Consider the following 1,153,433-nt stretch of genomic DNA (forward strand, 5'->3'; position numbering starts at 1 on the left):
CATGTCCTTAAACTCTGCGCGTCCAGAGGGACAAAACAAAAACGTAATATCACAGGCTACTGAAGAAAAAAATGGAAGACATACGGCAAAAAGACTCGAAAGAGACGAAGCTACAACGAACTCGAGCCATCTCGTTGAGATACAAGGCCAAAGTTCAAACGAAAATGAAACTCTGCCACCTGGAGCAAATGCAACGGGACAGGCGGAGGTCATAAACTTGCCATCCACCGACTCAATCGTAGCCGAGGCTGTTCTGCATCCAAGTCAACCAAAAAATGCGAAAACCGGCGAAGAAAACGGTGAAAAAACATTGCAAAAACCCCATTGCTCGATTGATAAATTAACCTACAGTATTTTTGGAGGCGCTGCAAAAAACATCGTAAGTGATGCCAAAACCAGTCAACTAATGACAGACAAAAAGTGCCCGGCAACAAAAAAAACTGAGAAAAAGAAATATTTGGTGGACGCAAAAAAACAATCAAGTGGTTCGTGAAAGTTCATACGAAACTTGCCAACCCCAGTAAAACAAAGTCTCTTTGTAAGAGACAAAAAAGATCAACAAAAAGGCTTGGAAAAAGAAAAAGCCCTCATAAAAATCACTGGAGTAACAGTAAAACCAGACACAAAAAATCCTAAAAAAGAATGAAATTAGACTCCGACAACGCCTCCATCCAACAGTAATATCTTCGGCGGATCTTTGTGATCTGTCAACATACTCTGATGACTTTGGAGAAGAAAAGTTGCCAGAATTCCAAGAGATGGATGAAACAAGTCTGTCAAACATGACGGAATCATACGAAAGAGTCCCGAAACTATCTTCAATACAACCTATGGCTAAAATCGCTAAAATAAATGATTCGCAGAAACCGCAGGAAACCACAGGAAAGCAGCATCGCGAAATTGAAAATAAAGATAGAATCAAGCGGGAAACAGCGAAGAAACATCATGAGACATTAAATCCTAAACTCACTCGAGCACAATCCCAGAATAAATTACTAGATGTGGAAAAGAACAAATTGACTGAAACAAAAACTCAGCAAGGAAAAATACAGATTGAAAATATATTCCACGATGAAAATGACTTAAATTTAAACATAGGCAATGTAATTTTCTTACTACATTCAGTGCCTATACTAAGAACTCTGACGGCACAAGACATTGGAATAGTGAAATATGTCTCAGAAGAACGCGCAGATCAAGTACTACTGCATATAAACTTAAAAGCAGTACAAAAAACCATCATGGGTTTTGAAATTTCAGAAGAAGAACAACTGATCACAAAGAGTCCTAGAGGCCGCAACAAGACCTCAAATGCAAAAGAATCTCTTGAACAGTGTTGAGACACTTTAAGGAATCAGCTAAAAGCAGGTCGATCCGCTCCAGTGGAAACAAGCAACACGGATTCAAGAAAGAGAAAACATTAGCTAGACAACCAGAACCACGAAAGCCTTGTCACACTAATATCATGGAATACGAGAGGGTCCAGCACCTATTTGATGACTTCCCTGTATTTTATTGTTTGTATTGTTTATTTATTTATAGAGCGTCTGTAGACCTGACTGAAAACATCCTAATTTGCTTACAAGAGACATGGCTCCGGATTCCACCTGTAAAAGATGGGTACCTGACATTGCTCAATCCAGCGAAGAAAAATGCCCAGGGTCGCCCCTATTCAGGTCTATTCGTACAGGCAACCCTAATTCGAAAATCAAATGGTAAATTGATGAAAATTCAGTACCTGTTAGTAATTAACTTGTACTGGAATCCTGCGAAGATAACAACTGAGAAATTCATTCAATCCATTACAAAAATAATTGATAAAAACCAAAAGAAACACCAAGGATTATCGATTATCATATGCGGTGACATGAACCTAACATGGTTCAATGACGAGATGAAGCTCATATCATCAACAGCAAAGGAAACACAGATTACGACTGCAAGAAGAGTTTGATGGGCCAACAAAATGGATGCTAGGGACTGCGTTATGGTCAACGGACAAGTAACTGGGGATACTCAACCAAAGGTTACCTGGTGAAATTTCGGCCATCAAAAGATCCTCGACTACATCTGGACATTAAATAACTTATGGGAAAAGATCCAGAAGTTCCGAATTGTTCAAACAGAATGAAATGATCACGATGTCCTGGAAATGTCATGGCCGTTAAGCCAGAAACCGATGACAGCGACCTGTAAACAAGCTGTGGAAGTAAATCAAGGGTGAAATAGGCTACGCCTAAAAGAGAAACAAATAACCGGTCTAACAGTGGAGTATCAATATCTATCCAATAAAACAACGAATCTGATAAACTATGTTGCTCTATTGCCCTATCAAACAATGAGCGTGCTAAGGAACGCAAACAACAGGAAAACACACAGACACGAATGGAGCCGTCTCCTAAAATATTAGAAGAAACTGCTTAACAAAGACATAAGAGAGATAAAACGAAATCGAGGAGAAAAAGCTGCAGCATATATCAAACAACGGCGACAAAAATACCGAAATTGGCATAAAACATTTTGCTGCATGTGAGATCAAGAACGCAGAGAGTTGATGCTAGCCTTAATTAAATCCAATAACTCGAGAGAGATCTGGTGCATTTTAAACAATGATAATGCCAAGCAAACAGAGATTCTAGCAAACTGAGTCTCTGAAGGAGCCTGGCAAAACCATTTTGAAGGTGTTTTCGAGCAAGCTCACTCCGGGCAAACAAAAGAATGGAACACAGAGATAAAGCGATGGGACGTAGCGGAAACCGTTGACGACATACAAAAAGCAATCTCGAAGTCAAAAAACTCTAGGGCCGCAGGGCCTGATGGCATTACTCATGTGATGTTAAAAGCACATAAAAATGAATGGTCAATCTTCATAGCCTTGTTGTTCGACAAAATTTCCAAACATAAATCATTACCAGAATCCTGGACTGAGGCGATTGTTGTGCCAGTCTACAAGAAGGGTGATCGGGCCGATCCTGCCAACTAGAGGCCAATCGCCCTTCTCGATACAATCGGAAAGATTATGGCGACCTTCCTCCAACAAAAAGTAACAAAGTGGGCAAATAACAAAGGAATTTCCGAGTGTTGGCAGACAGGTTTCACGAGGGGCATAGGAACGGAAATCAACTTGACAATAATGAATTTGTTGAAATTGGATGCTTTAATGAACCGCTCAAATTTATTCCTCGCCTTTGTGGACATGCAACAGGCCTTCGATACAGTAAATCAAGAACTTCTATGGAGGAAACTTTGAAACTGGGGCTGCCCAGTAAACATTTTACAGCCAATAATGTCCTTCCATTTCAAAACATCAATTTGTGTACAGATAAATGGAAATGGAGACCTAACTAACGCGATTGTCACAAGCAAAGGGGTAAAACAAGGTTGTCCCTTAGCTGCAGTCTTGTTTAAGCTATTCATCGCTGACATCCCAGACAACTTAACTAACATAAAACGCTTCTCTCCAAAAATAAATGGCCATTAAATCTGGTGTGTAACATATGCCGACAATCTGGTTCTGATCGATAAAACTTAAATAGGGCTAAAGCGTCTTTTATCAGGATTACAAAAATATATGGCGAAAAATGATCTGAAAATCAATGTAAAAAAAAATGAAGTTTGGCCCAGCAAAAGGAAAACTAAATCAAAACTTCAAATGGAAGATCAACAACGAGGAAATTGAAGCAGTGGCTGAAATACGCTATTTGGGAATCCCGATAAACAGGTCCATTCGAGAAAGAAACTGGGTATTCCATCTGTTCCAACAAATGAAAACTTTCTCTCTACAAGGCGCGCAAATTCACTGACTGTATGGAAAGTTCAGCCTAATTCCAGTCTGGCAGTTTTACGTGCAAAAAGTAGTTCCAGGAATCATATTTGGTGCAGAAACTAGCTGGAACTTAGATCACAAAAACTGGCCTCAACTGAAGGGAATTTTCTGGCGCTGAGTATTAAGATTACCCAAATATATATCAATCATAATAATTAGGCATGAACTTGCACTTGAAGAATTATATGGCTCTGTCATCTGGAAATCCCTTGTGATCCTACGAAAAATGTCAGTTGCTAATCCAGAGCCTGCATATAAGATATTAGCGCCAAGCGACAATCACGGATACACTGGACTAATAATGATCTGGACGCAAAAGTTGGTAGCAGTTCTGAATGCGAGCGACATTGCGATGGCAACGCTGTTAGATCAGCCTCAAATTGTAAAGAAGAAATTAAAACAATGGTTCTGGATTCAAAACTTGACCAAATATAAAAATCTCTCAACAGCACTGGACTTTGGACCTGTAATGAACCAGCTAGATAAATTGCCACAATATTTGCAGAAATTTCCGTCTAGGCACCATGGCAACAGATTCCTAAGATTGCGCTTAAATGCCGTAAAAACAAAACAGATGTTAGTGGCACGACACATAGCAACATCAGATGACAATAGTTGCAGATTCTGTACTGCTGACACAGAATCACTCAAACACTTAATTACAGAATGCACAGAGCTAAGGAACCAAAGGTCACTCCACCTAAAACAGTTTGAGCCAGTTGGCGGAAACATGGACGAATGGTGGCTTAGGATTCTAGGCGGAAGCTCAGTATATTTAACATGCTCTGTAATAAATTTCCAGGATAACATTTTGGAACATCATTCAAATGAATAGTAATAAGAACCAAATACATGGAGACTCCCACTAGAGTACTGAGTAGAACCAAGGCAACCCCCATTTTAACTTGGGTTGTGCATTGAAGTGGAAGATGTTTGTTTGCTTGTTTTTTTAAAGATTTTGACCCACTTTGCTCTGCTATTCGGCATCACTGTGTTATGATGGTGCCAGAAACATCAAAATGACTGCAAAACCCTTGTGCGCGCCAAAACCCAGGAAAATCGTGCTTTGCAACACACAAAAAGATGGCTGCCCAATCTACCATGCATGTTGTCAGTGGTGGAACAGAGATCTCACTCCTGGAATATGTCACTGGGCTCCACAAGAATTGAAAGTGGAGTACAGCAGGAAAAAGCAGTGTTTTGCTAAATGAAACCCCAAAATCTTGCTTTAAATCCCCTTTTCTTTATTGCTGAAATGGCAGAATGACGGTACAGAACACCCTCAAACATCCAAAATTCTTGCTGGGTGCTACAATTCACTTAGTTTAAGAAATCATTGTGAACTTGCAAGGTCCTGAAAAGCTGAAAGCATAAAGGGATTTCCACAGCAAAAGTGGCCTGTCTGTGGATGTAAAAAATCTCTGTGCAGCAGAAGACTGCTGGGATGACAGCTGTCAGGAGCCTGCCTGATTAAACTTTAACATGTATGAATTGAAATCAAATGTTTGCAATCTAAGAGGCCTGCTACTGATAGTAACCCATCTTGTAATTGTTTTGATTCCATGGTTTAAAATCTTGAATGAGAATTCTAGCTGCTATTTGAAACCAAAAGTTTGTTTTATGCAAACGGAAAATTCAACAGAAGTAACAATTAAAATAAGCTTGGCTGAAGCTACCAAACTGGAATAACAGGTTACCTCACAGAGGTAAGGCGTTTCCCCCAGCAGGAAATCACACCAAAGTGATAATTATAGGGTTTGGAAAGAACCTGGCCTACAGAGGCAAAAGGGAACAATGAACAGCTGCTGCTAAGGAAATGTGAGGTGTGAGGACAGTCATAAATGGCCTCTGCAAGGAGCAAACATGGGTGATGGCTCCTGGGCTTCGAGGGAGAGACCAAGGGGTGGAGCTAAAACAACCATTTGTTGCTTAACAAGGACAAAGAACACATTTTATAAAGACCGGTAACTTACTGTTTAAAATTGTGAAAAATATGAAAATAACAGATTTGTGAATCTAAACTTTGGCTTTACGTTTCAAGAGGCGGCAAAATCGTGTGACATGTTCTGGAAAGAAATGGCAGGAAATGTGATTTTACACAAAATGCATTTCCGCTAGAAGCAGGAAACTTTATACACTTATGCCCATGTTAAATGCCCACACTTGTAGAAATTTGTTTAAGAATTGGACATTGTGTTCCTGATGAAAAGGGCAGAAATCTGTGAAAAACTGAGACAAGATCCCACAGCTAAGGGGTTTTGAGGAATATCTGCCATGGAAAATATGTAATCTGTATATGTGATTGTTATAGAGGTTGCACATGTTGAAATATGTATGGTGCCAAAAGTAGATTTTGTGTTCAGGGTATAGGGGTGGATCTTCAGCCTCATAAAATCATCACACCATAAAGGCGACACTCTGTTTCTATCCTCCTATCAAGGCACAGAGTAGACTCTGACCCAATCACCTGTCAAAGGGGCGAGCTTAGGCTAAACCAGCCCACACACCCCCTCTATCATAGCATAAATAGAGACAGCTCACCACTCAAAAGGAAAGAGAGATTCACTCACTATACTGATACTGGCGGAGCACCCTGCTGCTGCACTCTACATCTTCCTTGATCCAGACTCCAGAAACTTGGCAAAGCAGAAACCCATTGCAAAGCTGAACCATTTTCAGCTAGGCCTCAAATTCCAGAACCCCACAAATGAAAGGGGAAGAATCTAAATAGAGCCAGGCTGTGCTGTACTGCTTGCCTGCTGAAACAATTATCACCAGAACCAAGAAGGGCAGATCCAATCTAGTCCTGTGCCATGCTGTGACCAGAGTGCTTTGCAGATCCCGTCCAGTCCTGTGCCGTGCTGTGACCAGAGCACCTTGCTGATCGCTGCCCAATCCGATGTGCCCAGCCGTCTTTCCTAAAACCAGATCCAATTCCATGAACAGAATCTTGACAGACCAGAATCCTGACGGTTGCGTTTAAAAACATATCTAGTGAGTATCTATAGAAAGAACTATGTCACTAGCATATGTATCTTGTTTAGTTAAGCTCTATCTTAAACCAATCCTATTTTGTATTCAGAACCTGTGTTGTTAGGAGTATTTTGAATTGTCTGAACTCTCTATCCAAACCACCCTATCTTCCTCCTATAGTAGTATGTTAAAACTATCTCTGCGCTGATCGTTTCTCATCTGAAGAAGGCGAGTTTCCTCCGCAGGCAGTCATTCTGATCAAGTCGCTGTGTTCCTGTGGGGCATATGTTTTGTTCATAGTCATCCTCTAGTGTAAGAAACACGTTTGTCATTTTAAAAGTGCACTCCTGTTTTCCATTCTTGCGCCGATCTCGAAAAAATGACCTCTACTAAAATTTACATAACTCCCTCCGTTTTTGTGCTTGAAACGAAATTTCAACTTCTGCTTGTAGCTAACATTCATAGCTATAAATCACATTTCAAATCAATATGGATCTCCCGTGATCGTGATTATCGTGCAGTGAAAAGGTTGCCGCAAATTATCATATAGGGAAATTCTTACACGTGTAAAACAGGTTCCGACTTGAGTTTTAAGATTTCAAATTGTTCCTTGGTAGGAAATCATTGCTTGTGTTTGTGTGCAACTATCCAAAGTGGCTCCCATAAGAATGTATAGCAAGTTCAGCAATTTTGACCATATCTGGTGTTTTTGCCCAGTCCATTCTGAGATAACTTTAAAAGCCATTCTGACAGCTTGACAGTCAATTCCGTTTTTCTCTTGTGTTTGCTGGGGGAAAGTGGGATTGATATTCTGTTTGAATTCTGCCATTCCTGATTAACTGCTCTCTCCTCCTATCTCTTTACATTGCCTATTGGGGATTGAGGAATGTGCAGGGGGAACCTCTAACCACAGTGCTATCTGATCTGAACACACACTAAAAGGTATTATTTCTGTGCCAAATTGTTTTGATCACTATTACTCCTTGTTATTCAGTGTTACATCACCCTATTGGTGATTATTATGTAAAAGCAAGAGGAAATATCAAGGCTGAGTACCCCAAAAAGAAATACTCCAAACACGGGCTTATAAAGATTCACAGATCTTTATTCTAAGACTGTACAGTTTACAAAGAAACAAAGTATCAGATAGCTATCTGGCCCACAGTACATCACAGCGAATACCAGCCCTTTTGGTGTGAGAAGTGAGTGGTACTAGACGTCTAAACAGTTGTGCATTTTATACATTTCCAATCATACTGTCAGCCCCTCTACAGGTTAATGATTCTCGTTCTAGGGTTCGTGCCGAGTTCACATCTATATGCATGTGGATAACATTCAGTTTGCATGTCAACAAGTCACAATGGCAACAGTGTATTCTTGGATTTAACAATAAGCCTTAACATATGTCCTATACAATGTAGTTCAGCTAGTGACCACGTTCAGTATTGATACAACATTGTGGTTGATGTATGTCCGCGGACAGACTTGTTGGCGCAGGTAATCCTCTGTCTACAAGTCAGGCATGGGACAAGGTCTCTTTACTCAACCCAAACATTCGGCCAACAGACAGCTTAGGCATTAATTCACGTACAATGTTCAGGATGGCTCAGTTACAAGCGAGAAACACTGTCCACCATTTTAGAACACAGAACTACTTTAGAATAGAAATCAAAATGGCAGATGGACCTAAAATGGCAGCTAAGTCAATCTAAGATCGGAACTTTGAAACGCGGTTTTCTTTGCAGAGCGACTGGGCTTAGGCCAATATATACAATAAAGGAGGCACAATATGATATCCCGTTTAACAAACCCTCCTTTTGGCCTAAGCCAAGCGCTAAACTACTTCTAGTCACTTTACGAGTAACTTCATGTCTCAATGTCCATACATCCTGAATCACTATCAGAGATATCAATTGCAATGAGGTCGGATACTGAGATTTCCTTCAGCACGAATTCATTAGATATTTTCTTTGGGGTTTATACCTAATGTACCTATCGCTTCTGCACAACATCCTCCTAACATCGAACACATACCAGGAAGACATTGTATATAACAACAAAGAAAATACAGAATACCTAAAATAATCACTAAGACCGAAAGTAGCTTCCATCCGCAAGATCGCAAGAAGTCCCAGATTCAAGCGCTAAGATCGCAGTTTCCCTAGGGAACATGCACTTCTGAACTAAGGACGTGCAGATTTTGTATTGCTCTGAAAATCGTTGGGGAGGAATACATACCCCACCACGCTCAGCCAGGATAACATCTAATGCCATCCGGATCTGAAGTTCCACTAACCTTATTGCTTTTTGTTCTAAAGTCATGTTAGAGAGTATGTCAGTGGTCCAGTTGAGGGTCCTATCCAGTACCCTAGCTAGTCTTCTGATATCTTCAGAGTTCAGTATTTGCTCTCAAAATGGCACAATGGATTTAGCTACATCGCCCAGAATTTGCGCTGAAGTATCGCCATTCTCGTCCCGCCATGGACAAGCCTTTAAAATTTCTACAGTACTAGCAATGAATACCCCGGGTAACAGAATCCCTAAATAACAGGTTCCCTGCCAATCCCTGGGCAACCATGGAAATGCTACAGTAATGCAAACAAAGTAGACAGGTTCGCCTACATACAACCCTTGAAATCACCCATTGACTGAATACCATTCCTCTGTATGCAGAAAGAAACTGAATCAGGGCTTTGGTTAACAGTGAAAGAAGGTGGCGTGGCATCCCTCTTGCCTATAGGAGCCATCTTGAAAGAGATCAAAGATTGAAAAGGACGAGACAGTCTATCAGAAGGCTTAATAGAATCAACATTAAGCTTACTCCTATTCGCGAAGAGTGAGCATCCCAAGGGCGTTAGAACTCGTTTCTCAAAATCATTCAAGTTAGTTCCATCAAAGTTCCCCGAGATGCTATTGTACCATCGGCCAAAGAATAGTGTCCTTGGAGAGGCATAGCATGCAGTTGTCAAAGGTAAAGGATGACTATACCAACCTAGCCCCTTATCCCTGTGTTGCGGTAAATGCGAACAGACCCAACAATTGGACTTATTGAAAATGGCATGTGTAGCATTCATAATGAGCAATAGAGAGCCTTTCCGGGCTGAGAGTCTCTAGGAGATAGAGTGTGCAGATGCACAAAAGGCATAGAAACAGTGGGTACGTTTTCAGTAGGTAATTAATTTTCAAGCGGATGTACTTCTTCCAGATACCAGAAACCTAAGGCAATGACTATTGTAAAACCAGTTAAAATCATTGTAAAGACTGGAGGGGGTGGCTGTACTTCTGCTCTCTATATGGTAGAGGAGAGGCACAGAGGACCTCAGCCAAGATTCTCTATTATTGGTAACGTAGTTGAGCAATCAACGCCTAGCTTCTCAGGAGGTGATGCAGGCTGGTTATTAAGTACAGTGTAGTCCCAAAACCCCCACTAAGGAATGTCCACACACTGTATTACTGAAAACACAGTCTTTATATAATTAATATTCAGGTTCTGTACACTATCACAATAACTCACTTTGTGCTCAGAAAATCAACAATGGTAAATATATACAATCCTAAAGTGGTACCACCAATATTATCAAATCTCATTAAAGTGCATCAGCTATACCGTCAAAATGTCACACAGATCAATAACAAGGAAACCAGCAGTAGAAAGGGGAAGGAAAGCAAGGTAGTTGAACAAGTGGCAGAATACTGAGTTAGCTACCTAAACACAGTTCTGTATGGAGATCCCCCCACCTGGGCAACCTGTAAAATAAAGATATAGCACAAGCCCAGTCTATATATTGATCAACAGTCTTACTCTCTCCTATAATGTTTTTACCCCCCCAATGTACCTGGTGGAGCAGAGTTCTTGGAAGAAGCGTCGATGGATCCTTCTTGAGTGACTCCCTTTAAAGCAGGAGTCACAGATCGTCGAGAGACGTCGAAGAAGGTGAACTTGGCGTCGACAACGTTGATGACAAGTTCGAGGGTGCCGAGAACACAGCGTCGATCCAGGCGGTGCTCGTCGGTGACGTCCCTAGAGGATGAGGTGTGCGGGGCACCTCAGCGTTTGACAGTTCTGGACCGCAAAGAGTTTCAGAAGAACTGTGGCCCAACAAGGGTGTTGAGTCGTCGAAGTCTTTGTGACCTTCAGGTGGTGGGAAACACACCAGAGGATTCTCCTCAGCGCGTCGGCGTCCTCGACTTTCTCCGGCGGGAAAAAGCGGTCAACGGTGCGGAAAAGGGAGTCCTTCGATTCAATACTTAGGCAAAGGAGCAGGCGGCTCTGGTCGTCGGCGGCACAGCATCAAGTGGTCCCCTCTTCTGGGGAAACACAGCTTCGACGGGCCTCCAGCGGTTACGGTGATACTCCGAACCCTGGACGACGGCAATCGACTTTGATGGCGGTGATGTCCGGGTGCTTCACTTCGCTCTCCTTGGCGGTCCCCGTCTCCGGTCGGCAGCCTTTCGAGGGTCTGACTTCCAGGGAGCTTCGGCGAAGGTTAGCGGTGCTCGATGGCCCCTCGGAGCACGGAAGAGGGCGCCTAGCCAGGACCTCTCTCGGATCAGTCTTCAACAAATTTGGCAGCTTTCAGCTCGGGTCGAAGCAAATGCAACAGCAAGTCTTCTTCTTCCAGCTGGACAACAAGGATCAGCAGTTCCAGTTACTCTTCAAGTGTAGACACCGCTTCTGAACAATTTCCAGTGGTGAGAGGTCCCCAGATATACTATTCTGTCTCTCATCCACACTGCTGGGTCACATTCAGCAGCCAATCATACAGAAGGCCATTCATGCAGTCAGTCAGCCAATCAGGCACACAGTGCATTCAGGGCATACTCCTCCCTTTCAGACACTCACAACAAGGAATGTGGATTGGGATAAGTACCCAGCCATTCAACACTACACAGTGCATTCATGTCAGTTTCAGACAGGGCTGTCTCCGTCTTTGTCTCTCATGCCAGAAACCAGACAACCACAACAAGAAGTGTATATTGGTCACACACTCCATTCACCCACGTCCCACCCACAGGGGGTACCCACAACATACAGTCACTGGGAAGGCTCCAGCCAGTCTGGCCTGGCCTTCACAACAACACCATATATGGAACTTCCACCCAACAGCCAGTCAGGGGGAAGGGACAGAGTCAGGGCTTCCCAGGACTTTGGGAAAACAAGGTAACAGGCAATAGAAAGCAAGAGGCCACAGGGGCCATCTTGTTTCCTATCAGGAATCAACTGATTCCAATGGCAGGGCCTGGGTATCCCGAAATGGTGGATACTCAGAGCACCTGTCAAATTCAGCATGGAGCTGCCAGCAGCCTATACCCTGCTCTGTGAGCCACCCACAGGTGCCCAAAAACATACACTAGGGGCACAGGGTTTCACCCCCACCCATGGGTGCCATAAGGGTATCCCATGGGTCTGTGCACCAACCCAAAAACAGGAAGAGCTGCACTGCCAGGAGTCCCACATGGACTCCTGGGCAGAAAACAATACAGCACAAGAATGAAAAAGGACTACAGGACAAGGACAGGGAGGCCCTGACTCTCCAATACATTTCCAGCATCAAAGTCGCCCCCCCCCCAGACACAGGTCAGGGTGCCTGATCTCCCACGAGATAGACACCCTCATCCAGACGGTCAACATACCTTCTGGAAAGGCCATCTGCATTATCGTGACTCTTCCCTCTATGCTCTATGGTGAAGTCTAGCCCTTGCAGGCTAATGGAGCACCTGAGCTATTTTGGGTTCTCACCCTTCATCTGCATAAGCCACTTCAGGGGCTTATGATCTGTTTGGACCTTGAAGGTAGACCCCGTAAGGTAGGGCCTAAAATACCTAAGGCTCCAAACTATACTGAAACATTCCTTTTCAACAGTAGCCCACCTAAGTTCTCTACCCTTGAGTTGTCTACTGATAAAGATGATTGGATGTTCCCTCCCTTTGTCATCTAAATGGGAAAAGACAGCTCCAATTCTGGTATCGCAGGCATCCGTCTGGACGATAAAGGGTCGGTTGTAGTCAGGCACACACAACACAGGTGCCCTACACAGACTTTCTTTCAAGCCATCAAAGGCCCTCTGACAGTCTTCAGTCCAATTAACCTTCCTCAGTTGTTTGGGTGAAGTCAGAGCTGTCAGTGGTGCAGCTATGGTTCCATAGTCCACCATGAAATTGCGATAATACCCAGTGAGGCCCAAAAAGGCTCTCACCTGGGTTTGAGTATTGGGAGTCTCCCAGTCCTGTACATCCTGTACTTTACTGGGGAGAAGTTGGATTTGCCCCCCTCCTATCCCATGACCAAGATATGTGGCTTTCCCCTGAGCTATCTGGCACTTGGTGGCCTTGATAGTGAGGTTAGCCCTTTTCAAGGCCTGCAACACCTTATCCAGATGTGCCAAATGCTCTTCCCAGGTGGAACTTTAGACAGCAATGTCGTCTAAGTAGGCCACACAAAAGGCCTCCAGCCCACTGAGTGCATGATTGACCAATCTCTGGAAGTGACAGGGACCTTTTTCAACCCAAAAGGCGTGACCTTAAACTGGTAGAGTCCCTCCGGTGTTGAGAACACCGTCTTTTCCTTGGCATGGTCCATCAGAGCTATTTGCCAACAGCCTGAGGTAAGGTCAAAGGTGCTTACAAACTTGGCAGCACCTATGGTGTCCACGAGCTCATCAGGCCTGGGCAATGGGTGCGCGTCAGTTTTGGTGACGGAATTGACTCCTCGGTAGTCCACACAGAACCTCCAATACTTGGTTCGGCCTGGGAACTCGCCTTGGGGACAAGGACCAAGGCACTGGACCAGGGACTGGTTGAGGGTTCAATAACAGCCAGATCCAACATCTTGGCGATCTCAGCCTGGATGTAGTTCTTAACAGTATCTGACATACGGTAGCTCCTGCTTTTTACAGGCACACTGTCACCAGTGTCAATCTCATGCTTACACCACGGTGTAAGGCCTGGTGTCAGTGAAAACAGAGAGGCATACTGCCGGAGAAAAGCCCTGCAGGCCCTCTGCTGCTCTGTTGTCAAATCTGGAGATAGATGTACTCCCTCCACTGAGCCATCCTGAGGGTTGCTATGCAGCAAATCAGGACGGGGCTCACTCTCATCCTCTTCTTGCTCTGAAGCTAGCAAGAGACATGAGACTTCTGCTCGCCTGTGGAAAGGCTTGAGCCTGTTAACATGGAATACCTGAGGGGCTACCCCTGGGATTCCCATGTCAACCTGATAATTAACTTCGCCCATCTTGGATATGATCCTGAAGGGTCCAGTCCACTTGTCTGCCAACGGTATATGCTTGGTAGGCTCCATCACAAGGATTTCCTGTCCCGGAGACCTATCCACTTGTGAGGCTTTAAGGTCATGCCAATACTTATTCAATTCCTGCCTGGCCTTGAGATTTGCTGTTGCCTGACCCATCATCTGTGTCATCCTCTCTCTGAGGCCTAACACATAGTCCCCCACCTGCTTGGCGGGATCTGGAGGGGTGGCTTCCAAACCTTCTCTGATCAAGGCAAGGGGCACCCTCACGGGATGTCCAAAGAGTAACTCAAAGGGGCTGAATCCAACATCCTCTTGAGGTACCTCCCTGCAGGCAAACAGCAGGCATGGCAGGAGGAGATCCCATTTCCTCCTTAGGGGCTCTTCCAAAGCACCTATCATGCCCTTGAGAGTTTTATTAAATCTCTCAACCAGACCATTGGTCTGGGGATGGTAAGAGGTGGAGAACTTGTAGGTTACTCCGCACTCCACACTCTTTCCACATGGCTTCCATGTAACTAGACATGAAGTTGGATCCTCTGTCAGAGACAACCTCCTTAGGGAATCCAACATGGGAGAAAATGCCCATGAGAGCCCTGGCAACCACCTTGGCAGTTACAGTCCGAAGGGCAATAGCCTCAGGGTACCTGGTGGCATGATCAACCAGGACAAGGATGAACCGATGTCCACCTGAAGTGGGAGGGTCATGGGGACCGACAATGTCGATGCCCACCCTCTCAAATGGTGTGCCAACCACTGGCAATGGCTGCAGTGGGGCAATGACACTGCCTCCAGTCTTGCCAGACAACTGACAAGTTGGGCAGGTCCTGCAGTGGGACTCCACTTCTACTCCCATCCAAGGCCAGTAGACATGGGCAGAGAGCCTCTTCTTAGTCTTCTTTGTACCATGATGACCAGCTAAGGGCACCTCATGCGCCAACTGCAGTAGAAAGGGCCGGTAAACCTGGGGTACCACCAACCTCTTGAGGGCACCAGGTTCAGGCTTAGTGGGCTCACTAACAAGAAGCTCACCCTCCCAATATATCCGGAAGGTCCTAAGCACTTCTCCTTGTGCCTAGGACAGGGCCTGTTTCCTCAGACCCTCGAGAGTGTGGCACTCTCTCTGCCCCTTACAGAAATCTACCCGGGAGAGACCCCCTTCAGCTAACAAGCATTGAAAGTCGGGATGATCCTCCGGGTTGAGAACCTCTCCCACAGGAGTGTCTTCTGGCTCGTCTCCCACAGGAGTTGAGACAGGGTTTAGCACTGGATCCAGCCCGTCCAGAGCATGGATCCCAAAGGGTGCTGTAGGAACAGCAGGAAGAGAAGGGACCCCCGGCACAGAGGTTGCCTTCTTGCTCTTCCTTCATCTTGCCTTGGGCCTCGCCTTTGGCTAGGGTACCTGACTCACAGCCAGACCCTGGGTCACCTGTGACCTAGTGACTGCAGCAGCAGTCACGGGAAGACCATACGAGATCAACCCCAACTCTACTAGATAATTACCTAACAGAATGTTAGCAGGGACATTGTCCTGAACCAGGACATGAAGCTTTACTGTCTTGACTCCAATTACGAGTGTGACTAAGGCTACAGGGGATAATTTGGGAGGCCCATCAGCTAACCTGGTGGTTCTCAGAGGAGCACCTATATAGTCCTCTGTCTTGAGCAGGGTCCTGTACACCACTGTCATGCTTGCCCCAGTGTCTCTCAAGCCAGTAGAAGGCGGGCCGTTCAAGAGGACACTTCTCAAAAACCTACCGGTGTTCTGTGGGATAGTCGCCAGTACTTCTGTGTACTGGTCCCAAGCCCACAGGGAAACTAAGGAAATCTCTACAGGAGCACCAAATGTTATCCCTGTAGAGGAGGGGAGGACAGTGGCCTCCACCTCACACATGGGGTAAGGGTAGGTCAGGCTGAAAGCCTGTACTCTAAGTGCCTTACCTTTAGACTTGGAGTCACCCCTCTTGTGATCCAGAGCCCCACAATCCCAACAAGTGCCAGGAGTGCGGGGTACGGTACTGGAACCACTGGGAGCCTGCTTTACAGCAGGTGGACCACTACTCTTATTCCCACCCACAGATGACTTATCCCCAATAGATTTTTGGGTTTTAGGAGAGGAAGGTTTAGGTTTACCCGACTGTGACTGCTTTTGGGACTTCTCAGCTTTCTGAGATGCCCCCTTTTCTTTGTCCTTGTCCTTCCCACTGGAGTCCTTAGGGGACACCCGGTGGGAGACCCACATGTCAGCCAATCTAGCCAGCTTAAAGAGATCCAAAATGTTCGGGTCAGCAAACATACTGATACAGCTCTGGTGAACAGGCTTCAGAAAAATGCTCAAAAACAACAGGTGGGACAATTCAACAAAAGTTTTCACCTTGTAACCATCAATCCACCCCATTATGTTCATGTGCGCAGCACTAAACCTGTCTACCCAAGACACATTCTCTCTTTTCTTAAATTCCCTGAACCTTTTAAGGTATGGGGTAGGTGTCTTGCCAAACTTGGCAATCAAAGCAGACTTCATGCAATCATACTGACCCCTTTCTTCCACACTCAGTTTCAGAATACAGTCATACCCAGTATGAGGCACTCTGCTTAACAAACACTTAGCCCAATCTATTTTGTCAACATCATGAATTGCACAAGTAATTTCAAACGCTTCAATCCTTTGGAGGATATCTGAACCCTCCTCAAACACACCAACCAAATCTTTCATAAACTTGGTGGCGGGGGACCTGACACTCTCACTGGGTTTAGCTGCAGTTTCCACTCTAGCTTGCTTTCTCTAGCTGGATTCTCTGACATTCAGTGTCCTTGTTCTTGGAGTTCAAGGTCCTTATTTTTGAGTTCATCATCCTTATTCTTGAGCTCTACTTGTTGAGCCAACTCCTCCTTCTTAAGCTCAGCATCTATTTCCAAATTGCGATATTCAAAGGCCAATTTCATCCTTAATAACTCAAGCTCCAAGGAATTGCTGGGGGTCAGATCAGAGGCACCAGGAATGGTGGCATTCCCAGAAACAGATACAGCAGAAACCCCAAGGGCAGAGTCCTCATTGGTTGCATTCCCCCCCTCCCTCATCAAGAGTTTCACCATCAGTCTGGTAGTCCACCAGGGCAGCTATCAGCTCAGCCCTAGACTTATCCAAAAAGTCTAACTCCCTGGCTTCACAAACACTCTGGAGAGCGTCTAAGCTCATCCTAGTCAATTTACAATTTGCAATAGACTCCATTGCGTGTAATGCAGTTATTTTGTACACAACTAAATCTAAATTTAATAAAGTGCAGATATTTTGTAAGTGGCACGGTTAAACACTGATTCTTAAAACCATAAGCATCCCACCACTGCCACCAGTGTAAAGACTGGAGGGGGGTGTCTGTACTTCTGCTCTCTATATGGTAGAGGAGAGGCACAGAGGACCCCAGCCAAGATTCTCTATTATTGGTAACGTAGTTGAGCAATCAAGGCTAGCTTCTCAGGAGGTGATGCAGGCTGGTTCTTAAGTATAGTGTCAGTCCCCAAGCCCCCACAAAGGAATGTCCACGGACTGTATTACTGAAAACACAGTCTTTATATAATTAATATTCAGGTTATGTACACAATAACTCAGTTTGTGCTCAGAAAATCAACAATGGTAAATATATTCAATCCTAAAGTAGTACCACCAATATTATCAGATCTCATTAAAGTGCATCAGCTATGCCGTCAAAATGTCACACAGATCAATAACAAGGAAACCAGCAGTAAAAACGGGAATGAAAGCAAGGTAGTTGAACAAGTGGCAGAATACTGAGTTAGCTACCTAAACACAGTTCTGTGTGGAGATCCCCCCACCTGGGCAACCTGTAAAATAAAGATATGGCACAAGCCCAGTCCATATATTGATCAATAGTCTTATTCTCTCCTATAATGTTTCTACCCCCCCAATGTACCTGGTGGAGCAGTGTTCTTCAAAGAAGCGTTGATGGATCCTTCTTGAGCGACTCCTTTTAAAGCAGGAGTCATGGATCGTCGAGCGGCGTCAAAGAAGGTGAACTTGGCATTGACGGCATCAATGAGAAGTTCGAGGGTGACGAGACCACAGCGTTGATCCAGGCGGTGCTCGTTGGCGATGTCCTGCGAGGATGAGTTGTGCGGGGCACCTCGGCGTTTGATAGTTCTGGAACGCAAAGAGTTTCAGAAGAACTGTGGCCCAACAAGGGTGTCAAGTCGTCAAAGTCTTTGTGGCTTTCAGGTGGCAGGAAACCCACCAGCGGATTCTCCGCGGTGCGTCGGCGTCCCTGACTTTCTCCGGCGGGAAAAAGCGGTCGACGGTGCGGACAAGGGAGTCCTTCGATTCAATACTTAGGTAAAGGAGTGGGCGGCTCCGGTCGTCGGCGGCACGGCGTCAAGCGGTCACCTCTTCTGGGGCAACACGGATTCGACGGGCCTCCAGTGGTTACGGTGATACTCCGAACCCTGGACGATGGCAATGGACTACGACGGCAGCGATGTCCGGGTGCTTCACTTCGTTCTCCTCAGTGGTCCCCGTCTCCGTTTGGCAGCCTTTCAAGGGTCTGACTTCCAGGGAGCTTCGGCGAAGGTTAGCGGTGCTCGATGGTCCCTCGGAGCATGGGAAGAGGGTGCCTAGCCAGGTCCTCTCTCGGATTAGTCTTTGACGAATTCGGCAGCTTTCAGATTGGGTCGAAGCAAATGCAACAGCAAGTCTTCTTCTTCCAGCTGGGCGTCGAGGATCAGCAGTTCCAGTCACTCTCCAAGTGTAGACACAGCTTCTGAACAATTTCCAGTGGTGAGAGGTCCCCAGATATACTATTCCGTCTCTCATCCACACTGCTGGGTCACACTCAGCAGCCAACCATACAGACGGCCATTCATGCAGTCAGTCAGCCAATCAGGCACACAGTGCATTCAGGGCATACTCCTCCCTTTCAGACATTCACAACAAGGAATGTGGATTTGGACAAGTACCCAGCCATTCAACACTACACGCTGCATTCATGTCAGTTTCGGGCAAGGCTGCCTCCGTCTTTGTCTCTCATGCCAGAAACCAGACAACCACAACAAGAAGTGTATATTGGTCACACACTCCATTCACCCAGGTCCCACCCACCGGGGGTACCCACAACATACAGTCACTGGGAAGGCTCTAGATAGTCTGGCCTGGCCTTTACAACAACACCATATATGAAACTTCCACCCAACAACCAGTCAGGACGAAGGGACAGAGTCAGGGCTCCCCAGGACTTTTGGAAAACAAGGTAACATGCAATAGAAAGCAAGAGACCACAGGGGCCATCTTGTTTCCTATCAGGAATCAACTGATTCCATTGGCAGGTCCTGGGTATCCCAAAATGGTGGATACTCAGAGCACCTGTCAAATTCGGCATGGAGCTGCTGCCAGCCTATACCCTGCTCTGTGGGCCACCCACAGGTGTCAAAAACATACACTAGGGGCACAGGGTTGCACCCCCACCCATGGGTGCCGTAAGGGTATCCCATGGGTCTGTACACCAAACCATAAACAGGAAGAGCTGCACTGCCAGGAGTCCCACATGGACTCGTGGGCAGAAAACAATACATAACACAAATGAAAAAGGACTACAGGACGAGGACAGGGAGGCCCTGTCCCTCCAATGCATTTCCCGCATCAGAATCATCACAAGACAACAATACGTTTTCAGGGCCCACACATTCGATTGTTCATTTTCACGGCCGGTCACACAGTCTCTCATCTGTTCCGTACGAGTGGGAGCATTTGAAAAGTTAATTTGCTGGCGATCTCCGGATCGAGCGTCTTCTTAGTCCTTTCACAAACCCTAGCAACAGAATCCCCTTATGTAGAAAAGATCGAGCCAAAGGGACAAGCCCTTCGATGATTTTCCTTGATGGCACAGCCGAACCGTGCAGTAAGTCTACTTCCTCGGACGCAGATCGTACCTTGTGATCCCTGGCACTGAATGATCTGTGAACGTGTCGTTACTTCCTGATGGAAGCGGTGAGCTCAAAGCAGGATCTGACACAAAATTCGAAACAACTTTTGAAAATGAAACTGTTGATGAGTGTGGAGATGAAGTGGCTGTTTCCCCAGTCCCCACGGGCTCAGGGAAAGTCTCTGACGCACTCTCGATGCTGTTTGATGACAAAAGTTCATTGGTTACGGTATTGGTGAGGGGTTCTGTGTCTTCTGTAGCGTGTGGCAAAGGGAAAGGATTCCTCTTGATGTGAGACGCGTGGATCCAATGCTTCCTGCCCACCACTCACACTGCTGTCTGTGTGACCAGAAGAACTTGGTGGGAGACCCGCCAACGGGGTGCGAGGCAAGAAGATTGTTCAAACGACTTGGTCAGGACCCAGTCTCCTGGCCGTATGCTGTGGCCCGGGCCTTCGTATTTAACAGGTAAAGCCTCTCACACCTGGTGATAAATCAAATACAGATTTTTAGTTAACTGTCCACAGTAGTCAGAAAAAAGTATATTTTTGACTTTGCGTAGAGAACAGGGCTTCAGTAAATTCCAAATGTTAGCTGGCCTACCCATGACCACCTCCAATGGAGAGAGCCCAGTCTTAGTTTGAGGGGTCGTTCTCATAGATAATAATACGATTGGTCAGGCGTCTGGCCATTTTAGTTTGGTGCCGGCACACGTCTTGGCGAGCTTGTTCTTGATGATGCCGTTGTGTCTTTCTACTAAACCAGCGCTCTCAGCGTGCCTAGCCAAATGGAACCATTTATCAATCTGTAATCCCGTGCATATCTGCAGAATTACATCAGCGATAAAATGTGGACCATTGTCCGATCAGATGACTCTTGGCAAACCAAACCTAGGAAAATATTCCTTCAGCATGGTCTTCGCCGTTGTCATAGCTGTGGCATCTTTGACAGGAAAGGCTTCAACCCGTTTACTAAAAGCACAGATAACCACTAGTATGTATTTGTAGTTATTACAACGCTCCATTTCAATGAAATCGAAGTGGATTACCTCGAAGGGGACAAAAGGTGGACCAAAACTACCCCTAGGAGTCGATGTGCCCTTCCCCACATTATGCTGCAGACAAATCATACACCCTTGGACAAAGCGCTCGGCTACTTTAGAGATCTTATCTTTAGAGATCTTATCATTTACCCACACACTTTACAACATTTTGGTGACCTTTCGTGCACAAATATGGGTGAGACCATGAGCCATAACAACCATCATCGTAACGTATGCATCAGGCAGTAACCATTTCCCTTCTACTTTCTCCACCCAACACCCATCATCATCCAATTTTGCCAAACCCTCATCCCATTTCTTAGATTCCTCTAATGTGGCATCAGCTTGAATATTTATCACAGTTTCAATACCCTCATTCAAAGTACAGGCATTTGTGGCTTCCCTTGAAGTTTACATTCCTAAAGAGAGATCAGTGGCAGTCTGTTTGGCTATCTGGTCAGCAAAATCGTTCCCTTTACCTACATTATCTATGATTTTCTGATGTGCTGCGCATTTCATAATTGCTAGCTGAGTAGGGAGTGCAAGCGCTGAGAGTAACCATACTATCAAGGAGCCATGCTGGATTTTAGTGCCATGTGAGGTCAAGAAACCTTGTTCTGCCCTAAGTCTGCCGAAGATGTGAACCACCCCAAAGGCATACTGACTGTCAGTATATATATTTACGGTAAGCCCTTCGGAAAGTTTGCAAGCTCGGGTCAATGCTATAATCTCTGCGGCCTGTGCGGAGTTATGCGTAATTCTTTTGGTCTCCACGACCATGCTCAGTGTGGTAATTGCATAAGCAGCTGCGGGTGTACCATCCGGGGGTTTGAAACAGGAGCCATCGCAAAACAGCTCCCCTTGTGGATTGTTCAAAGGAGTATCTCTCAGATCAGTCTGCCTTTTGTCTCTTGGTCTGTAGTGTAAAGGCAGTCATGTGACTCTTCGTCACTGCAAGCAGTACCTTGCGGAACAGGTAAAAGTTCAGCCGGATTCAATACACAACACCTCTTTATTTGAATATGCGGTGCAAACAAGATCAATTCATATCTTGTTAATCGTGCGGAAGTGAGGTGTTGCGTTTGTGTTCTGTTTAATAGAACGTCTACAGAGTGAGGTACCATCAGGGTTAAAGCATGGCCTAGGACCATTCCCTCGCTCTGTTTTACAGACGCAGCAGCAGCAGCGACAGCTCTCAAACATCTTGGCAAAGCGCATGCAACAGGATGAAGGGCGGAAGAAAAGTAGCCGCACGGCCTATTCTTCCCTCCATGTTCCTGCGTTAATACAGCCAAAACACATCCATCACTTTCATGCACATACAACACGAAGGCCTTTTCATAGTTTGGTGTGCCCAAAACTAGTGCCGAGCACAACGCAGTCTTGAGCAAATCAAATGCTTGCTGGTGTTCCAAGTTCCACAGCAATGGCGAAGAAATGCCCTTCTTCGTCAAAGCCAACATTGGTTTAATCACTAAGGAGAAGTTTGGGATCCACTGCCTACAGTACGAAGCCATTCCTATCAAGGCTCTGACTTCCTTCTGTGTATTTGGGACAGACATGCTAGAAATAATTTTTATCTGTTCAGGCGTCAACCTTCTTCCCTCCTTTGACCTCCTGTCGACAATATTGAAACTTTTTAAGTGAAGCTTTGTGTCCATGTCGTGCTAAGTGGATAAGCAACAAAATGGTGCCCTCCTTACAGGCGCTCTCTGAGTCAGCAGCTAAGAGTAGATCATCGACATACTGAAGCAGTGTACAAGTGGTGGGCAACTCGAGTGTGTCGAGCTGCTCTTTCAAAGCCCTACTGTAAATGCTAGGACTCTCCATGTAACCTTGCAGTGCATGGGTAAAGGTAAACGAGTGTCCCCCTAAGGTGAACGCGAACAAGTATCTACTGTTTTATAGTGTATAGGAATACTAAAGAAGGCGTTCTTTAGATCCACAACACTAAAGTGAGTAGCTGAAGCTGGAATCATAGTTAGTATTGTCGTCACGTCGGGCACAATGGGAAATTGTGGAGCAACAATCTTATTGATGGCACGCAAATCAATAATGAAACGGAAAGGAATTGCATTATCACCTTTTTAGTACACTGGCAAAATCGGGCTATTGCACAAACTACCTGCAATTTCCTCAATCACCCCTTTATGCACAAAATCAGAGACTACGCATTTCAAAGCTTGCTCACCATCGACCGAGATCTTATACTGGGGAACACGTGGCAACTTTACTCCATGTTTCAAAATAATCTTAACGGTCTCAATTTGCAAAACACCGACATCATTATCATCAATTGCCCACAAACACTCCGGAACATCACTGAATTCCGGCGGCAAAGGTCTGGTTAAGAATTGAGAGACATAACGTTGCTGTGGTGAAATCGTCAAACGCACTGCATCAGAAGAACAATGAATTACCGCATTTAATTCCTTCAACAGATTCAACCCCAACAAATTCTCTCGCCAATTCATAGTCAAAAGGAAAGGACAGTGGTCCATAAATGGACCCAAAGTAATCAGTACCGGCGAAGAAACCGGACAGACTACTGGCGTACCAGAAAACCCTACAGAAACATTGGTTTGCTCTGACAGAGGAATGTTTGGAACCAGTGAACACTTCTGTGCCAGTGTATCTATCAAGAATAGATGTTTCCTATTTCCCACTATCATCTCAATGTAGGAACCTTTCTGATTAACGGGAATGGGCATTGGTTCCAAACCCTGCTTCTGGCAATCCTAGTGAAACAGAATGTCAACTAAAAGAAGTTCTTCAGAGAGGTAAGCAGCAGAAGGATGATCCAAAGATTTTCTATTATCCACACTTGGTGCCTGATTATCCTGTGAAAAAGGTTGCTGTGAATCCTGCGAAAACTGACTTCTACATGGACCCCTTACCCCAGGGCGGCCTCTGGATCGTCTATCCATATTACCAAATGTGTTATTCGACCTCTCCTGGAGGATCGGGCATTGTGCACGCCAATGACCCTCTTGTCTACACTGGTTTATGTTTACAGGACCCAATGGCGCATTTCCCTGTGGAACATACTGACCCCTACATTGCAGATTCCCCCCTCTAGGGCCTCTAACAATTTGCTGCAATAGAATTTTTGGTTTTAAGTCTCCTTTTCTCTTTTCAACTCTTTCTTTTTCGTTATTAACACGATTCTCGTAGTATTGAACCATATGCAATACTTCTGATTGAGACTTCGCTTCCCAAGCGCTCTCGGAGGACATAATTTGCGACTGGATGTCAGGCAGAAATCCACGCACAAATTTGTCCATGAATAGTCGTTTCCCAGACTCTGTGCTCAAAGCTTGTCCAATGAAATCTGAAAATACTTGTTTGAACCGATTTAAGAACTCGGTAGCACCCTCAGACTTTCCTTGGACACAGGCAATAAGCTTGTCCCAAATAATCCTTCTTTCTGGAATTATAGCTTTCAATTTCGTAACTATTCTATCAGGCAAAGTTAGTATTACCTGTGGTGGTCTCTCGCCATCTGGCCTTTCTGTGTCTAGCCTACCATGTTATCCCATTTATCTCCTAACCTTGCTACATCATCTACAGTCCTAATCTGCTTCCACAAGTCAATAGGCAGGAGTATGGGAAATAACAAGTCACTATCGCTTAGGTAAATACTGATGATTGCAAAACAGACTCTATTTCTTTGTAGAACCCTGTTGGATTCTTCCTAATATCAGGAATAGATTGTTTTGTGGTGTTCACTTCCTGTCTCGATAACGGGACGTGAATGAACTGCAACACATAATGTGTTGGGATGTCTTGAGCAACTGCACCCGTTGCAACATTAGCAGGAATCTCAACTTTTGGGACAAATGTCGCAGGAACCTCTCTCATAGGCAACTGAGAAGTAGGCAATTCCGAACGCTTACTAATCAACAGAGCTAGATTGAGCGCTAAAGCAGCTGAAGAAGTGTCAAACCTCTTAGTGTCAAACTAAAAAGCCCTCTTATAAATATTCAATAATTCATGCTGCAGGTACTCTACGATTACCTGTATCACTTTCCTCTGAATTTCTGGCGTATACTGACTATATGTGTCATATACTTCAACAGGAGTTATCGACGTGTCTGAAAACCACCTAATCGCATCTTTCGGACAAATTTGTGTTTCTTCATTTATCGATTTACGACAAGGAAAGCACCGTTTCTATATTAGCATAGCGTCCAAACTATCACCATCTACATCTTCATTCGTAACTTTTCCAACTCCCTTCTATACTCAAAAACCCTCTCGACGTGCTTGTGTACTTTCTCCGCAGTATCTCTACAAAATGCTAAAGTATTCAGATGCCTTAACCCTTGTGGGAGATCTATATCATTTAGCATGTTCCACATTATACATCAATGAATTCCCAATCCTTCAATAAAAACGTTTTTCTCAGGGAAATTGTCTAAGTTATAGAGTGTGGCAAAAACATCAGCTGTTCACGCATCTCCATGCAATGTCTGGCCCATGCAGTCAATTCAGGCTTTCTCTCTGAAGACACAGTATTACGGGTTACAATTCTTGATCCCGCTCCCTGATCAACTACAAGCGGTGCAGAACCACTTGGAAGAGGGAGAGTAGACAAACCTTGTACATTCAGAAATAGAGGTGCTATCACTGGTGCAGCAGGAAAACCCACCTTACCTCTAACAGCATGCAAAGGTAGAGGAGCAGGCGGGGGAGCAACAACAAGAGGAGGAACAACAGCCAGAGGAAGAGGAACATCAAGAGGAGCAATAGGAGGAGCAGGAGGAGCTACAGGAGGAGGAATAACAGCAGGAAGAGGAACATACAGAGGTGGCGCAGTGGCACCAGGCCTGCGCTCATTTAAACATTTGTCAGCTCATCAGATACATGAAAGTCTTTAGAAGGATACATTTTCTGGATACCAAGTGAAAAAGCCCTTTCCATATTTCTAACTGACTCAGACTGTTTATTTTGATCATATAACAACGCTTTTTTGGCGTTCGTCATATGACAGCGCGCATGTATTTCCCTACTCTTAAGTTGCTGCATAGCTTCTTTCTTCCAATTCTGTAAAATATCAAATGCTGCAGGTCTAGCCTTTTTCTTTAATAATATGGATTCTAAGTATTCAATACGAGGAATTTCAAAACTACCATTGATTGGCCACTGAAATTCGGAAGCATGTCTAGTTTGTCTGTGCCAAATATCATTAAACACTGTGCTACCAATGCCGTGCTTACAGTACATAGTACATGCCGGCAACCACTTCATTGGCGCCGGTCGGCCAAATTCCAAAGATTGTCTGTCACTGCTGAATAACGCCTTGAAGCAGGCAGACAATTTCCCAGGCATATCAGAATGCTGGTGTTACCTGGTCAATAATTGTACTCCCGAGTGCAATGCGCCAAAACTAATTATCAGGATACTTAAGAATCGGGTCACGACTCACCTGATCAACTCCTAAGGAGGTCCGCTAAGATTTCAAATTGCTAACAAAGGTCCCACGTGGTTGGTGATTTCGGCAAATCTGCCCGCCTCGATATATGGACCCTCGTCAAGATGCCATCTCGGACCGCGGGCTCACCATCCAGGGATCAGGTCGTGCAGAGCTGCTGAGGTGTCACGTCGCATCCAAGAAAGGGGCCCTCTTTTTCACCATCTGATCCTGGTCCGATAGCCGCATCAACCTTCAACGAGATGGCATCAATCTTGAGGGTCCCTATTCGGGCGCCATCTGTAAAAGCAAGAGGAAATATCGAGGCTGAGTACCCCAAAAGGAAATACACCAAACACAGGCTTATAAAGATTCACAGATCTTTATTCTAAGACTGTACAGTTTACAAAGAAACAAAGTATCAGATAGATATCTGGCCCTCAGTACATCACAGCGAATACCAGCCCTTTCGGTGTGAGAAGTGAGTGGTACTGGACATCTAAACAGTTGTGCATTTTACACATTTCCAATCATACTGTCCAGCCCCTCTACAGGTTAATGATACTCGGTCTAGGGTTCGTGCCGAGTTCACATCTGGTTTGTCCAACTATATGCATGTGGATCATCTTCAGTTTGCATGTCAACAAGTCACAATGGCAACAGTGTATTCTCGGATTTAACAATAAGCCTTAACACATGTCCTATACAATGAAGTTCAGCTAGTGTCCACGTTCAGTATTGATACAACATTGTGGTTGATGTATGTCTGCGGATCGGACTTCTTGGCGCAGGTAATCCTCTGTCTACAAGTCAGGCATGGGACAAGGTCTCTTTACTTAACCCAAACATTAGGCCAACAGACAGCTTAGACATTAACTCACGTACAATGTTCAGGATGGAGCAGTTACAAGCGAGAAACACTTTCCACCATTTTAGAACACAGAACTACTTTAGAATAGAAATCAAAATGGTGGACGGACCTAAAATGGCGGCTAAATAGATCTAAGATCAGAACTTTGCAACGCGGTTTTCTTCGCAGAGTGACTGGGCTTAGGCCGATATATACAAAAAAGGAGGCACAATATGATATCCCGTTTAACAATTGTGTACCCATTAAAACATAGTGTCATTAAATTGTAAATAAATGACCGGGGGGGGGGTTCCAGGAGAAGGGCGTGATATGAGTGGTACATCGTTCAGAATAAATAACTTTTAGACAAAAATAAATAAGGATTTCAGTTGTGCACTACAAGATAGGCGTTAACTTCGGTGTGTGCCAGATTGAAATCATTTACAGGGAAAATGTGTTTCAGTAGCGTAAGGTGGAAATGACAGGATTTGGATACCTTGTTTATGTGATGAGACATAGTTAGGTCCAAGTACATGGTGCAGGCAAGGTTTTTGGTGGTGGTCGGAGGTAGAGGGGTGGGCTGAGTGAAGGTGGCTAGGGAGTCGTTTGGGGGAATAGAGCAATTTTGCTGAATACCATGATCTCCGTTTTCTCTGGGTTCAGAAGATGATGGTTAGTCATCATACAGCGGTCAATGTCAGTGAGACATGCTACTAGGTCAGGGAGAAGGCCAGAGATCGAGTTAGGAATTCTGAAGATGATTTTTCTGTCATCCGCATAGTTATAGCAGGTGAGGTTTTGTGAGTGGATACTCCTGGGCAGAGGAGTCATGTAAAGGTTGAAGAGAAGTGGTGAGAGGCAGGCGCCTTGGGGTAATCCAGTGTTCATTCCGCATGTGGTGGAGTGGAAATGGGGGAGAAGAGTGATTTGCTGTCTATTAGTGAGGAACGAGCCGATCTAGTTGAGCGCTGAATCTGGAAGTGCAGTCTGTCAAGTAGGACCATGGGTAATGGTGTCATCCCAGATAGAGATCAGTGTAGTTTCTTTTCTGTGACTCGGACAGAAACCTGGTTGCACGGGGTCTAGGAGGTTGTTTGATTCCACAAAACCATTTTGCTGTGAGTACGCATTGCGGTCGATGAGATTTGTCAAGAATCGGGTGTTGGAAATTGGCCTGTAGTTGATTGGTAGGAGAGGGTTGAGGGATGCTTTTTTGAGAAGAGGTGTTACATGCATGGTTTTGAAGGGTTCTGGGAAGATGCCGGAGGTGAGGGAGTCATTAAGAATGGACCTTGCCAGTTCTCCTGCACAAGTGGAGGTGAAGATTTCTTTGAGGAGAGAGGTCGGGCTAGGGTCAAGTGGGGAGCCGCAGGGTCGACTGTCGGATAGTGGTTTGACAAACTCCTGTTTGAAATAGGGTTGAAAGAGCAGAACAAAGGGATCTCGCGGGGAGAAGCACTGATTCTTGTAGAGCGGGTGTTGGGCAGGCAGGCAGGTTGGAGAGTTTGGCATTGAGGGTCGCCGTCCTGCCTAGGGCTGTTTTGTGGAAATGTTCAGAGAGGCAGTCATAAATGGGGTGCAGGAAGTGTTCAGGAATGCTGTGATGATCCTAAGGAGCTCTTTTCTGTCGCTATAGCAGTTCAGGAACCTTTTATCATGATAGGCTTTCTTGGCCTTTCGGCCTTTCAGATCTATGATTTGTAGTTTTGGTGGTGGTGGACGAATACTGATTTGCTTTGTGGGGTTCTGGAAGCATGTCAGTTGCGCTCAAGGGAATGGTTTTCAGTTTTTAGAGTATTCAGGTGGGGATGAACCATTTGGGGGAAGGTACTTTGCAGGAGGGAGCGGACTTGGAAGGAGTAAGGGTAACGAGTGAGTCATTTAGCCAGAAGTCGATGTGCTCTATTGGTAAGGGTCTATCTGTGATCAGGAGTGGGGATAGGGTGCATAGCAGTGCCTCAGCCACAAAGTGAAATAAAAGAATACAAACCATATACTGCTGGTGCTGCAGCACTGCAATGGTGAGAAGCAAATATTTAATCCAATGAATATTTGTTTAAACCTGGTTTATGAAAAATGTACTTCCACATTGTGGTCAGGAGCGATGGTGGGTGCACCTTCCAGTGCTAGAAGGACAAATCACACCCCATTCAAAACGACTCCAGGTCAGCGTTTGCATAGTGTTTTTTCAGTGGTGGTGAAATAATATGTCCTCCAAATTAGCATGCAAGACCAAACATAGCGAGAGAGCAGGAAGCATAATAGGAGGGTTAAAATTAGCTATCTTCAACAATGTTCTTTCTTTTTAATAATGAAATAATATTGTTCAACTGACTGTACAAGTTTTCAAAAATGTTTGGTTAAAAAGCCATGCAAGTTATGATTGGTTCTGTAGGATAACACAAAACAATCAGATGCCAGATCCCCAGCAGCATACTTAAGTATTTTACATCACAATTTCATTTTGTTTGTGCCTACAATAAAAGCCAGCATTGTTAAAGTGACACATTTTCAATATCCTGCGCCCAGAATATAATGCAATATTGCCAATTTGAGAACACATGTTCATGCTGGCTAGTCCCAATACTTGTCAGTATTGTCACTATAGAAACATACTTTCATTGTTCTTTGCGCAATGCATTTCAGTATTGACACATGTGGGGTGCATTCAAAGGCCCCAAAGTGAAGGTCCCTTTCACATGGAAAGCAGGATATTTCAACACTAACACGCAAACAGCATTGCATGTGTGGCTGCAAGTGAAAACTGAAGGGCTATGTGGAAAAAAAGGCCTATTTGTCAAAGCCAAAGGAAAAGCAGAATTTTAATCCACAAAGGAAGAATGAATTCAAAAGTCCCTTTCACATGGAAAACAGGATTTTTAAACATTGACACAAAAACGGCTTAGCATGGATATTTGCAGTTTAAATGTAAAAAATGTACCCCAGTCAACATTAAAATGTCAGTGTGAAAAAAAGACATGATGCGTGTTGACAAAAAGTAGTATATATTATGTTTTGCATACAAAATACCAGCAGACATTTGAAAAGAAAACCCCCACTTTGTTTCCATGAAAATGTTTCTGTAGGCCGGAGACAAACCCTTTTGCTGGCTGTGGGGCACATGTCACAAAGAACTCCCCCACTGGAATGTTGGTTTTTACTTCCCCCCCAGTGGTTTACAACTGTAATACAGTGTGGCCTCTGAAAGGTGTGGAAACCAAGTGTCCTTTAGACTTGCTGTCCCTACAGGACAATTTCCTTTGGCTGGAGCATGACCAGCATGTAGAGTACAACAAGACAATACAATTAAAAGAGGCTGAAACTCCAACTTCAAAGAGCAAGCTTCCAACACAAAGAGACTAACAAACAGAAAACACTGCTCACAGGCTGGCTCAGTGAGAACAAATGTCCTGGAGGCTGGGGAATTGCCATTGTCCAACATGAAGATTTACTATTAATTATAAAGGACTATTATCATTTAAGCCTTTTTCCCAGCAACCATAAGTCAGATTGCCTTTATGTATGTGTCAATTTGTAGGTATTTTCCAGGCAAAATTCATTCACCTACGACTCAGCAAACTGTAATGGACATCTAAAATGGGTTTCTAGCTAATCTGAAAATGTTCCAAATGTGAGAGTTGGTGAACGGTTGGAGGATGGAATTAGGAACATGGTGAATGAACTGCATTTTTCTAACAATTATGCTTTCTGTGAAAATGGCAGAAAATTGCCGCATGGCCATGCAAAATGGTGTGGAACAGGCTGTCATCTTATTTAATTCCCCATTATAATCTGAATCTGAATATATATATATATATATTATGGCTGTTGCAAATAAACTTATGAAGTTTTGCCACACAATTAGATTTGTGACAAAATTTGACATGAGAACAAATGGAGCTTGTAAATGGTAATTGCCATATTTCTGTTCCAGACTTCTAATCCAATCCGTAGGGCGGGCTGAAGTAGGGAGGAGAGAGAAGGGTAACTGTCCAATCCTAGTAGCGAGAACTGTTGCAGGGTACTCCCACAAGATTATAAACTTGATGGTGTCCTCGCTGCTATATAAGGGGTAATGCACTATGAGCAAGAGACAGAGCTGTTGAAAATTACCATTGAAGAGAGCTGATGAAACCTACCATCTGACAGCTGCAAGAAAACACCAGAGGAGATTGATGAGAGTGCATCTGGGTGGAGCTGTCTATTTCTATGAAGGCCTAAAAAAGCTGACTGGATCCTTTGGTGATATGATATGATATGATATGATATGGCATTTATAACGTGCCTATACACAGGTGTTTCAAAGCGTGATGAGGGAAGGGAGGGGAAACAGAGGGAAGACAAACAACGATCCTACTAGGACAGGTGACATTGAGATTGTGCAAGTTCAGGGGAGGGGAGAAGGGGAAATGGGAGGGGGCAGTGCAGTACATAGGATAACAGTGAAATAAATAAGACAATAAATAAAAGGGCGGTCTGCTGATGGCAAAGGTAAGTGCAGACAACAGGGGTCAAGTGCTAGTCAGGGCTGCAGGGATACAGAAACAGTCCTTGAGTGCAAGGGTTTCCAGTAGGTCAGTTCAGGGTGTGCAACTGGCGGGGAGGGGACCTGGGCCCGAGATCAGAGGGTAGCCAGGTAACCAGTGCAGTTTCAGATTCAGCCAGCAGATCAGCAGGGGAGCGGAAGAGAGAAAGCAGAAGCAAAGAGGAAGGTTTTGAGGTGCTTCGGAACTGGAGATGCTTCTCCTCAAGTTTCAGAGAGGCAGGAAGGCTGTTCCAGAGGGAGGCCCCAGCAGAAGAAAGAGATCTACCACCAACTCACTGCTTGGAGAAGCGACTAACCCTGAGGGAGTTGGAAGCGGATGAGGGAAGAGCTTGCAAAGGAAGATATTTAGGAAGAGAGAATTGAAGTTATTGAGGTCCCAGCCCTCAGAAGGCCTTCTGGACAATTCAGAGGGTTTTGAAATTAATCCTCACCGTCACCGGGAGCCAGTGCAGAGATTTCAGTCCTGGGGATATATGATCCCTGGGAGTAAGGCCAAAGACAAATTTCGCAGTCCTGCTCTGGATGAGTTGCAGGGGGCGGAGAGTAGAGGCAGCCAAATTTAGAAAGAGGATGTTGCAGTAGTCCAGCCTAAAGAGAACCAGAGCTCTGGGGACAGTGAGCTTCTGGGCGAAGGAGAGGAAAGGAAGAACACTGCTAAGGAGGTGCAGCTGGTAGTGTGACTTTTTAGAGACGTCAGAGATGTGAGGAGAGAAGGAAAGTGTGAAGGTGACCCTGAGGTTTTTAGCCTCACAGGTGGGAGCAGGAAGAGTGCCAAGAGAGGCCGGCCAGAGAGCGACAGGAAAGGAGGCAGCTGGTGTGCCGATGAAGACAATCTTGGTCGTACTGGCATTAAGGCAGAGATCATTGGCAGCACACCACAGGTGGATGGCAGACATACAATCAGTGATGAGAGAGGGAGAAGATGTGGCAGAGGGGAGCCTGAAAATGAGTTGAGAATCATCTGCAGAGCACCAAAGGTTGGGGCAGAGAGCGGCAATGCAGTGAGCAAGAAGTGCCAGGTATTGGTTGAACAGCCAGGGAGAGACGTTAGACCCCTAGGGACCACCACAGGTAGAAATAGAGATATAGGAGAGGAAGGACCCAAGTTGGACCTGGGAAGGTCGATCGGAGAGGACAGAGGACAGCCAAGCCAGGGCCTGACCGGTGATGCCCAGGTTATCATGGAGACGGGTGAGCAGAATGGCATGGGTGACCATCTCAAAGGCGGAAGAGAGATCAAGTAAGAAGAGGACACAGGGGGTATTAGAATTGAGGTTGGGGAGCAGGTCTTCATGGATGGTCAGGAGAGCGGTTTCCATGCTTCTGGCCACTCTGAAGCCAAACTGAAGGTCACGTAAACAACCAACAGATTCAGTGTGAAGATTAAGCTGGGAGATGGCCAGCTTTTTCAGGAGTTTTCAAAGGAAAGGAGTGTTGGAGATTGGACAATAGTTAGCAGGGCAGCAGAATGTTTTTTAAGGAGGCTGGAGAGCGGGAGGCCATCCTTGAGAGTAACAAGACCTCTGCTCTTTCTTTCTAGAATGTCCTGACATGCAGACGGATTTTCTGACCTTTAAGCAAAGGCTATCTATGTAAGTAGAAATGAGCCCTAGGAAACCAAACAGTGGAGGGTCTGCTTGCCTTAAATCTTTTCCCTTTATAATGGGAGGGGGACAAAACGGTGTAGATACTTAGCCTACTTAACAAAATTATTAATTTAATTAAGTCCCCATTTGGTGGACCACTACAGGGTGATTTTTGTTAAAATTCAAAATTAACAAAGCTCACTTACCAGTGTACGCTGAAAAACTATAGCATGTCATTGAATTGGGTAATCCTTTCTGTCCTGTTGACCCCAACTTCTTTAAGGAAGAGGGTGTCTTTGTTCTTAAATCAGTCCAATCTTTTTGTCGAACTTTCCCTTAACACAGTCCTTTGAGTTTACCATCCAACATCCCCAACACAGGCCTTTGAGTGGAGGGGGTCTAAAATCCAAAATTCCCAAATCATTCACATTTTCATGTCAGACTTCCCCAACCCAGACCATAGTGGGGGACACAGATCTGAAAAACAAACCACTAAATCACCATGTGTTTATTTTAAAGCGAAAGTGTGGGTGAAATAATAATTGCCATACGCATTTGAACAACTTTGTCAAAAAAAAAACTGCTAGCCTTTTAAGCGTGCAGGAAAATTTAAATTGGACAGCACTACCTCTATAAATGTGTTCACTGACCAGCGCTAATTATTTCTTGAAGTGAAATTTGTAGAAAGTAAAGAATTGTGATTTGTGTTCTTTTCAACTCACTTTTGTGATGTATTTATGTTGAGAGAAGTTTACTGATTAAAGGTTGGTCCTCAGGATACTTCAAACTTTCCCCTAATGTTCTTCCTTATTAAAATACACCTTCTGAAGTTATTCATAGCCTAGATTACACCTCCCGTAGACCGTAATTACAGTCCGATTAGCTATGGCCCTTCCACTGGTTATTATTTAAAAGCTGATGAGTGCTTTGCAGGCCCAGGTCTTAAGGAGCTCTGGCATCTTTTCCTACTTTGCAGTAATTTCTGATCTACTTCCCTTACTCTGATCTTCTTATCCATCTGCCAGCTGTTTTTCACATTCCTCCTCCTGGTCGCCTAATGCCACCACTATGATGAATTGAGGGAACTTGTCACTTCTCCCCAAGTGGGAGCCCCTTTCTGTGAGGTTAGGGAAGTGAGCTGCTCTGCAATACCCTCCATTAGGGTACAGGCAAGTGGACCTCACCGGGAGAGACTCCCACTTTGGGGACAAGGACTCCCATTACTGTGAGGAACTCCCTCCTACAGTACACACTAGGGCCTACACGGGATGCTTGGAAACACCAGATTCCATCAAGTACCAACACTGGGATGAGAAAGCAATAATACCAAGAACTGTGAATTATCCATACTCGGAAGAGGAACCATGATACCCAAGACTATGATTTATCCCTAATGGGACGAGGAGAATCCTAAAGGGCATTTTGAACCAAGAGAAGTAGAACATATCACTGAAAAACCCCTGTTCCAATCCCTGAAGAGGTGGATAAACAGGAATCCTTTGGGGAATGAAGAAGAACGGTACAGAGCGAGAGAAACACCCTCACGTCAGCTGAGAAAGGTCACAGGCTATGTGACACAAACCTGAGAGAGAGTAAGAGATGTGCACCATCAGGGGATTTCCCCAAGCCACGTACACCAAACCAGCGAGAGAGACTCCAGAGACCGCCAGTTTTAAACTCGCATAAGCATATCAGGCGATACGCCGAAGCCGTGGCCAGCAAATAGCCAGAGAAACCAAAAGTCAGAGTCCATCCACAGGTGGTGGTGAGACCAGGGATCAGAATCATTGGTGGACCAGGTGTTCAGGTACATCACTGATACCACTGACGACTTAAAGCACCAGTCATTATGGTCGAGCACGGGACAACCGCAGCAATGTACAGAAACAGGAAACTACGAGAAATGAGTAGCCAAAGCAGGCAAGATGCCAGCTGTCTGGGCAACAAAGAAGGAACTACAATGACAAATGCTCCCACAGAGGTTTACCCATCATCAGGAAGATGATGGCGAGAATGAGAGCACTAGGGAGAAAAAGAGTTGAGTTGGAGAAAAAGGGAAGCCAAGAACAATAAGTGTATGAAATGAACTGTTGAATGGTTAAATACTGAAGGAGAATTAGAAAAGATGAAGCTATCCTGGATAAGAGGAAAGTTAACTTGAAATCCTGAACACAGTCAAAATAAGTTGAAAGAGGAAACATGGAACACCTTAGTCCGAGTTCTTCTTCTGGTTCACCATATATTGTGTCAGAAGTAGGATGTCAGCCAGCTGATTTAGGCTGGGGACCCCTGCTACTCGCAAAGTTTACAGAGAAGGCCAAGTCTTCGTGTAGAGAATATTTCCATCTGCCAAATGAAAGGCGTTTAGTACCAATAGGTCTAAGTCTTTCCCCTCCACTGGGAATCTACATCAGACTAACGCCTAACTGGTTTTGCCTGAAGATATGCATTAGAGGTTGCGACAGACATGGCACATCCCGAATATAGTGGGAAGGTGAAGGTGATCCTCCATAAACACTAGACTACCACATATCTGGTTAAAGAGGGGTAAGCCGTAGCACAATGGATCCTTGAAAAAGCCCTCATCCCAGTACCCAAGAGGTAAACACATTAACCAAAACATAAAGAGGGTCACTGGGATTTAGAGGAGCTGGCCTCGTTAGAGAGGAAACCAGTCTAAGGGCGGCAGAGGACATCACCCCATTACCCAATCCTGCTTTTGCCCAAAGGAATTATCTAGCCCTAATAGAGGCCTTTGGGAGGATAACCTCGGAGGAACAAGGGTGTAATCAAGCTGATCCCTTCTTATTTACCAGAAATGGGCTACTATATTAAGGGGATGTTAGGAAAGATGGTAGTCACCGAACATAATTAGTAATTCTCTGCAGTCTTCAGAGGATCATGTTGTAGCTGGCCCATTCTAATCTCAAGGCTGCCCATCAGGGATAGGGAAGGCCCAAAGCCAGGAAATACCCAATTTACACTGGTCTGGAGTGTTCGCAGCTGTGAAGAACTATGTCTCTATCTGCAAGATTTGTCAAAAGACTGCAGCCGCTCCTTTTCCCCAGGCCCCGTTACAGCCCCCTTACCATCATTGAAGTGCTGAATAGCAATGAACATAATGGGCCTGCTAGAAATACCTAAGGTAGGAAATAAATTCATACTCGTGATTTATTGACTATGCTACTCGGTATACCAAAGTATTTCCTCTTAGAAAGAATACAAGTCAACAGATCCTGAAGAATCTACTTTCCTTTCTGTCACGGGTCAGATTCCCAAAGGAAATCTTCATGGATCAAGGTACCACATTTATGTCAAAAATATGCAAGATGTAAAAGAAATACTACACATTAAAACTCTACGTACCACCACGTATCACCCACAGATGGATGTCATTGTGGAAAGATTTAACCAGACCTTAAAAAGAATACTCCTCAAGCTGGTAGAGGCCAATGGTAGAATTTGGGAAGTCATGATTCCCTGTGCCGTCTTTGCAATTAGGAAAACATATCAGGCATCTCTAGGTTATTCCCCTTTTCAGTTTTTTCACAGTAGAGAACTCCAGATGTACTGGATATGTTAAAAGAGACCTGTGGAGAAAGAGGAAAGGCCATCAAACCCATTTCATAGACATACCAGAAGCTAAAATCCCATATAAGTGCTGTTAGGGAAATTGTAAGACATCAGTTAGGTAGGGCAAAAGAACATGAAAAGGCCCTATATGATAGATAAGGGGTAGCCCAATGTTTCTCCATTGGGGGATCTGTCTTAGTTCTCCTTCCTACCTGAGCAAACAAAATGATCTCAAAATACTACATGCCTATAAAATCCTTGACAGAAAACATCCCTTGAATTGTGTAGTGGCCCAACCAGATAAATGCCAGAAGACCCAAATATGCCATGTGAACTTGTTAAAAGAATGGAAAATCGAGCCGGTAGAGGAGGCTAATGTAGCCATGGTCACCCTAAATACCTACCAAGGCCTAGAACACCAGTTGGTCACCAACCATCAACCACTATCACAACCAGAAGGCCTTCATGATTTATTAAACACATTTCCAGAGGTCTTCCCTGAAGAACCAGGTACAGTGCAGAATGTCTTCCATTACATAGGAACACCAGCCGGGCAAAGATCCTGGAGGCAAGGGGGAATATTATCAAGACAGAGCCCAACAAAATGCTCAAGGCCAACATAATTGAGCCCTCACTCAGAGAATCTGTGGTCTTCCTCCATCGTCTTTGTGGCAAAACCAGACAAGATTTGGAGGCTTTGTATAGATTTCAGCAAACTGAATTTCTTCATTTGACAATTTCCCTATGCCACAAATCAATAAGATCATCGATAAGTTGGGGTCATCTAAATATATATCCACTCTGGATTTAACCAAATGATACTCCAGGGAACACTAAATCCCACCGATAGGGAAATGACCACCTTTTCCACCCCGCAGTGGGTCTTTCAATTGAAAGTACTCCGATTATGTTTGCACGGTGCTCCTGCTACATTCCAGAGGTTAATAGATAAGATTTTAAGACCATACCCTAGCTTTTCTGGAGCCTACTTGAATGACATTATCATGCACAGAAAGACCTGGCCCGAACACATGCACCACCTCTATGTGATTGCACAAGCCCTCAGAAGAGCAGTTTTAACAGCAAACCCAAAAAATGACATCTAGCCCAGGCAGCTTTAAAATATCTGGTCTACTTCATGGGAAATGGACTGATTAAACCTTGAGCTGAAAAAGTCAAAGCGGTACATCAAGCACTGATACCTAAAACCAAGGGCAACCTTCAAGCTTTTATAAGATTGACAGTCTATTACCCACATTTTATTCCCAATTATTCCACCTTGGCCGCCAATCTTACAAACAAGTTAAAGAACTCTCACTCACAAAAAATGGTCTTGGTAAAAGAAGATCAATGAAACTTTGGCGGCATAAAGTGAATACTAAGCTAAGAACTTGTCTTGAAGGAGTCTGGCTTCAATCAGTTCATCGTTCAGACTGATGCCTCAAAGGTTGGGTTGGTATCTGTGTTGTCACAAGAGCATGACTGCATGGAATACTCCGTCTTGTATTCAAGTCGTAATGTGAAAACAAAATCAAAATGTCAAGGCTGAGTACCCCAAAAGGAAATACACCAAACACAGTTTACAAAGGAACATACAAAGTACTTTATTTTATACTGAACAGTTTTCCAAGAAAAAAAACAGATACCTATCGGCCCTCAGTACAACACAACGAACTCCAGCGTGGTTCAGTGTGTTCAATGAGAGACGCTGTACATTAGAATTCATTGCTCTTTTACACCATTTGCGAACACGATGTCCAACCCTACTTCGGGATAATATTCTTCTAATACATTACTGATCTAGGGTTCATGCCGAGTTCACATATCCACATGTAACTAGTTTGCCTTTAATACATAGTTCAACAAGCCTCCTCGGCAACTGTGTGTTTTGGGATTTCCCATGCAGTTCTTCTCAAACATTAATACAATGTAGTTAAACAAGTGTTATTAGTTCAGTATTTGAATACATTGTTCTTAACATATGCTCGCGGATTAGTTTCATTGCACGAGTAATCCTTTACACACAGGTCAATGAAGGACAAGGTCTCAGTTCACGACCTCAACAAGTTGCCTGCAGGCAAGTTATATATTAATTACACACAGAGGTCAAGACAGCCATGTTATATTTCAGAATGACATCGTCCACCATTTTAACTCACAGGGTGACTTTACAAAGCAAACCTAAAATGGCGGATTGACCTAAAATGGCGGCTTACATTGATTTTAAGGTCAGGACCTTGCAAAACGTATTTCTTCCGCAAGCGGCTTACAAGCAGCTTGGCGTAGGCCAATATACATATATTCGCTGCAATAGTGCAATAGGAGGTACGATATAATATTCCGTTTGACAAACCCTCATTTTGGCCTATGCCAAGTGCTAAACTACTTCGTATCTCCTTTCAAATAACTCCATGCATCGTCGTCCATGCACCCGGAATCACTGTCAGAAATATCTATTGCCATTTGGTCATTCGCTAAAATTTCTTTTAACACATACTCTTTGGATGTTTTATCTGAGGCATACACTTTATGTCCTATTGTGAAAACAAAATCAAAATATCGAGGCTGAGTACCCCAAAAGGAAATACACCGAACACGGGTTACAAAGGAACATACAAAGTACTTTTATTTTATACTGAATCCAGTTACGTAGAACAGAGCAAAATCAGATAGCTATCAGCCCTCAGTGCAACACAATGAACTCCAGCGTGGTTCAGTGTGTTCAGTGAGAGACGCTGTACATTAGAATGCGTTGGTCTTTTATACTCTTCGTGAGCACGATGTGCAGCCCTACTTTGAGTTAATATTCAGCTAATACATCACCGAACTAGGGTTCATGCCGAGTTTCGCACATCCACATGTAACTGGTTTGCTTTTAATACATATATCAACAAGCCTATACGGCAACTGTGTATCCTGGGATTTTCCATGAAGGTCTTCTCAAACATTAATACAATGTAGTTTAAACAAGTGTTCTACGTTCAGTACTTGGATACATTGTTCTTAACATATGCTCGTGGATTAGTTTCATTGCACGAGTAATCCTTTATACACAGGTCAACGAAGGACAAAGTCTCAGTTTACGACCTCAACAAGTGGCCTGTAGGCAAGTTACATATTAGCTACATACAGGGGTCAAGACAGCCATGTTGTATTTCAGAATGACATTGTCCACCATTTTAACTCACAGGGTGAATTTACGAAGCAAACCCAAAATGGCGGATTGACCTAAAATGGCGGCTTACATTGATTTTTAAGGTCAGGACCTTGCAAAACGGATTTCTTCGCAAGCGACTTATAAGCAGCTTGGTGTAGGACAATAAACATATATTTATTGCGATAGGAGGCACAATATAATTTCTCATTTGACAAACCCTCCTTTTCGCCCATGCCAAGTGCTAAAACTACTTTGGATCTCCTTGCAACTAACTCCATGCATCATCGTCCATGCACCCTGAATCACTGCCGGAAATACCTATTGCCATTAGGTCATTCGCTAAAATTTCTTTCAACACATAGGGCCTCATTACACGGATGGCGGTAAGGGTTTACCGGTACCGGTATTTTACCGGTAAATCCTTACCGCCTTACTACGAGGTCCCCTTTGCGGGTTGGGGAATTTAACGCCTGCTTTTTGCAGGCGTTAAAAACCAACCCGCAAAGGGACCCAGGGAGCTAATTGCCCCTATGGGGCATAAATGGGAATGGGGAAGGGCAATGGTGGAAGGGGGAATTACCGTCCCGCCAACCTTGGAATGGGGTGGTATTTCCCCTTTCCGCCAAGGCGGTGCCGGTATTTTACAGGCATGAACCATGGCACTAATAGCACCATGGTTCTCCGCCATCCGTGTAATGAGGCCCATATTCTTTGGAAGTTTTATCTGGGGCATACACTTTATGTCCTATCGTACCTATTGCTTGTGCGCAACATCCCCCTAGCATCGAACATATATTAGGTAGACATTGAATACAGCAACAAAGAAACAACAGGATTCCCAAAATAATCAGCACGACCGAAAGTACCTTCCAACCCCAAGATCGCAAGAAGTCCCAGAACCAAGCGCTAAGATCCCAATTTCCCTCGGGAACATGCACTTATGAACTAAGGACGTGCAGATTCTGTATTGCCTTGAAGATGGTTGGGGAGGAATCTGGCACGAAAGCACAGCCAGCGGACCCCACTAATTTACACACTCCACCACGTTCAGCCAGAATGACATCTAATGCCATCCGGTTTTGAAGTGCTACTAGTCTTATCGCCTTCTGTTCTAATGTGATATTATAGAGTGTGTCCGTGGTCCGGTTGATGGTTCTCTCGAGTACTCTCGCTAGTCTTCTGATATCTTCGGAATTCGCTATCTGCCCCCAAAATGGCACAACTGATTTAGCTATATCTCCCAAGATTTGTGCTGTAGTGTCACCATTCTCGTCCCGCCATGGACGAGCCTTTGAAACTTCTTTTGTACTAGCTATAAACACCCCAGGTAACAGGATCCCTAAATAACAGGTTCCCTGCCAATCCCTGGGCAACCATGGGAATGCTACATTACCGCAGACAAAGTAGACAGGTTCGCCTACATACAAAGGTCTGTTTTCCCCAGTCAAATTTGCAACGTTGCCACAACCTAGAAAATCTCCCATTGACCGATTTCCATTCCTCTGTATGCAAAAAGAAACTGAATCGGGGCTATGGTTAACAGTGTAAGAAGGAGGCATGGCATCCTTATTGCCTATCAGAGCCATCTTGAAGGAAATCAAAGATTGAAAAGGACAAGACAGTCTATCAGAAGGCCTAATAGAAGCAACGTTAGGTTTACTCCTATTTGCGAAAAGCGAGCATCCCAGGGGAGTCAAAACACGTTTCTCAAAACTATTCAAATTAGTGCCCTCAAAGTTCCCTGAGATGCTGTCATTTCAACGGCCAAAGAACAGTGCTCTAAGAGAAGCATAACAAGCAGTTGTCAAAGGTAAAGAATGAATATACCAACCTAGCACCTTATCCCCGTGTTGCTGTAATTGTGAGCAGACCCAACAGTTAGACTTATTAACAATGGCATGCGTAGCATTCATGATAAGTAGCAGAGTATTATTGTGGTACCTTTGTCTATGCTGAGAATCCCTAGGGGGCAGAGTATGCAAATGTACAAAGGGAGTAGGAACAGCAGGTACATTTTCAGTGGGCAACAAGGATTCTAATGGATGCATTTCCTCAAGGTACCACAATCCTAAGACAGCGACTATTAAAAACCCAAATATCATTATAAAAACACAGCAATACGTTTTCGGGGCCCAGGCATATTGTCCATTGTCCCAGTTGGTCACCCCCTCATTTACAAGTCCCATACTAGCGGTAGCGGTGGCAGGCATTGTAGTCTTCAAATGAAAACCCCAATGTTAGTTGCTGGCGACCTCCCGGTCGCGCGACTTTTAAGTCCTTCCACAACCCTAGCCAACAGAATCCCCTTTTTCAAATTTGGGCAAAAACAAGTCCTCGATGATCCTTTCCTTCTTCGAATGCTCAGCCGAACCGTGCCATAAGTCTATCACAGTGGCGTAACACAAAATGTGGGGGCCCCCCTGCAAGCCATGCTGAGGGGGCCCCCCCAACCTAGCAACAAATCACTGGTGCGCCACACTCTGGGCCGCCATAGAACATCACGCTTGCGCAATACCCACAAATGTGCTGCTGAAGGTATATGCCACACACTGCACTAGTAGAACGATGTAAATATGTGTTTTAACGCACACACCCTCGCTTCAGCCTTGGCCGATTTCTGTAATCACACTTTCACCACTGGCACGTTGCCCTCTCACCTTAAGCACTCCCTGATGCATCCACTCCTCAAGAAGCTGTCTGCCGATCCTGCCTCCCCGGCAAACTATTGCCCAATCTCCATCACTCTTTTCCTGGGCAAACTGTTGTAAAAGCTGTCCATCTCCCAGCTAACTCTCCACATGGAATCTGTTGGTTGTGCTCCATGACCTTCAGTATGGATTCAGAGCTACCAGAGTCACGGAAACTGCTCTCCTGAACACCTGTGAAGATCTGCTCTCTAACCTTGATTCCAGCATTCCTTCTGTCCTCAATCTCCTTGGTCTTTCCTCTGCTTTCAACACGGTCAACCACGCCATCCTGATCAATCCTGATCAATCGACTCCATGAGAACATGGGCATCACGGATCAGGCCCTTGAGTGGCTGACCTCCTTCCTCTTGGACAGCCCCTCCCAGGTCCAACTTGGTCCCTTTCTCTCTGCTCCATCCTCTCACCCTGGTTTTTCAACCTCTACTTGGCCCCTTTGGCCCATCTGATCTCTACCTTCACCTCTAACTTTCAGTGTTATGCAGATGACACGCCGCTTTCCTTCAGGCTCCCCTCAGACTCCTCTCTCGCTCATTCCTGACTGTCTATCTGCGATTCAGGATTGGTGTGCCTCCACTGATCTCTGCCTTAATGTCAGTAAATCAGAGATCCTTCTGATTGGGACCCCAGCCCCTGCTTTCCGTCTCTCACTCTGGCCGCCCGCCTTGGGCCCTCTTCCTTTGACATTCTGTGAGGCAAACAACCTGGTGTCATCTTTGACTCCACTCTCTCGTTCTCTCCTCACATCTCGGACGTCGCCAGGAAGTCTCACTACCAGCTGCTGCTCTTCAAAAGTACTCTTCCCTTTCTCACTTTCCCCCAGAAGCTTACTGTCTCCAGAGCCTTGGTTCTCTCTAGGCTGGACTACTGCAACAGCCTCTTTCTCAATCTGCCTTCCTCTACTCTCCACCCTCTGCAACTAATCCAGAACAGGGCTGCGAGACGTATCCTTGGCCTCAACCCCAGGGATTGTATCTCTCCAGCCCTGAAATCTCTCCACTGGCTCCCAGTTGCTGAAAGGATCAAGATCATTACCCTTTGCATTGTCCACAAGGCTTTCTGGGCCTGGGGCCCACAGTACATCCAACGCTCTCTTCCAAAATATCTTCCTTCTCAAGCCCTTTCCTCTGTTACCTACACCTCTCTGAGGGTTAAACACTTTTTCAGGCAGAGAGTGGGTGGTAGATCTCTCCCCTCTGCAGGCACCTCCCTCTGGAATAGCCTCCCTGCCCCTCTCAAACTTGAGCTGGACCACCTGAAGTTCCGGAAGCAGCTCAAACCTTTCCTCTCTCTCCCTCCCCTGCTGGCCTACCTGACCTACCTGTCTGCTGTACCGCCTGGTTGTTTGGCTACCCTCAGAGTCTCACTGAGTCCAGACTCTTTCTTGATCAGTCACCCTTGCACTGCCTCTGGGCCTACCACGCACTTAGGGGCTGTAACTGTAACCCTACAGTCCCTTGTTGTCCTTGCCTTGCACTACCCAGAGCCGTGCTGCACTTACTCAGAGCATTGCTGCCCTTTTTTTCCCTCTCCTCTCCCTTGCACTTCCCCCCTCGCTTTCCCCTTGCACTTCTCGTTCTTACACTTTCACGATCTGAATGACACAAGGCCTAGTAAGATTGTTTGTCTTGTCCTCCCTCTATTTCCCACCCTTGTCTTGTTGCGCCTAGAACCACTTGTGTACAGGCACGTTATAAATGACTTATATCATATAAATTGATCACAGATGCCCAGAAAAATATACAAAGCCACAGTGAGAAGCGGCTAGACTGGCAGCACCCAAATGGCAGTCTAGCCAGGTAATTCATGCCAGGTAATTCACTTAGCAGGACTGCTTTATCAGAAATGCCCAGTTAAAAAAATGTCATACCAAACTGAGGAATAACTAGACTGGCTACACCAAAATGCCTCTCTAGCCACTAATACCACATGTCGTGCCTGCTTAGCTGGACATGGACAACCATTATGATTTGTTGCACAATCCTGCACCCCCCCAAACTCCCACACACATCCCCTCTCCCTCCCAACCCTACCCAACCTCCAAACTCAGCTCCTGGTCCCAGAATTACCTCCCCGTCCCTCTTCCTTGTCCCAGAGCTTACGCATGAGCCTCTTTGCCTCAAAGGTAAGTACTGGGATGAGGAAAAGTGGGACTAGGAGTAATGATGATTACAGGTAGCTAAGTCAGGCATTACCTCCATGTACCTCTACCTCATCCCAGTACTTGTGTATAAGGCACTCTGCCTCATACACAAGTAGTGTCTCATAAACACTGGGACGAGGAAGAATAGGGCGAGGAATAATGAGTAATCAAGGCATTAAACGCAAGTATTGGTGCAACACCATTGAGTTGACTGGGATTCAGCACTCCCTCCCCCATCCCCCTGAAATTGTGGGCTATGATGACTCAAACTGGTCGACCTTCACAGCAGTTGCCAGACAGAACAGGACACAGATGTGGGTTTTGCTGTTAACAAGAGCCCAGCAATTACTAACAAAGCATTTCACTGTTAGTACCTGCATTCAAATGCCACATTTTTTAGGCAATTGAAATCGTAATGTGGGTTTAATACTTGCATGCCAGCTGAGTGATTGAAAGGGTAGGGAGGCAGCAGGAGACCGCTCATTCTCACAGCAGTCCATAAGTGGGTGCTTTCAAACTTGAAGGAGAGAGTTAACTGCTTGTAACATTGAAGATGCACTAGAATAGTCTCATTAAAATGCGTAAAGAAATGAGATGCTCCAAACAAATAAGTTTGCCCCTCCCTCACCGCCCATGAAGTTAGCGCCTCTCCCAACATTTGAAGGGTTAGCCCCCGAAATGTAGATTTGTTGCGCCCCTGAAAGCAAGCACACACACCATTCACCATATACACACACGCGCATCCAGCCATCCATATATTTAAGTGTGCATTCTTTCACCATACAGCAACACCCAAGCCGCTATCCATACATTTAAGTGTGCACCCTTTAACCATACAGGCTCACCCACACAGCCACCCATACATTTAAGTGTGCACCCTTTCACCATAGAGGCACACTCTACCAGGCACCCACCCATACATTTAAGTGCACACCCTTTCACCATACAGGCACACCCACGCAGCCACCCGTACATTAACGTGTGCACCCTTTCACTATACACTCACACAGGCAGCCCCCTATACATTTAATTGTGCAGCCTTTCACCATACACTCACACACACACACACACACGTCATGGGGTTGAGGGGAGCCCTAATACTTCCCAAAAAATAGGGCCTCATTACAACTATGCCCGTCTGGAAACAGTTTACCGGCACCGTTTTTTCCAGATAGGCATATTACAGCTCTGCGTGCGGTTGCTATCCCACCCGGCAGGTTAGACCAGACCTGCCAGGCGGAACGACACCCACCCGCAGAATTTTCATGGAAGCACCGGCACCATTATTAACGGTGCCGGTGCTTCCGTGGACCCCATTCCCATAGAGTCCAATGGAAATGGGGACTTACCATTTTCCGGCACCTGACTTCCCGTACCGTGGGCTTGTAAAATGCCTGTGTTCCCGGGAAGTTGGGCACCGGTAAATCATTACGGGTCTGGCGACAACCTGCCGGTAGCACCGGCACGGTTACCGCCAAACCCGTAATGAGGCCCATTGTTTCTTTTTGAAGTCACTCTGACTTCATAAAGAAATTATTTTCGTTAAGGACCGAACCATAACGGCAATAATTTCTTTGGGAAGGCAGAGTGACTTCAAAAATAAACTATTTCTTTTTTAAGACATAGGGCTCTCCCCACCCCATGACATGGAGGCCTCCAGCCTAGGGTCAGCCATGCCATGGGGGGGCAGCGCCCTCAGACTTCAAAAACAACATTTCATTTTGTAGTAACTGCCTTCATAAAGAAATGATTTCTATTACAGAAATAATTTCTTTATAAATGCAGAGTAAATTGAAAAAGAAAAAGAAAAAAAAAATTGAAAATTAATTTTTTTCTTTTTTTTCTCCAGGGGGGGGCCCCCACACAACATGTGCTGGCGGGGCCCCCTGCACCGCGGGGGGCCCTGTTACACCAGTGGTCTATCAGATGCACAGCAAACCGTGCCGTAAGTCTATTTTTTTGGACACAGATTGTACCTTGCTTTTCCTGGTACTGATTGATCCGGAAACAATGTGTCATCACTTCCCATTGGAAGCAACGTATCAGAGACAAGTGAAGATGCTGAATTTGGAACAGCAGATTCCGGATGCAAACCTTTTGGACAGTGTGGAGACAAAATGGCGGCTTCCCCTAGCCTCACGGGCTCAGAAAGATTCTCCAACACACTATAGGTGCTATTTACTGCTTTGGGATCGTTGGTTGCAGCGTTAGCGAGGGGTTCTGTTTCTTCTGTAACATGTGGCACTGGGTGAGGAAGTTTCTTAACATGGGACGCGTGGATCCAGTTCTTTCTTCCAGAGACCAGCACCGCTGTTTGGGTGAACAACAGGACCTGGAACGGCCCACGCCAGCGAGGTGTAAGGCAGGAAGAGCGCTCAAATGCCTTGATGAGCACCCAACTTCCAGGCCGTATACTGTGGCCCGGGCCCTCGCATCGCACAGGTAAAGGCTCTCGTACCTGTTGATAAATCAAATACAGGTTTTTAGTCAATTGGATACAATAATCTGAAAGTAATACATTTTCAACGTTTCTCAATGAATTTCATTTAGGAAGGTTCCAAATATTGGCAGGTCTCCCCATTACCACCTCAAATGGAGAGAGCCCAGTCTTAGTTTGAGGGGTTGTACGCATGGATAATAACACGATCGATAAGGCATTTTAATTTAGTGCCGGCACACGTCTTAGCGAGCTTGTTCTTGATGATACCGTTGTGTCTTTCTACTAGTCCGGTGCTCTCAGCATGTCTGGCTGAATGGCACCGTTTGTCGATCTGTAATGCCACACATATCTGCAGAATTTACAGCAGCGTCAAAATGTGGACCATTGTCCGACCAGATGACTCTTGGTAGCCCGAACCATGGAAAATATTCCCTTAACATGGTTTTCGCGCCACAGATGTCCACCAGCACATATTTTTTATTGTCACATCATTCCATTTCAATAAAGTCAAAGTGGATAACTTCAAAGGGGAAAGAGGGTGGCCCAAAACGGCCCCTTGGAGTTGCTGTCCCCTTTCCCACATTGTGTTGGAGGCAAATCATGCAATCCTGGACGTAGCGCTGGGCAATTTTAGAAATGTTGTCATTTGCCCAAACTTTTTCTAACATCTTTGTCATTTTCTGGGCACATACATGCGTAGGACCATGGGCCATGATGACCATCATCATGATATACGCATCAGGGAGGAGCCATTTCCCTTCAACTATGTCCACCCAACAACCGTCATCATCAAGTTTCCCCAAGCCTTCAGCCCACATCTTGGATTCTTTTAATGTGGTATCAACTTGGATATTCCATACAGACACAACACCCTCATCTATTGCATAAGCATTTACAGTCTCCCTTGAAACATACATCTCCATAAGGGGATCGGTAGCAGTTTGTCTAGCTATCTGATCAGCAAAAGCATTCCCTTTCCCTATGTCATCTGTAATCTTTCGATGTGCTGCACATTTCAAAACAGCTAACTGAGTAAGCAGTGCAAGCGCTGAGAGTAGTTGTACTATTAGGGAGCGATGTTGGATTTTAGTGCCATGTGAAGTTAGGAACCCTCTCTCTGATGAAAGTCTCCCAAAGTTGTGAACCACCCCAAAGGCATATTGACTAGTCAATGCTATCATCTCTGCGGCCTGCGCAGAGTTATGCGTGATTCTCTTGGTTTCCACGACCGTGCTTAATGTGGTGATTGCATAAGCAGTTGTGGAAGTACCATCCGGAAGTTTGAAGCAGGAGCCATCACAGAACAGCTCTCCTTGCGGATTATCCAAAGGAGTGTCTTTCAAATCAAGTCTACCCTTTGTTTCTTGTTCGGTAGTATACAAACAATCATGTGTCTCTTCATCGTCGCAAGTAGTATCTTGCGGGAAAGGTAGGCGTTCAGCCGGATTAAGAACACAACACTTCTTAATTTGAATGAATGTGAGGAGAAAACAAGATCAATTCATATTTCATCAACCGTGCAGAAGTGAGGTGTTGCGTTTGGGTTCGGTTCAGTAGAACATCTACAGAGGGAGGCACCATCAGGGTTAGATCATGGCTTAGGACCATTCCCTCACTCTGTTTTACAGATGCAGCAGCAGCAGCGACAGCTCGCACACATCTTGGCAAAGTGCATGCTACAGGATCAAGGGCGGAAGAAAAGTAACCGCACGGCCTATTCTTCCCTCCATGTTCCTGCATTAATACAGCCAAAGCACATCCATCAAATTCATGCACAAACAACACAAAGGCCTTTTCATAGTTTGGTGTGCCCAAAACTGGTGCAGAGCATAATGCAGTCTTAAGCAAGTCAAACGATTGCTGGTGTTTCGCGTTCCACGCCAATGGCGAAGAAATGCCCTTCTTTGTCAAAGCCAACATCGGTTTGATCACTAGTGAAAACTTTGGGATACACAACCTACAGTAAGAAGCCATACCTATCAAGGCTCTAACTTCCTTCTGTGTATTTGGGATAGACATGCCAGAAATGTGTTTTATTCTTTCAGGTGTCAATCTTCTTCCCTCCTTTGACATGAGATAGCCTAAATAGGCAACCTCCTGGCAACAATATTGAAACTTTTTAAGTGAAGCTTTGTGACCATGCATAGCTAGATGGATAAGCAATAACACAGAGCCCTCCATAAGAGCGCTCTCAGAGTCAGCAGCTAAAAGGAAGTCATCAACGTACTGAAGCAATGTACAAGTAGAGGGCAATTCAAGGGTGTCAAGTTGTTCTTTCAAAGTCCTACTATAGATGCTAGGACTCTCTGTGTACCCTTGAGGTGCACAAGTAAGAGGGTAATTCATAGAAATTCGCAGAAAAGTGTCGCAAGCGGCTGGCGCAGAGTGTCCGCGTGCGTCTGCGCCAGGCACGTGCGCTAAAACCGATTTCTGTGCACAGCGTATTCATGGATTTCAGGCTCCCAAACCAGCTGTGGCGCAGAGAATCGCAGCGACCCTGCAGCAGCGCCAGTAACGCCCCCAAGAACGCCCTCGCGCAAGGAAAAGCCATCAAAATCGCTAAATCATCGCAAAGGGCTGCGCGAACCCTGGACCAGTTCACCGGGCTGCCAAACAGCAAACGCCATGCGGGGAACGTGTATTTCAGGGGTGCGCGGGAAGTTGCATACGCGATTGCAGCAGGGTACGTGTATTTCAGGGGTGCGCGGCAAGTTCCACACGCGATAGTCCCAGTGCGAGCAGGGTATGTGTATTTCTGGGTTGTGCGGGAAGTTGCACATGCGATTGTCCCACTGCGAGCAGGGTACGTGTATTTCAGGGGTGCGCGGGAAGTTGCATACGCGATTTCAGCAGGGTACGTTAATTTCAGGGGTGCGCGGCAAGTTCCACACGCGATTTCAGCAAGGTATGTGTATTTCAGGGGTGCGCGGGAAGTTGCACACGCGATTGTCCCAGTGCGAGCAGGGTACGTGTATTTCAGGGGTGCGCGGGAAGTTCCACACGCGATAGTCCCAGTGCGAGCAGGGTACGTGTATTTCAGGGGTGCGCGGGAAGTTGCACACGCGATTGTCCCAGTGCGAGCAGGGTACGTGTATTTCAGGGGTGCGTGGGAAGTTCCACACGCGATTGGCCCAGTGCGAGCAGGGTACGTGTATTTCAGGGGTGCGCGGGAAGTTACACACGCGATTGGCCCAGTGCGAGCAGGGTACGTGTATTTCAGGGGTGCGCGGCAAGTTCCACACGCGATAGTCCCAGTGCGAGAAGGGTACGTGTATTTCAGGGGTGCGCGGGAAGTTGCACACGCGATTGTCCTAGTGCGAGCAGGGTACGTGTATTTCAGGGGTGCGCGGGAAGTTGCACACGCGATTGTCCCAGTGCGAGCAGGGTACATGTATTTCAGGGGTGCGCGGGAAGTTACACACGCGATTGGCCCAGTGCGAGCAGGGTACATGTATTTCAGGGGTGCGCGGGAAGTTGCACACGCGATACCAGCAGGGAATGTGTATTTCAGGGGTTCTGGGGAGTACTACACGTGAATTGGCCGTGTGGGTCCTCCCAGGTGTACGCTCCACAACCTCCACGGCCCCTGCAGGCAGCCCACACCACGGGGGACTACCCTGCACCCCTGCCCATGTCCCGCAGGCAGCCCATTCACCATGGGCATGCCCCCCAGCCAACCCACATGTCACCTTGCACTACTGATCAACAATGCATGTCTCCCACCACCCCCACCCCCCAGCAGTGCAGGGGCAGCCTCCACCAGGCCGCCACTCATGTCCCCCTGCACCCCCACCCCCCAGCAGTGCAGGGGCAGCCTCCACCATGCCCCCACTCATGTCTCCCACCACCCCCACCCCCCTGCTACCATGGGCAGCCTCCACCAGGCCCCCACTCATGTCCCCCTGCACCCCCGCATCCCAGCATCCAGGGTCACCCTCCACCAGGCCCCCACTCATGTCTCCCACGACCCCCACCCCCCTGCCACCATGGGCAGCCTCTACCAGGCCCCCACTCATGTCCCCCTGCAACCCCCACCCCCCCAGCAGTGCAGGGGCAGCCTCCACCAGGCCCCCACTCATGTCTCCCACCACCCCCACCCCCCTGCCACCATGGGCAGCCTCCACCAGGCCCCCACTCATGTCCCCCTGCACCCCCACCCCCCAGCATCCAGGGGCACCCTCCACCAGGCCCCCACTCATGTCTCCCACCACCCCCACCGCCCTGCCACCATGGGCACCCTCCACCAGGCCCCCACTCATGTCCCCCTGAACCCCACCCCCCAGCATCCAGGGTCACCCTCCACCAGGCCCCCACTCACGTCTCCCACCACCCCCACCCCCTGCCACCATGGGCAGCCTCCACCAGGCCCCCACTCATGTCCCCCTGCACCCCCACCCCCCAGCAGTGCAGGGGCAGCCTCCACCAGGCCCCCACTCATGTCTCCCACCACCCCCACCCCCCTGCCACCATGGGCAGCCTCCACCAGGCACCCACTCATGTCCCCCTGCACCCCCACCCCCCAGCATCCAGGGGCACCCTCCACCAGGCACCCACTCATGTCTCCCACCACCCCCACCCCCCTGCCACCATGGGCAGCCCCCACCAGGTCCTCACAATCCCCAATCATGTGCTTAATGGTCAGCCTCCACAGCCAAAAAGCCCTACCAAATAACCCATTCACCCACATGGAAATGGAAATCACATGTTACACCCCCAATGTTCATGAAGCTAATGAACCCATGTCCATCACACACAATTGTTGCAATTGAATGGGAAAACACACAACATGACATGCATGAAACCAATGAGATGATACCACACAGTGAAGTATGCAAACAAAATTGTATTGAAAAAAATAAAGAATGCTAAAGAAAGAAAACAAACTACAATGTGAATGAGAAAAAATAAGCTGCATGTCCGTATAAAAACACAAAGCTGGAAATCCAAATCGAAAAAAATGTTGTCCAAAGTCAAATGTAAAAAAATCTCCATGCAATAAAGAACTATGTACAAAAATAACAAGGGTCCATGAGCCCAACTGAACAAAGGAAACCTACTAAAAAACCTACCTAAAAATCAACTATATACAAAAAGTGGAGCAGTGTCCGTCGACTCCAAATCATAATACGAAAGAAAGGAAACCTAAAACTAAAGAACTATATACAAGGCGGCGGGCAAGTCCAGCGGCTCACTCCGTGGTGTCCCGGGCCAGGGCATCATCGAACTCCTGTTCGATGTCCCGGAGGCGGTCCAGTTCCATGGCCCCGAGGGTCCGCAGGGACGACGCTGTGTCCTCCTCCAACCCCCTGCGGATTGCCTCGAGGCACTCGGCCCGCCTCAGGGCCCTCCGCATGGAGTTCTCTGCCCTGACCATTGTGAGCCGCGCCTCTTCTGCCCGCCGCCGCTCCGCACCTATGGCGTGGCCCAACCGCTGCCACACGGAAGACACTCTCTGTCCTGGGTCCCCCTGCCCTCCGGCCGATGCCTGCCCTTCCGATGTCGAAAGCCCCGAGCCTTCATGTCTCCCACCATGTTGCTGCTGCTGCTGCTCTGCCTCTGCCCGTGCACTGCCTCCTGCTGCCTGCACATCCTCCGCCGGCTGGGGTGCACTTGTTGATGTGGCCACCCCTGCTGGACCTCCGACTCCCGACTGTGGCAGGGATGCCTCCTCCACCAGCCTGGCCGCACCGTCAGAGGCAGCTCCACAGGGCACCCAGGTGACTGATGGGTGGGAAGATGGCACAGAGGACGACTGGTGCGTAGGGGGTCCAGTTGAGGAGGGGGTCGGAGCAAGTCCCATCAGACAGCGGAATCCGGCCTGGGTGACCTGTCCCAGCAGGCTGACGTGGTCAACGAGCCATTCGAGATGACGTGCAGTCTCTCCATGAAAAGACTGCAGGTCACCTCGCATGGCCCTTTGACGCAACGCCACACCAGCCAGGACAGGCTCAACCCGGACCTGGATGGCCACGTCCGCAGGCAGAGGAAGGCCAGTTGACGTCAGCTCATCCCCTGCCTGAAAACGGGTCTGGACGTAGGCATCCCTGCTGGTGCAAGATGATGCAGGGACAGGATCGGGGACAGGATTGCACACAGGCACCTCCGCGGCCGCCTGTGCTGCCTCCTGTCCCTGGTCCTGCACTGCACCACTAGCACCAGTGGGATCCCCACCTCCAGACCCCGTCTCTGGTGCTTGCGCGGCCCCCTCCTCCACCAAACCCCCCACCAACCTGGATGACTCCGTGCCATCTTCCCCTGTTGGGCCCTGTGGGGTCCCAGCTGCCCCTTCTGCTGCCGAGGAGTCCAACTGCAACCTCCGCCTCTTGGACCTCCCCCCGGCAGTTGCGGCCTGGGACGCGGCACCGATCTCCTCACTCCCCGACGAGATGACAACACGGGAGGGGAGCCGGGCCTTGCGTCTCCGGCTGGCGGTCGGATCCCCGCCGCTGTGCTCCACAGCACCTTCTCCGCCCTCTTCATCAGTTGACGCTGCAGACAGGGAGAAACAAAACACAGGCATCAGGGCACTCTACAATGGACACATACACGCATGACAGTTGCACATGAGTGGCATTGGCAAACCTCAGACATGTCATCACAATCCCCAACACAAATGTCATTGCAACTGGCACACATGAGCCATACCACAGCCATATCGCAACTGCCACCACCATCCCTACACATACAACAGCATCAGCAGCCAAAGGGGAGCCAGACATCACATGCAACACAGGAAGTGCACCACACATGTACACACACCACCACACTTGCATGCATGTCTACACCTCTGCCAAGTGTCGCACTGTTCAGACGGGCATCCATGTCACATCTGCCAATCAGGCTTCCACATACCGCTGTCACATGCATCCATGTTGCATCACTGTTGCACCCTTGTCAAATACACACACATGCACATGTACACAGTGCTCATACATGCAGCCGAAAACAACATACATGCCTGACATCACGGACATGTCTACTTACATACACATTCATCCAAACATGTGTGGACGCACAACTGCATTTGCCATGCAAGCCCACACACACAAGCACCATCCATGTCTCACACATTACAGCCCTCGCATGTGTCAGCCCCACCGCCCTGTACACCCCCACCCATACTCGACCCCATACAAAAAGATGTGCAACCGGCACAATGGCGAATGATCACCACACGCACTGCTCACAATCAGGATGCATGTACACTCACCGCTCGACTCCAGACGGGTCTGCTTCTCTAGGACCTGGACGTGGAGCGCTGGGGATATGCGTTCCAGGACCCCCATCTGTTCTCTTCAAGAGGCTCCGGGCCTTGTTCAGGGTCCTGGACCTGAAGTCCTCCCAGCGCTTCCTGACATGTTGTAAGTCCCGGACTGCCACCCCCTCCGCGTTGATGGCAGTCACGATGTCAGTCCATATCCGAGTCCGTCCTTCCTTGTCGGCGCGGGAACTTCCGAAGAGGGCATCATACTGCCCCAGGACTTGCTCCACCAGGACACCAACTTCGGTGGCACTGAAGCTGGTGCCCCTCTGCCTCTCTGGCCGGGGGTTGTCAGTGGTCACAGATGGTGTTTGCCCCGACATGACAACCCCAGAGGCAGGAGTGGGTGGGCAACTGGGTCCTGGGGCTGGGCTGTGGAGCGATGGAATTCCAGTCGGGAGTCTTCGGTTCCAACAGGGGTGGTCACAGCAACAGCACCCCTGGCTGATGTGCAGGCAGCACATGGCAGTGCACGTGGGCAGCAGGCAGTCAGGCAGCAGCAGATGGCAGGTGGGAGCGTGCTCGGGGCTCTGGGGGGCAGTAGTTCAGCCTTCTGGGCAGGAGCGTGGTCTTCCGTGTGCTTACGCGTGGCCAGCTTGGTACGGAGTGATTTGGCACGTGAAAATCCTGCACGTCAGCGTGAAAACCGAGGAAAGGCCCTCAGCGCGTAAGCGCGTCTGTGACGTGAGCCGCACGGGTGTTTCCCACACAGCACGTGATGACAGAGCACACGTGGAAAGACTGCACGTCAGAGTGTCATCGCGTGTGATTGGTGTAAATGTCCGTACACGCAGAAGTGACAAAGCGTGTAATTGGTGGAAATGTCCGTACACGGAGAAGTGACAAAGCGTGTAATTGGTGGAAATGGCCGTACACGCATAAGTCACAAAGCGTGTAATTGGTGGAAATGACCCTAGCGCGTAGACGCCGCGTAAGTGACGGTGGACGTGTGGGCCTGTATAAAAGGTACGCGTAGAACACCATTTCCTTGTACGTGCTTTTCGTGGAGAGCGAGTGGGTGAATTCTGTACTTCTTGTCGGTTCACACGCGATTTACTTCACAGCGTTTCAAGTTCGTATTCCCTGTTACCTCTGACAGATTTTTCTCCTTTTTCTCTTTTACTGGTTTACCTGGGCCTGTTCCCTCAAACAGTGTTCCCTTCTACTGTTGTCCTGTCTCCTCAGACAGCGTACATATCTTCTTTTGGCGGGGGTGTTTCCAACCAAACGCGCTCCTTTTTCATGCTCTTTTACCTGGCAGACGGTGAGTCACGCACGTATCTAACAGCTGTGCTTGCCCCATGTGTAGCCTACCCCTTCAGAGGTCATTCTAGGCTGCGTGTGACACGCATACGTTCATTCTTGTGTTACTGGGTGCCACAGCGTAGTGCAGGTTTTTCTTTCTGCACACGTGGTCTAGGAGGGGTTGCGTGCACGTCATCTCCCTTTTTTGTGGCTCCTGTGCGTAGCGTGACCCGTCATATTTCCCCAGGGGTTACAATCAGCCTTGCAAGAGCACTAAGGTACAATTACCATCTGGTACCCAACCCCTTTGACCCACAATTGCCCAGGACAATATTTTACTGCCACTCCCATACGCACATTAACATCAGTGCCATGGCTGGGAGGCGAGGATTCCGTAAGGGTGGCAAAGGTGGAAGAGCCACAAGTGGTGGCCGTGGTGGATCCGGTAGGGGACGTAGTCGTTACTTGCAGGGTGAGCCTGTCCCCCCATGTGTGGAGGACCAGTCAAGGGCACCCATAATCCGCCCCCCCCTCCCGTTGAGGCTGATGTGGCTGACACCATCCATGCTCAGCCCTTGTTGGACAAGGCCATTGTGGCACCAGACCTGGCTGACTCCATGGCTGACTTCCAGGTCAGCAGGCCTATGACACGTGCGCTGGTGCACGTTGATGTCACCATGCCACGTGCATCTGGGGCAGCAAGGTCATCTGCTGCAGGGGCAGCTGCGGCTCCATCCACCCCAGCCCTCACACACCCAGCCCGGACAGTGTCGGTCCTAGTCCATGCTGCTGATATACCCCCTGACACCATCACACTAGAGCCAATGCCTGCACCGACTCCCATGCTGAGTGTGCAATCCCACACTCCTGATACAGAGTCCACCAGGGCTCCTGCCCCTAGTGTCCAGAGCGGCGCAGGACACTCAGGATCACCACCACCTTCTAAGCGGAAGAGGAAGAGTGCTCGTCCGGCACAGGCTGATGCCCCAGACACGGCTACACAGTCCGGCCCGTCCAGGAAGCCCAGCTTCACGGATGACGAACTGAATGCACTTGTCGAGTATGTGTCCGCACATGACAACGAGATGGTCATTGTTGCAGGATCCAAGACCACACCTGCACAACGCCAGGCATACTGGCAGACCGGTGCGGACATCGTAAGTGCCCTTGGAATCGTGAGGCGCACAGCCAATGATTGCTATAAGCGCAGGAATGACCTAAAGCGCAGGGCAAAGAGTAAGCTGGCCTCAAGTCATGCCGCAACTCTAGTGACTGGAGGTGGGTCTCCAGTAGTAGACATGGAACTCACTCCACATGAGTCAGTCGCTGGGACCTACGTCACGGAGGAACAGATCCAAGGCGTGGGAGATTTGGCTGATTATGAGGCATTGTCCGGTGAGTGCACATGCATGTGTGTGTCATCCATGTGCATGGTGTGTGTGAGGGCTTCTGTTTGTGTGCCAGGTGAGAGTGTGTGTGCCTGAGTCGTATGGGTCAGCCATGTGCTTCATGCAATACATCCTGCACAGCTGCATTTGGCCATAGCTGTATCCCTTCTGCCAACAGTGGACATCTAGCCCAACTGCACGCCAGTTGCCCTTGAAGTGTCACCTTGCCACAACATTGTTGCAAAATTTTCCACTGTTCATTTAGTCAGATTTTTTACATTCCACCACTTTTACTAGGCATGTCGCAGTCCTCTAGTCACATGTCTGACATGGCTATGGTAAAGTGGAGTGACTTTGTTACCTGGATATCATTTGTTCAAACATGTCCCTGTGCAATTGCACCATTTCGGACTGGCAGCTCCAGGTGAAGAATCTGACCTGTTTGAATTAGAAAAGCTATTACATGCGGGAACTGGACAGAATGAATAGGTGCTGCCCTCCTCTCCATTTTCACTCACTAGCAATGGTATATGCCATCTGTGTGATGGCATGTGTGTTTCACCTGCCAATCACAGGCCAATGTGTGATGCCACTGCCAGGCATCATGCAGAAAATGTGTTCATCTTCAATCTTGGTGTCATCAGTGTGTGCCATTTGCCTGCCCTTCATACGCAGTGAGGGTGCATGCATGGGAGGGTTTTAGTCATGTGGGACATGTGTCAAACAAGTACTGGTTCTCTTGCTTCTCAGCCCTCATTGTGTGCCATGGTTCTTATGCCTGTTTCCATTTCTTTGTTTTTATGTCTTTGCAGGGGAAGACGCACCTGATACTGCTGGGGCTGTGGAGATGGTGCAGACCCAGGAGGGGTCCGAGGGCTGACCAACCACCAGTGAGGGACGTGGTGTGGTGGTGGGTGAGAACCCACAAGTGCTGCAGGTCGTGCTCTCAAGGGGTGTCTCTGGCTGCACCTCCCCCGAGCTGTACTCAGGTGTTGATTCGGATGAGACCTACGTGCCGTCGCAGGTGAGTGTTCCAGGGAGGGATTCTGTTCTGTCTCACCCACCTGCACCAGGGTCAGAACCCTCAATGGGGATGTCAGTGTTGGCAGCTACGCCTTTGGTGGTTACGGATGCAGGGTCACACTCCGTGACATCTGATCCTGTTCCTGGGCCAGCAGATCAGAGGGGGAATGCAGTCCTGCAGCCTCAGGCAGTGCCGGCACAGCAAGGCGCAGTTCGCCTTGCCCCAGACAGGTGTGGTGCCCGCCGACGTGGTGGCCGTACGCCACCTGGCAATCCTGCATGGGAGCAATCCATTTACGGTATGGCAACCCAACAGGCAGCATCATCCGAGATGATGGCTCAGGCCATGGATAGGGTGGCCACTTCCATTGTCCCCCCTGAAAGGCTGATGGAGCGACTAGAGCAGGCAACCGACTCCATCTGCCAGTCACACAGGGAGGACATGTTGGGGTCCAACAGGGACAGGCGGGCGGCACTGGCGACTCTGCAGGAGGCCATCTCCATTGAGTCCCAGGGCCACAGGGAAGCCCTGAGGCAGGAGCTCCTTCACCTCAGGACGACTCTTGTTGAGCTTGAGGCTTCTACACACCAAAGGACAGAACAGCAGCTGGAGCGTCTCACCCGTACGCTCTCAGCTGAGATGAAGGCAACGAGGGCGGAGGTCCGGGCATCCCGTGAGTTGTTGCATGGGGACCTCCGCACACTCATCCTCCAGAACCAGACTACCAGACCCGCATGCTTGCAGCCATGGAGGAGCAGACTAGGGCCTTGCGTGGGCTGCCTCCCATAGTGCAACCACCTCCCGATGCAGCTGCACAGGGTGATAATAGCGACAGCAGTGATACTCCCACAATAGGGTAGCCGTGTGGGCCATGAGCCCATGGAGGTGTTTTTTTTTCCCAGGATCCACGCAGGTGGGTTCTGGTGTGCATCCTGTCCTCGGACCTCCTGGGTGGCCTCCCCAACCCCCCCGGGCCCTTCAATGGCCATTTTTATTTTTTTTTTATTTTTATTTTTATTTTTATTTTTATTTCTTTTATTCCCAATTTTTTTGGGACAATTTGTTGGCTTCCGTGGTTCCTGTGGGCATACGCTGCATTGTGGCTGGGCACATGCAGGCTTGTAATGTATTTGGTTCAGATGCTTGGGTTTGAGTCACACACACCCCTCCTGCTTCCCGTTTCCATGGGCTTGCAAAGGGTGTGCCCAAGTGACAGTGAATTACACAGTGACGTTGGACTCCCATGAGCTGTGTGGGCAGTCTGTAGTCAATACTGTGTATACATTCCTAGTGCATATTGCTGTTGTGTTGTACACTGCATGTTGCATTGATGTGTAACTCATCTTCTGTGTCTACCTCCCAATTTGCAGGTCCCTTCCTCATGTCTACACAAGGACCTCTAGTCTGGAGATGTGGTCCATGTTGGCAGCAGTGCACCTACAACTCTACAGGCGCCAACACTGCACAGTTGGTAGTGGTGGGAGTGCAGGCATTTCCAGGTGGTGAGACTACTAATATTAAACATTAGTGATGTCAAGTTAATGGTAGTACGTGCTCAAGCTTGTTGTTGGTCCGCCATTACTGTGAGCATTTCAGGTGTTGCAAGTTTCTAATAGGGACACTGTACATTGTAACACTAGTGTCATGTTGTGGGGATTACTTTGTTTACCTGCAAATAGCATGACATGGCACGGTGTGTCGTGTGGCGGTGCTGGGGTTCTGTTGGCTGACATGGCACTGTCCTCTTGTTGCATTTTGCAAGTGGGTATTAATTTTAGCAGCTTGAATGTGTAACTTCACAAAACTGCATTGGTGGTGTCAGTGTGGGTAGGGGTGCACACATTGTGACACTTCCAGGTGAACAATCTCAGGCTGATATGGTTTTCACGGTTCTTTCTCCAGACATTCAGGATCAGTGTCAGGTTGAGTCATCATTGATTGTCAGATGGAATGTGCCAGGGCAGTGTGCACTCCACAGGGGTGTGATTTCTATGTGAAGTAATTAGCCACTAGCTGTGTACGGGCTGCCTCCCCCCGTGCCCTTTCACCTCCCATGCGCAGCGGCTGTGCATGTAGTTGGGGATGGGGGGGCACCACCATGTCCACGGCCAGGCCCCGGCGTGTTGCAACGTTGTGCAGGACACATGCTGCCACTATGATCCTGCACACTACTGGGGGAGCGTACAACAGCTGCCCGCCAGAACGGTCAAGGGAGCGAAAGCGTGACTTCAGCACTCCGAATGTGCGCTCCACTATGCCCCGGGTAGTAATGTGGGCAGCGTTATATCTTACCTGGGGTGGCGTGGTGGGGTTCCGAATTGGCGTCATCATGTGGGGGCTGAGAGGGTAGGCACTGTCCCCTGTGGAGGTGGTGATTGGTATCATTGGTGGGGTTGTGACCTTTCTCAGTATCTGACATGCATGCATGTGCAGTGGCATTCATACTCACCAAGCAGCCATGTATCGCCATGCCGGCCAGCTTCTAGGTCCCGGCTTAGGGTGGACATTCGGTAAATGAAGCTGTCGTGGGTTGACCCGGGATAGTTGGCATATACTGAGGTGATGATTCCCTTGGCATTACATACTACCTGCACGTTGATGGAATGCCAGTGCTTGCGGTTCCTATAGATGTGCTCAGATGCCCTGGGGGGACGTAGAGCCACATGGGTGCAGTCGATGGCACCTAGCACTTTGGGGAATCGTGCCACAGCGTAAAAATCCAGAGCGGCAGCATGCCTTTCTGCAGGGGTTCTGGGCCGGTATATGTGCCTGCGGACTGATGGGCGTGCAGTGATGATGTTCAAGACCTGGTGTAGGCAGCGTGACTGGGTGGCCTGTGATACACCACCCACAATGGCACTTGTCCGCTGAAATGATCCAGTGGCTAAGAAGTGCAGTACATTGAGGACCTTCTCCAGGGGGCTGAGTGCTTTGGAGCACAGGGTGGGTGATGTGAGGTCGTCCTCCCACTCACTCACCAGGTCCAGTATGATGTGTGGTGGAAACCTGTACCTCCCATGCACCTGGTCATCAGGCATCCCGAAAAGGCTGGTTCTGGGTGTGAATATTCTGGCCCTGACTATCCTCCTCCTCCTCCTTTGGTAGGCCACGGCCACTGCTGCTAGGAACGGTATGTTCATCCTGGGTCTGAGCTAGTTATTTTGTTAGCGCAAAAATTAATGCGTTGCGCGTGTTGTAGGCGAGCGTGTGACCCGCGCACCCCTGAAATCCAGTGCACAGTCCAATAGCGTGTGGAAATTGCCGCGCACACCGGGATACAGGTGCGCTGACGTACTTGCGTGTGTAAGTGTCCACGCACACCTGATATACACGTACATAGGCCAATCGCGTGTACGTGCACTTTTGTCCAATTACACGCGATGAGACTCTGACGTGCTGTCCAATTACACGCAATGAGACTCTGACGTGAAGTCTTTCCACGTGTGCTCTCATCACGTGCTGTGTGGGAAACACCCGTGCGGGTCACGTCACAGACGCGCTTACGCGCTGAGGGCCTTTGGTCCAATAGATTCGCGTATGCGTGCTGACGCGCTTACGCGCTAAGGGCCTTTCCTCGGTTTTCACGCTGACGTGCAGGATTTTCACGTGCCAAATCACTCCGTACCAAGCTGGCCACGCGTAAGCACACGGAAGACCACGCTCCTGCCCAGAAGGCCGTACTACTGCCCCCCAGAGCCCCGAGCACGCTCCCACCTGCCATCTGCTGCTGCCTGACTGCCTGCTGCCCACGTGCACTGCCATTTGCTGCCTGCACATCAGCCAGGGGTGCTGTTGCTGTGACCACCCCTGCTAGAACCGAAGACTCCCGACTGGAATTCCATCGCTCAACAGCCCAGCCCCAGGACCCAGTTGCCCACCCACTCCTGCCTCTGGGGTTGTCATGTCGGGGCATACACCATCTGTGACCACTGACAACCCCCGGCCAGAGAGGCAGAGGGGCACCAGCTTCAGTGCCACCGAAGTTGGTGTCCTGGTGGAGCAAGTCCTGGGGCAGTATGATGCCCTCTTCGGAAGTTCCCGCGCCGACAAGGAAGGACGGACTCGGATCTGGACTGACATCGTGACTGCCATCAATGCGGAGGGGGTGGCAGTCCGGGACTTACAACATGTCAGGAAGCGCTGGGAGGACTTCAGGTCCAGGACCCTGAACAAGGGCCGGCGCCTCTTGAAGGTAGCGGATGCCAAGGGGCGCCGGGGCCACTTGTCAGAAGAACAGATGGGGGTCCTGGAACGCATATCCCCAGCGCTCCACGTCCAGGTCCTAGAGAAGCAGACCCGTCTGGAGTCGAGCGGTGAGTGTACATGCATCCTGATTGTGAGCAGTGCGTGTGGTGATCATTCGCCATTGTGCCGGTTGCACATCTGTTTGTATGGGGTCGAGTATGGGTGGGGGTGTACAGGGCCGTGGGGCTAACACATGCGAGGGCTGTAATGTGTGAGACATGGATGGTGCTTGTGTGTGTGGGCTTGCATGGCAAATGCAGTTGTGCGTGCACACATGTTTGGATGAATGTGTATGTAAGTAGACATGTCCGTGATGTCAGGCATGTATGTTGTTTTCGGCTGCATGTATGAGCACTGTGTACATGTGCATGTGTGTGTATTTGTCAAGGGTGCAACAGTGATGCAACATGGATGCATGTGACAGCGGTATGTGGAAGCCTGATTGGCAGATGTGACATGGATGCCCGTCTGAACAGTGCGAAACTTGGCAGAGGTGTAGACATGCATGCAAGTGTGGTGGTGTGTGTACATGTGTGGTGCACTTCCTGTGTTGCATGTGATGTCTGGCTCCCCTTTGGCTACTTATGCTGTTGTATGTGTAGGGATGGTGGTGGCAGTTGCGATATGGCTGTGGTATGGCTCATGTGTGCCAGTTGCAATGACATGTGTGTTGGGGATTGTGATGACATGTCTGAGGTTTGCCAATGCCACTCATGTGCAACTGTCATGCGTGTATGTGTCCATTGTACAGTGCCCTGATGCCTGTGTTTTGATTCTCCCTGTCTGCAGCGTCAACTGATGAAGAGGGCGGAGAAGGTGCTGTGGAGCACAGCGGCGGGGATCCGACCGCCAGCCGGAGACGCAAGGCCCGGCTCCCCTCCCGTGTTGTCATCTCGTCGGGGAGTGAGGAGATCGGTGCCGCGTCCCAGGCCGCAGCTGCCGGGGGGAGGTCCAAGAGGCGGAGGTTGCAGTTGGACTCCTCGGCAGCAGAAGGGGCAGCTGGGACCCCACAGGGCCCAACAGGGGAAGATGGCACGGAGTCATCCAGGTTGGTGGTGGGTTTGGTGGAGGAGGGGGCCGCGCAAGCACCAGAGACGGGGTCTGGAGGTGGGGATCCCACTGGTGCTAGTGGTGCAGTGCAGGACCAGGGACAGGAGGCAGCACAGGCGGCCGCGGAGGTGCCTGTGTGCAATCCTGTCCCCGATCCTGTCCCTGCATCATCTTGCATCAGCAGGGATGCCTACGTCCAGACCCGTTTTCAGGCAGGGGATGAGCTGACGTCAACTGGCCTTCCTCTGCCTGCGGACGTGGCCATCCAGGTCCGGGTTGAGCCTGTCCTGGCTGGTGTTGCGTTGCGTCAACGGGCCATGCGAGGTGACCTGCAGTCTTTTCATGGAGAGACTGCATGTTATCTCGAATGGCTCGTTGACCACGTCAGCCTGCTGGGACAGGTCACCCAGGCCGGATTCCTCCGTCTGATGGGGCTTGCTCCGACCCCCTCCTCAACTGGACCCCCTACGCGCCAGTCGTCCTCTGTGCCATCTTCCCACCCATCAGTCACCTGGGTGCCCTGTGGAGCTGCCTCTGACGGTGCGGCCAGGCTGGTAGAGGAGGCATCCCTGCCACAGTCGGGAGTCGGAGGTCCAGCAGGGGTGGCCACATCAACAAGTGCACCCCAGCCGGCGGAGGATGTGCAGGCAGCAGGAGGCAGTGCACGGGCAGAGGCAGAGCAGCAGCAGCACCAACATGGTGGGAGACATGAAGGCTCGGGGCTTTCGACATCGGAGGGGCAGGCATCGGCCGGAGAGCAGGGGGACCCAGGACAGAGAGTGTCTTCCGTGTGGCAGCGGTTGGGCCACGCCATAGGGGCGGAGCGGCGGCGGGCGGAAGAGGCGCGGCTCACAATGGTCAGGGCGGAGAACTCCATGCGGAGGGCCCTGAGGCGGGCTGAGTGCCTCGAGGCAATCCGCAGGGGGTTGGAGGAGGATACAGCGTCGTCCCTGCGGACCCTCGGGGCCATGGAACTGGACCGCCTCCGGGACATCGAACAGGAGTTCGATGATGCCCTGGCCCGGGACACCACGGAGTGAGCCGCTGGACTAGCCCGCCGCCTTTGTATATAGTTCTTTAGTTTTAGGTTTCCTTTCTTTCTTATTATGATTTGGAGTCGACGGACACTGCTCCACTTTTTGTATATAGTTGATTTTTAGGTAGGTTTTTTTAATAGGTTTCCTTTGTTCAGTTGGGCTCATGGACCCTTGGTAGTTTTTTATACGGACATGCATGTTTTTTTTTCTCATTCACATTGTAGTTTGTTTTATTTCTTTAGCATTCTTTAATTTTTTTCAATACAATTTTGTTTGCATACTTCACTGTGTGGTATCATCTCATTGGTTTCATGCATGTCATGTTGTGTGTTTTCCCATTCAATTGCAACCATAGCTTCATGAACATTGGGGGTGTAACATGTGATTTCCATTTCCATGTGGGTGAATGGGTTACTTGGTAGGGCTTTTTGGCTGTGGAGGCTGTCCATTACGCACATGATTGGGGATTGTGAGCACCTGGTAGAGGCTGCCCCTGCACTGCTGGGGGGTCGGGGTGCAGGGGGACATGAGTGGGGGCCTGGTGGAGGCTGCCCATGGTGGCAGGGGGGTGGGGGTGGTGGGAGACATGAGTGGGGGCCTGGTGGAGGATGCCCCTGCACTGCTGGGGGGTGGGGGTGCAGGGGGACATGAGTGGGGGCCTGGTGGAGGCTGCCCCTGCACTGCTGGGGGGTGGGGGTGCAGGGGGACATGAGTGGTGGCCTGGTGGAGGATGCCCCTGCACTGCTGGGGGGTGGGGGTGCAGGGGGACATGAGTGGGGGCCTGGTGGAGGGTGACCCTGGATGCTGGGGGGTGGGGGTGCAGGTGGACATGAGTGGGGGCCTGGTGGAGGCTGCCCCTGGTGGCTGGGGGGTGTGGGTGCAGGGGGACATGAGTGGGGGCCTGGTGGAGGGTGACCCTGGATGCTGGGGGTGGGGGTGCAGGGGGACATGAGTGGGGGCCTGGTGGAGGCTGCCCCTGCACTGCTGGGGGGTGGGGGTGCAGGGGGACATGAGTGGGGGCCTGGTGGAGGATGCCCCTGCACTGCTGGGGGGTGGTGGTGGTGGTAGACATGAGTGGGGGCCTGGTGGAGGCTGCCCCTGCACTGCTGGGGGTGGGGGTGCAGGGGGACATGAGTGGGGGCCTGGTGGAGGGTGCCCCTGGATGCTGGGGGGTGGGGGTGCAGGGGGACATGAGTGGGGGCCTGGTGGAGGGTGACCCTGGATGCTGGGGGGTGGGGGTGCAGGGGGACATGAGTGGGGGCCTGGTGGAGGCTGCCCATGGTGGCAGGGGGGTGGGGGTGGTGGGAGACATGAGTGGGAGCCTGGTGTAGGGTGACCCTGGATGCTGGGGGGTGGGGGTGCAGGGGGACATGAGTGGGGGCCTGGTGGAGGCTGCCCCTGCACTGCTGGGGGGTGGGGGTGGTGGTAGACATGCATTGTTGATCAGTAGTGCAAGGTGACATGTGGGTTGGCTGGGGGGCATGCCCATGGTGAATGGGCTGCCTGCGGGACATGGGCAGGGGTGCAGGGTAGTCCCCCGTGGTGTGGGCTGGCTGCAGGGTCCGTGGAGGTTGTGGAGCGTACACCTGGGAGGGCCCACACGGCAAATTCACGTGTGGTACTCCCCAGAACCCCTGAAATACACATACCCTGCTGAAATTGCGTGTGGAACTTCCTGCGCACCCCTGAAATACACATACCTTGCTGAAATCGCGTGTGTAACTTCCCGTGCACCCCTGAAATACACGTACCCTGCTCGCACTGGGCCAATCGTGTGTGGAACTTCCCGCGCACCCCTGAAATACACGTACCCTGCTGAAATCGCGTGTGGAACTTCCCGCGCACCCCTGAAATACACATACCTTGCTGAAATCCTTTGTGTAACTTCCCGCGCACCCCTGAAATACAGGTACCCTGCTCGCACTGGGCCAATCGTGTGTGGAACTTCCCGCGCACCCCTGAAATACACGTACCCTGCTGAAATCACGTGTGGAACTTCCCGCGCACCCCTGAAATACACATACCTTGCTGAAATCGCGTGTGTAACTTCCCGCGCACCCCTGAAATACACGTACCCTGCTCGCACTGGGCCAATCGTGTGTGGAACTTCCCGCGCACCCCTGAAATACACGTACCCTGCTGAAATCGCGCGTGGAACTTCCCGCGCACCCCTGAAATACACATACCTTGCTGAAATCGCGTGTGTAACTTCCCGCGTACCCCTGAAATACACGTACCCTGCTCGCACTGGGCCAATCGTGTGTGGAACTTCCCGCGCACCCCTTAAATACACGTACCCTGCTGAAATCGCGTGTGGAACTTCCCGCGCACCCCTGAAATACACATACCTTGCTGAAATCTCGTGTGTAACTTCCCGCGCACCCCTGAAATACACGTACCCTGCTCGCACTGGGCCAATCGTGTGTGGAACTTCCCGCGCACCCCTGAAATACACGTACCCTGCTGAAATCGCGTGTGGAACATCCCGCGCACCCCTGAAATACACATACCTTGCTGAAATCGCGTGTGTAACTTCCCGCGCACCCCTGAAATACACGTACCCTGCTCGCACTGGGCCAATCGCGTGTGGAACTTCCCGCGCACCCCTGAAATACACATACCTTGCTGAAATCACGTCTGGAACTTCCCGCGCACCCCTGAAATACACGTACCCTGCTGAAATCCCATGTGGAATTTCCCGCGCACCCCTGAAATACACATACCTTGCTGAAATCGCGTGTGTAACTTCCCGCGCACCCCTGAAATACACATACCTTGCTAAAATCGCGTGTGTAACTTCCCGCGCACCCCTGAAATCCACATACCCGGCCAAATCGCGTGTGAGACTTCCCGTGCACCCCGGTATACACGCACACATATATTTTTTCAGCGGGTGTCCGTGTTTGTGGGTACCCCTTTGCATGTCATTTGTCCTGGAGGGCCACAGTATAGGACATTCATCATGGCAGTATATAGGTGCTATTTGTTGGCGCACCTTTTGGCGCACATTTCTTACAGCCGCAGAGACGCTACCGCCTGCTTTCTTGTGGCGGTCGTGTTTGTGCCTGTGCGCTGGTTTGAGCGGGCGCTTTTTTGCCCTATTCTATTCCATGAATACGTGTTGTAGGCGAGCGTGTGGGCGTTCCGCGCACTTGTGCCCTGTACTTCCCCCATGACGCTCACGTTTTGGCAAATTGTTCCCCATTCCGAGTGTTACGCCCGTGTTCCGCCTACTTTTGTTGCGTGCGCCGCGCTATGTGCGAATTTCGCTGTGGCCTGTGCGATTTTCGCTGTGACCTAGTGCACGCTGTTAGATGGCCTGTGCGCCAACGTGCGCCGCGCACTTTTTTATCGCACATTCGCTGGTTTTCTCGTGCACGGCCTTCCATGAATCAATGTGCGCTGCTTTTGGTGCGATTTTCGCACTTGCACTGCGATTTTCGCTATTCCACTGCGATTCGCACGTTTTTGCCCACTTGCGCCGCGCTAATTATTCCATGAATCGGCCTGCATATGTGAACGAGCGTCCCCCTAAGGTGAATGCGAACAAATATCTACTATCCTTGTGTATAGGAATACTAAAGAAAGCATTCTTTAGATCCACAACACTAAAGTAAGTAGCTGTAGCTGGAATCATGGTTAAGATTGTTGTCACATCAGACACCATTGGAAATTGTGGAGTGACGACTTTATTAATGGCACATGAATCAATTATGAAACGGAATGGAATTGCATTATCGCCTTTTTTGTACACGGTCAAAATCGGACTATTGCACAAACTTCCTGAAATGTCTTCAATCACCCCACGATGCACAAAATCGGAAACAATGCATTTCAAAGCTCGCTCGCCCTCAACTGAAATCTTATACTGGGGAATGCGTGGCAGCTCAATTCCATGTTTCAAAACTATCTTAACAGGTTCAATCTGTAAAACACCGACATCATTGCCGTCAACAGCCCATAAGCTCTCTGGTACATTAATGAATTCTGGCGGCCAAGATCTAGTCAAGAATTGCGAGACAGAAAATTGCTGTGGTGAAATCGTCAAGCGCACTCCATCAGAAGAACAATAAATCACTGCATTTAATTCTTTTAACAGATTCAACCCCAGCAGTTTTCCCCACAATTCGAAGTCAACAGAAATGGACACTGGTCCGTAAAGGGACCCAAAGAAATGGGTACCGGCAAAGAAACCGGACAAACCACTGGTGTGCCAGAAAACCCTACAGAAACATTGGTTTGCCCTGACAGTGGAATGTTTGGAACCCGTGAATGATCAATGGAACCCTTCTGTGCTCCAGTATCTATCAAAAACTGATGTTTCCTATTTCCCACCACCATTTCAATGTAGGGTCCTTTTCTGATTGACGGGAATAGGCGTAGGTTCCAAACCCTGCTTCGTGCAATCCTAACGAAATAGAATGTCATCAAAAGGAAGCTCTTCAGATAAATATGCAGCAGAAGGATGATCAAATATGTTCCTCGTATCCACACTCGGAGTCTGTTTATCCTGTGAAAAAGGTTGCTGAGGATCCTGTGTAAACTGACCTATACCAGGGCCCCCTACACCCGGGCGACCTCTGGATCGCCTACCCATATTGCCAAATGTGTTATTCGACCTTTGTCGAAGGACGGGGCATTGTGCACACCAATGACCCTCTTGACAACAATAGGCGAACTGGTTAATGTTCACAGGATCCAAGGGCACATTCCCTTGCGGGACATACTGACCTCTAATCTGAGAACCACCCCCTCTGCGGCCTCTAACAATTTGCTGTAATAGCACTTTAGTCTTCAAATCACCTTTTCGTTTTTCAACTCTATCTTTTTCATTATTGACACGGTTCTCGTACTACTGAGCCATGTGTTTACTTCTGATTGGGACTTCGCCTGCCAAGCGCTCTCAGAAGTCATCATTTGTGACTGGATGTCAGGCAGCAATCCACACACAAATTTGTCCACAAATAACAGTTTCCCAGACTCTGTGCCTAGGTCTTGTCCGCTGAAATCCAAGAATACCTGTTCGAACCGATTAAAGAACTCGGTAGCACCCTCAGACTTCCCTTGGACACAGGGCGTAAGTTTGTCCCAAATAATTATTTTCTCTGGAATTATAGTTTTCAATTTTGCAATGATTCTATCAGGCAAAGTTAGTATCACCTGAGGCGGTCTTTCATCAGCTGGCCTTTCTCCATCGAGTCTAGTTATATTCACCCATGTATCTCCCAACCCTGGCACGTTGTCTATAGTTCTAACTTGTTTCCACAAATATACGGCCAGGAGTACAGTAAATAACAGATCAATATCTCCTAAGGTGAACACTGAGGACTGCAAGACAGACTCTATTTCTTTATAGAATCCTGTCAGATTTTTCCTAATATCAGGAATAGATTGCCTAATAGTATTCACTTCCTGTCTTGAGAACGGGACATGAACGAACTGTGATACATAATGTGCAGGAATGTCCACAGCGACTATACCCTGTGCAGCATCGGCCGCAATCTCAACCTTTGGGACAAATGTCAGAGGAACCTCTCTCATAGGCAACTGAGAAGTAGGTGTCTCCGAACGCTTACTAAGCAACCAAGTTGAGCGCTAAAGCAGTCAAAGAGGTGTCAAGTGAAAATGTTCTCTAATAAATACTCAATAACTCTGTGGGACAACTAATCTTTATTTTTACACAATCATCCTGTAGGTACTCTATCATTACCTGTATCACTTTCCTCTGCATTTCTGGTGTGTACTGACTATATGTGTCATATACTTCAACTGGAGTTATCGACATATCTGAAATCCATCTAAGCGCGTCCTTCGTACAAATTCGTGCTTCCTCAGATATCGGTTTACGACAAGGAAGGAACCGTTTCTGTACATACATATTTTCCCCTCGTCATCCTCATTCTGTAACCTTTCCAACTCCTTTCTATACTCAAATAACCTCTCGACATGCTCATTTACTTTCTCCACAGTGTCTCTAGAAAACGCTAAAGTATTTAGATCCCTTAACCCTTGCTGGAGATCTGTATTATTTAATTTTCCCCACATTACATATAAATGAATCCCTAAACCTTCAATAAAAACATTTTTCTCAGGAAAATTATCCATATTACAAAGTGTGGCAAAAACATTAGCTTGATCATCCCGCTCCATACAATGCATAGCCCATGCAATCAAATCAAGTTTCTTCTCTGGTGGTACAGTATTGCGAGTGACAACCTTCGACCCCGCACCTCGATCGACTACAAGCGGCTCAGGACCACTTGGAAGAGAGGGAGCAGGCAAATTCAATGGAGGTACTGTTACAGGTGCGATAAGAAGTGGTGGAGGAGCTGGAGGAAGAGTAACATTAGGAGGAGCAGGAACAATGGGAACAACAGCAGGTAGAGCAGGAAGAGCAGGAGGAAGAGGCAAAGCAGCAGGAAGAGGAACATACAGAGGTGGCGCAGAGGCACCAGGCCTTCGTTCATTTAACAATTTGTCTATGAATTTGTCAGAAACATGAAGGTCTTTAGAAGGATACATTTTCTGTATTCCAAGTGAGAAAGTCCTCTCCATATTCCTAGTCGATTCAGAATGTTTATCTTGGTCATACAATAATGCTTTTTCGGTGTTCGTCTTATGACGGCGCGCATGTTTTTCTCTACTTTTAAGTTGCTGCAACGCTTCTTTTTTCCAATTCTGCAAAACATCAAATATTGCAGGTCTAGCCTTTTCCTTTAATAGAATTGACTCTAAATACTCAATATGAGGGATTATCAAAATTACCATTGATTGGCCACTGAAGTTCGGAGGCATGTCTTGTTTGTCTGTGCCAAATATCATTAAATACTATACTTCCAATGCCATGCTTACAGTACATAGTACACGCCGGCGACCCCTCCTGTGGTGCGGGACGGCTAAATTCCAAAGATTGTCTGTCGCTGCGGAATAACGCCCTGAAGCAGGTAGACAATTTCCCAGGCATATCAAATTGTTGGTGTTACCTGGTCAATAATTGTGTCTGCAGATACAATACGCCAAAATCAAATTATCAGGATTATATTAAGAGTCGGGTCACGACTCACCTAATCAAGCCTAAGGAGGTCGGATCAGATTTCAAAGAATCTTACCTAACTAATCTTACCTCGTGTGTGGTGATTTCAGCAAATCTGCCTGCCTTGATAAGTGGACCCTCGTCAAGATGCCGTTCTCGGACCACAAGCTAATCGTCCAGGGATCGGGTCGTGCAGCGCTGCTGAGGTGTCACGTCTCGTTCAGTGGTGCCCCTTTATGTCACACCGTCCGATCCCGGTCCGATAGCGAGGGTCAACCTTCGATAATCCGGCATCAATCTTGAGGGTCCCTATTCGGGCGCCAACAGTGAAAACAAAATCAAAATATCGAGGTTGAGTACCCCAAAAGGAAATACACCGAACACGGGTTACAAAGGAACATACAAAGTACTTTATTTTATACTGAACAGTTTTCCAAGAAAAGAAACAGATAGCTATCGGCGCTCAGTACAACACAACTAACTCCAGCGTGGTTCAGTGTGTTCAGTGAGAGACGCTGTACATTAGAATTCATTGCTCTTTTATACCATTTGCGAACACGATGTCCAACCCTACTTTGGGTTAATATTCCTCTAATACATTACTGATCTAGGGTTCATGCCGAGTTCGCATATCCACATGTAACTAGTTTGCCTTTAATACATACGTCAACAAGCCTCCTCGGCAACTGTGTATTTTGGGATTTCCCATGCAGGTCTTCTCAAACATTAATACAATGTAGTTAAACAAGTGTTCTTAGTTCAGTATTTGAATACATTGTTCTTAACATATGCTCGCGGATTAGTTTCATTGCAGGAGTAATCCTTTACACACAGGTCAACGAAGGACAAGGTCTCAGTTCACGACCTCAACAAGTGGCCTGCAGGCAAGTTATATAATAATTACACACAGAGGTCAAGACGGCCATGTTGTATTTCGGAATGACATTGTCCACCAGTTTAACTCACAGGGTGACTTTACAAAGCGAACCTAAAATGGCAGATTGACCTAAAATGGCGGCTTACATTGATTTTAAGGTCAGGACCTGGGAACACAGATTTCTTCCGCAAGCGGCTTACAAGCAGCTTGGCGTAGGTCAATATACATATATTCGCTGCAATAGGAGGTACAATATAATTTTCCGTTTGACAGTAAGTTGTTCCCTAGAGAGCAATCATATTCCACGTTTGAGATTGAAGCCCCAGCCATCAAATTAGCAGTCTTGAACCTGCATTATTACCTAACAGGAAGAAGATTCCGGTTCGTGACAGACCATAATGCCCGAGACATTAGATGATTTTTAGTCCGTAATTTGTTTTGTTTCTCGGTGGAACATTGAAAAGGGAAAGAACGAGATAATGTGTACTTTATTTTTGCCTCTTCATTTTCAGAATCCTTCATTTTTCCAGGGAAAATGTTACTGTGTACTTCATTTGCATTCACTGCAACATGGACCCCACCCCATTATTCCTGAACTCACGATATGACATGCAGTACCACTTTTTCCTCATAAAATATGCAAACATAGAAATATGAATGTGCTACGTGTCGTCCATTTCCAATTATTTTAGGCTTTGTGTATGAATATTGAGTATTAGTTTTATTAAGATGCCATAATGCATTCATGAGTGTATTAACAGTTTAGTAGTTACTAATTTAGCATAAGGGCCTTGGTGGATGGAAACAACAGGGATTAATTGCTCATAACCCAGGTTAATGGACCAGAGCAAAGTGAATTATAATAACATGGGAAAATGGCAATTAACCCACGGTAGTTTCATCCACCTGAGGGATTTAGTACTATGACAATATATAGAGATATCACATTTTGAAAAAAAAGAAATACCCGTTTTCAAATGGTGAACAAAAAAGAAGGAAAAAAGCGGCCTTTCCAATGTAACATTGCCACCATTAGTACAGTGGGGCTGGGTACAGGAGTTCCCTTTCGAAGGTTCAATAAATTACAAAAGGGGGGAAAACAGAGCAACTTAGCGATGCAGTGTCTGCTGTACAGAGACAAAAATGAGGAGTTGGACAAGCAGGCGGGTGAAGGGCCTTAGTTAGAAAGTCTGTCTCTGTCAACAAGAGCCACTAAATGGCCGCCATCCACTAGGACTTAGTGCCCACAATTCGATGAGCCAGAAGAGCATTTCACATGAGACATTGATTAGTAATTACTTAGCATTAATGTTAGGGTGACCAGGCGTGCCGGTTTTGCCTGGACTGTCTGGGCATTTGCACCTCCATCGCCGGGCCCCGATACTTTTTTAAGTTTAAAAACCCATCTAGGGATTTGGACTTCGGGTGGCTACCATCCTGTTTTTTGGACCGATATCATGATTTTGGCAAAAACCGAGATGGTAGCCACCCGAACCCCAAATCCCGGATGTTAAAATAGCCTTGAGACCCCTGCGCTGCAACATGACACAGGACCGGCCACCCACATAGAAGTAGGACTACAGTTTCACTGCTGAAGCTGTAGTCCTACTTCTATGTCAGTGGCATGTCCGTTTTTTTATTTTCAGAATCTGTTCTCCCTAGTTAACGTGTTGTTACATATTAATTTAATAATACTATAATTAAAGCATTGTTGTTGTTCTTTACATTAAATTGATTAAAAAAAAATAACTGTTTCCATCTGTATTCTGTTGCTCTACGCTGATGAAATATGGGACTCCCTCCATTGACAGGAATACCCCCTATACGTGAAAGTTATCTCGGTAAATGTGTGCCTGGCTGATGGAAGACCTTTTGCATTAACCACATTACGACAGTCTCCCTGCAACAGAATCTCAGTCGTAAGTCCCAAAGAATCAGCGAAGTCTCAAAGAAAAAGAGACGTGACACAGCAGCCAACACCTGCTGGCACTCTCAGCAAATGTGACAGGCCCACAGGCAAGTCTTGGCCGGCTAACACAGTGCTGTGTGTGATCTGCCAGCAAGCCATCTGTTGTTAATTCGGAGCAGAAGAAAAAACATTTCTGCAGCTGTCTGCTGTATGTCTATTGTTTGTAATCCAGTGAAGAGGGGGTGGCAACGAGGACGTCTGTAAAACCGCGGGAGATTCTTAAAACGCACTTTAAGAAAGCTTTCCTAGAAAGGGATTTCAGCGCAGGCTAACAAACCCGGCCCAATTCAGGTTTATTTCAGCGAAAAGTCATAAAACACTTGCATAGTCACAAAACGAAAGCTAGTGCACAATAAAAGCAACAACGAAACAAAAGAATAGGGAAGAGCAGTGAGTATATAGAACCGTCCTATGACGAAAACATAAGCGCCGTCCAGTAGGCACCGCCTTTCCCACCCTCTTGGACCAAAAAAGGTCTTCCCCAATCTAGAGAATCCTTGTAGCAACCTGAATAAATGTATATATTGGCAAGACAATATAGTCAGTTAAAAAGGCAGAACACCGCTCAACCAGCTCCTGCCTCACACGTGTACATGGTGTGCAGTTCCTTCTTGCTGGCTTATACCAGGAGGAGAGTTCCTGACCTGCCTTCCTTTAATATTTAAAGCAGCCGACGTATCCTGTACTGTTACTTTAGCACTACAGATTATGACATCAAGGGCAATGCTAACCCTATAAGGCAACAACGAGCAACACACCAATCTCCTAGGTCTGAATCCTTATTATGATTCATGCAGGAGTTTTCCGGGTTTGCACGTGATCTACTAGTTTAGTCTAGGTGAATATTTATAACGTTCCAGAGGACCATAGGCAAAAAGGTGCACAGGTAAGACAACCATATACACCGTAAACAAGTGGAGCAAGGCAGAGAAAGTCCATCTATCTCTGGATAGGGCTGTCCATCTACCTCTGCATAGGGTCGTGTCATTTTTGCATATTCAAGATTGCCGAAAAGCAAGGATTTAAGTGAAGAAGAAAGTCTTAAATGCCTTCTTGAAAATTAGCAAAGAGCGTGTTTCTAGAAGATTAGATCGAAGGCTGTTCCAGAGGCAAAATGCTATGGAATCAAATGCTAAATTCCCGGCACTAACTGGTTTCACACGTGGTTTAACCAAAAGGTTAGAGTTGTTGGATCGCAACACATGAGGACTGGTTCTCGGAAAATGTTACTTGTTGATGATTCTGTTGTATACTTATGAAAAATGATAAATAAAGTTTTCAAAAAAAGGTGAGTCTGTTTTGTAAGTGAACAGGAGCATTCCTGTACAAACTTTTGTGGGTGATGGAAATAACCTGGAAAGCGATACGCTCCCTTACAGGAAGAAAGTACAGAACGGGCCTTGCTCATAGGGTCCCTGTTCCTAAATTGGTTAATAATCCACACCGAGCCAAATAGAAGGCTGGCGCAATAGTCTATGTTAGCCCCGATGATGGCACGTCCCAGATGGGTACAATTCCCTTTGGATAAGAAGGGGCGAATGCGACGGTGAACCTTCAAATAGTAGGAACTTGTTGAGACAATAGTTGCTGAATGTGAACTGTGCGTTGCCGATAGAGCAGTAGCTCACAGGGTCATCAATATTTGTTAGGCGATCCTCGGCACATCAGGCCTCCCCACATCGGAACACTGCTCACATTCCCCCAACTTCTCCACCCCAGCTTCGAGGCTCAAGGGATTCGGTGAACCCACAGAACCGAAAACACCGTACCTCCTTTGGTGTACGGGCTCGATTACAACCTTTCCTGCATTGGCAACTGCCTTGGAGAATATATCGCAGAAGGGGCGGCGTTACGTCATCACGTCGGTCATGTGATACAGTGTGGCGTTCCTCACGTGATCTTGGTGGACGTCACATGACCCAGAGACGTCACATGACCCAGGGACACACAGTATAAAGAACTGAGAGGCAGGACGATCATTGCTTCTCAGCTGGCTTCGGACCCTGTTTGGCGTTACTACTTGCTCCTTGCTACCTCGACCACGGAACTCAATCTTGGACTCTCTTGGACACCCCTTTGTACCTCTGCTTGGAACTGTTTACTTGTTGCCGGATTTTTGGACTTCACATCGACTTGTCTTTGGATCATCCCTGAGTATCTTGCTGTACTCCTACGCCCAAGCCAAGCCCTATCTTACAGGTGGCCTACCCGTATCCACGCTTACCTGCGGTTCTACCACTCCGGGGACCGCTGTATCTTGTTGAGCCTCGAACCTCCCTACTAGGTTTCCTGGGTCTCCCTTACACCAGATAGGTAAGACACTTTAGATTCTTTTGTTTACCTGCTGTATTGTGATTGCCTGGTGCTTAACCTCCTTCCTTCTTGACAGCAGCATCGGTGTTCCAGAGGCTCCGTGGATCTGGGAAGACATCTCTCACCTGTGGCCTCAAGGGTCGCACAGCGGGTTTCTATTTGTTCCCCTGTGCGTCACTTGGGGACGGAGGTCTCATCGGTCTACACGACACTCAAGTCAGAACAATATTATCTATGAGTAAAGGCTTAATACAAGTGAGTTTGATGGATCACTGGGTGACAAAGTTTTGTATTGATCAATTGAGGAGTGATTGAATACGGGGCAAGTATCATGCCTGCAAGGGGCCCGAGCCTCCTCAATACCACAGCCCAGAAGGTTAGCAAGGCGTTCCTACCAAAAAAACCTGCAAGTGGAGAACAAAAACAAAGGTTTGGGGGTTAGAGCAGAAAGATGGGAGGTTTACCTAGAGGTTTTCTCCCTAGCTGCAATTAAATTGAAACATGTTGGTAAAAACCTCATTAATGGATTTATACCCACCATACATCACAATTACTTGTGAATTGCCTTTGAGAACATCGGTATCCATGTAAAAAACCTAGTCGGTTTTGAGTCCAAGGTTCATAAATGAAGTGACCCTCCCAACAAAGGCATTGCCTACAAACAAATCTGTTGCAGAATTTGAATGGATCTAACTTGGGAGCATGATGACGCAGCTCGGTGGTCAGAACCAAAGAAGCACCCAGTATTCCAAGGGGTACAGATAAATACCAGAAGATGTGCCAAACTGGAAGAGAGTCCATCTAAAACTCTGGAAAAAGGTCGGGGGGCATTGAGGTGTGGTAGCAATATGTGTGCAACAAATACAATTCTCCAATCACAAGTGATGGGATAAAGAAACTGCAGGAAAGTTAGTCACTGGATAATGCAACGGCCCAGAAGCTCTTCCAAGGACAGTAAAGTTCATGGTCAAAACATGACAAAGGTTGTTTTCCATTGTTGATGATGCTTGTTTCACATCGATGAGGATACCTACATTTAAGGTTTGTCCTCAGGATTTGCAAACATTGGGGATCTATATCTGTTTTTAATGCACTGAATGTACTCCATCACACAAACGTAGGGTCGGATTGCGGTGTGGTACATTAGTAGGATTTTGAACATTTCACATTGCACTTTATGATATTGTATATGTATTACTATTGTGATGTATTTTTTTTGACTGGCAAAATTGTTGGTATTGGTTATTTTGTAATATGTATGTCCAGTAAATGAATTTGCCAGCTATGGTGGCTTTTAAGATACAACGACTCAAGTGAATAACGAACTGTTGTGTGAACATAATACATCCTCATTTAATCTTTTCAGTGCAGTACAAAACATGACTATAAGTCACCACAGCAGGGCAGGGTCTCCACAATGCAGAGTAGAAGGAAGGTTGTGGTCACATCAGCTAAGGCAAAGATCAATATTATCAAAGCAGAGGAGAAAATCCTAAACCAAGTGAGAGTTCAGCCAAGGTCATAACATGTCAATCCAGAGCAGCTAAATCATCTGAGCTGACATGGTCAATCCAGAAAGAAAAGCAAGGAACCACAAAAAGGTCAGAAAACAGAAAGACAAAGAATCCAAAATCAGGCACACTTCACATCCCTCAGGTGGCACACCATTGGTTGATAAGCACTGCAGGGGACAACGCTGCGATTTGTACTGGAGAGTCATCCTCATCCATGCTCTGATTAGCTCGGTGCACATCACTGGAATGGCATCATCATGCTGGACGTGGGCACAAGGATCAAGCGCGGCCCTCTGTTTAAGGTTGCCTTGGTCCTCCACAGCCGTCATCACCAGCGATTGGATGTGTGGTGGCTGCGCTGGGAAACCCTGAAAACAAGTCTGGGCTGTTGGGCTATGGACTTGCAGATTTTGGGGGCTGAGGGTCTCGTAGAAATGTTACTGATTTGCTTGCATTGACTGTGGTCACAAATTCCTTCTTCGAGAAAGGGCAGAAAGCTCCCAGTGCCGTACTGAGGTTTTTCTCAGTGCTACTTTCGTCACTTGATTTATTCCTGTACTTGGGCCTCACGTGTAGGCGGTCTTGGACATGAATGTTTCTGTCATTGAAGTCTGCTGAGATGCAGTTCCACAGGTATTGTGATGTGGTTCGTTAGGTATTGTAGGCTGAAAGAAGTTTGAATTCTTTAATAACTTCAAACATTTCCTTCTAGAGATGTTGCCCAGGCATTTTTGAGCAATCTGTTTTTTTTATTATAAATGGTTGATGCTGGACCCCTGAGTGATTTGCTTCTTTTGGGGTATTTAAAGGGCTTCTTTGAGGCCAATATGTCCAGTGTTTGCAATATCAATGCATGGAAATTGTAGCATTTGTCATTTAGCTTCCCTGTTAGGTTTGTAGGGCATTAGTGAGGTTTGGAAGTGTAAAGTGTTTGGAAATGTGTATCCAATGTTATGTCCTTCCAGGGTCAGATTGTAGTGGAGAAGCCTTTACACATTTTGGTAGTGGTGCATCAGGGGTAACAACAGTGAACAGGGTGGTAAGGTACGTGCAGGTGGGGTGGAATCATGGCAATTACTTTCTAACAGAAATTCCCATCAAGGGTGCATCCAGCTGCATGTGTGGGTCCTGTTACTAAATACTTGAGGTTCAGGGTGCCCAGTTTTGCTGAAAGCAGTCAGCTGCTGGTGGCCTCATGCGAAGTGAGGAACCACATTTGCCAGGTTATCTCTGAATAAAAGGTTGTAGGAAGGGGACAGCTAAATAGGAAAGAAGTCTGGTCTGGATGTTCAATGAGGCACATAAAAGGAGGAGTGATTTGTGATATGTTATGGGATTTGGGCAGGATATTTGAATGTCGAAAGATTCATTCTCTCTTATACATCTTGTTGGCAAATGTCATCTTGTAGTTCAAGGGGGTGGCCTCATGAATAATCACTGGACAGCCATCTGCAATCCAGGTTTCTGTGATGAAGAGCAGATCTGCCTCGCTATCTTGTTCCCGTTGACCAGGTCTGTGCTGTGTTTGGCTCTGGACTATGAAGCCGGCATTGATCATGAGCCATCTCATGCCTTGTCTTTAGTTACAAGATTTGTATGTGCTAAACGCCATGATCCCGGCGAGTCAGAGAGCCCTTCAACGAGACTCTTGTTGTCCCTAGAAAAGGACCTTTGCTCTGCCCATCCTCAAGCTCTGGCTCTGGAAAAGAGGATATGGGTCTATGGTCCCCCAGAGAATAATCTGCCAGCACTACCGGCCAATGTCCTCAACTCCATGTTGCCTTCCTCTCCAGCTGATGTGCCCAAGTGTGTGTGAGGAAAGACAAAGGAAGAGTCCCGCTCAAACAATACAAATGGTGCACACTTTAGTAGAGGAAGAGAGCCCGCGACTGCACTACATACTTTAATCCTATCACAAATGTACTGACTCACATGTAACCTAAAAAACAAATATACCAACACACAGGGACGTCATTTCACCAAAATGCCAGGGGTAGTGGACGTGACATCACACGACCCTTGACCCCCTGATGACATCACAGGAAGTGATGGTAATTGACCCAACCCCGAAGTTATATCGCGGGAAGCGATGGAACATGACCTTTCACCCGTTGACAAAACAGGAAGTGCCATCACATAGCATTGTACACTAGGAAATACGGTTACGATATCACTATAATGTGATGTACATTTCATACAAGAATGGATCGCTTAATGTATCGTTAAGATCAGTGTGTATAGGCCCATATTACCAAATTACTGTGAATGCAAGTAGACATCCATGACCAAATGATAATGGTATATTATTATATAGCACTTATGCTTAAGTGCTTCATATAGAAAACATATACACCCAATATCACCCAACCTGTGTTGGTACTCATTTATTGACCTTAGAAGGATGAAAGGCTGAGTTGAGGCATTTAAGAACAGACTGAATCAGTGAATCACCCCCTGAAGTGTGCCTGAAATAAATCCTTAAAGAGTCTAGCAATTATTGTATAGAATTCCAGAAGGACACATTATTTGGTATTCCGGTTCTTTCTTATTTAAGGTCAGTGCTGAAAGTGTGACTTGTGGCACTCCTGTTCTTATTTTTCTTCTTTTTTTTAAGGGGCCCGAATAAGAAAGCCAGCCACTGCAGAAGTAAAGAGCCACATGGTGCTGGCAACAGCCAAAGAGCTTGCATTACAACAACAAAAAAAAGTTTTTTTTTAAAGTTTTATTTTTTAGAGGTCGCAAGGGAGACCACAGTGGTCGCAAGGGAGACCTCAGAGGTTGCAGTTGTGACCTCTGGCGACCCCTAAATGACGTCCCTGCCAACACACAATGAATCTATAAACAATGTACAACATATGCTTCTACACAGTTTTTTTATACAGTACTTTAAAGCAAAAAGAAAAATAAACTTGTGTTTTCTCATCAGGTGCATCATTTAAAAAAAGGAATTCCTTGGGCTTTTTCAAGGTCTTCAGTCAGTTTGAGTAAAGCTTACAAAAGCAGAATTAGTGAACTAGGTTAATGTCCCAAACCTTTTCACACTCCACATGAATAAAGAGATGACAGCTAGTTTGGCTGTGTACAGAAAGTAGCTATTCGACTGCCTACTTTCTGAAACATCTTCTGTGATTGGTTGATATGCATGCAATATTAATGACCGTAATGGCAATATGCAGGTTTTTTCTTTTCTATGAAAAATATCGAAAATTATGATTTTACTCCTGAACAAGATAGGGCTGGGTGTTGGCGGTCTAACTTCCATTATGTTGAATCGTATGCTTGATATTTCCCTACGACCCACCCCACTCTGGCATGGTGGAACAATACAACTAGATGGGGAAAGGCATCACATGGCTTTGGAGGAGAAGACTTATTGACACACCAATAGTAAATGAAAAATACCAATCTTTATTTTGGAATCGTGGGGAAATATGCTAAATACGAAAATGTGAGCAACATAAAATGATGCTAGTGTGAATGTATTTTGCTGGTCAGGTAGGACTAATAGTGGTTATACTTAGACAATTAATAGATTTGTTATCATATCTATAAAACAAGCTGATTAAATATTTTCAGGAGTTTTTTTTTCTCCCAAAAGATATGCTGTTTTTAAACCGGCGCAATGCCACGCACACATAGCAATTTCATAAAGGGCTATTCACTTTCAGTTTATTGGGCGACCTTTTCACTTGCCCTATGAATAGACAAGCAAACAATGCACCCGATTCATGGAATTATTTGCGGGTAAAGTAGGGTATTTGTGCACGCAAATGCACGCAAATCCACCTTTGTCGATTCATGGAATCGAATGAGCAGTACTTTTCCTGGACTTTCGTGGAGTTCGTGTTGGCTCGGCACATCTGTGCGAGCCATCGAGGGCCTTGCTGGAGACTCCATGCAGAGCATGGGCGTGGCTTGCGCTGAGGGCAGGGAAGGGGGCAGAACACCAAAAATGGGGAAGAACATGCAAAAAAAGTGGGTGTTCCAAGGGACAGTCCCTCGCATGCCCACAATTCCACAGCACGAGACGTATTAATGGATTTGTTCGCGCAACCTCTTGGCTGGGAAATGGCCACGCAAGTCCTTCATACGATCTGCAGAGGATTTGCAGCGCGGAGGTGGGCTTGCATGTCAAATTTCGGGGTGTGTGTACTCAACCGGGGTTCAGAGGTAACTTAGGTGTGCTGCACAGGATGCCCGAGATGCAGTTCTGCTTGTGGGAGACCCCATGTACTGTTCGAAGGGTGCATGCAAAGGTAGCTGATTTAGCTGTTTATGCTTTGCATGTGGGCTTGTCAGCAGCGTTCCGGCCGCGACTTGTGAATACGGTTACTTTGCACAAACAATTCCATGAATTCGCTGGGCACACATTTTTTATTCTTCACGCAATGTCCTTCTCTGTGCGCAGCCTTTGCAGTATTTCTGCACACATTTCCATGAATCAGGCAAAAAATGTGTAGTTAAGTTTTCAAATTTGACCAACTTGTGTTGTTATGGTCTGCAGAATGTACACCCTGCAGAAGTAGTGTTCTTTTAGTGGCACGTGTAGTTATAGTTTTGATCCAATTATGAATTTGAGGTGGCCCTAGCATCATTTTTATGATTTCTGGGAGACTTGATAGCAAAAACACAAATGATGCCCCGTAATTTGCATATGCAATGGCATCAACAAAGGAAAATCACAGAAAATTACATTACAGTCGATGATAATTGAGGGTGTCTTGGCACATGACTTTGCAAAATGTTAACCAAGAGACAAAAGCTGTGATGTGCATTATGGGAATGTTGACGATTAATAATATATGGAGCAACACTACAGCCTACTAAATCATGAGTGCGTTTTTTCAATTGCATATGTCAAGCCAATAACTTTTACAGACACGTTTGCTGATGAAACAAATTGAAATTCAAATATTAGCTTGGGATCAAAGTCAGAATTTGAACGAGGTGTGAAATGTCGGCATTTGACAACATATCTTCTTAGCTCTAGTTGGTGCTAACATGTGTGAATGCTTGGAGTTCAATAATCACAATTATTTATGTAGATGACTTGAAAAGTGCATATATCCCAGAATAAATCAATGATAGAAATATGTACATCGTCACAGAACCATGTTAAACACAAAGAAAATGATTTAAGATTGTTGTTCACCTATTCAGTCACAGACAACAAATTTCACAATACAAAGTAACATGACCCTGTTTTGCAAATCTAGATTTAAAGGCATGCAATAAAATGCATTGGTCGTTGCAGTCTCCTGCTTGTAGTCATTATTTGATTTCCACATACAGCTTTTGCATAAATCTAATTTGTTCAAGTAGTTCAAGCCGGAATCTTGCAAATACATTGTTCTGGTGATTCTGCAGTTGCAGTTGAAAGCACGCCCTGGATAGAGTGAGTGATCTTAAGTGCGCCTTCAGTGGGCTGCTGTTCATAGAGCAAAGAGAGGGTTTCTCTTTCCTGAACTGGGAATGTCTCACGGTTAAAATAAAGAGTGTGTACAAGTTTGAGTGAAAACATGTGTATCCAATGCAGCCAGCTCTAATTTGTCACACACATAGAGGTCGATTAGGTTCATGTGTTACGGGTTACATGTAACATGGCCTTTTAGAACAAGTGGCTACATAATTTTATGCCACCTGGCCTGGTATTAAATATTTTTCCTCCGCTCTCTCTGCTGCTCGACTTTCCTCATGGTTTTCTTTGTTATTTAACACTGTTATTTGAGTGGGGGATGGGGTGTCATAACTTTTGAAATATAACTGAAATATAATCTAACTTTACCCCATAACCCTGTCCTGTTCACAAGCAGGATCTCACAGTGAGGCTTTGTAGAGAGTGAACTGTATGTGAATGTGGGATAGCACAGGGGCAACGCGCTGGTCTTGGAAGCAGAACCGACCACACACAGCAACAGAGGTTCGATTTCTGGATCGGTGCTTATGCGCGTAATAAAAAAAAAAATACAAAAAATACATAAAAATGTTACACAGCTGTGCTACAGCTCAGGGGTAACACACTTGAAGCATGGGTTTGATACTCTTTACCACGGTTAAAGGCTGCACTCCGTGTACATTTTACATGCTTAGGGTAAGAGGTAACAGGGAAAGGATAGAGGGGCCAAGGAGGTTCATCGTTACTTGAAACCCCAGGGTTTGACGACTCTCTCTTGGCCAAAATACCACTTGTTATTAGCCAGTGAAAGTGTGTGTGATGTTCTGTATTAAAACATTTCAACTAAAAAGAGGGTATGAAAGAAAATATGCTTGGACAGAAGATTCTGTTTTCTTGGTAATGTTATCTCTGCAGAAATATCATTCCAAGGGAAGGTTGGAGGTTCGTTTTTTTCTTTTTAATTTTCATGTAAAATGTGCGATTTTTATAGCCTCTCTTCCAACACCGGCTGTTGAAAACCAAGGCAGAAAATGACAGCAATCCTCAAAGGGCTTGCATTGTTTTTAAAAGCACTGCACGATGCCCTAACAAAACTCTAATGTGCCTTTGAAATTACCTCATCTTTTATTTAGAGGTCATTTTGCCCTTCATTTTATTTATCTCTTTATACAGCTCAAGTGGGGAGGCTGGACTGAGCAAGACAATTTATCCCACTGAATAGTGTTGGGTTTTATAGGCACAAAATGAGCTACCGCAGGCTGAATATTTTGTTTATGGTTTTCTTGTATGTTAGGTGTAGTTACTAAAAGAAGCACTGTAACAGGGACATCTAAATGCTGATCAACGCGGTTTGCCATTACACACCGGGGAATGAATGTTTTTTTTTGGAAATGAAACCATGCTTTACTGAGTGGCTATGAAAGCACATGTATGAAACGTACGCCAAAGAAGAAAGACGGTGCTCACACGTACTTAATGGGATGACGTGAAGGACTTCTTTTGACTTCTTCAGAAATGAAAACGTTCTGCACACCTACAACAAAGTATGTCCTGTATAAGAACCTTTAATAGAGTTACATGTTTTAAAGTGACTACTGTTGGGTTCTGCACCTCGCAGCTCTACAGAAGTGCTGCACTACGTCTCCCGTGGCTGGCTTGAGCCAGTGCACGATATACCCAAAATATATGGAGAGCCACAAGTTTATTAGACATATTTATAGGTCAAATAGTTAAGATACAACCTATTTGCATTGACTTTTCCCAAAATGCAATTGATAGTAATTTTGACTTGCTGGAGGTTTTCTTGAACACCTGTAGAATGAAGAAACAAGTTGGACATGAAGCATCACAGATATTATGTTGATTTGGCAGAAATCTGTCCAGTAGTTTTAACGGAATCTGTGTGATCACTGCGCCGCCCGTAACTGCGCCGATGAAAATGTCAACGCCAATTACAGCGCGGCGCAGTGATCAGATAGATCAGTGTGCCTGCATGTCCATTTCCCTTCCCGACGCCCCACCCCACTTACCTTTACGGCGTCACACACAGAAGTGCTATCCCTGTGGGGTCAGTCGCTCCCACTAACGTAAGTTAGAGCTGACGCCGGAGGGTGCTTTTCTTTTTTTTGTTCTTGTCCACTGCTTATCTCAGCCAATTTAGAATGCACAACATTTCAACTCACCCACCCAACCTGAGAGAATATATTTCAGATTTATTGAACAGGTATAAATACACCACTCCTTGTATTTCATAGATTAGGTCCCACCGGTACGGATTCTTTTTTCTTACCAAGTATTCAGAGTGACGGGGTTGCATGGGATGTACATTTCCATCATTTTTGTGGGAGTATGAATGACACAATTAAACACTCTCCTTTGCCATTCTTTATTAAATAGGTATGGCCTTCACAGAACACACATTTCCACGAGAGGTTTCCATTGGGTCCAAGTTAACAAGCTTATGATTTTTAAAGAAATGTATTTTAAGTTGGATTAAATTGACATCTGACTAAATTGTACATGCACTGAGATTGCATTTTTTGTTTCCCACTGAAATCAATGTATTTGATAACATATTTCCAAAACTATAACTTTCTGGGAATTATGTGGAAAATAGTTGTAGAGGGCATATTTCATTTCATTTCAATTTGGGGAAATCTGATACTCACTTTTGAGAAGAAGATTTCAGTCTTAGGAGCAGCTTAGACCCCATAAATTGAAAATCTCCCAGTTAAAGGGTTCTCTCCAGATCTTCTTCCCAGTCGATCCCTATATGGGGCACCTTTACATATTGCATTCGGGTAGCTCGCACCCTCTCATGCTTTTGTTTCGGGTCGCTCGCACACTCTCTTGCTTTTGGGTCGCTTGTACCCTTTCCTTGCTTTTGGGTCACTTGCACCCTTTCCTTCTGCTTCTATTCTTTAAAGTTCACTTTCCTCTTATCTCTCTTTTCTTCTGCGCTGCTAGAGCATCTTTATTTATGCTTTCCACTCGCTTTACTTTCTCTCTTGCTTTCCGCTTTGTTTACCTTTATGCCCCTTTTAAATCTTGTCTGTTTCCACTCCCGCTCCAGCCACCCGCACGCTCCTGAGTTTCTCTCTTCACTTTCAAGAAACTCACCGGGTAGCGCTGCTCTGGCGAGCGGTCTCCTCAGGATACATTGGGTCGAGGTCAGGGTCTCACCACCTGCCCCTCATATACCCTTGGTCCCAGCACATGTCCCAAGGAAATGACCATCTTCCTGGACTCAGCCAGCAGGTCACAGTCTGCCTCACTTTGGTTATCTGGAGACACGGCTCACTAGCCACGCTGCAGCCCCTCAAAAATACCAGGCCAGCGTCTCAGCATGCCACTCCCCTCTGGACTCTCCAGGCTTCTCCTACTGCAGCTCCCTGCTCTGTGGCTCTCCTGGTCCTGTCAGCAATTCCATCTCGCTCAATACCTCTGGCAAAAACTGGCCTGGGACTGTGAAGGGATCCCCTGCTGAACTCAGGCACACAGCCTCCCTTCTGCTCTCCCAACTTCTGCTGTCTGCACTGCTCCATGCCCCACCTTTTATACACCTGGGGCCTAATAAGGGGCTTCTGGTGTGAGTCCTTGGTCTCTCTTGCCTGACCTTCATTTGGCAAATCAATAGGACTTGCATTACCCTTAGGACACCTTTTTTCCTGGCGAATATGAATACAGTATAGCTGTGTAGGATTGCCATCAAGAACCTGACATCATCTGCCTCTATTAATGGGGCAGCCTAATGGTGGAGTGTAGTAGGCCTCTCTCTCCACATTGTTGTTCCTAGAGGCAATCCTCATTGCTCCCAATCTTCTTCGTCCCAGTACTTATTGGAAATGTGGAGGGGGAGATGGGGTGAGATTGAAAATCCACCCTGAAGGTTGAAGGGGAGTGTTATGATGTATAACTGGGAAGGGGGGGGGGCATTGTGTCTCTGTACCAGTAGATGTTACCTGGAAAAATGAGTGAAGATATTTTACCGCAAACTAAAGAGGTTGTGGGAGGGGTAAGGGTAGATTGGCCATCAGTAGGAAAAGGGGGATACTGTGTGGTCGCCCATGGATACCTCACTCCCAGCCCCCAAGGTCCCCATGTAATACTCCCTCGCTTGCCCACCCCATGTTCTGGATCCAACAGCGGAGGCTGCCCCCTGGCCACCGGAGAAGATTTTCCAGGGGGGATAGGAGTTAGAATAACCTCAGGTATTTCACAGCTTACTCGGTTATAAAAAAGAATAATCTCTAGTCCTGCTGAGCTAGCTCAAAATGTCGCCTTATTCTTGCTTCATTCAGGTTATTGAGAGGGATTTGGACAGGGTCCTGCGGAACGTTATGGATGGAGGGAAGCATTTGCTACTCAGACCAGTTTGCACGTTCTTCCCATCCATTGCAGGATTTACAGAAGGTACAGTGGTGGCCCGCTACTAATGAGCATTCCATAATTTCTTGGCATGTGAAATGGTTATGAAGAGGAGCTGTTACATGCCCGACCTCCTATGTGTTGGAAGTCTGAGATCATACCATGTTTGACACCAGCAGTTGTGCCAATACCGCAGCGTATATTTGAAAGAAGATACCCATTGAGACAACCCTGTCTAATGTATCCCCAAAGAGACCACAATCTGAGGGAGGAACTCCCTGAAGAAATATGAAAAAGAGCAAAAAGAGAAGATAGTGACATCACACGAGACATGTGCGACGTCCCAGGATAATGGCTGAAGAGGATGCACAGATCTCACAAAAACTAATGACGAAGTAAAGAGTCAAGTGAACTTTTAAATATGAAAAAGAACATTACATTTGCATAACGTGCAGCAGAGAATTAACCGTTCCATAAGTGTACAGATGCTGAAATTCAAGGTAGATTAAGTCATCAAAGAACCTGGCTATACTTAGTGAATGGAATGCAGGCGGAGCTGCCATTTTACAGGAGATGAACATTGGTGTCATGAATTTAGTTAGCCAGGACCCATGAGGAGAAACGTTGAGAATTGTGTTACAGCAAGAATAAGCTGAAATCGTGGAGCTGCATGGTGAGGCTGTCTGGCTTGGTATCAAAACTGAAACAGCCACGGTCGGTTTATCTATTCTTGAAAAAAGTGAACATATGAAGGATGAATCATCTCTTGTTAAGGTGCAAAGAAAGAACACCAAGGGTGCCAAGTTGTATTAATTTAAGACATTTAAAAACCTGCACAATGGACCAAATCATTGTGTCCTGTCACGTGAGCCAAGGATGAAAATAGAGTCGAACTTGGAGTCCTAAAATAACGATAGTGAGTGCCTGCACTCCCATGTATGCCCAGAGACAAGGATACTTTGCAAGGCCAAGTTCAAAGACAAACTTCATGGCAGAAGGCTTGGATGATGCGAGATGTTGGGCTAATTGGGTGGGGAGACAGAGTCAGGCCCACCTCCTTGCACCTGGGTCTGGGCTTACATGCTGTGTACTGAGTGTTCCAGACATGGCACAATCACGCAAACCAATTGTAGAGGTCAGTATAATGAAGGATTTTACAGTTTGAAGACCAATTGTAAACTGTATACTTGATGGTTTTAAAGATTACATGTTTTAGAGGTAGGCATGTATTGTCCACCTGACACTGGACAGCCAATTACAATCCTAGGTCCTATGTAATGTATACATAGATGTTCCCCTTAAGCCTATCACAATCCCTAGTAGGTTTTCTATTATTTGCCATGTAGTATGACATTACCTCTGACGTATTTTTAGTATGAAGTCTATGTTTTGTGAAAAGATTGCTGAGAGAAAAATTAGCAAACGTCAGTTGATGTTCATTGTAACTCCCTGTTTTAGATAATTGCTAATAAAACAGTATCTTTGCCATCTTCCTGAGTTGGTTCAGTTATTTGGACTCAGGGTTATTCTGTGAACCCATCCATTGCATGCACATTCCTAAAGGGCCATAAACTTAGTTAAATTCTCCAGTCAAACCCAAAAAGTTACTGACGCATACATTGAGGAAGGGGAAAACATTTTTACACTTCCCTCAAATAGGGAATATATTATAAAGAGAAAATAGAATTTAAAAATCAAAATCTCTCGAGCTTCTACTGCACTAAAAGCAGGGCTACTGTATTTATTCCCCAAAATGACCATCACAAAATTAGGTCACACCCTCGTGGATGCAGAAGCGAGCTTTGTATTGGATGAGGTGGCATTAATATCCAACAAAGCAGGCTGTGTGTTTCTATTATTTTCTTCTTGTTGATGTTCTGAGATAGAATGGGCAAAGGATTATACTTGGAGGTGATTTCACCATGGTTCAGGATGTCAGATTAGACAGATCCCCTAATGACAGGACCTCTGATTGCAGTGCAAAGGTTGTTCTAGATCTGAGACAGGCCCTGGAGGATCCACCAGTTGGCAGATTATTTCACCTTCTTTTCCATGCCAATCTCTCTTATTAGAGTATGTATTTATTCATTTTGTTTGCATCTAGGGAAGTCCTCGACTGTGCGGCAGGCGCCTCTTTTGGCAAGATATCTATCTAAGAGCATGCAACGATTCAAGTGTCTTTCTGGACCTGGAGCTGATTCCTTGTACAGTAGCAAAGGTGGCCTCGAAACGGAATTCCAACGGGCTCTGGAATGCCCAAAAATCTAGTGTGAGCGGCAGCATCCGTAGATATTTGTTAAAAATGAGCAAAGACAAGAGGGCCCCTTTTGAAAAAGAATATCATTTAAAGTTTAGAAAATACAATTATGAGGTTTTGTTCATAACCCATCTTAAACCTCTTCAGTTGTAAGAGATTACATTCATTCCATGATTCAGGAAGTCCTTATTACTGATAATGTTGGGCTCTTGGTCCTATTTCCTTTGTATACAATTTTTCATGATCTCTTCTTCATATTTTGTTCATTATTTAAAATGATGTCAAATATTTCTCTACATCATTAGTACTCCCAGACTGCCTTTTTGCACATAGATCCCCTTGCAGTTCAAATTACAAATATTGCTTCCTGTATATTGCATGCTTCTCGTTTAGCATCTGTATCCCTCTTGATTTTAGATGAGGTCCTTTTCATGTTCTATTCTTCTTTGTAAAGAATATTTAACTTATTAAGAATGTAGATTCTTGCACATGAACCTTAATTAAATAATATGTGTTCTCCAACGGTGACCTTTGTTAAGGTGGCCCCAGTCCCTGATAATTGATAATAGGTGATCAATAACAAAATGAATTGAGTAACAAGTGCAAGAGAATACCCAGCCTTATTGGTATATAAATGCCCGGGAGTGCATGAAACACAGCATTCTCTCAACAGTATAATACAGAATACAAGCTTTTAAATGGAATAAACGTCACAAATGATGTCATGGTTAGTGATAAGAAAACACGTTTGTTCACTTGTCCTATTGGTTAGTAAGATATACCACCTATACATTCTAAAAGCAAAGGCTACTACTATGGGGTATTCTTCAACTGATGGCTCCTCCTACGTTATTCATACTAAATATGTTACACTTCATTCTAATATATCATTGGTTGGCACTATAGTACATTAGCCAACATGTTGGACAGAATCCTAATTGGTTAATAGATTGCTCATCTGACCTTGGGCATTTTAATGTGATGCCAGGGTACGTGGTGAGGAAGGAGAGACGAACGGACCAGTATGATCCAGTTTAATGAAGTTACATGCTTCTTATTCCAAGGCATGAAACCTTATGTGCCAATGTGCTTGTGGCCTTGGCATGTCATAGGGGTATGGATGTGCTAAGGGAGTAGCAGGTGCACCATCTATTTAGGCCTGGAATAAATGATCACTGTTCCGATCACGTTGTAGGGGAACCACTGTTCAGAGCTCATTTTCGTCTATTTATTGAGTTGTCCTGCTATCCTAACCTGTGTATGCTGCACTGTGAGTTTATTCATTAGGAGGCCACTTGGCATGGTAACTATTTTCACCTGGAGATCAAGGGTATCTGTACTTTCTCACTGATACTACAGAAACTAATAAATGTTATAGTTGCATGCTGTGTGCTTCAGGAGATGTTATCTAGAGTGGTTTTGATTCCCTGTCAGGGCCCCTTCTTTACTGACCTTGATGCATGATTCTCCGTCTGAACAATGCGGGGTTTGGGATTGTGTGCCAAGCAGTTCTGATATCTGGATACAGTCTTTCAGAATGAAGCCCTTTCAAAGTTCTGTCTGCAAAATGGCGGTACTCTAGTTCATGCTCCGCCATGTTCATGTTTTTCATGTCCCATGCGTTGCATGTCACCCAACACTATTCCCTGCCCATATATTCTGCAACCTATCCCTACCTACACCAATATCTATGCTACTTGTGTAACCCTATCTGTGTCTTCTGCAACCTTTCCCTAAACTTGCACTCTACTTCTCACCCGGTATGGGACGAATTGACCGAATTTAAAAGTCTGACCTCACCAAAATACCTAGAATACACACCACGAAAAGTTTGGACTACCAAAAGTCTGAACTTTTCGTGGTGTGAGTTTAGGTGTTTCGGTGGGGTCGGACTTGGGGCTGGGGGATTGTCCCCCGCAATCCACGCTCACTGTAGCCCATTCTTAATGACTCCCTCGCCTCCAGCAACTTCCCAGATTTCTTCAAAACTGCATGTCAAACCTCTGCTTAAAAATGCATCCTTAGACCCTCTACTACCAATCAGGTACAGGCCAATCTCCAACACCAGATTCCTGGCAACACTCATCGACTGCACTGCTCACAGCTCAATGGTTTAGTGGAATCTCACAATCTCCTAGAACCTGTGCGGTCAGGTTTCTGTCCATGCCATGGAACAAAAACCAAGCAGATCTCTATCTGGGATGACTTCAAAGTGACAGTAGACTCCGAAGGATGCACAGCTCTTATTCTTCTTGACATCTTGGTAGTGTTTGACACCATCAACCACATGATCCTCCTTGACAAACTGCACTCCTTAGGAATACGTGATTCAGCTCTCTCCTGGATCACCTCATTTGTCTCTAAAAGACAGAAAATCACCCATTTCCCCCTTTTTCTCTCGGCTGCAAGCTCAGTAATCTCTGGAGTATCACAGGACGCCTGCCTCTCGCCCCTTGTCTTCTACCTTTACTTAACCCCCCCTGCCCAGGATCATCCACTCGCACAACCTCACTCGCTATAACTATTTGGATGACACGCAAATCATCCTGAGAATTCCTAAATCGATCACCTACCTAGCTCTGACCTAGCACCATGTCTCTCAGACATTGGGCCTCATTACGACTTTGGAGGCAGCCATGGTGCTACGACATTACGACATTACGACATTAGCACCATGGCTGCCTCCAAAATCGTGTCCGGGTTCCCTGAATGGGGAAATACCAGGCCATTCTGACATCGGAGGGCCCGGTATTTCCTCCTTCAGGGAACCTGGCCCGGTCCTTCCCCATTCCCATTCAAGGCCCTATAGGGCTCAATGGGAATGGTGAGGGAGCTAACAACAGGCCTGTTAATTACGGGCCCGTTGTTAGCTCCCTGGTCCCCTCGCAGGACCCGCTATGGACATCTGGAAAAACCAGACGTCCAGAGCAGGTCCCGCGAGGGGACCTCATAATAGTGCGTAGTGGGTTTAAGGGCGCCGGCACCATTACCGATGCCGTTAAACCCATTCCGCACTGCAATAGTCGTAATGAGGCCCATTGACCACTGAATGATGACTGCCCATCTCCTTCTGAACCCAAGTAAAACAGTAATCATGGTATGCAGACAATCTGCTCTATTCCCCCAAAAGACCCCCTGGCCATCCTCACTCGGCCCACCCCCTGCGACCACCACCAATGTCAAATCAAAGCAGCACCCATGTACATTACAAAATGTATTCATCACCTCATCCACAGGAATTCTCTATGCTCTGAGGCCTAGAGTTATCTATTGCTTTTAATCAGTGGCCACTGTGAGAGACTCGTAACCCAAGCACCAATAGCACTCATGAGTTTGATCAATGCTATGCAACTATGAACTACACAATCAGTCCAAGAAGGCACTTGCCTGCTAATTCTACGCACCTGGAAATCCAAGAGCAGAACTAGATACCTGGGGGGCATCTAGCATCTATTTTGATAATCACATCTCTCAGTAAATGTATTTAGTTGAACTACAAACCGGTAAACTATCTAGCACAACTAGAAACCCAAGCATTAATAGTACTTATGAACTTGATCATTGCCCTGCAAATATGCACCACCCTATCAATCCAGGAAATGCCCTTGCTTGCTAATCCTACACTTCTGGAGACCACTGTGGAGAACGATATAGAAAGCAACATTCTAGCACTTATTGCTTGCTAATCCCAACTATTCTGGGAATGTTCTATTCAAACTGTCTATCAGGGATTCTATTTAGCAGAACTCTGGACCAAGGACGTTGCTAGCACCTACACAGTAACAACATGAGTTTTGGGACAGATCTGCCTGTCACCACCCATCATTCTTCGACAAAACAATCGGACCCATCTGGAAACCACACCCTCAACAGGCACTGGAAGCTTAACCGGAACAAGGTCCCCCTGGAAAACACACAGACACTCAAACACACTACTATGCTAACTCTTGCCTCTGCACCAACTACCACTAGAATACAGCTCCATCCCTCGATTAATTTGGCTCATCTGCACACATAATTACACACCTCCACGTTCACCTGAACATTCTTTAGAATACAGCTATACCCCTTGAAATCGGCCTAGCTGCACACGTCATTCTCAAGCCCCAGCACTGCCAGAATACAGATACCATAGTCCATTGATCTTGCTGGACACATTCTACTGATCCTATACAACCACTGCATCACACCTAGCACTAGTATGCAGCTACACACAACCTATGGCACACTGACTGCACACATACTGAGTGCACCCAAGCGTGTTTTACTACACTACTCGCTCTACTGACCTCGACTGCAGTCCCCGAGGGCATTCAGCCCAAGACACTTTGGATTCATAACAATGGTAAAAGGCGCTATACAAATGCCAAATAACATAACATAACTGAACTCAGCAAACCTTTAACACAAGCATGCCATGCAGAATTAAATTGAGTCATCTCCATGGGGCATACTCAAATCATTACCATGACTAATACAAAAGAAATCGTTAGGATAGATCTCAGATGGGTGTGATGAACACAGGATGGGAGATCCCTGATAAATATTAACTATGATGCAATTAAAATCTCATCAAAGGAAAATGAAAAGTGGGTGGTGTCCTGATCATGGCTCGGTTCACTTATATCCCTCGGAATCTATTCTTCATAGTGTCATGTATTGAAATATATTTATGGTATGGCATGTACTGTGTTCATTGGTTCCTTGTGATGGCGAAATCTCTATAACTTAATACCCCACCACCACAGCAGTTCCACTACACAATCTTGGGCAAGAAACAGGCTGTTTCAATCTAACATGTTGTTTTATTTAAAATAATAAATCAAGGAATGAAAGGCAAACCTCCACCTTAAAATGCTTGGGGATGTCACGCTCAAAATTACAAAATAATGTAGGCAGTTTGTTTACAGAAAGCACAACACAACTTGCCTGTTGTTCTCTTGCTAACATTCTCATTCAAAATACAATTTCCAATATATTTGGAATAGTCACACAAACATATAAAATATTATTCTAGAAATTCTAGGAAATGTTCCAGACCTTCCATTCTTCATTACAATCCTCACTTTTAACCAAATTTACTTCCAAACTTGAACAATGTAGGTTTAAACCTACATGGAAAAAACAAGAATAAGCATGACAGTTCTCCCTTTACTTACATGTTGAATATCAATCGACAGAACCCCTATCTCAATGGCATTTTCTTATATCTGTGGACAGTCAGAAATCCATACTTCATTCTCTGTATTAAATAATACATAACTAGAAGAAACAGTCCAGTGATAAGAGAAAAGTAAATATAGTGTGCACTTATCCAACGGTACCAGTAACCCCACTAATGACTTAGAGATACGTTTCTGATAGCACACACAATTATTTCGAAATAAGTTCTTCTAGTAGTGGCAAGTTGTGTTAGAAATGTATTGGAATCGGGGTAAATGGTTTTTGGATCAGCACCATGGACAAGGCTTCAGGGAATGATTCAGCTTTTCTGTTGAAATATGTGGAAATCACAACTAGATAGAAGCATTTATTTTGGAGAGCAAAACACATATATATTTTAAAAAGTCATGCAAGCAGGTGATTATAATTATGAAATGGAAGAGGATTTAGCAAATAGATTTTAGTTGGCACTAGGAGACCACTTAGTGTTGAATTCTTCTATTTCTGCAGTAGGTTAATTGGAAAAATGTACATTGTAATTCAAATTGACATTATTGTTTTCAAATGAAGGGGAGAAACCATCCCCTTTTCTACTCCCCTTTAAGAAATATCACAAATCTGCCCATGGCGTTTTTATGTAAACTGTTGTTTTCACAGGCCAGGTCATTTTGTCAATCCCTGTAAATCCGCAAGGTACATTGCACACTGTCCTCAAAAACCAATACAATATAATATATAAACCAACATATAATTTGCTGCAATTAAAAAGTAGGACCTTATTGACAAATATATCCTGCAGAATTGTACATTATAAGGCAATATACTTTTTAATTTACTTCACATTTATGAGTCCATTCCCTTTTTCAGTGGAATTACTCCCAAAACCAGTGGGTCTTCGTCACATTTTTGGTTTGCTGAATTAAATCTCATGGACACGATCAGCCTCTTGATTGTCTCAGTAACTCTCTCTGGTTATGGCATCGCCCACTGGTTGCCATTGTGAAGGCGCTAAGGGCCTGATTCACAGAAGCATTTTATAATGACGCAATCCCATTGGAAAACGCTATGGGAGTCAGGCCCTAAGTCTGGTTTTCCAATGATTATCCACGGCCTGATAGGAAATGTTTAAAAGCTGTCCCCTGTACTGGTCCCTTTCTGGCTCAGCTAAGGTAACTTTTTGGACTAAGTCCTCCCTCCCTTCTGAAAATGTAGGTATCTGGCAATTAGATGTAGGTGTATGTCACAGGCAGTAAAACATGCAGTCATCCCACATTTTGGTAGAGATGGAGCATTTATAAGCTAGAGTTCCCACTACCCATATCATAATTTAACAATACAGTTTGGATTGAAAGATTTCTATGACTGCTTCCCTTCTCTTTCTCACACCCGGTAAAAGACAGCCCCTTTACATTTATAGATTAATAGAATTTGATGTGTCAAAAAGAGATGCCTTAGCTGTGGTCTAATCGCTTGCCTAGGAGTGAGAAACCAATATTGAATTTGAATAGTCATTTTTTAGATAATGATCTATGTTGATATGTGATGTTTAGTGAAAATAACATATTCAGATTTGTGCGAATATTGTGAATCAATATATGTTACGTTTCTGCCACTTCATACATGATGGAGTTATTAAAAAATGCAAAGCATGCATAGACCATGCATTTTAATATATCATTTCTGCTGAATCGAGATCTGTATTTGATTTTCTAAAAAGATAAATGGGTCCGAAATAATACATAATACGGGAATTCCCATTTTCATTTTGAATGCACAATTTAGAGTTGGCTTTGTGTTGAGAAAGACATTTTGATGAACAAAGGATCATTTAAATAGGCAGCTTAATGGTATGGATGCACACTGTTAGAAGAGTGTAATGCTTTCCAAGATCAGAGGTTAGGAGCCTTTGTAGACATCTGCTATTTGAAGTTGCACTCAGTGGTCGACCAGGTATCCATCATTCAAATACCAGAATAGTTTTATAGATAAGCTAAAACATATATATATATATATGAACAAGCACCCAGTTGGTGTGCAGAACTTGTCTACGATTTTGCTTTACACCCTCGTGGTGGCTGGAAATGCTGTGAATAAACTTAATATGGACTTTTAAAGCCTTGGAGTCCTGTGTTTATTGATATCCTCAGCGATGTCATGTATGATGTAATTAGTTATGTCACCTGTGATGTCATTGTGGTCATATGATGCACAAGAGGGAGCACAATGTTGAGGAGGACTTGCTCGAAATGTGATTTGCGTTTTGTTGCATTAAATCTGATCACCTTAACTCTCTCTTAACAAAGATTTTTCTCACTGAATTTCAAAGGTTTTGTTGCTCTGTTTATTTCACGTTAAATCTGATTACCTTAACTCTCTCCTAACTAAACATATTTCACTGAATTTCAAGGGTTTTGTTATGCTATAGTTTCTTTGGGGCCCACTAGCCATGGCCTTCATCAATTGCCACTGTGAATTGTACACCAATACCTTTCTTTGGGGCCCACTAGCCACTTTACATGTTACACCAATAGTTTTCCTCTGAGCCCACTAGCCATGGCCTTTGGCTATGGACACTGTGCATGTTTTACCAATAGGTTTCTTCGCGGTCCACAAGCCATGGCCTTTGGCCATGTCCACTGTACATGTTGCACCAATAGATTTCATTGGGGCCCACTAGTCATGGCCCTTGGCTGTGCCCACTGTACATGTTGCATCAATAGTTTTCTTTCTGGCCCACCAGCCATGGTATTCAGCACAGAGACCCATTATGCCCTGCATAGGAAATGTGATCACTGCAGGTGTAAAATTGCTTTTTTTCACCCTCTCCCAATTCCCACAGGATTGCCCCAATATTCCCCCGATAATGGCCACAACCTACACACACAGTGGCATTGACCTACCCATGGCCCCAGGATTTCCCCTATACTCATCTGATAACATTAGAAAATCCCAAACTCATCCCTGTCCTCACATGTACTTGCCAAGTGTCCCCCTCCTCTTTCCATGGACCCACTACTCCTCTCAATTCCCTTTTTCCTCCTTGGATCTTGTCTGGCCATTACCCCATATCACTGTTTGGTTTGTGTGACACATTTTCTTCTCTGAGGTGGACTTTATTGAAATGCGACTGCTGAATTTCAGGGGTTTGTTGCATTAAATCTGATTACCCTAACTCTCTCTTAACAAATGGTTTTTCCCTGAATTTCAATGGTTTTGCTGTACCTTAGTTTCCTTAGGGCCCACTAACCATGCATTCTGCCGTGGCCGAAATAGTTTTCTTTTGGGCCCCTAGCCATTGCCTTCAGCCATGCCAAGTGGCCAAGACCGAATGTGTTGAATAGTTACTTGAGGTATCACTAGCTATGACCTTTGGCCATGGTCTCTTTACGTGTTCCACCAATATCTTTATTTTGGGCCCACGTGCCATGGCCACCTGCCATGTCACATGTTACAATGAAGGTTCTGCAGGTCTATTTATTATGTTGCATGCTTGCAGGTTACAGAAAGGATGTCAGGTATCAGAGATAGGAGGCAGGATCTTAAGTATCTCCTGGAGAGCCCACTGGCTCCCACCACCCAGGAGACATGTCTCAGCAACTGTCCTGGGTTGAACCCAATCAAAGCATAACATTCTTGGCTCCTGCATCGGCACCTGCAAGAAATTCCATGATGTCACAGCTCCACTCACATATACAGACTAAGCGAAAGGCAGCAGGATACAACACACCTTTTTCCCTTGGACCAACAACACATCAGATGCCACCTACACAGGGAAGGCAGGTAGGAACACATAAAGAAACACAATACAACACACCTTCTTTCTTTAGACCAAACAACAAAGGCACACAAGGAGGTCAGGGAGGAACACGAAGAAGGTACCAAGACAAGAACAGTCATAAGGAGAACAGGCATAGCCTTCCGTTCCCTCCTGGGAATCATGAGAAAGCAGAATGTGTCTTGCGTGCTGGTCCCCGAAGATTTGTCATGCAGGTGGCCAGGACACGGCCCTCGCTGTTGGATCCAGTTCCTGGAGGTGGACCTGTGTAGGAGGATCATCTGGGTGAGGGATCCTCGGGGAGTAGGATAGGGGGACCTGATGGCGAGACGTGGTATCCCCTTTCCTTTATCATCTCTTAGCCAGCCTACTATACAGAATTTACTGACTACCCAAACCCCCCTGCCCACTTTTTCCCACAAACACTGAGACGAGGGGGAGACGGATTGGGAGGATAAAGATTACTGATGAAAAACATGCTCAGAGACAGAAGAAATACTCTTTCCTATTGACAGCAGTCTGTCCCAATAATTAGGCCAGGCAAATTCAGACCTCCCTTTGCAACTATGCACACCTGAACTTAATTGCCTCTCCCAGGAAATATAAAAGGTGGAAACCTAAGGCCCTTTCGAGCAAGTTAAGGATGCTGGAAGGTGCCGAGAAGCAGGAGAAAGACTTAGCGAGCTGCAGAAACACTGGGAGATCTGGAGGAGGAGAAAACCACCCAAACACTTGTCCTGTTATTTGAGAGGAGACTGCAGTGTGGAGAGGGAACTGTACCTCCAGCAGGTAAGACCTGGGGCAGCTGGGGTTTCCTGGCGGTACCCACAGCAGAACTCCTCCCCTGGGCCAGGCAGGTGAACCCATGTCTCTTAGGGACAGGAGGTGAGACCCTGACTTCATCTGGAAATCCCCCTTTTGGCTTCTACAGCTCCCAAAATCATGGAATGCCGTTTTGGGGAGCTGTGAAGTGGAAGCAACATTATCACAGTGCATTCTGGGACTTGAAGTCCAAAACATATTTTCAGATCTGTGAGTTTTGAGAGGAGGCTCGAGCCCGGAGGAATGAAATCTTCTATGTGAACTTTAAATCTTGAGGAGAGGGGTCCAACCCCGACAAAGGGAGACACTAAAGTGAGGAAAAGCACACAAGGAAGCAGCAGTTCCAAGATGGCAATTTAACACAAGGGAAAAAGTGGGAAGACCAGAGAGGGTTGCAAGGAGGGAAGTGCCCTTGACCTCTAGCAACTGCTACTTTCATGTTCCTTGGAAAGTGAGAAGCTTAAGGACGGGAACTGACGCTGAACTATCCGTCACTGTGCATCAAAGGTATCCAGGTCACTCTTGTGCTGAAAACCCAGGCCGGGAGTAGAGGGATTGCTGCCGTGGTGCTGTCCTTGGCTCCTGAAAGAAAGCTGCAATGGTAAAAGCAGCAAACCAGTGAGTCAGAGAAACCGATACAAAATCAGCTTGTGTTTGAACCAAGGTTGCAAGCGGCTCACTTTACCCCAAATGCTAGGTGAACAGCGCTTACTAGGACAATTTAGGCTTTCATCATTTAGTTTGCCCCACATGACAGGTAACCTACAGTACACAAAGTGAGGGAATAGCAATCTTCCTTTCCTCACAACTCCAGTGAGGAATCCTCCATCTCCTGATTGCTTCACAGATCTTCCAGTAAGACATGCTTAAACTCCATCACTCTCTCTCCTTTCCCCAGCAGCTTTTCCCAGCTTTTCCCGTTTCATAATCTCTTTCCCCATGTAGTTTCTCCTTTGCCTGGGATTTCCTGGTGCTGGGACTATCTCCTTGGGGGGCAGTGGGTCTCCCTCTCGTCTGTTACATAATCCTGCATTCTTCACCCCCCACAGCAGTCACCTCACACCTCTCCATGTCCCTTCATTTCTCTTTACAGGTACTTGATCTCCTCTTGGGCTCGCTTGAAGACCAACTCATCGCCAGTGTTACAATGAAGGTTCTGGAGGCAGCACGGTAAGTGCGCAGATCTCTTTATTACATTGCACACTCAGAGGTTACAGAAAGGATTTCAGGTATCAGAGATAGGAGGCAGGATCTTAAGTATCTCCTGGAGATCCTATTGGCTCCCACCATCCAGGATACACGTCTCACCAACTGTCCTGGGTGGAACCCAATCAAAGCATAACATTCGTGGCTCCTGCTTCAGCACCTGCTGATCATTCCATGATGTCACAGCTCCACTCCCACATACAGACCAAGGGGAAGGGAGCTGGATACAACATCAAACCATTAGTGTGTTACCAAACACCCCTTCCCCCTGCCCGGTAGATGTAGGAACGGCAGATATTAAACCTTTTCTTCCTAACTCCTTCCCGCAATTTCATAGTAATCACTTCCAACAACAGAAATTCCTGCGGGAGAGTGGCGGGTCGCTGATGCCCACGATAAAGGGAAGAATTGCTCAGAATGAAAAGTCTGCCACATCCTCAACAGGCCTTCAATATGTGGCCTCCTCCTTTTTTCCAGGTTCTCTCCCTCCACTCAATTGCTTTCCCCTCCCCAACCCTCTCCCATTACCCCTATCACTCATCACTTTGTGTGACACAAATTTTGTTTCTTAGCATGTTGTGTGGTGTTGATGCTATAATCTCGTAAGATTCATGTGGTCTTCCCCTGATAAACGGAAACATTTGTACCCATAACTGGCTCCCCAACCCACCACCAAAATTGCCAACTTCACATTGTGTCTTTTTTCACACTCCAAACCTCTAGCCTGAATGGAAGTAGGCTGAAAACATTGTATTTTTACTTTATTAACAACCTTTTCATGTTTTAACAGCTCATTCCTAATGTTTCCAGTCTGGATTGGCCCATGACAATTTTTCCGTATGGAAAATATCAGCTATATCCATCCTTTATTAGTAAAAGACATGTTGGATTTCATTTTACTCAAGGCTTCCTATTACTCAACAATAGGGCGGCTATTACCACCCTATGAGATATACATATGTATACTTGTGTTTAATGTTGCTTTTGAAGTTTGAAAACAAGGCCCATTGTCTTCGGTAATCACAAATGGGCCATTAATCATTTATGAAATAAGCAAAGTGAGGGGTAATGGGGTTTGGACATTCTTGCTTTGCAAAAAACAACTAATTTTTGTTTCTTTCAACATGTACATTTTTGGGTCAAATATGTTCAATGGTACATGTAGAAGGAAAGTATTCTATTTAAGCTATTTTTACTTGTAATAGTAATCTAATAATGTGTTGGTCTGACCATAGATAGAATTATGTTGTCATTTATAAAAGATATTGTAACTTTGCAAATGACTTCACATTTTAGCATTTTCCTCTACTTATAGAACACTACTTTTGGATGCCAGGTACTGCACATTTTCTGTGGTCCCCATTATCAAATTTTATGAGGGGAAAATAGTCAGCAGGATTGTACATGAGATAGAGATGCAAGCATTGTCTACTTTGGAATATTTGCAATACCTACAAGCACTGATCTGGAGGAGTGCTCTATGGATTCCAAGAATAGTTCCATTGTTTGTGATCAGGTACAAGCTTGGTATCAGCTCAATGTTGTCTAGAGCACAATGGAAACTCCTATTACTCTATAAGAAGATTATGTGTGCAGTGTAAAGCTCCCTATTTGACGATTTGAAGGTGATTGTAGAAGAGATATCTAATGGGTTACTTATTGAGTATTTTGAGTCCTGTTCTGACCTCAATTATGCAGTTATCTCTTCAACTTCAGACCTTTTGGAGAATACAGGGAGAGTCAACCAGTTGTTGCATGTGTGTGATTGGATAGCCACCATAGAAAGACTGCATAATTATGAGTCATTGAATCATCTGCACGATGAGAATAAGCAGTTGGGAGTAGTAGCCCCATGTGTCACAATGTATCTTGATAGGAAGATTAGGCATCTCTTTCTAAGGTTCAGATGGAACCTAGTTTTAACTAAGGACATTTTGGTAAGATATGGTGTGTTGCAATTTGAATCAGTGAGTTGCAGATTCTGTAACATTAGAGGACAAACTGAAACTTTGAAACACTTATTGGTTTCCTGCATGGCAGTACAAGGTAAAATATGGATGTTGTTGAAAGAATATGAGGAATTGGCTACACTGGGGATGGTGAAAGTGCTTGGACTTGTTGCCTTGCGGGACGTATGACCTCAATCGCACTGGCAGTAGCCACTTTCCTGAAATGTTATCAGTTGGAACCCCTGAATTAGATTATTTGTGTTCAGAGTCCCTTCTTTTTCCTTGCAAGTTGATCGTTTTATCTTTTGTACTGATGTTGCTAGGAAATAAGCAGTACTTGGGGCAATGCCTTATGGTAAGGATATGTTGTTGTTCTTGGAGGAACCCGAATTGCATTCTGTTGTTGTCTGTGTGTTGTAAGTGATGTGTGATAAACTTGGAATTCATTGTTTTTTAGAGATATATTGATGAATTCAATTTATAAAATGTGATTTTAGGCATATTTATAAGTATTGTGTTCTCTTAGAATTGCTATAAGATAACAATGTTTTTGTCTTTGTTTAATTGTATTGAAGAATTTTAAAGGTTACATTTCATATTTTCTTAACCATGTTACATTAAATAATAAAAACAAACACTACTTTTACCAAAACACACATTTGATTGACTATACTAATGATAAGTCATTTACTTGAACTTACTTTAACTTTCAGCATAAAACATAGTTTGTTGTTCTTACACAAGAGAGACAAGTGGATTTTGTTTTCACATGGCTTTTTCTGTTTTGCATCAGGTACTTATTATGTCAGTGCAATGTGTCCATTTGAACTCATATAACTTGATAGAGAGCATCATATTCAATCAAATAATGTGATACACATAGAAAAATTGGAAATTCTCTAAGATACATAAGGCCATCCCAAATTGTGGCTATTGGACGGCATTTCTGGAGTTCGGATTGGGTTTATCAGATCTAAACATCTGACGTGGTTCCTGATTACATGTGCCAGGAATGTCTACATATTCTGTCATGTGCGCTAACTCTGGAAAATGTTAAACCTATCTTGGGAAGCAGTGAAATCCGAGTGGATGATGATGATTAGAACAAGCTGTGTCAAAAGTAATCTATGTAATTGAAAAGAGGCCATGGTGCTTTTATATGTAACACAATCTGTAAATCACTGGTTAAATAGACTGAGGAATGTGTTATAAAAGTTGATAACCTACACTAAATAACCTGGAAATAACAGGAAATTGTTAAATGTAGATCTAAACTGTGCTATGAATAATGGACCTGTTAGCCTGGGTGCAGGAATGTCAGGATATTTTAACAACTGCTGAAGTTTCACTGGACATCTGTTTGACTAATCCTGAAGCCACAAAAAAAAGGTTTTGGCAAGCTGATTTGGTGTCCACTAGAAATTTGATTCCAAAGTTTAGATTATTCTAACAATATTGAATATTGAAGAAAAATGTGTAGGTATAATATTAGGGTATTTGTCCAATTTTCCAAATGTTGTTTGGATAAGACATGTCAAGAAGATGTGTGTCAATTTATTGCAAACATTTGAAGGATTGAGGATGAGAAAGAAAATTCCTAGGTCTGAAGAGGGTGCAGATTGGGTAATTGGAATTTATAGGAATCTTTGCAGCACCTGTTTTTCAATGTCTGTGTTTGGTGCTCCAAAGAAAGAATTATTATAGTCCTTTTGTTCAAGATTTTGTTGGTGTTTTGAATAACACATTTTGGACATACATTTTATCAAGCTCTTTGACATTGTGGACAATGGAAGCTATTCATTTTGCATTTTTTTTATTTCCAGAATATGAACTGAGCAATGTCTGACAGGAAATTTCAAATGTTTATATTGAATTTTAAGAACATACTGGGGGTCATTACGACCCAGGCAGTAATTACGCCAACTTTACCACCATGGTGTAAACTATGTTTACACCATGGTGGATGGCGGATTTACCACCCCATTCCAAGGTGAGTGGGGCGGTAAATCCCCTTTTCCCATTTTCCCTTCCCCATTCCCATTTTTGCCCCATAGGGCATAATGGGAGTGGGGAAGGCGCTAATTACGCCACCGTAAATTACGGTGGCGTAATTAGCATCATGGCGAGTTAGCACCATGGATTTTAACGGCTGCTAAAAGCAGCCGTTAAAATTGGAATCAGGCGTTAAGGGTTAACGACGGCGTTAACCCTTAACGCCTAGGTCGTAATGAGGCCCACTGTGTATGGTTAAAAAATGATAAATTAATTCACAAATACAAATTAAAAAAGAAAACAATAGGACTAGTTAAAGATAAATGATAACAGTGGTATTTTTTTCTTACTGTCATTTAATGATATTGGCTTTCTTTGATTGCTTAAATGAATAGTATTTTCAATTGTATTGTTAATGTGTTCATGAACAGGCATTCTTTGGGTTTGTTTTTGTGTTACACTGCAAACCTGTTAGTAAATTGGACGGAGATGGGGTCATCAGAGAGAATGGCCAGACATGAGTGGTATAGGCTTTGGTGTAGGCTTTGGCAGGAGTGGGGACAACCCACTCATGGGTACTTTAAAGCAAGCCAAGGCAAACATCCAAACCTCAACTAGGAAAAAGGCCTTAGAGTCTGATGCAGTAAAAACCAAATCTATACACTTTTTGGCAATATACACAGACCTGAAGATTTTTAAGTTGAGGCTGGCCCTATTGTCAATTTAAATCCACAAGCAGGTAGGAGGTTGTTAAGGCAGGCCCATCCAAATTTACTACCACTACTTATGAGGACGAGCTGGCCAAAAGTGTCACATAAATGCCAGTGCCACATGGGAGCCAATTAGAACCTGGCCCCCTTTCTTCTGATCTGTTGGCAAAAATCATAAGTAGAGGAAGGAATGACTAAAACCATCCTTCCAAGGTCTTCACATTAGTTCTGTCAAGGAAGCCTTGTTGGATAAACTGAACTCTGAGGATACTCAATTTCTATACCACCTAGCAGAGTTCATATTTGCCGCAAAATTGAGAGAGACTGCATATCATGCACAGCATAGGACAAGAGAGGTATTGAGTATTTAATGGACGTTTGAGTTGAGCTAAAGTGTCTGTATTAATGCCATTTATGATGGGCGGAGGGTGATGATTTTAATTGGGTGGTATTGTTTATTTATGTTTGCTATTGTCTATCTATATCTGATTATATTGTTAATGGAGAAATATAAAATACAATTCTTTGACACTTTGACATTTGACTCTCTTGGTAAATTAATTGGCTTTTTTACCAATTATTTCAGAAAAGATGATGTGCTGTAACATGCATTACTTCAGCCTGTTAGCTTAAACATGGTGACAGGGAGCAGTCCCTCTCTCTTGAACCCACCTTGATTGGTTCCTGCTCACTCACTATCCTTGGTCACTCACACGCAGATCTGGGGACAATATGAACTCTCTTGCAGTGAAAGATTTGACCAGCCACCATTGACTGTATTTCAGCTCTATTTGATGAAGCTGAAGGGTTTTTCTGAGTACAAATTGCACACTGGATTAAAAAACTATCAAATGTGAGGGGAATACTGTCTAGCTGTCACACATTAAACATTGAGCCAGTTGTGTCTTTATGTGTTGCATTCTGGGACTTGCAGTTTATGTTGTCTTGCTGTAAGAGTGGGCTTGCAAGTTTTAGCCTGACAAGTGAAATTCCAAGACTAGCTCAAATGTAATGCATACCTTGAAGCTTCTCAGTAATTATGAGCATATTGTGAGTAATGAAAACTCAATGAAAGTCAACTCTGGTCTATGTAAAAGGCATTGCTCTTTAATTCTCTTGTAAAGTGGTATTTAAAAGGTGTCTTTAAATCCTGACTCGTTCTGGTCTATGTCACAGGCCCAGTAGGCTTCAAAACTAAAGTTGATCTTATTTACATAACAAGGACCATTTATTGTGAATATATGTAAGCATTAATGACCACAGCTACAATCAATAATGCCTCATGCACACGTAAGTCTAACTTAATGGCCCTTGAAGAACATATGATAAAGAAATATGAGGGAGCAGAAGAGGCCTTATTGCCAAGCAGCTGTTGGCCATAAGGCTTTTAGCAAGGTTTGTAGGCCGGATGCTAGGACAAGCCATAGTTTTCTCCAAAAAGGGAAGCATTGGGAGATGGGGAAATTCTTAACCTAAAGAGAAAGAGAACAGCTGTTTTATGCTGCTGTGTTTTAGGGGAAAATGTAAAATCATAGGGAACAGGAAAATGTACATTTTGAAAGCTGAATGTGTGAATGGGACCACATTAAAGTAAGCCAGAACTGAACCCTTTACATTTGTATTCTGCCCATGCCACCTCCCCCAAAATTAGATGTGAAAACAGATATCAAGCTTTCTCACAGATATGAACTGGTGGATCATAGGGCCATAAAGATAGCAACTGGGCATGACTGGAAATGCTGGACTTGCATTTATAGTTTGCATCTATGTTTGATGGGTTTAAGATAATGAACTAATGGGGATTCAGTGTGACCAGCCGATATGTTTTGCCTTATCTGATCTCCCGGGCTCTCATGAAGGCAGAAAAGAAAATATCTGGAAAAACAAAGGTTAATTTGAAGAATCTACTGGCCGAGGGGAGCAGCAACAAAAGTCATAAAGCCTTGAAGAACCAAATTTCAAAGACCAGATCACTGCGAGGCCTCTGTGTCATAAAGATTAGCCCTGAACTAACAGCTAAAGAACTCATTGTTAGTCCCTGCTCTCCTAGGCACTGAGCTGGGGTTCACTTCGAAGATTAAAAACCTGGGCTGCATCTGGCAGGGCAATCTTGGTAGCAAGTATCAGGTAGGAGCCAAGGTACATGTGATTTTTAATTTGCTGTGATTGTTACGGCAGGTTCTGCCATTTATCCCAGATGAAGATCATGCAACAGTGGTGGGGGCCTTAGCAAATGCCCATCTGGACTACTGCAATAGTCTGTTGATGGGCATCCTGGCTAAACAACTGTACAGGCGCCAGAAAAATCACAATGCGGCCATTAGACTGGTCTGCCATCCAGGCAAATTGGCCCATGTATCCCCTTCTCGTCGAGCATTGCATTGGTTGGCAGTAGTGGACTGTATCAAATTTAAGGTGGCATGGCATATTTTTAAATGCCTAAATGGATTGGCACCTGCCTATCTAAGAGACAAGATTTGTCGCTACCAACCTTTGAGAGGCTTACTGTCAAGAGATCTGCTACTCTTGATGACTGTCCCCCCATCAGTATGTGTGTCAAGGGCAGACAGATGATTTGCGGTCTATGGGCCAAAGTTGTGGGACAGCATCCCCAGAGAGATCAGGGTTCTTGAGACCCTCCACAAATTATACAGAGCACTCAAGACGTTCCTATTCAAGTAAAGGGGAAATGGGATGGCTGTGGGCAGCCCCATTGATTATGAAAATTGCTTTTGGAGCATACACTGCTTTGTTGAGTCTATTGCCTTTAGTATCAGCTGTGCCGCTATGCAGTTAAGTCTGTCATGGGGAGTTACAAATAACCAAAATCAAATCAAAATCAAAGTGAGGCCTAGCAGAAGGTTAAGCCCAAGGCCTTCTTCAGTGGAAGATACAGCAGACAGGCTGTGGAGGAAAGTTGATCCAATTTTTCTGACTGATGCTGACCTGTTCCTGGAGGGGGAGAATTGAACCAGTCCTTAAGAGGGTTCCCACCTTTCTTTGATAAAGGCAAAAGAAATTCATAAATTCATATACAAGTACGATCTGAAGCTGAAACCATCCTGGGGATTGTGATAATGTAAAGGGAATTAGAGTAAATCATGGACCTGCTATTTGTAATAACTGAGGGGCAAGGGTGTAGTAATAGACTGTATATCCTGGGAAAGAAGCAAATATGTCATAAGCATAGGTGCTTCCGGAATTATAAATCAATTAAATAGTTCCTATGGTCTGTATATAGTGAGATCCCCTGGCTCCTTCTCTATGCATTGTGCAAGCAGAGAAGAGCAAAGGACATCTCACGGTGTGCATACCTCGAAAAATAAAGTCAAGTCACTTCCTGGATATGCCATTGAGAAGGAAATACTGTTGTTAAAGCTAAGTGTTCGAGACCAAAGCGAGAGAGTGATTATTTGCTACCCATTCTCTAGCTGTTTAAAGATTCCCATTGAAATTGGTAAAGGTACACTTTTACACATTAATTAAATAGAAACAGCACAGAAGGGATCGAGCCTCCATATAAGTTGAACATACATTTTCTTTTTTACAAGCCATTTATATACCTGAAGGTCCAGTAGTTTGTTGCAATTGAGTTGGGAACTACCCAGTAGCTTCACAATAGAATTACATAGGATACATTATATATACCCATATATACAAGTTTATATACAAGTTAATAAAGTGTATTAAATACCATTCTCAACAGATTTCTCCACGGCGGTCTGAAGAAATGAACAACAGAGCTGCACCGGAATCTGTGAGCTTGCCACCATTACAATTGTTTCCAAATGACCAAGTATAATTGCTCAATTTTGTTCGTAGGAGGAGTGAACGTCTGTACAATGGTCCTTACACTGTGATGTATGCTACTCCCCTTGCTGCTAAAGTGAAAGAACTGTGATATTGGGTAGGCCATATAAAGAGGGTTGGAAATGTAGTACCTCAAAGGGGTTACATATCTTCAGGTTTTTGACCATTTTCCGAAGCCACAACGCCAAGTGAAGAATACCTAACCACTGTGGTTAATTTTAAGTGAATGAAAATACAGGATACTTTGATATGGGATTTAAAAGTGCGAGTGAGAAGGGGTTTGGACCAGGAAAATGAGTATGATCAATACAAAGGTGTAGTGTTTGATGCAATGTCTAATGTGCACCACCCAGAATTTAATAACACGTGGTATAGTTATATGAACTCAGTAGAAAAACAGAGGTATACCAGGAGTTGTTATGTCTGCTCCCTCAACCCCTACTTGTCAAGAGCACCCAAAATGTTAGTACCCCAGGAAATAGTGCCCTTATAGGGCCAGTGTTTGGTGCACTTAGTACTGTGTCTGTCTATAGTCTATTCCATGGGCACAGAGTACAAAGTTGTACTACTGGAGGAAGATGAAAGAAGTGTGCAAAGGATGACAGTGCCACCCAATGCAAGCCACGACCCAGGTTAAAATTGGATGGAGTATTGTTTGTTACAAACAGATGGCAGAAGGTGATGATGGCTTTGAACTATATGGACTGCATATATAACTAAACTAACTTGGATTGAAGCATGTGAGACTCGAGTAATAGTGCAACCAGGGGCGAGTACCAGTTTTGTTTCCGAGGGTACTGATCTGTTCCAGTAGGCACTAATACTAAGTACAACAAGACAATCTTTTTTCCAGACCTCCCAAAAGGAACAGTGGCACTAATGTACAAGTACAGGGCATGTGGCCAACAAGCATAGTTGCACTTTCCGCCCTCTTGGCGAGGCATGTGCGCACTAATGACCTTCCACTCAACTATCCTGGTGGTTCCAGAAGTACACTTGACAATAGCATCTAAACATGAGGTGTTGCCATCTATTTCATCTCCTATACAACCCCCTCAAATGACGAAGAAGAAGAAGCGGTCAGTGAAGGAGAGAAGGAAGAGATTGAATTAAGATAAATACCGACTGTACACTAAAATGGAAGTATCCTTCACATCCCTTTTAACCCCAAAATTCCAGTCTGCTGAAAATGCCAAGTGTCTGCATGGGAGGTGATCCAGTTGGCGAACGATACAGAACAAGGTCTCAATGCAATCAAAAGTGAACTGAGGGCGATTCGATTGATGACACTTCAAAATAGGTATGTGCTGGATCTCTTGACAGCGTGTGCAAGAATGGGTTGTCATGTTGCACATCCATACCCCCAAATGATACGGAGAATGGATTGGTGAAACACATTATATGGGCTTATATGGGGCTTGCATAAGCTGATGATTGGCATGGTAAAAAAAGCAGGTGTGCAGGCCGAGGATTGGTTCCATTTGTTGTTCTCATTGGCGTCATCCTGTCTTGGGCAATGGTGAAGATACTGGTTCCCAACATGGTGTTCCTGTTGGTGTTGTTTTGCACATGACAGATGATGCTTCAATGGAGTGCCAAGACCATTCCGAACAGCACAAAGATGATGGTTACTATTGGGGCAGGGATGGATCTCCCAAGCACAAAAGATGGGCAGGATTAGACTGATGATTCAAATAAGCCACGTATGGTCAGAATTAAATGACCTTCTCAACCCCCAGGGACATTAACATCACTCCCACCAGATCCTGAAAACTACACTGAGCACTGGGTAGATTTAGCGGATGACTGGGACTGTATATAGCTCACGTGCACCCTGCAGAAATGTGCATGAGATGAGGGTAGTTTGCACCATGTGTGTAAATCATGTGTTCCTAAGGATAAACCGGATAGGCAGAGAGAAAGGGAGAAGTTAATTAATGAAAGATTAACTAAAGGTGGCAATGTTGGGATGCATTTTCAGATAGTCACCCCTCCAAGCCGATTTAGATTGCAAAAAATATATTGAAATATGGAGAATGGGTACAGAACGGTGTACGGGGGGTGTGGGAGTTCTGTGGATGTGAATAATTGGTGGGAGTGCGAAATCACATAGGGGGAATTTACCAGTAGCTTTGCAATCAAATTACATAGGATACATTATATATATTACACGGCCACAGTAGTGGCCGTGTAGTTATGGTTAAGTTGCTAATCCCATAGCAAGAGCACTTTTTGGGCGGCTTATAACTTCGCTCTCCCTGGACGAATCCTCCCCAAACTTTGCAAAAAAAGTATATGGCCCACTCTGAATTTTTTGAAAAGTTTGGCGAGGTTTGGTCCAGGGGGGGCAAAGTTATAGGGGGGTCCCAAAATTTCTTTTTTTCCCATAGACTGAATGGGGAAAAAACTTTGCTCACGCCTACAGCCCAAACCGCTGGACGGATTTTCACCAAATTTGCAGCAGGAGCAGCGGCTTGGTCCCGAAAGCGTGCTTTTGTAAATTTGGTGAAAATCTGTCCAGTAGTTTTTTATAAAATGACCAAAAAGTAGGTCACAAAAAATTTGTGATATCTATGTCCGGTCTGCGGCCACACTTCCCTGTTCGGTCCGCGGACAGTGTCCTGATTGGCTAATCGGCTTGCGTCATGTCCGCGGACATGCAACGTGTTCGCTGATTGGATGGTGAGGAGCGTGAAGTGCATCAGATTTTTAGAAATCCCGCCATCTTGGATTCGCGGACAGCGGTCGATGTCCGCACACATCGCAGTAAAAACTTATGAAAAAACACAGCATTCCACTTGTCAAACTTATCAAATAATCTCTGGGGAGGTGAGGGGTGATGAGGATGGGATTGGATATGGCTGCAAGAAGCAAAAAAAATGGGGGGTTTTTGCCCCAAAAGTCTGCGAACAGTCCCTATGTTCGCGAACAGTCCTGTGAAAGTTCGCAAACACCTTAGCATTATAGGGTTGGTGAAATGCAGTTCTTGGATGGCTTATAACTTTGGTGCCACTTAATGGAACTGCATGAAATTTTGCATGCATATTCATTGGCTGATTCTGAGTGAGTATGCAAGGATTGGTGGTATTCTGTAATGAGGGGGTAAAATTAAAGGGGTTCTCAAAATAATGCAAAGGCTTATAAATGAGGTTCCATATGAGGAATCCTCACTTAATTTAGGAAACTGATTATACATTTAGATATGAATGTTTTTACGAAGTTTGGTAGGATTTTGTGAACAGGGGGCAAAATTAGAGGGGGGCAAAATAATGTAAAGGCTTATAAATGAGGTACCATTTGACGAATCTACACTTCATTTGGCAAACTGATAATAGATCAAGATATACATGTTTTTGCGAAGTTTGGTGGGATTCTGTCGAGAGGGAGCAAAATTAGAGTGGGGGTCCCAAAATATTGTAAAGGCTTATAAATGTGGTGCCATTTGACAAATTTACACAAAGGTTTGCAAAAAGATTATAAATCTAGATTTAGATGTTTTCGTAAAGTCTGAATGGATTTTGTCAGGTGGGGGCTAGGTTATATGATGATTGTATGTGCATACATTTGACACTTTTGAAAAAATAAAACATGGGTGGATTTCCAGGAAACTTGCATAAGGAGCATTGGCAAGGACCTACAAGCATGGGTTTGCAAATGTGCCAGTGTTTTATTGTTTGACAAGTGTCATAATGTAGCTACAAAAAATAGCGGTATACCTTTCGTGACTTAGGGGTAGCCTGTGGCCATGGGCAGTGGCCAGATTGTCCGGGTCATGAAGTAAGGTCATGATCCGGACAATCTGGCTACTAGCCATGACCACAAGGGACAAAACATAGGATTAAAGTGGCCATGTCCACCTGGGACTGGCTTTGTGGTAAAGTTATTCGAAATTAGGATAGATTTGAAAGGGAAGAAAAATGTGCTTGTGGTAATATGGTCATAGAGTTCTCTTTTTGCCTTCTGCAGGCTGCCATGGAAAGCGAAGAGGGGCCCTGTATGGATCCCTCACCTTCCCTTTCCATGGTGGCCATCCTGGAAAAGGATTTTTTTCCTTCCAACACAGCAACGCCGCAGGCAGGCGTCCCGATGTTGGAAGAATAATCCTATTTTTTAGCACCCCGGGTTCCCGCTTTGGGAACCTAGGGTGCTAATGGCCTTCATCCCCCATTTCACGGGCTGGAATGGGGAGATAATGGTCCAGGGACCTCGTTATCCACCCTCACTTCGCTTGGGCTGATAACTTGGGCTGCTGGGCCGGTATCCACTGTTCCAGTCCCTGGAACAGAGGATGAACGCCACAATATTCCCTTTAGCATAACACAAAATGCTAATGGAAATGTTGGAAAATCTTATTTAGTCTTTGTACTTTACTGTGAAATATAAAGTAGATGGAGTCTATACATTTTTTTGTAGTTCTATTTTTTAACTGTGAAAGGTGGTTCCTAAAGGAATATGTCTTTTGTTGTTTTTGGATGTATTTTTTTTGGCAGGAGAGCTGAGAACGAAAGGTGGGGAGGGAAATGAGGGAAGAGCAACCAAACACTAATATGGAGGGGTAGGTGGACAAGGGAAAATGTTGCGCGTGTGTTATTTCTAAGTTAGGGGGCACTGTTTCTCATGCTCCTTGATTACAGCAGTGGTGGTGGCTCTTGGGGTGGAGGGATGGCATTAGCTGATGTAATTTTAAGATAAATAGCAGTTTGCTAAAAGTATGTACTGTGTACTAGATTGTTAATGGATAATGAGTAGGAATAGGTGTTGGAGCTGTGCAAGGGAAATTTTGAAGTTGGAAGTTCCTAGATCAGTAGAAAATGCAGTTTCAAACTGTCCACCAAGCAGAGACCTTTTCATGAAGTGCGGACGGGTTCTCAGACACGTCCATCATACAGCGCATCAGCGTATGGTCATGTGGCACCATCCGTAAGGTCCGTTATGAAGTCAGATGTTCGTAGACGTCTATGGATGGAAAACTAGTTGAAATAGTTGCAAGAAGTGTATAGAAGTGTTAAAAATTATTCAAGTTGGTGGGAAATGGCAGAGTTTTAAGGTGAAATTTTGGAATTTGGATGCAAATATTGCTGTATTGGGTAAGTATGATATTAGTAAGTTGTAGGAAAATAGCATGCACTAGTAAAAACCCATGAAATTCACTGAACAAAGTTTATTAAAGGGACGTTAGGGTTAAGTTGGACTCATAAAAACCTATGAAATTCATTGAAAAAACGTTGTTACGGGGACGTTATGATTAAGTTGCACTAATAAAAACCTATGAAATTCATTGAAAAAACTTTGTTACGGGGACGTTATGATTAAGTTGCACTAATAAAAACCTATGAAATTCAATGAAAAAACTCTGTTAAAAGGACGTTATGGTTAAAGTGCACTGGGTGTTAGTCTAAGCAGTGCCTGGTGGTGGCGCGAGTTATGGTTGCTTAGCTTACCATTAATGGCAAATTTCTGGGGTTTTTCAGTTTTACTTGGAAACATAACGTCCATTTAAGAAAGTTTTTTCTTTGAATTTCAGAGGTTTTTATTAGTCCAACTTGACCATAAAGTCCCTTTTCACAAAATGTTTTCAGTGAATATTGATATACATAATAGTTACAACATTAAATAGTTCTGCATTTAAGAGTAACCCTGAATCCTCGCAGCTGAATAGGCGAAGGGCTATGGCCCAGTACCAAGGTCATATTCCTGGAAGCTGAGGCAGAAGTCTTGGCATGCCAAAACATGAACCAATATTTAAGGCCCTAGCGCCCCCCTGAATGATGGTCATTCTGTTTGAACTACAAGATGTGCAGGGAAATGGGTCCTAAATCCTTTGCAAACTGATTGATTATTGGGACACTATGTTTAGTCTTGGGGAGAAGAACTGATAAAGGGGAAAGTGGAGAACAACGTTATCTATGATTTATGCCAGGGAGAGCTAACAGTGATGCTGATACCGTGGGGAGTGCATGATGGCGGCGCGACTTGTCTGGGATGAGAAAAGGGGTGCTTTCTTTTCAAGGACCAGGTTGACCTCGAAGTTGCCGGCTGAGTTCATGTTGATAACTAGGTGCACATCACGTGGTTAGGATCAAAGGTAGGGTGATACCAGTTGAGTTAAACCAATTGCTTTGCAGTATCCCAAGATGGACGAGGAAGTTACCCACATGTGGTGAAGATGGGAGATAAAACAGCAGAACCAATTGGAGAATGGGCTATACATAATAATTTGTATGTATTTATGTCAGCCAATGAGGGTGGGGGTGAACACCGTATATCGTGTGCATCATGAATGACGATTTTTGTGTGAATAACCCAAATCATGTATGAAAGGCATGTGAGAGCTCCATGGCAGTGGATTCATAATACCCTGACACTTTTCCTTTTTGCACACAAGATAAAGCTCATGTCTTTCTCGAACAAAGGGTGCACCTAGCCTTTTTCCTGAGTGAGTTGTATTTTCTTGGTCTGATCGCTGGGGAATTGCCCAGATTTTTTTGAATAAAGGATAAGTAACAAGAATTGGATAGGCAGGTATATTTTATACTAATTGGTTGAGAGATTCCTCCTGCACTCCCTGGCAGTCAATCCAGGGTGCCTGCTTCTTATGGGTGAATTAAGTGGATAGATACCTATGGTGAAGTGTGTGCTATTAAAGTCTCTATTTCTATAACTGTAGAATTGAAAACGGAGGTGACTAGTGTATTGATTGTAAGCAGTCATGGGTGTATAAATTGTTAATCTGTAAATTGATTCAATTATTTCTATGGTGTTAATAGATACAACTTCTGTGCAACCATGTGTGCTTCTTGTTCGGAAAGGGGAGGCAACCTGTAAGGAATCAATTTATTACGAGTATGGCGGTAGCAATGGAGCTATTAGGTCCATGGCTGCCGCCAAACTGGGCTCCTTTACCGGGTTCCCAGAATGGGGAATTACCGGGCCATTCAGAGTTCAGAGGGCCCGGTAATTCCTCCCTCTGGGAAACCGGGCCCGGACCTTCGCCATTCCCATCTGAGCCCCAATAGGGCTCAATGGGAATGGGAGAGGGAGCTAACAACGGGCCGATTACGACTGGCCCGTTGTTAGCTCCCTCTTCCCCTCGCGGGACCCGGTAATGACGCCTGTTTTTTTCACGTAATTTCACAGAATGGGTTTAACGGGTCCACCTCCATTAGCGGAGCCCGTTAACCCGTTCCGCGAGGCTCGTAATGAGGCCCAATATCATTAAATTGGGGGTCCCAGATTCATAAAAAAAGGACTTGATTAAATAAAGGAATATTGGGTGTGCCTGGTTTGGGGTGGGTGGAAAGCTCCCCTGAATTAGATGTTGCCCGATTAAAACATCCTACAGCCGGTATGGTCAGAGAACACCCTCCGTGGCACGTCAATCTCAGGGCAACAAGATCCATGCCCACACCAGCGTATATTGCACAGAAGGCTTGGGTCCTGATTGCTCTCAGGATTCCAACGCTCAACACTGGTGCAAATAATTAGTTTACGTTATAACCAATCTGGCATATTCTTAGGATGCTTGGAATCCTTATATTTATAGTGAGAAGAACACAATAGAAATCAAAGACATGAAAAGTGAGCTTGGTCAAGTGCACACCCTATGTATGGAACAGCTCCGGGTCACTAAACTAAGGAATTCTGCAAAGGCTGTATCATTTTTATCATGAAAAGACACTGGTGAAAGTGGGTGGGAGCGGTGCTCCTCCACTTTTTTTTTAATTAAGTTTTACTGTTCCTATACTTTTTTCAACAATACATGACACTTTTCGCCCTGAGTGTATTTGTATATAATTTGCAGCAGACACTGCAAATCCTCAGTGATGTCAACAGTTTTTTTCTGGGGGTTGTACAAACGGAGTAGCAACACTGCCTGGACATGTCTTTTTTTGTTTCATTAAGCAACACTGTCCAAAATCGGGTAACAATTAAGAAATCTGCGTGCCCAGCCAAAAACATACATCGAAATGTGACACTTGTTTTGTCGGTTTTTTTTCCAAGTTGGGTGTAATTTCAGAAGGATTTCAGTCTGTCAACAATGAAGCAGGGTAGGTACTCTGCCACACTGAACCTGTGATCAAGCTTGAGCTGTTCACCTGAAGCTCTGCCTTGGAAGAATTATTTTTGGAAGATCATGGCAGGAAATGTGACTTTTTTTAACTAAAAATAAGCGTGTGTTTTGGTTTGGCTCTCTACAGACGATACTGAGTAGTTCCATTCTTTTTTATTCGTATTTATTTATTTACTTTAATACACTCGCAGCCTTGCGGCTTTGCATATACAACACAAAATGAATACATACATACATAGTATAAGGTTCAATAGTCCACATAAACCAATTACTCAATTTTCTATAAGGGAGCCAGGATACACATCAATTTCCAATCTGAACATCGTGACTAGCATTTTGTGGACTCATACAATCTCACCAGACAACCTCCTTGCCATCAGTTGAAACATTTAAAATATCAAGGGACTTCCAATAAAATCATTACATGTATACACTTTCAGATAGAACGTTTAAAATATCTATGCATTTGACCATAAAAAATATAAAATTGGTATCATCACCCTTCATAAAATTGCACCATATCAAGGACACATCATTAACATAATAAGAGTTATGTTATTGTTATTGTTTATTGTGTCATTAAGGAAACATTAAATGACATTAGGTCATGTGTGTTTATTTGTAATTGCGAACATTTTGAGTGCTGTGCATGGCTGTTGCGATTAGCTTTCAATTAGTCCTGTTTATGTGGTGTCCAGGACCCTGGAGGGAGGTGTGTGTGTGTGTGGTTTGTAGTGAACGTGGCTGTGGTGTGTGGTGAGTTAGATCACTGTGTGTGTGTGGTTTGCAGTGAACTCGGTTGTGGTGTGTTTGATCACTAGTTAAGGCACAATTAGTCCTGTGAGTTTTGCAACGAACGTGGCTGCAGTGAGTTTGATCACTAATTTAGGACAATAGTGTTGTGAGGTTCACAGGTTGTGGTGAGTTTGATCACTAGCTGGGTGACAATTAGTGTTGAGGTTTGTGTTCTGCATTGCTGGGGTCAGCGGGTGCATTGTAGGACCAGTGGGATACAGGGGTGTTTTTGCCAGCCTGTGTGTGTTGCCAGTGTTTATGTTGGGGTCAGTAATGTGCGTTAGGCTGTGAGGTTTACAGCGAACGCGGCTGTGGTGAATACGTGGCTGTGGTGTGTCGTCAGTTTGATCAGAGTTTTGGCTGAGTTACCAGAGTGTTTCTGCCAGCCTGTGTGTGTTGCCAGCGTTTGTGTTGGTGTCAGTAATGCGCATTAGGCTGTGAGGCTTACAGCGAAGGTGGCTTTGTTGAATACGTGGCTGTAGCGTGTGGCGAGTTTGATCAGCGTTTTGGCTGTTCTGCAAAGTGTTGAATTCAGCGAGTTTGATGTGCTGTTGGGTTATTCGAGGTGCGGATACCAGTTACTTCCTTCAAAAGAGTGTAAGGATAGTAGTAGCGACCGGCGTTGTGTGTGGGTGTGCTAGGCGTGTTGTGTGTGTGTGTGTGTGTGTGTGTGTGTGTCTTTGTTACGAATATGCCAGGAAGTGTTGTGATTTGGTGCGTTTTGGGTGGTTCTTGGTCGATGTGTGTATTGAGGTTGGCCGATGGGTAGATAGTGCTGTGTGTATGCTCGTGGTGAGCGGGTTAGTGCTTAGGCATGGCAGGCCTGAGGCCCTGAGGGGTAGTCCAGGGTGGAAGGTGCTGGGTGCACTCTGGTGCACTGGCTGGTTAGTTAAGGGTTGCTCAGTAAGGGCTGTGGAATGCTTGGGTGTGGTAGGCCTGGGATTTTGGGGGGAAGCTCAAGACAGGTGGCTGTGCGTTTTTTTGTTTTTGTTTTCATAGGTTGCTCGTCCGTCCAGCGTTGATAGGTGGGAGTTTGGTGTGCCCTTTTTCCATGTCAGTGGGTTTCCTCCCAATTGGTGTGTACAAGGGGCGTGGGGTTACTGGTGTGGCATGTTGATTTTGTGGAGTTCCTGGCAGTTTTTCATATGGTCCGTGGTTGGTTTGGTGAAGGATGCATTTGTACTTTGGTTTTATCCACGTAGTTGGCCACTTAGTGGTAAAGGTTGGAGTGTTTGTCCTGTGCGCTCAGAAATGCAGCTTTGCGGTTCATCGCTTCATTTTAGTGTTGTGTTTAATGTGTTATGGAGGGGGAAGTGTTATAGTGGCACGTGTGTGCGTTCGGGTTTGGTGAGGTCATAGTGGCCTAGGTGGAACGTGGCTTGTTGGGGTGCGTGAATGACGGTTGGGAGTTGGAGTTGAGAGGCTGCCTTAAGGGGTGTGGGGAAACAGGTGTCCGATGTCTTTGCTTGTTCTTCCGTGACTTACCTGTCCTACCGTCTGTGAACCTGCACGAGTACCGAACCAATGGACAATAAAGCATTTGTGTTATGGCTTACCTTAGGGAGCGAAGTTTCTTCTTTACAACAGATTTCAAGAAGCTTGCCCTAATGGTGGTTAGACTATTACGATCTACTAAAACATAAGGGTGCGTTTTACTTTGGTTTTCTAAATATACTGAGCATGTCCATTTTTTTTTTAAAGGCTGGATTATTTTACAGTCATTGGTACAAGTGTACTGAAAAAAAGTAGTGGAACTGTGGTCTTGGCAGCGGAGAGGGTAGGCGGAAGGATAGTGCAACATGTGACAAGGTACTGCAGCCGGTGCTTAAGTGACTAGTAACTAAGGCTCCTATTACAACTTTGCACGCGCTCAGGGGCATGAATGAACAATAAAAAGTAGAGGAATGGTAACCAGAAAATAATAAAAGTAGGGGAACGCCGCTCCAGGACGTGCCCGCACACTTCCATCACTGTTTACACTTCAAAAATAGACGCTGACCTGCCGTAGGAGAAGAGCAGATCGTCTGTCAGACCAAGGACGTTCTCTCCAGAAAATGTCCAGTTGATCTATGGGCGGCCAGTAGAGGGAGCCGGGGATCCGTGGAAGCTGCATCATAGCGCGCGAAAACTAGCTGGCGTGTCCGGGGCGGGGCAGCCTAGGGCTGCGAGGCGTGGGAACCGCAGCCCATGAAAGCAAAAGGAGCCACACACACACGAAAGGGAAAACCCGTGCAGCCGGTTCCGGGAGCGTGGGGGAGAGGCCGCTGTACAGACCTGAGCGGCGCATATGCTGCTGGCTGCGCTGCAAGCCTTCCCATTGCCCTAAACACCAACGGTGGGAGAGTTAGGCCCACGTTTCGGCGCGTGCAGGGTTTTATCCCAAAATGCTTCGGTGACTGGAAGCAAAAAGGTGCGAAATGACACCTGCTTTCCATAACACTTTGAACTGATTAGTCCATGCCAGGGTAGTACCCTTTCCACAGTCCCTGCCCGCTGGGGTCAAGTTATTTGGGGGAATGTGCTTACTTCATGTAAACTACAAGTCCCAAGATGCATTTTTAAACGCAAGGTCTGGATTGGAAAGTGGTGGTGGCGGGTCACCCGGTGATAAACCGGGTACATGTTCCACCATTTGTTGTACTTGCACGTATTTGCACATTCGTGCAGTAGCCACTAGAAATGCATTTCAGACCTCACTTACCTATGCGGTAAAAGCATAGCTCTACATTCTGGATCAGGTTGCATTGTGCATAGTAACGCCATGGAGTGGGGTGCTAGCCCCCAATGGCAACCTTGGCATGCTAGACACACACCACGAGCAGGCCCTCCGAGGGAAGCACGGCGAGGGACCGGAATAAATGCCATGTCCCTTCCTGTGCCGTGCACCCAGGTGTGCATCCTGGGACTTGCAGACTTGACTAACTTCAGCTGTGCTCGCGCACAGGGGAGCAGTGGTGTGGACAACTGAAGGCCAGGACCTGAAACGTCGAGACGTGGGATCACTTAGCTAGTCCCTGCCACCCGAAATCTATGTAGTTACCCCCACTTTTAGGAGTTGCTGGAATGGACCCATTTCCTCCCTGAATATGTGGACTCTTTTTAAAGTTGCAAAGCAGCTTGCTCTGAATTAGTGCATTCATTTTCCTGCAGTGTTTTTTTTATTATGATTTTATTAGCGCGGTACAATCATTAGCTCTTTTTTTAAATGCAGTAAAGCTGCCCCCAAAGCGTGTTATTTTCTCTCTCTCGTGTATTCTTCCGCGTATTTTTGCTAGTCAGTGCTCACGATTTTTATCAATGATTTTTTTTTTTTGGTCCTCGTTACGCCCAGATCCGTCTGTAAGCTACTTCCCTGCTCCGCGTCAGGGCGGGGCTGGGGCGGCAGCCTCCCCGCAGCGGCTACTGCTGGAGGCAAATCCGGCCTCTGAAATCGCTGGGGGGGGGGGGGGCTAGGCTATACTGAACGCAGCCGTTTTCAGGGGGGAGGGAAGGGGATGAACTCTCAAGTTTGCATTTTCTTCAAAAGGGAGGAGGTATGCGGGAGTTCGCACATCTCACAGCATCAGATGGAGAACAAGCTCCCAGGAGGGGCAATCGAGGCGATGACCATTACTGTCCCACTCGCTGAGCCCTCACAACTCAAGCAGGGGACAAGGGGGCGGGGCATGAAAGCATGAACACGCATGGGACAGTCTGACCGTTCCATTGTTAGGCACGCTGGGGGAGGGGTGTAGGCGCTCGGGCTCATAGTGCCCAGGGCAGCGTGTCTTTGGCAGTCCGACGTTATAAAAGAGGGACTTCGGCGTCTCGTGTGCTGTTTGTGCGTGCACGCGTATAAAGTAGCCTGCTGGCCTGGGGAGAATAAAGTGAGGTGCCCAGGATCACAGTCAAGTGGGCAAGCCGGGATCCGCGGTTGACCATGCACTTCTCCATCGCGTAGAAGCGTGGGACTTGTTTCAGAATGAGGCCCAAGGCAGGAGAGTTAAGTCAAGTTTTGAAAAAAGAGCCAATTAACCGGTCCACACCCCCTTCTCGCAGGCCCTGCGCGAGCCGGCCCACACATGATTTCGCGTACCTTGCACGAGGCGGGGGTCGGCTGCCTTTGGGGATTAACCTAAGCATGTGCATGGACGCACAGGAGGAGAGGTGCACGGCTATGTCTGCTGCTCATTAAGGTGTTCACCCCGGCTTGGCAGATAACGGGGGTCTATTGGGGGCAGCGGGATAATGTGCACCGCCCCTTGCAGACAGCTCAGGGGTGAGTCAGCGAGTGGGGTGGAAATGCAGCCGAGAGTGAGTGCCTGCACTGGTTGCGTGCAACCCCGGACACACTTTGCTGTCACTGGTGCTGACTGCCTTTACTAGGAGCACCTGTGAACCTAAAGAACCTGCGATGACAGGTGCGAGGCGCAGTGCCCATGGATTGCGAGCCGTAACTGGCCGCCGCCAAAGAGACAGCCCAGAGTCGAGAGACTGTTGCTGGCTGCATCCGCGAGATGGCGGCTCACTCTTGCCGGGCGCCATCAGTCCTCTACAGCCTCTCCTTTCAACAGGACTGGCTGCCGTCCGTGTGCATCTCTGCTTCCACCTGTGCTGCAGGCAGTGGGACATACGTGTTCGCATGCAGTCTCCCAGCCCCTCCCTCCCTCCCTTCCTTCAGACAGCTGCTGCTCGTCTCTAAGATGTGTGTCCAGGTGACACACGGGCTCTTCTACCCCTGGGCGGCGTTACGTGTTTATTATAGGGCTGTCTTGTGTGTACTCGCGTGAGATGGTTGGGAGGGTGTGCTCGAGATCTCGAAAAGCCGGGCATGGAGGCCTCTGTCCGTCACGGAGACGGACGGATGTCTCCCAGAGGTAGTGCAAGCTTAATCTAGAGCAATGATTTGCTCCGCATCTTACCTGTATTGGCACAGGGTACGATATTTTGCGGTGGGGGAATAGAGTGTTCATTTAGACAGCTTGCTTCAACTTTGGGACACGTTTACTAAACTGTCTGCTTTCCCCCATGAGATGGCCCAGTGGTGGTGCATGCTTGCTCTAGGTTAAGGAGTACTGGACTGAGATGGCCCAGTGGTGGTGCATGCTTGCTCTAGGTTAAGGAGTACTGGACTGAGATGGCCCAGTGGTGGTGCATGCTTGCTCTAGGTTAAGGAGTACTGGACTGAGATGGCCCAGTGGTGGTGCATGCTTGCTCTAGGTTAAGGAGTACTGGACTGAGATGGCCCAGTGGTGGTGCATGCTTGCTCTAGGTTAAGGAGTACCGGACTGAGATGGCCCAGTGGTGGTGCATGCTTGCTCTAGATTAAGGACTGCTTTCCCCTGTGAGATGCCCCAGTGGTGGTGCATGCTTGCTTTAGGTTAAGGAGTACTGGACTGCTTCCCCCGTGAGATGCCCCAGTGGTGGTGCATGCTTGCTTTAGGTTAAGGATTACCAGACTGCTCTGTCCCATGAGATTCCCCAGTGGTGGTGCATGCTTGCTCTAGATTAAGGACTGCTTTCCCCCGTGAGATGCCCCAGTGGTGGTGCATGCTTGCTTTAGGTTAAGGAGTATTGGACTGCTTCCCCCGTGAGATGCCCCAGTGGTGGTGCATGCTTGCTTTAGGTTAAGGATTACCAGACTGCTCTGTCCCGTGAGATGCCACAGTGGTGGTGCATGCTTGCTCTAGATTAAGGACTGCTTTCCCCCTGTGATGGTGCATGCTTGCTTTAGGTTAAGGATTACCAGACTGCTCTGCCCCATGAGATGCCCCAGTGGTGGTGCATGCTTGCTCTAGGTTAAGGAGTATCAGACTGCTTTCCCCCCTGAGATGCCCCAGTGGTGGTGCATGCTTGCTCTAGGTTAAGGAGTACTGGGCTGCTTCCCCCGTGAGATGGCCCAGTGGTGGTGCATGCTTGCTCTAGGTTAAGGAGTACTGGGCTGCTTCCCCCGTGAGATGCCACAGTGGTGGTGCATGCTTGCTCTAGGTTAAGGAGTACCGGACTGAGATGGCCCAGTGGTGGTGCATGCTTGCTCTAGGTTAAGGAGTACCGGACTGAGATGGCCCAGTGGTGGTGCATGCTTGCTCTAGATTAACGACTGCTTTCCCCCTGTGATGGTGCATGCTTGCTTTAGGTTAAGGATTACCAGACTACTCTGCCCCGTGAGATGCCCCAGTGGTGGTGCATGCTTGCTCTAGATTAGGGACTGCTTTCCCCCGTGAGATGCCACAGTGGTGGTGCATGCTTGCTTTAGGTTAAGGATTACCAGACTGCTCTGTCCCGTGAGATGCCCCAGTGGTGGTGCATGCTTGCTCTAGATTAAGGGGTACAGGACTGCACTGGCCCAGTGGTGGTGCAGGCTTACTCTAGGTTAAGGGGTATCGGACTGCTCTGCCCCGTGAGATGCCCCAGTGGTGGTGCATGCTTGCTCTAAATTAAGGAGTACCGGACTGCTTCCTCCGTGAGATGCCCCAGTGGTGGTGCATGCTTGCTCTAGGTTAAGGAGTACCGGACTGCTTTCCCCCTGAGATGCCCCAGTGGTGGTGCATGCTTGCTCTAGGTTAAGGCCTGCTTTCTACCTGTGAGATGCCCCAGTGGTGATGCATGCTTGCTCTAGGTTAAGGAGTACCGGACTGCTTCCCCCGTGAGATGCCCCAGTGGTGGTGCATGCTTACTCTAGGTTAAGGGGTATCGGACTGCTGCCCCTGTGAGATGCCCCAGTGGTGGTGCATGCTTGCTCTAGGTTGAGTACCGGACTGCTGCCCCTGTGAGATGCACCAGTGGTGGTGCATGCTTGCTCTAAGTTAAGGAGTACCGGACTGCTTCCCCCGTGAGATGCCCCAGTGGTGGTGCATGCTTGCTCTAGGTTAAGGAGTACCAGACTGCTGCCCCCGTGAGATGCCCCAGTGGTGGTGCATGCTTGCTCTAAGTTAAGGAGTACCGGACTGCTTCCCCCGTGAGATGCCCCAGTGGTGGTGCATGCTTGCTCTAGGTTAAGGAGTACCGGACTGCTGCCCCTGTGAGATGCCCCAGTGGTGGTGCATGCTTGCTCTAAGTTAAGGAGTACCGGACTGCTTCCCCCGTGAGATGCCCCAGTGGTGGTGCATGCTTCCTCTAGGTTAAGGAGTACCGGACTGCTGCCTCTGTGAGATGCCCCAGTGCTGGTGCATGCTTGCTCTAGGTTAAGGAGTACCAGACTGCTTTCCCCCCTGAGAAGCCCCAGTGGTGGTGCATGCTTGCTCTAGGTTAAGGAGTACCAGACTGCTTCCCCCGTGAGATGCCCCAGTGGTGGTGCATGCTTGCTCTAGGTTAAGGCCTGCTTTCTACCTGTGAGATGCCCCAGTGGTGGTGCATGCTTACTCTAGGTTAAGGGGTATTGGACTGCTGCCCCTGTGAGATGCCCCAGTGGTGGTGCATGCTTGCTCTAGGTTAAGGAGTATCAGACTGCTTCCCCCCTGAGATGCCCCAGTGGTGGTGCATGCTTGCTCTTGGTTAAGGTGTATCGGACTGCTTTCTCCTGCGAGATTCCCAAGTGGTGGTGCATGCTTGCTCTAGGTTAAGGAGTACCAGACTGCTTCCCCCCTGAGATGCCCCAGTGGTGGTGCATGCTTGCTCTTGGTTAAGGTGTATCGGACTGCTTTCTCCTGCGAGATGCCCCAGTGGTGGCGCATGCTTGCTCAAGTTAAGAACTGACTTCTCCTGGGTTGTCTTTGACACTGCTTGCTTTTCCCCGGATATTAGTTTATCACACTACTACTACTTGCTTATTCCCCTGCCTGTTTGCTTTTCAGAGAGGGTTGTTGTACTACTTCCTTTCCCCATAGGTAAGTGTATTGCTTACACCTCCACCTCCTCCTCCTCCTCCTCCTCCTCAGATGTCTGTAGCACTGGGTGCTTTTCCCGGAAGTGAGCGTATTAAGCTGCTTGCTTTCTCCATGGGGATGTCTATTGCATAGCTCGCTTTCCACAGAGATGCAATTATGACACTGTTTCCATTCTCTGTGGGGATGCCTATTACACAGATTGGTTTCCACGGAGATGCAATTATTATGCTACTTCCATTCTCTGTGGTGATGCCTGTTACACAGCTTGCATGCCACAGAGATGTAATTACGCTGCATCCATTCTCTATGGGGATGCTTATTGCACAGCTTGATTTCCACAGAGATGCAATTATTACATGGCTTGCATTCTCCGTGGAGATGCTTATTGCACAGCTTGCTTTCCAGAGTTGAGATTACTGTACTTCTTCCATTTTCTCTGGTGGTGCTCATTACACAGCTTGCGTTCCACGGAGATGCCAGTATTACACTGCTTCTATTCTCCGGGGGAGGCTTATTAAAGTTTGCTTTCCTTTCACAAAGGTGCGATTGTTGCACTGCTTCCGTTCCTATGGGTAACCTTTTTACACAGCTTGGTTTGCCCAGATGTGCGATTGTTGCACTGCCATCCTCTAAGTGGGATACATGCTTACTCCATGCGTAGGCTCTGAAATACTTGCGTCTGAGCGCGATATAAATAAAATATTATATCATTACACAGCTAGCTTTCCTCAGAGGGTGGACTGTTGCACAGCTTCCTTTCGCATGTGGATAAGAACAGCCCGCCCGCCCCCTTAGGAAGTGGCTTTATTGCATGTATAATACATGCACTGCTTGTTATCACCGCACGAGATCGAGTTTATTACACGGCTCCCTTGTCCCCTCCAGAGGTTGTGTGTTGGTCTTCACTGGTTGCCTCTTGTGTGCAGATGTTGCCTGTCTAGCGCGTTCTCCTCTGTGAGGCGCGGCATAGCGCTTCACTTGAGTGCCGCGGCGCTTTCTCCTGGAGCCGCAGTCCTCCTGGAGGAGTCTTTAGAGTTGCCTGCATTGTGCAGCTCTCCCAGGCGCGAAAGCGCCCCCCGCCGCCGCTCTCACCGTGTTTCCCTTTTTTTGTGCAGGTGCAAGTGGTTCTGTAGTTTAATGCAAGCTAATAGTGCTGTACATGACGATACTGCGGGATGTTTACAGCTGTAGGGAATGGCTAGAGCGGCAGCCCGCGGCTTGTTCTCAGGCCGGTACTGCTGAGGGTGCTATGGGGCTAAGAGGAGCCCGGGTCCGCGGTTAGTTGTGTTCAGTCTTGTGCTGATCCGTGGTACCCGTGCTGAGAGGCAAGGGCTGCAGCAGAGCCCAGCTCCGCTTGAGGGAACGGTGCGGTACATCTGGAAGAGGAGTTGCGGGCGGGCCGGTGCTGGGAGGGCAGGGCTGCGCTGGATCTCGGGCCAGTGGTTACCTCTGCACACCTGTACTGACCTGAGGGAGGGAGGGGTGGTGGGTGTCCCACCGGAGCTATGACAGCAGCAGAGCCCAGATGCGCTTGTGCGAGCGGTGCGGTACTCCTGGGAGAAGTTGCCGGCCGGTGCTGCGAGGGCACGGCTGCACTGGATCTCAGGCCAGTGGTTACCTCTGCACACCTGTACTGACCTGAAGGAGGGCGGGGTGGTGGGTGTCCCACCGGGGCTATGACAGCAGCAGAGCCCAGATGCGCTTGTGCGAGCGGTGCGGTACTACTGGGAGAAGTTGCCGGCCGGTGCTGCGAGGGCAAGGCTGCACTGGATCTCAGGCTAGTGGTTACCTCTGCACACCTGTACTGACCTGAGGGAGGGAGGGGTGTCCCACTCCCACCTGGGCTAGGACAGCAGCAGAGCCCAGCTCCGCGTGTGCGAGTGGTGCGGCACTACTGTGAGAATTTGCGGGCAGGCCGGTGCTGCGAGAGGGGTTGCGGGCGAGCGGGCCGGGGCGGCGGAGGGTGCTTTAGGGGACACGGCTGCAGTGCATCGCGGGTCTGCTTGCGTGGAGAGAGGAGGGGGGTCAGTGGTTACTTCTCTTCGGGCCGGGAGGGAGCGGGGCCGGGTGCGCGTGGTCTCCCCGCACCGGTGCTCGGGCTGCAGTGTGTGGCAAGTGTTTCTTCAGCAGCACAGCGCGGCTCCTCCTGCGCTCTCGATGTTTCACTCTGTTTACTTCCGAGTAGCGCGCTCCGCCCGAGTCATCAATGAGTTAACGCTTTTACTACAGCCCCCACCCCGAGCAGGAGCAAGGCCGCTGGCGGGGGTCGGCCCTGCCTGTGTGTGTGTGGCTAGCTCTACCCCTCTTCCGATGCTGCCAGTAGGAGGGCCGCGGGGCGGGCCCGAGCTCCCTCGGCCCTGCCCTCCCCCAGCCTGGGTCCGCCTGCAAGCTTTGGCGGGAAAGTGTGTAGGAGGTTCCGGCTGAGGCTATAAATCTGAGTGCAGCCAGCCCCCTGCAGACGTTGTGTCTGCAGCCGGCGGAGGAGCGCTGCTCAGTGCCTGGACCCGCGCTCGCCTCTGGACTGCTCACCCGCACCGCAGCTCTGCCATCCGGCCGGCCGGCGCCCCCGCCCCTTTGGATTCTGGGATTCATTGAATTTGGTTGTGTGCTCTTCGTTCCTGGGAAGCATCCAGCTTCGGGGGCCTGTGCCTCCCAACGTTGCAGCTGCACAGGGATTGACGGTACGCGTGCCTTCTTCACATCTGATGTTTCCACACACAGAGAGAGGGGGGGGCAGGCGATGCCGCCCAACAGCTGGCTCTTGTGTCCGCGGGAATCTGCCAGGAGGCATAGCCCGGCGTATAGGGTGCCTCTTTGGGAGATTGTGCTAGACCGTGCCAGCCTTTGTTTCTGCTTTCGTCTGGGAGAAGTGCCAGGCAAAGCCATCCTTCTCTTTTCTCTGTCGCCTGTGTCCCTGGAGCTGTTGCCGGCAGTGCCACCCTGCCTTTTACTTGGCTGGAGAAGTGGTGGGCGGAGTGCCACCCTGCTTTGTGCCAGGGTAATCTATCCTAGAAGAGGTGGTGGGCAGTGCCACTATGCTTTTCACTTGCCTGGAGAAGTGGTGGGCAGTGCCATCCTGCTTTGTGCCAGGGTAATATATCCTAGTAGAGGTGGTGGGCAGTTCCACCCTACTCTTTACCTGGCAAGTATATTCTTGAGTAGGTGGTGGGCCATGCCACCCTGCTTTACACCTGGCTGGTATATTCTCGGAAAGTTGTTAGTCCCACGCTGTACCCGGCTATGTCAAAGGGGAGCAATGACGTGCTGTTGAGTGTTAATTTTTTAATTATTTTTTATTAAGAGCATGTCATAGGCGATGCAACTGCTTTGTGTATCACGTGTGCAAAGTGTGTTTTCCTTGTGTAAAGTCATATTTGCCGGCTCTTGCTCTCGGCCGCACATTATGGTGCAGTGTATATCTGCGGTGGCGAGGGGGCGGGTGGTGAGGGCGGTTGCTGGAGGTGCCCACCCTGGAGTACTCTGCACCCATTCGGAATGGCCTGCCTTTTTTCTCCGTGCAAAGTCCCCTTTCTCGCCTTTAAGTCCCCGCTGCGTTCATTGCCTGCAGTTGTCGTTGTGTAACCAGACCGGCATTTCACGCAGCTGACAACCCCACCCCTTTCCCCCCTCCGGTTCCCCCCTGGCTGCCGCTGTCAGACGCTCGCCCAGCCTCTCGCCGCCGCTGCTGCTGCAGAGTTCCTGGAAGTACTGGGCGGATCGCGGCTTCTCCCCCCAGAGGCTGGCTCTGTGCCTGTTGGTGTGAAGGGCTTGTGAGGGCGCAAGCAGCAGCGCAATCAAACGCCCACACGGGCCGTCGTGCAGAGGGCGTGCGTTTGTGGTAGCCTCACAACGAATGCAGAGCGGCACTGCATTTTCTGTTATCTGTGGCTAGTGTGAGTGCCATTGTGAATGTGAGTGGTGTTCTTGCTACTGGTGTCATGCGATTGCAGACCTGCACATGTCAATCGCCTTTAGGCGCTTTTTTACTAAAATGGGCGGTTCCGTCGTTTCATTTTAATATTGCAGCACTGGTTTCTGGCTGTATTCTACTTTTTGCACATTCGAGAAGTTTCCTTCGATGTGGTGCTGGTCGGTGCGTGTACCCTTCTCCCCTTGCGCCTCGTGGAGGGAGTGGAGAGCTGACAAGGCGCTAGGGCCGCGGGGTGGCTGCAGCGCTCTGCTATATTCTGGCGTAACTTAGACCACCCCTCAACCCCCACCTCCTCGGTTCTTGCTGTCAAAATCGGGGCAGCTGCAAGGGTCTGCTCGAGCATTTGCTGAGATTGTCACCAAACACCGCAGCTGTTTCCCTCGATCATGTGGTGTGTTACGAATTTTGGCGTGGGGAGTAAAACGGCGAGCCCCTGTCGCAGTGTGGAACAGGGGGCAGCGTGGCTTCGGGGTCTAATGGTGACGAGTGCCTTTTGGGCGCTGAAGAACCGAGTCGTGGCGCTGACATCCGCGGCGGTGTCTAGTGGTCTTTCAAGGTGGGGGGCAATGATAGGGGTAGGTGCGCCGCCGGAGTATATGGCATGGTTGGCTGTGGAGGCTTCCGGAATGGACCCATCCCTGGGCTTCCTCTGCAGCAGTCCGTGCTCTGGGTGTCCTTATTTAAAGCCCGCGAGTACCGCCGCATTGCTCTGTATTTTAAAGCTGCTCTGCCACTTCCCCGCCCGCCCCGAGAACGCTCCACTCTCTCTTCCTCCTCCCTCCTATAAGGCTGGGCGTGCATTAACCTTCTGCGTGCCGCTGCTGTCTGCGTGGCTGCGTCATGGGCCGCTGGAGAGTAAGCCCGGTGACTGGGATCACCTGTGCATAACGCCACGGCGCTTCTTTATAATGTTGTTTTAGACTGCACGCTATGGTGCAGCAGATACGTGCGGTTTATTGCTAGTGGTTATTTGATAGTTTGTTTCAGGTGAGGGAGGCGACGTCTAGACGCCTGCGTACTGGGGGGGTGGGGGGGGCTTAGGTTTGTGCACAGTCTTTTCTATTTGGGTCCTTCTCGGTGGTGGGTGATGAGTGACTTATTTTCTCACTGTCATTTATCATAGATGTCTTTCTTAGACTTGCCCATGTTGCTTTCTTTGTAAACCATTCAAAAGGTTGTATTATAAATAGGTGTATGAGCCATTTTAAATGATCTGTTTTGGGATATTGCGCTTTTGTGGGTTTGCAAATTACCTGCACTTATTCCAGCGGATATGGGCTGGCTGTGATCCCAATTGCGCTGACATTGTGTACTGACCAGATTGTATGTTTCTATCCCATAGGCTCTACCTCCACCATGTCGCAGAACGCCAGTGTCCCAAGCCGGGCTTATGACTACGACTACGATACAGTGCAGCCCTACTTCTTCTATGCGGATGACGAGGAGGCGCAGCTCTATGGGGCGCACCCACAGGGCCTCCAGAGTCAGCTGCAGCCACCAGCACCATCTGAAGACATCTGGAAGAAGTTTGAGCTGCTGCCAACGCCACCCCTCTCTCCAAGTCGTCGCTCCAGTCTGACTGGCAGCCTCTTGCCCTCGACGGCTGACCAGCTTGAAATGGTCACAGAGTTTCTGGGTGGTGATATGATCAGCCAAAGCTTTATCTGTGAGCTGGATGACGAGGCCTTCTTCAAGTCCATCATTCGCCAGGACTGCATGTGGAGCGGTTTCTCGGCTGCTGCCAAGCTGGAGAAGGTGGTGTCTGAGAAGTTGGCCAACTACCAGGCTGCCCGCAAGGAGCAGAGTGCAGCTAGTGTGGCTTGTGTGCCTCCACCTGTGGTCGTTCCTTATCTGCCTGACCTTGGGCCCACCTGCATAGACCCCTCTATGGTCTTCCCGTACCCGCTCACCGAGTGTCTGACAAAGGCCAATCCGCCCAGCCCGGCCGTTGAGTTGCCGAGCTGCATGGACACCCCTCCGGCCACCAGCAGCAGCAGCAGTGACTCGGGTGAGTTTTCCTTCCAGTGAATTAAACGCCTATCACCCAATCTGTAAATTCTTGAAGACAGCGACAGGCAGATGGTTTGTTTGTGGATGATCTGTTGGAGCTCAGTGGGAGGAAGTTCAGTTGCTGGGAGGGTAATCCGAGGATGCCACGTCCCAAATGAGGTCGAGTAAGGGCTGTCCCGGTCTCTCTCTGAACTGGTTACTGGCCTCACACCGTAGTTGTGTCCCCTAGCTTGACCTCCAAACCATATTGTTCCCACAAATGAAAGGATTAAACCCAGTCTCTTGTATACTAACACACACGACCTTTCCACCAACACTTGTAACAGCTGACCAAGGCATTACAGATGTTCTCACTGCCCATTGCCACAAATATAGCCCCCGCCCTCTGTATGTTTAAGGTATTCACTGCCCTATTTCTGGCACTAAATAGCTTTTACACTTCTGTGTTTCTAATTGGGAAGCATTAGTCTAGATGTGATTTGCCAATTCTTTTCTCCAGTAAAACATTGTACAGCAATGACCGGCCCCTACATTTAATATCCGATATCCTGTTCATAACCACCACCACCACACCACCACCAACCTAAGCACGAAGCTATCGTTTCACAGCATCTTCCATTATTCCAACGTCTCATCTTTTGGAGCATTTCTTCGCTCCATCTCTCCGCCTTCCTCCTTTGGCCGAGTCGCAACTTCCTGCCCATCCCCATTCCCTGTGGGCAGGGCCTTGATCAGCCTCCTCTTTTTAGCTTGAAGTTGTTTGTAGTGAATTGGCATGGGATGACCATTCGCGTAACCTGCGCTGTTGAGCACAAGTTTCGCCTTCTGATTTGTCAGACTAAGCCCCGGCCAACAAGGGTTGAGTTGTGAAGAGGTTGCACACCCCCTAGTCTTCCAGAGGCTGGCTACCGGAACAGTGGTGGGCACTTGATGCCATGGGAAAGTTCAGCCACTTTAGTTCCTTTCAGCAAGAGTTATGAGTACTTGGCGCCTTGTCTTGTGGGAAGCTGCTGTGAACTTGATCGTGACATTCGCTAAACTTAATGACCGTTAAGGAATGTCTGAACACTAGCCTGGCCTTTGGACCACAATGGAAGGTTTTATTGTATAGTCTTGTGATTTAGGCACGTCGTTTGAATATGCTTAATCGCAGTGATGGTGGCCATTGTCATAAGCACCACTGTGCGTTTCGGTGCATCTTAATGCTATATAATAACGCACCAGAATTTGGTTAATTATATAAAGCATGGTCATCATATATTACACAAATGTTTGTGCTATTCGTTTTCTGAAGTTAGTAGTAGTTCGCCTATGTTGATTATTTTTTGTTTCTTTCATCAGAGGAAGACCCAGATGACGATGACGACGATGAAGAGGACGAAGAAGAAATTGATGTTGTCACAATAGAAAAGAGGCAACCGTCTGCGAAGAAGCAGGAATCCCGCAAGCACCGCCAGCTGGTCCTCAAGCGGTGCCATGTCTCCATCCACCAGCACAATTACGCCGCACCTCATGGGCCGATACACCAGCACGACTATGCCGCCTCTCCCTCCACACGGACATCTTCCACCAAAACAGACTATTCCACTGCCAAGCGGCTCAAGACTGACCACAGTGGCCGAGTTCTCAAGCCCATCACCAACAACCGCAAGTGTGCGAGTCCTAGGACGTCCGACTCGGAGGAGAACGACAAGCGACGGACACACAATGTTCTAGAGCGCCAGCGACGGAACGAGCTCAAACTGAGCTTCTTTGCATTGCGGGACCAAATCCCTGAAGTTGCGGACAATGAGAAGGCCCCAAAAGTTGTGATTTTGAAAAAGGCCACAGAGTACACTTTGGCCATTCAGGCAGACGAACAGAGACTCCTTGCAGAGAAAGAGCAGTTGCGGCGGAAGGGGGAACAGCTGAAACAGAAGCTCGAACAGCTCAGGAACTCTTCTTCTCTGTAGGTGGCACTTCACCAGTTGGACACACACGAATTTAGGTTGCCCCTTGGCAGGAGCTTGCTTGTAGTGTATCATTACAGGCTTGTCTTGAAAAAGGGATCCGCTCTAGAGAGGGGCGTGCTTGTAGTGCATCATTACAGGCTTGTCATCGGCGGATTATGGTGAGCTGTACACTCTAGATTTGGTGAACTGCACGCTTAACAGCAGTTTTTTAAAAACCACACAACCTCGGCAGGATCGGACCAGATTTTGCCAACACCTCAAAACTGCCTCATGATTAGTATTTCGGACTTGGTAGATGGCCGGGAGGACTTTATGCTTGGGGAATACATTTGCTATTATTTTTCTTTGTTTTACAGATATATTTGTATTTAAGACTTTATTTTTCATAATTAGCAGATGCCCAGGGTGTGAAAGTTAATGGCTATGAATATAAATATTATATATATATATATATATATATATATATATACACACACACACACAACCTATTGCTGACCTATGTATAATATCTTTAATAAAATCTTTATAGAAAAAATATGTATTAATATTCACCTATTTGTGGCAAAATTGGCAAGCTTCAAGTTCTGGCTCGTGGTTCTGGGCCCAACCAGATTGGTGGCTATTTGCTATCAAAATACATTTCTGTTATCAAAGTTCTATTTGGTTATGTTCTGTATTTTAGATCTTACTATCATGTCACAGGCCAAGTTGTTGTTGAATACATTTCTGACCACAATGTACATGTTTTGCTAAATTGTGCAGTTCCTTCAAAAAATGCTGCACATGAACACCCCCTTAGTCGACTGTTGGACCCAGATGAGGTGGTAGACTTGACTGGTCACCCGCCTTTCAAAGGGACAGGGATGCTTTTCATTACTTCGTGTTGAGCAAGCACAGAACATTGGGCATGTTAACATACAATGGTTGTCCTCAAATGACAAAAACCTTCGTTATGAATTTGGAAAGGTCTGAAGAATAAAAAACAAGTAAACGCCCAAAGAGTTTTTTTCTTTAAAAATATATGAAAAAAACGGGTACGTATATGTGTGTGTGTGTTGGGTGGGTGTGCGCACTTCTGAAAACAGTGTCCAGTTGTTTGGTTCAAATGAATGTTTTTGGTGATTTTGTTGCAAGGGATCTTTTTCTATCTCCTCCAGCTGCGCCAGAGGAGCATGTGATGTGGCTGCATTACCTTTTAGTGAAAACACATTTTTTAATGCAAAATAGGCACAACAATGAAACCCGCAATAGCTTATGTAAAGCCACTGATTTGGTGGCGTCAGACCGTGCTGATTTTGTCATGTGCCTATAGACTCTACCTTTTAGCTAGTTTTGAAATAGGCCCAATCCCTGTGCATAGGGTTTTCCCTCCTCTATAGGCATTCGCCATAGCCCAGGAGAAAAGGTGGGCTGCTAATCTGTGCAATCTTGGTGTTACCTCTTGTGTTCGTAGGTCTATGCACTTCTCCTCCCATAACACCAACTACTTAACCCACCAATGACGAGCATCTTTGTAGAAAGGAGCTTGGAGACCATGCACCAGTTTACCATAGTGTGTACCGGTATTCAAAAGCTTCCATGGAGACAGCAGCTACAATGCATCCGTGTAGCTGTCTTCTGGCCAGACAAGGGATTGGTGAAAGCTCCAGGTGGATGCGCGAACCATGCCACCGCGCACCCACCTGGAGCTTTCACCAATCCCTTAGCTGGCCAGAAGCCAGCTACACGGATGCATTGCAGCTGCTACTGTCTGCATGGAAGCCTTTAATCAGTATATTCTTGTATAGTGATGGTTGAAATACCCTGCATGATATTCACGATTCCGCCTTTTATGGCTCAGCCTACAGGAAGTAACAATTGTGACCAATGAACAAGCCAGGTGAAGTGCTCCAACAAGAGGAACCAAAGGATTGATGGTGTGTATAGAAAGTTGCACGAGCTATGGGCGTAAATTTTGTGTGGGGGGACGTGGGTGATTCCCGCAGCCGCGGACCCCACATTTGTGGCACACCATTCTGTCCCACTGATTTGATGGTGGGGCCCTTTAATTTAGATGTCAAGACCCCATCTCCAACATTTTCACCAAAGTTTCCCCACTGGCACAAGCCAGCATAAAAAAATTGAGGCAGTGGCTTCTGGTTGCGCAGCTTGGCCCACGCTGGAGCCTTATGCTGTGCCATGGGGTGCAACTGCACAGGGAATACGTGGTGGAACAGGTCAGCTTTTTTATAGATCAGTCAATGTTGAGCTGTCCTCTGCTACTACCCATCGGTGACTACTCCATGCAATCAGCCAACTGCTGGACCCCATAATGGTGGTTTTCAACGGCTAGACGATGAGCATGCCATGCTGGAAGAAAGGGGCACGTTTTAGACGAATAATAGCCAGTGTCCACAGCTGCAGTGAGCAAGGTGGTCCTGTCTGGAAGAGTCACCCCCCCTGCAGATCCACTGGCCACCGACCAGCTTATGCTTCTATCCAGACACGAGCGCCTTACTCTGTGCATGCATAGCTACACATGCATCTTTCTGTGTCCCCCCCCCACACTTGTTCACTCACCCGGGTGGCCTTGGGCTGGTTGCGTTACTACCTGTTAAGAAAATGTATAATGGCACTTAACATAAGGAAGTGGTAATTGACCTCCCCTGAGCCAGCCAGGGGGTGTTCAAGTACTGTTATGTAATGTCGTTCAGAGCAACAGCTGACGTTGCCATTACTCCTAATGCAGGCCCATGTTGATATTAGTGTCAGTGAAACTTCAATTGAAACATACCTAATTTTAAAGACAGCCGTTTTATTTAAATTCTGCACAAAAAACACGCATTTCATTTTTGAACACCGTTTCTTCGTTCACTTTAGTTCATATTAAACCACTGCTTTTGCTTCGCAACTCCTCTGAAACCTATATTGCTCTTACCACTACATACGGATTAACCCCATAGCCCATCTATATGTGATAATGTGCCGGTTTGTGGCAAAGCGTATGTTCCTGATACAATTCTCCACATTTTGCACCTTCCCCTTATAGGACCATTTGGACTTTACTGGCTACATGCCATCGGGACACCCCACCCCTTTCCCCGGACTTCAGCAAAAGTCCAGATTTGTTTTGGGGTTTGTGGCTTGTTTCACACTGTCTGACCAACCTGCACCAAATGGTGCTGTTACCTCTACCTATGAGGGAATAATAGCCCTGGCAACGCAGGGTGTATTAGCCAATCCTTACTATAAATCAAATGTCCCAGAGAATTAACATAACGCCAATGTTCATCAGAAATAAGTCCATTGTAGGCCCTGCTTGGTCTGACATCGGTGGAGGTGCTCCTGGGTCCCGTGCTGTCCCTGCAATAATATCTTCCTTCTATAAGGGGGGCGTCCCAGGATTTCCACCTTTCCTTGGGTGTCACGAATTCTGAACAACAGCCCTGCCTGAACTACCAGTTTGTTGATGCACCTGGAATGAACTGCAGCCAAGGGCTGGCTCCAATCACACACAAGGGATTAAACTATAGAAGAGGAAAAACAAAACTTTCAATGTAAGTGTTCACGCAGCTAGAAATGGCCATTTGGTTTAACTCATTTACAGAACTCTCAGTAGCCTATTTCCATAGGCATCAGGGCACCCAGCCCGCTTTTTCCCTTGGGATTCTGGGTTGCGTAGTCCTACATTTAAAATGGAATAGACAAAAATACAAGTCTCAACACCCCATAGTGGGCAGCTTCACGTGCATGCTACTGGGAAACATGAGAGCTTTGCATTTAGGATGCTTGTTCGTTGCAGGTGTTCAGAGTACTGGGGATGTACACGAAGGTGTTCTGCTGGATGGACAGGCCAGGCCGAAAGAGCATTACTAGGTGAAAAGCCAGCCTTCCAAAAGGTACTGATGTGATAGATAATTTATAATGTGCTTAATACCCAGAGGTTTCGAAGCACGGACCCGGGGATCGAACCTGTGTCGCTCCGTGTTGCCTTGTTTCCAAGGCGAACACGTCACCCCTGAGCTATCCTCCCAAGACAATTGTTACAGCTGATAGGCGGCAGCTCCAGAGTAAAGGGTCGATGAGGCCACGGGTACAGGCTAATGCATGTTCTGCGCTGCCCTGCAGAGTTGTGAGGTGCGGGAAGGGCAGGGTGAAATATAAAATAAGGAGCACATATTGTAGGGAACCCCAGGATGAGCCTCTGAGCAGCAGAGTAGGCAAAAAGCAGCCTGTTAAGGCCTCTGATGTTCAGTGCATTTCTGGAGTGGGACCTTCCCTCTGGAGACTGGTTCTGCATTCGATTTGCGATCAAATACACACGCGATGGTGGCCTGCGGTCGTCCTCTGCCACGTGATTTTCCCAAGGGACTTGGGCGCCATTTGCTAAAATGGTCACCACGTTTGAGAGCGCATGAAGATTAGGCTGCTATAGCCTCTCTATTGGAGCCGTAAATCCGCAGGTACAATCATTTAGAAGGTAAACACTAGAGATGCTGGCTGTCACTGTCAACATGTGCTCTAAACATTTTAGCTCAGCCTGCAGATAAAGAAAGGGGTTCTCCCCCCCACCGCACCTTCCCCGGGAGTGCCTCTGTCATTCTTCTAGGGATGCCTTAAATTGGGTAATGACACCCATTGTTCCAGTGAGTAGAAGCATTATATAAAGTGTGATCTATAAACTGGCCATTAGGTGGTACTGTTCATATGTACCAGGTAGTCATACACAAAAACCTTTGAGTGGTCAAGTATGTGCGTGCTCAAGTGGGGGAGGGGGCGGCCACTCAGACTGACCTATCTTTAAGGAACGAATTAATACTTGAATGGTATGAGTGTACCTAGCTCTTATTTTGTATAAGCCTCTCTATAGACTTTCCTCACTAGGATAGCTTCTCTTCCCAAACCCACTCCTCTGCATAGTCTTTTGTAATGGTGACATTTTGTATAAGCCTCTCTATAGACTTTCCTCACTAGGATAGCTTCTCTTCCCAAACCCACTTCTCTGCATAGTCTTTTGTAATGGTGACATTTTGTATAAGCCTCTCTATAGACTTTCCTCACTAGGATAGCTTCTCTTCCCAAACCCACTCCTCTGCATAGTCTTTTGTAATGGTGACATTTTGTATAAGCGTCTCTATAGACTTTCCTCACTAGGATAGCTTCTCTTCCCAAACCCACTCCTCTGCATAGTCTTTTGTAATGGTGACATTTTGTATAAGCGTCTCTATAGACTTTCCTCACTAGGATAGCTTCTCTTCCCAAACCCACTCCTCTGCATAGTCTTTTGTAATGGTGACATTTTGTATAAGCGTCTCTATAGACTTTCCTCACTAGGATAGCTTCTCTTCCCAAACCCACTCCTCTGCATAGTCTTTTGTAATGGTGACATTTTGTATAAGCCTCTCTATAGACTTTCCTCACTAGGATAGCTTCTCTTCCCAAACCCACTCCTCTGCATAGTCTTTTGTAATGGTGACATTTTGTATAAGCCTCACTAGGATAGCCTCTTATAGACGTTCCTCACTAGGATAGCCTCTCTTCCCAAACCCACTCCTCTGCATAGTCTTTTGCGATGGTGAAATTCGCACTGGAGCAAGTCGGAAAGGTGCTTGGAAGTTGTTCCGCGTTTGGCTTTGTGAATTATACCCTAATCTCAAAGCCTAAAACTGAAGAAACTTGGCAGATGTCCTGGATCAAATCTTTGAGAAACGCAGATGTGCACGAAAATCTCAAAATCCTCCAAGCATCAACTGATTTAAGGTGGTATGTGCAATCATTTGTGACCCAGGCCCGCTAGTCTTGCCATTGTAGGGGAGGTGATCTAGCCAGTCTACAGATAAACCGGAAGAGGAGCACTGTTCTTTTATACGCTGCATGCATGCTCCCACTGAGTCTGCCTTAGCCTAAAACTACTGCCGCGCGGCCCCACCTTCATTGCCAAGGCTTTTGGAGTTGGTGTCAACTAACTTGTGACCTGGGGGTGTGAGGAGGGAATGCCTTTTTATTTGCAGGATGGGTGCCCTAGGAACATTTTTGTCCTTTTTTTGGGATGACCCTTTTGAGATGATCAGACATGCACAGATTCCTTTTGATCACGTAACTTTAGCAAGGCTTTCCAGTAGAGGCATTAAAGGTGTTTGGTGGGGCTGCTGGAATTTGTAACTGGCATGAACATTATTTGTCGGTAGTATTGGCAGTGTGAGATATATTTATGGGATCACTTGTAATGTGGGGAGTACTCCCCCCCCCCCCAAATCAACCGCGCCATACAGAGACCTTGATATTCTGTCTATGTCTCATCTAAAACCAGTGAATCCCTCCCCCTTGAGAAATAAGCCAAGAACCAGGCCGATGTACAGAAAGAATAAATATTTATTAAATAATAGGTTCAATTAATATTTACACACAGGCCACTTTCTCTGTGGTACAAAGCAAAGCTTCAACACAAAGGGCCTAATTACGAGTTTGGAGGTAGCCATGCCCTTAGTAAGGGCATAGCTACCCCCAAACCTGGGTCCGGGTTCCCTGAATGGGGAAATACCGGGCCATTCCGACCTTGGAGGGCCCAGTATTTCCCCATTCAGGGAACCCGGACCCGGTCCATCCCATTCCCATTTGAGCCCCCATAGGGCTCAATGGGAATGGGGAGCATACTAACAACGGGGCCGTTAATGACGGACCCGTTGTTAGCATGCTGGGCCGCTCGCGGGACCCGCTTAGGATGTCTGGTAAAACCAGGCGCTCTGAGCGGGTCCTGAGAGCGGATCTCGTAATGGGGCAGTAAGTGGTTAACGGCTCCGGCACCTTTACTGGCGCGGTTAACCCCTTACCGCTCTCCTTGTAATGAGGCCCAAAGACTCTCTTGGAATCAACATTAAGACAAAAAAATCTGAAATTAAACCCCATGTGTGTTTTCACTTTTTGTTTGCATGGAAATTGAACATAGGTTAAATAAACAGTTTACACCTTCTATCACAAACAACTCCCTTCATGCCAAAATTAGCCAGTACTTTGGAACATTACAAAATCATGAGCATTGCCATTACTTGATAAGGTTTAGATTTAAATCAACTGCAACATTTTTCAATTTTCAAAAGCAATTTCGCACATGCAGCACTTTGTATATTTAATTTCCATGTGTACATGAAAATAATAGCAGTTTGAAAGCACAACAGACTTTTGAAAATACATTTTTTCATCAGTTTATCATCCCCAGACGAATGGCTTAATTGTGAGGTTTAACAGAACTGTCAAAAGCATGCTTGGAGCTCTTGAAGAGCCCCATTGGAGCAAGTGGGATCTTCTTCTACCATGCATACTCTTTGCCTACAGAGAGGTCCCTCAACAAGTTTAGTTTAGTGTATTATTTGTATCACACACCTAACCCTGGAGTAACTGGGCACTGGAACTTGTGAACAGAGTTACAGGCATACATATGATTACATCAGACAAACGTGCTAATCGACCGATGGTTAGAGGTAGGTAGATTCGCATTTAAACACATCTAAGAGCATAGTGAAGTCGCCAGTGGATACAGTTGATACAACAGTGCAATATGGACAGTGGTACATACAGTGAAAAACAGATGAGGTGAGCAGGGGTGTATAAGTTTAACCAGAAAACGGCCGGCAGCCCTTAAATGTTTCTTATCAACGAGTCAGTTCTTTACTTTGGCTCTAAAGGACCAGAAAGAGGGTTATATTCTGATGGTGAGAAAGACGGAGTTCCAGCATTTGGTGTCAAGCACTGGGAAGCTAGGTCCGCCAGCTGTTTTTAGTTTGTACCTTGGGATAGTTAGGCAATGCGTGTACAAGGCTCTAGTAGGGCTGGTTGGTTGGTGTTTGGAGAATTTGTCCGACAGGTATCTGGGGGCAGAGTTTGACAAGCATTTATGAGTAATGACTAAGGGGCGAGTGAGATTCTGTCACACACAGGGAGCAGGTGGGCATCCTGTCTGAAGCTGGAGATATGGTTGGACCTAGGGATGTTTAACTCTGATTTCAAGGTGCTATTTTCTAAGACCTGTAGTCTGTTCAGGTTCCGTTTGGAAGAGCCTAGCTAAAGGGTGTTGCAATAATCAATCTTTGATAGTACTAAGGCCCTAGCTAGCATAATGCAGCTGTTAGGTGACAGGTATGATTTATAGGCATTGACCAGCTTATTGGTATAGGTAGCTGTTGAGGCAGTTGCACTCACTTGTTTCTTGAGTGAAGGGGTGGAGATAGACTCCCAAAGTTTTGATTTCCTTAGCAACATTGATGGAATTCCCATCAATGTCGAAGGATGTGTATCGAGGGTCAAGTTTATTTTGATATGCTTGTGCACTGACAATCGGAAGCTCTGTTTTCTCATCGTTGATATAAAGGCTGTGGGCTGGCATCCAAACCTGGATTTCCAAGTATATTGTGTTGATCAGTTTGGTATCCCCTTCATAACTCCCAGTCAGCGTAATGAGAACCCTGGTGTCATCTGCGTAGTTCGTTTATGTGACACCTATGTTATCAAGACAATCAAAGAGCAGCTTTGTGAAGATGTAATAAAGCGTTGGAGGGACGCACGAGCCTTGCAGCACACAACAGTAGATGGGCACTGGGTCAGTTGAGGCTGAAGGAGCGAAGACCCTGGTGGTTCAATTAGAGAGAAATGATTGGATCCAGTTGGAGGCGTTACTGGAGAAGGCAGTGGCTGTGGTAAAGTGATCTGTGAGTATCCGATTGACAAGATCAAATGCTGCTGAGAGGTCTAACAGCAGAAGAATGGCCAAATTGCCATTATTCTTGGCATCATTCAGTTGGAGTTTTAGGTCCAAGAGGGTTGTTTCTGTGCCATGTCTCGACCTAAAGCCAGATTGTCGGAGACCAAGTAAATTATAATCCTCCAAATGTTTTTGGATTTCGAGATAGGCCACTCTGTCCAGTATTTTTTAAAAGGAATGGGACAGTAGTGATAGGCTTATAATTGGTCTGCATATTGGGGTCTATGTTTTTAAATCTTAGCAGAGGCACAGCCCAGGCCTCCTTGAGGTTGTTAGGGACTAAGCTGGTCTTGGACAAGGAGTTGATCCGAGTAGCAATGATGCTTTCCTTAATGATTGGGGCAGAACAGATATCTCCTTAGCACCTTGATGGTTTTAAGCCTCCGATAATATTTTCCACTTCTTTCGGTGAGACTGGAGAGAAGGAGAAAGGTGGACAAAAGGGGGCATGCTGGTCCGGTGAGAGGTTAGTAATGGATCTAATGGCAAGGCTATTCTTTTTGGACTCTATTTTAATTTGGAGCGATGTGATTTTGTCGGCTAGCGCTTTCTGTATTTTGGCACACCAATCTGCATCCCTCATGCATTCTTCTGTGGGTGGAGCTGGAGACTCAAACTCCATTAGGATGCTGAAGAGCTCCCTGTTCCCAGATTTAGCATTTAGGATTCTATTATTGTAGGTCTATTTTTTGGTGTTGATGATGGCAGATTTATAGGTGGCAGTGGCAGAGGCGAACAGTGCCTTGTTTGGGATGGTAGGCGATTTTCTCCATGTAGTTTCAGCCACTCTTTTGGCATTCCGGAGGGTTTTTAGTTCAGTTGTAAACCATTTATTGAGGTGGGCTGTCGGATTGGCTTTTTTTAGTTTGATAGGGGCAATGCTGTTTATGGCTGAACCTAATGTGTCATTGTAAAGGGTGACTAGTTTATTTGAATCTAGGTCTTATTTAGAAGGGTCCAGGATACCGTGGATCGGGGGCTGTAGGTTTTGGAGCATTATGTTCTGGTTGTTTTGGGATAGAATTTGAGGGGCGATAGTGGGGCTACAATTGTGGCATGCTTTCTCCTGAATGTCAAAGGAGATGTAATGATAGTTGGACCATGCAGTAGGTTAAATCTGGCGGATAGTGGTTGAGCAGTTGAGATCTGACAACCAATCCAACGTTAGTCCCTTGTTATGCGTAGGCCCTGTTATACAGTGATTAAAACCTAGCTGGGAAATAGAATTTTCCAGTGACGTAGCATTAGTGTTGTTAGGGTCATGGAGTCCCAAATTAAAATCTCTGAGCAGGATGATTTGAGAGCCTGGTTTACTATTGTTCGTAGGTAGGTCAGTAATATCTTCCTCAAAGGAAGAAATGGAACCTGGGGGTCAGTAAATAAGATACAAAAGGATCGTTTGGATGGCTGAGAGGGGAAGTTTAGCTGACAGGAGTTCCGCTCAAAGGAAGCCGACATGGGCAGTGGCTGTGAGACCCAGGTGGGTTTTAGCTATGAATGCTACTCCACCTCCTTTGCTGGAATCTCCGTCTGACCTGATGATGGTATAGCCCTCAGGGATGGCTAGAGAAAGGCTGGGACTGCTGCCTGTTGTAACCATGTTTCGGTGATGGCAAGAAAGTCTAGGCAGATAATTGAGACTGGCAACGTCGAGTGCATGGGCAACCAAGGACTGTGCATTGATGAGTGCTCCTTTGATGGTGTGATGTGGTGGTTGAAGATTCACCGTGAGTTGGATAGTAGTTAGCCATGGGCTGGATATTTCATTAGTCTTTATGGTCGCTGTCGGGGATGTGGTAGGCAAAGTGGTAATAGATTTAGTTGAGGGAGGCCATGCAGAGGACCTTGTGAAGGTCATGTGTTTTGGGAAGCATAAACCTAGTCTCAGGTTTCTGGAACTCATGGGACAAGGAATCGAAGGTATGGGTGGTGAGGCAAAAAGTTGGATCCATTCCACAGGGCTGAGAGGGTTATTAGGGGTAACTGTATTGTAGTTGCCAAATGTGGTGTGTGGGATATTTCAACCCATACCAATGCACTCTATTACACGCTTTTGCCAATGAGGAAAGAAAACTGCCAAAAATAGATGCACTAACCCCTGTGTGTGCCAAATCTGCAAACTGTGCATGGTTCATGAACCACAAAAGAGCTGCATACCCTGCCACACACAGGCAAAGTTGATGTCAAAGCAAGAACTTCCTGCAAGAGAATGCCAGTGGGTGTTGTTACCTGTCACATGAATCAAGGCCTCAGAAGTGGGCCAAAATCCAAAAAATGCCCTTAAATACAGCTTCCTAATCAATGGCAACCTTCAAAGTGCTGTTTTGGCACTAAATTCAGTCATTTTCCCAATCGATTATTGAAAGGAAAAGTGGGATGTAATCATAGATTCTCTAGGTAGTCAGAGGAATCCAGGTCTCACTGACAGCTGCATAAGAAAATTAGCTGTCAAACCCAGTTTAAAAGTGTTTCTTTTTCCTGAAGAGATTGCAAAATGCACCTATTTAAATAATGTTTGTGAACGGCTTAATTCTTTTAAATGTCAAAATCCTTTACAAGCCATGCTTATTATTATATATGCCAAAGAAAAGACTCTATTGTGAATTTTAAAAGCAACCCAGTATTGGAGTTAAGTAACTGCTTAATTCTGATTGGGCAGTGACCAACCTGGGAAAGTTTGACATCTCAGTTTGACATTCCTTTGCTACAGGAAGGCTAATGGCTGCTTAATGGTTTCTGCATATTGAGAACAAGGAGCACAATGAGACTTCATTAGACATTCGTCTTGTGGCTGAGCCAAGAACAAAGGGCAGGCTCTGCTGGGGAGGAACAAGATGCTTCCCTCTACACCCCACCTTGATCAAAGGGATCTGACAGCTGCTGTTTGTTGAAAAGAGAGAAAAAAAACTCTGAACTTCTTGGTATTTAAATCTGTATTTGTGGTTAAGTTTGAAACTCTTTAACTGTGCAACCTAAAGAAGGATAAGTTTGAAAATAAGTACATGTTAACCTAATTTTAGGCTTTTACTTTGAAGACATTGATGAAACATGTATCACTTAAGGAACCAAAGTTATGAAAAAACACTCATTGTAGCAGAACTATTAATGTAGCAAGCTTAGGATTGTATGTACATGATCCACTGATAAGCGCCCAGAGATGTAACGAATTATAAATTATTGATCCAAACTGTTATGATTAAAATTGATGAAATCCCATAGAATGAGAAAGACCGCTCTCACAGAGATGGAAATTGGACATCAGGATAAACCATAAAAAATGTAATGCATGTGTCTGATTTTAGTAGAGGGCATAATTGTAAGAATGTGTATTTATGGGAAAGCTAAATTGTGGTCAAAATCAATGTGGGAGTTTCTAAATTCCATCATAAAGATGACAGCTCTGTTCTGACTGCCAACCAAAACAAGGCAAGTGCCTGTGGCCACTCACAGCCATGGGGGTGTGTTTTTGAAATTCTGCCCACACCATAAACTTGGTGATGTTATTTGGTAGTATAAATATAGGAACTACACAACACATTGGACACACTGCTTCCAGAACACATGCAGATTTCCACGCAGCACCTTATTCCAGAACTCTTCATCTTGCAGCTGACTCCAGATTTATTTGCAGAATCCAGACTTTAGCATTGCTAAACTCTTTCTAGCTAGACCCAATTTCAGACATCACAAACTTGAAGGGATTTATACTGATCCAGTTTGGCTTGCTACCATAAGGGCTTGCCTGCTGAAAGTCGCATACTGCTATCTACCGTGTCCAGTGACCAGAAGGGCCCATCCAAAATCCAGTCTGAGGTGCAGTCCAAAATTGACCAGAACCGCACCGCTGATCCAATCCCTCAAGAAGTGCCCTGCTGCCAGTAGACCTGACCCGATCCGATGACCAGAACTTTGACGATCCAATTTTAATTACAAAGGACTATAAGTATTAATAGGAAGAACAGTGACCTCTAGTATATTTGCATGTCTTATCCCAATCTCAAACCATCCGATATTTACTTTCAGGACCCTAGAATTGTCAAAACCATTTTTGTGCTGATTTTTCTCATTTGTTTTACAAAACCATAAATCATTAGTGATTTTGAGTAACTAAAGTAGATCCCAGAAAGGAATTGAGTACCCACCACTTGAAGGATTACGCTGGCCAGGTAACTGTGAAGATTCCCGGGTGGCATCCTCTTTTCCATAGTCATTAATATAGTGTAATGAAACCAATGTGTCATTTTAAAATCGAATAGCTGTTTTCATTTTCGCATCTATTTTGCAGAAAAACCTCTCACTAAAACCTCTATAACTTTTTCGATTTTAAAGATAGAAACAATATTTCAACTCTTACTGATACATGAGACCCTTAGCTATACCTACAACCATCGTGTATTTGACCTGTTTTTCTCAAATATCGCATAGTGAAATTTTGCCGCGAATTTGCAGTTTTCCAACGTTTACACGTTTCTTTTTTCCATCCAAAGTGTTCTTCAAATCCCATACTGATCTAAAGTATATACTGTTGATTATCTTGTAGCTCATGTGTGTTAGGACCTGTTTAGTGCTGCTTTCCTCAGAATTCCTCTCCAATTAAGCTATTTCGCAACGTTTTGAGCTATTTTACAAAGCCATTTTTCACCTATCATTTTCAAAGTGTCTATTTCCAAAAACGTTTTTTCTCTTATTTGGGGAGGGAAGATTGCAACTCTAGACATTGGGCCTCATTACGAGTCTGGCGGAAACCTGCCGGTTTTCCCAGCTCGGTTACCACCAGACTCGTCTTACCATTCCGCCTTCGTGATTCCCGGAATTACCGGGGCGTTACGACCCCGGTGTCCCGGGAATTCCAGAAGTGGAATTTGGTAAATCCCCATTCCCATTGAGTCCTGTAGGACTCAATGGGGAAGTGGAAACACCAGCACCATCTCGTGATGGTGCTGGTGTTTCCACGTCCGCCTGCAGGCAGGCTGTGTTAAACCCAGGTCAGACATGGCGGTAACTCCACCTCCCGTCTGGTCTGGAAATAACAGTGGTGGCGGGTTTACCGCCACTGTTATTTCCGGACTGCCCGACCCGTAATGAGGCCCATTGTCTTTCATATCTGAATACCTGCTGATTACTTACATCTGTGTAGGATTGCTCAGTTGTACCTTAAAAAACTTTGCAGGGGGAAATATTAAATTAACGCTATCTGCTCACATCCCAAAACTGTTCTTTTCCCTGTGTTTTACCTTCTGCATTAGTATAAGTGAATTCAATTTCTTTTACTCATTTTCTGAATTGTATTGTCACTGTTAGGTGATTGCTGTCCTAAATATATATGTACTGGCCATGTAGTTATGGTTAAGTTGCTGTTTCCATAGGAAGAGCACTTTTTGGGCGGCTTATAACTCCGCTCCCCCTGGACGAATCCTCACCAAACTTTGCAAAATATGGGCCACTCTGAATTCTTTTCTAAAGTTTGGTGAGAATACGTCCAGGGGCAGTGGAGTTATAGGGGGTCCCATAGACCGAATGGGGGGAAACTTTGCGCACAGCTACAGGTGAAACCGCTGGATGGATTTTGACGAAATCTGCGGCAGGTACAGGGGCTTGGTCCAGAAAGCGTACTTTTGTAAATGTTGTCACCATATGTGCAGCACGTTTATTTATAATTATGAAAAAGTAGGTCTGAAATAATTAGTGATATCTATGTTCGCTCCGCGGTCACACTTCCCTGTTCAGTCGACGAACAAAAAACCGATTGGCTAAGGGGCTGCCGTCAAGACCGCGTACACGCAACGTCTCTGTCCATTGGCTGCTGGGAGTCGTGTTCTGCGTTAGTTGGTTTGGATGTGCCCGACATCTTGGATCCGTGCAAAGCGCAGCAACAACCAGCGTACACATGCTTTTTTCATTAACCTATTTTACTGTGTCACAGAGCATTGGGAAAGGTTCAGACAGTAAGAAATGGGTGATCTATGCATTTGTTCTTCGGCCATCATGATGTAATTTCTATGGCAAAAACAAAGAGGTGATGGCTGGAAGGTTTAGACTGAATCTTAACCACTGACATTGCTCAGGGCAACCCTCCAGACCATCATTCTTCGCCTGCCAAGCCATTACAGAAGGGGAAAGACCATATGCAAATCAGGCTTGGCCCCACCCCAAAAGGGGCAGTCCAGCCCGAACTGCTAGGTCGCATCCCTTTTGCATGACACCACAAGCATCCCGAAACATGTTTTGCCCTTGTTGGGGCTCATCAGTGAGGAGTAGCTTGGGTCTCTAGGCCCAGCAGGCACAGGACCCACGTTTAAGGCATACCCGTCCCGCTCAGGGTGACAAAGCAAAAACAAAGAGGTGATGGCTAGAAGGTTTAGACTGAATCTTAACCACTGGCATTGCTCGGGGCAACCCTCCAGACCATCATTCTTCGCCTGCCAAGCGATTACAGAAGGGGAAAGACCATATGCAAATCAGGTTTGGCCCCACCCCAAAAGGGGCAGTCCAGCCCGAACTGCTAGGTCACATCCCTTTTGCATGAGACCACAAGCATCCCCAAACATGTTTCACCCTTGTTGGGGCTCATCAGTGAGGAGTAGCTTGGGTCTCTAGGTCCAGCAGGCATGGGACCCACGTCTGGGCATACCCGTCCCACTTGGGGTGACAAAGCAAAATCAAAGAGGTGATGGCTGGAAGGTTTAGACTGAATCTTAACCACTGGCATTCCTCGGAGGAACCCTCCAGACCATCATTCTTCGCCTGCCAAGCAATTACAGAAGGGGAAAGACCATATGCAAATCAGGTTTGGCCCCACCCCAAAAGGGGCAGTCCAGCCCGAACTGCTAGGTCACATCCCTTTTGCATGAGACCACAAGCATCCCCAAACATGTTTCACCCTTGTTCGGGCTCATCAGTGAGGAGTAGCTTGGGTCTTTAGGCCCAGCAGGCAGGGGACCCACGTCTGGGCATACCCGTCCCACTCGGGGTGACAAAGCAAAAACAAAGAGCTGATGGCTGGAAGGTTTAGACTGAATCTTACCCACTGGCATTGCTCGGGGCAACCCTCCAGACCATCATTCTTCGCCTGCCAAGCCATTACAGAAGGGGAAAGACCATATGCAAATCAGGCTTGGCCCCACCCCAAAAGGGGCAGTCCAGCCCGAACTGCTAGGTCACATCCCTTTTGCACGAGACCACAAGCATCCCCAAACATGTTTCGCCCTTGTTGGGGCTCATCAGTGAGGAGTAGCTTGGGTCTCTAGGTCCAGCAGGCATGGGACCCACGTCTGGGCATAACCGTCCCACTTGGGGTGACAAAGCAAAAACAAAGTGGTGATGGCTGGAAGGTTTAGACTGAATCTTAACCACTGGCATTGCTCGGGGCAACCCTCCAGACCATCATTCTTCGCCTGCCAAGCGATTACAGAAGGGGAAAGACCATATGCAAATCAGGTTTGGCTCCACCCCAAAAGGGGCAGTCCAGCACAAACTGCTAGGTCACATCCCTTTTGCATGAGACTACAAGCATCCCCAAACATGTTTCACCCTTGTTGGGGCTCATCAGTGAGGAGTAGTTTGGGTCTTTAGGCCCAGCAGGCAGGGGACCCACGTCTGGGCACACCCGTCCCACGCGGGGTGACAAAGCAAAAACAAAGAGCTGATGGCTGGAAGGTTTAGACTGAATCTTAACCACTGGCACTGCTCGGGGCAACCCTCCAGACCATCATTCTTCGCCTGCCAAGCCATTAGAGAAGGGGAAAGACCATATGCAAATCAGGTTTGGCCCCACCCCAAAAGGGGCAGTCCAGCCCGAACTGCTAGGTCACATCCCTTTTGCATGAGACCACAAGCATCCCCAAACATGTTTCACCCTAGTTGGGGGTCATCAGTGAGGAGTAGTTTGGGTCTCTAGGCCCAGCAGGCATGGGACCCACGTCTGGGCATACCCATCCCACTAGGGGTGACAAAGCAAAAACAAAGAGGTGATGGCTGGAAGGTTTAGACTGAATATTAACTACTGGCATTGCTCGGGGTAACCCTCCAGACCATCGTTATTTGCCTGCCAAGCCATTACAGAAATGGAAAGACCATATGCAAATCAGGTTTGGCCCCACCCCAAAAGGGGCAGTCCAGCCCAAACTGCTAGGTCACATCCCTTTTGCACAAGACGACAAGCATCCACAAACATGTGTCGCCCTTGTTGGGGCTCATCAGTGAGGAGTAGCTTGGGTCTCTAGGCCCAGCAGGCACGGGACCCACATCTAGGCATACCCATCCCACTTGGGGTGACAAAGCAAAAACAAAGAGGTGATGGCTGGAAGGTTTAGACTGAATCTTAATCACTGGCATTGCTCGGGGCAACCCTCCAGACCATCATTCTTCGCCTGCCAAGTCATTACAGAAAGGGAAAGACCATATGCAAATCAGGCTTGGCCCCACCCCAAAAGGGGCAGTCCCGCCTGAACTGCTAGGTCACATCGCTTTTGCACGAGACCACAAGCATCCCAAAACATGTTTCGCCCTTGTTGGGGCTCATCAGTGAGGAGTAGCTTGGGTCTCTAGGCTAAGCAGGCACGGGATCCACGTCTGGGCATACCCGTCCCACTCGGGGTGACAAAGCAAAAACAAAGAGGTGATGGCTGGAAGGTTTAGACTGAATCTTAACCACTGGCATTGCTCGGGGCAATCCTCCAGACCATCATTCTTCGCCTGCCAAGCCATTACAGAAGGGGAAAGACCATATGCAAATCAGGCTTGGCCCTACCCCAAAAGGGGCAGTCCAGCCCGAACTGCTAGGTCACATCCCCTTTGCAAGAGACCACAAGCATCCCCAAACATGTTTCATCATTGTTGGGGCTTATCAGTGAGGAGCAGCTTGCGTCTCTAGGCCCAGCTGGCACGGGACCCACGTCTGGGCATACCCGTCCCACTTGGGGTGACAAAGCAAAAACAAAGAGGTGATGGCCTGAAGGTTTAGACTGAATCTTAACCACTGGCATTGCTCAGGGCAACCTTCCAGATCATCATTCTTCACCTGCCAAGCCATTGCAGAAGGGGAAAGATCATATGCAAATCAGGCTTGGCCCCACCCCAAAAGGGGCAGACCAGCCCAAACTGCTAGGTGACATCCCTTTTGAACGAGACCACAAGCATCACCAAACATGTTTCGCCCTTGTTGGGGCTCATCAGTGAGGAGTAGCTTGGGTCTCTAGGCCCAGCAGGCACGGGACTCACGTCTGGGCATAACCGTCCCACTAGCGGTGACAAAGCAAAAACTAAGAGGTGATCGCTGGAAGGTTTAGACTGAATCTTAACCACTGGCATTGCTCGGGGCAACACTCCAGACCATAATTCTTCGCCTGCCAAGTCATTACAGAAGGGGAAAGACCATATGCAAATCAGGCTTGTCCCCACCCCAAAAGGGGCAGTCCCGCCCGAACTGCTAGGTCACATCGCTTTTGCACGAGACCACAAGCATCCCCAAACATGTTTCGCCCTTGTTGGGGCTCATCAGTGAGGAGTAGCTTGGGTATCTAGGCTAAGCAGGCACGGGACCCACCTCTGGGCATACCCGTCCCCCTCGGGGTGACAAAGCAAAAACAAAGAGGTGATGGCTGGAAGGTTTAGACTGAATATTAACCACTGGCATTGCTCGGGGCAATCCTCCAGACCATCATTCTTCGCCTGCCAAGCCATTACAGAAGGGGAAAGACCATATGCAAATCAGGCTTGGCCCTACCCCAAAAGGGGCAGTCCAGCCCGAACTGCTAGGTCACATCCCCTTTGCACGAGAACACAAGCATCCCCAAACATGTTTCATCTGTGTTGGGGCTTATCAGTGAGGAGCTGCTTGGGTCTCTAGGCCCAGCTGGCACGGGACCCACGTCTGGGCATACCCGTCCCACTTGGGGTGACAAAGCAAAAACAAAGAGGTGATGGCTGGAAGGTTTAGACTGAATCTTAACCACTGGCATTGCTCAGGGCAACCCTCCAGACCATCATTCATCACCTGCCAAGCCATTACAGAAGGGGAAAGACCATATGCAAATCAGGCTTGACCCCACCCCAAAAGGGGCAGTCCAGCCCAAACTGCTAGGTCACATCCCTTTTGAACGAGACCACAAGCATCACCAAACATGTTTCGCCCTTGTTGGGGCTCATTAGTGAGCAGTAGCTTGGGTCTCTAGGCTAAGCAGGCACGGGACCCACGTCTGGGCACACCCGTCCCACTCAGGGTGATAAAGCAAAAACAAAGAGGTGATGGCTGGAAGGTTTAGACTGAATCTTAACCACTGGCATTGCTTGGGGCAACCCTCCAGACCATCATTCATCGCCTGCCAAGCCATTACAGAAGGGGAAAGATCATATGCAAATCAGGCTTGGCCCTACCCCAAAAAGGGGCAGTCCAGCCCGAACTGCTAGGTCACATCCCCTTTGCACGAGAACACAAGCATCCCAAACATGTTTCGCCTTTGTTGGGGCTCATCAGTGAGGAGTAGCTTGGGTCTCTAGGCTAAGCAGGCACGGGACCCACGTCTGGGCATACCCGTCCCACTCGGGGTGACAAAGCAAAAACAAAGAGGTGATGGCTGGAAGGTTTAGACTGAATCTTAACCACTGGCATTGCTCGGGGCAATCCTCCAGACCATCATTCTTCGCCTGCCAAGCCATTACAGAAGGGGAAAGACCATATGCAAATCAGGCTTGGCCCTACCCCAAAAGGGGCAGTCCAGCCCGAACTGCTAGGTCACATCCCCTTTGCACGAGAACACAAGCATCCCCAAACATGTTTCATCCGTGTTGGGGCTTATCAGTGAGGAGCAGCTTGGGTCTCTAGGCCCAGCTGGCACGGGACCCACGTCTGGGCATACCCGTCCCACTTGGGGTGACAAAGCAAAAACAAAGAGGTGATGGCTGGAAGGTTTAGACTGAATTTTAACCACTGGCATTGCTCAGGGCAACCCTCCAGACCATCATTCTTCACCTGCCAAGCCATTACAGAAGGGGAAAGACCATATGCAAATCAGGCTGGACCCCACCCCAAAAGGGGCAGTCCAGCCCAAACTGATGCGACACATCCCTTTTGAACGAGACCACAAGCATCACCAAACATGTTTCGCCCTTGTTGGGGCTCATTAGTGAGGAGTAGCTTGGGTCTCTAGGCTAAGCAGGCACGGGACCCACGTCTGGGCATATCCGTCCCACTCGGGGTGACAAAGCAAAAACAAAGAGGTGATGGCTGGAAGGTTTAGACTGAATCTTAACCACTGGCATTGCTTGGGGCAACCCTCCAGACCATCATTCATCGCCTGCCAAGCCATTACAGAAGGGGAAAGATCATATGCAAATCAGGCTTGGCCCTACCCCAAAAGGGGCAGTCCAGCCCGAACTGCTAGGTCACATCCCATTTGCACGAGAACACAAGCATCCCCAAACATGTTTCATCCTTGTTGAGGCTTATCAGTGAGGAGCAGATTGGGTCTCTAGGCCCAGCTGGCACGGGACCCACGTCTGGGCATACCCGTCCCACTTGGGGTGACAAAGCAAAAACAAAGAGGTGATGGCTGGAAGGTTTAGACTGAATCTTAACCACTGGCATTGCTCAGGGCAACCCTCCAGACCATCATTCTTCACCTACCAAGCCATTACAGAAGGGGAAAGACCATATGCAAATCAGGCTTGACCCCACCACAAAAGGGCCAGTCCCGCCCAAACTGCTAGGTCACATCCCTTTTGAACGAGACCACAAGCATCACCAAACTTGTTTCGCCCTTGTTGGGGCTCATCAGTGAGGAATAGCTTGGGTCTCTAGGCCCAGCAGGCACGGGACCCACGTCTGGGCATACCCGTCCCACTTGCGGTGACAAAGCAAAAACTAAGAGGTGATCGCTGGAAGGTTTAGACTGAATCCTAACCACTGGCATTGCTTGGGGCAACCCTCCAGACCAACATTCTTCGCCTGCCAAGCCATTACAGAAGGGGAAAGACCATATGCAAATCAGGCATGGCCCCACCCCAAAAGGGGCAGTCCAGCCCAAACCGCTAGGTCACATCCCTTTTGCACGAGTCCCCTTGTTGGGGCTCATCAGTTAGGAGTAGCTTGGGTCTCTAGGCCCAGCAGGCACAGGACCCACGTCTGGGCATAACCGTCCCACTCGGGGTGACAAAGCAAAAACAAAGAGGTGATGGCTGTAAGGTTTAGACTGACTCTTAACCACTGGCATTGCTTGGGGCAACCCTCCAGACCATCATTCTTCGCCTGCCAAGCCATTACAGAAGGGGAAAGACCATATGCAAATCAGGCTTGGCCCCACCCCAAAAGGGGCAGTCCAGCCCGAACTGCTAGGTCACATCCCTTTTGCACGAGACCACAAGCATCCCCAAACATGTTTCACCCTTGTTGGGGCTCATCAGTGATGAGTAGCTTGGGTCTCTAGGCCCAGCAGGCACGAGACCCACGTCTGGGCATACCCGTCCCACTCGGGGTGACAAAGCAAAAACAAAGAGGTGCTGACTGGAAGGTTTAGACTGAATCTTAACCACTGGCATTGCTCGGGGCAACCCTCCAGACCATCATACTTCGCCTGCCAAGCCATTACAGAAGGGGAAAGACCATATGCAAATCAGGCTTGGCCCCACCTCAAAAGGGCAGTCCAGCCCAAACTGCTAGGTCACATCCCTTTTTCACGAGACCACAAGCATCCCCAAACATGTTTTGCCCTTGTTGGGGCACATCAGTTAGGAGTAGCTTGGGTCTCTAGGCCCAGCTGGCATGGGACCCACTTCTGGGCATACCCATCCCACTCGGGGTGACAAAGCAAAAACAAAGAGGTGATGGCTGGAAGGTTTAGACTGAATCTTAACCACTGGCATTGCTCAGGGCAACCCTCCAGACCATCATTCTTCACCTGCCAAGCCATTACAGAAGGGGAAAGACCATATGCAAATCAGGCTTGACCCCACCCCAAAAGGGGCAGTCCAGCCCAAACTGCTAGGTCACATCCCTTTTGAACGAGACCACAAGCATCACCAAACATGTTTCGCCCTTGTTGGGGCTCATTAGTGATGAGTAGCTTGGGTCTCTAGGCCCAGCAGGCACGAGACCCACGTCTGGGCATACCCGTCCCACTCGGGGTGACAAAGCAAAAACAAAGAGGTGCTGACTGGAAGGTTTAGACTGAATCTTAACCACTGGCATTGCTCGGGGCAACCCTCCAGACCATCATACTTCGCCTGCCAAGCCATTACAGAAGGGGAAAGACCATATGCAAATCAGGCTTGGCCCCACCTCAAAAGGGCAGTCCAGCCCAAACTGCTAGGTCACATCCCTTTTTCACGAGACCACAAGCATCCCCAAACATGTTTTGCCCTTGTTGGGGCACATCAGTTAGGAGTAGCTTGGGTCTCTAGGCCCAGCTGGCATGGGACCCACTTCTGGGCATACCCATCCCACTCGGGGTGACAAAGCAAAACAAAGAGGTGATGGCTGGAAGGTTTAGACTGAATCTTAACCACTGGCATTGCTCAGGGCAACCCTCCAGACCATCATTCTTCACCTGCCAAGCCATTACAGAAGGGGAAAGACCATATGCAAATCAGGCTTGACCCCACCCCAAAAGGGGCAGTCCAGCCCAAACTGCTAGGTCACATCCCTTTTGAACGAGACCACAAGCATCACCAAACATGTTTCGCCCTTGTTGGGGCTCATTAGTGAGGAGTAGCTTGGGTCTCTAGGCTAAGCAGGCACGGGACCCACGTCTGGGCATACCCGTCCCACTCGGGGTGACAAAGCAAAAACAAAGAGGTGATGGCTGGAAGGTTTAGACTGAATCCTAACCACTGGCATTGCTTGGGGCAACCCTCCAGACCATCATTCATCGCCTGCCAAGCCATTACAGAAGGGGAAAGATCATATGCAAATCAGGCTTGGCCCTACCCCAAAAGGGGCAGTCCAGCCAGAACTGCTAAGTCACATCCCCTTTGCACGAGAACACAAGCATCCCCAAACATGTTTCATCCTTGTTGGGGCTTATCAGTGAGGAGCAGATTGGGTCTCTAGGCCCAGCTGGCACGGGACCCACGTCTGGGCATACCCGTCCCACTTGGGGTGACAAAGCAAAAACAAAGAGGTGATGGCTGGAAGGTTTAGACTGAATCTTAACCACTGGCATTGCTCAGGGCAACCCTCCAGACCATCATTCTTCACCTACCAAGCCATTACAGAAGGGGAAAGACCATATGCAAATCAGGCTTGACCCCACCCCAAAAGGGGCAGTCCCGCCCAAACTGCTAGGTCACATCCCTTTTGAACGAGACCACAAGCATCACCAAACTTGTTTCGCCCTTGTTGGGGCTCATCAGTGAGGAGTAGCTTGGATCTCTAGGCCCAGCAGGCACGGGACCCACGTCTGGGCATACCCGTCCCACTTGCGGTGACAAAGCAAAAACTAAGAGGTGATCGCTGGAAGGTTTAGACTGAATCCTAACCACTGGCATTGCTTGGGGCAACCCTCCAGACCAACATTCTTCGCCTGCCAAGCCATTACAGAAGGGGAAAGACCATATGCAAATCAGGCATGGCCCCACCCCAAAAGGGGCAGTCCAGCCCAAACCGCTAGGTCACATCCCTTTTGCACGAGTCCCCTTGTTGGGGCTCATCAGTTAGAAGTAGCTTGGGTCTCTAGGCCCAGCAGGCACGGGACCCACGTCTGGGCATACCCGTCCCACTCGGGGTGACAAAGCAAACACAAAGAGGTGATGGCTGGAAGGTTTAGACTGACTCTTAACCACTGGCATTCCTTGGGGAAACCCTCCAGACCATCATTCTTCGCCTGCCAAGCCATTACAGAAGGGGAAAGACCATATGCAAATCAGGCTTGGCCCCACCCCAAAAGGGGCAGTCCAGCCCGAACTGCTAGGTCACATCCCTTTTGCACGAGACCACAAGCATCCCCAAACATGTTTCACCCTTGTTGGGGCTCATCAGTTAGGAGTAGCTTCGGTCTCTAGGCCCAGCTGGCATGGGACCCACTTCTGGGCATACCCATCCCACTCGGGGTGACAAAGCAAAACAAAGAGGTGATGGCTGGAAGGTTTAGACTGAATCTTAACCACTGGCATTGCTCGGGGCAACCCTCCAGACCATCATTCTTCACCTGCCAAGCCATTACAGAAGGGGAAAGACCATATGCAAATCAGGCTTGGCCCCACCCCAAAAGGGGCAGTCCAGCCCGAACTGCTAGGTCACATCCCTTTTGCACGAGACCACAAGCATCCCCAAACATGTTTCACCCTTGTTGGGGCTCATCAGTGAGGAGTAGCTTGGGTCTCTAGGCCCAGCAGGCATGGGACCCACGTCTGGGCATACCCGTCCCACTCGGGGTGACAAAGCAAAAACAAAGAGGTGATGGCTGGAAGGTTTAGACTGAATCTTAACCACTGGCATTGCTTGGGGCAACCCTCCAGACCATCATTCATCACCTGCCAAGCCATTACAGAAGGGGAAAGACCATATGCAAATCAGGCTTGGCAACAACCCAGAAAGGGCAGTCCAGCCCGAACTGCTAGGTCACATCCCTTCTGCACAAGACCACAAGCATCCCCAAACACGTTTCGCCCTTGTTGGGGCTCATCAGTGAGGAGTAGCTTGGGTCTCTAGGCCCAGCAGGCACAGGGCCCACGTCTGGGCATACCCGTCCCACTCGGGGTGACAAAGCAAAAACAAAGAGGTGATGGCTGGAAGGTTTAGACTGAATCTTAACCACTGGCATTGCTCGGGGCAACCCTCCAGACCATCATTCATCGCCTGCAAGCCATTACAGAAGGGGAAAGACCATATGCAAATCAGGCATGGCCCCACCCCAAAAAGGGCAGTCCAGCCCGAACTGCTAGGTCACATCCCTTTTGCACGAGACCACAAGCATCCCCAAACATGTTTCGCCCTTGTTGGGGCTCATCAGTGCGGAGTAGCTTGGGTCTCTAGGCCCAGCAGGCACAGGACCCACGTCTGGGCATACCCGTCCCACTCGGGGTGACAAAGCAAAAACAAAGAGGTGATGGCTGGAAGGTTTAGACTGAATCTTAACCACTGGCATTGCTCGGGGCAACCCTCCAGACCATCATTCTTCGCCTGCAAAGCCATTACAGAAGGGGAAAGACCATATGCAAATCAGGCTTGGCCCCACCGCAAAAGGGGCAGTCCAGCCCGAACTGCTAGGTCACATCCCTTTTGCACAAGACCACAAGCATTACAGAAGGGGAAAGACCATATGCAAATCAGGCTTGGCCCCACCCCAAAAGGGGCAGTCCAGCCCAAACTGCTAGGTCACATCCCTTTTTCAAGAGACCACAAGCATCCCCAAACATGTTTTGCCCTTGTTGGGGCTCATCAGTTAGGAGTAGCTTGGGTCTCTAGGCCCAGCAGGCACGGGACCCACGTCTGGGCATACCCATCCCACTCGGGGTGACAACGCAAAAACAAAGAGGTGATGGCTGGAGGGTTTAGACTGAATCTTAACCACTGGCATTGCTCGGGGCACCCCTCCAGACCATCATTCTTCGCCTGCTAAGCCATTACAGAAGGGGAAGACCATATGCAAATCAGGCTTGGCCCCACCCCAAAAGCGGCAGTCCAGCCCGAACTGCTAGGTCACATCCCTTTTGCACGAGACCACAAGCATCCCCAAACATGTTTCTCCCTTGTTGGGGCTCATCAGTGAGGAGCAGCTTGGGTCTCTAGGCCCAGCAGGCATGTCCATGTAGTGGGTAGGAAATTTGTAACACTTCAATCCATGTAGCGGACAGGAACATTTTTAACTCGTGAAAGCACCTGGGTATAGGCAGGCAATATTGAAATTGACAACATGCCGTGAGCGTATTATTTCTCCCAATGGCTATTTTTTTATTCATTAGCACGCCGCCATGGGTGGCACATGCTACTGTGGTAGTGGCCACTGGCTACAGTGTTAACATATGGGTAAATAATGCACTTGTTCTGGGGGTCGGTCGTCATGATGTTATGTGTATGGACATCTTGTACGCACAGTACTCTTATACCTACTTAATGACGTATGTTCCATGGTCTCCTTGTACGAACAGAAAAGGAGGGATCCAATAAGGGCAGTATTTGAGCCTGTGCACTGCATGGGGGAATTGTTACATTTGTAAGGGCATGTGTGCTGTTAGGGAACATTGAAATTGCCTACATGCTGAGAATAAATTACTGTTTCCAATGGCTATTATTATATTCATTAATACGGTCCCATGGTTGGCACATGCTACGGTGGTTGTGGCCAGGGCCTAGAGTCTTGGATGCATGGCCGTCGGACAAAGGCCGAAGGCCTTACTTCCAAGACTCTAGGCCCTTGTCACAACCACCGCTGCATGTTGCACCCATGCATACACCCCTTGTGTTGCATTTTCATTGGGAAGTTGTGAGGAGTGCGTGTAGTGTTGGGTGCAAAAACAAAGAGGTAGTTGCTGGGAGATAATGCACTCTTCGGTGCAGGGCTGAAGGCCTTGCACCCAATAATACACTTATTTCTACTTTATGACTTATGTTCTGTGGCCTCCTTGTATGCACAGAAAATGAGGGGTCCAATAAGGCCAGTATTTTAGCCCGTGCAGTGCAGGGTGGAGTTGTTAGATTTGTAAGGGAAATGTACATTACTGTTTCCAATGGCTATTATTTTATTCATTAGTATGCTCCCATGGTTGGCACATGCTACGGTGGTTGTGGCCAGGGCCTAGAGTCTTGGATGCATGGCCATCGGCCATTTTTCCATCCTGTTGGGTAGTTAGATACCTGTGGGCGTATTCTAACTGTTTGTAGTCTTTCACATACTTTGTTGACAATTTTGAAGTACACCTTATTACGTAGATTTTGGCTTCAAGAACATTAAATACGCATTTGTTAGGTTAGCTGGCAACCTCTGCTTTAGAGTAATGGTGCTATCATTACATTCAAACCATCCAGAACTCTTTTTAATGTATGCAGTGTAGTGAACTGCATTGATTGTAACTCCTGCATGGTAGATTATTCCTACTGTTGTAAAGGTATTCTTTCCAAGTTACTCTTGACCGTGTGTAAATCCAGTTAGTTTGCAGTTGTTTTTGGTGCCATCTGCATTATAACGTAGAAGCATAACTATTATGTAGGCACTATGTGATTGTATCAGTAAGGCAGAGCGATTGTCTGAATTGCAAATACTACATAATCTGCCATGGTGTGCATTTTGTACAAGTTGATGAAATGGAATGCTCTCACAATTTGGTATGGTAATATACAATAATCGCTCATTTGGAATTTCTTCCTGTTCCACTTTGTTACAGAGAGTGCATGTATGTTTCCACATGTACGAAATTTGGAAGATTTCATTTACAGGTATGCTTTTGTTTTCCAATACTAATAGTATGTACATTAGAAATTCTTGCGGATCTTCTAGTGAGTTCCTAGTGAATCTCACTATTTCAGCACAGTCGTCCAATTGTTGCCTTACTCCATAAACACTGTATGTGTTGTCTGGATTGCTTGTTGCGTTTCTATGCAGCACTAACATTTGCAAACACAATTGGTCTGTGCTGTGCAGGTAAATATTGTTAACAATTGGTGGCAATTAAAATAGAATATTCATTGCTACATTTGCATAATAACTTACCCCACTTTCATTTGTATATTTGAATTGGCCAGCAAGTTGTGTATCTGAGTGCGTTTTTCGTTTTTTCTGTTGCTTCACTGCCGATGTGCCTGGTTTACATTCCCTAATAGGTTCTTCTATGTTTGCGGCAATTTATGAAACTTTAGCTTCTTTTTTTTTTTGCGGAATTTCCTGTTGCATTTTGTTGCATTTCTGTTTCATTTACTTTTCTTTTATCATGTTTCACTTTATCTGGAACAGGGTATTGTTTCAGATGAGGGGTGTACGGTGAACGCAATCTATTGTATTCTAGAATGCAAGGAATATCAGCTTTGACTTTACTTGAATCAAAGTTTAATAGCATTAGACCATCAAGTGTACGTAAGCGTGATAATGCTACATAGCTCATGCCTTCCTTAAACACTGTCTTTCCTATATCTATCTTGCTTTCTCTAGGGTAAGACCTTGGGATTTATGAATGGTAACTGCATATGCAAGAGTTAGAGAAAATTGCTCTCTACGTACATATGTCTTTGAAGAGAAGGTATCGAGCCCTTGAGCGCCCTATCCTTTTTACTTCTGAAACTTTATCAAAGCGAATATTGACAAACTGAATGCCGCTATCACGTGGGTATGATTGAAAGCCAACAACTGTGCCCAGTGCTGCATTAACTAGCCCTTGCTCTACGTCAAGGTTACATTTCAGCATTGCTCTACAATTTAATGATAATTTCAATACTTTTTCCAACCCCGCTGTGTTTGAGATTGAATTTTCTAAATTATTTAGTCTTCTTGTGGCTTGCTCACACATGGGTACTGTCAAACCATGTACGTGTAGTGTGTCTGTGGCACTAATTTCTATTATTGGTTGCATTTTTTTCTTTAACATTGTTTCGTTGAATTTGAAACAGCTTGCAAGAGTTGGCATTAAGGCCATACAAAATGACATTTTTGTGTGCTATTTGTTCCATAACATCAGTTGCACATGCATTATCGCCATAAAGTGCATGTATATTCCGCTTTTTCAATACAGCTTGTGCTTCTTGCAATAATACACCAACTTTAATACTTTTCAAAATGTTGGCATAAGTGAGATCTTCAGATTGCCGCATGTTCTCAGTTAATTCTCTGTATTGGAAATGTTGCCAAAGGTTAACATTCCTTATGCTACCAACAGTTTTCCTGCAGAGTTTTTGGGCTAAGGTTTTAAAAATTGCTTCACCTTTTACTGGTGTCCGAAAACGATAATGTGTTTCCCTGCAAAGAGTTCTTCGTTATTACTTTTAAGTACTTCTTGCAATCTGAGATGAATCAAAGCCAACATTAGATTGTAGACCATGCTCACTTCATCTATTGCTAGCATTCACATTTGTTTCAATACTCTATGTAATTCCATTGCAGCTTCTGCAGAAAGTTTGTAGTAGTCTAATTTATTTTGATGCTCTACTGGAAGCAGTAGTAATCGGTGTAAAGTCACACCACCTATGTTGTAGACAGCTAAACCTGTGGGGGCTGTTACAACAGCTGACAATTTGTTGTTTGTCAATTTTTGAAGGAACATGCTGATAATTTTGATTAAGAATGTTTTCCCTGATCCAGCTTCACCACTGACGTACAGCAGTATAAGTTTGTAATTTTGGCAGGTACATTCTTTATTTTTGTGTTGTGCGCCATGCACAATTTGTTTTGTTACCTCTTCAAAAATGGTGCGCTGATAGTTGTTAAGTTTTCCTTGTTGTACAGTTAAGTCCTCTGTATCTTCTTGATACTGATACATGGTGTTTTCTACTTCTGCAATATCAACCTCAGCCTCATTTGCTATTAGTGGTTGTCCTAATGGTTCTTGACTTCCTGTTACAGAAGGTTGGGCCTGAATTTCTTCTTCCTGTTGCTGTTCATTGTGTAACATTGTTTTGTACTGTATAAAGTTACCATCGGTGATAGTGCTTTCATTTGCTTTGAAAGCATCTTCATTGCACTCATAATTATCTAGTATGTCTTCCTCTTTTCTCCATGGTTTGAAAAGTTGTAACAGAGACATGTAATATAGTTCTTTCTGTTGAGGAGTTTTTAATGACAATTTCACATGATTAATTAAGCTTTCTTTGTTTCACTAAGCTCCCTTCACAATTGGTCACTCTATATCAATGTTTTCTTTCATCAGAGTTTACATTATTTTTGTGTGCAAAGTTTTGAGCTATGTGGTATACACACATGCTTTCCAGAGTGGTACTCCTGTTCGGATAGTATGAGTCCAGTAAATTGTTTTTTAGAATGTCTTGGCTGTTGGGATCATTTCTGGCAATTGTTTCTATGTCCTAATATGATTTTAGCACTCTTTTTCTAGATTTTGCAGGACCAAGACTGAGCCATACTGTGTTGTTTGATTTTCCATACAAAGCAGTGCCGGTTAAATGATCTGCTACTTCATAAGCCCCACATTCTATATGAGAGAGCATGTTTATGCCTAGGCTGTACAATTTCTGTGATAATGTTTTCTCTGATGTTAGGTCATCCCAGAGGTCTCAAAGCTCTATTTTTTCTGCTTTTGTTAAGTAGGCTGTAACATATCGTGTAACAACAGTTGAATTGTCTGCAATGTACTGCACATCAATGTTTGCACTTGTTAATAGGGCAATGATTTGTAATCATTGATATATTTTAATTCTTCCCTTCTTTTCATGTAATACATGTTTTTAGGTGATTTACCTTTAACACTATGTGGAACTAAAGACATGAAGTTGTTTACTTCACCTGTTTCTGTAACTGGTCTAGGGAAACCAAAGCAGCATTTGGTGTAGTATTTATCTTTGTTTTTGTATTTACGGCAACAATGTTTGCCACATTTGTGTCTTTGAAATTGTAAAAGCTGCCATGCTGTGTGTCTGTTGTGAAGGGATTTCACATGTGACATATATTTGGATAAACTGCAAAACAGTGCTATCACTGTCGTGCCCAAATTCCGGAGCACCTTTGATCCATAACAGCATGTGAATATGTGGTGCTCCTCTCGCTTGATATTCTTTTCTCCAAAAGAAGTGTTGCACTTCTCCAAGGGGAGGAACAGTTTTATTGCAAATAAAGTGTAGCATTGCAATGAAATGATGATGGAAATATCTTGAGACATTAACTGGATCTAGAGAGCAAAGTTCTCCAGGTGTTAATATATCTATGTTGTTTTTGTTGCTGTTTGCTATGCGTAGGAACTCATGCAAATCTTCCCATGCATATTCTGCACAACTTAGTGTAAGAAACCAAGTTGCTGGGCCAAGGTTTCTGATCATGCAACACACATCTCTGTGCCGTCTGAACCAGTATTCCTTTGTACCATGCATGTTTGCAAACAAATTTGTTTTATACTTGACTGTAAAACCTCATCTTTTTCTTGTACCTTTTGTATTAACTGCGTAGCTGACATATTTTGAAAGTGCGTTCCAGATTTAAGAATGTGTGCAACTCCATAACATAGTGTTGCTCATTCACTTTCATAGAGTAGGTGGAATATTTATTCCACATTTTGCCTAAATCTGGGATCTTGCGAATACATTCGTAATGAGCGGTATTCTGATGCCCCAATCTGAGTGGGTCTATCATCATATCTCCCACCTTTGCCAGTTGGAAGTAGCAGTGGAAAAGCATGTGCTTCTATACTTTTTTCCCAAATACTCATTGGTGACCCTTTGGTTTGTCGCATTTGGTAAGTTTCTAGTGCATCATCTATGCTTTCATTGGAATGCAATGGATGAATTGTGTAATGGTCCCAAAGAGTGGATACTGTAGCTCGATCTAAACGTTCGAATTGCCCAGTTTCTGATGGCTCTTGAATTATTTCAGTTGTTTGCCTTAAGCCTTCATCATTATTTATTTCCGTGTAGTACTCATTGGTATCTTTTAGATGTTGCAATGCTTGTGGTACTTTGTGTAAGTCTACTAATTGTTGCCAAATTGTTTCATCCTTTGTTGGTGCTCCATTTACCAAGACTATTAAAGAATGGTCTATTGAATGTTCCACTCCTAGAATGTGCACATTTTCCGTTAGATCTAACGGCATGTAAACTACTTTGCCACAAATTCCTTTCACCAATTCGGAGAAAGGTAAATTTGGTGTTTTTGGATGAAGGCGTATAATTGCTTGAAATGGGTGAACTGTTTGAATTATTATGCTCTCATACAAATTTAGCTGCTGCAGGATTTTTGGTAATGGAGACAATTCCTAATTATTTGTAATTGCACATTAAGGAGCGTGGTTGTTGTCTAATTTTGCAGTACAGTAACTGCAGCATATTAGGCGCTCAGTTATTTCATATTTGCTTTCAGCTAAAGATACAAAGCTAATTCAAACCATTCAGAGTCTTCATTGTTTTCTATTTTGTATGCTATGTCCACATTTTTTGTGTTCCTTTTGTAAAACCTTCTGCAGCAACATACACACACATGGTTTGGTACTTCAGACGATGACCTTTTACATTTTAGTATTTATTTTCTATATGTGTGTAATAGAAGGTTGCTTTGTGCAGAATTGTTGCTACTATGCTCTGAAACTGTTGCTTTTTCTACGTCGCTTTCACTTCCAAAATACTTTTTCAGAATACTGTGCATTTCTTCTTGTAAGCATTTGGGTGTACCATGAAGAAGAGTGGTATTTAAATTACCTAATTCTGAAGCTGGTTGTTTAGCTCAGTATATTTTTTACACTAAATGTCTTACTTTGGAATGATGTACTGCTATTCTTTTGATATGGAAGGTACTTTTGCAAATAGGGCCAGAAATGCAGGCTAATGAACGTCCTTTTAGTCCTGTGACTTTCCGCACTACACAAATATCCATATTTTGCAGCACTTTCATTTTACTTTTCTCTTTACCTTTTACATATTGATTGAGGAACTGACGTAAAGATTTGAAAGCTTTGTTTGGAATGGCACACATTGATGTGCACGGCCATTTGTATACTGGACGGTGTGGTTCTGCTGAATCAAGAGGTAATTCTGAGTTTCAGAAGACAGTTTTGCAAGCAGTGTTTCTTGTTCCATGATGGTAGTATTGATTTTCTCATACCCTTGTCCACTGCTATGGATGGCAATTGTGTTTGTTTGATTTTGTTTGTATGCTTCTTCATTAAAGTATGGCTCTGTGCTTGTTGTGTGACTCCGTTCACCACCAAAAACATGCACACAATTATTTTTGTTCACATTCTGTTTATTGCTGAATTTCATTTGTAGTTTTGTACTTAGTTTTGTTAATGCATTATCCTTATCAACACTAATATGAACAAGTTCCTTTGGAGAAGGATGGCACTGTCCACGAGTGCTTGTAGAATTAACTTTCTATGGTACGTTTTAAGGGACGAGGATGATTTTGGTCCTCTTCTTAGTAGAGTCTGAAGTGCTCTGTGACAAAACATTTTTGCTAACATACTTTTTTACTATGGGTTATTCTTACACTATCAGGATTATTAGGAACATTGTTAGCTGTACTGGCAGCTGTTTTTTTTACAACATGTCTGTGTTTTGTGACACTTTTTGATGGAGGAGATACAGTTTGGTAGTTGAGACTTCTTTTATTATGTTACCCAAATGCATTAAGTTTTTTGTACCAAGATTCTCCACTAACTCTACAACAGTTGGATGCTTACATTGGGCACCTTTATTTTTATTTGCTCTAATTCTGCGTTCCTTTCTATGGAGCTGCTTTTTGGTAGGCATTCTTTGGTGTCTGTTGAGAACAAAAAGTATACTTTGGTCTGTTGGCCTGTTCTCCAATGTATGTGTGCTGTGTGCATGTGTGCATAAGTGTGATGGTGAAGAACTTTGGCATGGTGTGTCATTGCACAGTGACCTCTAACTATTATTTGGTAAGGCTACTTTACTGTTTGTATACTAGTACAATGTGCTTTAGATGAGAGTACAACGTGCCCTACTTGTGACGAGAACCATTATTAATAACCGAAATGCCAAAAACTTGCTACCACAACTTACTTTCACAATCAAACCTTCTAAGGTTTCACTATGTTCTTTAAGTACCAAACACACAGGGATTTGTCAGCCATTCCACCTGTTATTCTATGTTCAATAAATGGATATTTGTAGGTAGAATGGTTTACAAATGAATGCTTGCTTTGGTGCCCAAAATAAACAAATAACCCACGCAGCATCTTTAAGGAGTAGTTACAATATGAAGGTTGTACTGTACTTACTTTTTTGTACAGTATGACCAGGTTTCTTCGGATATGTTGTCTGCAGTGTAGATGCTGGCGACTCTCAGGGCAGTAGTCTTCACTGTGAATTAAAAAAAACAATATCACTTTGTGTGTTTGCAACTGTCATGATACTGCAGACTTTACTTGTATTTCTTTCAACAGTGGATTAAACTTTCATATTTCAACCCAGTCAACGTGCACATTTCACTTCTCTCTATGCAATCTTTCCATAGTACTTTCAATATTGTACTTGAAAGTCTTTCAAAATAACTATATTTCTTAAGGGTTTGGAAATGCCTTGTTCTTTACAAAATGTAGTATGCATAGGAGAGAGGTTTGTAAGCAATAGGGCAAAGTACTAGATAGGCAATGATTTTGTACATGTTAATGAAAAGCATGATGTCCAAAAATTGGGAGACCCTCTGAAGGATATGTAAGCACCACAATCGGGAGCGATTACTATTCTCATACGATCACATTGCAAGACGCATTACTGTAGGCAGTACAGGGTACAACATTTTCACATACAAAATTGAGGTCTGCCCTAAATTCTACTTCTGAACTCACAAGCTTTTGGCGGGTGTTACCCGCCTTGTAAAGGGCAGACTCACCCGCAAAGCCTCCAGCACGGCCATTCTATCCAATGGACGTCTCACCCGCCAAAAACAAAATCAGCTGATTTCACCCGCCTTTAAGACAAAAATGGTTGAGAACTATGCCTAAATAGGCATGCTTGCAACATATGTACAGGTTATGCAGACGACAGTAAGTGGTTGTGTGATTCATTAATGACAAATTGGCATGTTGCACTTTAAAAGGGGGAGCGTTGTTATGTGTTCCCTATGGAAATGTACCACTATTATTTTGTCTATTTTACATCATAAGGGTTCCACATGAACTCTGATTAAAATGTACATACCTGTACTCTATACTGATGTATGTGCATATGCATGGAGCTGTACGTAGAAATTTGCAATCCTTGCTTGTGAAGTAGGTGCTTTGCAATGGTATGCGATTTTCATTAGGAATCATCAACAGTAATTTTGAAGTGCGCAATGTTGATGATGGAGTTAAAATTAGCGACGTTCTATGTGATTGGTGGATGATTGTGCGCCCACTTAGTTGTGTCCAATGAGGGACTTGCTTTGGTACCGCTGTAGAAAGGGTGGAAGGACTGGGTAAGAGTTACGTGCCGCATGTAGGCACCGCTTGTCCGCTGGTAGGGCGTGTCACATATGGGTTTCTACAGCAAATCCTGCATGGCAAGACGACTGTAGGCATCAGCCAATCAGATGTTCACATTAGTCTTTTGTGTCGAAAGACGGTGCACACACTGAAAATGGCAGAGGAGCAGGGTTTTGCTGCTTGGAGACATTTTTGTGCAAGGCTTACAACACTATGCCGAGAGTAGGCATGTGGCACACCATTTCGATGTGTGAGGAGTGGAGGTGGTGTGGAGCGCTGACACTGATGCCAATTCTGCAGCAATTCTGCAAGTTTCCAGAAACATGCGTCGAATGACCACTCCTCATGTGGTAATTTTGCACTACAGTGCTTGCCACTTGGGATACCTGACTTCACATACTTTGTTGGCACATTTGGCACACTTGGTTGAAGCACTCATGACCATCTTCCCAACATCACAATCTATTTTTTCTGCTTTACTCGCGAGAGTGCAATGGAACAATACTTCTGTTTTCTGTCCAGATCAAAGGATCGGCAGGTGCATCATCAATCGCGGCATGCGTGTATTCATGCTACGAGTTGGTTTGTTTTTTTTGTAGCCACAATAACATTGCTCCAAGCAATGCACATTACTTTGAAGGAGATGGTGTTGCGCTATCCTCTTTGGGAAATGCGATGTTTTTCTGGAACCTAAGGCTTGCTTTAGAGAAGGTTCTGTATGTTTGCACGAGTAAAGCAAGGACAAAAAATACAAAAAAATACATAAAATACCACATGTCTGTACGATATCTGGCCAAAAAAAAAAAAAAAAGAAAACAGCTCTTTTCAGAGCCTACCTTAAAGGGGAAAAAGGGGATTAGTACTGTCATGTACCGTTGTCACGCTCTGATCCTGTACATGTCCGCGAACATGGCGGTAGTTAGCAGCCAGCACATATCACCACTAGGGATTGAAGGGTGGAGCCGCATGTAAATGAGAATGAGTGGAGCTAGGGATTGGTCCATAAAGTTCAGTAGGTGTGTTCTGATCAACGTACTTTAGTAAGACTGTCTTCTCCCTCACAGGACACCACACAGCCATAGCTTTCCATGCTCAAAAACAGATTACCTGGATTGTGGGAGCCTCATGGATACATTGGTTGAAGGTGCATGCAGAAAGCTGCAGTTTATCTACAAATCTCAGATTTCCACATGCAGAAGTGCCCTGGCATGGCGTGCGTGACATGAGATGGGTGGACTTGGTACCTCTTTGTGTTACTTTACAGACAGAGCGTCCTCCAGATATACTCATCATTCATTGTGGAGGAAACAGTTTAGGCCATGTATCTGGCATTTCTTTTCAATTTGCCATGAAGGAAGGACTCGCGATGCTTATGGACATGTTTCCAAATTGTCAAATACTTTTTCCCGAATTGCCCAAAGACAAAAATGGTTGCGTTCTTCAGCATTTGGTCCACAAATGGAGAAAGCGAGAAGCAATGTGAATAAGGCTGTGTGTGCCTTTTTAAGAGATGTTGGCATGTCCTCTTTCCACAATGAAAACATTTTGTTTTGTAGCACTTTCATTTTCTGCAGAGATGGAGTCCACCTCAGATAAGCTGGTAATCAGATGTTTCTTCACAATTTACAAAATGTAATGGGCCCTCTTTTGCAATCACACTAACCTATCTGACAATCAGTTTTCCCCAATCCACTGTTTTTCACCCACACAACACACCACCAAAAGGCTCTTTTCAGAGCCGCCACTTACTCCCAACGTACACTTTACTGCGTTTGCACTGCTTGCACCCTCCCTTTTTCCCCTCTACGACTGTCCACGAAATTATGCTGAACTCCACAGGGGTCTGTGGCTTTCACGTCATAGTTCTATTGTTACACTGAGAAAGGCGGCTCTGAAAAGAGCCTTTTCTGTCAATTTTGTTGTTTTTACGTTCATTAATTAACAGCACTCGACACACTAGGAGAAGAGGCGAAAGGAGGGTAAGGAAGGGACAGCAGCCACAGGGATAAGAAAGGGCAACTCAACAGACAAATATTACGGGTGATCTTTATTTAGGTAAGGAGCAAATCTTCTGGTGCTCAGTGACTGCAGCCTCAAAAGCACTTCAAAAACTCTCCCCCCTGCAGAGTACTGCATCACAATATGTGCACACTACTGTCACCTTTGAAAGGTAAGGGTCCACAGCATAGCTAATGGCTTGTGAAGCAGCTGGAGGGAGGCACACCCCCACAGGAGTGTCTCTTGTGGTGGGAGGAGCAGATTCCGAGGATGCTGTGGAGGAACTCAATCGACTACGCTCTTCACATGGCACCACCTTGCGAATGTAAGCTGTGTGGAACGAAATGAGGTGTTGCTTCATGGTTGTCGTACCAAAACTGTACAATCCAAATCTCCCATGACTGAACACCACATCGCACTGGTTACACTTCACCAGATTCGCACGTGCTTTTGGTACGTTCCCATAAACAGAAAACAACCGCCACACCCACGACTCCCGCCGAGTTCTCCTAGTGCGGAGTTCCTCCACTTCATTCTCTTCCTCCTCTTCTTCCTCAATCTCTACATCTTCACCCATATACCTCTGTGCAGGCCCTTGGTGAGGTGGTGATGGTGGCGGGTTTGGGGATGGTGCAGAGGCTAATAACCCAACAGCAGCCATGGAAGCCATACCAATTAGTTTCCTTTTCATCACTACAGCAGTAAAGGCAACACACCTCTATCTACTAGAGCTACTATAGCTAGAAGGACGATGAAGATGCGCTCAGGGGTCGGGCCTTTTGAAGGGGTGCAGGGGTGTGTCTCGCACCCGTCTTCATCCCTACAAAGCGGTACACACATTTTACACAGCAACTCATGTGGTGGTCTATTGTTTGGGATGTGGAAATTACATTTTTACACTCCTCAATAGTTTGGCATGTGTCTACAAGTTCATTTTTAGTGCTGCGGGAGCACACAAACTGCAGAAACTAGTCCCCACATGCAGCGTAGGTGCGGTCACAAGATGACGTCCTCAACACATCCGCCCCCTTAATGAAAGGTCCCTGAATAGCAAATGCAAAGATGCAAACATGCGCATGCGCACAGGTGTCCTAAGGACAGTGTTTGGGTTCTCAAACTACTTCAAAGTGCGACACAAGTGAGACGGACAGTTGGCAACTGGCGCCATGTTGCTAATCCTTTCACTTGTACTGTGCATGTGCACGCATGCAATGTTCACTGCATGGACAGTTCCAGTGTCCTTAGAACAACTCCATTTTGTTTGCCTACAAACTTGCCGGCCACCGTGCCTGTTCTACGGACAGCACCATTTTGACTGCACCCAATATGGACCGCTATACTGTCCTTTCAACACTCCCTTTTTTACTTATTTACACCCATTCCGGACATTGTGTGTGTTCTATGACCATGTATTATCTAATTTCCAAGCGGTACGCCAAAGTAGTATGTCCTTTGGACACCCCTTTCTGTTTATGTACGCACATTTTGAAATGATGGTGCAGTCACACATCACATCCATCTTACTTTCCATTCGATAGCACCCACATTCCATTACTTGCGGATAGGTCGAACAGGCATGCTGTCTGCAAACATTTGATGTCTTTTTAAAAAAAAAAAATTACACCCAAACTCTTTGTCTACAACTACTGTACAAAACCATTTACTACACACATACACACACATCAATCTAAAGAAACAGCGAGGGAAGCGGACACTGAAACAAATATGGGGAATTTGGATTTAAAACAGGCTGGTTGTGAGGGGAAGATTTGTGAGGGGAAGAAGGGATGGATACTTCGTAGAAATGTCTATTTTCCTCTTGCAGGTTTGGAGATGGGTCACTAGGGAATGAAGAAGTAGGGCAGGTGCAGGTGGGGAAATGGTACCAAACTTTTCCTCTCACAACGTCCTCTACAAACTCCCATAAACTTTGAAAATTGTCATTCAAATTGTCCACTTTCTGCTCTATCCTTTTTATAATGTCTTCTTCTATCTCGCTTGTTGCCCTTTCTTCTTTTTTTCCCTGGTCTGTTGAAAAAAAAAAACACCACAAGTTAAATGCCTATAAAATACTGGTCACTATTCTCCATATGAACACCAGTGTGTGCCATTTTTGTCGCTGTCTTCAGACATTTCCCTGTATGGGAAATCCTCCCCCTGCCACTCCAAAGTACTAGCCATTTCGGAGTCAAAACAACAGAAAGAAATAATTATTTCTGCACCACATACCAAAAAAAACACACTCACAAAAAGAAATGGCCTGCACTCACTCTTTTGATGTAATCTCCCTTCATCCTACTGCGTCCGTCCACTGTCGTTTCAGGCTGCCGAGTTTTTGTGAAGTGCTTACGCTGGAGGCATATTTTCTTTTTGGAGTTTGGGGACTGAGTGATTTGATACTTACAATGTGAGCTTGAGTTTGGGGTTCTGGAAAGCCAGCAAGGTCTCTGGACAGTTAGGCCAAGGGATACGGTCGCTCTGAATGTCTGGGCCAAGGGATATGGTCACTGGGCCAGCTGGAATAAGGGATCTGTTCACTGGGCTCTCCTGGATGGGGTGCTGGACAGTAGGGCAAGGTCTGGTCACTGTGGACAGCTGGATGGGATGCTGGACAGCTAGGCAAGGGATCTGGACACTGGGCTCTCTTGAATGCGATTAGCTGCCTCCCCTCCTTTCTCCCTGTATTCTTGTGTGTGCCTGGATCTGGATGGATGGATGTATCCCTGCTTTCCTGGATCTTGAAGTCCCTTGTGCTTCCCTGTCTCCCCCTTATATAGCCAAAATGACATAATTGAATTTTACAAACTGGGGGAAGTACTCTGGAATTACACCTATCCTAGGGTAGGTCAGCCTACCAGTGCTTTCTCCTCCCCCTGGGCCGATTGGTTCAGGGGAAATGACATCATGTGTGTTTGCATTTCTGACCTTTCTTTGTCTCTAAAAGCTACTTTTTACCAAAAATTAGTTATTGATCAAAACATCAAATGTATACTAGCCACCACCATAAGAAGTAGATATGCAGATTCACCAGGTCACAGGGATTTGGAAAATCTGAACGCTGACTCTGTGCAAGTTCGCATCACCCTTTGGCACATTTTTGCCATTTTTATAAAATGCATAATAATTAAAATATTATCAATGGCTACACATATTCCCAATAACATTTCTTACTTAGTGTAAGATTTGGGCCATTTATAATTCACCCCAAAATGTGCCTTTCTTGGCCATTTCATTTCACAACGTGCTAGAAACATGCACTTGGTCTCTTTATATTTGTCTAAAAATCTCTTGAAAAACTGTCATAATATAAACATACTACTTATTTAGGGTGCTGGGAAAAATGTCTTAAAATCCAAATGTTCTTTAATGTCAATGGGTTAGATTTGTCACATGTGTGGGCGGTGCTCTAGCCCTCACAGAAAACTGTCTCTGCCAGGCTCAGCTTGCAACAAAGGACTTTTTTGATGATGAAGTTTTGACTGTTCCCCCTTTAGAGTGGATGCTGGAAGAGATCGCACCTCTCGATCATGCACCACCCCTACTAGCTTCCTTTGTTAATTATTGAGGGGCTGCCAGCTAGACTAACGGGGCTGTGAATCCTCAAACGTTTGGTACTTTCATTTGTCCTTGTGGGCCGGTTAACTTCTGGATGCAACTTTTCACACTGTTGGAGGCAGGGCTGGCCCTTGAATCCTGTGCCTGGGCCAAAAAAAAAAAAAACTATTTTACTGGTTTCTGAGTCCTTTCCAAATACCAACTATTGTGGGGACAATTATAATGTACATTGTATGGCCAAACCCCCACTCACATATACAATAATATTTCTCTGCGATCAACAGCTGTCATTTGACATTTTACTTTGAAATTCCATTTTCTTTTCTTATTTTAAAGAAAAGATTCACACATGTGTAGGCTTTTCCTTTCAAATTGCAAATGCGGTTCTGCAGCTCACGGGATTATGTTTCAATTGATCTTTGGTAGGGCTTTGCATACATTGGGGATTCATAGACACAGAGGGATACTGCAAAGAATTCCTTTGATATTGACATGGGAAAAGAGAGAGAGCAACACTATTTCTTTCCTTTGCTGTAATTTGAGTGTGATGGTTCATTTCAAAAGGAAACAAAAGCCGTGTTTGCAGGAAAATCAGAATTATTTGCCCTTGAAGTACTCTATCAGTAAAACAATGCCGTTCTTGAGATGTGTTGCCTTACTTCTTGGCAATCAGATGAAATACACACGCAGGACTGTGTTTCATGGAGCGCACACTTTGTGGTGTTTCAAATGAAAGAGTCTCGGGAGGATAGCTCAGGGTCATCATGCTCACCTTGGAAGCAAGACGACATTGAGCAACACAGGTTTGATCCACGGGTCCGCGCTTAGAAACCTCAGGGTATTAAGCTTGTTATAAATAACCTATCATATCATATCAAGAAAGAACAAATTGCAATGCCGTCTAATGCAGGTCATTTTCTCACGATTCAAATAAAATAAAGCAAATGCAAAGCCATTCGTTGGGTGGCAGTGTTTAAAGCTCGCCACATATGTGCCAAGTAGACCAAAGAACAGCCGTCATTGTGGCATTGGTTAAATGTGGTCTTTGGTTGTAGGGGTGTTCTGCTTCGGGCCTTAAATGTACCCCACACACTGGGGGTAGTGTGCCTACTAAAAGTAGGAGCTATAGGATGTCAGTCAAAGTAAGGTCCCACATCAAGTCTGGGGTCAACAAGATGTTGGATCTAGTTGTGATTGAACCCTCTAGCAGTCCATGGTCCAGTCCTGTGGTTCTGGTGGCAAAGGCAGGTACATCTAAGCAGGTTCCTTGTGGATTACAGGGCTCTGAATGCTGTCACTAAGACAAACGTTCAGCCCTACGAAGAGCAGATGAATTGTAGACAAGCTGGCTGCTTCCAAGTATCTGAGCACTTTTGATCTCACTGCAGGGTATTGGCACATTTCCCTGTCAGAAGATGCCTAGGAGAAGACTGAATTCTCAACCCCAGAAGGGTATTACCGTTCAGGGCAATGCCATTTACATTAAAGAATGCACCTGCCACTTTCCAAAGGTTGGTCAACCATGTTCTGAATGGGTTGAATGAATTCTGCATTTCATATCTGGATGATGTAGCAGTCTTCAGCCCCACTTGAGAGGAACATGTGAAACACCCAGGGGATAGTGTTGCAGGCTCTTCGAAAAGGCCCACCTGACCATAAAGGCCAGTAAGTGTTAAATTGATCAGGGCCCAGTGGACAACCTTGGGTATGAGGTTTGTGGAGGTAGAATTCAGCCTCTTCTCAGCTGGTTACACACAGTACAAGACTGGTCTAGTCCCACAACACAAACCCAAGCGTGAGCTTTCCTGGGCCTCAGTGGTTATTACAGGAACCTCATGGCAGACTGTGGCAACATAGAAACCACCAGACTGCCCTCACTACTCCAAAGAAAACCAAGAAGGTCTGTTGGTCTGAAGAGTGTGACAAGGCCTTTCAAGGCTTAAAGGACTCCTTGGGCTATGCCCCTGACTATCATAAATCTTTATTGTGCAGACGGATGCCTCTGACACTGGGATAGGTGTAGGTCTATCACAGCTAGATGAGAAAGGCAGGGAACACCCTGTTGGATTAATCAGTCACCAGTTTGAGTACAGAGAGCACAGGTGGTCAACTGTGGAATAATATTTTTTCAATCCTGTGGGCCCTTAGGAAGCTGAGGCCCTACTTCTATGAGACCCACTACACTGTTCAGACTGACCATAAGCCCTTAAAGTGGCTGACAAACGTGAAGGGTGAGAATGCAAATTTGCTCAGGTGGTCCATTAGCTTCCAGGGCTCTGACTTCACTATTAAGCATCGGCCAGGTGTCCAACATCACAATGCTGATGGGTTGTCCAGAATGTTTAACCAACCTGAACATGAGACTCATCTAGGGGTGGGCTTAGTTCCCCCTGCCCTCAGTCTGGGAGGTGCAAGTGTTAAGGAACATTTCTCTAAGGGAACTTTCCCTCTATATATGTGGACCGCCCAAAAATGTTGCTTTTGTTTCAGCATCCTGACCTGACTTTTGGCAGTGGAGCACAGCGCTCAGCTGTGCTCTCCTGATCTTTCGCTCATTGTTACATGGAAATTGACATATCCTTAAGTCTTTCAGTACTGAGAAACGTTGCTTCTCTTAGCCTTATGACTTTGTTGCCACTTTTGGTAACATTTTATTGTTGCGCAAAGTACCTTACAGTAGTGCGCAATGGAGTCCTTGTGTTTAAGGGCCAAATACATCCACTAAGGAATTATTGGTGACTGGACAATGAGCCTAGAAGTGGACTGGTGGCAATGCATTTTAGTAACCTTTTACTGAGCCGTACCACCTTTACCGCGTGTGGCTCAAGACTGTGGCTAGTGTCCGTCAAGGCCATGCCACAAGGTCTTTTGTCTACTCCTTTGAGCATTTTGTCTCTTGGCCTTCCTCCTGGTCTTCATGACCCAGGAATTCCTTATTTGGGCATGCAGTTGCCTGTGAAAGCTGCTCCTTTTGCGGGCCACTGCAGGCCACATGTCTGGGTACCCAGGAAGTAGGTTGGGACTGTCTGGTCCAAATCAACAGTACTAGGTATGTCTGGTGTGTACAAGGGCATGAGAGCTGCAGTGGTCCCCGATTGGACCACTGCTGGCATTCATGCGTGGGGAAGATCTTCTCATTGGTTGGCCGGTTGCGAGCACTCGCCAGACTTGTGGATGCTAGCATGAGTCGATGCAGACCCACAGATCAGCAACAGGTCCAAATCGACCTGTAGACAGACCTAAGTATCCAGAAGAGCTGAGCAGATCCAATAACTATCCGGAACCACACAGAAGAAGGTTGGCACACTAAACCCATTGTTGTCCAGGTAGAGCCCTACTTTGCACTCAAACTCAGAGGACCTGTGAAGGTTCTTTGAACCTTTGGAGTGTTGCGAGTGATCACTTTCAATGCCTACTGGTTGCCCTGCAAAATAGCTTGTTTGGAAGTTTTCCTGGGCCATACAGTGGACTGCCAACTCGAACCCTGGCACCCATGCAAGAGCATTGTCACATCGAGCTTTGACTCAAATCCTTGCGGAATTCTAGCTTCACTGAAAAGCACCTTTTTTGCCAAATTTCATCATCCCAGCTGAGAGAGAGAAGTTTGCGTCAGACCGTGAGACTTGGGTGCCCCTACGTCATTGTGCGATAGTGACAGTCACTGAAGGTGGTTTTCCCGCAGTCCTTCTTGTGCTCTGAGACCAGATGCATCAGTGTTTTATTTGTTCTTCAACCGAGACGAGAGATACAGTTCCTGTTGCAAAATGGACCTACATCTGCACCCACAGTGCCTTTGCACTTTGGCGCCAAATCAATGGGGGGAAATTGAACCTCTAACAACCCCCTTGAGATCTGCCAAATTTGGACCAAAACCAAGCGAAGGGCGGTGAGTACTGAAACCACTTACCAGTGACCCCTTATTCATCCATTGTATTTAAGCACGGAGGATCCCTTGTGGTCCTCTCATTGGCATGGGTAGCCTCTGCTTCCTAAAGTCCTCTGAAAGTTGAGAATATCTTTGTTCATCACAGCAGATCCTCCCCTGACTCTTGGAACCTGTTTTCATCCTTCAGGATCCTGTACCTAACTTTACCAGCTCCTTAGAAAAGTACTTTTGTGTCTTTACACACGGCCAAGAACTTTTACGGGATAATCGAACATTGCTCACAAGGCACCTTTCATCATAGGTTTGGACGTATAAAGTTAGGGCCTCTAATATCTGAAGATTGTCCAATGGGAGGGGAATAAAGCAATGTTGTGCTGTAGAGTTGCTGGGATATGAACAAAGCAGGGCAGCCAAAGTGAATGACATTTGTAAGGCAATTTGGGGAAAATATGTACATGCATTGACATGGTTACATAAAAGACATCAACCAGTTGACATAAAGAGATTTACACGTTTTCCTATATTGTTCAGGTCGAGTGGGTCGATCCATCTGGGGACTTACATAGGCTTTGCCAAGGTGATGAAGAGTGCGGATCTGATACAGGGCACTACAGCTATAATGGATGTGTGGTGGGCCTGTGGATTGAAAGCCCATGCCCAGCTTTTGCCTGATTGGAGTGGGCTCTGTGCAATCAGCACTCTGGACAGCCCTGCCCTGGTAATGATTGGAAACAGCACTGCCGTGGAACTTGTGCTCTAGGAAAAAAATGGCACAGCAAAGTCAGAAGCAAAAATCACTGAGGAGAAATAAACAGGATAATAATTATTGGTCAGGAAAGAGTGCTGAAAATCTGGCCGCTATCCCTGATGAACTTTGTTTTTTCTCCACGGCTGCAACAGTCTTCACGTCCCTGTTGCTTCCAATAGTGCAGGCTGCAGCTAACACAAAGTGGCTCAACTCACGCGCTATGAGCTTCTGCATCTGACCATTTCAACAGCAAAATGCCTACATGCAATAAAGGAAGAGATGAGGGTACTATGTTTGATGGCCCTCCTGAACCGTTACGTCTGTGACCTTTTAAATGCTATTGAAAGTGGAGTTTGTGCGAAGTTCGAGAGCAGCTGTTGCACCGTAAGACCCAATTGAGAGTTCTTGGATGGAACATTGAAAGCAGCTATAAGGGAAATGCAGGCACTCCATGAAAAAAATGGCAGGTGAAGCTAATGAAGTGCAGTCAAGTAACTGGCTGGATAGCATCTTTACATGGGCGCCCACCTGACTTTCTGGAGTATTTCGAGTGGCTGCCCCATATTGGTCCTCATTCTTGTCACTTTGTGCACATGCAAACATCTTTTGAGACGTTATGCTAACAAATGTAAAGGAAAATGCATGTTGCCCCTGAGCATTCATAAGGATAATAAGAAAGAAAAGGATACTAATGAACTAATTGGGGAAAATGCAGAGGACGATATTGATGCGTGGGTCAGAACACTGCCTGAGGATTAAGAAAACTAAGAGCAATTTTGGATCTCATGTCTTAAGGATGGAAAGGGGTGTATATGGGTGGGGGACTCGGATGGTTTGGAGGAAGCAGGGGTGACATGACGAGATTAGAAAACATATGGATTCACACAAATAAAGTATAAGAAAGGGAACAAGGGTGGGAAAAAGTGTTAGTTATTGATAGATCAGTAAAAGGGGCGAATAATGTGCTAAATATGGTGGAAGTTCAGTGAAGTAAAGCTTACACGCTGTGGGAGAAGCGCTCTGAACCTGGAGGGGGTTTCCTTGATAGTCACACTGTAATTTGAACTAAGCTGTAGAATGCCCTAAATAAAAGTGTCTCACATTTAAAGAAACATAGATAATAAAGATGGGTCACAGGTAAGTATAATAAGGTTTAGCATTAGGCTGAGGCACAGTAAACAGGCCTCAAAGCATGCTTTTTACAGAAATGTGTGCTTGTTTCATGTCATTTGCTTCGAAACCGCAGGGGCTGGTAGCAAATTGCAAATCTCAGGATCGCACGGTAGGAAGAAAACAACGTTTGTTACTTTCTAGGTCATAAACTAGAGCTCACGGTCCCACTGGAAGGCAAGGAATGCAAAATCATTTTATAATTCAGCATATTTAATTTACAAAGCCCTATCTACTGGCAGTTTCAGAAAGCCCATGGCAGTTTCAAATTGCCCCTGAATACATTTTGCCTGGAAAGAAGGCCAAAGAGTTCTTACTGTGCTACATTTACACAGTAACTTGTTCTTGGTTCAAGGCTCTGACAGTGGCATGGTAGGAGGCATTCTCATGAGAACGAAGATTAGACGACCGGGACAGATAAATAAAGTTCTGCTGGTCATCTCAATGTTTCAATGAATTGGCACTATGATGTGGGAATTGGGGGTTGGATTGTGACATCACAAAGGAAAACCAGGGGTGGTGTGTTAAGGTCTGTGGGACCCATTTATAGAAAGCAATGTGTCCCCTTATGTAGGGGTTTGATATGCAATCACCAATCAGCTACTTGTGGGAAGACCTTTTTATGTTGTGAAGTGACTGATGTTAATTAGTTTAGATGATTACAAAAGCTTTTGATTTAGGGGTGTTTCTTTGACAGTGCTTTTTCATGCAGTTCTGTCCACGTTCTGTTTGAATATTGCTGTCCCAGCTACATCTGGGGCCCTGAATAAACTGTGAAACTTCTTGCCTGTCGTACACTCCTTTTTGACTACTTTTGTAAGTTTGTACTTGTGAGTACTGAGTTGACTCCCTGAACACAATGTTTGGGGTTCTCTGCCCCAAGTTCAAGGCAACACAGTTTAAAAGAAAAGAGTCTCGAGGCTTTGTTTAAGACAATACTTATTGCTCCTCGAGTCCAAGGGTTCCCTTCCCCAAGACTTTAAATTAGCCACTTGTACTTCTTCCAGTCTTTTCAAGAGGTTTAACACAACTTGAGGTCAATCTGACCCTCCTTTGGGATTGCATCATCAGTTCACTTGCAGTGCTTCTCCTTGGTTTATTTCACAATGGTTCTTATGATTCAGTGTTCACCGATCTAGGGGCAGTTGTCAGACCACACAGTCCACCCACCACAGGTTACTCAACCAGGATCTGTATGCTCTTCAGCTCACACAGGTTCTTTTATGCTGGTTCCTGTGTACAGAGTCACATTTCCTTAGTTACTCGTTGTGGGCCTCTGCTTTCTGTGCAAGCGTTACACTCCTCTGGCTTCTCCTGGTCAGCCTCTTGGCTGTGCCATAACATGTCACACACGTCTTGCCAGTCTTTGTCCTTGCTGCACTGCAGCTATTCAAAAAGCTCACTTTGTGGCGGTCTTATTTGTTTATTTATTTATTTGTTTATTTGTAGTTTTTAGAAAGCGCTAATCACCCACAGGCCTCAAAACGCACAAAACACAAGACAGGCATACCATATTGCAGAGAAAGGAGAAAGCTGAAGACACTAGTTGAATCTGAATGGATCTGTGCAGATCTGTGACAGAGGCACTCTAGTATGGGTCAAGATTGAACAAGTGAGTTTTGAGACTTTTCTTGAACTCATGGATGGAGTTGGACCGCCTAAATGCACACAGGAGTTTATTCCACTGTGATGAGGACTGAGCGTCAAATGTGGAGCTGCCAAAAGTTTTAATATTATACCTGGGTTGAAGAAGTTTAAGGAGGTCATAACAGTGCAGACGGCGACCAGGTGGAAGGATGGAGAGGCGACTGTTCAAGTATTGTGGGGCTTCACCATGACAGCATTAGTAAGTCAAGTAGAGTAATTTCTGTGTGACACATTGTTTAATGGGAAGCCAGTGACGACTTCATCTTGCATTTGTGACTTGATTCCTGCGGGTGAGACCATGGAGAGCTCTGACTACCCCGTTTTGAGCTACTTGCAGCACCTGAAGATTCGCCTTTGATGTCCCTACCAGCAAACTGTTGCAGTAATCGAGCTGGGAGTTAATCGAGGCTGTAGCTATAAGAGATCTATTTTTTAGAGAAATAAATGAGTGAATGTGCTTCAATAATTTGGTCACATTCCCACAGGCAGCCCAAACTGAGGCAACATGGGGTTTCATGGGCAACTCTGCGTCCAGCACCACACCTAATGTCTTGACCTTTTTTGACAGTTTGATTAGATTTCCTGCTATGAGAAAACTGTTATAGTCTGGGTACATGGTTTTGAGTCTTTGCCCTGAACCGTTAGGCCCTTTTAAATGAGGATGCACGTCATTACATGGATGGGGATGCAGAATAACTCTTACACCAATAACGAGATCGACTCAGGAAGTTGGCAAATGTAATCTGTTTTAATCTCAATTATCTAAAACAGGAAGTACAACAGACATCAACAGATGTCTCACAGCATAATCCCAATGCACCACATTAAGAATAACACTTTTATAGTAACAATTTACATACATGATGTCATACTGGTGGCAAACTAAGAACACTTATTTAGGATTGTAATAGGTCTACAGGGAACTCGAAGTATACTGTCTGTAGGGGATTAGATTGTGATTGGATTTCTATAGTCAGGTGGACAATTTATGCCCACCCCTTGTGCAAGTCATCCTCAAGATTTGTTAGATATACGACATACCATTAGCTCTCAAACTATAGGGCTCTTCAATACACAGCCCTCTATAATTAGTTGGCACACTTGTACCCTTCTGGAACAATTAATTCACTAGCAGCATGTAAGCTGGTACCCCAGGTGTTTGATCTTGCCTCCCACCCAATAAACCCAGCATCCATCATTACTCATGCCATCTGCCATTCAAATTGTCTTTGAACTTGGCCTTGAAAGGTATCACTACTCCTGAGAGTGGAAGTGAATGCAAGCCTGTTCGTATCTTCAAGTTTCGGTGCTGCTTGCCCATGTTCTGTTTTCATCTACCTCATGTGACAGGAGACCGTGTTTGAGCTTCTTTCTTCATCTTTAAAGATATTAAATGAATGAAACCTGGCACTCATAGTGTTTCCGTCAAACCCTAACAGGGGCTCACCTTGCTTCTCATGTTCTTTGTATCTCCTTGAATAGATAACCAGTTCTCAGCTGCTCGAACCCTTGACTCTGGACCAGACAGCCTTCTCAATCCTTCCTCGATTCAGCTGTTTTTTCTCTGCTGCGCCATAGTTTCAGAACTTCTCTTTCACGGGTCCTGGCTTACTAAAGTTGCAACATCGAAAGTCCAGATTATATATATGTATATATTCATTGGTGGCACCGCCTGCACTCTATTCACTGCATATAGCCAGCCTTCGTGATTACATAGTCTACTTAGGTTGCAGCATCTGTACAGTTATAAAGGGACATATATTTTCTTCAGTGTTCTTCACACGTGCAATATTCATTTTGCACATGAAAGGTTACCGCATTCCTTATTTTGTCATCAGATTCCATAAGGTCTATGCATTCTCTTCTCTAATCATCCTTCTCAGTGCGTCACTCTCATCTCTAGTGATGTCACCAGCCTCTTTTGTTCACTACTTCACACTTCATCAGGGATTTCTGTCAGGAGACTGTCATCTCTCCGTGGGCACATCTTATAGGGCTTTCTCAATGGATACCTTGTTTCGAAGATCTTTCGTGGTATAGGTATCATTATCAGAATTGTGCATGTCACAATTTCGGGCTTCCAACATATAGGCAGAATTGGAGCGGGACTTCTGTTAGAGGCATTTGGCTCCTCTTCTACAATCCAGATGTGAGGATCAGGAGTTCCGTTTTTTGGGATTGAGATTGTTCCTCTCCCACTTTCTAAGGCATGCTTTCATACTTGCACTCTTTTACAGATGTTGCTTTCATATGGGCACTTTCACTTTGACTGTCTTCTGCTACTTGCTTTTCCTATAAAGTGTTCCTTTTTTCTGTATTCAATAAGCTTAATTGAAAGGGTTCATTGAGTTTGCCATTCAGCAAATATTTAATTTGCTGAATTTCAAGTTTCCACACAGTTTGGTATTTAATATGCATTTGATATGTTGAATTTCAAGTTTCCCTTTTGTTCGGTATTCAATTTTGTTCGGTATTCAATTGAATGCATTCAATGTAGTCAATTTCCAGTTTCTATTCAGTTTGTTATTAAATATGCATTCACAGCCTGCTAGGAACACCCTTGCTGTCGAGTAGCTTGCTCTGACACTCACTGGTTCCTAGCGTTGTTCCTCTGTGGCTCCTGCTGCTTTCCTTCTGCCTCGTAGGTACCGTGCTATCTCATGCGAGCCCTGCTCGCATAACCGGCTCTCTTGCATCCACCGGTATCCTCGCTGAATTTGTACGGACGTGGACGGCGTCCTTGTTTATCCTGCTCACTCACAGCTTCTACTGATAATTCTTTGCCACGGAGGCTCACAAAAATGTAACAGCCCAACAGCCTGACTCACCTTGGGCTGTAGAGGTTCTCCGGGCTGCTGGTCGGCATCCTGGCTCCTCCACCAGTCCCACCACTGCTGCCTGCTTGAGACATGGGTCCCCTTTGGTCTCTTCCCCACAGGCCTCCCTCATGCTCCGTGTGCTGTTCTCTGGCCATCTCTTCATACACCTGCAACCACTTAACATGGTGCAGGTGTAGATCCTCAATTGGGTTTGCCTGACTATGTTTAAGGGGACATGCCTGATCTCACCATACTCTGCAGGCATCTTCTTCATCCCAATACCAGAGTGGTAAAATGAACGTTTAGTGTTCATTGCTGTCAGTCTCCTCTTCCTCATCCCAGTACTTTCAGAGATTAAAGGTGGGGACTTCAGTGGAGCTGTTTTGCCCATAAAGCTGGTCATCAATATGCAAAGGGGGATACCATGTCTCCCCTCTGGGTACCCCACTCCCAATCCCCAATGACCCTCAACCCAGGTGATCCTTCCTCGCTCCTGCACCCCAGGGTCAGGATCCAAAAGTGATGACCTTTCCCAGGCCACCTGAGAAGAGGATACAAGGGGAGTTGTAGTGAGCATACCCTCAGGTTTCTCACAGTTTATATATTGGGCTGCTCATTTTAGTGATAATGTCTTGATTTTACATTGTAAACTAAAGGTATTCTGATGATGAAATGGAAACAAATGGTATTTAATATTGAAATGTGAATTGTAAATTGTTTTGTATGTGTATATCTTGTGTAAGGATGCCTTATGCAACCAAATCACAATAATAATAAATATATATATATATATATATATATATATGTGTATTGATTAGTATCTATGGAATATTCTTGATCTAATCCCCCCAACCACGACAATACCACTGCAACACAGGCTGTTTTGAATTGGTTGTACTGAAATTAATAAATTAGGAAAGTACAGGAAGCTACAGGGCTTGGGAGATAGCTCAGGGGCAATATGTTTGTCTTGCCATCAAGACAGCACTGTGCGACACACGCTCAAATACTGGTCCCACGATTACAGACTAGTCTACGGTATTAAGCATGTCATAAAAGATTAATTACATTAAATTACAGGTGGGCCTCTAATTTCCAATGCTGGGACAGTCACCCACAGTATTAAACATGAATACAGGCAGCTTGTCTACAAAAACTAAACAGAACCTACCTGCTATTATACACTAAAGATTTTTTTCACAGTAATTATACATTTAAAAGCACGCAGGGAAGTTTCATTAGACAATCAGGTCACTGGAAGAGCAGGCAAGAATACACGTCCTATGCCTGCTATTGCCAGCCACGAGGCCCTTGCCCGGGTGGTGTCAATTAAAAAAATAAATAAATAATGTGTGGAGGCAACATGGAGCCTCTACCTGTTGACTCCCCACACCCCTAAAACAATCCCTAGCATCAGAGAACAATAAAGGCTTAGCATAGGAATGATTCATCTCTACAATGTTGGGCACTGTTAGTTTCTAGCTAGGGTGTAGATACAAGAATATTTGGGAGGGTTGACTTGGTTAAACTTATTCCAAAGGCTTGGTTTCAGGATGAAAGCTTTTATTTTGGAGAGCAATTTATCATGATATATAAAAGGGTAACACAATCTTGGGATTATAACATTGAAACCAAACCGAAATCGACAACGTAATTTTAATTGGCACAAGGAAACCAATTAGGGCAAAAGCCTTCTATTTCTAAGCAATGTTATTTGGAAAAAAGTAGGTTGGTGATTTAAGTAGCCATTCATTTGTTTGGAATAAATGAGAGAAACTAGGCCCCTTCCCATTCCCCTATGAGGAGTAGTAAACTATGGTCTTCAAAGGTTAAGATTTGTATCAATACCTAAAGATCTGTGATGCACAGTTTACACTGTACTCACAAACCTAGGTATAATTTGCTCCTGTGAACACTCAGGGAATTAATGAATAATTGGTTACTGTCACAGACTAATTTGACCTGCACAAGCTGGATTATAGAAGACTGTATTTGAAAAGAATACTCCCACAAAGTTTAATTTACAGGCCCAGGCTTGTAAACAGGACTCCCTAAAATACTTTCAATTGCTATCTGGAATTTAATTAATTCTTTGGACGTTTATCAATGTCCTCTCTGCTTATTGTGCTCACTCTTGTTTGGGTTTCAAAGTCCCATGAAAGATAGGGGCATCAACAGCTCAAGACATACACCATATAAGATATTACCTTCAGTCTGTCCCCATAATTCCAAATCTCTCGTGTACAAGCTGGTTCTGTCTTGGGAAAGGCTTCTACATACATACCCAGGGAAGTGCAATTAGCCAATCAGATGGCTCCAACAGCGGGTCAGAATATACATTCTCTGCTTGTTGTTCCAGCCACCCGAGGCCCTTCCCAGGTGGTGCCATCTTTATTTTTTCTGAAAGTGAGGAGGCCACAGGGAGCCTGTCCCTGTTGCCTCCTCACCCCCACAACAAACCCAACCCCCAACCACTCAATCCCTCCACACATACCTGCTAGACCAGAGCTTTATGCTCCAGTCCCTGCACTCCTCCCACAACTGGCCAGCATAGAAATGGAAAAGGGACTCAGTCCCTTTTCCCTATGCTGGCGGACATCTTTTTCTTTTTTCTCAGGAGATTGGCGTTGCTTGCACAGCCAATTTCCTGAGGGAAGAAAACAAACATTTGCACCCTGAATAAACCATAGAATGCAAATGGCTTTCACCCCTCTGTGGGGCGCAGACATGGCCTCAATAGCCCCCAGCCCTCACCAAGACCCTTGCTTCGCTTAGCACTACCTAGGCTCTGGTGTGGGGCCATTAAAGACCATGTCTGTCTCCCACAGCGAGGGTGAAAGCCATATTCAGCTCCCTCTGAAAAAGGCCTTTGTTAAGGAAAATCTCTATCGGCTTCTTCCAGTTGGAGTTTCAAATCAATATTCTACACTCTGGCAGACTGTTTTCCGTTGCTGCTTTCCCCAAAATGTCCCTGTTCCTATGTGTTTAACTTTAAACACCCTAGAAAATGCCACTCATGCAGCATCCTTTGATGCAGCAGTTTTGGATTGCGTGACATCTATAATAGGGTTCTTTAACATATTCACACCCATCAGTATTGTCCTTTTTGTTTAGAATGGCCCAATCTATTTTGCCATGTCATAAGGGAATGTATTTATCTGCGAGTCATGTATGGACCATTAATAAGATGTACATATTTAAAACCACAAGGCAATTCTGAATTCAGAAAGTTACTTCATGTTTCTGTAGCTGCAGGAAAAACATCAACATGCATTAACAATTCATGCATTTTAATATATATTTCTTACATTGATGTAATTGGGGCCACTCTGCTTAATTCAAATATATTTTCCATCTTCAAGTTTAAAAAGGGTTACAAATGTATAGCTGATAATATATTTCATTATTTGTCTCTTTAACTGCATTTCTTTGTTGCACATTTTACAGTACAATTCATCTTCAAGTGGGTGTTTTACTAAGGGCCTAGTATTAACAAAGACATCCTCTTTTTTTTCAAAACAGAAGACCCTTTTAATAGGTGCCTTAGCAGACAATTAACAATTTTACAAGAGTCGTTCTTGCTCTGCCAGGTCAAGTATGTAGATTTCTGTTCCTCTGGAGTTGCCATTCCTGGCTCTCCAAACCTCTGAACTTGCTGACCTTGTTCTCCTTTTAAAAATATAAGTGCAGTAAATTGAGCTGAATCTGATATGTAGCTCACATTTAGTTCTATTATTTTGTTTATTCAGTACTCTCTTTTAATGACTTAGTCAATAATTGATAATGGGCCTATTTTACAGAAAGTTGACACTTCCATTTCTGATTTCAAGACAGGTCGTCGAATGTAACCAAATTCAAACAACGTTGACAATTTCGTGGTTGCATGTAAAAAGGGAAAATAAATGCCTTTTGTGTAATTTCTACTGGTTATGAAAATGTAATAATGCGTGGGACAATCAACATATTTAACTCACTCGATGAGATGATTTGTCATACACATTCTGTCTATCATTTCCTAGCAAAATACTAAAATATAATTAGTTTAAAACTGCATGTTTTCATGCAACATGAATGCATAGGTACAGAAACTCTTTTACATTCGCTCATTTTGTTTTGAAATTAAGCAATTTGTAATGTTATATTTGGCATTACATTACATATTATTTAAATAAAAATCACCCAAATGAGCATTGTTAATGACAAGTGTTACATTTAGCCAAATCGTTTATTCATAAGAAAACGATTTAATGTCTTGTGAGGATGACTGCAAGCCCCCCCCACAATCTAAAGAAAAAAGGTACATTCAGCCTTGTGAGTTATGAGGCACAATCCTCTTTTATCAACTTGTTCCATTTTTGTTTTCCCCATTCACTGCCACACGGCCCAGTGTGTCGCTGCCTCCACTGCCAAACGCCACTCCCTCCTTGCTCCCCCCGTGGTTCATGATGGCAACCACAACGCACTGACATGTGTCATGATCCACTCTTCCCAAACATCTTGCGCCATTTAGGCTGGTGCAGGCTCTTTGTGCACCAGCCTATGACTTGACACCCTCACCCATCAGCTGTCACACCTGCACTATGAGTAGTCTCACATGCATTAACGTATTCCCATTTTTAAGCCCAGTTAATTGCGGTGCAGCTAAACCGATCTCTGCTTTGCCAGCTCCTTTGCCAACTGCCATTCTTGCCTCGCTCCCTCTGCGACACATGATTGCAACCACGCCCGCCCCTTCATGGGCCACGCTCCACTCTCCCCGCACATCTTGCACCGTTCAGGATGGCGCAAGCTCTCTGCATCCTGGCCTACGATGTGGCACCATCGCCCATCCGAAAGGACACCTGCCCTATTCTTACTCTAAAATCCACAACCACTACTTGCATTCTCCCCTTTGTTCACACCCACTCATACATATTCCCCCCACAAACACATGCATTTATAACAGTCTGAGCACACACCACTCCTCTTTCCCTTCATACGTAAACACACGCACACACACACCCAGCAAGTCTGAGCACAGACCACTCCTTCTTCCCTTGACACCACACTCTGCTCACTAGCTCCAACACCCAATTGCAGCCAACCTTTCTTCGTTCCACACCTGCCCATTTTGCAGCTTCACATAACACCACAGATCTTCAGGAACCACCATCTTCTCTGTATACCTCGACATCACCTTCCTCACTGGGCTAGCCAATAGAATCCTGACCGCACTTCCTGGCATAGAACTCTTCTCTGCAACTGCATTGAACTTGTCAAAAATATAAATTCTCCCTGCCACTACTCCTTCATCATATGGTTCACACAGGTTCTGACCTTCCAAGGAGGAAACAATTTAGCATTGGCCTGCACCCTCTCATCAATTCAAATGGTGCCACTTTAGGTACCATATGTGGAACCAGCCTATACTGATTGACTCTGGACAGCACCCCTTTGAGACATTCTCCCCCCCAAAACTCATCACCATCCTAATCACTTCCACCAGGGTCTTGTTGAACCACTCTACACATTCATTACATTGCACATGGTATAATGAAGTGACAGCATGTCAAACACCTAAATTCTCTAATAAATGTCTCCATTTCCCTAGAGACAAATTGTGGCCCATTGTCTGTTATAATATCCCTCAGTACACCCGCTCTGCAAAAAAACATCTCCAACCACCTTCCCATCCTCGTTGCCAGTACTCTGAGGGTGACGGTTCCCTGTCCACTTTGAAGAAAAAGGACACCCTCAGCCCGCATGGTGAGTTATGAGGCACAGTGTCTTTTTTATTAACTTGCTCCCTTTTTATAAGCCTGGTTCACTGGCATGCAACCATGTGCTTTTCTGCCTTTTCAGCTTCTTCACCAACTGCCACTCCTGCTTTGCTCCCTCCATGGGCTCATGACTGCACCCATCCTGCATCATGATGAGCAACATTACACCCTTCCAAACATCTCACGCCATTCGAGGTGGTGCTAGTTCCCTGTGTCCTAGCCTACGATGCAGCACCCTCACCATTTCACAATCACACCTGCACTATTCGTATTCTCACACCCACACAACCAGCACTCACATTCTCCCCTTTGTTCATGCGCACTCACACATATCCCCCACACACACCAAGAACAGTGTGAGCACACAACAATCCTCCTTGCCATCACAGATCCACACAAACACACACATACACACATATACACACACAGCAAGTCCAAGCTCACGCAATAATGTTTATTAGACTACAAAAAGTAAAACCTTTAAAATAATGCATTTTTATTTAATTGTTTGTGTTTTAGGAGCATGAAACACGTGAGATGAATCTGATGATGTCATCATTTTTTTCCCAGGATTAGCCTCTCCTCATGTGACCAGACGACAGCAGCCTCTACCTGATCCATGACCCTAGGGTGGCTATTTGAGGGGAAGTTGACATCATCGGACGAGACATGGTATTCCCCCTTTCCTTTATAGGGATGTTCCCTCCATTCCTCATGCCTTAATGGCATAATGTGGTAAACCCTTTCTACAGACCACGAGACCAACCAATGACATTTTTCAATACTCAATGAATGAGGTACCAAGAATTGCCTGAACCGGATAGACCCCAGCCGGCGCATTTAACAGGGATCTCCAAACAGCCCTTTAAGATGAGTAGCAGCACCCTCGAGATAGATGGGGATGCAGATTCGTACTCTTGCATCAAATAACTATGACAACTCGATAGTTTGGGAAACGGAGTCTGTTTAATGACAAGTACAAAAAACAGGGAGTACAATGAACATCAGTAACCGCTCGATCTTCCTTCTCGCTTCAACTCCACTTAATTTCAGAAAAAACACAGTATTTATATCAAAAACTCATCATCGCTGTCACGCAATCTTAAAAACCTAACATGCAACGTGATTGGCTATAGGAAGGTAACTTTAACATAGGTACTATAACTGTATGTGGTAACGGGGAGAGGGGTATGGATAATCAATGTCAGGTGGGACAACTAAGCCCTTTGTAGCGGAGGTCCCAAGTACAGCCTGCACTCCAACCGTCCATTTTGAAGTACCAGGAACGTTCATGCCGAAGTATGTGACGTACGAGGAGCAAATAAACCAGCAGATAGCCACAGTGGGGCTCTATCTGGTACCAATTAGAAGAACCACACCCATTGAGGTACTTACACCTAAGAAAACCTGGACAGTAAGGTATCCATTGAGAAAACCAAATCAACAAATGAAACGTAATGAAGATCGTCTGCGTACAGTCCCTGAAGAAACCAAAAACGTCCTAATGGAAGATGAATGGTGATGTCACACAAACCCAGACTGATTCACATATAGAAGAGATGACGACCTGCGAATGACGAAAAGAGACGAAACGCCATGGATAAGGGGCATCGAGAACCTAAAGTGAAAGGACGATGTCAAATGTAAGAAGCTTATACCATGAGCACAGCGAAGATATTCAGTTAGTTTACGCATGTACATATGCTTGGATCCGCAACAAAGCTAAGAAAATCGTGAGGCTTGCTATACTTAGTAGTAAGATAGATTGCGGCAAGCACCACCTATACCTATCTACCTCAAAATAAGCATGTTATATAAGTATACTTCCACTATGCACAAGGCAGAATAAACCAAAGGTTACTGGAGGCTGCATGAGGAGAGTTCATATTTAACAAATCAAAAATAAAAGGCAGAAGCGAAACTCAGCAGAGACAAATTGTGGCAAAAAGCCAAGGTTGTATCAGTTGAAATAGACTTACAGTAGCTACAATTAAGGAAGCAAATAACAGAATATCCTGCTCAGAAAGGTTCAGATAAGAAGCAGTAGGCAGGTAGTGGGTAAAACAAAAATCAAATACACAAATTACATGAAGAATGAGGTGATTTCACAGTGTCTGAATCACCTGACCAACCGAGCAAGGAGAAGGGGGACTTTCGCACCTACACATGGCAGTGGGCCATGCAAATATATCAGAACTTTTTCCAGACAGAGATGCAGCCTCAAGGCCAACCACAATGAAATAATTGACACATGACCACTGAAGTGCTGATTGATTGTAGCAATAATTGGAGGAAGGTCGGGGGAACTGACAAGCACCCTGCTCCTGGCTGACCATTCTGCATGCTGCTAGGCTAAGTGGAAAAGTATGAGTGGGGTTGGTGCCAACCCAATCATAGTGGACCAAGTAATCTAGGGTCTTATAGTTAGTAGAACCAATGGGACGTCGTACTTTTAGTGACGTCTACAGTAGCCATTTTTAAGGTAGGGCTTAGATGCCCCACCTGACAATGTTTACCCAATCCCCTCACTCCGTTACCATATACAGTTATAGTACCTATATTAAAGTTACCTTCCTAAAACCAATAGAATTGCATGCAACATTTTAAGCATTATACGTCAGTGATGACAAGCTTTTAGTATAAATGATGTGTTTTTTATGAAGTTCGTTGGGGTTGTGAAGCGAGAAGGAAGATCATGCAACTGCTGATATTCATGAAACTCCCAATTTTTTGTACTTGTCATTTAAAGGACTTCCTTTGCCAAACTATTCAGTTGTCATTATTGATTTGATGCTAAAGTGCAAATCTGCATCCCCATCCATCTCACAGGTGCTGCTATTCCATCTTAAAGTGCCATTGGGCACCCCCCAGCTTTATGGGCCAGTTGGGGTCCTGATGCACACTTGGTAGAAGAGACAGGATGGTTTATCGATTATCGATTAGACAAGACACTCATTGACCGTCGACATAAAGTAACTCTAGGTCCTCAGCAATATCACGAGTCGTTTGCCATCCGGCTAAGTATACCGCGAAGCTCCCCGTAGACAGTGGCTAGAATAAATAAAAAACCTGCAGGTCAAGGTCTGAAGGGACCTGTGTTTTCCCCCACAAACCGCCTTCCCACTTCTACGAGCAGCTGATCGGGTAAACAGCAGGGGAGGCAGTGACGAAGGCGCTGATCCCGAGCATCCAGAGAGGCAATATGCGAACGGTGAGTGAAAAAGACTGAATGTTTTGGCAAAAAGTGCATGCCTTAGAACAAGTAGGGAAGGTAACAGAGGGAGGCGGGAAATAAAAATACATTTAGAAGTAGAGTAGAATGCATATATATGTAAGGGGAAGAAAATAGAGATACCAGGGGGATACCTGAGAAGAGAGAGATACCAGGGGGATACCTGAGAAGAGAGAGATACCAGGGGGATACCTGAGAAGAGAGAGATACAAAGGGGACACCTGAGAAGAGAGAGATATTGGGGGGTACACCCAAGAAGAGACAATAAGCCCAAATTCCTATGCTTAATATAGCAGTTAGAAGAAGCCTGCATCCAATGTCCTAAATAAAAACGGAATAAATAGGAAACCAAAGCGGTTAAAGACGCTTTTCTCGAAAGGGATGGGCTTAAACCCCATGTCAGGGTAAAATTGAGGGGCAGAGGTTTTTGTATCCGGCTGATGTTTGTCTAGTCTGTCAATGTCTGTCTTATGTGTTGTTTGTTGTGACGTCATAAAATGAAATTCTTCCTTTGAGAAATTAGCATAAAAATTACGCAATTGTTTAGCTGAGACAGTTTAGAATACGAATTGATGGTTTTTGTTAAAAAAGGAAAGTATAATTTTTTGAGGAAGAAACGGGATTGGAGCTTGCGACGACTGGTGCTCGCTCATATTGTTGAAGTTGTTTAAATAAATGGTTAGGCATAACAAGTGTTATAAAAAGAGAAGGTGAACAGATTTAAGCATGGAAGACATGACATCATTGATACACTTGTGCAAGAAGTTGCCAAAACACGGACCTAAACTGAAAAAGTACAGTGCAGACTGGGTTAAAGGAACCCCAAACAAAATGTTTATGCCATGGCCCCAGGGTGGATTGCTGTCTAAAACGGTCCTGCAGCATATGACGATATATTTGCACGCCACATACACTGGCAAAAAGTTAGAGAATGCCTAGCTAGTTTAGAGCTTTGGAAGATGTATCAAGAGGATAAGGAAGAGGAGCCGCCGTTAGATTGGATACTTAACGTATGCACAGAGGGGGGTGAGACGCCTTCTGCGCCACCCGCCCATCTGAAACAAAAAGTGAAGCCAGTAAAGATGAAGGATTGTACCCGCTAAGGGAACTCAAAGCAGCCACTGGGTAAAGCAACCCGTCATACGAGTCACCTACGCAAAGTAGTGATGAAAATCCAGACAGAGATAGAGATATCACCTCCAAGGTCCTGCGAGACAAGGAGAGACATGAGAATGAGAGAAAAGACCAGGCACATGCAAGTACGCCTCTTGATACAGAGAGAGCGGGCAAAAGATGGAAAGGAAATGAGGATTGAACTGTTGAGATAGCATTCACACAGAACAAATGGATGGGAGGTCAGATTTTATTGAAACTCGATGGTAAAGGTATTGAGGATGCCAAACAAAAAGGGAAGCTATACGATTTACAGAGAAAGGAGAACGAAAAGGAAAAAGGATTGAGAGACGAAAGGATCAGGAAAAAAGAGACAAGAGCAGTTATATCGTGAAAAGCAAGAAAGACAACGCAAACATAAGCAGAAAGCAGCTAATGATCAGAACAGGCAGGAGCAGCGGATAATAGAAGAAGAAGAGCAAAAGATATGGGAGAAAAGAATAAATAGATGAAGGGATGAGGAAATACAAAGGGCAAATGAAGGAAGAAATGCAAAGAAACAGGAAGAAGATAGGGTCAGTCCGGAAGCGAGAAAGCGCAGAGAATTTGATGATGACGTAGAACACAAGCGAAGAAAGAGAGCATGCGATCTTGAATATCTGGAAAGAGAAGTTAAAAAACCTGATACAGTAGTAGACTGGGAAGACATCGCAGAATTATTTCCTGAGTACGATCTAGTACCAGGCACGTCTAGGGCAAATATTGAGGATGACTTCAATACCCGAAGCATCAGAGATACGATCGATAGAATATATGAGGAAATGTGGCTACAACAGGTAGCCCAATGGAGAGGGAAGGACGAGCGTCTGGAAAGCACTCAGTTGTATGACATTGAAGACACCTCCCGAAGTAGCAGAAATAGGGAACTGTCCCTAGACAGGTTGTCAATCAATAGCGACAAGGAGGAGGAGAGAAGTTGCATGAGTTGGACACAGACGGTATCAGACGCCGAAAGAGAGAAACAAGAAGAAAAGGAGGAAGAGACAAGACACGAAAAACACTTCTCCGGTGGAGAAGCTGCATAAAAAATAAGGTGTCTACAGCCCCAATGGTTAATCCTTTTGTAATGATGAACCACGGAGAGAACGACCTTAGATGGGCCGTGCTTCTACATGTGGTTCCATCTCTAGATGGCGAATCTGTAATTAAAAGACTGCAAACAAAAGAACCATGGCTACTTTTTTTATTTAACACAACAGTGACAGGGCTAAATGAGGCAATCGACTGGAATAATGCAGGATGAAATCCTAGTGATATTTTTTCATCATGGCATTGAATGGTAAAGAGTATAACACAGTCTTTGGAAAAACCGCCTGTTGTGCGAACAATACGGGCGCCCAATTGTTTACTCACTTGGATGCAGCTGCTGGCTAAAACTGGAGACTTCAGAATACACGTGCCGGGTTGGGATATAGCTAGTCAGCATGAGACACGGATTTCATGAGGGACGGAGTGGTCTGAGTTTAGTGATTTCACATAGTAAATGCTGGTAATTAGGTACAGCTGCGTAGTACGAGCCACAGCTATAAATGCAGTGGAGACGTTATGCCGGATGATCAGGTGACCAGGAACGTGATTCGGGTCGACAGGAGCCACACGTTATTCCAGACCCTTTTGAGTAAGTGGGAAGTTCTTTTCCGAGTCCTGTGTTGATTTGCTCGGCCCGCAGTGTTAAACCTCTCGTGCTCCTAGTGGCGTTCCCCTCCGTTCCATTTTGTCCGCCCATTGGACACGAGAGTTGTAACTTTACAGTGTCTCCAAATGGAGCTGTTTTAATATCTGGCTCTTGTACATAGGTTTGCGAGTATGACGCCAGTGCCTACGGCAACCCATTTCAGCAGGACACGCACAGTGCACGAACGCCAAGAGACTGCACTACTACACCAGAAAAGAGTGTCTCATTGGGACCGAGTGCAGGACGTGTGCTGCCTAAGAAAGGTTAAGTTATGCGCCGTTATCGACACTGACAGTCGAGTGACCGCTACCATGTGATTGTAATTTACCAGTTTAGATATCATGATTGTGCTAGTGTTTAGCCCATATAGTAAAGACTTTTGGTAACATAGAGCGATAATAACTGCAAGTTTTATAGCTTTGTTTTAGTTTGCAGCTTTTTGAAAGTAGATGAGTATGGGTTGTAGTTGTAGTTGTCACACATTTTGTAAGAGGCATTTAGTTGTAAGGTTATTCAGTAGTGATGCATCCCATGGCATTCTAATATGCAGTAATAATTTTTTATGCCAGTTAACTAGTTGAGCTCAAGAGGGGACCTTTCTGTGTTGTTTTGGAATGTGACTCGATAGGTGCGATTGCCATCAATCGGTGTGTTTGTGTTTTCAGATCTTTTTTTGTCTACAGTGAAGACAAGTCTACCCATCCGTTTAAAAGCATTAATTATGAATGCCAATACGGTAAGCTTTTAGTAGGATATTTTTTGCTCCTGCTGTAATTTGGCCTTTTTGATAAAGTGAACAGCTTAATTGATGGCTGTTCCTCTATGTTGTTCCCCCTTAGGGTATGTGAAGTACACCAAGAAGAACCAAGAATATTTAGAAGGTGTTAAAAGTGTCAGGACCTGTGTGTCATGGTACAAACTCCCAAACCTCTGGAGCTTTTGGGCCTACCCCAGTCACTGGCACCCTTAGGGGCTTATCACGCCACAAAAGTGTGTCCTAAGATTTCCTTGACTCAGTCCTGGTGCCGTTGGTGCCAGGCTCTTAACATGTGCTAATTGCATCGGACTACATTCACAGCCTAATCGGGCTGAGCCTGTCTGTATACCCTGGGTGTGGCTGAGGGACTACTTTATCTAAGATTGCAGGGTGTGGCTGAGGGACTATTGTACCTGGAACTACTTACAAGGCTATTTAAGCCACACCCTACAGGCAGAACACGCTTCGCGTTATTCTGCACTGCTGCAGCGTAACGCTCACCGTGTCTGCTCAGTACTCGAACGTCTACAGCCACGCCCGTCCAGAGATCCCGATCCAGCGGCACCTGAGAGAAAGAAAAGAAGAGAACAGGAGTTAGTACAGCAACAATGGCCTTACCTACAGTATTCCATCCAATCGGCTGCGCCTTCAGCTGCTCTCCGGCCTGCCGCACCTGCAGAGAAGAAGGTATCTGCACAGACACCCAATACTCACCCGGGGTCTGCATTCTTCAGGAATTTCGTTGAAGCAGCTCTTCCCATCGCTGTCCTGGAGCCGCGCCGCGCCTGCAGGAAAGGAAAGGAAACAGCAGGTTAGTGGCGCACGGAAAAGAAACCGCTGTACAGACATTCAGCGCCACTCAGCCGCGTAAATACTCACCTCCAGGAAATCTGCTCAGCATTTTAGGAAGAGTCTAATCTTCATCCGAAAACCACTCAAGACTGCACCTGAAAGAAAAGAGAAACACAGGTTAAAACTTGGGCAATAAGGACATTAAGCACCTGTACCAAGCATCCATTGGCATAGAGACTTGCCTGCTTAATCCAGCTATTCAAAAACTCTGCAACAACCCCGCAGGGTCAGTGAAGTAACTTGGTCCTGGGAAAGACTGTGCATACTGCGCCCCTGCTAGAGATTGCAGGACGGAGAGCCTACCAATAAGAACTCCAAGGTGAGACAGAAGAGGAGAAGGGGCATCAGAAGGTTAAAGGAGGTGGAAACAATCCGCACCACTCAGTTAGCTAATATCTTGTTTTGACATTGCAGGCAAACGCCTCTTGGGGTGATATCGAGGGAGAAGACGCGGGCAGGCATCATCGCTCAAGCTGTGCAACGCCAGTGCAGACATCATTCGTGCGGCTACGCCCCCGTGGAGACCAGGTGAGCGTGACACTGTGTTGTTTTGATAAATTTCTTGTTTTTGCCCCTGAAAAATTTCTTATACATTTTTTACTGCTGACAAAGAAAGAAACATGTCGGGTGTTCCAATGTGTTGTATAGTAGCCAACATTTATCAATGAGTTATTAAGTTGATAAGAATCACATGTCAGTACACATGATTATTCATCTATTAAGGGTATAGGGTGTTGTAAGAGAGTATCCTACAAGATAGGGACTGTCTTTTGTACTAGATAGAAGTGTTTATCACCATACAGGGTCTTATATATAGCTGAGGCAACCAGTATTAGAGTATAACAGGTTGCGGTTTAGTTTTTTACATTTGTATTTTAGAAGGTAGAGTCTAGGTTTATAGATTCAATTGCACTTTAAAATCTAAAAAATAGAAAAATAAATTAATTGTTTGGTTTTAATAGATAAGTGCTGATGCACTTAGTTTTAAGATTGTATGAATATGTTCATGAATTGATGATTTAATAAAGTATTATAATTGTATGTAATATCTAATGGGATAAGCGTTTGTAATGCCAAGATCGTTTGAAGTGTGGTGTGTTTCATCCCAAAGGGATAACAACATGGAGGCCATGAGATTCTCTAGTTTTGAATCTGTCGCAAGCCTAGCTATGGGGATGAATCTTGGGGCCATATACATTTTCCCCAGAGTCTTTCTTGTGTCATTTAAAGGGATAAGGTGGTCAGATTCTAGTGGATCTGCACCTAGGGCATCAGAGTCAGCCACAAAGTTGGACTGACATGAAGAAGTATTTTACGGTCAGAGGGTGGTGTCTCCACCACCCTATGTGAGCCGACTAAGGACATTGCCAGGTAGGCAGCGATGCAGAAATATTACTCCTGCAATAGACAGAAAAATGATGAGAGAAGAGAGGGAGTGCTATGCGTTACATTTTCTGTTGCTCGAGAAAGGAGGAACGAGACCACAGTATATTCCATGGCCATGCATGGATCGGGAAAACCTGAAAAATAAGCTTCCAATGTTGATATTGGGAGCCGGAAAGTGGATACATGAGCTAGAAAAAATGAAGGGAGGGAACACGTTAGCCAAAGGGGACATCAAAGGTCTTCTAATCACCCTACTTGATGATAAAGCTGACGATGTGTGGATGCGTGAAGATTACCCTGGCGTGACTACAGTTAATAGAGTGCACAACGGAGTGGCATTCAACAACTGCAGAGCCACGGTATGGAAAGCATTATGATTGCTATATCCGGATACTTATGACATGGGAGCTATAATGACGCGTAAAATGAAAGAGTCTGAAGATCCTTTGCTTTACATTCAGAATTTCCAAGACGCATGGGTGCTCGAGGCTCGTCAATCTTGAGGGAAATCCATACCCGTGTTTTACCATATATTATGCCAAGGGTATCAGATTAGATACAGAAACAGCTCAGGAAATTGGTGGAAATCGAGGCCAAACCGTGGTCTGAAATTCAGTTCACCATAGCACACTATTGCAGACTGCTGCAAGAAAAGAATCTCAAACAAGAGGCTGCACGAAAAGCCAAAGAGGCAAAATTAGTGCAGAAAAAATTGTCAAAATATGCCATTGAAGTGGTAATGATCACTAACACAGACGGGTCGAATGCACAACAGGTCAATAATCCACAGCAGGGTAATCAGGGCAATAATGGGTTTTACCCCAGAGGGAGAGGATTTAGAGGAAGAGGATGGCAGAGTAATCAGGGAGGTTTTCAAAACATTCAGGGAGGATTTCAAAACATGCAAAATGACAATCAAGATATATCGAACAGGGAATTAATCAGACAACTGCCAATATGTTGGACGTGTGGCATGACAGGGCATCTAGCACGCAAATGCAGAAGCCAAGGCATGGTGGAAAATGACCAAGGAACAAGAGCAGGTATGGTGAATCCACCTGTGGCTGTCATGACCACTGTGAAGGGGCACAAGTTGTGCCACAACCAGGCTCCCACCAGAACCCTGAGGGCCTTAAAACCACGGCAAAAGGGCTCCTGGAGCCAGTCCTGGCTTCTTTGGCACCACGCTCATAAGTAGGAAGGAAGGGCTGTTCAAACTAGGTCCCATTTATGTACATGGGCATGTAAATCGAACATGGAAGCACCCACACAGTCTAGCTCTAAGAAACAAGCCATGTGGTCTAGTGTTTTGGGTGTGGCAGGCCTGGAACTACTTTCCCTGGTACTACTTTACCTGGGCTTTATAAACCACACCCTGACTGCAGAACACACTTTGGCCCTCATTGCAAGTCAGGCGTTAAGGGTTTAACGGCGCCGTCGGCGCCGTTAACCCTTAACGCCTGATTCACACTTTAACGCCTGCTTTTTGCAGGCGTTAAAGTCCAAGCCGCTAAGTGACTTTGGTGCTAATTACGGCACCGTAATTTACGGTGCCGTAATTAGCACCTTCCCCATCCCCATTATGCCCTATGGGGCAAAAATGGGAATGGGGAAGGGCAAATGGTGAATGGGGAATTACCGCCCCACTCACCTTGGAATGGGGTGGTAATTCCGCCATCCACCATGGCGGAATCCGGCATGGACCCATGGTCCACCGCCTGAGTTGTAATGAGGGCCTTTGTGTTATTCTGCAACCAGCAGCGTGACGCTCACGATGTCCAGCTCCTGGTCTTCATCATCTTCCTGTAATCCTGCAAGAACAAGAACAAGATTATTCTGTTTTACCTGAGAAAACACCATCCAGCACTCAGCATCTCAACTGGCCTGCAATCTGTGGAAACTGAGAGAAGAAGAAACATCACTCACCTGTGAGTACTAGCTTAAGGACTTCCGGCGAACCGCTACCACAGCTGCTGTTCGAACATTGCGACCTGCAATAACGAGAAAGGGAAAAACAATATTAGAACGCACGCTTCCAAAACATTGAAGTCCATCAGTCTTACCTGAATTCCATCGTACGACACCACCCTTCCATCCAGAGCACCACAGCAACATCTGCAAAGGAAAAGAGACATATTCAGGTTTGCTTTCATAATTGTTTTTACCAACAATCTGAGGACCTGGCAAACCGTTTGTCAGATAGAGGCTACCCCAAAAAACTAATTTCAAACTCTAAAAAAAGGGCAAGATTTACAGATAGAGACACTTTGTTATCCAAAAACACCACTCGGGAACATCCTGATTCAGACAAAATGACCTGTGTGATTACACATGGCCCCCATACTTTTCAGATTAAGAAATTAATTCACAAATACTGGCCCATTGTAAGACTGAGTTTGCCGGATTCTGCAATGCCACGCTTTGCTTTTAAAAGAGCAAAAAACATATGTGACACTCTGGTACATTCTAAATTCAAAAAACCAGCCCCAAGAACAGAACATTGGGACCTCAGGACGATTGTTGGACACTTTCCCTGTGGCTCGTGCTCAGTGTGCCAATTCACTTGCAAAATAAAAAATGTCAACATTGGAACTAAGACTTGGCACTTGAACTCTATGACAAATTGCAAAACAAAACAAGCAGTTTATTGCATCGAAAGCCCATGTGGCCTGAGGTATGTAGGCCAGACAAGTAGATCAGTGAATACCAGAATTTCTGAGCACCGATCCCATATCAGATGCAAAAACACATCAGCACCCCTTGTGAACCATTTTCTAGAAAAACACCACACCCCCAATGACATTAAGTGGTGGATCCTAGATGTAGTCAAGGAATCTGCCAATATATCGCGCAGTCTCCAGCTAAAAGAAGCAAGATGGATCCACAGACTTTCTAGTCATGAGCATGGGTTAAATGAAGAATATGTACCATTAATTTGAAACTTAAGAGCCTGTAAAACACAAGCTATTAAACGTTCCTGGACAGATGGATTCATTCAATGGCCTTTATGTACTTATTGATTTGGTCCTACCAATCAAACCTTTGACACCGAACACAGTATTTAGTGCCCCAGTTTCTATCGGATAAGAGTATGAAAAACACATTGAAAGATGCATATCACCTGACCAATTTGTGCTTGCAAGCAAGGGTCAACACACCTTCACTCATAAAATGAATATTGAATGGCCTGGGAAACTGGTCAGTAAAATACGAGTATACCGGCTGAGCAGCAATTACCACATTACCACTGGTATTCTAACAACTGTTACTGAAGAATGTGGGCGTCGTTAATAATCTAATTATCACCTCGGGACATACACATATGTGGGTTGTTGTCAGATGTACTATATGTAATTTGGGCTAACTCACTCGTTTCAATTTGAAAATCTGCTCGTAACTTGCCAGCACATAACACCTCTATAACACTAGCAAGCGTATGCTGGTAAAAGAGTCTGTGACTGAGGGACACCCCCCCCACAAGCACCAATGAACAGACACTATCAGCGCACCAATCATATTGCACGTTCACTGCACTAACCAGGAAGTGCAACCCTGGCTCTGTCGCATCCAATCAAGCACTCGCTCAGCAAGCCACACCCACAGAAGCAACAGCGGTGCTCTCGCTCCATAGCCATGACTCAGCGCCGCGGCAGCTGAGAAATCCTCTGCAGCACTCATCCGCGGTCTTAACAAAGGCGCTTTTGCTACAACGAGGCATCTCAGGAACCCTCAGAAGGTATGAAGGTAGTTGTAGGATTAGCCCCCATCGTCACTCTAATACTGACATACACTCATACTAAGCCTTTTACAAAGTGATGTCAATAACACGCAAAACTTACCGACCCTGTTTCTCTTTCCTTTTCCTTTTTGGGTTACTCTAGTCTGTGTACCACAATAAGCACGGCTGAACTCTATGCCTTACATGTATGAACAACACCCCAAGATCCAGAGAAAGATTTACCTTAATACAACTTTATTTACAAGAGGTATGTGACAACCATTTCATTTACCTCCCCCAGTTAAAAATAATTTATACGTGAGCCTCTGCAGAGATAGACATATGGGTTTTCTTGTCTCTCTTTTTCTCTATCCTGTCCCAGTAATTGAACAAAGGACAGCGGGAGGCTGCACCCTGGGGTCCTCGTGTTCCACGCTGCATCCTTCTTGTCTGTGGAAGACCATAACCCTAGCCTAAGAGGGTTTTTTGACTCAGTCCACACCCAGAATCAGGGTAAGGACATTGCCCCCACTAGGTCTAAGTAAATCCTATTTTTAGATTAAGACAAATGCCACACAAACTGAAAACATTCCTTAAGCAAAACCCCTTTTGTGATATTTTCTTTTGTCTGCCTTCATACAGGGATAGGTTTGGCTCCCCATCTCTTTGTGTTCCCACCCTGAGGAAGGCTTCAGAAAAATGTATATGCCCAGCAGGGGGCAGATCCGAAACATGATGTTTTAACTTCATCTTTGATAGGAAAACCACATTTTGGAATTTGCTTTGAAGTCCAATTCCAAACTAACTTTGAAAATATAACCGCCGAGCCACTAACACATTTGTGCTCATGTCAGGAGTTTTCCTTCCATTCCAACACCCACACGTCGGCAGACCTGCATTTATTAATTGAGCGGCACTTGCCTATTGAACTTTGGGCCGCCCCAATCTGCGGCACTTGCACATTTGGACTTTGGGCCGCCACAGTTTCCCTCCAGTTGAGTGGATTTGTTTTTATTCGTCTATATATGTGCTTTTGTATTATTTATATTTACTGGTTTATTTACTGTATACATTTACTTACTTGCAGAAATTCGAATCAAATGTTTCTCTATTAATTCCTTTCTTTGTTTCTGTAGTTTTACAACTTTTTGACTATTTCAGATTGCATATTCACATTTATATATATATGTTTGCAAAATAATTTATTTTTTGTTAACACAAGGAATGTTTTCAGAGTAAAAATATTGTGGCAAAGAATAACTGTGATATCCGTGCCATAGGATACACAACAATATTAAATTGGCTGAATCTATTTTCAATAATATTTTCTTACTTCAGCATAGTGGGTACCTTTGGTTTAACAATAGATATATCCCTTAAAAGTCCCAATCCACTTTATGCTTTAAGGGACGACCCCGATTCTATTTTCTGTATGAGTCGCTTTCATAATTAAACAACAGCAAAGCGCTGTACTTACCTAAACGGATTCCAGGGGCCTGTTTTTCATTGCGCTCTCATCCACTCGCAGCACCACAGCAGCCTGTGAGGAGAAGAAGAAGAAAACACAGGTTAGCTTTAAAAGAAAATAAAGGCGCTGCGCTTCGCGCTTTCTCTTACCTAGAAACGTGCCTCTCCATCCAGCAAACCAGCATCAAGACCTTCGCACCTGAAAAGAAGGAGATAAAGACATTAACGAATTCCCACCATAAACAGAACAAAGACTTACAATTAACAAACCTACTTGCCTACCAGCAGATTCGGGGTCAAAGCAGGCCTGGGCCCAAGGAAGGCGTACTGCACCAGTGAAGCAACTCAGGCAGCTAGCCAACAAACATCAAGCGCCCCTGCACAAGAAACGCAGGACGGATAGCTCACCCTACAAATAACTAAGGTGAGAAAAGAACCCAGTTGGAAGGGAATCGGTCATAGGGAGGTGGGAGATTCACCCATTAAAGACAGTTATCACAAATCCTCCCTTCTGTAATTGCAGATTCAATATTCAGCACTGGGCACCTACGTATCCAGGATTCCAGATCGCAGAGCCTTCCAGAGCCCCCCGGGTGAGCGTAACAGTGTCTTTACAGCAGGGAGGATATGGAGTTGCACAAAATCACATGGTGCAATAGCAAACGCCAGGAGTGCAGCAAAGTTTGCAACCTCAGAACTTGATGAGTTTTCACAAGGACAGTCTCAACAGTCGCCGATGCGACTCGGGAATAAGAGCTAACACTGGTGATGGGGGAAGTCCATTCACACAAAATGGGACAAAGTTGTATATGGACTAGGATAGCTCAATGGGAAACCTGATGTGTTCTATCCTATCAGTGACACCAGACCCTCACCAGGAACCAAGGGTGGATGTCGTTATAGGGGATACCACTGTACCTCTGTCACATTCTAGACAAACCCCAGTAAATATCTTGGGACGAGACCTAATGACAAAGTTAAACATGACAATCTCATTCACACAGAAAGGCATAATATGTTGAACTCCAGGAATGCACTATTTGTAAGTATGCAAGATGATCAGAGCATACGTGGGACACACAGCTATGAGAGCTATCCCATTAGAGCCAGAAATATTTGCGTATGGAGTACGCGTATTCATGGTGAGGCTACCAGGCCTCGCAGACAAAACTATGACGACCCCAGATGAATTTTTATTTTTTCCAAGAATACCTATGCACGAGGAGAAGGGAAAAGTATTTCCCTTGACGATACACACAGCTATAGTGTGAGGGAAAATGGCTTTGATTGATGGTTGCGATGATGCAGGCTGACAATGGTGCACAGTAATCGCCATTGAAGAAGGGTGCAGATTGACTGATGTCACTGATGATGATCTGTTTGATGAGCAAGCAGATGGAAACGAAACAACAGTTCCGATAAATCTCGCTTTTTGGGTGAGAATGATCAAGAGAGAAGTGACCCAGATAATGATGTTGGTACAGACTCGTCCAGAGTATTTTGAGGAAGACATGGTCCAGGTGCCTGTCTCAGTATGGCCCACAGGCCCCTATGACATAGGCTTGTTGAAAGGAGTCAGAGAAGTAAGGATTAAGTTGAAGCCAGGAGCAATTTTACCCAAAGTACGACAGTATCCTATGTCTCGGGAAGCAGATGAAGGAATTTTCAAGACAATTTCAGCTACGATGGCACATAGCATCTTGGCAACGTCAGAGTCATCATGCAATATCACAGTTTACCCTTTGAAATAATCAAAGGGTGGGTCTTGGCATTTAATCCTGGATTTAAGGCCAATAAATGATATAGTTGAGGCTGAGTTCCCTTTAGTCCCTAACCCGGACACAATCTTATGCAACATACCTGTTGAGGCAAAGTATTTCACGGTGATTGACTTGAAAAATTGATTTTTCTCAATCCCATTGCAACCAGACTAACAGGATTTGACGACAGGAGGAGAAGAAACTCTGGAAGCGGCAAGGGTGTTCTTTAAACCCCTCCGAAAGCTTGTGGTGACAAGACAGCACTGGTAAACCAGTAATGCATATAGCCTTGTTAAAATTAGCATTGTAACAGTTGCACTATCCAGCACACATGACAAAAGAGAATCTTGCGGCAACGCTCGCTGAAGACTGGTTCATACCGAATTTAGCAGAGCACGTTGCATTTTTTATGGTGAACTGTATATTCTGCCAGCAGTTCACGGCTGGGCACACACTAAAAGTAATTAGAGGAGTCATCGCAAGGTCCAATGGACCTTTTCAGCACTTGCATGTCGATTACATCGATATGATTCAAGTATGTAACAGGTACAGGTAACTAATTGTTGTGGCGTGTCCATTCTCTAGATGGATAGAAGCAGGTCCATGTGCACACCCAGACTCTACCTGTGCAGCCACATTTTTGGTGAGAGAGGTATTTCCCAGGTGGGGAGTATCTGAGGTCATGAGGTCAGATAATGGTCCGTACTTTGTTAATGCAGTATTTGAATAGATCAGCTTGTTGCTCGGTATAAAGCACAAGTTCTCATTGGTGTATCACCCACAAGGTAATGGTAAATGTGAGAAGCTCAACGGGTTGTTAAACGAAAGGATAGACAAGTTGAAGCTTACTCTAAGAAAGGGGTGGTTGCACTGCCTCCTTTGGCACTGTATGCAATCGGAAACCAGCCTGGTTCTGACCATCATCTTACGCCACACAAAATAGCAACAGGAAGTAGAATGCGCACTCCTCTGACACCCGAGGCAGAGCTAGATGTGATGCCCAGGCAACAGGAGAAATCTTAGGGTCTGAAATGCAAAATGACTTGAATTGCATGACATCTTGTCATACTGTAATTTCAGGCCAGCTGCAGTGACGACGAAAAGGGTGTGGGGGACACAGAACACAGAAGGAGATACTACTGCAAACACAGTTCAGAGTTTATGTGTACCATCAATCTTCCCTGGAGGCACCGTCCTGGTGAAGAATCATACGAGAAAGAAGTGGGACGAGCCAAGATTTAACGGTCCCTTTACAGTGGAAGATGTCACTCCCTCTGCAGTCAAGCTACAAGGAACAAGAGCTTGGATCTCTCTGGGCGACATCAAGCCATACATCGGAGAAGGCCCCCTGCCGGCACCCCAATGCGTAGAGACTACAGACGACGAGGAAGAACCACAGCACATGCAGACGAGATCCATGGCGAGGAAGAAGGACGCATGAACAGCAAAGAACAAGAAAACTTTTGTGCAAGGTTGTGGCTCAATTTTGGACATTTCCTCTGAGCAAAAAAGAGGATAAGGACATAAAAACGGTCACTCTGTGCATCCAAGTTGCAGGGTGAAGAAGAAAACTGCACAACATAATTTGTTGACTTTGAACTTTGGACTGAGGCACACTGAAGCCTTAATAAGAAAGAATATGCCAAACGTTGATCGGGACACACTAATTGGAAGAAAATACAGTATCCAGACTCATTCCACACAGAAGTATTGTTCGGACTCACTTATGGTGTCCCACAGTAGCGACATCACCAAAGACGTCCTGAGTTATTTTGACCTAGTCTTAAGGTCATACCCGTCATTGGTAGGGAGGCTCACCAGCATCACTGAGTTTCTTCAAGATCCTAAAAACGAGAAGATAATAAGGAGGCTGCTCATTATGATTGCTGAGCAGTTCCTCCTGCTTCCAGAGTACAGCGAGGAAAAAACAAATGTCCCAAGCAGAGGAAGAAGCGAATAGGCTTATCAACGTACTGTTCTTTCGCTTAATTGAAGACTGTCAAGATCTTGTCGAGAGAACCACAGACATTTTGACATTTCTTCAAGATTCAGCAAACACAGAACATTTAAGTATAATCCTGAATGGAATTATCATCCAAGTTGCTCTCCACGCACATCGAAATTGCAGAAACTGCTCACAGTGAGTGAAAGCCGAACTTTAGCAAAGACTGGACAAATGTCCCTGTCACCAGAAGATAGTAGATTGGCGAGCAATGTCTTTTTTCGCCTTATGAAGGGTTTTCCAGAATTTGTGGGGAGACTGTGAAAACATAAAAATAATATGAGGCCGGATAGCCCAAAAGAAACACACCAACACAGGTTACAAAGAACATACAATTGCTTTATTTAAAAGCTACAACAGTCAATTGACAAACGGATAGGTATTCGGCTCTCAGAGTAACGTAACGAACTTCAACGAAGGTTCGATGCATTAGTAAGAGAGACCGTACATTGGAATACTTGGGTCTTTTATATGATTTGTCCAGCCCTTGGCCACCCCCTCGCGGGTTAACCATTCTAGGGATCGGGCCTAAGGGTTCCTAGCCAGGTCAATCCTATAATTTATGCATTGTGATTAGTTTCGCTGATATAGTTGTACATTAACACATAGGTCAGCAATAGGACAAGGTCTCAGTTTGCGACCCCGACAAGTGGCCTGCAGGCATATTAATTATTTGTGTGTGCGGAGGTCACAACGGCCAGAATCTTACTCAGAATGTCATTCGGCCTCCATTTTGATGTTCAGGGTGACTTCCACATTACAAGAGAACCTAAAATGGCGGCTTAATCCAAGATGGCAACTTACATTACTTTCTCTAAGGTCAAGACCTTGCCTCGGAGTTTATTCGCATATTATGTTTTAGACAACTTGGCGTAGGCCAATACACATACAATTGCTGCGATAGGAGGTATAATATTGTTTCAATTCTGACAGACCCTCCTTTTGGCCTATGCTAAGTGCTAATATCATTTCTAATACTTTTGCAAATAACTCCATGCATAATCGTCCAGACATCCTGAATCATTATCTGTAATGTCTATAGCCATTAGGTCGTTCATCAGAACCTCTTGTAGCACAAACTCTTTAGATGCTGTATCTGGTGCGTACATTCTGTGCCCTACTGTGCTCACTGCTTGAGCACAACATCCCTCTAGCATTACACATATACTAGGTAGACATTGAAAACAGCAACAAAGGAATAGCAGGATCCCCAAAATAACCACAATGACAGAAAGCACCTTCCAACCCCAAGATCGTAGAGAATCTCAGAACCAGGTGCTAATATTCCAATCTCCCACAGGAACATAGGATGTTCAAGTTCTGTATTGCTTTGAAAATTGTCGGCGAGGAATCTGGTACGAAAACACAACAAGCGGACCCCACTAATTTGCATACTCCACCACGTTCTCCCAAAATGACATCTAATGCCATCCGATTTTGGAGTGCTACCAATCTTATTGCCTTTTGTTCTAATGTCATATTGTAGAGTATATCCGTGGTCCGGTTGATTGTTCTCTCCAGTACTCTTGCTAGTCCCCTAATGTTTTCAGAGTTTGCTATCTGTCCCCAAAAGGGCACAACTGATTTTGCTATATTTACCAATACTTGCCCAGGGGTATCTCCGTTCTCGTCCCGCCGTGGGCGAGCCTTAGAAACTTCCAATGTACTAGCTACAAATACCCCAGGTAACAGGATTCCTAAATAACAGGTTCCCTGCCAATCCTTGGGCAACCAGGGAAATGCTGAACTACCACAAACGAAATAAACAGGCCCCCCTACATACAGAGGCCTGTTCTCTCCAGTCGAATTTACAATGTTTATACAACCTTCAAAATCTCCCATTGGCTGAGTGCCATTTCTTTGTACACAAAAGGGGACTGAATCAGGGCTATGATTAATAGAGTAGGAAGGAGGCACGGCGTCCATATTGCCTATCGGAGCCATTTTAAAGGAAATTAGAGTTTGAAAGGGAAAAGATAGTTTATCAGACGGCCTAATAGAAGCAACATTAGGTTTACTTCTATTTGCAAAAAGCGAGCATCCCAGGGGAGTCAATTCACATTTCTCGAAATCACTTAAATTAGTTCCATCAAAGTTCCCTGAGATGCTATCATTCCAACTTCCAAAGAATAGTGCTCTAGGAGAGGCATAGCAAGCAGTCGTTAAAGGTAAAGGGTGAATATATCATCCTAGCCCCTTGTTCCCAGGTTGCGGTAAATGAGTGCAAATCCAACAATTACTCTTATTAAAAATGGCATGTGTTGCATTCATTACTATCATTACAGTGTTATTATGATACTTTCGTCTATGCTGGGAGTCTCTAGGTGACAGAGTGTGAAGGTGTACAGAGCGAGTCAAAGCAGTAGGTACAATCTCAATTGGCAGTAGGGGTTTTAGAGGGTAAATTTCTTCGAAGTACCAAAGTCCCACAGCAGCAATTACACAAATTCCAATTATTATTAACACAACACAGCAATACGTTTTCGGGGCCCAGGCACATTGTTCGTTGTCCGAGTTGGTCACCTCCTTATTTACAAGTCCAGTGCGGGGAGCAGCGTTGTAGGTGGCAGGCATTGCAGTTTCTCAATCGACGACCCCAATGTTCGTTGCTGGCGACACTATGGTCGCCCGACTTCTTAGTCCTTCCCAACCCTACCCAGTAGAATCCCTTTTTTTCCCTTTTGTTCGAGAGGAACTTTATTTTACAAGAGAAAACTTTTAATCACTTCTTCTTTCCAAATGCACGGAAAGACCCGTGCCGTAGTTCTATTTTCTTCGTCGAAGGTCGTACCTGGTGGTACCCAAAACTGTTTGATCCGGAAACAAGGCATCGTCACTTCCTGAGGGAAGCGACGTATCGGAGGCGACGGAAGTCGCAGAACTTGAAACAGTGTTTTCCGGAAGTGACTTTTCCAAAGAGTGCGGAGACGAAATGGACTGTTCCCCAAGCTCCACGGGCTCAGAGGAATTCTCTGATGCACTCACAGCGATGTTTGCTATTCCAGGATCAGAGATTGTAGCATCAGCGAGGGGTTCTGCTTCTTCTGTAACGTGTGGCGTCGGGTGAGGAAGTTTCTTGACATGCGTCGCGTGGATCCAGTGTTTTTTTCCAGCCTCCCGCACTGCTGTCCGAGTGACCAACAGCACCTGATGATAAATGAAATACAGGTTTTTAGTCAACTGGTTGCAGTAGTCTACAAGCAATACATTTTCCACCTACCTCAGGGCTTTAGGCTTCGGAAGACCCCAAATGTTAGCAGGTCTCCCCATCACTACCTCAAATGGAGAAAGCCCGGTCTTAGTTTGAGGTGTGGTACGCATGGCTAATAATACAATAGGTAAGGCATCTGGCCATTTCAATTTGATGTCGGCACATGTTTTTGCAAGCTTATTCTTTAAGATACCGTTATGTCTCTCTACCAACCCAGCACTTTGAGGATGTCTAGCTGAGTGAAATCGTGTTTCAATATGCACAGTGTAACGCTGTGCATATCTGCAAAATTACTGCTGCAACAAAATGGGGACCATTGTCCGACCAAATTACCCTTGGAAGCCCAAATCGTGGAAATAATTCTTTTACCATAGTCTTTGCAGTGGTCATGGCAGTAGCTTCTTTAACGGGGAAAGCCTCGACCCATTTACTAAAAGCACAAATTATCACAAGAACATTTTTTAGATTGTTACACCGTTCCATCTCAATAAAATCAAAGTGGATGACCTCGAAGGGAACAGAAGGGGGCCCAAAGCTACCCCTTGGAGTTACTGCCCCCTTCCCCACAGTGTGCTGTAAGCAAATCATACAATTCTGAACATGACGCTGTGCAGTCTTCAAAATTTTATCATTCACCCAGACTTGTTCTAGCATCTTCGTGAACTGTTGAGCACACACATGCGTAGGACCGTGTGCCATCGTAACCATTGCCAGCACATATGAATCAGGGAGCAACCATTTTCCTTCAGATGTATCCACCCAACACCCATCATCATCCAGTTTCCCCATTCCTTCGGCCCACCTTTTAGACTCTTCTAATGTGGCATCAGTTTGGATATCTCGCACAGACCCAATACCCTCATCCATTACATAGGCATCTTTTGTTTCCCTTAGAGCATACATGTCTGCTCTAAGGTCTGTAGCCGTTTGCCTGGCTATCTGGTCAGCAAAAGCGTTCCCTTTTCTCACATCATCTATGACCTTACGATGTGCTGCACATTTCATGATCGCTAACTGCCTAGGGAGTGAAAGTGCCGAGAGCAATTGCACTATCAGGGGACCATGCTGGATCTTGGTCCCATGTGAGGTTAGGAACCCTCTTTCTGACCAGAGCCTCCCAAAGTTGTGAGCCACCCCAAAGGCGTACTGGCTATCAGTATATACGTTTACTATACTCCCTTCGGAGAGTTCACAAGCTCGGGTCAATACTATAATCTCTGCGGCCTGCGCAGAGTTATGCGGAATTCTCTTAGTTTCAACAACTGTACTCAACTTAGTAACTGCGTAAGCAGCTGTAGATGTACCACCTGGAAGTTTGAAGCAGGAGCCATCACAAAACAGCTCCCCTTCTGCATTGCCCAAAGGAGTATCTATAAGATCTATCCTGCCCTTTGTTTCCTGTTCAGTGGTATACAGGCAGTCATGTAATTCTTCGTCACCGCAAGCAGTATTTTGCGGGAAAGGTAGAAGTTCAGCTGGATTAAGAACACAACACCTCTTAATTTGAATGTGAGGGGCAAACAGAATTAATTCATACCTTGTTAGACGTGCAGAGGTGAGGTGTTGCGTTTGGGTTTTATTCAATAGGATATCTACAGAGTGAGGTACCATCAAAATTAAATCATGGCCTAGGACCATTCCCTCACTCTGTTTTACAGATGCGGCAGCAGCAGCGACAGCTCGCAAACATCTTGGCAATGCGCATGCGACAGGACCAAGGGCGGAGGAGTAGTAGCCGCAATGCCTATTCTTCCCTCCGTGTTCCTGTGCTAACACAGCCAAAGCACATCCATCACATTCATGCACAAACAACACAAAGGCCTTGTCATAATTTGGAGTACCCAGAACCGGTGCAGAGCATAATGCGGTTTTGAGAAGCTCAAATGATCGTTGATGTTCCGATTTCCATGGCAGTGGCAGAGAAATGCCCTTCTTCGTCAAAGCCAACGTCGGTTTTATCACTAGTGAAAAGTTCGGGATCCACGACCTACAGTAAGAAGCCATACCTATTAAGGCTCTGACTTCCTTCTGTGTATTTGGAACAGACATGCCAGAAATGTGTTTTATTCTTTCAGGTGTCAATCTTCTCCCCTCCTTTGATGTGCGACCTCCTGACAACAATATTGAAATTTTTTGAGCGAAGCTTTATGACCATTTTTAGCTAGATGAACAAGCAACAGTACAGTGCCTTCCTTACAAGCACTTTCAGAATCTGCAGCCAAAAGCAAATCATCGACATACTGAAGCAGTGTACAAGTAGGTGGCAATTCAAGGGTGTCGAGCTGCTCTTTCAAAGCTCTACTATAAATGCTTAGACTTTCAGTATACCCTTGAGGTGCCCGAGTAAATGTAAATGAGCGTCCTCCCAAGGTGAACGCGAACAAATATCTACTCTCCTTGTGTATAGGAATGCTAAAGAAAGCATTTTTTAAATCCACAACACTAAAGTACGTAGCCGTAGCAGGGATCATTGTTAGTATCGTTGTTACATCAGGCACAATTGGAAATTGTGGGGTGACGACTTTGTTAATAGCACGAAGATCAATTGTGAACTGATATGGAATTGCATTGTCACCTTTCGTGTATACAGGCAAAATCGGGCTGTTACATAAACTACCTGCGATCTCCTCAATCACCCCTCGATGCACAAAATCCGAGACAATGCACTTCAAAGCACGCTCGCCCTCCACTGATATTTTATACTGCGGAATGCGTGGTAGTTTAACTCCATGCTTCAAAACTATTCTAACGGGCTCAATCTCTAGTACCCCGACATCATTGTCGTCATCTGCCCATAAACATTCCGGAACAACGCTAAACTCAAGAGGCAATGGTCGAATCAGAAACTGAGAATTGGGAAGTTGCTGTGGTGAAACCGTCATTCGTACTCCAGCAGAGGAACAATGAATTACTGCATTCAATTTCTTCAACAGATTTAACCCCAGCAAATTTTCTCCACAGTTCGAAGTCAGAAGGAAGGGACAATGGTCCGTAAAGGGACCCAGAGAAACAGACACCGGTGAAGAAACCGGACAAACAATTGGTATACCAGAAAACCCACAGAAACATTTGTTGGCCCTGACAGTGGAATATTTGGAACCCGGGAATGATCAATGGAGCACTTCTGTGCTCCAGTGTCTATCAAAAACTGGTGTTTCCTATTCCCCACTAACAATTCAACGTAGGGACCTTTCTGATTAACGGGAATAGGTGAAGGTTCCAAACCCTGCTTCGGGCAGTCCTAACGAAATAAAATGTCATCGGAAGGAAGATCTTCAGAAAGGTAGGCAGCAGAAGGGTGATCAAATATGTTTCTTGCGTCCACACTCGAAGTCTGATTTTCCCGTGAAAAAGGTTGCTGAGGATCTTGTGAAAACTGACCTCTATCAGGGCCCCCTGCTCCAGGGCGACTTCTAGGTCTTCTACCCATACTCCCAAACGCATTGTTTGACCTTTGCCGAAGGACGGGGGACTGTGCTCGCCAATGACCTTCCTGGCGGCAATAGGCACATTGATTAATATTCACAGAACCCAAAGGAGTGTTTCCTTTTGGGACATACTGACCTCTGGTCTGCATCGTACCTCATCTGGGGTTTCTAACAATTTGTTGTAACAATACTTTAGTCTTCAGATCTCCTTTCCTCTTCTCTATTTTCTCCTTTTCATTATTAACACGGTTCTCATAATACTGAGCCATGTGCAGAACTTCAGATTGAGATTTCGCCTGCCAAGCGCTCCCAGAGGACATAATCTGTGACTGGATGTCGGGCAACAATCCACATACACATTTGTCCACAAACAACCTTTTCCCAGACTTTGTGCCCAAGTCCTGTCCACTGAAGTCAGAGAATACCTGTTCGAATCTATTAAAGAATTTGGTGGCGCCTTCAGTTTTTCCTTGAACACAGGCCGTAAGCTTGTCCCGAATAATTCTTTTCTCTGGAATTATAGTTTTTAATTTTGCAACAATTCTATCAGGCAAAGTAAGTATTACCTGAGGTGGTTTCTCACCAGCTGGTCTTTCCCCATCAAACCTAGTCATGTTAGCCCACGTATCTCCCAACCCTGGCACATCGTCTATTGTCCGAACCTGCTTCCATAAATCTACGGGTAGGAGTACAGGGAATAGCAAGTCACTATCACTTAAGGTGAACACAGAGGACTGCAAAACGGACTCTATCTCTTTGTAAACCCCTGTCGGGTTTTTCCTGATATCGGGAATTGATTGTCTTATAGTGTTCACTTCCTGTCGTGAAAACGGGACATGAACAAATTGCGATACATAATGCGCAGGGATATCCACAGCGGGTGCACCAGTCCCAGCGTTAGCGGAATCTAAACCTTTGGGACAAATGTCGGAGGAACCTCTCTCATAGGCAACTGAGATATAGGTAACTCCGACCGCTTACTAAGCAACAGAGCCAGGTCGAGCGCTAAGGCAGTCGAAGAAGTATTGGGCGAAAAAGCCCTTTTACAGATTCCCAATAACTCTATGGGACAACTAACCTTCCTCACACATTCTTCCTGCAGGTACTGTACCATTACCTAAATCACCTTCCTTTGCATTTCTACTGTATACTGACTATACGTGTCATATACTTCATCTGGCGGTGTCGATGAATCCGAGATCCATCGAATCGCATCTTTGGTACAAATTCGTACTTCCTTAGCTGCCGATCTACGACACGGAAGGAACCGTTTCTGCACATACATACTGTCGTCTTCATCATCCTCATCTCGTGATTTTTCAAAGGCCATCCTATACTCAAACAATCTTTCAACATGACCATGTACTTCCTTCTCTGTGTCCCTCGAAAATGCTAAAGCATTTAGATCCCTCACCCCTTGTGGGAAATCCGAATTTTGTAATCTACCCCACATCACACATAAATGAGTCCCCAAACCTTCGATAAAAACAATTTTTTCAGGAAAACTATTCAAATTCGATAATGTGGAAAAAACATTAACTTGATCACCTTCCTCCATACAGTGCTTAGCCCATGCAAACAATTCCCGTTTCTTGTCTGCAGAAACAGTATTACGAGTGACAATCTTTGACCCCGCACCCTGATCAACTTTAGTCAATACAGAACCACTCGGGAGCGGAGGTGCAGGCAAATTCAATAAGGGTGCAACTATTGGCGCGGGAGGAAGGGGTGGTGCGATAGGTGGAGGAACAACTACCAGAGGAATAGGAACAATAGGTTGTACAGGGGGAACAGGAATAACAGCAGGAATGGGCAGAGCACCCGGGAGAGGATCATACAGAGGTGGCGCAGAGGCACCAGGTCTGCGTTCATTTAACAATTTTTCAATAAATTCTTCAGAAGCATGGAAATCTTTAGAGGGATACATTTTATGGATTCCGAGTGAAAAAGCCCTATCCATATTTTTAACTGACTCTGAATGTGTTTCCTTATCATATAACCACGCCTTTTCGGCATTTGTTTTATGACAGCGTGCATGTTTATCCCTACTTTTAAGCAATGCTTCTTTTTTCCAATTCTGCAAAACATCAAAGGCTGCAGGTCTGGCCTTCTTTTTTAGCAAGACCGATTCTAGGTATTCAATACGGGGGATCTCAAAACTACCATTGATTGGCCACTGAAATTCGGAGGCATGTCTGGTTTGTCTGTGCCAAATATCATTAAATACTATACTTCCAATGCCATACTTACAGTACATAGTACATGCTGGCGACCCCTCCTGTGGTGCCGGGCGGCTAAATTCCAAAGATTGTCGATCGCTGCGGAACAGAGCCCTAAAGGAGCTAGACAATTTCCCAGGCATTTTACAAAAAATTGGTGTTACCTGGTCAATAATTGTGTCTGCAGATACAATACGCCAAATTCAAATTGTCAGGGTTAAATTAAGAGCCGGGTCATGACTGCACCTGACCAAACCTAAGGAGGACCGTACGGTTTACCAAAGAACTTACATAATGAATTTTACCTTGTGTTTGGTGGTTTCGACAAATCTTCCCGCCTCAAAAAAGGACCCTCGTCAAGATGCCGTGTCAGACCACACGACTATCGTCCAAGGATCGGATCGTGTAGCGCTGCCGAGGTATTGCGTCTCGTTTGGTCGGGCCCGCAGTTTCAACCCGTCCGATCCCGGTTCGATAGTCTGCGTCAATCCTTCAATGATCCGGCATCAATCTTGAGGGTCCCCATTCGGGCGCCAACTGTGAAAACATAAAAATAATATGAGGCCGGGAAGCCCAAAAGAAACACACCAACACAGGTTACAAAGAACATACAAGTGCTTTATTTAAAAGCTACAACAGTTACCAAAGTCAATTGACAAACGGATAGCTATTCGGCTCTCAGAGCAACGTAACAAACTTCAACGAAGGTTCGATGCATTAGTAAGAGAGACCGCACATTGGAATACTTGGGTCTTTTATATGATTTGTCCAGCCCTTGGCCAACCCCCTCCCGGGTTAACCATTCTAGGGATCGGGCCTAAGGGTTCCTAGCCAGGTCAATCCTATAATTTATGCATTTTGATTAGTTTCGCTGATATAGTTGTACATTTACACATAGGTCAGCAATAGGACAAGGTCTCAGTTTGCGACCCCGACAAGTGGCCTGCAGGCATATTAATTATTTGTGTGTGCGGAGGTCACAACGGCCAGAATCTTACTCAGAATGTCATTTGGCCTTCATTTTGATGTTCCGGGTGACTTCCACATTACAAGAGAACCTAAAATGGTGGCTTAATCCAAGATGGCAACTTACATTACTTTCTCCAAGGTCAAGACCTTGCCGCGGAGTTTATTCGCATATGATGTTTTAGACAACTTGGCGTAGGCCAATACACATACAATCGCTGCGATAGGAGGCATAATATTGTTTCAATTCCGACAAGACCTGCCGATGTTGATGTCCTCACATTCATCACAGACCCAGCAAACTCTACACAGATGGGCATGCTCTTGCATGGTATTGTGATGCAGGTCGAACTTTCTAACCATCAACAGAACTATAACCATAACTCGCACCATCTGTGTGCATTGCTAAGGCTAACACCCAGGACATCAAAGATGACATCCCAAATAACATTGATGACATTACGGATGACATCACATGTGAAAATAATATTCCTAAAAAGTCCCTACCTACAAGGGGTTCTTTCTACTATGTTGTTAGGAAGATGTGAGGGTTGATTGTGTAATGTTACACATGTAATAACTAGCTCACAAATCTAGACTTAATACACACTTGTGCTACAACAAACAATACATATGACGACCCAACGCATAAAAATGAGCGGCACTTACAGGGAAACTGAAGTAAGTTAGAATGAACTAGTAGCATCCGACAGTTTTTCTTCCTGAATACAAATTAATTGTGTGTTTGAGGCCTACTATTGCCCCATGCATGTGCATCATGAGCTGACACCAGACCCTAAGGAAAGTACTTTAAAAACACACGACAAGGGTATCATTTTGCTATTCAGCACCTTTTCAATGTTCATATTGTGCTGGTCAGTGATTAAAACCACCTAGGCTACATTTTTCAATGCACCAAAATAAGTGAGGCTAACATGTGATGTCATCAGTGATATCATAAATGTTATTTGTGATGTCATCTTTGATGTCCTGGGTGTTAGTCTTAGCAATGCACGTAGATGGTGCAAGTTGTGGTTGCTTAGCTTACTATAAAGGGGGAATGTGCAGTGGTGTTTGGTTGCACTTTGAAGTGTAACATTCCTTTAGTGAAATCTTTTTACTGAATGTTCATATATATGTATGGCAGGAAAGGGAAAGAAAGGGGCTAAACAAGTGATGTTGTCATTGATGGGAACATTGACATGTGAGATGACATCTTTCATGGTCTGGGTGTCAGTGTTAGCAGTGCACAGGGCTGGTGGCAGGGTTGGGTGCTTAGTTGACCATAACTGTCGAATTTCAGGGGGTTTTCTGTTTTAATTTGAAGCATAAAGGGGAGGTGGAAAGTTTTTTTTTTAGTGAAGTGTACAGGTTTTTGTTAGGGCAACTTATATATATATATATATGTATATGTATATTTTGGCGCTTGCCGCAATCTATTTGCTACTAAGCATAAGCAAGCTTAACAATTTCTTTGCATCTTGCAGTTTCTTGCATCTGTACATGTTTAAACTAACTGAATATCTTCATTGTGCATATGGGATAGGTATCTGTATCTTGACATGAACTGCTTCACCTTAGGCTCAAGATGTCACTTATCCATGGTATTTCATCACTTAGTCAGTATACTTAGATCATGATATCTTCTATATGTGCGTCAGTCCAATTTCTTATGATGTCACCATTCGTCTTCCTTAATTATCTTCTTGACTTCTTCGGGTATTCCATTCTGACAACCGTCATTTTGTCTTGCCTGTAGATATCATTTTCTCAATGGGTACCTTACTGTCCATGTTTTCTTAGGTGTCAGTACTTCAATAGGTGTGTTTATTTATTCACCAATTATGGGTCATCCAGGATAATACCCAAAGCACTCCACAGTGACTGCATTAATAGGCTGATTAAGGACTCAACTTGGTGAAAGCCCATCCCAAATCTCCTGGCTTAAACCGCATCGGTATGATCTGGTTCAAACTCAAGGGGTAACTGAAACATGTTCTAAAGCCTATAAATAAGGCAAAATTGGTTCAAGCCAATGACACCTGACATTTGTCTGCAGACTATACATGCGTCAGGAACATCTTCTTCATTGTGGTACTTTATATTCCAAATATTACTGTATCAGCAAATGTACAGCACTGAAGATACAATAAATCAGTCATTCTTTTTATATGGAGCATTTTAAGTGGGGGGCCGGGCACACAGGTGGCCAACGACATAAAAGCAGGTCTTCCGTCCATTCTGATGTTCTGAATATAACCCAAAGAACCTGTATACTCTAAATAGACCTGATGTAGATGTTATGGCCATTTCTTACTTAACAATAATGCAGTTACAACTAAATCACTTATTCACAAAAACGCTAATCCTTTGAGTATTATCAGCTGTGTCAATGTCATTACCTTCTCTGGATACAGTACATTGGGCCTCATTACAAGTTTGCCGGTTTGGTAACAACGGTGCCGGTAAGCTACCGACACTGTTGTTACCGGACCAGCAAACTATGAGGTGCAGTTCCACCCACCAGGTCAGATGGCAACGGCACCCACTTGCAGACCTTGATGGATCTGTCCTCCCCATTCCCATTGAGTCCTAAGGGACTCAAAGGGACTGTGGAGTACTATTTTCCGGCACCCGGCAATGCGCAATTACCGGGGACACCGGGGCTGTAATGCCCTGGTAAGTCCCCTTGCCGGGCACCGAAAATAATGACTCCAGTGGCAGCTGTGCTGGTATTTACAGGCACGGCTACCGCCGGACTCATAATGAGGCCCATTGTCCTCTGTTGTTCGTCACATTTGATCAGTGCACACTATTTCTGTGCTTTGCTTTCCTTTCAGCACACCTTTTAACTAACCATAGAGTACCTGAAATAAACATTGTCCCCATTGTTTTGCATCACTCCAGATACAGCACCTTCAATTCCCACAATCCTCTCTTTACTCCCCCTTTACCATCCTGCAACATCACATTCAGCATCTGGTACCCACTTTCACCACTCTTTATGACCTCAGATAAACTGGATGAAAGTACACAACAGTGCACTGTACCTCAGACTCTCCTAGGTAGTCATATAACGCACCATGCTCCAGAGTTTGCTCTCCATCTTAATTCTGCAACTCTGCACACTTGCATTCCCTGGGAATCCTCAGGGAGTCAATACGAAATATAAGGTAGAGTGAGACACTGAACAGCACTGAGAAACATTGTACAGAAAAATACACTAACTTGTGCAACCATCAGCATCCATCATTTTCAGCGTTGCTTTGGTCATCCAACATAAATGGGCGTTCAATGTCCCCCTGTACCTGAGCCTTCATGCCATCAATACCTTCAAAGTCTCATTTAAGTGTGGAGTCTGAGACCTCCTTCTCCGATTGCACCACTGACCAGCCCCTCAAGTGAGAATGTGTTTCTGTAAAAAGAAATGACAAGCATCTTAGGTTTCCCAATGAAGTGCGGGAAATGGAGAGGGGGAGATTGAGGGGAATGGAGACAGAGAAGGAGGGAGATATAGAAAGAGAGAGAACGAGAAAGGGAACGAGAGAGGGGGAGAAAGAGAGAGAGTTAGAGTGAAAAAGAGTGAGAGCTATACTGCACAGTACATCCCCACACAGTAAACCTCAACCATAGCGAATTCTATGATGAGAGCGTTGTTCTTGCGGGGGCCATCTTGGGCAGTCACTCACACTCTGATGTCTGTGGTCCTCGAGTATTATGAGTGTTGCTTCTGTAGAGACTGACATTGTTCATCTTGAGTGAAAGCTTTGGAAGGAGTGAGGTTACAGCCATGGTGAGCAAGCTAATGCAGCAGTCAAGACAAGCACACATGGGCCATTTACATGCTAATTGGTAGACACAGATGGGCATTGATGAAGCAAAGCATTGAAAGAAGTAACACGACTCTGCCCAGAGTCTACTGAAAGTCATCATTTGTGTTTAGACTGTACAGTAGGATCCAGTTTATATGGGCTCAAGTCCTACCAATAATCTATGTCTACTCGAATGAGATGCTTAAAGGTCAGGTTGGTGTCTAACAAAGATAAAGTGCAAGTGTTTCCAGTATGGTTTTTCCTCATTACAGAACTCAGTTTCAGTATCATTCGTTGGGCGGAAGGATTGCAGTAGTTTATAAATGTGTGATATTGGGCAAACGGTAATCATTGTGAGCTCTTGTATTCTGCATGAATGCATTAGTTGCCATATTAAAGATATTAGTTATTATAACATACATATTAACCTGCTTTATCTTTTCTTTAAATTGATGAGATTTCAATCAGTTCCCTGCGCTCTCCTCAGCAGGCCCCTATTTCAGCATTATTTGTAAAATTAACCCCTTTGATGTAGGCCCAACAAATACTGATCAATGCCCAAATGATGGCATTTTACTGATGTCACATTAGCAACAATACATTGGGGAAAATAATTTCTGCCTTCACCAGCGGTATGTACTTTCGTCAGCAGCCTGGAGAGTTGTGCCTGGCCTCGTATCACAAAGCAACGCAGTTCTCCCGCTGTCCCGAGTATTGGACACGGCTCACACTTTGCTAGGCAAAAGCACTTGTAATGTTCACATCTCACATGTATGAGTCACCTCTTTCATGAGGCACTCACTGAATTGATTGGCGAGCAGCATACTTGAACCCCTGCTCCCAAATCCATTGCAGGAAGCGGCCCTCTTTGGGTGCTGCTTGACTGTTTTTTGGTGTGATAAGGTGTTGTCAACACTTGGAATGCTTTATCGCCTTTCTAGGTACCTTCCTCTAATCAATCTGATCATTCTGCATGTTGGCAGGCATATTCTTCCTCTCGAGCCTCTTCAGTGCTGTGTTGCCATGCCGCCTGAAGTTTGATCAGTGCTGGTGTTTCATCGGTTGGGATAGCCATATCTGACTGGAAGAGCTGCCGCTTACGGTATTTGCAGAGTGTATTGATACAGCGCTGTGTACCAGTTAATGCCTTGATCAAGGGTCCTGAATTGAGTGTGGCCGGGAGCTTTTTTGTAATTAGTGCAAAGGCTATTGACTGCTGTTTGAAGCCTAGCTACTTCTTCCTGTGGTTAGACAGCTTATTTTTTTCCCCCGCGTTTCTTCCTTTTACTTCTTTTATTTTGTGACTCCTAGGGTATATGTGAATCCATTGAGGGCACTTGTGACTATACTTTGCCCACTACTCTCATAAAATGTTGATAACTAGACAGAGCAGTGTTAGTATGCCCTACAAGAATCACATTTCTGAAGTGGAGGCTGCCAGCGCTCGTAGGAAAAGATGCTTCCCGATTCCTGTTCATGCAGGGGCGGATTGCTCGGGTGGAAACTTCAGGACTGGGGCAGAAGATAAGTTTATATTCAATTATTTTTTATTTAAATATGTATATGGATGTGTGTATGCTTGTGTTATGAGTGAGTGCATGGTGATGGGTGCTAGTGTGAATGATAGAGTGATTGCTGCGTGAATGTGTGTGTGGGTGTGTGTGTGTGTGTGTGTGTGTGTGTGTTGTTTTTTGTCCGTTCAGCTAATTTTAGTAAGGGGGGGCGGTGGGGAGGGTTCTATAACAAAGGCATTTTAAAAATGCCTTTGCTGCACAATCCCTCTACCCACCTACCAAAATCAGCTCTCCTTCTGAGGCGCTGTGGAGCCCAGGAGACAGGGATTGTATTCTTTACTGTACTGGACATCTGTCATAGATATCCAGTCAAAAATACCATGCTTTCCCCTGGGCCCCCCCAGTGCCTTGCATACATACATAATCATGTTCATTGTGTTAGGCACTGTGGGGCCCAGGGGAGAGGGGTGGTATCTTTTTACTGGACATCGATAATAGATGTCCAGTGAAAACTATCATGCCTGCCCCCTGGGACCTAAGCACCAATTGCAATCTGTTTGGTTTTTTACCCATTTTTTTTTTAAAGTATGCTCTAAAATGCTACTTTTTAGCCCATTCTTTTTTTTTTATTCCCGGTGGGATAACCCCCTGAGCCCCACTTCATTGTTTCGGGCTCTCTCCCTATGCTTGGTCGCTATGGCATATCTGGGGGAAATATTTATGCCCCTCTGCTTACAAAAATTCACCAGCCTCCACTGGCCATGGTACTGTGCTGGGAGCAGGGTGGGGGAGCCCAGGGGCTGCGGTGGGAGCAGAATCACAGGAGCCATGGAATAGTGGTGGGAGCAGGGTCTGGAAAGCCCAGGGTCTGTGGTGGGGTGGGGAGAGCCCGGGGACTGGGTCGGAGTGGGATGAAGGAGCCCAGAGACTGTGATGGGAGCAGGTGGGGGAACCCATGAACTATACTGGGAGTAGGGTCTAGTGACGGTGTGCAATAGTTCATAGCCATTTGGACTTACTGCGTTTTTGGGGGCGCCCGGCCTGCCAACATTTGGCGTGGGGGTGGGGGGGAGACCAGGCCAAAACGGTTTGAAGACCACTGCCTTAAGGTCTTGTGGAGGACAAAGATTGATTGATGGAACACTCAAGCTCAAATGGATGGCATAATTATCGGATGTGGTTGCATCAATCTTCCCAGTTTTTGGCTAATTGCCATCTTTTTATTAACACGCCTTCTGAACTGAAACTGAGTGTAGCTCAGGGATGGGTTTTTACGTTTGTTTATGTTTCTTTTCTTTTTTATAATGTCTTATTTGTGTTTGTATTGACTTGTCTTTTGTATGAGTCCTATGGGCGTGCTGCACTGTATAATAAATAAATAATAATAATAATAATAATAATAATAATAATAATAATGAGGCATCTGTTCGTCTAAGCCACTCCCACACGCTTGCTGAACATGGATGCCTACATCACACTCTCTTCCTACTTGCACCACCCCTTTCGAAAGCCCATGAAGGCACGGGCACCATTCAATGGCCAGAACCAACCCGGTGATCACATGAGGAACAGCGTTGTGAAAAGTTGTGTACGGCCAGCGTCGCTGATAGATTGAGGTCAAAGCATTGCCCGAAAGAGGCACCTGATACAGCTTTTTCAGCAATAAAAACAGTGAGATTTTAAGAAGTCAGCACAATAACACCAAATATATGTAGACCCTATAAAATACACTATGTGAGCATGAATGCATGCAACTGTGTCTTTTTTTTTTAGAGTTCACAAATTAAAGGTTTGTGTTTCCATTATTTCCATTTTTTTAAAGAAGGGTTAACCATCACTAAACCCCAATACCTTAATTTGACCTTTCTTGTACAAACACTTAATGAAATGCTGCATTGGAACACAATGATGACCTCTTATAATTGCCTTGCACCGAATTTCCAGAGCAAAAGGATTTCTTAGAAAACAAACAAATGTGACCCATCCCAGGCCCAGCAGAGAAAGGCTTATCTGATGTCATCCTTAAGTGGATCAGATACAGGTTTGGACAGGAGACCACATTTTGGTGGTTTAGACCATTCACTGGGCAGTGAAACCACATGATGTTCCCCCGTCCAATGGGAATAGGACAAGGGTGTGTTTTAGTGCTTCTTTTGTTCTCCCTTTTTATTATAGTTTGGCACATGATGTAAGATCTCTGGCTGCTGATGACTCCAAAATATGAATAATACACATGGCATTTTCTTACTTGCCGTCTATCGTCTCCTCACTTCGAAGACCCAAGTGGGCCTCCAAAAACAGCTCAACACAGAGTCCTGTACCAAAAAGGTGTTCACTAGAAATCGTCCTGAAATAAAGGCCACTGTGTGCAGTAATAGAAGGAAACTTTAATTAAATGTAGGTATTGGGGAAGGCCTGAATGAAACTATGGACCATCAGTACTATTTGGGTTTCCAGATTAACCGAGAGGTTTCATGGATGCCCGGATTACTGAGGAGTGAGTTTGCCTTGAGCAAGGCTGTCGTTCCCCAGCTTTCTAGAACCTTTGTGGGATGAGCAATGGAGCCCACCCTGGAGGTCCAACATGCACAATCGGACACAGCTGACATGTATTTATGGGGCTGAGCTTTGGGGCCATGTTGAGCTAGACCACCATATAAAAATAGATAATTCCTTTTTTTTTTTTTTAAAGGGTGGCGTGGCCAAAGTAATACCACAAAGAGATGTGTGCGCAACAGGCTAATTGGGGTATCCACTTCGAAACCGGATTTAAGTTGATCCGCTATGGGTATAGCCTTTAGAGAACAGAGAAGCTGCAGCAATACGAAAGGTCCCTCAGGCATAGTCTGTGTGCTTGCAGGGTTTTGGGGTGAAACGAATGTGAAACATAATTTGAGAGATTCACCTTTGACCCTTTTTACCTCTTTGACCCCTTTTACCCCTTCAGGATAATCTTTGCGAGCTTGGATCCCTAACCGAAGCAGCTGTCAAGTAACATGTTCCTACTGGGCCCATCATCATAGGATGTCTATGTTTGGTAGTGGGTCCACTTTAACCAATGACATAGCCATCACGAAGACCTGGTGTTGGGAACCGGAAATAAGCAACATGGAATTATTATAGTAGACTACACTTTCAAAACCCTGCGACTTCACTTATCGTATCTTTGGGCACAAGTTACTATCAGAAATGGCCCATTTTCCACAGAGAGGAAAGGTGGAGTTGGCACACGTTTTTAACTCTACTATCCTCTCCATGCACACTTTAGAAGCGGTTGGCAGAGGCCTCTACTTTTCGAGTTTGGGGTTAATCTTTATTTATTTATTTATTTGTTTTACATTTGTATAGCGCACAAACAGCCCTCGGGCATCGTGGTGCTGTTACTTGAAGGGAGCTTAGTTACTGGGAAGGTACAAGTGGGTTATGCATTTACAAGTTTTACATTAATATATTAGAGCTGAAGTAACAAGTACATTTGCGGGTTAACAGGCGATGAGGTAAGCAGTCGCATAATGGGACTGTCGTGTTGATCTTTATGAAAGCAATCTGCCTGTGCAAAAGTACCGTCCAGGAAAGTACACGTTTTGCAGTAGCAACATATCTTGCAACAATACAGAGAATAAGATCCAGGTATTTGGGGCTTGGACACAAATGTGTGCAAATATTTCTCTGCTCCAATTGCATATGAGTGAGACTGTTGCGATTGATTATCACTGGGTCTGTTCTACGTGTTGACACTTTGTAATACCTTTTTGGAATGTATTTTATCATGATGTGTTTACATGTACTTTGGTTTCCTGGGGGAAAGGTTTGTAATCCTTTTCATTATTTATATCCATGTTCCCTTATTTCGTCGCATTAAGAAAGGGGTAACCCACCGAAAAACCTATAATCTTAATAATACCACTTTTATACAAACATGTCAAGAAACTTGACGTGCTTGTGCAAACACATCAGTTGCTCTACACAATTGTCTTCCTCCTTATTTCCAGTCCAACATTGTTTCGTAGCAAACAAACACAAGTGCTCCGGCCCCACCGGATAAAGCTCCTCTGAGGCGTCCTTAACTGGAACTGAAACATGTTCGCTAAAACGTGTAAACAACCGGGACCTTGAGAAATTATACAGACAGATTACTCATTTACAAAGGGCGCTTCTGTCACAACGAACGTTGCATGGACACAAATATGATTACACTGACATTGTAGCAAGGACCATTAACCTCCACTGAGCTGCATTGGAGCTTAGAGAGCACAAGGACACGTCCTCACAAACAGTGCCTGGGTCCAGTGGCAGAATCAGCCACTTTGACCTTTGCCAAGAGGCTTGGCTTCTTTCACAAAGTAAACGACATGAAAAGAGGACGGGAATTTCGTTCTCATGTGTGGTTTACACGCCAGGCGAGAAGGGTCCCAATCCCAGTCAGTGCAGTTTCAAAGCTCAGGCTGATTGCCATGATTATGCAAGGCCACAGGCAGCGTCCTTGACTGAGCTGCCCGTGGTCTTTTAATTATCTGCAATTGTCCCTTTCTTTTATCACCAGCAGGCCCTGTATTTCTCAGTGATGGGCTCATTACCTCAGCAAGAAGGTGTTCACTCAAAATAAAGCTCCCCTTTTAAAGGTTTGCCCTGATGTCTGACATTGTATTGTATTGCATTTAGTTATTTATATAGCGCTCTTTCCCCATTTGTATGGCCTCAATGTGTTTGCAAAATGGGTTGTTTTAAATTAATAGGCAAATGCTCCTTACACCTTGTACGACATCCTGAGGGAAGTTTGTGAGAAGAGTAAACGTGATCTAAGTAGTGCTCTAAAAAAAGAGATTTTTTACAGGCTTGTAATATTTTGCATTGTGGGTCTTCTAGTTTTCCATTCAAGATGTGGAATATGTAGCAATAACAATATTATTTTGCCTTAAGAATTGACATATTGTAATATTGCTATATGAGATATGTGTATTTTTTTTAAAGTAAACTATTCGAGCCCTGCAGTTTCTCATGGCAACGTGTGAGAAGGTCATGCATTCATGTTTTTCCCCCTTTGGATTCTGGGGCCTGTAGTTTTATCTTTCTCATTTGCAATTTAGGAGAAGGCAAAGTCCCAGAATTCCACGGAAAATCAAGACTGGATGGCACTCTCATGCACAGCCATGTCAAAATTGAGAGCTTTGCTCCAGAAGACATTATTGGAGGCCTTTAAATCCAAACTTGAAATATTTGTGCCACATGGAGCTTGGCAGGCATGCGTTCAAGTGGTTAAACTGTGCATGGATTAAAACCAGCTTCACTATTTAAACAAAGTGTGTGATTCTGAGCAAATCATTTGATCTTTCTAGCATAGAAGACTCAGCTGAGTATGGCCAACATTAATTTCTTCCCCTATTTCTGCCAGTCACAAAAGTTGCATGGGTGATCTAGAGTACTGCCCGACAAGAGAATGAGTGAGCCTCTTGGCTATGCCCAGTTATGCTATGTTATTGAGTCTTGATTAGCACACAGTCTGTAATTTTCACTTTTTCTTGGAGTTTCAGGATCTGCAAGAGGTGGCATAAGGGGGTGTAGTGAAACGTATGAGCAGTGCAAAGTTGCTTTGTTGCAGGGTGCTTCGTCTGAAAAGAGGGCTTTCTGTGGTATGTAAGATTGATCTATTCTGTGAGTTGTCTGGAGCAGTGGTTAATGTGCACGCCACGCTAGCAATATAAATTGTTTGCATGCTTGTGGCATTTGTCGGAGTGGTGTGTAAGGAGTGTTGAGAGTTTTTGTGGTTTGTATGTGGTGAATTAGTGTGCTATTTTTGAAAATTTAAAGCAGACATCCATCTTCAGGTCATGTTCGTTCCTTAAACTGTGCTGTTTCGGTGGGTATTAATGTGCAGAGATGCGCTGTTGGTTATGATGGGATGTAGAATGATTTTCTGGTGGTTATTTCCCAACAATCTACTTAATGGAACTGGAGACAACCTTTTGCCTTTTGGAAATACAGTTGGTCATTTATTTGGTTATATAAATGCAAACAAGTGACTGATAGAACAGGAAAATAAATTACCAACTGTATGGTGGCAGAGCTTAAAGGCTTGGATCTTGACCTGAACAATCTGGTTGGACATGGATGTGATGGGCCAAGCAATAAAAGTGGTCAATTTCACGGGGCTCAAACGGAAATTAAACAGCGCTATCCAATGGCCACCTGGGTCATCTGTGCAGCTCGTTATCTGAGTCTAATCATTAGCAAACTTAATATGTGTTATTACCTGGCTAGACTGACCTACATTCAATGTAGGCTAGTAGAGCCAGGTACTAACACGTATCATGTTTGTTTAAACCTTGATGCACAGTTACTGTTACAGTTACTGTGCACCAAGGGTTAAGCAGACATGATAAGTGTTATTACTTGGCTAGACTGTTCTACATTGAATGTAGGTCAGTCTAGCCAAGTAATAACATTTTATTGTGTTTGCGTTTGCCTTGATGGCAAGCAATGAATGCCATGTCACATTAAGAAAGTATATGCAGACTGGAACTACTAGGGTCAGACTCCATATACTTAATGTTGCATGGCATTTTCTACTTGATATCAAGGGAAAAGCAAACATGATAAGTGCTATTACGTGACTAACTTGGCCTATGGTGTCCGTGTGCATTTACTTTCTTACTGTGCATGGCATGTTTTTCTTTTTACTTGAAATCAAGAGTAACAAAAGCATGGTACATGTTATTACATGGCTAGATTAGTTAAAATTGGTGGCTACAGTATAGCCATATATTTTGTGTATGTCATGGCATTTTTGCACTTTAAATCAATGGTAAAAACAAACATAAGTGTGATTACTTGGTACACTGAACTACCTTGGGTTAGCCAGTCTGGACATGCTTTGTTTCTGTGGCATGGCATGTTTTCTTGGCTGGGAGTCCTTATATGGTAATTCTGCCATACAGTAGTGTAACGTGCAAGGCCATGTATAGGCACAGCTAGCATGAAATGCTTTTTTAGACTGGCATATGTTGCGAGCAAAGGCATGATGAAAATGCATTGAAAGAATCTTATCACCCTACCCTCTGCGGTGGATACGACATATCTAAACATTATCTTCTGATGTAGATTTGTTTGGAGTTATCCTCTGGGTCCAGGGTAGAGGTTGGGTAGGAATAACATATTAGACAAAGAGGAGTCTTCTGCAGTCTTGTTGGCACCAGATGGTTCAGCCTTCAAATCTTTTAGGAATATTTGTGTTTATTTGTATTTGTATTTATTGAAGAGAATGTTGAGCGGTTTCATCAGACACAGTGAGTGTACCCCTTTTTAGGCTGCCTTACACTAAGTGATGGTGCTAAGTGAGCTGGTGAGTGAGGAGGATGATACCTGTAGGGATCTGGGAATTGACTGATAACTTCTTGTATGCGCATTTCGTTAGGTGATTATATTGGTTGCAATTACTTCCATGTATCTGCATTGGAGTGGCACGACACATGTTTCGATCTCACGATCCTTTTGTTAAAAGATGGAGACTAACGGCTATCAGTGCTTTAACTGATGCTAATGTATCCTTAGATACTTTATTATCAAATCCCATCAAAGCAAAGACATTATTTTTCCAATTAGACTGGATTCAGACCAGAGACAAATGCATGAAATACCACGACTTTTGTAATTTGCCATTTGCCCATAAGAAATATAGTCAACCTGAAAAATATTTGGAATGTTCTCCGTCTGCCGAACACAGAGCTGATTTTATGCGATTACGCTTTAATCTGTGGCCTACCAAGCAAATTATGGCATTGTCCTCTCCAACTTGCCGTTTTTTGCAAAACTAGTGATGAAATAGAAACTTTGAAACACCTGCTAACAAAATGTTTCAGAAAATGGATAGTCTACGCATACAGTTTCTTGGTAAACCATTATTCATGTTTGGAGAACTGTCGACTGACGACATGTGGGAAATGATGTTCTCAGGCCTGTTGGTATCTGTTCGAATTGGAACTGTTAGCTTTTTGAGAGCTCTACAATTGGAGGAGCCATGTGTGAATTTGAACACTGAGGTCATCTCTGAATGTTGAATTATGAACTGTTAGAAATGAGTGTTAATATTTTACTGCAAATGGGTTCTACTAATCAGATTTTATGATGCTGTCATTTTTCTACTAATCAGATTTTATGATGCTGTCATTTTTCTGTTTTTTGGGGGTTTTCATTAGATGTTGATTTTTGAACCTTTGTTTTTTTCATTTTCTTTTTTTGCCTCTGTTTCTTAAATATGATCATGTTTTTATTTTTTAATTATTATCTGAGTTAAGACCATTTGTGCTTTTAAATACGTTGTTATGAGAATTTTATTAATTCTGTGTGTTCTTTTTTGTTTTGATATGTGATAAATGAAATGGTAAAAGTTGATTTATTCAGCTAAAAACAATAAAAAAAAGGCTAAGGGGAGAACTGATGCTACACTGGACAGAAGCTGCCCTTTGAGCATAGTCTTAATTGCCTGTATAGTGAGTATGTTTTCAATCGCAGGGTTTAGGGAGTTCCAGTGGTAGGTAGCAAGGAGTTTGAGGGAGAGGAATCTGAAGGCAGAACAAGGGAGACAGGAAATGCAGACTGAGCAGGGCTCGAGATCTGTAGCTGTGAGATGGGTAGTAAAAGGGGAAGATAGATAGCTATATCGGAGTTATGTTCTGATCAGGAAAGACATCCTCTCCACACTGTCCACATACTTGACTTTATCCCCCTCTTCATTGGGCAAATCGGGTCTCAACTTCTTGCTCCAACTCATTTCACTATCATCATCATCTCTTGGTTCTCTGGAACCCTGAACCTCTTCTTCCAAAACCTTGAATTCCTGTTGGAAAACTCCCCCTTCCAAGGCCCTAGCCATAGTTATGAGGGTGCTCAAACTCCCCAACTAGACCAATGGCCATTGCCTTCTGCCTGACTCTCCAACCACTCTTTGGCCACCCTCCACACTTAGTCCATTCACGCGCATGGCAACTCTCTGGACTTAATATTCCATTCCTCCTTCCTCCTATCTTTAGCCCCTCTTTCTCTCGGATTCAGATGGTCTTATCTCTACTATAGTACTCGTATCACTAGCCCACTCCTCAACCTGAGGTTTCCGTGTTGAAATCTGACGGTTCATCTGATGAAGTTTCCACAGGCTTCTCTCTCCCCGCACTAGATGTTTTCTTCTTTACCGTCTTGCCCTTCTGTTTGAATCGAAAAGGACGGGGTCCTCCGGAGGCCACTTTGCCAATAAGGCGATCTGCCCGGCAGCGAGTCCCCGGGGAGCCCACCTCAAGCCAGGAAAAACCTTTTGGCAGAAAAACCCCAGGTAGTTCAGTAAAGTTGGCAGGTTGAAGAAGAGTAGGTCTTTGTAGTATATAGTAATCCTTCTTGTCCCACGACTTCCTTGAGATGACTACAGTAACCAGAAGGCACTTGGTCTTTACCAAGCATGGGCGGAGGAATCCAAAAGAGGCACCCGCGTTAACTTCTTAAGTGGGTAAGCGTGAGGAGGGACCGTGAGCAGTGCGGTAGATTCGGGAGTGAAGAAAAGCCCTCAGCGACTGAACCTACGAGGACAATAGGCAGCGCTAGAACTTGTATGTTTGAAACCGCATGCAGCGTGGTAGCTCAGGGAGAGCGTAAGCAAACGAAACACACTGCGACCCTACACACGAGTGAGGAGAACACAAGGAATAAAGCAGCCGCAAGTAGCACGGTGGTAGTAAACAGGTATAGGGCAAGGAAAAGGGGAAAAGCATAAGTGGGAGGCAACAATGTGGAAAAACTCGAGACAGGAGCGCTGTCTCAGAACAAGAGTTTTGAATGCAATATAGTTGCAATGCACCGATGCTCTCACCCGGCCGGCAATTATAGTCTATTTCTTCCGGGAAACGACTAGTGTGTTGCATCTGGTTTTGACTGAGCAGAAAGATTGAATGAACCTTAGTCTCTTTTCCATTTCTTCCATCTGTCCCACAATCTTCATGGGCGTTTCATGATACCTTCGATCCTTCTCCTCAGATCACACAGTCCCCGCCTTCAATCATCAAACATAAGTACCAGCCTGAATTGCTACTAAATTACCTTGACCAGGTGAGGTCACCACTCCAGGATTTTTCTCCCCAGCCTTACTGTGTAGCAGCTCCACGGCAGATAACCAAGAGACACTCCGCACTTACCCTGGACTCACAGTGCTGCTCCCTGATAAGAACAGGAACATTTTCCACCGCAGGCCACCGTTACCCAGGCACAACAGACCATTGCAGCTGAAAGAGGTGGGGCTTAGCTGCTGCCTTATTGTGTATTGTGAACCAACATACAGAAGGAATGTACCCACCGGGAATAAATGGCAATGTGTTATTTCATATAATTCTTCCTACCTGAGCTGGGTCGTAACCTCACCTCTCACAATAGTGCCAAGACAGCTTCATGAAATAATACATTTACTCCAACTATGCCAATAAATGCAGAAACGGTCTAATATCATCAGAGACTTATATATAATGTTTTTATTTCATCATAATTTAATAAATGAAAATGAAAAGCCATGTAGGTAAAAAATAAGTTTAAAAAAACATACACAATAAAAATATAAATCAAAGAAATATTGTGTACATCACAGAACAACGAAAAAGGAAAACAAATTCATTGCCTAGAGAAGTTATATGCTCTAACAGGATATACATACTGAAAACGCATCTCAAATTAATAACTTCAAATGTGAAGAGCAAAAACCATCCTGCTGACCTAAAAATGTTGATAGAAAATACAGATAACTAATGCAAGTCTGGGAGTGTCCAGGGATAGAGTATCTGTAAGGGACCTAGTCTGAATGTAGTCTATGGCAGGGTGCTATAAGAATTAAAGAGGAAAAGCAGACAATCAATATCATTTGACTTATCAAAGGTCTTCATACACAGCTGCGTCCCAAAGCCAGCTATACAGAACTCCCACATACTTATCATGGCAGAATTGCCTAGGATGGGCACCACCCACAAGTTCCGGCAATCTGTGTGAATCTTTGCCTTCGTCAGGACCAAAGAAGATGGATGGCCCGAGGCCGAAGCTGAAGAGGGCGGGGGTCAGAAATGGGAGGTCAAAGACCAAATCCTGCTGCACCCAAGTCAGAACCACATGGATGGAGTCTTGTAATCAAGGACAAAGGTGCAATTCATCGCAGTCCATTTGAAAGAGACCATCAATTCATCAAAATGGATAGGGTCACCTGTATAGTCAGAGATGAAGCTGTCAATAACGGCTTACAGGCACTGGTCCACAAAGAAGTAGGACCGCCCATATGCTGGCGAGAAGTACGCTAAAGATGTATTGTGACCTTTGTAACACCTCCCGGGCAGGGAAGACAGGGTAAGATTAGACCAGGGAAGAGGAGCAATGGGAAAAGGAGAGAGAGGATAAAGCTAGTGACAAGAAACAGGAAGGTGTGGGTTAATCAGGTGAGGTCATAAGAGGCAGATCAAGAGACCAGTAGGAGGAAGGATGGTGGACAGGAGTTTGGATGCGATTTTCAGGAAAGGTGAGGCATTGGTTGGTGAGAGAAAGTGCTACTGTGTCGTGAGTGTGCATGGAAGGTGAGTGAGAGTGTTAGTGAAAGAGTAGAGGGTGAGCAGAGGGTGACTGAGAGAGTGAAAGGAAGGGACTGAGTAGAAAGTGTGCTAGGGTGAAGTGTAACTATTTTTGCTCCTGATGAACGGATTGAAATTCTTGAAATGCATCAGGCTCTTTTTAATACAAGTGTATTTGTTGTAACTAATTCTGTCACAATCTTTGAAGAAATGTGTACAGTAGATCGTTTCTACTGAATTAAGTGTTGAACGATTCTTCTACAGAGATTTTGTTGAGCATATGAGAATAATTTGAATATAACTCTATAACACAGCAAATGTTCTTCCTTCAATTTGTGGTTGTCAGGTCTGGTGTTGGGTGTCTCATTTCTGTTTGGCAAGGACATTCCAAGTCCATCCCCTGGCTGTTATTGATTCCACTCTCCTGCCCCCGGTCCTTGTTTTTCCCAGTTGCTCCCATGTGCTCTGTCAGAGTTGGACTGCAGTGGGAAAGTGTGAACACTGTCCAGAAAATGTACTCAGAGATATTTTCTGGTGAAGGACAGGACCATTAATAACAGGCATGGCACATGACGAGGGTCTCAGAGTCCCCCCCCTGAAAGTGTCATGACCCTGCCACTCAGAATTGTTGTGAGGGGGCGTGGGTGATCCATATCTCAGTGATTCCTACAATAGAGCTGGGGCAGTAGGCGTTGATGTAGTCAGCGAGGAAAGAAGTTTTATTACACGGTGTTTAGGCCTGCAATAGCCCATCAGTGAGATTAGTGAAGGGTGTCAGGGCAGGATGGGGGGATCCTAGTGTGAGACCAGGCAGGTATATAGGTTTAGGGCAGGTGACTTGGGCAGAGAGGGTGCTTGGAAGAGGTTAGAAGCCAAGGAAAGGTGTGGCGGTGATGGGCAACATGAGAGGAACATGCATGGGAGAGCGTGGAATGCCAATGTGTGGAGAAAGTGGTCAGCTGAAGAGTGGTATGTGGAGGTGCATTGTGTAGCCTTCTTTGTGGGTACCATATGGAGTGGGACAACGGGGTACAGCAAGGGATTATGAGGAGCCAACTATAAAAAAATAATAATCGGAAAACAAGCCAGTTGTGACTAACTATACAGTGAATCCAGTATGCTTCCAAAATTAAATGTCAGGCCAATAGTGATTGAAAATAAAGTGGGTGAGGCAAGTAGCAATCAGATTAAGCCTGTAGTGCCCAATTATATAGTAATTAGGGGTAGTAGTGGCCACACGTAAATAGAGTAAATAAAGCCCGTCAGTACAGTGGATCAGATACAGAAAACACATGATCACATGTATGTATTGATGGAGGTTTAGACAGTGCCACAAGTCTTTCCATTCATTCACCTCTATGTTCTTTTGCACAGAACATGTAAGGAAACGATTGGTGGAAATGGGAGGAAGGTAAAGTAAGGAGCGAGGTAAGGCACTGGCATCAGAGTGAGAAAGGTTATGCACTGTCACTGCCAACGGCTCAACAGACAGAGAAAACCACAGCCAAATTCATTATTGAGGCAATATGCCCCGAGGTGGCAGACCCACTCTATAGGTAACGGCCCACGTAGGAAACTACGCGGGTGCTAAGAGATAAAGTGCGAGGGGGAGCGGTGAAACAAAGGTGTTGCCGGCTGCCCAGGCAGCTAGGAACGGCGGGCTTGTACCCTAGAGTATAGCCCACGTTCTGAGCCTCCTGATGTGCTGGAAACCCCCTGCAGGCTGCTAATGTTCATTACTCTTTTTATATTACCAAAACAAACCAGGCAATCCCAGGGTATCGGGTTAAGGTAATCACACATAGTCGCCTGGCTCTCATTTGGACCTCACTCTCAGTTACTCTCATGTTCAGCGATGTAACTTGGCCTACGCTGTGTCTTGCATGTTCCTGGCTGAAGTTGCCATGGTCCCACTTAGGTCCACGTGAACTCTCTTATCATGTACCCCCACTTAGTGCCCTGAGCAGAGCTCGGGCATCAGGAACATGTGCAGATGGGAAGATGATCAGCGTGTCCCTCCTGGTGACAGTACTCCACCTCTCTTTCGGCATCCAGGATCTTTTGTTATTATTTCAGGATTCTCTATTGCTGTAGAATCTATTTTACGGCTAGGGTCTGGAATCTAAAACATGCTCCCCTTCCTCTCCTGCTCCCACATCTCTCCCTTTTCTCCCAATGCTTTCCTCCTTCTTGTGTTCCTCTCTTCCCCCTCTCCCCTGTTCTCTTCCTTTCACCCGCTTCACTCTCTCTCTCTTCTACTCTTTCTCTTCCCCCTCTCCTGCCCTTCGTCTCTTCCTGTCATCAGTTTATCTCCTCTCCACTCTCTCTGTCTCACCCATTCACCCCCTCACCTATGCTCCCTTTCTTCTTCCTCTCTGACAAAGGACAACATTTCAGCACACAAGTTAAGTGGCAACAGGTGTTAAAGTCAGATGTATTTGTCGCATTTCTAGGAAACACATTGGACATAGTAACCCCGTTCCACAAAGGTAGCTCCCCAGACCAAGATTTAATACACACGTATAGGTTTTTCTTCTTGCAAGGTAACTACTAAATGAATTCAGGGATCTTACACTTGAAATCCCATTCGAACACGATTCTCAAACTATTTAGTCCATGAAGATACTGCTACCTTAAGGGCCTCCTGTCTCCCTTGTACTTTCGATGTAACCTAGCCACATGACATTCTCTCAATCCCCCTGTGTCTCTGATGTCTGCTCCAGCAGATGGCATGATTCGTACAGGAAACATCTGCCCACTTGCACACCGCTTTATTATGTGCTATGTCTTTCTCATGCTTTTAGAAGCAGATCTTCAGCTTGGCTGCCTGCTACTTTCGGATCATGCAGGCTAAAGTGTTTTACTGCCTATGTGTGCCAACCAATCAAAGAGATAAGCTGTTGTGCCACTTATGGCATTGCATTCTAACACGGGTACCAGTGTTCGCTCTAGTACCAGTCATGGCATTTCACATTGCTGTGGATGATAAGGCACGAGCATTGCATTCCTGGCAATTTCCTGGTGGAATTTTGATTCTAAAAGTCAGTCAAACTTTAATGGTTTTGGCAGGTATTAGGATTTTGTTTATGGCTTTAGGGATAGTTAGTTCACCGTGTTGAAGATGTCTCTTGGTGAAATAATCTTTGTTCGGATTAGCAAAGTAGGCCCTCTTCTGCAGTATATGATTTTGTGAATTTTGTAAATTGTTTTCTCAGAGTCAAGCTTTGATCATAAGCGCTGTCTTTCTGCACTGAGGATTACCCGTTCTGCGTGGGCCACATCCACATTATACCGATTGCCAGTAATCATGTTTTAGTTTTTCACTCTTCTCTGATTCAAGGGTGCCAGAATGTCAAGTGTTATGGTGATCTTGGTCTGTAGTCATTCCTGGATGTCTATGTTAGTTGACATACTTTGGTCTACTGAGACATAGGTGCTATGAAAAAGGTTTGTGTTCAGATTCTTGGGTTGCACTATTGCCACAAATTGCTGTTAATAACTTTTGGAGGAGAGGTGTCTCTAAGCCCTGGAAGTTTAAGTTTGATTAGTACCGGTAGTTCCCTACCCGGCCGGGAATCTCTCCGTTGGGATTCCACGGCCTTTGTCCCCGGCGCGGGCGGGGCAGCCCCTCAGCCAATGAGGAGGCTCGAAGCGGGGCCATCCCCGCTCCGAGCCTCCCTGCGGCTGAGAGGCTGCCTTTGCCCCCCACCGGGGACTCGATTAAGTCTTTTTTAAAACAAAACAAATTCACTTGCCTCCCCACCCTCCCACCCGCCCCCCCAACTTACCTTCTTGATCCTGCGTCCCCAGCAGGGGACGAGGGAAGCCTCCAGCCGTGTGGAGACTCGGAGCGGGGCCATCCCCGCTCTGCGCCTCCACACGGCTGGGGGCTTCCCTTGTCCCCTGCTGGGGACGCAGGTACTTTTGTTTTTTTTCTTTTTTCCCCGTCCCAATCCCGCACTTGTGTTCCAAGCGCGTCCGCTCCCGATGGCCACCATGGAAAGGGAAAACGGACTCCGTTGAAACGCTGCAGCGTTTCGGGACAGAAAAAAATAGCTTTTATTACTCTGGTCATGCAAATTTTGCGGGCCGGGATACTAATAGCAATAGAACCTGAGCGGCGGGGCGTTACCGACTCTGCTAATGCACCGGGGCCTTCGGTAAGGCCCTCGCTTCGCTCGGGTCCTTGCCTATGGACCCTGGGGCATTACCAGAGTCGGTAATGTCCCCGCCGCTCGGGTTCTATTGCTTAATCAAAGAATGTTCAGATCACACTTGCGGCATGTTTTAGATGGAGGACCTTGGGATGTCATTAGTAATCCCAGATAAATATATACTCGGACACTAACCAAATTGGCTGTTTTGATCACATTGAACATTCCCGATCATCTTTTGGGAGTCGAGCAAAGAAGTTCAGGTAAAGATGGGATAAAGAGGACTGGTACAAAGATTTTTAAACATGTTTTAATTGATACTATGGTTTCCAAAAAATACTTTTTGCATACAAATACACAACAGAATTATGGATACAATAGATATAATACAGAATCATACAATTAAAACCATTCAATTAAAATAATAAATGTCCATGTCATACACAACTTATTTAAACCATTAATATTTCAGTGTTTTACAATACCCTTGCACAATGTTACAATAACATTATTGTTTGTACCTGGCCCCGAACATCAAAAGTAGACTGAGTAAGGACTCTAGAGGACAAGCCAAAAATGAAGGAACAAAATTCATCACCACTTAGACAGTGGGGAGAGGACACAAAACCTTGATAGCCCCTTAAATATACATTCTCTAACGAGGGGCACTGCGTTAGAAGGTGCCTTATTGCCTGTAATACAGCACTACATAAGCTATATACACTATCCCCAACTGGGTATTTTCATCCTGGCACCTATTACCTCCATGACAGGCAAAAGATGAAGTCGAGGTTTCTGGCCAAAGTATTTCAGCCTTTTATCATTGTAAGTAACTAGGTAGTCAAAGGGGGGCATTTGTGGTAATGTTTCTCCACATACATTTGCATGGAGGCTTTACCCTCCAAATACTCCATGTCTTAATTTGTGCATGGAAATCTATACACTCACCTGGTGGAGCCTGAAGCTAATGTAGTTTGGCCCACAGCAGTGAACTAACATCTGTGCCAAGTACACAGTGCTGCCGAGTGGGCATTTAGACATTTTGGGTGAGCCTTGCCCACTCAGGCCCTACCCTGTCTACGCCTCTGCCCGCTCCACAGAGTTTGTCCTCGATTGGCTAGGAGTTTAAAGAGGAGCAAACTCTGTCTCACCTTAATGGACTTGACAAACGAGACCAGGCCCAATTCCATCCGTATAGCTTCCATCGGCACCAATTGCGGCAGACCTAATGTACCCTTCCGCAGCTTTCACTGCAGGGTTTTTAACCATTACAGCTCTCTATCAGTATGGACTTCGAGACTACATAATATACTGGGAACAATAGTTAGAGTGTACACTTGGCATAGGCCGTCTACTGAGTGACCACCACAACAAGCAATAAGATACAAATGAAAAAGAAAAGGAATCTAATTTGCAGTACTAAAGAACAAACTAAACAACACCTGATCAAAACATTGATAACTAGATGTCAACAGTTTATGAACAGTGATGAATCACAATTCTGACAAAGGAAAGGCAGTCAATGATAACCTGCAAACTAACATCATACCTTATGTGTACATCCACTCATATACCATAGAGACACCTTAGACACTCCTCAACCAAACACAAGTACACACTCAGACAATTGACATTATTGTGCAACAGCTAAACTCTAACGTGTAAACATGTGCAATGAGAAGTGCAGTTCTTGATCCCAAATCAGCATTGGCAGGCTGTGTTAAATGTCAGCCCTGGGCCCGGGTTTCCCATAAGGTGCCCTATTATGCAACCAGCCAAATGTACAACTATTTCCGTGGCTATGGCTAAGTCTATTTAATAAATGTTCAATACATAAATGTTATTAGAACTGCCAACTCGGGTTTCGGCTGAGAGGTTGATTGTGAACCATCGACCCAGCCTTCTTCAGGGCGAAGCACATCCAACAACTACATGTCGTAACATGGCCTAAAATAAATGAAACACACAATGAGTACCCATACTCGGCTCTATCATGGGGTATGGTGTCTTTGTCATGTCCATCCAATATAGCGCTGAACTTCATTAGGATTCTCTTCCAGTGTATGGTAAGAGTATCATTGACATCCAAAACTGGGACCACTGTAAGGACAGGCATGGTCAGACTCAAGTGCCCATCCCGTGTCAAAACAAAAAACACATCTATTGGGAACAGTAGACTGGGGTCTCTGCTCGTCATGCTGTCAGCATGGCACAGAAGGCCCATTTGTTAATTGGTAGTCAAAGGCGGGCGTCAAGATTATTATTCACTCACCTCTTGATGAGGTGTTGAGGACCACTGCTTAGCGATGGAAGGCGAAAGGGTGCCTTCACACGTACGCCTCCATCATTGAGTGTTTGAACTACACATGGGTCTGGTTTCAGAGATATCCATATGAAAGGGTCATGCTAAACCAAGTACAAAGGATTAGAAACCTCCAAAGTTAAAGTCAAACAGCAAAGCCGCCCTATTAGTCTGTATGGCTATTTCTCCATATGGTTGTAACTGCGTCCCTCTGAGGGAAAGTACGTAAGCAGTTACCTGTGACAGTCAATGTGTTGGTATACATCATATCTCTATATATTGCTACATTTTTACATTTTAACATTTTAAATTCTTAATTTTTGCATTTCTAAGATAAAGGCACACACATATCACCTTACATCTGACACTCACCGCTGCCATTATTTGGTGACCACGCTGTCACAGTACCTCCATCGTGTCCATGGTTATCTGCAGTGTTGGTCGGGTCAGCCTAATTCAGATATAGACAGTGGGGATCCGGGATTCTGATGGAAAACATATGAACAGGCAGAGATATCCTGGATTAGTATTGCGCGTTCTCTCCTCTGGTTGTATACACATGCTAATCTGCTGGTGTGCACAAGTGTATCTGTGCCTCACGGGGGATAGACTTAAATGTCCTTATATGCAACATTCTGTATGCGAAAATATCGATAAGCCTCACGAGTTGTGAGTACAATTATTTTACTTCTAATGCTTACCGGTATCCTTTCAATGCTGAATTGCCAGTTCTCTTGGTGTGCTACGGCGTCCAAACCTGAACTCCAAGTGCTGTCTTATGTTATTTACTGGGGTTACCAGGGAAACCGTCACATGGGCAGACCTGCTGGCGGGTCCCTACACTCTATGCCTATCTTGTCTTGCCCGGAGATGCCATGTTGGCATGTTTTATACTGAATTACTTGTGCACCCGTATGGCCAAAGCCTGCTGTGGGTGTGTAGATTTAGGGGAAGATGCAGATGCATAAAATTACCTATGGGGTTCTGTTGTTTGATTGAGCATGTGTTCAGTTACAAAGGTGCACGGGGCAGTGGCTTTTGGCCTGTATTCAAGATGTGTGGCATGAAGGCATAACCGATATGTTCAACTGGATGATGTGAGAAACATGAAGGTGTCTCACCTACTAGTCTCCGGGGATCGTTCATCCAGGTGGCCAGGACACAGCCCTCAATATTGGATCAAGTTCATGGGGATGGACCAGTGCGGGAGGATTACCTGGATGGGGGGTCTTCGGGAGTGGAAGTGAGACACTGAAGGTCGAGACGCGGTATCCCATTCCTTATGACACCTTTTCCCCATCCTGCCCAGTAGGATACTTAGAAACTCTACCCCTCCCCCCTTTTCCAACACAAACACTTTCTCACAGCGTGAACGTCAACAGACTAATACCCGAGCCATTTACCTGACATGTCCCAACACAAGGGTCAAGCAGAGTCAGGCAATTACTGGCAACTATGCACACCTGAATCCCCTTTCCCTTCCCCATAGGGATAAAAGGCAGAGCACAGGAGCACACTCTGAGCAAGGCCGTACGCACAAGGAAGAAGCCATTCCAGGATGGCAGTTCAAATGGAGGAGAAAGGTGGCGAGACCTGAAAGGAGGTCAAGGAGGGAGTAGCCCTTGCCCTTTTCAACCCAGACCCGCAAAGCCTCTGATGAAAGAAACATAAGACCGGGAATCGCAGCTGGCAAATGGTGTGATGGATGCCATCGTAACATGGCAACCTCCCGCACTGATACCCAGGGCGAGGAGACATGGTTGCCATTGTGGTACTGTCCTTGACTCCAGTGGCAAAGGAACCATCAACAAGTTCAGCACGGCCGGTGAGTCAGAAGAACCTGATAGTCGACCGCACTGTGTTAGACTCAAGGTTGCAGTGGCAACATTAAGAAGATAAATATGAAGATCAGCCACCAGGGGGTGCACAGATGAAGACCTCCTTCATGTGAGCTTCTCGCCCAATGGTCTCAATAGTGGCTGGAGCCCCCACTCAGAGACCCCCCACAATGGAATGAACCATAATCAGAGGCTGAAGAATGGCCCCCGGCACACTGAGCGAAGGAGCGTAGAGAATCGATCAAGGGAACACCTGACTGCTGCGTCAAGCTGAGACGGCCCCGGAGGCCGAAATCGAAAGTGAACCCGGCCCGTGTACGGCGTGTGCTGCAGTAGAGAATCCCTGCAGTCTGGGGCAGGCGAACCGTGAATACATATGAGACGGTCCCCAAACCGTCCGAATTGCAGTGGACCTCCTTTGCGTGACTTACAGCCCGAGTCGAATGCCTTGAGTGGCCCTGGGTCATGCGCCACGCAGATGCCCAAGAGGTGAGGCCCCAGAGGAGGTAGGCACATTGACGTCACCCCAGCTGAAGAACTACGGTCAGCCGCCCTGCCCTTGTGCACCCGTCGCTGGTGTACACAGGGGTAGGCTTTTGACTTCCCCCCGTTGTCTCTCATTGTGCCATGATCCAGGGGGCGGCGAACCGCCACAGACACTGTGGGCCCCCTCACCTCACGCATATGAGACAGGAGCCGCAGACTCATTCCATCCTGCATGCGGCTCCGGCTCCATTACAGAAGGCACCAGAGCCTGCCCTCATCACGACCAAGGGGGTGAGAGCAGCCTGCAGCCAAAGGCATTGATAACAGTCATCCCCCACTCCCGATGGCGCACCCAGGAGACATCAGGATACCTGCCTGAACCACACACCTACAAACAGACCAGCGCGTAGTATCATTTGCAGAGAAGGTACAGGTTGGTCAGCATTGATGGATCAAACAAAGCCAACAAATTACCATTCTATGCATCTTTGGGGAACACACAGTGCGTAGGTTCTGCTCACGTGGACATCTAACGCATCCCATTGGCATTAAAGGACCCCAGTTGCCACTTCATAAGGAAGCAGCAGAGGCATATAATGATGGCACATTGTTATAGCCCGGAAAGCTGATTGCTTCCCTCATGACTCACAACTATTAAGAACAGAAAGCGCACCACAATCTGCCACCTGGCACACCATATAAGTGGACAACTGCAGCAATGCCTGCACAGAACGTGGGGGCCCGGGTACAGTTCCATACAGAACTTCACCCAGGATGACTGAGAAGAGGCCGTCGGGGTTCTGCTAGGCTGTCTGGTTTCCCAGCCACAAAACGGCCTGTTAAAAGCACACAATTATTGTTATTAATGAAAGTGGCACAGGCCCGGAAGCAGTCAAAAGGCGACACCTAACTCCATCTGGCCATGGCCGAAGAGGACTACCGTATGACCCCAATATCACCAAAGGAGGCCAGTAAGTCCCGAGTCAGTAACCTCTGAGACAGGTCTTCCTTAATAAACAAAAGTATTGGCTGATCCCTCTCAAATGACTGAGTTTCTCTCTGGGTGCCTTGCACTGTTTGCGGCCTGGGCAGACAGCGATCCCAGAGGAACAAAGGGTTGGGCCCCCAGTTAGTGGGGCTTGTGCCCTCCTTCTAGAACTTATGGTCTAAGTTCACCTGAACCTGGCCCGGACAAGCTTGAGGAGGCATGAACAGATTGTGAGATCCATGTCTTAGCACCTGTATACACAGCAAGGGCCCTGTGAAGACTCAAGGCTTGCCAATCGGAACAGACTCTTGCCGTAACTCTGACAGGGAGGTGCTAGTTGAACTCCTAGCCGGCTCAGCGAACTTGGTCGGAGTGGATGAAGGACTGATCTTCCACTTAAGCCGAAACCCTCACCAGGTCCAAGCTGCTGCGGTTCTGACAGTGATGAAGTTGAGTTGTTAATACTCAAGGCACACAACTACGCACCTATGGATGCGAACCCGCCACACCATGATACTGCTTGACTCTCTCCCATAGAACACAAATCCCCCTCATCAGAAAGCAGTCCAGGTCAACGCTGAAAACCCGGCACACTTGATCCTGCGAGGGGTGGGCCCCCATAGTTGTTTGGGGCATGTGCCGTCCTCCAGTGAGTGAAATGTCACAAATACGCAGGGACAAAGTTCCACCCGAAGACAAGGAGGGAAAGCTCAGCCCCTAGCAACACATCAGTGACCACAAATCCCCACGGATTTCACGGAGTTCATGGACATAAGACAGAAACTGGCCTGGCACCATATAAATAATCTCCATCCCGCTCAGCACTGGATACCTTCCAAAAATCAGTCATGGTGACATCAGAGGTGGAGTCGGCAGCCACCAAGGGAGATCTCACAGTTCTGCTGGACGAAATCAAGAACATGGGGTCCAACATCAGAGGAAAGATTGATAGAAGCACTCAACGGATGGATAAGATGGAGGAGAGACTCAAAGGAGTCCAGAATAACCAAACCTCGTTGAACACTTTAGAGACGCAAATGGACCACAGTATTGCCCAAATAGAACAACGAGAAGAAGAATTCCGGCTTAAAATGGATGATTTGGAGAACCGTGAGAGGCGGAACAATGAAAGCTTTTTTGGCATCCCGGAAAAAGAGGGGGAGTCTGAATGGGACTTGAAAAAGACACTCCACGACATAATGAAGTTCTTATTTGAGGATGATGTCATTGACGAGCCAAAGAGAGAAAGGATACACACAGCGGGAGGGACAGCAGGCGGACCGAGATCTGTCCTAGTCTGTTTCCATAATTATCAAAACAAGGCCAGAATTCTGGAGAAGGCTAAACACAGACGCCCCGTCGTACTCGAAGCAGCGAGAGTGACGATCTTTCAAGATTTGTCCTCCCTGACCCTTTCCTTGAGGCATATGTGCATCCCCCTCATTAAATGTTTGAAAGAACATGAAGTTCGTTATAGATGGGGCTACCCATTCTCCCTCACATTCTAGCTGGATGGCAAAAAAGAGAGGCTGGGTCCAAAAAAGACATTAAAAACTGCATGGCCGACTTACTAGACAAAAGTGAGGAGGGGCGAGACCAAGAAGAGATGAGAGACAGTGGCGCATCCAAGGCCCAAGAAGGAAGCGTATACCTGGTTCTAGGAAATATTGAAGAGGGAATGCCTCCCCGGATGCAGAAGACAGAGAATTTTGGACAATACAACACATTTCCTTGAAGCTACGCGTTACTCCCTCAGGAGGTGAGTTTGAACGCACATTATCACATAAGCACTGGGGGAGAGAGTTGGCAGACTGAACCTACCATATGAATCCTTCATAACCTCCTGGAACATGATGGTCCAGGGGTCATCCGAGCCTTGGCCTCATGAGCAGGTGACTGAACATACCCCGGTCTCTAGGGGAACCCTGGTTTCGGGGTCATTGGTTGTGGTGGCCTCATCTGCCTAGAAGTCCTCAGGCTCTGTCACATGTACAATTATGGGAGTTTTGACATCACTGGCCCTGGAGACGTGTGGACCGACGAGGATAAGGAACATGAGAAATCTTGGTTCGATTTTGAAGTTATTGTTTTGGTTCAGGTTGGTGAAGGGTGGAATGGAGGAGGCTCAATGTTATTTTGGTTGTTTCATATGCAGGACCGTGAGGTAACGGACTCCACTGGTGGTCCAGACTTGACTCAGTGAATCCAACTGGGTCAGATTAGACGCCGTCAGATGGAGGGTGTTGGGGGAAGGGGTGGGTGTGGGGAAGAGGGTTTGGGGAGAAGGGTGGGAACGAGCTACGAATCCGTGACAGTGTGGGTGTCCCATTACGCGTCTGGTTGCCGACCCCCACCGAGGGGTCACTTAATGTACAAAAAAACACATGGTGGTTGAATTAGACTTGCAGAAGAGGGGTCTCCTCAGGTCGGGGGCTCTAAACATTAAGGGTCTGAACTCACCGACCAAAAGGTCTCTGGTGTGCAGGGAGTTCCGTAGAGCCGGACTCGATGTGCTGTTCTTACAGGAAACTAATATGCACGTGGGGAGGAACGGTGGATATTGAATTCGAGAGTGGGAACTGAATACTGGGGCGTTGGCCCCTTGAGGAAGGTGGAAGTTGGGATACTCATCAGAAAGGGATTAGAATTTGTGATCACCAAGATATGGGCTGATGTGGAAGGAAGAGCGCTACTGGTAGTAGGCACCGCGCAAAAGGTAACCATCACGTTTGCAACGGTGTACTCCCCCAACTTGGGACAGTCCCGATTCCTCACAAGAAGACTTCCCAAAATTAAGATGGAAGCAATGGGGCATGTAATCCTTGGAGGGGACTTCAACCTATGGGCAGATCCTAGACTGCACAAGAGGGCGGGCAACCCCAGTACACAGGACCCAGTCGAAGGTGGTTGGGTGGGGGTTATGGACATGATGGACCTTTACAAGTTGCGAGATGCATGGCAGGGATTTCACCCAGAGGAGGCAGGGTACACCTCCTACTCTGCCCCACATGGCACTTTCACTAGGATTGATTACATATATCTTTCTGAGGAACTAAGGGAGGCAGTGAAGGGATCAGAGATAGTTCCGGTCACGTGGCCATGACATGGTCACGGTAGACTTGAACTAGGATAGCCTACCTCGCAAGGGAGGAAGATGAAGGTGTAATGAATCCCTCTGGAAGGACCCGGTCTTTATGACGGAGATGGAGGATGAGATCAGGAAAATATTTTAAAAACAAACAACATGGGAGAGGTCTCAAAGACGATCGTGTGGGAGGCGGGGAAAGCAATGTGACAGGGAATCCTGATTAGAGAGGGGGCCAACAAAAAGAGGGGAAGGGCCCTGATTGAAGGCAAACTGAGGAAAGAGATAGCCCAACTAGATGAGGAGGCAAGCAGGGCCAGAGACGGTAGGAAAGACAAGGTCCTGGAGGCAAAACTGAAGAGGGATGGGCTCCGACACTTGGAAGAAGGGCAGGTAGTTCATAAACTGCAACTTTTCAAGCAGAAGTTTTACGAAAAAGGAGATAAGGCAGAAGTGTTGTTGGCCACCAGACTACGGGTCAACAGGCTTAGAGGAGGGTTGTGACAATAGAGGAGGGTGGTAGTCTTCAGATGGCAGAGGAGGGAACTATTCCAGAAGCTTTTGCAACTTTTTACGAGGCCCTTTATAAATCTGAGGCGGGCCCTAGACGATTGGGAATAGTTACCTAGCAATGGTTGAGATGCCGAAGCTCACACATGATGAAACCCTCAATCTAGATGCCCCCATAACTGCCGAGGAAATTAAGGGGGCAGTGAAGAGGCTCTCGCTAGGGAAAGCCCCGGGGGAAGATGGATATACTGCTGGCTTGTAAGTCCTTCCTCTCCTCACTCCTCCCCTTCATGGTGGATCTTTTTTGCTAAATCCTCGATACTGGTACAGCCCCCACTCCTTCGTTCGGGCGCTCATGATGGTGATTCCCAAAGAAGGCCGAGATACCGAACAGTGCGGATCGTATCGCCCCATATCCTTGTTAAACATAGATGCTAAGATCTATACCAGGGTCCTCGCTGCGAGGTTGGAAACGCTCATGCCCCACCTAATACATGCCAAAAAGGTTCGATTCATACCGGGGAGACAGGGAGCAGATACCATGCGAAAGACCTTACACCTGATTCACAAATCACGGAAAATGACTAACGATCCTGCCCTCCTCTTGGTTGATGCAGAAAAGGCCTTTGATAGGGTCGGGTGGGCCTTTCTGATGGCAGTCTTGAGTAACGTGGGAATTGGTCCTAAATTTAGGAAATGGATACAGGCTGTCTACACATCCCCCAAAGCCTCAGTGTTTGTAAACGGGGAATATTCTTGCTGGTTTGGCATGGGCAGGGGTACACGACAGGGGTGTTCCCTCTCTACGATGTTGTTTGCCCTCTCCTTGGAGGCCCTAGCCCAGAGACTGAGAGGGGACCTTATATGCAGAAGACTTACTCCTACACATTCAGAATATCCCGTTGTCCATACCCAGAGTGGTACACTTGATCGAAGAATATGGTGAGCTCTCCAGTTTTAAAATAAATAGAGCCAAGTCCATTCTATTCCCCCTGCATGAACTCGCACAGGACGCCGCCGAAAGGTTCTCCCCGCTGGGTCTTACGATCGGGAGAGGCACTCTGAAATATCTAGGAATAAACATTACGAGAGACTTAAATATGTCATATGAAGCCAATTCCCCCTCCCCTCCTTTCGAGAGTCCACGCCGACCTAGCAAAGTGGGAGAAACTCACGAGATCCTGGCTAGGGAGACTCAATGCAGTGAAGATGGTATGTTTGCCTAGATTCCTCTATCCCTTTCAGATAATCCCAATCCGAATGCCGAGACCTTTCCTTGAGGAGGTTGAAAGGGCAATTTTACAGTTCTTGTGGCAGGGGAAGAGGGCCAATTTAGCCTATGGGGCCTTGAGGCTACTTAAAGATATGGGTGGGATGAGCCTTCTAGACCTTAGGAAGTATTATGAAGCGGCCCAGTTAAGAATTCTGATCCCTCACCCAAGGGACAAAAAGAACCCCAATGGATCGAATTAGACAACTACTACCGAGCCCCAGCTACCGTTGCCAAATGGCTATGGATCCCAAGGAATAAATTACTAGGGAGATTAAGAGACCACCCGATACTGGGGACCATATGCGACATGTGGAGGGAGGGGATTTGCATGCGCGTGATCACTTCGTGGCTGTCCCCTCTGAGTCACATCTGGGCTCCCAGGATTAGAGAAGACATCCCTAATCTTGAAAGATTTCAGACCTGGTACACCGCTGGGTTGAAGAGGGTGGGGCAATTCTGGAGGGATGGGACTTGTGTGATAATTTCAGAATTGGAGGAGGCACTGGGGTTGGGCCCCCTCCCGGTCTTTCCCTTCCAGCAACTCCAGGGTATTTTCATGAGGAACAAATGGAGGGAGGACATACAGAGGGACCTTACTCCATTGAAAAAAAACTGTTAAATACCAGAACTGAAACTAAAGGCCTTATCTCTGCCATGTATAGAGAATTAATTGATGCTGGGAAGGGATCAACTTCACATCTGAAGGGTGGTATCCAGCCAAAGCATTGTATGCCAAAGCATCGAATGCCATACCATCTAAAAAAAGCATCGGAAAAAAAAGCATCTAATGCATTTTTTTAAGCGTTTATTTTAATTGGATTGTTTTATTTTAAGTTAAAAAAGGGGGGGCTAAGGAGGATAGGGGGAACCCCCCATAAAAAAAGTTAAAAAATGCATTAGATGCTTTTTTTCCCGACACCTTTTTTTTAAGATGGTAAGGCATTCGATGCTTTGGAATTCGATGCAATGACTATAAATCCTGAAGGGTAGATGGGAGGGAGACTTTGGGGATGAAATTGACCCTGACATGTGGGGGGAAAATGTGTAAAGCCGCCTCTCAGGTCTCAATAGCCAGCAAGTATAAGCTTCACACCATTAAACTGTTACATAGTTGGCAGTATGATCCATACAGATTGTCGCAGATGTTCCAGTCAACGAGCCCGCTGTGCTGGCGTGAATGTGGGGAGAGTGCTAATTAATGGCACATGTGGTGGGGATGTCCCAGTATCATAATCTTCTGGGATGAGGTTGTAGGGTGGATCAGAGACCTTGACGGGATCCAACGGGCTGTTGACCCCCTCCTAATACTGTTTGGGTTTGAAAAGTGCGAGCATGAATGCAAGAGGATCAAGGGTCTGGCTGCCCCACTGTTGTTGGCTGCATGGGCTGCCCTAGTAATGAGGTGGAAAGCAAATCGGGTACCGGGGAAAAATGAATGGGTAAACGTGGCCACCAATATTTGTGTAATGGAGAGAATCACTGCAGGCCTTCATGGGAAATCCATGCAATACAAACTCATATGGGGAGACTTTGTGAATAGATACATGCCTGAGACCTGATAACTTGTACGTTATGGGAAACTATGATCCGGCCATGCCTAACTATTGAAAATAGGAAAGTTGTCTCTCCGGAGGAGACCAATGCGAATGGTTATTTAGACCTCAATGAGGCGACCATACTCACTGTTGACTGATAAATGAGACCACCACACATAAATCACGATTAAGAGTACTGTGCATAACTTTCAGAAGCTAGAGGAAACACTGTTCCAGAGAGGGGTGAGGGGGTAGGGAGGGGAGAAATGATGTTCCGAACTTGGTAATCAGGGGTAGTTGAGGGGAGGGTCACAATTGGATGTTATTGATTGTAATATGTTCCTAAAAATGTGCCTGCATTTTTCACAAAATGTTTTGAAAACTTTAATAAAAACACATTTTTCATAAAACGAAAATAAATAGATGAAAAGGTATTTTGTGAACAATCTTGGTACCCGAAATAGAGTGGTCCGGCACCACATGGGCGCTCAGTCGAAGGTCTCTGACTGTGAACACTTCTTTCTTTTCTTGTGAACATTATCCCACACTCTTTTGTAGCATAGCGGTAAGGCTTGGCAATAGTTTATTATAGCAATTTGTACGAAAACTAAAGTACAAACCTGTAGATTCTGTTCAAACCCAGAAACAGTGGAAACTCTAAGACATTTACTCATGACCTGCCCCAGAACTGCGTTTCTGCGGGAAGCCTACTTGCTCCCATTGTTCTACGACGTATCACTACGAGAGGAAAACACATGGTGGTGCCGTCTGATTGCAGGAGACAGAACTAGGTGGTCGATAGCGACTGTAAAGATTCTAGAAGCGGCTCTGACTTTAAACCAGAATCCACAATCCATTCAAGCGTGATTCAATGAACATCGTTCTCTGATCCTTTGTTTTTGGTCAAGTGTTAGTTTTCTGGTTACTTACGCTTCTTTTTCTCTATATCATCTTTTAAAATTGCTGATTCTTTTCTACTTATATCCAATGTGTTTTTCTTACTGTTTATTAACGTCTTGTAAAAATCAAATGTTTTTGATTATACGCAAGTAAATAAAAAAAATTAAAAAAAAGTAGTTTATTTTTTAGTATAGGCCCTTTGTATTTGCTAGACACCACTAGGACTGTATTATTATTATTATTTGATGGTCGTAGCTTTTTCCCATCTTAGATTTAGGTTTTGATAATGCGTTTATATCACCCATTTTACAGTTAAATAAACACCCTAGAACTGTGATCACTTCAGTCTGTCTTACTTTGACGCCATGCCTTCCTTGCAATGATCTCCGCAAATGGGTATTGTGTTTTCATATTATGAAGTGTAGTGTCCAGAGCCATTTGTTGGATGCTGTCTAAATTTGTTTACTGCGGACGTGCATTGAATACCTGTTCTACACTTCCCTGTGGCGCCAAATTGGAATGGTATCCATCAACGAACATCAGGATGCAAAACCAGCTATTTGGCTGGTACCTGCTGGATTTGTGTAAATTAAGTCACGCAAAGTAATGCAACAATGTAATCTGTGCTACTAATGTATTTCCAGGAGTGCCCATATGTTGGTAAGTGAACCTAATGCGCTCTTAGTACATGCTGCGGCCAACACATCCATTTGTGGTGAACTAAACTACTATAAAAATCGTCTGAAATATATAATTCATTTATTCCCCTAAATGATCTGTGTTGGAGAAGTGTGGTGTTGGAATCCAAAGTTTGTAAAGAGACCGGTGGCTCCAAGTCCCTGTTGTTGTACTTGCATCCTTCAGGGCAAAGCCAGGGCGGACTGCTGGAGAAAAAAGCATACATGGGGGTACGGATTAGTCATGTCCGGACAAAAAAGGTGTGGGACTAAATGCCAATGTGGATACCAATTGTAGAATGCATAAGCAGGCTTTCCATTATGCTTCATAGCAATGAAGCCAAATTTAGTTCTTTGTTGAGTCCAATATCGAAAGTACGCAATCTATTAATCCAAATTTGCTCCAGCGTGAATAAGCGAGCAGCGACTGAGAAATTGAATCTGTTTGGTTTTACATAATCCACAATAAACCAGGTAAAATTATCAACTCCATTTGTTGGAAGAGTTGGACGAACGCAGCGTACAGTGTGCCGTTGTGGATCCAACTTCTGTGTTCATTAATTCCCATAGAGGCTTTTTGGGTGGCGCTTTGAAACACAATTCTGCTGTATGAAGCGCCTTAGAAATGCTCAATAAAATAAATGTAAAAAAATAAATTCCTATGTATAGAAGTTTACATTTGCACTTTATCGCGTAGATGACATTTGATGTGTTGCAATTTGTGAAATGCTTTATTTGTCACTTGATGTCACCATGCAGAATTCCAATGTTTTAGAAGTCAGGGGGCAGGCGTTATAATGGGCAGATGAGTGGTGGCCCCTCAGTGGTTCTCTTTGTGGCTGCCATATGGATTCAAACGTATTTTGAGTCACATTTTCAGGGTCAATATTCAATCTGGAGTGACCAGCCTGTCCCTAAGGTTTTTTAGTTTCCTCAACACAAATTAATGTGGTTCACTGGTGCACCCTGTGGCCTCAACTATTCTCGAGTGTTTTTTGACTATTTTTTTAATTCTGTTTGTGTGGATGCCAACAGTTGTTAGATAGACGATCGAATCTTGATTTTCTTTTTTGATTTTTGGGGATAGCAGTATCTCCCCGTTAATAAACCTGGCTCGCTTCGCTGCATGTCTGATAGTTTTCTGCACATAGCCTCTGTCCATGAGCCTGTCAAATAGATTTCTAGCCTGAAACTCAAAGTCGTCCTGAAACATGCAGAATATGAGAGCAGTGTGTTTCGGTCTATGCTTTTCCGATACAGGTCTGTATATAATCGACAATTAGAATGGGTTGTCATAATGTCTAAAAATGGGATAGACTGCCTGTCAAATTGGCATGTATATGTCAAATTCATATCACATTAGGTTCAATCACACCACAAAATCTTTGAGAGATTCCTCCGTTTCTGTCCATATAAAGAATATATTGTCTATGTAGCATACCAAGGTGGTAATTTCGGCCATGTAGGGATTGATCTGATACATATTTCTCTCCTGAAGATACATGAATGACCCAGGCTTGCAATTCCTTCAAAAGCAGCGTACAGAATAACATACCCGGGAAATAAAGCATGACTAAAAGCCTATAATTCGCCGGATATCCCACAAGCACCCATTTTATAGGCTGGGAAAAGGAGCAATTATTTACCATGATGAGGGGATCACTTGCCCCTGAGGATTATTTGGGAACAATGCCCATAGAATTCTAGACCAAAGATCTGGGTCACCCAATATCACCATGTTAGAAAGGCCATCAGGGCCAGGGGCTCTCAACGGCTTAAGAAACCTAATTGCATATCTAATCTCCTCCCGACTCCTCTTCCATTGCAACACACAGATGTTCAATGAAGCAGATCATGGGATGATAGGGAAGACTGTTACACGTCCATGCAATTCACCAATGTATTGCTCCCAATCTCATAGATTCAATTTATGTCTAGGGCAATTTAAAGTCTGGACGATATTCACCAATGACCAAAACTGTTTACTGACCTTTGACCTATGCAAATTAAATATAATCTGCCATCTAACCGTGTTAGTTGAATGCTTATATTAGTTCGTCCAGTTCTTCTGTCTAGTACGGAGGCTCATGTACAAAGCCAATTCATGATCAGTCTTGTCCACAGATGGCTGTTTTGTTCAGATTGAGCTTTACCGATCTTCTTTCGGGAGTCGAGCAAAGAAGATCAGGCAATTTCTTATTAAAATTGGATAAACAGTACGTGTACAATTCAAATTCATGATCAGACTGATAGGCAGATGGAGGAGGTTGCTAAAACAATTGCTGGAATGGTAGATCATTAATATTGTCTGTAGGCAAGGGGGAGAGAGGGCATTTAATTTGGATTTGGTTGACGCAGAGTTAGAAAACTAACATAGGTTGGAATTGAGGTTGAAAATTAAAACAACATGGATTAAACGGTAAATTAAAAACATGAAATGTTTCAGTTCAAGAAGAGATGACAACTTGAAACAGGATTTGCCATGCCAGTTATGATGAATTGCCATCTATCTAGCAAAGGTGTGAAAGCCCTGACTGTTTTGATTTTTATTCAATAGTATAATGAAGCAGGTAATTCCATCTCTGAAAGGGAAATCTGCTTATCTGATTCCCCTGTCCCGGTTCCTAAGAAAGTATCTGATGACTTCAGGATCTGCGTTGATATGCGCAGGTCCAATGAAGCAATCATGGGAGAGAGACATCAAGCCCCAAGACTCGTGGACATGATTTATCTGTTGAATGGAGCACAGATATTCTCCAAGCTAGACCTTAACCAGGGATACCACCAGTTACAGCTGAGTGAGGAGTCCAGATATATAACAACCTTCATCACACACTTAGCTAGATAGAAGCGACTGAGCTTTGGGGTTTCCTTGGCCACTGACAATTTTAGGCAGAAATTTACAAAGTCATCAAACACATCCCCAACTGCCTGAACTTTTGTATTGTATTGTATGTTTATATAGCGCTCTTTCCCCACTTCTGTGGCCTCAATGTGCTTTTTCCTTGGTTGAACGCCCTTGGTGACCGTAGGCAATGTGGTTGTAAGGTTATAGGCGGTTTAGTTTAGGAGATGCGTGTGTGCATGTTGCCGTTCTAGGACTTGGGTGGCTGGCAAGGTACGACTAAGCAGGCCAAAGAGAGGTCAGACAAATGGGTGGGTGCTGGTGAGGTTTAGAGATAGCTTGCTATTGTTGAGAGAGTCTATGAGGCCAGCTATGCCAAGTTCCTTTCGGGTGGTGGTCGCTGTATGCTAGTGGCAGAGGTGTTGAGGTATGTCTGGTGTTTCAGTCTGGACTATAGTGATGATATACTAGTATTCGGGAAGGATCAGGACTAGCCCGATAACACCTTGGCCCTGTAGGCAGCCAATCCCATACTAAACAAGGAAGTGTGAATTTTGCAAAGGAATCCTACAATTCTCCAGACACATATTTTCTGCACAAGGAATAATGCTAGACCCAGAAAAGGTGGCTGCACTCACCAATGCTGAGCCGCCCACCAATGTATCCGATTTATGCTGGTTCTTGGCACTTGCTAGTTATTGTACTAGATATATACAAAACTTTGCATCCATGAGTGAGCTCCTCTGCATGCTCACCAAGAAACAGGTGCCCTTCACGTGGTCTGACACATGTCAGGCAGCATTTGTAACCATCCAGCTGTGCATCTTGTCTGCAGACAGCATAGCTTGCTTTAACACAGCATGGTAGACGAAGCTCACAGTCAACACCAGTCCTATGGGATTGGGGGGCCATCCTGGCTCAAGTGGACACAGGGTCACCAGAAAGAAGGCACATTGTATCATACGCCAATTGTAGCCTCTCCCAGACGGAAGAGGCTTATTCACAGGCCGAAAAAGAAGGATTGGCTGTAGTGTGGGCTTGTGAACATTTTCATTTATTCTTATATGGGAAACTATTTACCGTTGTAACTGACCATCAAGCTCTTTTGTTTATCTTTGGAAACCCACAGGCCAATATGCCTCCTTGAATTGCCATATGGGTTCTCTCACTACAGGACTCTTAATTTCGCATTTTGCACAGGCCCGGCAAGGAGGAGAACCCAGCAGTTGTTCTATCCCATTACCCAGTTACTTCAGTGGAAACAGGATCCACCACTGTGGACCAATAAATTCACTATGTTGTCCTAGAAGCCACCCCAAAAGGGGTTGATGTTACTTAAATCGCTCAGGAAATGAGAATGACCTGGCTGTCCAGATCATCCTATGACGCCTGCGCTGAGGTAAATGGAAGCAAGCCAAGCAACTGAGGGAAGGTACCGTTCTGTAGGTGCAATGAGACTTTGAGGGTTTACTCCTAGTAAGAGAGGAACAAACATGAGTCGAAGAAGGCTTACTCCTGAAAGGAGCCAAGATAGTGATTCCACAAAATCTGAGGAGGAAGATGCTAGAACTAGAGCATGACGACACAGGGGCATTGTATCAACAAAGAGGCTCCTGAGCCCGAAGATTTGGTTTCCCCACCTGGATGGCCAAGTTGAAGCTTTGCTCAAAGATTGCCCCACTTGCACCATCTTGAATCCACACCCCAGACCTGAATCTCTGCAAATGATGGAGATTCCGGAGCATGCATGGGACGTAGTAGCCATTGACTTCTTTGGGCACATTGCAGGAGGTGAACACATGGACGAGTACTCCTGCTATCCAGACATACAGATGGTGTCTTCCACAGCAGCCTATCACACCATTCCCACTATGGACAGGATGTACCCGGCATACGGGGTACCACGTGAAGTGAAATCTGATAATGGTCCCCCATTTACGGGACATGATTTCAGACCTTTTGCCGAATATATGGGTTTCAGACAGAGAAGGTTTACCCCTCTATGGCACAAGCCAACAGGACAGTAGAACTCTTCATGAGCAACATTAAAAGAACAGTCTTGATTGCCCATTTAACTAGAGAACCAGTGGAAAAGGTACTTTACCAACTCTTGAGGGATTACAGGAATACCCCAGAGAGCACCGCTGCGAAGACTCCATCGGAAATCATGTTTTGCCGAAATGTCCAAACTCGTCTACCACACATCACACTGCCTGTGGAAAGATACCCTGAAGAGCAGGTGGTAAAAGAGCGAGATGCATCTGCAAAAGCAGGCACGAAGAACCATACAAACATCAGGTGGAGAGCAAAGGCAGTGGACCTCCAGGAAGTTAATACTGTAGTAGTGAGACAACCTCGTGCTCACAAACATACCACAGCATTCAGCAGTACCCAGCTGACTATCACCAGAGTCGAAGGAGCACTGATAACGGCGGGGATGGATGGTGGCAAGTAACCAGGAATTCACTGCACTTCCGGAGAGACACTGGAGGTAGAATTGCAAAGAGAGGTCACATAGGTAGTGGAAGCAGAAGACCCCTATGAAGGTGGTTATGGGTGGAACCCTCCTGTATATTCCAGCCCAGATAGGGTCTCAGTGGACCTCACCAGAGGGCTTCCAGCGAGGCAGAAACAAACCAAAGAGACTGATTGAAGAAATGGAGTCAAATTAACTTTATGTTTAACAAGGGGGGAGGTCGTAGTGTCTGCATAATCACGTGAGTGATCATCTGAGGTGGGAGTGCACCGGAGGCATGGGGAGCAAGGTACATGGAAGGGGACGGGTTTGTGTTTTGTTATTTTCATGCTTTGTAGAGGAGGAGCCAAGCACCCCCACTCCACCGGCCCCGCCTACATTACCTGAAACATATGAACCAAAATATGTCACGTATAATGAACAGGTAAACCAGCAAAGAGAAGAGCGAGGGCTCTGTGCAGTACCTATAAGAATACCTGTACCTAAGAGAATATGGGAAGTAAAGCACCCATTGAGGAAACCATACCTACATCCAAGACAATATGATGGCCATTTGAACGAGATTCCTGATGAAGCAAAGAAACTGAATGACAAGGATGAATGGTGACCTCATACAAAGTTGAATCAACACCAGATAGAAAGATAATCAGACCACAGAGGCAGATGATTTACAAGGAAGAAAGAAGTACCAAGGATAAGTAACTTCTTGGGATCAACATAAAGAAACGTATGCTACAACCATGATGAAGATAATTAATTAGTTTAAACGTGTACAGATGCAATGAAACGCAAGCAGCAAAACAATCAGGAAGCTAGCCAAATGCTTTTAAATAGTTAGACCGCGGCAAGCTCCAATATATACATTTATACCTCATAGATACATATGCATTAAATAAAGAATGAATGTTTCCACTATGTATAAAGCAGTCCTGAACAACGAGGAAGGCCTCAATCAGTGGGCCTCATTAATGAAGGGTGCCGGTACGGGACCGGCACCCTTCATTACGGGTGCGCCTATTACGAGGTTCCTTTTGCGGGACCCGGAACAGACGTCTGGTAAAACCAGACATCCTTTCCAGGTCCTGCGAGGGGAAGAGGGAACCAATAACGGGCCATTAGTAATGTGCCCATTATTACCTCCGTCCCCATTGAGCCCTATGGCGGCTCAAATGGGAATGGGGAATGGTTCCATCAAGGAGGAATTACCGGGTCCTCCAATGTTGGAATGACCCAGTAATTCCCCATTGAAGGAACCCGGTATTGGAGCCCGGTATGCAGGCAGCCATGGCGCTAATAGCACCATGGCTACTTCCATACTCGTAATGAGGCCCAGTGTTGCAATTACAAAAGCAATTGAATTAAACAGAATATATTTCAGCTAAGGAGTTCACTGAGCCAAGAAAGCCATGGTCTTATCAGAACTGGAATTGGCTGACATTGGATACAATTAAACGTGAAAGAACAGAAACTCCTTTTCAAGAAGGTCAAGCAGAGCAAAAGACGTCAGAGGACTATTGAAGAATAAAATCAAATACACGAAAAATTTGTGGTGTCCAGTCACGTGATGGAAGAAAGCTGGACGGATGAGAAGATCACACCTACGCACGGAAGCCAGATAGTACCCATACTCCTTAAAAAGTCCCAGAGAACAGTACAGACTCAAGGTCAACTCCAAAGTATTAATTGACACTGGACCACTGAGGTGATGATGGATTATATTTTTAATTGGTGGGAAGCTGGTATCAAGACAAGCTCACCCACACCTGGTTGTTCGGTCTGCGTGCTGCCAACGTAGGTGGAAAGTTACTGACAGGGGTTAGAAGCCAACCAATTGTAGGGCACCATGTAGTTGGGGGTCCTATAGTTTGTGTAGCCAATGGGACATCGTACATTTAGTGACGTTCATAGTGACCATTTTGAAGGGAGGGCTTAGTTGCCCCACCTGATGTTAAATATGCAATTATTTCTCTCCGTTACTCCATACAGATACAAAACCAATACTTAGTTATTCACTTAGAACCAATCCTGCTTCCCGATAAGTTTCTGTAGTTTGCCTCGTAGGATGACGTTGGTAATGACACAGGTCAACACATCAGCAATGACCAATTATGGGTTTAAGAACCCATCTTTTTTATGAAATGATTGGGAGTTAGAGTGTCGAGCGATTGCTGATGTTCGTTGTACTCCCTGTTTTAAATACTTGCATTAAAACAGACAAACTTTTGCCAAGCTATTTGTGTCGTCTGAATTATTGATGTTTGATTAAAATCTACATCCCCATCTATCTCTGGGGTATTGCTACTCATCTTAAAGGGCTGGAAGCCTCCAGTTCACCTTGTAAACCGAAGAATAAAGATCTGTTTCAGTTGGCCTGGTCTCCGCACCATAATTTACTACATGGCGCCGTGAGGGAAAGCTGAAGCCCGAGGTTGTGGTTGCCAGGATATGATAACGCTACAGGGGCATGTTGCTCTAGGTGTACTAACATTTTGTCACAGATAAAACAAAATAGCAGGTACAAAGATGTGGGGTGAGAAAGAATAAGGTTTGCGAAGACAAGTTCATAGAATTGTTTGGTAGCAGTTGATTTAGAGGCTGCAAAATACTTTTTTAATAACCAATGTTTTGGAGCCTGTTAGCAGGACCTACCTATCTGACTTCTAGTACATGTCCCATGGCAAATCCAGGTGCGGGCAATTTCCAATTTCCATGTGCCATGTGGAACAACCCTATGAATCGTTGAGGAGACAAAGTAAGATCACTGGCATGGTGGCACAAAGACAGAGATATTAGCCAAATGCCACCATGCCACTGAAGCCTATATACTCCACATGGGTCAAAAAACCTATGGTCATGTGTAAACCCTTCAAAGACTCTCATTTCATGAGGCCCAAATTTTGGATCAGTGCAAATCTCTTAAGATATTTCTATCTAAATAGTTATATTTATGAGAGAAGCAGATGTAAAATTGTTGCCTCCTTGACCCTTCCCTCTCGTATTAAGACCCTTTTCGTGGCTCACTTCACTGTGTAGTGTTTACATATTTCAACAGACCCTTACAAACATGTATTCACCATATATGTAGCCTATCATATGCCCCTGTATGGCAACCTCATGGTCTTCGGGTAACTTTACTGCCCACCATAATGTCACCCTTAGTGCTATCTAGGAATGGAAGTGCTTGCCTTGGTATGATATCCTCACGCTTGATCTACATTCCACCTCAATCTTCCTTTCGATGGAGTGCTGTTCCGCGTACCCCTCTAACTTCAATAATGTATTGCTCTTGGATTCTTCAGTCTCATTGTCCTGGTAGCCCACCTTCCCACAAACCCCTGGCTCATCCTTGTTTGCTTTATCTCTTCTTCTTTCAGCGCGGTCACCATTACTGCCCGTAACCTCCCATATTCTTTTCAATAAAACTAAACTCTGCGATGGTGGGACGGACCAAGCGATAGAGTATGACTGGCTGTCCGTCACTGTCCAAGGGGAAGGGTGTACATGTGGAATGGGTGCTCTCACATCTCCTCTGCCTTTGTGGTGCTTGTATCCTTCCCTGCTAGGGTCTTGCATGCTGCTGTAGGATGAATAGTAGTAGGTTGTGGATCCCATAATCGACGTCTGCTTGTGGCTGCGATGTGTGTTTGGGGAAGGTGTGGGCCTTATATACTCCTGAGTGGATCTGTTGCTCCTGTGGCTTGATTTCCTTCACCTCTATGGTAACTGCACTGCGTTTTTGGCTGAATTACCACCGATTTGTGGCGGTAATTCTGCTGATTTTCCACTTACAATACAGCAGAAATATAACATTTTGATTCTGGCAGTAATTCCGCCGACGGAATTAGCCTCGGCGGTCGGCGCTAATTCCACCCGTTCTCGGAGGAATTACCAATTATAGCAATTCCGCTGGTGGAATTAGGGCCAATTTTCTAGGAGGCATAATTCGACATAGTGGTAAAAGTGGTGGTAACTGATTTAGGGGGTCATTACGAGTATGGCGGTAAGGAGTTAACAGCACTGGTAAGGATGCCAGTGCCATTAACCCCTTACCGCTGCATTCCGAAGTTCCTTAGCGGGTCCCCGCTAAGGCCGGCTGGTAAAACCAGCCGTCCTTAGCGGGAGCCACTAAGGGACCAGGGAGCTAATAACGGGTCCGTAATTAACAGGCCGGTTATTAGCTCCCTCCCCATTCCCATTGAGCCCTATGGGGGCTTGATTAGGAATGGGGATGGGTTTTTTGAATGGGGACTTACCGGGTCCTCCAAGGTTGGAATGACCCGTTAAGTCCCCATTCAGAGTACCCGAACCCGGACACGACTTTGGAGGTAGCCATGGTGCTAATAGCACCATGGCTACCTCCAAACTCGTAAAGACCCCCTTAACGCCATTTTTACCACTTACCGCCATACTAGTAATGAGCCCCATATATGTTTGTGTTTGGTACAGAATGGGCAGGTTAAACATATGGGCAGCCCTCTGATTGTGGAGTGTAAAAACTAACAGCAGGTTTTTTGAAAGAAGGTGGATAGATTCTAAGGATCTGATCACTAGTTGGTCAGTATTCTGGCTGGTATGCTGCTCAACTTTATTAGCGTTACAGCTCACCCATATGGCGGTATTATTTCGCCGGATCACGGGTTGGGTGCTAACTGTTAGTCCACATTCACTGTTGGGTCAATTGGACCCAATGGAGAATTTTCAGCACAATTATTGTGCGGTAATACCGCCGGCTGTAATTACGATGAAAAGGGGCTTTTTTCTGGCATGTTTACGTTAACATGCCAGACTCAAGATTTGGCGGACGCTTAAAAGAGGCAGTAACACTGTTACCGCCGCATTTAAGGGCTACCGCTCGAATCGTGATCATTCCCTACATCTGTTAAATACATGATCATCATCACGTTGTAGAATCACTTTAAGTGACGTTGGGCCTGATTTACACAAACGTTTTCAATGGGACTTTCCCATGTTAAAACATTTTTGTAAATTAGACCCTTTGTATTCAGTCTTGTTTACCCCTGTCTGGGGCTCTTTTGATGCAATCTTATTGATATGCTTTGGAGTCAGTGAACCTGGGGACAGGCAAATGCTTATGAAAGTCAATTACAGTATGAATTCAGATCTTCCCCTACGTCATTACTCGTGTTTCACTGTGTCAAGCGGTGTTTGCAGCATAACCACTCCTCTGAGTTTTAACAAGTGAACTCTTCTCTGTCTTTGGAAAGTATTGACTTGAAGCCTGTGTGGTGCATGTCATGTGACAGGGTCTCTCGCAGGCCAGTCTGTGCCAAAGGGCTCAGACCAGCTATTGTACATTGGCTGCTGGAGTCTGTGCCAAAGGGCTCAGACCAGCTATTGTACATTGGCTGCTGGGGTTGCAGCCGGAGTTGGCACGGCCGTGATTTCCATCCTCTGAAAGTGCCCTGCATCTGCAGCTCTCCGTGCACAGAAGAGGCTGCCTTTCAGAAGGGGGAGTGCACAGGCTGGGGAGGTACAGCTCTTCTCCTCCGTCCTGACCAGCACAGTGCCGCAGCCGGAGAGGGGTGTGTGCTACAGTCTCTGCGTGTGCGCGCGCGTGTGTGTGTGTGTGTGCCCGCGGTGATGTCACAGCTCTGTGCTCGGAGCTTTCCACCGAGGCGAGCGCGTGCTCCGAGCACATGGAACCTGACAGCGAAGCTCAGTGCGGAATGGGGGGTAGGGGGATTCTCGTCTTGCGAATTGGGATTCTTTGTGAACTTGGACTCGATTCTACGCGTTTGCAAAGACCGGAGGGGACCTGCGAACTGGGTGAGTCGGGATCTGCAGGGTTTCTGGCCGCTGCCCTCGAGGGCTTGCATCTGACTGTCGAAGAGCTGTCTGTATTTTCTCCATTTCCCTGCCGTCATTAAAGACGCGCTCCGCTGTCATCGAATACAGATAATGCACGTGTTGTGCGAGTGGACGTGGGTGCAAGCTGGTTCGTATCTACCTGGGCTGCTGCTTTGAATCACGTTCGGAAACCATAGCTCATCATGTCTTGGCCATGTGTGTATTTGCCATTTTCTTGTGCTTACTGCTTCTTCCGATGGCCCAGTGTACATTTGTATTGTTTTTTTTATTTTTTTTAATTTTTTAAATATTCCTCCTGCGTTTCTATGCACTGTGGTCGAAATGCAAAGCCTTCCTAATTCCTGTATATTGATGCAGGACGTACTTCATTAGAACATGACGTGTGTCTCATCTATGATATATATATATATATATATATATATATATATATATATATATATATATATATATATATATATATATATATATATATATATATATATATATATATATTGTTAGCGGATATATAGATTGCCAAAACAGGCACTAATGTTAGGAAAAGGCAGGAAGTAAATACAGCATTTGTTAACGTGGTTTGCGGGGTTTGAGTTTGTAAACACCGACTGTTGCATCTCTCGTAGGGCACGGGGTGTTTGGGCCGGGCTTATAGGCCCGAGAACCGCGTGAAAGGGGGATACGCGCCCTTAATTTTAATCAGATGGATTTATGAACTACTGAGAGTGATGGCGGCGGCGCACGTCCCCTTTTTATAGTGTCTGCTGGAAACTTGGTGGTTCTGTGGTGAATGCGACGTTTGCCGTGTTTGCAGATTCGTGCTCTAGTCGCCTTATTGGCTTATTTACGTGCATGTGAAATGTCAAGACGCAACAAGAGGGTGTGTAACAATTCTTGTATATATTTAGGTGGTTGCATATTCACAGGCACGTGTCTTCCGGTGCTAATTGGCACGAGAAGGGGCTATTGGCCACGGGCCTTCAACCACCCTTGTCTCCCCCAGTGCTGTCTGTATTTTTTGTATTCCTAGATTGGCTTTATTTTTATTTTTTCATAACGCTTACAACTGATATTGCAAAGACAATTAATTATTATAAGGCAAAGGAGACATTGCGGATCTTACTGCTGAAACGTTGCACAGGCGCAAAGTGCGAATATCTCAACAACAACAATTGCCCGAGTGCAAAAAAATATATTTCTATGCATTTTTGAACCAGGGCAAAATAGGGCAATATAATTGCCATCATGGGAAAATTCATTGAAATACATTTTTTTTCAAAGAATTTTTTTTGTACTAGAACAATGTTTGCCTTAGTGCTCCTTGCTCTTGAGACGATGGAGACTTTCCGTAATGTTGCTCTTATTTTTAATTTCTTTATCGCTTGAAAACATAATACCCACCATACACAGTTCTTGATCCCAAATAGCTTTGTTTAAAGGTTAAAACATGGTGCTTCTTGGCTCTCATCCTAGCAAAGTGAATGTACTTTTCTGTTCTCATCATACACAGATCTCTAAGCACAATCACCAGTGTGCAACCTAAGATTGATTTATTTTTCAAAGATATTTTCATTCGTTCAAATTGGAGGAGATACAAGGAGACACGTTTGTCCCCCATCCCCCCCCCCCCCCCGCAGTAGTAGTTGGCTCTGTTCACCCATCTTTGCCGGTCTTATGTCCTTATTAACCCAGAAACCCCCCGCCCCCCTTTAGTATTCTGCTGTCCTGTCAAATCTGGCTGGGTGATAACAATTGCACATTAAAGCTTATTGCACACACAACTTTTCATGATGCCTCAAATTGTTTTTGTTAGAGGTTCGTTGGTTTCGAAACACCTCCGTTTCTCTTTCCAACTATTCAGGCTCTGTGTTTCTTCCACACGAATCTAGCAACAGTAAGTACGAACCTGTAAGGGCCCCGGTTAAACTACATTGAGGGAAAATGGGTCTTTTATCTTGTGGCAGCCAAAATGGCTGCCAAACCTCAGGGATAGACAGTCGAAGATCATACGAGTCTGACGTACTTTCGATTGGTCAACCGTTGCAGGTTAATTCACCTGCAAGGTCTACAAGTACAAGCCACCTGCAGGGACAGGTGAAGGGGGTTCAATGAACCACATGTGCCGCAGGGAACTGGGCATAAGTACGGTTTGCTTCAGAGATACTGTTTAATATTTGTGTTATCCCTCATATTTCTTTAAATTTTAATTTCGAGTTAATGAGAAAATGGAATGGCTTTGCATGTTAAAACTATTTGAACATGCAAACTACACTGTTCTACCAACTCCCACATTTTCCTCCCATCACTTTTCATATCTTCTGTGGCACTTTTAATATCTTTTTCTGTTTGAATCTTGCATTGCTTGATGGGACATAGCACACATGGGACTATTAATTAAATGTGCATTATTTTTGGCAGTACGTTGAAAACCTTTGATGAGAGGATGTTAGGTCATGAGAGGAAGTTAGTTCAAGAATCACAGCTAAATTCATCTTTCTTTGACAAATGACCATGTTCACTTTTTCAGCTGGAAAGGGTGCTCACATCGATAGCCTTACATACTGTGCACACAGTCCAGTCAGCCATTTTGTCATAGCCTTGAGCTGCCAGTGCTACTGTCTTAATACTTCACCGCAGCTCCTTAATTAATATTTTGTAGATTTTTTTCCCCAAATCAATGTCAGTGAATGCAAAAACCTATGTGCAACTACAGTGCCGCAGATTGAACCTCGAGTATGATATGTTAACACTGGCTGTACTCTAGGGCAGATAAATAGGCACTGACTTAGGGATGTCATTTAGGGGTTGCCAGGAGTCGCAATTGCGACCCCTGAGATCTCCCTTCCTAACCTTTTGGTCTCCCTTGCTACCAATAAAAAAAAATAAAGTGTATGTATGTGTGTATATATATATATATATATAATGTCAAAATGAAACTTTTCGAAGGAAAGGCAACCAGTGGAATGCACTCCAGAGAGCAGCTGCAACAGGAGAAAAATATCCTTGTGGCGATTAAGTGGAAAAAACACCTCAATATTTCCTGGCAGCACGTTTTCTTTATTAATATAAATGCATCAGGAAAAGGAACCAAAAAAAGAACGACGCGTTTTGCGGTATGCAAACCGCTTGATCACGTAGGTTTACAAACAACACAGATGATGGACTGCAATTTAACCCTTGAAAACTCTCTGATTACGCATGGAGAGTGTCTACCTGCTAGAAGCCACTTGTTTAGCATGTTTTGTCAGGCAGCCATCTTGGAATAATTAGGTGGTATACATTTCTCATAGGAAAATACAGACAACTTCCTCTAACATACAAGACATGGATGACAGTACTTCAATGTTTTTAAATGAATTCACAATTTCAAAATCCATGCCGAAAGGGCAATAATATGCCGCTTAGAATAAAACAACTGCATAAGAAAAAATACCATTTGTTTCTCAAATTCCGTCTTTTTGTGTGTCCATTATACATTAACATTGCATGAAAAGAGAAAATAATGAAATACTGCTCCTGGCTGCCTAGCGAAAATCGAAAGTGGTGGTAGCCTTTGCAGAGTGCAGATCGGCTATGATGCCTTTGACCTGCTCAAGCATGGATGTGCTTCGCTACATGTATAATACCTAATTGTTAAATGCTGTGATTGTATATATCATACAGCAAGCTAGGGTAATGCTTAAACGGTATGCATGTAGGTAGTAATACCTATTTGTAGGGGCTTGTGCAAATATGCAAAAAGTAAAAATTTAGATATATGTGCAAATAGCATTTTAGCAGCAAAAATATGTATTTACATAGCAGCAGTAAAATAAAGTGCATAGTGCTCTCCGTCCATGCATGTACCTCTCCTATGAATATAGGGCTCTGTAGTCAGTTGTTTAGTATATGGATTATAGTATCCTAATTTTATAAAATAAAGAATATCTTTATTAATTTATATTTCTCACAGAGTCTGAGGTACATGCATGGGCTGCTGATTTTTTTAAAACTAGAGCGGAAAAAATGTCCTTTTATAAAGTGCAAAGTGCATACAAATATTGCTTAATTATAAAGTGCTAAGTGCATAAAATATCCAAATTCATAAAATGCCCTATAAATCATATTAATAAGAAGTTAGCCCATGTACATGCATTCTTGTGTTTAAAAGAAGGAAGGTATTAGAATTGCAGTATAAAAACCCTAGGTATTCAGTCCATATAGAATTGTCACAGATTTAACACAATAAAGCAGGTCAAATCCAGTCCACAAATCTTGTAAGAGCTACTTAAAATAAGTACCAAAACCTATACAGCTACAAGTTAAAAACAATGATTTAAAAACACACTAAAATTGTGAGAACAAAACTCCAGACCAATATATATATATATATGTATAATAACACCTATATCGTCAAAAATTTACGGAGTGTGAAAGTTATTAATATGTGAGCGTCAGAGACACATTGTGCATTTCATTGCTCAAGGCATGGCACGTGCTGTATACGTAACCTTGTCTGTACTTAGAAAGAAAAAAGTAAGCATATAATACATATGAGACCTGGTCAGAGCAAACCTAAGACAATATCTACAAAAACCTTATGTGCCCAGGAAGGTATATAGTTCCTCATCGAGGTTGTGACCCCTGGGCTTTTTTGTCTCTAGGTCTAAAATACATCTGGTTTCCAATTGTCGTAGTGTTAATTCACGATTGCCTCCTCTGAGTGGTTTGGTGATTATATGTATACCAAAGAAGGTAAAACCCTCTAATTTGCCTCCATGTTGATTCTTAAAATGAAGGGCCATAGGGTAAGTCGGGTCAGCATTCTTGATTGCCCTAATGTGCTGTAGCACCCTTAATTTTAGTTTTCCTTTGGTGCTAGCGACATACCACTTGTTGCATGGGCAGTTTAACACATATACCACATATTCAGTTTCACAAGTAATTCTAGACACAATCTTAATGTTCTCTCCTAAAATGGGATGTAAATAACAATTGATGTTAACAGCATATGTACATGCTTTACATTTAGAGCATTTTTGGAAGCCCGGTCTTTTGATGTTCATCCAACTGGCTCCTGATTGGTCAACTAGAGGACTCATGAAGCTGGGTACAAGGGTATCTTTAAATGAAGACGATCTACGGAATGTGATATTGGCTTTCGGTGCCAGTAACTCGCCAAGATGTTCGTCTAGTTTTAAAACATGCCAATGTTTCTGTATTACTTGGTGAATATTTTGGGCACCATTGCCAAAAGTCAGAATCAGACGTGTGTCTGCATTATCCGTGATCTTCGTTTGGACAACACTGGAAACCAATAGTAGGGAACGAACCATGTCCCTAGCTTTTAAAAATGCTCTTTCCAGTACTTTGATTGGATAGCCTCGATTTTTGAACCTCTGAGCCATCAAGGCACATTCGCTATGAAAGGTATTAATATTAGAACAGTTTCTACGTATGCGTATACATTCCCCATACGGAATACTCCATTTTAAAGCTGTGGGATGGCTGCTCTTTGCATGCAATGGAATCTTTGAGCTGGTTGGCTTTCTATATAAGCTACTAATGAGTTCGCCATTGGCCACTGAAACTGCGATATCCAAGAACACAATGTCCGTCTTGCTGTGAATTGTAGGTTGAGCTTGTTAGTATTCAATACCCTTACAAAGTCTAGCCATTCCTGATCACTGCCATCCCAGATCACAAACAGATCATCAATGTAACATAGCCACAGTACTATTTTATCTGTGTGTTTGATGTTACTCGGATGCCAGACAACAAACTTCTCCCACCAGCCCATTGTCAAATTCGCATACGAGGGAGCAAACATGGTGCCCATGGCAGTGCCTTGAAGCTTGATAAAGAACTCCTTATCAAACAGAAAACAATTGTTGGTTAAGCAGAATTTAATCATCTCTATTATCATGAGGCCATGTTGCATGTAGTTCATGGATCTGGTATGCAAACAATACTCGCATGCTTTGAGACCACCAGAGTGTTGCATTGATGTGTAGAGAGAGACCACATCTAGTGTTGTCAGCAACTAAGATGTTTCCCATGGGATACCTTCTATTCTATTCAGAAAATCTTTCATATCCCTTAAATAAGAGGGCAGAGTAGTAACAAAAGTAATCAATGTTTCATCCACAAACCGGAAAAGAGTTTCCAACTACATTGAGGGAAAATGGGTCTTTTATCTTGTGGCAGCCAAAATGGCTGCCAAACCTCATCGATAGACAGTCGAAGATCATACGAGTCTGACGTACTTTCGATTGGTCAACCGTTGCAGGTTAATTAACCTGCAAGGTCTACAAGTACAAGCCACCTGCAGGGACAGGTGAAGGGGATTCAATGAACCTCATGTGCCGCAGGGAACTGGGCATAAGTATGGTTTGCTTCAGAGATACTGTTTAATATTTGTGTTATCGCTCATATTTCTTTAAATTTTAATTTCGAGTTAATGAGAAAATGGAATGGCTTTGCATGTTAAAACTATTTGAACATGCAAACTACACTGGTCTACCAACTCCCAAATTTTCCTCCCATCACTTTTCATATCTTCTGTGGCACTTTTAATATCTTTTTCTGTTGGAATCTTGCAATGCTTGACGGGACATAGCACACGTGGGACTATTAATTAAATGTGCATTATTTTTGGCAGTACGTTGAAAACCTTTGATGAGAGGATGTTAGGTCATGAGAGGAAGTTAGTTCAAGAATCGCAGCTAAATTCATCTTTCTTTGACAAATGACCATGTTCACTTTTTCAGCTGGAATGCTTCAAAGGGTGCTCACATCGATAGCCTTACATACTATGCACACAGTCCAGTCAGCCATTTTGTCATAGCCTTGAGCTGCCAGTGCTACTGTGTTAATACTTCACCGCAGCTCCTTAATTAATATTTTGTAGATTTTTTTTCCCCAAATCAATGTCAGTGAATGCAAAAACCTATGTGCAACTACAGTGCCGCAGATTGAACCTCGAGTATGATATGTTAACACTGGCTGTACTCTAGGGCAGATAAATAGGCACTGACTTAGGGATGTCATTTAGGGGTTGCCAGGAGTCGCAATTGCGACCCCTGAGATCTCCCTTCCTAACCCTTTGGTCTCCCTTGCTACCAATAAAAAATAAAAATAAAATATATATATATATATATATATATATATATATATATATATATATATTTTAATGCAATGTCCTGGGCTGTAGCCTGCGCCATGTGGCTCTTTCCTTCTGGAGTGGCTGGCTTTCTTGTTCAGTCCTTTTCAGCAGTGACCCTACATAAGAAAACATAGAAATACCAAATAATTTGTCTTTCTGGAATGATATACAATAATTGCTAGACTCATTAAAGGTTTATTTCAATTGCTAGGCTCATTAAAGGTTTATTTTAGGCACACTTCAGGGGGTGGGTCACTGATTTAGTATGTTCTTAAACACCTCAACTCAGCCTTTCATCCTTCTGAGGTCGATAAATGAGCACCAACACAGGTTGAGTGATATTGTATGTATGTTTGTTCTATATAAAGCGCTTAAGCGTCAGTGCTATATAATAACACATCATTATCATTTGGCCATGGACTTCTGCTTACATTCACAGTAATTTGGTAATATAGGCCTTTACACACTCATCTTAACCATACATATAGCGATCCATTCTTGTATGAAACATATATCACATTATAGTGATATTGTAACCATATTTTTGATAGTCTACTTAGGATCAATGCTTTATCAGGCCACCTTCTGTTTTGTCAAGGGGTGAAAGGTCATGTTCCATCGTATCCCGTGATATCACTTTGGGGTGGGGTCAAATTATATCACTTCCTATGATGTGATCAAAGTTCAAGGGTAGTGTGATGTCACTTCCGCTACCCCTGGCATTTTGGTGAAATGAAGTCCCTGCACTGACTGTAACTGAATGGCAGCAAAGTGTCTCCTTGACGCTTAAGGTAATTGGACCTCTTTCATAATATAGGATATGGCATTTATAACGTGCCTATACACAAGTGTTTCAAGGCGCGATGAGGCAAGGGAAAGGGAATAGAGGGGCGACCGAGATAACAATCTTACTAGGCCAAGTGACATTGAGATCGCACAAGTGCAGGGGAGAGGGGAGGGGAAAAGTGCCAGGGGAAAGGGAAGGGGCAGTGCTGTACATGGGATCAAAACAATGACAAGAAGTGCGGCCAACAGGTGTAAGGGTAAGTGCAGATAGCGGGTGTCCAATAAGTGCAGTTAGGGGGACTGTAGGGTTATAGATACAGACCCAAGTGCATGGGTTACCAGAAGGCAGTGTGGGTGTGCAACTGGGCGGGCAGGGACCTGGGCAAGAGAACTGGGAAGCTCCCCTCGCAGTCGAAACTCAGCAGAGGAGCCATCGGCTCAGTGGTAAGGCCGGCAGCCCCCTTCACAGTGCCCATTTTGTACTGGGGAATTTTCTATTCCTAAATAAAAGCGCCCCCCCCCCCCCCCGATTTTCCCCCCCAAGCCCTCTTGAGGGCTGATTTGCTCCCTTGATGAGGAAGTGTTTCTTGACCATGATTCTCAGGCAGCTTTGCCCGGGTTTAGGCAAAGGGCACCTCCATCACCTGTTTGCCATCAGTGCCCCTGCCTAGCCCCTATCTGCGGTAGGAAACAACGCCCTTTACACATTAGCACTTTTGTGAATGTGCATCTGCACCAGACTGTATTTTGAATCTCGCTACTGCTTTGTGTCACTGCCCTGAACCTTTTGACACAGGGATAGTACTGCAGGCCTGTATCTCAAACTTAGCTACTACTTTGTGCCCTTAGCCTGAATCTTTTCCCACAGGGATAGTACCATAGGCCTGTATCTTCAATATAGCTGTATTTTGAATGTAGCTACTGATTTGTGCTGCTACACTTCATCTTTTTCCCACAGGGATGGTGCCCTAGGCCTGTAACTTGAATTTAGCTACTGCTTTGTGCCACAACCCTGCATCTATTCCCACAGAAATAGTACTGTAGGCTTGTATTTTGAATGAAGCTACTGTTTTGTGCCGCTACCCTGCATCTTTCCCACAGGGATAGTACTGTAGGCCTGTATCTTGAATTTAGCTGTGTTTTGTGGCTTAACACTGCATCTTTTCCAACAGGGATAGTACCGTAGGCCTGTATTTCGAATTTAGCTGCTGTTTTGTGGTGCTACCCTGCATCCTTTCCCACAGGGATAGTACCGTAGGCCTGTACCTTGAATGTAGCTGTATTTTGAACACAGCTAATGTTTTGTGCCACTACCCTGCATCTTTTCCCACAGGGATAGTACCGTAGGCCTGTATCTTGAATGTAGCTGTATTTTGAATCTCGCTACTGTTTTGTGCCACTACTATGCATCTTTTCCCACAGGGATAGTACCGTAGGCCTGTATCTTGAATGTAGCTGTATTTTGAACCCAGCTAATGTTTTGTGCCACTACCCTGCATCTTTTCCCACAGGGATAGTACCGTAGGCCTGTATCTTGAATGTAGCTGTATTTTGAATCTCGCTACTGTTTTGTGCCACTACTATGCATCTTTTCCCACAGGGATAGTACCATAGGCCTGTATTTTGAATTTAGCTACACTTTTGTCATTGTGAGTAGCTTACATGTTATGGCAGAGGTGTTGTGCAATAGTGTTTCTGTTATATGCGAGTGCAGGGTGTGTGGAATGAGCCTGTGCTTTCTACTAAGATACAAAGGTGCGTGTGAAGGGAGAAATGGGTCCGCTGTACAGCAACAATGTCTACATACAAGGGGAGTTATGGGAAGGAGGCTGTGGGAGTAGGGCAAGGGGGGAGATTAGGCTGAGAGGAAAATGGATAAAATAAACAGGGGCGGATGGGATATGGAAAGATGAGGGTTGGGGTCAGGAAGTATAAATAAACAGTATGGGAGGAAAGAAGACAAGTAAATAATTCAATATAGTGTTCGGGACTAAATACAAAAAGAGGGCGGGAATAAAGGAAAATGGATGCGCTGGGCAGATGGGTCAATTTACCATGATGCGGGACACAGGGGAGAACACAGTCTCCTTACTTGGCAAGAAGCAGCAACAAAAACCTGTGGCCACGGTAACTCAAAGAAATCAACTGCTGGATAACTGCTAACCACCTCCTTCTCAACCCCGGAAAATCTGAAGTCCTGATCTGCGGGAAAACTGCCTTCTTCCCCCCCAACCCACTCTGTAGCCGCCCTCCCACCCCCTCTACCTCAAACACAGTAAAGAACTTGAAAATGCACCATGGACACAGATCTGACACTGTCACATCACATTAACCCAGTGTCAAAATCCTGTCATCTACACCTACGCATCTTCCGACACATCTTCCCCAGTCTGACCTTACTAAATGGTCACAGCACTCACAGACATTTTCCTCTGCTGTCTAGACTATGCAAACACCCTATACCTGGGCGCCCCTGCATCTCAATTTAGTAAACTGCAACGGGTCCAAAACACTGCTGCAAGGCTCCTTCTTGCCCTCGACCCCCGAGAGCACACCACTCTTGCCCTCCATCAGCAACCTTCATTGGCTGCAGATCAGGTGTTGGTCCACCATCAAGACTATGTGGATTACCCACCGTGCTCTGCACAACACTAGTCCAGAATATATATAACACTAGCCCTCCTCCCCCACAGGCCCAACAGAAACCTGAGATCAGGCCAGCTCTCCTCCTTGTGATCCCATTCACCAAATTTACCAGAATAAGGGAATCCTCCTTCTCTGTCCTAGCATCCACGATATGGAACTCTAGCCTTTTTAAAATCCACCGCATTGAGATCCACCTCCCCTTCCAGAAGGCATTCAAGACCTGGCTCCTCCCTTCTGCATCTTGACAGACCTAGTCAGCCTCATGGGTGAACTATCTTCGCCAGACAGGCAAGTGGGAGTTTCAATGAATCCTGTGAGGAGACAACATAACAGTATGAAGTACTGAGCATGCACAGAAAGGATTCCAGTTGATCCGCATGATATGTGCGTTTCTATCATCGCAACTAGACTCCCGAGTATGTACAGCAATCCATCTCAATGGAAGATAGCCACGCCCCTCCTGGGGCATTGCCACTCACTAACATACATCTGCAATAATCCACTATTCGTACTCCCATCGCACATCACCTCTGCCACTAAAATGCAGCTAATGTGGTGAATCAGTAATGAATCGCTCAGAAAACCTGGCCTGGAACCCTTCTCATGTGGCCAGCGAAAGGCAGACTCTTTCTGATCCCGACCCTGGCAATGGTGTTCTGCGGGAGGATCATATGAGGGGGGAAGCAGGTCAGTAAAAATGGGAAACCCCCTTGTTCAACTTTCCCTGAAATCCCAACCTCCTGATGGCTTATTTTAAAACCAAAAGACTGTAACTTTAAGCGTTTGAGTTTGGGGAATACGCAATAATCCAATGAGGCAATATTATTAAGAACTAAATGATTTAACCATTGCACGAGCCAAGAGAGACTTGAAGCACAGCAATTCAAACCTAACAGATATTGCCAAAGGCAAAGGGGGGGGGGGGTTAATGAAAGGTCCATAAATTGTGAAACTTGTTGCCCATACTTTGTAAAGAATTTAGCAAAAGCTGGTATGAACCCACATTGCCAAAGCCAAGTGAGGAGCAGGAAAGGATCCGACCCTTGCCAGTATTTGGTTACTTGTGCAGTGGGGAAACAAAAGAGTGGCAATAAGGCTGCCCTTCTCGAAAAGGTTATTCAGAAGGATAGGAGCATTATTTGCGGAGACATATTAAAAAGCACCAATGTGAATCTTGTTTTCCCTGAAGAGTTAAGTTTAAAGCTGCAAAATGTTGCATATTGTGCAGCTGTTGTGAACTTCTTGTCAGTTGATCTTAACCACAAAAGCACTGTGAAGCACGGTTTGGGCAGGGACGTATGCCCGGATGGAAAACCTTTGGAGTAGTATACCAGGCATGGGACTAAACCAGGTGTGAATTGATGTAGTAGGCCTGTCATGGAAGTAAAACCCGTAGAAGTTGACAAAGTGCTATAAAGTGATCTTGATAAAGACATTTTATGTTGCTTGTGGTGCTGATAAAAGAACTGTCTAACGCTGCTGTAAGGTAGTTATATTTCTTTGAACTGTTCAGTTATGGCAAATCATCCTGGCCATGACAATTATTGTTGATATGGACGAACTGAGAAAAGGTTCTTTATTTGAAGAGGATACAATTCAAGGAATTGAAAGAAACATCTATTTTCTTTGTTGAATCAATGAGTATTGGAAACTTTCTGTTGGCAAGTTGAAGTTGCAAAGAACTGTGTTGGAACTTAGTTGCACGTTAGGATTTCCTCATTTCTTTTTGGAACTCTGGAGACAATCCTGATAAAATTTGGGGAAGGGGAATTCACCCAGGCTATAAGGAGAGACTGTTGTTGCATTATGTATTACAAACTCAATTGTTATACTAATTGTGATGCCTTTGAACTGCTATGCATTACCTCATTTAATAATTGTATGCTTTAGTGTGAGAGACAGATATCTTTTGTTAGATTGTTTCCTTTCATTTATTTTAGGGAAGGAAACCCTCGTCAGGTTAGGGATAGTGAGGGGTTTATCCAAGCTTCTAATTGATCAAAATGGCATTTGTTGAAAATCCTTCACAAAGTTGTCCACCTCACATTTCCGACCCCTCGCACTAAATCCCACAAACAAAATCCAGTCTATCTGGGCACATAGTCTGTCTGCTTGACTTGCATACTCTCCAGATAGTCCATCACAGCATCCATCCACTAGCCAGGTCTCCATGGGTCGCTAGCAGGGAATTAGCCGCCCCTACCTACCTTTGTACTGGCTAAAATTCATGCACGCTTTCTAAAGTACCCTTCTCAATTTTCATACCTCAGACTTTGCTCCTCCAAGGGTGTTCACTCTCAGGGCTTTGAGGCCATACCAATGGCACTAGACGCTATTCAAATGCCATATAATATAACACAGCATCCACACACTGGAAACTGTAAATCCCTGCCTGTCTATGAGAGAGCAAACACTGATCTGCTTGCCGTGTGCCCACTAATCACTCATAACTCCATTTTTTACTTTCAGGATCCAAACGGCCAAGTGGAAAAGGCTGGCTATAGCAAGACCAAGAATATAGCAGAACATTAGACCAAGATCAATTAACCTTGTCCCATATAACGCATTGAATCTGGATCCTTTGGAACTATTCAGGGTAAAAAGGTGTGCAGTGTGCCTGGCCCACCGGCCATATGACAGGATCAAACACAACATCTGCCAATATTTTTGTAATCGCAAATACAAATGCCAATGCTCGGGAGGTCTCTCTTTTAGAGTTTTGTCACCAAATGACATTGACGGGCTACAGAATCATCTCGAGTTTAGACGATATCTGAAGACTTTGTTATTCACAAGATGAATACACACGTAAACTGCAAGGGCAGCTCGACCTGTCGTCAGAGCACCTTGATGCCTCTTTGAGGCAATTTGTCACGCTTTATAAAAATCTCTTCCTACCTACCTGCCATTTGTGAAGGAGCATGCTTACTGTAGGATCATGCATTAAAACTACCATCACTTTCCTTCACTGGATATGGAGCTTCCTGATTCTTTTTGGAACTCTGAATGGATTTCCAGCAGGCTGAATATTTTTGATGCATTCAAGAGGGATTTTCCTATTGTATTTTCATTTCTCTTATATGTGGAAGACCCACCCATTCGATGGCATATTCATTCTGCCCAAAAGAACACCTCTGGGCCTTGTTGATTGAGTTTATCTTTCTCAGTGAGACAAGATGTATATCCTGTTGCACAGGGGCGTTCCTATAGAGGCTTCTAGCCCCCCCCCCACTCCACTGTCTGCATGTGGTACATTATCCTTGTATGAAACTTGTCTGCCCCAATGGTCTCACCTCAAGATGCCAAAAGAGGAGAAATATGTGAAGAAAGGTACATTGCCAGTTTTTAAGTCCAACCCCAAAAAGAAAGAATACAATCTAGGGTCACACCTTCCCTGCTGGTGCAAGATTACATTTCTCTAACAGATCCAGAATAGGTGCATTTTGAAAATGTACATACTCTCTTGCCCTGGTGTAGTTTTAGAACTGCTATTCAAAAAATTGCTTCCAAGTGGGAGAAAGGCCAATCCCCAAACCTGTTACCGGAAGGTCTGGCATGAATCATTATAGGATTGCAGGGACAATTTGGGGGAATAGTTTTATTTTTTATTTATTTTTTAAAGCACAGACCTTGCTCGAGAGCAGCGGAGTGCTTTACAGAGTGTGGGTAGCCAGCATTTGGACTGGCATCTTTTAACGGTAACACAGAATTCACTAGCTGTCTGAAGAATTTTGGTCCCTGTAGGCACTATTTTATGTCTTACGTTTGATCAAATATATTAAGTGTGCTCTAAACTGTACAAACCCCTTAACCAATCAATCAATCAATTAATCAATCAATATAAGCTTCATTTTGACATACGTCATTAAAGCAAGGCACACAGCAATACAGTAAAAGCAATAACAGCGGCAGATACAATAGAAAAATACAATACAATGTACAAATAATGTACCAACCACTCTAAGATTAGCACCATATGCCTTACAGCAGCTTAAAGCGGTTTATTTTTAAATGTAGAATGTTACAATATATAAACATTCATAAAATCTTGGAATCTGCAAGAATTAAATGGTAACAGCAGTAGCCCATTTAGCTCTTCACATTCATGCTCTGTTAATGTAATTGGCCACGACTGAGCAAATCATAATATACACAATTGATCTACACAGGTTTAAGGCATCGCTAACACAGGTAACACCAATACATCCCAGTAACCCTTTACCCGTTGGCTAGAAGAAGGCCCACAAAGATACAGTGGTACAGGGTAGTCATGTGATTTAGTGCCCCCACCCTTTGCTCTATACTGGGAAAACCATAAGAAAAATTGAAACACGCATTAGTCAACATAAAAGCTGCATCCGGAACAAAGTAATGGAACTCCAGTGGTTGAACACTTTATAACAAATCAACACGGATGTAAAAACATAAAATGGACAGTACTATGCAAATTTGCTAGAAGCAAAGACAGCAATGCAGGCAAAGATAGACTTTCTAACCAAATGTGACCAAATAGGGGTGAATGAAAACATTGAATGGCACAAGATATGAAGATGAATAAGAGGTTGTTAAAGTATTCCCAGTAGGAAAAGTAGCATTGCGTAATTATTGAAAATATTCAGAAACTGTATGTATTAATATGATACAAAGGGCCATTTCAAGTGAAGCAGAAAACAGGATTAGGCTGACTGATTAGAAACAGGATATTTTTGGGTAAAGAGTGTACAACCCAAGTCGGGTGCAGGCGAATGTTTACGAATCCTCAAGAGGGTGAATGTATTGTAAGCCTCCCAACAGCATAGTGCTGTAGAAACCTGATGAACGTACATGTTTGTTGGTTACACCACCACATATCACTGAAATGACTGTAAACCCTTGAAGAAGTTTCATAGATATATAATCTAATGTGAAGGAACAAAACATGTTGGGTACATGAAGCAGCGCCAGATCCCTTTGAGATCTAACACTTAATTGCTATATTTGAACATTTAGAGTGAGGATGTTTACTATTTGAGGTTTACATTAGCATAGGAATACTTTATCAATGCATTTGGCTCTTTATGGTCTTAGCTACCGCTTGTTTTTTAATGGTTGTATGTGTATGTCATTTGTGTTGATGTTTTTATAATATGTACGTCATATTACTTTCAGTAGGAATTTGATGGTGATTCATGTATCTATAACCTATGTATGAATAAACATAGAGGAGATTCACTTCAGCTAGAAGCTTTCGTTTTCATTTCGCTTGCACTAGCAGTCCAGGAAGGTTTGCTGTGTCTATAGATTATTATTACCAAGCATGCTTTCCTGCTGCTTTATCAAATATCCTCGAGACTCCCACTGTATGGTTTACCTCTTCATTGTCTACCTGACACAATTTATCAGCTCTTAACATTGGCGTCTACAGTACCGCTATGCCACAGACACTCAGTTACACTTCAAACTACAGTGGAGTTATGGTGAACGTAAAAACATTGCAGACTGCATCCTCCAATCCAGAGGTTGATGATTCTAGCTAATGATCTTTTGCATGAATGATTACAAGGCCATGGTCTTGCTTATGGATTGGGACCCCTTAGGATACTTATTGCCTCCCACACTGTGTTCACTTGCAGTCCCTAAATTCCACGTTTCCAGCCAGTGCAGGGCGGCAGGCAGACTAAATGGTTTGGGTGCCTCTTCCACATTTTGGGAGCCAACATAAACACTAAGCTAAGTCTCCAATAGTAGCGTCCAAACATGCCAAATCTTTGGGAGACAACCAAACAGGATTGTGTTATGCTGCCTTAATGATCTGTTCTGCTCTCGGCATCCCTGGTGCTGGCTGATAATTTCATGCAGTTTGTCCTAGCACACTGACCTCTTGCAAGCGTATATAGTTTCATCTATTATTTGCCTTATTTTTTACAGCTTACGTTTCAAAACTGATTCAGTTTCTTTAGTGGGTCACTTAGTTATGCGAATGTGGGAGTGTCTCTCTACTTGTGTACTGGGCTTCTGAAGCAAAACCTAATTCTTCTGTACATTTTGGGATTGCACTTCCTTGTACTACACTTTCACTGATAGTTTATTAGAAGGAGGGATGCACTCTCAAACTATGGATACACCGAAAAATATCAAACTCATAATTAATTTCAAAATATGCTGTAAGCAACTTAAGCTGTGCCAAATTCCAGTTTTTCAAAGTCCTGCGGGTATCCATTTTGTAATATGTGTATGTGTTTGTTTCAGTCAATGCCCTGATGGCAATAATAAAACACCAGCCTCCTCCAGCGTGCTCGAGGGAGCTTGTGTTTGTTTACTGTTGCTAGAGCAGTGACCTCTTATCACACACACTGTGGTGTTATAACTTTCATAAGACTGGCATGTTACAAGCCAGTCTTATGAAAGTTGTCATACCACCAGCAAACTTGCCCTGTTTAGCTGAATGGAAGTAGAAATTCAGTTATATAGGGCATGGTTGGACAAGGAAGATTAGCATCAGAGAGAAATTAGATTGCTGTACCTTTTTCCTGTTGTAAGGTGCTCCCTCTGTCTACACAGACCCGGACCCCTTCCCTTCTCAATAGAATCAAACTGTCTTTTGGTAAACAGCACCCTGATGTAAGGCTACTCTTTATGTGAATTGATGTGCCCCTTGATTCCCAAGCAGCATCCTGTAGCGTGGCTGCCTCTCTGGGGAGGGTGTTATCTGCCCTCACAAATGAACATATAGAGGCAACCAGCATGGCTATGGTCTTGCTGGCAGCAGCAAGGGCAACCTTGCTAGAGGAATACGCATTACCCTTCCACAGCTAAACTGGGCCCACATGGCTGCCACATGTTTGAAATCAATTTTATATGGCATTGATAACTAATAGAGATGCCAGCTACCATACCTCAAACTTGGGTACAGCTTATTTTTACAGCCTAGCGTGCCACCACAATAGCATTATCATAGTTATGTATTTTCTGGAACACAGGTGCATATCTTAGAGACAGTCCCTATGCTGCAAGTACCTGGCTGTCCCTGCAGCTGTTAAGAGGACACCCGTGACCCTTGAACCTGCTCTTTGCCACTGGAGAGCAAGCACTGCAGATCAGGGTTCTGGTTCAAAAGGGCTTGTGTGTACACTATGGTTTTGGCATGGAGCTGAGATGGAATTACCTGCATCATTTTATTAATTAACAAAAATTACGAAAGCTCGGACTTCTACACCCTTTCCAGATGGCAATTCCTCATGTGTTGACCGCATGCTTCTGTAGGAAATTAAAAGGACTTCAAATAAAAATAACACTCTGTAATTGAGAAGAACACATTGGCATGCCATTGGGCTGTTGAAAAGTTTTAAACTGTTTTAATGGATCTTTGAAACCAAGGATGTTGATGAGTATAAAGGCAAACCGACAGTTTGGTGTCTAGGATGCAGTGTCTTGATATTATCAACAAATTCATTTCAGAAAAGAAGACCACATTTGCAGATCATTTCTCTAGGCATTGAAGATAGAGCGTTAATGGAGTGGTGTCAGCAAATGTATGTCAAACATGATGCTACTGTTAGCAAAGAGGATTGGATTAAAGAGTTTATGGGATGCAATTTCACATGCTTATGTAATTCCGACTGGCCACGCAGGAGACAGGATTATTGCTGGCCTTTTAGAGAACTACCAGAAATAGTGTGGCAAATATGAAGATCAGCAACTGTGAAGGAGTTACCCCCCCTTGTCCCACTTTCACATTGATAAACATAATGCCTAGATCTTGAGAACAAGATGTGCGAAAAGGTTGAATACCAGTCTAAGAAATGTGGTGAGCCAAGAACAGATGGGCTTCACTCAAGCACAGCATGGGCATGGCAACTCAGGAAGCCTCACAAGTGCAGCAAATCATGCTGGGAAGTGGCACCAGTAAGCCATTGCCCTCAACATTGATGCAGAGAAGGAACTTGGCAATGACCACTACCACTACCTAGGTGCTGTATTAAGGTGAATCGATTTGAGGCCCAGAATTCAATGCAAGGTAGGCAATGTGCAAAATAATGACAGCACAGAATTCTGTGAATGGCTCATTACTCAAGGCTTCCACGTAGGTAGTGGCAGGAAGCTGGTATGCCCACTATCCCCATTGCAAGTTGACATTCTAATTGAGTCACTGCCAGTGCTTCAGATTGGATTTTGGACTGAGAGTATTTTAATGCCAGTTTTTAGAATTGGAGAGTAAATCCAATTTCAAGAGAGTAACAATTTGAGTTTCTGCATTCGCAAGAGAGTAAAATGTGTCTGACAACTATCCAATTTATGCGCAAACTTAAAACTTTGTTAAAAAACATTAGTCACAAAACAGCTGTATTTTCACTGTGGTTCTAAATGTTGTATTGTACCTGTGGAAAACATTTTCCCCACACAAGAACCTCATAGATGCATACTACCCAGCTTCATCTTCATGACACTTGGACACACACTCTGTTATGAGCTACTACATATGCTAGCTAGTTAAATTGGGTTATTCATAAATCAAGCCCCTCGCTCTACCAGCATCACTTCTCTGCCTGTCGGACCTACTGTTGCAGCCTGGCACTACCTGCTTGACAGCCACTCCATGTTTCTGCTCCATGTCTCCGTCCCCTTGCTACTCTATTTCACCTGTCTCTCTGCCTCCCACCCTTAAGTGTTGCGATGCCACATTGCCTCTCCCATCTCTGCATTCTTTTGTTGCTGTTTACCTTCAATATCACGCTGTATCGGTTGTTATAACTCCTCTTCTTTTCTGAAGTCATTACTGATGTATCCGTTTTTTCATTTTCTCGGTTGTGGTTGCTACTCCTTTCGATTTTGTCTTGTACTGTCTCTTATGTTATTGGCCTGCTTTTCTCAAGTCTTGCTCTTCTATTTCCATCTCTCCCCACCTACTGTTCATCTGTGTTTCATTTTGCTGCCCCTAAATGTCTCTTTTGCTCTGCTTCAATTCTCACTCCTATTGTGTGTTTGTCCTATTATTAACTGTTTCCCTTCCCATCTTCATTGTTGCCCTATTATGTGGCTCATTGCTCTCTCTTCCTCTTGCCCAAATTCCTGTTTTGGATTGTTTAGTATGTTCTCTGTCCCTTGGAGCCCCCGCCCCCCTGCACACCTTTCTTCTCCTGTATTGCTTAGGTTCAGAGTTGCTCTTCCTCTCCTGTTTTTCTGTTTGTCTTTTAACATAGCACTAATACATATCCAAAAAGCTGAACATGCCTTTTCTATTTAAAAATGTATTGTAGCTTTACCATTGGGTGCTCCTTTTAGATGCGTGAAAACCTTTTTTTGGCCATTAGGCTGGGAATTATAGAGTTAGAGGTTTATTTGACCAGATGCAGCACTTGCTTGAATGCAAATGCTTTACCAACACTGTATACCATTACAAGTACACAAGCCCATATGAGCTGTGTGTTCTGAGCCATTGCCTGTATAGCGGACCAAATGCAATGTTTGTTCTGAGCCATTACAAGTATTGTGGTCTTTATGGGATATGCATGTTCTACTTCAGAGCCATTACAGGTATACAAGCCCCAATGAGGTGTGTGTTCTGAGCCATTACAAGCATAGCTGCCCTGAAGAGTTGTGTTCTGAGCATTCACAGGTATTGCAGGCCTGATGATTTGTGTGTGTTGAGCCATTACATGTATAGCAGCCCTGAAGAGCGGTGTGTTCTGAGCCATCACAGGTATAGCAGCCCTGATGGGGTGGATGTTCAGAGCCATTACAAGTAGAGCATCCCGGAGGAAATGTGTGTGTGTTCTGAATCACAGAACCATTCGTATTCCTTTTGATAAGTTAAAGGTTAAGACAACTGTTAAAATGTAATGTTGCCTGCCTCTTAAATGCATACCTCTGATGCAGACTCATCAACTCACCCATTAACAGGATTTTAACTAACGGGTTACACAATAATCTCTGCAGCAGGATTATTGACCCACTGAGCTGCCTTTCCCAACAGGCTTTTGACATTGAAAGTCACATAGGGTTAGGGCACTGGCAGTTCCATGTGAGGCTTGCCTGACATAAATGGCTTGTCAAAAGCTCTAAGCCTTTTTGGACTATCCTACGTTAGTCAGGAGATTCATAATGAGGCTTTGAAATGTCCGTTGGTTTTTTTATTTGTAATGCGCACCAGACCCGTAGGTAAAAGGGAACAGCAATAAGAAGGTGCAAAGCTTACAAGGTTACAGATAGTACCACATTCTGACACAATATACATTATATTTCCAGTAAAAAGGAAAGTTGCAACATGTTTCAAGTAGATAAGACAATAGAATAGTGTCCCACAAAATAGCAGCAAATGTACAGGTTCAAGCCAAATTAGGTTCTTTGGTTCACTAGCCTATGAAGGGAGGCTATGGGAGCCCTTGGCTGCATACTACAGTGAAGGTTAGTAGTCAGTTGATTGAAGCCACATGATGTAATTCTTTCTGAGCTGTGTATAGGGTTGGTCTGCTCTAAGCTTGTGGGGTAGAGAGTTCCACATTTTGGCCGCCTTTACTAGATAGCTGTTACCGCCAATTTTGGAGAGTCTAAATCTGGGTACCAGAAGGCAGTTGGTATTGTTAAGTCTTGTCGGAGGTTCTTCTAGTTAGTCTGTCTATTAGGTAACTAGGAACTGCATTATTTAGTCCTTTATGGGTGAGGGAATCCATTTTTAACAGTATTTTGTTATGGGTCAGCAGCCAGTTATGCTGACGTCTGATAGATGAAATGTGTACTCTTTTATTTAGGCCTAATACAGCTCTTAAGGCATTATTTTGAAGGATTTGTAGTCTTTGGATAATGGCTTTGTTAGCACCCCTGTAGAGAGCATTGCAATAGTCTAACCTGGAGAGTATTAGTGCTCTCTCCAGGATCATGCAACTGTCGTTGGAAAGGAATGGCTTACCAGCTCTGATAAACTTACAAGTATTAGCAGTGGAAGAGGCCAAGGATTTCACTTGTTTGTCAAAGGACATCCTTGAGTCAAGGTAGAAACCAAGGGTTTTTACCTCTTTTGTGACTCTGATGGTGTTGTCATCGATGATGAATGAAGAATATTCTTGGCCTAGTTTATTGATATTAGTATGAGTCACCAAGATTATCAATTCGGTCTTATCATCATTCAGGCATAGGCCGTGGGTAGCCATCCATGCCTGGATGATGATAGACCCTATTCACCAGTGCCAGATCCGCACTGTGATCCCCTGAAAGAGGGAGGAGAATCTGTGTATCATCTGCATAGTTGGTGTAGGTGATACCCAGAAGGTCCAGATCGTCGAATAATGGTTTGGTGAATATATTGTAGAGGGTAGGGGAGACACAAGACCCCTGTGGTACACCACATTGGATGGGAGACGGGTCTGCTGCTGCCGATTGGGAGAACACTCTCATTATCCTCTCACTCAAGAAGGATTCTATCCATCGGATAGCCTCGGTAGAGAAGTAAGCTGCTGAGTCCAGATGTCTGCAAAGGACCTTGTTATCCACCAGGTCGAATGCAGCCGAGAGATCAAGTAATAGGAGGAGAGCTGTCTTCCCTTTATCTTTCAGCTCATCCGCCTGTGTTTTTAGGTCAATCAAGGCAGTTTCTGTCCCATGTAGTGGACGAAAGCCAGACTGTCTGGATCCCAGGAGGTTGTGCAGATCAAGGCATTTTTGGATCTGGATGTATGCCACTTTGTCAAGTATTTTGCGTAGAAAAGGTACTGTTGTAATAGGGTGGTAGTTGGTAGGAATAAGTAGATCTAACGTTTGCTTTTTCAAAAGTGGGAGTACCCAGGATTGTTTTAAATTTGTCTTTTTATAAGTTGATTTTATTTTGCAAGGTAGTTATTGCGTTGGCTAGTGCGTGTTGGATATCCGAACACCAGGTCTTATTTTTAATGCAAATGTCTGGTGTGGGTGTCGGGGACCCCAATTCTTTTAGAATCGTAAACAATTCCTTCATGCTTGAATTGGATTTAGCAATGCGTTCATTGTAAGAATTCTTTTTTGCCATACATGGTTTTTTTTTGTATTGCATTACGATAGTAGTTACTTTGCCTTTATTTTCATTGGAGGGAGAAAGTCTCCAGGCAGTTTCACATTTCCTTTTCAGGTTACATAGGTCTTTTAGTTGTGGGGTGAACCACTTGTTTAGGTGGGCTTTAGGTTTGCTAGCTCTCAGTTTGAGCGGGGCAATTTTGTCCAAAGTGGAGAGCATGATTTTATTGTATTCATGGACCATAGTACTAGGGTCCAAATTATCAGGCAGTGAATTAAGAGTCAGGAGAATAGCAGGGATCACTTTGTCTGATGTTATATTCTTTTTATTTCTGGTTAGGCAGGGTCACGCCAATTGCGGGGCCATCGAGGGAGGTTTATTGGTAGATAGAGTGAAGGACACAAGTGTGTGGTCCGTCCACAATTGTGGGGTGATAGTGGTGATGGCAACTGTACAATTGTGATCAGCTACCCAGTCAAGCATTCTGCCTTTGCTATGGGTGGGTTTATTGACTTTCTGTGAAAATCCTAGATCTGGCAAGGTATTGGCTATCTCAGCGGCATGGTTATCGGCTAGATCATTAAAGCCCATGTTAAAGTCACCTATTAGTAGTAGCTGAGTGGTTGGTTTCAGGTTATTAGCTAGTAGGCTATTTATATCTTCTTCGAAAGATCCAAGGGGGCCAGGTGGTCTGTAAAGTAGATGGATCGTCAATGACTGGGAGTTCATTAGGGGTAGTTTTGCGTTAAGGATTTCACAAGAAGGCAGAGTTTGAGGAGGGGCTAGTCTTAGTGATATGCTCGCTTTGGAGATAATAGCAATTCCTCCACCTCGGGTTCCGTCTCTATCTTGCCTGGATATTGTGTATCCATCTGGGATGGCTAGCATAAGTGAGGCCCTGCAGCATTATGTACCCAGGATTCCGTTATGGCGAGGAAATCAAAGTTTCCCTCTAATATTAGGTTGGCAATGTCCGTGGCATGGGCAACGAGAGATCTCACGTTTAGAAGTGCGCCTTTAAGGGAGTATGCTTCTATTTTGGCTGTCGTTTGGCGAGGCTTTGATGTGTTTGAGGCAATTGGACTAGTATTATAGGTTATGGTCTGGCTGGCAATAGTGTCGGGAGTTGCTGAAGGTGAAGGCTGGTTGATGTTGTTATTTTAATTATTGATAAGGCAATTTGTTTTCTTGTTAATCAGTGGTAGTAATCTTGTGAGTGGTTCATATAATTTAGCAAGTCTTGCCCAGAGTCTGAGGTTTCTGTCATTGAAGGTGCGGGGGAGGGTAGCATAGGCTTCTAGAACTATGTCGCAGGGATATTTAGTAGGGAGAGACCTGTGGCTGTTAGCTACTGCATTTGTCAGATTGGATGGTAATGGTTCCCCCTTAGGTGAAGCTAATCTGTTGCAAAGTTCTGCAGTGCTGGTAGCGAGGAGAGTTGAGACCTTCATTATACAGTATACTATGCTTTGGAATAGCATGTTTGGAAGGATGTTAATGCCTCTGTGAGTATTAAGTAGGGTCTAGGCACGCATCTTATTCAAGGTCATGTTTGGCGTGTAGGTTGGACAAAGTCAGAAAGGACCCTGACGGTGATTATCTATAGTCTATAGATAGTGTGCAGGGGCCCATGGAGGCCGGATAGCTTCGTGGAGACGCAGTAAGCTAATACATGTAAATTACAGGCATATACTCATGGGAATAACTTTAATTCAGTCCGGGCATTAGAACACATGCACATGTTAATGTCAATCAATTGCTTGCATCTTGTCATTACATTTGCGCATGTTGTGCAATACGTACGCAGTTAGAGCGCTGTGAGAGGCATATAGAGATGAATGTTGGCTGAAGCATGCTATAGTGAAAGACTAGGCGGTATAAAATGATCCCAAGGTAGGTAAGAGCAGTGCATAACACATATGAGTTTGAGGGTGGGTAGGTGTTCCTGGTCAGAAAGGCATGGGCCAATGGGAATGAAGGTTCTAGTCGTAGATTGAGTACAAGGCACTGACACCGGCGCTAAGGGCAGTGTGCAAACTTTTGGTGCAGGGTAAGCATAGTTGATGGACACGGGGAGGTGGACACCAGTAGTTCTAGAGCATAAAATGCAGGCTCGTGATTAGGGATTTAGTTAATGTACCTTATATAGAATAGTGGGATGGATGCTTAGGAGGGTGCGCCGAGCAGGCACACATTTACCACGAGTAACGTGAACACAATGTCGGTACGTGGGACACAAGGTCCATTCAAAATGAAGATCAGGTCAATTAGAGCATAGATTTGTGAAATTAGAATCAGTTCAACCATACATAGATTACATTACATACAGTGTGGAGATACTCTCGTTAAAGGGCGTCGAGTGCAAAGGTCGTAACGGGATAGTACGCAAAGCACGCAATAGAAGGAGGTACAGTAAGCACAGATAGGTTGGAAGCAGTAAGGTACAAACACATTGGATCAATCGGAGCATAAATTACAGGTGTTCTACTGGTACACTATTAAGAGGGCACTGTGTGCAATAGTGTGATAGGATGCAGATATGCAATCTGGGATCTGAGTGTTCAGCGGGCTGTTCAGGAAACTGGTAAAGGCAGTTAGCAGCGGGTGTGTCGATTAGGCGGATCAAGCTGTTTCGGTTCGCACAAATAGCATAAGGGCCAGTTAAGGCATTTAGCAGTGTAAGTCGAGGCCCATGTAAGATTTAACTGTTTAGCTGTCTGACGCTGGTACTTACGGCCTGATGTATGTAGCGGTCAGGAATATCAGCAAGCTTCAAAGTCCATCGGCATTACGTTAGCCGACATAGGTGAGCGCATGATGCGCAGCACAGCAGATAAGCGTGATATGAGAGACCATGGATAAGGTTTTGCGCAGGGGTACTGGCGCAAGGCGTTAATGGCTAGTGACAGGCTCAGGACAGGTATTGAGCCTTCAAGGTTGTGCCTTGGAGGGCAGGCCGGCTTCTCGCCTGCCGTAGAATGGGAGCAATGTAAATGGGATGGCTCCAGCCAATCCTAGCCATCCTTGTAGAGGCTGTGTGGCAACACAGATGCAGATGGCTTGCTAGTTCAAAGCAGTCATCTTGGAGCACCAAACCTTGTGGTTTAGTAAATGCGAGTGCAACAAATTAAGAGGCAAAAGCAATTACATCAAGCTCAGATGCTCATGGTATCAGTATTGTAGATGCAGCGAAATTGCAGTGATAAATAAAAATCGTATCTGGATATTTTCGGGCGTTCGTATATTTGGCTAGTTTCCTCTGCATAAAGCCCAGGGGCTTACCGTGGGGGTAGGGCCCATCCAGGGATAGGACACTGCTCCTGCAGTGTAGCCCCTGCTCCTTTCTATGCTGGTAGCTGCAGCTGACTGAAACAGGCTCGGGACAGGTATTGAGCCTTCGAGTTTGTGCCGTGGAGGGCGGGCCGGCTTCTCGCCTGCCGGCGAATGGGAGCAATGCAAATGGGATGGCTTCAGCCAATCCTAGCCAGCCTTGTAGAGGCTGTGTGGCAACACAGATGGCTTGCTAGTGCAAAGCGGCCATATTGGAGCACCAAATCTTGTGGTTTAGTAAATGCGAGTGTAACAAATTAAGAGGCAAAAGTAATTTCATCAAGCTCAGATGTTCGTGATATCAGGATTGTAGATGCAGAAAAATTGCAGGGATAAATAAAAATCGAATCTGGATATTTTCGGGCATTCGTATATTTGGCTAGTTTCCTCTGCATAAAGACCAGGGGCTTACCGTGGTGGTGGGGCCCATCCAGGCATAGGACACTGCTCCTGCAGTGGAGCTCCTGCTCCTTTTGATGCTGGTAGCTGCTATGTGCTAGATTTTTAGCAGTGGGACTCAGTAATCGGCCATGAGAGAAGTAGATGTTTTGAAAAGCACAAGACAGAGTAGAAGGGATTGAAATATACAACAGCAATGCCATCTTCACACACTGTCGGAGGTGGTGGGGGCTCACACACTGTTCTTGCTCAGTACTTTAGATCACTGCAGAAAATGCCAACATGTTTGTGCTTTCTTAACAGCAGCTCTGTTAAGAAATTCAAGTATTGTCCAAAACATAGCAGTCCTGCTAAGAAATGTGGGCATGATGAAATCAGCCCTGCTGTGAATTTTTGGCATTGTGCCATGACATGCATAAAGCAGCTCTGTTGATGAATTAGGCTACTTTTCCTGAATATATAGCAGTCCTGTTGAGATGTGCCGGTACAATCTGTGCCACTGAAAATATATACAGCACTGCTTCTACCTGTATCCAATATGCCTGCTTGTGGTGGGTGGTCAGAAAGGTAGTTAAAGTTCAGACCACATGCCTTGTTATTTGTTGCTCTCTAAAAAACAAGGGCCTCATTACAAGTCTGTTTGTAACCGTGACGGAAATTCCGGCAGTTTACCGCCGGACTCGTGTTACCATTCCGCCTCCGTGATTGCCGGAATCACCGGGGCATTACAACCCCGGTGACCCGGTAATTCCAGAGGTGGAAATCGGTAAATCCCCATTCTCATAGGACTCCATGGGAATGGGGACCATGGAAACACTGGTTCCATCTATGACGGAGCCAGTGTTTCCATGTCCACCTGCAGGTGGGTGGTGTTAAACCCACCAGGTTAGACCTGGCGGGAGTGACACTTCCCGCCTGCAGGACTATTAATCAGCTGATCCGGAAAGAACAGTGGTGGCGGATTTACCACCACCGTTCTTTCCAGACCGGCAGGGACGTAATGGGGCCCTATGTCTAGTGCTTTTTCATGCATGCGAACACATGCAATCTTCGGTCTAAAAAATAACACATCTTCATATAGAACACCAAAAGGTTTTCCTTCTCACAAAAGCCAAACAACTGCTTGCTGGGTGGCTCTCCTAAAAACTTCAAAAGATGAAGAACCCCAAGCCATTGAATGTAATTGTTGTGTTTCTGTTGTGAAAACAAATAAAAGTATGAAAAGCTCATGCTGTTGGAAGTGTGCTGCCTCTATTAAAGTGGATTACGACTGAGGAAAATAAAGCGGAAATCCATCCCCTGTTTAAGACAATTTTCATTTTACACATTACTTCCTGTGTCCTAAAGCAAAGTGAAAAGCATGTTGTGAGAAACCAGAGGGTGTATCACCCGCTAGTCCCCGGGTATCTCTCTCACTCAGGTGGCCAGGGCATGGCCATCGCCTTTGGATCAAGACCTCGGGGTGGACCAGTGCGGGAGGATCCACTGTGTGAGGGGTCTTCAGGGAGTTGGTATCAGACTGCCGATGGTGAGACGCTGTATTCCTCCCCTATTTTGTTTATGCAACCTATCTTTTGTTTTAGGATCCTCCAAGATCCACCCCCCCCTTTTTACACAAACACTGGGCCAAGGAAGAGTGTGACTGAGAGTAACAGCATTAACTTTCACACATCATACTGGCCATGTCCCGCTAATCAGGTCAGGCAAAGTCAGGCACTTTATTCTAAGTGCATACACCTGATTCCAATTAGCTCTCCTCACACAAATAGAGGCAGAACCCCAAGACACAATCTGAGCAAGGCAGAACACGAGAACAAGCAGGGCTTCCGGGACTAAGGCAAACCTTTTGGAGCAGAGCGACAGACCAAGGGGTGAGAGCAGCGGGTCAGGATACCTTACTGCAGGTCATCACCTCCGACAGGCCACGAGAGACATGTGGAGAAGGCCAGATCCTGCAAGTGAAAACTGCCTTGTGTTTCAAGGATGCCAGCGACCCTCCCGGGTGAACGGCAGAATTGGGGAGGTGAGGGCAATCCTGTGGTATTAACCTTCACTCGTGAATTGGAAATCATAAAGCAAAGAAGAAACACACACAGCCGGTGAGTTGGCAAGCAACCTGAAACGTGTGTGTTAAAGTTTGAAAAAGCAACATTTTATTTCAACTGAAGCCTGAACGCATGTGAATGAGACCCAAGGAAAGGCAGACCTGTGAATGAACTTTGAAGTAAAAGGCAGCTGCGTGTTCAGTAATACTAAGTAACAGAGTTCTCTGGTGAAAGGAAGTAGCCCACTCAAAAAATCTCTGTGAAAGGTCAATTGTTTGAAGTGAGAAAGCGAATATACAGCACAAGTGATATGGAAAAGTTTAACTCCTAGAAAGGGGAAAGTAAAAGTTGAACTATACATTTTGAGTCTAAGTGGACCTGCAGTGGTCTGGAAAGTAAGCCACGCACATTCGAAAGCCTACGACATCTGAAAGAGGTCCGAGCCTGACAGAGGAAGAACCGAAGTGAAGTAAGCTTGGGGAAGGGAGCCCCCCTTTGCAAGTTTGTGTTGAACTTTATCGTGAGAGGTCTGAGCCGAGCAAAGGGGGACCCACAAGAACTGTGTGGTGAAAGGTCTGAGCCCGACAGGGGGGACCTACAAGAACTGTGTGGTGAAAGATCTGAGCCCGACAGAGGGAGACCTTTGTGAAATTTTGGTTGAAACATTATTTTTGAAAGTCGAGAAAAAAGACTTAAACATGGAAGGCCATACAGGCATCAATCCACTTTCCAGAACTGTTTTTGTGTGTTGGAAGCTGAGCCAGAGTGTATCATCCTGCCTACAGGGACAGACCTACTCTGCGAGGTGTAACGTGGGGAGGAGAGCTGTTTCAATCATATTTATTCATTTGAACACTGATCTTTCCTTTTGCATACATTTCTCCTTTTTACACCTTTTGTTCAAGAGATAGGGCAGGCATTAGGTTTTGCTAGCATAGGCCAATTCTATTTGACAGACTCCACTATGACTGCATTATTTATTATTTGATGGTCGAGAAGACTCCCATCTTAGTTCTAGGGCAGACTAGGAGTTTCTCCAACCCTAACCATTTCAATAAAGGTTTTAAAAATTGTACTCATTGTGTCAGTGTCATACTTGTGATACCATGCCTCCCCTAAAATGTTTATGATTCAAGATACTTTAATAAACTTGTAACCTACAACATGCAGGCAGTTTAACAAAGGGAACAAACCACAAATTCCCATTTTCATTACTAAGAAAGTATTATCTTGATAGTCATTAACAGAGGAGAGTGCTAAAACAAATTAAACAGACCATGGCTCATCCCAGTTGCTTCTTTCAAGGAATTGTGTGGATTGCTAAAGTGAAGAGTGGATATGCAAGCTGCTGCTTGCCAGGCTGTCACCAGTGAGCTCCATGATTTATGGGGATGATTCAATAAATAGCCTATGTAAGGGGTATGCAAGGAGGAATTCAAAGGACCGTTTTGACAAGATTTCTGAGCATAAAAAGGCATCATAAGCACCTTATTGGAGGGCTGGTCACTGCCATTCGTGATGATGTCCCATTCGGGGTATAGTGGCTATGTGAAGCAAATCTGTGAACACAAGGCATTCTTCTTTGCCGACTGTAATGATTAGCAAGGTGTTGTCACTTCTCCCCACGGGGGAGTCATTGTCCGTGAGGTTAGGGAGGTGTGCCCGCTACTCAGTAGGCCCTGTAGGGGTGGCTTAATGCAGGAGGTGCTCATGGGTAGGGACTCCACCTCTGTGGACAAGAACGATCACCTAGGGTTCAGCCCATTGAACAATACCACTCCCCAACATTCATTAGCCACCCTCTCCATTCAGAGCCATTTAAATGATAGTAAACCCATGTATGTTTGAAACACATGTAATATAGCTAAAGCAGAAAGTACTAGGAGGAAGAAGCACAGCAGACATGAATATCACTGACTGTGCTATTACTGGTACGAGGTAGCCCTCAGGAGGAATGAAGATCCGGTTGTCACCATAAGCAAAGGACTTTGACAATCTGCCAGGACGGGACTGACAACATTGTATAAGAAGAGATGATGGACTAAGAACCCCATCATGCCCAGCCAGGAGAGGCAACAGGCATGGAAACCAGTGGGAGTTTCAAATGGGGTCAGCAGACTGGAGTCTCACAAGAACGTAGGACGCTGGCGAATCGCTGAAGGAATTCTCTGGGGGTCCAGCTGGAGCAGACCCGAATGCGAAGCAGGAGAGAAGAGACGAGCAGCACAGCAGAGCGCCTAGCCACTGTGGTGCAGTTGAAGCCAGAGAGAGGAGCAGGAAGAATCAGAGAAACAAACCCCAGTCCCAGGAATTCCCAGTGGCATACTGAAGTCCCACAGACGGTAACGGGAGGTACGAGAGACCAGAGGAGACACTGGATGGAAAAGAGATGGGTCGGGACCCAAACAATTGTGCAACTAGCATCCAAGGACAGCTTTCTTCCTACAGTGGCAATAATAAGCCCACTGACACCAGAGACTGGTCGGAGATCCTAACCATTGCAAACCAAGCATCTGAGGAGTGTTTCCTCATCAAAGTGGGAACAATAACACCACTGACCATCCAGGGAAGGGTCAGCGACACTAACCATTGCAAACCAAGGATCTGAGGAGAGCTTCCTCATTTCAGTGGCAACAACAAGCCCACTGACTACTAGAGAAGGGTAGGAGACCCTAACAATTACGAACTGAGCATCTGAGGAGAACTTCCTGGTCATTTGGCAGCAATATGCCCACTTACCACCAGAGAAGGGTCTGGGACCCCAGCAAAAGGAAACTGAACAATCAAGGAGACATCCTTGTTACAGTGGCAATAACCCACTAACCAACAGAGAAGTGTTTGAGACCCCAACATAATTGAACTGGGCATCTGAGGAGAACTTCCTTGCCGGAGTGGCCACGATAAGCCCATTGAACACCAACAAAGGATTTGGGACTTTGCTAACACCAATACTAAGTGTCAAAGTGTACAGAAAACTGAAGGTCACGAGAAAGAGCTTTTTAAACACCAGGAAAATAGTAGTAATTCTCCTGGAGAAGAGGCTAAATCCATTGAGCATACTCTGGAGACACCAGGGCGAGGGATACATTGCCCCTTGTGAACTGTGCAGTCCAATATCAGGAGAAGGGAGTCATTCTCCTGGTCCAGAACTGGGAGTTGTGCTAAAGATGCCAGGAGAAGGGAGTCATTCTCCCTGGCTTTGTTGTAAACAGTATGGACCAGAGGTATTCAAACTGTGTAGCACCCTCCCCTCTAACTCCCGGGGGAACAATAAAAAACAAAAAATGCAAATATATATAAAAAAAAATGTTAAAGGGAGGGAGGAAAAAAGCAGGCAGGCGGAACATGGGCAGGTGCGGCTTGTCCATAATGGGGAAGGAGGTGTCGACCCAGTGGCCCCCTCACCCATTTTGGAGCAGCCGAGGAGCCAGCCCAGTGAAACACTTTGCGCTTTCTCAGCTGCATTTTCCAGCTGAGGGAGTGCTGCTGGACCGGCTCAACTGTCAAAGGGAAACACTATTTCCCTTTCACTATTTCCCTTATGTGCAAGGAGGAGCTCCTGCGCCTCCTTGCACATACAGACAGAGCAGGCTGGAGCTGGGCCTTTCAGCACCCCCACTCAGGCACCTGCATTCAGAAAACAGGAAGGCTTGCTTCCCGATTCCTGTTCATGATGCAGGTGCTGGAGTGCTCGGGAGATAACTTCAAGATCGTGGTAGAAGGTTTGTTTATGTTCATTTATTTTGTATTTATTTTTGTGTTATGATTGAGCGTATGATGATGGGTGCTCGTCTGAAGGATCGAGTCCTTGTGAACCCTTGAATGTATGCGTGTGTGTGTTGGTACGTGGAGCTGAATTTGGCGAGTGGGGGGTAGGTTGTACAACAAAGGCATCTTAAAAATTCCTCTGTTGCACAATCTCCCTACCTACCTACAAAAATCACCTCTCCTTTTTGAGGTGCTGTGGAGCCCACGAGACAAGGATGGCATTGATTTGCTGGACATTTACCATAGATGTCTAGTAAAAAATACCATGCCTGCCCTCTGGGCCCAAAGTGCATTGCATGTACACATACTCACAATGAGTGTGTGGGTGTGTTAGGTGCTGTGAGGGCCTGGGTACAAGGATCATTTTACTGGACATCTATCATAAATGTCCTGTAAAAAATACCATGCCTGTGCCCTGGGCCCCTCAGGGCCAATTGCAAATTGTTTGGCTTTTTACCAAATGTTTTTAAAGCATGCTCTAAAATACAACATGTTAACCCATTCTTTTAAAGAATATTCCCAGGGGGAGAACCCTCCCAGAACCACTCTGGATTGGCTCTGGCGCACTTGCTACATTCGGTTGCTATGGCTAATCTTGGATAAATATTTATGCCCTCCGACTTAAAAAAATCACCAGCCGCCACTGGCTCTGGGACTATGCTCTGACTGGTGTGGGACGAGCCCCGGGAATGTGGTGGGAGCAGGATGGGTGGGGCTATGGTATAGTGGTGGGAGCAGGATGGGGAGAGCCCAGGGACATTAGTGGGCACAGGGTGGGGAGGGCCCAGGGCCTGTAGTGGTGTGGGGTGAGCCTAGGGACTGGGCTAGGAGTGGGATGACAAAAGCTAATTTTGATCCGAAAAGAGTGGTTGCTTGATGAGTTTTGCAGTACGTGATCGGGTGAAAGTGAAAATGGCTAGTCGTTTTCAGAAGGGACAAAGTTATTCTCAGACTGTGGGAGTTGATAAACATGATCGAACATCAATGGCAAGTGAGATGGACAGGATTTAAGATCACAATAGTTTAGGATTGTCATTAGTTCTAGAAAAGTGGGATGGGAGGAAGTGGGGGAGCCCAGGTACTTTACTGGGAGTAGGCTCTGGAGCCGGGTGATAGTTCATAGCCATTTGGATTTACAGTCTATTTGGCATTTTTGGGGGGGCCTGCCTGCCCACATTTTGCTTGGTGGGGGGGCAGGTCAAAAATGTTTGAAGACCACTGCTATAGACCAATACCAGGAGAACCTGCAAGCCAGGGGAAGGGACGCTATCCGAGTATCTGGAGAAGGAACTTTCTGTTGGATTATTCTTTAGTTGTAGTGTAAGGGATAGAAGTAAGTTGTGACACAGGACAGTGGAGTTTGATTTTGACGGACAATCTGACCAATCCTTTAGTATTTGATTTGAGGCCGGGACGCCCCTCTTAGAAGATAGGGAAAGTGAGGACCTTTTTTCTGCACAAATAAAAGTTTATAACAACCACCATTTCACCTTTGTGTCAGCTCCCTTCTTGACACCCTTACAAGACACATACTATTATTTGTAACAAACCCAAAGAGATTGTTCATGGTTATTTTGAGGATCATAGAAATCTTTGACATTGTGATCACCAGAAATTGCAAAGATGGGTTGGCCCAAAATATTGACACCCTCATTCTTTCTAAAGTAAATGTAATTAAAATGTTCGTCCCCAGTAATCCTGTGCATTCTGAACAAAATGTCTTAACTCACCTCTCGGTTTTAGTCAAAAACTGTGAGGGACAGGCAAACCACATATATTTATGAAAAACTCTATGCCCCTGTGCAAAAGGTAGCAGATATTAGGCAATATGAGGCTCAATTTGTATTACTGTTTCTAGGTAGTTTTATAGGACATTGAGCCCAATAGAAAACACCTGTGTGTAGAGATGGAAGAGCCATTAGTGCCGGGCAGCCCTGCTAGGACCTATGTATTGTGAAGAGCCAGGAATGAGACACAGGCACAAGGGATTCATGGTGGTTGTCATAGACCTTTATTGAAATGATAAAGGGGTTGGAAAATGCCTCACTGTTCCTACCTCTACCAAAAACTGAGGGTCTGTCAAGTGTCAAGATGTCCAAAGCAAAGGTGCACAATGTTCAAGTTCAACAAAAGGCATATGTCCAACAAAAGGTTTCCAATGATCAACGTTTAAAGTTTCAAAGGGGATGGCTCCCTTCTGCAGGAGTTTACTTCATCAAAACAAAAAGTTCAAACAAATACATTCTTTATAACTCAAGAGGATAACGCCCGCCTCTTGTGTTGCAACTCACTGCAGGATAAATGACTCCCTTGCCCAGGATTCCACATTCAATACAATTCAGTTCCTAAGGGTATGAGTCTTCCTTATGCTTCTCCTTCCAAGATAACACAACTCGGGTGTGAGTCTCAGACTTGCAAAGCAGCTGGTATACTCCCCTGCCAGGTTCTCTTACACAATTCTTTATGGGTGTGAATCCCAGGTCCGCTCTTCACCTGGTATATTCTCCTTCCAGGATTTTATAACACATTCAGCACAAGGGGGCATGGGTCTTGCGCCCAGTACTGAGACAATGGGCCTCATTACACGGTAGGCGGTAACCATGGCGCTATTAGCGCCATGGTTGCCGCCGGTATTTTACCATGTCCGCCTTGGTGGATGGCGGAATTACCGCCCTACTCCAAGGTGAGCGGGGGCGGTAATTCCCCATTCACCAAGGCACTTCCCCATTCCCATTTTTGCCCCCATAGGGCTCATTGGGAATGGGGAAGGCGCTAATTACAGTACCGCAAATTGCGGTACCGTAATTAGCAGCAAGGTCCCTTTGCGGGCCCGTTCCTTAACGGCTGGTAAAACCAGCCGTTAAGGTCGGGTCCCGCAAAGGGACCTCGTAGTAAGGCGGTAAGGGTTTACCGGTACCGGTGCCCTTACCGGTACCGGTAAACCCTTACTGCCTACCGTGTAATGAGGCCCAATGAAGTTGACCCTCATTCCCCCCACACTTGGTAACCGATTCACAGTATCCAGTGTTTATAACGAATAGAGAAAATAACACCAAACCTTTTAAACAACACCTAAATAACAAAAAAAAACATTGAATTTTAAAGTAAAAGTATGTATGGGGTGGGTTAAGGGATTCAATGGGGTGGGTAGTAGGGGAAGGGTAAAAAGGCAGTATAAACAGTGGGCTTGGGAAGCTATTTAGGTGTCGTTTTTAAAGTATGTTGTTATTTCGGGTGCCGTTGTAAAGACATGGAACTCCAATTCACTCTTTCAGGGTCTCTTTGCCTCATCATTGGCATCCCCTTCTCCCCTCTGGGCTCACAGACATCTTCTGCATTCTCTCAAGCTACTCTCATTATATCAAGCCACTCGCATTCATTTGGGTACTCTCCTCGCTGTCTGCTGCTCTAGAGTGGCTTTCCCCAGTCAGCCACATGGAGCATTCTCGCTCCTTGAATTGGATCAAAGCCAGTCCCGAATTCCAGTTCCTGCCACAACTTCCTTCTTCAGGCATTTCTCCGGTTAACCGGCCCTGTTGTATCATGCAGCCAGTACGCAGTTCGCCTCTTCACTTCTTCTGCTGGCAGCTCTCTGCAGCTACAGCTCCCGTTTCCGTCTGCCCGACTGACGTGTTAGTACTGGGGTCGGCTCCCTCTCTCGCCGCCTCCACTCGTCTGCCTTTGGGGTTCACCTTCAAGTTAGGACAGTCTGCTCTGCACTGAATGCTGTGTCTCCCGCCAGCTTTTAAGCTGACGTTTGGAAAAGGTAGGTCTCAATCCCCGTTGGGGATAGTGTAACTCCCACCGAGGCCTCTCTTGCCAAGCCTTCCTCGCTCGAGCCTGCTTCACTTCCACTTCTCTCTTTGTCTTCTAATTTGGTTCATTTAAATGTCCTGGAACTGGCTGTTCTTTTCCAACCACTAGAGCACAGCATTGACTTTGCAGCTCCCGTAATCTTCATCACTCAAGCCCTCTTCCTTGTCTCAGTGTTTTCATTCAGCCAAAATGTAGCAGGGTTCTTACTCGTCTCACCCTTTTCCCTGCCTATGACAAAGAGGGGTTAGAGTTATCATGGGTCTAACTTAAGTTGATTATCAGCACCATAATAAACAATAGATGGGAAAGAATGACTATAACCGTTGTATACATGTTTTTCCACTATGATGTTCTAGAGTAACCTTACAATATGCCAAGGAGGCTTATGGAATTACGGAGGGGTAGTCAGGGTCGAAGGGAAAAAGGGGCTACCATGTTTCACATGATGTCTTGCCATCTCCCTGAGGGTCATCTCACCCCTTGTAGTCCTCCCTCAAATAGCCACCCCTGGGTCAGGATCAGGTAGCGGCTGCCGTCCCCTGTCCACATGGGGAGAGGCTAGCCCCGGGAGAGGAGTGAGGGCATCATCAGATGCATCACAGTATGTATTCAAAACCTAGTAAGAATGCAGGAGGATTTGACTGAAACAGTCAGGTTGTCCCAGGCGAAGAACAATTACTGACTTTGAAGTGAAGGCTGTGCCATGCCCTATGAAGAATGGATGAGAATGGGCATTGCCTTGGGGCTCCAAGTAATGACCAAACAGAGAATGGTCCTTTTTGTGGATATAATGGAACACTTCAGGCTCTCAAAACTAGAAGTCTGCCGTTACCTTAGACCAATGAGAGAGTCCGACATTGAGGAGGGATCAGGCAGTCAAATTTGCTTCTGAAAGTAACATAATCTGTCCTTTATGGAAATAGGGATACAGAATGAACCACATAAGCATGGTCCAACAGCAACCAGACATTAACCATTTTGACAACAGCCTGATGCACAAGAGGTTCTAACATAACACAGGAAAAATGAAACAGGTGTTGGCTGATCCCCTCCACCCCCTTTGCCCCCAAGGGCACGTCACCACATGTAATTATGGCTAATGCAGACAAAAACAATTCCTACCATTTCCATGGGATTCCTGGGAAGGTTTGAAGATGTGAAGCTTCTCTGACACTGATATATGTTAGAAGTGGGGGTTATTAAAGCAGCAAAACACATATTTGTTCATAGAATTCAGTACTATCACAGATTTGTGGTGCAACATTTTTCTAAGGTACAGCATAATCTACAGAAGAGATTTAAAATAAAAATCTGTTGATTTTCCTCAGCCACGTATGTATGTGTGAATGCATGGCGCAAACCTAGGTTGGAAGCAACAGAGCACTGTACATAGGCCGCACAGCCATTGGATTTCAGGCAGGGTGTAGGGGTAGAGGTGTTGTTAGAAGGTTTGACAAGGGGCGGGAGGAACATCTGGGTGCGATATATAGGGTTGAGTGGTCTAGAATTGACTGGTTCGATCTCAAATTTACAAGATGTTCTTTATAGGATCGTCAGGTTGTTTTTTAAGTGTATTTAACATCGATTGTTGGGGGCGGTGTAATGGCTAAAATAAATGTCAAAACAGCCTTCTCTGCAAAGGTCGACCATGCATGCAAAGAGCAAAAGAGATCTGTTTGATAGAATCTGGGGAAAATCCTAGAATTGTATGACTGCGCAACATAACCTGTACAGAAGTAGGTAGATTCAGCTTGAGCATCCCAATTGGGTGATGGTGGCATGCTAGCAGGTCTATTTTACATGCTGTCATGTTACAAGACCTATGATGAACTCATTGTTCGATGGCTCTGTTTAACTTTCATGTGCAAGTAGCTGATCTTGGGGCGGATTGGAGCTACCTTTATATTGAAATCCATCAGTGTAAAGTGGATAGTGCTAGCATATGAGTAGTGATCCCAGCCTGGTGGCTACAAATCCATCAGTCGGAAGCATTTATAGTTCAGGGCTCCTACCACAGTGACTCTCTTAATTCTCTACCTTCAATCACAGCAGTGTGAGAACCCTTTGTACCTTTATAGTAGAGGAGTGCTTCTATATCACTGAGTTGGGACGCTGGTTTGATAGTGAATTATGACCTCTACCTGTTGGGGTCGTATTGTTAGATTGTATGTGAAGTAAAAAAGGGTGGTCATGATTATTTTGGCAATAATTACATTGTAAGTGGCTTGACACTTATTGCCTTAGTCTACACAGCCTTAATTTCTATTGCACGCTATGTTGATTATGACTCTATATATAGATGTGAAGGTTCTTTAAAAAGTCACTTCTTTATGAAGAGTGTGTTCCATTGAGAGGCTTACCTAAGAAATAATGTGACCAATGCTTTGCTATTTTCAGGCAAGACTATAAATCATTACACAGCATTACTTACTTACACACACACACGCACACACACACACTCTCGCGCTCTCTCTCTTGCTCTCTCGCTCTCTCTCTCTCTCGCACTCCCTCACTCTCTCTCTCGTGCTGTCTCACTCCCTGACAAAGAGGTGTCATGATGTTTATTAGAAACTTCGATTCAAGTGCAAAAGGAAAAGAAAACCCTATTTCACCTTGGCTCTAAGAGGGGATTCCCTGCCGTATCTGAACATAGCTAGTTTCAGAGTGTGCAAATCAGATGCCCAATGTCAGAATACTAACTCTGTCCCTCACATTTAAGTTTAAACTAAAATGAAACATCGCTGTTTCCAGCCCGAAAAGAGTTGTGCCTTTCCCCTGGACAAAAGACAGATCAGGAATCGTCAGACCTTAAAGAATTGGGAATTTCTCCCTTCCCCGGCCATGTTCAGGCTTCTCGTAAAGTTCAACAACTGTTGGGGGAAATTCCGTCCTCTTGCTGGTCCTTCTTGGGCTTCTTTTCTGTGCATGGGTCCCTGACCCTAATTGGCAAATCTGGTTTCTTATCACCAGGCACAGTTGCAAAAACAAAAGGAGTTTGGATGTGTTTCCAAACTGGAGTGGTTCGTTTACCCTTGTTGGCAGACCAAGTACTGTTATGAAGAACGTAATACACTTCCAAGGGTGCGGTTTACTTGCCTGCCAAGTACTGTATGTACTGACTAGCAAGTTAACAGTTCACTTAGGCCAGGCGGATAGCTCAGGGGCAACACATTTGTCTTGTAAGCAAGAAAAAGCATAGCAACACAGGTTCGGATCCCGGGCTCACACTTAGAAACTGGTCCCCGGTGTTAAGCGCATTATAAAGGAACAAATATAATTATAATGATATGGGTGCGGGTCCCAGACTCTCACTTCTGACTTTTTAGTTTCCCACTTGGTAGGCTCTGTTCACTCTCCTGCCAAGCCTTGGCATAGAAAATCAACTGTTTCTTCCACGGTTTCAGAGTCCCAGATCCTCAGCTCGTGCCAATACCTCCATGGGCCTCCAGCACCTCTCCGGCCACCTGCATACCTTACTGTGCGGTCTGCATGGGTGTCCAGGGAAGCTGGGCTCAGTCAAAAGGGCCCCAGTGGCGTTCTTGAGCCTCTCTCACTTTGCGGGAGCTCTGCAGACTTTCTGGCATTCCCGGTATCTTCCATGCGCACTCTTCATGTCTCAGGGATGCCCAGAGTTTCAGCCTGCCTTCTGGCTGTATGGTCTTCACGTCCTGGACCGGCCTCAGACTCTCTACCTCCATTCTCAGCATCCCGGTCAGCTCCCTACCTCACTCCTGGTCCATACTTGCTCTCCCAGTTCCTCCACGGAGGGCTTGACACTTCGTCAAGTCCCTTATATCTTTTCACATTGCTTGTTCTAATCGGCTGTTGAAACCTGCAAAGTGGTTCTGGTAAGTATTCTGTACTGCTCCAGGCGTCATCATCATCCCAGTACTGAGAGAGGAATGATGTTGTAACTCACTAGAGATCTTCCTCGTCTCAGTACTTACTTTTGTTGGACTACATAAATACATGGTATACGTAGGTAGGGGTGGAGAGCAACGAGGTGAAGGAGAGGTGGAGTTGCTGTAGGGATGGGGTCTAGGCTCAGGTGAATGGTAGGGATACCGTGTTCTCCCAATATGGTCATCACTGGTCCCAAAGGGGGTTTCCCATTCCATGAGATCCACCCGCTGAGTACCACCCCCTGGGGGGAGTATCAGGTAGCAGCCTCACCTCCCTGGCCTCATGGGAAGGGGTTTTCCCTACAGAAGTGGCGAAGGCATCCTGGGATTCATCACAACACACACACACACTGATATGTCACCTAGAGGCCAATGGAGCAGTTTAGATTGTGCACAATCTGATGAAACTGGTACAAATGGAAATCAGACGGGCATGGATTCTGTATATACATTGGTAGCCAGGGTTGCTGTTTTGATATTTTCACCTCAGTTTGACCGGGTTAATCCTTTTTCAATTGTTGCCGGGGAGAAAGGCACTTAGGGTGTGTCTCACTTAGTTGGGAAGGGCACAAGAAGTAAAGCATGATGATGTAGATCTATGCAGAAGGGAGGAAGAAAACCAGAACCACACAAAATTAAATTTTGATCCGAGAAGAGTGGTTGCTTGATGGGTTTTGCAGTACATGATCGGGTGAAAGTGAAAATGGCTAGTCATTTCCAGAAGGGACAAAGTCATTCTCATAGCCTGGGGGAGTTGATAAACATGATAGAACATCAATGGCAAGTGAGATGGGCAGGATTTAAGATCATAAAGTTTAGGATTGTCATTAGTTCTAAAAAAGTGGACTCCATTATTGTTATTGTTAGTACAGTTTTTCTGAAGTGCTACCAACTTCATCAAAACCATTCAACTGAGGCAGTACAAGTCTCTACTCTTAGTATAAGGCTCTACCACCTGGGTACATGGTAGCGTAGACAGAGCAGCCAGGCTTATCCTTAGAGGGAGAGAGGGCTGTAGAAAAGGTACAAATTAAATTGTAATACAAATGGTCCAAAGAAACAGTGTAACACTTTGTATGTAAAAATAAATGATTTATTTAAATACAGGTAGGCCCAGATCAATCTATGGATAAATAAGTACTATCACACATTATATGTTCTCACAATTATAGAAACACAACACTATAATTGAAGGTACACAGACCAAAGTATAAACCTTATTTGGAATACCTAACAATAGGTCTAGGGAAGTCAAAACCTTTTCAAACACATTCTTGGGGAGTAAAAACCAAGGGTTACTTTCACAATTATTTAGTAATGCAAGGGCAGTAGACCCTACCAGTTGTACAGTGACTCTCGGTACAAATCACATAATCAGTCAACTGGACATTACACTTTTTGTGAACAGTGGAACACTTATTCCAGGTACAGTAAATTCCTATAACTACGTTTGTGATAACACACGGTTATACTAGGTGAGTAAAACCTAAGGATGTAATAATCAATGACATGCGCTTTTGAGATCAGTGAAACACAGATTAAGATTAGCAGTAACTCTGGTAATTTATTTTTGGATGGCACACAGCTAACTCAAGGTAAGTAAAACCCATATACGTTTTATATCTCACAAGGAGTCCAGGTTAGATCTTTCCCAACCATACAAGTGATTGATGTAGGACATATGAGGGACAGTTAGAACCACAAACTCTGGGTTAGATAGCACAGGAAAAGTAAATGTAATGTTACACTTTACTGAATGACTGAAAGTCATTCTAGGTAGGCAACAACCTAATACAGACTTATACTGAACAGGCTAAAGTCAAGTCAGGGGAAGCAAGACCCATTTGGGGGACACTCATAAACTTATCCTAACAGGACTAATCCGGTGATACCAACAGTTGGAGGACACTCATACAATTACCCTGCAGGAATAATCTGGTGAAACCAACACATTACTTTTGGGAAGAGGCACAACCTAAGGACAGGAGAGTAATATACCTTCACATCTACTTTCTATTAGAATGGCAAAACAGTTTCTAAGGAAAGAAAGATGTTAGCCATGCTTTTAAGAATGGTGCATCAAACCTCCAAGGTAAGTAAGAACATTTGTAACTGCTCACTCTTAGAGTTACGTTTACCAACCAACTCTTTACAAGTAAGTCACTTTTAAACACTTATTTTCTTTTCTAGGCAAAAGGCCAATTCCCTTAAAAGTATTTCCCTTATTCTTGGAGCATGAGTGCCTCAGTGGCAGAAGTGGTGTCAATAGGATCTAGTGACCAACAAACAGCGTCAGGATAGGTTCTTAAGTAGCAAACGTCAGAGTTCCTTAGGAAGACTGGGCAAACAGGTGAGTACTTTACTTTTGAGTTAGAAGAGGGTCCAGGGGCTTCACAGAAGACCCCCTAGCAGGATTCTAGCAGTGGGACTGGGTGCACTGGACGAGAGGCCTCCGCATCACAGAAAACACCCCACAGCTACAGGGAAATCCTAAGAGTACCTCAGCATTGAAGAAGATTTTGCAGCAGGAGGACTTCAGCGTCTGCAGCCAAATACCCGGTCAGTGAAAACAAGACCTCAGACAGAACTTTGCAGCAGGGATCAATGAAGAAGGTTCTTGGCAAGGTTTTCCTCATGGCTGCATGCGGTTCTGCGGCACCTTTTCAAGCAGCACAGAAGAAGACAGAAAATCACGGTTGAATACTCGTCATTACAAGGTTCCAGCACTCTGTTGAGGGGACTTTTCAGACTCTCTTTGTGTCTCTGGAGATCCACCAAGGTGTCCACAAGGTTTCAGCGTGATTCGGATTCAGAAGACCATGCACCGCACAGTGGCTTGAGGTCTCAGGGTATTGGGGTATTGCAGCAACGCAAGGTTGCAGCAATGCGTGGGATTGCTCAAAATACAGGTTTTCTTGAGTCTAGTGGGTATCACCAGGCTCTGGGTCAGGGTCGTCATTTTCAGAGTCTCTAGATTGATTGGAAGGAAGAGCTACAGCAGGCTCTGGTTACACAGCAGGCTCTCTGGTTGCTGGAAATAGCTTTTGCCGTTTTTCCTTCATCATCCTCTTTGGTTTCAGTACAAGTGGTCGATTTCTCTTCAGCTTCCAGGTTTGTAGTATTTAATAGGAACTACAGCACAACCTCTGCATTCTCTCCCCGCCTTTTACAAGAAGGGGCGGTCCGGTTGTCCAATCAGGACAGCTAGCCCCCCACTAGGATTTTTCCCCATTCAGGCAAGGAGGAAGACAAAGGGCTTTGGAGTTTTGGACTCCTCCTTCGCTTCCTCCCCTCACAGATAGACTGGAGCCTGGGCGGGGAGTCCAGGGGACTGCCGCAGAAGATAAAAATCACACAAAGGAATTTCCCACCCTGGATGTCGAGGGAAGGAACAAGAAAGGACAAGACATACTAAAATGGTGAAAAAAGTATACAGGGCCATTTTGGTAAAAGGAGCACACTTAGGTGCCTGTACTGCAGCTGTGAACCCAGCCCCGGTAAAGGTGCACCAAATGAATACAAGGTATCACTGCCACCAGCCATTGAAGGTAAGCGTGTCCCTGTAACAGAATTGTTACAGTTTTAGTGTGAAAGAGGATACATTGTATCTCCCCAGCACTCCACATAAGGTGGGGTGTGCTGGTTTCACAAAATAAATTGTAAAAGGTATCCAAAGATCCTTTCTGCCCTTGAGAACTGTAGTTCTCTCATGATTAGCAAAAGAAAGTTAAAAGGGGAGCCCCTAGGATGACAACCCAGCAACAACAGGCACTTATTGCCAATAAGTTGTTAAAGAGTATAACTTTAAAAAGACACTATGGAGAGTCAAAAAAATGAGACCCATAAAAAGAGTAAGAGATTCTGCGAGTGTGGAAAAAGGGTTCCAACTCACAGAGGAATCAAGGAAAAATATCCCACTAGTGAAGCAGAAAGTTCTGCGGTTGACCCAGTTCAGGAAGATTTACTAGTTCTGTGAAAATCTTACCTAACAGTTATCTTTATTTGTTTTATTATCTTCATCTTGTATTTTATCTGCCTGTTTGTCGAACGATAAAGAAGGAACACGGCTGAGCCGCTGAATTTATGGGGAGGCCTGAGCCAGGGCCGAACCAGAAGGCCTGGCTTGGCTCTATGGGCCAAACACAAGCTGAGACAGGAAAATGGGCATGTAAAACAAAGGATGAAATATTTTGCAAATCATTCACATATTGTAGCAAGCTAGTGATGGGAAAATGTGTGGTGAAAGCAGAATCTGGTTTCAAATCTCGGATTCACTACTTAGCCAAAGTTGAGCAACTCAGTTAAATTCACTGTGTGTTCTGGCAAAATTGATAGTCCCTAGAAGTGATTCTGTTAGCAGTTTATTTTTTTATAAAAAAATAAGACTCACTTATGCTTTGAGTCTATAGCTTTGCTCCAACCTTCTGCAATAGTGACCATTCTTTTATTAGCCACTAAAAAGTTTGCTTCTTGCCTTTCTTGTGGCACCTTCTTGTGCGTCTCTTAATCATTCGCATGGCCTGGCAATTGGAGGGATGAAGGGGGAATTGAAGCAGAGAGAGAATCCCGGAAGTGGATGCAAGGCCCCACTGGTCTTTTTATGGTGGTGGCGGGGAGAAATGGGGTGAAGCGGAATGCCAGTGTTGGTGACCTGATGAACGTTTGAGGTGGCAGTTGCATGGGAATGGGAATCTGCAGCACCGTTGTTTTTGGATGTCAGTTCAAAGAGGGGGTTGGGGCTGAGGGAATGAAACAGGGATCTGGTGTGGGGAGCCAGCATTGGTTGCATGGAGGGCAATTGCCCACGGGGCTGGTTGTCTGTGAACAGCATTTACCTACAAGTTGATACATTTTCTGATGTCGCCACCAGTCGGAGTCTGCTCACTGCTCCTATCTACTTCTCCACACCATGCACGCCTATGAAACCAGGAAGTGACTCCATGCCCTCTTCTAGCCAATCAATGCACTGTTGAGGGGATGGGACAGGAAGTCATTCATCTGCCCTATTCATCATTAGGAAAGTGCAGATTATTTTTAAAACTCTCCCTGTATGGTGGCCAGCAAATCCTTTTCTGGGCAGGTGGGGTCCAAGGCGGGGTCCCTGCTTTGGTTAGGTACTGGCTGAAAATGAGGGTCCGGCTAGAGCCCCGGTTTTAACCCAGGCCATCCAAAGCCTCCCCAGGGTCACCCAGCTATAGTCACCAGTAACTAAGATGATGCCTTCCCTAGTGTATAATGTTTGGATGCCATCCAAAACAGTGAAAGAAGAATTCCAGAACTGGCCGTGTGTTCTGAAGATTTAGTACATTATTTAATAAGGTGCCTTGACACTGAGATACCAAAGTAAAGGTGTATCAGGAGTTAGTCAGTGGACGTAACCATCCAGGATTTCAATGCCTTCTTTTAAGGATACGTCATCATCCAATTTGTGATATGTGAAGTTTGCTGGAAAGGATTTCAAAGATTTCTGACTTGGACTGAGAGGTATGTTCCCCTGTTCCATCTGAGGCAGACTTTGGGTGGAACAAGTCATCTTTTGTTTGTTGATCTCAGGGATTTCTTTGATGTTTTCACTTAACTAAGTTAAGACCTTTGCCGTGATAAGCTCAGTGGATGCTAAGTAAGCCTCTTAATGTAGTTCTCCCTGTAATGAAAAGCCAGTGAAGAATGTAGCGTATTACACTTCATGTAGCGTGCTGGGAATTGTCTTCACATCAAAGTCAGAGCACGTATTTGACATATGGCAGATATGGACAAAAAATCTGGGACAAGTGGCGATGTGCTGTAGGAGAGATACAGATGCCAGGAGTGGTCCTATGGACACAATAATAGGACCTCATCCAGTAAGGTGTGTAGCCTTATGTGGCACAATGTGTGTAGGCACACTCTAAAGGAACTGGACTATGAAAGGGATCATATGGGCCTCATCACGACTTTGGCGGTAGGGCCGGCGCAATTAGCGCGGGGGCTATTAACGCGACCGCCATAGACCCCGGCACTAATAGCCGCGGATCACGAGTTCGGCGGACATGGAAGTCCCCATTCCCCATTGAGCCCATTCGGGAATGCCCCATTCCCCATTTGGCTCAATGGGGAAATTTCGCGCTCATACCGCCGACGGATTTCCCGCCGGCGATATGAGCGCGAATTTTCGGTGGATTTCACACCAGCTCAGAGCTGGGTTGAAATCCGCCAAAGCCCTGATTCGGCGGACCCTTAAATCCGGAAGTAATAGCGCTACCGCCGGATTTAAGGGTTACCGCCGAAGTATAGTATTGGTATGTGTGATACGGATTACATGGTCTAACATAAAGTTATCCGTGCAAGTATTATTAGGTACCTGGGCCCTGTAGATGCAGGACTCTACCTAGAGAGCTATGAATTAATATTCAGTGGCCTTGGGTCTGTTCTTTACGATATAGTAATTGTAGCAGACTTTATTTGTTAATTCGACCAATTGCGGTTATTGAGTACTGAGCACTGTTGAGTATTTTGCATAGTTTTTATTGTTCCAGTCTGGATTTTTGAAATGGTGTTAAATCCACTTTTTCAGTTGTTTATATGTATGTGCCTGACAGGTGAATCGTATTTGTTTGCATGATCCCTTGAATTCACGTTTTAGTTTGGGCTATTAGGTGGCACATGCATCACCTATAAGATAAATCTATTGAATTAGTGCACAGATATGGAAACATTGCATATAAGGAGGGACACAAAGCTTGTAGGTGTTGTTTGGTTATATGCCCACTGTGGCGGGTCAGAAGATGGACACAGACTCTGATCTGCCGTGTCAGTATTGGTTTATTAAATGAAACATGTAAAACACCTTTACTTCTACTAAGGGTGTTCCCTACCTAACTAAAATAAGTAAGGTGCCCTTCAGTCATCCGTGAAAGTCCAAATCAAGATCAGTCCACTGTCCAAAACTCCCCTACTCTGACACTACCACTATTAGAACAACATAAAGCACAGGAGAATAACTCCCTTCTGCTAGTTCTTCACCATGTACAGTTCAGGACTGAATCTTTAAGTAGTTCTTGGTAACTATTCTTATCAAGTCCCACAGTTCTGATATTGAATCTTTACAGGTTTCAAATATCCTTTCTCTTTGCCTACTCCTTCTCTACTTCTTGTATTCTTCTTGTCTTCACCCTTGGCTCTTTATTCTTTTTTCTTCATTCAGACTTTAAGGTTTATTTGTATTCAGTGTCCAAACATTTCTTGACTTGGATAAATAAGAATGTTCCAGGACTGATTCTCACTCTATTTATCCTTGAAACTCTGTCTTCATTGGGACGTGTATGAGCGTTCGAGTAATTGTTCTTATACTCTTCACGTATTTGTGACACTTTCTTTTGACTGGGGAGAGTACAAATGTTCCATTAATGATCTCTTCACACGACTCACTCTTGACTGGGACGAGTATGAAGTTTCCAATTATTATCTTTGGTCCCACTCCCGGATCTTCCGCTTTCTCCGCTACCTTCATCGATAACGTCACCGGGTGGTACAACAGTGTAGGACCCTCTTGGTCACTTGTGAGGTTGGCTCTTCGGTTTCTCTGTAGTTTCGCATACAAGCTTCTTCCTTCAGTTCACTCTGCTCTTTCTCAGTGAAAGTGGTGTCAGCATAGTTTATGGATCGACTGGTCCACCAATGGTTGTTTTGGTCATGCCACCACTTATTCCTCATTCAAGGTAGGGACGCCTTGCGTACTCAGTACACCGCTCCTCTTCTCCTCTTGGACTCCAGGCGCCCATGGCAGTCCCTGGGCTTTCAATCCGCAACGGATGCTGCACGTCCAATCTTCCTTCTGTGTATCATTGCAAGCCAGTTTGATACTGGCGGGAGATCTCTCTCTCTCTCTAGGTCTAAGCCTCCGCCTCCTTATTATTACGCTGCCATGGGACTTCCCTATCAGAGTGTTGAAGTCCCTCCTTTCTGTTTGATTTGTGATTGTTATTCTTCCACTGGTGTTCTTCGACTCAGTATGGCTCAATTTTTACAGTATTTGGATGACAATAACAAATTCTGATTTTCCCCATAAGAGTGTGAGTTCTTGTACCCAAGGGGGAAGTATCTCCCTGTGAGGTCATACTTGCCTCTAGCCCTAGGGAGGGTATTGCATACCTCCCTAGCATCACAGGGAAAGGATCCCCCGGTGAGAAGTGACAGAATTCCATGATTTGTCACACCACTCATTGACTGTTCATGGCTATGCTAATCCCTGTGGACACCAGCACCCAGTTCCTGTCCTTCCCTGCCTCATGGGAACTAGTTGAGCTCTCTTTAATCAAGCTGTATCATCAATCTTTTCACTTGCAGTACCTGCCAGTGTTATTTCAATGCAGCCTTCTGAGAGTTAATCATTTCATTGGAGCTGTAAACTCTCTACTGGTGTAATAAAAATGTCCTGCCTTCAGCCCTCAATTTATAAGCACTATGCGTGTCCGTCACTGAAGTCCTGTACAAAAACAAGCATCAGCCATAGGCACAGTTTTGGCTTGTGTATTAGGCATTTGCAGGAATTTTTGTTTTGTGGAATAAAATCTACTACAATTTACTACTGTTGCAGGAAACTTGGTTATGCAGCTCCCTGGTGCTAGAAGGTTTTATGATATTGCTGAATCCTGCACTGAAATGAAGTAGGGGTAGGCCACCCTCAGGTTTACTAATAGCATCAAAATCTGTGTTGAGTTGGGATTGAACTAAAATTGCAAATCCAAATCCATATATCCAAATTGCAAAATTGCAGTGGGATCCCATCAAATTTCCGGGCCAGAAGCAGCTCGATTATGTATTTGTTTCAGGAAATATTGTCCAGTCTTTTACTAACTTGCAGGTGATACCGTCTCCACAAAGTGATCATGTTATTCTTAAGTTAACATGGCTTATGCAAATCGCTGGTAAATCAAAGATTTATGATTCCAAAATTGAAGTCTGTCAATGAAGAAATAGGCTTGCAGTATAGACCCTATTGAGGTGATAGGTTTACAGATCAATACAAGTATTTTATTGAGGAAGGTATCGACGGTGTCTGTGTGAAAAAAACGGACTATGTGCCTCTCTGTTGCAGTTTTGTGGAAAGTAATCAGAATCGTGGGAAACCAAAGTATAAATACATACATGTATATGATACAGAAGTTGTATTAAAAAAACAGAGTAATAAGGGCAGATATTAGAAGGCTGAAACTTTCTACACAGAAAGGAGTATCTTATCAAATCAAGAATCAGGAAAAGACAATATACGAATTTGCTCCTACAAGACAGTGTTGAAACAGCAGGATGCAGTGAAAAGATGCTTTTAGCAGGAGCTAAAAGATGGATAGGGAAGAATTGGCGGCTTCTGAGAAATGAGGGCTCCCCTCAAATGGCCCAACAAATAAATGCAGTTTGAGGCGTGGTGGGTTGATCACTTTGAAGGATTGTTTGGCAATCTTGGCAGTAAAGAGCCAGACAACTTGGTGGGAGTGGATGTTTCAAAGTGGTAACTCATTTATGAGAAAGAGATGATTATAGCTTTGATCAAACATGCTAGTAATTCGAGAGCCCCAGGCTCAGATGGTTTGATGAATGTGATGTTAAAGCAATATCCAGAGTAATGGGCAGCATTTTTGGAAGTATTGTTTGATCAAATATCAAGGGCTAGTCTAGTGCCGGTGTCTTGGAAATCTGCTGTGATAGTGCCCATTCTTATAAAGAGAGGTTGATGCCAAAAAACTATCATCCTATAGCCCTTTTAGCCATTCCAGGCAATATATTTGCCATCTTGGTCTTGGATCATCTGAAGGCATCGTTTGTAGAGGCCAACTGAGTAGATATACATCAAGCTGGTTTTGTAAGAAGTGTGGGAAGCCATTTCAATGGTTTTATTATGAATGTGTTAAAGAGTCAAGCTTGAAATACTAAATCAACTGTCTTTTGGGCTTTTATCAATTTTGCGCAAGCATTTGATAATGTGGAGTGCTCACTTCTATGGACTAAAATGACTAATTGGGGTTGCCCTAGGGATTTGTTGCATATGATTAGAGCATTGTATTCTTCAACTTCCCTAAAAGTAATATTGAATCAAAGGGGTCAACTCTCCAGAAATATTAAAACATCTAGAGGTAAAAAACAAGGTTGCCCACTAGTGCCGGTTCTTTTAATCTGTCCATTTCAGACTTGGGAGAGTGGCTGAATGAGGCTAGGTTCCCCCCCAGAATGAGGTACTTACCGGTAAGTTGGATGGTGTACGTCGATGATCTGGTCCTTTTGAACCAGACATCGATCGTGTTGCAGCGTCAACTAGATAGGCTGCAAAATGATCTTATGTGCAAACTAATGCCTTGAAATTGATCGCGTATACATCTAATATCTTGGTGATACAATATAGTTCTAGAAGAATGTTTAATTTTAGTTAGGGTACAGATGGTGATCTCCTAAAAAGGGTGGCTGCCTTTTCTTACCTGGGTGGATGTATCAATTCTAGTAGTGTGGAGGCCCCGCACGTTGTTCATTTAAAAATAAAGGTAAAGACCTTGGCAGCCCAAGGGGTGCTATTAATGAGACACAACTGCAAATTCACACTTATACCAATAGTGCAATATTACAGATTGAAAGTGGTCGCAATTGTAACGTACGGGGCGGGATACTTCTTGAATGTGCCAACTAAAATGTGGGCAGTATTGGAGGGGATGATTTGGAAGAGGATATTATAGGCACCTAATGGTGTGCCAATACAGCTAATTAGATTTGAGTTAGGTGTTCTTTTCCTTGAGTTCAATAGTAAGTTTAAAAATAAGTCTCTTCAGGACATTTAGGATGGAAGACGCCCCCTCAATGTTTCGAATATTGCATGGAGCAATGATGAATTATAGTGACAGAATGATGGTAAAGTGGACATCTGGTTGTTTGGAAATGTAAACGGCTCTAGGAGCTTCTGTAGAATCGCTGATTGCAAATCCAGATGTTATCAAAAAGAAATTGTGGACAAATTATTGGATTCAGACCTGTGAAGAATCTAGAAAATAGAATTGTTTTAATCTCGAAGTTCCGTCTTTAAATACTCTGAATTCTTATTTAACTAAAGTTCCCTAATACACATTTTAGGAATAGTTTCTTAGGTTGTGTTTTAACCTCTACCTAACTTGCGTAATACCTGGGGGCAACCAGACGTGGTCTCCCTGCTCACTGTGCTGAGAGAGGCACAGTTTCACCTCACTGATGAGGCCCAACAAGGCTGAAACACGTGTATGGGGTTGCTGTCGGTACTCTTGTTCAGAGAGGAATTGCCATAGCATTTCGATGCTGGACTGCCCATGTGGGCGGTACAAAGACTGATATGCAAATGGATATTTCCCATGTGTGAAAGGTACAGTGAGCAAAAAGCGTGTGCTGCAAACTCTCACCTCAGAACAGGTCATCATGCCATGTTCTCTCTGGAGAGGAGCGCCTGCTACCTTTTGTGAAATATGTGTAAGGAACTTGGGGTTGGTCACCCTGAGTTACCCGGGGGCAACCAGACGTGGATTCCCTGCTCAGTGTGCTCAGAGGGGCACAGCTTCACCTCACTGATGAGGCCCAACAAGGCTGAAACACGTGTATGGGGTTGCTGTTGGTACTCTTGTTCAGAGAGGAATTGCCATAGAATTTCGGTGCTGGACATGTTGGCGGGACAAAGACTGATATGGAAATGGAAATTTCCCATCTGTGAAAGGTACAGTGAGCAAAAAGCGTGTGCTGCAAACTCTCACCTCAGAACAGGTCATCATGCCATGTTCTCTCTGGAGAGGAGAGCCTGCTACCTTTTGTGAAATAACTTGCGTAATTGGCACAAAAGATAATATGCAGATTTTGTAACAATGGTGGCAGAAGGACACTCTAAATCCTATCTTTTTATTTTGTTCAGGTCTAACTGGGTTGAGAAAAATGTATTTTTAGCGTGTGTGGCGATTACTGCGGATGATTGGTGGAAAAGGGTTTGTGCCGGGTCAGATACCTCATTGACTACTGCTGCTGTTAGTTTCTTAAAGAGAATATTTGAAACAGTGAAGAACTAATATGAAATGTGACTTTCCGAGGGTTTTCTTTTTCAGTGTTGGTAATGTGTGTATCCTTTTTTTTAAAAAAAAAAAAACATGCATGAATTTTAATACCTTAATAGCAGATGAATTTAAATGAATTTTTAGAAGCATTGTGGGTTGATGTATTGTTTTGTAATATATGTTAACTAAGGATAATGCAAAAGGTTTGAAATAAAATTAACACAATAAAAAATGTAAAAATACATGCACTGCTATTAGATGCCCAGGCTTTGCACCATTTGCACCTGCTACCATCAACGACCAGTTAAAACCACTACGGCAGTGCTTGGCAAGCGCCTTTCCCACAGAAGCGCTTTCTGTTCCCATTGCCAATGCTTGTTTTGTATTTGATATTGAAAAAAAAATATTTTCTACAAAATGGCCCAGTAACATTTTCCATTCATTGTTATAACGATTGCTTCTTATTGAAAAAAACATAAAATGTACAATTGATCTATGGACATATTCTAAAACTCCAATGATTTAAAAATAGCAAATGATAATAATCCCTTTTGTGTCTACCCGTATTTATATAAGGACCATTCTAGTGCTCTGCCTTTCTTACGTAGCTTTTAGGTCAGAGCTGTCATCTTAGGAACACTGAATGGAGCAACACATTTTATTATGGATGTGGCAGTTATTGCTGTTGTAGCCCCTCCCCACCTTCCCTTTTGTTTCAACCTTTTTATCCTGGTGGCCTTGGTGATGGTGTAATTGAAATGGCAGCTAACCTCCATGTTGCTGTTAAGTCATTTGGACCAGCATCATTTAGAAATCCCATCAGAGGAGGCATGTGTAGTGCAAATGTATAATAACCCCATTTTGTTGAACGTCCTTTACCTAGCACACCCCTTTATAAGGCATGCTGCTCCGAAACGTCTGCAGCTTGGTATGTTCTGCAGCTAAGGAGGTTTAGCAAGAGGTTCTTGGGTTTTTGAGGCCTGTCTTAAAGTTTTTGTCAAAGTCCTGTCGATAGTTATTCACTGCATATTGTCATTTGTTTGGCTCAGTGCTATAGGATGTCACATCCTTTTCGGAATAATGGTATTTCGCCCTTCCGTAAAGTATGTTACGAGCCATACTTCTTCATAACCTCTATTTTAGAGGGTAGGTCTGATTTAATGTTTATAGTATATTCGATAACGCCTCTATTTAAAGGAATGTCTTACCTTCGTAGGTTGGCTGGTGTTTGGGTTGATCCTTTACAGCTTTTGAGCCATGTTTTACCCAGATGATTAATGGGGTAGACGCGATTCAGTTAATTATTACTATCATGATGTTAGCTTGTCCGATCCACTATGATATTAGTTGGCTGGTTCCAGAATCCCAGGTTCAGAATTAGCAGGCACCTGCAGCCAGCCTAAGCCTGCTCAGTTAGTTTGTTGGACACTTCCAGCTGGGATTATGTCTGTTGCCTTGCAGGGTTATACATCATGTGTAATTTCCGGTGGCCATTGGTTGGAACGCCGCCTGTTGCACTCGTATGTGTGCTATTATTTCTATCCCAGTATTCCAGTGCCTGGGTTTGTATGGCAGACTAGCCCCCGCCCACGCTCTTTCAGATGACTCCCTGCAGGTGTGAGTACTGTCCCTTCTCTAGAAACAGTTTACCAATTTGTATAATTTTGTTAATTGGGTGCAGCCTCTCTCTGTTCTTTGAACTGTTGACACTTTAAGCAACGGCATTTCTTTATGCACCAGGTGAAGACTGACGGAACTTATTTCTTGACTCACCTCCATGGTTAGAGTTAATTGACTTTGCTGTAAATTTTGTTTGTGTCACAAACCTGGTTATCTGACCCAAGCATCCTGCTTCCTGGGTTTCAGCTGTTGTGCCAGGAGTTCATACTCCCTCATGAGCCGCCTCATAATACCACCAAAAAATACCACCTCAAGATCCCACTTGGCGCTAGGCCTCTTAGGATCTAGCGTTTTGTGCACTGGCAAAAAAGAGGATATGGTTGTGTTTAGGCCTATGAGCAGCACTCGGGAGGATAGCTCAGGGGCAACGTGCTCACCTAGGAAGAAATAAAACACAGAGCACCACAGGTTCGTTCCCCGGGTCTGTGCTTAGAAACCTCTGAGAATTAAGCGTGTTATAAATAACCAATCATATCACTCACTAAGTCTCAGTGACCTTTTTCGTTCATTCGATGAAGATTCACCTCTCCCAGACATCTTGTCTTTTTCCAGAGGCATTTTAATGTGAAGCCCACTACATTTGTCTCAGGAGGATAGCTCAACGGCAACGTGCTTGCCTTGGAAGCAAGATGACACGGAGCAACATGGGTTCGATCCCCCGGTCCGCGCTTAGAAACCTCTGGGTATTAAGCGCGTTATAAATAACCTATCATATCATATCATCTCTCCATTGCAGTCTCCTTGCCCCCTCCCTACTGGTGATGTGGCTCCCTCCCAATGCCCACACGCTTCTCACATGTACCTGAATGCCTTCACAACGTCCTCGGGTGGCACACACCATCCCGGAGGAAGGTTATTCCCTATTTCTCTTGTCCTCTCGTTATATAAGCCACCACATGTCTGAAGATAGCGCTGTCTCAACACACCATGTGCAGCTCTGTGAATTGGGATTTTCATCTAAGACATTAGATATTAGTTATTTTTCAGGTCTTTACCTAGTCACATTCCCATGTTCTATCTCCATTTATCCAATCGACAACCTTACCATAGTCCTTATAAAAATAAAAATGTACATTACAAAAATGAGTTAAAAGATATTTATAATTTCATCGAATTCATTAGTAGATAATTCATCCCTCCACTTAATCCCACACCTACCAAAAAAATCCAGCTAGGTCAGTACGAATCATGTAGCAACATCATCCCGTTTCATTATTCTCCATGCAAATATAGTTCTAGCAGTTTGGTGGCAATCACACCCCACATTATAATTGCTGCCTTACACACTTAACTTGAGTCCCTCTCCAGCAAAATGCCCATCATTCTATCCTTGCATCTGTTTGCAGTAATACCATGCAACTTTCCTAACCGTGTTCTCTATCTCCTTCGTATCACTAGTGATCCTATGTCTGCCACCATAATTTAGCCATTCATTGACCCTCGGGAGGATAGCTCAGCGGCAACATGCTCGCCTTGGAAGCAAGACGGCACGGAGCAACATGGATTCGATCCCCGGGTCCGTGTTAAGAAACCTCTGGCTATTAAGCGTGTTGTAAATACCCTATCATATCAAATCATATGTCTCCTCAGTAGCCCAACATCCAACCCTACCCTTTTCAGATCTGATGGGGAGCCAGGAGACCAGGCACATAGCAGTGGAGCACTGTATGTAACTCAATAATGGGGACCGACTATATGAAGACGCACTTTATAAATAACTAATTATGTGTGTTTTTTCTGAAGTCCTGTTCAAAACAAGCATTGGTAAAACCAACAGGTTTGGCCTGTGTATAAGTATTAGGCATTTGCCTGGCACTGCTATTAAACACACAGGTATTTGCACCATTTTGCACCTTCTGCCATCAATGGGCAGTTAACATTACGGCAGTGCCTGGCAAGTGCCTTTCCCATGCCTACACAAAAGCGTAAAGTGTTGCCATTGCCAATTCTTGTTTAGTTCGTTTTGCATTCTGCATGCACTTTTTCAAGGACTTGGCCTTGTTCCTCCGGTTTTGGCTTGTCCTCTTTGTTTTGTCCAACTAAAGCTGGTACTGTTAGTTGGGTAACTTACATTAAGGATTAGTTTTCCTCGAGGACAGTGGTGCAACTATGTTAGTGTTTCCTGAGTTATTGATTAACAGCTCATCCAACATGCTCCCTACCTCTGCCCCTGTTGGCAAAGACCACTGGAGCACAATGCAGGAATTGCAGGCGATGTGTGTGACCTTTATTTGTCAGGGACCTAAAGGAGAACAAGAGCAACTGGACTGGCTGCGAGCGGTTTTATATAAGCTAGTCCACCGGCAGGGTCCAGAGAGAATGGTTGCTTGACAACTGGCTTCATGTCTCTAGTTGATAAGTTTCAATGCCAATACCGATGTCCTGACCTAGTTGGGGCCCAACTCTGTGGGTTAGTTTGGTGAACCGCTGAGACTCCATCATGAGTAGTGTTTGTGATTGTTATTGGGTGAACAAGGACATCTACTGACCTCGGTCGGTCGATCATCTCTATACTCAATCAATGTAAACATAGTATGGACTTCTGCCTTTGGGTGGAATCCCTCGACAAATTTATAATACAGGTATCCCCTATAAGAACTGCCACGCAGTGTGAAACTGACGTTATAATTCCATATACAAGCCCATATCGTGGATATAGTCTGTCAGACTGACTTGGCAGTAGCGACCAATGCTATAAGGATTGGTTGTGAAATTAGGGAACTTCAGACATCTTTTACTTCCTCAGTTGTTGATGCTGTATCTGTGCCGACAATATTACATTCTTCACAGGCTGCCATATCCTTGTCTAGAAAAATGCTGGACACTGCGAAGGTTTCTACTTACATACCTGCGGCTTCCTCTTTGGGGAAGGATGTCCGCATCGGGAGGTTTAGCATGGCCAAGATTAATTACTCTAATTTAAGAGGATTTATCATCGACCATAGAAACTTTATTTTAAATTATGTGAAACGAGAGAGTCTATAAGAAATAAGGTCTTGTGCTGGCTGCACACAAGAGTGGGACCAGGGTGCATTAGAAAGCAAGACCATAGATTCATGCAAAGAACTCAAATTAGGGGCTGGCACATAGGGAATAACACTGATTTTATCACTGTAGGTATTCGTCAGACTAATCTCCCTTTGTTTTTGTGCCTTTGCCAGTCCCAGAAGAATTTTGCATCAGTCTCGAATTGAATGAAAATGAGAATTGTCTTAGATGACTTGTATTCGTTCTTCTGATGGACTTATTGTTTTAGGGATTCTTTGGGTGTTTTTTTAATTTGTATTTGTTGTGTTATTCTTTTTGAATTTTTGTTTGAGCTCAAAGGCATATGGGTGTGTGGCACACTACAAATAATAAACTCAACTATCCTGGGAAAGGAGGAATGTGGATTGATTGACGAACACATCAGTATGCTTTCACTTGTAATTCATGATTGGTATAAGTGGGATGTCTTGACCCACTTTTGCTCTGCCATGCAGCATCCCTGTGTTCTGAGGGTGCCAGAAATATTAAAATGGCCGCAAAACCCTTGTGCGCACTAAAACCTATGGAAATCACGCTTTGCAACATGAAAAGAGGGCTGCCAAATCTATAATGCATGTTGTCAGTGGTGGAACAGAGATCTCACTCCTGAAACATGTCACTGGGCTTCACAACAAGTAAAAAGGGAGCACAGAGGGAAAAACAGTGCTTTGCTGAAAGAAATCCAAAATCTTGCTTTTAAATCCTTTTTCTTGGTTGCTGAAACTGCAGAATGCCGGTATAAAACACCCTCAAACAGCCAATATTCTTGCTGGGTGTTAAAATTCATTTAGTTCAAAAAATCATTGGGAACTTGCAATGTCCTGAAAAGCTGAATTTGTCATAAAAACATCCACAGCAAAAGTTGCCTGCCTGTGAAATCTGTCAAAATCTGGGTGCCTCGGCCTCCTGAATGACAGCTGTCAGAAGCCTGCATGAGAAATTGTAAACTTGTCCAAACTGAAATCAAATGGTTGAAAACTAAGTTACCTGTTATTGAGAGTAACCTAGGTTGTAACTGTTTAATCCCATGGTTTAGAATCTGGAATAAGTGTTCTAGCTGCAAGTTTGAAATCACAAGTTTATTTTAAACCAAGAAAAAAATGCAACAGAATAACACTGGAATTTAAGCCTGACTAAAAACAATCAAACCAGTATAACAGCTCCCCCCACAGAGGCCAGGCCTCTGCCTTCTGCTTCTTTCCACCAGGAAATCACATGTATGTGATGATTATAGGGTGGGAGGAGAATTTGGGCTGCTGTGGAAAGGAGACAATGGACCTCCTCTGGCTACAGGAACTGTCAAGTGTGAAGGGTCATAAAATGGCGTGGGCCCAGGAGGAACTGGGAGGAGACTGCTTCTGAGCTGTAGGGAGTAGAAGGAGGCGGAGACAAACAACCAGTTGTTAATTAACCAGGACCAAAGACACATTTTAAAAAAGACAGATGACTTATTGTGTAAAATTGTTAAAAACACTAAAATAACAGCATTGTTAATGTAAATATTGACTGCACATTTTAAAAGACAGCCGAACTCTTCTAGGAAGAAATGGCGGAAACAGTGATATTACACAAAATGTATTTTTGATAGAAGCATGAAACTTCATACATTATGCCCATGTTTAATGCGCACGTTTGTAGAAATTTGCTCTGAAATTGGACATTGTGTTCCGGACAAAAAGGGCAAAATTCTGTAAAAAGCAGACACAAGATCTTACAGCGACGGGATTTGGAGGAGTATCTGCTACACAAAATATGTAAACTGTATAGATGCCTGTTATAGAGGTTGCACATTTGTAAATATGTATTGTATTAAAAGTAGATTTTGTGTTCAAGAGGCTAGGGGTGGACTCTAGGCCTTGTAAACCCACATCATCATGGTGACACCCTGTTCTTCTCCTCCTATCAAGGAAGAGAGGAGGCCCTGACCAATCCCTGGAAAGGGGGCACGCTTAGGATAAGCCAGCACACACACCCCTTTATCATAAGCATAATTAGAAACAGCTCAGCACTCACAAAAGACACACAGATTCACCCACTAACCGATTGCTGGCGGAGCACCCTGAAGCAGAACCATCCATCTTCCTTGCCCCAGACTCCAGAAACTTGGAAAGCAGAAAGGCCCATCATATAGCTGAACCTTTTTCAGCTAGGCCTAAAAAATTCCAGAACCAGAACCCCAGGAACCTAAGGGCAAATAGACAGCCAGGTTGTGCTGTACTGCTTGCCTGCTAAAAGAATTATTACCAGAACCAAAATATCCAATTCAGTTGTGCCGTGCAGTGACCAGAACCATTGCAGACCCGATCCAGTTCCGTGCCTTGCTGTGAACAGCAGTCCATCCCTGACCAGAATCCCTGATGGTTCCGTTTGAAATACATATAGTATCTATAGATAGAACTGTGTCACTAGCCTATGTAACTTGCTTAGTTAATACCTATCTTAAACCCATCCTCTCTTTCTTTCCGAGCTAGTATTGTTAGAACTATCTTTGCGTGGACTCTTCTCTCATATGTGTTCCTAAACCCTAACTTCCTATTGATCGATTAAGAAAGTAATTGCCAAACCAAATAGAAAGTAGAGTATCACACCTGAACTGTTATGAGCGGCCAGGAATGACCTTCCTGTGTGGCATTATACTTTTTGGTAGTCTTTAATCTAGTGTAAGAAATCCTTTTTGTCTTTTAAAACTGCAGTCATGTTTCCTATTCTTGCACCTGTCCTGAAAAAACGACTTCCACTAAAACGTCCACAACTTCTTCAGTTTTTGTGCTAGAAACACAATTTCAACGTCTGCTTGTAGCTAACACACACAGCTTTAATTCTCATTCCATATCCATATAGTTCTCCCGTGATCGCGATTATCGCGCACAGAAAAGTTTGCCGCAAACTTTCATTTAGGGAAATTTTGACACGTGTAAAACAGCTTTTGATTGCTTCCGACCTCAGTTTTAAGATTTCACATTGCTTCTTAGAATTACATCATTGCTAGTGTTCATCTGTAACTATACAAAGCAGCTTCCATAAGAATTTAAACAAGTTCAGCAATTTAGACCATATTTAGTGTTTTCACCCAATTCATTCTCAGATAACTTTAAAACCATTTTGACAGCTTGCCAATCAATTCTGTTTTTCTCTTGTGTTGCTGGGGGGAAATTGGGATTGATATTTGGTTTGAATTCTGCCATTCCTGAAACCTGTTCTCTCCTCTTATCTCTTTACATTGTCTATTGGGGGGTTGGGGGGTCTGCAGGGGGAAATAGTAACCACACTGCTATCTGTTCTGAACACACACACAAAAGTATTTTTCTGTGCTGAATTGTTTTGCTCACTATTACTCCTTGTGATTAAAGAGATTGCTTATTGTTACATCATCCCATTGGTGATGATTGTATACCCATTAAACATAGTCTGATTAATTTGTAACTACATAAATAAATATTTTAACTTTGCAAACCAGCCTGATTCCTGGTTCAGTGTGACCTGGGGGGTTCCAGGAGAGGGGTGTGATATGAGTGGTGCATCGTTCAGAATAAAAGAACTTTTAGACACAAATAAATAAGGATTTGAGTTGTGCATTACACGCTAGGCGTTGACTTAGGTGAAGTGCCGGCTTGAAATCACGTACAGATACAGATGCAACCCTCTGTTTGTGGAGAAGCTTCTGTATAATGGTTGTTGCATGAACTAGTCTTTCTTCTTCCAACATGCCATGGACGTCTATGGTGGACATGAATTACACCTATCGTATGGGGTTTGTCTACTCTTCAGGGGATGTGGGTTTAAGTGCAGGCTAGAGAGAATGTTTGCCAGTCGGATGCTAGTTTAGTGGATTGCTTTGTTCTGTGGATCACAAAGTGCTTTAGAGCACATGGTGTTTGCCCTGCTGCAGAGGTAGGTGTCATACTGACAAACTGCTTAAGGCTAGTCTAAGGTATATGCAAGGTATATTTTTGTTTATTTGTGGTTCGTTTGTAAGGCGCCAGCAACACTACTGTGTGGTGCCCAAAGAGGAAGGGGGCACAAACAAGGGAGGGGCTAACAAATACATGTCATTCACAACACTTGAGGCATTCAGATGTTACAAGAGCATGGGGCAATGTAATGAGAGAAGTGCTTAACATAACAGGGTAATAGACGTGCCATCAGTAAGCACCACCAGCCAATAAGTTTAGGGATTTATGTACGGGGACAGGTGACCCATAAATACAGAGTAAAAAACACAGCTATGAGCAGTGAGTGTATGAACTGGGGAAGGTGAACCTAGTACTAGCAAGAAGGCCGATGTCCATTACCTCTCCTGGCTGACACTCAGATTTAGGAACCTGGCTAGGCCTGTTTGACAAGGTGCATATTTAACTTTCTTGTAAAATTTAAGCGACCAGCTCCAGGCATTTGAGTGTCATAGGGTTGTGATGCCTGAGCTGATACATCGCAGATGAAGTTTTCTTTTCTTAAGGGGGTATAGGATAACATTTTGCGATTGCCATTTTTGAGGCGGGCAGTGTGCGTAAATATTTGCTCTGCTGTATGAGGGACCACCACCAGCGACGGCGTTATAGATGATACACAGAATATTGAATGTGGTACTTTCAATATAAGGGAACCAGTGCAGGGCTTTCACTGCCGGAGAAGTGGGATCTTGGGGCTGTAACACCATGATGAGTGTAGATGCTTTGTTCTTGATTACTTTGAAAGTATGGAGAGGGTCAAGTACAGAATAGTTTGGCTAGCATTATAGCTCTGGTGTGTTTCACTTAATGATACATATTGCAGCAAGGAAATATTCATTTGAGCAGGTTGGAGGTGGTAATTGTAGGATTTAGAAACCACTGTAATTTGTCTTTGGAAGGAGACCTTTGTGTTTAAGAAGAAACCTAACTTCTTGCCTACAGTTCTGGGAGTCAGAGGAGGGCTGACTGAGGTGGGACAGAAGAAAGGGAGGGCAGTGGGGCTGTTGGGAACAATAAAGATGACTTCAGATTTAGAGGCATTCCTGTAAAGGTGATTGTACATCCATCTAATCCTGTAGAGTTATGTCCTTTTGGGCACGTGTGGTTTGAAATGATGTGTTTATCAACAGCATACATTTGGAACCAAGTAGAATAGGATTACATAATCTGGTTATCTCTTCACATGACTCATAGATGCCCCCACCTACCTGTAATGGGATGGTAGATATCATAAATATAATAGATTCACCCTTGTGGTGGACTACGTCAGTCAAGATGCAGAGGGGAAGAGCCACATCTTGAGTGCCTTCCTGGAACGCAAGGTGATCCTCTATGCGGCAGATGCTGAAGGGGATAGAGTTCCATATGCTGGGAGCTTGGACGGAGAACGAGGATCCCGTAGTCTGGTCGATTTGGTGATTATTGGGATAACAAGGAGGAGGGCTGTGCCTGATCTCAGGTTTCTGTCGGGCCTGTAGGGTTTGGGCTTGTGTTGTAGCTATTCTGGGCCTCAGTTGTTCAGAGCACGATGGGTGATTCATATAGCCTTGAAGGTGGACCGTTGCCCGATTGGTAGCCAGTGAAGGACGCAGAGGGAGTGTGTGACGTGTTTTCTGGGGTTTAGGGCAAGAGGGAGCCTTGCTGCAGTGTTTTAGAGCCGTTGGAGTTTTCTAAGTTGAGATGCAGGGGTGCCACAGTATAGGGTGTTAATCTTTATTAGAGAGATTGATGGCCATGATTCCAGCAACTCTGTGTAGGAAGGACAGGTAGGGGAAGATGTGTCTAAGAATGTTTAGGTGCAGATAGCAGGATTTTGAGACTGAGGTGATGTGATGTGATGTGATAGTGTGAGATCTGAGTCCATGGTGCATCCAAGGTCTCTACTCTGTTGGAGTTGGGGCGTGGGCTGGAGAGGGTGGCCAACGGGTGGGCAGGGGAAAGAGGACAGTCTTCCCGCAGATCATGATTTCTGATTTTCCGGTGCAACATGAGGCCTTCAATTCTGAGTTGATCTTATGGAGTTCCCTACTGGTTTGGGGGGCATTGGTGATTCTATTCCAGTAAATTGATTTTTTGGCCTTGCAAATTCTGCCCTGTAGGCTTTGAGTTGCTGGCTGTAAGATTTTCTGTGGCGAAGGGTCTGCCCGCCATCTGCATTCTAGCATGTGGTTTAGGGTTTTGAAAGATTTGAGAGCTGGGGTGAACCATCTGGGGGAGGACCCTTGTCTGTTGGAGAAGGGTCTGATGGGGGTGAGAGGGCTTAGAGCTTCAGAGAGCCATTGGCCAAAATGGCTGATAGAGAGTTGACCCGTCTGGAGTGGGAGAAAGGGTAGAACATTAAGCAGGGAATCTGTAAGATCCGGGGGTAACTTTGACCTTGTTCCATAGAGGGTGTTGGGGAGGATGGCGGGTCTACGATCGGGAGGGTGAAGAAAATGGTTGCCTGGTCTGTCCAGACTAGTAGCCGAGGTCGGATCGTGGTGATCAGTTTAGAAGAGCTGAAGATTGCGTCTAGGGTGTGTCCTGCAGCATGTGTGGAGCCTGATACTAGTTGTGTCAGATGAAGGGATTCCACGCTGTCCAGTGTGGGTCATGTCATGAGTCTATGTGTGATGTCGAACTATATATAGAAACCCTCTAAGAGAGGTGCCAGTATCCAGGATGGTGGCTAATGAGTCACTGAGATGTTCTGCAACATTTCTGTTGTAGCCCGGGGGTCTGTATGTGAGTAAGAAGCTGAGATTAAGTGTAGCGGTGATGAGAAACTTTCCAAGAAGTTTTTCTGAGTCTGTGTTGCAGGCTTGTTCCTCAGAATGTGAAATTGATGGGTTGGATTTGTAAAGTATAGCAATTCCCTGCTGGTTCTGGTATGCACAATAAGAGTGCAGCCTGGAGGGAAGGCCTTGTGCACAATGGGCCGGACGTCCTGGGAGAACCAGGTTTCTGTGATGAAGAGGATGTCTGGGCCTTCAGATGAGATGAAGTCGTAAATATGCCTTTTTTGCAACAGATCTGGAATTGATTAGGATGCACGTTAGGCCACTGTTGGGTTGGGTGGTTGATGCGAGGAGAGGAGGATTTTGGGGGAACAGGTGGGTGCAGGTTGCTGCCCCCAGGTATGGGGTCTAAAGGTAGTATGAGCGAGAGAGTATGGGAGGGCTGGAACTGTGATCCACTGTCCGGGACTCGCTGGGTCACAGGGGTGGCTTATGAAGGAGAGGGTGCAGGACAGAGCAGTGGCTAGTAGATAGTGGGGGGTTATTGGTTTCTGGGGGAAGGCCTATTGTCTCTGTTTCGGGGCGTGTTGAGGGAGGCTGAGTGTATTGATGGCAAAATGGCAGATGAGGAGGTTTCATGTAGGTGTGAGTGTATGTGGGACTGGAGAGGTGAGGCGCCTTTTCTGAGGTGCGGGAGGAGGTGTGGAAACTGGTGAGTGGAGGCTTTGTGCAGGGCAGCGACAGAGGCCGTCATGCTGGGTTCCTATTGCAAGGGAGAGGTCAGTGCAGGCTTATGACGTTATGGTAACATTATCCGCTTGAACTGTATTTGTCGTACGTTGATAGGCTAAAGCAATTTGCTAAAAAGACTATACCACGTGCCTGACAGATCATCAAACTAAATACCCTTGTGGTAAATTTCATGTCAGTTATATGAAGGGACAATTAATAAATAGACTCCCAGAATATACAAGCGCCCCCCCCAGTAGCAGCAATACATCTACTGTGGCCCAACACTTTTTTCAGAATATGCAGAATATATATCAACTTTAAAGAGCTGTCCTTGAAGTTAAAAAGAAACAACCTCGATGCTGAGATTGCAAGGCATGGCTTTTGCAACGTGAAGCTTCCTGGGTGCATTTTCTGAAGAAGAAAAGAACAGATATAGTCTGCTCTGTTTTTCGTTATAGACACATATTTAGTTGCATTATTTGTTTGGCCATCTGATGTAACCTTATAGTAGAAAAGCAGGATGTTGTTAGCTTGAAAAAACTAGTCCATTTTCTATTTCCCCGACTACAGGCAGTTTCTGTTTCAGAGATTGAGGTTCTGATTTACAAAAGCGTTTTACAATGGTGCAATCTAATTGAAAAACGCTTTTTAAATGAGGCCCAGGGTATTTCCGTTATGTTTTGTGGAAAACGAACCTACGTAACTGATGTTTCAACCTGTTTACCTTTGTCACATTTTAACTCTGGTGTGTGTACCACTCTCAACCCACTTCCTTTCTTGTTTGAAGGTGTTTTTGAAGCTCGAGGTTAACCTATTATTTTCAGTTCCTGGTGATGTCTCTCGAGCCTTGGGATTGCAATAGCTAATGACATTTCTATTATTTACAACACTTTGCACGTTTCAGACGCAGATGTTCAAATAAATGGAGACTTGATTTGAAAGAATACTGTTTGATTAATTGATAAGTCCTCAGTAAATCACAGATACCAGTGCACAGATTCAGGTTCCGGGAGGGCATAAGGTGATAAAGTACAAATTGTAACCAGATTTTCATTGAGTAGGTCGAGCATTGTGTGGTAGTCTCGTGTGGGCGCCACGTGTGTAGCTTTGGGCTGTCTACACTCAAAGGGTCCGTGCAGACCGTTGCGGCTTTAAATAAACCGGGGGTTGCCACATTTGAGACTTACCTCTGCCTGGTGCAGTTTCTTCCCCCGCTGCTACCACACATTGCTTCAGGGAGCGCGCCTGTGATGTTCCTCCCTGCCGGTGCTGCCGGCGGAGAGAGAACGCAGTAGGGGCATGCATCGCAGTGCAGGAGCTAACAAAGGACACGACATGCCAGCGTTTGCTCGTGCCCGGAAGTGCCTGCCTTCCACACAGGGTGGGCCCTTTATGTACAGTATGCTTCACGCCACTGCGCATGCGGGACGTGATGCAGATCTAACAGCGCCCACTAAGTGATCAAATGCTGGAAGGTGCTTATGTCTCCCCTGAATCGATCGTCATCGGGATGTTTGGTTATGCCCGTGTGACCGACCAGTAGTGTTTCATGATGGATTTCTCCAGCTTCTAAGCACTGAATTATTGGGTTTTTATTTACCCAATGCAATGATATTATATAGCTCCGTTCCCTGACAGGATCCAGACCCGTTTCCTCGTGGCAGAACGTAGATGCCTTGGGCAACGGCTTAAGTCATCGCGCTATCGTCCTAAAGAGCATAACATGAGTCCCGATACTCCATTTGCCTGAACTGCTGAATTCTTACATTCTGAAAAAGTTCAATTCATGAATCGGGTTAGTTGCAGAGACACGTTACACTTAAATGTAGCTCTCTGACGGGTTTTGCTAGGAAGATGACTGGACTATAGCAAATCCCATGTGTCAGGTCAGTAGTGCTGGCGAAATGTTAGAACACGTCAAGAGGTAGTGTAGTCCATAATGTGGGCTGTCAAGAGGTGGTGCAGACCATAATGTGGGCTGTCAAGAGGTAGTGCAGTCTATAATGTGGGCTGTCAAGAGCTGGTTGTAGAGATATCGCGAGAGTCACCAACTCTCGCGAGATCTCGCTTTGGTGGCGAGGACCGCCCCCGCGCGCTTCGCGCGCATTACGGGAGCACCAGAGGACGCGGCAAGACGCGTCCTGCCGACTCCTCCGAGATTTGGGCCTGGGGGCTCGCACCACAAGACATTTTTGTCCCACAGCCCTGCAACAGTTATTAGGCACGTTTGCCTAGCTTTCAGGTTCTGTATTACTTACATGTTCCTGGCAGATGTCCACTGTGCAATAAAAGACATCCAGCCAGTCATCACGCCTCCTGTCATCTGTGCAAGCGTTTACTACACTGGTGCAGTCCATAATGTGGGCTGTCAAGAGGTAGTGCAGTCTATAATGTGGGCTGTCAAGAGGTGGTGCAGTCCATAATGTGGACTGTCAAGAGGTAGTGCTGTCCATAATGTGGGCTGTATAATTGCTAGGGTTCAATTATTCAGGAAATCGCAAAAGCACTTTCTCAACCGTTTCAAAACTATAGGGGGTAACATGAGCAAAGCTACCAACAATGAAGAATCCAGGTCCTAATTGTGTTATCCTAAGTGTGCAAATGATGCCCACTTTTGGATAAATCAATAACTGTATGTTAGAAGGTTGTGTGTGCCTGCTGTTGCCACCATGGACACAACAGACGGATTACGGGATGTGTTTGATTTCTGAACAAGGAGTGGCATTGGTCACTTCGGTGGGAAAAGACTGATTTGCAAACCGAGATAGCAATTCTTTCAGGGCTCTAGAGCAGTCTCCTCCTCCACTTTTGATTCGTTGCAGGTTGTATTTAGACTCCAAAAGTCTACGTCTCCACTCTGGGTTTAAATGTTAGTTTCGCTCTGCATAAGTAAACAGCTACACATGTACACAGCATTGCTCAGATTCATTTTTGAGATCTCTTTTGTACCGTTTGGGCCTGTTACTGAAAGCACCTGTTGAACATACCCGCAGGCCGTAGCCAATGAAACAGCAATTATTAATCAGGTAAACATCTTTGTGGGTGAATACTAATTATAATGTATTTCTTATATAGGGCTGCACACCCATAGGTCTCAGAGAGCTGAAATAACAGAAGACATTATTATTATAGAATGTCACAAGAGGCATTGGGCGTTTATCGATCAAGTTGGACGGGCTCTCTGGAGTATATTTTAAACCATTTCTTTCCCTCTGGTTCTGGAATACAAAGGGATTCAGACCCATCAGTGTGGCCATATGCTCACGAGAAGGTGCCAAGAAAGGCCACAAGTTAGACTTGGCCCTAGACATCTATACTCCCCTTGCACGACGCAGGTTCGAGTCCCGGAGGAGCCGACTCCTCCCTTCTCCTTTGTAAGGACATAAATTGAGCACCACTGAATTGGGTAACAATGACACCCATAATTAAAGGACAGAATTCCAGCCATAGCAATGTCCAGCGGGGAGTAGGCAGTAGCAGATTGGACAAGTCACCTTAAGTCTGGAACCCAAGGGTTTAGCACAAATCGCCTAGAAGGGTGCACACCATAGCAAATCCAATGGCAGAGAAGCCTGGGTGAAAGTTATGATGCCTAATGAGCTTGTCTATGCAGCTGCCCTTATCCAAACTGCAACATTGCTTGTTATAACTAGGTAGCGACTTGTTGGAAACCGCAGCACAGCATCAGGCATACAATTAAATCTGAGGCAAAAGACATTTTGCACGGGAACAGCTATCCCATTTCAGGTTTGTTGAGTCACACTGACTGAAAAGCCCTGCAGACTGTCTTGCCTCACCCTGCTATGGTTTGTGTTGGCCAGTGGCCATCATACTTTCCAACCTGCTCTATGATATACGGTCCTATAGAGCTGCCACAGTGAGTGGAGGCTGCCATCATGGAACAGTTAAAGGAGCATATGAGCCAGTGGCTGGTTCAGATTAATATAAGTCAGTGACAAGCAGCTATGAAGGTGAGGAAGGCGGAAACTTGCCTGAACTCTGATGTTGGTAGGTTGCCATGCACCATTCCTTTGTCATTCTCAGTGGATAAGCATAGATTTCGTGTGATATGACTTCACACCTGTGGTCGAAGTGTATGAAAAGTAGTGGAACCATGTTCCCTGCTGGCCTGCCCCTACTCCCCACAACAAACCCCATTGCCACGCCCCTCCCACATTCAATCCAAACCCCCAAACAAACACACCTGCTCTTTATGGGAATGTTCAGTGCACTGCACTGAAGTGCAATTTTCAACTTCTTCCTACACTTTTATTTTAAAACGAAATCATTCCGGAATGGTTTCTTTTTAAAATGAAAGTATAGGAACAGTGAAACTTAAAAATAAAAAGTATAGGAGCACCGCTCCCGCCCACTTCGACCTCTGCTTCGCACCAGCATTGCTCCAGTACTAGCTGTGGGCATGGGAGGCTCGGTTGGCAGAACATTGCCCCCACCCTCCTTGAAGCGAATTCAGTATCCTGCGAAGGGTTCAAAATTGAGGGCAGCTGGGAGCTTTTTAGCTCCTGCTTGTAGCCTAGTACTGCCGGGTTAGCTTGACAGCAACAGCTAGCAGTTGCTAACTCATGTTCCCGAGGCACACAGATGCCGAACAAACACACCTATCTGTGTGCATTTAGGACAATCTAAACATAATCATTAGGTTACATCTGTACAACATTTAAATCATAAGGGGTCATAAATCATGGACAACATTGTAAGTTTGCATTGTATGTGGTAGTTAACCCGGGGAACACTATGTACTAGCTCCTGATCACTGGTCAAAGCTGGATAACCAAGAGCTGTGGAACTCATTACCTAATCCACTCAGACCTGAATCCTCCTTCCACTCATTCAAGAGTAAAGCTAAAATGTGGCTCATAGCGCGGGACACTTAAAGCCTCCACCTGTCACTTTGCCCACTTTGACCATAACAACTTACACTGCTTTTCTGCTGCCTGGCATTGGTAGGCTTTGCCATTTTGATTAACACTTTTGTAAATATCTTGTAAGTAATTGAAATGCATATTGTTATATGTTTGATGTATATTATGATATTGTAAACCTTAAGAAATGTGCCCAGATGCCTTTGAGCCAGGTGCGCTATATAAATAAAATACAAATAAAAAAAATATAAATGGCCGCTTTTAGCTCCTGCTTATCCAATCTTAATTTCGAGTCCTGCTGCGTGCTACTTATGTGCAGGTCTTTAGAAGGTGGATGCAGGTGGTACACAAAGCGCCAGCATTGTCGTCATGGTCTCGCACTTTGTGCCTCCTTATTAGAGGATGAATGCAGGAGCCACAGCGATAGGGGAGAATGAATCATTGGAGTGACCATTCCTTCTAATAGGTCTTCCCAATTAGTGCTAATGTTTGAGCGATTTACACTCTTATAGGCGCATCTGTTACCAAATATATATCTTCTCCCAAGACAACAATTAAAAAGAATCACAAAGTAACCCCCAATTTTGAACTGTCTGGTTTATTTCCATGATGTTTGCTAGTGCAAATAATCCAATGGGAGACAGACGGCAAAGGAGAAGACGTGATTTGTTTCCATAGTGCTGTGATGCATAATAGCCCAGTCCCAAAATGTTTGGCCCGTAGCTCAGAAACCTCACGGTTTGTAAATGGCTGTACACAATCAATCTCATAGAGGAAAGTCAGTGTGATATATTTAGGCCCTCATTATAACTTTGCCGGTCCAGATACAATGCTGGAAAATATTCCGGACCGGCAAAACACACGTTTGTCGCTGGGGACCATGCATCTCCCAGCAGGCCTGACCTGCCGGTAAATCAGTCCCCTTCCGGCAAAGGAATGCCTGAATCATTGGCACTGGCAATACATGGGACTCAGTGGAATGAGAACTTAATGTCATCTCTGCTGCCTGTAATATCCTGGTAACACTGGCATATCGGCCGGTGGAGACGGTAGGGCCAGTTTGCCAGTACCCCGCCGGAATTACGGGTGGGGTATCAGCAAAATCGTAATGAGGGCGTATTCGCTTAAACAATGGGCTTACTAGTGGTACATAATTTTCGCTTTGGGTTCACAGACCCATCTGAGCTCAATGTAATACTGCTCGGCCACTCACGTGACATGGGCCACCTCCTTTTCGGGAGCTGTTACATTACACCCAATGGGACGAAAATGGGACTCTGCATTCATGGCGTACGGTGGCTTACTTCGTCCTCGCACAGCCTTGTGGGCACTCAAGTCCTTGTCAATAATTCCATGGTCGTTATGTGCATCCTCCCCTAGCATTCTGCAGCTCTGCCATTGCTGCAAACATGGCTGCCGTTCAGTGCCGCCTGAGACGTCTGTATGTCCAGCTTCTCTACTGGTGTGATTCACGAGAACCCTGTTTTTTAATGGAACTTCACATTATATTTCCATCTAGCATAATAACAATCTACATGGCTCTTGCCAACAAGGGCTAGATGTATACACATTCTCGTTTGTTGGTTGCCTTTATGTGTTGAAAGTACCAAAGTAAAACACAAAGGAGATTTGTCGTTCTTCAGTCTGGAACATTTAGGGCCTAATTCACAGATGCATTTTATAATGTCAAAACCCCACTGGAAAACACTCTTTGAATAAGGGCCTTAGTATTCCATTCATGGTGTTAGATTAAATATACTATCATACTCTTTTTGCTTAACATGTTTCTGTAAGAATGGTACACCTGTGGTTAGTTTCGTTGAACAGGTAATTTGCTTACTTTGAAAGTTAGCACTATCAAACAGAGTAATATCGCAGCTCTTAGAAGCCACACGCCTTACTGTTCAACTAGAGCTGCTAAAATAAGATATTTGGTCAGGTTCCTAAAATGCATTTGTGCTCAAATCCCATCTTCCTACTTTAATAAAGTTTGTGCTCCTTGGCAAAACATGTTTAATCTCACTGTGCTTTATTGTACAACATAGTTATTCCATGCAAATGATTTCATTCCTTGTGTTGCAACTCACAAAAAGCCTGTTCATGCTTTGACCATGTATAGTGTCACTCCAAAATAATAATAATAATAATAATAATGATAATAATAATAATAATCCTAAGAATTATATATTCAATCAAGTACCCCCTATCGTACAAAAAGATATTGCAAGTCAACAAGGGGTTCCGTGACCAAACGGAAGAATGAGGCCACATCCTATGCTCCTTATAAGGTCAGGGAACTCGAGGTAACATGCAATATTCTTTTTACGCATGGTAGGGATATTTTGGGCCTCGTTACGAGTCGGACTGTATTCCGGCTGTAAATCCGCCAGAATACTTGCCAACTGATTTAGAGTTACCGCCACTTGGTCCGGTGGTAGTACCGGCAGATTCAAAGTGGTGGTGGTGGTGTAAATCCCCATTTGTTACGAGTTCATAGTGAGTCCATAGTGAAATTACTGCAGTGGTAGTTCTGCTGATTTTTCCCGTTTTTTGCCAGAGTTTGAGGATTTACCTCCAGCAGGATATCCAGGGACATACTCTTAATATGGCGGCCCATTCCTTATAACACATGGCCATGCATTATCTTCTCTTTTTAATGCTGGGCCTCCTGTTTAATGGAAAAGATTTTCCAGTTGATGATGCATGTAATAAATGTAGAATCTGTGTGGATTAAATAATAATATTAATAATAATATAATGATAATTAAAGTGTCCAGCTTCTGATGTGTTGCAGGGAATAGTTTAAGCAGTTTCATAGGATGAATCTAAAATAGCTTTTGGTTTGTGCTTTAAAATAAGTATTGACATGTAGGTTCTTGCTCTCACATGATGATATGTCATTTATAACATGCCTGTACACAAGTGTTTCTAGGCGCAACAAGACAAGGAGGAGAGACCGAGGGTGGACTGACAAATGATCTTACTAGGCCTTATGTCATTCAGATCGTGCAAGTGCGACAACGCAAACTGCAGGGGGAGGGAAAGGGAAAGTGCCAGGGAGAGGGAAGGGTGATGTGCAGTCAGGGCAGTGGACTCTGGGTAAGTGCAAGGAGGCAGGGGACTGTAAAGGCAGTGCAGGGGAGACTGATCATGGAGGAGCCTGGTACCCATGGAGACTTTGAGGGTAGCCATGCAACCAGTCGGCGCAGCAGGCAGGTGGCTCCGCAGGGGAGGGAGAGAGACAAAGCAGAGGAGAAAAGGAAGTTCTCAAGTTGCTTCCGGAACTTCAGGTGGGCCGGCTCGGGTTTGAGAGGGGCAGGGAGGCATACCAGAGGGAGGCACCTGCAGATGAGAGAGACCTATCCCCCACTCACGGCCTGGAGAAGCGTCAGACTCTCAGAGTTGGAGGTAGCTGAGCGGAGGGCTCGAGAAGGAAGGTATTTTGGAAGAGAGTTGGATGTAGTGTGGGTCCGCGTGCCAGTAAACCTTGTGGACGATGCAGAGGGTCTTGAACTTGATCCTTGCAGGAGACAGTGGAGAGAATTCAGCGCTCGAGAGATACGGTCCCTAGGCTTGAGGCTAGGATAAGTCTTGCAGTCCTGTTCTGGACTAGTTGCAGAGAGTAGCGGTAGGCAGATTGAGAAAATGGCTGTTGCAGTAGTCCATGCTAGAGAGAACTAGAGCTGGAGACAGTGAGCTTCTGGGAAAAAATGAGAAAAGGAAGAATATCTCTGAGGTGGTGCAGCTGGTTGTGGTCCTTCTTGGCAAGCTCCGTTATGTAAGGAGAGAAGGAGAGAGTGTGACGCCAAGGTTTTTTGCCTCACATTAAGGTGAAGGAAGAGGGTCCAAGAAGGGCGGCCAGAGTGAGTGAGAGAGGGAAAGCAGGAGCAGGGCTCCCAATGAGAAGGATCTCAGTCTTATGGCATTAAGGCAGAGATTGTTCGAGGCGCACCAAGCCTGAATCGCAGATAGACATTTAGGAATGAGCGAGAGAAGCGAGCTGGCTGAGGGGAGCCTGAAAGAGAGCTGAGTGTCGTCCGCATAACCCTGAAAGTTAGAGGAGAAGGTAGAGATCAGGTGGGCCAAAGGGGCCAAGTAGACAGAGCCAGGGTGAGAGGATAGGGTACACCACATGAGGAGAGGGAGGTGGTGGAGAGAAAGGACCCAAGGTGGACCTGGGAGGGTCGACCCAGGAGGAAGGAGGTCAACTACTGCAAGGTCTTATCCGTGATGCCCAGGCTCTCACAGAGTAGATTGATCAGGATAGCGTGATTAACCATGTCGAAAGCAGATGAAAGGTCAAGGAGGATGAGGGCAGAAGGAAGGCTGGAGTCAAGATTAGAGAACAGATATTCACAGGTGTTCAGTAGGGCAGTTTCTGTGCCTCTGGCTGCTCTGAAGCCAGAATGATGGTCCTGGAAACAACCAACAGATTCAGTGTGCAGAGTAAGATGGGAGATGGCCAGCTTTTCCAGGAGTTTGCCCAGTAAAGGAGTGATGGAGATCGGGTGATAATTTTCCGGGCTTGTAGGAATGGCAGAATGCTTTTTAGGGAGTGGTGTACAAGGGAGTGCCTGAGGAGAAAGATGATTGCAGAAATCAGGCAAAAGCCGGAGCGCGGGTGTCAATGTAGTCCTTGATGGTTCTGGAGGAGCAGGGTAGCATCTGTTTAAATAACACATTCATAGATTGGACTTGTCTAGAAACATCGGCGGGGTTGTCAGAGAGAAAGAGGAGAAAGGAAGAGGAGAGGAACTGGCAGCCAGAGTGCGGGAGAGAGAGAGAGAGAGAGAGAGAGAGAGAGAGAGAGAGAGAGAGATGCACGAAATAAACATGCAACCATAAACACTTCCTTATCAGTGAATAGATGTAAAGGTGTCACAATGAGCTATTTTAGAAGAAAGGAATCTGTAACAGCTTCCATCAAGCACTGCAGTGGCAGCTGGAATTCTCCTCGGTTCTTGCTCAGGAAGCAAGCATTCCGCTGTCACACTGCAACTGTATTGACTGATTATGGAAACTCTGTAATGTCATTTTATTATTGCAGGTCAGTAATGCTGTCACAGCTAGCATGTAATAAGAGCATTATATCCATGCTTTTATACGGATATTTGAGGCTGCCAGGTATAATAATGAATAGCAATAATAATAGTAATAAGAGTAATGATAATAATAAACACAATGCATGCATTGTACATCACCAAGTCAGTTGTCTCTTTAAAACAAATGGCATCTTCTGTCAGGCTATGTTTACATTTACAATATAGCATATTTTCAGTACTCTTCGGCTAGACTTTTTCTTGTTCTTCTGTGCCCCCGTAGTGCAGATTATTTATCAGTGGGAAACAAGGGGTTGCTATCTTTTGATAAGGTCTGAAAAGAGCAGTATGTTTATGCTGGACACCTAGGGGGCAATATCTATCTATGGATGGGGGCCATAGTCCAGGGCACCAAGAGGAAGCCAAAGGGAACCCATGGACGTCCAGGGGTACTAGGCATAGGGGCCCTTTCTGCAGCTCTCACCAAACAGACTTGCCTAAACATGCTTGAATAATGTGTGTTATTACCCTTTTGAATAATGTGTGTTATTACCCTATTGAATAATGTGTGTTATTACTCTACACTGTAATACTCGCTTTATCAATCATGGATGGGTGCACAGCGGCAGTGCAGATTCCAGGGCGTTCACTGCAGGTCACTGCTAAGCACATTGAAATCTTACCAGTGATCTTTCAAATACACCTTGGAGGGCAATTGCAGCTTTGCTGGCTACATGTAGCATGACATGGAACCGCATAATGGACAGCATACCCCATTCCATTTAGGAGATGGTAGTCTGGTCCTGTGCGTTTAGGTACTTATAAGCCTTCATGAAGCACACACAATAGAATCGCAGCTTGTTTACCACCTCCTCAGTGCAAGGAGGCATGTTGAAATGTATGGGACATTGGTGTCATTTAGTTGTTAATCATGTGTTGCTAATACAGCAATACTGGCGTTTGAAGTAATTTAATTGATTATCCATGTTGCTATGCATTGTTTTGATTCCCAGGCTTGTAATGTTGTTTCCTGTTATGTCCTCAAGTGTCACAACCCATGATGACACACCCTGCAGCAACATTTTATTTCAGGTGGCATCGAGAGAAATTGACACATAGGCAGACAAATGGGGCACACTAGTCTTTAGCTGCACATGGCTTTAAACATTCTAGAACTAACCACACATTGTTAATCGAACGCAACGGTGCAAATGCTACTCAATTCTTGAGACAAAACTGGCACATTTTAATCGAGGACTTTCTGGATGAAAATCAAGGCAATGCCTCATGTGGTCATGATAGCTCACCACTCAACTCAGAAATGTCTGTTTAGAGTGCAGAACACAGGTTCACATTCTGACAGAATTGACTCAGCCTTGAGACCCAATGAATTGAGCAATAACACGTCCCCTCATTATAGTGCTTAGAAGCAAGAGGAACCTCCAAGAATTACACTTTGTGTAGTAATATTAAATGTGTTACTAGTGTTAATATGTGTTAATATTAATATTAAATGTGTTACTAGTGTTTTAAGGTGTGCTACCAACTCATGAGAAGTTCAGTGAGTCGCTGTGCTCTGTCGGAGAAGATGAGAACCTTTCAGGGGTGGCTGTTCCATTTGGTGGTGACAAAGACCTACAATGAGAGCCTGTACCCAAGAATCTTAAGGGGTGGTTGCACCCAGTGGTAGAAATAGACCCTTTAACGGGTAGTGTTTTGACCTGTGAGAGAACATGTGAAATTTAAGTGGTGCACTCTGCGGGAGAACTTTAGTGGTTGGATGTGCGCTGTACGAGAACCAGAGAAAATTGGGTATGTTGTCCTTATGTTAATAAGACATTACATAATAGGCAACAGAATGAGCAAGGAGAGGAGTGTGGTCCCTCTTAGTGAGATGGCACAAACGATGGTCCATAACATTCTGTATAATCTGCACTCAAGATATTGAGGATTTGGGAAGGCCCAAGTGCACCATCCAATGCAATTGTGAAACAATAGTCAACGCTTCATAACACAGTGGCATTCAGCGGAGCGATACATGAAAACTAGAGCACTTGAAGAGTCTGGCCTGCCCTTGCCAGGAATTGTATACCCTGTAGAATACGAATGAGTTGGGATTGATCCTGGAGGAAGGGAAAGCTCAAATTTAAGCCACACTGTGTATCCTTAAACAAGTGCTAAGTGTGTTTACTTTAGTTGTCACTTGTACAACATGATTTTTTTAAATTAAAATACCTATTTGTTTAAACATAGCCTTTTCTACAATCTGTAAATATAAATGCATAACATTAATCGTAGGATTGTAAGTAAAGACAATCATACAATAAGTGAATTATCAATAAGAAAAAAAAAACAAATGGAACCTCATTTGTTGTCTCCTATAATACCTTGGTGGGTGACCATTAGGCCAGAGTGAAGCAAAGCAAAACAAGGAACTCCCATGCCACTTTACAATATCTATTATTTAGGTGTCACTGAAGACCATTCCATAATTCATTAAAATAATATTTATTTTTCATAATTGGTTATTAGGTAAAGTGAACACACCTTGCATATTAATATATGATGTGCCACATGATCTCAAGTCATACAGCTTGATTTATCATATCATTTTCACAAATCTATACTCTCACAATCGACACATACACTACATTTGTCAGACAATCATATACCAGCTGCATATTTAAACCGTAATGCCAAGTGAAGCATAAGCGTCTATTTGCAGGACTGGAATACACAAAAATCCTTCTGAAGAAAATAGTAATAACAAATGAGAAAACAGAGTTGATAGTGGGGTGCTGTAATCTGCTGGCAGCGGTTAATCAAACTGTCACATCAGTGCAAAGGGTGCCTATTATACATTTTAAAAAAACTTGTGGGCAGAACAAAGCTGCAATGTTCTGGCTGGAAATTAATCACAAATGTTACTGAGTTGATTTCCAATTGGTGAATGGCCTGCTCGAGTTTCGGCTGCAATGACTCTGTCTTAGTCAACAAGCCCAGCCTTTTTCAGGGCAGAACAACAGTGTGTTTGTGGGTATAGTGATGAATAAGACCCAAGTCAAAAGAAGACGAGATCTGTGTCAAATTCTAACCCCCCGCACCCCCATCACTAGAATGACATCAGGTGAATAACCAATCAAATCTGAATGCCTACTAAAACTTTGAAAATCTCCAAGGGTGGTCACATCTATAGAAAGAGATCTCAACATGCCTAGGCGAGGTCCGAAGGCCATCGTGGAGGACCGGCACAAGGGGAAGCCTGCCGACTTGAGTGCAAAAGAGAAAACTTGTAAATGTAAAAGTCATTCAGAGACCATTAGTCGGCTGAAAGCTGAGATGTCTGCTTCCCCACCTGTCCTCTATTTCTGAACTGGATGCCCTATCAACAACAAGGCAGATCCTCACCTTGTTTTCAATGTGCAGTTATATATATATGCACATCTAGCTGTCCACTAATGAGACCAACAGTGAATTGCTAGCGTTGGGATTGCCGGTTCTCATCCACCTCAATCGGGTGTCGGCCAATCAGTGAGCGACGACTACAGGGAAAGGGAAAAGGAGAGGCTTTTTCATGCTATACATACAATTCTGTATATACACACCAGCCTGCCACCCTGTTGACATTACCCAGTGTGCTGTGACACACAGACTATGTAAGTAGATGTATGATTCACCAATATTTTAATTAATGCCTGCTCACTGGTCGAGACCTTCAACTTATTCTTCCTCCATTAGTGGTGCACCCAACTAGGGGAGGACGTCTGTGCATGAAAACTAAAATGAGAGGAGATGGCATCAGTATTGGTATCGGTGTGATAGATAGGGGCCATGCTGCTCGATGCCTATGTGGCTCTTATAGCAGTGGTGTTGTAGTAAGCAAAGCTTACCCTTAGTTTTGCTTTGTCTGTACGTACGTGTGGGTGAAGCGCCGGTAAGTGGTACAGTGTCAAGCTTGTACACAATGGTCAGGCATCTGTACATTGCCTAAATGAAAGATGCAGAATTTATAGTAAGTATGCTGCTCCTAACACAAGCGGATAATGCAGTGGTGTCTATGATATGCGAAACCAGAATTAGTCTGACAGGGGAGCCTCTGTGTTAGTGGCTTAGGTTTTCTGAGGCCGCTTGATACAAATATCACTTCATGTTGTTGGAGTCATGCTGCATTTACATACGAAATATAAAGAAGCTTTGGATAGAGCTTCGCCATGAGGGCTTTGCCTCATTTGGCAGTCGGTCAGTACACTCAAGCTACTTGGGGAAACCGATCGGTATCGGCTTCCTTCCTGAAATGCATAGTGGTCTCCTGGCAATGGGAGCGGGCACCACGCCCTGCACATCTTGCATAGGCGAGTGCAGGAGCTACGTGCTAATAACGTAACCCACCAGGTTGGAAGAGGGATCATGATATAGAAAGAATAGTCAGGCCCTGTAAAAGTACAGCGGTATACAGACTGAAGCACAGTGGCGCATTCAAGGGAAACATATCCCATTATATTGGAATGTTTTGGCTGAGGCTTTAATTCTAAAGGCATCTAACCTGGTGTATTGTGAACTACACGGAAGGTGCAGCCCTTCTGGCTGAATCATTTGTCTGTTCCACTCGAACATGTATAAATACATATGAGTGTTATTGTGGTGTGGGAAACTTCATCCATCCAAATCACCCAATTTGGTGTTAACTCCCAATTTTGGTGGTAGCTCTTGTGACCAGAACCGCCAGGGTTCGGCTTGTCCTATACAAAATTGGGACAGGACTGGCCTGGGTGCAAACAACTTGTGGCCATGTGCATTCGCGCCAGGTAGGTCTCTAGGAGATCTCATCCTTGAGAAGATATTTCTGTATTTTGGGTTTGGAAATTTGATCAGCTACAGTTCGGTCTGATTCAAGGTTTTCAAAACAAAGCTATCTTCTTTAAAACATTTGTATCTTAGGCACAACTGCCATACTGTCTGCCAATTATACCACCAATATTTGGTTTTAGCTCGATTTGGATCATTGATCAGCAAATCGATGTATATGTCGACAGCTTCCATGCAGTCAAGTGGTAGGCTCATCCAAGGTTTCAATAGATTATTTATGTCAGTGATGACCAGATACGACATGCTAGATAACAAGGTCTTCGATGGACGAACAGTCAAACATTTCTCATATAACATTAGTAATTTCCATACCACAATGATGTGAAGTGATAATAGTCCTATCTCATTCCTTATAATCCCCATAGGTTGACTCAAAGGAAGGGATAGGACTTTTCTCCAAAATTGTCCTTCTAGTCTGGTCCAAAAGTTTATTCTTAGGCAAGCTCTGCTCTGAGCACCATATCTTACAATAGGAACTACTTTCTGTTTATAGTAAATTATTAGCGGCTTATAGGTGAACTTCCTGAACTTTTTGTGGATCAGCCTGGCTTGAGATATTGCTGTTTGCATTTTTTTTCTTTAGCTCTAAATGATAAGGGAGATCGGAAGAGGGGTCATTTATGTTTAGCCATAGATAACAATATTTGTTGACTTTATCAACAGGGCTATTATACAGATTCCAGACAAAATTCTGCTTTTGTTGCGTTCAGTGTTCAGCTTTTCCACTAGGGGCCGATAGTTTCGAGGAAGCTCATGGTTACCTTTTTAAAGATAGGAATAATGATAGATTTTTTCCAAGTTGGGGGTAGCTGTTGGGATTGTAATATACTATTGAAGAGATTACATAGGATGACTGCCAGGGCTTCAGGATGTGCCTTTAACATTAGGTTAGTGAGGTCATCCGGGCCCGGGTCTCTCAATCCACTAGGTTTTGATATCTGAAACAAGATATTCTAACTCCTGTTTTATTTTCAACGCAAGCCGTTCAGCCATATTCATATTATATAAACTACGATCTCTAGAGCATTTGGTGGCTATCTGGATAAAGCCTATTTTATATTCATTGCCTTCAAAAAACAGCATAGAAGGTGAATTCATGGTGGTCAAACTATGGGGTAGAAGTGGTGGAAGGGAGGCGTGGGGAGAGAGTAACAAACCAACAGCTTGATACAAAGGCTCCTATGATCAGATATTGCCTGCGTTCCTTGCTCTCTGATTGGCTGCTGTGTCTCAGCCAAGTGTGAATAAATCCTACGTCTCTAGCAATCAGAATAGCTGATGTAGTCTGCTTTTAACGTAAGGCATGGGTCTTAAGGATGATTTTAAGGAACTACCTAGCTTCTATACTGAGAGCAGAAAGTGTAGCTTGGGCTTCCACCAACATGGTTTTCTTACCATGCTTACTGCCATAGATATCTGCAATGTCCACACTAGAAAGAAAAGACCCTTACATATTGGATCTGAGCAAAGGCAGAAACTGTCGCAATTGGACATTTTCTTATTCGTGCCCGAGCAGGGATGCACATACAACAATCCCCAGGTCCATTGTAAAGTACATCTATTTCATCCAGTTTTTTAGTGTAGTTCTGCAATATGATTGCTTGATGCCTTGCTTGGACTTTATTTCTTCCCACAGCCAAATGTACCTCCGCTTAGAGATCATCTCAGAGATAGCAATCAGAAGGAGCAAAATAATCTCTATTTATACACCTAATGTCCATCTTCATCGATCAGCTGGTCCAATCTGAGTGCAAGGCCATTGCTGTCCTCTATTGGGCAAATAGAGATTTCACTTGCGATCTTCTGAACCATTCACCTATTCCCCAGACCCACTCGTAAGCGTTCTAATCCCATTCCTTGAGTACTCTATCCCCTTCTTTAAGCTCCCCAGTCCCTCCCTTAAGCTTTCTCGACTCTCCTAAGCACTCTAGTCCCTTCCGTGTGCACTCTAACTCCCCACTAATCCCTCACTTATACATTTTAGCTCCTTCCTTGAGCATGCTACTCCCTCCCTTAAGCACGCTGAACCCTCACTTAAGCTCCATAGTGTGATGAATTGCCATCTGGCAAAGGTGTGAAAGCCCTGTTTTTATTTTTATTAACTAATAACATGATGCAGGTAATTCAATCTCTGAAAGGGACATCTGCTAATCAGGTTCCCCTTTCATAAGCTCCATGCCAAAAGCACAGTGTGTACTAGTGCCCTGATTCATCAGTATCCTGATTCGCAGCATCTGCTCTACCAGTTGCACAGAGCAGGTTCAGAGGTCACAGGTTCCCTCTTGACTGCTGCTGTGACATTCAAGTCACTGTAGAACAGGGTCTGCATTTAAGATATGCACCACTGTTCCAAAAACTGCAAAGCTCTGGGGATCCTGTCCTGGGGGCACACTAAACTGTTAATATAAGCCATACTTGAGTTAGGGAATTGCGGCCAGCATCTGAGGTATTCCAGCCATGTTACATTGATTTTGCACATGTGTCAGCCTTCTGGGCCCAGTGTTAGGATGGATTTCTGAACTCTTACCTGGTGGGCAGAGGTTCAGAAGTACAGCCTAGTTTCTTGGAACTTGGCAGTTCTTTATCAATCAATTCCTAACTGAGTGGCAGTACAGTCCCTACGAAGTGTGGAGCCTAGTCGTCAAATGTCCTTTCAAATGTGGGTGCACCTGATAGTGCAGAAGGGCGAAAATGGGATCTCTTGCAGGGGCTGTAGCAGCTCAGACAGGTGGGTGAGGTGATGAAGAACAAGTTCTCACTATTCGTGGAGGGTCTCCCCAAAAGGGCAGAACAGGTTCCAGAAGTTGGGAAAGGGACGGTAGCACAGGCTACATGTGTAAAGGTGAGTGACCCTCAGGGGTCACGCGTGCGTGAAAGTGGATGGATGCGCTACGGGCCACCGGTAAGGGCTGTAAGTACTCACCAACCCCTGGCGCACTCTGGACCAAAATTCAGCAGTCAAGTCCACTTCGGTTGCAGGTTCAAATGCGGCAGTTGTGCGGCACTGCTGCTTTCAGCGGCGAGGTTACATCGATGATTCCCTGTTGGGAGATTGGTGATTTCTCCACTCCTGTTGAAAGGATCAGGCCAGTTTCACTGTTGCAGGCTTCAGGGCACAGAGGGGCACAGCAGCAAGATATCTGCGAAGTTTGTCACCACGGCTAGGTGACACAGTAACTGCGTGTACTCCGGTTCGGGCGCTCTCTCTTTATCCAGACCTGGGAATGTCAAGTGTACGAAATTCGGTGTGAGAGTGCCATGAACACAGCACTTGCGATTTACCATTTTTCAAAGGTCAACTCTAAACGGCAGCGGTTTCAGAGCAAAGGTTCTGCGCAAGCTGGTCAGTTCACTGGTTGGCCCAGGAAAACTTCTGAAGAGGCTTACTTGCAGGTTTAGATGAAGGTGCTGTGAGTAGTTGTTCCCACTAGCCAATTAGGTTGAAGCACCTTTGCAGACCTTCTGGTTCGATCAGATGCAGAGGGGTCAAGCAGGACAACAGCGGGCTCTGGGTGCCAAATCTTCCAGCGGGTGACCAGAGGTTCGTCGACTCGGCTTCTTAGTTTCAGGATGCTTGGATCCTATCCTAGGTTCAGTGAGAACTCAAGAGATCAACTTGGTGTGGGTGTTTGGGGCCTTCTCTTATCCAGAATCTCCTTTGGGCCAAAACAAAGAGGACCCAATAGAAGATCTGCTCACATACAGGCACACCAGACATGGACCAATCATGGACCACGGTGGTCCCAGTCATTCCCAGCACACCAGACTCTCTAGCACCCAAGATGTGTATTGGAACTAGACAGTCCAGCCCACATCCTGGAGGCACACACACAAGGCATGCAGAAGCCCGCAAAAGCTTGGCGTTTCGTGGAAGAATGCATGCCCAAATAAGGACTGACCCAAGTCGGCTCAACCTGGGGAAGGTAAAGGGGCAAGATGGACAAAGGACAGGACAAAGGAACTCACGGCATGGCTATTTTGGAGCCAGGCCACCTTCCTTTGCCAACTGCGGTAAACATGGTTTGCATGGCAAGAAAGGGTTAATAATAAGCGAAAAGATAAGCTGCCACCAGCCCTGTCCAAGGCACATCTGCACTTCTAATAAATCCTTTGAGGGAGTCTAGGGCCTTTGAAAACGAAGAAAGACCCAAGCACACTGTACTGTGAGGTACATTGTGCACATGTAACATGTTGCAGAAAAGTTGCAACATTGGAAAGGACTAAGGAAAACAAAGTCTCCCAGTGCTGTCTGTCTTTAAGGGCATGTCAATGTCCCCATAATAAAGTGAGCGAAAGCCCAGTGGAGTGCAGCTGAAGGCTGTGCTTCACTGGCAAAAGTCAGACTATGGTATTTAAACAGCAGCAAAAGGTTGGTGGGTACACAACTGGAGGGAAAATTGCACATAAATGGGAAACTTTCCTAACACTCGGTTCAGCTGTTGAAGGAGTATGGGCCAAATTACAAGTTTGATGGTAATTTGGTGGTAATACTGACAAATTACCACCAAAATCATTTTCTGTTAGGGCCATTTGGTCCCGTGGGTATACCATAGGATTACAAGTGGTGGTAGGGTAGTGTTTGTCCCCATTAATGGAGTCCATCGGACTCCATTGGGTATTTTTGTACTCTGATGATTTTCGAGGAAAAGTGGAGTCCACTTTATCCTCCACTTTTCCTCCAGAAATCAGTGTAATTATCACTCGTTAATTTCGCTGGTGGTAACTCTGCCAAAGCATATAATTTGGTAGTGTGGGAAAAATGGAGGTTGTGGAATTACCTCCACGTTTTTCCCAAACCACTAAACTCTTAATTAGGTTCTATGTGCATTCCTTCCATACAAGACCCACCCCTGTCCACTGGCAGGGCTATAGCCTTGGGATCTACTTCTCTTTGTTCCTTTGTAAGGGAAGGTAACACCCTTTCCCCAAGGACAGCCACTCCACATGACACTGGGAACAGAAGCCGAGAGGCACACCCATTCACAGAGAGACATGCCTCACACCAGGGTGCTGCATTTCTAAAGGCCTTTGGTCTTGGAGTGAAGAGAAGGGGCAGAGCTAGAATAGTCAGGGGATATCTGTTCACAGGAAGGAGACTTCCACCATTTTTAATCTCTCTACCTCCCTTTCTGTTTCCTGCACCCCCCCCCCACTTCCTCTGGAGCAAAGCACTTTGGGTGTAACATCAGGGAAGGAATTGGACACCTTTACCCAGTAACTATACAGTTATTCACCTGGACCAACCCACAACGCACCCAGGCGGCGGGGTGGCAATTATATTTAAGTAGAAACTCTGTGTGTCCAACATCTCGTTTACTCATGGAGTAGCCATGGAAGCGCTGTTATTGAGGCAGGTTGTGTCAGTGTCTTGCACCCTTCCCTTGCTGTTGGTATATAGGCCGCCTGGGCCACATGGGGGGGTTTCTTAACCCCTTATTAGATCTTGTAGCAGAACTTCAGGTCAAGTTTGCCATTCTTCTGGTGCTTGGTGATCTAAATATTAAATTCAATCTGCCTGTGGCCCCTGTTTTTTAGACAATTCTTTGACAATTTGGTTCATTTAGGTCTTCATCAATTTGTTAGGGAGCCTACACATGTGCTGCGGAATACATTGGATCTTTTATTTGCAAGGGTTTCCTAGCTATGTGTTTGTGTGGTTGAACCTATTTTGTGGTCTGACCATTATTTAATGCCCTTTCGGCTTATATTTCGGGCCTGCTCCCTACGATTACCCTGCCGGGAGCCATGCAGCACAATTGGCGTTCCGCTGACTTAACCTCCCTGACAACTCTAGTTAACACTAAATCTAACACTGCCACCAAAGTCGACATGTCCTTCCTGACCCATTCTTTTAAGCTGACGGATGATTCGGTGACCCCTCTCAAACTCACTCAACTTTGGAGGTGGCCTTCTGAGCACTGGTTTTCGACTGAGCTCAAGGCTACTCACCTTGAGCTCCAACAGGCTGAACGTAAATGGTACTGCACCTACGAGACTGTGAAAAAAATAGCCTATGTGAGCCAATATTTTGCCCCAATTGATGAAACCAATCTATTTTTTTCACTCTGAAAATTGACAGTGCACTTCATCAGCATAGGGTACTTTTTGCTATTGTGAAGTCTCCCTCTACGTTCACTGACATTACAGCTTCAGTTGTTCCAATGCAGGAGCTCTGTGACTCTCTGGCCAGGTACTTTGTGACTAAGATTGAGACTATTTGTCTTAATAATCAGTCAACTGTCCTGGTCGCATCACATGTGTCTCCTGCTCTTGTTTTGCAGTAGTGAACTCCTCGCTTAAATGGTCTTCCTTCACGTTATTTTCCCCAGAAGATATTAGCAACAAAGTGAGTCGGCTCCAATCAGCTGCTCCCTCTGATCCTATCCTGTTAACCATTTCGAAGGACATACTTCCAAGTCTTTTTCCCTGGGTGACCCAGGCCATTAATCTATCCTGTCAGTCGGGACATATCCCATGGGAGCTAAAACAAGCCACCATCATTCCCCTGCTCTAAAAGCCTTCCCTGGACCCCTCACTGCTGGCGAATGTTCAGCCTTTTTCTCTTCTCCCTTTTTTCATGAAACAGTTTGAGGCATTGGTGTCCACCCTTCTCTCTTCTTTTCTGGAATCTTTTGGGTTCTTTGACCCCTTTCAGTCAATTTCATTCTGGACGGAGCACCTAGAGCGTCTTAGTGCCGGTTATGGACGACATGGCCAGGATGGTGGACAAAAGGGAGTGGGGGCCCTTATTCTGTTAGATCTGTCATCAGCCTTTGACTCCATTGACCATCCCACCCTGATGTCCCGCATGGCCCGGGTGGCCTTGCAGGGCTGGTGCTGGCCTGGTTTGCCTCTTTCCTGGCCATCTACACTGGGTAGTTTCCCTGTCCCTGTCAGGGTAGTAACAAATCTTGTAGTGGTGATCTCCTCTAACCTTTCTATGGCCCCTCAGGTTGCGGCGGTTTGCAAAGAAGGGCACTTCCATCTGAAGATCTTGCAGAAGGTGCTTCCTCTGATACCGCTTAATTTCCGCCCCCCGATAGTTGCTGTATTAGTCCTTAGTAGGATTGATTACTGTAATTCGCTTTACCTTGCTCAGCCTAATGGTCTAGATCAGCGGCTACAGCACCTACAAAGTCTTGCAGCTCGGGTTGCGACAAACTCCCCTTATGGAGTTCACACTACCCCTATTCTGCAATCATTGCACCGGTTCCCATTAGCCAGATGGATCGAATTTAAGTCTCTCTGCTTAGTCCATCGTGCTCTCCATTGCCAAGGTGCAAATTATCTCCAAGACAAATTTGTGTGCTACCTTCCTTCTCGTGAGCTCCGTTCCCAGTCTGGTTGCCTAGTTCTTGTGCCTAAGACGCAGCTATTCAGAACGGGGTATTGGGCCTTCTCAGTGGTGTCTCAGCCAGACTATGGAATGACCTTCCCATGCCACTGAGAGGTTTTTCTAACCATCTCGAGTACAGACGTTCCGGTAAAGACTTTTCTTTTTTAGGTACTTGGTACAAAAGTTGGCCGTGTTGCTACTCTAGCACCAGGATACCTCTGGGTGATAGTGCGTTTAAAATTGTGTAACATAACATAACCCCCTGGGAATCACCTTGAAGCATCTTTGGATCATCACTTGAGAAGATTTCGCTGGACCCTGCTGAGAGAGCAGTCATTTCTAAAGTCCTCTAATTGTGAGGTGAAGGCCGGAGTTCAAAATGTAGAGACCAGCTTTGTCCCCTAACCGTCCCCAGGGACCATTGAGGGTGATCTGCTGCTGGAACAGGTTCTGCCTCTGTCAGCCACATCTGTACCTAGGAACTCACCGTCTTGGAGGGCCCCTGCAGTTGTGTGCCAGCCCACTGCCCCACACCCCCTGTTTGGGAGCCGGAGAACAAGGACACATCTTGTTCCTGAGCCCCTGGATATGGACTCACAGCAACGTAAGAAGTGACCTGTTGCTGGAACAAGAGCTGCCTCTCTGCAGGCCACAGCGGTACCTAGGATCTCGCTGTGTTGGAGGACCCCTGCAGCTGTGTGCCAGCCTCCCCCATGTTTGGGAGCACAAGAAAAGTACTCCTCTTGATGGATTGGCATGCGCAGACCTTGATCACCAAGGCAGCCGGGATCCTAGTGTTTTTCGACATTGAACTGTTTGGCGCATGCCTCAAGAATTGTTAGACACTTTTGAACCAGCAGGACCTGCTGTCGCTGTCTTTTGCTCTCTCCAGATCTTCGCACAGCGCCAAGAAGTCTGGTTTGGTGCTGCTGAACCACCAAGAACTGTAAAGAAGATATTATTGACTGCTAACTGCCCTGTGGTCTATTATTTTGGGCACTAGAGACTGGTTAGGTCACTTTGAACCCTTTTTTGCTCACAAGTACATATCCCTTTTCAAGAACATGTTCTGCTTGCCTTTCACCCCTGATTCATTTCCCAGAGTACTGCATGTACCATCTTTGCTTATTCTGTGTTCTTCCCCCATGGGTTGCTTTTGTGTAGTGTTTTTCGAGTTACTTATAATTGGACATGGTGTGTTTAATTAAATTGTATATATAGAAACTTTTGCTGTTTGGGTTGCTACTGAACCACCTTCACATCTTTACCTTTATGATTGCGTTGGCTCTTGGTTTGTAGAAGTGTGCTCTTGGTTTGTAGAAGTGTGACGGCTAAGTGGGCATTTTAGCCTCCACTTATCTTTGTACTCCTGCAGGGCTGAAGTCAATTTGTGACATCTAGCCCCTCCCTTTAATGCTCCTTACACTTCCTTCAGCTTTCTAGCCCTCAATTAAGCACTCTGACCTATTACTTGGGCACTAAAAGCCCCTGTGAAATACACCAGTTCTTGCCTTACATTCTCTATCCTCTTGGTTAAACACTCTACCCCTTCTGTGAACGTTCTAGTTCAGCCTTTAACCACGCTAATCTCTGCCCCTCATATCTGTATATCGTCTCCTGGGTGCCCCATCCACTTCTTTGAGCACTCTAGCCCCACTCTAATCTCCGTAATGCCTCTTCAGCACCCCAAGTCAGTTGACCAGCAGGATGCAACACCCATCAAAATACTTCCCGCTTTCCCTGATGCAGGATGCCCTCCCCCACCTCGTGGTCTGGAGGCCCATGGATCCACCTTTGCCACACCACTGATGAAGGTAGGTCCTCTGGGTGAACTTATGGGCTATCTTGATGCGTTTGTGGCGTCAACTTGAATTGCTCTTTATTACTCTGAGCATTGCTGCGTTTCACTTGAAAAGATAAGTTTGATTCATACACTGTTTACCTTTGTTGCTGCGCATTGAGGAACTGCAGGAGTAGTGTTCCGAACACCATCTTCATTTACAATTCAAGCCTCCTACATCATGGACGTTGCGTTTTACTGCAGCGCTGCTGTGCCGGCGCTGTTGCCTGCTCGCCTGGGACTGGTCCCTCATTCATTCCTATTGACCAATCAGGCAAGCCGGCAGGCAAATGCTGGCCCACCTCCAAGGCCCATGAACGAAGGCATATGTCTGTTCCCTCTCTGGGTCTGGGGTCCTCTCCTACGCCCTACGTAGCCCACGAGGCTTGGAGAACTCCACACGTTCTGGTCACCTGAAACCAATTGGAGCAACTAACATTTCCCTAAAGAGTAGTTCCCTCAAATAACTCGACAACCCTCTTCCTTCACACACACAGTGCCAATAGTTGTGTCTTTGTATAGGCGTTGCTGTAATGGTAATAACTGGTCATTAAAGGTAGGAGTTGCAAAATAAGTTCCTGCACACATAATAGAATTGCCTGGCAAACGCCTTTCTAATACCTATAGACAAGCTAAAGTTTTGCCAGGCTTGTTTTTAACAGGACTTCAGTGAATAACGTGCATACTCCTTATAAATGAAATGGCTGCAGACACACTTGGTTAAGACATTTACAACTCCAATTAAGCCATTAACTTTGAGGTGACTGTTTTGGAGTAACTCTGGCAGGCACTGGAGCACAATGTTTGATGTTACTGCTTGAAAAGGCTAGCTCCCAGAAATCCAAGCAAGATGAATTTTGGGCAGAGAGAGGCAGGAAGTGGGTGGGAAGGGCTTAGGGATTAGCATGGCAATGGGGAGTCAATGGGTGGGTAAATAACCAACCAACACCTACCAGCTTTGTGTCCCTCCCCATGTCCCATCTCCCTCGTTGTACTTGAAAGCAGTAGTTTCGCCTTTTAGAGGCACCGAATAGCCACCTCAGTTACCTTGGGAAGTTCTAGGGCATCTTAACGAAATGGCTTTGAAGATATGCCCTTATTTGTATGCGCATTGACCCACTGCACTTGCCCTCACCCCAGGATGCTTTGCATTTTAAGACCTCAGCTCTGAGCACCTTGGTTACTGAGCTAATAAAACCTAACACAAGCTTTGTGCCTGTGTGAATGTTAACGCTGCTTTTTATCTGTACTTTTGGCCTTGCACTGTAGCCTGCCAGTGCCTTACATTCTTTCTGGAAATCAAATAAACAAGAGTGTTTAAACAACACATCCAGGAGCGAGGGCCTTGCCTAATAAGACGCTCTCCCGGCGGAGGCGTCTGAAAGGTACTCTCGCGGTATTATTTCAGCGCAAACACTAAATACTCCTGGTTTCTCTCACTATGACAAAGTGAATTAGAGAGACTTTTGGCCTGTTCGAGCCCGTCACGGGCGAGTTCTATTCCAGGAAAGCCGGGTACCAGGGCAGACGTTTCCCCGTGGCAGCTTGTGTTTGTTCCAGCTCTGTTTTAAAAGTTGGCAAGTCTGCCCGGAATTTCTGGCAAGCTAGAAACAAACTCGGCCTCAGTCTGCGAATCCCAGAGGTCATTCGGGTTTATAGCTGACCGCTTCATACGTAAATGGCAGGCTGGGCCACTGGCAATGTTACTTTTACTTTTCGGAAATATGCAACTTAAAAGAGTCAATAATTGACTGTGGGAGAATTCACTGTGGCTGCACAAATGTGTTTGAGTAACTTACAATGCAAAGTAGTCATCTTCGATGAGTAAACCTTTGATGGTTTAACGTCAATAGTGCAGTGAGTGAAATTGATGGCACGCCCCCTGCTGGTTCTCGTGTTTTCAGGAGTTGAATAATCGACTGGCTTCTCTTCCAAAGGTGTATTTTTGCTTGTCATTGTCCCCCAGCAATTCAAAAAGATGACTACTCAAAATAAGCAATGCTAATTAAATATGAGATGATGTTGAGCTCAGACTTCAGTGGGCAAGTGCAGGGGTCTCCAGGGCCTCCTAAAACGACGCACAGCCAGGTATAGCTCCTCGAAACCGAAGTGACCCACATTAATTGTCCGTCCTTCAAAGTAGATCTTTGTCAATTGCAAGCATTTCTTGTCAAGCGTTTCATCGCAATTGATAAAACTTGTATCATTGTTTGTCATTTCCACAGATGATGGTCTGTATATTTAATGTAGTATTGTAGAACGCACTTCTGCCTTTTGGCAGCCATTTTGGCGGCCATTTTGCAAGTGGCTCTGTAACAAGAAAGAGGATGGTTATGGTGTTAGTGGGGTGGGGGTGGTCAGATGTGAGTCCTGAGGTGCTGATGTGTGTATGCTGAAATGTCCTGAGTCCTCGGTGCCGGTAGGATTCCAAGTGGGCTGTGATGGTGACACTTGGGTGTGTGTTTTATCAGGGAGGGGTGTTGCGGTGAGTGGGGCGAGAACTGTACAGGGGGATCAAGCATGATCAATTGAAAGTCAGTGCGGCAAGACCATTGTAACCGCTGGCATATGTGTGTGCGATAGAACCCATGGGTTTGATTGTGCATACACTGATGCTAGGGACTTGTCGAAAGGTACTCATTGCTTTTCTAATGCCATAGGCGGATGCTTGATCCACTCCCTAACTAATAATATTCACTCTCTGCATCTAGCCAATCTGCACCTATATGGCACTGCCCCCACGTGTATGATTGTGCATACACAGATGCTAAGAACATACCCCATTCCCTCCCACTATGTGCTTATCACAGCTGACCTGAACTGTATCATTGTCCCCTCAGTGATCCATATATAACTATATTGCCCACTTTACGCTGGCCCAGTTCCAGGCGCCCCCTGCCACGCTCCTGACCTACCAAGACGCATAGCCCTACCACATTACCATCTGCTAAATATGCTATTGCCAAATAATATCTAAATGTTTTAACGTTTATGTTTGTTAGTTTGTTAAAACATTAAGATGTAATTATTTTTGCTTCTTTTCTTGGTTCTTATTTGAAAGGTTGATTAATTTCAACTAAGGCAAAAAATAAAAAATGAAAACAAATAATATCTTGTTGGCTACAGTAGCCACCATACTTTCCCTAACCAGTAACCTACAATATAGTGACTGGTGGCCTCTCCCACACAAGGCTGTTCACGTCTCTCCGATACCTATGAGAATGACAGCTAATAACCTTAATATATCCTATCCTACCTACTGTAATATCTCAGGATCCAGAGTACTTGTAACACACCCTTGCACGAGTATTGCTAGAAACTCAAAACTCTGCGCCAGACTTTCCAAACCTCACGAAACTCCTTATGAGATTCCTGCCCCCAGTTAACAAGAGGACAGCCTGCACCTCCGGTGTGAAGCCGCTGAATTCCAACAAACCTTTATCTGACCCGGCCCTTTGTGCAAATGCCATTCAGCACAAGACACCTAAACCCAAACCAATTGACCAGTACTCTCTTAGTCCTTTCCAGGGCACAGCTCAAACAGAGGCACTCTCCCTTAAAGGAGCTCTCCTGAATGCAAGATCGCTCGTTGCCCAATCCATGGACATTTCCGACCTAATAGTGAATAATAAATTGGACATCCTCACCATTACTGAGTCCTGCCTACACAATGCCGCAGGTCCATCGCTTATGTTAGCCATCCCTGATGGCTATATGATATCTAGGCAAGACAGAGATGAAACTCGAGGCGAAGGTATCGCCATAATATCCAGAGTAAGCCTTTCATTGAGACTAGCCCTCCCTCAAACCTTGCAATCTTGTGAAATCCTTATGGCCAAACTCCCCCTAGTCAACTCAGTCATTCACTATCCATTTCATCTACAGATCACCCGGTCCTCTCGGGACATTTGAAGAGGATATGTACAGTATACTAGCTGACAACCTCAAAACAACGTCACAACTACTACTATTAGGCAATTCTAATCTAGGCTTTAATGACCCGGCAGACAAACATGCCCTTGAAATAGCCAGCACCATCATTGCGTTAGGACTCTCAAAAAAAAAAACAAGCCTACCCATCTCAAAGGGAGAACCCTAGATTGGGTAGCCGACTATAATTGCACTGCCACCATCACCTCCATCTTGCCGTTAGTTTGGACACTCCCTTGTGTCCTTCACACTATCAACCACCAGCCCACCTCCAACAGCCACCCAAACTGTCCCACCTTGCTCAACCAGAAATAGAAAGAACATCCCTACAGACAATGCGATCCCTGCCATCCTCCCCATACTAAATTCACTGCCCGACAACCTACACCCCGACACCCTGGTCAGTGAATACAATAAAATCATGCGTACCACATTGGATAAGATTGCACCACTCAAACTGAGACCAAGTAAACCCAAAGCCCACCTAAACAAGTGGTTTACTCCACAATTAAAGGACCTACGTCTCCTAAAAAGAAAATGTGAATCTACCTGGAGATTATGCCCAACTACCGAAAACAAATTCAGCCTAGGTACAATTTCCACGCAATACAAAAATGAATTCTGCGTAGCTAAACAAAACCCCTACAACGAGCGGATTGCTAAATCCAACTCAAGTATGAGGGAACTCTTTATCATACTAAAAGAACTTGTGTCTCCGATCCCCATACTTGACACCTGCATCAAAAACAAAACTTGGTGTGCGGACATTCAAAACGCTCTAGCCAATAAAGTAAAGACTCTTCAAAATAAAATAAACCATAAAAAAAAGACTCTCTGAATATACAGCACCTTCCTATCACCCTCGGCCCCAGTGACACACCCTCGACCAGGTCCACTAGATTCAGTTTCACTAAAACCTCCAGCCTAGAGGTAGAGAAAGTTATCTTATCTCTTAAACCGTCCAACTGTAAAGGTGACCTCTGCCCAGCTCAAATTATAAAAGATGCTGCCAGAGACTTGTCCCCATTCATTTCTAAACTGATAAATGCCTCTTTCATCACTGGAACCATCGCTTCCAACCTAAAACAATCATGGGTACTCCCTCTCGTAAAGAAACAAACCCTAGATCCACTCACTCCCACTAACTACCGTCCCATAACGACGGTACCCTTCCTTCTCAAAATATTGGATAAGGTTGCATATACACGGATCCAAAAATGTCTTGAATTACACAAGCTCTTAAGAGTAAGACAATCTGGCTTTCGTCCACTGCATTGGACAGAAACCGCCTTGATCGATTTAAAAACACAGATCGATGAGCTGAGAGATAAGGGCAAAGCAGCCCTCCTCCTACTCCTAGACCTCTCAGCGGCATTTGATCTTGTGAATCATAAGGTCCTGTGTAATCATTTGGATTCAGCAGCTCACTTTTCCACAGAAGCCAACAAATGGATCGAATCATTCTTGGGTGAGAAATCCATGAGGGCCTTTTCACCTTCAGCAGCAGCAGATCCCATCCCTATCACGTGTGGTGTACCCCAGGGCTCATGTGTCTCCCCCCACCCTGTACAACATTTTCACCAAACCTTTGTTTGATGATCCAGATCTTCTGGGTATCACCTACACTAACTATGCAGATGATACACAGATTCTCCTCCCTCTTTCTGGGGATTATGACAAGGATTTGGCGCTAGTGTATAGGATATATCTCATCATCCAGGCATGGATGGCCACACATGGACTATGTCTGAAAGATGAGAAGACAGAGCTAATAATCCTGGGCACCCACTCCAATATCAACCAATTGGGTCTTCATTACTCTGCATTCACCATTGATGGAAATGTGATCAAAATATCTAAGGAGGTAAAAACCATAGGTTTTTACCTTGATTCGACTATGTCCTCTGACAAACAAGTGAAATCTCCTGCCTCCACTGCTGCTTACACTTGTAAGCTTATTAGAGCAGGTAAACCGTTCCTTTCAAATAACAGCTGCATGATCTTGGCCAGAGCATTAGTACTGTTAAGGTTAGACTATTGCAACACCCTATACAGTGGCGCTAATAAAACTATCATACAGAGGTTACAAACCCTTCAAAATAGCGCCTTAAGATCGCCACTAGGTATCAATAAAAGAGAACACATCTCTGCCATTAGAAGGCAACACAAATGGATCTCCGCTCAGAATAAAATCCTGTTAAAAACTGTCTCCTTGACCCATAAAGCGTTAAACAACGCTGCCCCTAGCTACCTCTCTGACAGATTAAAGAGAAAAATTACCATCAGGCCGACAAGAACTGGTAATGCCAACTGCCTTGTAGTGTCGAGATTCAGACTTACCAAGATTGGGGGTAACAGCTTCCCTGTGAAAGCTGCTAAACTCTGGAACTCCCTGCCTCATGAGCTCATAGCTGATCAACCCTGCATACATTTTAGAAAAAACAATATCAACCTGCTCAATTCCACTGACTACTAACCTCACTCTTCTGCCTGCCACCCAGCCTTAGCTCTCCGTTATATATACCGCCTATACTGCTTTTCCTAGGACCTGCCTGTATATATGTACTCATGTCGTTATTTAACTTGTATTCATACCTGTAATTTAATGCATTTCGTGTTTTGATTGTAATAATTTGACATACTGTGTAACCTTGTAAGCTGTGCATCTTCTTACTGTTGCGCCTTGTTACCTTCGGGTTTGGCGCGCATTAAAAATAAACAAACAAACAAACAAAGTAGAGATGTAAGCAGTGACATTGCTCCATGAAAGGTTAATGTGGTCTTTGTGGGAAGGTCACTGCTTTGTGCTAGGTGACAGTGTGATTAGTAGAAGGTGGTATGAGATGGAGACTTGAGTCAGTGAACGTAGTACGCAAGGGGTTTGCTATTAGAAAGGTCTCCGTCAAAGGAGATTCAGTGCTAGACTGATCCTTTAGAACTGCAGTCTGTTCTTGATCTGGTTTGTAATTTTGTTGAGTAGCTCACCATCAAAAACAAGATTTCTTACTGTTCTGTTTCCGTTTAATATGGGGATACAGGGAGTGTGACCAGGCGTGTGTGTGTGTGTGTGTTTGTGTGCACGTGTTCTGGTGGTGTCAAATACCCAGGGCCTAATGTATGCATGAGTATGTCAGTGCTGACCACCAGAACCTATTATCAACACTGCACATTTTTCTCTCAGTTCCATTGTCATTGAACAGAGTCTCCTTTGTGTATTTTCTTGGCAACTTTACTTACTTCTTTTTTATTTTCACTGTGAGTGAAACTAGAGATGTGCACAGTTGCTGCCATGGCTTTGCAGCCTCTATGGCTGTAGACTGACTGATTCCAAGTCCCTGGTTCATTTTTGTTCTATTCATGAAAAAGCTGAGCAGGGCCGCGACTGTGGCATGAGTGGTATGGCATGTGGCCGGCTCTTCCAATTTCATGAATTCATTCAAGGTGTGGCATTTGTGCAGGCCACGCCAATGTGCTGCCCCTATCTTGGCACGTTATTCATGCTGCTGCGGCACAGATTCTACTTTAAAACAAGCACCATGCCATGTTTCTTAAATATACTCACATAGTGCACAACCCTCCCTGTCAGACGCTGACTATGGTGCTTGCATGAAACATCCATGCCCGTGTCAGACAATGGGGCATGTGGAAGGAGTGAAGGATCTCAAATTGACTTTATAGCCTTGTCTGAAAACTGGTTCTCTGATTATTGTACTATTATGGTGGACACTCTGCTTCCTTCTGGTTGTAAGGTTCAGGTCTGTAACATCATGTCAAAGCCTGGAGGAGGCATAGCCCAGATCTTTCCTTCCTCTATTCTCACCACTGAAATATGCAGTACAGTAACAGTCTTCCCTGAATCACTTGTCTGAAAATGTTTGGTGAACCCGGGCACCTGGATCACGATTTGTCATGTCAACGACCCGAAGTGATGCCGGTCCTTGCTTGATGAATGGTCACATTTTATTGCCAACTTGCAAAGCACAACTAACATGATAGTGCTGGTGGACTTCCACATTTCACTAGATTGACCCTCCGAGGGTCACACACAGGCCTTATGCATTCTCTGCAATTCTCTGGCTTCTACTGTCTAGTCTGTACCCACAATGACAATCATCCACTGTCTGCCCGCCGGTCATCTTCATAATTGCTCCTGTTTTAATGGTTAATCCTCTATATTGGACTGACAATCACCTCCTTCAAAGCTTGCCAAATCTGGGAACCCTAACCCACCCACCTTCATCCCAATTAACTCATATCTGTTAGACCAATGGAGTGAGTGTTCCCATCCACTTCTTGGAGGCATTCATAAATCCCTCTCTTGTACAAGCTCACCTGAAATTCTGTTACCCAACATTGGCCAGAGACTCAAAAGAACACTGGAGGATCTGGTTTCAATCATCAGGAAAAACGTATGCCGCCCTCCAAAATAAACCTCTCACTATGTGAAGACAAATCCGTGCCCTGTACACAACTGGCTCAGAACCATGCAGCCTCTTGACCGTGACAGATCAGCCTTCTTGGATCAGCAGAAGGGCCATTATGCCCACATTATCCCAAAAGAAAAACATCACTGTATAGCCCGACCTTCTAGTCCTTCAGCTGAGCATTTTAGGATCTACAATGGAACTTCAACTTCCAGAGGAAAGCGCTTCTTCCTCAACAGCTTCTGAGCATTTGCAGATTCCCTGTCTTCTTTCTTTGTAGAGAAAATGCGATCCATTAAGCTAACCATCTGTCTCTCCCAGATAGGCCTTCGACACCAACTGCTCCTGTTGCCAGGATGTATGCTTCTTTCACATCCTACTTGCCGATCTCCAAATCTGATCTGCTCACTATGGTGAAGACAATGAGAGGTCCCTCAGAACAGGTTGATCCCCTGTTCAGCTAAAATCATCAAGGACAACATCCTTATCTTTGCACCAACTCTCATGGTCTGGTAAACCCTTGCCTGGACATAGGTATGTTTCTGAATTACCTTAAGAAAACATGCATCTCTCCTCTCTTCAAGAAACCTAATGATAGGCCAAGCAACTTACACCCAGTTGTTATCACTTCCTTCCTTTGCAAGATCACAGAATAGGTGATGACTCAGCAACATCTTACATGTCCACCAGTCTATTTTCAGGCTAGACGGGTGGCTAGAATATAGCCTTCTCTTCATGAGAGATGAAACCCCTTGGATGGCAACACCCCTACTATTCACATTCCTATGGACATTTCGGTAGTCCTTGCCACTGTTAATAATGCAAATCTCCTCCTCGCTCCTCTTGAAACCTCTTTTGGCATCTGATGCTCAACAATGAAGCTAATCTCCTTCGCCTTGCCTATCAGGGAACCTCGGGTCATATCTGGCCCTTTTTCACTCTAAACCAATCATTCTAAACAGTGGCGTCCCCTAATATTCCACCCTGTTTCCTTGACTCTTCAATACTTCTCACACCTTCAGCTGATCACATCACACCCTTTACCGTCACTTTCCGAGCAAATAAAGTTGATACACCAATTGTGCTTAAGCGCACTGAGCCAGCCGCTGATCTGCACCATGTCCGACTCCATGACTTGAGGAGTTTTGCTTTTGCCATTCCACCTACTATGACTTTATCTTGGCTTCCGACCCTAGGAAGGCACTGCTCCCACCATCTCCTCTTCAGCAAAAAGAACTTCAGAGTAATTATTTTACAATCGCCTTTCCTTTTTCCCTCACATTCAAGAAATCCCATGTTAAACCTTATTTGCGCAGATATATCAACCCGCTTTTGAATAAGACCCAAAGAGTTCAAGTGACATCTTACATGGTGTTTCCATTGCTCAAACATTGTCATGGTTTACTGTTAAGCCTTCCTAAAAAGCTCAGCTACCAACGCCCGACTATCAGGAATTGAAGAGGCTGCACTGATCCTTGGTTTTAAGCCCCAGGATCATGTCCCATCTGCATTGCTATCTTTACACTGGTTGCCTGTTAAAGCGCACATCAATTTCAAAGTGCTTTGCTTCCCTTTCAGAGCTGATTGGACCATAGCCCATCCTACCTCAGGCATATTTTAAGGAAATACCACCCTTATGGGCCTCCAGGCTCTGCCGGGTCAGAGAGCACTGTAGCCACTTCTTCCAAGAACTTTAAACTGGGTGGTAGGTACATCTTTCAACATAGCTAAACCCTCCCTTTAGAATGAACACCCAGCTATCATTAGATGTCAAGAGAATCACCTTCCATTCTGCAAAGAATTGAAAACCTCCCTCTTCAGAAAAGTCTTTGCTTTAGGCAAATGACAATTGTGCCTTCGATCCCCTTCACTTTCCAGTCTTGCCATCATTGCCTCGCAGCTCCTCCATGTAGCATTTCATCGTTTGTCTGCTCACCATTTCAGCACTTCCTGCTTCTCACGCTGTTTCTTTCTATGTGAGCCATGCAGAACTTAATGATCCGTTTATCTCCCCATGCGCTTAACTGCTCTAAATGTTTCCAAAGCATATCTAGACCTTTCTGTGGACAGTGTTGCAAAGTCTATACTATGAAATTCTTTTATAGCGCCAACACGCCAGCAGGCCTCAGGGCACTCACAGAACTTACAACAAAAAACACAAGCAAGGATGCTGATAAGAGTAGGCTAGGAGCAAGAGGGAAAGTGGAGAACCTAAATCCCTCCTCCATCAAACAGATGGGTTTGCAAAGCCTTTCTAAACTGGGCGGTTGATGGCACCTGCCTAATTGAGTGAGGGGGATCATTCCAAACCCTCGGAGCCAACGCATTAAAACTCCAGCCTCCAAATCTCTTAAGTTTAAAGCGTGGCTGGGTCAGTAGGACCTTGTTGTTTGACCGTAACATTTGCCTGTACGGCAGTCTAATTCGCAAACTAAGGTAACCCGGGGCATCACCTGCAAGGCATTTATAAACTATCCTCTGACGAACGGGGAGCCACTGAAGCTTCCTGCGGGCATCAGAGATACCATCTCTGCGTCCAATACCACAGACAGCTCTGACTGCCTCATTCTGAATAGTCTGTAGCCTTTTCACATCGGCTTGTGAAGTGCCCACTAACAGCCCATCACAATAGTCCAGCCTTGTGTTTATTGTGGGTGTTGCTATCATGGCCTTTTTTTCAACAAATAAGGTTGTATCTGCCATAACAGTTGCGTCATATCGGTACAACTTGAACTGACAAGAGACACAAGTTTGTTAAAATTTTAATTGCAGTCAAAGGCAATCCCCAAGGTTTGACATGCTCCGAGACCTGTATTCTGGCACCCCTTTTTGTAAATTCTTCAACTTTACGGTACTGCCAGGAATCATAATCTGTGACTTCGTTTGCGTTTGGTACCCTATAAATCTCCAATAAATTAAATTCAATGAATAGATGAAGGAAATGGCCTTAAAAGAGTATAAGCTGCTGAGAGGAAGAGAATAGCCTGGCTCATAATTGCACCCCCATCGCTTGAATTTGGGATGGGATCGGAACCACTAACAGCCCTTCAATCTGCTTACGTTTGTTCATTAAAGCCCTACTGATGTTGGATTTAGCTGGCTCTGAAAACTCTTATTCACAGTTAAAGGTTGTCTGTAAACTAAGGCTGTATCACTCAGACCTCCTGGACCATTTCCCAAGCCAGAGTATCCAGACACTGGACCACCCCTTATTTTCTCACTAATGTGTTCATTTCTTGCCCATTGCCAAAATCCCCTTAACTGCTGGGCTATTGTGCATGTGTATGCAAATAGGACGAGTATACTCCTCCTCCACACTTAAGAGGTTAATAGAAATCACTTATTTTGTACTAGTTAGTTGCACTCCTGAAATTGCTATCTATCTCTTATTCTTTCTTTTCTCTTCTTTCCTTGCTATTTTACACAACGCGTAAATGTAATTTTAATATGAATTGCCATTTTGTGTAATGATAATGATGTCTTATTTATATAGCGCCTTAATCCAAAGCGCTTTACAGAGCACATATTTACATACAATATCACCCAACCGAAATTGGTACTCATTTATCGACCTCGGAAGGATGAAAGGCTGAGTTGTCCTTGCCGGTATTCAAACCTGCGACCTGCAGATCACACTCAGATCGCAGGAGCGAGCGCTCAACCCGCTGAGCTATCTTACCGGCAAAGTGTAACTTTGTGATAAGTGGAATTCTTTGACTAAAACACAATAAATAAATAAAAAACACTAGTTTGTTGCTTTTTCTTACAGTGATCACCTGTATTGCAAGAAATGTAAAATAGCGAAGGATGCTGTACCTTCCATCTCGAAAGCTCCTTGCTTCCAACTTGAAAACCTAGTGTGTTAGTCTGTGTAGTTATCAGTGCCTCACCTCCACTACCTTTCTCCAATGGATTGGACAAACTGCTTACACTATGTAGTCATGCTGATCAGCACTGCAGAGTTTAAGAAGGCATGGCTTTCAACGTGGCTGAGGTTGAGAGGCCAATCCCTAGGTCTTTTGGGAAATGTAGTTCAGTTTACCATGGGCAGTCAGAAACTGCACACTACAATATTTTGAATACATTGCATATTTTCCAGAAGAACGTTGGAATGGCAAATGATCCTTCAAGAGCACTAGATAACTCATTACCGTTTTGCAGCCACAATGCCATAGATAAGGAAACCGCCGGAAGTGCTACCACCCTTTATCTCAGTGTATACATGTAGGCTAAGCAGTGACGTGTTATAGCCACACGAGGAGCATCAACAATGCGTTAAATTGATGATTATTGTTCGTTATTGTTTATAACATTTTAACTTCAACCTTTCTTGTTGAGTAGTTTGACTGAAAATAAAAGACACACCCAGGTTGGATGACTCCTTTTTGGGCAACCTGGAAACACTGCCATACACAGACAGTGTAGGGCATCAGGAGAGGGAAGGAACACACTATTTGAAAGGGAAACCATAAAGAAAACGTTTAAGCAATACAAAGGGGAAGATATAATCACAGTATTTGGGTGAGACATGGATAGTTGCAACTACACATTAAAAAAAAAGAAATCCAAATAAGAAAAACGACAGGGCCATCAAAAGGGGCACTTTCCAGGAGTTGGTCAAAGTGATCAAATTGTAATTCCGACATACAACCACTTTTTAACCCAGCTTCCATTTGCTCTAGGCCACCGTAGAAACACTTTTCCCGATTTATTGAAGCTCTGGCACAAGTTCATTTCTGGTTACAGAGTCCACTAGACACCGCAGTCAGCAGAGAACACATGTAGAAAACCTTCCACCGCATAGGAGCAGAATATGGGAAAATGGGAGTTCAGCAGCAGCCAAGTCATTAAAGGAGGTTAGTTAAGCATCCTCTGTTTAACATCGTTCCGCTAATTAAAACATGTAGCTAATGGAATATAAATCACACAATGTATTTATATTGCGTTTACTATGCAGGGTCCTACTGGTTTATGTTGTCCTGAAGAAGGCAGTAATGCCTGAACTAATGCTATGCCGAAATGTCGTGCAAAACGACATTTTGGCTACTTGAAAGAGTTTTCCTAATCTACTTGGATACAATAATGTAATTAGACGCGCTGACCCCAGCATTGAGTATTCATTTTTCTATTGTTTCCATCAATAATGTATTTCTTGTATTGTATTGATTGTATCGAGTTTATTTACTTTGCATTGGTTACATTAAGTTTATTAATTGCACAGTTTGCACACATTCATCACTTGGTGTTTTAATTTTATTATTTTGATCAGAGAAAATTTCAATATTAACTTGCTTTAGGAATACAAAATTAAAAGAGCAATTCTATTTTTGATACATTTATGGGGTCAGTAATGTTGTTAATGGTGAAGGTCTGTATTTTTAATGCCATTTTTTTAATGTGATCTTGAGTTAATTGATTGCAAAATCAGAACACACAACACATAGGTGTAATAAGGGACAGTTTGGCTAGGGATGAATTTGTACCATTGGGAACTCTTGTGTATTTTGTTATTGAGGTTTCCAGGCATTGCCCCTCACCACCTGAGCCTAACAGCTCCAAACATTCCTAGTTTCCTGTTCTGGAAATAGCAGTTTGGCAGGACAACATTGCTGTAATTATTGAGCTGGTTGACAGTGTATGCTCCGGGGGAGAAAATTCCTCATCTTGGGGAATGGCAAAAACGCCTGTTGGTCACGTCAATGGTGCCACACTCTCTACCACAATCACTTAGTATGTGTGAGCATGGCATGTGACACACATTCATGAGCAGTGTGATTCTTCATTTATTTTATTGGGAACACAAGAACTGGAATGTGGAGGCCACAGTGTGATTGACAATTGCATGGAAAGAAACCTCGGTTGCGGCTGGAGAGCTCTGGAAGGGGAACTTCAAAGCCATTCATTCACTAGGTAATGGACCATCACCACCACTGGGCGGGGATCCACACACTACACAATGCACCATCAATACAAATGGTTCCTAGAAGTAAGGTACCTCTCAGAGTTGAGAGCCACTGTAGTTATAGCATTTTCAATCTGAGTTAACCTGTGTAGAATTTATGACTCTGCAGTTGACAGCACACTGGGAAATATTGTTGCCATCTTGGCAAAGTCAAAGGCAACACAAGACTACTTTAATTCAAGGTGAGAAATGCCAGAATAGTGCCTTTCTCAGTTTCACTTGTATACTATTCCTTCCATTGCTATGAATAGGGTGCACTTATGGCACACAGGTAGTGAGTAACCTGGGAGGCAGCACTAGAAACAGGGTACAAATAGTGCCACAAACCAAACCAACACATGAACAATAGATGGTATTCTATACAGTTCACTCAAGGTCTGAGTTTAAATACATTTAAATTGACAGGAAATACTGAAAAGCTGCACAATAAAAATACTCTCTGTATTCATGGAGAACTGTGCCTGCCACATGGAACTACATATCAAAAATGGAACATGGCATATGTTACAGAAATTATCATTTTGAAGTGGGTTTTCCCTGCATTACATGTAAAATGAAGCCACAACGAACCATTACTGTATTTGTTTTCTATAATGTAACAGTTTATTAATTACTCCTACAACTGCTTGTTTATTGTGTCAATATATTAAAAAGGAATGGTTCTTTTAATGGTTTGAATAACACTTGTGGAATTTCAGCCCATTGTTGTGCAGACTTCAAGTTGTCCCACATTTCACCTCCGAGTAGCCCCAACTTTGGCAATTTATTGGGAGAGGAGAATGTTCGAAAAATAAATCTTTGTTCCTCCATGGGATTATCATCTGTTGGTTTGAACCGGCCTGTTCTCTTATTGAGCCTCAAACTGAAATCCTTCCACCTAATGTTGCACCTTTGAACTCTGTCCAGTAAAGGAGCCAGCCTCTCTTACGCTAATGCCAGAGAATCCATGAGGCCTGTCATCTCATCTCATTTCAAATCAATCATTCATTGAACTCATTAAATAGGCTTGTTTACACGAATCATGTGTTGGGTAAATGCAGGGTATAGGACATGGAAATCGGTTATCACTCCCTAACACTATCACATACATTGTGATTGTGCCCCACCCATCTTAATGCTTAATAAATAATCAGCGTTGTGCACCAGAGTATCATTTTTATCAAAAATTCATTTTTATTCTTTGATTATTTCTAAAATCCTTTGTTGTTTGTTTTTTCTCATAAATTGCACAAAATAAACATAATCACATGAAAAATCTCATCAGTGATCAATAAAAACGTTCTAAAATGTTTTTGTGTACATATGGGTTAGCACACAGTGACTCTAGGATATCCAGCACACCGTTTTCTAGAAACAGGTCAAAACAACCTGTTTTGTCATTTTCAAAAAGAAACCAACAATTACCACATCTATGGTCTGTTCCTCCAACTTGGGAGGTTAAATAACCAGAGATTGAGCTACTCCGATTGTTAACCTAGAATTATGTTATACAGACACACGGTTCTTGTGGTGTAAGGACCTCGATGTTTCAGTGTCCTCTGTGGAAAAAGGAAAAAAAAATAGACAAAAATGTGTTCTCTAGTCATATTTCGTCACATGTTTCGCCCCCTCTACTGAGATGCACTTTTTCCTGGCATTCTCAGACAACTGTTTGTTGGGCCTTCATCAGGACGAGAACATTGTTTGATGTTGGACTCAATCTGGAGTAAGCCCAATTATTCATAGACGCTCTTAAAACAACAAACATACAACACTTATCTACTTTCAAAAGCTTTTTCAACTGTTTTTTGTTTACTACAAACATATAGTCATTGGCAGGTGTGGGGTCTACTAAACTTAGTCTTAATGCCAGAGGTGTTTGGGATTTTAATTGAAATCTTCTGTCTTTAGTGCAGGAAATTAAGGCGAGTTTCCTTCTATGAGACATGATTAGAACCACAATCATTACATGGCCCATCCATTTCGCTTATATCACTGTTCCATAGGTTGTCATATTACTAAACTACCCCAAGGGATTTACTCATGTATTATTCAAACTGTTCATTCATTTTACTTTCCTAGGTACATGTCTTTCTTTATGAACAGATACAACACAGGCAACAGGAATTCTCTACTACACCTGCAAGATATTGCATACGTGCAATCATATTTTGGTCTGTGTACCACTGACCTGTGTTCTCAAAGCAATGCTTGTGAAATAACTTGCTCTGCCTGATCACCACTCGTGCTGTATACCACAATTTGTGTGCCACTTATTGCTTGATTTTGTTAGCTCTAATGGACAGAAAAAACATTAAGGAGTAATCATTCTCCAAACTCTGCATGAGCTGTTGACAGTGTGGTAAGCATGCTATATCTTAGAATGCTGAATATAAGCCCCTCTGACTCGTGGGTTACTGCACTTGTTCGTGAGATTCATGGCTCTCCTTGTTTATTATGCGTGCGTTAGTTTGCCCAACAGATGATGCAACAATTATTTCTAATGGCTTCCTCACCACATATGCCATGTCTGCAGCTAGTATGGCCATCAGTTTCACTCCTCTGTTTATGCGGAGTGATGGCTGTTCATTAAATATGCAAGCCTCATTCTTGTACCAGCCTCTTTCTTATGCCTGGCGTTTGTCCCCATATGACGGTCCTTTCGGGACAGGCACAATGACATACAGCCTAATGTTGTTCCCGTACAACGCATATGCATAGGACAGCATCCCATGTTGATTATTATAACATAGGCTTGTGTGTCAGGGAGAAATATCTTCTAATTATACCATCCATTGATTCTCAGTCCTTTTTTCATAAGCCTGATCATATTTCTGTCACCCTAAACAGATTGAATGAATTAAATTTGCACTAAGGAACTCACAAAACGAACAGCCTGGTTTCTTATGGTTGGGTCTTGTGACCCCGTACCTGTCAAAAGACTATGGGCCTCATTATGAGTGTGCCGGTCCAGAAACAATGGTGCCGATTAGCCTACCGGCACCGTTGTTTCTGGACCGGCACACTACGACTCTGCGGGTGGGTGCCGTCCTACCCGCCAGGGTCAGACTTGGCAGGTGGAACGGCACCCACCCACAGAGTTTCACGGAAGCACCGGCACCATTATTAATGTTGCCGGTACTTCCGTGTTCTCCATTCCCATTGAGTCCTATTGGACTCAATGGGAATTACAAAATGACTGGTGCCTGACTTCCCGGCCGCCGGACTCGGAATAGCCCGAAGGCACCGGTAAGTCAGGTGCCGGTAATTTTTTACAGGTCTAGCGGCAAGCTGCTGCTATCACCGGCAGGCTTACCTTCAGACCTGTAATGAGGCCCCATATTTTAGTAGTAAAAAAAAGCACAGAATTAAAAACGTTTTTAAAAGTAAATAAGTGTTGTATGTTTGTTGTTTTTAGAACGCCTAGGAATAATTGGGGGTACTCCAGATTGAGTCCAACATCAACCAATGTTTTCATCCTCTTGAAGGCCCAACAAATAGTTGCCTGAAAACACTGGGAATAAGCATATCTCGGTAAAGTAGAGGGGATGAAACACGTGTCAACTTATGACTAGAGAATACATTTTTGTCTAGTTTTTCCTTTTTCCACAGAGGACATTGAAACATTGAGGTCCTTACACCATAAAATTCATGTGTCTGTATAACGTAATCCTAACTTAGCAATCAAACTATGTCACTTTTGTATTATTTGATCCCCCAGATGGAGGAACAGACTATAGATGTGGTTATTGTTGGTTTCTTTTCGAAAATGAAAAAACAGGTTGTTTTGACCTGTTTGTAGAAAACTTGCACCTGCGCACAAAAAAAAAATTAAGAACGTTTTTGTTGATCACTGAGGAGATTGTTGGTATGATTATGTTTTTGTACAATTTATGAGAAAAATAAACAGAAAACGTTTGTAGAAATAATGAAAGAATAAAAATGATTTTTTGATAAAAAAATTATACTCTAGTGCCCAATTCTGATTTATTAAGCATTAAGACTGGTGGGGGCACAATCACAATTGATTTGAAAGTGTAAGGGAGGGGTAACCAATTTCCCCGACCTATACAGTGTATTTCAGTTCTTCCTTGCTTGAGATTGGTCCCCTAAAACAAAACATTAGGGAAGTACCCATATTTTATATGCATAGGGTACATGCAACACTTGTTTCAAAGATTATATTAACATAGAAACAAAGTTGGCTCATAACTTTGAAACCATACCTGGTACAAATATGGGACTGGACGTGTTTCAAAACTGACATTATCCGCTTTAATGTGATACCAAATACACACTCTTTATGATTATAAAAGTAATACAATCTTGAATGTTCATAAATATGAATAAATATGCTATATGTTAATTTTGCATACCCAGACATGCATTCGTGAGGACAGATTACAGAAATCCATATCTCATTAAGGTGACAGGTTGCTACCTTGAATTCTAGAAAAACAACAATTTAGCATTTTAAGTATTAAGAGAAGATTGGGCCCCTGACTTTTCTCTGGTCAGAAATATAGAAATTAAAGTCATCCAATGTATTATATGGGCATATCTGAGTATGGGGCAGGCTAATGGAATGTTTGGGCCAATTGAATAGTGTGACATAATCATGACATTAGCAAAATAATAGTTTATACTATATGAATTGGGAGCACACAGGGGATAGGATTCTGACTTTGGAAAAATCGGCAGGAGGAACACCACCTGTTCCTACATTATGAATGTATTAATGAGGGAGACCAACGTAAGGGCTGCAGAAGGAAGGATTCCTGTTCCAAGGAGATATGTCTTGTCCTCTAGGGAATCTGCAGGTATAGGAATCTTAGGTGGTTGTACCTTCATGGAAGCAGACCATGAGAGGCCTGCTGACTAAGAGTCTCCTGGGAACAGTTGAGGGTTTCTGCTGGCTCTACACCTTTCAGGTTTAATCCAAAGCGAGTATGAGTATTCCCCAAATAAAATGATATCACTTCTCTAGCCACCATTTTATTTTTCCTTTTAAATTCCAGAAAATGGGTTATCAAAATACATTCATTAAAATGGATATGTACAGTTTATTCTCACTACATTGAACATGTTTTGATGTCATTTAAATCCAAACCAATATTAATTTTGGAATTATCTACACAAAGTTGTTCATGGTTATTGCCGTTTATTTGGGATAATATTTTGGAAAAACACCTTGTACATCCCGTAATATTCTGGAACACCATGGGGCTATTGGCCCTTATGGTTTGCCTGGAGAGGTATTATACTCAGACTACTAATACATTCAATAACTACTGGGAGAATCTTATGGTGTGTGTCTGCAGACTACCAAAATGGATGGTGACCCCCCATCAAGCGTTACGCCGTTATATAAGCACACATACAAGTAAATGCACAGGTATTGCACCATGATGATGAACATCAACTAAGACTCTCAGAGGAGGTTGCACATTCAGTTCTGTCAAATACCTCATGGGTAAACAAGGGAGGTGTGCAGGTCTTGTCTACCAAACATTTGGGAAGAACAACACAAGGAGTGGTTGAGCAGCAGTAGGCAATTGAAACTCCCAGACAAGATGGATGATTATTTTGACAAAGACTGAGTCTTCAGACTTTAGAAGGGAAAATAAGGTGTGGTTGCCAAGCTCTGATACTCATACCACAAATGCAGAGGCTGCAATTATTAATAAAAGCTTGCCCACTCTACCTGTGCATCTCTTTTAGAAACAGCCTTTCTGTCATAAATTGAAAAGTACATCACATCATTACCTGGCTTCCAGAACACCACCAGCACTACTCTATCTTCACCAGTACACCAACATGAGTCCTGCCTGTGTGTTAGCCCACAATAAAATTCAAATGGATGGTGACATTTACCACACAATAAACAGCAAACAGGTCTGTCCACTAGCACACTCTCCCAGAAAACAGTTTGCCAGGGGAAGGCGGAAACTACCTCATCCGTGCTGCCCCATGTGTGACAGCACCATGCAGTGACAGGGGAATAAGTCAAACGATCTAAGGCACATTCCTGCTCACACCATCAGACAAGCAGAATACTTCCACCAGTGTGCACCAATATCCCTGAAATTACTGCAGCTGTTAGCTCTTGGTAGTCTCTATGCCCAGTATCCCAGTAGTGCAGAACCATGATCCCCCATCATATGAGGCCAGTGTTGTGGAAGCATTTGAGCATGGCTATAAATGTCACACGTCCATGACAGAAAGCACCTGCATTATGCTAACCTGATTATACTGTTGCCAATCAATCTCTTGCCCTACACTTTGGAGGAAAACCATGGTTTCTGGTGGTTTATGAGACATTCTGATCACTGCTAGGGGGTTTTCTGGGCCAACGTTTTGTCCCTCCCAGTCAATGGGACCGGAAGTCCAATACACCATGGACTTGTGGACCAGTGGTCACAGCATTGTCTACATGACTGTCAAAGTAAAGTGGGTGGCTATCCCTTCCTATAACATCCAAGAGGGGGCCCAGAGTAACTGAAAGGGGAATCGGGCGTATTCATCTGGCCACCATGCTCAGTTGGCCTAGCAGTGCATTTAGGGAAAAAACCACAGTACAGTTGAAATTCAGGAGAAGGTGGAGGAGGTGGAGTCACTATGGCTAACACATCATAGCTTGAATGTTGTCTTTTTTGCAGAAGAGAATGGCTCAACTGTCCTTGCTGTCTTATTGAGTGACAGTAGAATGCACTTCCCCTGCTTTGCACGCCCTTCACCTATTTGTCATATGTTTTTATGAACAATTGGAACCTTGTAAAATAAATGGTCACTGTTGCACAGAAGATCACCTCCCAGCATTGTTTAATACATCAACAATGAACTGTGCTGACTGCAGGACAGGCTCAGGTTGCCACTGTACCATCTGAAGTGGCCACTCTTAGGAACTGTACTTCAGACATGTTTCACCGGTTGAGTGAACAGTGATATGACATAAGATTACTGCAAATATAACAACAGGTCTGTAGCTCGGACATTTTCAACACTTCGTCAGTGAAAGCTGGTGTGTGCTGTCTGCTCAGTGGTGTGACCTTTCGAAGAGGCCACCAAGTGTGCTAGTCATTGCAATTCATTTCTACGCGAGATTTACCCCCCGGTTACCTGCTTGGGCTCAACCTGACCAACATGGTGAAGGCCACTGCCTTGGCAGGTGATGCTGATGTGGCCGAGTAGGTGAGGGACCTTCTTCGAACCTTGCTTGGCAACACTTTGATAGTTGGCATTACAAGTCATATTGAATACCTGCTGGTTTCCCTTATGTACTCAAATTTCAAAGTAAAAGTGGACACTTTTCATCCACAAGGAGAAGACAATGTGGAAATGACAAGAATAACACAGATAACGAACACAAGCAGCGGGAAGAAAATCAGCAAGCCGATATTTTTCCAAATACTCTGTGAATGGCAGCCTCAGGTTTGGTGGCATCAACGGCATTACAGTACTGACAGCATTTAAAAGCTTTGTGAGAACTGAACGTTTGACCTACACCCTCCTCAGTGACTTGGGCATCTTGAAAAGGGATGGGCCATCAACAGGAACAGGTACCAGATCATCGTCTGCATAAACACTTGGATACTGCATATTGCACCCTGGGAAGGGATGATGGCCCATTATGGAATTTGTACAGCAAATCTTCCATCTGAATAGCAGCACTTGTGCAAGTTACTCACGAAGCTCTAAGCTGCCTCCATGCCAGGGTGCAGGACAGTGTGTCCAACTGCGGGGGAAGCCTCACAGCGCAGCATGCTGAACAATTGACATCTATAAAAATGGAACAGACCCTTCATTTCAAAAGACTGACATAACCAGCACCCCAACTCAGATGATGCCAGTGATTATTTACCTGGTACATGTCTGAGTTGGGTGATTTGTGGTGCCTGTGATTTGGAAACAGATAGCTCTAGTATTGACTGAGAGGACCTGGCCAGTTTTGAATTGGCCTATTTGAGTAATGTTTTGTAATCCTTTTAATGTCTCATGATTACACCACTTGTTAAAAGTTTCCATTTTCTACCACAGGGCACAGACACCCCATACAGTTCTCAGGTTCCATCACCGAGCACAACCCCCCACTAAAGTTCTCATGAACTTTCACAGGGCACCGTCACCCAATAACATTCCCAGGCTCTCTCTCAGTGTGCAGTTCCCTATTAAGTTTCCTCAGATCCTCTGTCGGGCATCTCTCTCGGGCATAGCCATCAACTAAAGCTCTGCCTCTTTCACAGGGAACAGCCTCCCGCTTAAGTTATCAGGTTTTTTCACATGATGAAACCACTCACTAAAGTCTTCGACTCTTTAACAAGGTGCAGCTGACCACTAAAGATCTCAAGCTATCCCAAAGAGCATTTCCTACAGTTTTCTGGCTCTCTCATAGGCTGCTACCACTCTCATGAATGGGGAGTCTCCCTGTGCGGCCAGTCATTCCCCCATGACTGCCCCATTGCTTCCCACCTTCACAACATCTAGAGGAAGGACGGCCGGTGTTGCTTCAAGTATCTTGCCAGGTCAGTAGCCAACACGGATGCTGGTGGTTCACTACTCTCAACCATTTGTTGGAGCATCACCCGAAACGGGGGACTGATGTTAGTACAGTTGCCTGAGCCACTGGCACTGACCTGGGAATCTGAAAGTGATCAGGGGGTTTGGCATGGTGGGCCTGATGTTGCTGTCATGCTGCAGCATGGCTGTAATAAGTGTTAGTGATGAATTACCATCTGGCAAGGGTGTGAAAGCCCTGGCTTTTTAGATTTGTATTAAATTAATAAAATGGTGTGGCTAATTCCAACTCAGAAAGAGAAATCTGCTGATCAGATTCCCCTTTCATAAACTCCATGCCAGAATCATACTGTATACCTGTGTCCTCCTGCATCAGTACCCTGATTTGCAGTGCCTGCCCTACCAGTGGCACAGAGCCGGTTTAGAGTTCACATGTGCCCATTTGACAGTACAGGGACTGCATTTAAGATATGCACCCCTATTGCAAAACCCTATAATTATGGGATACCTCCTGTTGGCAGAATAATCTTTAAATGTAAGCCATACATGAATCAGGGTATTGTGGATGGTATTCTCATAATTATTACAGACACAACCAATTTGATATCACAGGTGTGGAAGGTGATGTGTATTCAAGCCAGACGGGTTGAGCCTGGGAGGACAGGAACCTGAGTGGACTTGCCTCTTCATTGATTGCTTTGTGAGGGCAGGCAACACCCTCAGCAAGGTACATCCCCCCCCAGCAGGCAGCTGCCCTGGGGCCCAGGCATCAAAGGAGCACACTCATCCATAGGCTGTAGCCACATCAGGGTGCTGCATCTGTAAAGGCCTTTGTTCCTATTGAGAAAGGCAGGGGCAGACTTAGACTTTCCAGAGAGGGGTCTGCACAGTATTTGGGTGGTTCTACCATTTTGTTTCTCTATGCCTCTTTCTCTTTGCTGTCCCCTCCACTTCCTCTGGAGCAAAGCACTTTAGGTACAACATCATAAGGGCAACACCCACTTATTTCAAGAGCAAGGATTGGACCACTAAACCATTCGAGCTTTAGTGGAATCACCTTGGGACGTTTTCCTTAAAATAAAGGGATCTCCTACCACTTCTTTGAATCACCTTTGGAATCATTTTGATGCATCTTTGGCTCATCTCTTGAGAAGATTCCACTGGACCCTGCTGAGAGAGCAGTCCATTCTAAAGTCCTCCAGTTGTGAGGTTAAGGCAGGTGGAGCTCTGTCCCCTAACCATTCCCATTGACCATTGGGGGATGGTCAGCTGCTGTAACGGGACCTGCCTCAATGCCTGCCACAGCAGTACTCCGGACCTCCCTGTGTTGGGGGATCCCTGTAGTTGTGGGCCAGCCCCCCCCCCTTGTTTGGAAGCCCCGGAACAAGGACCCATCTTGTCACGGAGTCCCTTGATTGGGACTCAAAGCACCCTGAGAGCCAAAACATCCAGGATTCTAGTGTTGTTCACCATTGAACTGCTTGGAGCGTTTTACAAGAACTGTTCAGCACATTTGAACCAGCAGGACCATCGGTTGCTGCCATTTGCTCGCTCGGGATCTACGCACAGCGCCAAGAAATCTGGTTTGGTGTTGCCAAACCACCAAGAACTGCAAAGAAGGTACTATTGACTGCTAACTGCCCCTTTGGCCCATTGCTGTGCTCTAGAGACTGGTTAGGTCACCTTGAACTAGTTTTGCTCACAGTACATATCCTTTATTAAGAACGTTGTTGCTTTTGCTTGTCGTTCACCCCAGATTCATACCCAGAGTGCTCCATCTATTCTATCTGTGCATATTCTGTGTTTTCTACAGGGGTAGGATTTTACAGTGTTTTTTAGGTAATTAGCACTGTACATGTGTGTCTAATTGAAGTATATATTTTAATAGAACCTTGATTGGGCATTCCTTTATTTTGGATCATCATACTTCACTGTTTGGGTTGCTACTGAACCACATTCACACCCTTCTTTAGCGTATAGCCTTCTTTCAGCCAATATTACCATAGAGGGCAAAGGCGGTACATCTCTTGACTGTGCCTAATTTACCGTTATGATTATGTTAGCTCTTGGTTTGTAGAAGTGTGAGGGTGTTAGGGTTGGCTCCTGTGCTTGCATGTATGCTGTGACAGGATTGATGTCATCATTAGAATGCAGGTTGTGAGTGTGAGGTTAGAATGTTTAGAGTTGAATTGGTTCTAACCCAGGCAGTTACAAGATAAAAGCCTGGGTGGTGGGAGCCAGTGGGCTCCTGTCCCTTTCCTCTTTATCTCCTAATAACTATGATGACATCTGATCCTTGTAACATAAGAACCCTAATAAAGTAACCACTATGCGTACCTGGCCTGTGTATCCTGAGGGTCCCTTGGAGTGAACCCTATGACCAAGAGCCGGACATAACAATTGGCGACGAGGATGGTCCAGGGTATGGTGAAGGAGGACCTTGGAATGGACACCAAGTGAAGCAAAAGGAGATACAGGTACCTGTGTGATGTCATGTGAGAGAGGAGAAGAGACTCTGCTGCGGGGGTTGCAGGCAAGAGGACAAGTGAATGAAAGGAGAGAGGGAGAGCCCACTGCCCCCCATAGACTGTTTGCGCCCACCACCCAGGGCTGTTTGAGCCAGTCCACCAGGGCTGGAAGGGACAGCCTGTCAGAGGAGACCCCTGGGAAGAAGGGAGAGTGCCCGGTTTGAGGCCAGGAGTCATTAGAGGCTGCCCAAGAGTCTGGTGAATTGAAAGCACCCAGGGCTGTGTGAGGCAGTTTGGCCCGAGGGACCCCTGGCAGAAGCTAGAGAGACAAAGAAGCTGACCAGGAGTATAGACTCTCTGAGCAGATTAGAGAGTGTGCTGCTCATGTCCAGAGGATCAAGAGAGGCTGCCATTAGTGGGTCTCAAAGCCATGAGTAGCTGGAAGAGATAAGCTAAAAGGCTACCCAAGAATGAGTTTGTTCTGCCAGCCTGTGCTTTAAGTATGCTGTACCCTCGAGTGACTATGGTGCCACCGTGTTGGTTTCTTGGATTATTGCTAAGAGCTGTTATGGCACCGCTGTGCAGACTGTGGAACTGTTTGCACCTTTCGAGTGATCGGAGGTGCCATGTCTCTCAGCATTATACCTGAGCAGAGCTTGGCAAACGTTGGGGGCTCTCACTGTCAGCCATGTGTGATGAAGGAAAACTGTGTGGATCACTGTGTTCGTTGGGCCGTTGGAGCAGGAGAGACCCGTGATGTGCAGAGGCCAGAGGGTGACTTATGACGTCACCAACTCTGCAGGAGGTGATGGCGATCAGTCGGAAAGCTGATTTCCCCTGCATTCGCGCCTGGAATTATGCTGGGCCTCGCTATGCTGATGTGGGTATTACGCGATGTGGAAAGTCCGGAAGACATAAGTGGCATTTGAGTAAAGGACCTGTGTAAACACCGTAATGTCACCAGGAAGTTGTAAAGGAAGTGAATAGGAGATCGGGTTTGTTTTCTGCATTGATCTCGGGAATTTTCGAATAAGGCACCCTCCTGCGTGTTGTATGGGTTGACGCATGTGCAAGATCCACAATGTTTTGTTATTCACCGGGCGCCTTAGGTGATTTGAGCGTATTAAGATGATTACCATGGAAGCGGCAACGAGTTCATCTGTGGCGGCAAGGAGATCATCTGACATGGCATTTGCCTCTGTTTTTGAGATGCCGCAGTTATGATAAAAGAAAAGGGTAAAAGCGAGCTGAAGTGTTTCCACATGAGTTTAAATGGACGCTATGCTGATTTGGTCTGGAACTGTGCCTGTAAAATTGTTCTTTGTCTTCAAATGATCGTTTTTGTTAGTACAGTGTTGGGTATGATTATTTACTGTGTGTAGAAGAAATTTCAGGATGGTATGAGCAATTTTGCTTGAGGAGTGAATGATTCAGCGATGCGTATTAGTCACCATGATAGGTTAACTGAGACTCTTAGCTGTATTGAAGGTTATTTTTGTGATGCATTTTATGTTAGACGTAACAACTTTGAGGCATTATAGGTTTTAGTGTTGCTCTTTATGACAACATGGACTTTTAGGTTTCATGTAAAGTCAGTTAGCACACTTGTGTTGCGACAGTGGTTGTGTTTCAGTGGCATATATGAGGTTGGTTGAGGTGCACAATCAAAGTGGTGTTGATCCTCTTATGCTTAGTATAACGTTTTGAGGCATTTCAGCATTAGAGTTGCCTGTGCTTTGGCAACATTGACTTTTAGGAAATGTTATCTCCAATGCGACCTGCAATTTACAATGTGAAAGTATTTGTCAATGCAATGCGTAGTACAGCGATTTTGAGGCATTGCAGTGCCATATATTGGTATGTGTGTTGTGTTATTGATGTTCAACTCAAGATTTCTGCTAGAGCGACTGCAGCGCTGACTAGCAGTTTTACATTCTATGTACGGGTGTGACTGTATTTGATGTCGTGGTGTATGTTTTGACTTGAGTGGGAGTGTGGTACATGACCTGTAGTTGGTCAAGGAACCCTGCGGGGTTTGTAAGAGATTCTAGTTGTAATGCATGACCAAGAAGTGGTCAAGGAACTTGTTGGAGTTCTGATGGGTGAATTGGTTAGTGACTCTGCGGAGTTCAGCGGTATCTAGTAGGAGACTAGTTCCAGAAGCTTTGCGGAGCTTTGATGTTTTGGTAAATTGTGGCTCTGCTGAGTTCATTTGAAGCTTAGTGTAGCTTTAATTTGTTTTGGGTGGGGTTTCTGCCGAGCCCAGAGGCACCTAGCAGGGGATTAGTGCCTGAAGCTATGTGAAGCTTATATGTTATTTTGGTGACCTTATGGAGTTGTTAGGGTCCAGGGATTTCGCTTGAAATTCTGAAGATGCAGGTGATATTGTATCTGGTGTTTTTCTTTATGAATTTTTAGGTGGTTTCTGGGATTGCTATTGAGTTCTTCTTGGTCAATCTCAGAACCCTGGCAACGTTTCATCTTCGGCTGTGTTTACTTTGGGGGTTTTGAATTGTTCAGAAGGGCTCAAATGTCAGGCCAACATTTGCAGCTGGGTCTTGTTGTGTTTGTTTTAGTGACAGCCAGTTGCCTTTAATTATGGTGTGATTGGGTGAGTGAGTGACGATTTGGTGTGGCTGTGTTTACTTGAATTTCTGAATGGGTCTAACAGCGGTATGAGTGGTAAGTGAAGTTCTCTGTTGACCCGGGTAGGTTGTTGGGTTGTTAGTTAGTGTCTTGTGTTGTTACAACAGTAGCTGGTTTTTCCCGGTTTTGGGAGTTAGTGCTCGGAAGTGGCAGTTCGAGGTTTCTTTGTGGCAGGAAGGAACGGAAGGAGTTGTGTGTTTGGTTGGCTTTGGTAGTGTTTGTAGTGGTTTCCAAGGTGGGCGGTTAGTGCTCGAAAGTGGCAGTTTGAGGTTCCTCGTGGCAGGTGGGTACAGAAGGTGAATTGTGTTGCTTTGATTGGTAAGGAGTGTTCGTTGTGGCGGCTGGGCCTGTCGTAGGATGTTAGTTAAGCCTGATGGTTCAATTTCCCGGTGATAAGTGGAACATGGTTGGAGCGGGGAAGTCATGTGCAGAGTGTGGTAGTGGATTTGTCTTTATGCAACAGGAGAAGGTGTTAGGGTTGGCTTCCTTCTGGTGAGTTTCACATATGTTTGTTTGTTGTAGGAAAGGAGGTGTTAGGGCTGGCTCCTGTGCTTGCATGTATGCTGTGCCAGGATTGATGTCTTCATTAGAATGCAGGTTGTGAGTGTGAAGTTAGAATGTTTAGAGTTGAATTGGTTCTAACCCAGGCAGTTACAAGATGTGAGCCTGGGTGGTGGGAGCCAGTGGGCTCCTGTCCCTTTCCTCTTTATCTCCTAATAACTATGATGACATCTGATCCTTGTAACAGAAGAACCCTAATAAAGTAACCACTATGCGTACCTGGCCTGTGTATCCTGAGTGTTCCTTGGAGTGAACCCTATGACCAAGAGCCAGTCATAAGAGGGCTCACTGGGCATTTTAGCCTCTAATCATCTGTGTACTCCTGCAGGGCAGAAGCCAATTTGTCACACTGTTAATACCTTTTTTCTTCACCTCTTCTGTGCTGGAGGGGCAAAGATTGCAGTGAGGTCATTAGCGGCCTCTCTGGTGGCAGATGACGTGTTCACCTGGTATACTTTCTTGTGGTTCTTCGTGGACATTATCATTAGGGTGCAACCCTTTCCTTTTTCCTTTTTGCCCTGGCTTTAACCTCTCCACACAGCCCTACAACATGCAGAAGACCTTTCCCTCCTCCTCCCGAAAATAGTTCCACTCCAGGGCTATAATGGCTCGGTATCGGGCTATGAGGCTACTGCTCCCTGACGTTTCCCATGTGCTTGGTTTGCCCACTCCTCCATGGTAGGGACAGAAAGAGACTCCTCCTCCATAACCTCTTGGAACTCCTTTCGCCTCCCCCGAGGTAGGTCCAACACTGGCTTTGGCACCTCCATATTCTGGTCCTCCTGATTGACCACCCAGTCACTGTCTGCAGAATCCTTGCCCTTCTGGGTGGAGACCGCGTCCTCCTTAATGCCTCCACCCGGACCGAAACCACACCATCCTCATCCTCCAGGGTGTTTACTGCAGCCACCCCCTCCTCCTATCGAGGACCATGCCCTTCTACTCCTTCACTGGTCCTGACTTTGTGTGGACATCCACATGATTCTCTCTCCAGGTGTTGCCACCTTCTAAAGTTCTTGGGCTTTTGACAGCTAGCAGCCTCCCACTAATAGCCCTAGAGTTTCTTTCAGGGTGCAGATACCACTTACGTTCCTCAGGTTCACTCACTTAGCACAGCCACCCATTCAGGTTTTCGGCTTCTCTCCCGGGGCACAGCTACCCACTAAAGTTCTCTGGCTCTTTCACACTGTGCAGCCGCCCATTCATATTTTAGGTTCTCCCCTCATTTGCCTGTCTGGGTCATCCACTAGAGACCCTGACTCCATGGACTGGACAAAAGGGGCCCTGCCGCGCTTGCCTCTGTGCTGCTAGTAGGGCTTCTGATGGACCATCCTTCTGAAACACTCCATCTCTTGAAGCCTCCCCCCAGTCCTCTGGCCGGTCAACCAGCAAAAACCAACAGCACGAGGTTCCATCCTTATCATGCTCAAGTTCAATATTATTATTATTATTATTATTAATAGTGATTCACAAATAATTGCTCTAGAGCATTTGAGAGATGCCACAAGCATCTATTTTAGGATGCATCTCAATTGTAGGTCAGGATTTTCAAATCAGATTTGAGACAGTAGCCGCAGTTCTGATCTGCTCAGGTCATCTCCTGATTTGCGCCTGTGCTTGTGAATTGGGCCCAAAGACTCATGCAAATATGGGAACAGGGTCAGAAGTGTGACAGTGCAATCGAGTAACCTGAAACACTTAATGCCCTCACTTTCAAGAAATCAAGTCACCTTATTGGAACATCCAGATTCCACTCAAATAGGTCCCTCTGCTCAGGCACTATGCATTGATCTCATCCGTCACAGGGTTTATGGCCACACAGAAAAGAATTGCAAGAGAGCTAAAATCCAGTAAAATCGAATATCATCATTAAAAAAAAAACAACCAACATAAAAAAACCACCCAAACATTCCCATAACAGGCTGTGGTGTGTCCAAAGGTGGCAGCTGTGAGCTCTGTGCATCCCAAGCTTAGGCAATTTAAAGTCGGACAAGGTCAAGTCAGGCTTTCTTCTTTCTCATGGAAGCCATTTGTATATTGGGATGTCTGCAAAGTGCTTTGGGCTCCCAATAAGGGCATCGGCTCTTCTTTATGAGGCTTTCGCTGTTATGGCTCCGGCGCTGGTGCTCTGAGGACAGCGCGCCTCTCTTGCATTATTTAGCAGCCATTATCTGTCAAGCTACAACTTTTCATCTTTTTGTTCCAGTGGAAAGTGTACTGCCAGGACTCGCAGAGCCGTATATTCTTTTTTTTTTTCCTTCTGCTAACTGTGAGAGTTCTTAAAATAGCGTGTGATTCGGGAAGCGAGTCTCCAAAGGGAACGCGAAATGTTGAAACAATGCAAAATGCATGCTCTGGTGCTGGTCACACTGTGACCTTACCACCCGGCTTCCAGATATGAATGCGGCCCTATAAATAGCACACACAGCTCAGTGGATGTGCAGTGGGATCAGGGAGGCGAGTCTTTGCTGTGAGTGTGCTTAGGGGAATGCATCCCACATAGTCTGGGGAGGATAGCTCAGGGGTAACGTGCTCGGCTTGGAAGCAACCGCAGGTTCGATTCCCAGGTCCGCGCTTAGAAATCTCCGGGTCCTGCTGGTCCGATAGCACAGCAAGTAGAGCGATCACTTTGACATCTGTGCAGACCCTGCTAATGCAGGTTCAAATCCTGGCAAGGGCCAAACTCAGCCTTTCATCCTTCCGAGTTCGATACATGAGCACCACACACCGTGGGTAATAATAAGCAGCGCTCAGATACCTGAGGGTTTGTAGCGCTATATAAATGCTAAATTATAATTATTAAGCATGATATAAATAACCTATCATATACCCACATGTGCAATGGGGAATGGAATGGGGGCACCCCTCAACACCCCCACCTTATTTCAAAATCCGATGCGCCCCCAGCAAGGCTACCAACCTAGTAATACAATTCTATTGACTGCTGCATCCGGAGAAGCTACCCTGCCCCACTCAAAGCCGGACTCCAGTACTCTGAGGAATTGCCATTTTGTTAACAAATAGAATGATGAAGGTAGCTCCATCTCCTCAAGGGTTAATCTGCCAACCAGATTCCCCTTTTCGGTTGACTTCAGTATTCTGATCCGCTGCACCTGCTCTACTTGTGGCACAGAGCAAGTTTGAAGTTCACGAGATGCCAAGTCCTTTCAGCACAGATGCAGTATTTAATAAATTCCCGCCCAGTACCCAAAACGTTGATGATCGGAAGTCACCAAATTTGGTGAGAGGGCAAACTATAGTAAAAGCTATGCCTATTTTTAGGCATAGCGCATGGTACTACATATAATCACGACCGCCGCATTCCACTTGATGTTGCACAAGTGTCGGCTCCTGTGAGTCAGTGCTGCCGTGGAATGTGATGTATTCTGATCAGCTGGCAGGGCAAGAACCCAGAGAGCCGGGCCTCCTATTTGATCTCTTGTGAGGGTAGGTAACAGCCTCTGCCCTAGAGAGCCTGGGCAGCTGCCCTAGCCAGAGGCATCAAGAGTGCACACTCATTCAAAAGAAGTAGCCTCACCCAAGGGTGCTGCATCTCAAAGGTCTTTTGTTCTCATTGAGAAGGGAAGTGGGCCGGATTATGATAGACAGGAGGGTTCTGGTTGATGGCAGAAAACATCCCCCATCTTGATTCTTGCTCTCTCTCTCGCTCTCTCTCTCTCTCTCGCTCTCTCTCTATCTCTCTTTATCTCTCTCTTTATCTCTCTGTCTCTCTCTGTCTCTCTCTCGTCCCCTCCACTCCCTCTCGAGCAACGCACTTTGGGTGTGACATCAGAAGGGCAAGGTCCACTCCCTCCAAGAGCTGGGATTGGAGCCCTAAAGCAGGCTAGCTATAGTCCAATTTCCAGAGAACTTTTGCCTTTAAAAAAAGGGGTCTCCCACCCCTTCAGCAGATTTCCTCAGTTCCTCTCAGATACTTTAAGATCTCACTGAACTTCCTTTGGCAAAGTTGTACACTCCAATCGCTCAGCCTGAACTAAAAAAGGATTCATCCAAGACAGAAGGAAGATCTGTCCCCTACTGCTCCCAGGGCACATTGGGAGTAACCTCTGTTGTGGATCATGACCTACCACTCTGCCCCAAAATGTCTTCAGCTGCGAGAGCAGACCCTGAAGCATCCTTTTGTCGAGTCCCCCTGAGTGGGCATCACAGCAACAGCGAACCAGACCAACCAAAGCTCCCTGTTCGGCCACACTGAACCAGTCATTCAGTGTTCATCGCGCCTGTAACAAGAAGAAAATCACCAATGCTGGTTGCTGCGATCTTCCGCTACATTGTACATTTCTTGCATCTTCGACCAGCTTGACACTGCCACGTGTCCTAGACAAAGCTCATTGACACCCGGTAGGCCGAAGTGACTGCTCAATGCTGTGACCCGAATCGAATCACTGGATAGTCACACGCCGACTCTAACCGGGGTTTACAACCACAGCCCGATCCAGCTAGCCTTTGAACTACTGCCCCATTGACTGCACATCGACACACTCGAGATCACTGCTTCAATGACCGTCGCCCACTCACTTGGACTGCTGGAGTGTCACTCGTCAACCCCTTCCAGCTGGTAAAACCTGACTCGGCCTGGCCAACAGTTAAGCGTTCCTGGGACCGCCCTAACCAACATCTTTCAGAGCTGCCCTTCTACCGCACAGAGCACCTGCATTCTCCCTTACTCGATGCTCGCTTGCTACCGGGGGCCTCCACAATCCTAGTTGCCCAAACTGAGCCTGGTCAGCTTGCATCGATATTCGACCTGGAGTCTGACTGCATTACCCCATCCTGCTCCACTTGGACCTTAGAGACGGGTTAGGTCACAATCACTCTGTTTTCATCCAAGAAATCCTTTTTGTGCTTAGTACTTTACCTACCACTCCTGGAACTAAGCTCAGAGTGCTTCTTTCTGCAGTCAGTTTTATCTCCTTTGTTCTTCCTTCGAGGGCAGGGGGTTATTTAGTTTTTTTCAATTCAATTAGTTCTACGTGCAGATGAAGTGTTTGATTAAGGTATATATATTTTTTAGAGAAGCTTTATTGCACATTTCCTTTATGTTGGATTGTGTTACTGTGTTTTTTGGGTCACTACTGGTTCACCTTGTTCACCTTCACACTCTTCTTGAGAGCGCAGCCTTCCCTCGGCCCATGTTACCACAAAAGGCAAAGGAGGTACATCTCTTAACTGTCCCTGTTTTTACCATTATGATCGGGTTCTATTTTGGTTTGTAGACGTGTGAGGGTGGAGTGGGCCATTTTACCCCTACTCCTCCTTGTACTCCTGTGGAGCAGAATCCAATTCGTCACAACTACTACTCAAGAGAAAACTGCTTGTCATCATGTGTTAATCGGTACAGTACTGTGACGTAAAGTCTGAAGACTGTGGGCACAGAAAGTGCATTCAGTTTGTAGACCTTGTGTACGGACTTGCAGTGAGCTTCCCAGCTGGCAAGATGGCCGCCACTGAATTTCACTTGAACCGCCAGTGACTCCCCCTGCAATCTTGCTACATCCTCAAGGCACGTGCATCCTTTAGAAGGCAGGGGCGACCAGATCATCTGCATACCTGTTGGTATTTATATTAAACCAGTAGAATTGTCTTTGCTTCCCCACTCTAAGCATATATAATGCAATACTGAAGGCATGTATGCTGCAACTGCACCCTGTAGAAAAGTGATATTTGTAGTCAAATGGAATTTTCACTAGTGGTTGCCGGGCAGCGGGAAGACATGGGTGTACTTGTAGCCAATTGAAGCTCTCCCATCCTTCTGCCACTATCAGTGACTGATCTATGACCTTTTAACGTGTTGGCTGGGTCTATATAGGGTCAAAGGATGCACAAGGCCCCCTTTTGTTCGTGAGAGGTTTTTTTTTAGGGATAATGGTTTCCTTATCAAATAATGTCTAACTGTGCACCACGTCCCCACCTCAGACCTTAGCATTGGAGCTGGGCAGCTATGCCTCATGACCTCACTTTGATATTTCCGGGTGCTGCCGCCGACGAGTAGAAAAGGTGACGGTGCGCATTCCCGGTTTCCGGCCTGAGGCGAATTACTTCCAGTCATAAATAAAGTTCAGCATTCTTCCGATAGTTTTCTCTCCCTACCAGGGCCGCCGCAGGGTCTTGGAGGGGATACATGTCGCAGGAGAAAATGACACGGTAGCAGCGAGGAGCGGCTGCCTTTCACGCCCAGAGCCCCATTCCTGGTCAGAAAATCTTTGCTTTCCTGTGGCTGCTTTCTCTTGCCTTCCGCGTTTGCTTGTGTCGCCTGTCACCGGAGGTAAGAGTTGTGTGTGCACGTGGTGGCTAATGAGAGCAGTTTCACCTGACTCCATATGTACAGAGTTAATGAAATGGTGATTTTGAAATTGGTGGTTTGTAAAAAAAGTCCACCCGCTCCGCATTTTCGCAAAGGAGCACACATTCTCCCGATCAGATGTGGAGTGGTCCAGAGTACAAGAATAACAAAGAGAAATGAAAATCGGTCGAAATAGAGTTACATTTTGGGGTGAAATTAAATGGTAACCAAAGGCATGGGATTTACAGACAGTTCTGTAGTGTTCTTCTACACTTTCCAATAAAGAAGATGCTGGGAACCAAGAGTGCAATAGAGCATTTTGTTAAGGGAAATCGCGTACGTGGCAATAAAAAACAAGCATTGCCAATGCTAAGCTATGGCTTTTGCGTAGACATGGAATAGGCCTTTGCCAGGTACTGCCTGCCAAATTCCTATCTAATACCCACACACAAGTCAAAACGGTTGGTTTTGCCAATGCATATTTGGTTCTGCGTCTAAATACTGCCCCTTGAATGCCGCATACCAAAAAGTGGGCATTTGTTAAGTCACTTTGGTGCGTGCTTCAATGGGTGGAAAAGTGGCCATTTAGGGAGTTTTAGCTCCCCCAAGCATGCCGCCATTTGCAGGATTTACTTTTAATCGGGGAGTTTCACTCCACCAACGCCCCCCCTCTCCCCTTTACCATCGATCCCTCGCATCACACATACATGCACACACAGACCCATACATTCATACATGCATACACACACGCACAAACACCGTCACCTAGGGTCTGGCCTAGTGGCGTACACCAAGATATCATTTACAACAGCAATTAATCAATTTACTCTCAGAAAACAGTCTAAGAAGACTGCTTAGAAATAACACTGGCAGACTCTATGCAGCACAACGTTTGATGGTTGTTATTGCTTGAAAGAGCTAGCTCAAAGAGATTCAGAGGTGTCTGATTTTGGTAGAGAGGAGCAAGTAGCGGGTTGGGATGATACTGGGGATCGGCATTGCCATGGATAATGAATGGGCCAGTAAATAACTAAACAACACACACAGGCTGTGTTCACATCCCATCTCTCACCTATCTGCCACCCCAATTCAATAGTTTCAGTATAGCTATAGTGCCACCTAATAGCCAAAACTAAAAACATGGCAATGGTATTTCCCGAGCTTGGCCTCAAAATGTAGTGGTGGGCTTCTGAGCTGTGTCTCTTCAATGGCAAAATGTACATTACCCAATGCCTGCTAAAACAGCGAATTGTGTCAAATATCCCTACCTGAGTCAACGCTAGCCTCAATAGATCAAGTATTTGTTTATTGTATCAAAATGTGTACGTAGAAGACAATTTGAAGGGGCGCAAAGTATGTTTTTACATATACATTAGGTTCTTGAATTTCATTGTGTCAAACTGACGTGTCTTCCTGTCCCGGGAGGATAGCTCAGGGGCAACGTGCTCACCTTAAAAGCAAGACAGCACAGAGTAACACAGGTTCGATCCCCGGGACCGCGCTTAGAAACCGCTTCCAAAGGTGCTTCGGCCCATTGATCTCTTTATCAATATTACCCCGCCTAGTTCCGATCATAGTGGTATTCCAACGTGCACGGGAGACATGGTATCATATAGTGTCCCTTGGGAACGCTCCATTTGGAATGCTGGATGACAGCAGGTTGGGTGCATAGTGTATGGTAAATTCACCACAAGCAGATGGCCGCTAAAAAGCATATCTGCCAATTTTTGCCACATTTTTAATGCAGTAACTGTGAAACTACAAACCTCTACCTACTATAAAAGGACACTATACGATGTCCCAGGTGCACAGTGCACTACCGCAATGGATTTGACATGGGCTGGGCTTGCAACTGGCCCATAGTTTCCAGTGACAGTGCTCATGAGACAGCTTTGTAAGGAGATAAGGATTCTGCACTACTTGAAAGTCCAGGTGCTCGGGTGGGTAGAAGCAGGTTCCTTTATTCAGGTCTTCGGTACACAGATTACAAGTAATGGTGAAGAGGAAGTCCCACCAGTCCTCACCACCCAGGTAGCTCTTCGAAATGTATCTCCTGGAACCTCTTGGAAGGAACCTTTCATGCATGCATACATTCCAGCACTCACTCTGACATCATAGTTACAGGCTCACCAACACAGAGGGAAGTGAAGGGCATACAAGATACTACACACCTCCCTTTCTTCCACAACAAAAACGTACACAAGGATGAGATATGGGGGCAGGATACCACACACACCTCTCTAAGAAACCAAACACAGAACCAAGAGTGAACATACCAAAGTCGAAAAGATAGATGGAGAGCAAAAGCACAGCAAACTGCTATCTAGTAAGAGGTGAGGGACAGCTAGAAATAAAAGAACAAATGATCCAACTGGATACAAAGTATAGGGAACACATAGATGGATGACCCACACAGACCCAATAACAGGAGAGGAAACACCCACAATCAGGACCATTATTCTCTGGAGGCCACCAGGGACGTCATTTCACCAAAATACCAGGGGTAGCAGAAGTGACATCACATGACCCTTGACCCCCCAATGATATCACAGGAAGTGATGTCATTTGACCCCACCCCAAAGTGATATCGCGGGAAGTGATGGAACAAGACCTTTGACACTTTCACAAAACAGGAAGTGGCATCACATAGCATTGTACACTACGGAAAATATGGTTACGATATCACTATAATGTGATGTACATTTCATACAAGAATGGGTCGCCATATGTATCGTTAAGATCAGTGTGTATAGGCCCATATTACCAAATTACTGTGAATGCAAGCAGACGTCCATGACCAAATGATAATGATGTGTAATTATACAGCACTTATGCTTAAGCGCTTTATTTAGAAAAAATATACATCCAATATCACCCAGCCTGTGTTGGTACTCATTTATTGACCTCAGAAGGATGAAAGGCTGAGTTGAGGCGTTTAAGAGCAGACTAAATCAGTGACTCATCCCCTGAAGTGTGCCTGAAATAAACCTTTAATGTGTCTAGCAATTATTGTATAGAATTCCAGAACGACACATTATTTGATATTCCTATTCTTTCTTATTTAGGGTCAGTGCTGAAAGTGTTAGACTTGTCGCACTCCTGTTCTTATTTTTCTTATTTTTTAAAGGGGCTTGAACAAGAAAACCAGCCACTCCAGAGCTTGCATTACAACAAAATAACATATATTTTTTTAAAGAGGTCGCAAGGGAGACTGCATAGGTCGCAGTTGCGACCTCTGGTGTAAACACCACTCTCAGCATACACACATCCTGACTAACCATTAAAATGGAAGTCAAATTAAATAGATGAACATAGTACGGCAGCCTGCACCATATCAATGTGTCAATTCATTGCATTGTCAAATGGAGGCTATAAACATGGATTTAGGTTGATTGATCGTGAAGGAAAGCATCGCGCTGAAAAGAATCTTAAAGGATTTTGCCGAATGCACGTTTTGTTCGGAAATGCGGCTCTTAATTAATAAACAATACATAAATGGTATTGGCTGTGTAGACTAACAGATTAAAGATTATAAATGAATAATACAAGTAAAGAAGGAAAACAAAGTTACTGTACCTGGAAGTGAAGAGGCAATGGGAAGTTGTACATCGGGGTGAGATATTGCAAGAGATTTAGTTTCGGGAAGTGACGTGGCAGTACCTTGGAAAAAATTGTTGCGCTCCAGAATATTACTCCCCATTGACTTTAAATTGAACAAGGGTGCGGACGGGCTGCCCTCGTTCACTATAGTGCCACCGAATGGAGGATTTGGTCAGAATTCTTAGTGATGCAAACTTTTCCTATGGCCGAAATTCGACCAAATCTCCCATTCAGTTATTTAAATAAGGTAATTTGGGTAAACCCATAAACGCTGGAGAGCATGCACCATATAAATGCATGCATGCACTGATTGGTGTAATTTTCCAACCTCATTTACTCTAATATTTAAGTGGAAATTCCCAGAAATACCGGAACCCCACAGAACCATCACAGAATACTTATAGTACCTTCTGTTTGATACCACCGAGGAGAAACAAGGCACCATATACCTCCATCACAAATAGTCACTTAACCTGCATCCTTTGTGCTGCCCCTCGGGGGGCGGGGGGGACCCAGGGCACCATCACATCTTAAACAATACTCATCATATTGCAATTCCCATCTCGGTAATACTTAACCTACCAACTTATTATATGTGCCGTATTCTTACACATCCAAGATAACATGTGTCTCTCCTAGAAACACATAGAATTGAGAATTTTGCCTCCTTTTTTTAGGTCCAAATGTGACGCCTTTGTAGCATTGATGGTTCCAACCAACGTTTGGTACCCCCCACCCCCCTTTTTTATATGACTTTCCACTTGTTTTAAAGATTTTACATTTTTCACTTTAAGAACAACAAAAAAATGCAATTAATGATTTGCACCCTTTGGTGCTACATCACATAACCTTGTTGCATAACCTTTGTCACCTGTGTTTTGTTAGATATTGCTTGTCGTTAACTTACCAGCACTAATACTATTCCTTATAATGGAGGCATGAAAATACCTGCACTTCTGCATCAAATCCTAATGTGTTTTTTCTTGCTCCCTATAGCATGGTATAACATAGTGGGTTCACAGAGTAAGTTCTGTTCACGGAAAGAAAACACGCGTCAGTTTCATTAGTTGTAAAGCAGGACCGAACATTAATCTTCTGATGCTAACTTCTATTACTCTGGTAAGCACGCATAGTTCCTTTGATGGAGTCCGCCTTCCTAAGCAATTACGCCTCCGATAATATGGGCATACTTCAATAAACATTGTCCGTTTCGGTTTGACACCTACCACCTTGGGCCATAGCCGTCGTCATGCAATTCAATGCCTTTAAGTCAGCGGACTTATAAGAACATTTCAGTACTTTATACAGTGGCTGGTCATTCCAACACATATCTCCACAGCAACAGACAGCCCTTCTTTCCTCGTCGCCCATCCGCCACCCACATTTCTGCCCATTGGGCTTATCACAACATCCAATCCAGAGTGCGGGTCGCTGCGTGCCCACGTCAGAGGGTTCCTTCTTCTGAACCTTCCTCTCCTTTGATAACAATCGTGTCTTCCAATGGTATTGCTGAACGGCATCCGCAAAGTTTAATGTAGTCCTCAGTAGGACCTTTCCCTGAGCTCTCATGAGCACGGATCTCACGCCACAGGCGGCAGCTTCTTCTGCAGAAACCATGTGTAACCGGTTCTGTCATTTCTAAAGGAACGCTCCGCCCTTTGCATAGAGACGCACATTTTAACCTAAAACAACGATTCCTCATTGTTTATGCCGTCTATATATTACTTTCACCGTGGAACAGGTTTTCAGTAGCCTCGCGTGCATTGCATTTAAAAGGATCAATTTCATCCGCCGCTCTGATTCACTGCTACAAGCTGCAACGCTTTCCTTTTCAAACGGCTGACTTAAGTACAGTTGTCATTATCAGCACCGTGGCCTGCAGACAGCACCTAACATCGTGCCTTTTTGCTATTCCAGTTTCTTTTAAATAACCAGCACTCTGCCCTGCTTGAATCGCTTTACCTTATCTTGATGACACCCCTGGGTGGTGGGTTTCCTTTTCCTGGGGCGGAGGGGTCTTCTCATCTGGCTATGTCTGTCAAAGCTCCTTAACTGCACTGCAGGTTAGTTTCCATGCCCCCTGTCACCAGTGTAGTGATTGGAAGTCCAGGTGCTCAGGTGAGTAGGAGCCGGTTTCTTGATTCAGGTTTTGGGTACACAGATTACAAGTGAAGGGGAAGGAGAAGACCCAGCGGTCCCCACCACCCAGGTACCTCTTCCAGCTGAAGCTTCTGGAGTGGGCATGGCTACCTCCAAACTTGTGATGAGGCCCATACTGTTATGAGATGTGATTGGAGGAGGGGAAGCGGACCTGACATAGCAGGTGAAATAGGATGACCATAGATGATGCACTTGATGTTTTTTCAATATGGACCCTATGGGTTAGTTGTCCAGTGGTTGCGGGCTCCTACCTTTTCTTGATGCCTTGTCAGCGCTACTGCACCATGGAAGTTGTCCTTTATGATATTTCCACATATTCAAGGCCGAACTCCAAAAAGACACATTTTTCGACCGCTGCCCTCCTTAATGCCCATATCACATCCTACACGGTAGTAATGCATTGTTCCTCTGTAGGCCAAGGTAGTCCCTTGGAGGGCAGAGTGGCGACAGCTCCTGCGCAGCAGTCACCACAGTCCCTTGATTCAGAAATTAATTTGCAATAAATAGACTGCTTGTACTCAAAGTGATAGGCAGTATGGAAAGGTTCACCGTGACTGAGGGGTACTGTCGAATCCGCCAATCTCGCTTAGTGTTGGAAACCCCTAAACATGTCCTAACTGAATGTTCTGAATTGGGACATGTGTATATATATATATTACATGGCCTGCGGTAGCGGCCATGTACTTATGGATAAGTGCTCATCTCATAGGAAGAACACTTTTTGGGCGCCTCATAACTTCGCTCCCCCTGGACGACTCCTCACCAAACTTTGCGAAAAAAAAGTATATGGCCCACTCTGAATGTCTTTGCAAATTTTGGTGAGGTTTGGTTAGGGGGAGCAAAGTTATAGGGCGGGGGCAAAATTTCTTTTTTTTCCCATAGACACAATGGGAAAAAAGTTTGCTCATGCATACAGCCCAATCCGCTGGACGGATGTCCACCAAATCTGCAGCAGGAGCAGCGGCTTGGTCCCAAAACGTGCTTTTGTTAATTTGGTGTAGATCTGTCCAGTAGTTTCTTTTTAAATGACCAAAACATATGGCAAAACAATTAGTTATATCTATTTCCGGCACATTTCTATGTTGGCTCCACGGACAGGACACCGATTGGCTAATAGACTTGCGTCATGTCCGCGGACACACAACGTGTTTGCTGATTGATTGTCGTGAAGCGAGAGGTGCGTCAGATTTTTGGAAACGCCCGCCATCTTGGATTTGCCGACATCGGCCGGTGTCCGCAGATATCGCGGTAAAAGCAAATTAAAAAACACAACATTGCACTTATCAAACTTATCAAATAATCTCTGGGGAGGTGAGGGGTGATGAGGATGGGATGGAATATGGCTGCAAGAACTGATGTCAGGTGATTTTTGCCACAAAAGTCAGCGAACAGTCCTGAGAAGTTCGGGGACACTTCAGATGTTTGGGGGCAGTTTTTGGAGGGCATATAACTTTGGCACCACTCAATGAAACTGCATGAAATTGTCATGTTATATTCCCGATCTGGTTCCGAATGTGTTTGCAAAGTTTGGTGGGATTCTGTCAGGAGGGGGAAAAATTAGAGGGGGGTCTCAAAATAATGTAAAGGCTTATAAATGAGGTGCCATTTGACAAATGTACCCTTAATTTGGCAAACTGATAATAGAACTAGATATTGTTTTTGCGAAGTTTGGTAAGATTTTGTCAAGAGGGGGCACAATTAGAGGGGGGTTCCAATATAATGTAAAGGTTTATAAATGAGGTGCAATTTGACAAATCTACACTTATTTTTGCAAACTGATCATAGATCTAGATATAAATGTTTTTGCAAAGTTTGGTGGATTTTGGCAAGAGGGGGCAAAATTAGAGGGGGGTCCCAAAATATTGTAAAGGCTTATAAATGTGGTGCCATTTGAGAAATCTACGCAAAGGTTTGCAAAAAGATTATAGATCTAGATATACATGTTTTTGTAAAGTCTGAAAGGATTTTGTTTTTTGACAAGTGACATAATGTAGGTACAAAAAATAGTCATTTACCTTTGGTGACTGAGGTGTAGACTGTGGCCATGGGCAGTGGCCAGATTGTCCGGGTCATGGAATAAGGTCATGATCTGGACAATCAGGCTACTGGCCATGACCACGAGGGACAACACATGGGGTTAAAGTGGCCATGTCCACCTGGGACTGGCTTTGTGGTAAAGTTATTCGAAATTGGGATAGGTTTGAAAGGGAAGAAAAATGTGCTTGTGGTAATATGGTCATAGGGTTCTCTTTTTGCCTTCTGCAGGGTGCCATGGAAAGCGAAGAGGGGCCCTGTATGTATCCCCGCCTTCTCTTTCCATGGTGGCCATCTTGGAAAAGGATTTTCCTTCCTACACCGGGACGCCGACGGGTCCCGCTGTAGGAAGAAAAATCCTTTTTTTAGCACCCCGGGTTCCCACTTTGGGAACCTAGGGTGCTAATGGCCTTCATCCCCCATTACAGTGGCTGGAGTGGGGGGATAATGGTCCGGAGACCTCGTTATCCACCCTCGCTTTGCTTGGGCTGATAACTTGGGCTGCCAGGTCGGTTTCCACCGTTCCATCCCTCGAACGGGGGATAAACGGCACACTATCACCATTAGCATAACACAAAATGCAAATGGAAATGTTGGGAAATCTTATTGAGTTTGTGTACTTTACTGAGAAATATAAAGTAGATTGAGTCTATTCGTTTTTTATTTTTTTTAGTTCTATTTTTTAACTGTGAAGGGTGGTTCCTAAAGGAACATTTCTTTTATTGTTTTTGGATGCATTTTTTTTTTTTGCAGGAGAGTTTAGAACGAAAGGTGGGGAGGTAAATGAGCGAAGGGGCACCAAACACTAATATGGAGGGGCAGGTGGACAGGGGAAATGTTGCGCGTGTGTTATTTCTAAGGTAGGGGGCAGTGTTTCTCATGCTCCTTGATTACAGCAGTGGTGGTGTCTCTTGGGGAGGAGTGATGGCATTAGCTGATTCCATTTCAAGATAAATAGCAGTTTTGCTAAAAGTATGTACTGTGTTCTACATTGTTAATAGATGAGTAGGAATAGGTGTTGGAGCTGCGCAAGGGAAATTTTGAAGTTCCTAGATCAGTAGAAAATGCAGTTCCGAACTGTCCGCGAAGCATAGATCTTATTGTGAAGTGTGGACGGGTTCTCAGACACGTCGTCATGCTGGCACCAGCATATGGTCATGTGGCACTGTATGGAAGGTCCGCAATGAAGTCAGATGTTCGCAGACGTTAGTTAAGGGGACATTATAGTTAAGTTGCGTTAATAAAAACCTATGAAATTCAATTAAAAACCTTTGTTAAGTGGATGTTATGGTTATGTTGTACTAATAAAAACCTATGAAATTCACTGAAAAATCTTTGTTAAAGAGACGTTATGGTTAAGTTGGACTCATAAAAACCTATGAAATTCAATGAAAAAACATTGTTAAGGGGACGTTATGGTTAAGTTTCACTAATAAAAACCTATGAAATTCAATGAAAAAACTTTGTTAAAGGGACGTTATGGTTACAAGTAAAACCGAAAAACCCCTGAAAATCGCCAGTTATGGTAAGCTAAGCAACCATAACTTGTGCCACCACCGTGCGCCACCAACAGTATAAAGGTTGATGCTACTGCTTAATAAAGCTAGGTCAGAGAGACCCCAGGTGGATAGGTGGATATGTTTTGTGCGGAGAGGTGCAGGAAGTGAGTTGCAATGGCAATAGGGATTAGCTAGCCGATGGACAGTCAATGGATGAGCAAATAGCCAAACAACACCTACAAGTTTTGTGTCCCTCTTCATATCCCATCTCCCTCTTAGATGTACTCCAGTGGAACAGTTTCAGCTCTTAGGGGCAAAAAAGTGACCCTTAATAGCCAAAACTAAAAAAGAGTGATAATGCAGGTAGAAAACTCAGAGGAGAGCACGGGGAGTAGAAGCCACTGAAGTAGCCTTTTCATCACATGGTGCCAGTTTCTCAAGTATGTAGATCTCCATAGATCTTTGAAGAGCCTGTTTTTGAATTTGGGAAGTGTTCCATCTCCCTTTCATCCTTTCCCTGTTGATAAAATGAGTACCTTCTGGCTGAGTACTAGCAACATTTGTTTTTCACAAAGCGATGAAGATAGCCTGTGAAAGCTCAAACTTTGGCCGAGATGTGGATGGGTGCAAAAATAAACAATTCACTTAAAACAATGTATAGCCCTTTGTCTAGTAGGACTCCAATCGTTGGCCGACACGCATTTGGTGCCGGGCCATCCTGTAGAGAAATTCCAGCTGCACCACTGCAAGCAGCCCCAAAGTGTAGTAAGTTGAAATGTAGACAAGAACACTCCTGCAGTAACATGGTTTGTCACATACAGTGGAAACCATATATATGTTCTGTGACCTGTCCTGGTCATGCTGGGAAAAGTATTCATGGTACATCATTCAGTACATAGCATGTTATGTACATTTCTATATGGCCTTCAAACCACCAGAGTGTCAACTGAGTTTAGAATATCAAGAACCTGTGGTTTAGTAAGGCTGGGAGTGAATCTGTAGGTGAAGATCTATAGTAGGAGGCGCTCATGAAATTGTAGGTATTTTCAGTCTCTTGAAGCGCAGGTAGGTCGGATTGCCAAAGACAACGCGCACCCCATTGCAGATAGACGCGCTCATCTCTGTTGATCTTGTGGGAAATATGCAATTCAGCATTTTTTGGCTTTGCAATTATAAAGCAATGCTAAAGCTGCATCATGTTCTAACCACCGTAAATATACTTGCGAGAAATTGGTCCTTACTCTCCCTCTGTTGAAGACACACTATTGGGCGGTATCTCAGTTTAGGGAAATGTGGTTCACACATTCAGTACCCCAGGGCGCATGTCCAGTGGGCCATCGAGGCTGGTGGTGTTTTGCTTCTGCAGTCTTTCATGGCACATTGGGGTTACAGGCTGGGGACATAATGGGCCGAATGTGTAGAGGGAGCACTCCTGCAGCTCATAGCAAACTCAGAATGCCTGTGGTGTTGATTGGATGGTGCTGCAGCTCCACCACCTATGTCCAGAAACCAAGAAGCTCACCCTGCATCCTGGCTGCAGCCGCCGGAGTGCCATTGTCCCAGTGGTGTCTGGAATAGGCTGGTCACTCATCCTCCTCTTTTACTTTACAATTTGGGGTTCCCCAGGGGTCTGTCCTTAGTGGTTTACTCTTTTCTGTGTACACAATCCCACTCTCGGCTATCATCTCTTCTTTCAATTTCTCCTACCATCCTTATGAAGATGATACTCACATTTTATTTTCCTTCTTATCCTTCTCCGAGTCGGTGCATTCAAAGCTCTCTGCCTGTTTCACCTCAATCCAGCATTGGATGTCTTCAAACCTTCTGCTGCTGTACTCGCCTAACACTGAAATCCTGTTTTTCCCCTCCTCTCAAACCCACTCCTATTCCTCTTCCCAGTATTCTTTTTCATCACTTTTGACCATTCCTTGTCCCTTCTTCGTATATTTCCCGCATCTGCCGATTTCATCTTTTCAAAATCTTTCCATTCGTAAGGCCTGCCTGTTTTCTACCTTTCAGCGCAGCCAAGCTTTTAATCCCTAGAATTTTTCTGTGACGCATTGACTACTGTGCCTGTCTTGTTCTTGGCCTACCTTCTTCTCAATTCTCTCCTCTCTGCTTTATCCTTCACTTTATCTTTCACTCTTCGACACATCTTATTTGTCATCTCACTCCTCACGAGTCCATCACCCTGGCTCTTTATTCAATGCATTGGTTATGCTTTGAGATCTGCCTTCAAGTTCACTTTCTTGTTATTGTCTTCAAATTCTGTATGGCATGTCACCTCCTTATCTTAGTTCTCACATGTCCTGGTACCAGCCTGCATTCCTTCTACATTCTTAATCTGTCTTCCTTGTATCTGTTCCCTGTCCTCGCTGTGCCCAATCTTGCTTCCGTTATTTCTCTCTCCTGGCTCCCAAGTTTTGGAATTCTCTTCCTCTATCTGTTTGATCGTTTACTTCATTATCTTTTTTTTGTTCACAGCTGAAAACATACATTCTTTTTCTTAAGTGGATAATCACACTTTTATCACAGGATATTTCTCCTAAAGCACTCCTTTGTGCGACCACTCCTGAAAAAACCTTCTTCCGACCCTAGCAGTCCTACCAGCTATCGCCGTATTTCCATCACCACCTTCCTTGGGAAGCTTCTCGAGAGCTGGCCTTGCCACAACTTAACTCTCACACTGAGCTTGTTGGTGGCCTCCATGACCATCAATCTGGATTCTGAGCATCCAGAGGCACGGAAACTTCTCCTTTGAACAACTGTGAATAACTGCTTGCTTTCCTCGACTCCAACTCCCCAGCAGTCCTTATCCTTCTTAATCTCTCCTCTGCATTTGACACAGTTAACCATTCCATCCTCATAAAAAGGCTCCATGATACACTTGGTATCTCGGAGCGGGCACATGACTGGCTGTTCTCTTTCCATACTAACCGCTCTTCCCAAGTCAACATGGGCCTATTCTCCTCTCCTACTTCCATCTCTGCCTGTGGCATCCCACAGGGTTCTATTTGCTCCCCTTGGCTCTTTAACATCTACTTTGCGCTCCTTGCATGCCTCATCTCCTCCTCCTCCTCCAACTTCCAGTGTTACGCAGACGACACACAGCTCTTCTTCAGACTCCCTGCTGACCCTCTTGTACCCTCCAGCATACCTGACTGCCTTTCTGCCATTCAGTCCTGGTGCGCCTCCAACGATCTCTGCCTCAATGCCTGTAAAACTGAGATCCTTCCTATTAGGGCCCCTGCTCCCTCTTTCTTCCCTTCACTCTGGGCTTCCTCCTTGGGTTCTACCCCTGCTCCTTCAACTGAAGCCATAAACCTTGGAGTAATTTTTGACTCCTCTCTCTCCTTCCTCCCTCACACTCATGAAATTGCCAAATAGTCCAACTACCAGCTCCTCCTTCTCAAAGGAATTCTACCTTTTCTCACTTTCCCGCTAAGGCTCAATGTCACTCGAGTTCTAGTTCTCTCTAGACTTCACTACGGTAATAGCCTTCTCCTACATCTTCCTTCCTCCACTCTGCGACCCCTTCAGTTTATGCAGAATAGAGCAGTGAGACTTATCATTGGCGTTAAGCCTAGAGGCCGCATCTCTCCTGCTCTAAAAAGTATTCACTGGATCCCGATTGCTGCATGGATTAAATACAAATCCCTCTGCATCATACACAAGGCTGTCTGGGCACGGGGACCGCACAATGTTTAACTCTATCTCACTAAATACACTCCCACTAGACCTCTTTGCTCTTCTGGCACCAACTCTTTGTGTGTAAAGCGTTTTTCAAAAACGACGGTAGGGGGGGGGTCGCTCACTTTCCTCTGCAGGCTCCCTCTTTTGGAATAGCCTCCGCCTACCCCTGCACCTTGAGCAGGACCTTCTCAAATTCCGGAAGCTCCTTAAGACTTTACTCTTTTCCTCCTCCTTCCCACCTTCTCTCCTCTGCTAGTCCCACAGTTGCTGAATCAGTGTCCTTGGCCCTTATCCATCTTCAGGGCCTTGACCTCCCTCACCGATTACTCTCAGCTCCGGTCTATCCACAGCACTTTGCGTCTGCACACCCTCCGGTCTAGAGACTCGCACTTACACCTTCCACGGCTCTGGCTATGTAGCACTCAACATTCCTAGCACTTCTTCCATGGCTCTGCCATTAACTTGGACTGCCCAGCACTTATCCCCTCTTCCCTCTTCCTTTCTGCACTTGCACGTTCTTAATACTCACTAGGCATAGTAGGTTTGCCCCTCTTCCCCTCAGCTCTTAATATTGTGATGTAATGTACCCTCCCTGCCCTGTGGGTGCTTTGAAACAGTATATTCTCATTGTATAAGAGCCTAACAAGCAAACAATAAATAAATAACATTGTGAAATGTTAGCCTATCTGTACTATTGTTATTATTCATTGTTCAGAGCTTTGGTGATAGGTGGTATATTGGTACAAATAAATGGAATGAAATTGAATAGAATCTGTGCTACAGATAAGAAAGCACATCTGCATGTAAGTATTTGTGCATGCAAATGTATGTCTGTGTGTGTGTGTGAATGAGAAAGTTTGTATATTGTATGGGTGTCTGCATGAATGTGTTTGTATTCATGTGGTCATCCCAGGAGTGAGGCTCTGACTGGGGGAGGGAAGCTACATTGATGCAGCAAAAGCTTGACTTGATATTCTTTCTTGTAGATGCATATGTTTTGGTGGCATTATGAGCAAAGCCAACATATGTGTTCTTACATGGGGTTGAGGGGGAGATGAATGGCTCCAATGGTACAGACCGCATTTACATGTTGAGTGTTCTTATATGGGTGGAGGGATCATTGGTGTAGGCAGCATGTACATTTTTCCTTACAGTGGGCATGGCATTATTACTGGCATAATGTGCACACATTGGTGTATTAATACAAAGAGGAAAGGGCATGCCATCTATGTATTTAAAAAGAGGGGCATGTATAATGCTACTCGGTGATATGTTGTACTGAATTAGTCTCCCCCCAGGGAGAGGTACAAAAGTAGCTGGTTACCACCAGTTAATGTCTACACAAAATCACTTCCTCAGATAAGTTTTTATACATATTTGTACAACAATGAATGTTGAGAAGTGACGAAGGATACAGAGGGGACAGAGGAGTTTCTATCTGGCCATACCACTTTCCCTAGGCAGCGCTGGTGGGCTGCTTATCTAAAAGTGGATAGGATGAGGAGGGACAAAGAAATACTTCAATTTGCTTTAATGTCTTCATCAAAAAATGTTGTAACTGTAGATGTTGGTTATATAGTCTCTCGATAGTCTTCTTGGAACTATGGTAGTGTGCAAGACTCTGACAGGGGTAGCCCAAGAGAGGGCTAGTGTTGATCATGTAACCATGAGCTAGGTATGTAGCAAACTAAAAACAAGGAAGAGACCCCCACAGGTATTTTGGCAATGATTGCTTTACTAGCCTATGCTGTGGCTGAGTGTGCCATGATAAAAAAGGAGGAAAGAGCCCTCTCGATAGAGCAGTTTAAAAAGGAAGTATTATGAAGACTCAGAAACTAAGGGCAGATCCATTTGTTAGAGGGTCTCCCTGGTGCTGAAAATCGAGAAATGCAGTGGAAACCTGTCCACTGTCTACCCGTGTTTTTGTCAGCCGGTTTCGGTGTGCTTATTTATTTATGCCACCTTCTTCAGGACTGTCTTCTACCTAGGTTATGATTGTCATCTGCATATGTACCATGCCCATGTTGCTTAGGCTTCTTTGAAGTGCTTCCAAGAGCTAATTATATGGAAGGATCTCACCTCTGTACTGTATGGATGGAGATATTCAAGCTGACCCTGTAAAGAATTACAGGGACAGTATCACAATTACTGCAGCTAATGCATATATTCATTATATCAATGATTGTAATATTTTGGAGCAAACACACACATAGATCTCTATACTCACATTTCAAGTCTGCGACTCACATGAATCTTGTCATGGAGGTGAGATACAGAAGATGTATGTATCCATATCTTCTGTAAGGGGTTAAACAAGTAAGTACCAGGCACCATGATCAACTCACATTAGCAAATCTCATTGGCGAAAATGAGCATTTATAATATCCAATATTTAACTAAAAGCTGAATTTTTCTTAAAAATTGAGAATATTTCTGCTCAATTCCTGGTGGATACCATATATTGGGCAGATAGGGCACTAGGGTCCAAACTGGATAGGGTCTTGATAGCATACCCCCTGTCAACATGGGAATCAATATGACTGCACTGAATAGGGACCGTGCGTATAACAAAGTCCCTCCTGATACTGCCGTGGAAGATATTAAACTATTTTCACGTGGCCGCATGATCTAAAACGGTATTGTATTGTTGATGTTGCTTTAAAAGCCCATATGTTATGTAAAGCCCACTATGGGCATATAGTCAATGTGCTAGCTGGTATAGAACATCTATGTGGAGAACATTTAGGAAGACAGAGCACAGCTTTCCCGTATGTCCAGGACAAGTAGCATCACTCGCAACCATACGCTGTTTGATTGAGTGCGTGAAACGCTGCTGCAAGGCCATGTTTTTAATAAACCTTCTCGTCACAGCATCCTGTTGTCCTAAACACGAGACTAGAGTTCTGCCTGAAGTGCGGACCGCATCATTGGAGTGGCCACATTTGCCAGCACTTGTTATGACATGGGAAGCCCAAAGGGCAAGTATATATTGTTAATTGTGTCCATTATTTGTTAGGGATAATTACTGAGTATTATTAGCAATTATCGACTCAAACCTATCTATTCTTAAATTGCACAATATTGAGATATTGTTTTTAATTTTTAATTGATGGATTGTTCCCTCTATTGGCATCATCCCCTATCCCTCGTATGTGCTTATTTCAAAGTTGACCAAATGGGTGCTAAAGAAGAGAAAATGGGTATCTAGTAGTGAATCCCAGGGCTAAGATTAAATGTCTTACCCGCGCTGGGTTAACAAGTGTAACCAGTCACTAGCACAAGGTCGAGTGTGCTATAAGGACATAGGACCATGCGTTTCAAGTTGTACACATTCATGTCTAGCCAACAATAGTCAGGGGAAAATGCCATCTCTGACAGTAGATATTTTTTTATTTTTTTATTTATTATAGATGTCCCGATATGCGCATCCATTGGCTCTATTGGGGGTTAGCCAAGGAAACAAATGTTCCAGTGGGGAAACCCACATCGGATACAGTATATTATGGTGTATTGGACTACTTGATTGGTTCAGATAGCGAGAGTCAATGATGATGTATACCGTGACTTATGGTTATATTGGGATAGGGCCTAGGGTATATCAGCCCAGGGTCAAAAGGATTTGCCAATTGATTGGGGACTGACTGACAAGGCCTTAATAAACCAATCTAAAGATCCACCTTTGTTCTCTTTTGAGTAGTAAGGCATTTATATTGCCTACTCTGTGTTTTTTGAAGGAGTAATGTTCAACCAGATGCGCACCTCTTCAGAGGTATTCTTCCTATTCTCACTTACCCCCAGAAGCTCACTGTCTCCAGAGCCCTTTTCCTCTCTTGGCTGGACTACTGCAACAGCCTTTCTAAATCTGCCTGCTTTGACTCTTCACACTCTACAACTTATCTAGAACAGGACTGCAAGACTTGTCCTTAGCCTCAAGCCCAGGGAACCTATCTCTCCAGCCCTGAAATCTCTCCACTGCCTCCCTGTGACTGCAAGGATCAAGTTTAAGACCCTCTGCATCGTCCAGAAAGCGTTCTCGGGCCTGGGACCACACTACATCCGACTTTGTCTTCCTAAACATCTTCCTTCCCAAGCCCTCAGCTCACCCTCCTCCAACTCTGAGGGTCAGACGCTTCTCCAGGCAGAGAGTGGAAGGTAGATATTTGTCTTTGTCTGTGACTTACCTCTGGAACACCCTCCCTGCCTCTCTCAAACTTGAGCAGGACTACCTAGGTTTCCGCAAGCAACTCAAGACCTTCCTTTTCACTTCCACTTTCTCTCTCCCTCTCCCTTGCTGATGTCCCTGTCTGCTGCGCATACTGGTTAACAGGCCACCCACTGAACTCACAGGACGAGGCACCTGCACGACCGGTTGAGCTTGCACTGCTTGCAGGCCTCCCACCCACTTAAGGGAATGTATCTGCAACCCTACAGTCCCCTGACTCTCTGCAGTTGCGGGCCACCTCCCGGATGCATTCACTAGTTACCTTGCACTTACTAGTTACCTTGCACTCTCCCTCCCCCTGGCAATTCTCCCCCTACCTCCCACACTTGCTTGTTCTGAATGTCACAAGGCCTAGTAAAATCGTTGTTTTGTCCTTCTTCTGTCCTCCCTACCCTGTATTGTCTCACCTAGAAAACTTGTGTACAGGTGCGTTATAAATGACATATAATATCATATCATGGAGGGGGACACCCCATGCAGATGTAATAGGATTGGGATGCTGTTCTCTTAGGTATCAAAACATATGCCAAGAGTATGTAAAAGCTTAACCAGTGCTTGCAAATAGCATTGGAAAGGAGAGGTGAGAGGACAACTTCTTGAGGGATGCCTCAAGTAAAAGGGGAGACAGAAGATATGAATTTCTCAGTAGCCTCTGATTGCGTACCCCCGGGGGAAAATCAGAGACCGCCGGCAGGGCTCTGAACTCTCTGCAGAAGACTAGGATACACACTGTTTCAGTAGTCAAGGAACAGTTTAATTCTGTGAGAACAAACACAACTTTGTGTGGGAGTAGCAACAGCGTGGAGGATCACTCCAGCAAACTCAAATTGTTACATTTGTTCTTAATGATTCCACTTGAGGTAAGAAGGAGTTGTCTTGGTTGTGTTTGATACTGTTCTGAATGTGTTTCGTAGATGCGGCCATCCATGCTATTGGGGGTCTGCAACCTTTGGCTCTCCAGATCTTTTCAACTGCAACTCCCATCAGCTCTAGCCAGTATATTCAATGATGATCGATCGTGGGAGTTGTAGTCCGGCACATCTGGTGAGCCTCATGTTGTAGACCTCTTCCCTAAGCCAAACCTGAAGGTGATCAGTTTTGTGGCCACTAAGGGAGAGCCCTGGATAACATTATTGTATACAATGCCATTGCAAGTAATAATGGGGCCGGATTTGCTTTCGGTGTAGGGCTAATCTGACACTCTTTGGCAGTCTATGGTGCCACCCAGCTTTTGTTGCCTTGTCTGTAGTTCTGGGATGAGATTTAGGAGTTGGCAGTTCTTTGTCAGTGTAGCATATTGTTATGGAGAAATGCTTGGCGTACAACTTCTTTTGCAAACCAAATCCTAGTCATTTGAATGGGAAATATAATTTTCTTCAGTCGGAGGGTTGGGCACAATCCTGGCATCTATCCACACGAATTCACCCTTTGGCTGCAAAATGTAACTCTGAAGAGACACTAAGACGGCGACTGACTGGTAGGAATTCTGGCTTCTCATCCATTATCATGTTTATATTTTTTGTATCAAGTAATTGTCTCAGCGGGTAGAATAAAGACTCCCATAGTTCTGCTTATTCACAGAAGCAGTGACTACGTGTTTTTCTGGGCTTGGTGCCAAGATCTCAGGTGACTGCTGTCTGTGTGTAAACAGATGACGCTTTTTATGTTGATGTCTTTGCAAGGGTGTGTGCAACTCTCTTTTTCCGCCTTCTGTGAATAATTATAATAATGTAGGGCCTTGCAGGGTATGTTCCTGGTGGCACTGATAATAGGTTAGAGTTGGGGACAGCAGTAACCTACACCCTCATTCATGAAACAGTAGGCGTTGAGATATAAGTGCCCCGGGCACTCATTAATTCGGCACTAAAGGTAGATGCAATCCTACCCTAAGCCATCATTTATGATAGCCAGGAGGTGCATAATGCCTGGTGGTGGAGACCACTGTACACTACACTCTCATTTATGATGGACCAGAGGTGCATGATGCCTGGTGGTGGAGACCACTGTACACTACACTCTCATTTATGATGGACCAGAGGTGCATGATGCCTGGTGGTGGAGACCACTGTACACTACACTCTCATTTATGATAGACCAGAGGTGCATGATGCCTGGTGGTGGAGACCACTGTACACTACACTCTCATTTATGATAGACCAGAGGTGCATGATGCCTGGTGGTGGAGGCCACTGTACACTACACTCTCATTTATGATAGACCAGAGGTGCATGATGCCTGGTGGTGGAGACCGCTGTACACTACACTCTCATTTATGATAGACCAGAGGTGCATGATGCCTGGTGGTGGAGACCGCTGTACACTACACTCTCATTTATGATAGACCAGAGGTGCATGATGCCTAGTGGTGGAGACCACTGTACACTACACTCTCATTTATGATAGACCAGAGGTGCATGATGCCTAGTGCTGGAGCCAACTGTACACTACACTCTCATTTATAATGGACCAGAGGTGCATGATGCCTGGTGCTGGAGCCAACTGTACACTACACTCTCATTTATGATGGACCAGAGGTGCATGATGCCTGGTGGTTGAGACCACTGTACACTACACTCTCATTTATGATGGACCAGAGGTGCATGATGCCTAGTAGTGGAGACCACTGTACACTACACTCTCATTTATGATGGACCAGAGGTGCATGATGCCTAGTGGTGGAGACCACTGTACATTACACTCTCATTTATGATAGACCAAAGGTGCATGAGGCATAGTGGTGGAGACCACTGTACACTACACTCTCATTTATATTGGACCAGAGGTGCATGATGCCTGGTGCTGGAGCCAACTGTACACTACACTCTCATTTATAATGGACCAGAGGTGCGTGATGCCTGGTGCTGGAGCCAACTGTACACTACACTCTCATTTATGATGGACCAGAGGTGCATGATGCCTGGTGGTTGACTCCACTGTACACTACACTCTCATTTATGATGGACCAGAGGTGCATGATGCCTAGTGGTGGAGACCACTGTACATTACACTCTCATTTATGATAGACGAAAGGTGCATGAGGCATAGTGGTGGAGCCTACTGTACACTACACTCTCATTTATGATAGACGAAAGGTGCATGAGGCATAGTGGTGGAGCCTACTGTACACTACACTCTCATTTATGATAGACACGAAGTGCATGATGCCTAGTGGTGGAGGCCACTGTACACTACACTCTCATTTATGATGGACAAGAGGTGCATGATGCCTAGTGGTGGAGGCGACTGTACAGCGAGCGTCCATTCATGCTAGACAAGAGGTTCATGATGCCTAGTGCATGAAGCCTAGAGGTGGAGACAACCATACAGTAAGCTCTCATTTATGATATAGTAAACGTAGATGCAGCAAGACCCTAAACTCTCATTATTGGTACATTAGAGGGGGAGACATAACCACTAATCTCAGCCCGCGTTCCATGGAACCCACAGGCTGCCTCCCCCGCCACAGGCTTCCATTTTCTCCCTCACTATCCCTTTAAAAAAAAAAAAAAACTTTCCCCCGTCCCACTTACCTGATTGTTGTGGCGGCCTCTCTTTTCCGGCTGCCATGATAATAGAAGAGGGGCTCCATACAGAGCACCACCTTTTACAACCATGCCATTTTGGATACGTGTTTTCAGTCATTGAACGGGACGTGTGCGGTAGAGGTAGAAACAGAAATACCCTTATCTCTGTTTCATTATACACTAAAGCAGGGTTGTTTAACTCTAGGCCTCGTGGGTGGGAAGCATGTTGCATTTTCTGGCTATCTCTCATTAATATTCATGAGATGAATGTACATATATTGATTCTAAATGTATACACATTTCTTCTCATGAATATTCATGAGGGATATCCTGAAAACCTGTTGGGTTTACGGCCCTCGAGGCCTGGATTAGGTCAACCCTGCGCTAGAGGTAGAGACTAAAATACTCTTGCCTCCCTTTTATGATACAATAGAGGTGGAGACAGACATATTATTACCTTCCTTTTATGAAACACTAGAGGTAGAGCCCTAAATACCTTTATCTCCGTTTTTGTTTTTTATTTTTATTTTGGATATTTCTTGTGCACACCAAGCAGACTAAACTACATTCGGGCGCAGATGTTAACTACGATTCAACCTTTGACTGAGAGAAAGCTGTTTTAACCCACATCTCTTTGGCTTACTTAAATAAGAAGGTTTTAAGTGCCTTTCTAAAGCCTTCTAATGATGGGCATGACCGGATGGCAGTTGGTAGCTGGTTCCATATCTTTGGGCCAAACACGGAAAACCTCCTGTCCCCCTTCGAGGCCAGTTTAGCCCGGGGTATACCCAGACCGGAGATCTCTAGTTGGCTGTTAGCGGTGGATTCTAGCGCTCAGGTATTTCGGTGCAAGGTCATACAAACATCTATACATAAGACACGCCACCTTAAACTTGGTGCGTTTTGTGATACACTAGAAGTATAGACAGAAAAAATCTTACCTCCCTTTTATGACACACTGGAGGCAGGGACCTTTCTACTTTTAGCACCCCTTTTCAAAGCCTGCAATCCATTTTACGAATTGCTAGATGTAGCGACCGTTATTGTGTGTTTTGTTTTTTAATATTAATTGCTTTAGTGCTGTGCAGAATCACCACTTCATTAGTTTCCAAGCGCTAATACTTGTCAGTGGCATATTTTTCCCCCACTTGGAGAAACAATGCTTTTATCTGCTTAGATGGAGAACAGGAGAAAAAATTAATTAAAATGGAGGGTGTGAAAGGAGGCTGCAGAGGAAGGGAGGTAGTTCAGCTGGGGAAATGCTTTGTATTGGTATGGATGCGTTTCATCCTTGATACAGTCCTATCTTCTCTAGAGAGAATGTAGGTTTTGAGTTAATATACTCATTGAAATTCCCGGAAATCTTTGTAGTGTTATAAGATAGAAATTGTGTTGGACGTCATCAGCATGGAAAAGGGACTGAGGGGACCGTAGCACTGCTGGCGCCGGGCTGCGCAGGAAAGGTAAGTTAATTATTTTTAAAAACCATTCGGTCCTGAGTAGGAAACTACACGGGTGCTGTGGCGAAGGGGAAGGGAGAGCAGGGAAGGAGGTACTAACTGTCTAGGCAGCTCGGAAGGCGGGCTTGTACCATACAGCCTGCATTGCGAGGCTCCTGATTGGCTGGGCCTAATGTTCATTACACACCAGTGTTCCTGCCCGAAGGACTGAACTGACACGTGTATAGCAAATGTAAAAGTCCCCCCCTAAATGCCATAATAAGCATTTACTCAGGGTGATGAATGTGCCGGTGGATGAGTGTAAAAAGAAATGTGCGCCTGATCTAAATTTCTGTATGCTTCTGTCTAGGTCTGGTTCTGGTCCGTGCTTGAATGTGTCACTCGTCTTCTTATACTGCACCATCTGCATCTTGGGCGGGGGGGTCTCACCTCTGCAGGGTTTGAGATCTCCCAGGTAATTCCAAGCTTTCTTCCCTACCAATTTTACAGCTTTATTAGTGGCCTGCTCTAAAGTAAAGGGTCCATCTAAGAGGGGCTTGTGCCATTTTCTTGTAACATTCCACAAAACAAAACAAAACAAAATCTCCAGGATAAAGGGGTGGTGCTTTTAGCAGTTCTTGTGGAATCACTGATCTGTCGTCTACATCAATCTTCTTGGACCTCCCCTTTCTGTTGAGAGATAAACGAAGCACTAGCCATCATTGAAGCAAGATACTCATACATTTCATTACCTAAAACAGTGGCAGCATTCTGGGCGTCTGTCGGCACTCTAGTGGGAGTTTCAAGTGTTGCAAGCGTCACTATGTCACCACCTCATGAGTTAACTGGTAGTCGGAGGCAGGCTGATTGTGCAATGCAAACAGGGCTATTGTCAGGCAATGAAGCCATCCCTTTTAAAAGTCATTTTCAATGTTGCAATTGTATCTTTGAGCAGGCCGTTGAGGCATTCAAACAAGTTCAGTTTGCTACGGGGGATAAGCGCAGGAAAATGTATGCTGCAGACCAGAGGACTTCACACAACCCCCATCGCGGGAACACCTCGCTAGCGAGAAATCTCGCTGCACAAGCGGCATCAGGATAGGTGCATGGACCGGCTTCGATCCATCGTGTAAATGGGCATACGACTACTAGCATATACATGTAGCCATTGCAATTTTTAACCATGTCCACGTAGTCTATATGGAGATGTTAAAAAGGCCCATTGGGTCTGGGTATTGCTCCTCTAACTTCTCGCAACTTGTCCTGCTGTGAAACGTTGACAAATAATGCAGTTGTACCTGAATGCAGCAACATGCTCAGCTATGTTGGAACAGAACCAGTCTTCCACTATGTGTGCTCCAAGACTCTCTTTACTTTTATCGGTTGGGTAATGCAGCTGGGTTGAAGCTGTCTGAAATATGAAAGGGGCATGACCGGTTTCCAGTGCTCTTGTCACCACATTGCATCCGTGGGAGATAGTGAACACCCATCTTTATCCACAATTCCTTTTCTTATACTGGTGCTCGTCCCTGTAATTCCATTATTTGAGTAATGGGCAACAAATTAAACCCTTCTTGCATTACCATGGTATGTGCTTGTGTGCATTTTAGGAGGAGTGTCAAACTCATTTATTTCCTGGGAATATGCTGCCTTTTTTGCTTCTGCGGCTATGTTGCCAAGGGAAACCATGTCCTCTCCCCTTGTGTGGGCTTGGCACTACACAACAGCAACGGTCGATGTGAGTTGTAGTGCATCTCGGAGTCAATCCAATAAGGGTGTGTGCTGTACTTGCATACCATCAACACATTGGAAGCCCCTCCTCTTCTATCGTGACAGTCCTGCATGTACTGTAGGCATCACATATGAGGAGTCGGAGTACACAGTTATCTCTCATCCTCATGTGTTTCTAGCGCTATTATGAGTGTTGCCAATTATGCTGTTTGTGCTGAAATATGTGAGGGTAGCCTCACACTCGCCACTACGTCCAATGTCCCACTCTGTCTCAATTTTACCACTGGTTCCAAGTATGTCGTTCCCCCAATCTCTGGTCGATATTGAGGAACCATCAATAAAGAGTTCTTCTCACCCGAGGGCCTTTTCCCTGACCCTTGGAATACTGTCAGTGTTCTGTATATTTGGTGCATTCATGTACATAGTCTCCCTCTTCTACAGACTCTGCTATGAATGTCGTCGGATTTACAATTCTACATCCCACTACTTGTATTGCTGGGTACAAGATGATCACCTCATATTCAGATGCTCTTTGTGTAGTTGTTGTGCTTTTGAGTTTCTCAAGAATGGCAAAAAGGGCATGCTCCATGTAAAGCGTGGTACTACAGCCCATAGTGATACTTTCCAACCTCTTGATTGCAAAGGTAGCTGCAGCCAGTGCTTGTTCACAAGGATAATTGCCTCTTATTACTGAATGCAAATGCCCAATGTAGTAGGTTATCGGATTGTGCCCCAAGGTAGTTTTCTGTGTGAGTACCACTGTCATCACTACTCTATTTAACTGCTAGAATAAGTACAATTCTGCACTGTAATCAGGCATTCCCAAAACTGGGGTTGTGCACATTGCCCTTTTCAATTCTTCAAATGCTTCAGTCATTTCACCTGTCTTTATGAGGATGACATCCCCCTCTAAGCTTCCTTGAGTCTGTCCAAAAGGGGTCTAGTATATGTGCTGTAATAGAACACCCAGGCTCTGCAATAATTGCAAAGGCCTAAGAATTTCAACATCTCCCTCACGGTCTTTGGCTATGGCAATTTCCATAATCGCCACTGCCCTTTCAGGTGTTACCTTCTTACTGTCTTGTGATAGTAACTGTCAAATGTACAGAACCTCTTCTTGGCAGTATTGCAATTTTGCCTTGTCCAACTTGTTGTCCATGCATTGCATCACTTTGCTGTCTAAACATACTTTCTCCAGGTCCATTTGAAGGATCTGATTGATTATGGAAGGAGATTAACAGTAGCCTTGTGGTACCCTTGTATGTTTCCAATTTTTATTTCTATTTAGAAACAAGGTCAGGTCTTTTGATTCCTCATGAAGGGGAATCGACAAAAACAAGTTCTTCAAGTCTATTACCGTGAAATGTGTGGCTTCTGGTGGGATGCAACATAATATCACTGGATTATGAACTAAGGGAAACTCTGCATCAATAATATTGTTCAGAGGGCACATCCTGTATAACATGCCATAATCCTCCTATCACCTCCTTCACTAGGTGCACAGCTGTGTTACATTAAGGCACTGATGGTACTAAGATTCCCTGTTTCACTAGTGCAGAGATTGTCTCAAAGATACCTTTGTCTGCCTCCTTGGATAGGGGATATTGTTTTGCCTGTGGCAGAATCACCCCTGGTTTCAATTTTAATTTGACTGCTCATATCCCTTTCAGCAAGCCAGCGTCATACGGGTTGTTGGTCCATAACATGCTTGGTACCTGTGCTAAATCGTCTTCAAGAAACGATGGTGTCTTTCATCGGGGCCATCCTCTGTGGATCTTCCATATATGTGATTCGCTTTCAGTAAGTAATGCTCATGAAAAACACTGTCTCAATGTCTGAATAGTCATTCCGAAACAGTTCTTCGCCTGTCAAGTCAGTCAGTCTGTGTCCTTCCCCTACTGCAATTAGTGCTCTCCAAGCTCTCCCTTTATCATCAGTCCCTTGAATCACTACCCTCTCTTCTCTTACTATAACCGTCTCCAGTTCTAATGGATATGCATGTCCTTCCTCCTCAAGGGGAACTTCTGGTCTAAACAGAACCTCGTTTGGTAACCGGAGTAGCTTACCCTGTATCCCTGGGAGCCATGCTAGCAGTATATCCACTGCATACTGAAATATCTCGGGAGCTAGGGGTCCTCTGTACGTTCTGGCCACAAATTGCTTGAATACATTATTGTGCATTCATATAGTGAATCTCCGAAGTAAAGCACACTATCCCCTGGTCAGTGAACAAGACGGTCATGTTGAGCTTACTCATATCTATTCCCACTATGTTGACTGGTGCCTGGGGGGAACATAACAGTGGCATAGTATGGTCATGCTCTCCAGTGCAGATGAGCAATTTGTCAGTAAACGGAACAAAATATGTGTCCCCAGAAAAACCTTGAGCATTTGTGGCAATTCCTGACATGGGGTGGCTCCCCTACATAACACTGGACCGGGTGGCTCCCATGTCTACAAGAAAGGTGAAAGTCTTGTCACATATGGTTACCCCCTCTCATGGTTCTCCATTCGGGTTGGGTGTAACATATAGGATTAAATGGATCAAGTCAGTCTGTGGGCTGACCTCTTGTGGGTATCAGCTCATCCCTGTCCATGTTAGCTGGTCAGATAGCACAGCGAGTAGAGCGCTCGCTTTGACATCCGTGCAGTGCCTGCTGAGGCAGGTTCGAATCCCGGCAGGGCCAAACTCATCCTTTCATCCTTCCAAGGTCGATAAATGAGCACCACACACTGTGGGAAATAAGCAGCGCTCGCTCAGCTACCTGAGGGTTTGTAGCACTATATAAAAAAGCACAAAACAAACAAACATGTGAAGGGATTCCCTCCCACTACAGCCACGTTCCCTAGCCTTGGTGTGGCAGTCTGTACTGTGGTGCCAGTGCTTGTGTCATTCTCTGTGTTTGCTGCATGTACACAAGTGCTTGCAGTGTCTGCGTCATAGGCGGTTGTTATTCTGCTGATGCGTGCTGTGCTGCTGCCATTTGTAGTGCATAGGTCTGCGTCTATGTGTGATACTGGGCATAAAATTCAGTCTGCTCTGTGGTGTATGCTGGTGAATGTGTAACCCCCGCCCGTTAAGGTCTTGCGAATTCGGTAACATTCCTTCCGTTCCCCTACATACTCAGGCTATGTGTCCTATCTTCCTGTATGAACAACATTGAGGCAGTGGTGCTGCTGTGTGTGGTGTCCTCTCCTCTCTCACTGGGCATGCCTCCTCTTCCCTGTGGACAATAGTTAGCATCCCCTCTTCCTGCAAAACTTCCCCCTGCCATCTGCTGCTGATACTGCGCTTTTTGTGTAACCACTCCCTCTTCGTTTGTAAGAATTGGCCCTTCCATTGCATATGTTGATATTTTTTTCTGAACTAACTTGGCTTCTTCTTGCCTCCTTTCCTTTGTGTCTCTTTCTCGCATTCTCTTGCATTAACCTACAATAATGCACTATAGTCAATTGAATTTCTGACCATGGTTTTGCCTCCATTCCAACTAATTTGCTCTGTACTTGTTCTGGTAATCCCTGACTGAGTATGCGGTAAAACAAACCCACAGTTTTGGCCCATGGTTCACGAGACTCAAGACGCCAGCTTTCTTGGATAAATTGAATAAATTGAATTTTGTCTTTGTCCTCAAGCATTTTTTGTGCCATAATCACGCTTATGTCATACATGTCTGTGTATTGTACTCTCAGGGCCTGCCATACGGCCGCCCTACAGATGTTGCACAGCTCCCCATCATGGGCTGTTTTCTGTGCTGTCACTCCAGGATACCCTGATCGTTTCCAAACATCGTCAGCTACCTCCCAAAGAATGGCAGAGAGCAAACACTTCATACCTCCCACTGCTATTGTTGTCCCTGCTGTCAACCTTTATAATTAATGAATCCATTTTCTGTCCCCTTCAGTCAATGAGAGCAACTTGCGTCTCAAATTGTCCTTGTCCATCTGCTGTTATGGCATATATTGCAGTCGTCCTCCACCCTTTTCTAATAACGGAAACTGTGTTTACCCTATACTCTTGTTGGGCTTCTTTATGTCCTTCGTTACTATAAATGCTCCCATCATGCTAGCCCTCTTCCATCCTGGTAATGCCCTCAACCTTCGCGCATACGGGGTAACTTCGTCTGCGCTCTGCGATCGGCCTTTAGAGCACTTGGTGCACCCTTCAGGTTCTAGTGTCTCTTTTCCCCTTCCTCCTGTTCATCCCTCTACTTATTACTGTTCTGTGCTCCCTCAGAGGGGCCAGGCAAGCTCCTTCTCCCTTCTTCATCATTAATGTCCCCTTATTCCTCGTCTGTCCCGCTTGTCCCTATACTGTCATCCATCTCTTCGACCCTGTCACCTCCTCACTGATCTGTCCAGTGTGTAACTCCCTCCCTGTCGGCATGAATACAGCTGTGCTTCTGCTGGACTTAAGTGCTGCAGCATTATCCCTCCTGCTTTTATACAATGTCCCAATCCTCCTTCGTATTCCCGCTTCCTCATCTTCATCCGACAGTCTTCGAACCCTCATTATTTCTTCCACTACTTAAGGTGTCTCCCCCTACTTTTCTCTCTTTCCCGCTCTTGCTGTTTATCCCTTTCCTCCCTCTCCTCATGCTGTTGTTCCCTCATAATTTTCTTAATAACTGATTTCCTTTTCTCCCTACTCGCTTCTGCATCTCTTTTTTTTCTTCTGCCTTCATTGCTTCCCTCCTCTCCACTGCTTCCTTTAGCTTTCTCCTCCATTCCTTTTCCTCCCTTTCCTTCTCTACTTTCCTCACAGCCTCCATTATTTCTACCAATTCTCTCTCCCTCTCTTCTATTCTTTCGTACGTCCTCTTCCTCCTTTTCCCTTTGCTTCTTAGCTGCCCCCTCTGGGTCTCCTGGACTCCACTGTGCCTCTTCCATCTAGTTTTAGCAATATGTATCCTCCCACCCACTCATACAGTGGGACTGCTGTCCTGTCTTCCCCTTATGTCGCTGGGTTGCCTCCTCACCCCCCATCAAATTTGCGTGCAGTGCACTGCGCTCTGTGCTCTCATCATTCATGGTGCCTACTTATTTGTTAGGTTATTTCCACTTAGTGTGTCTTCAGGAGGCACATACACGGAATTGGTGTAACCTGCCACTGCTTTTAATTCTTTCAAGGGGTAAAATCCCTGTCCTCCTGTCAGTGGGTTAGTTGTCGGAGGAGGTGCCGTGGGCGCTCCACCCCTCCAGTCTGTCGCTCAATTTCTTGCCTTTGTACGCGGCATGCAAATATGTGGTCACGTATTGCAGCACAGATTTCAAAAGATTTCCTTCCCGGTGCCATGGCCTCTCCATTTTGTCCTCTGTATCGCAAGTCCATTCTGAGCTATACTTGCATATTTTGTCCTGATATCGCAGAAGGGACTTGCACAAATTCTCAGGGGAGTATCCCTCATGATGGCACGTCACTTTCTGACTGCAGATATTTACTTGACCTCAAAGCCAGATTTTTGTATGTTTCAAAAAATTCCAATCTTAATTTTTACAGCTCTTATAAACAATAAATAAATTCTTCTAAAACACAACAGTGTCTGATCTTTTCCACCAGCCTCTCCAGCGTCACCACCTTCAACAAGGGCGCAAACCACAATCCGCCAACACATCCACTTCCACCCTTAAAGGCCAATCCACAGGTCATGAGTGCTCCCAGAGTCATACCCAATGGTACTACAATCCTTTCCTTTTGAACAACCTCAGCCTTCTGAGTTCGCCAAGCCTTCACGTTCCAATCTTCACCTTACCCACAGAACAAAACATTTCCAACTTTTCTCTGCCAACCTTTGTGCCCCACTGCAGGACGACAACCTCCAGTCAACTTGCTATGTCCTATTCACAACCTCCTTCTGACACCCTCAACCATTATGCTTGCAAGACATTTGAGTGCACTCTAAGACCAACACAATACTTGACAAGACAATACCCCAACACAAATACTCCACGGCCGTCATCCTGCTTTTAATCACAGGGGAGTCATCTCTCAAAGTGCCCACTCAGGGGCGTGGCCTTTCTTCAATACCGTAGCACAGGGATTCATATCTTTTTTTAATTTTTTCTGTAATATTCAACATGGTGCTACCTTCTGTAACATAAGCTACTGCCTAGAAAACTGGGATACTTCTCTTTATCCGTAAACCAAGCTAACACCTAAAAAACAGGGATAATTCATCTGTAAACTAAGCTAGTGCCTAGAAAACAGGGATACTCTCATTAATAACATAAAACACAAAAACACAACACAACTCCCTCTCTAACCGTATTTGTCAGATTGCTGGACTCATACTTAAACTATGTTGATTCATCGAAGCCCTCGGACACTGCCACTCTGCCTACTGGTCTGCTGGGCGTCCCACGGGGAGCGGGAAGGAATTTCACCAAGGGGGATCTTGAGGGCCATCTTAGTAGTTCACGCTTAATTGGTAATCCGGTCTTTGCGGGTCGCGACACATCCCTTCAGGATTGCGGTGGGAAAACAGTGTTTGCCGGGGGCATTGACTAACAGGTCTCTGCTACCACTGCAAGAGCTCCAACTCAGGGAAATGCCCCACACCCCCTAGAACGGAAATGTCCAAAAATATGACAAAACAAACTATTTATTATGAGATCTCAAAAGACATGGACAGAACATGGATACCACAGGATTTCCAATATTTTTTCTCAACTCATTACAGGCTTGTCATCATCTTTTAACAGCTTGTGACTTCATGAGTGGAGCGCTATTCTGCAAAAACGTAAGGTATGCTGCGGTTGGTTAGTATGGCAAACTACATATAGAAGCTATATGGGGTTAGTGTTTTCATTGGCTACACAGTATCTGGTACTCTGCATGTGACCAACTCCTAAATTTTGCAAATACAAGCATGTGAGGTTAGTGCATTACAATTGGACAGTGCAGCAAAATGTGAGCTGGTGCGGAAGGTGGGTAGGGATTGGTCAGTGAGGGTCTTGTCAGCCTTGGCACTTTGGACAGTTATCAGCCCATTGATGAGAACACCCCCAAAGGTGCTGTCTGCGCCAATAGGGCTACCATCTCCGATCCTCTAGGCCTTGAGGTTAGTACGTTTAACTTTCATCCTGGTATTATTTTGCATCGTCTGCCCTGAGCTGGATGGGAACGAAGGTCTCTGTCTGGATTGAATGAATGGGCTTTGTCCCCCATACTCAGATCACATGTGTAGAGACCACTGGCTTGATTTTTCTGCTCCACATTTACGAGGATTTTCTAGTTTTTATGCATGCAAGTGTGTAACCTGACAAAACTATTTCTACTGTCTGCCTTTGTCTGTGTCCTTGGTTGTCGATGTGAAACTTTCTTCCTTGATAGCTTGCGCTAGAACACGTCCACGTGCTGCATGACCAGTCTGGTCTGTTTCCTTGCTAAATCAGTGAGTCAGGCCTCTGCCTGTATTCTCGAGCTTTCCCCGAGCTTTCCATTCACTCCAATGTGGCTGCATCTCTGTTTGCTTCCTATGTATACTTATATTAATTGCATTCAGCGTTGAGCAAGCTTCATGTCTTATTTCTGTGCGCCTTGCGTTGTGGCATAGCAAAGAGTAGATGTCCTCTACCTAAGCGGGTCAAAAGCATGGTCTTCGTGTCTAAGAGAAGTTTAATCTAAGTGTCTGTGTAGCTTCGTGCAGGGATGCATATGTGCTTCATGTCTGATGCATCTACGTCTTGGCCTTAGTCGTGACATCATCGGCTCTCTGCATACTCAGTCAGTCCACTTGTTCCATCGTTTGAAAGTTTAGTTCTTCTACAACGTCATCAGGATAGGATCAGAATGGTTTATCACATCTGCGTTACAGTGGGGATGGAGAGGAGGGGGCCAGGAACGATGTAAACCTGTCATTTATGTATCGTTGGGATGAGGGAGGGACTGGAGCGGAGAGGGCAACATCCATCTGTCCCTCTTCTCCTCCATTGCTCTGCTTACGGTTATTCACAAGAGGGGCATAGGACTAAACCGTACTTATGATCACATTGGTCCACTTTTCCACAGTGCTCTCTTACAATGTGACGTACAGAGTCTCGAGTGCTGGTATTGGCTTGTCTGAAAGAAACGCAACCCAGATGGATGATAATTCTGTTCATACTTGCTTTTTGTGCTTTTTTGGTATGGTTTCATTTTTCTTGCTGTCACTGTGTACGACATTTGAACTATGATAATGTCAAACCTTTCACAATAAACGATACTGTTTGACTTTGTTATACAACATTAAATAATGAACAAATGACAAAACAAAACCAATTGCAGAAACAATGGATTTGAACAAATGAGGTTGTATGTGCTGACACACATGAATGACAATAAGTTGACATATGGATCCAAATTGCCTTGATTCCTGCTTTATGTGTCATCCTCCAATTGGTGGGCCACAAACCATTTAACGGTTGCTTGGGATCCTTGGGTATTTGTTGGAGGTTTTCTGTTGGTTTTACAAATATGATCGATATGTGTAGTTATGGCGGATATATTTGTGTTTTGACTAGGTACAAAGATGTTCAGAAATACCTTTTTGAACCTGACGAAGGCAGCCATATACCTGGGCATACGCCTAAACTAATTGGTCTCCAGCTCTTTCATGGTTGCATGAAGCCTTGATGTGTATTCAGGCTCCTTTTTCAATGTATATACAATTGTGTGATATGTATGGTGGAGGTATTCCCTTGACACAATATGGTGAATGCATTATATTATCAAAAATGGTTTTAAATGTTCCTGAATTGTTCTGGTCTTTGGACATGGAGTAAGGTTGTTCCTATTTGGCTATCATAGCCGCCCCATTGCACTTCCTGTGCAACATTTAAATAACAAACCAGCTGTTAATCTTTCCACCTTCAGTATAACCTTTATTGCTGTTTTAGATGTAAAATTGGAATATTGGGAACCTCTCAGGGTATTCATATATACATGTATTCGACAGATCAATCATATACCTGAGGGTATCTTTTCTTGTCTTATTGACCCTTGATACTTGGGTGATAGCGGGGTGCTCCTTTCCTTGTTTTGCTGTTTAATATCTAAGGCCATTTTCTGGAATACTGGGACTTGAACCATTTCCTGCTTGTGTGTCTTATAATGTAGTATTTGTCTCAGAGTTTGATTCCTTTAATAATGTGGCCGAAAGGAAACCTTAAAACCCAGGATAGTGACTGCTTTTTCAGTGCAGGTGGTAGCCAGTCACAACGTGGAAGAGGCTCATGACGTACCACAACTATATTGGTAGGGATTTGAATATTGAATCAGGTCCGCCTTCTCTCTTTTAACTAATGAGGTAATCCTGGGCACCACTCACAGCATTTGGCCCAAAAATCTTTGAGCTTACCGTCCCTTTAAAATATACTACACATAGCATTGTGGTTGCTCCCACATGCAACACCTTTAACCAACACATGTCTGCATTAGACGCGGAATCACAGGGGTAGGACGACGGTGTCCGGCCAGTGCACACAGATGGGTTGTATCAAGTGTACAATGCCACAGGGCTAAGCACTTCTCAAGATTTTCTGGTGCTGCATAAGGGGGACCATTGAATGCCAATACATTGGTCCAGGGCCGGCCTTAGCTTTGGCAGTGCCGGCGGTGAGTCAACAAACTACGCAGGGGGTGCCACATTTTTTGTTGCTCTTCTAAATAGAGCGCCACCGCAAAACCAGCAGCGGTGCTCTATTTAAGTGCTTAACTCCCCGCTCTCATGCCTGAGTGGGGAGTTAATCACTTCAATAGAGCACTTCTGTCAAAGGCTGCCCCATGCTGGTTTAGTATCAGCGCCCAATTGTAATAAAAAGCACCTCGCTCTCCTGCTGGCGCCCCTTTCATTACATTACAATAGGGGTCCTGCCGTACCTTCACCCTCCACTCCAGCTCGGAGAAGCCCTTGAAAAACTCCCCCGAGCTAGCTTGGCAAGCGGGCTAATGTGGCACCCCGGGTAGTTGTCTGGATTGCCCAGTCCTAAAGCTGGCCCTGCATCGGTGCTAATTTTCATTGAACCATACATAGCACGGAGAGGAACGCTTATGCTTATATGCAGGTAAATTGAGCGCTCCATAATTTTTTACATACTTTTTCAAAAACGTGTTATGCTGTCTACATTGCAAAATAACATGTCTCCTTGCAGTCTAATTTCCTCGATTTTTAAATGAAAAAGTTGTGGCGATGAAACAAAGAATGCAGGGGTGTCGAAGATGATCAATACTATGTTACTTTCCCAACTCATCCGGCTGAGTCTCCCCGGAACACTAGAGGGCGTCGGTCCTAGAAACCGAAGCAAATTTGTAGATCATGCGAAGATCGATTTGGTGGGGAGACTATAAAGCACATACTTATCTATTGCTTTGCAATAGCACTTTACAGGATCACACATGTTCAAACGTGTCTGCTTTCTGGAAGTCCCTTAACACTGAGAACCTTTCTCTACAGGTGCTTGAATCGGAGACCAATAAGTGAAACATTGTGATTGCACGCTTGTCGTTACACATTGAAAATAAATGCTTGGTTAGTAGGATGAAATGTAATTAATTAGGCCGGCTATTTTGTGTCAGTAGGTTGCAATAATAGGTAGACTTGTATAGCTTGGATTTTGATGGGATATAATAGGAGTTGTAAAGGATGATTTACCGTTGTGGATAGTTACGTTCATTTAATTTTAATATATTTATTTATTTTTTATTTTTTTATTGTATATGGTTAAAGAAGAAACAAATATAACCTTTCACAAGTTTCAAATTAAGTACATAATTTTAATATATTCATGAATGAATAATAATTGTGATTCATTGAGGGTGTAAGGTTTGCTTTTGACCATAAATACATTGTTATTTCTTTTTTAAGTATGTGTGTAAATTCAGCGCAGTAACCTAGGCTTCCTGGGTTTCCATTCCATTTTATTTACACCCAATCACAAAACCAAACGTAAATGCCATCTGCCAGGTCCATGCACAGAATGTGGAAATGACCTAGTTTTGCCTGGATGTTTGAAGGTACAGAAACAAGGCCGATTTCCAGGCAGATTCAAGAATTCCTGAAAAATCAATGTGGGTGGAGTTTCAGATGGACTTCCTACATGGAGTGCCCGGGGGACGGAGGGGGTGGAAGAGCAGTCTTCATGCTCCGCTCTTTTGCACCGTGCATTAAATAAACACAAATCGCATAGCTCCTAATTCACTGGTGGAGCCCATGGGCCTCATCACGAGTTGGGCGGTATCCCGGCGGTATTCCTGCCGGGATACTGCCCGCGCTAATAGCCTTACCACCAACCGGTCCGGCGCTATTACTGCTGGATCAAGGGTTGGGCGGTAACTGTAATTCCCCATTCCCCATTGGTTCCATTGGACACAATGGGGGATTTTCGGTGGATTTGCTGGCACGTAAATGCTGCCAGACGCGTGATTGGGCAGACCTTTAAAAGCGGCGGTAATAGCATTAACGCTGCATGTAAGGGTTACACCCAACTCGTGATGATGCTGCATGTCTCTAGAACTAAGTTACGAACCGTGCAGCAGTCCACCAGTGTGGAAATTATCCCTGTTTTATTGTCTGTTACATGCAGTTCTGGTGCCTGCAGGCGCACATTGATGTCATTTTCACGCCAAAAAGAAAATAATTAAAAAAAGAGTTACGTTAAACAAAGGTAAGAAAAGCATAGCTCAATGTCCAAACAAAAAAAACACTGATACCCAACAAAAAATTCTAAATATCCATATACGGACACAGAGCACACAACAATACGCACAGTGATCTACATACAAACAGACACATGTACCATGTGGAACATCCACAGAACCACAAACCCAGGTAGACCAACTAAACACAATGGTTAGCATGCAAACATATATCTGATAACATACAGATACCTAACAATTCGCATGAATGTGTGCAAATTGGCACATAAACATGTCACCTGTTCCCAGATACACATAAATGTGCGGAAAAATGCACACATAAACAGAGCATTCACACACCTATGATCACCTATGTAGTCAAGGATTCACAAACACATGGGTAAATGCACACACACATATCCACATATCCATAGACCACGCACATTCCAAAGTACACCCACACTGAGGTCAATCCTCACAGATATTAGTTATAAGAAAGTGTAGGCAGAATAACATCAATATTTATACACACGCACACACACACATGTAATAATGACCTATACATCATCTGAGGCCAGAGTTGCATAAGCAAATAGAAATCCACCCTTGCAGATAGTTACACAGTGGTCAGTGAGGAGCTGGTGGGCATATTGGGCCTCATTACGAGTTTGGCGCTAAGTGGTAAAGTTGGCAGTAAATCTGTTACTGACAACTTTACCATTTCGCCAAATTACGAGTTTGGATATGGCGTGGAGAATATGCCTCGAGGAAGATCCTGGAGATAAACCCTCTAACTCACAGCCGCAAAATAGGCAGAATCAGCAGAACCCTGCCTAACATGTTTCACACATTTATTAGAGCAGCTGCCGGCGAATGTTGGGAAGAAACCGGCCCACCTAGAGTAGAATGTCTAGTAATTCAGCCCCAGGTTACGTTGAGCCATTGTTGTTCATGAACAGCAACATAATACTTCATCCCTTAAAGAAGGGAATCGTTATCACCCGGTGCTTCATGGTAAGAGAATATTCCACTATAATGTTCCCCATCCGACCCTCCACACCCTCGGAAAACACAGCTAGAGCTTGGTGAGTAAACACCTAAGGAACGGTCTTGCCAAGATCCGAACCTCCCTTATGTTACTTATTTACTTCTGATGCGCACAACAGCCCCCAGGCCATCACAGCGCTGTTACAGAAACCAGTTACAAGTGTTCACAATCGTTTCATGATAGTAGTCGGGTAATGCAGAGTACAGGTGGATACCGTAGGCATTTCATGATAAAAGGAACAGGGACGTTCAGGCTTAGGTTATTCAAACAGCCATGTTCTGAGGGCCTTGTGGAATGCCCAATAGGATGGTTCTGCTCTCAGGGCGTGGGCCGGGTAGCGCCCCGCTTTGGCACGTCTGACTTTGGGTAGTAAGAGTCGATAAGCGTACAGTGGTGTTCTGGTAGGTTTGGAGGAACAGACTCTAGCATCCAGTCCCACTGGCCTACACGACTCTAGCAGCCTGGCTCTGTAGAGTTACTCCTTTTAATTATTCTAACTCCATGTATGGGGAGATGTTTGCTCCGGTGTTTCCCGGTTACACACCACGGCACCAGCAGATACAGGTAGGCATGATATCAGAGTAGCAGATGTTTTGCACTTTTTGTTTATTTGCTCCCTGTGACCAATGTTGAATGAGACTCTGGCATCAGTAGACACTGTGGCCATGTTTGATGAGGATATGACTCACGCGTTTAGTTGGTTGTACAGCAAGGTAGGTGTAAATCTGTGTAAACACACAGTGGACTCGCTCCCATGCCAGCCATATCACAGCTGCGCGAGCCCCATCCACTTGGCTGGCATTTTGCCATTACACTCTCGCGCCTTCCGCTCGTCAATAGGTGGTTGTGAACTTGTTTTTATGAATGTGTTGAAGTTACTGAATGTGTATCCTGATTTACTCCGCGATTGTGTTGCTTGTGTTTAATAAGTCACTATATCTGACGCTTAACCAACCGCCTGCCTAACATTTGGAGGCTTATCAAATTGCAGTGTTGGCCAAAGGTTTCTGGTTTGCTCTGGCTGAGAAGACGTTTGAGATTAGCTATCGCGACTGCACAAGGAAATGTAAAAAAAAAAGGGCCGAGTTCAAAAGTGCACTTTTAAAGGTTAGCCAGTTCACTTTCCACTGTTTGACACGAGGAATTATTTTAAACGTATGTATTGCATAATCAAACCTCAAGTACCATGTTGCAATTATTCGTGGTCAGTGGGCAATTCGCAATCAGAGCAACAGCTCACAGACGATTGCAACAGGCGTTATTTACTTCTTGGCTGAGAGTAGCAGATACGTCGTAGTGCTAGCTAGGCGCCATATTGTAATTGTAATTGGTTATTTATAATGCGTTTAATACGCGGACTTGGGGAATCGAACCTGTGTAATTCCCGGTAGTTTTGCTTCAAAGGGGAGTGTGTCGCACCTGTGCTATCCTCCCGGTCCATCCCAGAGCGTTTACGTTTCACAGCACGTATTTTGTATGTTTACTTTTGCAGCTGTTGTTTCACATTAGGGCATACTTTCTTCTCTCCTGACAATCATAGAGTGTAGGATCCAGGCTCGGGCCACAGTAGAAGCACGTGTTCCATGCTTCTCATTTCTCCTCACAGGGTGCTGCTCTAGCCAATCAGAACGCTTGCAATAAAGGCTCTAACAGTCCCGACCAGTGGGCTTTTTGCTTCTATAGTGCAGAAAATTGTTGTTTTTTAAATGTATTGTTTTCAAAACACATAATTTGCTGCACCATATATTAAATAGCCCCTTGGCCGGGACTCAAACCCAGATTGAGTGGCTGTGAGAGCAAACACTCGACCACAAGAGCACATGATGTTGCTCGTTCTCTATTGTGAAATTAAATATAACTTAAAAAAAAAATGTTTTTAGGTGCAGGCCCATTTCAAGCATATACAAATATTGTGTGCAGTCCTCCTTTAAATAAGGGTCAGTTAAGACCAGTGTGCCAGTGAGGGGAAGGTATGTTAATACTGCACTCCTCACTACTGGAGTGGTCTTGCACAGCTGGGGATGGTACGGCAAGATGGCATATTGTACCCCGAAAGCATGTACCAGTGAATGCTGTGACTATCCCCAGCCTGCCCTGCACTGTCCTTTCCTCAGCCTCACTAACACCCCCCTCCCCTCCCCCACACCGCCTGGCGTGGTTCAGCTACGCCATTGTTGAGCCTGAAATCCTTCCCCCTGCCTTAAAGAGGTTGAAAGAAGAAGGGGGAGATACCAGCTACTGCCTTCGTGCTTCCCTTGCATTTTCCCACCTGGTTTGTTCTTGTTATTTTACCGCTTTATTCCCAGTTTTTAATAATTATTTTTGGTAAATTTTTGGTGACCTTTTCTTAAGTTTCACCATGCACCCACCCCACCACCTCTGTCCTAGGCCCGCTAATACACTGATGTACACTAATGGCTGTGTCCTGAGTGGTCTGCAGTATTGTGACTGGGGTAAAATGATCTGCTCCCAAAAAAGCATATGTTTAATAACACTGTCAAATATGTATTTTATGTGACCCATTATCTGGTGTATTACTTGATGGCACAATGAGACAATATTGACCAATTTATGAATTCATAAACTCATCCATCGATCCTTGTAACCATCCATCCTAAAAAGGCTCCACTTTCTGTTTAATCTGTCGGAGGATAACAACAGGATATTAATGTATCGATATTGAACAATGGTTAAGATTTTAAGGTTTTCTGTTTCATTAGCATTTAGTGAAGTATTCTTTTACAAAATGACTGCTGCCCCGCAGGAGTGCAAGGATGAGGTGTGGCAAAACTGCCTACTCACTTCTCGTACTTCTACAAAAGAAGAGTGATCCCAAACATAAAGGTGAATCGGGCACAGTTAAACGATATACCTTGTTTACCTTTTGTGGTAACGTGGGCAGAGGGCAGACTATACTATCAAGAGGTGTGTGAATGTGAAACAGTTAAAATAGAGGAATGTTCAATCAAGGCTTCATAAACACAAATTAGTGATATCTGTGTCCTGTCCGCGGACTCACTTCCCTGTTCGGTCCACGGACAGCACTCTGATTGGCTTAGAAGGCAACGTGCTGTCCGCGGACATCGGACGCACCCACTGATTGGATGGTGAAAAGCGTGAAGTGGGTCAGATTTTTGGAAACGCCTGCCATCTTGGATTCGCTGACTTCGGCCGCTGTCCGAAGACATCGTGGTAAAAACATATTAAAAAACACAACATTGCACTTGTCAAATTTACCAAATCATCTCTGTGGAGGTGAGGGGTGATGAGGATGGGATGGGATATCTCTGCAAGAAGCAAACAAATTGTGTTTTTTGCCGCGAAAGTCTGCGAACAGTCCGGATGTTCGCAAACAGTCCTGTGAAGTTTGCAGACACCTCTGCATTACAGGGTTGGTGAAAAGCTGTTCTTGGATGGATTATAACTTTGGCGCCACTTAATTAAACTGCATGACATTTTGCACTTATATTTTGGACCTGATTCCGGATGAGGCTGCAACGTTTGGTGGGATTCTGTCAAGAGGGGTCAGAATTAGAGGGGGTCCCAAATTATTTTAAAGGCTTATAAATGGGGTGCTATTTGATGAACCTACACACAGGTGTGCAAAAAATTATAGATCTATACGTACATGTCTTTGCAATGTTTGGTGGGATTTTGTCAAGAGGGGGCAAAATAGAGGGGGGTACCAAAATATTGTAAAGGCTTATAAATGTGGTGCAATTTGACGAATCTACACAAAAGTTTGCAAAAAGATTTTATATCTAGATATAAATGTTTTCGTAAAGTCTGAAAGGATTTTGTCAAGTGGGGGCTAGGTTATATGACTACTGTATGTGCATACATTTGACACTTTTGCAAAAATAAAACACGGGTGGATTTCCAGCAAGGAGCATTGGCAAGGATCTAAAAGCATGGTTTTGCAAATGTGCTGGTGTTTTATTTTTGAACAAGTGTCATAATGTAGGTACAAAAAATTGAGATATACCTTTTTGGTGACTGAGGTATAGCCTGTGGCCGTGGGCAGAGGCCAGATTGTCTGGGTCATGGAATAAGGTCATGATCCGGACAATCTGGCTACTGGCCATGACCACGAGGGACAACACATGGGGTTAAAGTTGCCATGTCCACCTGGGACCGGCTTTGTGGCAAGGTTGTTCGAAATTGGGATAGGTTTGAAAGGGAAGAAAAATGTGCTTGTGGTAGTATGGTCATAGGGTTCTCTTTTCGCCTTCTGCAGGCTGCCATGGAAAGTGGAGAGGGGCCCTGTATGGAACCCCACCTTCCCTTTCCATGTTGGCCATCTTGGAAAATCCTTTTATAGCACCCTGGGTTTCCGCTTTGGGAACCTAGGGTGATAATAGCCTTCATCCCTCATTACAGGGGCTGGAATGGGGGTATAAAGCTTCAAAAGCAGTTTGAAAGTGCTTCCCTCTGCAGAATGTTTTGTTGTAGTATGTACAGAGGGCTGTTGTCTTAGAAAAATATGGATCAAGAGCCTCTATTGTTGCTTGCAAGGTAGCTGGTGGGATTTTGTCCCACAGAAGTAGGCTGTGTGGTTACAGTATTGGTTGAGGAAGATGAGGTGGAGGAAGACAGCCTCCTACTTGCTAAGAAAGGAACAACCTTTCTGAGAGCATTGCAGTCATTGGATTTGGTGTGGCAACACATGGAGGTTGTCCCGTAGGATTACTGTCTGGGGAATCCGCGTCTGAATACAAAGTTGCACTCAGTGCATTTTACTTTGGTAGCTTTAGCCTTTGGTACATTCCCAACAGTGGTAAAGAACTGCCACACCCATGATTCTCTGTGGGTGCTAGAGGTAGGCACTTCCTCTACCGCATCTTCTTGGTCCTCTTCATTGTCTAGGAAGTACTGCACTTTTTTTGTTTTGAAGGTCCTCCAGCTGGTGGTGGCTCTTGGGGAGGAGGGATGGCAATAGCTGATGCCATTTTCGAGATAAATAACAGTTTTGCTAACATTTTTGCAAGTATGTACTGTGTACTAGATTGTTAATGGATAATGAGTTGGAGTAGGTGTAGGAGCTGTGCAAGGGAAATTTTGATATGGCTGGCTGACACAATTGGGCTAAATGCGAGATATGGCTCACTAGCACAATCGGGCTAATCGCAGGATATGGTTTGGTAGCACAATTGGGCTAAATGCTGGATATGGCTTAATAGCACAATTGGGCTAAATGCGGGATATGGCTCACTAGCACAATTGGGCTAAATGCGGGACATGGCTCACTAGCACAATTGGGCTAAATGCGGGACATGGCTGACTAACATAATTGGGCTAAACATGAGATATGGCCGACTAACACAATTTGGCTAAACGGTAGATATGGACAACTAACACAATTGTGCTACATGAGAGATATGGCTGACTAACACAAATGGCTAAATGCGGCATATGGCTGACTAGCATAATTGGGCTAAATGCGAGATATAGCTGGCTAGCACAATTGGGCCAAATGCAGGATATGGCTGACTACCACAATAGGTCTGAATGTGGGATATGGCTGACTAGCACAATTGGGCTAAATAATTCGAGATATTAGCACAATTGGGCTAAATGCGAGATACCATGCTCCAGTCAGAAACTCGCACCATCGGCTAAATAGACCAACCACAGTGCACGGTCATTCTCCAATCTCCCTGAAGTTCCTCCTTCCCTGCTCGTTCTTCTGTATCACACTGCTCTCCTGTTGCAATGAAGTTTCTGTCACCTTCTCTTATCCCTCCCTTCCCTCCTATTCTCTTTGCCCCATGGTGTTCCTTATCTTTTGATGTCATCCTGGATCCTGGTTCTAGGTCTGTTACTTGCTAACTATGTAGCTGTCAGTCTCCGCCACTTTAGCATGCAACATTGCCAACTTCAACATCGATCCTCAGGGATTGCTTTGGTTTTCAAGGCACATTCTTATGTTTTAGTGACTATAAGCATTATAACTGAACAGCTGTTCCAATCCAGTTCCCCTAACAGTTCTATTAGCTCTGTAAATTATAGCGACACTGCTGACACCATATTCTCCAGATGTGCCTCCTTAAAGAGATCCAACTTGTAGCCAGTTGTTTTCTTGGGTTTCATTCCCTTGCTGATGACAAGCCATACTCCTTGCACCGATGCAGAACTATCCCCACTTTGGGTGGATGTGATGGTAATCGCTGGAAGGCCTGCCCTTAGGATTTTTTTCTCCCTATCCCCTCCCGCCTGTTCTAAGAAGATGTTTTGGGTTGATGTATTTCTTTCATAGATTTCACTATTGTACTGAATCCTGAGATCAACCTTCACTTGGCTTGAGGAAAACCTCTGCATGTGGAAGCAAATGCAGCGTTTCCCTTTTCTTAGAATTTGTCTCCTGGATTTTTCAACAGTAATTAATAAACCTCCTGAATCTAACATAAGTGGAGAAGGAAGCATAAATGGATCTTGGACTTCAGGCATTGTCTGCATGCTTTAAACAGATTGTTGGTCCGATAGCACAGCGAGTAGAGCGCTCGCTTTGACATCTGTGCAGAGCCTGCTGACGCAGGTTCGAATCCTGGCAGGGCCAACCTCAACCTTCCGAAATCGATAAATGAGCACCACAAACATGGGTAATAATAAGCAGCGCTCAGATCGCTGAGAGGTCATAGCGCTATATAAATGCTAAATTATTATTATATGTTTGGTGGAAGCCAGCGCAATGGGGGATTTGAAAATATCTTAAGCCATGGCGAGCAGAAGTACCCCTCTTTTGTTTTTTTGGATTGCAACAAAAACTGCAGCAAAACCGGGCGCACATGAAAATGTTCAAACTGCACATTTGAGCAGTTTTTTAGTTTTTAGCTATTTTTACAGGTAGGGGGCTGCATTCCGTGCCACCATAAGCCACCACATGCCTGAGCGCACATGAGTGCATCCTTTCCTTGAGGGTGATGCGGGACATGCAAAGTGCAAATGTGCATCCTCATCATTGCAAGGTGGGCCTCGTGAAGGCAGACTCTATGAGGGGGCCCACCTTGATCGCCTGCAGCTGCTCTGCCCCTCTCCATGATGACTGCTTCTCAGGGAAGCCTCACACCTAGTCCCAGAAATAAGCACGTGGCACATTCCAGGCAGGAAACAGGGAATCGGCGACCGATTGCGTCGGTACAGCTGTGAGAGTGTGATTGTTGACAAGCAACAGTCGGGCTCATGCTTCCCCTTTTTAACTCGTGTACCCAGCATGCATTGCACCCAAATCGCTCTCCTATCCTGCTACCCAGGAAGATAATCTCTCTTTCCAGTATTGATTAACTTTCTAGAGACCATTAATGAGGCCATAAAATGCTTGACTTTGAATGGAAGCTGTGAACACCGGTGACTAGGGACGGAGGCTGCAAACACCCCCTTGCCTACTTGCCTTAGCACCACGCACGCAGCACCCGCAAAGCAGAACATAGCGGCACCTAAGGAGCAGCACAGCAAGTCAGCCTTTTGCTGGGGTTGATGGCTGGGCCTACACGGTCCATTCCCCTCACACGCATACTTATAGTTTCCATCAGAAATTCATGCATGAACGCCTTTTTTTTCTTTTTTTTAAAGTGTGTTAACAACTTAAAAGTAAACTTCCCACACATAACGTAGAAAACGACATAAAAATAAATATATTAATTAAGAATCGTCAGACGAAGCATCTTATGAAAACATATCAGCAAATAAGTACAACTGAAAGCAAAGCTTTTAAAAAGCCAACTCTGACTCAATTATGTATAACTCTACCAGCATAGGTTATACATTTAAATTAGTTTGAAATCAATTGGGCACCTCTGGTATTATCCCAAATTAGGACCCTATCACCTGTTTTTGCTTTCCTAGTGATGGCAGTTCTTTTCCAACTATATTCCAGAGGTTTATCAGAGCAATACTCCAGTACACTTGGGTCGTTCCAAAACAGTTCTCCCAGAAACTATCAGTGTTAATAAAATCCAGCGAATCTACAAACGGGCTAAGAAATCGCTGTCTATGCTGGTTGGACCCTGAGTATTCAACAAAACGTGTCGCATCCTTTCCTGCCCTTCTGGTTCATCACAAAATCCACAGCGCCCTTTTCTATAGGAAGGCCCAGCCATGGCTCATAGGTTGCTAAGCAGGGCAATAATAAAAATGCCCTTCTTATTTTTGGGCATGGAAATTTTAGAAGATGGGGCTCAGGTTGGCCACAGAGATAGCTGTAGCGTACCAAGGACGGTGTAAATTGTTTGCCAATAGCCAACTCACGATTGGCAATAGGCCTTCTTTTTCAGTTGAGAGACCAGCTTTTCGTAGGGCGGTGACCTCTCAATTTGCCATTCCACCATAGTTAGAAATGTTTGCACACACCTAAAGATGCTATTTAGCCACACATTATTCTCTATGCAGTTGGCTGTACGCATCTGTGCCAAAATTGGGTGCTCGCTGCACTTGTGTATGTTTAGGTATAGCGCAACTTGCCTTATTATGGTCAACACAACATTGACGGGATACCCACTTACAATCGGAAGACTGAAATGGGAAATGCATTAGCAAGACCCAGTATCTACCTCCATTTGACGCCATCCAGGGAGTCAAATCTGCATAAATGTCTCCCAAGCCAGCATCCATACCATAAAGGGCGGTAGGCACCAAGCTAGTACGATATACCTGAATGGTGCCCTTGAAATAGAACCCGCCAAATTGCTTTGTAAGATACCCAAGTGCTCCTAGCTTCTTAAACACCTTTGTTTGTTATATTCCTCCAGATAACTACTTCACAGTAGTGATTCTGTAAGAGGGTGCCAAGAAATATGTAGATGCTAACGTACTCAAGGTTAGCGTTGCCTAAATGCCAGTTATTTTGTAAGACCGGATTGCCTCCTGCCAAAATGCATGATCTTAATTTTAGACCGTTCAATGGTCAAGTCGTGCTCCACAGAAATCTTCCACAAGGCAGTAAGGGATCTCCTAAAACCTACGGTGTGTGATCCAACAGGACAAGTCATCCGTGTAGGCCAACCATCTTATATAGGTACCCATGACCTTAGGTGGAAAATTATTGATTTATTTTAGGCTCTCTGGCAGATCGGCGATATAAAGATTGAACAAAATCAGGGTGAGGAGGTAGCCCTGTTTCAATGCCCAATCTGTATCAATCTTCCTGGTAATATGTCCCTGAATATTCAATTTTACCCTAACTGCAGTGTCAGTATATAGCTGCATCATGTGTAACAAACCCTTTGGCACACCCCGATAATCAAGTTTAGCACAAAATAGAGATCTGTTCACGGAATCGAAAGCTGCAGAATAATCCGTAAATGCAACGTATAACAGAATACTCCCTCGTTGGAAGTTGGCCTCCCTAGTTGGAAATCTCAATAGGATTGTGTTTTGGGCGGTCCCATGACCCTTCCTAACGCCTGCTTGTAAAGGATCAAGGAAGTGCTTCTCTTCTGCCCAATTTATTAGTTCCCCTAATGAAATATTAGTAAAGACTGCCCTGGAACATCCAAAAGTGCCAGCAGCCTGTAATCAGCTGGGTCGCCCGATTGTTTAGTTTTTTAAAATTGTTATTTTTTTTTAAATCGGCACCATACGATATTGCTTCCATGAAGTAGGGATGCTATTAAGGCAAACAATGTTAAGACACAATATGCCTCATTACAAGTTTGCCGGTCCGGTAACAATGGTACCGGTAAGCTTGTCGGTACTGTTGTTACCGGAACGGCAAACTACAAGTTCTGCACGTGGGTGCATTCCCGCCCAACAGGACTGATCTGCTGGGCGGACCGGCACCCGCGAGCAGACCATGTCGGATGCACCGGCACCATTCAGATGCATCCGGCCTTCCCATTCCAATTGAGCCCTCTGGGGCTCAAATGGGTATGGGGATTAATTATTACCAGCACCCGGCAATGGGGAAATACATGGTCCGCCATGGCTGTAATGCCCCTGTATTTCACCATTGCCAGGCACCGTAATAATTTGTAAGTTCGGCGGCAGCCTGCCGGTTTTACTGGCAAGGCTACCGCCAAACATGTAATGAGTCCCAATGTCGATAGTATGACAGCCCAGAGTTCACAATTGGCTTTTAACACAACATTGGCCTGCCCATCGGACCCTGGCGCCAGAGATGTTTTTTACGTTTGTTTAATAAAATCAGGGTCGACAGTGTACCAACTTATATCACAACGGGCATTCAATATAGGTGCCCGAGACTCTGTTTCCCTATATAGAAGAAAACTAATATATCTACACCATGTTTCTTCATACACAGCAGTGGTCAAAGAATGAACATTAGGTTCGGTGGTTTTGTTAACCAACATCTAAAATGTGTTGGTATCCCCACTAGCCAGAGTACGGTGCATAACTTGCCTTTGCGCGGTGCGCTCAGACTGTTTATATCTACGGAGCCAATTATTATATCATAATATACGTTCCAGTAGAGAGCTGACACGTACATTTCAAATCTCTTTCCTTAAGCTTTGTTTGTGTGATCCAATCAGAGCATCACATGGCGCCCAACCTTTAGGGTGCTGCAGCTTGTTAAAACAAAACCGGCCAAACTATTCTGTCAGCCCATAGATCCCCTTCGAAAATTCTTCCACTGTACACTAGTCCAGTCAAGAAAGAGTTTTCTTGGCCAAACCCTTGATGTATTCATTTAGAGTGGCGATATTAGGGCCAATCCATCCCACTCTATTTACCCTGGTGTTCGCCTTTACTTGACCCATAATATTACTTTCAGGAGACCTGGTATCCAGTGATAGTGTTAGGATTATACGTGCATGATCGCTTAACGTATTCCTGGCAACCTCCAAATGATCCACCATCGAGCAGTCCTTCCATATGATAAGAAAATGATCAAGCACAGACCTCTTGTGCCCCATCTCCCAGGTATAGGCTCCAAGTATGTCACCAGGCGTGCAACCATTTATCATGTAGATATTATTTTGAATTGCCCATTCAAGCCAAAGAAGAATATGTTTATTGGTCTTGGTATTATAATAATGGGCTACTGGTACGTCTTTTCTCTTATCCATGGCCGCTCTTTACAATGCCTCCTCGAACATGTTAAACACTCCACTCTGTTTGCTGCATGCACTCTTTCCATTTTGCTCAAGCCCCTCTCTCTTCTGGTGGGCGTTCATATCCTACCTAACAATCCACATGCCCATCCCTATTAAGTAGCATTTCTGAGCTCCCAAATGCTTCCCAACTTAAAGTAATTACTGGCTTGCTAGTAAATATTTGTTAGGCAATTAAGCATACCACTGAGATACAAGACATCCTACAACACACAAGAAGTGGCATCCTCTGGTTGACAGAAGTGTGTCCTAACTCAATCATGCAACAAATAGTGTCCAATAGGATATGCAGCTCTCCGGATGTACTGTCCCATAAGGATGAGGGCATCCAAATGTCTATTCCAGTTGTCCACTACTTAGGCAGAGACTTGGACGGCGTGCCTCCCTACCCCTCTCCGTAGAAGCCAAATCCTCCTGCCCTCTATGGGATAAACTCTTCACTCTATTACTATGGTCTGACACAAAGGTTAATTTGTTTAAGGGAATTTAAAGTAGCACATTTTATTTAAAAATAAAATCTGATCAGATGAGGGGGGCTAGGATAATGGCGGGTATTAAAAACAGCATGTGAAGTGCCTGAAATTAGCCAGGGGAAACCTAACGTTGTAATAGATGCTTCCAAATCAGATCCTTTAGGGTCAGCTGGGGAATCCATAGGGAGGCTAAGGTCAACGGCATCAGGTGCAGAGGAAACCACACCATACATGTGTACATCAAAAATAAAGAATAATTCTTCCAAAAGAACATGAGTAATTCGTTCGCTCATGTGCCATGTGACCCAATCATGGTGGGCCATGTCAGGAGATTCTTGGTTGTAGGTACCTTCTGCAGGTGTCTCCTCAACCCCTGAAGAGAGTCATCAGGCTATTGCACACTTGTCCTGGAAGCAGACCATGGAGACATGGGAGCGTATCCAACGGCAACTTGCATGGCATCAGCTAGTGTTGTTGCAGGATGCTGTGGAAGCAATGAGGAGGCATGCAACAGAGGCTATGAGAGAAGTGGCACGGCTAATGCACAAGCCTGAAAGTAAGGCGGGCAGCAAGAATCAGGCTTTCTGAAGGGTAGTGAACTGGCAGCTGCCAATGCTATACACTGAAGGAGGAAGTGGGAAGGCATGCAGGAGACAAGCCGGGCATTTGCCATCATGTCGTCCTACCCTGGAGTGGTCTGGATAATATGGCCTTCCAGGTTGCTCTGGAAGTGGTAGGTGACCCATGGGCAGCATATACTGCCAGGTCCTTCTCCATATTCCCACTCAACTCATCCATAGCTGGCAATTGCAGAAAACATTTTGCTAGGGCTTCTGGCCTCTCCACTCACATTCCAAGTCACTGTAGAAAGCCGCCATCTACAATGAGACAATGGGGAGGATTGGTGAGTAGGACAATCCCCGGGAGCACCCACATTAAGATGTATTTGATTGACCATATGAAGGGTGCCATATTCACCTAGCCGGTGCATCAGCAGAGGGAAGAAGAAGCACATTCTAAAGGACTACAGCAGTATGTGGGATTATGGACATCTACTGAACGGTTCTTGACCATATTCCATTTACCTTCTTTTTCATTGTGAAACTAGGAAAAAGTGGCTAATTGTTTTCAGATATGACCTTTAATCAACATGAACCTACACAAACTATCAGCTAAGTCTATCTCTCTGTAGGAACCAAGAAGTTAACATGTTACTTTACTCGTAAACTCTACTCTTAAAGACCAGAACTGATTTCCTTAGAGTACAGATGACTGACTAGTTCTACCAATCAGCCTCATTCATTTCATAAGACTTGTCAACCCAATCCCAAACCCATCCCAGACTCTCTGCAACCTCACTCCAAACAGATGGCTGACAACAATTCAAACTTCTCTGAAAAAATGCCCAAAATCCATCCTCACCTAGTGGCAATAAAACACAGGAACAAATCGTTCTACCCTTCCATGTGTCAGAGGAGGCCAGGCCCCATTTGATCTCCTTTGGAGAAAATGAACCACCATTGCCTTCTCCAAACACTCTTAGAAATCACACCCTCTGCTTGTATAGATGACTCCAAGCCCCCAAAATATTTCAAGCTTTCTCCTGCCCCCTCCTCCCTATCGCAATATCCAGAGCACAGGGGATGTCTCTCTACTTCAAGGGAGATTTGCCAAACAGCTAAAAAGAACCCATGAAGGTCATTAGTGGTTTGCCGGGATACCGGCAAATGGTATTACCGTTCCAGTCACCTGATATCTCGGAATTCCCGGGATATTACAGGTAGCGGGAATACCGGTAAATCCCCATTCCAGGGAGCCCCGTAGGACTCCATATGGGGGGTAAACCAGTGCCGGTAATACAAGCTCTTTTTTGCTGGTGGGGACCTGATTTACCTCCAGCTCTTTGCTGGAGTTAAATCAGTTAACCCCCACTGATACATTTGTAGTTTGACGGTGCGGGAAAAGTGCCGGTCACAGAATTGCTGTCACTTTTTTCTCGCACCGCCAAACTTTGAATGAGGCCCATGTCTCTCTGTGGCTGATAGACTCCTGAAGACTGGGAAACTCTCCAAATGTATCCTGTGTAACACTATTGAAAAGGTTGGCACAATACCTCACCACATCAAAGAAAATACCTTTCTTCTACCTTCACCTGCTTTGCCAGTCGAGTATGGTGCCCACTCACCCTTCCCTAAAGTCTTTTTTCGCTGTTCTTTGAAAACCTACCAGTTCAAAGAATATCTCTGCTCGGGCCTGACTCCCAGACCACACCCCCACGCCTGTGCTCTGACACTCGGTTTCCTCCCCCACTCGCCTAACACACCTCTTTTATATTTATTCATTATAATCCTTGCTAATGTTAAGTGATCCTTGTTCACTGGCAGGGAAGCACTACATACAGGTGGAGACTAAACAACCAAAATAAACCAGAGTAGATCTATGTTATACCCAAAACCTCTATAAAGAAACTGGATCCAGTAGAACACATTTGCAACTGTCTAGAGACTCTGCCTCTTTTCTTGTATTTACTTTCTCCCTTGTTTGGCCTTTCTGCATCCTCACTAGGAAATCTCAGTGTTGACTTACTTTGCCATCTAATATTTCTTTTATACGCCGGAAAGGTAAATATATAACCACGATATATTGTTTCCACCCTGCAGGTTATCATTTTCAAAGCTCCAGACAGATGTGCCGACGCGAATAGCGTCCTGCTGGTGTCCAAGGACATGTCAGCTTAGCTGAATTGAGCGTGTACTTGACGCTTATTGTTTATAGCAGGGCCCGCGCGCTTTGTGTATTTGCAGTCAGAATCGATAGCCAGGTGACAGAGCTTGGCAGCGCGACACGTCTGCAGCTGCGACATTCACACCCGCGTTCAAAGCGCGCCGCGGCTTCTGTGGGGCGGGGCCCGGGTCAGGGACCCGGGTCAGGGACCCGACGCTGCTGGCGTGTAATGGACGCCACCTGAGATTCCTTTCATGTGCTCGCGGGACCAAATACGTCTTAATGAGCAGCGAATCCCAGGCAAAGTCTGTGCAGCCTCGAGGTCTCTCAGGGAAGAAAATCGCGTAGCATTATTTGTACACCAAACCTGTCCCTGAAGTAAACCTGCATGGTGCTAGCGTGGTGTAAGCGCTATATATAGCTCCACCGTGTCAGGACGCGAACAATAATGTGCCTGGAGACGTGATTTTTCATCATGGCACTATGACAAAGCGTCTTTCAACGGGGCTTTGCCATTGTAAAATGCTTTTTTTTAAAATGATATGATGGTTATTTATAACGCGCATAATACCCAGCGGTTTCTATGCGCGGACCTGGGGATCGAACTGTTGCTTTGTGTCGGCAAGCACGTTGCCCCTGAGCTATCCTCCCGAGACTGGGTACACAACATACCTTAATTTTACGAAGACTCATATTATAGTTAAGAAACCCCATAAGAATTGCATATTTTCGAGCCACTTTGTAAAATGTGCAGATGAGTTAACCTTTGCCTTGGTCCCGGGCCTTGGATCAGCACCGGGACCCCTTCCCAGCAGTACTTCATCCAGCCCGGGGCCAATTCAAGTTCATAGAATGTATATTGTTTCAAATGGATCCTGTATTTCTCTAAGGGATAAAGGGGAGTGGGGAGGGTTTGGGGGTGGGGTGGAAGTGGAGGGGAAGGGGTGCTTGGGGGGTGGGCCCCTGGCCCCTCGCCCGTCCCTGCCCTCCAAAAAAGCATGTCGACGTGTTTTTTCGAAGTAATTTCAGCTAAGTAAATTGCATGGGAGTAATTGACTTTGTTGAAATGACATGGATCCGTTTAATCCACTTGCAAAGCACCCACATCCTGAACACGAAGCCCGTCGTAAGTGCAGCTTCCACCAGGATATTTTCTTTTCCTTCGAATGGCTGAGAGCATAATTAGTGACGGATGGAAAACATGGATAGAGCCTAACTCTCATTTGCGCCAATTTACAAACTGAGCCACACAGAGAAATCCGGCTCAGATACGTGTGGGAAAGTGTTGCAAATGTTGAAATGGTTGGAGTTACGGCCAATGTTGAAAAGGGTAATCCTACCGTGTACCCCAAGCTCTCTGTATGTTATGCTATGTTACTTGGCATTTATATAGCGCCTTATGTATCATTGGTATGATCTCCAAGCGCTGGTAGGTTGAACGCCCTCGGGAACCGTAGTTCAAATCAGCAGAGAGAGAAAGAGTCATAAGGTGCGTGTGTGCACCGGATATGTGTGTAGCCGTTGTGGCAGTTGCATGATAGCTGCTTCTTAGCGGTAGGTATAGCGGTTGGGAGGTCAGGTATATGTGTTCATTCTGGAGGGATGACGCCCAAACTAATTTGTGGCTGTGTTAGGCCTGAGGAGACGCTTAAGCTAGCGGTGTGCTTAGCTGAAGTTTAATTAGGATGATGAGGAGTATGTGGCAGGTGTTAGTATGAGAACAGTTATACCAAATGTGTCATAGTATCGCTGTGTTCTAGTTGCGTGTCGGTGTATAGGAGAGAGTAAGCGTGGTAATGTAATACGGTGGTTATCAGTTCCATCCACTCGATCTGTTCCATCCACTCTATCTGTTCTACCCACTCCATCTGTTAAGTCCAGTCCATCCGTTCCGTCCACTCCATCCGTTCCATCTACTCCATCAGTTCCATCCACTCCATATGTTCCGTATGATATGATATGGCATTTATAACGCACCTGTACACAAGTGTTTCTAGGGGCGACAAGACAAGGAGGTGGAAACAGAGGGAGGACAAAACGATCTTACTAGGCCTTGTGTCATTCAGATCGCGCAAGTGTACCAGCTAGGGCTGATGGGAAATGGAGTTTACCATGACTTCTAAGGATGCTCTGAGACAGCGATGGGAATTGTCTGGAGATGTTTTTGGTTGGCAATTCCCATCAGCCTTTGCCAGAATAATCAATGGCGAGGGAGCCTAGGAATCAAAGGCCAAAACATCTGGAGGGCTGCCGTTTGCCTGTCACTGCTCCTAGAGATCTCCCCGATTGATGAAATGTGGAGTCATATGTTGAGGTTTTGCACCTCAACTTCGACTTCTCGACCAACCTAAGGCTCACAAGCTCAGAACTAGCTCCATGATTTCAACACTAGTGTTACATGGTCTCCAGCAGTTTCGATGAGGGGCCTAATCTATTCTGGCACTAGATCCCGTGGGGGTGTACTACACGAGGCCTCGGCTCCTTTCTAGTTTAGAGATGGTAATATAGGGAAAACCATTTATTAATAATAATATGAATTGCTTCTTTAGGTAATAACTCATTTGTTTCAGATACATATCTTTCTTGGTCGCTTCCCCGTCCGAGAGCCACGCCATCACTTCTCCATCTTCTCACCACCACCGAGGAACCCAATCCCCTGACAGAGTGGTCCCATTTCTGAGGTGTGTTGCGTGGACGTCTACTTTCCTTAGGGTTTGCCTGTCAGATGACCCTATACCAAAGGATGACTGCATTTTTTATTTGCCTATTTTTTGATTTGTGCAAAGCACTACACATACAATTATCTGCCGCTGTGAGCTTCTCAAGAAAATGGGAGTGGTATGGTATGGTACTGTTTTTAAAGCGCCTATACACAGGCAAGTGTTTCAAAGTGTTCAGGGAAAGGAAAGGGATGTAAGATTGGACAGCAGCGATAAGCCATCATGTAGGCTTGCGCAATCTCACAGGCATTCAATGATGAAGCGGGTGCAATGATCCAAGCCACAAGGCCGTAAGTGCCTTCCCGGGGAATTGCCTGAATGCGACACTTGGAGTGGGGTACATGGGATGGATCTACATCGGTGTTGCCTCCTTAAAGATGAAATGCATGCCTTTGTTTGGCTGCTAAGTAGGTTAATTCTCTGTTCTTTGATTTTACAAACCATCTCATTCTCACATACACAAAGCAATGCAGCAGATTACAAAGCGAATCGTGAAGTCATGGCGATTAAATGTCCGGTTATTTAACCCAATGGTACTCCTTTTATCACTGTATTAAGACGGGATGCTGAGCAGACCCCTGTCAGGATATGAACCTGTGCACACCGCACCCCCGGATCATGTCATGTAGAAAAAATATTGTGAAAAACAAAGAGGCAAACAAAACACCGCCAAGGCATTTGATTACACTGCTTTGCCTGGTAAGATAAAGATACTGTGTCAACGTTTCTGCTGTGTGTGCTCTGGGTGGGTCCTGGATATGCAAATCTTTGCACTCCATCTGAACAGGTTATTTCACAGCTGCGCTTGTGCCATGTGTAAATATTAGACATCCTGCCATACCTAGTAGCTGCACTGGCAAACACACTGGGCCTGGGCGTGCAGGTGGCAAACACATGTAAACACATCTGTGCCACCCTCCCGCGCAGAGTTTGCTTTAAGAAATGAGTCCCCTGCAGTTTTACTCCAATAGCGTTTGCAGTAGCCTGGTCCCGTGACCTATACCAGAAGGTCAGCACACCTGCAGATCGTATGATGTCTGGACCACGAATCTATCGATTCCACACCATTGACTATGCTGGCAAGGGTGGATGGGAGTTGTAGTCCAATTTTGCACATCTTTAAAAAAAAAACTAATTAAATCAAAGAAAAATATTTCCTGAAGATTGAGGATTTTCAGTGTGCTGTCAGGGACATGCCAGGTCAGTGAGTCGCTAAGTCAGTGAGTCAATGTGTGAGCCTGTAAATGCAATGTGTATGGCCACATTAAAGTGGATGCTTGGGGTTTGTGTCTGATTGTTCGTGTACATGGTTTCCATTTATTCTGTATGCCTTTGCCCCATGCTCAGTTTCTTAAAGACATAAAGAAATCAAAGATCTACATAGAAACATACATGATACACACGTACTCACACCACCACTGCACATGCAGTTACGCCGCTTGGAGAAAAAAAAACACGCTTGTGCAGATATTTTTAATACACAGTTGTCTTTGCACAATGAAATGTGCATGTTTTCAGAGGCTGTAAGGCAGCCACTTATTTTATTTAAGTTCCACATTTCGAGGCCAATTTTACTGCAATGCATCGATCGCAGGTCACTCACTCCTCTCGGCCCTACATCTTCCCCCTCACCTTATTGTCGCTCCCATTCCGACTACCTGTGCTACCCACAGTCTACCTTAAACACCCTTTGGTGCCTCCCTTAGGTATAGTAAAGAGTATCTGCTCAAAATCTAATGGGACTTTAGTGCCTGGTGGTGCATCCCTGCATTTCAGACATACAATGAAATGGGCTATCATTATAGTACAGCCGCATTAGCATTGCTAATATCCTGCATTTCTGCTGTATGCAGTAGTAGACACCTCGAGGATTGGAGCATTGGAGCCAATGCAAATATCTTCATCAAAAGTGGTAGCATCGCTGCATATCTGGCATACCACTGGGCGACCTAGCATTGCAGAACAGTTGGGCTCTGCACACCTGGGATACCACTGGGCGACCTAGCATTGCAGAGCGGATAGGCTCTGCACATCTGGGATTCCACTGGGTGACCTAGCATTGCAGAACAATTGGGCTCTGCACATCCGGGATACCACTGGGCGACCTAGCTTGCAGAACAGTTGGGCTCTGCACACCCGGGATACCACTGGGTGACCTAGCTTACAGAACAATTAGACTCTGCACATCCGGGATACCACTGGGTGACCTAGCAGTGCAGAACATTTGGGCTCTGCACACCTGGGATACCACTGGGCGACCTAGAATTGCAGAACAGTTGGGTTCTGCACATCTGGGATACCACTGGACGACCTAGCATTGCAGAACTGTTAGGCTCTGCACATCTTGGATACTGCTGGGCGACCTAGCATTGCAGAACAGCTGGGCTCTGCACATCTGAGATACCACTGGGCGACCTAGCATTGCAGTACAGTTGGGCTCTGCACATCTGAGATACCACAGGGCGACCTAGCATTGCAGAACCTGTTGGGCTCTGCACATCTGGGATACCGCTGGGTGACCTAGCATTGCAGAACAGTTGGGCTCTGCACATCTGAGATACCGCTGGGTGACCTAGCTTGCAGAACAGTTGGGCTCTGCACATCCGGGATGCCACTGGGTGACCTAGCTTGCAGAACAGTTGGGTTCTGCACATCCGGGATACCACTGGGTGACCTAGCATTGCAGAACAGATGGGCTCTGCACATCTGGGATACCACAGGGCGACCTAGCATTGCTGAAAAGTTGGGCTCTGCACATCTGGGATACCACTGGGCGACCTAGCATTGCAGGACAGTTGGGCTCTGCACACCTGGGATACCACTGGGTGACCTAGCATTGAAGAACAGGTGGGCTCTGCACATCCGGGATATCACTGGGCGACCTAGCATTGCAGAACAGTTAGGCTCTGCAAATCCGGGATACCACTGGGTGACCTAGGATTGCAGAACATTTAGGCTCTGCACGAAAAATGATCACAGCTTTGTGTTTCTTTCGTGCCAAACCAATTGTCCATTCAAGGATTGTGGAAGATGGGCTTATTTCTAAAGTTCTCTTCTCTGCAGCTATAACCTCTCCTCGATCACCACTTGCACTACCCCTCGTGCCTCCTGAAACCTGCTGAGGGTCCTTTGCCAATACCTGCAGCCTCCATCACTTCTCATCCCACACCATGTATGTTAATCCTTGCATCCCAGCTAGGTTTCTGCTGTCTACATCCCATACATGCATGCATACATACATACATACATACATACATACATACATACATGAAGCAAGCTGCCCCAAGTGCCACCACTCATCAAAAAGGTTATCCGAGGGAGGTAACGGAGGCCGTATCAAGTCTTCCACCTTCTCAGACTGACTAATGCCCACATCAGTGATTGGAATTCATGTCACAGCAGGTCGGTTGTGGGGTGGGGCGGATGCTCCGGCCAGCTGAGAAGCATCCGCTGGTGGCAGCATCACCATGTCAGAATATTTGTATTTATTCATAGAATACGTACGCCGGATCTCCGAAAAAGAGAGAACATGTGGTACAAAATCTTGAGTAAAAATGCAAAATGACAATAAATCACAAAGTAGCATTAAGAAGGCGAAGAAAGAAGCAACGTTTTAAACCTGCACTTTTACATGGGGTTGCGCCTCATGAAAATCCCGCCCGTACCAAAGTTCTGCCAGTTCTGTGTCGCATCAACGAGCCGTCGGGCCCGGCGGATATTGACCAAGATTTATGGAAGATTACCACTGGTCTCAATCTTCATTGTTTCCTTAGGGAGAAGTCATTGGAGTCCCGCAGATGGGGCGCCCTCATGGGTCCCACTTTGTTCCCCTCCAATAGAGGGTGATGGGAGCTGACAGCGCACTGCCTCACCTCCACTGACACATTCTCTATGCACACACCATCATTGTTGGATGATGTTCTGTATTCACACTCTGCACTCGCTTTTTATCCATCACCAAAGCAGCTGGAACATTTTGGTTGACAGACCCCTGAGTGTGTAAAGAAGTTCTTGGGTTTAGGACAAGGGAAAACAAAGTATCTTTTGAGAAGCACTATTGAACATCCTATTTAAGTTTTAGTGCAAGCACCATTGTAATCAGAACAGAAGCATGAGGCTATGCACATCTGTAGGAAGACCGTGACAAGGTGTGCAAGGCAACACTGTCACTATTCTGTGTAGGGATCAAATATTTGACAGCCGCTAAGTGGACATTCCCATCACAATCATATAACACTGTTGAAATCGGTCTTTAATTGCAAACATTCCTAGAACTCAAGCATATTTCTATTTCTGGCCTGCACAGCCATAGTGACAGATGGAGAGTATTCTTGCATCCAAATGGGAGCCGGGTGCAAGAAGGCACTGTCCTGCCCATTCTTGGAATGAAGGACCCACTTAAGAATTGGGGTTCGGCAGGACCCACACAAGGTGCAAACTGGCAGATATTTCTCAGGTGATAAAGTGTACTCTTTGTGCGTCATGAGTGTGTGATGTGAACTCAACTCCATTTTTAAGACACTATGTTAGCTATTTTTGTTTTTTGGTTCCTGCCATTGTGTGTCTGCCTCATAATGCTCTGCCTTGTCAGAGAAGAAAGTTGCTTCTGACCGTGCCCCAAAATGCTGTCCTATTTTGGCACCAATAGCTAGAGCGGGAAAATCTCTATGCACCTGTCAAAGTGTTTCCTTGCATGAGCCAACTGGATGTTTGTCTTCCATCTCCCTAGGTACTGAGTGAATCTCTCAGCATTGATTCCTATCCACGCTTTCAAGAAGTCTATTTCCATGCTGGGCTTTGGCTCATGCTCGCCATCTTAGTCTACACATCTTTGCGTCCTATCTATTTCTGCACACACAATGCCATTTAGGCTAAACTTCTAACTTCTACCTAAGCACCATCAGGTTAGAATGGACCTCAAGTAGTCTTCTCCTTTCAGTCCTTACTGATAACCAGTGGACCAGTATTGTCAGGGTGCACACTCCTTCCATCTCTGAGCTTCGTACTGTCTGAGGATCACATGGCTTGTGAGGCACGATTGGCTGGGGCTCTGGTCCTTCCCCTTAGTGTGCTCAAAGGATCTCCTGCACACCGCTTCCTCCTTGTGCCTCCTGTTCTTGCAATATTATTGTTCCGGGCTCTTGCCTTGGTTATGGATAATCTTTATTGTATGTTATTTTAGGGGTAGGGTGGTTAATATCCCTAAAAGCTTACATATTTAAACAGATTTAGCAGTTTATGGCATGGAAGCATTGAGACCTCCTAGAAAGACTCATCTCAGAACTATGAGCTTCACAAGCCTTCCATCGGGCACATTTTCAGGCTGCTTCACCCACCAATGATACTAGAGCATAGGTTTACCTCCCGTGACTTGGCCTTTATCACCCGCATAGAAACATTGTGGGCCTCATTACAAATCGCCCGGTATGGAAACAACGGTGGCGGTAAACCCGCTGCCACCTTTGTTTCCATGCCGGGCGATCACCACTCCTGCAGGCGGGAGGTGATGTTCCCGCCAGGTCTGAACTGGCGGGTTTAACACCGCCCGCCTGCAGGCGGACGAGGAAACACCGGCAGCATTACGAGATGCTGCCGGTGTTTCCATGATCTCCATTCCCATCGAGTCCTATAGGACTCGATGGGAATGGGGATTAACACCATTCCGCCTCCGTGATTCCCGGAAAACCGGGGTTGTAATGCCCCAGTAATTCCGGGAATCACGGAGGTGGAATGGTAATATGAGTCCGGCGGTAACCAGGTGGTTTTATTGCCGCGGTTACTGCCGGACTCGTAATGAGGCCCAAAGTGTCCTTAAACCTCTCTGAACCTTTGCCGCCCAGCCTGTACTCCTCCAGGGGAACACAAGGCCCATAGATCCTAGAGGGCATTGATCTGTGTAATAGGGTGGCATAGGTCAATAAGAGTGAAAAGTAATTTCTCAGGGTATATATTGAAGCATATATTGAAGCACCGTCGGCACAAGTATCCAATCAGTGTTTGAAGGCCATTGCTTTCAGCCTTGTAAGTAGACAAAGGTGGGCAGTGAGCTGTAGGTCATAAACGACTCACAGAATTGTCATCAGAGACCCCCCCCCCCCGCTTATGAACATACATATTGTCTGTCCAAAGACAAGTACACTCGGGACCTGGTTTTGGCAAGGTGCTGCGGAATGGTCAAATGAGATTTGGCTTTTATGATACCACCTGAAGACCCGCACAAACGTTCTGAATCCGAAATGTATCTCTCTGGCACAACCCACGATGGCAATGGAGCAGGTGGTACTCATTTCACAGTATCGTCATCATGCCATGCTGCTGCTTCTCTGGTTCTTATTAAGGGGTTTGTGGGTTCTCAATCTCCTTGGTGTAGCAGCGGGTTGGTGGATGAATTTCAAGGAAAGTGTCCGGAACAACATGGTTGAGATGCGGGCAGCTGAGAGTGGCCTGGATAATGTCAGTTCAGAAGAAGCCAACTGGACAATGTGCTTGCCTTGGAAACAAGACGACACGGAGCACCGCAGGTTCGATCCCCGGGTCCGCGCTTAGAAACCTCTGGGTATTAAGCGCATTATAATAACCTATCATATCATATCGTTATAGTTAGTGATGCAGTTGGGTGAATATTATAAGGCCAGAGCACAGGTCAAGGTTATTGCATGTGTCAAATATATTTCTGAGAATAAGTGGTTAGCTTTATGCATTATCTAAAATGTGTTCATGATTGAAGATTTTGTTGAATTTGTGCTTTTATCTTAAAGATTTTCATCTAGTGCCCTATAGTCAGTTCAGGTTATCTGACCTCTTGTATTTTTACTTTCGCCCATGTCACTGTACATTTGATATGCAGGATTGTGTGACGCATCTGATGTAAATTGTTGTGTGAGATCATTGATGATATTATAGAGGGTTTTATGTGGTCTGATTGTCCAACATTATTTTGTGGTAAGTTACTTTATCGCTCTTTTTATTTTCTTTAAATGCCCCTCACACATCTCCCCGCCTATCCCACCACTGCACTGTCCCACCCGTGAAACATTCTTCTTTGTACGCCTGTCTATTTTACCCCCACAAAGTAACCTGCCACTAAGTAACTTATCACAAAGTAATGTTTGTGATTGAATCAGCAGTGTAGATAATAGAATGTTAGAGCGGGTATCTACATGTAATATTTATGGGCCTCTGAGACCTCTGTAGTACAGCAACCAGCATCAGGGAGCTACCAATTCATTGACCGTATGGCAGCTGATGTCCCCACATCAGTACTATCCTGGAGTTTCAGGCACCAACTATTATTCATATCAACCGGAGTTGTTAGATAACATTTGCTGCAATACACACACACCAGCTTGTGAATTGGATCTTCATCAGCATTGAACATCATATCAATGTCATACGTGTTATCTACGGTACACATATCCATCTCTGCCTTCTAGGGGTAGTAGAACAGCTGTATAGGATAAAGAAATCGGAACACATTCTAATTCGGAAAATACTATGCCCGGGGTCTGCCACCTTTGGAACTCCCACTAGCCCTAGATATCATTTTGAATGGTGATGTGTCATTGCAGTGGCAGTCCAAAATAGGTTGCAGCCCTCTGTACTACATGATGGACAATCATGAACAATATGTAGCCTCGGTGTGTTATGGTCTTGGACCGGCCATTGTGTGCACATTCATTACCCCAGGCCAGGGATGAAACCAAAGCAGTAGAGGAAGGAACACTGAGCCATCCTGCAATGGAAGATGTTAAATTAACAGGAGTTGGGCTAGGTCCTGAGTTCTTACCTTATTCTCATTAATGTCAGACACCAAGATGGAAAATTTAAGGGAAAACAATGGAGACCCCTTTTCAGTTTAAACCAGACACAATAACTATATGACCATTCATTTCCTGTGGAGTGATCTCACACTAAGGGTTCTGCTGCATCAGACCACACTCTGAGGGGTTAAATGTAGATCCTTATGGAGGGACTAATGGAACATACCCTTATCCCCTACCCGACACAATCCAGTGTAAGGGGAGCCAGAAGATGTCCCCATGGTGAGCCACTGGTATAGTCCACCCAGAAAGAGATACGTTCATGTAAACTGTGGTGGGTTAGAAGGAGGAGTCGGACACTTGAGGGACATTTCTATTGGTGTTCATTAAAATAATGAGGATAACGCCTTTCTTTTCCTATTGCTAGAAGGGTATCCCTACCTAGCTATATAAACTAAAGGTGCTTGTCCGTCGTCAGGAAGTCCCAAATTAATATGATAACGGTCCAAAATAGTTCTAACTGACCCTAATACTATTTCAACCAACTTAAAGTAGATCAGGAGAATATCTGCCTTCTCCTGGTTGTCTCTTTTTGAAAGGTCTCTCTTCTTTACTCAAAAGTTGTCCTTCGTAAGATATCTTTAGATAGTCTCTTGCCACCTTCTGGATAATTTCTTGTAACTCTTTCACAATAAATGTGGGTATCATCTACTCTTTTGGGCCTGCATTTCGACAGTACTCTTTGATGCCCTTTCTTATAGTCTGTTCCAAACCTCTGTGTCTTTCTGACTCTTGCATCCGACCTTCTTCATTTGGGTGTACTTTGTTGTAATCATACCTTCCCCTGCTTCTGGGGCTTCTGGGGCTTCTCACTTTGATTATCTCTTCTCTTATCTGGTACACTTGATTTCACTTCCCATTCATTCTTCTAGGATTCTCTCTCTGCATTGTCACCTCCGGCCATCAGAAGGTGCCACTGAGCCAAATAATGGATCACCACTCCCCCTAGTTCCCTGACCCGGTCCTTTATTATTATGGTGTCTATTGACCATGGATCTAGCTTCAAGAAGCAACAGAGCACTTCAGAGTTATATAACAATACAGATACATAACAGAGCACTTTCCAGAGGTAACAACAGAACCGCTAGACAGCAGTGGGTTGTATAAAGAGGGGCACAGAGGAGGGGTACAGCTGTACAAGGTGGCGGGGAGGAGCGCAGCGGGTGGTGTCTAGCAAATCAGGTGGCGCTAGCGGCAATGTGATGGCCTACGTGTTGAAATGGAGAGATTTGTTGAAGAGGTGGGTCTTGAGTTATTTCTGAACTGTCAGAGCATGGGATCGTATCAGATGCGGATGGGGAGGAGGTTCCATAGTCTTGGGGCATAGCCAGAGAAGGCTTGTATTCTTGTCTGCTCCTTTTTGCAGCAGCGGATTTCAAGTCTACTCGTGTCCTGGCTTCTGGTGGTGCGCTGTCTGCCAAAACTGCTGAGTTTCTCTGCAAGGTAGTTGGGTGACTTGAGGGCGACTGCCTTATAGATGATGCAGTAGGACTTGAAGGTGATTTGTGTATGCAATGAAGGTCAATGAGGGCCGGGTGCAATGTGGTCGTATCTACATAGACCCTTGATGAGGCATGCAGCTGCATGTAGTACCCTTCTCAGGGGAACAAGGGAGGACGACGGGAGGCCTTCTTTGAGTCCATTGCCCCCATCCTTGTGGGATAGGGCCAGTGCTTGAACAGTGGATCTAAAGCTGTCCGGAGGAAGGAAGGGCTTGACCTTTCATAGGAGGGAGAGCTGATACTAAACTGGCTGAGTTTTCTTTGCTATGTGCATATTGAAAGAGAGGTGTTTATCGATCTGGAGCTGGAGGGACTTGGTGCAGGAGGGGAGCTCAGGTGTAAAGCCCTCAGAGTTCATGGTTGATAGCCAGGTCTGCATGTCTGGGTGCTCGGTATTGTTGGTAAGGAGTAGGAATTATGTCTTGGAGGGGTTAAGCTTCAAGTAATTGCTAGACATGCAAGATGGGATCAGCCAGAGACTGATTTTGAGCCTATGGATGTCCTTGATGGAGTCGATCCTGAGGTATAGCTGTGTTTCAGCGGCACATCGGTCGATGTGGATGTTGTGAGTGGCTAGGACGGCTGCCAGCCTGAACTCTAGCCCACTGTGATGTAAATTGCTCAACTATGCCCTCTATCTATGTTAATGATGCATCCATTTTCCATAAGGGCTGTTAACATTTCCTGGCACATGCATAATCCACAATCCTAGTGCTTAAATGTTCTATAGCACCAAGCAATGAGGCTGCAGCCTCCACCTTATAACCTTATGTACAGTGTTTATGTTAGAAGAACATTGTACTTTATCACGCAAGTACATATCAATAAATAGAAATGATAGCACATGCCTAATGAGTCTTATTATTGTTGGGGTTGGGCTTGTCAACCCAACGAATAGGAAAATCGAGCCAGGATTTTAGAGGGACAAAAATGTTTGCAAAAAATATCTCCTCTCATTGGTTCTATGAACACTGGGCTATGTATACTATCCAAGGGGAAGTACTTACGCAGACGTGCGGGAATTTGAACCTGCGATCTGAGGACTGCACATAGTTGCCTGCGGTGGGCACTCAACCCACTGAGCTGTTGTGCTTGCTCTAATTCATTGAATGTGACTCCACTGAGCAGGGCTAAGGACCTTAGGTGTGTCGGTGTGTGCAAGCCTGTGCTGCCACTCCCTGTGCTGTACCTACCGAGGCTTGTAGATTCAGCGCGCTCTGTTCACTCCCAGCATGCGGTGCCAGCATAACTCTGCCAACATTCCTCCTGGGGAGTGTCACCTTCTTCTGCAGACGGGGAATACCGCGCATAAGCCACTGCAGTGCTGTAAAGTGAAGGGCTTTACACAAGAAGCATTTCTTCGCTTGCCCTACTTTCAAAGCTGCCAGGCTTCCCTCCCTGCGCCTGAAGTTATGTTCCAGAGCCAACCTACTGTTCTTACCAACACACTCGCATTGTGTGTCCTTCGTACACAAAGCAGATCAGTGAAATGCAAGCTGATGTCATCGTGGGAGAGTCAGGAGGAAGTGAGTCAGCAAATACATACATGTGTCAGAAGAAGGTCAATATCAATAATGAACATTTGCAAAGCCCCTGCTACAACTGAGGGGTCTCTTGGCATTTAGGAAAACAGCTGCGACTATTACCAAACTCAGGGAATGGAAGGATAATTCAACGGGCTTCGATTGCAACCGGTCATTTCAGGGGCCTATGCAGATGATTGGGGGGAGCTATTAACCCACTGACCTTTCTCGTTTGGAGCGGTTGTCCTATATTTTTGTGCAAAGCTGCTGTGGCTGTGAATAGATCAGTTTCGCCTCTCATCAACACCAAAGACAATCATACATTGAATCCTAGTTACTTTATTAATTCTACTAAAGTAGCACACCGTGTTCTTGCTGTTATGATACCATGCTCTGTGACAAATCCCAGGATGTCGTCCCTGCTTACCTAGGGGGAGCCTCTTCCAATGTGGCTAGGGAGGTGAGGCTGCTACCCGATAGTCCCCAAGGGGGTGGTTTTCAGCAGGAGGATTGTATGCAGAGGGATCCCACCTGTAAGACCAGGGACGACTACCTAGGGAGAACATGGTATTCACACCACACCTCCACCTCTCCTTCAGATCCTTTGCCCTCTCCTTCTCATCCCCTGCTATATATTTCTGTAGAGCCATCCCTACAAATTGTACAGTGACGAGGAAGTGCAGGAAGCGTTTAAGAAAGTAACACCTGAAAGGACTGTGATGAAGAGGATGCGCAGAACTCTTAAGAGTCATCTAGAAAGTCAGTCAGAATACTAGCCAATTTTATCGGACTGAAAGGGGACTACTCAGAAAGAGAGCGAACCCTCCCTGGAGGTACCACAAGGAAGTGGAGACTTGAGCCATGAACAGGGAAGGGACTGTAGAGGAGCAGGTGGATGCATTTTCCCTAACTACTGCCCCCTCACCACCCTCATATTGGAACAGCAATTGAAGCGTACTATATGGGACTCCATGTGTCATGCCTATACTGCATCGAGTGTACAAGAGACGATATGCACTCAGACAACCGTATTGAATGTACCCTCACACTGAAGGATGTAACGCGGAAGCATACCAGCATGCACCATTGGATATTGCGTAGTGCTGAGTGAAATGTGACATGGGCAAAGTGAAGTCATAAAAAAGCTATAGGAGAACATACTGAAACGATATGAAAATACCAAAGAGTAAGAATGTCACTGAAGTGATAAGTATAGTGCAGTGGCAACGTGATCATCTTCGAAGCAAGACGACACAGAGCATCACTGGGTTGAATCCCGGGTCCGCGCTTAGAAACCTCTTTTGGTATTAATGATGCTATTTTTAGGGAATATCTGTAAAGCATGAAGGGAGGCGGACTGAGAAGAAAACATCTGCAAGAGCCAAGTATTGGACACCTAAAAGTGTATGATGTATATATAAGCTTTATTGACCAAGTGTCTAGAGGCCAAGAAGAGCAATGACACTCAGTATAATTAAATCAAATGGCAGTAAATAAGAGGCCAACATTGACAAATTCATGGTCTCTTCACGTGTGACTCAGAAGTCCAAACCAAGGGATATTCATTAATCCCCAAATGAAGATAGTGATGTGCCTACACTCCCTTGAATGTCCCAGAACAGAGAGCGGGGTACAAGGTCAACTACAGGCGGAAAACTTTGGCTCACGGCCGGACTGATGAGAGATGGACTGATTGGGAAAGTGGGGAGTAATCTGACATGATTCAAGCATCTGGGTTTAATTTAGCTTACGTGCTGATAGCTGAGCCGAAAGGCCATGGTTGGGTGAGAATGCCAATCAATCAGTGTGTCTCTGGGGCAACCTGCAATACAATTTTGCATAGAGGAATCTGCTGTCATATTGTTAGCTATAATCAGTAGTATACCTATTTAGTGGTAGTTTGAGTCTTGCCTCAGATAAGATACAGCCAATGGTGTACTAACCTCCATGCAGTCTATAAGTAGAAATGTTCCCCTAACCAATCCCTCCTGCTAATATTGTTTATAGTTTGCCACGTTGGATGACATCATAGCTGACACATATTAGGGTATAAGACCTCCTTGTAATCGTGTGTGAGTGTGCAAGCATCAGTTCGATGTCTGCCAGTTGACCTTGCTTTATTAAATTGAGAATAAAGTAGTACTTTGCCATATACTTTGAGTCTGTCTGGGTATTTGGTCTGAGATCTTTATTGGTAATTCCATCTAGCACAAGAGACGCTTCAAGGTGCTAGAGCACAGGGCTGCTAGCAGGTTCGTCAATTGGGAGGTTCAGATGTCCGTGCCCTGGGACATGAACCAGGAGGATCAGGCATCCATGCCCGGTCTGTCATGGCTATGCAGACAGAACCGAGCAGGAGAAGCAGAAGCAACAAGAAAACGTCAAGCCACGTGCTGTGACTGCGAAGTGCCGCTATCACTGGGGAGAATGCTCCAGAGCCGCGGCATGTGAGTGGAAGATGAGGAGAGCTGCTGGAAAGACACAGAGACCCAGAGGGTGGCAAGAAGCACTTGAGATAGCCGAGAGGCTACCGGGGCTGTCTGGGTTTTGGAGGGGGACAAAAGATATTTTGATGTTAAAAGGAGCTGAGGCCTTGAACACCCTTAATGCTTACCTGGGTGGACAGCAAACCGGGTAACAGAAGAAAGTAAAAGAGAGAAACTAGCTGGGTCAGGGACCTGCAATCCTGAAATCCTCCACAGGACTGTGTCAGTACCGGGCAGGTTAGTGAATCCGGTCTGAACCTTTGAAGAGCCTGAGAAAGGAGACATTTCCCCATCACTTTCTATACTGTCAAGGAAGTCTGAGAAAGGCCAGGGGAAGCAAGACATTCCCTCATCACTTGTTGAACTGTCTGAGAGGCGTGAGAAAGGTTAGGGGGAGTGAGTCATCCCTCTATAATTATGAACAGTGTATTACAAGGGATGGAAGCCAATCCCCTTTGACATTAACCAAAGAAGAACCCAATAGTGAAGATAACTAAGGGAACTTTTAAAACCTGGTACTTTGGGTTTTGCCTGTGAAAGAGATTGTGGCCTTGGAAAGGGAGACATTTCCTCAGCATAGAATCCCACTTTGGAACACTTATCCACTATCCAGAAGGAGGGATGCATTCTTCTGGAGCAAAGAGACTTACCTCTAGTTATGAGTGTAAGGGAAAGGAATAGGTTTCTGACACAGGACGGTGGACTCTTTATTTTGGACATCCTGACAGACTCTGTAGTATTTTAGTTGAGGCAGGGGAGCCCTTCTTAGAACTAGGGCAAGATGGGTTATTTTTGCCATTTTGCACTTGAATAAAGGTCTTTGCCAAACAACATGCCACTATTGTTTTAGATTCATACTTCCGCCCCTATACTGCGCCAAATCACCACCGTAGTAGTTTCAGAGCACCTCTGCTGGTCTATAGTGTGGTATACTCTTCCCCTCACCAAGGTCAGCCAGATCATAGTCTGCTGAAAATAAAAGGAAGCAGGGGGCAGATAAGTGTAATTGAAAGCAGGACATAGATGCTACTAACTCAAGGAGGGAGCTAAACAGCAGTCTGGGTGAGGAACGCAATTGTTCTGTGACAGCAGCATTGGACCATAGTCCTGCAAGAAAGATAGTGCAGATATGTAGTAACCTCTTTTGATAATTGGGTTGTGTTTCCCAGGCAGATTACATGAATGGTCAACTACACATAATGTAATGCTGGATGCACAAGGGGCTCAAAAGTGTGCTCGGGCAAACCTGCAAGGTTGGTGGCTTATTTGGTTGTGTATCTCTATATGTTCTACCTCAGCCCGCAATCCAGAATGTTAATTTTGTGACTACCAAGTCTGAACCAAGAGGGACATAGTCAAGGATAGACTGCGTATAAAGGTGAATGCTGTTGCTAGCAGAAGGTAAGGGAATGGAGTGGTCAAACTGATATTACAAGGTTGAAAAATCATGCCAGCGTGATGTGAATGAGGTTAGTGCCTTAGTTCGGAGTAAGCTGCTAATGTATAGTAATCCGTAGCCTTCTATAGTGAGGAAATATACCCTGAGCTCCGTGTTCAGGCTATTCCTCCTGTATGCTGCGACAGTCTGCCACTCTTGTGTTATATTATGTTTTGTGACTGTGCTTGGTCTGTTGCAATAAGGCTAAGACATGCAGTATTGCTTGTACAGTGCTCTATGCAGAGTAAGGACACCTCACAAGAATGCTCACAAGCAGGGAGAGTCTCTTTCAGGCTGTGACCCAGCAACATGAGCACCAGGGCACCTGAAGACCAGCGTTGAGAGCCTCCACCAAAGTCAAACTTCCTACTGCACCTCCTTAGAGGTAATCTGCCTTTCCTCTCGTTCCCCCAGATTCTCACTGTCTCCCAAGCTCTGGTGCTCTCTAGGTTGGACTATTGAACTATTGTAACAGCCTCTTTCTTAATCTAACTGCCTCTACTCTCCGCCCTCTGCAACAAATCCAGAAAAAGACTACAAGACTTGTCCTTGGCCTCAAGCCATGGGATCATATCTCTCCAGCTCTGAACTCTCTCATTGGCTCCCAGTGGAAGCAAGGATTCAATCCAAAACCCTGTGCATACCCAGCTACTAGAACAACGCCAACATCATGGCCCTACAAAATAAAAAGAAGGGGCAACCAAAACTCAAATTTGGTTACAAGGACACAATTGGGAAAGGACAATTAAACAGGGAAAACACAATGTCCGTGCAGGGTTATTTATTTTTTATTTATTTACTTGTTCATTTATAATGCGCTTAATACCAGCAAGTGGTTTCGGGATCGCGATTCGAACCTGTGTTGCACCGCATTGTCTTGCCTCTAAGGCAAACACGTTGATCCTGAGCTATCCTTCCTCCCCAACATACAACCGCTTAGGTGTTACTAAAACTAGGGCTCGCCCATTTGTCCAAGATGCAATCAATATTGTTAAATATTTTAATCATGATGATAGAGGGAATGGAGGACCACGCACTCAAACGTTTGTTTTGTTTATATTCCAATGGCTGTAGGCACTTTCAGACACTACAGCATGCTGCTCTGACACAAAGGCAAGCTTCACATATATTGTGGGGCTGTGCTTCAGTGCTTTGTGCCAGGGGAATGTTCTAGATCGCCAGAGTGACCCAAGACCCCACATTTTCTTGAACGCCCTTTCCAATCACTCTATACCGAGTTTGTGCCAAAGGCACTGTCGAGTGAGGGTGAATATCAATTTGAACTCTATGCTACTCATTTCAGGAACTCATGAACGAAGTCTGAATTCGACTTTTGAGATTCAAACCTGCCACGTGCCATCATGTGGTGAAATGCTCAGCCAACCTCTTTAAACATTTTTGAACGTATATCATTTTTTCGTGATGAAGAGGTAGCCAGCTCCTTAAGAGTCCGACTCTCATTCAGAATGCTGGTACTTTCTTTAAAATATTCATTTGTTTTAGGAATTGCCACAAAAATAAACCAGATCGCAGATCATCACGAAAAATAATATTAATAATTATTATTGCTATTATTTGTGTTTTATATAGCACTTCATGCTGCCAGATTCCTCCAGCTTCTAAGCACGTTAATAAAAGGTGTTATTGCTCAATGCAAATGGCCATCCCCGGTTCTAGGTGAAAACTGGCAGTAGGCCACACACACGAGACATGGCTTCCACAGTAATACTGTCAGAAAAGATCTCAACAAGTGCAAACACATTATTACAGCACACTATACGATTCTATAAGGGTGTTCTTCCCCGACCCATTCCACTATTTCTTATAGGAGCCTCTTCCTTTACAGTGCTCTGCTGCTGCTTTTTTAGCTTGGTTTGTTCCCTGTCAATCTTGAATATACATGAATGTTAGACTGTCATATCTTCTGAGTCTTAGGCACATATCCCACCATTTTGAAAACAGACTTGCACAATGCATGATCAATGTATCCTGACAGTCCTTGTTCATTTTCATAATAATTATGTTGTGTTCTTCTATAGTGCTTCATGTCAGACTCTTCCAGATTCTAAGCGCTGTAATAACAGGTGTTGTTATTTCCCTATGTTTTTTTTTTTAAATGGTGCTTGATTTATCGACCTCGGAATGGTGAAAGTCTAAACTGGCCATGCAGCTAGATTCGAACTTGCGAAGTACAGGCTGCTCTCAAGCAAGAGAGCTAGGCTCTAGATAATCACCCTTCCCATGAATAGAACATTCTCTGAAAGTCAGTCACTGCCTCGAAATAGCTAAATAAGATACATGGAATTAACCATGACAACATAATGCAACATGAGATTGTTTAACACAGGCGTTGCTAGGGTGGTGGCTGGGAGTTGTATAGCCCCAGGTCTTTTGGTTGTAACCCTGGATAGAAGCTCAGGGTCTAAAACTAAAAGGCTAGCGAGCCCCGAGTCCCGACATGTGCTCTCCTCCTGACAAGGTGCCCTCAATACCTTGAGAATAAGGTGCACTTGATGGCAAATGGGGGCGATGAAGGCGTGCTCCAAACTGCCTGCAATGTGTAGATCAGGCTGAGTGGGACCATGAACTAACATGCGATGCCACTTTCCACCCGATCAGTTTAATTACAGAGGTAACAGTGCCTCAGTCCAATCCTGGAGGCAAAGGTTACACTGGAAATTGCAAATATGAAGGCAGTTGTAGCAATGGGGCCTGATGGGAGTACGGACAACACTGTCCACCACAGACCACAACGTATACACATGTACTTACCTTAGAACTACAAAAGACACCAGCAACCATTAGGTGGATGGGGCAGCCCTACCGAATTCAAGGGCTCCATGAACAGCAGCCTGCCATGCAGGAAGCGGGCACATTTTCTGGATTGTGAATTCAGCATGAAAGCTCCCACGTGCTCAATGGAGGTGGATGGACAGTTCTGAAATGTTCAGCTAAATTCACTTACTAAACTATGTTAGTAAATTCACAAGGCTCTCAATCGTGATCCCCAAAGTCTACATATGCAGGGCTGGAAAGACTCTGGAGTGGAAAACATGGTGTCAGAAAGTTCATTTCTTTACTTACTTCTGGATGAGTATTGAGACCTGTCGATACTTGGTTTTCTGTAATTGTTGCGGGAGCCTACCTTTATTGTGCATTCACTAGACTTTGAAGAGTGCCTTAAAATCCCCAGGTGACGGCTGTATACAAATTGTTCGTATTACAACTGTTCGAATTACAATTGACCTTTTCACAATTGACCGAATTGTGAAGGTCAATTGTAACATATATGCGGGGGGAAACCCCCCGCAACCCTCCACCCAACTGAAACCCCCCCAAAACCCTATATATATATATATATATATATATATATATATATATATATATATATATATATATATATATATATATATATATATATATATATGGTCAATTGTGAAAAGGTCAATTGTGACCCTGTAAAATCGGTCAATTGTTCATTCGAACAATTGTAAATGAACAATTTGGTGTATACCCAGGTGACGTATGCATTTTCTGTTCGCTTCCAGTTGATTTCTTTTTTTTTATGCTTCTTTTACATTTTCATAAATAGTACAAGCAATCGCCAAAAAATCAAACATTAATACAATCAAAAATAAAGATATTTACAAAATGAAATAAATTAGACTCAAGATCCTCCCCAACACAAAACACACACACCAACACACAACCATACACTCGCCATCAGCTAAACTACGTAGTCCCACTTCCCATATCATAAAATCATGAATCTAGACACACAAACTACCCATATAAATCATTGAAGGACTTCCACTTCTCAACATATTCTTCAACCATACCGCTTTTTGTAAATAAAACCTTCTCATAGTTCGACAAAACTGTAACTCACAAATCCAATCATCCGCCTTTGGCTGTGTCCATGTCTTCCACACTTTCATTATTTGTTTGATATTTACCATCCACAAACCATCTATCCATCCATTATTCGACTGGGCTACAATACATCGACCAGACTTGAATAACAACACAGACAAAGAGGGCTGATGAGGAAAAGCTATACCCATTCTAGATGATTTGTGATTTGATTTTCTTGTGATCTGCATGCTTGCTGAGTAGTTACAAGAATTATTGGCACACAGCTGTTTTTTTAGTGGTAGTCAGCTACATTTTAGTATTGGATGCCTGTGAGGAATTCGACCATCAGCATGGTGGGGAGGCCCTCTCTTGGGCTTGTTTGAAATTTTAAATGAAATTGAATGATGGTAGATCAACCTCCGGAAAATGTTTGGGGCTAATCCGCACACATTTTCCTATGCTCACCGCATGACCTACGCATAGACCCGTGTACTCTGGGTAGACACAGCCTACAGGCCTAGCCCCCTGTAATATTTAGTTGGAATCTTACAGGTGCAGTACATAATGCATTTCCCGAAGGGGAGGGCCAAACCTGACAAGCCAATTTAACTGACAAAGGCTTTTGTTAAGCCACGTAGCTGGTGGCAGCCTTCACATACTAATCAAGAGTTTAATTCAAACGGGCCTAAGTGCCATTGGCTGCAGAGGGTAACAAAGGAGACAGGAAACCCCAACACCCTTTCATATGCACTGTGCCAACCTGAAGCCAGCTCACGCCCCCCCAGTATCGATTTACTGTGAAATGTCTTGTCTGGGACTGCGTGTATTACAGTAGTCATCCCCAAAAGGGGACCACATTCAAAAGGTGTAAGTGTGGTTTGCGGGGGCCAGAGAGGCTTTTTTAGACCACAGCTGCAAGGGCGACCTGCCACTTTAATCAGGAACCACAGAGAGTGTCATTAACCAGAGAGACTCTTTGATCCATCACAGACAGGAAGATGGTTGGGACTTAGTAGAACATGTTTTCACTCCTTTTGACCTTTTCTGTTGCAAAGTACTCTGGTTATGACTTCATGCATACAGGAGATTGTTGGTGGGGACCCATGATTGGTACATTAAGGTAGGCTTAGCCTACCCCAATCCCTGTGGTTGATTTGGCTTTAAAAGAGGGCTGAGCCCCTCTTTTGCCAGATAATCTGACGGAGTCAACAGAATCAGAAGTAAGAGCTCATCGTTGGGCCCTGGTTGACGGTACTGTCTTCCTTACGTCTTCCACCAGGGAAGGAAGGCCAGGACCTATAAGAGGGAAGAGAGATCCCTTCCCTAAACAATCTCCCAGGGAACAGAAGGAGATACCGAATACACAGGACTCTCCAGCAGCTCCGGGACCCAGCTAGAACACAGCGTGCCCTGCTAGGCTCTGCAGCAAGCTTCCTAGGTGGGAAGTGCCAGAGAGTTTCTGAACCAAACCAAGGAAAGGCAGCTGCCCCCAACACTCTCCTCAGATTTAGGCCATCTGTCTTAAAGGACAACCCAAGCCCAGTGAAGAAACTTAGAGAAGTGCATCGACGAGCATTTACCAATGTCTGCCTTAACGGACAATTTTGAGCCACTCCAGCCCCTAGAGCGGCAACCGACTGCATCGCTGACTGTTGTTACGCCACAGTTGCTAAAGCCACCCACGACACTTCAGTCACTGCTTCAGAACCACCAACCAGCACTGAGACAACACTTTCTGACCCCAAGCCGCTGTGTAGGACAGCCTGCAGCCGTCAGTCCAGCTAAGCTTGCTGACCAACCTGCCGCCTGATACCCACAGCTGTCTCCCATCTCGAACTCTGTCTCAGACACTGCAAAGGCCCTGAAACTGACTCAACCCTGTCAAGCACCAAGAACATTACAAGCACAAGGTACATTGTGGTGCTGCCATCCTGGTCCTTCTTGGAAGGCCCCTACTAGTAACATTCTACGACCCATTGCTACCTTTGTGTTGAAAACCACATACCCAAGAACTATTGCGATTATTTAGTATACCGACTACCCTCCTGTCATTATCCAGAGTGCATCCAGTTTCCTTATTTGAAACTGTCCATCCTCTGCATTCCTTTACAGGGTGGGTTGTATTTTGAGGTGTACTAGAACTGTCTGCTGTGATCATAATAAAGTAGATATTTGTATAAACCCTTGACTGGACAGTCCCTTTTATCATTGGGTATTAATTGTATTTTCGCTGTGCTGCAATTAACCACTGATCCACGACCGTTCAGAGATAAGCCTGCCGTTCCATCCACGTTACCAAAATTGGACAAAGAGGTTTATAAATTGCTTGTTTTTCCAATCTGTTTGGATCCCTTAGGGTGTACTAGATGTGTGGGGGTGATTAATAGTTTAGAAACGGATATTCCTCTCTGGACCACTGGTGCCCGGAAGTTTATTTGTCACAGTGCCTGTTTCACATTTGTCCAGTAACCCTCATGAAAAAGCGATAGTGAACAAATTCTTCGAGAGTCATCTGCAGTGTTTACCCATAGATTGCATCACCTAATTTTCCTCTTGACACTGGATTATTTGCCCTGCAATAACCGCTTCCAGTTTATGGTTTTATGAATTGTGATGTACCTGCCTCAAAGGACTTTGTATCTGATGTAAGCAGTGTTTGCTAGTGTATCCTATCAGGGATTACACCAGACATTTTAGGGCCCCGCAACCAAAGGCTCCAGTGCTGCTGACACGCAGACACATAAACACCCAAACTTAAATGAATATGTCACGAAGCAGAAGAAAATAACTTATGCTACCACTCTACGACTTGTTAGCGACACACGAAGTGAGGCACGCCTCGTAATCAAAACAAGCTAGAGGCCGCCCACAAGGCGCTAGAAATTGCTGCATTCTTGTAAGATGCATGCATGTGGCCCCTCTACCTTGGTTTGACAGCACCATGTTTTTATAGAACCATCATGGAAGTTATTCAGCATGTGTCTGCTGCCCAGACGCCTAAGGTTGTGCTTTCTCTTTGCCCTTTTGTCTGTAACTAGTCTGGGGTTAGAACATGCCATTTGCAAGGCTACGACGTTGTCATCTCACTTGCCATGCACCTTGTGCTATGAAAAGTTCACCTGCTACCCTGCTAATGACTTCATACAAGGTTATTCGAACACGAATAGTTAATTATCCCAGTACTAGAGTAGCATCACAAGTATACCACTTTCATCCTTTGGTCTAGTCCACACCTTTGCCATGCTCTCTCCCCTAGCCTCCCTAGCTCAATATTGTAATTAAAATGTAACATTATGTACATATTCATGGAATTGTAATTGTACATATTGTAAACACTGTATTCTACTACTGTACAGTCTCGAATTAAGTTATCTTGAAACCGGCAATCCTGCAATTATATCATGTAAATACTATATTAAGTTAATGTGTCACCTGTAATGCCATCATATCCTGTAAAAATGTGTGCCCAGATACCTTTGGGTTAGGAGCGCTATATAAATAAATAATTAAATAATTACTCATCTCTTCCTTGGCACCTGTGTCCCCTCTCTCTCTGATGACTGCCCACCATGGCTCCTAGTGTCCACTTTTTACTTCTCAGAGCTTGTTCCAAAGATTTCAAGGAAAGAATGGATAGTGTTGTCCCGGTGCTATCCATCCAGATATTACACCTGCCCTATGGTATACTGCTTCTATTATGGTATATGCATTTCTAAAGCACACTGATACCACCAGCCTGCCTGCCTGGCACTAGGGTCAGCCGGTTCAAGATGGTAAGGGGAAACCGTGGACTTTGTATGATTTCCTGAATAACCCAGGAACTGCTTTTTCTACCCTAACCCAGACATGACTTGATGTGGCTCCATGGTTGCAGGAGTGCCACACAAAAAATAAAATAAAGGAAAAATCCCACCAGTGCAGAGTGTGTTAAAAAATGTTGTCACTCACTCAGTCACTCATACAGTTACGCACACAGAGTAACTTTGTCCTGCGTCTGTTCAAAAGCATCACTGCGTTTTGCCTGTGCTTATGTGAAAGGTTGACAATTATTCTGAGATGGAGGAGTTTTTTCCCAAAACACATGGTATGAAAAGGGCGTGCCATCTCAGTTCTTTGCCCATCGCCTCGCATGCGAATGATCAACACGGCACTGAAGTCAGGATCCAGGGGACCTTTAATTTAGCCTGTTGCAAGTGTGACGATTCATGGGATCCTATCACTTCTCCCCAGGAGGGAGCCCTTCCCTGTGAGGCTAGGGAGGTGAGCCTGCTACACAACAATCCCCTAAGGGGGTGGAAAAAAGCAGGAACTCACAGGGAGAAACTCCCCTCATGGGACAAGGACGCCTGTTCCGTGATGCAACTCCCTAACCCCTTTGCCTTTGAGAGTATTACATCCTTGAGATCCTTTGAGAACCAACCCGAAAGCACTGTTTGTTACTGCAATATTCCCTTTTTTCCTTGCTTAAGACATAATACCACCAAACTGAGGAGGAGGAAATCGAAGAAACAGAGGGATAGTAAATCATCTCCCAACAGTACTAACAAGAGGAAGATGAAGATTGAAAGGGTGATGCCAAAAACTCCTTTTCCAAGTCTAGACAGTACTGGAGGCATGAAGAATATTTAATTGGTACAAAAGGAGGACTATGGCACTCTGCTGGGGAGGACCCAGCTACAAGACATAAAAACCAATAAGGGACTCAATGAAAAGAGAATAGGGCGTGTAGCCTGTGAGCTCCGGGTGATTCAAATCCAGAACGAGAAAGTGAGAAGAAGAAGCTGGTTCTCGGTCGTGAGGACACCTTGGAGCAGTCGGCAGAGTCCTCCATAGTCAGACGGAGACCTGACCTATGCAGAAGCTGGAGAGAGGCTGATGGTGATGTGATCTTAGAGAGGTCGACCATGGGGTCCTTCAACTATGCAGATAGGCTAAGAGACCTTCAGGGCAGCGAGAAGCAGAGAGAGAGAGTGAGACACAAAGAGCGTGGGACAAGAGCAAGCCAGAGCAACACCCCGGGAAGAACCAGTGACGTGCCCCCACCAGAAAGAAGGTATCGGGAGCAACGAGAGACCCAATAGGGGTTTGGGAAAGCGTGAAGAGTTCCTCTGGAGTAATCTCCCTCTTTACAGTAGTTACAAAAAAGATATCAAGAATGAAGAGTGCCTGGGGGTAATCTCCTTTGTCACAGAAGTTGTACCTCAGGAGTAATCTCCCCCGTCACTGTAGTTTTAAGAAAGATACAAAGAGTGAAGATGTCTCTGGAGTAATCTCACTCGTCACAGTAATTTCAAGAAAGATACCAATAATAAAGAATGTCTCGGGAGTAATCTTCTGCATCACAGTAGTAACAAGAAAGATATCAAGAGTGAAGAATGTCTTCGGCGTAATTTCCTTCATCACAGTAATTACAGGAAAGATACCAAGAGTGAAGAGTGCCTTGGGAGTAATCTCCCACATCACAATATCTATAAAACAGATATCCAGGATAAATATTGATACAGAAGTAGTCTCCATCACCAGAGGGTTTGTGGAAACAGTGGCAAAACCCAAGGACATTACGTGAGCAATCTCCCTTGTTTTAATGAATAAGAAGAGAAGGAAAGCCCAGGAATATATATAACGCTGAGAAAGAATAACTGTTCACCATTTAACCAAGCCCAATTAAGTCCCTGGCAGGAATTACAAGGGCTCATCAGAACTGTTGCAAGAGACTATTAGAAATCAGCGCTTAAGGCTGAATCAGTGGGACCAGGAGAAAGGAGTCATTCTCCTGGCTCCATTTCTGTTTTCCGAATACCTTTGGTTAGTGGTAGGGTCAGAGTAGGATAGTTTTTGACAGACAACTAACTCTTTAGTTTGACAACCACCCTGACGACGAGCACCCGAGTTAGTATTCAGTTAGGTAGGGCAAACCTTCTAGGTATAGGGAACGTTGGATACTTTTCTTATTATTCGAATAATATCTTGAGTTTGAAATGCCACCCCTTTTTTCCGACTACTTCTTCTATGAAAGGACTGACCCCTTTAGAGACTTTGTGGATAACGACTCCTTTGTCTGAAATATCACACAAGTCACATTGGGCCATCATGTCCCTGTGGCCTGCTGCTCTGGGTTCAGCTGCTCTTCGATGGTTCTTCTATGTTAGAAATTCTTCTGTGTTTGGGGTGATTGAAAAGCCCACCTACATTGCACAGCCAAGTGCTTGAACATCCAGGCTGTTCTGGGCGAGGTGATGGTATGCCCTCGACGTTCTGAAATTGCTTCGGAAGGAGGCAGCAAGATGTGTATGGTAGCACATTGCTGGCAGTGCTTGCTAAAGCTGGCTGGATCCACAGTGAAAGAGCACATGTCATCTGCCCCCTACTATCTGCACAGAGAGCAGCTCTATAAGCATGTTATCGGAACCCCCATTATCTGCACAATGATAATGGAGAATCGTCTCAATCGCTGTAACTTTATGACCCAACGCAGTTAAAGTTGAGTCCTGGTCAAGGTGTGGCGACTGTCCAGTTTCACATGCAGAGTCATCTTCTCAAGGGGATGGGTATGTGGGTTGTCACTCTGACATCTCAAAGTTTCTGCAACATGATCAGCCTTTGATCTTGTGACAGTGCTTACAAAGCTCAAAAAGGAACTTGCAGACAACCCTATAGTAACTGCGGAACTCTGTATGGTTCCATTTGTATTAATTAATTGGTATAAAATGGTTATTTTTAAAAATGTTATTTGTTATTTTTCTGAAAAATGTTTTGTGGGCATTGGAGCGGTGACAAGGAGAGGGCCCATTTTCTCTGTGTATTTTGCTTTGATGTGTGTGACAATTTGTGTACACTGTAAAACGTGTGCTCCTAAAATATGCTTTGTTTATTATGTCATGGTTGAACTCCTTAGCACAACAGCGAATGTACATCCCAAAAACAAAAGGGACAAATCATCTACTGATATTGTCAACTGATTTTCTTTTAACCGGTGTATTTTTTCAATTATTTGGAATGGCACAGCTCCAACATCTTCACAAGTCATACAGTGGTAGCTGGGGATTTCTTTTCAGGGGATTTCTTTCAATGGAGTCACATCATATTATTACAAATTGACTTGGGCCATTAAGTCATGTTGAACTCACGGGATTCCAGGTGGTTTTCTGCCCAAGAACAATTATGAAAATAATAGGTTGAAATGGTGCATTTGTACAGCACATCTATTGCAAAATGTTGGGTAAACACTATAACTTAGAATTGATCCTGTAAGATAACACATGAAAAAGAAATCAGTAGAGTGCAGGTTACCTACAGTACACTGGAACATTTAAGAACACATTTCATGATGTCTATGCTCACAATATATGCCGCCACTGTAAAACATATGTTCATGATGCGGGTGTCCACATCACGGGCCTGATTCACAGAGCGTTTTCCAGTGGGGTTTTTCCAATATAATACACTTCTGTGAATTAGGCCCTATATGTCATCATTGCCACTGTAGAAGTCTTTCATAACACGGATGGCCTGTTATATGTCATCATTGCGAATGGAAAATAATGTCATCACAATGGCACTCCCACTATATAGTTATATATCAACATTGTCACTGTAAAATACATTTAAGGCTCCAGTGCATACGCTACATGTCATCATTGCTACTATAAAGTATTTCAGTTATGCTGCTGCCCACAGCCCTGACAGATCCCTGAAGATCCCCTCCCACCCCCACAATCATCTCTCGCATACACACACATAAAGCCAAACACACACAAGCACACATCCCTCTATGAACACACAGAGACATGCCCTCTCATGCATGATAGCAAACATACAGATACTTACATCTGTACAAACAATTGGCCTCATTACGACTTTGGCGGTATCCGTGCCGATAAAACCGGCACGCCTGCCGACAAAGTCGTTTTGTTACCGGCGCCCAGAAATGGGCAATTACCGGGTCATTACAGCCCTGCCGAACCTGGTATTTGCCCATTCCGAGGTGCCAGTAAAAAATTGCTCCCCATTCCCATTGAGCCCCACAGGGCTCAATGGGAATGGGGAGGCCGGATGCACCGGCACCATTCAGAATGGTGCCGGTGCATCCGGCATGGTCTGCTCGCTGGTGCTGTTCTGCCCGGCAGGTCATTCCTGGCGGACGGGAAGGCGCACGCGACCAGAACTCGTAGTTTTCTGGTACGGTAACAACAGTACCGGCAAGCTTACCGGTCTTGGCACTAGCTTCCACATATACTTTTAGGTAAAAAATTATATATCTGTATACATGCATGCACCTCTATCCGAGTACTGTTTCTAGATAACTCCACTGGGGCCATATACCTGGTGTCATTTAATGTACAGAATAGCAAGGCTGGTCAGGATTGCCCCCTTACCAAAAACTGGCCTTCACTATGCGAGTCATCACGCCCAATGGGAAATGAAAAGCAGGAGAAGCAGAACACCTCTGGCTTTCCATGGACCATTGGGCATATGCAGGCTAGGGATCTCCACACTAGTTGGGTGGGGGCGTATTTAAGCAACAGCAGGCAGCACAGCAGTACTTTCTCAGCTGTTCAATGCAGCCAAGGAAGTGCTCATGTTTCGGCGTGCCTGCCCTCTTGCTCCGCTGTGGCAGGGCAGTGCCGTGTTGCCCATTTTAGATGAGCTGCCACTGGTATGGCTAGAGAATTGTATTTCCCTCATTCGGTCTAGTAAAACCTGTGCTAGTTTACAGAAACTCATTCATGATGTCGAACCGTTGCCTCTATTTTTCTTCAGTCCTATACATCCGTTGGGTTTTGTTTTTAGGGTGTTGGTGCTCCAGTGTTAGTAGTAGCAGCACCAGTCTTTTCTGTAGGTGCTGATAAGCCATGTGGCTGGGATTTCCCTCCATGTTTGGAGGGGGAGGGAGCATTCTTAACAGAAGGGCGAATAGCTTTGTCCTTACCCTCCTTTTGGTTTACTTTTCTGAGAAAACTTTTTTTTTTATTTTGGGTGTGCTCACCTGAACTTTTTTTGGAATTGAATACTTGCATACATGTGTGCAGCCTTTGCAAGCTCCCTAGGGCCTGGGATACTCTTGTGGACACGATGCTGGGGTGATTCTGCCTTACAATCCTTTAGGACATGTACAAAACTATGAAAGCAGATGTACAGATATAATGTTACTCCATTTCTAACTTTGTTTTTCTAACATAGATGTGTTAAGAAAAACTTGATTAATTTCCACAGATTCTTTAAACATTAAAATAACCCTTTAGTCTCTTGCCGACCAGATGCTGGTGTGACTCTGCCTTACAATACTTTCGGACATGCTCCAATACATTCAAATTAAATGTTGCCTCAAAACGGTGAACTCGGTTACTAGTCACTGATCCAATTATTTTGTGGGTTCCCTAAAACTCCTGAGGTATTGCTCTGGGGTCTTTCTGAACTTCCTGAGGATGGCTGCTTTCATTTTGAAATAAATGGGCCTTTCCTCAGGAGCCAACCGAATGATGACTTCAGTTCCTGTACATCAGTAAACGGCTCATCAGGGCTGCACCCACAATCATTCTTCCACCACCTGCAGCTGGAAGGATTATTGCAGTGCTTCGAACCAGCCAAATATGTCTTCCCCCACTTCATACAGTTGAACTAAGACATGTGGGATTTCCTTGAATGCCACCAATGCAAATACTTCCCTCCCCTCAGAACATGGGGTGTCGGTCTTCCTTATCTCCATGTCTTGGGAGGATAGTTCAGGGGTAACATGCTTGCCTTGAAAGCAAGACGACATGGAGAAACACAGGTTCGAAGTCCTGGTCTGCGCTTAGAAACCTTTGGGTATTAAACGCATTATAAATAACCTCTCATATCATAACCTCTAGCTTGCACAGTTTTGGCAATACCAGACCTCTCTGTTTCTGTTGTGCTATGGCTGCTAAACGCTTCTGCTTCTTCTCTGCTCAGGCCACTCTCCTTTCCTCTAACAGGAGATTTGTAGCAGCCACGTCTGCCCTGATGACCTGGGGCCTGACTGCGGCTTGGGACTCAACTGAAACTTGAGACTTCACTAAGACTCGGTATTGCTGGGATAACTCTCTACCCACCCTTTGGGAGGATTGTTTGGAACAACTATTGCTATCACTGTCCTAATGCAATATCACACTCCTGCTCCAGAATTGGTACCTGGCTTGGAGACTCAAGATCCATACTTGCCCTCTGTCTCCTCTGCGACACTTGCTTCCTCAAAAGCATAGGGGCTCTTTAGTATTTCAGGTTTGCTAACCATACTGCCATGGGGGGAGCCCCCGTTACTGACATAGCTCACAAAGAGTGCCTTTCACTGAGTACATGTTCAGATCCATAGTGCAAAATTAGAATAATGTGTGTCAGTGCTTCTAATGTTATCTGCACAGTGTTGTTTATTGCCTGAATAAGTGGTTGGCGCAGTCTGTACCAGATGCAACCGCTTGGCGTTAGTATGAGGAAATTACCACTGCTCTGAAGGGTACATGGTTGAATAGTGGCTAAAGTGCTTACTCAACCCAGCGCCATTACTAGAACAACAGTGATCCCGATCCCAATCGAAAGGTGAAACAGGCAGAGCCTGGCAGATATGCCACCTTTGCCTCTTTTGGTATTGTAGGCTGAGAGAAGGCTATACTCTTCAGGAGGGGTGTGAGCTGGGACAGAGTTAATCCAAACAATAAAATAATTTCCAACCAAGGTTCTATAGAAATAGGATCTTTATTTAAACTAACAGAAACACATACAGGTAATCCAAAAACTATTGACCCACAGATGAAAAGAAAACATAGAGAAGCAGATTTCTGCAACATGTGTCAATGTTCAAGGATATAACTTTGAAAAAAGGTAAAGAACGTGGCTTAAAGGTCACTAGGGTCCATTATGGCAGCAGACCAGGTGAGCAGGGCCTCTTCAAATACCCTATGTTCATGTCTTTGGAGCTCAACAACTTCAAGCCAGGCTTTTTCGGTATCAAACCAGGAGTCTTGCCTCTTGACGTATTCTCCTTTATGGCAGAAGACTTTGGAATAATCAATATCCCTAACATCGTTCCAAGTGAATGCTTCTTACCCGAAGACCACAGATCAATCATCCACTGTGAAGGTCTCCCTCCTTATATAGGCAAAATGCTCACATGCTACAGCAGATGAGTCCATAGCAGGTGTGCTATCAAGGGTCCAATATAAGCTGCTGTAACCAGTGGCATTTGCCTGCTGTTGCCATACCCAGTTTGCCTTGTCTGCAGGAAATGGGGAGAGGGAAAATAATTGTGGGGAGCCATAGCAAATACAAGGTGGTGAGAGATGTATGTGGTCTGAACCTCTCCTCTAGGCTTTTCTAACTATGCCCCCTTCCTCTGTCTGCCTATTTAAAATATGCTAGTCGCCCCAGGGATGTGTGGTCCGAGTTTAAATCATACTTGGCTAATCTGGCTCTTACTGATCATCTACCACGCTCTAACGATGTAAATTGAGAGGTGAATGTTGTGGACATAATGTGAATATACTGTGTGCCTATAGTTTGTGCCGATGTCTCCAGGCCTGCACTGACCTGATTATCTGTATGTATATATCTTGTCGGATATCAAATGAAATCTGGTGTACACTATCTTGACTTACCAATTAGATAAAGGTTTACAAAAGAAAAGATGCTAGTAATCGGCAACCTGGTTTAAGAGGACCATTGTCATGACAGGACTGTCTTTGAAGCACCATTTCAAAGGGGATCTTCTGGGGAACGTTCCTGTTCCCTGGACGAAGATGCTGACTCTCCTAATGGGAGTCAAAGAAGGCATTTCCTATGTTGTGTCCCACATGGTTGTTGTGAGTACACACAGGCCAGATAAGCCATTCATATCCAGCTTTGCCATGATGTAGGCACTGCTCACCAAGCTGACAATTATATGACCTACATACATGGGTTATGTCTATAGAATTGTGCTCTCTCAGTAGTCACCATGCCATAGCTAGAAATGGCTTATATTTAGACATTAACTTGCCACCAGACTACTGGTTTAGCCAATTATAGGAATTTGACCCTTAGGTGCAGACAATTGAAACACCATCTTCTAGCTGTTGGACCTTGGTGGTCTAGCAGCTGTGTCCAGGAATGCTCATGAGTCCTCTGAACCTACACTCCTGCCACTGCAGACCCTTCGTTGCAGATCCAAGACTACTGTATCTGCAAAGGTACATGACGGCACTATGTTTTTGGCATGGAGCATTATTGTAAGGAGGTCTGATTAGCAGTGCCCCATTTAAGAAACAAAATGACCTGAATATTGTTAGTAGTTTAAAATGAAGTGTTCAGGAGTCCTCCTCTTACACATGGCATTCTGTCACATTCCCATTGATGGCAGTGGCATGAATCCTTTCACTTTTCCTGCCCCTGAGTGGCACCAGGAAGCAATACACCAGGGCAATAGAGATGCATTTCCTTTCACATGCTTTCATTAGTCTCAATTCACACGTTCCAGGAGGTGGATGGAGCGTTGGGTAGAGACAGTGCAGCAATGCTTAACGCACATAATACGTACCAGAAAAAGCAGGGGCTATTAAAGGTAGAACGAGATATCATCATTTCTTTTTCCTTCTTACAGTCCTTCCGTCCGTTGATCAGCTCACCAAACTGATAGCACATTTAATTTATTTTGTGTTGTAAATTTTACACCTCATCTGACGTAAAGATTCTCACTAAAACCCTCAAATAGGTTTGTTTTAGAATTTACTTTGTTCTCACATTAATGTACAAAGAAATAAAACGTGTGAACACATGTATAACTTGCATGTCAAGATCCATCACCAGTTGCACATAAAACAATTAATTTAAGAGCAGTATTCAGTGATAAGATTGCTGGAATAAAAACCTAAACAAAAAATATGTATTGCTATTTGCATAATAATCACTCGTGTCTTTCCCAAAAGCCATTTCACCTGCCGAGTTAGTGCTCCATTCAGGGATGTCATTTCACCAAAATGCCAAGGGTGGCGGAAGTGACATCACACAACCTTTGACCCCCTGATGACATCACATGAATGACCCCCACCTCGAAGTGACATCACAGGAAGCGATGGAACATTACTTTTCACCCTTTGACAAAACAGGAAGTGGCATTACATAGCATTGTTTCTAAGTACACTATGAAACATATGGTTATCATTTCACTGTAAAGTGATATACATTTCATACAAGAATGAATTACCTTATGTATTGTTAATATCCACACGTATCAGCCATCTTACCAAATCACTGAGAACGCAAGCAGACGTCCAAGGCCAAACGATAATGATGTGTCAGTTTATAGCACTTCTGCTTAAGCGCTTTATATAGAACAAATTGTCTTCGTAGGATGAAAGGCTGAGTTGACCTTGCCGGGAGTGAAACCTGCAGGTCACACACACATTGCAGCAGCGAGCGCCCCACCCACTGAGCTATCTTAGCGGCAATAGCTATCAGAAAACCAGCCACTTTAGAAACAGAGAGCCACATGCTGCTGGCCACAGCCAAGGAGTCTCAATGAAAAACATGTAATTACAAAAAATTATTTTTATTTTTTAGGGGTAGCAAGGGAGACCAGAGGGGTCGCAGGTGCGACCTCTGGCAAACTCTAAATGATGTCCTTGGCTCCATTGTAGTCGGCGCTTTGGGTGCACTGTATTTGGCAGATTATAATGTGTGAGCCAAGCGTGGATAAATCCGTGCTTTTCGGAAGCCTTCGGATTTCCATCACTGCCTCACTCCATTCAAGCGAAGGCGGCAGTAAGTCTTGATGATGGACAAGGGACGTACATGTGGCCAGCTAACCGCAGCGGAGGATATGTGGGCTGCCAACCTGCGTGCACACTGTGTTCCTTTACTTTAACGGACAAAGCAAACAACGCCAAGCTCGATTAAAAGCAAACAAGCCCTTCCTTTATTTCAGCTTTTTTCAGTTCAGCAGTTGTTGCTGCTGCACAGGGAAAGCAGTCCAGGGAGTTTGGGAATTAGTGACCCTTTGGGATGATTGCTAGTAGCATTAGCTAACTACTTACCAGTGAACTTCATGACGCCGTATATCCTTATTAGTTTTGTAAGGACAAGACAAAATGAAAAACTTCAAAGAAAAAAAATGACATTGATAAAAAAACATTAAATAACTGTTTAAAGTGTCACAGAATAACAACTCTCCAGACTATCATGAATAAAAAAAGTGTTTGTGTGTGTATACATAGCAATGAAACAACTTTGTTAAAGGGACTTTATGGTTAAGTTGCACAAATAAAAAGCTAGGAAATTCAATGCAAAGACATTGGTAAAGGAACATTATAGTTACACAAAACCCCAGAAATTAGCTTGTAAACTAAGCAACCATAATTTGCACAACCACTGTGCTCTGCTAGGACAAACATCCAGTACATGAAAGATGACATCAAATATGTCATTGATACATAGTTTCATTGAGTGGCGCCAGAGTTAGACGCCATCCAAAAACTGCTTTTTACTAACTCTGTAATGCAAAAATATGTATGGATGTCCACAAAACATCTGAGATGTTTTCGAATATTACAGGGATGTCGCGAACTGTCAGCGAACTTCAAAGGTGGAAAACTGCCTGTTTTCTGCCTTTTCATGACCATATCCCATCCTCATCACCCCTCACTCCCCCAGAGATTGTTTAATTACTTTGACAAGTGCAATGTTGTGTTTTTCAAAATGGTTTTACCACAATGTTTGCCGACAACGGGTGCTGTCTGCGAATCTAACATGGCGGGTGTTTCCCAAAAATGACGCACCTCATGCTTTTCACCATCCAATCATATATGCACCAATCAGTTGCCCGTCCACAGTCCGAACGCGGACCAGAACCCAAATATCACTTCTTTGTTTTTACTTACTTTTTTAGCCATTTTAAAAAGAACTACTGAACGGATTTACACAACATTTACAAAAGCATGCTTTTGGGACCATGCCACCGCTCCTGGCACACATTTGGTGAAAATTTGTCCAGCGGGTTGAGCTGTAGGCGTGAGAACATTTTTATTTTAATAGCGTCTATGGGAAAAATCACACATTTTGGGACCCCCCTGTAATTTTTCCCCCTCTGCACAAAACCTCACCAAACAAGGCAGAATCAATCTGACGATCCATATACTTTTTCTGCAAAGTTACATGAGGATTCGTCCAGAGAGGGCCAAGTTATAAACTGTCCAAAAAGTGCTCTTCCTGTGGGTTGACCAACTTAATCATAACTTCAGGGCCGCTATCGCAGGCCCTGTAATATGTATGTTAATGTGGCGATTGCTAATAACATTTGACTCACATGACGGATTTGGCTGATATTTTGTAAGCAAAATATTTGTCACAGCCACCCCACTGCCCCCTCCAGACTGGAATTGCTGGGAAAGATTTGTTAAAAAATGAAAAAGATAATTAGAAAGAACAAAAATGCTGTTTTCAGCCTACCCCCATTTATTTTCCCATGGAGAAAGTCAAAATGTCGACTCTGCATACAGCAGACGCCACTGGATGGAATAGGACCAGGTACGAAACAACTTGGGCATGAAACATTGACGGGATTTTGGGGAGGGGTCTGGTGTTGTTCCATCCAGTAGTTCAAATATTTGACGGAGAAGGAGTCCCCACTTCTTCCAAAATTATAACTACATCTCCCAAGGTGCTTTGTAGCAGAGAGACTTTTCAGGAAATGAAAAATCCGCCATTTTTTTTTTTAGTTTGATGGGAGAGATATTTGATGATATTTTGGAAATATCCATGCTTAGCGAAAAACAAAAAGTTGAAAAACTGCCATTTGAAGGAGGAAAAGGGATGAAATTGCATCAGGCTAGAGGTGGAGTGGGGAAAGTGGACACCATGTGAAATTGGGAAGTTTGGGAGAGCGGGGTGCTGAGGAGCAAGTGCAGAGATTGAACGTTTTCACATATTCAGGGTTATTATCCCATATCTGTGGTTGTAGAAAAATGAATCAGGAATGTTAGAACGGCACACAGATATTTGCAGGTGTTTACAAATATTCAGGGTTATTTGTAATACATAGCTAATATAACCACGGTTATGGGTAAACAGTTTTTCTTAAAAAGAGTTAAATAAATTCAATTAATAAAAAAAGTGGAAATTTACAGCTACAGTGAGGTGTGGGTAACCTATTGGGGCAACATGTCAAGGGGTGCAATATGGCCCCGGCCAGTGAGCACGAAGACTGTGCTCACTGGCCAGGTTATGCTCCCGAAAGGCATGTATAGTGGGTCTACAAGAATCATATTGGGTTAACATGTGCCATGGCCAAAGGCCATGGCAAGTGTCCCGGTAGTGTTTTAAAATATACAGTAGGCATGGCCAAAGGCCGTACTTACTGGGGTGGGCTGAAGGCCCTGGCTAGTGAGACTGAAAGACATGTGGCCATGGCCACCCAGTCGGTCCAAAAGAAACATATTGGGGGAACATGTGCAGTGGTGTAAGGAATTCACCTGGGCTTTTTTTGAAGTTTCATAATGAAAATGAATGATGGGAGATCAACCTCAGAAAATGTGTGGGGCTAATGCGCACACATTTTCCTCTGATCACCGCACAACAAAAATATAATCACCCCTCCCTGTCACATTTAGCTGGAATGTGACAGCCACAGTTACATCAAAGCATCTCAGGAAGGGGGGAGGCAACACCTTCCTTTGGCCATGGCCAGCCTAATAAAATATGAAAGGCTCCATGGATCTGCCCTCTCTATTGTCTCAGTTCTGCTGGTGGCAGCTCATACTGATGAGAGTTAATTGAAACAGGCCTGCGATAAGCCTGATTGCAGAACTGTCAAAAGGACACAGGAAACCCAAACACCTCTTTGATATGCAATGTGTCAGCTTGAAGCTAGCTCCCACCCCTTTGTATGAAGGGCAGTACATGGCATATCTGGGACAACTGTTTACAGTAGGCAACCTCTGCAGGGAGACCACCTTTCAAAGGGAAGAAGTATGTGAATTGATGGAGACAGAAAGTGTGTACTCACCACAAACTTCAAGGGAGACCTGTGCTTTGCTCAGGAGCCACAAAGAGCTCAATTAACCTGCGCGACACTTTGATCCACAACAGACGTATTAGTACATGTTGCCATCCCTTACATTTCCTGTTGCAAAGCACTCTGGTTATGACCTCAGGCATAACACAAGATTGTTGGTGGGGATCCAGGATTGGTTCATTAAGCTAGGCTTAGCCTGCACCAATCACTGGGGCCCATTTGGCTTTAAAAGAGGGATGGGCCCCTCACTTAGCAGATCATCCAATGACTTTGAAAGAAGTAGTAAGAAGGACTCATTTGGACCCTGGCTGAATGAACAGTCTGCCTTACAGTTTCTGTCAGTGAAGGAAGGCCAGGATTATCAAGATGGAAGCAGGATCCCTCCCCTAAACATCTCCCAGCAACAGAGGGAGATTTTGACCTCAGAGGACCGTCCAGCAGCTCCAGAACCGATATCCAGCCAGCACACAGCATGCCCTGCTAGGTTTTGCCAGCAAGCTTCCTAGGTGGGAGGTGCCAGAGAGTCTCTGAACGAAGGACAAGGCCAAATTAACCAGCGTCCATCTTTTAAGGACATTTTCGAGACAGTCAAGATCTCGAACCCCGATTGGCTGCACCACTAACTGTTGTCACGCTGCAGTCACTAAAGCTGTCTGAGACTCCTCGACCAGCGGTCCTGATCTGCCAACCAGCCCAGCACAGAGACAACGATTCTTGACCTAGAGCCGCCATGTAGGCCAGCCTGCAGCCGTTCATCCAGCCTCGTTTGCTGAACTGCCGGCTGCCTGATACCAGCAACGGTCTCCCATCTTGAACTCTGTAGCAGGAGCTGCAAAGCGTCCTGGTAGCGACTTGACTCTGTCGAGCATCAAGATCAACTCAAGCACCAGATACCTTGTGGGTCTGTCCCCCTGGTCCTTCTCCAAAGGCCCGTGGTGGCATTTGCTCCCTTGGTGCAGAAACCAAATAACCAGTTAAGACTGATTGCTTTACAGACTACCCTCCTGTCAGTATCCAGAGTGCATCCCTTTCCTTTGTGAAACTGTCTGTCCTCTGTGTTCCTTTACAGGGTGGGTTGTATTTTGTAGTGTGCTAGAACTGTCTTTTGTAAAACAATAAAGTATATATTTCTATACAAACCTGACTGGACAGTCCCTTTTATCATTGGGTAATAGTTGTATTTTTGCTGTGTTGCAACTAACCAATGATCCACGACCTTGCAGAGATAAGCCTGCCATTCTGTCCACGCTACCAAAATTGGACAAGGAGGTTTATCATTTGCTTGTGTTTCCAATCTGTTTGGATCGGATCCCTTCAGGTGTACTAGAGGTGTGGGGCTGATTGATGGTTTAGAAACTGATATACATCCCTGGACCACTGGTGCCCCTTAATTTTTTTTGTCACAAGTGGACACGGCCGAAGGCTGTGGCTTTTGCCCATGGCAGGCTAGTGGCCCTTAAAAACACCATTGGTATAACAAAACCCTTGAAATTCACTGAAAATAACCTTGGCGTATTCCTGTTGCAAATCCCACACATATTAAAAGAATAGCGATACACATTGACATACAAAATGGCATTATGGGGACATAGCATTATGGGGGACATCAATGAGAGCACACTGAGTTAAGCTGTTCATGACTTCCCACATCTTCTGAATTTCAAGGGTTTTGTTGTGTTATATCTGCGCAGCTTAACTGCACCTTAACTACGTTTCTTCAGTGAAATATATATATATATATATATATATATATATATCAACAATGGGATAACCCACCTAACCGTGGACCATGATAGGAAGAAAAAATGGGAGAAAAGCACATAGCGAAATATACCTGTTATCTGTAAAATTGCAGAAGCCTCACTCCATAGAACCTCATAATGGAGAAACCATTCTCTAGCCTTTAACATTACTCTTTCCATTATGGCAATGTTCTTCTTATCTGTTGATTTTCTCTGGTAGCCTTTTTTCCATGTATTCTCTTGTTTATTTGTATTGTTGCCTTTTTTTCATAAGGGAAGAGCACCCGGCCGCCTCTTCTTTCCATCTTTAAAATCTAGATATCTTTGTTTTGGCCTTCTTGCTTAAATTTTCTGTTCTTCTGTTCCTTTTTAACTTGTTCCGATGGATGGACATACCATTGACTTTGGGCTTATCAAAAGACCCGTCACTGCTGAGACACCCACAATATTCTTTTCAGTGCAGAACTGTTTAGTGTATTTCAAGACTAAGAATAGATTTCCAGTCCTCTTCTTGCACCTTTTTGGTCCAAAGCCAGCAATATGTGTCAATATCCAGTGGATGAGGTCATTCAAGATGATCAACTTTAACCCCAATCATAAATGTTAACAGAGAATCATATAATGATATTATCTAGTTTTATATAGCGCCACAAACCCGCAGGTATGGAAGCTCGTGACATAACAGTTGATATCATCTCACTCAATTTATCGACCTCGGAAGGATGACAGGCTGCGTTGGTCATGCTGGGTTGCGCACCAATGTCAGAACGAGTGCTCCGCTCAATGTGCTATTGGACCGGCTATCAATCCTCTCAATAATACACTTCTGTAGGCAGAACAGTGACAAATATGGTAGCAGACATGTTCTTGTATGCTAATAAGTGTTCCACGTGCTCTCAGTATTGCAGTTTTGTATGACATATCGCAATGTTGTCTTTGAGAACAGTTCCAAGCTATTGTGCCCACAAGAAACGACGGAATGCTCTACTGCTCCAATCGACCCACGCTCATGCTACCCATGTGCTCGGACACAGGCTCATTGAACAATGTTCACGTATGGATTTGTATAATAATAATAATGCATTATAGGTTTTAGTTCATAGAACTTTTCCGTATACATATTTCTAATACATACATAGTCCAAAAAAATAAATACAATATAATACAATTAGATAAATGTTTTACAATTAAGATTTGTTTACCTTCTTACTTCATACATTCGTACAAAGCTGAAATCAAAAACGTCTTCCTAAATAATAAAAGCAATTTCATTACAGCGAATTTTCTAAAGTTTTCTCTTTTCTAAAGTGCAATAATACTACTGGTCAGAAGAATTTCTCTGCTTAGCCAGATTTGGTACAGAGCAATGTGCACTGATGAGTTTGTGTTCAGGCAATAGACCCAAAAATCTTCATCCAAAATGGACTCGTAACTATATACCAAGTGACCATGGTGTGTCATATAAAGGTGGCCTAATTTTGGGCATTCAGTGAAGATGTGTCTCACAGTCTCTTTGTTACTAGGGTTTTTACAGATCCTACAGAAATGACTTTCCTGACTGAGTTTCAAGCAACCACCCATTGTTGAGCGTACCGGGAGTTGGTTGATACTTGTCAGGAGTTGTAGCCGTCTTACATTAGGGTCCGGACAAATCAGAAGATACAACTGAGGGTGCATGAAACAATGGACCACTTTTGATACTTAGTATATCTGTGCAACGTTTCGAAGTGGATATAATTGCACAACCAATCCCACTGGGTTCATTTCCCTGCAAACGCTTTTTAAAATTTTACATAACTGGTTCCTCAAGAAAATTCTGGTTGCCAGTTTATTTGAATAAACGGTTCCTTTACTGTTTTATGTATTTGTCCTGTTTCTTAGTCCCAGTTGGGATATACCCCGCTACTTGGGCCATCAGGGAATCCTTGGAAAACATCTGTGTACGGATATACAATTCCCATCTATGTTTCATGAGCATTGCTTTAAGGGATAATAAACCAAACCCCAAACGCAAGTATTGTACAGGGGTACCTTGAGATAATCCTAACATTTTGCGCCAGAAGAAACCCTCGACACGCTTCAGCCATTGCCATCTGTGTAACTCCAAACGTTCCAGTCCATACAGAATGGTGGGCCAATACCACTGTTTATATAACATTAGCGTCCCATTCGGTGAGAATCCTGCATTCCCCTTTGATAATCAATTTATCAAATAGGTAAACTGTCTCGCTTTTGTGACCTTAGTATTTATTATATGTTTATAACGGCCATCCTCCATCAGGTTTAATCCCAGATACTTATAATGGGTGGCAAATTGGATCTGTCCAATACTAAGATCAATGCAAACTCTATTTGTTTGTGGGCTACTAACATTGCACATGGATTTGTATTGAAAGCTGTTAGTCATTACTTGAATAGTATAACTTTACAACGTTCCATCACATGTTTGTTTTTTGGTTAAGAAATGTACATTGAGCACATAATACATCTAGTATTCCACATGGTTTGGGGTTATTACCCTTACTCAGGAGGATCTCTGCCTCTTTTCTATTTAGTGTTGCGTGTCCCGCCTGTATGTCTATTGCCCTTTTAAGAGGTCTCATGACTATGGCATGACACCAAGCTAATAAAAGAAGCACCTGCATGCACGTGCCTTAGAACACCTTCAGACTCCAACAATGGAACTCCTGTGTCCGTCTATCATTCCGTGCCTGTGTAACCACACCGTGTGACCATGGTCCTGCTGCCCTGGGTCCCTCAGGCCAGCATGGTGCCCTGGGTCCGCCCATGCAACTCTACAGTACGGATGCTCCCAGGATCCCTGGTGCCCCGGCACCTCAGGCCCATGTCAGCACGGCGCAGCAGGATCCTCCCTGCATCTCCAGAAGTCCGGGTGATCCCGCAACAAGGTAAGGTGCTGGACCCTCCAACAATAATGGGGCAGGCCATGTGCCCACGGGTTGCCCCATAACATTTAGGTAATGTAATGAACTTGCTGTGATGCATCTCCCGTCTTCAGCCAGTTCAACTCTCATCCTTCCTAACAGCACCAGTGCTTGGATCAGAGGCTGTCCTAGTGTGATACGGTTATCAGAATCATTCCATGAGTGTGCATCTCAAACAAAGAAGTAAAACCACATTCACCGCTATTCCGAAAAGACATTAAAAATATGTTATTGGTGAACAAATATCACAACCACATATGCTAATGTCATACCCATGACTTCCAGACCAATTTCCACCTGCCCTGAGTGCTTTGTTAAGGCTAGTCTTCCCATTGGTCATCTAACTTTCTAAATCATTAGAAAAACAGATCATCTCCTCAATGGCAGCCATCTTAAGCTGCGCCCAATGTTTATTTTCACAGATTTTTGTTGTGTTTATGGTGATTGCTTCTTGATCTTCAGCATATGGACTTCTTTTATGCTTATTGCGTTTGGCCACCATCAAGTCAAGTCTTTTTTTTTATTTATTACACAATCCATAGTGGTTTTCCATGGGCTATTCTGCATCGTATGATGCATTTTTGTAAACTAACATTCTGTCGGAGATTTTGTGCTTTAAATAGAAGGCTAACCACTGCAGATGTTGCAAACTTAAAGAATGCAGGCTCCAAAAAAAACACTTATTTATACAACTAAGTTATTAGGTAACCGGTCATTAGGCTGTATGCCACTCGAGTTTGTCTGAGGGGCAGTAATTGTGGGAAAACATTATTGGAAGAACATGATGGTGTGGGGAAGTGGAACAAAAGCCAAACATATGTGTTGCATGTATGCATCTTTGATTGTATGGATGCCATGCAGGCTGCTTTTGGCCCTGTTTGGACATCGGAGACAGTGCCTAATGTTAACAATATTTGAAATGAACAAGAGCTATACAGATTGGCAACTAAACAGTGTTCATTTTTGGATTTGGTTTTGAGCAGGTCACTTTAAAAGAATAAAATACGCGCAGTGTGGCATGGCATTTGCTGCCAGTTCAAAAGGGGCCTGATTCACAGAAGTGTTTTATAATGGTGCAATTCCATAGGAAAACACTCTGGGCCTCATTACGACCCAGGCGGTAAGTTACCGCCTGGGTCGTACCTTTACCACCATGGCGTAAACTATGTTTACGCCATGGTGGTTGGCGGACTTACCGCCCCATTCCGAGGTTGGCGGGGCGGTAAGTCCCCAATCCCCATTTACCCTTCCCCATTCCCATTTTTGCCCCATAGGGCATAATGGGAGTGGGGAAGGCGTTAATTACACCACCGTAAATTACGGTGGCGTAATTAACAACAAGGTCCCTTAGCGCCATGGATTTTAACACCTGCTAAAAGCAGGTGTTAAATCCTCCATGGCGCTAAGGGACCTTGGAATCAGGCGGTAAGGGTCGGCGTTGTTTACGCCGCCGTAAACCCCTTACCGCCTGGGTCCTAATGAGGCCCTCTGTGATTCAGGCCCAAAGTGCCGTATTAAATGGAAAAGGTGTCTGCACAGTTTGCTTAGGGTATAAGATATGAACCTTACAAATGGTGTACATTGGAGAAGTGTCATGCTGCTTCATCAGCCTGCACATTCACACCATTGAGTCACTGATTTAGGTGTGTGGGTTGTTTTAACGAGCATGAGTCAGAGGATTGCAGCCATGGTTGACTTAAGTTGCAGAACTGTGGTGTTGTTGGTGTTGGAATTAAGTTGCAGAACTGTGGTGTTGTAGGTGTTGGATTTAAGTTGCAGAACTGTGGTGTGGTAGGTGTTGGATTTAAGTTGCAGAACTGTGGTATCGTAGGTGTTGGATTTAAGTTGTAGAACTGTTGTGTCGAATGTGTTGCATTTAAATTGTAGAACTGTGGTGTCAGGTGTTGGATTTAAGTTGCAGAACTTTGGTGTCGTAGGAGTTGGATTTAAGATGCAGAACTGCGGTGTCATAGGTGTTGGATTTAAGTTGCAGAACTGTGGTGTCGTAGGTGTTGGAATTAAGTTGCAGAACTGTGGTGTCATAGGTGTTGAAGAGGGAGAGTCATAATAAGGCTCAACGCTAAATACATTTACGGCCTTAGTTATTTGAGGCAGCCCTTGCACTACCAATGGATCGAATACTGCAGTGCTATCGGCAAAAAACAGGAAATGTGTAAGGCAACGACTTCCAGCACATGCAGCGTTCTGCCCAAACCTGGGAGGCATAGCATGTGTCAACCGGAGGTACGCGTCAACCAGTGTATGAAGAGTGTTTATCAGGGAAAAAAATGCAGGTTTTCTCATACATTTCCCATTTTGTAGGTACCCCTGTGTTCAACCCAGTTGCATCCATCATGCATGAAGTGCCATGGGAGACAAAACTGCAGAGTGGCCCAAAAACCTTGAGAATAGTGCAAAAAAGATGCAAACAAGATGCTAAAAAGCAAAAATAGAGCTGTGGACTGAAAAACACTAGAAAGTGGCTACAGAATGTCTGACCTTTCCTACGGGAATGGAAAAAGCTGGTTTTCCCAAACGGTTGGCGGTGCTTCTAAATGACGTCATCAAAGTTATCAGGTGCCTTCCTGGTTGCCGCTCTTTTTCCCTATTTAAGGAGCCCTCCAGTCTCTTTTGCTTTGCAGATGGGGGCAGGTGAAAGTGGATCTAGGTCACCTGGCCTAAGCACCACCACCCTTCTTAACCCTGCCTCTTCCTTCCTGCTCTTAACTCTTGGATCAAGGGCATCTCTCGCCTGGGCGTCAGAAGCAAAGGACAGACAAAGAAAAGGGAAATTCCTGTCTGGACCAGGAGGATCCAGGGCCTGAACCCCTGGTCAGACAGCAGGTAAGCATGCCCCAACATGTGTTTACTCCCTCAGTCCCCACAGGGCATCCCCACACCCCTTGTCCCCCCGTGATGTTCCCTTGTGCCCCCCATTCTTGTACACAGGTGTTGGCTGTTATGCTTGAACCTTCTACCATGCTCCTCCTCCCCCCCCAGCCTACTTCTGCAGGAGTCTGTCCTGATACATTCTCGTTTCACCATCACCCTCTTGTGGCCAATGCTGGATTTGACTCATGGTGGCCCTGAATCATGCTGTTCCCATCTTCATCCTGTTTCCTGGCTTGCAACATTATGTGTTACTACTGACTTCTGCAATTGTATTCACTCCCCCCTCTTGCTTTGCCACTCTTTTTGACTGCTTATTCTCTGTTCTCTCCTCCGCTCCCTTTCCTATCCCACTTATCCCCTTACTTTCTACTATGCACTTACTCTATCAGAAATGTCCCTGGACCTAGTATGATAGCAACCTTGTCTGTCTCCTCCCCTCCCCTTAAAAGTCCCTCCCTCTGCACTATTTGAAATGTCGTCAGGCGTAGTATCATAATCGCTTGTTTTGTTCCTCCCCTCCCTTTCTGCATCCCTCGCCCTCACTTTTTGTTTTCTCTGGCTCTACGGGAAATGTCGTCATGCCGAGTACAGTAGTCGCCTGTCTGTTTCCATTTCCTTCCCACTCTCCCCCTCCCTTCCTTATCTATATCTTAGCTCTTGCACTATCTGAAATGTCGTCAGGCCAAGTACGATAGTTAATTTCACATCCTTACTGTGCATGGCCTTTAAGAATGTCATTGTATTTTCCCTTGTTCCCTCCCTTGCCTTGAAGCGCTTTGAAACACATTGTGTATAGGCGCTATATAAATAAACTATCATATATCATATCATAAGACTCAACAGTTTGGATCTCATGCCCATTACAGACCCTTGCCCATGAACTCGGCAATTTGAGAGAAGACCATGGCGTGGGTACATGATGTTGCAATGGCAAAATGAGAGGCTAAAGAATGTAAAATGAAATGTTACAACCTCCATCGAAGATTACGCTTATGGTTCTTGAAGCGTGAGGTGTATTCACGTGGAACCGACGGCGAGTCCCCCCGTGAGCAGGATCTGCCCCATCCCTGGAGAAAGTTTTGGCCATAACGGACGTGGGCAGATCAGAAGTCCAGGTGTAGATGCATAGCAAGACTAGGACATGTGTACATTTGCAGCACTTTGCATGGTGATCTGTTTGACGGAGTGTACTGGCCATGAGAACATTGCACTCTTTCCAGAGACATAGTATACAATGCTGTGGCAGATGGGGAATAATGGCTGACATATGTCCCTACTCCCAATTAGCAAATGTCTCCAGTGTGTCCCCTCGTCAAAAAGAAAGCATTCCACCCTCCCTAGCCGTAATATCATGTCACAATGCATCATTCCAGGGGATGCATACTAACTGTCCTTTTTTACAATTGACCTCGGCAGAATTTACCTAATTTAAAAGGTCAATTAGGACATATATGCAGGGGGGGAAAACCCCCGCAACACCCCACCCAATCCAAAAAAAACCTGCAACCCCCGCCCAATCCCCTTATATTTTTTATAATCCAAAACCAACCCAATACATATATAAAATAATATAAAGGTAAATTGTGCAGAAGGTCAATTAAGACCACTATAATTAGGTCAATTAGGGCAAAAGGTATATTGTAAAAGGTCAATTTATGTAATGCCATTCCAGGGGCCATTGCCAGGTGACAGTCTTTATTATAGAAAGGCCTATCCTAGACGTAATGCCTGCAACCATTTAGCAGAGGCTGGGGTAAGGGCAGCTGCTATTGCCATGAGCATATTTATGTGCAATGCCAGTTGTGCTGTGCAGACTATTGTATGATGCCCTCTGTGTATTCCTTGTCATCCCAGAGGGCAGGCAGAAAGGCATAGACACAGGATCCAATACAGCATCCTAAGTTGGCAAAAGGGGCACCAGCCAAAGTGCCAAAGCGGCATCAATGCCAGCTGAAGAGGAAGATGTAAAGGCTTGTTCTTTGCAGGAGAAGGAGCAGTCTGTTCTGTGTTTACCTGTCCGGGTGTAGGACACGCTGGGCAGTGCCAATCACAATGTACACGAGGAGTGTGTTGACCTCCAGCTGGGAGCTGCCCTTACAAAGCAAGAGCATAGGCACATACTGGTGTCCTGGAGGGGTGGGAGAGGCATTACGCCAGAGACAGGAAGGCTACCAAAGGGCGCGCGTGCTCTGTGCACGGCAATGAAGAAAGTGACATGTGTCCACTACATACGCCACTCATTGGGTGCTGCCAAACAAATTCAAAAGCCATCGGGCGCATGATGTGATATTTTATTTATATTGCACCTATACACAAGTGTTTCAAGACGCGATGAGGCTACGGAAGGGAACAGGAGGGTGCAAGACAATGATCTTACTAGGCCAAGTGACATTGAGATTGCGCAAGTGCTGTGCCTACATCACTGCCGAAAATGAATCGAGAAGCTGGCGAGTCCCTCACCAGGGCATGGCCCTCAATAGACACTGTGGTGCAGGATAATCCCATCATTGCATAGCCCATCTGCCAATGCATAAAGGGGATGCAGGTGAGCCGCTCGACTTCTAGCAAATGCGCCCAACTAGTCCTGAAACTCTGCTTGTTTTTGAAATAGTCTTCAACTTTGTGCTTACTGTTGTAAATTAGGTTAAACAGCTGCACAGCAACAGTGCACTGAGCATTGCAAGTCAACAACTTTCTTCACAACAAAACTTGTTTTTTTCCAAAGTTGCCATTCGTGGCCAACATAAGAAAATTTGGAGAACGGTGTGATGTGTACATTGTCACTTCAGAATGCCATGATGGGAAGAAATGTGTTCTGGAGTAAGGACATTTTGATAAGCAATTGCCTCAGTTGTTATCCTTCACTGGCCATTTCACCTATTTCACTGGTAGCCTTCTGAAGACCATCGTCCGTATCCTCTGTTGAAAAGTAATTGCCAAGTACCGAGATTTTCCTGTGAGCAGGGTGTTATGGAAAATTGAGCATACAACTCTTTTGCGGCGCACCTGCTCTGGTGTGTACAGTCAGTCTTCACCACTGTCATGCAGATATTGGATCTTACCTTTGAGTAGGCCTCATGTTCTCTGTGGGTTTTCTGGATCTGGGTGGGTTATTCTGTATCTGTATCTGGGTGGGTATTCTGGATCTGTATCTGGGTGGGTATTCTGGATCTGGGCGGGTATTCTGGATCTGTATCTGGGTGGGTATTCTGGATCTGGATCTGGGCGGGTATTCTGGATCTGGATCTGGGCGGTTATTCTGGATTTGTATCTGGGCGGGTATTCTGGATCTGTATCTGGGCGGTTATTCTGGATTTGTATCTGGGTGGGTATTCTGGGTCTGTATCTGGGCGGGTATTCTGGATCTGTATCTGGGCGGGTATTCTGGATTTGTATCTGGGCGGGTATTCTCGATCTGTATCTGGGCGGGTATTCTGGATCTTTGTGTGGGCGTCACCCTCCTTTGCCTTTGAGGGTGAAGAATGGAGACAGACCACTAACCCCAGCTTCAGGGGATTTGCCTATTGCCTGTCCAGCATGAAAGTTAAGAAGGCAGTTGTTATCTACAAGTACTTGTCGTTGAGCCATTCTGGCTGTTTACTGTGACACATCCAGCATGTAAGGTTATGTCTGGAGGGTCTTAACATTTAGGTAGTGGACAGGAGCAGTTGGCTAATGCAGATCACAGAGGTGGCAAAGGTGCTTGCGACCTTGGAGGGCCTGTCACTGAATCTGTAAAAGGTACTTGTATTGGCCTTTGCACATTTTGGTGCTGGAATGTGACTGATTGGTCTCTGCATTGCCTGAATCAAAGATGGATATGCATATAGGTTGGAACATCTCTCGATGCAGAGCGCTAGTTTCTGCCAAAATGTGTGACATCATTGCAAAAGCCGGGCACCATCTCACGATACTCAGCCGCACCCTGATCAAAACAGAAATGTATGTCTGCCTTTGCCTGTATCTCTCTAGCAAAGCCCACTTCTTCCTCTCTTGCAAGACCACACAGCAAGGCCACCAAAGTGGCACTATACAAGGCCACTTTACATTCCATTGCATTAAAACACAATGATTGGCTGACAGTTGAAACTTAACACTGACACTTACAACATCCAACACCTACACTTACCAAGTAGCCAATTCTTCTTATATTGCAGAGATCTCATGATGTGTGGAAGGCTGCAAGTGCCGGGAGAATAGCTCAGGGGCAACATGCTCGCCTTGGAAGCAAGACTATGCAGTGCAACACTGGTTCGATCCCAGGGTCCCGGCTTAGAAACCTTTGGGTATTAAGCGTGTTATAAATAACCAATTACAATAAGTCCTCACAATGTATGTGCCGATTGCCAAGCCAGGGAAATGTGCATAGCAGGGACTCCTAATTAGACCAGAAGAACAAATCATCTGTACTCCCAGAGAATATGCTAATTCATGGTTGCGGAACACCTTTTCCTCTGACTGTCGGGGTACAAAGTGTACATGGATGCCATCAACACACCCAACTACATTTGGGAATTAAGCAAGCCATACAAGTCCACTTTCAGCATCTCCTGTCCAGAAGCAGTGTTGGGAAAACAAATTTGATAACCCATTAGTGGCAGTGCGGCCTGCCTCACTTGAATTAAAATGCAGAAGGATGTGAGCTGACAAAAAGCAGCTGTCGTGGTAACTGTACCTTCATGGGATCTGGAGGTTGAAAGGTGGAGCACAGACAACAACTTCACGAGAGGCTGAACTGCATTGCGTATGTTGGTGCAAAGTTCCCGTCTTCTGTTTAAATGAGCCGATTCATCCATGGTGGCTTCTTTAAGCGGAAGGCCGTCAGGACCAGCACAGGACTCCTTGACAGCAGTAACAATCTTGTGTGGCATATGCACTCCTTTCATCTTTTAGTCATCCTTGCATGTGCTGACTGGGGCACATTGTTCAATATTTGCAATGGCTCTGGAGTTCCTTCTTTTGAGCAGCTGTGCAAAAGCAAGCCATTGTTAGCATGATGGTCACCTGACTTAAACTACATAGCATGAACTTGCGGGGAGGGCCCTAGCTGAGCACAGCACCTTTCTAAACTATACTTCCGTGCCTACACTGAGATGCACCGGTAGGTGAGTGGCAGTAATCTAGTGTGCTTTCAGTAAAAGATCCACTATGCAGGCATAGCGGAGCGGTGCATTACCTTAGTGGGACGTCTTGGCAAACTCTGAACAGGAGTATCATGGTATCACTTACACCACAAGCTTGCTGCCATCCACAGCGGCTCCAGTGATCCAGTGTGCAGGCATAGCAGTAGTGGAGCGGTGCATTACCTTAGTGGGACGTCTTTGCCCACTGTACAGGTGTATCATGGTATCACTTACACCACAAGCTTGCTGCCATCCACAGCGGCTCCAGTGATCCAGTGTGCAGGCATAGCAGTAGTGGAGCGGTGCATTACCTTAGTGGGACGTCTTTGCACACTGAACAGGTGTATCCTTGTATCACTTACACCACAGGCTTGCTGCCATCCACGGTGGCTCCGGAGATCCAGTGTGCAGGCATAGCAGTAGTAGACAGGGACATTACCTTAGTGGGACGTGTCTGCACACTGAACAGGTGTATCATTGTATCACTTACACCACAAGCTTGCTGCCATCCACGGTGGCTCCAGAGTACCCCTGTGCAGGCATAGCAGTAGTGGAGCGGGATATTACCTTAGTGGGACGTATGTGCACGCTCTGAACAGCAGTATCATTTACACCGCCAGCTTGCTGCCATACATGGTGGCTCCAGAGATCCACTGTGCAGGCGTAGCTGTAGTGGAGCAGGATATTACCCTAGTGGGACGTCTGTGCACACTCTGAACAGGAGTATCATTTACACCGCCAGCTTGCTGCCATACATGGTGGCTCCAGAGATCCACTGTGCAGGCGTAGCTGTAGTGGAGCGGGATATAACCTTAGTGGGACGTCTTTGCACACTTTGAACAGGAGTATCATTTACACCACCAGCTTGCTGCCATCCACAGTGGCTCCAGAGATCCACTGTGCAGGCGTAGCTGTAGTGGAGCAGGATATTACCCTAGTGGGACGTCTGTGCACACTCTGAACAGCAGTATCATTTACACCGCCAGCTTGCTGCCATACATGGTGGCTCCAGAGATCCACTGTGCAGGCGTAGCTGTAGTGGAGCAGGATATTACCCTAGTGGGACGTCTGTGCACACTCTGAACAGCAGTATCATTTACACCGCCAGCTTGCTGCCATACATGGTGGCTCCAGAGATCCACTGTGCAGGCGTAGCTGTAGTGGAGCAGGATATTACCCTAGTGGGACGTCTGTGCACACTCTGAACAGCAGTATCATTTACACCGCCAGCGTGCTGCCATACATGGTGGCTCCAGAGATCCACTGTGCATGCGTAGCTGTAGTGGAGCGGGATATAACCTTAGTGGGACGTCTGTGCACACTTTGAACAGGAGTATCATTTACACCACCAGCTTGCTGCCATCCACAGTGGCTCCAGAGATCCACTGTGCAGGCGTAGTTGTAGTGGAGCAGGATATTACCCTAGTGGGACGTCTGTGCACACTCTGAACAGCAGTATAATTTACACCGCCAGCTTGCTGCCATACATGGTGGCTCCAGAGATCCACTGTGCAGGCGTAGCTGTAGTGGAGCAGGATATTACCCTAGTGGGACGTCTGTGCACACTCTGAACAGCAGTATTATTTACACCGCCAGCTTGCTGCCATCCACAGTGGCTCCAGAGATCCACTGTGCAGGCGTAGCTGTAGTGGAGCAGGGTATTACCCTAGTGGGACGTCTGTAAACACTCTGAACAGCAGTATCATTTACACCGCCAGCTTGCTGCCATCCACAGTGGCTCCAGAGATCCACTGTGCAGGCGTAGCTGTAGTGGAGCAGGATATTACCCTAGTGGGACGTCTGTGCACACTGAACAGGTGTATCATTGTATCACTTACACCACAGGCTTGCTGCCATCCACGGTGGCTCCGGAGATCCAGTGTGCAGGCATAGCAGTAGTAGACAGGGACATTACCTTAGTGGGACGTCTGTGCACACTCTGAACAGCAGTATCATTTACACCGCCAGCTTGCTGCCATACATGGTGGCTCTGGAGATCCAGTGTGCAGGCATAGCAGTAGTAGACAGGGACATTATCTTAGTGGGACGTCTTTGCCCACTGAACAGGTGTATCATTGTATCACTTACACCACAGGCTTGCTGCCATCCACGGTGGCTGCAGAGTTCCTCTGTGCAGGCATAGCAGTAGTAGACAGGGACATTACCTTAGTGGGACGTCTTTGCACACTGAACAGGTGTATCATTGTATCACTTACACCACAAGCTTGCTGCCATCCACGGTGGCTCCAGAGTACCCCTGTGCAGGCATAGCAGTAGTGGAGCGGGATATTACCTTAGTGGGACGTCTGTGCACACTCTGAACAGCAGTATCATTTACACCGCCAGCGTGCTGCCATACATGGTGGCTCCAGAGATCCACTGTGCAGGCGTAGCTGTAGTGGAGCAGGATATTACCCTAGTGGGACGTCTTTGCACACTTTGAACAGGAGTATCATTTACACCGCCAGCGTGCTGCCATACATGGTGGCTCCAGAGATCCACTGTGCAGGCGTAGCTGTAGTGGAGCAGGATGTTACCCTAGTGGGACGTCTTTGCACACTTTGAACAGGAGTATCATTTACACCGCCAGCGTGCTGCCATACATGGTGGCTCCAGAGATCCACTGTGCAGGCGTAGCTGTAGTGGAGCAGGATATTACCCTAGTGGGACGTCTGTGCACACTCTGAACAGCAGTATCATTTACACCGCCAGCTTGCTGCCATACATGGTGGCTCCAGAGATCCACTGTGCAGGCGTAGCTGTAGTGGAGCGGGATATAACCTTAGTGGGACGTCTTTGCACACTTTGAACAGGAGTATCATTTACACCACCAGCTTGCTGCCATCCACAGAGGCTCCAGAGATCCACTGTGTAGGCGTAGCTGTAGTGGAGCAGGATATTACCCTAGTGGGACGTCTTTGCACACTTTGAACAGGAGTATCATTTACACCGCCAGCGTGCTGCCATACATGGTGGCTCCAGAGATCCACTGTGCAGGCGTAGCTGTAGTGGAGCAGGATATTACCCTAGTGGGACGTTGGTGCACACTCTGAACAGCAGTATCATTCATTTACACCGCCAGCGTGCTGCCATACATGGTGGCTCCAGAGATCCACTGTGCAGGCGTAGCTGTAGTGGAGCAGGATATTACCCTAGTGGGACGTTGGTGCACACTCTGAACAGCAGTATCATTTACACCGCCAGCTTGCTGCCATGGACGGTGGCTGAAGATAGGATATTGACGTGGGAGCATTTCACTCCGTATTATTTCAAGTTGGGAGCATAATGATTTTTTAAGGTGCAAAAAGTCCGTCCCATTCTCAATGGGAGCATTCTATATAAGAGTAAAACTATGTTTTATCTGTAAAGCAGGTATGTTTTTGTGATATAAATGTCTTTGCACATACAATTAATGATTATTAATAGTAGAGTTACCTTCTTGTGTCTCTATGTGAGCTGCTGTTCGAAACAGGTCCATGGAGCTGTGTGGGAGGCAGGCTCCTCTGTGTCTGTTTCCTATTTTTTGTTGGAAGTCTTTTTACTCCCCATTTTTTCATTTTTTGAAGTATTTGCCTATTTGTATTGCGTAACGGTGGCTGATTACAGGGCTGGTCATGTATTTGCACAGCGAAACATGCAACAATCCACCTGAATTCATAACAAAAAGAAATTTAAATGGGGTGCAAGCTATACATTGAACTGTTTTGATGCAAAGGAACACACATGACCAAAATGGAGTGCGATATTGGCAGCAGTGGCAATTTTGCACTAGGCCAACTTAACAACACAACTATGCATGTCGTAAATTGATTCTAAGTGATCCGACCGTGGGTGATTTTGCCGCGGCCGGAAAGTTTGCATGAGAAAGGTGCGAACTACCAAAAGTTTGCACCTTTCTGATGCGAACACCCTTACATACTACGGGGGTTGCAGGGGTGCAGCCCCCATTTTTGTTTTCTTTTTTCTTTTTTTTTTGCGGGTGTGCTGCGGGGGCCCCCCCGCAACACCCCGCTCACTGTACCGCACAGTTACTTACCTGCAATGCTACCACCAAAGATTCGAACTTTTGGTGTTTGAACCTTTGGTGTTAGCATTTTTCGGTCGCATTGTACGGTCGGACCTTTTTTTTCGGTCCGGTCGTACAATACCCGTAAATCACTTGTTGATGTTTACCTCCTCCTAATTTGCATTGCACACACAAAACATGCACACCTGCACAATGCCCAACCCAAAGTCGTAGCTTCAAAATCTCGAGGCCCTAGCCCTTATGTCTGTGCCTCCCCTCCCCGGGGCTTTGGGAAGGGGAGTAACTTTGCTAAAAATGTTGGGGGGACATGACATCTAAAGGAAAGGGTCATTGCCAAATGAGGGGGACACAATAGTGTGCCACGAAAGTTGAGGACGAGGCAGGGGCGGGGGGGACAAACATCCTTGTCCCCCCTAAAATAATACCCATGGTTGTGTGGCGCTGTCCAGATTTTTCACAAATGTACTATATCACCATTCAGTCCCAATGATCCACTTTGTAGATTTGGCTTGAACAGGCAGCATCCCTATTGCCACCTCTTTCCCATTGAGGATATGCTCTGATAATAATGAACGCAAAGCGCCAGATACAAAGAATAGCAGGGGACTAAGAAGGTGACAATTTCTGCATTATCTGGCAAACCAATGCAAAGCTCAGCTGCTTGCACTAAACATGTGCCCAAGGATGGCAGTCAGCCACAAACTTGAATCCCCTGGCAGCGCAGACTCAGCCATTCACCATTCGAATCAAGGTTGAAAAATGAAGGACCATTAAACATGGGGTAATTACAACCCCTGTTATTACAACGTTTAGAAGCTGGAGGAGTCTGGCATGGCATGCTATATTAGAACACAATATTGTTATTATATTAGCATGAAGGGAAAAATCAATGCCGAAATGATAATGGTGAGCTGAATCTTCACTGCAGAATCTGTGAGGGTCTCGTGGCCAACAATGCCGGCCGGGCTAAACCTTGCTGATTTAGCAAAATCAGTGTGCTAGTATTACTGCCATCAGGGACATTGAGGTTACCCACTAATGGGGCCAACACATACTGCCTAACACAATGAAGTGTGTTTCCTGTCTGGGATGCTGAAGTTGGGGTTTGAGACTCAACAAGGTTTTCCACCTGTTTATGAAGCCGCACGATCAATGCCTCTCCAATATCGGAACACCGCAGACGTTTTTACCCCTGTGGGGGCGGGAGGATAAAACATAGTTAAAACAAAAAGTATTATTACACAATGTAATGCTAAACAAGACAAAATAAGTTGCATCACACTGCATTCATTATATTTGTTTTCTTTGAACAATCCTCAAGGTGAGGAAATCGGCATACTGTGCTCCTAGCGTATGTTTATAGCTGCCTGGGTGGTCTCCCCTATGTGGCTCTAGTCATTCCAGCACCCTTTGCTGTTTTCGGGCCTTTCTCTCTGCCTGTGAATGCAGACAATGCGTGGAAACCTGCAAAGACAAGGAGAGAAATCTGCAGAAATGTCCCAAATTCTCAAAACCTGTAAATCATTCTGCCTGAATTTTCAAATGCTGCACACATTATTATACATAGGTTTCCTAATTCGATGCAGAGTAAGACAGCCTGTAGTAATGAGAGCTTGATTATTGCTATTGCTATTATTCGCACCTGGGGAAGAAACATTGGCCAATCAGGTGGCTGGAACAGCGGGCGAGAATATACCTTCTCTGCCTGCTGTGCCAGCCACCCGAGGTCAGCAACCTTCCCCGTGTGGTGGCATTTTTAAAAATATTTATTTATGTGGGTAGGCAAAGGGCAGCCTCTGCCTGTTGTCTCCCCACATGCATCCCAAACCAAACAAAACCTCAACCCCAATCCATCTTTCCACACTTAACTGTGGTCCAGAGCTTGGATATACGGTCTGCCGCACCTCCCGCTCTGACCACCATAGAAATGGAAAAGGGACTTTTTCATTTTTTTTCTTTCTCCTCTGAAAATTGGCTGTGCAAGAAGCACGAATCTCCAGAAGGTTAAAAATAAATCCATTTGCACCACGGATGAACCCCAGGGTGCAAGTGGCTTTCACGCCCTGGCGGTGGGTCGGACATGGCTGGTAATGGCCCACAGCCCTCGCCGAGGCCCTCAATGGCTCTAGCTAGTGGGCCATTACCGGCCATGTCCACCCCATTCCCGGGGCGTGAACGCAATATTTTTATTATTGTATTTATTGAGGGGGGACCTAGGTTTGGGAAGCGACTGGGTGTTTTAAAGTCATAGGGGGAAATACACGGTGAGGGGAGCAGAGACACAAGGGAGCAGGAAGCTAACTGGGGAGGGTGGAAATCTGGCACCAGGGGAACCTACAAGCAACCAGCAGCAGAAAGGGGGGGAGGGGGGCGGGGCAGATAAACCAGTCTCATGTTATGTGGATAGTTCAGGGTGTCATCCTCCTCATGGGTCACAGAGCTAATGTAAAGGTCCTATATGATCCACCAGCATCTTTGTATAGGCTGGATCTACATGGACACCAGAGTACTATCGCTTTGTTGCTTCTTGGGTTAGCTTTGCAGTAGTTACATTTGAAAAGGAAGAGATAGCTTTTGCTATCATTGATGGCAATTGCAAGTTAGGCTGGAACACAGATAAAGGTACAAAAAACATCAAACTAATGACTGGATATGGGAGTGTGCTTTATCATGCTTTGCTATGCTGCCATGTTATGATTCGCTGTTATGTTATGAAGCCTATGTTTTCAGGTTTGTCTGCCCATCGATGTCTATGACTGCTCCATGCACTAATCCGCTAAATGTCTGCAAGCCATAACACAATGCACCCCTACCAACAAAGCCACTCACACATGGCAAATCAATAGCAATCACATCAGACCTACGATATCAGAACAGTACACCTCTACAGCCACCTTTCTTACATTGCACACCCTCAGCCGATGCGTTCTAGCAGCACGGGCACAGGAGGACCACCTTTGGACCGACAGGCCCCTATGCTCTTGAGACAGAACACTTAGATACCAACCCCATGCAGAGCTCAGGGTACCCATGCACCAACATAACTGCAAAGCTATCTTGGGATTTAACCTCTCTGCAAACTAACCTCGGCCACCCCCTCTCATTCAGGCCCACCAGAGCGGATAGAAACCATGCACATTGCAGCGCACCGCGGTATAAATCCCAATAACAAAGAATAACATATGTTGAGGATTATGTACTCCACTGATTCACTTTCGACCACCATACACAGTGTGAGAGTCGTAAATCCTGTATGGCGGCAGTCTTTCAGGATTGATGGTTAGACATGCACCAGAAGCAACGTTTGAGAGGCGGTGCATTGTTTTTGGTCCACTCTAATAGTGTAGAGGGTGGTCAGCAGTACACCTCAGGTGAGAGATAGGTGATATCCATGTTCCTGACGCGGGGGAGTTCCTTCTAACCTCCCATGTTCCCATTGCTGTATTCACGCTCACGCTGATTTCTGTGGTAATATGCCACGTGTGGGGTGAATGTGTTACTGTTTAAATAGATTTGTCCTCTTTGGCTTCTACATTTGGCTGCTGTTGTCATGTCTCTAGCTAGTACTATAGGTGTCTTTGCCTCCCATTCTTTAACTTTATATCAGTTTTACATGCATTTAATATCTGTGATCCGTGACACCACTACAGCTCACACACCTTTGCATTTGCGTTACATCGAACATCTCGGTGCATGTGTGATTACTCTGACTTCATCCACACAAAAATTGTACATTTGGTGGTTAGCCACATGAATGATTGTGTGTATATATATATATATATATATATATGTATATATACCAGGTATGTAGTTGTCCTGCCAGCCTTGCAAATGTCTGTCTTGGGTTGATTAAGCTATGCACCCTCTTAGCAAAGACAATTTCCTGGAGAAAAAGGTTTGCATGTGAGCTCATTTGCATACCCACAATGCCTTGCCGTTGTGGCTCAGAACTAGAGGTGAGCTTCCAGTGATGGCTACTAGGTGGCGTTGTGGAATGTGTGACTTGACTCAAAAGGACTTTCCTACATATGTATATTTGAATGGAGACTACAGCACTTTCATGTGGCCTACATCTGAAGGCTAGGAAGTATGAAAATATTGCTCCTAACCTGACATGTGGGCATTGACTGAATTAGGAATCCAATATTGTTCTCTTATCTTTGTGAGTGGGAACTGACGTTAAATGTAGTGTGACCTGTTGCCTATGTATAGCCACAAGGTTAAAAAGGTAACACGATTGTTATTTACAGTTCAACAAATGGCATTCTATTGTGGGGTTATCTTCTTGTCCCGCTGAAGTTTAACTCTTCAGTGATTATTTTTTTAAAGGTGATGCAAGACCCTTTTCTTGCTGCTGCAGCAGCACTTAATGGTGTGTCTGGTATATTGTCAAAGTGTACCTTCTTTTCATTTGTGATCAACTGCTGCCTGTCTTCCGCATTGCCCATGTGCATGGTAAAAGGGTCGTTTGGGCTATAGTGTATAGTCAGCGTGCCCCCACAAGAATTGTACTTGGGGTTTATGTTTTAATATTCTTGCTGTGTAGTTGGCTGTTTTCAACTGACCGAAGGGTGCATGCTCATTGCATTTACTGGTTTGGGGATCTCTGTGGTACATGTTTATCAGCAATGCATGATCTTGACATTGGGCCTCATCACAGGTTGGGCGGTATCCCAGCGGTCAACCCGCCAGGATACCGCCCAACGCAAATTGTGTTACTGCAACTTGATCCGGCGCTATTAGCTCTGGATCCCGAGTTGCGGGGGAGGGGGTAAATCCTCATTCGCATTGGGTCATTCAGCCGTGTGGTAATAGTGCCGCATAATGAGCAGAAAGTGGGAAGAGCTCGAGGTAAATCTTCAACTTTCCGCCCAAACTCTGGATTCCGTGATGAGGCCCATAGTTTCACTGGGGACATTTCTATCATTATTGAGTGTCTTTAAATTGGATATAAATTAGTCTGATACTACAATAGTCCCACTATTATAATCATTTCCGGTAGGATTAATCCGGCATGAAGCCTAAAATAATAATTATTATTATTATAGATCTACGGCTGGCTCTTGTGTTGGACCTGAGGCTATTGTGTTTACTTCTATATATAAGGATAGAAGTAAAGATGATCAGGCATCACCCAGTAAGTAGGAGCTGCTTCTGGGAAAGTACTAGATGCTGCATAACTGCCCATTATGTACCTGCACCATGCATTCTTGTTTAATGCATAGGGTAAATGATGCTTTGAATGGCTTCTGGGTATATCCTAATGCTCATGTCTACACCGGCCTAAGCACACACACACTGTACTCCACATAGATATGTCTACATGTCACTAGTGGACTCGGGGAATGAAAGGCTATAGTATCTGTTGGTGTCAACTAACCGTGTTCCTCTAGGCTATGCGCAGGATGTAGATGGCTCCCTGTAATTTTCATCTGTGTATACTATATATTTTGCAAATATCTCCATGAATGGTGAAAATCCTATTTTTCTATTGTGCCACCCCCAGTGTGTGTGTGTCTAGCCAGGTTGCACCCAATCTACCCAATCTGCTGCCTTAAACCTAGCACCTGCAAATTGCTGGCTGCACTAAAACTGTTTATTGCCTTTATTATTTATTTATTGTTATTTATCTGTTTCTCCTCTGCTTCGCACTTTCCACTTCTCCCCCCTTCCATGCACTTTTCCCCGCCCTCTCTCCCATGCACTTGCACGTTCTCAATGTCACTGGGCCTGGCAAGATCGCTGTTTTGTTCTCCCCGGTTCCCCTCCCTTTGCTTGTCGCGCTCTGAAACACTTGTGTATGAGCGCAATAGAAATAAAATATCAATATCAAATCTATCATCTGAACTGGAGTTTCAAAAATGAAATGAAGCTTAGTTATGGAGATGAATTTTCTCTCGCTGATCTGCAACCTGGCGATCCTGCTTTGTAACCTAGCCGTGGCATGTGGCTGTGCATACCGTGTCTTCAGTGAATGGCGGGAACAGTGCTTAAGGAGCTGTAAAAAAGCTGAGCTGCAGGAATTGCTGAGAGTTTTAGGAGGAACAGGGCAGATGGCAGAAAACCTGATAGGACATGTTGTTAGACGTGAATGCATGGAAGGAGTGACTGGGGACATTCTGGGCAGACAGTTTTAGATTTTCGAGATGAGGATGTGGCAATTCAATAGTGTGTAAATGTGTGGTTGATAGATGGTCGCAGGCAGGGCGGTGATGGGGAACCATACGGTAAAGCTGGAGAGGGCGAGCGGGCAATAGATTGTGACAACCACCTCGGAGAAGTAGAAAAAAGAATTCGTAGTGGCACGTCCCGTCATCCGGGTAACAATATAAAACATAAAGAATATCTTATATAATATTATATATTATAAGGTTCTATGTTAGTTCATGAACCCAAATTTAAAAGTGGAAAATTGATAATTTAATTCTCCTCTTTAATTCTCCTCTTTTTATACTTATTTTATTGGGGATCCCCTGTACCCCTGTTCACTCCAAGCATCTGAACCCCATCTACCCGTGCATACTACCAAACCCACAAATGTTTTACCAGGGTGATCAATTTGGCACAACCAAAGGTACCACTTTGGAATGTGTGTATTTGAAACCACTACAGCCCGTTATGTGTTTGTGTGATTTATCTGTACAGAGCCATGAAACTGGTTTCTGGGGGTGATCATGTGGCCCTCACTAAATACTGCTGCTGCTTATTACTGATATAGAAACATGTGGAAGAGGTGGTCAGTGAACGAGGGTTGTTAGGCCAGAATGACATTAGCACCCTGTGAAAATTGGAGTTGTAAAATGTGTTCCGATATGTGAACCAATGGGAAGAGTTATGTATGGGATGCATGTGTTGGCGCAGTTGGGTGGCATGGTGCGGTGTTGTGTTTTCTGCATCTGGTTCATTGATGTTCGTCTCTTACCTTCAGGATTTCCTGCTTGTTGCTGCAACCGGATTGGACCTGTGGGACAACCTCTTTGGATGATGGAAGCCATCTTGGATTTCAGTGGGATTAACCAGCACGCTTGGATTTTCGGATGTTTCCTTACCATCAAACACGTTTCTTTGAATCACAAACCTGGAGTGGAATAAGGGTAAACACAAAGGAATCTCCCTGTTCTGGCTGCTGTGAGGATCACTTGTCATCATGAAGCTCCTGTGTGGAATTCGTTCTGGTGCTACACTTTCCCATGTGGATTATAAGAAGTGTCTTAATCTTGCCACTGCAGATGCTTGTTTACAGTGTTTCTTCTCACAGGTATGGTTGTGTCTTCCCTCTTGACTACACTGGCTGTCTCTGTTAATAATCGCTTTGCCAACGGCTGTAAAATGAGTCTGTCCTTGCAATGGAATTCTTCGGTGCAAGTCAATTAAACAAAGCCCCTGTCGGCTATAGAATCAGACCTCAAAATAAGCATTATGTAGATATTGTTATGCGTGATGTTCCAGGTCTAGTTAAGTAACTCCATCCCAACAACAGGAAGCTGCAACAAATGGCTGGCCAGAGGTTTTGGACTACACATCCCATTACCCCTCACCATTGATTTAGCTAGGGCTGATGGGATTTGTAGTACAAAACTTCCAGACCTCTGCCTAACAATTCTACCCCTGGTGTTTTTTTTGTTCACAATTTCTAAAGCATTTACAAGCTAGAAACCTATTTTTCAAAATGTATGAAATATTTAGAATGTGTTAGACGTGAACGTTTTGTAATTCTGCTACTTTTCTGTCCCTTCCCGAGGCTTTCTTAAGAGTTTCTCTGAGCTGAGCAAACTTTCATTTGCATTATAGATGTTCTCATTTGATTATATAGCATGTACCTCTTATTTTGGGGTGCGTTTAGGGGCCCCTTTCACTCCTCCCTTATCAAAGCGTGTTTACGTGGTCCATTTTATCTTCCTCTCTGCTATGTTGTTAACAGTGCAGCCCGGTGTAGTTTGCAGAGTCGGGTTCCCACTCGTCTGGTACATTTCCAGGGATGAAACAGGGCGCCCTGGAAATTACTTCCCATGATGTTCCTATGTGCACAATCCTGTAGGGAAGTGTTCTCTGTCTCTCGCGTGGGTGACTGCTTGTGTGACCTAGGACAGCATCTTTGCACATCGTTAACGCCACCCATGTGTTGCAATTCCTTTTAGTTTCTGCACGAGGAAAGAAAAGAAAAACTGTTGAGTGATTTTAGGAGATTATTACTACATCTGTCCATGCTAAATCCACAAATCAGCACCACAGGGGTTGTTATTGTTGCATTATTAAGTGCCGGGCTATTATGCAAGTCCATGCAAAAAGGACGAGCATACTCATCCTTGGCACTTAAGGGGTTAAGCCATGCCTCGGTGTTTACGAGGGTTTGGATTCTTCCGGTGTTTTGAAAAGATCCAAAAAGATCTCATGTATTCCACAGTAAGTTGTACCACCTCCACAAGCTTCATGATTCTGAAACAATCTTTCTAACATTTAGGAATGGACATTTCAGTTGTTATCACCATAAGTGCCTTGAAACTTTGGTATTGTGTGACAGGTTTTTTTTTGTTGCTTGACTGTTTCCTGCTGCTTACCTTACTGGAGACAAAGATTTTCTGACCATAGCTAGTTTCGTTTTTGCACTTTTCCGCTGGACCCTAGTTTTGACCCCATTGATGTGTCTGTCTCCTGTGTGCTTCCAGCTAGAATTGTGTTTTTATAAACCGCGTACATACATCCCATACATTTGCCAAACTTGGCCTCATCAGAATTCCTCCACATAGGGCCTCTACCGTCCTGTGCATCTTACATTCACACCCAGGGAAGGGTGCTCTGCCCATCAGGTGGCTGGAAAACTGGGCGAGTACACGCTGTTTACCGCCTGCATTTTCCAGTCACCCAAGGCCCCTGCCCGGGTGGTGCCATCTTGATTGTTGGGAGGCAACGGGCAACCTCTCCTTATTGTTTCCCCACATCGCAACCTCCAAAGACATCCTGCACCCTTTCCCCACTCCCCTCCCTCCTGACTTACCTCCTGGACCAGAGCTTTGTGCTCCGGTCCCGGGGCCCATCTCATCTGCGGCAGCCGCAATATGAATAACAAAGGGACCACATCCCTTTTCCTATGGTGGTGGCCATCTTGGTTTTTTTAGGGGAGAGTGGGCTCACACAATACAAGCAAAGCCAACTTCCATACACAAAATAAACTAGTCACACCCCAGACAAACCCTGGGGTGCTAATAGCAATCACCCCCACTCAGGGGGGTGTACAAGACCAGTAATGGCCTTGAGCCCTCGCAGAGGCCCTCGCTTTGCTGGGGCCTCCGTGGGCTTGAGCAGGCAGGCTGTTACCAACCCTCTAAGCCCCCCTGAGCGGGGGTGATTTCTACATTTGTATTTGTGTTTTATTTGTATTTTATTAAGCACCTTAAACCAAAGCGCTGTACATAGGATACGGAACAGTACAATACAAATGTATAAACAATAAAATCCAGAAAAGAATCATTCAAGAATGTTGAAGCAGGTAAGATGTCAGGGAACCACGGAACAGAGAATAGACACAGAGCGAAGAGAAAGTGGAAGAGTGTTCCAGTGAAGAGGAGCAAGCAGTTCAAAGGAACGAAAATGAGACTGTGCACAGGGAGGACGAGAGCCAAAAGTAGGAATTGAGAAGAAGAGCGAAGCGAACGGGATGGGATATAGAAAGATATTAAAGCAGTAAGATAGCTGGGAGCAAGACCATATAGAGATTTAAAAACAAGACCGAGAAAATTAAATTGAATTTGAGAATGAACGGGTAACCAACCAAGTGTTACAAGAGAAGAAGTAATAGAGTTCTCTCTCTGATATTAACTATAACCATTGCATAGTAGAAAATCACATTTCAGTGTATTTCATGTCGTGCATCATGATTCTCAATTAGGTTTTTGGGGCCTTCTGCAATCATGCCTTACTGTCCGCGCCTGTTGCCTTGATGAGTGAGGACGGTGGACATCTGCTGATCCGGCACGGCAGATCTCTGTCTCTATTCCAGTCATTTGGGAAGCTGTGCAGTTCTGTGCCCAAAAGGGTAAATGCTTAGGTCATATTCTAGCTCAGCGTGGTGCTACTGCACCAATCCAATACGACTTTGTTCCAATGCAAATATTTGAGTGGGAAAACTACAGATTCGTTGCTATGCTATGATTGATGCCCCCACCTCCAACCCCATCCCTTCCAGAAGGTTTTCAGTCTACAATAGGGACTTAACCAAAGATAATGATGATGTGTTATTTACATAGCCCTTCACATGGAAGATATTCACATAAAATATCACCCAACCAAAATTGGTACTCCTTTATCTACCTCTGGAGGATCAAAGGCTGAGATGGCCTTGCAGGGATTTGTACCCGCGAGCTGCAGATCGCACACATATTGCTCAACCCGCTGAGCTATCTCACCAGTGCTTTTTTTGTATTTCACCTTAGATTGTCAGCTTTCCCTATAGATTGAGAAGGTTGCTTGGAATCTCCCTGTAATATCAACAGCAACTATAAAGGTTTCTGGATCTGCATGGGCTGCTTATTTACTTCTTAGATCCCCCGTTTGCTTGTCGATCGGCATTAGAAAGTGCCAGCTGCACGGATGCAGAAATAACCGTGCAAAAATGAGTGCCATGACTTGGCCAGCACCCAGCGCCTTTCAGCCAAGCAAGGCTTTGGTAAGGGTACAACTTCTTTATTTCTGGCCAGGGGGTCCTGCTGAAGAAGTACTGCCATACTGAAAATACATGGAGGCGGCAGGATGTGCAAACTAGCGCTCTTTTGATTATTTTCTATAAGTAGGATCAAAGTATTAGTACTTCATGGCCCCTTGCAGTTCCTCATCTGTAGGTAGTTCAGATACCACAATATCCAAAGAACGTGCCACAATATCATCCCTTTTACCCTTACAGAAGCCACATCCCAGTATTTGCTTAAGACGCTGTCAATATGGCCATTGGGTGTAGAAGACCCCATGAAGATCCTGGCAATCGAGGTACTTACTCCTCATGGTGTCCTCAAACCCTAGGGATTGCTCCTTTTGGCCTGTTCTGCTGTAGAATGTGTGCCCTTGTTACCTTTGCACAGCGAAGACTGCCTATTCACAAAGGAAACCGGGTAGGGCGTTTACATTGGCATTCATCCTGCAAGTTACAGCATATTAGAGGCAGATGGCACAGGTTACATTCTGAGATAATTTGCTTCCAATGGCATATTTTCATCTCAGTGGCCCTGCATCGCCCCAGGGCTTTTAAAGGCGAATTAGTCTGCAGCTGGGTTACCCCTAACCGGTTAAGCAGCTGTTGCACGACAGGGTGTGGGATGGAGTCTACAGGATGATAATGATCACGATTAACCAATTGTTGGCAATAGAGTCCAATGGACAGGGGAAATTACATGTGACTATATTTTAATTCTCGTGCCTGTGTAGCTATATACTTCGTTCATTTTGTTTTAACATCCTTTTGATATGTTTCAAAGAAAATCACATCTAAATGATGCTGTAAATCCTTGTCAGAGCATTTAGAGTCTCTCGTCCACAGTTCATAAAGCTGGCCTCCGTCATAGGATGTCACATCATGCCGGTTCACGAGACAGAAGATGGTGGAACACAGCCACTCTGTTCACCTGTGGACATTGGATTGTGCACCATTGTTCTATGTGAAACGCTATGAAATGATATCGTCTATATACCAGCGATGGGGCCATTTCACTACAGCTTTCTCGCTGCATCCTTCCTAAGTATCCTTCGCCACTGACCGCCTTCTCTGTACCACTCCCAGATCACTTTTCTATCGGCACCATCTCTGCCTTGAGGGTCTTGCCCTCAGAGACTCCAAGCGACTAATTTGTTCATAGGCTGAACATAAGAAAGGAGCTACCATAATATATCGCCCGCCCTCTCTCCGATATCTTCCTTTCCACTCATGTCCTAACCTTTCGTTTCTGTTCCACCACAGCGCTTTGAAGCGAGCTAGCTTGGCGTTAGCTTGATAAGCAACGACATGATGCATCCTTTCTCCCCTTACCCTCTTTACCACTGCCCTGCTGCCTCTGGCTAGGGTGACCAGATTTTGAAAATAAAAAACTAGGACAGGTCAAAAACAAAAGTATGACTGGAACCCCAAGCACATTCAACCCTCTCCCGCTCCTCAAACTCCTCACCTCTGTCGCCCCCTCACTCCCAATGGGATCAAACCTTAAAATAAATATCTCCAGCACTTCTGATATATATATATATATATATATATATATATATATATATATATATATATATATATATATATATATATATATATATATATATATAGTGCTGAGTTGCAGAATTATATATCGCTAGCGCTTTGAGGAGTTTTTGCTTTGCTTGTTGTTACAGGGTTTGATACGCTTGTTTGTTAACCAGTCTCTGTGGTGCAATCAGTAAATACATATGGTCGTTACCAAAAATGGTTGGCGGTTCGAGGCTACACTGGGGTGTCTGACAAAGGTGATAACAGGAAGGTGGGGAACCAAGCAGTTTACTATTTGAAATGTCAGCTTAAATTGTTTCATTTCTGTAGAGGGCACCCTCCTTTTCCCAAAACCGTGGCATGGTTTTTAAATTAAAAAAATCCTCTCGGGACGGCAACTAAGGGATCCATTCTGACTTCCTTCGGGTTGACAATTGGTTTTGCAAAAATCAAATAGAACAGAAGAGGGCACTGACTCAGAGAATTGTTGGCCTCACAAAATAAAACACACTGTCATTATTTGTTGCCATTATGCAACCCTGCCTGCAGGTACAGGATGTTGCTTTTCCCACGAAGCGTTGCATGAGTCATGTGCTAACATTGAGCCGAGGAGTGCAGTTCAACCCAGTATTTCTTCTTTTTTTCTTGAGCAAATTCTTGGGAGTGTGTTTGGACGTTGTCCACTTCACTTTGAGCAGGTGTGATAGATAGTGCATCCGATTCCACATTCTTCATCCAATTCGAGAGTTCTAACAAATGAGCCGCTTCATCATGTTCTCGGCATTCTCCTGGCTGGTAATTTGTGACAGCGCATAAAATCACGGGCTTTGAAGAAGCTCTGGTAGAGGCTGAAACATGTTCCCACAGGCGTTCTGATCTGTACTGGAGGAGGCTCATGTTTCACGCCCATGGTTTATGCACGCAATTACAGCAGATTAAGGAATATTCCATATGGGGGAAGGAAAGTGCTCATTGGTTACCTAATTCTTTTAATGTCCGATTGATCTAAGGAAATAAGCCGATGGAAGATATGGAAGGATATGCAATACGATCGCCAGCACTTGCTACCACAGAAGGAACTGGACAATTCCCATTAGGAATAAGCAAAATTCTTCATCCGCGGTCCAGACTGTCTCAAAAATTTGAAATAAAGGGAAGATTAGGTTCATTGGACCTCATAATGGGTTCGGCGTTGACACCTGTAGAATTACTTCCCATCACGATTACCGTTGCCACACCTCTGTTGGTAAATCCTGCAAACGCACAAACAATCTTTCTCTTGAAAACCCACCCTCTATAAATCGATCCCTTTGTCGGCTCGGAATGACCCCACAATTCTCCAATTTCATAAATCTCCCGAAACATGGCTCTTTCAACAACGCCTGACCGAGGACTAATTCCATTGGACGCACATACCGACACACAGACCTCTCAGTACTGCGTTACTCTTAAAAGATGCCAGCCCAAATGCTGGCTAGCCACACTCTGTACAGCGCTCCGCTGCTCTTGAGCTAGGTCTCTGCTTTAAACAATATAATAAAATAAAAATTAAATAAAAGTGACAGTTTACGTGTGGTAGTAAGGCAGTGTTAGGCCCGTTCATGCCGTCCTGTGAGACTCTGAGGATTCTGGAGGCCTTCCACCTGCGGTAATTCATCCAGTTTCAGAGTTAAAGGAAAGGATATACCTCCAAGTGCAGAAGGTACTTCCTCCAATTTACCTCCGGCCTTTAGTATGATTGCGCAGTGAAAGTGTCGGTAATTCTGTTATGGTCACTTTTTTATCACTACTCCAAAGTCATAAGGCGATTTATAATGTGCCTATACACAATGTGTTAAGAGGCGCAACATGACAAGAGGGTGTGGGAAGGGAGAATACAACAAAACCGATCCTCCTAGGCCTTGTGCATTCAGAACGTGCAAGTGCAATAAGAGAAGTGCAGGGGAGAGGGGATGGTGGGTATGTGCTGGTCAGGGTGGAAGGTTCCGTTAGAAAAGCGAGTGCCATGGGAGGCCAGGTGGACAGAGCTGGGGGAAAAGCAGATAGTTCAGGGGAAGGAAGGACCACAAGCTAAGTGTGAGGTAAGGGGCAGGAAGGGCTACGGGCCCAGCCAGGAAAGTGGGGGAGGTGGGTGGAATGGCAGTGCAGGTAGTGGGGGGGTCCAGGGAGACCAAATGCAAAGGTAGACTGGAATGGGGGGCCTGGTGCTCTGAGGACTATGTAGGAACCTGGCAGCCAGTCAAGTAGCAGACAGGGACATTAGGAGGGGAAGGGGGAGAGAGAAGGACAAAGAGAAAAGGAATTTCTTGAGAAACTCCCGGAACTTAAGGAGATCCGGCTCATGGCCATTCCAGAGAGAGGCACCTGCGGAGATAAGAGCTCTAACCCCCACTCTCTGCTTGGGAAAGCGCCTGATCTGCAATACGTTAGAGCTAGAAGACCAAGGGCTCTAGAAGGGCGGTGTTTAGGGAGGCAGAGGTGTATGTAGAGGGGTCCCAGGCCCCAGAAAGCCTTGTGGGTGATGCAGTGTGTCTTGAACTTGATCCTGACAGCAACCATTGGCCAGTGTAAAGATTTTAGGGCTTCAGAGATGCAGTCCCTGGGCTTGAGGCCAATGATACATCCCATAGTCATATTCTGGATTGGTTGAAGGGGGCGAAGGGAAGATTTAGTAGATTAAGGAAGAGGCTGTTGCAGTAGTCCAGCCTGGAGAGGACTATATCTCTGGAGACATTGAGTTTCTGGGGGAAGGTGCAGAAAGGGAGAATGCATCTAAGGAGGTGTAGCTGAAAGTGGGCCTTCTTGGAAAGGTCCATGATGTGAGGCGAGAGAGGAGTCGAAGATGACACCAAGCTTGCTTCACCTAACAGGAGGGTGACCAGAGTGTGGGAGGGAAAGAAGGAGTAGGGGTCCCAATAAGAAGGATCTCTGTCTTAGTGGCATTAAAGCAGAGATTGGTAGCAGAGAACATGCATGAATAACAGACAAGCAGTCAAGAATGATAGAGGAAGAGGAGGCGGGGTAGGAGGGTAGCTTGAAGGAAAGCTGTGTGTCATCTGCATAACACTGGATGTTAGGAGCAAAGGTTCAGATCATGTGGCCTAGAGGAGCCAGGAAGTTGTTGAACAGCCAGGGGGAGAGAATAGAGCCCTGGGGACTCCACAGGTGGAGATTGAGACGATGGAGAGAAAAGGGCCCAGTTGAACCTGGGAAGGTCGGGTCAAGAGGAAGGTGGTCAATCCAGAGCCAGGTCTGAGATGCCAAGGGTATCAAAGAGTCACTTAATTAGGTGTGATGCATGATGTGTTTTTTTGTCCTTGGACTGTGGATAAAAGACCACAATTATTCTTTTTCTGCTCAAATTGCTGCTAAAATAGACACATGGGCACAACATAATAGCCGGGCGGGAAGGGGGTCAAATTCCTTGCTCTTTTGAGAGTAGGGAAAAAAGATGTGAGAAGTAATAGGCTGTATTATATTTATTTATCTGGAATTGTATTTGCACAGTGCCACATGCTAAAATATTCTATTTAGAGCGCTTCTGGGGAGGGGGCAGGGAAATGGTATGATGGTATATGCTAGTAGCCAAAGTCAGCCATCCTGGAAAGCCTGAATGTTGTCCGTTTTCAGGGCCGGCTCAAGGTGTGCTCGGAGGGTGCAGCTGCACAAGGGCGTCTCACGGCACAGCAAATAAAGGGCGCCGTGGCTCCAGCTCAGTGTCATGTTAACCGCGCCTATTAAAGAATCATAGTGTTATTCTTTAATAGGCGCTCTTTACATGACACTGAGCTGGAGACAAGGTGCCATTAAACACACTTTACAAGAACAGCAGCAGGGGTCTCAGTTCTGTTGTTCGGCCGATACTTGTTCTAGTATCAGCCAAACAACAGAACTGAGCCCCCTGCTGGTATGCTTTTGTGGTGGGCGGGGGCACACACATCTTGCACAGGGCGCTGGCAGACCTGAGTCTGGCACTGTCAATTATGGATGAATATAGCTCAATTGCAGAAGTGATAAACTTGATCTGTTGACGGAGCTTGTCGCTGTGTTGAGAGGTTGGTCCCACACTCCGTGGGGTCCTGGTGAGAATGTGGTGTCACTGGGGCTTCTTCAGCTGATCCAGGCTAGGCATCCTGCTGCCAGGCACGCAGTAGACTTGTGAAATGATATTAATAGGGTACTAAATATTAGCTCATGCAATTATTTTCAGGTAATACTAAGCGCTCTGGTGTGAGATATTGATTTAATTTAGTCTGCATATATTTAACCAATGACCATAGCTCATGTACTTGAAAAGCCCACATCTCTGTTTGCTCTGTGGTACACGCGTGTGCTATTATTTATGTTTGTAATGGCTTTCACACCTAATGCCTCTGTGAATGTTTCATATAGTGCTTTGTGTCAGATTCCCCCTGCTTCTAAGCTCTGTGATTATTGCTGTCATATTTCTTATTTATTTTATTTATTTTATTGTTTCCTATATACTGCACTGCCCCTCCTTTCCCCCTGCACTTTTCCCCTTGCACCCTCCCCTTCTGCATTCTCAATGTCATCTGGCATAGTAGGATCACTGTCTCTGTCTTCCCTCTGTTCCCCTCCCCTGCCTTGTTGCGCCTTGAAACACTTGTATATAGGCGCGTTATAAATGCCATATGATATCATATCATTGTTTTGTAATTTAGTGGTAGTCCATTTACCCACCTTAGGAATGAAAGGCCGAGTCGGTCGGTCGGTCGGTCGGTCGGTCTGTCGGTCGGTCCTGCCGGGGTTTAAATCTGGGGAGGATTCTATGGCTGATTCTATGGCTGATTGTAACACACAGTTTTCGGAGGCACGCTGTACAATCACTGACATCTTAAAGGGGACATAAACTGCTCTTATCATGGTGGGAATATTCTACTAGAAGTGCTTTAAGTGGGATATGAAAGCGAGGGGGAGCGCCAATGCATTGCAAAACAATATTCCATGTTTAATGTATTCTTCCATGTTTAATGTGATGTTCCATGTTTAATGTGTTCTTGTTGTTAACTGTAATGCACCTTGGATTAAGGCGCTATATAAAACAATGAATACAAATATTTGGGGGCAGGCATGAGAAGTGTCTGATGCAGCCTTACAAACTCAAGTAACTATGGAACCGTTAAAAGCCATATAATTAACGGAGTGCCCTAATGGAGGTAGTCGAGTTTTCAGACCTGTTATGAGAGGCAATCGATCTATTTTAAAAGGTGTACTAAATATAATTAATCTGCAGTAAAACAATCCACTAACATAATTGCACTGACGTATAAAACTGAAATTAAATGAACATAGATCAAGTCGCAATCTTTTCTTTCGGTTCATTCGAATGATAAGGTTTCATTATAATGTGTTGCCAAAATCAATGCATACATTTGCGTCTGTGTTGGGAAACAATCTAACTCCCAATGTCATTAACTGATGTTGTGATTCTAAATGTAGCAGACAGTGGGCCTCATTACAAGTTTGGAGGTAGCCATGCCCTTGTAAGGGCATGGCTACCCCCAAACTCGCTCCGGGTCCCCCGAAAGGGGAATTACCGGGCCATTCCGACCTTGCGCGGGACCCGGAGCCAGTACGTCCCCATTCCCATTTGAGCCCACAAAGGGCTCAATGGGAATGGGGAGGATGGTAGCAGTGGTATCGTTCATAACAGTAATGTTGCTACCATCCTGTTCTGCTCGTGGGTGCCGCTCTGCACGCCTGGTCTGACCAGGCTTGGAGGGTGGCCCCCGCGAGCAGAACTCGAAATGGGGCGGCATGGCAACAACGCCGCCGGTAGCACTACCAGCGCCGTTGTTGCCTTACCGCCACTGTTGTAATGAGGCCCAGTGACCTCTACTGGAGAAGAACAGTATTGTCACTCATCAACTTTAGCGCACAAGGGGGGGGTTATTACGGGTGGGATGGGGTGACAAAAATGTGGTGGTAATGCTATTACTGCTGCATTACCGCTCTGCCCAATTCCGAGTTTCGGTGGAAAGTGGGAGATTTATAGGCTCTTTTTCTGCCCATTTGCGGCACTATTACTGCGGTGCAAATAGCGCTACGGTAATAGCACCCAGAATGCTCCATTGGTTCCAATGGACACAATGGGAATGGGGACTTACTGCCCCCACCCGCAACTCAGGATTTGGCACATATAGCACCGGACTGAGTTGTGGTAACGCTATTTGTGTTGGTGGTATCCCAATAGATTTACCACCGGGATACCACCAAGGTCGTGATAGTGCCCTAGGAAATCAGGTAAGAGAAGCCAACAGGGAGTCCTGCCTCTAGGGCACTTTTTGGAGACAGCTGGTTAACCAGGGCCAGCCACGACCCACTTAAGCCCCTTCTTACTGGACAGTAGGTGAGACTAACTAGTTGAACACTGAATGTGTTAGCAGTAGTAGTCGAGGCACTGAAACGTCACCCCTAGAAAATGCTGCTCAACAAATAGCTATTGAGAAACACAGACACTGGAAGAACAAGTGGTGTATTTTGGCACCTTTGAAAAGACTTCAGCGGAGCAGCAAGCAAGGCTTTCATTGTGTGGTTCAGCCGGCGAGTTCCATAAATACCCCCCTGATGCCAAGCAGATCCAAAAACAACAACGTGATCACAAGGAAGAGACTAGGGAAAAAGGGATTTTGTGATGAGTGGCCTTGACGGGACATATTTAGGCGGCATTGATAAAAGGTTGCTTAGCGCTCAACAGCAAGAAGCAAAACACTACTTGTATTTTCTTTTAACATCTTGGCTCCGGTTTTTATGTTGAATGCAATGGATGTATTTTCTGTTAACAGGGAAGTATGGATGGTGGTTAGGTGGTGAAACAAGAAAGCCGCCTGAAAGTTACTGACGGTGCAGGGACCAGCAGCAGGAATTGCAGGCATGATCTTAGGTTCCATTGTTGACCTTTAAACGAATGTTCAATCAGTATGATGCATTTGATATGTGTTATGCAATAGTACTGATGCCAGCTCTAAGGTATTGAAAAGGCATACATACATCGTCTGAGATAGCATCTTGTCCATCTCCACCAGCCCCCTCATTAAATGCCTGGACTACAAGAAGCAATGCACAAACATTGAGAACCTCATTAGCCCCTCCGGCCAGGATTAGGTTCTTGGCACTGCACTCTCCCTACATCTCATAACAGTCCATGGAAGGGCAATAGAATTTATATTATTCATTAGCACCCAGGGCAAGGGGCGCAGCCAATCAAGTTCCTGGGTGTACGGGCTGATACTTCTGAGCTCAGCCCAGGTTCCACGGAACTTGCCTTCCCCACCCCGCTCCTTGGCACACACCCACACCCTTCCCTTTTTTAAAAAAAATAGTATGTTTTATTAATTCCAACCCCCCTCCCCAACCCCTGCTTACCCGATTCTGGTGGTGGCGAAAACAGCGCCTGCCACCGCAGTAGCTTCCCTGGATCTTGGTTTTCCAGTCGCCATAGTAATGGAAGACGGGCTTCATACAGAGCCGCGCCTTCTACAACCATGGCAGCCATCTTGGCAGAGTATTTTTAATTCTATTAAAATCGGGACGCACGCGGAATCCCGTTTAATGAATGAAAAGATATATTTGTATTATTTGTTAGCACTCGGGTTCCCACTTTGGAAACCCGGTGTGCTAGTGGCGTTAGTAACCCATTCCACGGGCTACACCGGGGGTAACATCCCGTCGCCCCTGTGAACTGCCCTCACTTCGCTTGGGCCATTAACTCGGGCTGCCGGCCGTTACCTCCGGTGTAGCCTGTGGAATGGGTTACTAAAGCCACATTAGCACCCTGAAGGGGGGTGTTGGCCAAGCAGGAGGCTTGGAATGCTAACTTTCTTTGCTGGTATAAGCCTGTGTTTCGAGCAGCCTTTGTTCTGCTCAGCTGGTACCCCAATTCCCCTGTCTCCCACCACCCCTTCAGCACATGTATAGCTCACACACGGGTGCTAAGGGCTCTTTAGATTAAACTAAATAAAACCAAGAAAGACCTTAAGCAATGGGCCTCGAACCAGCAGCACTGTAAAGTCCTTCAATTCTTCATGGACCATTTTTCACCACGTGGGCTGCCGGTCCCACATGGAAGGGTCCATGATGATATTTAATGTAATCAGACAAACAAGCCAATGGTATGGGATGTCATCACTGCTGGACTGTGAAACACATATATTTGTGTACTGTGGTGCTCTCAAATATGGCTGAATTCAACTCAATGGGCCAGTGTTTCAGGTTCCACATTACAAGACTAATTTCCCTACTGCCTTGTCACTTTCACTTTATGCAAAGTAAGCACGTTGCCTGTGGAAAATGTTCAAGTATGATATGATGTCATACAGGTTTGAAGAGTGGCATGCCAGTTTTGACAGAGTTAAGCACACTGTCATGCTAGGTTCAAAGAATGCCAGAGATGACAAAGTTTTCTGAAATCAGGACTTAAGTCGATGGGTACACGCGGGTGGAGAGAGTACACCCACTTTTTTCAGAGGGTGGACTCAGTCCCCCCAGCTAAAATGAGAAACAATGTCCTATTTGAATTTATGAATTAAAGCTGACCTCGGGGATTGAGCAGTTGTCAGGTTTGCAGGCCGGACACTTTCCACTGCACTATATAACCTAATGAAAAATAACAAACAACTAAAGGTGAAATGTCTCATTTCGGTACTGCAAGTTCCAGGGAAAACATTTGTATTGGTTCTTGGAGTTTAAAACATTCACACCTTTTATCGTTTTCAAAAACACTATTAGAAGAAAATATCCTCTCTTGGTGTTGTGTGTCTTGTTGATATTATGAAAGGCAAATGCCATTAGTCCTGTGCAATTTCAGTAGTTATGCAAAGCCAATTTAATGAAATGTGCATATTTCACCTTAATATACTAATTTCTGGTGACATCACATCCCATTGCGTTTGTTGATGAGGGCCCCCACTTTAATTTTTAGGACTTGACCCCTGCCTGAAATGACCATGTCAATTTGTTATTTTCTCAGATGAATAGCGTGCAAGTTCAACCAGTGGTATTTTAGTTTTGCATTGCAACCATATGAACTTTGAAATGTCATCAATTAAGGACCTCAACGTGTCATTTCATTGCCCACTGAAATTCGGGGGCAACCAGACATGGACTCCCTGCTCACTGTGCTCAGAGAGGCACTGCTCCACCTCACTGATGAGGCCCAACAAGACTGAAACATGTGTATGGGGTTGTTGTTGGTACTCTTGATCAGAAGGGAATTGCCATAGCATTTCGGTGCTTGACTGCCCATGTGGGCGGGACAAAGACTGATATGCAAATGGATATTTCCCATCTGTGAAAGGTACAGTGAGCAAAAAGCAGATGTCTGCAAACTCTCAAAGTGGTTACAAACCACTCAACAGGTTATCATGCAGTGTTCTTTCGAGAGAGGGGCGCCTGCTACCTTTTTTGTATTCCTGCCTGAAATGACCATGTCAATTTGCTATTTTCTCAGATGAATTGAGTGCAAGTTCCAGCAGTGGTATTTTAGTTTTTGCATTGCAACCGTCTGAACTTTGAAATGTCATCAATTAAGAACCTCAACGTGTCATTTCATTGCCCACTGAAATTCGGCATGTTCATTTGATTTGTTATCAAACAGTTGCCCCATGCTCGTTGAATGAATGAATGAATGAATGAATGAATGAATGAATACCTTTTTCATAAAGGCACAAGTCTCCTTTAGCAGTAATGTCTCTAAATACCACTTCAACTTCACTCGAGCAAATATGTCACCTCGTTTCGCAACACCTGCACCATCTACATGATTTTAGAAACACTGAGCGCATTAAACCATTACCAAATGAAGAATCCAAGTGGTCCATACCCATATACCCTGAAGCTCTGCTTTTCGACTGCTCAGCATGCATCCTAACTGTTTGAACACCACCCCATCCGTGCCCCCTTGTGACTGTCTTTTTTTAATATAATGGTTTTGTAGCTTTGATCTGAATATATTTTATATGTTTTGGAAATTACATAATTTATTTGGTAAATAACATGTCGATAACCAAGAGGCATATAAGCTCAGTTTCAGATAAAAACCATAGCTTGTCCTACATTAGAACAACAACATCAGGCGAGTTCGGTCAATAGTGGATCAACTCCCTGGCCAAAATATGTGTTAGAAGCATATCACCCCTACGAGCAGACACAAGGACTCTATACAGCATGTTTGCCGGGTGGGTGGCACGTGCGCTGAGCTCCAGGTGTGACCAGGCCGCACTTTGGGTAGGCTCTGGCAGTGAGCAGGAGAGCTGTGCAGCAATCGCCCCTTTCAGCTGTCTGTACTCTGCATAGGTGCACAGGTAGGCTCTGGCAATGAGCAGATGAGCCGTGCAGCAATTGCCCCTTTCAGCTGCCTGTACTCTGCATAGGTGCACGGGTAGGCTCTGGCGGTGAGCAGATGAGCTTTGCAACAATTGCCCCTTTCAGCTGCCTGTACTCTGCATAGGTACACGGGTAGGCTCTGGCGGTGAGCAGATGAGCTTTGCAACAATTGCCCCTTTCAGCTGCCTGTACTCTGCATAGGCGCAGTCCTGTAAGTCAAAATCCTTGCACAATCTGGCCATTTTTGAACTCTTATGACTACTTCCTGAATGTGTTTGTTGTGTAATCTAGAACTAGATCAAACTGATGTTTTAAATGTTGAACCAGATATGGGGAAATAGAGCGGCCAAAAGCCAACCAAACAAGTCGGTCAGGTAATTTGCTAACTTCTGAGGACCGATATGGGCCACTTTTGCGGCTTTCCACCCAGTGCTGGAGAGACCCAAGCCCAATATGGTGTTAATGAACCTGTGATATATGCAAGGTTCGAGATCCCTGCATGCAAGCTATAATGGCTACATTTCCAACAGACCGTGCAACGCGGATCCTCTGGAAGAAGGTTTCAGGGCACATTGAAGTGTGGCATAAAGGCTCCATATAATACGCAACACTTGAGCAAATAGCCAGAGCCCCCCCCCCCCTCCACCTCAATGGGAGTGTTTAGCAATGGCAGCCAGTGGAAAAAAGGAGCATCCACTAACCTTCCCTTCCAAATGTAGAGCTCTCTACATTGAAAACAGAGAGGGAAAAGCATATAAGCACCTGAAGCAATTTGGTGGGTAGTGGAAGGCGCTGTGAACAAATATGGGTGGTATGCTGGTGGTAAATCCACCGGAATACCGCCCATTGGAATTACTGTTACTGCCACTTGGTCGGGCGGATTTACTGCTGAATTACAAGTGATTGTAGCAGTGTTAGTCCCTATTAATTTGGAGTCCATAGGACTCAATTGAGGATTTTGGTGATATTACCTCCAGCGGCAATTTTGCCGATTTTGCGATTCAATGGAGGAAAGTGGGAGGATTTACTAATAGCATGATGCTGGAGGTAAATCCCCCACTCCAGGGCGAAACTCGTAGTATGGCAGAGCAGGAAAAGTGGCGATAATTCCGTTACTGCCCCTTTTCCCCCCACAATGCCATAATTGAACCCTTGATTACAGGTATGGCGGTAGCAGTAAAATATGCAGTATTTCAAAATACTGCATGTTTGATGGCTCTGTCAAGCTACCCCAAGCGGTAATATGAAATCCCTCATGGTGTCCGATGCGACTTCAAAATGGGAATGAATCATGAAGACAATTCAAATGACTGCAAGCTTGCTGCATGCAGTAACAATATCGTTGTGTGGCAGTAGTTCCAGAAGAAACATCACCAAACATGTAAACATGCCCACAAGTGTGTTAGGCTAAACACTAGAACTGCAATGCGGCTCTACATGATGCTTGCTAGCAAACTAAACAATTCGCATCCTATACTCCAAAGGATTTCAATGTCCAGTTTGTTAAGGATAATGGCTACACAAATTCAAGAAATACGACACTCAAACATGTTATGTGAAGGATTGCCCAGATGAGCAGAGTTTGGGATCACTTGTAAACAGCAAAACAACAACACTGAGCTATGAGCACAAATCAGTCGCATTCACTAACTTAATGAGGCTGCAGCTGCCACACTGTCGAGTCCTGTACATGGCATAATGACTGCCGATATTGACTCATACAAGGTATTGGCGAAGTAGCAGCCCCAAGCATCTCGCAGCACATTCACCAAACGTGTGCATCATTCCGTAAGTAGAGAGTCTGCCACTTGCACTGAGCTGCGGCATTTAAATCTAATCCCTCATTGTATTGCATGTGATTATTAATTGTGCAATGGTTAATGGAAACAAATGGACTAAAGGGAGTTTACATTAGACATACATGATAGACTACTAAACTATTGGTGTATGTTAGTTGCTTTATAAGCTGCACACCACTTTAGATCCTTTTATATAACTACACAGTGGTTTAGTGATTTAGGTTGGCAAAGTAAGAGGAGGGCAGCTCAAGGACCCTGATACACAGATCACTGAGTGGAAGCAGTTGGTGAGAGTTTAGAAGGCAGCCCACACACTCTTGTGATGGAGGTAGAAGTCTTGTGGGTGTAAGGGTGTGTATAGCATGGGAAGGGGGTTCTTTCTGTAGTTGGGGGTGGTAGTCTGTATCCGGAAAACCTCTGGCAGTCACACTCCGGCCAGGGTTGTGGTGGGACCCATATCTTGCATTACTCGGCTGTTAAGCCCCCTTTCTTAGTGTTCTATGCCCATGTTCTTTTAAAAGTTGTTGACATATTGCTAGAGTGTTGCTGGACCAAATGTATCAGGCTAGTATCTAATGAAGGGAAAGCTTCTTCAAATGCCCTGACTGCTTCTGCAGAAAACCAAGTGCATTTTATTACAGCTGAGCTTCTCCAAGAGTCATGTATGTGTTTCTGCGTTTTCGTGTTTTGATGTAATGTGCTTGCGTTGTTCTGCCTTCGTTGTAGGTGGCCAGTGAAGTGTTGGAGAGGCAGTCTGGATGGCAATGCAGTTGTCCTGGCATTCCTTGACTAAGGTTATGATGAGTTGAGCTCTTTATTTAGTTTGTAGGTACAGTTGAATGGATGACAATAAGTACACTTAACTGCTGCATGGTTTTAGGGGGAAGGCGTTTGTCTACTACAGATTGAAGATGAACTCCCTCGGCTAAAACAGATGTTTGACTATGAACCTAAGTAGAAGGTCTCTGCTGCAATGCATGTTTTGGAAAACCTTGGTGTAATCTTCAACTCACAATTAGTCACAGCACCTGACGATATTGACCTGGAGGTATTGAGATATTGGCCTGATTTCCTGTTCCCTTGTCAATGTCTAAGTCTCTGTCTAGATAAATCTGGATTAGAGAACGATAGCGCAAGTTGCTGTTTATGCATGCATAATTGCAGTGGAGCAGTTTGCACTTGATCCGAACTAGTGCTAATGTATTTGCAACGTGCATATGAATTGTTAGCCTCTGAAATCGCTTAATGAGTGTCGTTGATGAACTTTAGCTGGTGCTGGTTGAATCCGCTGTGAGGGTGTATTCAAATGTTAAAGAGCTGCCTGGGCGTGAGAATCCACGAGCCATCCCTCATGATAATGCACCTATTCAATACCGATCTAGGTGCAGCAAACTAATGCTCAGTGTCCCTACTTGACACCTCAGTAGCCCAAACATTTTCCCTATGTCAGCCGGAGGCCCGGTAATTGGTAACGTGTTCAGGCTTTTGTACCGAGCAGGTTTCATGGCAGTGCCATCACAGTAAGATTATTCTCCCTTAATAGATTATCCGATTACTAAAAATGTAAATGTTGTTAATTCAAATCCTTTTATAGCAAAAACTGATGAATACATAGATAGACAGTGGAATGACACATGAGCACAGTGGACCTAGAGGTTTTGGGAGCAGGATATGGTTTGGGCATCAGGGTACTAGGGTACCACTCCAGTCCCAAGCCTCCCCATGCATTGCCTGTTAATTTGGACAGAGATAGCCACCCTCATTCTTTCACTGTTGTTCTTTACTTGTTGCTTCAAGACGAAGACGCTCACCCCATTGACTTTCTCCCAACTTTTTCATTTACTTTGATGCTGGAGCAGGGTTCTAGAAACAAAACTACATATATCATTGGAAAAAAGGTGGGTACATTAACATTTTTGGTGGTAGTGCAGGGCACCACATCAAGCACAGTCCACAACTGTAACAAATGCATTAAAGAACTGCCGCGTGCAGCTGTACTGCGCTTCTTTTGTACCCGCAGAGTCCAGAATTGTATACACTGAGCCTGATTTACACAAATCCTTTCAATGGACCTCTCCCATGTTAAATGATTTTTGTAAATCAGGCCCATTGTCTGCTGCAAGTGAAATAGACAGACACGCGGGAAGATGCAGTTCACAGGACATGGGCATGACATTGGCAATGACCCGGTTACAAATGCACGAATTTGTGGGCTCTTTGCATTCATATATGTGCTGGTCTTGTAACCATAAACCTGAGTCAGGTACATATCAGCCATCAGACCATTTAATACATTCTGGCTGGATCCTATGTGCCATCTCTAGTGTAGTCTTGACAGAGTAAGAGGTTCGATCCAGCCAACAAATGTGTGCAAAAAGTCGTGATTAGGCTGAGAGAAGAGTCTTGTGATGTCTCTCGGGGTTCATGATGTAAATATCTCGAGTATATTTTAAAAGGCAGGTGGAGCAGATTTGTTCTGTCTTATTGGCCTAAATTAAGAAAAGTCCATTTAAAAAAAAAAAGAGCACTTTCTTTTCAGTGAGCCAGGTTAAATTCCTCCCCCACAGCCTTAGAATTCATAGCTCTAATTACATTTCTTTGAATAAATGATTTTTGATATTTAACGGGAAACCCAAGATGTGTATTGATGCTAGTAAATAGTAGCGGGGGTGAGAGAGAGAGAGGGAACTAGAAAGGAATGAAGGGATGAAAGCATTCACCGATTGGACAAACACATGGAAGCCTTAGGCCCTGTGAGGTGTTCCCGGGCAGGTGTCGAGCAGTAGAGTGTGTCTCTAGTTACCTTTGTGACACACTAGAAAAGCATCCGTCGCAGAAAGGACAGTGACGGAACATTAAACCAGTTGCGATGATACCCGCTCTGATCAACCTGATCAAGTACCGCAAGGAGCAAGTTCTTTTGTTTGCCAGAAGAAAAGAGGGCGGTTCTCCTGTTACCGATGACAAGTACGCAGCTGCACGGTAGCGCGCGGTTTCCCGCTTGTAGCCTGGCTGGCGTGTGGCATTGTTACATTGTGAGTCTTGAGCCATCTCTGTAGTTCTGCCAACTTTAGCAGGGTGTTCATCGCCTGCTATCATTTTGCCCCAAATTATGTTTTTTTGTCCCACTTCTATTGATTTCACGAAAACATCTAACAATGGCCCAGTTTGGATTGCATGTAAGCTAAATAACTAATAAAGCAATACTGATTTCATCATAACATACAACTGTACAAGATTACATTTCCTGAGGCCTACACGGCCTAGCTAGAAACATGTATATGATATAGCGCAAATTGGTCATTTGGAATTTGGCTTCCTTCCAACAGGTGCTTCCAGACATTTAGGGCAATGTGGTAAATAACCTCTGTATTTACATAAAGTGGCAATTCTGTGTGATTGAGTATTTCCCACCACGACTATGGTAAAGGTGCCAGTACTCGTGTGGAATTACTTCCTATGCATTAATAGCACAAGAACTGAGGGTGAATGCGCAAAGCAGTGGTTTTCATGATGTGCTAGAAAATAGGATGCTACTCATCAAAAGGGTTAAAAATGCCACAAACACCACCCAAACTACCCTGTTTCCTACACCATGTGGTGCCATTTGATCTCTCAGATGTGTGTAGCAGCTACTGTGGCCTTTTTTGTGACTGGATGATACTTTTATATGTAGTTATTGGTGGAGGTAGTAGCCATGAGTCAGTGAGCCTCATTACAAAGCTGTCGATAACCCGCCGGACTCGTAACACGGTTTCCGCCGCCTGAGATCCCGGTGCCCTCCAGGACATTACAAGTCCTGTCGGCCCGGGATATCAGGCAGCGGAACGTGTATGTCCCCATTCCCATGGAGCCCCATTGGACTCCATGGGAAAGGGAACATGAAATCACCGGCACCGTTGCTAATGGTGCCAGTGCGTGCGTAAAAACTCTGCGGGTGGGTGCCATTATGCCCGTCAGGTCAGACCTGTCGGGTGCAATGGCCCCCTTCCGCAGAGTTGTAGTGTTGCGGTCTGGAGAGGGTGCCAATACGATGAGACCGACACCCTTATTTACGGACGGCTACACTTGTAATGAGACCCAGTGTCTTTTTGTGTGGTTGTACGAAACACATAACTGGGAGGATTTACCACATTTAATTTTTTATGCTGTATTATCCATTGGAGTGTTGCTCTTTCTGGGATGTCCATATATTGTAAAATATGCTACACAGTGTGAAAATGCAGTTACACTTCTTTCAACGCTTAGCACCAGGGTCTTAATAAGGGCCTTACTCCAATTAATGATGAGTAAAATCCAACATGTCTAGAGTCCTCCCACCTACCTCCCATTTGCAGAACCATGGTGCACCTAACAGGACTGACTGTGTGAGATATATTGGTTCATGTATGGTCCTTCACTACCCCTATTATACAGTCCTACCCGCCAATTCTGGGAAAATAGGCGGACTGGGTTATATGGTTAAAACATTAATTTATTTAAATACAAGATTTCACCACAGGACATCAGGTCTACTCAGCAAGGGTGTACACACCCAGTTAAACTTGGACTGACTGTGACAATCTCACTTCATGTAATGCACACATTCAGTTACACAACCTAACTATTAATAATGATTCTAACCATTATAATCCTAAATAACACTAGGCCACTGCTAAATAGCACTCAATTCCATGTCCATAATGCCGCTTATCGGCCATTATAAAAGCTTGTTCAGTTCACCTTTACTTGAACTCAGCTCCAGTCAATACATAACTAGTCCAACACCTTTTGTTTTCTCCGGTATCTTTAACAAGTAATGGTCCTGCAGAAAGGGTGCATACATGGCATTTATATACATCTATTTGTATCATTTTGCCCCCCCCCCTTCACCCCGCCCATGTGAATGCAGGGCTATGAATTTCTAATCTGTGAACACGCGATTTAAATGCAGATTAGAATTAATTGCATAAGAATTCTGCAGGTTTGGGTCGAAAAACAATGCTGTGAATTTCGAATGCACCAGTCCTCTCACCCAAGATAGGAACATTTTTGTCATTTTCTGAAGATGGGTACCCCTCCCACTTCATTTTCCATACCGGATTACTGTGCAATGTCAAGAGTGAGTAGAGAGTAGATGGTATTTTCATATTGGGATTTTTTTCCATTTCAATGCCATTCGGATAGCTAACCCCCTTTTCACCTACCCATTCAACCTCTTTATCTCTTTGGCTTTCACAGATCACACACCAGCAAGTATTTCTTCATTAGGCCACAATGCAGGGACAACAAACCACAGCCCCTATGCGAATGACATCTGTGAAAACACTTAGGGTACTTTTTAAACATTACTTATACAATGCTGCCCTGTCAGTACTGGCAGATGGTCCCCGTTTACACACAGCACATAAAAAGAATGATGGCATTTATTTACATGTTATCTCCCTCAGCTTCAAGTACAATTTAAAAATCAGAATGTAACTAGCCCTAGGAAACTACAATATCCTATTCTTTTTCTATGAATAATAATGTGTCAACCCCTGTGTTCTGTGTTTAGAAATGTTTCCTATATGTGGTCAAATCTCACTGAGCTTTAAATATAGTGAGAAGCACTGCTGCCCTTCACACAAATATCAAGATGTTTCTATTTGTTATGAGTGCCCCATAATAGAAACAAACTCCCCATTTTCTAGCACCCCAGGGACTTGGCAGAATTAATATTGCAATTTCCACTCACACTACAAATCTCAAGTTGTTAGTATTTTAACTTATTTTTTTTATTTTTTTTATTTTTAGAATCTCCTTCAAAGGTGATGTGACGATTCCAAGCCATTCCTCCCTTCTTCCCAAGGGGGAGTCACCCCCTTTGGGACTAGGGAGGTGATCCCGCTATGAAATACCTCCTTGGGGTTCAGTGCAAGCGGGTTCCCACTGTGGGTGATCTCCCCCTCTGGGGATGAGGAATGTCCAAGTCATGGTTCCATCCCATCTCCCATCTCCCTGTCATTCCAAGACCCCTATGTTTGTTAGTTATATGAAAATTGAACATGCTAAAAATGCACGGGGTCCCTTTAAAGTGGATGGCTGCGTTTCTGACTTGTATCATTACCACCTCTTGGTGAAACAGATGAACAGAACACTTGAATCTTCATGTCCATTCCAGGGAGGAGCTTTCAGCTAACAGGAAGCCAGCCGAGGAGGAGACAATCAACCAGAGAATGCAGAACGCTGGCTCATGCAGTGATCCAGAGGAGGGAGATGGTCCCTCCACCGAAGAACGGAGAGCCATGCAGAAGATGTGGTGGGTGGAGGAGAGGATGTGGTGGGGAGAGACCCAGGGCTCCATGAGCAACAGTGCCACGTCCACAAAGGCGGAGAACCCCAACAATGCATGGTTCAATTAGTTTGTCACTATTTTTTTTTTTTTAAAGATTTAACTGAATATTTTCAGGCTTTTGACCAGCAGGTGTAGATATTACTTGTTCTTTGTTAATTTAAACAATGAGGCGTGAACTAATAGCCTTATACAGCATGCCCTCGGTCCACACTGGGATTTATTAGAAAATACACCTCATTAATCTCCTTCTCTGCACTTGGGTCTTTGAGTAGGTTTTGAAGAACCTTAACTCAAAGCCATCAGGCTAGGTCTACAAAGCTTAATTGTATCCCTGCACATTGAGTGTTCACATTAGACATTCTGCTTGCTGTATGAACTATTAGCACCCTGGCAAGGGCGGCAGACAATCAGGTGGCTAGGAACGCTGGCATGAACTACTGGTGAAAGCTTGCGTTCCATGCCACTTGAGAGCCGGCTCCCCCCGCCGCCATCAACCCCCACACTCTGTCCACCTTTTTTTGTTCAACCCTCTTACTTACCATATTGTAGCAGCACTGCTCCTTCCCCTTGCCTCGCGCAGGCCACCATCGAAAGGTAAGAGGGGCTCTGTGCGGATGCCCGCCTTCTTTTTCCATGGGGGCCATCTTTGTAAAGGATTTTCCTGCGTTCAACAGGACGCGTGCAGCATCCCGTTGAATGAAGGAAAATGCTTTTTTTATTTTTAGCACCCCGGGTTACTGCTTTGGTAGCCTGGGGTACTAATGGCCTTAAGCCCCCGTTCCAAGTACTTGAACGGGGGTTAACGGCCCGAAGCCCTTGTTAATGGCCCTATCTTCGCTTGGGCAGTTAACTTGGGCTTCCAGGCCATTACCCACCCTGTCCCAGCACATGGAATTGGGGCTTAGCACCAAGTATAGCTCTCGGATTGTTCAGAACACTTCATTCCAGGGTTACAGACACTGGGAGAACCTGTAGCCAATTCCCCATGACAGCACAGGGAGATTTGTTCTAAGAACTTCTATATACTTATACATACAATATACTATGGTTACTCGTTATGTGGCCCTTCAGATGTTTTGGACTACAATGCCCATGATCATTCACCATTGTTTGTGCTGGCTATGGGAGATGGAAAGTAAACTCCAAAATATCTGGAGGACCACATAATGAGTAACCATGCTATACAGCCTAAAGAGTGAGCTTATAATAGATGTATAGACCACATCCTCTAGCAGTGCAAGGAGTCATGGGCCTGTTATATCATTAAATGTACTGCTGTGCTCAGGTCTTTAATTCGGTCTTCAAAGCCCATATTTCTCTGTAGAGCCCTCGGACATCGTCCATAGCTCTTCATTATAACCAATGGAATCTTCAATTGACATTCTCATTGGACAATCTGCAGGCTCTGAGAAATGATGGAGCTTGAGATTGTTCCGAATGTCACATTCCAAGGCTACCCGAAGTGCTGCGTGCACTTTCAGCCAATTCCCTGTGACGCCACAGACAGTTTTTTACTTTCTTTCTCAACAGGCGCGGAGTATGTACCGGCAAACAATTCCCAATGAAGGCAGATTAAACATTTAACAAACCCCTTCCTGACCATGCTTCTTCCTATAACGATGTGGACGGCACATCTAATTACAGTCGTCTACTACGACAATATATTGTGGAAATAGTAGATCTTTCAGATTTTTAACCTGATTTGCTCTTGATGAAAAGAAAATCAACACGATTAGCCATACTCGCCAACTCTTTCATAATCGCCATGATTTCTTTTACATTTAGAGTGACCAGATGTTTTTTTTTTTTAAAGCGGGTTAAAACTGTAGTCCTACTTCTATTTTGCTGGCCGATTGCAGGGGCGGGGAGGGGGTGTGCTCACAGGCGCACAACTTTCATTGGAGGAGAGCGCCGGGGAGGGGAAGTGGGAGGAAATGGGGCGTGAAAAGCATTTTACACCCCCCCCCCCCCATTCATGCAGGAAGAGTCGCGCCGGGACCCGGTTTTGGAATTTCGAAATCGGGTCCCGCCAAAAACCAAGACCGTAGCCACCAAACCATGCAAACCCCAGACGGGTTTTCTAAAATGAAAAAACTCCGGGGCACCCCGGGACGGAGGGTGATTTCCCCGGACTGTCCCGGGAAAACCAGGACGTCTGGTCACCCCATTTACATTGCAGAGGGGATGTCATTCTGGAGGCCGCTATCTTTTAACTGTCTGGGATTATTTCATGTTATCTCAGTATTCCATTTCAATTGAAATATTGGCCAACAAATGATATAGTACATTGTCCCAGCGCTATTATGCCCCGTCTACTCGCTTTACAAATAAATAAATAACACTGGGTCAGGAGGTGCTTTTTAGAGATGGGGGTAGAAATGGTCTGCGTGCCGCAGTTCTGTAGGAGTTCAAGAGAGGTGCACTGTTGTTTTTTTTCTGTTGTGTTCAGAGGCGCTTCACAGGCACGCCCTAGATCCTGGGATTACGGCAACAATGCGTAAAGCCGTGTGCCAGCGCGGGACTACAGATGATTGCGTGAAAGTGAAAACCCGCGTTGGCAAATTGCAGACAGCGCGCGCTGATGACTCAGAGCGGCAGCTGAAAGGGCAGCTAATCCGTGGATGCCCGGCACAGGCCAACTCTGCACCGGCACGTTTTGTGGAAGGATGGCTTTATTGCTTGCTTCCAAACGAATAAAGGATTTTGAAATTGAATGTTTCTAAAAAAGTGCCTTTCTCTGTATGTGCTTGTAATGGTGTCTAGCACACACCATGAGAGCACGCGAGGGCAAGCATCACCTGCGCATGTTACAGTTCTATGACTCAGAGAGCCGATTGACCTCGCAGTGACGTCATCACGTCCATTCAGCCCTTCGTCCTCCCGAGGTCGATATAATGAGTGCAATTGGGTTGTGTAACGACAATAAACTTCTGTTATCAGTGCCAGGATGCCTCATTGTGGTGCAAGCGTGGCCCATGATTAAACCTGCAATTTTAAACACATTTGCCGTGGACACCTTAGCTGATGAGATGTTGTGTTGCGATACAGTTCAGTGCAACCAGATCAACCCACCTGCTTGGATGTCTAAAGTAGCAGTAACTTAGCCACCACCAGGCACTGTGAGAGGCCGAAAGAAGTTGTATCCCAGAATGCTTCGGGTTAGTTTTAGTTTGATTGTAAATGCAAACAAATCCTAAAGGGCGACACATATTTCTTTGAAGAGACAATGTATTGTGTCATTAAGCAGAATGTGTGTCATGCTGAGCAGTGCATGGCAGTGGTTATTTTTTTATTTATTTTATTTTGGATTTGTATAGCGCACTACAACCCTTGGGCAACGAGGCGATGCAAGAAGACTGTAGGTAGGCTTGCTTCAGGGTCACATGTGAGCGGCCCCAGTTAGATACAATTGCTTAGTTACAGTACGGTACATGGTATGAAAGCGACAGGGGGAATGGAACACAAAACAGGTTAGAATGAGAGGCTGTCATACAAAGAGGCTAGTTTTTATTGCCTTGCAGAAGGCTGTATGAGATTCCATCATTCTGATTTGGGCTGGGAGGGTGTTCCAGTATGCAGCTGCCATGGTTGGGAAGCTGGAGCCACCAGCTCAGACTCGGCGTGTGGTAGGGACAATGATGCGATTGGTGTACGCCGACCTGTACGGTCTAGAAGAGGTTTGTCCGATGATTCTTTGTGCTAGATAGGGGGGAGCTAATCCATGCAGACATTTATGTGTGAGTGCGAGTATTTTAAAGACAATCCTTTCTTTGACTGGAAGCCAGTGCACTTGTTTTCTGACACCAGAGATATGTTCCCTGCGTGAGATTCCAGTTATGGCCCTTAGCGCGTCATTTTGAGCCAGCTGAAGTTTAGCCAGGTTTTTTTGGGATGCTCAAACATAAAGGGCATTGCAATAGTCAAGCCTAGAGCCAATTATGGCCCCAGCAGTAGTGAGGCAGTTTTCTTGTGATAGGAATGGCCTGACTGCGTTGATTAGTTTTGAGTGATAGGCAGCTGACGACGCGATAGCATTGACCTGCCTCTCCATTGTCAGGCTGGGTTCAAGGTATACGCCCAGAGTTTTAATTACTTGTGACACAGTGATGGGTATGTTTTCTATAGTGAATGAGCAGTATTGCTTGTCCAATTTACCCAGCGTTGTTGAGGATCCAATTAGCAAGTGTTCTGTTTTTTTCACTGTTAAGACAGAGCCCATTTTCAGCCATCCATGATGGAATGGTGGAATAGATGAGGTTGAGGGTGTTAATATCCGAGGGATAGTCACCGGTCAGAGGTATGAGCACCTGGGTGTCATCTGCATAGTTGGTATATGAGATGTCCATGGCATCGAGGATTTGAAATAGGGGCCTGGTGAAGAGGTTGTAGAGAGAAGGGGCTATGCATGATCCTTGAGGGACACCACAGTTGATTGTACTAGGAGTGGCGCTCGAGGAATCAGAGAACACCTTCATGACTCTACCTTTGAGAAAGAATGATGTCCATTGACAGGCCTTTGGGGAGAAATTAGCTGTGGAAGATAGGTGATGACAAAGTGTTTTATGGTCGACTAGGTCGAACGCCGCTGAGAGGTCTAGAAGAAGGAGGAGAGCTGGCTTGCATATGTCTCTCAGGTCATCCATTTGGTTTTTAAGGTCAGGTAATGCTGATTTAGTGCCATGCCGTGGGCGGAATCCAGACTGGCGTAGTCCCAGAAGTTGGTGGTCTTCCAAGAATTTCTGCACTTGTAGATACGCTGCTTTGTCCAATATCTTTAGCAGGAAGGGGACGGTGGTAATGGGCCTGTAATTCCCAGGTACCAGGGGGTCAAGAGATGTTTTTTTTAAGAATGGCCGGACCCATGCCTCCTTCAGTGACGTTGGGACTTGGGCGGCGCGGAAGGATGAATTAATGAAGGCGATGATGAGAGGGGCGAGGGCAGGAGCACAATCCTTAATAATATGTGCCGGGCAGGCATCTCCTTTCCAGTTGGAAGGTTTGATGGAATTAATAAGGGCAATGACTTCTGATTCGCTCATGTCTGAGGATTTAAATGTTGGTATCTCCTTACATGCAGGTACTGAGCGGGGTGGACTAGCAGCAGAGTCTAGAAGAGTGGATATGGCTTTTTCATGAGCTAGAATTTTGGATTGTAAGGTATCCAGTTTGTTAAGCATGGCATTTTGAATGGTGTTACACCATGACTCGTCCTTTATGAAAGTTGAAGGGGGGCTAGTGGGCGTCTCTAGTTCCCTGAAAATGGCAAAGATTTCCTTTGTACCAGACTGAGCATTGTTGATCCTAGTATTGAAGGAAGCAGCTTTGGCCTGTGAGATGGCTGCTTTGTAGTCTCTAGTGATGGCCTGGAATGCTGCTTTGTTTTTTTCAGTAGGCTTTTTTTTCCAGGCGGAGAGGGCAGCCCTTTTATTGGAGCGCATAACCATTAGTTCCTGAGTGAACCACGCATTGGAATGCTTGGTTTTCTTAGCCTTTTTGAGGGTAAGAGGTGCTATGGTGTCAACTGCAAGCGTGATGACTTGTTTGAAGGAGTTGGCCAAGAGGGTAGTGTCATTAGGAAATGGTGGCTGGAGTGCAGGAGCTAGGAGGTGTGGTAGCAGATTCTCTTTGGTGAGCTTCCGTGAGCTTCAAGAGAGAGCAGCTGGCAGTGTAATGTTAGATTTTGGTGGTGACAGAGGTGGTGGTGATGTCTAGTTGATGTAAAATTGGTCGGACCATGGGATGGCTGATATGTCCTGGATGTGAATTGGGCAATTGTGATGGGCTACCCAGTCCAAGGTGCGGCCTTTCTCGTGTGTAGGCATATTGATGGCTTAGGTAAATCCTAGTGTAGTTAGCGATTTTTGTAGCGCAGATGCGGGTGCATCATTTTTGTCATTCAGGCCGAGGTTGAGGTCCACCAGTAACACAACTTTGGAGCTTTTTTTTATGTTGTCCGATACCATGTGTAGGAGAGCATCTTGGAAGTCAGAGGAGGAGGCTGGGGGGTATAGACTAGATGGAAGGCAATGGTGGACGTGGGCGATGCCTGTAGCTTGATGAGGATGTAGTCCGCGTTCTGGCCTAGGTTGCCCTGAATTGCCCTGATGTTCAGAGTATTTCTAGCGATAGCGGCAACACCTCCACCCCTTTTGACCAAGTCGATCTTGTCTAAAGATTGTGCACCCATTGGGGATGGCTAGGGAGAGGGCAGGACCGGAGGAGTCTTGTAGCCATGTCTCGGACAAAAAGAGGATGTCAAGATGGTCATTGGTGATCAAGTTGTGCACATCAAGAGTGTGGGCAGGGATAGATCGGGCGTTAACAAGTGCACATTTAAATGAGTGTGTGCTACTGACAGCGGACATGGCATCGAAGGAGGGGGATCTGGTGTGATTAGTGACAACATGTTCATCCGATGAAGTGGATATGAGGGTATTGGGGAGCATGACATCATTAGCCTCAAGTAATTGCTTTATAAATGAAAACCCAATTGTATATATATATATATTTTTTATCATAACTGTACTTAACAATGATTTTTCAGTGTGTGTATTAAAGATACCCATACTTACACTTGAGTGCCTAATAAACATGGCACTTTGGGCACTTTGGAAATGGCATGGCCTTCAGTCATACCGCACACCTCCCTCCTCCCAGTATCAGGTAATATTATCCCCATATATATGGTCGCAGTAAATAATAGCGTCGGGAAAAGGTTCTGGCGATATTATATGGGTGACCATATATATGGGGACAGGGGCAAATAAATTTTTTTTAAAAAAAATGAACAGAAAAAAGTTTGGGGGTTGTGGGGGTGTCCCCTGCATGTTCCATGCAATAATGTCACCACAAAAAACGGCCATTTTTCAGCTATATTTTTGCATGGCGAGATTTTTGTGGCGACATTATTACATGGAACCCTCCTCCCCCCCAAGCAACCAATTTCACCCATGCCTGGCGGATACTGCATTCAATACTCTGTCCAACGGGCAAAGGCTGCAGCCATGTCCAGTGGCCACTTTCCCATGGGCCTGGCAACTTTCAGACACCAATTATGTCCATTAGTCATTGCGATGCCAAGTGGACACTGTGTGTGGCTTGCCATTTGGCCAAGATCCAGAACCAACTCGGACCACTGATGCAGCACAGGGAAGGTGTATGGCCTGTGGGCCATGATCCAGGTCCACAATCCTGCACAGTGATATTTTAGACTCGGTTCTGGTTCCACAAGCCCCACGCAGACCTGGCTTGTGAGCAGGTGACCCTGAGCCTGGTCCACAGTATCTGCATAGACTTGGCTCAGATCCACCGTTGTTGTATTGTAAGTCTTGTTTTGTCACTGGCCAGGAGTGCTTGCTTTAGAATGTTGATGCATGAATGATGAGCAGCTCAGTAGAATGTTAAGTGGGTCTGTGAGTGAATGTTCCGTGAGTGTCCGTTGGGGGCCTGAGCTGGGTATGATAGGATGGCCGGTGGGTCTGCTCCTTTGTCTGTCTTGTAAACCACCTCTCCCTGTTCCTGTCCTGTTAGATGTACCACTGTACATATGCAAGAGTAACTGGTTCATGTACATTTGTACCTATCTATAATAAAGCTCGACCTGGACTAAATGAATGGCTCCACAGCTGGTCTGTGTTTGAGTGCTGAGCCCAACTTGAATGACAACATTGGGAATTTATAACAGACCCACTATCTCAGGGTTCATTGTAGAACCTGTAGACCCAGCTCTGGGTCTGTTCAATCAGATTCACAGACCCGCCTTAGACCCGACTAAGTGAGGTGCGTGCTGAGATGCGTGGACAGAAAAGAGCCAATCACACCCCACAAAAATGGTATGTGGGTTTTTTCAAATTGGTCTTCAAGTTTGAAATATCTCTAACGTGATTTTTGTTCTTTTCTCCATTTTATCAGCTATTATTAAAAAAACACACTGATGGATATTCACAAGATCAAGTGACCATGAAGACAGAGACCAGAAAGCATGTTTTTGGTCAAGTTTGGTCCATATTTGTCCTGCATTTTCTTCTAGCAAAAATGACCAATGAGAATTTGCAGAGGAAATGCAAGCTTTGGGACACACTATTGTCGGGGGGAAATTCTCCCGGGGTCGGCTGAGCCGTCCGCGGACCTCTGGGCAGGGAGGCCCCAACTCCTCCCGTGTATCCCAAAATAGAGTATGAGGCACACGCAAGAAGCAAGGTGGTTCTGCTGTTTATTGAACAAACGGCAGGGATGGGTCAAGGATCGTACGCGTCCGTCCTGACACACACTCTTCATCATGGGCTCGCAGGCCCTTTTTACCTTAGTATGACGCGCTACTTGCGTCACCTGGGAAAGTTAGCAAGAAACCTATCGCCACTCTGGATTGGCTCCTCGAGTGGTAGGGTTAGTATAGCATACGTATAGAGAGCATTGTTAGTGGTTGAGGGTTAGTCAGGTGGTATACTTGGGTTGTCCCTTCAAATTGATACATGAAAATTGTTACATGGAGACCCCTGAGGATTGGTCAATGTTAGTGGCGTCAGTGATAAGAGCCCCATGTTCTGATTGGTCCACACACGAGCCCCGCACTCTGGGACCATCGCTGATCCCAGCTCGCGGTGCACCTGTCATTTGCAACAATGTTTCACTATGGGTATGTGCAGACAATGTGAGATTTATTCATATGCTGGAAGGCCGACTACTCCCACCGCTGCAGATGTCCTTTGAGACGCTTAATAGTATCTGCCTGAGTCTTGAAGCGGGGAATCCAGGCGTCTCCCTCCTCCCGGGCCTGGCACCCTGTCAGGTTTGGCTTGATCACGTGAGGTGGGACCGTGGTTGAGGCAGAATTCTGCACAATTAATATTGTATTTTCCACTGTGTGCCTGGCTTGATTGCAGGTGTGACCTTGGCGTCGGCTTGTGGCATGCGAGTTAGCAACATTGTGTCCTTGACTGTCTGCTTTCGCCGGGCTCATTCTGCGGGATCAGCAACTGTACTCTGGCTCATTCAATGTTCAAGGGAACTCTTGCTTGAGGCCTACTTGGGCTTGGTGTATAAGTGGAGCCATCTGATACACAGGCGCTTTAGGTTATGGTATCATATTGCTTTATCTCCAGTATCGTGTCTTCATTATACTTTTCATTATTGCGCATGGTTTTAGGAGAAGCGTGAGCAAGCTTTTTTAGATGAGTTCATTGTGCGTCTGGCGTTTCTGCATTTTGAGAAGCCTATGTGAAAAATAATAAAGATGCCCGTCTGTGGGTGTGTCCGTCACCTACGTCGCAGCACTGAGTATGTTCTTCGTGTGGATTGGTGTGGGAGTGTCCAGTGTGTTTGTTGCACGGGTATTCTGACCGTTGGCTAGGTCGTCATGGCATCTCTAACGATGTGTTGAGTTAGTGCTGGATGATTCAGTCGAGTCCCTCCATGCCGCAGGCGTCGGCAAGGGTATGGCAGGCTGGCAGGCACGCGGGAGGGCACATCCGTATGTTCTTGTACCAGGGTATTTGGTCGTCTGGTAGATGGGCAAACTCCTCTCGTGGCGGGTGCCTGGGCCGCGATCCTCTAGGCCAGGGGAGAGAGGGGATTGGTGGGAGCCTTTTCTTCCATTCTCCCACTTCAGTCCTCCCTCTGGTCGACTTGTCGACCACAAACATATCCTTTTCCTTATCTCCTCTCACTCTCCATATTTTAGTTACTCCTCCCAAATGTCCATAATGGTTCACATGGTCTTCAAATGACCAATACATATATACACAAGTTACTATAGGTGTGCAGTATACCCACTTCCCTATGTAGCTCCTTGGGTTTCTTGGGTTTTCGAGCTTCACAGATGGTGGGTCCAGATGGTTGGTGATGATCTGGTTGCGCAACTTCTCTCTCTCCTTTATTATTATGCCTGTGTGCTGACCGTCATCTGCTGGCATCAAGGGGTGCATACCAACCATTTCGATCATCTCGTCAGTGGTTCGTGCCTTCCGGGCCTTCCAAAATCTTATCAAGATCAGTGCAGCTCCAGCCAAAATAATGCATCCAACTATAATCTTCAGTCCATCTGACAGCCAAGATGGCATCCACGACCATAATATCGAAAACCAGCTGTCGTCCTTTTTCACGCCTTTACTTTCTTCCATCATTTTGGAGTGCATCTGGGCCAATTGTGATACTGCTTCTGTCAGTGTACCATTGTCAGCATCGTTAGCAGGAATAAATGTGCAGCATGATTGTCCTATCTTTGCGCAAACTCCTCCTTCCATTGCTGTGAGGAGGTCCAGTACATATCTGTTCTGTAGTGCTACCATCCTCACTGCTCGTAGTTCTTCTTTTATTGCGTTCAATCCATTTACTGTAGAATTAATTGTCATCATTAGTTCCCATCTAGTTATCTGGAGCCATTTTGCGTTTGCGTAAGCCTGTAGTCCCGGATGTATTATTGAGGAGAAGAACATTGCTGCTCTGCTGAATAGTCTGTGTTCTGGCGGGATTGAAGTGAGTGCTGTTTCCGACCGTCCCCATAGGTAATTTCCTGTCAAAGGTTCTCCTTGTCTTTTCTTTCTATTCAGCACAGTGTTGTTGCCGCTGTTTTGGTTTTCTGGCTCCTTCTGAGAGTGTACAGACCTCTTCTTCCTCTTGTTTCCTTCATCCATTTTGGGAAAGTTTGCCACATTCACATGTTTCTGGGGCACCACCAGTGATGGTACATTGACGTGTACCATTGTGCATATACCATTCCACAGAGGGGGCAGTGTGTGGTATGCCTTGTCTCCGCAGGCCCAGTAATGGTCCATTACCACTGCTGTTCCTGCTCCCCCCTCAGGTAACTCCGTCACACTTGCACAGTTGGTGTTGTATCCCACGTCCACTTCTCATTTATGTTGGTAGCATACCTTAGGCGCAGTCAGCAGCAGTATTGTTATTGGGTCTTCATCCTTCTCTATCCACGTTAGCATGGGTACGTACTTGACCCAGGTCATCCAACATCTGTCGTTGTGTTCAGCAATACTCTTAGTATCCTCTCTCATTACCATGTTGCTGCCAATCACTCCTATGTCCCATTTGTCACCCAGGTACACCTTCCCTGTTATTATTATCAGTGGTCTTTCCCAACATCCTTGTTTACCAGGAACTTCAGTGGCGTACCAATCACATGGTAGGTACTGTAATGTTACTTTCTTTGTTTCTTCTTTTTCAGGCCCGCTTGTTATGTATCTGAATGCTTCAGCGTGCAAACTGGCCTTGTGGTAACTCAAATAAACCTTGAGGAAGTTGTTTTCGTACGGGTATGTGTCTCGTGTTTTCCAAACCAGGTGCACCGTGTTCCCTTGAAATCTCCCTTTCGTTTGGAACAGTGCCAAGTATATTATACATCGTGCTGTTTTTTCATCAATTTCCGTGGCAACGAAAGTTCAGGAAGCGCTCATGGCGTATGGGATCAATGAGCAGACGTAGCAGCTGTCTTCTGTTGTCTGCTTACCTATTTGAGTCATGTGTTGGTACCACATGTTGTTCGAGACGTGTGCTGAATCTTGTATGTAGTTGTCAATACCTTTATTGTCTGAGTATGTGCTGCGTTTAACTCTATTTCCCTTGTGTGGGATTTTGCTAGTACCACCTGACGTAACACCTGTTGCAGCCGGGGGTGGGGGTATGTTAGATTTGGGAACAGCCAAAATATTGATAGCACAACTGTTCTGCCATACAGAGGCAGCCAAGAACCCGGTGATCATCAAAATCCCTATCATTTTTATTACAGATGCTAATCTCACCGGCATTTTGCTCTTACCTTGCTGCAGTCCGGCAGCTAATTCTTGCGACGTTAAAGTTGCCCGCCTGAAAATTCTCAATATGCTCGTTATTAGTGTTAGTTGTTGTTTTCAAGCTCTCCCTATCAAGTAATCGTTCAGTGCCCAGGCGAAGAGCTGTTCCCACGCCAATCTAAGTGATCTATCTCTTAGGACAGGCAAGTAAGGGTGGAGATGGGGCATTGACTGTTCTATGGCCAAGAGAAATGCTGTGTAGTAGACACGTACCCTCCTTCTTTTTAGGTACTTTGGCCTTTTTATGTGATAGACAAATTGGTGTAATAATTCTTCAGGGTAGTTATCGTCTGAGGGTAGCATCTACTCCTGGGCAGTGAACTTTGTTAGTTATTTATTTTCTTAGCAGTACAATAATACACGGCACCTGCATGTGTGAGAGAAAAAAAGGAACGTTCAAGTGTTTACATGTGTATATGTGCAAAATAATGTCCTTCAGTTGGGTTATTGCTGCAGTGGGAGGGACGTCGATAGGCAGGGGCTTTAGGGCTCAACTGGCGGAAGTCTCTTTACTCTTTGATCGTGTGACCATGGGGTGGGCGGTGTGGGAATTACCCTTCTCTATGCCAGTAGTTGTCTCTGGGGAATCTGGGGGGTGGTAGGGTAGGGAGACACTTGGGCCAGTAGCTGTGGTAGAAGTCTCTTCCTCCGTCGGTGACGATGTTGCTGTTCTTCCAATGGCCCTGTCGGTGACGCTAGGGCGGGTCTAGAGTTTGCAGATCTTTACGTCGTGTAGGTGATTCCAGGCACGTTTGTCCTGTAGCTTTACTGCTCTTGTTGATACTTCCTCTACCAGGTGGGGGCCAGTGAAACGTGGGCTGTTCCACTTTCTGTTGAAATTGCGGAGTAGTACGTGGTCACCTTTAGCAATTTTGCACAGTTTTTCTTTTTCTCGTTCTCTGTCCTCGTCTTCTTGTTGATCACTCTTAGACCCGCCCCGCGTGCGCTCGAGCTGTTGAGACACAAACACTACACTAGTAATCAAAGAAGACACATATTGGTACATTTCATCACCAAGAACAGCTGCAGTGCTTTCATAGTCAGTCAATGCTCTTGAGGTTGGCGTCAGAGGAAGGCGCATTTGACGTCCGGTCACCACCTCGTGAGGGGTGAGGTGGTGGTCGGAGCCTGGTCTATTCCTCAACTCAAATATGGCTAGTGGAAGGCAATACAACCAACTCTTCTTTGTTGTTTGCTGTATTTTTGCAATTGCCTCCTTTAGTAGGCCATTCATGCGTTCGCATACACCGTTGGCCTGTGGGTGGTATGCACATGCAAATTTATGCTTGATATTCAGTAAGGATGTGATGTGCTGAAACATTTCATTGGCGAAATGCGGGCCATTGTCTGACCGCAGTACCTCGCACACTCCCCACCTGGGGAAGACCTCCCTCACTAGAAATTTAGCTGCTCTGAATGCATCTGGGTGTGAGCAGGGTCCTGCTTCAATCCACCTGGAGAATGGGCATACTACTACAATCATATACCTATTTCCTTGACATACGTTGATCATATCAACATAGTCAATATGGATGTGTAGGAAGGGTCCCTCTGGCCGGGGTATAGTACCTTTTATCACCTTCAGTGTGTGAGCAGCCGTGAACTGTTGGCATGTGAGACAATTGCTGATGAAGTTTGTCACATGGGAGTTTTACTCGGGGCAGAACCAGTCTTCCCTAATTTGTGCTGCAATGACCTCCTTCCCTGTGTGGGCTGGGTGGTGTAATTGGCTCAGGGCGGTGTTCAATAGTGTCAGTGGCATTACCATCTTTCCAGTGTTACCCTGGCGCCATAGTGCATCAGTTGGTGACATTGTACATCCTCTTTTTACCCATATTTCTTTTTCTGCCATTGGTGCAGCTGCTTGTAGTTCCATTATCTGTGTGGCCGGGAGATGTGTGTACCCTTCTCTTATCAACATCTCTTTAGCTATCCCCCTCCCTCTCCCTTTCTCTGACTCTGGGGGGTTCCATATCTCACCAAAATATGCAGCATACTTTGCATGTGCGTCTGCTGCTGCATTTCCATTTGAGACATGATCTTCTCCATTAGTGTGTGCGGTGCATTTGACCAATGCTAACTCTTGGGGGTCATTTATTACTTCAATTAGTTCAGCCAACAAGAGAGCATGTTGTACTGGAGTGCCGTCGGCTCTCCTAAACCCTCTTCTCCTCCATTTTGACAAACCTGAGTGGACGGTGGATGTGACATATGCACTGTCAGAATATATGGTCACTCGTTTGTCAAAGCTTTCCTTCAACGCCAAGATCAGTGCAACCAATTCAGCTGCTTGAGCAGAGTAATGCTGCGGTAATTGTACACATTTCATCGCCACACACACCAGCACCTCCGTCATTTTTACCACTGCTGCCCCAGTTCTCCTTATACCATCACTTTGGTCAATTGTTGATAACCCTTCAATGAACAAGAGCTCACCTCCATCTAGTGCGTTCTCTTCAACCTTTGTAGTGCATGAGTACATTTCAGTAGTCTGCGTACAGTCGTGTACATAGTCTCCTTCCTCAATTACTTCTGCTATGAACCTTGCAGGGTTAACAGTGCTGCATCTAACAATAGATAGTTCTGGTCTGGATAAGATTATCTCATAACCTGACACCCTCTGCGTGGTCAGTGTGGACTTAGGCTTGTTCAATATTGCAAATAGTGCATGTTCTACAAACAGTGTGGTTGGGCACCCCAGGGTGATTGCTGATGCTTTTTCTACCGCAAAGGCAGCTGCGCAAGACCTTGTTCGTAGGGGAAATGTCCTAACATCACAGGATCCAGGTGGCCGCTGTAAAACGCTACTGGTTTGTAGCCCATGCTTGTTTTTTGAGCCAGCACTGCTTTCATCACTGCTGAGTCGCAATGTGAAAATATGAAAAATTGTCGTTCATAATCTGGGGTGGCCAGTACCGGGGCAGTGGATATTGCATCTTTCAGTTCATCAAAAGCCTCTTTCATTTCCATTGTCCACCCCAACCTTTTCTCCCCTCTGTTAGCTTCTTTTAATCCCTCAAGTAGGGGTCCTATGTATGAGCTGTAGTCAAATACCCATGCTCTACAGTAGTTGCACAGTCCCAGGAACTGCTGTAGTTCCCTTACTGTTTGTGGCAGGGGCGTTTTTGAAATGGCTTGTGCCCTTTGTGGTGCAATCTTTCTTCCGTATTGGGGTATGAGCTGACCAATGTAAAGTACCTGTTCCTGACAGTACTGTAATTTTTCCTTGTCTACCTTGTAACCCTTTTCAGCTAGTATTGTCAGCATCTTAACTGAGTCTTCTCTGCATCTCCTCTCACTGGTCCTGCAAATTATTATGTCGTCAACATATTGCAACACTGTGCTTTCCACTTCAATGTTACCCAAATCCATCTGTATTACTCTGTTGAATATTGAGGGTGACTCGCAGTACCCTTGTGGTAGTCTGGTGTGTTTCCACTTTGTGTTTCTGTAAGTGAAGCTTGTCAGGTCTTGTGAGTCTGGGTGTAGCGGTATTGAGAAAAAAGCATTTTTGAGATCTATCACTGTGAATCGTGATGCCTCTGCTGGAATGCCGCACAAGATTGTGGCCGGGTTTGCTGCTATAGGGTATTCTGCTTCCACTATGTTGTTCAAAGGCCTGAGGTCCTGTATGAAGCGCCAAGACCCCCCTTTAGCCTTGCGCACTGGGTATACAGCTGTGTTACATGGTGATTCTGATGGGACCAATATGCCATTGTTAATAAGGGCCGTTATTGTTTCATATATGCCCTCATCTGCCTCTTTTGATAGTGGGTATTGTTTCACTCTGGGTAGTATTGCGCCCTTTTTCAATTTTATCCTTACTCCCCCAATGCTTTTTATGCACCCCACGTCATAGGGACTGGTAGTCCATAATGATGTGGGTACTTTTGCCATATCCTCCTCAAGGAAGGGAACTGGGGTGGACGTGGGTGCCTCAAGTGCCATTGCAATTTTCTGTGCCACTTGTTTGTACGTCACTCTTAGCCATATTTCTACACTCATCATAAACACCATTTCACCTTCTTCCTTTTCTTCCGAGAAGAGCTCCTCATCTGACACCTGGGTGAGTCTACATCCTTCTGCTAGTGCTATCACCGCCCTCCATGCTCTTCCTTCTCTGTCTTGGGCATGTACTGCGATGTAATCAGCAGTTGCTATTATACTCTCTATGTTCACCGAAATCACCTTTCCTTCTGGTTCATTTGTTGGCGTTTCAGGTCTAAACAAGTAGGCTACTGGTCTCCTCCAAACTTTTCCTTCAATCCCTGGCATCCATGCAAATGCCATGTCTGTCCCGTATTGGAACAGTTCACCATCCACTGGCTCAGCCCTAACCACTGTCTGTCCACAGTATGCTTGCATAATTTGTCGTGCAGTGAGCGTGTTAATTCCTGGGGTTGAGCAAATTATGCCGTCCTCCGTAAAGGAGATCGTCATATTCAGTCTGCTCATGATGTCTCCCCAGTATATTTACTGGTGAGGCCCTAGAATACAAAAGTGGGACTGACATGTCATATTCCCCTATAGATAAGGGAATATTATCAGTAAAGGGAACCAACCCCCTAGCCCCAGAGAATCCTTGGGTGTTCATGGCTTCACCTGACATCTTAAACTTACCTTCCCTTATGCAGGACCGGGTCGCCCCAGTGTCAACAAGGAATGATAATTTTTTGTCACCTATCGTTACCTCTATGCATGGTTCCTCCGCACTATTAGGTGTTACCGACAGGATGGGACAAACCAAGGCCGTCTGTGGGCTGTCCTATTGGGGGTATAATGATTGACCACTTCCTGTGTAAGGGTTGTGTCCCAAGACCGTCACCCTACCCAGTTGTGTTTGCTGTAGTTGTGTATTGGTAGACGATATGTTATTATCTTGGATTTGTGCGGGTTGTTGTACCTGCTGTGTTTGGGGTTGTTGTGCTATCGCTACCTGTTGTTGTGGTAGTGGATATGCCTGTGGCTGTGGTTGTGTTACCAGTTGTTGTTGTCCATTTCCCTGTTGCAATGTCTGCTGTTGCTGGATGCCCTGCTGTTCCTGTGTGTGTCCTTGTTGTCCCTGTTCACTCCATGATGGTGTGCCTGTTCTCACTCTGCATGTGCGTGACATATGCCCTACTAATCCACAGATCCAACACACCGGTGGTTCCCTGTTCTGCCATGGGAAGTTTCCTGTGTTGCCCTGGTATACTGGTTGCCCGGTGGGGTAGTAATTTCTAAGTCCTCCCACCTGCTGTTGTGTATTATATCCGTATCCTCTCCCTCTCATTTTTCCTCCCCGCCCCCTGTTGTAATTATAATACCCAGCTCCTGGTGTTGAGTATCCTCCTCCCATGTTAGTTGTGTATGGTGGGAGTGGCGGCTGCTGTTGTGTTATGATCTGTGATGATTGTATTTGAGAGGGATCTTGTGCAGCCACTACTTGTGTGGGGCTTTGAGTCATTGTTGTAGGTGTGGTTATTAGTGCACCTTCCATCGTATATTTATTAAGTTTTTTCTGTACTAATTTAGCCTCTTCCGTTTTTCTATCCTCTTCCTTTTGTCTCATCTTTTCTTGCCATGTTCTACAATGATGCACTATCGTCAGTTGTATTTCTGGCCATGCTTTTGCTTCCATCCCTACTACTTTCTTCAGTTGTTTCTGAACTACTTCTGGGAGCCCTTGTATTAGTATGTGGTAAAATATTGCTGGTGTCTTGTCCCATTGCTCTCTAGTTTCCATGCGCCACTTCTCTTGAATTTCCTGGATATAATCAACAGGATCTTCGTTGTCACGCATCTTGCGCGAGGTAATTGCTCCTATGTCTGATGTGTCTGGGTACTGTACCCTCAGTGCCTGCCATAATGCATGCCTGCAGTTTGCGAATGGTGCCCCATCGTGTGATGTGTTTGTTATTGTGACCCCGGGGAAGCCCGCTCTCTTCCAGATGTCATCCGCTGCATCCCCTAATATTGATATTAGAAGGCCCTTTACATCCCCCACTGCCAACTTCTGTCCTGCAGTGTGTTTTTCCATTTCATATATCCATTTACCCGCACCTCCACTTAATGATGGGAGTCTGCACTTTATATTTTCCTTGTCTGCATGCTTCCAGGGGACGTATTGTGGTCTAACCCCTCCGCTCTCCAGGAGTGGCATTAGGTTGTGTCCTTGTTGGCCCTTTGGGTCCCACACAATCGAATCCGTACACCCCTCCTCTTCTTCTCTATCTTCTATGTCGTCAATGGGGTCCATATTGCACGTAGCTGTTTCCCCTCCCTCTCTTCCCTTTCTTATATTTTTACCTTTATTTAATATGGGCGTGTGTGTTTGTTCTCTCTGCCTTCGTCCAGGGAGGTCTCTAAGCTTCCCTGCATAGGGTGTCAGTTCGTGTGGGAAGGGCGCTAGTTTAGATGGGCACGCCGCACGCAATGAGCGTGAGGTAGTGGAGCATGTAGGACGGGATGGTGACGGTGTGGCTGCACGTGTCTGCTTTTCCACTATTCCTTGCTCTTCCTCCTCACTTCCCTCCAGTTCTTCCTTTCTCCTGCATATCCAAGGTGATCCTCCGTTTGTCCGACTGATGTATAGTTTATCTAAGCTTTCCCTTCCACTGTCTCTCCCTTCCCTCTCTATCCCTCCTTCTTCCTCACTGCAAAAGTCCTCCATTGATGGCAACCCCCAGTCTGTCTTTTTCCCCTTAATCGTTACTGTTTGTAAGTCTATTAAGTCTATTCCTTCATTGCCTCCTTTGCCAATTGTTCCCCTTTGTTGTGATGTTGTTGCTACTTCTGTGTCTCTGTATATGTACTTTCTTACTTCACTCCCCCCTCTCCTTTCTTCTCTCTCCTTCATTTTTTTCCTCTATTTCCCTACCAATTTCTTCTCTTTTCTTTATAAATTCCTCCATTGCTTTAATACTCATCTTTTCCATTATTCTTTCTTCTTCTCTCTTTCTTTCCCATTTCGCTCTTTCCTGCTCTAATATGCCCTCTATCATTCTTCTTTCTTCGTATTTCCTTGTCGTTTCTGATAGTAATTTTCTTCTACATATTTCCAATTTCTTTTCTTCTACTTCTTCTTCTTCCCTCATCTTGTCACGCAGTGCTGCTCTGGATACCCTTTCTGCTGCTGCCTTCACCCTTTCTGCTTCTCTCTTTTTCTCCTCATTTCGTTCCCTTATTTTGTCCAGCTCATCCTTGCTTTCTTTCTTTTTTCGTGCTCTCTCTCTTTCCTCTTTCTCGAGCTGCTTGATCAGTGTATTCTGCTCATCCCTTAATTCTGCTTGTCGTTCTTCCAAGATCTCTTCCTGTGTCTTAACAGCTCTTCCCCCTTTCTTTTCCCCTTTTCCCCTTTCCCGTTGCTCCTCCTGGTGTCATCCTCGTCCATTTTCCTCACTACCTCCTCCTCCTCTTCTGTTAATGAACCTCGTAATTTTAATAATACCTGCGCGGCTACCCACTCATCCTGTCCTATTCCTGCGATCCGTTCCTGGCCAATCCCTCCTTCCCCTGCGGGCATTTTCGTGCAGGCGGATCCCGTCGTGCTATTCTGTTCCCTTCCTGTGTGGCTACCTGAGGCTGTATATGGTGGCGGGCTGTATGGCGGGTTCGAGTACCCCTCAGCCGCCCTCAATTGAACCATGTCCCGTAGTTCTGTTAAAGGATATAACCCCCCTTCCTACTTTTTCACCACCTTCGCTAGGGGTATATCGCCGGTCTGTTCCTTTTTTATTTCCTTTTCACTTATGTTGTTGCTCTTCTCTCCCTCTTCTCCATTCCCCGTGTTCTGTGGGCTTTCACTCTCTTTTTCCCCATTCTCTCCTTCCTCTTTAATCTTTTCTCCCTCGGTTGTTCCACCCATAATAAACATTCCGTTTGGTCCTGGTCGGGACCCTTGGAACATTCTCCATAAGTTAAACACCTCCACGTGGTGTGTCAACTTCTTCCCCTTGTATGTGTTATGCAGATAGGTCAATAGCGAATGTTGGGTATATGGATCGAAACTACCATTAGGTGGCCATGGTATCGTCATTTTGTTGTCCGTCCCCTGTGTCCATTCAATGCTATACTTGATCAGTTTCTCCCTATAGGGCGATAATGTTTTACATATGTGTTGTAGCGGGGTAGTGAGGGTGTTCCCCCACCCTCCCGATCCTGCCCCGTATGACATGGTAGCTCTTTACTTGTTGTCCTTCCTCTATTTGGTAGCCGTTATCTTACTGACAGTTTATAATATACAGCCTCTTACCTGGCCCCGTAAATTTGGGGACTTGTGATAATCCGATAACCACAATTAGTAAAATATAGCATTCACGTTTGTATATTCTTTTCTTTCTTTTCCACCCTTACGGCCCCCTGCGGCCGAGGCGCACGTAGCCCCCTGCGGCTGCGTGCCCCTTATTACGTTCTTATACAGCCGCCCCACTTCCACTTGCTCCTCCTCCCTCCTTTACACTTGCTGTGGCCGGCGTTCTCCGTGCGCAGCCACGCCCCCGTTTCCGCCTTTCCCCCAGTCAATTTACTACCGTTTACCTTCGTTTGCACTCCCCTACCACAACTCTCTTCCCCCCCACTTTCAAAAATAAAAATGCCTTGTGCTCGAGATATCCTATGAAAACCCTACTGGTGACGTCACCGATTTCTTCAAACTACTGGTAAGTTCTTCACATGTTTTTTAAAGTTCAAAATATACTTTCAATCCACCCCCGTTATCCCCACAGCTGTCTTCCCGTCACACCTGGAACAAGGTAATCAACAATATAATCGGACTGTGCATGCTGCGTCGCCTCGCGTGTGATACGCCCCTCGACAGGAGGGCTTAACCAGCCAATTATCTTCCGTATTGGGCAACCAGCTAGCTAGCGCCTACAGGGAAACGTCATCTATCTATCGAGTTTCCTGCTCGATCAATAGGGATCCTCATCTACTCATTGATCAATAATTACCAAATCGTAGGAAACCGCGCACGCACACACACCCTTACACGTGGTCGCGACCTAGGCCAATCAGTGTCTCCGAGCGGTCGCACGTGATGTTTTCGTGCTCCGCCCCCTTCTCTCCCGTAACGTAGCGGACTGCTCTCGCACTTGTCCGGCTACCATTCATTTCATTGCCAACACTAATTTGTCAAACCTTCGCCGCGCACCTGTGCAACACCTCCCACCTCCCTCATTCAATTTTACATTGCTTGTTGTGCGTGGCATACTCACCAAGTGCTCTTGATGCTGGGCCGCTCGACCGCGTGCACCCCTCCAAGCGGCTCGCCACCTCCCCTCGTCTGGACCACGTCTGGACACTCGCCAACCACGGGCGGGATACTTCTCAACCGGCTCCCGAAGGCCAATATCCGGATTGCGCTGTCCCTTCTTCACGCAGTTCCGCGATGGTCCTGTAGTCCGGGCAGCGGCAGAGGGGGCCGCGCCGCCGCGCCTCCCCGCAACGGGAGCACTCGGAAAAATAAAAAATAAAAGCAGACCTCAAACAGATCTCAGCAGTGCCTCCAACTTGTCGGGGGGGAAATTCTCCCGGGGTCGGCTGAGCCGTCCGCGGACCTCCGGGCAGGGAGGCCCCAACTCCTCCCGTGTATCCCAAAAATGAGTATGAGGCACACGCAAGAAGCAAGGTGGTTCTGCTGTTTATTGAACAAACGGCAGGGATGGGTGAAGGATCGTACGCGTCCGTCCTGACACACACTCTTCATCATGGGCTCGCAGGCCCTTTTTACCTTAGTATGACGCGCTACTTGCGTCACCTGGGAAAGTTAGCAAGAAACCTATCGCCACTCTGGATTGGCTCCTCGAGTGGTAGGGTTAGTATAGCATACGTATAGAGAGCATTGTTAGTGGTTGAGGGTTAGTCAGGTGGTATACTTGGGTTGTCCCTTCAAATTGATACATGACAATTGTTACATGGAGACCCCTGAGGATTGGTCAATGTTAGTGGCGTCAGTGATAAGAGCCCCATGTTCTGATTGGTCCACACACGAGCCCCCCAGTCTGGGATCATCGCTGATCCCAGCTCGCGGTGCACCTGTCATTTGCAACAATGTTTCACTATGGGTATGTGCAGACAATGTGAGATTTATTCATATGCTGGAAGGCCGACTACTCCCACCGCTGCAGATGTCATTTGAGACGCTTAATAGTATCTGCCTGAGTCTTGAAGCGGGGAATCCAGGCGTCTCCCTCCTCCCGGGCCTGGCACCCTGTCAGGTTTGGCTTGATCATGTGAGGTGGGACCGTGGTTGAGGCAGAATTCTGCACAATTAATATTGTATTTTCCACTGTGTGCCTGGCTTGATTGCAGGTGTGACCTTGGCGTCGGCTTGTGGCATGCGAGTTAGCAACATTGTGCCCTTGACTGTCTGCTTTCGCCGGGCTCATTCTGCGGGATCAGCAACTGTACTCTGGCTCATTCAATGTTCAAGGGAACTCTTGCTTGAGGCCTACTTGGGCCTGGTGTATAAGTAGAGCCGTCTGATACACAGGCGCTTTAGGTTATGGTATCATATTGCTTTATCTCCAGTATCGTGTCTTCATTATGCTTTTCAATATTGCGCATGGTTTTAGGAGAAGCGTGAGCAAGCTTTTTTAGATGAGTTCATTGTGCGTCTGGCGTTTCTGCATTTTGAGAAGCCTATGTGAAAAATAATAAAGATGCGCGTCTGTGGGTGTGTCCGTCACCTACGTCGCAGCACTGAGTATGTTCTTCGTGTGGATTGGTGTGGGAGTGTCCAGTGTGTATGTTGCACGGGTATTCTGACCGTTGGCTAGGTCGTCAAGGCATCTCTAACGATGTGTTGAGTTAGTGCTGGGTGATTCAGTCGAGTCCCTCCATGCCGCAGGCGTCGGCAAGGGTATGGCAGGCTGGCGGGCACGCGGGAGGGCACATCCGTATGTTCTTGTACCAGGGTATTTGGTCGTCTGGTAGATGGGCAAACTCCTCTCGTGGCGGGTGCCTGGGCCGCGATCCTCTAGGCCAGGGGAGAGAGGGGATTGGTGGGAGCCTTTTCTTCCATTCTCCCACTTCACTATAGCATTGCTCTCCACCAACCCGCCTCCCTCGGAAAGATGTGCTCAGAACATTTTCCAGAATAATTCCTGGAGTCCCGATTTCTCTTTTGAATAGTTTAATTTAGTGTCACCGAAAGCCGCCGAAGTTCTGAATATCTGGGAAAAGTGTTTTATCTTATGGGGCGTCCATCCTAACCATAGCTACAGTGGCACATCTGTAATATATTCATGATTATATAATGTCGCGTGGGCAATAGTTACATTAAAAACTAGTATTCCAATGCAAAATATTTTTTTTTTCTTTAGATGCCCAAATCTCTTTTAAAACTTTAGCTATTCATTTGTGCGTGCTGATTGGGGTTGGGAGGGTGCTTGGTTGACACTTAATGAACACATTTCCCCTAGATGTGTGCCTAGTTGCAGTCCCTCTCCAATCTGCAAAGAAGCGACCTCTTAACCAATGTGTACTCAAGCGGCACGCATATCATCCCAAGAGTGAAACCCATGTGGCAATTCCAAGGAGAACACCCGGTGTGCTCCTTGAATTTAGCCGAAGTCCTTTTGTTAGACGGAGAGTTCCATGACTTGTTGTGCGGAATGACACCATTGCAGGATCACTGATGGAGCCGCACACTAGCCTCTACAGCTGTGCACGCTGAATCCGGTGACAGGTCTCTGTGCACTTTCATAGTATGTTTCCATTTTAGCAGGTAGTCTTTCTGGCCCAGGTGCTTCACTGATGGAGCCGCTCACTAGCCTCGATAGCTGTACACGCTGAATCCGGTGACAGGTCTCTGTGCACTTTCATAGTATGTTGCCATTTTAGCAGGTAGTCTTTCTGGCCCAGTGGCTTCACTGATGGAGCCGCACACTAGCCTCGATAGCTGTGCACGCTGAATCCGGTGACAGGTCTCAGTGCACTTTCATAGTATGTTGCCATTTTAGCATGGAGTCTTTCTGGCTCAGGTGCTTCACTGATGGAGCCGCACGCTAGCCTCTATAGCTGTGCACGCTGAATCCGGTGACAGGTCTCTGTGCAATTTCATAGTATGTTGCCATTTTAGCAGGTAGTCTTTCTGGCCCAGTGGCTTCACTGATGGAGCCGCACGCTAGCCTCTATAGCTGTGCACGCTGAATCCGGTGACAGGTCTCTGTGCACTTTCATAGTATGTTGCCATTTTAGCAGGTAGTCTTTCTGGCCCAGTTGCTTCACTGATGGAGCCGCACACTAGCCTCTATAGCTGTGCACGCTGAATCCGGTGACAGGTCTCTGTGCACTTTCATAGTATGTTGCCATCTTCGTAGGTAGTCTTTCTGGCCCAGTTGCTTCACTGGTGGAGCCGCACACTAGCCTCTATAGCTGTGCACCCTTAATCCGGTGACAGGTCTCTGTGCACTTTCATAGTATGTTGCCATTTTAGCAGGTAGTCTTTCTGGCCCCGTTGCTTCACTGATGGAGCCGCACACTACCCTTAATAGCTGTGCACGCTGAATCCGGTGACAGGTCTCTGTGCACCTTCATAGTATGTTGCCATTTTAGCAGGTAGTCTTTCTGGCCGAGGTGCTTCACTGATGGAGCCGCATACTAGCCTCTATAGCTGTGCACGCTGAATCCGGTGACAGGTCTCTGTGCACTTTCATAGTATGTTGCCATTTTAGCAGGTAGTCTTTCTGGCCCAGGTGCTTCACTGATGGAGCCGCACGCTAGCCTCTATAGCTGTGCACGCTGAATCCGGTGACAGATCCCTGTGCACTTTCATACTAAGTTGCCATCTTAGCAGGTAGTCTTTCTGGCCCAGGTGCTTTACTGATGGAGCCGCACACTAGCCTCTATAGCTGTGCACGCTGAATCCGGTGACAGGTCTCTGTGCACTTTCATAGTATGTTGCCATCTTAGCAGGTAGTCTTTCTGGCCCAGTTGCTTCACTGATGGAGCCGCACACTAGTCTCTATAGCTGTGCACGCTGAATCCGGTGACAGATCTCTGTGCACTTTCATAGTATGTTGCCATCTTAGCAGGTAGTCTTTCTGGCCCAGGTGCTTCACTGATGGAGCCGCACACTAGCCTCGATAGCTGTGCACGCTGAATCCGGTGACAGATCTCTGTGCACTTTCATAGTATGTTGCCATCTTAGCAGGTAGTCTTTCTGGCCCAGTTGCTTCACTGATGGAGCCGCACACTAGTCTCTATAGCTGTGCACGCTGAATCCGGTGACAGATCCCTGTGCACTTTCATACTAAGTTGCCATCTTAGCAGGTAGTCTTTCTGGCCCAGGTGCTTTACTGATGGAGCCGCACACTAGCCTCTATAGCTGTGCACGCTGAATCCGGTGACAGGTCTCTGTGCACTTTCATAGTATGTTGCCATTTTAGCAGGTAGTCTTTCTGGCCCAGGTGCTTCACTGATGGAGCCGCACACTAGCCTCGATAGCTGTGCACGCTGAATCCGGTGACAGGTCTCTGTGCACTTTCATAGTATGTTTCCATTTTAGCAGGTAGTCTTTGTGGCCCAGAAGATCCATAGTATGTGTCCTCTCTGTCATTTTAGCGCCACCTCTTTCCATGTGGTAGGAGGATCTGTGAATATGTTCGTCTTTTGAGGACTTTTATTTTTTTTCTCGAATCCTTTTTCTTCAGTTAATGTAGAATGTTGGCTTTGCTTATTGTTTATTCAGTTTCCGCGAATGCAAGTGCTTTTGGACTGATTTGCATGCCAATTGCTTTGATTGTCTTCGGTCTCACAATGACAAATGTCAGTGTAAAAACTGTTAATATTTTCAGGCAAGCATTTACAGGAATGTATATATAAAATTATTGTTGGCATTCATCAGGTGAAAACAGCTTCCGGAACCATTTGAGCTCTGCATATGTCAAGGGGTATTGCAATGCTATACCATTGCATGGAGTGAATTTAATACTGCACCTTCCAAAATGGGGGCTGGGTCGGGTAAAAGTGAAATGCAAAGTTTAGTGAGATTGCAGGTTGCATGATGGGTAATGGAAACGAGGGAGCAGGCAGGGGCGAAACAGTGGGAGAGGCTACATGGAGCTGGTGGATGGGGTGAGGTGGGTATAAGATGATGTGTTGTAAAAAAAATATACCCAATCTTATAAGAATTTAGCTAAATAACACACTGCTTTGCAAACGTGCATATACAAAGAAATGCAGAAATACATGATTCATCGTTATTTAATTAAAAAATACGTTCAAGAATATTTCAGATAATATATTTACAAAAATGTAATATTCATGAACATAAATTAACCCGTGCACAAACTGAGAAAAGATCACGTGTGTTGAAAAGAGAACATATTGTATTGTGTAATAGGGAGGTGTGAAAGCTATGTGTGTCGGGGATTTACAAAGACACAATAAAATGTTAATGTTAAAGGATATTTGTACGGCACACTATCACCAGCAGAGCTGTCCCCTGGCGCTGTGGCGGATCTGGAAATGAAAGGTAAAAGTTGTGTTTGTTTCTGGTAAAGTTGAATTTCAACATGTGTATACAATTTCAGGTGGATTGAGAGAAAAAAACAGTCATGAGTTTTTCCCATTCCAACTAGATTCCATAGGGTGGGCCTCAGGATCAGTTTAGGAAATTGCTGTGGATTGGCTTTGCATGCGCTGCATGAGGTTCTTCTGGATGAATCCAATCGTAAGACTGTTTCTAAGTGCAGGGGGATGAGAGCAATTCTGCAGTGGAGAGGGATTAGCAACCACAATCAGGGGGCCTACACCGAGAATGCCTGCCTTAACGGGGCTTTCTCCCTCTGTTTTCAGGAGATCAAGCCTTGTAAGTGAGCGCGTTGTCATCTGCCAGCGACGTACAACTATACTGATCAGTAGCCATCTTGGTCTAGTCGGTGATGCAACTAACTTTGATGGTAATGCAGCCATGCAAAGGGATGCTGTTAATTCAGTCAGAGTTGGGTCAAATACTCTATAGATGGTGCTTTTCTTTTCAGATGAACCGCAATCTCAAGGACATGTTCCATAGGCACCTGGTCAGAATACAGGGGACGGGGCCTGTGAACCGTGTGATATCACCATACTGACCACACAGGACCAAGCCCTATACGGATAATCTGTAATTGGATTCTGGTCAATTGGATTGGTAACATCTCATCAGCTAGAGCATTTCACAGCAAATGTGTTTACAATTGCAGGTGCATTTATGGGGCACTCGTTCACCACATGGAGGCATCCTGGCACTAATAACAGATTGTTTGTTACACAACTGAGTTGTATTCCGATAAATGCTCTTGTGTGCAAGGGATAGTTGCCTGCTTGGGCCTTCTTAAAGCATCTAAGCAATAACATGAGGCAGGCTAATCGTTTTCCCTTTCTTTCTTGCTCAGTCTGAATTAAAGCTGTTGAATGCCCTCTAAATGACAAACAGAGGCAACTGGTGCATAATGGGCATTGGGGCACAGTCCCGCCCATTAAGCACAAGCCATCGCTCATTTTGTCAGGCGCATAATCCTGTTTGAGAGCGCTTTGAATGATAGAAAGATTCCCTACTGAGTGCATGGACATGTCATCTGCAGCCCCAGAAGAATTGGGGTGGTTTCCCAAGTGGAAGGCTTCAAGGCCTAGGCCATTAAAGTCACCATAGAGGTCAAGGGAGAAGAGACCGTCGGAATACACTGGGGTATGCGGGAGGTCAATACAATGCCCTCCACACTTCCTGCTTCATGTGCGTGGGATGTGTGTTGAAGAAAACTGGGCAGGCCACACAGTGTGGGAAGGCTTTGCTGCTGGATCTGTGCCAGCTATATATTTGGAGCCAGTGTAGTGTGTGGGGGTTATGCAGTGTGGCATAATTCATTGTAGGGAATAATAGAAAAGCAAACACAAGGCTGTGCCTACTTGAGACGACTACGATATATTGGTACATGACACATTTTCATACAGTGGCAATACTGGCATTATTGCAAAAACAAACATGAGATTGTTTCTACATGGGAATACCAGCATAAACTAGAACAGCAAACACAGACTTGTATTCTTAGAGTGTTGTTACTCATATTGTTGGAAAAGCAAATATGAGGGGGTTCTTATGTGGGAATATGGGTATATATTGGCACACTCAACCTGTAGGACGCATTCTTTCAGTGGAAATATGAGCAAAGGTAGCCTGAAGGTCTTCATATGTTTGACTGCTTGCATGAACTGGTACAGATAACATGGACTTTTCTCCTTACAGTGGCATTACTGACACGTGCAAAGAACAAATGAGGGTGTTGTAACATGGAGATACTGTCCTGTTCTATTCTTACAGTGGTGTTCCAGGCATCATTGGCTAAGTCAGCTTTGGTGTGTTCTCATGTGTGATTGCTGAGATAGATTGGCAAAGCCAGCATGGAAATTTCATCTTACAGTGCCATTATTGGATTAAGGGCATTATGGTAACTCACAGCAAACACGAGTGTTCCAACAATGACCATACTGGCATTATTATTAACAGTAAACATGAATTTGTTGTTACAGTATCACTAGTGGCATACATTGCCACTGCCAGCATAACAATTGGGCCTCATTACGACCCAGGCGGTCCGGAAATAACGGTGGCGGTAAACCCGCCGCCGCCGTTGTTTCCGGACCGCCTGAGTCCGACCCCTGCAGGCGGGAGGTGATGTTCCCGCCAGGTCTGACCTGGTGGGTTTAACACCTCCCGCATGCAGGCGGACGAGGAAACACCGGCAGCATTACGAGATGCTGCCGGTGTTTCCATGATCCCCATTTCCATCGAGTCCCATAGGACTCAATGGGAATGGGGATTTACACCATTCCGCCTCCGTGATTCCCGGAAAACCAGGGTTGTAATGCCCCGGTAATTCCGGGAATCACGGAGGCGGAATGGTAATACGAGTCTGGCGTTAACCAAGGCGGTAAAACCGCATGGTTAACGCCGGACTCGTAATGAGGCCCAATGTCTTCTTACACTAGCAGCATACTGGCACATATTGTGAGCACAGGCGCGATCATTTTCAATTACAGTGAAAATACTGGCATGTATCATGGAGGAAGCCATCATAAACGAGTTGGAAAATGCTACTGTGTACTTTTTTTGACCTTGCGTCTCGTTTCATGAGTTAACCTACAAAAGGCACACTCTTTTTATTGACCTTTACCAAATTTTACATGACTTGTGTGCTGTAAAATGCACATTTTAACCATTATGTTGTAAAGGTAATTCTTGCTGCGGTACCCCCAAAGCCGAGATTGTCTGTAAAGGCTCTCTTATGCTTGTTCACTTGTGCACATTAATAGGAGATATTCACACACCGCCCATGAACAAATTCGCCAACTGCCACTGTTGATATCCTATCCCAATCTGATGATCCTGTTCCCACTTTCTCCACAGTGTTGATTCAAGGTCTGACGCCAAATCAAAATACATCTGTTGCAATATTTTTGGTATAAATGAAAAAGAGCAAACTTCCATAAAACTTTCAGAAAATAAGCTTTTGGGGTTAACCTTTGAAGACCTTGTCACCCAAATTCTCCTATTCACCACAGCATTCAAACCTAACAAATTTCACGGCCACCCAAATTCAAATAATAGGCTGTTAGCGAAAATCAATAATTGCGCAGAAGGCTAGTAGCAACCACATTTCAGTTGTTTAAGCAATGATTGATAGTGACCAAAAATAATTACGCAGACCAACAAAATTACAAATATCAGGTAGCATGGGCACACACCACAAGGCAGGTGGCATTCTAGCTAAGTGTGTCACTATTCCTATATGCCTATATGGCTAGGTAGGTGGAGAATAGACTTGCTATGCGGGTCAGCACTGCCAACACATGATGAAACCTAGAAGGAGCCCCAGTATCTTCATCCTCCTGAATGGGAGAATTACCGGATGTATGGCCACATGATACTAGGGTCTGCCTATGTCCAGGGTATTCTCTGGAGGATCTGTACTCCACTGAAGCAATGCCAGGATTTACTGTATGCTAGAAGTGAATCCTGATGAAACTGGGGCTATTCCATCGAAACGTTGCAATAATGTGTCGTAGCCTTGTGTTTGCATTTCCGCGTGTAGTGTGAGCAAGGAGAAATACGGCCAAATGCTCTTTCAATATACTCCTGCCCTTCCACCACTCCACATTCTGATTGCCTACAATAACCATTTGTGAGGATGATTGGGGTCTCACCAATTGCTATAATAGCTGAATTCCCCACGTGTGGATTGGTTCAGATTTTGTCTGGCCATACCGCGGATATCCGACGGCTCCCATATCAATAGAATTGTCTTGAATATCCGATGTTCGGGATCTATGGTCAGTGTTGCATATGTCTTTCAAGTGACCACAGACATGCATGTCTATCGCTTGCAGACTTTGCACTGCCGAGAATATGTAGATGTGTAGAATAAAGAGGAACATGTACATTTTTGTATGCTTCCGAATGTATGAGCCATGGGGATATGGGCAGGGCGTTAGTGGTCACAGAAGGAACATGGGAATGACTGATACCACATAGAAGCATATGGCACAATCCAAAAATGTGCACTTAACTTTCTCTTTGAATATTTCGGTTGTGCATACTTGTACATGTCTTCGATATACTAACAACTCCATTACTGTAAAAGAGGACTTGCCCACTCTCATGATCCACATGTAGTTCACATTAGTACGCAGTCTGCTCCAATGTTTCTAATACTCTGCTGCTCCTACTCATCAATTTCCAGCAGAGTAGAATGTCTCTTGCAGACAACAGGCATCAATGTTATGATAATGTGCTGCTCCTGCTCATCAATTTCCGGCAGAGTAGAAGGTCTCTTGCAGACAACAGGCATCAATGTTATGATGATGGGCTTCTCCTGCTCATCAATTTCCAGCAGAGAACAAGGTATCTTGCAGACAGCAGGAATCAGTGTTTATGATAATATGCTGCTCCTGCTCATCCGTTGTCTGTAGTGGCAGATAATGGGTTCCATTGGAGACAGCAGGCACCTGTCCCCATGCAGAGGACATTTTAAAAATGTCCCCCTACGGACTCATGCTTAGTAAACTTCATTATGTTTCTTTTCCTTAGAAATTATTAAATGAAATATACTGAATCAACACTCTTGCATGTCTGGGACACTGATCCACAATAGGATGACAGGTTCATCCCTGTGTGATGTGCACTTTCTGATTCTCCATAAGGAAGAAGTTTCATTCATGACCTAGGGCCTCATCGCGAGTTGGGCTGTATTCCCGGCTGTAATACCGCCGACTGTAATAGCTCTAGCACCGACCGGTCCGGTGGTATTACCACCGGATCATGGGTTGGGCCTTAACAGTAAATCCCCATTCTGCATTGGGTCCATTGGATCCAATGGGGAATTTTCAGTGCTAATACTGCGGGCTAATACAGCCGGCTGTAATACCGCAGAAAACTGTGATTTTTCACCTCCAGAAAAAAGCTGGAGGTAAAACAGCCGATTTAGCACCCAACTCATGATAGGGCCAGCCCTCAAATGCAGCGGTAATACCGTTACCACTGCATTTAAAGGCTACAGCCCAACTCGTGATGAGGCCCCTGGTGTTGTAATATAGCACATCAGAGATTCATATAATAGTGTTAGTATATAACATTGAGTGAAATTTTGACAATATTTCTAAGAGCAATCACAGTTAGTCTCCTATTGAGTGCTCTCTTAAATTAGATATTAGCAACTGGGGCAGTGCAAATTATCTTGGAACTGCAAACACGCCTGCTCCACCATCCTGCTCCCACCTCCCCTTCCCTCCGGTCTCCACTCCCTCCCAGCATCCCCTCCTACCCTATTTACTTCGCCACTCCCACATCCTGTGCCAAAATGGAAATGGAAGAGGTTTTCTGCATGAAGCCCCGGCTTTCATATCCACAGCGGCCATGTTAGGTAAGTATTTGTTTGAATGAATGGGACGCCGTGAGCGTGCGTCTCGTTCATTCAAATTGATTGCTATCAGCACCCGCATTAACAACACTGTGTACTAATAGCAATAACTCCATCGCTGCTGGGCCGGAGCAGGTGGTAAAGGCACCAGAGCCCGTTACCACACAATCGGGACCACAGGCTTGGTGTTACTCCTATAATAGCATCCTGCTCCATTCCAAGTGTAACGTTCGTTTTTCGAATTGTGTGGCACGGTATTGTCTTATTCGAGAGTGTTATACCAAAGTGTAACACTATGAAGTCATGTTGTTTTTGGTATGCTCTCTGGCATGGACCGAAATGGAGCTAAGAAAACATAGCTGGTCCTGCTGAAGATGGAGGGACTGGTAATATGAGGTTATACTGTTTTGTGATATTCTCATATACATATTTAAATGCAGTGTCCAGCACATGGCAGTTTGTCAATCTGTCAATTCCTCCTTTTCCATATTCAGTAAAGAAATGCAGGAAGCAACTTCAGGTGGTGGATGTTACATCCTTGCATACACCAGGGGTTCAGTGGCATTGCGCCAGTCCAAGCCTGCATTTCAGTTGCTTATTTGTACATGTCAGGAAATGTAAACATTTGTGTTCGAGCATCTCTGGACGTGATTTCATCTATGGAATGCATTTACCTCGTCAAAGCTGGTCTGGCCACCAGGACAGGGTGCTTTTTGATTGAAAAAAACAAGTAAATAGGAAATGCCCTTTCTGTGAGTGCTGAACAGCCCTGTTCATCCTGCCACTTGCATGCTCTGCTTCCCACATATTACATCTACCCAATTGCATCACGTTGTGTTGGAACTCCTGCAGAACACGATAGACACACTTCAGCCAAAGGATCCAAGATGGATACAGCACCAGCCTGAATAATAACAGCCAATGCACTGGAGTTCCTATTGTATTTCACATGCGTGTTACTACATTGAAAGGGGTGGAGTTTCTCGAACCTAACCACCATGCTGACAAAGTGTAAATTAAATATTCCATAAATGATGAATGCGCTCTGAATGATATTCAATTGCTTAACACTAAACAAGAGTACATGCCAATGTGCTTTTCCCACTGATAGAAAATGCAGTTTCAGTTTGCCTGTCCTGGTGTTTCAAATGGTCATGAATCTGAACTTTCCCAAAATCCTGGAATTCCCAGGGAGATTTCCGGAGCAAGAAAGTGCCATGGCAGCGTGCATCTCATGATGGCCCATGGGTGGTAAATTGTCCTTACCTGCTTATAAGGCACCTCTTACCAGTACGGCCTCTTGCTCATGACCATTAAGCGGTATGCACTGCTAGCTGTCACAGAGTAGAGTGGTAACATCATACAGGTTGACGTATACCCCGATCGACAAGTAGATGCATCTGACAGCATGTCGGTGATGCAATACATATAACCCCGGCTATGGCATGATAGTGTTTAGCCCTAGCTGCAGGTGAGTCACTCTCTCAAACGTCAATATTGCATTGGAAACATGAGTGATCTGTAAAGAGCTAGGGGCAACTCATTTTTCAAACTATCTCCTACATGAAAAGATCCATGCAACAGTGTTGGCTTTGCTGAAGTGAACTCCTTCAGCTGTGAATCCCTGCTTCCAAATCCCAGGCAGGGAGGCTCTGCAGGAAGCTAGCAGGACAGAAAGAACACCCCCACAGGTGAGGATTGAAGCATCCTTGCCTTGGCTGCCGCAGCTACACCTCCGGTCCGCCGCCTTCCTGCTCACAGTGCTTGTACACTGTCTCTTGCCCCTCACATCCCTACCTAATGGTGCTGCGAATGTGCCACTTGTGATCCAAAACTAAGTGCAACCTATGAGCCAAAGTTATGTAGCTTAGGAACGTCTACAGACATCCTCTGACAAAGCAATGCATAGATTTCCTTCTGCACTCTCCACACCACTATGTTTGCCTCACTAAAGCACCACCAATCAACTTAAAATACAGATGCCTGCATGACACTAAGGAGAGAAGGGGGAATTCAGAAGAGCAGGATGCCATCACCAGACAAATCAGAGAAAGCCATGCAGAGTGGCCCTAATGAAAATCTGTGAGAAAAAGTAAAAAAAGTCAGAAGTGAAATAGACCAGACTGTGAAGAATATTGGTTTTAAAAAAAAAAAAGGATGTAAGTGAAACGAGGGACGAGATTGCAAGGCTAAATGCAGATGTAGCAGCATCTGCAAGGTGACCACAAAAAAGCAATGTTGTGGAAGAAATACTCTTTCTTTTAGTATTCCATCCCCAAAAGAAAGCAGGAATGACTGAAACAGATGAATGAGATACACGTGAACTGAGAATAGATGGGTGTACAATGGTGCTGTCGGGCCATGTATGAAGGCCGTAGTTACTGCGCTATCAAGAGACAGGCTTACTGTGCTATCGGGAGACAGGCTGCTGAGATGGCACAGCCCGCCCACAGCAAATGTGGGATGCCCGGTGAGAGACGCTGTTACTACAAGGAAAGCCTCAGTCTTCCAACAGATGGGGAGACTTGGTGAACAAAGACATGCCCTACATTCGTAAGGACGCCACCGGGCACCGAACGCCTTCCTGAGAAGGACAACCCTTGTACGGAGCTGGACAACTGTTCGCGTATGTGAAGCAGAGCAGAGGGATATAGGGAATCGCTGCTCCTACGGTGGGGAAAAATTCTCCATTCTCCATGGGAGGGGGCAGGGCATCCACCTGTATTGACACTCGGAAGACAGAGGTACCGAGCAACATCAGTCCAATACAGGCCCCTGGAACAGGCTGGATGGACAGATAAGAGGAAGAACAGGTCCAGCATGGTGTCTTGTATGGTTTGTCTTGCAGTAGGCACCAAGGGAAGACCCTGAGATGTTCCCCTGGGCCTGTTGAGAAGATAGAAGCAACCCCACCAAAGACAGACGAGCCCATACCAAGCAGAGGAGACCCATTCTTACTATATGTCCTCAGTGAAGTGAACTGAGAAAACCTGATTATGTTGCCAGTATTCTTTGTTGCATAATAAAAACCAAGGGGCGTCAGAGAAATACGAGTTGTCCACCGTGATCCGTTCACAGTGGGGCACTCCCTAAGATACTGGAGCAGTTAGCCCCTGAGATAAAACCTTGACTATAGCAAGTGCCTAACAGTCTTACCACTACCTCTTGGAAGGCATACCATACTGTTGTTCTTATGATGTATTTTGAGAGGTAGCCATGAAGGGTTCTAGGTCATTTGGTTGAAAATAAATGGTCGAAAGGACAATTGGTCGACACCAAAAGGTCGACAGGTCAACTGGTTGAATTTATTTTTGTGTTTTTTTCACATTTTTTTTTTGGGGGGGGGTTCACCCCTCAACCCCCTTTTTTTGACTAAAAACCTCTTTTTTCCCTAAACGAAAACCTAAAAAATATATATATAAATTAAAAAAAAATTCGACCATTTGACCTGCCGACCAAATTGTGTCGACCAATTGTCCTGTCGACCATTTGTCTGTCGACCATTTGACCGGACACCACCATGAAACTATTGCTGACCTAGTAACCCACAATACTGAGGTTCATCCATGATGTTAGGCATCCTACCACACCTGGAATGTAGGCCACAGCCAGGATCTAAACTAAGGAGCAAATGTATTTACATACCATGAGGACTGAGTTTCAGGATCTATAAAAGCAAGTTTTCTGATGGAGAATGCAATGCCAGTCAAGGCTAATGGGAGTCAATTTACTTGGTGACCATACAAGTAGATCAACTGCGAGTGTCATCTTGCATTTCCTACCATTCCCGAGCAAAGGCTTATACACCAGAGGATTAAACATGCGATGATGCCATACATAGATCTTCAAAGAATGGTTCCCAGTAAAGGATGAACAATGATAAAATCTTGAGCGTGAGCTTGATGTGACCAAAGCTGGAGAGCATTAATGTTCAGCAGTTAAGGCAGCTGCACATATATCAAGTTCTAGGTTGTAATACTCTTTCAGCCGTCTCTTATATCTGATTGCACATTTGCACAAGCGCCTGTTTCATAAAGTTGGTGGTAGGTGGCCAGGCACAGGATTTAGGCCCAAATAAACTGTCAATGGGTTAACCTCATGTCTTGACTGAAGCATGGTAGAGGGGCAAAGGGCGTCACTGCTCCTCGGGCACAAAGCTTTCTTACGACGCTACTCACGCATGGCACGCTTAGGTCTAATCGCACAGCTTGATGCAGCTTGCGCTGTTTTCCTTCTCAGAGACTTGATTGTTAATCTATCTTCCTAAGATTTTAAGTCGAATAGTGGTGATGAGCATTTATCATCACATTCAGTGTCCTGCAGTCTTTCGCTAGCATGATAGTTTTCCCCAAAATTCATGAAAATGATGATTCTGGCTACTGAGTGGTCACTATTATTTTTAAAAGCAAAGCTCCACTACTTCCAGAAGACATTCTGAATGCAGTTTATCAATGGAGGGCCTGCTAAGGGACATCAGTAAACAGCATTGTATATCTTGTATACAAATACATACCTTTGTTCTGCTGAGCGTGGAGGGATATCTGAGGAGCAATGTTGGCAGATTCTGTGTAGAAAGAGAGATAGAAGAGTTATTACAAGTATGGCGTGTTTGGTGATGTGGTGTGGGTGACTTGGTTTGTTAAGTGATGTGCCCTAGATTTCCCTTTCTTTACCATCATGTAGCTACTTTATAATCACTTCCAAATTAAAGGGATTTGCCCAGCATTATTGCTTTTTGACAAGGGGTTAAAGCTGGCAAACTACCCACTAAAATATAGGATGGCCCGTGAGTCTGGGACTTCCCAACTCGCGTTAATGCTCATCATGGTGACGGTTGTCTTCAGTGTTTGAAAGTGTTTACTATCGATATATAGCCTATGCTCGGGGGGGGGGCTTTGCAGATTTGGAATGTAATAGAACAGAGGTATATTGAAATATAAATGTGGCTAATTTTGTGCTATTTGCACAAGTGTGGAAGCCAGGAGACCATGACATCCCAAAGATGGTGGTGGGATTCTGAAAAGGGAGAATTCAGCACAAGCTGTACAACCATGGTGGCATGGCTTGGGACTGAGAACATCCAAACGTCTGTTCTGGGGGAAAGGAAGAAGGAAGACATACATATATATAGAGATTGGCCCCTTGCTTTGGTGTACCTAAGGAATCAAGCGGATACTTGTTGATGCGGATCAACAAATTCAATACATGTCGAGGTTGCTTATGTTCCAACATAGGGGGACATGGCCATCTATGAACCCTGGCATAGCAGGTGGGATGGGTTGGGGATCTGCCTCACTTTGGCCCGGAAGGCTTATGGGACAGTGCATAGATACAGAGGCCGGCCCTTGCTGCCTTCCCAAGATCACTGTTACCTCCTCTGCTTGTAGGCATCGCTCTGCTTCTGCAACTCCCTCCGGGAGAGTAAGGGACACAGACGGAGGAGAACAGCGTCATTGGACTCACCCAGCTGTGCTTGCTCTCCCGCTATGGTGTGACTATTGCGGCTAAGGATGTACACACACTGTGCAGCACCCTTGCACCATTTATGGGATAACACTGAGATTGTATTAACCTTTAAGATTGTATAACATTCTTTAAACAAGAGTTAAAAAGTGTACTGTGGACTCTCGGAATTTCATAGTAGTAATTGTAACTGGAACGGATATGGTGGCAGCTGGTTCTCTCAGTGGTGAAGGAGACCTGTAGAGAGTTCACTGCCACTCACGAGATACTACCATAGTATTGAAATCTGTCTATTTATGGCACAATTAGACCCTGCTTGCAGGTTATAGAGCCCAGGCGAGATGAGCTGCTACGTATGGCCCTGAACTTTGGGGGAACACAGATTGTAAAAAGAATTGGGACAGTGCAGAGTAGGTTCTTAAAGAAAAATCTGAGATTACCAGTAGGTACATCTACTATCCTTATCTACGAGAAAACTGGTTTATCGAATATTGAGGATGTGGTAGCCCTCATGCCAGTTTTAAACTGGATTAGATTGTGGGGAAGTGAGGAGCTCCTCAAGTTCAAAGATGCCATCCAGGATCTTGGAGCAGAGCCCAAGCATCCTCTGCCCTGAGAATCTATTGGGAACGTAAGAGCCAGAGGGGCTACACAATGTATTTGTACTTAATGAGACCGATGCTTCGGAGATCATTGTACCACAGGTTCAGGATTAGTATCCTCCCAGTGGCTCCACTTTGTAACACCTGGTCTCCTGATGAAATCAACAAAGACCCATAATGTTTGGACAGGATCGAGTCCATAGAGCATTTCCTTCTTGCCTGCCCCTTGTACATATCATACAGAAGGGCCTATCTGAAACCGAGATGCCAAGAAATTGTGTCAAAACGATTAGTGAAGTTAGTGAAGCCATGACATATTGTAGAAGTAATGGCAATGGTGCCAACGTATTTGCTTTAGCAAAATATGTTTTTAGAGCATGGCTAAACAGATCTGCACATTTAAAAGACCTGACATAAATATGATTTATCATTTTGTATTTTAGTGGAGTGCTATGTGAATTATTAGGAAATGTCCTTCCTTTTGTGATTTTAACTGCTTACATTTTTATTTGTTTCATTGGGCTGTTTTATTGCAATGTTGGCAATGTGATTTTAATGAAATTAAGAGGAGTATTTCAATGTATTTGTACATTGTTTAATTTTGATCAAATTGTTATTTTTATTGTATTGTGTAATCTTGACTTGTATGGTGCTAAGCCGAAATCAATTTGACTTGAATGACAATTACATAAATCATTGGAGTGCTTTCCTAACTAGTCTTCCACCATCTGAAGTGATCTTCACCTGACACGCAATGCTTTCCTAGTGCTCACCACAGCAACATGGTTAGCACTTGTGCTTGACTCCCACCGCTTTTGGCCATGAATGGCTCACCTAAGTCGATATCATGAGACTCCTTTTTTATTATTTATGCATACCATACATAAATAAACTCCTTTTTGTTCCGTTATAATTATGAAAGTAGTACAGCCATATGTCCACTACAGTGTATTTGTGGACTTATCTATGCATATTCATAATTACCTTTTCTCCCCGAAGGTACCACTTTCTCAATGCCCATCATCTGAGATGATTGTTCCCATAGTTTATAGCCTTAAAGTGTTCTACTGCTCTAATATGAGTAAAACCAGCTCTACTCCTTGCCTGATATTTGCAAATTCTGATGGGAACATGCCTTGTTGTGCGACTGGCAAACACCCCACGTCGTGGAATGGACATGGCCGGTAATGCTCGGCCTTGGTGAGCGCTGTGGGCCATTTCCAGCCATGATCACCCCCGACAAGGAAGTGATAGCCATTCGCGCCCCGGCATTGTGTATTGCATGAGCCCAATCTCCTGTCAAAAATAAATAAAAACAAGATGGCCTCTGCCATAGGAAAAGGGACTTAGTCCCTTTTCCATTTCTGTGGCAGCCGTGGGCAGGAGGAGCGCCAGGACAGGATCATAAAGCTTCAATACAGTAGGTAGGTGGGGAAGGATGGAGGGGGGTGAAAGTGTATATTTTGTTTTCGGGGGTGGGGAGGAGGGGCTGGTTGTGGGGAGGCAACAGGGATAGGCACCGGTTGCCTCCCCACAATCAAGATGGTGCTTCCTGGGGAAGGGCATTGGGTGGCTGGAAACAGCGTGCGGTGCACATTGTGTTCTGTCTGCTGTTCCAGCCACCTGATTGGCTGAGAGCCCTTCCCCAGAGCAAATCTATCATAAAGCACAAGGGACATTATTGGGTAGTTACATTGAGAGCAATCAATGAGATTTCAACAAATTACTTGATATTCAATTATATAAATCTGTTACATTGTGAATTAAAGATACAGACTCACGTTCCTATGCATCTAGAGCCTGTAGATGTGTAGATCAACATATGGCAGGTTCCCTTGGTTAAATAGTTTAGGAATCCCGTAAAGGAATAGTGAGCTCTTAGATTAAGGGTTGCAACCAGGATGCATGCTATATGACAATGGGCCTTATTACGGGTCTGGTGGAAACCGTGCCGTTACTACGTAAATATTTACTAGCGCCTGACATCCTGGTAAGACCCAGGGGATTACACCCCAGTGGTACAGAAAGTCAGGCGCCGGTACAATGTAATTCCCCATTGCCACAGAGTCCTATAGGTGCCAGTGCTTCTGTGATGGTCCCGGCAGTGACCGACCAGTCGGGCGCAGGCAAGCAGACCTGTAATATGCCGGTCTGGAAACAACGGGGCAGGTAAGCTTACCGGCACCGTTGTTTCCAGACCAGCAGGCTCAGAATGAGCCCCGATGTCTAGTTTATATTAGTGTTGTGTAATTACTATTTATTTCCAGTCTCCATTTGCTTATACGGATCCGTTGTTTTTTTTAAAGATAATTTCAATCTCTGTTGCATCAGGAACAAGGTACATCATGTGTTGTCTGTATTTGAAAATGCATTGGGCCTCATTACGAGGTTGGAGGTAGCCATGGAGCTATTATCTCCATGGCTGCCTCCAAAACCCTACCGTCTCCGCCCTGGTGAATGGAGCAATTACCGGTCCATTCCAAGGTTGACGGGACCAGTAATTCCCCATTCACCAGGGCGAAGGTGCTAATAACGGTAACGCGAATTGCGGTACCGTTATTAGCTCCAGAGTCCCTTTGCAGGTCCTGTCCTTAACACCTGGAAAAACCAGATGTTAAGGGAGGACCTGCAAAGGGAACTCGTAGCAGGGCGTTAAGGGATTACTGGCACCGGTGCCCTTACCGGTGCCAGTAATCCCTTACCGCCCACCTCGTATTGTCTCTCTAGTGCCTGCACGTAACATCTGTCAACCAATGCACAGCACACAACTGTGACTTCTACTTCCCTGCATTGATTTCTTTTCGAAATGTGGTCTCACATGAGTGCAACAACGCTCCAGCATTTATGTGAGAGTACATTTGAAATTCCTGGCACACAAATCAGGTGTATATTTTGGATTCATTTTGGGATGCCCATATGCTTTTGAGATGTGATATTATGGCCCCTGCTGAATTAGGAGAATGTTGGGAACAATTGATGCTAGAGCATGAAATAATAAGTGTTTATCATATATATGTGTGTATTTATATTTTACTCTAATTGTCTTAGGGTTTGTATGGCCAAGAATAATTATCTAGTATATTTGTATGAACATTTCCAGAACTGAATTAGTGACCCTTGCCAATTGCTAAAATAGAAATAATAATAATAAACTGAAATCCCTGAGCCCCTCCCTTCAAGTCTGGCAGAGCAGGGAATTATAACACCCTCAGTACATCACGTCATTGCAGGCTGATTCACTAGTGGTGTGACTTCTAGTGGGAAGCAAGGCTTTCAATTGAAAGGTTTCTTGCCTGAGCCCAAAAACTGTTTTTTTCCGGTATTATGAGCCCCTTCCAAGGTGATTGAAGTCTTGTGGGTGATACATAATGTGCATTGCTTAGTCAACTCCCTCTGCCCCCCGAAACATATTTCCCTACCCTTTCTGTGTGAGCAGAGCTATCCTTTCTCAGTGGGTTTTTAGAGTCATTTTTCTTTTTACATGTGTGCAAGCTGTTTTTTTTCCATTTGCCGTGTTTCAAGGGCTACTGGTCAAATGAAATGGAAAGCAAAAGCTGTGTCTGGTTGTAATATTGAATTCCTTGCCCCTCATATGAATTAAAAATATAACAAGGCAGTTTTTTGATGTAGTGCATAACTTTTTGTCATTCAGATGAAATGCAAGCAACGCAGGGCCGTTTTTGGATGCAGTGCATAACTTCTTGTCATTCAGATGAAATAAACAACGCAAGGCCGTTTTTGGGATGCAGTGCATAACTTCATGTCATTCAGGTGAAACAAAAGCAATGCGGGGCCATTTTTTGGATTGCAGTATTCCAATGCTTGCCACTCATGTAACAGGAAAAGCAAAGCACAGCCATTTTTGATGACAGGGTTTAAATGTAGTGTTTCAGGTGGAGGGGATTTCTCTTTAGGGCCTTAAATGCACCCCACAACACTCACACTTCTCTTCCATCCAATTCATATTAGCACCCTAGGTGGGGGTGGCAGCCAATCAGGAAGATCGGAAGGTGGGGTGAATCCTTTGGTATAAGCCTGCGTTCAGAGCTCCCCCACAGCTATGCACCCCTCGCCCTGGCCTGCCTTGCTCCCTCCCACCTTCAACCTAGTAACTACACGCAGGTTCGAAAGGTGAAGTAAAAGTAAAAACCAAAAAGGTAAAACCTTTGTTCTGTCCTGCGATGCGAGTCAGGAACAGGTGTTTGTCTTCGGTGTTGATTCAACACTGAAGATGGACTCCTGTTCCCAACGCAACGTCGCAAGAAGGAATAAAGGTATGTTTTTTATTAAAAAAAATAATATTTTACTATCACCTTTTGCACCTGCATGTAGTCACTTACAGGCGCTGAAGGTGATATGCTCCTCGGCGGTGGCCGACCCTGTCTATAACAGCACTGACACCCGCGTTAAGGGATCCTCGCTTCGCTCAGGCCCTTAACTTGGGCAATGTGCCGTTACCGACAGGGTTCACCCACTACCTCGGTCGGGGCGTATCTCCTCATTCATTGACACTTTGTGCCGAAATGAAAGACCTGCGTGCTAATTAGTCTGTCCTCATCTGGCACATTCCCAGCGGTAGGGCTGGACTCTGAGGCCTGCAGCTGATGTGAAGGAGGGAGAAATGGGGCCAGCTAAGCTGTGCCAGTTTCCGGGTAGTTGGGATGAGGGTATTATAATACTGAGTAGGGGAAAACATCCCTCCTGTAAGAGGATTCGATTCAACACTACAGCTAAGTCAATGCTTTGTCTGGGATACTGAATGGAAACCCTTATTGATATATCTTTATGACCAGTTCATGAGTTCTGGATGACTACCCCTATATAACACCCCTCTCTTAGAATCCCCCTGATCCCACTGAGCCAAGATGTAGTTCTGTTTTGCAAGTTTAAAAGGTTTATTTGAGAAATAAAACAAAATATAGATACCACGCTTTTATAATAAATTAATAATCAATATCGCCCTTATAAATATAATGTTAATCAACAATGGGTAATATGACACTAGCACACTTCTTTATAATCAATGAGGAGTTGGTGTAGGATGGATAAAGTATCAAAAATACTTTTATGGTTTCAGGGGAAAAGCAATGAGGAATAAAACGCAGTACAGAAATACTTGATATGATTTTAGCAAAAGATAAGATAATTCATTTTTCTCTGGCAATTCACCCCCCTCCCCTATGCAATGGAAGGAGATGGAAAGAGGAGCACACAGTTCTCAGGAATGCAATCAAATACAATACGAAATTCAGTTCCCCCCCAGCAAGCTTAGAGGAAACAGGTAGGAGTTTGAAACACAGGCCCAAAATGCTTTTTAAATGTGATGGCAATGGATGAAAAATATGCTGAAAATGCTTTTAATTCCCTTTAGGAGGTTCAGGGTGAGTGAGAGATACTTGGGATGAGCTCAGGCTCGCTTTAGCAATGATTCAGGGATGGTTATTAAGAGACAAACAAATTTTTAGCAAAGGAAAGCAAAAAGCTGCTATCTTTTTACAGGTAAAGAAATCAGGCCAAATCGCAAATCGCGGCAAAATTCTTGAGTGCGTGAATCGTGATTACGGCAAAAGTATAAGCAGTAGTCGGTTCTAGGTTCGTTGGAAAGCTGAGATTCTAAGCTTTCAGAGGAAAGTTAAACCAAGTTCCTAGGACAAACGGTTCCAGAGATATGAACGATTTTCTAAAGGTTGTTTTTCGGATTTAAAGTAAAACTCAAAATGACAGGTGACAGCTTGCAGCTGCAGAATTGACAGGTGACAGTTGTGCAGCTTTACAAATGACAGATGACACGATTTCTAGGAGGCAGTTCTACTTAGGTTAAAATAGTTTGGATTAGATTATTTTAACTAAGAGATTGGTTCTGCACAGTTCTGCTAGGTACTCACAATATAAATTTGAAATAGGCCTCGCCATGGATCTGGTCAGGTTTTGGACTGGACTCCGGTTCTGGTCCCGGCACTTCACAGTGATCTGGGTCAGCTCTCGGGTTCTGCTCACAGCGGTCTGGGTCACTCTGGATCTCTGGTCTGGTCTCTGGCAATTGTTCTTGGCAAAAGAATTCAAACAGCTTGCTGGAATAGTTGCAAATGATTTTAAGGTTGCTGAGGCCTGCTGAGAAGAGTTCTCAGTTTCTGGGTTTAGGCCCTTGCTTTAAGTTCTGAAGTAAAGTTCTGGTCTTTGGAGATTGATGGATTTGAAGTCTGGATCTCTGGATGTGAAGTCGTCGGTCAGCATGCTCCGCAGCAAATGGAATTGAAAGTCTCTACCTGTCCCAGCAGTCTCTTTTTATGTGTTTTGAAAATAGGTGTGTGCCTGGGCCTAGCTAAGCCTGCCCCTCTCTACTTGTCATTGGCCCAATTCTCCCCTCTCCCATGATTGGGGGAAGGAAATGGATTGTCAGCATGATGAAGTCTGTTTATGGGTCAGAGGATCCTCCCCTGGTCAGTTTGCCCACAAATCTATTTGATTCAAATACATCCTTCCCAGATATACAATTTGTTGAAATTACATGTGCACATTATATATTCCTTATGGTCCATGCTTGTCCGCCTCTGATCTTCCTGGGGGCTTGCATTCAAAAATGACAACATTTTGCGCTTTTTAACTGGTTTTGCAATATCGGACATTTACCCAAAATTACACACATGTGCGCAAGGAGTATGGACATTAATTGATGAAGTGTCAGATTTTTAACATGCAGACATTTGGAGTGAGACCCTATTTTCCGCTAGCAACCCCCCAGAATACACCACAGGGTCCTAACGCCTCTCAAAATGTTCACAGAAAAATCACAAAAATAATGATATTACTTATATAATTCTGACAAGTCCGAACTATGAGTTATCTATCTTTTTGAAATTATGCCCTGGTCAAAAAGGGGTGTGGCTTCCCACATCACAGGGTGGAATAACTGGTTTATCCACTTCCCCCAAGCTCAGCTGCTAGCAGAGGCACTGACCCTCCCAGTTTCCCCTAAGAGGAAGCCACTTTACGGCACCCCAATACAATATTTGCCAGGGTCCAGGACAGGCCTTTGTTCAACTCAAGTGTAGTCCCCAGCTGCTCCACCCCTAATCTAATCAGAGAGGTGACAACTCCTTTTGGCAAGGGGAGTGGCTGAACAGGTTTCAACTCCTGTCGGGGGTAGTTGTCAGGCAGAATCCAGTTTCATTAAGCCAGGTTTCAGCTAAATGTCACTTTTTGTTCCGTTTTCTACATTCAAATCAAACTTTCAATTTTTACATATACATTAAATAATTACTTCCTTCAAGTCATTTCAGAATATAGTTTTACATTGTATCCACCTCTTAGCAAGTCTTTCCTTGGTCTGGTTTTGTTTCATTTGTCAGTTTTACACAAAAGTCTGGTGGTTTTAAAACGCCGGCTTTCTGATAGTGGTGAGTACTGGTAATGCAACCATTTTTGGGATTAAGAAAATGAATTCCCCACAGTTCTGAGTTGTGTTTTGGCAATCAGCATTGCCATTCCCAATGGTTTCAGGCTACTGTGTGTGTAGCCCACTGGTGGTTTTAGGCAGTGCCCTCCTGTGCTCACAACATAGACAAAAATGGGTGGCAGCCTATTCTTTATGTTTTCCCTGTGCACTCTCTGGGGAGTTCTGGCCATCATGATGTTTTCCATGCCAGTACTGCACAGTTTTATTGTAGGGCTTGGATGCATGGGTAAAAACATCCCACAAGCCCGTCGCTGTGACCGCTGTACAATCACAAATAACACACAAGGCAAACCTACGCAGATGTGCCCAGCCCGGTTTAAGCCCCTTATGAAAGCAAGAAATGGAACTTGCAAATACCTCGAACCTGCTTAGTGCTTAAACAGCCAACAGAAGATTTTCAACTTGCAGGTAGCTACTTGCTGGCCTTTAATTCTATCTTTGAGGGTGGCATAAGCGGGCAGTGGCAGCAACCCAAAATGAAGAGGGAGGCAGGCAGGGAGGCTGGGCCTTCCAACTCGAATATTCTGCATACAGGTAAGCGGCACAACCGAAATGAAAGAGCCCCAAAGTGTGCATATTTATTGAAGCACGTCCTTAGGTGTGTACCACATTGTGTGTGATACTGAGGCGTGCCAGGAATGTTCTTGTATGTAAACTGTGGGACATGGCCTTCTAGGCATGCACCGTGTTCTGGGTTGCGTGTGGTGGATTGGAAATGCACGTGGCAGCAACAGGCATTCACGTGTCCATAGATGCGAGCCTCACAATGTGAAGCCAAACCATCAGGAGTCCTTGTACTGGGATGTAAATGGAAGGGCCCTCGTTGAAGCACCAAACAGTACAAGTCCAGTGAGGTTCGCAAGGTTTCCACACTGAGTATGTATGAGACCAAGCCGCGCGGAGCGGACTTCAGTGGAGAGAGTTTTGCATGTGAGCTGGTCATCCTGATAAACTGGGCTCGGCCGACAAGCCCAGTCCCAGATTTAAAGGGGTGTTTATAGTGGTTTTGCAGAGCGTTTTGCTCACGTAAGCTCTACTTTCCATCAGCATGCGCAGGGGAGTTGCTAGGTCTGGAAAAGACCCGGGGCTAAGCTGATGTCAGAACTGTTGGGACTCGGGGCTAGCTAGTCTTTTGGCTGTAGCTCCTGAGATTCTATCCGGGGCTACAACCAAAAGATCAGGGGCTATAGCCCCCTTAGCCCCCCCTAGCAACGCCCCTGAGCATGCGGTTTTATAAGGTATTGCATTTCAGACGGGGCAGCGAGGCTCTCCGAAGCCTTTGAGGGTCTGAGCAGCGTGTAAGGGAATAAAGGCTCCACCTCCGATTGGCTCAAGTCGAAGCAGGTGCTGCATCTCGACTGATATCTTTGTGGTTGCCTTGAAGTATCACTTGATAGCACGGCCTGTGTCCCTTTGGGGCACCTGACCGAACCTTGTAAATCCAGGAGATTAAGCTGGTTTCTCCTTTCTCTGCCTTTCTTTTTTTCCGTCCGTTTTACAATCTATGTAATTTGCACGAAAGCAGAGCTCCCTGTCAGCTAGGGCCCAGCAAAACATGCTTTCAATATTCAGTTCAATAACCAAATAGCTGCGTGAAACTGACACACCACTATTTCAGTTTTGGGCTTACCTTTAACAAACAAATGCATTCTGGGTGTGCAGTCATTTATATCTTCATTTGGACTACACGTGTTAAACTCCTGGTTGGAAAAGGGCATGGCTAGTGCTCATTTAGTTGTAGGCCATAGTGTCACATGGTTGTCCTACCCCAGCTATGCCATCAAAAGCATTGGCGCCAACTGGACCCATTTCACGAGGGTTCTTCCACTCCTGGATTTTCAGACGACTGGCTTCTGCATTCTGGGGCATGGACTTGTACTTATTTTCATTGAAGGTATTGTCAATGAACGTGCCATTAACTAAAAAGTCTGGACTGGTTAAAGATGCCCCTTGTGACCTGGTGCCATGCGTCAAATATGCAGATGCGAGTGTTAAATACATTTGTAAATTTCACATTGGGTATGGACTCAATGGTATCATTTTGCATAGTTTTGTTCTCAGTTGAAGTTTTTCATTGGGCTGTGTTGATTGTTCTATATGTGTTAGGTGAGGTAACACAAGACAATGCTAGAAAATAAGACACACACTTGCACTTATGTGCATAGGCCTGGATTCAGTGATAGAGGTGGGTCAAGTAAATGGAGATGACAAAAAGAGACGACCAAGTTTGACTCACTACATGAATGACTGAATTAATGTATTGGGAGGTGTGCACACTCCCTTGCTGGAAAGATAAAGCATGGTATTTAAAAGCAGAGGTCGAAGTGAGCAGTAATTATAGGGAACGGTGTTCCTGTAACTTTTGGTAGAAGCGGCCATCTTCCACTTACATTTTGTCAGGATAAGAACCGGTCCTGATGGCAGGCGAAGGGCCCATATCTTTTTTTTACTGCCCACTTTCCGAGGGTTGGAACCTTGACCCTGCAGGGACTTCTCTACTATCATATCCCGCTGTGGTATCATGCAGATGCTGCCTTGCTGCTCTTTATTTCAATAGCCCGCTTGTGACAAATGGTGGGGCATACAATTGTCTCGGGCACCAATGAAAAAGTAGCCCACAGTTGCAAATGGCAATTCATTCCTTTTTTGACAGACCAAATAGTGCCCATGGGAGAGGTCTTTGATCAAATGGGATGTAAATTGTGCATTTTAAAGAATATTTATTCAGTAACATTGGTCAAAACTACTAGCCGCATGGTGAAGTAACTTATCAAACTGATTCACATGGGCCAAGAAGTGTCTCACTTTAACCCAAAAACCTGGCCCACAGTAGCATTTTGTGTTTTTGTTTTGGTCATTGCCCAATAGGCCAGTCCGAGCCTGCAGAACGCCCATTCCTGAGTTGTCATATAACCCAGCTCCCGTCTTCTGTATTTAAGCACGATCAACATGAAATTGCTGCATGCACAGCTCTGTGTGTAGGTAATCAGTGGGTGGCAGGTGTGGTTTAATCTGTGTCCCTTTAGAGGTGGAAATGGCGGGTGATTAGAAAGGGTAGGGTGTAGGAAGCTGCCTGCAGTGGGGGACACTGACTGAAGGTGATGGTGGTCGTTTTAGATGCATTTTCTCTCCCTGTCACTCTTTGGTACGACATCCTTTCATCAACACCCTTTTTGACGACAGGGGTTTTTCGGCAGAATTTTTGCCGAAAAAAACTTTTCAACATTTTTTGGCGGGGTGGGAAAGGGCATATAAAGGGCGGGGAGTTCGGGAATAAAAAAAATAGGTAAATGACTGTGGGTTCGGGGGAGGGGATGAACCCTCCAAAAAGAATTTTACAAACATTGTGAGCACTTTTTTCGGCAAAAATGCTGTGGAAAAACACCTGGCGTAAAAACGGGTGTCGAAGAAATGACATAGAACCCTTTCTTTCATTCTTTGTTGTACAGTTGTAAAACACAGTAGTGGCGGGGTGGGGAGCATCACCCAGGTATTTGTATTGCCATGAGGGGTTGTCGTGGGAGAAAAAGGGTGTGCATGGGGTCTCTGGTGAGCAGAGCCAAGGGGGCAGGGCAGCGAGGAACAGTTCCACTACTTTTTGTGTACATTTTTACCCCTGGTTAGAAGTGGAGAGTTTCCCTTTGTTTGCTTTTATGTAAATGTCTATGATGTCTCTCATAAAGTCACTCAAAAGCAGGGTCCCTAACTTCTGAAACAATGATCTCCATGGTGCCCAGGGAGTGTGTGCTTTGTCCAAAGGAGAAGTGATTGTTGGGCCGTTTCCATAGATGCAAGAGTGCTATAGAGGTTAGGTTACCCCAGGTCAGGCGTGAATAGGTCATCCTTTGCTGTTAAGGCACTCAAAGGCTGCAACAATCTGGCGAGATACTTGAGAACAGGAAATCACTGCATCAAATGTAATAACCTCACGACCAGGCCATTTCACCTGAGCAGCTGGTTTATTTCCTGACAGGTGGCGTGGCCAGCCAATGTCTGACCCGCGCGCGGGGTGCAGAACATCTTCACAGCAGAAGCACACTCTCCGATTAAGCTTTCTTTGTGTTTCGGCGTGCAGCCAGCTGAACTAGTCCCTACACACGGATCCGTACTACAGTTTTATGGCTAGCCACTCAGATTTCTATAACATAGAATTTTAAGTAAGCCAGGAATGTGCCACAGCGTTGTTGTGATTGAATATTTCACTCTTCCTTCCCTTACCCCCCTTTGTCTCCAACTTCCCAGAGTGAACTTTAACTTGTATGCAAATGGCACCAAACAAAACAAAAATCAATACATTGCATGATCCTTTGCCTTCTTGAAGAGTTGTATGTCTCCCATTATAAATAAAGGAGTTCCTGTACTACAAGGCAACAACAGTAACTAGACTGGTCCAGCGACTACAGACAAATGCATAGCTCTATTGTTATGTGAGGACGAAGAAAGGCTTGGAATGTGGTCCTGTGGACGGTCACTGGGAGTAGGGATGCCGGTCAAGGAGTTTTTGACCAATCAATCGATCTGTTGCATTCGCAAATTTTTAGAGGCCGCAGGCATGGTACTTAAATGGACATATTTAGAGGAAAATTGCAGAGTCAAGAAGGTGGTTTATGGTAGTACCGTCTGCCACAGCTTTGTCACCTACTGGAACGGAGGGCATTTTTCAGTCCTTGGTCTTATTTTGAGACACGTTGGAGAGAGATTTCGAGGACTGCATAGTTTGACCTGGAAATCGTACTCCCCTACCACCCATGTACGCACACTGTGCTTCTTACAGGCAGTGATGAGTGGAGATTACGATGCGCTCAACATCTCTGCAGCGCACTGTGTTGCGCTCCTTACTGCTGGGCTTGTTACAACCTGGGAGTTTACACACCACACCACATGCTGATGGCTTTGCGCGAAGTGGATCTGCAGGGGGGCAGTCGGTTCATGTGCGAGGTACCAGGCCCATAGCGGGTGCAGTCCTCGCAGTTATGTCACAGAGCGATGGAATGAGGAGTGGGTCAGGGTGCCATTAGGATGTGTCTGCATGGCATGCGGCCAAAGAGGCGGTCCTGTTTCACCAGTAGGTCTCTAAATACAGATGTGCATTGCAGTTGTGGGGAGACAGTAAACACCATTTCACACACACCACGTGGACTCTGGCACCTCTGCGCAAAGCATTGTTTTGTCCTTTATTCTGAACCCCCTGAAAGGAGGGCACTCAAGGGGTTTATGAGAAAAGTAAAACTGCAGAAGAAAAAGAAAAAGTGCAGAAGAAATGACAATGCTTTGCTGAGGTGCTTACACCTAACATGCAGCAGCTGGAATCTCTACGTGCCTGTTTATTTCAGGTGGCAAATCTTTTCACTTGCGAACAATATCCTCAGACCTCCGCAACAAACAAGTATGCCTACAGTTTACGTAGACTCAAAAGCAGTGTCATTTGCTCAAAATAAAGGTTTGCTTGGTTTGTTTCACTTTGAAAAGGCTGTTTGTTGAAGTGGAAGAACACTTTTCAGAGATCTAAGCTTAGTCAAAGGACTATCGGTCCACACAGCAGCTCATCCTTCGGAGGGCCGTAAAGGAGGACCCTTGAGTTGGGTGATTAACAGTCCTTGAGCCTCATTACATGAATTGAAAGTCAAGATTCGTGTGCTAAATTGCATTTCTGTTTTATTTGGCTCCAATGTTGCTAAATTTCAAAAGGCAATGCTAAAGCATAGTAGTGACAACTAAGCGGGCAGGTTTCCTAAGCTGCGTGCATGTTTGAAGGTACGGGTCGTTGATATTGTGGTCACCTTGACTCCACATTAAATTGAAAAAGGTGAACTAGATTCATTTACCAGCACTGTATAGTAGTGCCTTGTGTTTTTTGGCACAAGTGGTGGATAATGGCATCGCAAGACATGCAATTTAGCATCACATTCATAATGGGCACCCAGTTATTCATGCCTGCAGAGGTTAATGTTGCAATAATTCGGAACAGATAATGTATTCCTTGTCAGGCAAATACAAAGTGAATCATCATACCCGTGCAGTTAATGTCCTAGAAGTGTACCTGACCTGTTCCGCCCCACCTAACAGCTGCTGTCTCAGAAAGTGTGTGTGTGTATCTGTGTGTGCTTCACTGTATTTGCATGCGTGTTTGTGTGTGTGTGTGTGTTTGCGCACGCGCGTATGTATGCGCCTACTTAAGTGTGTGCGTTTGCAGGCATTCGTGAGTGTATGCTTATAAAGGAGTCCTGGGGCCCGATTACAGAAACTTTGCACTGGTGCAACTGCAAAGGTTGCACGGTATTAGCACTAGGGAAAAACGCTAGGATACATTAAAAAACCATTGCACCTCGACAAGTGCAGTTTGGCATATTAAAAGCACCAGGGATAAAATTGCGCAAGTGCTAAAAAGATACATTTTTGATGCATTTTTTCATCAGGGCAACGTTTGCCCCAGTGCTAATACCATTCCGTATTAGCACTAGGGCAATCTTTGCCCTGGTGCAAACATGTAGCGTAAATGTATCTTTTTGGCACTAGCGCAATTTTAGCCCTGGTGCTTTTACTATGCAAAACTGCACTTGTCGAGGTGCAATGGTTTTTTAATGTGTCCCAGTATTTTTAAAAATAGGGCAAACTTTGCCCTAGCGCTCAGTGCTGGTCATTGGGCCGGCTCACGGCGGATCTCGGGACCCGGCCAGAGTCAGCCGCCCAAGCCCATGAACGGCGCTGAAATACTTAAAAAAAAGAAAAAAAATGGCCGCAATGGCTGCATTGCCTTTTACCGCGGCTTTGGCACTGGTATGTACAAGCCGCGGTAAAAGGCAATGCTGCCGTCACAGGCGTTTTTTTTTCTTTTTTTAAGTATTCCAGCCTGATGTCCACTACGAGCCCCGCCCCTCTCGGCCACGCCCCCTCGGGCACCACCCCCCCAACTGCTCCCCTACCCCGGCCCTTGTGTTGTGGGATCCCCCACCACATTTTTTCCATTTCCACCACTGCTAGCGCTAATAACACGCACACTTTGCACTTGCACTGGTGCAACGTTTCTGTAATCTGGGTTTGGGAGGACTCCAGTGAGCATAGACCATTTCCGGGCCAGACTGTACGTGAAACGGAAATAATCGTGGTAGGAAGAGAAATGAAGCACTTGGTTTGCTTCCGATGCCGAACGTTCACGTGGTATTCACGCAGCGGCCTTGTTATCACACCGTAGCCAGTAACCGCCCGCCTTCGCTTGTGCGCTTGCCTCGAGTCACTAACTCGGGAAATTCCGATGTCGTCGTTCCTGCATCAGAACTTGTATCTGATTTGTACCAGTGCCTCAGCCCTGTGGAATGTGCTGTTCATGTGGCGTTGCAGGGATGTGTTAGTAGCTTTTCAGGAATGCCGCGGCTGGTTAATGTTTTTCTTTTCACTTATTTCTTCACAGAGAGAGAGAGTTGACCGCTCTAGATTCCGGAACCCCTTGATTGTGTCCTTAATTTAACATTACTGCCGTTTTTCGCGCCATTTCACACACGTCGTGGGTGGTTTGGGGAATAATCCGGGGTCAGGTGTGAGGAGGAAAGCGCGTGATGCGGCCGCTAATGTTGGTTTTAGAAGAAACATCCGATTTCCGTGAGCTGTAAGGCGATATGCTCCAACAGAGGGGCTCTCTGCACCTTCGCTGTTCATTTAATACTCTGAGTGTTCCAAACATGGCCGCACAGGAAGTGAGTCAGGATCCATCAATCCCCTCCCGAGCCCTTGTGCTGCTACTCGCCATGGCCCTTGGAAAGCCCAGCCCAGCTTCCCTGCGGCTCTGTGCATTATAATCACGCTGTAATAGCACGGCTTCCTAATAGATCCCAAAGCCAAAATGCTGATGGGCTAAAACATGGGCGTTAACCCTTTAACTGCTGGGCTATTATGCAATTCTATGCAAACAGGACGAACATACTGTCCTCGGCACTGAGGGCCAGAAATAGAGGCTCTGTGGGAAAGCCAAAGGGCTGTGAAGGGGCCAGAGCCCGCAAGACCCCACACAAACATTAGGCTGCATCTATTAATCCAAAATGAAAATAGAAATTAAACATTGAATACTAGCAATCGACCAATTGCATGGCAGGAGGGTGGCGCCTGCTGCCCATGCCATGTCACTGGGAGCGATACTAGGAGGGTGGCAAACCTGGGCCACCTGTAACGACTTCCTCCTGATCCATCTCCCCAGCTGCCCCTAGTAGCCCAGAGCCTCTGGTTAATGCTAGTTTGCCTAAGTGGTTGACCCTGGACACCAGGCCCAAGCCTAGTGGCACATTTCTGTCCATCAGTCCTTTTTGTGTGCATCCAACTCCCTTCCCTTCTAGCATGTATAAGGGCCGGTTGGAGGGAAGATCTTCTGCAGGGTGCATCCTGCGGTGATGTCGTTCTTCGGTGCGAGAGTAGGCGGCGGTGGCAACACTGCGGATGGGGGGAGGCTATTCCTTCTTCTGCCCCTAGCAGCTCCCACAGCACTGCTTCCACCCCCACCATATTCATCGAACGTCCTTTTTGTGGGCCCCCAATTACCACAGGGCTATGGACCTTACGGTCCATAGCACTCCCCAACCCATGACATGCTGGCAAATGAGTGCAGCCGTTGCAAGACTACCCATTTCCCACGCTCGGAAAGGTGCAGCCCATCGCTGTAAAAAACGTCTCGTCCCTTCAACAGGGCGCGAGCACTACCCGAAAGTGCCAGTGGATGGATGCCAACTGGGATTGTTCAACTTTTGGGCTGAAAGGTTCAGTGGATGGGCCAGCGCACATTTGCCCTTTACCTTGCGTGGCATGATATGGGACCATGCAGTGATCGACCCGGGACAGAACGGGGCAACCCATGAGAGAACAGAAACCAAGCACTCTGAGCTCCCTTCACCCTAGCACCGCCAAATCATTCCCTCCGATGAGGCGGATCATCAAATCGGGCAGAGGGTAGTTTCTCTTGCCCCTTTCTTCAACCATTGTCTCCTTCAGCTGATGCACTCGCGGGCCATTGATGCCAATCCAAAACACAGAAGAGTCCTTACCGAAGCAACCCTTTGCCAATCCCTGCTCCTGCACCATTCAGGATGCCCTGTTGACGAATGGAAGACCAGTCCTCCAAACCACTTGCTAGAATTCCATGCTCTCTGTGGAAGAAAAGAGAAATATCAGCCAACAAGCATGATTCCCGATTTGATAGCCTTCACCCCCGCAATAGCAACACTCAGATCCCCATAGGCATATTTGGTCAATTCAGTAAATGAGGCCTCATATAGTGTCTGAACACAGCTGATTTCCACCGACCCAATGGCTCTATCTGCTCACCCCTAAGCCAGCCGCTTTCATGGCTGCAACGGGCCTGAAAGAATGCAAAGAAAACCTGGCGCTGCCCAACCAATGTCTCGGGAGGATAGCTCAGGGGCAACGTTCTCGCTTTGGAAGCAAGACGGCATGGAGCAACCCAGGTTCAATCCCCGGTTCCATGCTTAGAAACCTCTGGGTATTAAGAGTATTATAAATAACCTATCATATCATATCATGCCCTCTCCAAGACGAACTGAAAAATTATTTTGAAATGGAATTGGGTCAGACACGATCCATAATTGTGCAACCACAATGAGACCCCCATGTCACCTTATATGCTCACGCTTTCCCCATTGCCCTCACAGGGCATACCGCTGGGTCTTCTGCTAACCTAAGAGAAATCTGGACCCCTTTAGAATCTGATTCATGTTGGATTTCCTCACACACAAATGAATTACAGTAACATGGAAACCTCGTCCCTTAAAATCCCACCCACTGCATCGCACTTATTTGCTGGCATCAGCTGCCCTATGCAGGAAGTTATGTTATGTTATTATGACATATATCGCACACTGCTGACATTTTTCATGGTCTCCAGGTGCTCTGGCAAATCTGAAAAGGAAAGGGGTTGGGAAGGTTAGCAGGGATGAGAGGAACAAGCTCAAGAGAAAGCTTTGCTGTGCGGTTGCTGGCTTCAGTTCAGAAAAACCGGCCACTGTGTGCTATTATGATTTTGGTGGATTGGCCTTTGTGTGTTGTTTGCAGGAGTTTTAGGTGTGTGTTGGGTTTTGTGGAGGGATGGGAGAATGTAGTTTCAGTGTCTTTGTGTCGTTAGTTATGTAACGTGGTGGATATGCTGAGTGTTAGGAAGTTGGAGAGTTATAAGTAAGCCATGCAACACATTAGTGTCCCTCAAAATCCTCTAAGTGCAACACATTGGCTATCTTTGTGTTTCCTCTAAGTGTGTTATTTGTTATTCTCCGAGATCTATTGTGTGCTACGCCTAGGCTAGCTTCACCATTTTCTACATGGCTACCCTGTACATTTTCTGAGTGTAGAGCAATGGCTAACCTACAAGCCTCATCAGGAGCAGTAGAAGACTATCCCTCGCAGTTAATCTAGGCGCAATATACAGATTGAGCTTCACATTCTTTCTAGATGCCATACATAGACCAACCTCCACATTTCAACCAAATGTGACTCATAGGCCAATCTCCATATTTCATCTAAATGTGACACAAATGCCAACCTCTAAATGTCATCTAAATGTGATAGACATGCTAACCTTTCCATTTCATCTAAATGTGGTACATATGCTAACCTTTGCAATTCTTCTAAGTGCAATACATAGGCTTGCCTCTGCATTTCATCTAAATGTGATACATAGGTTAACCTCCACATTTCATCTAAATGTGGTACATAGTCTAACCTTCACATTTCATATAAATGCAGTACATATGCTAACCTTTGCAATTCTAAGTGCAATACATAGGCTAACCTCTGCATTTCATCTAAATACGATCCATAGGCTAACCTCCGTATTTCATCTAAATGCAATACATAGGCTAACCTTCACATTTCACCTAAATGTGGTGCATAGGCTAACCTTCACATTTCATTTAAATCGATACATATACTAATCTCCACATTTCATCGAAATGCCTTACATATGCTAACCTTCACTCTTCATGTAAATGTGGTACATGTGCTAACCTGCACAATTCTTCTAGGTGCAGTACATAGGCTACCCTTCAGAATTCTTCTAAGTGCAATAAACAGGCTAAACTCCACATTTCATCTAAATGTGATACACAGGCTAACCTTCACATTTCATCCTACTGCAATACAATGGTAAAACAAAGAGCAAAGTGCAAGATAGCTAAATATTAAGAGAAGGTGGCATTCATGTAAGAGTGGCAGTGTTTTACCAGCGCGCAGTAATGGCTGTACTCCCCGCCCATGCCAGCTTACCTGGATGTAGCTGTAGGTTGTCTCTTCAGGTGTACATGAGCTAACCAGGGCAAACGGGGATGGGAACTACGCCCTGAGGGAGTTGCTAAAGAGGGCTGATTCCGGTCATGTGTGTGAACCACAGATGTATCGGCAAAAGGTAGGGTGGGAGTGTGGATGGGTGGGGAGTATGGAGTATTGAGTTAGGAGTGAGTGGGGGAAACAGAGACAGAAAAACAAGAGCAATGGTGAAAAACAGAAAAGAAAGACCAACGGAAGAGAACAGATTGAGAGGGATACCATAGGGGGAGACTTACCCTCACCTGCACACCATGCTGGTAAGTGATAGAAAGTGCAATAAAAGCTGTGACAAACACTGCACTAAAAAGAAACTCATACTCACTGCGACATATGTCGTTTAAAGTCACAACAATTCAACCCAACTTTTGATGACCCAACAGTCTCCTTAGAACTTGCCTAATGCCCAGTAATGTAACCCCGCCCTACACACTGCAAAGTCTGCAGCGTCACCATCTTCACAAGCAAACCTGTGAAAACCCAAATCATAAGCATATGCCTCTTTGCAAGTGCCATGAAAACCCTTTTAGAGTGCACATGCCCGAAACAAATAAGCAAACTCTCAATACAAAAAGGAGGAACTGCCCATTGTTTGTGTAAAACATTTGTGGCGGCCTTCACATAGGCTGCTTTTTCCTTGTTTTGCCAGTGAACCAACGATCAGGCAAGGGAGTGCCAGGCACCAAGCCTCCACAGAGTTTCCAGGAAATTGGTCAGCACATCTAGATGGGCTAAAAAACAGTGGTGTGGAAGGGTGCCCAGAGCAATGCCAGTGGTTCAGATTCATTCAAAACCTTCTACCCATCACTTTTGTGGTTATAGTTTGTCTCACTATGTGAGAGAGGGTATGCCGAGACGTGGGTCTCTTACTCGCTGCGCCATAGGTAACCAAGCTTCACCTCACTGAGGAGGCCCAACAAGGCCGAAACATGTATGGGGTTGCTTGTGTTTCCGTGCAGAAGGGACCTGGCCTAGCAGTTCGGGCTGGGCTGCTACCATTGGCGGCAGTACCTAACTGATTTGCATATGGCTGGACCCCTTTTGCAATTGGCAAGGCGGGTTAAAAAACAGTGGTCTGGAAGGTTGCCCACAGCAATGCCAGTGGTTCAGATTCATTAGAAACCTTCCACCCATCACTTTTGTGGTCATACTTGGACAACCAGCCGCCATCTCCTGAATCCCTGCAACTTAGATGGAGACAATGGTAGCTTTTTTAAGCCATGCAGTAAGAGGTTTGATGGTTATTGATGGCCTCCACTGCTGACATGCTGTCATACCAAAAGGCAACATTGTAATGCTGCAGTTCCTTTTGCCATGCAGTTAATGCAACTACAAAGGGGAAACCGTTCATGAAAAGTCACTTTTTGCACCACCACGACTGAAACCATTCTGCTGGCTAGTGGGCCATGCACTGTATCTACCAGACAATTGCCCCAAAACCTACACTCCTGTTGGCATCTGTAAACGGCCCGATTGCCCTGTTTGGGAACTCTACCCCTGGCCACATCCATGATCTGTTGAATTCGGCCAGTGAGGCTTCCCACATCTGCAAATCTTCCTTCACCTCTTTTGATAGCCTAGTTTGGTCGTGTTTCTCTCTCATTGCAGCATACGTAGATCTTGAGAAGGGTTCCCCATTGGTATGATCCAAAGGGCTAAATTCAATGTACCCACCAAAACCTGAAGCTTCCCCGCCATCGCCTTCCACGCGTACAGGCACTGTCCCACTAATGCCGTGTCACCATGTAAAAGGCGCACCCCTTCCTGAAAATCCATCTCAATCCCCAAGAATGTCAACCTAGTCGTGGGCCCTTCGATCATCCCCACACGAACAGAACCCCAAAAGTTGAAACCCCAGAAAAGCACTTACCGATCCTCAACTTGATGCTACACATTTAACCACTGCAACAATGGAGACGTCGGCATGGGCAGGCCTGCCTTTCTTGAATACCCACTCAGATACCCATTGTGCAGTGCTAGCCTCTCTCCTTTCCTAATCATTTATGATCTTTTTCTTTGCACTGACATGCAGTCAGGGGGAACACTTAGCCCTCAAAAGGAACACACATGCTTACATTTGCAGGCTGAGTCGGTGTAGGCCTTTTTTTAAATTAAAGACCCAACATGTTCAGTTTTAATCTGCGGCTTGGTTGCCACTCCAAAAGTACTTCCCTGCCTTCACATGTTACAAGTGTGCACCATGGACGGCTTAATAGCTGTGCAGTTCATCTAAATATCCATGCCTTCCTACCACAGTCCATATCAATCCTTCATGTCTTAGCGTCCCTACATGTTTCGTCATACACAGTTCATGTAGCATGCAAGCTTTCCTGGTATGTGGACAGTATCAAGTGCTGATACATGACCAACCTTGGCACCAACACAGGAAACCTTTCAAGCATCACAGCCGTGAACACAGTCCAATTAACACGAGTTTTCTCAATAGGTGCTTTCTTTTCTTCTCCTCTGATCCTTGTCATCCTTGACCTCATCAAATATGCTGTTCTCCAACAGCCAAAATAAATCAGTAACCTTCCCCTTCCAGAATATTTCCTCTATCTGCCGAGGACATATATGCCATGTTAATATATTCCCCCGGCAGAGACTGGGGCTGGTGTTGCCCTCACGTCCCCCGCGGTAAAACTATGAACCCATCTTCCACTACCTTCTGTGTGTTCTTCATGGTCTAGCTCACTGCCCCTGCAGTCTGCCCCACTGATCCCCATTTGTGCTTGGCTCCACCCAGGCATCAGCACCCACTGAAGTGCTCCCTGTCTTTGACGTGATCAATTGATCACACACAATATGGGGGGTTATGGAATGCTTGTCAGTGGTTAGAACTGGGTTATGCCCAAACTAGGTATTTTAACATGAAAATAACGGGGGGCATAACTAAAAAATGGGTGGCATATATAATGCTCCTCAGTGATATGTTGTTCTGAATTTGACTCTGCCAAAAGGAGGTGCCAAAGTAACTGGTTACCACCTGTCGGTATTTGAGAATAATTTGTTACTCAGGTTGTTGTATATGATAATTATACATCAATTAATGTTTACAAGAGAGAAGACATACAAGAAGGACAGAGAAGGGTCAATCTGGCCCTACCTCACTAAACCACTCTCGCTAGGCAGCGCCGGCGCGCCACTTATCTAAAAGTGGATAGAAAAGGAGGGTTAAAGGATTGCTTCAATTTGTGACATTCACATCGTTTGTATGGTTAAACTGCAGGTGTTAACTACTTGATCTATTACACATCTCTTGTAGCTTTGATGATGTGCAAGACTTATGCAGGTGTAGCCCAAGGTAGGGCTGGTATTTGCTGTGTAATCAATGGCTAAGGGCAGAACAACTAAAAGCAAGGCAGATTCCTATAGAGATTTTGGCAAAGATTACTTTATCAGCCTATACTGTGGCTGGCTGTGTCATGATTAAAGGAAATAACCCTCTCAGTGGGGTAGTGAAAAAGAGAATGTTGTGAAGGCTCTGCAACTATGGGAAGATCCGTTTATCAGAGGGTCTCCCTGGTGCTGAAAAACGAGGAGTGCAGCGGGAAACGTGTCCGCTGTCACCCCATATATAGTGAACTGTTTTTGGGGTGCTGGTTCAGTTATGCCACCATCTTCAGGACTGTCTGCTTCCTAGGTTGTGATTGTTATCTGCTTATATAGGATACCCCTCTTATTTAGGTATGTTAAGAGTATTTTCAAGATCTGATTAAATGGACAGAGTTCATCTCAGTACTGGATAGGCGGAGGTATTCAGACTGACCCTGTTGAGAATTATGGGGAACAGTATGACTCTTACAGCAACCAATTAATTTATTCACTATAACATTATTTAACATATTGTAAAGCATACACACACACACAAATTGGGTACTCACATGTGGGATCTGTAACGGAGTAGTGTGGGTAAAGTGCAGGGATCCTGTATATCCGTGTCGTCTGCAAAGAGTTAAACAGGATTGTCTCCGATAATGTAATCAACTCTCTTGGGAAGTGTGTACATTTAAGACATCCACTACTCGATTCAAGGTAAGTGATTCATGGATTACAGAAATCCTTTGCTCATTTCAGGGTTAATGCTTCATATTACGTGCCCTCAAGTATTACCCCCTACTGATGTAACTATCGCTATCAGTGTCCTTTGTTAAGACACATGTTGCTAGCAAGAGCCTTTCCACGGTAAACACAAATCGCATACAACCGTGTGCTGCTGACCGAAATACTGCCGTGTGGTCAATATCAAAGATGCAGCAACATTGTTAGTGGAGTTGTCAATGCGTTGCATGTTGTCCAATATAAACACCTGGAACGCTGCTGCGAGGCCATGTTAATGACAAGAACTGTCGTTGCCTTGCCAACCAAGAGTCCCCATCACGCGGCTCCTAGAGGGCAGAATGTTCAGTCCGCCATATTGTAGTGCTCCGACTATAGTTGCTAAGCCCTAAGTGAAAAGCCAAAACGGCAACTGCATGTTGCTAGTACAATCCAAATTCGATAAGAATGATTTGCAAGACTTGCTGTTAATTTAACAACTTGCAGCTCATAAATTGAACTACTATGCCCAGTATTATGTTTTTGATTATTATAGATTATAGTGCCCTGTTCGACGGTGGTCCGCTGTCCCTTGTGTGCACTCGTTAGGCAAGTGTTTTTGGTGGGTGGGCACTAGAGAGCATCACCGCTGGTATGTGCCTACTGCTGATTCTAAGAGCACACAATGTGTATTTAGCATTCATTACTTCTACATGGATCATCAGTGACCGAGCCCGAGTATAGTGCAAGGGTCAAAAGTCCCTTGATTTGGGCCTTGTGTATTTGTGTGCAGCAGCAAAAAGTCACAGGTTAAATTCAAAGTGACATGGGTTCCAAATACACACGTGTGTTCAACTGTCGAATATATTGGGGACTGGCAAGAAGACTATGTGCCTCATTACAACGTTCGTGGTAGCAATGTCGGTAATTGCAAGCGTGGCTGCCACCGGAGTCCTTTTTTTACTGGCCCCCTGCAATGGGGATGTACCGGGGCATTCCAGCCCCGGCGGACCCGGTACATCGTGATTGGTACCGGTGCATCCGACATGCTCTGGGGTGCTGGTACACCCGCCAGGTCAGACCTGGAGGGTGGAAAGACACCCGCGAGCAGAACTCGTAGTTTACCGGTCCGGTAGTAATGGTGTTGGTAGCTTAGCGGCAACGCTACTAACAAACCGGCAAACTTGTAATGAGGCCCTTTATGTCAGTGGAAGGGTCCACATAAGCACTAGCATATTATTCTGATTGTGGCTTCTTCATTAGTGATGATGTCAGAAGTAAGCAGTGGGCGGTATGGGCTTATATTTCGCAACTTAGGATTGTACTGTGGTTGAATCTAAAATGTGTCAGCCCAAGGCCGCAAGACTTGGCCAATTAATCGGTTCATTAAGGCTTTAACGATCAGTTTTCAGTCTGAAAATCTACCTCTGTTCTCTTTTCAGCAACAAGGCATTTACTGGGTAGAATATTTACTTTCTTAATGATGAACCATATGAGATCAGTCTCCTTAGTTTTTCTTTAGAAAAATGTTCAACCAGTGGAGCGTTGAGTCTCCTAGTCTGTATACAAGATTGATGTTCTAGTATGCACTTCTTAATAGGTTTAGCCATCACCCCAATGTATCTGAGATTGCAAGGACATGTAATTATGTAAATCACATTACTTGTATTGCAATTAGCGAATGCAGTTTGCCTCCATGCAGTACAGAGAGCATGATCTAGTGTTGTGGATCTGTTGATTAGTGGGCAGACTGAACATGAGCCGCAAGGTGCATGCCCGACCGGGCGTGTCGTATTCCATGTTGTCAGTTGTGACTGTGGTGCTAATCCAGCATGATAGGATCTCACCAAACAATCTCTGATGTTTTTTCTGCGAAGCGTGTTGGAGGCAGTGTAGTGTTTCCCACATTGAGGGTGGGTCACAATTTAAGAATACTGCCGTGATTCAGTTATCCTGTATCGGTCTGATGTGTTGTTCTAGCGTGTTCGCTCATGGGATATTTCATGCTCGTTTCATGGAGTTCTTGAATAGTTTCCCAGGATAGCCTCTCTCTTTGTATCTTTTTGTCTGAGCCCTCGCTTGTTCTTCATATTCTGTTGTATCGAACAGTTCTGGCAAAACCGCAGGTATTGTCCAAATGGTAGAGTAGCCATTACTGTTAATGGGTGGAAACTATCTAACTGTAATAAGGAGTTCCTACCCGTATGTTTCCTAAACATTGTTTTACTGAGGGTTCCATCCTTTGCTGTAATTTGTAGGTCCAGAAAAATGAACTTCTTCTTTACTGCTGGAGTAAGTGAATTTCAGGTATCTAGTCCTACTGTTCAACTAGACCATGAATGTTTCCAGTTGGGCTTGGTTTCACGTATAGACGAGTAGTATGTAGTCTATGTATCTCTGCCAAAAGGAGATTTGTCCTTTATGTTGATTGTCATAAATGTGTGTCTTTTCAAAGTCTGCCACATATAAATTGGCTAAAGATGGAGCAAATGTACCTTCCATGGCTGTACCTGACATGCGGTAAAAAAAATATTTCTTTATACATGAAGAAATTCCTGGCGAGTACAATTCCCACAAGTTTCAGCAGTAATATGTGGGGAATCTCAGGGGGAGGTGTTTGTTCTTCTAAGACTTTATCAATCACCAGCAACGTCTCCATCTGGGGAATTTAGGTGTACAGGGATTCTATATCAAGAGTCACCAAGAGCTGTTTGTCTGGGTTGAAGGTTACATCTTTAATAAGATTTAATACAGCTGGAGTATGACCGCATCTTTGGTATTTCTGGCTGCAAGAAAAAGTCCACAAATTGGGATAATGGTTCCAGAATTTAATTGATGCTGGCCACTATTGGACAGCCAGGGGGAGGAGAAACTCCTTTGTGTATCTTGGGGAGTACATAGGATGCTGAAATAGTCGGGAAAGACTGAGACAGGAATTCTGACTCCTTATTAATATGCCCCTAGCTGGCGGCCTCCTCTTCTATAGTGGAGATAAAAATTCTCAGTAGTGTTTTGCCCTAGGCATTGATAATGTAAATTGTTATTCAGAAGTGTTGTGATCGTTTGCTCATTTGACAATGTATTCATCAGCACTATTGCACCCCCCTTATCGACCGGTTTGATGACTGTGTGGGTTATTGCTTAGCTTGTCAAGTGCCACTTTGACATGATCAAACCTCCATTTATCACACCTGCCTGGCTTTTCTGCACCCCTGAGGGAGTCATTGTTTGGCCACAGTTTCCTTGTACCACCCTCTGAGTAGCAGTCCACATCGGTCACTGACCAACCAGCATTATCCACTGAACTAACGGAGCTTCCCAAGACAGGTGAGGCCAAAACCCCTTATTCAGTGAACTGAGCCCTACAGCCCTCTCAGCCCCATTCCACTCCCTTCCTGATATAAGGGGGCAACACCCCAAGTGCTGCCAATGGCTGGAGGGACACAGGTGCCCCAGGCCCGCCTATAGACACAGGAGCACCTCCATTTTGCGGAGACCCTTTAGCACCCGTGCTAATACTAAAGTCAGCTCTTTCAGAAGTCCTGATCTCATGCAGTGGCATATTTAGGCCTTCTGCTTCCCTACACCCAACTAAGTGCATGCACACCCCCAAATGTATTCCTCCTCTTTGTCAGACTCTGCACCTTCACTAGACTCAGCCCCTTTGCCAGACTTCCCCTAGCCCCTGGTCAAAAACACCCCTTCAACTGCATCTTGCATCTTGCAAGAGGTTAGCCCGATAACTTAAAGACATTGGCTGTGGGGATTAGAAAGTCATTGCTCTGACTATTAATTCAAGCATGTTATCATCTACGTTATTTTAGCTGAAAGTGTGTTTCCAGATCTCTGGTGCCCAGGATTCGGAGAGGGCAGGTGCGGTGTTCTACAATTGAGTACACCAGAGCAGGTTTTGGAGCCCAATTACCTACTCTTTGTTGGGTTAGATGATACCCTTTTACAGGAAGTGATAGGATCATGAGTTGTCTGCCAACTGGACACAAGTAAGGGAAGGTTGGAAGTAGCTTTTCAGTGCCATTGCTAACACCTGCTTTCTTGTGAGTCACTGGCTGCCAGTGGCATCTCCTCGAGCAAAGAAACTTCCTGTAACTAAGACACTCTCTTGCAACAGCGCCTCGATGCCTCGGGGCTGCAGGAGCGCTTTACAAATGAAATAAACCGCAGAGGTAGCTTCTAGACTGGCCTGTAATATGGAAGGCTCAGGCAACATAACTGCATTTGACAAGATCCCATGTAAAAATTGTTAAAGGTTTTACATATCAAATATATTCATGTGACACGGGCACATTTTCAAAAATGTTGATTAAAAAGAACAAACCTGATTCTAATGAGATGTTACTGCTCTTGTGTTGGCATTGCTTGTCATTTCAAAGGTTTCTTGATGCAATTATGCATTTAGATTTTCCCTTCCCCATCTTCTACACAATCTATGTCATGATTTCTCTTTTTGGGCGGCCACCGACTTCTAAATGTGGGCCAGCGAAAGGAAATGGAGCTTTTTTTTCTCGAAACACCTGTTTTTACCGCACACCTGTGGGAACGCTACGCTTGACTTGAGTGTAAGCTTGACTTAAGTGTAAGTGTTCATTTAATATTCTTGAATGGCGCATCATTTGTAACTTTTACTTTTTGGAGGGAAAAGCTCTGATTTGTGCAATGGTTTTTAAAAAATGCATGCCAAGTTGCGTGTTTGCACATGGACATTATGTGAAAAGCAATTAGCAGAGAGTATGCCCACATTGATTAAAAAATAGTAAGCATGGATATAGGGGCAGATATGAAACTAGTGAGCGATCTGACTGACTGGCATAGCCGCGAGCATTTTGGGAACCTGAGAATGACCACAAATCTTTATAGCTGATAAAGTGTTGAACACATGAATCACTGTACAGCTAATGCACACTGGGTGCTGTGCCAATTTCCTTCTTTGTAACCTTTTAACTGCCATGGGTTCCCCCCCCCCCAGTGCCAAGGCCTTTTTTGGTGATGTTGGTATTTTGCCATTTAATTCCTTCTAATGTTTTCTTTTTCATCAACTCCTTAAGTGCCAAGGACGAGCTATCTTGTCCTTGGCAACAGGGAGGGAATCCCAAGGACGAGATACCTAACAATAAGGCTTTTATAAAATGAGCCATACATACATATAGTTTGGAAATCAAATGTTTAGGATGTGAGAATGTATTAATTCAAATCATTTATTCAGATTAATTTGGGCCTGTTGCCTCCTGAGTATCTGTTGGTTCTCTTCTCCACGGTGGCCTGAGAGGCCGCTGGGGCCAGTGCAGGCCTGTGTGCCGGGAGGCCCTCGGGGCGGACCGCTGCCTGTGCTCTGCTTGTGCTGTGAGCAGAAAGTTTATCAGAGCGAGTATCAGAGTTTCTCGTAGATCAGCCTCCACAAAGAAATAAAACGACCCTTCATTTAAAAGATCACCACTTGTACATTAATTGTACATAAACGTGCTGCTCCGGCCAGGCACTAGTCGGCCTAATTGTAAATGCACCATTGACCTTGTGTCCTTGTTCTAGTAGTAGGGTCAGCCCGTGGTGGTATGACCCCTATTCTGACCCTGCAGCACTAGGTATGCCAACAACTATGCCGGCCACATGACCAGGCCCCGTCCCCTGCCCTTGCCCTACTGGCTTGCTGATTCCCGATCCGGTACTGCTGTCCCAACTACCATTGGCACTGTCCTCAGCGATACCTGCTGTGCACATACAACCACCTGCTCCCTTTTCTTTGCAACCTTCCTCTTTTTAGCTAAAGGGGAAAACGCCTTCCTACGAGGCACGATCTTGCGCGTTGACCTAACGAGTGCACTTGTCGCATACCCTAGCTGTACCTGAGCCGTGTGCTCCTCTGCAGATGTGCCACGTTATTCCCCGTTCTCTTACTACTGCAAGCAGTGCACTAAACAATTGATTGGAAGCATCCACCCGGCTTCTCCTAAAGCCAAAGCCCACGGACCCAGTTGTTTACCAGCTGTAGCCAAGTTACCTGCACAAATCCCAGTTTTCCCAGACCTAGCCACAACCAACAGTGCAGACAATGTACACAATTCCATCACGTCACCCTAATGCTTCCTATACTACAAATGTAGATTACTCCTCTCCCTCTCTCCCCTTATGCTTTTAAATGCCAACCTTAATGGGTGCTCCCCAGCATTCAAAAACACCCGCCCCTGTGTATACTAAGCCATCATACGCCATCATAAGCTAACACGCAACAACCCCACCTCGATCCCACCTCGATCCCCGCGCCACACTCCAACAATTACCTGCTCTCCCACCAGACCACCCCTGCCACGAACCTTAACAGCTTTTCCCGGCCTGGGCTTCCCGGATCATTCTGAGAATATTCCTCATTCTTTCACTTAGCCTTGGGAAAGCAAGGACAGGCAGGATGGTCTGGCCCAGTGTGACAAATCAACATCCTGTGGCACCAGTGGTGCAGGGATGAATATTGGTTTCTAAACCATCAATCAGCCCCACACCTTTAGTACACCAGAACCGATTGGAAACACAAGCACAAGCAAATTATAAACCTTCTTGTCCAATTTTGGTAACATGACAGAGTGGCAGGCTTATCTCTGCAAGGTCGTGGATTGTTGGTTAGTTGCAACACTGCGAAAATCCAATTATTACCCAATTATAAAAGGAACTGTCCGTTCAAGGTTGTATAAAAATATCTTTATTATTATCACAACAGACTGTTCTAGCACACTACAAAATACAACCCACCCGGTAAAGGATAACAGAGGACAGACAGATTCAAGAAGGAAAAGGATGCACTCTGGATACTGACAGGAGGGTAGTCGGTAAAGTAATTAATAACAATAGTTCAAGGATACTTGGTTTCAACATAAAGGGAGTAATGGGTCATAAAATGTCACAAGGGCCCTTAGGAGAAGGACCAGGGGGACAGAACCACAATGTACCATGTGCTTGTAGAAGTCCTTGGTACTCGACAGTGTAGAGTTGGTTTCATGGTGCTTTGCAGCTTCTGCAACAGAGTTCAAGATGGGAGACAGAAGCGGGTATTAGGCGGCAGGCAGTTCGGCGTGCAAAGCTGGACGGATGGCTGCAGCCTGGCCTACACGGTGGCTCAGTGTCAGGAATCGTTGTCTCAGTAATGGTTGGCGGGTCTGAAGCACTGGTCGAGGAATCTCGGACGGCGTTAGCAACTGCAGCCTAACAACAGTCAACAGTGCAGTTGGTTGCAGCTCGAGTGGCTCGACTGGCTTGAAAATGCCCTATAAGGCAGACATCAGTAGATGCTTGTTGATGCTCTCCTCCTAGCTTCTTCACTGGGCTTGTGTCTTCCTTTAAGGTGGGCAGCTCAAAGCTGAGGAGAGGGGGGCAGGCAGCTGCCCAGTCCTTGGTTTGGTTCAGAGACTCTCTGGCACTTCCCACCTAGGAAGCTTGCTTGCAGAGCCTAGCAAGGCAGCTGGTGTGCTGGCTGGGTACCTGTTCTGGATCTGCCGGAGGATCCTCTGGATTCAGTATCTCCCTCTGGTCCCTGGGAGATGTTTAAGGGATGGATCTTGCGTCCCTCTTTGAGGTCCTGGCCTTCCTTCACTGGCGGAAGATGTGAGGTAGACTGTACCTTCAGCCAGGGTCCAATGCTGAGTTCTTCTTGCTACTCCTTGCAAAGTCTTCAGATGATCTGCCCAAAAGAGGGGTTGCACCCTCTTTTAATGCCAAATGGGCCACAGTGATTGGTGTAGGCTAAGCCTACCTTAATGAACCAATCATGGGTCCCCACCAACAATCTCCTGTATGCATGAGTTAATAACCAGAGTGCACTGCAACAGAAAAGGTAAAACATGTAATACTAAGTCCCAACCATCTTCCTGTCTGTCAAAGGGCCACTCTAGTTAATTGAGCTCTCTGTGGTTCCTGATTAAAGCGGCAGGACTCTCTTGTAGCTGCGGTAGGACCAGACTTTCTGTCTCCATCAAATCACATACTCCTACCTTCTGAATGGGGTCTCCCTGCAGGGATGACTACTGTAATCCATGCATCCCTACACATGACAATTAACCGTCCATTGATACCAAGGGCGGGAGCTGGCATCAGGTTCACAGTGCATATCTAAGGTTGTTGGGGTTTCCTGTCTCCTTTATTAACCTCTGCAGCCAGGCCCACTGTGGGCCTGTTTGAAGTATACTCTATTAGTATGCTAATTATGTTAATCGCTGGCATCATTCTGCAGGGCTCAGCAAAAGGACAGGGTGGATCCATGGAGCCTTTGATAGTTAATAAGGCTGGCCATGGCAAGAGGAAAGTTTTGTCCCTCAAACTTATAAAATAGCATGGTGTAGTATTTACTGTCATATCCCAACTAAATATGACAGTGGTGACTGCGCCTGTAGGCTGTGTCCACCCAGAGTAAGCAGGTCTATGTGTATGTCGTGCGGTGAGCATAGGAAAATGTGTGTGGATTAGCCCCACACATATTCCGGAGGTTGATCTAACATCATTTAATTTCATTTAAAATATCAAAAAACCCAGACGAGCGCACACCCACCATGGGGATGGTCAATTTCCTTGCACCCAGAAAAAACAGCTGTCATGCTGGAGGTGAATCCTCACACTTTCCGCCGAACAATTGGCACAATCGGCAGAATCACCAATGGAGTCCTATGGACTCCAAATTAATGGGGATTAACATCGCCACCACCACTTGTAATCTGGCAGTAAATCCATCGGACCAAGTGGTGGTAACAGTAATTCTGGTGGGCGTTATTCCGGTGGATTTTCCCACGGGAATACTGCCCAACTCACTATGGGTCCCAAAGTCTTTAGAAGCGTAGGGTACATCCGATAACTTTCAGTTCACCATAAGAGACAGTTGCATAAGCCTGCTACCGGACACAGACATGTCTACCTCTCTCCACCCCTTTTAGAGTAACAGAATTCTGAAAAGGTTAGCGAAATAATAGACTGAGCGTAACCAGCTAAGGTCCCTCTAAAGTCAATAGAAAAAATAACAAGCGTCCTTTGTTTTGTTTTCGTTTGGGCGTTTACATGTAGTCATGAGTAACACATGTTTGTAAATGTACACAGCACATACCACAAACTATAACGGTTCGATAAAAAAAGATATTGTTAACAAATATAATATTTGTAAATGGTTATATCTCGGAAGGACGAGAGTCCTATTATTTCTCACAGGATAACCTACTAACTTCAGGATACATAGAGATATCTGTAGTGGATGCATAACCCACTGAGCTATCTTACATGTGCTTCGTGATAAGCATGAGAATATTATTTACAAAGAGGGCAAGCAATACATGAAGCTTCCTATGAAAATTTGCAATGACAGAAACTGCCATTAATCTTCAAGGCCTTGTAATTGCCATCAAACAAACTGTAGAAAGTCTTCAAAGACAATGGGCCTCATTACGACCCAGGCGGTAAGTTACCGCCTGGGCCGTGACTTTACCACCATGGCGTAAACTATGTTTACGCCATGGTGGTTGGCGGACTTACCGCCCCATTCCGACCTTGGCGGGGCGGTAAGTCCCCAATCCCCATTTACCCTTCCCCATTCCCATTTTTGCCCCATAGGGCATAATGGGAGTGGGGAAGGCGTTAATTACGCCACCGTAAATTACGGTGGCGTAATTAACTCCATGGTCCCTTAGCGCCATGGATTTTAACACCTGCTAAAAGCAGGTGTTAAGTCCGCCATGGCGCTAAGGGACCTCGTACTCAGGCGATAAGGGTCGGCGCTGTTTACGCCGCCGTAAAACCCTTACCGCCTGGGTCGTAATGAGGCCCAATGACAGCAATAAAAAAACAAAAAAAGAATGGCTCTACTCGATCAAACCCCATGAGGCCTCCAACATAGCCTCGATCTGATGGGCGACTACGTGGATAACAACGAGTTAAAAATTAATACCGGCAAAAACGAAAATCACGTCTGTGTTAAAACGGCCTCCAAAAGTCAAGATTCCATCACTACACATAAAGGGCATTCCTCTAACTGTAGTAACGACTTTCAAATGCTTAGGTATTTTGATAAACCAAACGCCTTACGAAAAGAGAATGATCAGCAGAACTACAAAGAAAAGTTCAATCATTGGCCCGACAAGGCTCTGTTCTACATGGAAAATATGGAGAAATTCAATTTAGACCCATTGTAACATTTTATAGAAACAAAGAGATCTCTTGTATAGTCTACGGACGTGAAACCCTAATAAATCTTCTGCTGACGATCTGGCCAAAAATCGAGGCAGTGTTTTTGGAGGAAAATTATGAGATTATCGTGGTCTTTCCCAGTCTCAAGAATTCGTTATGAAACCGCCACACAATCATTAGCCTCAATTGTAACTTGGAAACATCTTGAGCTCTATCTCAAAGTCATGAGCGAAGACGAGATTCCAGCAATTGAAATCTTGAGAACGAGATCTAATGCCATTTTTTGTAATTCACTGACAGAATGGAAGAATCAGATGACCAAAACTATGGAAAAAGAAGAGATCACAGCAGAAATGCTAATATACCTGCCGCAAGAAGCAAAGCGCAAAGTTATGCGCAACGATTGGTTGTTGACAATGGAGGACAGAACCATCTATCGCAAGATTATAACATGTGAATTGGAGGCTAGAGCAGTGAACCAACTGCCCTCTTATTTGAAGATCATCCCAGACAATACTATCAGGACATTGTTTATGAAACTATGGCTGAATATTTTGCCTACAAGATCAAGAGCAGTACAAATGAAACAACTGGATTCATCACTACATGTTTGCAGGTTCTGCAAAAATGAGAAAATCACTGAGACAGTCCAACACATAATCATGGAATGCCCTGAACTACAACAAGAGAGTACTCTTTGTAGGAATGACTTTAAAATCAGTAATTTTTCAATCGATGCAGAATCAAGATGGGCACAGATACTATTAGGACAAGATAAAAGACTTGTCGACATTGTTATACATTTCTGGCTCAAGATAACGAAACTGGAAAAGGAAGAGCTTCTGACGCAGGAAACATAATAATCACCAATGTCTACCATCAATTGCCAATAATTCATATCAATAAGTACTATCAAAAAGTATAAATAAAACAAAAACTTTATAAAATGTCATGATAAAAGGAATTATGTAACGAATCTCTTAAAAAAATGAAATGTTTACGTGTAAACTATAACATTTTAAATGAAAAAATAAAAAGAATGGTTTGTGGGGTGGCAGGGAAATAATAATGATAATGATATGAAATTGGTACTCATTTATCGACCTCAGAAGGATGAAAGGCCGAGTTGGCCTTGCCGGGATTCGAACCTGCGACCTGCAGATCACACTCAGATCGCCGCCGCCTGTTTTACGTCCCTCCCGAATGCAAGTCTGGAGAGAAATACCTCCTGTGGTATGGAATACCACTGGAGATATTTTGAGTTGGATTTTTATTCTCAAAATGTGCCAGTTCTTGGTAAAAATGGTAAGTCATTCCCAGAAGATGTTTAAGTTTCGTTCCTGCACAGAAGGAAATTGCAGCACTTCTCGTCAACACAGGAACCATGTATTTATGTAATTATGTGATTCATTTATTATTTCATTTGTATAGCGCAGTAAACCCGGAGGCATCAAGGTGCTGGTTACAGGAATTCATGCAGTTAAAGTACAATAGGTAATGCAGATACGACATTTAGCAGTAGTGACTTGAGTGAGTATGTGTCAGAAGGACGGGAACTGGGGAGAAAAAGAGCCCCCCTGGTCATTTTATGGGTCAGTGGTTAAGATACTCAGGTGACATGGTGACACGGTCTTAGGAAATGAGGGTTCCCGGGAAACTTAATGCTCCTGATCCGACGCCTGAATCTTGGGGTGATGAGACTGTGCATGTTGGCAGTGCGGGTAGGTCTTCCAGTCTGCACTTTTCTGAACTTGTGCAATGGATATACTGGTGCCGAATTTAAGAGGCATTTGTGCGTGATGGCTAATGTTTTGAAGATGATGCGCTCTCAAGTCGGTAGCCAGTGCGCACTCCTTCTTGCAGCAGAGATGTGCTCACGTTTATGGATGTTAAGGGCAGCCTAAGAGCATAGTTCTGAAGCAAAGGTTGTGAAGCATTTCACTTGTCAAGCCTTGATGAGAGCCTTACCAATGGAGAGGCAGCTGGCTGTAGAAATAAAGGGCTTGCAGGCATTAATTAGTTTGGAGGTCTAGGCTGAAGAGGATTCAATGGCATTGACCTGCCTGGTGAGTGAGAGAGTAGACCTTGCTGAAGACTGTGATAGGAATGCCATTGATGACAAGGGATTTGTAAGCTTTATCCAGTTTACTTAACATGGTTTGTGTGCCGACCAGGAGGATCTGGGTCTTGTCATCATTGAAGCAAAGCCAGTGGGATGCCATCCATGCCTGGATGGTTTGATAGCATGCGTGCAGGGTGTTTGAGTCTGAGGCATAGTCGGCGGTGATAGGCATCTACGAGATCAAAAAGGGGCTTTGTGAAGATGTTGTACAAGGTGGGTGATACTCATTAGCCTTGGGAAAACCCGCAGGTAACATAGGTTGGTGGGGCAGATGCGGTAGGTGAGAAATCTCTCATGAATCGGTTGGATAGAAAAACAGAGATCCAGGTACGGCTTTGGTGGAGAAGTGAGCTGAGGAGCTGAGGGTTTGGGATACGAGATCAAAGGTGGCTGATAGGTCAAGGAGGAGCACTGCCTTCCCAGCATCTTTGAAATCGTCCAATTGGTTTTAAAGTTTAAGTAGACCCCTTTCAGTTCCGTGATCTGGTCAGAACCCAGATTGGCGCAAGCCTAGGAGGTTTGATTCAAGGTGAGACTGAATCTGGAGATATACTGCATGGTCCAAAGTTTTGAGCAAGAATGGGACATTGGTAATTGGGAAGTAATTGTGGGGATGGCTGGTTCTAGGGTGTTTTTTTTGTTAGTTGTGGTAGGACCCAAGTGACCTTTAGGTTGGGAGGTGAAGGATATGTCAATAAGTGTAGAGATGAAGGGGCAAGCACTTCTGCACAGTCTTTGATGACAATGAGGCCTCTCTGATGTTGGAGGCCTCTCCGATAATGCCATTACTTGGCTGAGAGCATTCCTGGAAGGTCGTCGGTCACAGGTGCATTGGGGAGACAGTTCGTCTGGGTCACAAACTATAACATGTGGTGTGCCCCAGGGGGCATGTCTTTCCCCATTGTTGTTCAACATCTACATCTTTCCTCTTTGTTACGAATTAGATCTTTTCCAGACCTGTTTCTGTAACTATGCAGATGATTTCCAGCTGGTCCTTAACATTACTGGCGATTACGACATAGATCAATGTGCAGTAAACGCGGTTTATCAACTGATTAAATAGTGGATGTCCACCAACTGGTTATGTCTGAACGCTACAAAGACAGAGCTCATGATCTTTGGCCCACGCCAGGCACAAATCAAGCTGGGGCAGGAATATACTGGTTTTACGATAGATGGTAGCTTCATCAACACTGTGCAGAAAGTTAAAACCTTGGGCACATACATGGACAGCAGTGTAGACTGCGAGGCACATGTTGCAGCCATTACTGTTAGCACTAATTACCATCTCAAAGTGCTTAGGCAAGTTGCGCCTCTAGTTTTCGGTCGAAAACCGTATCAAGCTCGTGAGAGCTGTTATCTTGCCTCGTATTGATTACTGCAATGCACTCTTAGGTGGTGCAAGTAAAGCAGAAATCCAGGAGTTACAAAAAATTCAAAATAAAGCTATTCGCATTATTTTCCAAATGAAGCGTTCAGAACCCACTACTGTAGCCAGAAAAAAATTGCATTGGCTTCCTGTGGAACGCAGAATTCAATTTAAATTGTTAACTATATGCCATAAATGCATCTTTGGCAGTGCTCCTGCTTACCTTAAGGACGTCATTAGCATCTACCAGCCCAAGAGAAACCTCAGGTCAGCTGAAGGATATCTTTTGGTTCAGCACCGAGTTAAACGCTCCCGAGGCTCTGGAAGGGCCTTTTACACCCAGGGAGCTAAGGCATGGAATGCATTGCCTATATCCCTGTGCAAGACAACAGATCTTCTTGCTTTTCCGAAAACAGTTGAAAACGCATCTCTTTTACTAGAGAAATCCCCTGTGGTAGTCTCTGTTCTCTGTACTCTGCTCTCTCGGCGCCTGGATGCCTACGGGCTTTGGCGCGGTATAAGCACAATAACATAACATAACATAACAATGAGGATTAGGATGACTTCAGGTATTGAGACCAAAATGAAGCTGAATACCGAGTGGTTTTGCATGGGAGCTACCGGCTCAGGGGCAGGGTAGCAGGGATGCCATTTAGGGGTCACCAGAGGTCGCAACTGCGACCTCTGAGGTCTCCCTTGCGACCTCTGTGGTCTCCCTTGCGACCTCTAAAAAATAATGTAATGCAAGCTCCTGGGCTGTGGCCAGCACCATGTGGCTCTTTACTTCTGGAGTGGCTGGCTTCTTGTTCAGGCCTCTTAAAAAAAAAAGAAAGAAAAAAAAGAACAGGGCTGCCAAAAGTCTACCACTTTCAGCAATGGTCCTCAATAAGAAAGAATAGGAATAGCAAATATTGTGTCTTTCTGGAATTCTATACAATAATTGCGAGACTAATAAAAGGTTTATTTCAGGCACACTTCAGGGGGTGAGTCACTGATTTAGTCTGTTCTTAAACGCCTCAACTCAGCCTTTAATTCTTCTGAGGTCGATAAATGAGTACCAACACAGGTTGCGTGATATTGGGTGTATATTTTTTTCTATATAAAGCGCTTAAGCGTAAGTGCTATATAATAACACATCATTACCATTTGGTCATGGACGTCTGCTTGCATTCACAGTAATTTGGTAATATGGGTCTATACACATTGATCTTAACGATACATATGGTGATCCATTCTTGTATGAAATGTACCTCACATTATAGTGATATTGTAACCATATTTTTTTCGAAGTGTACAATACTATGTGATGCCACTTCCTGTTTTGTCAAGGGGTGAAAGGTCATGTTCCATCGCTTTCCTGCGATATCACTTCGGGTGGGGTCAAAGGACATCACTTCCTGTGATGTCATCAGGGGGTCAAGGGTCGTGTGATGTCACTTCCGCTACCCTTGGCATTTTGGTGAAATGACGTCCCTGCAGGGTAGCTGGGTGTGTAGCTGCTCGGGATGTTGTTCTTCAGTTTAATTTTTATCTGAAGAGATGTGATTTTGTCTACAAGGGCATTTTGTATGTTGGAGCACCGGGTGATGTCTTTGGTGCAGCTGGAGATGGGGGTGGTGGGTACAGGGAATTCATACTCCCGTAGAATTACAACGATCTCTCGCGTGTTTGAGTTAGCACTGGCGATTCTCGTGTTTGAGTTAGCACTGGCGATTCTGGAGTTGGAGGTGGAGCTTTGAGCTAGAAGTATCGCTCGAGGCTGTGGCTAGAGAAGTGAAGTGAGCTGTGTTGGATGCCGGGGGTTATTCTTCCACAATATTTCAGTCGCTCGTTTGTGGGGACAAAACGAGGGGGTGGGAATGTGGATATAATTGACGACCCCCATCTCAACCCCTTTCCCATGCAATGCATCCATGGGTCTGATTAGACCCTTCTGTGCATTTAACAAAAATGATTAGTAGTGGTGTGATCGAATACTCTCTCCATTGTCCATGTCCTCCACCAATACGAGAGTGGTGATGGATATTGAACATGTTATTTTTTGTAAATCAAACAGTATTGCTGAAATACAATATTCGAGCAATATCACTGACTTTACAAGAGAGGCATTGGTAAACATTAGGGACTGATTCATGGAAGCGTTTTATAATGGTGCAAGTCCATAGGAACATGTTCTGTGAATCAGGCCCTGAATTGGGTGGATTGTGTTTGCTGTTGAAATACCGCCAGTAGTAGATGTCTTAATTACCCCCGGCAGTATTTCTGATAGAAAATCCGCCCCCGCGTGCCTACCGCCATTCATTGCTCTGCAAACCCTCTCCGATGCCAGCGCCCTGGAGAGGTGCACGGGGCTGTGTAATTGGCCCAGAGGAGCTGTGGTTAGGGTGCGCGCGCGTTGTTTGCCGGTCACAGGCTGGTGCGGCAGCGCTTACGGTGCAGACTGTCTCCTGGCAGCGCAGCGTTCCAGACGGTGGCCAAGTTGAAAAGCGGCCGTGCGCGCGCGGTGGTGGGCTGGGCAGGAATTCTCATTATATCCTGTTACTCAGCGCTCCCCGGCAGATGGCCATTGCGCTCAATGATGTTTTTCTGTATGGCGAGGCATGTGTTTCCGACAGCTGATCTCTCCCTGGAGAGCAGAGAAAATAAAACGTTTGAAAGCAAGGCTGGCTTCTCTCGTTTCTGCGAAAGTCAGATTACGGTAAAGGCGTCTCTGTAATAAGTAGCTGTGCTGGCAGCGCAGGAGATGATAGGGCGCGTGTGTGTGTGTAGCGGGCAATTTGGGTTTTACTGATGAAAGCTATTGTCGTTATTTCCAACCTCCTACACACTTTAGCGTTCCCTTTAATCTCGGATATCAAAGTGCCGCATATTGATTGGCTAATCTGAGTGCTGGCCATTTCAGCCTTCTTCCAGCGTTTGCCCTCAGAGCCCTGGAACATATTGAGGGTGGCCTGGAAGCACAGACTGGTGCCGGCCAAAGTTCCAAACCCAGCCCTGGGCGACAGATCTCCCCTTGACCCTTTCATGATGCATCGGAGCGATTGGACCCCACCGCACTGAATCATAGCCTGAATCAGAGCCTGCGGGATATGAGGATCCACTTATGAAAGCTGGATTACAATGTGAACTGATTCATTTCAAACAGCTGCTGCCAAATCAGAGGGAATTGCTCAATCTATTAGTCAAAGGGTAGACGCCACCAACATCTTAGACCAGGGTTGTCCAACTCCAGGCCTCGGGGAGCGGAATCCTGACGTGTTTTCAGGATAGCCTTCATTAATATTCATGAGAAAAAAATGTGCATTCATTGAATGCAAATTTGTCTTATCAATATTAATGAGGGGTATCCTGAAATTGCGACATGTTTCCGGCCCCCAAGGTCCTAGAGTTGGAGAACCTTGTCTTAGACAAATGTATTTGTTTATGTGAATTTGTACTGTGCCTCCCATGTTTCTCCTTTCTTGAATCTTAACTCTTCGTGTTGGCCTTGGCTCTTCCTCAGGCCCTAGGCTGCAGCTCTTTCTTTTCTACTGAGAGTTACTCTTTCTTTTTTTTCCTGTTCGTCTAAGTCAAGGATCTGGAACCATTTGACACTCCAGATATTTTGGACTCCATCAGTCCTGGCCAGCGCAGTTAATGGAGAGGGATGAAAGGAGTCAACGTTGAATGCATCTGGAGGGCTACAGGTTGTGGAACCTTGGCCTATGCGTTAGCCCTTCCTTTTGAGTCTTATTTCTTTCTCGCCTCTTGAGCACTGATGATCCCTATTGTTATGTGCTTCGTCTTCTGAACCGTGGTGCAAATCTACACTGCGAAGAGTAATAAAGTAGTTGCTCTCTTGAACCCTTGGCATCATATGCACTTATTTATTTATTGGATAAATGGTGTTTCAAGGCACCACAAGACAAACATGGGGGTGGGAATAAGGGGGAAAGATACAATAATGGACCTACTAGGCCTTGCGACATTCGGAACGTGCAAGTGCAGAACAAGAACGGCGAAGGGACTGGGGGGGGCGTGCTTGTCTGCGCAAAGCCAAGTGCTGAGGTGGGAAGGGAAAAGGGTGAAGAGGAGAGGTGCAAGTGCAAAGGGGAGGCCAGCGTGGGCACGTGCCAGTGAATACAGGTAAGTGCAGGGAGGGTGGACCTGGGAGGCGGCAGGAGGTCTATAGTACTGAGAGGGAAGCAGACAATGAGTCAATGAGACCGCAGGTGTTAGCAGGGTAGAGGGGAAAGTGAAGGAGGAAGAGGAGAAAAGGAAGGTCTTGAGGAGCTTCTGGAACTTAAGGAGATACGGCTGAAGCCTGAGAGGGGCAGAGAGACCATTCCAGAGGGAGGCTCCTGCACAGCAGAGACATCTACCCCAAACTCTTTGCTTAGAGAAGCGTCTGATTCGCACTTGATCATAAATGTCAGTCGACACATGGGACATTGCTGTTAGGAGTATAAGCATATAAACATCCGAGTGTTGGTATATAACTGTCATTGGAGACATGTTTATCTTATTTCATCTGTTCACTTGTTTACTGAGTTGCTATGTTGATGTTCAGTAGTGGCATAACATGTTATGGGGTTTCCTGGGAAACATGAAATCCCCCAAGGTTCCATACAAGAGAATATCAAGGGTCCATTGAGTTCAAAGTTTGTCAGTTGACAAGCTGGGCAGGAGGGCCCTCACCATCATTAATAAAGTTGAAACGTACCTTGACTCTTCATTACTTCAATAGCGCATCCACATCTCACGTTCCTTCCATACAGTATTAATACATATTTTATCTTAGACTTTTGTCATTTTTGATGGAAAGATCCACCATACGTTTTCAACTATATGTGGTTGGTTCCAAACAAATGATCCATTTTGGAGAGGACAGTATGAACCAATCCAAATTCACCAAATGCCTGGTGGCTACGCCTAAAGAGATGATTGACAGATGGCTCACCCTGAAAGGATCTGAACCCAAACTCCTATTGTGTGCCTCTATTCCTGTCACTCAACTGTCATCTGGAACTCTTCCTTTAGGTTCTCTTCCCACACTGTAAACATGTTGAACATCTTGGGAGTGTTCTTTGATAGCAACCTGTCCTTAATTCCTCAACTGACCACAGTGACTGGCAAATGACACTGCCAATTACACTAGCCCAAATCATCCTACTGTTCCTTGATTTTCGACAGAAGGGAAACGTTGTCCATGCATTATTATATTTGAAGGTTGTTTATTGCACCCTAGTTTATACTACACTTGTGCAACTAAGAAAGGGCCTTCTGAACCTGCTGCTGCCGCCTAACAGAGAAGCCTGTTTGGTCCTAGACTTCAGCAAACACAATCAGATTTCTGAGGGGCCAAAGGCATTACATTGGCACCCCTCCAGCACAATATAGGGCCTCATAAAGAGTTTGGCTGCATTTCCTTCACCGAACAGAATGACTGTTACTGCTTGACCCTTATTATCCATTTTGGAGTCTCATTGGACTGATTATTACTGCACATGGTAATAACCGCTCGGGGCGATGGTTTTGTGGGAGGACATTTCCTCCACACAAAACCAGGTGGTCGTCATGGGCTTTAGGACTGAAATTCTACAGGCGATCTGGAGCGTTATTAAGAATTTAAATAAATACATTTGGCTGTGCCGTAAATGTGGCGGTAATGCGAATATTGATCCTTTTTACTGCACTGCCAAACTCTCAATGAGGCCCATAGACTTCAAAATGTTATGCATCGTGCAGAGAGCCTATTGGGCCGTCTTTCTAAGTGCATATCCAACAGGATCTCACACTATGCTCCAAAAAGAAGCATTTATTTGGTATCCGCCACTTTACTGACAAGGCCTACTTACCAGCAGAGAAGGTGCCGAGGGCCATCGATTGGCTGTACGCGACCTAAGCTTTAGAATAACCTCCTGCCACAACGCCAGGTGGAAGGTAGGTTGTCCCTAAACAAGAGCCTTCCCATCTTCTGCATCCTGTCATGGATGTTTTTAATTGATTGGAAATATGTCTAGATTTGTTTTTATGGAACGCAACACGCGTCTATTTTGAAAGCTACCTCTGATCTGGTTCTCTCACCTATTGTCCTCTCTCAACATGTTACTTTTCCCCCACACCCTCTCTCCTCCTGCCCACCCTGTCACCCATCATTCTGGGCACTATGCAATGGCTCTGCACGTGGCACGTTGCAACCTCCCACAATAACTAAATAAATAATAAAGTAGCTTGCCCAATGATATGATTGATTATTTATAACGTGCTTAATACCCAGAGATTTCTTAGAGCAGACACAGGAATCGAACCTGTGGTGCTCTGTGTTGTCTTGCTTCCAAGGCAAGCATGTTGCCCCTGAGTTATCCCATAGCTCTCAACTCACCTGCTTTTGGCAGGTGTCACCTGCCAAAAGCATCCAGACACCCGCCCACCTGCCAGCTCAACTGTTTCCCCCACCTTAGAGCCATAGACTAATTTTTCTGGGACCCGATTTCGAAATCCTGAAATCAGGTCCCGGCGCGACTCTTCCTGCGCAAATGGGGGCGTGAAAAGAGAGGATTGTGCCTGGGAGCACCCAAGCCCCCCCCGCAAAAGGTCAGCGACATAGAAGTAGAACTACAGTTTTTTTGTTTTTACGGCAGTCCTACTTTTATGTTTACGGCCCGTCTGGGTTTTCTTTTTTTTAAATCTTGTCACCCTAGTTTTCACCCACCTTGGTGTCAAAAAAGGTTGAGATCTATGGCTATCCTCCAGAGACCAATTCCAGCTTGGCCCTGACTGAAATTACAGCCTCGCCCACTGCAGGACCAAGTACCCAGGATTCGTATGCAATGGTTCGCAATGTAAGGCAGCAGCTGTTATAGGTTTATGAGCACAATCAGGAAGTGAAATGATTTCCATCATGGGGCGTGGTGAAAATTTGTCTGCCTCCAACTCAAGCTTCTTGAGATCATCATTCAAAACTCCACTTTCGTGACCATGGTTACAGGTCTATTTTAATACATTGTGTGGGATGTTCTGTATTTTTTTTTTTATTTCTATCTCTGCTTCTTGTCGTTTTATATGATTGATGCCTTATGTAATGAGCGTGAAGCTGCTTGCTGCTTAAAGTGTGCTCAATAAATGAACAAATCAATAATCAATCGGTGTGCATATGCTGATGCTGATCTACAAGCATGTGCACATATTGCCCACGTCTGTGCTTCTCCTCAGCTGTATACCGGTCCTTCTGATGTTATGTGTCCTTTTTGTACGCTGAAGAGGATCCCTGCAGCAAGGGCAGAGGCCATGTTCAATCCAAAAAGTCCCTCTGCAAATGTAGCCACCAACAGAAAGTGCCCACCCACTATGCTAAACTGATTGTGGTGATGTTTTGGTCAGGTTGAGAACATGTGCACAATGGAGCTTACCCATCAGGAACTCGGTGAGACATCTAAGGACATTTCACTTATGGTCTGGAAGAATCACAGAGCCAGGGTCATCTTTGGGGCATACCTATCAGGAACTGGGCGAGACAACTAAAGACATTTCACTTAGGGCCTGTAATAATCACAGAGCCAGCGTCATCTTTGGGGCTTACCTATCAGGAACTGGGCGAGACAACTAAAGACATTTCACTTAGGGTCTGTAATAATCACAGAGCCAGGGTCATCTTTGGGGCTTACCTATCAGGAACTCGGTGAGACATCTAAAGACATTTCACTTAAGGTCTGTAATAATCACAGAGCCAGGGTCATCTTTGGGGCTTACCTATCAGGAACTCGGTGAGACATCTAAAGACATTTCACTTAAGGTCTGTAATAATCACAGAGCCAGGGTCATCTTTGGGGCTTACCTATCAGGAACTCGGTGAGACATCTAAAGAGATTTCACTTAGGGTCTGGAAGAATCACAGAGCCAGGGTCATCTTTGGGGCATACCTATCAGGAACTGGGCGAGACAACTAAAGACATTTCACTTAGGGTCTGTTAGAATCACTGAGAGAGGCTCATATTTAGATCATACCTGTCAGGAACTGGGTGAGACAACTAACGCTCTTTCCCATATAATCAAGAAGATTCACAAAGCCAGGGTCAAATCTTTAGGGCATATTTATTGGAAATTGGGTGAGTCAACTAAATGCATTTAACTTTGGAGGAGGAACAATCTTCGTCAGTGTATACCCATCGGGAACTGGTGAGACAACTAAAGACAGTTCCCCTAGGATCAGGAAGAATCAAAGAGACCGGGCATACCTGTGAAGAACTAAGGCGGTAACTAAAGGCATTTTACTTGGGGTCAGTAAGAATCACTGAGGCAGTGTCACCATTAAGACATACTTATCATCAGGAACTTGGTGAGACAACTAAAGATGTTTCACTTAAGATCAGGCAGTATCACAGGGACAGTGTCATCTTTAGGCATACCGTGACAAATTAACTTCTGCCCTCCAGGAGTACAAGGGTGAGTAGAGGCTAAAACACACACTCAGCCCTCACTCAAACCAAGAGCCAACACAATCATGAAGGTAAAACGGGCATAGTCAAGAGAAATACCTCTTTCACCTTTTGTGCTAACGTGGGGCGAGGGAAGCCTATACCTTTAAGACGGGTGTGAATGTGGTTCAGTAGGAACACAAACAGCGAAGTATAACAGTCTAAAATAAAGGATTGTCCCATTAAGGGTCTATAAAATATATACTCGATCAGAGTCGCCATGTACAGTAATAACTAACTAGAAAAACACTACACAAAACCCACCCCTAAGGAAAGAACACAGGGCAAGTAAAGATAGTAGATGCAGTACTTCTGGGTAAGCAATCAGGGGTGAAAAGGCGTTCAAAAGACCACAATGTTTAAAGGGTATTTCTTCAATTTGCAAGAAGGTATACAGATAACCTAGTGAGTCTTGAGTGCCCAAAGATGGACCAGGGTGCAGATATCAGTCAAATAGCTTCTGCAAATGTCTTGGGTTTTAGACAACATCGAGCAAGGTTTCCTGACGTCAGCTGCAGTGTCGACTTAGATCGCAGATGCGGCAGTCACAGTAGTCTAGCAGCAAGTGAACATGAAAGCAGGGTTGAACGGAAGGGGATATGCGGTCTCGAAGCGTCTATTCGAGCTGTGTGGATCGAGTGATTCCCAGGTCTGAGTCAGCGGTCGAGGATCGATGGCGGTTGAGTTGGTACCAAGATGCACAGCCGAGTTAGTTTGATGCGATGGCTCGGATGTTATGGTTCATGAAATATCAGGGTCGGATAGGACGACTCGCAGGAGCAGCGGTGAAGACCCTAGCATTTCGGACAGCGACTTGAGCAAGGCAAGGTAACAATACTTCGTAGTTTGGGCTAGGGCAACAATGTGCTTTTGCTGGCGTGATGCAGCAGCCGTCTAGCTCGAACAGCGTACAGCGTTTCGAAGAACAATGGAGGCCAGTGGGCAGCGTCAACTGGTCCTGCTGGATCGCTCAGTGGCAAATTATGCTCAAATAATGGTTTGGAGCAGGTTGTTGTCGACAACAGGCATCTCGGCCGTTCTGGTTTCCAGGTGCTGCGAGTCCCACTCTATTGTCTAGAGGGCCAATGTCAGTCCGTTCACAGGCTCCCAAACATGGGGGAGGCTGACACACACCTTCTGGGGACCTGCAGCATGGTGAGATTCTGTTCACAGGATGGCTGGCAGAGAGGCAGACTTCTGGTCCAGCAGCAGTGATCACCCCCAAAGGTCCCTGGGTATAGTTTGAGAGCAGATCTTGCCTTTTCCTTTAACACCTCTGCATTCATTCCACAAATGGATGACCTTAGATAGGACTGCTCTCTCAGCAGGGTCGAACAAAATCTTCAGGATGGTTCAAGATGCGTTCAGATAATTTAAAGAAGTGGTGGGAGACCCCTTTGTTTATAGGCAAAAGTCCACAGGTGACCAAAGCTAGCCTGCTTTAGGGATACAATCCCTGCCCTTGAAATGTGTGGACATTGCCTTTATGATGTCACACCCAAAGTGCTTTGCTCTAGAGGAAGTGGAGGGGATGGGAAGTAGAAAGAGAGGCAGAGAGAATCGAGATGGCAGAATCCTCCAAAGAATATACAGACCCCTCTCTGCCCACACTAACTCACCCCCCTCCCTTGCTCAATAGGATAAAAGGGCCTTCAGCTGTGAGGCCTGGCTCTCTGTGGATGGGTGTGCCCCTAGGTTTCTGTTCCCAGGACAGCGTCCTGTGGAGTGGCTGTCCTGGGGGAAAGGTTGTTACCTGCCTTTGTACAGGCACAAATAGAATGAATCCCCCAAAGCTAGTCTTGTTAGTCGACAGGGGTGGGTATTGTCTTCGAGGAATACACATAATCCTTCCACAGCTAAACTGGATACACATGGCTGACACATGTGCAACATCGATTTAATGTGGATGGGATATCTCCGGAAGAGGCTGGCCACCATAGCATAACTTGGGTACAGTTTATATTTACAGTTTCTGAAACTGGGGCACATATTCTAAATGCAGCCCCTGCACTGAAGAGCCATGTGTGTCACTGTAGCTGTCAAGAGGGCACCTGTGGCCTCTGAACCTGCTCTGTGCCACTGGTGGAGCAGGTGCTGCATTTCGGGATACTGCCAAAGCAGGGCACAAGTACACACAAGTACACACTGTGCTTTTAGCATGGAGCTTATGAAATGGGAATCTGATTCGCAGATGTGCCTTTCAGAGATGGAATTGGCCGTATTATTTAATACAAATCTTTTACACCCTTGTTAGACGGCAATTCATGATGCATACCTATCTGGAAATGGGCGAGTCAATGAAAGGCAGTTTCCTTAGGATCGGGAAGAATCACAGAGCCATGTACATCTTTATTACATTATTGGGTACAAGTGACGGGCTCGTACCTGCGTGTGAATCCAGGTAAAGGTTCCACCATCCTCCACTACTTCCTTCTCGTTTGCATGGTTCTGAAGGAGCACTTGTGACCCTACTGTGCTACTACGTTCTAGTAGGTCACCAAAAGGCCCCAGAAGAGCAGCTCCTCACCTGAAAGATGTGCCTCCCCAGCATAGAGTTCCCTATCTAAAGTCAGAGCCGCCAGGCAATTTAGCACAATTTCAATATCCGATGGTGGCACTATCCAGCAGTCCTGCATGTGACACATTATAACTTTCCAATATATACATAAATAAAGATACAATAAGCCTGCAACTAAAAGCAAGTGCTAGCCCAGAAAACAAGCATTCCCAGCACTGGGCTTCCTCTGCTGCGTTTGAAGCGTGGACTCCGCATAGGAAGTGAGGGAAAGGGGCGGGATCATCAACGACAGTGGAGAAAGAGTCGTCCATGTTGGCCGGTCATCCGATATGTGCTCTATCGTCTTGAGTGGATAGAAATGACTTCCCGCCTCCTCTGCCCCAGCAACGACACTGGGCTGGCGATGATTGCTCTTATCAAGGCCTGGAAGCCTCCACACTCTTTGTCGCAGGATAAGAGAGCATTTCCCCTCTCAAATTGCAATCTCTAATCCCCACCACATCAGTGCTATTGGAAATTCCTTAACCCCGGAATGCTCCTTGGCGGCCATTGCCGAATGAGCTTGTGAACAGATTCCCGTTCTCTTTGAACATGTGTTAACATCTTTGGCGCACCACCCCACTTGGTGCTCAGCAGTGCACTTGCTTGTGCTCTTGGGACTAAAGACAGAGCTTGAAAGTGCAATTGCAAACGACATCCTTCAGGATTTCAAATTTAGGCCGGTAAGAGCACTTGGAGCCTGCAGCCACAGGTTTGAGTCCTGGCAGGATCAACTTATCGCTTCACCCGTCAAAGTCATTACATGTAATACCATTACATTGGTTACTAATATTATTATAACACTTGAAACCAGAATGAATGTCAGACTTGAGCTATGCATGCAAATATGATTATTCATGCATACACAGGCACACCAGTGCACAATACACTAAAGTCGAATAAAGGAGCAGGACAATGGTTCATGCAAAGACAAAGAGCAGGGGGGCACACATTTCTGCTTCGAGAGAAAAAAATCCTGCGGCCTAATGTGCCGAATTTTTCCCCCTCCCCCCGCACATGTTAATGCACTTATAAGCAAGGGGAGACTCCCCGATGCCCCCCCCATACCCTCCTTACAATATGCATTTCCCTAACTCACCCCCACATATAAATGTGTTGAAATTCAGCATCTTCGGCCGCAGGATTTTCAGCTGCGATAGTTAGGGGTGATGCCATCCTGAGGTCACAGTCAAAGGCAGCATCCCAGTGCCGGCCACAGCAGTGAGGAATAACGTGTACATGAAGCGCGGAATGGGCTCCTTCTGCAAAGTATGGGTTGGATCGCCTTCATCTGCACTGGTGCTGGGCAGGATGGACAGAAACATCCCTTTGCATTCAGGCGTGGCATAGGTAAGCCCTAGTGTGCATCATTGAGACCAAACAAATGTCTTAACCTTTGTCAAGCTCAAGAAACAAACATAAACGGGCTAGTATTCGTTCTTAAATGTATTGCATTTGTAGAATGTACAGTAGTAAATTCATTTACATATTTTTGGAAAAAGTATCTTCCCACTCGACAAGTGAGAGAGTTGAAATATTGGAGTTGGAGTGTCTCGCTAGCAAAAACTGGGAAACTTTATAATCAAGCTACATAGGACTGTGTGGACATATCAAAGAGGCACCGGGCGATTACTGACCCACATTAGGTACTACTCAGGCTTGTCCACCTTCAGGCCTCGAGGGCTGGATCCATGTTGGATTTTCTGGATATCTCTCATTAATATCTATGAGATAACTTTGCATGCAATGATTTATATATGCACATTTTTGCTCATGAATATTAATGAGGGATATGATAGATATTCATTCTGGTTCAAGAAGCCTGAAATGCATAGTGTACACTCATAGAGGATATAGAGATCTAGGTCCCGATTAATGGAATTATTGCCGTGGAAAAAAGGGTACTTGCATGCCAAACTGAGTGCAAAACCACATTTGTTGATTCATGGAATCGAATGTGCAGTACTTTGACTGGACTTGTGTGGATTTCGCGCTGGCCTGGCATGTCTGTGTGAGCCGTCCAGGACCTTGCGTGAGACTCCGAGCACAGGGTGGGCGTGGCCTGTGCAGAGAGGTGGGAAGGGGGCGGAACACCAGAATTGGGGACTTAATTGCAAAGAAGTGGGCGTTCCGAGGGATGGCCTGCAGGCAGTCTCTCGCATGCCCACTATTGCGCAGCAATCGGATCATGCAACATCTCGGTTGGGAAATGGCCATGCAGGTCCTTCATTCGATCCGCCACCCGAAGGCTGGCGTAAGTACACTTTTGCGTAGGATTTTCAGCACCCAGGTAGGATTGCGTGTCGGTTTCGGGGTGCATGTACTCAATCGGGGTTCCGATGTAATGTAGGGGTGCACGTAAACTGTGTAGCGGGGTGCAGGAATGTTTTACGTGGGTTTGCATGCATATTTCCAGAATATTGCTGAGTTATGATTTTTCATACGGATGGTTTTGGGGTGCCAGATACAGTTACAGGGAACTCTGCGCTGGCTCTCCGAGTCACAGGCCTTCTTACAGAGACCCCACACACTGTTTGAATGGTGCGTGGATTCGGGGCCGGACTTGATTCGAGGCATGCTTGGCGTGTCGAGGGCTTTCCGGGCACGACTTGCAAATACAGTAACTTTGCGCAGTCTGTTCCATGAATACGCGTGCCGCGCCTTTTTCTTTCTGCGCGCAGACTCACACAGTATCCTTCACGGCGTACAGCCCTTCCATGATTTCTGCGCCCAATTCCATTAATCAGGGCCCTAGGGTTTGTGCTGTGATGTGGAGGTGGGCCGCTGGCACCATGATGCATGCACCAGTGTTGCCCATTAATTTATCACGTGCTGGTATAGACTGCTTAGCGGCGCAAGAAGTGGGGTGAAAACGCAGGCATCATTATGCCCCCATTGAATTTTACACACGTGCACACTATTCTATACCGTCTGTTTAATAAATAAAGTGTGTGGAAACTGGCCGATTAACTCTTCCTACTCGCACCCGTTTTAAGTCAGAAACACAGATCTACAGGAAGGCAAATTTGCACAAGTCTACTATAGCCGTGCAAATCTGCTTATGAGCTCATGTGCACATTTTCATGTCTTGAAATTGCAGACACAGTATGATGGCTGGGCAGCCACTTTTGTCTGATGAACCAACCATCCCAGGGCATTTTAGTAGGTGCCAGGCAAGTACTGTAAAATCCATCCATCAAATGAACGCACGCCCTTTCTAAGGACAGTTTTTTTTTGTAGGTCCTTGCAGTTCACTGTTGAAAGTCTAAGTGACAGGTACATAAAGTCGTTTAACAAAGATCACGTGTTGTTTGCGCATGTACCCACACCCCAACCCTTGTGTGTGTGATCTAGGTATGGCAACTCCCACAATGATCCGGGCCAGCATTGTATATAGAAGCTTTGTAGATTGTGTCTCATTTGTCAGTGTTCTGAAGCTCAGCATGAACTGGACCAATCAGGGCCCACGGCTACAGTCACTCTCGCTATCTCATGAGTCGGGATGCGCATTTCTAGGCCAAGCTTCAGTTTAGTACAAAGAGAGCGGTTTTGGGGGGGGGGGAGGGTTGCCCTCCCCTCCACCCCCACAACTCTTTTAAGAGCCAGACCGGGACCTTAGGCAGCGGGATACCTCTCCCGTCTTGCACCCTCAGGTGCCGAATGGGAAAGGTGTCCTGCTGGCAGGACAATGGGCACTGTTCCAAGTCAGGCGGTCCAGTAATAATGTGCCAGTTTTCTTGGATATCGGCACTTTATCGAACCACCCGACTTCAAGTTTGTCGGTGGGGCATCTGCGTTACCACCAGCTGCTGGAGGTAAGCCAGGCGCCTTACTGGCAAAAAAGCCCTAATTACGGTAATGATGTCAAATCCTCTCATGAAGTCCTATGGGGATTTACACCGTCAATCCGGCCCTCTGAATCTGGCGGCAATGCCGCCGGACTGAGTGCCGGAAACTGTAAAAACATTTGCCGGTATCCTGGCAGCTATACTGCCAGGATACCGGCAACCTCGGAATGAGGCCCAGTGTCCTGAAATGACCTGTTGGTCCCACGATCTGCAGACCCCCTCAACAGGACGGCAAAAGTCCCGCTTTTAATTCAGGCTGCCGATTAGGGGGTCTGCAGAACGCAGGACCCACCCCGTCATTTCCGCCTTTCCTGGGCTCACACTTTTGTGTGTTATTTTGTTGCCTGGGCTGCAGAGTGTCTCTCCCAGGGACCTGATACGTTGCTCGGTACTGACAGAGTATTACAATAGGAGCCATTAGAAATTGGTGGGAGGGAGGAGGTCTATTAGCAGGCACTTTTGTCACTTAAAAAAATGTGAATGGGGGTCTTCAGAAGTGAGAAGGGTGCATTATGCTGCAAGCCTTATGACATAATGACCATGGCTTTTAAAACCCAAAGGGGATTTGTTAGGCTTACATTAATCTGCATGATGCTATTGTGACTTTGCATGCAGGGCGGGGAGAATAAAACTAAAGCCATACTCTTATTGCTCAACATATTCTATGACAATGTATATAGTGTAAAGTTAGTTTACTATGAAAGACTAGTTTATTATGCAATGTGGTTTGCTTCCAAGGCATTGCTATACATAAAGTATTATTTAAGAACATAAGCAAAACCTTAATAACTATCTATTTGAACTAAACCTGGCAAGATGTGTTCAGTTGCTTAAATTGTCCACATCCCGTTTTCATCTGTTAACCAAAGTGTGTGATCCTGGGCAAATCATTTAATCACACTGTGTCTTATCTGCAGCTCCCTAAGGGATCCCCTTTATAGCTTACGTCAGTATATCATGTTAGTAGAAAACAAGCCTAATGACTATAGAGTTGCTCCATATGTAAAGGTGCAAGTTAGGTATTTTGCACCACAAAGTTAATTGCCACCTGCCTTACTTATGGCAACTTATTCTGAAGCCATCTCTATGGTGCCTCCAAGTATCAAAGACTGATGAAGCTCCTTGCAGCGTGCTTTGCTGGGAAGTCACTTTTGTTGGCGCAGTCCAGGTGTCACCTGGGAGGTTTGCATGTAATTGTCCCCACAGAGCCTGGCCAAAGCTGTAATAGATGAGTGTCCTGCATCTGTAATGTCCTGCAGTGTTTTTGTGTTGTTTTTGTTTTGTCTCCCTCCCCTTCCCACCCCCTGCAACCAGCGCCTCAATGCCTTTGGGTTTTTGTGCGCTTTACAAATGCAAAAAATAAATAAATAAAGGTGTGCTAAAATGCCATCTGCCACAACAGGTAACCAAAAAGTGAATTGGTGGTGCGAATGATACCGTGTAGAATTGCAAGCAATGCATTTGGGGCGGACTGTAGCAGGGCTTTTTACGTGCCCCCACCACTTTTGCAATGCAGGATACTCCCCCTGGCAAGCTTGTCCTAAACGGGAACTTTCTGCGTTCCCTAATCACTCTCCAAGCCCTTACTGGGAGACTCAGCACTGCAAGTTATTTCCCTATAAAGGGTACATTTAGCAAACATACTGGGCGAGACCCGGAGAAGATGAAGGCCGGGAGAGCGCTCTGGCATCTGTCAGTGTTTGGCGTTCAGAAGCTCCTCTCAGGTCCGCCGTCGGCTCCTGCTTTCTGGGTACAGGGCGTCACGAGGAGCGGCTCTAGATTAAACAAACAGGGACCGCTGTGTAAATATTTCTCTTCCAATGTTTAGGATTTGTGAGGAGAAGGAGACAAAATAAATCAAAGTTCACTACTTCTGCGCGTGAACGGCTACTGCGTCATGGTGCTTTCTCACCATGGCAAAGTGCGGGGTGGCAAACTGTCTGAAGTGCTCCTTTCGCACATATTCTGGGGCCCGGCAAAGCACTGTAGGAACTTGGCAGGTTCCTTGGAGAGGGAGTGTAGCATGCGCCTTGAAGGCGACACATCTCCTTTCAGAAAATGTGCTTAAAATGATCAGTAATGTTCACGCTTCACAACGTTGCTTGACAGCTTGGTGCTAAGGGCAAAACACTAGAATTTGCCCCTCCACCCCACCCGTGGCACACATCACTCCCAAACTACACGTCAGTCACACACAAAACCCTCCTCAATATCAAATAAATCATTGCGAAAGAAATGAAGCTGGTTTCATTACACTGTAATTCAAGTAGTTTACAGAAGAAATGCAATGTGAAAAGACAGCTGTTGCTGCTCAAATAAATGGTTCTTCTGTCACCTGCTCTCAGGGAAGGCCTTGCCTGACTGCAGTTTCCAACTTGCCCGTACTGACACAGTGTGGTGCGACCAGCGTGCTGTGTGGTCTGAGGGCCCACGGACCACTGGCACTGTGGTGCAGGCGTTCTGTTTGAACCACCTCACTTGTATTTCGCAAGGGATAACACTAGTCTAACCATATGAATTATTTTCTTATAGGTTATCATTCCATGGTGGACCGTCTGTTACCCTCCTATTGTACTCTGTCAGAATACCCCTATGGGAGAGGGAAAGGCGATAAATAGCACCAATGAGTGTTCCTGTCCGCATTAAATCAGAGAGCATTTGGGGACTATAAACATGATCAGAGATCTCTATATTTGATAAACAAGTCTGTGATAAAAAAAAAAGTTGTATCTATGAATCAGTAAATAATAACAGATGTATGGTTTGGTGCTCACTTCACTGTTCATGACACTCCCCCTAACATTAAAATGTTTGTAACCATGAACCATACATACTCAATCGGTCATCTTGGGCTTTTGGATTCGTGAATAACATGTCTGCAGCATCAGCCACTCAAATGGAATATGAGAGCTCTTTTGCTTCTTGTTTCTGGAGAATTCTAGATGAGGAGAGGTTGGGTCTCAGTCCGAGGATGCCCAGCAGCCAATGCAGAAACATCTTTAGGGAATTATATCTTTGGACAGGAACTGATACCCTGCATGAGACACCAAATAAAGATGGAAATATTTACAGAAAGGATTGCACTTCTTACAAACTTTAGCCTAACCAGTAATAAGCTAATGAAGTGTTTTAAACAAAACCGGCTTCTGATGCGTGGTATAGGGTCCCCAGTTCCTCAGCCACTACCTGCACAACATTGGCAGGCCTCAGGGTTTTTTCTGCAAAAAAGAGCAGGCCCAAGCTTTATCTATCAAAACTGACATAATGATCTGTTATTAGTGCTGGATGCAGCTTGTGAAAATCATGGGGTGGCGGCGCAGAACAGGCGTTTGTCCTAGTGGAGGTACAATTTGGGGGACCTTCTTTGATTGCTTTATTTGGCTGGGTGTGGGGACAGTATGGCACACTTGTTAGAGCTGCATACACAAACAATTCCAGTGCGCTATAGTATGGACATGGGACACCTCAAACAAAAAGTGCCATAAGTGCTTTTACATAGAGGAGCAGCACATAGACGCCTTTGCAAACAGGGTGGTGACTTTGGCAGCACACAAATTATTGCTTCACACGTTACTGCATTGATTTTCCATGGACTACTGTCTTCACAGTGTCACAATGGACCCCGCTTTCCTAATCAATGTGCCAAGTCACATTGATGTGCCATCTGGCAGTAGTTGGAGCGTTAAGAAAATAAAATGTCCTTTGATGCTGAAGGGATGCATTTAATCCATGTCCCAAAGCAGCCACTAGAACACTTGGCGAGAAAATGACAGTTAACCTTCTCTGGCATGCGCCATATTAAACTAAAAAGTAATATACACACAAATGTTTTGCTGTTTGAAATAAAAAGACATGAAAATAAGGTATTGGGTGAACATTTCTTTTTCTATTGTTTGAATAGAAATATTTTAGAAAGACCCCTCTGCACAGAGCAGTCTTTCTGAATCAAACTGTCATGCCCCTGCTGTACAGAAGTGCATACAGGGCCTGACAGGTGTAAGTGTGTGTGTGTGTGTTGCGTGTTTGTGTGTTTATTGGGGTAGGGGTATACTTGGGGTGGTGGCAGGCGGTGGCAGTTAAGGAGGTGAGTTTGGGCATGATCCTCTCTGATTTTACAGACATCCCTCCAGCGAGGGTGGGATTGGGGGGCAAAGGGATGTGTTATTTTCGCTTTTTGCGGCCCGCCATAAAACGCCCAGAATAATCGGTCTTTTTCGTAGGTGACCAACAAAAAGCGAAAATATCACATACAACCAAAAGTAAAGAACAAAGTTTAAATCTTTTTCTGTGTGGCATGTTAGTTCTCTTGAAAGAATGCGCAGATTTGGTCATCTATTGATCTTTTGTGCTGGCCTTCAGAATAAAAATACCCCATGGTCAGTTCTTATCCCTGTGGTGTAAAAGGAATAGCTTGTTGAATGAGCCATCACTTACAAATTGCCTCACTTTAAAGGCCCTATCATCGCAAAGAGCATAAGGTGGACACTCAGGGTGGGAGAATGAGGCAGACAGTGGGCCTCATTACGAGTATGGAGATAGCCATGCCCTTAATAAGGGCATAGCTGCCTCCATACCGGGTTCCAGTACCGGGTTCTGTGAATGAGGAATTACTGGGTCATTCCGACCTTGGAGGACCCGGTAATTCCTCAAGCACAAAACCATTCCCATTTGAGCCCCCTCGTGGGACTCGGAAAGGACGTCTGGTTTTACCAGATTTACGAGGTCCTGCTAGGGGAACTCGTAATCAGGCATCCCGTAATTAACTGTGCCGGTCCCGTACCCGCACCCTTCATTACGGGAGCGCCTGCCTAGTAATGAAGCCCAGTGTGTCTATAAGCATCTCAGAGGCTGTGTTCACAATATGTATGCCTTCATTTGAAACAAAGGAATGCTTAACTTTTTACCAGCGGCAAACTCAGAGATGGCTGTCTGGGTCAGACCCTTTCTGTGCCCTCCTACCCCCAGAGCACATTAAGCCCTCTCTTAAATGTGCAGTAAGGAAGGTGAGATCACTGGAAGCTGAAAGAAATACCATGTCTACAGGAGATGTTTCATCTGTGGAACCTCCCTGACCCAGTCTGTCTCAGCGTTTCTTCATTAATCTGCAGCCCCTGCTGTAACCCTCAGTATCAATTCTCAATATATCCTAGTATCGGAATCCCTATAGTGTTATCCTAGTACTGTTTTCCCTTGTATATTGCTTTTTTGTTTCCCAGATAGGTTGGAACTATGAATTCCAATAATGACTTTCCTGCATGCCCTTTTAGTTTCCAAATTACTGGCTCCAAATCACCAACTCCATTGATATATGATATGTCATTCAAAACGTGCCTCTACACAAGTGTTTCCAGGCGCGACAAGACAAGGGAGGGAAGACAGAGGGAAGAATAAAGTGCAGAGGGAAGGGAGGAGGGGGAGTGCCAAGGTGAGGGAACGTGGGGTGGGGAGTGTAGTCAGGGCAGCAATGCTCTGAGTAAGTGCAGCCAGTCCGCGCAGCTCTGGGTAAGTGCAAGGAGGCAGGGCACTGTGAGTAGCAGTTACAGCCCCTAAGTGTGTGGTAGGCCAAGAGGCAGTGCAGGGGAGACTGATCATGGAGAAGCCTGGTACCCAGTAGTCTCGTAGCCAAGCAACCAGTCGGTGCAGGAGACAGGTAGGTCAGCAGTGGAGAGAGAGAGAGAGAGAGAGCGAGAAAGAGACACTAACATTCTTTGAATGACTCTCAGCTACATCTTGAGCTCAACCATTACAGATTTCTGGACTTGTGCCCACCAGTACCAACACGTGTGTCCTTTACCCTCAAGAGATCTTGCCCAAGCCAATGTGCCATCCACGAGAAGGAAACACCTGGAGGAAAAACCCTTGGCTCTCAGGGTGGAACGCTCAGGAAATCCCCTTCACCCACACCTGAGAGGTATCTCGGATTTCCTGTTCTGTCTCTGCTTCCGCTGTGAATATCCCCATCATCTCTCGAGTAATGGTCTTCCCCAAGCATACCCTTCCCCAAGCATACCGTTCCCCTTACTCAACCACTCTCAAGCCGTCACACCATTATGTGCAACAAATGCTCTGAAGCCACTTCCTGCCAGCTCATAAAATGTGTCCCACTATACCATGTATACTTGAGCTGGGAATGCTTCCTGATGTGACGTGTCATCCGTGATCGTACACACTCAGCGAGGAATTTAAAGGAGAATACAGCATGTCAAATCTAAACATTGCTTTTGATGGTTAAAGAACACTGGCTGGACCTTTACAAGGAAGAGCTCTCAGTATATTATTTAAAATAATAATTTATTTATAAAGCACTTTCACCAGAGTGCTGCACATAGAACATTTACAAACAATTATAATCACCAACCGAAGTTAGTACTAATTTATTAACCACACAAGCATGAAAGGCTGAGTGGGCCTTGCCGGGTTTGTACCTGCGATCTGCAGGTCACACACAGTTCACAGCAATACATGCTCAACCCACTGAGTTAAAACAATCTTTGGAATTTAGCCGTCCGGCACCACAGGAGGGGTCGCCGGCATGTACTATGTACTGTAAGCATGGCATTGGAAGTGTAGTATTTAATAAAATTTGGCACAGACAAAACAGACATGCCTCCGAACTTCAGTGGCCAGTCAATGGTAGTTTTGAGATCCCTCGTATTGAATATTTAGAGTCAGTCTTGTTAAAAAAGAAGGCCAGACCTGCAGCATTTGATGTTTTGCAAAATTGGAAAAGAGAAGCGTTGCAACAGCTTAAAAGTAGGGAAAAACATGTGCGCCATCATAAAACAAATGCTGAAAAGGCGTTGTTATATGATCAGGACAAACAGTCTCAGTCGGTTAGGAATATGGACAGGGCTTTCTCACTCTGTATTCAGAAAATCTATCCTTCTAAAGATCTTCATGTTTCTGATGAGTTTATCGACAAATTGTTAAATGAACGAAGGCCTGGTGCCTCTGCACCACCTCCGTATGTTCCTCCTCCTCCTGCTGTACCTCTTCCAGCTGTTATTCCTGCTTTTCCTGCTCAACCTGTTGTTCCTATTCCTCCGGTTGTTGTTCCTCCACCTGCTCCTCTGCCTCTTCCCATTGCACCAGTAATAGTACCTCCATTGAATTTGCCTGCACCCTCACTCCCAAGTAGTTCTGTACCGCTTGTAGTTGATCAGGGTGCGGGGTCGAGGATTTTTACTCATAATACTGTTCCTACAGAAAAGAAACAGGATTTGTTTACATGGGCTAAGCATTGTATGGAGAGAGATGATCGAGCTAATGTTCTTGCCACACTTTCTAATATGGATAATTTTCCTGAGAAAAATGTTTGCATTGAAGGTTTAGGGATTCATTTATGTGTAATGTGGGGTAAATTAAATAATGCAGACCTCCCACAAGGGTTGAGGGACCTGTAAACTTTAGCGTTTTCAAGAGACATTGTGGAGAAGGTACAAGAGCATGTTGAGAGGATATTTGAGTATAGAAAGGAGTTGGAAAGGTTACGGAATGAGGATGACGAAGAAGAAAGTATGTATGTACAGAAACAATTTCTTCCGTGTCGTAAATTGACATGTGAGGAGGCGCGAATTTGTACAAAAGATGCGATTAGATGGATTTCAGACATATCGATAACTCCAGTTGAGGTATATGGTGTAGGGGGCCCTGGTAGAGGCCAGTTTTCGCAGGATCCCCAACAACCTTTTTCACAGGATAATCAGACTTCGAGTGTGGATACTAGAAACATATTTGATCATCCTTCTGCTGCATATCTATCTGAAGAGCTTCCTTTTGATGATATTTTGTTTTGTTAGGATTGCCCGAAGCAGGGTTTGGAACCTACACCTATTCCCGTTAATCAGAAAGGTCCCTACGTTGAAATGGTAGTGGGAAATAGGAAACATCAATTTTTGATAGAGACTGGAGCACAGAAGTGCTCTATTGATCATTCTTGGGTTCCAAACATTCCACTGTCAGCGCAAACCAATGTTTCTGTAGGGTTTTCTGGCACACCAGTTGTTTGTCCGGTTTCTTCACCGGTACCTATTTCTTTGGGTCCCTTTACGGACCACTGTCCATTTCTCTTGACTTCGAATTGTGGAGAGAATTTGCTGGGGTTGAATCTGTTGAAGGAATTAAATGCGGTAATTCATTGTTCTTCTGATGGAGTGCGTTTGACGATTTCACCACAGCAATGTTCTGTTTCGCAATTCTTGACTAGACCTTTGCCGCCAGAATTCAGTAATGTACCAGATTGTTTGTGGGCAGTTGATGACAATGATGTCGGTGTTTTGCAGATTGAGCCTGTTAAAATAGTTTTGAAACATGGAATTAAGCTGCCCCGTATTCCACAGTATAAGATCTCAGTTGAAGGCGAGCGAGCTTTGAAGAGCATTGTTTCCGATTTTGTGCATCGTGGGGTGATTGAGGAGATTGCAGGAAGTTTGTGCAATAGTCCGATTTTACCCGTGTACAAAAAAGGTGATAATGCAATTCCATTTCGTTTTATAATTGATTTACGTGCCATTAATAAAGTCGTCGCTCTGCAATTTCCAATTGTGCCTGATGTGACGACAATATTAACCATGATTCCAGCTACAGCTACTCACTTCAGTGTTGTGGACCTAAAGAATGCTTTCTTCAGTATTCCTATACATGAGGATAGTAGATACTTGTTCGCGTTCACCTTAGGGGGACGCTCATTCACATTTACTCGTGCACCTCAAGGTTATACTGAGAGTCCTAGTATTTATAGTAGGGCTTTGAAAGAGAAGCTTGATACCCTTGAATTGCCCCCTACTTGTACGTTGCTTCAATATGTTGATGATTTGCTTTTAGCCGCTGACTCTGAGAGCTCTTGTAAAGAGGGCACTGTGTTGTTGCTCATCCATTTAGCTAAGCATGGTCACAAAGCTTCGCTTAAAAAGTGTCAATATTGTTGCCAGGAGGTAACCTATTTAGGCTATCTCCTGTCAAGGAGGGAAGAAGATTGACACATGAAAGAATAAAACACATTTCTGGCATGTCTGTCCCAAATACACAAAAGGAAGTTAAAGCCTTGATAGGTATGGCTTCTTACTGTAGGTTATGGATCCCAAACTTCTCACTAGTGATAAGACCGATGTTGGCCTTGACGAAGAAGGGTATTTCTTCGCCATTGCCATGGAATACGGAGCATCAACATTCATTAGAGTTGCTCAAGACTGCATTATGTTCGGCGCCAGTTTTGGGCACACCGAACTATGAGAAGGCCTTTGTGTTGTTTGTGCATGAATGTGATGGATGTGCTTTGGCTGTATTAACGCAGGAACATGGAGGGAAGAATAGGCCATGCGGTTACTACTCTTCTGCCCTTGATCCTGTTGCATGCGCTTTGCCAAGATGTTTGCGCGCTGTCGCTGCTGCTGCTGCGTCTGTAAAACAGAGTGAGGGAATGGTCCTAGGCCATGATATAACCCTGATGGTGCCTCACTCTGTAGATATTATATTGAACAAAACCCAAATGCAACACCTCACTTCCGCACGACTGACAAGATATGAATTAATCTTGTTTGCTCCCCACATTCAAATTAGGAGGTGCTGCGTTCTTAATCCGGCTGAACTCCTACCTTTCCCGCAAAATACGGTTTGCAGTGACGAAGAGTCACATGACTGCCTGTATACTACTGAACAAGATACAAAAGGCAGAGTTGATTTGAGGGACACTTCTTTGGATAACCCACAAGGGGAGCTGTTTTGTGATGGCTCCTGCTTCAAAATACTGGATGGTACATCCACAGCTGTTTATGCAGTCACTACATTGAGTACGGTTGTGGAGACCAAGAGAATTACGCATAACTCTGCGCAGGCCGCAGAGATTATAGCATTGACTCGAGCTTGTGAGCTTTCCGAAGGGCTAACAGTAAACATATATACTGATAGCCAGTATGCCTTTGGGGTGGCTCACAACTTTGGGAGACTTTGGTCACAGAGAGGGTTTTTAACTTTGCATGGCACCAAGATCCAACATGGCTCCCTGATAGTACAATTGCTTTCGGCGCTTGCGCTACCTAGTCAGTTAGCAATCATTAAGTGCGCAGCACATCGCAAGATTATAGATGATGTAGGGAAAGGGAATGCTTTCGCTGATCAAATAGCTAGACAAACTGCCTCTGATCTCTTCACGGAGATGTAGGTTTCAATTGCCTATGCAATGGATGAGGGTGTTGGGTCTGTACGGGATATCCAAGCCGATGCCACATTAGAAGAATCCAAGAGGTGGGCTGAGGGCTTGGGGAAACTCGATGATGATGGGTGTTGGGTGGACATGGTTGAAGGGAAATGGTTGCTTCCTAATGCCTATATAGTAATGATGGTTACCATGGCACACAGTCCCACACGTGTGCGCTCAACAGATCACGAGAATGTTAGAGAAAGTCTGGGTAAATGATAATATTTCAAAAATTGCCCAGCATTATGTCCAAAATTGCATGATTTGCCTACGAACACAATGTGGGAAAGGGGACAGCAACTCCAAGAGGTAGCTTTGGGCCTCCTTCTGTCCCATTTGAAGTGATTCACTTTGACTTTATTGAAATGGAGCGATGTAACAATCTAAAATATGTCCTTGTGGTCATTTGCGCCTTTAGTAAGTGGGTCGAGGCTTTCCCTGTTAAAGACGCTACAGCCATGACCACTGCAAAGACCATGTTAAAGGAATTCTTCCCACGGTTCGGTTTGCCGAGAGTTATCTGGTCGGATAATGGTCCGCATTTTATTGCTGCTGTAATTCTACAGATATGTACGGCATTGCAAATTGACAAACGATTCCATTCGGCCAGACATGCTCAGAGCGCCGGATTAGTGGAAAGACACAATGGTATCATAAAAAACAAGCTCGCTAAAACGTGTGCCGGCACCAAACTAAAATGGCCGGACGCCTTACCGATCGTGTTACTTTCAATGCGGACAACCCCTCAAACTAAGACTGGGCTCTCTCCCTTTGAGGTGGTAATGGGGAGACCTGCTAATATTTGGGGTTTGCCTAAGAGCTGCGCATTGCGCGATGTAGAAAATGTACTTCTCTCCGACTATTGTAACCAATTGACTAACAACCTGTTTTCAATTTATCACCAGGTGCGAGAGGCATTGCCGGTGAGGTACGAGGGCCCCGGTCACAGTCTACGACCAGGGGATTGGATCCTCGTCAAATCCATCGATAGAGCGCCTTGCCTCGCACCACGTTGGAGGGGCCCCTACCAGGTGCTCCTGGTCACTCAGACTGCGGTGCGGGTAGGAGGACGTCGCCACTGGATCCACGCCAGCCACACCAAACTGATCCCACACCCAGTGCCATACGATACAGAAGACGCAGAACCCCTTTCCGACATTGAAACCAACGTACCCGAAACGGCAGACGATGGAGAGAGAGTATCGGAGGCCGTTCCGGAAGTTGTAAGGCCTGGCAAAATGGCCATCTTGCCTCCTTGCTCTCCCACTGCATCGTTTGTGGATCACCCATCTTCTGATCCAACTTCCGTTCACTCGCCACCTCCTGTGGGAAGTGACGACATCCTGTCTGCTGATTCTTTTGCACCGGAAACTGTGAAGTATAATCTCCACGCAAGGGTATAGGTTTGCAATACGACTCTTGCTGTACAATTGAAAGAATTTGAGGGCTTGCCTTTTTTTTTGGCCCAATTGCAGAAAGGGTTCTGCTGGCTAAGGGTTGTGGGAAAAGACATTAAGAAGACGCGCGACCGGAGTCGCCAGCAAACGAACAATTGGTGTTTCTCGATTGAAGACGACAATGCCCGCATCCGCTACCGTTCGTACTGAACTTTTGGACAAAAATGTGACTAGGAGAGACAATGAGCAGATATGTATGGGGGCCCCGAAAACGTTTTGTTGTCTACTGGTGATAATAACGGGACTTTTAGTAACTGTTGGTTGTGGGTTTTGGTATTTGGAGAGAATGTACCCTTTGAATGATTTCCTACCTGTTGAAAATATAACTGTTGTTCCCACTCCTTCTGTGCAACTACATACCTTGTCACCTAGAGATCTTTTGCATAGACGGAATTATCAAAATAACACTCTACTTCTAATTATGAATGCTACCCATGCAATCTTTAACAGAACCAATTGTTGGATCTGCTCGCATTTACCGCAACATGGGGATAAGGGGCTAGGTTGGTATATTCACCCTTTACCTTTGACAACTGCTTGTTATGCTTCACTTAGAGCACTGTTCTTTGGCCGATGGATGTTAAGACGGATTTCTGAACTCTGTCCAGGTGGCGCAGAAGTTCAGAAGGCCAACCTAATTACTTGGAACAGGGTACCCTGTGGACAAGCCAGACCAATCAAGGTAGCGATCGCGGCGGTCAAGACTAGGTCTCAAGAGGGGTGAGGGTGACTGAAAGCCCGCAATGAGCACACAAAGCAAGGACACTTACAAACTACTCCAACCAGGTGCTATATTAAAAATATATACACATTTATTCCAAGGCCTTTAAAACAATGACCGTAGCGAGAAATCACAATACAACTCTAGTAAACCAACACATACCATACCAATACAATATATATACAAATACAAACAAGTCTCAAGCGTTAGATGCACGAAATGTGTAGTCCACTTAAAAGGGAAGGAAAACAGGCAGTGCGAAATAATGCTTAGACCCAGTCCGCCTTCAGAGGCACCTAACTAAAAGGAAGTCCGAGCCCTACGAAGAGTGGAGCCTTGTGCTCAAAAGTACCTGCACACGCTGGTGCCAACGGGCAAAAGGGGAGTCTCTTCGAGGGAAATCAGGCAGTTCAGTTTAGTGCACAAATGAAGAAGAACAGAGTTCCGCGACTCAAGCGCAGCCTCCACTGTTGGCAGAAGCAGAGCGCGAGTACGGAAAGGCGTGCTGTTTTGACACAGCGGGGAAAAGCTATGGGCTCCTGCAGGAGGGCGACCAGTTCCTAGCTATGCTACTCACCGGTCCCCGATGCAAGCAGACCCAGGCTTCTCCGCGTCAGTTTCAGTCGCTGGCAGGTTCAGAAGAGCAGGGTACGTCTTGTCGTCGTGTTGAGTCTGCAGCAGCAGAGTTGAGTAAAAGACGTCCCAAACGAAGGAACCTGCACAGTTTGTTACCACAGCAGGGCAACGGAGCGGCCGTGTGTATCTGAGCCAAATGTACACTACTCACTTCAGACCTGGGAACGCCAAGTGTACGAATCGTGTGAGAGTGACAAGGACTCGAAATACTACACAACCTGGCGGCGGTTACAGAGCAAGACTCCTGTGTAGGCTGGTCAGTCTGCTGGATGGCCCAGAGACGCTTCCGAAGGCTTACGAGCAGGAGATAGTGAAGATGCCGAGAATAGCTGTCCCCGCTATTCCAAGGGTCGAAGTACCAGTACAGGCCTTCTGGTTCGATCAAAGGTGAAAAGGGTTTCACAAGGCGACAGCAGTGCAGAGGAGCAGTCCTTCAGTGGGTCACCAGCGATTCCTCGGTTCAGCCTCTTGTTTGCAGGATACTTGGCTCCTGTATTCCTTCGTTCGTGAGAACTCAGGAGATCGACATGGTAGTGGTGTTTCCAGCCCCCTCTTATCCACGGTTCCCTTCGCGCCAAAACGGAGGGGACCCAATGGGAGATCCGCTCATCAACACTCACACCATACGTGGACCTATCACGGACCACGGTGGTCCCAAGCATTCACACCACCCTAGACTCTCTGGCACCCAGGATGTGTATTGGGACCAGACATCCCAGCCCACATCCTGGAGGCACACACAAGACATGTAGAAGCCTGCGAAAGCATCCGTGTTTCGCGGGAAAGTACATGCCCAAATAAGGAAGGCCCCGGGTCGGCTCGACCTGGGGAAGGTGAAGGGAGCAAGACGGTCAGCGGACAGGACAAAGGAGCCTTGTGGTCTGGCCATTTTGGGAGCCAGGCCACCATTTTGGGTTAAGCGCGAGAAACGCGCTTAGAACGCCAAAAGGAGCTCAAAACACAAGAAACGATCGCTGCCACCATTCCCGTCCGTGAATCACTTGCACCGATCAGTTACAATCCTAAAAGAGTATCTAGGGCCTGTAGAAGGCTAGAGACCCAAGAGAGCAGTAACTTAGCTTACAGTGCCCTCTTGTGTCATGTTGCACGAAAGCCGCAACATGATAAAAGAAACTACGGAAAACAGCGTTTCCCGGTACTGACTGTCTTAAGGGCATGTCAGTTTCCCCGTAAGAATGGAGCGAAAGCCCAGAGGAGTGCGGCAGAAGGCTGCACTTCTCTGGCAAAGTCGAGAACAAGGTGAAAAACAACAGCAAAAAGTTGTGGGTTGCCACATGGAAGGAAAATTACCTACAATTACGAAATCTTTCCTAACACTCGCCCCTCCCAGACTATGGACAGGGGGAACTAATCCACCGCTGGATGAGTCTCTTGTTCAGGTCGGTTAAACATTCTGGACAACCCATCAGCATTGCTATGTTGGACACCTGGCCGATGCTCAATAGTGAAGTCGAAGCCTTGTAGACTTATGGACCACCTAAGCAACTTTGGATTCTCCCCCTTCATGTGCATTAGCCACTTTAAGGGTTTATGGTCAGTTTGCACAGTGAAGTGGGTCCCATAGAGGTAGGGCCTCAGCTTCCTTAGGGCCCACACAACAGAGAAACATTCTTTCTCTACCGTGGACCATCTGAACTCTCTGTCCTTAAGCTGGCGATTAATAAAACCAATAGGGTGCTCCTTACCCTTCTCATCTACTTGTGATAGTACAGCTCCTATCCCAGTGTCAGAGGCGTCCGTCTGCACGATAAAAGGTCTTTGATAATCAGGGGCCCTGAGGACAGGGGCCTGGCACAAGGAGTCATTTAAGACATTGAAGGCCTTCTCACACTCGTCGGTCCAAGTTACCTTCTTGGGTTTCTTCGGAGTTGTGAGGGCAGTCAGAGAGGCAGCTATGGTGCCATAGTCTGCCACGAAATTGCGGTAATACCCCGTGAGTCCTAAGAAGGCTCTCACTTGGGTTTGTGTAGTGGGGGTAGGCCAGTCTTGTACTGCTTGTACTTTACTGGGTAGAGGCTGTATCCTCCCTCCACCTACTTCATGTCCAAGGTAAACCACTGAGCCTTGTCCAATCTGGCATTTACTAGCCTTTATGGTCAAGTGTGCTTTCTGAAGAGCCTGGAGCACAATCCCGAGGTGTTTCACATGGTCTTCCCAGGTGGCACTGAAAACTGCTATATCGTCCAGATATGCAAGACAGAATTCGTCCAACCCATTCAAAACATGATTCATAAGCCTCTGGAAAGTGGCAGGTGCATTCTTCAACCCGAACGGCATTACCCAGAATTGGTAAAGGCCGTCTGGAGTAGAAAATGCTGTCTTCTCCTTGGCCTGTTCTGCTAAAGCTATTTGCCAATAGCCAGCAGTGAGGTCAAATGTGCTGAGGTACTTGGAGGCACCCAAAGTATCCACAGGCTCATCTGTTCGAGGCAAGGGGTGTGCATCTGTCTTGGTGACAGCATTCAGAGCCCTGTAATCCACACAGAACCTCAATTCAGAAGTGCCTGCTTTTGGAACCAAAACCACAGGGCTGGACCAAGGACTACTAGAGGGTTCAATCACCCCAAGGTGTAACATCTTGTTGACCTCGGTCTTAATATAAGACCGTACTTTGTCTGACATCCTGTATCCCCTACTTTTGGTAGGTACACTGTCTCCTGTGTCTATGTTATGTTTGCACCAAGGTGTCAAACCAGGCGACTGTGAAAACAGGGGGGAAGACTGCCTAAGCAAACTTTTCACCTCAGCCTGCTGATCAGAAGTCAGGTGAGGGGCCACTCGGACACCCTCAAAGGAGCTATCTGAAGGACCGCTTTGGAACAGGTCGGGGAGAGGTTCAGACTCCTCTTCCTCAACATCTGAAGCCAGTAGCAGTGCTGCGATTTCGACTCTTGGGACGAAAGCCTTCAGCCTATTTACGTGAAACACTTTTGGAGCCTGTCTAGGCCTTCCAAGGTCCACTAAATAGTTAACCCCACCCAGGGGCTCCACCACTGTGTAAGGGCCTGACCATTTGTCCTGTAATGCTCGAGGCCTTATGGGATTCATGATCAGGACTTGCTGACCAGGTGTAAAGTTGATGAGGGAAGCATTCTGGTCGCACCAATGTTTCACCAGCGCTTGTCCTGCCTTCAATTTATCACTAGCCAAGCCCATCAGAAGTACCATCCGTTTTCTGAGCCGTATCACATAATCACCTACGTTGGTAGTAACAGGGGAGTGGGCATCGCCCATCCCTCTTTGACTATGGCTAAGGGTCCCCTTACAGGATGACCAAACAGAAGTTCGAAGGGGCTGAAGCCAACACCCTCCTGTGGTACCTCTCGGTAGGCGAACAGTAAGCATAGTAATAGAAGATCCCATTTTCTTCTCTGAGGTTCCTCCAGAGCCCCAATCATGCTCTTTAACGTTCTGTTGAAACGTTCCACCAGACCATTGGTCTGGGGGTGGTATGCAGAAGAGAACTTGTAGGTGACCCCACATTCTTTCCACACAGCCTGCATATACTTCACCATAAAGTTGCTGCCACGATCCGACACAACTTCTTTAGGGAAGCCAACCCTAGTAAATATGCCAAGTAAAGCTTTTGTAACTGACTTGGCAGTTACAGTTTTCAATGGGATGGCCTCAGGATATCTGGTTGCATGGTCGACCAGCACCAGGATAAACCTATTGCCTGAGGATGTTTGCGGGTCAAGGGGACCAACGATGTCGATCCCTACCCTTTCAAATGGTACCCCCACAACTGGGAGCGGTACCAACGGAGCTTGGATTGTTGAGCCAACCTTACCAGATAACTGGCAGGAGGCACAACTCCTGCAGTGACTTTCTACTTGCACCCCTATCTTGGGCCAGTAGAAGTGCATGGATAACCTTTGCTTGGTCCTCTTAATACCAAGGTGACCAGCAAGGGGCACTTCTTGCGCCAACTGCAGGAGGAAGGGCCTAACAGCAAGGGGAACCACCAACCTCCTATGGTCTCCTTCTGTAGACTCTGTGGGCTCACTATACAGGAGTCCACCTTCCCAATAAATCCTATGCGTCCCAGGAGGTTCACCCTCAAGCTGGGAGCAGGCCTGTCTCCTTAGGCCTTCCAGAGATGGGCACTCACGTTGGCCTTTACTGAATTCGTCCCTGTCAGGACCTCCTTCAACTAACAAGTCTTTTAGTTCAGGATGGTTGTTGGGGTCAAATACTTCAGGCATCGCCACCTCCTCGTCAGGCCCGGGCGATTGACCAACTTCCTCCACCGCAGTGATAGGCGAGCTCGGGGGAATATTCTCTTTCCCTCGTCTTGACTTGTTGACTCCTTTCGCCTTGGGTTTCCCCTTCGGCTGGGGCAGCGTATTGGTCTTAGCCAATGCTGCCCGTGCTTGAGACCGTGTGTAGGGTCTTTTGGCAGTGTCTCCTACGAGCCCTAAAGCTCTGAGATCATTACCTAACAAGACCTTTCCCGGGAAGTTTCTCTGAATGCTCACTGGAATCCTGACTGGTGTACCATTTAAAGTAAGATTTACAGGTATTACTGGGAACATACGGAGTGGGCCGTCAGCCAACTTAGTGGGCATCAGAGTAGCTCTGGCAACTTCCTCTGAGTCTACCAAGGTAGAATCCACTACAGTTCGACTGCACCCACTATCCCTAAGAGCTGGAGTATCGACTCCATTGATCAGCACACTGTCTTTAAAGTAGTGCTTGGTATTATCTGGAATCCTAGCATAAGCCTCTGCGACTTTAGGCTCCCAGGAACCCAGGGAAACTAAAACTACTTCAGCCTCTATCCCGCTGGGAAATGAGTCTGAGGAGAAGGATGCTCCTGTAATCTCTTCTTCCTCGTAGGCCAGATTAGCGGAGTGGACCCCCAAAGGTCTAACCTTACACCGGGGATCCCCCTTCACGTGGTCAGTTGCTCCACAAGCAAAACAAGATCCATTAGGTCTGTTTACATAGGGAGGCTTATTGTAACCAGAGTTCTGTTTCGGAGGCTGACCTCCACTACCCTGTGAGTTCTCTTGTCTCTTACCCTTATTTTTCTTTTTGTGGCCCTTTTGAGAAGAAGATTTATCAGATTCTCCACCCTCCTTATCTTTGGACTTTTTCCCTTCCTCCTGCTTACCAGGATGAGTTTTGTCCTTATGGGACACTCGATGTGACACCCATAAGTCTGCTGCAATGGCCAGCTTCTTAGGATCGATCTCCTTCGAATCGGCCAAATGCTGCTTAAGCTCCGGGGAAGAAGATGCAAAAATGTGTTCCAGCATGACAAGATTTATCATGCCTTCGAAGGTAGAAACCTTATAACCTTCGACCCAGCCAGTTAAGTTTTTCAAGGATTCAGTGACATAAGATACCCAAGTACCACCTTCCTTTTTCTTATACTCTCTGAATCGTTTCAAATATTGGGCCGGAGTCTTCCCAAACTTTAAAATGAGAGTTTGCTTTAACATTGCGAAATCAGCTCGCTCAGCCTTCGACATTTCCATAATGGCACCACAGCCAGAATGGGGCAGTCTGCTGAGTAACCAGGCAATCTTATCAGCATTGTCAACTTGTTGAACTTCGCATGCTTACTCAAACGCATTCAGCCAGTCCATAATGTCATTCCTTTCCTCATACACACTGAGCAGATCTTTCGGAAACCGTGGATGAGAGGAGGCCCCAGACCCATGTCCAGGACCCTTGGACCCATTTGCAACCTGAAGCTTGGCTAGTTCCAACTGGTGATCCCTGTCTTTCTGTTTTTCTGCCTGTTCAATTTTTAGTTTGGCTATGCTGAATTCAAGCTCCTTCTGCCTAAACCGCAGCTCTTGCTTCTTGAATTCAAGCATAGCCTCCCCATCAACACTGGCAGAGGAAACATTAGACATCTCATCCTCCCTGTCCTCGTGGTCGCGGTGGATCAGTGCAGCGGCAGAACCGTTGGTTCTACCAGTGAGAGCAGCCCCACCTCCTTCCGCACTGTCCTCAGAAGTTATAGCGTCAAGCTGCGCTTCTTGCCACGCCACGATTCTTTGGATCATATCCAATTTCGTGCCTTGAGAGGAAACACCTCTCTCCGCACACATCTTTTTCAATGTTTCTGATTTGGAAGCATTTAAAGTTAACAAGGTATTTGTTTCCATACTGTTAGATAGGACTATGGCCTTTTTAAAGTTATACTATAACAATTCACTACGTGTCCTGTTAGGAATAACTTGAAATGCCTTAGTTTGTGCGCAACACCGGATACCTTCAGTCGTATCCCACCGCTGTACACCAATTTGTTAAGACGGATTTCTGAACTCTGTCTTGGTGGCGCAGAAGTTCAGAAGGCCAACCTAATTACTTGGAACAGGGTAACCTCTGGACAAGCCAGACCAATCAAGGTAGCGATCGCGGCGGTCAAGACTAGGTCTCAAGAGGGGTGAGGGTGACTGAAAGCCCGCAATGAGCACACAAAGCAAGGACACTTACAAACTACTCCAAACAGGTGTTATATTAAAAATATATACACATTTATTCCAAGGCCTTTAAAACAATGACCGTAGCGAGAAATCACAATACAACTCTAGTAAACCAACACATACCATACCAATACAATATATATACAAATACAAACAAGTCTCAAGCGTTAGATGCACGAAATGTGTAGTCCACCTAAAAGGGAAGGAAAACAGTCAGTGCGAAATAATGCTTAGACCCAGTCCGCCTTCAGAGGCACCTAACTAAAAGGAAGTCCGAGCCCTACGAAGAGTGGAGCCTTGTGCTCAAAAGTACCTGCCCACGCTGGTGCCAACGGGCAAAAGGGAGTCTCTTCAAGGGAAATCAGGCAGTTCAGTTTAGTGCACAAATGAAGAAGAACAGAGTTCCGCGACTCAAGCGCAGCCTCCACTGTGGGCAGAAGCAGAGCGCGAGTACGGAAAGGCGTGCTGTTTTGACACAGTGGGGAAAAGCTATGGGCTCCTGCAGGAGGGCGACCAGTTCCTAGCTATACAACTCACCGGTCCCCGATGCAAGCAGACCCAGGCTTCTCCGCGTCAGTTTCAGTCGCTGGCAGGTTCAGAAGAGCAGGGTACGTCTTGTCGTCGTGTTGAGTCTGCAGCAGCAGAGTTGAGTAAAAGACATCCCAAACGAAGGAACCTGCACAGTTTGTTACCACAGCAGGGCAACGGAGCGGCCGTGTGTATCTGAGCCAAATGTACACTACTCACTTCAGACCTGGGAACGCCAAGTGTACGAATCGTGTGAGAGTGACAAGGACTCGAAATACTACACAACCTGGCGGCGGTTACAGAGCAAGACTCCTGTGTAGGCTGGTCAGTCTGCTGGATGGCCCAGAGACGCTTCTGAAGGCTTACGAGCGGGAGATAGTGAAGATGCCGAGAATAGCTGTCCCCGCTATTCCAAGGGTCGAAGTACCAGTACAGGCCTTCTGGTTCGATCAAAGGTGAAAAGGGTTTCACAAGGCGACAGCAGTGCAGAGGAGCAGTCCTTCAGCGGGTCACCAGTGATTCCTCGGTTCAGCCTCTTGGTTGCAGGATACTTGGCTCCTGTATTCCTTCGTTCGTGAGAACTCAGGAGATCGACATGGTAGTGGTGTTTCCAGCCCCCTCTTATCCACGGTTCCCTTCGTGCCAAAACGGAGGGGACCCAATGGGAGATCCGCTCATCAACACTCACACCATACGTGGACCTATTACGGACCACGGTGGTCCCAGGCATTCACACCACCCTAGACTCTCTGGCACCAAGGATGTGTATTGGGACCAGACATCCCAGCCCACATCCTGGAGGCACACACAAGACATGTAGAAGCCCGCGAAAGCATCCGTGTTTCGCGGGAAAGTACATGCCCAAATAAGGAAGGCCCCGGGTCGGCTCGACCTGGGGAAGGTGAAGGGAGCAAGACGGTCAGCGGACAGGACAAAGGAGCCTCGTGGTCTGGCCATTTTGAGAGCCAGGCCACCATTTTGGGTTAAGCACGAGAAACGCGCTTAGAACGCCAAAAAGAGCTCAAAACACAAGAAACGATCGCTGCCACCATTCCCGTCCGTGAATCACTTGCACCGATCAGTTACAATCCTAAAAGAGTATCTAGGGCCTGTAGAAGGCTAGAGACCTAAGAGAGCAGTAACTTAGCTTACAGTGCCCTCTTGTGTCATGTTGCACGAAAGCCGCAACATGATAAAAGAAACTACGGAAAACAGCGTTTCCCGGTACTGACTGTCTTAAGGGCATGTCAGTTTCCCCGTAAGAATGGAGCGAAAGCCCAGAGGAGTGCGGCAGAAGGCTGCACTTCTCTGGCAAAGTCGAGAACAAGGTGAAAAACAACAGCAAAAAGTTTAGGGGTTGCCACATGGAAGGAAAATTACCTACAATTACGAAATCTTTCCTAACAATGGAACGATAGCATCTCGGGGTACTTTGATGGCACTAATGTGAATAGTTTTGAGAAACTTGTTCTGACTCCCCTGGAATGCTCGCTTTTCGCAAATAGGAGTAAGCTCAATATTGCTTCTATTAGGCCTTCTGATAGACTGTCTCGTCCTTTTCAATCTTTGATTTCCTTTAAAATGGCTCTGATAGGCAATAAGGATGCCGTGCCTCCTTCTTATACTGTTAACCATAGCTCCGATTCAATTTCTTTCTGCATACAGAGGAATGGCACCCGGTCAATGGGAGATTTTAAAGGTTGTGCCAACGTTGCAAATTTGACTGGGGAAGACAGACCTTTGTATGTAGGCAAACCTATCTATTTTGTTTGCGGTAATGTAGCATTTCCATGGTTGCCCAAGGATTGGCAGGGAACTTGTTATCTAGGAATCCTGTTACCTGGGGCGTTTATAGCAAGTACTGTAAAGGTTTCGAAGGCTCGCCCACGGCGGGACGAGAATGGCGACAATCCAGCACAGGTTTTAGGAATCATTCCTTCCATTCTTTGGGCAGATAGCGAATTCCGAGGATATCAGGAAACTAGCGAGAGTACTGGAGAGAACCATCAACCATACCAATATGACTTTAGAGCAGAAAGCGATCAGATTGGTAGCGCTTCAGAACCGGATGGCATTAGATGTCATTCTGGCTGAGCGTGGTGGAGTATGTAAACTAGTGGGGTCCGCTTGCTGTGTTTTCGTACCGGATTCCTCCCCAACTATTTTTAAGGCAATACAGAATCTGCACATTCTTAGTTCAGAAGTGCATGTTCCCGAGGGAAATTGGGATCTTAGCGCTTGGTTCTGGGACTTCTTGCGGTCTTAGGGTTGGAAAGTGCTTTCAGTCTTGCTGATTATTTTGGGAATTCTGCTATTTCTTTGTTGTTGTATCCAATGTCTACCAAGTATATGTTCAATGCTAGGGGGATGTTGCGCTCAGGCGATAGGTACAAATTGACATAAATTGTATGCCCCGGATAAAACATCTAAGGAGTATGTACTGAAAGAGATCTTAGTAAAAGATCTAATGGCAATAGATATTTCTGACAGCTATTCAGGGTGTATGGACGATGACACATGGAGTTATTTGCAGGGAGATCAGAAGTAGTTTAGCACTTGGCATAGGCCAAAAGGAGGGTTTGTCAAACTAGAAATTATATCGTGCCTCCTATTGCTATGCATATATGTATATTAGCCTACGCCAAGATGCTAACAAGCTGCTTATAAACTACATGTGAATAAACTCGCATTGCAAGGTCCTGACCTTAGAAACCATGTAAACTGTCATTTTGGGTCAAGCCACCATTTTAGGTTTTCTTGCTCTATAAAGTCACCATGTGAGTTAAAATGGTAGCCTATGTTATTCAGAACAGAACTCGATTGTCATGACCTCTGTACAGCTAATGTATAATTTACCTGCAGGCCACTTGTTAGGGTCATGAGCTGAGACCTTGTCCTTCTGCTGACGTGTGTGCAATGGATTACCTGTATCACCGAAACTGATCTATAATTGAATGAGAACACCTGCTTAACTACATTGTATAAACTAAGTCCTGCATTGTAATGTTAGGCCTAGAGCATACATTATTACCATTTCTTCTTGTTAATGTATAAACCTAAAATGAACTAGATTTGACCTGGCAAGGGACCCTAGAGCAGTAACTTATTTATGGAATGGTTAACCTGCAGACAATCTGGACAACAGGCTGGAGAAATGTATAAAAGCCTGACTGTTTCAATGAATATTTGCACTCACTGAGCACACCGAACCACGCCGGAGTTCGCTGTGTTGTACTGAGGGTCGATAGCTATCTGAATTTTGTTCTGTTCTTTTGTAACTGGATTCAGTATAAAATAAAGTGCTGTGTATGTTCCTTTGTAACCTGTGTTTGGTGTGTTTCCTTTTTGGTTACCCTGCCTCATATTATTTTCTTGTTTTCACAGCACAACAACTCTAAAACAGTTAGAAAATAGACCCATTGTGTGCACTGGCACCTTTGTGCGTTACGATTATAAACAATCTCGGACCCAAATAACGGGACTGACTCAAAGAATATGGCAAAGTACTACTTTAGTGTCAGCTCAAATAAAGTAGGGAAATCTGGTGACCATACAAATTGCAACTCACTCCCTCTGTTACTTTGACATTACACAAATACTTTATACTTCGATGTACGTCAGTTATGACTTAATCCTACATGACAAATAAGTATTGAGGGGAGGAACTGGTTAAAGGAACACATATACCTGTAGTGTGTATGAGTGTTAATAACCTCATTGGCTGCCCCTTATCTGTTAGGCACACCTCAAATACGTATAATACAGATTATAGAGAAACAATTACAACGGATTGACTTCTACAACATTGTATTGCATGCTGCTACATAGCCCCTTATGATTGGTTGGCATACTCTCCTAACCATGAACATTCGGCTCGTTAGAAGCACGTAAGCGAAACGAAACCCAGGTGCAGAAAACAACGCCAGACCACTGCCCACATTGGTCAATTAGCCTACCATCTCTCATCAGTTAGACCATGAGCCAATGCTTCTCATTTGTGGCTGCCCTTGCTGACTGTTCTATTCTCTGGGACTTTTAAGGGAGTGTAGGTACTTCACTATCTTCAGTTGGGGCTTACTGAATAGGCCTTGTTTTCGTGTCTTGCAACATGTGTCAGTAGAAGACGAATTAGTCCAGTTCAACCTTTTATTTACTGCTATTTGATTTAATTATGCCGGGTGTTATTACTCCTCTTGGCCTTTGGAGACTTGGTCGCTCCTTCTTACATATGCTTTCTGCATCCTTAATTTTTCAATACTTGTCACTTGCAAATGTTTTCACTTTTTCTTAATCTAAGAGAAATGCATCCTTCATTCATAGCTTATTCATGTTGACTCCCTCTGTACCTTCCAATTATTGCTTAATGTGCCATCCTCAGTCTCAGCCTTTGCTCCATGCACAAAACTGTTTCTTCAGCATCTTTCAGCCTTGAAGCCTTGGTTTGTCTCTGAGGTAGTTTTGACACAATCCGACGTCCATCTTTCCATCATTGCCACTTTCCACCCGACATGGTTTCTACTGCAACACATCTCATCTACCTTGGGTTTCTGCATATATACATTTGCTACTTCCCTTCTCATTTATCTTCTTAATATGTTTGATTTCTTTATCTCTGCATACATTTTTCTCTTGTTACTTCGGTTACATTATCATTCTTTAAGAATTTGCAGATCTATTCAGTGGCCCTCATTAGGACCCTGGCGGAAAGGGGTTTACGCCGGCGTAAACCATGGCGTACCTTTCCGCCTGAGTACGAGTTCCCGTAGCGCCATGGTGATTTTTACGCCTGCTTTTTGCAGGCGGAAAAATCCATGGCGCTACGGGACTTGTTGTTAATTACGGCACCGTAATTTACGGTGGCGTAATTAACGCCTTCCCCACTCCCATTATACCCTATGGGGCAAAAATGGGAATGGGGAAGGGTAAATGGGGATTGGGGACTTACCGCCCCGCCAAGGTCGGGATGGGGCGGTAAGTCCGCCAACCACCATGGCGGAGTTGGCAGCTTAGCGCCATGGACCATGATGCAAATTGCACCATGGTTCTCCGCCAGGGTCGTAATGAGGGCCAGTGTGTTTTATTGTCATTTCTGTCACTTTGCTCTGATCCGATTTCACTTACAGCTCTTCTATGTCTAATGGTCTATGCCGACATCCTTCCATCAGTGTAAGGGTACATTCAATATGGTTGTATGAGTGCCTAACGTCTCTCATATCTTCGATGCAGTATAGGGATAATACCTGGTGTCATGCACAGAGGCTTCCTGCTACTCTTCCAGTATGCTGGAGGTGAGGGGGCGGGCACTAGAGATGACCTCATCTGCTTCTCTATAATTGTATCATAGCTATTTATTTGTTGTTGATGTATATGATTCCAGCCACAAAGACAATTGCTTTTTTATACCCCGATTGCAAGGGGTTGGAGGTAGGGTGAAGGGGTTGGGCATGGGTCTACACTTTTGAAACCTTTGAACATTTAGGAACCGTTAAGTGCACGTGTGGGAAGTGCAGTACAACAAAGTAAGATCACAACACATGAACGTTCAGCAGTAAGACCATTATCATGGTGCTGGGCCATTAGAGTATTTGGTGTCCCCATGGCCAAGTGCCAGCATCAAGATCATCAGTCAAAGCACAGCTTAAAAAGGAATACCATCAATCATTTCCTGAGGTTGAGATGATTATTCAGCGGTCTCGGGAAATGGGGAGGTTATTCCATAGAGAAGCTCCCATGGTGGTCAGCAGCCTGAACCATATTTCTTTTTCCTAGAATGGGCCAACAAGAGGGAGGTGTTAGCAGACCTTACGGCCCTAGAAGGCCAGTGCTTGATGCTTTTCTGTTGAAGGTATCCAGCTCACAAATAGGTGTTGACCACTTAGCTGTAAAGTCAGTCTGCCTCTCCACAGGAAGCTAGTACGTGCATTAAAATACTGGTGGAACATGGTTTCTGGATTTCATGCCCTGGGTCAGCCGAATGCCCTTATTTGGATTACTTGTAACTGGTGCACCAGGCCATTAGGGAGACCAATTGTGATGAATCAAATTGCTGGGTACCAGTGGTCCAGGGGTGAATATCAGTTTCTAAACCATCAATCAGCACCACACATCTAGTACACAAGAATGGAACTGATCAGGTTGGATTAAACAAGCATACAATTAAAATATAAACCTCCTTGTCCAATTTTAATAATGTGGACGGAATGGCAGGCTTATCTCCTCTAAAGATTGTGGGTCGTTGGTTATTTGCAACACAACGAAAATACAATTATTACCCAATGATAAAAGGAGTATCCAGTCAAGGTTGTATACAAATATCTACTTTATTATTATCAAAACAGACAATCTAATAACACTAATAAATACAACCCACCTTGTAAAGGAATGCGAAAAACAGACAGTTCCTATGAAGGAAAATGGATACTGACAGGAGGGTAGTTGATATGGCTAATAACCACTTACGTTTTTTTTAAAGCTACTTGGCTCAGCTAAAAGGGAGAAAGCGTTTTACTATGTCTCTAGGGGCCTTCTCGGAAGGACCAGGGGTACAGAACCACAATGTATCTCTTGCTGTAGTTGTTCTTGGTGCTCAACAGCATTGAGTCGGCTTCAGGGTTCTTTTCAGGATTCTGTGACAGAGTTTGAGACAGGAGTCAGTGGTGGTTATCCAGCAGGAAAGATGGTTCGGTGAGCAAAGCTTGGTGAGAGGCTGCAGGCTGGCCTTCACGGCAACTCAGGGTCCGGAATCGTGTCAGTGCTAATCAGTGGTGCTGAAGTGCCGGTACAGACATCTCTGGTTCCTTCAAGGACTGTGGCTTGACAGCGGTCAGCATTCCAGGTTGTTGCGTATCGAGGAACTTGACTGGCTTGAGTATGTCCTTTAAGGCAGACTGGCCAGAGCTAAGGAGTGTGTTGCAGGCAGCTTCCTTGTTCTTGGTTTTGGGTTCAGAGACCCTCTGGCACTCCCTCTCCAGGGAGCTTGCCGCAGAGCCTAGCAGGGCACGCTGTGTGCTGGCTAGGTACCGGGTCTAAAGTGGCTAGAGGGTCTTCTGAGTTCTTTTCTCCCTCTGTTCCCTGGGAGAAATTAAGGGGAGGGATCTTGCTTCCCTCTTTGGTTGTTCATGGCCTTCCGTCACTGATAGAAGCTCTAAGACAGACTGTACCTTCAGCCAGGATCCAAAGATAAGTTCCTCTTCGTGCATCAAGTGAAGTCTTCAGATTGCAAGAGGGGCTCCAGCCCTCTCTTAAAGCAAAGTGGTCCACAGTGATTGGTGTAGGCTGAGCCTACCTTAGTGAACCAAACCTGGGGTCCCTACCAACAATTTTCTGTATTTGTGAGGTCATAACCAGAGTTCATTGCTATAGGAACAAGGTGTGTCTCAGAACCAATATGGCTGATCCCTTCTCTCAACAGAAAGAGTTCTGGGCTCACTCCCCTGTGATACTAGTTCCCACCCACCTTCTAGTCTGATGTGATCAAAGAGTTTCTCTGGTTAATGGTTCTCACTGGGTGGTTCCTTTTTAAAGCGGCAGATCTCCCTTGAAGATGCTGAGAGACCAGACTCTCTGACTTATGCAAACTACATTCTTGTATCTTATGAATGGGGTCCCCCTAGCAGGGGTTGTCTGCTGCAACAATAGACTCGGACATGTCAGTTCCCCGTCATTGATACTGAGAGGTGGGAGCTGGCTTCAGGTTGACACAGTTCATATGAGTTGTGTTGGGTTTACTTTCTCCTTTGTTATCCTCTGCAGCCAGTTTGCAGTATCCTCTATTGGTATGTTATTAGCTGCCACCAGCTGCAGGTTTAACCAAGGAGCAAGGCAGTTCCATGGAGCCCTTGTCAGTTAATCAGGCTGTCCGTGGCAAGTGGAAGCTTTTCTTCCCTCTCCTTGGGATGACATCATGCTCTCCTCTCCTGTCATATTACAACTACTGTGGACTGTACCTGTAGGCTGTGTCCATGCTGGAGTACACAGGTCTATGTGTTTGTTGTGGTGCGAGCATTGGAAAATGTGTGTGGGTTAGCTCCACACATTTTCCTGACACAGGTCTACTATCACCCATTTACTTAAAAATGTCAAAAAAAGCCCAGTCGAGGCCACACCCACCATGCGGATGGTTGAATGCCTCACATACCCTCCAGACTCACCATGTGAATCACAACCCTACTGAGAGTCTGGTTAATCATCTAGGCAAAAGTACTGGTGTAGGCCATCTGCATTTCTGTGCTGGGAGCCTGGTGTGTGCTGAATATCCATAGCTAATCCTTGTAAAGATGTGCATCAGTGCAAAAGCTTAGGGCTCTCCCCTTGCATGGCCATTAACCATCTAAAAGGCTGGTGGTCTGTTTGGACTATGAAGTGAGATCCAGAGATGTAGGGGTTCAGCATCTTCACAGACCAAACAACCGTGAAAGCTTATTTTTCTATGATAGCCCAGTTCCTTTCCCTTTTTGTTAATCAGCTGCTAATGTAGACGACTGCTCCTATCCCAAAATTACAGGCATCTGTCTGAATAATGAATTCCTGACTATAGTCTGGCACTTTCAGAACTTGGGCTCTGCACAATCCATCCTTCAAATCCTAAAAGGAGGTTTGACAGGCAGGGGTCCAAGTTACCGTTCTTGGCATCATTTTTGAAGTTACATCATTCAGAGGCATGGCAATGGTGCCATACCCCTTAATGAACAGCCGGTTGGTTGTAACAGATGAGGCCTAGGAAGGCTCTCACCGGTCACTGTTTGGTGGAGATGTCCCAAACCTTTGCAGCCTGTACTTTGGCTTTGAGAGGTTGTTTCTTACCTCCAGCGGCCAAGTGGCCTTGGTAAGTCAATGTGCACTGCACTATCTGACACTTTGTGGCCTTGATATTCAGACCTGCATTCTGCAGAGCCTGAAGCATTTGTTTCAGGTGGGATATGTGGTATTTCCAGGTGTGGCTGAACACTGCAATGTCATCTAAATAGGCAACACTGGAGTTTTCCAGGCCAGAGAAAACGTGGTGAACCATCCTCTTAAAAGTGGCAGAGGCATTCTTCAATCCAAATGGCATAACAGTGAACTGATAATGTCCTTCCTTCTGGGGTTGAAAATACTGACCTCTCTCTTGCTCCTTTTGTCAAGCTGACCTGTCAATACCCCACTGTGAGGTCAAATGTACTCTTGCACTTGGCAGCACCAAGCTTGTCAATGAGCTCATCTGCCCGAGGAATGGGGTGAACATCTGTCTTCGCGACAGAATTGAGCCCTGTGTAGTCCACACAAAACGAACTTCAGTAATCCCACCACTGGTCATTTTAGGGACCAGTGCCACAAGAGGCTGCGGGATGATGCTATCACTTCTGTGGCCAACGTCTTGAAATTGTCCTCCTTGATGGTGTCGAAGGCAGATTTCCTTCAGAGAAGGGAAGAGATGATGAAAGGTGAGTGACGTGGCAAGGCTGTGGAATGTGAAGAGGGAATGGATAGGAGACAGAGGTGGTCAGCTGATGGAAGATGAAGAGAGTGGTGGGTAGAGGCTGAGAGGAGTATAGGGGAAGACACAGTAGGAGGAAGAGGTAGGTGAGTGTGTGTGATTTTGCAAGGGGTGAGTTAGCAACAAAAGGGGACAGTGGATTTCCACCTTGAAGAAAAGGGGTGTTGCTGGGCATTGAAGAGCAACACTCTGCCATTGATTTCAGAATGTCTTCATCATATTGAAAGTGAACTCATTTGTATATGGTACTAAATTCATCAAATGTATTCTCTTATCCCTTGACCCTTAACGCTTGGTCAGACCTTAAAAGCTCATGCTTGACTGGTCATACTGGGTCTAAGCAGCATCACAACAAATAGCGCACACTTTAGCATTAACCTTAAAAGCCACCAGCAACAAGCACAAGACAAATTGTGTATTCACACTACTTGCCAGCTTAATTGACAAGTTCTCTAAATCCTAGCAGTCTTCACCACCGCCGACACATTAAGGGGACTTTTCTCGCCACATGGACAACTAACGTAGGGAGCACTGTGTTTCCCGAATGTGTTCAGTCACTCACATCCTTGTAAGTGGTACAAAAGCTACTCTGGGCTGCAATGGTGTGCATGCTCCAATCGTTTAATGAAGTATTGAAAAGTGTGGCGGTAGGGGCCGCTAGCATAATACAGTTTTCAAGAGTTAGTGGTACTCCAGTCTGTTAAGTTAAATACTCAGAAGATGGAGATAGTGCATGGCTGCCTTTAGCATGGCAGAGGCCTGATCTACTGGCTGCAGAATCTTGCCGGTGTAAGGATAGCTTGCCCAACAGTCCATTGACAGAGATTTCAGAAAATGGCAAGAAATAACCATGAATTGTAAACCCATACAAATACACTTGCGAGCTGGGCTCTTTAAAAGTTTTACGTTATTGCCACTGGAAATACCACCAAACACGATACAGTCTCATGGTAAATCTGCCAGATTATAACTGGCAGTAAAGCAATGTTAGTCCCCATTCCTAGAGTTGATAGGACTCCATTTATTTGGAGGTATGTTCACAGACGGTAAATTTGCTCACCATAATGCCTCTGTTTATTGGTGGTAAAATGGGGGAAAGACCTCCAGCCATATGCTGGAGGTATTTCCTTGTCTTCACCACCAAAATCATAATGTGACACGAGTTACAATTATTTTGTTTTTGCATCCTTTTTCTTAATTTCTCCCTCCTTTCACCTCTTGTTACTTACTATATCTATTCCATCTTTAAAATAACCAGTCTTTCCCCACCCTGCTTCAACCCTTCGCCCTGCCTCCCTCTTCCTTTCGTCCTTCCTTTTCTCCTCCTTTCTTTTGCTTTTCCTTTTCTCCTTCGCCTCTTCACTTTATTTCCAACACCTCACATTTTTTATTTTCATGACCTTTCTTTTCTTTCTTTTCACTGTCCTTCTCCTCTGCTTCTGATCCTTGTTTAGCTAAATGATCTCGTCTGGATCTATGTCCTTACTGCGACCCCAGAAGTCCGACATCCGAAAATGCTGACTTTTATTTCAATCCACTTTACACCACATACATATGCGGGGGGGCCCCACGCAGCACCCCCATACTTGTATTATATCCCATAGGCCCCATATATATTTTCAGCAGACAGAGTTCTGGAGGCGACATTTTGGTATATTTCCATCTCATATTTCCTCCTCTACCATCCTTTGTCTTTCGTATTCACTCTTTCTTTCGTATTCCCTCTTTATCGCCTTGTAACTATTCCCCCAAAAGTACATGATCAGAATAAATGGATCCACCAACCTATCGGAAGAGGAATACATTTCTCTACGGTTTGTCCTGCTATAATTTTGCCCCCCCCTAGTCCGGGGAACCAAGCAGAGGAACCTTTGTTCTCTAGGTGTGCGGGCCAGTGTTTAACGTCGGCGCTGTAGGAAGAGGAGACCCACTGCGTTTCGCTTTTCTCTTTGGAAACCAGATGGGTTGGAGGGGATGTGATCGGAGTGACAGCATAATAAGTCATAAGTGCCAGGCTTGGTATAATTAGACTGTCAGTGCACGGAGCCACCGCTGAGAGTTTGTGCCAGCCACAGCAGCATGTGCCAAGTAAAAATAGACTCCAGACAATGCCCAAAATCCTGCCTCCCGTGCTCTCTGATTTATCGCTTAATAACATGTAGTTAGTCATTTCCTTTGGAAAAATATTTGGGAAGTGCTCTATTTTTCCTCTCGCACTTCCCTTTTCTAATTTCCCTAAAAATCATTGGCCGCCCTGTGAGTTGTTTTTCTTGATAAGCCAGTGGAAAACATGATTGTTGAGGCATGTGGATATTGCCAACTGAAGTGTCTTTTTAGCAGGTTTGTTTTGCATAAGGCTCTTTACAGCCACTTAGCAGTGCCAGCTGTATAGATCTAGAGAGAAAGCAAAACAGTCCAGGACAGCTGGGACAAGTAAGGTAAGGTAAAGTAAGTGGTCTTATATATAATATGGTTTGGTATTCATAAAGCGCCTGTACACAAGTGTTTCTAGGGGCCACAGACAAGGGAGGGGGGGGACAAGGGATATGATATGGCATTTGTAACGCGCCTATACACAAGTGTTTCAAGGCGTGACGAGGCAAGGAAGGGGGAACAGAGGGAGGACAGAGACAATGATCTTACTAGGCCAAGTGACATTGAGATTGTGCAAGTGCAGGGAATGGGGGAGTTGAAAAGTGCCAGGGGAAAGGGGAGGGAGGCAGTGCTGTACATAGGATCCAAACAATAACAAGAAGTGCGGCCAGTGCAAGGGTAAGTGCAGACAGCAGGTGTCCAAAAGTGCAGGTAGGGGGTCTCTAGGGCCACAGATACAGACCCAAGTTCAAGGGTTACCGGGAGGCAGTGCGGGTGTGTAACTGGGCGGGCAGGGACCTGGGCCCAATTCAGAGGGTAGCCAGGTGACCAGTGTAGTATCAGACAGGAAATCAGCAGGGGGGGAGGAAAAGAGAAGGCAGAAGCAAAGAGGAAGGTCTTGAGGTGGTTCCGGAACTGGAGATAGTTCTCCTCAAGTTTCAGAGAGGCTGGGAGGATGTTTCAGAGGGAGGCCCCAGCCAGAAAAAAAAGATCTACCACAAACTTGTTGCTTGGAGAAGCAACTGACCCTGAGGGAATTGGAGGTGGAGGAGCGAAGAGCTCGAGAAGGAAGATATTTAGGAAGAGAGAGTTGAAGGTATTGAGGTCCCAAGCCCCAGAAGGCCTTGTGGACAATGCAGAGGGTTTTGAACTTAATCCTTGCCGCCACTGGGAGCCAGTGCAGAGAAACGATCCCTGGGCTTGAGGCCAAAGACAAGTCTTGCAGTACTGTTTTGGATGATTTGCAGAGGGCGGAGAGTAGAGGCAGGCAGATTTAGAAAGAGTCTGTTGCATTAGTCCATCCTAGAGAGAACCAGAGCTCTAGAGACAGTGAGATTCTGGGGGAAGGAAAGGAAAGGAAGAATACCTCTGAGAGGTGCAGCTGGTAGTATGACTTCTTAGAGACGTCAGAGATGTGAGTAGAGAAGGAGAGTGTAGAGTCGAAGATGACCCGAGGTTCATAACCTCACAGGTGGGAGCAGGAAGAGTGCCAAGGAAGGCCGGCCAGAGAGTGACAGGAAAGGAGGGTGCAGGTGTGCCGATGAGGAGAATCTCTGGCTTACTGGCATTAAGGCAGGGATCGTAAGGGAGAACAGGACAGCAATCCTACTGGGCCTTGTGTCATTTGGATACAGAACTTGTCGGGGGGAAATTCTGCCGGGGTCGGCCGGGCCGTCCGCAGACCTCCAGGCAGGGAGGCCCCAACTCCTCCCGTGTATATCCCAGATGAGATAGAGTATGAGACACACACAAGGAGCAAGGTGACTCTGCTGTTTTAGACAAAACGGCAGGGATGGGTCAAGGAGCGTACGCGTCCGTCCTGACACACACACAATCGTGGGGCTCGCAGGCCCTTTTTACTGTATTATGACGCGCTACTTGCGTCACTTCAGAAAGTTAACAAAAAACCTATTGCCACTCTTAATTGGTTGCTCGAGTGGTAGGGTTAGTATAGCACACATATAGAGAACAATGTTAGTGGACAAAGGGTAGTCAGGTGATATATCTGGGTTGTCCCTACAATTAGATACATGAGAATTGTTACATGAAGACTCCTGAGGATTGGTTAATATTACTGGCGTCAGTGATAAGAGCCCCATGTTCTGATTGATGCGCCCGTGAGCTTCCCAGCCTGGGACCACCGCTGTTCCCAGCTCTCGGTGTACCTGCAATTTGCAACAATGTTTCATTATGGGTACGTGCAGACAATGTGAGGATTCATTCATAGCTGGAAGGCTGACCGCTCCCACTGTCGCAGATGTCCATTGAGCCTTTCAAGTGTATCTGCCTGTGTCTCGTAGCGAGGGATCCAGACGCCTCTTCTCTCCTGGGTTTGGCATCTCGTCAGGTTCGGCTTGGTCACGTGGGGAGGGACCGTGTTTGAGGCAGAATTCTGCACAATTAATATTGCTTTTCCACTGTGTGTCTGGTTTAATTTGCAGGTGTCACCTTAACGTTGGTGCGCGGAATGCGAGGTTGCAACATCGTGCCTTTCATGCTTTGTTCTAGGAATGTGGGTTTGCAACATTGCGACCTTGGCCGGTTGTTCCACCGAGCTCATTCTGCAGGATCAGCAACCTGACTCTTGCTTTGTTAATGTCCACGGGAGCTCTTGTTTGAGGCCTACTTGGGCCTGGTGCATAAGTGGTCCGTTTGGTGCATAGGTGCTTTAGGTTATAGTCTCATATTGTCTTATGACCAGTATCGTGTCTTTGTTATAATTCTCATTATGGCACTTAGATTTAGAAGAAGCGTAAGCAATCTCTTTAGATGAGTTCATGGTGCGTCTTGCGTTTCTGCATTCTGAAAGCCTATGTAAAAATAATAAAGATGCACGTCCGTGAATATGCCTGTCGCCTACGTCATAGCACTGAGTATATTCTTCGTGTAGATCGGTGTGGGAATGTCCAGTGTGTATATTTGTACAGATGTGCTTCCCGTTGTCTAGGTCGTCATGGCATCTCTAACGACGTGTAGATTTTAGTCTAGTTGGTCCGTGCCGCAGGTGTCGGCATGGCCAGTGCGGGCTGCTGGGCAGGTAGATGGACACATCCGTATGTTCCTGTACCAGGGTATCTGGTCGTCTGGTAGATGGACAAACTCTTCTCGTGGCGGGTGTCTGGGTCGTGACCCTTTAGGCCAAGCGCGAGAGGTGAAGGACGGGAGCCTGGTCTTCCATTCTCCCACATCAGTCCCCCCTCTGGTCGACTTGTCGACCACAAACATATCCTTCTCGTTATCTCCTCTTACTCGCCATATCTTAGTTATTCCTCCTAGATGTCCATAATGGTTTACATGATCTTCAAATGACCAATACATATATTCACAGGTTCCTCCAGGAGTACAGTATACCCATTTCCCTATGTAGCTCCTGGGGTTTCTTGGGTTCTCGATCTTTACTGATGGTGGGTCTAGATGGTTGGTGATGATTTGGGTGCGCAACTTCTCCCTCTCCTGTATTATCACACCTGTATGTTGGCCGTCATCTGCTGGCATCAAGGGGTGCATTCCCACCATTTCGAGCAACTCGTCAGTGGTACGTGCCTTCCGGGCCTTCCAAAATCTAATTATTATCAGCGTAGCTCCAGCCAAAATAGTACAACCCACTATTCTTTTCAGTCCATCTGACAGCCAGGATGGCATCCATGACCATAATAGTGAAAACCAGCTCTTATCCTTGTTTACACCGTTACTTTCATCCATCATTTTGGAGTGCATCTGGGCCAATTGTGAAACTGCTTCTGTCAGTGTACCATTGTCAGCATCGTTGGCAGGTATGAACGTGCAGCATGATTGTCCTATTTTTGCACAAACTCCTCCTTCCATAGCTGTGAGAAGGTCCAATACATATCTGTTCTGGAGTGCTACCATCCTTATAGCTCGCAGCTCCTCTTTTATTGCGTTAAACCCATTTACTGTAGAATTGATGGTCATCATTAGTTCCCATCTAGTTATTTGGAGCCATTTTGCGTTTGCGTAAGCCTGCAGTCCTGGGTGTATTATTGAGGAGAAGAACATTGCTGCTCTGCTGAATAGTCTGTGTTCTGGCGGTATTGAGGTTAGTGCCGTTTCCGACCTTCCCCATAGGTAATTTCCTGTCAGTGGCTCTCCTTGTATTTTTCTTCTATTTAGGACAGTATCATTGCTGTTGGTCCTGTTCCCTTGCTCCTCCTGAAGTGGTGCAGATCTCTTTTTTCTTTTGTCCCCTTCATCCATTTTGGGATAGTTTGCCACATTGACATGCTTCTTAGGTACCACTAGTGATGGTACATTGACGTGCACCATTGTGCACACACCATTCCACAGGGGAGGCAGTGTATGGTACGCCTTTTCTCCACAGGCCCAATAATGGTCCATTATTACTGCTGTTCCTGCTCCCCCCTCAGGTAACTCCATCACACTTGCACAATTGGTGTTATATCCTACGTCCACCTCTCCTTTATGCTGGTAGCATACCTTGGGCGCAGTCAGCGGTAGTATTGTTATTGGGTCTTCATCTGTTTCTACCCACGTGAGCATTGGTACATACTTGATCCACGTCGTCCAACATCGGTGATTGTGTGCCTCGATAGTTGAGATAGTTTCTTTAGTTACCATGTTGCTGCCAATCACTCCTATCTCCCAGCTGTTGTCCAGATACACCTTTCCTGTTATCGTCACCAGCGGCCTCTCCCAACATCCTTGTTTACCCGGAACTTCAGTGGCGTACCAATCACATGGTAGATACTGCAGTGTTACTTTCTTTGTTTCTCCTTTTGCAGGGCCACTTGTTATGTATCTGAATGCTTCAGCATGTAAACTGCTCTTGTGGTAACTCAAATAGGTCTTGAGGAAGTTGTTTTCATATGGGTATGAGTCTCGTGTTTTCCATGTCATGTGCACTACTGTTCCTTGAAATCTTCCTTTCGTTTGGAACAGTGCCAAGTATATTATGCACTGTGCTGTCTTTTCATCTATTTCTGTGGCAACAAATGTTCGTGAAGCACTCATGGCGTATGGTATTAATGAGCAAACGTAGCAGCTGTCCTCAGTTGTCTGCTTACCAATGCGGGTCATGTGTTGGTACCATATGTTGTTTGTGACGTGTGCTGAATCTTGTATATAATTATCAATACCTTTATTGTCTGAGTATGTGCTGCGTTTAACTCTATTTTGCTTGGGTGCAATGTTACTACTATCACCTGACGTAACACCTGTTGCAGCAGGGGATGGGGGTATATTAGGTTTGGGTGCAGCAATAAAATTAATAGCATAGCTGTATTGCCATACAGAGGCAGCCAAGAACCCGGTGATCATCAAAATCCCTATTACTTTTATTACATATGCTAATCTCACCGGCATTTTGCTCTTACCTTGCTGCAGTCCTGGCAGCGTATTCTTGCGACGTTAAAGTTGCCCGCCTAAAAATTCTCAAAATGCTTGTTATTAAATGTTAGTTGTTTGTTTCCTTTAAGCTCTCCCTATCAAATAGTCATTCAGTGCCCAGGCGAAGAGCTGTTCCCACGCTACTCTAAGTGATCTGTCTCTTAGGACCGGCAAGTATTGGCGGAGGTGGGGCATGGAATATTCTATGGCCAAGAGGAATGCTGTGTAGTAGACACGTACCCTTCTCTTTTTTAGGTATGTTGGCCTTTTTATTTCGTATACAAATTGGTGTGACAATTCTTCTGGGTAGTTATCGTCTGGGAGTACCATCTACGCCTGGGCAGTGAACTTGTTAGTTAGCTTTTTTCTTAACAATACAATAATACGCAGTTCCTGTATGTGCGAGAGAAAAAAGAGAACATTCACGTGTTTACATGTGTATTTGTGCAGGCAATGTCTTTCCGTTCAGTTATAACTATACTTGGAAGTCAATGGGCGGGGGGTTTGGGCTCAGATGGCGGAAGTATTTTTACTCTTTGAGCGTGTGACCATGGGGTGGGCAGTATGGGGATCACCCCTTTCTTCGTCAGTTATTGTCTCCGGGGTAGCTGGGTACTGACACGGTAAGGGAACAATTGGGTCGTTGTCTGTGGTAGAACTTCCTTCCGCTGTCGGGGATGTTGTTGCTGTTCTTCCAATGGACCTGTCGTTGGCGCTGGGGCGGGTCTGCAGTTTGTAGATCTTTACATCATGTAGGTGGTTCCAGGCACGCTTATCCTTTAGTTTTACTGCTCTTGTTGATACGTCCTCTACTAGATGGGGGCCAGTGAACCTCTTATCGTTCCACTTCCTATTGAAATTGCGAAGTAGCACGTGGTCACCTTTGGCAAGTTTGCACAAGTTCTCCTTTTCCAATTCTGTACTGGCGCCTTCTTCTTGATTGCTGGTAGACCCGCCCCGTGTGCGCTCGAGCTGTTGAGACACAAACACAACACTAGTAATCAAAGAAGACACATATTGATACATTTCATCACCTAACACACTCGCTGAACTTTCGTGGTCAGTGAATGCCCTTGACGTTGGCGTTAGGGAAAGGCGCATTTGACGTCCAGTAACCACCTCGTGAGGGGTGAGGTGGTGGTCGGACCCTGGCCTATTCCTCAATTCAAATAGGGCTAATGGAAGGCAATACAACCAGCTTTTCTTTGTTGTTTGTTGTATTTTTGCAATTGCCTCCTTTAATAGGCCATTCAGGCGTTCACATACACCGTTAGCCTGTGGGTGGTATGCACATGCAAATTTGTGTTTTATGCTCAGCAAAGATGTGATATGCTGGAACATTTCGTTTGCGAAATGCGGGCCATTGTCTGACCTTAACACCTCGCACACTCCCCACCTGGGGAAGACCTCCCTTACTAGGAATTTGGCTGCTCTAAATGCATCTGGGTGTGAACAGGGCCCTGCTTCAATCCACCTAGAGAATGGACATACTACTACAATCATATACCTATTACCTTGACATATGTTGATCATATCAACATAGTCAATGTGAAGGTGCCGAAAAGGTCCCTCTGGCCGGGGTATGGTACCTCTTATCACTTTTAGGGTATGACCGGCCGTAAACTGTTGACATGTGAGACAATTGCTGATAAAATTCGACGCATGAGAATTTAACTCGGGACAGAACCAATCTTCTCTAATTCGTGCTGCAATTATTTCCTTGCCTGTATGGGCTGGGTGATGTAATTGGCTCAGGGCGGTGTTTAAAAGTGCCAACGGTATTACAACTTTTCCAGTGCCACCCTGGCACCATAGTGCGTCGGTTGGTGACATTGTACATCCTCTTTTTACCCATATTTCTTTTTCGGCCATTGGTGCAGCCGCTTGTAGCTCCATAATCTGTGTGGCTGGGAGATGGGTGTACCCTTCTCTTATCAACATCTCCCTAGCCATTCCCCTCCCTCTCCCTCTCTGTGAGTCTGTGGGGTTCCATATCTCACCAAAGTATGCAGCATATTTCGCATGTGCGTCTGCTGCTGCATTCCCTTTTGAGACGTGATCTTCACCATTGGTGTGTGCGGTGCATTTTACTAGGGCTAGTTCTTGGGGGTCGTTTATTACTTCAATTAGTTCAGCCAATAAGAGGGCATGTTGCACTGGAGTGCCATCAGCTCTCCTAAACCTTCTTCTTCTCCATTTTGATAGCCCTGAGTGGACAGTGGATGTAACATATGCACTGTCGGAATATATGGTTACTCGTTTGTCAAAACTTTCCTTCAATGCCAATATTAGTGCAACCAGTTCCGCGGCTTGAGCAGAGTAATGCTGTGGTAATTGTACACATTTCATAGCCACACACACCGGCGCCTCCATCATTTTTACCACTGCTGCCCCAGTCCTCCGTATCCCATCTCCTTGATCAATAGTTGATGACCCATCAATAAACAAAAGCTCACCTCCCTCTAGTGCGTTTTCTTCAACTTTTCTAGTACACGAGTACATTTCAGTTATTTGGGTGCAGTCATGGGCGTAATCTCCCTCCTCAATTACTTCTGCTAGGAACCTTGCAGGGTTAACCGTGCTACATCTAACAATTGCTAGTTCAGCTCTAGACAAAATGATCTCATAACCTGATGCCCTCTGCGTTGTTAGTGTGGACTTAGGTTTATTCAATATTGCAAATAGTGCATGTTCCACAAACAGTGTAGTTGGACACCCCATGGTTATTGCTGATGCTTTTTCCACTGCAAAAGCAGCTGCAGCGAGATCTTGTTCGCAAGGGAAGTGACCTAACATCACAGGGTCTAAGTGACCGCTGTAAAATGCTACTGGTTTATAGCCCATGCTCGTTTTTTGGGCCAATACTGCTTTCATCACTGCTGAGTCGCAATGTGAAAATATAAAAAATCGTCGCTCATAGTCTGGGGATGCCAGTACTGGAGCAGTTGATATCGCGTCTTTCAATTCATCAAAGGCCTCCCTCATTTCCATAGTCCACCTCAACTTTTTCTCCCCTTTATTGGCTTCCCTCAAACCCTCAAGCAGGGGTCCTATGTATGAACTGTAATCAAATACCCATGCTCTACAGTAGTTGCACAGCCCCAGAAATTGCTGTAGTTCTCTCACAGTCTGTGGCATTGGAGTGCTTGAAATGGCCTGTGCTCTTTGTGGTGCAATCTTTCTTCCATGTTGGGATATCAGTTGGCCAATGTAAAGTACCTGTTCCTGACAGTATTGTATCTTTTCCATATCTACCTTGTACCCTTTTTCAGCCAATATCGTCAACATTTTTAAGGAGTCTTCTCTGCATTTACTTTCGTTTGTACTGCAAATTATTATGTCATCCACATACTGTAACACTGTGCTTTCCACTTCAACGTTACCCAAATCCATCTGTATTACTCTATTGAAAATTGAGGGTGATTCACAATACCCCTGTGGCAATCTGGTATGTTTCCACTTTGTATTTCGGTAAGTGAAGCTTGTCAGATCTTGTGAGTCTGGGTGTAATGGTATTGAGAAAAAAGCATTTTTAAGGTCAATTACTGTAAATCGTGATGCTTCTGCTGGAATGCCACACAATATTGTGGCCGGGTTTGCTGTTACTGGATACTCTGCTTCTACTATGTTGTTCAAGGGCCTGAGGTCCTGTATGAAGTGCCAAGACCCCCCTTTAGCCTTGCGCACTGGGTACACAGCCGTGTTACATGGTGACTCTGAGGGAACCAATATGCCATTGTTTATAAGGGCCGTTATGGTTTCATATATGCCCTCATCTGCCTCTTTTGACAGTGGGTACTGTTTCACTCTTGGTAGTATGGCACCTTTTTTCAATTTTATCCTTACACCCCCTATGCTTTTTATGCATCCCACGTCATAAGGGCTAATAGTCCATAATGATTTGGGCACCTTTGACATATCCTCCGTAAAAGAAGGGGACTGGGGTGCATGCGGGTGCCTCAAGTGCCATTGCAATTTTCTGTGCTACTTGTTTGTGAGCCACTCTTTCTACATATTTCTACACTCATCATGAACACCATTTCACCTTCCTCCTTTTCTTCTGAGAACAGCTCCTCATCTGACACCTGGGTCAGCCTACATCCTTCTGCTAGTGCTATCACTGCCCTCCATGCTCTCCCTTCTTTATCTTGGGCGTGCACAGCAATATAATCAGCTGTTGCAATAATGCTCTCAATGTCCATTACAAACACCTTTCCTTCTGGTTCATTAACAGGTGTTTCTGGTCGGAACAGATAGGCTGCTGGCCTCCTCCATATTTTCCCTTCTATCCCTGGCATCCATGCAAATGCCATGTCTGTTCCATACTGGAATAGCTCGCCATCTACTGGCTCTGCCCTAATCGCTGTCTGTCCACAGTATGCTTGCATAATCTGTCGTGCTGCGAGCATGTTAATCCCTGGAGTAGAGCAAATTATGCCATCCTCTGTAAAGGAGATCGTCATATTCAACCTGTTCATTATGTCCCTCCCCAGTATATTTACTGGTGAGGCACTATAATATAAAAGTGGAACCGACAGATCATAATCTCCAATAGATAAGGGAACGTTATCAGTAAAGGGAACCAACCCTTTAGCCCCAGAAAATCCTTGGGTGTTCATGGCTTCGCCTGACATCTTAAATTTACCTTCCCTTATGCAAGACCGGGTTGCCCCGGTGTCAACAAGGAATGATAATTTTTTGTCACCTATCGTTACCTCTATGCGTGGCTCCTCCGCACTATTTGGTGTTACTGACAGGATGGGACACACCAAGGCCGTCTGTGGGCTGTCCTATTGGGGGTACAATGATTGGCCATTCCCTGTGTAAGGGTTGTGTCCCAACACCGTCACCCTACCCAATTGCGTTTGTTGAGTTTGGGGTTGTTGTGTTAGCGCTACTTGTTGTTGTGGCAGTGGCTGTTGTTGTGTTATTTGTTGTTGTGGCAGTGAATATGTTTGTGGCTGTTGTTGTGTTATTTGTTGTTGTGGGTCACTTCCTTGTTGTAACGTCTGCTGTTGTTGTATGCCCTGCTGTTCTTGTGAGGTCCTAGGTTGTGCCTGTTCATTCCATGCTGGTGTTCCTGGCCTGACCCTACACGTACGTGACATGTGTCCTAATAATCCACAACTCCAACACACGGGTGGTTCCCTGCTTTGCCATGGGAAGCTCCCTGTGTTGTCCTGGTATACTGGTTGCCCTGTGGGGTAGGGGTTTCTAAGTCCTCCCACCTGCTGTTGGGTATTATATCCGTATCCTCTCCCTCTCATGAATCCTCCTCTCCCCCTGTTATAACTATAATATCCAGCTCCTTGCATTGGGTACCCTCCTCCCATGTTTGGTGCGTGTAATTGCAGTGGCGGGACTTGTTGTGTTATAGTCTGTGGAGGTGCTATTTGAGCGGGATCTTGTGCAGCCACTACTTGTGTGGGGCTTTGGGCCATTGGTGTGGGCGTAGTTATTAGTGCCCCTTCCATTGTGTATTTAGTAAGTTTTTTCTGTACTAGTTTAGCCTCTTCTGTTTTCCTGTCTTCTTCCTTTTGTTTCATTTTTCCTTGCCATGTCCTGCAGTGATGTACTATAGTCAGTTGTATTTCTGGCCATGGTTTTGCTTCCATTCCCACTACTTTCTTTAGTTGTTTCTGAACTCCTTCTGGGAGCCCTTGTACTAGTATATGATAAAATATGGCTGGTGTTTTGTCCCATTGTTCTCTAGTTTCCATGCGCCACTTCTCTTGGATATCCTGGATATAATCAACAGGATCCTCATTCTCACGCATCTTACGGGAAGTAATTGCTCCTATGTCTGATGTGTCTGGGTACTGTACTCTCAGTGCCTGCCATAGCGCATGTCTGCAGTTTGCAAATGGTGCCCCATCATGCGATGTGTTTGTTATTGTTACCCCAGGGAATCCCGCTCTCTTCCAAATGTCATCCGCTCTATCCCCTAATATTGATATTAACAGGCCCTTTACATCTCCTACTGCTAGTTTCTGTCCTGCGGTGTGTTTTTCCATTTCATATATCCACTTACCCGCACCTCCACTTAGTGATGGGAGCCTACATTTTATATTTTCTTTATCCGTATGCTTCCAAGGGACGTACTGTGGTCTAACCCCTCCTCTCTCCAACAGTGGCATTAAGTTGTGTCTTGTGTCACCCTTTATGTTCCATAATATCGAGTCCTCACACCCCTCCTCTTCTTCCTGTTCCTTTACCTCTTCAATTTCGTCCTTATTGCCCCTGCTCCTAACTCCTTCTCCATCCTTTCCCCTCCTTTCGTCATTTCCTGTATTTAATGTGGGCATGTTTGTTTGTCTGTCTTGCCTGCGACTAGGGAGGTCTCTAAGCCGACATGCATAGGGTGTCAGTTCGTCCATGAAGGGCGCGAGCTTTATTCTGCGCAGCGAGCGTGCGGTGGTTGAGCATGTAGGGTGTGATGGGGGAGGGCGTGATGGAGATGGGGATGGTGTGGTTTCATGGGTTTGTCTTTCCACTAGTCCTTTCACTCCCTCCTCACTTCTCTCCAGTTCCTCCCTTCTCCTACTGATACATGGCGAGTCTGTTTGTTCGAGTGAGGTATAGCTTATCTAAGCTTTCCCTTTCACTCTTTCTTCCTTCCCTCTCCACTCCTTCTTCCTCCTCACTGCAAAAATCATTCATAAATGGCACCCCCCACTCTGCCTTTTTCCCTTTTATTGTTACTGTTTCTAAGTCTATTAGGTCTATTTCTCCTTTTCCTTTGTTACCAACTGCTCCCCCTAGTGCTGATGTTGTTGCTACTTCTCTACTTCTATATACATCCCCCCATTTTTCACTCTCCCTACTCCTCCCTTCTCTTTCCCCTTCACTTCTCTCCTCCATCTCCCTACTATTTTCCTCCCTTTTCCTTTTCAATTCCTCCATCACTTCGTTGCTCATCTGTTCCAATATTCTTTCATCCTCTTTCTTCCTTTCCCATTTCACCCTTTCTCTTTCTACTATACTTTCTATTACTTTCCCCTCTTCATATTTCTTAGCTGTCTCTGATAGTACCCTCCTCTTCCATATTGCCATTTCCTTTTCCTTTTCTTCTTCTTCCTTCTTCTTTTCTCTCAGCACTACTCTTGATACCCTGTCTGCTGCTGCTTTTACCCTGTCAGCTTCTCTCCTTTGCTCCTCATTTCGTTCCCTTAATTTTTCCAATTCGTTCTTACCTTCTTTCCTTTTCCTCACTCTCTCTCTTTCCTCCCTCTCAAGCTGTTTGATCAATTCATTCTGCTCATCCCTTAGCTTTGCTAATCTTTCCTCCAAAATCTCTTCCTTTTGCCGTAATAGCTCCTCCCCCCTCATTTCACTCTCTCTTGCACTATCCTTGTCTGTTCTCTTTACTACCTCCCTCTCTTCTCCAGTTAGTGAACTTCGTAATTTTAATAATATCTGTGCAGCTACCCACTCATCATTTCCTATCTCTACAGTCTGTTCTTCTCCAATCCTCCCCTCCCCCACTGGCATCTTCCTATGAGCCACATATGGTGGAGGGCTGTATGCCGGGTTCGAGTATCCTTCAGCCGCCCTTCACTGTCCTTCTATTTCTCCTAATTCTCTTAAAGGGTACAACCCTCCTCCCTCTGTTTTCACTCCCGGTGTTATGGGTATCTCGTTGCTCGGTTCCCTTTTTATGTCGTCTGATTTATCAATCTTTTCTCCTCCCTCTCCTCCGTTCCCCGTATTCTTTGTTCTTTCACCCCCCTTTTTCCCATCCTCTCCTTCTTTCTTAATCTCCTTTTCTTCCGGTGTTTCCCCCATAGTGAACATTCCATTTGGTCCTGGTCGGGACCCCTGGAACATCCTCCATAAGTTAAACACCTCCACGTGGTTTGCCAACTTCTTCCCCTTGTATGTATTGTGCAGATGGTTTAGCAGTGAATGTTGGGCATATGGATCGAAACTACCATTAGGCGGCCATGGTGTTAACATTTTGTTATCCGTCCCCTGAGTCCACTCTATGCTGTACTTAATTAATTTCTCCCTATGGGGTGGCAGTGTGGTGCATATGTGTTGTAGTGGGGTAGTGAGGGTGTTGCCCCACCCTCCCGACCCTGTCCCGTATGACATAGTGGCGCTCCACTTGTTACCCTTCCCTTCACTAGCAGTTTACAATATACAACCTTATATTGTTTACCTGGCCCCGCAAGGGTGGGGACTTACGATAATCCTTTGACAAATTATGCAATAAAAACTATTAAAAAATAACAAGGAAAAAATATATATATATGTATGGTTTTACATTGGTATATTCCCTCCCTTACGGCCCCCTGCGGCCGAAGCGCACGCAGCCCCCTGCGGCTGCATACCCTTTACGATGCTCTTATACAGTCGCCTTTTTTCCCCGTTCTCCTCCCCCTTCTACATTTGCCGTGGCCGGCGTTCTCCGTGCGCAGCCACGCCCCTCTCCCTTCTCCTTTTCTCGATCCACTCGTTTATCGTTTATCTCCGTGTCCGCTCCCTTATCATATTTCTCTTCCCCACCACTCTCAAAACCAAAGTTCCTTGTGCTCGCGATATCCTATTAAATCCCTACTGGTGACGTCACCGATCTCTTCGAGCTACTGGTACATTCTTATTATGTTCTTTAAGTTCAAAATACACTTGCAATCTACCCCCGCTAACCCTACAGCTGTCTTCCTGTCACTCCTGGAACAAGGTAATCAAATCAATAATATAATCGGACTGCGCACGCTGCGTCGCCTCGCGTGTGATACGCCCCTCAAAAGGAGGGCTTAACCAGCCAATTATCTTCCGTATTGGGCAACTAGGCAACTAGCTACCGCCTACAGGGAAACGTCATCTACCTATCGAGTTTCTTGCTCGAACAATAGGGATCCTCGTCTACTCATTGATCAATAAATGCCAAATCGTAGGAAACCACACACACCCACCCTTACACGTAGTCGCGACTTCGGCCAATCAGTGTCTTACGAGCGGCCGCACGTGATGTTTTCGTGCTCCGCCCCCCTCTTTCGCGTGACGTAGCCGACTGCTCTCGCACTCGTTTCGCTACCATTCATTCCATTGGCAACACTAAGTTGTTAGACCTTCGCCGTGCATCTGTACAACACCTCCCTCCTCCCTTATGTACTTCCTCCCACTCCCTCACAATTTCGCATTGCTTGTTGTGCGTGTCATGCTCACCAAGTTCTCTCGATGCAGGGCTGCTCGACTGCGTGCACCCCTCCAAGCGGCTCGCCACCTCCCCTCGTCTGGACCACGTCTGGACACTCGCCAACCGCGGGCGGGATACTTCTCAACCGGCTCCCGAGGGCCAATATCCGGATTGCGCTGTCCGGTCTTCTCGCAGCTCCGCGATGGTCCTGTAGTCCTCAGAAGGGGGCAACGGCAGAGGGGGCCGCGCCGCCGGGCCTCCTCGCAACGGGAGTGCCTGGAAAAAGTAAAAAATAAAAAGTCGATCTTAAACAGATCTCAGCAGTGCCTCCAACTTGTCGGGGGGAAATTCTGCCGGGGTCGGCCGGGCCGTCCGCAGACCTCCAGGCAGGGAGGCCCCAACTCCTCCCGTGTATATCCCAGATGAGATAGAGTATGAGACACACACAAGGAGCAAGGTGACTGTGCTGTTTATTAGACAAAACGGCAGGGATGGGTCAAGGAGCGTACGCGTCCGTCCTGACCCACACACAATCGTGGGGCTCGCAGGCCCTTTTTACTGTATTATGACACGCTACTTGCGTCACTTCAGAAAGTTAACAAAAAACCTATTGCCACTCTTAATTGGTTGCTCGAGTGGTAGGGTTAGTATAGCACACATATAGAGAACAATGTTAGTGGACAAAGGGTAGTCAGGTGATATATCTGGGTTGTCCCTACAATTAGATACATGAGAATTGTTACATGAAGACTCCTGAGGATTGGTTAATATTACTGGCGTCAGTGATAAGAGCCCCATGTTCTGATTGGTGCGCCCGTGAGCTTCCCAGCCTGGGACCACCGCTGTTCCCAGCTCTCGGTGTACCTGCAATTTGCAACAATGTTTCATTATGGGTACGTGCAGACAATGTGAGGATTCATTCATAGCTGGAAGGCTGACCGCTCCCACTGTTGCAGATGTCCATTGAGCCTTTCAAGTGTATCTGCCTGTGTCTCGTAGCGAGGGATCCAGACGCCTCTTCTCTCCTGGGTTTGGCATCTCGTCAGGTTCGGCTTGGTCACGTGGGGAGGGACCGTGTTTGAGGCAGAATTCTGCACAATTAATATTGCTTTTCCACTGTGTGTCTGGTTTAATTTGCAGGTGTCACCTTAACGTTGGTGCGCGGAATGCGAGGTTGCAACATCGTGCCTTTCATGCTTTGTTCTAGGAATGTGGGTTTGCAACATTGCGACCTTGGCTGGTTGTTCCACCGAGCTCATTCTGCAGGATCAGCAACCTGACTCTTGCTTTGTTAATGTCCACAGGAGCTCTTGTTTGAGGCCTACTTGGGCCTGGTGCATAAGTGGTCCGTTTGGTGCATAGGTGCTTTAGGTTATAGTCTCATATTGTCTTATGACCAGTATCGTGTCTTTGTTATAATTCTCATTATGGCACTTAGATTTAGAAGAAGCGTAAGCAAGCTCTTTAGATGAGTTCATGGTGCGTCTTGCGTTTCTGCATTCTGAAAGCCTATGTAAAAATAATAAAGATGCACGTCCGTGAATATGCCTGTCGCCTACGTCATAGCACTGAGTATATTCTTCGTGTAGATCGGTGTGGGAATGTCCAGTGTGTATATTTGTACAGATGTGCTTCCCGTTGTCTAGGTCGTCATGGCATCTCTAACGACGTGTAGATTTTAGTCTAGTTGGTCCGTGCCGCAGGTGTCGGCATGGCCAGTGCGGGCTGCTGGGCAGGCAGATGGACACATCCGTATGTTCCTGTACCAGGGTATCTGGTCGTCTGGTAGATGGACAAACTCTTCTTGTGGCGGGTGTCTGGGTCGTGACCCTTTAGGCCAAGCGCGAGAGGTGAAGGACGGGAGCCTGGTCTTCCATTCTCCCACTTCAAGCCCTTCTGCCAATAATGCTGGCCTCACTCTGCCTGACTCTGTAAGAAAGGTGGGTGGGGGTGTTAGTCGCAGAGCGAAAAACCTGTACTCTTTATGGGTGCAGGTCGGAAGTACCTATCACCTATGAGCCAATGTGAAAACTCAATGTTCCTTGCGATGCGTGGGTATGGGCAGGCACAGGTTAGTCGTAAGTGCTGCCCCCGGAGGTAAAGCATCAATTGAGAGAGGGGTTGTTGATCGAAGAAGGTTAGTGGTCTGTTAAGTACGCTAGGTCTGATGCGTCTTCTGATGTATGAAAGTGAAGCATACGTTTCCAAAATATTTAATAAAGAGAGGGGTTAGTGGAGGGTTGAGAGAGGTGGGTAGAGGAGGTGGGGCGGAGGTGTTGTCGCTTCCTGTCCCATAGCTGTAGATTCCTTGCTGTTCAAAGCCATGCAGCTAGGGTGGGCAAATTGGCGCGTATTCTGGGAATGGTAGTCTCGCGAGGTATTCCGGATTCTAAGAGGATTCTATTTTTATTACTTGTAGCACCTATCCACATTAAATAATGGGATGCTGAGTGTGAATGCTCCTTACTAGCTGGAGAAGACGGTAGGTCTCACAAAATGAGGTGTTATCTCAATGCTCCCAATCCCTTATCCCTTCATTCGGAGCAGTGATGGTTTTATATGCAGTGTTATACAGAATTTTTCCTTGGGCATGCAGTGTTTTCTCAGGTGACGACGCCAGTTCCACCACGGGGTCCATCATGGGGTGAAATGACTTTGGGGATATGGCAGCGTGCCAAAGATCCTGTTGTATTCACTCTGGTAGTAATGAAGCCACTCTGTCAGTAATGCTGGTAGCTTGAGGGGACTGAGACCAGACAACTCTGCAAATGGTCTTCTGAGAATAGAGCCGAATGGCATGTAAGTCATCCTGGGGTAGGTGGGTGCTTGGGGAAGAAGCACAGAGGATTTGTGGGGGGGTGGGATTATAGTGAAGAAGAATAGGTGGTTGCGGGGAGAACCCTGCAACTCAGAAAGAGATGGGTGGGGGTTACATCCTGGAAAGGAAGAGAAGATGGATATAGGAAGATGTTGGTGGGAACGTTCCGGCTGTACACAGACCTGCTAGCCTTCTTACCAAAAAGGGACTCCTCAGCCTGGACCTGCCGGCAGAATGGTGCTGCTGCAAAGTGCAGCGGGCATTGTTCTGCTGACATATTGTTATAGAGACCTCCTATGGAATAGTGGCCTGATCAGGCACTAAGGAAGGCAGCTCTCCAGACTGTAAAGAGGTTTCAGCCCAAAGTCATTTACCCTAGGTTTTAATGGTGGCAATAACAGCATGCATTACTCCATTTTTGGCAGTTCGCTGAACGCAGAGGAAGAAATGTACTTATGGGAGTGAACAGTGTAATTGGGCATTTCCTAGAGGTTTATTCTGTCGCCAAGCAATTTTTCACAAAATGCCTTTCCCCGGCAAGCCACTTTTGGCAATCAGCAGCCTGTTGGGGTAGAACGTGTGCGCTTACAGCGCATCAAGGAAGTGGGGCTGGCGGCACCGGTGATGGTGTGAACGAATGTGGTAAGGAGGTGGTTTGAGGAGGGGTAGTGGCATGTGTATATGTGAGTATGTCTGTGGGGGTGCATGTATGTGTATGTGTATAGAAGTGTAGCATGTAGGAAACAGGAGAATGGGTAGAGGGTGGCAGGGGTGTCCTCCGCAGACCACACAACATGGTAGGGAGGAGGGCGGGAGAGGAGAGTGGTGGTTGCGGTATTGTCCGCCGCATAGAGAGGTAAAAGGTGCAGGGCGCTGAGAGGGTAAACTGTTTCCCTGCAGCGCTGTACTGGAACTCAGCAAAACGAGTTTCTGCAAAAACGGTCTGCTGGGAAAGTTCGTAGAACTGATTCCGTAGGCATTCAAGATGGCTGCTTTTTACACTTTGGGCCTGTACTGACAGATGGTGATCAAAACTTGTCAACACTTGTGCACTTCAAAATGTATTTCATGCCTCAGTCCCGACCAAGTGCAGATCAGAACGTTATTTTTCAGATGTATGTACTTTTGTCATAGCAATTTAAAGAAATCTGGCATGATTCTTTATTCCAAAAGATCAGGACCAAAATATAGTCCAATTCGACGTCCCTGATTGGTTTGCTTCAGTGCGATAACATTTACGTTGACTTATAACCGGGCACAATAATTACTACACCCATCACACTGCTATGCAAAGTGTTTTCCCCTAGGGTTGAGAACTCAAGTTGTTGGCCTGGGAGGATTGCCCAGGAGCAACGCATTTGGCTTAGCAGCAAGACAATACAGAGAAACACCGGTTTCAATCCTGGTCCCGTGTTCAGAAGCAGGTCCCCGGTATTAAGTGTACGATTAATTAATGACACGAGTCACCCTGAGCTTGTTACAGTTAAGTCTATTAGAGTCTGTGCTTGTCTTTGTAACTAGCGATAAGTGAGATTGTACGGTGCGTAATACAACTGTGAATGAGCAACGTACAGCGCCTCGATGCCCGCGGGCTGCAGTGCGCTCTACAAATCCAAATAAATAAACGTGCATTAAGCAGTGTGTGGTGTACTGCAACTTGCTTGTGAGTTTTGTAAGTCTTCAAGTCGTTTTTTCATAGCTGCAGGCAAACCACCACCAAATGCATCTCAGTGCAACGATATTTGTTGGAACACCGTTCTGAGCCTGTGCACTTTAAAGCAACATTTGGAAGACCATTCAGTGTTCTAGAACAGTGACCCTCCCACCCCCACACCCCACCTTCTACCTAACTCTGTGCCCTTCCACTACACATAAACATGTAATGCTTTCTTCACTGTAACATGCTATCATCAACAGTCATTTTTCCATTCTGCAGCAACATCTCTCTTTGAGTTGTCATTCACTAAACTAATGCAATGCGAGGTCAAAGTGGTACTCAAGCAGTAGTCGTCTGATTCAAAATGTAAGCGTGTATGTACTTGCCGTTCCTGCCTACTAGGTTGACACATGCCTTAACCATAACACATGTCTATCTAGAAATAACTGTATCGCTCTACAAATGCTATTGTAGTCAATCGGCTGCTTTGTGATGCAGACAGCTTCAGTGTTTGTATTTTATGTCAGCCATGTTGTACAGGATAAGGCTGCTGGAAAAGTGTGGGAGAGGTGCAATGCTTTGCCCATGAATGCTACTGCGCCTCTCTATTGCCTTCTCCCCTTTCACTTTACATGTAATAACCGTACACCTTCACCCTTCACCAGTCTTAATGTCCTCTCCAACATTGATTTGATTCATGTCTCAAGCCCATATAATGTAGGTCTCCCCATTCCATCATGGCCGCTGCTGGCTGCAAGGGAGAGTGAGCATCCTAGTGTGATCTTTTACACTGCAGAGCGAGGCAGGCATAGTGACATTGAGCTTTCCTTTCGAAATGTATTCACTGAAAATATGCAGGGAACCCATCTCTGCGACATTGCCATTGCTGCCACTGTTTTAAGACTAATGCTGCCAGTGTGGGTCTTGGACAGGAACTAGTTCCTGCAACCAAGAAAACTACAAAGAAAAAAAATGGGTCCACATTCCCAGATTCACAATTTGTGACTTTTCGTGAGGAGCTCTTTCAGTAGTTTGAGGTCACACTTTTGAGAACATTTGTGAGAAATTGTATATGTTGCAGTGCACTGGGCGGGTGACATTGGTTAACCATGCAAGCGCCACTGTGTACTAATGTGGTCAACCCAACTTCCATGTGGTCAACAAATTCATGAAACAATGTCGACACCGCTGCGACTACCAACTGCACCAAGAAGCCCCCAAACACAGCATATCATATCATTAAAATGTCCCACATCGGCACAAAAAAAATCATGTACAATTGTCTACCCCACAGAGACCACCACCCGCACCAAGAAGCCCCCCAAACACAGCATATCATATCATTAAAATGTCCCACATCGGCACAAAAAAATCATGAACATTGTCTACCCCACAAAGACCACCACCCGCACCAAGAAGACCCCAAAACACAGCATAACATATCATCAAAATGTCCCACATCGGCACAAGAAATTCATGAACAATGTCTACCCCGCAGAGACCACCACCCGCACCAAGAAGCCCCCAAACACAGCATATCATATCATCAAAATGTCCCACATCGCCACAAGAATTTCATGAACAATGTCTACTCCTCAGAGACCACCAAAATTCGCATATGGTGGCCTTTTTGGGATGGCTTCAGCAGTTGCCCTGTTTCACTGGGGGTGTCCCCAGCCATGTTTGATGATGGCTCCCTACACTTTGCACATTATCCCTTCCAAAGCAGAACTCGTTTTGCCAGAAGAAACACTGATGGGTCTTTTTCAAGTCACACCAGGCCAGGACTGCATATGAGATCTGACTTCATTCAAATACCAATGTTCTGTAATCGAACTCAAAAATAAATAAGGCCTGGTAGGACATTTTGACTTTACTATTGCACCTCCTCTGAAAGCGACACAAGTGCCCTCGTGGTCCCCTCCCTCCTGCCACACAAAGGAGCATTCCTTAGAGAGGTTGGGGGGGACTTTTCATTTGCGCACCACTTGGATCAGAAGCGCTACCATTGGTTTTTGGCGCTCAGCTGCAAAGGTCATCGAGTAAAACGCATTAGCACGGCGTGTCCAGGAGTCGGGGGCGAAGCATGGACCGTGAGAGCTGTCTGGGGCAACGGCTGTGCTTTCTAGCAGTGGGTTGTTTTTTTAGTCTTGCGCATGCGCCGCACAGGCCCATTTTGCTTCTGATCTAGTGCTCACAGACTGTACCCACGCGGTGGAGGCATGCTCGAGGCGGAAGCAGTCCCCCAGGTCATATATAATGTATGGATCTAGCAGGGTAGGGAGTTCAGAAGGGAAGGAAAACCTGATGACTGGAAGAATGTTCTCATGTTTAGATTGAAAGCGTCCTGGTTTGTTTTCGGGCTTTACTGCTGACGCCATGTAAGGTTTGTAAGGTTTGTAAGGTTTACAAGAGAACTGCTGGACCTCCCCCAGCTGCGCCCGATCGTAATTATCTTAATTGGTGAAATGAAACACACCTTAATGCAAACTGGACCAAATGCTAAGGTGCTAGACCTGCTCCGAGGACAGTATCAAGTAATCATTTAGACAGGGCCTCACTGTAAGTTAGGCTCTATCCCGCTGTAAATCTACCGGAATACCACCCAATGCAAATACCATTACCGCTACTTGGTCTGGCGGTATTACCGCCGGATCACAAGTGGCAGTGGTAGTGTAAGTCCCCATTTTTTTGAGTACCTAGGACTATGGGGCATATTTGGCACAATTAAAATGCCAGTTATTGTGCTGCGGTAATTGCGCAGAAAATGGTCAGATCGACCCTCCCAGGTCCAACTTGGGTCCTTCCTTTCATCTATCTTCCTCTCTACCTGTGGTGTTCCCCAGGGGTCTAACCTCTCGCACTGGCTTTTCAACCAATACCTGGCAACTCTCGCACACTGCATTGCCATTTTCTGCTCAAAATTCCAGTTGTACGCTGACGACACTCAACTCATTTTCAGGCTGTCCTCTGCCACCTCCTCTCCCTCTCTCATCTCTGATTGCCTAACTGCCATTCAAGATTGGTGTGCCGCCAATGATATTTCTGAATGCCTGCAAGACGGAGATCCTCCTCATCGGCACACCTTCACCATCCTTTCCCCTCACTCTCTGGCTGGCCTCCCTTGGCCTCCTCCTACCACCACCTGCGAGGCTAAGAACCTCGGGGTCATCTTTGACTCCACCCTTTCCTTACCCGCCCACATCTCTGAGGTCTCTAAAAAGTTAAATTTCCAACTGCACCTCCTCAGAGATGCTCTGCTTTTCCTCTCCTTCCCCCAGAGGCTCATGGTATCTCAAGCTCTGGTTCTCTCTAGCTTGGACTATTGTAACAGCCTCTTTCTAAATCTACCTCCCTCTACTCTCCGCCCTCTGCAACTAATCCAGAACAGGACTGCAAGACTTGTCCTTGGCCTCAAGCCCTGGGATCGTATCTCTCCAGCTCTGAAATCTCTTCACTGGCTCCCAATGGATGCAAGGATTAAATTCAAAACCCTCTGCATTGTCCACAAGGCTTTCTGGGGCCTGGGTCCAAAATACCTTCAGCTATCCCTCCACAAATACGTCCCCTCTCGAGATCTTCGCTCCTCTACCTCCAACTCACTCAGGGTCAGTCGTTTTTCTAAGAAACGAGCTGGGGGTAGATCTCTGCCTTCGGCTGGGGCCTCCCTCTGGAACATCCTCCCTGCCACTCTAAACCTTGAGGAGAACCATCTCTGGTTCCGGAAGCACCTCAAGACCTTCCTCTTTTCTTCTGCCTTCGCTCCCCCTCTGCCCTGCTGATCTGTTCTCTCTTGGCACCGTGCACCTGGCCACCCTTTGTCTTTTGGGCCCAGGTACCTGCTCATCCTGTCACCCTCCCGCACTGAATCTGGGCCACCCCTTGCACTGGGGTCTGTATCTGTACCCATACAGACCACACTGCATTTATCGGACCTACCCTGTCTGCTGCCTTAAACCTAGCACTTGCAAATTGCAGGCTGCATTACCACTGTTTGTTGCCTTTATTATTTATGTATTGTTATTTATCTGTTTCTCCTCTGCTTTGCACTTTCCACCTCTCCCCCCTTCCATGCACTTTTCCCTCCCCCCTCTCCCATGCACTTGCATGTTCTCAATGTCACTGGGCCTAGTAAGATCGCTGTTTTGTTCTCCCCTGTTCCCCTCCCTTGCCTTGTCGCGCTCTGAAACACTTGTGTACGAGCGCGATAGAAACAAAATATCAATCAATCAGAAGTCATGATATGATAGGTTATTTATAACGTAATTAATACCCTGAGTTTTCTAAGCGCGGACCCGGGTATTGAACCTGTGTTGCTCCGTGTGTCTTGCTTCCAAGGCGAGCACGTTGCCCCTGAGTTATCCTCCTGAGACAGATTTACCTCCAGCAGATTTACTTCCAGCTCAGAGCAGAACTATAATTGGGAAGTGCGGTAATGCAGTGGTAACGCTTTTTACAGCACCGTCCAACTTATAGTAAGACCCTTAGTCAGGTATAGCCAGAGATAGTAAACCTTGATGCTAGAAGTTGTAGTCAGATTAAAAAGAACCTACACTTGGGCATGTTGACATACAATTGTGTTAATATTATGCAGACGCGCTCATTTGTGCGTTGTTGCTTTACACAGAGGACTACTCTTTTTGCCAATCAGATGCTATAAGGAGGAGCCTGCCAGGGTATCATTATGTTATGTTAATAATATGCTTTAATACTGTGCCAAATCTCTACCATAGTGGTTTCAAAGCACTTAGGATTGTCTGTGGAGTAGTGTACTGTGGAGTAGTGTACTGTGCCACCATCAGTGAGGATGTGTATATGGCCCAAAGTTTTGTGAGAAATGGGTTGTATTTCAAAGGCGCATTTTGAGACTCTACACCAGTGGTCTTCAAACTGTGCGTCGCGTTATCATGGTAATTGGAGTAAAATGCTGCATTACCAATGGAATGACTTTCACAGTAACATGGCACAGTCATGGTGATCGCTAGTATGTCGGGTCCGAACGCCCCCACAGTTCTACAATTTTGCAAATCTTTCAAAACATGGCTCTTTCAACAACACCCACCGAAGGACTAATTCTAATGGACACACAGACCTAAACTCACAGTACTCTGCTACTGTTGAAAAATGCCAGCCCAAATGCCGGCCAACCAGCACTCTGTACAGCGCGCCTCTGCTCTTGAGCTAGGTCAGTGATTTAAACAATACAATAAAAATATGTTAACGTAGGAAATTGCCAGGGGAGACTTTTTGGTAAATGAAAGAGTGTAAAAAAGCAGGAGTCAGTAGACCTGGGCAAAGCGGACAGTGACGTCAGCGAAAGGCTATGGTCGGTGGTACCAGGTTATTTATCAGTGAGGGACTCTGGGGTCACAACCATAGCCTGGCCTTTGAGCCTAATTCGTGCACTGTGGACAGCGTCTATTATCCTTGAAACAGTAATGGGACAAGGATGGAGGCCACCATCTTTTATGCATATTGTTGCAGAGTGGACAGTGGCCATGGCCAAAAGCCACGCCGAAGACAAGGCATAGCAAAACCCTTGGAATTCAATATCAACATGTTAGTTAAGATGAAATAACATATAGCTATAAATCCTGTTAAATTCAGCAGGTGAGGAGGGAGCGAGAGAGAGAGAAAGAGAGGTAGAGAGAAAAAGAGGGGGCAATGGAGAGATTTTGAGCAGGTGCACACTGAAAACTGCTTGACGGGTTTGCACCAATTAAGAAACTGGTTGGGCACAAAGCACTGCAGATATTCCTTTTCTGTTCTGTGTAAATCTGTTTAGTCGTTTACTGAAGCAATTGGCGAAGAGAATGACCCAATATCAAAAGTATCCCATAACTCCCGGAAGCGTTGCTTGGAGCAGAGAGGGCCAAATTCCTGTGCTATGTTTGTCTTTCGTGAGGATTTGCTTTTGAGAGGAAGGGAAACAGGAAATATTGTACACGTTGCATGTCATGCTTGAAATTAAAAATAAGTGGTGGGCTCTGGGAGAAGGGGCAGGCAGCCATGTATTTCAGGGGGCAGTTAGAACTGCCGTTTTAATAATGTGGCTATCTGAAGCATTCTGTGCTTGTGACAGTGAGGCTACCTCACATTTAATAAGCCCTTATGCAGGAAAAAACTATACGGTCCTGGGCAAGGCAGCGCAGGCAAAGTAGAGATGATCCTGTCTTTAAAATTCGTTTTAGCCATTTCATTCACAACATGTTGTCTGGTGAGCAATGGAAACGATCTCATCTATGATAGGTACAATACGGTTCTCCTTTCAGTGGATCTCAATCAATGATTTGTGAGAGGCAGGATCCACATTACCCCTGCCTCCCTTTTCTCTGTCATAGTCCCCCATTGATATGATAGGTTATTTAAAACGCACTTAATACCCAGAGGTTTCTAAGCGCGGAGCCAGGGATCGAACCTGTGGTGCTACGTGTCGTATTGCTTCCAAGGCGAGCATGTTACCTCTGAGCTGTCCTCCAGAGACAATACCCGCGCCCTACCCTTCTTTTTACCCGAACCTGCATTTTCCCATCCTCTAATTTCCTCGTCCCAGTGCCCAAGTATTATTTTATTACCCCGCCTCACTTTTCCTTGCCCCAGTCTTCGAACACCACGACTCAGACTTCCGTCTTCCCAGCACCCCTGTAGTTATCCATCACCCTGCCTCGCTCGTCCTCATCACAGTACTCCATTAGCCTGCTCAGTCTTCCTCATCCCTGTACCGCATTACCCCTTCCTCAGTCTTCAGCAATCCAGTAACCCATTAGTAATCAATCACCCTGCTTCACTCTTCCTCATCCCAGTTTCCCATCAGTACTACATTATCCCTGCCTCCCTCTTCCTCATCCCGGTACCTCATTATCACTCCCTCACTCTTTCTCACTCAAGTACCTCATTAGTAACCAATTAACATGCCACACTCTGCCTCATCCCATTACTTCATTAGTAACCAATTATCCCTTTCTCCCGCTGCCTGGTTCCTGTACCATATTAGTAATTCAATACATTACCCCATGCTTACACTTCCTCGTTTCTGGACCCCATTAGTAATCCATTACATTAGCTCAAACTTCCTCATCCTTCTCCTGGTACCCCTTTAATAAGCAGTTACAATATCACCTTCTCCATTGTCCTCCACCCACTAGCCCATCGTACTCCATTACCCTGCCTCACATGCATCACAGCCCTCACGCACAGCCTTGTCACAGTCCTTATTCACATCTTTGTCATTGTCCCTCACACGCATGCCTCGTCATAGTCCCTTGCTTATCCTCATCACAGTCCCTCACGCACAGCCTTGTCACAGTCCTTATTTACATGTTTGTCATTGTCCCTCACACGCATGCCTCGACATAGTCCCTTGCTTATCCTCATCACAGTCCCTCATGCACAGCCTTGCCACAGTTCTTTATTTACATCTTTGTCATTGTCCTTCACACGCATGCCTTTTCATAGTCCCTTGCTTATCCTCATCACAGTCCCTCATGCACAGCCTTGTCACAGTCCTTTATTCACATCTTTGTCATTGCCCCTCACACGCATGCCTTTTCATAGTCCCTTGCTTATCCTCATCACAGTCCCTCACGCACAGCCTTGTCACAGTCCTTTATTCACATCTTTGTCATTGCCCTTCACACGCATGCCTTTTCATAGTCCCTTGCTTATCCTCATCACAGTCCCTCACGCACAGCCTTGTCACAGTCCTTTATTCACATCTTTGTCATTGTCCCTCACAAGCATGCCTTGACATAGTCCCTTGCTTATCCTCATCACAGCCCTCACGCACAGCCTTGTCACAGTCCTTTATTCACATCTTTGTCATTGCCCTTCACACGCATGCCTTTTCATAGTCCCTTGCTTATCCTCATCACAGTCCCTCACGCACAGCCTTGTCACAGTCCTTTATTCACATCTTTGTCATTATCCCTCACAAGCATGCCTTGACATAGTCCCTTGCTTATCCTCATCACAGTCCCTCATGCACAGCCTTGTCACAGTCCTTTATTCACATCTTTGTCATTGTCCTTCACACGCATGCCTTTTCATAGTCCCTTGCTTATCCTCATCACAGTCCCTCATGCACAGCCTTGTCACAGTCCTTTATTCACATCTTTGTCATTGTCCCTTACACGCATGCCTTGACATAGTCCCTTGCTTATCCTCATCACAGTCCCTCACGCACAGCCTTGTCACAGTCCTTTATTCACATCATTGTCATTGTCCCTCACACGCATGCCTTTTCATAGTCCCTTGCTTATCCTCATCACAGTCCCTCACGCACAGCCTTGTCACAGTCCTTTATTCACATCTTTGTCATTGTCCCTCACACACATGCCTTTTCATAGTCCCTTGCTTATCCTCATCACAGTCCCTCACGTACAGCCTTGTCACAGTCCTTTATTCACATCTTTGTCATTGTCCCTCACACGCATGCCTTGTCACAGTCCCTTGCTTATCCTCACAGTCCCTCACGCACAGCCTTGTCACAGTCTTTTATTCACATCTTTGTCCTCGTCCCTCACATGCATGCCTTGTCACAGTCCCTTACTAATCCTCATGCATTTTCTTTTGACTGTTCCCCTTCTATATCTCTATTAATCGTCCCAATTGCTCTTCCTCCTCCTTTTCCCGTGTCCTCCTCCTTTGCCTCACCGGGGGACACAGCAGGACATGGAGCATAGTTAATGGCCATGCCATGGGCAAAGTAGCCGGTGCCCATAGTCATAGGATATTTCACATCGACCACAGACCTGCAATGGGGGGAACCCCTTGATGCCTGTCTTAGACATACACTGATAGCTTTGCATATGACATACATTATATCAAATTAGAAACACATGTACTGCAGGTTTTGTGGACTATAGCATAACAGCCCTTTAATTTCAATGGGAAAACGTTAGTTTAGATGCAGTTAAAGTGAATTAAGTCAAAACAACAAGACCTTTGAAAATCAATGAAATACTATTTACTTGAAGTCAAAGTTAGTGTGCCCGTTCAATGCAACAAAACCTCTGCAATTCAGCAGTTGCTAAAGGCTACGCCATCCTAACTCTGAGCAGCACCATTGTGTGGCCAATGAGGCCACTGATGACATCACATATTACGTCCCTGGTGAAATTGAATGTCATCATCAATGAAATCACTGGAAACTAGAGCACACTGATGACATCACTAGTTACCTCACTTGTGACGTGTCTGGAAAGTAAATGTCGGTATGAACAGTTCATGTCCTTTGTATTAAGGTAGACCTTTAGCCTATGCTACACGTGGAGAAATGTACCCTTTCAGTATGTGAAGACTTTCGAAAGACTCCACAGGGTCCATTATAACCCCAGTGTCCCATACACGTAACAAGATGGCAAGTTTCTGTACACGCATCATCTTCCATTGACCTAATGACCCATCATACATCCAAACATGTGCTTGTCATGCCTCAAGAATGGCCTTTACCTGTCATCTTACCAAAGCATTGTGGTGTGTTGCGATGTATTTCTTGTGCACCTCAGAAAGAACTGCTTCCAAGCGTCCAGGTGTTGCTAAATTCCAGTCTGCAGCAAGCCATTGGTACTCGTCAACAGAGGAGAGAAGGTCAAGTGGTTAATTGAACCGGCGAGTCTTTAAAGCCTTTGGCAATAAGGCAAGTGACTGGTCATTACCTTTGAATGTCAATGGGCAATAGGCATTACCCTTTAGAATGGCACGCAGCAACACTGTGGTTGATGGGATAGATGCTATATGATGTAGAAAGGGATTTGGTGAACAGTTTTATATTTCTATCTTTCTGGTGAACAGTGAAAAGTCAGAGTTACCCTGAAAGAACAACATGCTATGGTCTTTTTAACATGTGACAGTTTCCACACAGACACACTTTTGACATCTTCTGAAGTCCGAGGTTGCAACTTTTCATGTTGTTTGAGATGTCTTGATGCATAATGCATTGCGTTAAGAATAGAGAGATTCGAATGAAATGACTACAATTTAATTTCTTGGATTAGGAGATGCTTCTTATTACTGTCTGATTCAGGACATCTAAAATCTGATGGCTTAAAAGTGGCATGAATTTGAACTACGAGGCAGTAGATGTGAAATGAAGAAGAAAAACACACTTGATTCCATCTACTTATGCTTTTCTAAGTGTCTTATTTAAATATTGCATCTCTCTCACTTTCAGTTGTCATTTGCGCTAGCAATGATACCATCAATGATGTCATAAGTGATGCCAAAAGGGGTGTCATCAGAGATATCTTCAGAGATGTCCTCAGTGTGCTTGTTTCAAGTGATGAAATCTATGATGACATAAGTGAGGCCAAAAGGGGTGTCATCAGGGATATCTTCAGAGATGTAATCAGTGTGCTTGTTTCAAGTGATGAAATCTTTGAAGACATAAGTGATGCCAAAAGGAGTGTCAGCTACGATATCTTCAGAGATGTCATCAGTGTGCTTGTTTCAAGTGATGAAATCTATGATGACATAAGTGATGCCAAAAGGGGTGTCATGGGCCATATCTTCAGAGATGTCCTCAGTGTGCTTGTTTCAAGTGATGAAATCTATTATGACATAAGTGAGGCCAAAAGGGGTGTCATCAGGGATATCTTCAGAGATGTCCTCAGTGTGCTTGTTTCAAGTGATGAAATCTTTGAAGACATAAGTGATGCCAAAAGGAGTGTCAGCTACGATATCTTCAGAGATGTCATCAGTGTGCTCATGGGTCGCACAAAGGGCAGCTCGGAGTTAAGGTAGTGTAGCTTCCAACACCTGCTGAATGTCAGGGGTTTTGTTGCATTAAAATGGCCCCTTAACGCCACTGCCTCTGAAGCTTATTTTCACTGAATATATGGTATAGATTTGTTTTTGATATAATGCTGACGTTTGTATCATGGTTATGTGAACACTTGTGTGGCATGTAAAGGACATAATAAAGATGTGTTTATAGAAGGCTGCAGTGCGGGGAGTAGAGCTTTTGCGGATGAATTCCATATCTGTGAACTGCCTCAAAGTGCCCCTTATCAGATATAAGGCTTCTGGGACTCGAGCGAAAGACTTCTCTGGCCTGGACGCTTATTATTACGGCTCCCAAAGCAAACATAACAAGAGGCTGGGGGCATCGTCCAATCATTCTCTGGAAAACAGAATATGGTAAGACTCCTGAGAGTACATAGATCTTCGGGTTCCTGCGCTTATGTTTAATATATCCCATAGACGCCAACGTATTAAAATGAGTGCTAGGTGGGCAAAATGCAGACTGCACCGAATAGCCTCACTCAGGAAATGTGGGCGATTTTTGAAAATGACACATTTTTTTGTGGGTTAACATTCCCTATAAGCGTTAGGGTCTGCAAGCTTCCTTCCTTCCTTCCTTCCTTCCTTCCTTCCTTCCTTCCTTCCTTCCTTCCTTCCTTCCTTCCTTCCTTCCTTCCTTCCTTCCTTCCTTCCTTCCTTCCTTCCTTCCTTCCTTCCTTCCTTCCTTCCTTCCTTCCTTCCTTCCTTCCTTCCTTCCTTCCTTCCTTCCTTCCTTCCTTCCTTCCTTCCTTCCTTCCTTCCTTCCTTCCTTCCTTCCTTCCTTCCTTCCTTCCTTCCTTCCTTCCTTCCTTCCTTCCTTCCCTCCCTCCCTCCCTCCCTCCCTCCCTCCCTCCCTCCCTCCCTCCCTCCCTCCCTCCCTCCCTCCCTTCCTTCCTTCCTTCCTTCCTTCCTTCCTTCCTTCCTTCCTCCCTCCCTCCCTTCCTTCCTCCCCATCCCTTCGTCCCCATCCTTCCTTCCTCCCCATCCCTTCGTCCCCATCCCTTCGTCCCCATCCTTCCTTCCTCCCCATCCTTTCTTCCCATCCTTCCTTCCTCCCCATCCTTTCTTCCCATCCTTCCTTCCTCCCCATCCTTCCTCCCCATCCTTTCTTCCCATCCTTCCTTCCTCCCCATCCTTTCTTCCCATCCTTCCTTCCTGCCCATCCTTCAAGCATGACTTTCCTTCCTCGCCCCCTCTCTTCCTTGTATGTTCCCTTTCCGCCTGCGTTCATTCCCGTTTTTTCTTTACTCTGTTCCGCCCTTCCTTTCCTTTTTGACCTCCCTTTTTCCACCTCCCTATCTTCCTTTAGGCCCCCGTCCCCTCCCCCTCCCTTCCTGGCAGCCCCCATGCGTCCGTCCCACCCTGGCCTCGCTGCTAGCGTTTTACCGTCTGCCTGTCTAGTGTAAGGCAGCAGCTCCATTGTTTCTGCGAGGTAACGTGCGCGGCGAGATGACGCTGCCAAGGCAGGCACCGGCCAGTAAACAGGCCGCGCTGCTGTGTCATGCTTTGTCTCTGGAAGTGATTGCATAATTGGCCCAGTGACCGAGCCGTGTTTGTTTCCGGACACAATAGCATCATGAGCCATAAGCGGCGAATCGCGCATTCTCCTCTCCCCTCTCCCCAGCAGCATCCCCCTCCCCCACGCCCCCACCTTTAATCCGCTATCCGCTCGTGTGTCTGAAGTGGCTTTGGCAGGACTCCCGGGGCACGCAGCTCCGGAGGCCTAAAAGAATGTTTTTGCATTTTGGCCCGAGATCGCCTCGCAAAGGCACGCATGACTGAATGCATTCGTTGTCGGTCTCGGGGTGAAGCGGCGGGGATCTGGCGATGAGCTGTTCTCCCCGTTATGAGAGATTGTGTGTACTGGCGCTTTCTGTGTCAGGCCCCAGGCGGGCCTGCAAGGCTACGCCGCTTCTCCTGTTACTAAACACTTACAGTAAAAATGCCGTCACCCTGAAACCTTTCCAGCTACTCGGCCGTTTTCCCGCCAGGAACTTCCTGCCGCGTTTAAATCTATCTTACTTTTATTCAGCAAATTTGTATTGCAGGCCACACTGTTAACTACTCGAGGGCCGAACGGTTTTTTATTAAGGACTGCAAGGGAAAGAAACGTTTCACCTACTATACACAGCCTGCGTATCCAACATTAACCAGTGGCCAGGAGCAACGAATGTGGAACCAGGAGCTAGTACATAGCCTCCTGCAAATCTAACTTACACGTAAAACGTATCACTTTTCCATCATTTATGACCCCTTATGCTCTCAATGTCTATAGATGTGTCCTAATGCCAGTGCTTTAAGTGGGCCCGGGCCAGCCGATGCCGAGCCCCAGCAGTCTCCAAAAAGTGAGGCTGAGCCGGTGCCCTGCCGAGGCCCCCTGTCCCTCCACGCTGCAGCAGGTCATTATCCCACCACAGACGCAGCCGTGACAGCAAATGAGCCCACCACCATGATTGAAACAGGCAGCTGTGACTGACAGAAGTGCCAGCCAGCCACAGCGTCAACCAAACTGTTTGAGCGATGCTGTGGCTGGCTGGCACTTCTGTCAGTCACAGCTGCCTGCAGGAAACACTGCGGCATCTCCAAACTGTAACTTTGTCTCCTGACCCCTCAAGAGTTACAGTCCTTTTGTTGCCTGTGGGCAGAATCATGCCCGCACCCTTGGCGAAGCTTGGGGCTTTGCGCTGCAGATTCGATCACGGAGCCCACGATTGAACAGACCCGGTTTATTTATTTTTGCAATGTTTGTCGGATACGTGTATCTGACAAAGAATGCATAAATAAATAAATCATGTCTGTTCGAGGAGCGAAATAAAAAGTGTTAAAAAAAGCGATAGAAAGATGGGGAACAACTGAGAGAGGGAGATAAAGAGGAAAGGAAACTGGCAAGGAGAGAAATGAGCAGATTGATGAAAAAGAGAGATAGGTAAGGAAGTGCTGCGGTAGCGGTGTTTGCAGGTGTATCCGATAAACAATGCATAAATAAATAAAGCTGGTCGTGCGCTGAGCGGGAACAGTTCTTGGGTCACAAGGCCTCATCTCCATACACAACCCGGTTTATTTATTTATTTGTGTGCCGGGTGGACAGGCTGATTTGTCCATTTAGTTTGTACCAAGCAGACTGTGTTGCGATATGCACTTAGTTATATAGGCCTGACCATTTTTACATGTTCGTCTTTAGGCCATGCCCATCAAGTCTTAGACCACGCCCACCATGCAAGCCATGCGCATGAATGAGCCCCCTGCCCCTAAGCCCTGACTAATGCTTATTTGTCACAAACGCACACAGTTAAATCCACATAGGTGTGTTTGTTTGGCATCAGTTGGCCTGAGAGCCAAAAGTAGCTCCTGTTAGCTGTTGGCGCCAAGCAAACCAGGGTCTTCTTTGCTACAAGCGGGAGCTAAATAGCTCCCAGCTTCTCTCAATTTCTAACCCTGCAGATAAGCCATTCAACAGGCTGAGTGAGCATTAGTTAGGTGGCTGGAAGAAAGCCCATCCATAGCTCAATTACACAACACTGTTGGCACGTTGGAAGTCTTTCACATGCAGACTGTTGTCATGGCTGTGGGTACAGCATAACAAACTTAGAGGCGGGAACATAGTTATATAAGAAGCAGCACAGTTGAAACGGCAGGATTACAGTATGCAAGAGGTTACATAAGCGCATCAACATTCCGTGGCCATTTCAGATGTGTTTTCTAATGTCTGTTAATGTTTTTGTACGGGCTTGTGGTAAGAGTTGAAATTACTAGTTCAAATCAGAAAGATTCTGAAAAATAAATGACACACAAATCCTACACAGAATTCTGGAGTAGGGCTGGGTGAAGTTTCCGCAGGTGGAACGAGAATCCACAATTTGCAGCATTTTTTCTGCCCCTACGCTTTCTACGGGAAAATACAACCTCTGCGCATTTTATCACCATTACGGATTTCGGCGATTTTCGCTTGACTTTACGGTGCACAAATGTTTTACGCAGGCTTTCGCACATACTCATAACCAATGCATCATTGCATCATCATGGCAAGTCGAGGCTATTATGTGCTTTTTTAAGGCCCTTGTAATCACAGCACCCTGGTCCTGTGATTTGGGCTCAGTCACTGTAGAGTTACACGTAAGGACACACCCTCAGTACAATGGGTGTGAGGCAGGACTCGTTACTCCACAGTGAATCTCTTTTGTGACACAGGTGTTTCAACTTTCGGGTGCTGGATGACCAGGTGTGGTATGTCTGCCACCGTTGTTCTTGCGGACATCCTTCTCAGCCCAGGTGCCAATGCTATGTCAACCGCGAGCACAGCATGAGAATTCGCGAGCGAGGCTGGGATAGAAGCAACCATGCCACGCGTGTCATCACATGGCCTGCGCAGAAATTTGACAATCATACCGCAGGCGACAAGGGAGGCAGGGGATGAAAGCAATCACGTCACTTGTGACATTGCAGCCCTCATGCATGGATTCGACTAATGCATTGTGCGAGACTCCAGCGAGAAGAAAAATTGAAAAAAATTCCAGTGAACTTCTACTTTCAGCAGAGAAAAATGTATCCACCTGCAGGCAATCTCCCAGCGCAAGGTGGAAATGTAGACCACCCATCGCTCGGTGGAAGAGAAAAAGGGAATTCTGCCCACTCCTCGTCTGGAGAAAGTATAGGTCTCCTGGGCTTCAGAAAGCTTCTTCTCTGATGACTAGTCCTCTGCTTAACAAAGGCTGACCCTACGGAAGAGGATCAGTTGGATGCATTTTCCCTAGCTACCACCCCCTCACCACCTTCATATTGGAACATTAGTAGAAAAGCTCCATGTGGGACCCCATGTGTTGTCCCTATACCACATTGAGTGTATGAGAGATGATGTGCACTCATGCAACCATACCGACTGTACCCTCGTGCTGAAAGAGTGGAAGGATGTCAGCATGTACCATTGGACATCATGTAGCGCTGAGTGAAATCTGATGAGGCCAGAGTGATGAAGAAGGTCTACAAGGACATGTAACAATGAAACTGCAGTGACAAGAGAAACATGTATGAAATGATAAAGAAGTCATATGCAAAGAAGATAAAGTAACCTGCTGACCAAGAAGTGTAAACATGCAGTAACGCAAGGTAGATAAGATAAATAGAACCTTGCTATAGAAGAAAATATAACGTGGCAAGGACTGCTATGATAGGAAAATGGACGTCGGCTCATGTAAAGATTCAATTCAGCTACCTCAGAGACAGACCAGGGATGCAGAGTCAGGAGACGTTGGAGAAACAGCTTTGTGTGCAAAATAAAGAGAAGTCTATGTTGGCCTGGGATCAAGGGTGCTATTTTAAGGGATAATTGCAAGGCACAAAGGGAGGCAGACAGATAAGCCATGCACTTAAGACATATTTCTCTTAGACTACAGATGAAGAAAACATTTGCAAGAACCATGTATTGGACAATTAACAATGGATAAGGTCTACACAAGATGTAGTGAGCAAGTCTCTAGGGGCAAAGAGGAGCAAGAACACCCAGCATACGTAAATCAAATAGCATTAAATAAGAGGTTGAAATGGACACATTTGCGTCCTCCTCACACGTGATTCAGAAGTCGAAAACAAGGGCTATTCATTGGCTGTGGATGAAGATAGTGAAGTGCTTATACTCCCTCAAATGTCAGATAAGAGAGCAGACTAGAAGGTCAACTATAGACTGGAAACTTTGGCTTGCGGTTGGACTGATGAGAGATGTTCGACTAATTGGGAAAGTGGGAAGAAATCTGACGTGACTCGAGTACCTGGGTTTCACTTTGCTAACGTGCTGCTAACGAGCCAAAAGTCCAAAGTTGGGTGAAAATGACAACCAATTGGAGGGTCTATGAGTCAACGTGCTATACAATGCTGAACAGAGCAATCCACTGCCATTGTCTCTGCTATAATCATTATTATATGTATTTAGAGGTTGTTTGAGGCATGCCCCACAGGTAAGGAGCAGCCAATGAAGTACTAACCCCTAACTATGCAAGAGGTACATATGTTCCCTTAACCAACCCTTCCCTTTAATAGGTTTTACAGTTTGCCACATAGGATGATCTCATAGATGACGCAAATTGGGTTATATAACCTCTGTATAATCAAGTTTATGTGTGAGTGTGAAAGCATCAGTCCATTGTTCGCCATTCCACCCTGCTTTATTGAACTGACAATAAAGTAGTATTTTGCCATATTTTCTGGGTCTTTCCGGTTATTTGGTATGAGATATTTATTGGTAATTGCATATAGCACAAGAGACGCTTCAAGGTGCTAGAGCACACTACACGGGTTAAACCTCTGCTTGAGAAACGCACATTGGTTTGCATAGTTAGGTAAGTTTAACCACATGTTAGACCTTGAGCTTGAGAAAGCATGACCTCCCATTTTCGATCTTGTGCTTGAGAAAGTGTGAGCCACCTTCATCTCTCCTCTGCTGGGAAAGCTTGTTCTTAAGGACCCAGTACTGTACTTGAGAAATCTTGACCTCCCATTCTCAATCCTATGCTTGAGAAACATTAAACTCCAAAATGTTGTGTTGTACTAAGGACATATTGGTCTTCCATGCTTTCTCGTCTCCTTGAATAACCTTGGCATCTCATGCTCCATCATGTGGTTTTGAAAGCTTGACCTCTGATTTACACTTGAGAAAGCTTTTCCTCCACAATAAGTCCTGTGCTTAACAAAGCTTGGACTTATCTTATTGGCACTCATAGAGCCGATGTTCATCCGAGGACATCTTGGCACTATAACATCTGGCACAGTTAGACAAGCAGTGAGGGAAATTATTTAAACAAAAACGTTTTCAAAAGTCGACAGAAGGAGAGATAATCCTTAGTAGAATGTAGAGGCTGCAGAACCGAGTTCCACAGCCTAGCGGCAGTGACAGGAAATAGCACGCCCACCCACCCGGGTGAGCCGAGCACAAGGCACTTTTATGGTGAGTGACTCCCAAGACTGTAGGGGACGATTGAGTACATACAGGCAGAATTTGAGCTGCAGGAACTATGCTCCCATGCCATAAAAAGTCTGGTGCACTATGCACATAGATTTAAATTGAACTCTTTGATTAACAGGAAGCAAATGCAACTGTTTCAAGGCTGGAGAAATGTGCATGGAAAAAGGGGTCTGTGTTACCAGTCTAGCTGCTGCGTTTTGCAAGATCTGGAGGTGGCGCACCAGATAAAGTGGCTGGGCTAATTAGAGGGAATTGCAATAATCGATTACACTAAGAATCAAAGAAGCAACTGCTGGTGCATGCGACCGAGATGGAAAACAAACAACCACCTTGTGCAAGACCCTGAGTTTGTTGTGTCCAGATTGACAGATAGACGCTATTTGTGCCTCATGGGAGAGAGAGGGCGACAGCTTGATACCTAGATCCCTCACCATCGACACTGGTGCAGAAAGGGTCCAAGCGAAGGGGGCCAGAAGGAAAGGGTCCATAGAGAGAGAGAAGAGGGGCCCACCACCAGGACTTCTGTTTTGTCCCCATTCAACTTTAACGAGATATCACTCATCCAGCAACCCCCAGCCTCAAGGCACCCCACAGCTGAGATGCTGGACCAGGCTAAAATAGGTCAAGCCGTAGAATTATCTGGGTCACATCAGCACACGAGTAGCACCGGAGGCTGTGCAAGTGGATGAGCTTCACCAATGGTTGGATGTGTATATTCAACATGGTGGGGGACAAAGCAGACCCCTGGGGGGAACCCAAAAGATAAAGGGAGAGAAGAATAGAAAGGGCTAAAATAAAGAGATTGAACCAGACCTGACAGAAAAGACTTAAACCAGAGCTGCACCTGCCCGGGTACCCCAGCCCTGACCAGGCAATTGAGCAAGATGGAGTGGTTGATGGTATCAAAGGCAGCTGACAGGTCTAATAGTATCCATGCCCACACTCCACCTTGATCAGAGGCATGGACTAGGCCATCTACAACAGATACCAGTGCACTCTCTGTGCCATGGCCAGGGTGGATGCCAGATTTAAAAGGGTCAAAGAAGTGAGAGAAATCAAGAAATAGACTGGGGAGCGGACAGATAAAGGACTCCACCAGTTTCATGAGGAAAGGCAGTGGGGAAATAGCACGAAAATTAGCCAGGACAGAGGGGTCAATAGAGGGGTTCCTTAAGTGAGGCACTCGCAGGCTTAGCTCTGAATTTTAACTGTATGCATGGCCCCAAGCTTGAATACATTTGTCCACACCATTGTGTCAGTACTCTGTTTATGAAAACATGGTTTTGATGTTTTGTCCTCAGTGTGGTCTCCCAGGCTCACTACTGTGCCTGGCAAAGCTTGGCCCTGCAAGTTTGATATTGTTCTTGGGAAAGGTTGATCACCCAGGTTGTGTCACATACTTCAGACATTTGGCCTCCAATCTGCAGTCTGTGTCTGAGATAGTTTGACCTGCCATGTTTGACCACATCTTTTAGAATGCTTAGCTTTTAATGTTAAATTTTGTACATACACTCTCTTGTCCTCCTAGGTGTGATTCTTTGCTTGAAAAAGCTTGGCTTTCCCTGTTTGTTCCTGTCCTTGAGAAGTATTTGCTTCCCATGTTCGATATTGTGGGTAAGAAAGATATCTGTGTTCAATCCTGTCCTTGAGAAAGCGCGGCTGGCAATGATATATCATGGGCTTCAGCTTGGCTTCTCATGTTGCATCCTGCGCTTTAAAAAGCTTGCTTCCAGTGTTCAATCCTGTCCTTGATAAAGCGCGGCTGGCAATGTTATATCATGGGCTTCAGCTTGGCTTCTCATGTTGCATCCTGCGCTTTAAAAAGCTTGCTTCCAGTGTTCAATCCTGTCCTTGAGAAAGCGCGGCTGGCAATGATATATCATGGGCTTCAGCTTGGCTTCTCATGTTGCATCCTGCGCTTTAAAAAGCTTGCTTCCAGTGTTCAATCCTGTCCTTGATAAAGCGCGGCTGGCAATGTTATATCATGGGCTTCAGCTTGGCTTCTCATGCTGCATCCTGTGCTTTATAAAGCTTGCTTCCAGTGTTCAATCCTGTCCTTGATAAAGCGCGGCTGGCAATGTTATATCATGGGCTTCAGCTTGGCTTCTCATGCTGCATCCTGTGCTTTATAAAGCTTGCTTCCAGTGTTCAATCCTGTCCTTGATAAAGCGCGGCTGGCAATGTTTTATCATGGGCTTCAGCTTGGCTTCTCATGCTGCATCCTGTGCTTTATAAAGCTTGCTTCCAGTGTTCAATCCTGTCCTTGAGAAAGCGTGGCTGGCAATGTTCTATCATGGGCTTTTAGCTTGGCTTCTCATGTTGCATCTTGCGCTTTAAAAAGCTTGCTTCCAGTGTTAAATCCTGTCCTTGATAAAGCGCGGCTGGCAATGTTATATCATGGGCTTCAGCTTGGCTTCTCATGCTGCATCCTGCGCTTTAAAAAGCTTGCTTCCAGTGTTCAATCCTGTCCTTGATAAAGCACGGCTGTCAATGTTATATCATGGGCTTCAGCTTGGCTTCTCATGCTGCATCCTGTGCTTTATAAAGCTTGCTTCCAGTGTTCAATCCTGTCCTTGAGAAAGCGTGGCTGGCAATGTTCTATCATGGGCTTTTAGCTTGGCTTCTCATGTTGCATCTTGCGCTTTAAAAAGCTTGCTTCCAGTGTTAAATCCTGTCCTTGATAAAGCGCGGCTGGCAATGTTATATCATGGGCTTCAGCTTGGCTTCTCATGCTGCATCCTGTGCTTTATAAAGCTTGCTTCCAGTGTTCAATCCTGTCCTTGAGAAAGCGTGGCTGGCAATGTTCTATCATGGGATTTTAGCTTGGCTTCTCATGTTGCATCGTGTGTTTTAGAAAGCTTGCTTCCAGTGTTCAATCCTGTCCATTAGAAAGCGTGGCTGGCAATGTTCTATCATGGGCTTTAAGCTTTGCTGCTCATGTTGCATCTTCTGCTTTAGAAAGCTTGCTTCCAATGTTCAATCCTTTCCTTGAGAAAGCGTGGCTGGCAATGTTCTGTCATGGGCTTTATCTTGGATTCTCATGTTGCATCCTGTGCTTTAGAAGCTTGCTTCCAGCGTCCAATGCTGTCCTTGAGAAAGCGCGGCTGGCAATGTTCTATCATGGGCTTTAGCTTGGCTTCTCATGTTGCAACCTGCGCTTTAGAAAGCTTGCTTACAATGTTCAATCCTGTCCTTGAGAAAGCGTGGCTGGCAATGTTCTATCATGGGCCTTAGCTCGGATTCTCATGTTACATCCTGTGCTTTAGAAAGCTTGCTTCCTGTGTTCCATCCTGTCCTTGAGAAAGCACCGCTGGCAACGTTCTATCATGGGCTTCAGCTTGGCTTCTCATTTTGCATCCTGTGCTTTAGAAAGCTTGCTTACAATGTTCAATCCTGTCCTTGAGAATGTGTGGCTGTCAATGTTCTATCATGGGCCTTAGCTTGGATTCTCATGTTACATTGGGTGCTTAAGAAAGCTTGCTTCCAATGTTCAATTGTGTTCTTGAGAAAGTTTGGCCTTCCAGGCTCTTTCACATTCTTGAGAAATCTTGGCTTCTAAGGTTCAATCTTCTTCTCGAGAAAGACTGGATGTCCATGTGCGCGAGCCAGTTCATTACGAAAATCGTCTTACCATGTTGTACCATGTACTTGAGGAAGCTGGGGCTCACATATTTTATCCTTTACGGGAGAATGCTCAGTTTCCTTTTTTCTATCACATGCTCCAGATAGCTGGGCTTCTTTTGTTCTACCCCGTGCTTGAGAAAGCTTGAATTCCCATGACCAATCCTGTACTTGAGATGGTTTGACCACATGTATTAAATTATGTGTAAGAGAAAGCTTGGCCTCCCGTGTGTATAGGCGCGTTATAATTGCCATACCATATATCATATGTTCAGTTGAGTGCCTGAGAAAACGTGGCCTCCCGTGTTCAGTGGAGTGACCGAGAAAGCTTGGCGTCCTTTGTTTGAAGCTGAACCTTCCCATGTTTTATTATATGTTTGAGAACGTGTGTCTAGCCATGTTCAATCCTGTGCCTGAGAATAGCCCACTTCCCATGGTCAATAATGTGCTTGAGACAGCTCAGCTGCCCACGCCTGATTCTGTTATTGAGGAAAGCTCATGGGCAGCGCATCCATCCCACATTGCCTTCGAGCTGTTTTGGTTAATTTATCATGCAATGCTGTAGTTGTACAATCTAAACATGATAGCCATTCAGGGATACATGATTGGCTAACCATGCACGGATGAACAATAAAGGCTGGCTGCTTGCATCATCAGGATGGCAAAACACATCCTTGCCACAAATATAAGGTGTAATTGCAAACACAAACACCCTATTCCACGTGCTTACAGTGCTAGTAAATGTGGTGTATTGTATACCTTGTTGGCTATAAAAACAGAATACTAGAGTCCTAGCACTGGCTTCCTCGACCTGTTGCAATCCTTAACAGATCACTTCAGATTCTCGTTCTTCAGACCTCTTGCCTTTCAAGTTAGGAGAACTGGCAGGAAAATAAAAATCAAAAGCTCCAAATGTATGGATGGACACCTATTCTGAATTAATGAAAGCACTGCAGAGCTATCAGAGAAAGGTAGGGACTCAATAGCAGTGACATAGGGCGATGACGTAGAGTGGGGTGCTACTTCCCAGTCAAAGTACATCAAGGTGTAATGGGAAAGCTCTCTATATGGGACACAGTAATGGGTTGCTGTCGTTCAGGATTGGGATGTCTATGTGCGCAGCATTGGAAAATTAAAGGGTTCTGCAGGAAAAGAGCGGCGATCGAGAGGTCAGTGTCTTTGGAACGATTGTGGGGCTTTGTGAGATCTGCGCCTCGCTCCACGTGATCTAATCATAAGATGGACTTCCAATCAGGATTCAGAGCCAATGTAGGGCTGTAAGTGGGCACATGCATTGGAATATAAGGTATTCCTGCTCAGCGTTGGAAGAGCTCGCAGTATTGGCAATGCAGGACGGGGTTCATGTGTGCTGTGAGAAATGCATTTGGGTCCCATCCAGCAGCGGCCTGCCACCTAGAGGCAGGCCGTCCCCTTCCATGAGTAGGGTCCGCCCGCTTGCTGAGCAGGGGCGTGTAGCGCCCCCCCACGCTTTTTTTGTTGTTGCTGATCCCTGTTGGCTCTGCAACAAATCTAGAGCATAATAATGGCAGGCGGTTCCGGAAGCCTGGCCCGGCCGCTGTGCTAGCAGCATAGAGGTGCGGACTGACCGGAGAGAAGGGCACTGTCCATGTGCATCAAGGGTAAAGCAAGCTTGACAAGTGTTGTCACTGTCTTGCCACGTAATAACACTTATTACGCATAGCATTTACTTTTTTTTATAGAAACCTGTTATTGCATTTTGAGTTTGAAGAAAGAAAACAGTTACGCAAAACAAAGAACATACCCAGTAGCCTCCCAAAACTCCCCAATCCTTCCAACCCCCCCCACCTCAACCTTCCCCTCACAGCGACCCCCTACCCTTGGCATTTGGTTTCCAATCTCCCTCCCAAACCCTTCTTTGACACCTTCAATCTGCAAAGGTTCTTCATAGTTCTTCTTCATTGTGCTGCAGCCATCTTCCCCACACCTTCCTATGTTTCTGTGGACAACCTCTACTCTTGTAAACCCATAGATATAGCCATCCAGTCCTCCCAAGATCGTAGGGTAGGACCTTACTGTCCTCCCAACCCCATTGCAATGCCCCTTTTGGCCAGTGCCAGGGCCAGTCCCCCCAGACTCCTTTCGTGTAACACTTGTGGGGTATAATAGACTCTATGCAGGACATTGTAATGAATGGCCCTTAACCTCGAAGGAATGGCTTTCCTGTTGGTAACCCCCAGGGTGCTCTGCCAATCTCACTCCCTCAAGGGTCCCAAGTCTGTCTCCGACCTTACCCTGAGCCTTGCAAGAGTTTTGCTGCAGTGCTGGCCACTGTGGTGAATCCAGTAATGTCATCATTCAATCTCTGGGGAACTTCTCTTCCCATGTGACCAGGAAAGTGCAGCCACTACCTGATCCAGACCCTGGTGGTGGCTGCGTGAGGGAGGATCGCGTGGAGGGAGCAACCTTTATGGGAGACTCACTGGCAGGATCCTGGTATCCCCCTTTTCACTCAGGCTATGACATTCACTCTTTAAATCCCCCAACCTGTATTGCATATTGTGACGTAGATCCTGTTTCCCTACTAATGCCTGACTGTGATGCTTTCTCCCATTCTCCTTATGAAAAGTCTGAGATGAGAAATATTGTTGGAGTGATGCAGAGCACTGAACTAGAGACACGCTCTAGCCGGATTTATACGATAGGTGCTGGGACATTCAAAAGCCCGGCTCTGCAAAGAAGATGGACATTGAAGGGAAGCACATCCACTTTATCAGGGAACAAAGTGGATGACAGCTGGAGAAGGGAGCAGGACAGTGGCTGTCGGCTCCGTTGCAAGAGGCTGGAAGGAAGATAAGCTGTCCGAGAGCCTGCAACAGGAGACACTGCAAGAAGGAGGCCATTGTGAAGCGGGTACTAAAGATCTGACCAGATGCTGTAAGCAAGACAAAGCTCCCCAGTAAAGGGAGCGAGGACTGTGGAGAATGCTGAAGCTGCCACAAGAGATTCTTGAGCCAAAGCAAAGAAAGTTGGACACTGGGGCGATTCGTAGCATACAGCACGTAGCACACAGAAGCATTGTGAAAGTGAACCCAAGCAAGGGAACTGGAACACTGAATGTTTTAAGAAGGGAAATCTGTGAAGATGGGGAGGATAATTGAGCAAAATGACATATTTTGAAAAAGACCTGGCAGGCGACTATATCAGGTAATGTGTGGTGAGTCTGGCACCCAAACCCAAAAGTGTACGTTGTAGTAGCCAGGGCAGGAGACTACATCAGGCAACAAGAAATACAAAGTGAACATTGTAAAGGCATATGGCAAGACTCATACCCCTTTGGTGCAACCTGCTTTGAAAGCCCTGACAAGAGAGTATACCAGGCACGGGAGAAGTGTGAGAATACGAGAGAAAACCCATTCTCCATTGGTGCAGATATGCAAAGAAGCCTTGGCAGGAGAGTATAACAGGCTTATGAGAAAGGTGAAAAGTACAAAGTGAAAGTTGTGAAAGTTGTGAAAGCCTGGCAGGAGTGTACACCAGGTAATGGGTATGTACTGTAAGAGTTGGGAAGCGAGAGAGTGACCTCTTCAAATTGTGGAAACTCTAAGGTAGGGTTGTCCAACTCCAGGCCTCTTGGGCCGGAATCCTGATGGGTTTTCAGGATAACCCTCTTTAATATTCATGAGTAAAAATGTGCATACATTCAGAATCATTGCATGGACATTTATCTCTTGGATATTAATGAGGGGTATCCTGAACCCCCTGAGCAAGAAACATAAGTAAATTGTGTAATCAAGGAGCGACAGAGAATACCTTGAGTTTGGGGAATCTAGGTGGAGGGGTGCCATACCCCCTGGATTGGACAACTATTTAATGCAAAGGCTGAGAAACTCAGGGGCAGGGAGCCCCCCTCTGAGGCTTGTGGAAGTTTGATCATTTTGTTTCTTTTTGCACCGTTTTGGAACTTTGTGTTGGAACTGTGGAAGGAACCACCTTCAACTAGTTGAAATACTATGCCCCTTTTTCACATTATCTTAGGTTTATAATGTAAGAGTTAGGTTAGGATTTCAGACAACGGACAGAGAACTATTTTGCTTTTTGGACATTCTGACATTGATATCTTTTAGTTTTGTTGAGGCAGGGATACCCCTCATAGTGACAGGGTGAGATAGGTCTTTCTCCAACCCTCTTTTCTGTTAATAAATGTTTATAGCAATCAACACAGTGCCCTTGTGTCCAGTTCATACTCCTGATACCTTACACCACCCATCTATAAGCTGTGGAGACCATCTTGGTTTCCAACATCTCTGTAGCAACCAGTCTAAGTAGGGGGAGCCCCTGAGAAGCTGAGACCATTCCCTAAAATGTGGACTGATAGCATGATGTAACTGGATGTACTAAAATAGCATGGTAGAAGGTATACCACGTGTCCCCCTCAACTCCTGGAATGACCTTATCCCCCACCATCCATATTCCTTTGTCAGTCCAGCCCTGTTGCCCCTGAGCTTCCTTGAGCTCAGGAATTATCTCTTTGGTGGCTGATCGAGGGCTAACTTTCCACCCTCACTGGTTTTCCACATCAGGATATGCCAGACCTTCACCACCAGTCAACCCTTCTTTGGGAAGTACCCAGGTATCTTCAACCATAGAGGACTCGATCTAGGTTTAGTGAACCCATTCCCAATTTCTCAAGGTTAGTGGCAGGATCACCGCCCAGAAAAAAAAAAACAATAATTGATCACCACCAGCTGAGTAGCCCAAAAATACATCTGGATACAGTTCATTAACGTGTCCAGAGCTAACTTGGTGGTGGCCAAACCAAACATCATCTTCCTAAGACCTCTGTCTAATTTGTCGAAGTCCTCTGGCAGAATCTCAAACAGCATGGCTTGCATAATATACTGGAACCTGGGAAATTCCTTCATCTTGAAAAGAACCACCTTAACTAGAAGTGTCAATGGAAGATCCGCCCACCTCTCGACATCCCTGAGAAAGCTGACTGACACCGGGTCCCAGTTAAGCTGGAAAAACACGGTCCTATTTCCTGTGATCTTGACCCCTAGGAATTGGAATGGCTCTCTGGTAGCGACCATTCCCCCCACAGAGCACGGGCCTCCCTTTTCCCCCCAAGAGTACATTGTATACAGACCTTTCCCTACTCACTTGTGGGCCATTGCAGGAACCAAATTCCCTGAGCATTTCCCCCTCCTGGGTACCAGTCTCAAAGTTACTCACATATAACAGGATATAATCCGCAGATAGTGATACCTTATACACATGGCCCCCTGGCCATTTGAAATTATGAGCATCCTAGCCCCTCTAACGTCCTCCAGCAAAAGAGAGTGAATAAGAACGGGGAGAGAGTGTATCCCTATCTTGTCCCATGTTTCAGAGGAAATGGACCCGAGAGACACCCATTCAACATCACTCTCACTAAAGGGGCTTCATAGTGAAGTTTTACCCACCCAATAAGCTCCAGACCGAAGCCCATCTTTGCCAAGACCTCCACCGGATATGTCCATTCAATTGAGTCAAAGGCTTTGTAGGAATCAAGGGACAGTATTGCATTATTTGTTCCAGGTAACCCATCTGCTGATGTGATCACTCCAAATGGCTGGCGCAGTATGGAGAGCGTCGATCTCCCTGGCATAAAACCATCCTGGTGCATGTGTACGAAATGAGGCAGGACCCTAAGCAACCTATTGGCGAAAGCCTTAGCCAACATCTTGACTTCCCCATTGAGGAGGGAGATGGATCTGTATGACACACAGGACTCCTTGGCCTTCCCCTTGAGAATCACTGTGATGATCGATTCCCTGATGTCCGGTGGAAGCTCCTCCCTGCTACTCTGAAAGAAGGCATGCATGTGGCTGTTTGTCTTTCCCCCAGAAGTTTCTAGAGTTCTGGAGGAAGGCCATTAGAACCCAGGGTTTTCCCCATTTGCAATTGTGTACTCCTTGCGATCTCTGACAGAGTGAGGTCTGCCTCCAAGGCATACCTTTGTTCTTCCAACAGCCTCACATCTGTCTCACCCCTTCCCAGCACCACAGAGTACAGTTCTGCATAGAAATCCACAAATGTATTTGCAATATCTTGGTCTTCCACCCGGAGGGTCTGTCACGTCACGCATGCCTGCAATCCATCTATCCCCCATCTCTTGCCTAGCCTTCCAGGCCAACAGTCTCCACTCTTATTCCCCTGTTCATACACCCTCCCCCCAGTCAGCCAAATCAAGTGTTTTGCTTCTTTAAGTGAAAACACAATGAGTTTATCTTGGCCCGCCCAAAGGTCCTTATACCTCTATTCTGAGTTATCCCCTATGCACCTTCCTACTGGATCCCTCACCGTAGACTCTGCCTCGATCATGTCATGGAGCTTTCCACTTGATTTATTTTTCCACTCTGTCACCTCCACTCCCCATAAAATGGTCTTGTAAGCTTCCCATAAGGTCAGTGAACTAGCCACTGTGGTCTTGTACTTTCGGAAGTACAGTCCAGCCAGTCGACACCAGGTGGTTGGCGTTTAACCGCCATATCCCCTGGAATTTCTTCCTCCCCAAGCCCTGCTCTAACATGAGTGGGGAGTATTCGGAGATGCCCCAAGGTAAATATTCCACCTTCACCACCCTGTGAAGGTTATCATTCGTAGTGAAAATATAATGAATTCTGGACAGGGATCTGTGTGCCCCCGAGTGAAATGAGAAACATCTTCCTGAGGTATGCCTCGCCTGCAAAACATCAACCAGACCCACTCACGAAGTTTGGTTGGGCGCGTGCCACTGGCCATGGCCCTGGTTCTCCTATCTTTGTCTTCTTGCATTATGTCATTGAAGCCCCCCCAATCACAACCATGTCGGATTCATGCTCAAGTATCACCTCCTTCAATTCACCCATTAATCTGTCCTTATTAGGGTGGGAGGGGTCAAAAACATTTGCTAAGGAGACCATCACCAGACACATCCCACCTATCAAACAAATGTATCGCCCCCCAGAATAAATCTTGAGGTGTTTGGTAACCCACGGTCTTCTTAATAATTATAGCTACTCCTCTGGAGACCCTTGCAAACCCACCATGACACACAGAGCAATATAAATTCCTACCCAGAAACTGACAGCCGGTGCCCCAGAGGTGGGTCTCCTGAAACATAACCACATCAGGGCTATGGCGGCATATAACTTGCTGTACGACCCGATTTTCTTTATCTTCACATTCCATGACAATAACTTAATTGCTTTATCCCCCATTCCACCTTGCCGCCTGTACATTTCCCCCTCAAATCCCGATCCCGTTATCTGCACCCATGGTACATGTTTGGCACCCATCCTTCATCCTATGCCAGGATGTCAAACCACCCCGGGGTCTCTCCTCCTTAGTGGAAACCATTATGCCCTTGTGAACCTCCCACCCCATTCTTCCATCCCCTAGAAGCATCTGCTGCCCAGCTTCGCCCCTTAATCTAACGCGTAGCCAAATCCCCGTCACTACTTCTCGAAACCAACAATTACTCCATTAACCAAAAACGTTCCCAAAAAGCTGCCAAAGGGGCAGCGTAATGTAGCTAAAAACCCAATCATCATTTATTTCACTACCCCATCTTGTTTAGAGCCCTTCAGCCTGGATTAGTGCCCCTCTGCAACAATCCCCCAAACCGCCCTTTCCTCCACCCTCCAGGAGAAACATTAGCCCCTGCATTTATAGGGCTCTCTGTGTCTCTCTCAAAGTTCGTCTGACACCTCGCCTCCAGCATCAGGCGGCATGAAGTCCACATGATCCATGAAGTTGCCTCTCTTTTCTGTTTCTGCTGCTCTAATTCCTTCTACTGTAACCTCCCCGGACGAACCAGACGCTGCTCCCGCTCCTCAGACTGCATTTATTCCTCCTTCCACGCCCAGCTGGTTGATTCTGTGGCTGGTGGCATCACTAGTCTCCCAGTTCATCTCTAGACAACTCCATGCCCCCCCCCGGGTGTTGGAAAAGTGAGACTGTCACTCCCTCTCCACTCAAAGCCTAAAATCAGCATATTTCTCATATCCCTTTTAAGCAGTTCTCCTTTCGCACCTTCATTGGATTAGTGCAGCCCCTGGACTTCTTGCGTAAAGTCGGGAAACAACCACACCCTGGCACTGTCACGAGACCCACTCACCACACCTTTTACATGATGGCATCCCCTGCACTGTAGTTAAGGACCTGGGCTACCGTGAGACGTGAAAAGACTCCTGGCGGGGGAGGCCTAACTGGTACCCTATACCCTCTCTTTATTGAGAAGAAAGAAGAGAGTCCTGCTTTGCCAAAGTGTGCGGTCAGCCATTTTTCAAGAAAGAATTTCATGGAGTTCCCCCTTAGTTTGCTCAGACAGGCCGACAATGTATATGTTGTTCCTCCTGGATCGGCCTTCTGCATCCTCTGCCTGTATTTCCAGCCTGGCAGAGGTGCCCTGCAATAGGGATATCTGGCTGTTCATATCTGTTAGTTTGTCCTCCAGCATGGAGATCTGGGCCTTCGCCTCCTCTGCCCTGTCCAAGATCACTTCACCTAATTTGTTCCCCAGCACCACCCGGCTGCTCCTGATCTTCTCCAAGAGAGGGTTCCCCCTTTCCTGCTGAGATGCTTGTGTCCCCCGTGGCTGATCTTATTTCACCACTGGAGCCAGGTTGGAGCCCCATGGCACTGTCTTTCCCCCCCTCTCTGAGTTGTGTAGATGCTCATAGTATTGGACTGCGAGGCTTTCTTTTGACCTCGTGCCCCTGTCATGTCTCACGTCACCCCCTCCCCTACAGATGCAGTTCTGTCAGGGGAACCTTGTCATAATCAGAGGGACCGGACATCCGGATCACTCCCACCTGGATCTGCTTCAGGGGCAGCGATCACCTCAGCCGCCACAGAGAGCACCTCAAGTCTTTACAGCAGGATTCAGATGGACCGACGGTCAAGCCCCCTAGTGTTGGCCCACTAATGGAGCCACTTTTTACCCTACAGGGTTGTGTATCCAGACCACCCGCTCTCTACTGGGGAGTCCGGGCCAAGCCCACTGTCCTCTGCAGGGCACCCGTCTCCTCCACTGCTCCTCGCGAGCCTCCTCACGTTGGTGGGACAGCCAGGAATCCTCCCGACGATTCCACACGCCTCGCCGGGACCAGGCCCCCATACTTACTCCACGGGGAATGGGCTTAAGAGCGCAGGATCCCCTCACCACGACATCATGTCTATATGTAGATATATATATATATATATATATATATATATATATATATATATATATATATATATATATATATATATAAGGTGCTATTCGCTAGACATTTTCTTTATAATAGTTGCTGTCCAGTTTCCATGTTCTTTAGTTGCCAAACACATGTTCTATTATGTTTTGTTATTCTACTTATAATATGATTATATAATGAGTATCAATTTGGTCCAACCTTATTAATTGAATCTCGCTAAAAATTCTAAAGGTTTGCGTTACTCTAACCACCCAAGGATGCAGCTAATTCCACTATTACATGCCCTGTGTGTGAAGTGTTTGCCAGGGAACACCCTGGACTGCAATCTACCTTCAGGCAATGGAAAGCGTTAAGGCATGACAGATCGACTGCGCAAAACACAAATGGAAATTCATGAAAGTCTTGTAGCAAGAGACTCCCTAGCCGTTAGAGTCTGCAACTCCTCTTCAGCGGACAATTGCAATATCCTGTCTGCTAAATTGACCCTCTCAGTCTCCAACACCATGACCACCCCTACCCACTACCGCCCCCCCAAGCCCTGCACCTGCCTTCAAAGAAAACATCTTACACACCTTGGGCACTAACATGAAATCTACCTCCAAAATGATTCTTATGGGAGACTACAACCTAGGATACAATGACCCCGCAGATTCAGCTGCAACCTCACGCTCTACCTCACTTATGGCGCTAGACTTTCAACAAACTATTGCCTTCCCCGTGCACAATAAAGGACGCGTCCTAGACAGGATCGCTGACCTTAACTGCCAGGTCAACATCTTCTCAAACAACCCTTGTCCATGGTCAGACCATAACTGCGTACACTTCACCATCTCACCTTCAGCCTACTCTAAACTGGTCGCCATCCCTATGCCCCCTACCCTACCCATAGCTCAAAGAATATTACCAAACAGCGTATCGCCCCCCTACTAAACTCTCTTACCGGGGCCACCTTTTCCCACAGACCCCCACATACTTGCTGACCTATACTGCAAGACCTTGACGGAGGCTATTGACACTACTGCACCACTCAAACCACGCAAACTTAAACCATAAGCACACATGAACTCTTGGTTCACCCCTGAAATGCAAGTGCTTTGCTCCAAAAAACGGCGTGCAGAAGCAGACTGGAAATAATCACCCTCAGAAGCCAAAAAACGATTGTTTTCCCTTGCTAACCAAACAGTATAAAAAGTTATCCTCTCTGCCAAAGCCACTACCTACAATGCCCGCATTACCAATGGAAAAACCAACACGTGAGAGCTGTTCATCGTCTTAAGGGAATTGGAAACCCCCACTAAACCCCCAACCACCATACTGAAATATGACGCATGGTGTACCAATATTCAGAAGACCATGCTCAATAAAAGCCAAACTCTACACAGAAAAATGGAGTCCAAGCAAGCCTTGCTTAAACTCCTGCCTCAGTCTAACACAATTAGCACTACCTCCTCCGCCTCCCTAAAATACTTGCTGATGTTCCACTTCACCAATGTCTCTCAGATCGATTTTAAAAGGCTTTGTGTGAGGGCTTTTGTGGAGAGCTTTGTCCACCTGTGGACTGCTCTTCCTGTTTGATGCTTTGCTTCACTCCTGATATACACATTGTACGGATTATTCAGGACTTTCCTTTAAGAACCTGTTCAGCTCTGACCACGCCCCCCTCAACTGCATGTGTATAAAACCAGGCACCTGCGCGCACGCACTTGCGGGAGTGCTTTCCTTGAGTGCTTTTTTCACCTCTTACCTGTGGACTGCTCTTCCTGTTTGATGCTTTGCTTTACTCCTGATAAACACATTGTACGGATTATTCAGAACTTTCCTTTAAGAACTTGTTCAGCTCTGACCACGCCCCCTCAACTGCATGTGTATAAAACCAGGCACCCGCGCGCACACACTTGCGGGAGTGCTTTTTTCACCTCTTACCTGTGGACTGCTCTTCCTGTTTAATGCTTTGCTTCACTCCTGATATACACATTGTACGGATTATTCAGGACTTTCCTTGAGTGCTTTTTTCACCTCTTACCTGTGGACTGCTCTTCCTGTTTGATGCTTTGCTTTACTCCTGATAAACACATTGTTCGGATTATTCAGAACTTTCCTTTAAGAACTTGTTCAGCTCTGACCACGCCCCCTCAACTGCATGTGTATAAAACCAGGCACCCGCGCGCACACACTTGCGGGAGTGCTTTTTTCACCTCTTACCTGTGGACTGCTCTTCCTGTTTGATGCTTTGCTTTACTCCTGATAAACACATTGTACGGATTATTCAAGACTTTCCTTTAAGAACTTGGTAGGTGTACCTGCCCGTGGACACATTTATCTATTGTTTAAGTGCCAAATCAACATTTTTCTTTGTATTCTTTAGTTCGGCTCTCACCACGCCCCCCTCAACGGCGTGTGCATAAAACCAGGCACCCGCGTGCAATCGAGCGCGCCCTCGTGGGAGTGTTTTCATGTAGTGCTATTCCGCTGTTCATCTGAGCAGCTGGGCAGTGGAACAGCACCCCCCTCCATTCATCTAACTATCGTGCTGTGACTGACTTTAAAAAAATGAGTGTTTCCTGCCCCTGGCGTGCACTGTTGGTGTTTGTTGATTATGCTGTTTTATACACTGAAAACTCACATGCTTGATCACATTGCTATCTCCAGCACTGTTGCTTCTAAAGTTAAAATCTCAGGTAATATACCACCTGAGTTAGGAAGAAGCCGTACATTGTTTAATTGTTCACAAAAATTGTTGCGGTCAAAATCTGTTGGCCCAGACATATGTGCATATTATGCAGCTTTACCACCACTTACTGTATCAACTAACCCGTGTCTTACAGCTTTGAATCCACAACCGCACGGTATGCAGGATGCTAACCCACACGTACAAACTGATACTAACCCTATTCTTGATGCTGACCTGCTCGCCCAACAGGAGAATTCGGCGAGATGTTGGGCCCACCTACATTTCCCCTGGATAAGCAGACATGCATCGATGTATCCGTCCGCCAGCCTGTACAAGTCCACCGTGTGGACTCTGTGGAGATCCCTTTACTTTATTCACAGGCCGTGAAATCACTCTCTATACGGACGGAGGATCGAGTGCCCAAACTCGGCCATTAAGCAGGGAGCTATGCTGCTAAACAACAAGCTGGGCAGATACCAGATCAAGAACGCAAAAATGTTGCTCCCGCTCTAATATGATTAATACTGCGAATATTGAAGTCGATATTGGAAGACAGCAAAAGCCATCTAGTCTTCCACCTCCTCCAGATGTTCTAATAAAAGCTGAGACTTAACTAAGTGTTGATACGGCGCATTGTGTTTTGGACCTGTCACAGTCACCTATACTCTATCCAGAATCCCCCAACTCCATTGCAAATTCCTCAGTGGCAAATAGTTTATCATTTATAAAGCCTACTCCCTGTCCATCTTTTGGCTTTCCTCCCCCTCAAATTGCATCTCAGGAGCCGATCCTGATTGCGCTAAACTACAGCATTTACACCCTTATTATGCTATATGAGGCCATATTATTTTTTAAAAAGTGGATAGCCAGCAACATGGGCTAATAAAAATTGAAAACAAACTGAATTTGTTGTCTGATATAAATAAGTCTTGGAATTTGGATGAAAAACAGAATGAGTTGCTAGAAAATTTGAGAAAATCAATCCTATACACACCGGATCTAATTCGGACTTGTGCATTGTTGTGGCTGCAATTGATGGTAACAACCCTAACATGATAGATCGCCTGGTAGTGGGTATTCCTTGCAATGAGCTTGACCACATTGTATTGGATCAGGTGTTAAACTCTGCAACCATACTTTTGGAGGCAACCATGGCACCTGATCCCCCCGCTGTGCCTAAATCAGCAGTTGAGGAGGAGGATTGTGCTGACGATCAGGTCTTCGACATATTTCGTGTCACAAGACATAGGAGAAAAAGAAGATCTAGATAAACCAATGCCCCTACCCAAAACAAAAAGGTTGACAGAAAAGAAAAGAACTAAAAACTTAGAGATACATGACAAAATACCCAAAACACATAACAAAACTTTTATCAGTGCTTTAACTACTCCCATTCAGTGTAAACTTACAAACAAAAACAAACCAATACGTCCATGAAAAAAAACAAATGACCCCCTTGAGTGAGCCTTGTAGAATGGGGTGTAACTTCCACCAGGGAGACAAAATTACTCCGATCCCTGTGACCATAGAAGAGTCAGATCATGTAAACCTGCTTGACTTGTCTACGTACTCGATCTCCTCATTACCTGACTGCAGTGAAGCAGCAGCAGGTAATATGAACTCTATTGATGAAGCTTTTCCTAAGAACATGGTGGTGAATGAATCCAAAAATAAGGCTGCATTTTACACTTTAGAGGGAAAAAAGACACAAATTGCTTAAACAGGGAAACTGGAAACCAAGTGCCCCAAAAACGATGAAGCGTGACATAGAAGTGGAACTTGATAATATTGTTACGTTTCGGCCTCATGCCCGATCAGCTAGCCCAGATAACCTCCTGAAATCTTGTAGTAATGACTCTGCAAATAGAAATGAGCCCACCACACCATTGAAGATGACCTCACCCCAAATGTCGGCAGCTTGCCTAAAGCCTATGGGTAAAGATGTCTACCTCTCATTTCAGATGAGAGATAGAAAACAAAGCGACCCATACCCATGCTGATTACTGTCCTTACAATATTTAAACAAATCCATGTTTTAAAGAATGTGGTATCTAAGGACATTGAAACCATTTAATACACCGGTATGAGAAAAATAGACACCTTACGTTTGAAAATCCCTTCCCATATAGTCATAGAACGTATATGGGAGGAAAGAAGTGAACTTTCTAAGAAGGGCATTATAGTGTCTGTTCTTGAAAGCCACTGTCCACATAAGAAACTATCGTCATCTCATATCTCCAAAACAGAGTCGGGTAAAATACGTAGAACTGTGAGCTTTAAAGAACATAGACTATTACAAACACAGACTAAAAGGAATAAGAATTGGGTAACTAAATGTCCAGACCTCCCTCATCACTCTGACGACAGAATTCTAAAAAGCACCGCCCCAACGTCCTGGGCCTGACTAAGAAAATCCTTTGGTGAGTCTGCTGCTAAATACCATCAGAAGAGCCAGTTCCCTCTTGACCACACACTAAAAATTGCAGTGTGGAATACTCGAGGGCATGCCCACCTCATGGAACTAAAAGACTCATGCCACCTAACAAATTATGACATATTGGTGTTCCAAGAAACTTGGCTCACAGAATACCGATTTGGCCTGACTACGATTTAACTTGTGTATTGGCAACTAAGCAAGCATGTGGGTGGCCCATGGCAGGCGTATTGTTAGCAGTGAAAAAGGTCCTAAAAGGGAAATTGACTCTATGGGCTTCCCCCCTCCTTGCCTACAACTTGTAGAACGGATACTACCAGATGCATACACAACTCAGGTTCTTCGAATTGCCATCTTAAACATGTATTGGAATCATGCAGTATTGACTGATGATATATTCTTTGACTATGTTTCTGATATGTTGGATTTGGTCTTAAATGAACAAGAATGTTATATGTTACTCATTGCTGTCGACTTGAATATGTCTTGTCTTGAGCCTGAACATGGTTGTATGAAAACAAAGCCCAAAAGATGGTTAGACATGACGTAGGTGCGTAATTTCACAATGTTAAATGGCAATTTCTCAACTGATATCCCTCCAAGGGCATTGTGTCACAGGGGATATTCACCTGCAATCATTGACTATGCATTTCTTTCTGATATGATGATGATCTTAGTTAAGCAAGTTGAAATAATCTATACTTCCTTGAGTGATCATAACATACTGAGAATAGTGATTGATATAACACCTTTGCCCACTTCTATGTATTATAACCACAAAATAAGCCTCACACAAGGACAAAATAGGATGGATCAAATGGACTAATGCTGCACTCAACTCCTTTACAAATGTACTGATTGGACAGGGCCATGAGTACTCAAACAATGAAGCAGCCGAATCTACCAATGTACTCCAAAGATTTTGAGTGATATCAAATAAAGTCATGGGCCACAATTTAAAAATAAACATGCTTTTGACCAATCCATACATGCAGCTAAAAAAGAACTGCAAAGAAAAGTGAGGCAACTGAAAAAACACAAATATTGATAAAAGACAGGTAATAAAAAACCTGTATAAGAAAGATAGACATTTTGTGGCTCAACATATAATGTTAAAATCAGAAGCCGAGAATGAAGCCATGCTAATCGCTCTCATTACAAAATCTTGCAAAATGATCTGGAAAATGTTGAATACCATCTCTGAAAGAAGCAATGAATCTCTAATGTTAAATTCAATCTCTAAAGCTGATTGGGCAGAATACTATGAGAAAATATATGCTGATGATGATTACACTGCTAATACCGTCTCTCTCTGTGGGTATGAGACTGTTCTTGAATTTGACAAATTGGAGATCAAACTACTTGTACGTCATGGGCCCCAGGCCCCTACGGGTTGTCGAATGCAACTCTAAAAGCACACCCGGAAGATCGGAGCGACATTCTGTATCTTCTGTTTAATAGAATCAAAAGATCTGGATGGGTACCAACAACTTGGAAAAGATCTATAATTGTTTCTATTCGAAAAAAAGGAAATATAGGTTTGCCATCTAACTATCGCCCCTTTGCCTTACTCGATATTCCGGGGAAACTATATGCCAGACTTGTCCTCCGAGATCTAAATAAGTGGACTGTATAATCTAAGCTGAGAAATCCCCTCCAATCTGGCTTTGTTCACGGTCTTGGCACCTCTTGCAATGTAACCATCCTAGCTGCCCTTAAAAATCAGGCAAAACAATTTAAATACCCATTCTACGTAGAATTTATAGACTTTAGGCTTGCATTCGACTCTGTGTCAAGAAATATATTGTGGCAGAAATTGATTAATGCTGGCTGTCCTCATTACATACTAAACACGATCCAACAATTCTATACTGATAATACAATCCAGGGTAAAATCACCCAACAGGAACTTCTTACGCATCCAATCAATACGTACTGTGGCTTGAAACAAGACTGTTTATTCGCAGCATTCTTGTTCCATTTTTATATAAAAGATATGAACCTCCTTTTTCATAACTCTCAATCCTTCCCCCCATAGGTTGGGTGAAACCACTTTAACCTACCGATTCTATGCGGACAATTTTCTTATTATTGACCGCATGCCTATTGGTTTGCAGAGGCAATTATCAAATTGAATGTGATGAAGTGGAATTGTAATAAAAATAACTCACGCCAATCATATAAGTGGAATACAGGCGGTTAATCAGTTGCCTTAGTCCATGAGTACAGTTATCTGGGCATTATAGTAAGTGATGCAAAGAACAAATTGCCGTACAAAAAAGACATTTGGATTAAAATGCAAATGTTGATCTCTCCAGCTAGAATCATCCTAGCAAGATATGGAAAATGCTTGTATGTACCTGTTGTGAATTTCTATAAAGGAAAGGTTTCCCTGTAGTGACACATGGAGGACACACGAGGCTGGTAGTGAATCAACCAGACTGGAACCTATTAGAAGGTCTATTCTGGAAAGCATTACTGCCTATTCCAAATTCTGTTCCAATACAAATAGTCCAATATGAATTGGGTCTGGTGTCTTTGAAGGCGATAGTTGATTGGAACACCATGGAACACCATGGTCCAATAGGCAAAATGTAAAATAAAAGAATGTTATACAGAGTCTTTGATCACAGCTATAGATGGTTGTATGGAGCCGACGAAATCTTTTGCAGCTGGGGTTGATGCCTGTAAGGTGAAAAGCCAATATAGAGGTAGATTTGCTAATAACTAATCCCACACAGGCTAAACGAAAACAGTGGAATGCCAATTGGATTACCACATGGTCTGAATGCCAACCATTTTAAATATTTAAGTTGGGAGCTTTTACATAAATCTTTTTTTATATTATCCCATATTGCCTAAGACAATTCACGGACCGGACATATAGGGCTGAAATATTGATTTTGAGACTACATTTATGGCCAACTAGGTCATTGTTAGCCTCGAGAGTAAAAACATTGTATGATCAAACATGTACATTTTGTAAATTACTGACATCTATCGAGTCCCTTAAACATCTTCTTGTAGAATGCCCAAGTTTAAAAGATCTGAGGCACGATCATTTCTGCAAATTATTATGTGAATATCAATGCTTAACTGAGCAGACGATGTGGGGATGAATTTTTAATGCTCAAAGGAGATCTTTAAATTTAGCAGCTATACGATACCTGAGAAAACTTGATTTATAGTATGCTAGATGTAGAACAAATTGACACTTGATGCAATGTAATTTCCTTCCTAAGTATTACTTGCAACTATGCAAATTTTTTATGTCCATCAACATGTATGTTTAATGTAGATATGGGTTCAGTTGATGCATTTGTATTTAGTATGTTTATATAGCGCTTTACGTCAAAGCGCTTTAGGTTATAACAACAGATGACCATTTCTCCACATGCACAGATTAATACTGAGCACATTATTTTCGTATGCAGTGATGACAAGAAGTCATGATCCAAAGGCCAAAGGGCTTGCTCTGCTAGAATCTAGTAATATGTTTGCCCGTGACTCTGCAGCATAAGGGCAGAAGGAAATCCTATGATGAGGAAGGATGTCAACTGTGCCACTGCACTTGCAATACTGTTTTTTCACTGTTGCCCTTCACTCCTAGACAAATGATTAACCAAGCCTTAGTATATGCCGCTGGCATGGAGTACCTGCACAGGTCTGACCTTAAAGCACAGTTCCTGAGGAATGATTGTCCTTCTCCTTCAGGCAACGGGCACTGTTGTTATCGGACCGGCATACTCTGAGTTCTGCATGCGGGTGCCTTTCCGCCAGCCAGGTCGTAATGAGGCCCAATGTGTTAATGTCTCCCCAAAAAGGTTGCCAGCAGTTGCCATACCGGATCTATGCAATCACTGCACATGCCATCATTTCAGTTACGTAAATTTCGATTTTGAAAATTGCACCACGCAGTGATCGCAGAGATCACTCTTTTTCGCATCACCCGCATATGGGTACCGGCTACACGTTTACCCATACACACTTATCGGCAACACATTACTTTCTTTGCTGTGCCGCTGACTCCCCTCTCTCCTTGCAACGTCAGTTCACTTTCACTAACGTGGGTTGGAACTGGCGCTGCAGAGTGGTATTTTTTGTTTGCTTCCACTTTATTGTCCCCCGCAGATCATGTAATGGAAGCAGGGGCACCCCGCAATCTCTGAACCCATTAAACCATTCAATGGGACCGGGGGACACCCCCGCACCCCTCACTTTCCTTGTTCGGGATAACAGATTCAGTATTTTGGTTACCGCCAAATGCGCAGTAAAAGCACATTCGGCATTTCTTTTTACATTATTTTCACGCGATACAGCCATGCCCACTCCTGTCACTGTGAATTTTCATGCACTCACTTTTGTCTACACTTTCCTGCTCAGTGCTGGTCGCAAGTACAGCAATGTCAGAGGATGGCGAACCCCTGTATCAACTCAATAAAAATTCAAACTTCTCGTGGATTGTGGCCAGAACTGCAACAGTGCACGTATTATCAGTTGTCAAGGAAGCACCCTGCTACAGCAGGAGTTGCTTCATTCAATAGAGAATGGAGGCCTGACGCTCCTCAAAGATCTTGCAACATGACCAGACTGAAAGAAATTCTGAAATTGGGCCATAAGTTTCCAATAATTGGTCAACATCTCAAAACCTCAAGAAGCGGGTCACCACGTACTTAAAAGCAATGTCCAAAGTGTATATAAGCTGACAGATGAGGTATAATGTGGATGTTATTTTATTTTATTTCGGGTATTCACAGGGCCCAACCCCCACATCAGAGTGATATACATAGCACAGTGAGAGTATAGGTCACCAAACAAGGTAAACTGGTAGAGGGGTGCTGAGCAAGACTATTTACATGAGTAGACGTGTAGTGGAGAGATGGGACAAGTTCAGGGGAAAGACATCATTTGGAGGGTGTGAAGCGTAGTGATTCTAGGTTGAGTGCAGATTTGTCAATGAGAATTTAGGGTTTGAACAGTGTGTCAATCATAGATGTACTGGTACCTTTAAGAGTTAGGTTGGTGCAGGCCCAGTGGCCTGAGATCCAGTGGCACAAGACTCATTCCATAGGCAAGTCTTGAGATCTTTTCTGGATTGCAAGAAGCTAAATCGGATTTGGCGGCAGGTGCTGAATGCATGGGTGTCATTTTAGGGGGGACAAGGGTGTTCCCCCCCCAACTTTTGTGGCACACCATTTTGTCCCACTCATTTGGCAGGGGCCCCTTTCACTAAGAGGTCATATCCTCCCCAACATTTTTAGCAAAGTTACTCCACTGTACCATATTCTTGGGGTGTCGAATGACAAGCCTACCTTTCTGGCTAAGCTAAGTACCCCAGGTCAACATATTCTGGTGCCCATTCTTGTTTGATTTGACCACATACCTAGCCAGGCCTATTTGCTGTGGACATCCTCCACCCATGCTACCTAGTGTGCTGCTCCCAAATTATTTGTTTTGCCCAGCCCTGCCCTGCCAGTACCAAATCAGCATGGGTACCTACCCACATTAATTTCACCAGTGGTTCATTGGGTCAGTGCCCATTATCGCTAACTTCATGGAGTTACATGCTTGTTGCTCATTATATTTTTGTGGACATGAGGGTGTTTTTTGGTTTCTTGGCTGGTTGAATCAGGAGGCTGCAATTTAGTTTCTAGAGTACACCCTGGTTTCCTTGCATCATTCACAGTAGTCTGCATCTACCAGATACTTCAGATGTTTTCATCCCTTGATGTGTGTGGCATTTCCTATTCAGACGTGCATAATATTAATTGTTTCCCAATCCTTAGTATTCTGTTAAGGAGAAAACGCACATTTATTTATTTATTATTTATTTATTGTCACATTTATAAGGTGTGCTAAGCCCAAGGGCATCAAGGCACTGTTACAAGACCAGTTATATATCAGACACGTTGCATAATACTTAAAAAGAAATGTCATTGTCGTACATTCCGGGTAAAAGGACGCCACAGTCTTTGCAGGTGGGGCCGTTGCCTATGAGGCAAGGCGAGCATTAGTTAGGTGAACAGAAGTGTTTTTAGCGATTTGCGGAAGATCCAGTAGGAGTTCTCAGCTCTCAGGGAGGGAGGGAGGAGGTTCCAGTTTTTGGCAGCAGTAGAAGGGAAACTGGGGCCTCCCACTTTGGCACGTTTGATTTTGGGTTAGGTAGGGCGATGAGCACAGGCCGCCCTTTGGTCGGTCTAAAGGACCCAACATTTGCAAATTGTTGTGAATGGGGGATGGGGCATGATTGGAAAGGCATCTGTGCGTGATGGAGAGTGTTTAAAAGAGAATATGCTTGTGAATAGGGAGCCAGCTGGCATTTTTTCTAGCTGCAGTGATATGTTCCAGTCTGGGGATGTTTAGGGTCGCTCTTAGTGTGTTACTTTTTATAACCTGAATCTTTCTGATATTTTTAGCCGAAGTGCCAGCAATGAGGGCATTGCAATAGTCGAGCCTTGACCCTTTTGTGGCCCTGCCTATAGTGAGGCAACTGTCTGTGGAGAGGCAAGGTCTTCTGTAGGCCGCTCAAGAGGCAATAGCACTTACTTGCCTTGAGAGGGAAAGTGTATCATCCAGGTATACTCATAGCGTTTTTACAAAAGGTGAGGCTGGAATTGTGATACTGTCAATGGTGAAGGAGGAATGTTGTGGATCAAGCTTCTTGATCATCAGTGGGGTGCCTACCAGCAGGATTTCTGTCTTGTCATCATTTAAACGCAATTGGTGGGTAGCCATCCAAGCCTGGATAGTCGTGTAAATAGAGTTTGGGGGGCTCGAGTCCTGAAGGTAATTGTCAGAGAGGGGGAGTAGTATTTGTGTATCATCAGCATAGTTTGTATAAGCTATGCTGATTGAATCTAGGAGGAGGAAGAGTGGTTTTGTGAAAATGTTGTACAAAGTAGGGGATACACAAGACCCTTGTGGTACACCACAAGTGATGGGTGGTGGTTGGGTGCTGGTGTTTTTTGTCTTTACTCAGAAGACTCTTTTGCTTTGGAAGGAGTCCATTCAGTTCGTGGCTTCAGGGGAGAAGTTCACAGAAGATGAGAGGTGATGAGCTAGGATTTTGTGGTCGACCAGGTCAAATGCAACAGACTAGTCTAGCAGTAGCAGAAGTGCCGGCTTTCCTTTGTCCGTAATCTCATCGATCTGAATTTTTAAATCAAGAAGGGCTGATTCGGTTCGGTGGCCCGGGCGGAACCGTGACTAGCGCAGGCCCAGGTTATGGTTTGCTTCCAGGTAACTCTGGATTTGCAGATAGGCTGCTGGGTCCAATATATTTATTAAAAAGGGGACCATAGTGATTGGGTGGTAGTTGGTGGGGATCATAGGATCAAGCAAGGGCATTTTTTATGAGGGGGAGAACCCAAGGCTGGTAGGGACAACACCAGAGGTGAAGGAGGTGTTGATGGAGGAGACAATGAGTGTTGCCAAGATCTCAGCACAATCTATGATGTGGCTTGCAGGGCAAATGTCACCTTTGCAAGGAAAAGGTTTAAGGCCTTTTTTTGTAAAAAATATCATTTCAGTTGTTTTAGTTGAAATACAACTTTTCCAACATAAAATACACTGATCAAATGATTTCGCAAATTCATTACATAAAATTGACAATTAGTCATAAAACATAAGATATCTGAATGCTGTAATACTGAAAACATAAGAATACTGGAATGCATGCAACCGTGCAATCCCTCGTCCGCAGTTTGTTGCCAGATAGTCAAGTGCAGATGAAGGTCCGGTGGCCTTCTGCGGCCAAATGACAAATTCGGATTCTTACATTAAAAACTTGAATTTTCTTTTATTTGTTTTGAAGCCCTCACTTTATTAGGCACTAAACAACCGTGTGCTACTAAAAAGTGTATGACGTTCATTCATCGACAGGTTTTTTTTTTAGCTGATTTGTTTTTCAGCTGATTTCTTTACTGAAAAAACGAATCGAAAAATATGGAGGGTCAGGGGTGGGATATAAGGGAAAGGGAGTGTGGGGAATGGGTAGTAAATAACTGGGAAGGGGGGGATTGAAGCGCCACCCCCCAAATAAAAATAATAATATTCCAATGTGTTTTTTCAGCCAAAAATTGAAGTATAAAACTGCAGAAAAAAAACCTGGCGATGGAATGACATAGAACTCTGAATAGAGGGTCATCTACTTTGTCAACATTCGTTCTCATTGTTTACTGCATAGAGGGCTTTTTGACAAAGTAAGATGTATGTTCTTCTTGCAGCTAGAACAGAGTGGCGTTGCCTTTGCTTTACTTGTCCTGTATGTTGTTGTATGTGAGATGGTGTGTGATTGGGCCCACTGATGGTGGTGTTGTGGGGATAGGTTGATGTTTGCTTTGCCTTTGTGTTCTGTGTTTTTGTGACTTGCTTGAAGCTGGTGTTATTGATATTGGATTGTGGTTTCCTTTTTGTATGTTCTCAGTGTTGAGTGTGACCAGTTTAAAGCAGATTATGCTTGCCTTGATTTGGGTTTGTATTGGTTGCATGGATTCTGCGTGTGTTGAGTTTTTCGGATCATATGATGCTGATGATAGAGAAATTGTGGATCAGTTCTTTGTTTTGCATTGTACTGCAAAGGTCTTGAGATTTTTTTGGGGTTGGCATCTGCTGCTAAATTATTGTCGGCATAATTTTGTTTATTTGTTTAATCATTTTTAATGTTGGCTGTTAGCTAGCTTTGTAAGTGCTTACCTATATGACAAAACCATTGGCATGGGAAGAGAGTATAGGTTGCATATGGAATGTGAGTTGGTGAAGACTGTGGGTGTTGCTCTGTAATTTGCTGACCCACTGTTCATTTCCAAGGCAGTCCCTGTGGCCATTCCGACCCGCTAGCTGTCCACAACATATACTACTGGGATCGCTTTGAGCAAGTTCTATGCTTATAATGGGACGTCTCTGTTATTTCTAATCAGTCTTCTCAAAGGTAAAGGGTTAATTTCAGCTGTGAACCAGCACATGGTGTAATAAAACGCAAGCATTCTTTCAGCCACGTGTATTTTAAGCACTGTGGGTGTCCTTGCATCTGTTCCGTGTACTGAATTGCTTTTTTTTATTGGCAAAAAATTGTATCAAAATATAAAGCATATAAGCCAAACTGTTCTAAAAAGACAAAAGCCACTTCATGAAACCACGTCTCAGCACCATTTATACAAATGTCATATAGGGCTTCCTAGTCTCTTGACACTAGCTAACCATTCCCTCGGTAGCTATGTGACATGTTCCATGAGATTAAAAATGGCAAGTACCCATTTAACCAAAGCCAACGTGATTGGCACACGTTCACCTGGCAGCAGAATTTTCCACCATTCATCCTCCGTTCTGTGGCCATACTTCTTGACCACTCCTGACATAAGGTTCCCTCTTAAGACTCTAGTTGCTGCGCAAGTCATCACCAAGTGATTAATTGTTTCTATTGACGCGGTTTCTTTGCATAGCCTGCATGTAGCCAGTCCATCTTCGTGCTTACGTGATCTTTGAAATTCCTTAGTTGGGGACAGATTTAAGCGTGTTCTCATGAATTGGGATCGAAAGAAACAATTATGGAAGAGCTGCAGCTATTTCGGCAAACAGTTTAGTTTAGCTTCTTCTCCCGTTGGTTTACCATAAAGCTTGAGCAATTGTCTCATTACGAGTCCGGATCCAGTCCAGTCTGTACAATGTTGTACTGAATTGCTTTTAAGAGAATCATTCACAAAGCCAACCATTTCGGCCCTTCTATACCCTCGGATTGACATTTTCCAGGCAATCCGGTAGTATGTACTGTTACCATTTGGCAAATGTTCAAATGTTATCACTGCCTGGAAAATGCCACACAAGCCAAAACTGATGGCTTTGCCAAGGCTTGTTACATGTTATGGGGCAAATCCTGAAAAGGGATTATTTTGATTTATTTGTTGTCATGTGGTGTGAGAGGTGACAAGTACTGAACATTTTGAGTTATTCGGACTACACATGTCTGGGCCATCAAGAATACACAAAAGCCAGACACTTGCTTTTAGCTTGGCCAGGTTTTAACTTGACCCCATATAACCAAGTGTTCGTTTGTTCAGCTTTATTTAGATATTATAATATAATAAAAGAACTCAACAATATACATACACATTTTCAGTAAATAGAATATAAAAAACAAAGTGAGTACATTACAGCCTCTCAATTGTGTAAAAAAGGTATAAGGTAATCAAAAAACACAGTTTTCTATATGATACTAACATCCGTAATGAAAAGTATCATTGCGTAGCATAATTAAGAAGAGGAGTGGTTCCAGGTCCAATGTTGGGCACTAATACATGGTCAGATCAAAAACCTTTAAAATAATAAAATCATCAAGAATGAAATACTAAAGTGAGCTAGAAACTAGAAGTTTCAGTAAAGCATCCGCATGGAGAGCACGCTACTAAACAGGCTGAGTATGTTATATACGTATTCCAGGAACTGTAAATAACACACACATACCTGTGCCTGATACGCCAGGCATATACCTGAAAAGTCTCTGTGGAGAAAACTGCACGCTCATCATTGGCATAACAACGTAGGGCATAGCCCCCACCGTGAACCTAACGGTATCATGCCACCCCTGCGCATCACATTACTCCGCGTAACTAAATATCGAATTTCCTCAGCCTCATTTCACCGCATATATATGTAAATATGAGGGCACTGCGGGGGTCTCTTCCTTATATATATGCAGACTCTTGACTGTGCGTGTGCAGAAAGGACAGTTAGCTCAGGCATTTGGCTTCCATTTATTACGGACACTTGCTAGCGGTAAGATCCTGATCCGGAATATCAGATCTAGTGCTCGTTCATATTTGGGGTTCACATAATTGAAATACACTTCGTATCCCAATGGTAATTTAATGCCTCAGTATCTTGTCAGCAGGCATGATTTTTCAACATCAGTTAGGATTATCTTTTCTAACTTAAACTCATAGGCTCTCTTAACTTCTGCTTTACTTGTGGAGGACTTGCTGGCCGGGTTGGACCAATGGTTGCTAAATCCTAATGTGTCAAGTTCGCTAGTGCGACCCATGGATGCGACCTTCCTCCATCCTGAGCCAGAAGATCCGCAGCCAATTGTCAATGGCCATTCAGATTTGAAAGCCCCATATTTTCTGAGCCAGAACAGTGAATCGGTACGAAAATAAAAATGCAATCAGCGGATGGAAGGGACTATTTGTTTGGAGATTATCAATGGGTCTTATAGCGTATGAAAATTAGAGTGGATCTAAATGAGTGAACCAGACGAGCAGGTGGGTGGGATCACACCACTCTGCTTCCGACACCAGGCATCCTGCTATGTAACAATGGGCCTCATTACAAGTTTGCTGGTCCGGTAACTACGGTACTGGTAAGCTTGACGGTACCGTAGTTACCGGACTGGCAAACTACGAATTCTGCTCGCGGGTGCCTTCCCTCCCGCCAGGTCTGACCTGGCGGGCGTACCAACACCCGCGAGTAGAGCATGTCGGATGCACCGGCACCATTCATGAATGGTGCCGGTGCATCCGACCTCCCCATTCCCATTGAGCCCTTTGGGGCTCATATGGGAAAGGGGAGCATTTGATTCCGGCGCCCGCGAATGGGCAATTACCGGGACCGGCGGGCCGTAATGACCCGGTAATTGCCCTTTCGCGGGTGCTGAAAATATTTGCAAATTTGGCGGCAGCCTGCCGGTTTTACCGGCTAGGCTACCGCCAAACTTGTAATGAGGCCCAATGTCTACTTACAATGAAGGCAAGGCCCAGCACAGGACCATTGGGTGTTTAAAGGCACGAGCTGGATCGCTGTTACCTGTGGGATTAGGTCAACTTGATGGTCCTGCATTCATTGGCTGATGGTCTCTCTGATCTGACCAAAGTCCAATCCAAATTGAAAGACTGAATTCGGCAGCCACGGTTTTGGTTTTCTTTAGAGGGTATTATCTGTTTTCTCGTATTTTAAAAGGGCAGTCCTAACATTGTTTGTGAAGCAATTTCTTTAATGTAATGTTCGGTTCACGGTGGTTGCTCTTTAAACTGATATCGAGCACAGACGTGAAAGTTGCCGTTCCTTTCTTTCTTTCAAAACCTTGTTTAAAAATCAGCCCAGTTTTTCAATGTGAATTCTTGATTTTTAAAGTCGGCGGCGGACAGGGAACAACAATTGGCCCTGTAAATATTTTTCAAAGTGGCTCCATTTTACTCCGTGCAAGCAAGACCACCCCTCTAGGTAGGGTTTGGGGGTTCAATGGAAAAAGTGGGTCAAAATTGTGGATTGGAAGCTTCATAACACGTTTACTTCAAACAAGGGAGGGAATGGAGTGTGTAGGAGAGAGGCCACGAGGAGCACAGCAAACAGGGTAGCCACACAGAAGTGGCCCATGGGGAAAGGCCTGCACGGACATCTCCAGAGTTCAGTGGAGGTCAGTCCTCCCCTGCTTAAAGTATGGGCAGAGGGAAGGAGCAGACGCAGTAACCTCGCTCTCCCATACTGTCTCCCAAAGTGCTGCTCCCCGGTCCCCCTTCACTGTGCTTGGCTTACCAATATCTAAATTATCATATTTCTGATGTCAACATAGGCTCTCGTTTACAGCTAGATATAGTATTCAGAGAGAGCTATGTGACACATGCATACATTAAGGCTATGCATGTATGGCAGTATCCTGGTGGTAAATCTGCCAGAATACCACCAACGCAAATCACATTACCACAACTAGGTCCAGTGCTATTAGCGCCAAATCTCAAATTGTGGTAAGGTTGTTACTCCCCATTTTTTGACCAGTCCGTAGGACTCTATGGGGCAGTAATGGCGCTATTACCGCTGGCGGTATTAGCTCTGCGGTAATAGCGCCGCAAATTGGTGAAAAGTGGAGATCTTTACCTCCAGCAAAAAGCTGGAGGTAAATCTCCCCACTTTCTGGACGAACTTGGGATTGGGCAGAGTGGTAATGTGGCAGTAATAGCATTACCGCCGCATTTTTGCCTCTCTGCCCAACCCCAAATGAGGCCCTATTGATGTGATATTACTGAACTCCTAGTATTTACATAAATGATTAAAATCGAACTTTATGATTCATTTTTTAAAATATCCATATATATATGTATATATATATATATATATATATATATATATATATATATATATATATATATATATATATATATATATATGATTTGCACGTTTCAGCCACTTGTTCTTCGTTTAGCAGACATTGGGCTTCATCATGAGTTGGGCGGTGTCCTGGGTGGGATACTGCCCAAATTTATTTGCGTTACCGCCCGCAGGTTCGGGGCTAACTGTTACTCCCCATGCCCCATTACGTTATCTTTTAGAGAGTCCGACTAGTTGCAGTGATGGGCGAAATACGTTCCATACAATCCATACGCATATGTCATGTTAATGTTAAAGGTATTTGTATCGTGCACCGTCACCAACAGAATTGGTCCCCAGGCTCTCAGCCAGATCTGCAAACAAGAGGGCGTGGATGGGTTAGTCGTGTGAAGAGGGAATAGGATAGTGAGAAAAAGTGGTTTGCTGTCGACAGCATCATTCAGTTTTCACTGTGAGCTGAGCTTTGGTGTGAATATCAGACCGATGCGAGACCTCGTGCTGTTGGTGCGGTTTATGTGTTGTTTGTTTCTTGTTGCAGTGTGGCGAAGTGAGTGTGGTTTGCTGAGCGAGAAGGTGTTTGTCTGGATTTTCGTGTGAGTTAGGTATGCAGAGATTTGAGCATAGGATTAGTGGGTTATATGTCTCTTAGCCATTATAATTCTTGTTCTATGTATCTGGTCGTCCTATAGGTAGGCATATTTTCCCCGTTTCTTTCCTGTGTGCCATGAGGTTGTATTTTGCATTTGACTTCATATTTCAAAGTCTATGGTTTATGTTCGCATCATGCTTATGTTTCATACTTAATGCACATCATTTGTCATCCCCGGTTGCACACGGGTAGCAGAGGTAAATTGAGAGGACAAAGAGTGAGAGAAGGGTGCACTTGAGATGTGATGCTCTGCGCTTGAGAGCCTGCCCTACGCGTACAGCCAGCACGCGCAGAATGACCAACGTCAAGTACAAAAGCACTCCCGTGAAACCGAATAAGCCTTTAATACCTCTTCAGGACAGACAGAATGCCAGCTTGGATTTCATCTTTGAAAGTCCCAGGTTTTCTGCAAAAATTATCGAATTCCCCTTTACTTTTATGTTAAATGGAGCAACATCATAGGCCTTTCTTTGATTACATATAGTTGGGTAATTTGAACTCCATTTTTTATTCCTCAATCATTTTGGAAAATTCCAGACCTCACTGTGCTGTGTGATCACACACTCAGAGCAATACTGGGCCGTAGTGCTGGCCTACTTTCAAGTAGGAATGTAAAATTCTCAGTTTGACGGGTTATCAAATATTGTTAATAAAGTCAAAACTCGGAAATGAACTCACTTCATTGTAATGTGAAGTCATGTAAAGCGGTCCTCTGTAGCGCTTCTTCTGCCATGTTACCTTTGCCGCACAAGGAACTGTTTTTGAGTAGGTAAAGTTACATAAATCGACACAAATATACCGACCGGACAAATGCTTTCAAAAGCTACTCGTAAACCGGGACAGATTTGCAATAAAATAGCGAAACAACAGGCTGCAACAATAACAGAAGAATACTGCAGCTCAGTGAGTTGAGTGTTCGCCTCCAATATCTGTGTGAAACCAATGGTTACATCATCACATTTCGGAAGCCTTCATCCTTCATAGTTTGATACATTGAGCACTATCCAATTGAAAACACATGAAACTGGATAGACCTAGCCTGGAGGTTGTACTGGGCATTATAGGTCTGAAGACCAAGTTAAAGTCCCGAGTGCAGTGAGGGCATTTTCAGAGGTCTCAGGGCCCTTAGGCTCTGCTATGGCCTGAGTTAGTGGACAAGACACATGCCATCATGTGAGGGTGGGATGTCCTGACCTGTTGTGATTTTTAATAATACAATTATGTGGGAAGATCTGTTTCTGAAAGTGAGATCTCCTATTCCAATCACACTCTCATAATGATCCACGCAATCATTTTTTTGTGGTACCATTATAGATTGCCTCTGCACCAGCTCACACCGATCCTGAATACTATTGCCTTCTCTCGGCCCACGTTACCAAAATAGGTTACAAAGCAGGAATACCTGTTGGGAGGTGGGCATCGGCAGGATCTGATAAAAAGGCAGAGGCCGAGCGCAACGTCCTTCTTGGTAGGTAAGGCGGGAATTTCTCTTGCAAAGACAAACAGCCCTTTTCATGGTATGCTTGGAAAATAATACATAATGACTTAAACTGAATACACGATTCTGCCCGGCTCCACCCCTCGCCGACATTTTCACGCTGTTGGCTCACCTTGCCATAGAGTTTCTACTCCTTCATTCAACGGTTGTTGGCCCTTTATCCTCGCTTTGAGAAGGAAAAGCGGTGGACTGTTCATGATGGGCTGTCTAGCCTGTAGGCAGTTCATCACTACCTTGAGCCAAACACATAGAGGTAATGTTAGTGTTACCACATAGATGTGATATTGGTCTTTCTTACTCCCGTGTAGGCAGAAAATACTTTAGGTATAGGGAGTTCCCCATGGGAATGAGAGTCCTTGTCCCCTGTGGAGGAGTCACTCCCAGTGAGGTCCCACTTTAGAAAATCCCTTGGGAGGGTTTTGCTGAATGGACACACCTCTCTAGCCTCAAAGAGGGTGGCTCCTTCTTAGGAAGAAGAGACAAAGTCACCAGATACATCATACTTGTCTGATGCAGAGAGATGGCTCCACACAAGTGTATCTGCAGAATCAGGCAGAAGAACAGGCTCAGAGTGTGGTCCCTGGTTTGGGTTTTTCAATGTGTACTGGGAGAGTGCTCTCCTGTACAGAGAGACGAAGAATTCTGGGGTAGAGGGCTATGTGAAAAATCGCGGATTCAATCACTTCTCCCTAGGGGGGACCCCTTCTTTGTGAGGCTAGAGATGTGAGCTTGCTATGCGATATTCTCCATAAGGGTGGCGGTAAGTGAGACCCCACAGGGAGAGACCCTCCCTCCCGCAGATCAAGGGATCCCTTTCCAATGATGAGTTCTCTTTTCATTATCCTCATACATCTAATATCATCCTATAAGACGACAGACAACCAGACTCCTCTTACATATGTAAAACCAGAAGAAAATTATCAGCCTGGTACTTTGAAGAGCAAAAGCATAGCAATGATAAAGAATACCTGTCTGTCAGGTACTGAGACCCAGAAACCTATAGGAGTTGTGAAGAACACAAATCCAACACACAGGGGGGACTATATTGAGAAGCTGGGGAACCCTCAACATTGCATGATAAAAGTGGTTGGACAAAGAGAACCAGAGAGAGACACACCGGAGTTTCAAACCGGCTGGTCAGAGTAAGCTGGTAACCCGGGGAGAGCGCTGGTTTGCACGCGCAACCTGCAACTGAGACAAGGTGCCCTGTCTGGAGAGCAAAGTGGAGGAAGCCTGCTGAGAGGCTGATTGTTTTTGGGTTTAGTCATCTAGGATTGCCCCTCATTTGTGATGGAATAATGCGGTCCTTACAGACAGAGTAAATTCCAGTTCAACTGGAATTAAAGAAATCATCACTGTAGGGGGCGCTATGAACTATAGGAAATTCCCTGAATGCAGGGCTCCCTGCCAGAGTTCCCATGAGCTGATTCAGTGTACGCTTGTGTGATAAGTAAAGGGTGGCATGGAAAGCTGGAGGGGATGCAGGGTGGCTCACCAAGAGGGTGCATGCAGTTGTTCCTAGGCCCCTTTACAGACATAATGCTTCGGTGGCACGGCAGTGGCAGAAAGCCTATAAGCCTTCTCCTCAATACAATGGTGGGACGAAGCCCAGTGATGACCAGGGAAGTGTTGAGGACCCCAAACACTAGGAAGAGAACTTGAGAGAAAGAGTCCCTCACAGCAGCGGCAGAGATAAACCCACTGACATCCAAAAGAGGGTCAGGGAACCTAAACAAGATACAAGTCATCTTCCTTGTGGCAGTACTTGGCAGGGAGGTAAACCAAGTGGGCCAGTTTAAAGGAGGAAAGAAACCAGGGTCGGGGACCCAAAGCAAGAAAGTGATATGTCCTCTTCCTCGTGGCAGTACTTGGCAGTGAAGTGAACCTGTTGGGCCAGTTCAAAGAAAGAGACACCAGGGTCTGGAGCCAAAGTAAGAAAGTGATACGTGTCATCTTCCTAGCCGCAGTGCTTGGCAAAGAAGTGAATCAAGAGAGTCAAATCAAAGAATCGGAGAAGCCAGGGTCATGGACCCTCCTAACGCTTAGTATTGGGTGTTGTAGGTGTGAAGCCAAATTTAAAGAAGACATGGGGAAGGGATTCATTCCCCCAGGTTGTAAGGAAATGATAACCAGATACCAGGAGAAGGGAGTCATTTTCCTGGTAGTCCGGACCAGATGTAATGTCCAAAAAGCCTGGGGAAGGGAGTCATTCCCCCAGGCTATGCGAGACAGGACATTGGGAGAAGGGACACATTCTCCTTACCCATGTAGAATAAGAATAAAAGCATTGTTTGGGAATGTGTGAGACATGAGACTGTTTTGAGAAACAGGGAACCGTGAGCCAGGAGAAGGGAGTAATTCTGCTGGAACCTGAACAGTACTGCCTTATTCTTTAGTTTCTAATGTAAGGGACTGTAGTAGGGTTTTCTTGACAAAGAACATTGGACAAATTTGAGTCGACAGACATCCTGGCAGTTACCTTATCTCTTCAGTTGAGGCAGGGAAATGCCTCATAGGAATAGGTTTTCTTTTTCTTTCCTATTCAATAAAGGTCTTTAGCCCCAAACATGCCACCTTTGTGTCAGCCTCCTTCTTATGCACCCTTACACATACACACAATATAAGGCAGCATTGACGATGTAAAACACAATTCATGATGCACAATATGTGTACATGCATGTATGCTTGTAGGAGTGTTTCATTCCGCGATGGCATTCACCCATTGCATCATGTCACCATAGAACCAAAATTATAATGATACAAATATATACCTGCACTGCCGCTGAAGAGCATGTGTTCATGATGCCTATTCCACAATATATGGTATGATGTTGACCGGATTAGTTACAACGGTCTGCTGGAAGGACCTATGTGGGAATCCCACTGGGCTTTCTTGAAAACATCTGTTAATTCTCAGAATATGTTGAAAGAATTCCAGTTGATTCGATGAATTAAAGTATAAATGTATTTATTAATTATTTCTCATCCTTATAAGGCCATTTGCAAACATTCTGTTGTCCAATGCATTTCGGTCTATCCTAGACCACCTTCAGGGAATAATGACAATAAAGAAAAAAATACAAAATCAGTAAATAACTAAGGTACTCATAAATCTGATCATTCAAAAATATACACACTTGTTCTTATGTATTCTTACTTCAAAAACATAACGTTATGCAACCTCAATAAATGTACCTGTACAATGTCGCTTTGTAACTTTAGCCTTGTTTATGTTAACTTTCTTGTTGGAAATTATTCCAATTCCTGCTCCACTTCAGCGTTCTTTCTGAATTGTGCTGATGTATAGCCTCTATGTGACTTCCTGTGTATTCTGGCAATCTGGATGATAACAAATATAGATTTAAAATCTAAAAAAAGTTGTTGTAAAGTTAATCCTCTAACTATCAAAACTTTGCCTCCCCGCAAGGGGATTCTTACCTGTAGTAGAACTGTATTACAGCTGCAGGGCACCTCGCTCGCATAGATACGCGTTGCTGGTTGCCCCGGCTGTTTTTATGTTGAAAAAATGGCGCCATCGCCTGCCGGCGGCCATTTTGGTGTAATGTTTTTTGTTTATACAATGCTCGTCTGCTGTTCTTAATGGGTAAATGCTACAAAAACATTAATGATAACATTTACACGGTAAAATACGTTCTTCGGACACGCCATACGTGATTTTCCATCAATAGGTAACGGTTCACAATGACAACCTAATGTGAACAATTCGTAAGAACATGTTACTATTAATACTGGAGCTATGTATATAATGTGATGGTCCTTTCAACTACAGTGGTTCAGCTTAGATCCTTCTCTTGTTTGTATTATTTGTTAAAGGTATATTCGAAAATTACAACAAGTCTCATTAAGCATTTCATAGTGTACATGTTAGATAATATAGACAAATTGATCGCTCTAATGTGTTCTAATCAACTTAATAATAAACACAAAATTGATTTCTTTAATGAGCTTCAACCTGTTACACATATGGCTGGTCATTTTATAATCAGCAGCATACTTACAATCAATTCTTTTCTCATTAATTTAAACATTTCAAACGTATGAACCAATACAATTAGAATTAAAGAAAACATGCAAAATTGCATTCTTGGTTGAGACCACCTGGCTGCATAGAGTTGAGCTTTTCAATCCAATATGTTTCTTTCTGACAATATATGCCAGCACTTCAAATGTAAAGCACATGTTCATGATTGGTATGCCATATATGCCATTACTGTCCCTCTAAAGCATATGTGCCTTCCTGACTGTGCCCAATATATGCAAGCATTGCCACTGTACACACACACTGCTGCTGACTGTTCTTAATGTATGGCAGTATTGCCACTGTAAACATACAATTTCATGCTGGCTGTGCAAATACACAGCAGTTTTGTCACAGTATCAATTTTTATGATGACTTGCCCCACCGCTGTCTGATATGCATATGTAAAACATGTTAATGCTGTCTGAGCCAGTTACAGCAGTATTTCCCAGGAAAAACATGCCCCTGATTTGTGGAGGGCCCTTTTCTCCCTTCACACATGTGACAGGGGATGGAGGGCTGCGATGCACCCTGGAAACATGATATACAAATACAAATATATACTCATATTGAAATTCCTTAACACACTCATTTGACTCCCCCTCCACAAATACACACATTCAAACAGGCATGTATCGTACGTACATGCTTACACATTTTTAAATACTTACCTTGGCTCAGGTCAAAGTGGTGATGCAATGGTTTTGCACACACACGCCCTCACTGACAGGACACCCATGGTGAGGACATGGAGCTTTCAAATTTAGTAAGTATCGGGGGCCTCCATTCACCCCTCCCCCTCCATGCTCCAAAATATGGCTAGAGTGATCATTCAGAGCACACACCCAGCCTGAGACATGCAGGGAGAGCATGGGTGACCAGTCCTTTCTTTGTGTTTAGTGGCATGCTGTTGCAGTGCACTTTCCGAACAATGAATATCTCAACCTCAAGTTACTGGACTCTACATCTTCTCAGTGGCATGTGTCTGTCCTGGGCAGCTTATGTTCCCATCCCATGTAAAAACCTATGAAGAGTCATAGGGACAACAGTCGTTGCATTTACATTTGCAAATAACCTAAATATTTTGAGATTATTTACAAATAAACAAAGATTGCATTTGTTTCATGGAATGAGTGAAAGCCGCTTGCTCCACCATGCACATTGAATTAATAAGTCACTTTCTGGACCATGAAGGCCCTGAAAACTGGAGGGGAGAATCCGAGCATGCTAATGACCCGCCTACCCCTGATTGCTTTGCTCACTGTGACATAATTGCTGCAGTGCTGCGTGTGCGTGAGTCCTTACGTTTTGAAAGAGAAAAAACATATTTGGGTCCAGAGATAATACATTGGTTATGTTATGTTATGCATGCTATGTCATGTTTTGGGGATTCATACCGTGTACCACTGCCTCTTGCATGGTCTCCAGATCCTCTAGCAGATCTGAAAGAGAGGGTGGACTATGATAGTGGAGACATTCCATTTACTACATGAATGAAATACCAGTGTAGGCTGTAGTGTGTACAGCATATGAATAATAATAATTATTATTTTTTGCAGAATTTCGGAATATTGAAATGGCTCAAGGATATTGTGTGGATCTTGTTGGGCTTTCTGAAGTGGGCTTAATCAGTGAAAAGTGACTAGGAATATTTAAAAGGCATGATGCAAAGTGACACCTTGGCATTGGTCCGCCCATTTGCAAATCTCCTCGCTGTTCTTGATGCACGCCTCCATTCGAGTACAAGCTGACGTAAGTATTTTTGGGCCGTACAATTTACTACTCTACATTAAAGGTTATAAAGTGGGTTTCCATATGTTTACAACTTAAGCGTTCAATACGTTGGGCCTCATCACAAGGTTGGAGGTGCAGGATGAATAGTGGTGGTAATTCCATGACCGCCAATTTTCCCGCGCCACCGAAGTCTGCCGGTGGGGTGGCCTGATTTACCTCCAGTCAAGAGCTGGAGTAAGCTCCGGCACCCCACCAGCAAATAATATATTTTAGCTTTGGGGCACGCAGTTCATTTGATGTTTGTACGCCCCCCTCTGCTACTTGCTCTCTTGTTACGTTCCATACTGAACAAGCATCGAGATTGTCAGCTGCTCCTTGACCAATGTATACATCTGCAGTAATGAAAGGAGAGGTCGTATCTTCAGTTCTATGAGGAGCATTGGTTTGTAAAATATTTTGCAATTGATGTATTGCTCGAACACAGACTGGGTGTCTTTTAGGCGCCGCCTCCGGAGCAGAAATGTGACAATGAGTGGGAAATTACATGAACTGATACACACTCTTAGAAACTGTAGAACCGTTGTTCATCTCTGGTCGCTATGTGGATTGTTATGGGGAGGCATTTGCAACCTTTGCCCTCCCGTATCCTTTGGACTACAACTCCCATCAGCTGAATCCAGCATTCTTCATGGCGAGAAATTCTGAGAGTTGTAGTCCAAAGCATCTGGATAGCCACATGTTACAGACTCCAGATTTGTGGAATGAAATGTGCATCTGGGAATTGAGAGGATTGACGCAACAGGTCTTGAAAATGAAAGAAAAAGGGGTTGAGTAGGCTGATTAGATTGGCTTTAAGTTGACTTCCGGCCAGTCCCTAAAGGGGTCAGGCTTTTTAGAGGTCGGCCTGCTTTGTATATGAGGCCCAGAACATCTTTGGAAGAAAGGTACAACACAATGAAGCCTTTTCATTGTTGAAGGCTACAGAGTTAACCATAATTGTCGGGTCTCTCATTTTAAATTTCAATTGGTTATTTATAACGCGCTTCATACCCAGAGGTTTCTAAGCACGGACCCGGGGATCGAACCTGTGTTGCTGTGCATCGTCTTGACTCCAAGGCGAGCTCATTGCCCCTGAGCTATCCTCCGAGACAGGGGATCATTACGAGATTGGTGGTAATTTAGCAGTAAATCAGCTGAATTAATCACCAAACTCGATTACCGTTCTGTCCACTTGGTCCCTTGCAGTAACCGCGGTATCTGAAGTGGTGGTAAATCTCTGTTTTTTGAGTACATAGGACACCATGGGGATTTTTGTTAGAATTACCACTGGTGGAATTACCACATGGTAAAATCACTGATTTTTGGTGGTATGTGGTGGATCCACTTCCAGCTTTTTTTTAGAGGTAAATCCTCCACTTCACCTCCAAAGTTATAATTCAGCCATGCAGGAAAAACAACAGTGAATCAGTTACTGCCAGAAAAAGTGGCATCACCACTTCTTTTCTCCCCACAACGGCAAACTTACAATGAGCCCCATTGTGTTTATTCGCCAGTTCAGTTAGGGACACCTGTCCCATTGGCAAGAAGCTGAAATGTTTATCATTAAATGGCCTAACATCTTGTATGAAATAAAATCACAAATAACTCGTCTGATCAATAACTTCTGTGAAGATGGCTACTGTGATTAGGCCTTCGCAAGGGAAACACACGCCTTGTCTGCACGTAGGCGCCATACCTCTTTCTCACAGTCAGAGTGAGAACAGTTTCTGTGCCCATGGGCGATTAGGATTCACAGGTCGCCCCAACACAATCGCCAATTTCTATTTCAGTCAACGTGTGTGAAATGCACGCTGTATGGGACCGAAAACATGGCTGCCATCTTAACACGTGCATTAGTGTGGCCCAGGCAGCGATGTAACAATGGCTGATGCATTGCCTGGCCCAGCTGTGAAGGGCATGTAGTCACGAGTGGTTGGTGGTGAGGAGGAAGGACGCCTCTGCAAGCCGCATGAGTGTTTCTCACCCCCCGAGGCTACTCACGATGGTTTTCAATTCATGGCAAAATTGTTTGAAATGTGAAGGAGCGTTTACATACAGTGGGACTGTGATGTGCTCTACGCAGGCTGTCCCTGGTCAATAATCAGATAATAGAGGCTGGAATCATGGTGCTCATTCCTTTTGAAATAGCTTGGCTTTCGAAGGTGTCCCTGCAGAACTTCTGGACATTCACAACAACAACGCTGTTACTTTGGTACACTTCCTTCAACATGACCTTTGCTTCTCCTGCCCTTTGCTTGCCCTATTGGTCAGCCCCGTTAAATTAAAGGTCAAGGCAAGTTAAGGTCAGGTCGAGGTAAAGTCGTTCAAAATTATAGCTGTAAAATATCAGTATGTCAAAGTTTGGATGACAAAGTAACCACAAAAGCTTTTTTACAATATATATATATATATATTACATCGCCACGGTAGTGGCCATGTAGTTATGGTTAAGTTGCTGTTTCCATAAGAAGAGCACTTTTTGGGTGGCTAATAACTTCGCTCTCCCTGGACGGATCCTCACCAAACTTTGCAAAAAAAGTATTTGGGTCACTCTGAATTTTTTTGCAAAGTTTGGTGAGGATTCGTCCAGGGGGGGCAAAGTTATAGGGGGGTCCAAAATTTTGCTCGCGCCTACAGCCCAAACCACTGGACGGATTTCCACCAAATGTGAACCAGGAGCAGCGGCTTGGTCCCGAAAGCATGCTTTTGCAAATTTGGTGAAAATCCGTCCAGTAGTTTTTTTTAAAATGACCAAAAAGTAGGTAAAAAAAATTAGTGATATCTGTGTTCGGTTCCCGGACAAACTTCCCTGTTCGCTCCGCGGACAGTGTCCTGATTGGTCAATCGTCTTGACTGATGTTCGCGGACATGCAACGTGTTCACTGATTGGACGGCGTGGAGCGTGAAGCCCGTCAGGTTTTTTGGTAACGCCCGCCATCTTGGATTCGCGGACGTCCGCGGACAGCGCGGTGAAACTTTGTTCAAAATGTGTATTTTGTAGAGTGTGTTGGTGTGTAGGAGTGTTTGGGGAGGGTGGGAGTGTATGAGATAGGATGAAAGTTGTGTTTTTTATGTGTTAGACGTTCTTTTTGTGTTCGATTTGTTTGCGGACATCACGGGTGTTCTGAAATGTTCTAAATAAACTGACTGAGGGGTGTTCTAAGGACTCAATATGTGTCCGTTTTGTTCGCAAGCAAAGTGAAACTGTTCTAAGAACACTCGCGGTGTCCGGGGAGTGTTCGTAGGGGGTGTCCTGAGGACGCTGTCCGTATTGTTCTCTGTCAAGTTAAATGTGTCCTAAAAACACCCGCGGTGTCCTGAAATGTTCGCAATAAACAAAATGCGGGTGTTCTGAAGATGTTTTTGAGAACACTCCCGGTGTCCTGAAATGTTCGTAGGGGGTGTCCTGAGGACGCTGTCCGTATTGTTCTCTGTCAAGTTGAATGTGTTCTAAGAACACCCGCGTTATCCTGAAATGTTCGCAAATAAACAAAATGGGGGTGTTCTGAAGACGCTTCTAAGAACACTCGCGGTGTCCGGGGAGTGTTCGTAGGGGGTGTCCTGAGGACGCTGTCCGTATTGTTCTCTGTCAAGTTTAATGTGTCCTAAGAACACTCGCGGTGTCCTGAAATGTTGGCAAATAAACAAAATGGGGGTGTTCTGAAGACGCTTCTAAGAACACTCGCGGTGTCCGGGGAGTGTTCGTAGGGGGTGTCCTGAGGACGCTGTCCGTATTGTTCTCTGTAGTAGTATGATTTTTAGCACATGAATCAGACTCGGAGCCACTACATAAGATGTGTGAATTACAACGAGAATCCACTTCTTTTATTATTAACAACAGATATTTTTCTCTTTCTTTGCTTTAGAGATTGAAAAGGATACGTCTTTCTGGAAGGAGATGAGTTTCAGCATGAGGATATCTCCACATTAAGTTCAGGTAAGTGTCTACTGAAAAATGTCTCAACTAGTTCCACCTTTATTCCATGCAACTCTGCCTAGGATGTTTTCCCTCAGTACTTTTCGTTCTTCTTGTCTTTTTTTTAAGAAAAACGTCCTTTTCTGTAATGTCTATTTCTCCCTTCCTTTATCAGTTTTTTCCTTCACTCCATTTACTTTCAGAACTCTTGTCGGTAAAAGTCTCTTCGTGACTGTAGGTGAAGTGTGTTGAACGGTCCTTTCACATCTTACTTTAGCTCTCTGTTCACCCTGCTTCAAATAATGCTGTAATGTAAGTAGGATGCAGTTCTTTGGTTATTCCCTCTCTTTAAGTTTGTTTGAAAAGGCTATCACATGTGAATGGCCGTTCTTACACCTCTTTCTCTAGACGGCATTCCTTACTTCTTTATCTCGTTGGCGCAACGGCGCTTGGTTTTTAGTTCCCCTTTAATTTCTATCATCTCACCCGACACACGTGAGACTTTCATTACAAGCGCAACGGCGCTGACTTTATAAAACTCCACTCTTTCCCAACAATGTTGGCGCAACGGCGCTTATTTCGTAACCCCCCTACTTCTTATAATCTCCTTCAACATACGTGAGATATTAGGCTAGAACGCAACGGCGTTAGCTTCATCAGCCTCTCCGCGACAACGGTCGCTTAAACCACTCGGTGAATTTATAGGTGAAAACAGGAGCGCTCTCTCTCTCTCTCTCTTCCACTCACCTCCGTTCGCCGTCTCGCTCAGCTGGGAAGGCGAAAACCGACCGCATGAGGATTCTTTGTGTCGGCTCGCCGTGAGGTTTCGCTTCGCCAATTTCACTCTCCCGATCGGTCCGGCTCGATTTCTGCACAGATTCTCTTCGTTACTGTCACCTCTAGCGGACTGTGTTTTCCTTCTCTTTCGTTGTTTTTACCGGGCAGCCGCGCTTCTCAAACAGCTGATCCTTCCTCCTCAATACGCCCACACCAAACCGTCATCCTCCGAATTCCCTTCTTCTCGAGATGTTTCCTAGCCAACCCAAACAGAGTGTAAAACATTAGAGGAAAGTCCATACGTCTGTGACTTCCTGGTCTTCCTGATTGAACTAATGCCTATACATTACAACCCATTTAGATTCTGCGATAACATGTAGAGACTGACTCCGTCACAGGGGGTGTTCTGAAGACGCTTCTAAGAACACTCGCTGTGTCCGGGGAGTGTTCGTAGGGGGTGTTCTGAGGACGCTGTCCGTATTGTTCTCTGTCAAGTTGAATGTGTCCTAAGAACACTTGCGGTGTCCTGAAATGTTCGCAAATAAACAAGATGGTGGTGTTCTGAAGAAGCTTCTAAGAACACTCCTGGTGTCCTGGAATGTTCGTAGGGGGTGTCCTGAGGATGCTCTCCGTATTGTTTTCTGTCAAGTTGAATGTGTCCTAAGAACACTCGCGGTGTCCTGAAATGTTCGCAAATAAACAAGATGGTGGTGTTCTGAAGACGGTTCTAAGAACACTCGCTGTGTCCGGGGAGTGTTCGTAGGGGGTGTCCTGAGGACGCTGTCCGTATTGTTCTCTGTCAAGTTGAATGTGTTCTAAGAACACCCGCGGTGTCCTGAAATGTTCGCAAATAAACAAAATGGGGGTGTTCTGAAGACGTTTTTGAGAACACTCCCGGTGTCCTGGAATGTTCGTAGGGGGTGTCCTTAGGACGCTGTCCGTATTGTTCGTTGTTAAGTTGAAAGTGTTCTAAGAACTATCGCGTTGTTCTGAAATGTTCGTAGGGGGTGTCCTGAAAACGGTGTCCGTATTGTTCGCTGGTAAGTTCAAAGTGTTTTAAGAACACTCACATTGTTCGCGGACATTAAAAGTTTCCCATAGATCATAGTTGAAATGTTTGACTCTATGGATGTGATATGCTGCGGTGGTTGTTGCCAGGGCATAGAGTCTTGGGTGCATGGCCATTTGGCAATTTTAACACAAATTTATAATTTTGGGACAGTTAGATACCAATTGGCGTATTCTAACTGTGTATTTTTTGGTCTAATTTAGTGGTATTCATTTATCTGATTAGTTGTTGTAGAATCTTTGAGCAGTTAGATAGCTTTTGGAGTATTCTAACTTACATTTTTTTTAACACAAATTTACTTAAAGGTTTAAATACAGTTTATTTATCAAATTTTGGTTTTAAGAACATCAAATAAGCGTTTGTACGATTTGCTGGTAATCTCTGCTTTAGAGTAATGGTACTATCATTACATTCAAACCATCCACATTTCTTTTTTATATATGCCGTTTAGTGCCCTGAATTGGTTGTGGCTCCTGCGTGGTAGATTATACCTATTGTTGTGAAGGTTTTCTTACCAAGTGATAATTGACTATGTGTGAATCCAGTCAGCTTGCAGTTGTTTTTGGTACCATCTGCATTGTAACGTAGAAGCATTAGTATTACGTATTTACTATGTGTTTGTATTACTAACGTGGAGCGATTATCTGAATTGCAGATAGAGCATAATCTACCATGGTTTGCATTTTGTACAAGTTGCTGAAATGGAATGGATTCACAATTTGGTATTGATATACATATGAAGCGTTCATTGGGAATTTCTTCTTGTGTCACATTGTTGCACAGAGTATCATTTATAGGTATGTTTTTGTTTTCCAGTACTAATAGTAAGTACATTAGAAATTCTTGTGGATCTTCCTGTGAGTTTATAGTGAATTTCACCATTCCAGCACAGTAGTCCAATTGTCGTCTTATTCCAAAAACACTATCAGACAGATTCATGGAATAATTAGCGCGGCGCAAGTGGGCAAAAACGTGCGATTCGCAGTGGAATAGCGAAAATCGCAGTGCAATTGCGAAAATCGCACGAAAAGCAGCGCACGTCGATTCATGGAAGGCCGTGCGTGAGAAAACCAGCGGATGTGCGATAAAAAAGTGCGCGGCGCACGTTGGCGCACAGGCCATCTAACAGCGTGCGCCAGGTCACAGCGAAAATCGCACAGGCCACAGCGAAATTCGCACATAGCGCGGCGCACGCAACAAAAGTAGGCGGAACACGGGCGTAACACTCGGAATGGGGAACAACTTGCCAAAACGTGGGCGTCACGGGGGAAGTACAGGGCACAAGTGCGCGGAACGCCCACACGCTCGCCTACAACACGTATTCATGGAATAGAATAGGGGAAAAAAGCGCACGCTCAAACCAGCGCACAGGCACAAACACGACCGCCACAAGAAAGCAGGCGGTAGCGTCTCTGCGGCTGTAAGAAATGTGCGCCAAAAGGTGCGCCAACAAATCGCACCTATATACTGCCATGATGAATGTCCCATACTGTGGCCCTCCAGGAAAAATGACGTGCAAAGGGGTACCCACAAACACGGACACCCGCTGACAAAAAATACGTGTGCGTGTATACCGGGGTGCGCGGGAAGTCTAACACGCGATTTCAGCAGGGTACGTGCCTGGGGGAGCGGGCTACGTGTATATCAGGGGTTCGCGTGAAGTTCCTCACGCGATCGGGCCAGGGGTTCGCGTGATGGGGGAGCGGGCTACGTGTATTACAGGGGTTCGCGTGAAGTTCCTCACGCGATCGGGCCTGGGGGAGCGGGCTACGTGTATTACAGGGGTTCGCGTGATGGGGGAGCGGGCTACGTGTATTACAGGGGTTCGCGTGAAGTTCCTCACGCGATCGGGCCTGGGGGAGCGGGCTACGTGTATTACAGGGGTTCGCGTGATGGGGGAGCGGGCTACGTGTATTACAGGGGTTCGCGTGATGGGGGAGCGGGCTACGTGTATTACAGGGGTTCGCGTGATGGGGGAGCGGGCTATGTGTATTACAGGGGTGCGCGGGAAGATCCAGGGGTGCGCCGGAAGTTCCACACGCGAATAGCCTGGGGGCGCGTGTATTCCAGGGGTGCGCGTGAAGTTTCACACGCGAATAGCCTGGGCGCGTGTATTACAGGGGTGCGCGGGAAGTTCCACACGCGAATAGCCTGTGCGCGTGTATTTCAGGGGTGCGCGGGAAGTTCCACACGCGAATAGCCTGGGCGCGTGTATTTCAGGGGTGCGCGGGAAGTTCCACACGCGAATAGCCTGGGCGCGTGTATTTCAGGGGTGCGCGGGAAGTTCGACACGCGAACAGCCTGGGCGCGTGTATTTCAGGGGTGCGCGGGAGGTTCCACACGCGAATAGCCTGGGCGCGTGTATTTCAGGGGTGCGCGGGAAGTTCCACACGCGAATAGCCTGGGCGCGTGTATTTCAGGGGTGCGCGGGAAGTTCCTCACGCGAATAGCCTGGGCGCGTGTATTTCAGGGGTGCGGGTGAAGTTCCACACGCGAATAGCCTGGGGGCGCATGTATTTCAGGGGTGCGCGGGAACTTCCACACGCTAATAGCCTGGGCGCGTGTATTTCAGGGGTGCGCGGGAAGTTCCACACGCGAATAGCCTGGGGGCGCGTGTATTTCAGGGGTGCGCGGGAACTTCCACACGCTAATAGCCTGGGCGCGTGTATTTCAGGGGTGCGCGGGAAGTTCCACACGCGAATAGCCTGGACGCGTGTATTTCAGGGGTGCGCGGGAAGTTCCACACGTGAATAGCCTGGGCGCGTGAATATCAGGGGTGCGCGGGAAGTTCCACATGTGATTTGACAGTGTGGGTCCTCCCAGGTGTACCCTGTACACCCTCCACGGCCCCTGCAGGCAGCCCACACCACAGGGGACTACCCTGCATCCCTGGTCATGTCCCGCAGGCAGCCCACCCACCATGGGCATGCCCCCCAGCAAAGGCACATGTCTCCTTGAACTAATGAACACCAACTCATGTCCCCTTGCACCCCCACCCCCCAGCACTGTGGGGCACCTGCCAGCAGGCCCCCACCCATGTCCAACTCATGTCCCCCACCACCCCCACGCCCCAGCACTGTGGGGCACCTGCCAGCAGGCCCCCACCCATGTCCAACTCATGTCTCCCACCACCCCCACCCCCCAGCCACCAGGGTCAGCCTCCACCAGGCCCCAACTCATGTCTCCCACCACCCCCACCCCCCAGCCACCAGGGGCACCCTCCACCAGGCCCCCACTCATGTCACCCACCACCCCCACACCCCAGCAGTGCAGGGTCACCCTCCACCAGGCCCCGACTCATGTCACCCACCACCCCCACCCCCCAGCCACCAGGGGCACCCTCCACCAGGCCCCCACTCATGTCCCCACCACCCCCACCCCCCAGCACTGTGGGGCACCTGCCAGCAGGCCCCCACCCATGTCCAACTCATGTCTCCCACCACCCCCACCCCCCAGCCACCAGGGTCAGCCTCCACCAGGCCCCCACTCATGTCTCCCACCACCCCCACCCCCCAGCCACTAGGGGCACCCTCCACCAGGCCCCGACTCATGTCACCCACCACCCCCACCCCCCAGCCACCAGGGGCACCCTCCACCAGGCCCCCACTCATGTCTCCCACCACCCCCACCCCCCAGCACTGTGGGTCACCTGCCAGCAGGCCCCCACCCATGTCCAACTCATGTCCCCCACCACCCCCACCCCCCAGCACTGTGGGGCACCTGCCAGCAGGCCCCCACCCATGTCCAACTCATGTCTCCCACCACCCCCACCCCCCAGCCACCAGGGTCAGCCTCCACCAGGCCCCCACTCATGTCTCCCACCACCCTCACCCCCCAGCCACCAGGGGCACCCTCCACCAGGCCCCCACTCATGTCTCCCACCACCCCCACCCCCCAGCCACCAGGGTCAGCCTCCACCAGGCCCCCACTCATGTCTCCCACCACCCCCACCCCCCAGCCACCAGGGGCACCCTCCACCAGGCCCCGACTCATGTCACCCACCACCCCCACCCCCCAGCCACCAGGGGCAACCTCCACCAGGCCCCCACTCATGTCTCCCACCACCCCCACCCCCCAGCACTGTGGGGCACCTGCCAGCAGGCCCCCACCCATGTCCAACTCATGTCCCCCACCACCCCCACCCCCCAGCACTGTGGGGCACCTGCCAGCAGGCCCCCACCCATGTCAAACTCATGTCCCCCACCACCCCCACACCCCAGCACTGTGGGGCACCTGCCAGCAGGCCCCCACCCATGTCCAACTCATGTCTCCCACCACCCCCACCCCCCAGCCACCAGGGTCAGCCTCCACCAGTCCCCCACTCATGTCTCCCACCACCCCCACCCCCCAGCCACCAGGGTCAGCCTCCACCAGGCCCCCACTCATGTCTCCCACCACCCCCACCCCCCAGCCACCAGGGTCAGCCTCCACCAGGCCCCCACTCATGTCTCTCACCACCCCCACCCCCCAGCCACCAGGGGCACCCTCCACCAGGCCCCGACTCATGTCACCCACCACCCCCACCCCCCAGCCACCAGGGGCAGCCTCCACCAGGCCCCCACTCATGTCTCCCACCACCCCCACCCCCCAGCACTGTGGGGCACCTGCCAGCAGGCCCCCACCCATGTCCAACTCATGTCTCCCACCACCCCCACCCCCCAGCCACCAGGGGCACCCTCCACCAGGCCCCCACTCATGTCTACCACCACCCCCACCCCCCAGCCACCAGGGTCAGCCTCCACCAGGCCCCCACTCATGTCTACCACCACCCCCAAACCCCAGCCACCAGGGGCACCCTCCACCAGGCCCCCACTCATGTCACCCACCACCCCCACACCCCAGCAGTGCAGGGTCACCCTCCACCAGGCCCCCACTCATGTCACCCACCACCCCCACACCCCAGCAGTGCAGGGTCACCCTCCACCAGGCCCCCACTCATGTCTACCACCACCCCCACCCCCCAGCCACCAGGGGCACCCTCCACCAGGCCCCCACTCATGTCACCCACCACCCCCACACCCCAGCAGTGCAGGGTCACCCTCCACCAGGCCACCACTCATGTCACCCACCACCCCCACACCCCAGCAGTGCAGGGTCACCCTCCACCAGGCCCCAACTCATGTCACCCACCACCCCCACACCCCAGCAGTGCAGGGTCACCCTCCACCAGGCCCCCACTCATGTCTACCACCACCCCCACCCCCCAGCCACCAGGGTCACCCTCCACCAGGCCCCCACTCATGTCTACCACCACCCACACCCCCCCAGCACTGTGGGGCACCTGCCAGCAGGCCCCCACCCATGTCCAATCCATGCCCCCCTGCACCTGTGTCCCAACATTCTCCAATCATGTCCGTAATGCCCATCCTCCCCTGCCAAAAGGCCCAACCAACTATCACACCCACCCACATATCAAAGGCAATTACATGTTACACCCCCAATTTAAATAATGCAATTTAACACATGTCTGTCACACACAATGGCTGCAAGTGAATGACAAAACACCCAACATGACATGCCTGAAAGCAATGAGATGATACGACACATTGAAGATTAAAAAAATAATATGTATTTAACAGCAAGTAGAATGGAAATGAAATAAGAAAAAACACAAAGCAAATCAAACTAAACAAGATGAATGTCCAAGAAAATAATCTGAAAAAATAAAATAAGCCAATGAAGAAGATCATCCTGGGTCCATGAGCCCTACCAAATGAAACCTAACTGACTACTAACTAAAAAGTGAACTATATACAAAAAAGTGGTGCATTGTCCAATCGCAACCAAAAAAAAATCAAAAAAACAAAGGAAACCTAACCCTAACTATACAACTATATACAAAGGCAGCGGGCTATTCGGACGGCTCACTGGTTGTTGTCATGGGCCAGGGCATCATCGAACTCCTGGTCAATGGCTTGGAGGCGGGCATGTTCCCTGGCCCCGAGGTCCCGCAGGGATAACGCAGTGTCAACCTCAAACTCCCTGCGAAGACCCTCGAGGCACTCAGCCCGCCTCAGCGCCCTCCGCATGGAGTCCTCCGCCCTGACCATCGTGAGCCGTTCCTCCTCTGCCCGCTGCCGCTCCGCACCTATCCGCTGGCACAACCTCTCCCACACGGAAGCCACTCCCATTCCAGGGTTCTCCTGCCCTCCGGCCGATGCCTGCACCCCTGATGTTGATGGCCCCGAGCCATGATGCCTCCCACGTTGAGCCTGCTGCTGCCTCCGACGCAACTGCCTGTGCCAGCACGACGGCATCCAGGCTGATGGAAACCACCGACGCCGTTGTGCACGTGCCCTGCCCGATGATGCCGTCACATCCTCCATCTGCTGGGGTCCAGTTGCTCTGGTGTTCACCCCTGCTGGATCTCTGACTCCCGACTGTGGCAGGGATGGGATCCCCACCGAGCTGGCTGCATTGGTCGGGGCAGGTCCACAGGGGGCCCTGGTGGCATCTGGGCTGGAAGACGGCAAGGAGAACGACTGGTGGATAGCCTGCACAGAGGAGGAGAGGGCCGCCACATTGGCCAACACATGCAGGAAACCCCCGAACATGGCCGATCCCAATTGGGCCACGTCGGCACGGTGCACTTCGTGATGACGTGCGTGCTCCTCCCGGGAAGCACGCACGGCATCACAAATCACAGCCGTGCGCATCGCGACCCCAATCAGGACCTTCTCCGCACGGCCAGGGGTTCCCACGTCCGCAGGTGGAGGGGAGTCAGGTGACATGGACATCCCCTCTACCTGCGGACAGGCCTGGGACGGGGCATCCCTGCTGGTGCATGGTGGTGCACTCACAGGGTCAGGGACAGCGACATGCACAGGCCCCTCCACGGTGACCTGTGCTGCCTCCTGCCCCTGGCCCTGGACTGCACCACTTGCACCAGCAGGGATGCCCCCACCAGGCCCCATGTGTGCCCCAGTGGCGGCCTCCTCCTCCTCTGTGCAAACCACCAACCTGGAGGGCTCCTCACCGTCTCCCACCGTAGCAGGCCCCTGTGGGGGCTCACCCACCCCTTCCGCTGCAGCCGTGGGGGCATCCCCGCCGCCTTGCTCCACAGCGCCGTCTCCGCCTTCTTCTTCACTAGCCGCTGCATAGAGGGAGACAAAGAACACAAGCATCAGGGCACTGTACAATGGTCCCCTAGACAGGAAGCAATAGCAGATGAGCACCACTGTCAAAGTACACTTCCATCATGTCCCTCCACAACACATGGGTCAGTCCAGGCAAAACACACACAGTAACAGGCATGGTGCATGCCATGGACATTTCCATGCATGTCCAATGGACTCTTGAAACATTCAATGATATGTAACTCACATGCATCATGGCTCATGCCCATCACATGCACACACTTCACCTCAGTCACATCCATCTGGCCCCAAACACACCAAACACAGCGGATACAAGGGTAATTTGGCTGCTTTACTGAATCTCTGCATTGTCACACACATGTGTCATGCATCCATGGCATGCACAAGTCACAGACACGCAGGTCAGGCACACAGACATGGCTACCATATATGTACCTGGCATCAGCACCCATCCCTCACCCCCACCCATGTCCAGGTACAGAGACTGGCATGCTCTCATGTTCAAAATCTGAATAGGGCTCCCCATGCGGCATTTCAACACATGCAACAACCATATGCATCACACATCACTGGTCGCACATGCATTACCATGATGTCCCTGCACACATACATGCATACATGGCCTATGGCACACATACAGGCAAGTATCATAGAACCAGCACACCGCAACATGCCCTGTCTCACACAGTAATGCATGGACACTTACCGCTCAACTCCAGACGGGCCTCCCTCTCAAGGATCTGGGCGTGGAGCGCTGGGCGTACGCGTTCCAGGACCCTCATCTGGATGGAACTCATGCGGCCCCGGCCCCCCTCCACGAGGCGCCGGGCCTTCACAAGGGTCCTGGACCTCAAGTCCTCCCAGCGCTTCTTGATCTTCAGGACGTCGCGGGTTGCCACCCCCTCCGCGTTGATGGCAACCACACAGTCGGCCCAGATCCTCTGCCGTCCTTCCTTGCTGGCGCGGGACGATCCAAAGAGGGCATCATACTGCCCCAGGACATGCTCCACCAGGACACCAACTTCGGTGACAGTGAAGCTGGTGCCCCTCTGCCCCTCTGGCCTGGGGTTGCCACTGGTGCCAGATGTGGAAGTGCCCGACATGGCAAGCCCAGAGGCAGGTGTGGGTGGGCAACTGGGTCCTGGGGCTGGGCTGTGGAGCGATGTAATCCCAGTCGGGAGTCTTCAGTTCCAGCAGGGGTGGACACAGCAACTGGACCCCTGCAGATGGCTGATGTGCAGGCACCAAATGGCAGGGCACGGTGGCAGCAGGCAGGCAGGCAGGCAGGCAGCAGCAGATGGCACGTGGGAGGCTGCTCGGGGCACTGGGGGGCAGTAACTCGGCCTTCTGGGCAGGAGCGTGGGCTTCCGTGTGTTTTCGCGTGGCCAGCTTGATACGGAGTGATTTGGCACGTGAATATCCTGCACGTCAGCGTGAAATCCGAGGAAAGGCCCTTAGCGCGTAAGCACGCATACGCGATTCTATTGGACCAGAGTCCCTCAGCGCGTAAGCGCGTCTGTGACGTGACCCGCACGGGTGTTCCCCACTCAGCACGTGATGACGGGGCACACGTGGAGATACTGCACGTCAGAGTGTCATCGCGTGTAATTGGACAAAAGTGCGCGTACACGCGATTGGCCTATGTACGTGTATTTAATGGGTGCGCGGCCACTTACACACGCAAGTACGTCAGCGAACCTGTATCCCGTGGTGCGTGTGAATTTCCACACGCTATTGGACTGGGAACTGGATTCCAGGGGTGCGCGGGTCACACGCTGTATCCCGTGGTGCGTGTGAATTTCCACACGCTATTGGACTGGGAACTGGATTCCAGGGGTGCGCGGGTCACACGCTGTATCCCGTGGTGCGTGTGAATTTCCACACGCTATTGGACTGGGAACTGGATTCCAGGGGTGCGCGGGTCACACGCTCGCCTAGAACACGCGCAAAGCATAAAATTGCGGACTTTAACAATAACAAGCTCAGACGCCAGGATGAACATACCGTTCCTAGCAGCAGTGGCAGTGGGCTACCAAAGGAGGAGGAGGAGGATAGTCAGGGCCAGAATATTCACACCCAGACCCAGCCTTTTCGGGATGCCTGATGACCAGGTGTATGGGAGGTACAGGTTTCCACCACACATCATACTGGACCTGGTGACTGAGTGGGAGGATGACCTCACATCACCCACCCTGTGCTCCCAAGCACTCAGCCCCCTGGAGAAGGTCCTCAATGTACTGCACTTCTTAGCCACTGGATCATTTCAGCGGACAAGTGCCATAGTGGGTGGGGTGTCACAGGCCACCCAGTCACGCTGCCTACACCAGGTCTTGAACATCATGACTGCATGCCCATCAGTCCGCAGGCACATATACCTGCCCAGAACACCTGCAGAAAGGCATGCTGCCGCCCTGGATTTTTACGCAGTGGCACGATTCCCCAAAGTGCTAGGTGCCATCGACTGCACCCATGTGGCTCTACGTCCCCCCAGGGCATCTGAGCACATCTATAGGAACCGCAAGCACTGGCATTCCATCAACGTGCAGGTAGCATGTAATGCCAAGGGAATCATCACCTCAGTATATGCCAACTATCCCGGCTCCACCCATGACAGCTTCATTTACCGAATGTCCACCCTAAGCCGGGACCTAGAAGCTGGGCGGCATGGCGATACATGGCTGCTTGGTGAGTATGTATGCGACTGCACATGCATGCATGTTGGATACTAAGCAAGGTCACAACCTCACCAATGATACCAATCCCCACCTCCACAGGGGACAGTGCCTACCCTCTCAGCCCCCACATGATGACGGCAATTCGGAACCCCACCACGCCACCCCAGGTAAGATATAACACAGCCCACATTACAACCAGGGGCATAGTGGAGCGCACATTCGGAGTGCTAAAGTCACGCTTTCGCTCCCTTGACCGTTCTGGCGGGCAGCTGTTATACGCTCCCCCAGTAGTGTGCAGGATCATAGTGGCAGCATGTGTCCTGCACAACGTTGCAACACGCCGGGGCCTGGCCGTGGACATGGTGGTGGCCCCACATCCCCAACCACATGCACAGCCGCTGCGCATGGGAGGGGAAAGGGCACGGGGGGAGGCAGCCCGTACACAGCTAGTGGCTAATTACTTCACATAGAAATCACACCCCTGTGGAGTGCACACTGCCCTGGCACATTCCATCTGACAATCAATGATGACTCAACCTGACACTGATCCTGAATGTCTGGAGAATGAACCGGGAATACCATGTCAGCCTGAGATTGTTCACCTGGAAGTGTCACAATGTGTGCATCCCTACCCACACAGACACCACCAATGCAGTTTTGTGAAGTTACACATTGAAGCAGCTAAAATGAATACCCACTTGCAAAATGCAACAAGAGGACAGTGCCATGTCAGCCAACCCAACCCCAGCACTGGCACACGACACACCGTGCCATGTCCTGCTAATTGCAGGTAAACAAAGTAATCCCCACAACATGACATCACTCTCACTATGTACAGTGGCACTATTAGAAACCTGCAACACCTGAAATGCTCACAGCAATGCCGGACCAACAACATACTTGAGCACGTAGTACCATTAACATGACATCACAAATGTTACATATTAGTAGTCTCACCACCTGGAAATGCCTGCACTCCCACCACTACCAACTGTGCAGTGTTGTCGCCATGTAGAGTTGTAGGTGCACTGCTGCCAACATGGTCCCCATCTCCAGACTAGAGGTCCTTGTGTGGACTTGAGGAAGGGACCTGCAAATTGGGAGGTAGACACAGAAGAAGAGTTACACATCAATGCAACATGCAGTGTACAACACAACAGCAATATGCACTATGAATGTATACACAGTATTGACTACAGACTGGCCACACAGCTCATGGGAGTCCAACGTCACTGTGTAATTCACTGTCACTTGGGCACACCCTTTGCAAGCCCATGGAAACGGGAAGCAGGAGGGGTGTGTGTGACTCAAACCCAAGCATCTGAACCAAATACATTACAAGCCTGCATGTGCCCAGCCACAATGCAGCGTATGCCCACAGGAACCACGGAAGCCAACAGATCGAAGCCAACAGATCGAAGCCAACAGATCGAAGCCAACAGATCGTCCCAAAAAAATTGGGAATAAAAGAAATCAAAATAAAAATAAAAATAAGAAACAATCAAAAATGGCCATTGATGGGCCCGGGGGGGTTGGGGAGGCCACCCAGGAGGTCCGAGGACAGGATGCACACCAGAACCCACCTGCGTGGATCCTGGGAAGATAAAACACCTCCATGGGCTCATGGCCCACACGGCTACCCTATTGTGGGAGTATCACTGCTGTCGCTATTATCACCCTGTGCAGCTGCATCCGGAGGTGGTTGCACTATGGGTGGCAGCCCACGCAAGGCCCTAGTCTGCTCCTCCATGGCTGCAAGCATGCGGGTGTGGTAGGTTCTGGAGGATGAGTGTGCGGAGGTCCCCATGCAACAACTCACGGGATGCCCGGACCTCCGCCCTCGTTGCCTGCATCTCAGCTGAGAGCGTACGGGTGAGACGCTCCAGCTGCTGTTCTGTCCTTTGGTGTGTTGAAGCCTCAAGCTCAACAAGAGTCGTCCTGAGGTGTAGGAGCTCCTGCCTCAGGGCTTCCCTGTGGCCCTGGGACTCAATGGAGATGGCCTCCTGCAGAGTCGCCAGTGCCGCCCGCCTGTCCCTGTTGGACCCCAACATGTCCTCCCTGTGTGACTGGCAGATGGAGTCGATTGCCTGCTCTAGTCGCTCCATCAGCCTTTTCTGGGGGGACAATGGAAGTGGCCACCCTATCCATGGCCTGAGCCATCATCTCGGATGATGCAGCCTGTTGGGTAGCCATACCGTAAATGGATTGCTCCCATGCGGTATTGCCGGGTGGCGTACGGCCACCACGTCGGCGGGCACCACACCTGTCTGGGGCAAGGCGAACTGCGCCTTGCTGTGCCGGCACTGCCTGAGGCTGCAGGACTGCATTCCCCCTCTGATCTGCTGGCCCAGGAACAGGATCAGATGTCGCGGAGTGTGACCCTGCATCCGTAACCACCGAAGGCGTAGCTGCCAACACTGACATCCCCATGGAGGGTACTGACCCTGGTGCAGGTGGGTGAGACAGAACAGAATCCCTCCCTGGAACACTCACCTGCGACGGCACGTAGGTCTCATCCGAATCAACACCTGAGTACAGCTCGGGGGAGGTGCAGCCAGAGACACCCCTTGAGAGCACGACCTGCAGCACTTGTGGGTTCTCCCCCACCACCACACCACGTCCCTCACTGGTGGTTGGTCGGCCCTGGGACACCTCCTGGGTCTGCGCCATCTCCACAACCCCAGCAGTATCAGGTGCGTCTTCCCCTGCAAAGACATGTAAACAAAGAAATGGAAACAGGCATTAGCACCATGGCACACATTGAGGGCTGAGAAGCAAGAGAACCAGTACTTGATTGACACATGTCCCACATGACTAAAACCCTCCCATGCATGCACCCTCACTGCGTATGAAGTGCAGGCAAATGGCACACACTGATGACACCAAGATGGAAGATGAACACATTTTCTGCATGCTGCCTGGCAGTGGCATCACACATTGGCCTGTGATTGGCAGGTGAAACACACATGCCATCACACAGATGGCATGTACCATTGCTATTGAGTGAAGATGGAGAGGAGGGCAGCACCTATTCATTCAGTCCAGTTCCCGCATGTAATAGCTTTTCTAATTCTAACAGGTCAGATTTTTCACCTGGAGCTGCCAGTCTGAAATGGTCAAATTGCACAGGGACATGTGTGTACAAATGATATCCAGGTAACAAAGTCACTCCACTTTACCATAGCCATGTCAGACATGTGACTAGTGGACAGCGACATGCCTAGTGAAAGTGGTGGAATGCAAACAAACTGACTGAATGAACAGTGAAAAAGAAGCAAATATGTTGTGTCAAGGTGACACTTCAAGGGCAACTGGCGTGCAGTTGTGCTAGATGTCTACTGTTGGCAGAAGGGATACTGCTATGACCAAATGCAGCTGCGCAGGAAGGATTGCATGAAGCACATGGCTGACCCATACGACTCAGGCGCACACACTCTCACCTGGCACCCGAACAGAAGCCCTCACACACACACCATGCACATGGATGACACACACATGCATGTGCACTCACCGGACAATGCCTCGTAATCAGCCAGATCTCCCACGCCTTGGATCTGTTCCTCCGTGACGTAGGTCCCAGCGACTGACTCATGTGGAGTGAGTTCCATGTCTACTACTGGAGACCCACCTCCAGTCACTAGAGTTGCGGCATGACTTGAGGCCAGCTTACTCTTTGCCCTGCGCTTTAGGTCATTCCAGCGCTTATAGCAATCATTGGCTGTGCGCCTCACGATTCCAAGGGCACTTACGATGTCCGCAACGGTCTGCCAGTGTGCCTGGCGTTGTGCAGGTGTGGTCTTGGATCCTGCAACAATGACCATCTCGTTGTCATGTCCGGACACATACTCGACAAGTGCATTCAGTTCGTCATCCGTGAAGCTGGGCTTCCTGGACGGGCCGGACTGTGTAGCCGTGTCTGGGGCATCAGCCTGTGCCGGACGAGCACTCTTCCTCTTCCGCTTGGAAGGTGGTGGTGATCCTGAGTGTCCTGCGCCGCTCTGGACACTAGGGGCAGGAGCCCTGGTGGACTCTGTATCAGGAGTGTGGGATTGCACACTCAGCATGGGAGTTGGTGCAGGCATTGGCTCTAGTGTGATGGTGTCAGGGGGAATGTCAGCAGCATGGACTAGGACCGACACTGTCCTGGCTGGGTGTGTGAGGGCTGGGGTGGATGGAGCCGCAGCTGCCCCTGCAGCCTCTCCGCCCTGCCTCCTTGGTGCAGCAGATGACCTTGCTGCCCCAGATCCACGTGGCATGATGGCATCAACGTGCACCAGCGCACGTGTCGTAGCCCTGCTGACCTGGAAGTCAGCCATGGAGTCAGCCAGGTCTGGTGCCACAATGGGCTGGTCCAACAAGGGCTGAGCATGGATGGTGTCAGCCACTTCAGCCTCAACGGGAAGGGGGGAGGGTCGGGGGGGGGGGGGGTGATGGGTGCCCTTGACTGGTCCTCCACACACGGGGGGACAGGCTCACCCTGCAAGTTACGACCACGTCGCCTACCGAATCCACCACGGCCACCACTTGTGGCTCTTCCACCTTTGCCACCCTTACGGAATCCTCGCCTCCCAGCCATGGCACTGATATTAATGTGCGTATGGGAGTGGCTGTAGACAATTGTCCTGGGCAATTGGGGGTCAAAGGGGTTGGTACCAGATGGTAATTGTACCCTAGTGCTCTAGCACGGCTGATTGTAACCCCTGGGGAAAGATGACGGGTCACGCAACGCACAGGAGGCCCAAAAAAGGGAGATGACGTGCACGCAACCCCTCCTAGAGAACAAGAATGAACGTATGCGTGTCACACGCAGCCTAGAATGACCTCTGAAGGGGTAGGCTACACACGGGGCAAGCACAGAAGTTGGATACGTGCGTGACTCACCATCTGCCAGGTAAAAGAGCGTGAAAAATGAGCGCGTTTGGCTGGCTAAACCCCCGCCAAAAGAAGATGTGTACGCTGTCTGAGAAGACAGGACAACAGTAGAAGGGGACACTGTTTGAGGGAACAGGCCCAGGTAAACCAGTAAAAGAGAAAAAAGAGAAAAAGCTGTCATAGGTAACAGGGAATACGAACTGGAAACACCGTGAAGTAAATCGCGTGTGAAACGACAAGAAGTACAGAATTCACCCACTCGCTCTCCACGAAAAGCACGTACAAGGAAATGGTGTTCTACATGTACCTTATATACTGGCCCACACGTACAGCGTCACTTACGCGGCGTGTACGTTCACCAATCACACGCTTTGTCACTCCTGCGTGTAGATCCATTTTCACCAATCACACGCTTTGTCACTTCTGCGTGTAGATCCATTTTCACCAATCACACGCTTTGTCACTTCTGCGTGTAGATCCATTTTCACCAATCACACGCTTTGACACTGGGACGTGTCACGCAACAATTTCCTGCACGTGCAGGTGACTATAGGCGCGCATATGCTGTTGACGGGTTTACGCGCTAAGGGCCTTTGCTGACGTGTGGGATTTCACTCCCTATCAGGCTGTCCACGCGTTCACACACGAGAGACCACGCTCCTGGCCAGGAGGCCAAATTACTGCCCCCCAGAGCCCTGAGCACGCTCCCACCTGCTGCTGCCTGACTGCCTGCTGGCCACGTGCCCCACAGTGCTGGTGGGTGGGGGTGTTGGGAGACATGGGTGGGGGCATGGTGGAGGGTGCCCCTGGTGGTGGGGGGGTGGGGGTGGTGGGAGACATGGGTGGGGGCCTGGTGGAGGCTGCCCCTGGCGGCGGGAGGGTGGGGGTGGTGGGAGACATGGGTGGGGGCCTGGTGGAGGCTGCCCCTGGTGGCGGGGGGGGGTGGTGGGAGACATGGGTCGGGGCCTGGTGGAGGCTGCCCCTGGTGGCGGGAGGGTGGGGGTGGTGGGAGACATGGGTGGGGGCCTGGTGGAGGCTGCCCCTGCACTGCTGGGGGGAGGGGGTGGTGGGAGGCATGGGTGGGGGCCTGGTGGAGGCTGCCCCTGGTGGCGGGAGGGTGGGGGTGGTGGGAGACATGGGTGGGGGCCTGGTGGAGGCTGCCCCTGCACTGCTGGGGGGTGGGGGTGGTGGGAGGCATGGGTGGGGGCCTGGTGGAGGCTGCCCCTGCACTGCTGGGGGTTGGGGGTGGTGGGAGGCATGGGTGGGGGCCTGGTGGAGGCTGCCCCTGGTGGCGGGGGGGTGGGGGTGGTGGGAGACATGGGTGGGGGCCTGGTGGAGGCTGCCCCTGGTGCCGGGGGGGTGGGGGTGGTGGGAGGCATGGGTGGGGGCCTGGTGGAGGCTGCCCCTGGTGGCGGGAGGGTGGGGGTGGTGGGAGACATGAGTGGGGGCCTGGTGGAGGGTGCCCCTGGATGGTGGGGGCTGGGGGTGGTGGGAGACATGAGTGGGGCCTGGTGGAGGCTGCCCCTGGTGGCGGGGGGGGGTGGGGATGGTGGGAGACATGGGTGGGGGCCTGGTGGAGGGTGCCCCTGGTGGCGGGGGGGTGGGGGTGGTGGGAGACATGGGTGGGGGCCTGGTGGAGGCTGCCCCTGCACTGCTGGGGGTTGGGGGTGGTGGGAGGCATGGGTGGGGGCCTGGTGGAGGCTGCCCCTGCACTGCTGGGGGTTGGGGGCGGTGGGAGGCATGGGTGGGGGCCTGGTGGAGGCTGCCCCTGGTGGCGGGAGGGTGGGGGTGGTGGGAGACATGGGTGGGGGCCTGGTGGAGGCTGCCCCTGCACTGCTGGGGGTTGGGGGTGGTGGGAGGCATGGGTGGGGGCCTGGTGGAGGCTGCCCCTGGTGGCGGGGGGGTGGGGGTGGTGGGAGAAATGGGTGGGGGCCTGGTGGAGGCTGCCCCTGGTGGCGGGAGGGTGGGGGTGGTGGGAGACATGGGTGGGGGCCTGGTGGAGGCTGCCCCTGCACTGCTGGGGGGTGGGGGTGGTGGGAGGCATGGGTGGGGGCCTGGTGGAGGCTGCCCCTGCACTGCTGGGGGTTGGGGGTGGTGGGAGGCATGGGTGGGGGCCTGGTGGAGGCTGCCCCTGGTGGCGGGGGGGTGGGGGTGGTGGGAGACATGGGTGGGGGCCTGGTGGAGGCTGCCCCTGGTGCCGGGGGGGTGGGGGTGGTGGGAGGCATGGGTGGGGGCCTGGTGGAGGCTGCCCCTGGTGGCGGGAGGGTGGGGGTGGTGGGAGACATGAGTGGGGGCCTGGTGGAGGGTGCCCCTGGATGGTGGGGGCTGGGGGTGGTGGGAGACATGAGTGGGGGCCTGGTGGAGGCTGCCCCTGGTGGCGGGGGGGGGTGGGGGTGGTGGGAGACATGGGTGGGGGCCTGGTGGAGGGTGCCCCTGGTGGCGGGGGGGTGGGGGTGGTGGGAGACATGGGTGGGGGCCTGGTGGAGGCTGCCCCTGCACTGCTGGGGGTTGGGGGTGGTGGGAGGCATGGGTGGGGGCCTGGTGGAGGCTGCCCCTGCACTGCTGGGGGGTGGGGGTGCAGGGGGACATGAGCAGGTGTGCAGGGTAGTCCCCTGTTTTGTAGGCTGCCTGCAGGGGCCGTGGAGGGTGTACAGGGAACACCTGTGAGGACCCACCCAGCCTAATCGCGTGTGACTTCCCACGCACCCCTGTAATACACGTACCCAGCCAAATCGCGTGTGATGATTCCCACGCACCCCTGTAATACACGTACCCAGCCAAATCGCGTGTGATAATTCCTGCGCACCTCTGTAATACACGTACCTGGCCAAATCGCATCCCTGTAATACACGTACCCAGCCGAATCGCGTGTAAAACTTCCCGTGTACCCCTGTAATACACGTACACAGCCAAATCGCATGTGATAATTCCCGCGTACCCCTGTGATACACGTGCCCTGGCTAATCGCGTGTGAAACTTCCCGCCTACCCCTGTAATACACGTACCCTGGGCAATCTCGTGTTCAACTTCCCGCGTACCCCTGTAATACACGTACCCTGGCTAATCGCATGTAAAACTTCCCGCATACCCCTGTAATACACGTACCCTGGCCAATCGCGTGTTAAACTTCCCGCATACCCCTGTAATACACGTACCCTGGCCAATCGCGTGTTAAACTTCCCGCGTACCCCTGTAATACACGTACCCTGGCTAATCGCGTATTAAACTTCCCGCGTACCCCTGTAATACACGTACCCTGGCTAATCGCATGTTAAACTTCCCGCATACCCCTGTAATACACGTACCCTGGCCAATCGCGTGTCAAACTTCCCGCGTACCCCTGTAATACACGTACCCTGGCTAATCGCGTGTATAACTTCACACGTACCCCTGATATGCACGTTACCCGCTTTGCGTTCCTTGTTTGGCAGCCCTGTAAACTGGTCCAGGGTTAGCGCAGCCCTTTGCGATGATTTAGCGATTTTGATGGCTTTTCCTTGCGCGAGGGCGTTCTTGGGGGCGTTACTGGCGCTGCTGCAGGGTCGCTGCGATACTCTGCGCCACGGCTGGTTTGGGAGCCTAAAATCCATGAATACGCTGTGCGCAGAAAACGGTTTTAGCGCACGTGCCTGGCGCAGTCAATCGCACGCGGACACTCTGCGCCAGCCGCTTGCGACACTTTTCTGCGAAATTCTATGAATTACCCTGTATATGTGTTGTCAGGATTGTTTGCTGCATTTCTGTGAAGTACTAACATTTGCAAACACAAAGGGTCTGTACTGTGTAAGTAAATGTTGTCAACAATTGCTAGTAATTGAAATAGAATATTCATTGCTACATTTGCATAGCAACTTACACCAACTATATTTGAGAATTTAAATGGTCCAGGTAGTTCTGTATCTAACTGCTTTTTTTGGAGTTTGTCTTCCTTCTTTAAAGAAGTACCTGCATTACTTTCTCTAATTGATTCTTTTTTGTTTGTGGTACTTGATGAAGTATTAGTTTCTTTTACTCTCTTTGGAGGATTTGCAGTGACGTCCTGTTGCATTTCTGTTTGATTTAGTTTTCTTTTACAACGTTTTAGTTTTTGTGGAACAGAATATGTGTTTAGATGGGGAGTGTATAGTGAGCGAAGTCTATTATATTCTAAAATGCAAGGAATATCAGCATTTACTTTACTTGCATCAAAGTTGATTAGAAATAGACCGTCAAGTGTACAAAAGATTGATAGTGCTACGTAGCTCATGCCGTCTTTAAAGACTGTGTTACCAATATCTATCATTGCTTTGTCAAGGGTAAGACCTTGTGATTTATGAATCGTGACTGTGTATGCAAAAGTTAGAGAAAATTGTTCTCTGCGTACATACATATCTTTGAAGAGAAGGAATCTAGCTGTTGAGCGTCCTATCAGTTTTACTTCTGAAAGTTTGTCAAAGAGTATATTGACAAACTGAATTTTGTTGTCACGTGGGTATGTTTGAAAGCCAACAACTGTACCCAGTGCTCCATTAACTAGTCCTTGGTCCACGTCAAGGTTACGTTTAAGCATTACGCTGCAATTTAAGGATAATTTTGACATCTTTTCTAAGCCTGCTGTGTTTGAGATAGATTTTTCTAAATTATTTAGTCTTGTTGTGGCTTGGTCACACATAGGTAGTGTCATACCATGTACATCTAGTTTGTCTGTGGCGCTAATTTCCATTATTGGTTGCATTTCTTTACTTAACATTATTTCATTGAATTTGAGACAGCTTGCAAGAGTTGGCATTAAGGCCATACAATTGACATTATTGTGGGCTAATTGTTCCATAACATCTGTAGCACATGCATTATCGCCATAAAGTGCATTAATGTGCCGGGTTTTCAATGTTGCTTCTGCTTCTTTAGAAAGTATACCAACTCTCAAACTTTTTAAAATGTTGGCATAAGTTAGATCTGCAGATTGGCTCATGTTTTCTGTTAATTCTCTGTATTGGAAATGTTGCCAAAGGTTGACATTTCCAATGCTGCCAACAGTTTTACGGCAGAGTTTGTGCCCTAATGTTTTAAAAATAGGTTCCCCTTTTACTGGTGTTAATTGAAGCAGATCTCCAAAAACAATAATGTGTTTTCCTGCAAAGAGCTCTTCATAGTCTGTTTTGAGTACCTCTTGTAATCTGAGGTGAATCAAAGCTAACATCAGTTTGGAGACCATGCTCACTTCATCTATTAGTAGCATTTTCATTTGTTTCAATACTATGTGTAATTCCATTGCAGCTTCTGCAGAAAGTTTGTAATAGTCTAATTTGTTCTGGTGTTCTTCTGGTAATAGTAGTAATCGGTGTAATGTAACGCCACCTATGTTGTCGGCAGCTAAACCTGTGGGGGCAGTGACAACAGCTGACAGTTTGTTGTTTGTCAATTGTTGAAGGAACTTACTAATGATTTTGATTAGGAATGTTTTGCCAGAACCAGCTTCACCACTGACGTACAGTAGTATAGGTTTATAATTATGGCAGGAACATTCTTTATTTTCATGTTTTACACCATGTGCAATTTGTTTTGTTACTTCTTGTTTAGTTTTGATTGTAGTATAGTTAAGTCTTCCTTATCTTCATACTGACACATGACACATGGTGTTTTCTACTTCTATCATAGCTAATTCAGCCTCATTTGTTATTAGTGGTTCTCCCAGTGGTTCTTGGCTTCCTGTTACAGAAGGTTGACTACTGTCAGGAGTATCCTTATCTAGTTGGGCTTGGAGTTCTTCTTCGTGTTGCTGTTCATTGTGCAACATTGTTTTGTACTGTGTAAACTTTACATCAGTTATAGTGCTTTCATTTGCTTTGAAAGCATCCTCATATGAGTCATAGTTATCTAGTAATTGTTCTTCTTTTCTCCATGGTTTGAAGAGTTGTAGCAGGGACATGTAATATACTTCTTTATGTTGAGGAGTCTTCAATGACAATTTGATATGATTAATTAAATTTGGTTTAGTGAGTTTAACTAAGCTGCCTTCACAGTCTGTCACTCTATATTTACCTTTTTTTCATCAGGTTTCATATTATTTTTGTATGTGTAGTTTTGGGCTATTTGGTATAGACAGATGTTTTCCAAAGTATTACTTCTGTTTGGGTAGTATGTGTCCAATAAATTGTTTTTTAAAATGTCTTGGCTGTTGGGATCATGTTTGGCTATTGTTTCTATATCTTCAATTGATTTTAGAACTCTTTTTCTAGATTTAGCTGGACCAAGACTTAGCCATACTATATTTTCAGATTTACCATACAATGACGTAAAAGTTAAACAATCAGCTGCTTCATAAGATCCACATTCTCTATGGGTGAGCATTTTTATGCCCAAGCTGTATAATTTCTGAGATACTGTTTTATCTGATGACAGGTCATTCCAGAGGTCTTGGAGCTCTGTCTTTTCTGCTTTAGTTAAGTATGCTGTGACATATCGTGCAACTGCAGTAGAATTGTCTGCAATGTACTGCACATCTATGTTTGCATTCCATAAGTGGGCAATGATTGCATTATAATCATTGATATATTTTTCTTCTTCTTTTCTTTTTATGTAATGTGTATTTTTAGGTGACTTACCTTTAACACTATGTCTAACTGAAGACATGAGGTTGTTTACTTGACCTGTATTTGTAACTGGTCTAGGGAAACCAAATCGGCATTTGGTGTAGTATTTGCCTTTGTTTTTGTATTTGCGACGACAATATTTTCCACATTTGTGTCTTTGAAATTGTAAAATCTGTGCATGAAGATCACTATTTGTGGCTTCTGATGGAATTTCACAAGTGACATATTTTTCAATAAACTGTAAAACAGTGGCATCACTGTCTTGACCCGATTTAGGAGCATCTTTAATCCATAAAAGCATGTGGATATGTGGTGCTCCTCTGGCTTGGTATTCTTTTCTCCAAAAGAAGTGTTGCACTTCTCCAAGGGGAGGAACAGTTTTATTACAAATAAAATGTAGCATAGCAATGAAGCGATGGTGAAAATATCTTGAAACATTAACAGGATCCAAAAGAACAAAGTTCTCCAGGTGTTAGAATATCTATGTTTGTTTTGTTTTTATTTGATATGCGTAGAAAATCATGTAAATCTTCCCATGCATATTCTGCACAACTTAATGTAACAAACCAAGTGGGTGGGCCAAGGTTTCTGATCACACAACGTACATCTCCATGACGTCGAAACCAGTACTCTTTAGTACCACGCATATTTGCTAATATATTTGTAATATTTGATTGTAAAACATCATCCTTTTGTTGCACTTTCTCTAATAATTGTGTAGCTGTCATATTTTGAAAGTGTGATCCTGATTTTAATATGTGTGCAACTCCGTAACATAAAGTTGCTAGTTCACTTTCAAAGAGTAGGTGGAATATGTATTCCACATTTTGTCTAAATCTGGGATCTTCAGAATACATCCGTAATAAGCGGTATTCTGAAGCTGATATTTGAATAGGTCTATCATCATACCTTCCTCCTTTGCCAGTAGGAAAGAGTAGAGGAAAAGCACGTGCTTCTATACTTTTTTCCCATATACTGATTGGCGATCCTTTTGTTTGAAGCATTTGGTAAGTTTCCAGTGCATCTTGTACGGTGTCATTACAGTGCAAGGGATGAATTGTATAATGGTCTAAAGTATTTGATATTGTAGCAGGATTTAGTAGCTCAAATCGACCAGCTTCTTGTGTTTCTTGAATTATTTCAGTTGTATTTTTCAAGTTTTCTTCAATATTAATTAATTGTTTGTAATATTCATTATTCTTTTTAAGATATTGGAAGGCTTGTCTAACTTTATATAAATCTACCAGCTGTTGCCATATTTTTTAGTCTTTTGTAGGTACTCCCATTTACTAATATAATTAAAGATTGCTGCATTGGATGTTGCACTCCTAGAGTATGCACATTTTCTTTTAGATTTAATGGTAAATAAACTACTTTTCCACAAATGCCTTTTACCAATTCAGAGGGAGGTAATTTAGCTGTTTTTGGTTGAAGGTGTATTATTGCTTGAAATGGGTGTACTGTTTGAATTATGACGCTCTCATATAAATTAAGTTGTTGTAGAGGTTTTGGTACTGGGTATAATTCCAAATTATTTGTGATAGAACGTGAAGGAGTTTGGTTGTTGTCAAGTTTTGTAGTGCAATAACTGCAAAGTATTAAGGGCTCAGTTATTTCATATTTGTTTTCTGCTACAAGGTAGAGAGCTAATTCAAACCATTTAGAATCTTCATTGTCTTCTATTTTGTATGATAGTTCCACAGTTTTTGTGTTACTTTTATAAAAAATTCTACAGCAACATACACATACATGGTTTGGTACTTCAGCTGATGTACTTTTAAATTTTAGTATTTCTTTTTTGTATGTGTTTAGCAAAAGGTTGCCATGTGTAGAATTGTTGCTTAATTGGTTTAAAGCTATTTCATTCTGTAAATGGCTTTCACTTCCAAAATATTTTTTCTGGATATAGTGAATTTCTTCAAGTAGGTCTTTTGCAGTACCATGTAGAAGGATGTTATTTAACTTTGCTAGTGCTAAAGCATGACTTTTAGCATAGTACAGTTTATAGACTAGATTTCTTATAGTTGAATGATGTGTTGATATCCTTTTGATATCATGGAAAGTGGTTTTACAAGTAGGTCCTGTAATGCAGGCCAATGAATGTCCTTGTAGTCCTGTGTACTTGCGCATTGGACAGGTATCTATATTTTGCAGTAATTTAATTTTGATTTTGTCTTTGCTTTTTACATATTTATTGAGGAATTGGCGTAAAGATTTGAAACATTGTTTGGGAATGTTACACATTGACGTGCATGGCCATTTGTACACTAGACGTTCTGATTCAGTTGAATGGAGGGGTAATTCTAAGTTTTCAGGGCATATTTTTGTAAGAAGTACTTCTTGTTCCATTATGGTATTATTCACTTTTTCATAACCTCGACCACTGCTATGTAAGGCAATTGTATTAGTTTGCTTTTGTTCGTATGCTTCTTCATTAAAATAAGGTTCTGTGCTTGTAGTGTGATTCCATTCACCTCCGCTGATACTTAAGAAGTTCTTTCTGTTGATATTTCGCTTATTAAGAAGTCTTTTTTGGAATTTAGTTATTAGTTTTGTTAGTGGTTTCATTTTGTTTAACAGTAAAATAAATACATTTCTTTTGAGAAGAATTGCACTGTCCCTCAATGCTTCTAAGATCAATTTCCTACGATAGGTTTTAAGCTTTGAACCTGATTTCTCTCCTGTTTTCATAAGATTTTGAAGGACTTTGTGACGGTATATTTTGGCTAAAATACTTTTCTTGGTATGCTTACTTTGCACTATATTAAAATTTGAAGAAGTAGTTTTATCTGTACTGATAGCTGATTTTCTGTTAATTGTTTTTTGGTTTGTTTTACATTTTGATAGAGGAAGCGAAGTTGTTGTACTTGAAACTTCTTGTGTTTCACTAAATGATTGTATTAGCTGTTTTGTTTCAACTTTTTTTACAAATTCTACTAGAGATGGATGCTTATGTTGGACACCTTTATTTTCATTTGCTCTACTTTTGCGTTGCTTTCTACGGACTTGACCTTTGGTAGGCATTCTTTAGGGTCTGTTGAAAAAAATAAAGAAGATATGGGTTGGGGTGTTCTGGAATGTATGTGTGCTGTGTGCATGAGTGTTTGAGTAAGATGATAAAGATATATGTAATGATGTGTGATTGTGCATTGGGAACTAAAACTAGTAGGGATAGGTATTCTTGAATTTATGTGTTACTAAACTGGGGTTCAGATGACAAAAAAAAGTAAGCTAGTGGTGTGGAAAAGTGCAAATAGTAAATCTAATATATACAATTAAAACAGTTGTTTGTTCTATAATATGAAAATTGTAGTGGTTCAGTTGGGTAATTTGTGTGTCCAAAAATAGAAATTTGTGGGCCATTCTGGCTGTAAATCGCTGTTTAAGACATGGAAATTTTTGGACAAAATGGTACAAAATCTCTATTTTTAGAAACCGAAATATCTCGTATTAACGTTATAGTATATTTGACTAATAATACAAATATTATGGTGATATTTTACTTACTTTTTTTAAAATTAACAGGTAACTTCTTAGTTTTTCTTTCTTCTTCGAATTTGGCTGCTTCTTTTCAGGAACTGGTCTTCACTGCAATTGTAAAAGCTTCAAATTAGTAACTTTGTTTGTATATAGCACTGTTTTTAATTTAGATATTGATTTTTTAATTGAAATACTCAGTGCCTTCTGTAAAACCATTAAACTAATTTATTTACATAAGATACATTGCATCAGTTCAGTACATATGATATGTTCTTAATGAACAAATTGTATTGAATGAATAACTGTAGCAAAAAAAATATCTTTACTATGTCTTGTGAAATGTATAATATATTAGTGAATACCACTATTTCTGTAAGTAAACTGTTCTAGGTAATAGCGCCTCAATGTCATGTCTAATTTAAAGTAATTAAGTAAATAAATAAATAAAAACAAAAAATATGAAATTGTATAAGTATTTTTATAAAGGTTTAAACATAGATTGTGTTTGCATGCAATTTTGTTTGAATATATGTAGTCTATATATTTCATTTAAAAAATGTTAGTTTAACATGATTTGAGTGTGTGTATAAAGAAAGTAAATAGTATAAAGGTTTATGAGTGATAGTTGATTTTAGGAAATTGAAAAAAGTACAGTAAATTCATTTTACAGATTTTACAAGGTAAAAGTCTGTTTGAAAATGTGTTCATCTACTATACAGAAAATATGCATACCTGAAGTTTGTGTTCATTCATATGGATATGCATGGAGCTGCAAGTAGAATTCCTGAAGACTTGTACAGTATTTCTGGTAGATGCTGCTTGCCAATGATATGACACTTGTACTCGGAGAGATTCAGAGTACATTTGCAGTGCTGATCTATGATGATGCAGTTAGATGTAGAGGTCTTGAATGTGATTGGTGCATGGTCATGTGATTTTTGAGGTACATCCAATGAGGGAATGGCAGAGAGAGTGGAGTGGAAATGGTAGAAGGGCTGTTCATGTTACGATATGTCCGCGGACATGGCGGTAGTTCGCGGACATCGGGAGTTACATCCGGGGATTTTTGGCTTCAGAAGTCATGCAAATGAGAATAAGCACTGAAAGGGATTGGTCAGGAAAGTTTGGTGGGTGTGTTGTGCCAGGAGAGATTTTCTCAGATACTCTTTTTGCTGAGAGAACAAAAGATAGATAGCTATGGCTGTGTGTTTCAGAAAACAGATTGTTTGGATTTTAGGAGATTCGTGGATACATTGGTTGAAGGTGCATGCAGAAAGCTGTGGAGTAGCTGTAGATCTTGGATTCCCACATGTGGAAGTACACTGGCATGGAGTACGTGGAATGAAGTGGTTGGACTTGCTACCTCTCTGTGCTACTTTGGAGACAGAGCAACATCCAGACATAATTGTAATTCATTGTGGAGGGAACAGTTTAGGACATGTGACTGGATTTTTTTTTTGCAATTTGCTATGAAAGAAGGACTTAGGAAGGTTATGGACATGTGTCCTAATTCTCAAGTGATATTTTCACGGATTGCGCAGAGACAAATGTGGCTTCGTTCTTCTTCGTTTGGTCCACAAATGGAAAAAGCAAGGCGCAATGTTAATAAGGCTGTTTGTGCCTTTCTAAGAGATTTTGGCATGTCTTCTTTTCACAATGAAAATATTATGTTTTGTAGTACATACATTTTTCGCAGAGATGGAGTCCATCTTACTTATGCTGGCAATCAGATTTTTCTGAGAAATGTACAAAATGCATTGCGACCTTTTTTGGAATTACAACAACGATTTTGAAGTAGATGTTAAGCATTTACAATTTTTGACTTACAAACACCACCCAAAGGCTCTTTTCAGAGCCACCACTTCTTTCCAGAGAAAATTACAATGTTTGTGATGGAGTAGCAACCCAATTTTTTTAATGTTCGCGAACTGTCCGCGGACTTCTAAAAAATACAAAGAGCCCTGCTTCATTTATTTTCACTTCTATTTTTTAACTGGGAAAGGCCTTATTTTTTTTGATTTTTGTAATTTTGTATTTTTTTTGGTTTTTCAGACACGACACACTAGGAGGGGAGGGTAAAGGAGGGTAAAGGGGGGGACACGAACCACAGGGATAAGAAAGGGCGAGCTGAGAGAGGAAGATGTAGAGTGGGTTTTATTTGGGTAGTGAGCAGGTCTTCTCGTGCTCCGACACGATAGTCTCAAAAGCACTCCGAAGTCTCTCCCCCCTGCAGAGTACTGTGTCACAGTACATACATACAACTGTGACCCTCGAAAGGTAAGGGTCATCAGCATTCTGTATGGCCTGTGAGGCAACTTGAGGAAGACGTTGTCCCACAGAGGTGGTCCTTGTGGTGACAGGATCAGAAACAGAGGATGAAGTAGAGGAAATCAACCTGCTACGTTCTTCGCAAGGTACAACCCTGCGATTAGCCCCAGAGTGAAATGACCTCAGGTGTCGCTTCATAGTAGTGGTCCCAAAGCTGTACTTACCGTGCTTCCCGCGACTGAGTATCATTTTGCACTCATTGCAGGTATCACGGTTCGCACGAGCCTAAGGAACATTACCATGAATGGTAAATAACTGCCACACCCAAGACTCACGCCTAGTGCGGGTAGTAGGGTTTTCCTCTACCTCATTCTCATCATCCTCTTCTTCCTCCTCCGTATCCTCACTCCTGTTCCCCTCTTCAGGCCCTTGGGGAGGTGGTGGTGGTCGAGGGGGTGGGGGTGGTGCTGAAGCAGGTGCTGCACCAAGTGGCAGTTCAGCAGCCAAGGATGCCATCTCGATGATGGTGTAGTCTGCAGGTGGCAGCAAAAATCACTGTGTTCTGAAGAATAGCCTGAAACACAATGGGAATAAGCTCTTGGGCGTGGTCTTTTATAGGGGTGCTTGTGCGCGGTTCGAACACTAAAAAAGGATCAGAAAGCTTCAAAAGGTATATAGAAACTCGAGATTGCTAGGTGGGACTTGTGCCATGGTGAGATTTTATTGAAAAATATTATGGATTAACTGAAAATGTACTTTTAAATTGTTTGGGGACACGAACAGTGTCCGCATTTCAGGACACACGATGAGCGTGGGCGCGGTCATATGATCCGTACGCGAACTAGTCCGCGAAGGAAGCGCCTGTCCGCAGGACACCAAGTGCACGGAGATTGGTTAGCGCATGCGCATTGATGTCCTACGGACACTGTTCGGGTTCTGAAGTAATTAAAAGTGCGTCACACGTGAAACAAACATTTCAGGACACTGCATGTGTTCTTAGAACAGTTTAAACTTGGTAGCGAACAGTAAGGACAGATATAGTGTTCTTCAGGACACTTATAATTTCGTTTATGTACGAACATTTCAGGACACCAATTGTGTTCTTAGAACAGTTTCAATTGAGTAGCGAACACTACGAACAGGTATAGTGTTCTTCAGGACACCTCCATTTTCATTTACGTACGAACATTTCAGGACACCAATAGCGTTCTTAGAACAGTTTGAACTTGCTAGCGAACAGTACCGGACAGGTATACTGTTCTTTAGGACACTTTAATGTTTGTTTGTTTACGAACAATTCAGGACACCGCGTGTGTTCTTAGTACAGTTTCATGTTGCTAGCGAACACTACGAACAGTTGTACTGTTGTTCAGGACACATCATTTGCGTTTATTTACGAACATTTCAGGACACCAATTGTGTTCTTAGGACAGTTTTAAGTTGATAGCGAACATTACGGACAGATATAGTGTTCTTTAGAACACTTTAATTTTTGTTTCTTTACAAACATTTCAGGACACCACGTGTGTTCTTAGAACAGTTTCAACTTGCTAGCGAACAGTACGAACAGGTGTGGTGTTCTTCAGGACACCTCCATTTTCGTTTATGTACGAACATTTCAGAACACTCGCACTGTCCGCGGACACTTTTATTGTTTTTTTTAAAAAAAAAACGGAAACTATTCACAATACAATATAAAAATTAAACTTTATTTAACATATATTAATCATTTATGACAGAGAAGGTGAGGCAGAAACAAAACAGGAGAATTTGGGGTTTCAATATGATTGGTATTAGGTGAAGAAGGGATGGAAGTCTCATCAAAACGTTTTGGATTATGGAGAGGGTTTGGGGATAATTGACTGGGATATGGTGAGGAGGGACAAGTACATGTGGGGCAATGGTACGAGGTTTTTGGTTTGAAATGATTTTCTATAAAAGTTTTTAAATTATTAAAATTAGCCAACAATACATCCATTTTTTCTTCTATATTTTGAAGACTGTTATCCATAACAGGGTTTTCTGAAGTTTTTTCTATTTTGGTATGCTCTGTACAAAAAAATAATATATATGTTAAATGTATATAGAAAAATAATAAATAAATGGTTTATATTATAAAGTGTTTACCATTAGTTTCACTATCTTGTGACATTTCTTCATGTGGGAAATTGTCCTCTAGCCATTCCAGAGTACTAGACATTTCTGTGAGAAAAAAAAAAAGATAATATATTTTTTAATCTAATACAGAAAGTTTATAAATATATGAGTAAAATGAAGTACACTTACTATTTCTGGTAAGATAAGTCCTATGTATTCAGTGGGTCTGGTCTTGTTCTCAGTTCTGTTGTGTCTGTGAGGTAATTATGTTGGAAGCCAATTTATCTTCTTGTGGTATATTCCATTTCAGAACATATTGTATTTAAATGAATGGTTAGTGTGTTACATATATGGGTTACATTTCTTATGTATTACTATATATAATGTGTTTGTGTGCTGCTTTTTGAATTTGTTAAATGTTCCTATATTATGATATAACAATCAAACATACCCCACCACCCCCCCCCCACAGTTTTTAGGTAGTGGTACTGTTCTCCGAACATGTCCGCGAACATTAAATAAGTTCGCGGACATCAAGTTCATAAGAAGAGATCTAGTCAGTTCCATATGACATGTATATAAAGTCAAAGTCATTATTGTTAAGTTGTGCTACTAAAAAACTATGAAATTCAGTGAAAAAACTTTGTTAAAGGGACGTTATGGTTAAGTTGCGGTACTAAAAACTTATGAAATTCAGTGAAAAAAACTTTGTTAAGGGGACGTTATGGTTAAGTTGCGCTACTAAAAATCTATGAAATTCAGTGAAAAAACTTTGTTAAAGGGACCTTATGGTTCCAAGTAAAACCGAAAAAACCTTGAAATTCGCCAGTTATGGTAAGCTAAGCAACCATATCTCGCGCCACCACCGTGCACTGCTAAGACTAACACCCAGGACATCAAAGATGACATCACAAATGTCATTGATGACATCACTGATGTCATCAGAGTTTTTCGGTTTTACTTGGAACCATAACGTCCCTTTAACAAAGTTTTTTCACTGAATTTCATAGGTTTTTAGTAGCGCAACTTAACCATAACGTCCCTTTAACAAAGTTTTTTTCACTGAATATATATATATATAACTTGTATGTCTCTTCTCTAGATATATGTCTGTGCACCCTTTGCGCCGGGTCGCCATTTTGATTGAAGTGTCAGGTCAACAATGGGAATCCTTTAGCATCCTCCTTATAGCGCTGCTTCTTTGAAAACTGGAATATTATTTAGGACTACATTTTAGGCTCATCTCCTTATTGTTACAGTTGACACATTCTGATATATTGCATTGGGCCTCATTCCGAGTATGGCGGTAAGGGATAGCGGCCACCGCTAACGAGAGCGGTGGCGGTAATCCCTTACCGCCATACTCCGAGTTCCCTTAGCGCCATGGTGCTTTTAACACCTGCTTTTAGCAGGCGTTAAATACCATGGCGCTAAGGGACCTTGATGTTAATTACGCCACCGTAATTTACGGTGGCGTAATTGACGCCTTCCCCACTCCCATTATGCCCTATGGGGCAAGAATGGGAATGGGGAAGGGTAAATGGGGATTGGGGAATTACCGCCCCGCCAACCTTGGAATGGGGCGGTAATTCCGCCAACCACCAAGGCGCTGCCGGTCCGGGTACGGCGTCAACCAAGGCGTTAATAGCGCCATTGGTTAGCGCCGTACTCGGAATGAGGCCCATTGAATATGGATATCAAAGCAGCCATCCCTACCAATGAACGGCATGCGTTAGTCGCACTCCTTAAAACATCAGAATACTCCCAACAAAAATAAAAAGCAGGATATGCATAGGAGCTACAAATGCATCTCCACAGATCAGTGGTGCCAACAGAAGAGTGCCACATATGCATCTCCACAGATGAGTGATGCCAACAGAAGAGCGCCACATATGCATCTCTGCAGATCAGTGATGCCAACAGAAGAGTGCCACATATGCATCTCCACAGATGAGTGATGCCAACATAAGAGCAGCACATATGCATCTCCACAGATCAGTGATGCCAACAGAAGAGCGCCACATATGCATCTCCACAGATCAGTGATGCCAACAGAAGCGTGCCACACATGCATCTCCACAGATCAGTGATGCCAACAGAAGAGTGCCACATACGCATCTCCACAGATCAGTGATGCCAATAGAAGAGTGCCACATACGCATCTCCACAGATCAGTGATGCCAATAGAAGAGTGCCACATATGTATCTCCACAGATCAGTGATGCCAACATAAGAGCACCACATATGCATCTCCACAGATCAGTGATGCCAACAGAAGAGCAGCACATATGCATCTCCACAGATCAGTGATGCCAACAGAAGCTTGCCACACATGCATCTCCACAGATCAGTGATGCCAACAGAAGAGTGCCACATACGCATCTCCACAGATCAGTGATGCCAACAGAAGAGCTATAGCACAAAATAGACAGTAGTTGTTTTGTTAAAAAAATATATTTATTCCCAGACCTAAGTCCTTAATGATAGCTTACTTGCCCTGTGTGTAAATAGCTCATACCCTCATACTGTAGCACATCCGTGCCTAGTAAGCGATGGTGTGCCGCCTACAAAGGGTATGGAAATCCTTGCCCTCGACTCTCTCACTGCTTTCCTCTGCCTAAATAATAGGTGCACATTTCGTGGGGATCGGTGTGTCTATTTATTATTACCGCCTCCAGTCTATGGGCCTCATCACGACTTGGGCGGTAACGGTAACGCTATTAGCACGGGCGGTATTAGCCCTACCGCCGAACTCCCCGGCGCTAATAGCGCCGGACCACGAGTTCGGCGTTAATGTAAGTCCCTATTCCCCACTGAGCCCATTCGGGAATGCCCCATTCCCCATTGGGCTCAATGGGGAATCTTTGCGCTAATACCGCCGGCGGATTTCCCGCTGGCGGTAATAGCGCAAATTTTCAGCGGATTTCCCCCCGGCTCAGAGCTGGGGCAAAATCCGCCGAAGCCCTGATTCGCCGGACCCTTAAATCCAGCGGTAATAGTGCTACCGCCAGATTTAAGGGTTACCGCCGAAGTCGTGATGAGGCCCTATGTGTCTTATAGTTAAGAGACCAAATGGTCAAGTAACAACTTAAAACGAACTTAAAAAAAACTTTTTATCAATCAAATGTATTGTTTTGATAGAGTTATAATGATGTATTGTACTTATTGGAGCTCTCTCCTCAAACGTATGTAGGGTCTCGGAGTTGTGGTCATCAGCCTAACAACTCAACAGACGAGAGCCACATACACATCTCCACAGATCAGTGATGCCACCAGAAGAGTGCCACATACACATCTCCACAGATCAGTGATGCCACCAGAGCACCAGTAGTAAGTGCTCTAATATTATTAATTACTGATCTGAAGAGGAACTATAAAATATATATATATGTTTTGGAGACAGCATATAATTTTGCTTCCATACTTCACTAAAAAGTAGGCCTATTTGGGCTGAAAGCGATTTTGTTTTCCCAAAATATACATACAGTGGTAGAAATAATCCTATTTCAAAATCTTTTCTTGGTTACTGAAAGAAACCATTTTAATACATAACACTATATTGGTAGAGCGCAAATGGAACCTGATTTTTTCTTAGGTTAAGTCGTTTTCTTTTTTTTTTTAGTATAGGTTTAGTGGACTTTGCTCCTTAAAAAACATCAATCTCATGATTGGCATAACAGGAAAATATATGTCTGGGGGGGAAGGATGCATGGGGGTAGGGGCAATGGAGGAGCCATGGGATAGGGAAGGATGCGTGGGGAGTAGGGGCCATGGAGGAGCATGATATAGGGAAGGATGCCTGGGGAGTAGGGGCCATGGAAGAGCATGGGACAGGGAAGGATGCGTGGGGAGTAGAGGCCATGGAGGAGCATGGGATAGGGAAGGATGCGTGGGGAGTAGGGGCCATGGAGGAGCATGGGATAGGGAAGGATGCGTGGGGAGTAGGGGCCACGGAGGAGCATGGGATAGGGAAGGATGCGTGGGGAGTAGGGGCCATAGAGGAGCATGGGATAGGGAAGGATGCGTGGGGAAGGGGCCATGGAGGAGCATGGGATAGGGAAGGATGCTTGGGGGTAGGGGCAATGGAGGAGCCTTGGGATAGGGAAGGATGGTTGGGGGAAGGGGCCATGGAGGAGCATGGGATAGGGAAGGATGTGTGGGGAATAGGGGCCATCGAGGAGCAAGGGATAGGGAAGGATGCGTGGGGAGTAGGGGCCATGGAAGAGCATGGGATAGGGAAGGATGCGTGGGGGTAGGGGCCATGGAGGAGCATGGGACAGGGAAGGATGCGTGGGGAGTAGGGGCCATGGAGGAGCATGGGATAGGGAAGGATGCGTGGGAAGTAGGGGCCATGGCGGAGCATGGGATAGGGAAGGATGCGTGGGGAGTAGGGGCTATGGAGGAGCATGGGATAGGGAAGGATGCGTGGGGAGTAGGGGCCATGGAGGAACATGGGATAGGGAAGGATGCGTGGGGAGTAGAGGCCATGGAGGAGCATGGGATAGGGAAGGATGCGTGGGGAATAGGGGCCATCGAGGAGCATGGGATAGGGAAGGATGCGTGGGGGTAGGGGCCTTGGAGGAGCATGGTATAGGGAAGGATGCATGGGCAATAGGGGCCATGGAGTAGCATGGGGTAGGGAAGGTTGCGTGGGGAATAGGGGCCATGGAGGAGCCATGGGATAGGAAAGGATGCATGGGCAATAGGGGCCATGGAGTAGCATGGGATAGGAAAGGGTGGGTAGGGGCCATGGAGGAGCATGGGATAGGGAAGGATGCATGGGGAATAGGGGCCATGGAGGGTCATGGGATAGGGAAGGATGCGTGGGGAATAAGGGCCATGGAGGAGCCTTGGGATAGGGAAGGATGCTTGGGGGTAGGGGCCATGGAGGAGCATAGAATAGGGAAGGATGGGTAGGGGCCCTGGCGGAGCATGGATAGGGAAGGATGCGTTAGGAATAGGGGCCATGGAGGAGCATGGGATAGGGAAGGATGCATGGGGGAAGGGGCCATGGAGAAGCATGGGAGAGGGAAGGATGCGTGGGGAATAAGGGCCATGGAGGAGCCTTGGGATAGGGAAGGATGCTTGGGCAAAGGGACCATGGAGGAGCATAGAATAGGGAGGATGGGTAGGGGCCATGGAGGAGCACGGGATAGGGAAGGATGCGTGGGGAGTAGGGGTCATGGAGGAGCATGGGATAGGGAAGGATGCATGGGGAGTAGGGGCCATGGAGGAGCATGGGTTAGGGAAGGATACGTGGGGAGTAGGGGCAATGGAGGAGCATGGGATAGGGAAGGATGCGTGGGGAGTAGGGGCCATGGAGGAGCATGGGATAGGGAAGGATGCGTGGAGAGTAGGGGCCATGGAGGAGCATGGGATAGGGAAGGATGCGTGGGGGGTAGGGGCCATGGAGGAGCATGGGATAGGGAAGGATGCATGGGGAGTAGGGGCCATGGAGGAGCATGGGATAGGGACGGATGCATGGGGAGTAGGGGCCATGGAGGAGCATGGGATAGGGAAGGATGCGTGGGGGTAGGGGGCATGGAGGAGCATGGGATAGGGAAGGATGCGTGGGCGAAGGGGCCATGGAGAAGCATGGGAGAGGGAAGGATGCGTGGGGAATAAGGGCCATGGAGGAGCATGGGATAGGGAAGGATGGGTCGGGTAGTGGCCATGGAAGAGCATGGGATAGTGAAGGATGCGTGGGAAATAGGGGCCATAGATGAGCACGGTATAGGGAAGGATGCGTGGGGGGAGGGGCCATGGAGGAGCATGGGATAGGGAAGGATGCGTTAGGAATAGGGGCCATGGAGGAGCATGGGATAGGGAAGGATGCATGGGGAATAGGGGCCATGGAGGAGCATGGGATAGGGAAGGATGCTTGGGGGTAGGGGCAATGGAGGAGCATGGGATAGGGAAGGATCTGTTAGGAATAGGGGCCATGGAGGAGCATGGGATAGGGAAGGATGCATGGGGAATAGGGGCCATGGAGGAGCCATGGGATAGGGAAGGATGCTTGGGGAGTAGGGGCCACGGAGGAGCATGGGATAGGGAAGGATGCATGGGGGAAGGGGCCATGGAGGAGCATGGGATAGGGAAGGATGCGTGGGGAATAGGGGCCATCGAGGAGCATGGGATAGGGAAGGATGCGTGGGGAGTAGGGGCCATGGAGGAAAATGGATAGGGAAGGATCCGTGGGGAGTAGGGGCCATGGAGGAAAATGGATAGGGAAGGATGCATGGGGAGTAGGGGCCATGGAGGAGCATGGGATAGGGAAGGATGCGTGGGGAGTAGGGGCCATGGAGGAGCATGGGATAGGGAAGGATGTGTGGGGAGTAGGAGCCATGGAGGAGCATGGGATAGGGAAGGATGCGTGGGGGAAGGGGTCATGGAGAAGCATGGGAGAGGGAAGGATGCGTGGGGACTAACGGCCATGGAGGAGCATGGGATAGGGAAGGATGCGTGGGGTAGGGGCCATGATAGAGCATGGGATAGTGAAGGATGCGTGGGAAATAGGGGCCATGGATGAGCATGGTATAGGGAAGAATGCATGGGGGTAGCGGCCATGGAGGAGCATGGGATAGGGAAGGATGCGTTAGGAATAGGGGCCATGGAGGAGCATGGGATAGGGAAGGATGCATGGGGAATAGGGGCCATGGAGGAGCATGGGATAGGGAAGGATGCTTGGGGGTAGGGGCAATGGAGGAGCATGGGGTAGGGAAGGATGCATGGGGAATAGGGGCCATGGAGGAGCATGGGGTAGGGAAGGATGCATGGGGAATAGGGGCCATGGAGGAGCCATGGGATAGGGAAGGGTGCTTGGGGTTAGGGGCCATGGAGGAGCATGGGATAGGGAAGGATGAGTAGGGGGTAGGGGCAATGGAGGAGAATGGGATAGGGAAGGATCTGTTAGGAATAGGGGCCATGGAGGAGCATGGGATAGGGAAGGATGCATGGGGAATAGGGGCCATGGAGGAGCCATGGGATAGGGAAGGATGCTTGGGGAGTAGGGGCCACGGAGGAGCATGGGATAGGGAAGGATGCGTGGGGGAAGGGGCCATGGAGGAGCATGGGATAGGGAAGGATGCGTGGGGAATAGGGGCCATCGAGGAGCATGGGATAGGGAAGGATGCGTGGGGAGTAGGGGCCATGGAGGAAAATGGATAGGGAAGGATCCGTGGGGAGTAGGGGCCATGGAGGAAAATGGATAGGGAAGGATGCATGGGGAGTAGGGGCCATGGAGGAGCATGGGATAGGGAAGGATGCGTGGGGAGTAGAGGCCATGGAGAAGCATGGGATAGGGAAGGATGCGTGGGGAGTAGGGGCCATGGAGGAGCATGGGATAGGGAAGGATGCGTGGGGAGTAGGGGCCATGGAGGAGCATGTGATAGGGAAGGATGTGTGGGGAGTAGGGGCCATGGAGGAGCATGGGATAGGGAAGGATGCGTGGGGGAAGGGGCAATGGAGGAGCATGGGAGAGGGAAGGATGCTTGGGGGTAGGGACAATGGAGGAGCCATGGGATAGGGAAGGATGGGTGGGGAGTAGGGGCCATGGAGGAGCATGGGTTAGGGAAGGATGCGTGGGGAGTAGGGGCCATGGAGGAGCATGGGATAGGGAAGGATGCGTGGGGGAAGGGGCCATGGAGGAGCATGAGATAGTGTATGATGCGTGGGGAATAGGGGCCATCGAGGAGCATGGGATAGGGAAGGATGCGTGGGGAGTAGGGGCCATGGAAGAGCATGGGATAGGGAAGGATGCGTGTGGGTAGGGGCCATGGAGGAGCATGGGATAGGGAAGGATGCGTGTGGAGTAGGGGCCATGGAGGAGCATGGGATATGGAAGGATGTGTGGGGAGTAGGGGCCATGGAGGAGCATGGCATAGGGAAGGATGCATGTGCAATAGGGGCCATGGAGGAGCATGGGATAGGGAAGGATGCGTGGGGAACAGGGGCCATGGAGGAGCCATGGGATAGGAAAGGATGCATGGGCAGTAGGGGCCATGGAGGAGCATGGGATAGGAAAGGATGGGTCGGGCCATGGAGGAGCATGGGATAGGGAAGGATGTTTGGGGGTGGGGCCATGGAGGAGCATAGAATAGGGAAGCATGGGTAGGGACCATGGAGGAGCATAGGATAGGGAAGGATGCATGGGGGAAGGGGCCATGGAGAAGCATGGGAGAGGGAAAGATGCGTGGGGAATAAGGGCAATGGAGGAGCCTTGGGATAAGGAAGGATGCTTGGGGGTAGGGGCCATGGAGGAGCATAGAATAGGGAGGATGGGTAGGGGCCATGGAGGAGCATGGGATAGGGAAGGATGCGTGGGGAGTAGGGGCCATGGAGGAGCATGGGATAGGGAAGGATGCGTGGGTAGTAGGGGCCATAGAGGAGCATGGGATAGGGAAGGATGCGTGGGGAGTAGGGGCCATGGAGGAGCATGGATTAGGGAATGATGCGTAGGGGTAGGGGCCATGGAGGAGCATGGGATAGGGAAGGATGTGTGGGGAGTAGGGGCCATGGAGGAGCATGGGATAGGGAAGGATGCGTGGGGAGTAGGGTCCATGGAGGAGCATGGGATAGGGAAGGATGCGTGGGGGAAGGGGTGATGGAGAAGCATGGGAGAGGGAAGGATGCGTGGGGACTAACGGCCATGGAGGAGCATGGGATAAGGAAGGATGCGTGGGGTAGGGGCCATGAATAGAGCATGGGATCGTGAAGGATGCGTGGGAAATAGGGGCCATGGAGGAGCATGGGATAGGGAAGGATGCGTGGGGAGTAGGGGCCATGGAGGAGCATGGGATAGGGAAGGATGCATGGGGAGTAGGGGCCATGGAGGAGCATGGGCTAGGGATGGATGCGTGGGGAGTAGGGGCCATGGAGGAGCATGGAATAGGGAAGGATGCGTGGGGAATAGGGGCCATGGAGGAGCATGGGATAGGGAAGGATGCATGGGGAGTAGGGGCCATGGAGGAGCATGGGATAGGGAAGGATGCCTGGGGGTGGGGGACATGGAGGAGCATGGGATAGGGAAGGATGCATGGGGGAAGGGGCCATGGAGAAGCATGGGAGAGGGAAGGATGCGTGGGGAATAAGGGCCATGGAGGAGCATGGGATAGGAAAGGATGGGTAGGGGCCATGGAGGAGCATGGGATAGGGAAGGATGTGTTAGGAATAGGGGCCATGGAGGAGCATGGGATAGGGAAGTATGCGTGGGAGAAGGGGCCATGGAGGAGCATGGGATAGGGAAGGATGCGTGTGGAGTAGGGGCCATGGAGGAGCATGGGATAGGGAAGGATGCGTGGGGAGTAGGGGCCATGGAGGAGCCATGGGATAGGAAAGGATGCATGGGCAGTAGAGGCCATGGAGGAGCATGGGATAGGAAAGGATGGGTAGGGGCCATGGGGGAGCGTGGGATAGGGAAGGATGCGTGCGGAGTAGGGGCCATGGAGGAGCATGGGATAGGGAAGGATGCGTGGGGAGTAGGGGCCATGGAGGAGCATGGGATAGGGAAGGATGCGTGGGGAATAGGGGCCATCGAGGAGCATGGGATAGGGAAGGATGCGTGGGGGTAGGGGCCATGGAGGAGCATGGCATAGGGAAGGATGCATGGGCAATAGGGGCCATGGAGGAGCATGGGATAGGGAAGGATGCATGGGGAATAGGGGCCATGGAGGAGCCATGGGATAGGAAAGGATGAATGGGCAGTAGAGGCCATGGAGGAGCATGGGATAGGAAAGGATGGGTAGGGGCCATGGAGGAGCATGGGATAGGGAAGGATGCTTGGGGGTAGGGGCCATGGAGGAGCATAGAATAGGGAAGGATGGGTAGGGACCATGGAGGAGCATGGGATAGGGAAGGATGCGTTAGGAATAGGGGCCATGGAGGAGCATGGGATAGGGAAGGATGCATGGGGGAAGGGGCCATGGAGAAGCATGGGAGAGGGAAGGATGCATGGGGAATAAGGGCCATGGAGGAGCCTTGGGATAGGGAAGGATGCTTTGGGGTACGGGCCATGGAGGAGCATAGAATAGGGAGGATGGGTAGGGGCCATGGAGGAGCATGGGATAGGGAAGGATGCGTGGGGAGTAAGGGCCATGGAGGAGCATGGGATAGGGAAGGATGCGTGGGGAGTAGGGGCCATGGAGGAGCATGGGATAGGGAAGGATGCGTGGGGAATAAGGGCCATGGAGGAGCATGGGATAGGGAAGGATGCGTGGGGGTAGGGGCCATGGAGGAGCATGGGATAGGGAAGGATGTGTGGGGAGTAGGGGCCATGGAGGAGCATGGGATAGGGAAGTATGCGTGGGGAGTAGGGGCCATGGAGGAGCATGGGATAGGGAAGGATGCGTGTGGAGTAGGGGCCATGGAGGAGCATGGGATAGGGAAGGATGCGTGGGGAGAAGGGGCCATGGAGGAGCATGGGATAGGGAAGGATGCGTGGGGGAAGGGGCCATGGAGAAGCATGGGAGAGGGAAGGATGCGTGGGGACTAACGGCCATGGAGGAGCATGGGATAGGGAAGGATGCGTGGGGTAGGAGCCATGATAGAGCATGGGATCGTGAAGGATGCGTGGGAAATAGGGGCCATGGAGGAGCATGGGATAGGGAAGGATGCGTGGGGAGTAGGGGTCATGGAGGAGCATGGGATAGGGAAGGATGCGTGGGGAGTAGGGGCCATGGAGGAGCATGGGATAGGGAAGGATGCGTGGGGAGTAGGGGCCATGGAGGAGCATGGAATAGGGAAGGATGCGTGGGGAGTAGGGGCCATGGAGGAGCATGGGATAGGGAAGGATGCATGGGGAGTAGGGGCTATGGAGGAGCATGGGATAGGGAAGGATGCGTGGGGGTAGGGGGCATGGAGGAGCATGGGATAGGGAAGGATGCGTGCGGGAAGGGGCCATGGAGAAGCATGGGAGAGGGAAGGATGCGTGGGGAATAAGGGCCATGGAGGAGCATGGGATAGGAAAGAATGCTTGGGGGTAGGGGACACGGAGGAGCAGGGGATAGGGAAGGATGGGTAGGGGCCATGGAGGAGCATGGGATAGGGAAGGATGCGTTAGGAATAGGGGCCATGGAGGAGCATGGGATAGGGAAGAATGCGTGGGGGAAGGGGCCATGGAGAAGCATGGGAGAGGGAAGGATGCGTGGGGAATAAGGGCCATGGAGGAGCATGGGATAGGGAAGGATGCGTGGGGTAGGGGCCATGGAAGAGCATGGGATAGGGAAGGATGCGTGGGAAATAGGGGCCATGGATGAGCATGGTATAGGGAAGGATGCGTGGGGGTAGGGGCCATGGAGGAGCTTGGGATAGGGAAGGATGTGTTAGGAATAGGGGCCATGGAGGAGCATGGGATAGGGAAGGATGCATGGGGAATAGGGGCCATGGAGGAGCATGGGATAGGGAAGGATGCTTGGGGGTAGGGGCAATGGAGGAGCATGGGATAGGGAAGGATGCGTTAGGAATAGGGGCCATGGAGGAGCATGGGATAGGGAAAGATGCATGGGGAGTAGGGGCTATGGAGGAGCATGGGATAGGGAAGGATGCGTGGGGGTAGGGGGCATGGAGGAGCATGGGATAGGGAAGGATGCGTGCGGGAAGGGGCCATGGAGAAGCATGGGAGAGGGAAGGATGCGTGGGGAATAAGGGCCATGGAGGAGCATGGGATAGGAAAGAATGCTTGGGGGTAGGGGACACGGAGGAGCAGGGGATAGGGAAGGATGGGTAGGGGCCATGGAGGAGCATGGGATAGGGAAGGATGCGTTAGGAATAGGGGCCATGGAGGAGCATGGGATAGGGAAGAATGCGTGGGGGAAGGGGCCATGGAGAAGCATGGGAGAGGGAAGGATGCGTGGGGAATAAGGGCCATGGAGGAGCATGGGATAGGGAAGGATGCGTGGGGTAGGGGCCATGGAAGAGCATGGGATAGGGAAGGATGCGTGGGAAATAGGGGCCATGGATGAGCATGGTATAGGGAAGGATGCGTGGGGGTAGGGGCCATGGAGGAGCTTGGGATAGGGAAGGATGTGTTAGGAATAGGAGCCATGGAGGAGCATGGGATAGGGAAGGATGCATGGGGAATAGGGGCCATGGAGGAGCATGGGATAGGGAAGGATGCTTGGGGGTAGGGGCAATGGAGGAGCATGGGATAGGGAAGGATGCGTTAGGAATAGGGGCCATGGAGGAGCATGGGATAGGGAAAGATGCATGGGGAATAGGGGCCATGGAGGATCCATGGGATAGGGAAGGAAGCTTGGGGAGTAGGGGCCATGGAGGAGCATGGGATAGGGAAGGATGCGTGGGGGAAGGGGCCATGGAGGAGCATGGGATGGCGAAGGATGCGTGGGGAATAGTGGCCATCGAGGAGCATGGGATAGGGAAGGATGCGTGGGGAGTAGGGGCCATGGAAGAGCATGGGATAGGGAAGGATGCGTGGGGGTAGGGGCCATGGAGGGAAATGGATAGGGAAGGATGCGTGGGGAGTAGGGGCCATGGAGGAGCATGGGATAGGGAAGGATGCGTGGGGAGTAGGGGCCATGGAGGAGCATGGGATAGGGAAGGATGTGTGGGGAGTAGGAGCCATGGAGGAGCATGGGATAGGGAAGGATGCGTGGGGGAAGGGGTCATGGAGAAGCATGGGAGAGGGAAGGATGCGTGGGGACTAACAGCCATGGAGGAGCATGGGATAGGGAAGGATGCGTGGGGTAGGGGCCATGATAGAGCATGGGATAGTGAAGGATGCGTGGGAAATAGGGGCCATGGATGAGCATGGTATAGGGAAGAATGCGTGGGGGTAGCGGCCATGGAGGAGCATGGGGTAGGGAAGGATGCATGGGGAATAGGGGCCATGGAGGAGCATGGGGTAGGGAAGGATGCATGGGGAATAGGGGCCATGGAGGAGCCATGGGATAGGGAAGGGTGCTTGGGGTTAGGGGCCACCGAGGAGCATGGGATAGGGAAGGATGAGTAGGGGCCATGGAGGAGCATGGGATAGGGAAGGATGCGTTAGGAATAGGGGCCATGGAGGAGCATGGGATAGGGAAGTATGCGTGGGGGTAGGGGCCATGGAGGAGCATGGGATAGGGAAGGATGCGTGGGGAGTAGGGGCCATGGAGGAGCATGGGATAGGGAAGAATGGGTAGGGGCCATGGAGGAGCATGGGATAGGGAAGGATGCTTGGGGGTAGGGGCCATGGAGGAGCATAGAATAGGGAAGGATGGGTAGGGACCATGGAGGAGCATGGGATAGGGAAGGATGCGTTAGGAATAGGGGCCATGGAGGAGCATGGGATAGGGAAGGATGCATGGGGGAGGGGCCATGGAGAAGCATGGGAGAGGGAAGGATGCATGGGGAATAAGGGCCATGGAGGAGCCTTGGGATAGGGAAGGATGCTTGGGGGTAGGGGCTATGGAGGAGCATAGAATAGGGAGGATGGGTAGGGGCCCTGGAGGAGCATGGGATAGGGAAGGATGCGTGGGTAGTAGGGGCCATGGAGGAGCATGGGATAGGGAAGGATGCGTGGGGAGTAGGGGCCATGGAGGAGCATGGGATAGGGAAGGATGTGTGGGGAGTAGGAGTCATGGAGGAGCATGGGATAGGGAAGGATGCGTGGGGGTCGGGGCCATGGAGGAGCATGGGATAGGGAAGGATGTGTGGGGAGTAGGGGCCATGGAGGAGCATGGGATAGGGAAGTATGCGTGGGGAGTAGGGGCCATGGAGGAGCATGGGATAGGGAAGGATGCGTGTGGAGTAGGGGCCAATGAGGAGCATGGGATAGGGAAGGATGCGTGGGGAGTAGGGGCCATGGAGGAGCATGGGATAGGGAAGGATGCGTGGGGAAAGGGGCCATGGAGAAGCATGGGATAGGGAAGGATGCGTGGGGAGTAGGGGCCATGGAGGAGCATGGGATAGGGAAGGATGCGTGGGGTAGGGGCCATGATGGAGCATGGGATTGTAAAGGATGCATGGGAAATAGGGGCCATGGAGGAGCATGGGATAGGGAAGGATGCGTGGGGAGTAGGGGCCGTGGAGGAGCATGGGATAGGGAAGGATGCGTGGGGAGTAGGGGCCATGGAGGAGCATGGAATAGGGAAGGATGCGTGGGGAGTAGGGGCCATGGAGGAGCATGGGATAGGGAAGGATGCATGGGGAGTAGGGTCCATGGAGGAGCATGGGATAGGGAAGGATGCGTGGGGGTAGGGAGCATGGAGGAGCATGGGATAGGGAAGGATGCGTGGGGGAAGGGGCCATGGAGAAGCATGGGAGAGGGAAGGATGCGTGGGGAATAAGGGCCATGGAGGAGCATGGGATAGGAAAGGATGCTTGGGGGTAGGGGCCACGGAGGAGCAGGGGATAGGGAAGGATGGGTAGGGGCCATGGAGGAGCATGGGATAGGGAAGGATGCGTTAGGAATAGGGGCCATGGAGGAGCATGGGATAGGGAAGGATGCGTGGGGGAAGGGGCCATGGAGAAGCATGGGAGAGGGAAGGATGCGTGGGGAATAAGGGCCATGGAGGAGCATGGGATAGGGAAGGATGCGTGGGGTAGGGGCCATGGAAGAGCATGGGAAAGTGAAGGATGCGTGGGAAATAGGGGCCATGGATGAGCATGGTATAGGGAAGGATGCGTGGGGATAGGGGCCATGGAGGAGCTTGGGATAGGGAAGGATGCGTAGGGGAAGGGGCCATGGAGGAGCAGGGGATAGGGAAGGATGCGTGGGGAATAGGGGCCATCGAGGAGCATGGGATAGGGAAAGATGCTTGGGGAGTAGGGGCCATGGAGGAGCATGGGATAGGGAAGGATGCGTTAGGAATAGGGGCCATGGAGGAGCATGGGATAGGGAAGGATGCATGGGGAATAGGGGCCATGGAGGATCCATGGGATAGGGAAGGAAGCTTGGGGAGTAGGGGCCATGGAGGAGCATGGGATAGGGAAGGATGCGTGGGGGAAGGGGCCATGGAGGAGCATGGGATAGGGAAGGATGCGTGGGGAATAGGGGCCATCGAGGAGCATGGGATAGGGAAGGATGCGTGGGGAGTAGGGGCCATGGAAGAGCATGGGATAGGGAAGGATGCGTGGGGGTAGGGGCCATGGAGGGAAATGGATAGGGAATGATGCGTGGGGAGTAGGGGCCATGGAGGAGCATCGGATAGGGAAGGATGCGTGGGGAGTAGGGGCCATCGAGGAGCATGGGATAGGGAAGGATGTGTGGGGAGTAGGAGCCATGGAGGAGCATGGGATAGGGAAGGATGCGTGGGGGAAGGGGTCATGGAGAAGCATGGGATAGGGAAGGATGCGTGGGGTAGGGGCCATGATAGAGCATGGGATAGTGAAGGATGCGTGGGAAATAGGGGCCATGGATGAGCATGGTATAGGGAAGAATGCGTGGGGGTAGCGGCCATGGAGGAGCATGGGGTAGGGAAGGATGCGTTAGGAATAGGGGCCATGGAGGAGCATGGGATAGGGAAGGATGCATGGGGAATAGGGGCCATGGAGGAGCATGGGATAGGGAAGGATGCTTGGGGGTAGGGGCAATGGAGGAGCATGGGGTAGGGAAGGATGCATGGGGAATAGGGGCCATGGAGGAGCATGGGGTAGGGAAGGATGCATGGGGAATAGGGGCCATGGAGGAGCCATGGGATAGGGAAGGGTGCTTGGGGTTAGGGGCCACGGAGGAGCATGGGATAGGGAAGGATGAGTAGGGGCCATGGAGGAGCATGGGATAGGGAAGGATGCGTTAGGAATAGGGGCCATGGAGGAGCATGGGATAGGGAAGTATGCGTGGGGGTAGGGGCCATGGAGGAGCATGGGATAGGGAAGGATGCGTGGGGAGTAGGGGCCATGGAGGAGCATGGGATAGGGAAGAATGCGTGGGGAGTAGGGGCCATGGAGGAGCATGGGATAGGGAAGGATGCGTGGGGAGTAGGGGCCATGGAGGAGCATGGGATAGGGAAGGATGCGTGGGGAGTAGGGGCCATGGAGGAGCATGGGATAGGGAACGATGCGTGGGGAATAGGGGCCATCGAGGAGCATGGGATAGGGAAGGATGCGTGGGGGTAGGGGCCATGGAGAAGCATGGGAGAGGGAAGGATGCGTGGGGAATAAGGGCCATGGAGGAGCATGGGATAGGGAAGGATGCGTGGGGTAGGGGCCATGGAAGAGCATGGGAAAGTGAAGGATGCGTGGGAAATAGGGGCCATGGATGAGCATGGTATAGGGAAGGATGCGTGGGGATAGGGGCCATGGAGGAGCTTGGGATAGGGAAGGATGCGTAGGGGAAGGGGCCATGGAGGAGCAGGGGATAGGGAAGGATGCGTGGGGAATAGAGGCCATCGAGGAGCATGGGATAGGGAAAGATGCTTGGGGAGTAGGGGCCATGGAAGAGCATGGGATAGGGAAGGATGCGTGGGGGTAGAGGCCATGGAGGAAAATGGATAGGGAAGGATGCATGGGGAGTAGGGGCCATGGAGGAGCATGGGATAGGGAAGGATGCGTTAGGAATAGGGGCCATGGAGGAGCATGGGATAGGGAAGGATGCATGGGGAATAGGGGCCATGGAGGATCTATGGGATAGGGAAGGAAGCTTGGGGAGTAGGGGCCATGGAGGAGCATGGGATAGGGAAGGATGCGTGGGGGAAGGGGCCATGGAGGAGCATGGGATAGGGAAGGATGCGTGGGGAATAGGGGCCATCGAGAAGCATGGGATAGGGAAGGATGCGTGGGGAGTAGGGGCCATGGAAGAGCATGGGATAGGGAAGGATGCGTGGGGGTAGGGGCCATGGAGGGAAATGGATAGGGAATGATGCGTGGGGAGTAGGGGCCATGGAGGAGCATCGGATAGGGAAGGATGCGTGGGGAGTAGGGGCCATGGAGGAGCATGGGATAGGGAAGGATGTGTGGGGAGTAGGAGCCATGGAGGAGCATGGGATAGGGAAGGATGCGTGGGGGAAGGGGTCATGGAGAAGCATGGGAGAGGGAAGGATGCGTGGGGACTAACGGCCATGGAGGAGCATGGGATAGGGAAGGATGCGTGGGGTAGGGGCCATGATAGAGCATGGGATAGTGAAGGATGCGTGGGAAATAGGGGCCATGGATGAGCATGGTATAGGGAAGAATGCGTGGGGGTAGCGGCCATGGAGGAGCATGGGATAGGGAAGGATGCGTTAGGAATAGGGGCCATGGAGGAGCATGGGATAGGGAAGGATGCATGGGGAATAGGGGCCATGGAGGAGCATGGGATAGGGAAGGATGCTTGGGGGTAGGGGCAATGGAGGAGCATGGGGTAGGGAAGGATGCATGGGGAATAGGGGCCATGGAGGAGCATGGGGTAGGGAAGGATGCATGGGGAATAGGGGCCATGGAGGAGCCATGGGATAGGGAAGGGTGCTTGGGGTTAGGGGCCACGGAGGAGCATGGGATAGGGAAGGATGAGTAGGGGCCATGGAGGAGCATGGGATAGGGAAGGATGCGTTAGGAATAGGGGCCATGGAGGAGCATGGGATAGGGAAGTATGCGTGGGGGTAGGGGCCATGGAGGAGCATGGGATAGGGAAGGATGCGTGGGGAGTAGGGGCCATGGAGGAGCATGGGATAGGGAAGAATGCGTGGGGAGTAGGGGCCATGGAGGAGCATGGGATAGGGAAGGATGCGTGGGGAGTAGGGGCCATGGAGGAGCATGGGATAGGGAAGGATGCGTGGGGAGTAGGGGCCATGGAGGAGCATGGGATAGGGAACGATGCGTGGGGAATAGGGGCCATCGAGGAGCATGGGATAGGGAAGGATGCGTGGGGGTAGGGGCCATGGAGGAGCATGGCATAGGGAAGGATGCATGGGCAATAGGGGCCATGGAGGAGCATGTGATAGGGAAGGATGCATGGGGAATAGGGGCCATGGAGGAGCCATGGGATAGGAAAGGATGCATGGGCAGTAGGGGCCATGGAGGAGCATGGGATAGGAAAGGATGGGTAGGGGCCATGGAGGAGCATGGGATAGGGAAGGATGCTTGGGGGTAGGGGCCATGGAGGAGCATAGAATAGGGAAGGATGGGTAGGGACCATGGAGGAGCATGGGATAGGGAAGGATGCGTTAGGAATAGGGGCCATGGAGGAGCATGGGATAGGGAAGGATGCATGGGGGAGGGGCCATGGAGAAGCATGGGAGAGGGAAGGATGCATGGGGAATAAGGGCCATGGAGGAGCCTTGGGATAGGGAAGGATGCTTGGGGGTAGGGGCCATGGAGGAGCATAGAATAGGGAGGATGGGTAGGGGCCCTGGAGGAGCATGGGATAGGGAAGGATGCGTGGGTAGTAGGGGCCATGGAGGAGCATGGGATAGGGAAGGATGCGTGGGGAGTAGGGGCCATGGAGGAGCATGGGATAGGGAAGGATGTGTGGGGAGTAGGAGTCATGGAGGAGCATGGGATAGGGAAGGATGCGTGGGGGTCGGGGCCATGGAGGAGCATGGGATAGGGAAGGATGTGTGGGGAGTAGGGGCCATGGAGGAGCATGGGATAGGGAAGTATGCGTGGGGAGTAGGGGCCATGGAGGAGCATGGGATAGGGAAGGATGCGTGTGGAGTAGGGGCCAATGAGGCGCATGGGATAGGGAAGGATGCGTGGGGAGTAGGGGCCATGGAGGAGCATGGGATAGGGAAGGATGCGTGGGGAAAGGGGCCATGGAGAAGCATGGGAGAGGGAAGGATGCGTGGGGACTAACGGCCATGGAGGAGCATGGGATAGGGAAGGATGCGTGGGGTAGGGGCCATGATAGAGCATGGGATTGTAAAGGATGCATGGGAAATAGGGGCCATGGAGGAGCATGGGATAGGGAAGGATGCGTGGGGAGTAGGGGCCATGGAGGAGCATGGGATAGGGAAGGATGCGTGGGGAGTAGGGGCCATGGAGGAGCATGGGATAGGGAAGGATGCGTGGGGAGTAGGGGCCATGGAGGAGCATGGAATAGGGAAGGATGCGTGGGGAGTAGGGGCCATGGAGGAGCATGGGATAGGGAAGGATGCATGGGGAGTAGGGTCCATGGAGGAGCATGGGATAGGGAAGGATGCGTGGGGAGTAGGGTCCATGGAGGAGCATGGGATAGGGAAGGATGCGTGGGGGTAGGGAGCATGGAGAAGCATGGGAGAGGGAAGGATGCGTGGGGAATAAGGGCCATGGAGGAGCATGGGATAGGAAAGGATGCTTGGGGGTAGGGGCCACGGAGGAGCAGGGGATAGGGAAGGATGGGTAGGGGCCATGGAGGAGCATGGGATAGGGAAGGATGCGTTAGGAATAGGGGCCATGGAGGAGCATGGGATAGGGAAGGATGTGTGGGGGAAGGGGCCATGGAGAAGCATGGGAGAGGGAAGGATGCGTGGGGAATAAGGGCCATGGAGGAGCATGGGATAGGGAAGGATGCGTGGGGTAGGGGCCATGGAAGAGCATGGGAAAGTGAAGGATGCGTGGGAAATAGGGGCCATGGATGAGCATGGTATAGGGAAGGATGCGTGGGGGTAGGGGCCATGGAGGAGCTTGGGATAGGGAAGGATGCGTTAGGAAAAGGGGCCATGGAGGAGCATGGGATAGGGAAGGATGCATGGGGAATAGGGGCCATGGAGGAGCATGGGATAGGGAAGGATGCTTGGGGGTAGGGGCAATGGAGGAGCATGGGATAGGGAAGGATGCGTTAGGAATAGGGGCCATGGAGGAGCATGGGATAGGGAGGGATGCATGGGGAATAGGGGCCATGGAGGATCCATGGGATAGGGAAGGATGCTTGGGGAGTAGGGGCCATGGAGGAGCATGGGATAGGGAAGGATGCGTAGGGGAAGGGGCCATGGAGGAGCAGGGGATAGGGAAGGATGCGTGGGGAATAGGGGCCATCAAGGAGCATGTGATAGTGAAAGATGCTTGGGGAGTAGGGGCCATGGAAGAGCATGGGATAGGGAAGGATGCGTGGGGGTAGAGGCCATGGAGGAAAATGGATAGGGAAGGATGCATGGGGAGTAGGGGCCATGGAGGAGCATGGGATAGGGAAGGATGCGTGGGGGTAGGGGGCATGGAGGAGCATGGGATAGGGAAGGATGCATGGGGGAAGGGGCCATGGAGAAGCATGGGAGAGGGAAGGATGCGTGGGGAATAAGGGCCATGGAGGAGCATGGGATAGGAAAGGATGCTTGGGGATAGGGGCCACGGAGGAGCAGGGGATAGGGAAGGATGGGTAGGGGCCATGGAGGAGCATGGGATAGGGAAGGATGCGTTAGGAATAGGGTCCATGGAGGAGCATGGGATAGGGAAGGATGCATGGGGGAAGGGGCCATGGAGAAGCATGGGAGAGGGAAGGATGCGTGGGGAATAAGGGCCATGGAGGAGCATGGGATAGGGAAGGATGCGTGGGGTAGGGGCCATGGAAGAGCATGGGATAGTGATGGATGCGTGGGAAATAGGGGCCATGGATGAGCATGGTACAGGGAAGGATGCGTGGGGGTAGGGGCCTTGGAGGAGCTTGGGATAGGGAAGGATGCGTTAGGAATATGGGCCATGGAGGAGCATGGGATAGGGAAGGATGCATGGGGAATAGAGGCCATGGAGGATCCATGGGATAGGGAAGGATGCTTGGGGAGTAGGGGCCATGGAGGAGCATGGGATAGGGAAGGATGCGTGGGGGAAGGGGCCATGGAGGAGCATGGGATAGGGAAGGATGCGTGGGGAATAGGGGCCATGGAGGAGCATGGGATAGGGAAGGATGCGTGGGGAGTAGGGGCCATGGAAGAGCATGGGATAGGGAAGGATGCGTGGGGAGTAGGGGCCCTGGAGGAGCATGGGATAGGGAAGGATGCGTGGGGAGTAGGGGCCATGGAGGAGCATGGGATAGGGAAGGATGCGTGGGGAGTAGGGGCCATGGAGGATTCATGGGATAGGGAAGGAAGCTTGGGGAGTAGGGGCCATGGAGGAGCATGGGATAGGGAAGGATGCGTGGGGGAAGGGGCCATGGAGGAGCATGGGATAGGGAAGGATGCGTGGGGAATAGGGGCCATCGAGGAGCATGGGATAGGGAAGGATGCGTGGGGAGTAGGGGCCATGGAAGAGCATGGGATAGGGAAGGATGCGTGGGGGTAGGGGCCATGGAGGGAAATGGATAGGGAAGGATGCGTGGGGAGGAGGGGCCATGGAGGAGCATGGGATAGGGAAGGATGCGTGGGGAGTAGGGGCCATGGAGGAGCATGGGATAGGGAAGGATGTGTGGGGAGTAGGAGCCATGGAGGAGCATGGGATAGGGAAGGATGCGTGGGGGAAGGGGTCATGGAGAAGCATGGGAGAGGGAAGGATGCGTGGGGACTAACGGCCATGGAGGAGCATGGGATAGGGAAGGATGCGTGGGGTAGGGGCCATGATAGAGCATGGGATAGTGAAGGATGCGTGGGAAATAGGGGCCATGGATGAGCATGGTATAGGGAAGAATGCGTGGGGGTAGCGGCCATGGAGGAGCATGGGATAGGGAAGGATGCGTTAGGAATAGGGGCCATGGAAGAGCATGGGATAGGGAAGGATGCATGGGGAATAGGGGCCAATGAGGAGCATGGGATAGGGAAGGATGCTTGGGGGTAGGGGCAATGGAGGAGCATGGGGTAGGGAAGGATGCATGGGGAATAGGGGCCATGGAGGAGCATGGGGTAGGGAAGGATGCATGGGGAATAGGGGCCATGGAGGAGCCATGGGATAGGGAAGGGTGCTTGGGGTTAGGGGCCACGGAGGAGCATGGGATAGGGAAGGATGAGTAGGGGCCATGGAGGAGCATGGGATAGGGAAGGATGCGTTAGGAATAGGGGCCATGGAGGAGCATGGGATAGGGAAGTATGCGTGGGGGTAGGGGCCATGGAGGAGCATGGGATAGGGAAGGATGCGTGGGGAGTAGGGGCCATGGAGGAGCATGGGATAGGGAAGAATGCATGGGGAGTAGGGGCCATGGAGGAGCATGGGATAGGGAAGGATGCGTGGGGAGTAGGGGCCATGGAGGAGCATGGGATAGGGAAGGATGCGTGGGGAGTAGGGGCCATGGAGGAGCATGGGATAGGGAACGATGCGTGGGGAATAGGGGCCATCGAGGAGCATGGGATAGGGAAGGATGCGTGGGGGTAGGGGCCATGGAGGAGCATGGCATAGGGAAGGATGCATGGGCAATAGGGGCCATGGAGGAGCATGGGATAGGGAAGGATGCATGGGGAATAGGGGCCATGGAGGAGCCATGGGATAGGAAAGGATGCATGGGAAGTAGGGGCCATGGAGGAGCATGGGATAGGAAAGGATGGGTAGGGGCCATGGAGGAGCATGGGATAGGGAAGGATTCTTGGGGGTAGGGGCCATGGAGGAGCATAGAATAGGGAAGGATGGGTAGGGACCATGGAGGAGCATGGGATAGGGAAGGATGCGTTAGGAATAGGGGCCATGGAGGAGCATGGGATAGGGAAGGATGCATGGGGGAGGGGCCATGGAGAAGCATGGGAGAGGGAAGGATGCATGGGGAATAAGGGCCATGGAGGAGCCTTGGGATAGGGAAGGATGCTTGGGGGTAGGGGCCATGGAGGAGCATAGAATAGGGAGGATGGGTAGGGGCCCTGGAGGAGCATGGGATAGGGAAGGATGCGTGGGTAGTAGGGGCCATGGAGGAGCATGGGATAGGGAAGGATGCGTGGGGAGTAGGGGCCATGGAGGAGCATGGGATAGGGAAGGATGTGTGGGGAGTAGGAGTCATGGAGGAGCATGGGATAGGGAAGGATGCGTGGGGGTCGGGGCCATGGAGGAGCATGGGATAGGGAAGGATGTGTGGGGAGTAGGGGCCATAGAGGAGCATGGGATAGGGAAGTATGCGTGGGGAGTAGGGGCCATGGAGGAGCATGGGATAGGGAAGGATGTGTGTGGAGTAGGGGCCAATGAGGAGCATGGGATAGGGAAGGATGCGTGGGGAGTAGGGGCCATGGAGGAGCATGGGATAGGGAAGGATGCGTGGGGAAAGGGGCCATGGAGAAGCATGGGAGAGGAAAGGATGCGTGGGGACTAACGGTCATGGAGGAGCATGGGATAGGGAAGGATGCATGGGAAATAGGGGCCATGGAGGAGCATGGGATAGGGAAGGATGCGTGGGGAGTAGGGGCCATGGAGGAGCATGGGATAGGGAAGGATGCGTGGGGAGTAGGGGCCATGGAGGAGCATGGGATAGGGAAGGATGCGTGGGGAGTAGGGGCCATGGAGGAGCATGGAATAGGGAAGGATGCGTGGGGAGTAGGGGCCATGGAGGAGCATGGGATAGGGAAGGATGCATGGGGAGTAGGGTCCATGGAGGAGCATGGGATAGGGAAGGATGCGTGGGGTAGGGGCCATGATAGAGCATTGGATTGTAAAGGATGCATAGGAAAAAGGGGCCATGGAGGAGCATGGGATAGGGAAGGATGCGTGGGGAGTAGGGGCCATGGAGGAGCATGGGATAGGGAAGGATGCGTGGGGAGTAGGGGCCATGGAGGAGCATGGGATAGGGAAGGATGCGTGGGGAGTAGGGGCCATGGAGGAGCATGGAATAGGGAAGGATGCGTGGGGAGTAGGGGCCATGGAGGAGCATGGGATAGGGAAGGATGCATGGGGAGTAGGGTCCATGGAGGAGCATGGGATAGGGAAGGATGCGTGGGGGTAGGGAGCATGGAGGAGCATGGGATAGGGAAGGATGCGTGGGGGAAGGGGCCATGGAGAAGCATGGGAGAGGGAAGGATGCGTGGGGAATAAGGGCCATGGAGGAGCATGGGATAGGAAAGGATGCTTGTGGGTAGGGGCCACGGAGGAGCAGGGGATAGTGAAGGATGGGTAGGGGCCATGGAGGAGCATGGGATAGGGAAGGATGCGTTAGGAATAGGGGCCATGGAGGAGCATGGGATAGGGAAGGATGCGTGGGGGAAGGGGCCATGGAGAAGCATGGGAGAGGGAAGGATGCGTGGGGAATAAGGGCCATGGAGGAGCATGGGATAGGGAAGGATGCGTGGGGTAGGGGCCATGGAAGAGCATGGGAAAGTAAAGGATGCGTGGGGGTAGGGGCCATGGAGGAGCTTGGGATAGGGAAGGATGCGTGGGGGTAGGGGCCATGGAGGAGCTTGGGATAGGGAAGGATGCGTTAGGAAAAGGGGCCATGGAGGAACATGGGATAGGGAAGGATGCATGGGGAATAGGGGCCATGGAGGAGCATGGGATAGGGAAGGATGCTTGGGGGTAGGGGCAATGGAGGAGCATGGGATAGGGAAGGATGCGTTAGGAATAGGGGCCATGGAGGAGCATGGGATAGGGAGGGATGCATGGGGAATAGGGGCCATGGAGGATCCATGGGATAGGGAAGGATGCTTGGGGAGTATGGGCCATGGAGGAGCATGGGATAGGGAAGGATGCGTAGGGGAAGGGGCCATGGAGGAGCAGGGGATAGGGAAGGATGCGTGGGGAATAGGGGCCATCGAGGAGCATGTGATAGTGAAAGATGCTTGGGGAGTAGGGGCCATGGAAGAGCATGGGATAGGGAAGGATGCGTGGGGGTAGAGGCCATGGAGGAAAATGGATAGGGAAGGATGCATGGGGAGTAGGGGCCATGGAGGAGCATGGGATAGGGAAGGATGCCTGGGGGTAGGGGGCATGGAGGAGCATGGGATAGGGAAGGATGCATGGGGGAAGGGGCCATGGAGAAGCATGGGAGAGGGAAGGATGCGTGGGGAATAAGGGCCATGGAGGAGCATGGGATAGGAAAGGATGCTTGGGGATAGGGCCACGGAGGAGCAGGGGATAGGGAAGGATGGGTAGGGGCCATGGAGGAGCATGGGATAGGGAAGGATGCGTTAGGAATAGGGTCCATGGAGGAGCATGGGATAGGGAAGGATGCATGGGGGAAGGGGCCATGGAGAAGCATGGGAGAGGGAAGGATGCGTGGGGAATAAGGGCCATGGAGGAGCATGGGATAGGGAAGGATGCGTGGGGTAGGGGCCATGGAAGAGCATGGGATAGTGATGGATGCGTGGGAAATAGGGGCCATGGATGAGCATGGTACAGGGAAGGATGCGTGGGGGTAGGGGCCTTGGAGGAGCTTGGGATAGGGAAGGATGCGTTAGGAATAGGGGCCATGGAGGAGCATGGGATAGGGAAGGATGCATGCGGAATAGGGGCCATGGAGGAGCATGGGATAGGGACGGATGCTTGGGGGTAGGGGCAATGGAGGAGCATGGGATTTGGAAGGATGCGTTAGGAATATGGGCCATGGAGGAGCATGGGATAGGGAAGGATGCATGGGGAATAGAGGCCATGGAGGATCCATGGGATGGGGAAGGATGCTTGGGGAGTAGGGGCCATGGAGGAGCATGGGATAGGGAAGGATGCGTGGGGGAAGGGGCCATGGAGGAGCATGGGATAGGGAAGGATGCGTGGGGAATAGGGGCCATGGAGGAGCATGGGATAGGGAAGGATGCGTGGGGAGTAGGGGCCATGGAAGAGCATGGGATAGGGAAGGATGCGTGGGGAGTAGGGGCCCTGGAGGAGCATGGGATAGGGAAGGATGCGTGGGGAGTAGGGGCCATGGAGGAGCATGGGATAGGGAAGGATGCGTGGGGAGTAGGGGCCATGGAGGAGCATGGGATAGGGAAGGATGCATGTGGGAAGGGGTCATGGAGAAGCATGGGAGAGGGTAGGATGCGGGGGGACTAACGGCCATGGAGGAGCATGGGATAGGGAAGGATTCGTGGGGTAGGGGCCATGATAGAGCATGGGATAGTGAAGGATGCGTGGGAAATAGGGGCCATGGATGAGCATGGTATAGGGAAGGATGCGTGGGGGTAGAGGCCATGGAGGAGCAGGGATAGGGAAGGATGCGTTAGGAATAGGGGCCATGGAGGAGCATGGTATAGGGAAGGATGCATGGGGAATAGGGGCCATGGAGGAGCATGGGATAGGGAAGGATGCTTGGGGTTAGGGGCCACGGAGGAGCATGGGATAGGGAAGGATGAGTAGGGGCCATGGAGGAGCATGGGATAGGGAAGGATGCGTTAGGAATAGGGGCCATGGAGGAGCATGGGATAGGGAAGTATGCGTGGGGGTAGGGGCCATGGAGGAGCATGGGATAGGGAAGGATGCGTGGGGAGTAGGGGCCATGGAGGAGCATGGTATAGGGAAGGATGCGTGGGGGTAGAGGCCATGGAGGAGCAGGGATAGGGAAGGATGCGTTAGGAATAGGGGCCATGGAGGAGCATGGTATAGGGAAGGATGCATGGGGAATAGGGGCCATGGAGGAGCATGGGATAGGGAAGGATGCTTGGGGGTAGGGGCAATGGAGGAGCATGGGATAGGGAAGGATGCATGGGGAATAGGGGCCATGGAGGAGCATGGGATAGGGAAGGATGCATGGGGAATAGGGGCCATGGAGGAGCCATGGGATAGGGAAGGATGCTTGGGGGTAGGGCCCACGGAGGAGCATGGGATAGGGAAGGATGAGTAGGGGCCATGGAGGAGCATGGGATAGGGAAGGATGCGTTAGGAATAGGGGCATTGGAGGAGCATGGGATAGGGAAGTATGCGTGGGGGTAGGGGCCATGGAGGAGCATGGGATAGGGAAGGATGCGTGGGGAGTAGGGGCCATGGAGGAGCATGGGATAGGGAAGGATGTGTGGGGAGTAGGGGCCATGGAGGAGCATGGGATAGGGAAGGATGCGTGGGGAATAGGGGCCATGGAGGAGCCATGGGATTGTAAAGGATGCGTGGGAAATAGGGGCCATGGAGGAGCATGGGATAGGGAAGGATGCGTGGGGATTAGGGGCCATGGAGGAGCATGGGATAGGGAAGGATGCGTGGGGAGTAGGGGCCATGGAGGAGCATGGGATAGGGAAGGATGCGTGGGGAGTAGGGGCCATGGAGGAGCATGGAATAGGGAAGGATGCGTGGGGAGTAAGGGCCATGGAGGAGCATGGGATAGGGAAGGATGCGTTAGGAATAGGGGCCATGGAGGAGCATGGGATAGGGAAGGATGCATGGGGGAAGGGGCCATGGAGAAGCATGGTAGAGGGAAGGATGCATGGGGAATAAGGGCCATGGAGGAGCCTTGGGATAGGGAAGGATGCTTGGGGGTAGGGGCCATGGAAGAGCATGGGAAAGTGAAGGATGCGTGGGAAATAGGGGCCATGGATGAGCATGGTATAGGGAAGGATGTGTGGGGAGTAGGGGCCATAGAGGAGCATGGGATAGGGAAGGATGCGTGGGGGTAGGGGACATGGAGGAGCATGGGATAGGGAAGGATGTGTGGGGAGTAGGGGCCATGGAGGAGCATGGGATAGGGAAGTATGTGTGGGGAGTAGGGGCCATGGAGGAGCATGGGATAGGGAAGGATGCATGTGGAGTAGGGGCCATGGAGGAGCATGGGATAGGGAAGGATGCGTGGGGAAAGGGGCCATGGAGAAGCATGGGAGAGGGAAGGATGCGTGGGGACTAACGGCCATGGAGGAGCATGGGATAGGGAAGGATGCGTGGGGTAGGGGCCATGATAGAGCATGGGATTGTAAAGGATGCGTGGGAAATAGGGGCCATGGAGGAGCATGGGATAGGGAAGGATGCGTGGGGAGTAGGGGCCATGGAGGAGCATGGGATAGGGAAGGATGCGTGGGGAGTAGGGGCCATGGAGGAGCATGGGATAGGGAAGGATGCGTGGGGAGTAGGGGCCATGGAGGAGCATGCAATAGGGAAGGATGCGTGGGGAGTAAGGGCCATGGAGGAGCATGGTATAGGGAAGGATGCATGGGGAGTGGGGGCCATGGAGGAGCATGGGATAGGGAAGGATGCGTGGGGGTAGGGAGCATGGAGGAGCATGGGATAGGGAAGGATGCGTGGGGGAAGGGGCCATGGAGAAGCATGGGAGAGGGAAGGATGCGTGGGGAATAAGGGCCATGGAGGAGCATGGGATAGGAAAGGATGCTTGGGGGTAGGGGCCACGGAGGAGCAGGGGATAGGGAAGGATGGGTAGGGGCCATGGAGGAGCATGGGATAGGGAAGGATACGTTAGGAATAGGGGCCATGGAGGAGCATGGGATAGGGAAGGATGCGTGGGGGAAGGGGCCATGGAGAAGCATGGGAGAGGGAAGGATGCGTGGGGAATAAGGGCCATGGAGGAGCATGGGATAGGGAAGGATGCGTGGGGTAGGGGCCATGGAAGAGCATGGGAAAGTGAAGGATGCGTGGGAAATAGGGGCCATGGATGAGCATGGTATAGGGAAGGATGCGTGGGGTTAGGGGCCATGGAGGAGCTTGGGATAGGGAAGGATGCGTTAGGAATAGGGGCCATGGAGGAGCATGGGATAGGGAAGGATGCATGGGGAATAGGGGCCATGGAGGAGCATGGGATAAGGAAGGATGCTTGGGGGTAGGGGCAATGGAGGAGCATGGGATAGGGAAGGATGCGTTAGGAATAGGGGCCATGGAGGAGCATGGGATAGGGAAGGATGCATGGGGAATAGGGGCCATGGAGGATCCATGGGATAGGGAAGGATGCTTGGGGAGTAGGGGCATGGAGGAGCGTGGGATAGGGAAGGATGCGTCGGGGAAGGGGCCATGGAGGAGCATGGGATAGGGAAGGATGCGTAGGGAATAGGGGCCATCGAGGAGCATGGGATAGGGAAGGATGCGTGGGGAGTAGGGGCCATGGAAGAGCATGGGATAGGGAAGGATGCCTGGGGGTAGGGGCCATGGAGGAAAATGGATAGGGAAGGATGCGTGGGGAGTAGGGGCCATGGAGGAGCATGGGATAGGGAAGGATGCGTGGGGAGTAGGGGCCATGGAGGAGCATGGGATAGGGAAGGATGCGTGGGGAGTAGGGGCCATGGAGGAGCATGGGATAGGGAAGGATGCGTGGGGGAAGGGGTCATGGAGAAGCATGGGAGAGGGAAGGATGCGTGGGGACTAACGGCCATGGAGGAGCATGGGATAGGGAAGGATGCGTGGGAAATAGGGGCCATAGATGAGCATGGTATAGGGAAGGATGCGTGGGGGTAGCGGCCATGGAGGAGCATGGGATAGGGAAGGATGCGTTAGGAATAGGGGCCATGGAGGAGCATGAGATAGGGAAGGATGCATGGGGAATAGGGGCCATGGAGGAGCATGGGATAGGGAAGGATGCTTGGGGGTAGGGGCAATGGAGGAGCATGGGATAGGGAAGGATGCATGGGGAATAGGGGCCATGGAGGAGCATGGGATAGGGAAGGATGCATGGGGAATACGGGCCATGGAGGAGCCATGGGATAGGGAAGGATGCTTGGGGGTAGGGGCCACGGAGGAGCATGGGATAGGGAAGGATGAGTAGGGGCCATGGAGGAGCATGGGATAGGGAAGGATGCGTTAGGAATAGGGGCCATGGAGGAGCATGGTATAGGGAAGTATGGGTGGGGGTAGGGGCCATGGAGGAGCATGGGATAGGGAAGGATGCGTGGGGAGTAGGGGCCATGGAGGAGCATGGGATAGGGAAGGATGCGTGGGGAGTAGGGACCATGGGGGAGCATGGGATAGGGAAGGATGCGTGGGGAGTAGGGGCCATGGAGGAGCATGGGATAGGGAAGGATGCGTGGGGAGTAGGGGCCATGGAGGAGCATGGGATAGGGAAGGATGCGTGGGGAATAGGGGCCATCGAGGAGTATGGGATAGGGAAGGATGCGTGGGGGTAGGGGCCATGGAGGAGCATGGCATAGGGAAGGATGCATGGGCAATAGGGGCCATGGAGGAGCATGGGACAGGGAAGGATGCGTGGGGAATAGGGGCCATGGAGGAGCCATGGGATAGGAAAGGACACATGGGCAGTAGAGGCCATGGAGGAGCTTGGGATAGGAAAGGATGGGTAGGGGCCATGGAGGAGCATGGGATAGGGAAGGATGCTTGGGGGTAGGGGCCATGGAGGAGCATAGAATAGGGAAGGATGGGTAGGGACCATGGAGGAGCATGGGATAGGGAAGGATGCGTTAGGAATAGGGGCCATGGAGGAGCATGGGATAGGGAAGGATGCATGGGGGAAGGGGCCATGGAGAAGCATGGGAGAGGGAAGGATGCATGGGGAATAAGGGCCATGGAGGAGCCTTGGGATAGGGAAGGATGCTTGGGGGTAGGGGCCATGGAGGAGCATAGAATAGGGAGGATGGGTAGGGGCCATGGAGGAGCATGGGATAGGGAAGGATGCGTGGGGAGTAAGGGCCATGGAGGAGCATGGGATAGGGAAGGATGCATGGGGAGTAGGGGCCATGGAGGAGCATGGGATAGGGAAGGACGCGTGGGGAGTAGGGGCCATGGAGGAGCATGGGATAGGGAAGGATGCGTGGGGGTAGGGGCCATGGAGGAGCATGGGATAGGGAAGGATGTGTGGGGAGTAGGGGCCATGGAGGAGCATGGGATAGGGAAGTATGCGTGGGGAGTAGGGGCCATGGAGGAGCATGGGATAGGGAAGGATGCGTGTGGAGTAGGGGCCATGGAGGAGCATGGGATAGGGAAGGATGCGTGGGGAGTAGGGGCCATGGAGGAGCATGGGATAGGGAAGGATGCGTGGGGGAAGGGGCCATGGAGAAGCATGGGAGAGGGAAGGATGCGTGGGGACTAACGGCCATGGAGGAGCATGGGATAGGGAAGGATGCGTGGGGCAGGGGCCATGATAGAGCATGGGATCGTGAAGGATGCGTGGGAAATAGGGGCCATGGAGGAGTATGGGATAGGGAAGGATGCGTGGGGAGTAGGGGCTATGGAGGAGCATGGGATAGGGAAGGATGCGTGGGGAGTAGGGGCCATGGAGGAGCATGGGATAGGGATGGATGCGTGGGGAGTAGGGGCCATGGAGGAGCATGGAATAGGGAAGGATGCGTGGGGAGTAGGGGCCATGGAGGAGCATGGAATAGGGAAGGATGCATGGGGAGTAGGGGCCATGGAGGAGCATGGGATAGGGAAGGATGCGTGGGGGTAGGGGGCATGGAGGAGCATGGGATAGGGAAGGATGCGTGGGGGAAGGGGCCATGGAGAAGCATGGGAGAGGGAAGGATGAGTGGGGAATAAGGGCCATGGAGGAGCATGGGATAGGAAAGGATGCTTGGGGCTAGGGGCCACGGAGGAGCAGGGGATAGGGAAGGATGGGTAGGGGCCATGGAGGAGCATGGGATAGGGAAGGATGCGTTAGGAATAGGGGCCATGGAGGAGCAAGGGATAGGGAAGGATGCGTGGGGGAAGGGGCCATGGAGAAGCATGGGAGAGGGAAGGATGCGTGGGGAATAAGGGCCATGGAGGAGCATGGGATAGGGAAGGATGCGTGGGGTAGGGGCCATGGAAGAGCATGGGATAGTGAAGGATGCGTGGGAAATAGGGGCCATGGATGAGCATGGTATAGGGAAGGATGCATGGGGGTAGGGGCCATGGAGGAGCTTGGGATAGGGAAGGATGCGTTAGGAATAGGGGACATGGAGGAGCATGGGATAGGGAAGGATGCATGGGGAATATGGGCCATGGAGGAGCATGGGATAGGGAAGGATGCTTGGGGGTAGGGGCAATGGACGAGCATGGGATAGGGAAGGATGCGTTAGGAATAGGGGCCATTGAGGAGCATGGGATAGTGAAGGATGCATGGGGAAAAGGGGCCATGGAGGATCCATGGGATAGGGAAGGATGCTTGGGGAGTAGGGGCCATGGAGGAGCATGGGATAGGGAAGGATGCGTGGGGGAAGGGGCCATGGAGGAGCATGGGATAGGGAAGGATGCGTGGGGAATAGGGGCCATCGAGGAGCATGGGATAGGGAAGGATGCGTGGGGAGTAGGGGCCATGGAAGAGCATGGTATAGGGAAGGATGCGTGGGGGTAGGGGCCATGAAGGAAAATGGATAGGGAAGGATGCGTGGGGAGTAGGGGCCATGGAGGAGCATGGGATAGGGAAGGATGCGTGGGGAGTAGGGGCCATGGAGGAGCATGGGATACGGAAGGATGCGTGGGGAGTAGGGGCCATGGAGGAACATGGGATAGGGAAGGATGCGTGGGGGTAGGGGCCATGGAGGAAAATGGATAGGGAAGGATGCGTGGGGAGTAGGGGCCATGGAGGAGCATGGGATAGGGAAGGATGCGTGGGGAGTAGGGGCCATGGAGGAGCATGGGATAGGGAAGGATGCGTGGGGAGTAGGGGCCATGGAGGAGCCTGGAATAGGGAAGGATGCGTGGGGAGTAGGGGCCATGGAGGAGCATGGGATAGGGAGGGATGCGTGGGGAGTAGGGGCCATGGAGGAGCATGGGATAGGGAAGGATGCGTGGGGGAAGGGGTCATGGAGAAGCATGGGATAGGGAAGGATGCGTGGGAAATAGGGGCCATGGATGAGCATGGTATAGGGAAGGATGCGTGGGGGTAGCGGCCATGGAGGAGCATGGTATAGGGAAGGATGCGTTAGGAATAGGGGCCATGGAGGAGCATGGGATAGGGAAGGATACATGGGGAATAGGGGCCATGGAGGAGCATGGGATAGGGAAGGATGCTTGGGGGTAGGGGCAATGGAGGAGCATGGGATAGGGAAGGATGCATGGGGAATAGGGGCCATGGAGGAGCATGGGATAGGGAAGGATGCATGGGGAATAGGGGCCATGGAGGAGCCATGGGATAGGGAAGGATGCTTGGGGGTAGGGGCCACGGAGGAGCATGGGATAGGGAAGGATGAGTAGGGGCCATGGAGGAGCATGGGATAGGGAAGGATGCGTTAGGAATAGGGGCCATGGAGGAGCATGGGATAGGGAAGTATGCGTGGGGGTAGGGGCCATGGAGGAGCATGGGATAGGGAAGGATGCATGGGGAATAGGGGCCATGGAGGAGCCATGGGATAGGGAAGGATGCTTGGGGGTAGGGGCCACGGAGGAGCATGGGATAGGGAAGGATGAGTAGGGGCCATGGAGGAGCATGGGATAGGGAAGGATGCGTTAGGAATAGGGGCCATGGAGGAGCATGGGATAGGGAAGTATGCGTGGGGGTAGGGGCCATGGAGGAGCTTGGGATAGGGAAGGATGCGTTAGGAATAGGGGCCATGGAGGAGCATGGGATAGGGAAGGATGCATGGGGAATAGGGGCCATGGAGGAGCATGGGATAGGGAAGGATGCTTGGGGGTAGGGGAAATGGAGGAGCATGGGATAGGGAAGGATGCATGGGGAATAGGGGCCATGGAGGAGCATGGGATAGGGAAGGATGCATGGGGAATAGGGGCCATGGAGGAGCCATGGGATAGGGAAGGATGCTTGGGGGTAGGGGCCACGGAGGAGCATGGGATAGGGAAGGATGAGTAGGGGCCATGGAGGAGCATGGGATAGGGAAGGATGCGTTAGGAATAGGGGCCATGGAGGAGCATGGGATAGGGAAGTATGCGTGGGGGTAGGGGCCATGGAGGAGCATGGGATAGGGAAGGATGCGTGGGGGAAGGGGCCATGGAGAAGCATGGGAGAGGGAAGGATGCGTGGGGAATAAGGGCCATGGAAGAGCATGGGATAGTGAAGGATGCGTGGGAAATGGGGGCCATGGATGAGCATGGTATAGGGAAGGATGCTTGGGGGTAGGGGCCATGGAGGAGGATGGTATAGGGAAGGATGCGTGGGGGTAGAGGCCATTGAGGAGCATGGGATAGGGAAGGATGTGTGGGGGTAGGGTCCAGGGCGGAGCATGGGATAGGAAAGGATGCGTTTGGTAGGGGCCATGGAGGAACATGGGATAGGGAAGGATGCGTGTAGAATAGGGGCCATGGAGGAGGTGGCCCGCAGGGGGAAACAAGGTGGACAATGGGTGGAACAAATTAACCCCGCCAAACTTGCAGCCTTCAAAAATAAAATGATTTAATCAAGTATAAATGCACAAGGAATTGAGACTCAGCGAGATAAATCTTGGTCCTGAAGAACACAGTGTTCAGGCATGGAAGCCATGATTTAAACAAGGGACCTTCTTCCACCGATGACCTGGCTGTCTGAAAAGCTGAACTATATTAATGATGAAAATATTCATGGCCGTTGGTGAAATATACCGACAAAAATTGGTTCATGGACCAAGGTTTATTGATATATATATCCATATTTGAATGTACATGTTTGTTTTGTACTGCAGTTCTGGAACTGGAGGGTTGTCAAGGATGAACAGGATTTGTTTCAGAAATAACATTGTGCTTCTAAAAAAGGTTATGCAGTCTGCGCTAACAAAAGAGCGTTTTTCTGGTGTTCCAGGTATGAATTTGTATATTTGACTCCCTATTTCAGGAAGTTGGGAAGTCCAAGGATTTTCTAGCATGCAAAAGCATAATTCTATTTCCAAAATGCTGTATTATTAGTCGTTATATTTAATTTAAAAAAGAAATGTCTTGAATTTGAAACATCCTTTGTAGCAAGCAAGTGCTGTAAATGAAAAGGAGCCTTTTCTGATATATGCCATCTTGACATCAGTGCTGTTCGTGTCACTGGTCAGTGCGGATCCTTCAGAAGTGAAGGTGGCATCAAGGGCCAAACACGTGGATAGTGTTTAGTCTCTAATTATCTTTCTTTGGAGTGTTGGCCTGATTTTGTGGATTAAAATAGGCAGCTGTGCTGTTTATCTGACATCTGCATATGTTGTTATTCTAATGAGTTATCCTCTGTGGCCCTCTAAATGCATACATGTTTTAAGTTATCCTAGGTTATCATACACATTGAAGGGTCTGTGTACTTCGGCAGAAGCTATTCGGTAAATTAGAGATCAGGGCTGCAGTAGAAAGTTCCCAAATAAACAACAATGTTGATTTCTCCTGCTTCTAAATAATAAGTGTTGTCATTATCACCCATTTTAATCATTGGGGAGTTATTGAACTCAGAGGCCCTCATTACAACCCTGGCGTTAAGGGGTTAACGGCGCCGTAAAAGGTGGCGGCGCTGTTAAACCCTTAACGCCTGATTACGAGGTCCCTTTGCAGATGGCACTTTAACGCCTGCTTTCAGCAGCCGTTAAAAAACCAACCCGCAAAGGGACCTTGGTGCTAAGTACGGTGCCGCAATTTGCGGCACCGTACTTAGCGCCTTCCCCATTCCCATTGAGCCCTATGGGGCAACAATGGGAATGGGGAAGGGCCATGGCGGCATGGGGAATTACCACCCCGCCAACCTCGGAATGTGGCGGTAATTCCCCATTCCGCCAAGGCGGAGTCGGTAAGTTACCGGCATGGACCATGGTGCTATTAGCACCATTGTCCAACGCTTGGGTCGTAATGAGGGCCAGAAGGATGAAAGGCTGAGATGTCTACTACTTTAAACATTGGGGAGTTATTGAACTCAGAAGGATGAAAGGCTGAGATGTCTACCGCAGTAGACCAGCGACTGATGATTGCAGAGATGTAAGGCTTTTGATCATTCCTACCCTCTTTCCTATCAGAAACCAATATCAGTTGTGTGAATCCTATTGTGCAGCCTGCTCTTGATGGCAACATAGAAAATCAATGTGGACATTGGATCTTCTCCAGCATGAGGTCTGGCATGGATTCACATGCTCATGAATATTCTGCGTCGTCAGGCTGGGAATCCTCGGTAAAGAAAAAATCAGTATCAGTTTCGTTTCTGATCTGTCTTTCTTAGTAGTAACCAATCACTGGTCTCTGGGTCATACTGTCCCCAGCCAATGACTGCCCTCTCCCTAAGCCCCACCCCTGGCAGCCATCCTCAGATTTTTATCGCATGTTCAAGTGTTGGGAGTCCTTGTGCTATAGCTCTCAAGCTTTGACTGCGTTTTGCGCTTTTTCTAAGAGATTTATCTCATATTTTGGTTTAATCGAGCCTCAAGCTCTACCGTTTCTACTTCCGATGAATGGGGACCCGTTTCGGATTTATCTATGCCCCTCAAGGGTGAAGATTTTGTCAAGTTACACTTCTTGGAGGATTCCAGAAGTTTCGGAGGCCTACCTCGCGGATGAGAAAAACATGGCTCAGGAGAAGAGAAGCTCGACTCCCTGCAAACTGTTCAGGATCTGCCCTGATGCAACCTACAAAATGTGTTCAAGGAGGACTAGAATTCGAAATGCCTTTACTGACTCCACAAGGACAAAACGCACGTGGAGAAGGACTGTGTGTTTTGCATGAACATGTCGGATCGGACTATGAGGGATCGTCGGATCCGTCTCTCCAACTGGCTGGAAGGCAAGAGTCCAGCAGGTAAGAAGAAGAAGTCCGAGCGGTCTTCTAAGTCCTGTGAAGGCACCACGGCGACGGGGACCCAACAGAAGGCAAAGCACCGCAAGTCCGCGGGCACCGGGAGCGCCGAACGGTCGGGCTCCTTGGCTGCCAGGCAGGGCGCACCTTCACCTACGCCATCAACCACGAGCCAACGCTCTGGCTCGGGGAAGAAAAAATCTGAGAACCCGGCTAAGCTTCTGGAGAGACCCCAGGTCAATCTCGAAGGAACTGGCCGAGGGGGAGCTAGGCGGTGACCCTCCCCCCCCCTGCTAAGGCCTCTATCGAGGGAGTCGCTGCAGCCCTGGCGAAGCCTGTGGAGGCTATCCCAGTGGAGGCTACCTCAGGGCCCAGAGTTTCCCTGCCTCTTTTAAGCCCATCGTGAAGACCCCCGTGAAGACCCTGGTGGAAAAAGATGGGGGGGCGTTCCCATGGGAGGAATCCCGGCGAGGGGGACGATGAGAGCGAGGGTGGCAACGACGACGAGGTTCCCGTGGAGGAGGAACAACCATCACTCCCGGCACAACCGTCGCAACCCGTGCCGCAGGACAACTCGGTGGCCATTTTGACGGCAATCCAAGCCTTATGCACAGAGATAAGGACAAGACTGCCCCTACCCCGGACGGATGACCCAGCTGAACCGGGTCCGTTGGGAGGAGGAGAATTCATCCAGTGCGACTTCAGCCCTCACGGCCTTCTCAGACTTTGTCACCTTCCCCGATCCCGAGGGACGACAGGGGAACAGACACGGCCACGACGGGGACGGATGACGACGGCGGTGACGACAGGACTGGCCTCCCATCTCCGATTCCTTGGGCGTCCCCGCCCGACGAGATTGGCTCCTTCCACACCATGATTGCCAGGGCATCCAAGCTTTTTCAGCTCTGCCCCGAAGTGAAGAAGAAGGAAGGCTTCCTCTACCAACGGCGCAAGGTCAAGAGGAAGGTGGTCCTCACAGTGCTGTTGCTGGATGACATCTGGGATGAGGGACTTGCCCTCCTCTAGAATCCGTCCATGACACCTGCCAAGAGGGAGCGGTACGAGAAGAAGTACCGGGTCCCTGAGGCCGCCCCGTTGTGCCTTAGGGCACAGCCGACCCCGGATTCGGTCGTCTCAGCAGCGGCCAAGAAGAAAGCGGGTGGGGCATCGGCTTCATCTTCAACTTCCCCACCGCACGGCGAGGGAAAGAAGCTGGATGCCATGGGATGACGAGTCATCTCGTCGGCGGCAACGACAATTAAGGCGGCCAACACCCTAGCGATTGTGGCCCGCTACGACAGGGTATTTTGGTAAAGATCGCCCCCCTGTTGGACTTCCTCTCGGACGACAAGCGGGCAGAGGCCCTGGTGATCCTACAGGAGGGTGAGGTGTTGTCAGACCACACCATAACTGTGGCCATGGACATTGCCGACACCGGTTTCCACCAGTTGGGCAACAGCGTTTGCCTTCGACGGCGGGGGTGGCTCAAGGCGACGGATTTCCGCCAGGACGTGCAAGCCAAGGTTTTGGACATGCCCTTCGACGGGAACAATCTTTTTGGAAAGACATTGGATGAGTCGCTGGAGGTCATCAAGACCGACATGGAGACGGCTCGGGCCTTGGGACCTCTGCAGGAACAGCGGCCGCCCTTTCGGAACTCCGGAGGCAAGCAAGGTGCCCCCAAAGGATTCGGCGGCGGCTCCTCGACCTACCGTCAGCCGGCCTGCTCCTCGTCGCAAGAGCCTACAGGGGACGAGGCAAGTCAGGTGGATCTCGCCGTCGTCGCCAATGAGGCCAAGGAGGCAAGGCTGCTTCCAAGCAAGACTGAACCGGCTGTTGCGTCGGGCTGCCACCGAAGCACCCCGGTGGGAGGCCGGCTGGCGAAGTTCGTCAGCGTGTGGGAGTCCATCTCCACCGACCGTTGGATGCTGGATGCCCTGGCCCATGGGCACACTCTGGAATTTCTAAAGAAGTGCCTCCGAATTCCTCCAATGGCCAGGAAGGAGAACTATGTCCCTCAACTGCTGTTAGAGGTAAGGGCGATGCTCAAGAAAGGAGCCATCAAGCTCGTCCCAAAGAGGCTCCGGGGCTCCGGAGTATACTCAAGATACTTCCTCATCAGGAAGAAGACAGGAGGTTGGCGTCCCATCCTGGACTTGCGTCGGTTAAACAAATACATCAAGGCACAGAAGTTCCGGATGATCACTCTCCAGCACGTGCTGGGCCAGCTGGAGGAAGGCGACTTCCTATCGTCGTTGGATTTGGAGGATGCGTACTTTCACATCCCCATCCTAAAAGGACACCGAAAGTTTCTCAGGTTCGTAGTCCAAGGGCGGCACTACCAGTTCAAGGCCCTCCCGTTCGGATTGAAGTCAGCAGCCAGGGTGTTAACCAAGTGCCAGGCACCAATGGCGGCGCGGCTGCGCCTGCAGGGGATCCATGTCTACTCCTACCTGGACGACTGGCTCATCCGAGCAGCGGCAAGGGAACTCACAGTGGAACACACAGCAAAGAACGTCCGGCTGCTCACGGACATCGGATTCTCCATCAACTTCCCCAAATCCCACCTGGTTCCGTCGCAGGTCGCGCTGTTTCTGGGAGCCAAGCTCAATACAGTGGCACGACTGGCCTCGCCGTCGGAGGAAAGAACGCAGGCCATCCTGGGCAAGGTACAGCGTCTGCTGGCAACGGACCTGGCCAGAGTGAGGTCCATCAAGTCCCTTCTCGGGATGATGTCCTCTTGCATCTATCTGGTGCGCCTGTGCAGGCCTCGGTAGGAGTTCCTCGAAGCCCGTTGGATTCAAGCGACGGGCAGCTTCGAGGACAAGATCTCGCTCAACGAAGTATTCCGCCAAGCAATTCGATGGTGGGGCACCCGCACGCATCTTGCGGCGGGCACAGACTTTCAGACCCCAGCATACCTGGTGACGGTGACAACGGATGCCTCCCTGGAGGGGTGGGGAGCGCACACCAGATAACTTCACACGAGAGGCCTCCTGTGGCTCCCGGAGCAGAGGCCACTCCACATCAGCAAACTGGAGCTCCCAGCAGTGTTCTGGGCCCTCACGTCATTCCTCTCGTCCCTCAAGGGCAAGGTGGTGAGGATCTTCACCGACAACACCACCACATTGTTCTACATCCGGAAGCAGGGAGGCACCAGATCCCCAGCCTTGTCCAAGGTAGCCCGGGATCTGTGACACTGGGCCGTTGCCTAGGGGATTTTTCTTGTACCTTTTCATCTAGCAGGGATAAGAAACACCATCGCCGACTCACTAAGCAAGGAGCTGCGCTCGTGCCACCAGTGGGAACTACGCCAGGATCAAGGGGATCAACTCTTCCGGCAATGGGGCAAACCCCAAATTGACCTGTTTGCGACGGCGACGAACTCCAAGTGCCAGAGGTTCGCCAGCAGGTACCCCCAGCCGAGGAGCATGGGCGATGCTTTCTCGTTCTTCTGGGACGGCCTGTTCCTGTAAGCATTCCCTTCGTTGCCGTTGCTGCTCAGGCTCATCAACCAACTCAAGAGGTCCCAGTGCAGGATGATCCTCGTTGCACCGAGGTGGCCGAGACAAATATGGTTCCCGGACCTTCTGGACTTGTCAGCGTCCCCACCAGTCAAACTGCCGACGGATGCAGATCTTCTCTCCAGAGAAGGAGGCGCCATTTTTCATCACGACCCAGAGTCGTTGAACTTGCAGGCCTGGCTCCTGCAGTACTAGAGTTTGGAGGGTACGATATCCCGGCTGACTGCAGAGAGGTTCTTGCAAAGGCCAGGGCGTCCTCAACTCTCAAGTGCTACGGACACAAGTGGAAGAGGTTCTCTGTCTGGTGCCATGCACAAAAGATTAACCCTCTATGGATTACAGCCCCTCAAGTGCTACCATACTTACTGTCGCTGGACAAAGCTGGACTAGCTCATGCTTCCATCAAGATACATCTGGCAGCGATTTCCCGATACACCAGAACTGCAGGACGGTCGTCCCTGTGGTCTCATCGCCTGGTGAAGGAGTTTATGAAAGGACTGTTTTGATTGTTCCCGCCGGTGAAGGCTCTAACCCCGGCGTGGGAGCTCAACGTTGTGCTGACCAGGCTCATGGGCCCGTCATTCAAGCTCTTACATTCGGCTCCGTTGAAGTTCCTGTCGTGGAAGACAGCGTTCCTTGTGGCTATCACCTCTGCACGACACGTGGGAGAGATTCAGGCCCTATCCTGCAAGCCTCCACACTTGTCTTTCCACGAAACGAGGGTAGTGCTGAGGACGCACCCCTCTTTCATGCCCAAGGTGCCATCGGACTTCCATCTCAACGAGCCCTTGGTGTTACCAGTCTTTTTCCCGTCGCCTTCGTTGCCGGCCGAGAGGACTTTGCACTCGCTGGATGTAGCTAGAGCGCTGAAGTTCTACATGGACCGAACAAAGAGTTTTCGGAAGACATCACATCTGTTTGTGAACTTTGGACCTGTGAACCAAGGGAAGGCTCTCTCGAAGGCTTCCATTTCCAGATGCCTCTCCGGCTGCATCATGCACTGTCATCGGTTGGCAAACCGACCGTTGCCCGGCCGTCCGAGAGCCCATTCGACCAGAGCGATGGCTGCTACCACGGGGTTCTTGTCTGGTGTGCCCCTGCTGGACATCTGCAGAGCTGCTACGTGGAGGTCGACGCACACCTTCCCGAGATTCTACTGCATCGACCGGGATTCCAGGGAGGAACCCAGAGTCGGCCAGGCAGTGCTGCGCAACCTGTTCGCTCAAGGTGAGCCTGGAGAGGAGGTAAGAGATGCTTAATGTTGAGTTTTATGTAATGCTTAATGTTGAGCCTTGCCACCTCCCATGGTTGTGCATGTGTGTACTGCTATGTATTCTTATATTCATGAGCATGTGAATGTGAATGTGAATCCATGCCAGACCCCATTCTGGAGAAGGAACAAGTTACTTACCTGTAACTGTTGTTCTCCAGCAGGGGTCTGGCATGGATTCACATGCAAACCCTCCCTCCTTCCCCTCTGCGGCTCTTCACTTGGTCATACTTCCACTTTACGTGCTACCAAATCTGAGGATGGCTGCCAGGGGCGGGGCTTAGGGAGAGGACAGTCATTGGCTGGGGACAGTATGACCCAGAGACCAGTGATTGATTACTACTAAGAAAGACAGATCAGAAACTAAACTGATATTGATTTTTTCTTTACCGAGTATGCCCAGCCTGACGACGGGGAATATTTATGAGCATGTGAATCCATGCCAGATCCATGCTGGAGAACAACAGTTACAGGTAAGTAACTTGTTCCTTATCATCTTTTAATCACTTTGCCACAGGTGCTGCAATTTTTAGATGTGGCTTGGCGATGGAAACATAGTGGCATTAGTTGTACAGTGCTTGGTTTGAAGATTGTACAATTTGTTGCTTTGCCCATATTTGCACAAAACCTGTGTATGTATGGATGAGTGTTTATATAAGTTAGGGTGTTCGTCTGGAGTGAATGGAACTTATGGTGTTTGTTTAAACCTTGTTGAGCGTGGTTATGAGTTGACAGAATTTGGTATATGCTGCCATTTCTTTGTATGATAATGGGTGTCAAATGAAATGCATTTCGAAATGTTCTATAAATTGCCTCGTTTGGCTAAGAATGCTGTCTTGAAAATGTGCACAGGAACTCCTTGCTTGTTTGGCTGCTCTTGATCATCCATGCAGCGTGGAGATGACGATCAAGACTCCAAGAAGAGGCCCAGCATGTGGTGATGGCATCCCACTCAAATGTCTAGTAGCAGTAGTGTTTCCAGTCACTAGTACACATATATCATCTTCAGGTGGTAACTTATTTACGCAACACCTGACCACCTCCTGTGATACGTAAGCATGTGTTTGGGAGTTGCGTAAATAACGAGCCACCTGATGAGGATGCATGTAGATCGAAATGTGCATGTCGTGACTGATTTTTGCAAGAATGTTGCCCTGAGAGCAGCGTGATAAACATGGGAATTTCAAAATGAAGATATAAAAACGAAAAAACAAAAGTACAAAAATTCATTACAAATTGAAAATTCGTGTACATTTGTTTCTTTCAAAATAAGGGTGTTCTAAAGGGAAAGCAACAAAAGTCTCATCGTCCATCAGTCATCATGCTGTTCCTCCTTTATATACTATACAGAGCACCTATTAGCCTACCAAAGTCCGTGGGTGACCTTTTCCCAGCCTTCTCGTCACTAGGTAAAGTGCCGACCCTGTTGCCCAATAGCGTAACGTAGCTCAATAAAACCACCAGCACCAATATTTTTTTACATTTATTATTACAGTTACTGGTAAAGTTACAATTGTTCTTTTGCACTGTTACGCCAAATAAAAGAGAGAAACCTCAGAGGCTGAGTTTGCACAACTAGTACTTGGTTCGGCATCTTTGAACAAATACAAAAGATATATCTTTAGGCATGTTCTCAAGTTCATAGTGGCCATCCTTGAACAGATAGTACATCCATTGTCAAGTTATTACTGCACTCTAAGGAGCTCACCCTCCTAGAGAGTGTACATGAAATTCAGGGGCAAGCAGTTGCAAGAGTCCAGGTAGACAACCCTCTGTGGAAACAAGATCATCCATGCGGGCACAAGGGTCTACGCTGTACCCCAAAAATGTAGAAGAAAAGGAAATTGGACAACACCAAAGGGACGTCAGGTAATAGCCAATAAGAAAGCTAGAGTTGGTCTAAGTGGGTAATATGACTGGAGCCAATTGCAAAAGAGCCAGGAAGGTTACTGAAGTGCTGGCTGTAACGGGATAACGAAGAAGGCCAAAGGGACACAATGAACAATAAAACATAGAGAACACTTTCAGCATACCCCAAAGTAAGGTACCCTACAGTTGGATGTAAGCTGAGGGTCCCAATAAGAAAAACAAAGGAAAGGCTCAGGTATCGGAGTACCAGATAGCCTGCTGCCAAGTCGTGATGGAGCAGTCAATCCCTTGGAGAGGACTGTTGGGTGGCAGGCCACTCAGGCCTGCTAATCCTCAGGGCAAAGTAAGTCCTGGTGATGATTTGTGCTGAGATAGGCCTAATTGCCTTCAAGGCTAAGCTGAGTCCCGAAATGGAGCCATCTCATCTTTGTCGATCTGGGTTGAACTGCACAATCCATGGCTCAAGTCATTAGCTGGACTAATCTGAATCCTTCCTTGTGACAAGCTTGCTTTTGCCTTGGCATTGGCCGGTCACGGCTACATCTTTTAGGACCCACTGAGCAGGGATAAGCTCATAGGAGGTTTCTGTTGGTCCAGGCAGGCCCAGGAGGTCAGGATGAGGAACAGGAGCCATTGATGTTTTCCAGGAGGGTGCAGCATGTCTTTTGAATTCCAATGGACAATCTAGTACTATCTGGCAGGTCTGGCAGATCATGTGTTTTACAGTGCCTGTCAGTAGGCTTATCAAAGCGTTCCATCACTGATCAGTGTAACTCCTAATGTCTTGTGTCAGTCTTTGGGTTCAGGTGGTAGGATCAGCATCTTCTTCAACATTCAGAGCAGGAGCAGAGGTCCAGGAGATGCCACCTGACGGACACCTAGGAGCAAAACACCCACTCAGGGCTCAAACCCCTGCTTGGCTACAGCCTGATTCACAGCAAGTCCTGAAAAGCTAAAAAATGGATTGACCCCAATAGCAAACCAACTATAGAACATGAATCTGAATATTTGCAAATAGGGGCTAACTCAGTTGTGTGTTTACGTTCCCTCTGCCGCAACCGGAGGCTGAAATACAACCTTACATGTGTTACATCATTTATCATTGGATTCAATGATTTTAAGATGGGCCAAACTCTAACCGCTGCAATTGGTCCCCACTGACTCTGACTGAGTTCTACTTTCAACAGTGTGTTTCTAACATACCCCTGAAGGCCTGAAACTGCGTTTATCTGCTCTATAATGGCACATACTCTTTACATTGGAGGGGCTGTCCTTGGTCCAGATTACATTTTTCTAGATTTTTATTTAAGTCTGGCTGGTAGGGAGAAGGTCTTAACAGGTGCTTGGGAATCCGAAGGCTGAACCCGACAACCTGGTTCTTTTACCCTTACTGCATTGCCCTCCTGCATAGTTTTGTTGCTTAATTTGAGATAATCTGTTGTATTTTAGACATGGGGTGATGTGCACTGGTGGTTCTTTTTTGGCGATTAATCCATACAGCAACATTTGTAGGCAAACTGAGTGTCGTGAGAGCTATTTGTGTAAAATGGTTTTCTGCCACTTCCTTTAAACCTCAAATTTGAAATTGGAAAGTAGCAATGTGTCAATCTAGTCGTGTACAGATTATTAATGTTGCTTTTGCATTTTTGTAGTTGTTCCTGACCGATGCCATGTAACCCACTTGAGTTGATACCTCTGAAATGATATCCAATATTTCTCCAAAGGATGGCATTTAAGCTGATCTGCATACTACATCCTTGTTTCAGTAAGTATTGCAGTTGTTGCCTCAACCTGTAGTACACACATTCTCTCTCTCTCTCTCTCTCTCTCTCTCTCTCTCTCTCTCTCTCTCTCTCTCTCTCTCCCTCTCTCTCTCTCTCTCTCTCTCTCTCTCTCTGTTTCTCTCTCTCTCTCTCTCTCTCACTCTCTCTCTTTCTCTCTCTCTCTGATTTGGAGTTGAGAGGAGTGGCCTACCAGACTGCATGCAGAGCATATAGACCAAAGATGGTTGGCAATGCACACCTATTTGGAGATAATATACTTGTGATGTTGGTCTGGTGTGATCTTTACCAATTGAGTGAAAGTCTTAAGTTGCAGGGGAGAATAACCAGTCCTGGCACATAGACCATCCACATATGCAATAAGAAGTAAAGTTCCCAGGGTGTGGGAACTCCTGTTCCTCTGCACACTATCAAAGGCTGAAATGTTAGCCAAGCAATTGTTGGTTATGATTATAAGTAAGACAATTTCCAAGTTGCTTAAATCTTGCGAATATTATACCAAACATTACTTAAGACAATACATGATTTTCAAAGAGGTTCCTTTTTTCTTCACGGTTGTCTCTTTAATAGGGAACCCCATCCGTTTCGAGTTATCAAACTCTACATCAGGGGTATTCTACTGTAAAGTATTCTGTAATTTAACAAAACAAAAAATATACATATCATTTTCGAATATTGTTTAAAATCTTGTTTAAATGCGTGGCATGCAGATTGTATTTGTACAAGATCATGTAATACTTGATAACAGGATATATCCGCTTAGTGTACTCCCTATGCCGGAAAGAAACCACTAGCAACAGGATTTTTAATGGGGCATATTTAACCATTAAATAAAATCTGCAATCCTCTGGATCAGCCATATCTCCGATATATTGCATAAGCGAGGGCTCCACTGGCAGATGCCCCCTGGGCACCTATGTACTAGGGAAGCTACATAATCAATATTTATATCACTGAGCAAATGTGATCATGCTCTCTTGCTGCAAGTCGTCAAATTCAAATATGAAATAGGACCAGAATCTGCTAAATAAATTTGCTTCCACACCCTTACAAATAGTTCCAATAAATCCTGCTTCCTATCCGATTGTTGCCATTGACAATGATTTATGAAGACAAAGGACAAGTTTCCATGTTTTACTTTGTTTTCCAACATTTCTAAATGATTACAACACTTTTAACATTGAAGACGTGAAATTCTGGCCTCATCTGCACATGCACTACATTTAAAATCCCTAGCAACCAGGGCTATCGTAGATAGCCACCAGGGCTATGATAGATTCTGTAAGTGTCTTTGCTATGATTTTTACCCTGTGGTCAATGCTAGGGATCTGCTTTATCCACCATTGCCATTATCAAAGGTCACACCACGCAGCAACTACGGGAGCTGTTGGCTTTTGATAACTAGGTCAACATATATGGTTACTTTGCTTTTGCAGAGTTGATATCCAAATGGTGTAATTTACAAAAATCAGCAAATGCAGGCAAGACACTTAGGAGACTGGGCCATGATGATTAAATGTTTACATATAGGAGTGCTTTAATGACGTAGCTACTAATTTCAGTGAAAATGCTCTAGCTGAGTTAAGTGCACGTGCCAAATCAGCAAGATATAGTGAAAAGAAATGTTGTCTGAAACACTGCCAGGTCTCAGGCCGTAATCGGTGGAATATCTTTTGTTAATTGGCCAAATTAGCTCATTTACGTCCTTAGCCAATTGTTGGTTTGCTTAGCAAATATAACATGAATGTAATCTGCTGAGATTCTGCAAGTTTTCAACCTCTTGCTGAGCTGATTCATGTGAAGCCAATGGAAATGTCCAGACAAATACTTGATACTATTCAATCTGGTGAACTTTATAATAACAAGCCACATTCACTTCAAGAACATCCTTTTCTTTAAAACATATAATTGAATGCTCTCTTTTTTAGAAAATAGGTTGTCCAATAGATTAAAAGAATTGTCCATCTTAAATACATTTGCCCCAAGAGGGTCCTCCCACTAGTAAAGAAGCCAAACCTTGACTCTAACATTCCGACTAACTACAGACCAATAACAACTGTTCCATTTCTCCTGAAACAATCTCCTGGGCTTGCGTCATTTGGGTTTGAGACCTAAACATGGAACAGAATCAGCTTTAATAGACTTGAAAAAACAAATAGATGACAAAAGGGACAAAGGTAAACTCGCCCTCCTCCTTCTTTTGGATCTCTCAGCCGCATTCGACTTAGTGGATGATAAAGTCTTATGTAATCACTTAAAATCAGCAGCCCCCTTTTCTGTTGAAGCCACAGCCTGGATTCAATTGTTCTTGGATAATAGAACCACCAGGGTCTTTTCACCAACTGCTTCAGCTGAGCCAACACCCATCTCCTGTGGAGTACTGCAGGCATCGTGTGCCTCTCCTACGATATACAATATTTTCACCAAACCCTTTTTGATGATCTTGACAATCTGGGTGTCTCCTACACTAACTATGCTGACGACACCCAGATTCTCATCCCTATTACTGGTAATCATGACACTGACCTACCTTGCTTAACAAAATGTACCTTATTATCCAAGCTTGGATGGCCACACATGGCCTCTGCCTTAACGATGATAAGACAGAGCTCATTCTCATTGGCTCTACGGCAAGACTAATTAAATTAAGTAACCCATTTCAATCCTTCAATATTGATGGAAACAACATTAAAGTTCCTAAGGAGGTAAAATCCTTGGGTTTTTATCTTGAATCTGCCTTGAACCTGAAAAGACAAGTCAATGCCATTGCAACGCCCTATACCTAGGATCGAACAAACACAATATTTGAAAACTACAAATATTGCAAAACAATGCACTGAGAACCGCGTTAAACATTCCCAGAACGCAACATATCTCAGTTCTCAGACGTAATACCAAATGGCTATTAGTGAAGGACAGAATTCATTTCAAATCATTAACTCTTACTTACAAATGCTTCACCAACTCAGCACCCAAATACTCAGCTGACAAATTCTCCAAAAACACATCAGAACGACCTACTAGATCCCTACATGCACATTGCCTTTAGACATTGCCTTAGGGTTCCCAGATATAAGCTTAAGAAAGCAGGGGGCCGTAGCTTCCCTGTACAGGCAGCCAAACTCTGGAACTCCTTGCCGGTAACCTTAAGAGTAGAACTTTCCCTACACAGTTTAAAAAAAAAAAGATTCAAACATGGCTGCTCTCTCAGGATGTTTGATTGTCATCAACATACCCCACATGTAATTATCTTGAATGTATCTTTGTAAATATTGAGTGTTGTTTATTCAATTTGTATAACAATGTAATGTATATAATACATTGTATCTGTCTTTCTGTATCTTTGCTCCTCCTTTCTGCAACATGTAAGTAGGCTGCCAAGGACAAAATAGTCCAAAATATATGTGTTGCTTATTTATAAAATATTTGGCAAAAGGGTAAAAAAGGATTCAGAGAAGGATTCCAGGAATTAACCCCACTTTGTAATTTACCTTTAGAATTACGGGGCACACACCAAAAAAAACTGCCACGTGTGAGTACTAAACACCGTAGTCAGGTTTTCTCGTCTCTGAGATTAAACGTAACTAGCATCACAGTGATGTCCTCGGACCGAGGCACGCCCGGTGTGCATATTGGTCCCATGCCTGGCAGAAGCAAGCAAAACATGGAGTCATATACTTCTAGCTTGCTCACCACTGGATGATTTCAATTTCAGAGTTTGCAGATTCCTCGACGCAGCCAAGCCACTCCAGAATGCTCTCCAAGGGGAGACGAGGGGACAATAACAAAGGAATGAACCGGCAAGTAAACATTTCTGAGGGGTGCTCAGGTATCTGTGGAATTGCGTCTCTTCGATTCCACCATAACTCCACCACAGTCATCATTTAATAGCCGGAAATGCCCTTCTCAGGGAATACCCTTTGATGCCTTCACCAGCCATGATGTTAGCAGGTAATGCAGCCATTCTTGGGTGTCTGACCAGCGGCATTCATATTAGACTTTGGGGGGACAGTCATTTGTTATTATCAAAATGTTTACTGTCCGTCTTACTAGATTCCACTTGGTTCCCATACATTTCAAAGTCATTGTAGGTCTGCCTCTGAGATTGTGTAGTCTGCCCCAACATTTCTGCCCCAATGGTTTAGACATTTGCCGAACTGGGCTATATCCCTGTTACTTAGAGTCTGCTTGTTTATAGTACATTCTTGGAATGATATCAGCGGGTGTCACTACAATTATTTTTTAACTAAGGTACTGTGAATCATTGTGCAGTCCCACGCAAACCAACATGCCCCCTTATATTTGGGCGATGCTGATCCAGATCTGATCTTTCCTTTGCAGTCTTGAACTTGGGAGTCCTGGATTTCCCCATTATGAAACCGGGGACTACACGTCCCTGAATGATAAGTAAAAAGCAAGACTTGATCATCTTCCAAATAAATTAATGTTATGTTGGCATTCATACCATTGCTCCCAACTTCCTGTGTCTTCCCTTCATTGCCATTCCCTTCACCCCTTGGTTCTCCTTCACCCAGCTCAAAGACTTCTTTCCTGGGTGGTTGTAAACAAATGAATTGATAAGATTCATGTCTCCTGCACTGCAAATTTCCCCTGGGGCTTCCCTCTTCCTGTGACAGACCTTACAGCACCTTGCAAATGCATTATTTAGAATGACCCTTGAGCCATTGCGCTCCACACTGGGGAGTAAATCCAATCATATTGAAACACTTGTGTATAGGCGCGTTATAAATGGCATATCATATCATATCATATATTGCTTGACCGCATAATGGAGGGCGCAGAAGGGCAGCTTTCAGGTTCCCCACTGCACTCAAGAACGTGAACCTACCGAGGCGCACCAATGGGGCTACATGCCACGATCAAGGAAAGCGTCAAACGTTGCATCGTGGTGGCAAGCCAAGTCTCGAGGCCTCCGTTTGTGAGTTATGTCTGCATTCAATGTAGGCGTATCGCAGTAGTATACTATTGTTTGAACACAAGGAAAGTTGGCGGCTTCGCTTCCGGATCACTGTGTGTGTGTGGAGGCTCGCTGCGTTCCTAATTTTTGGCTTTGTAAATACACACCAAGCCAGATATCAGCTCTTGTGCAACTCCCTGAACTGAGAGGAGGGACGCAGCAATTCACAAGTGAACAAATACACTTAGGCGTGTGTACAATGTACAGCCAGGTCCGGCCTCCAGCTCTTCTAGTTAGTGCTTTGCTTTGTTTGTTTTCATAATGCACTCCTCTGAGGGAAATGGGCCTCTGTTTAGAGCGTGTCTTTGGGCGCTGCAGTAAAAAGGCAGGTGTATAACCAGGACCTCACACTATAACTAACACCTGTGTACTACACAGGTATGGCGACATAAAATGTTGCATGCCACCCCTCCTGGGAGCATGGTAGCTCCCAGGATTTGTATAATGGTCACATGGTGGTAACAATGTGACCAAGATAATAAAAAGATCGAGTCGCTCCCGGATCATCAGTCGAACAAATCTGACTCCTGCGATACCGCCTCCTCAGACATTCTTTCTATTTCGCCTAAGTAGGACACGTTTCTTGTCATCCTTTTCTTTGTCACCCATCTTCCTTCCCATATTGTCATTTCCTCCAGCAGGCTAAGGCATGGCGATCCAGGTCAGGGGTTACAATATGCCCGAAATATACCCTAAAGCTCAGGCAAGGGTAGGGACATTGAGTCCACTACGGCGGTGGTTTGGTGCATTTAGGGAACTCAGGTTCCTGACATATGTCCATGTACTGCATATGTGAGTGAGAAGTTGTGAGGCAGGTTCTTTGCTTGGAGAGTGTTCATTAAAAGGTGGCTGGGCCCATGCAGGCTACATGGTAATTTAAGGAGAACAAGATGAATCTGCCTTGGTGAGATCTGAGAAAGACATGTCTACATTCATGCAAGGTCTTAAAGTCTGGAACATGTCTGGAAGTACTGGAGACTAGGAAAGGATGGAACTCTGTTAATATAGCCTTAGACTGAGTGAGGTGTCCTTATCGTGCGAGTGATGATTGCAACCTATGTTTTGAATTTGTGGTGGGGGGGAAGTAAAACACTTTAATAGTAATTCAAGTACAGAAAATGTGATAGTAAATTAAATGTGGTTTTATTTTATAAACTAAATACCGAGGTTGGCTTTATAGGGTAAGCATGCAGACTTTTTGATTTGCAAAAGTAAACGCATTGTTCTATGTTGTAGCCTCGACTTTGGTGTGTTAAAGTAAGTTGGAGTGTCTTGTGGAAACCAATGTTGCTGGGAAATGTAATTACTTTTTTTTCAATGCAGAAAAAATACTTTCTATTGTTTCTCTGCCTGTTTCTGAAATCATAACGACTGAAATGCAGTTATGCCAGTAGTTATTGACTGCATTCCAAACATTCTGATTGGCTGTGAAGAGGTCGATAATGACTTTCATGTGATAATATTACACATTTTATGGTGCTGCATACCTAACTTCAAGTCCTTCAATAGGTAATTCATTTGAAATTCTTTATTTACCATGAAAGGCGTAAACTCCAGTTCTTTTTAAAACAAATGCTCTCTGGTGATTTGCACCAAGCCATGCCCATAATGTATGAATGTACAGGTCATAATACTTACAGTGGCAGTCTTACAGGGACAGTACTTGCATAGCTTAAGTGAAGCCAGTAAGCACATTTGTTCCAACAGTGGCAATATTGACCTATATTGAAAATAGACAGTGATGAGTGTGTTCTTACAGGAAGTGTACTGGCATATATTGGGTAACATCAGGATGAACATGTTTTACAGTGACAATGGTAGTAGGTTATGATGCCACTGGCAACATGAACATTTGTTTTAGAGGGAAATATTGCCATATATGGTTGAGACAGTTCATGTTTTTTATTTTTATTATGACACAGCCACAATTACGATGCATTGTTCAATGCTGCTACGTACTGTTGCTGACCTGGCACCTACTGGAATTGTAAATTGGATGCTTTTTTAGTCATGTATTTTTTCTTACATTTGTCCTGTACCGGTTCAACCAAGAGTTTTTTTTTTTTTTAAATATGCTTAGTAAGAGTGTCCGTCAAACCATCTTAAATGGTATAGGGTTACTCACTATGTATTGTCTCAGCCCTTTTGGGAGAAATATTCATGCCCCTGACTTAAAAATAACCAATTGTGATGGCTTGGCTTTGGACTCCTGCAATGTCAACACATATGCAAGGAGTGTGTGTGTGTTTGTGTGCGTGCGTGCGTGAGTGCGTGCATGGATGCATGCATTCGTGCGTGTGAGTGTGTGTGTGTCGGTGACACTTCATCTTGATTTTTTGTTATTAACCCTTTTTGTTCGCAGTACCATGGGTTGCCTTCGATCTAAGGAGTGGCTTTATTAGTGCAGTGTGATGAATCGCAGGAATGTGTCCCTTCTCCCAAAGATGAAAATGATGAATAACAAAGAAGGGATTCAAGAAGTCACACGAGAACTGGAGAGGAGAAGCTAGACCAGGGAAGGCCCGTGGCTATGTAACCTCTGCAAAGGTAGAAGACTGGGAAATCTGCAGAGTCTGGGAGTTTCCAACAGGCTGCCAAACCAGTCTAGGAAGACAATGCGTGGCATCCTAAGAAATGGAAAAAGAGTGAAGCAGTAAGTGGTGGCATGGACGCAGGGAGCCAGTCGTATAATGGAGGTCCTGTTAAGCATGCCGATACCGCTACGCATAAAAGGACTGCGAAATACAGAAGGCAGGGATATACTGAGCCCCCGTCAGAAAGGACGAGCACAAGAAGAAGAGGATGCAGGAGAAACCTGAACAAAATGGAATCCCAGTGACGACATTGCTGAGACAAGCGGGTAACTGGAAAAGCGGGTGACCCAGTGAGGAGATGGTAAATTGTTATGTGGACATTTATACACGTCCCAGTCAATAGAATGAAAATATACTATTGTGAAAAAGAGAAGTGAATGAACATCAGTATATGAACATTCATACTCTGCCCCGTCCCAATAATGGGAATCCATCAGTAAGAGAAGTTAATGAGAATCATGATAAGATTATTCAGAGTTCCACAGCTGAGAGGCCTGTGAGCTCTACTACTACCGGGACTCTTCCTGAGGGGCCTTGCACTGATACCCGGTCCTTACTCGAGGGAGCGCCTATACGCACGGCCAGCACTAGAGGCCGGGAGGCAGAGCGCGCACAGCCTACCAGGTGTACACCTGAGGTCCAGGTCAGAGCCGATGCAGACAGGCATGAAGGCCTAGCCCAGGAACACGCCGGCTACAGGTCCACAAGCTCATAGAACAGACAAAATGGTGGCAGCCCGAGACAAGATGGCCGCAACTCCTGATCATCAAAGGCGGAAACCCACGCAGGCAGTTGCGGAGGCCTGCCAGCCCGGCGATCAACAAAGGAGAAGTTTTACTCCAAGGGCAGACTGGGTACCAATGAGGCCCATCACCTGGACCACGTCATACCCCAACATCTCGGGTTCCAGGTACAGTGACCCAGTCTACGTACATGGGCTGGGGAGGCAGCAGGCGTGTTCGCCCCCATTGCAGGATTCCGCTCGGCCGGCCTGTGAGGACAGGTTTTTCGACAAATTTATGTCTCTCGTGCAGTCTCCACAAATGGGCTCCAATCTCAGGGGCATTATCAAGGACATTTTGCCCCCAGCTTCGCCCATGCTACCCATTGCAACACAGCACATGCCCGAGCTGCCAGCTCCATCTCCGCAGCAGCCCATTTCTGAGGCTCCAGCTGCCCCGGTAGGTGCAAACCCTACCCTGGACGCGCCGCCAAAGGTGGCTGGTGTCACTCCCCCAGGGGCAAAAGCCTTCCATGACAGGATTGCTGGCCTGTCCGAATAACTGGGCACCCCCCAGCTCCAGAAGGAGCTACCTGAGGCAGGAGTTCTGGCTGAGGTCTTGAGCATCAGGCACAGGTGAGGTCTGGCATCCCCCTACAGAAGGATGTGGAGGCTTTAACCAAGAAGGGGTGGCTCACTCCACACTCCACACAACCCATTAACAAAAAGCTGTATGCTAGGTTCAGGCAGGCCGAGGGGGACAGCGTGCTACTCTCGACACATACACAACCTCTGTCATCAGTTATTGTGGAACCATTCATGTATGCCAAGCCACAGGCGTCATCGTCTAGCACTGCTCGACAGCCCTCTTGAACAAGGAAGAAAAGGCTCTTGAATCATACGCCAGAAGGTCTACTCCAATGCTGGTCTACACCTCAGGCAGGCCAAAGCAGATGCCATCCTGGCAGCGGCTAATCAACACCTGTGGAGGGAAATCACAGATTTTTCTGCCTGACATCCCTAAGGACAAACAAGCCTCATTCAAAGCGGGCCTAGCCAAGGCAGAACTCGCGGCTCAGGACATTATGGAGGCCTCTGAAGGCCACATCGACACAAATAACAGCGCAATCTGTCTGGCAACAGATATGAGGTGCACAACCTGGCTTAAAGCTACCAGGTTCAACCCGGATGTGCAGGATAGAATACTGGACCTTCAATTCGAGGGGGTGATCTTTTCCAATCCACAAATGATGAAGAGCTTAATAAGAAGAAGAGCAGCTCTCAGACAGCAAAGTCGCTGGACATTCTTACCAAACCAGCAGCTAAATCTTCCTCACAGCCACAGTCCCTCTCAGACATGGGACGATACTTTGGCTGTTTCCGCTGGTTCCAGGACTGCAAAGCCAGGCAGCCGGACAGGTCTCCCAGTCAGCACAAGAGAAAACGCCGCAAGGCCTCAAATAAGGGTCTCTTCCAGTGGCCCCCCCCACTCAGCCTCCGACCAGAAGCAACAATGAGAATTCTTTTCAGGTCCACAGCACCCCAGTTGGGGGCAGGCTGGCCCTGCACAGCCAGGCATGGTGGGCGAAGTTCGTAGACGCATGGGTTATCTCAATTGTGTCCTGGGGCTTCTGGCTACCTCTCCCTTCTCTCCCACTCTCCCTGAGTTATCCCCCTCTCCTGCAGATTGACACACAAATCTCCTGAAAATATGTTACCATAGCTCTCAACCATTTGTGTCGCAAAGGCAGGTGAAAACACCCGATTTTATTTTTGGCGGGTGAGACGCCCATTGGAACGAATGGGCGTGCAGGAAGCTTGGCGGGTGAGTCAGCCCTTTACAAGGCGGGTGACACCTGCCAAAAGCGTGTGAGTTGAGAGCTACGTGTTACTATTGACTGCTAACTGCCCCCTTGATCCATATTTGACCCTATAGAGTAATTAGTTCACTTTTAACCATTTCTGTTCACAAGTACATATCTTTTTTTTCAAGAATATTGTTGCTTTTGCTTGACTTTCACCTTGAGTTCTGCATCTACTATCTTTGATTATTCTGTGTTCTTTCCTCAGGAGTGTTTTTTTCTGCAGTGTCTTTCTAGTTATTATTGTACATGGTGTGTCCAATTAAAGTATATATCGTTATAGAACCACTGTTTGGGTTTCTACTTAACCACATTAATGCCCCTATTGATTGTATAGCCTTCTCTCGCCCCCAGTTTCCATAAAAGGTGAAGGAAGCATATCTGTTGACTGTGCTTGGTTTGACCTTTCTGATTGAGCTGGCTCTTGGTTTGTAGAAGTGTGGGGGCATCCTTGCATTCCTGCAGGGAAAAAGTGAATTAGTTGCAGGGATATGTAAAACCTCCTTGATTCAATAAGGGGAGTCATGGTCATGCTTCAGTGTTCTCATGTATTAATCTACTTCCATGATGTGATCATCAAGAATATTCATTTTGGTTTTGCTTAAGCAGCGATATCTGCAAATCAAACACCGGAAGGTGTAGTTGTACATTCACATGGACACTAACGCATCATTTATAGCTGATTTTGCATAATTTATATTGATTTTCGTTTGAATGGTGAGTTCATTGGAGCACATATGACCACTTTGCACAAGCTGCCAGTTCCAGAAGTTCAACAACACTAAGATCAAAGTATATAATGCGGTTTTCACATCAATTCATCTCCCACACATAGCCAATTAAGCGTACTTAACAGAGGAGTCTATGTGATTTATACTTGCCCCTCAAATTGCACAATATGTATCTATCAGGTGTGACCCACCACTAACAATATTTTGTGGAATTATGGCCATCTAAACCCTGCATCACATACAATGCAAAGAGAAGGATGATGTAGGATCTCGTTGCTTTGCAACGGCAACCTCTCATGACGAGTTTATACACATAGTTCACAACACAATTCTTTACGTGAGCACAGTTGAGCCAGTATATGCAAGTATATTAGATGACTGTCTCTAGGGCCGGTGACCAATAAATTATAGTTGTCGGCAGTCACCACCACATACCTTCATGTATTGCCCCTCCCAAGATGGCCGACACAAGTAGCTGCGATCGGCCATATTGTTGTACACCGTTGCCTTGACAACAGGGTTACATTGAGACGAAGACACTTGCCGCGGAGACTTTGTACGCGATATGAGCAGCAGTAAACAGCGATCCCCTGTCCAAGGTAAGAGCACAACTTCCTACAACCATATGTGCCTAATCAGTCACTAATTGACAATGAAACACTTACGATATCATTGGTATTACTTGTTTTCAGAGGGATACTCACGAAGGCTGCAAACCACGTCATGAGCATGGCAGCACCTTGCAAACAGGTCAGTGAAGCTGACACGTTGCATGGTTGAAAATACATGAACAAATACAGGGTTAAGCACATGAATATGCACATTGGTGTAAAGGCATTTATTTATAAGTACACGCTTATCACTATGTGAATGATTGAAAGGGAAAGGGAAATGATAAAAACATCCTGTAAAGGGGTACACCATTCCATAACCGGTATGAGACAACACGGGCTGATGATCAATAAGAGCTCACGAAGCTATGTGATAATGTAGGACGCATGAAAACAATACGCAATGCCTTTGACTAGATAGCAATTGCCTTTGGATTCTGATTTTATGGTAACTAATTTTGATCCCGTCTATATGTTTTCTCTCTATATGTTTCACTCTTATGTGTTTTTTCTCAAATGTGGGTTCCCTGTGTTCAAATGGTGCATGTTATGAAAACTGCAATTATGGTATATTTTGTGTAGTACAGTATCAAGAAAAGACTGGGCTCTGATGAAGGATTGTATCCGAAATGCATTGGCCATACAGTCATTGTTTGCAGTAAACTTTACCACAGATAAATTGGTGAAGAATAATTTAAGATTAAGGAATACAAATACGCAGTTCGAAATACTATTTACAGTTTTCAAGTCATGACTCAAAAACGAGCTTGAAGATTAACTAACCCCCAGTGGGAAATACGGGTGTGCGGCCCACACCAAAGCCTATTGAGCCTATGTCTCCCTCTTTTCATGCTTCAGTGTTTACCACCCCCATCCAGAAGAATGGCCCTATGGCCAAATTGGGAGGAAACATGGTATATGTCTATTCGAAATAGATGGAGGTGGTCATCATCTCATATCCAATGCGTTGGTTGGCAGTGACATCACAGGAGGTGTGTGTTTGACTCGAGGTGTAGCCTTAAATGAAATATGATAAAGGATCCATCTGTCTCCATGAGTCTGGAAAGGCGAAATGCTTCCTTGTTCTCATGGCAGGACCTTTATTGTTGGTTTGTTGTTTGCTAGACCTATAGCTGTTGCGGTCTCTGCCTATGTGCTCCACAGTAGATGTCTTCCACTTTAGCCGGAGAATCAGTGAGGTTTTTAGTGAGGATGAGATGGATGTAAATGTGTATAAACCCTGAAGGAGTGATAGATGGCCACTTCCACCCCTGGTTACCAAACCCAGTGTGAATTTGAAGGGGATGTGGAAGGCCGTCAGTCTTAGGACACCCTGCTAAGGCCACCCCTTAGTTAACAAATACTAGATGGGGATGGGAATGACTGACAGATTTCTGACCCACCTTCAGGTCCACCCTACACCCATCCTCAAGGACCAGGAGTGAAATACATGATATCCCTAGAGGCAGCAGGTAGAATTGTAAGCATCTTTATCAAGCGTCCCAGTTCTGGTTAATCAGATGAGATCAGGTGCAAGTGTGTTCCAATTAGGAGCTAGGACAGGGGGAAGAGCCCACTGGCTCCCACCACCCGTGCTTCATAGTTCCAACCGCCTGGGGTGGTACATTGAGTCAAGTGCTCACATTCCATACAGCATTCCACGCACTGCCAACATTCTCTGGTGACCTCACATCACGCCGACTGGAAAGGACAAGATACAGCAAAGAGCATCAGACCCACAATTTGGAGGTGTGCTTTTGACTTCCCACATAACGCAACATAATAGAACATCAAAGCGTAGAGGGACATTCATAAAAGAATGTGATATCTTACCAACCGAAAGCCACCTGTCCTTGTTGTTAGAAAACGAGGTCTAACTTCACTCTGAGCCCTCGTACCTGCGGATCATGAAAACAGGCCAACCGTTTTGTTTTTCGAAATGGCCCAGTTAGGTTTCTGGTGCAGGGTCTCAGTCTGGATTTCACTTTGAGACCATAGAGGCTGCAGTTGACGACTGTCTCGTTTGATTTTATTAAGCGCTCTATAGAGAGGTATCAGAAAATACATGAGCAAGAAAAGAAGGGGGCAATCGGCGTGATGCTACATTATGGAACATGGGGGAGGGGAGGGTAGCCAGCAGGCGAGTTTTCAGAGAGGATCAGGAAAAGACATCAGCGCAGAGTTATGGCGAGCAGAGCAACATTGGGGAGAGTGAGCAAAATCGGGTCTTAGCGCCATGTCGAAAGGCTGTGAACCTATTGTTTATTGAGGAAACCCCGCCCCGATGCCTGTAGGCTATGGCGCAATATAAATAAATAAAATAAACAAACTGCCAGAACCCCTTAAATATATTCACAGAACGTTTTCCTATGGCATTGCATCATTATAAAACACTTCCATGAATCAGGCCCTTTCCTGAACTAAAGAGAAACGCACGCCATAGGTGAATTAGGGTGAGGATCGGCCTGCGCATAAACTGCTGTGCTCACTTTGTTCTCTCTTACTTCCCAGTCAGCTGGAGTGTTTGTGCAAGTCAGTAATGGAAAGAAATATACGATAGCCAAGTCAGCACTGTTCTGGCTGTGTTCCTTCCAAGTACATTGCACCTTGCCCCTTAGGAAAAAAGGCAGGGTGCATATTTGTGTGCTATGAAGACAAGCCTGCTAGTTTCGCTCAAGAAACGTGTTCTTTTCACTTAATTGTTACCTTCCAGGAAGGGTTCGGCATAATTGACCTGCGCTTGTTGGTGGAGATTCATATTATTGTGTAACATTTAACTTCTGTGTCTATTAATGATAATGATTGTTATTTATATAGCGTTTTCGCCAAAAAAGCTTTACATACAATATCACCCAACCAAAGTTATTTATCGACCATGGAAGGACGAAAGGCTCACTTGGTCTTCCCGGGATTCAAACCTGCAACCTGCAGATTACACACAGTTTGCAACAGCGAGCGCTCAACCCACTGAGCTATTTTACCAGCTTAGATCCAGTGGTGCCAATTTTAAAATGTTTAAATGTGCAAGCGACGTGTGCTCGTAAAACAACCACATTGACAAATGGAACGTTTCTACCAATCCAATGTATCAATATTAGGCACAATATTCCTATGCTTAAATTAGCACCACTGGGGCAAATTGACCACGAAAAGCAATTGAACACTGCAATCTTTTATGTGTACCACCCCAAGTTTGTTTTTGTTCAGCCCTGGTTGTGTGGAGCTCTGTTATTTGTCAGCATGGCGAGGTGCAATTGTGCCCGCCGTTAAGCCTCTGGCCCCCTGGAGGTCAGCTGTACGTCACATGTTTCACTATTGGCTTAACTCCTGCTCGTCCTGTCCTGCCTGTAGAAACCTGCAAGTGAATGGAAAGTGCTGAAGCCATTGAGACTGTGTGTAAAGGGGATAATCTGGGCCATGGAGCATGCAACGAAAGACAAACACAAGCCGGTGGCTTGGCGTTAAAAAGCCTGGCTCATATAACAATGTGGCATTCCTTATTCAATCTGACTGCATCTAATTAAGCAATATTACCCGAGCAGGGGGGTCATTGCCAGGTAATGCCCCGGCCCAGTTAGAAGCCCTAGCGAAGCAAGGTATTTAACAATAGCCCTGGGCATTACCTGCCCGCTAATGCCCCCCACTGCGATGGTAATATTGCTATTGGTACCCTGGATGTTATACAGGGTACTAATAGAGTTTTTTTAAAGTAGAGAAACTACATGTTCGCCATTTCTCAACTTAAACAAAATTACAAAATAAGATGTCTGCCATGGATGGGGGAGAAGAGAACTAGACGTAGTACCTTCTCCCTTTCCATGGCGGCCATTGCTAGGGACATAGCAGGACCAGGTAAGTAAGGTGGGAGCGGGCAGGGAGTGGAGATTTGGGAATGGGGATGGGGGGAGAGAAAGAGGGCATGGGAGTGTGCACTTACCTTTACCCGGCATGGGCAAGATGGCGGCCTCCAGCTCCGAAGAAAGGCTCAGACCGAGGGTTTTGCCAAATGGTAAAGCCCCCATCCAAGTATCCTCATTGGCTGGGAGGTTGAAACCACATCCCCTCCGGGTACTAATATCTAATATGCAACATTTAAATATAAAGCCCCATTACACCACAACTGACCTCCCTAGTCGCCTTCATCAATATGAGGGTGTAAGTAAGGAGACGGTAATGGGGATTAACGTACGCAGTCTAGACATTTTATCGTTTTATCCAGCACTAGAGCTAAATGGTCTACTAGAAACTTTTGTTCGTAAAACCCAGCATAGTCTCTGGATAAAAAGAGAGTAAAGTAACCCCAACAATGGAACAGGAAACAACTGGCACATTGGAGCCTGTCCCCATTGTTCTACCCATTCATATCCACAGTTATATCTGGATCAGTGGAACCAGCAGAGCAGGGCCTCATGAAGGAGCTCCAGTATTATTAGTGCCAGATGTGAAGAGGAACCTTTCTGTACAAATGCATCTTGTAGTTTGTATGAACTACTAGAAACCTGGAGTAGGGATTACAAAAGAATATCTGCTTAAAAGACAAAGGGCCTCATTACGAGATGGGTGGTATTCAGGTGGTAAATCTGCCAAAATACTGCCAAATTATATTACCATTACTGCCACTTTATCCCATGGCGTTACCATGGGATTACAAGTGGTGGTAATTCCCCATTTTTGGAGTCCTGAGGACTCCATAGGATTTTTGGTGGATTCACCTCCGGCAGACTTACTGTGCGGTTAATCCACTGACTATGATGGTATGGGCCGATGGGGTAATAGTTCAAAACATCTGAAGAGCCAAAGGTTGCAGACCGCTGAGCCAGGCTCACCATCTGTGAGGCTGAATGCCTTATTTTAACATCCAGGAGGGTGCCTGCTGGACACCCGGGAGTGGTGTGCAATTTCAGACATGCAAGTCTGTACATGGCCGATCGGTCAGTAGCATGCACAGTGCATTGGATTTCCTCAATGCCCCGTTTTCCCAGCAGTGGTGCTTGTGCACCATTTTAAAAGCCACTCATTAAATCTAAGGGAAGGCAGGTGAGACAGGGGTTCAGGTGTAATACCTGAAGCGTTGGAATGAGAGAGTCTGTCTTTCATTTCACCTCCTTTCTGAAAGCCAGCTCAGCTTGTGTCCCTTGGTCGCCCTTTGTTTCCTGGTGCATCGTCTCCTTATTAGGAGCTCCAGAATTTCATGCCCACATTAGTCCAAGTCTATGTGTAAATATTACCTCGGGGTGAGTTCATTCAGTGGCTGATTAAAGATGACATGGCGAGGCATGTGCCTTTTATTGTGTGAAGCTATTGAATTATCTGACTCTATCGTGTAAGCTGATGCAAGTATGAGGTTATGGGAGTAGTAAACAAATGGTCACCTAATGAGTGACTTTATTTCACTTCTGGCTGTATAACTAATTGAAGTAGATAAGATGAGATATGACCTACAATTGCGCTATGCACAGCGTTCGATGTGGCGGTACTCATGCACGAGAGCAGAGGTGTCCTTGGTGGGGTGGGAGGTTGTTGGGGGCTATAGCCCAGGGGCTTTTGGTTGTAGCCCCGGATAGAAGCTCAGGGACTAAAAGCAAAAGGCTAGCTAGCCCCAAACCCTGACAATCCCGACATAGGCGTAGGCACGGATCTTTTCCAGACCTAGCAACACCTCCAGCAGAAGTAACCTCACGTTTGAACTCTACTTACTTCCTGGTTTCTGGGTCGTCTGTTTGAACTCTACTTACATGCTGGTTTCTGTTGTCGTCTGGCGTCATATACAAGGGTTTGTATACCACTAATCCATCATTGAGTGGCATCCCTGATGAGCGGCACGTTTCTGTATGTAGCGGATCGTAACACATTCCCCGATGGTGGTGAATGTTCGACTGGGATGGTAGAAAACCTGGCACCTGGAACAATGGGAATGGGAAATAAGAAAAGGAAGACCTGCTAATGTGGACAGCAACTAAGGGTAAGAGAGGGAGACAAAGAAGGCAAAGATTCGGCAGACATTACATGAGGGACTGGGAAGGAGGCAGGACTGGATGACATTATCCAAGTTTCAGGCTGGGAAGATGCTATGGGAGGTCCCACGCAAACACCAGCAGTGAAATTCTGTCCTCACCTCGCACCATACTGTGTCCTTTGCCATTGTAAGTGCTCTTTGACCTCTTATCTATGTGCACTATTGTCGCCCCTGTTTTAGCCTCATCCTCCCCACTGCTCATTTCTCTGGCTCATGACCCACACATAATATGGGGCCACTTGGCAGCAATGATGGCTGCAATTGTAATAATAATAATTTAGCCTTTATATAGCGCTACGAACACTCAGGCATCTGAGCGCTGCTTATCATACCCCCCCTTGTGACTGTCTTTTTTTAATATAATGGTTTTGTAGCTGAGTGAAAGGCTGAGTTTAGCCCTTCAAGGGTTCGAACCGCTGTCAGCAGGCTCTGCTCAGATGTCAAAACGAGCAGTGCTCTACTCGCTGTGCTATTGGACCGGCTACCAGAAGGTATAATCGCATCCCTCTAACTGCAGAAACCTTAATGAACCGAACTACGTCAACCAAACCTTTTATGCCTCCAAACCAGTTCACTGCAATCCCATTTGCTTGTGGTGGAGCTAAGGGAAATATTATTCTTTCTGTTTACAGCACAACCAAACAGGTTTCCAGGCGAGCTAAGCCTAGGCAGGTCCTGGGATAACTTTGCCAACTTGTAAATTGCTGATGATTTAAACGAGTCACGCCCTTTGAGCTCTTGCAACAGAGGGTGCAATAAAAACAGCGCTGCAGAGTAATTGTTCACCAGCGGGCTGATAGCACCACAGTAGCACCTGGGGGCAGAACCAACTCTCCCCCCTCATGCATAGAAATGGCCTGATTAACAGAGTGACTTCCAGAAGGGATTGCACCATCATAAAATGCGTCTGGGAATCAGGCCCAAAGTGCGTGTGCCTTTAGGCCTCTCTTGTGAGTTGCCTCAAAACAAAGTGGACGAATGTAAGAAAAGTCACTGGACCATATGATGAGGTACTGAAGGCATTGACGCTGTAAACCCATATACCTTCACAATGCTGTTGATTTAAAACACACACAATCTCTATTTTTGTTAAAATGACAATAGAATTAAAAAAATATGTGGTGGCAGGGTTAATCCTATGGCAGCGCCCCAGGTGACTGTCCGATAGTGTAGGAAGGAAACCAGTTAAATGTGGCACTTGAGGCTTGTGTCATATGACTGAGTTTTCCAAATCCTGCACAAAGCTGAAAGTTCAAGGAGGGCGAGGAGAGGTGAATCCCTTTTCATCCATTACATTGTGTCGTCAAAGTATTAATGGCCCAGATAGTTGCTGTATCAATGATTCATCTGGTTCTGAACCCAGATTGCTAAGCCTGTTCCTGTATATGTATTTAACATAAATATATATATCAATATATATATCATATATTTTGGAGTGGGGTTGGGGCATGTTGAGCCTGTTTTGAGAGATATGGTTAAGGTTCCTTGTGAGAAAAAGGCATTGACGATGTGAGGGAGGTGCAAGTGCACTTGATGCATAATTGATGTGAGCATGGTGGCGGATGTCATCCTCGGAGGTAGCCGGCAAGGAGGCTTTAGTGATGAGGCATGGTGGCGGGAAAGAAGTCATTCTCCTAGGTAGCGAGCAAGGAGGGTTTAGTGATGAGGCATGGAGGCGGGAAAGAAATCATCCTCCTAGGTAGCGAGCAAGGAGGCTTTAGTGATGAGGCATGGTGGTGGGAAAGAAGTCATCCTCCTAGGTAGCGAGCAAGGAGGCTTTAGTGATGAGGCATGGTGGCGGGAAAGAAGTCATCCTCCTAGATAGCGAACAAGGAGGCTTTAGTGATGAGGCATGGTGGCGGGAAAGAAGTCATTCTCCTAGGTAGCGAGCAAGGAGGGTTTAGTGATGAGGCATGGAGGCGGGAAAGAAATCATCCTCCTAGGTAGCGAGCAAGGAGGCTTTAGTGATGAGGCATGGTGGCGGGAAAGAAGTCATCCTCCTAGGTAGCGAGCAAGGAGGCTTTAGTGATGAGGCATGGTGGCGGGAAAGAAGTAATCCTCCTAGGTAGCGAGCAAGGAGGCTTTAGTGATGAGGCATGGTGGCGGGAAAGAAGTCATTCTCCTAGGTAGCGAGCAAGGAGGGTTTAGTGATGAGGCATGGAGGCGGGAAAGAAGTCATCCTCCTAGGTAGCGAGCAAGGAGGCTTTAGTGATGAGGCATGGTGGCGGGAAAGAAGTCATTCTCCTAGGTAGCGAGCAAGGAGGGTTTAGTGATGAGGCATGGAGGCGGGAAAGAAGTCATCCTCCTAGGTAGCGAGCAAGGAGGCTTTAGTGATGAGGCATGGTGGTGGGAAAGAAGTCATCCTCATAGGTAGTTAGCAAGGATGTTTAAAGTGTGTTGGGGTGTTCATCGGTAGTGATGAGGCATGGTGGTGGGAAAGAAGTCATCCTCATAGGTAGTTAGCAAGGAGGTTTAAGTATGTTGGGTGTGCATCGGTAGTGATGAGGCATGGTGCCGGAAAGGATTTCATCATCATAGGTAGCGAGCAAGGAGGTTTTAAGTATGCTGGGTGTTCATCGGCAGTGATGAGGCATGGTGCCGGGAAGGATTTCATCATCATAGGTAGTGAGCAAGGAGGTTTTAAGTATGATGGGTGTTAATTGGTAGTGGTAGGGGAGGGCACCTGGCACTCCCCTACCCGTTTACCCCTGCACTTGTTCTCCTTTGACCTCCCACCCCAACCTAAACCTGCCCTTCTGGGCTCCCTGACCTTGCACTAGCCTAGCTGGGACTGCAACTCCTTAGCCCTTCCAAACCGTTGCTTGCACTTAGCATGTGGACCTTTTTCCCCTGCACTCTTTCCCCCTGGGCTCTGACCACCTGGCCTCCCCGGGCACTCACTTAATCCCTCTGGAACTCGCCCCCTCTCCTGCACTTCTATCATTGCAGTTGCACGATCCAAATGTCACAAGGCCTAGTAGGGTCCTTTCTTTTTGTCATCCCTGCCCCCACCCGACTGGTTGCGCCTTGAAACACATTGTGTATAGGCGCATTATAAAAACCCAATAAATAAATACCATAGTGATGAAGCACTGTGGCAAGGTATGATATGATAGGTCATTATAACGCGCTTAATACCCAGATGTTTCTAAGCGCGGATCAAACCTGTGGTGCTCCGTGTCGTCTTGCTCCCAAGTGTCCTGTTTTTTCCTTTCATAGTGTTTGTTTATTCATATACTGGAACACACACACTTGATTTTAGCAAGTGGAAGATACCATCAAAGTCCTGCCTATGATGTGCGTATGAAAGCCTTTCTTATTTTATTTAATTATTTTTTTATAACACACCTAATACCGTACATGAATTTGGTTTCTAAGCGTGGATCTGGGATTTGAACCTCTGCTGCTCTGTGTGGTCTTGCTTCCAAGACCAGTGCGTTGCCCCCGTGCTATCCTCCGTTCACAAATAAAATGGAAAGTGAGTTCTCGTGCAAAAAGAGGATATGCATCTATGAACGCATTTTATCTTAAGAAGTACATAGTTTGAATACACATTTACATTTAGAATAAAGTATCCCATAGCACACATTGGAGGGACAGCGTCTACTAAATAGAGGAATGAGGCTGAAGTTACCTGAAATCTCATTTTATGTACAGTGGGTGTATTTTATTCCTTATAATGCATGGTTGAATCCTTTAATTCTTGATCTCTTTATTTTTTTATTTATTTCTAATGTGCCAAAAAGCTGCATGCATCAGGCTGCTTTCTCTGATGCAAGAAATCCTCCAGAGATGTTAATTGTGAATAAATGTTGAATGCGTTCGGGTCAGTTTCAACAGCGGGAATAACTCATCAGAGAGAGCAAGAGATCAAGTATAAAAGGGAAGGATCATTTGGCCATGTATTTATTAGATGGTATAAAATAAAATACTGTACTTTACAGTTAGCACTCTGTGGGTGGGAGCCCGCCAATCAATAGGCTAGAAAAGCAGTGTGATACCTGATCATTGGCTCCGCAGTACGCAATCTTCCCCCACCGAGCAGTCATGTTGGCCCCCACACCCCACTTACGTGTGTGCTGCTGAGGCAGCAGCAGCCGCCACTGCAGCTCATGCAGCTTCTTTCCTTGCTCTGTTTGGCCGCCATGGAAAGGGAAGAAGGACTGCATACGGAGCCCCGCTTTCTGATGCCATTGATGCCACCTTTGTATAGTATTTTCTTTCCCTGAACCGGACACAGTGAGGCGCCCCCTTCACGGAAAAAAAATACTTTCCTGCTAGCCCCGTCCCTGCCCCTGGAATGGGTGCTAATAGCGTTAAGCACCTTTAGCAAGGGCTGGAATGGATGGTAACGTCCCTGGGGCCTCGTTAAATGCCCTCGCTTTGCTCGGGGCCACCGGACGTTTACCACACATTCCAGCCATTGGAACAGGTGCTTAACGCCGTTTGTTATGAGTGTGCTGCAAGTCACTTGCCACCCTACAACAGAACTTCTCGGTGACTTCCAAAGTGCTCTGAACTGCAAAAGGGTGTACATTATCCTGTGCACATCATCTCTAACCTATACCAAAAATGCGACATTGCTCTTGTACTGCTATCGCGTATTACATTTTAGTTGCAGCATCACACTAACACCTGCCTGCACCAGCACAGAGCGTGACCAGCAGCTCTCCAAGTAGAATTCCAGCTCAGATTGTACCGCTACTTAAAGCATGAAGAGCTTGGCTGATTGATATGATATTGATATTTTATTTGTATCGCGCTCGTACACAAGTGTTTCAGGGAGCGACAAGGCAAGGGAGGGGAACAGGGGAGAAAAAAACAACGATCTTACTAGGCCCAGCGACATTGAGAAGGTGCAAATGCATTCAACAGTTGAATAGAAGGCTTTTATGGCATTTCTATGTGTATTTGGTGCACTGCTCAGAGGAAAGCCTACTTACATGGATCCACCTATTTTGCATTACAAATCTGTCTTTTAAATACTGGTTTGCCACAGCTTGCCAGCTGGGCAATGGTGTGTTTTAGCAAAGGCACACATGTATCCCACGTATCAAAAACGTGGGGAACCGTTGCATCAGGAGACCGTGTATTATACGATAGGTTATTTATAACCTAGAGGTTTCTGAGCGCAGACCCGGGGATCAAACCTGTGTTGCTCCCTGTCGTCTTGCTTTCAAGGCAAGCACGTTACCCCTGAGCTATCCCCCGAGACAATTATTATAAGGAGTAAGACACCCCCTACTGTACGCATAAAGGTCCTGATTTACAAAGTGTTTTTCAATGGGATTGTGCTTTGGTAACCCGCTTTTGTATATCAGGCCCAAAGTCTATTGCCAGCCACTTTTGGAAATCCAGAATCTTATGCAGGCCCGTGGCCTGCTTCTTCCTGCCTCTAAATGCTCATGGACGCCCTCATTGTCAAATGATATTCTTATTCCATATATGATATATTATGCTAATAGCGCAATCATACTATTTAAGCGATGCGTATATACATACATTTGTATGCATGGTGTTTAACCCCTTGAGTGCCAAGGACGAGTATGCCCGTCCTTTTTTGCATGGACTTGCATAATAGCCTGGCAGTTCTGTTATTTTAGAATCATTCAAAGTAATTATGCACCTGCGGCTACGATCTGTGTGCAACCTTTAGGTTGTTGTTCGGATGCCCAACGGGGATGGCTGCACTCTTTTTATCAATCCGAAGATTATGAATAAAATAACAGTCATGTAATGATTAAATATGTGGTCAGCGCGTTAAGTATTTGACGATGGAACCTTATAGCCGACAACTGTTGTTATAAGATACATTTTTAATAATGTGAATTGCAAAAATTGATCCTGAGAAATAACTGCATATGTTCTACATGTAGCATGGTATGCTTACGTATTTTGATGCAAACGTGATTGTGCCTTTGAGCAGAGGAGAGGGCCCTTTCAGGAAATGGGCAAGTTATGGCAGGGCTGCTGTGCCATTCCCTTAGTTGCTTGGCCGGGTAATGTGAAAAGCAAAAGCATGTCTGAACTGTAGCTAGAGAGAGTGAGGCGAAGCCCAGCCTGGTTGCGCCTCTTGCCCGTTGCACCAGTTGAGCAATGCACTATTCATGGAAGTGCCAGTGTGGCAGGAAGTATGCTCAGGGGCCCTTTTTCAGTCATACCACAAAGTAACCTCAGTGACACATGGAGGCAGGTTATTTGCAGTGCAGCTCTTTCCTGGTAACCCACATACTTGCTCTCAAACTATGCAGGTACATTCTTGTGTTCATTTTTTTAATTAATGTATATCTTGAGTGTGTCAAAGTACTCCTGCATGGATTGGCTTCCGATTTCCCTTCAGTGGGGGCTGTGATGGGGTGGGCACTCACATTTAGCGACAATGGGCCTCATTACAAGTACGGTTTATAAGTGATTTCAACCCAGCACTCCACCTAAGTCAATGCCTAGCATGTGATGCACAGCTGGAACCGGTAATTATATATTCTATAAGTTCTTTTATTTCTGAATGATGTACCCTTATATCACGCCCCTCTCTTTGAATCCCCCCCATCTCACTGAACCAAGAAGCAGGATGTTTTGCAAAGTTAAAAGATTTATTTTATGGATTTGAACAATATACATATCACACTATTTAATATTTATACAATAATCACCAATGGGTGATTTGACAATCAACATTCTCTTTAATCAGAAGGAGTATGGATAATAAAAATCATGCAGCACAGAATAAAACGTTGTGTGGGTTCAGTCAAATGCAATGTCACTCTTTCTCCCTGCACACTACTCAATCACACCCAATATGCAATATAGAGATGGAAGGGGAGAACACAGGTTTCAGGAAATACACACTCAACAAATACAGTTTCAATCCCAATTCCCCCCAGCAAGCATAGAGAGAAACAGGAATGATTTCAAAACAGGTCAAATGCTTTTGAATGTGGTTTTGAATGAATGGGAAAAACACAGACAAATGGATTTAATTCTCTAAATTGGATTCAAAACTAGTGGGAGCCGCTTTGTATAGTTTCAGGTAAACACTAGCAATGATGCTTGAATAACTAGCAGATATAAAACTGAATTCTGAGGTCAATTGCAAAGAATAGCTATTTTATACGTGAGGAAATTGAGCCAAATGAAAAATCTGTGGCAAACTTTTCAGCGCGCGAGAAACGCGATTACAGAATAACTACAAGGAGTTGGAATGCGGTTTTAGGTTTGTTTGAATGCTGAGGGTTTTAGCTTCAATTTGCCACTTAAATTTCGTTACTAACATGCAGAAGTGATGAAGGTTTTAGTAGAGGTCGTTTTTTTCCCAGAAAGGAGTCAAGATTTCAAATGAAAGATGCACTTTTAAAATTACAAACAGGAATTTCTTTACACTAGGGAGTCTATGAAGATACAAGATACCCAAAAGTACAGCCACCAGATCAGCGGTGCCTCTGTTCTCACTTTTGCCCGCCGAGACACTTGTCTTTCATCAGCAAATATATTAGCGCAAAGATGATATTATCACTACAATTATCAAAGGACTATATGGATGAGGGAAAGATTCAGAAAAACAAAAGGGATTCTACAATGCAGTTCTGGATAGGATAGAATAGTTTGGATAAGATTACCTAAGGATGAGATACTGGCCATGGACAATTCTATGCTATAGATACTCACAACTATGGTTTGGAATAGGCCCGTCAGGATCTGGTCAAAGGGGTCTGGACTGGAATTCTGCTAGCCCACCGGACAGGATTCAGGTGCTCGGTTCTGCACTCAGCACGGCACTCTGGACACTGCACGGCCTCTGGACTGGATCTGACGGGTTGGTTCTGGGTTGCAGCTATCAGGTTACAACTCTGCTCTACTGGTTTGGATCTCTGGGTTCTAGCAAGAGTTCTTGGCAAGAAGCGGAAACAGCACGGCCAGGCTGTTCTTTTTGTTGTGCCCCTTGGAGGTCTGGGGTAAAATCAGGTTACAAGATTTTAAAGGCCAGCTCAGAAGGGTTCAGCTTTGGAATTGGGCCTTCTGCTTTCAGAATTCTGGAGTCTTGGATCTGGGTTTCTCGTGCACAGCGCTTCGCCAGTAAATCAGTTGATGGGTGAATCTGTGTGTGTCTCTAGGTCCAAGCAGTCTCTATTTATGTATTTGCCTAAGGGCTGGGTGGGCTAAATTATACTAAGCACACCCTCTAGGAATCCTATTGGTTAGGGTCTGTCCTCTCTCCTAATTTGAGAAGAAACACATGGTTTCATGATGATGCAGTATTTTACAATCCAGGGTGTGCCTCCCCTTTGTTTCTGGACAGTATATCTATTTTTCACTTAAATCATATTTCCAATATCACCAACTTGCTAACAATACATATTTACATCACATATTTAATAGAGCAAGTATCCGTCCGATTCCCAGCTCAGTGAGAGCTTCAGTTCGAATTTGACTGTTTTTCGTGCTTTTGGTTGGTTACCCAGTGTCAGATCTGTACACATTTTTCTACATATATGCGCATGACATTTGGGCATAATCCTGTGCAGTTTCATACTTCTAGCATCACCACAATTGGTACAAAATCGAATTATCTGTAGTCCTGTCTCTGAACATAGCACAGAGTTCAGAGTAGTTTCAAACTGTGGGCAGAATTTTCATGTTAACAACCCATAATTTACAGATTTTTACAAATTGTTCACAGTTCTCTGAGTGTTTTACGATACACATCTGTCTGGTCCCGCCTCCATGGTTTTGCTGGGTCCAAAACACTCCTGGCCTCTTCCTGCTGGCAGTTGGTTTCTGTTGATGCCAGAATTTGCATTCCCTTTCAGTCCAGGAAGCCTATTGTCTCTCTCCCAGAGAAGCAGAGCAAAATCCCCTCCTCCTTTCATTAACATCTAAATGATAGTTCCTGAGCAGAGAGCAAAAGGGAAGGCACCTTTGTTTGGGGCAAACTGTGGAATGCGCTTTGAAGTCCTCTGGCTAGTATCAGTTCACTTTAAAACACTTTGTTTAAAATGGTCTTTTCTAAAATAACTTTACATTTTCAACAAATATACACACAGATCTCTAATTCCAGTCTTTTAAAACATAGAAATTGAATAGAAGCAACCTATATTGCTTTTGATGGCAAATCTCTGCTTTTCCACAATTTGATTTTAAGACATAAGTTTTAAAACTGACAGTATAAGTAAATGACAGCTTTGACACTGGCAGGCAGCAATACTGCGCCCATATTCTGACATTTTTTCCCTGGCAAGCACCTTTTTGAATGTGGATTGTCTTGTGATGAAATGTGCTTCTCCTGACATTGTGCTTATGGGGATTCCTTAATTAAGGTGATGGTTAACACCCAACAAAGATGTTGGATTTTTTTTGATGTTTGGGAACCATTATTTTGCGTTTTTAACAGCTAAGGAAACACGGATTTTAGAGCACTTCTGGGTTTTCCTGGCAATGAAGCACTGCCTTTTCATGTAGTTCCATTTCACGCTGTGGGCATCCCAATGACAGGTTTTGGCAGTGTGGTCTCCTGTTCTACCACTGACACAGGCAAAGTAGATTTGGCAGCCTATTTTTCCGGTTTCCCTGCGCACTTCTTAGAGATTTTTAGTGCGCATAGGGCTTTTCGGTGGCCATTCTGTTCTTTCTGATGAAAGCAGCACACAGTGATGTCCCAGGGCAGAGCCTAGTGGGTCAGAACATCCCACATGCTGTAGGGGGTTAACGGCACCGGTAAGGATGCCGGTGCCGTTAACCCCCTACTGCCACATTCCGAGGTCCTTAGTAGGTCCTGGTAAAACCAGCCGACCTTAGCAGGAGCCGCTAAGGGACCATGGAGCTAATAACGGGCGTGCTATTTGCGGGCCCGTTATTAGCGCCTTTCCCATTCCGATTGAGCCCAATGGGGGCTCGAATGGGAATGGTTTTCAGAATGGGCACTCACCGGGTCCTCCAAGGTCAGAATGACCCGGTAAGTCCCCATTCCGACTACACGGACCCAGACACGGGTTTGGAGGCAGCCATGGCGCTATTAGCACCATGGCTACCTCCAAACTCGTAATGAGGCCCAATGACTTAGAATTACTAGGATGACGACTTCCTGCTCTTGGTAGATGTATGTGAGTAGCGTGTGCTCATCACAACAGTGATTAAGAGAATGCAAGTGTATGGTGACTTTTGGATGTAAATCCCACAATGCACTTTCCATACAGGTGTTAATCGCGAGTCCAGCCACGTCAAAAGTAAAGGTGAGGGGTGTCTGTTTTGTTGCCGTTTTAGTCCATTCATAGTTGGGTTGATGGTCAGCTGGAACCGAAGTGGCGTTGTGCTCCCAGACCATCACCCAATTTCGGTTTCTCATGTTTTCTTTGCGGCTATTTTAGCCGTTTGCATATTTGCCGGCGTGTTTTCTCTGCGGCCTTTTTCAATGCGTTTTGTTTTTTTATGGGCTCTTACCCCAACCCCACTCTAACCACCCCCACTTCCTCACTCTGCCAGCCATCCCCCTAACCCACTATCCCAAACACACAGCACATATTATTTTTTCTTAACGCAGCGAGAACGGCTGAGGGAAAACACCACAGCAATTATGCAAATGGCTAAATTAGCAATGAGGAAAATACCTTAAAGATGAGGATTTTTTTCTCATACGTCGGGTAACTAACGCTATGGGTTCCAATGACACGTGCAAGCAGGATATATATATTTGTTGAATGGGATAAGTAATACGGCCGATCCTTTAACCAAATCAGAGGACATTGGGCATCATTTCAAGTCTGCTAGACTATGAGAATGTATGCAGGGGCAGGTGGTCCCGGCAGGTCTGACCTGCTGGCAGCACCGCCCCTGCAGGCATGGTTTTCAAGGAAGCACCAGCACCGCAAACAATGGTGCCAATGGTGCCAGTGCTTCCATGTCCCCATTTCCGTGTCCCCATTTCCATGGAGTCCTATTGCACTCGACGGGAATGGGGACCTAAATTTCCACCGGCTGACATCCTGGGCTGCCGGGACATTACATTGTAATGCCCCGGTGGCACCGGGATCTCAGGAATGGTGTTGCGAGGTTACCGCCAACCTTGTTTGTTTGTTTGTTTGTTTATTTATTTATATTATGTGCCAGACCCAAGGGTATCAGGACGCAGAGATTACAAGAATGTTTGAAGCTTAGGATCAGGTATAAGATGAGGCAATGAGGTAGCAGATACAATAGGTTACACAAGACAAGAAGCAAGAAATAAGGCAGTAATGTAGCAGTACAAGTTCTAATAAACAGAGAATAAGGGTGCATATAAGACACTATGCTGAATAGCAAAACTTGAGAAAATTATAGTGAAGTACGGTGACTAGCCTTAGTGGTCAGTTGTCTTAAGCCAAGTGATACAGTTGAGTCTAAAATTATTGATCCACTCGGAGGGATGGCGGTAGGGAGTTCCAAAGTTGGGCAGCCTTGATCAGGAACCTACTCCCCTTGACCTTGGCTAGTTTGAATCTAAGGGTGGTAAGGCAGTTGGTGTTGACTAAGCAAGTAGGCCTAGTTGAAGTTCTTCTGTGGAATCTCTTAGTGAGATAAGTAGGTGTAGCATTGTTCAAAGCTTTGTGAGTGAGAGAGGCGGTTTTTGCCGGATTTTGTTGTTGGTAGATAACCAGTTATTTTGTCGTCTGATCTCAGAGATATACCCTCTCCTTGCTACGACAAGGGCAGCTCTTAAAGCATTATTTTAATTGTAATGATCCCCATTGTGTTAGTTTTGAACAGATGAACCTAGCTTGATTTGGTGTTCACAGTTCACATTAGTGTGAACTGGAGGCTTCCAGCACTTTAAGATGAGTAGCAATACCCTGGAGATAGATGGGGATGCAGATTTTAATCAAACATCAATAATCCAGACAACACAAATAGCTTGCCAAAAGGTAGTCTGTTTTAATGCAACTCTTTAAAACAGGGAGTACAACGAACATCAGCAATCGCTCGATACTCTAACTCTCAAATATTTCATATAAAAGCTGGGTTCTTAAACCCATAATTGGTCATAGCTGACGTGTTGACCTGCATCATTACCAACGTCATCCTACGTGGCAAACTACTAAAACTTATCGGGAAGCGGGTTTGGTTCTAAGTGAGTAACTAAGTATAGGTGTTATATCTGTATGGAGTAACGGAGAGAAATAATTGGATACATATCAGGTGGGGCAACTAAGCTCTCCCTTCAAAATGGCCACTATGAATGTCACTAAATGTACGACGCCCCTTTGGCTACACAAACTACAGGACCCCCAACTACGTGATCCCCTACAATTGGTTGGCTCCTAAACCCATCAGTAACTTTCCACCTACGTGAGCAGTACGCAGACCGAACAACCAGGTGCGGGTGAGCTTGTCTTGATACCGGCTTCACACCAATTAAAACTCTAATTCATCATCACCTCAATGGTTCAGTGTCAATTAGCACTTTGAAGTTAGCCTTGAGTTTGTACTGTTCTCTGTCATGCCCCCCGGATTCCTACGGCATTCTTATGCCCATGGGAGAAGCCCGTGGCGCCTGTCCTAGTGATTACATCAACGCCGGCATCATCGCCGGTAAATACTACATCTCCCAATAGGTCTTGCGCTTGGCAGGAATCCTTGGAACGCTTTTTCCTTTGCATGCGTTCCACGCCTCTTTTTTCTTTACTTCCTATATCTAGCCACGCCCCCAGAAAGCCGTTGCTCCTAAACCGTTGTGTTACGCGAGCAGCTCTTCTCGGAAGAAGTTTTTCCTACTTGTTTTATACCTGGTTACTGACTTCTGTTTACCCTTTTTGACCTCGTTACCTGGTTTCTGATTCTGTTTTGGCACCCGTCTGATCTGTCCTCCCCTGCTTGACCACGGAATTCGTACCGGACTGTCTTGGGATTCCGCTCCTCATGTCTGGCTCCCGGCTCCTTCTCTGATCCCTAACTCTATATCCCTTACCCGCTCCTGGTTACCCGCTCTTCGAACGAACAAGAAAATACCCTGCATTCCGGTGTTTGAGAAAGGAAACACCACGTCTTTTTCTTCCTGAATCCTGTTTTTCTGCACTGGGAAGAACAGTGCGGACCGCTTACACCTGGTGACATTCTAGCTTGGTTTTGTTTTTGGATTTTGGGACGCTCTGCTGTTTGCATCACTTTCCTCTAGATTTTTGGGACGCTCTGCTGTTTGCATCACTTTCCTTTGGATTTTTGGGATGCTCTGCTGTTTGCATCACTTTCCTTTGGATTTTGGGACGCTCTGCGGTTTGCATCATTCCCCTTTGGATTTTGGGACACTCTGCTGTTTGCATCACTTTCTTTTGGACTTTGGGACACCAGCGACACTAACCTTGGCACTCTCTGTAAGTCGCCGTCTGACCCTCGCCCACATCTGGTCCTGTGTGTTATCACAAGTAGGTATTCCGCAGGAAAAAAGGAATACACAGGTAAGCTTGTGGGTCTCGGAGGGTGTAGAGGGGTTGGTTTTTGCCATCAACAAACGGTATGTAATATTTACCTTGTTTGTTTCTTCCCTCTAGCTCCGCTGTGCGTTCCGCCTTTTTGCCTGAGCCCTTGGCCTGACAGGTTTTATTACCCTGCAAGCTGTGCTCTCAGGAAGGAAGTCTGAATTACTTCAGTGGCATCTGGTCCAAGTGGTCTTCCAGATTTACGGTGGAACATACGGAGTACGACAATAGGTCATCAAGGAATCAGGGTCACATTTGATACTAGTAGTGCTATTATTACCAATCCAGTGGTACATTAAGTGATGGCAAAGCTGGTGATGAGAGGGCTAAACTGGACAAAGAAGGTTGAGGACCTGAGTGTTGATGAAAGGGCTAAACTGGACAAAGAAGGTTGAGGACCTGAGTGTTGAATATGTCAATGTCCCAGATACATTTAGATGAATAAGTTTCACTGAGGGGAATTGGTGGTTCAGGCAAGACCATTGGCCCAGATGGTGGTGTTGGAGTGGTTATGTCTTAGCCTTACTTTGATTTGATCAGTATTTAGAGATGTTGATGACCATCAGGCCAATACCACCCTTCTAATGTTTTTCTAGAACATTGAGGATTGCAGTGTAGGTATCCCAGGTTGCTTGAATGAGGATTGCCTGGTTGTTTTTGGTCAAGGTTCTGCTAGCATGTGATGATGCCCTTTGTGGTTATTTGTGTTCTTGGCACACGGTTTTTCCTTCGCTCTGGAAATCGTTGAGCACATGATCTCACCAAGAGAGTGGCTGGGGATCTTTAATATGATGGTCTGTTTCATTTTTGTGATTGGCCAGGTGAAATCCAAGTCCTCCAGACTTCAATTAAATTAGGACTGTAGATGTTTATGGTGTCTTTAAACTAGTTATTTCTGTTTTTAAATGATTGCATATTCCAACATGGTGAGAACATTTTGGACAATGTCCAGAATATCGATTTAGATGCATGCTTTTGGGTGGCTGTTATAAAACGATGCAAAAAGAAATTGTCAGACTTGAGTTGTATAGTAATAGCAGATGTGCTAAAGGTGCATATTCTGGGTGGGCTGTAGATGTTCTTGTTGAAGATGATCCAGAATTTGTCTGGCAGGGTGTCAGTCATATTAACTTTACTAAGCCCTACCTCACTAATCACTATCTGCTGAGGTGCGTGATGAGTGATCGGGCCATGCATGTGCATTGCATGCCTGATTGTGAATATAGCACTGATGAGAGATCTTCAGGTGGTGTTTCTTGGGGCAGATATGTTTATTGACATTATGATACATTCAAGGAGTAAGGGTCATTGCACGCTGGCTGGAGTTTGGCAGGGGCCTCTTATTGCCATTGTTGGTGTTCCCTTGTGAGATGGATGTGATTTTGTGGTGCTGTCTTGTTGTGAAGGAGAGGTGTACTGCCCGGTGGGGCACCACCTTGGTCGATGTGGTAGTTAGGAGAGATATTAGTGATTCGGGATGGTTAGACCTGGAGGCCTGGTGGCATAGTAGTTAATCTTGCCCATTAAGGAGAGGGCTTCCACTCTGATTGCAATTGAATAACCCAGAGTTGAAAGCCTCTCCCGCACTGGCAAAATTAATTGTCATCCTACAGCAGCCAGGCTATGCCTGTTTATCCAGATAGACCTGGCAGCTGCCTTCTGTATCATAGTATATTTCACCATCCTTTCACATTAAATATCAGCGTAATAGAATTAGTCCTCCAAATGCTAGGAACAGGGAGATACACTTTTTAGAAGGATGCGGGTTCGTTACTCCTTCCTAGAGCATACCTCCCGTTTTTCCTTTCCTGAAAACATCAAATAAAAAGTCAGGAAATGTGTGACTTTGGTGGGGCTCCTCTCTCTGTGTCATGTGGGCAATACCATCTGCGGTCCATTCTCAACTGCATACCAGAGTGTGACGGAGAGGATGCATTGGTTGGTCCAACTAGATAAATATTGGACTAGCTCCCTGATATGATGAGTCATTTATAAGACGCCTGCACACAGGTGTTTCTAGGCACGATCAGGTGCATGACTCCCAATTATGTATATTATGTAGCCGCCAACCTAAATAAAATCACCAGATATGTTCTAGTATGACTAACATGGTCCAGGAATCCTCATGACGGCTTTATCAAGACCTGCCTTTGTAAAATCAGGTTCCGGGTAAAAAGCACTGTCTAATGGAGTAGGCTTTCAGTGAGCCATAGGGGCGAACCCGACTACACTTAATACTTGAGGACTTTAAACCCAACTTTTAGCAACAAATGCCAGTGACCAGTAATATTCACAGCGGCATGCATGATCTACTCCACATTGTAAATAGAAGGAGACCATTCCATATTCCACCTCAACTGATACCCATGGAACCCCGGGAGCAAGAAAGACAGGCATTTTGCCGACTTCTGCACCCTAGACTCAGAAGTGGCTTGTTTTTTATATAACCCGGTGTGAAAATTCAAAGCACACGAGAGAAACAGGACACCATCATGTAACTCTTTTCTCTCGTCCTAATGAAGGCCATCCATTTTTCAGCAGACTAGATCAGCTCTTAAATTGGGCAAAACATGTTTGTATCGACATTCACCCCCCAGTGTTAAATCTCAACACTTTAAATGTTGTAATATGATTTACATTTCTGTTTTGTTTGCATAATTGAACCACCATGACCCCGAAATGTTCCAAGTGACTGTCTCTGTCATTTTAAAATGTATGTCCAGGCCAAAATGCGTGGACTATGAGATTGATGTATTGATGTTAGGATGCTACACTTGCATCAATATATGTCCTGTTATAATTCTGTATAGAAACATGTATATGCATTGAAGCATGTGGTAAAAATAAAATTTCATTTTACCCCACATATAGTGAATGGCATCTGTTATATGAATTGAATGACTATTTAAAGAGTGTGTATCACATTCGGTCACCCTGATCAATGTTCTGTTTACAGATTTTGACCCACCTGGGTAGATCAGGGTGTAGCCAGGAGCTCCAATCTTTACTCCCAAACTAATAAGCCATGGATTCAAACAAGAATGTGGTGATCAGAATCATGTCGGATCTTCTCTGCTTCATAATGATGCCAGGAATGGGACTGGGTGAAAAATGATTTTCTTTTCATAAATGATAGCTGAAAGGTTTTATATTTGCACACAATGCGAACTGGAGAAGCACGAATAGCAAATTGGTTATTGTTTAACAAAACACTTGACTATTTACTAGTTTGACTGAACAAGTGAAGTTATTGTCCCATAAATACATTAAATACCTATTTCTTTATTTATTTTTTTAAATTACATTTTCAATAGGGAGACAATTTTAAGTTCTGTTGGGATGATTTGCAATTCGTCAACAAAGTGCATTTAAATAAAAAATGGTCAATTTCAATTATGAGCTGATCAACTGTGGCAAGCACAACAGTTTTATTACATTTCACAGAGGCAAAGGCGCTTGTGGAGTGCACTATAAGCTCTTTGTAAATAGAGGATATTATTATTATTAGCATTATACTTATATCAGGTGACAGAGTGAGGTGAATAGCCCACGAGTTAAGTGCTCACCTCAGACATGGAGTCAGACAGCACATCACATTCAATATTCGGTAGTCGATAACATGAGCACAATTGCATTTCTTAACAATGATCTCTACTATTACAATGTTGTGAGGCAGTCAGAATCTGGCTTCAAGCTTTTCATACACATTATTATTATATGTTGTGTATCGAACAGTAGATTTAGGTATTTGGGCGAATACCAAATGGTTGGACAAGTATTTGGCTGGAGCCGAATAATAAAGTTCTGTAGACAAGAAAAACACTTTGCACATTAAAAAATATGCTTTAAAATATGCATATCAATTCCTTATTGTGTTTCTTTTCTTTGTTGTCTGTGGAAGATGTTTGTGTAAACCATAAAGGAAAAAAAGTATTAGAAAATAAATTGTTCAATAACAGCACAGTTGTATTTGTGTGCATTCATCGATGTCGCTTGTTGGGCAGGGCCCAAGTAACCAAAGCTTGCCCAAATGTATAGTTTGGATGTATGCAATCACTGTGAGAGGAGACTGGGCATGTGTACTTGTACTTTCAAATGTTCTTTTTGGACCTGCCCATCTTTACCCTTCTGGCTCCAGCAAGGCACTGAAACGCAAAAGGAGTGAGTAGATCAATTAGCACCCTACTGACTGCTGAAGTGCTACTGATGTGCAAAGGCACACACATACAGAATGGGGACACCGCCTGCTCCCCCTAGTGCTTGCAAGAAATAAGCACTGCCACCACATTTCCCACATTTAGCAGCTGCCAAAAACCTGAGACTAGGCGCTTGCCTCCTCAGAGTTCACCTGTTTACACAATTCTACAATTAAATATTCCCTAAACATCTGACCAAGTTCATGACGATTTCTCAAAGGCGGCACGGGGAGGGAGGAGTGGCATGCTCTGCCTTCCCTTTGGCTGAGCCTCTGAGGCTGTAATTACTTTGTGGTCCATTTGACCAATGAGAGCCTACAGGAAGCACCCCAAAACATAGCACTCAGCAGGCCTTTAAATCATAGTGTGTGCCCCAAGGGCCATCAAAGAAAAGCACTGTTTATGCATAAGCCCCGCCACCAGGCCAGGCTCCTAGTGTGTGGTGTGTGAAGGCAACAGGCTGGGATTACACCATTCTCATGTTGAAGGTCTCCAGGCGGTGGCCATGTTGAGCTCCTAAAAGGAAACGCTTACACCTAACAAATTCCCATTGTAACCCAAAAGGGGACGGTAAAGTCTCACTTAACAGCTGAAAAGAATTCAAGAGCCGCATTAAGAGAACCTAGTATTCCATCCCTCAAAATTCATATCAGTGTTGTTGCTGTATGGACATAGTGATAACGTTCTTACAGTACTGGGCAGACTCGGTGTGTGTGCCTAAAACAGTAACACAGACTATATTTCTGACGACACAACAGTTATACAGAGCTTTCAATTTTGTCCCATGTCAGTCACGAGCGACTAACTCAATAACCATCTCAACTCTCACCCCTGCCCAGCAAACCACCAGATGAAAGTCTGCCGAGCACATGAAGGGCAGGGACTTTGCACTTTCAGAAAGCTGCTCTCCCTGTACTTGATCACAACCAGTGACAGCAGCATTTGCTTAATGATCACATTTAAGGGATAACTATGACATGGCCAAATGATTCCAGGCACGCAGTCAAAGCAGAACATAATGTTATATTGTAGGGGAAACTATTCGGCTTCGAGTAATAATTAAGTATTAGGCTGAAGCTGAAAACCTAATTTGCAGCTGGAATTCGACCCAATACTTACCTGAAGCCGAATATCAGTACACCCAATATTATTATAACTATTACTGGTATTAGCATTTTTATTATTATCCTTATATAAAACAAATAAGGTCCACATGCATCAAGGAGCCTGGATGGCAACATTCACAATTGTAGCTGTGGCATGCCTTTATTGTAATATAATTGATTTGATATCATTTTTTCTGAGTCGGGCCTTGACTTCTGTTAGTGAGAAAATGTCAATAAAAAATGATCACTTCCTTTATCATAGCACTAAAAGCACATGTAGTCCTCATGCTTTGCTCAGTTTCATCCCTTTCATCCCATGTAGCTTGCATGCCCCCCCACCCAGAATTCGATTGCTAGTTCAAATGAAATTTGGAAATGTGTGCGCCTTCGGAATGTTAAGTCTGCTATAGCTCCTAAGCTCGCTCGGGTTTGCATGGGTTGTTGTGGAGAGGCTGGCTCAGTTGTCAGGATTAAAGACAGGTTGGAGGTTCTTTGATGGCTATATTAAGTGATGCTACTGTCCAGAAAATTACTACAGGAAATTTGCATTGGTGCAGTCTTGTAATCGTGGAATATTGATTGGGGTAAAAATTGCCATGTCCACGAATGCATTGAAAGTGTACGTATTTGCAGTAGAAAAATGTTTCCTCTGATGTGAATTGCACTTTCACTGATACAATTTTTCTTTAAAACATTTTTTAATGTTGCCTCTCGATTGCAGACACGGCACGGAAGTTCTTAGTGAATATCTTGTACATGGTGCATAAAAGGGACAGGTGAAAAGAAAATAGGGAACTTAGACTTCATATTCCCTACAGTAAGTCCCGTCATGGGCCTCCTTACAAGTTGGCCAGTGCAGAATTAATGTGCCGGTATTGACGTATACCGGCACGTTTCCGCACCAGCCAACTATACCGTTCCCGGTAGGTAGGTGGAGGAATTACCTCCAGCTAAGAGCTGGAGAGAATCCTGCCACCCCACTGGCAACAATCGCAGGTATTACAGGCCCTGGTAACACCAGCACCTGCAACACCAGTGAAGTCCCTCACAGAGTCCTGTGGGACTCCATGGAACGTGGACTAACGCTGCATACCGGCACTCATACTACGGCAGTAATACCATTGGACCAATTGCTGGTAACTGTAATTCCATTTGCAGGTACACCGCCAGGATACCAGCAAGGTTCTAATGAGCCCCACTAATGTCTTCAGATCTGAATCTACCAAAGTTTAAAGGAGGATATAGATGTAATTTCTGAAGTCTAATTTTAGGAGGCATGACTCATCAGGAAGGGCTTTATTATATATAAATAGAACAGATCCTTCCCAGAGTTCGGTCATTTCAGTTTATTTGCAGACAATATACAGTCCTCTTTGTTTTCAAATTCAGTGCAATCCACCCAGGCCTCAATTGCAGTTGTATGTTCACCCCATGAGGCTTTATGCAGGGACATTTTCGGCCGCGAATTTGGAGGGTCCAATGTTACAGACAATATTTGTGACATGCCAAATCCAAGTTTATGAAATCATGCCTTCGTGGCCTCTTAGAGCTCAGAGGGCTCTTTGCTGCTTATGTAACCTGTTCTGTACATCACGATCACTTTCTGCATGTTTGATGTTCATCCTATGTGCTGCATGTGAAGTATGTGACAATATCTTTCTTCTCTTGCAGCCCTCTGACAACAGTATCCTTGAGGGAGATGGGTCTGACAAGTGAAGCATTTTCAGGAGGAGGTGAGTCCTATCAGCCTACCCTTTTTGCCTGCTGATAACACCTAGTTCGGTCATTGCGGACTGCAAATTCCAGTCTTGCCGAGTGGCCCATCCATAGTCCACATTGGCATTCCTGTCCCTGATCCTGCAATCCATGCTATAGTCGCCTTCGGCTCCTAAATCCATGTCTTGCATGACTCCACTGAATACAGGCCCCAGCCGATGAATACCTTGTGCCAATTCCAGTCTTGCCGAGTGGCCCATCCATAGTCCACATTGGCATTCGTGTCCTGATCCTACAATGCATGCTATAGTCGCCTTCGGCTCCTAAATCCATGGCTTGCATGACTCCACTGTGTACAGGCCACAGCTGATGAATACCTTGTGCTCCTTTTATGTCTTGCAGAGGGGCCCATCCATAGTTCACATTGGCATTCGTGTCCCTGATCCTGGCAGTGCATGATGTAGTCGCCTTCGGCTCCTAAATCCATGTTTTGCATGACTCCACTGAATACAGGCCCCAGCCGATGAATACCTTGTGCTCCTTTTATGTCTTGCAGAGGGGCCCATCCATAGTTCACATTGGCATTCCTGTCCCTGACCCTGCAATCCATGCTATAGTCGCCTTGGGCTCCTAAATCCATGGCTTGCATGACTCCACTGAATACAAGCCCCAGCCGATGAATACCTTGTGCCAATTCCAGTCTTGCCGAGTGGCCCATCCATAGTCCACATTGGCATTCGTGTCCCTGATCCTGCAATGCATGCTATAGTCGCCTTCGGCTCCTAAATCCATGGCTTGCATGACTCCACTGAATACAAGCCCCAGCCGATGAATACCTTGTGCAAATTCCAGTCTTGCCGAGTGGCCCATCCATAGTCCACATTGGCATTCGTGTCCCTGATCCTGGCAGTGCATGCTGTAGTCGCCTTCGGCTCCTAAATCCATGTCTTGCATGACTCCACTGAATACAAGCCCCAGCCGATGAATACCTTGTGCAAATTCCAGTCTTGCCGAGTGGCCCATCCATAGTCCACATTGGCATTCGTGTCCCTGATCCTGGCAGTGCATGCTGTAGTCGCCTTCGGCTCCTAAATCCATGTCTTGCATGACTCCACTGAATACAGGCCACAGCTGGTGAATACCTTGTGCTCCTTTTATGTCTTGCAGAGTGGCCCATCCATAGTCCACATTGGCATTCGTGTCCCTGATCCTGCAATGCATGCTATAGTCGCCTTCGGCTCCTAAATCCATGTCTTGCATGACTCCACTGTATACAGGCCACAGCTGATGAATACCTTGTGCTCCTTTTATGTCTTGCAGGGGGGCCCATCCATAGTTCACATTGGCATTCGTGTCCCTGATCCTGGCAGTGCATGATGTAGTCGCCTTCGGCTCCTAAATCCATGTTTTGCATGACTCCACTGAATACAGGCCCCAGCCGATGAATACCTTGTGCTCCTTTTATGTCTTGCAGAGTGGCCCATCCATAGTCCACATTGGCATTCGTGTCCCTGATCCTGGCAGTGCATGCTATAGTCGCCTTCGGCTCCTAAATCCATGTCTTGCATGACTCCACTGAATACAGGCCACAGCTGATGAATACCTTGTGCTCCTTTTATGTCTTGCAGAGTGGCCCTAGTGGTGAAGACATAGAGAAGACAGCTGTTGCACAGAGAAACACGCAAACCACCTGCTACACCAACTTACCTCACTCACCCTCCCTATCACCATTGGCAACTCCTGGCATATCTGTTCGCAATCTGATGACCCACTTACTCACAAGGTTGCACCCTCACCTCTGTATCAGGCACCACATGCCAAGTCACACCTGAGCCAGTGAGATGCAATTTCAGAGCAGGCACACATTATCATAAAGCCTTATTTAGGTTCCCAGCCCTACTACTCATTGAAACATTCCTCTACTTTGCCATACATAATTTGTTAAATGTCCCCAGACCATCTCAAGCTCCTCTTGCAAATGCCAATAGTTTGGCTCATGGTGTATAGCAGGGTCCTTTGGGAGGTTCTTATGCCAGTGTTCAAATTGGTCCTTGACCTTTGTTGGGCAGATCTCCCTTTACATGTTTGCCTGACCCCATTGGGGGTACATCAACTCCTCTTTATCAGCTTAGACCCCCCACGAGCCATTCCTGGTTTAGCTATTAGCCAAGGATGTGCCTGCAATCTTCTGCAAATTGAGGTATTCCGTTGTCACGCTGCCATCAATGACCATTGTCACTTTGTCAAAGTGCATCCTGGTCACTGTAGGAACATCTGTGTGACTGATATGTGCACTCGTTTCTCCTTACTTAGTGTTCCGCCTACTCATCACATCCTGTTTTTAGATAACAGAGACTGAAAACGTTCTGTCATTTCTGAGTAACCTCTGCATGACAATTCTGTTCCAGACGTGTATTAAATGAACATGTGCACAGTTTATTTTGTGTAGTGCTTTAAATTGCTGTGTGTGAGTCATGCAATCGTCTCTCCCTGGATGTTTGAGTGTTTTTTTCTACTCTGTGCATGTCCACTGTCAACGTGCTGCAGCCACTCCTGTAACACCAGGCCGTGCATCAAATGTCGCCTGATTCCATGGTCGCACAGCCTGCTGGTTGACGCTAGGTCAGTGTTTCTGTTCTAATGAACAGCAATGCCCATTCAATACACATGCAATACACGGAGACCAACCTGGCTTGGTGTACTGATCCGGCTTTCTTCAGAATTAAATGTGTGATATTGATACGTTAACTGGTGATAGGTATATGGTAAAGTGACCTTTTCAAGTGGAAGCTACCATTCGATTGAATTCGCACCCACCTACTCATATGCTCCACTTAAAATGCACACATGTTCCCCACATGCACCTTTCATCTTTCTATCTAATTAATTGTGCAATCTCTTCTGCCTTTTAAGTGTTGAATGCAGGTCCAGGGCAAGAATGAATGCCGCTTCCAGGTGAAGTACCATTTTTCTAAGCTTGCCAACTTTCCAACTTAAATCGAGCTTGGGAGTCATGTGTTTAGGGGTTAAATGGCAGCACAGTATGCCAATCTCCTGGTGGTGCCACTGTGGTTCATAAAAATTGCTCCTAGAAACACTTGGGTACCGGCACATTATAAATGACTTATATCATATCCTAGCGCTGGGTAAGTGGACTGATACAATGAAGCAACATGCAGTATTATCAAGAATGTCAAATTCCAAATGCTAGATAAGAATATACTTAAGTTGGGAATCTCCCATTAAAAACAGAAAAAATATATAATTAATGGATACTTAAATACAAATCTGATTAGTGTACTCATGTAATTGAAATGAACTGGGACAGTTAGAGATGCTGTGCGGGACAGATAAGTATTTTCAAAGTATTGACTGCATCCGAATGTAGAAGGATGACCAGGATCAACCGCCAGGGCCAGGTTGGTCGGTCGGTCGTTGGCCGGTAATGAGAGATGATGAACAGAGGGATAGAGTTATTCCCACTGGTGCATCATTTTTTGTTGTGTCTTTGCCTCAGAAACTTGAAGGACCTGTGCTTCTGGCCACATGCAATCAGTTCTTAGAGAAAAGAAACCAGCCGTTGCAGCTTGCTGTCTCCACAGAAGCATAAATAACTTGGATGATTTGAGCAGACTTTTTCCTGCTAGAGTTTAGGGGTAGTCTCTTCACTTCTGGTTGTTTTATTTCCAGTGCCGAAAAAAATATTTTTTGTAGCCATCTAAAGAAATTATTTCAGGATTATTTCTATCCTTGGAAGTTCGATTTGTTGCTTACTAAGTTTTAGTGCCTAAGTCCGCAGCAGAGAGAAAGATTGAGCAGGGGCCCGTCAGAGAAAAAAGGGATCACCAGCGGTTAAAGTATAGAGACAGTAACAGAGAGGAATGCAGTAACGGATGGAGTGGCAGAGTTATGATGTAGCAGCAGCAAAAATAGGCAACAACGAAAAGAGACAGCTGCAAGCTGGCATAAAAAACATACAAGCAATTAAAGAGAACAAAAAAATGGAGGCATGTAAAGCAGCATCACAAGAGATAAAGGATGGAACAGAAAACGTCAGCAATAGAGTACAAGACAGAGGAACACAGCATAACAAAAAGGTTCAAGGAATGTGCAATTGTGGATGGATTCCATAGTTTTGAAAATGAGTTTTGCAGTGTTCCAGGCATTGAAATGATGAGGCTGTATTTCAATGGTGTCTGGGCCAAGATGAGCTGGTCAGGAGTATCCTGAGATCCAGGAGCTACTTTCAGGTTCTGCTCCGTGAATTCCCATTTCGACCCCTGGATTTGAATAAGCTTGCACCTGAATTTTGTAACCCCTTCTTATAGTTCTATAACATTTCTATTTTTTTGTGAATTGTTTAAAAGCTTCTGAAAAAGTGCAGATATATATGGTGATATGTGTACTTTACATATCACAATGATTTCAGTGGATCTTTTGATTTTATTTTTGAATGTCATGCCTACCAGCTTTATTTTTTATTTTCACAAATGTCACCACTTTTCTCAAAATGGTGAAATGCTTTGCAACATTAGCAAAATCAGTAAAGACCAGGTTGACACACCATTGCTCTCAAAAGAGTCATTCTGTGAGGACACCAGGGGCCTGATACAATGGTGCAATCCCATTGGGAAACGCATTGTAAATCAAGCCCCAGAAGTTGAGGGTTGATATCATGGGAAGCACAGCCTCAGCCGTGTTCCCTCTTTCCCACCATACCCCTACATCTATCACTAAACTTCATGATTCTCTTTCTCCTTTTTTTTAATTTTTTTTATTGTGTTTGGTTTAAAACCTTTACAAATACATTCTTTACAAAACATTCTTCTTTGCGCATTAAAATACACTGACAAAAGATATCACACAAATACGCATAGTAGAGTAATCCAATCCTTCACATATCAAATACATAGACTGAGTAGACATCTTATCTTTCAATGCACTCCATCAGTTTCGAGTCAATGGTTGTTAAAACCGATAATAATTTCAATGTTAACTTTGTGCTTTCACCCAGCATACATCTACTCCATAAAGTTTCACGAGTCAGGACAGAGGTGGTGATCATATAGTCACCAAACCTGATATGTCTCAGGTCTTCAAAATATTTGCAATAGATCACTAGGTGTTTAAGAGTCTCAGGTATGGTCATTTCTTTGCAAAATAGACAGCTGCCATTATTAAATTCAGTTTCACCAGTACCCCATTTACACAAACGTTCATTAGTATAAAACATATTAAGTTTAAATCTTAGGTAAGAGTTGCGACCCAAGGCCGAAGGAAACTGCATTATGTATCCTGGTCGCTCACCCATTTTTTTTCTGAACTGGGCATACTCATAGTAAGATCGATAGGACCCAATTCTATCAGCCTGGCAGCTCCAGTAGTAAAGGTATAATTTTTGTTTGCAACTAGGAAGACCTAACATTAGATCCTCCTTCAGGATACCAAGAAGACCCATTAGATCATTAATTTTTTCAGCGTATTTTGACAAAGATTCCATGCAACCCAAAGCAAGATGCTCATTTAAGTCTTCATACAATGAATTAGCAGGAGGATTCAGAATTTTCACATAGTTACTCAAAAGTCTCCAATTCCGTTTGGCTGACAATGGAATGATACCAAGTTCATGCCGAACTATATCATTTGGAACGGATGGAGGAAGCCTTAACACATTTTTCCAAATACCTCCTTGAAGTGTGTCTAAGATGTCGTCTATTTCATATAGACACATATCTAACATGTAGAGAATTGAAGGTTCCACTTTTAAGGTGTAAAATTGAAGAACGGCAAAAGCGAGAACCCACAGTATTTACCCATTATTACTCTCATTTGGGATATGAGGGGTTTAATTTTTTCACATATTTTATTTGTCCACCAAAACTTTGAAAATGAATTCGAAAGTGGATACCCCAAGTATTTAAATTCTTGAATTATAGCAATCCGAGTATCTTCCATAAACCATGTGTGGGTGCAAGTTTTTTTATGGCCGTCTTTAAACATCAAAATGTGTGATTTGGAATGGTTAATTTTCAAATTATGGGCATTGGCATAAGAGCTGAAAGCATTAAGTTTGTGCTGTAGGCCAAAAGGAGTTTTGTCAAAAATAAGGATATCATCCGCAAAGCCAATATAGTTCAATTTGGTTCGACCTATACGAATTGGGTAAATCACTTCGTTTGACCAACATTCCTCAATATCACAGGTGTACAAGTTGAACAATACGGCTGCTAGAGTACACCCCTGCTTTAGCCCCACTTTAGATGGTATCTGTCCAGTTAGCATACCTTCCTTATTAAGGCGTACTCTGTAAGTAGTATCAATATGGAGTAGATGTATAAGCGCTATTAGATATCCAGGGAAGCCCAACACCTTCATCTTTAGCCACAGAAGGTCCCTTACCACAGTATCGAAAGCAGAGCACAGGTCAAGAGCAGCCATGTAAACTGCCCCAGAGTGATTATGCTTGGAATTCCGCTCAATATGGGCGATAATGGTAGCATTAAGAGTGCATCCCATTTGCTGGCGAAAACCAGTCTGAAATTTAGAAAGGGTGGCATTAGTTTTCATAAATACTTGGAGTTCTTCCAGAATTAGTAGACAAAATACCTTAGAGGACGCGTCGGTTAGCGCAATGGGGCGAAAGTTACTGGAGTCATCAATAGGGCCATGTTTGTATATAGGTATAATATTAGCGGAGCGCCATGAGCTCGGAATAGTTTGAGAAGTAAATACTGCATAAAATTTATTTTTCAGGATCATGGCCCACAACTGTATATCTGATCTATAGAAACAAGCTGGGATACCATCAGGGCCCATGGCCCTAGAGGGATTAGATTTCTTAATGGCCCGAGAAATATCATCTAGGCTCCAAGGGGAGCACATAGGTATATTATTCTGGGTCACTAGGCACGGATACTTTAAGAGCGTTGTGGGTAATTCATAATTGTGCCTGAAGTAACTGACCCATCGATCAGCTGAAATAGCATTTTCTTTCAACCCTTCATTGTTACCATTTATCATTCTTAACAAAGACCAAGTTTTACGTGTATCACTTTTCAAGATGTGATAAAGCATATTATAGTTGTCATTCATGTATAGCTGCGTTTTTAGATTTTTCAAAGCAATTTTATGTGTAGCTAGAATAGTTTTTCTTTGCATGAGATAATGTGTTGGTTCAAGCAGCAACTTCGATAATCTATGTAATTTATAATTTCTGGTCTTCTTAAGGTGGTAAATTTCAATATTAAATTTGTGTCGGTGTGGTTTAACGACCAGCGGCGGTTTTCTATACTTAGACATTTCCAGCAGATGGAATTCAATCATTTTAGAGATATACTGGTCAACACCTGCAGGGTCCTGGAGGGAAACATTCAAACATTTGATCAACCCCAATTCATCTCTAATATGCTCCGTAAGTTGGAAGCATACGGAGGGATTCCATCTGACCGTTAAACCTGGGCGATCATTCTCAACCAACTTTAGAGAGTAAGATGGGGTAAAACCTCAACCCTCTAATTTCAATTGTATTGAAATAGCATTATGATCACCAAATCCCAGATTCTTGATATTCACATTGTCCGCTAAGAGGCAAGTATTTGAGGATGTAAAAAAATGGTCAATGTGTGAATACAAACCTCCCCTAAACCAAGTGTATGTATAATACATTGAGTTAGTAGGAATTACCTGAATGTCCCAGTTAAGGAAAAACTCTATCCATTTCAACCCGTTCCTAGCCGAACTAGGCGCATTAGGAGCCAGTTGGTATTCCGGACAAAGCTTTTGCCATAAGCATGAAGAGTTGAAATCGCCACCAACCACTACACAAACCTCATTGTGTCGAGCAAAAACACCTTCTAAGATAGCATCCAGAATATCAGTGATTTCATTAAACGTTATTGTCAATCTATTCCAATATATGCACAACAGGATGAGAAATTTGCCTCGCGGAGAAACTGGTGCTATTTCTATGGCTAATACATTTGGATCCCTATAGACAAGTTCCGTTAGATACTTACAAGCATTATTTATTAAAATTGCAAGACCACCCGACGGTCTACCCTTCACTCCTTGGGTTGCAGGTTGAGAGTAACAAACAAAACCATCAAACGACAGCTGGGAGGCATGCATTGTCTCTTGTAATAGCAAAATAGCCGGGAGTTCACTTGGGTTGGTGGATTCCCACCATCTTTTCAGGTTAGCCAACCCACAACAGTTCCATGACAAACATTCAATTGATTGTAAATTTGCAGGGCTAGGGTGGCACCACCGATACAGTCGCCGATGTAGAATGAGGTAGTGTATTTAAACCTGATAATACAGCAGCCATTGCTAATAACTGTTTAACCAGATCACCACTAATTTGAGGAGGCTGCATTAGCATCGTATTATGGTCACTGGTGAATATGGAAGCAATTGGTTTATCAAGGAACATTCTAGCATCCGAATCAGACTGTAATAAAAAGGGGGTCAATCCAATAAATTCAAAGTTTTCTTTTTGTTCCCAAACAAGTTTCATAATAAGTCTGGAATAGAATCCACATGTCATCCTGTTATTGTATCTGTTAGCTAGTCTTACCCAATCAATATCATCTGATACTATGGTTCTCAGGCAGGGTATTGTGTGAAATGCTTTTAAGAGGGATGACCGATTCAAAGTTAATTTGCCGTTAACATTGGGGTCACTTTCCCAACCAAGTATGTACGGTGGATCAAGAATGGACTCAAAGTCATTGGTGTCCGCTTTCGGGCTGCTATTAGAACAACTCGCCACATTTAAGTCAACTAATTCAGTTGATGCTAAAGCTTCATTTTCTTTACAGGACATAACTTTAGGCGGTGGAGGCATAGGCCCTATGTCAACTTTTAAGACCTTTGAACCTCCCAGACATCCTAATGGATCCCTACCCAATACACCCAACATCCATGGCTCAGTAGAGGAACCCTCTTGTAGGTCGTTGTCAGCAGGCTGAGAGGGACAAGCCCTGGGTATCGTAACCTTACTTTTCCCTTTGCAGACGGAAGTTTGTTTATGGCTTATTGGGTAGAATTGAGAAAGTGACATTTGCAACCCCCCCCCCAGAGATGCCTGAGGGGAGTGGACTGGATTGATGGTTCGAGGAACAATCAGTCCTTACACCATTCCTTTTTACATTAACAATTTCCTGGATACTCTTTTGTTTTTTATCCCCATTTGTTTTTTCTTTGCCTTTATTAGGGGGCTTGATATCAAGTAACAGTCTTGATTCGTCATCAAGTTGAGAAAGATTAACCACCGCGTCGTTCTCAGGAATAACCGGCATAGCTTTAGATTGGGCATTTAGCGCGGCCCTCCCATGTTTCTTTGCTAAGGCCGACGCTTTAGCTTTCCTTTTCAAAGCCCTGCCAGCTAGCCTTTTTTCTCTTCGGGTTAGAACTGTTATAGGTTTCAGTGGGAGATCACCGTTACTAGTTTCTGACATTTTAGGGTCTCCCATCATGGAACATTCACCCGCTAGATCAATTAAATCCATCAGCTGGGATGGGCTGTCAGGACTTTGGGATATGTTCATGAATTCAACCCCGGTGACAACATGAGAGATCACTGCTTGAGTTGCAGAAGAGACTTTATGCATTTTATCCAGATGATACTCAATTTTTTGAACAGTGGACAGAACTTTACACAAGTCGTCAACCATAACATCAGTCTGTGTACAGGTTGAGTTCAAAGATCTGGGGATAGCAGAACTGGCATAAGAGCATCTTTTCTGCGTAGGTATGTTAAATATGCCATCAAATTGAATGGCACTATCCACCATATCCTTTTTCTTGGGTAGTCTGTTAGTTAGAGCAGCCACCGCGTCACAAGTAAACAGTAGGCCTTCAATTCTGTTAGTTTTGTTAGATAAATCAGCGATAGCTTCTCTCATGATTCCTATTTCATAGTGGGAGCGCTCATGGCCCTTATCCAGTAAGTTGAGAATTATAGATAAGACAGGGAAATCGGGACTTAAAGATGGTGCATCAAGTTTGATGCTCTCAGAGCGGACATCATTATTAGAGGCCTCTTTATCTTTTCCAATCAAACTCGATTGGAATTCATTAATATCAAGGTTCATCCGATCATTTAGTGCAGTTTGGGCACTAGAAGCTTTAGGGGAACTAACCATGGGTTTATTTAAGGATTAATTTGGTTCAAAATCCATTTCCTAGGTCAGTTTGACATTTTCACCACTCAAAGTATCAGGATTACTAATGGGAACAGGTTTACTTCTAGTACTCAACATGAAAACATCTTCTCTCCCGACCAATTTCTGATTCACAGGAGTTGAAGGTCCAAGAGAGAGACAAATACGTTTGCTTAGCTCTGCTTCAATGGTGGGACCCATTACTGAGCAATCAACTGTTTCTTCTTTATAGGAGATGTTGGAGATATTGTATAGTCCAATATCATTACTTTGTTTCAAGTCAATTGCAGGGGAAATACTTGGAGCACTATTATTCAGATCCTTAAGCTCAAATTTAGTGTTTCTCACTAAAGGGTCAGTCCTATTACCAGAGCAGTGTATCATAGCATTAATATCAAATTTGGGAGCTACACCCATTTCATTGAATACCCTGGTTTTCATGACTGCAGGAGTGCACTCATTTATTGACATTGTAGCTTGGTGTACCGAAGTAGCTACAAGATCAACAGACGATGCCTCACACTCTAAAGGGCCCGGTGTAGATAACATAGGAGCTTGGGGAATTAGTGGAGCCGCACACTCAGCGGACATATCCTCGCTCACAGTGATGTCAGGTGTTATAGATACCGGTTCTAGAAGCTTCCGACCACTTCACAAGCCTTTAACCATACTGCGACTTATTAGTTAAATATACAGCAAGAAATAAAGCTCTCAACACACTTGCACTTGGGGGCTAAAGAAGGGCAGGCTATCCCCGTGAAAATATCCCAGCCAGACAAGAAAGTTGCCAGAGTAACACATAAGTATGTACAAAATTGTGCACCTGTTTTGACCATGAGATACTATATTTGACGGAACATGTATAATTACGCCCCTTACCCCGCCGCACAGACGAACAGCAAAACAGCACTTGCAGTGCACTTCCGGGGTCTCTTTCTCCTTTGCTGATGGATAAGTTGACCAAGTTGATGGCTTCACAGAATTCGGCTCCAGCAAAAGGTATGATAAAATTAGCACATGCGAATCACACTGCATTAATACTAGCTAAACAGCGAGTAATTTCTTTCCTAAGTATTTCATTTGTATTTGTTTTTATTTTTTGTTTAAAGCACGGATCTAGTTCAAGAGCAATGGAGCGCTGTACAGAGCGTGTCTAGCCAGTATTTGGGCTGGCATCTTTTAACAATAGTGCAGTACTGTGAGGTCTGTGCGATGGTATGTGCCTTCCATTGGAATTAGTTTTTGGTCATGTGGCATTGAAAAATCCATGTTTTGAGAGATTTACAACATTTTGAGAATTGTGGGGGCATTCCGAGCCAACATCGACAATGAGTTCCTGAGGGTGGGTGGATGACAAGAGAAGGATTGTTTGCGGGTCCTCTCTGTGCGGACAAGTTGTGATTCAAGCCGGTTGGTCGATTTGCTGCACGAGGAGCATTTTCCACCGGATATGTGGAGCTCAGCCGCCAGGCATGCTGGCATGCTACCCATGACTGCTTCTCAGATAGTACATTATATCATCATAATCTGAAGGACTTGACACAAGAGGGAAGGCAAAAAGGTCAGCACACATTAATCCCAAAGCATGAAAACTAGCTATACAGTGAGCGATTTTGCTTATGGATGATCTGAAACACCTGCCACAAGAGTGGAGGTGAAATGGAAGCTCCCAAAGATGCCAGCGCCCTCCAAGCACACTGTAACAATTTCTGCCTCCTCCGTGGGGAAGAGGCAGAAATGTGTGTTTGTATGTATCTGGAGTGAAGGTGGTTTGCAAGCGGCAGAGCACCATACAAAAAGAGGGACAGAGATGGGGATGGCGGACTTGGGAGGTATGCTCAGACCTTTTCTAAGTGGGGTTTGAAAATAAGGATCTTCAGTTATTTCCTGAACGCTTTGGGGTGGGTACCTTTCTGATGCTGGTGGGTAGGTTTCTTATGATACTGGGTGCCTTGCAGGAGACCGTCTGCTTCCTGTGTTGCCTCTCTTTGCAGTGTTTGGATCCCAGCCTACTGATGTCATATCTTCTCAGTTTTCTCTGGCCTCCAGTAAGCGTGGTGCTAGCATATAGCACCTTGTAGGTGATGTAGGCTATTTTAAAGGTTCACTCCAGTTCATGACTCACTCCGCTCCTGTACAAATGTCTTTCTTCTTGTTCACAGGAACGCTCTGGTGGAATTCCTTACACTGGAGTTCTTGAGGACTGCCCTAATCACCTGCACCTTATTAGCTTTCTGGATAAAAATGTACGGTGGGCACAAGCATGTGCATCGGGTAACGGGAACATGGGGGCGTGTCCGTCAATGTCGCCATTACTGTTCTTGCTGAAACATTCTTTTAACAAACTGCTTTCCCAAACTTAACCACCTAGAGGGTTTGGAGGGAAAGACCAAATTCTGTCCAGGAATTTCTCAACACACTCTTGGAGGTTCCAGGGACATGTGTTAACGCCAAACTCAAAGACATGTCCAAATTTATAATTTTTGGGAGATTGCAATATGCGGAAAAGGAAAAATCTGATGTAAGTGTCATGGAACTGGAAAAATGGTTAGCTAGAATGGGCTTTTCACAATTTGAGGATTAACCAACCCATCTCCAAGGGCATACTTTTGATTGGGTAGAAGTTTATAATGTGCCTCTAACTAATTTGAATATGTCTGTGTGCCCATGGTCAGATCACTTTGTTGTGGAATTTATCATCACCTCATTACCGCCACTGAGAAATAAGGTTGTTAAGCACATTTGGGCTACCTCCAGGAACTTGAAGGAACTAATACCAGAAATAATTAAGGAGGCAATGACTTTAACTAATAATATAATCTTATAGCTGGACTGCACAGAGGAGATGACCAACACTTTTCTGGATACATTGGACGATATAACCAACCATCTGGCACCGATTAAACCCAGAAAGGTTCTTGACAGACCTAATAAAGCATGGTTTTTGGATGGCCATAGACTTCTTAGAACACGGCAAAGGAAAGATTTCTATCTTTGGAAATCATCTCATAGAATTTTGAAAGAACTCGAGAAACCAAACACGGGTCAAGTGGACAGTATTATAAGAAATGCAGACTGGTGCACTGTAGTTCAAAAAGTCATGTTAGAGAAGCTTGCAAAAATTGGAAGTACCATTGACAAAGAGAACATCTTAAAACTGACCCCTCCACCTGACACTGATGCTACTTAGCCCCATAAATCTGAGATGGACACATTCAGTGAATCCCCCATTTTTAACTTTTGACCGGTTTCAATAATACAGCTGAGGGTAATTCTAGCCAAGCTCAAACCCTCATCCTGTAAAGGAGATATTCTTCTGCCCACTGTTATGAAAACATGCTTGGATTCTCTTGCTAATTCCTTAACCAAAATTGTGAATGCCTCACTCAAAGAAGGTTGTGTTCCCACTCATCTTAAACAAGCATGGGTGACTCCTCTGCTCAAGAAACAAGGCCTTGCCCCCGAGTCCGGCCAATTATAGGCCTATCACTAATTCCTCATTCCTTCTCAACATTTTGGATAGGGTTGCCTACGAACAGGCATTAGCTCACTTAGTTGGCAATCCCATCTTAATAAATATCATTCAGGCTTCCATCCGGGTTTTAGTACGGAGTCAGCACTTTTGGATCTTACATCCAATATGTTGATAAGGATTAATGAAGGTCAGAATTCGGTTTTAATGGCCTTGGATTTGTCGGCGGCATTCGATTTGGTGGATCACCCATTGCTCCTCCAAAGACTTTGAAAGTCACCAATTTTAGCGACGAAGCCGTAGCCTGGATCAATTATTTTCTGGGACATAGAACCCTTAAGGTCTGTAGCAATATGGAAGAAGCTCGACCTATCCCACTGAATTCCAGAGTTTCTCAGGGTGCCTGCATATCCCCTATTTTATATAACATCTTTACAACTCCCCTTTTCAACCTTCTGGAAAACAACCAGATATGTTTCTCAAATTATGCCGACAACACCCAGTGCCTGATCACCCTGATAGGTTATTATGTGGAGGACAGTAAGCCGATCAACGAGATCTATGGTCCGATTCATGGCTGGATGTGTCGGAATGGTGTGGCTCTCAACTATGACAAGACGGGACTTATGATCATAGCTCCTAGTCGTAGATTGATAAAGCTAAGTGAGGACTATGCACAGTTCCTGATGTGAGATTGTTTTATCAAGTCAAAAGATAAAATAAAAACTTTGGGGGTTTCGTTTGACCAATGTCTTTCTATGAACGCCCAAGTTAGTAGCCTTGTATCTACTTCAGCATAGTACATAAGACTATTGTGCCATATTAGACCATATCTTTCCCAAACATACTGTGAAACCATAGCAAGGGCCATTATTGGCTCCAAGATGGAATATAGTGGCAGTCCCTTGGTCAGCATAGGGAAGAAAGAAATAACGAGACTCCAATTGATTCAGAACAGCACAGTTAGGGCTATTTTGTGGCTGAAGAAAATTGATCATGACTTTGATGCCAGGAAAAGTTTGCACTGGCTGCCCATTGAGGCAAGAATTTAATTTTGCCTGCTCATGATTACTTTTAAATGCCTACCCAATCGATTCCCAGTGTATGTGGCAGACAATTTGCACGATAAGAGAGTCTCTAGGCACTTGAGATCTAATTCTCATAAATTCCTAGAAGTACCTACTACCAATCTTGTCTTTGTTAATAATTGTGCATTTTGGGCAGCAGCACCCCGAAAATGGAATGCCCTGACGCTGGAAGTCAAATGTTGTGAATCTATTGACATTTTTAAGAAGAAACTTAACACCCATTTATTTGGATTGGTTGCCCTTGCCTCTGGTGTACAAATTGCTTGGACTTTTTAGCTTTTGACTGTCACCTGTATTAGGACCCCTGTCCTTGGGCCCTGTATGCCTCTGGGCCTTTTTTGGCTGCACCAGAAACAAATAAATGAAAGTAAAGTAAACAGAGCAAACAGGTTACCCCTGCAATTCCTACCTACAAAATATTGAACACACACCTTACCCATCCAAAAATGCACTGGATAGAGAGAACGAGACTCTCTGTTACCGTACAGCCAGAGAGGGAGTAGCATGTCTTATTTAGCAACATGCTTCTTATCCTAGGTTGTGCGTTATCGGCTAGTACCTCTGATCTGTAGCAGGTCGCCTATTACGCAGAGTGAGGGCATCCATATCTGTGCCAATGGTATGCAAATTCCAACTTGTGTTAGTTTAAGAGTCTTTTATACTACGCATGCTCACTCTAGTGGTCTACAATAGCTGCGTCTTGTCCTGATAGTGGCACATTGTGAACCCTCCAAGGATACAGCATACCCTGGCCTGTGGGAAGCAAAAGGAAGAGGGTGTCTGGCCTGAGCAGGGAAGAGGTGAGGCTACGCACAAGGGGGTTAAAAAAAAGGAGGTGTATGGTAGTTGTTGCATACAAAATCATGAACAAGAAAACGTAAAAAAAAATGCATATAAAATCAAGTGTTTTTTCATGAAGTCATTCTCTGGTGTAGTTCCGGAGAAAGTCAGAGCACGGTTGTGTGATGTCCTCTGTGATGTGCTCATGTGTGCGTTTGAAGTGTGGAGGCTTCTTCACCAGTTAAGGGTATTAAACTTCCCGTCTGCTAAACCCGATGAGTAATCTGGGGTTGCCAAACCAACTGACCAGGGTGCCAGTGCCAAGATTAGGATGGTGCGGGGAGACACCAGAAGGGAGGAGGGAATGGAGGACCCGGCGCCTCAGTCCTCCGAGAGCCCAACCCGATTGGTCACTAGCAGCTGAATGAGGCAGCGTTGCCTCCTGCTCCTTGTCCCCTGGAGAAAGTATGGGAATGAGTGGTGCACTTCCGGTGGAATGTGGCAAGGTTGCTTAGCGCGTCAGTTACACTAGTCTGAATCCATCTGCGAAGAAAGGGAGCTCCCGTCTCACTATCCAAAGATGTGTCAGCATGGCCACGCAGATGTCTAGTGCAAAGACCCTTTTCAGACAATTAGTACACCTGATTACAGCCCAACGAGACCGGGACAGGGATGTGCAAGCCACGTAGCGAACTAACTCTATGTTTCCATTGTAATCAAGACATTGTGAGCTGCCTGGGAAACATCGGATCAGTTGGGTGGATTTCCTGGTGATGGAGCAGTGGACATCTTATATTGAGAGCTTGCTTAGTGATGGCTTCCCTTTACTGTGCTTCCCCTGTGCTTTCATGCTGCCTCGGTGGTGTACTCCAAAATGCATCTTGTCAACTGAAAGGTACCCTTTTCTTTCTTTGAAATGATTCTGCGATGAGCTGGCATGTGAAAAGCACCGGAGTGCTCCCTTGCAATTAGTGCCACTTGCATCATTAAGTGGACATTACCCAGTCTGACCATGTTATTATACTTAATTTGTACTTTAATTCATGGAGTAGGATATCATTCTGCTTTAATCCCGTTGCAGCATTTAGACTATTCTATGAATTATAAATATCTATAACTATGCTTCTGATACCTAAAAAGGGAAGATGCAGACGACTGGGACAGAGTCAAATATCAAGCAAATTGATAATGCATGCAAACACCCTGTTTCTGCTGAAAAGCAAATGTCAATTACATATAGAAATCGGTGCGTTCAACCTTTTGCAATTACTAAGTCTCTTTAGGTGCAATATGAGGGTCATATCTTCAAAGGCGGGAGAGAAGGAACAGGAGGCGGGCACTGGGCTCAAGCGCAGGAAGTGGGGGAATACCTGACCCCGGAAATGACATGCAAAGGCGTTTTAAGGAGGAATTCTATGATGAGGGGGGTGTGACATGACTATGGAAGGCATGCGCTCCAGACTAAGGCGCGACCGTGGGCAACCTACCTCAATTATGAACATGGCTTGAAAAAAAAAGGAACACGGGCGAAGTAGAACAAGACATACGAGTACTGATGGGAGGTGAAAATGGCGGGAAATTATAAACCGACAAATCGGAATGTAAGTGACAAGCGGCGGTGGGAGGTGTGCATACCAGACTGGCGTAAGAGCGCTCGGTAACTACATAAACCCTTATATGACTCAAAAAGCGAAAGGAAGGGCTCATATGAATGAAATGCCAAAGGACGAGTGGGGCGGTACGAATGTCTAGGAGGTAAAACCAGGATGTTACAGGCTGGCGAAAGAGGAATGGTGGCACACATGAAGTTAGGGTGGAGGACACATGGCACAGGCTAGCAGTGCTCCCTCCTACTGCACCTCAAAGTTAAATGCCATGATGTAAGACTGACCAAAAGCCACACAAGGACCAATCTAGTCCAGAAAATATACATGATCACATGAAAGATGCAATGGGTTAGTGTCCGTGAATGGTGTGGTTCATCTTCACATGGAGACACACAATACGGAAAAGCTGACAACAGGGGGCACCACATGCAGATTCCACAAGTCGCAATTCGTTTCACCAGAGACCTAAATCTGCTGGTTCTGCCCTCCTAAAGGGGATGGAATCTGAGCAGGATAGAGACCCTGGCCACAACCTTCTACCCCCCTGCATGCCCCGAATATCCACAGCCAATACTTCACAAGGCATACTTCCATCCATTTACTTCTCAGATGCAAGACTACTGGGCATAGCACACACAAACATCCTGACATGAAACCACCATCATATGGTTTCCTTCTTAGCCTCCTCCAAAGTGCTCCAAAACAACTGCCACCAGTGTGTGCACTCCATCAGCACTCTAGTGTCTCAAGGAGCCGTGTTCCCCGGCAAGTCTCCCACTCCACTACACCCCTCCAAATGGACTTCCCTGTGAAGGTCTAGGCCACGACCCCCTGCAAGTAGTCTCCGAAATCTCCACCCAAGGAACGTACTGAAAATAAACAGGAGACACACTGAATGAAAACACCAAGCATCTTACCATGCCTCCCACACCTGTAATCCTGAATGCCTCCGAAAACAAACTACACTTTCAGTTCCTGCGCGGCCCCAAGACCGGCACACTGATCAGTAACCTCCAGATCCCTCCACACTGCAAAAGATCAGGGGCTATAGCCCCCTTAGCCCCCCCTAGCAACGCCCCTGGCAGATCTTAACAGCCTGGAGATATTTACTGTATAACCACATCAAGATCGCAGCAACATTCAAAGAGAAGTGAGGAAGTGCCTTTGACATCTTCAAATGGAAGTATTTTTTTGATGCTTGGACAATGGCCCAAATAGTGTCAGCATACTTTCTCTTCCTTCCGAAAGCTGGTCCACAATTCTTCTTCAGACATGATTATTTGCAAGCTAACACGGTCCAAAAGAAAATCCCCCACTCAAATATCTTCCATCACTATCTTTTTGAATAAAGGTATTCTTGAGTACTTAAAGAAATTGACATGAAATGTATTGCATGGCCAGAAAGCCATCTCCCCCTTTGGAATAATATGGACAGTTGGCTAAGTTGATGGACACACCAGGGGTTAAGTCCTAAAAAAAATAAGTCGGGGTACTCATTAACATACCAATTGAATGTGGTGTCACCAGAAATGAGTACATCAGGGTGCCCTCTGAAAGCTCTTTTCGCTGCCTTGCTTAAATGGACATCCTAATATCCAGATAGCTCTGTGTTTATTGGGCAGCTATGCAAACAGGTGTTCCTGCCTCAAAAGGGATCCTATATTCAGACATGTGAGCAGAAAGGTGACAAACCTAAGCCAGCCTAAGGAAGGGCTCACCCCCACCGGCAGGAAGGTAGCCACATTCCACAGACCTATGACCATTTCCAAGACTTGCACCGCAGCTTCCTGGCGATGCATCCATGCCACTTGGCCAGGCAGATGCCCGAGTGCGCCACGCCTCCGTAGCAAATGCATTGGCACCTTTGCTCCCCCTGGCTTCGCCTTTCTTCATGCCCTTGTCTCTTGATTTCCCTCCCCCTAGGTAGGGGCAGCTTTTTCACATTCAATTTAGTGTTTAAAGAAATTGACATGAAATGTATTGCATGGCCAGAAAGCCATCTCCCCCTTTGGAATAATATGGACAGTTGGCTAAGTTGATGGACACACCAGGGGTTAAGTCCTAAAAAAAATAAGTCGGGGTACTCATTAACATACCAATTGAATGTGGTGTCACCAGAAATGAGTACATCAGGGTGCCCTCTGAAAGCTCTTTTCGCTGCCTTGCTTAAATGGACATCCTAATATCCAGATAGCTCTGTGTTTATTGGGCAGCTATGCAAACAGGTGTTCCTGCCTCAAAAGGGATCCTATATTCAGACATGTGAGCAGAAAGGTGACAAACCTAAGCCAGCCTAAGGAAGGGCTCACCCCCACCGGCAGGAAGGTAGCCACATTCCACAGACCTATGACCATTTCCAAGACTTGCACCGCAGCTTCCTGGCGATGCATCCATGCCACTTGGCCAGGCAGATGCCCGAGTGCGCCACGCCTCCGTAGCAAATGCATTGGCACCTTTGCTCCCCCTGGCTTCGCCTTTCTTCATGCCCTTGTCTCTTGATTTCCCTCCCCCTAGGTAGGGGCAGCTTTTTCACATTCAATTTAGTGTTCAGATATGTTAATGTTGGCTCCATTGAGGAAAAGACAGTTTCGATCCTCCTTTTTATCAAATGTGTGTATTTTGCACACAAAAATAGTCTTCAGCCAAAGGAAAAAGCTCCCAAAAAAACTGTGAATAAAAGTAGTCTTTTGAATTTTCACGTTTGTTGTAGATTTTTTTTTATTTCATTGATCAGATTAAAGGTTTTTTTTAGCACAATTCCCTGAATCAGCGTTTGTGTCGGCAGTGCAAAGTCACTTTTCAGTAGTGCAAAGTCACTTTGAACAGTGCAAAAAATTCCACGAATCGGGGCCCGCGAGCCAGATGCTCTAATAAGCTCAAGCACCACATATATACTTAAAAAGTCACTGCTTTCAACTACAGATGCCTCTAAGCCTCTTCCCCCCAGTGCACCCCTGTTGCAATGTGAGGGCAAGATGCGATATTGCGCTGTGATGTATATTTTAAACATGTGCTAGGAACTGAATTCTTAGAATTGCAGCCAAAGCCACAATCCCATGCACACATTAAACACACACACACGCGGAAACACATCAAGGGCCCCGAAACAGGGGTTTTATCTTTCCGCTACGTTGGCTCAGGAAACCGAAATAGCTAGTAGAGAGAGGAAGTTCATGTGCGAAGTGCGGGTGGGGCCGGGGGGCAACGCAAATAAGGAAGTGGAACAGCGCAGTCGAGGGGCCCTGTGCAGATTTCTGCAACTCGGAGGCCTTCTCTGTGCCATAGTAAACTCGCAGGATAATCGGTGCTTTCATTGCCGAATGCTCACTGCACATGTTTTTGAGTGAAAAAATGTTATTATTGAGTGAAATCAATTGACCATATATAAATGAAAGAAAAAAGACGGTCGGCTTGGTTGCTAGGAGTGAATAAAGGCTGCATGGACAGCTGTAAAAAAAAAAAAACTGGTAAAAAGGAAAACCACATGGAAGCCAATGTTCAGGCAGGCCCGGTGCATAGATGTTAGCTGCCCCAAGGGAATCGAGAAGGTTCGTTGCCATCACCCTCACTAGGCGTGGGATAGGGCATATATTGGCTCTGACACCAATGAAGGGGGGTGGCCAACCTTTGAACATGGAAATGTATTTTTTTTGGGTTGGACCGTTTGATAGTACCAAAGGGGGCATTTTTAGGTAAAATGTGCGCCAAATTGTACATATTAAAGAATATTTGTTCAGTAATTCAGGCCAAAAATACTAGCTGTACAACGTGATAATCGAATAGGCCGACCTTAGCCAAAAAACGGGCTTGCTTTGCCCAGAAAAACTGTGCCACACTAGCTTATTGGGTCTGCAATGTGGGCATTAGTGCCTTATACGCCAGTCCGTGCCTACACCCTCCCCTGATTATAGTAAAACAGTGTCTCATTGTAGAGGCAATCTGGCACCGCCACGCATGTAGTGCCCAAAGCAGCAGCCCGTTTTGCCTTGCACTAATCTGGGCCTGACTTCAAGTGAACCCAGGCTACCCGATGTCAACTCCCTGCAGGGTTTGCAGCATTTGATCCACTGCAATCGCAATGCTGTATTTGCAGAGATCTCCAGCAGTACTGCACATTGTGTCATATCATAACATTGTTGCATGTATGCTTGAGATAAGATGAAAATCTATGCGTCACGGGAAGGAAAGTGTGTGGTTATATCATGCGGATGCAGAGATAACTACTTGTGGACAGAGGAGGCAACATCTATGAATGGATGTTAGCTTTATCATGAATGAAATGGGCCTAGCGCTTGCTACTTGCAACTGGTATCTTGCTACTGATGAGCAGATAAGTGTAAGATGCGATCTAAGACTAAAAGTTAACACATGCTCTTAAGGCAGTTGTTCAAACTTAAAGTTTGCTGGATAAAGGAACCATTTTCAGCTTGTGATTGCTTTAAATGTTGTCAATTGCATATATATTCTGTTGCAGACTTGCAGACACAAAAGCTGGAGATGTGTGAGGAACCTGACCATCTGCATGGAATGATGGTAGACAAACCTCAGGAAAATGTGTGGGGCTAATCCACACACATGTTCCTATTCTCACAACACGACACATGTATAGACCATTGTACTCTGAGTGGACACAGCCTACAGGCACAGTCCGCCTGGACATATTTTGTTGGAATGTGACAGCCAGGGAGTACATTAGGTCATCTGCTGGAAGGGGGAGGACCAAGCTTCCCCCTGCCAGGGCCAGCCTGATTAACTAACTTCTTTTGGGCCATGCAGCTGGTGGCAGCAGTTACATTTGCACATCTGCTTTTCAGAATTGGAGACTGTTGGGGCCACTGAGTTGATAGCACACACATGTTCATGTTATTTCACACTTGTAGAACTCCACTAGGGGCATGTGTCTGGCTCTAAAGTGCCATGTGCTAAGCCTATCCACATGCTCAATGCAACATAGTGTAAAACAGGCATTTCCTCTATGTTACAAAAATGTGACCTTGTGTTAATGTTGTAGCTATGTGGCATCTTCCTTCGGGCTTTGCAGGCCTTGTGAATATTCTGGTCACACATATCAAATTGAGCTTCTTGCCTCATTTTATTTACTATCACACACGGCAACAGCATAGGGTCAGGTTGGCTTCCCAGAATGTTCTGGCTACCGGCAAACCAATGTATATGCATTTTGTCTGTCGATCCCACCATAATGCAGGCTCTTCCTTCTGGATATTCCTCTGGGATTCCCTACCAGTGGACGTCCTGATTCAGCCTTTACTGTATGAAGTTCAGAAGTGGATGAAGATTCCACCTCTTCTGCTTGGAATATGGATCCTTGATTTTAATTTACACTCTTACATGTTGATGGTTTTTTATCGTCATGCACCATATTTCCCGCTGGTGTTCTGAAGCGGCATCGTGACAAGGGAGTGCAATATAGAGGGGTACAGCTTCACCTCACTGATGAGGCGCGACTAGGCTGAAGCACGTGTCTGGGTTTGCTGATGGTAATCTTTTTCAGAGGAGACTCGCCTATCATTTCGGTGCTGGACTGCCCAGGTGGGTGGAGTCAGACTGATAAGCAAATATAAATGTCTACTCTCTGAAATGTACAGTGAGCTAAAATGTGGTTGTAGACCCTCCTGAGTGGGAACCTACCCATAGAATGGGTTATTTGGCCATGTTAATTGTTGAGAGAGGGGCTCCAAGACCTTTGCATCAATATATACATAACAAGTACTGGCACAGTATAACATACTGTTTCCCTTTACAAGTAAATAACTAATGTGCAATGAGGGCAAATGCCGAAGGAAGGGTGGATCAAGCTTGTGATGGATCTACAGAAAACGGGTGAGCTATACAAGACGGTAACTACTACGTTAAAATTTGTTTTATTTTGACTCATAATGTTTCAAATGTGTGTACAGTTTACTGCTTAAAATTGGAGACCAGGGACCCCGGAGAGTCTGTTGATAGCAAAACATACTACGTTATGGTTACAAGCAAAACCGAAAACCCTCAGAAATTCATCAGTTATGGTAAGCTAAGCAACCATAACTTGCACCGCCACCGTGCACTGCTCAGACTAACACCCAGGACATCAAAATTGACATCACAAATATCATTGATCATTTCATTGATCACATCAATGATGACATCACATATTTGGGCCACTTATTTTTAGGAAATGACTACCTCTACCACCCATGGAGAATAATGGGTGTGGCAGTTCTTTACCGCCATTGGGGGTTTACCTAAGACTACCAAAGTGAATTGCACTGAGTGCGGACAACCTGGGCAGTACTCCTATGGGACCACCTGCATGCGCCTCCACACCAAATCTAACCACTGGGATGCTCTCAGAAAGGCTGTTCCTTTCTCAGGAAGTAGTAAGCTGTCTTCCTCTACCTCCTCTTTCCCAACTAATACTGCAACCACACAAACTAGTCCTGTGGGGCACAACATCCCGCCAGCTACCTTGCAAGCCATAAAAGCGGCTGTTGATCCATCTTTTTCGAAGGCAACAGTAGTCTGCATATACTGCAACACACCACTCTGCAGGAGGGCCGTTTTGAAGTGCTTTCAAGGCTGTAATCAAGGAGAATAAGAAACACTGCCGCCTACTTTATATCTAATGCATGCTCAACATCTTCCTCTGTTCACCTGCTCCCCCATAGCTTTGTTTGCTGACCCTTCCCTTAATTTACACCCCACCTTACTTCCTTGCCTCTCCTGCAAAAAAGACGCAGACATTTTTTTTTTAAAACCACATTTCACAGTTTAAAAATAGCAGTTAAAACCATGTAAGCTTATAGACTCCATCTACTTTACATTTTTCAGTAAAGTAGTTGATCAGCATTCCCATTAGCATGTTCTACTATGCTAATGGAAATAATAGACAATTATATAGTACAGAAGAAGAACTAAGTACAGAAACCATTTTCTGTCCCAAATACTTTTCTCTAGCATACAATAAAGACCATAATTAATGGCCCTTCATGAATATCCGCGGTCTCTGCAGTCCCCTCTCTAGGACATGCCTTATAAAAAAACCTGGATTGCACATCCACACCATCGCACATGACAGCCCTTCTACTGCTTTTACTGCTATGATTGTAGCACTCCCATGTTGCCTGCTTTGAAACAGTGCCAAAATCCACCAATCAGTTAAACAAAACTCTACATATAACCATATAAACATATTAAACTTCCACACACTAAATGCCACTTAAACATGTTTTACAAATCTTTGCATATACATTTCACTTGCTTATCCAAAGAAATTGTACGCACTGCTGATATAAATGCACATATGCATTGTGCAGTAAAAGAAGTGCATGAATGAAAAGAGGAGTAATAAATGCTCATACAAGCCCAGAAGGAAAGTGCCAAGGCATTCCAAACTGGGAGGCCACTAGCTACCTGCTGGGGCAGAGGCACATCCGCCAGATGGTAGACCCACAAGGACAGTACTGAAGGGGGAGGGTGGGTGTACTGGTGTCGACTAGATATAGGGCCTGGAACCTGTGAGGTTCAGAAGGGACCAGGCCACCAGTTTTAATGGCAGTGGTATGAGTTAACAGTAAAGGGATTAAGTAAAACAGGAGCAGCCACCTTCTTGGTCATCCGACCCATGAAACGCGTGTCAGTGGAGGCTTTCGCTGCCACCTTCTCACCCCCACCTCCCCATTCGGCTGACTCACAACCTGACACAGCCCTCTCCACGCTCCACTCTGCGATATCTGATACTCTTGATATCCTTGCCCCTGTCATGAGAATCCGCCTGAACCCCAAAGCCAAGTGCAACTCCTGGTACAACTCGGATCTCGTCACCCGAAAACACAAGTGCAGGGTGGCCGAGAGGAAACGGCATGCTTCATGTGCATCCTCTGACAAACTGGCCTGCCGTCTGCTCCAAAGGCAATACTGGCTCTCTGTCCTCAACAAGACGAGAGCTCATATCCAAGCCCACATCTCTGCGGCATCTAACAACTTGGCTGAACTTTTTAAAATCTGCAAGGAGTTGTCCAATCCTTCTGCAGCCTCTACCTCTCCTACCCCTTCCCAGGCCCTCTGCTCGGCACTCGCTTCTCATTTCATCTCTAAAGCTCAAGACATTGTCTCCTTCTCTCCTCCTCTCCCCTCCCTCCCTCCCTCCACTACCTGCTCTTCCTTTGGCCTTCTGGAGCCACCTCTCCTCCCCACTTCTCGGCCTTTCCAATGTTCACAGCAGACAAGGTTTCTAGACAAGTTTGATCTATGAAACTCTTGTCAAAACATGTTCACCCCTGTTCCTCCAAAACCATCAAGGACCACATCGACTCCCTGGCTCCTGCCCTGGCTGACTTCTGCAACCACTCGTTCACCTCTGGAGTCTTCCCTTCCCCCCTGAAGCACTCCCTTTTGCACCCTCTTCTTAAGAAACCCTCTGCCGACCCCTCTTCTCCGGCTAACTATCGCCCAATCTCCATCACTCCCTTCCTGGGCAAGCTCCTGGAGAAACTGCCCATCTCCCAGCTTAATCTCCACACTGAATCTGTTGGTTGTCTTCATAACCGTCATTCTGGCTTCAGAGCTGCCAGAAGCACAGAAACTGCTCTCCTGAACATCTTTGAAGACCTGCTCTCCAACCTTGACTCTAACTCCCCATGTGTCCTCATCCTGCTTGATCTCTCTTCTGCGTTTGACACTGTCAACCATGCCATCCTACTCAACCGTCTCTGTGATAACCTGGGCATCACTGGTGAGGCCCTGGCATGGCCGACTTCTTTCCTCTCTGACCCACCCTCCCAGGTCCAACTTGGGTCCTTCCTCTCTGCTATCTTTTTCTCTACCTGTGGTGTCCCCCAGGGGTCTAACCTCTCTCCCTGGCTTTTCAACCAATACCTTTCTCTTTGCTTCTGCTTTTTCTCCTCCTCTCCCCTGCTGACCTCCTGGCTGTAACCTGAATTGCACTGGTTACCTGGACAGAGGCGTATCCAGGATAGTCTAACAAGGGGGCCTGAAGCTATGGCAGTTGGGCCCACAGCAGTGACTAACATCTGTAAATGCCCACACAGCACTGCTGAGTGGGCATTTGCACATTTTGGGTGGGTCTTGCCCGCTCAGGCCCTACTCTCTATACGCCTCTGTACCTGGACACCCTCTGACCTCGGGACCAGGTCTCTCCCCCGCCAGTCTCACACACTTGCACTGCCTGCTGGCAACCCCTGTACTTGGAGACTGTTTCTGTATCCCTACAGTCCCCCTACTTGCATGTGACACCTGATGTCTGCACTTATCCTTGCACTTGCCACTTCTGGCTGTTACTTTTACTTATTGTTATTATCTATTACCTTGTACTGCATTGTTCCTTCCCCCCTTCCCATGCACTTGCGTTATTTGAATGATGCCTGGCCTAGAAGGATCGTTTTCTGTCCTCCCTTTGTACCCCCTCCCTGCCTAGTCGTGCCTTGAAACCTCTGTGTATAGGCACGTTATAAATACCATATCATATGATACCATATCATATCATAACACAAAAGCAGAGTTTTCAGAAGTTTCCGGAACTTAAGGAAGTCCAAATGATGTATAAGAGGAGCAGGAAGGCTGTTCCAAAGACAAGCACCGGGCGAAGACGGAGACATGCCTCCCACATTCTTTTTCAAAAAGCACTTGACAAGGAAAGTATTGGAGTTACAGCTGCGGAGGGCTCTAGCAGGCAGTATTTAGGGAAACAAAGTTGGAAGTATTATAGTCCTTGTAATCAGCAGGAGCAAATGTACTCCTGTTTTGGCTACAGATATACCATCCCTGAACTTGAAGCCAAGGATAAGTCTAGATTAGCTGAAGAGGGCAGAGGAAACAAAGGGGGAGGTTAAGAAAGAGGCTCTTGCTGAAGTCCAGCATACACAGGACCAGGGCTCTATAGACGATGAGCTTCTTTGGGAAGGTGAGGAACCATGTCTGTAAGGAGGTCAAGCTGAAAGCATGGGCTTTCTTTACATGCTCCAAAATATGTAAGGAGTAAAGGAGAGAGAGGACTTAAAGATAACCCCAATGTTTGTGGCTTCACAGTATGAGTAGAGGGTCCAAAGACAGCAGCCAGATGGTACAAGAAAAACAGGGAACAGGTGTCACAGTGAGACAGATCTCCATGTCGCTGGCATTGAGACACAGATTGTTAGCCACACACAATGCCTGGATGCGGTCAGATAATTAGAGATAAAAAACAAGGACAACATATTAGTTCAGGGAAAGTTAAGGAAACCTGTGTGCCATTAACATAACACTGGAAATAAGAAAAGACGAAAGACATCAGGTGAGTCAGAGGGATAAAATAGATATTGAAGAGCTTCAATTATGGGATAAAACCCTGGGGTACTCTGCAGTTACAAAGTAAGGTGGTGGAGTACAAAAACCCTGGTTGCATCTGGTAAGGGCGGTTAGTGAGGAAAACAAATGACCCAGTCCAGTGCCCGGTCCATGATGCTAATGGTACCATGTAACCGTTTAATGAGGATACAATTGTTCACTGTGTGAAAGGTGGAGGAGACATCCAGAAGAACTGTCCTCAATTGTACTACAATCATAAATACCATATACACTTTCATTACATAATTCCACCATATTACAAATACTGTACACTCCCACTGCATCACCTAGAGTTAATATGCACATATTACTATAGTGTGTGTGGCCAGATTCTGTCCGCTGGCCACAACCATCGCAATATAATTAAACCATATAACAAGTATGTACAATATACCTTCAAATAATAAAAGAACCCCCTGCCATCCATAGGATGTCTGCGGACAGTAAGAATTGACTGCGGACTCTGCGGCATTTGCAGAACCTTTGTTCACCTGTAAGAATAGCTCCATATCATCTTTATTCCACTCCCCTACCGTTTCCATGCCCTCTTTCAGCCATCAAATAACCCTAAATGTGTTCTAAACTGGTCGTTCATGGTGCTGTCCGCGGGTCACGGAGGTGTTTGCGGACTGGGCGGCACCCGCACCCACTTTTTTCATCTAGAAAAACTACTCCATAACATCTTTATTCCAACCCCTCACCCTTTCCAGACCCTCTTTCGACCCTCAAATAACCCCAAATGTGTATTCCTCACTTTTCCCCCACTGCTCTATCCGCAGTCACAGGCGGCTGTCCACGGATCCAACATGTCGACTGCTTAAAAAAATATGATGCACATCACGCTTTTCAGCATCCAATCATTGGGCATGCACATTGTCCACAGACATCATGCCGACCCTGATTAGTCCAGGGGGGTGACCAAATAGGGAAGTGACTCTGCAGACCGGACCCAGATATCACTATTTGTTTTACCAACTTTTTGGCAGTTTAAAAAAAAAACGACTGGGCAGATTTACACCCAATTTTCAAAAGCATGTTTTCGGGACCAAGCTGCCACTCCTGCCACAAACTTGGTGAAAATCGGTCCAGCGGTTTGGACTGTCGGCACGGGCAAAAGCATTTTTCTATTGCGTCAGAGGATTTCCACAAATTGTGGGACCATCCTATAACTTTGCCCCTCTGGACGAAACAGCACCAAACTTTGCAGAATCATTCCATGGGGGCCATATACTTTTTTCTTGCAAAGTTTGGTGAGCATTTGTCTTAGGGTGGGGGGCCTAAGTTATAAACCACCCAACAAGTGCTCTTTCCATGAGTTGAGCAACTTAACCATAACTACAGGGCTGCTACAGCCGACCTGTATGATATATATACATATATTTTCTTTCAAAATGTATTAATTGGTTACTTTCACTCCCCACTTGTATTAATTTGGCCATTCTCTCCTTTAGATATAGCTTAGGGAGTCAATTTGATTGCAGCAGGTCACACAAATAAAACATCAATTCAGATCTAAAAATCTCCGCTTTTTCACCTCAGTCAATAGCGCTGTTTCACAATGCCAGACAGCACAGCCTCCACTCATATTACAGAGATCATACAGCGCCAGACCACTCACATTTTTGTAATCAAAATTAATCTTGCAGGCCCCACTACAGATCACTACAGGCACAGGCCTCAAACTGCCCACTTATATATTGTGACAATAAGGCCACAATGCACTCGAAATATACCACGAAAGGCCATGCTATGAGTAAACAAAATAAACATTACACAAGTGAGAAGGTGCTGCTTATACCAAAAATTGATTCCAAAACAAACCATCTCCAAGTCAACATGAAATTATCACTCAAATATCAGCTTGAAAGATTTGGGAAATGATGGGGCCCCAGGGTGTTACTTTTTCCATTCCTTTGAGTTTGTCATGAGGAGCTTGGCATTTCCATTAGTTGCTCTCAAATCTCAATTAGTCACTCCCATCATTCTCATGTAAAGCCTCATATGCCCGTTCATAATATATATACATGGCACACATTTGTATGCCTACAATCATTCTTGCATGCCAATGTACCGCTATCTGATGGAAGGCAACCGGTCCATGTAAAGCCATTTGATGCCAGCTCCACAGTCATATCTTCAGGCTCGGTCTCACATACCAATGTTCGGCCTTGGCAAAAATCTCAAACTCCCTGAGGAAACACAGGTGCACCATAAGGACTTCAAAAGGAAATCTCTCAAGGAGAGTCGGGAAACAGATTGGTTAAGCGATGGAAATAAGATTGTAAATTGCATTTACCTGAGTCATCCCTTTGAAAGTTCCAGCAGGGCTCCCCTAAGTATAAATATTATCTCATTACATTTTGAGATTGCAAGCCTACAACTGGTTAATTCAGGGGACATCAATATCATGGAATTTGTACATGAGGATTGCCTTGAAGTTGTTAGAGTAAACCTTCACTCACAAATTATTAAGAATGCTATATTAGTAGAATACAAAGTCCTTCTCTCCATGGGATTTGATGTCCTGGAAGGAGGCCCTTTTCACAACCTAGGAGCTATTGTCATAAAAGAACAAGGTAGTCAGCAGGGGAAAGGAACTAACAGGAACAGGGGTGTCAAGTTGCTCAATCATAATGGGCAGCGAGGTACGTGAGTGAATACACAGGTTACTCCCTTGATGCAGGTGTTCCCTGATACTGGTCCCCATACCAATGTTGGGGAAGAGTGAAAGACGGTCCTGGCAATTGTATTTTGGAACTCTAGAGGCTTTGCAAGCATTTTTGTAAACTATGGTCTGTTTGCGTCATACAACATCATTTGTCTGCAAGACACCTTGTTGATGGATACCCCACTCATTGATGGCTTTGAGGTATTGTTTATCAAAGCTCAGCCAGGTATGAGGGGGTCACCCCTTTGGGGGATCCTTACAGCAATTAGACGTAACCAGAGGCTAATAGTGCACCAGATCGAGTCAAATAGAAGTGATTTACTTGCAACTCATCTGAAGATCTGAAGACTTCACAAGAAGTAACAAGAAGAACTCAGCATTGGACCCTGGCTGAAGGTGCATTCTGCGTTACATCTTCCGTCAGGGAAGGAAGGCTAACACGGCTAGGACATCCGAGAGGGGAACAAGATCTCTCCCGTAAACATCTCTCATGAAACAGAGGGAGATGTTGTGCCAGCTCCACAGCGGCACTGAAGAATAGCCATAAGGCTAACAGCAGTAGCAGTTACAACAAGCAGGTGATTCATAAAAATAAGCAAGAACGCTCGCTTTCACCCGCAAAGCAAGAAAGCATTGTTGGGCTTAGGTCAATCCTGTTGAAATGTAAAATTGAAATGCCTGCACGAGACCGCCAATATTTGAAAGCAATTATCGACAAAGCTACAGATAGCCCTTTGAAAATGGCACCTGCATTTTCTCTTGCAAAAGCACCTGAGTTGTCTCTTTCCAGAAGCCCGCCCTCGGCCTCTTCCGATTGGAGGACCGATGACACCAACATAATCTGACAGGCGAAGCCGGCCCCCTGCAAAGGCCTTCTGAGAATGCCCATCGTGTCTTCCCATTTTCCGACCTATCTGGCCACTGGAAGCCACCTGACAATTAACGCTTTCTCCAGGTATGCATCTGTCGAACCAAAGAAATGCTTCATTTCCCTCGTGATGTCCCAAACCCTACCTAGCTATACCACCATCTGCCCTACCTCATTCCTACTTTCCCCTAATGTGGCTACTTGCAGGAGCCCCCTGACATATGCCCACAGTAACAGCACCCTATACTCATCAGTAAGTTCAGCTTGTTCCTACAAGAGTGTACCCTGCTCAACCTTCAACAGAAACAGAAGGCGCTCAACACGCACTTGTCCTAGTGACTCGCATGTCTCCAAACCCCTACCCTCGAGGGTCAGGAATTTCCATTCCTTTGTGCCATTTAACCGCCAACATCACCCGAAATGACCCCTGTTGCCGCAATTCACATTACACAAAAGCAGAGGACCCTGTATCCAAAACGAATGCGCAGCCTAACAACTGCACAGTACCCATCAGCACCACAAACTCTCTGGTCCGCATCACCCTGCCATGTGAACTTACCATAACTAACTTGGGAAAGTTACTTAGGCTACCTAAGGAAACTCAAACAATACCATGTTGTCACCTGATGATATCGTCATATAATGTAAATGTTCCTCACGATGCACCGCTGTTATCATACTCAACGCTGTCCCATATTGTCTCATTGTTGCCACACAGAACTCCTATGCCAGTACCTATAGGGATACCACTTACTGCTCCTATGGTATTAGTCAATGTTGCCTCAGAATGTTTTATGCTCGCCATGCAAAGTTCCTATGCCAGTACCTGTAGTGATACCACTTACTGCTCCTATGTTAATACAGTCAAAGTTGCCTAAGAATGTTTTATGGTCGCCACGTAAAGTCCCTATGCCAGTACCTGTAGTGATACTATTTACAGCTCCTATGTTAATACAGTCAATGTTGCCTCAGAATGTTTCATGGTCACATGGGAGCATGTAAAGCTCCCATGTTACCACCTTTAATGAGAACGTCCACTGCGCCGAGGTTAGCTCTTCCATTCATGGCATCCAACGTGCCCATGTTGGAAATGGAGCCAAGGAGTAGGACATCTGCAGCAGACTCATCGCCTAGCCATCTTTGTATGTTTCTTGAAAAGGCAAATGAAAAAAATTTGCCATCATAGCTGCACGGATCAAGAGGCCGCACCACCACCCAGTCTAGCCAAGTTACAAGGAAAGTTGACAGTGAATGCCATCACCATAACACTACCTCCTCTGCCATACTGCCCAGGTCCAGATACATGAGACAAACTATACTGTCACCAAAGCTACCTTAAGAGCCCCAGACTGCCTAATTACAACAGTGCCATAAATCTACCTAACCCGCCAACCTCCCCAGCTCACAACACACTACGTACTGACCACATATTACCCAGCCACTTAAAGAAGCCTTAATCAACGCAAGGCCACTCTTAGTACACATCCTGGACATCGCCAACTTCATTTCCAAGAGTGATCTTCGCCTATTAGCCATCACAGATAGTTGGCAGCAGCAGGTCTTGTCCTTTCCTTAGCCATACCTGACAACTACTCTATCCTAAGGAAGAACAGACAAGATGCCAAAGGTGGAGGGGGTGGGTGGTAGCATTCATAGCCAAATAATTCCCTCTTGATTACAGAATCAAACAACTTCACCCTGCAATCGGGGAACTGCTATCAACAAAACTATCACTTTCCAATAATGCAACGGCAACCATACATCTAATCTACAGACCACCTGGCCCCATTTCATCATTTGAAAATGATATCTTGCAACTCCTCTCTACAGACACTAAACCATCCTCTAAAATGTTGCTTTTAGGTGACTTAAACCTAGGGTTCTAAGACCATCTAGATACAAGTGCCCTGGCGCTCACAAGTGTCATTGAATTTCTCAGCTTCACCCAATGAATATCTAGCCCTACCCATGAAGAGGGGCAAATCCTAGACAGGTTAGCAGACCTTAACTGCAATATAGACATCCTTTCCAATGCAACGTGCCTTGCCTGTTGTCAGACCATAATATCATCTCATTTATCATACCCAGGAATAAGTGAGTAAAGGTACCAACTAGAATGACACCAGCAACCCTTTCTAGAAACATTTGAAATGTCTCAACTGACCGCATACTCCCGCTTCTGAAACCACTTAGATCTGTCCAAACCCTAACAACGGATCAAACTATTATGGATGACCTATACAACCAAACCATTCTACAAGCAATGAATGAAATATCTCCTTTGACTAATCGAAAACAAGTCTCTAGCACACCTAAAAATGTGGTTTACCCCAAGCCTTAAATCACTGTGATCATGCAAGTGAGATGCTGAGAATCGCTGGAAAAAGGACCCCTTACCTTCAAATAAAGACAACTTTACCTCAGTGTCCAAAGCCCACAAAAAGGCCATATATTTAACCAAAAAAAAAGCTTTTAATGAAAGAATTGCTAAATCAAATTTGGGCTCCCTTGAGCTCTTTGCCATACAGACAGAACAAGAATCTCCAGCCCCACCACCTTCGAATTGCTCTTATACGGTATGGTGCACTAACATACAAAATGCCCTACTTACCAAAATGTCTTGTCTCCAGAATAAAATCTTAGAGAAAAAGAAACAATCTTGGCCCCACTGATGTCTTATCAGAATCAATTGAACTGAAACCTGCTCAGGATTTCTCACAGGTCCAACAGTTTGAGTTCAACCCAATCTCTGAACTGGAAACCATCGATCTCATCCAAGGACTAAAACCGTCCAGATGTCAAGGGGGCACCTGCCCAGCCCAAGTTATAAAAGACTGCTCTCAAGAACTGGCACCTTTTATTACATCCCTCATCAATGCATCCTTCACTTCTAGCTCTGTGCCTGCCAACCTTAAAGATGCCTGGGCATTGTCACGCCTTAAGTAACCCACATTACATATGGACACTCCTACCAATTAACGCCCAATCACGATGGTACCGTTCATACTTAACATTTTGGATAGGGCTGCCTATCTTCAAATGCAGAAGCACCTCGAAGCCAACAACCTTCTTGGACTCTGACAGTCAGGGAACCTCCCTGGCCACGGCACGGAATCAGCTCTTATAGACTTAAAAATACAGAAAGACAAATTAAAAGATAAAAGTAAACTCGTTCATCTCCTTTTACTGGACTTGTCAGCTGCATATAATCTGGTAGATAGTAAAATACTCTGCCACCATCTCTCGTCAGCAGGCCATTTCTCCCCGAAAGCCATAGCTTGGTTTGCATCCTTCCTATCTAACAGAACAATCAGTGTTCTCATCCACGGCCTCAGCCATGCCAGCCCCAGTTTCCTGTGGGGTCCTCCAGACTTTATACAATATTTTCACAAACCCCCTCTTCCACGGCCTAGATTCATTGGGTATCCCCTACACAAACTATGCAGACAATACCCAAATCCTAATTCCTGTATCAGGCTCCTATAATCTGGACATCATTTACTGGGGTCATCCAGACGTGGACTCCCTGCTCACTGTCCTTAGAGAGGCACAGGTCCACCTCAATGATGAGGCCCAACAAGGCTGAAACACGTGTATGGGGTTGCTGTTAGTACTCTTGTTCAGAAGAGAATTGCCATACAATTTCGGTGCCGGACTGCCCATGTGGGTGAGACAAAGACTAATATGCAAATGGTAATTTCCCTTCTGTGAAAGGTACAGTGAGCTAAAGTGTGGGGGCGGATTCTCGAGTGCGTACCTTCCCAAAGAACAGGTCATTTATTTGTGTTTGTTCTCACAGAGGGGCGCCTATGGACTATTTTTTTGTCTATTCTTTTCTGTGTGTGCTATCTGCGAATCAGTACATGAATTCAATGATCTGGTAGCTGGTTCGTTAAAGGTGGGCGTGCTGAGTGCAACCAGAGCGCAAATGGGCTGATGAAATTAAGTTGCGAGGATCATGATCTAAAAATCCTGGGGTTAAAGGGTATGCCATGGTACTACTGAACCACATGCCCCGTGGGGATACAGTGGCTCCAGTCATACATAAAGGGGTATTCTTTTCAGCAGGCAATTTAAGAGGCCAGAACGCGATGCTTGCGGGGGAAGGTGGAATGTGATGAACCGATGTCTTTCTATCCGCCTACTGTGGAACTAGGCAACTTGCAAATAATATTTAAGAGCCCGATAAACTATGGATTTTTCCACATACTAAACACAGGCCTTTCCATTCATGGCAAAAATTATGGACATGCCTGTGGGTGTAAGGACATCTATGCTTATTAGTGACAGAAGAAATGAACATATATCCAGGTTTGGATCTAATAATAAAGGGCAAGGAGAGGTCCTTGCTTAGAACACAATGACACCTTGTTTTTATTTCTTCTGTTTGTTCAAGGGTAGGTGGGTTTGTGGGCAAGGAAGTGCACATTTCTCGTTGTGAAAGGAAGTGTCGGTGGAAGCGCTGTGGTCTTGATTCACTAAACCCTTTTCCTGGACAAAGGAAGGGGTGCCTAGGACATCTGCTTCAATTGCCTCACAAAAGGTTTCACCCGATTCACAAGCTGCATGGGAATGTGCGCCTCCTAGATATACATAGGCCATCCTCCTCGCAGGGAAATGCGGAAACGGGAAGGTGCACAGCGGCGTTGATGGGCCTCAATACAAGTTTGGTGGTGTGTGAGAAAAGTGACCGTCATCTTTTTAACACTGCTTTTTTTTGGTGGTACCAGATTTACTGCCACTCTTAAAGCACCTCTGGAGTCCGAGCTTTGACCTCAAAGTGAAGGATTGAGCTCAACCAGTGCGCTGGAGCTAAATCCTCCACTGTAAGGCCACAAATCAGCAGATGTCCAGCAGCCAAATTACTTACTGCTCATGGAAAATCAAAAGAATCCCCATAAATGGAGGTTTACACCACCTTACCATCACTTGTAATTCTGTGGTAATTCTGCCAGACTGTCAGTAACAATAATCAATGTTGGTAGTACTTTCATGCAATTACCCGCCCGCAAAATTACTGCCAAACTCATAACCAGACCCTACATCTACATTGACAAGCAGGGTTGATTTAAACATCTTTTAGAGGTGTAAGGCTTTGCATGTGCACCTTTGCAACCGGCTGTGCAATGCATTAAAGGGGTATTTCGTGCTAATGCCAATGTTGGGAGGGTTCCATGTCATTTCCAGGAAGTAAATTACTTTGTGGTAATTTACGTCGTTGAAATTACTTCGACAGTTTACTTCAAAAAGTTTTTTAATGGGGGTGTTGCCCCCAAACCTCTTCCCCTTCACTATAACCCTTATCCCAAACCCCTGCCCCCCCTTGTGCCCCTTAACCCACAAAAAAATACATTTTGAAGTAAACTGTTAATGTAATTTTCAGCTAAGTAAATTACCACGTAGTAATTTACTTTGTGGAAACATGACACTGTTGGGAGACTAGGATACATTTATGATCCCAATTTGTACAAGAGTGCTGGTGACGACATGTGTTGACACACATGCCCCCCAAAATGCATAGACCACCTTTGTTAACATGATGATCTGCGAATATTTCACAAAAACCTGGAAGTGAAAACATTCCTCTGTGCTTTTTTCACATATATGATGTTTTGTGAATCGGACTTCTTGTGTTTTAGACATGCAAAACAGAGGCAGTTTGCATTCCCTGAATGTGCAGTAGATATCGCTATAGGTTTTAGGTCCAAACCAGATTACTCTATTACTTGCAGTGCTAAATAGAACTTGTGCATTTTTGTGTTTTAATGTGTTGTCAAAGTGAGTACATATCGAAAAGCCATGAAACTAATAAAGACATTCTCGATAGATGGAGCATAGAAACAGCTGCAAATTACCACTAACAACATGTGCCATTTTGCTCTGTGCTGTGGGGAATAATAGGGCAGAAATGCAATTTGGGAATCTTAATTTGCAAAACAAAGGGTGGTTTATGTAATTTGGCCCCTGGAGATAACACAGTTTTGCAAACGTTCATTTAGTGACAGTTGCTGATTATAACCATTTTCTTAACATAACTGATTCTTTGATAATATTTTTGTTTTCTTTGTGTGTAATTTAGTAGGATTTTAACTGCCCTCGTCGTATATTCTTTATATCGGAATACAAACCATATGTTGCATCAACACAATCAACACAAGTCCGAGCATCAGAATTGTGCTGTTGCTTCCAAGATAGTGGGGAGTGGAAAATCAAAGAAAAAAGGAGACTGTTGTGTTATTCATGACGAAAAGGGTGCACCTGAACGAGGCGCGCCTGTAAGATGTTTTCCACACATCAAGAACTGTTGGACCTAAATACTAAACCCATAGCCAGAAGAGCTGAAAACTTCAATCAAGTGAAATGTTCTGCAGTTATGTAAAGTGGTGCATTGTCACACTCTAACACGCGCTTCACGCTCTGAAACACGTGTGTATGAGCGCGATACAAGTAGTATATCATATCATATTAATGGAACATTTTGCTGAAAGGTAAAGCTATCCAGCGCCAGTTGCAGACAACCAAAACACGTTCATGTTGAAGACAACACCAGTGTATGTATTCATCTAATTAAAATGTTGGTATATGTTCACAATTAAGCCAAGATGAGTTGACTTAAGCAATTCTAGTTAGAGCTACAATGAAATCTTTCACAAACTCATGTCTTCTGGTAGCACTGCATACTAGTACTAATGTGATAGAGGTGTATGTGTCCCATGAGACTTGCCTTGGTCCATATTGAATGGAAAGATGCACGGTTTCTTAAAATGAAAATCCATTAGGTTCATCGGAGTACAAAGGGGCCATGTGGGACAGGCTTCCAAGTTGATGAGGGGCCCCCGCCCTTGCAAGTTCACCTAGGGAGAAGGAGGCCATTCTAAAGATGCAAACAAATCATCATAGGTAATGTGTCTGATTGATATGACATCCCCTGCATAAAGTAAGGGGGCTACCTTTGCTTTTAATTGAAATACATGTGAGTTTCGATGATACATACACCTTGTCTATTGTCCCAGAATTGTGGCATGGGATTGTATGCTACGCAATGTTAGATTGGTGGTTGCCACTTAGTGAAAAGAACAGCATATCAACTAATATCGCAACAATTAATATTAACAAGAGATAGGAACCGCTAGTCTCTAGCTCGGCTCTGTTTCTCCAACACTGTACCTGTGTACCATAGGTTGTGACACCACATTAGCAACCAATAAAATACACAATACACACTCATGCACAAAGTGCTCTATAAATAAATCAATCAATCAATCAATCAATCAGTCATGTAACACACTCAGACCAAATGGCCAGGCACATGGAACTAATAGCTAGAGCTTCAACACTACCAATTTAGCAGGAAACACAATGTACACCAACACTAGCCCAAAGTCCACACAATCGGTAACCCTTCAGTGCACAACACAACAATCATACCGGAACAGACATGCAAGCACCACGCACAACCAACAATACATCACAATTTCATACATAGGGGACATATAACGCATTATTATAATTAATCATAATAAATTGGTGATTTTGATAGTGCTTCATACTGGATTCTTCCAGTTCAAAGTGCTGTAATGATATGTCATCATGTTTACATGCCCCTGTACTCCATATGTCAACTTCACAATGATGAAGGGCTTAGTCAAACCGATGAGGGTGTCACACCCATGTCACATGGCATTGTCCCAGGAGGATAGTTCAGCGGCAACGTGCTCCTTGGAAACAAGAAGACACGAAGCAACACAGGTTTGATCCCTGGGTCCGCGCTTAGAAACCTCTCGGTATTAAGCGCATTATAAATATGCAACTGAGTCATATTCCTGTAATTGCGCCTTGATGCCCTGGGCTGTGTGAGCACTTTAAAAATGCAAAAAAATAAAAAAAAATTGTCCTGTTCACAAGGTGCTCATGTTGTACTTCAGTGCAACTCCTTTCAAAGCACTTAACCACCTGCTTCTTAAAGAAATAACAGACTGCCAGAGCAATTCAGGGTGCAACATGCTGGATTGCCTCTACGAACTGTCTAAATGAAAATACCAGACACTGATTTCACACTCCCAATCAACTACCACTCGCCCTGTGGATGTACAATTCCCAAAATGCCATTCTTTGAACAATGCTAAAACGACAGGACACATCAACACTACACTCTCATGCCATCGACATAGTACCATACTGAGTGGCATGACAAATAACATATGGGGCCCCTCGGAGCCCTGCTGAGAGTGTCCCCAATCTTCTAGTAGAAGTGTGGTCCATGCCCCAAACTCCAGGGATAGTCTTCAAAATGTTCATGCTGTGGCATAGGTGTGCTGGCTGTTGCACTAAGCAAAAGATAAAAGCCTGTTTTTGAAGAAAATGTTACATCTTTCACCTATTATAGAAACAAGGGAGGCCGTTTCAGGTTTTCATACATTCCAGCTACCACCGTGTGCAGCCTATAAAACTATTCTGCACATGATCGTGGCATAGCCAGCCTTTGGTGCTGGGGGGGGCAGGTGGCTCCTGAGGGGACACTGGTGATGTAAAGCATTCAAGTTCAGTGGTGGCAGGTGAATATTTTTAGAGGAAGGCTGATATCATCTCCCATAGATTAACAGGAGTGACCAAGTATAGTGAGGTAACCCGTGGTAATGTAAAGATGTTAGGTTGGTCTTTCCTGAGAACATTTTTAAATGTTGAAGTAGTGCATTTTACAGAACAGTATTTGAGACAATTGGGGTCAAAAACCATTCCATTTACAATTGGTTCTCTAGGATGACACACAGAAAAAAACAGAAGATACCATTTTACCAATAGTACATAACCACATTTTACAATATTTTCATGGTGACTCTGTCCACAACATATGCCAGAATTGCAACTATAGGTCAATTTCATGCTGTTGTGCCCATAATATATGCCAACATTGCCACTGTAAAATTACTTTAGGTTGCTGTGACCACAATCTATGCCAGTAGGGTCACTGTAACTCCGTTTCATGAAGCTGGAGCCAACATTTATACCAGTATGCTGAGAGAAAATAACGTGCATGCATCGGTGATGACAATCTATGACAATATGGTCACTTTGAATGCATTATCAGGAACAGCATCAATGCTAACAAAAATGGTGTTAACAAATTGAAAGAACACATATATTTATAAAATAATACATCTAATGTATTAAATACAAAACATACCATGCTTTTTCTATGATTAGTTCACTCCATACATTGATTAAATTGGAACTTCATAAGATACACATATGTTACAAACACTACCATGGGTTGTTAAAACAATTAATTCCCAAAATATCATCTGTTAAAAAAACACACAAATATTCTTCAAATTATTAAAAAAAAATGAAAATGTACACCCTTTTACACATATAGTAAGATATTCAATGTGTGCAAAAAATACCCTGGCATGTTTTTATTCCATAATCTTGGTCACAGACTTTCTTCAGGGGATACTTATTGACAAAGCATACTTTATTACAAAAAATAATTTTTCATACATTGGAAGCTAAGAGATGTATTGAAACAACATGTATCTTTATTTACTTGGAAGTCTATCACTACACATAAAACCCGTCATTACTTACAATCCTCATGGCCTCCCTTCAGACATTGTATTCAACTATAAAATGACTGGTTTATTGTATGAATACACATGAATTTGTATTGTGTAGAGGCATGTATTAATTAGTGTATCTCTCAGAATTATTTTGCAAAAGAACTAACACAGAAATAATAAATATACAATCCATGCCATGATTTAATTAAGTTGAATCTTTCCTACAAACCATTAGTATTTCTGATCATCTTCATAGAAAGAAATGAATTGCCATAGGAAGAAATTGATTTGCAGGATTTATTTGGAAGAACTGCTTATAAATTCTGAAAAGTGAAAGAATGGTTCTAATAACTGCAAGGATCAGCTATTAGTGAATATCAATTCGAATCTCATCTTTAAGACTTTTCCCAGGCATATCATTAGTTACCTTGATTGTAGCAGGCAGAGCAATTACAGATGTTGTACAGTTGAACAGGTCTCCAATACCCACATGCCGTAAGTTACCTACAATGGCGCAAATCAAGCAGGGGGCCATAGTACATACTTATTGTCGATGCATATTAGCGTATTTTGTCAGCATGTGATGTGGGTACAAATGTGCCGTTCCTGGATCTCTAGGGTATTTGCCATATTATAATGGATACAATAGATAACATTGTCCCTTGTGATAGCTCAAATCCACATTCGTAAAACAGGAAGTTAGCATAGTAAAACAAGTACTTTAATTATATCCTATCTTACTTATTTTTATATATGGTAAAATGATGTAGATTTACAAACTCAAAAGATATGGTGAAAATGACACAGATTACTGTCTATGTAATATGAGGGCCCTTTGGTTTTAGATATTTAAGTGTTTCTGGAGCAAAAGAAGAAAAACATCCAAAAAACCTCAATACGCATTTGTGATGATGAAAATCACCAGTTAACCACATCTTTTTTATTTTTGTGTTTCTAGTTTATTAATAAACTTTAACACAAAAAACATACAATACATACATTTCCATGTATTAAACAAAAATACATGCATTGCTTCATAAAAGCTTCAATAATAACACCAACCCATTCCCCTTTAATTCATGTACACTGTTTCTCCCAATAATTCATGGACCACAATTAAAACCTTCGTCAGAGCTACAATTAATATAGTCAAATATCAACAAAACAGCCTACTCCAAAACCATTTGCTTTCTAGTCATTTCTCATGTAGTACAAATCTCTGCAATGTCTGTTTCCACATATTAAAGGTTGCTGGACAGAAAGTTTACCAGTGCTTAAGGGTTCCCAGACAGCCCACATTCTTACATAACCGACACAATATGACCATCCTCTCTATTCATCTCACTTCTCCCAATCTCTGGAGTTTACCCAATAGATTTAAACTAAAGCAGAGGAAGACTATATTTTGGATTGGAGAGTCTCATCACATAACCAGGAAGGCTATGCTAAAACCTAGGTTACTTGGCCAATTCTGTATATAATATATGCCTTGATAGTAAATCGTGGTCTAGACCATAGAGCTAACCTATTTCTTTTTTAACACTCTTCCAGGGTTTTCTAGTAGATGACCTTTGCTTACCTCAATACCCTCCAGGATAGTGACATACACCTTCTTAAAATGTGCCAGCGACTTACATGTTTGTGACAATAGGATTTCATTGAGGTCCACAAATAATGACTGCTTCGGAGGGTGAGGGATCTTCTGATATAATCTTAACTTTGCTATAGTTACTGATACTTCCGCAGATACTAGTCTAAATTCATGTCTGATCATCACAAAGGGTAGGGAAGCTGATACCCCCAAAAAGTTTCCAAATGAGTCCTTCCATTCTCTCAGGGATCCTTCAATCTAGCTGAAACAATGTCAGGCTGTACAACATAGAAGAAACCATTTTTCCTGTACAAAATCCAATAACGCAACAATGTGAATTTATAACATTTCTCATACATATATTCCTACACTGCACATAAAAATATGCACATTTTGTTCTCAGTCTATTAGTTAACTGGCCTTCTTCTCTTTATTATAGATCAGAAATCTCACATATATAATTTCAGATGTCATTTTCAATGGGACTCTATCAAGTTTTCCAAACAGGACAATGCCTTACTTTAGTGCGAGCGGTAATCATTATCACAGTTTTCCCTATATTTAAAATTAGCTTACTCAGTAGTGGATAATTGTGCAAGACATTAAAATAACATTGCAAACCAACATAAGTACTGTCAAACAGGACAATCTCATCTGAAAACAGGAGTATTGAAACTCTCAAGCTTCCCAATTTGCGTGAGAACGATCAACTATGGGCAGGACGCTCTACCAGGTCCAATAGATAAAGGCTAACTACATGTATGTAAACATCAAGAATTATATTGGTAATTATTACCTATATTATTTGATATTGTGCTATGCTATGGCTTCATTCGGAGCAATATCATCCCTTTTGGTGTTGAATATAAACTTCTGTTCCTGCCTAATGAGTTCATGGTCAATATCAATTTGCGACTGTCCGTTAATCTTCTGCACTACTATCCCCTAAAAATCAAGGCGTTCATGACCCATCTTTATAAAGGGTTTAACAAATGTGGCAGATTCAATCTTATTTTTGAGACAACTTCTATGTTCAATATTTTATTTTATGTATTGTGACGTTCTTGAAAATGAACACAATCCACATGGGCATGTGATCATGTACCTCAATGCTGTTAGAATTAGTGAAGTCTTTAATCCAATCAGTACGTAGACCATTATATAAGTCTGTTTTATCACAGTATACACAGAGCATTTACCACCTGCATACTGGTCTTTAACTAATTGCGTCCGCCATAGCTCTGTCAAGGTCAGATTACTCTTTGCTGCATTTCTGATATCGTTGTTCAGAACTAGGTCCCTTATAGTAGTAGTACTCTTAAAGGTAAACAATGGGAAAATATGTTCATCTTTCCTTTTCCTAAATATCTTCTTACACTTATATCATATAGAAAAGATTAGTAAACGTGTTAACACTTACTACACAGTCCTTATATGGATTTTAATCATTTCCTACCAAAGGACTTCTTGATTATTGTTTAAAGATCTTTTAGCTGTTTGTCTAACACGTTGTTGGGGGTAACCTCTATGTTGTAAGTTGTCAATTAGAATATCGGCATTTTTACTGTACACTTCATTAGCATTGTTGTTTCTCTTTAACCTTATAAATTGACCAAAGGGTAATTTAGCTCTCTAACAACAGTATGGTCACTGTTATTCACTGTCACGAAGCTGCCACCACAGTATGGTCACTGTACATCTCTTTCATGCAGCTGTGGCTAGTATCTATGCCAGTTGTAGTCACTGTAAATCACTTTCATTAAGTTGTGACCACACTCTATGCATGTAATGGGCTCTCTTACTCCCTTGCATGAAGCTAAAGCCAGAAACTATCACCGTAATGGTCACCATAAATCACTTTTTGAAGTTGTGGCCATATACTGTTTGTAATGGTCACTATGATTCACTTTCATGAAGCTGCGGTCGGAAGCTATTCCAGTTTGATCACTGTAAAACATTTTTATGAGGCTGTGGCCACAATCTATGGCAGACTTGCCAAAATATCATTTTGAGGTGGTTGCACGCACAAAATAAGTGTGCATTGTCAAATAGCTTTCATGTTACAAGAAGTGCTACTCTCTGCCATCAAACACATGCACAAGGACACACAAACAAAGAGTCAGTCGCTCATATACACACAACATACTGACTCAAATAAACATACACATGCATTTATTTATTTAATTTTTGTTCAGTGTTGGCCCCACCCAGATGGTCTTGATGTGCCTCACATGGTGCAATGTTGAAAAGGTATGATGTGAAACAGAAGTTACACAATCTTTTCAGGATAGTATAGAACGATTAGGATGAACAAGTGGTAGCAGGGGTAATTGAGGGGCAGGGTTATGTGTGGGGAAACAAGTATGTTTTGAGGCTCTTTTTGGAAGTGGGGTTGGAGGGTACAGTGTGGATGTGAAGAGGGAGGGTGTTCCATGCCCTGGGTACCCAGTCGGTAAACGCTTGTTTTTGTGTGCATGTTAGTTTGCAGAGTGGTACGTGTAGCAGAAGCTGGCTTATTTGATTGGGTGACCATTTGAGTTTGTTGTGAAAGTAAGATGGGGTTTTGAGGTGGGTTGCTTTGAAAAGAAGGCAGAGTCCTTGCAAGGTAATATTTTAGGGTGTGGGGTAACAGTAGAGCTCAGTGGTAGCTAGGGTTATATGTGAATGTTTTTGGGTATGTGGAAGATGACTCTGGCTGCTGTGTTCAGGATGGCTTGCAGGGGGCAATCCATTGTCCAGCTTGGAGAAAACTGGCATGTTGGAGTCATCAGCAGGAAGGATGTGTCTTATATAGGAGGTGTAGTTGTAGTTTCATGTTCTGGGGACTGCAGCTATGTGGTGTGTGAAGGAAAGGTGGGATTCAATGGTGAAGTCAAGGGATTTCACAGGTGTAGAGAGGAACATGCATGGATTTTCTGTGGTGAAGCCTTTGACCCAGGGGTGAGTTTTGGTTTGTGTCTGGGGGTGAGGGAGGACACATGGAGGTGTTCCGTTTTGGGAGGGTTGAGCTTGAGGAAGTGTGTGGCCATCCAGGTGGTGATGGTGAGAGACAGCTTTGGAGGATATGTAGCTGTGAAGGGGATGGGATAAGAAAGTATATTTGTGTATCAACTGTTTATTGGTGGAAATGGACATTGTGTTTTCTAAGGGTTCAACGAAGGTATTCAACATGTAGGTTGAAGAGTGGAGGCAGTGATGCCTTGTATGACCCCACACTTAACCAAGGCGGGTGTTGGATTGAAAAAGGGTCAGGGGACCAAATGTAGGAGTTGAACTAGTCAAGGATGGTCCCTGAGATTCTATTCTGTGGCCTAAAACAACAAGTATAATGGTGTGTTCAATGGTGCTAAAGGCTGAAGAGAGGTCAAGGAGTAAGGGCAGTGCTGTGTCCTTTGTGATGTTGTGGAGGTTATCGAGGATGAGGAGTGTAGTGGCCTCAGTGTTGTGTACATATCAAAAACCAGGTTTGAAGGGGTTCACTTCTTTCAGATGATGTTTTTGCAATTGGGTATTGACGAAATGTTACATGATTCTGGCGACGTATGGCAGGATAGTGATGGGACAATCATTTTCAGGGAGTATGTGGCTAACAGATGCTTTTGAGGAGCAGTGAGATTTCTCCAGTTTCGAGTGCAGAGTGGCTATTACCATGTGAGAGAACGGAGTTGAGCCAGTGGGGAGTGAGGGTGGTGCCACAGTTGGATGCGGCTTTAGGTGGGCCTACAACATCCATGAAGTGTGCATGTTTTATTTTGGTAGTAAAGATGAGGACAGTGTCTGTGTCAATGGGGTAGAAGGTGCCTCATGTGTTAAAATAATTGAGAGTGGGTGGTGGGAGTGAGAGAGCAGAGGAAAGGTTTTTCCTGATGTGCATTCTGGATTTGAAGTAGTCCATGAGGGAGTTGCATACTGCAGTGGGTGGTGGTTTGGGGAAACTATTGAATAGTTTCTGTGTATGATTGGTGGTTAATCAGAGTTCTTGGCTGTAATGGGTGGCTTTGGAATTGTATATGGCTGTTTTGCATTTACTGTGGCAGTGTTTCAGTAGTGTTCTGGTGGCAGGGCATCAGTCTTTTGTCGGGCCCTTTCTAGGTATCCAGCTTCCTGCTTGATAGAGAGGGGGGGAGTTGCTGAACCAGGGTTTATGGTGGCGTCTGCAGTGTTTTTGCGATTTGAGGAGGGTCAATTTTAGTGATTGCCTGTGTGATGATGGGGTTGTAATTGTTGAGACGAGTTGAGGAATGTGTGACTTGTTGAGACAGTGGTATGAGTGGTGCTAAGGCTGTGCCTGTAATGTGTTTTGGGTGGATTTTGTTTCGTAGAAGGAGTGTCAATGGAATAACAAAGTGGCCTGATCATGACACTCAGTTTTGATGTACCAGAGAGACATGGTTTTTCCTTGAAATCAAAAGGTCTGGGGTGTTGGCAGCTGTGTGTTTGGGGTAGCTGAAGAGTTGTGTGAAGTCATGGAGGTGAGTGGAGTGTGGATACTGTGAGGAGGCAGGAATGAGAGGCGGTCACAAAGGAGACATACTTTTGATTATAGCCATTTATTAAAATAGGTGCAGTTGGAAAATGCCTCACTATCCCTATTCGAGGAGGAATTTCCCTACATCAAACCAAAACTACAGAGATTGTCCAGTGTCAAGATGATCAAAAAACAGATCCATCCTGTGGCCGTAATCCTATTCTGGCCCTCACACTCTAAATAAACTCTAAAGGTGTGAAGATGGTTGTTCCCTGACCTTTCCAAGTGTTCAAATGTTCAAGTTCAACACAAAAAGTTCCAATTAAAAAGAAAGGATTTTCTCATGAAAAGGGCTCTTCTCCCCAGGAATTAGCTTGCTTCCCTAGGTTCCTTAGATCAACTTTCACTGGTTCATCACTTGTCGGGAATTAGCTCCCTTCCCCAAAACTTTCTCTTCCTTTAATAAGTTTCCAATTCTGTTAGGGAAATTTCTCCTCTTAAGGACTTCCCTCTTCTCTCTATAGTTTCCTTATAATAGTTAATTAAACCAAGGAGCTTTCTTTGCAAGTCTTTACAATATTTTTAATATCAATCGCCAATTGGGTGTAACGGTTTATTGAGAAGCCACCCTCAACACAGGGAGTCCCTTCCGTACCCACTCAAGTGGTATTCAACAAACAAACCTTTTAGCCCTCTCTCAGTCACATATGATGCCCCTTGGTCGCCTCTACCCTGAGCTAACAATGAGCCAAGAACCAGGCCGGTGTACGGGAAATATATTTGTGTTTATTTAAATTAACAGTAACAGTAATAGAAATGAGCAATAACATATCTAAAACACCACTTTATCCATGGCTCAACATAATCAACTTCGCTCAGCATAAATAAATCACATAAGTGAGTTAAAAAGAACATAGCCACAATTCTTCCCTTTCTGTAAATCTCACTTCACAAAATAATTACACTAATCAATAATATAATTTCACCCCAAACGTTTGGTTTAAAACAAACACATGGTGATGTATTTCTTTGTTTTTCACCCCTCCCCCTTGCTTTGGGGTATATTGGGAAGTCAGACAGAAAAATTTGAATGCGTTGGGGAATTTTGTATATCAGACCACCCTTACTGAAAGGCCTTTGTTGGGGAAGCTGGATAAAAAGGTTGGACTGATTTAAGAACAAACACACCCTTCTTCCTGACAGAAATCTGGGTCAGCTGGACAACAAGGATTACCCAATTAAATTATAGGCTATAGTCTTCAGCACACACTGGGACATGAGCTTTGTTAATTTTGAATTTTAACAAAATTCACCACATAGTGTTCTGAAAAATGGGGAATTAATGAAATTAATATTTTTGGTAATATATGCTAAGGATCTACACAGTTGTGCCCCCCCCCCACCAACTATAAAGGGAAATGATTCAGGGCAAGAAGACACACCCCACCTTTTGGCCTTACAGAGCTTAATTCTACTTACATAGCAAGCCTCTGTTTAAGGTTTCAGGAAAGCCAGCTGTATCTCAGGACACTCTGGAAAGATAGGGCAAGGGTCTGTTCACTACACTTTAAAAGATGGCCTCCCACTCTTCACCACAGGACCCAGTCAGCTTTGAGGCCTTCCTAGAAATAGACAGCTCCATCCAGATGCAATCTCGGCAATCTCCTCTGGTGTCTCCTTACAGCCAAATGGTAAGTTTCAGCAGCCTTCCTGTCCTTCTCAATTTTCTGTCACCCCATTTTTTCTTGTGTGTCTCCTGTCCTTGTGCAGTCCCCCTTATATAGCAGAAATGACCTCTCCAATTTTACAATCTTGGGGAAGTACCCTGCAATAATCACTGCCACTAGGATTGGACAGTTACTCCTCTCTATCATCTCAACCCCGCCTCCAACTCAGGATTGGTTTAGAGGTATGGAGCACCATATGGCAATCCTCATCACCCTTTTGTTCTCCTGGCAAAACCTAGTTATGTATCACAACGTCATACTTTCACTAGCAACTGCCATACCAAACATATTTTATGTTTTAGCTGATCTTGGAGTACTAGATAAGCTGACCACCAAATCCGTATGATGTAGCATGGCCATGTGGCATATTTCTGTTGTTTGCATAAAAAGCACAACCGTTATGAAGATGTAAGTTATTTAGCATCTCCCTAATTTCATTTTCCACCTTTTCACTAACTCTCACCTTTGGAGCATGTTCATATCAGCCAGAAACCTAGTATAACTCGTCATTAAAGTTCCCAGAGTCACAGGTAGATACATTGTATATCCCCAAAATCACCTGGACATTACATAGAAAATTGCACCAAAATGAAATCAATCCACAGTATGGTTGCTGCAAAAAAGGCCTAAATTATAATAGTCCTTTTAAATTAATTGTGAATGTTCATGTTCAGCCAATGGGAGGTCTGCTTCATCCAGCACAGCCATCTGTCCCACTGGGCCAGCCTGTGACCAGAGGTTTTTTTTGAGTCTCTTTGAAGCTGGTAGTTTCCTCTTTGAAGTGGGTGCCCCCATTTTCACACATATTGGACGTGCTCCAGGCAAGGATGACTTTCTCTTGAAGTCGCTGCTTTCAGAGCCAGCAAGTCTGGAGAACATTGAATTTTGACTCCTTTAGCAATACTTGTTTTATTGCAAGGGTCATTAGATGGGAGATGTGACATCCAGACTGGAGTGGGAGTTTTCCTTTGTGAAGTTTTGACCACAGCCAGAAACAGGTTTTTCATAAAGACAAAGTGGCTCTTTAAATGTCACTGGAGTTTTGTATGTGAAACACAACATACATTGCTTTTGTTAACCTACACATCATGTTTTGTTTTCCTGACATTTTTCTGTGAGCAGTGATATTTTTTCCACTTTTGCTTTTTTTAAAAGCCATTTTTATTTGCTATCTTATTTCACAACAACCGGACTGCAGCGTTCGCTGCCCAATCTTTGTAATCATCATTACTCAGTCACTCTTGCTCGTGTCAGATGATTTGTAAATGGTTTCTGAATTACTTGGCGGAAGTGGATACTGAGCTTCCCGGGGAGTGATCTTCACTACTCCCTACCTCTTCCTCGGTCCAGCCAGTAATATGTTTTCCCTAATGGAGTTTGGGGTTTGAACACTCTAGGTTTATAAAAACTGGGGGATAAGTGTGACAGAATGCCATTAAGTCATTAGGGACTGAGGAGACCTCCCTGAAAGGGAAATCAGGGCATGTATTTTCCTCCAAGGATGCCATCGTGTCTCCCTGAGAGTCACCTCCCCTCAGGTGGTCCTCTCTCATATAGCCACCGTCAGGGTCAGAATTAGTCTTTTTGGAGGTTGGGATTGTGTGTTGGGGAGTGGTAAATGAAATGGAGGGAAGGGTGTGAGTGAATGTAATGGAAGGGAGCACTAAGAGAGAGAGTGCTTTAAAGGATGTGTATGGGGTGTGGGGTTCCTAAGTGTGAGTGTTTCTTTATATATGATGGCAATGCCACCATCTTGTTTGTGTTGGCGATCTCTGTGGTGGATCAGATAGTGTGGGGTAAGCATGTCGGGTATAATAATGTGATACAAATGAATGGGTCTGTGATTTACTCATGCACTCTCCTTTTGTCCAGTCACCGTGAAAAATACACAAACACTTTATTCGTTGTACCGAGGTATGGTAAATTCTTGGCTTTTAGAGATTAGCATATACTTGCAAAAGGTATGGTACAATGTAGGACATCACAGAACACTAAGTGTTGGTCATACAGATAAAACACAAGAACATAAACACTAAGTCAATACAATTGCTTGTGCATTGAATGATGTATAAATCATCTACTGCTGATATATTAATAATTTTTTTAAAAATGTTTTTAATTAAAATGTTTTCACATTCTTTTACAAACAAATCTTACATCCTGTAGGATTGTTTAGCGTGTTTTGGGAGCACAGAGCGCAGCACCACCGCACAGGATCAATGTATAGCATGTTTTTTTAAAATGCAGCACCACTGCATGGGTTTGATGCATTGATATAATGTGGTACACCAAGACATGTGTTATTGAGCATTTTTTTTTTATGCAGCGCCACTGCATGGGTTTAATACAATTGCTTCAAGCTATGTGTTGCCAGTACAACATATGGATATGTAAATAAAGACAGGCTACACAGGTTAAAAACAAACCATTTTCTCATTTAAAAGCGCACTTTATTTTTCATATACAAAATGCACACCATTTGTTTCTTTTCATCTGAAATGCTTATGTTGCAAGAGACACATTTGAAGATTAATGAACTAATGTAATTAACCGTACTAACATAATTCTAACTTCTTAATAATATAATGTGTTCTACATTGCAAAATGAGGCAGGCTGAAACTCATTTCAGACTGTGTGCAGATTTTTTTTTCTTCTGGTTTTTCTGTGCTGCTTTGTCCATAGTATTTGCAGGAAGCAAGGATTCGAATAGCAGGAAATCAGTTTTGTTACAGTTGCTTACTGTAAAAGATTTCTATTGTGTGCAGAGGGTGGATAGGACATGATAGAATTTTATTGGTTAGGATCCTTTGGTAGGAGGTAACCAGAGTTTTCTTGTATAATCTCGGGGAAGAAGCTAGGCAGACGACATCTTGACACAACTCAGAGAAGGACGGGGTTGATAGCTGGGGATGCCTGATTCCTAAAGCAGATTCAATACTGCTACAGAGGCTGGGATTTCCAGTCAACGAGTCCCAGTTTGAGCGACAGCAAATGCTTATCCTTGCTGGGTGAACCCCTCCAGAAGGCGACCAGCCAAAGAAGTTACATGCTGAATAAGCCTGGTAATTATCTCGCTGAAGTGTGGGAGCTGTGCGTATGTGTGCAAAAATATTCAGTCAGAGTAGGAGAGGAGATTCCTGTGTTTTAACCACATGTTAATGTTGCAAATGGAATCCTTGTTCCTCGCCACTCTCCTTTCATTGTGTTACAGATAATGTTGTTACTGTGAGCTTTCCATTTATTTCTGTAAAAAAAGAGTAAGCCCGTGTTGAAATGCAAGTTTTATAATTCAAAAATATTATCTGAAAGTAGGCGGGAAGTGTGTTTCATTTTATTTTGTCCTTTGTGCATCTATCATTACAACACTGGTAATATGGGAAGATCCTTGCACAGTGCAATTGTCATTTTTAAAAGTTGCTAAAAGATAAGACATGGCAGTAGCTGTGTGCATGAATCCATTCAGTATATGAGTGTGTGTGTGTTTTCCGAATGGAACATAATAATAACAAGATGAAATAGCCGGCTGCCGAAGGTCTATGAGTCGGCAGGAAGAGAGACCCTGGACATAGTTCACCAAATGTAAATAAGTTGGTGATAAATACCACATATAGCTTGCTGTTGTAGATAAATCAGTGAGAACAGCCCATGGTGGCACTCCAATTGGAAATGTGGTGTTTCTGAAATGCAAGCCTGAGGTCTCTCTAGTGATCACACGAACAAACTAAACAAAAATAAGGGGTTCTGGATATTGTGGTCACATATATAAAACAAAAGATTTATGCTCACCCATAAATACCACCAATAACGCATACCAACATAATGTATACCACTAAATGTATCAGTGTGCTGAAATAATGTATGTATGCTATAGTACTATATACCAAATCTAATCTTAATGCAAAGAGTGATATTACTGAATTATTTTCATTTTGGCGGTAAGAAAATACTGCTAGGCCCCAGATCTATACAACATACCCTACAATCCTCATGTAAATGCAAAAGAGACAGGCACGTTCCTAATCTGGAGGCTGAAGAGTACGGGAAAGGAGCAAAAGGAGAAGAGATAATTGAAGTAAGAGCAGAATACTACGGTTATTTTTAAGCTTTCACAAAGTCAATGTTCTGCAGAAATTGAGTTACCGCAATACACTCATGCGTTCTCTCTCCCTCTAATAGACGGTTCCACCAGACCTCCTCGTCATAGTGAAATATGTCCTTGAACAAATGTAGTCAGTCTCTCTTTCTCCAAACCTATGCAGTCCAAGAAGAGATGCCTGATGGTTTCCTTTTGGTCCTTCTTGTCACAGAACCAACATAGGTGAGAGGTTGAGATCCCTCTAATAGCTCTAACTTGGTTGGTAGCGAGGATAGTCAAGCGAGCCCTCATAAGCATTTGCCGGGACAGACGGATCAGAAATGATCTGAGATAAGGTCTTGTGTCGTTCAGTTTTCTACTTGCCAGTCAGAGGTGTGAGACTGATTTATACACTGAAGCAGACTGGGTTTTTATCCAGTCCCATGTTTCCAGTTTTGTGGACACTTTTGTTGGGTTATTTATGAATTTGGGTCATACAGTTCATAATGAATGATGTTGAGGATTTCTGAATAGAGTTAGATAGTTTCTGTCTCTGATGGTGCTTAAAGATGAAATGCACAGTTCCCTTCGGATCAAAACCATTGGGGTTGATGATGGAAGGTTCAGTATACCCCTCCAAAAAAGACTTTCAAGTTTCTGCCATAAAACGACCGGAAGAGTTAAGCAGGCCTCTGTTCAGTATAAAATCGCAGGAACAACTTTTGTTCTATAGAATTGAATGATCGGTTGTAAGGAGAATTTATGAAAAAAGAATGCGATGCTCTTAATCTGGGCAAGTAAGCGCTTCATCTTTTCCCACAATTTGTGTTGCATGTTCTTGTCTTTGGGGTTATTACTTAAAGTAACCCCCAGATACTTGAATTCGTCCACCCTCTGACTGTTCACTCCCTCCAGAAGCCAAGTAAAGTTGACCTTTGCTTTGGAAGATTTTTGAAATATCAAGATCTGGGTTTTTGATGTATTAATTTCCAAGTTGTTGTTTTTTGTGTAGGCACTCAGATTGTCCAACTCCCTCTGAAGGCCTATAGGAGTCTGGTCTAAGATGATTAAGTCATCCACCTAAAGAAGTCGCAAAATCTTGGACCCACCCAATTTCGGCGGGAAGGATCTGACCCAAGGCTCTGTATCTTTAAAGTCCCATAGATACGCACAGAACAGGGTCGGCGCCAAGGGGCACCCCCTGCTTAACTCCTCTCGATGTGGAGATCGATTTAGAGATGGTTCCTTGTTGGTCTAATCTGACAGCTATTGATGTTTCTGTATGAAGTGCTTGGACTTGTTACAGGATAGAGTCTGGACATTTATTTCTTTTTAGTTTTTCCCAGAGCAGCTCCGTGTTAACCTGGTCGAAGGCCTGGATCAGGTCAATGAAGGCCACATAGATTGGAGGACCTCCGTTTTTTGTTTTCTCCTTTAAGGTGTTAATTAGGAGGATATTAACCAGGGTTCCGAGATTTTTAACAAAACCTGATTGAAATGGGTCAGTGACGTTTTGTTTCTGCAGCCCAAGATTGAAAGGAGTCCAGTAGCGAGAATCCATAGAGCTTGCCTAAAACGTCTAACAAGGCTATCGGTCTGTAGTTCTTAGGATTGTCTCTAGGACCTGCCTTGTAGATTGGGACTATGGTTGCTTTTTTTACATGAGAGAGGTATTGATTTTGTTTTTATAATTCTATCAAAGACCGCTCGAATGAACAACGCCCATAGTTCCGGGGCTTGTTTAAGATGTACATTTGTTAAATCATACGGGCCCGGTGCTCTTGCAGATTTTCGTTTCGATAGATGTTACATCGATAGGTAGCATCCACGCCACTTCTGTATTAGACTGAGGATGTTGGTAGTCTGGATTAGGATTTTTTAAAAGTTCTATAAAATGAGATGCCCATTTTTGTTCATCAACACAGTTGTGTAGAGAATTTGCCGTACCATTTGTGTGAGATTTTATTATTATTCACCAGAAGTCCCTTGAGTGGGGCCGTTTAACAACCGAAAAAGTGCTGCGGCGTCTGCTCTGTACATTACCGCTTTCTGTGCTTTTAACCAGTTCTTATAGGTCTTTTTCGCCATGACTGCTGACTGTATATCAGTTATGAACTTTGTTTTCTTCACCAGATGGAGGATTTTCCTCAGTTTCTTCCTCTTGTCGACTAAAGCTTTGTCATATGTATGTCTACAGCTGGTCGAGGTTTTAAGTTCTTAACGGTGTGCCTGTACAGGTTTAGATGTTGAGCCAAGTCCAGGGCAAAATGAGTTTGATGTCTGTCAACCTCAGTGTATGTTTCAATCAGGTCATGCACGTCACTGGCTTTAATTTTAAGTTTAATTCTATCCCCGGATTCTTCTATTGCATACTGCATCCGCCTTCTCGTCTCATGAGATGAAGTCCACCTAAATTCCAACAGGTTATGGTCACTATTTATGGTGGAACCAACTTGAAATTTAGTGATATAGCCAAGGAATTCACGGTTGACAAAGATATGATCTAATGTTGCATTTGCATTTCCTTTTTTCCACGTTGGAATACAATCTTCGTGCTTTCCTCTTAAGGAATGGAGGTTTAACATGTCATAAACCTTCATTGTTTTTGCCAACTTGATTCCTCTTTTGGTTGCCACAGTTTTCAGGCGGCACGTTGTTGTTTCTTCTGTGACGTCTGGGAATGATAGGTTAAAGTCACCACATATTATCAGATGGGCCGAGTCATGTTCCACCAAAATTTTCTGAAGAATAAGATTCACTTTGTGTAGATATTGTTCATCGCTTTGGGCCACTGGGATCCAGTAAGAGTTGAGTATTATAATCTCTGTTGCAGTGGGACGGGCCTGGCAAATGGAACTCCCTTCCCACTTTAATTGGAGCACTTGAAAAAATAAAGATGATTTGGTCACCCTTGTGACTTGCAGTTCGGTACGTGACCTAATCAGGGCCAGAAGTCCTGATGATGGACGGCCAATAAGGCCCTTTGTTGCTGGGGCCAGATAAGTTTCAAATCCGTCCATGTAGGGTTTGTCCCTGAGCCATGTCTCTTGGAGACATAGTATATCGTAGTCACCCAAGTGGGCGTCCGTGGGCCTCAATAAATGATCAAAGCCTCTAGTATTCCACACGCCAAATTTCAACGTAGTGGTCCTTCTGTTGAAAGTCACGGGTAGGTCACGGGTAGGTCATCTATGACAGGCCCTTCCTTGCGTGGCTAACTTCGGTTTCCGGGGTCAAGGGCTCTCGAGACCCATGTCCATTGCTTCCCTTCCTTAGACACTGCTACTTTGTTTTCTCGATGAAGTTTGACTTCATCACCCCAGCTCCGCTCTTCTGGTGCAAAAGTTATCCTCAGTTTCTTCATAGGTCCTTTGGTTATTCAATCCGCATTCAAGAGGCCAACATGTGATTTGCTAGCATCAGTTTCAGAAGTTTTAGGAGTTCCTGACATGGTCTGGTCAGGAAGAGCACGTTCCCCTTCCTTGTTGATGACTGAAATTACGTCTTCCTTTCTCTAAGTTTGCCCGTGACTGGTTCGTTCCTGTCGGTTTTGTATTTACTGTACGAGTGCTCTAAGGAGGCTGTCTTCGATTTGAAGGTCGATTTAGAATCCGGAAACCTCTCTTTGGTGTCACATTCATAGCCCAAAATGATGAAGCTTTCCATGGCTTGCAAAATTAGGATGCGCACCACCAGAGAAGGAACATGTATATATGCGTTGTCCAGTTTGCCTTTAAAACCAAACTCCACAATTTTTATGTCCTCTGTTCTAATTACTCTTAGTGACAGAATACACTTTAGCAGACCCATGATTTTCCTTCTGTTTAGGATAACTTTGTCTGATTTTTCAATTGCCTTCAGTAGAAAGTTTCTTTCACTTTTTATTTTTTCCTAATAGGTGAGCCTTTCCACTTTGCTTGCTCCTTCTCTTGAGTTTGAACTTCTGAGGTCTGTCTGGTCCCTTCTTTTTCCATTGTTTTGTGAATATTTTGCGTCGTGAGTATGCAACCTGATCCTTCTGGCTCTGGGGGGTGATGCCCTATGTTTTTTGATCCATTTGGCGTCTGCAAGGCCGTCAGCGGGTTCCTGGTTGGTGCTATCCTGGCTCCTTGAATCCGCAAAGGACCATTTCTTCTGATGGGTTAAATGTATCAGGCTCCCTTGGTGCAGGGAAACTGCCTCTTCCCTCCTTTCAGCGAGGGACATGAACGGTGGGGAGTGAGAACTCTGTATAGCGTTGTTAGACTCTTTGGGTGTCTCTTATGAAAGTTTGCTGACCGCCCCCTGGCAGTAGAGATCAGACTCCTGATCTTCATATAAATGAACCGGTTTGTTAGGTCCACAGAATCATTGCCTGAGTTTTCCGTTGTTTGGGATCCTGATGTTTGAGTTAAATCGACGTGAATGGTTTCTAACAGTGGTATTGTAGATGTTTTTTTTTGGTCGCTTATTTGTTCTTAGACTGAAAGCGCCCTTTCATCTTCGCTTTCATCAGTCTGATCAACCACTAAGGTGTCGAATTTGCCGCAATAGTTACAATGCTTGCTACTGATCCTTTAGCATTCATTAAAGGCCTAAATACCGGATATGTAATGTCTATTAGACTCCCCAGTCAGCTTCAGTACAACACATCTGTTTGGCCGTTTTTCTTTTTGGGTCTTGCTTCGTTAAATTTACATCTTTGTCGTCAGTTTTCCATTTTTCCCTGGTGTTGGTAGGTGATGAAATTTGGGGTGCAGTTTTCTTAATATTTTCACATTACGTTTGCTCAGTGGAGCCAAATCTGCTGTTGAAGTGACATTTGATGTTGATGTTTCTGTCAGTTTTGTGTCCTTCGTTGGTAGTGTTTGAGAAGATTTTGATGATAGGGTCAGCTTTTTAGTTTCGGTACTTTGGTCCTTTTTTGTAGCTTTCATTGGTTCTCTGGTGTACAACACTTTATTGTGTTCAAATTCATTTTGGTTTTCGCATGCCCGGTATGTCATTTTTGTATGTGTCATAGCGATAAGTGTGGAATGATCTTTCAGAGTGTCGTTGATCCCTTCGTAAAGTTTTGCGAAAGGCACCTATGCAATATTAATAATGGACATCAGAGCCATCAAGTCCGGTTTCTTTGAAGCGGAGTCCCTCTCTGACCGATCCGACAGTCTTGATGAGGGACACGTTCTTGATGATAAATGTGATGATATATTAACAGAGTCCGAACTGCTGCCCGTTCTAGGCAGAGTGTTGTTAGGCTCACTTTCCGGGAGCCACAGTGCATCTCTAGTAACAGGTGTATTCGAGTAGGCTGGATCTTTCAAGGCGACATCCTTTGTTGGCTCCTCTAAAGGGAGTATCTCCTGAGGCTTTTCCGTGGGAGTACTGGGAGTAGCTGTACGTCCTGCGCACTGTTCTTTTTTGCCATGAGAGCCTGGCCAGGACTTTGGTTCATTGGAGGAATACTAGCGCCAATGCTAGTTATGTCACACCGTGGTGGCGAAGACGAAGATTTCTTTTGTGAGGATGACTTATCCACAATAAGTTCTTTAATCGTGGGATCCCCAGCCACCTCTTTGCCTTAGGCCACATTGGTCCGCGTGATGTCCAAACGTGGATTCACGCTGTTGCTTTCCCGACAGGACTCCATTAGGTTAATCAGTTCTTGACTGTGTGAGAGCACTATTGCTCGTTAAACAGCTCTTGCTGGTTATTCCTTTCCAAGTTTGTGCCCCCCCAAGAAAAGACTTGAGGGACTGCCTGATTCCAGGTAGGAGGCAATTCTGCTCCTTGTAATATTTCCACATCCGATAGTTCACCAGGAGCCAGGCGCTCATCATGTTTCTTTTAAAGAAGAAGTGGAGGAGTGCTGAGTCTTCAGGTACATTCTTTGGCCTAAAATTAATTTTTTTGAAGATTCTTGATGATTTGTCTTCTTTCTCTGTGGGTCTAAGAAGTGACTCCTTTTTCTTCAGGATTACTGGCAGTGCTCGACGAGATTTGCCTTTTTTAATCATTGATTTACCTCTCTTCAGTGTCTTTGGGGGGTTATTTCCTGATGTCTGTGGTGTTTGTTTTCTTGTTAAGGATGTTGTTTTTGATTTGATTGCGAAATATCCATGTCTGTCGAATTTAGACAGTACCATATTCCGTGATGGCGTCAAGGAGTTCCGTATGTTCAAAGACGTTGTTTGCATAGTTCACGTTCTCTTTAGGAGGTTCTGAGGTGTGAGTGAGGTCAACATAGTTCGAGCCTACCTCTAAAGAACCTGGTACTGTGCTCCCATTTTCCATTGTTTTAGGGAGAGCATGGATATCAATAGACACATGGATTTTATTAATATACTGGGGGTCAGAAGCCAGTGGCAGTGATAGGGCACCCACTCCCTGACCCACGGTGTCACAGGCATCATACGAGCCTGATGACACTGGATCAGCACATGACCCGTCCATGGGGTCAACTGCTAATGAGTTGAGTTCCTGTTGATTTCCCATGGGGATTCTTCGATAGATGCAGCTTTGGAGGGAGGAGCCAACACTGGGTCCACCACTGTGGAGGCCAGAGCCTGTACAGACAGGGCCGTCCAGGACAGCGGATGCGCATTGCATGGTGCACCCTCGGCCTTGTCCTTGACTCCCTCCCCACCCACCTCCTTGCTGCTTCTACCGTTTCACTGGAATCACAGTGGTGAGCAGAAGAGTCACAGTGTCTAAGCGCCAGCTCACTCCCCGAGGACTCAACCAGACTCAGATCCCACGTGGGACCCACAGACAGAGGTAAGGTGGGACATACAGTCACGAAACTGGGGGGATAAGAAGATTCCATCATTGAATTTGAAGATACGTTATGTAACAAAATATTTGTGTTAGGAATGTTTCAGGTTTTCACAGTGGTTCTCTTACCTTCGGTTAAGAAGAGGGAGGCTGGTTTTAAGGGACTCCGGTGCTCCAGACCGTTGTTTAATTCCCCTCGTAGCCGCTGGCTCCTCATTCGCCTCCCTTCTTCTTCCGTACCCCTTCGCATCTCTGGGGAACTCCCCGGGAACTGGCGGCTTGAGGAATTACGAGGAATTAAACGCCTCCCTCTGTGATAGTGGGCTATTCCTCTTTCCGCACCCAGCCGCAAAACAGCAGAAAACAGCAGCACCCTTTTCACCACACGGGATTCACGCCGCAAGGGTCGCGCTGTTCTGCTTTTGAGGAGGTTCCTGAAGGAGTGGCTTAGTTGGGTGAGGTGAGGCTCGTCACGTGACAGGCCGAGAAGCTTCCTGCAAAGCCCCACTCGCTTCAACCACTGACGGCTCCAGCCAGCAGTTTGACGCGAGTTGGAGCGGGACAACACCTTCCAAAATAAAGTAGGATGAATACAAGTTCAATTCAGTTCGATATCACTGTGTCTCCCAGCTGCACAGCAGAAAACAGCAGCGCCCTTTACACCACACGGGCTTCACTGTCGATATATGACTAACAGTATCTAGACAACAGAAGTGAACATTTACAACAAGGATATAAACAACAGGTTTCTTTTTGAACAGTGTCAATACACTGGTGACACTACGGTTAAAAGGTGCGTCTACACCGGGGTGTTTCAGCATCTATAGGGGTTGGAGATGGCTCATATCTGACACGGCCTTCTTCAGGACGGGTGTCTGTATGAGCTGGATGTTCATGGAGTGCTGTGAAAAGGATGTATGGTCAGGGGAGTGCTCAAGTGGTCTTATTTAACAGGTGATTGAATCAATATAGGTGTCATGTATTAATAATGGACACCGCTTACCTGTGGAAAAAGAAATTTCCACAAGTGTTCTTGTAGAAACAAATTCTCATCTGGGAAGGTCCCAATGGACTCCTATAGTCAAGGATAGAAGGCAACATTAGTATTGTCTCCTCCGTGCTGATACTCTTGGAAAGGCACAGAAAGATTTTGCACACGTGTATAAGCCCTCAATATACATAATTCAGCTTACCTCCAAATTGGGGCTGTAGTATTTGGGGTGCGATGCCGCAGGATTGGTGTCCTACAAGAGGGCACAAGATTAGTAAAAGGGCACGGTGTGTATCTCGTGTGATTGGAGAAGGCATATTGCAGTTGCTACATACCTGCTTCAATGATCTGTCCGTTCGCGTATTGCTTGTTGCGAGCAAGCTACTCTGCAGGGAATGCTGAGTCACAGAATATGGCGCGAGCCGGCTCCTCACTCGTAGACTGGGACGCACAGCATTGCTAATGCTGTTGCTAGGTCACGAGTGATTAAATATCGGCGGCCTTCTTGGACTGGGGCATGAGATCATGTTGAAGAACACGTTGTAAAAAACTTAATGGGGGTTCGAGATAGTTCAAAAACCAATTTTGGTCGATGACCCATTGGGGATATAAATTGTAGTAACCCAGGGTCGCATGTTTGTTGTGGTTGTCATGGCAACCACGGTGGAAAGAAGAAACACCCTGATTGATTGAATTGCAACACGTGTAAATACAACGTGTGATGGCAAATATGCAACCGTATATATGAACACAGAATTCTTCAATTGGATGGTACATGACAATGTGCAAAAGGGTGGTAGAGTGCAAGTTTGTTGTAATCTCTGGAAAAGGAACAAAGGAACAAGGGGCAACATTATATACATAAGGTGCTCCCATATGGAACAGAATGTACAATTGATTAACAGAGGCATTCAAGATATATACATACTTGTTCAGAGAATAGCAAATGATTGCTATTGTTGGCATGAGGGTGCGCATAGACACGATCTATTACAATCAATGTAGAGAGACGTGGTGAAATACACAGTTTGTTATCATCTCGCCAGATTTAGTATATATGCACAGTGCTCCCGTAAACCACAGAGTGTATAATTGATTCACTAGAGCCATCCTACTTAATGACTACATAGTTGGCAAATATATTCTACCCAATTCTGTATAATTCAATGTGGAGATCTAAAAAATCAATCTGGTGATGGTCCCAGTGTGTAGTGAATTTGATGTGTGGACTACGCAGATTTATCCATTGATGAAAGTCCAGTAGCTCGAGAGAGGAGCCATGTCGGGGGCAAAAATGTCCCCCATGCTCACTCACTGAGCATGGGGGCCACTTTCCCCCCGGGCATTGCAAATCTCTACAAGTCCAATTATGAGAAAAACAATGTATTCACAGAAGAGAATCCCTTCCTAGGGAATATCTCCCTGTGGAAACGTTACATAGACGACATTGTAATCATATGGAATGGCTCCTCTCTCAAGATACAGGACTTTCATCAATGGATAAATCTGTGTAGTCCGCACATCAAATTCACCACACACTGGGACCATCACCAGATAGATTTTTTAGATCTCCACATATATAAAACTGGAGACCGTTTGAAAACTGAACTATACAGAAAACCAATGGACCGCAACAGCCTTCTACACTTCCAGAGTTACCATCCTTTGGGCTTAAAATACAATCTGCCCTACGGCCAATTTTTATGGATCCGCAGGAACTGTACAGAAGTAGACATGTACAAAAAACATGCTGAAGATCTACAAACCAGACTAACAGAAAGGGGCTACCTGTGCAAGGCCATTAGATAAGCAAGAAAAAGAGCGATATGTACACCACGGGAGGTCTACCTTGAAAAAAAGCCGAAGAAAGAGCTGGGGAGGCTGGTATGTGTGACCACTTTTGGTCCACTCAGCAATCTGGTACAAAAAACCATAAAGAAAGTCTGGCATTTAGTGAAGCAGGTGGGAACACTGAGCAAAATACCATGTTTTGCATTTAAAAAGAACAAAAATGTAAAGGACTCCCTTGTACGCACTTTCTTAGAACCACTACCACGAGTAAAGAACACACTGTGGAACCTACCGCCACTCGTGGGGCACTACAAATGTGGAAAATGTGTGGCCTGCGCACTCACCTTACAGAAGAAATCTTTTGAACACAAGAAAATAAAATGGTTAATGAAGGACCACACGAACTGCAACACAAAGGGCGTAATCTACATCATACAATGTCCTTGTGAACTCCTTTATGTAGGGAAAGCCATTCGTCCAATCAAGATGCACATCTCTGAACACTGTTCATGCATCAGGAATAAGATAGCTGACAGCCACTTGTAGAACACTTTAGTAGAAAGAATCACAAAGATACAGACCTTAGATGGTTTGTCTTGCAAAAAGTGACACCCGCTATGCGGGGGGGGGGGCATAAATAGGACTTTAACACAACTGGAGAAAAGATGGGTGCACAAATTAGACACTGTGCAGGCTGGACTCAACATCTCTGTTGAATGGAAATCTTTTCTATGATGACAATTCTCTGACTATGCCTTCCACGGGCTTTTGACCCTATGTTATGCGACTACACATTGAATTATACAGAATAGGGTAGAATATATTTGCCAACTACATAGTCATTAAGTAGGATGGCTCTAGTGAATTGATTATACACTCTGTGGTTTACGGGAGCACTGTGCATATATGCTAAATCTCGCAAGATGATAACAAACTGTGTATTTCACCACGTCTCTGTACATTTAATGTAATAGTTTGTGTCTATGCGCGCCCTCATGTCAACAATAGCAATCTTTTGCTATTCTCTGAACAAGTATGTATATATCTTGAATGCCTCTGTTAATCAATTGTACATTCTGTTCCATATGGGAGCACCTTATGTATATAATGTTGCCCCTTGTTCCTTTGTTCCTTTTCCCGAGATGACAACAAATGTGCACTCTACCACGCTTTTGCACATTGTCATGTACCATCCAATTGAAACATTCTGTGTCCATATATACTGTTGCATATATGCCATCACACATTGTATTTACATGTGTTGCAATTCAATCAATCAGGGTGTTTCTTCTTTCCACTGTGGTTGCCATGACAACCACAACAAACATGCGACCCTGGGTTACTACAATTTATATCCCCTATATGGCATCGATCATGGAGGAGACAATACTAATGTCGCCTTGTCTCCTTGACTATAGGAGTCCACTGGGAAGTTCCCAGATGAGAATTTGTTTCTACGAGAAAACTTGTGGCAATTTCTTTTTCTACAGGCAAGCGGTGTCCATTATTAATGCATGACACCTCTATTGATTCAATCGCCTGTTAAATAAGACCAGTTGAGCACTCCCCTGACCCCTGACTTCCTTTTAACAGCACTCCATGAACATCCAGCTCATACAGTCCCCCGTCCTGAAGAAGGCCGTGCCAGATATGAGGCATACCCAGCCCCTATAGACGGCTGAAACACCCCGGTGTAGACGCACCTTTTAACCGCAGTGTCACCAGTGTATTGACACTGTTCAAAAAGAAACCTGTTGTTTATATCCTTGTTGTAAATGTTCACTTCTGTTGTCTAGATACTGTTCATCATATATCGACAGTAGATGATTTATACATCATTCAATGCACTAGCAATTGTATTGACTTAGTTTTTATGTTCTTGTGTTTTATCTGTATGACCAACACTTAGTGTTCTGTGATGTCCTACATTGTACATACCTTTTGCAAGTACATGCTAATCTATAAAAAAAAATCTATGTACAACGTATAAAGTATTTGTGTATTTTTCACGGCGACTGGACAAAAGGAGAGTGCATGAGTAAATCACAGACCCATTCATTTGTATCCTTTTTTCAAAAGAAGCCCACCTGGGCAGAATATGGTCCTTTCCAGGAGCCCTGATCTCTAAAAAAAAAATAATAATAAAAGGTATAATAGGTGTGTGGCGGGGTTTGCACGATATTTTTGCAAGGAAGAGTATATCTGGGCAGTGTGTGCTAATGAGTTTGATTTCATTTGGCTGAGCAGGTTCAAAGTGGCAGTTGAGAATAATGCAGGTGTATGCAATTAGTTGATTTAGTGAAATGCTGTGGTGGGGTTTGATTCAATATAGGTTGTATGTTTTGTATGAGGCATGTTTTGTGGCACCCAGTTGCAAACAGGAGATAACCGGGAACAAAGTATGAAAAAGGGAAAATATATTTTCAATAGCCCTTAGCTTGGTCAATCATTTACTGTGGATGCCCTAAGGAAATCACTTAAATTGCCAAAGTAACCCGGAAGTACTTTCGCAAGAAAGAGGTATAAACAGAAAAAAGGAAGACAGTCCCCTTTGGATAAATAAGCCAGCAGTTGCAGGATCACAGGATGCTGGTAAGGATCAGGACAGAAGACTGCAAGGGGAGCTTCAGGCTTTGAAATGGCACCCCTGAAAGGTAGAGGGAGGATCAACCCTACCTTCTGCCTTTACCGCCGCATGGAAGTACACCCCTAGGTGAGTTTCTTGATACAGCTTGTATAGGATGATGTGTTCAGCCCTATAGAATGACCCTGGTAAGTTCTTGAAGGTCTCCTGACCTCCGCTGGCAGCCTCAGGCAGCTGGAATGATAGCATCTAATGGTGTTGTGTTGAGCTTGGTGTTCCTCTCAGCCCATTTGAAGCCCCTTCTGAGGATGGAAAGACCCTTCTAAGAAGCTGGTTTTTGGGGTCCAGGGTCCTGTGATCAGCCTGTAAAGTGGCCTTTGCTGGTTCTTGTATGTCCCCAGCCTCATATATTCCTCTACCTTCAAAATAAAACACATATACACACACACACACACACACACACTACAATGAGTTGCTCTTTAACAACCTTTAATTGCAGGAAAAGTAGGTGTCTGCAGAGAGGAGCAGATGTACACATCCGTAGGAGATCCTAACCCCCCCACCTCCCCTTTACTGGAGACAGGCGACCAGGCCCTGTTTTACACCAGCTATTGGACCAATACTGCAGCAAGTATTTGGAAGACGGTATCCATTAAGACAGCCATATCGAATTTACCCTCGAGTTGATGACAGCCTGCAGGAGGAACTACCTGAAAGAATATGAGAAAGAGCTAAGAAAACAGACTGATGACATCATAAGAAAGTGTTCACAAAGTCCTGAAATACTGAATGATGACAATGTATGGATCCTAGAGGTGAAATGACGAAGTAAAGAATCAAGTGAACCTTAAAGTGGAAAAGAAGAACATTACATGGTAAAAGGTGCTGCAGAAATCAGAAGTATAAAAAATGCACATACGGTGATATGCAAGATAGATCAAGTCATCATATAGGCTAGCTATAAGTAGTGAATAGAATGCAGGTGGGAGCACCCATTGTACAGAAACTGGACATTGGTATCATGAAATAAGTCATAGAATCATGAACAAAGAATGGAAGGCTGTGTCGTAGTAGAATAGCAGTTTGTTGGAGCTGCATTGGGAGGCTGTCTGGCCTAAAGACAAGAACTGAGAAGTTGAGATCAGCTATCTACACTGAAGAGGAGCCTGTGTGTGGAAGATGAATCCTCTCACGTTAAGGTGCAAGAAAGAACACAAAGGATGCCAAGTCTTAATTAATTAAATACATGTAAAAGTTTGCAGAATTAACAGAATGGTGGTCTCCTGTCACGTGAGTCGTGGACGGAAATATGGCTTGAACTTGGAGTGCCAGACACGATAACGAGTGCCCTCAATCACGTTGAATTCCCAGGATAAGAGTACTCTACAAGGCCAAGTACAAAGAGGATTTCATGGCACAGGGCATGAGTGATGAGAGATGTTGGGCTAATTGGGTTGTAGGGCAGTCTCATGTCCTATCTACTTGCAAATTGAACCAAATGTTCCAGACATGGTACAAATGTGCCACACCAATTATATTAGTCTGTACAACAAATTACCTTATAGCTTGAGAAACCAATGAAGCACTGTATAACTGATTTTTCTTAAATTACATGTGTGAAGAGGTAGCCATGAGTTGTCCACCTGCTATTGCATTGCCAATAATAAACCTAGCTCCTACATGATTGTATATCTAGATGTGTCCCTTAACCAATCCAAACCCTTGATAAGTTTTTCACTATTGTCACGTAGCATGACGCCATTCTGACGCATAAAGGAGTAAATCATTGTATTTTTTGTGGAAATCACTGAGAATGAGCATACGTCCGTTGATGTTCTTTGAAATCTCCCTGTTTCAGATTATTGCTCATAAAACAGCAACTTGCTATCTTCTTGGTATGATATGATGTGGCATTTATGACGCGCCTGTACACAAGTGTTTCTAGGTGCGACAAGGAAGGGGAAATAAGGGAGGACAAAATAACAATCTTACTAGGCCTTGTGTCATTCAGATAGCGCAAGTGCAGGGAAGAGGGAAGGGAAGAAGTGCCAGGGAGAGGGGAATTGCAGTTAACTCAAAAGTGCAGCCAGCGGGTGGCTCATAAGTGCAGAGAGAAGGGTCTGTAGGGTTGCAGATACAGACCCTTAAGTGCTGGGGAGTGTGGAGGCAGTTTAAGGGCAACTGGAAATGTAGGAGCCTGGGCCGGAGTTGAGAGGGTGACCAGGTGACCAGTGCGCGGAGGAGTCAGTTGCATCAGCAGGGGAGAAGAAGAGAGAAAGCTGAAACAAAAAGGAAGGTCTTGAGTTGCTGTTTCAGAGGGAGGCCCCATCCGAGGAGATAGATCTGCCCCCAGCTCCCTGCTTGGAGAAGCGTGTGACCCTTAGAGAGTTGGAGGTGGGTGTGCGTAGAGCACGAGAAGGAAGACATTTGGAATTGCAAGTTGGAGGTAGAGCGGCCCCATGCCCCAGAAAGCCTTGTGGACGATGCAGAGGGTCTTGAAGTTGATCGTTTCAGCCACAGGGTGCCAATGAAGAAATTTAAGAGCTGGAGAGATACAATCCCTGGGCTTGAGGCCCAGGACTAGTCTTGCTGTCCTGTTCTGGATAAATTGTAAAGGTCGGAGAGTAGAGGTAGGAAGATTGAGATAGAAGCTGTTGCTACAGTCCAGCCTAGAGAGGACCAGAGCTCTGGAGACCGTGAGCTTCTGGGGGAAAGTGAGAGAAGGAATAATACCTCTGAGTAGGTGCAGCTGATAGTTTGACTTCTTAGAGATGTCAGAGATGTGAGGAGAGAAGGAGAGGGTGGAGTTGAAGATGACACCAAGGTTATTAGCATCACAGTAACAGGGCCCAGAGTAGGCAGCAAGAGAGAGAGAGAAGAGGAGGGAGCGCGTGTCCCAATGAGGAGGATCTCAGTCTTACTGGCATTAAGGCAGAGATCATTGGTGGCACACCATTCCTGAATTCGGGTCAGACAGTCTGGTGTGAGAGAAGAAGCAGAGGTGGCTGAGGGGAGCCTGAAAGAGAGAGGAGTGCCATCCACATAACATTGAAAATTGGAGCAGAAATTAGCGATGCGGTGGGCAAGAAGTGCCAGGTAGTGGTTAAAGAGCCAGGGAGAGAGGTTAGACCCCTGGGGAACACCACAAGTAGAGAGAGATCTAGAAGAGAGGACAGGCCCCAGAGTGGACCTGAGAGTGTCAGTCGGTGAGAAAGGAAGTCAACTAGGCCAGGGACTGATCAGTCGTACCACGGTTGTCCCGGAGACCATTGAGTGGGATGACATGGTTGACTATGTAAAAAGCAGAGGATAGATCAAGGAGAATGAGGACAGACGTTAGACAGTAGAGAGAGAGATAGAAAATAGTTTGTCCACTTATTAGGACTCAGAATTATTCTGGTGTATCCCATCCAGTAATAGATGCAACTTTCAAGGGCCATATGCTCATCTGTGTTTTATGTATTGGTAAATAATGTACCACAAAGGCGCACAGTGGGTACTATTTTTAACAATAAACAGTAGAAGAACATGATATCCATAGCAGATATTATTTGTTCCTATGAGGCCACTTTTTACATTCATGCTGATGATACCCAATTGGTTTTTCGGTTGGGGTATCCAGACAGGCAGAAGATCAAATGTGTTTAAGAGTGTTTCGAGAAGGTCAGTAGATGGATGAATGCCAACGGTCTATACTTCAGTATTAAAAAATCTGCTCAACTCCTAGTCCTGCGCCTCCTGATTCCAATCATTGGGTAAAGTATTTTTGGCAATACACGTGTGGACCTTGCTCCAGTCAGTGCCATAGAGTGAGGGTCTAAGGGCCTGGTTGGACCCACGGCTCTCGCTTGATTATCAAATCAGTCAAATGTATCATTTGCAAACATTGGAGAGACTATTGGGTTATTCTCATCTCCACATAAAATCCAGCTGGTGGATGCTTTTATAGCTAGCTATCTGGATTCCTGCAAGGTGGCACATCTGAGGTTACCCAAGTGTGCCATTTATGTGTTGCTGATTGTCCAGAATGCTGCAGCCCGTATGATTCTTCATGTGTAACATAGGGCTCATATCACCACTGCACTGATATCCTTACACTGGCTTCCAGAAATGTATCCAATTTAAAGCTATGTACCTTGTGCATACATTTTACATCTGTCTGACTCCTCCCTTTTTAGGGAACGGTTTACACATTATAATCCATTAGATATTTTACGTTTTTCTTCCGGCAGCCTACTAGTGGTACCTAGACCTAAATTGACCTGATAGTGATATAGTGGATTTTATTTTTTTGGCTGTCAAACTTGAAATGCACTACCGGCTGATCTTTGAATGATCCTCTTGATTTCAGAAATAAATTAAAAACGTGTCTGCTTCTACTTTAAATTCTCTTGTTATGGGTAACCTGTTTGATTTGCTTTCTTCCATCTAGTGCCAAGGTGCCTTTTCAAGGAGATTGTGCCCATTTGAAGTACATGCTACCATACCATAGCAAGAACATCCTTGCAAACTCACACATACTCACAACCTGTTTCCACACTCTAGCCTGCAAGTCACGCACAGTAGCACTGCAGACGTATGCAAACATCACAGCGTAAGAAGACACACTTGGCACATATGGAAGGTGAGCAACATTCCCTGTCAGAGCCCAAAAGTGAAAGGACAGGCCTATAAACACCATTCATACACCATCTGCCTACACAGCATACACTTTCACAAACATGCCTACTTCATACATGGACTGTACGAGCATACCCCGGCAACATCAGGTACATCCAAAAACAACACTAACATTCGACACACATGTCCCCAACCTAGGGCTGTACATCCAAGCCTACCCCTTCACAGAACTGACCTGGAGCACCCAAACAAAACCAACCATCTGCAGCTGTACTTTGGCCTCCACAAAAGTTCAGCGAAGTGTGCCAATGCACATTGTCAGGTGTTCACCATACAAATACCAAGTAGCACATCAATCCCATATGGTTGCTGAGCTGTGTTTGTTTCACACCTGCTGAGGATGTCCAGTCAGCCTGGCTGGAAAATGCCCCCGTATATTTACCACTTTTTTTATAGGATTGCCTTTATGATACTCCTTTGCTTCACTCAACATTCTTGTTTCAAGACACTGCAGTCACTTATCTGTATACATATTGCACACTCACATGCAATAGTGTATTTATCAATTTAGCAATATCTAACGAAAAATTAATTGACAGAGTCTTTCCATGAATTGACAAATTGCCAAACATCACGAAATCGAATTCATACTTTGTGGAGATCTAAACATCCACCTCCACACCTCAGAAGGAATACTCATAAATCGGAACACATTATCGATTCAGGCTAGAAAGTGGATGAAAGAAATAACCATCCGCAACCTTACTCTAATTGAGCACCCTATTGATGAGACAAAAAAACCTATTCCGACCTGGTCTAGAGGAAATTCAACTGCCATAATCAAAGTTACATTCCTAACAGCGCATTTACATACATCAATACTGAAAGTACAAACCCTGCTCTCTGACAAAAGTGACCACAACCGACTAGTAATACATGGCTGTGGCCTGAGACGAACATCTCGGATCCAACCACAAATCCGTCTTGAATTGACTAGCACAGCAACCAGACTACGGATACCACAGAAAGCAATGTCTACCCTGTTAAATGCCATTCAAAACTCAGCCCTGAAAGACCCTGACAAGTTTAATTACCAATGGATGCTGATTCCCTTCCAAAAAGAGTCCCGCCCATCAATTTCGAAACATCGACACGCATACAATGAAGAAACAGCAGCAAAAAACAACAACTACGGAAAACACTCTGTCAACTAGGAAAGTCAAAAAACACAGAGAACGCTATGAAATCAAGAAAAATAAAACAAAAATATTCGAGCTGGAGAAAATCCCAACAACAAATACTCCAGCAGCTCAATGCCGAAGACATCATGAAAACTTAGAAATCTCACAATACGAGAGAGCTGTGGAATTTATTAAACAGTAACTCTGATACCCAACATAAACTCACTGCCAGTGTTACGCAAGAAAGATGGATTCTTCACTTTTCTGACACCTGCAAAGCGTGCCTTGCTGATCCACCTGCCACAAATTCACAGGAAACAAAAAAAAATGTCAAGTAAAGGCAAACTACGATGACATAATCCTGATGATCCAAAATCTAAATGCATCAAGGGCACGTGGCCCCGACGGAACCTCCAATGGGACCATCAGGCAAGACCCTCCAACCTGGGCAACAATCATGTGTAACCTCCTTCATCTGATTAATACCTTAAACCAGATTCCGAACTTATGGCGGACGGCCATTATAGTCCCCATATACAAACAAGGCCCGCGTGATGATCCAGTAAACTTCCGGCCCATTGCTCTCTTAGACCCTCTTGGAAAACTATTTGCTTCAATTCTACTCAAACAACTAACCAATTGGACAACAGATGCGGGCAGCTTCTCCTTCATGCAAACAGGTTTCATGTCAAAGGTCGTCACTAACATCAATCTCCTCCTGACTAACCTAATTAAACATGAAGGCATCAAAAATCATACTACCGTATATGTGGCTTTCATTGACCTACACATGACCTTTGATGCCATATCAAGGCACAGACTATGGACAAAACTGGAGGCATGGAAATGTCCAAAAAACATCTTAGAACCAATCAAACGTCTATACTCCGAAACATCGATCACAGTTAGATTATCGAAAGCAGGTGAAACTACACCAGCAATTATCACAACAAATGGACTAAAACAAGTCTGCCCACTTGCCGCACCCTTGTACAACCTATTCACGTATGACATTGATGAACATCTACTGAGCACTGCAACAAACCCTCCCAAGATCAACTCCATCCCGCTTCCAGTGATGCTCTACGCAGATGACATTATCCTTCTTGACAAGACAACAACAGGACTACAAACCAGCCTTGCTTCTTTAAGTGGATACATGAAACTAAATGAACTGTCCATCAACATCAACAAAACAAAGGTAATGTCACTTGCAAAGATTCCATTCAAAAAGGAAAAACACCACTAGAAACTGTTAACATCTTCAAATATTGCGGAATCCCAATAAACCAGTCCAAGGCAGAGATCCAATGGCTCGAAAAAATCGAACAGAAATCTCAAACTCTGGCCAGGCAAGGCTGTGTACTTCATCGAAAATATGGAAAATTCTCCTTCAAGCCTATCATAGACTACTATAGACACAAATTCATACCCATCATCACCTATGGAACAGAGGAAATGATCAATGCAGCAGCTGTAAACTGGACAAAGTATGAGGCAATATTTTGGCATAAAATTCTACATCTTCCTCCGTCATACCCCATGCCGAGAATAAGACACAAGATGGCAACACAATCACTGGATTCCATTGTACTCTGGAAGCGACTGGACATATTTCGCAAAATTCTAACAGATCACAGAACTCCAGCTATACAATCTTGAGGGCCCATCTGGAGACATTTAATAAAGCTGTTCTACAGGACTGGAAACGCAAACTTTTACAAGAAATGGTTAATGAAGACATCTCTGAGGAACTCTTAACTCTCCGCCTGCAACACACAAAAATCAAACTTATGCGCAATGATTGGCTAAAGATGATTCAACTAAAAAAAAAAATAACTACCAACAGAACCTCCATTGTATCACAGACATCCGAGGGATTCATGAACTACCCAAATATCTGACTATCTTCCCTGATATCAACATCAGAACAATCTTCATGATAATACGATTAAATACAATACCAACAAGATCCAACCTCGCCATCGCATGATACCTTTCACTGAACAGTACTGTCGCTTCTGCAAAGACAAAGACAAACCAGAAACTTTATACCATCTCGTCATCTAATGCATGCTACTCTCAAACCAAAGAGAATGATTCAGTACTTTTTTCGATCTTTCATCGCAACAAATGGAACCTGAAGAAAGATGGACCACGCTATTGAATGGGCAAAACAACAAATACATCTATACAATTGCCCTGTTTCTCCAAAACATCCTTTAACTTTAGTCTCATTGAGATAGCCAAAAGCTTTCCACATTCCTAATGTTTACTGTAAGACAAATGAAAACGTTTATAAATAAACTACCTCATTTTAAATAATAAAATTAAAAAATAGTGTATTTATATTCCTGATGTCTCTGTCATGTCGGATTCCCCCTAAGTCAGAACACTGTCCTGGCTTTCCACCTCTGAACACACTACAAGATGTCACCAGTGCTTTATTCATGTGTCTCCAGTGCAGGAATGAAGCAGCAAATTATCTTTAATGGAGAACAAACTGCAATCTAATCACAGCTTCTCCACTCCACAAAAAAGAATGGGCCTCATTATGAGTCCAGCGATGCGTCCAAAAATGGTGGTAATGCAGTGGTAAGGCAATTACCACTGAATTAACGCTGGATTACCGCACTGTCAACTACGGGTTTGTAGGTAAAGTGGAGGAAAAAACTCCAGCAGCATGCTGGAGATAATTCCTCTGCCTTACTGCAAAGAAATGGCCAAATTGGCAGAATTACCGACAGCGGTAACACAGTCAAAATCCATATATGGGGACTTCCATCGCCCACCACCACTTGTTATCCAGTGGTAATTCCACCAGACCAGTGATGGTAACGTTAACTCGGTTTAGTTGTACTTCAGTGGATTTACTGCAACAACAGAAAACACCACATTTGTAATGAGGTCCAATATTGTGTGATTTTTGACAAGTCAATTTAGTGTCCTTCGCTGTAAATCATAAAAGAAACGCTGAAATGAAATGCAAACATGTAAAACAATATTGAATGTGCCATCCAGCAATGGCTCCCATCTCTGGGAACATTGCATCATGTTTCTGTAATATTCTCTCAACTACAGAGAAATAGTCATTATAGACGCTGTATCAAGCACCTAAACTAAAGGATAATCATTTTTGTACATTTTGTTTCGATTGATGCATTTTTTTTCTTTTTTTGCAGGCTATGTCTTTCCATAGAAACCAGACTATTGATACTCTTGTTGCATTGCCTGAAACATTTGTTGACGTTGCATAACATGACCCCAATCTAATCTCGCCTGTATAAAAGACCGCTAGTTCCTTCTCCCCTTGCTGCCCCCTATATTGATTGTACTGATCCGTAGGGGATTTCTAGCCTTAGATGCTCCTCTATTCACATCCGGACCAGCACCATCCTCCCAGAAAAGAAACACATATTCTAGGCCCAAATAGAATAAACCACAGAAATGTTCCTACTCCAGGGAAACCCCCTGCCATCAAATCCGCTGTGCAAGCCATGCAAAGGGAAGGCAACCCGGGGCCAGATAATGCAAAATGGAGCAAAAAGATTTTGTCACAATCCATATCTAAAAATGTTTGCACTTGGACAGGATGTTTTTTGCACTATATTTGCTGCATAATATCCAACAAAAGTTGTCTACTGCATTTCTTTTTGTGTTACGCCGCAACCATAGCAAATAAAACAGCTTGCTCCAAATTTCCCAGGGAAATTCTTTTAGATAATACTAGCAGAAGTACCCACTCTCCGAACGGGTTCTGTTGACAGACATGACAACACTCATCAATTGTTGAAAATGAATGATCCTGTAGGTCGCTGTTCCGCCTCACCCTGGCATGGCAGTTCATTACGGTGCATTGTGGTGCAAATATCTCGGAAACAGTGCACCTCATGTTTTGTTTGTCGTGTCGGGACCGGTTGAGAATCAAAAATGTTTTGGTTCCTTTCCCAGTCAACATGGTTTACTGCTTTGTCGGTAGGCACCATCTCGCAAACATCCTCTGGAAAAGTAATTTCACCTGATGCAGCAAAAATTTGGAAACTTCTGGAATGCTACCTGCCTTTACCTTTGCCTCTCAGGTCAATTTGCCTCCCTTACATTTTTTGTTTCCCTATCTGGTGAACAAGGTTTACTGCTTTGTCAGTAGACCACAAACACATTTTAACTTTTGCTGAAATCCGGGGAAAGGGGTGGGGTGTCCAAATGTCATGTAGCCAGTAACGTCCGAAGGGTTCTAACAGATAACTGTGCAACATTTGATGCAGATTGGTGAAACGCTGTTTGTTTGTTTGTTTATTTATTTAGTAGGGCGCACCAACCCTTAGGTAGCTGGGCGCAACAAGAAAATAATACTTTCAGCTTAGCTACAACATAGTATGGGTACAGTACAACAAGATAAAATAATTACAGTATAGATAAAGTACAAAAAGATAAAATAATTACAATAGTATTTACAGGTGAGAAAGTAATGGAAGTGAAAGTAATGGTAAAGATACAAGAGAGATAAACAGTTAAATATAAGGACGGTTTCTCTGGATATAGGGATGTCATATTAGGTGAGTTGGATATTAGGTGTCAACAGATCGGAGCCACGTTAGTGCCTTGCTTCTGAAACTAGTGTACGATTGATTTGTTCTGAGGTGCACTGGAAGATTATTCCAAGATTGTGCAGCTTTGACTGGGAAGCTACTCCCTCCAGCTTTGGACAGTTTAAATCTTGGTATCTCAAGGCAATGGGAGTTCATAACTCTAGTTGGTCGCAAGGACATTTTTCTGTTTATTCTATTCGCTAGATATGGTGGGGCTGCATCATTAAGACATATGTGTGTCTTGTGGCAGTATTCTGTCGCTAATTTTTAGCCAGTGGTGGTCTTTTCTGGAATTGGTGATGTGCTCTCTGTTGGCTAGGTTCAGAGCTGTTCTTAATGCATTATTTTGCAATATCTGCAATTCATTGAGGATGTAATTGTTAGCTTCTAAGTAAAGTTTGTTACAATAATCAAGTTTAGATAATGTAAGCTCGAATGAGTTTGCCTGTGTATGCTGTAGAGGAAGATAATGAGTTCACCTGCTTCCTTAAAGTTAAGGTGGAGTCCAAATAGAATCGCAAGGTTTTTAACTCTTTTACTGTTTTGATAGTGTTTCCATCTATGTTGAATGAGACATAGTTAGGGGTTAGTTTCTTTAGGTTGGCTATGGAACCGAGGATCATAATTTCAGTTTTCTCGTCATTCAAACAAAGGCCATGGGCGGTCATCCATGCTTGAATGAGAGAATATATTTCATTTACCAAGGCCGTATCATTGTCAAAATTGCCTGAAAGGGGGATGAGGATCTGGGTGTCATCTGCGTAATTGGTGTAAGTGACACCCAATCTGTCCAATTTGTCGAATAGGGGCTTGGTAAAAATATTGTACATGGCAGGTGAAACACAAGATCCTTGTGGGACACCGCATGTAGTGTGGATCGGATCCGCTAAGTCAGATGGGGAGAAAGATTGCATGGTTCTGTTAGCGAGGAAAGATTGAACCTAGGCTATGGCGTCACTTGAGAAGTGGGCTGCAGAGGCTAAGTGTTTGCAAAGCACTGTATGGTCAAATCAAAAGCGGCCGATAGGTCCAAAAGCAATAACATTGCCATTTTTACCTTGTCTTTTAGCTAGTCTATTTGTGTCTTAAGGTCAATCAATGCAGTCTCAGTGCCATGTTGTCTAGATCCCAAAAGGTGGTGAGCTTCAAGGTAACCTTGTATCTGAAGGTATGCAACCCGATCAATTATTTTGAGAAGAAAGGGGACTGTTGTAATAGGACGGTAATTTGTAGGGATAGAGGGGTCCAGTGTCTGTTTCTTTAGTAGGGGAAGGACCCAAGATTCTTTTAAGCTCTCGGGGACACAGTTCGATTTAAAGGAAGCATTTATGAGTTTCGTTATAAAAGGTGCTACGTCTCTCGCTGCATCTTTCACTATTTGAGCAGGGCAGTTATCCCCTTTGCAATTAGACAGCTTCAAGGACAATATAACTTTCTCTGTTTCCAAGATCAACACCTTAGTGAAGCTGAAAGGATTTACCACATTCGGGGTTATAGGCAATGGGGTGGTAGTGGTCGTATTCAGTATCAAAGATGCTTTCTTTTTTAAAATTTTATTTTGGAGTGAGACTATTTTGTTAGTAAGTGCATTTTGAATATTCGTCCATCACTGTTTATCTTTTACGATGTTATCTGCAGCAGGTATGGGGGATGCAAGCTCCGGGAGGATCACGAAAAGCTCCTTAGTATTGGAGTTAGCTTTTGCAATTATTTCATTAAAAACATTTTTTTTTTATTGATTATTTCGTTCTTATATTTTTTGGCTAGTTGGTTTAGTTGTATTTTGTTGTCTTCAGAAGGGGAATGCCTCCAAACAGCTTGCAATTTTCTTTTTTTGAGTCTTAACTCTTTGAGTTGGGGGGTAAACCAAGTGTTTAACTGGGCCTTTGGTTTACTTTTTTGGAGTTTGGCTGGCGCGATGGTGTCTAGAACTTTGATCATAGTATTGTTATAGGCCTCGACTAAAAGGTTAGGGTTGGCATCCATGAAAATAGAGTCAAGAGATGGCAGGAGCAGTGGCATTAGTTTGTCGACTGTTATGTTTTTTTTTGCATCTTGTAAGTAGCGGGGGGCCATGGCCACGACTTTAGGCATTGATGTGTCTAGTTTTAGTGTGAAATCTATCAAATAATGGTCCGTCCAAGGTTGAGGGGTTACATTCAGAACAGTGGATGAACAGGGTATCCAGTCAAGGATTCTGCCTTTGATATGGGTGGGGGCATGCACTTTTTGGGTAAAGCTGTGCTCAGTCAGTGTGGCTGCTATCACTGGTGCATGTTTATCCTTTGAGTCATTAAAGCCTAGGTTAAAGTTGCCTAGTACTAATATCTGTGAAGATTCTTTCGTGTTGTTAGAGAGTAGGTTCGACAGATCATTCTCAAATGTGCCAATTGGGCCTGGAGGTCTGCACAGCAGGTGGATAGTTAGAGTTCTATTGTTGGTGATAGGTAGCTTGGCTGTGAGTAGCTCACAGGATTTGAAGGGTTGAGCTGTACCAAGTCTTAGTTCAAGGCTTATTTTAGCTACAATGGCTATACCACCCCCTTTTGCATTAGGTCTATCCATTATTAGGATATGTTAGCTGTCTGGGATGGCAAACATGAGAGACGGGGCAGCTGCCTCGTGGGGCCATGATTCTGTAATGGCCAAGAAGTTAAAGTTGTCCGAGGCTAGTAAGTCATTTATTTCTGTGGCATGTGCCACTAGAGACCTTGCATTAATTAGGGCTCCAGTAATATTCATAGTTTTTGCACTTGTAATGTGGTCGACTAAGTTAGGGTGTAGTGCCTCCGTACCATGATGGATGGTAGATGGCAGATGATTGTGTAGGTAAGACTTAGGGGCAGGGCCGGTAGGCAGGTTAGTATGCAAGTCCTTAAGAAGTCTGTTTGCACTATTCACATTTACTTTATTGGCTCTAGGCTAATATATTCCAGGTAGTCTGGCACACAGTCTAAAGTTTCTATCTAGCAATGGACATGGTAAGGCTGTATTTAGTGACATATTTAATAGAGTTATAACGCAGTGGGATATGATAAGCAAGTTATACCAAGTACACATTGTGCTGCTAACTAGTTGGTTTGAGTTGTGGCTAACCTAAATTAGTAGTGTGGAATTGTATAAGGAACAATGCTTTCCCAAGCCACAAACACACATACACATTTTAACTTTAGGTGAAATCCAGGGAAAGGGGTGGGGTGTCCAAATGTCATGTACCATTGTACAGGAAAGATCATGCCCACATAGCTTCTACTAAGGTGAGCCCTTGCTGGGCTATCTGCATGTACTACTTTGCAACTGGCCTTCAACATCATGGCCGCCGTTGTTGCCTCGCGGCTGAAGATACCTTCATCCCCCATATGCCCTCCTCTGCCGATTGCAGATTGGCTGCTGAAGCCCGGGATTTAGCCTTCCTGTTCCTGGAGTCAGCAGGTGAAGCTGTCCCCTTCAAAGGGCCCCCTTTAAGGGTCCTGTTGTTTCTCCTGTCAGGGCAAGGAGGGGCCAGTAGAGCCTCCGCTTCTCCTAACACCCACCTTTGTGGGTATTTTCTCATGTGCTTGCACCATCTAGCCTCGTATAGAGCTCTAAGGTAAGTGTTTCCTCCCGCTATCTACGTCCATTCAGCTCCTTGCCCTTCGCCTTCATACATATCTCACTAGATCATTGACACCCCTACGAGGTTACCTGCAAAGTTTTCTTCCTTCCAAGCCTGCTTATGATGGATGCTGTGCCTGCACATCCTCCTCCTTGTGCTCACTAGCGCATGCCGGTACAGCATATGAACCTGCCCTCCCCCGCTTCCTGGGCCATACTATCCATTGTCTTGTCCCTGCTGTCACCTCCACTTTTCCTACCCTTACTCAGTATAGTCTTACCATGGTGCACCTTCTATTCTTCTTGCACAGGTTCTGTCATCAACGCTGCCCCACTGCCTCATGTAGTTAGGCTCTGCTGGATTGTGGTCCCCCTTTATCTGCGCTTTACACCTATTTCCCCAGCATACCAGCAGCAGGCACCAGGATGTGAGGCCTTTCCAATCTGTTCACTCACGACGATACTTCTGCTTACCATTCCATACCTGCTGCACTCTGTACCTTATGTACCTTAACCACCTGATTCACATTCGCAGCCCTGCCCTGTACTTTTATCAGACCTACATGTGATCACTGGATTGACACTCGCAGGTGTGCGCTGTATTTTCTACTCAACCTACCTGCTACCACCGGATTGACACACTCTGCCCTACGCTATATTACCCATTTGTATCTGCCTATTGTTGTAGCCCCTATGACCATTAGGTGAGGCTTTCCAAATCTGTGCACCCATCCTAAGGTTGCATTTTACCTATTTTGATTTGCATATTTGATATAGCCCCCTTATCATGAGTAGAGGCTTTGCCAATCTGTGCACCCATCCTAAGGTTGCATTTTACCTATTTTGACTTGCATATTTGATGTAGCCCCCTTATCATGAGTAGAGGCTTTCCCATTCTGTGCACCCATCCTTATATTGCATCTTACCTATTCTACCTGTATATTTGTTGTATCCCCCTACACCAGGGGGTGCGGCTCTGCCAAAGCATGCTTCCTTAAAGTGACAATCTGCACTTAATGTAACTAGCGCCGTGATACCGAAGGGTCTTGGGCGCTGTCAAAAATGCTACAATAAATAAATAGCATTTGCACGTTCCTCTCTGACTGGCACTTTCCCACCCCTCTCGCTCCCTTCCACTTCTTGTTATTGCACTTGCACAATCTGAATGTCACAAGGCCTAGAAGGACCGGTTTGTTTCTTTTTCATCCCTGTCCCCCCCCCCCCCCTTTGCCTTGTTGCACCTTGAAACACCAGTTGCTGTATAGGCGCATTATGAATACAGAATAATATAAATGCAGCCAGTATTGTCTGGAGGGTCCTAACAGGTAACTATGCAAAATATGGTGCATATTGGTGAAACAGTATGGAATTGTATAAGGAACAATGCTTCACCAAGCCACAAACCCCACCACAAACCCAAAGACAAATTTTGAGTTTTATAATACAGGGCCTGCGAAAGCGGCCCTGTAGTTATGGTTAAGTTGCTCAACCCATGGGAAGAGCACATTTTGGACAGCTTTATAATATAAAACGTATGTGGCCCCGTCAGATCGATCCTGTGAAGTTTGGTGAGGTTTCGTCACGGGGAGGGGGGGCAAAGTTATAGGGGGTATCCCCAAATCTGTGGTTTTTCCCATAGACACAATAGAGAAAACATTTTGCTCACTCCTACAGCCCAAACCGCTGGACGGACTTTCTCCAAATGTGCGCAGGAGCAGTGGATTGGTCCTGAAAGTGTGTTTTTGTAAATTTGGTGCAAACTGTCCAGTAGTTTATTTTTAAAAGACCAAAAAGTAGGCCAAACAATTTGTGATATCTGGGTCTGGACCGCTGACCCACTACCCTATTCGGACTGTGGACAGGCCTTTGGTTGGCCCAGGGGATGGCGTGAGGTCTGTAGACATGAGACGCGCTCTCACTGATTGGATGGTGAAGAGTGTGAGGCATGTCAGAATTTTGGAAACACCCACCATGTTGAAATGGCGGACATATATATTTGTATCCGCGGACATTGGGGTGGAAACATTTTTAAAAAACACTATATTGCATTTGTGAAACTAATGAAACAATTTCTGGGGAGGCCAGCGGGGATGAGGATGGGATGGGGTATGGACTTAAAAAGCCAAGAAACGGGTGTGTTTCTTCTTGGATGTCTGCGAACAGCCCAGGGCAGCCCTGTAATGTTGACGAACATCTTGCAGACATCCTTTCGATTGCAAGGGGGTGGGGGATGAGTTTCATTAGTTCACGTGTATTAGTAGTACTTGTTATGCAGTTAATTGTGTTGTTGTTAGTGCCTATATTCTGGGAGGCATGGGCACAGGCAATGCCCCCCATAATATGTGCACTGGGCATAATGACTACAGTAGTAGTATGTGTATTGTAATTACAGGTAATATAGTAGGAGTAAGGCCAGAGTGATCATAATAGCAATATGTATGAAGTAATTGTCCATAATGTAGTGGGAGTATAAAGTGTTTGTAATGTGAGGTATTATGGAATTGAGTCATTAGGAGAAAAAAAACATTCTGGATTTTTAAAAAAAACTAAATACAAATATTACAAATAGTTGCAGGTAAACAGTTGTCAGACACTTCTGTAAGTGCACTATACGTTTAAACATATACGCATATTGTTACATATTGGTGTGCAATAACACATGCATTGGTCTATGGCACTCGCCTTGCATACCCCCCTGTCTTGTATGAATGGCAGTGGGAACTTGTGATGGTGTGCTTGTAAGGGGCCAGGGTGAATGGAGACGCTGAAGGTGTGGTACAGCATGTGCACCAGCAAAGCATCTTATGCACAGTGGCCATTGTAGAAATAGACACTGTAGTGCTGGTGTCTGCAGATAATGCTTTGAAGACCTTGTTCCTGCAAATAACATATGTATGAGTCCATTGAATGTTGTCCCCAGCCTATTGCACTTCCTGCATAAGCTGAGGAGCAGAGATGGCTCCTTGGGGCTCTTGTGTTATTACCCCTACTCCCAATCTTGTTGGGTTATTTGTACAAATACTACTGTCACATTGTAGGTAGTCTTGGCAATAAACGGCTGTGGATTTTATTGCAGAATTACATGTATCACAATAAAATTGTATTCATAACATTTTACATAAAAAACACGAAACAGTCCTTTTGGGCAAGAGGGCCAGTGGGTGTCCCCATGGCCCGTGCCATCTTCTTTTCCCAGGACTGTGTGACAACGTTCGTTGTAAGGTCATTCTTTTTTGTGTCTGTCTATCATATTTTTTATTCTCATTTTTCTCGGTGTGTAGGTAAGGTGAAAAAGTAGAAGTCTTCTGTGGTCGCAGAGCGGCTACTTTGCACTCCATTTGGAGTGATGTGCGAATTGGAGACCGTTGCTGGTATGGCTATGTTTATCTGGTATTTGTGGCCTTAGGATATTCCTTTGGTGGTGGCCTTAATGCCCTTGTCGGCGAGCTGGTGCTGGAAATTTTGCATATGCGTGTGTAAAACCCCCCTGTCCTGCTATGCCACACTTCCTTCCCTTCTTTTGTTCTGCAAAGTGACACCTGAGTACTTTTGCCACCATGGTGTGAGATCCTAACTTGCCTTTTGGTTCGCCCCGGTGGTCCCCTTTTTGTAGTGTGGCTAAAGCATAGGAGGGGCAAGAAAACAGGAATTTAGGTTGAAACATTGTGATAACAACCACTGCTGGTGTTCTGTAGTTACAGTGCTGTACTAATATTGTACAGATTCAGCGCCGCTGTATTTGCCCTATGGGTCCCCGAAGTTCCTGCTTATGTTCCCGCACTTTCTAGCTACATATGCTGTCCTTATTTTGTGGCTGTGGCACTTGTGATAGTCCTCTTCTGACTTTTACCTAGAAGCTGAACGTGTATAGAGCAATGGTACTTTGTGGGTGGGCTTGGTGGTTGCTTTGAGGATGCAAATGAAGATGCTTGTATTAGCAACAAGACTGTCTGGCCCGTTGAAACACACTATCTGCAGCTTTTTCTGCCAAACTACTTTTCTTCATGATACATTTGATGTTGCTTCTACAACTGTCTGCTAGGGAAATGCTTTTTATAGCTCAGAGCAGGGGGCACATTACTATTGACGTATAGGGAAATACATGCCTGTGTGCACTGCGGATTAGGTTATTTTTTTGAAGAAAAATTTAATTGTATTGTGAACAAGTGAGTTGATAGCAGTAAAATGGAAGGTAATATTGTGATCATGTGGTTTACTTGAAATATTTAGTTGTTTTTATACCACACTGTTTGCAAGTAATAGTGTTCATTGATGTGGCATATGTTGGCAGAAACTAAACTGAGTCGGGCACGCTGTGAATGCTACATGAAGGATGGCATTGTTATGTGTCCTTCAAAACAGTCGATTAAGAAATTGTGGGAGTACGGAAATTCGGAAAGAAATTATAAGATTCCCTCTATTAAAAGCAGATAGCGTAAATTAAAGTTTTTATTTCATAAAAATGCTGTGAAGCGGTTTGTCCTGTACAACATTGGAGAAAGGATTCATAAGAGGCTATGTAAGTAACATTTTAAGTGAAAGCTACTGAAGAGTGGAAAGTGTACTGTCTGCCATATGATCAATGCTGTGACACATGTTAATGTTGAATTTGGGGGAAAGAATAGACATAGTACATGTTACGCGCAACTTTAATTTCTAGCCAAAATATAAACATATTTGTATGTTAAATTCTAAAGTGCTTACCGAAATATGTTTATCTATTTCCCATAGTTACATACTCCCTCTCTGTGAGTGTCATGGGTTTAGTTTACCAGCGGATGGCTTCTTCAACAGAGTGTGGACAATAATTATCAACAATGGAGCTATTATCAATATTTTTTGGGATGATCGCCAGACAACAATTTGTCCTTTTGCCGTTGCAGTAACAAGAAGCAACATGGTGGCATATAGGTTCTAGAAAAGTGCAGATGTGAAAGTATTGCATTTATTTAAATTTGAAAGCAATAATTTGCACTATGTAATGGAGCAGCATGTGCACAGATTATTTGTTGCTTTTGGAAAATAACTTTTGGTGGAGAAAGCACAGACTTGCATTGATGGATCGATGATTCAATTTGTCAGTAGAAGATTACAATTGTGAATTTAGTGAAAATGTGAATGCTGCAACGTTTGGTAGCTATGAACTGTATTAAAAAAAGTAAACAAACTTTTCGTGGACTTAAGTGAATGTTTTCATCGTTGTGTCGAAATTAAAAGTTTTAGTGTTCCCCACTATTGCTGTTTTGTTTGAAATAAAGTCTTTGTATCATTTGTGTAAAGAAAGACCAACGTTTTGCATTTGTTATGGATGTTTGTGTTTAGGATCCTTGTTCTGCGTAATATACCATTATGATGTTTGTGATGACTGTACGTTTGGCTATGCTGTGGACTAACATCATTGAAGTAGGTGTAGTGATGTTGGAGTTAAGGGTGGGCCAATGTAATCGGTACCACGCGGCTCTTAGAAAGTTCGGCCAATAGAATCTAATTGAGTTTATCGCCTTTATTGAACATGCAAAGTAGATTCATTCTTTAAGATTATTTTTTTCGTTCTATTTTTTAACTGAGAGGTGGTGCCTACCGGAACTTTTTTTTTCTCCAGGAAAGGTGACAATGTAGGGTGGTGCATAATAATTAGGAAATTAGGCACAAGCAGTAATATGGAGGGGCAGGTGGACAGTGGACAATGTTGCACGTGTGTTACATCTAAGGTAGGGGGCAGTGTTTTTCATGCTCTCTGATTACAGCTTCAAAAGCACTTTGAAATTGCTCCCCCCTGCAGAGTGGTATGTTGCATTATATAGAAAGCACTGTTGTCTTCGAAAGATATGGATCAACAGCCTCTTTTATTGCTTGCAAGGTATCTGCTGGGATTTTGTGTGCCACAGAAGTAGGCTGTGTGGTCACAGGTTGAGGAAGATGAGGTGGAGGAAGACAGCCTACTACTTGGTAAGAAAGGAACATCCTTTCTGAGAGCATTGAAGTGGTTGAAATGGGTGTGACAGTGTATGGAGGTGGCCCCGTAGGAGTACTGTCCAGGTCCTCCGTGACTGAGTACAGTGCATTTCACTGTGGTAGCTTTAGCCTTTGGCAAATTCCCAACAGTGCTAAATAACTGCCACACCCATGAAGCTTTCTTGGTGCTACAGGTAAGCACTTTCTCTACCTCATCTTCTTGGTCCTCTTTATTGTCTTTGGAAGTACTACGCTTTTTTTTTGTTGTGTAGGTCCTCCAGCTGCTGGTGGTGGTGGCGCTTGGGGAGGAGGGATGGCAATATCTGATGCCATTTTTAAGATAAATAGCAGTTTTGCTAATATTCTTCCAGGTATGTGCTCTGTACTAGATTCTTAATGGATAATGAATTAGAATAGGTGTAGGAGCTGTGCAAGGGGAAAATGTTGAGCATGAAAGTTCCTAGATCAACAGAAAGTGCAGTTCCGAACTGTACACGTAGCACAGAACCGTTCGCGAAGTGCAGATGTGTTTGTGGACATGTCATTGTGCTTTGTGCGGGCACTTGACACTGTTTGGAAGTTATGCGATGATGTCAGATGTTCACATACGTCGACGGACACAAAACAGTGAAAAAATTTGAAAAAAATGTATAGAAGTTTTAAAAATGATGCTAGAAGTTGGTAAATGGCAGAGTTTTAAGGTGAAACTTTTTAAATTGGACCACAAATGTTGCTATATTGGGGTAAGTATGATATTAGCAAGTTGTAGGAAATTAGCATCCACGTGAAAAAATCGATGAAATTCACTGAAAAACGTTTTTAAAGGGATGTTATGGTTAAATTGCACTAATAAAAACTTACAACACTTTGTTAAAGGGATGTTATGGTTACACAACCGCTTGTAGGGACTTTTCATCAAAAATGAATTTCATGTGTGATACCATCTTTGATGTCATGGGTTTTAGTATTAGCAGTGCATGGTGGTGGCGCGGGTACCATAACTGGCAAAATTCTGAGGTTTTTTCAGTTTTACTTTTAAACATAACGTCCCTTTAACAAAGTTATTTCATTTAATATATAGATGAATTGGGGCTAACCCCGTTTGCTCCATTCTCTATTTATTATCAGAGCAGCAAAATTGGTACTAAATTCATTTGCTCCATTTTTTTTGTTGCACAAGTTCCCATCTTTGATCATCCGGCCCCAGAATGTCTGTCTGCCCAACTCTTTGTTGCATGGCACCCCTCCTGGGAGCATGGTAGCTCCCAGGATGTTGGAAGTAGCCGTGACCATCTCAATAATAGAGACGAGCCGCTCCCGGCTCGTCAGTGAATGCCATCCAGACTCCTGTGTTTACTTGCACCATGCTGGTGCAGTGCAGTGTGCCGTGGGCCCACCACGTGGCCCGGCCTGAAGCCGTTGCTCCTGCTGGGCAACGCCGTCCATACTGAAGGATTCTGCTGTGTGAGCACGGCGATTGTGTTGCCCCAGCCTGGGTGCCCCCAGGACCGGGGCTGATGGACCTGTGGCGCCGGTGCCCCGTAGCCCAGGAGGCCGCAGGGTGCTCCCTGCGGTCCACAAACAGCAACATGGCTCATTGGTGATCTGGACACCAGAGGTTGCCCCCTCTGGTCCTCACCCCTGCATGAGTGCAGGTCCGGTGGGGGCCTGGTGAATCAGGCCCCCCAACACTCTTCAATACAGATTGTGCAGAGTGCCCTGAAACAGCAAAAGTGTACGCAAAATAACAGTACAAATAAAGAGAAATGGATGCCTACTAGTTATAATTGTTTTCCAAATATTTTGAATACTTTGTGAATATTACTGCGCCCAGTAGCCGCAGAACTGTCCTTTGATGCCACTTTCAGACAACGCCCCTTTGCTAAAGTGCCTCTCAGCGTGTTGACTCCTTGGCTTGCAATATATGGCTGTGCTGGCGCGTGAATGGCATGTGTGGCTGTGTTTTAAATCTTCCCTGGCACTGAATGCTCATGGAGGGCTTTATTTGGGATGAAGCTGAGCAAGCAGAATGGGGCTAGCATTTGGCCCCTGCTCCTTTTAACTGCGTAAATGCGCGACTCGGGGAGTGCCGGCCATTCACCTCTAAATGAAGCCCGCGGCTGGCATCCCCGGAGGGCCAGTGACATGACTCAGACCGGGCAAGGATCAGCTGAGGCAGCTGCACAAACCCGCGGGTCACAAATCTGTGACAGCTTCGGGTCCCGGCACTCCTATTCTGACTCAGCCGTTCTCCCTTCTGAGCGGAATAACAAAAATAGCACTGGTTCCCACGAAGCAAAGATCACTGAATCCCAGCTCTGCATGGGAAACGCTCTGGAGAAAAAAGGCCCATCAAAGTGATGTACTGTTGTTGTTTGGCGCTGAGGGATGGTGGGAGATCAACATCACTGACATCATACACACATGTCTGTGGTGGGCGGAATTGTAAGAGTAACAGGCGTTCTGCCACGGCAGAACATGAAGGCCAATCTGTACATTATATTCAATACAAGATGAGAGAGTGTTTGTGTGTGTGCGCGCGTGCAGACTCTGGCAGTGGCGTCTCCAGGAATCAAATCGAGGGGGGCACAGAGGGGGCCACAGACAAAAGTAGGGGGGGTCGCCATGGGCAAAGTAGTTCAAAGTGGCCCAGAGAGGTACACATCGTGCATTTATACAACATGCAATTCTGTTGTATATGTGAATATATCTTGATTTTACTGATATTGTCTCATCCTATATGGATATTGAAAATATATATCGGCATATCTCCAAAATTCAATATATCGCCCAGCACCGGTTAAGTTCACTCCTGGTTTCGGGCCTTCATGGGCAATGTGGTCAGATGTTGCCTGTGCTCATTGGCTGGGAATGGACACCTGCCGTTTTATGCACTTTGGAATGATACAGTGTCCATATTGTGTCCTGAGCGCATCTGCGGTAGGGGGCCTTTCACAAGTGTGCCATTAATACCCACGGCTCGCAATGCCTTTTTGTGCATCTCGCATGCGGCTGCGGGCGCTTTACTGGAAGGTCTGTGCAGATCGCAATTGGGGCTGTGGGTTCCTTTCTCAGCAGTGTCTTGTATAGTGCAAATGTAGCAAGAGCAATGAGAATATCTAGACGGGCATGTGATCTAGAGGGGCGCAGTGTGTGTGAGTGTGTGCGCTATAACAGTGGTCAACCAGCAACAAGATATGAACCTTTAAAGCAGTGTCTTCTGTAGAGATGCAGCCAGTCTGATGTCTCAAGGGCAGTGTGTCCATTTCAGGCCAGAAGAAGGAAACAGGCTCAGCAAAGTGCCGGCAGATGCGCAAGTGACAGCTGAGGAAAGGAGGACAGCAGATTAGATCACTGAGCCCCCTGATTCCCTCAGCGAAGCTGGGAGCTCGGCCAGGAAACCCTTGTCAGGAGTGAGCTACCTGCCAAGACCCCAATTTGAATTTCAACAATCGACGACCAGCCTGATTGTTGACATTGAAATTGGGGTCTTTTTTCACTGTGCCCTCACTCCCTCAGGCAGGGCATGGGGAAGGGCTTGCCTTTTCATCTAGCTGCGCATGCGTGAGCGTGCATGCAGTAGCAATGGCAAGCCCCGGACTCCGACTGCTGACCATCACCCCTGTGCAGCTGTTCTGTGTACACCTTTATGGTGTGTTCGTCACTGCATTTGCTGTGCCCGTAGCCAGCCCCAGCGGCAGCATTGAGGCCTTGTGTATTGCGTGCCTGTGTGTGTGCTATGTGGGAGCGCACTGCAGGCAGCACTGCAGAGAGAGTAGCCCAGGTGGTACAGGGGATTATCCAGCATTGCAAGAAAGGGGGGGGTGCAAGCCACGAAAAATGGCCTGCTACCCCCCCAAATGCAGTGCACCCAATTTCATTCAGTCTCATTCGTTCCCCCAAACCGCTCACCCCGCCCATTCTTCTTTTTTGCTATCATTGGTGGCAGATGGCATATTAACACAACAACAAAAAAATAAAACTCTAGAATCATTACAGATGCCAGAAACTCATCTATTAGAGCTCTATCCAGGCGCTCTAGGGCAAAATACATGAAAACCTCCTAATTTGCATATGGATTGCACCAACAGAAATTACTTCACAGAAATGGACATTGCAGAAGCATCTTCAGTCTTTGATACTTGGAGGCACCATGGAAATTACTTTAGAATTAGTTGCCATACGTAAGCCAAGTGGCAAATAACGTTGTGGTGCAAAATACCTAAATTGCACTATTATTATATATGGAGCAACTCTATAGTTATTAGGCGTTTTTTTTAAATAACAACATGATATATTAATCTACGATATCAAGTGACTCATGTACAGAGCTGCAGATAAAACAGTGTGATTAAATTATTTGCCCAGGATCACACACTTTTGTTAAATGGTGAAACCGGGATGTGGACAATTTAAGCAACCAAGCACATCTTCCCAGGTTTAGTTGATATAGATTTTTATTAAGGTTTTCCTTTGCATTTCATGTGCTTAAATAATACTTAACTTATAGCAATGCCTTGGAAGCAAACCACATTACATAATAAACTATCATTTCATAGTAAACTAACTATACACTATATACATTGTCACAGAAATATGTTGGGCAATATGAGAATGACTGTAGTTTTATTCTCCCCATCCTGCATGCACAGTCACAATAGCATCATGTAGATTAATGTAGCCTAACAAATACCCCTTGGGTTTTAAAGCCAAAGTAATTTCTTAAACCATGCAACATTATGTACCCTTCTCACTTATGATCACTCCCTCCCATTCCCATTCTAAAGGTACAAAGGTCCCTGCTAATAGTTCCCCCTCCCCATCCCATCAGTGCCTAATTGCTCACATTGAAATGCTCAGTTGACACACAGCAACACGAGAGCTCCTCTGCTGCCCAGAGCTCCTTGGGAAATTGTCCTGGCAGCAGGACCCCTTTCCTGTTTGCAAAGAATATGGTGTCCTGTTGCAGGACAACGAGTGTGCTGAGCAGGAATTGCCTCAAAGTCCTGGCATAGTGGGTTTCAATCCTGTGTCGGTAATGTGCAGGTGCCTCAAAGTCCTGGCATAGTAGATTTCAATCCCGTCTCAGTAATGTGCAGGTGCCTCAAGTAGGATTCAATCCCGTCTCGGTAACGTGCAGGTCAAGAACAAAGACATTCTTGGGAACGTTTAATCCGGGCAAGAACACTGAAATATTTGAGGGTACAAATAGATTTCCTGGATCCCAGGTCCAGGGAGACATGTTTTGCTGGATCTCAGATGTGGACAAATGTGGCCCAATGAGCAGGACTGTGCATTAGCGCCTTCTCTCTTCCCACTGCTGTTCCAGTGTCATGACATTAAGCAAGTGAGGGTTCTGGTAGAATGCAGGACTAGCTGCTCTACACATCCAATTCAGGGCAAAGGAACACAAAGGAAGAGCAAGAAAGAAAGGGACAGAAAGAGAGTGAGAGAGCAAGAGTGAAGAAAATTGAGGGTGGCGGATTCAATATGACTCACAGGGCCTGATTTGCAAAGAATTTTACAATGGGATTGCACCATTGTAAACCATTTTGTAAATCAAGCCTACAGTCATTAAGTTTATTGGGAAAGCATCTGTCTTCAGGACCTCTGAGAGGGTTCAGGATGCGAACCAAGTGCCTTCCAATGTTCGACATCTGCTGGGTGATGGGTGATTGAAGCCATCCACATGCTCACGAGAGAATTCTATTTCTCGTGTCGAGAACTCAAGCAGAGATTCAGCCATGGTGTCATCAAGCTTTGTCCGTGATGGAGTATTGGCAGAATCAGCAGAAACACTGAAGCCTTGTAGTACCACTAATTCCATGTGCCATTTTTTGCCAGTTTCAACTTCTATCTGATTCTCCCCGATCTTTGCCCCCAATTTAGCGACACTGCATTTAGATAAGATTCATTGTATGGTAGCGGCCATTACAGCATGTTTTCTAGTCATAGTTCCTCTTCATTGTTACTTGTCTTTACTTGATCACGTACTTCCACTTGCTAATGTCAATGTCCATGCAGTCTACCCCCAGTCATTGGCTTCCATGTGGGAAACAGTTATAATCTTCCTCTTCACCCTCTCATGAAATTGAAGGATCTACTCCCGTCATCGTAGCAGGAGTCATGTGGTGCTCAATTTCAGCATTTAGTGCTGTCTCTTTCTCCTCAAACGAAAAGCCACAGCCATCTGGAGACATTCCATTATACATCCATTGCCTGCTCCACTTGGCCAGTCTCCTGAGAATGATAGAGGGCAGGAAGGCAATGTTTGATATTGATGTATTCAAGTCGACACAGAGGTAGGTGGAACTTTCTTTTATTGCAAGTGACATATGGGTAACAAACCCACCTCTGCCACTCTTCCGATGGACACACTCCACTCCTTCAACCGCTTTCTTCCGAATCTCCACCTAGAGTTCTCCCCAGGAATGACATCCATACCAACACTCCTAATTCTACACTTCTACCTACTAACCATTAAATACTACACCCTCCTGATGAAATAAAAAATAAAAACAATATTAATTTAACTGAACAAGTCTACTAACCTGAACGTGTTCAAATCATATTTATATACAATACACCAAATAATATTTTTTTCTGAATAACATAACACTTAAAATGGGTTTATGGTCATTTCATCTAAAATGATTGCATCTAATGCCATTCCATTGAAATGTTTCCATCTAAATAATTTCCATCAAATACATTTTTTATTTTTTTATTTTTCTTCTTATTTTTTGGGGGGTGTCCTCTCCCCCATCCCACTCCCAAACCCCTATTTTTTACCCTTTAAAATAAACCTAAACAAAAATGAACCCTTTACCTCCAGAAAATATGCATTAGATGCAATTTTTTAAGATGGAAACATTTTGATGGAATGGTATTAGATGGAATGGTGTTAGATGGAATGGTTTAAGATGAATTGCCTAGATACCCTTAAAATGCAGTTATGTACATCAACCATTAAATATGTCTCACTCACTTATAAACATCATGCTCTCTTAATTTACTGGGTAACCTCTTAGTCCTCAAACTCCTTGTCAGGAGGCAGTTGTATACATCATCCCACACCCCCAATCCAATATTAAACCACTGAGGAGCTTTACTAAGACAACCATACCCCCCTTGCCCCAGGCAGGTACAATAAGAAAGAGACAATCAAAGCTGAAGATGGCAAAAGCAATCTAGCTAATGTTGCAACATTATTAAGCATAAACACTAAACACAAAGTAGATATGCACTCCACATGAAGAACGCGTACACTAGGTGAAATATACATTTATAAAGGAAAAACATTAACATAATGTCCATAAGACATGAAGAACACTAATATAACCAATGTATATGTTGAATGCAACATGAATGAAAAATTAGTATAACTCACTAACATTGAAACTAGGGTATAATTGGGAAGCCATCTTCTGTAAAATGGACGCCACAGCATACTTTTCAATAGGAAAAGGCCCCACGATGACAAGACAACTCAAAATGCTGAATCCACAGAAATACAAAGCTATGCAGAGATCATACAGTAGCTGGCAATTAGAGCCATTGTTACAGTGAGATACGGAAGATGGGAAGGGTAGAACGAAGGCAGTTCCCCAGATGAAAGCAGAATACTCCCAACTTCATTAAGGGTTTATACGAATGCAACTGTCCTTCAATTTACAGGTGCACTAGAATAGAAAGAAAACAAACTCCATGAAGAATAACTCAAGAGTGTCTATGGTGGGAACAGGAAAACGACACCCATGTTAAAATTAGCCGAAACCCCAATAAATAGGAGCTAATTCCATTTTATTCACGGCCCTCGAACACATGACTCATAATTGGAGAACACTGGCTATTCATTAGTCGCAGGCATAACATAGATTAGGACAGCTGCAAAACCTCCTACATGTACACAGAGACATAAACCGCCTTGTAAGGTCAAGTACAAAGTAATTGCTCAGTCACATGGTCTGAGGATAAGGGAGGTTTTCTTCTTTAAATGAACAAAGGAGAGTCCATGGGCCTCTCTCTCCCTGCACCCTGGCTGGCTCATCATTTTTTGACCTGTGAAGTGTCCAAGATTGGTTAGTAAGGTGCCAACCAATCAAATTCCGTAGTGTCATGTTGCCCATCGCGTCATAGGCCAACCAATCCCCTAATGAAGAGATGAGGTAGTTTTACCTTTATGGAAACAAGGGTTTTCTTGGGTGGAGCCATCAGATATGACTTACCCATTTAAATGTGCAACCCTGTGTGATCTATAAGTAGCCACATCCCTTAACCAATCCACATTCCCCATAGGTTTTGTAAAATTGTGATGATGTTATGATGCCATATATGACACGTCCAAGGTACTTAAGCATTGTTTTGTATGTACTCACTGAGAGCTTTAACATTTTAATGCTTGTATGCTGTCCCTGCTTGATTTGGATGATGATAAATCTGGGCTTTGCCTTGCATTTGCTCTATTTAATCATTTAGTCTGGCTTTGATTGCCTCTTATACCTCTGGGATACCCGGGACCTTTGGGCCCACCTTGACATCCTCCTCACACCTACCTCATTCTCCTCTTAATTCACTCTCTGCCACTCTCTCTCTTCTAAGGTTTTTTCTCACTGTTCCATTGCCCTCAAACCCATGGCTCCTGAACAATCCCATACCCTATAACTTGCTAGGCCTTTGTCTTCACCATTGCCATTCCTTAGCTACCTGATTGCACGACTCACATTCTAGACAGTTCCATCTCCCACCCTTATGGCATTCTACAAAGGTTTAATTACTGTCATAGGACCAGAATTATTTGAAAAACCTTTCCTTTGCTCCCTTCATCGCTTTACTTTAACATAATCCTCCATTTTAACTCCACAGCTACTCTGTTTTATACTCACAGACGTGTCATGCTATTCCTTATATTTCCTTTGAGCCAACATTATTCTGTTTACTACAAAATATTCATCAATTCTTTGAATTCATAGTCATTCATTTCCCCATTCTGGTGCAAAGCTACAATTTGGTTCTCTGCCCCTCATCAAACGGAAAGGTGAAACTCCTGTGGCACTGTGTGGTGTTACACTCAAACTCCACACTAAATCACTCAAAGGCCTTCTCCAGTCTTAACCTTTGCCCAAAGCCTTGTGAGTACAATAACCTATCACTCTATTCATTCTTTCCACCTCCCATTGGCCTCGGGATGATAAACCAAAGTAAATTTCCAATTAAAACCAATTTGTTCACAAAATTCTTTAATGTCTTTTTCTTTGAAATGAACTCTGTTTCGATCAACACAAAATTGGGCTCCCCACCCTCTGAAAATGTAATCTTAAACATGACAAGTATGTTAGAATCCCATAACTGCAACCTCAACCCATCTCAAGTAATGGCCCACAAGCACCACTCAAAACTTGTCACCATGTCCTAAACCTTGATATGGCCCTAAATCATCAATACTTAAACGTGGTAGCTTTCATGTTTCTAAATTCTTATCACAATTCCCACAAGGAGCACACATTCCTACTATTCTCTCCACCTGAGTGTCAATTCCCAGACACCAACATTTGTTCCTGACTTTCCTCTTTGTTTATAGTGATGCCAGGATGTCCTCCATGAGCCGAAACAAAAAGGTGCTCTCCCAACGTTTCAGGAGGTATAACTTTGCATCCTCTAATCAGCCAATCACCTCTGTAGTTACCTCCTCCTTAACTACAAAATAACCTCTATAAACGTCTTCCAAAACACTTTTATCTGGCCACTGTCTCCTAACCCAATTCAGAACATCATTACTCTTTCTTTGATCCTCCCACTCCCTGTTATTCAATGCATTGGTAACAAAACATACTTTTTGTTCTTCTTCCACTTCAATTTGTTTGCTTAATCTTCCATAATTGTGTTCAGTTTCAGACAAGCGTTAAAGCATTCTAAATGACATATATGCTGCATTATTTCTTCTTCCTGGCAAATATTTCACTTGGCAATTGTACTCCAATAAACTCACTCTTAGCCTAGCAAACCCGGGGGTGGCTTTGGACAATCCTTGTACCGTGAAAACTTCAATCAGTGTTTTATGGTTGGTTCTCATGATAAACTTTACCCCGTCAAACATAGTGCCTAAAATGCCCTGCTCCCCAACAACATGACAAGAATGCCCTATCTATAACATAATAATGTTTTCCTGTGTCAGTAACTGCCCTAGATGCAAAAGTTACTATTCTTTCACAATCTCCTTCCATCTGGGACCAACTGCCCCAGCCCCTTACAGCACGCATCTACAGTGATTATAAATGTCCTTCAAGGTACAAATCCTCCTAAAAATCGTGCTTGCTTCACTTATCCCCTTATTGATTTCTCTCAGCTATTTCATGCACTTATCTCCACTTACATTTTCAAATTCTTTTTGAATATCTCGCTCAGATGTTGTGTGATCTCAGCAAAATCTTTAATCAATCTATTGTAATACTCCACTAATCCCAAAAAAGATTCAAATTATTCCTTGTATCCTGGTGATGGGGCATTTTCTACTGCTTTCATGAAATTATTTTTCGGTCTATATCCTACCTTGGATGATGTGTTTCATAGATATTCTATTTCTTCCTTTCTAGACTTGTACTTACTCTGCACCACAGTTAATCCCTGCTCTTCCAATTTCCTCAACACTCATGCAACCTTGCATCATGTTGCTTTTTCCCTTGCTCATAGACTAATATGTCATTCTGAAAGAATTCTACTCTTTCCATATCCCCATACATATGAGCCATTATTCTTTGAAAAACTACTCTCACATATGCTAGCCCAAAAGGCATCCTCAAATAATGGTACATTCCAAATGAAGTGATAAAAGCAGTATACTTGCTCAAATCCAGGAGTAATGGGATTTGATAACACGTGGCAGACAAATCTATTGTGGAGAATATTTCTGCCTTACCTGTTAAAATCAACATGTCTCATATCACAGGAAGACGATATTTCTCTTCTAAAATGGCTTTGTTCAAATCTCTCAAATTCATACATATTCTTAATGCACGATTGAACTTATGAACCACTACAATAGGAAACACCCATTTTGAGACTTCTACTTCTTATATTATCCCTTGTTTCCTCCCCAATTCCTTATTCACTTTTTCTCCAAATGATATTGGAATTTGCCTTCACCAAATGTGATACATGTTTTACTCTTGGTTTAAGTTTAATATTACTAACAATATCAACCAAATTCTTCTATAACATCTTTTGATACACCTGTAAGCAAATCCTTTTCTTTACTTTGCAGAATTCCTGCAACTTCTTTGTCAGGCCTAATTACAGATATAGGCCTGTCACTATCCGGACTAAGTTTGATTTTTAGCTTAGCTTGGTCCTCCCATCCTAACACATATACACCATTCTTTGCTACATACCCTTTGACTTTTGCCATTCTTCCTCTAAACTTAAATGAAGCCATTTTGTACCGTATCTTTTCAATCACTGAACTTTAAAAAGCACTTGGGTTCTTTATATCAGGTTTTTTCAATTTTGCACCATAACCTTACCTACACAAATCCTGCCACCTTTCTTTTGTAACCATGGTATCTGACAATCCCAATTCTACTATTTGTTCAGTGTGAACCTTGTCTAACTTAGATGTATACATAGGTACTTTCTTGCCTTTGTAGTAGTTCCATTGTTATGACTTCTACTTCTTGCTCCTCATCTCCTTCATTTTGTAACCGTTGTACTTTCTCAGAATGTTACATATTTTCAAGGCTTTTATTCTTTCATACTGTAGCAAAATGTCCTTAAATCCCACAGGCCAAGCACTTCAGATAATGCCCTTTCCTGTCACACCGAAAACACCTTCCTCTCTGTAAAAGAGTTCTTGGTTCACCATATTCCTGCCTTTAAATATTCTTCCATTCACTTATATATTTATTTGGTCCTTCCTTCATTCCCTTCGGTTTTACTACAGTAATTTCTTTCTGCTTCACTGCCTCCATTTGTTCCCTGCTGGTGTTCTCCTTTTTCCTTTATTGACTTTGAATAAATCGTTGTGTGATAAACCTTCTTCTCTATAGCTATCATTTCTGTGTGTGAGGGATCATCACAAATCCATAATCCTTCTTGCATACCATTACTGTTGTTGTGAATTATAATTAAATCCATTATGAATTCATCTTGTGTTACTCCTCTCCTAAAGTTACATGTCAATGCTGGCTACTTAAGCGCACTTATGTGTTGATCTACTGACTCTGAACTGTCTTATTTATGTGAGTAAAAATAGTACCTATTAACTGCAATATTGTTTTTTGGATAGTAATATGACCAGCTGTCCTAACACCACTTCATATTTATGTCTTCCTTCCCCATCACCTGTTCTGAGAGGTGGTAATCCTCTAAATACACAATGTCCTTCAGGTGCTAAGGAATGTAAAATCAATATCACCTTCTTTGCCAGGGTGAGAGTCTTATTCTCATAGTGCCGACGTAGTTTGTTGAGTATTCCTTCCATTCCATCAATTTTTATTTTATTTTATTAATTTGTTTATATAGCGCCAGCTGGGGGTATCAGTTTCCTAAAACCGGTTTGTCATTTGAACAAATGTGTCTTGAGTTTTCTCCGGAAACTTGTGTATTTCTGTTCTAGTCTTAAACAGGTGGGTAGGTTGTTCCACTTCATGGCTGCTTTAATACGGAAGGATTCAAAAGTCTGTTAGCATTTTTGAATCTGGCAATTTCGATTTGACCTTTTGAGTCCAATCTGAGTGTCCGTTTTGGAACGTTTGTGACCAGTTTGCTTTCATGTAGGACAGGGCAGTCCCGTGGATGCATATGTGTGTCAGTGTCATAGCCTTAAAAGCAATTCTTTCCTCAACGGCTAACCAGTGTATTAACAGTATTAACCGCTTAGTTAATACTGGAGTATCGCAAGGCGCATGTCTATCTGCCCTCCTATTCAACCTCTATATGTCCACCCTTCCTGGAATAATCCTCCCGCACAACATCTCGTGCTACAACTATGCTGCTGAGACAAAAGGGGAGCTCCCATGATATCGCTATATTTCCCTCTGTAGTATCCCACCGCCTCAAGTCCTGTGATGTCGCTGTATGCCCCACAGTGCCCGTGTGCCACTTGTACCCTGCCTTCTTGGGCCTCCCCCATCTTGTAGCTGTAAACCCATCCTTCCAGTCACTATGTATCCCTTTGGCCCCATGTCTTGTCACAGTAAGCCCTGCCCACTAGTCCCTGTGATGTCCCTGAGTGCCCCTACCCCTCCAGCTCCTGTGTTGTCTCTGTGTACGCCTGCCCCTCAGGCCCTGCCCCGTAACCCTCTGGCCCCTGTGACGGTATGCCCAGCCTACTAGTCCCTGCAATGTCCCTATTGTGCCCTACCACTCCAGCCCCTGTGCTATCGATGCATACCCTCCTGGTCCCGTGATGTTGTTGTCTGCCCAGCCCCTCACCTCCCCTCGATGTCACTGTGTACCCACTACCCTTAGGTCCCCATGGTCCACTGCTGCCTAGACCAGCCTGTGGCTGCGCTAATCCGACGGTACAATAAGACGCAACTATGTGCAAAGCCCTTTCCTCCCCACGGTGACGCAATACGCCCATCCTCCCGGTCCCCTATGATATCTCTGTACACCCATGTCCCTCTCGTGTAGCTTCTCCAGTCCCCTTATGTCTCTGTATACCCAGCCCCTCTAGTCCCGTAATGTCTCTCTGGACCCCCTGCCCCTACATGCTTGCTGTGTGTCCCTAACACGGCTCCCCGCGATGTGTACCCAGCCATCCCGGTCCTCATGTACTGTTCCTAGCATGTGCCCATTGTCTGTACCTCACCACTTGCTTCAAAGCGCATTATACTTAGGCGCTTTATGCATGAACCATCATATCATATCACTGCGCTTACTCTCTACTCCACACCATCACTCGATTAGAGTACAGCTATACCCCTCAATAAATTCAGCCTAGCTGCTCACATACGAACACTACCCCACAAACACCTCATCACTCTAATAAAATGGAGCTACATCCCATGACAAACCGGCCTAGCTGCTCACATAAGCGTCCTACAGGCCTTACGCAGTCAGAACCCGGTCTGGGTGTCCACCCACCAGACTGCACACATTCAACTGATATCTTCTATCTTCAGCACCACACCTAATGCTAGGATGCAGCTACCATCAGGCAAATACACCAGCTGCTCACATAACTGGAGCACTCACGCAGCCTACGACACTAACTCTCTCTACTCACTCTACTGACCTGGACTGCGGTCACCGAGGGGGTTCCACCTACCAGCGCTTTGAGATCATACCAATGATATATAGAGCGCTATATAAATGCCAAATAACATAACATTTGCTGCCTTCATGCTGTGAAGCCTCTGTATCGTTTTACTTTTGAGAGTTTTCAAATTAAGATATACTGATAGTGGTAATTAGTAATTATTGAACATATATTTGTATAGTGGTAATTAGTAATTATTTAACATACATTTGTAAGGTTTCTATTTGGTGTACCATGTCTAGATGTGAAACCACTCACACACAGATGTTTCCCAACCTGAATCTGACTTATTCACATGTAATAAGTCAGAGGACTCTATGTTAAAGGAATGGTTCGCCCAAAAAACGTTATTGGCCAAAAAGATGGGCAATAATAAAAATAAATATACTGGCCCTTTTTTTTTTAAGTCCCTATGTAATATTTTGAGCAAAAATGTTTGGGCGAACCATTCCTTTTACAAAAAACGATGCCTCTCAAGTATTGATTGATGGAGCCGGAAGTGCCCTTGCTCCAATATACACATAACGCTGCTGTATAGCATGTTTTTTTTTTATTTTATTTGGGCAATCAGATTATATCAATGTGGCCTTAACACTGTAAGTATAAATTCTACACTCCATCCTCAATGTTGAGATAAAAGTTGAATCCCTATGTTGATTGCACAGACTCGACAAACATTGAAGATCAGTTCTTTCTTTCATAGATACACATACAATTCTCTATTTTTTCAGTGAATTTAATACATTTTCCAATGATAATATACTTTGACCAATGCATGTGCCATCTCTTGTATGCAGAGATAAGAGGAGGCTAGCTAAATAGACGAAATGTACGAAATGTAGAATATAGAAGGTATGCCCACTGGTCATGCCCTATGAACACTGAATACAGGACAAAGGTACCAAGATGGCCTGGAAGCTTGCTGTGTATGAAGCACACCAAATGCATGAGCGAAAGCGATGATTTGTGCATGCCACCTACAGTACATTGGATTGCTGGAGCACACCTGTGTGCTTTATAAAGGTGCAGATGGGACAAGTAGGACATGGACAGTGCATTGGACATGGCTGAATGTGTTCATTAAATACTGGGCGTAGACTGCATGCAGGGCATTTCTTTATGCCAATCACTGAGCACAGAGTTTGAAATCAATGTTCTGACTGACAAACGTTGGCTTGGTGATGCACCTAGTTACCTTAAAACGCGTATCACTGTCCAAACCTCAGCCAGAAACACTAGATCAAAGGATACCATGCTTCTGCGATGTCCTAGAGCCCGTCGAGTCAACAGAAAAGAAGGTTCTCACCCTATTAAAGCTATAGCATGGAATAAGTTACCGATGGACCTACAACGTGAAAGAAAACTACTCATGAAAGAAAACTACTCATATTTAAAAAAGCTATGAAAACTATTATTTTCTCTTAAAGTCTAAGTCGTCCAGTTCTCCCTTCCTGATCAAATTGTTGCACACTTCTGGGAGCATGTCTCCACGCCCTGATGCCCAAGGGCTTTGGCGCGTTAGAAATAAATTAGTACAATACATAAATAAATAAATTACATATCAGCATATGCCCAAATAAGGATTGCTGGCTGGTTGGCCGATATCTCCTTTTCATGCTTGGTGTTGATATGTGCAGAAAGCCCTGGAATTTTTTTACACCCAGCTATTGATCTATTAATTGTCAAAATAAATAGTGTAGTTACCCTCTATAATGCACATTTCCACTATACATGTGAGATACCACAAAATAGGCAGACACACAAACACACACTTGTGTTAAATCATTTCCTTATCATCCTACCCCATGACCCCTACCCCATGACTTTATCCTTTTTTTCTTGCTGTTGCATGAGTATCCACTCCTGTGCACTCATGCTGAACCTCCTCTCCCTCCTTCTGCACACCTGACATGTAATGCCACAGTGCTCCTGGGTCCTAGCGACCCCACCGCATGGAGGCAGTCGACATGCTCAGAGGCTGGTGGGCTGCTGGATTGATTGTAGAAAGCATCAATTGAAAACCGCAGATGTGAACAGTGGTCGCATGAGGTGTAGAGGAGTCGTCGTCCCTCGCTAACACACATAGTGGCCACCTCTGGTACTTCAGCAACGATGGCTACATGGCAGTGTGCGTCAGCAAGTCAAGTGTCCGCAGATGACATTCCAGAGGTGCATCAAAGCCAAGAGGAAGGGGAGGGACATTGTTGGTAAAAGATGATGTGGGAACCTACAAGTATGATATGAGCTGTAGCCTATTCCAAAGTGAGGTAAGGTTGGTGGAAGGAGGCCAGTAGAGCCAGGGTCGAGGCCATTATGTATTTGGGGAAGAGGCGGTTTCTGCAAGGGACTACGAACCACATTTATAGTCTTCATAGTACGCTTCAGTGGCCACTAGTGAGGTCTGACTGAGATTGCAGCCCTCTGCCTACGGCATACCTGTGTCTTCTTCCCCAGCTCAGGGTTATCTGCTATGCACCTGTTTTGCTCCCCAAGAACTCTTGCCCAAACCTTGATTCTTCGATAAACACATGTGGTTAGGAGCTCAGGTGGTGCTCTTTGGGGGTGGGGGGGTCATCGTGTCCTACTCCACCACACAACATGAACACGCATTTCATGGCCCTCACCGCCGGTGCCTTAGCGCATGGTCCTGTTGAGTGCTACCACCAAGGCAGTCCCAGCTCATTGCAAGTCTTCACGCTTTTACGCTGCTTCTGTATCTTCATACATGTAGGACTTCCGTCTTCCCCGAAGGCCAGCATATTCACAGGAAAATAATCTTGCTGTTTGATAAGGAAAGCCATCCCGATGGAAGTCACTATCGCTGAGACGTTAGCTGCTCTTTCTGAGGTTTTAAAGGAAGCCTTTTGCATGCATCTGCAGTGGTGTACGATCCGATCCTCCCTGTTGTGTCAATGTCACATTTACCTTCCTCACATTAACTCTGCGTGTTGTCTTTCATTGGGCAAAGGAATCCATTTCATTCGATTGTTTTAAATCTGTCCCAATGTGGTGCTTTTGCGGTTGTTGTTGCATTTAGTGATTTGCAATGTCTGAGGCACAGGACAAGATTTGTCACACACAGAGCTTCAGTGGTCTGTCAGTATGCAAATTACGGATGCTAGGAGTTATAGTCCAAAACATCTGGAGAACCAAAGATTGGAGAGGGCTGCTCTAAAATAAGGAACGCTGGCTATTGCTTGAACCTACAAAACGTATGATCCTTTTTTTCAGCTAAGTGTGTCTTGCTACAATATCCCGTTTGAATAGAACAATCTAACCACTCATTTTGGTGTTCTAGTGCCCATCCATATAACAACATCACAAACTTAACTTTCTCTTGACACTTATTTAATGGCTGTTATTTTTATCCTATTGCAAACATTCTGATACATTTGAGAATGATAATGGCTGATTCCACCCTTCTGGGATTTAACCCAATGATCGCTGGTGCCGTGCCAACTAGTCTACCTAAAAGGCAGACATGGTTGCCACCACAGCTGCTGCCAAAACCTTTTCTGGACTGGAGCTTTAATCTCCCCTGGCCATTCTGTCAACTTGGACTCCACTGTTGTTCACCCAATGCCTCCCCTTTCTGGTTTCTTGCATGTTGCTCCTGAGTTTTTTACACACAGAGGGGAAACTGGAGCAGCAAGCGTCATTTCTACGCATGGATACGTTCCCAGATCCCAGCTGTTGAAGAGATCCTTGGCAGCGCTCAGGTTCGCAACAGCCATCACAAAGCATCGCGTGCCAAGCTTCCCTCGCTGCTGGCGTTCCAAAAAGGAAATCCCATTTCCTACAAACTACGGTCATTCTGGGATGCTGACACAGTTCCACTAAGACTAGTTATTAATTTATGGGGACTGCAGGGATCCAATTTAATGTGTAAGACAGCGAAAGGCTTGAATAATCAGTCGGGGTTCCAGTTAGAGCATGGTTAGTCAGTGGCATAACAGGAGCAATCGGCAAATGTCCGATAGCAATGCCCTAATCAGTGCTGGAAATGAAAACAAATGTACTCTATGCCCCCATTCCCCACTCCCTTCATGTGGGCTAAGGTTATGTGGGTGGGACTGAGGAGAAGAGCCCTAAACGAGCAACACCCTATCTATTCTGGGAACCCGATCCAGACAATTTGAATAAAAGCAAAGATCCTTTTGGGAACATAAGAATGACCACATTTAATATTTGAAATAGGCCTGCGATAGTGATTCAGCATAAAACCTTTCTGATCAAGTAATGCAAATAGGATTCTCTGCTCTTTTCCTTCGTTGCAATACTCCCCCTAACAGAAGCATGTCTATAAACTGCAAGACATATATACCCATTTGAATAGCTTGTATGCAGGATATGAGGCTTGGGCTGTTTCTGCACAGCGATTCTGAAATAAACATGGAGGGCTGGATTCTAAGCTGCATGTAAAATACGAATAGTGCTATTGTTGATAAAAGGACAATTTTCCTATTTTCTCACGTTCTATGTTGTACTGTCTGGATTCACAGAAATCACAGGTAAGATGCAGGAAGCACTCAGAAGCTCGTAAGGATGAAATCAGATGAAGCTTTATTGTGCTACAGGGTATACAGTATGAAGGAGGAAAGAGGAAAAGAGAACAGCTAGAGGCATCCTTCAAGCGCACCAAGCAGAGTACCAGTGAGTACTGACTGCATGTCTGCACTGGGTTTTGCCGCCGGCCGCTTCCGCCTGGATCTTCTGTTTACATTGTACTTTACAAAGTGCCTTGGACAATTTGGACTTTGGAAATAGGCTCCACCTACTTTTGGCGTTTTTTTCCTTAAATTTGACACCCGCGCGTACCAGCGCGTGCGCACCAAGCAGAGTACCAGCGAGGACTGACTGCACGTCTGCACTGGATTTTGCCGCCGGCCTCTTCCGCCTGGATCTTCTGTTTACATTGTACTTTACAACGTGCCTTGGACAATTTGGACTTTGGGTAATTCTCATGCTGAATATAACTTCAAGTTAACTTTAAATCACCTCTCAAGTTGCCCAAATACCTAACATTTACCTATTTTTTTTCTTATAGAAATAGGCTCCGCCTACATTTGGCGTTTTTTTCCTTAAATTTGACGTCCGCGCGCACCAAGCAGAGTACCAGCGAGTACTGACTGCTGACCGCTGCCCGCTGTCTAGCGTCGGCATATTACTCTTTTTGCTTTCCTCTGTTCTGGTTTTGGCACAACACACTTCTGATAAGTATTCATGCAACACATATCGTTGCGTTGATAACCATATCTTCCCTTTTCCAAATAAAAAAATAAATAAAATAAAAACTAAGCAGGGCGCCTCCAACAAAGATCAAGATGCTTAGACTAACGTCGGGCTTGCCCTGCGTCCCAAGTCTCTTTTTGCAACGGAAGAGTCTCCCTAAATCCCCTGTAAAGATCAATCCACCTATGGTTGGAGCGAGTTCAAAGAAAATCATCGCTTTCGCCCCGGACATTCGCCATTTCTTAAAAAATAGAGATTCAACGGACATAATCTATGGTGACATGTCCACCAAAAAAATGAGCGCTCGAACAGTAGCCAACTTAGCTCTATTAGAACAAGAAAAAATTCCTGAAACGTTGGATCCATCTAGTGTGTCTGATGCCACCATGTGTAACTGTGATTCAGTGACAAAAGTCACTTCAATGAGGAAGCAGTCTACGGTGCCCGCGTACTTACCTGAGTTCTCTATCCCGCCCATGCCTGCAGAAGGTAATGCATCAATTAAACAACATGCTCCTTCACCTCTATATTCTGAAGTAGTTGACCCTCTGTTCAGCAAACCAGTTGAAAATAGAGATCAAGTTGGTCACGTTCACGTTTCAGGTAATGATCTTTTTGTAATTCCCATGCCTGACTCGCCATCTACCCAAGTGATCAACGTTCAATCGAAGAGTTAACCCCTCCTTGTCCTACAATTGCCAGAGGCACTAATATTTTGAATGTATCCAATACTCCGGAGCTTTATACTACTGATGGCCCTGATGATATCATCTCACCAGAAAATTCTCAATCATCATCAGTCACGTCATTTTCTAAACTTCTCCCCCGACCATCATTTGGATTTCCATCAATTTCAAATCCTGCTCTTGAAGCAGCATTAACTGCTATCAACACAAGTATATTTTCAATTGTAAAGCTTTTTGAAATTTTAGATCTTAGATCTATGGAGCAACATGAGTCTGTCATGTTGCTCCATAAAAAAAATGGATTGGATTGCTATATATTCAAGAAACTGCCCTTCACAAGACAGGTTAGATGACTCTGTGAATGTAATGCCTTTGGGGAATCCACCAATTGATGAAGTCATTGAAGTAGATTTAACCTCAGTTGCTCAATCTCCAACTCTTAAGCTACTAGAAGCCTCAATGGCTCTTCCCCCACCCTTTATTCCACCAGAAGCAATTGTTGAGTTGCCTGACGTCCAATTAATAGAAAAATCCCTTTACGAGGTCTTTACGAATCCTCCGCGCCTTAATGGGTGAAAAAGAAGAGGTAATAGAAAAAGAACGTCTCAAAACTTCGACCTCTCAAATTATAATCAGGATATTGAACAAAGACCTCTAAACAATTCTAAAAATATGAAAAAAATGCATCAACTTCTAAGGCGAAAAATTCTAAATCAAAAACGAAAAAATTCATTGCGAATCTGGTCGCTGCTGAATTATCAATCGCAGATGCAGAGGACAATTCACCAATGGCAAATTCTATAAGCCAAACTGCGCCTCATCCTGCTACTCCCCTGCCTTCTGAGGTTGACGAATTCCCCAAAGGTAAGAAGCTTGGTCAGTTACCTTCTGTACCCATTAACAATGAAGTATTGCAGGATTCGCAAATGGAACTCATGAATTTATCTGTATATCCTAATGATTCTAATGTTGAAGACGTCTGTTATGGTATTCACAATGGCCCTTCTGTCCATCCTTCGACAAAAACGAGTTTTCATGTGAATTTTGATATCCCCACTCCACAATTTAAAACCTTAGATCAAAGAAGGATGGACATAGGGACTAGAACATCATTAGCGAGTGGAATTTCGACTGTATCGAATTTGTCTCCAAATACCTCAAATACGATTGTGAGCAAACCACAGCAACAGGCAATCGCCAAAAGCACTATCCACAATATTCTTAACTCTCCACCAGCCTCACTGTTTGAGACCCCTCTTGATATTATTCATGATGAGGTGAGATCTTTGATACATTTGCCCAACCCTAAAATACTACATGATGAGCATATTAAAACAACTATGCTTGACAGGATATTTTCTGATCCGTTCCCTAACCGCTCTACGCTTCTGTTGATTTTGAACTCTATCCCATCCTTAAGTCAAGTTACATCTGATGATATTGAGCAGGTCTGGTATCCAACCCCTGGCCATCAAGATATTAGCATTATGAGCATCAAGTCAAAGATTGTTAAAAATTTAATATGGAGTGAAAGGCAAGAGTTTTATAATCAGGGTTTATGTCTTGAAGCATTTTTGAGTACTCATGCTCAAACCGAATCTACGTCAAATAATCATATCCAAAATGATAATCAAGTAAATCCCTGCTGTGCGTGTAAGAATGACATTAGACCCTCAATTTCAATTTTACCTCCTCCATCTAAATGGAATTGGATAACACAGAACATAAAGGATAGCCAAACTGTTTCGCACCATTAGAATAACCCTGTAGGCGTATGTCATTCCTGCTCCTTAATCTCCTGGAATACTCGAGGTTTTAGCCATTTATTATCCAATAACACGTCAAATCTAAATAATTATGATATTGTACTCCTTCAGGAAACCTGGCTTCGTGTTGCCCCAATATGGGAAGACCATCAAATTAATATTGTGCCGGCATCTAACCCTACGAAAGGCTGACCTGCGGCGGGTTTATTGTTAGCCGTTCGCACAGACTCCCAACTATCACTTGTTGCATGGCCCTCGCCCGATGTCAGTATACAAGTAATTGAACTCTCCACTACCAATATAAATCATCCGATGTATCCAAGTTATTTAATTATCAATATTTATTGGAATCCTCTATCACCATCGGAAACCCAATTTATAGATCAAGTTGACAACTTATTAAATCTGGCTTTAACCAAACCCCATATCAGGTCTGTGTTAATACCAGGTGATTTTAACCTAAATTGTTTGAACTCGAAGATGAAATATGATTCTAGAGCCTATAAGTGGACACAGTTTGCCAAAACAAGAGAACTCACAATGTTGAATGGTTCAACGCCTGGTGATTGCCCTCCCAAACAGACTTGGACTAGGAATGAAAGCAAATCTATTCTAGATTACATATTCATCTCAGATGAGGCCAACAAGATGGTAGCAACTTTTAAAGTAATTCCATCCAAATTGAGTGATCACAATATGTTACATGTCTCTTGGACCCCTCATTCACTACAAGATCAAAATTACTATTCACCACATATAGATGTTAACAACACAGGTAACCGCCTAAAATGGTATCCTTCCATGGTTTCCAAATTGCAAAAATATATCTGACCTACAATATCTAACTCCATGTCCAACAGAGACATTTTATAGTGATTGCATTCAAATATTAAGAGCTGAACATCATACAACGTCTCGATCACTGCTTGTGCACAAATACCCATGATTGATATTTATTTCCGATCTTAAAAAAGAGCTAAAAATCAACTTACGGAAACCTGCAGTCAAGGCGTGCAAAGCATTAGCAAATCAATTAAAGAGACAATATCAAAGCCGAACTAGGCAAATTATTCAAAACTTTAAACAAGAATGATCTGAAAAAATGTTAAAAGCAATCATATTAAAATCATCTGGTGAGATATGGAAAATATTGAATTTGATGTCTGTCATAGCTCAGAGATCTATGCTACTCAGTCCCATTTCCGAAGCGAAGTGGGTAACTCATTTTCAAGAACTTTTATACAAACCTATAGAATCTAATGCTGAAATGAATGTTATGCCTGATTTTGAAGAATTTAAATTTGACGAATTGGATATTTTGCTTTTAATAAAAAAATTGAGCTCCTCAAGAGCTCCTGGACCCGACCAGCTGACGAACGCAATTCTTAAAGAAAACCCGGAAATGTGGGCATCTGTGCTCTATATGATTTTTACTCGAGTCATTAAGTCAGGACAAATTCCTCCCTCGTGGCAACAAGCTATTTTAATTCCTATATTTAAAAAGGGTGACCGGTCCGATCCAAATAATTATAGGCCGATTGCCCTTTTAGATGCCCCAGGGAAGATTTTTGCAAAATTAATTTTAAAAGACTTTACAAAATGGCTCGTCGATAACAATCTGATGGATATCAATCAATCCGGTTTTGTCCCAGGAATTGGGACCTCGCAAAATGTATTTATTTTATCTATTTTAAAAGAACAAGCAATTCTAACCAAACATTCACTTTTTATTGCTTTTATAGATTTTGAACAAGCATTTGACTGGGTGTCGAGACAGCTTTTATGGAGAAAATTACTTAAAGTAAGATGTCCATCATATATTAGCTTTTTAATACATACATTTTACACTAACACAACTATTAAGATCAAACTTACATCCAAGGGCTTGTTATCAGAACCCATTTTGTCTAACAGTGGTTTAAAACAGGGATGTCCATTTGCCTCGATCCTGTTTAACTTTTACATTAATAATGTTTGTAATGCTTTTAGCTCAGTGCGTTCTTTTCCACCAAAATTGGCTGATCAGGAAATTTCATACCTCTTGTATGCTGATGACCTAATGATACTAGATCAAACGCAAATTGGTCTCCAAAGGAAATTATCTGCCCTTTATGAATATGCGCAAGAGAATGAACTGATAATTAACTCCTCGAAATCAAATATTCTTGTCTTTCAATCTAACCGTCCAACCTGTGTATCCAAATTCAAATGGTAATTGGGACACACTAGATTAAAACAAGTATTTGAATACAAATATCTGGGAGTAAGTATAAATAGCCATCCTGCTGATCTCCCCTATAAAACAGAACTTACTGCCCGTATGAACTTACTGGCAATACAGGGCAAAGTTCTACAGAGAAAGTATGGTAAATTTCCATTATACCTGCACAAACTTTTTATTTACAAAAAGTCTTACCTATAATAGCATATGGTAGCCAGTCCAAAATAAATCCCATGGCAATCAATTGGGATACACTCGAAGGTATTTATTGGAAACACATCCTACCAGTTCCACATTCGACTCCAATTTCTCTAATAAGACAGAAACTAGGGCTTATATCTTTGAAGACCTCGGTTGCCTGGTTAATGTTAGCACTATATAGAAAGATCATAATGTCTACTGATCAAAGTAAAAGCATGTTTCCTATAATAAAATAGGCACTTAACAAATTGATATTTGTCCCGTTGCGTGAATGGAAAGAAACATACTCGCAACATATCCATCAAGCTAATATTTCACTTGAACAACTGACAGAATCACCAGATAAAGCAAAATTAAAACTATGGAGAAACGACTGGATTAACACTATACAGCAAATTAAGAAATATCAAGCTGTTAAGTTAGGTGCCTTTGAAATACGAGCAATGAATGTGCTTCCCCAGTATCTGATCATGTTTCCGGACAGACGTTATGCGGATGCTTTCTTGCGATTTAGGTTCAACTTATTACCTACCAAAGCAAAATTGGCTTCTTTTGACAGGTCTGCAAAGTATCCAAAACATGCACGTACTGTGAGGTTCCTGACTCAGTTCAGACAACGAGACATCTTTTAATAGACTGCACCAAATTGATTGATATGAGAAAGAAACACCTGTATAGACATTTTAGACATCGGCAAATACTGACGCATGATGAATTATGGGTGACTATTTTCAATACATCTAATACATCTTTGATCATTGACATTATTCAGTTTTTAAAGGAACTAAATTTGATACAAATAGATGAAAGTCATCAACGGGATTGAGAAAAAGTATAAATGGAGGTAAATGTGTCAAGATTGAAAAGACATTGTTAATTAACACTATGGTGGTGACAAGCCAGTGATATTATAAGTTGTAGTTAAACTAATCTGAAATGATGTGTTTTGTCCATTGAGAGATAAATGTTTAACAGTTGTGAAATTCACAATTTATAAATGTTTTCTCATATCATTTTAAAAATTATGTTATTCTGAATTATGTAACTCATGTTATCACTGGAATCATGTATATAATTGGAAAAGTTGTTTAATCAACTGAAACAATTTCTTGAATAAAAAAAAAAAAAATCCTTCAAGCTATGACTACCATCCTGAATGCCCAACCAACATTCCTGGAACCCACAGGGAATCAAGGGTTCCACTACTACTAAAAATTCCATGAGCTTTTCAATTCAAGCAGCACACTACGCATGTCTAGATTTATAAAAGTAAACGAATATGGAGCCAATAAGAAAAGTGTTGTTCCTTCACCCAACAGCATGTTTCATCTTTTCCGATTTTACATAGAGCTCAGAATCAGGCCCTCAGTCTCCCGCAAGTCTTCCAAAGTCTGTGGGTGAGTGATCTCAAGCCGGGGATCGGTAAGCAGATTTTTGGGGACTGCTGGGCTAGTCTAGTCCCGGTGGGCTTAGTCATCGGGCGGAACAGTGCTCTGACAAGACAAATTCTGCCTGTGATCTGTTTTGTTCCGTCCCATTTCCTTCCCTGGCAATAGTCTGTCTCCTAAGCAAGGCTTTATTAATGACTGCCTTTTCTCAATTGAGTTTTATCAGTTTGCAGATTTTCCTTTTAGAAGCACTTAAGATTTATTTGAACTTGCAGGTTTATTACAAATTACAAACAGTGAATATGTTCAGTATATGTGGCTGTATTGTCCAAATGAGCTGGGCAGCAGGAGAACTCATTTGTGCCACAAAGAAATGTTGTTGAACCTTCAATAGAAGCTGCAGAAACATATCCTCATCACAAGTTCGGTGGTAATCCAGCGCAATTATCGCTGAGTGGAAATGGCGTTACAGGTGTGTCGTGTGGCGGAATCAGTGCCGCATCACAACCTGGCATGGGCGCACCCCCGACCCCGGCTGTAACGCTATTAGCGCCAGGAGGTAACTGTGCCAAAATAAGGGCTACTGACAAGATAGCAGTGCTAATAGCGCTAACACCGCTGACCCCGGCGTTAGTAGCGCTGGCGGAAATTGTGTCATTGCCGGAATGGGAAGCATCGCAGCAGCCATTTTGAAAAACACAATCCATTAAATATCTCCACTTTCTGCAGCCATCCGGTCCTGGTAAGCAGAAACAATGTCCCATGAGAAGATAAGAGGCAAGGTGTCCAAACATTGCCTTTAGAAACCCAAATTCAGCGAGGGGAAGCTGGTGGTCTTCACAGATGAGGTAATTTCACACTGTGAGAAACTCTATGGCAGTCGCCAAAGGAAGACCACTGGGCAGTGCAGGAAAGGCATCTGGACTTCCATCTCCCCAGAAGGTGACAGCAGTTTCTAGCACACCCCATGATGACTGCTGCAAGCTTTTGAACGACCTGAGGGTCAAAGTGCTGTAGTGCCTGGCGACTGGAGGAGGCACTGTAGAGCCACTGGTCCTCATCGCCTGGAAGGAGAAATGCAGCATGGTGCTGGACATCAAACGGATAGAGGGTGGTCGGCCGCGCCGAGGCAGGTGCCAGCGGCCAGGCGGCAGGAGGTGAGTCAACCCCCCAACACAAATGCATGCACAAATGACAGCTCAGCAGAAGAGGCCCCAATAGATAGGGACACAAGTCAGCAGACCAGAATCTGGGTATGCCAACAGGGCACAGTGATTGGGTGGCACATCAGCAACCATCTACATCAGCCATGGGACAGGGCACCAAGGGCACCCCTGAGCATCACAGCAGCGCGAACCAAACAAATTGCCAGCAGGATTGAGGTGCGTGAGCGACCACAAAACAGTGCAGTAGTTACACCAGCATGTTGTGTGCCCAGTTGCCCTGCCCTATTTGAACATGGCAGACAAGCCACAGGGAAGTACATGTCCCACACACCAACATGTGCACAGCCTGGCACTCACTGTGCACCACAGTGCAGCCCTGCTGGCTGCACAACGCTGCCCCATAGAGCCATGACAGTGCCATGGACTAAGCCACCCCCCAACAATGTGAGTGCCATCCGGGGAGGGGATGATGGGCCATGGAGGACCACAAGCATGCATGCCAGACGTAAGCTGCCCCAGTATGGACATCTTGCCCTACCCACACACAGGTCAAATACCAACAGGCCATGGGTCACACACCAACCATGCCCATTTTCCCATATGTGTGAGGTCACACTCTGTACCATAGAAATTGTGCCTTGCATGCCAACACACGTGGGGGAGCCATGTCCCCTACAGGCACTCACGCATCACCAGAGGCATCAGAGCAGGAGGAGGATGCAGGCCCATCAGCGAGCACCACTACCTGTCCTCAAGATCTGCCACCACTACCCCGCAAAGGCCCACACAGGCCACACCAGGACAGATGTCCTGGTGCATAATGCTGCAGCAGGGCCAAGGCAGCATCCACATCCAGACCAGTGCAGGGCACACTGCACCCACATGTGCAGCCGGAGGCACAGGTACTGAGGCCTCATTTGGTGCCAGAGTGAATGAGGAGCTACAGAGGGACAACAGCCCGATCCCATCACCTACCAAAGGGCTACACTCCACAGAGAGCCCTCCATGCCACCAATGCCAACACTCCTCAGAGAGACCTCCATGCCGCCAGGGCTCACAGACACCGGAGCCGGACATGGATACTCCCACATATGGCTCCACTACATTCAGCCATGGGCCAGTGCAGAGCCCATCACCCACACAGCACACTAAAACATGCAGCATGCTGTTGCAGAGGCTTGAGGACATGGTGCCCAGACAGCAGGAGATGGAGGAGATTGGCCACACGCACACCGCACACCTGCAGACCATCAGGGTCGAGCATCCAGGGGGCTACGCACAGGGTTGTGCGTGCCATGGCGCGGAACAGGGCCGAGACAACAGCTAACATATCCGCCCTTACACTGTATGCTCAACATGTCAGGAAAATGACAGAAGGTGTCTCTGCACTGGCAGAGGCCATCTGCCAGAGCACACACGTGCAAAAGCAACAAATCCTGGAGACAGGGTCCGTCCCATCCACACCCACAGAGGGGATACAGCAGGGCACGCCACAGCGACATTCACAGTAGCTTCAGTGCACAAAATCACCTGGGGCCGGCAGGGGTGTGGGGGTCTGTTGTCACGGTTGTGAAAGACTCTGGAACACTTATTGCCATGAGGGGCCATGCTGGGGTGTTGGTGGTGGGAAGGCGGAGGGGGGCTAGTGTGATGGGGTGTTAGTGGTGGGAGGAAGGAGGGGGTATCATGTGATGGGGTGTTGGTGGTGGGAGGGGGAGAGGGCATAGTGTGATGGGGTGTTGGTGGTGGTATGAGGATAGTGTAATAGGGTGTTGGTGGTGGGAGGAGGGGGAGGGGGATAGTGTGATGGGGTGTTGGTGGTGTGAGGGGAGGGGGATGGTGTGATGGGGTGCTCATGGTGGAAGGGGTTAGGGGGACAGTGGGATGGGGTGTTGGTGATGGGAGGGGGGATAGTGTGATGGGATGTGGGAGGGAGAGGGGGATAGTGCGATGGGGTGTTGGTGGTGGAGGGTGGATAGTTGGGGCACTTCAGTCCATAAAAAACATTTAAAATGATGATTTATTTGGGTGGTGTCAAACAGTGCAGCATGGCTTGTGCCATGTGAAAATGACAAAATAAATTGTCTATCAGTCACTGGAGTGCCATTTTCCCATCCCTCACACCATCTCTGGCAATGCATGCATTTGTCTCTGCCACTGCATCCTCATTCTCTGTGGGTGGCATGTCCATGTCAGGGGGTAGCAGAGCATTTCTCTTCAGGCAGATATTGTGCAACATTGCACACCGAGCTGCAGCCTGCACCAGGGCACTATGCTCTATCTAGAACACCCAGGTCTTGAGCATTGGACCCTGCCCTCGCAGTACACCAGGCTTCATTGAAGCTCCAACCCGGACTTAACAGATGCAGTACTTTACATCACAGAGGTAACCCTAAATGTGAGTACTTCCTGCTTGTAACTGTATTATCACTTGTCCCCCACCTGTAGTACAATTTGATAATTGCATTCAAGTTCATGTATTGCCACATGTTATCTATACCCAGCCACCTGCTGCATCACCTTCTGTCAGTTATACCTATTGGATTGCCTTTAACAGTTGCACTTGCATTATACTGCCATTTTATAGCTGCATTTAGCCTGTTAGTGCATTGCCATTTGAGAGCTGCATTTAGCCTGTTAATGCATTACCACCTGATAGTTGAATTGGCATTTGATAGTTGCACTTGGCCTGTTAGTGCATTGCCACTTGATAGCTGCATTTAGCCTGTTAGTGCATTGCCATTTGATAGCTGCATTTAGCCTGTTAGTGCATTACCACCTGATAGTTGAATTGGCATTTGATAGCTGAATTAGCCTGTTAGTGCATTGCCATTTGATAGCTGCATTTAGCCTGTTAGTGCATTACCACCTGATAGTTGAATTGCAATTTGATAGCTGCATTAGCCTGTTAGTGCATTGCCATTTGTAACTGCATTTAGCCTGTTAGTGCATTGCCATTTGATTGCTGAAGTACCATTTGATAGCGGCATTTACTCTGCTCCTGCACCGACACCTAATAGCTCCTGAACCGCCACACATGTCCTCAATGCTATGTGAACAGCTACCCTCGGCCAGGCTTTTACAACCTCTCTGCTGGTACCCTACTGTCTGTATCTAGTGCACCAGTTTGCCTGTCTGCATGTCATGCCACTCAGCAAACCAAGCTGTTAGTCCCTGTACTTGCACCTTGACTGACTCTCACAAATCGTATTTTAGTAGTAGCGTTGCCCCAAATCATTTGTGATATTATCTTGATATTATCTATTCAGCCACCTCGCTTTAAATGAGTGCTTGGCATATTTACTACCATACAATATTGCCCTCGGCACTTTATGATTGCAATTGCATGCAAGCCCTGGTGAATTTTGCCACTATGCACCAGTCCCCAACAGTCTTTCACTCCTTCAAGTCTCCTCCTCAAAAGTTATTTGCCCTAGCCTTGGTTAGTACACTCTACTTTACCATCCACCTAGCGCCCACATGCAAACGCATCACGACTCTGTTACCTCACCCACGTTACCACAACACTACAACCATACCCATGTCTACCCACAACACCAATCCATACCTCAACAACCCTGCCCTATGGATCCAACATTTTGCATCTAAACCCACTCCTATCCAACCATGCTCACTTGCCATGAGAAACTCCAGACTTGGCACCAGACTCACTCACCAGCTGACTTCCTTCCACCAAAATAAACACCCGCAACCTATCACAGTACTGCTTCCTCTCCACACACACTGTCATCCCAACCCATTAACCCCGTTGTGAACACTATCAAAGGAGCATTAATCAATGCTAGATCTCTCACAGCCCACGCCACAGAGGTGGTGGACCTCATCCTTACCCATGACCTGGACTTTATGGCTGTCATGGAAACCTGGCTTCACACAGCCTCTGGACCTCTACTCTTGTTAGCCATTCCATCAAGCTATAACATCATCAGACATGACCGCAATACTAGCCAATCTATAGGTGGTGGCATCCACAAAAACTCCCTCAACTTCCGCCTTTCTACTGTTCATCAAATCTCATCTATGGAAGCCCTAACAGCCAAATTCGCCCTCACCCCCAACCACACCATCTCACTCCATCTACTGTACAGGCCCCCAGGGCCATTATCCACCTTTGCTGAAGGCCAATCCAACATTCTGACAGACAACACTAAAACCAACTCCCAAATGATTGTACTAGGTGACTTTAACCTGGGACTCACTGACCCCAATGACACGGCTGCCTTGACGATTGACAACCTGCTTACTAACGCAGGCTTTACCCAGCACATCAACACCTCCACACACTCCAAAGGTAGAATCCTTGATTGGATAGCTGACCTCAATTGCGGTTTCAATGTGGTAGCTAACCAACCTTGTGCCTGGACCGACCACCACTTAATCACCTTCAACATCCCTGCCAAAACCATCAGCTCCACTCCAGATGTTGCGCCTGCCATCCCCACACGAAATAAGCGCGACATAACCTGTGACAAACTCCTCCCTCTCATCCTTCTAGTCCTGAATGATCAAGCGCTATTATGCACTGACCCTACTGTCCTGGTTGACACCTTCAACCATACTATGCTCAAAGCCCTTGACCTCATTGCCCCTTCAAAACTGAGAAAACCTAAACCACGGGCCCACCTCAACTCCTGGTTTACACCCCAAATAAGAATTCTTCGTAAAGAAAAACAAATTGCTGAATCACATTGGAAGAGTAACCCTACAGTAGTTAATACATCTAGTATCACTGTAGCTACATTAAATTATAAGGAAGCTATACTCCAAGCGAAAAAAGACACTTACAACAAACGCATTGAGCAAGCTAAATCTAATATTAAAGAACACTTCAGACTTGAAAGAATTGGAAACCCCGGTCACTGCACCTGATACTTCCATCAAAGATAGCACCTGGTGCACTAATATCCAAAACGCTCTCCTTGGTAAAATAGCCACTCTCCAAGCCAAAATGAATGATAAACAGACTAGTCTACAATCCAACTTGCAACCCAACTCTCTCCCAACTATAATCAATTCTATCCCAGATTCATTGACTCCGTTCAGCTTCTCACCACTATCTATCACTGAAGTGGAAAATATCATCAATAGCCTTAAACCTTCTAATTGCCATGGGGACCTCTGTCCAGCGCCCATCATCAAGGAAGCGGCCCACGAGCTAGCTCCATTCATCACTACTCTCATCAATTCTTCCTTCAGCACGGGGACTGTACCGGACAATTTGAAGGATGCCTTGGTTATCCCGCTCCTAAAAAAAAACAACCTTGGATGCCAATATACCTACAAATTACAGGCCCATCACCACGGTGCCGTTCCTACTAAAAATCCTCGACCGAGCTGCATACCTACAGATTCAAGACTATCTTGAATCCAATAAACTTGTTGGTCTAAGGCAATCTGGGTTTCGGCCCCGTCACGGAACTGAAACGGCCCTTATCGACTGCAAAACACAGATCGAAGATTTAAGAGACAAGGGTAAACTTGCTCTACTTCTCCTTCTCGATCTCTCTGCGGCTTTTGATCTCGTTAATCATCAAATTCTGTGTCGGAACCTTAAATCTGCCGCCCATTTTTCTGATAAAGCCACAGCCTGGATCAGTTCATTCCTGGACAACACATCGATGCGTGTCTTCTCTCCACTAGCAGCAGCATCGCCAGCACCCGTCACCTGCGGGGTACCACAAGGTTCTTGTGTCTCTCCCACGTTGTACAACGTGTTCACAAAACCTCTATTTGATATCTTGGACTTTCTGGGTGTCACATATACCAATTATGCTGACGACACCCAGATACTCATCCCAATCCCAGGAGACTACGTCACCGACTCTCTCTCTGTAAATGCTTTCTACCTAGTCATCCAAGCCTTGATGGCGCAACACGGACTCTGTCTACATGATGAGAAGACAGAGCTCCTCGTTCTCGGCTCTCCTCAAAAACTGGCCCCTGAGTTCAACTCCTTCATCATTGATGGTAACACTATTATGGCCTCTAAGGACACTAAAACTTTAGGGATTTACCTCGACTCTTCTTTATCCTTGGCCAGACAAACAAATGCAGTTTCCTCTGCAGCAGCATACACCTGCAAGCTTATCACAGCTAGCCGCCCTTTCCTATCACCAGCCAACTGTGTCACACGCGCCAGGACTCTTGACTACTGTAATTCCCTCGATCTTGGCGCCACCAGATGTAACTTAAACAAGTTACAAATCATCCAAAACAACGCTGTTAGAGCCGTTCTCCACATCCCTAGGAACCAACACATCTCAGACACCAGACGTAACTTGCGCTGGCTCTCCACCCCTCAACGAATTACATTGAAAACACTTGCTCTCAGTCATAAATGCCTATCCAACCAAGCACCCTTCTACTTAGCCAACAGATGCGCCCTCCACAACATTAATAGACCTCGCAGAACTGCTCAGACCAACTGCCTCTCTATACAACGCTTCAACCTTCAAAGATCTGGAGGAGCCAGCTTCCCAGTAATGGCGGCGAAACTCTGGAACTCGCTTCCCAACTTGCTAAGATCTGAACCGTCCTTCCACAGTTTCAAAAACATGGCTAAAGTGTGGCTAACCGCCCAAGACCCATCACCTACTTGCCAACCACCTCCCATGCGCTAGCCACCTGCCTTCACCTCTTGTACATAGGCTATGTCCTCCTGCTCACCCGTAACTGCATTATGTATATATGTTTATAAATGTTATTGTAATTTTAAAAATGTAACTTAAACTGTAATTGTACTGCCACGCATGCCTTATCATGTTGTAACTAAAATACGCGCCCGGATGCCCTCGGGCCTGGTGCGCTCTATAAATAAAATAAATACAAATACAAATACAAGCACCATTTTGCCAAATTTCTCTGGAGCGTACATCAAGGCTTCTCCGGTACGGTAGAGCCAGCAGAAACGTGCCTTTAGGAGACCGAAGGTATTCTCGATGCACCCCCAGGTCTTGCTGTTAGCGTAGTTGTAGGCATTCTCTGGCAGTGTTTGTGGATTACCCGCAGTGGTCAGAAGCTAGGGCAGCAGTGGGTATCCAGAGTCACCTGCATGGGTGGTGGCACAGGCATTCGTCACAGTGTAAGGTGTGGGGGTGGACTTAGATAATATCAGGTCAGTGGACTACTTGTGCATACAGATGGGCCTTCATTTAACAGCATGTGTCTATTCTACGTATGCGCATGCAGTGTCACTCGTGTCATGCATTGTTGGTACTTTGCATGCACCTTGTTCCCTTGCGATGTTACATAAAGTGTCTGTCATTGACATGTGCAGCAGACATGGTGGAAGTCATGTGGCTGTGTATTTACACCGTGCATGTGGCATGCTGGTTTCCCCATGGACTCTCCCTCGGTGTCTGTTGGCAAGGGTTGGGCATTGTGGGCTGGTCGCACATGGGTGCATGGCCGTGGCACTAGCTGGGACGATATACTGTGTGGCAATTTGGTAATTTGTCTGCATTGCTTTGGTAGGTGCATGTTGCATTGTGGTACCTGTAGTCATGTTGGTTTGTTTGGTTGATAATGTATGTATACTACTGCTTCCCCATGCAGGTAAATCCAACATGTGCATGCTCGCTGGTCTGTACTGTGATGTTGGTGCGGGTCGTGGACATTTGCGGATTTCGCATTCGATTTGCTTGTCATTCCATCCTTTGTGTGGTCATTCGTACCCCCTCATTTGGGCATGTGACCCGCAGCACATGCGTACTAGCTTTTCTACTCACCCACTATCCAGATCTGTGTCCTCTTTGCCTCTCCATGTATCCTGGAAGTGTGCTGTTTCGAAGGACCATGGCATTGTGGGTGGAACCAGGGTCACTGGCACAGCAATGGGTGAAGATGAGGTTGGGTCGTAGGTCACCTGCACATCCAGGGAGTGGTAGTGCTTGCAGTTTTGGTACACTGCTTCATGGGCCTGGGGGGCCACCAGCGCAACATGTGTACAGTCCAGGGCAGAAATCACATTTTGCATTTGGGCAATGGCATAGAACTGTGCCTTCATGGCATTGACCACGGCTGCAGGAGGGCTTTGAACACCTGGGCCAGCACTACACATAATGTGAGCTGTGCCATGCTGTGTATCATGGCCACAGAGTGCTGGAAGGTGCCAGTTCCAAGGAGGTGTAGGTTAGACACTGGTTTCAGCAGTGGGGGCACAGCTGTCTGGATGTTGATCCTGTTCGCAATGTAGTCCTGTATTGTGGTCAGCAGCTATGTTATGGTCTCCCGGTTGAGGCAGTACAGGGTGACCAACTGGCTGTCAGTGAGGGTCCAAGCTGCGGGCCTCACCATGAGGATCAGGGCATGCCTTGCTTGGGTTCTCCACCTCCTCCTGCCCACCCCCCCTGTACTCCCTGTGCCCTTGCCTGGATGTCCAGCCTCTCTACTTCCAAGCGCAGCATGAGCAGCTGCCTGTCCCAGCTCACAGTGGCAGCATGGTGTTGGAAACAGTATTTGGGGTAGGGGTTCACCTTATGCAGCCCTCTGGGGTGGATTGGGCTCACCTGTGACTTCATTTCTGGGACCTGTCTTCATTTAACTCCAGCTGGAGGTTGGAGGTAATTGTGCTGTGTTTTAGGCGGTATTAGCACTGGATTTCAGCACTAATACCACCAAACATGGACTTGTGATGTGGCTGTGTTTGTGCCTCTTGTGGCTGACTTTAATAGCGCTGGCTGTAATTGCGCTGCCTGTAATTGCGCCACCTGTAATAGCGCTGGCTGGTTTTACAGTCTGTGGTATTTGTGCCGGCGGTCCTTATCCTTCTTGATCTCTCCTCTGCATTTGGCACAGTTAACCATTCCATCCTCATACCAAGGCTCCACAATACACTTGGTATCTCGGAGCAGGCACTGGACTGGTTGTCCTCTTTCCTCCCCAACCGCTCCTCCAAAGTCATCCTAGGCCGATTCTCATCTCCTACTTCCATCTCCACCCGTTGCATCCCACAGGGTTGTATTCTCTGCCCCTGGCTCTTTAACATCTACCTTGCTGTCCTTGCATGCCTCATCTCCTCCTTCTCCAACTTCCAGTGTTACGCAGATGATAAACGGCTCTTCTTCAGACTTTCTGCTGACCCTCTTGCACCCTCCATCATCGGTTCTGTGTTCTTAGATCACCAGGCTTTTTTTTGTGGAGTTTTTTTGCCTAAACATTGCGGCCAAAAAAGCTCATCGAAATATTTTTTTGGGTGGGACCGGGCTGTTGTCCCTCTGTAGCTCCTCAGTCAATCTGGCAGTAAATGTGGCCTCAGTGCCTGTGCCTCTGGCTGTGCAAGTGGGTGCAGTGTGCCCTGCACTTCTCCTGGTGGCCTGGGTGTGGATGTTGTCTTGGCCCTGCTCTGCTGCAGCAGGACATCTGTTCCCCCATAACCCCTTCCCTATTTTGTAGTCTCTATACCTCACACCCCCTTCCCCCTATATGCCCATATCCACCCACCACCTATATTTTTCGATCAGTTTTTCGGCTAAATGTTTTCAGCAAAAAACGCAGTGGAAAAAAGCCTGGTGATGTAATAACGTCTTACCCCATCATCCATGACTGCCTTTCTGCCATCCAGTCCTGGTGCGCCTCCAATGATCTCTGCAAACTCAGGATATTGTCAAGAAGTGCAACTACCAGCTCTTCCTTCTCAACGGAATTCTTCCTTTTCTCACTTTTTTCTGCAGAGGCTCAAGGTGACTCAAGCCCTAGTTCTCTCTATACTTGAGTGCTGTAATAGCCTTCTCCTAAATCTTACTTCCTCCACTCTGCGATCCCTTGAGCTTATCCAGAATAGAGCAGCGAGACTTATCCTTGGCCTTAAGCCCAGGGACTGCATATCTCCTGCTCTAAAATATCTTCACTCGCTCCCGGTTTCTGCACAGATTAAATTCAAATCTCCATGCATCATCCACAAGGCTGTCTGGACCCAGGAACCACACTATCTTCAACTCTATCTCACTAAATATTCTCCCACTAGACCTCTTCAGTCCTCTGGCACCAACTCTGTAAATCGTTTTTCTAAAAAGAGGGCTGGGCGGTCGCTCACTTTCCTCTGCGGGCTCCCTCCTTTGGAATAGCATCCCCCTGCACCTTGAGCAGGACCGTCTCAAATTCTGGAAGCTGCATAGGACTTTCCTCTTTTCTTCCTCCTTCCAACCTTCTCTCCTCTGCTAGTCCCACAGTTGCTGATTCGGTGTCCTTGGCTCTTTTGCATCTTCAGGGCCTTGACCTCACTCACCAATTAGTCCCAGCTCCAATCTGTCCACAACACTTTGCATTAGCACACCCTCCGCTCTGGAGACTCGCACTTACACCTTCCAGGTCTCTGGCCGTGTAGCACTCAACTTTACTTGCACTTCCTCCACGGCTCTCCCACGAGCTCGGACTCCCCAGCACTTACCCCCCTTCCCTCTCTACACCATAGGGAAAGCAATTAGACATACCCAATCACATTATACAAATTTCATTAGAATACAGCGGGGAGTGCGCCGCGATTCACACACAACAGTCAGATGGTCAATAAAGGAATCAGCAATAACCCCACCCATAGGAATACAATTTAAATGGAACAAGTTATACTAGAACCAGAATACACACCCCACTAACCCAACTTTCAAATCTCTGCATACCTAACCCACCCAAAAATTCACACAACCATCCCTCGCCCAGCAAACCACAAACACTTTATCACACTGCATCAACAACAAGCAACACATAAACAGCACCAACAGCACACAAGGTCTCGACTGGTACAATACTCACACCAAAGCTCAGCGCATGGGGTATACCGAACTGAAGCCGCCAACAGCACACCACTTCTCCCACTCTCCTATTCCTCCTTCACTCGACTTATCCTACCCGCCCACCTTCTTGTTTTTACAGATCCGCCAGAGCGCCTGGGGACCAACTACGTTGGTGACCGTGCTCTATATTAATACCTTGACATTTACATTAACAAATGTTCATGGGACGTATGTGGGGGAGTCCATGCTGGTTTAGTCAAAGGCACATATTCAGAAGGCAGCAAGTGTTTGCTGAGCACTGCCAAGCAGTTTAAAATGTACGACACACAGTGGAAAATTGAATCTCAGGATGCTATGAGCCTGTTCAGTAGCCAATAGGGGGATGAGCACGTCAATGAATTATACAAGATTATGTAGGGCGATTGGAAGCAATTACAGTGAATTCCTTTGAATTAATGGCAGCCTTCTTTCATTCAATGACCAGACCAAAATCTGGGGCACTGGCTTGATTCATATCCAAACAATGGAAATGGAGGCTGTAAAAAGGGCTGCATTGAGATGAGTGGTGGAACAAATACAAATTGGCACCCAATGAATTGTCCTTCACTGCCACTGTAGGGGATACCGCAGGAGGGGGCAGGGCAGTAAAAGGACAAGGCTGCTGCACCTCGAGCCTGAAAACCTAAATATGTCAATGTGCACATATATCAAGAGCGCTGTACAGAGGGATGCATGCAGAGGTCAATATAGACGATAGTTGCTAGACAGTGCAGCATTAACCCCTTAATTGCCAAGGACGGGTATGCTCGTCCTTTTTGCATAGACTTGCATAATAGCCTGGCACTTTAAGGGAGCAAAAAGGAAACCAGAACATCTTAAACTGGAAATCAAACCAGTAAAGAGGGACCCAGTCTGAGAGACTCAGGCAAAGAGTTCTGAAATCACGGGCAGCCACCGAGAAGGCCTGTCTCTGAGTCTGTATTTAGCAATCCTGGGATTCAATAGGCTGAGCTGATCACACCTTTCCAAAGACTAGGTTTTCCCAGGAGGTGCAGTTTCGCAGTGAGGGGGCTTGGGTGACAAAGTCTTAGAAATTGATGGATTAAGCATCCGAGCTTAAAACTATTTCTGTAATTGAGAAGCGTCCGATGGAAAGGAATAGATACTGGGGAGATGTGGTCAAATGTATGTGTCCTCAGACAAATAGGGTGACAGATTGAAATGCCATACACAGAGTCTCTTAACACACCCCAGTCAGATGAGCAAGGATGAATCCCAAGTAAGTTCACCCCTCTGCAGTACTTCAACACTTGACTCTGCCATGTTGCCCACGGGCCTTTGTGTGTATTGGAAAGCCAGATCTCTGCTTGTAAAGCACCACTGCACCAAGCCAGGCCAAGACCTATTGATTTATTTATCGAACTGTTTTGCAACATTCGTTTGGCCTATTTCATCTACACTGGTTTTGCTTCATCATACCACTAATATTTAGCCATGGAGCCTCAAGGCTCCATAAGTCTGACGCAATGCAGAAACAGGCCCACATTTTACAAGTAATCCTCCTTGGTATTTTCATGCAGCTTACACTTCAGTGATCTACTGTTACTACCTGGTACATGGATCCGATTGCTACATTGGTAGTTTTCATCTTGAATCATTTTGCGTATACCCCAAACAATGTCCATCAATGTCCTTACAAAGATCATATCATAAGTATCATAGGGAAGAAGTCAAAAGATCTGATGTGGGGAGGGAGGCTAGCACAGGGGCAATGCTTCTGTCTTGAAAGCAAGATAATGGAGCGCAACACAGGTTCGGAACCCAATCCCGCACTTACAAACCACTCGTGTGTTATGAAAAAACTATTCTAATAATGATTATAAGTGCGACTCTCTCCATCCCTTACGAATAGCAGCATACCATCACTAGTCGGAAGAATTACCCTTAGAAAATGCGGCAGCTACTCCTGAGAGTGGGACACCAAGCTCTAGCTCGTACCCAGCGATGCCCAACAGCAGTGATTACCCTGTTGTGTCAAGCCAGAGCTGTGGAAGGGTTTGAGAATGGCCAAATATCTCACAAGGCAGACTCTGCCTGCTCAGTGATCACCTAGCTTTAATCTTGCCAATAGGCCTCTTGTCTTAGTATATTTTGGAAAACCTTGGATTCCACTGGTTTATAGGAAAAAATCGTTCTCCATTGGGAAGTTCCCAGCTGGTCTTTCTCCTCTCCCAAATCATGAGTAAAATTGGGATGGTTTCTACATCAGCATGTGGGACGCAAGTATCTACTTTCCCATTTATAATTGGACCAGTGGTCAGAGAACGGACTACAAGGCTGACATTGCACAGTATGGCCTGATCTTCATCTACTAGACAAGAGGGGCCCTGAAGCGGTGAAAGGGGGTGGCAGGTGTATGTAGTTCGGCACCAGGCAAAGCAGTGCATTTTGTATTTTCTTTTGTTTTTGTATTTATTGGAAGAACAGGGATGTCAATTTCAATCAGAAATGACTTACAATAAAACATTTACAGATGGTGGAGGCATTCCCACAAAGATTACCTGTACAATAGAACAAACATGAGAATACGTGTTGATCCAGTTTGTGAGGGTTTATAAAAGTGGGACAAACACCAGAGAGAAAACAAAACAAACAGGAAAAATATATATGTAAGAATACAGGTGAATTACAAAGGTAAAATAAATGTAAGGTGGCAAGTGCTTCAAACTAAAGAGGATTACCATATAAATATGCACAATTACATTATTTAGAGTAAACGGAGAGATTGGTGGTTGCGGCAGGGAAGGGGAACTCACCTCTTTTTAGCAAGTAAATGAAATGTAAGTCAGGTTTTGAAGAGAGAGACTGTTTGGCTGGTTTTGATCGTAATAGACACCGGGTTCCAGTGGATTGGACCAAGTAGGGAGAAAGAGCGTAAGCAAGAGAAGGAACAAGGTGGAGATGGGAAGGTGAGGTTGAGTGCAAAGGGGGATAGATGGGAAGGAGATGGTGAATAACGAGAGATTCTATCAGACAGGTACTCAGGAGCAAGACCATTGATTGCTTTGTGGACCAGCATTAGGAGCTGGAAATGTGAGAGGTTGAGCATAGAGAGCCAACCAGCATATTGGTAGGTACAAGCAGGGGAGGATCTGGATAGGTTGCGAGGGCTGGTAACAAAGTGGAAGACTTTGTCGAGAGGGTGAAAGGAGTAGAGAGGAAAGCCAAGGAGTAGGCTTCAGCAGTCATCAAGTTTGCTGAACATGAGGGTGGGAATGAGAATTTTCATAGAGTGGTTAATAAGAAAAGGATTCATTTTCTGAATGCTGAGAAGATTAATATGAGCAGCAGAGGCAGAGGTAGTGATGAACTGTTGCAGCCGTAGGTCACTATCAAAGCGGACCCCAAGATTAAGAACCTTGGGTGAGGGAGCAAGAAGGTCAGGCAGAAAAGAGATAAGAGAGGATAGGGATGGCATTGGAAGTCAGAAGAAACATGATTTCATGATTTCCATTTTTGAGGAGTTCAGTATGAAGCAGCGTGTAGCCATCCATTCTCAAACTACAGTGACACAGTTCGTAATTCATTCCGAGATCTCTGGGGGAAGGAGGGAAAGAGGAAAAATATGTGAGTGTCATCAGCAAAAAGATTATGGTGTAAGCCATAGGACAAGAAACGCCTTCCTAGGGCAGAGGTATAGAGAGTGAGGAGCAGAGGTCCAAGGACTGATCCTTAAGTGATGCCAACAAGAGGAGGGGTGGGATATGGGTTTTATGAGTTCCAAGAGATTTTAAAGGATCGAACTTCCAGATAGGAGGCAATCTAGGTGAGAGGGGATTTGTGAAACTAAATGTCCAGTAGAATGAGGAGGAGAGAGGAGGGGGTTGACAGTGTTGAAAGCAGCAGAAAGTTCCAGAAGTATGAGCATAGAAGGATTCTCGAGTGCGTAGTCCATTGAGTGGTGCAGTTTGGTTTTCTTTGCTGCATGGTGTTTTGGAAGATGCCCACTGCCAACATTGGCACTTTGTAGTGCCTTCTTTTCTTTCTGCTAATAGGTGCCCAGCTGATAAGCTAAAACTGTATGTAGAGACCTGCCAGGGCTAGTTGAGTGGGCTTAACACTGAAGTAAGGAGGCCATTACCAGTATTTGGAGAGGCTGTAATATGACAATTGCATGCAGCCTGGTGAAGGACTGCTGGAATTCCCCACTGGGGTAAGAAAGGGAACATTCACTAGCAACCAAGGACAAACCCCAACCACATCAGCACAGGCCTCACAATTGTGTTTAATGTAACAAATATGGTTGAAAACAATATAAATCTTAGGTCAAACTGCTCACTCCAGCCAGGCCTTACAACATAAGGACAGACCCCTAAATCAGGGCATTCTACAACAGCCTCAGTACATATATTACAGTTGTGTTTTATGCCACGTTACACTATTATATAATTTTGTGCTATGCTATAGTACTTGGTATTTGTAAAGCGCTAAACTGCCATGGTGGTGGCCTTGTAGCACTGTGGGAATGTACGTTACTGCATTGCTGAACTTTGCTGGGCTTCTATGCAAAAATGACTGCAGAAAACAATTGAAAACACAGGCACAGTCCAGACAGGCCTCACATGATGAGGGCAGACCCACTTAGCTCAGCACAAGCCACCTCCCCTCTGTGGGGTGTAATCAAAGGCCCCCAAACCAAGGGAACTGAACGGTTCAGTGAAAATAATGACCTAACAGCCTTTATAACAAAACCGTCACACTGAACATGGGCCTATTAAGGCAGACTGTGGAGGCAGACTACTCTGCAAGCAGTACAAGGAAGTGCCCCGTGAGAAAGGTTTACCTGTCATTACAAAAGGAAAAGCAGCATTTTAATTCACAGTGGCATAAGAAATGAAAAGGCCCCTTTCACGTGGAAAACAGGATTTTAAAACACTGACACCAAAATTACTTTGCATGGGCGTTTACAGTTTGAAGCAAAACATAATATAAATGTACCCTTCCTAACATAAATATGTCAGGGAAAAGACATGCGCTTCATTACAAGTATGGCGGTAAGTGGTAACTCCATATTAAAAGTCCAAAAACAGCAGAATTTCCTAAGGAAATCGGAGGAAATTCTGCCAGAAACACAGCACAATTACCTCGTTTGCATGGCACTGGATTCTCACTTCACCTCTAAAACTCAGGACATCCTGTCCCCTCGTTCTTCCTCTAACGCCCCTTCCTCTCCCTCCACCACACCAGAGCCGCCTTCAGCCGCTTCTCCTACTCTTTTCTCCTCCTTTCCCCTGTTCACCCCTGTTGATGTTTCTAGACAAGTCCGATCTATGAAAGTCTCATCAAAGCAGGTGCTCCCCTGCTCTTCCAGAACCATAAAGCACCACATTGACACCCTTGCTCCAACCTTGGCTGATTTCTACAATCACTCTTGTGCCACTGGAACCTTCCATTCCCCCCTTAAGCACTCCCTTGTCACCCCCTTCTTAAGAAGCCCTCTTCCAATCCTTCCTCTCCAGCAAACTATCGCCCGATCTCCATCACTCCTTTCCTGGGCAAACTCCTGGAAATTCTGGCCATCTCTCAGCTTAATCTACATACTGAATCTGTTGGATGTCTCCACAACCACAGGTTTGGCTTCCGGGCAGCCAGAAGCCCGGAAACTGCTCTGCTGAAAGCCTGTGAAGACCTGCTTGCTAATCTTGACTCTAACCTTCCTTCTGTCCCCATTCTCCTTGATCTATCCTCTGCTTACGACACGGTCAACCACGCCATCCTGCTCAATCACCTCGGGGACAAACTTGGTATTTCTAGTCAGGCCCTGGCCTGGTTGACCTCCTTTGTCACTGATCGACCCTCCCAGGTAAAACTTGGGCCTTTCCTCTCTTCTATCTCTCTTTCTACGTGCGGTCTTCCCCAGGGGTCTAACCTCTCTCCCTGGCTTTTCAACCACTACCTGGCACCTCTCGCCCACTGCATCTCTACATTCTGCTCCAACTGTCAGTGTTATGCAGATGACACCCAGCTCTTCTTTAGGCTCCCCTCAGCCACTTCTGCTCCTTCTCTCATACCAGACTGCCTGACCCCAATTCAGGAATGGTGTGCCTCCAACATTCTCTGCCTTAATGCCAGTAAGACTGAGATCCTCCTCATTGGGACACCTGCTCCAGTGACTTTCCTCTCTCTCTCTGGCTGCCCACCCTGGGTCCTCTACCTTCTCCTTCCTGTGAGGCTAAGAACCTTGGTGTCATATTCAACTCCACCGTCTCCTTCTCTGCTTACATTTCTGACATCTATAAGATGTCACACTATCAGCTGCACCTCCTCTGGGGTATTCTTCCTTTTCTCACTTTCCCACAGAAACTCACTGTCTCCAGAACACTAGCCCTCCCTAGGATTGACTACTGCAACAACCTATTTTTAAAACTGCCTGCCTCTACTGTTTGCCCTTTACTGCTTATCCATAACAGGACTGCAAGTATTGTCCTTTTCCTCAAGCCCAGGGATCGTATCTCTCCAGCTCTGAAATCTCTGCACTGGTTCCCTGTGACTGCAAGGATCAAGTTCAAGACCCTTTGTATCATCACAAGTCTATCTGGGGCCGGGGACTGCACTACCTCCAACATTCCCTTCCTAAGCATCTTCCATCTCAAGCCCTTCGCTCATCCACCTCCAACTCTCTGAGGGTCAGACACTTCTCCAGGCAGAAAGTGGGGGTAGATCTCTTTCCTCTGCTGCGGCCTACCTCTGGAACAGCCTCACTGTCTCTCTCAAACATGAGCAGGACCACCTCTGGTTCCAGAAACAACTCAAGACCTTACTTTTCACTTCTGTATTCTCTCTCTCTCTTCTCTGTTGATGTCCCTGACTGCTCTGCAAACTGGTCTCCTGGCCACCCACTGAACTTTGGATCCAGGCTCCTGCATGTCCAGTTGCCCTTGCACTGCCTCCGGGATTCACAAGCACTTAAGGGTCTGTATCTGCAACCCTTCAGGCCCCTTCCTCTCTGCACTTATGAACCACTTACCGGCAGCACTATTGAGCTACCTGCACTTTCCCTTCTCCACAAGGCCTAGTAAGATTGTTGTTTTGTCCTCCTCTGTCCTCCCTTCCTTGTCTTGTCACGCCTAGAAACACTTGTGTACATGCGCTTAATAAATGACTTATCTTATCATTACCCAGGCGCAGGTGCATGCAGCAAAGGCAAGATTCTACAACATTGTCCATTTCCCCAAGACTGTTCTGGCACTGTATTGTACCCATGTGGCATTGTTACCTCCCCAGGCTACAGAACAGGCATACCGCAACAGGAAATAAAACTATTTGATGAATATGCAAATGACTTGTGATGCCAACCTCACCACCATCCATTGTTGTGCCCAATATCCTGGGGCCACACATGATTCGATGACACTGCACAACAGCAACCTACCTACTTACATGGAGAGGCACATATGACAGCACACCTGGCTTGTGGGTAAGTAGCATGCATATCGGTCTGCCAAAACCACTGATACACACCAGGGGTATGTAAGCATTAGCAAAGTGAATCAACTCCAAGTCCCATGATGCAACAACAGAAATACACAGAATAGGCCAAGAACCCTGATTGGCCCACCCCAGGACACAGACTTGAACCCTGTGACGACACAGGGCATCCAGCCATGCAAGGCAATGCAATCAGAGCAACGACCAAGCATTGCCATGGACCCTACATGGCATTGAACTGAATAATCTCTGCCCTTTAAGATGAGTAGCAATTACCCTGGAGATGGATGGGGGTGCAGATTTTATTCAAACATCAATAATCAAAATGACTCAATTAGTTGGTAAAAAGGATATCTGTTTTATTTTCAATTGTCTAAAACAGGGAGCACAACGAACATCAATGAATTTGCTTGATCCTCTTCCTCAACGAGATTCATAAAAAAGGAGTTTATATATCAAAACCTGTCATCATTGATGTTGACCTGCGTCACTACTAACGTCGTCCTACGTGGCAAACTAAAAAACCTAATGACAATTTTGATAGGCTCTAAGTGAACTTCTAAATACATGCTCTATACTAGTATGGGATAGTGAGTGAAAGTGATAGGTTGCTTAACATCAGGTGAGGTAACTAAGTCCTCTCCTCAAAATGGCCACTATGAACATCACTAAACACAAAACCATCCCTTCGGCTACATAAACTATAGGACCCTTAATTATGTGGTCCCCTACAATTGGTTGGCACTTTAACCTTCATCAGTACTTTTCCACATATGTCTAGCAGTACGCAGATTGGACTTCCAGGTGCTGGTGAGCTCGTCTTAACCCCAGCTCCCCACCAATTAGCATATCAATCTATCATCACCTCAGTGGTCAGTGTAGTCAATTGGGCTTTAAAGCTAGACCTTGAGTTTGTTCTGTACTGTGGAGAATCAGGGGAGTGAAGGCACTCTCTACCCTCATGCGTAGGTGTGAGCATCTTGCTCGTCCAACTTCATCCTTCCACGTGACTGAGGACCATGATTTCAAACTTTTACTTTCTTTAAAATACTATTTTTTAATAGACCTCTGATGTCTTTTTTGTTTGTTCATGCCTTCAGAACAGGTGCTTGTTCTTTCACATGATTTGTATCCAATGCTAGTTAGCTTCATCCTGATAAGACCTTGGCTTGTTGGCTTGGCTTCATGGCTCAGCGAGCCTCCCCTTTTTGAGATTCACTTTTAATTCATGTGTCTTCTTATTGAGAAGAGACCTTTCTTTTTTATTCCAATTCTGCTATAACACGTAGTGGAAACATCCATCATTTACTCCTTATGCATATATGTATATATTGATTCATGCCACAATATATTCGCTCAAGAATACTTTGTCTGCTTGCGTTTCTTTTGCATATGTACACATGTAAACTGACTTGATATCTTCATCCATTTTATTGCATAAACTTCTACACCTTGATCCAAAGATGTCACATATCCTTGATAGTTTCTTGATGCCTTATAGAATATCTCCATTCTCTGGTCTCTGCATCGTTTCTAGGCACGTAAGCTCAGCTCTGCATGACGTCACCATTCATATAAATCATTCATTTGCTCTGCTTCTTCTGGGATTTCATTCAAACATTGATCATATTTTCTTGTATGCTGGTACGGTTTTCTTAATGGGAACCTTGCCTCCAATATTCTCTTAGATATCGGTATTTTCACTGGAACCGCACGGTTTTCACATCTGGGCTCCCAACATATAGGCATTATGGGTGAGGTGGTTGAGGTGGGGGTACTTGGCTCCTCCTCTACATCGTACTGAAACACATAGTTGACCAGTGCACTGCCATTGATATTGCATTGACAAATACCTCATGACTGCCGACTTCCACAACTTGAATGACTGCAAGTGAACAATGTAGCCCAAGTCCCATCAACCTCGATGCACACAAGGTGCACCGGGCCCAACCACTGAGTCATGCACATAGGGGTATACACGTCAGTACCATTAACTTGTTCCCCGACCCACACACTGCCATGTCTCACACAGTCCATTCATGTTTTGCAGGTGACGCTGGATACCCGCAGTTGCCGTGGCTAATGACCCCTGTGAGAAACCTTGCTACACCACAGAAGATAGGCTACAATGAGGCGTAGAGGAGGTCCAGGTCATGTGTTGAGTGGACATTTGGTCTGCTGAAATCACGGTTCAGGTGCGCTCACCACACAGGTTACGCAATCATGTACAGCCCTGACTAAGTTGGCAAAATTGTTTATTTATTTATTCATATTTTTAAAGCGCACAACAGCCCAAGGGCATTGTGGCACTGTTACAAGTGTTCATATCTGTACACATCTGTATTGTAGTATGCGCTATGCTGCACACTTTGTGCATATGTAGAAACATTGATATGCCTGCAGATGAGGAGCATAACCCCCCCTTGCTCTGACGAAGAAGACGATGAAGGAGTAAACAGGGCACCACAAGACATACGTGGTGATTTGTGGGAAGGGCGGATGGTCCGCCAGGACCTCATGGACAATTTCTTTTGGCTTTGACACATGTTGCCCATACATGCAATGAATGCAAATGTCTAAATTGCATAGAATAAAAACCATCAATATGATCATAATTCAACTGTGGTCATTTCTGGTAACAATGAAACCCCAGCCCCACCACCAACTTCCACCCCCAGCCCCAACATCAACTCCCATCCCGACCCACAGCCTCAAGAACTAATCCTACCAGCGCTTCTGCCTTTTCCCCTTCTCCGCAGGCTTTGCAGCATTTGAGGCATGCCATTTTAAGCGTCTTTGCCGGGGTGCTCGTCAATGACCCCTCAATAGGGGAAGCAGACTGGGAGCTCCCCTGCACGCTCCCCCGTAGGTGGTCCATGCTATGGTTTATGGCCCTAGGGCAAATGATTTCCTGATTGAGGAAACCCGCGTCCCCTGCACACTATCAACAAGGGCCGTGGCCCGTTTGTTATTTTTTAGGGTACAAGTAGTAACCTTATTAATTTTCACAATAATTAGTTATCAATTTCAGTCATTTTGTTTTCTTTGCTATGACCGCAAAATACTCTGGAGTCTCCCAATTAATACTTGACAATTCATCTGTTTATCAAAAAAATAGTAATTTATTCACATTTTTAGCAAAAAGCATTTGAAATATGATCTGGCCCAACGCGTTTCGAGTATCTATTTTCACTCTTCATCAGGGGCAATGTGTTCTGTATTCTTTGTGTAAAGTTTAAACACTGGAGAGAAAATAAATTAAATGAATCATCTAATATTCATATTAATATTCAGATGTGCATATAAGGCAAAACAAAGTTCTTCAATAACAAGTAAGAAGCACATGTAGATGTCTATATATACATCATTACTTCATTCTTTGAACTCAGGATCAGTTTCATTGCTTAAAAGAAACTGGCTAATGCTAGGAGCCTATCAAGGTGAAAGACAAACAAATCTCATAGTGGATATAACAAGTTGAAAAAACCTACAATGGTTCCTATTGGTGGTGACATTTTGGATGATGGCTGGAAAATCAAATCCTAACCTGTATTAGTTATGTTGGAAAAATACTAATCTACTGGACTCAGTAGTCTCTGTTATTTGAGAAACTGGAAAAGCACTTACTTAAAGATGTAGAGAAAGTTTCCATAGGTTGGAAGGTTCACTTCAAACATGGGTAACAGTGATGTGGAGAATCCTAATTCTTTATAACCTGTGATAAATACTCGAGTTAGGGTGGTGCAATAGGAATGACTAGTGCAAGAGGTACTAGTAGATGGTATGGAACTTACTTGAAAAAGTAATGTTAGACTCCTCAGGCAGGCATCTAATGCATCTCTGTGGATAGAATGTCCCTTTCTGGTAGTTTAAAAAGGAAAGAGAAGATATATTGAAAACAGGGCGAACATTGGCTGAGAGGCACGATGTGGTGGCTGGGCGGCCCTACTTACGTGAAAAAAGAAAATGCACGATTCCCAGATGTGGTTGTGGCAGGAGACACTCCATCCGCTTCCAATTGAGAAACGGAAGCAGATCGAGTATTTATGGTCGCGGGTGACGTCAACCCCAGAGACTGGCCAGGCCTGTGCAGTGCAGCCCCTGCTTTTTTTCTTACTTTCATCTTTACATCGACAGCCACTTTCGTTTTCTGTGCCTAGTATGCCTTTGCTAGACATTTGGAATTTAGGTGACTTTACTTTTGCAGTCACTTTCGTCTTTTGTTCCTCTCCCTGCCAGCCCTCCCTTACCCTCCTCTCCTTCTGCTTGTCTCATGCACTTATCACTATCAGAAACGCTGTCAGACACGTATGATAGTCTCATTGCCCTGTTCATCTTACCCTACCCTCCCCCGCCCCTCTTCCCTTTTTTTATGTATAGCTCTTGCATTATTAAAATGACCGTCAGGCACGTACAATAATTATGTCCGTACAATAATTATGTCATATGTTGTAAACAGTTTTTATTCCTCTTTGTTGTATGTTGTACCTCCAAATACATAGCACTTGCCCATTCTGAATATTCCAATGCCTATTAAGAATGTCAATTCAATTATTTTTGCTTATCTACTCACCCTCCCTGTGTTGGAGCGCTTAGAAATGCTTGTTAAGTGTAAAGGCGCTATATAAATGACCAATAAATAAATTAATAAATAAATCCCTAGGATGAGTTGGGCTACAGGCTGTCCTGTCCAGAGGTGTGTCAGGACTGTTGGTGACAGGTTTCCAGTTGTGCAGTCAGGTGGGTACAGTGCATTTAGTCATGTCTGGGTCAGGTGGCCATGTTGTTAGACCTGTATTCCTCAATGTATCTCTACATGGAGCATTGCAGTTGAGGGGCTGGTTGGCCTGACACAACTATCCAATGATGTGCACCCATGGGAATGGGCATGTGTGAGGAACTCATGGGGGCAACAGTAAAGAGGGACAAAAGTGATCACAGTTCAAGGGGGTTTATTAAACTGTATGCAGGTTGGAAAAGTGCCTATTCCATACCTAAATCTAAGGTGGGAGCAAGTGTCGACCATCAAATAAAAATAAGGCATTCCTTGTGGTGTTGTGTCAAAATAAAAAGGGCCTATACAAAGAAACCTTTTGCCAAACCTTACAACTAATACACAATTTCCAAGGAAAGAAAGAAGTGTTTTTAAATAATATGTCAGGATGCAGTAGCTTGGATCTCCCTTCCCCACGTTTTGAGCAGGGGGTAAGATGGGATCTTGGAGCACAGTACACACTCAAGCTTCCCCAAGCCCGAGTCAAGAGTTCCATTCCAGCCTATCAGGAGCCTCGTTGGCCAAGTCTCGTCTCCCTTGAAAGTCTCTTGCCTTCGAGGGCCTGACGTAAATAATAAATAAAGGTTCCTTCAACATAAATGAACGTTTGTTTCTTGGTTTCATTTGGGTGAGAGTTGTTCACCCCTGGATCCCCCTCTTTCGGGTACTGACCCTTCTCTACTTTCAGCCTCCCTTCTTTGGGTTCACTATGGCTTTTCCTTCGCTCACCAATCTTAATATCTTTTTAAACAGTTCCAATGGACATCCCTCAGCCGGGTTCACTTTAGTCAACACACTGTTTGTTGGGACTTTGGACTTGCCCCCTCTTTGTCAGCATCCCTCAGTCGGGTTCACTTTTGCTAACTCCACATTCACTTTACTTTCAAGTGTTGCAGGATTCACTTCCCTTGCTTGATTTCTCTCAATGCAGGATTCACTTCCCTTACTTTCACACAGTTTGTAGATCAAAGTCTTTAGATTGTACAGGGATTTTACTAGACCTCCTCTATGACCACTTTGACCTCTTTTGGTGGCTTGCCCAGGGCTGCCTGATACTTGTAGTTTTCTCTCAGATGGGGATCGACCAGAGTGTCTCATGTTAGCCCCCACATGGTGTCAGTTTCCCTCTGTATCTGGTCTCCCCTTATCACTTTTCACAGTTCATTGAACTTGGTTCAGACTTGCCACTTTGCGATTCTCACTCAACACAACCTGGCTCTTATTGGTTCTCCTCTCAACTCACCGGCTGTGATGAACCGATTGGCTTTCGGCTTCCCTGGAGTCAAGGCCGGTACCACGGTCACGGGAGCTTCCCTCACTCCTGCATTTTGACGTAGGCTTGCACGTGTACCGTTGACATCTGCTGCAATACACTTGTGCTATTGTTCACGGTCTTATGTCCTCTTCCAAGAAGGTTCCACGGGCCTGTGACAAAAAAAGGGCAACGTCATTTCTATCCTTGCCACCTTCTCGATTCCCGACGCCTTTCTCCTTCTCTTGAACCGCTGTGCCTGATTAACTGCTGTTGTGCTGTCTGCCGTGCTCGTCTTGCTCATACTATGCTCTGCGGCTCCACCAAATATCCCTGTGGGGAATGGAAAGGGTCATCAAGTGTGTGTGATTCTGGTCAATTGCCTGACTTTGCCCGACCCATGCAATGGGACATGTCAGGTAAACGGCTCAGGTGTAATTCCATTGTTCTTTGTGTTGTGCGAACATGTCTGTGTCGGTAAAGAGGGGTGCAGTGGCTTTGATTGTCCTACGTAGTAAGATGTGGAAAAGGTGTTGAAAGAAGGGGGATATCGTGTCTCACCCATCAGTGTCCCACTCCCAGAGGACCCCCATCTAGGTGATCCTCCCTCACTGGTCCACTCCCAGGAACTGGATCCAATAGTGATGGCCGTGACCTGGCCACCTGGATGACAGACCCCCGGGGACTAGTTGGAGAGACACCTTCAGGTTTATCACATATGTCATATGGTTGCATGTTGGCTATGTTGCCTGTGCATGGATGTCATGTAAGGGGGTCCTTTCCCCACTGAATCATGTTGTGGCCTGATGCCTCACATGGATGGTGAATGCTTGCTCGGGTTTATGTCACTTGCTTGCATTGCAGAGTTGGTGTTCATGAATGCCTGCTGGGTTGTCCGTGCATCGGAGCATATTTCACTGTGGTACTCATCAGTTTCAGCTTGGTTACTGGCTCCTAACTTGGCCTTGCCCATGCCCTCGATCTCGACCATATGCAGGATGCCACTGACCATGTCCTCCCACAGTGTCAGTTGGAGTGGTTCCACTAACCCACCTCCAGTGGCAGTGGTATCCCAGTGGTGAATGGAGATGAGGCTCCTGACCATGACCTTGAGGTCCTTCCACCTCTTTTTCATGTTGTCCACCTCACGTTGGACATGGCCTGTGGCCACCACCTTGTTCCGGATTTCTGTCCATATGCTGAATTGCGCTGTTGGCTCGTCTTCCTATTTTGTTCCCCCTACAGCTCCTCAGGGTGAGGGACCACTTGCTCTGCCAAAAGCGTGAGCTCCTGCTCCATGAACTTAGGCTCACGGAGCCTCATATCGGGCACTCTAACCTTTTTCCTTTCCTGATGACATGCTTGGCCTTTCCTGGCTCTCTGGATGACATGCCTATCTTGAGATATTCGTTGGATCGTGATTTCCAAAATGGTTTCCGATGTCCTTATGTAGCGATGAAGGATTTCCATTTGTGGAATTTACACTGTAGATTCTGCTGACCGACATGGCGGTAATGGTAATTCTGCCGATTTTCGGCAGAAAATCGTTGTTACACAGGTTGATCAGCGGTAAACTGGGCGGAATTACCTTTATTGCCAACGGTGTGTGCCCGTGCCCGCAATGTTGTAATACGGTGCCAATTCCGCTGATCCACATAGCAAAAATTCTAATTCCGCCACAACAGATTTACCACGGATTTTGGTAAAAACTCATAATGAGACCCATGGTGTGTGCTGGCGAAAAGTAATCTATATTATGGTTCACATACAAAATTCCAGCAAACCCAATTTTCTTTTCCATGGGTCACATGAAAATGTCCTCTTGGCCCGAGGCAGCCCCTTTTGCTTATTGTGGGGCAAACTTCACAAAGGATTCCTCCCACGGAAAGCCTGGCTTGCATCACAGCTGTTTACTACTGCAATAAAATGTGGCCCCTAAGGGTGTCGAAAACCAAGTGTCCCCAGACTTGCTGTCACTGAAGGCAGTTCTGGGTAGACAAAATGTTCTAGCCAGTGCATGACTAGAATTAGGGGAGGGGGATCTCTGTGTTGCCAAGGCCTCCAAAGTGTTAATGACTGGCAGCTACCAACTGGGATCTGGTCTATTATTGTTGACTCATGACAAGTGAATTGGTGACAGGATATTCATTTTGGTGTAACTGCATTGAGGTAGATATAAAGTCATTGTACATTGTTAAAAGGCCACTTTATTGCTTGACCCCTGAGTTCCAGGGAGGTGTATAGTTGTAGAAAAATAGGACTGTGTAGAGTGCTTCGGCAAAAGGAGATTGACTACGAATGAAAATTTGATTTGGCATTGGGTGTAGAAATCAACCAGGAACAGGGCCATGTTTGCCCCTGTGCAGAGAACAAAAAGCCATTTTGAAATGACTACTATAGACGTGTGTAATGCCAGTAAGCCCCTCCTGGCTAAGCTATTCATTCGAGGAAAATGGGGTGAGGGCAAAGCCGGAGCTGGCAAGCTAGCATGGTACAACAGGTCGCCTCAGTGAGCACTGATATTTGGTGTGAAGGTGTTATATATCTCAAAGTATTAGAGGCATTTTATATGACACTAAACACACGTGAGGAACTGAGTGAAATGGCTCAGCTCACAGCTCATTTATACTTCCATTTGCAGTTAGTGGAAGAGCAAGTGCACAAAAGTGAGGCTGTTGTAAAGAAGCAGACTGAGGCCTGGAAACAGGTTCAGAAATAACTTGCACAGCTTGGAGATAAAGTGCAGCAGAGTGAAAGTTTTGAGTTATAACAAGAAAGGCTCATTGAGGAATTACAGGATAAGCTGAAAACACAACAGCAAGCCCATGGAGAGAGATAGAGTTTCTGCACTGCATAATGCATGCACTGAGGATGTAGACACTGTAAATCACCTGCATTCCCAACTGAATAATCAGACTGGTCATAACAGAGGGTTGGTAGATGACATTGTGGCCCTCAAACAAGAAATCAGGGAATATGAAAGGGAAAATAATCAGTCCATCATTAAAGAGCTGGATTCAAAAAAGGAGTTTGATGAAATGCAGCAGAATTCACATATTCTGAACAACATAATTGTCAACTAGTCAAAGACCAAAATGCATTCAGGTTGAAAGTGGATGCATAGAAGGAACAGTCAGGTCCTCAGGAATTGACCAGAATTAGAGAAGAAAGGAATGATCTAATAGAGTGTGTGAGATAAAGAGAAGCTGAACTATTAGAGGCAGTGAATTGTAGGGATGAGGAAGAGAAAGAGATGATTCTACTGAAGGAAACGCTCCTTGACTATGCACGCAGCATACAAGGCTTACAGAGGGAGAATTAATCACTTCAGCATGAAGAGCAGCAAACAAAAAATTGTTGGTAGCTCAGAGGAGGTTGCATGACACTAATCAGGCCTTAGTGTCAGAATTAAAAAACAGCTCTCTGACTACCAACAGGAAATACAGAAATAGAGACACAGGAATGAGAGTCTCACCAAGGAAATTGAACATTATAAACAGGGCTTGAGGCACCCTGACCAATCAGGACATGGGAATATGACCACTGATCAAGGTGAGGGGCCCTTCACAACAGGGACCTCATGCCAGTCATTTACAATCTCTAGTGCACAAATCGGAACCACACTTATGCATGCCACCTATCAAGAACAGTGTGACATGAGGCAGTTAGACTTACCCAGGCCTGGCCCAAGTGATCCAGAAGGCCAGTCCCTTTCTGATATTGATGAGTATTCATCTCTATCACACGGAAGGGAAGCTGGCCGGACCAGTGTGTCCTGGGAGGTCAAATGGAATCTCGTGAGTAATTCTGACCCAAAGAAAATCCAATGATGACAAGATTGGGGAGTTAGACTTGCAGAAGATGAGGATACAAAGAGACAAACTGGCCCGCTTCTCTGAAAGAGAAAAGTCAGAGATTCAACCCAGGAAGAGTATATTAAAAACCTCCATCCATTCAGGGTAGTGGGAGTGGGTTCCCCAGACTACCTGAAAGGAAGGAAGAAGAGAATCTTATCCTGGGCCTAAAAGTAACTACCAGGAAGGTGACCCTTAGAGCTCACTGCGGTCCAGGTCAGAGGAGTCCAGATCCTATGACTGTGGGAGATATTCCCAATCTCAGAGAGATAGGGAGTGCCTAGAGGACAGGGAATGGAGTACACAGAGCAGCTCTGAGTCAGAAAATGAATTGACTCAGGTGCAGAGGAAGAAAAAGACAGGGTAACAGAGCAAGGGTTTTGTGAAAGACCCAATTAGACAAAACAAGGCCATATTGAGCTTCCGGATCCCATACCGTAAGAATGCCAAGCATTCAGTATGGGAGCACTTGGAACTTTATGAGCAGATGATGGCATCATTCCAGATCAGAAATTATATGAATTGCATAGCATTTGCTAAATGGAGTTTCTCACCTGAGTACTCCAATTTCTTTGCAAGACTGAATGACCAGGATCAAGCGCTTTGAAGCACTCCACCTGTGTGTAAGCGCTTTATAATTAAACAATTACAATTACAATCATAAAAGGTCCACCTATAAGGTGGCCATTTTAAAACATTTGTCCTCACACAGAAACCCACAGGAGGCCTGTACGGCTGCATATAATTAGCAATGTGGGGAGGATCAGGCGCCTAGGGAGTTAGTGCAGGAGCAAAAATTTGCATTTGTTCAGACTTCTTGCCAAGTGAACCTACTTAGGGAATTTGTGACCACCTATTTCCATGTGCTCCCAAATACATCATTTCTCAGTTGGTGCGCGACTTTCATGAGCCCAGGATGCTGAATTGGATAATTGAACAAGCCACCAGGATCTATGAGGTCCAAAAGCCCACTGAGAATAAACCCCCCTCAAAATCCCTAAGCTGTCTAATGCAACTGCTGCTGTGAAGGTGGCAGAGGTAAGAACTACCCCTCCTTTGGAACTGGAGACAGGGGGTGCAAAATGTAACACTCCTGCCAATAAGCAAAACAGAACGCAGAGGGGACCCTGGACCCCGGCCCAATTGAATGGAAGTAAGGCAGGGGCCCAGAACAATGATCCCTCAGACCCTGCCACCTATGTAAGCCTTAGGTACAAGGGTACCAACCCAATCCTGGGGTATGCATACACTTCCCCGACCCAACGGGTGGGAACCAATCAGTTATGTACTGCCCTGGGAAATTCCCACCAAACCTCCCTCAGGAGAGAAGTATCACTCCACCTCCCAATCTGAACTTTTTCCCCAGATATCCCCCGAAACAGAACTTCCAAAATAATGCTCCTCTCTCTCCCCCATTCCAGAAGAATAGATTCCTGAACCTGGGAGAAGGGAGATTCAGGATGGAAAATTATGGGGGAAGTTTCCAGTACCTGAACTACTCTAAGAGAAGATATAGTTACTCTTGTTGGGAGCAGCAGAGGTATGACTTGAGGCCTCCCTACAACCAAGAAAAGGTTGGCCAGGGGTGCATGCTGAAGGCTCAGTCCAACTCTTAACCTACCCCTGCTTCCCAGAATTTCCCAACACTGAGGGCAGATGCCCCAGGGAGGGGTAAATGACGGGAGGAAACATCTGACAAATCACAGGTTCCTGGGGAGGGGGCCGGGCTGGAGGGGAGATGCCAGGTCCTAGAGAAAGCTTCCTTTCTAACCCAGACAGAACCCCTGAAAACCTCTCAGACTGATAGTGACTCTTCTACCCCAGAAATGTTAGAACCCAAAGAGCAAACAGTAAGTAGGAGAGGCCAAAGAAGAACCCACTTTGTGGAAGATCTTAGGATCATCCCCACTGAAAGAGAAGTGTCCCTGGAGGACTCAGGTAAGCAAATCTTCTCTTTCAAGAACCGGGGGTCCCTCCCAAAGACAAGTGGGACAGAGTAAGTTTGGAGACCGACCCAAAACAGGAAACTATTCAACCACTAAATGTTAGCCAGACAAGGTAGAAATGGAACAGTCCTTTCCCCAAACAGATTCTGAGAATTGCCTCCACGAAAAGAGGGACAGCAAAGAATCGAGGAAGAAAGAGGATTCCCAAATTCCACCCACTGTTAGTTGTAAAATTTTCTTTACAGATTCCCAAACTATGACACATAAAATTGCCCAAGATCACACAGTGTTGGGGTACAATGTTAAGAAAATAACCATCACACTGGCAAATAACTCACATTCACTTTGCACCCTGGAGGAGAAGGAAGGCAGATTTTATGCATGGTCAGGGTGCAGGGTCTGTGGAATTAGCATCTCTGGTGGATACTGGATCCCAAGCCACCCTCCTGTCCAAAAAGGCCTTTGACCAACTAAATTCAGGATGGGGGAGTACCATCAAATTCCCCTTCTGCCACTTCTCGGACCACTCCAAAGTTTTGACTGGAATAACATTTCTGTCGAAGGGACTGCAGATCAGCAAATCAAAATTGGGCTTCACTGATTAACACATCTGGTGATAGTCGTGACTCAAGAGGGCACACCTTGTTCACTGGGGAACGATATCCTGAGGAGGTTATCACCTCGGATAGAGTGTGTAAGCAAAGTCCTCTAGACCCAGACTAACCAGCCTATAAAATTAAAAATGAGTGGCAATTATGTAAGCTTGAATGGTATCTGTCATTTAATTTATGGACTTTCTGAGAAAGTAGAATTCCATTTCAAGATTAACCAAGTGCCAGGCGTCACTGTTGTCTCTGTAGGAGAACTAACTGGTGATGGGAACCCTTCTCCATTCTTGAAAATCAACCTTACTCCCAGTTTTAAGTGGCGATCCACACTGGAAGGGAACACCCTGACATTTTATACCACAGTCCAAAATCGGAATATACCTTAAGTCCCGTGAATCCAGACAAGGAAGAACCTGCTCAAAGTCTGACGGACAATCAGAAAAAGGGTGAACTGCTGTTTTCCCCATTTAGTTAAATGGGGGTTGCTCGCTAGAGTATGCCTGAATAATGGAAGGCGCTTTATCAGCGAAAGAATTATTCAGGAAACTCCCAAAAGATCAGACCATTCCTAAATTTAAATTGATTGACAAGTGGGAAGTAGGTCTGGAAACCATGAATTCCAAACATCTCCTGCATAGCAGGTGTATGCTAAAAATGTCTATTGGCAACAAAAGCATAGACCATAATTATCGGTTCGTGAGAGAAACCATATGCAAATCAGGCTTGGTCCCACCCCAAAGGGGCAGTCCAGCTGGAACGACTTGGTCACATCCCTTTTGCATGAGACCACAAGCATCCCAGACATGTTTCGGCCTTCGTGGGCCTCATCAGTGAGAAGTAGGTTGGGTCTCTAGGCCCAGCAGCCACGTGGCCCACGTCTGGGCATACCCAACAAACTCGGACGACAACCACCATCACTGGGCGTAGGGATTTATAACACCTATTGGCTCCCAGGTGTGGCACAGAGCACTCCCGCAGCGTCAGCATGTTTAGCATATCCCCCTCCCCGCAACCACCAAACGGACTGACATGGTAGTTTTACTGGGCTTCGGTTTCTAAGATTCTTTACCTCCAGTCGATTCCAGTAAACAAGGCTGCACTTGGAACCGAGGTGTTCTCTTCGTTTCTAACCTCATAATTATTCCATCTGATTTACAACATGAGCAGTCATGGAAACATGGGCCCCACTTCTGCTGATAATCTTTCTTAAACACCTCTCCATTACAAGAAAATATACATGGGATGGAGGTTTTCTTTTTTTTTTAAGGAAAAAAACAAGTAAATATGTGCAGACACAACCCTGTGTGTTCCCTTTGAACAACTCGTGTGAGCCTTCCCTGAAAGGAATGGTTTAGCTTAAGCGATGTCTTTGCTGCTTTAATCGGTCTGAACAAATACACAGCACAGGGTATCATTTTGTTCAGAGCAGCAAAAGCAAAAAAGTCGTGTTTAATAAGAGCCCTTGGGTAAAACTGTAAACACGGGGGCGGATTACACTCGCAAAGCGTTTCCATCTCTAGCAAGTGGCTGCACTACACTGACCTGTCTGTGCCACAGGACTTGAGTGTCTGCGAGCTGTGACCACCAGAGACACACGCCTTCACCTAATCCCCGTCAGGCAATTCATCATCCCTGCATCCCGGGCTGAGTCCGGGTGTGGCGTTGCCTCTGCCATGGCTTAAAGTGTGTTTATGAAAATGGGAGGCTTCCCCAGGGCCGCGGCTCTCGTGTGGTGCTCTGCACGCATTGCAACTGCTCAGTGTGGCAATCTACATTTCCCCTGCATTGCTGCTCTATCTTTGCACCTTATTTGCTTCTTAGTCACCCCATGTTTTAGTTTGGGCTATTAAGTGGTGCTTTAGTGCCAGATACAGAGGCTTTGCAGCAAGGGGGTGGGGTGTGGGGGTTAGGAGGGCCGAGAACCCAGGTCTTTTGGTTGCAGCCCCGGATTGAAGCTCAGGGGCTACAACCAAAAAGCTAGCTAGCATCAACCCCCGGCAGTCCCGACATTAGCGTAGCCCTGGATCTTTTCCAGACCTAGCAACACCCCAGGCCTGATATAACCCAAAATTATTGCACTGGAGTACAGATAGGGAGAAATGTTATATGCAGAGGGACACAAAGCGTTCAGGTGTTGTTTGGTTATTGGGCATGCTAATCCCATTGGCTGTTCCTACCCAGTTTCTGGCCAAACACCTCCTCATGTGAACTCCTTGACTTGCTTTGGTCAAGCCTTACCATCAAGCTTTGCACTTGAAGTGCCTGCCAGTGTTTTCTGAAAGCAGACCTCTGAGTTAATGACTTAATTGGCATTGTAAACATGCTACTGGTGTAATACAAATGTTTTAACCAGGTCTGCCTTCAGCCACTCGATTTATGAGCACTATATGTGTCCTTCACTGACGTCCTGCGAAAAACAAGCATTCACAAAGCCAACAGTTGTGGCTTGTGTATAAGTCGTAGGCATTTGCCTGTGACTGCTATTAAATGCCCAGGTACTTGCACCATTTTTCAGTTGTGAACATCAATAGCGAGAGAAAACTACTATGGCAGTGCCTAAAGAAACTGTTGACATTGCCAATCCTTGCTTCTCTTGGTCTAGTACCTGTCAGGTGCAAGTGGTTGAACTAATCCGGAGATAACTCGAACTAAGCGAGTGCGGTGGTTCGGGTGGCGTGAACCTTTCAAATTCTTGTAAATTGATACAGAAAAGTTAAATGTTTCCCCATGAGTTTAATGATTCTGACCCTGTGTGGGAGGGCAGGCTGCTTCCCTCCATGGAGCTCCGCAACATGCCCCACTGCCGAATGGTTGGTCTACGGATGGGCATATGGTGCTGTGAAATGGTGTTGTCTACGTTACCCCTCCCAAAGTAACCCATAAATATCTGTGATCACTTTTGGTACCAGAAAGAGGGGAGGAGGGGTTTGCCAGCCACCACAATTGCCTGTTTTACTAACTTTACAATTCTAATACAGTATCTATTTGATGCCATCCCTGGCACCTGCTGTTTTATTTCCTTCTTTGAGTCATAGACCCTACAAGGGCTTTTCTATCGGGCCCATTCTCTTGTCTACAGACCCTCCATTTCTTCCTTCACAGGGGATCAGAGGAATGTAATGCGATTTAATGTAGTTGTCATTTGTAAAGCGGCTTTTCCCATCTGTATGGTCTCAAAGCACTGTAGGTCGATGCCCTCGGAGGACCAAAGTCCAGATTTGGGAAATTTGTCAGAGGAGTTTAGAATACATGTGTGCATTTTAGCCAGTATGAAGAAAGGTAGGTATGGCCAAGTTCCTAATAGCTACCCATGTCAAGTTGGTGAATGGTCCTGATTCTGCAGCATCAGGGTGCCTGCACCAAAGAAAATTCCCTCCCCGCATTCCCTGCTTGATTGGCCCGACATGTCAACCAAGCAGGGCAGATGGGGCCATTGAATTAGAAATGCAAGGGACATTCTCCTGCAGGATGCACCTTGTGCTTAGAGAGGAGCCCTGGCAATGCCATACTTAGCGCCCGCAGACTTTTTTCTTTCCTGCTTTGCGTCACATACCACCCAGAATGTACCATCCCGATAATTGGCCTCTCTTCTGCTTGACCCAGACATGTTGTCCCTTTGCAGAGGACTGGAGGAAGGCCTGGGATCTAGAAGCATTATAGTAGCTGGGTATGCACTGGGTGGCTGCATCAGTTCATGCTTCATCCCCCAGGATTTCCTGCTCCATGGGCCTGGCAAACCAGCCAATCAGGGTGAACGGGCCATTGAAGCATGAAGTGCCTCCTGCCGAAATTCCTCCTACACACAGAGGTACCCTGCTACCGGCAGGATAGCTCAGGGGCAACGCGTTGTTCTTGCGAGAAAGACAACACAGAGCAACACAGGTTTGAATCCCGGTTCCATGCTTAGATCTTGGTCCCTGGTATTAAGCATGTCATAAAACAATAATTAATTAATGAATTGCCACCATTCCTGATACTCACTGATTTTTTTGCCTTCTTTGGGTCAATGGCACTTGCACCTCTCCTCTCTGCTGGCCCCCAATTTCCCTCTTGTAACAGGGAACTGTAGGAAGGGCTGGAGTCTGCTGCAATCACAGTGAATGAGACCACAGTCATCAGCTGCATCAGACAGGAGAGATCTAAATGCCCCAGCATTCTCAGCTCCATCGGACTGCTGCACCAGCCACCTAGAACCATGAAAGCAAAAAGGCAATAGGCATGCTCCTCCATCCAGGTGCGGTCATACAGACGTTCAGATGGGAAAACAAGGTAAGGGCCAATAGAAAAGAGCAATACCTGATAGAGGCTTTTAGAGGCTTGTAAAATCTACCTCCCTCCTAATCAGACATGGAACTGAAACGAAATGCTTTTCTGTTTGGCACAATGTTCTCCTAGCTGCAGGTGATGGGAAAGGCATCATCTTATATCGGGTCTCTCAAGCACCCTCAGGCCCTACCCTGTCAACGTCTCTGACCTTCAATAAGGTTGACCATTGAATGCAACTTTAACAAACTATCAATGAAGTTGATGTTTCTTGCTGTGGCGGGCCGTTGGGTCATTTCATTTTTGATGGGAGATCTCAAAATGTAAGTGCATCCCTTTAATTCTGAGTCCTCAACTATCCTCTGTGGTGTGTCCCAAGGGATCCCTCTATCAACCTCCTTTTTAATCTATTTTTCAACATTATTATATAAGGAATCATTCCTACAATGACAATACCCAACTTAATTTCCAATTTTCCAACTCCGAACACAAAATGATCCAACTGGGCAGTGCCATGAGCATATTCAGTTCTGGATGGCCAAGTATTGTCTCTAGCTCCATCAAGTCAAAACAGAGGTCCATTTCCTAGGGCCCAACACAACTTTACATGATTGTAATTTCTTTGCACATCTTCACTCTCTTTTTGTGGCCACCTCCCCAGTATCTCCACTGTTTGAAATCTGTGCTTTCTAATGTGCTCTGACATCTCCCGTATCTCCTCAGATCCTCAATGTTAAAGGCAGTCCTCTCAAGTTAGCCCAAAATGAAGCCGCGTGACTAATTCTCAGAAGGCTGAAACAAGATCAGATCCCGGTATATCTCTGCATTGGCCTGATACTAGGCATACAGTCCTGTTCTAGAAATGATGTCTTAACCATCAATGCCTGAGGGATATTGCTCCATGTTATCTTGCCAAAATAATGTAAAAACATCTTCCCACTAGAACACTTCTATCAGTATACACTAGGTATCTAATTGTTCCCAGATATAAATTCACCACTGGACAGATTAGATGCTTCTCCATCAAGGGCCCCAGGCTAGACTTTTGTCATCTTCTATTTTAGGTCCCTTCTCAAAACCGATCTATTTCAGCTATCAGGAAAATAGGTGCATGCCCCCCCCTCTCTAGTGATGCCCAGCACCAAGAGGCACCTCACCTTGCAGTCTGTGTCATACACAAGATCATGCTTACTCTCTCACCCAATCACTCCCTCAATCATTATGTTGGGTCTAGCAGAGATCCATGTGTGTGCATGCAGGATAGGCATTGCAAGGGCTATGCATTTATTCATGTATATGTTTTGCATTACACAGAGGGCCTTTTAGCAGTGCACCACATTAGAATGTGAAAGTTAGTTGAAGGTCTAGTGCTGAAATGAAATCTGTGGATTTCTATGTTCTTCCACTGCTAGTACTGTGCAGACAGATATCCAATAGAGACTAGCAGGGCCTGCTCCATACATGGACATAGGGTGATACTGAGAGCTGATTAGGTTGTGTCAGATGCTTCCTTGGACATGGATGTGGAGGAATCTTACATGATAGCAGCCTACAGGACATCTTGCAGTGTGCTTTCAAAAAGTTACATGATGGGAATTGCAATGCCTCTGATGTTTCTATCCCAACTTATTCTGGCTGAAGCTAGGACGGGAGGTCATGTTGTCATTGGCTGCCTCAATAGGTAAAGAGGAGTGGTCACACGGAACAATAGACAATGTAGAAATAAATGTAATTGACTCTGGTCAGTGGAAGGGAGGATAGGCTGGGTCAGTAATTAGCAATATATAATCATATTTCATTGGTATCAAAAAACACAGTGGAGTAAAAATAATTCACACAATAACATCATAAAATGTATATGGACATAGAAAATTGTAAGAACTTACCTATTATACACTGCTAGGCATAATTTATATATGTGAGGGCACCTGGCAATGCCCTGAAACACCCAGGTGGGCGTAATTAGGTAAACAAAACACGATTTCAGGGTGAGAGGTCACACCGATTCAACATCGTTACACATCTAAACATCAATAACAGCACATGTCTCGAATTAGTATATTTAATAGCGTATAAATGACAACAAAATGGGAATAGAGTGTCCAGGATTATTCAGGAAACAATACAATTAAGAATAATCCAGAAAAAAGAGACTGGATTTGAATGAATAGCAAACATTTTCTGCTAATATGTGTCAACCTTTTTCAGTTGTGCAGTTACAAAATGAGCAAAAAATCAAATGATCTTAACAACAAACAAACAAACAATGCATAGGATGTGCACTGTACAAGTAATGTAATCTACGATGACATTACTTGTACAGTGCACATCGTATGCATTGTTTGTTTGTTTGTTAAGATCATTTGATTTGATTGGCCAAAAAATGTTGCAACTAAATGATTTCCATGACAAAGAAATGGAAGCAGAATTCTCCTGTTTTCTTATTTTATCATCTGCCAACAAAACAGAAGTCAAAGCATCAACTGAAGTTGTACAAATCCTAATCTGGTCACAGCGAATGCAGGGGGAGACTTTTTGAGACGTTAAAGGAAAGGAAAAATAACACTAGGACGTTTAGGAATACTCCCGAGTCTCCAGAATTGAAAGTCATATTTTGAGAACCATGCATCTAATGAAACACTGACTTTCTCAGTCCTAATTTAGCAGATTTCACGTTTTTTGGACTTCAAAATGCCAAGAAAGGTGACAGAAGCACTGGTTTCAGAACCTCGTGTTGGCTTTCGTGGCACAGTAGAAGGCCAAGCCTTTGAGAAGACTTTAATTCAAATCTCCATTTCACCTGCAGTGCTTTCTTGTGAAAAGGGACTGGAAAACGAATGATGGACGCTTGAATGCCACATTGAATGCACAGCTACCTTCATCCATAGGGTAAATAGAAACATGCATTCCCAAGGGCATCAAACTCCCTCTGTTTACCAATTGGGTGCAGTATCTTCTGAGCTGCTTCGGCCATATCCTCTTAAATGTGGCTGCTATGGCTGCACGGCTACCTCACACTAAATACAGAACAGTTGATGCATGCATTAAATCCAAAAGACACACAGATTTCAGAACTTCTGGTCCTAGTCGTTTAGAATGTTTCCCATTGATTATTGTCACACCAGTACCAAATGGCATCCCTGTAAAACTGGTGACATTACATAGTTCACAATTCTGTTTTTGCTCTCACTATGGTTTCTGTTATTTTTCTATCACAAAACGTGTTGCACTATGTTGCTGGTTTTCCATCACAAGAAGAAATTCAATGTTCTTCCCTTTCTGACCGACATTATTTTGTGTACTACTGAGCCTCCTCCCAACAAGTCTTTCCTTGTGGCTATTTATTGCATACTTGCCATTCTCACGAAATGTGCTTGTATCCAGAGACCTGTCAAGGGTTTTGACCCATGTTGAATCAATAGACTGGGTAGATGTGGGGATCAGCTGTCGCCGCCCATTATTCTATCCCAGAACAAACTAAATCTATAGACTGGGTGGATGTGGGGATGAGCTGTCGCTGCCCACATTCACGCCAGAATCCAGGAGAACTGCGCAGTTGGCGCAAGACCACTCCAAAGATACAACCTTCTTGTGGGGGGTTCCACATCACCACTCTACTGTAAGGATGCCATCAAAACAATGTTAAGCAAGGGTCCTATACTATCAAGCAAATGACCACTCTATTGAAATGCAGTAATTCAAGACAGATCCCAAAAATGGATGCAATACCGGTACTCACTACTATCAGAAAGCCGGCGTTTTAAAACCACCAGACTTTTGTGTAAAACTGAACAGAGGAACCCAAACCAGGCCAAGGAAAGACTTGCTAATAGGTGGATACAATGTAAAACTATATTCTGAAATGACTTTAAGGAAGTCATTATTTAATGTATATGTAAAAATTGGAAGTTTTGATTTAAACTGGGAACTAAAGTGACATTTAGCTGAATTCTGCCTGGCAACAACCCCCGACAGGAGTTGAAACTTGATCAAACTGCATTCCCAGGCCTGGCTGCCTCCTGCTTCCCCACCAAAAGGATATGACACCTCTCTGATTAGATTAGGGGAGGGGCACCTGCAGGAGGTTGAACAAAGCCTTGTCCTGGATTCAGGCAAATGTTATATTGGGGGGGGGGGCGTAAAGTGGCTTCCTCTTGGGAGAAGTGGGAGGAGAAGTGCCTCTGGGAGCCACCCGAGCTGGAGGCAGGGACAGACAGAAGCTTCCCCCATGTGCTTTGGAACCTAAACCACACCCATCTGGGCCAGAGCATAATTTAAAAAAAAGATGGATAATTCATAGTACGGACTTGTCAGAATTATATAAGTAATATCATTATTCTGGTGATTTTTCTGTGCACGTTTTAAGAGGTGTTAGGACCCTGTGGTGTATTCTGGGGGGTTGCTAGCAGAAAATAGGGTCTTACTCCAAATGTCTGCATGTTAAAAATCTGACACTTCATCAATTAATGTCCATACTCCTTGTGCACATGTGTGTAATTTTTGGTAAATGTCCGATATTGGTAAACCAGTCAAAAAGCGCAAAATGTTGTCATTTTTGAATGCAAGCCCCCAGGAAGATCAGAGGCGGACAAGCATGGACCATAAGAAATATATAATGTGTACATGTAATTTCAACAAATTGTGTATCTGGAAATATGTATTTGAATCATATATAGATGTGTGGGCAAATTGACCAGGGGAGGATCCTCTGACCCATAAACAGACCTCATCATGATGACAATCCATTTCCTTCCCCCAATCATGGGAGAGGGGAGAATTGGGCCAATGACACCTAGAGAGGGGCAGGCTCAGTTATGCCACGCACACACCCACTTCCAAAACACATAAAAAGATACTGCTGGGACAGGTAGAGACATTCATTTTCCATTTCTGCGGAGCATTTTGACGGCCGACATCACATCCAGACAGAGACCAGAACCAGAGACCCATAGACTACAGAACTTTGAACCTAGAAGGCCCACTGCAAGCAAAAGTATTATCAGCAGGCCTTCATAATCCAGCAAACCTAACCAAACTATTCAACAGCCGGGCGAGCTGTCTGAATTCTTTGCCAAGAACTTTTGCCAGTACCCAGGAAGCAGTGTTACATCCAGAATCCACTTGATCCGGACCGGAAAGCATAGCAGTATCCAGAACCAGAGGCCGCTGTATCCAGAGAGGCTAGACCAGCAAAGCAGAGATGACCCAGACGCTGTGAGCAAAACCGCCCGAAGTCCAGTTCAGTTGACCAGATCCGTGACGAGGCCTATTTCAAATTAGGAGTGAGTGCTTACTTACTAACTGTGTTAGTTAAAAAAATCTAATCCAAACTATTTTAACCTAATTAGAACAGACTCCTAGAAATCGTGTCACCTGTCAATTCTGCAGCTGCAAGCTGTCACCTGTCATTTTGAGTTTTACTTTAAATCCGAAAATCTACCTTTATTAAATCGTCCGTATCTCTTGAACCGTTTGGTGTCTACCACTCACCCTGAACCTCCTATAGGGAATTAAAAGCAATTTTAGCATTTTTCACTTCCTTGCCACCACATTACAAAGCACTCTTGCCTGTGTTTTAAAAAACATACCTGTTGTCTAAGCTTGCTGGGGGGGGAACTGAATTCCGTATTGTATTTGATTGTATTCCTGAAGACTGTGTGTGTTACTTCCATCTCCTTGCATTGCATATGGGGAGGGGGGTGAATTGCCACCAGGGGAAAAGTGAACATATTATCTCCTGTGAAACCATATCAGTTTATTTTCTGTACTGCATTTATTCCACCTTGCATTTCCTTGAAGCCATAAAGCATTTCAGCTACCTCATCCTCTATACTACTTCTAAGTAACCACATCAGTTTACCAGTAGAACATTATCCATTGTTGATCACTGCCATATTTTAAGTGTGATATCCAATATTTATTTATTATAAAAGTGTGATAGATATATATTGTTATATTTCTCAAATAAACCTTTTAAATTTGCAAAACAGACCTACTTCTTGGCTCAGTGGGGTCAGGGGGATTCTAAGAGAGGGGTGTTATATAAGGGTTGTCATCCAGAGTACATGAACCGGACCTAAAAATACATCAATAAGGGTTTCCCTCAGTATCCCAGACTAGGCATTGACTTAGCTGTAGTGTTGAATTGAAGCTGCTTAACAAAGTGGGGGCTCGTCCGGGATTCTGGGTTAGATCTATCACTTGTGCAGATTAATACAGTGTGCTAACTGACAGGAGACATACATCCGGTCGGATCACCACGCTGTGTTACGTTGTAAAGCACTCCTCAAAGGAACGCTCTAAGGAAACGGTCTGTTTTGCAAAAATAAAATACAAACTTCTGTAAGTCAGGAAGGAACTCAAATTCCAGAATGACGACACTGGTAGACATCAAAATAGCCAGAGAGCACTTCTTACATAAGCTATTTGTGAGAGGTGAGTGGACTCATCAGGACCAAACGGTCTGGTTGCAGGAAATCCCGCAACAGGTCACTGAAACAGGGTCAGATACATGGAGAGATCAGGGTCCCCTACATGTGGCACTGAGTGAACTATATATGGCCCCTAAAGCCAAAGATGAACATAATAAGATTGCCAGGATAGCGGCATATTTGTACCTATATATGGGAGCCATGCAGGACAAATGTGCTGAAGGCCAAGATCTGGCAAATAGGCAACAGATTGTGTAAGAGAAGGCCCAATCTGATCTGGACTCTTCTTAGCAGAGGCTGCTCAGGAGCCAGGTGTCAGAAAAGGACAGAAGACAGTACATCACTAAAATAAAGGAGGATATGGATGTGCTGCAACAGGAAAAGGCTGACCAGGATGCCAGATTTCTGGCCTTGCAGAAGGAGTACCAAGAAGGTTTGGACTCCCTCCTGCAGAGCCAGAAAAAGATGGCGCAACAGTTAGACTTCAATAGGGCATGTGCTGAGCAGGTAGTCACCCTGCAAAGCCACCTAGATAGGGAGAAGGCAGAGAGCAATAAACTGATTTTAAAAGACCTGGATACCCAGGCAGAGTTTGACCAGGAGCGCCAGAAAGCTGGTGCCTTCCAAAGGCAAAGGGACGACCTGGCGCCACAGATGCAGGCTCTTAGTCAGGAAAGGGATACCCTAGGCCAGGAAGTCTGCCACTTAAAAAGGAAAATGGAAGAAAATCACCTGGCCCTCCAGGGACTGGGTGACCTCCAAAAAGAACACCAGAACTTGTTAGAGCCCACCAGGAGGGTGGAGGATGCTCTGGCAAGAAAGGAGAAGGCCAATAGGGACACAGCTCAGGAGGTAACCCTCCTGCAGCAAAGACTGGCCCAGTACTCCAGGACCAATCAGGAGGCACAGAGAGAGAATGAGGCTCTCTGCCAGCACAATGATAGGCCCCAGCAACAGGTAGCGATGCAGGAGAGACTGATAGAGTCTAGTAAGGCTTTAACTGAGGAACTGAAAGCGCAGGCTCTTGCATTGCAACAGGAAGCAGGGGCGGATAGAGATGAGGTTCGCTGGGAAAGGGAAACTCCTGAGCATAACCTCAGGAGCCCTAGTACCAGAGGCCTTCATCTCTCCCAGTCCCTCGACTCTGCCAGCCCCATGTCCCCTCACGCACATGAGCCCAGGGCCACGGGGATGGCAGATTACTATCCAGCTAGAAGTATGGGGCTCATAGGCCAGTACCTCCCAGGAATGGATGGGCGGGTATCCGGGTATGGGCACCCAAGCACAGTGCAATTTAGTGGGGAACCCCAGGAGAGTAGGCCCATTAAGGGCATCCTGAAAACCTCTGCCCAGTTAGGTCAGTGGGGGGGGTACCCATCAAATCCTGGCAGCAAGGAGGGATCTGAAGACTCCTCTGAGCATTACAGGACACAGGAGACCAGGTCCCCACATTCTGCCAGCCATTCCCAGGCTCGCAGAATCTGGGAAAACCTGGAAGATCAGATGGGCACCTCTGGGAGCAGTGCTTCTGACTCAGAGGATGAATGGACCAGGGTTACCCGAACCAAAAAGGCCAATAAGGCAAAAAGGGCCTTTCTTAAGGACCCATTGAAACAAATAAAGGCAATAAGGAGTGTCATCACGCCTTATCATAAGAACGCCAAGTATTCTGTTTGGGAACACTTGGAGCTCTATGAACAAATGATGGAGACTTTCCATTTGAAGGATAGCAGTAGCTGCATCCAGTACGTCAAATGGACCTTCTCACAGAATACTCCAGTTTCTTTGCAGGGCTGGAGGACCAAAACCATTCAAGATGGTCCGCATATAGGGTGGCCATCTTGAAACATTTTTCTGTGCACAGAAATCCTCAAGAGGCTCGCAAGGCAGCCTACAATTTGCAATGTGGGGAGGATCAGCCCCACAAGAGTTTGTGCAAGAATTAAAGCGTGCTTTTGCGCAGACCACCAGAAGGGTGCGCACGGATAGCAGAGAATTTATTTCCATGCCTTACCCAAATACATAATGACCCAGCTTGTGAGAGATGTTCATGAGAAAAGATCTTTAGACTGGGTCATTGAACAGGCTACCCGGATCTATGAGGTGCAGAAGCCCATAGAAAATCAAAGTAATGCGCAGAAAAACCCCAAAACCAACAGCACCCCTGCTGCTGCCAAGGTGGCGGAGGTAAAGGTTGCTCCCGTTTTAGATTTGGAGATAGGGAGGCCTAAAAACCTGCCTGCACCAAATAATTCACAGCCCAGAAGGCCCTCGGGCCAGTCACAGATAGGGAGTCGAGGAGGTAGTCCCACAAATGGGGTCCCTCGCTCCCCTGATTATGTAAGTCCCCGCTACAAGGGAAACCGACCCATCCTGGGTTATGTGTGGACTCCTCCAGCCCAAGGGGGGGGATCCAGCCAAACACCTGACTCAGGGAACTTCCCTCCTAACGTCCCCCAGGAGGGCAGAAATTCACCAAATCCTGGGCAGAACCTTTTCCCCAGGTATCCATCCAATTTCCAGCCCCAAAATCATCCATCCTTCTTTCCCCAATTCCCTGAGCCCAGACAACCTAATCCGGGAGAGGGGAGGCCCAGGGTGGAGGGGTACCCAAATCTTCCCAATCGGGGTCTTACCAGAGAAGGGATAGCTACCCTTCCCGGGATCAGTCCAGGGGAGAAAATAGAGCCCCGTATCAGCCTGAGCAGGTTTCCCAGTTAGAGCGCCAGGTCCAAAATATGGCACGGGATCTGGGTCACATACTGAGGGCTCAACAGAACCCTCAGATGAGCATGCCACCGCAGAATGCCCCAAACTCTGGACCTGGTGCTCCAGAAAAATGACTGGGGCAGCACCCCGATAACCCACCGGTTCCCAGGGAGGAGGCACAAGGGGAAGGGGGGTGTAAAGCCTTGGAGGAAGCTTCCTCACCAACTTGTAAACAGCCCCTGGAAAACCAGGAACCGGAAACAAAATCTCCTGCCCCTGAAAGCCTGCCTCCCAAGGAGCAGAGGGGGGGTAGGAGAAACAAAGGACCCAAACAGACCCACTTTGTGGAGGAGGTACAGGCCTTCCAATTTGAGGGAGAGGGATCCTCAGAAGATCCTGGGAAAAGGATCTTCTCCTTCAGAGATGGGGGAACTCCTCCCAAGAAAAAATGGGTCCCAAGGGATGCCAATTCAGACTGGGGAGATGTGGAGACTGAGCTACCGCCGCCCATCATCTTATCCCAGAATCAACAATACCAAAATCCCATGGGTCCAACCCATCCTGATGACTGCCTCCAAAAAGGGGGGGCGGCCCAGAACCCGAAACCATTTCTAGTTGCCAATTTTTTCTTTCAGATTCCCCAGGCTCTCCACAGAATTCTGGCCAAATCTCTTCGCTAGCAATGTCCAAAACCAGAAAGTTAGCCCACCAGTTGTCCAAAAATGTGCATTATCTGTGCCCCCTTGAGGAGAAGGAGGGAAGATATTATTCCCCGGTACAAGGGGCAGGGTACAATTTCGGCACTGGTGGACACTGGATCCCAAGCTACCCTTCTGTCCAAAAGGGCCTTTGATTAACTAAATGCAGGAAGGGGGAGAATTACCGTATTCCTCTCACCTCTCTTCCTGGACAACTGCAGAACTTTGACGGGAAGGAAATTCCTGTCGAGGGGACTGCAGATTTGGACATCAAAATTGGGCGACACAAGGTGAAACACCCGGTCATAGTAGTGACTCCAGAGGACACCCCTTGTTTACTAGGGAATGACCTCCTGAGAAGGTTGTCACCCCTAATAGATTGCGTAAACAAGGTCCTCTGGACCCAGACTAGCCGACCAATAAAATTAAAACAGAGTGTCAACCATGTTAGTTTAAACGGCACCTGCCACATGGTTGAACAAAAATCTGACCAAGTAGAATTTCACTTCCAGAACAACCAAATTCCAGACGTGACAGTAATAGCAGTAGGACAACAGACTGGTGATGGGGGTCCTCTCTATTTCTGAAAATCAACCTTCCTTCCAATTTAAGGTGGTATTCCACACTGAAAGGAAACACCCTGAAATTCTTTACTAATCCACAATCAGAAACTCCCACTCCTATAGTCCAGAAAGATGTGAAATCAGCTCAGAGCCTGGCTGATGTTCAGCAAATTGGAGAGCAGTTGTTCATCCCTGTTCAGTTAAATGATGGGGAGGACTCTGTTCTCGCCCGAGTGTTTGTCAACAATGGTAAGAGCTTCATCAGAGAAGCCATGTTCCGCCAACTCCCAAAAGATCCAGCCATTCCCACATTCAAACTGATAGATAAATGGGAAATGGACCTGGAAGCACCCAATTCCAACATCTCCTGCCAAGCAGGTGTATGCTCAAAATCTCCATTGGCAACAAGAGCATAGTCCATAATTGTTGGGCCGTGCGAGACGTCACTGCCGCCTTTTACTTAGGCAGTGACATTCTCAATCGCTTCGCCATTAGTTTGGACCTAATAAACTTCAAAGCTTGCTCCCGATTAGCGGATAATCCCATGTGCTTTGATGATCCAGAAAAAGCATTTAGGTAGCTCAATTGCTACCTTATGCAGTTGAAATTCAGATTAAAGAGGAAGTCACCATCCCAGAAAGCACCCGACAATTCTCCCTGGAAGTGAAAGTTAAAAGAGGACAAAAATTGAAAAACCCTGATGCTTACATACATCTAAATGCTTCTCTCCAACAGCAAGGGTTGGGGGTGAACCCAACACAGTTAGTCAACATAGAACATGACACCATTCCAATAGAGGTGGATAACAGCGAATTAATGAGTATCACTCTAGCAGCAGGCACCATTATTGGAATGGCGGTTGATGACCGACATTTTTCCATTGATCTAGGAAATGAACTGTTAGGACCGATCCCCAAGGACTGTTTTGACAGTGACAGTGATGACAATACAACCCCAGACAGGATTTTCACCCGGCATGGGAGGAACTTCTGGTGTACACTTCTTGCCCTTATGGTAAGGAAGATGTGACTTGTGACTTCAGGAGGGATGAGGTGATTTTCCAGGTCCATGAGGGCTGCCTTTCCCACCTGAAGCCTCCAGTCCAAATCAGCACTCTGACCAGGGACTTTGCCACCCAGCTGGAGGAGGCCACTGAGATAGCCAAACCAGAAGTCTTTCCAGGCTTCAGGCAGATGGTGGAAGAGAGAGTCAACCTAGCTGATGCCTGTGTGACTCTGGAACAGAAGCAAAAGTTGAAACAAGTTTTCTTGGATTTCCAAGATCTCTTTGCGGTAGACTCATATGACTGTGGTCGCACCGACATCCACACAACAACAATTCCCACGGACCCTGGCATGACTCCAGTGTTTGTGAAGCAACATTGTTTGCCTCTCGCATCCATGGAGTCCCTTACAGAAATAATTAAGAACCTTGAGTCCCGGGGAATAATCCGTCCAGTCCACAGCACTTTCAATAATCCGGTGCTGGGAATATTGAAGCCAAACAGCCAGTGGAGACTCTGCGCCGACCTTAGGGAGCTCAACAAACGGGTCCATACTTCCCGATGGCCTCTGCCCTACATTGACCAAGGGCTGGCCCAGATCCAGGGGTCACAGGTATTCACAGCAATAGACCTGACCAATGGATACTGGACCGTGCCTGTCAGTAGAGAGGACCAATACAAACTGGCTTTTACCTTTGGGGGCCAGCAGTACACATGGACCCGGACTCCCTTTGGATACCTCAACTCCGGCAATGAATTCAACATTTTCCTACATAAGGCCATGCCCGACCTGGGTGCGAGGGGTAACCTGGCTTATGTAGATGATGTCCTCATCAAAAGTTCATCTGTGGAGGAACACATAGCGGAGATCTGTTATGTTCTGACGCAGTTGAGGGCCGCCGGAGCAAAACTTTCCTTTTAGAAAGCACAGTGGTGTAGAATCCGTGTTAATTTCTTGGGGCATGAGAGGGTCTCTGCCCCAGGAAAAGAAAGTGGAAGCACTCCAGAAACTGAAAGACCCCACCACTCTGCGGGAACTAAGGAGCCTCCTTGGACTGACTAATTACAGCAGAAAGTTCATTGAGGGCTACGCAGAGATCACCAGACCCCTGATTCATCTCCTGAAGGGGGGGTCAAGTGGCAATGGGGTCCAGAACAAGCCGAGGCAGTAAGACAACTCAAAAGAAGCCTCTCACAAGCGTCTTGCCTAGCTTACCCTGTCAGAAACAAGGAGTTCTTCCTGGAGACAGGGTTCTCTAATACGTGCTTGACGGCAGTATTGTACCAAAAGCATGACAAGGTCAATAAAGTAATCTCCTATGCGAGCAAAACTTTATCCTCTGTGGAGGAAAAATTCAGCGATTATGAGAAGGCACTCCTGGCAACAGTGTGGGCATTGAAGAAGTACCGCCCGTTTATCCAGGGGGAACACATCATAGTGGAGACTCCACACCAGCCTTGCAATATCTCCAAAGTGACAGAATCCGGGCCGGAAATGTGAGTAATTCCAGAATTACTTCCTGGATTCTGTCAATGCAAGGCTTTCCTGTAGAGGTCAGATATGGCCAAAACAAGAAGAGTCCCCTCGCGCAAGGTCTGGCTGACTTGCATGATTGTGCCAGAGAAAACTGTCTCGAGGACGAAAATCTAAAAATCAAGGACAACATGGAGGCATACCTTAATTCCCCACACAAAGTCTTTGAAGAAGACAAGTGTGAGGGAATGCCCACTGTCTATGTGGATGGATGCTCGTACCATGTTGACAACAACGTGGAGAAAGAACTGGTAGCCGGCGTAGGGAATGCATGGGTGAATGAGTCCCCAGAACCCTCTGCTGGATACAAAATTGGTCCCCGAAGTAGTCAGGTGGCAGAATTGATGGCTGTGCATCAGGCCATCCTCACTGCTATCCAACATCAACTCCACGAACTGGTCATAATCACAGATTCGGATTATGTACGGAACGGGTTCGTGGAGCACCTGGTTAATTGGAAAACCAGAGGCATGTTATGTGCTAATAACAAACCCCTGAAACATGGAAGCTAATCCAAAATATTGATGATCTGGTCACATCGAATGGGATGACCATCTACTGGAAAAAGATCAAGGGTCATTCCAAAGTAGAGGGACCAGACAAAACTGGAAATGACTTAGCTGATTAGCTGGCCAAAACCGGGGCCATCCAAGGGGAACTAATAGAAATAGAGTCCCTATTGGGGGAAATCCAGGTCACTGCTATCACTACGTACCAGACAAATGCTCACAATGATCTTTCAACTGCACAATGGAGTAAAGAGACCCCTGATGCTGATTTGATTACAGCTCAGAAGGGGGACCCAATAATTGGTAAGTTTTACCAACACATTGAGGACCCTGAGAACTTTCCCCTGACGGATACCGATTACATTGGGAAGGAGGACCTAAGAGTGTTGATGAAATGTCCAAAAAGGTTCCGAATCCAAGGCGGTTTGTTGGTAAGGAAATCCCAAGCTGGCCATGACCAGTGGGTGGTCCCTACCTCATTCCGAAGCCTGATGTTAAGTCACGCCCATGATGCGGCCACCGCCGGTCATAGGGGGTTTCATACAACACTTGAGATCTTAAGAGAGGTTGCATACTGGCCACACATGGGGCAGGACCTTGACCAATACTTGAAGGGGTGCCTTGTGTGTGCACAATTTCAGCCATCATCCCTCACACACTGTGCGCCTATCCAAAAGAGGGGGATGACATTGCCATGGTCAGATTTGCAAATCGACTTTGTAGGCCCCGTGATTCGCTCGTCTAGAGAAAACAATTACATGTTGAACGTTACATGCTTGTTTACCAAGTGGGTGGAATGTCTCCCGGCCCCAAACTGCAAGGCAGAAACAGCAGCTGCCCTGATGATTAACCACATCTTTTCTCATTTTGGTCTACCTCAAAGGATTGAGTCAGACAGGGGTAGCCACTTCACCAGTGAAGTAATGACAAAGACGTGGGAGATACTGGGGGTGAAAAGGAAGCTACATATTGCTTACAGGCCAGCTTCTTCGGGGGCAGTAGAACGCTACAACCGGACAATTGTGAGCATATTAAAAAAGTTTGTGGGAGATTCTGGGCCAAGTTGGGATATCCGATTACCTCTGGTCCTAATGGCCATCAGACCTACCCCTTCATCTGCAACTAAAATGTCACCATTTGAGTTGATGACCGGACGTAAGATGGTGCTTCCCCAGCATTTGCTCTATAGGACCCAAGAGCAGACGTTGATAAATGCCTCCACAACTCATGAGTATGTGGAGAATTTAAGGAAACACCTTCAGCATGCTTTTGCGTATGCTCAGCAGAATCTAGAAAGATCAGCTGATAGCATGAAAACCCACTACGACCTGAAAACCACCAGGAAGGTATACGAGGTGGGGGACCGGGTCTATCTATACAATTTCCAAAGGAACCAGGCCAAAGAGCGAAAACATTTTTGCCTACATGGAAGGGACCCTTTGAAATTATAGACAAAATCTCCCGTGTTGCATACAAGATCTGCATCCCCAAAGGCAGTTTGGCGGAAGGGGAAGACAAGTGGGTACATATAAATCAGCTAAGGTAATGCCATCCCAGGCACACTCTGCAGCAAATGGAGGAGTCCTCTGCAATACCAGAGGGGACCGCTCCAGATTAATTCAGTTCCAACCCTAAAATATCCCACATATAGTCTCTAAAATATTATGACGCTTGTAAGCCACTGTCTCTGAATTATATCTTGTTTTTCAAAATTGGAATGCTTTGTCTATTAAAGTATAAAATGTATATGTCGCCCCACTATATCAATAGTGGGGGAGAAATGTCTATGAATAGGTATTGCCGCTTTCCTTTGTCATCCTAGGAGAGAGGAAACCATGGAGACTGACCAAGGAGGACGACTTGGGACCGGGAGCAGAGACCCGAGGGGCCCGGTGTACCGCCCAATATTCCCATCAGGACCGGCGAGGAGAACCGATCGATCCAACTGGGTGGAGGAAAAGATGCTGAACTGTGCCATCTACAGAATTGGAAGAAGATAATGCGGACATACCAGCACAGGGCTCAAAACATCCCTTGCACCCGACTTCCTCTCGACTCGAATCAAAGCGCAGTCGGGCGGGGGGGGTTTGTCAAGGGTTTTGACCCATGTTGAATCAATAGACTCGGTAGATCTGGGGATGAGCTGTCGCCGCCCATTATTCTATCCCAGAACAAACTAAATCAATAGACTGGGTGGATGTGGGGATGAGCTGTCGCCGCCCACATTCACGCCAGAATCCAGGAGAACTGCACAGTTGGCGCAAGACCACTCCAAAGATACAACCTTCTTGTGGGGGGTTCCACATCACCACTCTACTGTAAGGATGCCATCAAAACAATGTTAAGCAAGGGTCCTATACTATCAAGCAAATGACCACTCTATTGAAATGCAGTAATTCAAGACTGATCCCAAAAATGGATGCAATACCGGTACTCACCACTATCAGAAAGCCGGCGTTTTAAAACCACCAGACTTTTGTGTAAAACTGAACAGAGGAACCCAAACCAGGCCAAGGAAAGACTTGCTACGAGGTGGATACAATGTAAAACTATATTCTGAAATGACTTGAAGGAGGTAATTATTTAATGTATATGTAAAAATTGGAAGTTTTGATTTAAACTGGGAACTAAAGTGACATTTAGCTGAATTCTGCCAGGCAACAACCCCCGACAGGAGTTGAAACTTGATCAAACTGCATTCCCAGGCCTGGCTGCCTCCTGCTTCCCCACCAAAAGGAGATGACACCTCTCTGATTAGATTAGGGGAGGGGCACCTGCAGGAGGTTGAACAAAGCCTTGTCCTGGACTCAGGCAAATGTTATATTGGGGGGGCCGTAAAGTGGCTTCCTCTTGGGAGAAGTGGTAGGAGAAGTGCCTCTGGGAGCCACCCGAGCTGGAGGCAGGGACAGACAGAAGCTTCCCCCATGTGCTTTGGAACCTAAACCACACCCATCTGGGCCAGAGCATCATTTTAAAAAAAGATGGTAATTCATAGTACGGACTTGTCAGTATTATATAAGTAATATCATTATTCTGGTGATTCTTCTGTGCACGTTTTAAGAGGTGTTAGGACCCTGTGGTGTATTCTGGGGGGTTGCTAGCGGAAAATAGGGTCTTACTCCAAATGTCTGCATGTTAAAAATCTGACACTTCATCAATTAATGTCCATACTCCTTGTGCACATGTATGTAATTTTTGGTAAATGTCCGATATTGGTAAACCAGTCAAAAAGCGCAAAATGTTGTCATTTTTGAATGCAAGCCCCCAGGAAGATCAGAGGTGGACAAGCATGGACCATAAGGAATATATAATGTGTACATGTAATTTCAACAAATTGTGTATCTGGGAAATATGTATTTGAATCAAATATAGATTTGTGGGCAAATTGACCAGGGGAGGATCCTCTGACCCATAAACAGACCTCATCATGATGACAATCCATTTCCTTCCCCCAATCATGGGGGAGGGGAGAATTGGGCCAATGACAAGCAGGGAGGGGCAGGCTCAGTTATGCCACGCACACACCCACTTCCAAAACACATAAAAAGAGACTGCTGGGACAGGTAGAGACATTCATTTTCCATTTCTGCGGAGCATTTTGACGGCCGACATCCCATCCAGACAGAGACCAGAACCAGAGACCCATAGACTACAGAACTTTGAACCTAGAAGGCCCACTGCAAGCAAAAGTATTATCAGTAGGCCTTCAGAATCCAGCAAACCTAACCAAACTATTCAACAGCGGGGGAGCTGTCTGAATTCTTTTCCAAGAACTTTTGCCAGTACCCAGAAAGCAGTGTTACATCCAGAATCCACTTGATCCGGACCGGAAAGCAGAGCGGTATCCAGAACCAGAGGCCGCTGTATCCAGAGAGGCTAGACCAGCAGAGCAGAGCTGACCCAGACGCTGTGAGCAGAACTGCCCGAAGTCCAGTTCAGTTGACCAGATCCGTGACGAGGCCTATTTCAAATTAGGAGTGAGTATCCGCCAGAACTGTGCAGAACCCAATCTCTTAGTTAAAATAATCTAATCCAAACTATTTTAACCTAATTAGAACAGCCTCCTAGAAATCGTGTCATCTGTCATTTTTAAAGCTGCACAACTGTCACCTGTCAATTCTGCAGCTGCAAGCTGTCACCTGTCATTTTGAGTTTTACTTTAAATCCGAAAATCTACCTTTATTAAATCGTCCGTATCTCTTGAACCGTTTGGGCTAGGAACGAAATTTAACTTTCATTTTAAAGCTGAGATTCTAGGCTTGCCAACTTGTCCTGCAATTGCGATTTACGCACTCGCAAAATTTACTGCGATTTGCGATTTGGCCTGATTTCGTCATCTGTAAAAAGATAGCCGCTTTTGCCTGAACTGCTAAAATTCGTTTGCAACCTAATAACCATCCCTGAACCATTGTTAGGGCTGACCTGAACTGATTTAAAGTGTCTACCACTTACCCTGAACCTCCTATAGGGAATTAAAAGAAATTTTAGCATTTTTCACTTCCTTGCCACCACATTACAAAGCACTCTTGCCTGTGTTTTAAAAAACATACCTGTTGTCTAAGCTTGCTGGAGGGGGAACTGAATTCCGTATTGTATTTGATTGTATTCCTGAAGACTGTGTGTGTTACTTCCATCTCCTTGCATTGCATATAGGGGGGGGGGGATGAATTGCCACCAGGGGAAAAGTGAACATATTACCTCCTGTGAAACCTTATCAGTTTATTTTCTGTACTGCATTTATTCCACCTTGCATTTCCTTGAAACCATAAAGCATTTCAGCTACCTCATCCTCTATACTACTTCTAAGTAACCAAATCAGTTTACCAGTAGAACATTATCCATTGTTGATCACTGCCATATTTTAAGTGTGATATCCAATATTTATTTATTATAAAAGTGTGATAGATATATATTGTTATATTTCTCAAATAAACCTTTTAAATTTGCAAAACAGACCTACTTCTTGGCTCAGTGGGGTCAGGGGGATTCTAAGAGAGGGGTGTTATATAAGGGTTGTCATCCAGAGTACATGAACTGGACCTAAAATATATCAATAAGGGTTTTCCTCAGCATCCCAGACTAGGCATTGACTTAGCTGTAGTGTTGAAGTGAAGCCGCTTAACAGACCGCTCATCTATAATGGGGGATGGGGCACTGATCCACCACCCATTATGGAGGAGCCAAGCCGGCCCAGCAAAAACCTTCAGCATTCCCTCAGTGTGCTCTTCTGGACTCGCTTTACAGTGTACACAAATGTATTGTCTCTTTGACAACAGCCCTCAAGTCGGCATTCCCCGTGGGCTATGAATGCCTGAGGGTGTTTTGCTCCCCCAGGCTTGAGTGGCCCTTTGGGAATGCAGCTTGTGCTATTGCTGAGTGTGAATGTGTAAGGGGTAATCCTGCCCCTCCACGCACATTCAAGGAAGATGAGGCATGAGATGGTTGTGCTTCATCCCCGGCACACATCAGAAACCATGAAGCTCTACATGCATTTTGATTATTGTCTGTGTGGTGTGCGGGTTCCAAAGGGCTATTCTGTGAGGTACCGATTAGACTTCAAGGTTGTGGGTAAGAAAACACAAATCCTTTCTGTATGTGTTAAGTATGCATGTGTCTGTGTATGTATAAATGTATGTATGCATGCATGTGAGAGTTTGTGTCTGTGTATGTGAGCATGTGAATAAGAGTGCAGTGAGTTTGTATGTTGTGGTGCATAGGTGTGTGTGTAAATGATTAACAATGGATATGTTGTTTAGTTGTCTTTGTGAATGAGAGAGCAAAGCTTGTGTGAATCCGAGAGTGTGTATATTACATGTGTGCATGTATGACTCTCTGTGTCTGTCGGGCTGCGGAGTGAACCTTTGATTGGGGCTACCTTGATTTAATGGCAGCCAGCATAGCCATGTTTTTTTACAGTGACAAACGTTTTAAAGGTATAATGGTTAAGGCCAACATGATGAGTGATCTTGCATAGAGGGATAGGTGTAGGGTACATTGGTACAGGCAGCATGTTTTCTTACAGTGAGCATAACATTTTTACTAACAAAATGTACGTAGAGGTGCACACCAAAATGTCTTTTCACTAAGTTTTAATAACAGTTATCTTGAAATTCATGATGGTTTAGGTGTTCCCGGTTGGACTTTGGCTACTAGGGCAAAGGTATGGGAACAAGGAAAAGAAATCCCCATGGATTTGAGGGATAAGACCTGGGCACGCTTTACGGCAATAATGCCTAATGAAATCAATCACAATAAAGATGCATTTTAAACAGATGGCAGTTTTTAATTGTGAGTGACTGTTGCATGAATGCATAAATAAATTAACAAACATAAACTTATAGGAATTACAACTCAATTTCATTGGTGACTAAAACAAAATTAACAATGTTTGCACTACATGTGCGTCATTATTTCAGTAAAGTGCTTGGTGAATGTGTTAAAATAGAGTCCATTGTAGGACCAGATTCAAAGTTAAATAACTCAAACAGACCGATATCTCCGTTAAGAAGATTCTTAATGTAGGACAAGTTGGTTTGTCCACGAATGTCTTCTTATACTTTGCACGACGCGCTCGTGCCAAAATAGCCCTTCATCAGGTAAGGGATATCTGGTATTCTTAACTGCGAGTAAACAATTGAACTGTTATGGCCCTTTTAAGTTAGATAGTGCATTATTAGATGGATGGGGATGCAGAATTTACTCTTCCACCAAATAATAGGACCGACTCAGGAAGTTAGCCAGACAAATCTGTTTTAATCTCAATTGTCTAAAACAGACAGTACAAGGGACATCACCGGACGTCGCACAGCATAATCTAAACACATCACATGAAAAAAGACATTTTTATAGTACAAACTCGTCATCATTGACATCATACTACGTGGCAAACTAAGAATACTTACTTGGAAATGTGGTTAGCTTAAGGAGAACATCTAGGTATACTTTCTATGAGGGATAAGATTGTGTTTGGGTCTCTACAGTCAGGTGCACAACTATGCCCACCACTAGTACAAGTCATCTTCATTGTCATCAAATATACAATGTTTCATTGGCTCTCAAACTATAGGGCTCTTTGCTACGTGGCCTTCTATAATTGGTTGGCACACTTGTACTCTTCTGGAATATTCCACTCGCTAGAAGCACGCAAGCTGGGGCCCCAGGTGTTAGTGGGTGGACTTGAACATGTCTTCCCAACCAATTAGCCTCACTTCCATCATCACTCATGCTTTCTGTAAGATGAATTATTTTTGTACTCGGTCTTGCAAATTATCACTGCTCCTATGAATAGAAGGGAGTGTGAGTATGTTCATATCTTCAGGTCTCGGTGTAGCTTGCCCATGTTCTCTGTTCATCCAGACCATGTGACAGGAGACTGTGTTTGAGCTCCTTTTTCTCCTATTTAATGGTAAAAAACTTGGCACTCGTGGCATCTTTCCTTCGCACCTTAACAGGGGCTTGTCTCGCTTCTCACATCCTTTATATCTCTTGAAGATAGATAACCAGTTCTTGGCTGCCCTAGCCCTTGACACTGGGCCAGGAATCATTCTCGATTATTCCTTTATTGTCAGCTGTTTTTCTCTGCTCTGCTGCACCACACTTTCAGCCCTTCTGTTCATGAGGTCCTGGATTGCATAAATGCACTGTGGAACATCCACATTTTAAATAATGCTTGCACCGACTGCAGTCTATTCACTACGCATAGCCAGCCTTCTTGATTACTTAGTCTACTTGTGTTACAGCATCTGTGCAGTTATAAAATGGTCTGCATTTTCTTCAATGCTCTTCACACGTGCAATCTCCACTCTGCACATAAAGGCTCACTCGATTCTTTACTTCGTCATCAGATTCTATATCGTCTACTCATCTTCTTCCTTGGCATCTCTTCTTGGTGTTTCGCCTTTTCTTCATGTGAAGTCACCAATTTGCTCTTTCATTCATCTTTACACATCTTCAGGGATCTCCCCTAGGAGACCGTCAGCTCTCTGAGAATACATGAAACCTTAGCTCAAAGGCTTTTTCGTGGTATAGGCATCATTACTGGTGTTTTACTTGTTATAATTTCCGGTTCCCAACACATAGGCAAGACGGGGGCGGAACATCTGGTAGAGGCATTTAGCTCCTCCTCTACACAATAATAATGTTCTGTAAGTAAAGGTACTTCTTAGTGTGTAAGGTACTCCATAACCTGTGAAGAGGAATGAGTAAACTGCAATTTCACGGAGAGGTGACAGTTGAGAAACAATACATTTTCAGTATAAAGTTAGGACTGGTAGACTGTGCCTTCAAGCGGGACTTATTAGTGCTGAAAGATAGTAATGACTGTGGGGGACCTGTTTGTAAGTAAATTATCCCAATGGGAGCACCTTTTGTTTACATATAATTACCCAGTTCCATATTTTGTATGGGTTACCTCTCTTATGCTTTATACATTTGTGCAGGCAGTGTGAACTTATTTTCCTACAGTGGCACATAGGTTTACTGGCATTATGGGCAAAGCCAACAGTAGTATGTTCTTATGTGGAGATACTGGCATATATTGGCAGAGCCAGCAATGGGAATTGTTTCTAATAGTTTCATCACTTGCATGTTGGGCAAAGCAATTATGTGTATATTCTTATGTGCCAATGCTGGCATATATCAGCGTGTCCTGCACGGACATGTGTGTGCACAGACAGCATGAACATATTGTTTATACTGGCAGAACACTGACATATTCAGGGCAAAATTATAAAACAAAGGGGTGCCTGATTACAGTCCCAGATCCTTCAGGCGTCATATAATAGTCAACAAAAATAGGACCAATGGAACCAGGAATAGCCTCTCAATGCATTTATTTATTTCATAAATACCAATAAATGTTCAATTGTCAATTTCTAAAAACTTTTATTTGCATATCAAATTCATATAAAATACTAGAACATTTCCACAAGCAAGTATCTACAAGTTCCACTCATACTCAATCACTCCTACCATTCATTCTACTTTTTTGCTTTTTTGTATCATATTATTGACATATAAATATATGGCCTCATATATGGACGGCCTCCAACCCTAATTCCACATTAAACAAAAGTCCTTCATTCGATTATCTGATGGTTCCGTCTGTGTGTTCCTAATTACACCGACAGTCGTCTACACGTGTTTCGGTTGTCTTTTTTCAGGACATCAACATTCATCGACCCTTCGTTCATACAACCTTCTTCAGGACAACATTTAGGGTAGTTTCCTTATTCCCATAAGCATCGAATAGGGTGAGTATCACCACCTAAAATACAATATACAATATCAAAACACGCTAAAATAAATTAAACTCAATTTCATACATTCTCTACTAACCATAGGCTATTCCCACTCATTTGAACCACAATTAATGTGAAGGTATGATTCTAAATAGTAATCATAATGACAATGTCTATGGGTGACGAATTTTTAGCACCCAATTCCATTGTTAACTGGATTAATCCTGTCTACATCTTGGTATAGTAACCACCTTTATCTAGCCCCATCGAAGATGCAAACAAACATGTTGGATCACTACTTGTGGAGCATTGTACTTACTCAACTAGATTATATCTCAATTTTCTGTTTTATTGCAGAACATTCAAACTCTTTCCTCAAGAGAGATTCTTCGCAGCTCAATCTGGAGGGACCTATTAGTTCTCAATGGCCCCTAGAAGGAAAAGAGCACTTTCAATGTGGGTGTGGATATAGCGGAGTCTCTTTTTTATATATATGTTGGCCAACCAAATACTTACAACGGCTCAGATCTTATTGTGCATCAATTCTTTACAGAGAGCCACCAACACTTGTGGCCGTGGTGTAAATTGACAAGGTCTGTGGGCCAATAAGGGGAAAATAACTTAGTGCGTTCGTGTCATTATACATCAAACTGATCGTGGTAACTTTCCTTCTATTACTTCCTCCCTACACATTATAGCTATTCCTCACGTCTAATGGTCACCCTTCTAGTATACACCCCCTCGTGTACCTAAGCTTTGAATACGGTCTATTAGATCTAGTAAAAAACGTATTCTACTCCGTGCTCTCCTGCCATTTAATTTTCTCGGTTATTTTACAGGCAGCCATCCCCACTAACTTACTTACCTTGCTTCTACTATTCAGAACCCAACTGCATGCCGTCTCGCATTTCGTCTTCCAGCGTTGTCTTCCGGCATTGTTTACATAAGCACGGCGTGGATTTATTTGTACTTACGTGTTCGTCGTGGTAGTATTACTGTGTACTAAAGAGAGATAAAAATAAACATATAAGGTATACATGTAGATATTCATATTATGTAGCTCCTTAAACACAATCCTCCCCTTTAATCCACAGTATACCTCTGTTGCGCCCATACACACTCCATTTAAACATGGGTGACTAGTAGGGTCTTGGCCACCCTCGCATAACGTTAATGTCTGAAATGCACACACACATAATAGCATCTCTCAAATTCTGACACATTTTTGGACTCCGGTCCCTCCAAAGGTGTTCAACCCAAAGTGCGGTGGGACCATAATTATGGTGAAAGGCGCTATGACAAATGACAAAATTAATGAAAATTAATGAATGTACAGTGTCTATACTGTAGTATAAGATTTAGCACCATTTGTTTGCTGTGTGCATAAAATGCAATGTAACAAATAAAGATAATGCATTTAAAAATGTAGGGCCTGCAAATCATGAGTGTGTTAATGACCTTTTAAATACATGATTTAATCACTGTTCCTTCTTTTAGCAGATCTGTGTCTAAAACTAGATTTAATTTTTTGCCACTTGAGGTTTTACTGCTCCATACTCCACAATTGTATAACGTTTCTTTTATAACACGCTTAATACCATCAAGTGGTTTCTAAGCACGGATTGGGATTCGAACCCATATAGGCTGCATTGTCTGGATTGGTAGCAAACACGTTGCCCCTGAGCTATCCTTCCACCTTCCTCCACAATCCCCATTTCTTTGCTGATGTGCTCTTTATTGGTGGATTTCTGGCATATGTCAATGCCCCACTTTGTTTGCCCTGCGTACTCTGCCACATATCGTTCCGTGACCCGACTCCACCCTCTTACACATTGGGCCTTTTTGCTGTGCATGTGAACGCGTCCTGATGGCAGGTGCATGGTGGTGCAGCAGAGAGGTTGAATGACTGTTAGGGGGGCTGTTTGCGGGTGGTGGGATTGCATAACCCGAAACATCCATTAATATTCAGTAAGGACTGTATTATATCCAGGTGGTGTGAGGTATAAGGAAGATATTTTTGGGTTAACATGGCAGAGTGCCATCCAGGTTTCACTGCGCTCCGATACTAGGGAAGTGTTTAATTTGTCGATAAATAAGTGCCAGGGCCCAAATGTTTTCTAGCACTCTTGTGACACTGCAGATTGGCAGTTCCCCACCACTGCTGCCACCACCCACAGCTGCTATCTACGGTGTTGACATATTTGGGGTTACACTGCAGCACACTCCTGCTCATTGGGGTCACCACTTCATAATTAAACTAGTTAGTGTGAGGTTATTAAAATAAGAGCCAGGGCTCAGCCCTGGCAAACACCCTCACAAATTAAGCACTGGAACGGAAAACAGTGTTGTTGGTGGAAATGTTTTGTTTGGGAATGCATATTTCAAAACATATTAAAGGGCAATTGTCTGGTCTTATTCTATGTCTTCCCTCTGCTTTTATGGGGGCTTACTCCCAAGCCCTCCTGCGCCCCCACGTCCCTTGTCCCATTGTCATCTGTACCCAGCTGTGTTGCCGCTATCTGTGGTTCATCTTCTATTTCCATTGTGTGATTGACATTAATTCATTTTGATTTGCTCCATTTCCGTTGTTTTTTTCTTTTTAAGGAATACAGTGTTGGTGGCCAGTGTTGATTAGATGTCATGGGAACTCTGTGATCACTGCGTGCCTGAAAATATTGCAAAGTTCTAAATGCAAAAATGCAGGCGCACAGCGATCCCATAGAGATCACATCCGTTGCGCAATTGCACAATCCAGCCTTGCGACTGAGGGGGACACCGCCGCAAACCCCGATCCCTTTGTGCGGTATAACAGGGATTCTGCATTTTCGTTTCCTGCTATTGCGCAGTAAGCGGGTTTTCTACCGATACCGATGCCACGCAGGCTTTACCGCTAACTCTAAAACAGCTCGGATGTAGCTATTAACGAGGCGGAAGTGTCTGAGTAGTGCATTGTGGGATATGAAAGGGCTAGAGACTTCTACCTGCAATCTGAGAATAGAGTAGGCCGTTGCCGCTAGTGCGGCTTATTCTTTTGCCTGTTCATATTTATAGAGCGTTTTCTGTCAGATTTGATGACGTGCACCACCTTGCATATGGTTTTATATGCAAACGTCCTTGTCCACCATCCTTACAATGTCCAACATGTTCGGTCACCACATTTACCCCGGATCCATCGAGGCTTTGAACAGTGCATCTCTTTGAATGAGAAACTGTTCGCCGTCCATCATGTAGTGCAATTGGAGCATTGGAGTATATTTATCAAATAGCACCAATGTTAAGAATGTGTTTGCAAATGCACGAAGACGCGTCTACGTGAACTGTGACCATAGAATAGGCCATTTCAGCTAACAAGGAACAAACGCCGCACTGCCACCCAGTAGCCATCACTGGGAGTTCACATCTAATTCAGAGCCACAGAGCAATGCATTGTGCCTATGCAAATTAGCTCAAAACTGACAGGTCTCCAGTATGCAGATAGCTACATACGTGTTTAAAAGTGTTGCAGTATGCCTGTGTATAGCTGCCATGTGGTCCTGTGGCATGTGCGACACTTTCAGCCTGTCCTATACGTTTTTAGGAATCATGACCTTTCCTTCCCTCCTATCTTCCCTCCCTCCCTCCCTCGCGCCTTCCTCCCTCCCTCGCGCCTTCCTTCCTTCCTTCCTTCCTTCCTTCCTTCCTTCCTTCCTTCCTTCCTTCCTTCCTTCCTTCCTTCCTTCCTTCCTTCCTTCCTTCCTTCCTTCCTTCCTTCCTTCCTTCCTTCCTTCCTTCCTTCCTTCCTTCCTTCCTTCCTTCCTTCCTTCCTTCCTTCCTTCCTTCCTTCCTTCCTTCCTTCCTTCCTTCCTTCCTTCCTTCCTTCCTCCCTCCCTCCCTCCCTTCCTTTCTTCCCTCCCTCCCTTCCTTCCTTCCTTTCTTCCTTCCTTCTTTTCCTCCCTCCTCCCTCTTTTCCTCCCTCTTCTCCTCCTTCCTTCCTTCCTTCCTTCCTTTCCTCCCATCCTTCCGTCCTCACCTCCTTCCCTCTATCTTCCTTCCTTTTTCTCTCCACTGTTCGTGATCGTTTTGCAGTCTGTTCGCAATTCGCTGTGTTGTCCTTCTATATTGCTCCTGCTCTCTGGGGAGTTTGGCAAAGAAAACATTCCAGGGGTGAGTCCCTGACCCCTCTCTGAAGTCGGAGCTGGGGTCAGTATTCACAAACCTGCCTCTGCTGAGTGTGCATTTCAGTTGTGCTCATTTGTCATGCCAAGTGCAGGCAGCTCAGCGCCCAGGGACAGGAGCCTCTCACCTGTTGAGTTTCCAGGGCTCCAATATTGGTGACAGAAGTCAGATTATTGACGACATCTGTTCCAGAATAGATTGCAGACCCCAAATCTAGAAAGTAAAATTAAGTTCATTCAGCTTCAAAAACGTATGCTTATGTCCATTTAGACACGTACTCGAACACATGCTCGTACACACATGGACGGGTTATTTTAATGGATGTTATATGCAGGGCTAGCAAGCTTAGATCAATTCCAAGTTGTTCTTTTTCCAATGGAAAATATGCAGTGTTTAAAGAAGTGCATTCGCTCAATGGTGGCCCATCTATCGATGAATAGCCATAGGCTGGTTGCAGGAGGACATGTTATTTTATTGATTCTCATAAAGTAATCAGTTCGCAGATCAGTTCATAGCGCTATTATTTCTGTATCTCTTGCTGGGAGAACGGCACAGGAGCATTCTGTCTCCACGTGTGCTCTGTTCTTCACCGCGCGCTCTCTCCCCGATCAGTGTCTTGCCCGCCCCTGCCTATGCCCCGCTCCCCGTCACGAGCAGCGTGCGTCATGACGCGGGTCAGAGCGCGCGGACAGGACGTATAGAGTTTTCAATGACCTCAGCAGTGGGAAGTTTCATGTTGGCACCCCTCAGCCGTCTCAATGCCCAGTGCTTATGGAAGGGAAAAGAAAGTAATTGCCATTATACAGCACATTGTAGTGACATTGTAACAGGACAGCAGATACTAATACATCAGTTCTGAATGGGCCTTTCTTTATTCAATTCGGGGAAATGAGGCACAACATTCTTCTAATTCTTGGGGAGCTCTATGGTCTGTGTGAAAGTCAGCAGAGCTGTCTCGAAGAGGATGCTTCTTTTCCCTTGGAGATCTTGAGTCAAAACAGTGCTAATTCACAGCGCCAGGTTATTTGGCATTTCTCCAAGTGCTTGTCCGTTCGCCAATCATTCTTCTGCTGCCATAACTACCTCTACAACAGGCTTGCTGGGGGCCTCTAACCATGGTACGGAACGGGGGAGATGCTAGCTTAACCTGGGAGGGGAGTGGTGGGTGAACATCTAATGGAGGTGTGGGGAGTGGTTGGGGAGTTCCTTGGATATCTGTGTAGGTCACCTTCAAGTACCCCAACCTCTTCGTTTGTAAGTTACGTACAGTTATTCAGAATCTTTATGAACATCAGAGAGCGCATGAACCCTGATTGGATGAGGTATGGCCGGAGCTCGTTCCTTTGGATCGGCTGCTGATCCTGAAGACATTGGGGATGCCGTAGGCCTTGATCATGCTTTCGAGATTTGTGATCAAATTTAGCACACTTTTGACCTCCAATGATTCCCTTTGGGAAACCGGGAGCTCTTGTCTGACGTGTTTAGTAGATGATCACCGCTAGGTAATGAGCAAAAGCCCACGCAAACTCATTCCCACGGTCAATTGCCTTTCCTTGTTTGTGGAAGGTAGATGGACAGTCCACTGTTCTGCCGGCTTAGCACAGAGGCAGAGGTTGATGGTTTGAATCCTGGAAACCAGACTTCCTCTCTCCCTCTGGCTTTGGTTTGGCAATAACTGGATGCCCTTCATATGCTGTCAACTAACTTAAACATCCTGTCCTAGCCTCCTCTTTTATCCCACGCTTCTTCTTGTCCTTTCGCATACGTGTGCACCCAGATGCCTGTGGGCTTTCGGCACAGCATAAATAAACAAATAAATAAATACATAAATACACATGAAACACGTGGTTAGGAAGTGTGGGAATTATGCTCCTCAAGGCAATGAGGAAAATACCTTCCTTTAACTTTGGGTGGCCTCTGGGATACTAGCAGATGGTAGAAAGCAATTGATTGACTTCTGAGGCAGGGTGTTACTATCCACATGGAATGGATTTCCAGAGACCCAATTCAAGGGGATCCAGTGAAATCTGAGTGTGTGCATCCTGGCTCGACTCCTGAACAATGAACATCAGCAACAGTGCTTTTGGGAGTACTGTGCTCTCGATCATGTGGTGTTAGCTGCTTCTTGTATTTCATTCAGTTGGGGCAGGAAGGTGGCAGGGTTATAATGACCATTTCTTTATGCAAGGTCAAAGTCATACTCGTACAGCGTGAGTATCCACTTCTTGGTCTAGGATGGTCTTTGGGGCAAATGTCAACACCAGCTGCTTGTGGTCAGTAATTCTCTGTTATTGTTCTGAGCCTCGGGTTTTAAATGCCATCGTAAAAGCTATAGACTTCATCACATGACTGTGGCGATGAGCATCCTCGATGTTCCTCGCCGTATACATACCCAATGAATTGTAGTTGGCCATTATGGAGCTCACACCTATCACTATTGTGGGCAAGCTCCTGAACTGTTATCTATGTCATCCTGGCTATCAGTGTTGCACGTGCTTTCGTCTGCGTGGGAATATCCATGGATGTCGTCACTCCTATTGATGACCTCCAAAAGGGTGTTGTGGATTGTGTTTCAGAATTGTTCTAATGTGGATAAGATGCCAAGATCTGCTTATTCTACCTTCCAAGGCCAACGTGAGTAGATAGTGTTATGATTGAGTGAGACGCGGAATTTAACTCCATCTGGTGGTCCTGTGACTTAAGGTTGAGTATCAAAAAACAGTATCACCATTCAGGTCATCGATGGTTGGAGTGATATGCCTCTTTCTCTGCAAATGTCCTGGCTGGTCAGGTCTATAGCTAAACAAATGAGGGTTTGTCTGTGCTCTTTTGCTTCCTTGTTGATGAATTTGCGTGAGAGCCATTGGTAGGGGCTGGTGCCTTCCGATGATGCCTCGTTTCACCAATGCCAGCAGTTTCACTTCAAGGTTGGCTTAAATAGTGCAAGGTACCCTCCAATGCCTAGCCACCGCGGGTTGGATATTTCAGTCTGTGTGCAGTTTGACCACTTTGCCCTTCATGCATCAGATGATGGCTCAATATGGCTTAGACTTTCTGCAGTATGTCTTCTAGGGTTGGTGTGTGGACACCGAAGCTACATCTGAAGAGGTACAATTATCAGATGTTTTGAAATTGATTAGCATGTCTGTTTCAGTGGAGGCCAGTAACTTTTCCTCCCATAAGGTTTTCTTCAATATTCAAGTAGGCACTACTATAAAGGTATTGAAAAAGCACAGTAATCTGGAACTATTTTCACCATAGTATTTTTCAGGGCCATTTTCCAGAGGTTCGTCTTGCTGGAGCATGCGTTTCGATTTCAAGATAGCTGACATCCAGACTACATTGGTCAGGATTCGCCATTGTAGTGATGAGTTCTGTGGTTTGTTGGTCTTGTCAGCCAAGTCGAATATTCTAGTTCCCTGCCACTTTGGTTTCCGATCATAATTCTTTGCACTGGTTGGCGTTCACCCTGTGCAAGCGCACTCATAGGGTTCTTCATACTTCCGTGTAGCAATGAAGCTTGCAGCATTACTTGCCTTTGCGCTCTTGTGCATGAACACTGCATGCAAGTTGCTCTCCCACAGTGAGGAGCAGGCGTTTGTAAGGATATGGTTTTGCTTACACCCTATCTCTTGCACTGGAGGATGCTCCCACCTAATGCATCCGTGGATAGCATGTGCAGCCTTGTTGACATTCTCCCCTAATGCACTTTCCTTCGTGGACACTTGGGAGTCAGCGATTTCCTGGTGTTGCTCAATTTCCAATATATTCAGTAGTAATATCCTGACTTACTGACTGTGAGTCCTTGTTACTGCTGCCAACCCGCTGATGAAAGCTGGCAAGTGCCAAACAAGTGCAAGGGTTGGATGCCCATGCCTACCCCAGTTAGGGTTTCCCCACAGAGCCCTGCAAAAAAAGTAAAAAAAGATTCTTCGAAAAAAAAAAAAACTCAAGGACTCTTTCAAATGAATACGTACCCAAATACACAGCAATGGGTACTCAAGACCTGATAGGTTTGATTATCTCTTCAAAAAGATCAGATTTTTCCAAAAATACAAAATCGTTTTTACAAAATTGTTTTGTTCTTACTAATCTTTTGCTTTAGTCCATATATATTCTCTTTTTCTTTCCTTCCTTTAGCACTGGGTCTCTGCTCACCTACACTTTTACTTTTTATACCTTTCTCCATTACTGTTCCCTCACTTCAACATCTGGAACAATATGATTAGAAAATGATGTCATTTTCTCTTTTCTTTTTTCATATATGTTTTGTGTTCAAGAAGAACTTTTAGTTCTAAGTTGACATTGAACATACTGCACCTTCTGTCTGTATTTCCTTTGATGCTATTCTGAATGCAAAAATATTACAAACTACTTATTGAAAATGTTGCGGTGTATGTGGCATTTCTTTACATGAACCAGGCTCTAATAGGGCCAGGACGAGGGGTTGAATTTGATACAGGAAAACCCCAGTCGAAAGGTACTCCACTAACTTAGTAACTGTGTAAGGTGAAGAGTACATTCTTATTTGCAGCAAGGTATCTTTACGTTATTTACCCACACTGGGGGTCATTTTACAGAAAGTGCTAATTGCATGGAAGGGGCTACCTCCATTATCGCGTACTGGCTGTTGAGGCACCTGCATGCAATTTTAGACATTTACAAAACTGATTGTTAAAAGAAAGAGTAAAAATAGCCCAAATCACCTTCACTCTTTCATGATATGCTCCGTTTAGTAACACATGTAAATGCTGCCTGCAAATTACACTTTGCACACAGCATTTACCAGCGGATCCCTGTCGAATCCACCTGCAGGTGCTAAATGGAATTGGATTCCGTAGGATTCCATTCATTTTGTGTCTGCATCAGCATGTCGTGCAGACGTAAAACGAAGTGTACTTTGAGGAAAGAGGAGGAAAGAACGGTGGGGTAAATACATCCACTTTGTGTCCCCTGTCCGACCTCAAAGTAATTGAAACTGGGCCAGAGCGGTAAATGAAGATGTTAAACCATTACACCTTGCTTTTACCCCTTCATTTACTGACCCACTCTGTGGGAAATGACCCTAACGTCAGTGTCTTAAGTGGCACTGCAAAATGAGTCAGGACTCATCAAGGGGGCGTGGCCTAATGGCAGGGGGTCACCTGCTGCCTCATTAGGCCAGGCAACTTGATGGCCCCGGCTCAATGGGCTACAGGCACCCCCGCCAGGCAGCCTTTTGTAGAGATCAGCACCCTCTTCCCCTTTTGGGGAGAGGGTGCTGATCTCTGCATTTATTTTACATAGGCTTCCCGGCAGGGGACAGCCCTTGCATTTTCAGCCTTAATGGTGGTACTGCCCCTCGCCAGCTGGGGAGTGGCAGCGTCGCCATTAAGGCTGAAAGGGTGAAGCCACTGGAAGCTGAGGCCTTTTTCCTAAAGACTGAAACTCCAGCGAATGCGCGGGGGCTTCAGGGTTTATAAAACAAAGCCTTTGCTTCCAGCAGCCTCACGTTTCTGTCCATAATGGTGGTGCCAGCCCACAGGCATCTCTTGCTTGAAGGGATGCCTCACAGGTGCGATGCCACCATTATGGATGAAAGGCATTTTTTTCTGAAGCCTGAAGCTCTCGCAGACGGCGTTGAGTAGAAGTGGTGTTTAAAATCATCTTTTTGATCCAGGTTCCTAGGTTTTGGCCATTGCATGAAATACCTCATTGGTACTATCGCCTCCCATTGGGCGTTTGAGGAAAGCTCTAAACATCTTGCTGTTCGTGAGCGGCAAGAGACCGCGCAGGTGGCAACAGTGCGCGATACATCAAACTTAAACATAACATTACATTCCTGCTCTGAGCTTTAAGATCATTTTGTGTCAATTCCTGAGAGTCAGCTGCGCCATGAAGCCACACTGCTGGTGATTAATGTGCAATACAAAACATTTACATTTATATATTTGTACCGCACACCAAGGGGCCCGCAGGCACACAGGTGCAATTTGGAAGTAGATGGATGACACATAATGAACAATAGGATGGCTAACAGCCAGAGCAAATACACACATGCACCTACTCACATCTAGTGTGCAGGTTATCTAAACAAAAAGGGTTTCAACTTTTTCTTAAACTGGTCTGTTGATTTCATTTCTCTCAAATCTGGTGGCATGGCTTTCCATGGTCTCGAGGCCACAGCAAAATAAAGCGCATTTGCTGACCTGAGAACCTATAGTTCTCCGACGTATAAGAGGTGTATTAGTTGTTAAACATACTACTCAGTTTCATGGTACTTTTGCAACCTTAAGAGGGATGAAGGGCTTAGCAAAAGTAGAACATCCTTTAAAAACGAGCACTGCGTTTTCCATGAACACTTCTCAAACTAGTATTTATAGTATTTCTTGCGGCTGAGTTACCAACTAATATCTTGCACATTTTGCTATTTGAATTGACACATAACACACAGTTACAATGTGCTCTCTGAAACATTGGATCAACCCAGCACAGCCATGTGCTGAGCACCCACCATTTTAAGATCTCAATGGGGAAGTGGACGAAGACAGCATTGCACATTAAAACTATAGCTATTCCTTCTATTTCTAATGGGGTATGACCTGGCGGCCCTGTGGGCACCTATCAAATTTGACACTGGCATCAGTCTGTAATGGCTTTCCAACCAACATGTGGGAATTGTGAAACCCATGGTTATCACCTACACATAAAACTACAAGTCCCAGAATGCATCTATTGTTGGGTCAAAAGACATAATAACTCATGATATTACATGACATGAGATACCTTTGCCATACATGCCAGCATTATCTATTCCATTTGGAGATACAAGTCCACTCCTGTTTTTTTAAGTTTGCATTCTGGGATTTATAGTCCTGGAGTGTCCCATTATAAATCCAGGACTACAGGCCCCAAAATGCAAAGTTAAAATCAGGTCTTGAGTCTTCCACATGGAATGGCTAATGTTGGAAAGTGTGCTGTGCAGCACTGATAGGGGCACAAAAGGCCACAGAGACTTCAGTTGTATTCTTTTTCGTGATCAACTCCCAGAATGCATTAGCGTGTTAGACTAAGTGTAGCCCTCAAAGGCTAAATGCCTCATGCACACGGAGGCGTCTGGCCAATTAAGTCTGGAAGCCACTCAGGTGGGCGGAGATGCGGGAGAAATCGTCCTTGCACAGGCCTGCAACCCAAGGAAGCTCCCTGGGCGGCGCACAGGAATGCTGCACCATAAGGGACGCGCCATGACTCCCGCGGGGATAATCTACGAGCTATCAGCAGCAGCTGGTCTGATCATTAAGGACGTAACGTAATAAACTCTCCCCGCAGAGTGCGGCGCTTTCCTGCAGGGTGAGTCCCCAGCCAGCCTCGCTCTCTGGGTGCATCTCTTGGGCCCTCACCAGAGTTCGGGGAAAGCGGGAGCGAAAGCGCATATCCCTTCTTGAGATTTCAGGTTTACAAGCCAATCATTTCATGATTTCCAAAGGCAGCGAATCGTGGAAGTTGCCTCTCTTTGCATTGACACACCTGAACCACACGTTCGTCATTTTCACCTGAAACACACGTTCGTCATTTTCCCTGAACCACACATTCGTCGTTTTCAAGGAGAGTGATTAATGTTGGTAAGAAACAAAATAATGTTCATTGGTAAGAAACATTTTGTTTTAGTCTCAAAACTATTGATTTAAATAAAATAAACATAGTTCTTTAATATATTGAAGATAGAGGATTTTCGCTAAAGTTATTATGTGAAAATCCTGATAAAGCAAAGACTCAACTATGGGAATCTGATTGGATCAAGACATGAACAGCATGTCTTATGTATCAGAAGTTTAAGAACAATCCATTTGCCTTGAAATGTTATGGGCACACAGAAAGCTACCTCGTTACATTTCCCAATTCTTATCAGAGGAACGAGTACCTACGTTTCCGTTTTAATTTATAGGCTACACACAAATTATCTTACATACGTAAACTACTTTCAAAATCACATGCACAATGCCGCTTTTGCAATATGGTGATGGAGACTCTGGAACATCTATGCACTGAATGTCCTATGCTATGCTCTCTACAATCCATCCATATTAGACCTCTTTTTGAAGGATATTATGAATTGTCCCGACAGAGAGCATGGGAGCTTTTGTTTCATGGGAAAGGAAAGTGGTTAGATATGCAATACTTAACTTCCTTCACTGCCTAGATGTGTCGAATGGGCTTGATTGTAAAGTCAGCTGTTAGTTTCATCAGGAGATATTAGTTTTATCTACATACTACCTAATCGAAGGCACTAATGTTGTTAGCTTGATTTTGGTTATTATGAATGTATTTTTCCTTTTGGCACATTTATTTCAATTATTCTTTTGTATTTTGTTACTAATTATTTGTTTTAGTGAAATGTATCTGAAATTATATGTATGTATTTATTATTGATGTAAGTAGAATGTTGAGTTCATTTTTAATTTTATGTGTTCTGCTGTTGTAAAATCAAGAAACTTCTTGATTAAACCAACTTTAATTAAAAAAAATATTGATTATCTAAAAAAACAAAATGTTTACGATTCATTTTGTTTTTGCAACATGCACATGATTGTCAGTAGGGATACGTGAAGGCAAACTAGGGGTTATTTGATGTTCACCATTGAAGCCAATTTTGTTTCCAAATAAATTTAAAAAACGCCCATTTGCCTGTTCCCTGTGAACCGATGGCCACATAAAGCATGACAACAGAACGCTCTCTTCATTACCGTCTAAACGTTTCTGGTCACTGCTTGGATTTCGGAGGGTCAAAGTGCCATTGTTTTCTATTGGTTGGTATTTACTTGCGTGATGCTCTTTAATGCTCTGATTACTTACCGGTTATTTTCATTACTCGTAGTCCTATTCTTCCTCGTCACTGTACTTACCTCATGAGTCCCTGCCTCTGACACAGGACCTTCTCCATTTCTTCTGTTTTATATGACTCCTCCACTTTACCCACAACCCTCAGTTCATTATAACCAAGCCAGAGCATGGGACTCTCCCCGCAGGGAACGGGAGGAGGGTCGTCAAGTACTGCGACGAGGACAAGTAAGACTAGGAGTAATGAAGATTACTGGTATGTAATCAGGTCATTACTTTTACATCCCTCTTCCTCGTCCCAGTACTTACTTCATGAGGTATACCAAAGCAGCATTGGGGAGAGATCTCAATGAGACACAGAGACAGAAGTGCAGTAAAAAAAAAACACAACTCTAATGACCCCAAGTGCACATTCCAAAGACAAAATTGCAACCCCAAAAGAGCCAACCCCGTATAGGGAGATATTCAACTGATAGCGGTTGACAAAGATGCACTGATCTGCTCAGGTGGCCTCCTTACAAATCTCCCGTTGAGAAAACCCTTGCACATCTGCCCTGGAAGCAGCCATACCCCTGCTAGCATGACCACTGAACGTAGCCAGACACTGGCAAATCAGAAGCCACATAAGCCATGGAATGACTGTATGGATTCAATGGCTAATTGAAAACAGAGAGCCCTCTTGTCCCCCACATGCAGGGCCAAATGTAACCAAAAGCCTATCAGACCACGGGAACAGGGCAGTCCGAGCCAGATATTCCAGAACAGCCCGTCACACATCAACGGCATGCCAAGCCACCCCGTTCAGTGTCTGTGGATTACGAAAGAACACAGGGGGAACCAGATCCATATTTGTATTGCGCATTGACAAAGCCCGTAGGCATAAGAGCGCAGGGACGGACAGATAAGACAAAACAAATCGGGACGAAAGGCCGGGAAAGTGTGGGCAAACAATCTATCAGAAAAGAAGTGTCTTAAGTGCCTGTTTGAATTTCAGAAAGCTGCTACAAGCCCTCAGATCAGGCGGGAGATCACTCCATAGACTGCGGGCTGTGTGGGCGAAGGAGTTCTGTGCAACCATGGCCAGTCTTGGCTTGTGGATGAGCACAAGATTAGAGGTGTTTGATCTCAGGACTGTTCTCTCTGGCAACCAGACCACTTTCTGAGCAAGATATCTAGGGACTTTTCTGTTGAGGCATTGGCGTGTAATACAGAGTGTCTGAAAGATCACTCTCTTTTCCACTGGAAACCAGTGGAGACCCTTTCTGGCAGCGGAGACGTGGTCCGTTTGTTTGAGACCTTGCACCACTCTCACCGGGTTATTTTGAATTACATAGAGTCTTGCCAGTTCCTCTTTTCTAATGCCCTGAAAAAGGCTGGAGCAGTAGTCAATGCGGGCCCCAATAATTGCTCTTGCAATTGCCAAACAGTTGGATCTGCTAAGGAAAGGCCTAATCTGGGCTAACAATTTCAGGTAGTAACCTGTACTGGATACCAGGCCACTGATATGCACTTTCATGGAAAGCTCTTGATCCGATACCACACCCAGGTTCTTCACTTTATTGACTGTCTTAATTTCACAACCTGTGATGTCAAAGGCTTTCTGTTCATCCCCACGTTTCCTTGTCTGGCCATCAATGCCAGCAATTATCACCTCAGTTTTCGTGCCGTTTAATGCTAACCCAATATCCTTCATCCAGGATTCGATGAGACCAAACACATGGTTAACAGAGATGGTACCTTTGGTGTAGTCCCCAGTAAGGCTGATCAGACACTGAGTATCATCAGCAAAGTTGGCATAGAGGGCGCCCTCCCTATGCAGCAAGTTAAAGAGGGGAGTGGTAAAAATGTTAAACGAAGTGGGGGAGATACACGCCCCCTGTGGCACCCCGCATGTCACCAAATAACTCTCAGCCATGGCCTTGTTACAGAAAACATTGGCCATACGGCCCGAGCCGCAATAGGGGAAGAAAATGCAGTGTCACAGAGTCTCGGAATCAGTATGCAATGGTCTACTACATCAAAAGCAGGTGACAAATCTAGTAGCATGAGCATAACTGTGCTGCCTTCCTCAAAGTGCTGCATGGTGCTAGATTTGAGATCCAATAGGGTGGACTCAGTGCCATGTGATTTAGAGAAACCTGAGTGTTTATGACCAAGACGATTGTGCATTTCCAGAAAGCCCTGAATCTGAATATATGCCACCCTATCCAGAATTTTAAGTAGAAAAGGGATGTTTGTAAAGGGGCGATAGTTCTCCTGCAGAGCTGGGTCAAGGGATGGCTTTTTCGGAAGGGGGAGATCCATGCCTATTTAATAGACCCCGGTACATTGCCTTCTTGAAAGAAGCAGTTGACAAACTTGGTTATTATAGGCAATAACTGAGCTGCACATGCTTTAACCGTTACTGCAAGTACATGAACACACAGGGGCATGGGGCGGAAACGCGCGTGAAAAGCGACTCTGCCACCTCTGCAACCTAGAAATAGAATCTTCAAGACACATTCTTACGAGATGTCAGAAATAAGAGAGGGGTATTGGAAGGGTTATGGTGATCTCGGCTGTGAATAAAAATAGTATTCAATCTGACTTTATTTGGTCATCAATGTATTCATCAGATTCCATTGTTGTTACTGCAGCAGCTTATCACGTCTGGCAGCTAGCTCTCCACAAAATAATACCGACTGTTGAATAGGTTGACGAGAAGTATATAAACACAACGTGTGCATGAATTTCATTCGATTTATATTAAGTTTGCCTGTGGTGAAAATTCCTTTGAATGTACTTTGTTCAACCCCCAGTCATTTGATGTTGTTGTTTTTTCAAAATGTTTAAATGTGGATATTTATTTTAAATTTTGAAATATGAACATGTCATTATATATATGATGGTTAGGCTATAAACACATGTTTGCTGCTTGGTACGTATTTTTCTCTTTTATATGGTGCAAAAAGCTGTTTTCTATATGTACAAAAAATACATTAAAAAAAGCCAACGTTTTTGGCTTGATACTGCTATCATATTCCCTGGTGTGTCCCACCATTTTCCAGCTGTTGCCATTTTATGACTGTTAGTCCCATTATGGCAGTGCCTGGCAAATGCCTATCCCATGCCTGTTGACTTTGACAAAGTTTGTTTTAACCTATCTTTGAGACCGGCTCCATGTGTGGCAAACAGAGATTTGAGGCAGTTACCACACTCCGATGACCGTGTAAAGGCTAGCAGTCATGCAATATAATGTTCAGGAACATGAATGTTTTACAATAGCTTTATAAAGTATCAAGTGACAACATTAAACTGGTCTCCAAAGACGTTTCCTTCCCAAGTCAGGCAAAGACACTTTATTTTTATTTTTTTGCATTTATAGCATCGCCCAGGAACCTCGGGTATCACAGCGCTAGTTACGGTCAATCCGGTGGTTACAGGTAGCTTAAATACAGAACCCAGCGCAGGGCTGAAGGGTCAATCCAATGGTTACAGGTAGCTTAAATACAGAACGCAGCGCAGGGCTGAATGTGTCAATCCGGTGGTTACAGGTAGCTTAAATACAGAACGCAGCGCAGGGCTGAATGTGTCAATCCGGTGGTTACAGGTAGCTTAAATACAGAACGCAGCGCAGGGCTGAATGTGTCAATCCGGTGGTTACAGGTAGCTTAAATACAGAACGCAGCGCAGGGCTGAATGTGTCAATCCGGTGGTTACAGGTAGCTTAAATACAGAACGCAGCGCAGGGCTGAATGTGTCAATCCGGTGGTTACAGGTAGCTTAAATACAGAACGCAGCGCAGGGCTGAATGTGTCAATCCGGTGGTTACAGGTAGCTTAAATCCAGAATCCAGAATCCAGAACCCAGCGCTGGGCTGAATGTGCCAATCCGGTGGTTACAGGTAGCTTAAATACAGAACGCAGCGCAGGGCTGAATGTGTCAATCCGGTGGTTACAGATAGCTTAAATACAGAACGCAGCGCAGGGCTGAATGTGTCAATCCGGTGGTTACAGGTAGCTTAAATACAGAACGCAGCGCAGGGCTGAATGTGTCAATCCGGTGGTTACAGGTAGCTTAAATACAGAACCCAGCGCAGGGCTGAAGTGTCAGTCCAATGGTTAGAGGTAGCTTAAATACAGAACGCAGCGCAGGGCTGAATGTGTCAATCCAGTGGTTACAGGTAGCTTAAATACAGAACCCAGCGCAGGGCTGAAGTGTCAATCCAATGGTTACAGGTAGCTTAAATACAGAACGCAGCGCAGGGCTGAATGTGTCAATCCGGTGGTTACAGGTAGATTAAATACAGAACGCAGCGCAGGGCTGAATGTGTCAATCCGGTGGTTACAGGTAGCTTAAATACAGAACGCAGCGCAGGGCTGAATGTGTCAATCCGGTGGTTACAGGTAGCTTAAATACAGAACGCAGCGCAGGGCTGAATGTGTCAATCCGGTGGTTACAGGTAGCTTAAATACAGAACCCAGCGCAGGGCTGAAGTGTCAATCCAATGGTTACAGGTAGCTTAAATACAGAACGCAGCGCAGGGCTGAATGTGTCAATCCGGTGGTTACAGGTAGCTTAAATACAGAACCCAGTGCAGGGCTGAAGTGTCAATCCAATGGTTACAGGTAGCTTAAATACAGAACGCAGCGCAGGGCTGAATGTGTCAATCCGGTGGTTACAGGTAGCTTAAATACAGAACGCAGCGCAGGGCTGAATGTGTCAATCCGGTGGCTACAGGTAGCTTAAATACAGAACCCAGCGCAGGGCTGAATGTGTCAATCCAATGGTTACAGGTATCTTAAATACAGAACGCAGCGCAGGGCTGAATGTGTCAATCCAATGGTTACAGGAAGCTTAAATACAGAACCCAGCGCAGGGCTGAAGTGTCAATCCAATGGTTACAGGTAGGAGGTTGCAAAAAGCTTTGCATCATGGTATGGTGGGTTGCAATAGGGACAATATTGATGGGTGTGCACAGACTGGAAGGGATCACTCCTCATGGTAAAGAGCTGACATTGGAGGTGCAAGCGGGCAAAAGGAAGAGGTCAGTGGTGTGCAGAGTAAATGAGGCCTCATCTCATGGAACAGGGAATGCAGCAGAAATGCAGGCAAGCAAGGGCAGGAAGAGGTGGGTACAAAACGGGTATAGCGTCTCTCCTAATGGTTCACGTGGCGTTATAGGACAGAGTAGAGAGGTGGTGCAGTAGAGAGGGTGTACAAAAAACAAAGGCCTGGTTAGTGACTATTGCTGTAGAGCATGCAGGCAAGATAAATAGCGTTCAGCAGCAGAACATCGTATAGCAGGATGTAGTCAGGCGTAGTGAGATACTCTGTCAGGAGAGCGAGCTTGAAGTGGAGTGAATTGAAACCTTTCTTAGGAATATGGTGCATGTATGTAAATGGGGTGCTACTACTGAAGTCTAAAGAAACATGGGGCCTTATTATAAAGCTGCAGGCCCGGTAACAACAGTACCGGTAAGCTTGCCGGTACCATTGTTACCGGACCGGCAAACTATGAGTTATGCTCGCTGGTGCCTTACCGCCCACCAGGTCTGACTGGCGGGCTTACCGGCACCCGTGAGCAGACCTCGCCGGATGCACCGGCACCATTTACGAATGGTGCCGGTGTATCCGGCTTCCCCATTCCCATTGAGTCCAATGGGTTTCAAATGGGAATGGGGACTAAAAATGACCGGCACCCGGCTATAGAGATTTACCGGGTCCGCCGGGGCTGGAATGCCCCCGTTAACCCCCATAGCCTGGTGGCGGTAATTTCATTTACCGAAATGGCTAATGCAGGACTCATAATGAGGCCCATTGTCTTGTTAGGGAAGTGAATATCTTTTCAAAGAGGGCACCAGTGTGCACACATGGGAGGCTAGTGGTATGACACGAGACGGGGAAAAAAAGATTCACCAGGTAGAGTTCAGGAATTAATGTTCATAACAGATCAATGATTTGGAACTGTAGATTTTGATGTATTTTTTTATTTAACAAAATATTTACAAAGATGGCATAGCAAAACATGTTCCTGACATCACCTCTTGCTGCTCATATGGAACTCTAGTTTATTAAAAAAGAAAAAAAAATGTTACTGTGTATATAGTTTTAAAACTTTACACAACCATTTAATGCAATAAAACAAAGTTTCAAATTCATTACAGTCAAACACCAACCCATACACTTTCAAATAATCAGTTCATTACACATATTAGAACACCCTTGTGGTGTTCCCATGCACGGTGTTGGTCAATTTGCGGGCTGCACAAACTGGTATAGCCCGCAGATTGAATATAGCCTGGAAATTAATTAAGGGAGCTTACCTTCGCCGCGTCACCACCTTTACAGCCAGTGCTTAATTGAATACATACATATTACATAGATAAAATACCACATGAAACCTAAATACAAAAATATACTTATAGCTGCCTACATGACCACCTCAGTTATAAATAGCCCGTTCGACTAACCTAGCGCTACAACTTTCTGAACCTGTGTTATTAAACCCCTACTGCAACCAGATACACACCATAGCCAGAATTATCTGTTCCGATTAAACGGATATCATCTACATGTTTGCTTTGGTATACAATGTAGATCTTATGCATGGCCGGGCACAGAGTAGTAACATGCCGGATTAACTCATTGTGTTGACTATCAGTACACAAACGGCAAGAACCTTTATCTTTGGGAATGACAAGCCATGTACCTGTTTTACTCAAGACTTCCAGTCTATTAAGTCTAAGTGACATGAATAATCTACACATAGTGGGGGTGGGGGGTGCGACACAGATGTACTGCTGTGTTTTTTTTAATGCAAAAAACATCTGTGCAAACAAGCTCATTTCAGCTATTTTCTCGTGGCTATACTCTATTAAAAGCATGCAAAATAACACATTAAACGTCTTACTATGTTTTGATACTCTTAAACCAGTAGGCCAACACCATGTAAAACTACAGCAATGATTTGTAATGCCCATTACTTCCTTAAGTAAAACGGCAATTTGAAGTTATGGAGGGCTCGTTTTTTCTTCCTTTAGGGGTCCTATTCTGATATGGAAGAGAGTCTACATTCCATTCTGCCCTGACTGCTGTCAGCAGCCTTGCTTCATTTCATACTGTTTTAGTACCAAATGTGAATGGGACCCACTTTCCTCTCACTCTCAGCTCTGCTATAATGCATCATCATTGTGCAACATCTACCAAATCAGGGAGAGACCACACCAACACACAAATCAAGATGTTTTCAAATCCACACTGTTTCAAATAATCTAGGTGCTTATCTTCTGCTCGTTTAGGACGACCAAAGACCCTCAACTGGTTTAGCCTGGATGTATTCTCAAGATGCTTGGTTCAAGTTGCCAAGTGATCTATAGCTAAAGGACCACAAACGGGCTTATTGCATCCCATAAAATGGAAGAATAATGAAAAGAAAAATACCTCTTCTCGGACATGGATGAGGCAGACACCCTGCTGTGTCTATACCGGTTCCAGACCAGCGGGGGCGGGGTGGATAGGGGACTGGTGGAGGGGGGGAAGGGGGGAGTTGGGGTTGCACACATTGTGTGATCTGAAGTACTTATCCAGATTCAATATCATAATATACAAGCATTGTTATTACTATTGTACTTATTGAGTGTGGAATGTGTATTGTTTTTATTCTGGAGTGGTTTGAAGTGTTGTTCTGAGGGTTTTGTCATTTCATTGACAACCGTTTGTAAGACGGGTGTTTATGCCGAAAAAACACATCGACTTCTTTTACAATTATTTTTGGGAGGTTCCACCCCAAAAAATGTGAAGTTTTTTCGTCAAAAATTCCACGTAAAACACCCGTCGTAAAAACGGGCGTCGATGAAAGGACGTCGTATCGTTTTGAGGAGGTAACATCTCTGAGCAGAGTGCCTCCTGTTCTCCCCTTGGTCACATTGCATGCTCACAGAATATTTGGACGAAAAGCTTAAAAGTGATTTATTGTTTTCCAAACCTCATATGCTGGTATTGGGGGACTTCCGAAGCAGAATTACATGGCAAAAATAGGTAATGTCTATTGGACTGCTAGATAAGTCATCATGGCTCGTGTTACCACAGGTTCTTCATTTGATAACTGGCCGGGAGTCCAGCATGAACAGGGACGTCATTTGTCGGTCGCCAGGTGTCACAACGCGATCCTTGAGGGTCTCCCTTGCTACCCCTAAAAAAAAAAAAAAAAAAAAAAAATTTGAAACTTTCTTTTTTTAATGGAGGCTCCTGTGCTGTGGCCAACCCCATGTGGCTCTTTGTTTATGGAGTGGTTGGCATTCTTGTTCAGGCCTCTTAAAAAAAACAGGGAGTTCTGCAGGTGAAACACTTTGAGCACTGACCCCAAATAAGAATGAATAGGAATAACAAATAATTGAATAGGAATAACAAATAATTTTTCTTACTGGAATTCTATACAATAATTGCTAGAATCATTAAAGGTTTATTTCAGGCACACTTCAGGGGGTGAGTCACTGCTTTTGTCTGTTCTTAAACACCTCAAATTCACAATGCAGACAAAAACTTCCGAAAAGCATTTAGAGTAGAATAAGCATCCATTTCGGACTATGTATTTTGCTTTTAGCAAGTTGCAATTATAGTTTTTTTCTGCTGTTGTCTCTGTTACAATCATCACAAGACATTCTATCTCGGTGTCCTCGGCCACTTGCCAAAATCCTTGTGTCTAAAAGCTTGTGTATGGTGTAGAAATATTTGACCATAGCACATCAAGTGGCAATTGATTTCATTGTGCACAATTAATGCTTTGTTGTAATGTGTCTATCTTTGCCATCTCTCTGGCATGCTGTCCGGGATGCTGGTTTGCATGTATGAGGTAACGAGTGGCCAGAGTATGGGATGTTGTGTGAGGGCGCTGCTTTCCCTATTTTGACAACCTCTGAAGCCTGAAAAGTAGATCCACGCAGGCTTAACATGTGACCAACTTTGCACCAGACCTGCAGATGAACTGGCCTGCTGCTAAATCTCAGTTACCAGTTTAATGGTATCCATTACAGAGTGTAATTTTCTTTCTGACTTTGAGAACATTCAGACATGTAATTGCTCATTTTACTATAGCTGGTAAGATAGCTCAGTGGGTTGAGTGCTCACTGCTGCAATGTGGTTGTTATCGGCAGGTTGCAGGTTTGCATCCTGGCAAAGCCAACTGGCCTTTTTATCCTTCTGAGGTCGATAAATGAGTACCAACACAGGTTGGGTGATATAGTATGTATATTTGTTCTATATAAAGCACTTACGAATACGTGATAAATAATAATACATCATTATCATTTGGCCATGGACATCTGCTTGCATTCACAGTTATTTGGTAATATGGGCCTATACACACTGATATTAATGATGCATATGGTGGTCCATTCTTGTATGAAATGTATATCACAGTGATATCGTAACCATATTTTTCGTAGTGTACTTAGGATCAATGCTATGTGATGCCACTTTACGCTTTGTCAAGGAGTGAAATGTTGTGTTTCATCGCTTCCCATGATGTCACATTGGGGTGGAGTCAAATGACATCACTTCCTGTGATGTCATGCGAGGTCAAGGGATGTGTGATGTCACTTCCGCTACCCCTGGCATTTTATGATCTGATATGGCATTTATAAGGCACATATACACAGGTGTTTCAAGGCGCGATGCGGCAAGGGAGGGGGAACAGAGGGAAAACAGAGACAGCGTTCCTACTAGGCAAGTGTCATTCAGATAGTGCAGGGGAAGGGGAAGAGGAAAAGTGCAGAGTGGGAGCGGGTGGGGACAGTGCAGTACATGGGGTAATGGAATAAATAAAACAATAAGAGAAGTAGGGCCAGCTGGTTGCAAGGGTAAGTGCAGACATCAGGTGTCAAGTGCAGGTGGGGGACTGTAGGGATACAGAAAAACAGTCATCAAGTGCGGGGGTTGCCAGGGAGGCAGTGTGTGTGTGTAACTGGCGGGGGAGGGAACCTGGGCCGAGATCAGAGGGTGGCCAGGTAACCAGTACACTTTCAATTAGGAATTCAGCAGGGGAGAGGAGGAGAGAAAGCAGAAGCAAAGAGGAAGGTCTTGAGGTGCTTCCGGAACCGGAGATGTTTCTCCTCAAGTTTCAGAGATGCAGGAAGGTTGTTCCAGAGGGAGGCCCCAGCCGAAGAAAGAGATCTACCACCAACACGGGTTGAAAGGACGCCCCTGAGCATGAAACGCATTGTAAAGAACCAATTTTATTGTGTTTCAAAAGAGAAACAAAGATTACAAAAAACTATTTAATCAACATTTATTTTAATTCCATTTTATGTGCACGGTTATTCTTAAGCATGTTCCCAAGGTGACAGACTTGTATTTTAGGGAGCATGGATATTTCTCTGTCCCGTCAGCTTCATACGCAGTTCTGCAGCTTGGACTATTGCTGTGCCGCCCGTTCTACCACTGTGTCGCCCGCGCGGGCGTATGAAAAGTAAGCGGATCGCAAACATGGTTTGTGTTTGTTGACAAGCAACAAAAGGAAAGATGACAACCCTGACAGTACTTCCTCTTTCTTGGAAAGCTACCAGGCGTGCCTTCGCGCATTCACACAGCAACCATGTTTATAGAGGCTGTGCTTGTGGTTTCAAAGGTTCAGTGCAGCCTAGGCTGCCTTTGCACCCCCCCCCCCCAACAACCCCTTCCCACTGCTACCGTAGGATTGCTGCATAGAAAAGCATCGAGGAGAAAGTAGCTCGATCTGTACCTCTCTGATATTCATGTTTATTTTACATTGCTAGGGCGACATATAGACATGGATGGACACAGTACGAGTCACTGTACACACCATCAACAAGCATGCTGTTTTTAAGAGGTTCGGAACTTTTGCAAAACCAGCATGAACTAATAGACGAAGATCCAGCCGCCTTATAAAAACCGAAAGAGGACTTGGCAGAATCCAGCTTCAGTGTGCACAAGATTGCTGATGTTCCGAAGCATGGCTCCCAAACCTAAACCACCTCCATCCCCCACACTCGACAACCTCCATGTAAATCCATAGTCACCTGCTTGTGTACCCACCTAACAGCTCCAGGTCAGCAAGAGCATGGTTGCAAAATGTGGCTCTCTCAACCTGGAGAAGTTCCTTCGCATCCCATTCTGATGTCTTGGGTGTTAACCCAGGCATCTCATCTTGAAAATAACTAGAAAGGCATGTAGTCATGGAAAGTGTGGGCCTGAATGAGCAATTCACCATAATGAGAACATCTGTGAGCTACTATTTCCATTTCAAATCATGTTTGTAGTATATTGGTATCATTCTGTTAGCATTTTGAGAACAACTCTCATGCCATGCACTACACGAGTAGTGGGGCATTGGTACATTAGGTCATGACCATCTGCATGCTCTGTACTAGAGAGTTCCATCCCTAGACTGTGGGTTAGGCTCTAGTGTTTTTTTTCTCTGAGGCGCCACTACGTGCATATGGCCATGTGATATACTGAAGAGGCACATGGATTCATCACGCAGTCCCGTGCAGATTTAAGTAGTCTGTGATTCACAGTAATGTTTTGAGATTGCGGCACAGGCACGCGTTGCCTTTTCAGCCCACGTTCCTGCCAGAATCAGTCCCTTATATACACATTTATTTGAATGTAATTTGTTGAATTTATTTAAATTTGTGTCTTTCTTATGAACACCCCATTTGTATTTTGTTCATTTATCCCCAACTTTCGTAGCCTTCTGTTGAAAAAAATATATATGTATTGTTTCTCTTGCAAAGTAAAGACAGTGGTCTAAATGAGAAACTATAAGCATTTGAACTGGGCATGCAAGCTGTAGGAGACCCGCCCACGCAACTCTTATACCAGAAAAAGGTATTGTTTACCTATGACGAGCCTGTGACGTCACAAGTTTTACGTGCAACATCACCTAACTAGAAAGGGCTGTTGGGGGGGAAAAATGGCAGTCCCTTACGGCGCACCGCGGGATAACCCGCATATCTAAACACAGGAACAGTGTGCTCTAACCACACACTGCACTAAGGGCCTGATTCACCGAAGCGTTATATAATGGCGCAATCCTATAGGAAAACGCTCTGTGGATCGGGCCCTAGGCACTCTTTCTAAGGAAGAAGTGAGTGACTCTGGACAGGCCAGGCATTACCTCTAGGGTAATGTCTTTATTTACGGATGTACCTTATTTCTTCTTGCAGTAATGAGCATAGTGCAACAATCCACCATTAGGAAGACTTGCCCATTGCTTTATAGACTCACTGCAATGTGACAAGACACAGGCAAGTAACATGCAACAGATAAGGAAGCGACCTGAATACGATCAGTGATACGGAACTGCTCTTCTTTTAAATTACCGGAGAATTGACTTTTGGAGATTGTATTTATATATTCGATAGTGATCACAAGAGACCAAGGGATCAATTAGTCTGAAAGGAGCATACACTTACCAATTCCTACCCATCGTGGACCCTTTAACAGTGATTAAGAAGGAATCACGCTAGCAACAGTTATGGCATATTCGCAAGAGACACCGTATATGGCACAATGTATGGTATACACCAAATTGTTCTTTTACAATTGTTCGAATGAACAATTGACCGATTTTAAAGGGTCACAATTGACCTTTTCACAATTGACCATATATATATTATATAGGACTTTGGGGGGTTTGGGTTGGGTAGGGGTTGTGAGGGGTTTCCCCCGCATATATGTTACAATTGACCTTCACAATTCGGTCAATTGTGAAAAGGTCAATTGTAATTCGAACAGTTGTAAAACAAACAATTTGTATACAACCCAATGTATAGCACAAGTAACACAATGCACTGTATGTGGTACCTCGAACAACATTGTTCCCTCTCTTCTCTCAAAAAAGGAAACCATTTTGGACGAGGAATGTAAAACATTCCATTTTGATCTGTTCCATATATGAAACAAGGAGAAAGACCACAATCTTGTATACTTGATGACTATAAACCAACAGCTCTTAAGGATATGATTTGAGCACATATATTAAACACGTTGGAGGCATGAGCATAAATTGGGCACGCACCTAGTTAGATTGCCTATACATACCTTACCTATAATATCACCATAGGAGTAGTGGTGGCATGCAGGTTTATAATGCAGTTTTGGTCATTAACAATCATTTAGGACATTGCATTCAACATAAGGGTGCATCAGGCAGGATGGTGTTGGGCTGCTTTGGCACTACTTATCTCCCAGACATTACGCTGTGGGGTCTATTTAAATAACAATGTGTGAAACATTACTTTTGTACTAATGGACTGTTACTGGATTTTCTCTTTTGTTCTTTCCACTTCCCCTCCCTCACTCTGGTTTTGCCTATATTGTGTTGTTGGATGCCTATATGATTTTTATACTTCTTCCAACCCCCATTTTTTTTAAACCCTAATTTGGGTGATCATGTTTTATGGCATTGGCACATGTTGTATCATTGTAATACTGTGATAATAACAGTGATATGGTACACACAAACAATTATCCCTGATGAAGACTGTTTAGAGGTCGAAAACACGTGTTGGCTACGTGTGCTGATCTGATATTAAATCCTTTAATATTTTAAGGCTAATTGTGTTAAATTAATGAGATTGAACAATACCATGACCTAATGTTGTTTTGGACATTTATGTTACTTGACAATTGGGAACCAAGGTTTGCATGGATCACTGCTAATCAGTGTAACTCTTCTACAAATGTAGGCCCAAACTCTGGTTGGCTTCCTCTGTCCTTGTCAAACCTTTGTTACAGACAACTCAAGATTTTATCCACTGAATCAATTCCCTTTTGGATACAGATACTAACTCCACAACCAAGTATGTTCCCCCAGAGTATGGACCTAAGGATATCATGCACAGTGTTAGTGCAAATTTGTAGTGAGGGAAAATATACATGCCTCCTGGGTAACTTTAAGTGAAATGGTATACCTGCTGACTCTACACTTCAGCCGATTTACTAGATGCTTATGACAGCTCAATCAATTTAGAGCACCTGCCCTCCAGCCAGACATACAACATCACCAGTCACAAGTTATTACAAAATGATAGTGTCTTCCAGCAGCCTAGCAACATTGAACCACTCATCGTTTAACTGACACACCATCAGTGAGTGAGTTGAACAAGTATGTCCTACACTCTTTTGTACAAGCATCATACAAATTCTGAAAGTCTTAAACCCATAGCAAATTCTCATACTACTAATTCACTAATAACTGACCTATCCAAACACCAAGCTTATGCCAACCCACACATAGCAACATGTTTCAATCTTTTAGCCTTCTCTGCCTTTGTAACTATATTATACCAAGAAATGCACCATTCATGAAATGCAGTACCAGATGGCTAACCCCAATGCACCACCTGACAGTCCCCAGTGCTTCGAGGCTATGCCGAAAGCGGACAATGCCCCCTGAGATGCCATATAACATAACATAGTGGCCTGCAGGCAAAAGTTCATATTATTCTGCTGGACTCTGGTCACTAGTCTTCACAGTCCCAACATTCAAGACATATTTCAAGACCTATTTGATCAGTAGGAGTTGGAATCGTTGAGTATTTCTTTGCATTTTATAAATCCAGACTACTTTTATAAATCCAGAATACAATGAACTACAAAAGTGAATTCTGCAGAAAGCACAGCCAAAAAGCAGAATGGTTGCTGGGATGAGGCAATTTCTTCCTGATTAGTGTTCCTAGTTGAGTCTCTTGTGTCCTTCAGCTGGAGATGGGGCTGATCCAAGATGATCCGGCATGGTGAACACTGAGACATTTTGATCTCTTTGACCAGTGGGGGGCCTGGAGGCACATCAAATATGGGGCATTTTTTATTGAGGGCTGATTGGTCATCTCCCTGGTTAGGTGACTTGATCATTTAAATTCACAATCTGCCATAAAGGTGTGAATACAAGATTAGTTTCTGTTCATTGGGCAAACATGTCCTTTAAAAGGAGGACCTGGGAATATAGATCTTTCTCACTCAGCAGCCAGTGTTGAAACTGTGGTTTCGTATTCACTGCAGCCCGCTTTTGTGATCATTATTATGCTCACTGTTATTGACAATGAACATCTAGCCCAGCAGAATTGCCTTTGATGTATTAACTATTTGTTCTTCAATTGGTGATCATGAACACGATCAAAGGACTTTGTAATGTCCTCTTACCGGCCTTGAGGAAGTTCTTGGAACAGGGGAAACATGCCGAGCTGGTAGTGTATGGTTCCACCCAGGTCAGGTATGGGATGAAAACAGGTTTAAATATAACCCAAATGTTGTATTAATTGTACATTTCGATAATCCCCAGAGGTCAGACTATCTTTTTCTCTTTTGCCAGCTTTTGTCCTTATGTTAACCCCTGTTCTGTGCTGCATGTTAGGAGTATATCTGGCCCCCTATGTTCGTGTAATGGTCATGTGTCTCTAGTAGCTCGAAGTGTAATTTCTGGCCATGACCTTCTCTGGCAAGTGACAATGATAAAATACTACAGATTGGAGATGTTCAGCATTGATCCTTTGACAAAAGTGATCATAATCACACAAGCCCAATGCACAATCTTTCTCCAGCTTGTGGAGGTTGTAGACCTCAATAATCGTAACAGGAGGCATTGAAAAAAGTAACCTCCCAAGTGGCTCGCGTTTCATAGATCCTCTTTGATCCCATCATCCGGACCCTCATTTGTATTAATGTCCCTATTTCCTCATCATCCGGCTATGTTTCTGTGCCCCCTTTTCCCCACTGTGTGTTACTCTTTCCTACGCACTCACTACAACATCTGTATTTCTATTATTTCACCACCACCTCCCTGGTTCTGGTTCTCCCTTCCCTCCCTGAATGCGTGCTTCCATCTTTGCTCCATTACTGTGCCTCTTTCCTCACCACTCGTTTCCCCGTCTCGGTTTTCCGCTTCCATCCTCGCCTCGTATGGATAACTCTTCCTTCCCCAACACTGTGTGTTGCCTTGGTCGTGCCTTACCTCCTTATATACGAGTACCGGCAGAAGCAGAGTCAAGTGCTGTCTCTTTGTTGCAGTGAGTCTATCGTAAAGGCTGCAGTGGGCAGGTGGGTTCAGTGTCTGGGTGCAAGTGGAGGTGTCAAAACCAGCCCACACACCACAAATTCCCCAGAAGACCCTTGTTCTTCAAAACTGACCAAAGAATCTTGTATACCCCAGGTTAATATAAGAATGATGAACATCTGAACTTTCCTTCAGAAGCCAGCCACCAATCATCAGAGCTTTACATAATGTTTCAAAAAGACACATCAACAAAATGGACTCAAGCAAACCTTCTGATATTGGCCTAAACAACTACTGTACGGATTATGACTAACATCTGAAAAAATCCAATTTTCTGGCAAAGGATTGGTAATTCTGAAGCACACCTATGCAAACCACCACGTTCACAAGAGTCTCCACAGTGCATTAGTGGGAAGCAGGGCCATGTCCTTAGGCTGCAGAAGTCTTAGAAGGTTTGCCCTCTGCCAAACGAATCAGACCGATTATTAAATAGAGATGTTATGGCCGGGGCTGCTGGCTCTGCACTGGCAGAACCCAGGCATAATGCTAGCTCTGTGCTATGCAGCCTTCGTTAGGCACTAATCACCCTTCTGCACATTGGCATGATGTAACATCCTGAGGGTAGCGCGCCCCAGACAGAAAGATTGCAGCTGTCAGAGCAGACCTTCAAGCCATTGAAAATGCCCACATTGGGATATCTGGCCCCTGACCTTTCTCTGCGAGCAATTGTGTTCTGCGAGAGAGGCAGTGGGTGGGGAGGTTTATATGCAATTCTGACATCATATTTGGAGCTGGACGACAGGGAGGCTGCTGGATTTCCCTTATAAAGAAAGCGGTATTGTAGGTCGCCTTCTGAGCGAGGAGCGCACACGTTGGTGTGCAGGCCCTCAGCCAAGCATCACTGTTCGCGGTGACCCAGACTAGCTCCGCGGACGCCGCAGACAGTGCAGCTGCATTCAGCCGGGAGCCCTGGTGTGAACTTCCAGCGCGAGCTGCCAAGAGGCCCCCGGGATGTTTCGCGTTGTACTTTCTAGCACGGGCTTCTGTACTACACCTCACTTTCTCTAATGCTGTAACCCGGGGCTTACCCCAGTGACAAACAACATGAGCTTCTCAGAGTCCCGTGTGAATAGCACTGAGACCCCAGGGACTTTAATACATGATAACTGATATGCCCTTAAATTCACAATGCATATACAGTACACTTTCACTGTACACTGCATGCATGAATATGCAGAATGGCATATCTGATTTTCAAAGTGCTGATGCAAATTCACTAGGTTAGGTTAAGTCACCTGTTGCTGGTTAAGTGCTAGGTGATATAATATGATTATTACGCGCTTAATACCCAGAGATTTCTAAGTGCGGACCCTGGGATCAAACCTGTGTTGCTCCGTGTCCTCTTGCTTCCAAGGCGAGCAAACGTTGCCCCTCAGCTATCCACCCGAGTTAATGAATGGACTCTAGGCACTGACGGTTGTTTTGTCAGGTCGGATGGGAAAATCTATGCAAATTAAGATTTGTTTTCAATGTGGATGGATCCCGAGAAGTTGTTTCTGGGAGTGGTCAGGTCTTATCAACCTCACCAGCGCTCAAGATGAAGGCATCCACCCGGGTGTGTTCTAGATGAGTGAGGGCTGTTTCAACATAGAGGCTACACTACGTTTTGCCTGGGTAGCGCTATGTGTGTCGGTATCGAATGGGTATGTGTTATTTGTATGTTGGTTGAGTTGGTGTGTAGACAATGCCTGTTAATTGATTTTCTGCATGGTATTGTCTTGTGTCGATAGTTAGGTGTGTGTTTTTGTGCATATGCTTTGATCCGTGTATTCCTGGAAGTGTTTGGCAGTGAGTTGGATGAAGGGAAGGTTGTGTGTGTTAGGTGTTACTGGATGCTGTTATTGTGTGGGGTAACATGTTATGTGCGGTGTTTGCTCTGATCAATTTGTTTGATGTTCAGTTGTATGCAAGGCAATTGGCGTGAAAGCAGCATGTAGTGAGTGATTGCCTGGAGGTTTTGTTGTGAAGCGCTAGCTAAATAGGTAATGGTGGTGTTCGGGTATGTTATGCTTTGTGGAGTATGTTCGAGGAGCAGTTTTGTTGAAAGTGTGTCGAGGGTGTTGTAGAGTAGGGGTGTGCGAACCTCTCTAAAAAAAAATTCCAGCAAAGTGCTGCAACTTTTTTTGGAGGGGTCAACCCACTTCACAGGAATAGCATGGCATTTCCACCCGGTTGAAAACTGCCCCATATAGGGAAGAGGATTCCGAGGCCCACCGTCCAATCAGGAGTTTCAGAACTTGAAAAGGGATTAAACCTGACATTTGGAGACCCCAAACGATCTAAAGATTAATCCAAAGGGGTTTTAAAAAGCTCAGTCTTTCCAATTTTCCTTTATAAATTGTGTTTGGCTGCACAGAGGAGTGGACTGGACAGAGTTACACATTGGTGCTTTTGAAGGAATTTTGGCATGATTTTAGAGTTTGCTAGTTTTTTATTGGGATTTTTGATCCCTGTTTTAAACGCCTATCTTTTTTATAATTGCACATCTTGTTTTAGGTGTTTCTTGACCCTGTTGTATTGTCTATTTGTCTTTTTAGGCCGCCTTTACCCCGTATTTCGTTTGTCCTTATATCCTTAAAAAAATGTGCCCGTGCTTTCTACTGTACCCTCTTGCCTTTTATTATCTAAAAACAACCTTTTCTTAACATCTTTCTTTTTTGAGAATCCTTAACAACTCTTCTGTTAACCGAAAATCCTTCCTGTGTATTATTGTTTGTCTAAAGACAGCCTTTCCCAATTGTTTGTGTGAGTCTTGTGCGAATCCATTGGTTTGTCTAACTTACTTGTCTCTTTTGTATTTGTAATTACGTTGATTTTCCTGACAGGTGAAGTGGAGGCAAAGAAGAGGAGCGAGACAGCCTCACCCTATCAGCCATGTTCACGAGTAGGGGGAGAAGTGACGAATCAGGCTTGCCAGAGGGGGCCATGAAGAAGGCGGATAGATGAAAGAGTGCGCCCCATTTAAGGCAGACATGTTGCGGAAGGGAGTCCTCCTTGGGCCTGAGGACTTCTGTACATGGGGAGATTGTGGCTACCATGGTTAATTAGCAGGACGACGAGGGGGATGTGGTATTTATACACACACATACACTCGCATAATTGTCGTTCCATTGTAATTAACCATACAATATGGAATTCTAATGTTATATATGCTATAACAAGTCCATGCAACTAGACTTACATTGGGGAAAACATCAAGACAAAATCGCATTGAGTTTGTGTCGGATTGGTCAGCTTTTCAGCAGTCGCGGTTTTAGATATAGAGTTCTTATTTTAATAGCACACACGGTTGATGCTTATAAATGTATGGTCATTGAATATGAGATAATACTTGAAACAGGATAGGGAAGGGGCAATACATTGCCCAAAAGGTATTTTCTAATGCACAGTAAAGAGCATTTATGGCGTAATACATTTTTCATTTCAAAAGCGATTATACATTTAACATTTTGGGTGCAACAAAATCATTTTTATAATTATTATTTATTATTATTAATTTTCTTCTTATTATTATTATTATTATTTTCTATGGACAATAATTAGTATAGTGACGTTTCAACATGGCACCCGCGATTTAGTTTGAACCTCATTTTGGTGAGTGTAAGTCCCTTTTCTAAACGCAGGGAGTAATTGCGTTTACTACCGCGATCCTTGTGCAAAGTGGTGCTTGTTTACTATGAGAGACGCCGAGTTTGGTGCACAAAATAGAGTATGGTCTTTTCTCTTGCACTTATTCTGAATATACAAATGAGATAGTATAGCTATAAGTGACGAGTTATAAGGTGTCTGTAATATGTCATTGAAGATTCCAATATGGCGGTATAGATAATCTATGCTTATTGGCATTGAAGCTTTGATATATGAGCTGCCAAGAGGAAATGAATGTAAAGTAAACTGAACATGCCTCACCGACCAGAAGAATTATGTTTGTGGGAGGTTGGTGACTGAAGTATGTCTCACACAGGGGATGCATATATATTTATGATACCACAAATGCAAATTGGAGGCTTATCCCCTATTTTTGCATTATGTTCTTGCAGGTTCTTTTTCCTGCTAGTTTGATTGAAGACGGAGACGTTCCTGCTACACAATCACGAGTGAGCTAATGGTAAAGGCTCCTTATCATTGTAATAATGTGAGCTACTGAGGGAGTGTTTTAGTATGTGAACATGCATGGCTGATATGTTTTGTATGTTTTCTATGTCATTTTAGAATCCATAGTGACTATACAAGATGGCGTAAGAGGATTAGAAACACACAAGGTATCGTCCCGTGTTATAATGTACGTCCTGAAGAAGACGGGCATCTGGTCTATTGTTGAATTAGGTGTTTTGTCGTCAAGACTAAGAGTAAGGGAAGTCTACACATTGAATGTTGAGGAGCAGGTCCAAGTGGATTTTTGGCTCCTCCTGACAACTTTGAGTTGATAAATACCAACTGTGGGGTTTTTTTGTACTTTGGATGAACAGTTTTCTAAAGAGTGTTGTTTATAATAGTGTATGAATGCTGGTACAGTGTTGCTTATGCTTACGTTGAGGACTGCTGGCATATATTTTGCGAATTTGCACAATTTACATTTGCAGATTTGCACCATCGGTATTGCATTTTTTCCACAAAATGCTAAAATATTTGGGTCAGCAAATATTGTTTGTGAATTTGAATACATTGTTGAGGATTTTATATGAATTGTGATTGTGTTTAAATTGAAAAACCTTTAATAAAAATGTTAATACATGAATTGTTTTTGAGCATTGGCTTGCCACAATCCTCCTATCACTCCTTGAGCCTCTATTGAAGTATTATAATATTTGTTTGTTCCGTGAGGTATAATCTCTGCAGTTTATTAATATTGTTCCCCAAATGCCTGCGAAGAAGAGGATACCCACCTATTGGTTCTCAGATATATTCGAACATCACTGCCCCAATCTCACTTACGGTAATGAACACCACAGCTCATGGATTTCTCTTTAACGCAGTGTTTACAGTAGTGGTAAGAGTGCAATTATGTTTGTAACACCAATGTCTTCTGGGTGAGGCATCTCTGTACATGTGTTTGTAGTAGTTTAAGACCTTTATAAAATGAATAAAGAAAAAGAAAACCACGTGTGCACTTAATTAATAATATGTCTTTCCTGTCTGTCATTGGCATCTCATGTGGTCTGACTTAATATACTACAAAAATCATTTTCCCCCAGCCAGATCACTTGACAAGCTGGAATTGAAGTGCATCATTGCTGCCCATTTGGCATGCGTGTGGAACATAGGCCTAGCATGTGCTGGACATTGACTGAGCACTCTCATCCAACTACAAAAACATGTGTGACTAACTCAGCATTGATAATCTCTGTGCCCACAAACACATGTGGGCTTAACATTGATTCTGAATCCTCCTCCACTACCTAAAGAACATATATGTGTCTAACACTGCTTTGGTTTTATCCCCAGCTCAGAAAAGTGTGTTAGTTTCTCATTACTTTGACAATATGTTTGAATGCAAAATCTGTGTACCTATAACTGATTTTGTGTTCTCCCCTACAAAACGCATTTGCCATTCTACCAGCCCACAAAACACATCTGGGGTTCTCACTGCTTTTGCATACTCTGCTTTCAAAACACACGTGCACCTATTGCTGCTTTGGATTTCTCCTCCTCCTGAAAAACAGATTTGTGCCTACTACAACATTGGCATTTTCCTACACGTACAAAACATATGTGGGCTTAAAGCTTCATAGTTGTTCCCCTCTGCCTACAATTCCCATGTGTGCCTAATGCTACTTTGGCAACCTCCTCCGTCAACAAAACAAACATGCTCAGCACTGTTTTGGCATTCTCCCAGCAACAGAAAGCACGTTGGTCTGGCATTCTCCTCCACCTACAAAATGCAAGTGGATCTGTGACTGCTTTGGCATTCTCCTATGCCTATAAAAGTGCATGTGCCTGATACTGCTCTGGCATTCTCAGAGTCAACAAAATACAAGGAGGTCTAATCCTGCTTTCACCTTCTGCACCACCTAGAAAACACACATGTGGTCTCAGAACGTTGGCATTCTCCACCCACAAAACGAATGTGCCTAACACTGTTTTGACATTCCTGTTCACCTACACAACATGTGTGGCAGTGCCTGCATTGGCATACTCTACCCTTCAGAATGCACATGTGCCCAGCACTGCTTTGACGATCTCCCCACCTACACAATACACATTCTAAACAATGCTTTGGTGTTCTCTCTGCCTACAAAATGCACATTTGCCTAAAGCCTATTTGGTGTTTTCCTCTACCTGCCAAACACAAGTGTGCGTAGCACGAATTTTGTATTTTCCTCTGCATACAAAATGTATGTGGAACTAACACTGCTTTGATGTACAAACATGCGTCCAAATTGCATATGGCGTTTTCTCTCCTTCATCTTCAAAAAGTATGTGTGCATAACAATTCTTTGCCTTTCTCTGACTACAGAATAGACATGTTCTAGAAACTGCTTTGACATTTTTCTCCAACTCCAAAATGCACATGAGGTTCGTAATGCTTTGGCCTTCTCGGCTGGGTACAAAACACATGCATGACTGCCTAACACGCCTTGTTTCGGTGTCCTCCACCTAGACCTAAACATCATGTGCCACTAGGCACCCACACATTTCTAACCTATTACTCCTAACTCTACTTAGGACATATTATCAATTTAATGTTACTGCAACCTGCCCTTTTACTACTCTTAATCTATCATTCTGCTACACAAATCCCCCAGAGCTCCACGGTATCCCTTCTGCCACTTCAAATGTCAACCACTCAGTCTTCTGAGATTCTAATAACCTGCCATTTTTGGTTGTTTCCATGATTGTGACCTTTCTCTGGTGCTGGGCGCAGGCTCTCATGGATTCATGTGAAGGATCTCAGTTGTCTTTTTCCATTGAAGGTCTAACCAGTAATTGATGGAACACATAGCTTTCTTTTGGTATAATGTATTGGTTTCACTGACATTAGGAAAGTAGGGGCATTTGTGAAATTCCAAGTATGTCCCTTTATTGAAAGTACCGATAAGTACCAGTTACATGAGTTGGGAGGTTGGGTCACCCCCACAGCTCCTGTTGCCCTTCTTCAATATAATGTTTTGTATGGCATATTTGTTCAAATTTTTAGGCTATATGAGATTTTCGTATAGCCGAAATTTGGCCAAATATGCCATACAGGTTTTTTTTCGGTCTTTTTGGGTGATTCCGAGAGAAACCTGGGCAAGAGAGCCATTCCCAGGAACTGTGAACATTATCCATTTGGAATGTATTGGATTATACCTTTTGGGTGAACTTGAGTATTTGTGCACTTTCCAAGAAACAGAGAATACTCTAATCACCTTAGAATTACTTTTAGAATGAGAGGTCTAGGATATGATTTTGGACACAGGACATTTTTGCCTTGGACATCTTGACACAGGACACAATCTTAGTTTTGGTTGAGGTAGAGAAATACCTACTAGGTCAGGGACAGTGAGACATTTTACAACCCCCTTTATCAGTTAATAAATGTGTATACCAATCTTTGAGTCCAGTGTCTGCATCTAATTCCTGGTTCCTCAAACGGAATTTACCTCTGGTATTACTAAACCCTGCATAACGAATCACAGCCTGTGAGGCTAGGGAGGTGAGCCCCCTCTGCAGAGGCAAATGTAACCTCACCGGAAGATCCCCTTCTGGGGACAAGGACTCCAGTTCCTATGAGGAACTCCCTAGGCCAACTACCATAACCGCATACACAGGACTACCTGCTAAAGTAAATAATTTGGCATCTTTATCTTTGGCTGAATCCAATGTAAAAAGAAACCCAACTGTGCATTAAAAGGAAGATGTCTCTTTAACAGGAGATGCATATTTAACTGTGACGAATAGGAGAGCCTTTTGCTCAGGGGTACCCCCTAACATCATTACGCCTTAAGGAGGTGGACTGAAAGCACGGCGCAGAGCAAATTTGATTGAGGCAGAGAAAGCCAGTACGAGATGCCGGAGGTCTGGAATATGCAGATGCAAAGAGAACATTGTGAGGAACGAAGGAGGAACCATCTACCCTGCAGTGGCGTGACCACAAGAGTAAGCGTGGTGGGCAGGACACCCAAAGAACGACACCGAGATCACCAGTACGGGAAGCATGTGCCGCTTCCAACTGCCAGCAGCCGTGCAGAGCAGGAGCCCAATGAGGACCCGAGGAGGGCAACCCGAGAAGCATGAGAAAGCAATCCTGAGCAAGAGCCGGGCCCTGCCACCATCCCCAGACAAGAGAGAGGTACCAGGAGAATCGGGAGGCCCCTGGGACATAATTCTAGATCAGAAGAAAATCATCCTAGTCTTAAGGGTGAGAAAGTGGAACTAAAATTGTGTAATTGGAGTTGTAAACTAACAACCCGGGCAGAGAAAAGGATTCTTGTATGAAGAGAGAAACTTGTGCCAGTCCTAAGGATGAAAACAAAGATCCAATACTGTAAGAGTGGAGTTGTAAGCATAACCCAGCCGGATTGGAGTGCATGGAACGGATTGGAGTGCATGAAACGTTTGAAAGAGCATTGAAACAAATGGTTTGAGTGCTTGAAATGGTCGTAATACGTGGAAAAGATGGAGTACATGGAACAGATGGAGTGGTCTTGATCTCAAGCACCTAAGGTAAACCACCATATCACATCCCCACGCTTACTCTCTCCTTTCACCACCACTGAACTAGAACACAGCGATACTATGACACCATTCGTTATAGCCGTTCTCATACCATCATTTGCCTCATACTCCCCATCACCCTAACTAAAACACTGCTGGTTACACACCCTCCAGCCTAGGCGTTCTCCTCAGGCCTAACACAGCCAGAATCGGTCTGGATAACAACCTGCCAGAACAAACACATACTCTTGATCTCTCAACCACCACACCTACTGCTAAGAATCAGCTATCACACGAGTACCACACCAGCTGCGCACATATCCGTGGTCACACACACCTTTTGACTCCCTCTGCTGACCTGGACTTCGGTTCCCACGGGCGTTCAACCTACCAGCGCCTTGAGACCATACCAATGGTACATAAGGCACTATATAAATGCAAAGTAACATAACATAACATAAGATACGAAGCAAGAAACCCATCCCAGTCCACAGGATGAGTAAAGAAGCATAAAACCAAGTAAGATAAGAAGAGAAAAGCCTAGAAAAGAGGGGGTTAAGCAACCGAGGTGGGGAACTAACAGACTGAAAACAAGTTCCCTGGGAGGAAGGCCATCTTCCTTTCAAGTTCAAGACTGGAGGAAGCCTAATACAGAATCATATAAAGAGAGACCCCATATGAATCCTCTGAATGAACAAACTAACAGTAGACACACTATAAGACAGAGAGGTTATCACAAGGAAAGCTTAAACAGGAGACATGAGAAACCCACCACAGGACATCGTGAGGTGAATAACTGGGAAGAATATGTAAGTGATAACCACAGTGTGAGAAAAGGTCTCAGAGGAAGATATCCTAAACATAGGACCACATAAAGAACATAATATACAAGTATTTTTGAAGAGCTACAAGAATTGATCTCATAGATTATACCACAAACAACATATATAAATACAGGGACTATCAAAGGAACTCAACAGATCAGGCTAAGACAAGACATCCACTTGCTCTATTTAAGCTAGTTAACTATAGTGGTAGAGTCACATAGGGTTAGTTTGGATGGAGAGCATTTTTACTTGGACTTCCTGACAACTGATGGGCATCTTTTAGTTTCTTTAGGCAGGTAGGGTATTCCCCGTAGTAATAGGGGAAAGTTAGGCCTTCTACTAATAAGTTCATTAAATATCATGAATCATGTCTTCCACATTCCCGTCTCATTCTTCTGACCCGCCACACCTGTCATTCCTCTGTGGCTTCAGAGGATGCCTCTACGTGTAGTCCAGCTGATACACTTAGCTGTTATGGTCAACATTGCAGCTCAGTTCAGCAGGATCAGACTGACAGCACTCAAAGTCGCTTTGCAGGCATCCAGGTTGCAGTTGGAGTTCTTCTGGGTGTGAAGATAGAGTGAGCTGTGGGGAGATGGCATCTTTGTCGTCAGTTGGGATGTAGAGCATGGTGGTGGTTTTGTTCCTATTGACTAGTCTAAAATGGCTGCTGTTATTTATAACACAGTTTGATTTATAGATAAAATGGGTAGGGATTTTCAAAAAGATTACATTGATTGAGCACTTGCTTACTACATGCAACGCTATGCAATAATTAAAGGGCTACTGTATGCAGACACACTCACATCTGTTCTCTACCCTTCACCATCAGGTGTGTCATTGGTGTTAGATCCCATTACGCATGCGCCATCGAGAGACACTTGTTCGCTTCTTTTAGCCCGACTAAGCACCTCTATTGACCGCACTATACCTTTGCCCAGTCCTTTGGGACTTCTGCCAGAAGACTGGGTTACTCACTGGACTCCCCCCCCCTTTGTTTCAGCGAGGGTCCGTTGTATGAACACTATTATGAAAAGGAACAGTGAAGTCCTTACCCTGAAGATGGTTCTATGAACCGAAACGCGTTGGTTATCTTTTGATACCCAAAAGAGACTTTTCCTGGAAATTAATGTTGATTGGATCTATTGATTTATGAAGTGACAAATTTGTTGAGACCTGTAAATGATTTGCACAATGCCTGTTGTTGTAAGGCATTTCCTGTGTTTAAAATGTTCCGTGTTCTGTATGTAACATTGACGAAACATGCTCTATGTGTGAATGGAGGACACTTTGCAAATCTAATTTCCTCACTTCAAATAACTTTTGGACTTGAATGATTAAAATCCAAGAGTTAGTTCTATGATCTAGGTTCTGGTTTATCTATGCATTTCATATTGATATGTTACATTTTATCTTGAATGTTGGATCGCCAACAGCCATTTGAGTCAAGTAAAGAAGAGATTAAGATACGCTTGAATTTAAATACCCGCCAACTCGGCGAAAATATTTATGAACAACGTTTATTTGTGAATAGGGACTGTAGTCCCATTGGAATGCATTTGGGCTTGATTGTGTTTCACCCCATCTCCTACACTCCTCTATAAGTCTATTAGAGAAGTGTCCTTGTATCATCAGAGCACAGGCTTTTGTATATACCTGTAATGAGGGACAAAACCCAAACCCAACAGTGGCGATAAACCTGGCCTGAGGGCATTGTTTGCATACAAATTCCTGTTAAAGGGTTTCCAATCCCCATTCAGAGCCTTGTGATTAGTTACTGTTCATAAGACAACGAATGTCCAAACTGGGGAACCTCAGCCCACCACCTAATGTGCGGGGAAATTCTTGTTAATAATTGCCCAACGAACTTAGCATTATGTTAGATGAATTTATAAGGCGCGCGTTTGCCCAGAGGCATCTTGGTGATATTAAACCAACAGAGAGTAGCCAGGCAACTAAAACAAAATGGTTTCCAATGAATGGCTAAACACCAGATGATTCTTAGTCGTCCTCAGTGGTCGCGGCATGGAGTTCCACAACTTAGCAGCATCCACCAAAAAGGCATGACTTCCAGTCCTTGCAAGCCTTTAGTGCAGTACTGCAACAAGACAACAATCCTCAGAGCGAAATTAGCGTTCAGGCATATAGGCCCAAAATGTCACTTGTAAATATTCAGCCCCCTCACCAAAAAGGCCCAGTGGACGATACATAGTGACTTGAATTCAATCCTGTTTGGCCACAGGGAGCCAGTGAAATGCACATATAATCAGTGAAATATGAGATGTGTAAGGGGTATTGGTTGCACCTCTAGCTTCAAGATTCTGCAAAAGTTGAAGGCAGCGAATAAGATATTATGGCTGGCCCAGAAAAAGAGAGTTGCAATAGTCAACATGTCTCAAAACTGATGAGGCCACTACTGGAGCATGAAGTTGGAAGGGTAAAAAAGGCAAAACCTTCCGAAGAACCCTGAGATGAAAGTGACCTGCTTGACATGCAGCACTTACTTGAGCCGCCATAGAGAGAGAAGAGGACATTTTTACACCAAGATCTTTAACAATCGGCACAGGGGAGGGAAAAGATCCAAGAGGTGCTGGACAAAACTGGGATGTCCACAAATAAGTGGTAGAAGGGGGTTGCCCACAACAAGAACCTCTGTCTTGTCCCCATTCAACTTGAGCCAGTTGTCCCTCATCCCACCAAGCAACCCCTAAACTAAGACAAAGAGTCAGGTTGCATTGGATTGAGGCACATTATAATCTGTGTCTCATCAGCATAGGAGTAATAACAGAGGCCATGGGAGTGTATGAGGCCAACTAAAGGCTGGATATACATGTTGAATAAAATAGGGGCCGGGGGCGGAGCCCTGAGGAAATCCACAGAAAGGAGAGGTAGAGCAGGAATGATAAGTGGGGAGGGAAATAATCTGTCTTCTTATCTGTCAGGAAAGACATATACTGGGAAAGAAACAGGCCCGAGAGGGAGCTACCGCAAGGCAGTGAAGCAGGATGGAGTGGTCAACTGTTTCAAAAGTGGAAAGTAATCCCTGCACACATATTACCCTACAAATAATATGTTTAACCAACCTCAAGATAGTGAATTTGTTGCTGTTTGTTCTTTGTTGGAGTGGCATTTTAAAGGAACACAATCCATGGCAAAATTAATTAAATGTAACACTTTACATTAAATAGTGTGCATTTTGAATGGCTTTTTATTTTGATATCTTGTTTGCTAATGTCAAACAAAACAAGAATGTCTTGTCTTTAAATAACAATATAGCTAATGCAAAATGTCTGTGTTTATGTAGCTATGTTGCAAGAAGTACATGCAAGAAGTATATGCAGATTTAGATAAACTATACTTTAGTATTCTGTAAAATGATCATAGACAGAATGTCTACTATAAGTTATACAGATTCAGTCAATTCTTTTTGATAGATCAGGAGTAACGCGTTTGTCTTCGAAGCCAGACAGCACAGGTTTGAATCCCTATCTCGTGCTTAGAAACCACTCATTAGTATTAGGTGTGTTAAAAAAAACAATGATAATTCTTATAATATTAAACTGTCATTGCCAGTAGGAATTAAACAAAGAACATTTTTTCTGCATAAAGAAGATTTTTTTCTGCTTGCTTGAGACAAGGAATGCAAGTTCTAGTGCTAGCTTTCTGTAAAATGGACCTCATTGTTAATCAGTGACTTGTCTTTTAAAGGTGATGAACAGACCCAACAGTGTGTACAAAGCACAAATCACTTGTATAAAAATAGCAAGAAATTAGGGCTAAATAGCAGTTACATTTTGGGTTCATTTCAATTTGGTGAACTTGCACTTTTAAGAGGAGGGCTAGGTCAAAATGCTCAGAAGTCTGTTAGCCGGCAATGGAAGCTTCAGTCAAACAGATTGCTACACAAACTGTGAACCATGGCCTGGCAGTCATAATCTCTCTTGGAAAATGTGTATCTTCCATTAAAGAACCCATTAAATTGACACTTTTGTTTTAAAGACAACAGGTGTCTTTGCTGGTATTGGGAAGCAGGCAAAACCCTCCATTAAGTTAAATTAAGCTGTAAAATGTACTCCAAAATTAAATACATTCTGGGCTCTAATTTGAAATCCTTTGTACATTTTGAAAATCGAAAATATATTTTAATTCACTGTACCTGCCCTAATCATCCGTATAACAATATATTAATTTTTAATACAATTCACATATTTTAAGAAGACATTTTTAGAAACATTATGTACATCTTTGAATTCAGACTTTCGTGCAATTCTGAATGTATAGTTCTTAATGGTGCAAGAAATGATATGGGAAATATGTAGTTCAATCCAGTTTGATCATACCTACTGAGGAACTGCTTAACTCACAGCTAAATACAACCCTAATGTCATGGTAAAGTACATTGGGCCAATTGAAGCAAAGAGGAGGTTTTTAGAGGGGGTGAGAAAGTGAAGGGAACCTATCCCACCCTCTGTCTGAACCAAAATTACTACATCAGATGATGTACTGAGCCTTTATTAATTCTTTTACTGAAAAGAGCTGAATATAAAAACCTTCCCTGAGACAGAACCAAAATATCTAAGACGGATATTGGGGCAGGACACAAAATGAACAAAGAGCTTTCTTGTTGGAGTACCCTTGAGCTGTTGATATCCCTACTTGTCTGGACCTCTAAAATACAAACCAGAAGTGAGTACAATAATCCCAGAGAATTTAGCTAAATATTGTGACAAGTAATGAAATACCAGATAGTACTTTTAACACAATTTTGTGTACTCTGTTTACCAGCTGTGTCACCAAATGGGGACTGATCCAAGTAAATGAAACCTTCTGGAAGTATATTTAAAATAGATTGTCTTACTATGCGCAATTAATCGGGGCACATTTGGTTCGAACAGTAAACAATTATATTAAATCCTTCTCTGGGTTTTCACAGGAGCAAATTGTATCTAGGTTTGTGAGCATCACGTACAATGTGGCTCACAGATTTCCAGGAATTGTTTAACTTTTGGACCTGTGAAAACCATTGTTTATTGGAGGTTTGTTTCTACCATCATTCCCAGCAAAATAATGTCAATTTAAAAAAACATTTTCCAAATAACATTGCGCAGAAATACAAGGATTTGCCGTACATAGACTCCTAATGCCAATTCAAGGTAATTTGCTGATTCCTTTTCGATTTCATTGTTATATGTACATGCTTGTTTGAACCTTAAATGCATCAAGATATTTTGCTCCCCAAAACAAAAGTTTCTACCCTGAATCCAAGCATTAGAATAGGTGCAAGCAAGGCATCCCTACCAGACATTCTTGTCTCTATGTCCAAGTTAGAAACTAATGGTGTGCAATATTGAATTAATTAATCCAAGCAAAGGTAAATCCATATGTTTCTCTGATACAAAAACGTGTTGATGCTTTCAGAGAAAATTAAGTCATTTGTATTGTGGTAAAGTTTATTCTAACAATGGTTTTGTCTTTTTGAATCTTAATAACCAATGCAATTGTTTAGGTTAATATTGGAGAGACTTTATTTTGTCTAGAATAGTTATTCACATTTTCTTTTATGTGTATAGATGTTTGTGTGTATTATGAATATGAATGTTAACGAGATAATAGACAGACTGGTTTCTTTACTCTAGACAATCTGTATTCACGTGGAATATGGTGGGTGGCTTCCTTAGCATTGAAGGTTAGGGGACTACATTTTAAAATTCTTGATTTATTATGTTAAATAAAACAGAATATTTAGATTAAAATCACCCTGTTTCTTATCCCAGGTTTTGCAATTGGATTGTCATTTTGGGGGGCATTATTTTAGTGATAGTTCTCCATAAAAAGAATCAAATGTTAGAAATGTAGATGTATTCCATAGACGGAAGTAATTACACCCAGTAGTTGTCTCTCATTACCAAGGATTTTTTTCCAGGAAGGCATATTGACCCCACACCATAGGTATGTACACTTGGCTATCTAGATGTATGAATAAAAAGGGGAAGGGGTTGAACGTGAATAGGGGGAGTGGATTCCCTAGTGGTATGGTAACTATATAAATTAAGAAGATAGGATCAATTACTTTTTTCTGCTTGAATTAGTTTGATTTAGCTGGATCATGGATCATTTACAATCTTTGTGGTAAGTACATAATACCAATAGAGCAATGGATGTAGTCTAGACCCCTCAACCCAAAGAACGTGAGACAAACTGATTATGTCTATTTCTACCTACACTATATGCAACACATACCTTCTGCAATGATCATAGGCTCTTTTTCTGGCAGGCTACACTAAGCACATGATACAGCGCCTGTATTATGTAGAGCCTGTATTTGTGTATGCCTAAAATATGTGCATACTTCCTTTGTGGCTGCCGATAGTAAGTGCATGATACACTCACTGGAATGTTTACTGTCTGTCTTTCTATCAGAGCATAATGCAACTCTGCCATCGGTTTCAGACTATCATCACTAACTACTTGATACACACACTTCAATGTTTACAGGCTGTATTCTTGCCTTCCTACAAACATGAGCATGATACATCACTGTAATGACTACAGGCTGTCTGTCTTCTTAGGCTAAGCACATAATACAAGCAATGCAATGTTTACATGCCTTTGAATGTCCTCACTCGACGCATATTATAAACCCTCTGCAATCTTCTGAGACCAACTTCATGTTTTCCTACACTAAGCACATGCAGGCTGTCTTTGCGTCTGTCTACACTATGCACTATTGTGAACTACCTCCGATTTTTACAGAATGTTGTTGTGCCTGCCTAATATAAAAGAGTAACCTATATATTTACATATTGTTGTGGTTATACCAGCCTATACTAAGCACCTGGTAGAGTACCTGCTCATAAAAGAAAGTGTTCATAGACAGGCCAAGCCATTTGTGGTTGCTCTTTGAACAAAATGTGACACATTAGCTAAATATGTTATGCAATTTAATATGCATTTATACTGCACCAGCTACCACTGAACTGGTCTCCCGGCCCTGACAATTGTCCCTAAAGTATATTGGGCTAAATGCAAGGGTAGCCAAACGGTATCTCATAAGTAAACAGGGAAAGGGCAAGGGTGAGTGGTAAAGGTGGGGGTATTTAGGAGGAGGAGTGGTGGAATATTTAGATATATCAGGAATATTGGGGAAGAGATTGTTTATGTTTCGAAGATTGGGCTCTTGAGAGTGATAGACAGATCAAATCATTGGTGAATAAATGACTGATCATGTCGAGGCAGTAGGTGGTCAGTGTTTTTGACAGGTTTATGTACTTCTTTGAGGTGCAAGTAAAGTGTGAGTACTTGCGGTATGGGCTCAAGGTGTGCATAGGTGGACACTAGAAATATGCAAAGTGGTGAGTTGTGGGATTGTAAAAAATGTCCCAGGACCAACAACAAGGATCCTAAAGCCTGGACCTAGCATGGCTTATACTGCCCACCACAGCTGAGTCTAAAGTTGACTGTCTGAATAGATGAACAGGGGGATATAGAAGTGGGAACGCTGATGTTACAGGGTCAGATTCCAAGGAGTCAGACCTGCATGCCATTTCCTGGGAAAATATGTCGCTTGGTAAACTGAATGAAGAAAAATGTCCAACCTTGTTGGAGTAAAGTGAATATTGTTCTAATCCAAGAAGGTCATATGTCACAAAGTGAAACGTATGGAAAATGTAAACAACATGGAGGGTCAGACAAATTTCTCATGTTTGTCCTTTGATGATCAACTTGTTTTGACAATGGTCGATTCCTCAAATCCCCATTGCCAATGCAGTGAACCACTTCACTTGAAATAAATTGAAATACATTGTCAAGCAGGTACTTTTGTTCAGAGGAGAATTGCCTAGCATTTCGGTGCTGGACTCCCCCCCCCCCAGGGCAGGACAAAGACTGATATGTTTAGGATATTTCTCCTCTGTGAAAGATTGGTAGCTAGAGAATCTGGGTAAGACTCTCGTAACCAGGACTAATGTCTGGCAGAGGGACTCCCAGGACCCCCCCTTGTAATAAGCAATTAGCAAAAGACAGAAGCCTAAGAAAATGGAGGAGGAGGCAAATGGGGCAAAGCTCTTCTACATACAGTGCTCTTACACGCAAGTACTTCTGGCGACCATAGTCCATAAACACTCTTCTAAAACTGGTGCAATGCAGGATAATGTGCTAGTTTGACTAAAGGTTTTAATGGGTGACTATTGTATCTCGCTTTCTGAACAGGCCAGAGAGTACGTGTAAAGTGTTGTATGTGGTGTGGGCAGTTAGAAGGTAATATCATAAAATGACCACCAAACTCGTAATGAGGCTCATTGAATTTAATTTCATATTTTGTTTTATTTAATGTTTTGGCCTAGTGCTCTCACAGCTTTTCAGTCACGTCATAGCACTTTTCACTGGGTGACATGATGGTCTTGGCTGGGCAACCCAAGGAAGGTGATGCACAGTAGGGAGGGAATGTTATCATGCTAATGCCTTCCACTTTAACTTGGACGAGTGTGAGAAGCCACACATGTCATCCTTTAACCAATGACAATGCACTAACACATCAAGCACAAAGCCAACCTTTGTGAGCATGCAGGCAATGTACTCCATCCAGCCTGCTGAATGCCAACACCCAGTGAAAACCTAAGTAGGTTCCAAATAAGCAACCCACATTCTCTCATCACTCGACCAATCAAATAAACCCTGCTCTATACTCACCAAATTGCCCATAGCCCCATCCATTTCTATACGTATCCCGAAGCACCAAGATGGCATGGAATTGGCAGATGCAACACTTAAAAAAACCCTGCAACAAAACACAACATAGAAAATACAGGCTCTTGCCGTGGCTGCCCAGGTGAGCCATCAAAAACTGAGTTTATGCAACATTGCAGTGAAATGCAAATCAGCTGTTACCAAATGTAAATACTGGACTGTTCCAGGGATATTGACCATTTCGAGGACCTGCCTTGTTGGCACGTGTGTGGGGGGAGGTATAGGGATTAAGACCAAAGTCAGCCCAAAGGAGCATATGAGTGGGGAAAAATCCATGTGATCCCCATTGAGTTGACAATTATGTACCCATGGTTTGGGGGTTCTGAAGTCTGCTGAGATATACATTAAGAAGACAGACACATTTCCCCTGGTCAATATCCACAAGAATGATCCATTCTTGTTTACTTCCAGCTGATAGGCCTTCAATTTCATCTTAACTGGTTAATAATGTTCTGCTGCAGTTGCCTGAGATTCTCCATACATTTTACCATAAAGGTGAAAGTTGTCTGCTGAAAGAAACATGCCTTTCACATGCCTGCTCTAGTACTCCAATGTAAAATTCTCCTGACAACATGTTATCTCTCCTCCCTACATATGACCTAGATGGCCCTCCAGCCTGCCCCTCATTTAGGCAATCCACGGTGGACCAAGGCAAGGCAAGCAAGATGCAATTTAATTGTTCATGATCTGCAAAGATTTTACTTGTATAAGTGAAGAAAGGCACAGCACACACGTTATAAATAAGCACAGTACCGCCCACCAAAGTCTTGCATATCTTACACGGTGTTATCTAACATGTCACTGTAATCACGCACATGTTGAAACCCCTCGCAACCAGAACCAGCTGGAGGTTTCGCCTCGCACAGTACACCACACACCCACACATCGCTTGCTAAATGTAGTTGACGGCCTTAATGATGGAATTGTACTGCTATTGTGCATGCAGTGTCTGCTATGTCAGGCTGGAGTCCCCCGGAAACCCATTTCGGTACAGCGACACACTAGTGAATGGCACACTGCACCATGACGCCAGCCCGTGCCAATATTGCTCTTTGCAAATGCCCAAAGTTTCATAACAAAGAAAAAGCTAGGCAAGGTATTTGGCTATAGTCCTATCGGAAGGAAAACGTGGACTTCTTTACATTTCCTTCAGGGTATTCCAATTAGCAGCACTTCCAAAAGTCGTTGGCGAACCCACAAACATATAGACTCGTTTTGAGACGCCGAACACCCTACTGGTCATTAAAGGAGACTGCTGTGGATTCAAAATGGAATTTATTTTGTAACTCTCCCAACCTCCATAGGAGCCATGCAGGTGTGTGTTATTGTGCACGCTGCCTATTGTGTGGGGCACTGCAGCGTCTTGCTGTGCGTCGTCAGCAGCAGGGCCTTGGTCTGCGCGTGTCACGTCCCCGCTCCCCCCTTCAGAGCCTGCGGTTGTAAGGGCGATTACCTGCACTCACACCGTGGTCATTGAAAGCACGCGGTCGAGGCGGGGGCGGGGGTAATTGGAAGGACCCCTCCCCAGGATTACACAGCAAGTGAAAGGCTCCGCCAACCGCCCAAGGTCTCCGGGGAGGGGCGTGGAGTGGGCGCAAGCAGCCTAGGAAGGTAGCGAGGCTTGGGTTCCTGCTACCCACAGCCCGTCTTTGTGGGAGCGTTCAGTGGAGGGATTGTGTAAGGAATGCTGCGGCCTAGCCCGGGGGCCTGCCTTTACCATGAAGGAGAATCTAAATGGAGCCCTAACTCCGGAGTAATCTTCCCTGGGTGGCAGGAGTCTGGGAATGCAGGGACTGGCAGCATTCTGGGAGAGGGCTGGGCTCCGCACTGTTGTCAAAATAAAGATGCCGTTTACTTAAAGCTGAAGGGGTACTTATGCAAGACATGTACGGCCCCTTTGTGCTATAGAAATAGGACGGTGTGCCATACAAGGTGCACCGCTGGGTGGGGCATCCATGCTCAGTGATTATTAATGTCCACGGCACACGCACTACGCATAGAAAACATTGTGTGACAGCGATGCTTGGCCTTGACAAGAGCCCTCGCCGAGGACCATCCACCTAATTTCTTTACCACTCTCACAGTAAATAAAGGATACCGCGATTACCAACAAAGGGGTGGTACTCGGCTCATTTTCTTGAACTTTAACAATGTAGCATACTGAGTCAGGCTTCCTGGGATTTCAGAAGGGGGACTTGAAAACGAAACCCAGACCCACACACGTGCATGCTAGTCCAATCGCCTTTACATGGCATGCTTCTTTTCACACCTTGAGCCATCCAAAGCGTCTTTATGCAGCCGCGTCTTTCATTTCGCGCTCCCTGAGCTAATAGCCAAGTGCATGTTCCCTGGAGTGGGCGGGCCACTGTCAGTGGATGGGAGTCACAATAGGACATATTAGAGGGGGAAGGGCACAGTGAGGGAAGCCGAGGTACAAGGGACTGGGCTGGTGGAGGGTGGGCAATTTGGGATCAAGGGGTCTAAAAGCAGCCAGGGGAAGATACGGGGGGCTTGGAGAACACACACTGCCAGGTTAGGTGGTTAGTGGGAGGGTGTTTGGACCTGGAGTTGGCGAGGAGCCATTCCTTGAAGAGGGGGGGGTCTTGAGCTTCTTCCTGAAATGTAGAAGCCAGGGGGTGAGTATGGTCTTGATGTGGGGGAGGTTTTATTTATTTATTGGGTATGTATAATGCGCCTATGCACAAAGTGTTTGAAGGCGCAACAAGACAAGCCAGGGTGGTGGAGGGTGGATGGGGAGGTGGGGGGAGTTAACAGGATGAAGAAAAACAAAAAACATCCCTACTAGGCCTTGTGACATGTGGATCCTGCAAGTGCAATAACAAGAAGTGCAGGAGAGAGGGGTTGGGGGGGTGCCATCAGGGTGGGAGGGCCAGTGGGTTTAGCAAGTGCCCGACTAGGCCAGGTGGACAGTGCCAGGGGAATGCAGAGAGTGCAGCGGAAAGAAGGTCCATGGGCTCAGTGCATGGACTGGGGCTGGAAGGGCTCATGGGTGCAGGCCCAGCTAGTGTCGGATGGGGAAGTGCAGGTTTGGGGCTGAGGGGGTCAGGGGAGAACAAGTGCAGGGGTAGACTGACCGAGGAGGGCCTGGTGCCCCGTAAGAATATGAAGGGAACCAGGCAGCCAGTCAGAGGCACAGGGGGACGTTAGCAGGGGTGGGGGAGAGGGTAGGAGGAAGAGAAAAGGAGGGTCTTGAGAAGCTTCCAGAAATTAAGGAGATCTGGCTCAACTCTGAGAGGGGCAGGGAGGCCATTCCAGAGGGAGGCACCTGCTGAGAAGAGAGATCTATCCCCAACTCAAGCGTCTGATCTGCAGAGAGTTGAGCTAGAAGACCAAAGGGCTCTAGCAGGGAGGCATTTAGGGAGAGAGTTGGATGTAGCTGGTTCCCAGGCCCCAGAAAGCCTTGTGGATGATGCAGGTGTTTTGCCTCACAGGAGGGTGAAGGGAGGGGGCCCATGGAGTGCGGCCAGAATGTGTAGGAGGGAAGGAGGGAGCTGAGGTCCCAATGAGAAGGATCTCAGTCTTACTGGTATTATGGAGAGATCGCTAGCAGTTCCCCATGAATGAATTGCATGCAGACAGTCAGGAATGAGAGTGGAAGAGGAGAAGGCAGAGGAGGGGAGCATGAAGGAGAGATGCGTGTCATCTACATAACACTGCAAGTTAGGAGAGAAGGAGGACATCAAATGGGCTAGAGGGGCAAGGTAGATGTTGAAAAGCCAAGGCGGGAGGATGGAGCCCTGAGGGACACCACTTGTGGAGTGTGAGATCGAGGAGAGAAAGGTGCCGAGTTGAACCAGAGACGGTCGGTCAGAGAGGAAGAAGATCAACCAGTCCAGAGCCAGGTCCGTGATGCCAAGGGTATCAAATAGATGATTTATGAGGGTGGCATGATTGACCGTATCAAAGAATCTGGGGGTGTAGACAGAGTAGGTCTGTCTTCTGGTTCTTTCTATTCTGAACCGGCAGAGTTCAAGTTTGCACATTTCCTTACTTCTGGTGGATCACAGGCCTCTGGAGAAACTGAGTTTCTCAGCGAGCTAGATTGGGGTCTTGGCGCATTAGCCTTGTAGAGCATAATTTGAAGATGATACATGCTTGAAGTGGGAGCCAATTCCGTTTGATGTGGGTCTGGTGGATGTGGTTGCATTTGCAGAGTCCTTTGAGTCTTGCTGATGCATTTTGGACACACTGCGGGGGTGTAAGGGTAGGTGCCAGAAGGCCTTCCAGAAGGGCATTGTCACTAGCCAGGTGGAAGAGGACAGAGGAGAGGATTGGACAGCAGATCTGAAGTTGTTTTCTGGGACAAAGGGCTTCATTGTTTGCAGGAGGGCCAGTTGGAACCAATCTGTGCCTCCCTTGCTATGTGCTGCTTGAAGGAGCAGTGTCTGTTGATGTTGAACCAACGGGAATTGGTTCAGGTCATCAGCTGGAGTGTCATGCCCTCATGGTTCATAGTGGGGAGCACGGTCTGGACGTCAGAATGTTTTGGTGTTCTGATCAGCAGAAGGAATTCAGTTCTGGAGGGGAAGCGCTTCATCTAAGCACTGGTTATATACAGGACTGTATCAGTGTGAAGCAGACCTTGAGTCCTCAATGTCTTCAATGCAGTATATTTTGCGTGTCATCTGCGTTTTGGTGGATGTGGATGTTGTGTGGAGCCAAGAGGGCCCTGAGCAATACTATGTAAAGGTTGAAGATGAAATGGGAGATGATGGGTCCATGCAGGTTCGGGCGAATTTCTGGCGGTGTCAAAGAGAGCATCCCATTGCTGACACATACCGGTTTTCAGCTGAGTAATGCAAGGTGAAGCCGGGTCCAGGTCCTGGGTGAAGATGGTGTGTCTAGAGAGCAAACCACAAACAATCCCAGGAATGAACACTAGGAGATGGATATGGCCAGCTCTCTACTTCACAAATCCGTTGACTGTCCACCATTAAAGTGGAGCAGCAACAGTGAGAACTCACTGTTATAGACAGCCAGATGGCACCAAGGAACAATGAAGAAAGGCTCACTTTGAAGTCGAGCGATGGGAGCAGTCGACTGGCAAACAGGAAATCCAAGAGAAGACCAACAGGATAAGCCACAGGGCAAAAGCTTCCTTGGCATAGAGGAAGGAGTAGCAAGGAGAGAGAAAGGCAGGGAGCAGAAATGCAGGGCAATAATAAGAGACAATAGGGAGGACAACATCAGGACCCCCGCAAAAATGCTGAGATGCATTGTCCCCTCCTAGAGTGCTGCATATATACACCTTGAGTTGGAAACAAGTCTTGGCTCAGCATCAGCTGTGAACCTGAATGCATTAAGTAATGCACTTGCCTGGGAGGTCGACGCTGGTCCCCTGTGCCCTGCTATCAACATGGTGGCGCCCATGTTCTGTGAGGTCTGCATGACTGCCATCTCCCCTGTCGTGGATCACGGGTCTGCAGAGCTGTCAAGGCCTTAAGTGCCAGGAGAGGTGGAAATTCAGGAGCAAATGCCAATAGCCAGGTAAGTGCCCTGAAGGTACAGATGTGACAGGTGGTTAGCAAGGTAGAATTTGAACCAGCTGTTCATGATCTTGCAGATCTTTATGTGGTGGTGTAGAATGACAGTGAGTGTCTTGGAGTCTAGTATGTCAAATGCTGCTGAGAGGTCGAGAAGAACCTGCAGGCAAGAATGGCCATCATCAAGGATGTTGAGGGCATCGTCAATCAACTCGATGGTGCCATTTCTCTGCTCCATCTGAGTCTGAAGCCAGATTGGTGGGATTGAAGGAGGTTGATGGCTTTGATGTTTTAGATGAGTTGCATGGCTACTGCTTTCTGAAGGAGTTTACCTAGGAAGGGAATACTGGTGATGGGGCGGTAGTGTCTGAGTTCACCAGGTTCCAGTGTTGGTTTCTTGAAAAGTGGGAGGATTTCTCTGGTCTTGAGGGTCAAGTGGAAGGTGCCTTGAGTAAGGGATCTGTTGATGGTTGCCAGGTAAGGGAAGAACTATCGGATGCCCATGAGCAACATTTCTACATCCTTCACAAATTTGACTTATTAATGGGACCTGCAGGAACCCTAGGCCTGCTCCTTGGGAAGAGCAGCTGACAAGGGGGGAACAGATGACAAGGGGGTCTGTGATTTGTACCAGGGAGAGCAAAGGGTGATGCCAACTCTTATAAGATTATGAAAGGGAGGTATGCTGGGGGCACCCGTGTGTCTGGGATCAGAAAAGATTTGCCTTATTCTCAAGGACCAGACTGACCTCAAAGTTATCCACTGAGCTTATGTTGACAGCCAGGTGCATATCACGTGATTAGGTCTCAGGGCAGGGCAGTGCTTTCAGTAGCCTAGCCAATCACCTAATTGCATCCTAAGGTGAAGAAATCAAAACCCACATGTGGAGAAGTTGGGGGCAATGAGGATACGGCCAATGAACTGAGGGTTTGTGTGTAAATGTTAGCATGTATATCGGTGGTAGCCAATGAGGGTAGGGATTGAACACTGTATATTATGTCAATTCATAGAGGATGATTTCCGTAGTTATAATGTGCTGTTTGCTTGGAAAAAGAGAGAGATCTCTGCAACTGTGGACTTACAATACCCTGTCACCAATTCCTTTTGTATACAAATAAAGCTCTTGTTCCTCTCACAAAAAGGTACACTGATCCCTTTTCCTTAGATGAGTGTTATATATTGTTTGGTTGTTGGAGGTTAACCATACATCACTCTAAATAATTCTACAAGGCATGAAGCCAGCAAAGGCTCTCAGTTGTCCCCAGGGAATTCTCACATAGCAGACCTCTCCTGGGCCCATCCTCCTTTTTCAGAAACGCCAGTTTGCCTCAAGTTTAAGTTAGTTTAGACTCCCTCATTGACCAGGCCTGCTCATCCCCAGATTTGATCCTGGTTTAGAACTCATCCCTGTGGAACAGGTGTTTCCATACTGCAACTTTTAATTCCAGTGTCAACATCCTATTCCCTGTGTGTTCCTGCTTTTTAAATTGACCAATATTCCCATGCTTATGTCACACATTTTGATTGGTAACATGTTCCATTGGCTTGCCTCATAGTCTGACACACCTATACAATACACAACCACAACCTTCATTGCTTTATTATGATTCATGTACATGATAAAATTAATGTGTTCTCCCAATCTTAATATTTTTAAATGCAAAAACTATTGTATGCTATGTTTTCTTGTAGCAACATGCTACTTTGATGAAATATAGATTTTTGTAATTCCCTGAGCCATGTGCTCATCCGGATATGCAGAATAAATGGGTGGCAAATGTATTCTTAAAGTTAGAAATATTAATAATGTAATTATTGGAACTTCGATACTGTATTCGGAAATCCTGGTGCAATCTGTTACTGATTACTTTTGTGGTCATTCACCACTTTCAACCTTTCAACTTTTAACCTCCTTCTACCCAACCACCAATGCTATTCAAGCATATCGGAAGGGACCTGTTTTCTAAGCGTTGGGTTGAAATAAGCCCTCTATACTTGTTGAATGAGCCACCTTCTCCAAATAGTTAACAGCAATCATCTGCACTTAAATTCTCTACCTCCACACAACTTGCCATGACCTCCTGTCTAGAAAGACTCTCCTTGTTTGCTGCGAGGTCAGGATGTGCTGTCTGATCCACAAAGAAAAGAGAACAATTACCTGAGAAACTGCAGAGCAAGAGATTCACAGCCACTCTGTTCTCTTTATTTACAGGTCCTTAATTTCAGAAGAAATATTAAATAGCCTCTCCACACTGCTCGCTTCTGAAACAAACTGATTGCACCATAGCTGAAGTCTAATATTGACACCCACCCATCCAAGAAGGGCAACCACATAACCTCAGCTTTCTCTATTGCTTACCCGAGGAACATACCCGAGGAACATCATACTTACTGACGTTGAGAAGCCTAGGCAACCTGAGTCAAGGGAGGCACTCAGAAATAATGTCCTGAGCTGGCTACATCAAAGAGTGGGCCACAGTTGCATTAGAACACAGTACCTAAGAGTCCTCCATAGGGTGCACATTAACAATTGGTGTCCAATGGGCAATACAGATTGCATTGTAATAGGAATTATTTTGGATTGATATTTTGTTTCATTTGCAAGAATCCTGTACCTTAGCTCTGGGTTTTAACCTATGGCTGAGTATGTTATATGTTGTATGTTTTGTCAGCGCAATGAGGCCTATGAGCATGTTGCGCTTATATAAGAAATTAAATCATAATAATAATTAGGCGACACAGCTGACTCAACAACTTGGAACCTACTACTCGCCCCCACCCTACAATCCTTCCTTCCACGCTGATTTCATGAAGCAACGCAAGTGGAAGAAAACCTATCTGCTCTGGTCAGAGTTTATTGTCCATTCCATCTGAGAAATCGGATGTCTACTGTTCATCAATTGCCATCAGCTGTTCTTTAAAGCCCACCTGATCATTCACTGAAACGTGCTATGATCTTCTTGACAAGCGGTCTGAGCTTTAGGCCAACATATAAAGTACAGCAAAATATTGTATATATTACAATGAGCATTTGAACAACTTCTCCCATCTCACTTACAGGGCAGCAATTTATACAGAAAGGCTTTTCTTGTTACTTTGACATTCCTAACATCCCAGGCTAGCATGTATCCCATGTCTATCTGCACAGTATCCAGTCTCTTGACAGAAAATGTTTCACTGTGGTATTTGTATATCGGCATTGTGTTTATAAAAGTGTTGCCGAGCTGGCTCCCCTGCCTTTCTGTGGCCACAAAAACTGTAGAAATGGTGGTAAACATGCACCACATTGATACATCAGTGGTAAAAACTATACCTATCTGAACTGGCATTATGTGATATGATGGTGGTGATAACATGCAAAAGCCCATTCCTAGGAAATTGCAACAGTGTAGTGCAAGCTGCTATAACAACTAAGCCAAGACAGTGTCTGGTCTTTATTTATGGTCACTACTTCGTGCTGAAGTCACACACCTTGCTTCCTTATCACATCCATTGGATTCTAGTGTTCCATGTTGGACTCTGGGCACTACAAGCTCCCCTGAAATGTGCCAGTGAACTCCTCTGTTATAGGATCACATTGATGGGCTTACTTTTAGTGGAAAAGGACAATGGAAGAACAATATCTTACTTGTTATTTATGCATCATTTGCTGTCCCTTATTTAAGCTGCCCTCCAGCCTCTTTTCCTTTGCTGTTGGTGAGCTGGTGCAAGTGGATCTAGGCCATGTGCCCTAAACCCAAACCATCTGCGTAGCTCCACCTTCCTCTCTTAACTGTTCGACAAAAAGGTGTCTTTTGCCGAGATGTCCAGACAAAGGGCAAACGAAGAAAGGGGCAATTCCTGGAGGGGCATACCAAAGACAAATGGAGGCTACATTAATCTTAAAGTGGAAAAGTGCCAAAATAATACATTGCTTCAGATAGGATAACTGCTTCTCACCAGCTACCATGACAGGGGATGCAAGTAGTTACCTGGTCATTGAGAGATAGCACCCAACAAATGGCATAGAGTTTCACACATACTAGGAACACTTATGTGAACTGGCCCAAAGACTATGGCCCTCATTACAACCCCGGCGCTAAACCATGGCGCTATTAGCACCAGGGTTGGTGCCGGTGTTGTAACGAGTCCGCCATGGTGTAATGGGGAAATACCGCCCCATTCCAAGGTTGGCGGGGCGGTATTTCCCCATTTCACCATGGCCCTTCCCCATTCCCATTTTCGCCCCATAGGGCTCAATGGGACTGGGGAAGGTGCTTATTATGGTACCGCAAATTGCGGTACCGCAATTAACACCGAGGTCCCTTAGCGGCACCCTACTTTAACGGCTGGTAAAACCAGCCGTTAAGGTCGGGTCCCGCAAAGGGACCTCGTAATCAGGCATTAAGGGCTTAACAGCACCGACACCTTTTACGGCGCCGTTAAACCCTTAACGCCAGGGTCGTAATGACCCCCTATATATAGAAATGCTGAAAGCTCCAGTGCAAAAATACTCTATGAGGAACTTGCCTGCCGCCCTAGACTGTGTGATTGATAGTATACAAACCCAAAGTATTGTGGTGAGATACAGAGCAGCATTACATCTCAGCAGACGCTGTTTCATTCCCTGCAGATCATGGAATGGCGCATCCAAGGATACCAAGGCCCAAGTGTGTCCGAAATGTAACTAAGCAGAAAATGGCCTGTGTTAAGAAATATCAATTTCAAACTTATAACTGTCAAGTGAGCTATTGTATAATTCTATAGGTATTGCCAGGTTTGGAATGGTACACCTATGTATTTTCCCTGCTGTATATCAAAAGAATCTCAATGAATCATGACTTTCTATAAAGTCCCCCTGTAACGTGAACATGCATTTTATGTAAAGCAGGCAAATGAAAACAGTGAGTTTTCGAAACAACTATTATATTAGTGTAGAAAGTATAAAGCAAAATGGTGCACTTTAAATATGATGCATTACAATTTAAGTGCAGTAGAAATCTCCAAACATTAAGTACTCTACCAAGTAGGAGGCTGGCGGAGTGGTGTTGCCTCATAGCAAGTTCTGAGAGTGATGCATTGGAGATAATATCAGCTCTACAAGCTGGGCATTAAAGTCAGGCCACAGTGTTCTAGCACGGATGGGGCTTCAATGGGAGGCTTTCAGCATGGAGGTGAGGTAATGTGGCTAAGTGGCAAGGAGTGTTCACACCAAGAGATGTGTAGGAAAGGGAGGGGTGATCGCTGTAGCCTGTATTACACTAAGGTCCAGGTCCATGTCCCCAAAATTGGCCTGCAGTCCCAATACTGATCCACAAGTAATACTTGACATGTTGCATTCTAGTGATCTAGATGCAGCCAACAGCAAATACCTAAGCGTGTGTGTGTATTCCTCCTCTGGTCACGCATTGGATATTCTCTTATTTCCGTGTCCTTTATTTTGTTTATGAAGAATAACCTAGCCAATCTGCTGAACAAATATCCCTTTCTCCAGTTTAAAAGTGCCTAGTCTGGGGGTTCATTTTGGAGTAAGTTTATGTGTATTTTGACTTCATTTATTACAATTCTGCCTAAGTATTTAAGGGTATTCCAATAGTGTAACCTGCCAAATCAAATTGTCCGTGGGTCAAATAAGTTTAATTTGTTGTTAATTTTGTAGTGCTTTGAGAAATAACTCCTACCCCGTCTCCACTCAGCTCGCAGTCATTTTGGTGTACAGAGAGGCCAGTACCATCAAGGAAGCTTTCAACACTCCTCTTCCGTGTTCACCTACTCTAAACGTTACTGCTTCTAGCCAGAAGTGTTATTCCATTTTGTTTTGTTAATTAAAGATGAAAGCTGGGCTAGGTGCATTTGGTGTATGTGTGTTGTGCATGCAGTCTTTGTGTCTGTTAGGAGCGGAGTGATGTACTCTTTCCTTTGCCATCAGACTCCGTACAGCAAACCTACAGAGGGTTCCCCATTTCCATACATGTACTGTGGCTCATTTGCTCTAATAATAATAATAATAATAATAATACCTTTGTTGCACACCTCCCATATGGATGGCACCGTCCTGCTGCCAGCAGTGTCTCTTGCAGACATGGACATATGCCACCAGAATGTGCCTACCTACTGGTAGGGTCCTTGGTTATCTGGGGTGACTCTGTGTTGATGGTATGGGTGGACAGCGGAGTGTGAAAAGCACCAGTATGACCCCCCGTTGTGCCTCACTGCCATTTGTTTGGAATTGTGTTGTGTGAGTGCCTGAGTGATTTCCAGAGTCAATGCTGCTCCCCTGGCATTTGGGGGAGGGGGGGTGTTTGCTGTGAACAAAGTCTCTGCATACGTATGTATGTAAGCGATTGACAAAGCAGAAACCTATCTGGGAAGCAACACCATGGGGTGTGTGGGGGAGGCATTCCATGGTTTCCTGGGAGCTGCCGGCGGTGGCCGGGGGGGGCAGATTACAGGCAATGTGTAGTGTGAGCAGGGGAGGGGCCGCTCCTGAGGGGGGGAGAGTTAGGGTGGCAATGTCCGTTAAATCCAATGGCCAGATGCTGTTTGAAGATCAGGGTCTTCACGTCCTTCCTTAAGTGTCGGAGTATGGGCGTCATGTGTTTCAAAGACAGGCTACCAGGAAAAGGTCTATGTCAATGATTTTTTTGTTGTTGCGAGTGGTGCGAGTGGTGCGAGTGGTGCGACCATCCAATTGGAAGATGACCAGGGTTAGGCTTGTTCTGAAACTCGCGGGGAATAAATTGTTTCATTTTGTGGAAAAGCTTGAGCAGGTACCGTACTGTTTGGACCTTCTTGTCGATATGTGTTTTGAATGAGAGGTAACATTCGATGGTAAAACTGCAATGTTTTTCAATGGCTGAGAGTTGAGGCATGAATCCACCACGCTTCCTGCCTGTCAGAAAATTCTAGAATTGGGCATGTTAGTTTGGGTTTCCTAGGAGAATTAATTGGGTCTTTCCTGGATTATGCTCCAGGAAAGCACTTGAAACCCAGGCTTGGTTAGGGGGCAGAGAGTGCTTGAAATGATTGATGTCGGTGATGTAATTCATTGTTGGCTAAAGCTGCGTGTCATTTGCATATTTGTGTATCTTGATGTCGGTGTTCACAAGGAGTTCCCCAAGCGCTTTTGTGTAGTGGTTGAAGATTACAGGAAACAGAATGGAGCCGGATGGAATGCTGCAGGAATGCCCATCAGGACGAGTTGGTTCTATGTTAGAGAGGTCTAAGGGAAACAACTGCAGAACCGTTCCATCGTAATCCATGGTCGTCATGTGGATGTTGAGGAGAGTCAACAGCATTCACCCCTTAAGTGCTAATGCAACTGTGTTTGTTCTGAGTTCAAGTAGTATGAGCAACCGGGGGTCCTCTTTTTTTCAGGATGTGGACTGCATCACTGAAACCTTGCATGGTGGCAGGGTCTGTGCTGCATCATGGCTTAATACACTGTTGTTAGTCCTGCAGGATAATTGTGCTGAGTTACCTTTTCATGCTTCTGGATGTGGACGGTCTTCCCAATCACTTTTGCTCGAGGAAGGTGAGATGACTGATGGCATGATACTTGTTCAGTTCTCCCAGGCTAAGTGTGACTTTCTTCCGTGGTTGGAGAATATGTCTTATTTTGAGTGATTCTCGAGAGGTGCCTTGCTTGAGTGATGGGTTGATAATCTTTAGAAGTAATGCGAGTGCTTCATCTCTGATGACTTTCCAAATGGAGGCGCAAAGGGAAGTTGTCTATGTAGGTGGGGCTGTGTGAGGGCTGAGACAGTGTTAACCTGGTCCTCTGGTGGAATTGATCTCAGTTCAGTCCATCTTGATATGTTTCTGGCTGGTATGGATGGAACATCTGTTATCTGTTGGAGATGACAATGTGTTGTCTTAACAATGTCCACTTTGTCGGTCAAGAGGTTTTCGATGGTGCTATATATTGTATTGTATTGTATTTTAGTTTATAATGCGCCGGTCGCCGGCAGGCATCAGGGCGCGGTGCAAATCCATGATAATTCATTGTAGGGCGAGTTTTAAACTATCCTGACATGCGGGTGTAACACAGGTTTTTTCACATGAAGAGGTGAGTTTTCATATGTCAGTTGATTGAGGTATTTCAGGATCTGGCAAGGGGTGCAATATTTCACAGCTTGGAGAGCAAGTGTAAGCTATTCATTTAGTGTCCAGTCCTTGCGAGGTGGCTCATAAACTTGTAGGCCCTCACATTCTGAAGACCTTCCATTATGTATGGGCTGGTGTATGTGCATCCGTGTGGTCTCTATGTTGACCATGTTTGTTTTGGGTCAATGCTCTTGTTTCTTTCCCAGTTTTCCAACCCTGTTCATAAACAATTGCACCGTTCTTATAGAGAGTAAAGGGCACCAATTTCTGAAGTAAACTATATTTTTTATAATGAATTGCCATTTAATGTAGGACTATTTTATTGTCACCGGAAGGGGAATGATAACATGTTTGTTATACCATACCGTTTAACACATAGCTGTCAACTGGCCCATGTCAATGGAATCAGCTATACCAATCCTTGTTGCTAGCCCACACCTCCATGTTCTCTAATATTAGTAGGCCAATATTGAGGGGTCGGTGAAACAACACATTCCAGAATGCAATGTGTGATTGGCTTTAAAGACAGTTCTGGTTGATGGTGTCCTTCATGACATGAGGCCAGTTGACAGCTATGCCGTCAGCATAGTGGTTCTGTAGCATTAGATACACTTGATAAAACTAGCATTAACTTTGAAGGACAGATAGGACTTTTTAACCTGCAACAAGCCATTGCTTCATCAGACACTCACCCAGAGTGCATAAGTCAACGCGGGTATGGGTGAGTCTTGATGATTTCTGCATCAGACACTCACCCAGAGCTCATGTCAACCCAGTTATGGTTGAGTCCTGATCATTTCTGCATCAGACATTCACCCAGAGCTTACATCACCCCAGTTATGGGTGAGTCCTGGTTCTTTCTGCATCAGACACTCACCCAGAGCTCACAAAACGCCCAAGGTGTAGGTGAGTCCTGATCATTTCTGCATCAGACACTCACCCAGAGCTCACAAGTCACCCCAGTTATGGGCGAGTCCTGATCATTTCTGCATCAGACACTCGCCCAGAGCTCATGTCAACCCTATTATGGTTGAGTCCTGATCATTTCTGCATCAGACACTCACCCAGAGCTCACATCACCCCAGTTATGGGTAAGTCCTGGTCATTTCTGCATCAGACACTCACCCAGAGCTCACAAGACGCCCAAGGTGTAGGTGAGTCCTGATCATTTCTGCATCAGACACTCACCCAGAGCTCACAAGTCACCCCAGGTATGGGTGAGTCCTGATCATTTCTGCATCATACACTCACCCAGAGCTCACAAGTCACCGCAGTTATGGGTGAGTCCTGATCATTTCTGCATTGGATGCTCACCCAGAGCTCCAATTCAACCTGTGTATGGGTGAGTCCTGATCATTTCTGCATCAGACACTCACCCAGAATTCATAAATCTGGGTGTATCATCCAGTCCTTATTTTATAATTGCATTACTCATAGCTGCCTTATGCCCCTATACTCTTTCCTTTTTTCCCAATAAATACATGTGCTTACAAGTCCCAGCGTGCAATGTAGCAAGCGATTCCTGGCTCATTGTTGTCACTCAACCTTAAAGAATTGAATCAACACTGCCGCAAGCATGTAACAGGCCACTGTAATGATGACACCAGAGATTGCTCTTCTGTCATACTCCCAGATGGCACCCATTTTACTTAATGCTTTCCCCTCTATGAAGCCTTCGCCTGTCTAACCCTTCTCTGCCTAATCTCTGACTCTCACCGAAAATATCCAACACCTTTCCTTTCACACGGCAACATCATGCCTACCAATTCCTGCATCAACATTAATGGAACCATGACAAAAGATGCCTTCTCTAGGTCTATTCCCTTCACTAGATCTATTACATCCCTTGACATTAGTGGCTAACCAGGACCCTCTGTGCTGTATCTTTGCACATCTTTGGGCTTTCCCTTACAGTTTAAACACATAGGGCCTCATCACGAGTTGAGCAGTATCCCGACTGGGATACTGTCCAACTGTATTTGCGTAACCGCCCACTCGTCCGGCGCTATTAGCGCTGTATCAAGGGTTTGGCATTAATGGGTATTCCCCATTCCCCACTGGGTCCTTTGGACCCAGTGGGGAATTTTCGGGACAATTACCACCAACAGTATTACCGTCAGGTAATTGCACCAAAAATCAGCATTTTTCCGGCGCATTTGCTGGGGGTAGATGAAGGCAGGAAGCAAGGGAGTAGTCCAAAACTCTGCAGTCCTTTGTCTTCCAGCCTGACTGTGCAAATTCAGTTAAAAATGGAAGGCTGGCTGTCCTGAAAGGACTGCCATCCCCCCAAGTTTGAATGTTGCAAAGCTGTTTGATTGGCTGGGTTCCTGCATAAAAGTCCAATCCTGGAAGCTGAAGAGGTAGTCAACCACTGGAAACGAAACCGAAGAGGAAGATAAAGACACCGCAGCTGAGACAATTTCCAGTGAAAAAAGAGCCTGCTGTAACCCTTCTTTCCAATTGACCTGGTGACTCTGAAAACATCGACCCCGACCCAGAGCCTGTTGAGACCCACTAGACTCAAGATGACCTGCATTTTGAGCCATCCCACATTGTGCTGCAACCTTGCATGGCTGCAGTGCCCCAATTCCCTGGGACCTCAAGTCATTGTACGGTACATGGTCTTCTGAATTCTGATTCTTGCTAAAACTTCGTAGGCATCCTGCTGGATCTTCAGATGCACAGTTCAGGTCTGAAAGGTCCCCTCACCATAGTGCTGTACCTTGCAAACGATGAAAATCTAACCGGCTATATTCTGTCTTTTTCTGTGCCCCTGAAAAGGTGCCACATCCACAGAGCCACATCCAGCCACAAGGAAACTCTTAACTGGAGCCTTCTTTCCTGATCCCTGCTGCCAAAGTCCTTCCAAAGTCCTGTCTTCCAACTTCTTGACAAAGGAATACATCAACCAGGTTTTTGGCTGCAGATCAGGAAGTCTTCCTGCTGCAACTCTTCTTATATGATATGATATGATATTTTATTTATATTGCGCTCGTACACACGCTGTTCAGAGCGCGACCAGGCAAAGGGAGGGGAACAAGGGACAACAGAAAAAAAACAACGATCTTACTAGGCCCAGTGACATTAAGAGCGCGCAAGTGCATGGGAAAAGTAAATGAGGAAAGCGCATGGAAGGGGGGTGAAATGGAACAGAGCAGAGAAACAGAATAAATAGTAATAAGTACAATATAAATAAAGGCAATAAACAGTGGTGGTGCAGCCAGCAAGTTTCAAAGTGCTAGGTTAGTCAGATAGGGTGTATTTGATAAGTGTGGAAGAAAAGTGGGTGGGGGACTGTATGGGTACAGATACAGACCACAGTGCAAGGGGTGGCCCGGAGGCAGTGCAGGAGGGAGGGAGGGTGAGCAGGTACCTGGGCCCAAAGGATAGTTGGTGGCTAGATGCACAGTGCCGAGAGATCAAGGCATATCAGCAGGGGAGAAGAGGGGCAAAGGCAGAAGCGTAGAGGAAGGTCTTGAGCTGCTTCCGGAACCGGAGATGGTTCTCCTCAAGTTTCAAGATGGCAGGGAGGCTGTTCCAAAGGGAGGACCCAGCCAAAGACAGAGATATACCCCATCTCCTTTCTTAGACAGACGACTGACCATGAGGGAGTTGGAGGTAGAGGAGTGAAGTGCTCGAGAGGGGAGATATTTACGGAGGGATAGTTGAAGGTATTTTGGACCCAGGCCCTGGAAACCCTTGTGGACTATGCAGAGGGTTTTCAATTTAATCCTTGCATCCACTGGGAGTCAATGAAGGGATTTCAGAGATCGAGAGATAGGATACCAGGACTTGAGGCCAAAGAGAAGTATTGCAGTCCTGTTCTGGATTAGTTATAAAGGGCTGGGATACTGTGCTGAGGTACTGTGTTGGCTGGGGTTATTTTACCTACCTCAAGCCTTTGTGATTTCTGTATAGCGTATGGGTGTTTTCTGTGATTGTGAGGTCACTCATCCAATTCCCCCACGCACACTGTGGAATCCTCCTAGGGTCTCTTCTCTGAAGCCCCTGAACCCTCAACTAACTTTAAAGTGAAATACTTCCTTGTTTGAACAGTCTTCCTCTGGAACTCTGACTTTGCCTGCAACTGAACCCTGTTTCGCCCTGCCTACAGCTGGCACCTAGACCACTAGTGTCCCTCTACTGCCTCTGATAGAACTCATGCTATAGAATAAGGCAAGGACTGGATAAGAAAAGGGTCCTCTCTTGGAAAGAATAACAAGTGTTCAAAAGTTACTTATTTGTAAAGAAAGTCGGTTGGTCTCTGAAAATCTGAGAGTGAACAATGACAAAAGTTCTTACTTACCTTGAATGTGTGTTGCACTATTCTGCACTATTCTGAAAAGTATATATAATGGTATGTAACTCACCTGGGAATTGGTTGTGCCTCTTTCCCAAAAGTAATGCTGTAGGTTTCACTTTAATATTCCTGTAAGGATAAATGTATGAGTGTCCCAGATTGGGTCTTGCTTCCCCTGACTTGCTGTTAGCCTGTTCAAAGAAACTCTGCCTTAGGTTATACTTACCTTTTAAGTTGCTGATAGCTCCTTTGAAAAGTATATAGGTTTTACTTACCTTGAGGTAGCTGTGTGCCACCCTAAAACAAGTTAAAGAGTTATTGCTTATCTCAATCTTTGTTCCACTGATCTTAAAAAGCTACTGTAATCGAATATTACAACATTGGGTCTTGCCTACTTAGAATAGTGTTGTGCCATTCATGAAAAGTGTTCCTTTGGGTGTAGCTGACCTTGGTCTGCCTGAGGCAACCCAAAATGTGGGTAACTAGTTCTTGCTTATCTTAGCCTGTGCTCCACTTAGCTGAAAAGCACCTGTAATTTTATATTACACAAAAGGGTATTCCCTAGTATAACTGTGTGTTACCAAAAAAATAGTAGAAGAGTATACTGTTCCTTGAATCTGTGTTTCACTATTCAGAACAGTATATTTGCAAGTTGGTTGACTATGTGATTTGATTGTTGAGTGACACTGCATAACTGACAGGGACTACTACCCTTGTATTACTGTAAAGTAATCTGAAAGTAACATATTGCTTTACTCCCAAAGAATAGGTCTGCCCTATACTGAATTTGTATACAAACGTCTGACTTACCTAGAAATACTGTTAGGTGTTCTAAATAAGGTCTGTGCTTTGGTCTGTGTATTTAAAGCATAGTGTTGTGTTTTTATAATGTGTTTACATGCTTTATGATGGTACTTACTTACCCAAGAATCTCTTGGTCTGCTTGTATATAAAATAGACCTTTTATTTTTACAATACACAGTACGTCAGTGTGTCTTTAGACCATAGGTATAATACATGTTTTTGTACTGATTCTACAGCCCTCTTTCACTTGTAAGATAAGCCTGGCTGCTCTGTCTACGCTACCATGAACTCAGGTGGTACAGCCTTATACTAAGAGTGGAGTCTTGCACTATCTCAGTTGAATGGTTTTACTAAGCCCTTAGTTAGGCTTCAGAAAAACGGTCCCTTCATCTATATAAGAACACATTACATTACTATTTGGCAGCTAAGTTTACAGACCTACCTTGCATCTGGGTTTAACCAGAAGACTCTGGATTTCAAAGCTCTTCTGGTTGTCTACAGGGAAGAACTTGAGTCTCCAGCAACTCTGCCCACACTGCCAGGTGATTGGCTACAAACAGACTGCTAGGAGCCAATCACATAGATGTGTGGGCAGAGAAATGATAACCTGATAAAATCCAGCGCATATCTGGCATCACACTGTGGTGTGTTCCTTTTTTTTAACAATTGGGCGGAGTCTTGCCTGGATGTGGGCAGGGCAACGGGCAAAACACATTTCTGGGTTTTTCGGTTTGAAATTTAGGGAGGTCTGCATGTTTCTCAGATGTGTAAACATGTGGAGTTTACCCAGAGTAGAACTCTACATATCGGTAGGGGCCAACCAACTGGGTACAACCCTCCAAAGCAAAAATACAAACATGCATCAAAAGTATGCCCCTCTCCCAAAAGGAGAATCATTGACAACAAACGGCTGGGACCAATGAGAGAGAAGGACACAGCAAGACATCTAGTAACACCTTAAGAGAAACATCAGAGGACGATGCCCATGAACAAGTCCAATTGCACACACAGCTCCTCTAGCGTTTCCTTCTCAAGCCTTCCTGTGCATCTTATCTATCCCTCGCCATCACCCCAGCTATCTGCCCGGCTGTGCTCCTACCCAGGGCTTTAAGTGGGGTAAGAAATTGAGAGGGGGCCCTGATTTGGGGGCGTGGCTTCTGGGAGGGGCGTGGCCTAAAAAGCACGCAAATCGTAAGGTCTGCACACAAATATATATACATGTTATATATCTGTGTGTGTACCTTACTATGGTTTGTGTACTTTGCAGGCCATCTTTTCTAAACATAGACATATGTTACATATTTCTATGTTTAGAAAAGATGGCCTGCAAAGTACACAAACCATAGTAAGGTACGCACACAGATATATAACATGTATATATATTTGTGTGCGTACCTTAGGTTTGCCTAGTTTTCAGGCCATGTTTTCGGGTTTATAAAAGATGGCTTTGAAAGTACACAATTCAAGCCATGTTTTATAAAGCTTTGACTACGGACAAAATTGTCCGTCGGCAAAGCTTTATAAAAGATGGCTTGAATTGTATACTTTTCAAGCCATCTTTTATAAACCTCGAGGAATCCCCAGGTTCGCCGAGGGTTAAAGACGCCTCGGAGACCTGGGGAAACAAAGGAACAGTAACTGCCTCTGGTGAGCCCTCGCGTGAGGGGTCACCAAAGGCAGTTTTTATGACTGACGGAAGTGGCAGCCAGGCACAGCATCGCTGCAGTTGGCTGCCACTTCTGTCAGCTAGCCTGACTTCATGGCAGGCGCATCTCCCGTCGATAATGCATCCCGCCAATGTTGCGTGCGGTGGAACTGGGGGCCCCAGCAGGGCCCCAGCTCAGCCCCACTTTTTGGAGACTGCTGGGGCCCAGCCCCTGCAGGGCCCGGCCCACTTAAAGCACTGCTCCTACCGACTACTATGGAATGTTCTACCCTACTCCTCCTTTGACTCTCTGGCAGGCAAAGTGCTTCGAAAACATGAACTAGGGCAGGAGGTGCTATACAAATGATTACATAACGTAAAGGAAATAGTGGCAGAGCAAAGCACTGAAGCCAATAAAGCATGTTAAAAACAGGACTTCCCCGAGATATCAAGACTTTGAACTGTGCCACTATGTTCACCAAAGGAATGGAGAGGATGTAGAATATCAGTAAGGTATCGCAGGGGCCTCCCGCTTGCCCACAGCATTGCACCCCAGGGCGTGTGGGGCATCCCTGTCTATGCATCAATGTACCTGGTCCGCTGTGGCACATGCATAACTGCTGCAAAGTGGACAAGACAGGGTCAAACTCGGAGATGGTATGTCACCTTGCTGTTTGTTTGTTTGTTTATTTGGTATAGCGCAGAACCAAACCCGAAGGGGTAGCTGGGCGCAAACAGTACAAGATTGCTTAAGAACTTAGTTACAGGAGAAATACACGTTATGCAGTTCGCAATTAAATCAAGAAAAGTGCAGTTTATACAGTTCACGTTAGATCAACGAAATAAAGAAATGCGGAACTACGGTTCAGTCAAGTTGATCGGATGTCATTCAGCTGGTTGCAGGCATCTAGTGTCTATGTGGGAGGGGGAGGTCGAGCTGAGTGTCATTGGCACGGATCCAAGTGAGGACTTTTCGCCTGAAACTAGAGTAAGGTTGGTCCATTCTGAGATCCAAGGGGAGTTTGTTCCAAGTTTGCGCAGCTATGATTGGGAAACTAGAGCCGGCGGCTGTACTCTTTTTGAATCTAGGCACCACTAAGGTGAAGGCGTTGGTCAGTCTAGTGGGACGGTTAGAGTTTCTCTTGTGGATTCTGTTGGCCAGATAAGGGGGGGCAATGTTGTTGAGACATTTGGATGTGAGGGAGAGTATTTTGAGGGTGATCCTGTCTTTGATTTTTAGCCAATGGATATTTTTCCTAAAGGTGGAGATGTGGGCTCTGTTAGGAATATTTAAAGCTACTCTGATAGCGTTATTTTGGAGAGTTTGTAGTTTGTCAAGGATATACTTGTTAGAGCCTGCATAAAGGGCATTGCAGTAATCCAGCTTGGATATGATGAGAGCATTGGCTAATGTGATGCAGCTGGTCTCAGTTAGAAAAGGTCTGCATGCTCGGATCAATTTGCAAGTATATGCCGTGGAGGATGCTAGCGAGTTCGTTTGCTTTTTGAAGGTGAGCGCTGAATCAAGATAGACCCCGAGGGTTTTGACTGCAGGCATCACTTTAATGACGTTATTGTCAATGTTGAATGAGGCATAGTTGGGGTCAAGTTTTTTGATAGCCAACGCTGAGCCAGTGATTAGTAGCTCCGTCTTGTCGTCGTTCAGGCAGAGGCCATGGGATGCCATCCAAGCCTGAATGAGGAGATATATCTTATTTACTAAGTCCGTGTCTTCCAAGAAGTTACCCGAAAGGGGGATTAGAATCTGAGTGTCATCTGCGTAATTAGTGTAGACAACACCCAGTCTGTCCAACTTATCAAACAGGGGCTTAGTAAAGATGTTATACATCGTCGGAGAAACACATGATCCTTGGGGAACACCGCATGAAACTTGTATGGGATCAGCGGCTGCTGAGGGTGAGAAGACTCTCATTGTCCGGTTTGCAAGGAAGGATTGTACCCAAGTTATGGCATCACTTGAGAAATGAGCGGCCGAGCTTAGGTGATTGCATAAGACTGCATGATCTACCAAGTCGAAGGCCGCGGATAGGTCAAGGAGGAGTAGCATCGCTGTTTTACCATTGTCCTTCAACTCGTCAATTTGGGTCTTGAGGTCAATCAAGGCTGTTTCAGTGCCATGAAGGGGACGGAAGCCAGATTGCCGTGATCCTAGTAAATTGTTAGTTTCTAAGTAGTCCTGGATTTGCAGGTATGCTACTCTGTCTATGATTTTAAGTAAGAAAGGGACAGTAGTGATGGGTCTGTAGTTAGTTGGTATAGCAGGGTCAAGTGTTTGTTTTTTTAGCAAGGGAAGCACCCAGGATTGTTTGAGGTTGTTCGGTACTAGATTAGACTTAAAGGATGCATTAATGATTTTTGAAATGAAGGGTGCAAGGTCTCGAGCTGCATCTTTTATAATTTGGGCCGGACAGCTGTCACCTTTACAGTTGGAGGGTTTTAGAGATAGTATGATTTTTTCTGTCTCCAATATGGATATCTTTCTGAAGCTAAATAGGTGGGGGGTGTTAGATTGGTTTGGGAGGAGCTGAGGTTGCAATATGGGTTCTGTTGGCAGGAGCAAGGAGGCTTTTTTGTTAGCAATTTTAGATTGGAGCGAGCTAATTTTATCCGCCAGGGCATTTTGTATATTAGTGCACCAGGACTTGTTTTTGGGAATGTTGTCAGGTGGGGTTATGGGTGATTCCATTTCACGGAGGATGGAAAATAGCTCCTTGGTGTCTGATTTGGCTTTAGAGATTCTGTCATTGAAGGTATTTCTTTTAGTGTTTATGATTTCCTTTTTATACTGTTTGGCAAGGGTGGCTAATTTGGTTTTGTTCTCCTCGGTGGGTGAGTGTTGCCAGATAGACTGCAACTTTCTTTTTTGGATTCTAAGGTCTTTCAGGTGTGGCGTGAACCAGTTGTTAAGGTGACAGAGTTGTTTGCTTTTGCGCAGCTTGGTGGGGGCAATCGAGTCAAGTGCCTTGAGCATAGAGCTGTTGTAAGCTTCTACCAGCGACGTAGGGTCTGTAATGTTGTCTAAGTTATTAAGAGTAGGGGGAAGGTAGGGTAGGAGTTGTTCTGATGTGATGTCTTTTTTACTTCTGGTGGGAAGTGGCGGGGCCATGAGTATAGGTTTGGGCCGGATAAGGTCTAGTGAGGCATTGAATACAATTAAGTGGTGGTCAGTCCAGGATTGTGGTATTATGTTGGTAATACTGATGTTACAGTTCCGATCAGCAACCCAGTCTAAGGTTCTGCCTTTGGCATGAGTAGGAGAGGAGACTTTTTGAGATAGGGCGTAGTCATTCAGGAGTGAGGCGACAGATAGGGCATGTTTGTCGTTGCTGTCATTAAAGCCCAGGTTAAAGTCTCCCAGTAATAGTATTTGAGCGTGGTCTTTAGTATTGTTGGTTATAATGCTGGTTATGTCGTCTTCAAAGGTTCCCAGTGGTCCAGGTGGTCTGTAGATAACATGCAAGGTGAGAGTCCGGTTACAAGAGAGGTGCAATTTGGCAGTAAGGAGTTCACAAGATGAGAATATCAGGGTAGTAGCTAGTTTGATAGGTAAGGTAGCTTTGTGAATGATGGCTAGGCCGCCACCTTTAGTGTTAGGTCTATCGACTCTTAGTAGTTGGTAGCCGTCAGGTATAGCTAGCATGATGGCAGGGCCAGCTGCATCATGGAGCCATGTTTCGGTTATGACTAATAGGTCTAAGTTTTCATTGGTTAAGGTGTCCGAGATCTCGGTAGCATGGGCGACCATGGATCTTGCATTAATGAGAGATCCAATTATTGATAGGGTACTATTTGGTTGAATCGAGGAGGGTTGTTTATTTTTGGTAGGGGCATCTCTTTGTATCAGTGGCTGATTAGTAGTTGTAGGAGCAGGGCGAGGGGTGGTGGGTTTGGGGTATTGCGAACGTTTGTTTGCTAGATCGATATAGCCTCTGTGATTGTGGTAGGAAGATGGTTCATGAAGACAGGACAGTCTTGCCCTCAGTCTCATGTTTCTGTCCTTAGCAGGGTGTGAGTCCGCAGTTGCAAATGCCATGGTGGTAAGGAGGCTCAAAGCAATGTGTAGAGATTGGTAATAGGTGATTTTCATTCTGGAGGTGGGCAGGGATGCGAGGGTGGGCAAGTTCAGGTTCAAGCTATGGGCGTGGACTAGGTTACATGCAAAGGCGTGTAGTTAGTGGTTCGGTGCCAGAGAGGTCTGAGCAGTCTGTAAAGAGACCTGTATATTGGCTGTTAGGTGATCTAGGCGAGAACCAGGCTAGGTTCTATGTGGGCAAAGCAGTGGCAAACTAGGCAAGTGTAGAAGACTAGCTAGGTAGTGTGTCACCTAAGTATGTCAGGGCAACTCGAAGCACATTGAGGTATATAAAGTGGCTAGGGCAGTGTTATACCTAATGACAACCATGGGGCAGGGGCACAGGTCGGGGCACAAATCTGGTGAAGTACTATCTGCAACAGCACAGAATAAGGCACAGGTCAATTGTGGTCTATTGGCGACCATAAGGCACAGCACAAATTAAGGCACAAATCAGGTAAAGTCTGATGGCAACCATAGGGCACAGCACAGAATAAGGCACAGGTCAATTGTGGTCTATTGGCGACCATAAGGCACAGCACAAATTAAGGCACAAATCAGGTAAAGTCTGATGGAAACCATAGGGCACAGCACAGAATAAGGCACAGGTCAATTGTGGTCTATTGGCGATCATAGGGCACAACACAAATTAAGGCACTTGTATAGCGCCCACTGCCATAGTTCATTGCGTCAAAGCGCTTCATCATAGCGTCAACCGCTTAGATGAATAGCAGCACCGACTCCTGCCGCCTCTCCCTCCTCACCCAGGTGCTGCAGAGCTTTCAATATCGTCTTGATCAGTTACAATGCTACCCGCGGGTAAGCGCATCATTTGAAACCACCTGAACCTGTCCTCTTCAGCCGCAATTAGGAAGTGCAACACATGCCAGTGTTTACGGGCGGCAATAAAGAGCTTATCTGTTAGCGAGATGGCGGCTCTGCAGAGAGGGGCCGTGTTATTGTCCTGCTCGTAAACATTCCAGCGCGGATCAGCTGTCGCGGGGATCGGAGCCCCGCTGGCTTTTGCTCGCAAGGCTTTGGAGGGGCTGCTGTCGTCGCCAGCAGGGATAGGCTGCGCTCCTCGTTCACAGGCTCCCGTCGCAAAGACGTGTTATTGATTTTTCTCTTGTTATCGTCTCCCCGTAGCCGACAAGATGTTCCCAACCTACGAACCATTATCGTGTTATGTTCCCGAGCAAAAGGGGTCAGGGAGCTGTATAATAATAAAAAATAAAAAAAAAATAAAAAAAGGAGAGGTGCTCGGATGGGCTGGCACCGCCAGGAACATGTGTTTGTGTCTCTTTGGTGCTGCGGGCGCTGTTGCATAACAGCCTCGGTAATTATAACTGCAGCTCTTGTGTAACATCGATGTTATGCAGAAGGAACAAAAGAAGAGAAAAAAAAGACTTCTGCAAGAAAGTGTGTTGCGTAAGAATTTAAGGCAGTAAAGCGTAGGCCCATTTGGTGATGGCGGAGTGTTTTTAATTAATGAAAATGTATTATGGTGTCCCAAAACGTCAGCATGCATGCATTTGTCATACAGATGTCTGCTCGCTTTTCAACTTTTGGTTTGTGCACATTTGTATTTTTTTTAACTTTAAAATGTAATAGTGACAACAGAGGGGTTGTCCAGTGCTGGGAGTAGGGCCAGCCATTGAGGCGGTGGCAGTGCTGACCCTTTGCTGGCAATATAACAGAGCAAGAAGCAAGCAACCCAACCCGTGTGTGCACGTTCAGCCAGGGAACGCGGAGTAATGAGACTCCGCCTCTCTGCAAAAAGCGCAATGACAGATCAAAACGGTCATCAGCAAGAGATGCGGCGAGGAGGGGAGAAATGAGGGGCTTACGGAGAGTCTGGTGCGGGGCCTCAAAACCTCAAATAGCTCTCAACACGATGCGAGACCTGAGGCACGTCTAAAGGAGTGGCCCAGTGGGCGCGGTCGAATTCCTGCCATGAAAGGGAGTTCAGTCTATGATAAAAAGAGCCTGAAGTATAATATATGTGCAGTCAAAATTGAAATCCAACCAAAATAGGTAAATGCACGCTCCATTCCCTCAATCATTCCTTTTTGTTCATGTTATTAAATGATTCTAATGAAAATAATGAATTTTGTTTTGCAAAAAGGAAACACTATATACATTTACTTCTGTGCCAGAAATATAATGTAATTACAAATGTCAGTAAATGAGGATGCGATGCTAAACACGGAAGGTACTGGCATCTACTGGGGAAGAGCAGTGTTCCAAGTGAGCAGGAACGGTCGGGAGCGGTGTTCCACGACTTTTTTGTTTGTTTTACTGTTAACAGCTACACTATTGTTTGCAAACATTTTCACCATTGAAGAACAGTTCTTTGTGAAGTTAAAACACACTTCTCCACCTTACCACCGGATATCAGTTACAATTAAACTGAATTCTGTTTCAACTCAATTGGCTGTCAGCCAGCATGACTGCAACCCTTGGGATATGTGTTGCACGTTGCTCCTTTCCTTCCTACTGGGTCCCCTGCTGGTGTCACAGTTCCACTACCTTTTGGTGAACTACCACATCACTGGGGAAGAGCAGTACTGTCACTCACCTTTTCCTTTACCTCAGTGCGCTATGGATTTGCTGAGCTCTGACCGAGCCCTGCCACAAGGGCACTCTTTGGGGACTCCTGCGGTTGAACCCAAGCTGACGATTTCAGTGAAATCATTAAAATTAAAGGCCATCAGCACTCCTCAAACACATTAAAACCATCCCCAGGGATGTCTGCATGAGACAGAGGTACATTCTCACCTGTGAGTGGACAAAAGAAAAGATTGCACCTTGTGACCATTCATGAATTCCCTTGTTACTTAGTATTTAGTGCCTCACAATACCCCCAAACATCTCAGCAAGGTCGTGGATCATTGGTTAGTTCCAACACAGAGAAAATACAATTATTACCCAATGATAAAAGGGACTGTCAATCAAGGTTGTATACAAATATCTACTTTATTATTATCACAACAGACAGTTCGAGCACACTACAAAATACACCCCACCCTGTACAGGAATGCAGAGGACTGACCGTTTCAAGAAGGAAAAGGGATGCACTCTGGATACTGACAGGAGGGTAGTCAGTAAAGAAATTAATCGCAATATTCAAGGATACTTGGCGTCAACACAAAGGGATCACTGAGTTGTGAAATGTCACAAGGGGCTTTTGCAGAAGGACCTGGTGGACAGAACCACAATGCACCTTTTGCTTGTAGAAGTTCTTGGTTCTCGACAGGGTCTAGTCAGTTTCAGGGCACTTCGAAGCTTCTGCAACAGAGTTCGAGATGAGACATAGCTGCGGGTATCAGGCGGCAGGCAGTTCGGTGAGCGAGGCTGGACAGACGGCTGCAGGCTGGCCTACACAGCGGCTCGGGGTCAGGAATCTTTGTCACAGTGCTGGTCGGCGGGTCTCAAGAACTGGTTGGGGCGTCTCAGACGATGTGAGCGACCAAGGCGTAACAGTCATCGGTGCAATCGATTGCAGCGCGAGGGGCTTGACTGGCTCAAAAATGTCCTTAAAGGTAGACATCGGTAGATGCTTGTCGTTGCACTCCTCGCTTCCTCACTGGGCTCGTGTCATCCTTTAAGGCGGATGGCCGAAAGCTGAGGAGAGTGTTGCAGGTAGCTGCCTTATCCTTATATAGGTTTGAAACTCTCTTGCATTTCCCACCTATGAAGCTTGCTGCAGAGCCTAGCAGGGCACCTGGAGTGCTGGCTGGGTGCCAGTTCTGGAGCTGCTGGAGGATCCTCTGGATTCAGTATATCGCTCTGTCCCCTGGGAGATGTTTAGGGGAATGATCTTGCGGCCCTCTTGGAGGTCCTGGCCTTCCTTCACTGGCGGAAGATGTAAAGCAGACTGTACCTTCATCGAGGGTCCAATGCTGAGTTCTCCTTGCAAAGTCTTCAGATGATATGCCCAAAAGAGGGGCTCAGCCCTTTTTGAAAGCCAATCGGGCCACACTGATTGGTGTAGGCTAATTCTACTTTAATGAACCGATCCTGGGTCTCCACCAACAATCCTCTGAATGCCTGAAGCCATAACCAGAGTGTTTTGCTACAGAAAAGATAAAGGGGTGAGAGAAGTCATCTGTGGAGATGAAAACTGTAAACAGCTGTCCCAGACATGACAGTTCACTGCCCTTCATACTAAGAGGCGGGAGCTGGCTTGAAGTTAACACACTTGCCTATCAAAGGTTTTTTGGAGTTTCCTCTCTCCTTTTTTTAGTCCTGCTGCCAGGGCCCATATGGGCCTGTTTGAATTAACGCTTATAAATATGGAAAGCTGCCAGCAGCAGAGCTAACATAACAGCAGAGTGGATCCATGCAGCCTTTATTACGTAATTAGGTTGGCCATGGCAGGAGGAAGGTTTTGCCTTCCCCTCCTGAGATGCCTTGATGTACTCTTGTTGGTCATATCTCAACTAAATATGACTGGGGTGATGTCATCTGTAAGCTTTATCCACCCAGAGTATACAGGTCTATGTGTATGTCGTGCAGTGAGCATAGGAAAATGTGTGTGGATTAGCCCGCACATTTTGCAGAGGTTGATTTACCATCATTCAATTTCTTATAAAAGTTCAAAAAAGCCCAGGTGAGCGCACACCCACCATGCGCAGGCACATCATTTAGGGGTTGCCAGAGGTCGCAACTGTGACCTCTGAGGTCTCCCTTGCGACCTCTGTGGTCTCCCTTGCGACCCCTAAAAAAGAAAAACTTTATTTTTTTTGTAATGCAAGCTCCTGGGCTGTGGCCAGCACCATGTGGCTCTTTACTTCTGGAGTGGCTGGCTTTCTTGTTCAGGCCCCTTAAAAGAAAAAATAAGAACAGGAGTGTCACAAGTGTAACACTTTCAGCACTGACCCTAAATAAGAAAGAATAGGAATACCAAATAATGTGTCTTTCTGTAATTCTATACAATAATTGCTAGACTCAATAAAGGTTTATTTCAGGCCCACTTCAGAGGGTGAGACACTGATTTAGTCTGTTCTTAAAGGCCACAACTCAGCCTTTCATCCTTTTGAGGTCGATAAATTAGTACCAACACAGGTTGGGTGATAGAATGTATATTTTTTCTATATAAAGCGCTTAAGCTTAAGTGCTATATAATAACACATCATTATCATTTTGTCATGGACGTCTGCTTGCATTCACAGTAATTTGGTAATATGGTCTATACACACTGATCTTAACGATACATATGGCAATCCATTCTTGTATGAAATGTACATCACATTATAGTGATATTGTAACCATATGTTTCGTAGTGTACAATGCTATGTGATGCCACTTCCTGTTTTGTCAACGGGTGAAAGATTGTGTTCCATTGCTACCTGTGATGTCATCAGGGCTCAAGGCTCGTGTGATGTCACTTCCGCTCCCCCTGGCATTTTGGTGAAATGACATCCCTGACCGTGCGGATGGTCGAATTCCTCACACCTGGACCTGGGGACTACCTCACACTGCCTCATCAACTTGATAAGTCATGCATGTAACTTGTTATGTTTAACAGTGTCTTGATGCCCCTGGGCTTAGTGCTTTTTATAAATGTAAAAATAAATAAATAAACCATTGTTGGTTGTTCTCATTAAGAGTGTCAGACTCTACACAAATAAACCTGAAATAAGACCTGAAGGTCAGGTCTGCTATGTGTAGTGAGTTTATGCTGATGATAATTCCGGTTGACGAGCTGCAGTATTGTTGTTTGTATTTTGTTTGGAAAAGTATGAGAGCTTTGACAAGAAACTCTACAGTTGAGCACAAATGGTTGGCCGGCAATGGATGCCTTACAATGTTAGACACGATTTAAGGACAGATCAAATAACCTATGTACAGGTGACATCAATGAGGTGAACTGTAGGAGACACTTTAATAGCCATTCCCACCAAAGGTAACTCATGTTCACTTAGTTCCTATTAACATTTCCGCCGCCTCCAAATAAGATACAGGCCACTAACCAAATTCCTACATTTCATCAAGGCCAATCTCTTTCATGGGCCACAGACAACAAGGTGACTATTTTAGAGATCCCAGTGGGGACCCCTTCTTATTTGGAACCATAAACAACCGTAAAACATTAACCTCATATTCATGAAATTCCTTTTTTATGCTCACTACCCTGGGGCGATGCCCCTCTTAGGGATCTGCCCTGCCAGACCACCCTCGCTGAATGGGGTTGCAGAGAGACCCTTATTGTGGATTAACGGAACAGTCCCCTTCTGGCTGTCTGGCACCACCTACCTAGGTGGGGGGATCGGAGGGCTAGAGGATGGCTTGGTGGGTGGCACCTACCATAGGGGGCTTCTGGTAGGGTGCCACTTCCACTTGCCATGTCACGCCAGGGCATTTGACTTTTCCTCACCTTGCCTAAAAACGTAATAATTAAATAATTACTAAAAACCTCTAACAATACCCCCATTAACAATACATAAATATAAACATTAATAAATATATGCATATACATGAATACATAACTAGTAACATACACTTCATAATTATATAAAACTCCTGCACATTATATGGGTATGGTAGCTGCCGTCAGCCACACCCTTTGTCTTGCACATATGAGACAATTCCTGGGTCGTTGTGGTGTTGTCACTAAGGGGAAGGTTCAGCCACAGCCCCTACCTGTTGCTTTCAATGGGTTAGCCTACCCCAAGTGATGGATGTAGCCAGGAGGTGCCCGTGTCCCAGGTGGCACATCCATTCCCCTCTGCTAGATGGATCTTTAATTGGCCGCTCCATGCCACAGGGGACCGCCACACTCCGCTCCATGCGGTTCTGCGCCTTTCGATCGTCTGGTGGCTCTCCGTACTCCAGGGGAACACCACGCTCATCAGCGCTGGCCTGGCAGAAACATTTTGTGTTCTTCCTGGCAGCCTCATGACCTGACACGCTGCCTGGTGCCTGTTTATCCTTCAGGTGGCATCCCCTTGCCATGGGAACATCGCCTTCACCACCGCGCACCCAGCGCTTTTAGATAAATCCCTCCTATGAGTGGCTCAAGGCAGTCCTGAGCAGCATCAGGCAGGCAATATAAGACCTGCTTCTAATCATGCTCCCTGTTTTATCTGAGAAAGAGAAAAAGATTAAACTAGACCACCAGCACCGAGCATTCTTTGCGACCTGGAAACAGCATTCTAGCCAGACAATCTACAACCTGGAAACACGCATTCTAGCCAGGCAATGTACAACCTGGAAACCACATTCTAGCCAGGCAATCTACAACCTGGAAACAAGCATCTAGCCAGGCAATGTACAACCTGGAAACCGCATTCTAGCCAGGAACAGCATTCTATCCAGGCAATGTACAACCTGGAAACAGCATTCTAGCCAGGCAATGTACAACCTGGAAACAGCATTCTAGCCAGGCAATGTACAACCTGGAAACATCACATTCTAGCCAGGCAATGTACAACCTGGAAACAGTATTCTAGTCAGGCAATGTACAACCTGGAAACAGCATTCTAGCCAGGCAATGTACAACCTGGAAACAGCATTCTAGCCAGGCAATCTACAACCTTGAAACAGCATTCTAGCCAGGCAATGTACAACCTGGAAACAACATTCCAGCCAGGAACAGCATTCTAGCCAGGCAATGTACAACCTGGAAACAGTATTCTAGTCAGGCAATGTACAACCTGGAAACAGCATTCTAGCCAGGCAATTTACAACCTGGAAATAGAAGGCGATCCACGGCTTACCTCCCCGTAGGAATCTGTTTCATTCACGGTAATTGCTGTTCCCCTACCGCTATTGGCTAATGAAGAAGTCAGTGCAACTTAATGGCAGAAAACAATACTCATTATTGCACTTTTATCACACCTGTGTTACATGTTAATTATACAAAGTTGTATATTTATTGTTCTGTACTTTACACGATTTATTGCCAGTTACTCCATTATTATTAGGACCATCTACGCTTACATATGATTTCAAATGAATGAATATTACATTCCAGCCCGTATTGTGAACAGGTACTTGCTGCAGTCTTGCCCACCATGGAACATTTGCGCTATGCATTAAGTAAATGCCAGTAGGGCGAGCTTACTTGCTTCTGTAATACAGAATGACAGAACCTGCTTTCTCGCCCAATGCATACTCCCTACGGCATACAAAGAAAGAGATGCTCCATCCGAGTCCATCTCTCACAATTGCAATGCAGAGCCGTGTTTATTATTTTTGACCCTAAACAACCCGTAAACAAAAACAAATGAACATTTAGGGCCCGATTCATGGAATTTTTGCACAGTTCAAAGTGACTTTGCAGACACAAACCCTGATACATGGAACAGTGAAAAGTGTATTTTTGCAGTGCAACAAAGTCCATGCATGGTCATTTTTGCACTACACCATAACTTTTCACAGACTTTGCACTGCATAAATACACTTTGCACAGTTCCATGAATCAGGGTTTATAACCTAATTCTTGGAACTGTGCAAAGTGTAATTTTGCACTGCAAAGTCCGTGCATGGTAATTTGTGCAGTACAACATGACTTTGCACAGACGGTGCACTGCAAATGACAGTTTGCACAGTTCCATGAATCAGGGTTTGTGTCTGCAAAGTCACTTTGAAACATGCAACAATTCCATGAATCAGGCCCTATAGAATTTACACTCACCTTTCTCGCCCTGGTTCAGAATATTACGAAATAAGGCTGCAGGCAAATCTGGAGCCGGCCCTGTCTGTTTGTTTTTCTACCCTGCTGGCAACAAAAGCAAAACTACATGGGAAAAAGATTCATTCCATTAAAAAAAAATGTGTTTAACCTTATATAATATGGACTAGCGTAAAACCAGTCGGCACTAATGTTCTTACAGTTCAGCGGCGTCTGTAAACGTGGACATTAAAGTCATCACTGTACGAGTCTTTCCAGCTTTTACTTTCACCAAGAAGTGTCTCCACAGCCGTGGCCCAGCTGGGACGCTAATTACCTGCCTCAGGGCAACCTTTCCCTAAATACTGGCAGCCCGCACAATGCGATTAACCCCAATAACTCCTCTAACAAGACCGCATTCTTCAAACAGAGGTATTTGGCGCCCATCTGCTTTGCGCCAGGTCAGCCTTAGTGCAGTGCATCACTTTGCCCGTCGGGCGACTGCCGGTGCCTGAGCCCAACCCCTTTCTTTCGCAGTCATCCAACCCTAAACATGTCCTAGAAATGTCTGCTTTCTGGTAGTGCAGTGAATGTCCTTTTGGGCAAGTGCCAGCCTTGGAGACATTTTACCAGGTGTGTGGCAGCGGATGAAGTAATGCCAGGCTTCAAGTCTTAGAACAAGTGGGGAGACTCTGGCATTACTTTATAGGAATTCATAAATGTCCCTCAAAAGTGACTGCGACACACATTGGTTCAAGACAACACTCGTTTCTTTATTGCAGTGATTCTACTCTTGTGGAGCTGCCCATAACGATGAGACGTGTTTCGGCATCTCGTGCCTTTGTCAAATCAGGGCATTGATTTTGTCATAAACATTAAATCATATTCTTAAAGCACACATGCATAGTTACAATAAAGAAACTAGTGTTGTCTTGAACCAATATGCGGCGCAGTCACTTTTGAGGGACATTTATAATTTGCTTGTAGCGGAGGTTGGGGTTTCTTTTGCCTCCGATTACTCTCAAAAGCGTGACACAGAACCGAACAAGAACCAACAAATAAGTCGCCGGCACAAGTGGTCGATATCAATGAAACCCACCTAACTATATTTTATAGGAAGTAACGTCACAGTAAGTGAACATATCTAAAAGGGAAATATGCAAATATCATTCAATTTATTTGTACCCAATTAAAAGTAAATTAACGAGACAAATCAGATTCAGCATATAATTAGCATTCTGGCTAAGTATAGAAGGCGCACACATTGATACCTAAGAATCTTTAACAAAACACATAGCAGAATGTCAATATATGGCTCATTTTGCAGCCTGGCAACAAGAGATATCTGTGGGATTGAGGTTAAGTGTCCTGGCGTACAGCTATACAGCCAAGGTTCGAATCTCGGCCATACCTCTCAACTGGCATGCTTTAGACGGGTGTCACACACCTTAGAATTCATTCATTCACCCGCAGAGCCTCCTACCTGTCCATTCATTTCAACAGACTCTCAACCGGCCAAAATAAAATTCTCCCTTTTCACCCACACGGGCGAATTCAAAGGTTGAGAGGCATGAGCGGCACTTCAAGTGGGTACAGTAAATTATTTTTATTTTTTATATTAAATTCCTTGAAAACACTTTGGGGGCGATGACATCCACCCACGTGTTCCATTGACTTGTGTCCTGTGTAATACGTGCTTTTAGGAAGAGATGACTCTGATAATGGAACTTTAATTTAAAAGTAGGAGCTCAAACGCTACGAGAAGGAAACTGCTGTCTAACGGTAAGTCACTAGAGCTATCGCGGAAGCCTAAAGATTTAGCAAGAATATCCGGATTGGAAGGAAGGAGGATTCTGGCCTCTACTGATCTATCATTCAAATGTGACAAATTCTTTGACCAGGGGACAGCGGATATGGACAACATTTGCTCTAAAGCTGCACCTCTTAGGCCAAGGATGCTAAAGGAGGCCTCCCACAAGAAAAGCTGCAGACCGTTGGAGCAGAATTGGAGGAAATATAGAACTCCAGATTGGCATTCAAGGTTAAACTTACTTTGAAAGAATATAAAGTGAATATTTTCAAAGCCAATAAGTATTCTTACATAATACATTACCCGACTAGGTTATCTTCTTCCATTGAACCCTCACTAGAACAAGCAAATACATTCAACCTGTTCTTTCAGAGCAGAATTGAATTATTTTAAGAGAAGATTGCGTTGAATAGGCAAGTGGCAGCAGAATCAACTATTGCTTTTCTTGAACAGATGGGTGTGATAGAGGCTGAATACTCCCAAGGCATAAAATCTGTATTTTGTTTTAATGCAGTGTCCGCGGATACTGTTTTGATGTCGTTACAGGCACTTAAACCTACTAACCACCTACTATTTGTGTTACCGGCATGTACAGCACAATGACTGGTGACAGATATCAGCCGTTTCTGCCGCAATTTGTGAATGCTTCTCTTTTACAAGGAATAGTCCCACTCAGCCTAAAAAAGTCCATTATAACACGCTATTGAGGAAATCCAATTTGATCCAGAAGAGCAAAACATTTACAGCCTGGTATCTGGATTACCATGGCCAGGGAAAAGGTGCATACAGTCCACTTGCCGGAATATGTGGAGAAGGAGGTCTTACTGGACACATTCCAGTCAGGTTTCAGGCCCGGATTTGGTACGGCGAAAGCGCTAATAGTGGTTTGGGATGAGATTCTCCGAGTGGTGGACCAAGGTGAAGTGTCCTTGCTGGTAATGTTGGACCTTTCCACAGCATTTGCCACAGTAGATCACTGTGTTATTTTAAAATGGCTTAGAGAGGTAGGAAACATCTCAGAAGATGCCATGAAATGGTTTAGGTCTTTCTTATCGGACCACCAGCAGAAACTGAGGCTGGCAGGGTTTATTGCTGACCTACTATCTCAGGATTGTGGTGTAAAGCAGAGTTCAGCTTTATCTCCACTGTTGTCTAACCTATACTTCCGAACGCTAATGGACATCCTAGAAAGTCACTAAGTCAGCTTCCAATCATATGCTGATGCCACACAGGTGTTTATTAAGCTTGGTGATCTGGAGGAGTCTTATCTCAGAATTGTGCAGTGCCTTGATGATGTCAACAAATGGATGTCATGAACTGTCTACAGCTCAACCCAAACAATACAGAACTGACCTTATTCGATCTTAACCCCTTAGGTGCCAGGGTATTATGTAAGTCTATGCAAAAAGGACTAGCAATCTCGTCCTTGCTTTTTTGGTTCTAGGCTGAATTTTGCCACCAAGATAAAAAAAACTGGCCAAACAATCTGGGCTGTGAAAACCCCGTAGGGGCCAAAGTGCAGTCGGTCTTTTACTCTTTACTCTTACTGTGGCATGCCCTCCCTTTTGTAACTTCTGAAGACCATGCCACTGTAGTCGGAGCCCTGGTGAATTCCCAGTTGGACTACTTTAATGTCCTACTAGCAGGCACCCCGCATAAACATCTACAACGGCTGCAGAGGGCACACAATGCAGCAGTTAGACAGGTTTTTGGAGAGGCAAAATCTCCCCCTAGTTCAGGCTTATGTTGGCAGACAGTGGGGGATATAATCGATTTTAAGATTGTTTGCCTCATCTTCAAATATCTTAACTATACCTGATGGAAAAAGGTGATTAGATAGCTACATTCCTGTGAACTGCGGTCAGCAAATAACCTACTTTTGGTTGATTCCAGAAGCGACAGAAGATTCACAGTATACGCTCCTGGGCTGTGGAATAGCCTCCCCTTGGAAATTAGGAAAAAAGACACCCCTTTTCAATTTTGTAAAGCTCTCAAAATACATCTCTTCAAATAAACAGAAAAAATACGAGAAAATCTTTATGTATACTCCTGTCTGAGATAACGATGTGCACAGTACCTTCATCCAAGTGCGCCTAGAAATGGTTAAGGCCATTCAGTGCACTTTATGAATACCACAATCACATGGGTTAATAATTATGGTGCATTTAATACTTAGGCAAGACTTACTCATTAACACAGGATAGTGTTGGGAATAATAGATGAACCGTGCACTAGTAATTGAAATGTTACGTTATTGGGGCAGGGAGAATAGCTCAGGGCCAACACCTTTGTCTTAGAAGAAAGACAACGCAGAGCAACATAGGTTTGAATCCCTGTCCCGCACCTAGAGACGGGTCTCCAGTATTAAGTGTTTTATAAAAGTGTTTTTATAAAAGATTAATTAATTGGATTTCATATAATGCAACAGAATGGGTTTCATTTGGTAAACCACAGTCGAAAGAGCAGAACAAGATTGCTTTGATGTTGTGTTAATAAGGAAACAGGCAGTGTGTGGCTATCCACACAACACATCATAACCATGCACTTTAAGCAGTGATCGAAGTGAGCGGGTACAGTTGGGAGTGGTGCTCGACTAATTTAATTTTTTTCAGTTTACCATTCCTCTACTTTGAACGACCATATTCACCATTCTATATAGAGGATTTGTCCCTTCATGTCTTTGTGCAAGTGTAAAGTCGTAATAGGAGCCTTAGTTGCTAGTTACCTAAATGATTGCAATACCCCAGCCGCAACAACTTGTCCCATGTTCTACTATGGTTCTGCCAAATCACTGCCGAGACCAAAGTTCCACTACTTTTTTGATACACCTCTACCAGTAACTTTAAGTCTGAAGCATGGCAGCCGGTCAGATAGCACAGCGAGTAGAGCGCTTGCTTTTCATCCTTCCGAGATCGATAAATGAGCACCACACACTGTGGGTAATAAGCAGCGCTCAGACACCTGAGGGTTCGAAGCGCTATATTAATAACAATAACAAGCACTGAACAGATACAAGTATGAAATGATGCTATATTTTGCTAATTAGAGTACTAATTGAGGAAACTCAGTGCCAGAGCAGGTTTGCACAGTATTATCACTACAGCAGAAACTTCCCAGAGGCATAACACGTTATTTGTATGCATTATTGCACCAGGACATGTTTGCCCTTCTGCTAACACCATACAAAGTTTCTTACAGTTTCATATTAGCTCTTTGGTCAACTACGATACATTTTCACTAGCAAGCTTTGTTATAAATACCCTCAATATCTGTGCCAGTGCAATCACAGACCTTTCCTTGCCAGTGGCAGTTCAGGGATAAGGCAGAATCAGGCAGTGGCCCAGGACATGACCAGCATGGGTCTGCTAGCTTGGGTAAATGTGGCCCTAGTGCCAGGGGTGTTTCATAGGGGTATATGTACCTGGAGTGTTTAAACTCTGTGCCAGATGAAGGATTAAGCTATTTCACAAGCTTTTTCAATATACCCCTTATCAATGCAAACCATCTCTTTGCCTGTCTACTTTTTTAGGCATCCATATAGTGCTTAATTTGTTGTGGTGGCGGGGCTTGACAGGGCTCAGCCCCAGTACTTATTTCTAAGCCCTAGCACCTATTTCTAAGCTCAACCCGATTATGTTGTGGTGTTTTGGCAACTTTATTATTTTAACTGTCAGTCAGTCATTGTAACATAACAATAAACAACAGTGTGCACTGGCCAGGGCATCTGCATCCTGGGCTGTCTCATTGTTATTCAAAAACCTGAGGACCAAGGTTGGCAGGGTAGGTATATTTATCATTTTTTATGAAAATCAGTGAGATGCAACGTGACAATCCTGGGCACTGGTGCTGCTCATGTCTACACACTGCTCCACTCAGCCTGCATGACATTGCTGCAAACTCTCTAGTGTAATAACCAGCAGGGTGGGTTGACAACAACAGGACAGTCAACAACAAACAGCCCCAAGGCAGGGGCAAAGTGAGCGAAAAGACCCATATTATTCATCTTGTTGATTTATCATCCTTCTTCTTCGTCACTGATCAAGTCTGCACATGCTGAAATTCTTCTTCTTGTCTAGCTTCTGGATTGGCAACAGTCAGAGGTGGAGTAGGAGTTGGAGGGGCAGTCTCGCCGGTGCACAATTTCACTTCTTTCAAAAGAAGCCATGCTCGGCTGCCTCGGACCTTTACTGGTGAGGAGGTTATATTTTCAAAGATAAACGGGCCATTGAAACGTGGCTCATGTCACTTTTGGGTGAAATTCTTAATCAGAACAGTGTCACCAACAAACAATTTAGGTGCTGATAAAAGTTCACTTGATTCGGTTGCTGGATGGTTTTCATCTGTGTTCTTCGACCGACCCCTCGGGCACTTGTGTTGATCTGAAATGAGAGAGATGCTAGAGGTCATAAATGTCAAATAATTCTGCAGCTCATCACCTAACAGTTTTGCTGTACTCTTGGCATCACTTCTACTCCTCGATGGAGGTTTAAGAGACATTCTCATTCGCCTCCCAGTCACTAGTTTGTGGGGGGTGAGGTGGTGGTCCAAACCAAGCTGATTCCTTATGGCATATAAAGCTAAGGGCAGGCAATATAGCCATCCCTTCTTCAAAGTTAGCTTGATTCTGGCAATCCTTTCTTTAAGGAGGTCATTGAGTCTCTCAAATACACTGTTTGCTTGCGGGTGATAAGCAGTAGAAAATGTATGCTTGATACTCAATAATAGTCCTATCTGTTTGAACACTTCTTTGCCAAAATGTGGCCCAATATCGGATCTCAGCACTTCACACACACCCCATCTTGGAAAGACTTCACGTAATAAAAATGTTGCTGCACAAGCTGTGTCACGGTGTGTACACGGACCTGCCTCAATCCACCTAGAGAAGGTACACATCAGATACCACTATCAGATACCGGTATCCATTACACACCTGCAGCATGTCAACATAATCAATATGTAAATGTTGTATAGGACCATTTGGTTGAGGTATTACTCCTCTAATCATTCTCAGTGTATGCCCAGCGGTAAACGTTTCACACACAATGCAATTCACTACAAAAAATGCAAAATTGTCTAACAAATTTGGAACAAACCAGTCTTCCGCAATCGTTGCAGCAAGACCTTCCCTAGTTACAAGCGCAGCATAGTGCATCTTTTCAAGCGCTACCTTTAACAATGCTACTGGCATCACCGGCTTTCCAGTGCTATCCTGTTGCCATAATGCTTCTGTGGGGGACAAAGTACACCCCCTTTGCTTCCATAACTCCTGATTGTCCTGTGGTGCACTGCCTTTTTTAATGGGATTTTCCTTTTCTCTATTCTAATCCAGTATGTGAGGCTCATAAAGAACACTATTTCATCATCTGTTGGGTCTTCTCTGAACATAGACTCACACAAAGCCTTCAGGAAAGCAATAAAAACTCTGCTGTTTGTAGAAACTATGATTGTGCTGTTTGCTGTTACTCACGATGCGTTGTAATTTCACTGGAACTGTTGATAATCTAACCAAATGTAACTGCCTATGCACCATCTATGTCATACACTGCAATGCTTTATGCTCACTGTAACTGTGAGCAAAGAAATACCATGGAAACTAAGATACTTTCTGGCAACCGCACCTTGATGCCTCTGGGCTGCTAGCGTGCTTTATAAATTTAAGTAGATACATAAATAAATGTCATCAGTAATGTCAGTCAACGTGTACCCTTCTTCGAGAGCTATTACTGTTCTCCATGGTTTACCCTCATCATCCGTTCCTTCAAGCATTACCATTTCCCTTCGTACTATGGCTGGTTCTAACTCTAGAGGGATAGTCTGTCCCCCCTCTATCTGTGGTGTGAACAAGAATTCATCAAGTATCCTCACAGTTTTCCACACTAACCCAGGTAGCCATGTTAGTAAAATGCTCACTCCATAAAGAAAAACCTCTGGCTTTTACTGGAATGCCTCAAAGAGCCATTTGCCCTGTGAATGCCAGTATGATTTTGCCCACATTCTGGGATTGGAACACCCTATTCCTTCATCAGTGAATAAAATTGTCATGTTAAGTTTTGTCATCAATTCTCTTCCCAAAATGTTAACTGGTGTCTGTCGTGATTACAACAATGGAACAGACATGTCACACTCTCCTATAGAGACTGGTAATTCATCAGTGAAAGGAACCCGACTCATAGCTCCAGATAACCCTTGAGTATTCATGGCAATTCCCGACATTGGATATTTTCCCTCTCATATAAATGAATGAGTTGCCCCAATGTCTACTACAAAAGAAAAAGATGTGCCTCCTATAGTCACATCAAACCTTGGTTCCTCCTGGGGGGGTCTGGTGTCACTGATAGTACTGACACATTAAGTCGCCCTGTGAGCTGTCCTATTGTGGGTACATGCATACCTCTGTACCTGTACCACAGTGGCACCTCCTATTCTAGTTGTCAGTAATTGTCCTGTGTTTGCATACTGCTGTGTCTGCATGTGGGCGTGTTGTGACTGCCCTTGTGGTGGTTTCATTTGCACTTGCTCTGTTTGCTTTGTCTGTTGCAATTCCGGCGCTTGTGTCTGATACAGTGTCTGATCTTGGGCAAACACATCCCTAGATTGTGTGCTATATCGTGGAGGATAAGCTGTCCCCCCTCTTGAGAATTGGCCATTCTGTACATTCCCTTGGCTCCCGCATACGTGTGCTATGTGTCCTGTTATCCCAAAAGTCCAACATACAAGGGGAGGCCGCCTGACTAGTCCTCCATTATTGAATACTCCTTGCACATTCTGATTCACATTCTGCGCATTTTTAAACCCACATTGATTGTTTTGGAATCCACTCCTTCCTCTATATCCCATACCTTTGCCTCGTGGCATGAACGCATTCCCTCCTTGGTCCATCTGGCACTGATTATGCACCCACTGCTTGCTACATTCCCAGTCCTTCTAAGCGGGTCAATGCTGCCTCTTCCACAGCAGTTTGACAGCTTCTTCTGAACTAATTTGGCTTCCTCTATTTTCCTAGCCTCGTCTTTCTTCTTGTTTTTCTCCTGAAACAGCCAACAATGATGCACTATCGTCAACTGTATTTCAGCCCATGGTTTCACTTCCATTCCCACTTGTTTGTTCAGTTGCCTCTGTGCTGGCTCGGGCAATCATTGACATAAATACTGCCACTGTTTTTCCCAACGGTTCCCGTGTTTCAAGTTGAATATCCTGAATGTAAGCAAGAGGGTCTTCATCTTCCTTCATCTTATCTGTCATAATTTCACCCATATCTGATGTGTTGGGATACTGCACCCTGAGAGCCCTCCAAACATCTGCATTTCAATTATTGAATGGCGCTTCGTCGTGCGCTGTGTTTTGTTCTGTCACACTTGAATAGCCTGGTCTCCTCCATATGTCATCAGCTCTTTCCCCAAGAATAGCTGCCAAGAGACCCTTAATGTCCCCTATGGACAGCGTGTTTCATTCTGTCATTTTTTCGAACTCATATATCCATCTCCCAGCACCCGACATCAAACTCAGGAGCTTGCATCTTAAATTATCCTTATCCATTTGCAGCCATGGAATATACTGTTGTCTTGGGTCCCCCTTTTTCCAATAAGGGAAAAAGCATAAGCCCTAACCTGCAGTCGGCTACTATCGTCTGTCTATTCATGGCAGGGACAATTGTCCCTGTCCATCTACTCGCTGGTAGCGATCTTAACCTGCTCCCATATGACAGTGATTCTCCCTTCTCACTATGTGATCTTCCTCTGGAACACAATGGAAATTCAATAGGATCTGGCATGCTATCTCTAGGTTGCTCTAGATCGGACCATCTTACTTCCTTGTCCATCTGAAGGCTTCCATCTGGGGCACACGTGTTCCCTCCCTCTTCCCCAAGGAAAGATTCTCTTTCCTCATCTAACATGTCTAATCCCCAACTAGTGTGACTCTCATCCCCTTCACCCTTATATAAGCCCAGTCTGCTTAAGGATAAGGCTCTGTGCTCGGGGCAGAATGGATTTTCTTCTTTGCTTCGTGATTGGAATACCAGGGATTGCTCACCCTTCCCTCTGGTTTCAGATTTGCTACCTTCCTTCAATTCTTGATAGGCCTTATCGATCCTGTCTCCAATACTTCCTATATAAAATTCTCTTCTCCTAAAACTACTCTAAATGCCCCTGACGTTGCTCCCTTTAATGGAAGAAACTCTTCTATTCGCTCCCATCATATTGCTGGGCTTTTCTCATCTCCCTTCTAATTCTTTCTGCTTCTTCTCTTCTCTCTTCTCTCCTTACTTCTGCTCTCCTTTCCTCCTCTTCTTTTCGTCTCTGTATCCTTTTTCCCTTCATTTCTGTGCCTCCCCTACTCTCACTTCCTTTCTTTTCTATCCCTATCTTCTATTGCTCTCTGCCTATTATCATACTTTCTTTACTCCCCTGCCCGCTCCAGTTTTTTCTCTTGCTCCTCCTGATACATCTGTTCTTTTCATTCCTTGCTCTTTCTTTTGTGCTCATCTTCCTTCAATCTTTGTTCTCGTTCTCTGTCTTTTCTATCTTGTTTGTCCTTATCTTCCCTTTGCCTTACTTCCTCTATGCTTTTCCCATCTAACTTGAGTAATATCTGTCCTCCCATCCATTCATTATGCACAAGTGTTACCTCATCAGCTTTGCCCTTTTCCCCACTCCACCTCATTCTCATGGTCCCAGGTTCCTAAATGTTTTATTTATTTTTATTTATTTTATTGAACATTTGCAAGGCGCTTTACACAACAGAATTGTGTTTCAAAGCGCCACAAGGCTAAATGGGAAGGGTACAGGCGAAATAAAACAAACAGCAAAAACAGTAATATACAATCATGGTCCTGCTAGGCCTTGTGGCTTTCAGCCGTGCACTTATATGGATGCATCCATTTTGGATGTATTTTTCTTGATGAAAGGAATGAAAGTCTTTATCTGGGTACAGGGCTCTCTATGCTTCTGACTACATGCGGTAAGAGATTCTCCGTGCACAGGGGTCTGCAGCCCATGGCTCTCTGGATGTTTTGAACTATGACTCCCATAATTCCTCATCATTAGCTGTGCCGGCTCGGGCTGATGGTAGTTGTAGTGCAAAAACATCTGCCGAACCAAAGTTTCCAGAATTTTGACATAAAACCTACAAAGGAACAAGAATGTCTGGTAACAGGCCCCACGGAGCAGTGCATTTCCCTAATTGTTGATGGTTTGGACGATCCTGCAAAGTGAACCGAGACCCTGGCCCGAGCATTACGCTGCAGCCTTTCTCTAGCATTCCATGTTGAACCCTTCCACCACTTTCAGGCGTGGTGTAGCCATGAAGAAGCGGCTGGAGGATTGCTTGGATGTATATGGTTCCCCCCTCCTATTGTAAACCAAATCCTGAGAATAACATTTAATTTCATCTGATAGTGATCAGTTCCTTCAAAGATGAAATCAGAAAGCAAGGAGAATCCGTAGGTGCTAAGGCAGCAAGTGAATGGTATGTTATTATTGTGTAGCAATTGATTGCGACCCTTGATAAAGCACTCCAGACATGAAAACTACGTCAACTGTGTTATAGAAAATTGAACTAAAATTGGACAACATATTTGTCAACAACTGCTGCACCTGCCTCCCCCCCACCCCGGTTTGGAAAATGTTCACCTCCACCAGGAGGCGACCACTGAATTGGTGAAGGTTGGCGAAGGAATGTGGGGGCTATCATTGGGGTCTGCAAGTGTCTCATGGTAGAGCTTTGGGAGGAGTCTGATGGGGCCAGACACGGGTCTAGCATGATGCTGCGCAGAATGGTAGGGTAGCGTGCAGAGTGTGGCCGCCTCACGCCATTGCCAGTACTTGCTTTACCTCAGTAGCATCTAAGTACCATTGCCTCTTCCTTCCTGCAGTGACTTTGTATTCTCTTCTCTTTTACCTTTTGTCGGCTGTGCCTCCAGCCCCTGTTTTTGTTTTCCATATGCATGTGGTGGGCTGGTCTGATTTTGCTGTGCAATACTCACATTATGGCTTGACATTAGTTAAGAACTATCAAATCCCTTTCTAGCTATTATGTGTATCGTTTTCTATTTCCTTTTCTTCTGTTCTGTTTCACATGTCCCGGGAGGATAGCTCAGCGGCAACGTGCTCACCTTGGAAACAAGGGCCGTGTGAGCGCTTTAAAAATGCAAATAAATAAATATGTTTTGGTCATATCATTTTTTTGTTCCAATTCATACATTTTGTAAAGTGCATTGGTGCAAAGTACAATAAAAACAAATTGAACAAATCAAATAATGAGCACAAATGTATTTGGAAAAACATTGGCTGCGCGAAAAGATTAATGTAATGGGCGTGGAGTACATACGGCTCCACTCACTGGCATTTGGTGGGTGTCACCCGCCCTGGACTTGGGGCATCCTCAAGGCAAGCCTGTCACTCCTCCATAGACATTAATGGGTCCCCAACTGTCAAAAACACATTCCGGTTCATATCCAGGGCAGGGATATGACTTGGAAGAGGAGTGCGTCAATAAGTCCTGTGATGCAAGCCTTGCTTCTTCGAGTGACTAAACTGTGTGATCTTGTGCTCAAGATAAAGGTAATCTGATAGTATTTAAGTTTAATCTATAAAAGGGATCTGCTCATATATTGACCTCGACTGTCACTCAAGAGATGCAAGCACCTGGGCTACGGCTCAGACCTACTGGATGTGATGCGGGCTGGTGTCTGCAAGCTGGCCGCTTCTTTCTCATGTACTGCATAGGTGTGGATGCAAGTCACGAGGACCTCCCTCCCAGAGAGCTGAACTGTGCGCCCATTGGCATTGTGCTTCTAAAGAAGGCAGACGTGCAAAAATAATGATAATGATGTCTTATTTCGCCTAGGCGCTTTGCAGAGAACGTATTTACATACAATATCATCCAACCGAAAATGGTACGCGTTTATCAACCTCAGTAGGATGAAAGGCTGACTTGGCCTGGCTGGGAATCGATTCTGTGACTGCAGATCACACACACACAGACATCGCAGACGCGAGCGCTCAACCTGCTGAGCTTTCTTACCAGGTGATTGTTCATATGTATGAGTGGGGGGTGATCTCATTAGATATTGTAAATAGCCATCACATAGTGGGATCACTACATGCAGCCGCTGCTATGCACTGGGACAGAGGGCTGCCTCCTGCGAGCCTGGTTCTCGAGATGTCTGGAACCCCGAGTCCCGTGATCCTACGGCTGATGCGAGCTATAGTCCAAACCATCTGGAGGGACAAAGGATGCAGACCTCTGTGCTAGCTATAGCACGATTTGAAAAAGCCTTGTGAGTCAGCGGATTACATTCAGGGCGGGTGGGGGTGTTTGCTCCAGCTGAGAGGCTTAACAGACAAAATGATACCTGCAGGCTTGCTTAGGTAGTTGCTTCAGGGCTTTCAGCTTTCAGTCAACCCCCCCACCCGGGCAAGTGGCAGGCCATTCTGGGGTATAACTAAGGACTGTGTCTCTTGATGAATACGCTTTATTTCGTGTCCCTGGCTTACGGCACCCTGGGCTAGGAGAGGCTCTATGCCAGGGGCATGGCATGAGGGGGGATACAGGCCTTCTTTCAAACGGTTCCCGCCATTCGAGATATATATTGACCTGCACAGATCTGGGAACATGACCCCGTAATCCTACAAGAAGGAGAGGGTTAATAATAGTGATCATTATTATTATTATTAGTATTAAAAGAAATTGACATAGAAATGTACGAAGAAGTTAGAATAAACAGACGCAAGACGTGTGCAATTTCACATTGTCTTTGTCTTGCAGCCACATAGTAAATATGTAAATAACATGCGCTCCGTGTATTTCCATGCGCCATTTGAACTGGCATTGCCACCAGGATGGAAAAGACATCCATGTGTGCTTTACGTGTGAGTGAACTGAACGTGCCACGGTGCCCTGCTTGCTGAACACAGGTTGGGATAAGTGATTCTGGGCAGAAACGGCCTTCTACGCATCACGATTCCATTCATTGAATGGAGAATGAAATACTTAGGACTTAGTGCCACTCTCCTGCTGCCAGGCAAATAGCATTGATGCTGGCTCACGGCCACAGAGCAACGGCCATCATTGTCTGTAAACTGCCACTACATGGTCTCCCAATCAGGTTGCACCAATCAAACTCATTTCCCACACTTTACAAATGTTATTGCTTCATAAACCTGTCATGTACATTGTGCAATACTAATACTTTTTGGGAGAGCCGACATTTAATTGCTGGCACATTCTAATCCATATCACAAGTGACCAACAGCCTGATTCATGGAATTTTCTGCATGGCAAATAGGGACTTTGCGTGCTTAACCACGTGTAAAATCCCATTGGTCGATTAATGGAATCGACTGCGCTGGACTTTTTCGTACTTTTCAGGGACTTCGCGCAGGCTTGGCATGTTTCTTTGTGCAGTCGATCGCCCTGCGGGAGACACTTTGACGAGCGTGGGCGTGACCTGCGCAGAGGGCAGTGTAGGGGGTGGAACATGCAAAACGAGGAAGAACAAGGGAAAATGTGGGTGCTACGAAGGACTGGCTTCAAGTAGTCCACGCACGCCCACAAATGCGCAGAACAAAACTTATTCATGGATCCGACTGCACAACCTCTAGACTGGGAAATGGCCACGCAAAGCCCTCCATCTATCCGCCACCCAAAGGTAGGCATACAGTCACTTGCGCATAGGAATACCCGCGCAGAGATGAGATTGATGTTGGATTTAGGGGTGCATTCCTTTGTCCCCCTTTCCTTTTGTGTTATTTTAACATGGTGTCTTTCTACGCAAGGGTTTGGGAGAAAATACATCCGGCTCAAACCTTTGCCTTTCCATCCCTTCATCCCTCCTAGTGTGGCTTACCAGGGTGATCTCTAGCTCAGGTAAACAGGAATTGGAGACAGGTAAAAGGCAGGCCAAGTAGTAAATTAAATAATACACAGTATATGGTGCGCCTGTCTACACCGGTCTCCCAATGAAGTGCGTAGCAGTGTCCCTCCCCAACCCCGCTCCACCACACTTGTAGTTGAGATATAATGAAGAAGATTGCATTTGCAAAAGAATGGAGATGCTCGCAGTTGAAACAGTGTAGAGAAGCCTGCAGTTTGAGCAGATTGGAGGGACCTAAAATTTGAGCAGATTAGAGTGACCTGCAGATTGAACAGATTGGAGAGACCTGCAGATTGAACAGATTGTAGAGACCTGCAGTTTGAGCAGATTGGAGAGACCTGAAGTTTGAGCAGATTGGAGAGACCTGCAGATTGAACAGATTGGGGAGACCTGCAGTTTGAGCAGATTGGAGAGACCTGCGGTTTGAGAAGATTGGAGAGACCTGCAGATTGAGCAGATTGGAGAGACCTGCAGTTTGAGCAGATTGGGAGACCTGCAGATTGAACAGATTGGAGAGACCTGCAGTTTGAGCAGATTGGAGAGACCTGCAGATTGAACAGATTGGAGAGACCTGCAGTTTGAGCAGATTGGAGAGACCTGCAGATTGAGCATATTGGAGAGACCTGCAGTTTTAGCATATTAAAGAGACCTGCAGATTGAACAGATTGGGGAGACCTGCAGATTGGAGAGACCTGCAGTTTGAGCAGATTGGAGAGACCTGCAGATGGAGCATATTGGAGAGACCTGCAGTTTGAGCATATTAGAGAGACCTGCAGATTGAACAGATTGGAGAGACCTGCAGATTGGAGAGACCTGCAGTTTGGACAGATTGGTGAATCTTGCAGTTTGCAGTTCAGATAGAGTTTGGAAGTGCATCCTCTTAAGCAAGATTGAGCAATATTACTGTCAACGTCTATGTTGGAATTTGTCTGTTGGTACTCGGACACCTTCTGTCCCCACAGCTCTCCATCTGTCAATGTTTAGGGGCAATAAAGTATCCTTCCTTCACCCCCAGTCACACTCAGGGATGCAGGAATTCGACACCCAGCTTTCTTCATTTGGGGGCAAATCAAAGTAATGGTCCCCTTTCTCTTGAGCCCCTCCTCTTACACCCATTTCGCCGCCCTCCCCCAACACCCGCCGCTACCCCGCCTTCCATACAAATGGTTCCTTTGCATTTGTAGGGGAATACGAAGGGGGTGGGGGTCATGAAGCTTGTGTACAAAATGTCGTTTTCTCATTGAGATTGTGCTAGGAAATAAACGGCTGTGCCATGGCTGATGCCGAACCAGCGTCAACCCCTTCTTCTGGGCTTCAAGTGTCACGGCGAATCCGGCAAATGTTTACATCTGACAGCAAGAAATCAGGCAGCAGGTGATGACGACAGCTGGGGATCTTCATCTTCAGTGTCAGGCTACATGTGCGCGCGTGGCTTCCCGTGCAGGGGATGAGCGGGTGAGGGGCGGGGGGTGGGAGAGTCCCTGCAGCTCCCTGCTAGTCCGGCCGCTGACATTATCCTGACAGTCCATCATTCAGCTTTTTTTCTATCGGTCTTGTTACCAAATTATGAGATGGCTCAGTAGGTTAATGCACATGTTGCACGGGTGTCTGTGTCCTCCCTGCAGCTCGACGTTTTGAATCCTCGAGCGTGGTCTTGTCTCCATTTAGACACTGACTAGTACAGTATGTACCGAATAAAGGCGCAACGCTTCATTGTTGCCAACTTTGTCAGACCCTCCCCGTACTTTGTGATCTCTGCCTACTGTGTCAATGCTGCCTTCATATTTGCAATTTCTGCATCCGTGCACGTATGTTATAGACTTGAGCCCAATTTAAGCAATCCATCCATGTCACTTTGCATATGAGGAGACTGTGTGTGCAACCTTGTGTAACACAGTATCGGTTACACAAAAATGAATGGCCTCACAGTACTTCGAGAGAAGTCATTTCTGAGTTTTACAAAACGTATAGCAGCGGTAAACCTTTCCAGTTGCATGCTAGCAGTCAGCCATAAACAATTTCATCCAAATGCATACACGTCTCAAACTCTAATCAAACACAAACACAAGCCTAAAACGCAGCAATCCGCACAAACTTCACTACACTGCAACAACAAAACAAACTGCACATAGACTTGCACAACAGCACACGATGACTACCGACAGTAAAACACCCCAAGCCCAGCCGACGGACCCACCGGGCAGAGGCTGCCAACAACACATCACTGCTCTCTTTCACTTTTCCAGCTCATTCCCACTAACTCACCCCCCCTCCCTTTCTCTGAGCCGTCAGAGCGCCAGGGGACCACTCCAGTGGTGATAGTGCGTGGTACAAATATCCGTTAACATTAAAATTAACATTAACATAAAAGGTCACTTGCAAACTCATGTCATAACACACATACAGCACACCATTTCCTACTCGAAAAGAGTCAATTGTCCCTAACCAATGGCTAGTGGTGAGTGCACATTTTTCACCCTATGTATAGCTTAGGCTCTTTGGGCCGCATTACAAGTATGGCAGAGCAGGAAAATATGAGCGGTAACGGAATTACTGCCACTTTTCCCGCACCGCCATACTATGAGTATGGCCCTGGAGTGGGGATTTACCTCCAGCATCATGCTGGAGGTAAATCCTCGCACTGTCTGCCGAAAAATCTGAAAAATCAGCAGAATTACCACTGAAGTAATTCCACCGGGGGTAATTCCACCAGTGGTAATTCAGTTGAAACAGCCCAATTTCAGTAGCAACGTGGTATTGTAGTGCTTATATGCAAGAACAATCCATCCCGAAGCCCTTTACTAAAGCCTAACATTGGTAATATGTGGCCCACGTTGACCGGTCTGCTGCAGTCGGTTTGAATAGCGGCTAAATCATCCAGAGACGATGGATCCACTGGCCTAGATAAGGGAGTCTAAAATGCCCCCACTGCCAATGCGTTGTGTAGGCACTGAGGGACACATCATCTAAGTATCACTCAAGACACTCACAACATGACCGCCTGGGGTGAAACTGGAACAACGACATGCTGACTTAATTAGTGTCTTTATTATCTGAAAAGAAAAAATAGCAGTCTTTCTGGGTAATATATGCAGGGTAAAAAAAAGCACCAACCGAAGACAGTGGCGAGTGGGGTCAGTCTGAATAGGAGGGCAGAAATGCGCATTATTCAGCAGGTAATTCTCCGATACTATCAATTGACACGCAGAGACCCCTTTGTGTACAGGCTCTTCGCGCTGGTGGGCTGGGAGTGGTCGCCCTGCCAGAGCCCCACAGCCCCGCAGGACGTGCATTCACGTTAATGAGGAGACATCTGAGCCCTGTGGCTCGCATCTGTTCCCTGTGCCCTGGAATGCGGCCTGTCATCATGGAATATGCCCGGTCACCCTCGCCTGCCATGAATAGGCGCACTGTTTGCGTCCCCGTGACCCGCCGGGCCACAGGCTGAGCATGGTAAAATAGGGCGAGAAAATAGCGTGCCTCTGAAAATGGGCCTGTTTCTTTCTGCTCTGGGAATTCTTTCATAAATAGCCCCCTGAAGCACCTCGAAAGGAGTCTCCCCCTAAACTACGGCAACTGCTTTTAGCAGTACCGCACCATTGCATAACTACTGCTGCCTACACACATTAACTGTGAGTCTCGGCGCCTACGTCTCGCTACAGCGTCGAGGTCATGACGCTTCGACGTCATGACGTAGCTGCCAAACTCTGCTGTCCCTCTTTAAAACCGCAGTGCAGCATCTCGCCATTTTCCAGCATAGTTCAAATACACGCTCATTCGCAATTACAATGCACGTACACTGGTACACCAGAGCGGCCTTTTCTATTTGAGAACCACAAACTCCCAGCTGCCCACGTCACACCCAAATCTCTTCATAGGCGTGCTCAAATTCTACTCACCGTCTCCGACCCAAATAAACCTGTTGCTAGTCAGATGGGAGCAGCACCATCGTTTGGAGACAACTGCTCTAAAGTGAACCTGATCTTAAAATGCCATTTGGGGTTTGAAGAGTATAGGGGGTGGGGGGTGGGGGGGGGGGGCGTGTGAACCGTTGTTGTCACAGCCTTGTTTGCTAGGCAGTGTCTAGACCCTTTCCTCATGGCTAGTTTTATCTGCTGTCATTGGCAGTGAGTGGCCTATGACCACTGAATACTGTGTGCAGGGGCCAGTGAGAAAATGTGTCAGTTCATGCTATTTTGCCCACATCATGACAACTGTGGGAAACATTGGGCCTTATTCCGAGATAGGAGGTAGTCATGGCGCTATTTGCGCCATGACTGCCTCCAATAACGGTACCGGCACCGGTCCCGTTCAATGGGGACTTACCGGTCTAGTCCGAACTCCCCATTGATAAAACCATTCCCCATTCCCATTTGAGCCCCCATAGGGCTCAATGGGAAAGGGGAAGTAGCTAATAACGGGACCGCAATTTGCGGTACCGTTATTGGCTCTGATTTCCCTTAGCGGGTCCCGTCCATAACACCTGGTCAGACCAGACGTTAAAGGAGGGACCCGCGAAGGGAACTCGTAGTAGGGCGGTAAGGGATTACCGGCACCGGTCTCCTTACCGGTGCCTGTAATCCCTTACCGCCCCACTCGGAATGAGGCCCATTGACTACTTCAATCATTGCGGGTGCGAATTACAATTGCTGCACAAGATGCTTGCACATCCGCTAGCCAGTGTTCCTTAGCTCTGGGTCATCTTGTATGTAATCAGCAAGTCAATATGGCTGTTACTGTGCCCTTCTACTTCCATGGGTTTTCACAGGCATGTTGTATGTCACCATGGCAGCAAACCTTTTTAGAATTGATTTGATGTGTATACCTTTTTTAAATCTGGATTGGTTTTACATATGCCGTATGGAGTTTTACAGGTATTATTCGGGAAATAAACTGATTTTGTATTTGACCTCTCAACCTAGTGAAGATCCAAGCAGGGTGAAATCAGATGTTGTTTCTGGCAGGTGAAATCTCTCTGAAGCGTAAGGACGGGTAAGGGACCTTTCCCGAGGGGGAGCTGAGCCCAGGGAGATGACGCCCACATAAAGTCGGCGAGTTGGGAGTTTTCGGGAAACATTTTCTTCAACCCAAACTATATGGGCTCCCTGTGGGGAGAGAGATTTGTAATACCCAATTTCGACTTTCGCAGTTTAACTTCTGTTGTAATAAGTTAATTATGTACATGCTTTTTTAAATAGCAGTTTAGCAATTAGCATGCTCCATGTGCTATCTGTGTGCTGGGGGAGGGGCAAACGATGGCCGAAGGATGTTTAATGCTCTCCCTGGGTGTCTGATAATGCGCATGTGACTGCACTTGCCTTCGAGTTCGCTGGGAAGTGGCTTCATCTGTAAAATGGCAGCCTACGCGGGCTATTTGTGCAGTGATAAGCACATTAAAGTACTGGCACCGGAAAAACAAACATATTATTCATTCGAACTTGCATTCTCGTGCTAATTCCCTGAAAGCTTGCTATATATAGCCCTGTGCCCATTGTGAAGCTTTCCAATAGCGCTATCAGTGTTTCCCTTTATCGTCGACGACACCTTGAACTAATATGTATCTTGCACGCGACTGACTTTCAGCAGCCAGTCAGGGACGCGTGAATGGGCAGCGCGCGGGAAAGCCTTGAACACGCGCTGACTGAAATGCATGGTGTGAGAAACTGCAACATACAAACAAGCAGTGACGGATTTAAGGCAAAGGGCCCCGTGGGCAGCACCTGGCACAGGGTCCTAGGGGGGTGGGTCATGGAAGCAGAGCTTAGGGTGGGCGGAGCAAATTGTAGTCACGCATGCACAATAGCAAACCTTAGGGACAAAAACTTTTCTTTTTTTTAAAGTTGTCTTTATTACAGTTACCTGTGTTTAGGAGTCTGACTAACTGCAAACAGTGGGGCCCCTTTCAGTGGCTTTGCTATCAATGGTAATATTGGATGAGCAAGTCTGAAACTAATGTTGTAAATGAGGATGTTTAAAGGCTTAGGGCACTAGAAAATTACTGTTTTTCACGACCACACAATTTCCTAGAAAATGTCGCTAAGGAGGCCGGTTTGATCCAATGTTTGTAATAATACCTGTGGAAATGTTTCACAAAAGTACAAAACTTTGTAGAAATATGTCTTTAATACACATTTAGCAGTACAATACATTCAGTGATGTGCAATAAAACACAGTTCCTTGATAGACATTCTTGTGCAATAAGGGAAGTAAAAGCACACTTGCGGACTAAGCTTCATAAAATAATACCCAACGACGCATTACTCAAAAATAAAGTGCAATGTTAAGTAAATAAATTGCCAGCATCGACCAAAGGTCTTCAGATTCTGTAGGAATACACTGCTTCTTCATGCATGTGTCTTTGCACATGCTTCTATCAGTTTGAATACGTCTAAATGATGCACAGTATCTTTTTCAAATACCAGAAGCGCCAAGCAGGGACGTCATTTAGGGGTCCCCAGAGGTCGCAACTGCAAACTCTGAGGTCTCCCTTGCGCCCTCTGTGGTCTCCCTTGCGACCTCTAAAAATAAAACGAAAAAAGATTTAGGGGGTAATTCATAGAATCCAGCGCACAAGTGGCGCACGCGGCTGGCGCACAGTGTGCGCGTGCGAATCCCTGCGCCAGCCGCGTGCGCTAAAATACATTCCCGCGCACAGCGTATTCATGGATTCCAGCCACCAAAACCAGCCGTGGCGCACAGTGGCGCAGCGACCCTGCAGCAGCGCCAGTTACGCCCCCAAGAATGCCTCTCGCGCAGGGAAAAGCCATCAATATACCCAATCCAGCGCAAAGGGCTGCGCTAACCCTGTACCAGCACAGCAAGCGGGCTACGTGTATCACTGGGGTGCGCGGGAAGTACCTCACGCGATTGGCCCCGTGCGAGCAGGGTACGCGTATTTCAGGGGTGCGCAGGAAGTTCCACATGCGATTCCATCAGGGTACGTGTATTTCAGGGTGCGCGGGAATTTCCAAACGCGATTGGGCCCGTGCGAGCAGGGTACGCGTATCTCAGGGGTGCGCGGGAAGTTCCACACGCGATTCCATCAGGGTACGTGTATTCCAGGGGTGCGCGGGAAGTTCCACACGCGATTCCATCAGGGTACGTGTATTCCAGGGGTGCGCGGGAAGTTCCACACGCGATTTCAGCAGGGTCCGTGTATTTCAGGGGTGCGCGTGAAGTTCCACACGCAATATCAGCAGGGTACGTGTATTTCAGGGTGCGGGGGAAGTTTCACACGCGAAATCAGCAGGGTAGTGTATTCCAGGGGTGCGCGGGAAGTTCCACACGCGATTCCATCAGGGTACGTGTATTTCAGGGTGCAGGGGAAGTTACAAACGCAATTTCAGCAGGGTACGTGTATTTCAGGGGTGCGCGTGAAGTTCCACACGCGATATCAGCAGGGTACTTGTATTTCAGGGTGCAGGGGAAGTTACACACGTGACTTCCGCAGGGTACATGTTTTTCAGGGGTGCGCGTGAAGTTCCACATGCGATATCAGCAGGGTACGTGTATTTCAGGGTGCAGGGGAAGTTACACACGCGATTCCAGCAGGGTACGTGTATTTCAGGGGTGCGCGGGAATTTCCACATGCGACTGGGCCCGTGCGAGCAGGGTACGCGTATCTCAGGGGTGCGCGGGAAGTTCCACACGCGATTCCATCAGGGTACATGTATTTCGGGGTGCGGGGGAAGTTTCACACGCGAAATCAGCAGGGCACGTGTATTCCAGGGGTGCGCGGGAAGTTCCACACGCGATTCCATCAGGGTACGTGTATTTCAGGGTGCAGGGGAAGTTCCACACGCGATATCAGCAGGGTACGTGTATTTCAGGGTGCAGGGGATGTTACACACGTGACTTCCGCAGGGTACGTGTTTTTCAGGGGTGCGCGTGAAGTTCCACACGCGATATCAGCAGGGTACGTGTATTTCAGGGTGCAGGGGAAGTTACACACGTGACTTCCGCAGGGTACGTGTATTTCAGGGTGCAGGGGAAGTTACACACGTGACTTCCGCAGGGTACGTGTATTCCAGGGGTGCGCGGGAAGTTCCACACGCGATTCCATCAGGGTACGTGTATTTCAGGGTGCGGGGGAAGTCCGACACGTGATTCCATCAGGGTACGTGTATTACAGGGGTGCGCGGGGAGCACCACACGTGAATTGCATGTGTGGGCCCTCCCAGGCGTTCCCTCTACACCCTCCACGGCCCCTGCAGGTGGCTCACACTACAGGGGCCTACCCTGCACATGTCCTGCAGGCACCCCATCCACCATGGCCATGCCCCCCAGCCAACCCATATGTCAACTTGCACTACTGCCCACCAACACATGTCCCCCTGCACCCCAAGCCACCAGGGGCACCCTCCACCAGGCCCCCACCCATGTCTCCCAGCACCCCCACCCCCCCAGTCACCAGGGGCAGCCTCCACCAGGCCCCCACCCATGTCTCCCACCACCCCCACCCCCCAGTCACCAGGGGCAGCCTCCACCAGGCCTCCACCCATGTCTCCCACCCCCCCACCCCCAGCAGTGCAGGGTCAGCCTCCACCAGGCCCCCACCCATGTCTCCCAGCACCCCCACCCCCCAGCCACCAGGGGCAGCCTCCACCAGGCCCCCACCCATGTCTCCCACCACCCCCACCCCCCACTCCCCAGGGGCAGCCTCCACCAGGCCCCCACCCATGTCTCCCACCACCCCCACCCCCCAGCAGTGCAGGGGCAGTCTCCACCAGGCCCCCACCCATGTCTCCCAGCACCCCCACCCCCCAGCCACCAGGGGCAGCCTCCACCAGGCCCCCACCCATGTCTCCCACCACCCCACCCCCCACTCCCCAGGGGCAGCCTCCACCAGGCCCCCACCCATGTCCAATTCATGTTCCCCACCACCCCCACCCCCCAGCACTGTGGGGCACCTGCCAGCAGGCCCCAACCCATGTCCAACTCATGTTCCCCACCACCCCCACCCCCCAGCACTGTGGGGCACCTGCCAGCAGGCCCCCACCCATGTCCAACTCATGTTCCCCACTACCCCCACCCCCTTGCACTGTGGGGCACCTGCCAGCAGGCCCCCACCCATGTCCAATGCATGTTCCCCACCACCCCCACCCCACAGCACTGTGGGGCACCTGCCAGCAGGCCCCCACCCATGTCCAACTCATGTTCCCCACCACCCCCACCCCCCAGCACTGTGGGGCACCTGCCAGCAGGCCCCCACCCATGTGCAATTCATGTACCCCTGCACCCCCACCCCCCAGCACTGTGGGGCACCTGCCAGCAGGCCCCCACCCATGTCCAACTCATGTTCCCCACCACCCCCACCCCCCAGCACTGTGGGGCACCTGCCAGCAGGCCCCCACCCATGTCCAACTCATGTCCCCCACCCCCCAGCACTGTGGGGCACCTGCCAGCAGGCCCCCACCCAGGTCCAACTCATGTTCCCAACCACCCCCACCCCCCAGCACTGTGGGGCACCCTCCACCAGGCCCCCACTCATGTCCCCTATCACCCCCACCCCCAGCAGTGCAGGGGCAGCCCACACCAGGCCCCCACTCATGTCTCCCACCACCCCCACCCCCCAGCAGTGCAGGGGCAGCCCCCTCCAGGCCCCACTCATGTCTCCCACCACCCCCACCCCCCCAGCAGTGTGGGGCAGCCCCCACCAGGTCCCCACTCATGTCTCCCACCACCCTACCCACCAGCCACCATGGGCAGCCTCCGCCAGGTCCTCACAATCCCCAATCATGTGTGTAATGGTCAGCCTCCACAGCCAAAAAGCACTACCAAGTAACCCATTCACCCACATGGAAATTGAAATTACATGTTACACCCCCAATGTTCATAAAGCAAATGAACCCATGTCCGTCACACACAATGGTTGCAATTGAATGGGAAAACACCCAACATGACATGCATGGAACCAATGAGATGATACCACACAGTGAAGTATGAAAACAAAATTGTATTAAAAAAAATGAATGCAAATGAAATGAAACAAACTACAATGGCAATGAAAAAAAGATAAGCTGCATGTCCGTCTAAAAAAATCAAAACTACTAATCCTAATCCAAAAAAATGTTGTCCAAAGTCAAATTAAAAATAAAATCAATCCAATGAAGAACTATGTACAAAACATCCAAGGGTCCATGAGCCCAACTGAACAAAGGAAACCTACAAAAAACCCTAACTAAAATGCAACTATATACAAAAAGTGGAGCAGTGTCCGTCGACTCCAAATCATAAGAAGAAACAAAGGAAACCTAAAACTAAAGAACTATATACAAAGGCGGCGGGCAAGTCCAGCGGCTCACTCTGTGGTGTTCCGGGCCAGGGCATCATCGAACTCCTGTTCGATGTCCCGGAGGCGGTCCTGTTCCATGGCCCCGAGGGTCCGCAGGGACGACGCCGTCTCCTGCTCCTACCCCCTGCGGATTGCCTCGAGGCACTCGGCCCGCCTCAGGGCCCTCCGCATGGAGTTCTCCGCCCTGACCATTGTGAGCCGCGCCTCTTCCGCCCGCCGCCGCTCCGCACCTATCTGCTGGCCCAACCGCTGCCACACAGAAGACACACCCCGTCCTGAGTCAACCTGCCCTGCGGCCGGTGCCTGCTCCTCCGATGTTGAAGGCCCCGAGCCTTCATGGCTCCCACCACGTTGCTGCTGCTGCTGTGCCTCTGCCCGTGCACTGCCTCCTGCTGCCTGCACATCCTCCGCCGGCTGGGGTTCAGTTGTTGATGTGGCCACCCCTGCTGGACGTCCGACTCCCGACTGTGGCAGGGATGCCTCCTCCACCAGCCTGGCCGCACCGTCAGAGGCAGCTCCACAGGGCACCCAGGTGACTGATGGGTGGGAAGATGGCACAGAGGACGACTGGCGCGTAGGGGGTCCAGTTGAGGAGGGGGTCGGAGCAAGCCCCATCAGACGGAGGAATTCGGCCTGGGTGACCTGTCCCAGCAGGCTGACGTGGTCAACGAGCCATTCGAGATGACGTGCAGTCTCTCCATGAAAAGACTGCAGGTCACCTCGCATGGCCCGTTGACGCAACGCCACACCAGCCAGGACAGGCTCAACCCGGACCTGGATAGCCACGTCCGCAGGCAGAGGAAGGCCAGTTGACGTGAGCTCATCCCCTGCCTGAAAGCGGGTCTGGACGTAGGCATCCCTGCTGGTGCAAGATGATGCAGGGACAGGATCGGGGACAGGATTGCACACAGGCACCCCCGCGGCGGCCTGTGCTGCCTCCTGTCCCTGGTCCTGCACTGCACCACTAGCACCAGTGGGATCCCCACCTCCAGACCCCGTCTCTGGTGCTTGCACGGCCTCCTCCTCCACCAAACCCCCCACCAACCTGGATGACTCTGTGCCATCTTCCCCTGTTGGGCCCTGTGGGGTCCCAGCTGCCCCTTCTGCTGCCGAGGAGTCCAACTCCAACCTCCGCCTCTTGGACCTCCCCCCGGCAGCTGCGGCCTGGGACGTGGCACCGGACTCCTCACTCCCCGACGAGATGACAACACGGGACGGGAGGCGGGCCTTGCGTCTCCGGCTGGCGGTGGGATCCCCGCCGCTGTGCTCCACAGCACCTTCTCCGCCCTCTTCATCAGTTGACGCTGCAGACAGGGAGAAACAAAACACAGGCATCAGGGCACTGTACAATGGACACATACACACATGACAGTTGCAGATGAGTATCATTGGCAAACCTCAGACATGTCATCACAATCCCCAACACACATGTCATTACAACTCGCACACATGAGCCATACCACAGCCATATCGCAACTGGCAGCACCATCCATACACATACAACAGCATGAGCAGCCAAAGGTGAGCCAGACATCACATGCAACACAGGAAGTGCACCACACATGTACACACACCACCACACTTGCATGCATGTGTACACCTCTGCCAAGTGTCGCACTGTTCAGACGGGCATCCATGTCACATCTGCCAATCAGGCTTCCACATACCGCTGTCACATGCATCCATGTTGCATCACTGTTGCACCCTTGTCAAATACACACACATGCACATGTACACAGTGCTGATACATGCAGCCGAAAAGAACATACATGCGTGACATCACGGACATGTCTACTTACATACACATTCATCCAAACATGTGTGCCCACACAACTGCATTTGGCATGCAAGCCTACACACACAAGCACCATCCATGTCTCACACATTACAGCCCTCGCATGTGTCAGCCCCACGGCCCTGTACACCCCCACCCATACTCGACCCCATACAAACAGATGTGCAACCTGCACACTACTGAATAATCACCACACGCACTGCTCACAATCAGGATGCATGTACACTCACCGCTCGACTCCAGACGGGTCTGCTTCTCTAGGACCTGGACGTGGAGCGCTGGGGATATGCGTTCCAGGATCCTCATCTGTTCTTCCGACAAGTGGCCCCGGCGCCCCTTGGCATCCGCTGCCTTCAAGAGGCGCCGGGCCTTGTTCAGGGTCCTGGACCTGAAGTCCTCCCAGCGCTTCCTGACATGTTGTAAGTCGTGGACTGCCACCCCCTCCGCGTTGATGGCAGTCACGATGTCAGTCCAGATCCGAGTCCGTCCTTCCTTATCGGCGCGGGAACATCCGAAGAGGGCATCATACTGCCCCAGGACTTGCTCCACCAGGACACCAACTTCGGTGGCACTGAAGCTGGTGCCCCTCTGCCTCTCTGGCCGGGGTTTGTCAGTGGTCACAGATGGTGTTTGCCCCGACATGATAACCCCAGAGGCAGGAGTGGGTGGGCAACTGGGTCCTGGTGCTGGGCTGTGGAGCGATGGAATCCCAGTCGGGAGTCTTCGGTTCCAGCAGGGGTGGTCACAGCAACAGCACCCCTGGCTGATGTGCAGGCAGCAAATGGCAGTGCACGTGGGCAGCAGGCAGTCAGGCTGCAGCAGATGGCAGGTGGGAGCGTGCTCGGGGCTCTGGGGGGCAGTAGTTAGGCCTTCTGGGCAGGAGCGTGGTCTTCCGTGTGCTTACACGTGGCCAGCTTGATACGGAGTGATTTGGCACGTGAAAAATCTGCACATCAGCGTGTAATTCGAGGAAAGGCCCTTAGCGCTTAAGCGCGTCTACACGCATACGCATTTTCATTGGACAGAAGGCCCCTCAAGCGCAAGCGCCCCTGTGACGTGACGCGTCCAGACGTGCATGGGCATTTCAGCGCGCGTGAAAAACTGCACGTCTGCGTGTAATACGAGGAAAGGGCCCATGCGCGTAAGCGCGCGTGGAAAACTGCACGTCCGCGTGTGATACGAGGAAAGGCCCTTAGCGCGTATGCACGGCAGCACGCATATGCGATTTCATTGGACCAAAGGCCCTTTGCGCGTGAGCGCGTCTGTGACGTGACGCACGCAGGTGTTTCCCTCATTGCACGTGATGACAGAACACACGTGGATTTCCACCAATCGTGTGTGAAAGTTCCCGGCACCCCGGAACACACGTACCCAGGCTAATTGCGTGTGGAACTTTCCGCGCACCCCTGGAATACATGTGCCCTGCTGATGTTGCGTGGGATACTTTCCCCGCACCCTGAAATACACATACCCTGATGAGATCGCGTGTGTGACTTCCCGCGCACCCCGAAATACACGTACCCCGCTCAATCGCGTGTGTAACTTCCCGCGCACCCCCGAAATACATGTACCCCGCTCTATCGCGTGAGTGACTTCCCGCGCACCCCTGAAATACACGTACCTCGCTCAATCGCGTGTGTAACTTCCCGCGCGCCCCCGATTTACACGTAGCCCGCTCCCCCAGGCCCGATCGCGTGAAAAAGTTCACGCGAACCCCTGAGATACACGTAGCCCGCTCCCCCAGGTCCGATCGCGTGTAAATGTTCACGCGAACCCCTGAAATACACGTAGCCCGCTCCCCCAGGCCCGATCGCGTGTAAATGTTCACGCGAACCCCTGGAATACACGTAGCCCGCTCCCCCAGGCCCGATCGCGTGAAAAAGTTCACGCGAACCCCTGAGATACATGTAGCCCGCTCCCCCAGGCCCGATCGTGTGTAAATGTTCACGCGAACCCCTGAAAGACACGTAGCCCGCTCCCCCAGGCCCGATCGCGTGAGAAAGTTCACGCGCACCCCCGGAATACACGTACCCCGCTCAATCGCGTGTGTAACTTCCCGCGCAACCCCGAAATACACGTGCCCCGCTCGCACAGGCACTATTGCTGTATGTTGCCACTTTAGTAATGCGCAGGGACGCTACCGCCTGCCTTCGTGTGGTTGACGTGTTTGGGCTTGTGCGTGTCTTTCGCTGTGCGTGGCTTTGCCCTATTCGATTCCATGAATACGTGTGGTTCGGGTGCGTGTGGGCGTTCCGTCTGCTTCCCTGCAGTACATCCCCAGTTACGCCCTTGTTTTCGCGAGTTGTTCCCCATTCCGCGCGTTACGCCCCGTGTTCCGCCCACTTTCTAGTGTATGCGCAGAGATTGTGCGCTTTCACTGTGCGCGTCGCGCACGTCTTTCGGGATGTTGCAGTGACGTGTGCGCCATGCACGGGTTTGGCGCACATCCCGGGGAAGACACGCGCAGGGTCTTCCATGAATCGCACGCGTGCGCGTGCGCCTGTTTTTTTCCGCTTGCGCCTGCTTGCACCAGCTTGCGCCTGCTTCCGCGTAGATTTTCGGCGCACGTTTGTTCCATGAATCCGCCCCTTAGTTTTTTTTGTTTTTTGTTTTTTTGTAACACAAGCTCCTGAGCTGTGGCCAGCACCATGTGGCTCTTTACTTCGGAGGTAGCTGGCTTCCTTGTTCAGGCCCCTTAAAAAAAAGATGAAAAATAAGAACAGTGGCCACCACAGGTGTAACACATTGAGCAGTGACCCTAAATAAGAAAGAATAGGAATACCAAATAATGCGTCTTTCTGGAATTCTATACAATAATTGCTAGACTCATTAAAGGTTTATTTCAGGTACTCTTCAGGAGGTGAGTCACTGATTTAGTCTGTTGTTAAACGCCTCAACTCAGCCTTTCCTCCTTCTGAGGTCGATAAATGGGTACCAACACAGGTTGGGTGATATTGGGTGCATATTTTTTGTAGTGTACAATGCTATGTGATGCCAAATCCTGTTTTGTCAACGGGTGAAAGGTTGTGTTCCATCGCTTCCCACGATATCACTTTGGGGTGGGGTCAAATGACATCACTTCCTGTTATGTCATCAGGGGGTCAAGGGTCGTGTGATGTCACTTCCGCTACCCCTGGCATTTTGGTGAAATGACGCCCCTGGCGCCAAGTCACTTAGACTCTTCTGTGCCATAGTAAAGTGCATGCAGTTTTTCACATGCCTTAATGTACTCATGCAGAGTAAAAAATATTCTTCACAGCATGCACATCTCTGGTAAGACATCTTCCAGAGAAGAGGAGACTATAAACTGAAAACAGTCTAGCACTGCACTCGTGGGGCCTGCGCTTTACATGACATTTTTGACATGTTTTTGAACTCCAAAGTAGTAGGCCTGGAATAAGGCCATGTTGTCCAGTAGCTCCTGACTGAAGACATAATGTTCCTTTGGGAGGACTTTAACTGGTTTCCCTAGCTGCTCAAGACTGATCATCTTTGGGGCTGTAGGAAGCCAAATCGTTTTCTCACTTCTTGGAAGCTATTGTTCTCTCATTTCACCAAGTATGTTATCCAACACCCCAAAGAGTCGTAGTTTGTGTTTTTCTAAAGGTCATAGTGCCACTTCCCTTAAAGTTTCACCATCACACCTTGGTACACACCTTTCATGTTTGACAGGGAAATCATTCTGATGAAGCCCCATTGCTTCCCAATCTTCTCTGGCATTTTAAAAAAAATAATTAAAGTAGACGTCACCTGACTTTGAAGTTTGAAGCGTCTGTATGGTCACTTTAAATGTTTCAGCAACCAAAAATAGGTCAATACCTGGGCCTCATCATGAGTTGGGCCCTAGCCCTTGATGCAGCGGAAAGTGTGAGTCTTACCTCCAGCTGGAGTTAAAATGTTCCCTTACCGCCCATTTTTCAGCCATTTTTGGTGCTATTACCACCTGTGCAATTATCGCTGGTTGCAATAGCGTCCTCTAACCCCATTGGGCCCAATGGACCTAATGGGGAATGGGTCCGTTGTACCACTACTCATGATCCGGCGCTAATATCACCAGACCGAGAAGCGGTAACGCTATTTGCGCTAGCAGGTTCCTGGTGGTATTACCGCCGGGATACCTCCAGACTCCTGATGAGGCCCTTAGACTGTAAAATACCTGCCACAGCATCCATAACAGCCAACACTTTCTGCCACCACAAGGCCAGCTAAAACGCCCAATCCATTGATAAGAGGCGCTATCTTGCCTTCATTACATCCACTCCACTACTTCGGTGGGCATGGATTCCATCCTGAAGGCACTCAACAATATTTAAAAAGCTCTCTTTCATAGCATCAACTGCCTTCAAACAAGCAAACCAGCGTGTTTCACAAAGGGCTTTTAAGTGCAATGACACATGGCAAGATTGTTCAAATTCTTGGCTTGATAAGCTAGATGTGGCATCATAGTTTTTTTTTTTTTCTTCTGGACTGGAGGATTCCTCTAGTGGAATTCCAATGCAGTCACCTAGAGCATCGATGTTACAAGTGTCATCTAGCTGGGCTTACACCTTTGTAACTATTGAGGCACGAGAAATAAGGTGTGCATTGTATTCTGCTTTTTTCGATAAAAGAGCGCAGAGACGATTGGAAATTGCAAAGTAAGTGTACACTGATTGTACGATGGCAAAGAAACATTTGGTGGTTGGGCTGGCCCTATTCTCTGCTGCATGTACCAGAACCAAGTTAATTTGATGAGCAGGGCAGTGTATTTAAGGGGGAAAGATATGGTCTCCCAAATCATCTTTAATTTTTGCCTGCAATTCTCCTCATGCACCTGACATCACACTCGCTCCATCATATCCCTGCCCACATATATAGTTGTGATTCAGCCCATATTCCTCAAGGAGAACATTCACAATGTGAAAACACAATACAGATGCATCTGCTTGCTGTATGTATATGGAAGAAAGAAATCTCTCATTGATGGCCACGTTGTATTGTTATTCTACCAGTCTGAGCATACCTTACCAATATGGTCATTTATCTACATGCGATACATCAGTAGTTAATCAGCGATCAATGAAAAGAATGTTGGATTGACTTCCTAGTCTCCAAAGCAATCATGCCAATGAGCTCATCAGTTATTGTTTGCTGACGTACTTTATCTGGCTTTGTTAATTGAGATGTGAACAAAATGTAGGGTAGTACCTGGCAATCAACTTAACAAGCATCCAAAAAAGTCCACTGTGACTGGGGGGTTGGGGTAGGGTTGTGTTGTGCTGTGTGAGTGGTGGAGATTTGTGTGTATGTTTCTTGTGTGTCTTGTTTTTTGTTGTTTATGTAAATTGGTTGCAATTCTTGTTTTTCATTACCGTTCAATATGTTACATTATTAGAATTTGCTCTGGATATGTTTTAAAAAACAATTTTATGAATTTAGGTGAAATTACTTATTTCGAGAACTGAAAAATATTGTACATTAACCCTCTGTGCTCTAGCACCTTGAAGTGTCTCTTGTGCTAGATGGAATTGCAAATAAAGATCTCAAACCAAATATCCGGACAGACTCAAGGAATATGACAAAGTACTACTTTATTCTCATTTAATAAAGCAGGGAAAACTGACAGGCATCGGACTGATGCATGCACACTCACACATTGGGCCTCATTACAGGTTTGGAGGTAGCAAAGGCAGGCTATTTCCAAACTTGCAAAAAATTCCGGCACCCGCAAATGGGCAATTACCGGGTCATTACAGCCAAGACGGACCTGGTAATCGCCCATCCGCGGGTGCCGGAATGGGATGCTCCCCACTCCCCATTCCAATTGAGCGCCATAGGGCTCAATGGGAATGGGGAGATCGAATGCACTGGCACCGTTTATAACGGTGGCGGTGCATCCGACATGCTGTGCTCGCGGGTGCCTTTCCTTCTGCCAGGTCAGACCTGGCAGAATGAAAGGCACCTGCGAGCACAACTCGAAGTTTGCCGGTCTGGATAAAATGGTACAGGCAAGCTTACCAGTACCACTGTATTCGGACCGGCAAGCTCATAATGAGGCACATTATCTTGATTACAAAACGGTTTTATAACCCAATGTGCATCATCTATGATATCCTATGTGGCTAATCATAAAACATATCAAAGGAAGGGATTGGTTAGGGGAACATATTTACATATAGACTATGTAAGAGTTCATTCATCATTGGCTGCCTCTTATCTGTAGGAAACACCTTGATATAGCATAGATCAACAAGTCTTGCCATTGTAATCTAAAACTATTGCCCTTTGTTATTGGATGAGCACTGCCCAACTTTTCATATTAAACGTAATGTGAGGTGCATGATAGCAAAATCTTTATAAAGTTATGGCACCAATATAGAGACTTAAAGAAGATATGAAGAAGGTTCCCTTTCTATTTGGCTAAGAAGGCTGAGTGAAACTTCTATTTTCAAATAATGTATGACATGTGCGCTACCAGAGGCACAGTAATAAGGGTCTCATTAATACAGTAGGTCACTAATAGACTCACTCCAGGGGGTCATCCTGTTTAATTAGAAACTTCCAATCATGCAAATAACAGCTACCATAACAAGGGGAATTTTTTGTTTGCTCCATAGGAACCTTATAGAACACGATTCTGACAACTCTGAAACGCCCCTTCTACCACATTAGACAATAATGTATATGCAAGGTAGGTGATTTGATTCACCTTTTTTGAGTTGATATTACCACTACAACATGAAACATATAGAGTTTCGGTCATATCAGTCTATCTGTATGTTTATTCAAAAGAATAATTTTGCGTGGCTCCACTGAGAGGAACTCCATCTAAGATGTGCCTGGTTTGGATTCTACTGAGATAAGGTCAGTAGATTAGCCCCACTTATGACAAAACTGTTTTTAACCCAGACTGATCAACCTATTGACTCAGCGTTCTGTTTTTATTTTATTATATTTTCAACAGTTTAGGAAGGAATAAGGGCTAGAAGATCTATGAGCCACCAGAAAGTAATATCATATGTCCTGAGGAAGGCCTCCGGAAAAAACTTTTGTAGGATGGGGTTTATTCTATAGAAATAGGCCGAAACGCGTCGGCATAACATCCCACAGACATTTAAATTTGAGAAACAACCAACCTGAATTCAACATATCTGTGTCAAAAGGTTTCTTTTGAAAACAAATGAAAAATTGTAATGCGATGAAATATCAAAAAAATGAAGTTTATATATAACCCTTGGAATATGTGTTATGTTTTGTAATGTGATGTGTTTTTTGTATGAATTGTCAAAATAAGGAGAACTATTGTCACACAATAAACCATTGAATATGTTTTTTGATCTAAGCACAAAAAAACTCTGAGTCTGGATGTTTTTTAGTGATTTGTGAGTGATATAATCACCTAGGTGTCACAAAGTGGTTGGCACATACTGTGAAAAACCAACAGGAGAGAGGGGTAGCTTGTGTTTCATTGTTCTCTCACATTGTTCAATGTCCCACTACAACACAGCCCCCCCCCAAAACAAAACATATGTGATATAACCTATTATATACATGCCAATAAATGTGTCAATGCTTTGGTCATTATTGTAAACTAAATAAGCTAAAGTAGATCTCTTGTGATTTGCTTTTTGCGTGTAGCATCATTGATTGTGGAAGACGCCGCCAATTAATGAAGCCTTGAAAAACCCTTTACATTTTTGGCTTCAAGATCACCCAAAGGTCAGCAATAATAGCAATATGCATAGTCTTCTTTGTATGAGTAATCCAGCAGTTTCATGAAATATGATGAAGAGGGGAAGTGACATAAACTGGAATTGCTTGGATATTGGCCATCTGAAAAGTCTATTCCAGGTGGTTGACATGCACCACGTGAAGCAAACACACTATTTAGCTTGAGTACAATTTTTGTATTGTGCATTATCTCTTACAAAACAAACAGACAATGGAGATGCCACAGTAGGTTCACCAATTTGCAGATCAACTGACGCACCAATACACTTTCCCCCCCTCTTTCTGTACTTAAGATGTTCTGACAATCTGAAGTGAAAAAATGTGATCTCCTCTGTTTAGGATTGCTTGCTGCAGAATTCAAAAGTAGTCGATCCTTCTCTTTTCTTTTCAAAGGACCAGACTTGTGCTTGTCGGTGCTGTCCATGGCATTTGAAACCATCCTATACCAGACTTCAATGCAACTGCTTTTTGTCTGCCGTCTGCTGCCCTACTAATAATGTGAGTAATATGTACATAGTAGGTACAGTGGAACGGGAATATGTGACACAGCCCCAAGGTGTTACTCAGATCTGGGCTGTAATGCTCCAGAATTAAGCATGAAGAATAGATTCAATGAGGATTCTTTTTTTCCAAAAATTGTCAAACCCAGTTAGATTAGTATGTTACAGATATCGCCCACAGGAAAATTTGCTTTGTTCTCTTTAATACATTTCTGGGCAAATATTCAATGGATAGAGATAAGACAGTATTGTTAATTTACTAATGTAGATCTGATGGAAGGCTGTGCTCATGCAAACTGCCCCAACATGCTAATATAGGTATTGAAGTTATGAGTCTCTATGTTTTAGTAATACAGTCCGTTCTCATACATTTTACAGACAGAATGAGTTCACTCTCCTGCCAGGTACACCAACAGGTATTGCAAACACATAAAACTAATGAACAATTTCAAAAGGCATGAAATGCGAGTGAAATTACTCAGAGCAAATCCTTTCATAAACTACTATCTTCAGCTGTAAAAAAGATGGGACATATGGGATAAGGTATCTTTTCTTAAAGAGAAAAAAGTACTGCATTTGAAAATGAAATCAAACATATATATTTGTTTCAATGCTTTCAAAATGTGGTGTGATAGCTTGAGGAGCACCTGCTGCATGCAGAGCTTTAGATCAAGCCTGCAGTCACAGGTGCACATTCCTACCAGGGCTGACGTAATTCTTCTTTCAATGATGATTATTAAGAGCCATATAAATTGGGTTAGAGTACACTAATCATATTTACAGTGGTGCAAAATATAAAAAAGCAGTCCAAGCAAGCCTCTCAAATACCCCTTTCTTTCATAACTTAACTAGTTCTTGAAGAAGCTACATCTGACTGGTTTAGTAGCTGGTGAGTGATGCATACGGATACGTGGCGGGGCAAGTCTTAACATTGAACAAAACATGGGGTCCTTATTAACAATGGTAATGGGGAGACGTCACAGGAGTTGCATTACAAGATAATTCCTACAGCATGCAGATCAATCTTATGCATGGCCCAGTGTCCTTAGTCTGCTCATTTCAAATATCATTAAACGTCACAGATGTCATTAAATATGTGCACCCAAACTAAAGAAGTGTTCAATATTAATAATACAGTGTCCATTCATATATTGCACACCACAAAATTCTCTTGGTTTACAGAGGAAATCCTGGCAACTAGGATGTGGAAAACATGTGTATTTCACATTATTTGGCTTGACCTGTTTCTTTAATATATGTATATTGTCAGGTTACTTTATTATGTGATTTGTGTACTTTTCATGGCATTGCTGACATATAATCATTTACTCTTTTGATTACCAAACCTTAGCAAATACTGATATGAAGCATACCTGGGAATATATGTGTTGAAGTTCTTATATATCCACCTGGGACAGAATCCTGGTTTTGCTACTTAAGCAAAGTGTGTAATTCTAGGCAAATCAAAAAAAAAACTCACTGTGCCTGATCTACCAACATTAGGAGCCCATAAAAGCAATTCAGTTTGCAACTTTTGCCATGAACAAAATTCTACTCTCAAGAGTAATTAAACTCTAGTTAATCACAGAAGCGAGTGTTCAACCCACCGAGCTACCTTGATACTTATTAATAATATACTGTCCATTCATATAGTGCACAACATAAGATTCTCGTGGCTTATAAATGAAAACCTTGCATTCAGGATGGGCAAAACGAACATATATCACATTCTTTTTGCTTGACACATTTCCATAATGTATATATATATGTACATATTATAGGGTGGCGATAGCCAAAGGCCATGGTCAGAGACATGGTAGGTATTAGAGAGTCCTTTTTATTTTGGATGTGTGTTTTCATACTTTTGAGCATGTGAGACTTTAGAGAGAAATACAAGGAAATAGTTTAACACAATGAATATGAAAAGGAGGAATTGTAGTGTCGTTTTAGATGTACAATAGAATGTATTTTAGAGTGTGCATTTTCAATTATGGTTTTATATTGTGTGACTGTGGAATGCTAGCCTACCTAGTTTACTGTTAATCATTTCTATTATTTTTCAGTTATTTTATATAAGTACATGAGCATTGTTGTTCTGTACTGATTATTCAATTTGCATAGTAGTGTAAAAGTTGAATTCAGTCCCCCTTTCAACTAACTTTGTTTAACCGAGGGTATGATAAATGTCAATGAACTGTAGCCGCGGGTATAATTAAAAAAAAATGTGTTATTATTTTTGGGTATCTGTGTATTTATATATGATAATTAGTCCTTAAAAGGCTTGTTTGGGGGGAAACTGAGTGTAGACCTTTAGCACATCAGGAGTACAATTTTGATGTTATCATGGTACACTGCATTTCCTTCATTGGTTAGGTATACTGTGTCGTGCCTAAAGAAATTGGCAATGTAGAACTGTATGTTGTTGTTCGAAATCCATAATTGGTTGTGGTCTGTCATGAATGCTGAAACTGCTTTATTAACATTTCTCCAGGATTTCTCAATTTCACTATTAAATCTGGTGTCCATCTCCATTTTTTCCTCTGAGTTAGATTGGAAAATATGAAGATGGTGTGAGGAAATATTTCCATTAGTTTTTACATGTCTTGTTTCATCATTAAAGTAAGGGACACCCCTCATACATTCCCCGAATCATTGCTCCCAATGAATTAGCATGATGTCTGGGTGCCCTGTACTTTTCAGACTTAACAATTCTGGAAAAACATGGAACCAACAGGCAATTGTCTCCAATCAGCCACACAGTTTTGAAAGCAGTCATGATATCTGCTGTATTTGTCTGTTTCCAGGAAAATGATTCCTATTTTGAAATTCTAGTAGTTTGTATGAGTAGGGTATGTATGATGTGTGTGTGTGTGTGTTGTACTTTCTAATTGGTTGATGGTGCTATTGTTAGTATTCATGGCTAACGAACAGCCGCCCCACGTGCAGCATTGCTAGTCGCGAGTAGACACCTCCCCATTGCAGCTGTACCTATGTAAGAGCAAGAGACACATCGTGTGTTTGTGGATGTGTGGTGGTCACGGCTATCCGAAATTTCGGGTGAGGAGGCATATAATATGCATTGAGTGTTTTGGGGTATTATAAGAGACTAGGGGAATGGAGGAGGATTATGAGGAGTGTAGGGGGGCTGGTAGGTATGTTGGGGACAGTTTTGGGAGTTTGGTGTATTGGAAATGCAATTTTGAATTCAAGGTTTTTGCGGATAGCCGTGGCTATCAACAGACATCTAAGAGGGGCTCTTGTATAGCTGCGTCTATAAAAAAAAGCACGTGTGTAGGTGCGTCAATACTACTCTACGTTTCATTTGTTTAAATCTGCGTCTATAAATGTAAATTTTCTGTGCAATAATCATACTTTTATGTGGCTGATACAGTACAGATTTTTGCTTGTGTATGTTAGTTCATGTACTTAGTTGTGCACTTATTTGATTTGATGGTTTGAAGGCCAGTTTAGGTTGATTAGGGGCTTGCAGAAAAATGTATGTGTACCCACGGCTACAAGTGAGCTTTGTAACCGTGTTCAATATCTGCAGCTACGTTTTGATGCTGAGCAGGGTTTGTATGTGTTTTGGTCTTTCTAATTGGGTAGTATTACATTTGTTAATGTGTACCATTGTGATAGGTTGCAGTGCATGTCGGCCATTTGATTAGTTTTCTTACATTACAGTCCTCTTTTTGTGGTTTCGATTTTGGAAAGTATGAAACTTCCCTTTTTGTCTACTTTTCTCATTTTCACTGCAGAACTCACACTGTACAGTTTGTGTTACCTGTGATAAAATATGATTGGCATTAATCCATTGCTGGTGATTGTTGTGTTGAAAATTTGATATGATAATATGTTCATAATGGAGCTCTGTGTTTTTTGTTTGTTTTTTACTGTATTTGTTAACTATGAAGTGCTGCTGCTGTATATGTAGACAATGGGTGGGAATAATTATTGAAAGTTGTTTGTTAGGAAAGAAATTGAATTTTAGTGAGATGCATGATATAAAATCATGAAGTATGCTTGTTGTTTTCAAAATAAAAGATTAATCACAGAGCAGTGGAAAGGTGGTTTTGTCAGATTAATCACAGAGCAGTTGAAATGTGGTTTTGTCTACAATGCTTTTCTAATCACTTATGGTGTGAGTTAAGGTGATTTTCGGGGTGATATAAAAATGTGTTTGTTTTTAAAAGATTTCCTTTATTGCTGATGTAGTGTGATATTTAGTGGGCCCATAGTTAAAGTTTCTGACTACTGTGAGGGCTTCAATAAAGTCTTTGGGGCAGTATCAGACACAGGAATGCCCCTTGGCTTTGGGCTTATGCTATGCAAACTCCTATTATGTAAAACGCAGTATGTGTTAGGAAAGGCTATTTTAGTACAGAAATTAGAGGTTGTAAAATATTGGGATGGTTTATTTGAAGTTTACACGTGCAACAGTTTTAAATATGAAACACTGTTTTTGTTTTAATGTTCTCGTTGCTGTACTGTTATTTGCTACAGAAATACTGGCTGCTGTCAATGGCAGTTTACTGGGCACACAGTCGTGGACAGTCCTGTGATGTCCACGAACAAGTTACATTTTCGGGGTCATCTATGCTTATTTGTGTATTACAGTGTTGGTAAAAACAATGTTTGGATAGCTTACAACTCTGGTGCCACTCAATGAAGCTGCATGAAATTCAGCAATTTCATTCTAGACCTGATTCTGAATGGTTTTGCAAAGTCTGGTGCTGTTTTGTCAAGAGGGAACACAATTGGAGGTGGGGTCCCAAAATATTATGAAGGCTTATAGATGCCATGCCATTTGAAAAATCTCCAGAAAAGTATACAAAAAGATTTTAGATCTAGATATAAATGTTTTTGTAAAGTTTGGTGGGATTTTGTGAGGAAGGGGCAAAATTGAGGGGGGTCAATGATTTTAAATGTTTTTTTTTTTTACTTTTTTGATGAATGTGGACACACATTTTCAGAAAGATTATAGACCCAACCTTGAATATTTGTACAAAGTCTGAATGGATTTGGTGAAGTGGTGGCTAAGTCATATGACTAATGTATGGATGTAGATTTTGACAGTTTTGAAAAAATAAAACATGGACCGATTTCCAGCAATGTCATGTAATGAGCATTGGCAAGGACCTGAAAGCATGATTATTTCTTGACAAGTGTCATAATGTAGGTACAAAAAATATTGCATTGATTGAGACATCGTGCAGTGATTCAGATATAGTCTGTGGCCATGGGCAGTGGCTAGATTGTCTGGGTCATAGTATAAGGTCATGACCCTGACAATCTGGATAATGACCGTGACCACGAGGGACGGCCAATGGGGTAAAGTGGCCATATGCACAAGGGACCGGCTATGTGGCAAGGTTTGTTTTAAAATTGGGATAGGTTTGAAAGGGGAAAACAAATGTGCTTGTGGGTACAGGTTGAAGTGCAGCAAATATGTATGAGGGGGGTCAGCAAGAACTGGAAAGCATGGTGTTGCAAATATGTCCTGTGTTTTAAAAAAAAAAGTATAAATAGTAAGTACACAACACAGTGATATAACTCTGGTGACTGGGCAATGGGCGTGGGTGTTAGCAAGGAGAAATGTGTAGTGTAATTTGCTTATTTTGGCATGCAGAATGGCCAAAGAAGTAGGTTTGAATGGGGAAACATATTTAGCTTGTGGTTACAGCCTGAATTGGTGGACTAGATTACAACAAACTGGTGCGACAAGCATTAGCAAGGACCTACAGGTATGTTGTTGGAAATATATGTTGTGTTTTATTTTTCCAAAGTGTAAGAATGTGGTCTTATATCTTCATTGTAGCTGTGAGCGGTGGTTGTGCATAATCAATCTCCACCCATTAAAGGTGCTGCCAGCAACAGCCAGAGTTCTTAAACACTGGTAGCTCTGGAGCACTCTATTTTGAAGATTTGTTAGAAATGGTAGAGAGGTTCATAGAGGTGGCTTCATTTTTTGTGGCATTGTCTAGCTGTGTCTATGCACAGTAGAATTGTACATTCAGATCTATTGACGCAGCCATATCATGACATCTGTGAGTACAAAACCATCCAATCTTCAGGTGCTGAAGTCTGTAGGTGCGAATAATCACCATAACCACACAAAAAGAAGTTTACATTTATCATTACTTTCTGTACCTGCTAATGAAAGGGTTTTTCAGTAACTGCAAGCACTTTTGACACTATACCCCTAAACATATTTACTGTTTTTACTCACTTTTCCCCTAATACTATTTTCCTTTGTTTTGTGATCTGGAGCACTCTATTTGAAGAGTTATTAGAAATGGTAGAGCGGTTCAGAGAGGCGGCTTCATTGTTTGTGACGTTGGGCTTCATTAGAAGTGTGCCGTTCTGGAAACAACGGTGCTGGTAAGGTTACCAGCACTGTTGTTTCTGGACCAGCACACTACAACTCTGCCAGGTGGGTGCCCTCGCGGGTGGGTGCCCTCCTGCCCAGCAGTCAGACCTGCCGGGTGGGACGGCACCCACCCAATGGGTTTTCACGGGAGCACCTGCACAGTTATTAATGGTGACGGTGCTCCTGTGTCCCCATTCCCATAGAGACCTATGCTAGATATAGGCCTGTGCCTATGGCGGCTCCTTCTTCTTCCTTGTGGAGGGCGCGTAACAGGTGATGTAGACCGGTCCGGCCGTACCTGCTGTGCACTGCCCCAGGAATTGAGTAATTCAAAAGGTGGAGTGAATCACCGTATGTGCTGGAGTCACAGGAAGGTCTTTTCATACCTCAGCCCTTTGCTCGCATGGCCACTATGCACACTCTACCAAGGTAACCCTGACTGAATAGGTGAGCAGTCTTGATTGTCGATAAATTTCTTCCTAGGCAGCCAATAATCTGCATCTCTGGCACAACACTCATCATAGCCAATTCAGGCTGTGATAGCTACTCATCAGAGGGATTAACGTAGATCAGCTTTGTACCGGTCTGCAGAATGTCGGGTCTGCGACATGTGTTTCAGATAGTGACTAGGAAGGGAAGGAAAGGGGCAGCGCACAGGGGCCAGGTGGCAGATTTGCTGCCTGGCGACCGTAAAATCTTCCTCTGCAAACAAGCCATAGTGGCATAATGTGCAAGACAATGATTTATGAGATTTGATTTGCCAATGTTTTAACACTTTTATCTTTGTTCAGACACATAGGGAAAAAGTTGAAAACAGGCTTCTTATAACATGAGTAATAAATACAGTTTGATGAAAGGAGAGAGTGCACATTCTAATCTGAATAGATGGTGGTGGAGGAGAGTCTAGAGTTAACTTCTTCCCATGCCAACAATGCCAGCTCGCAAGTCCAGTACAAGATCTAAATTTGGATGTAGGGCAGGCAGTGAAACACTCGTAAAACAAAAGGTTTGTGGTTGAAATTTTTCAAAGGAATCCTAACCATGGGATTAGCTCTTGTCGACTATTCATGCTACAATTTTTCACCTTGCCATGCCATTACAGAAGGGTAACGACCAAATGTAAACCAGAACTGGTCCAACCCGCAAAGGACAGTTCAGTCTGAGCTGCTAATTCTCACAATTCTTCTGCACAAGAGCACAAGCAACCAGTGGCAGCGCATCCACAATGAGCGAGTGCGCGCTGACCCGCCAGTACCCTCATTTACTATGGAGGAGCCAAGCCAGCCCAATGTAAACACAGAGCACTCCCTCAGATCTTTTATGCAGCTGGGGGAGCAGTCTTGGGCTGGCGTAAACTGTCAAAGGGAAATGTGGTTTCCCTTAAACAGTTTATTTTTCCAAAGGACAATGTAAGGCTGGGGGTGTTTTGCTGCACTTGGCTTGCATGGACCATTGTGAATGCAGGCTGGGTAATTACACATCCAAAAGTGTTTGTGGGGTGCTCCTGCCCCTCCCTGTACATTCAAAGGGTCTGGGACAGTAACATGGTAGCACTCCGGCTCCTGTGTGCAGGAACCAGGATCCAATCTTTGCTTCCTGGTTCCTGTTTGTGTGGGGTGGGAGCTGGAGGGCTTTGGTCTTTCCAGGGAGGCCAGAGTGAAAAGGGGCAGGTTCTGGATCAGGACTGAATGCAAGAATCTGTAATATGTGTGCGTGCATGTATGAATGAATTAGTTAGTGTATGATGCATGGGTGGCTGATGGTAGAGGTGATCGAGGCTTGCCAGGCCTGGGCCAGCCCAGGTCAGACCAAATGTGGGTATCCAGCCTGACCTCCCGTTTGGTGATGGTCCTCCCCCGATGCCACGGCCCTACTACAGGCCCCACCAACCATGCCTGCCCTCACAGATCGGCTAATCAGATGAAAAAAAGGGAAAGCACATGGAATATAAATGCAGCCTATGCTGCTTGCCATGCCCACCCACACAGTAAACAGCCATGACTTCCTGTCCTGCCCCCTAACAAACCAGAATTGGCTGGGGGCAGAACAGGGAGTCACCAGAGCAGCCTTAAAGAGGCTGATGGGAGAGGCCTTTGCCATTTTTCCCATCAGCACTCCCATAGAGACCTATGCTAGATATAGGCCTGTGCCTATGACGGCTCCTTCTTCTTCCTTGTGAAGGGCGCGTAACAGGTGATGTAGACCGGTCCGGCCGTACCTGCTGTGCACTGCCCCAGGAATTGAGTAATTCAAAAGGTGGAGTGAATCACCGTATGTGCTGGAGTCACAGGAAGGTCTTTTCATACCTCAGCCCTTTGCTCGCATGGCCACTATGCACACTCTACCAAGGTAACCCTGACTGAATAGGTGAGCAGTCTTGATTGTCGATAAATATCTTCCTAGGCAGCCAATAATCTGCATCTCTGGCACAACACTCATCATAGCCAATTCAGGCTGTGATAGCTACTCATCAGAGGGATTAACGTAGATCAGCTTTGTACCGGTCTGCAGAATGTCGGGTCTGCGACATGTGTTTCAGATAGTGACTAGGAAGGGAAGGAAAGGGGCAGCGCACAGGGGCCAGGTGGCAGATTTGCTGCCTGGCGACCGTAAAATCTTCCTCTGCAAACAAGCCATAGTGGCATAATGTGCAAGACAATGATTTATGAGATTTGATTTGCCAATGTTTTAACACTTTTATCTTTGTTCAGACACATAGGGAAAAAGTTGAAAACAGGCTTCTTATAACATGAGTAATAAATACAGTTTGATGAAAGGAGATGGTGGTGGAGGAGAGTCTAGAGTTAACTTCTTCCCATGCCAACAATGCCAGCTCGCAAGTCCATTACAAGATCTAAATTTGGATGTAGGGCAGGCAGTGAAACACTCGGAAAACAAAAGGTTTGTGGTTGGAATTTTTCAAAGGAATCCTAACCATGGGATTAGCTCTTGTCGACTCTTCATGCTACAATTTTTCACCTTGCCATGCCATTACAGAAGGGTAACGACCAAATATAAACCAGAACTGGTCCAACCCGCAAAGGACAGTTCAGTCTGAGCTGCTAATTCTCACAATTCTTCTGCACAAGAGCACAAGCAACCAGTGGCAGCGCATCCACAATGAGCGAGTCCGCGCTGACCCGCCAGTACCCTCATTTACTATGGAGGAGCCAAGCCAGCCCAATGTAAACACAGAGCACTCCCTCAGATCTTTTATGCAGCTGGGGGAGCAGTCCTGGGCTGGCGTAAACTGTCAAAGGGAAATGTGGTTTCCCTTTAACAGTTTCTTTTTCCAAAGGACAATGTAAGGCTGGGGGTGTTTTGCTGCACTTGGCTTGCATGGACCATTGTGAATGCAGACTGGGTAATTACACATCCAAAAGTGTTTGTGGGGTGCTCCTGCCCCTCCATGTACATTCAAAGGGTCTGGGACAGTAACATGGTAGCGCTCCGGCTCCTGTGTGCAGGAACCAGGATCCAATCTTTGCTTCCTGGTTCCTGTTTGTGTGGGGTGGGAGCTGGAGGGCTTTGGTCTTTCCAGGGAGGCCAGAGTGAAAAGGGGTAGGTTCTGGACCAGGACTGAAGGTAAGAATCTGTAATATGTGTGCGTGCATGTATGAATGAATTAGTTAGTGTATGATGCATGGGTGGCTGCTGGTAGAGGTGATCGAGGCTTGCCAGGCCTGGGCCAGCCCAGGTCAGACCAAATCTGGGTATCCAGCCTGACCTCCCGTTTGGTGATGGTCCTCCCCCGATGCCACGGCCCTACTACAGGCCCCACCAACCATGCCTGCCCACACAGATCGGCTGATCAGATGAAAAAAAGGGAAAGCACATGGAAAATAAATGCAGCCTATGCTGCTTGCCATGCCCACCCACACAGTAAACAGCCATGACTTCCTGTCCTGCCCCCTAACAAACCAGAATTGGCTGGGGGCAGAACAGGGAGTCACCAGAGCAGCCTTAAAGAGGCTGATGGGAGAGGCCTTTGCCATTTTTCCCATCAGCACTCTACTCGGTTTGCTGTTTGTGGCGTGGCACAGCTGAGCAGTGCAGAGGTGGTGCCAGAGACTGGAGTGCAGTGAAGACGGACATGACTTCCTAAGGTAAGTTTAATTTTGTTCCCTATCCAGATCCGATCCTACGCTCCATGCCAGCCTCACTCCCTGCTACATTTAGAGAACTGTCCACTGCCCCTGCTGCCTGCTTCCCTGTAGAGCCCCTTCCTTTTCTGCCATACCACTGCCACAACTCTACCTATGCCTGCTTCCTTCTGTCGCCGGGCCCGGCGCCACTTCAGTCCCCTCCTCCATATTGTTTTTTCTGCGGCAAGGACATATTGCCACAATACCAAATACACCTGCTTCCTTTCCAGCGCCTCCATTATTTTTTCCCCCTTTTTGCCCATGCCAGTGCAGTCTCCTCTCCTCATTTATTCCATGGGCCACCACCTTTCCACCTACTCCCTTCTCCCGGCGCCTGGGCCATCCCTTTATTTTCCTTCATCTTTTTGCTTGCGCTGCTGCTGTCACCTCTCTACTTCTCATTTCTTTTATTGAATGGACCACCGTGACCACTCCACCTACCCCTGCTTCCTGCCTGGGCCCTCCACCTCATTTCCCTTTTTGTCTCCTCCTCTCCTCCTCATATAGTTGTATTAGTTTGGGCTATACCAATGCAGTACAACTTGGGATAGATTCCAAATGAGGCAGGGACACAAAGCTTGTCAGTGTTTGGTTATTTGCCAACCCATTGATTGCCCCTGGCCATGCTAATATGGCCATTCCTCCTCACTTCCTGCCCCTCACCACCCAAAACACACCCCTTTGAACTACATTTATCAAGCCTGCCAGGATTTTTCAAAGCAGTTTCAAGCTAATGGTTGAATTGGTGTTGACAAGGCGCTACTGGTTTAATGCAAATCTCTTAACCATATCACAATCTGCCTTCAGCCACTTGACTATAAGCAGTATACTTGACCTTCACTGAAGTTATGTTACAGCCAAGCATTGGCAAAGCCAAGAGTTTAGGCATGTGTATAGGTGTTAAGTAGGCATTTGCTTGGCATAAGCACCATTTTCCAGCAGCTACCATTAATGGACAGATAGAAGTACCATTACAGCAATGCCTGGCAAATACTGTTCCCATGTCTACCCAAAAGCCAAAACTCTTACCATTGCCAGTACTTGCTCAATGCCCATTGGTCCTCCCATGCCACCACCATGCCACCTACCTATGCTTCCTACCTGGGCCCGGCCCACCACTTCATTTTCTTTCATTTTTGCTGCTGCCGCGCCACTCCCTGCACCTGTAGTTTTCTTACATTACACTTATTCGTGTCTAGGTACAGAGAATTACAATAGTTGAGCCTCAATAATATGAGTGCTCTGGCCAGTGTAATGCAACTGTCTGCTGAGAGGAAAGGTCTGCAGGCATTAATTAATTTTGATGTATAGGCTGCTGCTGTTGTGTTAACTTGTCTAGTTAGGGTAAGCGTTGAGTCATTATAGATACTTAAGGTTTTCACTTCTCTTGACACTTTGATGGTATTGCTATCAATGTTGAATGATTTGAATTGTGTAAGAAGATTCAATTCAACACTACAGCTAAGTCAATGCCTAGTCTGGGATACTGAATGGAAACCCTTATTGATATATCTTTATGTCCAGTTCATGAGTTCTGGATGACTACCCCTATATAACACCCCTCTCTTAGTATCCCCCTGACCCCACTGAGCCAAGAAGTAGTTCTGTTTTGCAAGTTTAAAAGGTTTATTTGAGAAATAAGACAAAATATAGATACCACGCTTTTATAATAAATTAATAATCGATATCGCCCTTATAAATATAATGTTAATCAACTATGGGTAATCTGACACTAGCACACTTCTTTATAATCAATGAGGAATTAGTATAGGATGGATCAAGTAGCAAACATACTTTTATGATTTCAAGGGAAAAGCAATGAGGAATAAAATGCAGTACAGAAATACTTGAGATGACTTTAGCAAAAGATAATATAATCACTTTTTATCTGGCAATTCACCCCCCTCCCCTATGCAATGTAAGACATGGAAGTAGATGGAAAGAGGAGCACACAGTTCTCAGGAATGCAATCAAATACAATACGAAATTCAGTTCCCCCCCCAGCAAGCTTAGAGAAAACCGGTATGAGTTTTAAAACACAGGCCCAAGTGCTTAGAATGTGGTGGCAATGAAGTGAGAAATATGCTGAAAATGCTTTTAATTCCCTTTAGGAGGTTGAGGGTGAGTGAGAGATACTTGGGATGAGTTCAGGCTCACTTTAGCAATGATTCAGAGATGGTGATTAAGAGGCAAACAAATTTTTAGCAAGGAAAGAAATGACTGCTGATGGTTACACGTGGCTGGATTTTTAACCGAATCGCAAATCGCGGTAAAATTCATGAGTGCGTGAATCGTGATTACGGCAAAAATGTAAGGAGTAGCAAGTCTTCTAAGCTTTCTGAGGAAAGTTAAATTTCGTTCCTATCCCAAACGGTTCCAGAGATACGGACGATTAAATAAAGGTAGTTTTTCAGATTTAAAGTAAACTCAAAATGACAGGTGACAGCTTGCAGCTTCAGAATTGACAGGTGACAGTTGTGCAGCTTTACAAATGACAGATGACACGATTTCTAGGAGGCTGTTCTACTTAGGTTAAAATAGTTTGGATTAGATTATTTTAACTAAGAGATTGGTTCTGCACAGTTCTGCTAGGTACTCACAATATAGATTTGAAATAGGCCTCGCCACGGATCTGGTCAGGTTTTGGACTGGACTCCGGTTCTGGTCTCGGCACTTCACAGTGATCTGGGTCAGCTCTCTGGTTCTGCTCACAACGGTCTGGGTCACTCTGGATCTCTGGTCTGGTCTGTCCGGATACAGCGGTCTCTGCACGGCTCCTGGATCTCTGCACTGGTCCTGGCAAAAGTTCTTGGCAAGGGATTCAAGCAGCTCGCCTGGCTGTGAGTAGCTTGCAATGATTTGAGGCCTTCTGCAGAGAACTCAGCTTGTGGTTTTAGGCCTCTGATTTAGGTTCTAAAGTATAAGTTCTAGGTTCTGGAGTATGTAGCTGGAGTCGGTCTGGAACTGGTATCTTCTGGATATTGTGTGGTCCGGCAAAACGCTCCGCAGCAACTGGATTTGAATGTCCTCTCTAGCTTCCAGTGGCTCTTTTTATGTGTTTTGAAAATGGGTGTGTGCCTGGGCCTAGCTAAGCCTGCCCCTCTCTACTTGTCATTGGTCAAGCTTTTCTCTCTTCCTTGATAGGGGAAAGGAAATGTGAGTCATGGTGATGCTGTTTTATGGCCTGCAGAAAGGACACTCCCCTGACAAATTGCACACAAATCTATATTTGACCCAAATACATATTCCACAGATACACAGTTGTTGAAATTACATGTGCACATTATATATTCCTTATGGTCCATGCTTGTCCGCCTCTGATCTTCCTGGGGGCTTGCATTCAAAAATAACAACATTTTGCGCTTTTTAACTGGTTTTGCAATATCGGACAGTTACCCAAATTTACACACATGTGCGCAAGGAGTATGGACATTAATTGATGAAGTGTCAGATTTTTAACATGCAGACATTTGGAGTGAGACCCTATTTTCTGCTAGCAACCCCCCAGAATACACCACAGGGTCCTAACGCATCTCAAAATGTTCACAGAAAAATCACAAAAATAATCGAAGGCGGGATACATCTGCCGGCAGCAGGTGGGTCTCTTGAAGCATAGCTATCGCTGCCTCTTCGTCGCGAAGTTTTAGTAGAATTGCCTTTCGCTTGTTGGGGGGGTTCAGGCCATTAACATTCAGGGAGAGGATCCGAAGCGACTGAAGGTCCTCTGAAGGCTCACTCTCCATTCCTTGGGTTAGGGGGGGGGGGTCCTGGGGTGGAGGTTCAACTGCCATGTCTGTTAGGGAAACTCTTGGTATCATTTTGCACTTGAGGTTTTAACGCGGAGCCCCAACGGGGGACCGCAACTTTAACAGGGAGGTAGACCGACATTGTCAGTACGGTCATACCTAAGGCCAACAGGGCCAACTGTCCCATCACGTATCGAGTACTGTGGGTTCCCAAGGAACAAAAGATGGAAGGTATCCTTGGGGTGGGTATGAACCATGGGTGTGGCCCGCCGCCACCATGTTCAAAGTTGCAATCTAGGTGGCGGGTCCTGCTTCAAGCAAGGGTAGCTGTGTCCCGGCTTACTTGCTGACGGAGCCTGGGACCGTGGAAGCGTCCCCATTCATCTCTTTCTGTTATTCCGCTGGGTCGACGACCAAGGCGTGCGTTTGGGTTTTGGAGAGGGAAGCGGTCCAGAGTCTTCGGTCCCCTCTGGGATTGGCGTGGAAGGGTCTTGGGGTGAGGTCGGATGCAAGATTTTCTCTGCGTCTTCCAAGTGGCTGATTCGGCGTGGGGTGCCATTATATGTGAACTGGAGAGCTGTCGGAAACAGCCATCTGTAACGGATCTGTTGCTCCTGGAGGAACAATGTCAGAGGCCGAAGTGCTCTTCTTTTCTGGAGAGTGAGTGGTGAGAAGTCCTGGTAGATTTGAAGTGGAGTGCTCCGAAAAGTGATCTCTTCTCCTTGGCGACTGATCGCTGATATTGCCTCTTTCGTTGTAAAGAAGTGGACCCTGGTAATCACATCTGGAGGGGGGACCGAATCTGTCCCACGGCGCGGGCGGAGTCTGTGGGTCCGGTCGAGCAGGAGCTGTGATTTGTCCAGATCTGGGAGTAAAGCCTCAAAGAAGCTCCCCACGTAGTCCGCTAGCTTGTTGTCGGGGATAGAGGACGGGATGCCCCGAATGCGGAGGTTATTGCGACGAGCCCTATTTTCAAGGTCTTCATGTTTGAACTCCAGGATCTCGCATTTGTGATGCAGGGAATCGATAGATTTTTGCATTTCCCCCAGTGTGGTAGCGTGATCCTGGGAATGGTCCTCGATCTCTCCGAACCTCTGTTCGAGTTCTGTGACCCTCTGATCCGTTTGGTCAACTTTAGCGGTGAGTTCCGAGAGGCAGGCGCGGAACTCAGATTTGATGTCCGCCATGAAGGCTATCAGGTCTCCTTTGGTGGCGAGAGCACCCATATCCTCTTGTGGCTTCTGTGGGGTCAGTTTAGGAGGATCCTGTTTCTTGGGTTTCTCTGGAGCCGTGAACATGGCGGAGATATCTGTGCCCTTGCTCACCTTTGTCTGCCTCGACATGCAGCTCGTGTCAGGCGGTCTTAATTAAGAGAGTAGCAGCGAGGCCCAGGACGGCGGGAGGCTGCAGTTGGAGAGATTCGCCCCCTCGGCCCCCCCTCTGGACTAGATCTGGGTGAGTGGGCAGGGGCGCCCCAGGAAACGTTGGTATGAAGAGAGGGTCTCCGTCGGGGATGATACAAGATGGCCGCGGGGGTCCCGACTCGTTCTGCGTAGTGCGGGGAGGGGTGGAGGCCTGCTCTCTTGGTCCCTCTGGGTGTATGTAAGCCGTAGCCGCCGAGGCAGCAACCCGGAGTGTTCCAGGACGCCTTGGTCCGAATCGGATGATTCTGTTTTAAGTACCGCTCCCCCTCTCCAGCTCCTCGGTGTTCTGGGGTCCCGCTACCGCCGAGTGCGGCGTGTGCTGCTGGGTTCCGGATTGGTGGCCATCTTGGTTTCTTCGGTCGAAGACGGGGGAGAAGTTCAGCCGCTAAGTTCTGGTAGAACGCCTCCTCGGTCGAAGGCTATGTTTAGCCAGGTTGTGCCATGTCGGTTCCGGTCGCTTTAGATGGCATTGGCGACGCGGAACCCTGCTTAGAACCGCCGGAATTCGACGGCGGCGGCGGGCATCCCACGGGCGGCCTCAGAGGAGCGACCACATCGATGGCGCTCCAAGCCACGCCCCCTCAAACTGACAATTTTTAAATATACATTAAATAATTACTTCCTTCAAGTCATTTCAGAATATAGTTTTACATTGTATCCACCTCTTAGCAAGTCATTCCTTGGTCTGGTTTTGTTTCATTTGTTCAGTTTTACACAAAAGTCTGGTGGTTTTAAACGCCGGCTTTCTGATAGTGGTGAGTACTGGTAATGCAACCATTTTTGGGATTAAGAAAATGAATTCCCCACAAGAAGGTTGTATCTTTGGAGTGGTCTCGTGCCAACTGCGCAGTTTTCCTATTCTGGCGTGAATGTGGGCGGCGATAGCTCATCCCCACATCCACACAGTCTATTGATTTAGTTTGTTCTGGGATAGAATAATGGGCGGCGACAGCTCATCCCCACATCTACCCAGTCTATTGATTCAACATGAGTCAAAACCCATGACAAATCTCCCCCCGACTGCGCTTTGATTCAAGTCGAGGGGAAGTCGGGTGCAAAGGAGGTTTTGAGCCCTTGCGCTGGTATGTCCCCATTATCTTCTTCCAATCCTGTAGGTGGCACAGTTCAGCATCTTTTCCTCCCTCCAGTCGATCAATCAGTTCTCCTTGCTGGTCCTGATGGGAGGATTGGGTGGTACCCTGGGCCCCTCGGGTCTCGGCTCCCGGTCCCCGGTCGTCCTCCTTGGTCAGTCTCCAGGTTTTCTTTCTCCTAGGACGACAAAGGAAAAGCGGCAATACCTATTCGTAGACATTTTTCCACCACTATTAATGGTGTGGCAGACATATACATTTTATACTTTAACATACCTAACATTTTACTTTTGAGATACAAGTTATCATTCAAAGACAGTGGCTTACAGGAGTATAATATTTTAGAGACTATATGTGGGATATTTTAGGGTTGGAACTGAATTAATCTGGAGCGGTCCCCTCTGGTATTGCAGAGGACTCCTCCAGTTGCTGCAGAGTGTGCCTGGGATGGCAACACTTTAGCTGATTTATATGTACCCACTTGTCTTCCCCCTCTGCCAAACCGCCTTTGGGGATGCGGATCTTGTAGGCCACAGGGGAGATCTTGTCTATCATTTCAAACGGTCCCTTCCATGTAGGCAAAAATGTTCTCTGTTTGGCCTGGTTTCTTTGGAAATTGTATAGATAGACCCGATCACCCACCTTATATTCCTTTCGGGTAGTTTTCAAATCATAGTGGGTCTTCATGCTCTCGGCTGATCTTTCTAGATTCCGCTGAGCATAGGCAAAAGCATGCTGAAGGTGTTTCCTTAAATTCTCCACATACTCATGAGTTGTGGAGGCATTTATCAACGTTTGCTCTTGGGTTCTGTAGAGTAAATGCTGGGGAAGCACCATCTTGCGCCCGGTCATCAACTCAAATGCTGACATTTTGGTTGCAGATGAAGGGGTAGATCTGATGGCCATTAGGACCAGAGGTAATCGGATATCCCAACTTGGCCCAGAATCTGCCACAAACTTTTTTAAGATGCTCACAATTGTCCGGTTGTAACGTTCCACTGCTCCAGAAGAAGCTGGCCTATAAGCAATATGTAGCTTTCTTTTGACCTCCAGTATCTCCCACATCTTTGTCATTACTTCACTGGTGAAGTGGCTACCTCTGTCCGACTCAATCCTTTGAGGTAGACCAAAACGGGAAAAGATGTGGTTAATCATCAGGGCAGCTGCAGTTTCTGCCTTGCAATTTGGGGCTGGGAGACATTCCACCCACTTGGTAAACAAGCATGTCACCGTCAACATGTACTTATTCCCCCTAGACGAGCGGATTACAGGGCCTACAAAGTCGATTTGCAAATCTGACCATGGCAGTGTCATCCCCCTCTTTTGGAGAGGCGCACGGTGTGTGAGGGATGATGGCTGAAATTGTGCACACACAAGACACCCCTTCAAGTATTGGTCGAGGTCCTGCCCCATGTGTGGCCAGTATGCAACCTCTCTTAAGATTTCCAGTGTTGTGTGAAACCCCCTATGACCGGCGGTGGCCGCATCATGGGCGTGACTTAACATCAGGCTTCGCAATGAGGTAGGAACCACCCACTGATCATGGCCAGCTTGGGATTTCCTTACCAACAAACCGTCTTGGATTCGGAACATTTTTGGACATTTCATCAACACTCTTAGGTCCTCTTTCCCAATGTAATCGGTATCCGTCAGGGGAAAGTTCTCAGGGTCCTCAAGGTGTTGGTAAAACTTACCAATAATTGGATCCCCCTTCTGAGCTGTAATTAAATCAGCATCAGGGGTCTCCTTACTCCATTGTGCAGTTGAAAGATCATTGTGAGCACTTGTCTGGGACCTAGTGATAGCGGTGACCTGGATTTCCCCCAACAGGGACTCTATTTCGATTAGATCCCCTTGGATGGCCCCGGTTTTGGCCAGCTGATCAGCTAAGTCATTTCCAGTTTTGTCTGGTCCCTCGACTTTGGAATGACCCTTGATCTTCTTCCAGTAGATGGTCATCCCATTCAAGGTGACCAGATCATCAATGTTTTGGATTAACTTCCCATGTTACAAGGGTTTGTTATTAGCACATAACATGCCGCTGGTTTTCAAATTAACCAGGTGCTCCACGAACCCGTTCCGTACATAATCCGAATCGGTGATTATGACCAGTTCGTGGAGTTGATGTTGGACAGCAGTGAGGATGGCCTGATGCACAGCCATCAACTCTGCCACCTGACTACTTCGAGGACCAATTTTGTATCCAGCGGAGGGTTCTGGAAACTCCTTCACCCAGGCATTCCCTACGCCAGCCACCAGTTCTTTCTCCCCGTCGTTGTCAACATGGTAAGAGCATCCATCCACATAGACAGTGGGCATTCCCTCACACTTGTCTTCTTCAAAGACTTTGTGTGGGGAATTAAGGTATGCCTCCATGTTGTCCTTGATTTTTAGACTTTCGTCCTCGAAACAGTTTTCTCTGGCACAATCATGCAAGTCAGCCAGACCTTGCACGAGGGGACTCTTCTTGTTTTGGCCATATCTGACCTCCACAGGAAAGCCTTGCATTGACAGAATCCAGGAAGTAATTCGGGAATTACTCACATTTCCGGCCCGGATTCTGTCACTTTGGAGATATTGCAGAGGCTGGTGTGGAGTCTCCACTATGATGTGTTCCCCCTGGATAAACAGGCGGTAATTCTTCAATGCCCACACCGTTGCCAGGAGTGCCTTCTCACAATCGTTGAATTTTTCCTCCACAGAGGATAAAGTTTTGCTCGCATAGGAGATTACTTTATTGACCTTGTCATGCTTTTGGTATAATACTGCCGTCAAGCATGTATTAGAGAACCCCGTCTCGAGGAATAACTCCTTGTTTCTGACAGGGTAAGCTATGCAAGGCGCTTGTGAGAGGCTTCTTTTGAGTTGTCTTACCGCCTCAGATTGTTCTGTACCCCATTCCCACTTGACCCCCCCCTTCAAGAGATGAATCAGGGGTCTAGTGATCTCTGCATAGCCTTCAATGAACTTTCTGCTGTAATTAGTCAGTCCAAGGAGGCTCCTTAGTTCCCGCAGAGTGGTGGGGTCTTTCAGTTTCTGGAGTGCTTCCACTTTCTTTTCTTGGGGACAGAGACCCTGAGGAGTAATCTCATGCCCCAAGAAATTAACAAGGGTTCTACACCACTGTGCTTTCTGAAAGGAAAGTTTTGCTCCGGCGGCCCTCAACTGTGTCAGAACATAATGGATCTCCGCTATGTGTTCCTCCACAGATGAACTTTTGATGAGGACATCATCTACATAAGCCACGTTACCCCTCGCACCCAGGTCGGGCATGGCCTTATGTAGGAAAATGTTGAATTCATTGCCGGAGTTGAGGTATCCGAAGGGAGTCCGGGTCCAGGTGTACTGCTGGCCCCCAAAGGTAAAAGCCAGTTTGTATTGGTCCTCCCTACTGACAGGCACGGTCCAGTATCCATTGGTCAGGTCTATTGCAGTGAATACTTGTGACCCTTGAATCTGGTCCAGCCCTTGGTCAATGTAGGGCAGAGGCCATCGGGAAGTATGGACCCATTTGTTGAGCTCCCTAAGGTCGGTGCAGAGTCTCCACTGGCCGTTTGGCTTCAATATTCCCAGCACCGGATTATTGAAGGTGCTGTGTACTGGACGTATTATTCCCAGGGACTCAAGGTTCTTAATTATTTCAGTAAGGGACACCATGGAGGCGAGAGGCAAACAATATTGCTTCATAAACACTTGAGTCATTCCAGGGTCCGTGGGAATTGTTGTTGTGTGGATGTCGGTGCGGCCACAGTCATATGAGTCTACCGCAAAGAGATCTTGGAAATCCAAGAAAACTTGTTTCAACTTTTGCTTTTGTTCCAGAGTCACACAGGCATCAGCTAGGTTGACTCTCTCTTCCACCATCTGCCTGAAGCCTGGAAAGACTTCTGGTTTGGCTATCTCAGCGGCCTCCTCCAGCTGGGTGGAGAAGTCCCTGGTCAAAGTGCTGATTTGGACTGGAGGCCTCAGGTGGGAAAGGTAACCCTCATGGACCTGTAAAATCACCTCATCCCTCCTGAAGTCACAAGTCACATCTTCCTTACCATAGGGGCAGGATGTGTACACCAGGAAGTTCCCCCCATGCCGGGTAAAAATCCTGTCTGGTGTTGTATTGTCATCACTGTCACTGTCAAAACAGTCCTTGGGGATTGGTCCTAACAGTTCATTTCCTAAATCGATGGAAAAATGTCGGTCATCAACCGCCATTCCAATAATGGTGCCTGCGGCTAGAGTAATACTCTTTAAGTCGCTGTTATCCACCTCTATTAGAATGGTGTCATGTTCTATGTTGACTAATGGAGTTGGGTTTACCTCCAACCCTTGCTGTTGGAGAGAAGCGTTTAGATGTATGTAAGCATCAGGGTTTTTCAAATGTTGTCCTCTTTTAACTTTCACTTCCAGGGAGAATTGTCGGGTCCTTTCTGGGATGGTGACTTCCTCTTTGATCTGAATTTCAACTGCATAAGGTAGCAATTGAGCTGACCTAAATGCTTTTTCTGGATCATCAAAGCCCATGGGATTATCCGCTAATCGGGACCAAGCTTTGAAGTTTATTAGGTCCAAACTAATGGCAAAGCGATTGAGAATGTCACTGCCTAAGTAAAAGGCGGCAGTGACGTCTCGCACGACCCAACAATTATGGACTATGCTCTTGTTGCCAATGGAGATTTTGAGCATACACCTGCTTGGCAGGAGATGTTTGGAATTAGGTGCTTCCAGGTCCATTTCCCATTTGTCTATCAGTTTGAATGTGGGAATGGCTGGATCTTCTGGGAGTTGGCGGAACAAGGCTTCGCTGATGAAGCTCTTACCGTTGTTCACACACACTCGAGCGAGAACAGAGTCCTTCCCATCATTTAACTGGACAGGGATGAACAACTGCTCTCCAATCTGCTGAATATCAGCCAGGCTCTGAGCTGATTTCACATCTTTCTGGACTATAGGAGTGGGAGTGTCTGATTGTGGATTAGTAAAGAATTTCAGGGTGTTTCCTTCCAGTGTGGAATACCACCTTAAACTGGAAGGAAGGTTGATTTTCAGAAATAGAGAGGACCCCCCATCACCATTCTGTTGTCCTACTGCTATTACTGTTACGTCTGGAGTTTGGTTGTTCTGGAACTGAAATTCTACTTGGTCAGATTTTTGTTCAACCATGTGGCAGGTGCCGTTTAAACTAACATGGTTGACACTCTGTTTTAATTTTATTGGTCGGCTAGTCTGGGTCCAGAGGACCTTGTTTACGCAATCTATTACGGGTGACAACCTTCTCAGGAGGTCATTCCCTAGTAAACAAGGGATGCCCTCTGGAGTCACTACTATGACTGGGTGTTTCACCTTGTGTCGCCCATTTTAAATTCCAAGTCTGCAGTCCCCTCAACGGGAATTTCCTTCCCGTCAAAGTTCTGCAGTTGTCCAGAAAGAGAGGTGAGAGGAATTCGGTAATTCTCCCCCCTTCCTGCATTTAGTTCCTAGAAGGCCCTTTTGGACAGAAGGGTAGCTTGGGATCCAGTGTGCACCAGTGCCAAAATTGTACCCTGCCCCTGTACTTGTACCGGGGCATAGTATCTTCCCTCCTTCTCCTCAAGGGGGCACAGATAATGCACATTTTTGGACAACTGGTGGGCTAACTTTCTGGTTTTGGACATTGCTAGCGAAGAGATTTGGGCAGAATTCTGTGGAGAGCCTTGGGAATCTGAAAGAAAAAGTTGGCAACTGGAGATCAGAGCCATTGTGGGTTCCCCTGGTTCCGGTTCTGGGCCGCCCCCCCTTTTTGGAGGCAGTCACCAGGATGGGTTTTAACCAGGGGATTTCGGTGTTGTCGGTTCTGGGGTGAGATGATGGGCGGCGGTAGCTCAGTCTCCACATCTCCCCAGTCTGGATGGGAATCCCTTGGGACCCATTTTTCCTTGGGAGGAGTTCCCCCATCTCTGAAGAAGAAGATCCTTTTCCCAGGATCTTCTGAGGATCCCTCTCCCTCAAATTGGAAGACCTGTACCTCCTCCACAAAGTGGGTCTGTTTGGGTCCTTTGTTTCTCCTACCCCCCCTCTGCTCCTTGGGAGGCAGGCTTTCAGGGGCAGGAGATTTTGTTTCCGGTTCCTGTTTTGCCAGGGGTTGTTTACAAGTTGGGAAGGAAGCTTCCTCCAAGGCTTTGCACCCCCCCTTCCCCTTGTGCCTCCTTCCTGGGAACCGGTGGGTTATCGGGGTGCTGCCCCCGTCATTGTTCTGGAGCACCAGGTCCCGAGTTTGGGGCATTCTGCGGTGGCATGCTCATCTGAGGGTTCTGTTGAGCCCTCAGTATGTGACCCAGATCTCGTGCCATATTTTGGACCTGGCGCTCAAGTTGTGAAACCCGCTCAGGCTGATACGAGGCTCTATTTTCTCCCCTGGGCTGATCCCGGGAAGGGTAGCTATCGCTTCTCTGGTAGTACCCCTGGTTGGGAAGATTTTGGTACCCCTCCACCCTTGGCCTCCCCTCTCCCGGATTAGGTTGTCTGGGCTCAGGGAATTGGGGAAAGAAGGATGGATGATTTTGGGGCTGGAAATTGGGTGGATACCTGGGGAAAAAGTTCTGCCCAGGATTTGGAGAATTTCTGCCCTCCTGTGGGAAGTTGGGAGGGAAGTTCCCTGGGTTAGGTGCTTGGCTGGATCCTCCCCCTTGGGCTGGAGGAGTCCACACATAACCCAGGATTGGTCGGTTTCCCTTATAGCGGGGATTTACATAGTCAGGGGAGCGGGGGACCCCATTTGTGGGACTACCTCCTCGACTCCCTGTCTGTGACTGGCCCGAGGGCCTTCTGGGCTGTGAATTATTTGGTGCAGGCAGGTTTTTAGGCCCCCCCATCTCCAAATCTAAAACGGGGGCAACCTTTACCTCTGCCACCTTGGCAGCAGCAGGGGTGCTGTTGGTTTTGGGGGTTTTCGGCGCGTTATTTTTATTTTCGATAGGCTTCTGCACCTCATAGATCCGGGTAGCCTGTTCAATGACCCAGTCTAAAGATCTTTTCTCATGAAAATCTCTCACGAGCTGGGTCATTATATATTTAGGGAGAGCATGGAAAAATGTATTGACAAACTCTTTGCTCTCTATGCGCACCCTTCTGGTGGTCTGCGCAAAAGCATGCTTTAATTCTTGCACAAACTCTTGTGGGGCCTGATCCTCCCCACATTGCAAATTGTAGGCTGCCTTGCGAGCCTCTTGGGGATTTCTGTGCACAGAAAAATGTTTCAAGATGGCCGCCCTGTATGTGGACCACCTTGAATGATTTTGGTCCTCCAGCCCCGCAAAGAAACTGGAGTACTCTGGTGAGAAGGTCCACTTTACATATTGAATACAGCTTTGGCTACCCTTCAAATGAAAAGTCTCCATCATTTGCTCAAACAGCTCTAAGTGCTCCCAAACAGAATACTTGGCGTTCTTATGATAAGGCGTGATAACACTCCTTATTGCCTTTATTTGCTTCAATGGGTCCTTAAGCAAGGCCCTTTTTGCCTTATTGACTTTTTTGGTTCGGGTAACCCTGGTCCATTCATCCTCTGACTCAGAGGCACTGCTCCCAGAGGTTCCTGTCTGATCTTCCAGGTTTTCCCGGATTCTGCGAGCCTGGGAATGGCTGGCAGAATGTGGGGACCTGGTCTCCTGTGTCCTGCGCCGTTCAGAGGAGTCTTCAGATTCCTCCTTGCTGCCAGGATTTGATGGGTACCCCCCCCACTGCCCTAACTGGGCAGAAGTTTTCAGGATGCCCTTAATGGTCCTACTCTCCTGGGGTTCCCCACTAAATTGCACTGTGCTTGGGTGCCCATACCCGGATGCCCGCCCCTCCATTCCTGGGAGGTACTGGCCTATGAGCCTCATACTTCTGGTTGGATAGTAATCTGCCATCCCTGTGGCCCGGTGCTCATGTGCGCCAGGGGACATGGGGTTGGCAGAGTCCAGGGACTGAGAGATATAAAGGCCTCTGGTACTAGGGCTCCTGAGGTTATCCTCAGGAGTCTCCCTCTCCCAGCGAACCTGGTCTCTATCCGCCCCTGCTCCCTGTTGCAATGCAAGAGCCTGCGCTTTCAGTTCCTCAGTTAAGGCCTTACTAGACTCTATCAGTCTCTCCTGCATCGCTACCTGTTGCTGGAGCCTATCATTGTGCTGACAGAGAGCCTCATTTTCTCTCTGTGCCTCCTGATTTGTCCTGGAGTACTGGGCCAGTCTCTGCTGCAGGAGGGTTACCTCCTGAGCTGTGTCCCTATTGGCCTGCTCCTTTCTTGCCAGAGCATCCTCCACCCTCCTGGTGTGCTCTAACAAGTTCTGGTGTTCTTTTTGGAGGTCACCCAGTCCCTGGAGGGCCAGGTGATTTTCTTCCATTTTCCTTTTTAAGTGGCAGACTTCCTGGCCTAAGGTATCCCTTTCCTAACTAAGAGTCTGCATCTGTGCCGCCAGGTCGTCCCTTTGCCTTTGGAAGGCACCAGCTTTCTTGTGTTCTTCATCAAACTCTGCCTGGGTATCCAGGTCTTTCAAAATCAATTTATTGCTTTCCTCTTTCTCTCTGTCTAGTTGGATTTGCAGGGTGGCTACCTGCTCTGTGCATGCCCTGTTGAAATTGATCTGTTGCTCCAGCTTTTTCTGGCTCTGCAGTAAGGAGTCCAGACTGTCTTGGTGCTCCTTCTGCAAAGCCAGAATTCTGGTATCCTGGTCCGTCTTTTCCTGTTGCAGGATATCCATATCCTTCTTTATTTTAATGATGTACTGTCTACTCTCATTTTCGGACTCCTGGCTTCTGTGCAGCCTCTGCTCAGAAGAGTCTAGATCAGATTGGGCCTTCTGTAATGCCAGCAGTTGTCTACTCGCCAGATCTTGGCCTTCAGCACATTTGTCCTGCATGGCTCCCATATGTAAATATAAATATGCCGCTACCCTGGCAATCTTGTTGTGCTCATCCTTGGCCTTAGGGGCCATATATAGTTCACTCAGGGCCACATGTAAGGGACCCTGGTCTCTCCATTTATCTGACCCTGTTTCAGTGATCTGGGGTGCGATTGCCTGCAACCAGACCGTCTGGTCCTGATGAGTCCACTCACCTCTCACAAATAGCTTATGTAAGAAGTGCTCTCTGGCTATTTTCATATCTACCGAGGTCGTCATTCTGGAATTTGAGTTCCTTCCTGACTTACAGAAGTTTGTATTTTATTTTTGCAAAACAGACCTTTCCCTTAGAGCGTCCTTTTGAGGAGTGCTTTACAGCGTAACACAGCGTGGTGATCCGACCGGATGTATGTATCTTGTCAGTTAGCACACTGTATTAATCTGCACAAGTGATAGATCTAATCCGGAATCCCCGGCTACGAGCCCCCAATTTGTAAGAAGATTCAATTCAACACTACAGCTAAGTCAATGCCTAGTCTGGGATACTGAATGTAAACCCTTATTGATATATCTTTATGTCCAGTTCATGAGTTCTGGATGACTACCCCTATATAACACCCCTCTCTTAGAATTCCCCTGACCCCACTGAGCCATGAAGTAGTTCTGTTTTGCAAGTTTGAAAGGTTTATTTGAGAAATAAGACAAAATATAGATACCACGCTTTTATAATAAATTAATAATCGATATCGCCCATATAAATATAATGTTAATCAACAATGGGTAATCTGACACTAGCACACTTCTTTATAATCAATGAGGAGTTAGTATAGGATGGATCAAGTAGCAAACATACTTTTATGATTTCAAGGGAAAAGCAATGAGGAATAAAATGCAATACAGAAATACTTGAGATGATTTTAGCAAAAGATAATATAATCACTTTTTCTCTGGCAATTCACCCCCCTCCCCTATGCAATGTAAGACATGGAAGTAGATGGAAAGAGGAGCACACAGTTCTCAGGAATGCAATCAAATACAATACGAAATTCAGTTCCCCCCCAGCAAGCTTAGAGAAAACCGGTATGAGTTTCAAAACACAGGCCCAAGTGCTTTGAATGTGGTGGCAATGAAGTGAGAAATATGCTGAAAATGCTTTTAATTCCCTTTAGGAGATTCAGGGTGAGTGAGAGATACTTGGGATGAGTTCAGGCTCACTTTAGCAATGATTCAGAGATGGTGATTAAGAGGCAAACAAATTTTTAGCAAGGAAAGAAATGACCGCTGATGGTTACACGTGGCTGGATTTTTAACCAAATCGCAAATCGCGGTAAAATTCGCGAGTGTGTGAATCGTGATTACGGCAAAAATATAAGGAGTAGCAAGTCGGTTCTAGGTTCGTTGGAAAGCTGAGATTCTAAATTTCGTTCCTATCCCAAACGGTTCCAGAGATACGGACGATTAAATAAAGGTAGTTTTTCAGATTTAAAGTATACTCAAAATGACAGGTGACAGCTTGCAGCTTCAGAATTGACAGGTGACAGTTGTGCAGCTTTACAAATGACAGATGACACGATTTCTAGGAGGCTGTTCTACTTAGGTTAAAATAGTTTGGATTAGATTATTTTAACTAAGAGATTGGTTCTGCACAGTTCTGCTAGGTACTCACAATATAAATTTGAAATAGGCCTCGCCACGGATCTGGTCAGGTTTTGGACTGGACTCCAGTTCTGGTCACGGCACTTCACAGTGATCTGGGTCAGCTCTCTGGTTCTGCTCACAGCGGTCTGGGTCACTCTGGATCTCTGGTCTGGTCTGTCCGGATACAGCGGTCTCTGCACGGCTCCTGGATCTCTGCACTATTCCTGGCAAAAGTTCTTGGCAAGGGATTCAAGCAGCTCGCCCGGCTGTGAGTAGCTTGCAATGATTTGAGGCCTCCTGCAGAGAACTCAGCTTGTGGTTTTAGGCCTCTGATTTAGGTTCTAAAGTATAAGTTCTAGGTTCTGGAGTATGTAGCTGGAGTCAGTCTGGAACTGGTATCTTCTGGATGTTGTGTGGTCCGGCAAAACGCTCCGCAGCAACTGGATTTGAATGTCCTCTCTTGCTTCCAGTGGCTCTTTTTATGTGTTTTGAAAATGGGTGTGTGCCTGGGCCTAGCTAAGCCTGCCCCTCTCTACTTGTCATTGGTCAAGCTTTTCTCTCTTCCTTGATAGGGGAAAAGAAATGTGAGTCATGGTGATGCTGTTTTATGGCCTGCAGAAAGGACACTCCCCTGACAAATTGCACACAAATCTATATTTGACCCAAATACATATTCCACAGATACACAGTTGTTGAAATTACATGTGAACATTATATATTCCTTATGGTCCATGCTTGTCCGCCTCTGATCTTCCTGGGGGCTTGCATTAAAAAATGACAACATTTTGCGCTTTTTAACTGGTTTTGCAATATCGGACATTTACCCAAATTTACACACATGTGCGCAAGGAGTATGGACAGTAATTGATGAAGTGTCAGATTTTTAACATGCAGACATTTGGAGTGAGACCCTATTTTCCGCTAGCAACCCCCCAGAATACACCACAGGGTCCTAACACATCTCAAAATGTTCACAGAAAAATCACAAAAATAATGATATTACTTATATAATTCTGACAAGTCTGCACTTTGAGTTATCTATCTTTTTAAAATTATGCCCTGGTTAAAAAGGGGTGTGGCTTCCCACATCACAGGGTGAAATAACTGGTTTATCCACTTCCCCCAAGCTCAGCTGCTAGCAGAGGCACTGCCCCTCCCAGTTTCCCCTAAGAGGAAGCCACTTTACGGCCCCCCAATATATAATTTGCCTGAGTCCAGGACAGGCCTTTGTTCAACTCCCTGTAGTCCCCAGCTGCTCCACCCCTAATCTAATCAACAGGGCCATATGACCTCAGGATGCAGCCAGGCCTGGCAGCCAGGCCTGGGAACACAGCTGTTGATCCAGTATCAACTCCTGTCGGGGGTAGTTGTCAGGCAGAATTCAGTTTCTTTAAGCCAAGTTTCAGCTAAATGTCACTTTTTGTTCCCAGTTTTCTACATTCAAATCAAACTGACAATTTTTACATATACATTAAATAATTACTTCCTTCAAGTCATTTCAGAATATAGTTTTACATTGTATCCACCTCTTAGCAAGTCTTTCCTTGGTCTGGTTTTGTTTCATTTGTTCAGTTTTACACAAAGGTCTGGTGGTTTTAAAACGCTGGCTTTCTGATAGTGGTGAGTACTGGTAATGCAACCATTTTTGGGATTAAGAAAATGAATTCCCCACAAGAAGGTTGTATCTTTGGAGTGGTCTCGTGCCAACTGCGCAGTTCTCCTATTCTGGCGTGAATGTGGGCAGCGATAGCTCATCCCCACATCCACCCAGTCTATTGATTTAGTTTGTTCTGGGATAGAATAATGGGTGGCGACAGCTCATCCCCACATCTACCCAGTCTATTGATTCAACATGGGTCAAAACCCATGACAATTGGGTGTCTAGTCTGGTTTGCAAGCCAGCAAGGAGTAACTCTGTTTTATCATCGTTAAGACAGAGGCCATGGATGGCCATCCACGCTTGAATGGTTTGGTATATTTCATTGAGTAATTTTGAGTCAGTGTCATAGGAGCCTGTGATGGGAATGAGTCATCCACATAATTAGTGTAGGTGACACCCAAACCATCCAAATAGTCAAATAGTGAATATTTTATACAATGTAGGGGAGACAGGAACCATTCAGTACTCCACAAGATACTGGAGCAGGCTCAGCGGAAGCAGTTGGGGCAAATACTATCATAGTTTCATAGTTCTATTTGCTATGAAAGACTGTATCCAGTGGGATACTTTGGTAGAGAAGTGGGCTGCCGTAGTCAGGTGTTTACATAAGACTTTGTGATTGACCAAGTCAAAGGCCGTTGATAGGTCATGTAGAAGGAGGAGCACTAAATTACCCTTGTCCTTTAGTTCACCCATTTGGATTTTTAGATCTATGAGTGCTGACTCAGTACCATGACCTAGGAGATTGTAGATTGTAGATTGACTTTGAATTTGCAAGTATGCTGCTCTGTCCAGTATCTTAAGTAAGAATGGTACAGTTGTAATAGGCTGATAGTTTGTTGGGATGTTCGTGTCTAAGGTAGGTTTTTGAGTAGATGGAGGTACCCAAGCATCTTTCAGATTGGTAGGGACAGTACTTGTTTCAAAAGATTTGTTTATTATATGTGTGATGAAGGGAGCAAGCTCCTCCACTGCATCTTTGATGACTGAGGTGGGGCAGATATCGCCTTGATATCTGGATGGTTTCACACTTGTGATTATTTTCTTTACTACTGAAACAGGGCCAAATTCAAATGGCGTGAAGGGTTTTGTAGGCACATCACTTGAGTCTGTCAATTGGATGTCAAGTGGCAAGCTGAGTTTTTAAATTTTAGTTTGAAGGAGAGAAATCTTGTCCAACAGGGCTTTTTAGATGTTAGTGCACCAGGTAGAATCTTTGGTATAGGATTCTAGTGGTGGCAAAGGTAAGTCCAGTTACCGGAGGATAGTGAACAGTTCTTTTGTGCCAGAATTGACATTTGTGATTCTTTGATTATAGGTGGTACTTTTAGTTTGGATGATGGAAGCTTTATAGTGGATAGAGGCAGTAGTACATTTCTCTTTGCTGGAGACTGTTGTTTTTTTCCCTCCAATTTGCTTCTGCTGTTCTTTTAGTACTGTGCATCGTTTTTGACTTTAGTGGTGTACCAGGTGCTAAGATGTGCTTGCGACTTAGCTTTGCACATTTTTAGAGGTGCTACTTTGTCTACAGCCTGGCGTAAGGTATAGTTATATAATGCATAATGCACTTACAGTGATGCTTGCTCTAGATGCCCAGCCGTTCTCTATTGTGGAAAATGCAGGCTTCCTGTACTTTGTCAGGAAGCTTAATTTTAATTATGATCTCGCCTTCAGGAGGCCGCTGACTTAATGTATTCTGCCAAAAATGCAAAAAGATTTAAAATGTGATATGGTATTGGAGTTGGGTAACACAGACAATGTGGCATTGACATTTGATATGTGGATGTCACATGCTAAAGATGCTTATTTGGCTTTGACTGGGAATGCACTTCAATGGCCCACTTGTGGGAGAAAAACATCTATTTGGGAGGTCTTTCCCCGAGAAACATACTGCTGAAAACATAACAGAGCAGCTTTCTGTAATTCTTCAGGAAGGTAGCATTCCCCTGAAGCGCTTCTGTTCCCTCGCAACAGACAACGGCTCAAATGTGGTGAAAGCCATTCCTCTTCTTGGCCTCTCAAAGAGGCATATCCGTCGTATGGGACAGTGCTTCCACCTCATTGTAACCAAAGCAATTAAAGATGTCCGTTCTGTAGACAGGATGTTTGTTAAGTGCAGCTATCAGCAAATGTTTTAGGAATAGTCCTGCATCTAGCACCTTGTTGCGGGAAATGCAAGCAAGACATGATCTGCCTGAAACAAAGTTGAAGAATGATGTGGTCACTAGGGGCAATAGCATTTACGGCATGGGGAAGAAGGTGCTGAACCAGGATCTGGCTGTTGATGATGCACTCAGTGCCACTGCATGCGCTAGAGCAAACCGCATGCACAGTATTCCACAGGCTGTCACTGTACAGGCGGCAGATATCTAAATACTTTAGATATTTTGTAGCTTTTTAACTTCCTCTGAACAGCTCGGTCAGACATATGTTGCAATGCTCCCTGGCTATGCCGATCATAGCTGAGATGCAGGCAGGATTGACTGCTATAATTGAAAACCACACATCCAGCTGAAGTGGCCCCAATAATGGCCCTGAGGATGTGAATACATGTGAAGTTGATATTGCATATTCGCAGCAAGGGGCTACTCAGAATAGCTATGATTCTTCTGTAATCAGATTGTTTTATAGAACAATAATAGACCTTACAAGTGTGTGATTTGACCATATTGAACACCACAGTGTTATTGGTTTGCAGAACCCATTTCAGATTACCTGCATGTAAATAATGTTCAGCCGGAACTTAACCAGTTTATGGGCAATATAGCATTGGGCAGAGGAGATTTAGGCCCTTATTCACAGAGCGTTTTCAATGGGGCTTTGCCATTATAAAAGGCTTCTGTGAATTAGGCCCTTAGAGTGAGGGCCTGCAAC

The 1,153,433-nt window shown here is 45.5% G+C and overlaps 1 protein-coding gene and 1 long non-coding RNA gene across 6 annotated transcripts; both read left to right on the plus strand.

Moving 5' to 3' along the window:
* Nucleotides 1-128,948: 128,948 nt before the first annotated feature.
* MYC (MYC proto-oncogene, bHLH transcription factor) lies at nucleotides 128,949-135,397 on the plus strand. 3 transcript variants are annotated; one of them, XM_069621624.1, is made up of 3 exons: nucleotides 128,949-129,186; nucleotides 131,779-132,444; nucleotides 133,788-135,397. In XM_069621624.1, exons 2-3 carry the CDS (start codon nucleotides 131,793-131,795, stop codon nucleotides 134,396-134,398), a joined length of 1,263 nt encoding a protein of 420 aa, XP_069477725.1. In that variant the 5' UTR covers nucleotides 128,949-129,186; nucleotides 131,779-131,792; the 3' UTR covers nucleotides 134,399-135,397. The 3 variants fall into 3 exon arrangements, with proteins under 3 accessions (XP_069477725.1, XP_069477727.1, XP_069477726.1); XM_069621626.1 differs by lacking the exon at nucleotides 128,949-129,186 and adding an exon at nucleotides 130,194-130,398; XM_069621625.1 differs by lacking the exon at nucleotides 128,949-129,186 and adding an exon at nucleotides 130,393-130,416.
* Nucleotides 135,398-263,946: 128,549 nt separating this feature from the next.
* Nucleotides 263,947-839,792, plus strand: LOC138497906 (uncharacterized). Of its 3 annotated transcripts, XR_011278662.1 has the most exons (8): nucleotides 264,118-264,322; nucleotides 499,865-500,194; nucleotides 682,486-682,571; nucleotides 719,724-719,916; nucleotides 723,804-723,874; nucleotides 799,254-799,366; nucleotides 837,311-837,372; nucleotides 838,984-839,792. It is a non-coding gene; the product is annotated as an uncharacterized lncRNA (long non-coding RNA). The 3 variants fall into 3 exon arrangements; XR_011278663.1 differs by lacking the exons at nucleotides 264,118-264,322; nucleotides 682,486-682,571 and adding an exon at nucleotides 263,947-264,078; XR_011278661.1 differs by lacking the exon at nucleotides 682,486-682,571 and having other exon boundaries at nucleotides 264,126-264,322.
* The last annotated feature ends 313,641 nt before the right edge of the window (nucleotides 839,793-1,153,433 follow it).

Source organism: Ambystoma mexicanum, chromosome 5q, assembly GCF_040938575.1.
Source record: "Ambystoma mexicanum isolate Mex_15411 chromosome 5q, UKY_AmexF1_1, whole genome shotgun sequence".
Lineage (NCBI taxonomy): Eukaryota > Metazoa > Chordata > Amphibia > Caudata > Ambystomatidae > Ambystoma > Ambystoma mexicanum.

Excerpts from the sequence above, each read along its gene's own strand:
- MYC (XM_069621624.1), top strand. The coding sequence starts at position 131,793 with ATGTCGCAGAACGCCAGTGTCCCAAGCCGGGCTTATGACTACGACTAC. Across the intron at positions 132,445-133,787 it reads CAGCAGCAGCAGTGACTCGG|AGGAAGACCCAGATGACGAT; the intron begins GTGAGTTTTCCT and ends TTCTTTCATCAG.